The sequence below is a fragment of the Stenella coeruleoalba genome (assembly GCF_951394435.1).
Source record: "Stenella coeruleoalba genome assembly, chromosome: 18".
NCBI lineage: Eukaryota > Metazoa > Chordata > Mammalia > Artiodactyla > Delphinidae > Stenella > Stenella coeruleoalba.
Genome location: NC_137164.1, coordinates 13818758 through 14972190, shown reverse-complemented (window position 1 = coordinate 14972190; position 1153433 = coordinate 13818758). Strand labels below are relative to the sequence as shown.

The 1153433-nt window shown below is 42.6% G+C and overlaps 6 protein-coding genes across 24 annotated transcripts; 4 read left to right on the top strand and 2 right to left on the bottom strand.

The window, feature by feature from the left end:
- Positions 1-252794: 252794 nt before the first annotated feature.
- Positions 252795-413162, top strand: LOC307176820 (uncharacterized protein; the record flags this gene model as incomplete). Of its 2 annotated transcripts, none has more annotated exons than XM_079903307.1 (4): positions 252795-253123; positions 330200-330365; positions 401548-401633; positions 413009-413162. In XM_079903307.1, exons 1-4 carry the CDS (start codon positions 252882-252884, stop codon positions 413160-413162), a joined length of 648 nt encoding a protein of 215 aa, XP_079759433.1. In that variant the 5' UTR covers positions 252795-252881. The 2 variants fall into 2 exon arrangements, with proteins under 2 accessions (XP_079759433.1, XP_079759434.1); XM_079903308.1 differs by lacking the exon at positions 252795-253123 and adding an exon at positions 292891-292960.
- COG6 (component of oligomeric golgi complex 6) lies at positions 404312-685045 on the bottom strand. Of its 17 annotated transcripts, XR_013824906.1 has the most exons (26): positions 684810-685045; positions 682768-682911; positions 678698-678769; positions 677346-677404; positions 671487-671598; positions 671044-671126; positions 670596-670666; positions 667326-667419; positions 662437-662565; positions 662267-662358; positions 660369-660433; positions 659164-659255; positions 657632-657749; positions 644110-644241; positions 643604-643771; positions 640772-640879; positions 639692-639745; positions 636775-636854; positions 605279-605453; positions 570399-570555; positions 547580-547730; positions 516837-516977; positions 412886-414423; positions 410692-410770; positions 406971-407209; positions 404312-406789 (listed from the first exon to the last, which is right to left on the bottom strand). XR_013824906.1 is itself a non-coding variant. In XM_079903305.1 (20 exons), exons 1-20 carry the CDS (start codon positions 684960-684962, stop codon positions 602233-602235), a joined length of 2073 nt encoding a protein of 690 aa, XP_079759431.1. In that variant the 5' UTR covers positions 684963-685045; the 3' UTR covers positions 599900-602232. The 17 variants fall into 17 exon arrangements, 4 of the variants coding, with proteins under 4 accessions (XP_079759431.1, XP_079759430.1, XP_079759428.1 ...); XR_013824904.1 differs by having other exon boundaries at positions 410692-414423; XR_013824905.1 differs by having other exon boundaries at positions 406979-407209; positions 410692-414423.
- A 75-nt stretch (positions 685046-685120) lies between these two features.
- On the top strand, positions 685121-942467 carry LHFPL6 (LHFPL tetraspan subfamily member 6). 2 transcript variants are annotated; one of them, XM_079903310.1, is made up of 5 exons: positions 685121-685246; positions 685584-685697; positions 717066-717640; positions 913258-913356; positions 941342-942467. In XM_079903310.1, exons 3-5 carry the CDS (start codon positions 717256-717258, stop codon positions 941458-941460), a joined length of 603 nt encoding a protein of 200 aa, XP_079759436.1. In that variant the 5' UTR covers positions 685121-685246; positions 685584-685697; positions 717066-717255; the 3' UTR covers positions 941461-942467. The 2 variants fall into 2 exon arrangements, with proteins under 2 accessions (XP_079759436.1, XP_079759435.1); XM_079903309.1 differs by lacking the exons at positions 685121-685246; positions 685584-685697 and adding an exon at positions 714859-715627.
- Positions 942468-1074878: 132411 nt separating this feature from the next.
- NHLRC3 (NHL repeat containing 3) lies at positions 1074879-1084724 on the bottom strand. Its single transcript, XM_079903016.1, has 7 exons — positions 1084453-1084724; positions 1084085-1084243; positions 1083634-1083781; positions 1081049-1081249; positions 1080201-1080292; positions 1077656-1077768; positions 1074879-1077062 (listed from the first exon to the last, which is right to left on the bottom strand). The coding sequence occupies exons 1-7, from the start codon at positions 1084534-1084536 to the stop codon at positions 1076810-1076812; spliced, it is 1050 nt and encodes a 349-aa protein (XP_079759142.1). The 5' UTR covers positions 1084537-1084724; the 3' UTR covers positions 1074879-1076809.
- Positions 1084725-1085058: 334 nt separating this feature from the next.
- PROSER1 (proline and serine rich 1) lies at positions 1085059-1113475 on the top strand. The gene is made up of 13 exons (XM_079902966.1): positions 1085059-1085992; positions 1089013-1089078; positions 1091409-1091477; positions 1093429-1093523; positions 1094511-1094604; positions 1096426-1096536; positions 1098449-1098532; positions 1099914-1099992; positions 1100600-1100695; positions 1105167-1105211; positions 1108721-1110368; positions 1111141-1111291; positions 1111895-1113475. The coding sequence occupies exons 1-13, from the start codon at positions 1085948-1085950 to the stop codon at positions 1112015-1112017; spliced, it is 2706 nt and encodes a 901-aa protein (XP_079759092.1). The 5' UTR covers positions 1085059-1085947; the 3' UTR covers positions 1112018-1113475.
- An 8458-nt stretch (positions 1113476-1121933) lies between these two features.
- Positions 1121934-1137903, top strand: STOML3 (stomatin like 3; the record flags this gene model as incomplete). The annotated part of the gene is given in 10 exon segments (XM_079903329.1): positions 1121934-1121993; positions 1122161-1122218; positions 1128982-1129085; positions 1129167-1129186; positions 1129188-1129237; positions 1131879-1131961; positions 1133629-1133832; positions 1135565-1135699; positions 1137684-1137820; positions 1137822-1137903. Coding segments are annotated over 10 exon segments (933 nt in total).
- Between the last annotated feature and the right edge of the window lie 15530 nt (positions 1137904-1153433).

Here is a 1153433-nt window from a genome sequence, read left to right as displayed (position 1 = left end):
GAGATCCTGCTCTGTTCCAGGCATGAGTGACACAGAAAAGGAAAGCGTCTGTCCCGCTGGTGGGGTCTCATGGGCCAGCGATGGCGGACAACTTTTGAGCAAGGGGCACGGTGGTCAAGGTGGATCTGAGTGCTGTGCGAGCTGGGGCTGAGCATGAGGGTGGGCACAGAAGGTTTCCTGGAAGGAAGAGAACCTCAGTTGGTTCTTGAAGCACCAATTAACCTGGTGCAGGAAGGATAAGATGTTCCAGGCAGAAGGAAAGGGGTAGAAAAAGGCTTGGAGGTAGGAAGGAAAAACCACCGACAGTAGTTCAGTATCACCAGAATTTGTGTGTGTGTGTGTGTGTGTGTGTGTGTGTGTGCGCGCGCGCGCGCATGCATGTGTTTAGTGGTGGGTGAGGAAAGATGAGCCGGACCACGTGGGTCTTGAATGTGACGGTAAAGAACTTAACATTCAACCCTGTAAGCTGGGCAAAGCAGTCACATGGTAGGTATGCATCTAGAAAGCTCGCTAGGGCAGCGGGGAGGTGTGCAGGGTGGGTCTGAGAGCACCAGAGTGGGGCGGAGAGGAGACTAGGCCAGAGTCCAGGTGAGGCGTGAGGAGGGCTGGGCGAGGCAAGGAGCTGGGCTGGAGGGGAGGCTGGAAGGGAAAGCAGAGGGTTCAGGGCAAGGGCCTCAGAGGCAAATAGGAGAGGCTCAGCCCAGAGCTCCAGCAGCAGGACTCGGGGCCCAGGACCCACCACCCTTCCAGAGGCCGGGGTGCTGAGGAACCGGGGGGACGACTTCCTGACTGTCTCCTCAGGTGAGCCGAGGCAGTGGAGAGAACACTTGTTACCTTTGTTGGGAAAGAGGGAAGAATAAATTAAAAAAATAATACTGAGACCTTTGAAAGAAGAGTATAGGAAAAATGTACAAAATTGGCATGGCTTTCTCCTCAGACCCAATCCAGACATCTTCTCAGAGATGTGAGAGATTTGGAAAGGAGGCCAGAGGACAAGTTCAGTGTGATGGGTGCCGGGTGCCCACTCAGATAGCAGTCATTCCCCCAGCAGCGGGGACCGGTGGCAGCTGACAGCTCTCCGACGAGTCCCTCTCTGGGATTTGCGGGGCCAAGGTCATGCCCGCTTCCTGGGGCAGCCTGCACCCAGCGACTGCGCATCATGGGGTACAAAGGGACAGCCCCCTTGACTTAATTTGGGGCACTTCTCCTCCCCATGGGTAAACTGAGGCTTAGGTTCTGGCGGCCTTGAAGTTCAAGGTCTCTCTCTACCCAATCCGACTTCCTCTACCCACCCCGCTCCCCTGCCCCAGGTCTTGACCCACAGAGCACTCCTTAGGGACCTTAAGCATCAAAGACGGGAAGCTAAGGGGATGCTCTGAGAGGACGATGGAGACAAACTGGATTCTTCTTTTCTAGGAAGATCCGAGTCAAGAATCTGTCTTCTCAGCGAGGCAGTGAAGGTGTTCTCTGGGACTCTGAGGTCTGGAAAGTAGTCTGGCCAAGTGCCCTGAGAATGTTTTTTTTTTTTTTTTTTTTTTTTTGGCGGTACGCAGGCCTCTCACTGTTGTGGCCTCTCCCGTTGCGGAGCACAGGCTCCGGACGCGCAGGCTCAGCAGCCATGGCTCACGGGCCCAGCCGCTCCGCGGCATGTGGGATCTTCCCGGACCGGGGCACGAACCCGTGTCCCCTGCATCGGCAGGCGGACTCTCAACCACTGCGCCACCAGGGAAGCCCGAGGATGGGTTTTGACATCGGACAGACCTGAGTTTGAATCCTGCTCTGTTACTTATCAAGTCTGGGATTTTGGGAAAGTCACGCCATCTCAGGGGTTTCATCTGTGGAAGAAGAAGTCGTACTCACCTCTCAGGCACGCACTTACTTTACATGCTCTTGTTGTGAGGACAAGCGACATGGCTGTTCGCGCTGCAATTCCTAGTGCTTGGCGCCTGGAAGGGTCTTCGGTGGATGTCGAGAAATAACGAGTGAGCGACACTGATGGTAGATTCTTTTGGCTCAGGTCTACTGTCCTGGTTCTGTTGGTTCCAGTGTTGCATTTCCTGAGCACGTGCCAGCTAGTAGGAAGGGATGAGAGCCAGCTATGTGCTGGGGAACCTTTCCTCCCTGGGATGAAAATTGTGACCTGTATAATCCACAGAATGGACAGATAGAGTTGAGAGGAAGTTAATCGTTCTGGATATCTGAGTTTTCCAGATCCCAGGTAAGACTGTACCCTAGAGGTCACAAGTTCAAATACCCATGGGGGTGGAGGGGCAGATGAGGCGGGTCATGTAAATGAGGAAAGCGGCCTATGTATATAGGAAAGAAGAGTGGTGGCCATGTCCTTTAATGACTCTGTTTCATCCATGCTCTGGACCACTACTCAGCAGTGAAAAGAAACCACGTATTGATACACTCAACAACTCCGGATAAATCTCCAGGGAATTATGATGAGTGAAAAAACCCAAAATCCTGTACACTGTATGATTTCATTTGTATCACATTCCGGAAATGACAAAATTATAGAAATGGAGAACTGAGGACAGCGTTTACCATGGGGTCAGGGATGGGGTCGGTGATGGAACGCGGGTGGTGCTCATGAGGGATCCTCCTGGTGACTGAACTGTCGGTATCTGGACTCTTGTCAGTGTCAGTCTCCTGGTTGAGATGTGATGCTAGAGTTTTGTAAGATGTTACCATTGGGGGAGACTGGGGACAAGGAATGTGGCATTTCTCTGTATTATTTCTTACAATCGTATGTGAGCCTACAATTATCTTCAAGTAAAAATTCAATTGAAGAAAGGAAGGGTGGGGGCTTCCCTGGTGGCGCAGTGGTTGAGAATCTGCCTGCCGATGCAGGGGACACGGGTTCGTGCCCCGATCTGGGAAGATCCCACGTGCCGCGGAGCAACTAGGCCCGTGAGCCACAACTACTGAGCCTGCGCGTCTGGAGCCTGTGCTCCACAACAAGAGAGGCCGTGCGACAGTGAGAGGCCCGCACACCGCGATGAAGAGTAGCCCCCGCTTGCCGCAACTGGAGAAAGCCCTCGCACAGAAACGAAGACCCAACACAGCCAAAAATAAATAAATTAATAAACAAATTTTTTTTAAAAAGTGATATGAGAAAAGGAAGGGTGGGAGCTGTAGTGAACTAGACAGCCCCTGACGCTTTTAACGGGCAGCGGCCACGGAATTAAAAAAAATGTTGCCATACGTGCAATCCCAAATAACAAACACCTTCCCCAGACTAACCAACCCTCCAACCAAGGAATAAAAGTGTCTAATCCCTGGTCTACCCGCTTAAGCTCTCAAAAATTTTTTTAAAAAATTGTGAGCATTTTAGATGTAGGTCTTTTAAAAAATGTATTCCATAGTCCTTTGCCTTCTTAAACATAGTATAGTGAATACAGCAAAATAATCTCAGTTGTTCCTGGAAGCAGGATGCTGTCATCTGCAAATCATAGATAACCTCGCTGGAAACAGCTTAAACACTGAGAAAGGGGCATTTGTTTGTATAAGAAGCAGTTGGGTTGGAAGGTCAGAGTTTAGGGCTGTTTGACTGTTTCTGTAAGCCGTGCTGCCACGCTCTGTAAGGTTTCTGATTGCTTTTAGGATTTCTCTGCCTCTTTTACTGCCAGGCTCATAGGAATATTTTCTTGATGCTGTCAGCATGCAGGCTTGCAGTAGAATTTTGTTTCCTACTAATTTATTATGTGCTAAGAAATTGGGTAGCAAAAGCTATCGGTGTGACTGTGTGTGAGTGTGCATGAGTGTGTGTTAGGAAACAGGTGTTGAGTGGGACTCCGAGGGACCGAGTACTCACTCTTCTGTGCAGTCATTTTAAGATCCATTTGACTACTCAGAGGCCTCACTGGTTCCAAGTAGCAAAGACTTCTGAGATACTGCATTTTGAAAAGGTAAAAATGAAACTTAAACATGGAAATTTCATGGTGCCTTGCTAATTTCAGACTGGCCAGAATAATACTTCTGCGAGGCACTTTAAGAACCTAGACTCTGCAGCCAGGCTGGTTCACATCCTGGCTCCACCACATATTAGCTGTGTGACTTTGGGCAAGGTGCCTAACCTCTCTGTGCCTCAGTTTCTTCACCGATGAAATGGCGAGGATGATAATATCTATCTCGTAAGGTTGTTAGGAAGATTTAATGGGTTGCTATGTGTAAAACACTTGGACGAGGACCTGGCACATAGTAAGCACCGTACCTATCCATATATATTAAGCAACAGTAGCAGCGTGAATAGGAAATGTTGCCAAGTACTACTTGCCATCCTCATGTAACTCCCAGGACCAGCAGGTGAGGTCACATAAGGCAGTTTTTCCTAAGGTTTCTGGATTATTATCACCTGACCAGGCGGTAGCACCTGAGCCCTTGTGGGGGGTGGGGAGAGGCAGATTGTTTCCTATGATATTCCTGTGCCTGGACCCGCTGTTCCTCTGTTCCAACTATCACTCTGGCTGCCCCTCTTAACCTCCCTCTGCTGTCCCTTGAGGTGCCAATTGCAGATCGCTGGGAGAGACAGTGTGACAGGCCAGCTCGGGTATCAGCTGTTATGGGGCAGCTCTGGAGAGCTGTCACCGTGAACTGGGCAGGCACCTCACACTGTGCACGTTGCACTGATAAATCAGAGCAAATACTGGTTTGGGAGTTAGCTGCTCACCAGCAGGCTGACCTTAGAGAAGCCATTTAAGCTGCCTGACCCTCAGTCTCCTCATCTCTAAAATGGGGATGTGGATAATACCTGTAATGCATAGTTTGCAGTTTTCATTGCAAAATGAAAATATGGAGCTCTTTGTTCCAAAATGATTAAGAATATCACGATGGTGACAGCAGAATATAAAACCAAATGTGGGGTCCTTTGTGGCTGCCCGCGTCACACACCCAGGGAGCTTACCCTGCACAAGGTTGTAATGACCTCAAATAAAATCTTGTAAGAAGGTATCATATACTTTCATTTATGCATTTTTGTTGTTTTAATCTTAACGTGTTCTTTTAAAAGAACTTGGCTTGACGCTTCTGTGAAGGTTGCCTGAGAGAGCTGATCTTCAGGTGATGTGCCCGGGGGGCTCGCTGGCCCTGGGTCAGTAGCTTGCAACCATGGGGGCGGAGCTTGTGGTTTCCAACCTCACCCCTGCACGCAGCCATCAGGGAGGAAGACGGGTGCTTCTCCCGCCTCCTCCTTTGTTCTGGCCTTGGCCTCACTTGGAGGGAAGGATCCCTGAGGGGCTACTGCAGGGAGCTCAGGGGTGGGGCTGGGAAAGGCAGACCGGAGAGGTCTCCCCCGCCCCCTCCCCGCCACCCAGAACTCCCACTGGGGAGCCTTGGTGAAGGACCGGCACCTGGGAGGCTCTGAGGGACCATCAGGGAAGGAATTCATTCTCCCGTGTATCGATAGAAGGGACGGGGGCCTCTTCATTTTTACCATGTTTTAGAATCTGCTACATGTCCTCTCTCTAGAGACAATCCCAAACTCACTTTCAAGCAGTCTTGCTTTGCACTCACCTGGTCCGTCGCTGGGCTAAGCTACTGTCCTGTTCAGCCTTCTGCCTTTGCGCAGTCTGGCTCCCTGGGGACTGCCAGTCACTTTCTTGATCAGAAGTGGCTCCTTGCTTCTAGGTCTTCTCTCTCCTTGCGGCTCCTTCCTGAGCCCCTGATTGGGGGTCTTTATGCCAGGTTGCCCCGAGGCCTCTCCGTTGCCACACCACGCCCCAGTCAGGACCACGGCTTCAGCCATCGCCCCCTCCCCCAGGGCTCCCCCTTTTTGGTAAAGCTTATCCCTAACTTCCTTCTGGGACATCCGTGTGACCCAGTGATGGCTTATCAGCTAATAAATTGGCGAGGAGGAAGGAAAAGAGGAAGAAGGGGGGCGGCAGGAGAAAAGGAACACCGTCTGTCCAGAGGAAATTCAAGATAAGCACATTCCTCACCTCTGAAATAATGGGAGAAAAGTGTCCAATATTTCAGGGCAGTTTCCGTCTTACGAATGGCTTGCATTCCAGATCTCAAGGCAGCCCCTCGGAAATCAGAACTGATTTTCCTAAGAAACACTATGGTGCATGGCGATTCTCAGCACAGCCCCCAGGAGCCCTTTGGCCTGGGGACCTGCAGTACCTCACCAATAAACCAGGTTAGCAAAAACAACTCGGCATCTGTTCCAAGCTCTGTGATGCATTAGTGAAATCTCAGGTATGTTTTGGAGGTGACAGCTGACAGAGGGGGTATAGTCCTCTGGGGTCCAGCACTTTGCATAATTAAAGACACTTCTATGTTCTGTAAGGCTCCTCCCCAGATAGGAATGTCCTCATAAAGGAGGCACTTTTGGAGGGGGGTAAACATGCTATCTGGCAAAATCTGCCCAATGGAGGTGAAGGTTGGACTCCAAACCCAGACTCCCTTGTTCCCGGTCGCTCACAAGAAGAGTTTGTAGAGCGTTTGTGTGTGTGTGTGTGTGCGTGTGTGTGCGCGCGCGCGCGCGCGTGTGTGCGTGTGGGTGTTTCTCAGAAAGCCCATTTTGTATGCATTCTCTGCAGATGCAGACCTCCAGGACTTGACTGTTTTTATAATGATGATGAATAAAAGCAAAGTCTTTGAAGAAAAAAAAAAGTTCATTTTGATTTTTCAAGACAAGTCAGCAGCAGCCCCAGAGACTTTCCAATCCTTTTTCGCCCTGTGCTTCCCGCTCAGCGCTTCACATTCATGTGCTGTTTGCTGTAACTGAAAAATGCCTTGGCCTCTGGAAAGCTAAGTGGATGCAAATGGATTTGGAATTGTCAGCTTGCAGAAGTCTCCAGTGGCCCGGAGCCCCGGCACAATTTTGATGGCCCTGACAGAGCCCCCCTCGTACCTCTTCGGAAAGCTGGCTGCCTGGGCGTGCTTGCTGCCATCTGTAGCTATCTGGGACCTCGCTTCTGTTGGTGAGGCTGCAGGAGATGAAAGCAGGAACCACGTTAATTATTGCAAAGTGCTTTTTACTTTTAAAGTGCCTCGCTAGCGTTAATTAGTTATTCCTACTTACAGCACTGTGGTGAGGTAGGTCAGAATTATTACCCCTTTTTTTACCTTGGAGGAAATGAAGACACAGAAATTTAATGAGTCCCCAGGGGACCTGGGGGAAGTTGGTCTCCTAGACAGAGTTAGGTTTTCAACTGGTGTGTCTGGCTTCCTCTGGGGGTCTTGCAGATCTGCATCCCTGCTGCCACGCTAATATCCCTGGCGTGTCTTAGGCAGGGATGACTTCTGTCTGCCGTTGTCAAAAGGAATTGGATTTGCCAGAGGCTCAGGTGGCTGGAAACAGAGAGGAGAAGTCGCTGCCCTTTTTCCCATCCATACCAGGCAAGGAAGCTTGTTGGTCTCGGTCCTTCGCTCCTCTACAGGAGGCGGGGTTTGGGAGGAGAGTCCCCGCTGGTTAGATCCCCAGTGAGGGTGATGGAGCAGGGGAGGGAGGGAGAGTGTGGGGCTGGGGGCTGTTTCTAAGCCCTCCTGTCCCTGGCACACATTTTCTGGGTGGTTTCTCATCTGTGTGGATCTGGAAGCAGAGGTGCTGATGCAACCGCCTCCACGTTTTGGGGCAGAAAGCGATTAAGTGTTGGGAAGGGATAAGGCAGGGTGGCAGGCGGAGACACGGTCCTTGGAACCAGACAGCAGCTGCTTCACATGCTTTCTGGCCATTCCTCTCACCAGGACAATGGCTCTTAGTGGCTGTGGCTCATCTGTAAGACAGAGGTGATAAACGAGTTCACGGGTTTGAAGCTTCCGGCACAGACTGTTAACGGTTGTCACTGAATCGCTGTTTCATTCTCGTTTTTTCATTCCCCACTTGCAGGCTGAGTTGGAATTTGGTCTTCTCACCTCAGACCCTTCACTTTCCAACTAAAGTCTCCAGATCTCCTTTAGCAGATCTCCTTCTTGCCTGCAAATTTATCAGATCACCTTGGGTCATCAGATAACCTTGAGAAACTCCATCCCAGTGGAGTGATCTCCTTCATTTCTACACAGAATTTGGGGTTGGCATGGTCCAGGCAGGACTGACAGCTTGAAGAACAGCAATCACAGGCTGAGGACAGCAGGTGGGGGTGGAAGACACGGGTCCATGGGGGAGGGGAGGGGCGGCTCTGGAAGCAGCTCAGCCCGCCCACCCCCAGCATCAACCCTTGACGGAGCTCACAGTGTGTGATTCCCGGTGCTTGAGGGTGGCTCCGTCTTCTCTCACCTTCATGCTCGTGTGTCCCCCAGAAGCACCTGTGCTTTTGGGCAGCGTCACCCTCTCTGGGCTGCTGTGCCTTCTTCCCGGGAGAGGCGTCATGTTCTGTCCCACGTGAGCCAGACTTTCCTCCGTGGAGGGAGGTGAGATGTTTTTGTGCCCACCTGGAGCATCTTTCCTCTGACCCATCGGGTCCCAAGAGCCCTCACGTGGCAACCTGACTTCCCCTTGGGGCACGCTGGCCACTCTTGTGCTGGGACCCTCTCCTGTGTTAGCAGAGGAGCCTCCAGTCCTTTTCTGGCAGGCTCTTGTGCTGGGCTGCCTGCTTGTCCACTGCTAGTTGGGTGACCTTGGCTAAGTTCCTTCATGGCTTGGGGTCTTGCTTCCCCATCCGTAAAATGAGAGAAGAATATATTGACCTTATTTAGGAGGATCAGATGAGTTAAGAGAGTCAAAGCCCTTCGAACAGAGCTGTCGGCTCTTCTTACACCTCTGGTGTGCATAGGAGGGAGAGGACACCCCACCTTGATTATAACGGAGCACGAAGACATGCGGCTCATTTCCTTTGAACGCGGGAGCAGTGGGGAAGACCTTACTGTAGTCTCCCTCGTTTCTTGAAAACTGTTTGTGCATCCGTGGACAGGAAATAGGTACCTCTAATAAAGGAGGAGGCCCCTTGTTGCCTACTGCCTAAATTCCACATTCCTTAGCGCGGCCTTCAGGGCCTGATGCGGGATCTGGCCCGACTGGCTCGTCATGACAGCCCCGGCCCCGCATGGGCAGGGGTCATGTCCTGTGTGCCCCTGAGTCTGGCCCCACGGGAGCCTTCCTCCCCGCCCCTCCCCCACGGCCCCCTGGCTCTGGGTTATCCCCATTGCTTCTGTACACCTTGAACTTTCACACTTCCGTTCCTTATCTGTGCTGTTCTCTCCCCATCTCTCCTCCTAACTGAGACCTATTTCCTAGGTCACCTCTCTGTGAACCCTTTCGTGACTCCCCCCCCCCCCCCGGCCCCCGATTAAACACCTAACACGAGAAAGATGTTGAAGCCTCGGCCTGGATTTGTGAACTGCCCACGGGCTCTGTGGCCCTAATGGATCAGTGTGGCGTTACCCACTGGGCGCTGTCTTGGGGCTGCGCCCTTGGCGCTTCTGCTGCCGTTGCCTGGAAGGCTCAGCTGCCCAGTCACTACTAAACTCTTGAGTTAGCTCAGGTGCTGGTGCCTCCAGGAAGCCTTCCTTCCCTGCCCCTCTCTCCGATCACTCAGGATAAGCCGGGGCTCCCTTCCTGTGCCCCCCTCGGTCCTTCCCAGCATTTCCTGTGGGCAGTTGTGGGTTCCTAGCCCACCCCAGAGGATGTGGGCTTTGCTGGCTTCTGTCTCGCATCCCCAGGCCTCACCTGGGCTCTGCCCAAGAGCGCGTGCACCACAGATCCTGCGGAAGGAATGCAGAGTTGCAGAAATGAGGCATGTTCTTCTACCTTGCAGGCTGCAAATTCCAGCTTTTCCAAAGCAGGTCTGGTACATTCCCCTGGTGCGAGGCCATTGGGGAGGGTTTTGGGGGAGACCGAGCTAATAACCTTCTTAGCTCTGGGAAAAATGTGTGGTTTCACGGCAGGTTTTACAGTGGGTCTCGCCCTATTGGTCTTGAGGGCAGTTCAAGTCTGTACGCCGACACCCGGGAGTTGGATGCTAGAACATTCCTTGGAGATTACTTTGCCCACCTCTGCAATTCTACCGCCCTTGGTAGCAGAGAGGTTGAGAGACTTGCTCAAGGACCCTAGAACTAAGGGACAGAGCTTGGGACGGGGACTGGCGGCCCTTGTTTTCTGGACTAGAGCACATTTCTCAGCCCTTGAGGGGGTTCACTGAGGGGAGGGAGGGCTTTTGGCCAGTTCTGAGGTGCAAGGGGCCGTCTGGTGGGGCTGAAAGCGGAGCAGCAGCCCTTCTTCAGAAGCCTCGGGCTGCTCGGGGCACTGGAGCTGCTGCTGGGACAGGAAGTAATACTTTCAGAGTTTTAGCCCCAAAACCTCAGAAACTTTTTGATGATGCATTAAATGTCAAGTATATTGTCGAGAGGAGGAAAAAAAAAAAAACCCCAACGAGGTATCAGCCTTGTTCCTGAGATGACAGGAGATACTCAGTAATCTTACAGGAAGTCATACTGTCAAAATATAGAGAGGGTAGTGTCTGGGGGACCACACCTTATAATAAACCGTACTAGTACCAAAGCGCTTTCGCAGGCGCCTTCCGAGGCGGAGCCAGCGGAGGGGGGTGGGGGGAAGGTGGTGGGACTGCCGTGTGCGGATCTTTGCTGTGAGGGGCAGAGCACAGAACTTAAGGGCAAGACTGCTTTGTCTGGGAGGGACTGCCCAGGCTTCAGGCAACTAGCGTGAAGATGTAGGTAAAATGGAGGTTTAAAGAAAAGCACAACTGAAGGAAAAGGATTTTTCCATCTTCTTTTTTGCCTATCTGATTTGTCTCCTTGGGCGATCAGCTCCAGATAATTATGACCTTTGGGGACTGGAGGGGAGTCTGGGAGATCATCTTGTCCAACAAATGAGGCCTCGAAGCCTGCAGATGGACTTGGCCCAGGTCCTCGGCCAGGTAATGGCCCAGCAAGCCCAGCCCCCAGGCAGCCTGCCACCCCTCACCGCCCCCCCCCCCCCCCCCCCGTCCCCGCCCCTGCTCCTCCTCTTCCTGTGGCCACACCCGTAGGTTCTCCCATCTCCTTTTCAAGTGAGCTGGCTTCCCCAGGGCAAGAGTCCTGTTCTCCAGGGTAAGTATTGGGCCCAGCAGGACACGGGTTTGCTGAGCGAATAAACGAAAGCCCGGCAGGACCTGGGCCGGGTTCCTCCACGCAGTCGTGTGTGCAGACTGTAGGGTTGTTTGAAACACAGAGGGACTTCGGTTGCAAAGGGTGCGGCTGCCTGGGTGCGTTTGGAAGCTAGGCAGTGTTGCTACGCTGCTCATCAACGTCTCTCTCTCAAGCCTAAACGTTTCTCTCCCCTATTTATATCTCCAGCCCTGACCCTCCACTGAGCGCATCTGTCCAATGGCCTGGCTTGACATCCCCACTAAAATATCCAGCAGGCATCTCAAGCTCCGCATGGCCTTTTTCTCTCACCTCTGTTTACCCTGAATCTAAGGAGTCGCTCTTGGTTCTTCTGTTTCCTACCCCTCCGACCCCAAGCAAGTCCTGTTGGCTTCACATATCCCAAATCAGACCACACGTCACCCCTCCACGTCTCCCTCCCTCGGTCAAGCTGTCACCATCTCCCCCTCTGCCCTCGGGCCATTCCAACCTTCCTTCTGTTCCGAGGCTTGTGTGCACCTCAGGGACTTTGCACCTGCCGTTCCCTCTTTCTTTGCACAGCTGACTCCTTCGCACTTGGACTGGTCTTGGCTCAGACCTTACCCCTTACAGAGGTTCCCCCCCACCCTCCTTGTCGCCATTACTTATCACCCCTTTTTGCTTTTGCTTTGCTTTGAGGACACTTACCCCCAGTGAATACTCTCTTTTATTTATATGTTTGCTGGTTTATTGTCCAGCTCCCCACCCTGAAGAGTAGCCTCCAGGAGGGCAGGGGCTTGTGTATCTCCCCACGTAGACCCGCGGCTGCCACATAGTAGGAGCTCAATGAATACTTGTTCCATGAACAAAGCCCTGGCATCTCACGAGCCTTTGCCGCCTTCCTCTCTGCCATTCACCTGGAAGTGCCACACAGCGCTGGAAAAGCCACAGAGCAGTTCAAGGACACGCACAAAACCTTTGAAAAGAAAAGCGTCTCATTTCTTACAGTTGTGGCAGGGCCGGGGGCAGCACTTCCTGCTTTGAACCCCTCAGGGGAGGCACGCACCTCACCTCCCCGAGACCACCATGCCCCCATTCTCATTCGCTAATGAGAAGGCCCTGAGCTCCGCTGGGGCCGGAAGGACAGTTATGGGCAAGACTTGTGCCTCTGCTCTCGCTAACTGTACTGCAGGCTGTTCCATGGGGGAGGGTAATTCACGTTCACCAAGCACTTAGAAACGCTTGCAGCTCACTTCATCCTCCGTGACGTGCTTGGCACGCAGGAGCTGTGGTGGCCCCAGGCATGCGGCTTTCTTGCTCAACCTCAAGCATCCCCAGACATCTCCCTCCGTGGAGCCCTGGGCCGGGGCCACGTGTGACAGGGCTGTGCGTCCTCAAGGGGAAGCAGCAAAGGTGCACATCTCGGCTGCCCCCATGGAGCGGGCGTCCCTTCTGGGGAGAGCTGCTGGTCATGCAGGCTGCGATCAGGGCAGGTTCCCATCTCACACCACCCGGGAGCTCCTGGGTGCCACAGACTGTGTGCTCTCTACTCCTTTAAGTTTAAATCCTTGCAAACAATCCTATGAAGTAAGCGTTTTGAGCACTCTTTTTAGAGGGGGGAAACTGAAGCTCAGAGCAGTGACGTGATCTGTGCTGGGACCCACATCTGGGAAGTGGCAGTCGGGGAGTGGACAGAACCGGGAGTCTAACTCCTCAGCCCACATCTTCAGAGTCCCAACAGCCTGGCAGTACATCCCTGAGCCTCCCTAGACCTGGATCCGGGGTGACCAAACCACTGAGGGGGTTTCTAGGACACGGGATTGTCACTGCCCAAGCCGGGAGAATCCAGCAGCCCAGGACGGTTGTCACCCTACCTGTGTAGGCTGGGACGATGGAGCCAGGACAGTTGGGTGCAGGCCTGGTCTAGGTTTCTGAGAAAAGGAAAATATATCCTCTTCCCCCCTGCCCCCTCTGGCCCTTAGCTCATCAACTTTTTTTTTTTTTTTTTTTTTTGCGGTACGCGGGCCTCTCACTGTAGTGGCCTCTCCCGTTGCAGAGCACAGGCTCCGGACGCGCAGGCTCAGCGGCCATGGCTCACGGACCCAGCCGCTCCACGGCATGTGGGACCCTCCCAGACCGGGGCACGAACCCGTGTCCCCCGCATCAGCAGGCGGACTCTCAACCACTGCGCCACCAGGGAAGCCCCTCCTCAGCTTTTAAGACGTTTTTCTTTTGTCATCTGTTTCTAAATGACGTTGCACGTTAAGTGCCAGTGTCGAAGTTTGGTGGAACCTGATCTCGACGCCAAGCTTGCTGGGGGTTGGGATATTACTTTTTGGTGACAGGATCTCAAGGTTGACCGTGCATTTGCTCTCTCATGTTTTCCAGTCATGCCTTTGTTGTCTCTTCTTCATGTGATAATTTAGCAAGTCTTGGTCAACTTTGCAATGATTCTGACAGGTCATGCGGGTCGTGAGGTCAGAGGTTAACAGCAGCAAACCTTCAGTGGCCCTGAGACAGCCTGGAACTGGAGCACACCGTGCCCTGCTGGGGGCCTTATCTGAGGGTGGGCCTGGTGGAGCTGGCAGGGTCCCCTGAGGAGTTAGGACAGAATCCTGGGCTCCCCGAGTTCCACCCTGGCTCCTTAGGCATTCTCCAGTGACCACCCACGACTGCCGGGCCGTTTCCCCCCAGCGCTCGCACCCCCGTTCTCCTAGGCTGTGTCACCCTAGCATCTTTTGTCTCTTTGTTTCTCCATCTCTTCTGGCCTCTGGCAGCCTTTGCGATCTTAGGTGGTTTCTGCTGAGGCTAATTGCACTGACCTTTCTGCTGGCCAATGGGAATTCACTTCAGTTAATCAGTTAAGGGGATTATTTAGCTAAAACGTAAACACAGATGAAGATATTCTAGTTAATTAATGAGAAAGAGGTTAAAAGTTTAAAGGAATCTTCCTTTTTTTTTTTGGCCGTACACGGGCCTCTCACTGCTGTGGCCTCTCCCGTTGCGGAGCACAGGCTCCGGACGCGCAGGCTCAGCGGCCATGGCTCACGGGCCCACCCGCTCCGCAGCATGTGGGATCTTCCCGGACCGGGGCACGAGCCCGTGTCCCCTGCATCGGCAGGCGGACTCTCAACCACTGCGCCACCAGGGAAGCCCTAAAAGAATCTTCTTGACTTTCAATTTTTTTTTTTAAGTGACTGGAATCGGTGTCCCTTCTTAGGCAGTGACACTGAACAGTCAAGGGTGGTGGGGTGTGAGGCATCTGGGCTGTCACCATGCTCCCCAGGGGCCTGTTGCACCTATCCTGACCTAGTCACCACTGTAGTCACCTGCACAAGGAGCCAGGCAGGGACCCGTATGCAGCTCCCTAGCTTACTAGCCATCTCTTTGCATTTCAGTTTTAAAGCCAGCTCATTGGTTCGTTACTTGGTAGACGTTTCTACAAGCCTGAATTGTTAACAGCTCAAACTGGGCTTCTCCTTGACTGAATTCAACATTTTCCTTCCAAGCCGGCTCTCACTCCTGTGTGTGCTACTTCAGATACGTGACTTGGCTTTCCACCCTCCCCCCAACCCCCAACGTGTCCAGTCCAGAGACCTCAGTGTCACCTGCTCCTTGCCTTCTCCCCGCTTCCTCCTTCCCATCCCCGTGGGCCAGGCCATCATGCCTCGGCGTCCTTCCTGGGTCATTCTAGATGACTGTAATGTCTTTCGTCTCTGCAGGTGGGCCTCCCAGTGTTGTCCGAGTTATCCTAAGACAGGTAGAATTACGCTGCGCTTCCCCGCACCCCCTGCCCCCGAATTGGCCATGTTCTAGGTCTTCCAGGTTTGGCCCAGCTGACTTCCAGCCTCACTCGCTTCTCCCCACCCTGTGCTTTGGCCACGTCACAAGCTCTCCTGACTCCTAGTTTTTGCTTATGCTTTTCCTTCAACCTGGCTTCTTTAGTCATGGAACTCCTACCCAGCCTCAGAAGCCACCTCCTCTGTGAAGCCTTCTTTGCTTTTTCCTAAAATGAATGAATTGCTCTGGGGCCTGCCAGCGTCTTCTCTGCACCTCTTTAGTTGCCCCTGCCATGTATTACTGTTGGTCTCTCCACTGCATTGGATTACAAGCTCCCGGAGGGTAGGGGCTGTGCTGACTCACCTGCGTGTCTGTGTATTAACTGTACATTGGCCTGGCCGCGTCCACCTAGGCTTGCAGCTAAGTAGCTTGAGCAGCTTAGCTGCAACACGCTGGAGTCCTTGATCTCCCCCTTAAAGGGCATTGGGGGTTTCCCTAGAAACTGCCACTTCAAAGCAGTTCAAAAAAAAAAAAAAAGAGCTAAATTAGGCAACGTTGTTTACTTCTTAAGAAGATGCTTTGGTGCGCCTTCCTGCACCTGTGAGAAGCCTCCAGTTTGACCTTGACAGTTCCCTGTCCAGCAACAGAGCTGTGAAAATCAGGGCTGGGAGGGTGTGAAGGGCGCCCAGAGAGGCGGAGGGGACCAGGGCTACTCTCCCTGAGCCCCCAGCCTGGGAGAAAGGGGTGCCAGGTCTCAGCTGGCTTGGCCACGCGGCACCCCTCTCCTCACCTGTCCGCCCAGAGGGGTGTTTGTAATCTTCCCCCTCTGGAGGCTATGCCTTCTTCTCCTTCACAGAAACGCTAGGACTTGTGCTTCTGCCTTGATACTGACCACACTTTTGTTTTGCTCCTAAACTCTCAGAGAGGGGAGCCCTGGGCTGCGTCCTACATGGGAGTCCTGCCCTGATCCTTGCTTCTGGGTGCCCACATTTCCACAAGGGCCCTTTGTGTTAGCTAGGCCCTCCCTCCTGCCAATGACCTTGAATAGCACTGTCCTCCGCACATTTCTGGCGGCGGGAGGAGCCGTGACCGCTGTGAGTCCAGGGCCTGGAAGCCATTTTTGACTCAGGCAGGAAAAATAAACAGATGGGCAAGGTGGCCGCCCTCGAAGTCTCACTGTCATTATTCACCCATCAGCGGTGGTCAGCGGATGGAGCATTTCGGACTCGGGTTTGCAGTTTGTCAAGTGATTTAACAATAGGGCTCTATTGAGCCACTGCCGTGGGCCCACGTCTCATAGGCCTGTTTTACGGAGGGAAAGACTTGAGTGACAACCAAGAAGTTGCACTTGAGCGAGAACCAAACACGCCGCGGGCTGCCATGCCGGTACTTGTTGTGCTGAATCACGGGGCCTTCTCGCGGACCCAGAGCAAAGGAGAACAGCCTCTTGTGCTCAGTGGATTTTTCCTCCTACCTTTTAGGACTTACAACTCCTACTGACCCCCGTCCTCGCCCGGCCACTCCTGTCCGTCCTGCAAATGCGGGCCATTGTGCCAGGCGGGCCCCAGGGGGGCGCCCAGGAGGACAGAACAGCAGCCGAGAGGGGCTTTCTGGGTGATGGCAAAACTGCTGTCCTTTTCTCAGCCGCGATTTAGCAGTCGGGAGGCGTGTGTCCCGAAGCAGGGGCTGCAGCGGGAGAGGGGCCCCGACAACCAGCCTTCATTCAGCGGCCCGGGGCCGCCGGCTCCCTCACGGGTGTCACATGGGGCCCCGATGAAAAGAGCAGGGGGTGCCCGCCAGGGAGGCCCGGCCAGGCCAGGGGCTTTCTTCCCCGGGCACTGTTCCCCGGGCCTCCCAAGTCCCACGAGTCAGCAAACTGGAGGAGCGTTTTCAAAGCGAGGCCTTCGCCCCCCTTGGCACGTTCCTCAAAGCCGGCCTCGCTCTCGCTGCGCCCGGGAGAGCCTGGAAAAGGCTCTTTGTGTTCACGCTGCTCAATGGGGACATCCTCGGAGGGATGTGAGCTGGAGGACGCTGGAGGCGGGGCCGCTTGGGGGGGGGGGTGGACAGCAGGGTGCAGGGCCAGGCAGCCGGGAGGAGGGGCCCGGGATGCAAGGCAGCTGGCAGCGTGGAGACCGGTCCTGGGAATAGTGGTTAAGAATCCACACACACGGCCTAACAGATCCTTTAAGAGGTTGGAGGCAAAGAGCATTTATGCTTTTTCTTTCTGTTTTTTTTCAGTGTCACAGCAGTGTTTGGTATACAAACAACACCTCAGGTCTATGCTGGTAGGTCCTTAGGAACAGACAGAAAGAGAAGTTGCCTTGGAATTTAGGGACTTCAAGACTTGGCTTCTTTAAAAAAGAAAAAAATTCATTTCCAGACCTCAACTAACCATTTTTCACAGAAAGGTGGGTTTTTCATCCGTTCTGAAATAAAGGCCGTCTGAGGCTCGTGTGAACGTGATTAATACCAGAGTCCAGCTTAGAAATCATGGGTGACGGCCCAGAACACGTTGTCAAGCACAAATACCACTTCTGCTTATAGCAACACAGAATTCTGGGCCTGTGAAGCAATCCCAGAGGTCCGTTCCACCCTTTGTCTCTGGCAAACCTTTTTAATTGAAATCTTCTAACAGTGAGCACGATGGCTCTCTAATTCAATTATATTAATCTCTTAAGATGCCTTGACTTAGCCTATTTACTTACAAAAGTTGATCATAAAATATCCTTGAACCAGCTGAAGGTTTGTATGTTTTCTATAAAACATAAAAAATAAATTTCATTTGGAGCTGATGAAAGGTGAATTAACAAATATACCCTAAGTATGGCAAGAATGTTGAAGAAAAAAATAATGATTTTTCTCTTGAACAATTCTTAGTAAGCCAAAAAAGAAAAAAAACCATCAACAAACCAAACGAAATAAAACAATAACAGAAGACCTCTCCAGCACTGTAGTTAGTCCAGTTTGTGCGAAGTTGGGACCCGGTTTTATGACCTAACTTTTCCCCCATTGTTTCCATGCATTTGGACATTATCTTTCAAACGTGCCATTTCCAAGGAAGGTCTGAATTGGTTTGCTTTTGCCACGCATTTACAGAGCGGACTATCGAACTGGTTCACAAGCAAAACAGAGGCCCTGGAAAGACGATATGCCTTCCTTCCTGATGCAGATATTTCAGGATTGGGGAAGCAGGGTTTCCTGTGTTCTCACAAGGGGTTGAGATAAAGAAACCCAGGGCCGTCTCAGAAAGAATTGAGCCTGGAACGAGCGGGAGGCGGTTGTTTTCGCGTGCCTTCTGTGGTGAGAGGCAGGCCCCGCCAGACTGCTTGCGGACAGGACGTGACGTGGGATGGAGTTTGTAGCTGAGAGAATTCTCTCGAAGCCTGTGATGTCTGCTCCCTGGGAAGTTCAGCCTTTCTCTTCCTCCTCTCCCACCAACCCCCATGGTGCCAACCTTAGATGATGAGCACAGCGGTGTCTTACGTGTCTGTCTCATTCACACCAGCAGAGCATCAGCCATCGTGGTGCTTTCTGGGAATGTTTATTTAGTCTACTTTATGTGTTCCCTTTGTTTCTATGTTTGACAAAAGGCAAAACAGAGAAGTAGGTAAAATTTGCCTTTCGTGTATTTCCCCATCCTCCATCCAATTTCCCGTTTTGTGTTTTCCCCGCCTACTTCTTCCTGGCTGTCCTGCAGCCTAGGAGCCCCTACTGCCTAAATGAAAGCAATTTGAACATTTAATTCATCCAAAGATACTGGTGTCTGATAACTGAGGCCTCTTCCAGGTATTGCTTGCATTTAAAAGAAAAAAAAATCAGCAACTACCTAATGTAAGGTAATAAAAATAATAAAGATAATAATATAGCCACATGGTAGGAAAAATCCAGCAGCATAATAACAAAAAGTTTATGTTTATTGGAAGGGCAGGAGTAGGTGGAAAGGAAATGGGAGGAATTATAAGATCATTAATTTTCTCATCTTTCTTAGTTGGGAGGTAATGGATACGACTTGATTTCTGAAGCTAATTGAGAAATAGAAATTTAAGCATCTTATTTAAAATGGAAAAGGTAACCACTGTATGAACTGAAATTCAGACTACACAGTAAAGAAAACATAGGAATATAAATGAAGCGTTAAAAGGGAAAAGGATATTCAAGATGATAGTATTATGACAAACAAATGTATTACAATAATAAATGTAAATGAGGTCAACCTATTTATTAAAAGAAATAAACTAACAGAATGGGTAAAAAAAAAAGAAAAAAAAACCTAAACACAACTATGTACTGTTTTTAAAAATATATATATATGTACCTAAAACAAAGTGACTCAGAATCAGAGATAGAGCTTAAACTCCCAGAAATATCTCTCTAATGGTGGAATTCCAGGCACTGTGGCATTTGGGAGGGGTAGATATTTTTGGACTAAGCTTTCCCAGCCTCTAAAATCAGCCCATGTGGTTGCCAGCTCACGAAACCAGCCCTGTGTGCATCAGTGTTTGTTCTAGATTGCTGAGCTTCCAAAGGGCAGGGGCTGCGCCTGCTTTGTTTAATTCCAGGCATTTCAGAGAAGGACCATGAGAGGACACACTTTTTGATGTCGAAGGGACACAGAAGTGGCGGGGGGTCATGAGTCCGTAGGGTAGCGCGTCTCGGGTCAAGTCTCTCAGGAAGTTATGGTAACTATTTTGGGCTTTGAGCGTGCTATTTGATATCTCCAAGCATTTGTATTTCACAGATCAGGGCTTGATTTATCAGGGCTCCCCTACACATCATGATTTCTGAGAAGCAGAGTTAGACAGACCTGGAGTGAGACTATCAACTCTTTCACCTACCCGCTGTAGGAACTTTGGAAAATTACTTAGACCTTCTGACCCTCATCTGTACAATATATTCGTTCATTCATTCAATAATTATTTGTTGAAAACCTACTCTATGGCAGTCTTTACCCTGGTTGTTGTGAATACAGAAGTCTCTGTTTTCATGGAACTTATAGTCTAATGGACTAGGGTAGAAAATAACAACAGTCAGCAAATAAATGCATAATATGTCAGGTGAAATAAGCAATTAAGGTGATGGAGCAGAGAGAGTGATGGGGATGTGAGTGTGCGTGTATGAGTGTGTACCTGCTGCGGTCAGGGAAAGTCTGCCTGGGGAGGAGCCTTTGACACCTGAAGGAACTCAGAGCTGGGGAAAGACTCTTCCCTGCAGAGGGGACCCGTGAAGACTCTAGTGTAGAAAAGTGGCTGGAGTGGGATGAGCAGGGAGAGCAGAGGGGACAGAGAGCTACCTGGGAGCCACATGGAATACTCTAGGCTGTGGGAAAGATGGCGGATCTATCAGGAGCCTGCTCAGAAACCTCTGCAGGGATTTGAACAGAGGAGTGATACAATCTGATTGATTTAAAAAGGATTAGTCTGGCTTCTGAGTTGAGACTAGACTGAATCATCAGAAGTCAGAAGTGGCAGCAGGGAGCCGAGTAAGGAGAGATGATGGATTCTTAGAGCAGAATTCAGCAGTGGAGATGGTAGGAAGTGGACGATTCTGGGTCTGTTTTAAAGGCAGAGTTAGCAAGATTTCTAGTGCGTTGGACGTGAAAGAAGGAAGTCAAGGATGACTCCAGTTTTTTTTGGTCTGAGCCACTGCACGAATGGAGCTCCTGCATCCCGAGATGCGGAGAGGCAGATGGGGGACCAAGAGTTCTGTTGTAGCCATATGAAAAGCCTGCTCGATATATAAGTGGAGATGTTACGTTGGAAGTCGGGAATAAGAGATGGGGACTCGGGGGGTGTAGTTGGGGAGGAGATGTATAGAATTAGAAAATAAAGCCTTGGGTTCAGAAGACATCACGTATGGGGTGAGGTAGCCAGAGAAGACATCTATGCCCTGGGTCACTCTGGCATTTAGGGGGTCGGATGGATGAAGGGAAACGAGCATAGGAGCAGCCGGTAGGGTGGGATGGCAAACAAGATCGGTGAGATTGGGAAGCCAAGTGAAGAGAGTTTGAAGGGGGCATCTTCAGCTTTGCCAGAGGCTGCTGGTGGTCAAAGGAGATGCAGCCCGGAACTGGCAAGATCATGAGGATTCCATGAGGTAATGTTAGTGCAGCGCCTAGCACACAGAGCAAGTACTCAACAAGGGTGGCTGTCACCAAGTGGCTAGAGATGCCTTCCTTTGGGTGAAGGTGCCTGGGAGGCGTATCTCACTTTGATGGAGGGAGGGGGAGAGAAGGAATGCGTTGGGTGTGGGTGCTTAGAGGAGTTGCCCAGAAGGGAGGAGGAGCGCAGGAAGGTGGGGGAAGGTCTCTGAAGATAAGTTTTTGTGTTAAAGGCTCCCCGAGACCCGCTGCTGGCATTACAGTCCACACTGAGGATGTGTCAGCCAAGCTGCAGTTATTTTCTCATCTTTGCACATCTGCCCGATGTCTGAGTCTGTTTCTGGAAGGTTCGGAGACTGTTGAGATTTGGCAGGGCCTTACGGGCTGTCCTGGGCTTGCACCGTGGGCCACCCTACCCTCACTCCATGTCCTGGTTGGGCTGTGGCATCATCACAGTCAGTAAGGACCCAGCCCTTGGGGACTTTCTTCTGGTTTGATCCAAGTATTCTTTCCTGAGCTAGGATACAGCCTCAGATCCTTCTCAGCACAGGTCTTCAGGACGTCCCTAATGACTGGTCACAGGGGCAAGCAAGATGCAGTGCGGTGTAGTGGTTGCGAACAGAACTGTCTTATCCCCGCTCTGCCGTTCACTGCCCGAGTGGCCTTGGGTGATTTCCCTAACCGTGTCTCGGATTCTGCATGTAAAACACAAGAATGGCAGTAGGACTCACGTCACAGGGTTGCTGTCATAATATATAGAGAGCACTTAGTGCCTGATGCAGAAAGTGTTCAATACATATTAGCTGCTATTTTTATGCAGCGTGAGGTCTCTTGCCAGATAGTCTAGTCAGTCTCCTAGGTACTCTAGCTGGGAGACTTTGAAGGCAGAGCCCCACGTTTATTGTTGAAGCCATCATTGAATTTGATCGCTAATGAGAGGAGGTAGCAGGGGAGATGTTGCTGTGGTGGGAGACTGAGCATCCTTTCTCAGTCCTTTCTCACTCCTCTCTCTTTCTCTCTCGCCCCCTCTCTGCCTCTTCTGACTCTTTGTCGGTCAAGCTCTTCTCTTTTTGCAGAGCAGTGCCGATCTTTAAATCTGAATTTCAGTCCTGGAAAGGCTTTGGCAGTGGATGGGTTCGACTGTTTCACCTGCAGGTGTCTCAGGAGCTGGGGGGCCACTTGGCCTGGGTGTCTCCAGGATGATGGCCAAGGAGCCTGTGGTGGAGACACTGCTTTCCCTCCCTCTCCTTGGGACCATGGAAACCCACTGGGTCCCACCACCCCCAGTTTGGTGATTCAGAAACACTAACCAGTCAACCTAACGGACCCCTGAGGGAGGGTTCAGATCCGCCAAGTTCATCCTGGCCACCAGTGGGCCCCTGATCTTGTAGTCAGCTGACCCTCAAGTCCACCAACACTGAAACGTAAAGAAATCCACGTTGCTGTTTTAGGGAAAGTAAGTGGAGTCATTGGGCTGGCAGCATGGAGTGTTGGCTAAGTGCTCTGGAGCCGGAAGACCTAGGTTCAAATGTTGCCCCCGTCACTCTCCAGCTGGATCTTCTTGGAGAAATTACTTAATTCCTTTTTGACGCGTGCTTCAAAGGTGAAGCAGGACCAATGACAGTGTTTACCGTGCTAAGTGATGCAGGGTTAAAAGGAATAATGCTTGTGCAGTGAGCAATGTTGCAGTGGGTGCAGGGTCTTCCATCTTCGCCCATTTCCTCTTTCCATTTTCAATCCCTGTCCTGCACCTCCTCTTCCCTACCCCGGTTTGACAGGGGCAAGGCTTATGTTCCTTCAGTATTAAAAACAATCACCTGGAAAGCTTGTTTAAAATGCAGATTCTCGGGCCTCGAGCCCTAAGATCCTAATTCAGTTGGTCTCAGGCAGGGCCCAGGAATCTGCATTGTTGATGAAACGTTCTCTGGGATTCTTTTCTGTGCTATGAGGGTCATGCTTCCAGAAACTTTTCTCTAAGGAGTTTTTTTTTTAAAAAAATAAATTTATTTATTTATTTATTGACTGTGTTGGGTCTTCGTTGCTGGGCGTGGGCTTTCTCTAGTTGTGGTGAGTGGGGGCTACTCTTCATTGCAGTGCGCGGGCTTCTCATTGTGGTGTCTTCTCTTGTTGCGGAGCACAGGCTCTAGGCACGCGAGCTCAGTAGTTGTGGCTCGTGGGCTCTAGAGCGCAGGCTCAGTAGTTGTGGTGCACGGGCTTAGTTGCTCCGCGGCATGTGGGATCTTCCCGGACCAGGGATAGAACTCATGTCCCCTGCATTGGCAGGCGGATTCTTAACCACTGCGCCACCAGGGAATTCCCTAAGGAGTTGTTAATAAGAATTTAAGGTACCTTCCCACATTTCCATTTTAATAAGGAGTAAAAAAAATAAAAATATCCATTCAAACCTACTAAGACTTAAAACTGAGTTCCATAAAAATCCTCTTGTGATTATACTCCAGTCCCATAGCAGCTCTCTCTATTTTCTGTCTTCCATGCTTCATTCTGAAGCATTTCTTCAGTTCTGCTCACTCAGTTATACAGTATTTTTGTTTTTAATTTTTATTTTATACTGGAGTATCATTGATTAACAATGTTGTGACAGTTTCAGGTGTACAGCAAAGTGATTCAGTTATACATATACAAGTATCTACTCTTTTTCAAGTTATTTTCCCATTTAGATTATTACAGAATATTGAGCAGAGTTCCCTGTGCTATACATTGGTCCTTGTTGGTTATCTGTTTTAAATATAGCAGTGTGTACATGTCAGTCCCAAACTCCCAATTGGTACTTTGGGTGGTGCTTCAGCCTGGCAACCTCCCGGGAGCCCCAGACCTGTCTACTGGCCCTTCCACCCGGAAGGGTAACAGGCATCTCACGCGCCACAGGTGCAAAACAACTCACGAGTCTTGACCTTGACCCCGTCCCCTGTCTCCCCCCTTTTCAGCTGGTAGTTCATCCTCCACCCAAATGCTCAGCACCCCCTTCCCCTGTCCCAAACGTCTCCTTTGTTCCTCACTTCCTCTTCCCCGTATCCAACCCTTTAGCAAGTTTTAGTGGCTCTTTCCTTGTTTAATTATCATTTTATTAAAAAAATTTCCAGTTCTACTGAGATATGATTGACATATAATTTTGTCTTAGTTTAAGGTGACATATGACAATTCGACATATGTGTATATTGCGAAGTGATCACCGCAATAAGTTTCGTTAATATCCATCGCCTCACATAGTTACAGAATTTTTGTGTGTGTGATGAGAACTTTTAATATCTGCTCTCTTAACAGCTTTTAAATAGACAATACAGTGTTGTTAACTACCTGCATGATACTGCCCAAATAGGACCCCTGGGCACCACTGCCACTGTAGCTACTGTTAAATTAACCAAACAAGGAGGCTGTTAGCCTGAGGAGGCCCTGATGCCTGGCAGCCTAGGTCTAAGTCTGTAAATGCCTCGAGGTTACAAAATCAAAACACTAAGGACCGCCCATCACAAACAGCCAATCAGGCTTTATGCTGTAGCCAATCAGATAATTCCCTTGCTTTGCTTCCACTTTTTCTCTGTAAAAGTCTCTCCCCAGCTCCCCACCACTTCCGGTCTGGCCCTGCCCACTTCAAGTAGATTTGCCCAAATAAACTCTTAAGATTTTTTTTTTTTTTTTTTTGCGGTACGCGGGCCTTTCACTGTTGTGGCCTCTCCCGATGCGGAGCAGAGGCTCCGGACGCGCAGGCTCAGCAGCCATGGCTCACGGGCCCAGCCGCTCCGCGGCATGTGGGATCTTCCCGGACCGGGGCACGAACCCGTGTCCCCTGCATCAGCAGGCGGACTCTCAACCACTGCGCCACCAGGGAAGCCCAACTCTTAAGATTTTTAATTTGCCTCAGTTTGTCTCTTAACACTACCCTAACCCAAGTTATCTTTACCTCCTGCCTGGTTTGTTTGATGGTCTCTTACTTGGTCACCCTTGTTCCCCAGAAGGAGCTTTTATTTTATTTTATTTATTTTATTCTGTGGCCACGTGCTGCGCGGCGTGTGGGATCCTAGTTCGCCAACCAGGGATGGAACCCACGCCCCCTGCAGTGGAAGCGGGAAGTCTTAACCACTGGACCGCCAGGGGAGTCCCAAGAACGGGCTTTTAAATGTGTCAGATCATGTTAGCCCTGTTCACTTAAAACACACACGCACTCTGTCTCTCTGTCTCTCTGCCCCAGACCTCTCGCCTGAGCCTCAGAGCCCCGGCGACCTGGGCCATGCTGGCCTCCCTGTCTGAGCCCCCTTTCGTCCTCTTCCCGTTCCCTGTGCTCGGGCCCCTCTGGTCTTTCAGCTCCTCGAGGACCACGCTCTCCCTGGCTCTGGAGATCTGCCCTTGCTGTACCTCTCTCTGCCGCGCCTGGCCGCCAGGTCGGCTTCTGGTTTTCCAGCACAGAGATGGAAGCATTGGGCAGAGCTCACCCCGAGCCCTTTGAGGGGGCTGCAGACCACCCCTGCCTCCCGTCTCGTCTCCCAGTATCTTGGGTCTCGGGAGAAAAGCCGAAGGGAAGGCTCAGACGCATTCGATCTGCTCCTTCACCCTCCCAATTTCATCTGCCTCTTCAGACCCACGATTTTTTGTCTGGTTCTGAATTGGCTTGGGAGAATCAGTCTGTCTCACAAAGACGTCCAAGTATAATGTTTTTGGTGAAGCGTACGTGTTCTCTTCAGGGAACTGCATTTAGGCTTTGCGCTGTTGGCGCTGGGGATTACCGTGCTGGTGGAGGTCTTTATGAGCTGCACGTGGCCTTGTGATCAACCCTCCCTCCATCCGAGGTGAGCAGGCTACTGATTAATTCCATTTGGAAAACCGATTCAAAATCCTCATTATGAAAGCAAGGCTGGCCTCTGACTCAGAGTAGACTTCTCACAGTCTCTTTTCTGGGTTTCAGAAAGATATGGAAAAGCTCCTGAACCCTGGAAGGGGCCCTTGATGACACCTAGCCTAGTGCCTATAATTTCTTCTATAAGTGTGTAAAAAAAGGGGCTTCCTGCTTTACAGGTATGAGGCCCAGTGAGGTGGGTCGACCTGCCCAAGGTCATCTGCTTTCCTTGGGCTTCGGCCAAGTAGCGTCTTCACCTACTGTTAGAACTCAGCTCTCCGGAAGGATGAGGGTCCAGCCTGTCCAGGAGCCATGGGCCCTGCAGCAGGGCCGGATCCCCCAGGGCAGGGCAGCCAGAAGCACTACCGGGGAGAGAGGGAGAAAGAGGACGGGAGAGGACCAGAGCAGGGAGAGAGGGGAGAGGGATGCTAGCAGGAAGGGCGTGGAGGTAGAGGTGGGAGAGAGCCGGGGAGAGGGGCTCAGGAACGTGAATTTCCCATCTGCAGGCACAGTCTGCCTTTGAATGGCAAACACTTTGGCAGGAGTCTGTCTGCTGAAGATCCAAGATAGTAGCTGCCCGCCTCTTAGCATTTTAGAGCAAGTTCCTTCACTCTCTTATCTTCTTAATTTCACAGCAAACAATGGGCTATTGACTGAGCTTTCAGAGCTGTGGGTGTTCTCAGAGGGAGGCCGGCCAGAACACTGACATCTCCAGCTTTTGCTCCAACTCCCAAATCGGGCTCCATCTATCAGAAATATGAAACCCCGGAGCCTCCCTCCTCCTTACTTCTTTACCTTAAGGCACAGGCAGCTGGGGAAGAGAACCTTGGGCGCAGGGTGTGTGCGCGTGTGTGTGCGCACATGCATGCCTGTGTGCACGTGCGTGCCTGTCGGTGTGAGTGGCTGTGTGTGCGTGAGTTTGTGTGTGTTTGCGGTGAGGGTGTGTGAATGGAGGACAAGGTGCGTCTACCTGGTCAGTGATGTCAGCGCTTCCCACACACACCTTTCCTAGGGCAGGACTGCGCCGAGGTGAAGCGGTGTGGGCTGCAAAATGAGAAAGCTTATCAAGTCTTTTCTTGGAGGGGCAAGATGAAGCTCCAGGGTCCTTTTCTTCCCACGTCAGGAGAGCCAAGAAATGGGCTCCCAAAGCTTTTGCGCCCGTGTGCACATGGACCCTTGGCAAGGACACCGACCTCAGCATTCTGGGATGTCTGCCCTCCAGGTGCGCGCAGGAGTTAGCATAGCGCCCGGCACTTTGATAGGAGCCAGCTGAGAAAGGGTGTCCTGGGACCGCTTCAGAGAAGGATCTTCAACCTTGGCTGGACAGCTCAGCTTTTGCTTCTGACAGGGTTCAGGACACACTCCCCCCGAGTATGGCACCTTGGCACATGGAACGCTACCAGCTGAAGGAACATGAGAAATGGCATGTGCACGAAGACCTTCCCCCGAAGCAGGTCGTCAAACCCTCATGTGACAGGTGCCGTCCCAGTACCTGGAGGAAAGGCACATCCTTATCTTCAAAGAAGACCACGCGGGGACACAGAGGAATTTGAACGAACACGTCTTGCGCGGTTTCCTCCTTGCGCAGTTTATCCGTTTTGCTCTTATCTTTCCAGGACTCGCCACTCTTCAGCAAGCAGGCACAAAAACACCCAGGTTGAAGCATTTCCTTGGGTCTTCATTTCCGTATGAAAGCTCCCGTGTCACATAGAACTTGTACTGAATACACTTGTATGCTTTTCTCTTCTAATCTGTCTTTTGTTACAGGGGTTCCAGTTAAGAACTAAAAGGGTAGAGGACTGCCTCCCCAGCTCCAATTTCCCTCCTGGGTGAGTCCCTCTCCTTGGAGATAAGACTGTTGGCAATAATCTCAACTTGCAGTAGAATATCCTACGTGGGCCCCAAAGATCGAACAGTTTAACTGTTAAGCTCCCTTGCCCCTGTTCCCCTGACATTGGCTATCCTGAGGTGAAATATGGGAGTCCACTGAAGGCTTTTATTCCTGCATGGTTATGGGAGGACAGAAGTGTTTGTTTCGCTGGGTTTTCAATTCGGACACAAAAAGGCAAGCTAGATCGCTGTGTCACTGCCACCATTTCTGGCTCCTGGTGATGGAAATTCCTTGGGAATGTTTTGGAGGCTAGTGTGCGCTCACCGGCCTTCCCATCCAGGCCACAAAGCAGGGTCCGCCTCTGCAGGTTTCTCCTAGAAGCATGGCTTGGCATGGGTAGCACCACATCAGAACACACCAGGACAGGTTTCTGCTTCCTGCCGAGATGGAGATACAGAGACCGGATTTACTCCCTCATCTAGAGCTGCTACGACGTTGGATAAAATATATGGACCAGACACTGGACGACAGGCAGGCAGTGAAAACCTGCAATCCCTGTGAGATGAGAAACAATTGAGGTGAGCCCTGTGATTGCCCAGCTTGCTGTCTCGAGAGAGTTCCGGACCACAGGGCAGGAAAGGGCAACCCAGGCTGGACTCCCGGAGTTGAAGACGTGCAACTGAGTGTCCAGGGAGCACAAGTCCGCAGGGCTGGAGGTCACAGCCCAGAGAAGGAGAGGAGAGAGCTGCAAAGAGAGAGCACTTTAGGGACCTGCAGAGGCTCCCTGCGTGTACTTAGCAGAGTAGGGATCTACACAAGGCCAAGGCAGGAGTCTCCTGAGAGGACTGGAGCGAACAGTGCCGACACCCACACAGGGCAGGTGGTGATGCCTGCTCCCACCAGACAGACTGGAAAGTCTCACGGTACTTGGAGCACTGGGGAGAGTTCTTGGGAAGGTCTTGCCTTGGACTTCACCAAAATTAATAGCTTTTCCTCTTTGAAAGACTGTTGAGAGAAGGAAAAGCCAGGCCGCAGAGTGGGAGAGAGTATTTGTAAAGCATATATTTAATAAAGGACTTGTATCTAGAATATATAAAGAACTCTCAAACCCAACATTTAAAAAAAGAACAACCCCATTAAAAAATGGGCAAACAATTTTAACAGACACTTCACTAAAGAGGTCGCTCACCATCATTAGTCATGCGGGCAATGCAAATAAAACCACACCGGGGTACGACTCTACTCCTGTTAGAGGGGCTACAATTATAATGACTGTTCATTCCAAGGGCTGACAAAGATGTGGACACATTGGAACTCTCCTACCCTGCTGGTGGGAATGCAGAAAGACGCAACCACTTGGGAAAACAGTTTATCAGTTTCTTAAACAGTTAAGGAGACATTTACCATCTGATCCAGCTTTTCCACTCCTGGGAATTTACTCAAGAGAAATGAAAGCATGTGTCCATCTGTATTAGTTTCCTAGGGCGGCCATGACAAAGAACTACAAACTGGGTGGCTTAAAAACATCAGAAACATATTATCATGTATTTCTGGAGGCTAGAATCTGAGATCAAGGTGTTGGAAGGACCAGCCTCCCTCTGAAAGCTGGAGGGGAAGCCTTCCTTGCCTCTTCTTAGCGTCCAGTGATTTTCTGGGACTCAGGCATTCCTAGGGTTGCAGCTGCATAACACCAGTCTCTGCTTTCGTTGTCACATGGTGTCCTCCCCGTGTCTCTGTCTTCTCATGGCCATCTTCATGTAAGGGCACCAGTCACATTGGATCAGGGACTCGCCTACTCCCGGGTGACCTCATCTTTATTTATTTATTTAATTGGAGTATAGTCGCTTTACGATGTTGTGTTAGTTTCCGCTGTACAGCAAAGTGAATCAGTGATACGTATACATATATCCACTCTTTTTTAGATTTCCTTCCCATTTAGGTCACCACAGATCATTGAGTAGAGTTCCCTGTGCTATGCAGTAGGTTCTCATTAGTTATCTATTTTATACATAGACCTCATCTTTAATTACATCTGCAATGACCCTTCTAAATAAGGTTATTCTGAAGTTCTGGAGGTTAAGACTTCAGCATATCCTTTATTGGGGCACATGATTCAACCCATCACATCATCCGAAGATTTGAACAAAACTATTAGTAGCAATTTTATTTATAATAGTCGAAAATGGAAATAATGCAAATGGCCACCAATTTGATGGATTAAATTAGGTTAATGGATAAACAAGTGGTGGTGTATTTATACATTAGACTGCGACTCGGCAAGAAAAGGAGTAAGCTATTAATATAGGCAAAAACATGGACGAATATTAACAAAATTGTACTGAATGAAAAGAGGTCAATCAAAAAAGAGGACATACGATATGATTCCATGTAAATGAAATTCTACAGAATGTAAACTAATCTATAGTGACTGGGAGCAGATAAATGGTTGCCTGGGGACAGCATCAATGGTTTCCTGGATATATACCGTATGAGTTTCCTATTGCTGCTGTAACAAATTACCACAAACCTAGTGGCTTAAGTGTATTCTCTTATAGTTGTGGAGGTCAGGAGTGTGAAATGAGCCTTATGGGACTAAAATCAAGGTGTTGGCGGGACCGTTTCTTGTGGAGGCTCTAAAAGAGAACCTCCTCCAGCATCTGGAGGCTGCCCTCATTCCTTGGCTTGTGGCTGCATCACCTCATCTTCTCCTAACTTAGGTCTTCCTGCCTTCCTCGTGTGGAGGCCCTTGTGACTACATTGGTCCCATGTGGATAATCCAGGATTCTCTCTCCATCCCAAGATCCTTAAGTTAATTGCACCTGCAAACTCCCTTCTACCGTGCCGGGTAACATATTCACAGGTTCTGGGGATTAGGATGTGGGCATATACATTTGTCCAAACTTTCAGTTGTATACTTTAATATGTGCAGTTTATTGTATATCAATTATATATCAATAAAGCTGTTAAAAAAACAAAGCCAAAACTAAGCCTAATAAATTACTTTGATTAAAAAAACCCCCACAGTAGTCTTCTGCGTTCCATCAGCTTGCCAGGGCTCTTTGCTCTCCTCCTATAGTCATTGCTGAGCTGAGCAAGGATTGGTCCCGAAGGTCAGGGCTCCTCCAGGGAAACGTGCTTCCGCTTCTGGCAAATGACTCTTCAAGCCTGGCTTAGTTGGCGTCACCAGGGCACCCCAGAGGGGCACAGCTGGGGGCGTGCTCTGCAGAGCGCCTGCTGTATTTTTATGCTGATGAATCAAGGTAAAGCGAGGGATAATAATCAGAGAAGGGCAGCCAGTGTGTTCTGTGCCTGGCAAACTGGTCCATTCATATTTGCTCCAATTGACTTTTCCAGCCTTACTCCCTGTTTCCCTACATGACACTGGATTCAAAGGGGTTAAAGAAATTGCTCCTGATTGTGTAATTAGGAAGACAAGAACAGGGACTCAGTACCTCGGTCTCCAAACCTTGTGATTATCTCACAGGCACATCCACGGGGAGGGTGTTAGGAGCTGAGGGTGTGATGGAGAGCCTGGGGTCCTCTGCTGTGCTGACAGGGAGAAGTTGTCTTTCTCTAGTGAGGGCTGCTGTCAGCCTGGACCTCAGAGACTTCTCTGCCTGTCACTGCCTATACAGCTAACTTTATTCCTGGACGAGAGAATGATTCTTCTACCAGCGAGCTCAAGTCCACATGGGGCAGAGATTTAAAAATTGCTACCTCAATTTCTTTTTCTTCCTTCCTTCCTTCCTTCCTTCCTTCCTTCCTTCCTTCCTCTTTTTTTGGTATACACTTGACATATAACATTATATTAGATTCAGGTGTACAACATAATGATTTAATATTTGTATACATTGTGAAATGATCACTACAATAAGTTTAGCTGACATCCATCGCCTCACATAGTTACAGAATTCTTTTTTCTTGTGATGAGAACCTTTAAGATCTACTCTCTTAGCAACTGTCAAATGTGCAATGTGGTATTATTAACTATAATCACTATGAATTATTTATTTTATAACTGGAATTTCATACCTGTTGACCCCCTTCACCCATTCACCCCCTTTGAGGCGGGGCAGGGTGGGAAGGACATGCCTTTCCTGGTTGAGGGAAGAGGCGCTTTCAGCTGCCTCTCCTCAGGACCATCCTGGCTGCAGCCGTAACTCTGCTCTCGGCTGCCCTGCAGTTGGGAATAGCTTTCTTGCTCTCTACTGGGCACACGGAAGAGTAGTGTGTGTGTGTGTGTGTGTGTGTGTGTGTGTGTGTGTGTGTGTGTGTGTGTGTGTGTTTAGGCTGGAAAGCTAAAAGTGAGAAGTGGATTGACAAGATCCCCAAAGTCAAAGGCTGCACAGCTCCACAGTGGTTACCCCCATCCTTGACCTGCCCGGGCTGGTAGACACTGGTAGGCACGAGGGGACTGGCTGTGTATGTCCTGTGTCCTCTAGGCTGAAGTCCCAGTGAAGAGGGAGGTCCATGAATATTCTTCTCCCTCCGTACCCCGCATGGGGGCAGAGAGACCCTGTGCTGGGTTATGCTTGAGGCATGTACACTATATATGTATGTGTGTATGGAAGGAAGGAATCTTGGCTTGAAAACACTTTTTTATTGGCAAAGATAGCACTTCTCCTAAAGGAGACGGCAGAATTTGCCTAACTAAGCCTCCAGAGGAAAATATAACAGAGAGTGTGAAAGAAATCCATGTTCAAACATTGGCAAGTGTGAAACATTCAAGAATTCTTGTGTGAACATCATATTGTCAGAGCAAAATTAAATTAAGCTGGTCTCTGGCAAGTGTTGGGAACGAACACAGAATCGGAGCAAGCTGATGGAGACTGCTCTGACATTTCTGCAAGAAGGCAGACAGAGTGCAATCGGGCGAGAACCAGGAAAGCTGAGGGCTGGGTTCTTCAGTTAATTAATGCCTAGAAACTTGACTGCTTTGTGTCCCAGGCGTCCCAAGGAGCTGCCAAAAGAAGAACTGGAATTTTCTTCCCCTCCACGACTCAATCACGGGCAGAGTAGGAATTAAGTTCATTTCAAAAATATTTATCGAGCGTCCCTATAATAGATGTTGGACAAACTATTGTTCTAGGCATTTCAGGAGACGGTCCCACCTCCTTCATACAGTCTACAGTCTACAGATGTGAATGCAACTTACTAGAATCAAAGGCAACATGAAACAAATGCTCCGTGGGAGGTGTAAGCAAAGTGCCAGGGAATGCGGGGTTCAGAGTGATAGGTTCTGATAGAGTCGCCTTTGGGGGGTCGGGATGGAGTTGGGGAACACTTCGCAGAAAAGAAGCAGGCATTTGAGCTGACCCTTGAGGCATGTAGAATTTGTAGAGAAGAAGGCAAAGAGGGATGGTTTTATAGCCAGAATTGACCCCGGAGGTCCCAGGGATACTAGGATTCAAGCAATGAGCCAGAGATCCCATACACCCCCCTCCATTTTTGGATACCCTTCTATGGCTGGGGTCGGGGGGAGAGTGTGGTCTTTGCTGATGTGCCAGAGGTGCCTGAACACCGCTAGGAGGGCTGCAGCCCAGCCACGGTCTCCTGTGCGGCCGGCCCCCATCCTGCCCCACTGACGACTCAGCCACGCTCTGCTCTCCTCCGCGCCTTGGCACTTGTGTTGGCCTTGTGGGTGACGGCAGATCGGCAGATCCGGGGGCCCCGTGGCTCGGTATTCTCTCCTGGGACTCGTCAGCCCATGGTTGTTGTGTTATGTCACGGCAGGGCTGGGAACACGTGGAGAGTCATTCCCTCCATCCCTCTTCCTTCTCTGAAGGCACGGAAGCTCACCATCATGGTGGCCACTTAGTCAAATTTTTTTTTTTTTCTTGCGGTACGCGGGCCTCTCACTGTTGTGGCCTCTGCCGCTGCAGAGCACAGGCTCCGGACGCGCAGGCTCAGCGGCCATGGCTCACGGGCCCAGCCGCTCCGCGGCATGTGGGATCTTCCCGGACCGGGGCACGATCCTGTGTCCCCTGCATCAGCAGGCGGACTCTCAACCACTGCGCCACCAGGGAAGCCCCACTTAGTCAAATTTGAGAAGCAAGGCTGGACTCCCGTTCTCCCTATCCTGTGCCACACTTGGCATTTTGCATCGCAGCTTCTCTCTCTTAGACCTTTGTCAGCATCCTCCTCCAGCTCAGGGCTCTCTTCTCCCCACCACTGCTCGTGTCCGCAGGGGGCACCTCCCCCAGGAGCCTCAGGCTGTGGCTCTTTGGCTCGCAGTTTGCTCTCCAGTGGGGACGGTTCTGGCTGGGCTGTGATGTTGAGGACCAGCGGAGGACAACACCGCTCCCCACAATTGTTCCCCACTGACATCAGCTCTTCTCATTACTGGTGGCACCCCTGAGCACCTGCCCACACCTCCGGGTCCCAGCCAGGCGCTCCAGGAGCCTCTGCACACTGTTCTCATTGCCAGTGTCGGTAATTGCTGTTTGTCCAAAGTTAGGAGCTCAGTAGATGTTGCCTGATGAGACTGAAGTTCTTCGGGGCACTTGCCTGACTCGTTCACAGTGGATTACCTTCCTTGGTATCTTAAATTAGCCAAAGCAGCTTATCTGAGAATGTAAAATTACTTACTGGATGCTAGAATTTTTGTTGGAAATGCTTTGAACCTGTGGATCTCTTTGGGAAGAACTGACATCTTTACAACATTTATGTGGTTATTTGTTTTCTCTTTATGTCCTTCTATAAATCATTCTATTTTTTATAGGGCTATACTTACATATTTTGTGCATTGCTGTTATTGTGAATTAGATAATTTTTTCATTACGTTTTCCAATTCTGTTTGTATGTATATATATCTATTTATGATAATATATAAAAAACATAAAAGCTGTTGAACTTTTATTTTGCTTTTCTGTTTTCGTGTGTATGTGCATGTGCGCTTTGTTTTATTTTTATATAGATAGTTATACATTGGAAAGAAATTTTATTTCTTTCTACTTAACGATGCATCTGCTTTGTCTCACGTCTTCTAGTACTGGCTAGAAAATATAAATATATACACGCACATACATGTATACACACACATATATGGATTTTAAATGTGGAGAAAAGAATTGTCTTTGTGTATCCGTTATTTATTTGTCTGTTGATTTTTATAAGAGTGCCCATAGCATTTCATTTTTAGTTAAAATATTCACTATTGATCTAAGAAATTTTATTATTTGGAATGTTAAGGTAGTATCTTCTTTTTTTTAACATCTTTATTGGGGTATAATTGCTTTACAATGGTGTGTTAGTTTCTGCTTTATAACAAAGTGAATCAGCTATACATATACATATATCCCCATATCTCCTCCCTCTTGCATCTCCCTCCCTCCCACACTCCCTATCCCACCCCTCTAGGTGGTCACAAAGCACTGAGCTGATCTCCCTGTGCTATGCGGCTGCTTCCCACTAGCTATCTATTTTACATTTGGTAGTATTTATAAGTCCATGCCACTCTCTCACTTCGTCCCAGCTTACCCTTCCCCCTCCCTGTGTCCTCAAGCCCATTCTCTACGTCTGCATCTTTATTCCTGTCCTGCCCCTAGGTTCTTCAGACCATTTTTTTTTTAGATTCCATATATATGTGTTAGCATATGGTATTTGTTTTTCTCCTTCTGACTTACTTCACTCTGTATGACAGACTCTAGGTCCATCCACCTCACTACAAATAACTCAATCTTGTTTCTTTTTAAGGCTAATATTCCATTGTATATATGTGCCACATCTTCTTTATCCATTCATCTGTCAATGGACACTTAGGTTGCTTCCATGTCCTGGCTATTGTATATAGAGCTGCAATGAGCATTGTGGTACATGACTCTTTTTGAATTATGGTTTTCTCAGGGTATATGCCCAATAGTGGGATTGCTGGGTCGTATGGTAGTTCTATTTTTAGTTTTTTAAGGAACCTCCATACTGTTCTCCCTAGTGGCTGTACCAATTCACATTCCCACCAACAGTGCAAGAGGGTTCCTTTTTCTCCACTTAAGGTAGTATCTTATTCTTAGTTTGCTAAGTACTTCTTTTTCAGGAATGGTTCTTAAATGTTTGGTATCTATTGAAAAAATTATCTTATTTTTCTCCCATGTCCTTGAAGTGATGTGTTATATAAATTGATTTACGAATATTTAACCACCTGCACATGCACAAATAAGCCATATTGGGTCATTCTGCTGTGGTTGCTGTGTAGCTGCACTAGATTTATTATTTTGTTTAGATTTTTTATATCCATATTATAAGTGGGTTTGATCTGCAGATTTCTATTTTGTGTTTTCTTTGTTAGGCTATAGAATCTGGGTGGTGATAGAGTCATAAAATGAATGGAGAAGTTTATCAGAATTTTCTGTGGGACTGAATATAGCACAAGTAGTATTTATTTGAAAAAAAAAAGTATATAATTTGCCTGTAACACTAACTGATCAATCACAGCTTTTGGGGAAGGCAGTTCTCTGATGACAGTGTCCATTTCTTTCATGCTTATCTGTCTCTTAAAATGTCCCACTTCTTAATTCAATGTATCATCTCAGTAAACCATCCATTTCAGAGTTATTAGCAGAGTTACCATAGTTTTCATGTAATAAAATAACTTCTTCAAAGCTCTCTTGCCAGCCATTCCTAATTTTGCATATCTGTACTAACTTTTTGTTTTCAGTTAGACTTCTGAGAAATCTATGCACTTTATTGTTTTAGATACCATGTGGCCGGTTTTTAAAATTTTACTATGTATATGACACGTTAGTTACATTGCCCTATGACAAAACTTGTGGAATTGAATTAATATCAATTAATTGCCCCTGGAACTTAATGTCAATTAATTCATATCAATTTCTCTAGCAGGAGGCAATTTTCAGTCAGTAGTTAGAATCGGAATAAGGAGAACATAAATAGTTCTCCTTGGCGAGGCAGTAGGAGTTATCAGCAGCAGGTAGAGCTATAGAAGGAATAGTGAGAAGAGAGTGCACATCCAGGTAAAGTACAAAGTAGTGGACACTGATACGGGTTTTAGGCTGAACAGGGTAGTTGAGTTCACGTAGGTGGTGTGTCTTTTACTTCCCCTTTCTTCACTCCTCACTCTAACACTTTTCAAGTCTCCTTAAGTCTGGAATCTGACCTTGGTTCTTCCCCTGTATCCTTCACTCCATCTTTAGGCTTGAACTTTGTCTCCAGACCAGGTTTTCGATAGTCATAGCTAATCTTTGCTTCAGAACAGGAAGGTAGCTTGCCTCAGTTTGCTAAATTTGTTCCATTTTTGCATTCACGTTATTCCACAGAAAAATGGATTTTTCTATAAAAATGAGAATTGGCAACTTACCCCAAGTTTTTGAACTTCACTGGAAAACAATTTTTGAAAAATATTTAAATGATGGTGGGAGACACTTAGCAAGGCAAGACTTTCTCCTTTTCCTCTCATTGATTAGTTTTAGGATACGTAAATGGTAACTAATTTGAATGATGAAGAAATCAGACATGAGAGCAGGACTCAAGTGTTATTCATATCTTTTAAAACTGAACATGCTTGTTGAACAAGTCTGGGGTTTCTGATAAAATGGGTCTTTACATTATATCCTTTGAGAGAGTTAAACCCTCTCAAGTTGCTAAGCTTTCAACCAAGGCATTGGTTACTTAATGAAAACCATAGAACCGCTGGCAAATTTCTAAGGGAATTCCTGATCTTCAGTTTGCTTCTTTTATGAGAAAAAGAAGAAAATCAAATATTAGAAATGTTAATTCTCTATTTCACCTACCATTTTTCTGAGGGGGAGATGCCAGGCATGGTATTCTATAATGTCATCAAGGAAAAACTGTGTATCTAGATCCCTGTTTTCTGTGAAAAGTGACCAGAGAAAACTGAGCGTTATTTCTATCTTTGTGACAAAGATTAGGTAGTTGTCAGTTTTCACAACTTTCTCTCTGGATCTTGAAAATGGTATTGCTGAGACTGGCATTGGAAGAGTTAAACCACACACAGGTTCACTTTCTACATCAGTCTGGTTGAGTGAGTTCTCTGACATGTTACACACTGTTGTGAGGGGGTGACAGAGGGGTAAAGAATATGTCATCCTTTGCCAGAATAATTGGGTGTTTAAAACATCTTCCAGGACGTTCTCCGCTCTGTTTTATATGCCTGGTTAAGAACTCCGCTCCAAGAGAAACAAATTTGAAGATGATCCATGAAGTGAAATTCTACCCCATGCCTCTCCTCCTACTTTAATGAGAAAAATTCTGCATTCAGATGATATCTAAACATTTCATATGTATATGTCTTTGCCCTCACCGCCCACGATGAAGAGAAAGCTCTCTTTTTTTGGCCAGTGGTTCTCAAACTTGAGGCTGCTTCTGAATCAAAGAAGACCTTGTGAAAACACAGACTGTTGAGTTCCACGCTCAGAGTTTCTGATTTAGTAGGTCTGGGGTGGGGCCTGAGGATCTGTATTTCTAACAAGTTCCCAGGAGATGCGGGTGCTCCCTGGCATCCTTTGAGAACCTCTGCAAACGTGTGAGTTAAGTGAAAATGCTTATAAAATTTCTTATAAAATTTCTTCACTATCTAAGGTTTTTCGTAGCACAGTTTCACAGGTATTTGAAAATTTGATCTGAAGTATGTGATTGGAAAAGGAAACCCAGAATAACATAGGCTGATGGAGCAGTTATGGAGAAGGTCCAGATTAAGCAGGATGATCAACTTTACAGAACACACACCTGAATGATTCTCCTGAGTACACGGGTGGAGGTACCTCAGCTGTGAGGTAAGGTGTGTCATAAATGAGACCTAATGTGACCTAGTGGGACGTCTCGCCTTCCAAATACGGGCTTCGTTGGGGCACCTCCGGGGGATCCCATGGTCATGCCTCTAGGCACCTATGCAAGGGATCAACTAGCAATGCTGAACCACCTCTAGCATGGCTGTGGAGCATGCCTGACAGGGACCTGGGAGCTGTCCCTCCAATGACCAAATCACAGAAACACACGTGCTTTCAAAGTGGCCGTTTTCTTTGAGTTGCCTCCCCATGCCACCTCCCACGGGACTGGAAGAAATGGCTTTGCCTCTAGCTATACAGGCTCTTCACGGATAGAAGCTCATGTTCTTTGCCAGGGTTAAGCCTGGCCAGACTGGAGAAGACCATTGTCCCCAGCCTGTGTCCAGGAAGACTTGTCAGCCTCTGCCAGAGAAAGCTGGGGATCAAGCTGGTTCATCAGGGAACCCAAGGCCAAGGGCAGAATTTCTGCTGCCCTCTCTTCAGTTGGAGGGGTCATATCACAGGGAACAGGGCTCACCTTCCTCCTTCACATTGCGTCCTGAACCACAGGGCCGTCAAGCCTCAGGATCTACACGGGGAGGAAATGAAAATTTGTGCAAAATCAGGCAGTTGCCTGATTCTTCCTGTGGCTGAGGAGCCTCAGTGAGGTCAGTCCCCAGCAGCTGTCCCCTGGGACAGCTCAGTGAAGTCCTGGGCCACCAGGAACTGCCGCCTTCCCATCTGAATACTGGAACCAAAGTCAAGCTGGTTTGTCTTTGACAGAGTGGCCTTTGAATTCTTAAAATATGTTCTGACTGGTGTCTAGCCAGTGGGAGATGTGATTACAGTAATTGATGGGCCTACGATAGAGACTACTTTCTGAAAATGCAGTGTCGGGTATTTTGAAAGTGATTCCCTGAGCGCTTATTTATACATGACTCCGGTTTTCTGTATGTGAAAGGCTTGTGGCTAATGTGTCAGATGAGGACAACCAAACCACCAAGGTCTTTTCCCTGGAAGATCACAGTAGAAGAATTTAAGGCTAAGGAAATGCAAGCATTTGAGACAATACCGTCATTGTTGTAAGATAAGCTCCTTTACATTTTCTTAAAAAATTTTTTTTTTTTTAGTTGGGGATAGAGGGAGATAAACGTAAGGCAGACGTTTACCCTAAATTCAGAATCTATGGTCACATCTACCCATATCCTACTTTTCTGGAACATCCAACTTTATTTAGCAGGTTAGAGCTGCAGTTTCAGAATTGAGTATCTTTCTTAGCACTCTGAGAAACAGCGACTTTAAACGTTTATGAAAGAAAAGAACAGCAAGTCCGAACTATACCTAGTACTTCGTTAAAATAACTATCTTTGTTCAAGGCTTTTTGGTATTGTTGTTTCTTCCATTTCATTATTTAGAGATTGTTCTTGTATCCTTGATTTAATGGGTTTATTGTCTAAGTTTCTATTATTTTAATTCCTGTCATAGACTCAGGAAGGAATAGTAAACAAACCCAAGGCAATAGAGATGATGTTTTCAACTGTTCAGTTTTATCTGTAATCTGCCTTCAGTGGTGATAATGTAGTTTATTCCAGCTGTGTGGGTACCAAAATGCTTTTATGCCCAATTTTCTTGCTTGTGAGGAACCACATGGTATAAACCTAGGGAGAAAATTCACCCCCAAATAAAAGTCTCTTTCAACTTGGAATGTTGGTGCTTATTTGTAAGGTTAATTTTTTTTTAAATAAATTTGTTTATTTTATTTATTTATTTTTGGCTGCGTTGGGTCTTTGTTGCTGCGCGTGTGCTTTCTCTAGTTGCGGCGAGCTGGAGCTACTCTTCGTTGCGGTGCGCAGGCTTCTCATTGCGGTGGCTTCTCTTGTTGCAGAGCACGGGCTCTAGGCGCGCGGGCTTCAGTAGTTGTGGCTCGTGGGCTCTAGAGCGGAGGCTCAGTAGTTGTGGCGCACGGGCTTAGTTGCTCCACGGCATGAGAGATCTTCCCAGACCAGGGCTTGAACCTGTGTCCCTTGCATTGGCAGGCGGATTCTCAACCACTGTGCCACCAGGGAAGCCCTGTAAGGTTAATTTTATTTCCATATTTCAACTATTTTCAGAAAAAGACACTGGGAAGAATTTAATTATTCTGTTGTTACTTATTTGTCAATTTCATGAACGTGTGGTGGCAGTGACAATCACAAAGTGCTGTAGTATTCCATAGTCTGGAGAGAATTAGAATGTTGTTATCACCTTCTCTAGTTGTTCTAGAATGAGGTTGGAAGAGATCATTATCCTATTTGAAAATTAGAAACAGATATAGGTGTGAAGAGACCTGGCAATGGCCATTTAGCAAATGAAAGGTCCAACCAAAGATGGGTCTGATTTCTCATGCCTCAGGTACTTACTTGTTATCCTGGGCAAGATCACGAGGACCACCAAGACAGTCAGAAGAGTCACTTGATCTTTCCTGGATATTCCAATTTTGGAGCCCATAAACATATGTCATTCGCTTCACATGCTTACTAAAAAGTGGTTGGTGACATTGTTCTTACCTGATCTGCGTGGGTGCCAGTTGCAAGTGGGCAGGTTGAGCCAGAGACGTGGCGATGATTATGTCAGAACAGGCAATCTCTGCCTTGCAGTTTTGTTAATCAGGATTGTGTAGTTCATACCAGCAGCTTCCAACTGTGCTTCTCCACCCAGTGACGGCGCCTCGTCACTGCAACAGGTAAAGGCGGCACCACAGAAGGACAATTGTGACATCTTTGGAAGTAGGTTATATGACTTTTTCATATAAGAAAATCCTCATAAATACTTTATGATCTCATTTTCATGGATATGGATATATATGTGTGTGTGTGTGTGTGTGTGTGTGTATATATATATATATATATATATATATTTTTTTTAATTTATACCTTAGTGGTGAATAATCATCTAGCTGACTGAACTGAAATGTCAGAGCCTGGTGGGTCCTCTTCCACATCAGTGATGGAATCTCCAGGCTCCCAAATAGGAACCTTCTACCATCTCCAAAAGGCTAGATCGATTGTCTCCTCTCTCCTTTGACTGTGTCCATTTCCCACTGTCGACAACATCCCACCCAACAAGCCAATAGTTTCCACTAAGAAACTATTGTAGTGCAATGTGAGGAATCTGGGCTCACAAACTCCATATATATGGGAAATTTGTGGGTGTGCTGGCAGAGATCATGCTCTTGTGACCCGTGGGCCACGCGGCAGTGTTTCAAAGGCAATGTCGCAGGCAGGTAACGTGCAAGAACTTTACACCTGCATCCCTACTCTAACCTCTGCTTCACCCTTTTGTATTGTCTTCCTGGTTCCTATAGTTTCCTTGGGATCCTTGTTAGATTCATGGGGTCCTAGGCCAGCTTCTTTAAAAGTTATGTTTCTCTTCATAGTTTCATCTTGTTTCTGCCATAGTTGAATCAAAGCTCTCTCTAACTCTTTATGGTCCTTGAGGAACAGTGTTCCTTTCGTTTTCGGGTACAGCAGTTGAATCGAGGCCACACTATCTTGTCAACAACACCAAGCCCCTGGGCTGCACTGCTGTTCTGCAGACTGTGGCCCAGTGTTATCCCAGAACTAGGCTTCCTTATGGGGTGGTTTCTCGGTCTTTTCTTGGGCTCCTCATCACCCCTCCCCGTCTAGGCCTGGGTTATTTGCCTTTTATCTTCTGTCCAACTTCCTCCTAGATAATCTGTGGCCCATTAAAATTAATGGTGCAAAACCTCTTCATTGACATATGCTATATATAAGATGATTCTTGACCATAACTATGAAGGATGCACACTACTTACATACAACTGAAAAAGTTCAGATTCAATTGATATTTATTAAGTATTTACTATAAAAAAGGCATTTTACTGGTGCTTTCACATATATTTCTCCTTATGGCATTGGTGTGAGGTAGGGATCATCATTGCCCAATGTGGAAATAGACTCAGACTCTTTAGAGAACTTGTGTGGGTTCACACAGCTGGTGAGTGATGAGCAGTGGTCAGGATTCACAAGCCAAAGCATTTTCTTAGCACAGGATCAAAGGTTAGGGTGGGGGAGACACAGGCAACACCTCTTCATTCAGCTCCAACCGGAGGCAGCCCTGTAGGGTACCTGTGCCTGGGCAGGTCCTGTGGAAGGAGGGATAGGTGTGAGCAGCAGTGCCATTTAGCAGGCTGTCAACTTCAAGGGGCATCAAACATTAGCCACTTTTCAGAGGCTGATTTAAGTGGAGGAACAGCATGAGGCAGCATCACAGATGTTCATTCTGCTCTCAGATCAGTCTGTCCCTGGTAGCCATGTTTCACTGGGACGTGGGAGGAGAAAGACACAGGTGGGGACCATGGGGAGCTGAAGCTGCTGAGACTTCCCAGAGGCTCAGGGTTGTAAGTTTGGGGGAGGAAGGGGCAGTTAGGGAGTTTATCCTTCAGGGAGAATCTAGGCACCTTTTGGCTCCATTGTCCCCTTTCACGGGACTCTTGCTGTGCACACAGAAAGGTGAAGGAAGGAAGAAGGTAAGAGTGAAGTGGTGATAATGCTGAAATCGATTTCAGATGCTATGGGATGTAACCTAGCTTTCCTAGTTACCATGTATCGCATGGGACTATTTTGGGAAGTTTTCTGCATTTATCAATGGCTAAGACTTCAAGTTCACTTGAATTTCTTCAGAGTCTTGTAGAATTCTAGACATTCATATACTCTTAATAAATGTTCACGGAAGAAACTGAACCAAGGAATGAATACATGAGATGTTCCCTTCCTGATTTCTTAATTCCTTTCACTTTGTGCTCCTACTCAACAAATATATATTCAGCTCCCATTAAGATGCATGGCTGTGATCAAGACAGACAAAAGTCTTCCTTTCCCAAGCTTACATTGTGGAGGTGCAGAGAAAGAGGATAAACCTATAAAATAAAAACTGGCAAAGCGAGTGACAAGTGCTATCAAGGAAATCACTCAGATACTGAGCTGGAGTGATGGGATGGGGATGACGTCCTTTAGCGGGAGTGGTCAGGAAGGATCTGAAGAGGTATGGTGTGAGCTAAGGTCTGCATGGGAAGAAGGAGCCAGCCGTGCGTGGATCTGGGGAAACCTCAGCTGTGAAGGCCCTCACTGAGGTGAAGCTGTGTGCACTGAATGTACTGGTATCACTCATATTCATTTGCCAGGGCTGCTGTAACAAAGTACCCCAAACCGAGGGGCTTAAACAACAGAAATTTATCGTCTCAGTTCTGGAGGCCAGAAATCTGAGATCAGGCTGTCAGCAGGGTTGGTTCCTCCTGAGGGCTGGGAGGGACAATCTGTTCCAGGCTTTTCTCCCAGCTTCTGGTGCTTCCTGGCAGTCTTTGGTGTTCCTTGGCTTGCAGTCCTCTACCTTCATCTTTATATGATGTTCCTCCTGTGTGTCTGTCTCCAAATTTCCCCTTTTTATAAGAACATCAGTCATATTGAATTAGGGCCCACCCTAATGACTTCATATTACCTTGCTCACCTCTGTCAAAATCCTGTCTCTAAATAGGGGCCCGTTCTGGGGTCCTGGGACTTAGGACCCAACATATCCTGTTTTTTGGAGACACAATTCAATCCATGACATCACAACTCACGAATGTGATGAAATGTCTCTGTCGCAGGTGCTCACAGAAGTTTGTCTGGGTTTTCTCCTCTCCTGGATTACGTAGCACGCCGTGTACGGGGTGCACGTGACTCACTGTTCCTTTTGTACCCTTCCAGCCCCTCGTATAGAGTTAGCTCCCGGCTGATAGAGGAGCTTGGGGAAAGCTAACAACAGACTCAGTGCTTAAGGAGATCACCTCCACTGCGGGAAAGTGTTCTTCACGCCAGTTTCCAGTGGGTTTTAGGAAGAGACGCAGTGAAGTCCAAGTATTTGAGAGGGGGCTGGGCAAATGGACTTGCCTTTTTTTTTTTTTTTTCTTTAATAATAAATCTAGGCTTCGTTTCCTCTTTGGACACCCTGATCAAAACAAACGGATTAGGCCAGCACATGGTCACAATAACAGGTGGTTGGGAGGTCCCCTGTGGCTTGTTGCCCGCCGAGCCTGGCCTCCTTCGGGCCTGGGAGGAAAGCAGCCTGCGGTCGGGCCCCTGGACGAGGTGACCGCACACAGGGGAGCCAGCGGTGCGTGTCTGCAGCTGGCCCCGGCCAGCTCTTGACTCATGGGGAAGTGCAGACAATGCAGAGAACAATGTAGGGCCGACAACTGTTAATGAAAGGAAGCGAGATTTGTCAGGGCCTTTTCCCCTGGCTGCTCTCGCCGTTGTGCTTTGTGAAGCGTGCCTCTCGCCTCTGGGTCTGAATGGAACCACGCACGCAACGATGGCGGAACCACGCACGCAATGATGGCGGATTCACCAGCCGTAGTGAAGAGCCTGCGGGTCTTCTAAATAACGTCCCCTCTGTAAAAAGCACACCTGACGGGGTGCAGGTGACCTGCGTTCAGGTCCCAAGGCCACTCTCAGTGTGGCTCCGTGACCCTGGGCAAGTCGGCCAGGCACGGGGAGTCACAGGGTTTCCCCGCTTTCCCCCAGTGGTTAGGAATTCAAATCAACAGCGTAGAGGAAGGTAATGCTCGGAGTATAAGGGGATCTGTACACCATTACCAATGCTACTTTTGCGATTTCCAGATGTGTGTGTTTCATCAAAGTTAGTGAGATAAAAGGAAAACATTGCATCAGAAAACAGATAGAGGCTGAGGAAGGGGAGCAGAGGACTCAGAAGGATGAAGGTAGATTTGTCCTAAGCAGGGTCTCAACCTTTTTTTTTTTTGCGGTACGCCGGCCTCTCACTGTTGTGGCCTCTCCCGTTGCGGAGCACAGGCTCCGGACGCGCAGGCTCAGCGGCCATGGCTCACGGGCCCAGCCGCTCCACGGCATGTGGGATCTTCCCGGACCGGGGCGCGAACCCGCGTCCCCTGCATCGGCAGGCGGACTCTCAACCACTGAGCCACCAGGGAAGCCCCAAGGGTCTCAACTTTTGTTTCCTCCGAGCAGGCCCAGAAACTGCCCCACGCGAGCAGTTGCTGCAGTGTATTCAAATGGCTGAGAGAGGGCTTTGAACCAGCGATTATGTGGCTCACTTGGGAGTGTACGTCACGTTACCCAGGAGCAGTTTTCTTACAAGGCTCTGGGAAGGTAGGTTGGCTTTAGGGTTGACTAAACCCTCTAGGTCTGCTCCCTTTGTCTGGGATTCTCTTGGCTTTGCTCCCTGTCTGTGGCTGGCACCCTCCTGGGGGTCAGAGGTACCATGTCTACAGCAGTTCATAGCATCCCTGTGACCATCAGCTGCACCAGAGGGGGACGCTTCTTTCCCAGGCCCACCCGCAAACCTCTCCACATTCCTTACTATTTCTAACTTAGTTACCTACGATTCTGAGGCAAGGGGACAGCATTACCTGCAGGAACTAGTGGGTGAGGGCACAGGAGCTGAACAAGATCCATGTCCTATGAAGTCAGAGGAAGGGGGACTGAGGCCAGGTGGGAACTGGCTATGATGACCCCGTAGCAGAGCCAGGTCTGGAATTGGGTTCCCAGTTTCCTGCAATACTCTCTTCCTCCCTGGCAGGCCCATAAGTCATTCAGCTAAAGGGGGTAGAGACAGCTGTGCAATGTCTGAGCTAGCAATCTGAGCATGATCTTCACATGTTTTATTCTGGACGGATGGGGGTTGTGAGTGGGGGGATAATGTAAGGAGAATCGATGAGGGGCTTGCAGATGAGGACATAGAAATGCTTTGGGTTGTGTCAGAATTGAGGAGCCACTTCAGTGGGTACAGATTAAGGGCTCAAGTTTCCCTATGACTCCATATTAGCTGAATATCAGGGAAAACTTTGTATTAAGTAGAATGCCCCAGGCAGGGCCCTGCACTTGGTTTAATGCTCTGTTGTCACATTGAAATTCTTAATAATTTTGAACGTTGCATTGGGCCTCCCAAATTAGGTAGCTGGTCCTGGCGTGGTGAAATAAGAAACACAGGTGTTACCAACAGGCCCATTTTATAGATGAGGAGATTGAGGGTTAGATTAAATGGCTTCCCTAAAGTTACCCTGCTAGTAAGCAGCTCACGTCAGCCCCTATACCTTGCACCTGCCAGACCAGTTTTTGGGCTGATTTATCAATGCAGCGTGTACAGTTTTGAGTGCCTGCCTCGTTTATGACAATGGCTCTCCATGACTTCCCCACACCTTCTATGATGAGGCCCTCAGCCCTGTTTACACCATAGAGACTCCCCCTGGTCAGAGTTGGTACCTGAGCTGGGCCCAGCTGGGCCCAAGTGGGGAGACTGGTCATCTTCCCTGGCGTGGTTTAAGCAGAAGAGTCAAGGTCATGCCCGGGCTCACCATGATGGGACAATATGCTGAGACGTGGCTTCTGGACTTCAAGTTCTCAAGGTCTCTGCCACTTGACCTTCTACAGCGTCAAGTCTTTATTTTCGTATGCTGCTGGACTAAAAGCAAGAGACACTTGAGTTTTGTTGAGTTTAGAATCCTACTTGGTCTGAATGAACAGATTTGCCCTTACTTTGAACAGCAAATACATCTAGGATTTTCTTTTTGAAATGGGGCCTTGTCCGAGGCTTCAATTTTGATGTAATAAAGTTGAAGTACTCATGTAAAGTCCACAGTTTCAGCAGGCCCCTTCACCGTGGTCAGAACTGATGTGGGTGTTTTTCAAGTCTATTTTCTGTACTGATCAAGCTTCCACATGTTGACCTTTGAGACAGATATTGCCATTTTGGTAACATGATATACACATTACTGAATAATTACATAAACTCTGGGCAGCCGCATTTCCTAACACGTGGGCCTCATCTCAGGGGGCCAGGACAGTACTTTCAGTGCAACAATTCCAAGAAGTTTTATACAAATAGCGCTCTCTTTGAAGCATCTTTCCTGTTTAATGGGAGCTAGGGGATATCATTAACTTGAACACTTGATTTGGAATAAGACATTAGAGATTTTAGAAATTGAGGGCTTTGGAATATCAAACTACCTCCTAGGATTTAGACCCAAACAAGAAAAAGCTTCAAAATAAAACAACATAAAAATTACTCAATTATTATCAACCAAATTTAGAAACATGTAATGAATATTCATTTTTTTTATCTGGAGGCTGTGCAATCCCACGTGGGGATTTTTCCTTGAATATGAGAGAATAGAAAAACAGTGTCAAGGAATGAAGGGTACTTGTGACCTTTCCCCCAGGCTCCCAGAGTGATGTTTGGGGACACCTATCTAATCGAGAAGAGCTATTCACGTTGAGGACAGCATGAGAATGTAGCACAAAACTATGGGGCAGGGGAGAGAGGAGAGAAAAGAGATCCTTTTTACTGTCAGCTTCAGTCTTTAGAGAACTGCTCTGATTTTTGAATTGTTAACATTATCACTGGCTAGCAAGTTAAAGTTTATAAGCAAAAGACATTTTTTCAGATGGTACCTTCGCATCTCAAAACAGTGTCATAAAACACATGTAGAGTCAGGCCTGGGAAGTTTGGAGCCAGTGTCTAGGTTTCATCACTAGATTTTTTTATCTGCATTTCTCACAGTGGTTCCAGACCTCAACTAAAAAGGGGTTGTTTTCTAGTGCTCTCTTTGAGGATGCTGAAGGCAAACCTTTCAGGAGTTTCTAAAGGCATTTTAGAACGTGAGCACTGTGCTACACCAGAGACTCAGTTTGAAGTCCCTCCTTTCTAAATGACGCCATTCGCACGGCTCAAAGTGTGGTCCATTGTTGTCTACACCTGTGGGCTCCAAAGTCTTCATTAGTCAACGAGGGCCGTACTGCCTTCCATAAAACATCCCCTTGCTCACCAGGCACCTGCGGGAAGCTCACTGGAAGTTATGGTGTCTGATGATCAGAGGTGCATCTTAGGACCAACTTCTCACCTAGACGCACAGTGCAAGGCCCCTTGCTTTGCCTAACCTTTCAGTCAGGAAGAGGCGAGTCTCCTTTTCGGCTTATGTTTTTTTTTTTCTTTCCTTCATGAAATTGATCTTAAATTGTGGACCATGCACTCACTGGGATTGAACTTCATGGGTCTCGGTAGAAGTGGCAACAGCACTGGGCTTTGTTCAAGTGAACTAGTTCTGTGCTGGGTGCTGTGAACTTGGTTCGTCCTCTGAGAATCAGGAAAGTGGCCACCCAGTTCAAGTGTCTCTTAATGACAAGATCTGTAGCGCATTCTAAGATCTATAGAGTGCTCTAAGATCTACAGGGCTTCTAAGATTTTAAAGCCTGGGGTTCTAGAAATGTAAGAAAGCAATTGGTTGAGAATGTATAAATATACACCACGCAATGACTTTTAAATAGTTTACCAAAATGTGTGTGCATACATCAAGCTAAAACATAAAGTAAATACTGGTCTATCTAGAGCGCAAGCCAGGTGCCAAGCCCAGGACTCCTCACCGGGGCACTGGGGATCCTGAAACTCTTTTTTGGACATGATGGGAAATGAGCATGTACACACACACACACACACACACACACACACAAACACTACTCTCAGGCACACACGTTAGTTGAGGTGCTGGAGAACGTGTCCTCCTTTTGGCTTTTCAGGTGTACCTTCACCCCGCTCTGTCCTCCACTGACCCAGGGTCACTTATGCCTAATTACAGTTAATCTCTGTATATTAGAGCTGACGTGTTACTTGCTTCTCACCTCTGCCTGGGGTTATTCAGAATCTTCATCATTGTTTCATCAAATGATGGCTCACCTTCATCATTTTCTGTAGCTCTAGCCATTTCTGTTCCCATTTACAACCACACTAGTTGGTACAAAACTAAACCAGAAGTCAGAAGATCCAGTTTAGTGTATCTGCACTCTGTGAAGTATCCGCGCGATGCCCCTGACGGCCGTAATGAGAGGGAATCTCCAGACCTCCTTGTTTCAGGCTGCAGGGAGAGCCATGCCCTGCCCTGAAGATGACGGGCAAGTGTTTGACAGTTACTCATAAACCCTTTCTGCTATGAGCTTCTCGTCTTTATCCTGCTCTCTTTTCTGTGGTCCTTTTCTCTTTCCCACTGTTAACTGGTCTTCTGGCTGCAGCAGCTGGAGTCATAAACTGCCCCTTTTGTAACCAAACGCCTCTCAACGGGGGCTTTGCTGTTTGAGGATTTCATTCTTACCATGATGTGAGTTACACCAACAGATTCTCACTCCTGGGGTTCATGACAGCACCAGCACCTGGCACACATCCTTCTTTAACTCATTTATAACACATCCTTATTTCACTCGTCTGTCCTTATCAGAGTTGGCGTGATCCTGCATTGCCGCCCATCAGCAAGTGGCCAGGCCTGCTCCTGTTACGCTCAGGAAGTGGCTGTGCTGAGTGATGGGGCACCTGGCAGGTCTCAGTGACCTGTCTTGCCCAGCCACCCAGTTCAGGACACCTTTTCAGCCTGGCCAGTCGCTCCAGGGTGATGACAGTTCAGATACAATTCTTGTTCACAGATTCTTTAAATCAGCTGAAGTCAATTCCAGACTTACTGCCAGAAGTGAGAGTGTATTAGAAATCTCATCAACCCCCAGAAGATCCTGAACACATGGCGGGGAGTCAGGAATCCCTCAGTTGTACTTGCGATGCATCTGCACCTGTCCTTAAGTAGAGTCTTCTTTGAGATCAACTTAGGGTCTTGCTAATACGTTTATTTGAAAATTTGCTTTAGTATCTATTTCACAGAAGTGATGGGAAGTTTATTTTTTGCAAGCAAGTATTAATCATGTTGGATAATTTTTTTTCTTTATCGGAAGGCATCAAATAAAGGCAAGATTTAGAAGACTTTGTGCCCATGTTTGCATATACACGGCAGGGTCACATCTGTCTAAAAGATCACGTTGATGTGATTCTCCATAGCCAGCCTCTACTGCCTTTTTTGTTTGTTTGTTTTGTGGTACGCGGGCCTCTCACTGTTGTGGCCTCTCTCATTGCGGAGCACAGGCTCCGGACGTGCAGGCTCAGCGGCCATGGCTCACGGGCCCAGCCGCTCCGCGGCATGTGGGATCCTCCTGGACCGGGGAACGAACCCGTGTTCCCTGCATCAGCAGGTGGACTCTCAACCACTGCGCCACCAGGGAAGCCCTCTATTCCTTTTATTCAGTTTGAATCTGGAAACTCCTATATCGAACTGACGGAATGGTCAGTCGTTTCAAAAGGCATCTGCATGTGAGCAGTGATGACCATTTTTTTTTTCCTGGTGTAAACCCCTTAGTAAGTAAAGAAGTCAGGATAACATGCTGATTTTGAAAAAGCATTTCGTTTGGGTTAAAGCCATTAGCTGCAATGGAGAAAACATGGCGGAGTGGATTTAACGGTTAGGACTCTTTGTCGGTGAAGGATACTTAATCTAGGTCTGGGGTCAGGAAACTCAAAAGGGGAAGCTCCAATTCCCACACTGAATTGCTTGCCTACCCTTTGGTAAGCCTTGGCAGGGTTCCACCTCTGTCCTGCCCCAGTCTGACCCCTGGAGCCTGTGAGCGCCGGCACCCTCTGAGTACTAGATGGCAGGAATGGCCAGTGGCCAGCGCCATCTGAGACTTCAGTCAACTCAATACCGAAGGTTAATCTCTTTCAAGCGAATCACTGAATTTGTAATTGGCTGCTGGTACTTTCTAGCAGAAACCCCTTTTTCCTATAATACCTATTGGTTCATATTTTTAGGTATGGCTCACAGACCTCTTTAATTTCTGAACTCTCTGTTTCGCACAGTAAATTTTTTTTCTCTTTTCTTATAGATCTTGTCATTCCTCAGGCTCGGACAGATTGCATTCATGGAGTTCTCTAGTGTGAGATGTTAACGTATTCCATTTTTCTTTCTTTTTCTTTTTAAAAAAAATTATTTTAATTTTTATACAATTTTTAAAGATTACTTTGCCTTTACAGTTATTACAAAATATTGGCTATATCCCCCGTGTTGTGCAATACATTCTTGAGCCTAGCTTACACCCAATAGCTTATACCTCCCCCACCCCCTCCCCTGTGTGCCCCTCCCACCCCCACCGGTAATCACTAGTTTGTTCTCTTTATCTGTGAGTCAGCTTCCTTTTTGTTATATTCACTTTGTTGTATTTTTTTAGAGTATGCCATTTTTCTTGTTTTTTTTTGGCTACGCCATGTGACATGCAGGATCTTAGTTCCCCGACCAGGGATTGAACCCGCGCCCCCTGCAGTGGAGGCGCAGAGTCTTAACCACTGGATGGCCAGGGAAGTCCCCTAGAGTATTCCATTTTTCTCCACTGTCACATCCAGGTTTGGAAATGTTTACATGAGAGACAGGAATGCTATTTAGACTTTCATTCCCTCTGAGCAAAGGGAAATGCGATAGAGATAGAATCTCATAAATAGCTCGTGATTTTCCAGATACCTCAGGAGGAGGCCGTTGGGGTTTTTATTAATGGAACCTGTCTTGCTCCAACCCATCCAAGATGATCAAAACGCTCCTTCAGGGAAACAGAAGGTCAGCTTGGGCGATTCCCCACTTCAGTAAAATAAGCACGTTTTCTTCTCTCCCTTTCTCTGTTTACAGCCTTCTCCTTCCCTTGGAGTTTGCGTCTGATCTGTGTCTGACAATTTTGTGGCTTTTAGGCCATTCTAGGAGCTAATGTGAGAGGGGAAATGGCAGCAAACAGTGGTGGTCAACTGCCTCCTTTACGTTTCTCCACAGAAAATTGGAGACTCCAATAAGAAGGAACTATGAGGGCCAGTGACTTTTATCTGAAGTGTCACCCCATGTTACTGTTACCCTGCCATGCCCTGCAGATTGGTGCTTTCCAGAATGTGCTAGAAAGATGCCCCTACACATCTGTGCAGAGCTTGCTAGCCTGAGCCTTAGGGTAGGCGGCCCTGGGTCTGATCTCATGTCCACCTGTTACTCGTCACCAAGTGTCCCAGGGCAAGTGTCTGAGCCTCTTTGAGCTTTAAGGTTGTGTCTTTAAAATGTGAATGGTGGTTCTCCTCTCACAGGCGGCTGTGAGGATTCAATGAAATGATTGCAGGTAGTACTGTGCTCAGCACAGGGCAAACCTAGGAAATGCTAATCAGTGCTCAGCGTTAGCACGATCATAGTATTGTTTCCACGAAGACGGAGCCAAGTTAAAATAAACATTAAAGGAAAAACGTGAAGGAGGATAAGAGAGGCGGAGTGCACGCAGATGTGTGTGTGTGTGCGCGCGTGTGTGCTTGTGTAAGTGGGTTTCAGCTATGTCTCTTTGACGGCGATGATTCATTAAAATGCTGCCATACCACTAGAAGTGTCCAAAACCCTCTCGGGTGTAAACGCAGGGTCAGTTGTTTAGAGGTGAATGAAGGGACAGGAGTGAGCTTACACACGGATCTGGTCAGTTTTGGGGTCTGGAAGCCAACAGCCAACCACGTTTGTTCCAAATTTGTGCTACTGTGGCATGTATGGGGGCCCAGTGCAGGCGAATTTGCGGAATTGGCTGTGTCTGAGGGACTTAGCCCCTGTGAGCTGCTGTAGCTGTGTCCCTCCAGTTACCGGCCAGCTGGTGTGTGGCCTCTTGCCTTATTTCCTGCGCCCTAGGGATGGCTTGGACCCTTAGCAAGGGAGAACTAGGTTTCTAAGGAGGACATCAGGGCTGGAAGGAGCTCTGGATCTAGCTGAGTGGCTTTTTCTTCACTAACGCACAGCAGAGGGAGCTCAGGGTGGGCAAGGGGGAGTGGCAGTAGGAGAGGGAGGACACGGAGGGAGAAAGCAAGCATTCAGATTCCTTATGAGGGCGCTCTAGGCCCCAGGTTACCCACTTCATGAGCTGCAGCCAGCAAGCACAAAGGCTTCTGAGTTAAAACCTGCCTTTTAGCTGAATGTGAGGCTAGTTACTTCCCATGTCTCGTTTTCCTCCTTTGTAAAGCAGGGATAGTAATGGTAATGATAACGATGATAATAATAATATTACCTTGCTCATTGGGCCGCTGAGAGGAGCTAATCCCTCCAGATGGTTTCTCACTGTGCCTGGCACCGAGTATGTCTCTTATAAATGTTAGCCGTTAACATTTTTACAGGAATGGGCCTGAGATTCTTGTACCTTTGTGTATTTCTATTGTTCTGACCACAGGAACATTTCTTCTCTCAATCTCTTTCATTTGCCGCACTCTTTCAGTTCAAGAATCTTCCAGATCCTTATCAAGGGCGTCTGTTAAGCACTGAATTGTGTGTAGCTCTCTGCTTGATGCTGTATAATTGTCTGGGTTCTCTTCTGAAAGAGAAAGTGGTTTTCTTTTTCTTTTTTTTTAACATCTTTATTGGGGTATAATTGCTTTACAATGGTGTGTTAGTTTCTGCTTTATAACAAAGTGAATCAGTTATACATATACATATGTTCCCATATCTCTTCCCTCTTGCCTCTCCCTCCCTCCCAGCCTCCCTATCCCACCCCTCTAGGTGGTCACAAAGCACGAGCTGATCTCCCTGTGCTATGCGGCTGCTTCCCACTAGCTATCTACCTTACGTTTGTTAGTGTATATATGTCCATGCCTCTCTCTCGCCCTGTCACAGCTCACCCTTCCCCTTCCCCATATCCTCAAGTCCGTTCTCCAGTAGGTCTGTGTCTTTATTCCTGTCTTACCCCTAGGTTCTTCATGACATTTTTTTTTTCTGAAATTCCATATATATGTGTTAGCATACGGTATTTGTCTTTCTCTTTCTGACTTACTTCACTCTGTATGACAGACTCTAGGTCTATCCACCTCATTACAAATAGCTCAATTTCCTTTCTTTTTATGGCTGAGTAATATTCCATTGTATATATGTGCCACATGTTCTTTATCCATTCATCTGATGATGGGCACTTAGGTTGTTTCCATCTCCGGGCTATTGTAAATAGAGCTGCAATGAACATTTTGGTACATGACTCTTTTTGAATTTTGGTTTTCTCAGGGAAAGTGGTTTTCTAAGCCTGATTTGGAAGATATTGGGTACACTGTTTTGGGACCAGTAGGTGCTGAACAGGAATATGAGGTTTTTCTGTTGGCTGTAAGTTATTAGTAGTGGGAGTTGGGGAGTTTTCATCAACTGACCAAAGAGAGCTTTGGGGCATGGATAATTCTAGTCCAACTCAATGCTTAATAGAATGACAAATGAATGATTAAAATGTGGAATTAACTGCAATCAGATTTTAAAAATGGTAACTCTATTCCAGGATAGTCATCTCTAGACATGTTTAATAAAATTGCTCAGCTGTGGGTTCTGCAAAAATAGAATATATAGGAAGATCTTAGGCTTATCATTTCGTAGAAATAAGTGCGATTCAAATAGGATTTCTTTTAGAAGATAATTCATGTTCGTGCTCACAAATTTGTTGATTTCAGCAAACAAATGTTAAGAAAACAGACTTCAATAAACTTCCATAAAGTCAAAGAAAATCTATGGAGCCTCTTTGCATAAGGAGCAAAGGAGTTCTGAATAACTGGATTTATTTTTAAGGAGAAAAAAATAGAAGAACACAAGAAAATACTCTTTTTGGTTCCAATGAAACTGAGACAGGAGGAAGAAAACAAGCTCATGTAAGAAAAAGATGAAATAAAAATGTGAATACAGCAAAAAAAGGAAACGGGGTCAGACTCTCAAGCAACGTCACTGCGGTGACAGCCTTGGAAGAATAAGGTCACACTAGCCAAAGCAGCTCACGAGACACCACTTATAGAAGACATAAAAGAGCAAGAAAGGCTAAAAGAAAATGTCACCTCTCTTCTTTATTATGCAGGGATGAAGAGCCAATAACAAGCCGTCAAAAGAACAGAGATGTTGGATGCTCCTTCAGAAAACCTCCATAGTTTAAAAACAAAAAAAAGACAGGAAATAGGAACAGAAGACACATAAATTTGGAGGGTGGAGGACATAGGCGTGGTGGCTGATGTTTTAAATGGGTTGAGGGTATTAAAGTCAGGATGCTTGGTGTACTTGCATTTCAGGGCCTGAAAATGAAGTCGCCAAAGTCATTTCAAGAATGATTTTGTGCAATCAGGGAGGTATCCCCAAATTGTAAAGAGCTGTCACGCCCATACACACCCATACACATTGGCAGACACACACACACACACACACACACACACACACACACACACGAAGATTTAGGCAAGGACCCTTAAAGAAGAGTCTCCAAATAAATCAACAAGCATATTGAAGAAAATACCGCACGGGGTAAAATCTTTCATACTTAAAATGGGCATCTCCATCTGGCCAAGGCAGTTTCTTGCTCTGCAGAGGGACTGGCCTAGTGATCAAGAGGACTTACTGGGTATGATATCTTTGGCTTCAGAGAGACCCTGTGACCATCAAAAATGATCAGTAAACTAAGCAAGCTGACCAGCCCAGCTACCATATGTGTTTGTTCAGAGCTGAACCATTTTCATAAATCCTGGGCTCTCTGTGTCTGATTTTCCCATTTTTTTTCTAGTTTAATTTTATGGAAGAATGTATTTGGAGAGATTTCATGCGTTGGATGATGATTTACCTCTATTACAAAAGGTATCGGAATCTTTGGTGAAATTTGAAATGAATTTCGATTAGACTATATGTATATATATATATATATATATATATATATATATATATATATATATTTGCGGTACGCGGGCCTCTCACTGTTGGGGCCTCTCCCGTTGTGGAGCACAGGCTCCGGACGTGCAGGCTCAGCGGCCATGGCTCACGGGCCTAGCCGCTCCGCGGCATGTGGGATCTTCCCCGACCAGGGCACGAACCCGTGTCCCCTGCATCGGCAGGCGGACTCTCAACCACTGCGCCACCAGGGATGCCCTAGACAATATTTTTAAATTAATTAATTAATTTTTGGCTGCGTTGGGTCTTTTCTGCGCACAGGCTTTTTCTATTTGCGGCGAGAGGGGACCACTCTTCGTTGCGGTGCCTGGGCTTCTCCTTACGGTGGCTTCTCTTGTTGCGGAGCACGGGATGTAGGCGCGCAGGCTTCAGTAGTTGTGGCGCACGGGCTCAGTTGCTCCGCGGCATGTGGGATCTTCCTGAACCAGGGTTCGAACCCGTGTCCCCTGCATTGGCGGGCGGATTCTTAACCACTGCGCCACCAGGGAAGTCCCTCGACTATACTTTTATTGACTCTCAATAGTAACCTAAAAACCAGCCCACAGTTTTCATAGGCTTGAAATAAAGTAGTACACTTTAGAACTCAATTGTGTGTATAAGTATTTATTCTTTAAAAAGACAAAGTAGCACCAAACATTTAAGAATATTTAATAATGTATCCTGGGATTTTTGTTTTTTTGTGCTTTTGCAGATCGTATTATCAAATTCCTTACGGAGAAATTCTGTTAATATTGTTCTCATCCACCCTTATCAGTGAAAATCGTGCCATCTTTCCAATGGGGGGATCGGGGCCAGCAAAATTGATACTGTCTTCATTTTTAGAAAAGGCTGGGGGCCTTTCCTTGACCTACAGTATGACCACAGGGTCTATCATTCATTCAGTTATGCATCAAAGAGTTTCTCAGTTTCTACTAAATGCAAGATAATATGCACCTTTGTTTTCTCGGAAAGAGTGGGTCCTCCTTTACTGTGGAGCCGTATAGTAAACCTAATGCCGCGTATTGTGACTTGCGTATGATGGTGCTTAGTACATGCTGGGGACTTGAAATGAGCGCTTAGCATCTGCCTGACTCTATGTTAAGCTCTGGCTCCCACCCTTCTGATTTTCTGCAGAAGCCCAAGAAGAAAGCTTAAATAGGGGTGGGGACAGAGGAAGGGCTGCTAACAGAGTAGAAGAGACATTCACTTGAACCACATCTAACAAACCAGAAAAATAAAGGCAATGTTTTCCTGCTTCAAGCACCTCACTTTTATCTGCCCAAAGTTTATCTGAGAACATAGACATTTAGTTTCTTGTTCACGTTGCTCAGATCTTCAGTTTCCAAATGCTGCCACATGCACCTGGACGTTCGGCACAGTCGATGAACAGGCCCGAAGGGAATGCAGTTTCATCTTCCTTGGTCCCTGTCCAGCTAAGGGACCTAAGCGCTTAGGTCATTGTCACTGTCTTCATTAGACCTTCTTCTTTCTCTTGCTGCTGAAAATGGTCTGTGGGGAGAAGTCGTCACTGGCCAAAGTGATGTGGGCAGGTGTAAATGGAGTCTCAGATGGTTATGCTCTAAGGATGGTCGGGGCTTACTAGGAGAGTTGTGTACTTTGCTGCCAATATCACTAAAGAACCAGAGTTTACCTGCCTCACAGAGCACTTGGCTTTGTGGGGTCATGGATACACGTCTCTTCTACTAAAACGACAGGGGCTATCTAAGTGGGAAGGTACTTTTCAGGGCCAGGCCTAGTTTTTATAGATGGTGTAATCTTGAGGGGAGCCTGACTCTTTCATATTATTGATTCTGTCTTTAGTAGTTGTTTTTAGAGGTTTTAGTCGTTGTATTTACTAAATATCATGAAACAAATCTACTAATAGGAAGATTGTGAATTCATCGTATCTCTCTTTGAATACTTAAAATGTTTATAGATCCGAGGGCCTGGCTTAAAAGTTTATTCAAATCTTAATTTTGGTTGACGCACATGAACACATGCTGTCTTTTAAAAACAAATAGCTTATACCACAAACTTTTGTTGAGGTGTGTGCCGTTTACTTCTGAAATACCGAATTGTTTAGCTTTTTAAAAAGGTGTGCACCAAACCAGTTTCCTCTTTTTCTTGGGTAGACAGCTAGACTACATTTTTCAAAAGGGGCCATATGACTGACTTCTAGACAAAAGGATGTGGGCAGGGATGATGTGTGCCCCTTCCAGGCCTGCCCCACAGATGATCCCCCATGCTCTTCCCCTTCTACTTTCTTAAGACGAGCATGACCACCGTGGAAGCCGGACCTTGCAAGGGCAGAGCCGCAAGGTGGGAGGAGCCACCAGGTGTATCGCTTCTTGGAGGAGAGCTATGCCCTGGTAGGAATAGTCACTTGGGACTTGGTGAGTGCAAGAAATTTCTAATCTGTTTGAGACATTATATAGTTTTGGGCTTGTTTGTTATAGCAGTGAATGTTACCCTAACTAATATTAAAGCTGAGAATCCTTAAGAAAAATGTCAAGCAGTGCTATACAATGGAAAGTTCATGCACTTTGGAGTGCAGCAGAACTGGGCTGGAGTCGTGGCCCTGGATCTTCATTGCCGGGTGACCTCTGACGTTTACCTAACTTTTCTGAATCTCCGCTGGGACAGTGTCAGTGCAGTCAAGCAGTAAGGCCTGAGCTCCTTGGTTTGTATACATTTCGGGCTTGTGTGAGAATACCCCCCTCAATGGACTCATAATCTGGGGAAGCTGGTATGGGCCAGATAGGAAAGGATTAGGAAACTTCTTCTTCCCTCCCTGCCCCATCATGGCTGACGTTCAATACTTAGCTAAAAGTTCCAGTTTGCTAAGGGGCCCAGGGAAGATGAGAATGAAAGGCATTCCTATGAGATGCCAAGAATAGCTGAATCTGGCCTCACATCCGTGTTCCTCAGAGCTAAACCTGCCAGAAATTATATTTGCAATTACCATTGAATGAAGGCATCACTTGGTCCTGCTCTGGAAAAAGAGGTGAAATATATATTTTTAGCAGAGAAAGGAGGGCTTCACCAGCCTCAGTTGGCACGTGAACAGATTTGCTAGCAGCTGGGAGCTGTGATCTGAATATTACTGACCTAGACCAAAGGAAGTAAAATTCCTAGCCACAGAGACAGCCTTTCCTCCCTAGGGGGTACCTGATTAAGAGCCATTTTTGGCTTCTTCCTTTACTGACGCTCAGGGGTGAGTGGGTCTCCCTGGGCCCGCAGGTGTGAAACACATTCTCTTTTCAAGTCCTTGGGCGTTTTCTCCTTTGGGGAGTTACTCGGGTTGTGATGTATCTGGAGGGCTCAATTAAGTGGCTCAGCTGGGGAGTCCACTTTTTCCGTTGAGAAGAACTCAGGCAGCTCAGCGCACTGACACTTTCAAATTTTTAACTCTACATTGAGTAGAAATATCTACTTTTGGAGACTGGTTAAATTGCTAAATGTCTTGAAAAGCCTCCACTAATGGACAGATTGCAAATTACTTTGTATCTCTTTTTGAATATTTAAATTATTTCCTGCTTGTAGGGCCTGTCCTGATGCTAGACTCAAATGGAGTTAACTTCATGGTGTCAGGACTGGATTTTCGGACAGTACTTTCAGTGTTGACATTGTTTTGCCCATGCAGGCAGGCACAATCAGAACTCTCCTTACTTTGGTTTTCATGTGCCTTTTACTTTGTACAAGCAGATGCTGGAACAGTTCATCCAGGCTACTTGTATAAACTTATAACCATGAGTGAAGGATGAAAATTTAAATCCTTATTTTAATGATGCTCGAGAAAACTTAGAACACTCTTATTTGAAGACAACTATCTGTTTGGGTAGCGTGAATGTGTTTTTGTATTATTTGATACAGTTCATCTGGAATTTTCCAAGAACTCAGGTTATCTAGGTCAATGGCAAATTGCATAGCTTGGCAGAATGCTGCTGGGTAAGATTCTGTCTTATTCCTTTTGTATGTAAATTGATTGTTTACCCAAGAAAGGGGTCGTGGTCAACTCTGCTTTTTCCCTCTAGCCTTCTTGGTTCCTCAGACAGTAGGGGTAAAACTGACTTAGCAGTTCAAGAATCTAGGACTAAGAGAAGTAAATGATATGGGGTTTCTGACCAATGAGACGCCTTTTCAACACCCAAAGGCCCACAGGAGTAGACATCGTTGCCATGGTGCGCTAATGATGTCATTCGTCATATAAAGGAATGCAAGCCTGCTGAGTGTGTACAAGGTCAGCCTTAAATGGAAGAGAATGGATGGAGGTGGCCAGGAATTCTCACGCTCGGCTCACTTCCATCCTAGGTTTCGCTGTCCTCCCAGAAACCAGAAGAATTACAGTGAATCTTTTTCTTACCCAGTTTCTGTGTGAGCGCATGTGCATTCACACATGTGCACGTGTGCATGTGTGTAACAGCGTGATGGCCAGTCTTAGACATTCAGGGAGTGGTGTGAATGACAAATCCAAGTTCAGCGGTTTGGGGCTTGATCGCTTCAGCCAACCTTGCCGTCATTAGCTGTGTTGATGTCAGGTCTGTGTCTCTGTCCCCATCTCTGTCTCTCTGTCTCACACACGTGTGCACACGTACCTGGAGCAGCACAGCAGCGCACTAAGGAGGAAGTGAAGCATCCCAGCCTGATGCCACACACACTCACCTGTGCAGTGAGTGGGTCTGACTGACTCTACTTTTTCGCTGGGGACAGCACGCAACATACAATAGTGGAGCATTTCAGCGGACCCCAAGAATTCTATAATAAACCACGGGCTTTCATCTCTGAGTGCCTATGTGGCTCTGCAGAGCCCTGGCCCGAGCTTCCTACGCAGGTGTTTCTGGTCTGATGCTCAGAGAGCCTGGCGCCCGCAGCAGCTCTAAGACGGGCCTGGATGGGTGTCCTGACCCTTATCTCGCTCCTTCTCCTGTCTGCACAGGCTGGAGAACAGAAAAGGGCCTCTGGCCACCTGGTTTCCTTAAGGCTGAGGGCTTATGGGCAAGGTCCTTTCCAAGCTTGTGTAACCACGCGGAAATCCCTGGGGAGCCTCTAAACACAAACTCCTGCCACGCGGGGAGGGCACCTGCCATACCACAGATTCCTCATCTGCAGCCAGGTTGCCATTTCCCACCACGAACGGTATGTTCTGCAGCCTCACGCCACACCTAATTTGTGTCGCATTTTGAATATGCTTGGAAATGCCCGTATAATGAGAGGAAAACAATATGTGTCTAAGCAGAGCCTTGTCTCCATGTGCAACTTTTCCGCTGGCAGAAGTCACATTGATGCTCATGAAATCTGAATGCTGACGTCCTGTCCTGCAGTGGAAGATGGTCTCCTCTGTGCTGAGACACAGTTCCTTCTCGTTAGCCCCACCATCTTTATCAAGATTAACAGGAATAATGAGAATTAGAGAGGCTGGCTTCTGGCAGAATGCAGAATTAATGGGGAGGGTGGGAGGAAGATGAATGGTTGAGAAGTTAGGATTCACTGGGATAGTGAATGGACCGCATCCTTCTGGGACCCTCGAGAGGTATTTTGTTCTAAATGAGGTATATGGTGAGTCACCGCCACCCTGCAATTTTAACTCTAATGGGGAACGTCTCACAGCTGAAGCCCTAGTTTGTGACAGACTCTATCTTGTGATGGTTTTGCAGCTGGTGTGTGTGTGTGTGTGTGTGTGTGTGTGTGTGCGGTTAACACTTGGATCTAGAGTCAACAGCCAGCTTAGTCAGGATTTATTCACCACGAGAAGGTCTGCTGCAATGGTCCATCATTAAATGCATCTCCATAAGCATTTCATAATTTTAATGTGTTCACGATGGTCTCACCCACCATATGAAATGTTTTAAAGGGAAATGCAGTGAGGGAGGTGGGGGCAGAGTCAGGGAAACGTTCTTTCATCGCAGAAGAGAAATTTTCATGCTGAGGGAAAGTCAGTTAAAAGTGGTAGACGATGTATCTCCTACTGATTTCATTCCCCTTGGAAGTTTCTCTGATTTTTGCTGCTTATTCAAGCATTGGATGTCACTATGTCAAATCCCCCTACTGTTCCCAGGGCTGTTTGTGACTCTGAGAGGGGCTGAGACACCTGTCCCGAGGCAGGCAAACTTCAAGGGCAATATGGGAGTGGGGCAGCCAGGGGGCCTGCACAGTTTCTCGAGAATTGCTGGTTTTCTATTCCCCCAAGAAGTTGCTGTGCCATGGGGATTATGTCTGGTAGCAGGAGTGACTCGGATGTGGTCCAAGCAGCTGGAGGCCGTGTTGCTTGTACTTAGAGGGTGTCTAACCAGCAAGCATTAGGGCAAAGGGAAGGAGTGCACTCGGGTTTGTGTCTTCTTCCGGAGCTGTGCACCAGCCTCAATGTGCTCACACCTCCCTTTCCCATTAGGACGGGGCCATGAGGACCTCAGCACTGTGTGGTGCGGGGGAAAGTGCCCCAGCTTACAAGCTGGAAGACCCCAGGCTGACAACATAGTTGCAGCATCAGTGGTGTGACACGGCTGGCAGAGAACTTAGTGTGCCCTTAGGCGTGTGAACAGAGGATGCATCCAGCACGGAGGGGGCAGTGGATCCGCTGGGAGGGCCATGTCTGGAGAACGGAATCGGGTTCTGCATGCCGCACTTCTGGAGCAATAGAAACAAGGCAAAACACACTCGGAGGATGGTGTGTGGAGCTGGGGGAGGATGCGAAACCACATCACATCAGGAACTCATGGAGGACTGAGGCCCCTGGCCTGAAGAAGTGATTTGGGGGAAGGTGTGATGATCTGAAGAGCTGTCACGAGGAAGAGGAATTAGATTCTTTTGGTGAAGGCCTTTTTGGTGAGGTCTGGGACCCTGGCAGAAGCCGTGGAGAAATACATCTTAGTTTCCCATAAGGAAGATCTTTCTAATAGATGGAAATGTCTAAAGGTACTTTAGATTGTTGTTATTGGGGATAATCAGACCAAATCCTGCAATTTTGACGTGGTTGTCTGGTTGCTGTGGAAATTTTGATGCAGTTGTGGTGAATTGTCACCATGGACATTTTGATACGCCTTTTAAGATGGAATCAACCCTTTTTGGCAACAGCAGAACATAACAAGTGGCTTTATGCCTACTATTAAACTTTCTCCTCTTCTGAACCGAGTGTGAAATAGACGCCTTTGGCCCATTCCACTACCCCGCCCCCATCCCTGCCCCGCCCCCCGGCTCACAGCTCTTCCCTGACCCGGGCCCCATTCCTGATACATCTGTGGGCCTCCCCCACTCCCTGTCACTTGTCCCTTTTGATTTGCCTGAAGATGGGGATATGGTGACATTGAAGATCAATGACGGGTCTCTGGGGTGGAGTGGAGTTGGGGTTAGGTTGAAAATACTGAAAGGACTCACATCTTTATTTGTATTTTAGAGTAGCTGGGTTTTTTCTACTGTTACCCCAAAGCCTCAATTATAATTTTATACTGTACATGTCAAGATGTCCACATGTCAAAATGGCCTCATCAAAATGTTGTTCTTACAACTAGCTGTACGCACACTAGTCAAGTATATTACACAGGGAACTTAAGCATCGTAGGGGTGGTTGAACACGGTTGTTTGAAAGATATTTTGTAATTCTAAAATTGTGTGCTCTAACTCAAGAGTTGCCAGTTGCAGGTCCATGGGCCGTGCTGGTCTAGGGCAAAGTTTTCACCATCTGCATTAAAATGCAGGAGAATAAGAACAATGGGTTTAGTTTTCTCTAAGGCTAAATTTATTCAATTTTAAGGACTTTCTTCTAAGATAAGGGTCTTTTTTCCTTCTGTTGTTGTAGTTAAAGTATTCTTCTTTTGTTTTTAGACACTGGGGATAGGAGGTGGTATTTAAAAATGTCAGTGGACAAGATAATTATGCCTGTCTCATTATTACGTATTTTCTTTTACTGGTATGTAAAATCTCAAAGTCTGGGGGTCCTGATTTAAGTCACCCAGTCTTTGGAACCTCGTTTATTCAATTGTGAAATGGGCGCAGACGCCTCGGTTCCCCATCAGCATAGCTGTAAAGTCTCACACTGGCTACTGTTCTTTCCAGACCCAAGTGCCGTATGCCTTGTATGATATAAATGCCCTGATCATCGAGTGGACAGCAGTGTCAATACTGGTAAAGTGAGTTGTTGCATGAAAGGCTGGTGGAACAGAAGTAATCTCTCTCCTCTTGCCCTAGTTTTTCCTTGACTAGTATTTCCTTCTCAGCTTCCAGTAGCGCAACTGAACGCAGCCAGGGAGTTTGCTGTGTTCTTTCAGACTCATGACAAAATTTCTGCCAGGGCAGCCAGAGGAAGACTAGAGTGCCCGGGGCAGCCAAAGTGGGCTCTTCTGTGGAACATGGTATGGGGGGATGGGGGTGGGGGGAGAGTTCCAAGAAGCGGGGAGAGGGGTGGTCTTGCCTGTCCCAAGGTAGGTGTGAACTTGCGGCATGTTTATCAGGGCAGTGCTTCCAGGCAGGTGTGAGGGACCCGATGGTGCCACTGAGACCACGCCCCGCACCAATTAAATCATGCATCTCTGGTGATGCTAAAGCAGTCCAGGTGGTTCTCATCTACAGACGAGAGAACTACCCTTTCAGCTCTGAGGGAGAAACTTTGAAAAGATTAACCAGGAGGTAGCTCCTTCGTGCCAATGGCTATCAAATAGAGCAAATTCCTCCTTCAGTTTTCAAGGAATCATTGCAGGTGGGAGGGGTTTTTGTTAGTGCTTGCTCTAGGGCACCAGCTGGTTATACTTGATCTCCATCTTTTGTCTTAATATTTCACTAGGGAATTAATAACATATTGAGGTTAAAGGTTCAGCTTCTGAAGAAATTTTCGCCTTGTGTAATGATGTTCAGAGCAGCAGTGTTTCTGGTGGAAGGTAGAAACAACTTAGTGTCCATCAATGGGGCCTCAGACACATCAGCGGTGGCATGAGATGGAATCCTGCAAACAAATCAGATCTGTAGGGCTTCCCTGGTGGCGCAGTGGTTGAGAGTCCGCCTGCCAATACAGAGGACATGGGTTCGTGCCCTGGTCCAGGAAGATCCCACATGCCGCGGAGCGGCTAGGCCCGTGAGCCATGGCCGCTGAGCCTGTGTGTCCGGAGCCTATGCTCCGCAACGGGAGAGGCCACAACAGTGAGAGGCCCGCGTACCGCAAAAAAAAAAAAAAAAAATCAGATCTGTAAGTATCATCATATCACATGCAAAATATAATGTGGCCTGAAAAAAAGCAAGTTACAGAGCAACACGTAGGGAATGAGACAGTTTATTTGGCTATTTAAAACACACAATATGACTTGTTACTTACTGTTGCAGCTATCTTACTGTTTCTGGATACCTATACATATGGCCCAATGAAAGCTGAAGGACTAAAGGGGACACAGCAGAGCCACCATAAAGGTGATCTTTGGGGAAGGAAAGGAATGGAATTGGAGAGAAGTCCAAAGAGGACATTTCTGTAGATGTTTTGGTGCCTTTATAAAAAATAACTGAAGCAAATATGAAAATGATTAAATGAATTCCAGGTTTTGGGTACAGAGGTATTCATACATTCTTTGATCTTTATTGAAGTTATATATTTTTTCTAAATTCAACAATATAACGACTAGAAAAAAATTAGCCTCTGGATTAAGATCCTTTCACCTTCAGGTCTTGGTCTTCCACTTGCTGTGCGTGTGACCTCTAGCTGTTTCACCTTTTGGGGCCTCATCTGTAAAATGAGGACAGCGCAGTGCCTAGGGTATGGTAAGCACACCGTGCAGGTTAGCTATTTTTATCAGCGTCCTCCAGCTGAGATGATAGAGGCTGATTCTTCCTCTTCAGGCTTTGGAATCCAGCTCAGGTGTCATCTCCTTCAGGAACTGTTTCCCAGCCATCCCAGCCAGGTGCTTCTATAATACTTTGCTCTACCCTGCGTGGTACCCTACGTGCCATCGTCTTCTAACGATGATGATTCATATTTATGGAGTATTTACTATGTGCCGGGCTCTCTTCTAAGCATCTTGCCTGCTTGCATATTATCTCAGTTCTCACAACATCTTGTCTCATATCATCATTAATTCCCATTTTACATCCTCTTTTTTTAAAAATTTTTATTGGAGTATAGTTGATTTACACTGTTGTATTAGTTTCAGGTGTACAGCAAAGTAAATCAGTTATACATGTACACATATCCACTCTTTTTAAGATTCTTTTCTCATATAGGCCATTACAGTGTACTGAGTAGAGTTCCCTGTGCTATACAGTAGGTCCTTATTAATTATTTATTATATATATATAGTAGTGTGTATATGTCAATCCCAATTTCCCAATTTATCTCTCTTCCCCACCTTATCCCCTGGTAACCGTAAGTTTGTTTTCTACAGACTCTATTTCTGTTTTGTAAATAAGTTCATCTGTACCCTTTTTTTAGATTCCATTTGTAGGTGATATCATATATTTGTCATATCATATATTTGTCTTTCTCTGCATGACATATCTCTAGGTCCATCCATGTTGCTGCAGATGACATTATTTTGTCCTTTTTTATGGCAGAGTAATATTCCATTATATGTATGTACCACATCTTCTTTATCCGTTCCTCTGTTGATGGATATTTAGGTAGCTTCCACGTCCTGGCTATTGTAAATAGTGCTGCAGTGAACATTGGGGTGCATGTATCTTTTCAAATATGGTTTTCTCTGGGTATCTGCCCAGGAGTGGGATTGCTGGGGCATGTGGTAGTTTTATTTGTAGTTTTTTAAGGAACCTCCATACTGTTCTCCATATACATTCTAGTTTAGAATGACCTGTTAGTGTGTCTCCCCTAAAGGGTGGTGAGTTTCTGGAGCCTAGGCATTATGATCGATGAAACCCTGTACCCTCCATGCTTGGCACAGTGACTGAGAAAAAGAGGTCATTCAAGAAATTGCCGAGTGGATAATGAATGCATAAAGTTAGCCAAGCAAACCCAGCCCCTTGGTCACCGCGTGGCGAGAATGTGAGATGGTTTGAGGATCTTTTATGGGCTTCTTGGCTCTGCTCTGCCGTCCTGAGCGCCATGTCTCTGAGGGACCATAGCAGAGAAGTGGGGGACGTCTCGTCTCAGGGACAAAGTTTACTGACTGTTTTACAGGTAAAAATGTGCGACGTGTGATCTTTGCCTAGCTCACTCTTACTGTCCTTCAGACATCAGCTCATCCTCTCCTTCCCCAGGATGGCGTTTCTGATCCCTAGGGCAGAAGCAAGTTCCATCACATACCTTCACCCAATCCTGTGTGTTTCCTGGCTCGCGTCAACAGTCGCTCTCACATGGCTGTCTCTGGAATGACTGCTTACTGCCCGTCTCCCCGCGAGCCACACCTGCTGGGAGGGAAGGGTTGTGTTCCCCATGTCTCTGCTGTGTCCCCAGGGCCTCTGCAGTATTGGGCCTGGCATGTTGCAGGTGCTCAGTACATCCTTGATGAATGAATGGAGTCAGGAGAGGCTGAGAGTGGGAAGAGTGGGTTATTGAAATTCAACTCAATATTCCAATTCACAGCTGCTGCTGATGAAGATCATGGCTCATGTCTTCCGGCCAATATTCTGGGGGCTTGTGAGCCTCTCTGTACCTTGGAGCTTGGCACGGCTGATAAGTGACTCTTCTAGAAGGAATCTTGCTCATTGGGCAGAATCTTCTGTGGCTGGCATCATTCCAGACCCTCTTCCCTATTAGAGTGGTTCACAACTTACACTCTTGAGTCAGGACCACCTGGGGGCATTAAAAATACAGACGTTACCCGCTCCCTGGCCTTTACATCTATGTATACACCCACGCATACCCTGAATCAGAATTTCTGGGGTAAAGCCCAGGAGGGCATGTGTATGACATGGTACATCATGGGATGATAACCACTGTTGACCTCTTTCAGGCCACTCAGTCGATTTCCAATGTCCTTAGTTTATAGGTAGGGAGTTCCTGACATACCTCACCTTTTAGGTGGAGAAAATGGATCAGGTATTGAAGGGCAAAGAGATGGATTTTTTTTCCTAGTACAAAACCACAGACTTTCTCTGTCTCCCTTTCATTCTCATCCATCTCTGTTCTCTTTCTTGTTGTCTTTGTTGAATCATTCTTACCTGAATCTTAAGAGATGGATGGAAATAGCCTGAAACAGACAAAGGTGAACTCAGGACTCAGTTGTGACCAGAGGCTGCCGGGTGACTTGTGGCCTCCCAGCCCTGGGCACGCAAACAGGAGATTTGTGGCGTGCTGGGAACCCCTGGCGAGGGCTTATCATACAGCGGGGTCTCCCAGAAGCTAATTTACTGGATTATGGCCACATTTCCTTCCGCTCCCCTTTTTAAGCTTAAAAAAAGGACTCCGTCAAAACAACAGGAGGCGTCACAGATGTAAACCTTCAAGGCTTTCTGAGCATGCGAACCATTCCTTGGCTCTCAAGATGATTGAAAATGAGACTTTCCTTCACATCTTCCCATAAACATCAGCTCCTTCTTCCCCCTTGGTGCTCCCAGGGAGGGGAGCCGGCCCGGGGAGGGACTCTGTCCCCGCCCCTCCCTGAGTGGATGGACACACGGTCAAACATCTTCATCCACACTCAGGGTACAAGTTGCTTGTTCACGTAACTCTTAGTTCTACCATTGTAAGAACACTGGGGGTAGTGTTCTTTTATTTACGGGAACACTTATGAGGTCTGAAAGAGTCAGTGATTTGCAGGCCGGGAGCAGATGCAGGCCCCATGTCCGGGTCTGTATGTCAGGGCCCCCGTCACCACTTTCTCTCTCCCCACTGGCCTGGGTGGGAACACACCCGTAGCTCCAACACGGGTGCAGGGCGGCACCCGCCAGGTGTCTGGTTTGGCCTTTCCTTTGGCCTCTGGGCGCTCTTGATGAATATCCCTGTCCTACCCTTGAGACAAGGGCCTGAAGCTGAGCCTGAATTAAACCTGAGTGGAGGCGCTTGGAATGAGAATGTGGTCTGAGATATTTGTTAAGGCCTATGAGGGAGGAATGGAACTTAACCTATTAGCCTTTCTTAGTTTATTCTCCTCATTTCTATTCCACTTGATGTTCTGAAATTGCCGTTTATTAACTGTTCCCTGAACACGCACGTCTTTGCGGAGCGCTTGCTCCGTGCCGCGCGCTGGCGCGGGGCTGGGGGCGCGGCAGCGTGGACTTTCAGGGTGGGAGCAGTGGGGACGCCGAGAGGGCAGGGGGACAGGTGTGGCGCTCTCGAGACAGGAGGAAGGCCCAGAGAAAGCTTCGGGATGTACTGGGGGCCGCTGGCTCCAAAGCCCTGGGGCGGGCGCCGGCTTGGAGGAGGGAAGCGGGGCAGCGAGGAGGGCGGCGTGGCTGGAGCAGACCAGAGCCGAGCACGAAGGCCGGGGCTGGACTTTGGATTTAATTCTGAGTGTGATTGAAAGCCTCCGGGGGTTCTGGAGCTCTGACTGGGGTTCTGGAGCTCTGACTTGGGTTTTTTTGTTTTTTTTTTAATAATTAAAAAAAAATTTTTTTTTTTTTTGTCTGCGTTGGGTCTTCGTTGCCGTGCGTGGGGCTTTTCTCTAGTTGCGGTGAACTGGCGCTACTCTACATTGCGGTGAACGGGCTTCTCATTGCGGTGGCTTCTCTTATTGCGGAGCGCGGGCTTGAGGCGCGCGGGCTTCCGTAGTCGTGGCACGCATGCTCAGTACTTGCGGCTCGTGGGCTCTAGAGCGCGGGCTTGGAGGTTGTGGCGTATGGGCATAGTTGCTCAGCGGCATGTGGCACCTTCCCGGTCCAGGGATTGAACCCGTGTTCCCTGCACTGGCAGGCAGATTCTTAACCACTGCGCCACCAGGTAAGTCCCCTGACTTGGGTTCTTGAAGCATCAGCCTCGGGAGACTGGCAGCTCGGATTCAGGTGGGAGGGCAGGAACTGGGGAGGAGTGGTCGGGTTCACCGTCTGTTCTGAAAGCAGAGCCAGTGGCATTTGCTGATGCGTTGAGTGTGGGGTAGAGAAGGAATGAGTTGTTCGGATGGGTAATGGCGTGTCTAGATGTGCACACCTGAGAAGCTTCTGTGAGCATTGGCACTTGGAGAGATTCAAATCCAGGAGGCTCCTGGCAGGAGATGGGCCATCGGAATAAGGACTTTCTCTGGAGTTGCTGCAGCAGCTTCCTGGCTCGTCTCGACTCTGATTCCGGGGTTGTGTTTCTAAACGAGGGTTGGCTACTTTCCACTTCCCCCAGATCAGCAGTACGTCTCATTGGCCTTTAGACCAAGTCCCAGGCCAGCCCAGTGGCACTCAAGGCCTCATCCTAGCGTCCCACCCCATCTCCAGCTATTGTCTTGCCTGCATTTACCGATGTTCCGGACACATCAAACTCCCCGCCCCCCGGCTCCCCCGCCCATGTTGTCACAATCACACCCACTGCCTTACTTTATGCTCCTCATATGCCTCAACCTTTCAAGAGTCTTTGGAAGCATATTCAAAATTCTGCCTTTTCCAAGTTCACATCCCATATTCTTCATGATGGAATTATTTCTCTAATAAAACTTGATTTGTACATTTAGTCTAGTCGCCATTTAATCTTCCTCTATATTACAGTTGTATATCTTTAAATGTATGTTATATATATTTATATTATATTTTTGTATATATTGTATATTTTGTGTTATAGTCATATAGCCCTATAATATTGCTTTTATTAACATAAGGTTTCTATTACTAGATTATGTACTTCTCACGGGTGAAACTGGGTCTTACTCTGTATTCCAGTCTAACCTAGATGTTTAGAACCTCAGTCAGTGATCTGAATCATATTCATTCCGTAAAGGTAGACAGGGGCTAAGAGAACAGTTCTGAAGCATCAGATGCCCTCTGATTACAGCTCTTAATGGTACATGAGGGTGATAGTAAAGGACTTGTAAAAACCTGGAAATTGGGTAGTTTTCTGTTTCAGATGCAGCTAGCACTCTCCAAATAATCCAGTGGTCCACCACGTTTCCCAGCTTCCTTTGCAGTTGTATTGGCCACGTGACTAGCTCTGCTCAGTGAAGTGTGAACGGGAAGTCAGGGGTCACTTTGGCTGAGGCTCTTAGGAGCCCGTGCTCTCCTCCATCTTTGTCTCCCTCTGCTGCAGTCAGCCTATAGCCATGCATTAGTATGCAGAGCACAGAGTGGATGGAACCTGGATCCAGACTCACCAGATGGAGAAGGGCCCTGCCATCTCACATTAGACCTCGCAATGATAGGAAGTAAATGTGCTAAATCAGTGAGATTTTGATTTGCTTGTTACCTCAGCATAGCCTATCTTATCCTGACTACTGTATCTTTTCATAGTAGAGCTAGTAATTTCTGCATATGATGGCCTTGATTAGCCGTCTGAGAAAGCAAAGTCAGAAATGGTCTGTCTGTAATTTGCAAGGCATCAGACATCGCATTCAGGATGATTCAGAGAATGAGCTCATGGAGGCAGAAATAGAATATGATTGTAAACAAACATACAAACAAACAGCAGAAATCTAATCTGTTGTGATGTACTGTGTTTCAGAAGGGGGGTGTAGAAAGGGAGATGAAGAACCAGAAGTTGGACATGTGCTTGAGAGAGGGTGTCTTGTGGAGGAACTGCATCTGGCCATTTGGAAGGTGTAACTATACTGTGGCGATGGGCGCACCAAGTTGTTTGGGCCAGATGTCATTTCACATTCAGATTCTGTAACTTCCTGCTCCTGACGTGAAGCCATGCTTGTGGTATAACCTGCAGATAATACTGAACTTGCCATTAGTTTGTACAAAAGGAGAGAAGACCCTCATGTGCTATCATACATTCTAGCTGGTTTCATCGACAGGCCATTCTCTAGCCAGTTAATTCTCTAGCAGGCTATTTGTTTGTATCAGCCTCCGTAAGGCAGTAAGTTCATTCATGAGAGATGGAAATCAGACTCCATCTGTTGAGTCTGTGGAAATCAGACCCAATCCGCTGGCAAGCCACCTTGTGAGGTCTTTAGGCAGCCAGGTGGGCAGCCAGCCAGCCAGGTCTCAGACCCTCCCCAGGCTCCACCACTCAGCATTGCCCTGGGGGGTTGTACTTGGTACAGCGCGTGTTCTTGACCTGCACCCTTCAGAGGCTCCCAGGAACAGAGCTGACTGGGAAACAGTCAGCTTTGTCTGTATGATCTCATGAGCCTTTGCATTAACATTGGAGGCCCCAAAACACCCCATTAGAGAAGCTTCTCCTTGAAAGTAAGGTTGATTGTTGCACTGAAAAATGTATAGACCCAGCCATAAACAGAACTGATTTTTGTTTACTTAGATGAATTTTAGGGAGAGGAGTCATGCAAACATACTCTCATTCTGCCATTTCCCCCAGAAATCTCAAAGACAGTTCTGGATCATCAACAATATGTATATCTGCAGCTGTGTGTTTGAAAGCTACCAGCAAATCCATTCTCAAATAAATAGTTGTCTCTCATATGAGCATCATGTTTTGGAGATTTTCAGTTCCCTTTGTTCTCCTTTCCGATTCCAGACTTGACACATTGGTTATGTTCTCATATCCCAAATACCAAGCCCCAAACTAAAAATAGAACACAAATCTTTGTTAATGTTTTTTAATAGTAAAAATATTCATATAAATAAGAATTTCTAAAAGTGTAGAAGTAATAAAAAAAAAATAGAAAGTAGGACCCTTCCTAGTTCCACCCTGTAGAAAAAGGCACTGTGAAAGTTTGGTGAATATCATTCCAGATCTTCTCCCTACACATATACAACTGTATGTTTTATTATTTACAAAAATGGGATAATTTTATGCGTGCTGTCTTACAGTGTGCTTTTTTTCTCTCGGCGACATATCTTGGGCATATTTTTCATGTCAACGCACATTTGTATGTTTTAGTGGCTGCGGAATATTCCATTTTATATGTGTACTATAATTTATTTAGCCAATCCCCATTGCATTGCTCTCAATTTTTCACGTTTATAAACAATCCTGAAATGAATGTCCTTGATTACAGATCTTTGAGTACTACATGGTCTTAATATAGTTAAGTTTCTAGGTGAGAAAGAAAGAATTCTGTATTTTAAATTTTAGGTCAAAAGAATTCTGTATTTTAAATTTTAATAGCTTCCGCCCAAAGATCTGTACAGTTTACACATTCACCACTGCCATGCTGGCATCTTGGTTGGATTTGCATTTTGATAATCTTAGATAAAAGAAATCTCAGGGCTAGAATCTGCTGTGCAAGGTAGAGGTGTAATTTTTGAATTACAAAAATGCAAAAATTACCCCATACAATGCCATTTTGGTCGTAGTTTCATAAGCACAAAATGGTAACCATGACTCCTGAGTGAAAGCAGAAGTGCAGCCCATTCTGACATTCTCTGTCGAGTTCCCACCTCTCAGCTCCCAATCCCGACAAAGACAGCCATACACATGTGAGGAGGTTTGCTGGGCCGGCTGGAGTAGGAAGTGCTTTGCTTTAAATCTGCCTTTTACGGAGGAGTCAGTGGGCTGAAATGGAAAGGTCCTTAACTCCCACACTTGCTGGCTCTGCACCCTTGGTGCGCCACTAATTCTCTCTGAACTGATTTCTTTATCTGCCTAATGGCATTTTGTGAGAACTAACTGAGAAATTAAACGTTAAGTCCCTAACCAATGCCTGACATGTAGCATTTGCTTGTTTTCTCCATCAGCTGAGCATCCTTCCTCTGTGGAGAGTAGAGCTGCTGTTCTAGGACCAAACTTCACTGTGACAAACGACTCCAGTTTTAAACCATCTCCTAGAGAAGGGTAAGTATTACTTGTAGGGATTCTCTATTCCTCTTGACTTGTTTTCAATATATTGGACGTTAAGGTACGTTATTGAACAGGACACTTTTTTTGTTTGTTTTTTCAGAGCAATTTTCTCTAAGAGTCTTAACCATGTCCATTTGGTTTTGCCAAGCGCATTGTGAAATAAGTCATATTACTGTTTGGCCACATTATGTAGATATAGCTCATTATGTTTAAATCTGCCTATTGTTTCAAAGGTAGCTCTGTTGACGCTGGTTCCAATGGGGGTGACTGTCACCAAATGAGACCAGAGTTGGGTCTGTGAGGCTTTTCACTCCGTGCACGTGTGAAATTGTTTCCTGGGTGAGCTGTTCTACCTGAGATTTGAAGAATCTGTCACTCGTGGTAATTTCCTTCTACCTGACGGTTTAGACAGACTCTTGCTATGCTTGTGCCCATTCCAACTACTCCAGGGTGTTCTCAGCCACATGGCTGCCCATCTGGAGTATCCAGAAGGATCTTGGTGGATACGTGGGAAGCAGCTGCAGGTGGAGACTATTCCTGGAGAAATGCAAAGAGCCCAGTAGGCAGGTGGGGAAACAAGCCCTGGACGGGAGGGAGACAGCACAACCTAACTCATTATCTTGCTTTTATTTAACCAGCATCAAAGGTGGGGAGTGTAGTGAATAGTGTCCTTAGTCTTCAGATGAAGAAATGGGAATTCACAGGTTCAATGACTAAGTCGAATGAGATTTGTAAAGCTCGAGCTTGGGCTCAAGACTTGTGGTCCAGGGCCGTCTCCACTGGGGAAGACTGCGATGGTGTAGCACCCCAAAACTGTTCCTGGGCTGCAGATGCAGGAGGCCCAGATTCAGCGTGCACAGCAAAGTGTCAGGGTTCAGCCACATACATGAAGCTCAGCGGGAACACCACCTAGTGGGAAACTAGAGGGAAACTGAGGCAGACACCCTGTTCTATGGAGTGTGTTGCTGAAGCCAGAGATGGAGGGACCAAGGATGTCAAGGTGTTCAGGGCTCACCTCAGATACCAGTTGCTTCACCCAGTCCAAGATCCACCTGGGACAGGTTGGAGGCTGTTAACTTACCCTAGTTCAGCAGGGTTCGTTAGGTACGAAGCATGGCAGAGCTCAGGAGAAATGAAGCCTCGTGACTTCAGGTCAGAGGGGCTGCAAACAGCAGAGACTGCATGTAGGTTTCACAGTTTAGCCCACAGAATTGCCCTGTTCCAGAAGCTTCTTCTACCTTCCTTGCTTCACCTCTGCATTGTCGATTGAGTGCAGCAAGCAATGCCAATGATGCCAGACTGTGATGGGCTCCGTGAAAGTGCTCTGAGCCCACTTAACCAGGTTCTCTCCTTTCCTGTTGGAATGAGTCAGCCCGTCATTGAAACGTGTGCTGTTCGTGTGGCAGACTTCCGTGGCTGATAAAGCTCTGAGTGAAGTTTAGGCAGCCGCGTGACCTCGGTCCCCTTCAGATTTATACCTGTTCATAGTTCTGTTTAGTCTGCAAAGTCACTTGTAGATAATAACAGCCTTTTTTTCTGTTATATTCTCCAAGAATCCAGTTACACTAAGCCTCTTGATACAGGTTCATGAGCTCAGATCATGCTCATGACCAATTGATTGGGAGTTTTTCTACTCCCCTCCCTTCCCCACTCCCAACCCTTCAGCCGCAGATTAATATCTAACATCTTTCTAGAAGGCTGATAACAAAGTATCTTTGTAAAGAGCAAAGGCTTTTTTTTTTTTTTAAAGCTGAGTTCTGGTTAACCAAGTTTATTTTCTGTTGAAGCAGAGAATAACTATAGAAGGCACAGACCTGGCTGCTCAAATTCTTTCTTTTAAAATGAATGTTTTCATTGCTCTAAATTAGAAGATGCTGAGGGTGATGGAGTGAGAAAGTCCAGGCAGGACCTTCTGTTTAGCTACGATGTCCAGTTCTTGCAGTGATATGGAGAAAAGCAAAGAAAGTGATGTGTTGAAAGGCAATAGTGCCATTTTCAGTCTTATTTATCTCCTGCTCCTTGTTTTTATTTTTAAGGAATTAAAGGTAAATAATTTGTACTGAAATACATAAGGATAAATATTGGGTGGGGTGTTTCTAGCCACTTTTCTGTCTGAAACTTTTTGATACTTTTGGGTAGGAAAATCAAATGTGTTTCCTTTGTTATATAAACTCCAAGGGATTGAAAGCTAGGAGAGAAAATATAATCAGTAAAGCTTTGGCTTAATCAAGCTTCCAGACCCAGTGACCAATTTATAGGAAAATAAGACACAGGAGCATGTTAAGATACATCATGGGATGCAATTAGCAAAACTCAGATATAGGAAGTTCTAAAGAACAGATAATCTAATTTCTTCTTTTTCTTCTTCTTCTTCAACATCAACAAGACATGGGAAAAATAAATGGGGGAACCCATAATTTAAAAGAGATTTAAGATATATAACTGGGCTTCCCTGGTGGCACAGTGGTTGAGAGTCCGCCTGCCGATGCAGGGGACACGGGTTCATGCCCCGGTCCGGGAAGATCCCACATGCCGCGGAGCGGCTGGGCCCGTGAGCCATGGCCGCTGAGCCTGCGCGTGCGGGAAAAAAAAAAAAGATATATAACTAATAGTAGTGTATGGACCTTACTTGGATCCCAGTTCAAATCCCTACCTAAAAGATTTATAATCTTGGGGTAGTTGGGGGACAGCCCAGTAGCAATGAGAACTGCTAACATTAGACTGTGGGCTCTAATATCACTTTCCCCTAAAAGAAACCAGGCTTCCTTAAAGAAGTGGCCACTTCCATGCATAATATACAGCGTGAATTTAGAAAGTCTTGTCATATCAGTTAGCAAGGAAAATGGCAAAGACTTCTAACATCATCTTAGAACTCAAGAGCTACCTTGGTCAAAGATGGGAAATATGGGCGTCAGTAAGAACAATTACTGCAGTGGATAGAAATAGTTCAAATATGCTTAAATTCATGAGTTCATAATGCTACTTGAAAAAGCGCAAATGAAGTGGTCATTATTGGAGGATGCCAAGGAACCAACTCATTATTTGAAACCTGATAGACAAGAGGGAAAAATCAAGCATTTATTCTTCCTTTTAAATATGAACTGTGCCATGAGATAGTCAAAAGAAGACGGGAAGTTTCTCACTCTAGAAGTAATCCAACTAATAATTGAAGAAGAAATATTACCATTTCGTAACCATTAATTAATGGATGAATCTAGGCATTGAGCATGAATGGATACTAATATCACAACACTAAAAACAGATATTGTGCACCCCTGCAATGGAAGAACATAGTACCCCTATGACACAGTCTTGACAAAAAGTACTTGAACGTGCTTAAGCCTCTAGATCCAACTACCAATTTATAGGAAATACAGATGACAGGGAAACATGTTAAACTGCACCACGGGGCTACAGTCACCAAAATGCAGATTGTGGGAACTTTCACAGGACAAACAATCCAGTTTCTTCAACAAATGTATTGCAAGGAAAAGAAATAAGGGTTGGAAAAGGAACCTCTATGCGCGAAGGCAATTCAAAGGATGTAAATCAATTATAATATGTGGATCTTCTTTAGATCCTATTTTTAAAAAGTGTCCAGATTCTAACTAACTGTAGTAACGTTAATGACATTCATGAGATCAGGATATTTGAACACTGTCTAAGGAATTATTATTTTGTTACATGTGATACTGGTATTGTGATCATGTTAGACTCTCTATCTTTTATAGGTATATATTGAAATATTTACAGAAATGATATGAGGCCTGGGAGTTACTTCGAAAGCATAAGGTTAAGGGGAGTCATCTCCTGGGGTGGAGATGAGCCAGACAGACCATGGGTTGATGGCTGTTGGAGCTAGGTAATGCTCATAGAGGAGGTATTATTTTGCCTTTTTGGTGTATGTTCAAACTTCGGCATAATAAAAAAAAGATTATTTTAAAGGATAGGTAAATGTGAACACTGACTTGGTGTTTAATTATGTTGAGGAGTTAATGTTATTTTTAAAGTTTGTGGTAATTTGGATTTACACCTTTGAAAAGATAAAATAGTTTCTGGGATTTGCTTCAGATCATTGGTGCTTGTAGGGATAAAAATGAAATAAAAGTGTCCACTATTGTATAAGTTTGAACATTTCCTAAATTATAGGTAACATACAAAAGCTAGGCTAGGCTGTAATTAAAGAAAAAAAGGGCTACAGCATAGAACAGTTAATGTAAAAATGCCTTGTGTCTTTGACTAAAGTGAATGAAAGCCAAATGTTCATTTTTATTTTTCATGCTAAGCTTTTGGGTTAGCAAAAACAAAACCTAAACACAAATGCATTTAAGGCAAAGTGAATAGAAGTATATAAACCTGTTGACAGTAAAGAATTCTTCTTTGTAGCAATCGTATAATAAAACAAGGAATTTTTCAGCCCCATTTCCTCCCCCTGTATCATCTGAAGGTCAGTAATGCTATTGTGTGTAGGATTTCTAGTGTCATTTATATAAACTGCCTACTAAATTAAGTTCCTAAGTTAAACTTGAAATTTATCAGAGTTAGACCTTGAAATTCATACATACGAGAAAAATAGGTAAAGTCGCACATTACAGAAGAGAAAAGATAAGTACCCATTTGTTTGAGCTTTAAAATGTACTGAAACGAGATAAGAAGGATGTTTTTATCAAAATGGTAAGAGCTACAAAAAAAAAAGACGATTATATAAGGTCTTAGATTCTAGATGCTGAAGAGTAGATGGAGAGGGTGGCGGGAAGGAGACATTTGGCAAAGTCAGAGTCAGAATCTGTGGAGTTCCAAAGTCTCTGAAGCACAGGGGGCTGTGGATTGCTTGCTCAACCTCCATTCCACTCTGCTTCTAGTTGGAGATGTTGGGACTCTAAACCTGATGCGTGGCAGATTCCCTTGCAGCAGGGATTCTGAAGGAGAATTAGGTCTTGCTGATTATACATGCCTACGTTTGGATTTGGAAGGCAGACGTGAGGTGGAGGCCGTCTCACTTTCATTTCTGGGGAGGCTGTCCTGCAGCAGCACTGCAGTTTGCTTTCTCCAGGCTCCTGGGTACTGAGAAGCAGTTGCAGAAGCAGAGCAGCTGTGGGGACTTCCAGACTCTGGCCTCCTTGTCCCTGGTTTACAGCTATGGGAGCGGGTCTGGAACGCATAGCTTCAGTGTGAACCTCAGGCTGGTAGCTGGTCTGGTGGCCCCATCTGCATTGTTGTGGGGTCCCTGCTATAGACTCATCCCAGAACTTGTCTGTCAGCCCTTCCAAAGACTTTGTAAGCACCCAACTCCCTGGAATAAATTTCTTTCTGTTTAATGCACCTAGCGTGATATTGTTCACAATATTGCTGATGGAAACAAGCAGCATTTAAAAGCGTTCACGCTTTCACAAATGAATGTTAGGCCTGCCAAAATTCACCTTCTCTTCCCCACACACAGTTACCAAGGCCTCACACGTCCAGCCCCATCATCCCCAAGTCCCAGTTCTCTTGGTTCCTTCGCTGTTTCTTGCCAGTGGTCTCAACATTCAAGGTATCTGCAGTCAGCGAAGGACCTAGGCTTCAGAGTGGCTGGCAGGGTGTCCCACACTCAGCTTCAGTTGCAGATTCAGCTGTCTTTGAACTGTGCCAACTTCTCCTCCCCCCACACCTATTGTCACAATAATTCTAATATGTAGAGTTTTTAAAAAAATTTTATTTATTTTTGGCTGTGTTGAATCTTCGTCGCTGCATGCGGGCTTTCTCTAGTTGTGGCGAGCGAGGGCTACTCTTTGTTGAAGTGCGTGAGCTTCTCATTGCGGTGGCTTCTCTTGTTGCGGAGCATGGGCTATAGGTGCGTGGGCTTCAGTAGTTGCAGCATGTGGGCTCAGTAGTTGTGGCCCGCGGGCCCTAGAGCACGCGGGTTTCCGTAGTTGTGGCTCGTGGGCTCTAGAGTGCAGGCTCAGTAGTTGTGGTGCACGGGCTTAGTTGCTCCGCAGCATGTGGGATCTTCCTGGACCGGGGGTCGAACCCATGTCCCCTGCGTTGGCAGGCGGATTCTTAACCACTGCACCACCAGGGAAGTCCCACATGTAGAGATTTTATCCCTATTCAAAGACAAGGTGCCTGAAGCTTAGAGACATTAAATAACATGTCCAATATCCATGTTTAAGGGCAGATTTAGGATTTGATCTCAGTTTTGTCTATTGAATGAGCTTTTGAAAATACACTAATGTAGGTATATAGTAAGCATCATAGTTTAGTCCTGCAGTCCTGCCGAGGACTGAGTGGAGGCTACACAAGAAACAATTTCTTTTCTTCTGTGCTGGCTTCCTGCCTTTCAGTTAGTTCATAGGAGACAGCCGAGGAAGAAGGCGTGGGAAAGAAGCCGTAAAATATGAGTGAACAAAAGGAGCCAAAGGGTAGTGGAGACGAGCTGGTGGTGGTGGTGCTGTCGGTGGTAGAGATGGGTGGCATTGGCACGCTCGTGATGCTACCTGGGGCAGTGGCAGCCCTGGTGGGCTTCGAGGTCTGGTCCGTCTGCTGCTAGCGCTCAGTAGGGGAGCAGATTGAAAGCTGCCTAGACATTTGTAGTGTTACTTCACCCTAGCTTCCGCTCCCTCCTTTCCTTCTGCTGATAGAACGAACCTCCCTGTGCCGTAAAGGAGGAGTCTTCTTTCTGGCCTAGCAAACCCCACGCAGCTCAGCCAGGCCGCAAGGCTTGGTTGAGGCCTGGACCCCTGTCTTTTCCCTGTGAGTAACTTGACCTCCAGCTACAGACTTGGACCTCCTATATTCTGTTCTGTAACTGTGCTGTCTCTAAAACGCCAGCATGTGACTCCATGGGTGCTGTGCCCTGCCCCTGCAGTGGGCCTGGGAGCTAAAATACATGGCTCAGGATTCCAGTTCTGCAACTTTCTGTCTGTGTGATTCTGGCCCAGTTCCTTAACCTCTTTGAGCCTCTGTTTCCTCATCTCTGAAATAGGGGGAAATAACACTACTTCACAGGGTTAGAATGTGGATAAGGAAGTGAGTTAATTGTCTAGAACATGGCAGGTGCTTTATACATGGTGTCCCTTATATTAATTATACACGCTCTGAATGGAGTCAATGCGTCTCTCCACTGGGGTAAGCGGATGAGAAAACAGGGGGGTATCAAAGTGTATTTCTTCACTGACCAGAATAGATTTTCCATTAAGAAACTTACTTTCAAACGCATGCAGAACAGTCCAGTTCCTCGCAAGTGAAGTGTTGTTTTTTTGACTTGGCAAGGGCATGGTGTGCTCTGAGCCACTTACTGTCTTGTGTCATCAACAAAACACAACAACAGTAAACAATTGGTGTTTGGCCTTCGTGACTCTGATCTCAGGTATCTGCCCACAGCCTGGTCAAGCTCTGGAGGCACACTTCAAATAACCCTTAGATAAATATTATTTCCTCTTAAGAGGAACCCGTCAACCTAATGAATCATATTAAAATAATTCCTGACTGTACATTTGCCTAGTGTTAAATGTTCATAAACTTTATTCTGAACAACTCAGGTGCCATTAGACTTAGAGCTGTTACAGGAATTTTATCGTCTCTCCTTTTTCATAAATGTTTGTGTTTATTTAAAAATAATTTGCACAGAGTTGAGAGCTTAAATTTTATATTTTCTAAAAGGAAGAAGGGAATAATTAATTGTGTATCTCCCCATTTCTATCTATAGACCATCTCACTAAATATCTAGATCTGAAACTCTGAGATTGATAAATATGCAAAAATCTATGCTATCGGAAGTTGAAACGAACATGTTTAAATGAGATGTTTTTTATAAAGTGCTCGCACAGTTCTTGACTCAAAGTTAACAGTTTATAAAATCAGCTCCTTTTGAATATTTACTAGTGCCTTCGTTTGATGATTCTAACTCATACCGTGTCCAGAAATTGTGTTTTCTTCACTTTGAAAGTGATTCATTTTTTTCTTGCAATCCACTGGATATTGAGATCATGTCATGATGTGACTTAAACGTGATGTAACCTGGTGGGGGAAGGAATTATGTGACGTTGAGAAGGTCAGGTTGAATGAAGTGTTCCTAGTACCCTAAGGAAAGGAGATATTACCCTCTATTGGTTTACAAGTCATGTTTCAAATGTTTTCTTTGAGGTTAGGACTCAGATCATCCCTTTGCTATATACACTTAGTAATTTGCTAATTCATTCCTCAGGCTTCTAAGTAGCATTCAGACAACCTTATTTGTCTCCAGTCCCCATCTATAAAGTGGATGGCACGCCTACCCTACAGGTGTGTCATGGCTAGCAAGGCATAAGTATTTACTGGGGGCTTATTTTAGCAAGAACTTAAGAAAGAAGTCATGGCCCTTAGCCTTCATAGAATTGACTGTTGAGCCTTAGAGACCAAAGTGAAAGAAAACATTGTGAAAAAATGTTTTCATTGTTCCCTGAGAATTGAATACAGATACCAGGCCATGCAGCCCCCGCTTCTGTCACTGCATTGAGTGCATATCCGGCTCCCTGGATAGTCTGGCCTTTCCCCCTCACAGCCCAGACCTCCTGAAGCTGCATGTTGGATTTGAGAAAACAACCTTTCCAGATAAAGCAAGATCATGCTTTGTTATCAGTAGACACATGGCCACCCCCCCACCGCCCACCCCCCGCACCCCCCCCCCACCCCCGCCAGAAATTTCAAATAGCACTCAAGGTCCATTAGTAGAAGAATGAGAAGTGAAATTGGATCGCCCATTGAGGGTTGAGCTTTGGGTCTTGAGTCCTATTTAGTGATTAGTTTCTGAAAAGCCTTCTGCTCTTCAAGCTGCAGCACACTTTGGTCTTCTCCTGGTCCCATTAGGGTCATGGTCCGCAGTGAGGAAACTCAGCTTCTGATAAGGAAGAAGCTTGAGGGTTTTTTTTTTTTCTTTTTGCAGGTAGTACAGGGGGGTCAGGAAGCAGGAGCAGAGGATGTCCCCTTGACCTATGAGATAAGAAAACAAACAAACCCATGTGAGGCAGGAGTGACATTTGTTCCGAGGCCTAATTTTAGAAGCAGAATGTGAGGAGATGAGTTGGAACACGCATGGGCAGCTCCAGTGAAAAGTTGAGATGGAATGTTCTTGCTCTTACTCTGAATGTGCTGTGGGACCAGCATGCACTGGGTTTTGCAAACAGATAATTGCTGATAGATTATAATTTTCTACTGGAGGGTCTGAGATAATCTGGCTGGCTCTCTGTGAACAAGGAAATAGACTTGGTAGGAGCTGAAGGATGAAAAGTAACTTTCCTACATTAACCATCTAGGAAGCAAGTAGGAAGGGGAAGTAGAAACCCCCCAGGATGACTCCCTTGATTGAATCTTCATGGTGCTTTGTAATTAGGGGCCCTAAAGGGGTGTCTGAACATTCAAAGGAAACTGGAAGACTGAAGGCTGTCTAGATGAGGGGTGGCAGATGGCATAAATGCCACCCTCTTCTTTTCCAGGCCATGGCAGATACCGCCAATCAGTCACGGCACTTTTTCCTACTAAGATCTTCAGTTCTTTTATGCTGAGATCTACAAAATTATGAAGACCACCTCTTCCTGTGTGAGTTCTCATTTTGTACTTCTGGTTGGAATAAATTAGAACTCACAAGACATCAAGAAACTGATATAAATCAAAAGGTTTCACTCTCCCTTTATTCCAGTTTATTGTGGTGGTCATGAAGTCTCTTAAAGTGAAGTTGATCTTGGTGATTTATTCTGGTTGAGGCACTTGTCTTATTGTTATTTTATTTTTTTTGCATAATGAGATTAATGTTAATTTTCAGAGACCAACTCATACTAACCAAGCTTTAGAAAACTAATGTTGTGGTATAATAAATATACATGGGCTTTGCTCCCAGTTCTTGGTACAGAGCTCCTAAAACTCGGCATTTCTTGAGTGACAGGACTGCCTTTTGTTATTCATAAGAAGATCCTTTTCAGCACATCTGAGTTTATGCTAACGAGGTGACTTAACGTGTCCCCTGGATAGTCTGGGATGGGGCAGATTATCAGCAAGACCAAGCGATTAGAGGGTAGGAACTTTCAGCCCCCATCCACAGCCTCTAGGAAGGGCAGCGGGAGGAAGGCTGGAGATGAACACTCTACAAAAACTCTTGAACAATGATAGGTGATGAGCTTCCAGGTTGGTGAACACATAGAAGTGCTGGGAGGGTGGTGTGTCTGGAGGGAGCATGGCAGCTCCATGACTCTCCCCCCTTGCCCTAAGTATCTCTTCCAGCTGGCTCTTCCTGAGTTGTATTCTTTTATAATAAATCAGTAAACGTAAGTAAATGTTTCCCTGAGTTCTGTTAGCTATTCTAGCAAATTATTGAGCAAGAGGTGGGGGGGTCAGGGGAACCTGATTTATAGCTGGTTGGTCAGAAGTGCAGGTGACAGCATGGACTTGCAATTGGCCTCTGAAGTGGGGGTGGGAGGTAGAGGAAGGGTGGGTGTGGTGAGACTGAGCCCTTAACCTGTGGGATCTGCTGCAATCTCTAGGTAGATAGTGTCAGGATTGAATTTGTAGGGTACCAGTTTGTGTCTGCCCGAGATTGGGGAATTGCTTGGAGAAGGAAAAACCCACACATACTTTTAGCTTGCCCTGGGCCTTGTCTACCTGAGAAGTAAAATTATCATGAGAAAGTTTCTTGAGAATTATGGAACCAGAACTAACAGAATCAGTTGCCTGAATTCCTTTATTCATTTATTTTTTTGATCATTGTACATTGAAGACAAAGAGTCTGCTCTCTCTTAGGGCCTACATGGCAAGGAAGGGGGCAGATGATCAACAAGGAAACAATGAGTGAACAAAGTTATTTCCAATAGTGTTACATGGTATAAAGGGTATAAGACAGGATATTGTGGTCGTGAATCAAACATTTGATTCACGCTTTATCAGCAGACTGGCCTTTCTACAATTGGTAAATTCCTGACACCAGAAGCGGAATGACTCAGGCCTCGGGCAGGGACACGCCTTCTCCCTTGGACGGTGCTCTAACGGGGACTGCAAAACATGCCTCAGTGTGTCCTGCTCATAGACCCCTGCACATCGATCAGCAATCCTTATGCTGGGGAGCGGAGTAGCACAGAGTTGTGGTTAAGAGCAGGAGCCCTGCAGCTGGGACAGACCTGGAGACATACCCTGATTGTGCTACTTTTAGTCATTCAACAAACGTCCATTGAGTATATATTATGTACCAGGTGCTGTACTGGTGCTGAAGACAGGCAGTGAACAAATACATATGAAATATGACATTTATCTTTGGACACCTATGTTCACAGCAGCATTATTCACAATAGCCAAAAAGGTGGAAACAACCCAAGTGTCCACTGATGGATGAACGGATAAACCAAAGGTGGCATAAACACACAATGGAATATTATTCAGCCTTAAAAAGGAAGGTAATTCTGACCCATGCTACAGCGTGGATGAACCTTGAGGACACTATGCTGAGTGAGATAAGCGGTCACAAAAGGACAAATACTGTGTGATTTCACTTATGTGAGGCACCTAGAGTACCTCACATCAGGTCCACATAAATTCATAGAGACAGAAAGTAGAAGGCTGCTTGCTGGAATCGGGGAGAGATGGGAGTTGGTGTTTAATGGGTACAGAATTTCAGTTTTGCAAGACGAAAAGAGTTCTGTGGCTGGGTGGTGGTGATGGTCGCACAACAATACGCTTAAAAATGGTTAAGATGGTACATTTTATATCGTGTATTTTACTACTATAAAAACAACATAAATCTAAAAGGGCTGTTAAACACTGAGAAGAATACAGCAGGTACAGGGGGTAGAGAGTGGCCTGGGTAGTTGCTGTTTTGGGAAGGGTGGTGTAGGCATAGCCTCTCTTAGGACATGACAGAAGAGACCCAAAGGAAATGAGGGTACAGGCCATGAGGACGTTAGAGAGAACATTCCAGACAGAGGGAAGAGCAAGTGGAGGGAGCCTGAGCTGGGAGCAGGCTTGGTGTGTTTGAGGATCAGCCAGGAGGTCCTGGACTGGACTGGAGGGGTTGGGGGTGAGCAGACAGGAAACGAGGTTTGAGAGGGAGACCGAGGCCAGATCAGGTCGCATCCTGCCACCACGGTAAGGACCTCAGGTCGTTCTCCAGGTCAGCTGGGAAGTCACTGGAGGGTTTTGATGGAGGGGCGACATGGTCTCAGTTATATTTTCAAAGGAATCATCCTGACTCCCTGGCAAAGAATAGACTTCAGGGGACCAAGAGTGGAGGCAAGATGACCAGTAAGGAAGCTGATGCAGCTAGAAAGCAAGTCAGGGTGAGGGACGAAGGTGGCGTGGACCAGGGCGGGTATTGGTGGAAGCAGCAAGAGGCGGTCTGATTCGCGTGTTAAATGTTGAAGGTAGCGGACCAGTGTGATGGTAGTTAACAAGATAACTTTTACGCAACAGGGTGATGGCCGGCTTTTCCGGTCCCCTCTGAGGCCCCTTCACTCCCACGCGAGGTCTGTGCCCACCCAGCTGCCTCTGCCCACCTCTGCTTCTCATCACCGAGGCCCAAGGAACACTCGGTCCTTGATCAGCCGTGGAGGCCCCGGGTGCTGCCTCCAAACGTCCCTCTACCTGCCTCCCCACCCCCACTCGGCACCACTGCTCCCGCTCCAGGGGGCAAAGGCCAACTGCCATGAAGGTCCCCAGAAGCCAGCGCATATCTAACCTGATGCATCTCAAGCCCCGCCCCTTAGCCCCGCCCCTTTGCCAGAGGCGGGCCTCTGGGGTGTGGGCTTCGCAGCCTCTGGCCCCGGATTTCTACCTCTTCTTCATCTTCCTTCTCTCGTTCATCCGGCAAGAAGCATCAGGGCTTCCCTTCTTCCTGGAGGGGACCTCCGTCAGGTGGGACTCCCTGAGCTGGTTTGCCGGCCTTGCTGCTTGAAATGTTAAAGGGGAGATAACGGGATTTTGAAAACCCTTTTCTCTCTTGACAAAGCCTTTGCATGGATTTGATAACCCTTTTATAGATGGTAGATGTTGAACTTGAATCTGTCTTTTTCTTGGCTTCCTTACTGGAACATTCTAATGTTCTTCCCTGCAACACTCCTCCCCCACCCCCCGAGCTAGGACGAAGGTCATTTGCAGAGAAATGCCAAAAAGAAAAGCACAGTGATAGATTCCAAGATACTACACCTCTCACATAAGTGGACTTTAATAATGTGAAGCAGTTTCCATAAGTTTCCTAAGGCAAAGTTGCCTGTGCCCACAAGCTGTCTCCAGCGCCGCAGGGAATGGCGGTGACTTGGTCTCCTCTGCCTGGTGCTGCATGGACCAGGCTCATCCCTTGCCCCGATTGTTTGGCTGGGGACATTTTTGGAAACTCTCCAGAGAAAAATGTTAAAACCAACCTGAAATAGGTTGTCACTGGCGTGGAGCAAAGCAGGAGGTGTGGAAACGGGCAGCCGTTTGGAGGTTTGCAGTCGGATGCAGTCGGATGGAGGTTTCTTGAAAGTTCAAGGGAGCCATGGATACAAACACAGGGTGTAAGGTCAGGACCTTGGGCGCAGGGTGGGGATACTGGACAGGAAGAGAAAGACCCCAGACTCCCGTTGGAACCAAGTCAGTCTCCGTTTTCAGCGCTGGACTGGCATGTGGTCCAGCGGTCTGGAAGTAAGTTCAGAGGGTGGTGAGTTGCAGAAGCTGTGGGCTGTGGTCCAGGCACTGCCCCTCATGAGTTGTGTGGTTAATTTCCAAGACTCAGTTTCTTTATCAGTAAAATAGGAACAATAGTGTGATCACCTCTGTCCAACCCATTTCACAGGTTTCCTGGCCACCTGGTATATAAAAGGGCTGCGTAAATTCCTAGGTTGGGACACATGAGGGCTGGGAGGCAGCAGTTGTCCCCAAGGCAGAGATGTCATGATTCGCAGTCTTCCGAGACCCCTGCCTGGGAGCCTGGACCACTCGCCTGGGTCCGAGGGATCAGTGGGCTTCTCATCCCTTACCAGGAGTGGGGATATTTGGAGGCAACTAGAAAGCTCGGTGTGATGCCCCCAGTGGGGTCGTCCGGGGCTGCTGACTGCGTTTACTTAGCAACAGGCGTTTCAAATGCACAACACGAGACTGTAGCCCCTAGGAATGCAGCATTTTTGAGCAGCGATGTACAGCATGCCGGCTGTAAAACATTGCCGTGTTCACACTAGTGCTCAAGACATGTGAAGAGAAGCGAATATATTACTGCTGGAATATTTCTGTATTGAGGAGAACCTTGCCATTACCCTACAGAGCCTTCTGGAAGAAATTAGGATCAGTTTTAAGAGGCCTGCTTGAACGCAGTGGAGCATTCATTCCTTTTATTTTATTCCTTACACATTTACAATTGGAAAATGTCATTATTCTGGAATTATTAAGTAGTTGGGGGAAGGATTACTTACTTTTAAATTTATTTTTGAGAGCTCCTTTCCTTATTTCTTTTCATGTTAAAAAATGTATTCTCTCAGAAGCCGATTTCTTTTTCTTTTTTCTTTTTCTGGCGTGTGTGTGTATGTGTGTGTGTTGAAAAAACCTTGGCCTGAGCTTGAGAGGCTGACCTTTAACTTCAGAGGAGGAAGTGCGGTGTCGGGCAGCTGGGGAGGGCGAGAGGGAGGGCAGAGTGAGTCAGAGGCTTTGCAGTGCCCTCCTCCCTCCTCCCAGACAGGAGCCAAGCGCGTCCATCCAGTGCTACATGGGAAAAAGGAGTCCTGTAGAAGTGACCGCTGTGGTGACGACAGCGTAAGTGGTTCCTCTTTTGAAGTCCTAATGCTCCCAGAGCTGTGGGAACCGCAGTCGGCGTTCACCGTCCTCCCTCCACCACTGGCGAGCCATAAGGAACCGGGCATTTTCCCTCCAAGATGGAGGAGAGGGGCTGTGACTGTGAAGAACCGTTGACCTTAGGAGCCGAGCTGGAGGCTGATGAATGGGCAGCATTTCAGGGTGGGCCCTGGGTTCACAGTGACCTTGAACCATGACTTCAGTGTTTTGGCAGCTGCCTCTCCAGAAGAAGGGGGGCCCACTGCATTTATTATCTGAGAACTGTGGTGTCCTGTATCTGAGTAGACCGGCCACGTCCATGGGGCAGCCCGCGGTGAGCTCTCTGTGCCGATGGAAGGGGCTCTTGTCTGCCTGCCGCCTCTTCTGTGGAACTTTACCTGTGCAACTGAAACCGAGGCGTGAGCCTCCCACTCCCACACTTCTGAAATCTCAAGTCACGTACCCACCATCTTTCTTTTTTTTAAAATCACTTTTTTTTTTTGGCCGCACAGCATGCGGGATCTTAGTTCCCCGACCAGGGATTGAACCTGCAGAGTCTTAACGGTTGGACCACCAGGGAAGTCCCCAGCATCTTTTTTCTTTTGACTCCATAACAGTGATTTTGGGAATGGTCTCAGCGTCCTCAGCAATGGCAAGCCAGCAAATGAGCAGTTACTCTGTATAAGCTTGGTCCTAGGAACAACAGATGGAGAGAGAAGGAGGGAGAGAGAGAGAGAGAGAATCTTCTTTAGGGTCTTACAAAGAATCTGAGGATAAGGACATGGATTCTTCCCTCAGCATGCCACTAAAACTCTTCTCACCCGGGTCATACATGACCTCCTAACCATCAGTTCCAGCAAACATTTCCCATCGCCTTCCCTGCCGTGGGAGAAACAACCTCCTATTTGGACATCCTCTCTTGAACTCCCAAGACAGCACTCAGCCTTGGTTCCCCTGCCCCCTTTCACACTATGTCTTGAGGTCAGTTGTTCTCTACATCTGTCCCATGGATGTAGCTGCTGTTTCTCAGACTTCCACTTTTGGTCTTCTTCTCACTCCTCCATTTTTTTTTTTTCCTCAGCAATTTCATCTTATCCCAGAGCATTTGATTCCACATTTTTAACAGGCTTCCCAGGTGTGCTGATTCCCAAGCAGTTTTGAGAATCTCTGGACTTCTTAATCCCTCTGGTCTTAGCTTCCCCACCTATAACATGGGGATAATACTGGTACTTGCCTCACTGGACTGTTGTCAGGATGAAGTGTGTTCATGTATGTCAAGCACTTAGAGCAGTGCCTTGCTCATAGTCAGATTTACATACGTGTCTGTTGTTGTTAAGTTTAGGCAGAGGCCTGATGGGAAACAGGTCTTCAAAGGAGCATTGAGGCCTTTTGCAGAGACACAGTTGTTCCCCCAAATCTAGTCTCCCCTTCCGGAATCCCCACGTGGCCACGCAGAATCTCTTGCAGCTAGGTGTGCCTGTGTAACTAGGTTCTGGGAAACAAGGGCTAACTGGAAATGTCCTGTGGCAGTTTCTGGGAACTTCCCTACAAGCCAGCTTTGTCCTCTCTTCTTTCTGCCATTCTGCTGCCCAGAACTTGAGGTGGTGGCTGCCATCTTGAAACATGAGCGTGAGGACCATTTATGAAGCTCGTCAGGATGCTGAGCTGAAAGTGCCTGAGCGCTCAGGAGTTCATGTAGCACATCTCCTTACGCCCTGGATTGCTCACCTCTTGAGTTTTACACGAGAGGGGAATAAACTTCTGTCTTTTTTTTTTTTTTAATAAATTTATTTATTTATTTATTTTTGGCTGCATTGCGTCTTTGTTGCTGTGCGCGGGCTTTCTCTAGTTGCGGCCAGCGGGGGCTACTCTTCACTGTGGTGCACGGGCTTATTGCGGTGGCTTCTCTTGTTGCGGCACACTGGCTCTAGGCACGCAGGCTTCAGTTGTTGTGGCACGCGGGCTCAATAGTTGTGGCTCGTGGGCTCTAGAGTGCAGGCTCAGTAGTTGTGGCGCGCGGGCTTAGTTGCTCCGCAGCATGTGGGATCTCTGTGAACCTGTGTCCCCTGCACTGTCAGGTGGACCCTTAACCACTGTGCCACCAGGGAAGTCCCTAAACTTATGTCTTTTTAAAGCCACTATGTTTTTGGGTCTACAAATTGAATTGTAGCCGACCTAATCTTAAGTGATACAGAATGTTGATACAGGCAGTACATATTGAATTAGGCATCGAATGCCAAATTATCTTTTATTTGGTAGGTAGTAGGAGAACCATTGAAGGTTTGGGGTCACACAATGGGGAATTCACTTTAGGAAGGTTAATCTTCCAGTCATCTCCAGCCATGTGAAGGTGGTGAGAGAGCTTAGAGGTGGGGAGAATAATGAGGAGACTGATACGGAGTGGGCAGGACAGGAGGCAATGACGGTCTCAGGCAGGAAACGGTGGTGGAAATGGAAAGGAGAGGCTGGGTGGCAGAATCTGTGTTAAAAGAGACCCAAGAGTACTTTGCAGCTGATAGGATGTCTTGGTGAAGACACGGGAGAGGGAAAAGGTGACTTTGAGGCTTTGGGGAGAAATTTGGAGGATGAGTCAGTGGTTTCCTGGAACTGTCATGTACTGGTCTCTAACCAGACTCTGCAGTCAGTGACTTCATGTTGGTAGCTTGAAAGTGGCCACGGTGGGAATATGGAAACACTGTGGAAATCAAGAGATGCTACACATCAGGGCTCCTCCGTCTCCCCACAGAGAGTCAGTTTATCAGCGCACCACTGAATTCAAATGCCCCCAACGTGAAAGTCAGGAGGAAGGGCTGGTCTGGGAGATACAATGAGCTTCACTTTACCCATGAAAATTTGAGGTGTTGGCCAGCCACAGTGTGGGTGAAAGCTGGTTTGGAGGTAAGCACACAGCAATAGAAGTGCTGACGCTGTAGGTGTCGTAAATCATCACGGGGAGATCGTGGACCAAAAAGAAAAGGGCAGAAAACAAAACCCTCAGGAGTATGTCCTTTTAGGACTCAGAAGGAGGAAAAGAAACCAATGGAAACAGAAGAAACAATCGGAGAGACAGCAGGGAAATATAGGAAAGTTCTGTACTGTGGAAAAGAGGAGGAGAGAGAGAGAGAGAAGGGCCAGGAGCTGTAGAGGAGCTGCAACAAGTGAGGTCTCAGAAAAGGCTGCTGAATTTGGGGATTAAGAAGCCATTGGAGGGCAATGTCTATAAAGGGGTGGTTGCAGAAGCCAGATTCCTTCTTCAAAGCCGGGGCCCAAGAATATATGAAGCTAATTTGTACAGCACCCAGCAAAACTTCTAGTGCATCGCAGGCTATACATAAATGCACTTTGATGCCTTCTGTAAATGCAAAGTACTTTGGAGATTACTTGACTGTGTCTAAAGAAATTGGGTCATTTACTGATCTTTAAGACTACATGGAGCCTGGGGCTACCTAATCACAAAAGGAAGAGTGATCTTGGGAGTGGTGGAGGTTTGATGTGGGGCGAGCGTCTTGGCCCACGTGATTAAGCTGTCATCCAGTGACTAAGGAGATAAGCCTGTCTCTACGCGGGGGCTGTGGAGCTGACCGCATCGTATGTGCCGCAAGCTGCGCTTCGATTTGCAGCTGATGCTGCGACATTTTACTGTCCTTTGCTCCATGTCTCAGTCCTAGCCCTTGTCTGCAGGAATTGCTTTGTCTTTGGTATTCTATCAATATGTTGGCCTCTATATGCTATAACTGTGGTGATGTTTTTCTGTAGTGCAATATCCTCAGAGGTATGCATGAAAGTTCCTGAAAATATTTCTCTATTTCATAGTTACCTGCCTCTTTTGGGAAAGCAGAGGGATGGGAGACTGGAGGGATGAAGGAGAAATCACACTTACAGAATGCCCACTGTTTTAAAAATTCATTTAGCAACTATTTATTAGACACCTCTAGTTTCCAGGCCTTTTGCATCTCATATCATTCTTCCAAGAACCTTTCTGGGAGGTTATCCTACCCATTTTACAGATGAGCACTTCTGTGCTCACTCATTCCCCTGCAGGTATTGGAAGGCAGATTGATTTCTAGAACTTTACGATGAGTAGGGATTTTGTTTGTTGGTTGGTTTTTTAGCATCATATATATTTGATTCAGAGTTGACCTTCAAGACTCTGGATGTGACATCTTCAGCAAGTCCTGGAGTTCTGCCTACCCGTGGGAGTGGGACCTCATCTAGAGTCTAACACTTAATCATGCTCATCTCCTTGTGGATTCGGCTTCCAGTCACAGGCTCCAATTATTTCTTGATGTAGAAATATAGGACTTGGAAGACTGGCTCAGGCTGTCATCCATTTTACATTCATTCATTCAACACAAATGTGATGAACTCTTACTCTGCTGAACACTGGGATTGTAGAATTAAATAGTCCTTTGTCTCTGTTCTCAAGGAGCTTGTACATTGCATAGCAAGCCCGAGATCAGAAAGTAGGTCCTTCTCAGCCAAGTCAAAATCAATGATCAAATACCTAGTACTACTTTGTTGTGTAACCTGTGGTTTCTGTGCAGTTTTGTTCTGTGGTTATCCTTACGATATTTCCTCCATTTATTTCATATGACATCAGCTCCCATGAGGAGTAAGTGCCTTGAGATCTGGCACTCTGTCTCATGTGACTTTGTACCTGCACCAAATGGCACAATGTCTGGCACATAATCTGTGTTCATCGGATGTTCGTTGAATTAATAGATGAGTTACAAGGACTGTCTGTTAATTAATAGTAGTATTCTTATATATCAAATATGAGGCCCAAAGACTGACTTAGTAAATTCAGAACATGCTAGAATTCAGATTTCTGATATCTAAATGTTAGTGTTTTATACACTAATTTATTTATTTTATTTTTGATTGTAGTGCACAGAGTTGAATTCAATATATTTTTTAAGTCATGATTCACCAAAATCATCATTCTGTACAGAGCCCTCTCTTTGTTATGTTTTGTTTTTTTCCCCCTTACTTTTCTCATTTCCTGCTGCCTGCTGCCTGACACCCACTCTAGTTTGTTGTTTGAGTCCTTAGATATGCATGTATTTTTGAAGAATAAATAGTGTTTGGATTATGTATGTGTGGTACTTAATTCCCAAGCAATTAGAGACTTTCTGGTTACCTTTCTGTTATTGATTAAAGAACATACACTGTATCCTTTACTGAGGTTTGCTTTTTGGACTAGGATAGCATCTATTTTGGTAAATATTCCATGCATATTTCAGAAGAGGATGTATTCTGCCGTTGTTGGGTGCAGCGTTTAATATTTCTTGATTAGGTCAAGTTTATTAATCACATGGTTCATATTTTTTATATTTTTATTGATTTTGTCTGCTTGGAGAAATGTACAATCTGCTACAATGATTATGAATTTCTTTCTTTTTTTTTTTTTTTAGTTTTTTTCTTTTGCTTTATATATTTTGAGACTATGATGTTAGGTGCTTAGAAATTTAGAATTGCTGTTTCTTCCTGGTAGACAGAAGCTTTTATGATCGCGAAGTGTCTTTCTCTAAGTGTTTCTTGCCTTAAAGTTTATATTTTCTCACGTTAATGTAGCTACATTAACTTTCTTGGGGTTAGTGTTTGCATAGTACGTCTTTTTTATCATTTTACTCTTAGCACTTCCATTTCTATATATTTAAAGTGAGTCTTTTGTAAGCAGCATATAATTGGGTTTTGTTTTGATTTCTCAGTATTTCAGCTGAAGTGTTTAGTCAGCTTGCAGTTAATGTAATTACGATATACTCGAGATAAGAAATTTCATCTTCCTATTTGCTTTCAGTGTGTTTTACCTTTTCTGTGTTTCTTTTCTGCCCTTGTTTGCCTTCTCTTTCATGTAAGTTCTTTTTTAAAAAAACATTCCTTTCTTTCCTCTGTTAGTTTATAGTTCTTTTCCTATTGTTAGTGCTTACTCTAGAGATAACCACATGCATCCTTGACAATGTCACATCTAACCTAAATTTGTACTGTTACCATTCCCTAGACACAATGAACCTTAGAACATTTTAACTCCCATTAACCCCACTTTCAACTTACTTACTATCGTTTGTCCTGTATTTTAATTTTATATGTATTTTAAACCCCACAAGACCATTATGTGGTATTGTCAGTGTTTATGTTTGTTGTGATTTATGTAAATTATGTTTATTCAGATTTGTCATTAGTGCTACTCTTTATTCTTTCCCGCATTTAAAAAAAAGTATTTATTTATTTTTGGCTGTGTTGGGTCTTCATTGCTGTGCGCTGGCTTTCTCTAGTTGCGGCGAGCGGGGGCTACTCTTCGTGGAGGTGCGCGGGCTTCTCGTCGCGGTGGCTTCTCTTGTTGCGGAGCACAGGCTCTAGGTGTGCGGGCTTCAGTCGTTGTAGCTCGCGGGCTCAGTAGTTGTGGCTTGTGGGCTCTAGAGTGCAGGCTCAGTAGCCGTGGTGCACAGGCTTAGTTGCTCGGAGGCATGTGGGATCTTCCTGGACCAGGGACTGAACCCATGTCCCCTGCATTGGCAGGCAGATTCTTAACCACTGTGCCACCAGGGAAGTCCTTTCCTGCATTTCTGAACTTATGTCTAGGATCATTTTCCTTTGGTCTGAAGAAAATCTTGTAGTATTCCCATTAGATTTGATGTGCTGCTAATATTCTCAGTTTTTGTTTGAAAATATGTTTACTTAAGCTTAATTTTTGAGGGATTCGTTTTTTCTGAGTATAATATTCTAGATTGGCAGTTATGTTCTTTTAATACTTTAAAGATATTATTTCAAAGTCTTCTGGATTCCATTGTTGCTACTGAGAAGTATGGTGTCAACGAATCTGTCCTTTTCCTCTGACTGCTTTTAATATATGTCTTTGGTCTTTAAGTAGTTTTTCAGTGTTTCTCACTATGTGCAAAGATATAATTTTCTTTAGTATTTGTTTTTGCTGTTTGTAGTACTTCCCGAGAGTGTAGCTGATGTCTCTTGTCATTTTGGGGGAATTCTCAGCTATTCCCATCTTTCCTGGGATTCCCCCTACGTTAGGCCATTTTCTTGTATTATACGTTTCCTGCACATCTAAACTTTTTTACATTCTTCTGTATTTTCTTCCTTTTGTCTTTCCTTGCTTCAGTTTGGATATTTTCTTCTAATATCATCTAGTCCACAAATGCTCTTTTGAGATAACTTCAGTAATTGCACTTTTTCACTTCTAGAATTCTCCTTTAATTCTTTGAAAAATATGTGTTCCAAGTTTTCGGCTCAGCTCTTGGCCAAGATTCTCTCTCTCTTTTTCAATTCTGAAAACATATTAAGCATAGTTATTCTAAAGTCAGTGCTTGATAACTCCACTCTTTGGAGTTCCTCTCGGCCAGTTTCTGTTTAGTTTAGCTCATTGGCAGGGTCTTGGTATAGGTGGTGCTGGCCCAAGTCAGGCTGTTTCTGTGTAGATGGGAATTCTGCCGTGTTCTTCATATGCACACAATGTTCTGGTCCAGATCAGACAGGGGTTGGTGAGCTGCTGAGAGGAACCCCAACTCTGTCACATTTAACAGCGTGTAAGAAGAAATGGGAGGAGAAATTCAAGAATTCTAATTGAATGCTGTAGTTGGTGAGCACAGCTGCAAGTTAGCATAGAGTTGACAGAGAAATGGTCTCAAGAAAGTATTTCAGGTCTCTAACAATAACAATAGCAATAATAATAACAACTAATATTTATAAGAACTGGGTTTGTACCAGACAATGTGTCTGGTAAGTGTTTGTCTGGATTATCCCTTCAAGGCACACAAAAACCATGAGCTAGTTGTAGTTATTAATCCCATTAGACAGATGCCACATCCGAGAATTAGAGAGACTGACTTGTCCTGGGTCACACAGAAGTGGCTGAGCTGGTCCGACTGACCCAGGACTCCTGTGCTGAATGACGAGCCATGCTGCGGCTCGGAGCTCGGGCCCTTTTGTTTGAAGAATGGGCTTTTAGTGTTCTCCACGAGAAGACTTGCTCTTGTACCTTTCCTGAGTTGCTTATTTAGTAGCGTGAGCATCTGGTTCTAGAGGATTTAGTGTTTAAAAAGCAGCAAAGGTAATGTAGAGGCAGAGACATTTAACAGGCTTCCTTTCTTCTGCTGCCACTCTTGGCATTTTGCTCCTGGGCTTGTTTCATTTTCCCTTGGCAATGAGCTAGAATACATCAGCAGGGACAGACACCACCAAAGTGCAGCTGCCCCGGTCAGTGGGTAAGATGGCCAGACCTTGGCGGCTGAGGGGGACAAACGAAGCCACAGGTGACCTTCAGAAATTCAGCTGCACGTATAGCTTCTCTGAGCCCCCCAGTGTGAGCGGAGATGCAGGTTTCACTTAGATTTTCTTCTACCCTTTTGGTATTTGGTATTTTCCTCATCTGGGTCTGATGATCCTGGTGTTTTTCATCTGTTTTACTGATTCATGCTCTTTCTTTCTGAAGTGGACAGAGTGCCGTGTTTCCAGCCAGGCACCTTTCCCATTTCTCTTAAGCCAGGTACGTTTATAGAGAGGTGGCATCATGTGCTTCTTGTTCCTGTTAGATTTACCCACGTAGACTCCCCTGGATATCTTGAGGGAGCCAGCAGAGCCATTCCATGCATTTTCTCTTTGAACCAAGAAGTTGCATTTAGTCCAGATGAGATGGAACAGTTGCTGGAGGCTGAGTGAGGCCGAAGGAGTGAATGGGGATTTTGTGAGATTTATTCTGTAAAGCTGGCCCTGAGCCTAAAGCAACCCCTCCTGGCTCCTGGCACTTACTTGGGAACGTTTGAAGGACACTCCTTTCAGGGCCTGAACCCAGGCATAAGGAACAGAGGAAAAGGCAGAGTAAATCCAGCTTTATCGCCTAAGACCTGGAACTCAGAAGAACTCTGACTGCAGTTTGGGATGAAGTCGGAATGGATTCTTTTGCTCGCTTCATCCTGAAAAATATCTGCACAACCTCCTCCGTTAAAGAAGATAGGGGAATAGGTTCATTTGTATCATTTTTTTTTAGATTCCGCATATAAGCGCTATCATATCTTGTCTTTCTCTGACTTACTTCACTTAGTATGATAATGTCCAGGTCCATCCATGTTGCTACATATGGTGGTTACCGGGGGGGGGAAGAGTCAGGGGGAGGGGTAGATTGGAAGTTTGGGATTGACATATACACGCTGCTATATGTAAAATAGATAACCAACAAGGACCAATGTATAGCACACGGAACTCTGCTCAGTACTCTGTGATAACATAAATGGGAAAAGAATTTGAAAAAGAATAGATACATGTATATATATAATTGAATCACTTTGCTGTACACCAGAAACTAGCACAATGTTACTAATCAACTATACTCCAATATAAAATTTAAAGGAAAAATGAAAAAAAAAAAGAAGATGGGGAAAAAAGGGCCTCAGTGATGTGATGTCATCTTGATTCCCTTTGCAACAAAAAATCTCGATCTTTTTTCATGAACCAGGTGCCAACCTATCAAAACTCTGGAAATGACACAGTGACATCTCCCCCTGGTTACAGGTAGGTGTGAAGTTAGGGGAGATGTCTGTTCATAACTTTTTTCCTGATAGATTTTCAAGTCATGCATACCAGTAGGGGTAATAAAGATAGCGCGTGAGGTCTGCCAGGCAGTTTTCTCGAAGTTGTTGGTTTTCAGGTTGTGCAGGCCGAGCTTCCCTGCAGGCCAAGGCCGGTTGATTGTCTTGCCGGCTCACAAAAGAGAAAGTAGGTGTCTCAGTGGGAGTGGAGTACAACCGTCATCTCCATGGGGCTGTGTGTGCAGGGGACGCGAATAGAAGTGGATTTCTGTGGAAACCTTATGATTGAGCTTTTTGCTTTTATTATTTGGTTTCCATGGTAAGTCCTTTCAAAAGACTAAGATAGCAGTGTCTTTACATACCCAGGAGAGGAGTGCAAACGAGGCATCAGCAGAGGCTTGAGGGTTTACAAAGCAAGCTCGTGGGCAGTGCCTCACTGGGTCCTCACAAAAGCCCCGCAATACAGGTAAGGGTTGCTACTCCCATTCTGCGGAGGAGGAAATTGAGGTCCAAGGAGGGTAACACAGCGGGAATGTAGCTGCATCAGGGGTTGTCAGGCAACCGCACGGAAGCTTTCACAGGGTGCTCTGCATCGCCTAGGTTCAGGGCCATCACCTCAGGACCAACAGCAGCTCCGCGCCCTGCAGGCCTCATGGTGCAACCACAATGAGATGAATTCTCCAGCGGGACTGGTGCCTGCAGAGGGCATTTGGGAAGGTGTGGGAGCTTTTTAGTTTCAATCACTTGGGGTGGAGAAAGCCGTTGATATCTAGAGATGGGGGCCAGGAATGTTAAAGATCCTACGCAGGACCATGCTACAAAATGAAGACTTCTGCCCACGTTTTCAATAGCATCCCTGTCAAGAAACACAGATGAGCATCTTTTTTCTTCTATTTAAAAAATACATATGGGGTTTATACATGTGATTATATTTGAGGTGAAAAAGTTTCCCCTGCCGAAAGGAACCTTTGAAGCTGACTGGGCTGGCTGTCTTTTGGGGCACCTCCAGCTCGAAACGCCCACTACTCTTGGCATCCTTGTTTCTGGAATTCCCCAGAGTACCACAGAGAGGAGCGCTGGCCTGCTGTTGCTGGTCTAAAGTTCCCGGGTGGAACCATTTCAGCCTTTCCAGCTGAATATCGTAAAATGGGTGGGTGGCTTGAGCCCCGTGCGTGCACAGGGACTGGCCCTCGCCGATCGGAACCACTCAGGTCGAGACCCTTAGGTCCTCCCCGCCCACGAAAAGGGATCTTGCTGCAAATTCTGAGACTCAGCCGACTGCCAGGTTAAAGGCAAGGCTGCCAGCTCTCCTCACTACCCTGCCGAGGAGACCTGGATCCCAGGGCCCTCCATCTACTTGAGAGAAGCTCTTCCCATGCAGCGTCAGATTTTCCCACTGAAAGTGTCAAGGTTGGGGGTGGCAGGGAAGAGGGTGTCGCAGGAACCCATCTGTCACAGCCATGAGCTGGTGAGAGCTGAGCTGTGACAGTTTATTCACAAACCCTGAGAGCGCTGCTGGCAGCATCTCAACCCTTCCCTGATCGTCCTGGCCACAGGGTTTCCTCACATCTGCTGCCATCTGCCTCCCCACAGGAACTGGGGGCCGCGGGAGAAGCCTGGCATTCTCTTAGTAACTCTTATTTGCACTCAGTGACAGAAAGAGGCTTCAGTGTGGATGAGGGTAGAAAGAGAAAGCTCTTCGGGGCTGCCATGAGAATCAAAACAGACACCACACGCCTTGCAGTAATGCTGGGCCCCTCACAAGAACCCTGAGGGGTGGGTATGGTTATGTCCACTTTACAGATGGGGAAACTGAGGCTTAGGATGAGGACATAAACCATCCGAGACCCCATAGCTTCTAGGCAGTACGACCAGATTCCTACCCACATCAGCCTGCGTTAAACAGCATCTTTGAGGTCACTGCCTACCCGGCCTCTGGGAGCCTGGGGTTGCCATATACTTCTGGGGTCCAGTTTCTTGCATGAGGACTGCTGGGGTTCTGAGGGGCTAGTGGCCCAGACTCTTGGGTCTTTGCTCATTGTCATATCCTCTTGGCCAGTCTGATACCCGGCGTATAGGGAGTACTTAGCAGCTCCTGTTGAATGAATGCATTTGAAGTCTAGGCTTCCTTCGCATATGTGTGCAGTAATCACGTTTTCTTATAAATTCAGCCGCCCAGCTGCCTCGCAGATGAAGTAACTTCTAGATCGGGTGAGGGGTTTTAGGAAAGAGGACGGGGGTCCTGGCGTGTACCATGCCTGGAGTTCAGAGTATGGCTATATACAGGGGACAGCTCCTAGGAGTCACAGAAGCAGTTGTGGTCTGTGTGAAGTGTTCCTTCACAGATACAGGGGCCAGAAAGTCTCCAGCTGGCCTTGCTCCTGTCTGACACAGGGAGGGGACTGTGACGCGGCAAGCGAGGCATTTGCTCCAGTCACAGAGGTTAAGAGGGAACAAGATCTCGGTCATCAAGATGAATGAAGTTTTGATGAACTATTAACAGAATCCAAATCAATGCACGATAATCCATGATGAACAGGTCATCAGCAGGTTAAACAAAGGGAGGGTCAGTAGCCCCAGTGCCTGGACTGCGCTGTACTAGAGCCTGCAGCGAGAGGGACAGTCACTCCCACTGACCCTGTCTTTTTTATTTTTATTTTTTTTGCGGTACGTGGGCCTCTCACTGTTGTGGCCTCTCCCGTTGCAGAGCACAGGCTCCGGACGCGCAGGCTCAGCGGCCATGGCTCACGGGCCCAGCCGCTCTGCGGCATGTGGGATCCTCCCGGACCGGGGCACGAACCCGCGTCCCCTGCATCGGCAGGCGGACTCTCAACCACTGCGCCACCAGGGAAGCCCCCACTGACCCTGTCTTTATTTAACATGTTTATATTTTGTTTGTCGTGAATTTTTTTGCATTAGTTTAGATTTTTAAAAACTACTACATTAAAATGCAATTCTTCCTGTATTTTATTTGTGGTGCCCCTTACCTTTGCACCCGAGGCGAGAGCCTCCCTGCCCTCACCCTGGTCCGGCCCTGCCCTGCCCTTGAGGCCTGCCACCTCCCCTCTTGCTTCTCCAGCCAGACTGTCCATCGTGCTCAGAACACCGCAGGTACCTTCAAGCTCCAGGGCCTTTGCTCAGGCCACTCTCTTTTCCTGGCCCTCCCTTTCCCCACAATTCTGGTTGTCTGTCTCCAGCCTCCTGTAGGTCTTTGCTCCTTTATATGCTGATTATTCTTTGCTCTCTTCCTGTCTACTCTAGTGCCCCAGGAGGTCAGGTGTTTTCATCTGTCATGGCCAGGTGTGTGGTTAGGTGCTCAATAAATATTTGACACACGAAAGAATAAACGAAGATGATGAACAGGTCTCACTGTTGAGGAGCCTAAAAGCCACAATGAGGAGTTTTAGTCTAAGCGACAATAGCCACTGTTGGTTTCTGGAAAAAGAAATAACTACCTAGCTACGGTGCATATGTTGCAAGCCCTGTTGCATACTTTTTATAGGTATATTTAACTCCTTGAATCCTCCCGACCACCCTCGTCCCCATGTTTTACAAATGAAGAAAGTGAGACCTGGAGAAGTTAAGGATCATGTCCAAGTGCAAGGGCCTTGGATTCACACATAGATCAGTCTGAGCTTCTGAGGACTCTGGATGTTTGTAGGATGTGTTGGTTAAGGAAGTTAGAGACTAGAAGTCGGTGGAAAAGCAGAGAAGGGATGTGTGAGATGAGGGAGGAAAAGGGGATGCTGCAGAGCAATCTGACTCCACCCACTGTCACCCCTCCACCCTGTCACCCCGTATCCCTACGCTCAGGACGCACATCCAGGGAGGACCAGATGGGCTTATTGCCAGTCAGTCGGAAGGAGGTTGGGACTAGGTTAGGAGTGGCTGGCGGACGAGTCATTCAGTCAACTAGACTGAACTCTGTAGAAAAAAAATGCGTTCAGGACTTGTTTTCAAATGAGATTCTAATTGGATTAGCAGTGTCATCTTTTGTAGAGTCACAAACGAGCCTGTGCTTCCTTATGGCCCCAGCTTATTCACGAGGTCCTTGCTGGCAGCTCTCAGATCTGCGGGGGCCGTCTGGCCAATCTCTGGGAGCTCTTCAAGGGACAAGGGCACTGCTGAATAGAAAGAGAGACCTGTTACGAACCCAGGGAAGCCTGGGCTGGCATCCTGGTTCTGCAGACTTCACCCTTCTGAGCCCATTTCTTCAGGGATATGGTGATAATAATCCCCTTCTCACAGGGTGCTGTAAGGGTTAAATGAGATAATTTATACAAAGCACCTAGCGTCTTACCTGGCACATAGGAGGTACACCATGGATGTTCATGTCCTTGACTCTTTTTGTCCTTTTTTTTTTTTTTTTTTTTGAGTTCTTTGTAGGCTGGTCAGTGGGAAAGTAGGAACAGGTAGAGGACAAGAGCTGGAAGTGGATGACCATCTAGGAAACACTGACAAATAGGGCTATAGATGACCCTCAATATTGCCACATTACATAAGCACACACTGAAAAGTGATATATGATGATAAAACAGAATTTACAGAACACTATTTCTCTAAGGAATTCAAAGCACGTTTACACACATGATCTTATCAACCCTGGCAGAATCCCTCAGCAGGTGCTGTTGTCTCCATTTTCAAGAGGGGACAGGGACCCTGGAATGACCAAAGACCGGTCTGGTCCCCATACTTTCTCTGCTCTCTGCTCAGCCCTGTCTGGTGAGCCACCCAGCCAGCAAGGGTGGAAAGTCAGTGACACCTTCAGAGTGCCCTGCATCCCCAAATCCCCGTAATCTTAAGCACCTTAATAAAGCAGTTCTTTCTTATGGGGAAAGTAGAGCTTTCCAGGAAAGTTTTCTGGAGATGAATTACTGGAACAGCAACTTCATCTTATTAGAATTAGCGTGCTCCGGTAAAGCCCTCGAGGGGATTTGCTTCATTCCAGGTTCTGAGGGGGCAAGTTGAGACATGACTGGTCAGTGTTAATGGTTTTGTGATTAATCCACGGAATCAAAATTATCCTGAGCCATTGCTTTTCTCTCCTCCTCCTTTTTTTTCTTTCTTTCTTTCTTTTTGGGGGTAAACTGTTGGTCCAGGGCCATTATAAAGGGACAACTCTTGGGAATGAGTTTGTTTAAGAAGAGGAACTGCAGACACAAAGTTAGAGCACAGACTTTCTGCAAACTGCAGCTGAAGAGGTAGACTTTACTGTCTCCATGACGAAGAGACGGCGGCTTGCTGTTCGTTTTAACACTGACCCTAATCTCAGACAACAGCCATCAGGCGGCCTCAGTGTACCTTCTCCTCAAGCCGTTGGTTAGGCACAGGTGACCTTCATTCAGGAGGGTGCTGGGGAGGCAGGACCAATGCTGTGTGCCGAGATGGGTTTGGCTTGACCACATCAGCCTATTGTCCTAAAAACCGGAAGCAACAACCGTAATGAGGCGGATACTGATATGTGATCTCCATTGCACTGGATGGGCCACACTTCCTGCAGCCACTCAGAAGTCCTTCAATTTTAACTGAAACATTCAGCAAGCAGTTAAACAACCACCATGTCATGGAGTTTTACATTCATTCACTCAAAAAGCCTTCCTGCACCAGGCAGGAAGAGATGTAAGATGTAAGAGATGCAAGTGATATAAGGATGAGTGCAGCACAGAGCATGTTCACAGACTTTTCTCTGACTTAATCCTCGCAGCAATCTTAGGAGGATGAGCATACATGGCTCCCACTTTGCAGGCGAGGTGACGAAAGCTCAGGGAGATGACTAACATTTACTCAAAAATCTCATGTACAGGCAATACACAGGAACCAAACTCATGTCTTCTGAAAACAAATCATTATAATAACTAATGCTATTGAACATTTACTGTGTGCAAAGGCACATAGTTGTTTTATATGTACAGGATTGCATCTAATTCTTAAAATAATCCTAGGAAGTAGGTACTATTTTTGTGGTGCCCAATTCACAGAAAAAAATTCTGTTTGCTCAAATAGAGGCACAGAAAGTTAAGTGACTGATCAGGGGAAGGACGAGATGGAGCAGGGATCACACCCAGCCAGCTTGGCTGGGCCCTTGCTCACGTGCCACTGTGCTGCCAGCTACAGAGGGGATCTTGCTGCCCTTGTGCGTGGGGCGTGCGGTAGAGTGTCCTCCCTCTGTGCGTGGGGCGTGCGGTAGAGTGTCCTCCCTCTGTGCGTGGGGCGTGCGGTAGAGTGTCCTCCCTCTGTGCGTGGGGCGTGCGGTAGAGTGTCCTCCCTCTGTGCGTGGGGCGTGCGGTAGAGTGTCCTCCCTCTGTGCGTGGGGCGTGCGGTAGAGTGTCCTCCCTCTGTGCGTGGGGCGTGCGGTAGAGTGTCCTCCCTCTGTGCGTGGGGCGTGCGGTAGAGTGTCCTCCCTCTGTGCGTGGGGCGTGCGGTAGAGTGTCCTCTTGGGAGGAACGTATCAGCTGTTATCCATTAGAAGTCTCCTTTCCAGCATTTAACGAGAACCCACCACGTTCGGGGCACACTTTGTGCCTGTCCGCAGAAGGGGTCCTTTTCGGGCTGTGATCAGTGCCCAGCCTGTGGGAGCGGGCTAACACTGAAGGGGAGGGGTGCAGTGTGGAGTATCGCTCTGCGGGCTGTGGCTTTCTCGAATATTCAGTCCCTGCGGCTCTCCCACGGGGCTGCCCGCTCTGCCTGGAGTCCCTGCCTGCTCCTGATGACCTTGGGCGGAGGCTGATCAGGGGTTTGGAGAAGGCCTTTCTGGAAGAACAACAGTTTGGGGGGTTTCTCTTGTGTCTTCCGAATGATCCTGCCAGGGAGACCCCTGTGCTGCCCGGGAGGATGAGAGAGGGCAGGGGAACATGTAGAAGAGGGATGCCTGTGTCTGTCTCCAGGTGAGGAACTCGGTTTACTTATGACACCATAATTAGACCATTTTTCTGTTTTTTTTTTTTTTTTTTTTTTTTTTGCGGTACGTGGGCCTCTCACTGCTGCGGCCTCTCGTGTTGCGGAGCACAGGCTCCGGACGCGCAGGCTCAGTGGCCATGGCTCACGGGCCCAGCTGCACCGCGGCATGTAGGATCTTCCCAGACCGGGGCATGAACCCGTGTCCCCTGCATCGGCAGGCGGACTCTCAACCACTGCGCCACCGGGGAAGCACAATTTTTCTGGTTTTATTCACTCAAAGATAGATATTATTCGGGGGCTTGGGGGAAAAGGCAGGAAGAGATGCAGAAGACTCATATATCTGAAGCTAGAAGAGCAAGCTTAATGTTTTGAATTTATTAGACCTTAGGCTGTAGGGTTGATGGGTCACCCTGAGTGGTCTGTACATCTGTTAGTTTACCTGGTCCGGAATAATCGAGCACTGAAGACTGGGGGGCTTAATAAACAGCAGAACTTTATTTTCTCCTAGTTCTGGAGGCTCAGAGTCCGAGGTGAAGCTGTTGACAGGGTTGATTTCTCCTGAGGCCTCTCTCCTTGGTGCTCAGACGGTCTTCTCCCAGCATCTTTACGTGGTCTTCCCTCTGTGTGAGTTCGTGTCCAAATTTTCTCTTCTTATAAGGACACAAGTATTATTGGATTAGGCCTTGCCCCAAAGACCTCATTTTACCTATATTTCTACTTTTTAGGCCTGAAAAAAACCCCGAAATGACATCTTATTGTGCTATGGTGTTGGTGTTTTGGGTACAGTTTCCCCTCTGTACTCCAAATTTTCTGTAATGTAGTTATATCTTTAAAAAACTTTTTTCCCCTAATTACTTCTGTCCCCCAAAACAGTCACACTGTGAGGTGCTGGGGGTTAGGACTTCAACATGTGAATTTGGGGGGGATGGAATTCAGCCCAGAGCAATAGCGGAGCAGCAGTGTTCTTGGCCAGGAGGCAGTTTTGTTTTCTCTGAGTCCTAATGAAATGAGGTGGGAGAGAACGACAGGCAGTGGGTGTGGCTGACTGACAGGTGGGGAGGTCTGGCCAAACCCCTTCCCAGCTCTGGCCCACCTGGAGACATGCTGCCCAGCTGAGGCTTCAGAACTGACGGCCGGATCCTAATCGTCCTTGGCCCCTCCACCGTGTGCTGCTCGGTGCTACCTGCTTTCATCCTCCTGCAGGGCCGAGTGGGACAGGAGGGGACGGGGCTAGCCTTGGGGGCTCGTGCTGAGTCAGTGGAGCTGCCCCACTCCTGTCTCTACTCAGTGGCCGGTTCAAGGCTGGGCCATTGCAGCCTTTGTCTGGGGCCCAAGGGGATTGTTGGTTTCGTGGGCAAAGATGGGGCAGCAACAGAGAAAGTTCCCTTTCTTCATTTGATGGGGCAAGAACTGGCAGAACACACTCTCCCTGGGGAGGGAGTGGAGGGATCCGGGGCAGAGGTGTTTAGAGGTGCCAAGTCAGTGGGAGGGGAGCTTGAGCTAGAGGACAGGGGAGAGGGGGAGAGGCAGAGGAGCCATTCCAGCCCTGGCCACCAACCATCAAGATGGGGAAGGCCTTCAAGGGGCCTTTTCTAAACTTTGTTCTGTAAAGTACTAGGAAACTTGTCTCATGGGGCACATCACTGGGGCATATGATACAACTTAGGAAACACCAGGGAAGTTCAACAGGTTTGGTTTCCAAAATGGCGACAGTCTTGCTTTTGAACAATGGGTTTAGGACTCACCCATGAACTTGAAGCTCCAGGCTGGACTTTTCTTATTAGCTCATCCTTTACCGATTTCCAAGTTATTTGAAACATACATATAGATAATGATAGTATTAAATAGATACTTGGATTGTTTATTTCTGATTATAAAAAAATACATATTGTAGAAAATGTGAAATGTATAGATATTCACAGTCACTGAGGAGAAAATGTAAAATCACTCATGAATTCAGGTATAATAACTTTAAGAGTTCTGGCATTTAGCTCTCTAGTGTTATCCTTTTGCAGTTGTATGAATACATATAAATAAATATATAATATATATAAATATAAACTATATATAAACTATTTTTACAAAAGGGATCATTCAATACATACTTTTCAGTTGATATATTTTGAACATTGCTGACAAGTTTCTATATCATGATTTTAATTAATTAATTTATTTATTTATTTATTGTGGTACACGGGCCTCTCACTGTCGTGGCCTCTCCCGTTGTGGAGCACAGGCTCTGGACGCGCAGGCTCAGCGGCCATGGCTCACGGGCCCAGCCGCTCCGCAGTATGTGGGATCTTCCCAGACCGGGGCACAAACCCGCGTCCCCTGCATCGGCAGGCGGACTCTCAACCACTGTGCCACCAGGGAAGCCCTACATCATGACTTTTAAATAGTTTTTTAGTAGTCCATTGGATGGATTTACCACAATTTCTTCAGTTCTCTATTGTGGAGCATTTTTTTTTCTATTATAAACAAGGCTTAACTGAACATCTCTGTAGAAACCTTTCCATGTCCTGTGTTATAACAGGTACAAACGTCAGTCTTGGACTCCTTTGATTTTCTGACTCATATCTGTGAGGGAATGTGAATTTGGGGGCTTAGCTGGCCGATGGGAATCAGGATGGGATCCTGGAGCCCACAGGTTGTTGTGGCTATGTCCCAAATTAATCCAGTTTTAATCAGGATGAATAGAAACAATGTCCAAAGCAAAAAGCATCCAGCCATATCTGGGGAACTGTGCAAAAGTCTGATGTTCTGTGTAATAGGGGAAATGGCAAATGGGAGTTTGTTCAGAGAAGACCTCAGAGTGTGGGGTTCTTTAACACAGCGGTCCCCAACCCTATTGGCACCAGGAACTGGTTTCATAGAAGACAGTTTTTCTATGGGGGGTGGGGGAAGGTTTAGGTGGTAATGTGAGCGATGGGGAGGGATGGCGAGCGGCAGATGAAGCTTCAATAGCTCACCAGCCACTCACCTCCTGCTGTGCGGCCTGGGGGGTGGCAGGGGTGGATGGCGTTGGGGACCCTGCTTTAACAGATCCCTCAAAGCAGTTACAGGTTTATAGAATGAGGGCTGCTCTTTTGGTCATAGAATGTGTGGATTTGAGTTTTTTCGGTCTTAATGGGCCAAAACATGGGAGAAGGAATGCCATGGGGCTTAAGTCCAGTGACTTTCTGTAAAAGAAGCCCAGATGGCAGGCACGGTGGCTCCACCTTCATTAGATGCCTAGATTCTGTCTTGTCCATCATCCTTAGTGTCTGGTTTCCATCTTGAAGATTACATCACGGTCCTGAATGACAGTTGGAGAGCCAACCTTTCATCTTTATTTCAGGCAGGGCTGATATTTACTCAGAAGGCATAGGTATGACCAATTCATTGTTAAAATATCAATGTACTTCTGAATGAGTGGGAAAGTAGCCACTGCCTCTTGGTATCTGTGGATCGTCCAGCAACTAAAGAGTTAACACAGCTGCAGCAGAATCCTGCAGGACTCTGCTCAGCAGTAAGCCTGATGTCCATTGGATTGGTTGAACATGTTCAAAATGACCCCCAATTCCAGGTAGGAAGAAGGGAGGGCCAAGCAAAAGGGTTCACTTCCCAGGTAAGCTGGCCTCCTTTACAGAATGTTTTTCACAAGCCCCACCCATCAACTTCCACTTACAGCTCATTGGCCGCCTCTTCCTGCAATGCAGACTGGGAACTGTAGTTCTATAGCCATCAAGATGTCATCCTTCCAACAATATAAAGTTCTCTTTCTAAGGAAGCAGGAGTGTTAGTTAGGCAACCCTACTGAAAAAACAAACTCTTTGGTGGCCACAGTGAAGGAGGCTCAGTCTTTTTACACCTTAGTGTGAATAATGTTCCAAATCAAGTCAGCAACCTTTTGGAGGGAGATAATTCTTCTCTTCTATTATTGTTGCTTACCCTGTGTGTGTGTGTGTGTGTGTGTGTGTGTGTGTGTGATGTGGGGAGGACAGGGATGAAAGGTAAGAGGAGGGGGCCTTATCTAGCTGGGATGTTGGATCTCCAGAAAAAAAAAAGGAACAGCATTTGTAACTGTTTCTATTTGTCAGGAAAAAACATGATACTTCCCTCTGCCTAGACCAACTGCCTAAGAAAACCCCTCCTACAGTTTTTGAAAACAAAAACAAATAAATAAAACAAAAACAAACCTCCCCCCAAAGCTGGTAGGGGTGTAAATTAGACGGCAGTTTGGCAGTATTTAGCAAAACAAAAAATTCACACACCATTTGACCCAGCAAATCCACTTCCTGGAATCTCATCTAAGAACTATTCATCTGCTTGTGTGTAGATGTCTGCACAAAGATGCTGATTGTGATGCGGCCTTCAAAGGGGGAAGATTGGAAACTGCATGCACATCTATCAATAGGGGACTTGTTAAACCACATTAGGGTATATCTATTCTGAAGGATTAAAGTAAGAAGTAAACTTATTGTATCATCAGAGAAAAATCTCCATAGTATATTTGGAGAGGAATAAGTAAATTGCATAACAATTTGCATGCAAGTCTAGTATGATAATACTTCTGGAAAAAAAATTGTGTAATACATGTCTGTATAAAATGGAACTGCCCACACTGCTGACAGGGGAAGTGGGGTGGGGGGTGACAGGGGTGTCTATGTTTTGTTCTATCTACAGGCAAACCTCAGAAGTACTTCGGGTTTGGTTCCAGACCACCACAATAAAGCTAATCTCACAATAAAGATAAAACGAGTCCCACAAATTTTTTGGTTTCCCAGTGCATATAAAAGATATATTCACACTACAGTGTAGTCTATTAAGTGTGCAATAGCATTATGTCTCAAGAAACAATGTACATACCTTAACTAAAAATATACTTTATTGCTAAAAAATACTAGCCATCATCTGAGCCTTCAGGGAGTTGTAATCCTTTTGCAGTAGTAACACCAAAGATCACTGATCAGAGATCACCATAACAAATATAGTAATAGTGGAAATGTTTGAAATACTGAGAGAATTACTAAAATGTGACACAGAGACATAAAATGAGCAAATGTTGTTGGAAAAATGGTGTAGATAGACTTGCTTGATGCAGTGTGGCTGAAACAGAGTTGTAGAGAGAGTTGGCTGGCTGCTTCCCTAACCCACAGCCTGAGAGAAGGGCACAGTGAGCTGGGAAGAAGGAAACCAGGAGTGAACTCCTGCTGCCATGCCTCTGCTCCTGCCCCTGCAGCCACACTGGCCCTGGGCCTTTTTCTAAAACATCAACCTCATCCTTTGGCTTGTTGTTTCCTCTAACTAAACGTCTTTCCCTCAGCTCCCTTAGGTCTTTACTCCACTGTTCCAGAGAGGCCTTCTGTGCCACCCTCTAAAAATCACACCCAGTCCCTGTGCCCCTTAGCACTTGCCATTGGCCACCATAGGATATGCTTTACTTCTTCCTCTGGGTTCTGGAGCACTGGAGCACGAGCACTGGATGATGCACTGGAGCATGAGCACTGGGTGATGCACTGGAGCATGAGCACTGGAGCACGAGCACTGGATGTTGCACTGGAGCATGAGCACTGGATGATGCACTGGAGCACGAGCACTGGATGATGCACTGGAGCATGAGCACTGGATGATGCACTGGAGCATGAGCACTGGGTGATGCACTGGAGCATGAGCACTGGGCGATGCACTGGAGCATGAGCACTGGGTGATGCACTGGAGCATGAGCACTGGGGCATGAGCACTGGATGATGCACTGGAGCATGAGCACTGGGTGATGCACTGGAGCACGAGCACTGGGTGATGCACTGCAGCATGAGCACTGGGTGATGCACTGGAGCATGAGCACTGGGTGATGCACTGGAGCATGAGCACTGGGCGATGCACTGGAGCATGAGCACTGGGTGATGCACTGGAGCATGAGCACTGGGGCATGAGCACTGGATGATGCACTGGAGCATGAGCACTGGGTGATGCACTGGAGCACGAGCACTGGATGATGCACTGGAGCATGAGCACTGGGTGATGCACTGGAGCATGAGCACTGGAGCATGAGCACTGGGTGATGCACTGGAGCATGAGCACTGGGTGATGCACTGGAGCATGAGCACTGGGTGATGCACTGGGGCATGAGCACTGGATGATGCACTGGAGCATGAGCACTGGGTGATGCACTGGAGCATGAGCACTGGAGCATGAGCACTGGGTGATGCACTGGAGCATGAGCACTGGAGCATGAGCACTGGGTGATGCACTGGAGCATGAGCACTGGATGATGCACTGGAGCATGAGCACTGGAGCATGAGCACTGGGTGATGCGCTGGAGCATGAGCACTGGAGCATGAGCACTGGGTGATGCACTGGAGCACGAGCACTGGATGATGCACTGGAGCATGAGCACTGGGTGATGCACTGGAGCATGAGCACTGGAGCATGAGCACTGGGTGATGCACTGGAGCATGAGCACTGGGTGATGCACTGGAGCATGAGCACTGGATGATGCACTGGGGCATGAGCACTGGATGATGCACTGGAGCATGAGCACTGGGTGATGCACTGGAGCACGAGCACTGGATGATGCACTGGAGCATGAGCACTGGGTGATGCACTGGAGCATGAGCACTGGAGCATGAGCACTGGGTGATGCACTGGAGCATGAGCACTGGGTGATGCACTGGAGCATGAGCACTGGATGATGCACTGGGGCATGAGCACTGGGTGATGCACTGGAGCATGAGCACTGGGTGATGCACTGGAGCATGAGCACTGGAGCATGAGCACTGGGTGATGCACTGGAGCATGAGCACTGGAGCATGAGCACTGGGTGATGCACTGGAGCATGAGCACTGGATGATGCACTGGAGCATGAGCACTGGAGCATGAGCACTGGGTGATGCACTGGAGCATGAGCACTGGAGCATGAGCACTGGAGCAAGAGCACTGGAACATGCACTGGGGCACAAGCACTGGGGCCAAGGCAGCGCATGTTCACTGCTCTGTCCCTGGCACCACACGACTCTGCCACATGGCTGGAGGACTAAGTGAGAGGACAGGTGGGCAGGGCGGCCTGGGAGGGGTGAGGAGGAGGACAGCCTCACGGTGGAGGCGCTAGAGGCAGGGCTGAAGGGAGTGGGAGGAATGCCTCCACACAGATGTGTTGTAAATATGTTTCTATTGAAGGCCTGTGGCCCCTGGCCCTTGCCCCTGATCCTGCCCGCTGACGGGCGAGCAGCCTTGCCGGCCTCTGTGGAGAGTGGCCGGGTGTTCGGGTGGCCCAGGGTTCCCTCTCTGTGGGAAAGGGCCGGGCAGCCGGTGGGAGCCACGGAGCCCCAGAGCCGGGAGCGGGCACCAGGCCAGCTCCCCACGGTCTGGCCCCGGGGCTCAGGGAAGGCTGGGCACACAGCGAGCTCTCTGTCGCTCGGCATGTGGGCTGCGGTTGTCCCCTCTGACTGGAGAGGGTGATTGGCATTTCCTGCTCCCATGCCGCCCTTGGCTCTCTGGGGTCCTGCTCCGCTCTCTGACCCCCGAGACAGGAACATCCTGTCCCATCGGGGCCCCAGAGACCCTATAGCTTCAGGTCACCACATGTTCCCTTGCCTTCTTTCACTGCTCATCGTCTCCCCTTCCTGGCCCCAGGGTGTCCGGCCCCTTAGAAAATCACCCAGAGCTGCCCTTTGTCGCATAACTCAGCGAGGCCCTGCGCCCACTACCTCTGCCAACCCTCAGACTCCCTTGTGAGGCTGCTACTGTTGTTGCCCCCATTTTCCAGATTGATACGAATGATTTGCATCAGTTATTGAGAGTTTTCTGAGTGCCGGGCAATGCCCCAAGCACTTCACCTTTGGGACGGACTCTGCTCTCGTTCCCGAGTGCTTGCTGCCCCTCCCCGTGGGACAGTCAGGTCCCCACCCTGAGGGTGACACACTGGACTAGTTTGGCCAATGGAAGTGACAGGCTTCAGCACCGAAGCTCTGAGAGCCATTGTGGGTTCTGCCTTTCCTCCCTCCACACCAGCCCTGCCAGACCCAGAAAGGGGTGGATCCCGACCGTCTGGTTCCCAGAATAAAGACATGTGGCCAAACCACAAAGAACATGTAACAGGAGCAAGAAATAAACCTTTGTTGTCATAAGCCGCTGAGATTTGGGGTTGTTTGCAGCGTAATCTAGCGAAAGCTGGTGGATACAATGTGCATGACCACATTTAACCCTAAGAATAGCCCTCGGGGGGGTATTCATAGACCCATTTTCATCATTAATACTATAACCCCACTAAATCCCGGAGAAGGAGTCTGTACGGCTCCGTCTCCACGTAGAGTCAACTTTAAAGAAACACGGGATGAGAGCCAAACTAATTAAAAGGGAATTTTATTTTTGTGTCTTTAGGAAAAAACTTAAAAGGGGGTCCACGTGAGACTCTTCATTGAATTCCTTCTCCTCTCCTACCCTCTTTCCTCGCCCTCCCCAGCTGCCTGTCACGTGTTTCCCAGATGCTCTCCCATCCCGAGCTCCCCGTCTTTCTTCTCCTCCGTTCTCCTCCCTCCCTTCCTCCCCACCAAAGCAGAGTAATTTTTTTTTCCCCCACTAAAAAAACATCTTGGAACCCCCTTGTGTGGGGAACTTGCCATCTTCTCTTTTTCAGGACGGACACTCTTTGCACACCCTGGAGATGATTGATCAAGGAGGCTTCCTTCCACACCCATTGGCCCAGTGCCATCACCCAGGAGACTGGGTGACTTGTTTAGCTCCAACTGCAGAGAATGAGCTTCCTTTCTTGCAAAAAGGAGAAAGAAGGGGCAAGACGGACAGAATTCTCTGTGATGGGCAGGGGGAGGGGCAAAAGCTGTGACCATCCGAAGTTAATAATATTTGCCCTGTTACATTCATAATAGTCATAACAGCAGCCCATACTACATCCCAAACACTGTGCTAAGAGTTTTATATACACTCATTCATTCCTTTCTGCAACCCTGTAAGATAATGAAAGCCTCATTTTATGGAAGAGAACTGAAAGCCCAGAGCCGTCGAGAAAGTTGCCCAAGGACGTAAGCTAAAAAGTGATAGAACGGAGGTTCAGAACCAGTTCCGAATCCACAGCCTGCTGTGTGACCCTGTGCCATGCCGTGCTGATGAGGTTGGCTCACTGCTTCCAGACCTGGGGACTTCCGGGCCCTTGGACATGAGCCCAGCCCTGCGCATGCCCAGGAGGTCCTGCACCCCTGTCCCTGCTTCCTTCTCCAGCTTCGTCCCCCGTCATCTTCCTTGTCTTGGCCCTCGTTGCGTCTTTCCGGTTTCACTGCGTCCCCGGGGCACAGCCCAGGCCTGAGATGGAGTGTGTGCTTAGTAAATATTTGTTTAATGAATAGATGATTGATGTTTATTTATCCAATATACATGAAGCGGATGGTTTGCTTGCTCTTACTGTTTGGTGAAGGTTCCAGGCCACATCTGGATTTGATATCTGTCGTCCTGTGGCCTGAAAGCCCTCAATGAGCAACATCTTCCTTCCTGCCTGGGACTCGAGTTTTTCATATTTGCCACATGACATGTTTCACCTTTGCCACTTCCAGAGCAGACCAATTTTTTTTTTCCCATTAAAAAAAAAAAAATCTTGGAGATCCTTTGTCTGGAAGACTCAGTCACTTATTTTTGTTTTCAGGATGGACCCTTTCCACACACTCTGAGATGATTGGTCAAGGAGCTGTCCATTCACAGCCCGGGACCCAAGGTCCGGACCCCCATCATCTCCTAGGAGTAACGGGAAGAGTCCACAGGGCAGAGATTGGTTGACTCGCATCACAGATTTGTCACGTAACATTTTTCCGGACCTCAGGCCTCCACGACAGCAACAGGGATATCGTTCTCATCAAGGGATAAGAGAAAATTCTTTCACAACTTTTGCAGCCGAAGAAAACCAGCCAACTTACCAACAAAGAGTGGCCAGCCTCAGAGGCCTCGCCTGAGGACCTTTCAGGCTTACAGCACAAGGAAGAAAAAAGCAGGCAGGCATAGAGCTTCCCACGGCACCTTGGAATCTTCACATTTGCTGTGTGAGAGGTGCAGGAGGTATTACTCTGCGTGTCTCTCCAGGGCCAGGAGACTCTCCAGGGTCTCACACTCGGCATAGAGAGTGATTGGGGGGCTTGGGGGGGGGAGTGAGCAGGGTCTGGACGACTCCTTTAGGTCACTTTCATTCACACCACTATACACGTACTCATAATTCAGACCTGCCTGCGCCTCCACTGATGTGTACCAAGTACAAACTGACCAGGGGGCGTGCACAGTTCCACGCCTGAAAGTGCAGACTCTCCCTGGGCCCCAGCAACACGCTTGGTTGATATATTGATATTAGGCTTCAAATCAATAATCTCTCAGAAATTCAGAGTCAAGGGTAAATTAACATTTATTGTGTGCCAAGCACTGTGGTAGAGGCCTTAAATTGGTGATTCTCAAATGGCATCAGAATCACCAGGGGGGCTTGTGAAAACACAGAGTGTGAGACCCCATCCCTAGAGTTTCTGATTCAGTCATTCTGGAGTAGAGGCCAAGAATGTGCATTTCCCACAGGTTCCCAGGCGAGACTGCCGCTGTTGATCCAGAGACCACACGCGGAGAACCTCTGCCTAAGTGTGCATTTTATTTATTTATTTATTTATTTATTTATTTATTTATGGCTGTGTTGGGTCTTCTGTGTGAGGGCTTTCTCTAGTTGTGGCAAGCGGGGGCCACTCTTCATCGCGGTACGCGGGCCTCTCACTATCGTGGCCTCTCTTGTTGCGGAGCACAGGCTCCAGATGCGCAGGCTCAGTAGTTGTGGTTCACGGGCCCAGTTGCTCCTCGGCATGTGGGGTCTTCCCAGACCAGGGCTCGAACCCGTGTCCCCTGCATTGGCAGGCAGATTCTCAACCACTGCGCCACCAGGGAAGCCCTAAGTGTGCATTCTTATTCTATCCTCCCAAGACTTGAAGCACGTGAAGGTGAAGAATCTAATTCAAGGTGACATCGCCAATAACCTGCAGAGTGGGGATTCTAGCCCATCCCCAGCTCTTTGCAGAGCCTGTTCTCTTTTCCATGCCCCTTCCATCTTTCCATCACACTCATTTGCCCTGGGAACTTTGCACTAAGACAAACGAACAAACCACAAAAGAAAATCCCAAACACTTAAAGAGAGCATTCCTCGTGTAGCTCGCTGCTGTTTTATTTCCGTGATAGTGACAAGCTTATGAGATTTAGACGTACGGCAAGCAGGTAACAATCCATGACCACAAATCAAATGCATGATGGAGTCTGGGCTTGAGAATCTGATTTCTTCTGGTGGGGAAGTCCCAAGGCCACAGCATATTTTAATCGATGTGCAGAATGATCAGGGATGTAGTTTTGAAACAGTCTTGGGTTGGGGGGTGGGGGCAGCCTTTTGTATTGTTTCAACGCTCCAGTATCCATCTCTCAGAATGGCAGGGAATAGACGCACAGCCCTTGCTCTGGAGTGACCTTGAGAATGGCCTTATAGGAAGCTCTGGCATCCTGGAACCTTGCTTAAAGTCTGCTGAAATTGTAAACAAGCAGAATGACAGCTGCCAGACAGCTAGGAAGCTCCAGCTCCAACCCAATGGGCCAGCAGTGAGAGACGTGGAGAGTGGACTTTTCTTTCGTAACTTCGCAAGGCCGAGAGAATAGCATGCAACGTTTGGCCTTGCAAATGTTTTCTACACAATACAGACATCATACCGAGAAAAGTCTGTGGACACACATCTATCTTTTGGAGTCACCGTGGAACCCGTGGGCACACACTCCATCAGTCACATCATCTTCCGTTTCTGGAGCAAGGGTTGTTACATCAGTCCTGTGCTTGCTGCCTGTGGCACGGCATCCAGCGTGAGGACAGGGGATGAGTACACGCTCTCCTCAGTGCTTTGAGCAGCTTTATTTACAAAAGAAGATAAAATTATTCCTAAAGCACAAGAGGTCTCCTTACCTAGAGACAACGAGAACAACAAATTATCAGAGGGGTTCGGTTCACTTTTTTAAGTGATCAAGAGAGTTTTATGATGTTTCTTGATTTCCCTTGCAAAGATTTTCTTCTCAAAAAATGACAGTAAGAGTAAAAATGATAATAACCCAAAAGACAAGCTAAACTCAATGAAGGAACAAAACTACCATCTTGGTCAGACATTAAAAATGAAAAATAATCATGAAACGTTCTCAAATCTTTGAAAGATCGTAGACTGCATAAAAGCTTGAAGAACTCTTGGGAGAAACTCCTCCAAACAGGTTTAAGAGCTCTGCTGAGTTGAGTGACAGGAGGGCACGCATATATATATATGTTTTTTCGTTGGGAGGAGAAAAACATGCCACTGTTCTGGGTTCCAGCAGAAGCCCTTTTCCTTTGCTGGCACCTTCCCCTTTCCCTGGACCTCCCAAGACCTCCTTTTCCCTGAGGCTTCTCTGGGGTGAGCCCTGACAATTCAGAAATACTGGCTTTTGCTTTTATAAAGCCAATAATGAATTACAGGCAGAAGGACAAAATTACATACGTGTAGATTCAGCAGATCTCCTTCATGAGGCCCCTGGAGGGGACCAAGAGTTCTATCACCATCAGCTTAGATAATCAGGAGTTCACAACACGCCCCACTACAGTCGTTCCAGACAAGCATTGTCAAATTGCTAGTTTCTTTCTTTAAGTACAGAAACGTTTTCTCTCATTCCTATTGGATGGAAAACTTTCTAAGAGACCACACTGCTATCTGCCCTTCTGCTCTGTTCCTTGTGAGCGGAAATTGTTTATAGTTCAAAGATACCTTCCAGGGTTACCCTAAAAAGCCCTGGCCTGTTGGTCAATCTTCGTTGGTTGGTTTGATTTTTGCCTACTTTACTGCTGTGAATTTTTCCTAAAGGGAGGAACACCTTACCTGTCTTCCCCGTTGGCTGTGAGGAGGATGTATGGGTGTGGAGGTGATATGGTCATTTCAGGGCTAGAGTTGATTTGCCAGCTCATTTGATGATTAGTCATCCGTCACAACGAGAGTCAGGCAAGTCATAACTACTCTTGAAGAAATAACTCAAAAGACTCCTTGTTTTTGAGGGCTAGCACTTCTAAAAATAATTTTGTTTAGGAATTTGAGGGGGAGAAAAAGCCCCTTTTTGTTTTCCGTCCTGAAACGTATTTGGTCCGTCAGATGGTCACAGAAGAAGGAGGTGTCAGGAGTGGAGCACGGGACGACTTTCAGAGCTGAGTGTCAGCGCTCGCTTTTCATCCACCTGGAGTCGGGGCCCCTAGAGGTGGTCTCAGAGGCAGCTGGCCTTAGTTTCTGAACTGAGAATGAGGGATAGGTGTTGGTGGACCCGCCCTGGGCCCCGTGAGTTGAGGAGGCGGCCATCACGCCCCTCCGTGTCTTCCTGGTCCACTCCTTTCCCTACACTTCCTCAGAAGCCACGGTTTCCTGACCCTCCCTCCAGTTGTTCGCCAACTCAGGCTTTTCAGCCTTCAGTGGCTCAAACCGGAGTTTTCCCAACAGCTCTCTGAGGTGCTTCTTCCCCAGTGTTATTCTTCCTTCCTTGACAGCGATGGTCATTTAAAGCCATTCTCTGGAAGGAGATGCAAGAGGGAGGGGATATGGAGATCTATGTGTACGTATAGCTGATTCACTTTGTTATACAGCAGAAACTAACACACCATTGCAAAGCAATTATACTCCAATAAAGATGTTAAAAAAAAATAAAGCCATTTTCTAAATTCATACATGTTCCTAGTAGCCTCTTGTGCTGCCTGACAGGTAACTTCCAAGTGGTCTCTAAAGATCACATGAGTTCGGCTTCAGAATGGAGCATTGGAGGTGTGTGTGGTTTATTCATACAGCAGGCTTCCAGGGACGGGGCTGGGGGGGGGGGACGGACATTTTCGCCAAGTATTACAGTCAGTGGAAGATGAGCGATCTGAATTCAAATGACTCGGCTGAGAATCACAGAATTTCAGACCATAAAAAGCCTGCAGAAAACCTTTGTTTTACAGATAAGGGCACAGAGGTCCGGAGAGAGAAACTGATTTGCCTGGTGCCACACGGCCTGTGGGTGGCCAGGGTTAGGGATGTAAGCTGGCTCTTCTGATCCCAAGTTTACTGCTGTCCCTGCTACCTCCCTATCTAACTTCCCTTTGATCCCTGGGGTACTTTTTCCAGTGGAATAATTTCTTAACTGCTGTGGCCTACCAATTTGGGAGGAATGAAAAACATACCAGCATGAACATCAATGGCAGACGCGTTTTAAAAAATATAAAACATAATGAAAGGTCCTGAAATATTCTTGATTTTTCACTTCCCATCCCACTGCTATGCAGAGCTTATTAAAGACTTGAAAATTTTAAAAGAACTACTTAACTTTTCACCATGGAAACCGTTTGGCAGTGCCAAACTGTGATTTTTTTTAAAACTTCAGAGTATTATAAATCAAGGAAAAAGCATTTTACCTGTTCTCAAGTTAGAGGGAATAAAAAGAATGAAAGAAAATGCGTGTTGGGGGTTGGTTATCCTATACTGAGCAGCAGGAAGTTCAGGGTCAGTGTTTCTTCATTGTGAAAGAGCAAGTTTGAACCTTGAGCCCAGATTACTGGATGAACCTTGGCCCCTGATCTTAATAGCTAATTTTCCTGAGTTAACTTTTCCTCCATTTATTCCTCTAGTACTTTTCAACGTACAGATTATGGCAGGGATTTCTCCAGGCATATGGGGACATTCTAACTCCTTAGCATTCAGAGAAAAGCTCAGGTTAAATTTGATCCCTGTGATTGGTCTGGTTCCATTCATTTCCCGTAGCACTCACAATTTTATTAATTCACCTGACTAGTGATGAGTTTATTTCTGATCAGTTTTTCTTTTCCTAACATAAAGCTTACTAAGGATATTAAATTAAAACAGTCATGCTTTGTAGTTAAGGTTGTCAAATAATGCATGGGATATATTTATACTTAAAAATTATTTCTTGGGGCTTCCCTGGTGGCGCAGTGGTTGAGAGTCCGCCTGCTGATGCAGGGGACACGGGTTCGTGCCCCGGTCCGGGAAGATCCCACATGCCGTGGAGCGACTGGGCCCGTGAGCCATGGCCGCTGAGCCTGCGAGTCCGGAGCCTGTTGCTCCGCAACGGGAGAGGCCACAGCGGTGAGAGGCCCGCGTACCACAAAAAAAAAAATTATTTCTTGTTGATCTGAAATTCAGACTTAACTGAGTATCCTGTATTTTAATTTGCTAAATCTGGTAATCCTATTTGAACTAGGTAATAGATACCCTCCTGAAATCTTGCATTTGGATAGTTTTTTTTTTTAAATAAAATCATACATTTAAATATTTTAGGGAGCTAAATGTCTATCTTTTGGATTTTTATGTATCTGGATTTTTATGTATCTGGCTTGCTTTCGGTGTGATATACCCATATGTGTTTTATAAACTCAGTTTTTAAAAATGTTTATTTTGTATATCAACCACCGCTCACCTTCCCTCCCCCGGGCACACGTTACACTCTCAAAATTTGCAGACTCTAAGGCACAGTTTAGAAGTATATCATTTTCCTCTTGTTTAGGTGTCTACATTTCATGGTTTTTGAGATCTGTTTCAGGAAACAGATTAGCCTGTTGTGAATTTTGTGAGATTTTTTTTTTGAGCTCTGAGCCATTAACCCAAAAGAGTTCCACCAAGGACTTTGGTATCCACAGTAACAACATTTATTAAATGTCTGCTGTATGCCAGGCCATATGTGTGCTTTTTGTATGCAGTGTTTCATCCAATTTGAATGACCCTGTGAGCTAGGTGCTATAAGTATCTCCATTTTACAAATGAGGAAACAAAAAAGTCCCAGTCGTTTGCCTCAGGTTTCACAACCAGTAAGCTAACGTGTCAGGACTCAAACCCAGGTCTGATTCAAACATGCTTTGAACTCTTACCTAAAACAGAATGTTTCCCACTGGAAACGTTGTTGTGGGTCTTGTGAAATATGGGACGTGCAGAGACTTGCTGAGAAAAGGGAGGATCTAGGAAGGTTTACTGCAGTCAACTGGCAAAGTCCGGCTCGGTAGCAGCCGACAAAGAGTGGAGATGGTTGTCTCTGCTCTCTTGAGAGATTGGTTTGCAATCCAAAGCCCAGAATTTGAAGCCTTATCAGAAGGAAAATCACAGTTTACAAATGCTTTGAAATTAGGGTGTCTGTCGCATTCATGTGTGTAAGAATCACCAGGAGAACTTGTATAAAGGTTCCTGAGCCCACTCTCAGAGATTCTGATTAAGTTCTAACATGGTGGCTCTGCATAGAACCCGAAACCTCAACTTGCTGCCTAATGTTCTGCAGCAGCCTTCCAGGAACCAGGTGTTCCAAGTGGGTGCCAATGGGTATGCACTTTGAGAAACGCTGCTTGAGCTTGTGAGTTCCTGGAGGGCAGGAATATGTCTCACCTACCTTTGTATCCTCAAACCTAGAACAGAGCCGGATGCAAATCCGATACACGTTAGGAAGGTATTACAGGGAATGCTGAAAGGGAAGGGTGTCCATTGACATTTTGGGCTGCTGAAAAGAACCAATTTTAATTCTAATCACGGTGAAAGAGCTTTATTCCAGCTTTTATAAGTGCAAAGTGTTAACTTTGATCTCCAGGGTCTGTATTTCAAGGGGATTGGTGTGGGGGGGGAATGGTGGTGATGAGCGTATATTTACGTACAGCAAAATCCTTATGATGCTTTATCAGTGAAGCCGGAGCACACGCTTCTTTGTATGTGAATGTGCGTCTGTGTCTTCCTCCCTTCCACAGCTGACACTGGAGATTAGACTCAGTCTTTAAGCTTGTAAAAAGCCTTTGAGGGAAACCCTTAATGAGGAACTGATCCTCTTAAACTCAAGTCTAATTACTTTTACAGCAACATTTCTATTTTGGACGCTTCCCATGAATACAGTCTCTCTGATGCCGTTGATGGCAGGCTAGCCCCTCGACTGCATCAGAAAGAACGCCCAGCACACGGCCTGACAGACAGACCCCCGTGAGAAAGCCAGTGACTCTTTTCTGCTTGAGCAGCTCGCTGGATTTCAAAGGCCACCAGGAGAGAAAATCTTGGCTCCCATGTTTACAAGCCCTCGAAACTGTTTCTATCTTTTCTCTGCTATTCAGCCATTTGCTTCCTCTACTCGTGGCGAGTGACAGGCATCCCGAGGTCATGAGCCTTTTGGCATGGTCTCCTTGGGGCCAAAGAAGACTGGAGGGGTTATTGTGGTCATTGTAGTCACACGGACGCTTGCCTTTTCAGTGTCCAGTATTTGATGGAAGCCATACGGGGCACCCTGGCAGTTGCACTTTTACAAATTGGATTTGGGCTCGTCACTCTCAGGACATCCTTGGCAGATGGTCCCCTCACCATAGTGTGAAAAGACTGGTCTAGGAGAAATTAGGTCTGAATTGGTCTCTACTAAGACCCCCCAACCTGACAACACAGTTTAATTTAATTTTTTCCTGCAGACAGCTCATTTTTGACTAGAGATATAGCAAGAGTACTATACTCTTATAGTATATAAGTATATATATAGTATATATAGGAAGAGTACTTATAGTATATAAGTATATGTATAGCATATATAGGAAGAGTACTAGGTTAGGAATTAGGAGGCTTTCACTAATTCACCAAGCTCCCCTGAGCTTCGTACTGAAAACACCTCCATGACCTACAAAACCTTTTATGAATGTAAGGTGTTAAACTCATGGCGTCCACCCACCAAATAAGTGTGAATGAAAGAATGTAAGGCTGAGGTTATGGGTGGGTAGATGTGGCAGGAATGAATTCCTATATCCTGGGAAGAGTGTGCCCCCTGCACTCTCACCAGGCCCCTGGGGTAGATGAGGAGTGTTGCCCTTGACCACCCTTTGTATTGGGCTCTGGAGAAAATGTGGCCAGAACCCTCTGGCTAATCAGCTGAGCATGGGGGAGGAACACAGGCCTGAGCAAAGAAGGGGCCCCAATAAAACAGACACCAGATCTGCCACGTGTGGGTGTGTGACTGTGGGCAAGTCAGTGAATCTTTCTGAAATCCCATTTCCTCATCTGCAGGGCACCTGGTGTTAGGAAGCACCTTTTATGTTGTAGGTGCCTGTCACATCAGAGCTGTGGTTCTTTGGGTTTGGGCTTTGGCTTTTGGGGTTCTAGCTGCCACAGTCTTTGTCCGGTAAGTGCATCAATTGTTTAGTTACATTAAGTCAAGCTCTTTTTAATGCCCTTCCCTTAGCTCTTCCGCGCTGTGAACATGGTCTATTTGGAAACTAAGATCTTTCTCCCATCATTAGCCTCAGGACGGTTCTCATCAGTGTTGGTGAACAGTTACTAAGGTGGTTGAAGAGAATGGGAGAAAGGCCAATAAGAGCATTAAAACCTTAAAAGTTAAGGAACTAGTAGCTCTGGTGCCAGACTGCCCAAATGTTGGTACCATCAGTTACTTGCTAGGTGACCCTTTAAGATGTACTCATTCATGGGACTTCCCTGGCGGTCCAGTGGTTAAGACTTTGCCTTCCAATGCAGGGTTAGATCCCTGGTTGGGGAGCTAAGATGCCACATGCCTCGCGGCCAAAAAACCAAAACAGAAAACAGAAGCAATATTGTAATGAATTCAATGAAGAGTTTAAAAATGGTCCACATTAAAAAAAAAAAAAAAACCTTTAAAAAATGTACTCATTCATAAAATGGACATCATAATGTTTGCAGAGTATAGGAGATACTCATAGAGTGATTATAAGAATTAAATGAAAACATCTGTACAAAGTGCTTATTAGCATACTGCTTGGAATACGGCTATCCTTTGATAAATGTGAGCCTCTATGAGAAACGTGTAAAAAAAGCTGGAGATAAAAGCTTAAAAGTAGCTCAGACTATCTTCAAGTATGGGGCTGGCCAAAAAGTTCATTTGGGTTTTTCCGTAACATGTTATAAAAACCTGAACGAACTTTTTGGCCAACCCAATATATTATACAGCATGTAGAGTGCGCTAGAAAATGAGACAAAATTGTAGCAAGAAATATTTAGATCATCATTAGGAATAACGTGACTCTAAGGGTGATTAAACATTTGGATAGAATTTTATCCTCCTTCCGATTTCTTAAGACTTCTCTCCTTCTGGTTCTTACCTCTCCTGGAGCTTGCATATTAATAGAATAGCAACCAAAACAAAGGATTTAAAAATATAGTTAGAGACATTTGCTCCAAATACCACTCATAGCAAATAAAACTATAGTCAATAGTACTGTCATCCCAGAATTTAAAAGTGCTCCTACAGCTCAGACTAGCTACTGAAGATTTCACGGGGAATGGCTGGATTTAGGATCAGGATTTAGCATCCTTTAGCATCAGCAGTTGACATCAAAGACAAAGCACACCTGCTCTGTATGTACAGAGATATAAGTCAAGAAGAACAATCCAGCTGGGGAGGGGATATCGAGTAGGCAGGGAAGACGGGAACACTGGTTATTTGTAATAACCAGTGATTTGCAGAGCGTGTACTGGGCTCATTATATTTGCTGTTCGTTTATTCTTCATAATAACGTTATTATCCACAGGAAACTGAACTTCAGAGACTAAGTTAAATCACTTACCCCACTTCCAGAGTTCAGTGGCGGTAGAGGCAGTGTTCACCTTCAGGTCCCTCTGGTGCCGCGGGTTTTTCCTGACGCCATGTGGCCATGTACATACGGTGTATATATATATTGCTACATGAGGTGCAAGATTATACGTGGTACCCAAACGAGGGATGGAGGAACTCTGTGAGCCATCCGAGAGGGGCTTCATGGAGGAGCTGGGAGCTGAGTAGGGTTCTGATACTGGAACGCCCATCAGGCTCTTTGGGGGCAAGAGAAACCTACTTGGGCCTCCTTAATTCATTAATCGGAAAGATACTAGTGGCTCATGAAACTGAAGAAAAAGCTGAGGAGACAGAGGGCTAAGGCAGAGATTCTTAGTGGGAAATGAGGGAGTTAGGGAATAGAAGGTGACCACCCTCCCTGTCAGCCATATTAGCAGTTCCATAGTTTTAGTTCTCAAATGTCCTGATTAAAAAGTCCTGATAACAGAATCATTCCAACATTTCTCTCATGTTGTCTTAGGCCAGCCTTATAACTCTTTTTCCAGTCAAACCTGAGGTCTCCTGAGTTACCTACTGGCTAATTTTAAACATGGACTGCAAGTTTCTCCTGACTGGAGTGTAAGGTGAAGCGGCAGGCGGTGAGGTTGGGGGCAAAGGTGGGGATGGGGGTGGTAAGTGAGAGGAAGAAGAGGCCCTTAGGGGTTCAGGTTTGAGGCAAGAAGAAATGTGGGGCTGCGGACAATTGAGTTCATTGGATTTGGGGTGAAGAGGTCATCCTCAGTCTTGATAAGGAGCATTTCCTGTGGAGGGATGCGAGTGCTGGGGATGTATCCTTCGAGCTCTGGCCTCTCTCCTGCTTCCTGCTGGTTTAGGACAATTGTAGCACATGCATCTGGTCCACCAGGCTCATGGGGCTGTGAGGACACAGCTTCAGCTGGGAGAGTGGGTGACCAGTGTGGTTACTGACAGCACCTGTGATGCATCTGTTCCACTCAGTGCTGAATGAGAATAAGCCAGGTGCAAGTAGGAGGCGCTTCCCCAGTCTCAGGATGATTGGGGTGGTGCGGGGAGTGCGATGGGGGAGTAGATAACATACCTTGCGTTTGGGCAATAGCAAGAGCAGCTGGGTTGGGCTCTCAGGACCCCGTGTGCGGTTGTGCTGCCGTCTTCTAGGCTAGCGCAGCAGGGAGAGGTGCTAGCGAGGCTGTGTTGGGGGCAAGGATGCTTCTAGGTGAGGAGACCTGGTGACCCCCTTTCATGATGGGTGGGCATGCGTGTGAGGGCAGCTGGCAGTGTGCCTCTTGAGGTTACAGTCGTTGATCTGCTGCCATATTGCTGGAACTGCCACCATGGTTTATGTTTGGAGGAAATTCATGTGTTAACATCTCAACCAGTGGTTCTCAGACTTGAGCCTGCAGCAGAATCACCTGGAGGGCTTGTTAAAACACAGATTCCTGGGCCCCATCCCCAGGCTTTCTGATTTAGTGGGTCTAGGGTCGGGCCTGAGAATCTGTATTTCTAACTAGATCCCAGATGATGTGGACGCTGCTGACCCATTGACCACATTTTGAGGATGACTGTTCTAGACCTGGGTTTCTCAGGTGCCTAGGGAGCATTCTGGGGTGTTCTTGGGTCAAGGAGACATTGAACCTGATGAGAAAGCCAGAAGACAAATCCTATTAAAGGTCCCAAAGTAAATTCACTGAGGGATGCCAGGGAAATGGGGGACAGGGTAAGATTTTAGGCTTGCGACTTGCCTGGGGCAGAATATATAACATGTGTTAGTCTTATTAAAGCTGCCTGCCCTCTTGTACAGTGTGACAAGGTGATTTCTTTGCTGTCTGTCATGTAGCGAGATTGCCCCTGGCTTCTGGGAGAGACCTGGCACTAAGAAAAGAAGCTATGGCGGCAAAGCAATCTGTGCCTTTCATACCCGCCCCACCTACTACTTTGAGACAATACAAGTATTTTTAGAAAAGGAGGGGATATTTGTAGAGCATCTGCTAGGTGCTGGGCATTGTGGTAGGTACTTTACACACAGCACCTCCTGCGTTTGGAAAAAATCTGCAAGGTCTGTATGACTTTTCACTTTATAAACGAGGAAACTGAGGCTCAGTAGCCTTAAAACGTACCCAAATCACCAAGTTAGCGATGGGCAGAGCAGGACTTGAAAATATGTATCATTCTTATTCCAACTCTGTGTTCTTTTGATTTATCATTGGAAATGCAGAGATCTTTATAAAAAATGTGCAGTTTTTAAAATGAAATGTTACTTCTTAATTTAAAAACAAGATTATATATTCAGGATGAAAAAGATACAGACATGAAGGAGTGGGGATTATAGATAAAGGGATAAAGAACATAAAACATGTGAAATCAGGAGCCCTGGAGATATTGACATTGATCCAAGAGGTTATTTTAAAGCTTCTTCCCTCCTCTGCCCACTTCGTGGCTCTCCTTGGGTAAGTAAGAGTTCAGAAAAGCTGAAATAAGATGCAGACGGCAGATCTGGTGCATCTTGTATGCAGAGTGTTCAGAGCAGTGCCTGGCCCGCGGGCAACGCTCAGAAAACGTTAGCTGTTCTCCTCTTCTTCCCCTGCACCATTATCACCTGCCTGCAGGTGTGCCCGCCTGCAGGGAGAGTGAGGGTGGGAGTTAGGTGGGCACCAGCAGCAGTGGGTGGAATCCAAGAAGAAGATACACTGCAAAGAACAGATTGCTTTCGTTATGCCAGCCTCCTGAAAATTCTGGGTTCTGATTTAGAAGGCAAATATGATTTTGCTGAAGAAGGGAACTGGAGGAATTAGGGTCGGGGGAGAAGGTAAGGAGAGGATATCTGAGAGAAGAAAGTGAATCAGTCAGTGAGAATCACTGTCAGGAAGGTAATTTGAAATTTGGGTTCATCTTGCTGAGATATAAACTACCTGATTAGAAAACTCACCCTCTATTCATCAGAAATCCTGGTGGTGTGTGCGCGTTGGGTACTTAGGTCGTTGTTGGGAAGGCAGGCTTGGCAGGAAACCTAGATGAAGACGAAGCTGCTAGGTGAGCAAGAAGCTAGGTGATTGCACCTGGCCATAAACTGGGGAGATGAACACACCTGTGGGCTTTTCAAAGAATGAGTTCAGAAGGTAAAGGAGACCGCAGGACCTTTGTGCAAAGAAGGGGAGCCAGGAGGGGCCCCTGGGAGATAAAGGCAGAGAAGAGGTGGCAGGCTGGGTAAATGGAAAGAGTTGGGACAGAAACAGATGTGGCTGCCCATGTGGGGACACCCAGGAGAGGAGCAGAGCGGGCGGCAGGAGGGGGCCCTTTCAGCAGCCCAGGCCAGGCTGTTTCAAATTGATTTCCACATGGCATAAGGGAGAAATGCCGGGTGGCAGGCTGGACTCCTCTCTGTAGGAGGCTAGAGGATGCCGAGGACAGAGAGCTGCCAATTGGGAAGCAGCCGGGGAGGTAAACAACTGGCCAGATGTTTCAGGGACAACCCGTGTGGCCGCCGGAACATATGCCAGTTATCAAGGCCGATGAATAAGCAGGAGCTAGCGGGGCATCACGCTGCTGTTTATGAACTCGTGGGCCCTCTGCGCCACGCGTGCCAACGTGTGGGACATGAGATACGCCAGCGATGCACCCGAAAGTGATTCTCGTTTCCGTAGAGCTAATTAGGAGCCTGTAACAAAACAGGAGCCTGGCAGAGAGGTGAGAGAGGGAGTTTGCAGGAGCCAGTCAGAGCCCGAAGCTCGCTGTTCCGCGCTGCGCTGGATGCATTGTGGCTCGGGGGGGTAGCCATCTGAGAACGGCCTGTTCCTGTCGGCTCTGAAAGCAGAAGGCATTAACAGCCTGGTGATGTGGCCCCGGCTTAACTCTTTTGTAAGACTGGCCTCTGCAGCCTGTTTAAGCATTCTGTGACTGTGGGGCGTGGAGTTCCTGGCACGGTCCACAGAGGTCCTCCTTGCTAACAGCCTCTCCTTGTCTACGACTCCAAGGGAGTTCTCCACGGCAGCTTTTCAGCCTTCAGATCTGCCTGTCTCCGAGGGTAATTGCTGGGAAAGAACCTAGCTGCAGCCAGGAGCCTGGTGCCCACGGCAGGCTGGGGATTAAGTGCCTTCTGTCCAGCAGTGGCAGGTTCGAGGCCCCCTTTGGCCATCCCTATGGCTCTACCTGACCTCCACTGAGTAAACTCTTCTAATGTGAATAAACACGGGAGGGAAGTGAAAAAGAGCTAGCAAGTTAACAAACAGAAATTCAGCTAACGAAACTCAAGACTAGCAGACACTCGGGGGGTGCGAGACGCCCCAGATCACTCGCCCTTACAGCTGTCACCGAGCGTGTTTCTAGAACAGGCGTTAGTAACGGGAGAAGAGGGAATGAGAGAGGGAGAAGGAAAAGCCAGCAGAGTGGAGGGCTGCCGAAGTGGAAAGGGAGAGTCAGGATGCACGAGGCGAGGAGGAGAGGGCTCCTGACCCCAGCAAGCTCAGGGACCGCCCGGTGACAAAGCAGGCCAGCGCCCCAGGGCCGGGCTCGGCGGGGCAGTGAGACCTGGAGGCCGAGCAGAGGCCGGCTGCAGGTTAGGGCACAGGGATGCTGTGTGGATGTGGATTACTAGCGGGGACCCAGAGCATTTGCTGGGGAGTTGGGGGAGAGCTGCCCTTTCCTTGGGGATGAGGAAAGAGGCAGGGGACAGAGGACTTGGCAGAGCTGCTGGGACATTTAAGAGGACTGCAGAGACCTTGCTGAACTAAAACTCTGAGGTCGCCGTCTAAACTTTCTTGCAGAATGATTAGAAAATGTAGCTTGGGAGGCCTTTGCCTTGAGAGAAACTGCCTTGGCAATTTCTCTCTCTCTCCCTCTTTTTCTTTTTCCCCCTCATTTTGTTTTCTCAGCTGAGAAATTGCTTTGCCAGCCAGTCTGGTACAGTCCGGATCCTTCAGCTCCGTATAACGTTCCCTTATGAGTAACTGCGAACATCTAGTGAACACGCTGCATGACTGGGAATCAGAGGTGTCCTGCTGCCCTTCCTCCCTGAGGCACTCAGCAACTACCCCTCTTGTCTGTATTGGGTGCATCTCCTGAATCTTTGAGTAGCATGGAGACTGGGGGCCATTTGCAATGACTTTGGGTCAGTGTTTATCAGTTTTAGCCAAAGGTTCTGGGTCAGCCATCCTGGTGGGTTGGAGGAGAAGCAAAGGATGGGGGTCTTGTAGACTCATTCGATGAATTCATTTTATGCTCCTTTTATCTTCCTCCCAACTACATGCTTGTTCCACAGATATACCCCGAGCATCAGTTCTGTGCTCTCGGAGCTACAGAGGTGAAAGCAGCCTTGGAAGCTTCGTTCTTCTTTCCCTCTGCAGTAGGGTTTCCAGGAAGCATTCAGGGAGCTTAACATGTAGTACTGGACAATAAGGCATTTTCCTGAATAATCATAGCGTAAAATAGAATGTGATGAGTACACTAAGAGGTGTCTAGATTTAAATACTTCAGGAGTTCAAAGGAGGAGAGATTTACTACGCATGTTGGAATCGTACGCAAGTACAGGTTGTACCGGGAGAAGATAAATAACCTATTCACATCATAGTAATATAATAAATAAAATATTATTGACATGGCTGGGAAGACACCTGATACCATTCGGGCGTTGCGAAAAAGTCTGATGTATGAATAACCATGGGTTCATAGAACCACAGAGTCTAGAATGTGAGCACACTGCAAGTGAGCTTGGAAGACATCCAGTTCAACCTCCTCATTCTGCAAATTTACAGATAGAGGTCCAGATAGGTTCAGTCAATTGCCCGAGATGGTTTGTGGCGAGGCAGGGGCCGCTTACTCACTGTTTGCAGTGGAGTGGTGACAGCCACCCTCCTGCCTCTGCTGAGCAGCTGGGGGATTTATATTCCTATCCCAGTTTTCCTACCAGAATACCAGCATACCATTTTTTGTCTCCTTAGAGCATGAAGTGTGGGGTGACCGTTCTTTACAAAGAACTCACATGGCCTGGGAACAGCACAGAACGAGGAAAACAAAGATGGTGGGCTGGAGTATGTATTGATTTTATAATTATATAAAACAAAATGTTGAGCAGTTTGCCTTGGCCCCCTCTCCCAACGTCTGGTCTCTCCTCTGCAGTGTGCCCAGCTCGTACCCCACCTTCTCGGGGATCCGCTCCCCAACCCAGCAGCCGTGTGTCCACCACAGCATGTGACCCAAGAAGGGAAAGTCAGCCAATCGGATCTGTTCTGTCTCTGTCAGTCCCTCTGTCTCTGTTGGCCAGTCTGTCCATTACTCCCTCTCTAGCTGCTGGTCAGGCTCTCCTTCCATCTGTCTTCCTGCCTATCCTTCTCTCTCGCCCTTAAGGACCGCACAGTTTCTCTCCCATCACATTTTTCCTTCTCTCCTAGCTTAATTTCCAGTGTTAACTCTCTCCTAACAGAAGTCAGCCATGGCCCCAACGCTGCATCCTGACTTCCTTTCAGTCTGTCTCCAAGCTTCTGGCTCAGTCTTTCCGAAGACCCCTACTCCCGTTACCCAGCCCCTACCCCGCCACTGCATCCAATCCTTCTCTTCTCCCCCCTGCTGGACAGTGGGTTGTTGCCTTGGTCAAGTGTCTCCTCGGAATCAGTTGTCAGTGGCCATTCTCAGTTGTCCTTGAAATCTGAGTTAGGAGGGCTGAGCATGGGTTGGCGTCTCCGGCATCCACTCAGTCACTGAGTCGGAACCCTGTCTAGTACATTGTTCCCTCTCCCCTGATACCAGCCGTGAGTGGCGGCCCCCTGAGCCCATCGGCTGTGGAGTTCCTGTGGCACTTCTGCAACTGTGCCTTGGGCCATGGAGGGGCCTCTGCCACCCCCTTTCCGGCACTAGAATGGAAGCTACAGCAGGAGAGGAGCCCTAGCGGGGGCATTTTCATCACACTTAGCACACTGTCTTGCCCGGGGACACTACTCAGAATAGGAGAGAGGTTCTGAAGTGGCTTCCACTGGACTCATCTGACACACTTGCAAGGGCTCCTTAGGGAGGAAAAATCTCCTCGGGGGAAGAGGGCGTGGATACATGAAAAAGACATCTTCATGAAATTATATAGTAGCAAAGTGACACCACTAGCATCGCCCTCATTTATAGAGCCTTTGCGCCAGGCGTGTCCTAAAAGCACTTGGTGTACTTTCCCTCATTTATTCCTAACAGCAGCCAGGCGACTATAGGTACTATTATCTCCTTTTTACAGATAAGGAAACTGAGCCTCAGGGAGATTTAGAAACTCACCCAAGGTCACAGAGCTAGGAAGTGAAAGCGCTTTCCAGCCCAAGCCTCTCTAACGCCAAATCTAGTGTAGCTTGTGGCACACATTGGAAGAATGATGGGCTGATCTTCCAAACGTCTTATTTAGTCAACATATAAGAGCTCAGGGTTTCTCTTGCAGCCATTTTGTTTCTAAATACATGTGACCCCCACCCCTCCCCTTGGTCCGCTCGACGGTGTTACCACACAGCTGGTAGTACTCGTGTTTTTTTCCTTCTTCCAGATTTGCCTCCAAAACAGATTTATTAATTGCCCTGCTTCTAGAGCTTATGTCATACTCTTTGATTCCTGGCATCTAAATTGTCATTAAAACGTCTCTTGGAAGTGTTCCCTGTGACATTACAGACCGGGTTCCTGCAGCATAATTCCACTGGCTGATTTTTTTTTCCCTTGTATTGCATTCAGATGATGAATGGTCCCCCGGTGCTCCTCCAATCTGCCTTCCTGCCCTCGGAGACCGATAGCATGGGTCCTCTTTTCCTTTCTAATGGCCCTGCTCGCCTTCTGGCATTGTCGGGGCTCAAAAGTACTTGCACGCGATGCACCTTTGGGCATTCCAGTTTGCCTCCACCTCATTGTTCTTTCTTCTTCTTATTATTACTATTACTATTATTATTTTCGGCCGTGCAGTATGCGGGCTCTTAGTTCCCCAACCAGGGACTGAACCCGTGCCCCCTGCAGTGGAAGCGCAGAGTCTTAACCACTGGACCGCCAGGGGAGGTCCCTCACTGCTCTTTCTTTGTTTCCTTTTTCTCCACTCCGGCGCCTCCAGTCTTCACTCTGGCTTTTTTGTGCTCCCTCCAAGCTCCACCTGTGCAGAACTGTCCCCATCCTTCAGCATATCCTTGGGACTGGCGACACAGCACTCAGTCTCTCTTCCTTTCTTTTGAGGCTTCCTCTGAAGTTTCCATTACTTGACCCCTCTCCTCGCCTCTTGTTATGGCGAGGTCCTTCCTCACGTCTGTTCCTCAGTCCCATGAGAAAGCAGCTGTCCTGCCTGTCATGCTTTCCTTCAACATGCATTTGTGTAGCCTCTTCTATATGCCAAGCCGTGTGGTTACAGAGATGGATAACATAGTCTTAGGAATTTAAAAAATTTAAATAAACGTTTTTTTAGAGCAATTTTAGGCTCACAGCAAAATTGAGCACAAAGTACAGAAATTTCCAATAAGCCCCCCGTCCCCACACGTGCACAGCCTCTCCACTGTCAGCATCCCCCATCAGAGTGGTACCTTTGTTACAGCCGCTGAGCCTGCAGTGGACACATCATGGTCACCCAAAGTCCATGGTTTCCATTCGGGTTCACTCTTGGTGGTGTACGTTCTGCGGGTTTGGACAAACGTATAATGACATGTATCCACCATCGGACTGTCATACAGAATAATTTCACTGCCTTAAAAACCCTCTGTCTCTCAGGAATTTTTAAAGCCTAGTAAAAGAGGCTGGAACATAAATAATCACCATACAATTGAAACCATGTTGAAGTAGAGTTAAGAACAAAAGAACGCAAAAGAGAGATACTCCTTAGTGGGAAGGCATGGAAGTTTGGGGGTTCAGGTAAAATATTTGAATTCTGTATATTTGCAAAGGATAAGGGTGTCGGGACCAGCCTGAGCAGGGCCACACAGGCATGAGTACCCAGGCATGTTTGAGGGAACGCAGAATGTGTGTCAATGGTGATCAAGGGCGAGACTTCTGCAATCTCATGGGTGGGAATTGGAATCTGACCTCTGCGTCATACTTGCTGTGTGATCTCAGCCCATGACTGAATCTCTGTAAGCCTCAGTCTCCTCATACGGAAATCGGGGATGAGGATAACACTTGCTTGCAGAGACGCTCTGAGGGTTAAAGGGATGCACTCCTCTCTGCTTGGCCTCTGGTGAGGATTGTATCTTATTTCCTGTGCCCGGCCGGCCCTGTCCCAGTTCCTGTGGCTGCAAGAAACTGTCTCCACCTCTCCTATGAGGGCCTCCATGCCTTTTGAGAGGCAGGGCTATTTTTCTGATCTTCCCAGCTGGATTGTCACCAGGTTTACAAAGAAAACCCTCTCCCTTCCTCAGCTCTTCATCTTTTTTTTTTTTAAATTTTTAATTGAAGTATAGCTGTATTACAGTGTCGTGTTAATTACTGCCGTACAGCAAAGTGACTCAGTTATACATATATATGCATTCTTTTCCGTGATGGTTTATCCCAGGGTATTGAATATAGTTCCCCTCCTTCTCTCTTCTGAAAGAGAATCCTGAGGGTTAATTGAGGTCCATAGGCCCCTGGTCACAGAGAGCTGTGAATCCTGCGTTAGGAGTCCCTGCTCCGATTTCCAGTTTATTCTTAAATCCCCTGAACCAGCCAGGCCTTCCTCATTCTTAAATACAAAGCTTTGAGTGCTTGAGTAAGAAGGACCTCTCCTTTTGACTTTTTGGCTTTTTGTGGCTGAGATATTTGAGAGCAAATTTGTCCATTTGGCTGGTATTCCCTCTCCCCCCTCCCTGCAAGCGCCTTTCAGCGGGAGTGAAACCCCATGTTAAGTGGGCATCACGGAGCCCAGAAAGGACTAGCTGCATTGGCCCCAGGTCCCAAACAGAGCTTGTAAATGAAGTGCTGGAGCAACTGGGAAGGCCACGGCCTCAGAGAGCCCTTGACACTGAGCCTGGGGCTGACATAGGCCCTTGTTGGGGCCAGTCACCGTGGCCAGCCTTTAAGCTTTCTGGATGTTCAAGGCTTCAGAGAAATGACACATTGAGTTTCCCAATGCCACTGGGGCAACAAAGGCATAGGCCCAGCTGTTTGTGCAGCTTTCCAGAGGGATCTGGGACAGCAGGGGGCCTGGAGGGCTGTGGAATCGTCTCCTCTCTGTTAACTTTGACAGCGGCTGGACCCTCCCAGGAGCCCTGGGACCCTCCCATACTTCACTGCCTGCCGCCACTGCTTTCTAGGTCTTAGGCTGACATTAACTAAAAGCAACCTGGTGCTTTATGTACATTATCTCAAATCATGACCAGCTGGGGAGCTGGCCCCATCCGCATTTTACATACAAAGGCTAAATGATTGACACAGGGCAACTGCACAGCTGGGGTTCACCCCCAGGATGGCACGAGTCCCACCCTGGTGATCCTTCACCCAGGGTCCCACGTTGTGTTGCCTGCCCTGGAATGAGTCAGATCATTATCTGGGGTGACAGGGAGGTTGCTTAGTAACCGAAACCAATCGAAAAGCATGAACTGTGGCTCGACAGATTACTCAGGATAAATTGGTCCCAGTGGTCACGTGTAGCTCTGGACATTCCCAGAACTCAGGGAATTACTTGGGAAGGAGGCGGTAAGAGGGAGTTAGAGCCAAAAGAGAGATAAAGTGCTGGAACTATATGTTGACAAGAGTTTGTCTGCTTAAATATGTAGGTTTTAAGTTACACTTGCCTCGTGATTTCCACTTCTTCTGTGGCTGCGGCCTGAGGTTTCAGCCCCAGCAGTCCAGCTTCCCCAGCTGTTCACATGCCAGGAGGGGCAGTGCTCAGGGTGGGAGGACGCTCCCCAGGGGCCAGGGCACCTGGGATTAGAACGAGTTTACTTTCCATGGTCTAGCAAGTGGGATTTATATTCACCATTATTATTATTACAGGTTAAGTGGTTTTGATTTGTATTTTTTGTTGTTGTTTTGTTTTTGTTTTTACAATGTGACCTTTATTAAACACTTGGACAGTCTTAAATACATTCAAGGCATTTAAAATATTAAATTTTCCATGCTTAGTATGGTTCCTAAAAAACAAATTAACTAAGATTCCGATATTTCTTCAGAACAAAAATGTTGCAGATTTCTCCCACCGTATCTGGCTTTGTCCCACTAAATCTCTACGGCATGGAGGATGAATCTAGAAAGCCCAGTGTTGACTTCCAACGAAACATAAGCCAGATACTCGACCTCTTAACCCACAAAAGAATGTAATTTACTGCATAAATTTCCAGTACTCCTCTTGGGCCCTGGGTAGACCATTATTGGCTCACAGCCCTTTTAGCCACCAGGTAAGGCATCCCCTATACTTCTTAAGCCTTGGAAATCTAGCACCATGATTTGACTTGTATTTTGATGGGCGACTTCAGTTGCGATTCCAGGAGCTCACCAGTGGTGCATCTCCCTAGGTCTTAAAGTACGCACTCCACGCCATCCACACTTGCGTGTGATGAAGCAGTGGATGCTGATGAGATCTGCTGTCTTCAGACCTGAAGTGCAGCAATCACTGAGAGCACAAACCAACCCCAAACCAGCAATGAGAAGAGTCTAAAGTACTTACCAAGCCTGGAGATGGATCTGGTAGAGAAATTTTATTTTGAAAACCACCCAGGTAATAATTCTGCAAACCTACAGGCAGGTTTGCGAAATCTTGAATGAACTGTCTTGGGCAAACAAAGAAATTCTAGTTTTTGATTTGCCAACTTTTGAAAGTTCCCCAGTTTTGAAACAAAAAGGTGTATTAACCAGTTTCCTAGGGTCAAGATGGTAGCAAAGCAGCATCACGTTCTGGTTGGAACCTTGGGGAGAACAAGTGAGGTGTTTGCATAATCCCGATATCGTGTGGACCGGAAGTAGGAGGTCTCAGTGATGATAATAGATAGCACTGGGAACATGGGTGAATCACCTCACTTTTTGGTACTCCACTCTCCCCGTCCGCAAAATGAAGGACTTGTTCTATGTGATTTCTGAGTTCCCTGATGGGTCTGAAATTCTGTGATGGGAATCTCAGCTCTCTGGAATATCCTTTCATGCCGAGTGATTTAAATCATATTATCAAATATTTATTGAACCCTTGCTATGTGTCCAGGAAGTGATATTCTTTGAAAAATTGGTTCTGGGATTTTAAAAGAAAGTCGTGGGGGGCGGGTGGTGAGCGGGAGGGGACAGATGCTAGTGAAGAGAGAAAGACGGAGCTCAGTGACTAAGAATTTCTGAGCCCTAATAGTGCCCCTACTTTCTTGTTTTGAGCCATTTTGTGTGTGGTTAAAGTGCAGGTTACAGTGAGACAATTGACCGAGAGCAGCAAACAAATATAACCTGCTAGATGGGAACTGAGCTACTCAGCCCTTTGGATGACAAATATTGCTAGGCGATAAAAAGCACTAATGCATCAGGGGCTAATCTGGTGCTAAAATGCTGCTTCAGGAAAAATGTATTCCCAGAAAGGAAATGCTGGTGATTTGACTGATGGGAACAGCTGGAGGCCCCCATATTCGTCCAGATGGGAAGCAGGAAAAAATAAAAAAGAAGGCGTATGGAAGAAGCTGGTGAGCTATGTCTCTCGAATGTTCTTGTTGCCCAAGGTGTGGGAAGGTATTGATTATATGACCTCTCGGTGGCCTGCAGGGCTCCCAGTCTGGGTGCTGATGCTGCCGAAGGCCTTAGTCCACCCAGGGGCCCCCAGTGTCATGCTTTCTGTCGAGGAGGTAATGGTCCAGGGTCAGGGCTTTCAAATAGCTCTTAGAGTTTCGCAGAAGTGCTGAAGGTAGAGGGGCTGGGAGGGTGAAAGGAGGAGTGTGGTATCACCGGCAGCATCTCCTTAAATCAGAACAGTTCTGCTCCTACCTGCAGTGTATATTGGAGCCCTACCTGGGACGTTGGGACAAGTAGCCTGTTGGCAGCCTCACAAGCTACTTTGGTGGCGTTAGTCACCCCTCTGGCAAAGCCAGGCTGGGTGCTCAGTCCGCCTCGTTTGGCTGGGGCAAGTGACTAACAGTGTTTGGGTTGAGTCTGTGGGGTAATGTGACCAGATTTCCTGGAACAGAGAACTGGGCAGATGGTACATTTGTTACTGCACACCTTCTCCCGCGTCCCGCCACTGTCCTGACCTCTGGGGGTGGTGTGGTGTGAGGAGTGAGGGTGGGGTCCACGTAGGGCAAATACTTAATCTTCACAACAGCCCTCTGGGCTAGCTCCTATTATTTCAACTTTTAGAGGAGGGAATTGAGAGTCCCCAAGTTCTAGGATCTTGTCTGAGGCCATGGAGCAAAGGAAAAGTGCTGGGGAGACATCAAGGGGTATGGTCATCAGTCGTCTCTTGGATCCGACTCCAAACACACCCCAGAGTAGCCTAGTGCTGGAAGCAACCAGAACCTTCTCTGGGTACCATGAAAACCAGGAGTCCGGAAGGCCGAGCTGGCCAGGGACTCTGAGGAGACAGGGGTGGGAGTTGGCCTCCGGGCTCAGGAAGACTGTGACGTAATCCATAATCCTTCACTCGCTTCAGCTCACAAGCCCTAAGGCTCGTCAGCCCTGAGACTGATCTGGGGATCAGTCTAAGAAGGGAGGTCGAGAAAGGACTCTTCTGATCTCAGGTCGGCCACAACTTCCCGCAAGAGCTGAGAAAAACCCCTCTAACAAATGAACCAGGGTCAGAAATACTGAGCCGTACCATAGGCAATACGAAGTAATAAACAGTTGAATTTTCCCCAAATTTATAAAAGGTGATGCAAAGAACTCATTATTTTTCCTTAATACATGTTGATTCAAGATCCTTCAGAATTTAGGGACCACGATTTTACTTTCCGAGGTGAAGAAAATATATGATGTAGAATAGGCACGTCATAAACATCCCTGGAATGAAGAGATAGAAAAGGAAAAAGACAGCGTTATGTAAAGCATTCCTTCTGTCCCGTGATAAATGCAGGAGACTCTGCCCCTTGGAAGGGAGCTTTACTGTGAACCCAAAACATGTTCTTTACTTCTGTAAAGGTGCTGAAAACTTGAGTGATTTTTTTTTATGTTTAATACTATTTATGTGTTACATGTCGAAGGTCTTATAAAGTTGACAGACTACAAAGAAAGGGGCTGGGGTGATATTAGTGGAAGGAGAGTAAGATCTTCCTTCTTCCTTGTTTTCATGGCAGACCTCTCAGATGGAGTTTCCCTCTGGTCTCTCTCGGGATGCAGACCCCAATAAGAGTGTGGCCTGACACACCCGTGGCCTCACCACAGACACATGTTTAGAATTCCTCGGTCCCCTGGGAGGCGGGCAAAGAAAGCCCCAAGCAAGAAAGGCAGACACTGGGCACTTTTGAACTCATGCTGGGTATTAAAGGAGCATTAAATGGGAAAGGATATGTGAAAACAGCAACCAGCGGTTTTAGCTGACTCAGGAGATAGCTGTCCAGGAGACAGCGGCTGCACAGCCGGATCTGCAGTCCATACATTGAGTACGTACATTTACGATATTTTCTAGACCAACTGTCTAGACCCACTTGTGTGCCTGGTGTCACCATAGGTAGAGTAAAGCCATCTACAAAAGGAGGTGGATCAGAGCCACATCGGTGCCTTCTTCCAGGTAGAGAGATTCATGGCAGTTTGGATTTTTCTGCCCAGGGCTGGCGTGTAGCCTGCATACCTAGCGGTGGGTAGCCTGATTGCCTACGGCCGGTGCCCACGCTGACTGGCCGATGCCCATGTTCTACCTGCTGCTAAATACTTTGACTATCGCCTCTTGTCATATCCTCTGTAATGCTGGCTAGTGGAAGGTCTCTAGACTCCACAGATCCACAGACCTCCATCCTTGTTCCTGTCCTCAGGAACGGCTTTAAAGAAATGGCAGAAAGTACCATTTAGGGGTGAAACAAGCTTGATAAATTGGTCTCGATCTCGCTCTCCACTTGGGTAATGATCGGGTCTTGGCTTAAATGCGACTCCTCTAGAGAGGCACTCCGTGACCCCTAATCTAGACTACGCCCCTCCTATATGTGCCCAGAGCTCGCGGTACTCCCCGTGTTATGACATTCCGTGTACTCCATTGTTCTCCCTTGTTTTTAGGGAACTTCTGTCCTCTGTGAAGTGTGTAAAGGCACGACCTTGTGGATCACTCCCTGGGCCGGAGCCTAGCATCAGATAGGTTCAGTCAATATTCGTTGAACAAATGCAATGAATTGGTGTTGAGTATTTTTTAGGTGGCAGATATAATAGCGTCCTCAACGGAGTCGTTCTGTAGAGGAGATAAAGCCATCACCTGGGCACAAATGCCCCACATACGGGGTGTTACAGGAAAGGCAGTGAAAGGAGAAATTTGCTCACTGTCCTGGGCTGGTGGGCGCGGGGGTGAGGGGTGGTGTCATTGGTAGGATTTGGGGAAGACTTCATCATGAAGGCAAGTCTGAAAGTGGGAACTAAGAATTTGCCAAGTGGGGAAAAGCGTTCCAGAAAGAGGGAGCTGCAGGTAGAAGCTCAGGGGGTATTGGCCAGATGTGGCATATCTGGAAAGGACACTCATTCAAATTGAAAAGAGTTAGAGCATCAGGGAAGAAATAATGAAACAACAGGCCAGAGAGGTAAAGCAGGGTTTTCTAAGGCATGCTACAGAGGCTGGGCCTCTGTACAGTGGGGAATGTTTATAGGATGTTAACAAGGGCAGTTACATGTTTCAAAAACATAATGTTAGTGCTAAGTATGGAGAATGGGTTGAAAATTGGAAGATCCTGGAAGTAGAGCTATTTTCTAGAGGGCAGGTCCTCTCTTCTTGTAGCATTCAAGGTGAAAGGGAGAGGAAATGGTTAAAGATGCCACGATGTTTCCCCAGAGGGGGAGGGTGTCTATATCTTGACGGGCTGACATGCAGTGATTTGCGATTTCAGACTATCCTGTGACCTCTTTGTAACTCAGTAACTGCATCTGTAAAATGTAGGGAGTGGCCTCAAAGATCTGCATGTCTCTGAGCATGAACATTCTATAACTCTACGGAATCATAAGCTAATAAGATGAAATAATGTAGGAACTAGTAGTATGTTACTATTAGTAATAGTGTTGTGGGAACACAAATTATAAAGAAATCCACACAAATACTGGCTTAGTAGCAGTTCTTGTGAAAAGACCCAGGACTCTTATTTGACTGCAAGTCGGCATGACCAGCAACGTGGGAGGGGGGCTGGCCGAGAGGAAGAGGATGGAGAAACAGAGGTCCCAGTCTCTGTGTGCCCGCCAGGGCATCCCTTAACTTGGAGATTGTCCTGGGCCTCCTTTTAGAGGGACATGAACATCCAAGAAAGACGAAGTGGCCAGGGTGGTGAGAAGTCTGGTGTCTGGATTGTAGGAAAACTGAATGAAAGAGCTGGGAATATGTAGCCTGGAAAATAGAAAACTTAAGGAAAATGTATTAGCTGCACTTGAAAGACTTCTGTATAGAAAAGGAATTTGATTTTATTGGACTTCAGTGGCCAGATTTAGGACTAATGATGGGACATTTCTGAAGGCATGGTTTGGCGAAAAATATGTAAAAAAAAATCTATCCACCAAGTAGGTTTTTCAAAAACGAAAGAGACTTTTGTAAGTTTGGTTCATTTGCCGTACGATTTTTATGAGGGAGGGAGGGAGGAGTTCTGTTTTGTTCAGTGTTATATCCATGGTACCTGTATAGAGCCTGGCACACAGCACTTGATCAGCAAATTATTTATGAAGAAGGTGGCATTGAACTTATCATCCCTGATATTGAAATTAATTGAAATTAATATCCCTGATATTGAAATTAATGTCTCCATCCCCAGCTCTTTTGCTTACACAGCCCTCACCATGTTAGATTCTAATTTGTTCTTTCAGTATCTCCTTTTCTGGCTAGACTATGAGCTTGACAAAGCCAGGGACTGTGTTTAATTGTGTCCTCAGTGTTCAGTCCAATTCCTGGCATATAGCACGTGCTCAGTGAGGAGGGAGTCATATAATCTCTTTTGCAAACCAGGACTCTTTACGAGGAAGGGGGGTGCTGAGCAGATGGGAGCTGAGACCACAGCATCCACTGGCACTGTACTGGGCAAACCAGGGTGTATGGTTCCCCTCATCAGCCAGTGCTTGTTGAATGGATACAAAGTGACTGAGCTTCTGGAGCCAGAAGAGGCAGGCTGCATGAATGCCTTCCTTCTACTGAGAGTAAAAACTGCTCCCTAGGAGTTCCACCCGCTGGGCTCAGTTCTGTTTGACTAGACACACAGAATGCATCTAGACTTTCATGTGGCATTTAAATATTTGAATTCGTCTCCTGCTTCCCCCTTGGGCTGAGTTTTCTCCTTTCTAGCCTAAACATTCTCAGTTTCTTTAACCATTTCCTGTTTTGCCTAGAGGATAGCCCTGCTGCACTTGGGGTTCTCTGTTCTGGATGGGCTTCCATTTGACGAGGTCATTTTCGGCATCATAGGCCTTGACCCTCAGTAAGCACACGTCTCCATCCTCCTGTGTCCGTCCACTCACACCTGTCTTGTCATCTGTTTTCCCTTCACAGCTCAGGTCCCTGGACTCCTACCCGTTCTCTGACCATGCAGCCTTGGCAGGGTCTCTAGAATGAGATTTGACCATGGACAGAAGGGGTTTAGAAAGTTCTGAGCCAACGTTCTGCAGGTCGTCCTCATACAAGCCTTGCCTCTGGTCCAGCCCTGAACTGGTGACATGATTCTCATCCATGTGCTCTGTCCTCCCTCCAAGATGCAAGTCCCTGGGACCCTAGTTCTGGTGGCCAGGCTTCTGTCCTGATTCCTTGGACTGAGTGCTTGTTGGTCACCCCCAGAGGGCTCATCATGTTCTTACTCTTCTGTCTCCCTCTTGGCCCAGGGGTGAGGTCTTAGCCCATGAGACCCAGCACGGAAGGTGTCCAGTCCCTGGAGCATTTGTTGTGTCAGATTCTGGCTCCCACTGGCTACCTGCAAGCCTGGAGCTTGCCTCCTTGCCATTGGGTCTGTACTGGGGATTCTGCCTGCTGACTTGGAGGACCTCCCTGTCTGCACCTGTAAATAACCCTGCTCTGCTAGAACATTCCCTGGATGCAGCACTGTTGCCTTTTCCCCCACCTCACTGATCGTCTTCTTTCTTTTTTCACTCTCATTGTTTTCCGATTTGCCCCCTTTTCACTTTTCTTTTTTCTCTAGATTTAATTAATTATCTCAAAGAATGCAGATAGCTCTTAGTTTTTCTGTGGCTGCTTGCTTTTATGGACAAAAAAGGGGAAGAAAAATCTCAAAGATTCTAAACCCTTTGCGGCGAGGAGCTGGGCTGTATCTTCTACTTCCTTTGTCTGCATCTTACTTCCCTCGTATTCCCCTGTGCTGGGAACTCGGGGATCTATCCGTCAGTTGACCCATCGTTTCAAAAAATAACTGAGAGATACTAAATTTTGATGCTCCCATCCCCTTAGTGGAAAATGTTCCATATAAATGTACAGCATTATTATAAAATTGCTAGAAGGCCCTGAAGAGGGAACTGACCTTTTTCGAGTTAAGTCCCATTATACCCTTGAGCTACATGTTCCATAAATTCTGGAATAAAAGTCAAGCCTTGGAAAGGTTAGTCATCTCAACTGGAGAGGGACTTCTTTTCAGGAAAGGATGATGATCTTTCTTATCTGTTCCTAATCTGTTCCAGGTTACAGGTCCAACTGCATTTTTAAGGGAGAAAAAAAAAAGGAATGGAGTAAATAAAACAGCATACCACTTTCAACTCCAAAACATGACTCCTTGCTCTGACTTCTAGCCGTGGGATCCTGGGAAAGCCATTTCACCTCTCCAGGTCCTACGTCCTCATTTCTAAAACAAAGGTTGGGGCCAGGCATCCTCAGAAGCCCCCTGCAACTCTAGCATTTTATGATCTAACACAAACATTAAGAACTAGCAGTTGGGGGCTTCCCTGGAGGCCCAGTGGTTAAGACTTTGCCTTCCAATGCAGGGGGTGCGGGTTCAATCCCCGGTTGGGGAGCTGAGATCCCACATGCCTCAGGACCAAAAAACCGAAACATAGAACAGAAGCAATATTGTAACAAATTCAGTAAAGACTTTACAAATGGTTCACTCAAAAAAACAAATTAAAAAAAAAAAGAGTAGCAGTTGTGTTGGGCTTGGAATGGAGGTAGATGCAATGTTCTCTAGGATTGTACGTGGTTTGCCCTGTATGGGAATGGAAAGCTCCAGCCCAAAGAGGGTCCCACTGGGATTCTGGAGTTCTGGAAGTTCACGGAGGCTCCTTGGCTGGAGAAGCAGCCGATATACTGCAGGGGTTCAGAGCTCAAGGGACCAAGTCGGAGATCCGGGTGCCGCTACTTCCTCAGTCTGTGACGTTGGACACATTACTTAGCCACTCTTAAAATCTCATGTGTTAGATGTGGATCATAAAGCTCCAACTCTGATGGGCCATTGGGGGATGAAAGGAGGCACTAACGTGGTTCTTGGGAGATGGCCTAAGGTCGATAAATTATGTTGTTATCACTGTTCCTCATCTGTGGTAGACGATCACGTAGAGGGTGGCATGGACCATCTCAAAGGTCCCATTCAGCTCCCCACGGCTATCACTTTTACAGCTTTGTGGAAAATGTATTGGCAGATGACCTCCAGGATGTTTAGTTAACTGGAGTTTGGGGAATGAGGCCAAAGTGCACGTGAGAGCTCCAAGCCTATGATAACCACAAATGCTAATTTTAGGTTACTGTGCTGACATAACGGAACCTTTTGTATTCACCGTGTCTCTTGCAGGCATTCTTGTTCTGCAGTCGCACTTATATCTTTCGGGAAGGTGGGGAAAGGCAGGGGAGTATTTTGTGACATCCTCTGCTAGAGGCTAAAGAGACAGAGCTACTGATTTCTCAGAAACGCACTGCCCGAGAAAAATGGTTCCTTTAGTGAATCTGAGGTGATCACAAAGGAAATAAGGTCGGATCTGGGCACGGATGGGAAGGAAGTGCTGGCTCAGGGCTGTGTCTGGCCGGGATCACAACCCGGTCCAAAGTCCACAAGCCTGAGGCTCTTTGCTGGATCGCTTGCAGAAGACTGTCTTGGCCTTGTGCTCATGGCTGTTCTTCTGGGCACCCTGGCTCGGACTCTGACAGTCCTGAAGTGTCCCTGGAGACCTCTGTGGCTTTCACTCCGGTCTGTGATGTGCGTCTGACTGTGACTTGGCCTCACGTGGCAGGGCTGGGGCAGGACAGTGAAGGTAGCTTGAGTGTGTGGATGGCGTGGCTGAGCTTGGGAGGCCTCCTGGCAGAAGAAGCAGATGACTTCGATGACACATTCTGAAACTCAACGCACAGTAACTGTCTGTTAAGGGGCTTTTTGCATTTCCATGAGATCATTGGCCTTCAATCTGTTGTGTCAAAAGTCTGTAGGGTAAAATTAAAACTGGAAATTAAAATAATTGTATGGGACTTCCCTGGTGGCGCAGTGGTTAAGACTCCACCTGCCAATGCAGGGGACACGGGTTCGAGCCCTGGTCCGGGAAGATCCCACATGCCGCGGAGCAACTAAGCCCGTGCGCCACAACTACTGAGCCTCCTCTCTAGAGCCCGCAAGCCACAACTACTGAGCCCACGTGCCACAACTACTGAAGCCCGCGCGCCTAGAGCCCGTGCTCCGCAACAAGAGAAGCCACCACGATGAGAAGCCCACACACCGTAACGAAGAGTAGCCCCTGCTCACCGCAACTAGAGAAAGCCCGTGCACAGCAATGAAGACCCAGTGCAGCCAAAAATAAATAAATAAAATAAATAAATTTATTTTTTTAAAAAGTTAAAATAATTAAAAAAAATCAATGTAAGGCATAGTAAATTGTTGAGAGAAGAAGTCCATTCAAAGGTCGCCTGTATTTAATGGTAAATAACAGGATCTGTAAACCAGATTGAGTGACCTGTTAACTGCACATAAAAGGAAACTGAAGTCAATGCAAATGTAAACTAAGCACTGCACCTGCTGTGTTTAATTTGGGACATTGCGTTTTCAAAGTCCCCTCCACCATGTCCCACCCGTCCCTTGCATTTCTGTCTTGACCGGCAATGCAGAAGAATGACAAAGAGCAATTTCTTTCGCATATGTAGGGCCTTCTGTTGGCTCTGGACTTATCACAGTATCTGTAAGGCAACATCGTCAGGCACAGTGTTGAGACGGCTGATTAGTAAGATCAAGGATATGATTAAAGGTATGTAGATGAGTAATATTAAAAAAATTCAGTTATTCTTTTTGAGACCATTTAATCAAGGTACAATTAAAACAGAGTTGAGATCTGAAATTAAAGGACCCAAAATGAATCACATTTGACCCACAACTCCTACCAGTGACTTTTATGTGTCAGTCTCCAAGAGCAACCGAATGTCACCGCCCTAGAGTGGCCTGCTTAGATCAATCCCACACCCTCCAATTCCTGCCTCATCTGGGCCCCCGGGACGTGTTCAGTGGTTAAGCAGGGCATCTTCCTTCTTATCTCTGCCACCTCCAGTGTACCAGGGCTTGTGCCTGGCTCTGATTTTGTTCTGGTCGTGGTGATCTGCTCATCTCTCCAGTGTGGCTTCAAGGCTCCTGTCTCTGGCACAGCTGCCCATCACAGGCAGCTCTGAGTCTCATCTGCTGCGTGGATTCCCTACCTGGGAGTTGAACCCCAACTTGTACTGGCCTCTGGCACACGTGATCCTCTATAGCTTTGACTGTTCACCTGCCTGGCAAGGTCCCAACATGTTAGCGTCTGAGTACTCCTTGGGTTCAGCGAGTTCTGGTCCTGATTTGCCCAGACATTCCCACCCTGCCATCTCACCTCCTCTCCTTTACGTGTTGCTGTCTGTGTGTGCCCGATGACGCATGCCCAATCCCTCTCGCCCCCGACTCTTCTCATAGGATGCTGCCCTAGAATCGCTGCTGGCCCTCTGAATTACTGGATGTGTCATGGAAAGACACTGGGCTGGAGCCAGAGCTCTAGTCCAGACTTTCTCCTTCCTGATTGTGTCATCTTAAGTCATGTGATCTCTTTGAGTTTCGGTTTCCTCATCTGCAAAACTGAGATGATGATGATGATGATGATGATACTTACTTGGCCTACCTTAAAAGTGATTACTAGGACAATGGTGTTGGGCATAGTTTGGGGTTTTTATTTCCTCTCCATATCTCTTCTCTGGTGAAGTGACTGTTCAAATCTTTCACCCACTTAAAAAAATGGATTGTTTGTTTTCTTTTATTGAGTTTTGAAAATTCTTGATATACTCTAGACACAAGTCTTTTACCAGATATATGCTTTACAAAAATCTCTGCCAGACTGTGCTTGCCTTTTCATTCTCTTAATAGTATCTTTAGAAGAGCAAAAGATTTTAATTTTGAAAAAGTTCAGTATCTTATTTTATAAATATTGTTTTTCCTCTTGTGCCCTATCTAAGAAATCTTTGCCTACCTAAGATTGCAAATATGTTTTGCAACTGTGTTTTTTCTAGAAGCTTCATATTTTTTGTGTGTGTATTTAAGTTTATAATTTATTGTGGAGGTATATATGTGTCTGCCTATCTAGCTAGATACCTCATGTGAGGTCAGGGTTGAAGTTCATCATTAATCATTAAGGAAGTAACCATGATGAGATAATACTACATACCTGTAAGAATAGATAAAATTTAAAAGACTGGCCATACCAATTGTTGAAGAGTTGGAGGAATTGGAAATTCATACCCTCCTGGTGGGAATGTAAAATGGTACGACCACTTTAGTAAACAGTTTGATAGTTTCTTAAAAAGTTTAACATTCACTTACCATATGATACAGCTGTTCCACTGCTAGGTATTTACTCCAAAGAACTGAAAGCACATATCCCTACAAGGACTTGCATGTGAATGTTTACTGCTGCTCTATTTGTATAGCCCCAAACTGGACACGACTATAGGGAAATGAATAAATAAATTATGCTGTATCCATAAAATGAAATACTAGTAAGCAACAACATGGACAAATCTCAAAATAATTACGGTGAATGAAGAGAGACAGACAGGTACTGTATACGTCCATGTAAAATTCTAGAAAATGCATACTAATCAGTAGTAACTGAAAGCAGATCCTCGGTTGCCTGGAGACGGGGGTGAGGTCGCCATGAGTGATTCTGAAGGGGCACGAGGAAGTTTCCTGAGGGCGATGTTTACGTTCATCACCTGATAGTGGTGACGGTTTCACAGAGTATACATATTCCAAAATGTACCAAGTAGTGTACTTGAACATGTTCAGTTTATTGTATATCAATAAACTACTAAGTGGGAAAATGTTGGAATAAATAGCCATCAGTTTAAAGAAAAGCGATTATAAGTCTGCAGTGAAGAAATGCCCAGGGAACTGCATTGATGGCTATAATCTGCTCTGGAAGTATGTGAGTCGTCATTATCTGTACCACAGAGGCTAGGAAATTTTCCTGTAAAAGAACTAGACCAGTTTCTGGGGCGGGGGGGTGGGGGGTGGCCTCATACTCTAGTTTTCCCAACTCCATCCAATGGAAAATGTCAAATTGAGGTTGTAACACCCATTATTGGACAAAGGCCTGATCGCATACTAGGACATTCAGACACTCAAAGGATCTCTTTTTGGGCTTGACCATATCCCAGTCCCCTCATCCCTGTCCCTTTCTCCCAATAAACAATAAAACAGTGGCTTCAAGTGCCCAGGCTTTCCTGTATGTAAAAGAGAAGTTCTCAGTCCTGCCGAACATTGGAATTTACTGAGAAGCCTGTGGGAAATGCTGACGCCTGGCCCTGTACTTGGAAAATTCTGATTCGCTTGATCTCTATTTTTAAACTCTCTAGGTGATTCTAAAGTACAACTCAGGTTGAGAAGCACCGAGGTGGAGCCTGGATCCTCTTTCATCACCTGCCCCACCCCTGTGGCCATGTCACTTCCGGTTCATTCTGTGCGCCTCTAACTTCCTGTTCAAATAGTGGCAGAAAGTAGTCAGGCAGGACTGATTATGATCATCATAATAATGGACATTTAAATAGTGTGACCTTTTCTCAAAGTATTTCCATGTGTCTCATAGATAACCTGAGAAATAGGTAGGAGAAGGTGATATTATTTATAACTTTTATTATATTTTTCCTAATTAATTATAAGTGCAACAAATGATCATTTAAGAATATTTTAAATAACAAGTATGGGAAACGACAAAGAGGAATAAAAAATCATCTGTTATCCAGTCTCTCAGAGAAAACCAGGCTTAACTTTTGGGTTCTTTTCATGCAAATACAGTATATGCATTTAATTTTTTTTTTTAACCACACGAGGCACAAACTGTATCCATGTTTCGTAACCTGCTCTTTTCACTCAATACATTACAATTACCCATTGGGCAGACTGGGCTGTCTGCTCAGATACATTTCCCAGCCTGCCTTGCAGTCAGGTGTGGGTGTAATTGCTTGACACCAGTTCCAGACCTTGCCTATACAAACCTGCTGCATTCACTCTTCCACCGATCTCTTCCTCTGTCTGCAAACTGCATGTAAGTATCAGGACAACTCGATGATGCAGATCAGGTATCAAAGACGGCAGAGTCTTCATCGGTCTTGTCCCTGAGAGACTGAGTGGCGCAGAGCCTCTCCTCCATGATCTTGAACTTTTCATGTTAGAAAAAATTATTATTGAGTCAAACCACTCACATTTTGGGATTTGTCTCTTAGAGTAGCCAGTGTTACCTTAACAAATATATCTGACCTTCAAGCCGAGCACAGATGCCCTCTTTTCTATCTTCCTTTATTGCTCCAGGCAAAAGTCATGCCTCCTTCCTTTTAGTTATTATAGCATAGAGTTCTTAATTTTATTTTGATTTCATAGTGCCTGTTCCAAGCTACCTTAGCTTCCTGCCCACCTGCCTCCTAATATCATAACTGTACTCGCGCTTAGTGTCTTCCAGGCTCTTCCACTGAGACTTAAGGAAAGGAAGTGCCTCTCCTCACGTCTTAGGCCAGTCCCCTCCCTCTGGAATACATCTCCCTCTTGCTGCCTCAGGGATCTTCTTCCCCTGTCTGTCCACCCCCTTGCCTGTGGTTTCAGATTTTCCCTGAACTGGCTCTGCAGCATTTGACAATGTGCATTGCTAGTTACTTCATGGAACTCTTTTCCCTTTGGCTTCTGTGGCTGCCTCAGTTACGATGGGCCAGGTCATGCGGCAGTAATCCAATTATCAGTGATCCCCTAATTCAATGGTTCACTGTGGCAGAGGCTTATTTCTCACTCGTGCTCTCTGACCATTGTAGGTTGGCTGCACATCCACTCTGCATCCTGTCATTCTGGGACCTGGGCTGATGAAGGGAACTCTGTGAACAGTGGTCATTCTTGTGGCAGAGGGAAAAGAGGGATCACGGAGAAGCACATACAGGCTCTTAGAGCTTCCACCTGGAATTGACACAGGTCACTTCTGCTGACATTCCCTTGTCCAAAGCGTGTGGCATGACTCAGCACCTCCTCCTCCCAGAAGCCTTCCTTGACTGCTCTTTCCCTCAACCTTACGGGTGTAGGTGTCCTGTTTGATGCTTCAGAATCACCCAGTGTCTCCTCTACCATAGTTCTTAATACACGTAGTTGGAATCACTTTTAAACTTCTCTACTTCTCCAATTAGACGGTGTTATGGGCTGAACTGTGTCTTGCTCCCCAAATTCATATGTTGAAGTCCCAAACCCCAGTACCTCAGAAGTAACGTATAAGGTCTTCAAAGTGGTGATTAAGTTAAAACAAAGTTGTTAGGGTGGAGTCCTAATCCAGTCTGACTGGCGTCCTTGTAAGAAGAGGAAGAGACACCAGGGTGGGTCTTGGTGTGGGTGCACAGAGCAAAGACCACCTGAGGACAGGGTAAGGAGATGGCCGTCTGCCAGTCGAGCAGCAAGGCCTCTGAAGAAATCAAACCTGCCAACGCCTTGATCTTGGACATCCAGCCTCCGGAACTGTGAAAAAATAAATTTCTGTTATTTAGGTCCCCCCAGTGTGTGGTATTTTATTATGGCAGCCCTAGCAAATGAGCATAGAGTGTAAGCAATTTGAGGACAAGTTCAAGTTTTGTTCCTCTTGGCGTCCTTGTCATATACTCCAAAGCCTGTCACACAGTAGAGGCAAAACAAGCGTTACGGAATCGATTGATAACTTGATTAATAAATGGATAAATAAGTTTGGTATTGAGAAATAAATTGGTTTTGAGCGTTATTTTGACATGGTAAGTTTGAATTCAGCTGACTTGTAGCAAGGAGCCCTGTTATGAATGAATTTGCAATCACAGATGTGCAGGAAAAATTGGTTGGTTGGTGAATTATAGGGTCATATCATAACAGCGTTTTGTATTTATAGAAACTTTCCTCTCAAGAAACAAAAAAAGGCTTCGGCTTCCATTAATACATCCCCCTGGGATCGGCAGAGAGAAGTACTAGGAACTGGGATCTTTCAGGGGAGGAACCCAGGGGTGATGGTCAGGCGACCTGTCCAGGACGGACAGAGCCATGGGCCTGGCCAGCACGGAGGAGAGGACACCGTTTCCGCTGAGTGGCCGAGCGCCGAGCCCCGCAGCCAGTCCCCGGGCTGATCTGTGCAAAGCTCCAAGGAGGTGACTCAGCCACACTTGCTCCGAAATGACAGTCACACCTGGGATTCACCTTCTGGATGTCAGCGGAGAGAAAGAAATGGCAGATTTGAGGGGAAAAGAGAGACGACCCCGTCAGAGTTTTATATGACAGACAGCAAGTCCACTGGGCAAAAAGTGGACTCCGGGTCAAGCAGACACCCAGATGTCTTCTAACCACAAACATGACAATATCTGGAAACATCTGGATGATAAGTGGAAAGGCTTGTGTTTTTCCACCCGTGCGGCCCATTTGGGCAAACCCCGGCCAGGAACGGGCTGAGTCAGAAGGGAGCAGGTGAAGTCTGCCACCTCCCCACACACAGTTGCACTGGGTCGGAGGAAGCTGGATCTGGCTGGGCTTGTGGTTGAACAGGCGTGTGCGTGCACACACGCACGCGCGGTAGGAGACTGCCTGCATGGACCCGGAGCTCCAGCACACCGGGGCTTCCAGGGAGAAGGCTCCCCTGGGGACTGGGAATGCCAGGCGGCAGCCTGCCGGACCCGCGGCGCTCAGGGCATGGAGCCAGCCCCCACCTGTGCATGATTGGTGGCCAGTATCGGTCACTAGCGGCAGCAGCAGCCAGAGGATGCAGTAGGAGAACGTGCTCAGAGAAAGAACGAGAATAGGATCAGGCCAGTGGCAGAAGCCTTGGCGGTCGAGGTGGTTGGTGTAGATGGGACTCCGAAGACAGGGTTAAGTGTCAGTTCTTACGAGCAGATGTTGTCTGCAGCGAACGAAGAGGACTCCCTAGGAAACGGGGCTTGTGGGTCACAGCCGGCACGGCTCGCTGCAAATCCCTGGAGCTGCGGGCTCCCCAGACTGGAACCGGTCCTGAGATCAGGTGAAGTGGTACCATCATTCCCGTTCATCGGTCCGTTCATCCTCCATCCACCTGACCTATATCTATTGAATGCCTCTAACACACAGATCAACAGCTACCCTGTTAGTAGAGATTAAGTAGTAAATGTCTAGGGGAGGATACAGAGAAAAGAAACAGGCCACTGCAATACAAGGGAATCGGTACTCTGATCGGTGAGCCATCCTGGACAGCGGGAACTCCTCCGGGCCTGATGCCTCCGCGCTTCCAGGAGGGTGGTTTCCACATTAAAATCTGAAGGGTGAGTGGAACTCTGCCAGGAGCGGGGCGCTAAGGAGTTTACCGGAAGAGGGGGCAATGGCTGTGCTGCGGCTCAGAAGACGAAGAGCCAATAGTTCAGAGAGGCTGGAATATTTGGCGGGAGAAACGAGGCAGGGAAAGTCAGCATAGCCAGATCCTAGAGAGGCTTTGTTCCTCCGGGGGTGGTGAGGCGGGACCACTGGGGCTGGATATACGGGCTAAAGTGCAGAACGCAGGGCAGGGTGAGAGGTAAAGGTCTGGGCATCTCTGGCATTCTGATGGCAGACTAAGGCCTGAGAGAGTGCAACCCTGCCCAGAGAGTGTCCAGGGTGAGAGGGAGAGTCCGGGACAGAATCCCGAGAAACCTCAACATTTAAGGGATGGGTAGAGTTGTAGGGGCACCTAAGGCCAGCTAGGATGGGCAGCCAGAGAGCTGGGAGGCGAACCCAGAGAGGTGGCAGTGATGTTCCCAAAGGAAGAGCAGGTTAGAAGAACAAGGTCATGGTTAACAGTGCAAAAGGGGCTGACAAATCAAGTGAAATGGTAACCAGAAAAACCGCCTACTTAGCAACAAGGGGAAGGTTAGTGATCTTGGTGAGATCAGAAGCTTCCTGATAATTCAGGTGTGGGCAGTGAGTAGGAGGTGAGAAAATAATGTTGCACACATTTTGTAGAACTCTGGCCATGATGGCAAGAGAGAGTTTGGTCTGAACTTGGAGGGCTTTGGTTGGAAGTACTTTTAAAGATGGAAGAGTCAAGAGCACATTTGAACATTACCGAGTGCCTAGGAGAGCTGGAACACTGCGGCAGGGATGGGGTGGATTCCAGTGTGTAAGGGGTGGAAGGTGTGCCCGGTGTCAGGACAAGCCCAGAAGTGGTTTGGATATGAGACGGTAAGGAACTGGAGCTCTGGGGCCAGACCACAGGGATTTAGTCCTACGTCTTCTGTATCCTGTCCGTGTGACCTTCAGGAAGTCACTTAAGCTCTCTATGTCTCCATTTCTTCATCTACAAAAATACGACCTACCTCCTAAGGCTATTTGAAAACCAAACTCAGTGTTGTCCATAAAGGGCTTAGCACAGTGCCCGCTAAGTCCGCATCACTCCCTGGCTGTCAGCGTGCCTGCCCCGGAAGGATGGCCTCTTGTCAGAAACCTGTCCATCCAGGTGGTGGGAGCCTCCTCCAGTGCCCACCTCTGCCCTGGACGGGGTGAGGGCTCATTCTCTTTGCTCTGCTGGACTCTCTTTTCCCGGCACCAGAAGCCGAGCACACAGTCCTTGCCGATCTCCGTGATCTCCAGGTTGTGCTTACTGGCTGCAAGCAGGGAACAGCGGCTGGGGACACACCTACCAGAAGCAGCATTGCTGGACGGGTGACACCTCAGGGGGAAACCACAGCTTCGTGCCTCTTTGCTGGGAAGCTCAGCTGCCTCTTTTTCTGCAGGCAGAAATGTTGTTAAAGGGAATGTAGATTGAGGTCCTGGAACACCGTAAGGTACTTCTGAAATGGTTTCTTTGTTTTTGAACATCACGGCAAAGTGATGCAACAAGATGGGAGTGCCCGAGGGAGGCCAGGCTTCACCTTTAAACCACATTCTGTGCTTGCTTTCTCTTTTGCTACCTGTCCCCTATTTCCTCCTAGTAGAGACTGTCTGCTCTTTTTTGTCCCCTCCCATTTGGAGCCTGATAGGTTTATTCCCATTGGAATCAGATGGGGACCCAGGGATGGAGCTGGAGGCAGGTTAGATAATCTAGTGCCTGGAGAGGAAAATGAGGCTTGAGGTCACACAGTGAGTAACTGAGGGGCCAGGACAGGACTCCAAGCTCAGGACTCCCGGTTTCTGGTCCAGCGCTCTGTTCACAGCTTCTCCTCATAGATGATGAGGATTTAGTAATCCATGCATCTCCCTTCAGCCTCCCTGACTGTTGCTGATTTTTTCATCCAACGGGCATCACACACTTCCTCTCCAGGACTCCAGAAGACTCACGGCCAGTCCTTTCTAGGCACCGGGGACTTATCAGCAAAACAGAAATAATCCCTGCTCTTGTAGGGCTTACAGTCCAGTGAGAGGAGACAGATAAATAAATAAAATATAGGCGTACCTTGGAGATATTGTGGGTTCGGTTCCAGACCACCGCAGTAAAGCGAATATCACGTTAAAGCGAGTCACACAGTTGTTTTGGTTTCCCAGTGCATATAAAAGTTGTGTTTACGTTATACGATGGTCTGTTAAGTGTGCAATAGCATTATGTCTAAAAAACCAATGTGCACACCTTAATTTACAAAATAATGCTGTGGGAAGAGTGGCGCCAGGAAACTTGCTCAACACAGGGTTTCCGCAAAACTTCAATGTGTAAAAAATGCAGCATCTGTGGAGCGCAATAAAATGAGGGGCGCCTGTAAGCAAACCAGTGATAGTACCTCCTCCACAGTGTCTCTCCAGGGAGTATTTTCTCAATAGAATGCCTTTTGAATGATTAAAACCCAACTTCATAGCATGTCTGTATCTCTCAGTACGGCGGTTTTCAGTCAATGATTACATAGAAAAGCGTGTGTCTTTAGGACCCCCCAAGTGCCATGCAACATTTAAACAAAACAGTTTGCAGGAGTGGTCTTGCATTACCTTCTAAATACAATTCATAGACGGAATTGTTTTAAAGGCTATTGAATGGCGACTGGGGGCGAGTGCCTTGGTAGCTAAGCTGAGGGAGAAGACACAGGACATCGATCAAGCAACTCTTTGTTACAAACGTATTAAATGTTTGGTGATCATGAAGCAATGTTCGAAGCATTCTACATCCTAACGTGATGTTTTATTGCTTAGGCGTGCGTACATAGGTGTTTTCTACCATATTAGTTACATTTTAGGAAATTGGTTGGAGCTTCGGGGTCTAAGGTTCCCGGTTAGCGTGGTTGGGTGGAAGGCTGATTTCAGGAGTCTCTCGCTGATGTATAGCACGTGGTGCTAAGCAGTGTTACACAGGCCCGCTGTGTGCTTCTTATAGCAGTGTCTGTCTGGCACCCCGGTCGCAGCCTCAGCATCCCCAGAGGTGACAGATCCCTTTCACGGGGGAACTAGCACAGGGGCTGGTCCTTGAATCAGAGCCATTTAGCTGGGTACCCTGGCTGTGAACATGACCTCCACTAGGAAGCTTGGCTCAGTGAGGACGACCATGGCTACTCGCGAAATAACTTCGACAGGAAGCGCAGAATGGTCCCCTTGTCAAGTTCCGTGCTGGTCTCTTGCCGGGAGAGGTGGCCCAATTTCATGACCTTTTTTTTCATTTTTTATTTTTTTGAATGGTAGCTCTGGAATGGTAGGAAGTCTCCCACAAAGGATTTCCTTTGGTCATTGTTGTTTTTCCCTTAGGAAAAGAAATGTGGTAGTGGGGAGGGCAAAGCATCCCTCTCCCTTTGTGACTTCTGTGATTCAGAGTTTAAAAGGCCAGTGACAGGATCTGGGTCACAGACTTGTGTGAGGCCTGTTGCTTCACAGGCCTGTCCCTTTAAACACTGGGACTAGGGCCTGAGATTCTGTCCTGTTTTTATATTTGGTCACATGGGTGAAGAGTGTTTTCCTTGAAGCTGGAATCTGTAGTAAGGGAAGTACCGTGTATTGGAATAACCAAATCTTAAATTTTAGCTCTGTAAAGAGTTGAAAGGTCATGTAGTCCCCCTTCCTCAAAGCAGAACCCCCCTCACTCCCAGTGACAGCTGGTGGAGACTGCATGCGCTCTGAGCACATCCGATTTGGGTCATGTGATCACGGAGGCTGACAGGTCCAAAATCTGCAGGGTGGGCCAGTGCTCTGGTCCAGTGTGCTTGTCTGAATGTTTTGTCCCCCCGCAAAATGCATATGTTGAAATCCTCTTGCCCAACGGGATGGTATTAGCAGGCAGGGCCTTTGGGAGGTGACGAGGCCGTGAGGGCAGAGCCCTCATGGGTGAGATGAATGCCCTGTGAAGGAGGCTCTGGGTCCCTCCTTCGCCCCTTCTGCCTGTGAGGATACAGTGAGCAGTCTGCAACCCAGAAGAGGGCCCTCACCTGACCGTGCCGGCGCTCCGATCTTGGACTGCCAGCCTCCGGAGCTGTGAGATATAAACTTCTGTTGTTTATGAGCCACCCAGCCTGCGATATTTTGTCATGGCAGTGTGAATGGACTGGGACACCCAGGAAGAGCTGATGCTGCGGTTCACGTCTGAAGGCCATCTGCTGGCAGAACTACCTCTTGCCCGGGGAGGTCAGTCCTGTGTTCTATTCAGACCTTCACCTGATCGGATGAAGCCCACCCAAATTATGGAGGACCATCTGCTTTACCCAAAGATCACCAATTTAAATTTACATCTCATCCCAAAACACCCTCACAGAAACACCCAGACTAATGTTTGATTAAACATCTGGGCACTGTGGCCCAGCCAAGTCGACACTTAAAATTAACCACCGCAGTGGGGTGCAGCATCTGGAATATTCTAGGTGCTTGTGAATGTCCAGCAATTAAACAGACACACACGCGTGCGCGCGCGCGCGCACACACACACACACACACACACACACACACACACACACACAAATGAATTGACCTCCGCCTGTGTAGGAGGAGAGGAAGAAGCAGCCTTGGATGGAGAGAGTGTCTCTGTGTTCCTCTCTGCCTAGGAAAAGGGGTGCGCAGAGGATATGACACCTGGGCTTGGATGACTGATTAAGAGCGACCTTGGCTTCAGAGCTTTTAAAAGCTGATGTCAGCCAGCTGCAGAACTTCCTGCATCCCTGGATTTGTGTAGGAACTGAAAAAGGCAGTTGACTGATTGTACACACGTACACACATGTGACGCAGTGTAACAGAAAGGTTAGGAGGTGCATGGTCTGTGGGCCCTACTGCGGAGTTAGCATCCCAGCTCTGCCATTGACTTGCTGTGTAACTGCGGGCAAGGTGCTTAACACCTCTGTGCTTGGTTCTCCCATCTGTAAAATAGGGAAATAACAGAACCCATACTGCGTAGGTTGTGAGAATTAAATGAGGTGGGAGCTGTGAAGTGCCCGCAAGATTGCCTGGCACATGAGTCCTGGAAGTATCCACCCGTCTGTCATCTGCCATCATCGTATTCAGTGCATGTCACTTGTTCACACACGCATATCACATATGGTTATTTGTAAGCAAAGGCAACCTACACTACTGGCAAATAAACGGGAACCTTATTCCAAAACTCTACTAATGTACTATTGCAGAGCCCGTGCTGGATTCAGCGTCGTAAGAATATGTATGCTTTTGGTACTTCATTACTGAAACCCTATTGGATAGGATCCAGATCATATCTGCTTTAAATTAAATTTATTTTTTCAGTAAACAGTGTTACAGCAAGATGCTGCATGACAGCGGAGTAAATTCGGCATTTCAGGTTTTCAAGGACCACCTGCGGTGACGTGGCGTCTCTGCAGTGGAACGGGGGTGGGGGGGTGCGGGGCGGGGACCGGCAGTCTCTCTGCTGCCTGCGCGCTCAGCAAACACACGGGCCACCTGAGGCTCAGGTGTGCCTGAGGCTTCAGGAACGAGCGCTCAGATAATGACAGCTGGTGGGCTGCGGTGTGCTCCGGTTCCTTCTCACTGATAAATGGCTTCACAGATGATGCCGGCTTCATGCTCAATTAATCTCAGTTGAATTGATCATCCAGTTATAAAGAAAACCATTAGCAATAAAGCAAAACTTCCCAAAGAGCTTTTATGGGGAGGAGGAAAGGAAGTGAATTGGTTTTTTAAAGAAATTAAGATGATGAACTGTGTTTGAAAGGAACATATCACCAGCCTTCTCTCTACCCAGCTGACTCAGCCCTAAGGGGGTGGGATAATGACGTGATGTTTTCACCTATTCATCTCAGGCATCGTTAAAAGGAAATATTTTTAAATAAGCAAGTGCGTGTAAAGCTTATCACCTGCCAGACTTTGTTGGAAGCTGAGAAACTTTATACATGCTGTATTAACTCATTTAGCTCTCAAACAACACAGTGGGGTAGGGAGGAGTATTTTTCGCCCATTTTATAGATGAGGAAACTCAAAAGAGATTAAGTAGCTTGGGCGGCATCACAAGTGGTTGAGCTGGGATCCAGAGCCTCGCTCTTGGCCATTTGCCACATGTGTTCTATTCCTCTATTCCTATTAGAACTCAGAGTCCGACTGGGCTGGTCCCCTACCGCACCTTTCCTTCTGATGCCCATCGCCTTTTTTCTGAAACCTTACATTCATATTTTTAATACCACATGCACATCTTCAAAAAGATAACTCTTATTACACACGTAGTACATATTCATTTTAGAAACAAAGCAACAATGAAAAAATGCTGAGGAGCAAACAAGAAGAAAATAAAAGTTATTCATACTCCTCCACTTATTATAACCCTTGTTAACATTTTGGTATATATTCCTCTAGATTTTTTTTCTATGCACATCCTTTTGTTTTTAAGCAAAAGCTCCTACGTTGCGTGCTCTTTTGTAATTTGATTTTTTTCACCCAACAACAGAAAAAGTCTTTCCATTTAAATAAATACATTTCTATGACATTCTTTTTAATTCTTAAAAAGTTTTTCATCCTATGGATACGTGACGACTTATTCAACTAATTCTTTTTGGACAATTAAATTGTTTCCAGATTTTGAGATTAGTAATAGGACGACTATGAACATCCTTATAGCTTAACCTACATGCAAAACAATTTAAATTAAATTAATACTATTAATTAGTATTCATATTATTAATAATTATTATAAATTCCTATTCATTCAAAAGGTTTATTTACAAACTACCACCATTTTTCATTTCAAGATACTTACCTGTTAAGGGAGGAATTAGTAGTAAGTTGGAATTAGTAGCAAGTTCTATACTTTTCATTAACATGGATCTTGATTTCATTAAAATTGTATGAATTCCACATTAAAACCGTTGTGAATCGTGTTTTAGTTTTTTAAAGGATGACTGATGACATATGAATAAAACATGTAGAGAGTGGCGTATTCTGTGACAAGCTCTCAGGAGACCTCCCTCTAACTGCTGGTTCCCAAGAGCCTAGGGGGGTAGGTGCCAGCACTGATGGGCCTTGGTCTTTGCATCCATGCGCACTGGCGATGTCTTGCGGCTCCTTTGGTTCAGGTCCTCACTAGCCTCTTCCTGAGACCTTTCCTCAGCCTCCTACGTGTTTTCCCACCTCCTGGAAACTTCCCTTCTCCAAATCCATTTGCACAGTGTTAGCAAATATAGCTAACACGCCAGTCTGACATTGCTCAGATATCCAGAAATCTTCAGAATGGTTTCTCATTGAAGATTAAGAGGAAGAGATTAAAGCACAACAAAAGGTTTAGCCTGAGTGTCAAGGTGTTTCTTTCCCACTGCTCCAGACCGCCCGCTCTGTCCAGGGGCAAGCTAGCAGCCTGCCCCTCCGCTTTGATTATCAGTGGATTCTAAATGCTCCTGGATGCTACCGGGGGGCTCCCTGCTTCCCCATCCCCTTTCCAGAAGGTCTGGTCTGGGTCCGCAGGCAACCCAGTGGCCCCTGAGTGTTGCAGCTATTTTCCCACCTGGCCGTGAGGCGCCCACCCCTCCCGCTGTGTTCACCTCCCCCCTTAGGCACCTGCTTGTCTGGACCTAAGGCTGAGAGTCTCCTCATTAAGAGTATTTTTCATCCATCCTTCTGCCTCTCCCCAGTCAGCGTTGAGGAGTCTGAGCCCAGATGTATATTTTCTGTGGCTCTGTAAGAATTGTGTTCTTCCTCTAAAAGTGTCTTTAATTGGGGAAGCAGAAGCAGCAGGAATTTACAGCCAGATCGAGGGACAGTGTGACACTTGTTTTCTCACAGAAAAGGTGCTTGTGAGGAATTTTCCCTTTATTAATGTGATGTCAGTAGGAACTGAGCTTGAAAACAGATTAATTGAGCTCCCAGGGTATCTCTTAAGGATGTTGGGCTCTTAGGAGAGTGGGTAGCTTATCATAACTTTGCATATTTTAAATGGCTTTCGTCCAAAAAAGGAATCTTCCTTTTTCCTTCCCTCCTAAGGTCACATGTGCCCAGAAGTTACGGACAGCATCGACATGCTCCCGTGGTCTGGTCCCAGGCACTGCACCTACTATGCGGGAGCAATTAAAGGGAAAGATGGAGACACTTTATTTATTATTTGTTTATTTGGCTGCGCCGGGTCTTAGTTGTGGCATGTGGGATCTTTTAGTTGCAGCATGTGGGATCTAGTTCCCTGACCCGGGATTGAACCTGGGCCCCCTGCATTGGGAGCGTGGAGTCTTAACCACTGGACCACCAGGGAAGTCCCTGGAGACACTTACTAAGCATCCAGGGTCTCATACAGTGTGACCGAAATGAGGAACAGCACCTGTGTTGTGGAGAGACAGGCCTAATGACCTCGTTCTTTAACTGGCGTCTCTTTATGTGTCTCTTTTTGCCTAGTGCTTAAGTGTTATTTCTGTAACCTCACTTTTACTCAGGGAAGTGGGTTCATAGAAGTTAAGTGACTGCCTCAAAGTCACATTTCTTAACGTGATCAGGGTCAGACCCCATGACTTTGAATTGAGGTCCTGCCACTCAGATGCAAGTGTCTTTCGGTAAGCGATATTTCTGTGCTGTTTTTTCATTGCCTTTACGTGCGGTGTGGTTGCATTTTATGGAATGGCTTGCGGAAAGCATGAGTTTAAGTCTCCAGTGTGAGCACCCGAACCCTACCTTGTCCAATGCAAGTATCTGCGAGGAGGAATGCCTCATGGTCTTGGGCTTCACCGGGGGCATTGGTGGGGGGGAGGGGTGGGCTTCACAGGCCTGGGGGCACAAAGTACAAATGTTGGGGCTCGGCTTCCTCAACATCCCCCCAGACTGCACTTGTACGGCTGCTGGATGCTCTCTGAGGGATTCTACACCCCAAAGAGCTTGGGCTCAGTCTCAGTTCAGGAGGATTTGGGAGGGTCCAGAGGGGAGTAGATGACCTTTCCCACAATGCTCTACATTTCCCTCAATGCCCTTGACTGCTGTCACTGACTTTGGGAAGAGGCTGCACATGTGGAGTGGAGCTCAGCAATATATTCCCGACTCACCGGGTCCCCTGATGGTTCTTCCTTTTCACTCTTCTTCACTGGCTTTCATAAAACCTCATGTATCAAGGCAAATTCCCAGGGGAGAAAAGGGGCTGGCAGAACCCAACCGAGTCCAGTCTAGTGGACAGGAAGCCTCAAGGTGTTTAGACCAACTTGTCCTTTTAAACAGAGGTCTCTAACTCCGCGCGCCGTATCACACCTTCTTACTGTCTTTTCTTCCCTTTGCATGAGGCAAGGAGCTTAGATTTGATCTTAATGATAGTGGAGCGAAATAATTCCCTTCCCCCTCTCACCAATTGAGTTAGACCCTTTGGAGAAGAAATAAACTTGATGTACCTTGCTAAAAATTTGTCCCATGTTTGATGGATATGAATTTGAACCATAAATCTGCCTCGCTACCAGCTGACATCGGTCTTTTCCCTTTCTACTTTACGAGACTGTAAAAAGCTTCTGAAGTGTCACCTTTTAACCTATGATAATGCAGAGCAATGGGTGCTGCTGCTGAAAGCTTGGGCTGTGGGCTTGGGGACTGCTTCAGAGCTACCAGATCCGCCAAACGGTGAGCCGGTCATCTCTGAGCATCTCTTACCTGCTCTTTATGAAGAGGTGAAGGTGATGATGAAGAGGGAGGTGAGGCCCTGAGTGAGAGCAAACATAGGTGATTGGGGCTGGGAGGATATCTTTAAACTGATACTGCTTTTGAAAATGCAAAAGCCCCCAAATTTAAAAATAGAGTGGCTTTTGAAGTGTTGATTATATTTACTTCTTTTTGATAAATAGATAACTGTGTATCATTATGCATTTATCAAGTACTTGACAAGGGCCAGATGCTGTATAGGGCACTAAAATCAACCCCTGGATTTTCTCTGATACTGGGGAGTAAGGAGGAACACCATCTGTTAATTTTCCACCTCTGTTAAATTGCTAGCAGAGTGGGTTCCTGCCAACTAACAGAATGGACACATTTGACTTCTGCATTTTTTTTTTCCTTCCCTGTCTTCTGGTGGCAATGGGTGTGACCAGTGACCACATACTGGCCAGGTGCCAGAAGGTTCTGGAGTTCGGAAGTCCTGGGGCAGTGACCATGTATCATTAGAGCCTGGCTCTTCAGTCCCTTGAACAGTTAGGAGATTCTGACACTCTTAAAATTCAAATTAATTACACCTTGATTCTTTATTTTAAAAATTAAGAAAGCTTGCAGAAAAGAACATTACAATAAGGTTGAATGAAATAGAAATGATAATTAGAACCAAAGAAAATGAATCTAGGGATATGCTAATTGTAAGTAATTTGCCTTGATTGAGACTTTAATTTGGCTCCAGGCTGCATGGAAGCCCAGACAAAGGGAAACAGGACAAGTTGCATGTTCTTCGCAGCTCCTTGGAGGAGGTAAATCTGATCAAGCCCCAAATCCCAGAAAGGATTTTTGAGGGGCTGTGATGAGAAGATTTTTGTGTTTGAGGCTCATGTGGATTTCTCCCTGAAAGAATGACCTATGACAGTTTACTGACTCTTTGAGGTAGGGCCCAGTTTCCTCCTCATTCTTAAATGGGGTTTATAGTAACTACTCTTCACGCTTGTTGTGAGGATTAAATGACAGGCTTGGTAGAGTGTTTTCATGACTATTAGATGGAAGCAACCTAATTTTTATCAGTGGGAGAATGGTTAAAGTAGGATACATTCTTACCATAGCATACTACATCCTCAGGTAATGAACCCTCCCTGTAAACACACCCTTTGTCAATGACTGCAGTTTCTCAAGGAAGAGGCAGAGAATATTTCCCCACCCCACCAGTATTGAACTTGGCCATGTGAGCTTTGGCCAATGAAATGTGGACAGAAGTGACAAGGAATGGAGCCTAGACCTTCAGAGGCATTGTGTGTTTCCACTCACCCCTCTTGAGCTTCTGCCATCTATGTTAGAAGAATATGATCCTCTAGTGATTTGGTCCAAGGTGGATAATAATAGACATGTAGAGCAGACTGGACCCAACCTGAAGTTCAGAGTCCAGATGAGCCTAGGTGACTGAGACACTCACTGTGAATGGAAAAAAAAAATACAGCTGTGGAAATTCATTAAATTTGGGGGTGATTTGTTATGCGTCATTACTGTGACAATAGCTGACTGATACAGTGACCTTCTATGAGCAAGCCTGGACTGCTATGTGTGATATATTAAGAGAGAATAAATGGTTGAAAGGGAGAATCATATAAATTCTGATTTGTGGAATAATGTAAACATCTGATCTCATTTTGTTAAAAATAAGAATATGCTTATACATCTAAATAATAAAAAGTGTTGAAGGACGGCATTCACATCTTTAAAAGCATGAATTTGAAAGAGCTGCTGGCTTTTTTTTGTTTTCTGTTTTTGCCTTTCTGTGTGGTATGTGTGTACAATTTGTGAATTAAAAAGAGCTTCAAGATCCCACACAGCAGCTTCAAAGCAGGCTGCCACTGCAGCACTGTGGTGGTCACCTTGTCTAGGGGTATCTGGGCAAACTTATGGTCTGTAGGAACGTTGTGTTCAGACCTGCCCTTCATCATTGCCTGAGTGACAGAGACTGTTGAAAACAAGCTTTCATTCTCTCAGCTGCTGTTGGAGTGAAGAAGTATTGCCCGGAGCCGCACAGCTAGGGAGGAGTGTAGTTAGAACTGCAAGCCAAGGTGGTTTGCCAGTTTGCTTCCTTGCTTTTTCCCTCCAGAAATATTTGTATTATAGGCATTACACTAGGTGCTTGGGAAACTGTAGTGGACAAGATATTCCCACAGAGCAACAGCAGCATCAAATCCTAGACTAGCACTTTATCCATTTTTCATATACACACGTACATAATTTAACTTAAGTGCAAAAGCACCATCTTATAATTTGCTTCTTTTTTTTCAGTGCTATCGTGGCGTGTTCAGGCAGCTGTAACAAAATACCACAGACTGGGTGGCTTACAAACAGCAGCCACGCAGCGGCTTATTTCTCACATTTCTGCAGGCTGGAAGTCTGAGCTCAGGGGGCCAGCATGATTGGTTGAGGGCAGTTCTTCCTGGTTCATAGAGGGCAGTCTTCTTGCTGTGTCCTCAAAGGGTGGAAGGGGGCTAGTCAACTCTCTGGGGTCTCTTTTATAAGGGCACTAATTCCGTTCATGAGGGCTCTGCCCTCATGACCTAATCACCTCCCCAAAGCCCCACCTCCTGATACCATCATTATTGGGGGTTAGGATTCAACATATGAATTTTGGGGCAACACAGGCATTCAGACCATAGCAAGCTCAGTCTTTAAAATTGTTTTTTCCCTTTGCTTTTCGGCTCTCCTCCTCCTTTTTCTGTCTCATTTTGCTATCCCCCTCCCCCACCCCACACATACCACAACACACTAGTTTGTATTTTTCCGTACTTTTCTTATGACCCTGTAACCGTGTACAGACATATTTGTGGTGTGACGTAGAGAGACTAGTGTTTGTGTCTCTATAGAACCCTGTGGCCACTTTTTATTTTATAATCAGAGTAGAGGCACATGCAGTTTAATGTACTCAACGAGAAATCAAGGCCAGGTATCCAGATAATGCCATCAGGGTTCTTCTGCTCCAAAGTTCTTTGCCAACCATTCTGCTAATCCTCATGTGGCAGCGAGGCCCTTCGTCCACAGACCGTGTGGCTCTCCTCATATAATACAGATGCAAGATTGTCCCACGTCACAGCGTCACATTCCCCTTGGCCTGTGGAGGTGGGGGAGGATGAGTTGGGGGGACAGGAGAGGTGCAGAAGAGCCATGGACACTCAGCGTGTCATTCACACTGAGTCTTTGTGGTTGGGATGACCAGTTAATGTATCTTCCAAACCGAAGACTTTTGAGGGTGAAAGGAGGCTCTACTAATAATTCCACCAGGAAGACAGACATAAATTGACACTCTCCCAGGCAAACGGAGCCATGTGGCCACAGTCCTTTTGGTGTTACTGGGTAGAGTGGACCTGGCAGTGCTTGTAGCTTCCCTTTACTTTTTTAAAAAATATATCAGGAGTGCCCATCTCTCCCCTCCAACCAGATATAAGCAGTCCAGGCCTCTCAACCTCTGGGAATCCCTGGTATGTTTGTTTCTCTTCAGTGAGTCTATACCTTAATTTTTCCCAGGAAGATATGTTTAAACGCTATGGAATATCAATCAGTCAAACTTTATCAGGCACCTGGCAGGTGCCAGACATTCACTGAACAAATGGTAATCATTGTTCAGATGGTGGTTGGAAGGCTTAACTGAGACAATGCATGTTGAGCACTTAGTACGGAGTCTGGCACATGGTAAGCCTTCATTATTATTATTGCTTTTCTGTTGCTGTTTTCATTATCACTGTAATCATTACACAACCATAAATATGAATAAGACAGGGTTCTTGTTTTCAAAATCCTGGCAATGGTGATGGGGGCACAGAGAAACAAACATTTAAAGCACAGTGGTGATGTAAGTATCTACAAAGCTATAAAACAGAGAGCTCTAGAACATGATGGGTGTGACTCATCGTGCCTGTAGGTGGAAGCACAGGGTGGGTGTAGGAGGTGATCTCTGACGGCCTTCCACTGCTGCAAAAGGCATGGAAGCTTCCTAGGAGGAAACTCCTTTTGTTTGTATAGTTGGTCTCATTTTATGCAGAGAGAAATCTTTCGTGTGAAAGGAAATCCGTTACCTAGATATTTGTATCTTATAACAGTAAAAACCAGTAGTGATGATGATTACTTTAAAATTAATGTACAATAGCAGTTAAGAGCTTGCGTTCTGAGCTGGGAGCCTGGGTTTGAATTCTAGTTCCATCGTTACGGGCCATATGAGCTTAGGCAAGTGACTGAGCCTATCTGGATCACGGTTTCCACACCTGGGAAACAGAGATACTAGTAAGGTTTACCTGAAGGAGTGCACGTGAGGATTAAATGATTTAATCACTGGACAGTACCCAGAATAGAAAATGGCGTATGGTGAGAGCCCCACAAATGCCACCCCTAACCTGACACTTCAGTGTCCCCGGAGTTTGTTAAAGTGCTATTGCATGAGTTAAACTCCTTTAAGAAATAGCTAAGTGAATGTGAATTTAAAAGTTGGTTTTTACATGGAAGAAATGTGAACCCATTGACCAAATATAAGGGCTCAAAACCCATTCTTCTGATTCCATGGAGGTAGTTAGACTGCAGTGCCAAAGATTCCAGAACTTTCCACTGTTTTTATCTAAACTTAGTATTTATATGTAATGTTGGATTGAAAAGTACAGTTGACCCTTGAACAACACAGGTTTGAACTAATGGGTCCACTGCGGGCGTTTTTTTCCAATAGTAAGCACTACAGTTCTGCACAATCCTCGGTTGGTTGAATCCACAGATACGGACCCACAGATACCAGGGGACCGGGGATATATGAAGGAACCACATATAGGAAGGTACAACTATGAGTTATCCTCAAATATTCGACTGTGTGGAGGGTTGGTGCCCTAACCCCTACGTTGTTCAAGGGTCAACTGTATTCTGTGTTCTTCTGAAATAGCAGTTTGTCCCATAAGGAGGTGACTTTTCAGTGTTTGCTAGAATGGGAGTGGAATATGGATCTCCTAAGGAAGGAACTAGCACGCAAAGCCAGAGCTCCCCTCACCGCCCCACCCAACCCCCAGCATAGAGCTGAAGAACTGCCGGCCTGGGCTGGATGCATGAGGATAAGAGGACCCACCAGCATAGTCCAGCAGGCCTCTTGGGTAAGGAGGAAAAAAACAGGCAGCAGATAAAATAGGTTAGCAGAGGTATTTAAATATTCTTTCATTCCATCCAGCAAATGTAAGGCACTGTGCCAGGCACCATGCCGGGTGCCTTTACACATGTGATGCAACCGTCTGTAACCGTTATCTTAAACCAGGATGTCACCCTGGGTGGAGAACTGGACGGGGAATTCCAGCCTGGCCCTGACCTGAGGGCTCCCCAGCCAGGGTTTGGTCATCTCTACAATGCAGCAGTCACCTAGGTCCTTCCCTCGTCGGTGCTCTCTGGTTGTAACTGCTTCCCCTTAAACATCCGAGAAGATTCGCAGGCGAGCGTTCCCTTTGACAGCTCTTGAATCTTTCATAATTAGCATCGGGCAATTAGCACAAATAACTGACCCCAAGTTCCTTGCTTGCCTGATTTAACGAACTGGCTCTTCTATTCGTTTTTTCCCTCCTGGAACTGTAAATGTTGTACCTTTGTAAAGTGAGAATAGTAATAGTACATATTGCATAAAATTATTGGGAGGATTAAGTTTTAATAGATAAAAGCCCTTACAACAGAGCTTGACCCCAAAACACTGTCACTATGTATTTATCATTATTATGACGGTTCAGCATCACCTACGTGCCAAGCACTAGGCTAAGTGCTCTCCATGTGTGGGCTCAGTTTATCACCAGAAAACATTTATTCCCTTACATTTATGTCTCAGTGATAGAATTCGGTGATCATTGATGTTTTTCTTTGCAACTTTTTTTTAATCTTGTGTTCTTGTATTCCTTTAACTGATATCAACGGCCCACCAACCACGTGACTGCAGTCTTTGATTCTTCTCTCTCTTACCCTTTTCTCTCTCGATCCACCTGCTCCCCGTCAGATTGGACAGATTTTAAATCTCTCCTGTATCTTTCCTCAGTTTTCTTTTCTCCCTGCCCTTTCCTGGCCCACTGGACACTGTCATAGCTTCCTAACGGGTTCCTGTGCCATCAGTTTTATATACTCCTCCCCAAAATATCCACCTATAACGTGGTTCTCAATAATGTGCCAATTCCGCCGCCTGGAGTTGAAGACCCTTTACTTTCTGGTCTTAATCTACCCTTTGGAACCATCTGGAACTAGTCCCTTTATGCCCTCTATTCTACTGCCAAACTGAGCCCTCTACTTTTCCACTTAAAATTCATGCTGCCCCACCTCCCTGGGAAGTTCTTGTAAATCATAGGAATACACTTCCCTTGTCAAATATTAAAGCATTATATAGAAGTCCTCTTTGACCAGACCGCTACCCACTCCTAGGCCCTTCTGCCTCTCCCCAGAGATCACCATGGCTCTAGATCAAAGGGCCCCCTTTTGGCTTTATTTCTCTGCATTGACATTCATATATATGCACTTACAGAGAATATAGGGTGACGTTTGTTGTTTTGTGTGTGGGTGTGTCTGTGACATAAATAGTATCCAAATGTGCTTATCATTCTGCGACTCGCTTTTCTCCTCCAACAATATGTGCTGGCAATCTGTCATCAGGATGCATCTTAAATGCCACCAAGAATTCCCCAAAACTTCACAAGATTCCATCGTACTGAAAGCACTCTCTCTACTGATACTCCTTGGAATCTCTTGAGAAAATTTCTACTTTAGATATGTGTGTAGTAGGATTATGAGTGACTTTTCATATTTATACTTTTCTATAATTTCAAAAATCTCAACTATTCCCTCAATATCATATTTAATCAAATAGGCGTTAGGTTAGACACACACACACACACACACACACACACTCACTCACTCACACACACAGACACCATCACACACATTTTCTTTCTTTTTTTGCTTTTAATTTTATGTTCCCCTGACACCTAACTATTCAAGTGACCTTGATACTGGGACTGCAGGTGCCTTGGAGAGGTAGGTGAACCTACAGGTCATCAGGAAAATGTGTCACTGTTACAGATTCTCCAATCATGCCCATCTCTTAGGCAACAACCTCACTGCCAGGATATGAGGAGAGCAAGTCTCAGATGAAATTCCACCAAATTGTGTTGTGCCCAGCCACGCTAGAGAAGCAGGTGCTTCTGTACACCTTTATCAGAAGTTCCTGCTTATATGATTAATATTACATTATGCAATCATATATTACTACACTATACATCAGATAAATATACAGCCTATTAATTATGTTATAAATTATATGACTAATTATATAATATATAAGCACATTTTATATCATTATATTATAGATGTTACTATCAAAAGTTCGTAAAAACTCTACAATTGGAAAAAATGACTATACATTGCGCCCACCCATGTTGCCCAATCTGTTTGGGAAGTGTGTCCACCCACATCAACCCGCCGGCTAGGGGAGGTCCTAGGTGTGGTCCCTGGATGTGGGCTGATTGGAAACACCTGTTGCCGAGGCATAGTAATGCCGAGTTGTAAAACAAACATCAACAGTTTAGCCTGTTTTTCTTTATTTGATATTTTGTCGGTCACAGAGTTTTGAAAAATTATTGCACTAGAATATTTGTTTCGGTGCTCCTTTAAATTTTGTACCCGAGGCCAGTGACGCCCTCCTGTCACTGTAGTCCAAACCCCATTGTCACACGTACGGCATTCATTCCCTAAGCATTTATTACAAACAAACACAGAAGCGGCTCGTGCAAGCCGTCCTGCGAGCTTGCTGAAGTTGCAGCTCACGGTCTACACGGTGGGCGAAAGCTCTGCTCTCCAGAGGCTGGTCTCGCAGATCCCAGAGGCGGGATTCCGGGGCTCTCATAGTGGCATCACACAAGGAGAATCCTCCAAGTTCATGGCTGTTCACACAGGACTATTTAGGGACTGGCCTTGGGTGTCTGCCGCAGGGGCAAGGCTACAGGCCTTACTAGACTTTTATACCCGGTTCCCCCAAGAGCAGAAAGTGCTTTTAAATATTTTAATCAATATCAGTCTCAGACATCCATCATGCTAGTTAAGAAGTCTTTAGTTTAACCAATTAAGAAATCCATTTATAACATTTACTCTGCTAATTAGCAAAGCCTCCAGTGTTGACCAAGACGTAGATCACGGTTGCTCTTGTGGTGGTCCCTCTGGAGGGTGGTCTTTCCCGTGTAGTGAGCATACGGCCTCTGGGGTGTGGCTTGTTTTTTAGGGCAACTCTTGAGTGAAGCTGGGACTCACTGGCACCTTCAAACACCACACCATCTTTGCTTTAAGTATATTAAGTTACAGACTCTGTAACCATCATCCATGGTGAATGGACAGATCTGTGATCTGGTTTTCTTCTCTCAGTGCCTGGGGGTGTGGTCACCTCTGGGTTATTAGGCAAATCCACATTTGTACTTGACAAGCTCAGTTCCAGGGTACAGGCCCCAGGAGGCGTCCCCCGCCCCCCCGACCCTCGTTGCCCTGGCGGCCCCTCTGACTTGCTGCCCAGCCTGCATATTGTCTGCGGTCAGCAACTACAGTAGGGGTGGCTGCCGGAACGTAGTGGTGGTGGTGAAATCAGATCAGGAACCGGAATGAGTGAGTGGAGAGAGGGTAACCACCTGCTTTCAACAACAGCAGCAGAGAGTATGAAGAATCAAGTGGTCACAGGAGGCCCCATTGCAAGGGAGGTGTGGGAAGCTCGGGGTCCCAGAAACTGACCTGGGTGAGGGCTCCAACCTCAGGAACCGTGACATTAATGTAAAGCCCAAGATACCGGACAGGACTCACCTCTACCAGAGTCAAGATAGTCCTTGGAACTTACTGATCAGTATCAACCTCTGAGATTACGGGTTTATTTTCTAGGAATCCAAAACTTTATCCTAAAAGAAAATGGCAGGAATAACATCGGACTAATCAAAGACCCCAGCTTCCTTGTAGGCTAGGCACCAGCCAGTGTGTTAATGATAGCTGTTAACATTAACTGAATACTTGCTGTGTGCTGTGAACAACTGTATTTTTATATGCATTAGTTGATCCCTATGTTCTAGATTAGATGATGTTCTAGATGAGATGACTGAACAGTTAAGCCACTTGCTCAAGTTTAGTGGCAGAGCTGGGATCTGAACTCTTTCCCCCTCGGAACCTGTACCTCTGTGCTGTCAGCCACCACACTACTGTATGTGGCAACAGCACTGAAGAATTTCTCAGCAGAGTGCGTTTGTTTCCTTGTTTTTCATATAAAAGATGCTGCTGCCAGGCTGACATATGAATTTCTCTGCTTTAGCTGAGAAAGAATGGGTGATCCTGCTGAAGTATCTGACTTTAGAAGGACTAGCGATTACTTTAGCAGTGAAAGCAGCTGTGAGCTACATTGGAAACGCGGTCTTTCCCACCAAAACAATCTTGAGAATGAAAAAGCGCAGAATTCTCAACCCACTGCATAGCCATCTGTTAATTAAAAAAGAAAAGCTTAAGTGGATGAAATGTGTTGTTATGAACTATCTCATAATGCATTCACATCTTTGATATTATTTTATATCCAAATAAATACTGGGTTAATTTCTGGCTCACCTTGCTTGTTGGATGAACTTAGATCACTTAGTTTCTTTGATTCTCTGTATTCTTATTACAGTCGGCCCTCTGTATCCATGGGTTCAGCATCTGTGGATTCAACCAACTATGGATGGAAAATAGCCCAAAAAATTCCAGAAAGTTCCAATAAGCAAAACTTGAATTTGCTGTGTGCCGGCAACTATTTGCATAGCATTTACATTGTATTAGGTATTACAAGTAATCTAGAGATGATTTAAGTTTGTGGGAGGATGTGCGTGGGTTATATGCAAATACTACCACACTTTATATAAGGGACTGGGGCATCCATGGATTTTGGTATTCGCAGGGGGTCCTGGAACCAATCCCCCAACGAAACTGAGGGACAACTGTATTAATAAAACAGAGTTTTGATAAGATTATTATCCCATAAAGAATTCTTTTTTGTTATCCATTCTGTACATTTGGCTTCTCTCACTTTATCAAGGAAGAAATTGAGGTCCATTAAATTTCAGTGATTAAAGCCACATTAACTGTTGGGGTTCATCGTGAGTAAATTGCAGAATTCCAAGTTCCCACACACCACTGTTTCTGGACTCAGTTATGTATTCAGAATTTATTTTGAAATTAGGAAAATTGTGAGCACTGTTTAAAAAAAAACCTAGTAAATCATTCACTGTAAAATGTGCACCCAGGGTCTTCCCTGGTGGCGCGGTGGTTGAGAGTCCGCCTGCCGATGCAGGGGACGCGGGTTTGTGCCCCGGTCTGGGAAGATCCCACATACTGCGGAGCGGCTGGGCCCGTGAGCCATGGCCGCTGAGCCTGCGCGTCCGGAGCCTGTGCTCCGCAACGGGAGAGGCCACAACAGTGAGAGGCCCGCGTACCGAAAAAAAAAAAAAAAAAGTGCATCCATAAGAGATCAAGTAATATTGATACTTTAAAAGTTAAGAAGGAAATATGCAAAGATGTTTAATTACCATACCTGACCATCTCATCAACATGTAGATTTCAGTCTTGTCCCTTTGGGTTCCAATCTGAGGACCTTTACAGGTGCTGCAGTGGACCTATCCTTCCCTCGCCTTGCTGTCCTCCCATGACTAAGGAGCTAGAAGATGTGAGTTCCATTTCCAGATCTATCTGTGTGACCATAGACAGACCACAAAGTCTCAGAGCAATACTTTCCTACCTGTCTTACAAAATCGTCAGGCTCAAACAAAACGTATGTAGAAGAACTTACTTAGTTACTTACAAAAGTTTATTCTCTACAAAACTGTGAGATGCTGCAATTAAACCCAGCAGTTCTTAGAAGTTCTAATAGCTATAGAATAAAAATTAATGAAAAAATTATTGAATAGGAAAAATATTAGAGGTAGCATTTCACTTTCCCAAACTTATCGCATCTGCTATGTATTTTATCCACACGATAACAAGATTGGCCGTGTAGGAAGGTGGTCCAGGCATACATTTACTTTTTTTTCTTTTTAACAGCTTTTAAGAGGTAAGAAAACATTTACTGGAACATATGTATCTGGCGACAATTTTCCCCACACATTTTATTATGAAAACCTTCATACAAAAATATTGAAAGATTTCCTAAGAATATCCAGAAACCTACCACCTAGATTCTACCATTAACAGTCTACTGTACTTGCTTTACTGTGAACGTCCCTTCTAGTCAGCCTCCCATCCATTCATTAATCCATCTTATTTTGGGGATACATTCGCGGTAACTTGCAAACGTTGGTAAACTTTCCCGTAACTGGCACACATATCACTAGCGCTGAGCATCTGCTTTTAGAACTTTTTTTCTCTTGATATAATAGGGGTCTAATTTAATGTCATAAAACTCATGGCATAGTATGATTTTTTTTGTTTTTTGCTTGCTTCTTTGTCATGAGACGGTGAAACCCTCTTTTCAAGCTAAATCTCACGTAGAAGCTTACAGGTGAAACAGATGCTTGCAGAGATGCTTTGGATGAAGCAGGAATGGGGACCTGGACTGCCAGTCCCTGAGCCCCCCACTCTCCCTAGGGTGCTCCTTGAAGCCTTTCAGAACGCCCCGGGTGCCGTGGGTTATGAAAAATGGGTGAGTTCCTGAACTCCATGAACCTCCGCTGGATCATCTATCAATACAAATCAGGGCTTTGGAAATAGCTTTTTGCTCAGGTTCTTTTCAAACTTCTCTCCCCTGTTATTCAGTGATGCTTAAGCACTGAAAACTTTGCAGACGTTCCCCTTCCCAAACCTTCAGCAGAAAACTTTCTTGTTTTAATTAGCTCAATGCAAGAAGCCTCATTTAAGACTGTGGATCTGCATGTCTGAAGCAAAAACCACAGCTGGAAGGGCTGCCCGTGGAATGGAAGAAAACTGGAAAAACAAGAACCCGATCTAGGTGGATGGCCAGATACGGTAGCCTGCACATGTGGGGCGAGCGTGTCAACCAGGTGGGCACGGCCACGCTGTCCATCTCCTGGGGCCTCTGCTGAGTTACAGCGGAGAGCACCTCTCGGGAATTCCAGCATCCTACCGTGAGCGAAGGTGGCCTGGCAGACCTGCCTTCTCCCGGTCCCCAGAGACGCAGCACTTCTGTGCTCAGGGAGGTGTGTGGGCGGGAGCCCAGGTGGTGGCAGGTTGGGCAGGATTCACATGAGCCGGAGAGTAAGTGTGTCTAAGGGTGAGAGCAAGGGTCAGAGCCATGAAAAGACCCGACGGATTCTCCAGATGTTGGGGGAAGAGAGTGGGTCTGAAAAATGGAGAGAAGCCAGGACGGGGCTGGTGACTGAGCTGCGAAGCAAGAGCTAGAGAGTGGGGCCAGGTCTGTGCCGTGCGAGGTCTTGGCCGCCCAGAGGTCATTCTTTTTTTTTTTTTTTAATATATTTTATTTATTTATTTTTGGCTGCGTTAGGTCCTTGCTGCACCCAGGCTTTTCTCTAGTTGCGGCTAGTGGGGGCTACTCTTCGTTGTGGTGCACGGGCTTCTCATTGCGGTGGCTTCTCTTGTTGTGGAGCATGGGCTCTAGGTGCATGGGCTTCAGTAGCTGTGGCTCGCGGGCTCAGTAGTTGTGGCATGCGGGCTCAGTAGCTGTGGCTCGCGGGCTCCAGAGCGCAGGTTCAGTAGCTGTGGCACACAGGCTTAGTTGCTCTGTGGCATGTGGGATCTTCCTGGACCAGGGCTTGAACCCGTGTCCTGTGCACTGGCAGGTGGATTCTTAACCACTGCACCACTACGGAAGTCCCCAGAGGTCATTGTTACTCTTTATTAAACTCTGGGCCGTAAGCTCTGTGAGTACAGGAGTCTGTCCAAATGGACATTGTGCCCGGGCCCTAGAAAAGAGAATGGTAAGTAGTAGAGGAGTATTCGGTAAATGTTTATGGAAGGAAGGAAGCAAAAGGAAGGGAGGGAGGGAAGGATGGAGGAAGGAAAGAAAGACGATGGGGTGGTGGGTTTCCCTGAGTTGTGGTAGTGTTGGGGCAGGCAACCACACCATGGCCACCAGCATTGCTAAGTTGTCAGAGAGAACTTAAATCTGGCCTCTCCACCAATGGCCACTGTTTTCAATACGTTTTGACTATGAATCGTAGTAAAAAAGAAAATACGCTTTAATTGGCGACCCAGTACACACAAATACACACACACACACACACACACACACACACACACAGTCTCTTAAAATGTGATGCATTCTAATAATTTCCATCTTATCCCATCCCATTCCATTTCCAAGACACTGGCTTGTAACCCACAGACTGAACAAAGCCTAGATCCAATCCCTTTGATCTCTTCAGGGACGTTATTCTTGCAACGATAACTTTCCTTTCCAGAATTCTTTTTTGTTTTTGTTTTTTTGGTTTTTTGGTTTTTTTTTTTGCGGTACGCGGGCCTCTCACTGTTGTGGCCTCTCCCATTGCGGAGCACAGGCTCCGGACGCGCAGGCTCAGCGGCCATGGCTCACGGGCCCAGCTGCTCCACGGCATGTGGGATCTTCCCAGACCGGGGCACGAACCCGTGTCCCCTGCATCGGCAGGTGGACTCTCAACCACTGTGCCACCAGGGAAGCCCTCCTTTCCAGAATTCTTAATCTCTCTTTCCTAGGTGGGAGTTAATCCTCTCTTCCTGCAAACATATCAGGTTTATTCTGTTTTATAAAAAGCAAAGGCAGTTCTTCACTTGACTTTGCTCCCTTGCTAGTGACAGCTCTTCTCTAAAGGCGTCCCTTTAAATAAATGATCTATACCTCCTGCTGCTTTCCTTGCCAGGCTTGCCATGCTTAACCCCCTCAGTGAGTTATCGTCGTCCGCCACATCCTCTCAAAGGATCGTAAGGACCTTCAGCTCTGCAGAGTCGAAGCTATTTTCTTCTTCCTCCTCCTTATTTTTTTCCTTCTCTTTTTCTTTTCAGTTACCTCTCTCCTTGGCCGTGGATACTTTTGAACCCTATTCTCTCCTCCTTTCTTGATTTATTCATGCATTCATTCATTTATTTGACTAGTCATTCAGAATTGGCTAAGGAACATTTCAATGAGTCAAACATGGGCTTATGTGCTAATGGGAGAACAAAGATGAATAAGGTGCACAACTGCTACTCTTGAACACCTTAAAGTAGAGAGGACTTGGATTTGCACAGCTAACTGCTCGAGCTAGAGATTGGACGGCTATTTGAATGGTGGAATATGGTTAAAAACTCAGGCTTTGGAGCTGGGTGGATCTGGATTCAATTTCGGCCCTCTGATTTGGAGCAAATTACCGATCTTCCCTAGGTGTCAGGTTCCTCTTATGTCAAATGGTGATTGATATTGATGGTGCCTCCCCCTAGAAGTGTTATGAGGGTTACATTATCTCATTGAATTCTTACATGATTCCTCTGAGGTAGGTACTGTCATTTGCCCCATTCTACAGATGAGGAAACTGAGGCTTAGTGAAACCATACTGTTCTTAAGTGGCAGACCTGAGCTACAAACTCAGGCATTCTGCCTTGAGAATCCGTGATCCCACCACAAAGATACCTTACTTCTCTGGGTCTCCCAGAATTCAGGGTCTGGTTTTCAGTGATACAAGACTAGAACCTAGCTTTATCTGTATTTGGAGAGGTTATCAGACTCTCACAAGACTGATGGATAAGCTGGGAAACAACTGTATTAATTTACTGCTCAAGAGATGAAACTGTGCCTCTGCACAGGATACCTTCTCCTGTGCAGATAACAAGGACATCAAAATATAATAATGATAATACCATCAACGGGGCGTATACTGTGTGCTAGGCAATTTACACATAGAGCTTATTCTAACTCACAGCACTCTGGAGTGATGTTATTGGCCCAGTTGTACCGATGGGAAGACTAACGCTTATTATTGAGTGATAAAAACTCAGTACAGGGAACTCCCTGGCGGTCCAGTGGTTAAGACTTCACCTTCCAATGTAGGTGGTGCGGGTTCAATCCCTGGTTGGGGAGCTAAGATCGCACATGCCTCGCGGCCAGAAAACCAAATCAGAAAACAGAAGCAATATTGTAACAAATTCAATAAAGACTTTAAAAATGGTCCACATCAAAAAAGATATTTAAAAAAACTCAATACATTTTAGCAGCTACTGTTATTATTATTACTAATAGGAGTAGCAGCAGTAGATGATGTTAAGGAACTTACCCCATAGTTCCTGCTGGTAAATATTAGAGACTGGAAATAAACTCAGTTCTATCTGATTCCAGAGATAATGTTTTTCATCACTAAACCTTACAAATAAACAGCTTTAGACAAAGGGAACCAAGTGTCCCTAGAGAATATTTCAACCTGTCTGAATTGCTTCTTATCCAGAGAACTATGTCTAGCAAAGAACAAGGCTTGGTCACCTGGGATGTAACAGTCTGATTCTTTGGATGGTTACAGGTAAAGATGGATGGCATGGTCTTGTTTGATTCCTTTTTCAACCGACTACCCAAATCTCCACTCCCTGATGCCGGTCAGGTCACACTCTGATTGAGTGGGTTCTAACTTTATTTACAATGGTTGATTCTAGGTATTTCCTTTGGTGAAATATGTAGACCTGGCCCCCTTGCCTGGGAAACATAATATCCTTTGTCTGGATCTCTGGTACCATCTCCCAGGACAAGAGGCTTTCCAGAGGATTCCGGTTACAGGGTACCTATGGGGTCTTCAAGGAGTTCCTTTGTCAAGAGAATCATTTTCTGAGCCATGTCCCCCTCTTTGGGGCAATGGGATATTTGAGGAGCATTTCCATGTGATGAGAGGCTTTATGGTGGAGAAGTGGAAAGAGCTTCCCAACTGCTTTTGAGCTTTTGTGGTGAGTGGGAGAATGGAAAGGAGAGATATAAGACAACTTTGAAGCTGGAGTTTAGGTAACTGAGAAAATGGTGGCAACATGGCAGAAACTGAAAGTAAGGAAGAGAAAGAAACGGTTTCAAGATTTTTTTTTTTTTTTCCGGGGTTGGGTGGACAGGGTGGACCTGAGGACAAATGGAGATTAATTCAACTTCAGACAGGATGGATTTGTAGTGTGGCTGGAGGCAGTAAACGTCTTTCACCTGTTGTGTTTTCATGCCTTTCCACTTCTGTTTGAGTAGGCAGATTTGATTTGCACAGTTAAAAATATTTGGTGAAGTAAAGTCATATATTATATGTATGTTCATATCCATATGAGTTTATACTAAGGAACAGGCTTTTATACATTCATGCACAAATCTGTAAATATTTAACCAAAAGCCTTTAAAAGATTAAACAAGATTTACAGATATGAGAAGAGAAAATTGAGAAACAGATGAAAATGGACTTAAAAAATTTCAGCTAACCACAGATGTTAAATTTTAAAATACACTGAAAATACGGTGAATGAATAATTTGAAAATTATTTCTGGAATAGCAAAACAAAACATTCCATATTATTTTGTGTAGTAACGTGACTGCATTTTGGTATAGGTACATTTGGTAGATGGGAGTTTAAACGCGTTTCGAATGATTTACTCTACAAGAAGTCAGTAATTCAATAGGACTCGTGGCTGTAACAAACAACTTTGATAGGTTTAAGAGAAGTCATGAGCTAGTTGGACATAAAATCAAGCCCATGAGTGAAAACAAAATGGAAAGCTCTTTAGTCATCTGACACACAGACTCTGTGTGTCATCTGACACACAGAGTCTGTGTGTCAACCACAATAACACACCACTGTCAACACAACCAACAACAACAGACACAAAAACAAACCCAACCAACCATTTGTGGAGCAGCCTTTAAATCACAAGGTTCTCAAAACTCCTGGGTGTGTGGAAATGTGGGGAGTGAGGTGGAGACTGATGCTTTCATTCTGAGTGATGTGTGTGTACAGAGGGTAATCCAGGGATGGATGTGAGGATAGGGAGAGAAAGAAGGGGGCCGAGGGCATAACCACCAGACACACTCTCATCTCAGAGAAGAAAGAGGGAAAAGGACGAACTGGGGCACTTAGAGAGGTGGAAGAAACGAGAAGGTGCTGTCCTGAGTAAGCCAGGAATTCTCCAGGTTCATCAGGAGGGGCGTCTGGTAGTGTTGGAAAGTGGGGAGAATCACAGAGGGTGAGGTCTGAAAACACATGGTTGGGTATGGCTGTTGGGGGGTGCTATTGGGTCAACAGCTACGGAGATCAGTGAGGATGAAGGAAGTCAGGTTGCCAAGGGTCAGATGAGTAGAAGAAGGTGAAGGGGAGGGCTCTGAATGAGAAGGTCATGGTGGGGAAGGAAGGGGGAGAGAGAGAGAGAGAGAGAGAGAGAGAGACTAGAGCTCATTTTGGATCTTGTAATAAAGTTTTTCCTAGAAGATTTGGGAAGGCTAATATTCAGTGAGTCAGAAAGAGGTGTGCCAGAGAGTGGCAAATTCTTGGTATCTGAGAGCCTGAGGCCAGCAATAGGAAGCAAGGGAAAAAGACAACACGTTCCAAAGTGTGTTTTGCAAAACACTTGTCTGCGGGATGTTCACAGATGCTTGGCGAGCAGGGAACTGAGTTTCCCTCTCTCACAAATTGATTTTATTCCTCTCCGCCCCGGACGAAAGTTACCAGCATCCCCTGCCTCCTTTCTGAACCAGCAGGCCTGCGGGGTCAGCCTCTTGCTGCTTTGGGTGTCCACTCCACTCCTGGTTCACTGAGATGCTGCTTTTGTCTCTGTGCCGGGCTGTGCCTTTTTTATTTCCTCGACTTGTACTTGGTCTCTCACCGCTGTGTGTATGTGGTGCAGAGGGACGTGTCGGAGATCGAACCAGCCGTGCTGTGTGGATCGTAAGTCCTGGGCAGAACTGTCTACTGCAGGACATCTCAGAGCTTCATGGGCCGTGAATCTCCAAGAGGTGAATAACTCATGTAGTGTTTCGCGAATTTATATGACCACGGTGCTACTTCCGCCTGCTGCTCTGTGAGACACGCTTTGGGAAGCTTGTAAATGAGATGGTGGGAATGACGGGAAAGTGCTTTAGAAAAGCTGGGTAAAGTATTTGAATGGAGGGTAAGGAGGGCACTCTCCAGGGAGCTCCTCGTGGCTGAGTGTGCGAGGAAGGACGGCACTTCCGGAAGCAGGGAGAAGTTCCGGCTCAGGGATGCCTGGGGGGACGCCCGGGGTGGGGGCCGATGGTGGCGTGCTGAGATTGCCTGGGGAAGGACATCAGCCTAAAGAGGACCCAAGCGTGAAGCTGGGCGAAGCCAGCTCTAACAGCGCCACGCATCTGACACCTGTCCGCCCGCCGAGGGGACGCTGGGTGCTCTTGTTGTAGTAAAGGGGCTCCAGCACTCTTAAGTGCTGGGTGAGGGATTCCCAAGGTATTTTTAGAGGACGGGGCGCTCCTGTGACTACGGCATATGGTGCTGAACCGCGGCACGGCCTAAAGAGAATGCTGCTTCCTGCCCGGCTAGCGGGGAAGGAGGAGGTATTTGTGTGGCTGTTCATCAGCTCACCTGCATAACAGGTATATGTTGGGATTCTGTTGTGTGGTTTGAGCACTCCGTCACTGGGCAGGAGATAGACAAGTACATACGGTTGAAAGGCAGCGTGGTGAGAGCCCCGACCCAGGAAGTTCGGGGAGCAACAGGTTGCATAGCAAGGGCACTCGACTCAGGGGCCAGTCCAGGGTGGGCTTAGGCGGGAGGTGCTGGTCAGGCTGAGGGCCAGAAGATGAGCTCGCCAGGTGAGGGGGAGATTGTGTAAATTCCAGGCACAGAAAATAGGGTTTTTGAAGGTCTTCCGACTAATCTGTTGGAGGAAGTGAGGGATCTGGGTGTGAGGGGTCTGCAGTGTGGGTAGGGGAGAGAGAAATGAAGCGTAGGGCAGGCACTGCCTGGGTCCTGTGAGCCACACGTCCTGGTGCACCTGCATGGCAAAATCGCCAAAGCCTGGGCCTCGCTCCCAGAGACTGGGACTTTTCCGGTTCTCTTCCTAAAACTGATCATGTATTTCCTTTGTACTTCAGTGCTCCTTCATTTTCCCACCCTTCAAGTCTCTCCTTCGGAGAATTCAGCCCACTCTGTTGGGACAGGGAGTTCGGAGGTCATGCTGGGAGTGACCAGGACCTGGAAGTATGACCTGCCCACTGGAGCGGGTCAGGGCTGGGGAGCACAGCTCGCCAGGCAGGCAGACACTGCACTCAGGAATGATGGTGACGGTGATGGCGACAGAAGTCAGTGGAGGCAGATGGCCCATCAGGAGAACAGCTAAGAACCTGGCAGCAGGGAAGCTTAGAGCAGGCAACAGGGAGGCAGCACGGCAGCCCTGGGCAGGAGCCCTGGGCAGCCCCGGGACCATGGTTCGGTAGGGGACCTTCTACCACAGCTGGAGTCTGGGTGCAGGCCTCGCAGGGACGTGACTCTCACTGGGTGGACGGGCGCAGCAGCGAGTGTGACTGGGTGATGAGTCACCTGAACCGGGGACCGGGGCTGTTCCAGACTTCCCTGGGCAGCACAGCCAGGGCGCGTAGCGAGAGCCAAGCCTGGAGACGGCGATGGGGGGCCCACTGTGGGGAGAGGAGGCGTCTGGGTCAGGGAGCCAGGAGGACATTGCTCTCTCTGCCCTCAGCTCTCACCTCTTTCTGGCTGCTGCCCACCTTAACCTCTTACCTGTACTTTCGTCTTTTCCATGGCCGGTTAACTCTTCCTTTGGCTTCAGCATAAATGTTCCTTCCTCACGGAAGTCATTCCTTGCCCCCTAACTGGGCCAGGAGCCCTTGTTACAGGTTCTCGTGCTTTTGAGGGGTTCCTCCCTAGCCCTCAGCACGTCTGGAGGAGGATTTGGGCGATCGCTCACTGCCTGCCCTCTCTACCAGGCAGGGAGCTCAGTGAGGGCAGGGCTCTGTCTATTTCATTCACCATCATATTTCCCTTGCGTGGTACAGAGCTAGCGCCCGGCAGGAGCACAGCAGCATCTGCTGGGAGAATGAATACATGGATACTTCCAGATGCCTGCAGGACTTGTTTTAGATTACGGTACCCACCGTTCCCATAGGTTCAAACCCAGTGGCCTTCTTTCTCATTCTGGGTGTGCATTTTCTATCTAGATCCTTGAGCTCCACTGAAACAAGAAGGATTGAGGATATAAAGCAGACTCTATATGAACACTTCAAAAACAGGTCCGCATTCCCCCTTCTACCTGTGTAAGCTCGTATCACGAACCTTAAATGCGCTTGTGCTTTGGAAATGGTCAGCTGAGAAGAAAGCGGGTATCTGCCCTGCTCCCTGCAAACCACCATTCGGCACATGCACGCCGCCTCTTGCCTGCAATTCTGACGGTCATGTGGTGCCCAGGTGGAGGTGATGCTTGTGATCCAAGCATGCCGTGCGATTCCACTGGCGAAAAGCCATCTCCTTCACGAGGTAGCAAAGTGTGTCAAGATGAATGCGGCATTCAGGCCAGTGCACGGAGCTGTTGATAGCGCTCTGTGAAAGCTCTTTGTTTCTCCCTGGCATGTGGATGCGCAGGCTTTGATGTTAGAATTTTGGCTCATTAATAACTAATTTACATTTCCCAGACAGCAAATTGTGATTTGACACAAATTTATAAAAGAACTCCAAATGGTGAAACTCTCTTATACAATGAGTCCTTTGTGGGTTTTTTTTTTTTTTTCCTCTCTTCCTAACTTAAGGAGTTTGTGATTAAAATTTTAATGCAATCGTTGAAATCTCATGGGCTACTTAAAAATAAAACACCATCTTATTCCCTTCCTCTCAGAGATCATGACGGCAGGCTGCTCCTCTGGGGGTGTTTTAAGTGCTACAATTGCTTTTTCATCTGCTCTGAGCCTCAGCTAGAGTAGGATGTCCTCGGTGAACTGGAAGAAAGGCACAGGGCAGGGACTGGAAGTGGTGGCAGGAGGCAGTGGTGCTGTGCTTCTCTGCTTCCTGAGCTCCCCGGGCAGGTTACAGGGAGGCGGATTTTCATAGGATTGTCTCACTGGTCTCCAAGGAGCTCACAGGGGTGGTTCTCACAGCTCTAGATGCCTCAAAGCTTGAATAGGTCATTTTGGAAACACAGATGGGCTGATCAGAGCTTTCAAGATAAGACATTTATATTTGAAACAAATATAAATTTGTTTTCTCCTGCCTACATCTTGGAGGACCAGATGCCTCATGGGAAACATGGTGGTTTGGGGGTGTTTTACCCCATGCTTCTTTGGGAGAATATGGAGGTCAAGGGAAGTTGCAAAAGAGCTCTTGGGAGGCAAATCTGGGTGCATCGTGGCTCCTCCCTCCCCCACCCCCCATTCATCTTTGCCAAAACCTTTGTCATCCTGTGTGTTGATGACTCATGGCTTAGTGGGGGAAGCCGGCAGGGCTCCTCTCCCGTGTTGGAAGGAGAGAGTGCCATGTGCATCCAGTCTCCCGGAGACACCTTCCCCGGATCACAGAGGGAGACTGTGCCCTGGGGAGGTGAGGAGATGGACCTGAGGGGCGGACTGGAGAGCCGGCCCTGGGTAGGGCAGCCAGGTGGGACCAGGGGAACGAGACGCCGGGGAGCCTGGCCGATTGCGTCTCTCCTGGCGAGAGGCTGGGTCTACTGAGTTACGCTTTGCTTGGAGAAAGAGTTTAGGGAACTGCCGCGGGCCTGTTGTGTGGAATGGAAACATACCCAGCGTGAAAAGATTTTGAAACTGGCACCACTGGAGGTCAGATTTTAAATGGTCGCCCAGCATGAGCCAAATTGACCTCACGCAGAGAAGCAACAGGCCACCCCAGTTCCCTATATTATTTTAATAACAGAAAGAATGAATTAGGAATTCCAGGCAAGACCTCCCCACCTGGACCCAGTCCCAGATTCTAAGTCATCTGTTCATGCCTTTTCACATGAGCCTTTGACAAAGAGGCTCTTTTTCTCTCCAGCCTCTTCCCGACCAATGAAGGAATCTGAGACTCTCCCTCCCGGCTTTGGTTGGAGGAAGCAGGAAACCCGAGAACGCTGTGCTGTGCAGGGTGGCTCCGTGGAAAGCTGCTAAGAAAATGGCAGTGCCGCTTGGGGTGGCCTTTTGTTCAGATAACAGGGTCTCCCTTAGGAGGTGGCACGAGGGCCACCTGCCTTTCCCTGGCTTGGACATCAGGGTGTGTGGAACAGAGAGGGGGCTGAATGTGGTGGTTGTTTCTGTGAGACTCTCTGGGAACATCACCACGTTTGGAGGTCCACCTGCTCCTCTGAAGTGCCAGGAGGATTCCTGTCGACCATTCTGAGCCGCACAGGGGAAGAAGGAAAGCCTGTGTGTGACCTGACGATAATCGGGGTCTTTCTCAGCACCTGGACCATTGCTGACATTTGAAGAAGAATGCTGCTGTCACGCTTGCTAATTTTACCCTCTTGGATCCCCAGCAGTCAATAGTAACACTTGGCTATTTTTCTAAGTCACAGAGACCAGACTGGATTTTCTCAGAAAGAAATCAATTCTGTTTTCTGTTCCCAGCCATAGAGGGACCAAAAAAAAAAAAAAAAAAGACCTCCTCATTGCTGTAAACAGGATAGCTTCTCCTGGCTGTGTGGTACTCAACTTCTCCAAACTGTGGGTGGTCCTTAGAATCAGGTTAGGCTTGAACCCTGGTTCTGTCTTTTGCTGCTGGTGAGCTTGGATTTGTTACTTAATCTTCCAGAACTATTGCTTCCTCATCTGTACAAAGCAGATGATAATAGCGGTTAAGCAGCTTAAAGCAAAGTTCTTAGCTCCTGGCCTGGTGCATAGTAAGTGCTCCAAGCGAGCCGTTGATCTGCTCATGAGCCTTACTGTGGAGTTAGGTCTAAGAAGCCTCTGAAAGTGGCCTGCCATGAAGTGAGGAAACAGGAGCACCCGGGGCTGCTCCCCTGATGGCCACTTCTGGGGAGATATCACCATTCTTATGGCATCCAGATTTCTGAGCAATTAGGGATCCCTACTGGGCTCAGACACCAACAGGAAGAGGCTCTTTCTACCCAAGGGGTTTATAGCAAACCCCGTGGCCCTCAATGTCATGGGGAGAACCCATTCTTCTGAGCATATCTGGGTATGGAGGATAAACTCCTCAAAAGGAAGGACATTGTGTGTTTTTGGTGCACTGTTTTCTCCCAAGCAGTGCTTGGCATATTGTGGTACTCAATGAATATTGATGGAAGGAAGAAATGATAGAAAGGCTGGGTGGCTATTCCCAGGTCAAACTGCAGCTCACCTTCTGCTGAGCACATCAGAGGAAAGCAGAGCTCGTGATCAGCTTGGTTCTTAAGGACTTCACTTTGGACCATTGCACAGATACAAACTAAGATCACTCTGTAATTATTCAAAGAAGCAGATGCCTTAGAGCAGAGACTTCTCAGGATGTAGAGAAATAAGAAATGGGTCGAGGAGAGAACTATATCTCGGCTATGCTGTGTAAGGGTTTTCACCAGTTCCTTCGGGAGAGGAAATTTAGGATCAAGTTCCATTGCCTAAGAATATCTAATAAAGCAGTGTGTGCGCAGGCATGCGTCCATGGAAAGAGCTCCTCATCCACCAGGAGTGCCCTGCTCCAGCAGAACAGTTCAGGTGTGGGAAGTAAACCGTCTTTCAGTGGAATAAATACTCTAACCAATCAGCCGTGTGGCTGACAGGGTCTTGGTGCTCCGGCCGGCTGTCAGACCTGAGCCTCTTAGGTGGGAGAGTCGAGTTCAGGACACTGGTCCACCAGAGACCTCCTGGCCCCACGTAATATCAATCAGCAAGAGCTCTCCCAAAGATCTCTGTCTCAATGCTAAGACCCAGCTCCACTCAATGACCAGCAAGCTCCAGTGCTGGACACCCCATGCCAAACAACTAGCAAGACAGGAACACAACCCCACCCATTAGCAGAGAGGCTACCTAAAATCATAGTAAGTTCACAGACACCCCAAAACACACCACCAGACGTGGTCCTGACCACCAAAAAGACAAGATCCAGCCTCATCCACCAGAAAACAGACACCAGTCCCCTCCACCAGGGAGCCTACACAACCCACTGAACCAACCTTACCCACTGGGGGCAGACACCAAAAACAATGGGAACTATGAACCTGCAGCCTGCGAAAAGGAGAACCCAAACACAGTAAGTTAAGCAAAATGAGAAGACAGAGAAATACTCAGCAGGTGAAGGAGCAAAGTAAAAACCCACCAGACCAAACAAATGAAGAGGAAATAGGCAGTCTACCTGAAAAAGAATTCAGAGTAATGATAGTAAAGATGATCCGAAATCTTGGAAATAGAATGGAAAAAATACAAGAAATGTTTAACAAGGACCTAGAAGAACTAAAGAGCAAACAAACAATGATGAATAACAGTGTAAATGAAATTAAAAATTCTCTAGAAGGAATCAATAGCAGAATAATTGAGGCAGAAGAACATAAGTGACCTGGAAGATAAAATAGTGGAAATAACTACTGCAGAGCAGAATAAAGAAAAAAGAATGAAAAGAATTGAAGACAGTCTCAGAGACCTCTGGGACAACATTAAACACACCAACATTCAAATTATTGGGGTCCCAGAAGAAGAGAAAAAGATAAGGACTGAGAAAATATTTGAAGAGATTATAGGGAAGTGAAAACTTCCCTAACATAGGAAAGGAAATAGTCAATCAAGTCCAGGAAGTGCAGAGAGTCCCATACAGGATAAATCCAAGGATAAACACACCAAGGCACGTATTAATCAAATTATCAAAAATTAAATACAAAGAACAAATATTAAAAGCAACAAGGGAAAAACAAGTAACATACAAGGGAATCCCCCCATAAGGTTAAAAGTTGATCTTTCAGCAGAAACTCTGCAAGCCAGAAGGGAGTGGCAAGACATATTTAAAGTGACAAAAGGGAAATACCTACAACCAAGATTACTCTACCCAGCAAAGGTCTCATTCATATTTGACAGAGAAATTAAAACCTTTACAGACAAGCAAAAGCTAAGAGAATTCAGCACCACCAAACCAGCTTTACAACAAATGCTAAAGCAACTTCTCCAGGCAGGAAACACAGAGAAGGAAAAGACCTACAATAACAAACCCAAAACAATTAAGAAAATGGTAATAGGAACATACATACCAATAATTACCTTAAATATAAATGGATTAAATGCTCCAACCAAAAGACACAGACTGGCTGAATGGATACAAAAACAAGACTCATATATATACTGTCTACAAGAGAGCCACTTCAGACCTAGGGACACGTACAGACTGAAAGTGAGGGGATGGAAAAAGATATTCCACGCAAATGGAAATCAAAAGAAAGCTGGAGTAGCAATTCTCACATCCGACAAAATAGACTTTAAAATAAAGACTATATTACAAGAGACAAAGAAGGACACTACATAATAATCAAGGGATTGATCCAAGAAGAAGATATAACAATTGTAAATATTTATGCATCCAACGTAGGAGCACCTCAATACATAAGACAAGTGCTAACAGCCATAAAAGGGGAAATCGACAGTAACACAATAATAGTAGGAGACTTTAACATCCCACTTTCACCAATGGACAGATCATCCAAAATGAAACTAAATAGGAAACACAAGCTTTAAATGACACATTGAACAAGATGGACTTAATTGATATTTATAGCACATACCATCCCAAAACGACAGAATACACTTTCTTCTCAAGTGCTTATGGAACATTCTCCAGGATAGACCATATCTTGGGTCACAAATCAAGCCTTGGTAAATTTAAGAAAATTGAAATTGTATCAAGTATCTTTTCTGACCACAACTCTATGAGACTAGATATTAATTACAGGAAAAAAAAAACTGTAAAAAATACAAACACATGGAGGCTAAACAACATGCTACTAAATAACCAAGAGATCACTGAAGAAATCAAAGAGGAAATCAAAAAATACCTAGAAACAAATGACAATGAAAACACAATGACACAAAACCTATGGGATGCAGCAAAGGCAGTTCTAAGAGGGAAGTTTATAGCAATGCAATCCTACCTCAAAAAACAAGAAAAATCTCAAATAAATAGCCTTACCTTACACCTAAAGCAATTAGAGAGAGAAGAAGAAGAACAACAACAAAAAAACCCAAAGTTAGCAGAAGGAAAGAAATCATAAAGATCAGATCAGCAATAAATGAAAAAGAAATGAAGGAAACGATAGCAAAGATCAATAAAACTAAAAGCTGGTTCTCTGAGAAGATAAACAAAATTGATAAACCATTAGCGAGACTCATCAAGAAAAAAAGGGAGAAGACTCAAATCAACAGATTTAGAAATGAAAAAGAAGTAACAACTGACACTGCAGAAATACATAGGATCATGAGAGATTACTACAAGCACCTATATGCCAATAAAATGGACAACCTGGAAGAACTGGACAAATTCTTAGAAAAGCACAACCTTCCAAGACTGAGCCAGGAAGAAATAGAAAATATAAACAGAGCAATCACAAGTAATGAAATTGAAACTGTGATTAAAAATCTTCCAACAAACAAAAGCCCAGGACCAGATGGCTTCACAGGTGAATTCTATCAAACATGTAGAGAAGAGCTAACACCCATCCTTCTCAAACTCTTCCAAAATATAGCAAAGGGAGGAACACTCCCAAACTCATTCTACGAGGCCACCATCACCCTGATACCAAAACCAGACAGAGATGTCACAAAGAAAGAAAACTACAGGCCAGTATCACTGATGAACATAGATGCAAAAATCCTCAACAAAATACTAGCAAACAGAATCCAACAGCACATTAAACAGATTATACACCATGATCAAGTGGGGTTTATCCCAGGAATGCAAGGATTCTTCAGTATATGCAAATCAATCAATGTGATACACCATATTAAGAAACTGAAGGAGAAAAACCATATGATCATCTGAATAGATGCAGAAAAAGCTTTTGACAAAGCTCAATACCCATTTATGATAAAAACTCTCCAGAAAGTAGGCATAGAGGGAACTTCCCTCAACATAATAAAGGCCATATATGACAAACCCACAATCAACATCATTCTCAGTGGTGAAAAACTGAACCCATTTCCTCTAAGATCGGGAACAAGACAAGGTTGCCCACTCTCACCACTATTATTCAACATAGTTTTGGAAGTTTTAGCCACAGCATTCAGAGAAGAAAAAGAAATAAAAGGAATCCAAATCAGAAAAGAAGTAAAACTGTCACTGTTTGCAGATGACATGATACTATACATAAACAATCCTAAAGATGCTACCAAAAAACTAGTAGAGCTAATCAAGGAATTTGGTAAAGTAGCAGGATACAAAATTAATGCACAGCAGTCTCTTGCATTCCTATACATGCATACATACATACATAATACATACATACATAATGATGAAAAATCTGAAAGAGAAATTAAGGAAACACTCCCATTTACCATTGCAACAAAAAGAATAAAACACCTAGTAATAAACCTAAGGAGACAAAAGGCAGAAAACTATAAGACACTGATGAAAGAAATTAAAGACGATACAGATAGATGGAGAGGTATACCATGTTCTTGGATTGGAAGAATCAACATTGTGAAAATGACTATACTACCCAAAGCAATCTACAGATTCAGTGCAATCCCTATCAAACTACCAATGGCATTTTTCACAGAACGAGAACAAAAAATTTCAAAATTTGTATGGAAACACAAAAGACCCTGAATAGCCAAATCAATCTTGAGAAAGAAAAACGGAGCTAGAGGAATCAGGCTCCCTGACTTCAGACTATACTACAAAGCTACAGTAGTCAAGATAGTATGGTATTGGCACAAAAACAGAAATATATATCAATGGAACAGGATAGAAAGCCCAGAGATAAACCCACACACATATGGTCACCTTATCTTTGATAAAGGAGGCAAGAATATACAATGGAGAAAAGACAGCCTCTTCAATAAGTGGTGCTGGGAGAACTGGACAGCTACATTTAAAAGAATGAAATTAGAACACTCCCTAACACCATACACAAAAATAAACTCAAATTGATTAAAGACCTAAATGTAAGGCCAGACACTATAAAACTCTTAGAGGAAAACACAGGCAGAACAGTCTTATGACATAAATCACAGCAAGATCCTTTTTGACCCACCTTCTAGAGAAAGGGAAATAAAATCAAAAATAAACATGGGACCTAATGAAACTTAAAAACTTTTGCACAACAAAGGAAACCATAAACAAGATGAAAAGACAACCCGCAGAATAGGAGAAAATATTTGCAAATGAAGCAACTGACAAAGGATTAATCTCCAAAATATACAAGCAGCTCATGCAGTTCAATACCAAAAAAACAAACAACCCATTCCAAAAATGGGCAGAAGACCTAAATAGACATTTCTCCAAAGAAGATATACAGATTGCCAACAAACACATGAAAGGATGCTCAACATCACTAATCATTAGAGAAATGCAAATCAAAACTACAATGAGATATCATCTCACACCAGTCAGAATGGCCATCATCAAAAAATCTAGAAACAATAAATGCTGGAGAGGGTGTGGAGAAAAGGGAACCCTCTTACACTGTTGGTGGGAATGTAAATTGATACAGCCACTGTGGAGAACAGTATGGAGGTTCCTTAAAAAACTAAAAATAGAACTACCATATGACCCAGCAATCCCACTACTGGGCATACACCCTGAGAAAACCATAATTCAAAAAGAGTCATGTACCACAGTGTTCATTGCAGCTCTGTTTACAATAGCCAGGACATGGAAGCAACCTAAGTGTCCATTGACAGATGAATGGATAAAGAAGATGTGGCACATATATATAATGGAATATTACTCAGCCATAAAAAGAAACAAAATTGAGTTATTTGTAGTGAGGTGGATGGACCTAGAGTCTGTCATACAGAGTGATGTAAGTCAGATAGAGAAAGACAAATACCGTATACTAATATATATGGAATCTAAAAAAAAAAAAAAGGTTCTGAAGAACCTTGGGACAGAATAGGAATAAAGATGCAGACATAGAGAATGGACTTGAGCACACAGCGAGGGGGAAGGGTAAGCTGGGACGAAGTGAGAGAGTGACATGGACATATATACACTACCAAATGTAAAACAGATAGCTAGTGGGAAGCAGCCACATAGCACAGGGAGATCAGCTCCGTGCTTTGTGACCACCTAGAGGGGTGGGGTAGGGAGGGTGGGAGGGAGACGCAAGAGCTAGGGGATATGGTGGTATATGTATACGTATACGTATAGCTGATTCACTTTGTTATATAGAAGAAACTAACACAACGTTGTAAAGCAAGTATACTCCAATAAAGATGTTACACAAACAAACAAACAAAAAAAGAATATCTAATGAAATACTAATACCCAATTCTCATTATAGAATATGAGCCAATCACTCCTTACTATGTCTTACTGTTAATTTAATAAAATCTTCAGACTCCTTTCAGGTACTGTTGACTGGAACCAAAATTCTGATACTCAGAGTGATCAAAACTTGGTGTGGGGCTTCCCTGGTGGCGCAGTGGTTGAGAGTCCACCAGCCGATGCAGGGGACACGGGTTCGTGCCCCGGTCGGGGAAGATCCCACATGCCGCGGAGCAGCTGGGCCCGTGAGCCATGGCCGCTGAGCCTGCGCGTCCGGAGCCTGTGCTCCGCAGCGGGAGAGGCCACAACAGTGTGAGGCCCGCATACCGCAAAAAAAAAAAACAAAAAACTAGGTGTGTTACAAAATGTAATCCTGTGTGGGTGTGGTACATGCTCCAGAGGCATTGAGCAGCACTCAGTAATAATAACCCTGTGTTATGTTCTGGTAACCCATATTGACATCCCTGCTTTCGTTTTCTCCTTACATCACTCACAAGAGGTTAGCAGGACAGGTGGGGTGACAGGTAAGGTCCTGATTTCATAGTTGAGGAACTGAAGTTCCCCGTCTCTGTGAAGGCATGGATTCAGGGCTCAGCGGGAACAAGCACACAGATTCCCCAAGTGCAGGGCTCTTTGTCAGCATCCAACCAGACATGGTTTCACGCTGCGAACCTTGCCCCTTGGTCCTGTCACGGGCCACGCGTCTGTCTTCTAGGTGGGAGGGTGGCCTGGTGGGAACGGGTCAGTGCTGTTGTAAGGAAGGATCCGGGGGGATGGTGTTAACGACTGGTACACATCAGACGAGGAGGGAAGGAAGAATTTTAAAATTATTATTATTTGTATTTGGGCTGCTCTTCACGACATGTGGATCTTAGTTCCCTGACCAGGGATCAAACCTGCGTCCCGTGCAGTGGAAGTGCAGAGACTTAACCACTGGACCCCCAGGGAAGTCCTGAAGGAATAATTTTTAAGCCATCCATGCATACTTGACTTTTGCTTCACCAGCCATCTCACCTCCTAGAAGAACTTGGACTACAGGGGCAGGCTTTGGAATGGTGTCTGTGAATAGCAGAACAGCAGCTGGGCCTTGTCCAGTCTGTTTGCACAGCTGGGAACATGATGACGGCAGCGGCGCTGGGTGATGACTCCAGCCATCACATTCTTTGACTTTCATCAAATGACTGGCCCGTCCAGAGAGATGCCTCGCTGTCTCGGCCAGTCCGGTGGGTCCTGGAAGGGCTTGGCCATCTGAGAGTCAGCACAAAGCTGCTGGTAATGGCTCTGGCAGGTGCCGTGAGTCAGCTGAGAGTTCAGGATGCAGGTCTTGTGGCTTCCAGAATGCGCGTGGTTGGTTTAAGCCTGGATTGGATGGAGCTGGGCGGGGAGTTCTTGCATGAGCTCTTTGGGAAGAGCGAGCACGGGCGGATTGGGCTGAGATGGGGTAGGCCAAGGTTTTAGCTCACAGTTCAGACTGCTGTCTCATGGTGACAGGAAGATGTTTTACATCACATGTAAACGCCTTCACTTTGGCACACGATAGGCATTCGGATCTCCTGTTGCCATCAATCTTATACCGCCTTGGGGTGAGGGCTGCACAAAGAGCCAGCCTGATGCTCTGTCCAGTACCTGGGGGGAGCAGAGGCCTGTGGGCTGCTCGTGTCCATGCTGTCATCAAGCCCATCTGTGACTTCAAGCAGGTTCCCTTACAATTGCCCACCTACTTTCCTCCTCCTTTTTCTCCCTGATGTGAAATTCAGAAGATGAATGGTTATTTCACCCTTTCATTTAGTATCTTTGAAACAAATCTACTTAGATATCAAATAAATGTAGCAGTTTATTACCTGAAGTGGATTTGACCCGTTAGACGAGGGTTTTGTTTTTGTTTTTAATAATGAGGGTACTGAATCCTGGAGGCCTTCAATGAGGTCTCTGGGATCCTCTTTGTCACTTTCTGTCTAGAGCCGTGGCTTAGGAATATGAACTCAGGCTATAGTAATGGAGGCTTCTCTGTGGGCTTGGGACGGCTGCTCTCCTGGTGTCTTTTTACTGCACGTATCAAGGTATCACCTTGTTTCTGAAACCAGTTTCTTGGGAAATTTGGAATTTGCTTATAGTGATTTCTGGAAAGACATACTTCTCCATGCAATCATTCTGATTTTGTTGAACATCTTATGTACAGAGAAGAACAGGTTGGAGCAGTAGAAAAATGCCTAGCTGGGAGCCTCCTTGGTTGGAGGATAACATGATGTAGAAGAGAAAACATGGGCTTTGGAGTTGGACCCACCAAGGAACAAATCTTAGCTCTCCAACTGTGTGACTGGGCAAACTTTGGTTTTCTTGTCCATCACATGAGCCTGTTAGCCGCTGCCTCCTAAGGTGGTTGTGGGGATAAAATGAGGTAATTTATGTGCTGATGGTTCCCTGATTGGTATCTCAGTATCTCTAGTCCAGACCTGTCTACTGAATATCAGACCCCTAGTCCCACCCGAATGCTCAGCAGTACTTTGTACCCGGCCAGTCCCAATCTGTGCCCCTCCTTTCTCTCCCTGGCCTTCCAGACCAAACCACCCACTTCCTCCTGCATTTTCATTTCAGTGAATGGACAGTTTCTCCATCGTTCATGCCAGACACCTGGAGTCACCCTCAAGTCTTCTCTCTGCCTCTATCTGGAAAATTCCGTCAGTCACCGAACCTTGATAATTCTGCTTCTCCTGTTTCTTTGTATATCCTCTCCACCCAAGGCCACCCTTAATCATGTTCCTCATTGTTTCTTGTCTGGGTTCCTGCAATACCTACCGCCAGAGTGAATTACCTGGTGTCACACATCTATTTAAAGCCTCCTCATCCTTCCTGAAGTTCAAGGGCAAGTTCAACTTTCCTGACCTGGGAAAACATGCCCTCTGTGAGCTGTGTCCCTCATTCTCTCTAGCTCCACCCCTCGCCACTTCTGTGTTCTCACCCTCAGCTGACGCCAAGCTGAAGTACTTTACGTCCTGCAGGAGCGCCATGCTCTCTCTAACTGTCCTCCAGCGTTATCTGTTCTCTCCGCCCCAAATGCTTCTGCATCCCTATGTGTCTGGCGAACTCCTAACCACCATTCAAGGGTCAGTTCAAGCGTCTCCTCCTCTTGGAAGACTTCCTGAACCAGGCTGAGCTAGATTCCCGCTTTCTGTCCTATGACCGCTTCATCTATTTATGCATTTATGGTCCACGATTTTTTCTGGTCTGCCTTCCCTTGAGGGCAGGGACTCTACATGCCCAGCTTGGCACCATCAGCTCCTGTACAAGACTAAGCATTGGTGGACATTAAGTGCTTCTTATGAATCGAGGGGTATTGAAAGTGACTAGAGCAGAGCCTGGCTTATGTGAGGCACTCAGTAAAAGGATCTTCTTCTCTGATCTGGACACTAAATTGCTGGTTGACTTGGGTGAGCCCTATTACCTCTCTGAACCTTAAGCTTTCCATGAGAAAAAATTCATAGATAATTTTATATATACATAATATCTGTACTGACGTTCCTCAGAGACATTGCGGGTTCAGTTCCAGACCACTGCAGTAAAGTGAGTATAAAAGTTTTGTTTATACTATTGTAGTCTATTAAGTGTGCAATAATAGCATTATGTCTAAAACCGTGTACATACCGTCATTAAAAAACATCTTATTGCTAAAAAACGCTAATCGCCGTCTGAGCCTTCAGTGAGTTGTAATCTTTTTACAAGTAATATCAGAGATCACTGATCACAGATCATCATCTTACAAATATAATCTTAATGAAAACGTTTTAAATATTGTGAGAAGTACCAAAATGTGACCCAGAGACATGAAGTGAGCAGATGATATTGGAAAAATGGTGCCAATAGACTTGCTCGATGCAGGGTCACCACAAACCTTCAATTTGTAAAAAATGCAATATCTATGAAGTGCAATGAAATGAGGTTTGCCTGTAATAGTAAAAAATAAATGGAAAGTAATTATAATACAATTTCGTGAGTTCTGTACAATTACACTAGGGAACATAATGAAGGGGTCAGATGCTTGCACTTGCTTATAAAGCATAAATCCGGTTTTCAGAGCAGTAAGACTGAACTGTGCTTACACTTTTTCTTTAAATTTCATTTTGGAATAAGGGCTAAATAAAGAATATAAGTTAAAGTGGAATACCTTTGAGTGGGCTAGTTGAAAATGCGGACTGATCAAGATATTTTTGTACTGGCGACCAACAAAATACCTAATAGCACAAGTGGCAATGCTCTTGGTGACATAATCTTCTAAATGAGCGTCCAAAATGGTAGATGGCGCTTGGTAAATTTCTAAGCAAAACATCACAATTGTCTTTTGATTTTCAATATACTTACATTCTTGGAAAATTCAGTGTGTACCATCATAGTGCAAAAAAAAAGGTGTTTACATGTAAAATGGAGTTAGGCACTAGGCTCCGTTACTTATAAACAGGTGTTTCACCCAGGTGTTTCACCTACAGGAATGTCCAGTGGAGAGTTAGAAAGTCACACAGGAGGTAGCACAGTCCTCCGTGGTGCAGGGCCATCTCCACACTGTAGGATGTTCAGAATTTCTGGCCCTCACACGTTATAGGGTGGGAGTGCCCACTGCATCAATGAGACAAAAAAATACTACGCACACAAATTTCTAAAATACCTTCTAAGTGTCTTATAGGGAAGTAAATAAGCCACAACACACTGGACAGCAGTGAAACCCTCCCTGTCTGCACACCCCTTCTCAATGGAAAAGCAATGCATTTCATTTGTCTAAAGCTAATTATTATAAAGGAATTTATTTCCTATAACTAAAGCTTTGTAGTGTTGGGGGAAAATTACTAACTTTCAGTTACAAAGGAACCGGAAAGGGTTTTCTTGAGACCCCAGCATATCTTGACTTCTATCCTGGTTTCCCAGCTGTAGCCTCTATTACGTCATTGGACATTTTACAATTTGTTACAATTACTGGCTGGCTTGGCTTGCTTTGTGTACTCCTCTTCTCGTAAAACCGTGAGCCTCTTCTCAGGGACTGGTTTCCTATTATCTGTCAACGATCCCAAACTTACCACGATGCCGGGGCTGTAAAAACGTGCTCCACAAAGAAGTTGAATTACATAGATGAATATGGTTGTAGTTTGGTTGCTCAGAGCAGGGCTCAGCCAGCTTTTTCCATAAAGGGCCAGAGAGTAAATATTTTTGGCTTGCGGGCCTGATGACAATGAGTCAACTCCACTGTTGTAGTGGGAAAGCAGCCATAGGCACTGTGTAGACAAATGAGGGCAACTGTGTACTAATAAAACTTTATTTACAAAAATTGATTTGGCCAGCAGGATGTTTCCGAACCTCTGGCTTATCGTATGGTGCTACTGAAGCCATTATCAAGACCCCCTTTGGATCTCTATTTGTAAGCTTAGCGGCAATACTAACATTTCTCACCCTGGCCAGGAGCCTTAAAAGTGCATTGTCACCATGGGAGAACTGATCAAAGCAGGAGGACAAAACGTGGCCATGCGGATTGTGGATCATAGAATTCAGAACTGCCGCTAACCCTGCCCGCTTGAAAAGCACAGTCTTTCTAGCACAGATGAGTCCTGTTGTCTTCCCATCAGCAGGAAAGAGCACGACCATGTATCTGAGTATCTGCTGTGTGCCAGGTATTTTATATGTTGTCCCTCATTTCATTAAGGACAGTTATCCTCTGAGGTGTGAGTGTTATAGCATTTCTGCTTTTCAGATGAAGAGAGTGAGTCACAGGAAGTTAAATAATTTAACCAGAGTCACAGATGGGACGTGGTGAGTCCTGCATTGGTCTTTCTGACACCAAAGTCTGTATTCTTCCCACTCCACTATCACAGTTATTATCATAATAACTCTAGAGCTGGTGCGTGAAAAACCAAGCAGAATGTAATGTTCCTGGCGAGGCAGACTGATGCAGCAAGTTAGTATTTATGGTCTCAGCTGAGTTTCTGCTCTTGACTGTATTAATTATTACAGTTCTTCTTTTATAGTCATTAGAGCCTGCCAGTGAGTAACTTGCATTGTCAAGTATACCTAAATCTCAGAGATCTTACTTTGGAAAGAGTCACTCCTAGACGTATGAATATTTTTACATAGTAGTAACTGTAATACAATTGGGATCTCTTTTAAGCTAATGGGAAATTTAAATGGGGGCAAAAGTAATAATTTTTCTCATTTTCCCTATGCAGTGTTCATCTCTGTTGTGGTAAAGCAATGTGAACCTCACTGGATTTTTAAAAACTGGTCACTTATTTTCTTACTTGTAGCCATCCTCAGGGTAAAGACAATGATTTTGAGAAGATGTTAAAGCAGACTATATAATTCAAAATCCCCTTATACCCAGATTGTATTACTAAGGCTGGAAGGGAGTAAAAATAAGGGGGAATAAAACATATTCATCTTAAGTTTTTTTTTTTTTTTTTTTTTTGCGGTACACGGGCCTCTCACCGCTGTGGCCTCTCCTGTTGCGGAGCACAGGCTCCGGACGCGCAGGCTCAGCGCCCATGGCTCACGGGCCCAGCCACTCCGTGGCACGCGGGATCTTCCCGGACCGGGACACGAACCCGTGTCCCCTGCATCGGCAGGCGGACTCTCAACCACTGCGCCACCAGGGAAGCCCACCTTAGGATTTTTAAGCTTGAGTTTCCTAAGGTTGAATAACTGTACCTGCCATTTGTTCTGTCTTCTTGCCAAACCATGGTATAAGTCCAGATTCTTCCATTCTATCTTGCTGTTTTGCTTCTTACCTTTTTTCTCTTCCCTCCCTCCTCCACTCCCTCCCTCCCTCCTTCCCCCTCTTTATCTGTCTGTTTATGTATCTCTATGTCTGTTTATCCATCTATGTATTCATCTATGTATGTATCTGTGTATCTGAGTATCACGCCTCCAGGTTTTATTTGTAATCTATGGGCTGGGCTCTCCTGCGGTGCCACCGAGTCTGTCTTGCCTGTGTTGTGTTTTTCTCACTAATCTTTAACCTCTGCCTGCGTCCCTAAATAGTCAGGTAATTGTCCTAAATAGAAGAACAAAAGTATACAGACGACTTATCTTCCGTAGTTATATCCACTGTTTGCTTATTCCAGCATTCCTGTTACAAAGGTTACATGTTGTGAGATTGAAGAGCCCAGGAGGTGTAGAACAGTGGGAAATGAATTCCACTGCACTTGGTACCTTTTGTAGTGATTTTCCAAAATACTGGGTTAAACAACAACAACAAACACACCACAACCACCAGCCAGAGAAGTCTTCAAACCCCAAAGGTCACTGTCTTCTCCTAGGGCTGGATACATACCAACGTATCATACCTTGAACACGTGAAAACCAGGGACTTGCTAGGAGATGCTTCAGTTTGGGACCAAAAGGCTTCAAAGGCTTCCCGCCCTCTAAATGAGGCTTTGAAGTAGAGTTGTGGTGTGGGGATGGGAGCAAGCTCACCCCTCTGTGCGGCTACTCTATTATTTCAGGCTTTTCATTTCCAGCTGCAAAGCAAACAAGACCCCCTGGTGCTCTGACTTACCCCAGGTTATCTTTATGGACAGAAAGGGCTAAATTTCCAACTAAGCCAAAGATAGAGCTTATCAGCCCAGTGTATTTATGTACCCAGGCATCTGCAAACTTCTCCTTATTTTGATTTTGTTATCATCACAGTGACCTTTGACATTGCATTTTGGTGTTGTGAAAATTACAGCCTAATGAAGTGTGATGGTTTGATTATATACTGTGGTGGAAACCACTGACAGCAAACTTCACAGCCAAGCTCAACCTTCTTTCTCCTTTCTGCCCTCACAATAGAGAGGGAGCCATACATTCACTTTCCCAGCTGCATTTGCAGCTAGGGTGGCCGTGTTACCCAGTTCTAGCCAATGAGATGTTAGTCCTACTGGCTTTCAGGAAACCTTTCTGCTTTTCCTGATAAAGGGGCCATTTGGGCTGGTGCCACCTTTTCTCTCTCTTTTCCTATCTTATATGCAGATAAGATGCCTGGAGCTTCTGCAGCCATTTTGTGACCAGTGATAATTATGAAGATGAAAAGTCAACATGCTAAGGATGCTTGAGATGGCTGGAGGAAAAGATAGAATGAGCTTAGGTCCTTGATGGTTTAATTGAGCAGCTGAACCAACATTAGTTGTAACCAGACTTTGGATTCCTTTGCTCTGTGAGAAAAATGAATCCCTATTTGTTTCTGCCACCATTAGTTGGCTGTTCTGTTATTTGAAGCTGAAGGCATTCTTAACGGATACAGATATAATATAATAGCCAAAAAATGGTAACACCAGGAGGGTGATTTCTGACTTCCACTTTCAGCTGTGAGACCACCATTCTTCTGTTTACTTAATCAACAAGCATATCTATGAAACAGTGAATCTGGCTTCACAGATCTGACTTTGAGATCCTAGTGTGGTGGTTAGTGCATTATCCAGTAATTAAGGATGCCACCAAGATACACAGAAATATAGCATTTTCATTGAACACTTTCTCATTTCCTCAGGGTAGTTTGTTTAATAACACATGTTCTTTTTTTCTCAGGGCTCCCAAGAATACCTTTACTATAGGAAAAGCACTAAGTTTAAAAACCCTAGGTTGTAGGAACTTTTAATGGGAAATACTTTATAACACATATATCAGTCATTGAGTATTAATAAAACATACAAACGACAAGAAATTCTGGGTGATTAAAGTCCATAAACCTGCACACTTGACCCTCAACCAATAATACGTTGTTTTTTCTGAATCAGACATGTGACTTCAGAGGTACAGTACTCTTTTGTGTTTAGCTTTCATGGTTTCCGGAGAATCTAGAGGAAATGCCAAGTTTAGACGAAGCAAGAAATACTCTTCTCCTCCATGTTTTCTTGGTCTGGGCAACAGTCACTCTTTGTCTCTCTCCCTCTAAGGAAAGTAAGGCACCAGGTCCATGTTTTATTTTGCCAGAGGGAGGAGAACGTTATTACTTTTGTTTGGTGTTCCCAGAAGAGTAATTAAATGTGATCAACAAGGCAAGCTTAGGAATTAGTTTAGGGCCTAACACAATCTTCTCTTTTTATATACTTATATTCTGAAGAACCACAGACCTAATTTAGAGATAAAGTAATTCCTCTTAATAAGAATGAAATATAGTGAGAATGAAATACTAATCTGGACAACCATGCACTGCTTAGATGTCATCCTAAAATGAGAATGTCTGAGTGGTTTGAATTCAGGAAGGGTTTCAACGATATCATCATCTAGTTTCCAGAATGTGCCTCCCTCCATGATTCCATAGTCTATTAAAACATCAGTTCTAGAACTTTTCACTGCACCAGGGATGCTTCTGCATGCGCCTGCCTCTTCTTCTAGATTGTGAATTTCTAGAGGGCATCGGCAGGGTTTGTTTTATCTCTGTGTTCTGCCACATTTCCTAGTGTAAAACTTTATACTCATACGACAACTCATAAATGTTTGTTGAATTGGATTTTATCTCTGCGGTTGCAGCCTTGCAATATCTTGATCTTTAGGGTGGGTCACCTCTGAGTCACACACTCAGCTGATTCTTAACTAGGCTTCTCAGACTGTCTTAAAGATCAATTTGTTAGTATCACCAAGCTCTGATTACTTGGTGTTATATAATTATGCTGCAATTAAACTAAAAATAAGCAGCATATTTAAATATCTCTAACAGAATTAAGGCGAGTGGGTGATGCGCACAAATTTCCCCGTTCCTCTTTTCTTGGTGGAGAAACTTAAGTGCATCATTGTCGAATCTTTCCAATATTAACTGGCTTCACTCAAGGCAAGCACACTTACTGGAAATTCGGATTGATATGAAAATAAAATTAGGGCATTATTTATTTCCCTTTAAAATTTGTCTGGAAATAACATTTTTTGAATAGTAAATTTAAAGTCTGACTCAATTTTTTAAAAATCAGTTACAATCTCTGAAAAAGAAAAAAAAAAAAAGAAATGTCTAAAAGTGGCCTTTTCTGGGGAGGAGAGATGGCAGCCTAGGAGCTAGAGATAGGAGGAAGACATTTCTCACCGAAACCCCTTCATGATCATGCATGATCTCTTGAAAGATAATAAACACAAACAAATTTCAATTAAAAAAAATTGAAGGACTTGTACAGCCTGATTCTAAGATTTACTAAAAAATTGAACTATTCAAGGTAATGTGGTATTGGTGTAAGGATAGTTATGGATGGAACAGATACGGACTCCAGAAACAGAGACACACACGTAGATGGCCAGTTTGACAAAGATAATAAGCCAACTCATTTCAACAATTCGATGTCCATGAGGAACAAAATGAACTTTAACACTTAAGGTGATACATAAAAATTTAACGCAAAATGAATCATAGATCTAAATGTAACATCTAAAATGACAAAACTTCTAAAAAAAAAAAAGGTGGGATAAGATCATTGTGACCTCGGGTGTGCAAAGATTTTTAGGACACAAAAAGCACAAACCGTAACATAAAAATTTGATGAAATGGACTTTATCAAAATGAAAACTTCTGCTTTTTAAAATAACACCATTAAGATTATGGCAAGAAAATATATGCAAAACATGTATCTGATAAAGAAATTGCACCCAAGAATATGGGCAAAATATATATATATTTTTCGGTACGCGGGCCTCTCACCGCTGCGGCCTCTCCCGTTGTGGAGCACAGGCTCCGGACGCGCAGGCTCAGCGGCCATGGCTCACGGGCCCAGCCGCTCTGGGGCATGTGGGATCTTCCCGGACCGGGGCACGAACCCGCGTCCCCCGCATCGGCAGGCAGACTCCCAACCACTGAGCCACCAGGGTTGCCCTGGGCATAATATTTAAAGACATATTTCATGAAGAAGGTATACAAATAGCCAATAAGTACGTGAAAAGATGCTCTACATCAATATCATCAGAGAAATGCAAATTAAAACCATAATGGAAAATTAAGATGACTGATAATACCAAGTGTTGGTGAGGATATGGACACTGGAACTCTTGTAAATGTAAAATTTACTGATACTTTGGAAAATAGGTTGGCCATTTCTTGTAAAAGTAAACATACCATACACCCAAGCAATCCCATTTCTGGATATTTATAAGAGAAATGAAAACCTGTGTTCACATGAAGACTTGTACTTGAATGCATTCGTTTCCTAGGTTTGCTGTAACAAATTATCATAAACTAGGTTAACTTTAAACAATAGAAATTTATTCTCTCACATTTTTAGAGCCTATAAGTCCAAAATCAAGGTGTTGGCAGGGCCATGATCTCCCTGAAGGCTCTAGAGGTGAATCTGTTCTGTGAGTTTTTCTTAACTTCTGGCGTTGCCAGCAATTCTTGGCTTGTAAACGCGTCACTCTAATCTCTGCCTCTGTTATCACATGGGCTTGTACCTCTGTTTCTCTGGGTCTGTGTCTCTTCTATTCTTATAAGGGTACAACTCATACTGGATTAGGGTCCATCCTAATGACCTCATTTTAACTTGATTATATCTGCAAAGACCCTGTTTCCAAATAAGATCACATTCGCAGGTACCAGGGGTTTGGATTTTGACGTATCATTTTGGGGGACACAGTTCAACCCACAACAAATGTTCATAGCAGCTTTACTGGAAACAACTGTTTATGGAAACAAACCCAGATACCCATCAACTGGCGAATAGATAACAAATTGTGGTATATCCGTATAACAGACGGCTTACTCAGCAATAAAAAGGATTAAATTACTAATATACATAACACAGATGAATTTCCAAAATGTTTTGCTGAGTGAAAGAAGCAGACAGGAAAGAGTACCTCCTGTATGATTTCATATCCATCAAATTCTAGAAATGACCAATCTAATCTATAACAACAACAGATCAGTGTTTGCCTGGGGCTGGGGCGGGGGACGTGGGGTTGTTGGATCGACAATCCACAATTGTTGCATTGTGCCAACAGGCACTAGAGTACTTTTTGTAGAGATGGATAAGTTCCGTATCTCAGCTTTGGGGGTGGTCACAAAGGTGTACACATTTGTCAAAATTCACTAAACACTACCAAACTGAACACATTTTATTTTATGAAAATTACGTCTCAATAAAGTTTATTTAGACGTTCAACTGCACTCAGCAATGAAGTAATCTATGGCATAAAGCAAGGTTCATCTTTGTGAATATGTTCCCGTTCTTGTATTTATTTAGAATAAAGTGTGACTGTAGCATCTGTGGAAGGTGTTAGGATTTACCCATTCACCGCGGGGAGGTGTGGAGGACATGTATGTTTTTGTCTGCCCAGCATCCCTTTACCCTCCTCTTGGAAATAGCATCCACTCCTTTCCCTTCTCTCAGTGATCTGCCCCTGCCTCATTTAGCCATATAGTTTCAGGGGACCACCACTTGTAAGGGACTTCTTGCCTGTTCCCACTTCACTCCCTCCATCTCCTCCCACCCACTATGCCAGTGGGAGCACATGTAGTAGAAGATAATAATGCTGAGCTGGAGCAAAGCCATAGTGAAAGGAGGAAGAGAGAGAGAAGACCCTCGAAGCATGAAGTCTCTGGCTTTGGAAATCCTCCAATTAGCCTCCACTCCATTATTTCTAGTTTCTTGAGCCAATAAAGCAATGCAATTTCCCCTTTGTTTTTTTTTATTTTTTGCGGTACGCAGGCCTCTCACTGTTGTGGCCTCTCCCGTTGCAAAGCACAGGCTCCGGATGCACAGGCTCAGCGGCCATGGCTCACGGGCCCAGCCGCTCCGCGGCATGTGGGATCTTCCCGGACCGGGGCACGAACCCGTGTCCCCTGCATCGGCAGGCGGACTCCCAACCACTGCGCCACCAGGGAAGCCCCAATTTCCCCTTTTTGCTAAGTAAAGTTAAGCTTCTTTCCATTCCAAACAGAGGAATCTTAACATATTAGGATTTTTTACAATTTCTGTTAGCTCTAATCGGGTTGCTTCATACATATACAGGACTGTTTCTGCAAGTATCTTCACTAGTCTTATACAACACTTTCAAATTGTCAACGTCCCTGTTAATGAATATCACCTTGGATACCGTCACCTCCCGATACGGCAGAGGTAGGGTTGCCCAGCATACTGGGACTCTAACTGTTATTTTTTCACCTTTAATTATATTGCATAAGATGGGGTTAGACATTTTGGTGGCTGCTTTACACGTTGCTGTACTTTGAGCTGGAGGGCAGTGTGTTAAAACTAAGCCTGGATTTAAAAATATAAATTGCTATCAACCCAGGTCTTCTTCATCTAACACTTTTTCAAGTGGTCATTTCAACTCCAAAGCAAGAATTTACATGTATTGCGCTTCAGTTTACTTCTGATTTGTTTTTTCTTTCTAATATTATAGAATCCCTCTGAATCCTCATTCCGTCATCATAATACATCTTAATACTCTTCTCAGTTTTGTTTCATCCATTAGTTTAAAGCAGTCAAGTGGGGAAAATGACTTTGATGTGTGCCTCTGTAAGTTCTGGTGCGTTCTGAAGGACTCACCGAGGTCTGTTCCATAATCGGGTTGGGAATTTCCCTGGAAGTCAACAGGAAGCTTACGGATTGGCAGCTTTCTGCGTTGCTGTGAACAACCAGTTCGGCCTTTTATGGTCATCAGGAAACAGTTTTCTATCTTTAGCCTTTTGGCATTTCCTCTGTCCTCTGGGGTATCGTGATGACCACTGATGCAGCTTTCGGATCACTGCTTCAGTCGATTTCGGTAGTGATTTGAGAGGCCAAAGACTTATACTCACTTAAGGCTACTTAGTATTCTCTAAATATCTCCTTATTTTTCTGGGTTTTTGGTCTCTTGTAGTTTTAATCTCATTATGCTTAGTGCAGAAGAGAAACAGATGAAACAAAATGAAAATGTAGTTATTTCACTCCCTACATTACCGACATCACTGAACCACTCTGGCGTCCTTTTTTCCCTCACGGCATTATTGCGGGGGATAAAAGGGACGATGTCGAGCAAGGAGCCGGGTGCAAGGTAAATGGTAGTGAAGAGCTGGGTGTGTAGCCCCAGACCTGCTGCCCGGGGCAGGGTGATCTCTGGGGATGGACACCACTGGTAGAGAAGGTTCTGCCAGGGAGTAAGGGCGTGTAACAGCTGCCCCTTTGGCAAATGGTGTCTCTGCACAGGTTCTTACTGCCGAGGGTGCTCTTGCCTCTGCGTGAGTGGCCAAAGGCAAGGCTCCAGTTCCTGAGAAAAACTGAGACAAAACCCTAGCCTACATGGAAAGGATTCAGACCTGGGCTCCTGGGTACCAAAAGGCAAGGGAACTGAGATTCAGGGAGCCCAGTGGTCAGCAGTGCAGCATTGCATCCTCAGTCAGACAAATGTGGGAGGGAATTGGACTTTTCTTCGAGCCCGTACCAGCATTTGAAAAGCTTCTCACCTTTTGTTTCAGCAGAATTGAGCTCGGTTTATACTGGGGTCTCTTTCCCCTTCTGCAATAGACTGAATAAAATCTGTCTTGCCGTTTTCAAATAACTAACCAGTGAATAATTCCTCTTCAACAAAGAATTCAGTTCATGGTTGGTCTGAGATATTGGGGTGAAGCCAAACTTTGGAAATGGGAGGTGTAAGTGGATTCAGCTATGGAGGTCTGTGGGTGGCAGAAGGAGGAAGAAGGAGGTGGCCTGTGGTGATAATCTTCCTTGAGGACAAGATGAACAGATGTTGACCTGATGATAACATCGTCAGAGTGTCAGATCAATGAGGTGATAACAAAGATAGTTCATAAATTGTGAACCCAACTGGAAGCTTCTCATGGGTGCCACAAGGCTCATTAGCTCTGTTACCCTTTATATCAGTAGTTTCGAGAAATGTTTGAAAGGGATGTGAATAGCATTCATGATGGCATGATTATGATTCCACACAATCTCAACAGTTTGACTAAAGAGCTAAACTAGTCAGGAGGAAATGTGATAGGAAGAAGTCTGGAGACACCAATACTCAAGGCAGGGCAGCCTACGGAGTTTGCACGGCTCAGTGCAGAGTGAAAATGCGGGGCCTGAGCACGGGATGGGGGAGTCAGTCTCCCTCACACAGGCCCACTGCCCCAATCACTGCAGTGCGTGACCCTCGAGGTGTTGCAGCCTCCACTTCACGGTGCTTCCCTACCTGGATCCAGGGGGGCTGAGAGGATGAATGTGCTATGGTACCCATGAGGCCAGGGCAGGATGGCCTTCACTTGGCTATGCCCCAAGACACTGTGGGGTACATGCCCGACCCTAACTGTCCATGTGCCTCTGTCCAGGCCCCCACTGAGGGTGAGGCTGGCAGTGGTTGTGGGATGGAGGTGGACAGGGGGTGGTGGGACAGAGGACCCATCTCAGGGGGCAGGGGAGACAGTGGGAGGCGGGCTGTTTGGGAACTGAAGCTCCAGTCTCTGGCATGTGCTCCGTTGTCCCGTGGACTTAATAACACACGTTCAAGGGCAAAATTATTAAGAATCTCAAGATGGCAGCCACAGAGCATTAGACCTCAAGTGCGGGCCCTTCTGAAGGTGGGCCCTGTGTGAACGCACTCGTCACAGGCCCATGAAGCTGACACTGAATCTAAGCCAGAAAAGAGTGTTGAAAGCGGAAATAACTTTTTTTGGACAAACCAACTTGAGCAGATGGGTGGACCTAAAAGAGAGGGTGAGAAAAGCTAAAGGCGGGTTGGATACTAAGTATTGAGAACTTTGGAGGCAGAATGAGGACTCAGATGTGGGCCTGGGGGGAGGGGAAGTAGGGAAGGTTGAGAGCAGAGGAATGACGAGGTGAACGGGATATTTTTCAACGTTGACTTCCTGTGAGGTGTCTTTTAGAAGCTTGTGCCTTTCAACTATTTTTCGGTTTTTTCATACATAAAAACTGAAGGAACGCTCCTTTCGGATCAAAGAAGGGCAACTGCCTGGAAGGCCTCTTTCGCTCACTTTTTCCTACTGTTACACGCACAAAATCTGCTGGAACTTTTGACATTCCGCTCTTCCTTGCCTCTGGACTTTAATGCCAGCAAATTAGCGTGTAAGATGTCAACAGAAAATGACGTTCACAGGACAGAATGCCCTTGCATTTTTTGGTCAGGAGAAGGGGAAAGCAGCAGACACACTAACTGCTGAATTACAATGAACCTTTCTACGATTCGTGACCTCTGTTCCCCACGGACCGGTAGTAATTTTCATCTGTGTTCTCATTTTAGTAGCCATTTACAAAAGCAGGCATTTCCATGGCAAACACACACACACACCTACAAGCGCATCCTATAATATTTTATTCTAAATATACGTAGATTGAAGCTGCTAGTGAAGCAATAACACAGCTTAAACAGGAGTTGTTGAGAATGTTAATGTTCTAAGCGGGAAACTCTACCAGGGTGGTGTGTAGCCAGAATAAAGGATTTTATCATGCTCAAAGAGTTTGGCAGAAAAAAGCTCTGGGCTTCACCAGAGACAGAAAAATGGATACGAACTCCCAGTGGAGGAGTTTTGTTTTCTCTCCGTCATCCTCACTTGCCTCCCTGGCTTTGAGAAGTCAGCCTGTTTCCTTGTTTGTCGTGTTCTGACTTAGAGTCGGAGAGGTCTTCCCCCAGTTGACCTGGGCATTTTTAACTGGTCTTGATGAATGTGGAGCCTGTTTTACCCTCCAGGTTATGTCCCCACCCCTCCTTGGTTATGTGCTCTGTTTCCATTCTTTCAAGCAGGTCTTAGACATGTGTCACCTGTTCGGACAGCTCCCTGTGTAGATACACTCATTTCTTCAGCGATGGCCACTGGACCCTCATCATGGGTGCTTTTCTGTTGCATAGACAGAACGGGCTTTCTGAGAAAGTGTGGTAGAAAGAGGGTCAACATAGGAGTCAGCTTGACTAGGGTCTCGACCCTGGCGCTGCCCTTTCAGCTCTGTGACTTCTAACGGGCGACATGGCTTCTTTCCCTCCTCTGAAAATGGGGGTGCTCATAGGTGTGCTGTGAGCATGCATCGAGTGCAGGAACACAGTAGGTTCCTGGGGACTTTCCACTCCCTCCATTCCGCTGCCTTCCCTTCTCAGCTGTCTATAGAGTCTCGGGCTGTGAAGCCATGTGGGGGGCGCTTTCTATGGAGCGTTGCAGGTTGAAAGTCCATGCCTACCTATGACCAGACTTGCCTTCCTGCTTGTTGGAAGTTCTGAGGTGGCTTGTTTGCTTCTCTTCAAGATGTCAGCACTTTCAGTTCACCCATGAAGACCTCTCAGTTTGACTCAATTAGGTTTGAAGAATATATTCTCTCATTGCTTATTTATTGTCTCAGAGATAAAATTATCATGGAGGCAAGTCTAGAACTTGCCTGATGATCTATTTTTAGCAGAATGTCCCTTCTGGCAGATGTTCAAACCCTTGGAGTATCTCAACCACTATGACGTATCTCCCTGAGGCCATTTTGTGATGCCCGTCAGGAAAGGCCTGAAACACAGTTCCACAGTCTTTATTTCTATAAATCAAAGTAGGCATCAGGGCAACTGGCCCTGCCGTCTAATTATTTCCCCAAAGATTGGTTTTATATTGACTATTTAAAAACTAGTTATTATTTTTACAAGCTGTGTCTCAATGGCTTATGTTGAATAACAACCCCCTCCCAAAAAAAGTCCCCCATTCAGCTACCTTGACACAACATGGGCAACTCATTTTTTAATGTACGTTTTACCAGGATGTTATATCATTCAAAGTTAAATGGTGCTTATTATTATTTTATAGCCAGAGTGAGTATTTTGTAACATGTGCTTGAAATTTTTATTTAAGTTAAAATGATTCTGTCCGTGTTCTATGCTGTATGGCTTCAATTGTCCATTTATTTGTATAGAAGGACAGATCTACACTGATGAAAGTTAAGATCTTTCTCGGTCCAACTGCATGTGGAAATTAGGTGTGCGTCTTTGGTGGGCTCCCCAACTTTCCTGAGAGGTCATCTGTTAAGACAGTGGCTGTGTCCCTGACTTTCAACATAAAAGAGCTCCATTGCAGGGATTTGTTGTTAAATATAACTTCAAACTCACTTCTGCTCAATACTTAAGAAAAATGCAAATGAGAGCGACCATATTTATGAGGGATTGTTTAGATGATGTGCAAGGTATTCCATTCAATACACTAAAATCTCTCCTTGGTTTAAGCTAAGGATTTAAAGAGCCTTGTTCCTGAAGCATCATACTATCAACACGCTAAATGGAAAGACATTTCAAAAACAGTCATGTGGACTTCACTGCTGTATTTATTGCTACAATGTTGCTGAGACAGTTTTTACTCCATCACCCCTTGTCTTTTTAGAAGACAAAGTGGATAACTTTTCTTAGTTCTTAAGATGAGGTATTATAGTTGGGTTTCTCTGTTATTCTCTTACGGACTCTGTGAGTCATTTAAAAGTCATATTTCCCTCTTTGCTTGCACTGCAGAAAGTTCAAAACCAAATGTGCACCCTGCCTTTTGTGAGTGTGCTGGTCCTGTGGTGTGCACTCTGTGTAACCTCACACCTTTGTCCATCCCCAGGAGGGAGAGGTGCTCTACCTCCCCTCAGCTTCCACACCTTCATCAGTAGGAAGAAAGAGCCCTAGGGGTCCACAGCCTTTAGTAAGATATCTGCCCTTCTTTCCAATACTCAATGGTTGGCCACCATTACCAACCTTGAGATCATCATCAAGACAATTGCCTTTTATTATCTTTATATATATCGTCACCACCAGAAGAAGAGAGCTTGATTCTCATCCCCTCGTGATCCCTCCTCCCTTTTTCTGACCCCATCTCCTATCCCTCCACAACTTCTACAGTCTTCCACTGTGCCCTCTGCAGTTCTGGATCACTTATTAGAATGACCTCCTGTATCTCCACTACTTCTTGAATTCTCTCACCTTCTTGCTCTACCTGAAACTTGACTCAATATTTTCCCTGTGCTTCTTCTAAGTCATGGTTGTTTTCTTTCTCATGGTTGTCCTACCACTGGGCCTGGAGGTGGATTGGTATCTTTCTTGGTCCACAGTGCTGTTCCGGACCATTCCCATCTCTCCCCTCTACCCCTTAACCTGTATCTCATGCCATCAGTATACTCCATCCCCATCTCTCCTAGTCGCAGTCATCCAAAGGCCAGACCACCCAGGTCACTCCCCCTCATTCTTTGAAGATTTTAGCTCCTGGTTCATGGGCCCTTTCTCTACACTAGTCCTTTCATAATCATAGAGGCCTTCAAATAGAAAAAGATACTTCCAGTGCTCTACCATCATATTTTCTCCAACATATGGTCCTCCATCCAACCTAAGCCTCTCACTCCTTTGATCATATCCTAGAAATTGCCAACACCCCCCATATTACTGTTCTATTGCTGGATATCAAATTACCACAAACTGAGCGGCTTAAAAGGACACTTATACATTAGCTCAGAGTTCTGTAGGTCAGAACTGTTGACCAGGCTGTGTTCTCTGGTTGGGGCAGACTTCACTTACTTGTGGTTGTAGAACTAAGTCCTCATTTCCATGCTGGCTGTCAGCCAGGGCTACTCTAAGCTTCTAGAGGCCACTCAAATTCCTTGACCTGTGGCCCCCTAAATCTTTACAAGCAGCAGTGGGGAGAGTCTCCCTTGTATAGAATCCTTCTCATGCTTCCAATCTCTTTTATCAGGCAGAGACCTGTCTCTTTTAAGGACTCTCCTGATTGGGTCAGACCCACCAAGGCTAATCTCCTTTCCTCAAAATTCACTGTCCCACATGACATAACCTGATCACCTGAGTGCCATCCTTATAGTCCTAGGTCCCTCCCACACTCACACCAAGGAGATTACCCAAGGTCATGGGTCATTGGGGGATCCTTTTAGAATTCCTTCTACCATGCCCTTAGTATACTCAAGAGTCTCATTCTTAAACTACAGCCTCCTATCTACAGCTCACTTCTAGTTCCATGTCTTTAGCAATGTCTTGAACTCACCAGAACCTACAGTTTATTGATCTGCCTACATTTTCATGTCCCACATTCCCATCATTTCTTTACTTCCCTCTTTTCTCAGCTTATGGTCAATCACTGTAATCACTCATTGAAATATACCATCAACTCTTTTGTCTCTCTCTCTCTTATTTGCCTGGCAAAAATCCCAACACCAGTTAAATCCCGCTCTCCTTTCCCCATGCCTCTATCCAAGTAGATAAAAATGGCTGGAGAAAAGCATACTCCTATGCTGACTGGTCTTCTTTCGAATCTGTGAGCACTAATTTAAGTAGGTTCTTAAAGGTGGCTGGCGCTTATAGGACACTTCCCTGCTTTTAAATACCCAAACTTTTAGACTTAGAACAAAGCGATTCAAACCTTTTCTGCTTAAAAATCTCCTAAAATAATTTTTGAAAACTGTACCCCTTTGCATATTTTAAATGGATAAATTTTCATCAGAAATTTAAATAGTTGAAAATCTTAATTACAGTGTATTGTAAATATGTACATTTTTAAATTATAAAACTTTTAAATTACTCTGAAAGAACTTTAATATTATAGTGATTTGCTATCCATCAGTATCCCTTTAAAAATGCATAAACGAGTTCTTCTTTATCATTTAGGAGTTTCATCTCATTCTGCTTTTTCCTTGAACTCATTTTTGCATTCCACTTATAGATTTTTATAATTTATTTTATAATGCAAAGTATTGTTCATCCTATAATTGCTTTACTTCCAAAAAAGTACATATGTGGTTAAATTAAAAATGGCTTAAATGTCTTCGTTGTAAGTCTCTTATGTTCAATTTATTCATATTAAAATATCATGATCAGTGCAGAATTTAGCAAAATTATGTAAATATATTACATATTTTGATAAATAATCACAAAGCATGAAAGAATAAAAATTTTGAAATACATCTTACAGTAAGCATAGGACTGGTCTGTAGTTCCCAAAAATTTTGTTTTGAAAAATTTGAAAAAAATTGTAGTTTACAAAGTTGCAAGGATGGCACCATGAACAACCATATCCCTTCACCTAGATTCAGCAGTCGTTAACATTTTGCCATATTTGCTCCCTTTCTCTCTCTCCAAATAGTTTTCTTCTCTTGCTGAACCACTTGAGAGTGTCCAGCTGGGCCATGCACCCGTAGTAACACAAGGGGAGCCAGAGTCCATGGGCAGGATGCAGACTGTAGGGAAAGTGTGGTGGCGAGCATGCAGAAAGCATCTTACTCTTGTTTTCCTGTGAAAGAGGAACCAAGAGTTGGGGGAGGATTTGTTGGCAATTTACGGAAAAGGGGAAAGTACAAGTCATGTCAGTCAGTGGACTTTAGTCTGGGCTCAGCACCCCCTTGGGGTGTACAGAGACCTTCAGGGACTACAAGGTCATATACAGCTTTAACATGATCCATTTCCATGTGCATTCTCTCCTTAGAATGCTGCCGTTATACTTAACTCTCCATCTTGCCATCTTTAAGAGTCCCAGTATGAGACCAACGCCTACTATCTGTAGTTCACTTCTTCTATTTCCATGACTTCAACAGTGATTTGGACTCACATTTTCCACCTGATGCACTTTTTTTTTTTTTTTTTTTTTTTTGCGGTATGCGGGCCTCTCACTGTTGTGGCCTCTCCCGTTGCAGAGCACAGGCTCCGGACGCGCAGGCTCAGCAGCCATGGCTCTCGGGCCCAGCCGCTCCGCGGCATGTGGGATCTTCCTGGACCGGGGCACGAACCCGTGTCCCCTGCATCGGCAGGCGGACTCTCAACCACTGCGCCACCAGGGAAGCCCATGGTGCACGTTTTTTACTAGCCTTCCAGGACACCACATTCTTCTAGTTTTCCTCCTGACTCCTTGCTTACTCTTTCTAGGTCTCCTTTGCTTGTTTATCCTCAGTCCTGACTGTTAAATGTTGGTTCACCTAGGGCTGAGCCCTTGGGCCTCTTCTCTTTGATATTGTTACCTAGATAATCTCATCCAATCTTATGCCTGTAAATCCATCTATGTACTCACAACTCCTGAATTTGGCCCTTCCTGAGCTGCCCCCAGGACCTTTCTGCCTTCTCCTCTGGCTCTCACCTGCTCCCATCCTGTTCCGGCTACACCAGCTCTTTCGCTGCATCTCATTCGTGCCAAACCTGCTCTCTCCTCCCGCTTTTGCAATGCTCTTCCTTCAGCTCTTTCCTCAGACATTACCAAGACTTACCCACCTCCCCACCCCAGTTCCTTCAGGTCTCTGCCCAGATGCCACCTTCTTAGGAAGTCTTCCGACAACCTGACTGAAATCAACAATCCCTGCCCCGTATTCCCTACGCCCACTCCTTGCTTTATTTTTCTCCAGAGCACCCTTATCTGTTGTACTGCTTTGTGTATTTGTTTATTATCTGTCTCCACCCATAAAGCAGAAATTTTCGTCCATTTTGTTCACTGCTAAATCCCTATTCTTTGTTTTTGTTTCACATGCAAACCTCCATCTCAGGTTTGAGACTATCCTCAGAGCTCTGTTTCTTCTTAATGTGGAATGAGACTTCACTTCCTCTCCCAATGAAGCCATTTCTTTTGGGTTGGCCATAGCTTCTGCAACTGTATCTCAACTGGAACTCCAGCCAACAAAGTTTTGGGGGTACAAGTGAAGTTGTATTTATCAACCAGTTTCCTCATTTGTGACTCAGAAATGCACATGAAAATTGGAGACTGTCAGTATTGCTTCTGACTCCCCTGGTTGTTTGTTGTTTTGAGTGAATTACTGGGTACATCCCATCCTGTGTTCTCCTTTTCATTTGAGACTGCCACCCTCCACGGAGGCAAGTCTGCACGCCCTCTGCTCCTGACCCACATCTGCTTCGGATTTCACTTGCTGTCCTGTCAGGAGTGTTCTGCTGACATTTTGAAATCCTTTACCTTAGAAGCTGGGGGAAAAAAATGGTGGTTGAAGCGTGGCACCATTAGAAGATTTTATGGATGGGATAAATCAGGTTTGTATTTTTATAGATTTGACAACCCAGCTTTCCAAGGCACAACTGTAAAACATCACAGATTGGAAAATGCCTTGGTGGAGCCCATAAACTATTCTATCAGCTATCTCACCTATTAATTATTTTCCCCAGCACTTGAAGATTTGAAAGTGACTGACAAAGGTGTTAAGAACTGGCTCAAGACAGTTTGCATTTACACACAGTTTAAATGCACATTCAGAATGATTTCCACCTTTTAAATGTGTCGGTTATTATTCTAGGGTGTGTAACAGCGTGGCAAGAACGACATGGTTAATGCAATAATATGATCTTCCATCACTTTTATGAGACATTTGCATCCTTTTATGCAACACCTAATTGACAGTTGCCCCACCAGTCCTCCCCAATGGAACCGCCTATTATATGGAATTTATGGCCAGTGCTTTTGAAGCCAGTTCAATGACATGAAATGAAAATCTCTTTTAAATGACGTTCAGTGAAATCTTTTCTCTGGCTGGAAAAATTGCATTTTGAAAAATATTTATTTATTGTGTAGTTGAGCTAGCCACAGTGCCAATGTGTGTGGTGTGGATTAGGCAGTCCTTTTCTGTTGGGGATATACCTGCTGTGGTTTGGAAGTACAAGTCCCAGACCCTGCTGTGGCCCTTCTTATGTATATCAGGGCACAGCCAGCAAAGTGGCTGTTCTTGGGGAACACACCCCCCTCTTTACTCCATTGGTCCAGAATTTCCTTGTCATGTGTGTTCTCTCTCTCTCTCATCTCATAGCTCTTACTTATTGTCCTTCTGCTAGAGTTTCAGCTCCAAGAAGACAGTGATTCTGTTCAAGGATGTGTCCTCTAGCACATAGTAGGTGCTCAATAAATCTTTGCTTAATGATTGAACAATCATTCAATTGCCTTGGCCTTGTCATTTTTGTGACTTTGACACAATATTTATCCTCCCCAACCCATTCAATCCTTGTTCTACAAACCATTGAGTTTTATGATGAAACCCCAAACAGATGCTATATTTATTTATTTTTTTAAGGAGGTGGATGAGCCACTGCAGCTAAGAACTGGCACCTCTTCCAGCTGACTGATGGGTGGGTCTCCCAAGGTGGCCAAGGGCTTGGATGGCTGCCGGGCCTTTCAAACTGCCTGATCCAGTCTGCCCGACTTTTGGTGGGACTGGTGAGTGAGTAAGCACAAACACTGGTTTGGATTTGGGGAGGGTAGTTGACTTTGATTTCTGACTTGGTTGAGGACCAGCATGGAGATCATTGCCTGCATCTTCTGTGACAAAGTGAACATGATTAAAACAGGATGGATAGATGTTCACCGGACTATTGCCAGAGCTGAACTGGGAAATTTATCCTCCGTATCGTGCTTCTAGGGAATGTGAATCCACCCTGGACTCTCCAATGTCCTGACAGTCCTTACAGGGTCTCAAAATGCAAGGACCACATTGACATCCACCTGGTCTGCGCGTGTAGCCCCAGTGCCTGGCATCCTTTTATTCATCAGCATTCACTGTGCTCTGCGAGTATGAATTGGTGTTTAGCAAACATTGTTGAATGAGTGAAGTCATTCCCTCTTGTTTCTGGTTGATACTATTTTAGAGACACGTTTGAGGAGCCTGAAGCTTACGTACTTTGTGTGTGTGTGTGTGTGTGTGTGTGTGTGTGTGTGTGTGTGTGGTCTTCTTAATGTAAAAGAATGCAAAATGACAAATTAGGTATGAATATAATCATTTATTTGGAATGAGTAAAGAAATTGTAACAAATTACTGGAAGCTTAGAGGTTCAGGTCCCTTCTTGCCAAGCTCTTTCTAGCCAGTTTGCCAGAAATGCTTTCTTAGGAATGTTTTCCTTTTCTCAACTGGCTTTCCTTCTCCATTTAGAACTCCCTGAAAGTCCCAGCAATCCCCAGCACTGCAGAGCTCATGCATGTGCAGGACCCCAAATCTAACCTTCGTTAGCTTCACAGTAATTCTACCTCTGATTATTTCACTGTGGTCTTGAGAAGAACCTAGAAAGAAGAGAAGTGGGAATGGGAGGAAAGAGAGAGAGAAAGTTCTTGACTAGTAGGCCATTGGCTCTTTGAGAAAATTCTAGAAACAATCTGGGACCTCAACTAGACTGTAGCCCAGAAATATTGTAATGCCAGGACACTGCACAGTCCTCTTTTGGACCCCTGCCATGGTTCCTGACTTGCCCTGTCTCTTGTGACCAGGGTTTGGCAGCCACCAACATCCTGCCCTTGGGTTGCTACTGGGTCAAGCCTCAGGCATAAGCAGAGTTGAATAAATTCCCAGGCTCCATGCTCTACTTGTTGGCAATCAGTGGGGAAAAGGTCAGGTCAATGGTTCTTTCTTTCTTTCTCTTTCTCCTTCATCCTATTTTCTGTCTTCTCAGACAGGGGATCGGTGTATGAGTAGCCAAGTCCTTTGTTCCTCTTCTGAAACCTAAAAACACATTCTGATTTATAGGAGTACGTGATCGTCATTGTTTTCTTTCATCCCCTTAAGTCTCTTCAATTTCTTTTTGGATCTTTAAGACCACGTTTGGGTCACACAGCAGACGTTATAAGTCTTTTCCATAGCATTTCTAAGACAAAAGACCTTTAAATGCAGTCACATGGGTCAAGTGAATTCAGTAAATGCATGTGGCATTGTGTAAAGGGTATGTCAAAGAGTTGGGACAGACAAGGAGCTTTCCAGAGAGGACAGTAAGTCCCCTACATACAAACCTTCAAGTTGCGAACTTTCAGAGATGGGAACTTGAGTACCATCCACATCAGGCGTGAGTGACATTGCAGCTCGCCCTCCGTCTCCTACTGCTGAAGATCCTTCAGCTCTACCATCTCCCACCTCCTCTCCCTCCTCCAGTCAGTAACTCTTCTTGCCTCTTCAGACGATGCCAGCCCCTGTGTGCCAGCTGTTGTACTACTGTACTTTTCAAGGTACTGTACTGTAAGATTAAAAATGTTTTCTTTATTTTTTGGTTTGTTTTGTATGTATTATTTGTGTGAAAAGTATTATAAACCTATTACAGTACAGTACTGTATAGCCGATTGTGTTAGTTGTGTACCTAGGCTAACTTTGTTGGACTTAAGAACAAATTGGACTTACGAAGGCACTCTCGGAACGGAACTCGTTTGTATGTAGGGGACTTACTATATTGCTATTTCAGGGGCAGATGGAGAATGAACGATGTACCACGTAGCTGTAACACAAAGTGGATTATGATGATGTAACATAAGGAACGTAAAAAGGGGGAAGGGGCTGTAAGAATCCAAGACAGGGCAGGAACACATTGGGTTATATATACTCTTCATGGAGCGGGCAGTGAATTTCATGGGACTTTAAAGAAGGGTAGGATTTCAGCAGGCATGGATGGGCTGGGAGAGTAGGAGAAAGGGAAGCATCCCATGAGCACAGCAGGGATTCGGGAGAGTGTGGGGAAAGTTCAGGGAAAAGTGAGCGTATAGCTTTGCTGTAAAGTGAGAGAATATGCTGGGAAATATTTTGTAATAGATGAGAAAGGGTAAATTAGGTACACATTATGGATGTCCTTGAATCTTGGGTATAATCGTTGTTACGAAAGACAGTGTGATGTACTGAGGAAATCACAGAATTTGGAGCCGGAAGATCTGAGTTAAATTATGACGTTTGTAATTTACCAGCCGACTGGCTCAGCAAATCATTAAACAATTGGAGACTCCCCAATTGAATGGTGGATTAATGTCTGAACTAGTGGTCGTTAGATTATGGTGAGGTTCAGAATAAAGGAATGGTGTTCAGTCGTTAATTCTTGCAAGAAACACTTAACTACTGCCTAGGTCCTAGGGTTATTGAGGGAACCAGGCATGCAGGGCTCTGTTTTCAAAGAGCTGACACGTTGGTACCGAGACCCAGATAAGACAGACATACACTAGCCGAAAGAAAATAAGGTAGTTTCAGATAGTGATAATTACTGTGAAGGGAGGAGAACAGACAATTGAGTAAAGAATAATGAGACAGGGTGGAAGAGCTGGATTTTTCGTACTTCAGATGTGGCAGTTAGGGAAAGCTTCCTGGAGGAGTGGGCAACTGAGGAAAATGAGCCAGAAATGTGAAGACCTGGGGTCTAGAGTTCCAGGCAGTGGTAATAGGAAGACCATACACGAGGATCAGAAGGAAGGCCCGTGTGGTTGGAGGACGGGCAGAAAGGAGGAGACAAGTTCCTTTGTATTATCAGGACAGATCAGATAAGGCTTTGTGGTCTAGAGGAAGAGTTTGTTTTTGATTCCAAGGGCAGTGGGAAACACTGCCTGGTGGAAAGCAAGGGTAGGGCATCATTTATTCTGTGAGAAAAGAATTGCAGTGGGACAGGAACAGAAGGGGCAGACTAGCCCTGGGACCACTGTGGTAATTTAGACAAACAATGGTGGTGGTTTAGGCAGGGTAGTTGTTGAGAGACAGAAACACATGGTTGGATTCGGGCTCTTTGGACCATCATCCTGAAATTGCTGTTAGATTAGATGTGACCGTAGATCAAATGCAAAATAGAAATGCTTTGTAATCTGAGAGCCCTGTATACACAGGAAGGAGCAATAGAGCCTGTAGTCCATGGGGAAAGGTGAAGGTTTTGAGCTTGGGAGCGGCACGAAGCAGCACCGCAGCCAGGTAATCAGGCCCTCAGGGCTCGAGGAAAATGCTCAGAGCCCAGGAGGAAGGGCGTCAGGCAGCCCAGCGCTTCTCAGCTTCCGCGGGCACTCAGATCACAGGTTTGGCTCCGCAGATTGAGGGTAAGACTTGAGACTCTGCATTTGGAGGAAGCTTCTGTGATGCTGAAGCTGCTGGTCTGCAGGCCACACTTCCAGCAGCAAAGAATTCAGGAGAATAATTCAGAATAGTTCAGGTGAAATTAATGAGGGCTTGAGGGGGGCTGGGGCTATGGATAAAGAGAAGAGAGCCCTTTCTTTTATAGTCCAGGTAGAGGAACAAAGGGGAGTCATGAAAAAATGAAGTTTCAACTCACAGGGAACCATGAAACGATGGTGTCAATAATATTCATACTGAAAGCAGGAGGATGTTTGGGGGAAGGGAAGAGGATGGGTTTTCTAATCCCCGTTCTTTTTTCTTGTGCTGTAGCATGGGGTCTGACTTGGGTACTGGGGTGGGAAACCCCCCGGGTGGGAAACCACCCCCCACCCCGACCTATCCAGTCTGGTCTGGAAGGAAGATGAGTCAAAGGTTTCATTCTCTACAAGTGTGTCAGCTGAGTACGAGCACGCAGAGTCTGCGTGTATTTATTTATTTTTAATTTTATTTTTTTTTTGGCGGTACGCGGGCCTCTCATTGTTGTGGCCTCTCCCGTTGTGGAGCACAGGCTCTGGACGCACAGGCTCAGCGGCCATGGCTCACGGGCCCAGACGCTCCGCGGCATGTGGGATCTTCCCGGACCAGGGCACGAACCCGTGTCCCCTGCATCGGTAGGCGGACTCTCAACCACTGCGCCACCAGGGAAGCCCAAGACTGCCTGTATTTAAAGAGCCACAAAGGGAAGGAGGACCATGAACCTCGTTCCAAGTAATGCGGTTGGAATTTGAACCCATACATCATCTTGGAAATCTAGAAAGGCTGTGTTTCCTTGGACTGTAGTCTCTGCCTGTTTACTGTGGAGCATCCTTGAGGCTAGCCCCCGCCCCATCTCCTGCACATGACACGCTGCTCACTTCGGATATTGATACTAGAGCTCAAGGACTAGTACTAGTACATCTGTGTGATGTTAATAATATGAACAACAGTCCACGTTATTGGACACTTATTATGTGCCAAGTGCTGTGTGAAGCGTTTTACAGTTATTTCATTAAACCCTCACAATTCCAAGAGGAAAGTCTTATTACTATTACCTCTCCCCGCCCCAGACATCACCCATGCCCATTCTGTAGCCAAAGGATGTGAGGTTTTGCAAGGCTTAGTGGTTTGCTAAGGTCCCACAGTAAGGTGGCAGAACTGGAAATCAGATTAATCAATTAAGTAATTCTTCCAACCAGCAGGCCCAGGGAGTCTGTTCTAGCAGCCTCGCCCTGAAGCATCAGGTAAAACAGCTCCCCTGGCAGCACCTCTACAAAATCATCCTTCCACCCACCTGGGGTTAAAACAGGGTACTTGGCCCAGCAACTGGTTTAACTCATCTCTGGTGCTAGTTCTGTCCCCAGGGATCTGTGTGACCTTAGGCAAAGCACTTGAATTCTCTGGGCTAAAATATTCTCCCCTAGAAAAAAAAGAGGGGGATTTGGTTTCTCAGGCCCTGCTATCCATTAGAACAACAGAGAAGCCTTTAACAAATACTGTTGCTGGGTACCCCCCAGAAATCGCAATTCACTCTGTTTGGCGAACGACTCAGGTATTGGGACTTTTATAAAGCTTCCAGGGGCTTCCGGTGGACAGCCAGGGGTGAGCCCCCAGACTGGCCGATCGCTCCTCGAAGGCGGTGAAGGAAAGCCCACCTCTGTCACTGTCTTCCTAAGGCTTTGTGATGCAAACCTCTACCAGAACTCATTTCATGGTAGCTTATATTCTGAGCACAAAGCCTCAGTGGGGCTGTGCGGTCTGAAACATTAGGGAGGTCTGATCTGGTCATAAAAATCATGGATTTTACAGGTGAAAAATAGGAATGTGGGAAAGACGATCCTTTTTTTTTTTTTTTTAATAAAAGAAAATGCTTCTTCAGAATGGCCCTCTGAGGCACCTGGAGGGGCCTGGGTACTTTGTGTGCTGAGATATAACCTGAGGCTGAGAAATGTGCTCAGGGCCAACAGGACCCGCCTGGATTTGGCTGCGAAAACGTAGTCTCTGGATGCCTGAGGTATTACGCACAGTGACATGAGGGCAAGGCACGAGCTCTACGTAGAAATTATTTCATCCCCACGGTTGGGACGTCGAATCCCCTCCTGTGCCCCTGGGGACCGGAGCTTCCAGGCGGCGTGTGTGTGAGTGGCAGCACCTGGAGCCACAAAACCCACGGAGGTGACATCATGACCAGTGACCCCGGCCCGGGGGTGTTTCAGCAGAACGGTCCCTCCGCATAGGCTGTGCCGATTCCTTCGTTGTAAGGATTGGTGTGTTCTCCCTGAGCTGTGCCGTCAGAGCCAAGCCTCGGCCGACTCCCTTTGATCCGAACCTTCTCTCACTTCTGGTCCTGAACTGCTGAACCCGGAGATGTTTGCCTCCCGGCGCAGGATGACGTCAGCGAGGAGGCAGCTCCTCGGCGGAGGCAGCCAAGTCCTCAGACGCGATCTCGGAAGTAGGACAAGTACATTGTGTTTCTGCGCTTCAACCCAGAGAACTTCTCGGTCCCCGAAGCCCGTGCCAAATGTGTTTGCGTAACCTCAGTCAGGCGCTTCCAGAATGTGGGCTAAGGACTTGCCAGGGTTTCATTTCTTTCGGGGATGAACATCCACGCAGAGCCTCAGTGGTGACAGCCATGCGAGCCAGCCGGAGTCGGGGGCTCAGACCTCCAAAAGGGCGAGGGTCCTGAGAGACGCTCTCCCTGCCCGGGCTACACACGAGACACCCTGCCCTGGCTCGCGCCCTGTGGCCGCGAGAGCACCGAGATGAAGTTGGCCAGTGCTTCCATTTTGTTTGGGCTAAGGGTGTGTTAATGCCGTGGAAAGGAGCTAGAAAAGCTACCAATTTGGCCGCTGCTTCTGAACATTTGCTCTGCATTACTGAATCCTCCTGGTTCAAGACAACTTCCTTGCAATTCTTTCCGCCGAGGCGGTGGGACGAGAACACACACATACTATACACATGCAAACACACACACGGAATTAAAACCTTTCGGAAATGAAAATCGTTTATCGCACGTGTGCCCACATTCACATGCTCCTACTGGGAGAAATAAAGGACTATAAAAATGACCAATTTCAGGGCCAATGTTGGTGTCTTTCAAAGGTCAGTGTGATAATAATAAACTCCTACTTTGTAGTGCTTTAGAGTTTGTAGAACAATTTCACGTCTCAACTGATCGGCCCAATGACTTTGTAAGGTAAGGATTAGTTTCCTCTCCATTTTAAGGAGATGAAAGATCAGAGAAGTTAAGTGACTTGTTCAAGATTACACAGTAGTTAATTTCCAGACTCAGGATAAAAAACACGGGTCACTCGCATCCAACCTCTCTACCAAATGTGGCTCTCTAATCTTGACCTTCGAAAGACCAGAATTTAATTGTCCTGTGACTCATCTATTTATATGGCTAGATGTTAGGCTTAGTGTCTCAGAGTGTGCTTTGAGGGCCAGCCTCTCCTGGGAGCCTTTGAGAACTGCAGACATGCAGACCCACCCCAGACCTTCAGGATTCCCCTCAGGTGATTCCCAGGCACAGTCGAGTATGGGATGCCCTGGAGGAGGGGCCTTGGGTTTCAGTCTCAGCTCTGCCACACTCAGGAGTTGCTGAGTGCCAGAACTGCATAACCTGGGGAACTAAGAAGAAAGACCCATGCCAGGATCCCACCAACGATGAGACAAAGACAGAGATTCACTTTGAAAAACACCCCAGGTGGCTCTAATGTGTCACAGATTGAGAGCCATTGCAATAGATCATTTCTGAGGTTCCTTCCCACCCTGGGTGAGTCTGAGAGCCTCCCCTTCCTCTGCCCGGGAAAAGGAGTTAAAACATCCTTTTACCTTTAAAGAGGCCCCAAAGCGTCACGCAGCACTCAAGCCCTGGGGTGAGGAGGGATGGCCTGCACAGCTGGCCCTTCAGATGAAGCTCTCCAGTGTCCCTTAGGACTGGCCCAAGAGTCAGCAGATTGCAAGGAGTGTGCCAAGGAGAAAGTTCCAGACAAGATCTGGATCCCAGGAACAGCCTGGCTGTTGCTGGTAAGGCATTGAGAGTCCCCAAGTCATTACTGTGTTAAAAAAAAAAAAACAAATACCAAAACAAACCCCACAGTTCCCTGTGTGTACAGAGTCACGCTGGAAAATGTGGGAATGTGTTCAGGCTCCCGTGGAGCCGTCTGCTGGAGCTATCAGGAGGGAACGTTCGTTAGGGAGAGATTGCGCCCGGGTCAGGGGAGGACAGCTGTACAGCCGGGGCCACTGAGCTAGCCCGTGCAGGAGGGAGCTCGTAACTCGAGAGGTCCGCTGTTTCACTGCTTCTTAGATATGCAGAGAGGATGCCAGGCAGCAGGACCCACGACGATTTACTGGGTTTTGCAAAAGCAATCCAGAAACTGGCAGAGGTTTCTGGTAGTGCTCCGTGCTGCCGGCGTGAACACTCGTGTTCTCATCTGCTATCTGCGGCTGGTCAGGTCTCACTCTGGCCACGGGAGGCCACGTGCTTCAGCTGGGTGCCACACACACAAAGTACACAGTTGTCGCCATCCCTGGCTGCCGGACCTGCGCCTGTCACGTCCCTCTTTGCTCTCTGCCTTTCCTCCTCTCTCTTTCTCTCTCAGTTTTATGGCTTAGCAGCTGCATGGCTAATTATTTGATTTTCCTCCCCCTAAACTTCTTGGATTCCTCTCATCACCTCCTTCCTGTCTCTTCCCGGCCCTTATTCCCAGGGCACAATCCAATTCCCATAGCTAAGCCTCCCACTCGCTCTCCCAAGCTCAGGATCCCAGGGAATCTGGAAATACTGGTGTAGACTTCTCTTGGATCTTGGAATAGAGGCGGGAAAGCTTCTAGGCTTTTGGTACCCATCATCTTTGATGCTTACCCACTCCACGTGCGTTGGCCGTCCCGTGACCACCACAGGACAGGTCAGTTTGGTGACCAGCCATCTGTCAACAAAGACGCCAAGGCAGGGAATCATCCTGTTCTCCTTGTAGGTCTAAGAGCAGCAGGATGTGGGCAGTGTGGTCACGTGGGCTGCCTGATTACAAAAGCCAGTGGGTCGGGCTTTCTTGGTGGTGCAGTGGTTAAGAATCCGCCTGCCAGTGCAGGGGACACGGGTTCGAGCCCTGGTCTGGGAAGATCCCACGTACGCCACAACTACTGAGCCTGTGCTCTAGAGCCCGTGAGCCACAACTACTGAGCCCGTGTGCCACAACTACTGAGCCCGTGTGCCACAACTACTGAAGCCTGCACGCCCAGAGCCCGTGCTCCGCAAAAAGAGAAGCCACTGCAATGAGAAGCCCGCGCACCGCAACAAAGGTAACTCCCACTTGCCACAACTAGAGAAAGCCCTCACGCAGCAACAAAGACCCAACGCAGCCAAAAATAGAAATAAATAAGTAAATAAATTTATTAAATAAATAAATTAAATAAAGCCAATTGGTCTCAATCCTGCTACATCTTAGAATCCGCTGGGAAATTTTCAAAACGTACCAATTCCTGGGCCTCACTCCTGGACTTCTGTCTTAACTGGGCTGGGGTGATGCCCAGGTTAGGTATGTTTTTTTTAAACAAGCTGTTGGCTGGGTTGAGAGCCACTGCTGTTCCAGGGTCTGAAATAGGTGTCAAGTCACCAAATCCCCACTTCCAAGACGAACGGTGTGGTTTTCCCCAAATTGAATCCTACAGCCTATGTAAAAGCGAACAGGGATACCTCATGTTTGCTGGTCCATGGGGGAAGGCCCTTGTGAACGCTAGTGTTAGAAAAAAATGTGGTTGTGCTGTTACCTGGCACATATTATTAACTGCTAACCAAGTGTTGCCCAGTAGTCCTCCCAGAGGGTCTGGCTGTAATGAATAGGACGGAGGCATCCGACTTGTTTGTAATTACACATTAGCGCCGCTAAGTGCAGCTCACACCTACTGCTCTCCTTGAGGCCTCTGTGCCAGCGGGCGGACGTTGCATTGCTTATTCAATTATGTTATGTGTGCACAGCCTAATCGCTTTTAGATTTGCCCTCATTTCTTTCGCAGGGGGGCACCTCTGGAATGGCTACCATTTGCGTATCTGTCTTAATTGCCCTTTCCTGACGAAGGAAGTGGGAACTGCCACCAGCCCTGGGATGCAGCTGGGTTGACTGGGGCTGTGGGGAGAGGAGGAACCATAGGACCACGCATCTGCCTGCTTCCAGCTGTGTGGGACCCCACCAAACCGGCCCCCCCCACCTGTCCCTCCCTGTTCCTGGTGGAAGCCACGTGCGCCCTTGATCCGAGAACGTGCCTTTAGACGTCGTCTCCATCTGTGGCAACAGATTGTGAAGGAAAGAGTTTTTAAAAGGAACACGTGTGCAGGGGCTCCAGTCCCTGCTGGCGGGGTTTCCCCACGAAGAAGCTGGGATGTCATGGCTACAAGGGATCCAGAATGTTATTCAGCCTGGGGCCGCGTCTTCAAAGGTCCATGCAGCTTTCTGGGATGATGGAAATGTCCTCTCACTGTGTTGTCCAGTTCAGTGGCCACTAGCCACGTGTGGCTGTTGAACACTCAGAATTGTCTAGAAACTGAACTTTTAAGCTTATTTAATTTAGTTAAATTTAAGTAGCCCCACGTGGCCAGGGGCCTTTGCGTTGGACAGCTCAGGTATACAGAGTCAGGCAAGGGGGAGAAACCTGGGTCCAGATACGACCCCAGGACGTGGGAGGGACTCGTGTCCCGTCTAAGGAAGGCTCACTGACTCCGAGGAATTGTTGCCGTGGGGCAGTGTTACAGGCTCAGCCGTGAGATGTTCCGTGTTTTCAAGAGAAGACAGCAATCCAGGTTTTTGTTTGAAACCTCCTAAGTTTTAAATGTTGGAAACTAGTCAAAAATTTTACAGAGCTTGTAACTTCCCTTTTAGTACAGTTCCTTCATTTTATATCTGAGGAAAGGGAGACTCAGGGAACTGACATGTCCTCCCCAAGGCTGCAAAGCAACTGGGTGACACAGCCTTACCTGGTCTTATTCTAGATTTACCTCTCATCTCTTAATCTGTGTCTGTGCTCTTTCTCTATATTCTCATTCTAGATGGTACCTATTTTATCCTCCAGACATTTTCATTTTCCCAAACTGACCTGTGAGTTTGTCCTCCCCTCTTATCCTTCCAGCCAGCGAGAATTTTCTCCAAGCATCTGAAATGCCCTCGTGGCAAAGGAGAGAGAATTCTTGCTTCTCGGATTTAGGGGGCTGGAAGCAGTCTGTCTAGAGGTCTGAAATTCCTTTGAAGTCTCATATTTTGTCTTAAAAAAATCCATGCAAACTTGGCAGTCTGCTCCTTAATATATTTGTGCTTATTCAGTATTAAGACAAAATCCTCCTTTATATTTTCAAGTAAAACTGAAGTTCCTAAGAGAAGCACCAATTTAATCTTACGGTTTCAGGAATTATCTGGCCCACAGCTCACACCATTTAGTACCTCGTACTCCAGTTTGAAACGTGCTGATGCATGGCAAACAGTTTTGATGGTCAGCTGGAATTTCTCTGCCTTCCCAATGCACCATCACTGAACAGGTAGAGAGGAGACTTCTTGTTTGGGGATGTCAGGATTTCTAGTCTTTTCCAGGAAGATGTGAACAGTTTGGGGCATGAACTTGGATCGTATCTCATTATCCTTGAATTTCAGATCTTTCAAAGGCATAGATACAGAGATAGGGTAAAGCAGGGAATATAATCAGGAACAAAGAGATCAGTCCAATGTCACTGGCTGTTTGAATGGCGTTGTCTTCCAGGAGACGTTTGTCTCTAGCAAGTGAGAAATATGGAAGTAATAAGGAAGGAAACCGTCTTGCGGGGCAGAGAGTGAACCACCTTAATTCAGCCTCCCATTGCATGTTCTTAAGGCAAATGTACAGGTATTTCAGCTCACATGTGTATATATACACCTTGAAGAGAGGATGCAGATAAAAGAAGGGGAGCTCTCATAAAGAAAAGCCACAGACTACTAGTCCTGGGTTAATTTTGTTGCTCTGCGGCTTCTTGATACATCACCTTGTTTTCTGTGTTTTTGCATTATCCCCTCCTCACCTCAAAGGCTTCCAGTCAGTTAGATGTAAAGGAAAGTTTAAGAATATTGACATTGAGTTTGCAGCTAGTCGTGGCTTAATAAAGTTAGGAGAGAAAAGTATCTTGAGCATTTTTTACTTAGATAAAAGACTGGGAAAATGTGGGACCCTTTGTGAATCTACTGTCACTTACTGTCTGCATTTACGTGCAGAGTGCAGTGCCTTATGGATTCTCATGAATGGGATTGGTTTTACGATGAGCTTTGGTTGATCTGGGCAAATCCTGAGGTCTTCTTGGTCTCCCTCCTACATTCTACTTTTTGTTTTGTTTTGATCTTGAAATTTCCAGAAGACATCCAGGATTTCAACTATCACTTTCCCAGTTCCCCAAAACATCCCCCCATATTTTGAATTGCCTACTGGATACATCCTCCCTCTTGAGATACCATAGCATATCAAACTTAAAATTTGCTAAAGAAAATGTATTATCTTTTCTCCCAAACCTGCTCTATATTCTATACTTTCTCTCTCAGACAGAGGTGAAATGGCTCACTTAGTTTCTCAAGTTAGATAATCCTCCATCATCTTTGAGTTTTCTTTTTCTTTTCCTTCCACATTCAAGTAGTTGCCTGTCTTGTCAAATTTCTCCTGCCACCAGTATATCTGGCAGCATTCCCAGTGCTATGACTTTGCTTCAGAGCATCATGTCTTGTCTAGACTATTGCTATGGTCTCTAAAGGATTTTTTTTTCCTGACCTCTGGTCCCTCTCACCTCTGGAGTCACTTTAACACTGCCCTCCTGAAATCATTAAAAAAAAATTGGATATAGCAGTCTCCTGCCTCAGATTCCCTGCAGACCCTTGCTGTTCCAGGATAAGGTTTAAATTCGTTGTAAAGGTTGCATGATTTGTCCCAAACTGATGCCAATTTCGTTTTTCAACCTAAGCTTTTTCCAGTTTTCACCTACATATTCGACAGTCAAGCCACACAGTACCCCATTCCTCAGACCTGGCACACCCTTTCATGACCCTGGGTTGCTGCTGCATCGTCCCCTCTGCCTGGGATGCTCTTTCCTTTCTTCTTATTTCTCATTCACCTTTCAAGATCAGTTTCAAATGCCAGCTCCTTTAAAAATTGTCTGCAACTCCTCCAGTCACGATTAGCTGTTCTGACTCTTGTGCTTCCCAGTGCCTCGTCCGTGGCTCTTTTATAGCTGTGGTGCTTTGTAATTTACTGGTTTATAGCTTCTCTGTATTGTCCACTAGCTAATGAGATCCTGAAGGTCCATATATTGTTAATCTCTGTGTCCCAGGGCCTGGCACAAGTGGATGCCCAGTAAGCCTTTATCCAAGCACTAATCTTACTCATCACAGTGGCCAATGATGAACTCCTTAAGAGGAAGGATCACGTTTTAGACATCTTTTCATTGTTAGTGCCCATCAGTTACTGAGTGCTGTCTAAGAGTTTATGGGCATAATAAATTAGTAATTCCCAGAAAATAAATATGGTGATAAAGATCTTTGTCCATCAGTTTTGTGCCCTTGGAAAGTTACAAATCATTGTTGGGAGGGAACCAACAGTCTGAAGACCAACAGTCCATCATGATGGCCGTGCATTTTGCGTTCATTTTATTTCTACCCAGAAATTATACTAAGAATGGTGATAGCTACTCTTTACCGAGGGCCTGCAATGTGTCAAGTTTTGCATTGAAAATTACCTCATCCGGGCTTCCCTGGTGGTGCAATGGTTGAGAGTCTGCCTGCCGGTGCAGGGGACGCGGGTTCATGCCCCGGTCCGAGAGGATCCCACATGCCACGGAGCGGCTGGGCCCGTGAGCCACGGCTGCTGGGCCTGCGCGTCCGGAGCCTGTGCTTTGCAACGGGAGAGGCCGCGACAGTGAGAGGCCCGCGTACCGCAAAAAAAAAAAAAATTACCTCATCCAATTAGCATTTCTTTAAAAGGAGCTATGATTGAACTAAAAGCTATCATCAGAAAAACTCTGGAATTTACTTAAAATTACCTTGTACACATCTGAAAGACTCAAATTATTGTTTAAGCCTCTCAGACATTACACCACTAATCATTTTCTAATGATCTCATCTTAAGACATAACACCAGCAGGAGAACGGTTGAGCCTCCCCCCATAACAACATAATGAGCAGATTTGGTATTTACATAATAACTCAGAATGATTTCAGGCATTTCAGACAAAATATATGGCCACTTAGATTGCTGTCACTGCAGTTATCTCATCGCTCTTAGAAATTAAATGGAGATGGAAATGGAAAAAGTGAAAATATGGGAGTTCTTGGATGTGTTGTACTTGGTTTAGCTACTTAAATGTTGGGTCTGAAGCAAAATGCCACCATTAGGAGATTTGGTTCACAGAAAATGCAACCATTAAAGCTTTGCGCAAGATATCAAAAGTCGAGCTGAAGTAGAAGCAATTAGATTCCAGAAATCCTTTTGCAAATGGCTACTCTTTGACATTTGTAGAGTGGGGAAACTGATGATCCTAGGGGTAAGATAACTTCCCAAATTCCCTATTTCTGACTCATATACCATCTTTATTTAATATTTTACTTCTAACTTCATTTTTTTAAACTTCACAAATGGGGCACCGTATTTATTATTTTGTACTTTATTTACCCACGTTTGTTATTTTCTTTACTCCTCATTTCTTCCTGAGAATCATTTTATTTCCTTCTGAGATAATTTTCTTCTTTCTGAGATTCATTCTTTAGAAGTTCCTTAACTGAGTGTTTGTGGGTAATAACCTCTCTCAGGTTTTTTTTCTTGCTTGAAGTTACGTTCATTTCATCCTCATACTTGCTGGATCATCAATGGTTTTGTTCGCGATCGCTGCTGTTTGTGAGTCAGCTGTTGGGCTAAAGCTCTTTGTAGGTTAGCTCTCCTTCTCTCTGGGTGCTTCTGCTCTGTCGTCAGTGATTCTGCAGTCTTGCCCTTATGTGTCTGTGTGGGGCTTTCTTTGGAAATGCTGGTGTTCATTGGGCTCCTGGAATCAGGGGATCATTGTTGTTAATCAACTCCGGAAAGGTCTCACCTGTTATCTCTTTTAATATCTCCCCATCCCCCATCTCCTGTGTGCTCCCTGTAGACTGATATTAGAGCTTTGCCCTTGACCTCCTCGCCCTTTGACCTCTCTTTCATATTTTTCATCTCTTTGCCACTTTATGCCTCATTTTTGGTAAATTTTTCAGCTTCATCTTTAACTTCATTCATTTCCTCTTCAGTTCTGACTAGTTATATCAGCTTTTGGTTTCTCAGGTTTCTAACTGACCTTTTTTTAAAATCAAAATCTTTCTTCTTATATCGAGTTGGGGTGTCTCTCTCTCTTTTTCTTTGTAAATAGTTGTTTCTTGGGACTTCACTGCAGGAATTCTTTGAGACCTGGGTTGAAGTCTCTTTTACTCAATGTGTGGCTTACGTTTTTAGAATGAATCCCAGCCCCAAACCATTTTAAGTGTGGGTTTATAGTTAGATATTCTCAGCAGAGAAGTCCCCCCACCCCACTTCTTATTCCTCCGTCAAGAACAAAGGACAAGACAGACATATCTATTTCTTTCTCTTCTAGAGTTTCTTTTTTAGGTTCACTTGCTGAAAGTGTTTCCCTTTTGAGGTCCTGGAATTTTTTTTTTTTTTTTTTTGGCCAGTGTTTCCTCTGACTGCTGATCCGACTCTAGCCGAGGTGTGTTTCCCGTCCTGCAGGCATGGAACCTGTTAACACCCCGGGGCTAGGTCACAGTGGTCGGCAGATGACGCAGGAAAGGTCCGCTCCAGCAGCAGCTTATCTCCCTGGATTCATGCTGTCTTACTGTTTCTAGCCTCTGAGAATTCACCTTACTTTCTTCCAGCTCTACCATACACTGCAAAACGTATTTTAAAATTCATTCAGTGTTTCAGATATTTCCAGAAGCAGACATTTCCAGGGAGAATTAACTCTCCAACGTCTGATCAATACAATAGTTGTCGTTCCTGTTTGGAAGTTTAGAAGTACATTTACCAACAGGATAAGTGGCTTTCTTGATAAATAATCAGTGTCTACACCAGATACTCAGGCCAGTATCTTCATTATTGTCTTAGCTGACAAGACAGCAGTCTTTCTACTACCTCATATTTTTTTGTTTGTCTGTTTTTGCGGTACGCGGGCCTCTCATTGCTGCGGCCTCTCCCGTTGCGGAGCACAGGCTCCGGACGCACAGGCTCAGCGGCCATGGCTCACGGGCCCAGCCGCTCCGCGGCATGTGGGATCTTCCCGGACCGGGGCACGAACCCGCGTCCCCTGCATCGGCAGGCAGACTCTCAACCACTGCGCCACCAGGGAAGCCCTGTGGTCTTATTTTAAGAAACTGTCACGGCCACCCCACCTTCAGCACCCACCACCCTGATTGGTCAGCAGCCATCAACGTCGAGAGCAGACCCTCCACCAGCAAAACGATTCTGACCTGCTGGAGGCTCAGATGACGGTTAGCACTTTTTTAGCAAGAAAGTATTTTTCAATTAAGGTATGTACATCGTTTTTTGACATAATGCTATTGCACATTTAACAGACTATGGTATAGTGTAAACATAGCTTTTATATGCGCTGGGAAACCAAAAAATTCATATGACTTGCTCTGTGACAATATTCACTTTATTAGGGTGGTCTGGAGCTGAACCCACAATATCTCCAAGGCATACCTGTAATTAAAAGTGTTTTCTAAGTCACAGTTTCCACTCCTTTTTCCACATTCTCTCCTTCAGTCCATTACAGCTGGGCTTCTCTCCTTTCTAGTTGCTCGTGTCAAGATCACTTTCACGTTGTCAAGACCAACGATCACCTGTCTGTTCTTCCTTGACCTCTGAGCCGCCTTTGGCACCACTAACCGTTCTCTTTCTCCTTGAAGCACCTTCTTCTTTTGGCTTCTGTGATAGCACGCACTCTGCTTGTTCTCTTCCTACCATAACACTTCTTCCTTTGTAAGTCCTTCTCCTCTGCTGGACCTCGGAAGTTTGGAGTGCTCGGAGGTTACGTGCTGGATCTGCCTTCCCTTCTCCATCTGCAAAGGTCTCCTGGGTAATTACTGGAATTGCACTGGTTTTGACTCCCAACTCTGTAGCTTCAGCCCACAATGTCCACTGGATTCCCAGGACCTGAGATAGTGTTTAACACATAATATGTATAAACAAATATAGAAATAAGACTCAGAAGACCAAACAAAGCACCACAAGAACTCAAAATCTGAAGCCTGGAGTGGTCCTAGTCCGGTGAAATGGTGATTCGAATAGTGTACCTCTTGGAATCACTGCCCCTCAGCTGGTTCATGCTGACATCTTCGAAGAATTATGGCAAAAATCCATGCAATTCCTGGTATTCTGCAGAAGAAAAAAAAATCCAATGTCTCCTCTTCATGGAAAGCTTGAAAACTGGCTGGTCCAACCTACTGTTCCTTTATAACATATGGAAACATTTAGAATGGGAAAGAAAGTCAAAAAGCTCCAAAGTCAGAGCCCCAAAGTCTTGGGGCAATAGACATCAGAGCCCTGGGGGAGCAAATCATTTTAAAAACTGGGCTGCTTTTTTCCGAAGAGGGAGGTGTGTGTCTGTGTGTCTGTCTGTGTCTGTATGTGTCCCTGTTGTGTGCGCTGGAGGAGAGGTGCTGACCTGGAGTGAGTGGAGAGCAGTGACTATAACATCAGTGGAGGAAAGGACAGGGAAGGTTATCTCTTTTACAAACATAAACCCGTGCAGCGTCGTGTCTGGCAGGAAAAGTCCAGATTGGTTCAGATGTAAAATCAGGTCTGGGAAACGCAGATGATAATTAATCGCAGGTCTCCTTCAACCCCTGGCGTTCTCTCATGGACTCCTGCGGGGGACCCCATTAGGCCTGGGCTTATTTGAATTCTGGCTAATGATCTGGAAGAGGGTGCCGCCAGTCTACTAATGATTCTGAATCACAGTCATTTTGAGGGCTTAAATCATCAGCGTGGACTGAAAAGAATGCACATTGTATTAACTTCCTATTGCTGCTGTAACAAATTATCACGAGTTACTGGCTTAAAACAATATGAATTTATTACCTTAGGGTCGTGTGGGCCAGAACCCTGACAAGGGTCTCAGCCAGCTAAAGTCAGGGTGTGCGCAGGGCTGCATTCCTTCTGGAGGCTCTGGGGAGGATCTGTTTCCTCGCTCTTTCCAGCTTTGATTGGTCCCTTCCGCTGCCGTCTCTCTCTGGTTCTCTGCAGCCAGGAAACGTTCTTCCCTCTGAAGAAAGGGAAGATCCTGTTGGGCCACCCAGATAATCCACAGTACTCTCCCCAGCTCAAGGTCCTTGACCTCAATGGCATCTGCAAAGTCCCTTTGCCGTGTAAGGTGACATATTTACAGGGTCTGGGGATTAAGATGTGCACTTCCTTGGAGGGTGGGGTCATTGTTCTGCCCACCACACGCGTAAAGGGGTTAAAAATTGGAGCTGTGTAAGGTCAGTCTCAAAAGTGGAAATGAATGGAAGAGGGAAGATGGCTAATCTGAGCCACCCTGATTCAGCAGGGATTAGAGACACATCCTCCTCTGAGCAGGAACCACTCGCACATGCCCTTCTGGGCTGGGCCCAGAGAACCTATTTTGGAGAAAAGTGAGGCACGGGCCATTGCCTAGGAGTCCAGGGATATTCAAATGAGCGTTTGCTGTTTAGTTCCAAATCAAATGGCAGACCAGTGTGTCTTAAATAGTAAGTTATTTCTTCGGATGGGGTGTCTTAGAGACTGCAAAGGAGATGAATGTGCGAGCTGATGATTAAAAGGAAACCAGGGCAGGTCTGAGAACAATTTGCAAAAATTACGCCCGGGGAAACACCTTCAAGCGTAGCCAGGGAGGCTAATGAGGAACAACAGGCCAAAATCAAGGTTAATCAGTTTCAATCAGATATGAAAAATGAACACTACTGGGACTGGGACTGTGCTAGGCAAAGTAATGGCCCCCCAAAGATGTTCAGATCGTAATTCCCAGAACCTGTGGATATATCGCTTTATATTTTGGCGACATTATAGTATAGTACTGTATAGTAGAGTACGCCATATACGTGGCAGAAGGGACCTTGCTGATGAGATTAAATCAAGGACCTCGAGATGGAGAGATTGTCCTGGATTATTAGAGCGGGCCCAGTGTAATCACAAGGGTTCTTAAAAGTGGAAGAGGCACGCAGAAGAGTAGAGAATCAGAGAAGCTGTAGCAGAGGAAGACGCAGCCTGATGCTGCTGGTTTTGAATAAAGAGGAAGGGGCCATGAGCAAAGGCATGTCAGTGGCCTCTAGAAGCTGCCAAAGTCAAGGACATGGATTCTTCCCTAGGGCCTCCAGAAGGAACACAGCCCTACCCAAACCTTGATTTTAGCCCAGTGAGACCCATTTTGGACTTTGGACCTTTTGAAGCGTAAGCTAGTACTTTCGTGTTGTTTTAAGTCTCTAAGATTGTGGTGATGTGTCACCGTGTGTCTTTGTGGATCTGCATTCTGTAATGGAGTCTAATGCTACAGGGATATCCTCTCAGTCTGGCTGAAAGGCTGAGTGATTGAGTAAATGAACACATAAACTATGGGACAGTCTTCTCAGGACACTTTGAAATAATGTCACTACTTTGCTATTTAAATTAATTTTCCTCTTGCATAAGCTTCCTTTGATCTGGAGCATAGAACACCAAGAGAACACACAGATACACACATGCAAATAAACAACTGTGGGTTCTAACGGGTAGGACAAGGCTTCCCCTTCTCAGGGTTCTGCAGTTAAGCCCGGGTTGGAGGAAACGAAATCTTCTCCAGTTTGGGGCCCAACAGTGGTGTGGCAGGAAAATCTGTAGCATCTCTAATGTTCCAACCCAGGCTGTGAAATGTTCTTAATCATCTGACCTCAGACTCTTAGTTCAGGCTAATTAAGCCTCTGCTGGCTGTACCGAATGTGCCAGTTTGCAGCAGCGGTTGGGTAACAGTTTATACTGTACACCTTGGCCATGGGAGTTTGCTTGAGTCCCTCTGTCTCTCTGTACAGGATTCAGGCCCTTCTAATAAGAATGCAATCTACCTGGTGCTCTGGTGGGGTCTCTGGGCTTGCAGCCATCAAAGGGACTATCTGTAGAGGTGGGCAGCATGCGAGAACCAGCCAGCACTACCATCCAGCAAATCTCCCCTGAGCCTAAGGGTCTCTTTCCTCTTCTCCTGGGAGCTGCTTACCTACACATGTTCTCAGGTGGGTTCGGAGGAGGAGCCTGCTGCCTGCTGTGTCTGAAAAGGGACAGTGGTGGGAAAGGTCAATGGGGGTCAGTGAGGGAAAATGTTCCTACAGATGAGCGCGTATCTCCAGAGTTAGTGTGGTGGGGAGAGGAGCTGGTTAGACTTTAAAGTCTATTTTATTAGATGTTCTTAGCCATGAACTAGGCTTAATGATGGGCTACATGGCTTGTGTGATCTGGTGTTATTTTATTTTAGTTTTTGCGGTACGCGGGCCTCTCACTGCTGTGGCCTCTCCCGTTGCAGAGCACAGGCTCCGGACGCGCAGGCTCAGCGGCCATGGCTCACGGGCCCAGCCGCTCCGTGGCATGTGGGATCTTCCCGGACCAGGGCACGAACCCGTGTCCCCTGCACCCGAGTCCATGAGAGGCGGACTCTCAACCAGTGCGCCACCAGGGAAGCCCTCTGGTGTTATTTTTAAATTACTAGCAAATCCTCTCCAGTGGTGAATAAGTAAGAATTCTTAGATTCCGAGTGTGGGTGTCTGCATATGACCCACTGTTTCATTGTCAGCTGACAGCCCCCAGTTTTGCAATGATATTTGAAGTTTTCTCAATGTCAGACCGTTTCACCTGCACCTAAGGCGATGGAGGTCCCAGGAGAGAAAAAAAGCACTCTCACTTTGGGCAAGTTGCTTGGTTTGTGTAAGCCTCAGTTTGTTCATCTGTGGAGTGGGGTTCATAACACCAAACTCAAGCGTGTGGTCATCGTGGGGGTTGGATGGGACGGTGCACATAAAGCCCTGTGGAGAGTGCCCGCCACGGGGTGAGCCTCTGCAGAAGGTAGCTGTTCTTCCTGGTGACAAGTGCTTGAGTAGCACCAGGTGTCATCTACAAGACCAAGTGCTGAGGTGCAAAGATGATTAAGATAGAGCCCTGCCTGAGAGATTGTTTGTAGTTTATTGGGGGGTGGGTGATTTGTGAATATATAAGATTAAATGAAGAATCATGGGTCCCCTTAAAATTATGACTAGGGTAGAGTGAGTGGCCCATTGTGCCTAGGATGGGGATGATGATAATGAGGAAGGGCTTCTAGATGAGACGGTCTGGAGGTGAGACTTGACCCATGAGTAGGTGTTCATGAGGCAGGTGGGCAGGAAAAAGGTCCCTCCCGCTTGACGGAGTGCCTATCCTAGAGGGTCCTGGCACAGACCCGGAGCATTGCCTGCCTGTCCCCGCTGTGGTCTGCTGAGGGCGGGGGAATATTCCTTTGTGCAGGCATAGTTAGGAAAGGAAAGCGGCCATCCCAAAGGCTTCAACTTCTGCAGTCAGGCGGCCTTCAGGACAGGCACAGGAGACCCTGCATCCCCGCTCAGCTGCTTCCAGGGCTCCTGGCAATGGAGCCTTTTCCTTTGCAAAGCTGCATCCTGCCCTTGCTGGCAGCAATGTGGGGAGGTGCCCTGAGTACATAACCCTGGGAAAGTGCCGACAGAGTAAGAAGATCATGACCACTTGCTAAGTAGTGATGAATTCCTCCCACCGTTCTGACCTGTCCTTTCCTTCCTGCAGTGAGTCCTACCGATGCCTGCCGACTCTGGGTAGCGCGTGGGGCATCAATTGTGTCTTCGTTCTCTCCTCCCGGTGGTGGAAGGACCTGACTCAGTTTTGTACATACTCGGCAGATACTAGGTGGAAGAAATAGTGATTTCTTGTACGAATGGAGGCTCTTCTCCATATATTTGGACAGCAAGTTCCATGTGGTTGGAAGGCAAAGCCCGTACGTGACCTTCCCACCAGAGTCAGCCTGGGGCCAGCGTTAAGTCTTGACATTTTGCGATCTCGAATGCATTTTTCTGGTAGTTAATGCAAAGCTCCAAATTCATCTCTAACCACTTCCCCGTACTCTTAATGAGTTACTAGGCCTTGTCGACTGTGCCTACAAATATTCTCACATTTTTCTCCTTTACGTTCCTACCGCTACTTGCATTCAGACCCTGGTGGTTATTTATCTAAACTCTTACAAAAACCGTTTACCCAGTCACCTGGTCTTTCTGTTTCCAGTGTCAGCTCACCCTCTCTATTCCCCAGCCTACTTTTTAAACGTATGGACTGACCATATGTCACCCATCACCTGTGTGTGTGTGTGTGTGTGTGTGTGTGTGTGTGTGTGTGTCTGTGCACGCGCACATGTGTGTGTGTGTGTTCCTTAGCCTGGAAATAAATCCCTTCACAATATAGTCTGCATCTAACTCTCAAGACATGGTATTCTTCTGCCATTTGCTGTAATCAAATGTAACAACACGTCATTCCATTTAGATTCCATGTCTTTCTGTCTTCATGAATGTGCTTGTGTCGTCCTCTTTTCCTGCAATGCCATATCTGTTACTCAGGTCTCAGTCTGAATGCTACCTTGCCTTATCCAGAAGCAGAGGGTTTGAAATTTAGAGCTGAAAGGGCCCTTGGAATCTTCCACTTCTGCCTCCTCACTGTATATGTGGGGAAACAGAACTCTAGGGAGGTGACTGGGCTTATGTTAGATCAGCATTAAAGCCAGGACTAAAGAGGGTCTCCTGGCTCGTAATTCACTACTCTTTCTATGTGGCCAATGCCTTCCATTCACCTTCAATAACTTCTCTTATGACAGTTTTTACATTCCATTCTGATTTACACTTTTCTGTAGTTGTCTGTATTTGTAGCTCTGAGGGTAGAGACCATGGCTTAGTCATCTTAGTATATTCCACAGCAATTAGCACAGGGCTTACACACGTTAGGTGCTTTCTGTGTGCACTAAACATGAATGGATGGATGGGTGGGTGGATGGGTGGATAGGTGAGTGGATGAATGGATGGGTGAGTGAATGAATGAAAGGATGAATGTGTAGATAGAAGGATAGGTGATTGGATAAGTGGATGAAAGGATGGTGGGTGGACACATGGGTAGGTGGATGGAAGGATGGATGGATAGATGCATGGATGAGGTTATGGATGGACGGATGGATGGATGGATGGATGGATGGATGAATGGGTAGATGAATGGATGAATAGATGGGGGAATGGATAGATGCGTGCATGCATGCATGAATAATTGGATAATTATTGATGTAGCAGTTCTCTAGGAATGTGCTCGGGTATCCTAATAGCCCCACAGCAGACTTTATCTGCACGTGTGTGTATTGTGGAGCACAGCTGCGGTTGTGACTTAACTCATTTTCTGATGTGATGAGGAACAGACTGTGAGAGGGGGTTTGGGTAAGGGCTATACCCTTCCAGGTGTGCATAATAATACGTCTTCCTTTGTTACAGAGCCTGTGTTAAGTACTCTGTGCACATGATCATATCTAATCCTCACAGCAACTTTATGAAACACGTTTCTTATCATCTGCAATTTCCAGGCGCTTAATGAGGTTGAATAACTTGTCCAGGAAATTGCAGAGTTAAGATTTGAGCCCAGGTTTTATGCACTTGGAAGCCCAGGCCCTTAACTACTGCACAGAGCCAGGAAATACTGGGGTGGCAGCTGGGTGTCAGGCCTTGGAAATCAGAGCTGCTATGTTCGAACCCAGTCAGGCCACTCATTTCCTGAGCAGGCAGATCACTTAATTTGGCTTCTCAGTTTACTCTGCGGTTTAATGGAAGTAATAGAATCTTCTTAGCAGGAGTGCTATGAAAATTAATGACTGCATATAAAGTGGTTTAAGATAAAGATTCTCCCATAAAAGAACCTGGAGGGAGGGAGTTTGGAGTGCTATCAGGAAAGGGTGAGGAACTGCAGCTTATTCTATTTCCATGGGCTGGGTTGAGAGTGGGCAACGTAGTTTTTGCCCATTTGTTACGTATTTGTAAAAAATTCAGCTTCAAATTGATTTGCCTGGGTGAAGCATTCTGGGGAAGCAATAGAACCTGGTAAATAACTTCTAGATTCCATTTTTACACATTTATAAAACGTTATTTTTAACACTATATTATTTTTAAAAGAGAACTCCTGTTATGACTTAATAATGATGGTAATTAAATACCACTGGGGGAACCAGGGGCAAAAAGTGCCACGTGGCCTTGATCTCTGAGTCAGCCGGGCTTCCCCCCTGGTAAACTCAGGGTGCCATGTTCTTTTCCTCGTCTGCGTGTGCTTGGCCATGGACACAGGTAGGAGATGGAAAAAGAGAAGCTCTTTATGTGACTCCCCGCCTCTCTAGATGGGAGTGTCTTGGTGTGGTTTCACAGGTAGGATTCCTGATCTCAGATTTTATCACCCTTCCTCATATAACATGCAGCCACAACACATGCCCCGTTGAATGGATGAGTAAACTTCCCCCAGCCAGGTATTGCTGCACATTTACATACACTTTCTCATCCATTCATGTGCTCATCAGATATTCATGGAACATCCGCTCTGTGCCAGACACCGTTCGCACACTGGGGATTCAACAGACATGATCTCTACCCTGTGGAGAGATTCACTGCCAGATAATCAGACAGCGAAATAATTAAGGAGATGACGAGAGCAATGAGGAAAAGTAAAGGCAAGTGGGAAGGCCCATGACAAGGGAGTGTGACTTTGTGGGCTGAGGTCAAGGAAGACTTCCAGAAGAGGTGGTTTTACCTGGGGCTGAAAAATGAGCAGGAATCAGTGGGGTTTACAGTGCCCAGTTCCTGCACTAGGTGTGTGGGATACAGAGATGAATAGGACCCAGGAAGTAAACGGCACAGCCCTGACCTCAGGTGCTTCCACTCTGGTTCAGGAAGTGGACAGACACACCAGCAGTGATGGACAGAGAGGCAAGGGCTGTAGATAGAAGTGCCCGAGGAGGAGGGCGAGGGGGCGGAGCTCCTACCTGGAGAGTTTCCGGGGCAAGTCCGTCCTGTCTGGGGAGTCTGAATTGCTCTGACGCATGAGTGGGATTAGTAGTAGATGATTGGCAAGGGAGGGGGCGAGGGCATTTAATGGAGAGGGAACGCATCGAGGGAAAGCTCAGATTGCTAAAGCATCCCTTGGTGAAGCACAAGTAGCTTTTCAAGGCTGGAGCATAGGGACGTGTTGGGGAGAGGAGATGGGAGAGAGAAAGAGGAAGCGGTCAGGTAAGAAGGGCTTTGGGCGTTTTCATGCTGAGGAATTCGAACTTGATCCTCTTTTCGGTGGGAATCGTTGAGGGGTTTTAACCCGGGGAGTGAGTGATCACGTTGGCACTAGAGGATCCTCCCTCCGGCGGAGTCGTGCTCGGAGGCTGATACAGAAAGCACCAAGAGCATAGCATGGATGGGAGAGAAGGAGAGTTTGGGAATGACCTTCTGAGACTGCGGGACTGGATGTGACTGGGAGGGTACAAGAGGGCAGGCAAGGAAAAGGGTCTTCACCCTGTTCTCCAGGAAGCGATTCTTGGCAAAAGGTTCTTTAAACAACCAATTCCTTGATCAATTTCTCATCTTCTCTCTGCTCTTAGGGTCCACCCACAGAGGGTCACTGATTGTGCAGAACCTGGCAGCAAAGACACCTGATGGATTGGTTAAGGTTTTCCAAACGTCTTTGACCTTGGGACCGTTTCTTTCTTCTTTTTTTTTTTTTTAACGAAACATACACTAACATCCAGAGTGATCTTCCTAAAATTAAACACTGAGCATTTCAATCTTTGCTTAAAATCACTCTGTTTTTTTGGACAAGGTTCAAATTATTTGCTTTGCACCTCGAGACCCTCTGGAACTAGTGTTTGGGAGACCGTGTTGGAAGAAATGACTCCATTTGTAGATCTTCTTTTAGAGAAATGTCTCTTCAACTCTTCTGCCCATTATATTTGGTTGGTTTTCTTTCTATCATTGAGTGGCAGAAGTTCTTTAGATGCTTTGAATATAAATCTTGTGTCAAATATATGTTGAAAGTGTTTCTTTCCGTCTGTGTTTTGGGATCACAGTATTGTGTGAAGCTTCAGGAGGGAAATAGGATGAATTGAGTTTGGGGCAGGTTGCATTTGAAAAGCCTGAGGTATATTCAGTCCATGCCTGTGTTGACACTCATCTCAAGGTGTCCCAGGGTAGGGCATGTGGTTCCCTGCCTCTATAATATTACCTGTCAAATGGGGATAACAGTATTGGCTTGCTCTTTTTCAAGGGTTGTCATGAAGATAAAACAAAATAAAATAATGTGAAAGCAGTTTAAAAGAGTGAAAAGCCATATACAAACGGTAGTGCCACACTGACATTATGTATGTCCCAGACCACTCCCAGAAGGTAAAGACTTAGCATTGCTTTCAGCTTTAACCCGTCTTACCTCTTGTCTTAACTTCTCTCCAACTTGCCTTTTGCACCTGCACATGACAAAGAAAACTCTTCTCCACTTACATCTCCTGGATATTTATAACTGGGTATAATGTGTTTGAACTCCAGACCTGAACAGGATACAACACGCATGTATTTTGATCCTCTGTTTGCTTGTGTATTGGTCATCATCTTCATCCAGTCACTCACCCAACACATATTTATTGCTTTTTAACTATATATTCCAGACACACGCTAGTGACAAAACAAGAGAGACATAGTCCTTTGTCTCATGGCCTGAAGTCTTTAGTGAGAGTCAGACAATTACATCATCATTATCATACGGGTCATGAAAGGGGGTTACAGGAACATCAAAGAACAGAAGGCAGAATCTGGGGGAGAAGCATGTGAGACGTAAAGGAAAGCGAGGAGAAGCCAGAGCTGTTACACCGTGACGTTTCTAAAGGAGCCGCTTAGGGGAAGTAACAGAAGGGCATCCTGCATCCATCAGAGGAAGGCTGGGTTCATGAAACCCACATCTCAGTTGGCCATTCTAATCTTCCCCATTCACATCTTTTTTCAGGGTTAGTTGGTGGAGTCTCAAAAGGTTTCCTATCCCTGCTTCTTCTAGCCCTTTGTTGAAGGTGATCATGACAATAAGTTCAAAAAAGAGCTGGTGGGAAGGAGAGGAGAGCTGGGGTAATTCCCTAACTGAGTGTCAACTCTTGAAGAATTGACCATTGACAGAATTACCCTTCTCAATGACCACTTCCCACCCTTTTCCGGACACGGCGCTCCGGAGTCAGCTGGATCCTTCCAGATAGCCACTTGTCTTATGTCGCCATTTGCCAGGCTAGCACTGGGAGAAGAGGCAGGACTCGGACCTTCTGGCTTTGACAAACCCCCTCTGTAGGGTGCACAGTGCCTGGGACCAGGAGCGTCCCTAGGAAAGGCGGCGCTGAGCCGTGCTCCGGCCGTGCCATTGGCACAGAGCTGCCCGGGCCCTGGCCCCTCTGCTCTTGGTTAGGCTATTTGGGGCATAGAGCAGAGGGCTACCTGTGCTCAGAGTACAAGTTCAGATGAAGGGTTTTCCATAGGTTTTTTTTTTTCCACAGTCAAAAAGCATCTCTCAGATCTGAGGGGCCTGTCATCCAGCTGCTTTACCGGGCATCTAGCCGAGCTGGGTGGGCTCTTTATGCTGACTTTCCCCAGAACCCACCCTCCAGAAAAGCATGTGTTGTCCATGTCCTGCCACGGTTCTGCGGAGTGAGTGGCTCTCATCGATGCAATGCTGTGGGCCAAGATGTTTTAGATAAAAATCAACCAAGAACTTAATGAGCACGTTGGCAATTCGCATGGTCCATGCTCCGAGCATCTCTGCTCACTGTTGCTGTGGTGATTCATCTGTGTGGAACGGGAGGCTTCAGTATAATGATGCGTTTTACGTGAATGTGGCCCTAGTTGACAGGTATGCGTCTCCCTTGCTCTAATGGAAGCATCACCTGCAATGCAGCTATTAACTGGTAAGTTTTTATTTTAACCTCGTGTGCTCTTCAGAAGAAAATTCCACCCTGAGGGAATATGACGTTTAGGTCTGACTAAATTCAAGTGATGTTAACTCATTCATCTTGGGCACACTTCCCAGTACAGAGCCTGTCGCCCAGGAGGGGCCTGATAAACGGGTCCCTCCTCCTTCTGGAATGACTGGCAAGGAATCTAGGCCTCTGGACTGGCTCCTGGAGATTCGTGGGTTTGATAGAACAAACAGCATTTGAGGAAGGAAGTACTGCGTTCTCCTGTGGACATTGTCGACCACGTGATTCTCTCTCCACGCAGGGGCCATCTGTTGCGATCAGGTGGTGTCACCCTTCGTCCTGCAGGTGTGAGACATCACCGCTTTCTGCTTATAGAAGTTGGGAAGGAAACTTTGCCTTTCTGTTTCAGAGGCTGCCTGTGGTCTGCTGACCCCTGCTTGCTGCGTGCAGGCCGTTTCCCCAGTCTTCCGCGGGCTTCAGCATCACCTGGGATTTACGGTAAACTGTAGATTCTAGGGCGCCATCCCTATAGCTCTGATTTGGAATGTCCGGGGCAGGGTCGCACGCATTGAGCGATCCTGGGTTCATAAGACTGAGACTAAGAAAAAGAACGGCCTGAAGCTGGGAACAGAAAGAGTTGGTGACAGGCAGCAACGAAAAGCACGCTTCTTGTCACTGCCCTGCATCAGTTACGCGCACACAGCCCTGGGTGCCAAGCAGGCTAAGCGATGTTCGTGTCTTCAGTGCCTACTAGGTGCCGGTCCCCTGCCATGGGCTGGGAATGCAGAAACGAGGAAGAAATAGCTCTTGCCCCGTGAAATTCACAGGCCAGTGTGTGTGGGCAAACAGACAAATACAAAGCAACTGCGATGTATGGAGACTGATGGTGCAATAATGTAGCACGGATCCAGCCTGAAGAGTCGCAGAATGAAAATACCGGCTGCCGTCTACTGAGCGTTTTCTGTGGGCCTGGCTTTGTCCTACATATATTAAGTCAATTCCTGACAACAACCGTTTAGGGCAGGTGAGGAAAGAGGTCGAGGCTGTTAAAATAGTTTGCACACGGCTGCCCAGTTAATAAGCAGCAGAGCCAGATTGTAAGTTGCCAGAGGCCATGTTCCTAAGAGCTGTATTGCAGTCTTTCTGGAGAAAAGGGGCCTGTTATTTGCCGAACACATACTGTGTGTGGGACTCACTTAACTGAACATTCGTGACATTTCCGAGGGTGGCCAGAGCTCTGCAAGCGCTCACAGGCCAAGCACGCTTGTCAGATGCACCAGAGCCTGAATGGATGCAGGGATGCTGGGATGTTGATTCCCTTAGCCTTCCTGGTGGCTGGGCAGGGACTTGTCACCTCTAGCTGTGGCATCCTAGTCAGTGTACCCCAGTGTGCTCACAGTTTAGGGCACAGACGGCCCTGGTCTCTATTTCCTGCCTCTGTAAGATACTGATGCTGCGTGGATGGCAGCTGTTCCAGCTTAAGGCGATCGGGGATGGCATTTTGCATTTCCATCCTCCGACCACTTTCAAGTGGGAGCTCGGTTCCCCGCCCAGTCCTCTGAATCCAGTCAGTTGGGCTGGTAGGTTGGTGCCGAGAGGAAGCCCCATTTGCTGGAACAGGAGTCAGGGCTCTTGAGTCCCTCACGGTTCATTTGCCGTGCCCCGGACTCACTTTGCACACGTTCTATCCGTTGGGGTTTCGGTTGAAGACACCCTTCTTCACTTCCTCTCCTAAAGACTGTCATGTCTTGTGTCGCATGCGTGCAGCATGGCTGCTCCAGCGTTGGCCACGTGTCACGGGTGGTCCCTGGCCCCTCGGTGTGAAGATGGGCTGCAGGGACAGGTCCTTAATCAACGTGCAGTTTCCATGTGCCTTTTAATAAGTGACTATTGGGGCCAATTCTGTTATTTTAACAAACCATTTTCTTTTTCTTGTACGTGGTTCATCAGAAACAGGAAGTCAAAAGGTATGAATACTCTTCTTGTGAATCAGCAGAGAAACCCTCCTCATTTGTGCCCATGAACATGCCACAGGGGGCCACCAGATGCGCTACTATAAGAAAGGAAGGTAGCAAGCGGGACCCTGGGGTAGTCAGCAGGCAGGAATGCCAGGGTGGGACAGCTGTGCCTGTTGACCTTGGGAGCTAAGCCTGGGAGGCAGCGCCCACTGTGAGCTGAAGTAGCAGGGGCGGCGGGGACAAGGGCCGGGACAGGCGGCTCGCTCCAGGGCTGTTACAAATAAGGTGACAGGCCAGTGCTGACAAGCACATGATGCCTTCCAGTAGCCGTCAAACTGGAATGACGGTCCTGGGCCTTACGAGAGGGCTGGCTGGGTTGGGGGAAGCGGCAGGGGGACGGGCTGGGGAGAACGCGTGTAGGAGAAGGGGCTCCTTTCAGCACCTTGTGCTACATCCAACACACAAACACTATTGTCGCACACTCACTCGGCCTCAGGGACTCTGTCCATCGCTGAGTCACACAGGTCACGGATTCGTGATTAGCTCATATTTTGATATTAACCAGTGGGTCAGGAGTATCAAGGAAGAGGGATCGATATGGTTTCAGGTCACATCCCGTGGTGTCACTGGGGTTGAAAGACAGTCCTTTCTTGGCTGTTCGGGTGGCTGCTTGCCAGAGGGGAGGTATTGGGCAGGCTCTTGTCCAAACAGGCTGGTTGGTGTGCCTTTGGTAGCGGCCACCTGCCTGCATCTTCCCAGGGAAGAGGTGGGATGAGTGAGATCATGAAAAGAGAGTGTTTGAAGACCTGGAAACTAAAGGCCTTCTATACGTAGGAGCTACTCTGCCACTACCCCCAGTCCAAAATAAACAGCCTTTTCTGCCGCTGTGGACGGGCACTGAGAAAGCATGACAGCATTGGTGCCCAGACTTGTCTAATCACTGACATCCCCCGCCAGCTTCCACCTGGAGCCCGTGCTCATGCCAGGCTTTGAGCATCTCTTTCTGCAAAGCCGTGGCTTAGGTATCAATTCCCCTCAGCATCACTGACTCTGATGCTCTGAGCCAGTTATCTGGGATCAGACCGCCTCCGCTGATGTCGTTTGTGTCCATTGGCCTTGCTCACCTTCATTCTTTCATCAAGATTGTATCTAGCTCCTATTATGTAGCATGCACTGTGGGCTGAGTTGGGGATACAGGGACGAAAGCATAGGATCTGTGTCCCGCAGTTGCTTCAAGGCCAGTGAGAGAGAATGGCGTATAATCCAATCAGATACAGGTGACCCAATGGTAATCGTGATTAGAGATGGGATGCCATCCCTTGAGAGACATCCAGGTAAGTAGCTTGTTTCATGTGCTGCCGTATCTAATGGTTACTGAGCCTAAACTCCCTTTCTGTAACTTTGAGTCATTTATCCAGGTTCTTCCCTCTGGAACCACAAAGAGCAGATTACACTCCTCATCCATAATGATGGAACTTTGGATATGTAAGCTTCTCTTCCAAGGCTAGTAGTCTCATGACATGGAGTCTAGACCTGCCCCTGTTTTAATTGCTATCTTCTGGGTATATTCTAATTTCTCAATGTCTTTATTGAAGTGGTAAAGCCAGAACCCAATACAATATTATGGGTTTAGCTGGAGAGAAATGTCAGAAAGACAAATAAATGAGGAATAATTATTTTAAAAAATAATAAAATAAAAAGGAGCCAGGCAATGTGTGTGTGTGTGTTTAATGCACGGGGTAGAGAGAGAGAGAATTTATTTTTAATTTTCCATAATGCAAAGTCAGTTCAAAGACTTTTTAGCACAGCATAATTGATTTTGACTTAGATTGTAACTTACATTTCCATTCTCTGGTCTGTTTATGTTAAAGTTCAATTAGGAAAGCTTGATGGAAACATCTGACCTGGGCAGGTACTATGGCTCTCAGCCCCTCAAGTCAGTCTTGACCTCGTTGGGCAGGGCCTCAGCACCCTGGGTGATCCTCCATTTCCAAGTAACTTCCTAATCTAGTCACACACATGGTTTTCTCTCTGTGTCAAAGCTGTAACCAAACCCTGCTCTCCTGCAGACAGCCAGGGAGAAGGCTCGCCCGGGAAACGCCAGGGACGGGCATTTCACTTACAGTCTCTGTGAATCGTCCACAACCCGAGGAGTTACTCCTTCCCTGTTCCGAGAAGTACAGCCTGTGTGACCGCACATTGCACATGGCCGCAGATTGCCTGTGATGTCTGCCTCTAGAACACAACCCAAGAAACCTGTTTCTAATCTAGGGAAACTGTCAGTGTCGGAATTTACCTGTCATAGATACGTTAGTACTTGGCATCTGTTCCAGCTGTATATCTCACAGGATCCCTTGCAGCTAGGGTTATGGATACAAATCAGGGTTCCCCAGTTAGAGGCACTCATGGAAGATTTGAAATGCAGAACTCTGATAACAGGTCAGATTTCTGCAGCTTTGGCCAATGTTGCTGGCAAGCAAGGTCTTAAAGATGCTGCGCTTTTCTATAGCAAAATTCTCTTGTATAATTGTCAGCTCATGTGAGTAGAGAGGCAATTGTAGCAGCATGCTGACAGTTTCCAGAATCCACAGCTCTGGGGCTGTGCTCTGGAGCTCAGCCATTCCCGGGGCAGCCTGCCGGCTCTCCACCTTCTGTTTGGGGTGGAGGGAGCAGTTCCCCTTGTGGATTGGGTCAGCAGTATAGTGCCAGGGATCATTCCCGAGGCCCCAGCCTACAGCCTCATCCTTCCAGCCCCTTGAACGATTTTGTGAGCACTGAATTCCCTGTATTAAACCCCTTTCTGTTTAAAATAGCTACAGTACTTTCTGTTTCCTGAAACTGAGCCCTGACAGGTACAGTGTTCAAAGGTAGTGTCTGAAAGGTGATTTTCACTCTTTTACCTTACTTCAAAAGTGTCTTGTGGTTGATTTTAGAGAGCACTGCACTGGAACTTGAGTTTTAGTCCGTGTCTGTGGCTTGTCACCTATGCCCATGACCTTGAACGAGTCACTCAGCTCTCAAGTCCTTTTCCTTATCTATCAAATTAGGCAAATCATACCTGCTTTGCATATGTGAGCCTCAGTGGAGAGAATGAACCTGAAAATGGGCTTCAAGCAATGAAACATGACTGGCATGTTTTCTCCTCAATCTAATATCCCCCCCAATAAAACCCAATCTCCGCTTTTCACCAAGTCTCAGTTAGAAAATGTTGTCTCTTCATCATAAAGAGAGAAATAATATCAGATGTCCTGCCTCACATTTTGTCTAGGATTCCCTGTGACTATTTGCAAACCAAATGCTCTGAGACTCTGGAGAGAGAGTTGACATTTATGCAATAATTTCTAAATGAATAAGTGTAAAATTGGTGAAAGCAAAGGACCTTCTAAAGTCAGGCCACTATCGAGATAGACAGTAACATCATCTAGCATGTGAGCTCAGTGTTTTACAAGAAAGTCCTATGGAAAAAGAAGACAGTTTCTGAAGTCAAATCATACCAGGTTGGTGGCGGACCAGGCATCCCCTTTCAGATAGCTGTTAGGCATTGGGCCCTATGCTAGATGTGAAAATAAGTACACTTGGGAAAATATTACTGTCTGTAAATTATGTATCAGTGAGCCTCACTGAATTAGAAGAAAGACACAGAACTAAATATAATGGTTACTCATTTTCCATTCTGAACAAAACTTGTTTGCCACGTAAAACAGACCCACTGCACAGCACGCTATAATTCCCTCCTCTGTACAGATAATTGCTCTTTGCCACACCCACGCCTGTCCTCACTCCACTGTTGCTTCCCGTGGGAATCCTTGCCCGTCTCGCCTATCCGATTCTCAGCTCAGAAGCCCCCTACTCTGAGATGATTTTCTTTTTCTTTTTTTTAAAAAAAAACACTGGAGATTCTTTTTTTTAAATTTTATTTAATTTTGGCTGCGCTGGGTCTTCATCGCTGCGCACCAGCTTTCTCTTCGTTGCAGTGCATGGGCTTCTCATTGCAGTGGCTTCTCTTGTAGTAGAGTATGGGCTCAAGGTGCATGGGCTTCAGTAGCTGCAGCACTCGGGCTCAGTAGTTGCAGTACACGGGCCCTAGAATGTGCGGGCTTCAGTAGCTGTGGTGCACGGGCTCAGTAGTTGTGGCGCACGGGCTTAGTTGCTCTGCAGCATGTGGGATCTTCCTGGACCAGGGATTGAAGCCGTGGCAGGCGGATTCTTAACCACTGCGCCACCAGGGAAGTCCCTGACAAGGTTTTCTTAACTCTCTAAATCTAAATTAATCCCTCTCTGCTGTCCTAATTACTCCTATATGTTAACTCTAGCATACATCATTTTTCTACCTCATATAAATTCCTGTTTTAGTTATTTTGTCAGTTTTTAGTTATTTTGATCTGTAAGTATCATATCTTTGTATACTTTATGGAAACTGGCACAGTGTATCACTGGTAGTAAACCAAGTTTGCTGAATTCAGTTTTGGGTGGATCCTACATACCTTTTACTGAATTGAATAGTTGAAAGGAGATAGACATAGAACAGATATTGGTGAGGCCTCAGTGAGTCTTTCCTATTATTTCCTGTTTTCTCCTTAGCTGCTGCCTGCCTACTCTCCCCACATGAGCAAGTGTCCACCCATCTTGTTAGAAGTGGATAATATATGGTAGCAGGCTGGGGGTATTAGAACAATAGGAGATAATGCCACCTTTTTAGCTTTCATTATAATTCTTTGTAGTGCCAGATACATGAAATTTCAGGGAGAAGAAATGTGTGTAATTTATTCAAATCCTGATTAAACCAAATAAATGAAATGCATCGGTATGTCCTGTAAGCCCTTGCCCTGTGCACATTATAGAATGACTATTTTAAGGGATGTACTTTTCCCCTCAAATTCAGAAAGAGGGTGAGAAGAACAACAGACAGACAGGAAAAAGAAACATCAAAGAAAGTGTAGATGCCGTGCAACCGCTTGCGGGACGAAGTGAAATCTTAGGAGTCGTTAAAAATATATATTAATGCTGTTAACAAAAACGACATGCATACATTTGTATACAGTTGTAAAGTGTCTAGTTTTTTTTTTTCTTACATGTATTATCTCATTAGACCTTCACAATAACCCTATGAGGTAGATAAGACACAAGTTTCATATAGGAAATGGATTTAGTCCAACCGTGTGTCTTTTTGACCCCTTTGAACAGAGCAGATTTCGTTATGGACGATTTAGGGAAATATGCCTGTCTGAAAAATTTATTAGCTGCCAGTTTGCTTTAAGATATCACACTACACCGCTAACGAGCTTAATACCCATTAGAAGTTTACCAGTCAGGGTCAGAATCATCTAGGGTTACCCTGAAGCAGACAGAAAAACAAAATGATTTTCTTTGAATTGGGGGCTTTGCTTTATGGGTTACAATATAGACATGAGCATGGTCTTGAAGCATTTACTTAAGATCAAAGTCTGGTCAAAGCAAAAGATGTTAAAATGATTCTAGACATCTGTCTTTCTCTCTCCCTTGCAGCATATATCCACACCAGTAGACACAGAGCTGGAAGATGGGGTGCAGATCAGAACTGCTCTGGATTGGTTGCAGGTAAGTGAGGATCAAACCCTATCTACTTTCAGCTGTCTGTCCAACTGGTGTGATGCCACCTAGAAATCAGCCAGAACATGTGATCTGAGGAAAAAGATTAGTAAACAACTCTCTTTGGTTTTGAATAATTCATTCTGCCTCATTTATTCTGCTATTGATTCCTTCTAATGTATTTTTTATGTCAGTTATTGTATTCTTCAACTCTGTTTGGTTGTTCTTTATATTTTCTAACTCTTTGCTAAAAACTTCTTGTAACTTCTCAATCTGTGCATCTGTTCTTTTCCCAAGTTCTTGGATCATCTTTACGATCATTACCCTGACTTCTTTCTCTAGTAGAGAACCTATCTCCACTTCATTTAGTTGTTCTTCTGGGTCTTTGGTTTTGCATAGAGACATGAAAAATAGAAAAGTATTTAAAATACAGCTGACTTTTTTCAAGTTAGATATTCATTTGTTTAGCTAAGAAAATATCACTGTGCTATAACCTCAGGACGCACAGATAACACGGTTCTCATACTTGGGGAACCCACAAGCTAAGCAAAAGCACAGGGACATGAAAGGTAGGAATGATTTGCTAAGATGGTCAGTGACTCATAAAATATGTGTAAAAGTTCTAATTAAGATGGGAGAGAGAGGACAGGGCGGATACAAGAGATACTCAGGAGGTGAGACAGACAGGGCACAATGACTGACCGGGTGGAGGGATGTGAGGAAGAGGCAGAACGAGGAGGAGAGAATGACTTCTAAGGATCGGTCACGGAAGAAGGAGGTTTGGCGCTGCCATGATGACGTATATAATGCAGGAAGAGGAAATGGTCAGATCTGGGGTGCAAAGGAGCCTACAGCTGATCCAAGCAGAACTGCTTAGAAAGCAGCTATGATTCAGAACTAAGGTCTAGGAGAGCTGGGTACGGTCCTGAGAGGTACAGGTGAAGCCACAGCTCTCAGAGAAAGAAGCAGAGAAATTGATGAAGGATTCAATGCGGGATGGCCCGAGGGGTAAAAGGAGAAGAGCAGACATCATCACAGCAAGTAGAAGTCAGGCGTTCAAGAAATAGGTCATGTCAATGTCAAACGCTGCAGAACTGTCCCATAAGGATGAAGCAGATTTAGCATTTAAGTCATTAAGATGACTTTAGGGGAGGTAGTTCCAAAAGCACTGTGGATGTAGGCCATCTATTAATAGGTGAGGAAAGTGTGGTAGGCAGAATAATGGTTCCCCAAAGACGCATCTGCCCTAATCCCTGGAACCTGTGAATATCGTGCCCTGGATGGCTGAGAGCTTTAGCGGTTGTGACCTAAGGTAGGGATCTTGAGTTGGGGAGATTATCCAGATGGCTGGATGATTACCCCGATGACGAGGACTCTAATCACGTTGAGTCCTTATAAGTGAGAGAGGAGGCAGGAAGAGTCAGCCAGAGAGGTAGGGTGTGGCCACTCAACCCACGCTTGCTGGCTGTGAAGATGGGGGAAGGGGCCGTGAGCCAGGGACCAGGGAACGTGATGATCTCTGGAAGCTGGAAACCGTTCCCACTGTACAGCTGTGAAGAAAATGGAGCTCCTGGTCTTACAACTGCAAGGAATTCTGCCCACAGCCTGAATGCAGAAGATACGGATTCTCTTCCAGAGCCCCCGGAATGGAGCACAGCCTGCCGACACCTTGCCTTTGGTCTGCGGAGACCCATCCCAGACTTCTGACCTAAAAAAACCACAAGATAACAAATTGGTGGGATTTTAGCTGCTGTTTGCTGGTAATTTGTTACAGCACGAATAGGAAACTAATGTGGAGGGGTTCACATCTAGAGTGATGGCAATAATGGAAAAATCAGCTACTTGTTGAAGATGTTTGAAGGTTAAAAATATAAGATTATGAAGCTTGGAAATAGGTTACTAGGACAAATTTTTAAAATTTTAAACATTTATTCTTAATTAAATTCATAATAAAAAATCTTTAAATTATTATTAGTGAACACTCATGTTGGAATTTCAAATCATATAAAAAAATGAACATTAAATTAAAAGTCACCGTACTCACTATTATAATTACATTCAATATTATAATTGTGTTCATTATTTTTCTAGACTTCAGGTGGCTAGACTTCTTGATGTGCATGTGTGTGTAGAGGGGTACATACCTAAGATCATACTACACACGTTAATAGGACGAATTTCGGAGTCACTTTTTCTTTGGAGTAGGAGGTAGGATGGTTGGAAGCAGAGTCATATGCAGACCTTTGACACTAACTACATCCTTTCAGCTCTGCACTGGATGAGGTTGATTGATACGTACGATCCCTATATTTGCTGCAGGGACGATGATACATCCTGTCCCTGCTTTGGACTTTATTTATTTATTTATACATGACCTTATCCTTTAGAGCAGTTTTAGGTTCACAGCCAAACCGAGGAGAAGGCACAGAGACTTCCCATTGTCCCCCTCCCCCCGACATGCACAGTCCCTCCCCCTACTATCAACATCCTGCTCCAGAGTGGCTCAACGTGACAATCTACCTGGATGCTTCGTTATCACCCAAGGTCCACTGTTTACATTAGGGTTCGCTCTTGGTCTACTACGTCTTTTAACCTCAAAGTAGAGAGATCCCGCCAGCAACCTTTTGGTAACTTGGTTCCCTGCTGTCGTCACTCCACAGCCCGTCGGAGCCCGTCCCGTGGCTTCCCAGCAGTGGGCACTTGCAGCCCAGGATACCTTTGCTCCGTCTCCTTCCACGTCTCCTGCTCAGCAGCCCGGCTGTTACAGTAAGAGCTTAATGTGTGCCCTGGCACTGTTATATCATTTAGACGATTGCATGCTGGGCCGACACAAGTCAGAGGCAGCTAACACGTTAAGGGTTCCTCGTTAGCAGCTTGCTGGCGATTTCGGTCAACGGAACGGTGGTAAACCTCAGCCGTTCCGCTGAGACACGAGCCTGTTTCCGCTCTTTCCTCATCCAGTCCTCTTCCCTCCTGTTCTGTCCTCTAGAAATGCTGTCTCTCTACGTTGTTTGAAGCCAATGAGTAGCCGGGCGGCTTTTTCAGTCTCGCCTAAACCCCTGCGAACATAGAAATATCAACTGGTGAAGACGTTGTTATTGCCTTTCAAATGACAAAGTCCCGGGCAGTAGTCACGGCCAGGGCGTTTTAAAACATCTCTTTTATAATTATATCCATTTCACGTACTTTTAGATTTCTGTGCGTATTGCAGTTGTTTCCGTTATACTCATTTGGTTTTGAAAGCGAGTTTCTAGAAGCAAGGTCCAGACGTATTTAATGCTTATTTCGTATGCCTTAAATACAGCATCCAGTGGCACACCACTGATTTCGCATTAGCACTGGTCAAGGGCCGCAAATCTAAACAAGGCCTTCTTTTGCCTTTTCTGCATCCATCCCTATATTTCTTCCCCAGGTGTCCTATGGAGCTAAGCATTTCTTTATGCTCATGATTCTATCCAATTACTAGACACATCACAGAGTGCTCCAGACTGATAATAACCAGTAATAAACAGTAATGCTTCTCAGAACGACCTTTAGTCCAGTTCTGTCTCACAGGTGCTCTGGGGGCCAAGCAGGTCTCCACTGACATATGCATGGTTTCAGGGGGCACGTGCATGCTCTCCTCCCTGCCCCCAGAAAGGCCCAGACTCAGCCTATAGCCTTAGCCCTGGAAGAATTGCCTTTACTCCAAAGAGGTGCAATTATGAGGAAAAAGTTGTGGGAGGAGATCACATTCTGGGAGCTGCTTACCCATCAAGCTACTCTCGTGTTGGTGTGTAACCTTCCCATTTTAGCTGCCCTGGGTCTCCTGACCCTGTCCTGGGTCTCCTGACCGTAGGCAGTGGCTGGGTCAGTTTTTCTTACCATGCCTGTCTGGGAATACAGGTACTGAATGATACGGGTAAATTTCCAGCTAATCCATTGCCTGCATTTGCTCTGAATCTTTAGGACCGAATCCTACGTATCCTTCCTCCTACAAAGTTGTCTTCTTACCAGCAACACTATTGCACCTCACCTCCTTGGAGTTCTCTGATGGTTTTCTGATGTTCGAGGGCAGGAAAGATGTATTCGTGTATGGATTCGGCAGCTAGCATTTACGAACTACTGGGAAACAGGAATTTTACCAGGCAATGAGGATACTTAGTTGAGTGAGGCACTGTTTCTTTGCTCAAGAAGCTCACCGTCTGTGACTTATTTTTAATATGTGTTGCCCTGTGTTTGGGTCATTTGGCCGATACGCATCAAAGGTCTCATTGGGTGGTCCATGCGAGAGGAGCGGCTGATGCAAGCTAGAACCAAGTTGAATGTCAGGGCCCACACCTACCTCCTTCAGAGCATCAGAGGGCATCTTGGACGCACTTAGAGTCTTCATCTGGGCTGCATGAGAGGAAGCCAGACAGGCCTTTGTCACCCTCTCCCTTGACCTGTGGGTACCTTAGAGTCCTCCGTGAGGGCCTCTGGAGAGGTGAGAGATCTGATGGACACCTGAGTCTCAAGAGTAGCTGTGATTCTGTCGACGTTGCTGTGATGGCCAGGGATAGGCACATCTTGAAACACGATCTAAAATGTTAAGTATGGATATTTTCAGCATTAAAGACACATACCTTTGCTTTGTATTCCATGCGTAGAGTAATCTAATTCAACACCCCCCGTTACTAACTTGGGTACCAAGACTGATCTAAATAAACCCTTCCTTTCTTACACGTGACACTGTGTCAGTGATACAGAAGCCCTGCAGACATATCATATGTATGAAAACAAATGTTTACATTTATTGAAATAACTTTTCTATTTGTAAACTTAGCAGGTTTGTTATGGGATGTCACCCACAAGGGAAGGGGCATTTGTGAGGAATTCTAGGTCGGTTGGTGTGCCTCTGAGCAGTTGTCGATACATTGGTTGTGATGATGGTGAGGAAGAGAGGAGGGATGTTGCAGAGGGGAGCAGTTGGGAGATGTCTAGGATGGATGGTCCGGTGCTCACGTTCGGTGGAGTACACGGTGCCAGGGCTGGGTTGCAGGAGTCTGCGGGTGAGTATTGAGAAAGCTGGGTGCTGGTCTTTGGCACAAATTCCTGACGGAACAGGTAGGAATGGGTGCTTCACGCCATCCAAGGACATCTGATTTGTCGTCTTTGGATTCTGCTTCAGTGTAGACAGAGCAGTGGTGGCTGGTTTTGTTTCATCTTGCACCACTAAAGTACCTCAGAAAATGGGTAGCCGGTTTCCACCAACTTTGCTTTGGAGAAGTTGATCTCCCGGCTGGGCTGTGGCCGGCTGGCAGCCTGTGGCCTCAGGGCAGCCACTCCTGAGGGCACGCTCTCTGCGGACCTTCCATCTCACGTCCTGTAGACACAGAGCGCTTCAGCCAGTAGACCCATGACTGCGTCCTCCTGGGTCTGAGGCTTCTTGGCTCAGAAAGCTTCCTGGGTTTGCTGACATCACCCTCGTGTAAGAGGACTGGGCTGGCCGCTGAGAACGTACATGGAAGTGGATGAAGTCTATGAAGAAAAAGGAAAATACCTCAGCCAGACACGCCTTCGACGGCCATTGTTCCACCCTTGGAATCTGTGGAGAGGAAGAGGTGACCGGGAGACATTTCCTAAGCATAGATGAGAAAGAGGCTGGTGAGACCAGAATTCGTCAGGAGGACACGAAAGGCAGTGCTCTCCCACCAAATAGGGTGATTCTGGGGAAAAGATGTGATGACAGGAGCCTAACAACTAGGAATTTCAAAACAAAACAAAGTGCTGTTATCACTCCCTTCCCAGCTGCGGGTGCCTAGACTCCAGGGCTCTGCTGCTCTCCACACGTGTCGTGCCGGGCACGTGCGCTCTTCAGCAATGTCCCAATATCCTCTCTCAGTGACGGGTTCCAGGGCCGCACATTCCTCCGTCTGGAAAACTTTCCTCACGTCTAACCCAGATCTCTCCTGCTGCAGCTGAAGTTCATTGCCTCGTCCTCAGTTCCGGAGGCGATGGAAAAGAACCTGTCACCATTTCCTCCTTAAGAATTCTTCAGACGCCTGATGGCTTCAAAACACAGCTTATTTTCCCTTGGTTGTTCAGAACTTACCTCTGAATTGGTCAATTCTGGAGTGTCCTGATCAGATCTTTCTGTTCAAGGGGAACGAGCTTTAATTCCCAAGCAAAGTAAAAGGGCAGAAACAGGCACCCCTGTCCTGGTTTGTCAAGGAAAACTCTTTGCCCTGGACTCTGGTTTTCCTGCACAGAATGCAGCATGCTGGTTAAAGAGCGTTTTGTTTCCTTTTTATGGAACCCATTGTGTGTTGCATCAAAGAGAATGAGCGCTTCACGCAGCTGCAGTTGTCAGAGTATCAAACTTCCCAGGCGGGTCCCGGGGGCTGTCAGAAAGAGGAGTAAAACTGCCCCACTGAGAGGTGTGTCCCTTGTGTGTCTGTGTGTGTGTGTGGGCGGAACCCTGGGGCTGGGCCCACCATGCCCTTCTTCCCACCTTGAAGCCCTCACTGCCTCTTTCAGGCTCGAGAAGCTGTCCTCACGGCGACACTCACACGCCAAGGAACCGCATAATTGTTGGCAAAGTCTGGGGGCCAGTAAGCCAGACTGGGCGGAGAGAGCATTCCATTATTATAACACAATGCCATAATAGGATGCGAAATTCTTTTCACATTCCTTCTTACACAATAAGGATCTTAAAACTGGACTTTTCCACTGAAAAGGAGGTAGAATCAGCCCTCGGTTGCGTTCCTGCAGTCGAAGTTAGCTTATTCATCTTGGGGGCTCCCGTGTGGGCCTGGCTCATGTCAGCCCAGAACCTTCTCCTGCAGGCCTGCCCTGTGGGCTCCGAACCTGGCAGCCGACGCCACTCTTGGGAACGTGGCCCTGCTTGGAAGGCTGAGCTCATTTTTCTTGCCCCAGCACCAGAGGGCCTTGGAGTGCAAAGCCAAAGCAAGTCCGAGCCCAGGCCTCCTAGGAAGACTTGGCCTCGCAGTGTCTGGAAAGCCGCTGTGCACACACTGGTCTGTGAGTGAAGCACTCATCTCCTCACCCCACCCACCCGTGAGGCGTTGGTGCGATGCTCCCCCAGGCCTGGCGGGGACAGGGTGTCCTCCTTCCTCTGCTGCTCTCCCTGGGCCTAGCAGGGCCCGGTGCGTCCCTTGTCAGCGCTGTTGACAGGCTGACTCACAGATCCGGCACAGACGCTGGAACCCAGCAACCTGGATGCTATTTCTAGCTTGGCTCAGGTTCCCTGGCTCTGCTTTCCTACCATGCAACTGGGAGGACAAGTCATCTGGCGGCGCTGGGCTAGGCAGCCGATTTGGGGTGGGCACCAGGAGACATGGGACTTCTTCTTTATAGAAGTGTAGAAAATGAGTTTCACAGTCCTGGTGACCCGGTCCATCCCAAGTGCAGTCTCTGACTTTGGCAATGGTAGGCAATGAAATCGATTCAGGAAATCTCTGTGAACCTCTGGAGAGTTCCAATCCGTCTCTGAGAGTAAATTCTCACTCTTAATTCATTGTTGTACTTATTTGTGGAGCATCCACTTATTTAGAATATTTAATGAGAGCCCTTCGTAAAAGTCTCCACAAAACTTGAACGCAAGTGAGCAGCGTTCTCTAAGCCTCGAAACTCCCCATGAGGTCAGTTCCTTTACAAGCTTCCTATAAGGTAGGGGTTGCCTGGGCAGCATTTCAGACTCTCTTAATAACACCTTGTGGGGAAATTATGACACATTTTCTTATTTTCTACTAGGATTATAGTTGTTCTTTGGATGAAAGGAACTCCATATGTAAACGCAATTATTAGTCTCTGAATTTCTTCTCTGCAACTGGAGCACCAGAATCTCCTGGGCTGTCTGAACAGGATTCAGGCCTGAATTTTAACGGTGAATATCAGCTAAGAGAAGCAATAAACTCCATGAAAAATTAACATTGCTAAAGAGGACCCTGGGGGTTACAGCTCTGAGGGTCACCAGTAAGTGGCCATGTTTTAATGAATTGCCCCGTCTGATTAGTGAGAAACAGGCCTGGCATCTTCCACAGCATAAATACCCTGTTTCTGAGTCTGCCAAGCAAATGCTTTCAGAGGCTGAATTTTCTCCCTGCTCTAGGGAGCTGGCAGTGGACAGCAAAGGACATTCCACTGAAATCAGGCCATTGGGAGCCAAAGACAAAGGCAGCTGATTCAAGTGCACCAAATTGGAGTTTCTCTAATCAAATATATGAAATTCACCATCATTCTTGATTGTTTTAATGGGAAGAAAGGGCAGCTGTGCCCTTCCTTTTCTAAGCATTTTATTTAGTGCCCTGGGGAGTGGGGGAGGGGAGGGGAGGGAAAGCAGGATGGGAAGGGAAGAGAAGTTAAGATGGCCAAGAAAGCAACGGGAAGCTAACGTCTTTTGTCTTAAAAGTAAAATGATTTTGCATGCCGTTCAGATCCACAATGAGGGTTCCCAGAGCCATCACTCACCGAGAAAAACCCAAGATAACCAGTTTATAAAGCATGTTTGCTTAGGAGTGGAAGAACAGCCAGCAAGCAGACAGGGGGGTCAGGGAGGTAGGGAGCAGAGGCTTGGAATATTCGGGCGAAGGGAGACACGGGCGACTAGTGTTAGACAGATTTGTGCCACTGGTTTCATGAAAGCCTGCTCAGTCGAGCATTTCTTACCCCCTGCGTACTCATGCTTCGTACAAAAAGATTTAAATTTCAAGACACTCAGGGAGACGGATCTTCTCTCCTCTGTCACCTTCCTGGCTAAGAGCAGGATTCACAGAAGGCCTTTTTCACCATTCGTGTGACAGGATTCAAAATTCTGGTTCAGAAACTGATGGCTCGACCTATTGTTTTCTAAGACAGTTTAACGTAAAGTCCAAGCGTGATGTTTCCTGCCCGGAGTGCTGTGCTACAGACAAGGTCTTGGTTTGGACCCCCAGCTTCAAAGGAGAACTTGGGCGCGTGATGTCACTTCCTCTGTCTGCTGAGTTGATAACAGGATGAACCTGAACGTGATATGAGCCAGACATTCCACTGTGTAATTCTTTATTTCACTCCACTGTAGGGCAGGGTACTTAAGCAGACATTGTTTTCGTACTAAGAGCTATGCACCCACAAATGTGCTTCGTAAAGGAAACAAAGGTCTAGGAATTGCAGGATGGGGCTCACAGGCTCACACAGGCTAACGTGAGTCATCCGGAGAAAGGGCTTTGGAAGCTGGTGCCTGTTACAGCCTGAAGCCAGCCTGTTTCTGAGCTGGAATGTGAAAGGCAGCTGGCTGTGTCAAAGGGGCAGAGAATAAAGCCGCAGTGTAAAATGAAGACACAGTTCAGCAAGGAGAAGATGCTATTAAAATGGATTCTGCTCCTCAGGCAGCCTCTTTTGGAGGGCCCCCTTTTGGAAACAAATGATTCTATTCCTCTTAGAGAAAAAAAAAAAGGGAGGTGGAGGTTCCTTTCAGAAAAATATTATCGGACTCTTTTTAAATGCCCCTATTTGAAGAGAATCAAAGGGAATGTGATAAGGCAGCGTCTATATACTCGGGGGCATTGTATCAAGTGACACAATGCAGGCTAAATGAAGCTCTTCATCCCTCAGAGGATATCTAATAACTCAATCAGTCAGCTCGGGTCTCCTGTCGCGTACGGTGGGCATCCAGCCCCTTTATGGTGGTTCCTTCCTTTACCAGGAGACAGCTGGGTGAGGCAAGATCAGAAAAAGGAAGAAATTGCTAGTGCATTCCTCCCCATACTCCCTCTCTCTCTCACACACAATGCCCTTTTGTCCCTGTGGCCCCCCCCCCGTCCCTCGGGGCCTGGCCTGAGCTGGGTGGAGGCCGTTGCTAGGGAGCCTCTTAGCTCCCAGCATCTTCCTCCTGTGTGGCTGTGTGGGGTGAACCTCGTGGGCCGGCTTGGAGTGGCATCCAGAGGTGCCAGGCTCTGGGGTGGAGTCCAGGCTTCTCAGGGAGCATCTGGGTGGCACTGAAGGGGTTTGTCTCTTCCCCCCAGTGGCTAGGGCCTAGGCGCAAGAAAGGAGCGCACAGGGGTGCTCGTGAAAGCATCGGGGCTGCAGAGAGAGCTCAGGGCCTGGAGTCAACCTCAGCGTAGCTTGGTCTTCTCTGTGAAATGACAGGCTGCAGGAGATGACGTCCACGCTGTCTTTCAGGTACAACGGCGTGTGCCTCTCAGTAATAACTGAGGACATGGGATAGGCCTTCCGAGTGGATGGGCCTCGATTTGAAACCTGACTTCACCACTTTGTGGTTTTGCTCAGGTTGTAAAGCCTCTGTTTCTCTTTTGGGAAAAAAAAAAAAAAGAGAGAGAGAAAAGTTGGGTTAAATCACATCTACCATGCCAAGATGTTGTGAGTTTAATGACCCGAATTACAAGAAAGAGTCTGGTATGATTCCTGGCACATGGTACATCCTTCTAAACATCAGCCCTCCTTGCAACTGTATGATGTTGACTGTCAAAAGAAAAAAGTATGGGATGAAAATCTGCATTAGTCCAAGAGGCTTGAAATTTACAAAGAAATTATGTACCATTTCCATGTTGTAGGTTAGCAGTTCCTAGATATTTCAATTTCAGAGATAAGTGAAGTTGGGGGAAAAAAAAAAAGTAATTAGGATTGGTTGCAAGGTAGAATTGTCAAATTTTAAATTTTGGTCAGATAAGTTGGTTAAAAAAACAATTCTCATTTACTCTCACCATCATTTCAAAAAAATGAAGGCCATGCTAAACAGTCTTTATTGGGAAAGGACACTTGTCCTTGTTCAACTAACATATATATGTCACACATGTATTTTTTTGAAAAGTCAGTTTATTTCTTTTTCTATTAATATTTTATTTATTTATTTTTTTGGCTGTGTCAGGTCTTAGTTGCGGCATGAAGGATCTTTCGTTGTGGCGCAGACGGACTTCTCTCTAGTTGTGATGCACGTGCTCCAGAGTGTGTGGGCTCAGTAGTTGCAGCGCGGGCTTAGTTGCCCCGCAGCATGTGGGATCTTAGTTCTCAGGCCAGGGATCGAACCCGCGTCGCCTGCATTGGAAGGTGGTTTCTTAACTACTGGACCACGAGGGAAGTCTCACACGTATATATATGTGTATTTTTTTTTTCGGTATGCGGGCCTCTCACTGCTGTGGCCTCTCCCGTTGCGGAGCACAGGCTCCGGACGCGCAGGCTCAGTGGCCATGGCTCACGGGCCCAGCCACTCCGTGGCATGTGGGATCTTCCCGGACCGGGGCATGAACCCGTGTCCCCTGCATCGGCAGGCGGACTCTCAACCACTGCGCCACCAGGGAAGCCCCCCACATGTATTTTTATTATACATGAAATGTATATGAATGTCATCCTACCTTTTCCTTGTATTTATAATTTACTACGGATGAGTGACAGCTTGTCCCATTCTGCCACCATTATGGGGCTGGTCTTAGGGAATACATTTAGCTTGTTCGTGTACTGTCACGTGTTTATGTAAACTAATCTGTGCTACTTTCCTTACTTTCCTTTTTTAGTTTTCGTTCTGATCGCCCTACCCCTGTGCACACAAACACAGACATTTCATATATGTTGCTTTAGCCCACCCCAGTCCATCCTGAAGTTTCCAGAAGGGGGCCAGACCCTTACAAAGGGTCATATATGTCAATTCTGTATGTTCCCTTTCTCCCCCTCACTTGAAGCGACCATCCTTAGTGGCACCCTGAGCACACATAGGGGGCCCCTATGGGGGGCCCTCCTTTCATGGGCCTCCACGGCATCGTGGGGCTGTGTGGCTGCACCGCTTGCTCTGAGCAGGGTACAGTGTACAGAGAAAGCAAGGGAGACCCTGGCCTCTCCCCGCTCAGTGGACCCACTTTCATGGGACGTCTTGGGGGCTTCCGCCCCTCTCTGGTCTCAACCACAACTTGTTCTGGCTTGTTCCTCTGTTCTGGCTCAGCTCCCAGGAAAGAAGGGCCTTTGAGTCAGGCTACCGGTACTCTGTCCCCTCTTGATAGAAGGCAGGAGACCTTTGGGCTTAGCAAGGATTTCCCTCAAAGCAGGAGCCTGGGTTGCTTCTCATCAGCTGGGAATCTGCGTAGAGTCCCCGGCTGCCGCTGATGGAGCAGAACCTGGATGGCTCTCCACCTCCTACTGATTCGGGTTCTCCCAGTGTGGCTTCACGTGTTGCGAATTGCAGAAATACCAAACACACCCACAGTTAGCCATGAGCACCAAAACGCTCTCGCACGCGAAGTGGAGGTGACTCTGAAACGTGCTCTCGATTTGCGCTGCTTGTACTTGGCTTGCTTCCATGAGTGCCAACGCCACGGAGCTCGTGCTAGCCTTCTCCCCACGGGCTGGGCTTGCTTTGTTTCTGGTGCTTTCCTTCAGCTCTTCGCCACCAGGAACTGCAGTGGTGCTAGGATCCTATTTTCCCTGTGAGGGGCGTGACCCTTCTTGTAGACATATTTGGTCTTCCTGGGAGGTCTCTCCACGATCAGAAAGGAACACACAGAAGATCCGTTAGGCCCAACATCAAATCTCTTTCTGGGGTAGTAGATGTCCGTGCTGCTGGCTGAGATCTGAGTCGGAAATCTGCGGCCTCGTGGAGCCGGGTGTAGCGGAGTCTGGTGGTCCAGCTGGCCGGCCACACAGACGTCAAGTGCAGTGCCACCTCCCGGCTCCCCGTTTGGGTCCAGCTCCTGCAGTTTGCAAATGACAGTGATGCACAGAGGGCAGCCAGGGTCTTCCCTCTCTCCCGCTCCCTCGTCCCCAGCCCCTCCCCCCCGCTTAGTGGGGCCTGGTTCCTGCAGTGCGGTGGAAGCTGCTAGCAAGGAAGTGAGGTGGGTGCACATCTAAGCTGAGCTTTATCTTTCTGGGCTCGTGAGTCTCTTTTGAAGTGATTTAGACCATAAAGAACAACGGTACTTGTTTTTCATTCCGGAGGCTTCAGTTCTACCAAGAAGCTTCTTAAGTGTCGAGAGGCTCCCTGAGGTTGGCGCTCTCTCCCTTCATGTGGTTCGCCGTTCTCATGTTTTACTTGTTTTTGATGTGGTGACTGTAGCCAATGAAAGCGAGTTCCCTCCTCCCCTCCCCCAGCCCCGGCTCAAAATTATAAACCAAGAGTTCTTGGTTTCTGTCTCAACATTTCCTCTTTTCGACGTCTCTGTGGGGTTAAGAATGTCATTTTCTCAGTCACTCCCAGGGGCTTCAGCTTGTTATGTCCTTTGTTCACTCACAGGGCCAGGGGGATGCATGGGAGGGAGCTGGGGTCCGGGCCATGGGACCACCTCCTGAGAGCAGCCCAGGTGCCAGGCACCTTGTTAGAAACTGAGGATGCAAAGACCAGCCCAGCACAGACCCCCTCGTGGGTGCTCCAGCTTTCCTGGGGCCAGAGAGTGGATACCCACCATGCTCTCATGAAGGTTACCAGCACCGTTTTAATTGCCAAATCCAACGATCCTTTCCAGTTCCCACACTTCTTTCCCTCCCTCCAGTTCAGGCCCTGTGGCTCTCCCCTCCTTTACTCATTATTTTATTCAACAGATACTTACTATGGGGCTGGTTCCTATGCCATGGGAAGTGGTACAGCATGGTCGTTAAAAACGGGTTCTGGGTTGTAACATCTGTATTCACATCCAGTCCTGACTTGTCTTAGATGTGTGGCCCCGCTAAGTTATGCAGCCTTGCACGGACTCAGTTTCCTCACCTATTAAATGGGATTAATAATATTGCCTACCCCACAAGGCTTTGTGATGATGAGATAAGATAATACAAGGAGTGTGCTTGGAACAAGGCCCTGGTACATTGTAGGTGCTCAATAACTATTGGCTACTGTTATAGTAATAATAATAATATTAATTATTATTATTAGACACTGTGCTAAGCCTTAGGAATACAGCTGGGAACCCAGTAGCCATGGTTTCTTCCCTCAAGAAGCTTATAGGCCAACAAAACAAAACAAAATAATTGTAGGAGTGAATAATAATTGGAAATTTAAAATATAGATACAATTATGCCACATTGGATGCAATTAGAAGGCTTAAGTCTAAGGTCAATCTGATAGTAATTAGCTTATTAACTTTGACAAGCCATTCAAGCTCTCTGGACTGCCGCTTCTTCATCAAATAATCAATGATTTGGATTTTGTTACCTTTATAATGCTATAAAATATAGTTCTGAGATATGTGACTATTTGTATAATCAGTTAGGTGGACTTTTTATAAAACAGGTATCGTGTTCATCTCATTCACTCCTATATCAACCAATACCTAGAAATCCATCAACAAAAATAGGCTTCCAATAAATATTAATATAAAAATGGAAAAAAAAAGAAGCTTACAGGCCAGTATGGGAGACAGCCATTCAACAGGGGCTGCCGATGTGTTAAAATAAAAACAGCAAGTACAGAGCTGTGCTTCCCACAACCCAGGCTACTGTACTCTTCTTTTTTTTTTTTTTTTGGTGGTACGCGGGCCTCTCACTGCTGTGGCCTCTCCCGTTGCAGAGCACAGGCTCCGGACGCACAGGCTCAGCAGCCATGGCTCACGGGCCCAGCCGCTCAGCGGCATGTGGGATCCTCCCGGACCGGGGCACGAACCCGCGTCCCCTGCATCGGCAGGTGGACTCTCAACCACTGCGCCACCAGGGAAGCCCTACTGTACTGTTCTGTTTCCCAGATTCTCCAACCTTTCTTTCTCCAGCTCCATCCCTGACTTGTCTTTCTCTTTTCTTTCACAAAGCAATGACTCCGCCAGACTCTGTGGTTGTTTCCTCCGCACGCCCCTCCCCCTCACCCCAGCTCTCCAATCGAGGCGGCAGGGAAGCCTCAGGATGAGTGGAAGGCTTTGCATCAGTTAGGAGTCCTCTGGGCACGGGGCTGGGGTAGTGGGTAACAGCAGGAAACGCTTCGGTGTAGGTGGGGGCTTCCTTCTTGGAGGGAGATGGCTTCAAACGGCCTCCTCTGCTCCACAGTCAAGTCTCCCACAAGTCACCCGCCCTCTCTATGACTCACTTTAACCATCTCCAAAAAGGAGATGATAATACTCTTTACGTGGGGTTAGTTCTCCATATATACTTATATATTATCAACTATATATACACATGCAAACACAGACATATATAACATTCATATACACATTTACAGGCATACATAAACATGCTATGTACACATATATAAATACGAATATATGAACACTCTCGACTCGGTGCCTGGGCCGTAGTCAGCACAGAGTGTAGCTGTCAGTGGTAGCTCTCCGGCTCTAGCTGTTACTAAGAGCTGGAGCCTCCCTGTGGGCTGTGATTCTTCAAGCACAGTGTCTGGAATACAGAAGTTCCTGGGCCGTGCCATTCAGTTAATGAGCTAGGAACATGGGAGACAAAGTTGACAGAGATGGATTCATGCCTTGGGAGGAGTTCACAGTGCAGATCTGTGTACAGGTGACTCCAACTCGAGCCAAACTCTAGAAGACGATCTAACTGAGGATGCACATCCGGATGCTCAGAAAAGAAACAGTTCTGCTCAGGCCATCAGCCGCTTGAGCTTAGAGAAACAGAAAAATGTTGTTGGGGAGGTGAGGCTGGGGAAAGGACGTTCTTGTCGGAAGACGGAGGAAAGCGTATGAGCAAGTGCACAGATTTGGGCAGCCGTGTGGCAGGCGTGGGCTCTGACCACGGTGCCTGGAGTGCAGTGGTCATGCAGGGGCTGTGTCTGGAAGGCTGGCTGGGGTTGCAGTGGAGGGTTTTTAGGCTGCTAAGGGGTTTGCGGCTAACTACACTTTTGAGCTAGAAATGTATTGTCCTCTAATGACTTGAAGACTCCATCAGGAAGATCCCAGCTTGTAAGGAGAAGACAAATTGAAAAGGAAGAGGATTTGTAAAATAAGGGACTAGCGCCAAGTTGAATCAGACAAGCAACATCACCTTCTTTGTTTCTGCTGGCCAAGGACTCTGTCATTAAGTAACAGCACCGTGGCAGCCGCCATCAGATTAAAATTGCCAACAGATTTCCATGTGTAATAGAAACTTGAAACTTTTTTTATTACTTAAGAAAAGAAACATGGTGCCAGAGCGACATGTATTATGAAGCTTTGGTATTTGAGCCTGGCCACGTGAGGAAATAATCCAAACTTTCCCCCATCTGACCCAACGTCTGTCCACATCTCAACCTCCCCATGTCTCCTCATTACCCAGTGAATAATTTCCAAACTCTTCAGCATGGTTTACTCTGCTTTACGCCGCCCCCCCCCCCCACAGCCTCTCCCCTTGTCACTCTTCCCTGTGCCCCACCCTCTGGCCATGTTTAGTGCCTTGTGGGTGCTTGAAGCATGCTTTGCACCCACTCTGCTCTGTGCCTCCCTCTCTACCTTCTTGCCCGGGTTAATCTCTTCTCCTCATACCCAAAGCCCTGCTTTGATGCCACCTGCTCAGACAAGGCTTCCTGACCTCCTGTCTCAGGCAGGGCCCCTCTTCTGTTCTTGCATAGCCACCTGTACTTATCTTTGTCATCTTGACTCTTCTGCCACATTGTAATTGCTCATTTAACAGAACGTCTCCTCCACACGCCTGTGAGATCCTGAGGGCAAGATCTGCTCCTCTCAGCCTGCTATCCTGAGTGCCTGGCATGTCCTACGGACAAGAAGAGTTTCTGAATCGCAGATGAGCAATCCTAGGAATCTGAGAGATTGCATTGTTGGCCTCAACAAGACCTTAGGATCCTTCAGGGGCCTGGAGACAGCGTCTAATCTTGAGTACTTAATATAAAAAAAAAAAAGGAAAGAATCCATGCTGGCGTTGCTGAAAAGGATGAGGCCCTCTGGAGGATCTTAGAAGTGTCGACTTTGACCCAGGCCAGTATGCAAATGTGGTCTTGGACCTCCTGCTTCAGAGTCAACTGGTCTACCAGCTAAACATTCAGATTTCTGAGTGCCTGCCTTATATCCTCTAAATGAAATTCCTGAAGAACAGGGCCATGGGATGGGTATTTTTAACATGTCCCCCTGGTGATTCTGATCCACCCGCAAGCATACGAACCCCTGATGGGGACAAACTCTCCAATCAATGAAATATTGGGGTAGGCTTAGAATGGAAGGGGAGATTGAGAAGGACCAGTGCACGCTGATGCAGTTTTTATGGTTCAAGAATTCTCAGCAAGACTCAGACCCCTTGAGTAAATGGTGTCCTCTGCAGCTGTCATAGGACAGCATCTTGACTTCAGAATTAAACCTCTCTTCTGCTTCCTTCATTCTGTGGTTTTTGAAACATTTGTCAAACAGGGAACAAAACCAAGATTTTCTGGATGTCATGTTATCCTGATTGGAGATTGGAACAAAGGCCATAGACATGAGTGATCAGAACAACTTGACAGGTGAAGGGATGTAATTAGAAACAGCCCTCCCATGGAGGGAGTCCATTTAATCCATGTCCCTCAATGTGCAAACAGAAATAAATAGAACGCTCCGTAGGGCCCCGAGGTAACAGGTCTCCTGGTGTTTTGCCACCTTCTGGCTCCAAAGAGTAAATTGTAAATTCACAGAAATGAGCTCTCAGCCTCCTAACGAGAGGGCCTCCTTCAAACGTGGACTCCTCTCAGTCTGGAGAAGACGGGAAGGGATTTGAGGTGTGGTGGCTCTGATGACACTCAGGTGAGGGAGACCAGTGCCTTCCATTGAGAACAGGAGAAAGAGGGGACTAAGGCCATCCAGCTGGGCTTTTTCCACCTTCTCGCATTGTATGAGTTGGCTGACCTCTTCCCAGCCTGCTGTTTTTTTCTCGGGATGAACTGTGGTTTGCTTATCGTGGAGAGGGAAAGCTCTGGACCACGTGGTGGCTGAGATGAGAGGGAGGTGGATGGTCACCCCTGACTGGGGTGCTTTGCTGATGGGTGGTTCAGGTACATGACATAACCATCTGGGGATAGAAAGCTGTAGTGGTGAAACCCTGTTCAAAATAATGCTGTAACCACAAGACAAAAAACATCAACAGATAATAGAAGCATGGCTCTGAAATTCCCCTCACCTTTGAAACCAAAGGCAGAAAGAAAAACGGGATCTGTGTTGCCAGCTGGCTAAAGAGAAGATCGAGTGGTGCGTCTCTGAGGTCACAGGAGCTGTGATTCATTTCTTCATTTAATTTATTTTTTGTTTTCTGAAATCGATAATGAGATAGAAAAACATTGAGATTAAATTGACCCAGAAGCAAAGAAATTATTGCAAGTGTTTTTCTAGCCATTTCCTCCAACACTAAAGGTAAAGGAGGCAAATTCTTTTTATTTTTTTCATATATATGTGTGTGTGTGTGTGTGTGTGTGTGTGTGTGTGTAGTTTGCTTTAAATATATATATTTATATATAATATATATATTTGTATTTTGCTTTAAATTTCGTCCTTGAACATAAGATAGCTTTAGCGAATACAGGATTGTCATCACATTGTAAGGCTATCTTAATGAAATTATAACCTTCTACAATGACAGATCTGCAAGACGTGGCAAGATGCAGTGATTCACATTTACTGTGCAGGTACTTTAAGCTCATTTGACCTCAAGTAACTGAGAGAAAATTCTGTATGACAGAACTATATCTCAGCTCTCACCTACCTTGTAACACCTTTAAGTTCTTGCTAATACAATCCAGAACAAAAGAAGTAATAGGCAAAAGTCTCTAATAGAAGATAGAAGCCCTGGCTTCAGAAAACTCTGTGTGCCTCCCAGATTATAATAATAGAAAAATCCCAGAAAACAAAAATTGGGGTGATTATTTGTATTTAAATAGATTTTTCAGATTTGCTGCGGGGTTGTTTTAATCAAATATTCATCATGATTTACCGCTCCATTTTTTTCCTACTCCCAATTTTTAGAGATAGCTCTAACACATAAAACAAGCTAAGTATAGCCTATTACCCATTTATTGAATCAGCACATCTTCTACACCTCTGTTCTTTGAATAAATAGGTGTTACGTTTTCAGCTGTGGTTTAAAAAAAAAATGGACATTGACACCGGGCAGGTCTTCATGACCCTGCAAGATTGAAAGCCAAGGACTGTCATTATTTACATTTCTCAGATAAGTACAACTCGTCTGCCTGAGATGCTGTGTCTGTGTGATTCTGGAACATAGTCTGTGACTCAGTACTGTTGAGAATGAAGCACTTCATGTGCCCACAGTCACTCAGACCCACGATTGCCACACAAGATAGCTTCCTACCTTTGTCCCCCTTCTGTTGACGTCAGAAACATGCTTTCGGACTTCTCGTGAGAACGGCATCTGGGTGCCTGATGTATTTCTATTTGGAGATCCTGGGTCACCAGGATACACCAAAGTATCACATTGCATTTCTACTATGACCTGAAGCTTGGTAAGATGGGATTGCTGAGAAGGCAATGTCTTCTGACTAAAAGTATCTTGTCCTTTCTATTCTATCCTCAGAAATATTATTCCCTCTTCCCTCATCTACAATGTTATTCCCACTCACACAGAGGTTAACACTAATTCTGATATTAATGTAGAACTTTTCTCACAATGGGCCAAATACTGTGCTCAGTGCACACAGAGTCCTTGTTGTATAAGTCAGACACCGGTCTAAATTATTTTAAAATGTTAATCTTCATAACAACTATGGAAGATTGTTAATATTATTATCCCCATTTTACATCTGAGCAAACTGACGTAAAGCAAAAGGTTAGTTAGTTTGCTAAGGCTGTGTAGTCAGCAAGAGGCAGAGCTCAGATTGAAACCCAGGTAAGTCTGGTTCCAGAGTCCATACTCTTAACCAGTTTCCTGTGTTGCCTAGGAAAAGCTTGAATTGCTATTATGGTCCTGCAAGGTAGATACATTACTGCCCTTGTTTTGCTGATGGAGAAACTGAAGGACAGATGGCCATGTCATTTTCCTAGCATCATACATTCAAACCCAAGCCATCCAAGTTCAGAGGCTTCCAACTTTTTCTCCTGTGTGGGCCCCCTAGAGGTGACCATACTGGGGACTGAGTGTCTTCTGCAGGTTCTGTTTAAGAAGAATCTCTATGTAAAAGGTTAAGATAGTTAACAGCTACCAAAGCGTAAGGTATGTGCTTGAGAGAAACTGAAGAGGTTTACGATGCTTTCCAGGCTGCAGACACCACATGTACATCTTACTAAGTCTCATGGGCTTTACTGGGGGACTCGACTTCAGGGGCAGTGAGGGAATTCAAATCTCTGGGCTCAGGCGCTCAAATTCCATGTCTTTAGGAGTCGAAGCTTTCGTCTGGAGCTGAAACAACTTCTGCGGTTCAGTCTGCAGTGCACCTGCAGATTTCCCATTAAACTGCCTGCCGAATCAGGAATAATGATTCTCAGGGGGAAGAGAGATTATTTGCATTTGAATTAATTTTGAGTTCAGAGTCACAGATTCCTCATCAAGAAGGATTTGGAGCAATTGCTCATATCCTGGGGATCTGTGACCAGCCCATTATTTTCATCTCGCAGGGTAGTACTAGAATTCTTAATTTTTTTTCAAGTCTTCTTTCAAAAGTTTGGCTCTCTTTATCCCCATGGTCATAATTATAATAATTTTGAAACATCAGTCTGCTCAGATATCAAGGTGTTGAACGGCTAATTTCACTTTAATGAATGTCTCGTATGGGCTGATTTTCCACATCTGTCCTAAGCTGAATGGCTAACTGGTTAATATGAGAACTGTTCCATTTCATTAACTTCTCCCCGTTGATCTCCTTGAGGTGGAACTGATGCATTGCCAGTTGCAAGCCCTGTCAGCTCTTTCTTTTTAGGCAAAGCGTGACCCCAGATTCTATTCTAAGGCACTGATGCCAACTAAGGAGAATAAAAAAATGAAGTCGTTTGATCATCCAGGTAAACTGCAGGATTCCATATACTGGGCGACTTCCAAGAGATTAGCAAGTTGTTGTTATGGACGTCAGAAACACTTGGACCCGAGGCCATCTTGGTGAAGTGTACGTGTAAGGTCACAAAGCCCTGGCGGGAATGGAGAGGGAAAGAGATTTGGCTGATGGACACAGGAAGGGATAGGAGAAGGAGAAAGAAGGCTACAGGGTGGGAGGGACGCAGGAGGCTTTGTGGAGGGTCTTGAATTGGAGTCTAACCTGTTAGGAAGGAGGTCTCTTTTTTTTTTTGCGGTACGTGTGCCTCTCACTGTTGTGGCCTCTCCCGTTGCGGAGCACAGGCTCCGGACGCGCAGGCTCAGCGGCCATGGCTCACGGGCCCAGCCGCTCCGCGGCATGTGGGATCTTCCCGGACCGGGGCACGAACCCGCATCCCCTGCATCGGTAGGCGGACTCTCAACCACTGTGCCACCAGGGAAGCCCGGAAGGAGGTCTTTCGATCGCCATGGTGGGCTAGGACGATGTCTCAGGCAATAGTTTATGGTAAAAGAGAAGATGGCAGTGGGTTACTAAGCCTCCTGGTGCCTCCTTCATAGGGCCCTAAGTTCTGCTGAGGTGGAGAAATGATCTGTTATGATGCTCTGGGCTCTTAAGAGAAAACCCAATGCAAACAATCAGGATTGATTGATTCAATGGCTCTGTGTCATCAAGGATCCAGTTATCTGTGTCTTTCTGCTAGCATTGTTTCATTCTTAAACTTGCTCTCCTCAAGGTTGCATGAGGACTACTAGGAAAAATCAGGGCTGTGTTCTTCCCTGCTCAGCCCCCTGGGGTTAAAGGAGGAAGAGACTCTCTTAATCCATGGAAGAAAAATCCTTCACTTCAGTCTGAATAGACCAATTTAGGTCTTGTCCCGCCCCGGCACCAATAACTATTACCAAGAGAATAGTGTTGTGAACTGCTGGCTGAAGCCTAGCTCTAGAACCCATGACTGTCAAGAGGTAAGGGGTTACCTGGATTATGCTAGACCAATCAGCACCCGCTCTTGGGGTTGGTGACGCGATCAGCTTTCTGTGAGACACATGAGCTATTTGGAGAAATGATGGAGTCTACAGGAATGAAGAAGAAAAGAACAGAGCTGCCAGCACTACCATGAAGAAGCTGAAGCCTACTGACCCCAGAGGTGGGCCAAGGCTAGATCGCCTTTGCCCTAATGATTTGAGACCAGGCACTTTCGCTCTGGTGTTTATGAGCCCTGCAAACAAGGTAAAAATGGAAATGAAACCAGAAAGCAGCGCCGAGAACTCAGCTATTAAAGGAGTGGGCATGTGTGGGGGAGGCTCTGTGTGCTGGGTGTGTCAGGTTGTGCCTCCACCGTGTCCCGTAAGTGCTTAGAAGGATGGAGACTTGACTGGGGCATACTGTGTACATCCCAGGACTCGAGGGACCGTCACTATCCAACCAGAAGAGCGGTTCCCAGTCTCCATCATTCACATAGAGAGCCCTCTTGCTTGGTGAAACTGGCAAAACCAACTTTCTAGCAGTCATAGACTCCTTTGTGCATTTTGTTAGTTTTTATGCACATTATTTCAAGTGTACTTTTATTCCTACTGATTATATAGAAACATTTCACGGTTGTCCTTTCTACGTATTTGTCAGTTTACCCTTTGGGAATAATAGATGGAGTGTCATCTTTTTTTTTTTAGCTAAAGATTACGTGTGCATGAGGAAAGCACCACCTCCTCTCAGATTATCCAATATTTGTATCACTAGTGTAAAATGTTAGGTAGCTATGAAGTTGATGGTAGCTGTCCTAGGAAGAGCTGGACGTGGATAGAGTCACTCGGTGCTTTCAAGAGGGATGAGCTTGAATTAGCCCATGTCCAGTGAAAGACCCAACAGAGGTCCTGTGAGAACAGGACTATGTCGTCCTCTCAGAGCATCCCCTTAGTTTCCCAACTTTAATGCTTAAGGTCCCTAAGGAGTGCTCTGTGGGTCAAGACCTGGGGCGGGGGAGGGAGGTGGGTAGAGGAAGTGGGACTGCGTAGAGAGAGACATTGAACTTCAACACCGTCAGAACCTAAGCCTCAGCTTACACATGGGGAGGAGAAGTGACAGTCAAACATTGCCACTGTCCCCTGTTGAGATCCTCTCCTCTCCCACCTCTAGAGAACCACTGCCCAAGTGTGAAGTAGGAACTCAAAGGTTTGGGAATAGTTATGGGGTTGGTTAAATGGGTGAGCAGCTTCTCCCTAAGATCGTGAGGCGTTGATGAAGGTGATCAAAAAGGCACAGATTGATTTACAGCTAAAGAATACACTTTGGACCCCAGTATAGGAAGACTTGTAAAGGCAGAGCCAACTGGATTAAAACACTGGCTAGGACCGGTTTATACAAAAAGTGACATAGAGGTCCATTGAGAACTGAATTGGATGTAACTAAATATCTGAGAGTGAACAAAAACCACAAATTACATGACACGTGTATCTATCATGACAGTCACGCCGATAACAGGACTTCAAGTTACTATGCACCTGGTACATGTCAGGAGCTGGACAAATACAGATTATACCAACTTATAATCCCATACTGCCCTGCAAGGCAGGCATTTCCCTCATTCTGTACACGAGGAGCATGAGGCTAAGATTTCCATAACTCGCCCAAGGTCTTGCCACTGTTCTTGGCAGAGGTGGGTTAAAACTCAGTCTGTCTAACTCCAGAGTCTGTGCTGTTGTCTCTTCGATGCACTACATGGGATTAGAATGTGGGGTGTATGTTCTGCAAAAACTGTGGAACCATGAGATCCTAATTAGCATGTATGACAGTGTGTGTTCTATCCACACACCATTTATGTGTATGGGCAGAGACCACCTTCACATAGGAGATCACACGGTAGCTCGTAAGACTCTACTGAACACATAAGGCAGCTGATAGTTACTGTCGGGACCTCTGATACCCTCATTTCCTGGGAGTTTGGAGGCTCCCTGAGCTCTTTTGCTCCAAGTGGCAGGGAGGCTGCTGTGTAAGGGGAGTGTCTGCTTGTGGGGCAGGGGTTACGGCGGGGAGGTGTGCTGGGGGGGAGCCGCTGGGCTGAGCCTCTTGGCGCCTAAGATGAAGGTTCTCTAGAGCAACTTATTTATTTTTTTTTAAGAGCAACTTCTTAAACCTTAATGTGAAAAGAAGTCACCTGTTGTTGAAATACGATTCTGATTCGGAACCTGGGGTGGGAGGCCCGGAATTCTGCATTTCTAACAAGCCTCTGAGCGATGCTGCTGGTCTAGATAACCCTTTGAGTAGTGGGGGCAGTGTCTAGCAGCATCAGAGAAGGAAACCTTATGGTTCTTAACATTTCTTTGTAAAGCAAGTCAATTAAGAAAGGAACTGGCCATAAAGAAGCTACAGGACACAAGGGAGGTAAAGAAATCATGCTCAGATGATGAGTGAGGAGGGAGGGAGAAAAGGACGAACAGGACCTTCCGCATCTGATAAAGAGATTACCAGAGGCCGAGGAGGCGCAGAGTGGCTTGAAGCTTTAAAGGACAAGGGTTTCAGAGCAGTTTGTAAAGTTACAACTTCATACAGCAGGTAGTGAACTTACGGAATGCATTACCCTTAAGCTTTAGTAAAGATGAAAATACAGTTATGACAATGCTATAAATAAAAGAGTAAATTACAGACTTGCAAGTAGGTTACTGAGGGAAGGATATTTTGGAACACCTCCCTACCTTTTGAGGTTGACACACGTGTAAGCTCTGTGCTTAGAGTTTCTAAACCAAAACTAAGGTTTTATGATTCACAAAGGGTTCCTTTTATCCCCCTGTCTTTGGGTTTAAGACATACTGGAAGATACAGTATGGATGCTAGAACACGAGCATTTCCAGGACTTTTTGATGGTTTGGGGGAGCAAAGTGCTAGACATTGGAAGTGACTACTGTCCTGGGGAATCCAGGGTCTCTGGACTTCCTTTCAGATACTACATTGGGCCAAGTTCCCCAGTGTAGTCCTTCTGATAGTAATGGGATGTGCGGATTGAAGACTTGATGAGCTTGTGTTCTGTACATCGGGGCTAGACCATCTGGACCCCACCTGCAGTACACCAGCGCCGTATTTACTCCATGGCCTGAGCTCCTCTCTGTTGATTCGCTATGGCGGTTCATAGGGCGTGTCTCTCAATATTCTGGTCGTCTCATCTACCAGATTCTCTCATTTATTCCACAGTGATTTGTAAATGACAACATGCCCAAAGCTGGGTAAATAAAAAGGAACAAAACCCTAGCTCTCTCCTCTCATAAAACTTATAGCCGAGTGGGGACAAAAAGGGCAGCAAAGTTTGTCATTTTTTATGTATCTCTTTCATAACTTATGAAAGAATAGTTTACAATTGCACACACCCGGCGACATTCTCAGACGGGATGGTTCACAAAGGGCTTCTCTAAGGAAATGATTTTCAGGTTGAAATGCTGAGGGTGGGTAGGAGTTAGCTTGACAACGAGGGAGGAGAAGAACGTGCTCGGGGTATGTAAAACTGCTAATGCAGGAGAGAGCTTGCGGGCTAGTGTCGGGGGAAGTCCTGATGGAGGTGAGTGCTGTCTGCTGACACTGGAGAGACCGTTCATAGAGGGCATTCTAGGCTGCGGTAAATTCAGGTTTCCTCTTACGGACGCTGGAAATCTGTCAAAAGGTTTTGCGCAAGGGTGTGTCCTCACTCTAGAGCTCGGGGTATTCCAACCTTCAGCCCCGAGACACAGCCTTGATACTGGGACTGGGGATTGGAGCTGACACCTCCACTGCCCAGTGGGCAAGGGCTGCCTCTGTCACCAGATGGACACTAAAGTCTATGTATCCCTGTCCAACCTGTAAGGCACAGGTCGATGCTGTGACCAAGAAGAGCGGTGGCCCGAACACGGGCAACATGTGAAAGAAAAGAGCTACACGTCACCATCCTTCATCCTTTGGCGTGGAGCAGGGGTGAGGCCCACGCAGAGCCCTCGGGGGGTCGTCGTCAATTATGTCTTGTGCTGCCAAGGTCTTCTTCCAAGAGTAACAACTAGAGCGCTGTCAAGACCTCAAAAAACTATTTTATATTCCAGATTCTGTCGCCTGCGGTAGTATTCCCTCAGGTGTAGGGGATAATTTCCATTATTATCTGCTAAAAGGATCAGCCTCTTAGTGGTAGCTGGTAGATGAAGCTGGAAAAAGTATATTTTTAATGGCTTGCCATGATGGATAGAAAAATCACTTGCTTTGTCTCTTTTTTTTTTTGGAAAAAGAATCATCGTGGGATCAATTCGGTTTGAAGGAAAGGACTTTACACTCTTCTCATTTGCCTTAAGCCTCCTTAGTCTCACTGACCTATAATCCACCTCTTAGCCTATAGAATGGGCTGATTTTTTAGCTCGTTATCCTGCCTTAGGAATCAGGCATCCCTAAGCAATGAAGGGACCCAGTCTCAAACCAGGAAAGGGAAATCTTTCTTGTTTCAGCTCGCAGATTTCCTAGGTAAATTTTCAGGTGATCTACTTGCAGTCTGGGAAGCAGGGAAAGATGGGGCTCGAAAGTCCCCGGAACAGTTTTTAGCCAAATAATTCACTCTTCTTGAGTCAATTTCAAACATTTTTTTTAATTTTCAATTTTTTTTTTTTTGGCTGCGCCACACGTCTCGCAGGATCTCAGCTCCCCAACCAGGGATTGAACCTGGGCCACAGCAGTGACAGCCTGGAATCCTAACCACTAGGCCACCAGGAAGCTCCCTCCTGCATCAATCTTAGCATAAAAAGTTTTCCAAAAAAAATTCTTATACTATTATGGTATCCCCTCCGCCTACCCACCTCCCAAAAAGATGTCTCAAAGATGGGATCCAGCAAAGAAAAGATGAAATTCAGTATTTGCCTCCATAGGAGGCCATGTATCGAATTAGAGAGACCGAATTTTATAAACTTTCCGATTCTAAATTCAGCATAACTGAGGACTTTGTTTTAATTCTACCCAAGAGTTATCCACATTTACTTGTTTTCTGAGTGTCTCAAAGCAAGTCGGGAAGAAGTTGGGGCATGGGCTCATTCTACCTATTTTGATAGGAGGTTTCCCCATCAATCACTACAGATAAGGAGCCTCTCCAGATACTGTCTGCACTTGGAGATGAAGGAGAAAGTAAATCCTTAGAAGATTTGCAGGGAACATGCTTAGGGAACCAGAGTTCTAAGTCTGGGGCTCTAAGATCTCCATCTCCTTGTGAAACCTCAGCTCAAGAATGAAAACATAAAGAAAGACACTCGCGAGCTCAAAAGAGAAGTGTCTGTGGGACACAGAAACAATGTTAGCGAATGATCTTTTGCTCCATTATCAGTGACAACAGTTAATTAAAGGGTTTGGGAACCTCAGTGGTCACCATGGCACTGTTTAATAGTAATTATTGGGCAATTACATATTATTATATGGGAGATATATCATTATGTAATTGTTATTATTAAGTATGATGTTGACTCTTGCGGTTCCAAGCCCTTCTTCGTTTGTGGGGCCTCTTTGGGGATGGTAACTGAGATGATAAGGGACAAAATGAAGAAGAGGGAGAGTAACTGGGTGAGGGCACGTTTGCTTAGCTGAGCTAACACAAAGGACAGGGAGATAGAGCCTCACGAATCAGCGACAGCTGTACCGGGGGATCTGCCTGGCATCTCTGACCTGCCTCTGAGATAATTCTTCTCACAGAATTTCTGGCACAGAGTGTTCTGGCTTCGTTCTTCTCCACTGCCTTCGCAGAGTGTGTAACTGCGGCATCACACGAGAACACAGAACAAGTGTGTGGGATGCCCTGCTTTGGTCTTCGCGCTGTCAGGGTGCCTGGGGACGGCTGGGAGAGTGACATGGGATGTGGGCAAGGGATATGGAAACAGAAAAGAAGTGGATTACCAAGGGCGGCTCTGACCTGGAGGGCACTTTCCTGAGCACCTTGTCCTGTATTATTTGATAGATCCTCCCAGCAAACCTCTGAGAGGCAGTGATGTGTTCTCATGGATATAGAGCCTGGATCTGGAGCCTGCAAGACCAGGGTCATGCCCAACTGTCAACTCTTTTGTGCTGTGTGGCCTTGGGGGGTGACAATGCCCTGGGTCTCTTTCCTCATGTGTCAAGTGGGGATAACAACGTCCTCCCTGCAGGGTGGCTGGGAGGGTGGAGACGGTGTGAGCGCCACACGTAGAGCAGCTCCAGGCCTGGGATGAGTGTGTAGTAACCGACAGCTGTTGGTAGAAATGGTAGTTGGCGTTCTCTGCCTTTGCTCATGGGGGAAGCAGCCCCAGAGAGAATCTCAGATTCAACTCTGACGATGAGGTTCGCCCTGCATCACCATAGCTACTGCATGACAGAACTCAGATTTAAACCCAGGTCTTCTCGCTTTGGTGCTGATCTCGTACTGAGACTCTGGCGACCCTTGCTAGGCCTTGTCTGGCGGCAGAGGCCTTCGGGCAGCTCTGAGGTGGCCGGTTGAGTCTGAACTGTCAGCGCTGCCCTCTGTGTTGGAGCACGTAAGGCAAGCCCAGGCTTGCTTGCCTCCGTCTCAAGTGTAGCCCAGGTCACAGGAAGGGAGTGGCCGAGCAACAATGAGTGGAAACTTTCCACAGGTGGTTAGTTAGTAAGAGGAGAAAGTAGGCTGTGTGAAAAGGCAACACACGACCCCCAGTACATCTCTCCCTGGGAAGTTCCCTCTCTGGAGGAGTAGGTGATTCCTACGGGGAAGAGTATAGTGGTTTTGTTGTTGTTTTGTTATTATTATTATTTTTAAAAGCTCTGGCCAGTTTTTTTTTTTTTTTTTTTTTGCGGTACGCGGGCCTCTCACTGTTGTGGCCTCTCCCGTTGCGGAGCACAGGTTCCGGACGCGCAGGCTCAGCGGCCATGGCTCACGGGCCCAGCTGCTCCGCAGCATGTGGGATCTTCCCGGACTGGGACACGAACCCGTGTCCCCTGCATCGGCAGGTGGACTCTCAACCACTGCGCCACCAGGGAAGCCCTGGCCAGTTTTATTAAAGAAAAATTGTGCACGAAGATGCCACTGGGGGAAGCTTATGTTCACCAACCATCGGTCGAGGTCATTGAAGGGGGCCTGAGCAGTGCCCAGCCTGGCACCCGTCTGCTGCTGGCCGGGTCCCCAGGGGGGCACCATGGCTCCTATCAAGAAAGCTCTGTTGAGGGGTGCTACTGCGTGGTTGGGTAGTGTTCCTCCCTCGGGGGTCATCGTCCTGCACAATTTCCCCATTGGCCAAGATTAGAGCCATCCTTCCAGGCCTTGGGTCCCTGCTGGGCTGCACCTTTCCCCAGACCTCAAAACATCTCATGGGTTTTGGGTGGGTGAAGCTCCTGGGCCTCAGTGGTATCCACTCCCAGGGGCTCCCAGGCTGCTTCCTCCCACCTACAGTGGTTTTCAAAATGGAGACAAAGCCCCAATTCCTTATTCATAAGCACATTTTCAGAGGCTGTTAGGAAAATGACCCAAAGATGCACACACTTAGGGTAAGAGGAGACACACCATTAGGAACAGGACAGGGCCCACATCTGGGGTTTATTTTAACAAACTCTGGAGAGTCAGGTGGAGAGAAAGCCATTTGACATTAGACTGAGTGCAGAAAAATAAAGGACAACCAAGCTCATAAAATCAAGTCTTTAAAACTAAATACTGAGTTTCTCTGGTTCTTTCTCTCCTGAGAACTCAGGTTATTCTCAAACACTCAGCATTCGTTTACTTATTTCTCCTTTTAATAGGAAAAAAGGTAGAAATTATAATCAGTCCGAAGTGTAGGCAAAGTCACATCGTAAAATAAGGATCCTAAGATACGATTTTCATCTCCTCGAACGATTGCTTCTATTCCTGGATTCTGTGATGAACAAGTTTTCTCTTATTTTTTTGGTCTAATACGTATATGTATCTTTTGGGCCTAATATGTATTCACTCGCCTTGGAATCAGAATACCAATTTCTGATTTCCCAATTTTACTGTGAGATACTATAACGTTGGTGTGAACTGGAGGTAAATTTAGCACTAACGTGAATAACTGACCTGGGGTCAGGGGAGTCGAGGGGTAGAGTGTTCATTCTGGGTAGATCAGTGTGGCCAGAGTGATGAGGGCTGGGCGTTCTTAAGTAGTATTTGGCATTCGGAACTTCGGACCAGTCTGGGTGGCCATGGCCGAACTGAGTCAGCTGCTCTGAGTCAGGAGAGTCACCTTTGAAGCTACATCCATCTCTAGAAGGTTCATCGTCCCAGGAGAGTTGCACTTGATTCATCACAGGCTGTAATCCCTGGTGAGCCAGACCAGGAGAAACTCTGTCTAGTTGGCTGATTGCCTGCTATTTCAGTAACCATGAGGAAGATGGCTGCAGTAAATGGCCTTAGACCAAGAGCTGGAAGTTCGGGCTCCGACCTTGACCTACGGTTTGGGAGACAGTGTACCTTCTCATTCAAGCCAGCACAATTTTGAGAGTTTAAGAAAGTCCTTTCATAGTTGCTGTGGAACAACATTTGGGAACAGGACTGTCCTGGGCCAACTAGTATATACAGCTCCCCACATCGGTCTTGGGTAAGTCACTTACCCTTTTTAAGCCTCAGTTTTATCGATTTTAAAACAATAAAAACTACCCTTCCTATCTCACAGGGTGTGAGGCTCAAATGAGATCATAAATGTAGAAAGTGTTTTGAAAACAAGGAATTCCTTTACAAATTTACAGTTTATTTCCAGATGGAAAAGGCCCCAAAGCAGGTGAAACATATAAAAGGGGTCGGAAGGTATAAACTTCCAATTCTAAAGTAAGTGTGTCCTGGGGATGTCACATATGGCGTGGCATCTATAGTTAATGATGCTGTATTATCTATTCGAAAGTTGCTAAGAGGATAGGTCTTAACAGTTCTCATCACAAGAAAAAAAATTGTAACCATGTGAGTGATGGTTGTTAACTAGCCATGTTGTGATAAGCATTTCACAATATAGACAAATATCAAATCATCATGTTCTACACTTAATACTATGTTCTATGTCTATTATGTCTTAATAAAACTGGAAAAAATTTAAAAATTAAAACATACAAGAGAGGGAAATAAGTGTGCAAATGGTATTATTAGTGATCTGATCTCTATCATTTTTTACAAATTAAATGAATAATAATAATAATAAAGCCCAGAGGCTTAGCGACTTCTTAGTAGTGCTAAAGCCTGCAAACAGACCCCACCAGTTCCAATATCTGATTACAAATAAATGGCTTCATTGTTGTTTTCCTAACCCTGTGCACCTATGGAGCCAATTTCATAATTGGATTTATCTTTTGGTGCAAAGAAGAGTGATGTGTCCCAGTGGTAGAAGTGACACAACATCTCCATTTTCTTCTCTTGCTCAGAGAGTGAGGAGAAGACATTTTCTTGCCAGTGTTTTAAGACTCTCCTAACCATGGTCACAAGAATTGTCATCAAAAAGCCAGGGAATGGGGCTTCCCTGGTGGCGCAGTGGCTGGGAGTGTGCCTGCCGATGCAGGGGACACAGGTTCGTGCCCCGGTCCAGGAAGATCCCACATGCCGCGGAGCGACTGGGCCCGTGAGCCATGGCCGCTGAGCCTGCGCGTCCGGAGCCTGTGCTCCGCAACGGGAGAGGCCACAACAGTGAGAGGCCCGCATCCCGCAAAAAAAAAATAAAATAAAGCCAGGGAATGGCATCCAGTTTGAGGTTTTCATTTGGTTTTTAAAGTGTTTACAAAATGACTGGATATCCAAGCTTGTCCATCTCTGCCTACGACTATTTTGGTGGTCTCTAAGTGGCAATAAGTGAAACATTATTGCTTTTGTGCCACATAATTTCCCCATAACACAAAGCCTAAATATATCCCCCTCAGCTCCACTGGAAGAATGTTGCTATGAGTGTGGGCTGTGGCACCTCTGGGTCTGTTACTGCATCGGATGGGGTAGGGGTGCGGGTGTTCTTTAAGCACCCCTGGGCCCCAGAGCCTGATTAACTCACTGTTACAAATACTGATCTTGACTCAGAGATAGAAGCTGGGGATTTAAGGTCAAACTTTAAAAAAAAAATGAGGAAACGTGTTATAATTACATGGTGGAAGCATGGTGTGCTTCGAGCCAAATGTTGATTAACGTTAATTTTAGGATAAACAGAGGGAGAGAAAGACAGGAAAAGCCAGTGGACTCCAGAGTTAAAGATATTCTCGAGTTGAGACTCGGTATCCATGGGCATACACCCGGATAATTACTTCTGAAGAGTGATTACCTGTGCTTATGTAATTAACCCTGAGTTTCCTCTGAATGCTGGAGCTTCTCTCCTGGGACGTACCAATCACTGTGATTCACAGAACACTGAACTCAGTCCAGAAATGCCCGCACGCTAAGGAGCTCCATGCAGCTCGTTCAGAACAAGTGTCTTCTCTTGTCTTTGTGGAATGCAGGAGGGGTATTGTTCGCTGGAGACTAAATCCGCTGGGCAGGTAATAAGACATTGGACAGCACTGTAGAGATTTGGCTTGCAGAGAGTGCTGTGATCTGGTAAGGAGACACAGAGAAACTTGCAGCTTATTTTAATGAAGGCCCCTTGAAGAGCCTATCCATCCTGGAGTCCTTCTCTGTCTCCCTTGGGAAAGCCTAGCAAAGAAAATGGTAAGCAGCCCTTCAGCATCTGGTACCTATTCACACAAGCCATATCCAAAGTAAAGAGAAAATGAGAGACCCAGGGAGGCAGAAGGATCTTGAAGTCTGTAAATGTGGAATGAAATCGAATCCTTTAAACTAAACTGGGTTGAAATTAAATGGAAGTAGGGGGTGGGGATGAGGGGAGATGATCATGCTCGCTTCTCTGTTAGAGATCCTCTGAGACTCGAAGGTACTAGAATCCATCATACCTAAGTGGTGTAATTCATTTTCTAGATCATATATTGTTGGTTGTTCACCAACAGCTGTTCTCCCTTTCATCCTTATTAACAGAACCCTGTTTTTTTTTGTTGTTTTTAATTTATATTTATTTATTTACGTCTTTATTTTGGCTGCGTTGGGCCTTCGTTGCTGTGCAGGCTTTCTCTAGGTGCAGCGAGCGGGGGCTACCCTTCGTTGTGGTGCACGGGCTTCTCATCGCGGTGGCTTCTCTTGTTGCAGAGCACGGGCTCTAGAGTGCAGGCTCAGTAGTTGTGGCACGTGGGCTCAGTAGTTGTGGCTTGCAGGCTCTAGAGCGCAGGCTCAGTAGTTGTGGTGCATGGGCCCAGCCGCTCCGCGGCATGTGGGATCCTCCCAGACCAGGGCTTGAACCCGCATTCCCTGCATTGACAGGCGGATTCTTAACCACTGAGCCACCAGGGAAGTCCCAGAACCCTGGTTTTATTTGGATGAGCCGCTGTCCCTCCCACCACCATATGTCCCAGTAAGACAATCATGGTCATCCCATGATTGGTTTAGGCAAGAGCACGTGGTACCATTTTGCCCAGTGAGATGTGAAGGAATGTTTGCTGGGGGATGGGGGCACCTGGCAAAGATTTGTTTTTTTGTGGTTTTTTTTGCTTATAAAAGGAGACCACCAGGAAGAGGTGGTCGCCTTCAGCTTCTGCTGGATGCTGGTGGTGCCCAAGCCCGCCATCTTGCTTCCGTGAGATCAGCGAGCCTGAATACCAGCCAACCAGTTGAGGAGGGCAGTGCTGAAAGATGGGAGGAACTTTGCTCACAAATGACATTAAGGAGCCCATGAATCAACTAACCTTGGAGCTGCCTTACCTTGGCACTCCTTACCGTGCGAATAATCCCCCAGGTGTTTACAGCAGTTGATTCAGGGTTCTGTTGCCAGCAGGTGAAAACATCCTAACTGATACAGCACTTTCTTAGGAGAATTATATGTTTTATAACAAATCCATTTCTTTACCAGTACAAGGAACCTCAAATCCTTTAGGAGGGGGTCTTCTGAACCCCACTGGACAATGCTCAAGATTGGTAATAACTATAATAAGAAGTTGTACTTGTTTAGGATATATATTTTCTGAAGTACTTTTACATTCAGCTTCACCTGCAAGGCAGGTGAAATGAATATTATTCCTATTTTCACGATGAGAAAATTAACCCAAGGAGGTAGAATGATTTACCTGACACATCTAGTGACATGTTGATGACAGAGCTAGGATTAAAAAAACCTAAGTCTGGCAAAGAGAAATGTTTTGACAGTGAGAAAGTAAATGTAGGAAAGGATTCAAAAGCATGGACCTTGGAAGCTGCCAGAACTGGGTTTAAATTCCCACCCTGCTTCTTGTTAGACAAGTGACTTTAATCTCTCTGATCTTTAGCTCCTCTCATCTGTAGAATGATCATGATAAAACCCATATCACCAGGTCATTTCAAGAAATTAAGGAGAAAATATCTTTAAAGTACTGAATCCAGTGCTTGGTATAGTACAGATTTCCCTCTCCTAAAAACTGTCCATAAACCCTTACTGAAAGAAATTGTTGTCACTCCATCCTTGCCGCTTTTAAAAGATGAAATGGGCAACCATGAGTCCCAACTAAGGCAAAGACTAGATAGAACTAATTATTTCTAAAAATCCTTCAAGATGTAAAGAGTCTATGGTAAGAAAAAAAGAAACACATACAAGAAAGAATTAAAATCGCAAGTGTTTCTGGCCCATTGGTGATAGCGAAGGATATAAAACAGGATGCCACATGATGGAGACAGGGCTGGGAAATTTATGTGGGAATGGAAATAAGACCACGAAAACAGGCCAGGAAGGAGCTGACAATGTACAAGTATGGAAGAAGAAGAGCCAGTGGCCTTAGTGGTACGCCAGCTAAACCTTAAATCAGCTGTGTTTTGCTCTCATTAAGGAGAAGGCAGTCGTAGCCTTGGAATTCACAAACAAGTGCCTGGCAGGAGGGAACTTTGAACCGATCCTCCCACCTTGACCGGCCTCTGTCAGGCCTCTCTTAGACTTCTTTCTGGCCTCACCTCTTAAGTAAGATGAAGTGATGGAGAGGGGTTTGAAGAAAATCTAGAGAAGGCAAATAAAAATGATTAAACGGCTGGAAGGCAGGACTGTATCCTCTGCACCCGGTCAGGGGTCTGCACACATGAGATGTTCAGGTAACCGTTTCTCGATATCGTGGTATAAGTTTTAAATGCCTTCTGGAAATATAGGTGGAACATTTAAAAAAACAGAATCTTTGTGGCACTAAGTATTACAGAACCTGGAATGCAAATCTTCTCTTAGGAACTTTTTAGTGACTATTGTAGAAAACCTGTAAAGTTTATTCCCTTGTATTTAAGCCTTCAGAGAAATGGGGCCAAATAAAAGGAAATCAGTATTAAAAAGCACACAGGTAGGTGACTGGGCCCTGGGTTTATGTCCTCGCTCTGTCATTTACTGACTGTAAATTCGGGCCAGTTCATTCGCCTCTCTGAGTCTCAGTTTCCTTATCTGTAAATTGGGGGTGATGTTAGCACTCATCTTATTGGTCGTAAGGGTTAAATGCAGTAACGCCTCTTGGTACTTAGACAGTGCTTAGGACACGAGAAACGATTCAAAAGCATGGATGTTGGTGGTTAGGAATAAGTCAATCCACATTTGCTGATGTATTGAGTAGGGAGAGTATCAGTTTGCTCACTTGAAGAGGTGTCTTAGAAATTCCTTAGTCTTGGATGAGTTCGTTGCCGCAAGTCCCTGCACTGCATTCATGTTAGTCTCCTGCCCAGCTTAACTTGGACCGCCTCCCACCTGAAGCCCCATCTGGAGGGGGAAGCTGGGTGGCTGCTGTTATAACATGTGCCCATCTCTGTCCTGATCAGAGTGGAAGAGTGTACCCCTGACCCATGAGGTGGCCAGAACCGATTCCCTCCCTCGCCTTACTCTCTCTTTGAGGAATTGTAACTAAGATTCAAGGGGCCAGGACTCAATTGCTGGTGGTCTCCAAGGTTGGAAGGTCATCTAGATTTAGTTGCTGAGCCCTCCGTTTCGGGACTGGCCGTGTGGGCCATGGTGAGTGGTCAGTGGGCACAGAAACTGGTCGCAGAGAGCGGACAGTCAGTGGGAGATGAGAGACGACGTGGCCTCAGAGAAGCAGAGTTCCCTGCCGGACGGCCTCCCAGTTTGCCCACGGCTGGCTGGCTGCACTTGTGAGGATTTTCTGTAATAAACCTCCTGGTGATTTGAGCTGCTTAGTTCCTTGAAACCAAATGACCTTGCCCTGGACACCAGCCCACTGTCTCCTCCGTCTGGTGTGAGAAGCCACTCAGGAAATGTGGATGACCGTGACGGCGATGGTGATGACAAAGAGAGCAGGGGGACTGTGTGGACGATCCGTTTTGGCACCTGAGTTCCGCGGTGCGGCTGTGCTGTCTGCACTGTGTACCACTGCCCTGTCCTAGCCCTTGACTGAGGCCAGACGCACACAGTAAGCCCCTTGTTTCCTTGGGCGACAGGTACCACTTCAGCTCCTGTGTCAGGCCACCCCTTTCTCTCCTGTTCTTTTCTTCTTTGCTTAATGTCTGAGACTCAGACCCTTGGGTACCTGACATCTATTACTCAGCTGAACACTGGCTCCTTGAGTTTAATCATTTTTGAGTCAAGAGTTCTCCGAATTAGCATAATTAAACTACATTTTACATTTAAAAGCGTGGAATTGCATCTTTATGGGAGATTAGGTTCTAAAATCAGTCTGTGAGGCAAAGACTAAGTACACTCAAAATTACTATGGAGGGACTTCCCTGGCGGTCCAGTGATTAAGACTCAGTGTTTCCACTGCAGGGGGCGCGGGTTCGATCCCTGGTGGGGGAACTAAGACCCTGCATGCCTCACGGCGCGGCCAAAGAAACAAAGATTACTATGGAAAGCACCTTATGTCATCCTAAAGTATTGATAGATGGTGGCATATGGGGTTTGCTGTACAGGAATAGCCGTGCACACTAGGTACCGTAATACATTCAGTAATGTAGACTGTATGATAAAGGGTTTTATACAAAATCAGGTTCCTGCTTCCTCCTTCCCTGCCTCTGCCTCTCTCTTTGCTGAGCACGGGCAGCCTGGTGCACACAAGTTAGTGAACTAGATGCCTTTCCCGCCTCAGGGCTTCCAGCGGGGTGGGGAAGAGGGGCGGAGAAGGCAGTGCCATCTCCGGGCTGTGCAGCGAAGGGTTCCCTCAGGGTCCTCCCGCCTCCCACGCTCACGCAGACGCTTCTGCAGCCCTGCAGGCAAATATATTCATCTGAGAGCTAATCAGGAGACTAAAAGGAAAAATGAGGAGCTGGGAAAGATGCTGAAACCGTCAATTATCCACCTGGGATGCCTACTCTTGGCTTGCCTGGTAAAGACAGATTGTGATAAGGAGAGAGAGAGAGGAAGGGCAATTTGGGGCTCTCACCCCTGGGATGGTTCTACCTGCAGCCCTGAGCGCTGAAGGTCGGGTGTTAAACAGGCAGCTAGAGCCTTGGGTTTCTCCACGCTCCGCTGAGTTTTGTATCGAAAACGGGCAATCCCTCTGAAAACCTCAGGTCCTCTTCCAGTATCAGTAATGACATCCCCAGGAGTGAGAATACCCTTGTTCCCACGGAGAGCAGGATGTCTGACGGTCCGCGTGTGCCTGTGAGTTTTGCGTTGGGCATGGCTGACTTATTAAATAAAAATCACCTAGCGTGATTTCCCATATGTCTGACGAAATACTGTAAAAATGAAAAGCAGATCTTTGCCATGCACTCTTGAGCAGATACATGTGCTGTCATATCTCAGAGTTATTTATTTCTCCTTATTTGCAGCGTGCCCAGTGCCACCATCCAGATGCATAAGTAAAAATGGCAAATAATTTCTCAATTATTTGAACATTTAAATTTTATTTGGAGCAGGTGGCGTGTTTTGGATAATAAAATAATAAAAATAATAAAATTTATTTTATAATTTATAAAATGTATTTTATTTTTTATTTATTTTTGGCTGCATTGGGTCTTCATTGCTGACCACGGGGTTTTCTCTGGTTCTGGTGAGCGGGGACTACTCTTTGTTGTGGTGCACAGGCCCCTCCTTGCGGTGGCTTCTCTTGTTGCCGAGCACGGGCTCTAGGCACACAGGCTTCAGTAGTTGTGGCACGTGGGCTCAGTAGTTGTGGCTCATGGGCGCTAGAGCACAGGCTCAGTAGTTGTGGCATGTGGGCTCAGTAGTTGTGGCTCGCGGGCTCTAGAGCGCAGGCTCAGTAGTTGTGGCGCACGGGCTTAGTTGCTCCACAGCATGTGAGATCTTCCCGGACCAGGGGTCGAACCTGTGTCCCCTGCATTGGCAGGTGGACTCCCATCCACTGCACTACCAGGGAAGTCCTAAAATGTAGTTTAATATATTTTATTCATTTATATTAAAGACATTTTAATATAATACAATTGAATCACAAAATTACAAGTAATAAAATAATATAATAAAAAATTCAGGAGAAAATGGGCCAAACATGTACGTATCTCCTAGGAGCTGAAACCTTGATTCAGGGACTTGGAGATGCCATCTGAGTCCTACTCAGGCTCTGTCATGCCCTGTGTCACTGGATTAACCCCGGTTCTTCTCAGTGACTCAATTTCCTGACCCTCCATAGAGAAGAATAATTCTGCCTAGGTGACGTCATCTTAACCCGGGATGATCAGAGGAGTGAGAGGAATAAATGCTTAAGAGCAGTCAGAGTTCAGAAGGATGGCGTCACATGTGTGTGAGTTCACGCACGCATCTTTTGAAGCTTGACAACTGGCGCATTGGTCACTTTTAAGGGAATCGCCGAAAAATAGTTCTGAAGCTGTTGCCCATGTTAACTCTGAGCTTGGGGTCCAGGATGGGGGTGCTGGCGGTCAGGGATGGAGGGGGAGCCTCCTCTATCCTGGGGAAGTGGGTGTGAGCAGGAGACTGGGACCATACAACTTTGCTGGCCCCTCAAGGGGCGTCGGGAGCCGGTCTCTGCACCCAAGTGTGTACGGCTGTAGCTGGCTGTCGGCTGCCCAGGTCTCCTAGCAGCTTTTCAACACGCTGGCTTCCCGTGTGGCCTGGCAGTGTCCCCAGACAGGCCAGACTCTCGGTATCCCCTGAGACCATGCGGCTCTGTGTCACAAAGAAGAGGTCACTCCACGCTGCCGATGTCACAGAGTTAGATCAGCCCAACATCCAGGAGGACAGTCACCCGAGTCAGCCCTGGTGCCACCCTGACTTGTCAAGCACCCTCCTCCATGGAGAGAGAAAAAGGCAATTCACAACATATGTAGAGCCTGGCTTTGGTTCTTGGTTCACTGGCTCTCGTACGACTCACACCAGATTCTGCAGAGAAGTGATGGAGCGTTGAAACCACTGAACTGCTTTTGTCGTCAGCAGGACAATCGGGTCGGCCCGCGCTTTCAACCAACCCGCTCCCCTTCCCCTGCTGTGGGAATCCTGGGGCTTTTGATGAGTAAGGGACCTTAACCATTAGCTGGGCCTCATTCCTCCTGCTCTCATTTCTGAGATAAGACATTACTCAGGCTGATGGCTTGACTAAATCTTGACAACCCCTGCCTCTGTCCAGTGGAGGAATAACCGAGGATTCTGGACTCTCGGCTCGGGGACCTGCAGCTGGGGCCCTCAGTCCTCTGCAGAGCAGAAGCCCTGAGCTTTGCTCCCCAAAGGCCAGGTTCAATCTCTCTCCAGCTGCCTCTTTCTCTCACTCAGCAGGCCAGCCCTGCCTCTGGGGACCTGAGGACCTGTAAATTAGTCTGCTCAAACTGCCACAACAAAGTACCAGAGACGGCGTGATTTAAACAACAGCAATACATGTGCTCACAATTCTGGAGTCTGGAGGTCCAAGATCAACGTGCCAGCAGGTTTGGGTTCTTCTGAGGCCCCTCCCTGTGGCACACAGATGGCTGTCTTCTCCCTGTGTCTTCCCTCTGTGTGTGCCCAAGTCTGGGGTTTCCGTGACTTAATCATCTCCTCTTATAAGGACACCAGTCAGATTGGATTAAGGCCCATGCGAATGGGCTCATTTTAACTTCATCACCACTGGGAAGACCCTATCTCCAAATACTGTCACATAACCCACATCCTGGGGGTGAGGGCTTCAACATGTGAATTTTGAGGGGGACACAGCACGGTCCACCACAGTCTGCTTCCATTCCAGCCGTCTGAAGCCCACTCCCACCTTCCCCTGAGATACTGGGCTTCCATACCCCCAGGAAATCGTTGATGACACTGGAAAGGTGGAGAAGGGGCCTCTCTGGTGGGCGAAGGCAGCGGTGTCCCCGCCAGAGGGCTCCTCTTCCGGTCAGGAAGGGGGTTCATCTCACTGGTTTCCAGCAATGCAGACGGATTCCCCAACCCCCCCACTGCTGTTCCCCTTCCCTTGTGGTGGAACCCACACATGTGAATGTTAAAAGCAGCGAATCCTGCTGCCCTTCAGATGGGCAGCTCCTGGCCGCCGGCGCAGCAGCTCTTTGGTGTGGCTCCTGTCAGGCAGCTGTTCCCCTCACGTGATAGCTGCAGTAACTACCATTTGTCGAGGGCCTGGCATGTGCCAGATCACCTTGGTGCTGAGGACTTAATGTGAATACTTCGTAGAGCCCCACGGTCATCCGGTGAGGTGGCTGTCATTACTCGCATGTTCCAGGTGGGGAAGTGAAGATTCTAGAAGATTCTAGATGGTTCTTGGTTCACTGGCTCTTGGTTCACTAGCTCTTGTCATTATTCTCACGTTCCAGGTGGGGAAGTGAAGGGGACAAAGCTGGGAAACAGAGGAATCCACATGGGAACCCAGGTGGCTTCAAGACTTGACTTCTAACCTTGACACGACACTGCCTCCCAGCTAACCCCATCTGCTCCTCTCTTAAAATCCTGTGTGTTTCTATGGAACTCTCTCTCACCTCCTGGGATGGTTCTCAGGTTCCCACCTCAGAAGTCCCTTTCAGCATCATCTCTAGAAGACAGAGCTCAGACAGCACAGTGTAAAGGAAAGGATTTGGGAGTCAGGGTTGGGTTCCAATACTGGCCATGCCCTTTACTAGCCATGTGACGCTGGGTGAGTTACTTAACTTCAGTAAGCTTCTGTTTGCTTACGTATGAAAGGAGATAACCTTTATCTTCCATGGATGAAATTGGATTCGGGATGCCAAGCCACGTGCCCATGGTCTAGCCCGCAGAAGGCACTCTGAGAAGGTGGTTCTGCATTAAAAGAGACTCAAGAAACAGGAAAATTAAATACATTTGGAAGCCTTGATTGAATCTTGGATTAAAATTTTAAAATAATTTAATTACATTACATTAATAATAATATGCATTTGTATATATGTATATATACACATATACACATATATATGCAAAGTCCACATTCAGATTCCTCTGATCGTCCCAGTAATGTGTGTGTACGTACATATACACAAATATATTTTATGTTTATATATACATATATTTGTGGCATTATATATTATAATATATTAATATATATTAATGTGACATTAATTATATGTGCGTGAGGAATTTGAAAATGGACTTCATATTAGCTAAGAGTATGGTATTAATGCCACATTTCCGGAGAGTGACCATGGTATTGTGACTACGGAGGAGGTTGCCCTTGTTCCTAGGAGACACACGCTGCTATTTAGGGACATATTTAGGGATGAAGTCTCCCGATGTCTGCGACAAACTCTCAGATGGTTCAGCTAACAAACGAATACGCTCCCGTGTTCTTAGGTGTACACGTGCACCCACGCACATTGAGAAAGAAAAAGCAGATGTGACAAAAAGAGTGTGTACGTCGTACTATTATTGCAACTTTTCCGTAGGTTTGAAATTTTTCCAGGTAAAAAAATTGAGGGGGGAGGGGGCTTCATGCAGAGGGTGGGGTGCAAGCCAGTGGAGCGGCACAGTGGAGCATGGAGGCTTATGGTGACTCTTCCCCTCTGTCACAAGCCATGACACGGCCTCTGTCCGGGCGGTAGGAAACTGCCTCTTCTGGCGGAGGGGTCAGCCCTCCTGCTTCCCCACAGGATCCTCCATCTGGCTGGTGGTGCATAGCCCACTTGCCCACGTAGCTGTGTCCCCGCCCACCAAGCATTTTTGAGATTAGGGCTGCCAGATTTAGGAAAAAAAAAATACAGCACACCCAGTTAAATTAGAATTTAAACAATGAATAATTGTTTTAGCGTGTGTTTCTCAAAGAGTGCATGGAACGTTAACTTGAACTAAAAAAAAAAAGTGTTGTGAATCTGAAATTGAAACTTAACTGGACGTTCTGTATTTTATCTAGCAGCGCTACCCACACTCCTGCCCCCAGCCCCCCACCTCACTCTCACCCCCGCAGCCAGAGGTCATGGGCACCTCTGAAGACTGTCTTAAGAAGACAGAAGAAAGGGTTCTCGGTCCCCTTTTGCAAATCGCTGCAGGCAAGGTTTGCAAATCGCTGCAGCGACCTTGGGCCCTCTGCCCCATGACTGAGTCAAGCAAGCGAGAGGGCAGCTGGTTGAATGGGGACAAACCCATGGGCTGTAGGGAGGGAGAGGACAGCTCCCAAGTCCTCCTGGGGCATCTGGGCGGCCCCTCGCCCTGGCCACGCCCACTTAGGTGTGCTGATGCCGGGAGTCCCTTCCTCCGTCCCCCCGGCTCTTGGCTTGCTCCTCCCCTCCCCAGCTGTGCCACGCAGCGTCACACACAGCCCAGCGGCCTCACCACTTCCAGGCTGGGTGCATTTGGGCAATAAATGAGTTAACCTGTCCCCGTCTCCTCATCTGTAAGATACAGATAATAATAGCCCCTCCCTCACGGCCTGGTTATGAGGATGAATGGAACTAATATTTGCAAAGCACTCTGGACACTGCCTGACCAGTGGTAAGCCCTATATTAAGTGTTTGTTAAATAAATAATCCACTCGTGGAGGAAGGCTAGGATCTCTGCCGAGCCCCCGGGGCACAGCCCAGACCTGCAGGGGCTGTGCCCTGGAGGGAATTCGATGACAGAGTGCTCAGTCCTCCAGGCTCCTTTCTCTCGGGGCACTTGCAGTTGTGAAATCAGGAAGGAGATGTGGAGACGGAGGGGCTGGCATCCTGGAGGGGCAACTGTGCCTCCCGATCCCGCCCTTCACTGACCAGGGACTTGGAACTGGGGAAAATGTAGCTCAGTTTTGGAAACAAACCTCATGAACCTACCCATCGCCAGGGGCTGGCCTGAGCCTTGGGTTCCCGCGTGGCTGGGACTCTAGGGGTCAGGGGATGGGGAGCGACAGGCTTTCACACTAACAGTCCTCTGGAGGGAAGGATGCTTAAGGAAAGAGCCACCTTCTTCAGGTACGGTGAGAAGTGCCTCGCTTTCCTCTCCCTGACAGGACCGCAGGGCTCTCCCCTCATGGTTTTACTCTTGTTCTAGCTCTTGTTTCGGGGGAGAAGGCCCACCGGCCTTTCCTGGACCCCTGCTTTTCCTCACCCATGCTCCACTGCATCGGCACCTTCCTCTCACCCTTGAAGGGCCTGTCCCATGCAAACGCTGGGACACCTAGTTGACCTCTGCCCTCAGAGCAGGAAGTGAGGGGCTGAAGTGGCCAACTGGACAAGTCTGGGCACACGTGCCCCTCCGCTGACAGATGTAGATACGTAAAATGTCTTCTTTTTTCTTTCTATTAATTATCAGAGTAATTATGTAATTTCAGCATTCCCGTGCACGCTGGGTGTCCAGAAATGGCACTCCACTGGGACTTGCATTAAAGGATAACATTTGATGCAGATGTTTTGATGCATCAGAAAGGTCTGGTCAAATATAAACATCGTTTTTTAAAAGTGAGTAATGTGTGTCCCCCTCCTTCCCTTCCGGAACCTCCTCCATCCCTTGGAGTGGTGGTAGGTGTCTGCATTTCAAGGGTGGTGAATGGGATTGTGGAGCTTTTGGAAGGGGTGAGGTTATCTGCCTCCCTATTCATTAAAAAAAAAACTAGCTGAAATGTTTTAAACACGACAAAATATTCTCTCATCAAAATAGTTGCATCAAAGCTGCAATGTCAAATATCATGCCTCCTGCTTTGCTGATTGTAGGTTCTTAGTCTCTACATGTTCTTATGGTTGTTAATTTAACCTGAAATTTAAATTTAGTAAGGCTTCCAAAGGGAAGGTAACCAAATGGCAGATTTCTCTGGCATTATGGATATATGCATATACGTGGGTTCCTTCCTTCCTCCCTGTCTCCCTCCCTCCCTGTTTCCCTTCCTCCCTCCTTCCTGCTCTCTTTCCCCCTCCAGTTACAAATGCTGAATGTCTTTAGGGGTTGGCCTCTTAGCCATTTACAGCAATGTATTATGTTCATCCTAATGAACCAGATACAGCCTTATATACATTTTAAATACTGACACATTTGGTTTAGTAACGATAATTTAAAGTTTTGCTTGTCCAGATTCAGCACAAAGAATATCTTCTTTCATAGACACATTCAATGCCTACGTCTCTAGGCGTTGGCCAGTCTACTGCATAGAGAGAAAACGTGCTGAGATAGATTGCCATACGGTACAGGGCACATCAGAACATCAGAGTTCCTCTTTCTGGAATATGTTTTGACTGAAGCTTAATTCACCCTCTAAACGAATCTAAAATAGATTCTTTACCTACAACATTTATTTGGCAACACTCTGAACTTGAACGTAAACCTGAGCAACGGAGACACAGCTAAATCTGGCAGCATATTAATGTCACCGATCACACGTTTTATTTATAGAATTTACCCTCTCCCCAGTTTTCAGTTAGAAACCCATAGGCAGTAATTAAGCCATTATAAAAACACAATAGGATATAACATAATAGAACCATCTTGCTGTCAAGACACACAGAGCAGGGAAATCAGGGGAACACAAAGAAACACAATGCGTCCAATTTAGCCCTGCTGCGGAAATGTCACAAACCAGTGCCCTCCAAAGGATGGGAGGGGGAAAACGTTATTTCCACAGACAGCTGGGGATGACTCCTCATTTTCAGAAAACAGCAAACCAACCAGCAGACTAATCAAGCCACCCAAAAAGCCAGCCAATCAAGCAAAGGGCAATTGTCCACAGCAAAGAGTCGAAGCCGCCGTCTTTGTACTCAAGGAGTTTGCAATCCTTTGAGGAGTAAAGGCTTAAACTAAAAATCATCGTGACAGTGGCTCAAGATATATCACGAGAAAGATGGGGTTAAGCAAATAATATAGAAAGCACATTATATAAATCTAAAAGGAGGCCAGGTCACTATGCCCCAGAAATACTGGGGAAGCCTTTACTTGAGGAGGTAGGGCTTGAACTGGGCCTAAAATGATGCAGAACGTTTGGCTAGCAAGAGCGGAGAAAGGAAATTGTATGAAAAAGGAAATATATTGGAAAGCCAGACATTCAAGAAAATGTTTACTCCAAATTAGGTGCAGTAGTTCACACAAAAATAATCAGACAATGAAGCTGTGGATATATTATCTTCCTTTTAAGATGGAACAATGACAAAAAAGATAATGTGTAGCAAAAAATGTAGATACAATATACATGTGATCCAATCTGCAAAAGAAATTCATATGTAGCAGAGAAAAAAGACTGGAAGGAAATACATCAAAAGTTAATATTACTTTTTTTTAAAAATGGGAGATAAAAATATCGTGATTTTTATTTTTTCTTTGAACTTGTCTATGCTTTCCAAATCCTAATCTAAATAAAATCTCTACAATAAAGTAAAAACAAAGGGAGACAAAACAAATTTCAAAATATATTTTTAATGGCCTCCATATACAAATTTTACATTCTACCATTCAGTCATGCATAAGACTACTGGGCAGAGTGTGTTAAAAGGACTATACGTATGGACTGAATTGTGTTTCCCTCCAAATTCATATGTTGAAGCCCTAACCCCTAATATGACTGTATTTGGAGATGAGACTTTTGAAGAGGTAATTAAGGTTAAATGAGGTTGTGAGGGTGGGATCCTAACCCAACAGGGCTAGTGTCCTTATAAGAAGAGGAAGAGACATCAGGGATGTGTGTGCACAGAGAGAAGCCATGTGAGGACGCAGCGAGAAGGTGGCCATCTGCAAGCCAAGGAGAGAGACCTCAGGAGAAACCAGACCTGCCAACACCTTGGTCTTGGACTTTCAGGCTGCAGAATGATGAGGATGAAGTTCTGTTGTTTCCACCACCCCATCGGTGGCATTTTGTCATGGCAGCCCTAGCGGACTAATATACTCTCTTTATGTAACTTACATTACATAGATGATATAATTTGTCCACCTATATTTTTGCTATAGCATTAACATAAAATAACTCATGACATTTATCCATTGGAATGCAACTTCCATACCACCTATGTCTCCCACTCTTGGTAATTTCTTTTGCTGAGCACACCAGAACACTGGCCCTGGCTCAACACCTGCAGAAGCTACAGACTATATAAGACACAGAGGATAGGACTCTGCCAGGCCAACGAACAGTAAAAAGTAATCCAGGTAGACAATCCAGGTAGAAGACCCATTTCCTTTCCATATGGCTTCCTGCAGGATCAAAGGAACTGTTCCCTCAGCTTCTAGGCATTCTGCTGGCTGCCAGCTCTCCTCCTTCAGTCTTCTTTGGGAGCTCTGGGAACTCTGTCCTCTACGAAGGCAGCCTCTTCACCCAAGGACTGCCACCTTCTTGGGGACAGCCTCCCTCCAATGACTGGTCAACGAAGGCTGATAAAGTCTGACGTCCTTGTCCCAACCGGGGACACCTCTGATAGGCCAGCCCAGCTCCAGAGCCCTCCGTGCAATCAGCTGAGACCTGGACCGAGTCCACAGTCCAGTTTTACCCTCTGGTCAATCCTGTTTCCTTCCCTTCCCCCACTGGTACGAATCCAGAGACCTCGCCTTAATAATTGCCTGTTTGCTAATCTCTGCTGCAGGGCTTTTAGGGAACTGCCCTGCAATAGTTCCCAGTTTATCTGCTCCGTCTCTTCCTGCCCCAAACCCAGATGGCTTATCCATGTAACCTCAAGGCAGTTACCCGCACGTCAGGGATCATAAGTCGTCTCTTGTGTAGCACTCAGGTGGCATTTCGTGACTTCTGGTGAGCAGGGAGGTTTGTTTTACCTCTGATTCGAATTCCTACGGAAACTGCTCTTGAGCCCTGGGGTTAAGTCGTGAAGGTTGTTCCTGCTTTCTCTCTGCCTTTCTCACCAGGTAGCTTTGTCCTCATCCAGCCTGAGGGGTTTGAAATTGGGAGTCTAGGTCTCCTTTGGTCCTAGGCAGTTGCCCTATATTAGAATATTAAACGTCAAAGCTGGAAAGTATGTTAGAAGTTACCTGACTCTAGGACGACCAAGGGGTTTTAATGCATGTTGTGACTTGGATTAATTTGTAGTGGCCGTTGGAGAGCTGCTTGGAGGATTCTGAGGATGGCCGGGGTTCAGCGCGAAAGCGTGGTGGGTGGTTATGTGTGTGGGGCATGGGTGTGGGTTGCCACTTCATTGACATCCTTGATAATCCTCCTCTCTTCTTTTGCTGGAGATGAAACTGGCCCAAGGTGAAAGCTACCCAAGTTTCTGTGGCTGGTTACAGGAGTTTGAACCATAGCCAGTACGTCCCAACAAACACTGCACACTCCTCCGTCCCACAGATGCCGCAGCGTGCCTCTCTAGCTAACCTCCTCTGTTCCAGCCCCTGATCTACTCGAGCACATGAGTCTTGAGCCAGATCCCAGTCCCCCCTCTTTCTTGGCTGTCTTCTGTTGCCATATGTGAGCATGATTCTTCGGGCCAAATTCCTATGAGTAGTTTCTGTTTCCTCTGTGTTGCTCAGAGTTAAGTCCAACAAAGTTCTAGCACTTTGGGATGGGTAGACTTGGTAACAGATTAAATCTCTGCCTCTGATCTGTCTTCCCTCTCATTCATTCATTTATTCATTAAAAAATGTTTTCGGCACTTGACGTTGGGAATATTAAAATTCCTACTGGAAGAGGAACACCTCTGAGCAGTGGCTTAAATGCATAATAAGGCCCATCCTGCCTTGTGGTGGACAGTTTTCTCTTCTTCTTCCCCCTGCTAACTGCATCGTGTCCTTCATTAAGAAACTTATTCATCCTTCTTCTGCATGGTTCTCTTGGAGCTGTCAATCACACCACCAGCCCACGCCCTGGCTACACAGGTGGATATGAGACTAAAACCTGGCTGCGATGGTCCAGTAGTGGACCCCCCAAATATGGGGGGTCCATTACTGGAGGGACCATCTTTTGAGGCGACCCCCAAAGATGTTCTATCCTCAGAACCTGGGAATATATTTTACAAATTTGTTGCCATTTACATGCAAATATGCTGTTTAATATACATTGCCATTATATGGCAAAAGGGTCTTTGCAGATGGAATTAGGCTTGTGGACTTTACGACAGGGAGATTGTCCCGGATTTTCTAGGTGGACCCAATGTAATCGTTTGGGCTCTTAAAAGTGGATGAGGAAAACGGAAGGGTCAGAGAATGTGATAATAGGGGAAAAAAAAAAAGCAGGAGTGATTTGAAGCTTGAGAAAGACTTGACCCACCTTTGCTGGTTTTGGAGATGGAAAAAGGGGCCATGGGCCAAGGAATGTGGTTGGCCTCTAGAAGCTGGGAATGGCCCACAGATGGGGAATGAAATAGGAAACAAGGACTTCAGTCTTATAAACACAAAGAATGAACTCTGCCAGCAAACTGAATGAGCAAGGATTCTTCACCACCCTCCCCCCTTCCCCGAGCCTATAGAAAGGAACTTATCCTTCCAACACCTTGATTTTTGTCTGATGAGACCTCCACTGGACTTCTGACCTCCAGAACCATAAGATAATAAATGTAGTCTGTTTTAAGCCACTCAGTGTGGCAATAGAAAATGAAAACAATAGGCAAGTCTCTAGCCAGAGTGATTGGCCCAGAGATGGGCATGTGGTTCAAGCTCAGTTAATCAGAGTCCTTTCCCCTATTCTAAGAAAGAGAGGCCTTTTCTCTCAGTGGGAGCTGTAAGGATGTATGGCCCCAGACCTGCCAGGGGCCTGGCCCCTGCCAACTGGAGAAGCTGATAAGAGCTGGGCCAACATGTTGGCAAGAGCTGTGATGGGAGCCAGTGCAGGTCCTGACAAGGTTTCTCTCCAGCTGTGCTTGGGGCCAACTCCACCCCCGCCCTTTCCTGTCACATCATCCAATTAACTCCTTCTTTTGTCCGAATTCATTTCAGCTGGCTTTCTGCTACTGGTCACTGAAAGACTCGTGACTAATTCATGCTCCCTCCAAATACCAATCCCTGGTCTTCCATACTTAAAATCACTTTTTACGCTAACGTAGCTTCTCTAGAAGGAAACTGATAAATGTATATGTTCCCTGAGAGACTTGGCACGTTAGCAGAAGTTATTTTATCAGATAACTCAGCTTCCATTGAGCGATGACAGAGCCCAAAGGAAATGGTTCACATGACTAGGGGTTTTTTTTTTGTTTTGTTTGTTTGTTTTTGCGGTACGTGGGCCTCTCACTGTTGTGGCCTCTCCCGCTGCGGAGCACAGGCTCCGGACGCGCAGGCCCAGCAGCCATGGCTCACGGGCCCAGCTGCTCCGCGGCATGTGGGATCCTCCCGGACCGGGGCACGAACCCCTGTACCCCGCATCGGCAGGCAGACGCTCAACCACTGCGCCACCAGGGAAGCCCCACAACTAGGGGGTTTTGATGGAAGATGGGGACCAGGAAAGATCTGGACTGTGGGGGACACAGATCCGGGAGGCATGGGAGGAAGTGATGTTGAGTGAATGAAAGAATGCAGGTGGGAGCAAACCCTGTCAATCTTAGATGTGGCATTAATGGGGAGAAGGGCGATGACCCTTCTCAAATCGGCTTAGTGCCTCTCCACTCTCCCAGTGGTTTTCAGTCATCCTTGACTCTCAGGACAGTCTTGATAATGTGTTCCAATCACAATTAACCCACGCAGCAGGTGGGTTAGAAGTGGACCCGTGCTTGAGGCGGGAGGCAACATGCCCCGTTCCCCAAAGCCAGGGCCGCTGTACCGCCTTGGGATAACTTTGCCTGAGCGGGCGTGAGGACCACCAGGGTGGCTACTGAAGTCCTGGGAGTGGGCAGGGACAAAGTGCCCATAGGCTTCTGGAGTATCACAAGGTAGAGAAAGAAGAACTAGAGCAAAGCAACACAGAACAGTCTCTTCGTGCAGATGGCTTATTGTCGGAGCTTGAAATTCTGCCAAGTGTTCATACTTAGTTGTCAGCAGTTTAGTTTGAGACAATAGTGAAAACAGCCCTTCTGGCCTCTACCTAAACCTCAGCAGAGGAAAAACAGCTTCAGAAGTTGAACTGGAATGGTCTCCTTACCTTAGCTGCCCCGACCCCGAGCTGCACTGCGCCAGCAAGGAATCTAGAACGTGGGGCATGGAAACGCTGTGTTTACGAGGCGAGGCTGGGGCTTACACGTTCTCTGAGTCAGAGCCTCGGGAGCCAGTGGTGATTTAGTGGGGACGTGGGAGGGAAGCGCTTTGCCAACTCGAAAGCCCCCTTCTTCAGCTGAGCATCCTAAGCAAACGTGAACAATCAAATCTTGCAGCTTTGGGAGTTTATTTTCTCTTGGAAAATGTCTGGATCCTTTTTGCCTGTAAGAAGGGAAAGAAAAGACTAAGAGTAAAGATGACAGGTTTACTTGGGCATGAAATCACTGTTGGACAACTCATTTTTTTCTGAGTTAAGTGTCAAAAAATCTGTGATTTTCAGCGTAAGTTTCCGTGAAATTACACATGGGGTGGATAATTGAGAGCAAACTGCCTGGGCTGTTTGGTGGGCGCTGCCCTTTCTGGGAATTTGGGTCTCTCCCAGTGTCAAGTTCCTGGGGCACCTTGTTTATTTCCAGCACCAGGTCTGACCCGCACCTGCTCAAGCCCCCAGCTCCTCATTTCTGGGCAGTCACGAGGCCAGCTTCTAATTTGTTTGTGAGATCGGCAAGCATTTATTTTTATAGCATCACTTGATCATTTTTTATGTGAATCTCAGGAAAACTTGTAAAGAATTTTACCATCTTTACACAGGCGTTTTCCATTCCTGTTTCCATGGGTTCCGACCCCTGGCCCTGGCATCTGCCTATCTTATGGCTGGTTTGGCGTATAGCAGCAAACCACTGTCCTATCAGGAAGCCCAGAACAAGCTCTGAAATGTCAGGTCGGTGTAGACAATGGCTTCTTTCAAGATGTCTTTACGTAACGTGGCTTTCTTAATTAATGTACTGTGGACAGAGTTTTCTTAACTTTTATTTGCCCAGTGGTTTGTTTGGTTTTTTTTGTTTTTGTTTTTCTTCCGTGCAGGTGTTAGGACTTTGCACCGTCATTCGTTGGCACTCGTAACCTTACTTGACAGTCAGGTTGCACCAAACCCACCTTAAAAACCTGAGGGTGAACTATAACTAGTTACATAAGGAAAGGAGAGAATCTGGAAGGAGGCAGCAGCACAGAGAGAGAGAGAGAGACCTCCTTGGAGAAATTGGCTTAAGCTTGGCCTGCCTCGGCCTCTTGGTACCACGATCCCAAACCAGGACGTGGCCCTAGCCATCTCCGCGTGGCCCAGAGATGCAGGGCAGCTTCGCTCTTCCGATGCCACACAATCCCTTGCTGCAGGAAGCAAGAATTGGGTTCCCTCTGGGCCCCTAGGAAGGGCTAGTTTTATGCTCGTGGTGTTCATACGTTCTGAAGTGCACACCAGAGGAAATTTCTTTCCTCCGATATCAGACATTGTGCGAAGAGGCAAAAGCTCCCGGTGAACAACCTTTTCCCTAGCCTCTCCTGACTGAAGTGTAAATGACTTTTGAGAGCAGAATAAGCCAGTCGATGAATTCATTCTTTGAACTTCTCTGACTGGGAAGTGCTTCTGAGACTTTGAAAATCTTCAAAGATGTCAGCCCATGAAATCGATAGTTCATTTTTCAGACTTAAGGCAAGAATTTACTCCGTGAGCATAGTGTTGAGGACCTTGTGTGAGGGAAACAGCATCCCAGACACTAAAAAGGCTGTGGGCTCGGAAGAGCACAGGCCGTGCCCTAGAGGGGCTGTCTAGGGAAGAGTCAAGGACAAGGAGGTACAGTCTATAGGATGCGTACACAGAGCCACAGGGATCAGGGTGAGAACACGCACATTGGGTTGGGAGTCGGGGAGGGAGGATGGGGAAGGGATAAGGGCTCTTTTCATGCAAGTATTTACAAAAACCAAAAGTTAGGAGGCAAGCGAAATGATCTGAAATCTGTCCCATCCTCGTGCATTTCTTGACTGATAATTTTGGTTTTTCGTTTATGTTTTATTTTTGATTTATTTTATTGAAGTATAGTTGATTTACAATGTGCTAATTTCTGCTGTACAGCACAGTGAGTCAGTTATACATATATATACCTTCTTTTCTGTTATGGTTTCTCCCAGGATATTGAATATAGTTCCCTGTGCTCTACAGTAGGACCTTGTTGTTTATCCATTCTCTATATACTAGCTTGCATCTGCTAATTCCAAACTCCCACTCCATCCCTCCCCCACCTCAGCCTCCCCCTTGGCAACCACAAGCCTGTCCTCTGCGTCTGTGACTCTGTTTCTGTTTCATAGGTAAGTTTATTTGTTTGACTGATAATTTTGAAACAAAAACTGAGGACACGTATTTAGTAAGCTCTTACTAAGTGTCAGGTGTTATCCTATACGTTTACATAAATTATCATGAATTATCTCATTTAGTCTTTATCATAGGCTCTATGAGATTTGTACAATTCTCCAACATTTTTCTGGATGAGGAAATGAAACCTCGGAGAGGTCAAGTGACTTGCCCAGGACCCCTCAGCTAGTTAGGGCAAGAATGGGTTATAAATCCATGTCTATCCATTTAACTCCAGTGCCTTCTCCCTAAATCATCATCATCTTTTTTTATTTTAAATTGGTTTTGCATGTTTATTGCTGAAACCTGAAGAAGGATCTCATGGCCCTGGACTGTCCAGCAGAACTCAGGAAGACTTCTGTGCCTCTCGCGTTCAGAGTCATGACTCCTAGTAGCTGGGGTCTGGGCTTTACTGCCCGAACCGAAGGGTCAGGTTCTCAGGCTGGGGCCACGGATGCCCACAGTCTTCTGTGCCATGCCTGACCCCCACCCCCACCCCGCAGGCTCTACAAAGCCTTGGATGGATTTGCTGGCTCTGACAGGCTGTTTCCCTCCACCTGCCTCGTTGGCTCTTAAACTGCAAACAGGAAACAAAACTGCAAAAAAGAGGGAAAAGGCGCTTTCAAGAAAAGGAAAGCATCTTCCTTTAGGCCGTGGGGCTGCGGGAAGCGGAGTGATGACTAAGATGTTGAAGAGAGGCTGCTACCTGGTGATGAGGCGTTATGAAAGCCAGCTCAGAACAGGTTGTACCCTGTGTGCCTGGGAAGAGTGGAAGCCAAAGCCACGCTCGGTCGAGGGTGTAGTGTGAGCTGTCAGCTTCCAGCAGGAGGCCAACCGAGCCTGCAGCACCCCCAGGGCAGGCAGTTGAATAAAACACACTTGATGAGAATATTCAGCTTCCAGATGTCGCTAAGCTGAGCTGAAGCCGCGGTTGCTAAGAGCAAATAAATCACTGCTTGCCACACTGGACCCCACACACCTGATGCTCTGTTTCCTCACCCAAGGGTGAGGAGGGATACAGGATAAACCCACTTCTTGGCAGGTGGTCCCGGGAATATTATTTTACGTTTTGACACTGCTGGAAAATCACTGATGAGGCAGTCCACCAGCACTCGCAGGTAGCAACCTAAGGATGTTCGGCTGTGTAGCGTCTGGACAACACTGCCATGCACTTTCGTATCTCAACACTACATTTTCAAGAATCACAATCAGAGAAAATATCTGCTCCTATACTTGGGAAATTGAGGAAAAAAATGCAGCCACAATCCCACCCTCCCAATTTGCCGATTATTGTCACGTTTGCGTACTAACCCCTAGCCTTTTGACTTAGGCATTTTCTTTACACCTGTGGTTCAAGCCCACAACCATCTGCTGAGCCCTGCCACGTACTAGTTACAGAGGCTGCCAGAGAAGCTCTGGGAAGTCTTGGGAATGTTAATTTAACCACATGGTAAGCCATTTAAATGATTTTTTAGAATAAAAGCAAATGTCGTTATACTAGGTAGTAGAATGAAGAAATAGGCAGGAATCTAAATTTAAGACGAGCCAGGACTTCAAAGATGGGCTACGCAGCTTCTGTATGAAGAATGGATGGAATGGATTCGCTGCAGGAACGGCACAGGCCCTGCAGTTGGTAGATGAAGATCCCGTGAGAGATGAAGAAAACTAAGTGAGGAGAGGACAGAGTGACGAGAGAGGTGCTTTCAACGAGGGCTTGAGAGGGCCTGGTAACTGGTGCTTACAGGGGAAGAGGCAGAGGAAGGGGGTGATAGTTTTGATTACTTTCCTTGGGCCATTTCCAGAAATCAGATATGTACGGCTCTTAAGTCATCTAGCAGCGCTCCGTCTACCGCAATTGCTAAATAATGATGCCAGTAGCCGTAACAGTATTAACTGACATCGATTGAGTTCTCTCTGTACGCCTTACCTCCTCTAAGGTTCACACCCACCTATAAGGTAGGTTCTACTATTAAACTTCTTTTGCGGTTAAAAAAATTGAGGCTCAGAGCATTCAGGCCGCTTGCCCAAGATTAAACAGCTTTTCATGTGCCAACACCCGGGTGGCTAAAACATCAGGAAGGCATCTTCTAAGAGGAGAGAACTTACATAAACGAATGTCAACAGCAACACCGGAGTTTTATGAGACTCCACTGCGTATGAACCCCTTCTGCATAGTCTGTGTTTTTGGATATTAGAAACATACCTCCCTTTAACGCCTCTTATAAAATTTTAACAACTTGGTAAGAAATCCTTTTAAAAGACAGTCCGTAAGTTCCTGACCTCTTAAATAGATTGTTTGCACATCACGGAACCTTTTCTTGAAGCTTCGTTTGGCCATCAGGAGCACCGATATTGGCATGCTGAGAGGCTCTTGGGTGCTGAGGGGAAGGGGGGTCTGTGGCTCCCGGGCAGCCTGCCTGTCCTCCGTTTCTCCGGAGCCGGCCTCCCTGTGCCTCTGCAGGCAGCCTCCAGCCCCGCCCCACGACCTCAGGTCGCTGCCCCCAGGCCCGCCCTCTTCTCCACTGTTATCCTTCTCCCTCCTTTCCCTGTTCGCTTCTCAGCTTTCGCAGGGAGCTTGCCGCCTTTTAGTGATGCAGGGAGCTACCATGTGCTGAGTGCCCAGCACCGTGAGGTCTCCACCTGGTCCCGGCGGATCCCTGCCAAAGCCTCGGGGCATCTGAGTCTGTGTTTCCAGCAGGGATCACAGAGGCTCGGCCATCGGGCCGCGCCCGCTGCTCCTGAGCGTGGAGCTGGGACTCGAACGCGTGTCTGTCTCATTCCATTCCTGTTTCCTTAGGTGCAGGTGGTACCCTCTGTAATAATTGGGCCTAGGAAAGGAGTCTGCCCCTGACCTTCCACACCGCAAAGCAAGACACTGCTTTAGTCTGCATTGCTTCTGCCTTCTGATAAGTTCAAGGGCTGTTTTTCGGGAGGCACAGGGTCCTGCGTGACAGTTGTAAAGAGCCCGGGTTCTAGAGACAGAGAGGGCTGGGGCTGGGCCCTTCATTTCCACCCACGGGCTTCCTGCCTTGGGAATAATACCGGTACATAGCTGGCTGTGCTGGAAGGAGTCGATGCGGCCATAAATCACGGTGATAATGATGTTAGTAATAACAGCACTAGCGGCAGCTGACACCTCCTGAGGGCTTACGCACATCTAGTGCTGCACACTGACCCTCTGCGGGGATTTTCACCTCTCACGGGTGGAGGAAACCAAGGCACAAAATGGTCAGGCAACTTGCCTGAGGTCACGCGTCTAGGAAGTGGTGTTGCTGCGGCATAAACCCCGGTGGTCTTGGTTTAGCGCCTGGGACGTTGCCCCTCCCGCTAATTGCCCGGCAGGGTGACCTGTTGTGTCTCCGCGCTACCCTCCCCTTCTCTCCTCTCTCCCCTCTCCCTCCTCCGCCTCCCTCCTGCGCTCACTCTCTTTCCTCCCGTCCTCACAGGACCCCGGCCCCTAGGAGCCCGGCTTGCGGACTCCAGGTAACCGAGCTATAGCTGCTGGCTGTTCTTGTCCCTCGGCGGGTGGCCACCCCTCCCGGCAGCCACGTCCACCCCGGGCACGCAGCCCACTGTGGAGCGCCACTTGCTACCTTGCCACCGATGATGATGCCCATGTATCATAATTGTACTCCTTCTTTTTCATTGAAAGCCACGTGATGGAGCTAATAGGGTTCATGCTGAGAACAGATGTTCTTATTTCTGCCCAGATGCTGTCCATGGCAAGGCTTCTCGGGCTCTTTTGTACTTTCATGTGGAGTGTTTCTGGTTGAAGGGTTCTTGGGATGGGCTGAAAAATCACGCGGTCCTTCCAGGAAGGAACTGGGCACGGGTCTTGAGGGCGTGTGAAGTAGCCATCCTTGGCGTTTTATAATCCATATGCTTCCTGAGGACATAATCCTCTTCCTATTTGAAAACTGCCTTGGCTCACACTTTATACTTAAGCATTCAGATTTTCGCGTTTCTGGTTGCTTCAGTCTTGAGCTAATGTAGCAGCTAACAGTTCTTCCATTTTCTGCTTTATTGCCTCTTCTCTCTCAACTTAGAATTCATAGAAGGGTTTTTTTTTCTCCCCATTAAGATAATGACATTATCTTAAAAGGCTGTGATAATATCATTCATTCATTTAATATTTATGGAATATGTGCAGGGCACCAGGATATAAAACAGACAGGGTTTCCACTTTCATGGGGCTGATGTTCTGGTCGGGGAAGACAGACAATAAACCAATAAATAAATACACAAGCTAACTTCAGATTGAAGGAATGCTATGAAGGGATGAAACAAGAGGATAGGATAGAGAGAGTCTGGGAAGTGAGGGTTACTTGTATAAGGTGGCCAAGGAAAGTCTTTCTGAGAAGGTGACATTTAAGCTGAGGTGAGGAAAGAATACTCTAGACAGAGGAAATGACAAGTGCAAAGGCCCTGAGGCAGAGGAGAGTTGGGGAGTTAGAGGTACAGGACAAAGGCCAGTGTGGTTGGGTGTCCTGAGCAAGGGGAGGGGAGGAAAGACGGAGTCAGAGAGAAGGGCAGGGAACACATCTCATAAGACCCACAGGGTCCCTCCGTCTCCCCTCCAATAATTTTTTTAAGTCAGTCAGCAAAAGATGATGGAAAATCCTTCCCTAGGATTTGTGGGTAAGTTCTTCTCTCCTCTCTGGACCAGTGGGCAGATGGTTTGTACCAGTTTTCCCTTCACCTGCAGGCCTTGGTAAACGTCTCTTAAGTTGTGCTCTGTCCTGAGGACCACGGCGGGGAAGGAGGGCAATCTAGACTCACCCATATAAGCCTTAGTTGGATTTCCTTGAGCCAGGCCTCCACACTGGGTGAAATCTGACCACAACCAGAGCTGGCATTTCAGAGTCATGCAGAGGCACCCGGACTGTTCCAGTTAACAGTACATTCTGTCGAGACGGAGACCAAATCTTGCAGCTTTGAAACACACATACACACGAAGAGATGTCTGCGTTGCAAGACGCTATTGAAGTCAGGGGGGTTGCGTGACAATGTGCGGTGACTCCAGACAGCTCCTCCCGTTCTTGCAAAGTTAGTCCTCTTCTGTCCTGCACGGAATGGGCACAGCCCAGGCTTCCAGCATGGAGTGGCCCGAGGCCATCTGTGGCCACGTGGTCAGCACTGTGCTGGAGGCCCCTGGGCCCGCTGCGTGGTCCCAGGTCAGAAGTCGAGGCTGGGGTCTTCTCACGGAGCCGCGGGCCTCTTCTAGAGCACACCCAACTTTCCCAGACGCTGCTCACTGACTTGGCCTGCCTACAAAGCCTGGGCTCAGCGCATCTCCAAAGATGAGCGAGAAGGTCAGCTCGGGCATCTCTCTGGTTTTGATCAGGAGGAAACTGCAAACCAGACCTACGTGCAGTCGAGAGACATACCCTGGAGGGACATTTAGATGCGATTCTGTGATGATGATCCCAGCTTTCCAATCAGAGGCATTTACAGTTTCCACCAGCCACTCACTGAAGTCCGTGGGCTTGTTGCCGGGTCCCAGATGTGGGCTGGCAGAGCTGGAGCCCCACGGAGCCCCACGGAGCCCCACAGAGCCCCTGCGTCCTGTCGCCTCTGTCCAGGTCCACAGCACCTAGTGCTCTGTTGCCTCCACTCCCACAGCGAGTGTTGACGGAAGGCCTGGCTGGCTGAGAGATGCCACAGGGCAGACGGATGTGTCCAGCCGTCAGGACCGGAGAGCATTGCTCCGGAGTCGGAGTGACGGTGAACCGTGAAACCCAGAGGCAGGAAAAAGGAGCAGCAGACTTGGGAACCCTGGCAGCTCCCACAGACCAGTTGACGGGCCGTGGGAGCCCCAAATGGAAAAAACTGTCACACCTTGTGGGCCTGGCCTGGACCCACATCAGGTGGTGAGTATTGTCCATTCTGACCACGAAGGTCAGTGACTGAGGCATCAGCACGGCAGGGGGCTGCCTGCTCTGGTTTCTCAGTGTGCCCACCTGGGCGCACAGAGTGTGAACTTGGAGAGACAGGGCCAGGGTAAGACGTTCCCTCTGCCCTCGCTCGTGAGGGCTTATTTCAGGCACAGGCGCCATGATCGTTCGGGACAGAACAAGACATGCAAGGCCCACGTGCCAGACCCAGATGTCGTGGGGTGGGACTGGATTTCAGGCGTCCATGGGAAGCAGAGCTGTGCGGGCCCGCAGCAGACCTGACGTGTGCGTTGGCTTCTGAAGAGCGAGTGAGCGTTTGCCAGATAAAAAGTGGGAGACGGTATTCCAAGGAACAGAAAACGGCAAATGCGAAGGTGTGCGAGTAAGACTGGGTGTGTCCCTGTGAGGTCTAGAGAATTCTTTCTTGTGGGACAGGAACCCATTGTAGCACGTGCTCTTGGGAGATAGCATTTCCCAATCCCCGATGCCGTGCTGGATGTCGTTCTGATGACGAACGTCTGCTCCCCTCTTTTGGTCTCTGTTTTTCAACTCCTCCCTATGCGGGGCTAACCTCTCACCCTAACCTGTGCCCACAGGCGTGGCCCAGCCTCGTCGTGAGCACCAAGCGCTGACCTTTGTGTCTTAGAGAGGAGTGGCCAGAACAAGGGCTTTCCGGTTTAATTCTGGATCCTACTTGGTCTTTTCCCCCACAGACAGACTCACAGATAGGCCCATAGCCCAGGGTCCTGCCTAGTTTTAAATCTTTCCCCAAACATTTGCGTCCTTTTCTGGAACTGTAGCTCAATGGCTGGGGACCTGCCACACACTGTAAGACTTCCCCAGTGCAGGCTGCCTCTAAATCGATCCATTATTGGCTAAGAGAGGTGACTTCTTGTATTATCCTCTGAAAAAATTCTTGCTTCTAATTATTTATGGTTTCCGAAATTGCTTCTCTGTCTCTTGGCGCTGAGGTTTTCTCTCATTTACAACTGTGTATGCTCTACGCTCTAAATTGTTAGTTCTCAGCCCAATCCTTTGTGTTCTCCAGATTATGTCAACGTTGGGGGTAGTTTTCATTTGCTCATTTGTTCGTTCATTCAGTATATATTTCTTGAACATCTACTATGTGCTAGGCACTAGGAATATAGTGGCAAGCAAGGTAAAGTTTCTGCCATCATGAAGCTTAAGTTTTAGTGAAGGAAGATGGAAAATACTCAAAGAAATCACCAGGCGGGACTTCCCTGGTGGCGCAGTGGTTAAGAATCTACCTGCCAATGCAGGGGACAAGGGTTCGAGCCCTGGTCCGGGAGGATCCCACATGCCACAGAGCAACTAAGCCCATGTGCCACAACTACTGAGCCCGCGCACCTAGAGCCCATGCTCCACAACAAGAGAAGCCACTGCCATGAGAAGCCCGCGCACTGCAACGAAGAGTAGCCCCCGCTCACCGCAACTAGAGAAAGCCCGCACGCAGCAACGAAGACCAAACACAGCCAAAAAAATAAATAAGTAAAATTAATTTAAAAAAAAAGAAATCACCAGGCAAGATTTTTCTTTTATTGGAGTATAATTGCTTTACTATAGTGTGTTAGTTTCTGCTGTATAAAAAAGTGAATCAGCTATACATATACATATATCCCCATATCCCCTCCCTCTTGCGTCTCCCTCCCACCCTCCCTATGCCACCCCTCTAGGTGGTCACAAAGCACCGAGCTGATCTCCCTGTGCTATGCGGCTGCTTCCCACTAGCTCTCTATTTTACGTGTGGTGGTGTATATATGTCCATGCCACTCTCTCGCTTTGTCCCAGCTTACCCTTCCCCCTCCCCATGTCGTCAAGTCCATTCTCTATGTCTGCATCTTTATTCCTGTCCTGCCCCTAGGTTCTTCAGAACCTTTTTTTTTTTTTTAGATTCCATATATATGTGTTAGTGTACGGTATTTGTTTTTCTCTTTCTGACTTACTTCACTCTGTGTGACAGAATGTTCACATCAAGTCAAACCTGTGAAAGCATCCTGAGGATAGACACTGCTACCAACCCTTTAGCCTGGCAGTGGCGCACTGTCTTCTGAGAAGGCGTGGGTGTGGGGACAGGTATGCAGGCAGCATGAGACGTCTACCAGGCTGGCTCCTCACGTGTTTTCATTTTAAGCTTCACATAACACACTGGCTTGGGCACCTTTGGGATGTCAGCTCCGCCAGAGAAGTGGTGAACTTGCCAACAGGGAAAGGTGTCAACAGGTCACCAATCAAAGCCGCTTCACGACGAAGCCTGTCAACATTTTCTGCAGGTCTCTGCCGTGGCTTGGATAAACTGCAACCATTTCATTCAATTTTTATTTAAGAAATAAGTTTTCGTATTAAAAAGTTATAATTAACAACACTGGTATAAATTTATTTTGTATCAAAAGCTTAGCAATGGGAGACAGCACTCACTCATCAGTTTGTACTCCTTTTTTTTTTTTCTTTTTTTTTTTTTGTTTTTGCGGTATGGGGCCTCTCACTGCTGTGACCTCTCGCGTTGTGGAGCACAGGCTCCGGACGCGCAGGCTCAGCGGCCATGGCTCACGGGCCCAGCCGCTCCGCGGCATGTGGGATCCTCCCGGACCGGGGCACGAACCCGCGTCCCCTGCATCGGCAGGCGGACTCCCAACCACTGCGCCACCAGGGAAGCCCCTGTGCTCCTATTGATGCATCCACTTGAGTTACAAGAACTTGGGTAAATCTTCTCTCACTATCTCAGTTGAACTGGACCATCTTCTGAGCCCACAAGATGACCTGTTTACTTAAAAAGTTATTATTTGTAAATACTTACCTATACAGATAGAAATGTTCTTACTCTGGTGCAACCAGAAACAGTGGATTTTGAGGCTAATGTAAGACAGAAACTGCCCTCTATCACCTCTAGTTTAAAATATTTCATAGCCTTATTCCTTTCATTCGTTGACTTTCTGCATTTATATATACTGGAGCGCCAATGAAGAACCATTAATGTAGAAAAAAAGTGAAGGAAAAGTAATCCCAGATGAAAGGTGAGAGGTCGGAGGTAAAGAGGTCACAGGAAGAATGCCCGTACAGGACAGCCTCCTCTGGCCTTAGAGATCAGTATCTTAATGTCTGTCTTTGACAGTTGTCACATTTCAACAGTTATTACATATACACCTCTACAAGTATATACATATATACGCATATACATATATAAACACGTACGTGTACATGTGTATTTAATTGTTCATCACAAAAGTATTGCACGAACATTCACTCATTCAGTCAAACGACAGATATTTGAGTCCCTACAAGGTGCCAGACGCTATTTTAGGTAGGACGCATATAGCAGTGAACAAAACAGACATAACTTTCATGTGCACTGGAAACCAAAAAATTTGTGTGACTTGCTTTATTGCGATATTCACTTTATTGCGGTGGTCTGGAACTGAACCCAGAATACCTCCCAGATGTGCCTATACTCAATATATTGTCTAACGGATTGCTGTCTTGTTCAGTTTATATATTTCACATCCTTCAATATCAATATGAACACAGTCCATTAATTTTAATAGTTCTATGGATTTCTGGTAGATGCAGGTACCATATTTGCTTAGCCTGTCTCCTGTTTTTGGACCTTTCAGTTGTTTCTCAGAACTATTAAAAAAGGTTGCACTAAACGTTCCTGCACATCTTTGTGTGCATAGGAGCGTGTGTCTGTGGGATAGATTCTTCATCCAGAACTTTCACAAAAAGTCAAACCTTTGAAATGAATTTCATTGTGAATTATGTGTTTTGATCAGTGCCATTTTGCCGAAGGCAGAAAATCATTTTAATAAAAGGTTAGGGAAAAACTCCTCTAGGGTTCTTTTCCTCCTTCCCTGCTTTTCACCATATGCTCCCCCCTCAAAAAACAATTTTTTTTAATGATTTTCTTGCCAGGAGCTGCTTTTGGCTTAGCCAGGAGCTGAACATCACAGTGGGGACAGAAAGGAGCGTTTTCCTCCAAATTGCATAATTTGACAAAATTTTCCTGCTACGGTAGTCATGTTTTTGCAAGACTCAGTGAACTTTGTAAAGGCTGTCTCTGCATCAGTAATTGGCTGCAGCAGACCCATGAGAGCATGGCTGCCTCTCTCTTCCCTGAAGTTCTGGGCTCCTGGAGATCATTTGTTCTGGGATCCCAAGGTCAGGTTCTTGGGAAATTCTCTTACCCAGTGCTGTAGGTCTTGCTTCTTCTTTATTCCCTCTTGTATTTAAACCCTTCCCCCTTATAACAGGGTACTTTAGGTATGATCATAGAAGGCCAGTGGGGAGTTCACCTCCCAAACTACGCTGGTGTGTGTGTGTGTGTGTGTGTGTGTGTGTGTGTGTGTGTGTGTGTGCAGAGGCCATGGGTGTGGGCTTCCTGGATGACTGACAAAATGCCATCCCATCTTTGTCTAAGGCGGTGATCGTAATCAGTAGTGGTGAATATTCTCCTGCATTTACTTTGTACCAGGCATCATGCTAAGCCCTCACCTTTTTATTTCATCCCCGTAACAATTCCACAAAGTAGGAAACATTCTCCCCATTTTACAGGTGGGAAAATCCAGACTCAGAAAGTAACTGCTCAAAGGACACACGACTAAAAGGTGGAAGAGCTGGGTTTTGAAGCTGGGTCTGTTTTGGACTCTGGAGTCCCACAGTCTTGACCATGGTGCATCCCGCCTCATTTCCCACCTAGGCTATGTCTCTGGGTGTTTCATCTGAAGGAACTTCTCGTCTGTTCCTCTGGTGTGAGTCCAAGCCACAGCCATGGGCCAGCACTGGGTTTCAAGAGTCAGAAACATATGTTGAAGGTGTTTATGATGCTGCTGGTAACAACTAGGACTCATCTTCCAAGACAGACTTACTGTGTGAGGCAGAGGAGACAGATTTAGACTCAGAGACCTGAGTTAGAACACCGGCTCTGTCACTAATGAGCATGATGACATTTCCTGGTTTCTTATCTTGAGAAATAGTGACCATAGTAACCCCTTATAGGTTGTTGTGAGGATGAGACAATATGTATATAGGCCCCACTAAAGGATACTTTTATTATTATTTATTGTTATTATTCCAAGAGAAGCAAAGACAATACAAAGTTCCATGAGAAGCAGCCATGAGTCTGAATTCCTAACTGAAGAGATGCAAGTTACTGGGAACATTGACACCGGTGGACCCTGACAACATTGTGCCAAAGTGAAAAAAGCCAGTCACAGAAGGCCACGTATTAGATGATTCTATTTCTATGAAGTGTCTGGAACAGGCAAATCTGTACAGGCAGAAAGTATTTCACCGGTTGCCTTGGGCTGAGAAGTTTAGGGGGATAAGGAGAGTGGCCGCCAATGGGTATGGAGTTTTGCTTTGGGGTGATAAAAACGTTCTAATGCTGACTGTGCTGATGGTTGTGCAACTCTGTGAACACGCGAGAAACCAACGAACTGTGTGATTTAGGTGAGTGAATTGTAAGGTATTGGAATTATATCTCAGTCAAAAGTTTCTGTTAAAAATAAGTTTCTGGCGAATGTTTAGTTAAAAGAAATGGAGAAATACCACAGTCTATCATGGGTTTATTTATACGACATGTAATATAGTATAAATATTATGTACAGTATAAATAAACTTAATATCTATTTTTATATTATATATAGTATAAATATACTATATAAAATATAGTAATACTATACTATATTTACACTGAATGCATTTCTCCAAAAAATCTCATGCTGCCTCTTTCTTAGCCAAGGCACTTAGCGGAAAGTATCAAAAACTAGGTATAAAGTTGAAAAAAAAAAGAAAAGAAAAGAAAACCTAAAGGCAAAACAAACCCAGGAAGAGAAGCTAGACGGAAAAATGTAGAAAGCTGGGAAGGAGACTGCCTCTAGGTCTGCACTTAACCTGACTCATGCTCGGCAGGACATGTGTTTGGAGCTGTTTGTTACAGGGTGACGGAGCTCCGGTGATTCATCCTCACTCTCTTGCGGGGAATCCGTGTGACAAAATGGCCTCCGTGAAAAAGCACGCACAGAAGCACGTGTGGCAAAGAGGCGAGGCAGGATGAGGACAGTTGGGTGCTGGTGGAGTCCAACCACGGTGTCCGAAGCCAGTTAACTGACCTATCCGGGTCCAGCTCCCCGGCTTTGGTCCACAGCAGGTGTAACACCCGCCCAAATATGAGAAGATGCAGAAGTAACTTGGTCATAAATGTCTTATCTCTGAAAAGAGAAAAGATCTATAAAAGTGCCTGGCTCATGTTAAGACCTTAATGGATGTTTGTGGGAAGTACTGTTGTTGGAACGAACCCAGCCATAAAAGATCTTGTCTCCCTCCCTTCCTGACTCTTAGGTAGTTAGTAAATTCAGCAAGAAAAAGAAGAGTTGAACTGCTCTTTGGACGTAATAATAATCTACTTTTGGTAGTGTTTTCCAGTTTATAGAGGGCTCCTAAATCAACATCTCTTTTGATTTCAAAACAGCACTATGGAGGCATAGAATGGTAGAGAGCGGACTGAGAGATGGCCGGTGGTTTTCAAGGTCACATAGTCAAGGCAGTGAATGGGATCCAAGTTCAGACTTCTTCCCAGGACACGTGAGCTGAAATGAATGGACCTGGCTGGTCAGTTTCATTTTTCAACACTTCAAGGGATTATATGGGTGCTCTAATTTAATCAAAAGAAGATTATAGGGAAAAACATCACATATGGTGATGATGGGGATTGGCCAACCAAGCCACCACTTCCTGAGACCAAAACGAAGGAGTGAACTAAGCCTCAGAACAGGGAACCCAGTGCCTGTGAGGAAAGGAACCTCACATGGTAGTGAGGGGCACAGGTTTGGAACCACATTCTGGCTTCACCAGTCTTGTCACCCAAACACTGGCAGTGATGTTACTATTGTAGGAGGTCAAGGCAAGGATCTCAGGGCTGCTGCATATGCTCAGTGTCTAGCACAGTGCCTGGAACCAAGTAAGTGCTTATTAAAAGCTATTTTCTATTGCTCATTTCCTTTATTTCTTCTTATTTTATCCTGTCGGCATCATCCTCTTCACTGTCATTTGCTCAGGAAAGTGCGGGGACCTCTCACAAGAACGGAGGATTTAGACCACTTTTGAGGAGGTATAGAAATCCCTGTGGGATCCAGGGTCAGCTGACATGGGGAAGGGATGGTGAATTCCTTTTTGCTTCACGTTTGAAAGCAGAGGCTGTTGTGGTTATACTTGTTTTCCACTTTCTCCACGTGCAGTTGATTGGTCCATCCATTCTTCATACATTCATTTCTTTCTTTTCATTGGTTCATCCCCAGCCATGCTCTAGATCTGAATCCCAGGCGGCTCGACCAGTGCAGAACTGACCCTCCACTGAGCTGGAGAGACGGTGCCGGGTCACAGGAACCATGGGTCACAAATGACCAGGGAGACTTTGCCCTGGGAGGCAGGCTGGGCTTGGGGTGGGTCGTCTTGAGAGCGTGTGGTGTCAGAAAGCCAGGTGGTGATACGAGAAATGGGGCTTATGTGAGTCTCAAAGGCAGAGCTGCGATCAGAGTCCGACTTAGCCAGCTGAACCAGAAGGCCTGGCCCCGGGTCTGGCTTCCTCACAGGCTGGACGAGTTTAGAATGCAGAGGTCCCCACAGGCAGAGACGTGGTGAGGTGGATGTCCGGAGGTGAAGGCCTTAGTCACGGAGGCTGGGGCAACAGGCGCCTGTCTGGTTCCCACACTGCAATCTGGACATAGGACTTGCATGGAGAGGCCAAGAGAGGAGTTCAGAATCCGGGAATCTGGGTAAGTGGTCCCACCAGACGCTGGAGGTGACCCTGCTCAGGGCGTTGAGCCCCTAACCTCCAGGCAGACCCAGGCTGGCAGATAAGTAACAATACCTTTCCAGGCAGGGCATGGCCTTCAGGGAAGGGAGCTTGCAGCTGAGGGATCGTATAGGGAATCCCTTTAGCTCTCGAATCCCCAAATGTATTCTTTATTTTTGAACTTTTTATTTTATATTGGAGCATAGCCGATTCACAGTGTTGTGATAGTTTCAGGTGCACAGCGAAGCGACTCAGCCGTACATATACATGGAGCCATTCTCCCCCAAACTCCCCTCCCATCCAGGCTGCCAACATTGAGCAGAGCTCCCTGTGCTACACAGGACGTCCTTGTTGGTTGATCATCCTAAGAAATGAGAGGTAGATGTAAACTAACAAGACGTTCAAGTTGAACAGCTTTTGATTTCTCAGCCATTGCAGGAGTGATTGACCCATCAGTCAACTCTGTCAATCACCAGAGCATCCTTTGACCCCAGAAATCAATCACTGTGGCTGCAGGTGACCCCTCTGTGTGGCCCAAACATCCCTCCTCTTATCTTCTGCTAAATCTTTGGAGCGCACCTGTGTGACAAGGCAGAATACATCCTTTGCTGTTTGTCCAGTTTCAACCAGTACTTGCTGTAGGTGAATGATGATTACAAATCTCTTACCTAAAATGTGGATGGTGTGCTATTGGGGAGAGTGGAAAATACCACCGGAGAGATGAATGAAGACTGTGGAAAATGCAGCTCAGTGGGAAGAGCACCGAGTCAGGGTCTGAGAGACCTGAACTGCATGCAGTCTTTGCTCTCCTATTAGCTGGACCGTCACCTGGATTGGTCTGAGTGTCCCTGACTCTTAAATAGGGGTAACACCTGAGTTCCTTATTTGACTGTCACAGCGACCTGATGAGATAATACAAGCAAAAGGATTTGGGAAACCAAAAGTCCTTAATTATTTCATTCAAAAGAATTTGCTAATAGCAGCCCATTGGTCGCTAACTAAATGTAGCTGGCCAGGGGAGGGTGACAGATAGGAAGGGCAAACAGAGCCGGCGTCACCCAGGGTCTTTGCTGCCCAGAGGATGAGATTGGGCCTCAACCGTTATGAGAGGAGGAAGCAGAGCTGGAAGGAGCCAGGCAGAGGAGCAGGGCCTGGGAGAGAAACTGAGGCAGGAAGGATAAGGCAGCTCCCTCAGGTTCAACAGACAAAGGTTATGTCCAGGCAGGCAGGAGCCTAGAAAACAGAGGCTCAGAGGTTCAGAAAGGGGACTGCTGAGAACCAGCTGGGAAGCCCCGCAGGCACCAGGGCGCAGGCATCTGAATAGAGAGCCGGCATTTTCCCCATTCCCTCTCTTTTCCATACAGGATCCGAAAGGCGACTGAGGAGACACCTAAGAAAGCTCTAAGTAACGAAAAAAACTTAAGCGTGTGTTAGAGCCACCTGGAGGGCATCTTAAAACAGAACTTGTGGATTTCCCTGGTGGCGCAGTGGTTGAGAGTCCATCTGCTGATGCAGGTGACGCGGGTTCGTGCCCCGGTCTGGGAAGATCCCACATGCCGCGGAGCGGCTGCGTCCGTGAGCTATGGCCGCTGAGCCTGTGCGTCCAGAGCCTGTGCTCCGCAACGGGAGAGGCCACAACTGTGAGAGGCCCGCGTACCGAAAAAAAAAACAAACAAAAAAAAACAGAACTTGCTGGGCCCCCCTCTAAAATTTCTGATTCAGTGGGTCTGGGCGGGACCCTCCCCGGGAGAATTTGCATGTCTCTCTGGCTCCCAGGTGCACATCCTCTGCTGGGCTGGGTACTTAGAGAACCAGCACACGGTGGCAGTTGTTATGAATTCTTGACCCATGAAAGAAAAGGTGAGCGAGGAAGCACGTCAGGGGCGCCCTCGCTCCCCCCGCCCCTCCCAGTCACCGCAGCAGGCAGCAGGTGTTTTGACCTGGTTCCCCTGCGGGCTCAGACCCACCCAGGGGCGGAGCCCTGGAGGGCATGGGGGCAGGGCTGCCTCTTTCTTCTCCAAAGCCTGTAGATCTTGGGCGTGGTCAGACCCCCTGCCGACGGCCCGGTGCCCCATCCGCCTTACGGATGCTCAGGACAGGTTAGAACTGCCATTTACGGACGCCAACAGTGTGGGAGTCGTTTTTTCTTTTTTGGAACATCTGCAAGTAGGAGAACGTGTGCTGTATTATGTTAAATCTCTTCCCTGGTGCTTCGTCTGCTTTCTTCCAGGCTTGAGGGTGGTTGTGATTACCGGGTTCCATTTTCTCACTTTCTGAGCTAGTCGTGCACCTTCAGCTGGGGGAGGTTGGGGTGGTCAGTTTACCATCCATCCTGGATCACCCTCTTGGCACAGCCTTAGCAACGTGATTGATAATCCAGGGAGGTCCTTCCTCCCCACCCCCCTTCCTCGCCTTCCCCCCATTGAGACCCACAGAAGCGCTACACTGTTCATTCACTCTTTTCTAAATGCTCTGGTGGTGGGGAGAGGCTAAGTGGAATATAAGAGGAAGTAAATTGTTACTCAAGCATAGAGGATGGAGCGGGGGTGGGCGTGGCCCGGGCGGGGAAGTGTCTCTCAGCGAGTGCCTCCTAACTCTGGCTGCATCATAGAATCACATCATAGCTTTTATAAACATTTATGCTCAGGATGTGAGATTCTGATTTAAGTTCATCTGGGATGGGACCCCTGGCACTGGCAAATTTCAGTCTCTTCAGGGGATTCTAGTGCGTAGTCGAGCCTGAGATCTGCCGTTTCTAAACCAATTTTTCTAACCATACCTGGGTGCTGAGCACAGCTGCATGCTTGTATCACTTCCTTTGAACAACCACGAGCCACGCTGAGGTGGGCTGGAGGCTGCCACCTACGGGGTGGGTTAGAAGTCAATGCCACAATCTAAGTTTAGACAGGTAAGGCTAGGTGTCTTGAGACCAGGTGGGCAAGATCAAAAATGCAAGTTCAGAGAGCAGCAAAAAATCCCCAGGCTGAGGATGACAGAGGCTGGGACCAATGCAGGAACGTGAGCTGTGGGTTTAATGCCAAGAGAGCAAACTACCAAGGTCAGGTTGTCCCAGGCCCATGGAGGCAGCACAGGGTTAAAGCTTGATTCGGCCCAAGCCAGGAACTCCAAATGTCCCATGTTCTGGGATGGAATCGAGTGAGTGGGACTGAAATCACCTGGGATGTTCACAGCCAGCATAGGAAATACGGGAAGCCAGGATGTTCTTGAAAGAAGGGAGATGAAAAATAAAAAGTGCAGAGGAAATGGTTTGCTCTCTATCATGCACCCTGTTGTTGTTTTCATCAAACTGACCAAGTGTCTCTGATGTATAGAATCTTGTTAAAATGGTGCCTCTAATCTAGTAGGCCTGGGGTGGGGAGGGCCTGAGAGGCCCAAGGCTCTGCATTTCTAACAGCCCCCCAAGTGGTGCTGACCTGAGGACCGCTCCTGTGCAGCAAGAACTTGGAGGACGGGAATGATGTCTACTTAAATGCACCAAAGAACACCTGGCAGAGACGTGTTTGGTCACTCTGGGTGTGGAGGCTGATACATGATTTTCCTCAACCCTCGGATCATTTAAGGGAGTCTATGGTTTTTCCAGAAGGTTCCATGTTTTGGAGAGAAGTAACTCTCTGCAGACGTAAGTAGAAGGACAGCATCATGCCATAAACAATGTCTACTTTACATCACCCCCTCCTTCCCCCACGCGTGTCCCTTGCAGAAGACGGAGCGCCTACAGAGTGAGTCAGGCTTGAGCTGACCTAGTGAAGCAAGAACCACCAATAAGTAACCTGTTACCTGGGGATAGCGCAGCGATCCTTTCATAAATGAATGTCAATGGGGTATAATTTTCTGCTGCAGCAGAATTTCTACACCTGACAGTATTCTTAATCTACTTTAATTAAGAGGTTAATCTGTTGTAGAAATTGCTTTTCTCTGAAGCCACCTGAAATCAATTTAAACTCAATTACAAGTGGTTAGCTATTGTTTATGTGGTTAAAGATTAGAGAATACATTTTTGCTTGTCAGGAACCTTCAGAGCAAATTTTGAATGTCACGATCAGAGGAGAGTCTGAATAGTTGAGTGCTCTTTAATGGGCATGGAGAAACCATTAGAAAATGTAATCAGTCCTATTTGATGACTTGACCTTGGGACTCTGCTTGAAAAGGGTCTAATCATGTCTGTCCCATAAGTGCCACCAGGATGGCTCTGCTGAAATTAATTGATCATTACGTGCTTTCTGAGAGCCTAATATACCCTATTTGATGGAATATAAATTGCAGAAATAATCTGTAAATTATATAACAAGCTTCAGAATACATTTGCCCTCTGTCGCTTTAGCACAGATTAAATCTGACAGCTAGTTTCAAAATGATCAAAAATCGCTTAACTCCTCCAATAGTTTGGAATGCTTGAGTTTTACAAAGAAAAAAAAATATATTGCACGGCATGTGCCCAGTCTGTAAATGTGAATTACAATCCGTTTTTCCATCAGTAAAACATAGAGATAAAAAGAGGCCTGAAAAGGTTTTCTGGGGCTTGAATGCATTATTTTATTCAATTGCTTAGTAAGGTACTTAGCTGCTATTAAAAATTTGGATGTGTGTCAGAGACAAGGAAACTGTTTTGAATCCTCTCCACTTCCGCACTAAGTATATGAAAGAATTGCGTGCCTCTAATAGGCCAGCCAGCTTGCTAGTGTGATGCCCCGTCGTCTGGTTGGGCGATCCACGATGACAGCGCCCTCCACTGCTTATCGGTGGGTTAAAGGTTTCTTGACATCCTTTCAGGTGTCCAAATGATGAATCTAATTTACCTCCTCTGTTTTTGTGTGTTCTTCTGGAATCAAGACCTTCTGCCATTATAGCGTACACAATCCATGACGTTTTGGTTAAAGTTGCAGGAAGCCTTCCTCCAGAACACTTCCCCCCTCCAGAGAATTATTAAAGGAATTTTCCTTTGAGCTGACACTTTTCGTGTTTGAACCAAACCTTCCAGGATTTTCTTCCATACGTGGTGAATGGTTAACTATTGAGTAGAAGTCCGTTATTCCTGCTTAATTGGCATCATGAGAGAGATCATATTTTTGGAGCCTGAAAAAAAAAGTGTGATGAAGTGGGCACAGAGTAGTGTTTTGTATAAGAGACTGGGGCAGCTCCCTAGATGGCAGGATGGTAGTAGGTTTTCTGGGAGTTGGACCGTTGAAAGGTAACATCTCTTGGACGTTGAGTCAGGGGTGAAGCTCAGCTATAAGGGCCATATTTATTACGTGAGGGCTCTGGGTCAGGTGCCAGCTCTGTCCTTTAATAATTGTGAGCCTTTGGGCGACTTCTTAGCTTCTTAAAGCCTCAGTTCCCCCAGCTGTAAAATGGAGATAATAATGAAGATTAACGGCAGTAGGGTGTATAAAGTGCCCAGTAGAGTGTCACACACATACACTTACTAAGCTCTTCATCATAATTAAGCAAAGCATAAAATGATTTGGTGTCTCTGTTTTCTGAGCCCTAAATAGGGGTGCATGATTTGAGAAAGGTGGTTTTTCCTAGCTGGTGAAATTTTTGATATGAGGAGTCTTACAGTGTTACCGAAAGGAAGCGGTCTTCGATTTTTCATTTCACAGACACCCTTTAGGACAGCTCCCTGTGGAGTGAGGATGGGGGTGAGGGAGAAGGAAGATATTTAAGACAAACTCTGCTCTGGGAGCAAGGCCCTGAGCTGTAGTCTTGGCTCCGCCGTAAACCAGCTGTGTGAGGTTGAGAGCAAGGGGTCCCTCCTTCTCTGGGCTCAGTTTATTTGTGTAAAACGACAGGGCTGCACAGATGTCTGTTAAGGTGGCTTAGAGCACTGAGATTCCACAGTCCTTCCTTGCTGGCCATCTCTGTAAGACCATTTCCTGCTCCACACCCAGGAAATGGTTGGAGAGTGGGCACACACAGGGCAGCCTGGACGGCGCGGTGACCCCATATCTGCATGTTTCAGCCTCGTGCCGCCTGACCCCTCCGCTCAGGGCACACGTGGTCCTATGTGGGTGGCCACATGTGGGCGGCCATTCACTAAGGAAGGGTCACACAGCCTTTAAAAATCATGTCTGCTTTTGAGAAACATACGACGAGAATCCTACAGTCCTCGATTCCAATCAGCCTCCTCTACTTTATGATTTGGGGGGCCTGCTCTGCTCCAGCCCATCCCACCGCCTTCTCCAAGGGGGACAGGTCACAGGAGAGCATCCTGAGGGCCAGATTCAGCCCACGGATGATATGATTGTACCCCTCCCCCCCAAGAACTTCCACCGCTGGAGGAAGTTGGCAGCACTTAAGAATCGGAGGATTTCATCTAGAGCTCAGAGTTCCAGCTTCTCTTGAAGAATAACAGAGAAGAAACTATCAGCAGAATTGCCTCAGAACGATGGCCTGATTCTTACATCAGAGGGTGAAGAGTCTGTGGCCAAGACAAGAAAAGGGCAGCACCCTGACTCTGTCCCCTTGAACCTTTTTTTTTTTTTGTGGTACATGGGCCTCTCACCGCTGTGGCCTCTCCCGTTGCGGAGCACAGGCTCCAGACACACAGGCTCAGCGGCCATGGTTCACGGGCCCAGCCACTCCGCGCGGCATGTGGGATCTTCCCGGACCGGGGCACGAACCCGTGTGCCCTGCATCGGCAGGCAGACTCCCAACCACTGCGTCACCAAGGAAGCCCCCTTTGAACCTCTTTGAACTGGCACAGACCATGGTGTCGACCAGTCACCCTGAAACCCTTATTGCAAAGGAGGCTGTTGGAGAACCTCACCCCGCCCCCTGGCTTGCTTCACTCCTTCAAGTTGCCTCCACACCTTCCCAAGGGCGTGTCTGTGCCCCTTCCGTGGGTTCCTCTCTCAGAGTTCCAGTTCCTTAAGGGTCAATCCTCATGACCATGCAAATTCCTCAAAGAAGGTCCGTGCTTTGGGATCTAAATAAGTTATAGGGACTCCCCTGGCGGTCCAGTGGTTAAGACTTTGCCTTCCAATTCAGGGGGTGCAGGTTCTATCCCTAGTTGGGGAGCTAAGATCCCACGTGCCTCGTGGCCAAAGAAAAAGAAAACATAAAACAAACAACATTGTAACAGATTCAATAAAGACTTTAAAAATGGTCAAAATAATCTTTAAAAAAATAAATAAGTTATACATCACTTTGTAAGAGTCTCTGAGCACACGTTTTGTTATGAACGGAGAGGAGAGGGTTTGGGGACACAGAGGTTCTAGCCTGGGCTAGAGGATTAAACCAAGAATCTGGGAAGTGTGGGCAAGAGGCTGCGACAGGACGAAGGACCGGCAGCTTTCACACATCTCTCTGGACTCAAAGTTCTGGAGGTCAGCAGGAAGCAGGTGAAATGGGGAGAGACATGGTCCTCTCTCTGTAGAGTGATTCTCCTGCTGGTTTCAGGTGCTGGTCCTCCTAGCCCTCTGCTATCTGCAGGAGAACAGAGAATCCTCATGGGCAACAGGACAGTGGAGAGGAGGTTTGGAGAAACCTCACTGCAACTCATTTTAGGTCAGAAGCACATGCAAATAGCACGCTGCCCCTGGACCTGATTTTCCTCAGATGCTAAGTCGCCTTCCAGCTGTGAATTTCTATGATTCTGTTTTCCTTTGCTGTCCCATAAGAACTGTGCCTTTTGGCCCCATGTGAGGGTTCATCCGAAGTGTAAACCCGCATGCCCATGACACACCATGGTTTGCCAGTCAGGCCACAGGTGTGTCCTGTTGCAAGCAGTCCTGAAGAAATTGTACCCGAGAGCAGGTTTGTATGATATTAGAACCTCAGCATCACAAAATCCAAGCTAGTGATGGACCACACCTCCGGTGGCTCACGTCAGCCCACGGCATTGAGTGTGATGTGCCGGTCAATGACTGACCTCAGATAGAGTCAAAGGCCATGACGTCAATATCTACAGAGTACCCTCAGTCCAATATTCAGCATTACCTTGAATCAAGTCATTCACTTGAGAACTCAGCAACTGAACCGAATGCAGGAACAGATGCCCAACGAGGACACGTGCAGACAAAAGGAAATTCCGACCGAGGAGATAATCTCCATCGATTTACTCACACAACGAAAGGTTTCACTCCTGCACGAAATACTTTAACAGGCAAAGGTTTTCTGCTTTGTACTCTAAACGCTGTACCTCCTTTTCCCTAGAAATAGCAAGCTTACTATGTCACACTAAATTCCTTCTGCCCGTTGAATCGTCTGGCATGGAGTTTTGGACATTTTGTCTAAAAAGGAAAAAAAAATAGGTCATTTGCTTTTTCTCTCCATAACTCTTTTGTTCATTCACTGGGTACTTCAGCCAAATCCTATTGAAGGAAGGAAATGTGGCTTACGCTGCGTGCAGATGTGATGTGAGGCTTGCGTTCTCCAGTAAAGCTGTCAGAATATTTTATAAAAACTAGCTGCATCCTTATGCAACCATCCTATCTGTATGTTCTCCTCTAACCTTTTGTGTGTCTGTTTATATGGTTGTAATAAAAGTTGGCACATACTCTTTCATTTATCCTTTTAACTCCATGCGTTAGTTACATAGGCTTCATTTTAATGAGTGGAGAAGAATCCTTCAGATGAATAGAAATACATGCCGTTGTGGCAGAGTGCAGAACTGACCCTCATTCTTCACCCCTCTCTGTTTCTGCATCCTTTGCCATGTGATTTCGTTGCCCCTCCCAGCAGGGGCTGGAGTTGATTTTCCAGCCCCTGGAAGATGGGCTGGCCTTGTGACTTCACTCTGACCACCCAAATGTAGCAGAAGCAAGTGATGGTGTGCTGATTTCAAGCCAGTGCCTCAAGAGTGCTTGAGGACAAGAGGCCTTGAGTACTTCTGCTCGCCTTCTTGGAACCCTGCTGTAGACTGCTATCATGAGAAAAATCCCGAGCTAGCCTCCTAGGGACTAAGAAACCATGTGGAGTGAGGGCCGGTCATCCCAGCCATTGCAGCTGCCCCTTCCTGGACCAATCAGCTCCTGGTTATATGTCACCTAAAATCATGGACAGGTAATTTAAGTATAATAATAAAAAGGATGATGATTATTGTTTGCTAACATTTATTGAAACCTTGTTATCGGTGGTCAGTGAATCTGCTTCCTTCCTTCTTTTTAGACTTAATTATCCCTTTATTTACTAATTCCCATAACGAACATTTACTGAATGCCCTTAGATAGGTGTTTGGTTAGATTCATTCAGTCACTGATACCTCTGTGAGCTGGGCAGTAATCCATATGTTGGGGATACGACAGTGAACATAAAAGCCCCGTCCCTGGGCTTCCCTGGTGGTGCAGTGGTTGAGAGTCCGCCTGCCAATGCAGGGGACACGGGTTCGTGCCCTGGTCCGGGAAGATCCCACATGCCGCGGAGCGGCTGGGCCCGTGAGCCATGGCCGCTGAGCCTGCGCGTCCGGAGCCTGTGCTCCACAACGGGAGAGGCCACAACAGTGAGAGGCCCGCGTACCGGGGGGGGGGAAAAAAAAAGTATGTCCCTGTTCTTGGGGACTTTCCTGGCGGTTCAGTGGTTACGCCTCCGCTCTTCCACTGCAGAGGGCACAGGTTCAACCCCTGGCTGGGGAACTAAGATACTGCATGCCACACAGCCAAAAAATAAAAAGTCCCTATTCTTAAAAAGTTTACATTCTAGTGGGGTGGGGGACAGGCATAGACAAGTCTATGGCATGTCAGGTGGTAATAAGTGTCATAAGAAAAAAAAGGGAAGAGTGATAGGGACAGAAGCAGAGTAGAAATAGTAAAAAATGTTTTTGTGAAGGTGATCAGATAGAGTATAAATATAAATTTTTGTTTTGAAGTCTTGAAATTGTTAGAGGTTTTTTTTTCTTTAGAATAAATTCAGATAATCTAAATCTCTTTAGGGCAGCATTTCTGAAATTTGGTCCCTAACCTGCTAAAATCCCCTCTGCTATGTGTTTGCACACCTTTAGAGATGGTACCTGGAAAAGGAAAATAGTCTAAAGAAGCAGGAGCATCTGACCCTGGAGGTCACCTTGTCCTTAACTTGTCAGACACCGCTTGCAGCCAGTCTGACGTCAATCAGCAAGGCCTGACATATGATTCATCTGTGTTCGTACCATTGTTGGTTCCTGTTATTGTTTTTCTCCTCACATTGTAGTTAATCATTTGTTTGAGTTTGGTTAAACACTCACGTGCCTTATTAGGCCTTTTCCTACAGTTTCATGTGGGCCAAACCCTTGGTGAAAATGTAGGTATGGGTCAGGTCTCTATCAGGGATCTAAGGCCCCTCTCCCGTTCCCAAGGGGGCCAGCGCGCTGGAGTGACAGGTCAGAAGGAATAAACCCAGTTTGTAAAGCAAAATCACAGATATCCATAGGTTGGAAGACAGAACGTGTCTTTCTTCCTACAAGCAAATTTTAGAGAATCTTGAAGCTTCTCTTTTTCCTCTGAAATTACTCTCAAATTTTAAAAGAATTCGATCCTGAGCCATTGACCTGAATCCACTACAAATAAAAAGAGAAGGGAGGCCAACGAGGATCTAAGGATAAACACAGAAAGGACAGAGACCAGACTCCACCAGGATTTCAAAAACCCAGATCTGCTTACAAAGCACGTTCTAACCCGAAGTTTCTGAGTTGACAAGTTACCCCCTAAGATATGCAGACACAAAGGGAAGAGCTTAATGAAACTCTCCTCCTTCCTAGCCAGGGTAAGGCACAAACAGCAGGAGACCTTTAGCAAGTTTTTCTTCCTTTCCTTTCCTTTCCTTTCCTTTCCTTTCCTTTCCTTTCCTTTCCTTTCCTTTCCTTTCCCTTCCTTTCCCTTCCTTTCCCTTCCCTTCCCTTCCTTTCCCTTCCCTTCCCTTCCTTTCCCTTCCCTTCCCTTCCCTTCCCTTCCCTTCCCTTCCCTTCCCTTCCTTTCCTTTCCTTTCCTTTCTTTCTTTTTTTCCTTCCTTCCTTCCTTCCTTCCTTCCTTTCTCTTTCTTTCTTTCTAATATCCTCCCTCTTAGCTTGACGGCAAACAGGACAGATACTCTGGCCCTGACTTCTCCTTCTGGATTTGGAAGCCTTCTTCCTACCCAGTTGTCAGAAGTCTCTTTGTCCTCAAACACAGAAAGAGGTAGATCTCACTACCATCCACAGTATATTTCTGATCGGGCTCCAAATGAAATTCCAGACCAGCCTGGAGCCTCTCAAAGCCAGGCCGAGCCTAAGGCTGAGCCCTGCTTGCAGAAACGATGAATGACTTGCGGTAATCACCCAAGTTCAAGGAGCCTGCAAACTCCTGAAACCAGGCTTTGGAAATGAAGAAGTTTCTCCTGTTAGTTCATCTTGTCACCATCTGGTTAAATTTTATCATCCTTACTGCTCTATGATTAATTTTTTATGCCATAGATTTCTGCCACTCAGTTGTAATTACTGAGAACAGGAAATTTCAGCGGGACCAGATCTGATTATTCGGAATGGCAAAGTTGGAAAAGAGTTCTTTAAGAGACGTTTCTTGGGATTGTCAAATTTCAAAAGCTGAATGGAGCCACTGAAATCAACTGGTTCAAAGAGTTCACTGATAGATGAGGAAACCTATGAGAGTTAGCCCAGCCGGTTGATAGCAGAGCAAGGACAAAATTCCCAATAGCCACATCCCTGGTCCAGTGATGTTTATACCAGGCTCCGCTGCCTCGAGAGCTAGTTCAAACCAGAAGCAGCCACTCCTCTCCATTTGGGTGGGATCATCAACTCCAGGATGGAATTTGGTCAAATGTCTCATTGCATCATCACATCGCTTTGAAACTCCAAGTTCTTTGGACACAGAGTTCTTATCTACATGATGTGAACCAATAAATTCTCTGGAAAAAAAATCAGTCCAACACTTGGCTGGTGTCTTGGAGGGGAAGAAAGAAAAATTCGGTGATTAAATTTTTCAAACTGAATTAAGCAGCTGTGCTTGCATCCTGTGGACACTCCTATTATGCCTGGACCAAGCTGTCCGAAGTCGGGGTTGGGTCACAGAACTGTATGGAAATTGTACGGTGGTTCTGTCATAGCGGCAAGTGACGTATCAGCCCTTTGTTGCTGTCCAGGGTGATGGGGAAGCTCCAGGTTTTAGTCTGCTGATTACTAAACTGTCAGGCTACGTTCACTTTTGAACAGTAGAATGTTTTTTTCAAGTAAAATAGTTATGTGTCATCTCTACACGTAAAATAGATCAGGGTGACATTTTATGCTTAAAATGATACATTTCCCCTCTCTAAACACAATAAATGAGAAAAATAAAATGGCCTGATTGAACTAACATTTGCACTTGTGAGTTAGAAGAGTCATTTTTAGTCTCAGAGCCGCGTCAACACGTGATTCGCCTCCCTATGTGGAGGTATTGGCACCATAACTGATTCACCCGGTGCATCACGTGCTCAGCCCACGGTCCGGCTCATGGGAAATATGAATACATCAATGACTCTTAGCTTGTGAGCTTCAGAAAGGCAGGAGCTGCATCTTAACTCGCCATGTATCCGCCCTTCCCTGAAATCACCTACTGCCATCCGATGAATGTTGGTTGGATTAGGAGGTAATGAGTTGGTACTTGATGACGTTGAGTAAGAGTGGTCCACGGGAGAGCTCAGAGCAGCGGAGGGCTGTAGCCAAGTCGGCGAGTCCAATGGGATGCTCTAACTGCAGTGTGATGCGTGAGTTAGAGCCGAATGTGTCAGCCTGCTTCATACAGATTCTTCCTCCTTGCGGTGTGTGCAATGAACGGCATTCTCTGGTCCATGTGGTCATCAGGGCAGGGACATTTTTCAGCTCCTTCTCTAGCCTTATAGATTTTTATCTCCTCTGTGGGCCTTTGGGCCTCTTCAGATCAGCGCCTTGATTTGGACCTTCATCATCTTTCACCTGGACTGTGGCAGTGACACTCCAAGGAGAAGTATACCTGTCTCAAGAGTCTACCTTTGCCAGTTCGTGCTGTGCTGTGTTAGAAAGTTTATTTTCTAAAACTCAGATCTTGTCAATGAACTCACCTGCCTCAAAGCCTTCAATGGCTCCCTAGTGTCTGTAGGTTAAATTTCAAACCCCTTTACAGGGCATTCAAGGTCATGCTTTTCCTTCACTGCCACTGCCCCCCACCTCATGTGACCATTAATTTACCTCCATGGAGGAGACAGTTCTCTCTGGGGCCTCTGCTCCTTTCCTTGTGTTATTTTCACCTGAATGCCCTGGCACACTCTTTGCCTTTTGTGTCTGTCTCCCAGTGGAGAGCACTGCCCATCACGACAGGTAACATCTCTCACCATTCTCTTCCCCGTGTTTAGTCCAGGGTCTAGCATGAAATATGTATCCAATAAATATTTGTTGAATGAATAAAAAAATAAAACGCTGATAACTATGATTTGCGTTGAATTAAAAATCAAATATCTTTTCATTACTAGAAGAGTGAGATGGCTCAGTTCAGTTCAGTGCCATACATAGTGGGAAACGCAAAGAGTGATATGCAGAATCTCTTTACTTTAGAGGGTCCGTTGGAAGCAATCAGTGATGGCAAGAAATATGAAAACGATCAAAAGAAAGGGGCCAACTAGAAGAGGTAAACCCTAGCAGTGATCTTCTTACTGAATTCCCTGCCTGTGATTTCTGTCCCCTCCAATCTGTACATGTTTCTCAGATTCATCTTCTCAAGTACCCTTTTGCCTCTATCAGCTCTCATCTTAAAAACCAAATGTCCTGAGATCCTTGTCACCGACAGATAGAAGTCCAAACCACTTATTCAAGCCATTTATTCCTCCCACAGGATCCAGTCTTTGGCTGCTATGACCTGCCCTTGTGGGATTCTGTCTTGCCCTGGGGAGCTTCTCGCCTACCACCAGGCTGTGTTGGTCCATTCTTGGAAGGATGCTAAGAGCTATGGAAACCGTGAGGCAGCAACACTGTCCTGGGAGCAGTCATCATCTGCACAGGTATGTGACACCTCAATTGTCTGATTCTCAGGAGGCAGGTCTCAGTGTCATATACTGAACACTGTTTTCTATTTCTCTTTTTTTTAAGTTCTTTTCTTAAATTTATTCTTGATTTTTTAAGCTGAAATATATTTGTGCAAATCACCCCCTCATAGTGTACAGTCAGAGTACTTCTGCCTGCAGGAGCCTCAGGAGAATAACTGGGGTTTTCTCTCCTGGCCTCTCCCCCTACAGTCAGGATCTACTCAGATACTATTCAGCTCAGCTTCCATGTCTCCCAAAGTCTGCTCCCTCCCTACCCTCCAGCAAAGATTCTAGCGTTCAGAGCTGTGAGAATCACCCAGGAATTGGTTAAAATGCATATTTCTGCGCCTTACCTTGGAGAACTCTGCATTGTAGATCAACATTCTGGCTGATTTTGATACAGGAGGTTCACTGCCTACACTTTGAGAAACATCTTAAATGTGGTCATCAACAATTCTGCATGCATTCATTCATTCATTCATTCATTCTTGTATCTAGTCACAAACACAGGTATTTCTTCTACAGCAGAGCTTTTTAAAAAAATTTTTATTTTATTGATGTATCGTTGATTTACAATGTTGTATTAATTTCTACTGTACAGCAAAGTGATTCAGTTATACATATATATACAGTCTTTTTCATATTCTTTTCCATTATGGTTTATCACAGGATATTGAATATAGTTCCCTGTGCTATACAGTAGGACCTTGTTGTTTATTTATTCTATATATGGTAGTTTGCATCTGTTAATCCCAAACTTCCAATCCATCCTATCTCCACCCTCCTCCCCCTTGGCAACCAGCAGTCTGTTCTCTATGTTACAGTAGAGCTCTTATAACAAGACTTGCATATGATGGGATCAATTAAGAAGAATGAGTTACATCTAATGTTATTAGTTATAAACAATTGTCTTCTAAATCCAACCAGTAATCCTATATCCTTAAGGAAAAAACAATGCTCAAGTCTTCCCCACACAGCTGCTTGGAAAAGCTGTGTGATTTATTTGTCCCTCAGTGAATGATAAGAAAATATGAGAAATCTGCCCTTACACGGTAAGGGGAAAAGAAATACCCCACTTAAGCTAGGTGGATGGATTTGCTCCATGATGTTTAATTTTTTAAGCTATGCTCTTATGCATATATTTAAAATTCCCAAAGGAAAAAAATAATTTTGGAATTGCACATCTGAAAACTTAGCCTAAGGCCCTAATATGATTTTCGATAACTAAATATGCATTAGGAACACAACCCTCAGAGTACAGAGAACAAATTGTATTGGTTCATTGAGCCTACCGAGTTCCAACTACTATGGTAGAGACACAATGATAGCATTATCTACAAACTTACACGACTTACTTTCCTGGCTTCAAGGGTTTTGTCAGGGTTTAGTGGGTGGTGACCTATGATAACCATATTTTCCCATCTAAAATCATACATGGTCTTACAAATTTGAAAGTGAGATTATTCTTAAAATCCCTGGACGCATGTTCCTCTTTCCACATGAATTCACCAATTTGGACAGACTGATCTCTTCACGGTCCCTAACCTTGTCCCACACCTTCCTCCCACCTCTCTTTAGCTCATGCAGTTTCCCATTCTTGGAATACCCTCCTTTCTATTGTTCTAACCACCTAAGCCTAACTTTTATCCAAGATCCAGTTAATGTTCTACTACTTTGTGAAGTCAACCTAAGCCATCTCAGACCACATTGAACTTCAGCATAACTCTATCCCTTATTGTTTACACTCTTACTTGGCATTTCACAGATGCCAAGGCAGCATTGCAAACCTTCTTACATACAGATCCCATCTCCCCAATTACACTACTGCACAGCCCTTTGGAGGGCAGTGATCATGCCATAGGTATCCTTGCATTCACTAGACTGATATAGGATCAGACCTATGGTAGGTGCTCCTTAAATTTAAGGTATGAATGAGAAAGCGGACATCGTCTTTATTCTTCATGTGTGTGTGTGTCCGATTTTCTCTGTGGTTGACCCATTCTGTTGTGCAGGCTCTGAATTCCACTCAACGTTCTATGACATCTAAACTTTCAGTGATGGGTATTGTCAAGTTCAAAGCTATCTCCTGGGGTAACGTGCATTTCAAATCAAGAGCCACAGACTCATATGCTTTCTGGGGCCAGTCAAGGAACCTCACAGGACAGTGCCCACCCAGCTCCGTATTCTTGCTATGAGGGAACACAAGCGAAGCCCAACCTAGCCGTCAGAGCGGAGCGTGTTCATGCCCAAGGTGTACGCCACTAGGGCTCTAGCTCTATCAGCAATCCATGGTCTTTGATCTCACTGCTAGGACAGTTTGTTCCCTGGTTAAGCCCCTCTTGCCACCCTGACCGGAATGCAAATGCCTGTCTGGACCCAGATGCAAAGGCCCATCTCCAGGTCTACCCTAACCTTGGTTGACCTTTTTGCACAGAGTCAGATTGAGTCTCCGTTATCAATAAAGTCTCTCCGGGCAAGGCTTTTTGGTGGCTTCCACCTCTGCCCGGAGTTCCATGGCCAGTGGTGCTCTTCAAGCTCTGACTCTCTGCTGCCCTCCACAGGCCTTGGACCTCACTGCCGTTGCCATTTAGCCTGGTTAACTCTTGGCCTTCCGGATGAGAGAAAGGTCTTAGAGCCTGAGATAGATTAAGTATTTTGCGTCAATTGCTTTTGTGTGTTTGGTCATTCATTTTTGTTCTGGTTATGTGCGGGTAGGTGCTTTCTTCTTGACTTACTTGCAGTTATTGTAGGTGCTTTCTGTTTTTTTCCGCTTCTATACCTACCATCTTTTTTTCCTTCTATTTAAAAGAGCAATGCTATGAAGTAGAAGTCAATTATCTTGGTAAAGACAGTATGATTTAACTGAAAGCATGTGACATTTGGAGTAAGACAGATCTGAGTTTTAATCCGGACTCTACCAGTTACTGGCTCTATGAACTTGGGCAATATTTTTCTGTTTTGTTCCTCTCTGAAAAGGGCATTATGTAATCATATGCAAGCAAAACTGACTCATAGATGGTGCTTAATACTGGGTTTTTCCCCCCTTCTTCACGAGGTGTTTTCACTTTGAGTAAGGTAGCCAGTCGTCAGCTTTCTTGCTATAGAAATTAGCAGTCACTGCGTGGGAGACATTTGTATTTGACTTCTCCCCTCTGCTCACCCCCCTTTGTGTCTTCAGTCTGTGGTCTCTCAGGTTCAGGAGAGAGAATACACATCGGGCAGACGTTTAGTCAGCAAGCCCAGCACTTTCTCCCACTGACTAAAGGACCTTACTTCACCTGCAAGCTCAGGAGCCATCCTTTGACTGTGAGCCACAACCCTCATGAAGTGTTAGTTATATGAAAACTAGGCAGACTGCTGTGTCCTGTTAAACAAATCTGGGTCTGGAAGGGCTCGTTGGAAGGCTAGGTGCTCGTTTCTAAGGATAACAGCCATATGTGATTCTGCTGCCAACACTGGTCCAAGGCAAGACCTGAGCTCCATGACCATCTGTTGAATTTTCACTGTCAGAGATTTTACATATCATATCGTTGAATCATCAGAAGAGCCTTGTGTGTTAGGCTCTCATTCCCATTTTACAGATGAGGCAACTGAGGCTCAGAGAGGTGGAAGTAACTTTCTCAAGGTCATATAACTGGTAAAGGTCAGAGCTGGGATTTGAAGCAAGGTCTGACTGAACACAAGGTGTTGTGTTCCACTACCTCTAAAATTAAGGGGTCTGAGAGCCAGCCAATGGGGAGGGCAACCTGAAGGGATATAGGTCTTCACTTGGCTCCACAGGGAGACACAGGTATCGGCACCTCGTTGCTCCATGGGGGCTCTTAAAGGCTAGGTTGAAAGGCCGGTTTTAACTATAATACTGTACAATAATAATGTCAGATCATAGCCTTTTGTCTGTTGCTGATCCAGTGTTGATTGATAGGTTACATTTTTAAAGATTGCATCAGTAATTCATGCTAATTCATTACTCCTGAATTAGCGTAATGCTTCAGATCATCTTGTTGTAATTCAGCATAATTATCTATAATTAAAAATAAATTCCTGTAAGGTGAGAATATTAATTCCTATCCAAATCTCTTTATTTCAGTTGTGCCTATCAACCATTACCCAACTCTCACTCAACAACTCTGAACACTTACTGTGGAACTGACTTTGCTCTGTCCAGTGAGTTTACACTTCCTACACCATGGCACACTCTTCTCTCTTTGGGTCAGCATTTCTCTGTGTATTTTGCATTAGTAAATGTTCTTAAAGTTCATAGCTTTTGTTTGTTGTGGTTTGATTCACTCAGAGATTCTGATGAAAGCTATGAAGCACATTCAAGGACAAAAACACACAGGTTCATACGCATAGATTGTGCATGGAATTTCAGGATAAGTAAGGATGCCCTAGGACCTTCTTAAGTGGGGTCCCCAGACCATCAGCATTAGCATTGCTGGGAGCTTGTTGGAGAGGTAAATCCTTTGGCCCTAAATAAGAAACTCTGGGTCTGAGGACCAGTAATCTGGGTTTTAACAAGCTTTCCAGGTGACTTTGATGACCAAAAGTTTGAGAGCCCTGACACGAGGAGGAGTTAAGAACCTTGCCCTGGCAGGATGCCATTCACATCCTGCAATAAACATCAGCTCTGTGAGTGCAGAAGGGGTAATGTATCCTTGCAAGCTCTGATCCCGTTACCTTCCCTGGGTGCTAACGACTGCTTCGTGCTCAGCCCAAGGATCCATTTGCTCACGGGCAGCAAGGAGGGGCCTGGTGGCACCATCGCTGAACCTGCTGGGTGCCTGGGAACATTCCAGAAGATTCAGGTGGTGATAGAAATGGGCAGGTCCTCTCCCTGGGTCCCTACCCATCCTTAGATTGCTCTTCAGCCCCACCTGTCCTGATCTAGGAATCATCCTTGCCCTTGAGGCCAGAGTGGTCTCTATAGCAGAGCCCGAGTGTGATTAGTGAGAACACAGTTTGGTGCTTAGAGTTTCAAGAAGTCAACTTTTGGAGTCAATCTCTAATGCAGGAAATTTGACCTCTCATCCAGGTAACTTGGTCATTAGACCTGCGTTTTTAACTTTGTTTCCATGTTTAAGTTTTATTGTGTGAGGAGAAATCACTTAGATTCACAAAAAAGTTCTCACCTGAGGCCTGAATCTTTCTCGAGTAAATGTTTTGATACGTGGTTTATTGCCCCAATCAGCCAGTTATTTGTCCTCTCCCAGCTCTCATCCCTTCTCTGCCTAAACCCACCCACCATCCACGCAAATTTAGTTCAAGGAATTGAAAAACATATAAGAAGGTTTTGTAAAGTGAGCTTCTATTCAGAGATTTACTGGGCCTATGTTTGTGTGTCCTCTTTAAAATGGGAGAACCTTGAGGGAGTCATGTGTTTAAAGTTTTTCATTTTACTATTTCAGTGCATTAGAATTTACCCTGAGCATTGCAAGGAAGGTGCTTATAGGAGTATGGAAATGGGATTATTAATTATGTTGACCAGTTGGCTTCTCTGTGTTCAGTGGCCACATCGCTTAAAAATTCATGTTCTTCATTTCAAGGAAGGACCAGATTGGAGAATGTAAAAAAAAAAAAAAAATTAGGGGCAGAGTTGAGATAACTTCAAAAAGGGAATCAACATCCTCTTTGTATAAGCCCCTCTGTCCTGAATGTTTCCTCACCCTTCTGGAGACAGTCAACCTTCTATTCCTTCTTTAAGACTCAGATTAAATATTATGTCCCTTTGTACTAACACTGTCTTTGCTTATACTTTTATTGTACACTTACAACATTGTTTTGTAAATATCTGTTTTTAGGTCTGTTTTCCTGGCATTCTGGGAGCTCCTTAAATTGAAGCACTGGGTTTTATTCATTGCTTTACCTTCAGCACCTAGCACATCAGAAAGCTCAACAAGCACTCCCTGAGTTCAGAGATGTTAGCGCACAGACGATTGTCCTGTAGTGCAATGGGGGGCATTGAGGGAGAGGCACGAAACCCACTTTTGCCTAACGGGCAGCTTAGTAGATGCAGTCAGAGGCTAGCGACTTCTCTTAGTCCTACTGGCGACCAGGAAACCAAGATCCCTTTTCACAGAGAATCCATTCGCTTCCTACACTGCAGGAGAACTTACTCTCTGAAAAAGAAAAAAATAGAATAAAATAAATAAGAAAAGAGGTTATTTAACTGAATATTTGAATGGGTCTCAAACTGCTAAGTGCTTTATAGGAATCTGAAAATACAAGTCCTCTGACTTTGCATTTCCCTCCAGCTGATATCCCACCTCTCTTCTCTGCTGAACAGCTGCTTCCGTTTCTTCAGCCCCATCGGTCCATTGAAAGGGTTTTTGCCACGATGACCAGTGGTGACCCTGGCGCTCTATCTAGGAGTCTGCGATTCTCTCCTTAGCTGACTTCTCAGTGGTACTTAGTGCTGTGGGTCACTCCCCGCCTTTGGAAGCTCTTCCCTTCTTTTATCAAAGCACCTATTTTTGTAACTATTAAAAAAAAAAAAACTAGTTGTTTCTTAGAAGCTAGCCTGCCTGACTATTTTAAAGTCTTTGTTAGTTGCCATGTTTCCTTCATGTGAATTTCTCCAACGGGTTTGGAGGAGAAAGGGGGCATTTCAGTGCCGGCATAACCAACGCATTCCCATTTGTTCACGACTCCACCCAAACCGTTTCCTTGTAGCTCTTCGAGGTGACATTCTCCTTTCCAGCCCCAGGGCCTTTACACGCTCCACCTGGCGGCCTCCCTTCCCATCTTTGCCTTCAGATCTCAGCACAAACATCCCTCCTCCTGGGAGCCTTTTCTGGCCATCTGGTCACCTCCGTGCTAGGTTCGTTTGCTTTATTACTGTTCTGCCAGGACCAGGTACTCTTCCTTCAAAGCACTTATCCAAGTGTCTAAAGGTAAATCTATTTCCGGTGGTATGATTAATACCTGCCCTCCCCTCGATGGTAAGCTCCATGAGGGCAGGGACCTGGTCTGCTTGCGTAGAGTGAGTGCTCAGGAACTGTCGGCTAATAAGTAATGTTATTATTTCATTGAATCTGTAAAGCAATGCACAGACCTCTGACCTGACCGTTCTTAGGGGGCTCCATCCCCCCTACCTCGGCATTCTTCCCCTAACAATAAAGTAGAAACATCTGTCCTTTTGTTTCAGTCTTCACCAAAGGGAGGAGAGCCTGCATTTATCTGGCAGGTTGGAGAAAAGCAACTCTGTTACATACATCTGCCTCGTCATGGGCCATGCCCTGCTCACAGCCTGCTTGTCCAAAAGTTTGTTAGGGCGAGTGAGTGGTCATGGGTGACTCCAGTTGGCTTGTAATGAGGTGGGTAGATCTGCCTGTTTCCAGGGCGAAGCCCATTGGTCGACTGGTCTGAGCCATTTCTGCAGTCGAGCTTTATCAACCAGTCTGACATTTTGACTTCCATCTCTCTGACCTTTTAATTTTCTCAGTGAGTCAGTACTTGGGATGCTAAAACTTCAGTGTTAATTTAGTCCTCTAACAAAAATGGCAGGCTCCTTGGATTTTTTTTTCCTTTCCCTGTTATAACTGATGCCCTTGTTTCCTGAGCTGACTAGGTCAGAACAGTTTTTCTCTTTTCTACAAATCATGGTATAAATCTTACTTTCATTTTTCCTTGGAAACTCCTTCCCTAGTCAAGTAGTGGAAGTTTCAATAACTCCTAATGCCATCCCAGAGTCACTGATGAGACGAGTCTTTCACATCTCAGCTGCCTGCCTCACCCCGACTTCTGGTAAGAGAGCTGTGGCTGGCAGATCACGCTCTGAACTTACCAACCATCTCCCCCGCCCGTGGAAACCGAATGACCTGCAGGTTAGGGGCGATTGGCCTGAAGGCAGAGACTCAAAGGAATCAAATTTCTACCTGGCTTGCAGCCTGTGAGGTAGACTGGCACAAAAATCAGTGCTCAAAGAAGGTCAGAAAACGATTAACCAGGCCAAACAGAATTCTTCTCAGAGAGAACTGAATCCGAAGTGTAGGCAAGCATCCGCTAGCTGGGAAGGAGGACCCAAGAAGGGAAGTGCACAACGAAGCTGGAATCTGATCATAACTGGGGCTTGGTAAAGGGGGAACACCAGAGAGAGATCGCCGATATCCTGCTGCTGGTTGCTAGATGGATAACCAGGCTGCTAGAACTGCCTTGGATTCCAGGTGTGCCCGTGCTCCGCATCCAGTACTATTGGGAGCCCACGTACACCTTTGTCCTTTACAGCCAACAAAACTCAGCGAAGGCTCTCACAATTCCGGATGGTTCTGTTTGCCTCTCCTGAATTCCCTTTCTGTGTATCCAGCACCCTCGAGGAAGCTTCTACAAGGTATTCCTTAGCACAAAACAAGAGCATGTCTCTATTTCCTACCGAGCAACTCTATCCATGGTCTTGGTTTACTCCCAACTTCACACATGACCTTGTTGGCCACGGGAGCCCATGTACGCGATGTGGTGGAATAGAGCAAATGGCGTGGGGCAGAGGTGGCAGACACACAGCTTGCAGGCTGATCCCAGCCCTTCCAATGTGCCTGGTTTGCTTCACACATATTTGTAAGAAAAAATTTTGAATTCATTTCTCACATTTAAAAAGATGGAGATTCCCCATAAAAATCCAGATTCCTAGATTCCCTGAAAAATTTGAACAACCCTCCACAGCACTGGGCCTCCTTTCCCTGAGTGCAGCCATTGGTCAGAGCTGAGTAATGGCCTCCCCTTCCGTTGAATACACCCTTAGCTCTAGTTCATCCCTGACCTGCCTCCATCACTTATGTGCCTCTCCGGCCCCTGTTGTCACTGGACTTTGGACTCACCGACAGAGAAGGAATGAGGGAGCAGGTAGATGAGGAAAAGAAGCAGTTATCTCTTAAGCCAAGGCAAGAAAGAGAATTAAGGAAGGGATGCAGCCACGACAGGATATAACAAGTGATGCTAAAGGTGGGGACCCAGCAGTGCCATTGAATTTGATTAGGAGGGGGTCACTGATGGTTTCCATGAGTGCAGAAGCCAGATGGCAAGAGGATAAAGAAGCTGATGGTGGGCAAGCTGGATATCAGAAACTCAAAGAACTGAGTCATGAAATGCAGAAGAGAGATATGACAGTTTCAGAAATATTAAATAATGACCATTGCTAATGTCTTCAGAATTTCAGAGACTTACAAAAACTTCAAACAAAGAAGGGTAAGCCTATTATATAAGGGAAAAATAGATATTGTCCCCAAAGGAGGTGATATTTATTTATGGAAAATACGTAAGTTGGGAGGGAGAGTACTGATTACTTCATGGGGATGGTTAGTCTTCGAGAGCTAGAGAGAGGTCGTCTGTCTCCTCTGAGATTTGTAAGCTCCTGTGGCATTTTGTCCATGTTTTCGTTTTCCTATCAAGATGGAGGGACTCTGAAAAAGTTTTGATTCCCAATCGGTAGCAGCACTTCCTTTTAAAAAATGTCCCCGTGATAATTATTTTGGTCGAATATTATCCTGTGGCCTGTTTCATTTTCTCAGGGCTCTTCAGAATATCTCACGTGAAATAAGCACCTTGGATTTACATGAAGAAATTTGCTTTACAGAAAATACTGTGTAATAGCCATTAAACGTTATTTGGTCTGTCTGCATATAATCACTATGAATTATGACTTCTAGTTACAAATCCATGTGCCTCAACCCACAACTGCTGAGACTTTATTCATTCAAGACCTTGAAGTGGACTTGGTTTGCGTTCTGCTTCCTTACCATCCTGAGAGTCTTACTAATGCACCCACTTCTGTCTTCCTCAAGCTCTCAGACTAGAAATATCTGCTTTTGAGTAAATACTTAAGTATTCAGTAGGGCTAGACCTTCTCAGGCAGCTATGACCAGCTCCTGATGGAGGCTAAGAAAATTCTTTCAGATTCACTCACGTGAAATATCACCTCTTCTTTCTCTTGTGGCCTCAGGCTTCTTGCTTCCTGCTTTGTTGAAATCCATAAGTTATCAGGTAATTTTTGCTTCTCTGGCTTGATCTTTACCTGAAGCACCCGAATGCCTGAATTGCCTTCTGGATTCAGCAGGGGGAGAGGGCTGGCTCCTTTCACTGGTGGCCGCCATCTTGTTTCTACTCCCAACTGTCATGTTTTCCAACCCTTTCCTGCTGGTCAGCTCCTTCTCCCAGCATTGACTCCCTTCCCTGTGGCAACTCCCACAATGCACAGCTGGGAGTTTCTCTGTTTACAGTTTGCTGATGGGCAAGGTTTCAATTACACCTCAGCTGGTTCATCCTCTTTAATTTATACTCCCACTGCCTGCTCTCTTCACTTATACTTCTAACTATTAGTCACCTACGTGGAAGGAAGATATTGAAAATATCCTTCTGGGTTGACTCAATTCTGTGGTTCTTTTCAATAACAACTGCTTATCTGAAAGGAAAATTAAAGTCTGAGGGCACTGAGAGATTTATAGTATCCACAGCATCAGTGGTCTTTGGAGCTGGAAAGATCTTGGAGAGAATTTAATCCAAACTATTTATTTTCCAGATGAGGCTTGGGGAAGAGATGTGATTTACTCAGGATCATTTTATTAGCTAATGTCAGATACCTTGTCTTCCTACACAAGACCATTTCCACCCCAGAGTAGTTATTGACACCATGGTTATACCTATATAGTCATACCTACATATAACCTAGTCATGTGTGTGTGTGTGGGGGGGGGGCACTGCATTCTCTAAGACTGGCTGTTACCTGTGTGAAAGGGACGCCAGCTAGACTCACCACACTACGTCGTCATGGCAGAAACCAGAAGCCCGGGGGAGAGAGGTGTGCGTGTAGCAGCAGCTGGCTTGTGGCTCTGAGCACAAGGCCCTGTGTCTTTAGGCAAAGCTCGGCAAGCTTAGAGACTGGCTTTGTTCGCTTGTCTGTGTGGAGGCGGCCACCAGCCTGTGAACGGTACCTGGAGCCGTGGGCGTTCTCAGGGGAAGCTGCCCCATGAGTCAGGCCTGCAGAGGAGTGTGGGGCAGAGTTCTCGACATGCTCAGCGATGATTCAGGGGCCCAGCTGAGACCTCGGTGTGCCAGGCTGACCAAGTAACCCACTCTCCCTGCCTGGAGTTAGCCCTGTCTGGATGGTAGGGAGTCGTCCTGACTCGCACAACCACATCATCACCACCAGCAGTCAGAAAGATGGACAGGAAACCATTCTCCTGGCAGCAGCCATGACACGTGGGCACAAGGAGAGCCGGGGAATTATCGGTTCAAATGGTCTGGGATGACCAGCTCCCCGTGAATGAGCATATTCAGGAAGGCATCAGCGCTAGAAAGACCACGAATTCACCGGGTGTGTCCTCAGGGGTTACTCATCAGTGTGATACACGGGTGAGGGATGTTAAGTCCCTTCATGCGTTTATGGACTGTGGTCAAGGACTTGGAACAGCCCTGTGTGAAAGCAGTGAGAATGACCCAGTGACCTTGGGGCCGCCTCCCAGCCCTGCTCTGAGCTTCAGACACATCTGCAGATGTGTGGAATATCCTTTTATTCAGAGTTCAAGTGCTCTTTCTTCTTGGTCCTCAGGAGGAGAACTATTGGCCCCCTTTTCCCCGCAGATACCAGGGTGGGGCAGAACTCGTAAATGTCCATCCTCTTCTCATCTCACGGCTCTGATGGCCCCCAAAGCCTTGCTGCCTTGCAGGCCAACCAGAGGCTGAGGAATAATAGAAGGAACCGTGTGTCACTCAGATCGTTCTGGCATCACTTTCCGTCGAAGTCGGGAGAGGACCTGGGGAATCTCCCAGCCCTGAATCCCCTTGAAACCAGAAGTCATAGAGCAGAGGGTGGATTTCACATGGAGGTGTCAATGAGCAGATGCAACCAGAACCATCACGTCTTTCCAGGGAGATAAGGGGATGCAGGGCACGTGATCTGTAAGGGTTTTTATTTGCTTGTTCTTACCTTGAATCCTTCAGGCATTCTTGTTGGAGAGCGAGTCCTGGGAGAACAGCTTCCCTGAGTGGCTGGTCCATGTTGAAGGGGCACAGCGAGCACCGTGGGGGAGCTACAGCGGCCAGTAAGGAATGACCCCTTGGCGAAGCTCCACGTCAGTACGCAGGCACAGTGGGAGCAGCGAATGTGTAACCTTGAGTTACAAAGAGCCGCGGCCCATGATGGCTGCGTCCTGTAGACGGGGGCTGCGGTTATTGCAAGAAACGGGGCAGTGCAGGAGAAGTTCTCTTCTCAGAAACCACAGTATGGTTAGTCCACCCGGAGATCAGAGCTGGAGGCAAGATGGCTCTCGGGACCTTGGGACTCGGAGGTGGTGGAATTTGTGCTCTGCCACTGAAGCGACTTGGCCAACTCTGCTTTCTGCTGCTCTCTATATGCGTGCTTTAGCTTTTCCTCCCACCGCCCTCGACCTAATATAACCCCTCTATGCTATGTCTTCCGTTTGATCATGTTTCTACTTCCTCACACTTTGGGCTTGCTCTTACCTTCAGCTGGCTCAAGGCTATTCGTGGTCTTACCCACTGCATCTCAGCCACAGACTCTGTGTATTTCCCCATTCAAAGTCCTGTCAGTGAGGATCTGCTTGGCCCAGCAGATCCCTGTTTGAGCTCAGCTCTTTACCATAGGTCATGAAAGAAGCCTGGATAGGCAGCCCTGACACAGGTATCTACTTCCATCCAATCAGATCAGGACAGAGGTAATAGGGCCACATCCGGGGCTTCCATTTCAGCACAGGCTATGGTAGGACACTGTCCCTTAGAAAAGGCCATGGATGTGATCTAACCATGTTTTTTGACAGGGAGCCAAGACTTAAAAAGCTCCCAGTTAAGGGAAAAAGCAACAGCTCCAATCTCAGGCAAATGCCATGTATTTGGATATTGTTACTAGGCCCTTAAAATACAGAAAGAAATTTGAAGTCACCTTGATAAACTATACACAGGATAAAATATAATGTTGCTGGAACCAATGCCAAATACCAAATTTTGGGGTAAAGCAAATTATACACATATGCAAAAATGGTGGAGAAGGGGAGAGATGGGAGAAGGGAGGCTTGGAGATCCAAGCAGGCATGAAATACAGAGAAGATCTGGGAGTCATGGTGAAACACAAGCACTGTTGAATACGTACAGTAATGTGAAGTTAGAATATATCGTATAGGATTCAATAGAATTTCTTGTAGTGTTCTCAGCATTGGCTAAATCCTTATTACATTTAATTTGTTTCCATATTTTTTAATAAAAGAAGAAGAAAGGAAAAGCAAAAGGTGCTGGAGAAGATTGGGGGATGCAAGGTGAAAAGAAAGAAAGGAAGGGATGTAAAACAATGGTTGCATTCTTTAGTTTGGGAATAAAAAAAAGCAGGCGAAGGATTGACTTTTCAAATTCAGCCTCAAAGTCTAAGGCAGCAGATGTGTGGAATATCCTTTTATTCCAATGCCACAATTAAAATCAGAGGGAAAAATGGGGAGGCGAAAACTATTGGCAGGTTGATTGCCAAGCAACTGATCGAATGGCAAAGGGCCGAGCCAATTCACTTTTCTTAACAACAAAATAATTGGACTGCGTCTGAACTATGTGAAATTATCTCCATTTTACAGACACCAAATGAGTTTGATTATTCAGTAATCTATGCACTGCTCGGCACTGGCACGTTATATCAGCCAAAATAGATGATTTGACTCCAGAAATGTCAATTCAGTGGCACCCCGTTTAACATACTCTTTAAGGGCTTTGTAGGAGAATGAGCTCCAGAACCAGAACTTTAGTTACTGCTTTACCCAGAGAGACAGCGGACGTGAACGCCACTCAGCTTCCTCTTGGAGAGTGCAGTGGCTAGAAGACAGGACATAGCTTGTCCTTTTCCCCCCTCACTGGACTGTAGCAGATTCATCCAGTCATTCAAAGGGAGGCTGCAATGCAGTTCTGACACCAACCACCCAGGGTTAGCACAGACTTTACAGGGAAAGGGCACGGTCCTCCAAAGACTTCTTTCCCTTCTGACACCAGCCACATGATCCAGGCTCCCCAGGCCACCCACACTTCTGAACAACTGGCTACAACTTTGGGGATTCCCATGACCCTTTCAGATGTGATAATTCGGTAGAACAACTCACAGAACTCAGGAAAGTGCTCTACTTACAGTTTTACTACCAAGGATACAAATCTGGACCAGTGAAAAGAAGACACCCATAGGGTGAGGCCTAGGAGGATCCCAAATGCAGGGCTTCTGTGTCCTCTCCATGTAGAATCAGGATGTATCCAGGATGTATTCTGGTACATTGATACGTTGACCAACAAGGAAGCCCATCTGAGCTTGGTGTCCAGAGTTTTTATTGGGGTTTCATTATGTAGGCACAATTGATTGGATCACTGGCCACTTGTCTGAATTCACTCTTCAGTCTCCATCCTTTCCTTGGAGGTCGAGAGGTTGGGCTGATGTCAGGTGGTTCAAAGCTCCAACCTCGAGTTACATGGTTGGTCTTTCTGGCATGGCCAGCCTCCATCCTGACATGACCTAGTGGCCCACCATGGGTCACCTCACCAGCATAAACGCGGGTGTGGTCTCAAGGGCCACTGTCTTCTGGTGAGACTGGAGACTCCCAAACTGCTGTGGCTTCTGCCACTTCCCATGGGGAGGAAAATAAAGTTTAGGTGGTATTTCTGCTTCCTAACCTGCATCCCAGTGGCTTGCCCTTTCACCTCCATCCTTCCCCTTCTCCTACCAGGCTTCCCCCCAGCTCTCACTTCAGGTACCCAGATGGGGAGGTAGCTCTTTCCTCCTGTCCTGATTACTTTTTTTTTTTTGATTCAGATAATCTATGTCCCAGGAAAAATGACAGTGGAATAGTTATCCTATCAGTAGTCCCCCAAAGAAATTGTTGCTCTTTGGTATACTTCTCAAGGTCTGGGTTGGGCTGCTTGGTCTGCACTTACCTTCATTATTATCACAATCATCACCATCACCATCGTCATCATCATAATCATCCTCTACCTCCTACTCCTCCACAACCATCCAAGACCAATGCCCTACAAGGACCTGTAGGAAGCAGCCTTCTGTGTTTTTACCCAGAGAGCAAACCAAGCTCTGGGGAGGGAAGTAGAAAATAGACCAGCAGGCACAGCAGGCAATAAGCCTGAGCTGGGAGATTGGAGGAGGAGAGAGAAGGCAGGAAGGACGTGAAACATCAGTCTTCCTGCAGACAGCTGGTGAGGCCAGGCCGGCTGTCGGCCAGAACACACCAGAACATGGCCACCTGGGGGATAGGTCTGCTGGGGCATTCAAAGCCCATTGCTTGAAAACAGAATGATAGAGGAAGTATGGCAGTAAGAGTAATGGTGCTGGCCCTGCCCTCCTGCCTCCCCAGACACAGGAAGAGCACGGAGCCAGGACAACGCCGAGCTCACAGGGCGGGTGGCCACACAGGACACTTGCACCAGTTACTGTGTTCTCTGGGGTCAAGTTGGTCATCATGGAGACAGAGGGAGACTCCCCGTTCTCCTCTTAGCTTCCAGACCTGCAGTCTAGCGTGGTGCTTTGGGGCCAGGTAGACTTAGGTTTGATTCCTGACTCTGCTGATGGCTAGCTGTGTGATGTTGGGTGTGTGTCCTGGCTTACACTGAGCCTCGTTTACCATGTGTCATGCTATCTTCCTCCTATTGTGTAGTGAAGGTTAGATGAGATGATATCCACAAAAGCTCTATGATACCCAGCACATTTAGCCTGTCGCCCTTCCTTTCTCTCTTGTCCTCATGTCCCTGGTGCCACCGTCCTCTGCACAGTGTCCTGCACCTGCAGACTTGGCAGAAGGTCCTTCTCCCTTTCTTGCTGGGCTGGGATGATTCAGGATCCCCCACCATCCAACAGAGTTGGCTCCTGAGGGGGAACAGCGCTGAAGGAGAGCTTCTCATTTCCCCCTTGACTCAGCCTGCGGACTTTGCTGGAATAAAAGGATGTTGGCGTTTATGTGCTGTGATTTCAGGGACACCAGAAAGACCTTTCCTTTGCTCCCTCACTGCCCCACTCCCACCCAAAAAAAACCCTAGAAAACTCTCTCCTCTACGTTGCCGGCTGAAATTCAACTAATGGGATTTTGTTCTTTTAGTTAAGTTTAAATGCAAATTTTCTTAGAAAGCCTGCAATGTGTCTGTCTGTATGAATGAATGAGTCTCATTCTCTCCTCTGAGGCCCTGTGTGAGGGATGGCCTGAGGCCATCGCTGAGGAGGGAAAGCAGCCCAGACTCTACTTAACCTACTTCACAATTTTGCTTTGAGCCCATTTCAACAGAGGGTGCAAGACCGGTTTCTCATCAAATCCACAAAACTCATTTTCTCAGCCTTGGAGTTTTTTCCTGCCCCACCCTCAGCCCCACCCCACCTCCTCCCCACCTCTGTACTCCACTGTGGCAGGAAGGAAAGATGGGACGTTTGTTGAGGGTCTATTGTGTGTCTGGATGGGGATGACATATGTCATCTCATTTAAACCTCATGCAATCCTGGCAGCAGGGATTAATCACCTGACTAGATGAAGAGAAGAAACAAACAGCAGATGAGTTAGTAAATTATCCAAAGACCCCAAACCCGTGAGTGGACCAGCTGGGATTTGGACCCAGGTTGGTCTTACTCTAAAGAGTATTCATAAAGTGGTAGTAACTGCTTCCACTTTCTTCTTGATCCTATTGCCCACCTTCTAGTTCTAATTTATTAAATTTAACATATGAATTATGAAATATAAGTTTCTAAAAAGAGGATGATACATTTCCATCACAAAATCCTAGACTGTTAAAGACATTTTATTGTGAAAACACTCAAACATCCACAAAAGGTAAAGAGTAGGATTGCAAACCCCCACCATCGTAGCCTGTTCTTACTACAACAGATAAAAGCAGGTTAACAACCAGGTGATGTGAAAAGCATCGGGAGAGGCAGAGCCTTTCAGCTATTCCTTTCCTACAGACACCTGCCCTAGCACAAGCTCTGTTACGTTGTTCATAGGTGACAAGGATCACTAGTCCTTACTGAGCGTTTACTAAACAGCAGACGTGCTTTGTGCTTTACGAATGGTAACCAGCGTAATGCTCCCAACCTCTCAATTACCACCGACTCCTTTTGCAGAGTTGGGTGCCAAGTCCAGAGATGTTCCTTTCTTGCCCAAGGCTATGTGGCTGGTGGCCAGGGGCAGAGCTGGGGCAGGAACCCAGGCCACCAGGCTCCAGAGGCCATGCTTTACACCTTCGGTTCCTCCCTGACTCGATTTATATTGCAAGACAAAATCCGCAAGCACCATATTCCCCACCTTTGGTCTGTTCCCAGTGCCACGCTCATTTACTCCTTTCTCTTACATCAAATGCAAACCTTTTAGAATTACCATTTGGAAATTCCACAACGTTTGCCCCAAGAGCAGGGGGCCAGGACTTTGAGCTTTCAGGCCAAACACTGTTCACTCTTCTCCCAACTACCTCTTTCAGCTAAACTTCCCTAGATGATCTGCAGGAACGGGGCATCTATAGCCAGCCACCCCCCCATCTTACCGCACCCTCGTTTTTAAGCAGAATTGAGATTCTCTTTCTTTGTGAAGTCACCAAATCAATTCCAGTTTATTAACTGAGAACAGGCAGAGTCTGAGGTGCCAGAAGTTAAACTGGGGTTTAGCAAACCTAATGAGAGAAGCGTGGGGAGAGGCACCAGAGCGGGAGAGGCGGCCTAGCCCTTGCACACGAAGGGATTAGGACACAAGAGGACTTGCGCCCTGCTGAGTCTCTTTCTAACAAAACTATGTCTCATAGCCACGTGGTAATAGTCCAGCTGACGTTTGCAGTCGAAAACAAAACCTAGTCCCTGGAAAACTGAGCACTGCCACCTGCTCTGTCCCAGGACTACAGCCAGAGGAGAGAGCATCTGGGGACCCTGTACCAGAAAAGAGGGTGAGAGAGAACCAAGGTGATGGGGGAGTCTTCAGAGAGGCATGGCGGCATGTGTGTGCGTGGGACACCCCTGTGCCCACCTCATACCCATCACCTGGCAGCCCCAAGAGGTGGCCCTTCCTCACTCGCAACTGGTGAGTGGGGACCACGGGCTCAGGAATTTGGTCTCAGGACCAAAGCGCATGCCTTTCCATCTGAGCCCTGCCCCTCTCCAGTCGTGTGACGTCAGACAAGTCACAGAATCTGTCTGGGCCTCAGTTCCCTCATCTACATATTGGGGACAAAAATAGTTCTTATTTCATAGGGTTGTTGCAAGGTTTTAAGGGCTGGTACATGCAAAACGCTTAGAACAGTGCTCAGGACCTAGAAAGCACCATACGCATAGTCGATAGCAGAGAGGAAAGCCTTGGGGCTGGCATCAAGCCGCCAGCACCCACATCCTCGTGTTACTTTTGTGGCTGGGACCTTCGGCTAGAAAGTCAGACCCTCTCGGTCTCAGTTTCCTCTTTTGTAAAAGGTGGATAACAGTAATCATATTGGGAGTTGTCAAGAGGTTGAAAGGAATTAATATTACAAAGCTCTTCAAAGGAACACACCTGGCACCAGTGAGCACTCGGTATAATTATTATTTTGCTCCATAGCACGTTGACATTGTACAAGGCGGTCACCTGTCAAGGAGGCAGTGGGGTGACTTGTGATACCTGTGATTTTGTTCCATGATGAGAGAAGATGAAATTGGAGCCAGAAAATGCTTCTACTTCTCACTTCACACATCGGCCAGAATTCCCAAATGCTGGTTATTTCCAAAAGCTACAGTTCCGCTCACGAGCTCCTGATCCGAGACCTTCCCCCAGGGACCCCTCCCACCCGAGTCCCACACAGCCGAGTTCTCCGCGTCAGAGACCCACCCACGCAAAGCCCTTTGTACCCGGCTCACGGGTTTCTGTCTCCTGACCAAGTCTGTGCGTTATAGCCATAATTGCTTCACAAGTTATATGGCTCATAAAACAGAGCAGCATATTGAAGGGGAAATTAAACGACAAATAAGCTGGTTTTCATCACATCTTGCAAGGGTGCCGGAGTTGTTCCATGTGATTTGATTCCAGCTCAAAAATTGCCGTAGGGCTTGGGTAAAGGCCACTATTTACCTATTCACCTAATCGTGCCTAAGGTACGTGTCGCCTCTCCTATTGTTCTGGGGGTTTTCCGCTGATCTCAGAGCCATGGGCTTTCTGTAAATGTCTTGTCTATTAGCTCCTCCTCTGTAGTGCTACGCAAAGTACACGAGGATCACGAGATGTGGGGATTTGCTTACCCAGGGGCCACAGAGCATAGCACAGGGGAGTTTGGAGAGCTGGACCACACAGAGGGGGAGGGCGCCGGGTGCTCCTGCTTGACCCTCTCTGTGTAGCACTGGATGGTGTAGACGGGCTGGTGAGAACTGCAGAGCTGCAGAGAAAGAGGTCAGTGAGGTGTCATCAGGAAAGGGTCAGGTGGACTTAGTGACAGCCTGGATCTAGGGTAAGAGGTGAAATTCAAAGAAATCCCCTCTTTGAGCCTGGAATAAGAGGAAGATTGTTGTGATGGAAAGGTCAGGAAGAATCAAGGGTTTAGAAAGAAGTCCCCTATTTATTGGACCCTGAGAGAGAAGTGTACAATATGTTTTTGCTTTCAAAGAACCTACATTTTCCCTGGAGAAAAATACACAAATGTACAAAAACCTGAATTGTTATAGAGATCTGTCCGGGCCATGAAGAAGGATGTTTCATGACGGTATAGCATTAATTTTGGTGTATAATGGTTGATGTAGAGAATAACTATTGGAAGATCACTTACGGTCTGGAGGACAGAGAAGGCTGTAGATAGAAAGGGCCAACTGAGCTGCTCTGGAAGCATTGGCAGGAATTGCAGAGGTGCAGAGGACAGGCAAGACGGCGTCTGCAGGAATATGGAGGCTTAGAGGCCAGAGGCAGGGCGAGTGTTGGAAAGTGGAGTCCTAAAGTGTGAGTAGCGTGGGGTAAAGCTAGAAAGGCAGATCCATGTGAAGGGCCTGGAAAGCAGGCTGAAGAGTTCATTGCAATATGGAATCATGAACTTTATGCTAAAGTATGCAAGCGCATTGCGCATCCCACCGGTCGTGTGACTTTTCCCCACTGCCTTGGACTCCGTTTTTCCAGTTACTGCCGGGGGTGTGCGGTTTAGGCTGGTCAGGCACGGTGCACTCGTGGTGCAGGACCATGAATGGTTCAGCACACTAGTGCTTTTAGCTGCGGAGAAGAATCCTTCAAATCACAGCTCTCTGAGATGGATTAATCACCGTTATCCTGCCACACGAATGTATGACTTTATTTTGCAGAGTAAGGAAGAGCGCTGGTGGCCAGGCGTTCACCATTTATACCTTTAATAGGTACTGAGTAACTTGTACCTGTGAGGCACCAGGCTAGGCACTGGGGATGCTGGGATGAATAAGGCAGAGTCTGATGGGGGGAGACACACAGTTAAGAGATCATTATAGCCAGATGTGTAAGTAACGGGATCGCTGACTGCATGAGGGTTTTGTGTGGGGAGGGGCAAACTCAGGCACCTGATCCAGCCCCAGGGATTGGAGAAGGTTACCTAGAGCTGCTGTTGTCTAAGCCAAGTCTTTAAGCAGAAGCAGAAGATGCCAGGCGAGGGAGCGAGCGGACGGGAGGGAGAGAACATTCTAGGCTGGAGGCAGAACATAAGCAAAGCCACAGAATGTGTAATAGAATTAAGAGAGTGGGTTCTGAAGTCCAGTTACCTGGGTTGAAAGGTCATGTCTGCCACTTACTAGCTATACATGTTTGGGCAAGTTACTCACCCTTCTTCTGACTCAATGTCCTTGTGTATAAATGAGAGTAATGATTAGTACCTACCAGATAGGGTTATTGTGTGGACTGTGTGACCTAAGGCATGTGAAGAGGCTGCACAGAGCCCGGGACATGGTAAACACTGGATGCTCGCAATGATGATGAGGAGGATGATATCCACCAGTGGTTCAGTGTTACTGGAAAAGCAGTGGAAGACAAGGCTTGGTGAGCAATGAGGCCAGAGACAGCGGCAATAATAAACAGCCTCCCGACTGATTTTTTATTCTACAGGCCATGGGAATTTTTGAAGGCTTTTAAGTGTGGGGATAAGATGACCTGATATGTGATTTAGGTAGATTCTTCAGGGCGCTGTGTAGTGAGATGATTGGAGGAGGACAAGCCTGGAGGCAGGACGTTCTGTTAGTGGCTTTGCAGCAGTCCAGGTGGAGACAATTGGGGCCTACGTAAGCCAGGGAAATGGAAAGGAAGGGGCGCATTTGAGAACATGGTACATGTGACAGGAGTTGATGAAGGAGAAGAAAGAGCTGAGGACATTCCCGGGGCTTCTAACCTGGGAGACGAGATGAATAGTGGTCCATCTACTGAGACGGAGAACATGTAAATGCAGCTTGTGTCGGAAAGACAAAGGTGAGATGCTTCAGAAGAGCCGAATGTGAGGGATCTGTGGGCAGCCAGGTGGACAGGTCCGGCAGACCATTGTTTGTATAACAGGAAACTTACCAGAAGGTCCCAGCTGAAAACACAGATTTGCATGCTGCCAGCATAGTGGTGATTGTGGAACTATCTGAGTCAATGAGATTGCCCAGGGAAAGAACGTAGGGTGAGAAAAGAAGAGGGTCTAGGACAGAATCCTGGGAAACACCACTATTTAAGGGGCATGAGAGGAAAAGCAGCCTTTAAAGCCAAGAAGGACAGATGGGAGAGGTTGAAGGAAAAACAAGAGGCAGCGATGTGATGGAAACAGAGAGTGGAGAGTGTGAGGGGGAAGAAAGAGATCAACCATCTTAAGTGCCACGTGGAGACCAACCAGGTAGGACCGAGAAAGGGGCCAACTGACTTGGCAGGTAGCTGGGCAGGGAGCGGGGGAAGGAGTGTGAGCTGAGGAAGTAGAGACAGAGGTGTTGACTGTTTCAGATATTTTGGTGAGAACAAAAGAAAGAGGAAGGGGAACAAAAAAGAGAGGCTGCTTCAGTGTGTTTTCTTCTAGTGGGAAACAATGAAGAAAGTTTATGTCTGGCAGGAAGGAACTTATGTAGGGGAAGAAGTTGTAAAGGCAAGAGAAAAAGAAGGTATTGCTGGATCCAAGCCCAAAAGGAGATGGGTGGACAGGATCCCGAGAACTCAAGAGGAAAGAGGTTGGCCTAGGTGAAACGGGAGCAAAACAAAGAAAAACATCATCTTTTCCATCTTTTGTGAGACTCTAGGGAAGGAGGTAAGTGGATGAAAGTTTTTGTAGGTGGGGACAAGCTTAAAGTTTGCCCATAACAGTCTCAGGCTTTTAAAAGATGTAGAAGTGAGGGCTTCCCTGGTGGTGCAGTGGTTGAGAATCTGCCTGCCAATGCAAGGGACACGGGTTCGAGCCCTGGTCTGGGAAGATCCCACATGCCGCGGAGCAACTAGGCCCGTGAGCCATAACTACTGAGCCTGTGCGTCTGGAGCCTGTGCTCCGCAACAAGAGAGGCTGCAACAGTGAGAGGCCCGCGCACTGCAATGAAGAGTGGCCCCTGCTTGCCGCAACTAGAGAAAGCCCTTGCATAGAAATGAAGACCCAACGCAGCCAAAAATAAATAAATAAATTTATAAAAAAAAAAAAAAAAAAAAAGATGTAGAAGTGAAGGCCATGTGAAGGGAGGGGTTCAGGAGACTGTGAAACCTTTCCGGAGAGTGTGAAGAAGTGGAAATTCTACTGAAAGGGTGCAGAACAAGGACAAGAGAAAGGCTGGCCACGGATTTGTGGCAGCCGACATCTGAACGGTGGGGCAGGACTTCTTCTCCCTCATATAACGAGTTGAGAATAGGGCAAGAAGGGCAGGTTGGAGCTTTGCCACGAAGGCCCAGTTAAAGTCCAGAAAGGCAAGGCAACTGGGGATGCTGGAGATAGATGGTAGTTTCAAAGAACGAGCCTGGGGCTTCCCTGGTGGCGCAGTGGTTGAGAGTCCGTCCGCCTGCCGATGCAGGGAACACGGGTTCGTGCCCCAGTCTGGGAAGATCCCACATGCCGTGGAGCGGCTGGGCCCGTGAGCCATGGCCGCTGAGCCTGCGCGTCCAGAGCCTGTGCTCCGCAACGGGAGAGGCCACAACAGTGAGAGGCCCGCGTACCACAGAAAAAAAAAAAAAAAAAAAGAACGAGCCTGACAACAGGCTCAGGAAGCGAGCAATACTCCTTCTGTCTCCTTGTTTATCCCAAGGAAGCTCAAGGGAAAGAAAGAACCTCAGAAGAAATTATGCATGTCTTATAATCATTATTATTTAACAGATGAGATCCCATTTTCATTTCTGCTCCAATTCACAATTATGAAAAACAATGTATTTAACTTCAAATGTCACCTTGTCCTTGTCTTGGGGTTATGCATCAGCTTAAAGTTTTGGGAACTCCAGAACCCTTAGATGAACCCTCCCCTCCCCCATCCATAGCAATCAGGCATTTCCCCAGCAACCTGGGTGGGGGAGGGGCCGCGTGGTCTTCTATCAAAGGGAGGAGGGAACATTGACCCAGACCTGCTGAGGGGAGGCCACCCAGCTCTCCATAGCAATAACAGAAGAAAAGCCAGGAAGTCACTTAACAAACAAGCATTTGGAACTTGTGGTAGAGAATGAACCCAGTTACCATCACCACCCAGCCATCGCCCACCCCAAAAAAATTAAGAGTAGGGCAAGAGAGTTAAAGAGATTATTTTTAAAAAGAAATAGGTTGGGCTGTGGTCTAAGAGAAGTCGATTGGGTGGAAAGTTAAGAATATAGCGAATGAGGGCTTCCCTGGTGATGCAGTGGTTGAGAGTCCGCCTGACAATGCAGGGGATACGGGTTCGAGCCCTGGTCTGGGAAGATCCCACGTGCCGCGGAGCAACTAGGCCCGTGAGCCACAACTACTGAGCCTGCGCGTCTGGAGCCTGTGCTCCGCAACAAGAGAGGTCGCGACAGTGAGAGGCCCGCACACCGCGATGAAGAGTGGCCCGCGCTTGCCACAACTAGAGAAAGCCCTCGCACAGAAACGAAGACCCAACACAGCCAAAAATAAATAAATAAATACATAAATTAAAAAAAAAAATATAGCAAATGAGGTTGTGGTGCTACTTCATTGACTTGGAAGAATCATCTGTTGTTGGTGGTCGTGGCAGCCAAAGGGCAGTAATTATTTTCTCTCCCTGGTTCGGGGCAGCGCCTCAGTATAATCAATAGAGGAAGAACTTACTCCACTCTGGAGGTACCACTGCCATTTTCTCGGGAGGCCAAGATGCTCCGAGAACGTGCCGTCTGATTCCTCTGGCGAATGTTCTGGAAAGACCTCTCATACCTGTCCACTACAATATAAAAAGCTCCTTGAGATGGTCTGTCCATTTATTAGCCACAGAGACATGCATGTAGCTCAGGTATCATCCTAACTTTGAACAGAAGTGAATTAAAGTTCGTATAAATAAATCGTGAAAAATAAAAATGGTGTTTGTACAGTATATTATGGCTCACGAAGAATTCCTCTCGTTACCATATTTGATCTTCTCAAAAACTCTTTGTAGTCGATTGTTATTTTGAGTAAAAAACAACCCCTAAGCTTGAAATGTTACTTAGCTTGAAAATATACTTTTTTATCATATTAATTCGATTGAATTTCTCTACTGCTTTCCTCCGTATTTCCAAGTCATTTTCAATTCACTCCCCTCCTCCGAAAACCTTCAGTCGATTTCTAGCATTAAATAAAATCTCTCATTCGATGCCCGCCGTGCTTAGGTTCAAATCATTCTTCCAACAGTATCTCCTCATCTCATCTCCTTGGAAGCATGTTTCTTTGTTCTCTCTCTTCTCCTTCCGCCAGTCCCATCCTTGCCTTCCTCTTCTCCTGGGTTCTCTGCTTTTAACAAGGCTTCATCCTAAACTTTGACCAGTTCCTAAAGGCTTTGCTTAGTCACGACCTCCTTAATAAAATCATTCTTGCCAACACACTCACATTCAGGTGTGTTCCCTTCCTTTTCAAGGTTCCCAACATATGTGAAATTTTTGTTTCAAAGACTATGTCAGAATGGTGTCGAAGATATTTAGTGAAGTGTCTTATTAGATTATAACTTCTTCAAAGCTGTGGTTTTCTTCTTTTTGGTGCGAAACCTAGATCAAGCATTTTTTCCACTGTGAATTCTTTTCCACGGGCACTTCATAATTCCCTTCTCTCTCTACCACATACTTTTAATATACTTTAAGCAGATGTGCTTATCACATTGTATTGAAATGTTTGGGTTTGATGTTTATCTTCCATATTAAGCCGTAAGCAACTTGAAAGAGCACAGCTTAGTGGTTAAGCGGCCAGACTGCCTGGGGTCTAAATCCCAGCTCTGTTATTAACCAGCAGTGTGACACTGGGCAAGTTACTTAACCTGTCCGTGCTTCAGTTTTCTTATCTCTAAAATGGAGATAACAGTAGTACTTACCTCACAGAGTTGCAGGGATTAAGTGAATTAACACAGTGAAATGCTGATCAGAGAGTAAGCAATGTAATTATTGTACTTTACTGTCCTTTGTATTTTTATTGACAAGAACAATGCTTAAACTAAACAGGCACACGGCAGGTGTCTGTTGAATAAATAAAAGAATAAATGAGGGAAAATGTAGATGATGGTTCTTTCTTACAGATTCTAAAGTCATAGGTAGACTGCCCCACAGCAATTAACATGAGGTTTATAATAGGTGATCAATAAATATATTGGGGCATGTTTTATAAATATTAATCCACTGACTGGCAGATGGAGAAACATAAATATACTAAATTACACAATGCATTAGGCTCATATCAAATAAATGGTCACACAGGATTTTACATTAAGGTTGTGATATACATTCCCCTTTTGTTTTATTTATTTATTTATTTAGGCTGCGTTGGGCCTTCTTTGCTGCGCGTGGGCTTTCTCTAGTTGCGGCGAGCAGGGTCTACTCTTCCTTGCGGTGCACGGGCTTCTCATTGCGGTGGCGTCTCTTGTTGCAGAGCACGGGCTCTAGGTGCTCAGGCTTCAGTAGTTGTAGCATGCGGGCTCAGTAGTTGTGGCTCACAGGCTTAGTTGCTCTGTAGCATGTAGGATCTTCCTGGGCCAGGGCTCGAACCCGTGTCCCCTGTATTGGCAGGCGGATTCTTAACCCCTGCCCCACTAGGGAAGTCCTTCCCTTTTGTTTTAAACCTCCCAGTTGAAAAGATTGTTTAACTTGCAGTAGCTGGTTTTAGCCCACCTGTAGCTCTCTAACAAAGTGGGGGAAATCTACAAGGTAAATATCAGCCCGGATCACAGTGGCAGCCAGGAAGGGGAGCTGAAGATGGACACTGAGATTCTGTGGCCCCCACGGGGCGGGTGTGGACCCCAGACCCGCCTGGGGAAGGTGTAGGGGGCCTTGTAGCTGATCTGGCCCTTCTGCCCTCTGCACCTTGGAGGAAGGCTCCCACCACACTGAGGCTTTCCATAGAAAGAATGAATTAACTGAGAATTTCGAAAAAGCAGATTTTTTTTTTCTTAAAAAAGCCCTTTTTGCAGATTAATCAGGCAGGTACGGGGCTATTTCACAGTCCAGCAAACATGCACGCGCATGTCAGCGACCATACTGCAAAAAACCAGGGGACCTGTTTGTTCAGCTGGAAATGCTTACACTGGCTGCTTCCCCTCCCTCCCGGCTTTGTCACTCAAGTTTCCTAATTCTGTGCTGGAGAGTTTTTTTTTTTTTTTTCCTCCTCTCTGCTTTTTAAAGTAACATCGGTGGAGCAGCTAATGAGGCGGTGGAAACCAAGCTGGTCCGTTCTGGGTTGCTAATGACTCCATTCCCGGGAGCCTAATCAAAGATTTGTACATTTAATTGCTGTCAAGTCAGCTCCAACCACCTGCCATTTCTGCAACACCTGAGCTCGCGGCTCGGTAGCCCCCGATTCTAAATGAATCCATCACCATTTTTAAAGGCCAGAAAGCCAGGCTGCTGGGCAACCCTGAATGAGATTTATCCGGGAGGGCAGAGACCACAGACCTTTCGAAGAGGTGTCACTGACCTAACTGGGTCAGCATTGGAGAGAACAGTGCTTTACTAGAATCAATTTCTCCTGCTTCTAGAGGGGGGAAAAGGGCGGGTGCGGTGAGGATGGGGGTGTGGACAGGGTTTTATCCTTCAGGATGACTTAATTTCCATCCCCAGCACATGGTTGTGACATGGATCAATATTTGCTGGGGATCCTTTTCAATTAAAACAGTAATTGTTTTATTCTGTTTCCCTAATTCAGGCTGTAGTTGTGCTCTGGGCTTTTTTGGAGATTAGGGAGAAAAGAAAGCAGTTAATCTGGACCCGGGTTTCATCTAATGGTAAAACAGTCTACCTCATAGGGATAGAGATTAGAAAAGAAAATTACGTTTAGCCTTTGTTCTAATTGCAATCAGAATTCTTTAAGCTCATGTCCTACACTCTGACTTTATTCTTTTCTCCTCTGACATGGGGGCCTGGCGATTTGCATGTCTAACAAGTTCCCAGGTGACGCTTACCCCACTGAACTGGGGGAACGTTCTTAGAGCCTCTTGGAAGTGCCAATCTCACTGTCTGCACGTTGAGATTGCTGTTCACCAAGTACTTGATCGGCTGTGTCTACCTACTAGTAACTGAATAGGCCATGAGAAGGAGGTGCTGCCCCTGAGAACTTTTATAGGAAAAGAAGCGTCTGTTTCTTTTTTTTCACCTTCCCATCACAGGCCCACATATCATGGGTAAAGGAAGGAGACATAACAGGCCAACCAAGGTTGGGCAGGTACAGCGCTTTGACCTATAGACAAATAGCCCCTGCCGTCTGAGAATTCCTTCACTTGGAATATGGCTAATTGTATTTGGGATTCTCTCTCCCTTAGGGTGACCAACCATCCCAGGCTGTCCAGGGCTGAGGGGTTTCCCAGTGCTAAAACTTAGAATTCTGGGCAAACCAGGACACTGTTCCTCCTATCTCCCTTTGGTTTAGCAGAATCTACATCAAGAAAGGCATATTGTTCATTCAGATTTACAAATAAAATGAAGGTAAATACTGTCAGGCTATGAGCATTTTTTCCATACTCCTGCCAAAAAAAGAGGGAACTAAGGTATTTAGGTTGGTAAGTATTCACGTATGAGCCCCAGCTTGCCTTTGGCAAATACTTGCTCTAGGCAACTTTGGAACTGGACCCATTTCTCATTATTGACTAACAGTGAGGAGGTTTTCTTTTTTCTTTCGTTTTTGTTTTTTTTTAACATCTTTATTGGAGTATAATTGCTTTACAGCGGTGCATTAGTTTCTGCTTTATAACAGAGTGAGTCAGCTATACATATACATATATCCCCACATCTCCTCCCTCTTGCGTCTCCCTCCCACCCTCCCTATCCCACCCCTCTAGATGGTCACAAATTTGCTAAACTTGACCTGATCTAAAAAAATAATAAATTAGGAGAGCCAAATACCTCCATCGTTTCACTGCAACCTATAGCTTCTCCTCACCTTGACTTGAATTTCTAGCTAGGCTTTTATGGCCAGCTGGTTGATGTGATGAGATAGTGTAGTGACTAGCTAGGTCCTAAAGCTTTCTGTTCATTGTTGTTTTCTTGCATGTATTTGTCTTCCTCGACTTTGCACAATTGTTACCACTTTCCAGACAAACGCACACTTGTTTTGATGTCCTCCTTACTGCTTAGTCTATTTATATCAGGGGACCCTGAAAAGTGTGCCAGATAGCCTGACCAGAAAGCTAAATTAATTCTAAGAGCAAACACTATATGACATGCCACTCAGATGGGAAAATATTGTTCACTGTTATTCACTTACTACCCCAAATCTTTCCCCAGAGTGCTTGAAATCACAGACATGAAGTACACTTGCTCTTGATTCCTTTGGAATTTAGATCTCAATGCACCCATGACCTGGGAAGATAAAACACAAAAAAAATAATTGCTATCAATCTGACAAGACCAAGGAGGGCAAATGTGTGTCTATACTCGTGTATATATTTTCAAGGAAAAATTAAATCGGCAGCCCTCTTGATGGAAAATTCAATGCTCTTGGGTTGAGAATCCCACAGGAGCAAACATGCCCTGGATAGGGGACTCCTGGTTCCGTCACCTTCTACTCCCCTTGCAGGGCTGTGCTGAAGCGCTGTTCTCCGGGAATATCCTACCCCAGCCAGTGCCCCACCCACCCCCTACGCTGCTTTGATCACTCCTTCCTCCATGTGGCAGTTATTTTGCATCCCTGTTTTAGCCCTTATTACATAGCCTTGGGGTCATTTGTGTGTGTAATTGTCTCCCAATTTGGCTGCAAACTATTGAGGCCAGGGTACAGGAGATATTCATAGTGGGTGCCTTGCGGCCTCACCCAGATCTTGGCATGCAGGAGGTGCTCAATAAATGTTTGTTGATTGAATGACTGGCGGTTACACTTGAGACAGCTTCAGTTATGCTAAGCACGACTCGTGGCCGATGATTTCTGCAGAATTTATTGTACTTATTTTAGCACTGTAAATAGGATTTGGGCCAAGTCAAGAGATTCTTAATGTTCTGCCCTTGCTACATACAGTCTGAGCACAGACATCCTTGAAGGTTAAATTGGCCACTACCTGAGAGATGGGATTAAAAACATAAGGTTGAAAAGGCAGCTGGTTTGCTTTATTTCACTCACAGTTTGTGCACTTGCTTCATCTCCACTGGTCCCAGAAACCCCAGAGCTTTGGAAGATAAAATGACCAGGAAGTTCATCCCTATAGCCATCTTCTCTCTCCCTACCCATTTTCCATAAAAGTGGGCAAGCTGCCTTCTGCTTTGCAATGAGAGAGACAGACTGATTCTGTCCCAGAGAAGCATTTATTATCACCCTGCAAACCTTGCCAGGAATAGCAATCAAGATGGTACCCTGTGCCCTGGGACAGAGAGGTGTTTGCTCAGCTCAGCCTAACTGTCACGTTCATTGCTTCTGCATTCATCTCGCCCAAGTATTATGGTAAATGGTGGAAGAAATGGAGAATGTCTTCCTCTGGGAACCTTGACTGTATTGCAGGTATATCTCACTTTACCCAATAGATGTGGTCTCAAAGAGCTATGCTGAAAATCACCTTTTTAGAAATCCAGTCATGTTTAAAATGACAGAGAAGAAGCTGACATTTAGTGGAGGTGTTTATGAATACTTCCAAAGTTACATCTCTGCTAAGGGGATATCAATCCATAATTTCTCTTCTGTGAAAACCCACATGGTTCACAAAACGAATTTGCTCCAAGTGAGATGCGTAAGGACTGTTAAGGGTTGGTTGCAGGTAACCTGGAGATGTACGATTATTAACAATGATTAGTAGGTCAGGCATCCTCTAAGGCTCTTGGGCTTTTGGGCTTTAGTTTCTCCTCTATTCTGCTCCTCTCCAGGGTCCTCTCCCCATCCCACCTCTCTCTGCCCCCTCCCCTGGCTCACCTAGATGATCAAAGGAAAAGCAAAAGGAGGAAAGGAGAGCCCTTTCTCCATTCCCTTCCCTGCAGGCATGGGCATGTTGGCAGGGGGTCAGGGGGAAAGTTGAGAGTAAAAAAAAGAGAGCATAGGGAAGCACCAGGGTGGAACTTAGTCCCCTGAACTCTTTCCTGTTCCTGGCTCGACTGAGGAGGGAGCTCAGTGTGACCTGGAGCAGTGAACACACAGCCCTTGCCCCATCCCATTCCTAGGTTCCCACCGCATCACTAACCCCGCAGTCAACATTTTTGGACCTCCGTTTCCCACGTAGGCACCGCACGGAACCCCGGAAGGGCTTCCAGCAGGGGCACCGTCTGTTTGGCGTGACTGTTACAGAACCACACGGGATTGGGTTGTTCAGATAGGCGATGTGCCGGAAAAAGAGGAGAGAGTCTAGTCAGACGATTTAGCTTCTCAGCTGCCACTGCAAGAATTTTCCCTGCTACAAACTTCCTAACATTCTGACCCTTCTGGTTTGAAAGTTTCCAAACCTGTTCCTATGTCTACCAAAACCATTACATGATCTATATTTCTCATGCAGTATAGCAGCGGGATCTGTTAGCAGGAAGATGTGTGGAAGGTGTTACGTATTTCCCATTCTTTCATGTGGGTGAGTCTAGTGGTTTCAGATATAATAACAGAACTCCTGAGACACTGAAATTCTGCTGTAGGTACCCAACCGCCACATGCCTCCACTGGGTCACCTTTGGGCGGTTTGTAAATCAAAAACTCCTGGACACCTGGCTGACAGAGAAAAGGTCAGACAGTTCATCTCAAAACTCCAAATATCCAAGTGTTTTCAATCGTGTAGTCAAAATACCTGAATGCTGTCCTGAACTACAAAATTGTAAATTAGGTGCTTGGTTTCACCGAGCTGTAAGTGACTATTCCGGACAAAATCCTTGATGTCTCTCTTTCAGAAATTCACCCTCATCTTTATCTTTGAGTGAGAGAAAAACTTTTCTCTATCATCTCCACCAGTTTTTATTCTGATGATGGACTAACCTCAAAGATGAAGAGCTTGAGTAGCATTTAAACCACCACCATCACCACTGCCACCACCACCCAACCAACCAAGCAACAAACAAATAAGCATGAAGTCGGAAGCCCTATGGCCCAGCCCTACCATCCACTATCTTGCTGGGATCTGGTTCAGTCATATTCCCCCAACCCAGGCTTATTCATCTACACAACTGGGAGGATAACCCCTGTCTCAGAAACTTCTTAGGAGGATTCAGTGAGAGGCTGCATTGGAAGCACTTGAAAATTACATGTCTATCACCTCATATTCTTGCCCATAGGTTGTTCAGACATCTGCCCTTTGCCCTAGAGGAGGACCACTGAAGGATGTGCACCCACAAGCGCCAAGCTTGGCTCTTACCCTGGCCACCCCTTTGCCATCCCAACCTATACTATCAACAATTCTAGAATCAACAAGTTTGAAATGCTGTTCCCACAGGGCACTCTGTGGTCTCTCAGAACAGCGATCAGTTTGCCCGGCTGGGTGGATGTTGCCCAATCCTGACCCCATTTAGGTATCAATTTTATCCTTACCGATTAAACACATCTACTTGAACGCTGGGGTTAGGAGGAGAATAATGTTACTTAGCTACTATTTCTTCTTCTTTTTACAAAAAAAAAAAAACAAAACTTCATTTAAAACTATCTTTGGTCAAGTTTATTGAGTGTAATTTACATATACTAAAATTCAGTCTTTTTAGTGTATAGGTCTATGAGGTCTGGCAGACACACTTCTTGTGTGACCACCACCATGATCAACACATGGAACAGTTTCATCAGTTCCTGAAATGCCTGTTCACACTTCTGTAGGCAACCTCTTTCCCCCTTTCCAGCCCTGGCAACCATTGATTGGTTTTCTGTTCCTATAGTTTTGCCTTTTCCGGAGTGTCATGTAAATGCAGTCATAAAGTATGTAGTATTGGGGATTCTGGCTTCTTTCACTGAGCACAATGTATTTGAGATTCATGGTATTATATGTGTCAATAGTTTGTTCCTTTTTATTGCTTCGTAGTAAGCAGGCCAGTACCATTTCTGTATCCATTCACCAGTTGAAGGACATTGAATGTTTCCATTTCTTGGTGATTATAAAGCTATAAACACTCGTGAGGTTATTTTGTATGTACATACGTGTTCATTAGACATTTGGTTTTCAGAGATGTATCTAAGTTGAGTTCCAGATGAACACTCAGGGACTGAAAGGCTTGGGGGGTCCTGGGGAGAGGAGGGAGTATATTCCCTTCAACAGGCAGTCAGGCTCAGGCCAGTCTGCTAAACATGGGCTAGTTGGAGCTAGAGGCCGTTATTGTTTTCACTGAGGACATTTGTCCAATAGAAATAAAATTAACTCTATGTTTCAGAGCCCCTGGGGAAGAATATAAATATATGGCGGCAGTTATGAATTCAGCGTGCCTAAGTTTGTCTAGGAAGTAAGGGAATGTGTCCACGGATCTGACAATTCCCAGGATAGACCATCTGTGTGTACTGGATGAATTCTTTCTCAAATCATGGGTAACTGTTCTTTAATAGATAAGGAAGCATATAGAACCCGAGGGTAGACTGTTTATTAACAAATTCCTTAGGGTCATTCAGGTTGAATAGACTTTCTTTCGGCCAACTCAGGGGACTTGTATATTTCCTAATGATAGCCTCAGAAGTCAATAGAGATAATCCTAGCTTCTTCTAGTTGGAGAAAGAAACAGATTTAGCACATGAAGAAGTGGGTAATCTCACACCTGGGCTGATTAGGGAGAATGTTGCCCCAAACAAAATAAATTTTCCTATTTCTATGTGAATTCCATTTTTTCCATCATGACAAAAAGGGATTTGTTCCTGAGGTCAGGAGGGGTCAGTGGAACTTCACTGGGTAGATCAAGGGGGAACAGTGCTTCAGGCAAGGGAGCAAAATCCACGAAGGCATAGTGGTATGAATTATGACGGGGTGTTCAGGGGAGCTCCCCAGAAGTGGTCCCTTAGGGCTGGGACTTGCAGTGGGAAGGGTGTCAGGCAGAGCATTGAGACACACAGCTGGAGCACTGAGCTGGAGCCTCACCATGGTGGGGAGGGGGTGGGCAGCTGCATCCTCTAGTGTCCTAGGGCTTCAGTGTAGGGTTTACAGAGTGAAGTCTTCATTCCAGTGAGTGGTGAGCCATATAGGTGAGATTACAGACAGTGATCAGTTGTTGGTTATTGCAATAATTCAAGAAAGAGGTGATAAAAGTTGGGGCACTGAGAGAAGGCACCAGATCCAAGAGGCAAGACAAACTCATCTGGGTTTGGTAACCAATTGAATGGGAAAAAGAAATGTGTGGGGCCTGGTTTCTAAGTGGCTGATCAGTGGTTCTATTAGTTAGAATGGGAGACATAAAAGAAGGAGCTAGTTTGAAGGAGAAGAAAGACAAGTTTGGTTTCGGATCTGTCGTGGAAATGACTAGGAACCTATTTTGGCTTGACACAAGGACGATCTTCCTGTCATTTAGATCTGTGAGGAAGTGAGTTCCCCATCACTAGAAGTATTCAAGCAGAGGCCTGCACAACCATCTGTCAAGGTTGTAAAAGAGATGATTCCTGTATTGGGTTGGAAGCCAGGGTAAACAGCCTTTCAAACCTCTTCCAGCTTTAAAATTCTATGGTACTATAGGAGTAGAAAAAAAAAGGCTATTTATTTCATACATTGTTGATGTCTCCTGAAAGATTTTAAATCCCACGGTGACATATACCATGAAATAAAAACAAGCAGAAAAAGAGAGTGATAAGTTAAGTGCACACTTTTTATGTGTGTATAGATAGCTGTACATTTACTTTATGTGCATTTTTATAGGGGGCTGTTTATATCCAGAACTTTAGCGGCTGTTTAACAAATCAACATTCAGTATTTGACATACTTGTCAATGTCGGGGACTGTGACACAGCCAGCTCTATGTGCGTATGTGTAAATATATGGTTATGTATGTGTAAATAAAAAGAAAGGGACCATGATTTGTAATTAAATGATTACTATTTTCCATTTGGTTCAATATCTATTCTATTACTGCAAAGCAGTCATTTATAAATCTTTTGCAAGGCACTGATTCTGAAGAGAGTTAAATATCAATCTAAGTATAACATCAGTATGTAAACAGATTGATGAATTGCTAGATTGCTAGGATATAAACCATATGGAACTGCAGTAACGCTCTGGGGAGCTGAGGATAATTTTAGCATTTCATAAAAACCCAGGATGAGACCAGTTGATTAAACTTCCCCACACTATTCTGGTTTCACTCTCAAGGCTACATGGAACAATTAGCATTTTGAACAGTAAAATAGAACTTGCTAGATTGTTTCCCCCCAAATGCAGGATTAATGGACCCTGTGGGTGTTGGTACTGGAGAACACTGTAGGGGTAGACTAGGGAGGGGTTATCACCCTGAGGGCAGACTCTGGTATCCATTCCCTCAAAGGCTGTACATATATGATTAAGGTTCCAGAGCATTTAGCAGGTCTTCAAAGGGCTCCACGACTCAAAAAAGAAAGGTTAAGAATCCATTGCTTTCCACATGGTAGGAACAAGGCTAGAACCCAGGATACTCCTCTCTCCTTTCTGAGCTCCGTTTGTGAAATTACACGAGTTCACATACTGAATCCAGCAATGGCATCATATATTTTACACCTTGCTGTGATCAGGAGAGATTCTCTCTCTTTCCTGGGTTCTGTAAGTAGATTTTTTTTCCTTTCTGGTTGTGGATGTAGCCCAGCTACACACACTGGGGGTGGATGGAATTAAGTTGAGGGGTCCTGGGGATTCTCTGATGACTTAAGGAATTTCAGGCTAAATCCATGCAGTCTGAATAGAGCCAAGAATCAAGCAATTTGGGGCTGAATTTAAGCACAAGAGGCACCCAATGTGGAAAATGACTTGAGCCTTCACTGAATTTGCATTCTGCAAATCTGACCTGAGTTACCAGAGGAAGAGAAAGTTTTCTGTGGAGTGCTCCGAGGTGAGCCACAGAGAGGATGAGGGAAGAAGGCTCTCAGGGAGCCAGGGAGGCTGCGGGGAAGATGAATAACGACTGCCAGGCTCACCCAGCACTCTCACCCGGGGAATTGGGGCAAGTGGTCTCCGAGCACACAGATGATGCAGCTAAGCTGCAGCTCCAGCCCTGCACCTTTGCTTCTGGGGAGCTGCTGGCAGAATGGGGGTGTGAACAGCATCTGGATAATGAGGGGGCCCCTCCTCTTCAGGGGAGCACAGCACCGGGGAAGGCTGGCCCTGCCACTTCCTGGGGGCAGGAGACGGGTCCCTGGGTGCCTGGCTGGGCTCAGGAGAAGCTGGGCTTGGAGAATCCCCTGCACATTTGACTCCAAACTGGCCTCCTTTCTCCCAGGAGAGCCTCTAGGAGGAAGTCTGCAAAGTGACCGGAGCAAAACCCATCATTTTGCTGCCTTTCCTAGTCCATTCTGCAGGAGCCTGCATTCTTTCCACAATGTTTGTTTTTTGTTTTTTTGCGGTACTCGGGCCTCTCACTGTTGTGGACTCTCCCGTTGCGGAGCACAGGCTCCGGACGCGCAGGCTCAGCGGCCATGACTCACGGGCCCAGCCGCTCCACGGCATGTGGGATCTTCCCAGACCGGGGCACGAACCCGTGTCCCCTGCATCGGCAGGCGGACTCTCAACCACTGCGCCACCAGGGAAGCCCTGTTTGTTTTTGATTGTTATTGGAGTACAGTTGATTTACAACGTTGTGATAGTTTCTGCTGTAGAGCCAAGTGAATCAGTTATACACATACATATATCCACTCTTTTTTAGATCCTTTTCCCATATAGGTCATTACAGAGTATTGAGTAGCGTTCCTTGTGCTATACAGTAGGTTCTTATTCGTTATCTATTTTATATATAGTAGTGTGCACAACGTTTTAGAAAAGTAAATGAGAGTGCTCTCATTTAAAGTGTGTTTTAGTTTTCCTTTAGGAACAATAATAAATGCCTCTTGCATTGGATATTAGATATGATCATTTATTCTAACTTCATTAGGTAGTGATTCCAGATACGTCTCTGGAAACTTCCCTTGCCGCTCTTCCAACACGCTTAACTACCTGCAGCTCAGGGAGGGGGCCTCCTCATTAGCATCTCGAACGGGACCCAAAGGAACTATCATTGCTAAGCGTGAGTGTATCAAACAGGGGTAGAAAAATTTGTGCACATCACCTCGAGTGGTACCTGGTAGGGCTTGTTGTGAGAGCTATCTTATGAAGTTTTACTGAAAGTTATGAACATGTAGGACAGAACAGGCTTTGAGTTCAATGGATTGAGTTAAATGGACTGATTCCTGTTCTCTGAAAGGATGGGTAAGGGGGGAGGAGAGGAGAGCAGGTGGGGGAGGGGAGGGGAGGGGGAGGGAGAGGAGAGAGAGAAGAAATTGCAGCAACAGAAGACACTATCCTGAACTTTGAGGCATTTAAACCCACTGCACTTCCCAAAGGAAGTTTCTCAGTTTCACTAGCTGCTCGGACATTGGTAAAGCGCACGTGCTGTAGTTAGAAGCCACCCTGGTTTTGTCAGCTGCCCCGCTAGGTGTGTGAGCTTTGGCAGAAATAGCGTGTATTTGCTCCCCCCGGACTCCCGGTGGCAAGTCCACTTAGATACACTGCTCCTCTCAAGGCCATCTTTCCGCCGATGACCTCTGGGGCACTCATGCTCCACTCTCCTGCTTTGAGGTCTTTCTGGTCAGGTCCCCCTTATCACCGGGAAAACTTGACCTCCAGCACACAGAGTGTGCCACGCACACAAAGTGGGGAGAACGGAACTTTCTGATTTTAAAGTCAATCTGGCTTTGCTTAGCTTTGAAACAGGGCATTTGTATTTTGAAACTGTTTGTGAGAAGTTCTCTGAGCGCTGACCTGCAAACAGAGATACCAAGAAAATATAGGGCCAGAGTGTCCACATGGCAGGGACAAGGACAACTGAGTGGAAGAAGAATAAAACCTGGCACTGACTGTTTAGGCTTCTGAATTTTCCAAAGGCAGTGCTTTCTGGTCTTGGGCCTTTGGTCCAGGGCAAAGAGCACAGGCTTTTGAGATAAAGTGTGTATTTGAGTCTTCATCGGGCTGTTTGCCAACGGTGAGAACTTAGCTATGCAGCTCTGCTCAGGAAGCTAAGCGCCAGTTTTATCAGATAAAATAGGGAACGGCGTCAATTCCACAGGCTTGCTGGGAGGATTAAATGAAGTAATAAATGCTTTCTAAGAGTTTCCCAAGTATTTTATTTCTTTTCCCATTTTATAGATAAAGATACTGAGGTCCAGTAAGGTTAAATAACTTGTCCAAGGTGGGAAGATTTATATTCTAGAACTTACGTTAGAGTAGGTGGTCAAGAAATGCCCATTAAAATCGGATTAACATTCGTGTTACTATGATTCTATCTCCCTCAGAAGTTTGCCATTTGGGCTAAAAGAACCATGGTGCTTTCTAATATTTTCACAAATTGTATTAGGTTCAATTTTCTTCTGTGAGACATTCTTGGAGATAAAAGGGACAATGAACCCCTGTGGCATTTGTTCTGTGATCCTTGTAATATAAAGATTATAACAGAGTTAACCCACAGCAATAGATATAAAGTGAGGGAAGCATGAACAAATACAGTCCTTAGCATAGTGTTTTGCAAATAGTACATGTCCAAGAAGTATATGTTGATTGGGTGTTTAGAAAGATCAGTTCTCTGATATTCTGGTAGAAGGCCAACAAGTCCTGGAAAAGAAAACAGACCTTTCATGTTGCTGTTAAGTGTCCCACCCTGGAGGAAAATAAACAAGCACAGAGTTATGACAACAGGGCAGGGGTCAACGTGACACTCTAAGAACTACAAAATCAAACCGGTGATTTTGGCAAATGGAGCCTTAGACACTTGTCACAGCACCAGATGCTGTTTATTCCAGCCAGAAGATTATTATAATGTATCTCTTGGATTCAGTTTTTCCTCTTACAAGGACATTGTGTCAGATTCCGCTAACATAAACTAATGCTAACTCTGGCTTCCCCATGTACTTAACTTGCTTTTTCACTTTCAAGAGCTCCGTGCTCCGGGATGACCTAGATGGGTGGGATGGCACGGTGGTGGGAGGGAGGTCCAGGAGGGAGGGAAATATGTGTCCGTACAGCTGATTCACTTCCTTGTACCGCAGACGCTAACACGCCATTCGAAAGTACTCCAATTAAAAAAAATACATATCCCACCTACATCTTTACACATTGCCTTTCTGACTTGATACCCAGAACAACCGTGTGGAATAAATACAGCAAGTAAGGTTATTTGCGATCTTACGGGGTGGGCCTGGGGAGCTTGTGTATCATGGGCTCATCTAGCAGAGTGGCTGGGATTTAATGGGTCCTTAATGAACAATAAATAACAGCGATCGCTGAGTGTTTACCTAGGGGCGGACACTACTCTGAGCTCTCCACCTACATCTTTAGGAGGCGTTAGGCGTCATCATATCAGTGTGTGAGACTGCCCCTCATTGGCTGAGTGACCTTGGGGCGGTTACTGAAGCACATCGGCCCCAGTTCCATTGTCTGGAATACGGGAATCATAACTGGGCTAACCTCCTAAGGTTATTGTGAAGATCACCTGAGCTGATGCAGATGAGGCCTTCGGAGCTGGGCTGGCGTATCTGAATGCTCTATAAATACTGACCAGCATTTGTACTTACCCCAAAGTCACCTCTCAAGTCACTGGTGGAACCTGGATTTGAACCCAGGTTGCCTGGCTCAAGAGCCTAGGTCTCTAATCCCTATTTATTTTGAATGAGTAACCAAAGAAGTGAAGAAATAACCTAGAGTCATACGGCAAGATAGTGGCCCGAAGCCACGTCTCCTGTCACTCAGGCCACAGTTCCAGTGCTAGATGGAGGTGGGGCTGCGGAAAGAGCGCAGGTGCGCTTCCCAGGAGGGGGCGGGGAGGTCCAGGAACCTCCTTTGTCCTCAGATCACCCCTCCCTCCAGGCTGCTGAGCCAGGGCGTCTGCGCACACAGGGGGACGGGCGCTGCGGCCCGCGGGCGTCAGTCCTCTGCACTTTGGTGGTAAATGGCTGGGTGCTGTAGCTCACTGAGGAGGAAAAGAACTGAGTGAACTCAACAGTGCTCGTAAGTGGTAGTTGAATAGCACTCTCCAGTTTACAAAGCAATTTCACATCCATTGTCTCACTGGATCATTGGAACAACCCTGTGACGTAGATTATTATCTCCATTTTTGAAGCAACCCAAGCGCAGACACATTATGTGAACCTGTCCGAGTGGCAGGGTTGGCAAACCCCGGAGCCCAGCCTTCCCCCAAGGTCTCCCGACTCCAGAGCTTATGTTCCTTTCTGGACAAAATATTTGACCTGTTACACCAAAAGATCTTTGTCCTTGGCTTAAAAAAAAAAAAAAATTTCATGATCTTTCCAGTGTCGATTTTGATCTTCTTGGGAGAGTTTTGGTCTGAACCTTCCGGAAGACACAGGAATGGGATAAGATGAGCTCCCAGATCACACCTACAGCCATGGACTCTGTGATTCTTTTCCAAGATTTTATGAAAGAAATAAAATTATTTATTTGGAATGCTTGGTTCAAGAACTATCACAGTGTCTGTAGAGAACCATTTATTTGGGACCGTCTAACCACGTGCTGTGATAAAAAATATGGGAGAAGGAAGGGGGCATGAGGAAAATGATTTCGTTCACTTCATATGTTATTGTCGTATTCTGATGATATTTTATTTCAAAACTTTAGTCTACAGCGCTCTTCCACATAAAACAGTGCTCTCTGGATCCCCCTCACTTCATCATCCTTCTTTCCCTCCCTTATCTAGAGATTGTTTTTCATGTCGGACCCAATTGCTTCTTCTTTGATTCTGTGGCAAATCGCCCTTCTCGGCCCTGTGGTATAATTACTTCCATGGAAATGGGCTGAAGTTAGAGACAGGCCATTATGTGAGGCTACAGGCTAAGCTGAGAGACCAGAGCTGAAGAGTTCCTTTTAAAACGGCCATCCTTAATAATAGCAGGACGGAGGTAGAAAATTACTGGCATGATAAATTGCTCTTTCGATAAAGGCTTTGTCCCTGTCTCTTAAAAAGCTGTACCACACTGAGAAAATTTCTCCACATTTTTAATTGTGGGTCATTTTGTGTAAGAAAAACCTCCCAGTGAAAATGGTCTAATGAAATGTGCTGAGTTTGGCTTCAAAGCTCCACATCCTCCTAAAGGAGTGCATGAAAGCGCACACAAACAATATTTGCTTTTACCTAAAAGTGTAAGCGATCATTTGCATCAAAAGCAACGTAGGAGATGGAGAAGTGGAGATTGGCCCCTAAGTAAAGCACCTCCTTTTTACACACTTACAGAAAAGAGTAAGGGTAGAGGAAGTGTGGTGTGCTGCCACCTAGCGGTGAGCCAGGTAGGACAGGTGGCTACCAGGCCCCCTCACTTATCTGGAACACAGCCTCATCTATCCGGAAGACAAGCAAGAATTAGGGAAAAAGCAAAGCTGCCTCCAGTGGCACCAAGGTAACTGCTAAGGGAAGACACGTTCTGAAGCTCACGTGCTTTACTCAAATCATGAAGACTCAGAACCTTGTCTATGCTTATCTTAGGCATGATTCTAAGAAGCTTTCTTTCAAACCCCATAGCACATTAGAATCAAAGGATTAGAACAGGAAGAAGAAAGGAAAGTGAATAGACTAGGTATTTCATACATATTTGTTTTATTCTAATAGCAACCACTGTCAACCAGTGTTACACTGGTGTGATGGACTCATTTTAAAGATGATAAAACAGATTCAGAGAAGGTCAGACAGCCAGTAAATGGTAGACTTGCGCTCCACGTTTAGGATTTCATGACGCCAAAGCTCATGTTCCTTCCTCTTCTGCCCCTGGTCTTTCCAAAGACAGGCACACTGAGAAGTCCAGATAGTCAGGGAGTCAAAGTGGAATCTGTACTTAAAATTTACCATATGCTGGGGCCATCAAGTGCAGAGAGAAAGGGCCTCACCAGTTCCCAAATGCATCTGTTTTAGAGGATAGTCATCATGACTTTGCGTCTTCAAGAAGATGTTCAACTACCTACAGCCATCTCTGTGTAATCAGTAGGGAGTCCCCTGAGCGGGAACTTAGAGCAGGATGTTCTCACGGCGTTAGAGCTTGGGGTCTGAGTGTAGCCCTGCCTTTCACTAGCGGTGGGAACTTGGTCATATCACATCACTTCCTTTTGCCTCAGTTTCCTCATCTGAAAAAGTTAACATGATGATTATACTACCTACTTCATGGAGCTGGTTTGGAGGATTCAGTGAGGCAATTTGCATAAACAGTTAAATCAGGACCTGATGCTTGGTAGGCATGACATATCCAGCATGGACATTTTAGCAATTTGAAAGCTCAAATCCTTTAAGGACTAAATCTGGGTTCTTATTTAAATTGCTTACCTGTTCATTCATTCATTCAATCCATATTTATTAAGTACATGTTATAAGCCAGTAGTGGGTAGCCACTAAGTAAATAAATACAAATAAGCTACAGGTCTTCCCAACTCGGAGCTCAGGCATGTCAGCAAAAACTACAGCAATGAGGGAAGTGGTGGGGAAGTGTTTCTGTGCGAACACAGATACGGGAACAGACATCCTATCTCGACCTGGAGAATTCAGGGTGGCTTCCCAAAGGTGATGGTCAGAGTAGCATGGACATATATACACTACCGAATGTAAAATAGATAGCTAGTGGGAAGCAGCCACATAGCACAGGGAGATCAGCTCGGTGCTTTGTGACCACTTAGAGGGGTGGGATAGGGAGGGGTGGGAGGGAGACGCAAGAGGGAAGAGATATGGGGATATATGTATATGTATAGCTGATTCACTTTGTTATAAAGCAGAAACTAACACACCACTGTAAAGCAATTATACTCCAATAAAGATGTTAAAAAAATAAAAATAGAAAAAAATATTAGGGAATGTTTAGTTTGTAAGTTCAAATTTATAACAGTTACAAAATCAACCAATGAGAACAATAAAGAAGTATTAACTAATACAAAAACTTGGGGTTATATGTGACAAGCTCATCTTACTTTTTTTTTTTTTTTTTTTTTTTTGCGGTACGCGGGCCTCTCACTGTTGTGGCCTCTCCCGTTGCGGAGCACAGGCTCCGGACGCGCAGGCTCAGCAGCCATGGTTCACGGGCCCAGCCGCTCCGCGTCATGTGGGATCTTCCCAGACCGGGTCACGAACCCATGTCCCCTGCATCTGCAGGCGGGCTCTCAACCACTGCGCCACCAGGGAAGCCCATCATCTTACATTTTATATTTTAAAAAACATATTTATTTGTTCTAATTATATAATAATGAGAAAACTGATTCAGGGACCTAGTTGCAAAGTTTTTTTTCAAAAAAACTCAGTTTGCAATCTCGAAATACTCAACTGATCTGGAAGCTTAAAAGAGAAGTTGTAAGACGTTTTTACTTCAGATTTTAATTATTATCTGCCGACAATAGAAACTTCAAATAGGAAGCACCATGATCCTTGCATCCGTGCTAAAATGATCCAAAACACGTGATCAAGATGTGACCTGGTCGGAAAACAAGGTCCTACTGTATAGCGCAAGGAACTGTATTCAATGTCCTGGGATAAACCAGAATGGAAAAGAATATAAAAAAGAACGTATATACGTGTGTAACTGAGTCACTTTGCTGTACAGCAGAAATTAACACAACATTGTAAAACAACTATGCTTCAATTTAAAAATAATAAAAGAAAATAAAACTGCTCTAAAGAAAAAGTTTATTAAAAAAAAAAAAAGATGTGACCTGGTCCGTGTCCACTTGTCACTGGATGGCTGCTAGGCTGGAATGAAGACGTTTCGTGGCAGAGCTAAGGCACTGAGGCTTGCCTGACCCGTGCGTGAGCAGAGCTATGCTCACGTGCTTTGGGGGCCAGAAAGCACCATGTTTTGAGTAGCTGGCTCCAAACAAGTTCTCAATAAATGGTAGCAGATTTTTAACGAATTACTGCTATTATTATTACTATAAGTGGAAAATTCCGATAGTATCTGGATATAAAGTTATATGTGAGCCTTGACAGGCGACACCGTGTTTGATGCGTTTCCCTGTGCGCAGTGCCCGGCCCAGTGCCTCCCGTGGAGTAGGTTTTCCACTGACGTTTGCTGAACGAACTGAAGTTGAAGAGAGAGTGTTAACCTAAACATCTGGATTTGGGTCTTTCCCAAGGTGCATATGGTAGCTGAAGCCCTCCACAGCTGTTAATGAACCCCTGCAGGGAGCGTGTGTGAGAAAGAAAAGAAAAGGCCACCAACAGCACCTGGGGAACATCGTCATGAATGAGGGACGTGCAGGAAAGAAAGCAGATGAAGGGGGCCCGGAAAGTTCCAAGATGGCACTAACTTTCACCGTGGGCTCTGGAGACTTGATTCTGCTGTGCTCGTTTGCGTGGTGAGAATTCCCTGACCGTCATGCACTCGACTTAGCACTACATTTAATCTATGGTTCATTTACTAAAACAGCCTATAAAGAGGAATAAATTAGCAATTTGTTTGTATCATTAGGGACAATCCCTTTTAAGTGTTTGAGGATTCACGTATGAAGTCTCCGTTGGTGTTAGAAAGCCACATGGGGAAGATGCTTAGGCCAGGGTGCCTTTGGTGTATGCTCTTCTAGTACTCCTGCTTATTTAGGTCTTGATCTTAGACTTTAGGCTGGTTGCATACAGTGCAGCAAGGACTTACGCCCTTTGCTGTATCAATACTGTGATGGTGACTCGTCGTATCTCTGGGGACTTCTCACTGGGAAGGCGGTGGTCGGCTGTAGAGGATTCATGGGTTGGAAACCAAGCTGACATCTATTGAAGGCTCTGGGCTGTCTCACTGGGCTGAATCATATGTCCCAATGGAAACTTTCCCCATGCTGGGAGTCATTAATGTTTCATAACCCATCATTTAAAAATGATGGGGTGTTTGGGACTTCCTTTCTCGCTCAGCCCACAGATACTTATCCTCACACACAGACTGAACCTTCTGAATATAAGTGAAGGGGGAAATCCTTCCATCACCTCCTCCTGGATCAGTAATCTGAGAATAGATAGAATCAGAAGCCAGCTACTCCGGGTTCCTTGGAGGACCGTATTTGTTCAGCTACTCCGGGTTCCTTGGAGGACCGTATTTGTTCAGCTACTCCGGGTTCCTTGGAGGACCATACTTGTTAGCCCTCTAAGTCCTCGGGACTGACTTCTGTTTAGTAGTCACAAAACCCCAGCACTTCTTTCCTCCGGGCAGGTCCCGGGTGACCAGTCAAAATGAAGGACTCCTCCCAGCCTGGCAACTCGATTCTTGGGTTCACCAAGGACCAGCCAACAAGGGTAATGGCCACAGTGAAGTGACAGAGGTCGTGCCTTTGAGGATGGAAGTCAACCTTGCCAGTGTTTTCCAAGCAGGGCAATTCCAGGCACCCTCAATGTGCGAGCATCTTTTTGTTTCCATTGTTTACCTTAAGGAATTATGAAACGGAGGTTGAGAGAGATGGGGTCGAGCGTTTGCAAATGTCTCTCAGTTTCACGTCTGAACAGTGATACCAGGACCAAGGGGACGGTGAGGGCAAGGGGAAGGGTGACAGGAAAAGAGGTTTTTAAAGACCTATAACCCCCTGAGCCTTCCTCCTATCTCCCCCTGCTGGCGTCCCTTCGTTCATCCTGCTGATACATTTAGATGGTGATGCCTGTATTTAATTTTATCTGCAGAAAGAAGGGGAAATAGAGCTAGTGAGACATTTAAAGGCAGTCATCTGTGTTTCTTATTTACTTTTAGATAAGCGACATACCCACATAACTTACTCTTGATAAGGACTCCTGGGGCTGCTTGTTTGCCAAAGACATGTGACTTTTAAACCACAGACAGTCTGAGACGTTACCAGAGCAAAACTTTTAATTCCTGCTTGTGGATCTCCCACCGACACACACACACACACACACACACACACACACACACACACACACACAGAGTACTTTTTGTGCTCATAGTTTTATAGAGCCACCCGTCGCCTGTGCTTCCACCCGTCCCTGTTGGAACATTTGCACGTCCGTATGTTGTGACATCAGTCAAACTAGGCTCCCGCCAGCTCTGCTGTGTTCCTCACACACCTGGGGATTCTCCTGGTTCACCCCCAGGCCCACTGAACCTCCGGAGGCTTCCACCTGGAGGAGGAAGGTCACCAGGGTGGGCACAGAAATATGAACACGACCACCAGGCCCGAGGGATGAGGACATCTGTCTGGCCGCTCTGTTCACTCCTGCCCACGACCTCACAGAGGCCTCAGTTGGATCAGACAATTAACATGATCAGGATCAAATGCCGCCCAATTTAATTCAATTACTCTTCACCGCAAGAGAAAACATGGTTATTATAGTGACAGGACCCGGGTGAGGAATACAGGCTCCCGGCCAGCCATGTGCCTACACGCCGCCAGGCTGCGAAGGGAAGCAAGGACACAGAGGAGGGGCATGTGTGGGGCAGGTCCGCTCTGGATCCAGCGTCCGGCCCCAACTGCCCAGAGGCAGCTTTGCTGACACCATGGGCATAGCTGTTACCAAGGAGAAGCCAGGCTTAGCTGTTACATGATAACTGTGAATCATTCACCAAATCCCAGGGAGGAACAGAGGAAGTCAAATAAATGACGGCAGCCAGGAGAGAAAAAGGAACTGTTTCCCAAAACGACTATATTAAGGGAAATTCCTATCTGTGGGTCATAAGTCTCTATGACAAATTTGATCACTAAGAAGATCATGTCGACCTTAAATCTTTGTTTTTTAAACTTTATCTTGCCCTGATTGCCGTTTAGCTCGCTGTATTTAATAATAACTCACACCACCGTGTATGCCACATTAACTGTTTGCCAGCCACTGTTCAGTGCTGTTTGGGATGGGGGGGGGGGATCAGCTCTTTTTAACCCTGCAAGAACACTGTGAGATAGAGCCCTCCTTACACCCATTTTATAGATGGGAAAAATGAGGCTTAGAGAGGTCGAGTCACCTGCCCAAGGTCACCTAGCTGGTAAGGGACAGAGTGGACTCCAGCCACACCTTTGGTCCCAAAGCCCCTGTTCTTGACCATTATTCCGGACTTCCCCTTGATTCGAATCTGCCACGTCTTCTTTGCCTCTCTTGCATGTGCACACGGCACTGAAGAGAGAGAGGTCCCCCCCCAATGCTCCAGAGTACGTCGGCTGCGCAAGACCCTGTGTCCACGTAGAATCATGTCATCATTTCTTACCCAGCAGAGTGGGTTCAAATCCCAGCTCTGCCACTTGCTAGCTGTGTGACTGGGAATTCTCAGTGCATGGGCTTCCTCACGTGTAAATGAGGAATGCATTTCCTCCTAAGGTTGTAACGGAAGCTAACAGAGTCAACACACTTAAGATGGTGCCTGTGAGAGCTGTGCAGACACCGCCAGATGCCATTATCCCTTCCCTTGTGAAAGAAACAAATGGAAAAATTGGAAGCAGAGGATGTTTGCCTTGGTGTGCATGGATTTGCTGTGTACACTATAGTCAGGCTTCAGCTGGGCAGGAGTAGTCATACCGGCCAGTGAGCCCTGCCCTGGTCGGGGTGGGGAGGCCATACTGGTCCCTGGCGACTCCTAAGCACATTCCTTTGGGGGTCAGGTGAGCTATTCTTTTAACTTGATCTCCTGTCTTAAGCTCTACCTCTTTTGACTCAGGAACATAGCAAATGCGAGACACTGGAGGACCCACCCAAGGATAGGGCGCAGTGGTCCCCAGCCCCCCATCTCCAGGGCACACCGTGTACCAGGCGCTGGCTCTGTCTTTTACATTTCCTCTGGGAAGAAGAGGAAAGCCCAGGGCTGAGTGTCCGTCATGGTAAATGCCCTTCACACATTATCTCTGAGTTTGCCAACATGCTTCCTTTATTTTTTTTCTTACATCTTTTTTTTCTTAATTTTTATTGGAGTGCAGTTGATTGACAATGTTGCGATAGTTTCTGCTGTACAGCAAAGTGAATCAGTTATACATCTCTCCACTCTTTCTTCGATTCTTTTCCCATATAGGTCATTACAGAGTATTGAGTAGAGTTCCCTGTGCCAACAGTAGGTCCTTATTACCAACATGCTTCCTTTAGATGAAGCACCGTCTAGCAGCTTTGCAGGGAGTTTTGAAAACCTGAGAAACTCACAGGAATTTCCCCAAGGTCTTACCACACTTGCCCGGGTCATCACGGAGACGGTGACATCTCCCTGAAGCCAGGGCGCAGGCGTCTCCAGCCCGAAGAAGTGGAGTGTGAGTGCTTTGAGTCATATCTGCGTTGTTAATGATGGTTCTTAATCACCACGTGGATTTCTTTCAGGGCCAGGGTCACTTTGGGTAGATACCATAAATCTAAGCTAATATGTACAGCAGCGCATATCAAATAACATAAGCTCTAGAACCAGGCTCTGTAGTGATCCTGGCAGAGGAGGGACGCCAGATCCCCCCTGAGCTGGGTGATAAGAGTCACTCCTCTCCGCCAAAGCCCATCGTGGCTCCGCGTCACTCTGAGGAACGGGTGATGGTCCACTGTGTTCAGTGCCTCTTGTGGTCACTTAGATGATGTCCTAGCCCTGTCCCCTCTGCTCTCAGGTCCCCTGCGGAGGGCACAAAGCACACTAGCAGAAGCCAGATTGTTTTGGTTTGTTTTGCCTGAACATTATGGAGTTCTGATTCTGAGAGTGATGTTTTCAGGAAGGGGAGAACCCTTTACTGTCCTGACTAGAAGCAATGTCTTATCATATGGGATTGTAGCTGCAACAAATGGAGTGACAATGAACAGAAAAGCGGGGACCTGGCTCCTCTTCTTTGCTTTACATGTTTGAGCAAGTCCTTTGGCCTCTCTGCCTCAGTTTCCCCATTGCCTTGGGAACTGAAATCAACGATTCCTACAGCCCACCCTCATCTCCTGAAAATGAGCTGGATTCGTCTTTGGTGCCCTGAGCCCGCCAATGGCCTGAACTATTCATTTAAGTTCTAACTGCTGGCATCATTCGGACACAAGGAAAAGAACCGTTTGCAGTTCCGGATGAGCAGGGCTCACAGCTGTCGCTGGATATGAGAGGAGCAGGGTTGGCAAAACACGTACATGCCCAGCTCTTGGGTTCTCCAAAGGGAACCTGGGGAGGACATGGAGTCCCCAGTCAGGTAACTGTCTCAGTGGAACAAGAAGAGATGTTACCTTGATTTCCACACCAGCTGAGCTCTGGGATAATTATACTTGAAGCAACACAGCGCATAAAACAGATTCACTTAGCATCTGGGATGCCAGTTGCACCCAGGCCTGCCCACACTGGCCTTTCTCACTGCAGGGTGTGGGAGGACAGGGCCTCGCGGGTCCCCGGGGGCCTTCTGTTGCTCAGCTGTGAGAGGAACACCAATTTGCAGGTCTGCTAATGAGTGGCGTGGCGTCTGGCATGGCCCCGGCCTGCGTGTGAGCGTGACTCATCCTGAATCTCTTCAATAACACTGACGGTTCGCTCTCTTTTTTCTCCCTTCGCCTGTTCTCTCTGAGCTGGAGCCGGCTGAAATAGGAGCAAATTAGCCTCATTCTGGAAAAGGCAGGGCCTGATAAAGGACCCCTAAAAGGTTTCCCGTGCTCCGTGCCTGGGTGTTTTGCAGTCAGTGTAATTATCTGACTTGGGTAGACTGGAGGACCGTGCCCTGTCACGGTTCCATGGGCCATTTGACAAATGGAGGTCTGACATCAGCAACGGCAGTGTCGTTATTATTACTCTACATGTGCTCCAGCCCAAACTGCCGACCCTCCCATTTCCTGTGCAAAAGCTGCATTTCATCGAGTCATGTTTCCATCCCACGTGGAAGTGCGCTAGACCTTAAATGCCCTGGACTCCTGAATTGGGGGTGGGAGCCAAAGAGGAGGTGACCTTTTCTCCAGATTCATCTCTCTCCCTGCCACCCACTTTGTTGCTTGATAAGTTCACTGTGCTTCTAACACCAGAGCCGAGCTGCGTGTTCACTCGCGGGGAAGGTGCGTACACGTGTGTGTGTGTGTGTATCTCAGAGACATCGGTGATGCCATCTGTCAGTTAGTGGGTTGGAAGAAGTTCAGGCTGGAAGGCAGGTTTTGCTGATGCTGGACCGAAACTCTTAGAGAGGGGTGGTAATCGTCTAATCGTGCCGTACCCTCATCACAGACTAAACCTCTGAGAATGACTGAAACACAATTTCTTAATAACAGAGCCAAGCATTTAAAGTTGAGAGACAAGACCAAGTGAAAGAAAAGGAGACATGCATCAGGAGCTGGAAAACAAGGAGGGGCTTTTTAACGTTCCTTCTTCCCTAAAATAAACATACTGCCTAACTCAACCTTCTTTCTGCCTTTCCTATTTCAGCCAGTTCTTTCTGTCTTTCTCAGCCTTGTGGGATAACTAGTAACTGACCAGGAGGCCCAAGACGCTGACTAGAGTTATCAAAGCTTCCAAATTAAAACTTGAGACATGTGATTCATCATGGGTCAGAATATTTGCAGGAATCCTAAGTGAGAGTATTTAAAATGAGAGTTTTCTTTGAGCATTCTGACCACCGAACCCCCTTTCAGTCTCTGAATACCTTGTATGCCTAAGGTGTCATGGGTTATGGTTTCATGTAAGAGTTGCAACTGGTTGACAGGAGAGTAGATCTAGCCTTCAGCCCTGTTTTATGTGACACATGCACTATTTCAAAATCCAGAAGATTTCTCATAAATTTCTCCAGATCTCTAGCTTCTCTTTAAAAATCTTAAAATCTGGCAACATTGACTTCACAGACCTGCATGGGAACACTTTCCTGGAACTACTTTGCCACACTCCTCACTGCTCCCTATTGATTCCCACTGAGCCTCCTTTTCCTATTGACGTGATCTACTGGCCTCTCTAGGCATTTGAATTTGTGCTCGCTGGTCCAGTCATACAACCCACTGGTAGTCAAGGCTCCTGACTGGCCCCATCAGAGAAGGGTTAGAGCTCCTTGACTCTTGTCAAATCCGGTCCCACCTCAGAGGGCTGGTTCTCAGCACAGTGTTAGTCGAAAGGTGACATTCAATACCTGAGATGTGGGGAACCCCAATGCCTATGATACATTCCACCTTCACTTCTTTGATCAGCAAAGATCCCCAAAGAGGGACTTATCAGTGGGTGATTTGGGTCATTTTCTGATGATATGAAACGTGAGACAAAAACACGTCACGTGTGTTGTTTGTCTCATGGTTGTTCGTCACATTTGGAGCCAATTTTGTGACCGCAATACCATTTTTAGAAGAATAGATGGTTGGGTCGAGGAGTGGGACTGGGAAATAGGACGATCATTTGGCTTCCGTATAATATATTGATCAATTATGATGGATTGAGTAGATTGGAACAGTGTTTCAAGCTGGTTCAGTAGGGGAGAAACAGGGATGAGTATGTACAAGTTCAGGGTTCAGAATGGGATAAGTCCATTCTAAAGTGTGTGTGTGAATGCATATGTGAATGTGTGTGTGTGTATGAGATTGTCTTAGACAATTCTTAAATCTTCTGTTTGCCTGAGAACAATATTATGAACGGTCTCTATCATTTTACTGTAAAAATGTAACTCACAGCTATAGCTTAGATTTTTAAGAAAATCCTACTGGAAAATCAAAAAAAGGATTAACATGTACCCAGGAAGATACATCAGCGTTTGTGAAAGTCATGATATCATTTAAGAGACTTGTCAGCTACTAGCAGGTCAGTGGGAGCAGAAGTTCATTCATTCATTCATCCATCTGCTCATTTATTACTTTATCAGCAGATATTAACCCACTCTAGACTGGACCACATGAAATTGCCAACATTTGAGTTTTTCATCTATAAAAACAGAAATATGAGGCGCTTCAACACAAAATGTGCCAGGTGCTGTCTTAGGTACAGGGGATACAGAGGAAGAAACAAGAAGAACAGATGTGCGAACAACAGTGCAATGAAGGGTTGTAAGTGCAGTGACAGGAACACGTAGGAAGACTTGGGAGGTCCTAGGGAAGAGGGAAGTCAGTTTGCTTTGGGGGTAGGTTTGGTAAAAGGTTTCAAAATGAAAGAGGTGCTTAAAACGAGTCCTGAAAGAAATCTCAATGATATTGAAACATCTGTGCTTGTGATGGAGGGTGTGTGTGGGTGTGGATGGAGGTAGGCTCAGCATTCAACCCCAAGGGAAGAGTGAATGGACAGAGAGTCACGCTGCAAGATTCGTGCATAGTGAGCAGTTTGGGCTCAGGGCCAAGGTGGGCACTGCAGCTGGTAAGGCTTGGTGGCTGGCTGGCGACACACAGACCACTTCGGGAGCTTCTCAGTTTCGTGTTAGAGGAAGAGCCACTGGAGCGTTTCCTGCAGGGGTGGGACATGATCTAACTGGTCCCTTAGGAAGGGCTTTCTCTTCCCACCATGTGGCAGGTGCCACTCACAGAGCAGGAGACCTCCAGGTACCACTGAGTTGATGGACAAGAACCCAGGGAGGTAGATGAGTGAACATTACCCTTATTTTATGGCAGAGGAAGCTCCGGTAGAGATTCATAGACTATTCAACAGGGAAGAGACTTAAGAGGTCTTCTGTGATGAACGTAGTAACCTCCTCAGTAGACAATGCAATCTTCTTTTTCTAATTGTCATTAGTATCAGCTAATGTAAATTGAGGTTTGCTATTACAGCATTGCGCTGAGGACTTTATATTTATCTCATGTTATCCTCTCACAACCCTATGAAGCAGGTATCATTACAATTTCCATATTGCAGAAGAGGAACCGGAAGAACAGAGAGGTTAAGTACTCTGCCCAAAGTTTCACAGCTGGTAAGTGCTGGAGCTGGGATCCACACTGTTACTGTACTCATTGTGAAATAACAGTGACAAGAATTAGGTCTCTGACTCTTCATGTCACATCCTTCTGGAGATCCACAACCAACTCGGTTTGAGTCCCCAAACCCAGTTTTCAGGTGCCAGTCAAGGCCACTGGCCTGGAAGCACAGAGGACCACACTCCCACTCCCACTTGTGCACCATGTACACGTGCACTCACGTACACACTTGGGAATGGACTTGCCCCATTCCAATTCCTGAACTGTGCATACTAAGGAACACAACAAAAAGGCAATAAAACAGGGTGCTGTGTCTCAAGCAAGCTTCCTCTTCATAAAATGGAACTTGAATGTTGCCATGACCTACATTCCAGGGATATTACATAAAGGAGCCGTTACTATTTGGTACAGTGATTGATTCTCCTTGGGAGAACGGAAATGGGTAATTATTCATTGGCATAGCCTCAGGGAACATCAGGTGAACTTCACAAAGAGGAAATAAAATTGCACATTAGACCCCTTGAGGCCCTTTGTCAGTTACAACCTTATGCTGAGCACAATGGGATTTGCTTTCCAGGTGTTCTCAGGGCCCCTCGTACAGCAAGCTCCTGGATCCCTCCTTTGCAGAAAGAGTCCAGAAGCCACTCTTACAACGTGGCCGCCCTCCCGACCTCAGCAGAGCACTGACATCCAGGCCCTGGAGTGTGATTCAGGTGGTCCTGGGGTGGAAAAGAGGAATTACGGTGGGAAGTGCAGACACTGCAGGAGAGTGATGCCCTCAGGGGACCCTGGCCCACCTCTTCCCCCCCCCCCCAACCGACTTCCTGTGCTCCTGAAGCCAGCCCTTGGCAGCCTCAGTCTCTGTAAAAGGAAAGCCAAGACTCAATCTCCAATGGATCGACAAGTGATTCAAAAGAGATGTTACAGGGAGAAGGTCAAAGAGAAAAGTGAAGAATGGGGAAATGGAGAGGAGCCATGGAAAGGGCCTTCCTGCCAATAACTCAGTGAAAGGACAGCATCGCCCTGAGAGGAGGACCAGGGAGGCCTCAGCCTGTGTGTTAATTAAGCCAGAGCTGACTGTGATAACAGGCAAGTCTGCACACGTTTAGCACAAAGTTCATTTTTGCACGAGATCAGTTTAAGGTGAATCCTTTGCAAACAGCGTTCCACACAGTGGTTCAGCGACCCAGGTCTTTCTAGATATCTTTCCCCCCCTCTTCTGGTGTCTCCATTGTTCACTTCTAGCCAGAGGATGGAGGATGAAAGAGTGCTTGGAAGATCACAGGCAGGTTTCCATGGGCCAGGCCTGAGTGACACACATCTCTCCACCCACACGCCTACGCCCAGAACTGAGCCAGCTCGGACCACACAGATACAAGGGCAGCCGCTTCTTGACAACGACTATGCTGGGCAGAGGGAAGCCTGAATCTTTGGTAGGAAGCTGGTGTCTTTGCTACACCTGCCGGCGTATTACAATACAGCTAATGAGCTTAAAAAGGTCGTTTTGAAGGGTCCCACTCTCCAATCACCTGCCCATTCTGAGTGATCACCAACATGCCATGCAATTTACAGCAGAACTCTAGTTTATTCCATGGGTCAAACAACTGAGAAGGAAAGTTGTGATTTTATCATTATTTGTGAGATTAAATTATATTTATTATAAATACCATTCTTTTTATGTGTTATGATTCTGAAACATTTTCCGTTAGATTCCAGGAAATATTACTGTATTAACTACTTTCAAGATTAGCATTTTTATGGTAAATTGACGTTTGTCAGTATACTTCATGATATCACGGAGACTTTCTTTGGTTTTTGTGTATTCTAGAAATGATACAAAGATAGTTATGCTCGTGTCTGTGTCTGTGTGGTGTGTGTGTTTTTAAGGCACTTGGAGTTAAGAAAAGATTTGCATGTAATGAATCTGCAAATGATTTCCTTCATGTATTAAGATGTCATCTCAGTAACTTTCCCAGTAGTACTTGATAGGAAGGAGATGAATTTCTCAGACACGGACTACAGGGAACTGTCTTCTGTCGGCCTGGCATCCTCATATGTGGTTAATGAGGAACCTCTTTACAAAGAGAGTGGGAGCAGGGCATCAACAGTTCTTTACAGCTCAAAAGGGTGAGGGTCTTTCCTCCATCTCATCCTTTCTTTTTCTTTTTTTAAATTTTTGGCTGCATTGGGTCTTCATTGCTGTGCATGGGCTTTCTCTAGTTGTGGCGAGAGGGGGCTACTCTTTGTTTTTTGGAATTTTATTTTATTTATTTTTTATACAGCAGGTTCTTATTAGTTATCTGTTTTATACATATCAGTGTATACATGTCAATCCCAATCTCCCAATTCATCCCACCACCACCACCACCCCCATCACTTTCCCCACTTGGTGTCCATACGTTTGTTCTTTACATCTGTGCCACTATTTCTGCCCTGCAAACCGGCTCATCTGTACAATTTTTCTAGGTTCCACATATATGCAATATATTATATATATTATATATATATGCAATATAATTAATATACAATATTTGTTTTTCTCTTTCTGACTTACTTCACTCTGTATGACGGTCTCTAGATCCACCCATGTCTCTACAAATGACCCAATTTCGTTCCTTTTTATGGCTGAGTAATATTCCATTGTATATATGTACCACATCTGCTTTATCCATTCGTCTGTCGATGGGCATTTAGGTTGCTTCCATGACCTGGCTGTTGTAAATAGTGCTGCAATGAACTTTGGGGTGCATGTGTCTTTTTGAATTACGGTTTTCTCTGGCTATGTGCCCAGGAGTGGGATTGCTGGGTTGTATGGTAGTTCTATTTTTAGTTCTTTAAGGAACCTCCATGCTGTTCTCCATAGTGGCTGTATCAATTTACATTCCCACCAAGAGTGCAAGAGGGTTCCCTTTTCTCCACACCCTCTCCAGCATTTGTTGTTCGTAGATTTTCTGAGGATGCCCACTCTAACTGGTGTGAGGTGATACCTCATTGTAGCTTTGATTTGCATTTCTCTAATAATTAGTGATGTTGAGCATCCTTTCATGTGCTTCTTGGCCATCAGTGTGTCTTCTTTGGAGAAATGTCTCTTCATCTCATCCTTTCTGAGCATCTCACTTCTAAACACATGAGCAGCTGAATTTCTGAATGTAAAGGGAAGGAAAGTGATAATTTAAAATCCAGTGTAACATACCAATCTTGACACTAGGTTAAAATCTATCTATTTCTACATGTTGATATATATCAGTGTACCTGTATGTATACCTTGGGTATGTTCTGTTATTATTCTTACCAAGTAAGTCTTATCCTGATCTTACATTTTTTCATGTCGGGGATTGTCTTTTCTATTATGTTTATACCCCCAAAGCATGTGCACATGCGCACATGTGCGCGCGCGCGCACACACACACACACACACACACACACACACACACACACGACATTGCTTAATAAAGCAGTCCATGATTTTAAGTTGCTTTTGCTGCATTCTTATTGAAGAAACGAGACATGAAGGAAAAAAACCCACAATTAAAAGTAATCTGTAAGAATGAAGCAATACAGAAAGCAAGTCATACACGAGCTCCTACATGTTAGGCAGCAAGCTGAAGGGAGGTGGGAGGTGGGCAGTGGTGGGGGGAAAGGGTACATCTCAGGTTGAGTTATCTTACGTGAAAGGGCTATTCTGGAAGTCACACATAACACTCCACTGTACATCCTACTTGTCAGACTCTAGTTACAGGTCCATACCTACCGCAAGGGAATCTGGGAAGCATAAACTGTGGTTGGATGTTTGGTAGCTGGGATAAAACTGGTGTTCTTTTAGTAAGAAAGAATGGGAGAATGGACTTTAGGTGGGTAATTCACAATCCCTAGCTGAGCAAAGTTATACTTTGGGGGCCATTATTGCGAATGGAGTCCTAGAACTAAATAAAATCAATTATAGACAACCATGCTAAACTATGTTTTCCTCAGTCGGAGCTGCAAGATGGAAATTACAACTCTGCTATGAGTTTTGGCTATAACTAAGGCTCCATGCTGCTGTGGTGAAGGTGGTCAGTTGGAAAACATCTCATCAGCAAACAGAGGGAAGAAGCGTAGTGTCCAGTGAAGACGGAACCCAAAGGACAATTTTCTGTGTAATAAACATGCCACAACATGGTCAAGGGGTGATGACAGGGCAGCAGAAATGTCTGCAGCAGCAACCAGGACTCACGGGCACCACCAGACGTTCCAGTGCTTGGAAGGGCACTGGGAAGTGACACACAAGCATTAGGACCCACTTGAGGTGGCAAAAAAAATCCCCCTTCTCAACCCCACTCTGCCAGAGGAGGTTTCACTGTATACCCAGGGAAAAGGAAGTGAGGTCAAGTTAAACTCAATCATGGGGCCGTGGGGACTAAGGAGGTGCTTTAAACTGTCCATGGGGGCTTCCCTGGTGGCGCAGTGGTTGAGAGTCCGCCTGCCGATGCAGGGGCGCGGGTTCGTGCCCCGGTCCGGGAAGATCCCACATGCCGCGGAACGGCTGGGCCCGTGAGCCATGGCCGCTGCGCCTGCGCGTCCGGAGCCTGTGCTCCGCAACGGGAGAGGCCACAGCAGTGAGAGGCCCGCGTACCGCAAAACAAAAACAAAAGCAAAAAATACTGTCCATGGAATGTGATCAAAGTACCTAAATGCATTAGACTGATGCCCTAACGCAGCCCAACACAAGAAAGACTTTGTATCTCTCTTCGTTCCCCTCCCTGATTCCTTTTGACCAGCTATGGGGAGTAAGCGAGTTCATTGCCTCAGAAGAATTAGGTCAGACCAGAGCTGGATATCAAGCTGACAGAGGGGAGTTGGGTGCCAACGCTGATTAAATGAGAAGCGAAAAGAAAGTCTCACTCTGAATCCAAATACGGGAATTTAGAAGGGCAAAGGCTAATATTAGAATGCTTAAGAATTAGGATGGAAAGATATATTTATTATCAGAGAATCGGGGAGTTTCCATCCATGTCAATACTTTACTGTAAAGAAGCCACACTTTTATGTTAATAGATGTTTAAAATACTCAAGCTTTAGGATAAAAATGATTCATTTGCTATGTGGAAATTCTTGAAAAACTGTATGTTTTACTGCTCTTCAAATACATATCATGACACGCATTATTACCGCAGGGCCGTTTCTTAAGAGTTTTCTAATCCCACATCCCACCCCGGAACTGAAAGAGCAACTCTCTGCCATAAAGGCGACAGCTTCTGACCATCTCCATCCCACATAGAAATGACAACCTCATTAATGATGCTAAGTGTATATTGTAAATATATTATCACCACTCTCACACCAACTGCCTCTGTTAAAAAATAATTACCAATTAGTTTCAGCAAATGCATTATAAAGAGGTGGCTAATTTTAACTATCTTCCTCCTCCCTGTTTTAGAAAAAAAAAAATTGAGTGATGCAGAGAAAGCAATCTGTTACCTGGAGGAATTTAGAATTTTTTAATGATCTTTGATCAGAATTTTTAAGAAACTCAAGAAAATGGTGGTTCAGGTAACAACAAGAAGTGAGTTGCAGTCTCCAGCTTTTAGCTTTCTCCTTGAAATTTAATGATACAAAATAAATCTACTTTACCGTTGTTTCTAATTTATCTCCAGAATGTCTTACAAGACGTTGTCTGGATACCCATTCTGGTCTCTGAGAGCACGGGTCAATCCTTCTAGATCTCTCCCTCTCTTCCTCCTGGGATACCTGCTCTTCAGCCTCATACAGACATCTAGCCCCTGTACCTCTGCCCTTGCCCTCTTTAGATACCCCGCCCCCTGACTATGCAGCCTGCCTCTGCAGCTCAGACCCCAAGGCAGAAGCCTCTCCCCCAGACCCTAGTCTCTATTGTCCATCTCGTATTTTGCCACTTTCCAGCAAAATGCAAACCCAGAATAGATCAACCATCCATTTTCTCTACTTTTAACCAGGATAGGCAGATGCTATTGGAGAAAATCATACTTTTTTGTATATTGATTGCACTACAGATTGGTGGTGTCTGATGTCAGTTGTTTCCTTAACACTGCCCAGAAATCCTATCTAGTCCCAAAGAGCTTTCACTTCTTTATGGTGGGGTTAAACTTCACCATTCACCACGCCTGCTACAATCTGGCTCTGCCCCTGGAATTGCACGTACACAATTCTTGCCAAGCTCGACAGTACCTTCTTTTTGCTGAGCAGTACTAAACCAGCACAAGTGAGGATTGTGGGCTGGACAACTAGGGCCCTTATCCTGACTTGACTGTTTATTAGCTATGTCATTTTGTCAAGTTTCTTTACTCCCTGAAGTCACCATTTTTTTCACCCATAAAACAGATATAAATAGAGAATTACAAGAATTAAGTGAACAGTATGAATGTAATTTTAAAATTCCAGTCTAACAATCTTTATTTTTTACTTGGAGTAGTTCGTTTACTAAATACTAAATTTAATCACTGGTAGACTGAGTTTAACTTTTCCATCTTAGTATTTGCTTTCTTTTTTTAAAAATTTAATTTTATTTTTTTTATACAGCAGGTTCTTATTAGTCATCCATTTTATACACATCAGTGTATACATGTCAATCCCAATGTCCCAATTCATCACACCACCATCCCCAACCCACGGCAGCTTTCCCCCCTTGGTGTCCATACGTTTGTTCTCTACAGCTGTGTCTCAACTTCTGCCCTGCAAACCGGTTCATCTGTACCATTTTTCTAGGTTCCACCTACATGCGTTAATATATGATATTTGTTTTTCTCTTTCTGACTTACTTCACTCTGTATGACAGTGTCTAGATCTATCCACATCTCTACAAATGACCCAATTTCGTTCCTTTTTATGGCTGAGTAATATTCCATTGAATATATGTATCACAACTTCTTTATCCATTCATCTGTCGATGGGCATTTAGGTTGCTTCCATGACCTGGCTATTGTAAGTAGTGCTGCAATGAACATGGGGTGCATGCGTCTTTTTGAATTATGGTTTTCTCTGGGTATATGCCCAGTAGTGGGATTGCTGGATCATACGGTAATTCTATGTTTAGTTTGTTAAGGAACCTCCATGCTGTTCTCCATACTGGCTGTATCAATTTACATTCCCACCAAGAGTGCAAGAGGGTTCCCTTTTCTCCACACCCTCTCCAGATTTGTTGTTTGTAGATTTTCTGATGATGCCCATTCTAACTGGTGTGAGGTGATACCACATTGTAGTGTTGATTTGCATTTCTCTAATAATTAGTGATGTTGAGCATCCTTTCATGTGCTTCTTGGCCATCTGTATGTCTTCTTTGGAGAAATGTCTATTTAGGTCTGCTGCCCATTTTTGGATTGGGTTGTTTGTTTCTTTAATATTGAGCTGCATAAGCTGTTTATATATTTTGGAGATTAATCCTTTGTCCATTGATTGGTTTGCAAATATTTTCTCCCATTCTGAGGGTTGTCTTTTCGTCTTGTTTATGGTTTCCTTTGCTGTGCAAAAGCTCTGAAGTTTCATTAGGTCCCATTTGTTTATTTTTGTTTTTATTTCCATTACTCTAGGAGGTGGATCAAAAAATATCTTGCTGTGATTTATATCAAAGAGTGTTATTCCTATGTTTTCCTCTAAGAGTTTTATAGTGTCTGGTCTTACATTTAGGTCTTTAATCCATTTTGAGTTTATTTTTGTGTATGGTGTTAGGGAATGTTCTAATTTTATTCTTTTACATGTAGCTGTCCAGTTTTCCCAGCACCACTTATTGAAGAGACTGTCTTTTCTCCTTTGTATATCCTTGCCTCCTTTGTCATAGATTAGTTGACCATAGGTGCATGGGTTTATCTCTGTGCTTTCTATCTTGTTCCATTGATCTATGTTTCTGTTTTTGTGCCAGTACCATATTGTCTTGATTACTGTAGCTTTGTAGTATAGTCTGAAGTCAGGGAGTCTGATTTTGTTTGTTGGAAGATTTTTACTCACAGTTTTTTTCCCTCAAGACTGCTTTGGCTATTCGGGGTCTTTTGTGTCTCTATACAAATTTTAAGATTTTTTGTTCTAGTTCTGTAAGAAATGCCATTGGTAAATAGATAGGGATTGCATTGAATCTGTAGATTGCTTTGGGTAGTATAGTCATTTTCACAATATTGATTCTTCCAATCTAAGAACATGGTATATCTCTCCATCTGTTGGTATCATCGTTAATTTCTTTCATCAGTGTCTTATAGTTTTCTGCATACAGGTCTTTTGTCTCCCTAGGTAGGTTTATTCCTAGGCATTTTATTCTTTTTGTTGCAGTGGTAAATGGGAGTGTTTCCTTAATTTTGCCTTCAAATTTTTCATCATTACTGTATAGGAATGCAAGAGATTTCTGAGCATTACTTTTGTATCCTGCAACTTTACCAAATTCATTGATTAGCTCTAGTAGTTTTCTGGTGGCATATTTAGGATTCTCTATGTATAGTATCATGTCATTTGCAAACAGTGACAGTTTTAGTTCTTCTTTTCCAATTTGTATTCCTTTTATTTCTTTTTCTTCTCTGATTGCCGTGGCTAGGACTTCCAAAACTATGTTGAATAATAGTGGTGAGAGTGGACATCCTTGTCTTGTTCCTGATCTTAGAGGAAATGCTTTCAGTTTTTCACCATTGAGAATGTTTGCTGTGGGTTTGTCATATACGGCCTTTATTATGTTTAGGTAGGTTCCCTCTATGCCCACTTTCTGGAGAGCTTTTATCATAAATGGTGTTGGATTTTGTCAAAAGCTTTTTCTACATCTATTGAGATGATCATATGGTTTTTATTCTTCAATTTGTTAATATGGTGTATCACATTGATTGATTTGCATATATTGAAGAATCCTTGCATCCCTGGGATAAATCCCACTTGATCATGGTGTATGATCCTTTTAATGTGTTGTTGGATTCTGTTTGCTAGTATTTTGTTGAGGATTTTTGAATCTATATTCATTAGTGAGATTGGTCTGTAATTTTCTTTTTCTGTAGTATCTTTGTCTGGGTTTGGTGTCAGGATGATGGTGGCCTCATAGAATGAGTTTGGGAATGTTCCTTCCTCTGCAATTTTTTGGAAGAGTTTGAGAAGGATGGGTGTTAGCTCTTCTCTAAATGTTTGATAGAATTCACCTGTGAAGCCATCTGGTCCTGTACTTTTGTTTCTTGGAAGATTTTTAATCAAGTTGTGATCTATCCTGGAGAATGTTCTGTGCACACTTGAGAAGAAAGTGTAATCTGCTGTTTTTGGATGGAATGTCCTATAAATATCAATTAAATCTATCTGGTCTGTTGTGTCATTTAAAGCTTCTGTTTCCTTATTTATTTTCATTTTGGATGATCTGTCCATTGGTGTAAGTGAGGTGTTAAAGTCCCCCACTATTATTGTGTTACTGTCGATTTCCTCTTTTAGAGCTGTTAGCAATTGCCTTATGTATTGAGGTGCTCCTATGTTGGTGTATATATATTTATAATTGTTATACCTTCTTTTTGGATTGATCATTTTCCCTTGATCATTATGTAGTGTCCTTCCTTGTCTCTTGTAACATTCTTTATTTTAAAGTCTATTTTATCTGATATGAGTATTGCTACTCCAGCTTTCTTTTGATTTCCATTTGCATGGAATATCTTTTTCCATCTCCTCACTTTCAGTCTGTATGTGTCCCTAGGTCTGAAGTGGGTCTCTTGTAGACAGCATATATATGGGTCTTGTTTTTGTATCCATTCAGCGAGACTGTGTCTTTTGGTTGGAGCATTTAATCCATTCACGTTTAAGGTAATTATCGATATGTATGTTCCTATGACCATTTTCTTAATTGTTTTGGGTTTGTTTTTGTAGGTCCTTTTCTTCTCTTGTGTCTCCCGTCTTAGTATTTGTTTTCTGTTTGTCCTGTTTATTTATTTATTTTTTTGACCTGCGCTTGCCCTTTTTTGGATTAATCCAAAGTTTTTATTAGTATATTTTTGCCTATCATCATGATTAATGTTATTTTTCTTTGGGTCAGGACATCATAAACTGTGAAATTAAGGATTGTTTCCAGGAAATTGACAAGGATGAAATTCTTGATCTGGGTAGCATGCTATCATTCTTTTATTTATTGAGCACCTAGTTTTTTTTTTTTTTTTGCGGTACGCGGGCCTCTCACTGTTGTGGCCTCTCCCGTTGCGGAGCACAGGCTCCAGACGCGCAGGCTCAGCGGCCATGGCTCACGGGCCCAGCTGCTCCACGGCATGTGGGATCTTCCCGGACCAGGGCACGAACCCATGTCCCCTGCATCGGCAGGCGGACTCTCAACCACTGCGCCACCAGGGAAGCCCCTTATACCACATTCTGTTCAAGGCTCTGGGAATTGAACAGGGAATAAAAACAGATACATGCTCTGCTTTCGTGCAGTTTATCATCTAAAGGAAAAGGAGTATGAACTCTGAGCTTAGACAGTCCTGGGTTCAGAAACTAGTGTCACTAACTAGTTGTGAAACCTTAGACAATTGCCTACACACAGTGTATTCAAATGTAAACACTGGAATGATATTTTCTTTGGAGGGTTATTTTGAAGACCAGAGATAATGTATAGAAAGCTCCAGCACAGCTGGGGCACGTGGATAGTAATACCTGGTGCTATAATTAATTATTATTATTATATTCACTGAACTCTAACCACCTGAATGCTTTGCCACGCACTAGTATTATTAAATGTATGCCAGAAGGAGACCATTTTCCTCTCACTCTCCCTCTGCCTGCACATTAAAACTGTTATATGTGTCTTAAATATTTGTATTTTTCTGCACTCTAATACTCAATTTTGTGAACATAATTTAATTCATGGTCTATGAGTTTGCAATAATAATGGGATTTGGAATAATAATAACCATATTATTATTGCAGCATGGTGACATTTGCCATTTTCCTTGTGAAGACAGGCTTTTAAAGTTAGTGTCATATTACTTCTGGTGATTATTATTAACTACTAAGTTTAACGTTCCTGTGAAAAGGATATGTTGGGAAAAGCAGGATCCCGACTTTAAAATAGTCCTATCTCCAAAAAGATCTGCCTGGAATCGCATAATTAATTAGCATAAAATCACTTTTCAAATTCTCTGGCTCCTGACTACAGTTTTTCACATTGGAACAACTAGAAGTTCAAACTCTTTATAATTATCATCATGTCAAAGTGTTTAGTGGGACTTCTACATATTTGTCAGTTATGTGATTTCACCTAGACACCATGGACGGAATCCTTCATGCTGTTCAACAATATGTGCTTTGGACTATACCTCCCAGGAAAGTGCAATTTAATGGGAAAAAATTTTGACTGATTATATTGCCAGGGGAGATTATTAGCAGTGGTTCTGGAACTTTACTTTGCATAAGAATCACCTGGGAGGGAGCAGGCACTGAGTGAGGGCATGTTTGGGGGCAAGGATTGGGGATTGTTAATAAGCACAGAATCCTGGGCTCCACTCCCTGAGACTCCAGTTGGCAGATTGGCCATGAATAATCTCTTAATCTAAAGCTGGACCCTCAGGGGGGTTCTTTCACTTCCTGTGCCAGTGCCCAGGAATCAAAGCTGCAGATGTGATTTCTGCTCAATTGTTATCCTTCAAATCTCTTCTCATCGTTTCTCCTGGGGTTATTCCACGGCAGCAAGGCTTGCAACTTAACCTTGACCGCACTTAACCTTTTCATAAATCATTATTTATAAAGAAATTAAATGAGCCAGACTTCTTGGACTAAAAATGAGGTCGTACAAACTGACAATTTTAACTATAATTTAGAGGAAAAATGTGAAGTTAGAAACATCGAATCAACGATTGGCGAAATTAGAGTTCAAATCGATTCAATTACACAGGTATTTGTCGGTGACCTACCGAGGTTCTGCCAACCCACTAGGCCTGGAGGAGAGAAGTGCATAGCTGTCAAGGAGCTCAGCTTCCATTAGATAAGATAAACACAGCCACAAAAATAATAATATAATAATTTACGCATTAAGGCATGGAGAAAGATATCATGTGAACAATGAAGAAACATTTAATTTCATCTGGATGCCCAGGGGAGAAGTGACTTTTAAGTGGACTTTGAAAAATAGGTAGAAATTCACCGAGCAGAGAGGGGAGAAGGGGTATCTCAACAGAGGGAAAAGCAGGAGCTAGGATGTGGTGGAGGCAGTTGGGTATTTCAGCATGGCTGGAGGAGCAAAAATAGAGCAAGTAAGCTGAGCCGGTTATGAAGGGCCTTGCGTGTTTGCTAAGGAGTTGGGGTATTTCTCTGTAGGGAGCAGGGAACATTAGAGGCTCTTAATAGAAGAATGACACGATCAGATCTGTGTTTTAGAAATACAACTCCTGCTGTGACATAAAACTAAAATGGGCCAGGATCTCTCTTGACCCTGGACCCCTGCCTTTTTCCCACCCTTGGCCCTGGGTTTATGCCATGTCCTAAAGCATCCGGCAGAGTACTGTGATCTACTTAATGCCTCCTTATCTCCAGGTCTCAGCTTTAGATATTAGTTCTTCCAGAAGATCTTTCCAGACAATACCCCCCACCCCACCCCCCCACCAATGGGTCAAGTGCACTTAACACGTGCTCCCCAGATGCCCCGTGATTACCCCATCAGGGCCCTTGCCAGACAGTATCAAAATGCCCTGTCGTTCTCAACAGACTGAAGACTTCTTCAGGTCAGGGACCAGATCTTGTTCATTTTTGTATACGTGGTGTCTGCCGCTTCCCTTGTCTGGCTCATAGTGGACACTCTGTGTCTTCTTTGAGTTGATTCATTTAAAAATGAGTCAGACTCTGGTCTCTAATCCTGTTCTGCTATTCACCACCCACCACTGTGCAACTTGGAGGGAAATTGACCTTTTCTGTGCTTGTTGTTTTTTTCTTTTTCAAATGGAGTTAATAATAGTACCTAATTCATGTGGTGGTTGTTAGCAGTCAATGGAATAGCATGAGGAATGGATTTCTTTCCATGTCTGGCACTTACTAAATGCTCAAGAAATGCTTGCAGGACACACATGGGGAGAGGCCGGACTGGCTGGTGGAAAAGAGGCTGGTTTTCAGATCCACTGACACACAGTATCTAAGGATCAGGTCTGGGAATCTGTTTTATTATTTTTAATACCTCTTCCTTTATTTTTTTCTTTCAAAAGTTATTCCTGCTTACTTTCTAATACCTAAATGATACAGACATAATTAAAATATAAAAATAAAAATTCTATACCTCTTAACTCTATAATTCAATTCTACCTGGAGATAAAAAAGTTTTTACAGTGTATATATACTTTCCAGGTATAGATATAGATGATATAGATGTAGGTGTGGATTAATGGATGAATAGATGGACAGACAAGTGAGAAAGCAAATTTAGTAAAATGCTGGTAAATTGTTGGTGGTAGAGTCTAGGTGATGGACATACAAGTGTTCTATAAAGTTCTTTTAACTTTGTTATTCAGCTGAAACTTTTCATGATAAAATATTGAAAAAATAACATGGCATCCATAGGTAGAGACTTCTATAATATATATTAAGTAGGAAAACCAGGTTACAGAATATCATGTATGTTGTGACACTAGTTTGTTAAATAGATTTTTATATTTCTAAATTATAATATAATATTATCGACATAATAATGACATAAATGTAGACATAGATAAGGTTGCAGATATTGATCTATGTTTATGTCTGTATATTACCCATATCTATATCCCTATGAATATCTATATCTGGGGCACAAGATACAGCTTCTACATATGGATTTAGAAAAGCTAAGAATAAAAAAATGAAAAAATACATATTTATATTCATACAAATGTTAACCAAAAGAAAATTGGTGTAGTTATAGCAAAAGAGTAGAGTTTGAGGGAAAAAAGCATTACTAGAAAAAGAAAAACATTTCATGAAGATAAAATAGTCAATTCATCAAGAATATAATAATTCTAGATTTATATGTTTCTAGTAATATAGCCCCAATATATATAAGGAAAAATCAACAGAATTAAAAGGAATAATAGACAAAGCCACAATAAGAAATGGAGATTTTAACAAAAAGTCAATAAAACACAGTAGATCTGTGCGTCATGATTAGCAAACTTGACCCAATCTCTGAAGAAAATATTGATCAAAATAGACAATATGCTACGCTGTAAATCTCTCTTGAAAAACTTCAAACAATTGAAATCATCCAGAGACTTCATGTTCTTTGACTACACTGAAATTATGGTAGAAATAGATGAAAGAAAGAAATGAGATAAATGGGACTAGAAAATGGAAATTAGAAAATATTTGGAACTTAATGATAATGAGAATACTGTATACCAAACCTTGTAGTATGCTGCTGAAGCCACTGTTAGAGAGACATTTATACTTTTAAGTGCATGGATTAGAAAAGAAAGGCTGAAAATTCAATGACCTAAGTATCCAGCCCAGAAAGCTAGATCTGTTAAAGCCAAATAAAGTAGAAGGAAGGAAATAATAAAGATAAGAGCAAAAATCAGTGAATTGGAAGGCAAATATACACTATACATTAGATTCAACAAAGCTAATATCTTAAAAATAAATTTCAAAAAGTCCAAGAAGATGTATAAATCTCTAGCAAGACTGATCAAGCAGAACTAAGAGAGGGCGTAAGTTATTCTTATCAGGAAGTAAATAAGGGAGTTTTGCTATGATCTGACAGACATTAAAAAGATAATGAGGTTATAGAAACATTTTTATGCCAACAAAGTTGAAAATGTATGTGAAATAGATGAACTCTTAGAAAGACACAACTTGCCCAAATTGATAGAAACAGAAATTTTAAAAACTCTGAGGAGTCTACTATCTATTTAAGAAATTGAATCTTAATAAATACAGTCATGATGATGGTGATGATATTTGGAGAGCCTCTTAGACCCTAACTTCCATTTTTAATGTTGTGGGAGTTTTCTTAGCCTAATGGCTGGATCCTCTCATTTATTCCTCCTGACAGGAGAAGGGATTACCTGACAGAGGAGTTGAGGGAAGAAACAAGACATGCTCAACTCGGTTTTTCCTTCTCTTTATTCAGATCTCACTTCCTGCTGAGAGGAAGCCTTGTGATCTGCTCTCTTCTCTGCAGGAAATAACCTGCAGTCCAGCAATTGTCCAGTGATGTCCATAGGTGGGAGGGTAAATTGTCTTCTGGGAAAAAAAGTACTAGCAAGGCTGCAGATCTGAAGACATTTCCTCTGACTGACTGTATTAATAATAAAAGTAATACTTAGAGCTTCATCGACCTATTCCTGTGTGTCTCTCTCTCAATTTTTTTTTCCAACCTGGGAAAAGAAGTAAGCAGTATTACTTATTGATCTTTTAAATTTCTGACAAATAAGTGGCTCAACTCCCTCATCTGTAAAATGAGGTAATAATAGTATTAAATGAGTTAATACCTATCAAGTGATTAGAACCTTGCCTGACAAATAATAAGCACTTAATAAATGTTAGTTGCTACTTTCTTTAGAAAAATTAAATCCTTACTTGGTGCCAGAACTGGGTTAAATGCTTTACATTGCATTATGTTGCATGATATGTAGAAGAAATCTTTGAGGTAGGCTCTATGATTAATTACTCTTATGTTACAAATGAGGAAGCCAAAATTTGGGAAAGTTAAGTGACTTTGTCCAAGGTCATACGCCTCATAAGGTCTGACTTAACAGTACACAACTCGTTCTTGCAAATACAAGCCATTGGTGATAAGTGGGCCAAACAAAAGAGAACAAAGGATTCACATGCATTTGTCACTATTCCTGGAGAGGAAATTTAGGGTAGAGGTCCTACCGATGGTCAACCAGTAGCATCAAGCCCCGAGAAAACGACAGTGTTTGTATGATGTTTAAAAAGGACCCACTTGAATAGGAGTAATATTCAAAACAACATTACATATTCATGGAACTCCAAGCATGTCCAAGAGTCTTCATGAACCATGTAAATATCACACTATTAAAAGTGAAGAGTCGGGTCTTTTCAAATATCACTAACTTTGGACCTCCAGCTCCAGTTCTCTTTGGAGTTTTGCTTCCCTCATGAGAAGGTCTAATGGAACCCTATCCCTGATCAGATTCCGTGAGATCAGTCCACGCTTACACATGGTTCCAAAATCACTTTCCCTTTTCTCTTCCCTCCCACTAAGCTGGGCCAGCCCATGCCTTCTTTCTTGTGATAAGCGATCAAGCTTATCACACAAGCTTTTCCTAATCATTCCTGAAAAGAAAAAGGCAAGATCTTTTTGGAAAGGATGTATGACGCCTGAAGCGGGTCTCGGACCCACGTACAGGCCCTTTAGCAGATGTGGAGCCTGCTGATACGCACGCAGGTGTTTGGAAATGTTTACAGCCTGAATCTGGGCCAGGAATTAGGGAAGAAGATGTGCTTCTTACACTTTTGTGGGAGAGTATATGGGATGGGGAATTTTCAAGACTACACTTATTTCTGGAGACAAAATTTTATAATGCTGAAAAGGGGGCTGTGTATTAAATTTTAAAGTGCTGTTCAAATAAAGTCAAGTTATCCAAATATTTGGAGTTAAGGAATTAACAGACATTCAGAGCATGTGAACAAAATTGGAAACACCTTCAAGTTTTTTTAAATGTATCACATTTGTATGAAGTTTTTTTTTATTGAATAAATTTGACATATGATATTATGTAAGTTTAGGGTGCACATTGTGTTACTTTGATATATTTACATATTGTAATATGATTGCCAAAATAGTGAGAGTTATCACATTACATAATTATAAGACAATATTATTGTCTCTATTCTTTATGCTGTGCATTAGATCTCTAGGGCTTATTTACTACTTGTTACAAATTATTACCCTTAAACGCCATAATCCTTATCCCTCCCACACCATCCCCCGGTAACCACCATTTTACTCTCTGTTTTTTACCTATTTAACTTTTTATTTTATTTTGTTTTGTTTTTATTTTTTTGGCACGCCACGCAGCTTGCGGGATCTTAGTTCCCCAATCACGGATTGAACCCGGACCCTCAGCAGTGAAAGCACGGAGTCCTAACCACTGAACTGCCAGGGAATTCCCCATATTTAACTTTTTAGATTCCACATAGAATCTTTGTCTGACTTAGCAGTTGTCTAATTCTTGTCTTTGTCTGACTTAGAAGTTTTCTTTTAAATGACTGCTTTGCTATGTCTTTGGGCAAGTTCAAATCTATTCTCAGAGACCTCAGTTTCCCTATCTGCAATTAGGACTCCATACAGCACATTGATATGTAAAGGGGATTTTTATATAATGCCTATATTTCACTTTGGCTTTCTTGAATATGGCCGCTCTAAAACCACAAACAGCCGAGCCAGATTTTCCTTATGTCTGAGCTCCCCGCAGAGTAAGTAAAACACTTTACTTTTTTTTTTTTTTTTTTTTGTGGTACGCGGGCCTCTCACTGTTGTGGCCTCTCCTGTTGCGGAGCACAGGCTCCGGACGCGCAGGCTCAGCGACCATGGATAGCTCATGGGCCCAGCCGCTCCACGGCATGTGGGATCTTCCTGGACCGGGGCGCGAACCCGTGTCCCCTGCATCGGCAGGCGGACTCCCAACCACTGTGCCACCAGGGAAGCCCCTAAAACACTTTTCAAAATTACCATTAGCTCGGCTGGACTGCTACTCCCTCGTATTATATGGAACCCAGGTGGTTTTTAAATGTTAACACTTCTTCCAAACTGCCTCCCTGGGTCCCACTCCCTGGGCACTTGGAAGGTAAGATCTCATTATTTTAACATTTTCTATAGTTTCTCTACAGGGCATATTCAGTTGGGCCACCCCAGAGTTTCCATTTTATAAGAATGCCCCTTCCGAACAAGAAAGAATATTTATGAAGCTTCTCTTCTGACAGCTCCGAAATTAAAGTGATAAAAAAATTGTTTAAATTGCTAATCTGAAATTAATGTTCCCTTTCCAATAAGAAAGAATGTTTTCATGAAGCTTATTCTGACACTTCTAATATTAAAACACTTTTAAGCCTGCCCTTCCAAAATTAAGGGAAAATAGTTAAAGTCTCTGTGGGCATCTGGGGATGACATTTCTATGTGAGGTCTTAGAAGAACATACTCTCCTGGTCCTTCCATTGGCTTTGCTGTTTCATTTTCCTTGTTTTCTTCCTTATGTAGAAACGGTACCTGAAGTTCAGGGCTTGTGCCTTTTTCCTGTTTCTCCACAAACTCTCTTTTAGATTTATACATTCATACAGGGATTTTTATAGAGTGAGAGTCTATGAAAATCATAGCAATTTGCAGTCCCGAATTACCCCCCAGAACATTAAGCAAAAGCCTGTGTGCTCCACTGGCGAAAACTGTCAGCCCAGGGGAAAAGAAAAGGAAAACTTACACAGGAGGTATGGAAGAAGAAAAAAGAAGACAAATAAAAGGCGTAAAATTTAAAAGTGGGTGAAAGCACGAGAGGTATATTCCCGTTTCCAGAGAAACCATCAGTCACCTAGAATTCTGCTTACTTGGGAATCACTCGCCAGAGATGCGAGGAAGACTCTTCATCAAAATCCAGAAGAGGAGCATTCATGGCAAAACTGAGAAAAGAGCTCCCCTGGTGGCGCAGTGGTTGAGAGTCCGCCTGCCGAGGCAGGGGACGCGCGTTCGTGCCCCGGTCCGGGAAGATCCCACATGCCGCGGAGCGGCTGGGCCCGTGAGCCATGGTCGCTGAGCCTGCGCATCCGGAGCCTGTGCTCCGCAACGGGAGAGGCCACAGCAGTGAGAGGCCTGCGTACCGCAAAAAAAAAACCTGAGAAAAACATTATTTTGCTTGAGCTTATAAAAGCAATAAATAGAAATTCTATAAAGGCCCCTTTCAACTACATGTATATAAATTATATTCCATATTGCTGATCCACAATTAAATCAAATTTATTTTCAGAATGGCAACCGGGACAGAACTGTTACACTTGCGTACGCCTGCTGGGGACAGCGGTTGGTAGGACCAGTGAGCGGGAGTGATAAACAGTAAGTAATAATTATGTGGGGAGGTAAAGAATGTCTACCTTTTAAGGTCCTATTTGTAACTATTAAATCCCAGAGTTGAGACAGAGAAAACAATTTGTCAAATTACACGTTCAATAACAAAAAATATGGTGTCTGAACAACCTTGCGTAAAGAAAATCTGTGTGTCAAGGGGTTTGGATGGATGATGAAACATCTTAAATTTTACTCTTGAGGATTTACCATGTCCCCAGGACCACAGTCCAAATTAGAGCTTTGAATTGTTCCGAAATGTACACTTGACTCCTTCAGTAAATTATACATGAAGATCCGGTTTAAGCATTTGCTATATTTATAGTGCCTTAAATTGGTATTGAATCCCAGAGTGTTTGGACCTCAAAATAAAGAAAAAATGACTGTTGATTTCAAAAATAGCACTCCTTTTAATTAAAATGTGTACATGCATTACCGAAAATTTAGTAGATGCATATAAGCCGAAAGAAGAAATCACGCGTAATTCTAGCATTTAGAAATCAAGACCATTGTACCATCTCATTATATGTTCTTTCCTCCGCCATTTAAAATGGCCGCGTGGTATAACATTGCATGGATATACCATAGTTGATTTAACCAGCTCCTCATTGTTAGAAATTTAGGGTTGTTTTCCATGTTTCGCCAAAAGTCATCAAGTGGCAATGAAAACCTCTGTAACATAAATCTTTGTACAGATCCTTTTGCTCTTCTGCAAGTAACTTCGGGCAGGAACAGAACTTCCACAAAGAGAAAAATGTAAAGCATGGAGGTAGCAAAGAAGCACCGCTTTCTAAGAGGTCTGCTCTGACTTCCGCAGGCCGTCTGGGCTAGAGTCGTCCTCCTGCTATGCCCGTGGGCTGGGGAAGCAGCCTTCTCATTCAAGGGCTGTCTGCTCTGCACAGCTTTGTGGTTAGACGTCAGTAAGCCTCCCAGCAAGGGTCTGGGAATACCTCCTCTCCCAGTTCTAGGAGGAGGGATTGCTCTGGGGAAAATAACTGTGACTAAGCTGGGATCTGTCGGAGGGACAGGGCTGGGGGGACGGGGACGGGGTGGAAAGAGTTATTTTGGTATCTCTCCTACAAATACATCCTGTTGATTTGAGAAACACCGTCACACTCCTGTCCGGACTCCCCCTGGGGTGCCTGCTGCACTCAGGGGGGTGCAGAGGTTAGTAACAGGCTGTTTCCTTGATTTGGCCCTAAGCAGGGAGAGGGCCGGCTCTGACTCCCCTACTGCAAAATCTCCAGTGAGCCCTTAGCACCCACAAGGCATCATTAGCCTGGTGTATCAGCGACCTCGCCCTTTCCCTCTCCGCTCCAGCCTCACCAGACCAGTCACCAAAGCGACGTCTGTACCCTCAGCTCCCTCAGCGTGAACATCCATCCTCACCTCCAAAGTCTCCGTCTTTCGTTATAACGCAGGATAACCATCATTTCCTCTGTGGAAGCTTCTCCAGGATCCCAGGCAGAGTTCGTGTCTCCTCACTCTTATTCCAAGAGCCATCGTGACGTTGGGCTGGTGGTCTGTGACCTGCCTCACCCAGCAGGCTGTGACTCTTCCTGTTGAGGATTGTGGCTCTGGGAGTCTGTCTTCTTGGTGCCCAGAACAGAGTCTGACATGCAAAAAAGCACAGATTTTCCATTTTTTATTTATTTTCCAACGAACGAATTTAAATGTTTGAAACCATTAACTCAGGAAGTTGCACGTGAATATTTTTAAACAGCATTAATGAGCCGATATCCACCCTTACAATGAACTCATTCATGCAACCCATCCAACATGGCTATTAAAATGGGGGGGTGAATAGATCGCAAAGGAGTGGAAGCCATTTTCAAATATTGAACTATAGTTGAAATTGAAATATAACTAATATGTTCGTTTCAGGTGTATTACATAGTGATTTGACATTGGCATACATTATGAAATGATCACTATGGTAAGTCTAGTAACCATCTGTCCTCATACAAAGTTGTCACAATAATTATTAACCATATGCTGTGTACTTCATCCCTGTGACTTTTCATTATATAACTAGAGGTTATACCTCTTAATCTTCTACACCTATTCCCCCACCTCCACTCCCCTCCCTTCTGGCAACCATTTATTCTCTGTGTCTATGAGTCTGTTCTCATTGTGTTTTGTTTGTTTGTTTTTTAGATTCCTCATACAAGTGAGATCATGCTGTATTTGTCTTCTTCTGTCTGACTTACTTCACTTAGCGTAATACTCTCTAGATCCATCCATGTTGTTGCAAATGGCAAGGTTTCATTCCTTTTTTATGGCTGAGTAATATTCCATTGTACATCTTCTTTATCCATTCATCTGGACACTTAAGTTGATGGACACTTAGCTTGCTTCTATATCTTGCCTATTACGTTTCTGGATCTTGGAAAAGTGGCCAATGTAGGAGATGTAGGCCTAGCATAGTCCCCTTTGGATACCAGAACTCTACGCCCTAGGGGTGCCCCTACGTGGGCTGAGTGGGCCCTTCTGTTGTGGGGCAACCAACTACTCTGAGTGTCCTGGTGGGTGGGTTTGGCCCCCAGCCCAGCTGGCTGCCAGACCCTGCCTCATGAAGTGAGGACTAATCAGCTACTGAGCAAGGCTGGGTGCCTGCATGAGCGGCTGCAGGGCTGGTGGTATCACAAAACAATTTTTGAAAAAATCTGTTGTTTTTCATTTTATCTTGTTTTTACTTTTTATTTTCATTTATTTATTTATTTATTGGCTGTGTTGGGTCTTTATTGCTGCGCGCAGGCGTTCTCTACTTGCGGTGAGCGGGGGCTACTCTTCATTGTGGTGCACGGGCTTCTCATGGCGGTGGCTTCTCTTGTTGTGGAGCACGGGCTCTAGGCGCACGGGCTTCAGTAGTTGTGGCTCGCGGGCTCTAGAGTGCAGGCTCAGTAGTTGTGGCGCACGGGCTTAGTTACTCCACGGTCTGGGGTGGGATCTTCCCAGACCAGGGCTCGAACCCGTGTCCGCTGCATCAGCAGGTGGATTCTTAGCCACTGCGCCACCAGGGAAGACCCTATACCTTGTTTTTAAAGGGAACATAAAAGAAATAAAACCACAGAAAGTTTGTAGCATCGTGCTATACTGTTTTAGAATTATGTTTCTCTCATTTTCCTCAATCCACTCAAGGATTCACAGGGAACAGCAGGGAATCTCAGAATTTATGTTAAATCAAGAACTGGGTCCCAACACATCTTCTTAGAAGGCTTCTCAGTAGAACCTCAGTGCCTTAAAAACAGCCAGGAGGGCAACAGAAAGATGGAAGTTCTTATCAACTGGTTATAAATCAGTTATAGAAACATAAAATAATTGTTTTAAAAGTAAATATAAACTAATATATTGGCCTTTAATTTTTTCCCATTTAGCTTTGGGAAGAGTTACCAAAATTCAAGGTGTGTGAAAGGCCAGAAAAGTTTGTTGTGTTGTGGTCATTTTAAAGAAATAATGTTACAGTTTTAAAACTACCCTCCAAACATTTGAGCTTTATTTTAATGGTTAGAATTTGGTATAGGGAGAGTTTATCTTGGATGCCAACCTAAGAAGTGAGATCAATTTAATACTACAAGCTCTTGGTGGTATGAGGTGAGTTTACCTGCAAAGCGTGTCATGGCACAGAATCAAAGAACAGAGTCACAAGGAGCCCCCAAACAAAGCAAGGTTTTCCTACCCAGTTGGGGGTAGCTGCATCTCCCTGTGAGTGTAAATAATCTGGGGACGAGGAGTGTATGCACCGTGTATGAAGGACAGTGAGGTCCCTGGACAGAGGCAATGAGGGGGACACCACTTCTGAAGAGTTTTCCAAGGGAATGACATCCTGAAGGATTATATAAAAGGAGAAACAACCTGTGCTTTCCCTACAGCATTTTCATGCTTATATTCACATTTTATTTAAATGCAGAAGTTGTTAGCATTTTGAAACTATCTTCCACTTGAGAGTCATTTAAATAATTACCTAGATAATATAATATCCAGGAGCATGCGTAAGAGGCACCCAAGATGCTTTGCTTCTGGGGAGGAGCCTAGGAAATTGGAGGTTAATGTAACAGAGGGGCATATGCTAAAAAAAAAAAAAAAAAGTTCTTGAAAAGAATAGAGGCATCTCATATAAAATATAAAACCAGCTCTAGAGGAAATAAATTCTGAAACTGTTAACAGTCTGTGATTCTGTGTAATGGGGATGGTGGGAGACAAACTTCTTATTTGGGGCTCTACTGTCTGGATCTTTTGCAAATTACTATTATGTGCACACCTTGCTTTTAATAAAGGAAGAAAAACTTAAAATAACTATAATGGATATATCCTTTAAAAGTAAATGTCTTTGGGGCTTCCCTGGTGGCGCAGTGGTTAAGAATCCGCCTGCCAGTGCAGGAGACATGGGTTTGAACCCTGGTCCGGGAAGATCCCACATGCCGTGGAACAACTAAGCCCGTGCGCCACAACTACTGAAGCCCGCACGCCTAGAGCCTGTGCTCCGCAAAATCTAAACATCAATGGGAAATAGAGAAGACCATGTGAGCTTAAAACAGAACCTTCTGTCTTCCCCCCATAAATCACCTTATTTATTCTCAAATAATTTAATATAAAAATAGTTCAGAATAATAATACCAAATAATAGTACTATTAAAGCAACATCTCATAAAAATCACTGGTGTTTGAATTCTATTTCATGAGAATGTAATTTTCCTCTTCATTCTGTAGCCCAGGTGAAATGAGATTGAATCTTAACAAAGCATTTGTCTTTTGTTCTTTGTTTATTAAAAGGGGACCAAGAAGGCCTTTTAAGTGAAATGTAATTCAATAGAATTAGTTTGAAAATAAATAGAACACATGTGGTTAACTTTGCTTTTGAAATTAACCTATCAGGCACAGATCTCTGTAATTAAAGAATCCTAATTCACAATTCTCTGAATCACTGCATTTGGCAGGCAAATGCCAGTAATTTTCATTTCACAACACAGTGCCTCAGACAGTAATAAGCCAGAAGGAAAAACATGCAGGTTTAATCAGGTAACAAAGCATGTCAAATACTTATCCTGAAACGAGCGAGTCTGGCACATGAAGTGTGAGCCTCCGAGAAGTCCCTTAGGGAATGTTATATGCTCTGATCTGTACCTTTTCACAGCTTCTGCTGAAACCTTTAAGAGGGAAGGAAAAGTCTCAACCAGAACAGGCATCGATATTCAAAACAAATCACTCTCAGTGGGGCTTCTGGGAGCCAAAGATACAAACACAGGCACACACACACACACACACACACACACACACACAAGATAGTTGATCTTATCATTGCTTTTAAATTCTCTGCACACCATGCACCTGCTTACTACTTGCACTCGGTGGGGGGACCACTTCCACTGCCCCTCATTCATTCCAGGTCTTCTGAGAAGCAGCCCATTCGCCTCACAGGACATTAGCTTCTGACATCAGAATGGGTCCCATCGTTACGTGGTAATTTAGGTATCATGGTGCCTAAGAGAAGGGCGGTAGCCATCTGCCACTGTCACCTCAGGGTTGAAGAATGGACAGAACCTCCGAACACATCTAAGAAGTATTTCCTTCAGGGTACACGGCCCATGTGGGAGGAGAAAACAAGAGTGGTACAATATAAGTTGAGTGTCTTTCCAGCTAAGAAGCACTTCTTAGCCTTCTTTGTCAGCAAATGATAAGGGGGTCTGTTTCCAGGTGGATCCTTGAATCGTACTGTTATAGCAGGTAGTGATCATTAGAGGACCTGCGTTCTACTGATACGAACGTTCCATGTGATTTAATGCTTCTCTGAGTTTTGGCATCTCCAGTGTTACTTATAGCTGGAGAGGAACGTTTATACTATGATTAGTCACGGACAAGCTATGGAGCAGAAAGGAGCTTAAGCTGGTTTTTAGGAGCCAGGAGGGGAAGTCTGGATGCTAAAATAAAAGGAAGATAAGGAATTCTAGCTCTTCTTTCTGAAGGAGTTTCAAGCAGCTCTGTTGCTGAAAGCCCTACCATACATCTCTGCTTTAATAATTATATTTTCTGAGTGTTCCCCTGGTCTACGATCTCTTTTATTCATTGAGTGCCAACTGTCTCCTTGGTGTAGAACAGAACTCTACTCCTCCACCTCTTGGAGCAGAAAATGCAAGAAGGATTGTGATGGGAGGAAGCAGAAGAGCCACACCATTAAAATGATGTTTAAAAAGATAAAAAGGGGCTTCCCTGGTGGCGCAGTGGTTGAGAGTCCGCCTGCCGATGCAGGGGACACGGGTTCGTGCCCCGGTCCGGGAAGATCCCACATGCCGCGGAGCGGCTGGGCCCGTGAGCCATGGCCGCTGAGCCTGCGCGTCCGGAGCCTGTGCTCCGCAACGGGGGAGGCCACAGCAGTGAGAGACCCGCGTATCGCCAAAAAAAAAAGAAAAAAAAAAGATTAAAAGATCTGTCAATTTCAGGGTCAATTTCAAAATATGTATTTCAAAACAATGATGGGATTAGAAAAAAATATCAAGTTGACTTCTGGCATATAATGAGAGCTTAGTAATGGTTATTGACCAAAAGATCCTCAGCTCCTTAGAAGAAGGCAATGGCTCACTTTATTTTCATTCAATTCTTTAGAAGTAAAGAATACGTGAATATGGTGGTATTTTACTATCATACTGGCAAACTCTATGACTGAAAATAAACAAAGGGAAGAGGAAGCAATGGGGCTTGAATGGGTAGTGGTGTCCTTGAGGTGTGACGGCAAAATTAGGATCCGGAAGGGAAATCCAGGGGTCCGAATCTGTGGCCTGAACCAGACTGCCGAGATGTCTGGTGCGATAAACTATCCCTCAGGAAAGATCAGAGCACAGGTCAGAGCCTATAGCAGGCCGTTCCTTGGGTGGCTAGGCATGGTCACACACAGCAAAGGGAAAGAAACCCTTAAACAGAGCCAGTGGAAGTGCTGGCTACCATGTTTGGGAAGCGAAAGGGCTTGCAGAACATTTGGGGGTTTTTTCATCTCCTCTTGGGCTCTCCTTGCAAAATAAACAAATAAGCCTCCTAGTGTCATGAGACCTAACGATGGAAGCTGTGACCCTGCATTCTGACCAACGATCTAACCAGATCAACACAAAATGCCTGAGGTCAGAATAGTCACACCTATGGCCAAAACATCTAGATCTCCAAGAGGTGACAGGGTCCTCCTGAGAACAGTGCATCCTTCTGAGGACGGTGATAGCCACACTCTGAGTGGATTGTCTTATTCACTGTCTAACTAAACACCAGGTAACTGCTTGGCAGAGATATTATAGAGGAATTTCAACGGCAGGTAACCGGGTAGAACAGAAATGCTTTAAAGTCCTTTCCTAGGCTGAGATTCTATTGTCTGACTGTCTATGTTCTCATTTTACTTTCTCACATCCTACTTCCATTAACTAATGCTGGGGTCCAGGAGGTATAAATGGATGATGTTCAAGTCAGACACGGAGGGAAGAATCTTCCATCCCCTCCCCTCCCCAGTCTATCCCCCTTTTTCCGGTAGAAAAAAGTTCAAGGTAAGGGTCCCGGACAATGTCACTTGCTAGTGCTTTGCTTCTGGTGAGCTGTGCTCCAATGAAGCGTAATGCAGAGCTAAGCAGACCATCTTCCCTGAAGCTCTTCTCTAGATACAGGATATGATCCAACTGCCACGTTTTGTCTTGCTGTACAGGCTACCAGGCTCTTTCCTAGTCCAGAGACCTTGGAGCAGAGGACAAAAATGGGGTCATCTTAATCATGTGATTGTGGGAAGCACAGTGCCTGCTTTGCCCCCTAAGAGTGAAGAGACAATACAGCCCAGGATGCAGACTGTTCCCAGTATGAAGCTCCCTAAATGGTGTACATTTTTTCTCTTAGAAAGATTTTGAGAAAGAAAAACAATCCTCGATATGGTCCATAAAACAGCATTTTAAAACTTGCAAGTGAAGACTAACTTTTTTCCTCTGACCCTGGCCACAGCCAGAACGCTCCACCAAAATAAACCTGGGACTGGTAGTTGCCAAGGAGGAGGAGGCTGGGGGGAGGGGTGAAGTGGGAGGTTGGGGTTAGCAGGTGTAAGCCTTTACGTATATAATGGGTAAACAACAAGGACCTACTGCATAGCACAGAAAACTATATTCAATATCCTATGATAAACCATAATGGAAAAGAATAGATATTAAGAAGTGTATATATATATATATATATATATATATATATATATGTATAACTGAATCACTTTGCTGTATAGCAGTAATTAACACGACATTGTAAATCAACTATACTTCAATTAAAAAATAAAAATAAATAAACCTCAGGTTACCAGGCATGGATGCATGGGCATGGAAAGAAATAACAGAAAGAAATGGGCATCTGGTAAAAAAACAGTAATAAGAGCAAGGTGGAAAAAATTGATGAATTGCACTGAAACGGAATGTTCCATTCAGAGAAAAAAAAAAAGTTGTGGATTTTTTTTTTTAGATCCTCTATTTTGGACTTTCAAAAATGGTGAGGGCAACACATTCTAAAATACTTGGACTCAGCTCAAGCAGACTGCATTATTTCATCTTGACAGAGATCTCCTCCAGAAAAGATTCCCTGAATTACTCTGGACAGGAATTAAATTCCTTTTATTGGATCTCAATTTATATATATTTGAGAGAAAACTCAAGTTGACCAAGAATGTGCTTTTGTTTGGATGGTGTTGCTTCTGTATGATGCATTGCTAGCAATGGGGATTTAACATTTGCCTTTTACCTATCGATGGCTTATTGGAGAAAAACATTGACATCAGATAAAAAGGAATGTTACAAATTAAGTTAGTTTTTTCCTTTTCTGTTTTTGTTTTGGCCCATTAGACTTGAGACTTCATTATATATAGATATAGATATAGATATACATTTTTTTGCATTATGTAACATGGTTCTGTAATGGTAAATTTACTTATTTATGTAATAATTCTTTATTATATATCTCATATGTACCAATTGCTAAGTATTTTAAGCCTAAGGGAGGGATGTCCCTTTATTTCAAGGACTCCATGGTCTGTTGAAGGAGATGTACTTACAAGCAGTGATTGACAATGCAGAGTGATCACCGACTCAGTAAAAGGAAGTTTAACAGTCGGAGACAAGTGTGTCTGTTCTCTGTGGGGAATAGAGACATCAGAGACTGCCATAAAAATGTTACTTTTCTATAAAAAAAAATCACTGTGATGAAAATTATAAAAGAAATGATCCAAAAGTACATATTAAAATTAATTATGAAGTTACACTCTTACATGAATTTTTCTATGGGTACGGCTATAGATAAATTTTAACAATAGATAACATATTTACTCATTGGCTACTACTGGGTTTAATTTATTTTCTTCCTTCTTGAAAAAATAGAAGAAAAAAGGGAAAATATCCATGCTTATACAAAGTCACTTCCGTTCAAAATAACACTCATCAGGTCACAGAATGAGCAGACGTGGTGTGGTCTGCACACATCACTGGCATTTATGTCCCCTTTGACCGTCTTACACACTCAGTTTTCCAGAGAGCTGTCTCTGATTTCAGACACTGGGTTTTTCTTATCTTTAAAGTTTCATGGATCCTCCAAGATGTATGCATTTTTGGCCAAATGTTTTTGCATCAAACAAGGAGCCCTATTCCTGTTGCACCGTTGATAATAGCTCAGCCTCACGTGGCTGCAAAAGTCAGCAAGGACGTTGGCGGCACAGAGCAAGCAAACACCCCACGCACGCCAGCCCGCAGAACCTAAATGCCTGCAAGTCGATGGGATGTCTCATTCTTGTTCCATAACGGAGTCTTGGTGACATTTCTAGAGGAGGCACAGTTCCTGGCACTTTTTCTCACAAGAGTGCCCTCTGCTTGCACCCTTGTGTGACCCACAAGGCAGGAGTCAGCAGAAGAACAGACCGGGAGGCCGGGGAGGTGAACTACCCTCTCTGTGGCTGCGCTGTAGACTGGGTATGCCCAGATATCAGGACATTCTCAGTCAGAGTCTGGCCTCTCGGGATTTAAAAAAAGGGTGCAAACGAACTTATCTACAAAACAGAAGTAGAGTCACAGATGTAGAAAACAAACATGATTACCAGGGTTAAGGCAGGGGGGAGGGATAAATTGGAAGATTGGGACTGACATACACACACCACTATATATAAAATGGAGAACTAGTAAGGACCTACTGCATAGCGCAGGGAACTCTACTCAATACTCTGTGATGACCTATATGGGAAAAGAATCTAAAAAAGAGTGGATATATGTATATTTATAACTGATTCACTTTGCTGTACACCTGAAACTAACACAACATTGTAAATCAACTCTACCCCAATAAAAATAAAAAAAAAAAAACGCAAGGTGAATCCCCTCGGTTTACCCATAAATTCCACTGAAAAGGAGTTGAAACACACTCTTATTTTCCTGCTAACCCCACTTCTTCTGTGGGGAAATATGAGTCGCTGTCTGCCTCTGTAGAAAGACAGAGTTCATAGATATCAGTTTAGAAGCCTTATCTCTCTTGGGAAGTTGCAGGATCAAACATCCTTTTGATAGTAATCTCTTGTTGTGATGAAGTTACTCGGCGGAAAGGGGCCTTTATCGTTGGGGTGGTTTGTAGCTTAATGGTTGAGGTTTGTGACGCCTAAGTGTGTGCATTTTAGAGGAAGACTTTCATGACACATTCACCCCCCTTTAGAAAAGACCGTCACTGTGGAGGGGGCAATGGGGAGGGGCCACAGGAGTTGAAATTACGACCCCTACTCCAAAGAGTTTCTACGATAAGGAGAAGAGCCGCTCATCTTTACACCTGGAAGGAAACCTGGAGGTGATATAGTCTAATGCCCCTTAAAAAAATAAGAAATGGTAATTATGTGACGTGATCGAGGTGTTAGCTCACACTCGGTGATAATCATAGTGCGATATAACACTTTCAACTTACACAATGTTATACGTTAACTATATCTTAATAAAGCTAGGAAGAAAAAGTGAAAAATAAATAAAGACAAGGAAATTGAGACTCAGAGAAGCCAATAATTTGCTCGAGGACACACAGCTGGGGTTAAAAGCAGTATTTCAACTTTTCATCTAATGATCTGTTTAAAACAGTGTACTGGCCCTTTTTCTATGAAGGAGAGAGAGAGAGAGACTCTTTGATGATGTGCTGAACCAGGGACCAGAAAGGAAAGCTCTCCACCTACAGGTCTGGGACTACTTATGAGTATATGCTGTGCTTTGCTTCCCACCGTAACCAACCTCCTGTTGAGCAAATCTTGATGGTTGAATAGGGTTTCACTTTCAACCTCAGGCTGACAGAAATGGTCATGATGCACTCTGGTTCCCTGTGAACAGAAATGACTTGGCTTCTCACACCTCCAGGGCCCACTGGACAGTGGTGGTGGACGGCGTCTGGTCTCAGCCCCAAATTCTTCTGGCTCATTTGATGCCCTTGACAGTGTATTTGGAATGGGCCAACTGTGCTGTGAACGACATGCATGTTTCACCCGTGACGTGGGGCGGCCGCGGCTGGTGAATGGAGCCAGGGTCCACCTGTGTATGGACAGGAGTCAAAACCCAGCACATGCTTTGAGATGGGTCATCTTTCAATGTGCTAAGAAAAATAAAAACTCTGCTAATGGTTCAGTTCTGGGCTCTGCTTTCAAGTTCTGCTCAGTTTCACGTTAATGTTGAATAAATGGACTTAACCCTAACAAACAAGGATGCCAAGGAACAAGCAGGAAGCTGATGTGTGTTGTTTTGTTTAGTGAAGGGATTTTGTGTGTGTGTGTGTGTGGTACACGGGCCTCTCACTTCTGTGGCCTCTCCCGCTGCGGAGCACAGGCTCCAGACGTGCAGGCTCAGCGGCCACGGCTCCCAACCAGCTGAGCCAGGTTCTAGGTTCCCTTTCCAGATTTCTGAGGGTCGGCTTCCTAGAGGGCACCTCCTCTCGTCCACCCTTGGTTCCACTCACTCTGGCCAGGAGCTCAGCAACACGTCAAGTGAGCCAGCTGCTGGGGCCCAGGGCTGCTGGTGGGAGAGGCAGTTCTCAGAGGAGTGTGGTCTGGGCAAGGCAACCACCCTAAAAGCGGCCCCCAACAGTTGTCATTCTTGGAAGGAGCTCAGATGGACCCAGAGACATTGTAGAACTCTCTCAACGTCTTCTTAAATGTAGCGGGGCAAGCAAAACTGTCTCACAGATAGGAAACTGGGGACCAAGGCGTCAGTAAGTTGTCTAAGTCACTTTGAAACCTGAGTTGCTGGCTCCTGACTCAGGCGTGCGCTGTGAGGGCTGGCTGGCTGGGGATGCTCTTTGACAGAGGAATAGTGAAGTTGGTCCAGACAGTCGGCAGTGAAACCAGGCAGAAAGTCAAGTAGACCCGTGGCGTATGCCGTATCGTTTCATCCACAAAATAAATAAAACGTCTCTCCCCCGGAGTGCGGTCTGGCTCACCAGGGAGCGTCTTGGTCCCTTGAGAAAGTGGTTGCCCCAGATCGAATGGTGGTAGCTCGGCTCAGTCTGGTTGCGCCTGGCATTTTGTCATCAATATAAAAGACTTATTAAATATCATGCTGAAATAGTCTTCCATCATTCTGAAAGTATGCACTTTGCGCATCTGAAAAATACAACCAACTTGGCAGTTTCTAAGTTGAAATGTGTGTGTGCTGCCTAGAATAACTGACTCAGTGTTCCTTTTCACATCAAGCTTCGGTCATGTTTCCCCCTTCAGTTTTCCTCTTCTGTGTCACACACGCAGGTACATGCACACACGCAGATGTGCACATGCTTCTTCTCTCTGTGTGTCACAAATGACAAGGAATTAATGAATACAGAGTATTTTGAACTAAACAAGCTCTGGAGATGAACCTCGTTCAGACGAGTCCGTCTCTGCACACTAGGTGATGCCTCGTTCCTCCGCAGAATTTGGGGACAGATTTTCTACATCATAGTTTGTTGCAGAAAGTGTTCGGCGGCACATTCAAGTTAGATTTCAGCCAGAAAAGGTACCATGCGCTTTTCTAAGAAAAGAAATATTCAGTTCTAATAGAATTAGTGCCCTGATCCCTATTTAAGATACCGTTTATGAAAGACCTTTGAATGGACGGTAGGAGATCCTGAGGCCAGAACCTGGGTCCTATTCTTCATTATTTTCTGATTCAAAACACCTGTGGAGTGATGAATCTTTATGAGAGTTATTGTCTCCCAAGTACCTGTGACAAAAATAAAAACACAGAAAAAAACCCAGGACCTTCGGATGCAGAGACATCACCTTCGCCAGAACCTTCTCTAACAGGAGATCTATTCACACCTGCTATTTCTTTTTCTGCCCCAGTTCCTCACCGGACCCAACCCTCCGCCCCGTTCCCCCCTACCCCATGCCAACGGAAAGGCAAATGTGTTTCTTTCTGGCCTGCCTACCTGGCATACAAATAACAGGTGAAATAGCAGTTGCTATAATTAAGATTTCTGAACCCTTCTCCACAGGGCAGTCACAGCACTGGGGCCACGGCAGATACGATGACATTTCACCCCCATTCAGCTCTGGGGCGCAGGTTTCATTCCCAGGCCAGACAGGAGATCTGCCCAACTCTAAGCCTCATGTTTTCAACCATTAAACTGAATTTTTCATTCACAGCAATATTTTTAATACTAGTCGTTTAGAGTAAAGTAATCCTTGCTCTATTCCAAGGATGGTAATGGGAACTTTATAAGGAGAGTTCCCAATCTTCAGCTCCAGCTTTGCACTCCATCCCGGCCCCAGACCCAAAGAACGCCTGACCCACCTGGGCTCAGATAAACTGTCTGGAATAGACTGTGAGAGAGAATCCCAGCCTCAGATGCACAAATAACCATAGGCTTAGGATTTGCACTGCTTTTCCCTCCTGGTGAATTATTTTTTTGTTTACATTTTTCCATCTCCAGGCAGAGACAGGTGTGCCTTCCTAAAGAGAGAAAAGGAATCCCAGAAAATGTGACTTACAAAGAGAATGACTTTGAAATGAATATTAATACTCTTTAGATTCATGGGAGAAAGATAGGAGATCAGTACCATAGGATCACAGAGGGTGAAAATGATTTTCAACCTCATTTTGTCCAATGATGAGAAGCAAAATATCTTAACTCACCAGCTCTGCTCTGTTCCATGAGGCTGGATAGAGTCAAAACACATTAGAAAATGCAGAGCAGCTTGATAACCAGCCTTTAAAGAAAAGCTAGGTTTTGATAAAATTATAGTAAAATGCACATTTGTATGATTTAATACTCAAAATATTAGTAACACCCCTTTTCAAGAGTAAAGCTTAATAATTATCAAATGAACTTATTAAAAGAGACTGTGCAATATAAAAGCACCCTATAGTGGTGTGCTTTATTTAACTTTGGTTCCACAAATACTTACTGAATACCTACTATGCGTCAGGCACAGAGCAAGGAGCTGTGACTTCAGAAATGAAGGCATAGTTCTTTCCTGTTAAGAATCTACAATCTAGGGGATAACCACCAGCTTTAAAATGTAACAGTGGTGGAGACAGCCTTTTAAAAATGTTTAGTTATTTTGCTAGTTTATCAGAAATTCTAAACCAACTCATTTACATGGAAGGTCTCTCTCTCTCTCTCTCTCTCTCTCTCTCTCTCACACACACACACACATGTGCACACACACAATACCTTTCCAATGCATATCAATGTGACTGTCAAAACTGTGTCGGGGGCTTCCCTGGTGGTGCAGTGGTTAAGAATCCGCCTGCCATTGCAGGGGACACGGGTTGGAGCCCTGGTCTGGGGAGATCTCACACTCCGCGGAGCAACTAAGCCCGTGAGCCACAACTACTGAGCCTGCACTCTAGAGCCCGTGAGCCACAACTACTGAAGCCTGCGCGCCTAGAGCCTGTGCTCTGCAACAAGAGAAGCCACTGCAATGAGAAGCCCGCGCACCGCAGTGAAGAGTAGCCCCTGCTGGCTGCAACTAGAGAAGGCCCACGCACAGCAATGAAGACCCAATGCAGCCAAATAAATTAAATAAATAAATTTATAAAAAAACAAAAAACAAAAAGAACTGTGTCAGGTCTGAGATTTTACCCTACTTGCAAGCTAAGGAGTCAGCCGGTCACAGTCTGCCAGACGCTGGCAGAAGACATGAGATGCCTAAATCAGAGACAGAGGACTTTATGACTCACAGCAGTAGCGGTAGTAAGAATATCAGCATTTCCTTGTTCCCCTGAGACTCAATGCTCCCATGAAACACAAAGAGGGACAGGGGACACCTGCACACACAGAGGTTTGCATTACAGGGGAGGAGCCCTGAGCTTAAGGAACCCAGATTTTTTTTTTATAATGGGCAGCAATCATGCCTTCCCTTTGCTCCAAAGGAGGTACTACCTTTATTATACTGAGCAATAAGCACGCCTATCCTTACTCTGGAAGGAGACACTGTCTCCATCCTCCAATGTTATAAACAAGCCTGCCCTGTGCTCTGGGAAGAGAAGTGTCTGTCTTCCAAGCCCGTTGATATAAAAGCATCCTGGAAAAGATAGTCCAGAGCAAAGCCAGTCAGCGTCTCGACTCGCGAGACTTGCAGAAACCCAAGAGATCCATGGAAAATTGTCTCCAAATAGTTTTCCCGGTATTTCATTACCCATATTATAGATGTTTTCATGACTAAAGTTCACATAAACTGTTAGAACTTCATGTAAGGCTCCTGATATCTGCTGAATTATATAGATTCTTGTTCAAATAACCACCAAATCAGTAAGTTGCATTCATGTTGACGCTCATCTTTCCAAACTCATGACTGGTTTACTCATAAAAGGAAATTAGCACACTAGAAATCTGAAACTGAAAAACTACTTATCATTCCCATAAACATTCTCCAAGCTAAGTCAAGGCTCCTCCGTGACTAATATACCAAGAACATGTTTTCTTTAATCCCTCAGTTGTGAATGACTCAGAGAAAGACCATTAGTTCTTAGATGAAATGAGCTAATTTGTTAAATTCTCAAGTTTCAAATTATCTGAAAAGTAAATGTCTGTCTAAAACTAAAATCCATGAATCTGCCTCTCATCCTATAAAAGTCGATGTTGATCTGTTATTGGTGTGATATATGACTTTTAAAAGGTATCTTAAAGGAAAAGAAAATCATCCAAGTTAGAGGCAAGAAAAATTACTTTTGCTTAGGAGCCCAACCTTGGCCGCCATTGTAATGCCCTTCTCTGGAGTCAGTTTTTAAAAACAAAATGGTTGATAGTTTTCCTAGGATGGTTTAATTTTGAATGAGTCTGCTGACTTTGGGGACCCTGCCCATCCTTGACCATTTATGACGTCAACATTAGAGGAGGACTCCATCCTTGTGGTTCAGAGAGATGCTTCCTGCCTGCACTCAATCCCACCCTCCTCAGGATGTATCACTGCTGTTCCTATAACTGAGCTATACCTGCGGTGGCCTCTCCCAAAACACCAAAATCCATTCTTCTGCTCAGTCAACAAATCTACTGGTTGTAACTTACATGGAGCAATTGTTCCCTAGGGCTGGGGAAGCGGGGAAACATTTAGTCCCTCCATAGCAAGAATCACTAATAGTAAACATCTTCAGTAACAGAGGCTGATGCAGGCCCTCTCGTTAAACATACAGGTTTGTTTCACAAAAGCCACATCATCTTATGGCCCCTAAAGGGGCTGACCTGCTTATTTTATCATACTGGGACTGTGCTCGATTATTGTACAGCTACAGTGCTCAGACCACCAAGATCTTGCCTCTCTTTTCAAAGACATGATGAAGAGCAGGGCTTCTTTAAAGTATGGCTACTTTAAAATCTTTTTAATTACATAGGTTCCGAAAAGCACCTTTGGAAAACATTGACTGATAACTTTAAAGCCTAGAAGATGATTAGACTGACGTGGGTGGGGCTTGGCTCCTGTAATCCAGGAAGAGTGTACTGGATGTTTCCTACATGTTGCAACTTTGATATAAACCCTTTCACTTCCTTATATTAATCTCTTCCTTTAAGGTAGAAATTTTTTTTTTTTTTTTTTTTTTTTGCGGTACGCAGGCCTCTCACTGTTGTGGCCTCTCCCGTTGCGGAACACAGGCTCCGGACGTGCAGGCTCAGCGGCCATGGCTCGCAGGCCTAGCCGCTCCGCGGCATGTGGGATCTTCCCAGACCGGGGCACGAACCCGTGTCCCCCGCATCAGCAGGCGGACTCTCAACCACTGCGCCACCAGGGAAGCCCAAGCGATTCTTTTAAGTAGAGTTAGCCCCTGTACTGCTGTACTCCACAGCCTGCAGTAGCTTCTGTTACAGATTGAACTGTGTCCCTCCAAAATTCTTATGTTGAAATCCTCAACTCTTGTAATTCAGAGTATGACCTTATTTGGAGATAGGGTCTTTACCAACTTAAAATGAGGTCATGAGGGTGGACCGTAATCCAACACGACCGGTGTCCTTATTAAAAAGGGAAATTTGGACACAGACTCAAATACAGGGAGAATGTCATGTGAACATGAAGACGGCCATCTACAAGCCAAGGAGAGAGGCTTGCTCCAGATTCTCCCTCAGGAGGAATCGACCCTGCCAACACCTTGATTTTGAACTTCTAGCCTCCAGGATGGTGAGACAGTAAATTTCTGTTGCCTAAATCACCCAGTTTGTGGGTGATTTGTGACTTGGTACAGCAGCCCTAGTAAACAAATAGCTTTCCTTCTCCTCAGAGTAAAAGTAAGGTCTCTTCAGTAACCCACAAGCCCCTGCACTGCTGGACCCAGGACGTTTCTGAGTTCTCCTCCCACTGCTTTCCCAGATGCTCACTCTGCTACTGCCTGACGGCCTCTTTGTTCTTCCTTGAACAAACTATTCCTGCTCCCGCCTTAGTGCACTTTCTCTCCCCTGCAGGGACCGTTTTCCTTCCAGATTGTTCCATGGATTACTCCCTCATTTTCTTGATCTATATCCAGATGCTACCTTTTTAGGTGTTTTATTCCTTTTGGTATTTAGAACTAGCTAACTTACTCAATATTTTCCGTTTATTTTGTTTATCATCTGTTTTGCCCTCACTGAAACGCCAGCCACATGAGGTCAGAAATTCTTGTCTGTTTACTGTTGAGTTTAAAATAGCTTCTGGCAGGTAGTAGGAGATCAAAAATATTAGTTGAACGAATGAGTAAATCATAAGCATAAGCTCTGCACTGCCGTCTAAATGTACCCTGTATACAAGGCTCCGCATGCCTCCTGAAAATTGGGGGTGGGTGGGGAACTCTAGCTTATGATCACAGTAGTGAAGAAAATGCTTCCACTGAGTAAATACCGCCAAAGGAAGCAATGAGTACAGCTACTGTCCTTGAGAGATTGCAAACTAATCAGGTAGACTAAACATACAACGCAAGAAAAAATAGACTAGATCTACGAAACAGCATATCAACAGGGGCAGTTAAATCCAGCATGGGCTGCCTTCTAAAAATGGTGAGTCAAGGAGCTTTATCAGAAAAGCATCTGTTATGTAGAAATAAATCAATTCATGGCCAAAACTAGAAAGTATTTTTAAGGATATGCTCATCTACACGTTATAGAATAAGGACATTTGAGGAATGTTTATGAGAAGGTCTCGAGCACACGTATTGGGAATGTTTAGTCTATAATGTGGGCACACGAAAAATATTTCTCAGCAAGTGCTTTGTCCCTCACATAAACACAGTTCCACCAAGTAGCAGCACAAGCAACTTAAGAAAGAGAGAAAATTGAAACTGCTAGGAACACTCTGAGCAGGCGGAAGGTAATCACCAAACTGGGATCTGGCCACCACCTGATGAAAACCAATTAAATTTCGCAGAGGTGGTAAGTGACAGAAGAAAACAAAGTTAACTGGAAAATAACCAGTGACGTTTGCTATCGCTCTTTCTGCTGTTCTATTTCTCTCTTTTTTATTTTTTCCTCTTCCCATCAAAATTCCCCTCTCATTTCTTAGATGAGTAATTAAACCCTCACCTCAGGTATAAGTCCCAAAGGCATTTATCCATAAAAATTAACCAGGAGCTAACGCCTTCCTGGTTTGGATGTGGTTTCATCACGTGATCTCAAGCTGTCTATAAAGTGTTTTACATTCTTTGGAAGAAAAGCGCTACACAAAGCAGAGGATTATTACGGTAGCAGATACTACGATTAGTTGCCTAAGAAGAATCCCAGTTTCACTTCTGATATTTAGAAGCTTCTGTTTTTCTCTTTCTCTCTTTTCTATTTTTTTTCTCTTCCCACTCATTAAACATTCCAGTAAAACAATAAGCAAGCTCATGGGGGTCGAATAAATTCAAGATTCAAAATAGCAAAACCTAGTTGCGTGAACCTACATGATTGTGGACATTAAGGAACCTGGTAGTAAGTGTTCAACACATCCAGGTAGTAAGGGAATATGCAAATTTCTGGAAGAATAGTCAAAAAAAGGGTGTTTTGCATTACTTTGGAAGGCACTATATTCTTTAAATGTAATATACATTTCATCTAACCACATTTCAGAAGCACAACTACGGGGCGAAGCAGCTTCGTGAGACCAAACCACACGTCATTAGAACGTAGTGAACTTGATCCCACGTATCCCTAAGTTCATCGCTCTTCACTTTGTAATTCAGAGATAAAAAGTACTTCACAGTGGAGAGGACACACAGAAGTAGCTTCATGTTGCATTACACTAGATTGTTCATTCTTGTGGTAAAATATTTGAATACCTCCAATACATGTATATTTATTCAGAAATTACTTAACATACGGAATAGTATATATATTAAAACATATACAAAAATAGAACCAGAATGTCCCAAAAATAGAGCACTTGAAAGATGAAGATAAAATCGGCAATATTTTTAAATGTCTCGCTAACCATGATGGCTTCATGTTATGGTGAGTTAACAGACGGGCTCGGCATAAACTCAGCCAAAGCTTATCTTTAATGATAATGAAAGTGAGTCCCTGTTTCAAATAGTCTTCTTGATAATTTCAAATGTTTTCTGCCCAATGCTTCTCAGGGGTGATGAGACTACTAATGTCTTAAGTTCACAGTGCAGTTGACAAAGAACTTCCCAGGAAGAGAAAGGTCAATGCTGCCATCCTCGCTGGTGCTTACTTTACCGTGTCATCTTTCATTGTGAGCTCTTTGCAGGATTAATTTTAAGCCCATATTTTGTGATGGTTGATTTAATTAAAACTAGATGGGGCTTCCCCGGTGGCACAGTGGTTGAGAGTCCGCCTGCCGATGCAGGGGACGCGGGTTCGTGCCCCGGTTTGGGAAGATCCCAGATGCCGCGGAGCGGCTGGGTCCGTGAGCCATGGCCGCTGAGCCTGCGCGTCCGGAGCCTGTTGCTCCGCAGCGGGAGAGGCCACAACAGTGAGAGGCCCGCGTACCGCAAAAGCAGAACAAAACAAAAAACTAGATGATATCATCCTTAAGTCCTTTCCACAAGGGCTCGCGTAAATGCCATACACTGAAAAGCGCTAAGAGCGCCAGGAGGATGCTGGTGGACCTCCTCTTCCTCCCTCACCTGACTTCCCACCATGGACACAAGGCAATCCACATCATACATGTTAGTAAAGCTCGACATCTTTCTTATTTTTAGATAAATGTGGAAGACCTAATACACTGCTTTCCGGTTGTGCCTGTGGAACCATGCACATTGGACACCGCTGCTCTAGGGAATTTTTCAAACAGGGTGCCTCCTAACTTTGAAAACACTTTGAAGGCATTTTGTGACCCGGGCAGTGCCCCATTTTAATGTTCAGATCTCTCCACGAAAACATCAGACCGGAGTAAAGCTCTCAAGCCAGGACTGGTCTACCTTTTCCCCACTGAGGTGACAAAATGGCCGAATCCAGATTGTACAGTTATCATGTTTCAGTTTTATTCCTGCCACCAGCTGTTAAAAGAGTTCTGCATCAGCAATGTTGTGTCTATAATCCTTACTACTTCTTTTTTAAAAGTTGATCATGTAAGTTATTTCTCTGGTATAGGACTTACAGAATGAGTGCAGCGAGTGAAGTAATCTTTCACCTATTAAATAATTAAAAGTGTATTCAGCTGTACAGCAGAAATGAACACAACATTGTAAATTAACGATACTACAATAACAAAGTGTATTCAGGAGTAAACTATCGATACAGGCAACAAAGCGGAAGATTTTGAAAACATGATGGAAAATATTCCAGAAACATCAGGCTAAACCATCATGAGAGAAATCCGGATGGTAGTTGTCCCTTCACGGGCGGAGAAGTGGGCTTGACTGGGAAGGGGCGTGTGGGAACTTTCTGGAGTGAAAACAATAGTTCCATACCCGACAGACAAGTGAATTAAATGAGTGTTTGCATTTTTCAGAACTAATTTATCTGTACAGTGAATACCTACACATTCAATTGTATGTAAATTATGTCAATAAAAATATAAGTGCACCGTAAAACAGCTTCTAATGGTGGATTTATGCCATCTTACGATGCCTTATTCAGCACCTGAATAGCTAGTCCCATTTAGTCACAATAAAATGAAGAGCCTTCAGCTGGTAAAATCTGTATATTAGGTGTCAGAAGAGAGTGGTAATAATAGTAATAATAATGGTAATAATAATATAGGGGTTTTTTTGGGCATACGCCAACCACTATGCTATTGTTAACCCATGCAGAAGAAAACACTCAGACATAGACAATTTGAGTAATTTTTCCAAAGCTATATAAACATTAAACGGCAGAGGTGGGCTTGGAACTCAGGTTTCTCTGATCTTGGAGCCCATGCCTTCAACTACTAGGGCAAATGAGATCTCTTCTTAGAGAAGAATATGAGAATTTCCAGGATGCCGTGTAAAAACAGTGTGTATTGTGGGTGTCCTTTGTGCTAGGAACTGTGCTAAGTGTTTCATGTCATTAACTCTATAGAGCTACCATTGTCATCTCCTTTTTTACAGATGAGGAACGTGAAGCTCAGAGAGGTTAGGCAACTGGCTCAAGATCACACAGCAAGTAGAATCTCTCAGATTCCATTTCAGAGCCATTGAAATCAAAGTCCAGTTTTTCCTACTTTCAGTGGCTCTTAACTGAGGTTCATCAGAATCAATAATAACTATTCTTATATTACACATTTCTGGGTCTACCTTGAGAGTTTTTATCCTGCTGATTGAAGGGGGACTTGGGAATCAGTCTCTTTTACAAAGCCCACCAGTGATGCTGAAGAAAACCCTACCTGAAAACCACTGTACCAAGTTGTCACTGGTTTTGCAGTAAGACTCCCCACTCCTGTTAAAATTTCCACGCATTTATTTTATTTTAAAAATTAAGTAGAGAAGAGACCTCCTGTCATGATAAACAGAAAAGAATAAACATTAGTAAATCTTGGTTTAAGACTCATTTCTGCCATTAACTGGCTGTAGGGTTTTAGGCAAAGTCAGTGAAATCCCAGGGATGCAGTTTTCTCCTTCGTGATATTAAAGAGTTGAATGTGCTCATCTTTAAGATTCCATCTTGTTCTAATCTTCAATAAATTAAAACTAATCTTATTTGTTAAATTCTGGACCTTCTTGGAAGTATCTGGAAGGACCTTGGGGTCTCTAGCATAGAGTTAGGTGGGAATTTGTTGAAATATTAAAGATCACCATATAAAATAGCTTAAGTATAGTGGTACTGATATTTTCTAGGGAAACCTAGAGATACCACTGGTTTCTAGACAAACTGATTTGTCAGAGAATTCCAGATCTTTGTTACTCCAAGAAAAATTAAATAAAAGCAACAGTTCTGTATTTTACACCTATTATGTCAAATTTACAGCGCTGTTTGGGTAAAAAGATGTAAGAAGTGATCTTCACCTTCAAGCAGAGTTCAAGAGATGCACAAATAAATGCAATCAATTGACGAGGGAGAGGTACTAACAGTAAGTGCAAAGGTGGAGATTGCTGTCTTTGGGCCACCAGTCACCTGATTTGGCACAAAAATAAAGATTAGGACCTTTAACTTGTGTCAGGTAAGAGGGGCCAACCACAGAGCTGGGAGGTCTGAACTTGAGAAGAAAAAGATATCAGTTGATTTGTAAAACCGGAAGAACTGACACAGATGGAAAAGAGCTGGAGTAAAGAAGAAAGGATGCAAACCGTGGTAGATAGATGTGCAGGGAATTGAGAAAAGCACAGGAAATCAGTCAGCAGCTGCTGCCCACTCATGTCCCACCAAAAGTTGGACGTTGTGTAGGATAAAAGTAACTCTGGTGCCCATCGTTCTTCAACTGTCTACCGCTGCCTCTGCTTCTGCTCTGATAGCCTATTCTGATCCCTCTCTGCTCTCTCTTTATCCTTCCTTCACTCTACCGCATGGGCTTATCATACCATCAACGGTCATCCCGCTAGTGACAGCTGGTGCCTTTTCTCCCATGGCTTCTGCCTGCAGCTCCTGTTGGGGTCTCCTGCTCAGAGCTAAGCTGCAGGCAGGTTCTCACGTGGGGGAAGAACTCGGTTAAGGGGAGTCAGGGCCTGCTACCGCTGGGAGAGAAGGCAAGCCTAGAGAACACGGTCCACCTTGGACCCCCTCTTGTCTCCGTTTTTCTTTCCTACACTTCCTCTAATTTTCATCATCCTGGCTCAATAGCCTTGATAAAAAGTTGAAAAGGCCCCTGTTTGGGAGAAGGAACTTGGAGGATCTGTGCTCTTCCTGTGGACTTGGGCTGTGTATTTTATACTCTCCGAGGAAGAGGTTTTGCTTTTTTATTTTGTTCTGTTTTCTGATATGGAGCACTGTATTTAGGAAGAGCTCTGAAGCCAAATCATACCTCAGGCCACAGGCTACCTTGAGGCCCAACCCGCAGACTTCTGCCAACGTCTGAGACACTGCTCTCTTGTCTGTTGGTTCTGTCCACAGCTGTAGTTACACTACTTCAAATGGGACAGCCTAGGAATAAAAACAATGTCAACAACCCCTTGGATGATTTTATTTCAGAAGGAAGCACTGGACAGAGCGATCAATTAGGGTTTCATGGACTCTTCATTTGTGCAGTCAGGAACTACTCGATTCCCCATAGTCATATTAATTGAAACAAAGAGAACAACATGTTTATCCTCAAGAAAACACTTCGTGTAAGTTTTCAAGAACACACAGTTCAAATACAAACCTAAGTTTAAAACAAAGTTTACAGATGATGCACCATAAGGTCTCTAAAGCACTGGCTTTGTACTGACATTCAATCTAAGCACAATACAACTGGTCAGTTTTAAGAGTACAATCTGATGAGTTTCACAAATGCATATAGTGATGGTACCACCAGCGCAATCATGATATATAATATTTCCATCACCTTAAGAAGTGTCCTCATGTCCCTTTGCAGTCAGTCCTCTCCACCCACACACCAGTCCTCAGCAGCCGCTAATCTCCTTTCTGACACCATTGTTTTGCCTTTTCTAAAATCTCGTATCAATGGGGCCATGCAGTATGTGGTCTTTTGCATCTAGCTTCTTTCGCTTAGCATCCATCTTCTGAGGTTCATCCATGTTGTTGTTTAAAATAACGTTAGGGTTGGGCTTCCCTGGTGGCGCAGTGGTTGAGAGTCCGCCTGCCGATGCAGGGGACACGGGTTCGTTTCCTGGTCCTGAAAGATCCCACATGCCGCGGAGCGGCTGGGCCCGTGAGCCATGGCCGCTGAGCCTGCGCGTCCGGAGCCTGTGCTCCGCAACGGGAGAGGCCACAACAGTGAGAGGCCCACGTAAAAACAAACAAACAAAAACTTTAGGGTTGTATACAGCTTTGGCTCTGGATTCAAGGGCAATACGACTTCAACATCATTTGTAAGTTCTGTTTGATGATGCAGATTATTTTTTTCTATCAACATAGTTTGAAATGCCTCCAGATCACTAGACAAAATATTTCTGTTTGTCTCTCCATTCACCCTGTCTTCATTCACTTGCTTTTCCTCCCAACAAGGAATAAGAGACAGAGAGGGTGTGAGCGAAAACCATTGACCCAGGTACCAATGCATCCTTCCTACTGGGTCATGTTCTGCTTCCTTTGAAGGTTGGCGTGGTCACACGACCTTTTTGGCTAATGAAATGCGAGCAGAAGTGAGGTCTGCTTCTTCCAGAGAGAAACTTTAAGAGCTTCTGTCCTCTTTTCCTGCCCGCGTGATTATAGGAGCACGTGTAGAGAGGGATGCTGGCCCCATGAGTGACGAAGATCAGCAGAGCCCTCTGCCAACTGTGTTTGACATAAAGCATGAAAAGGAAATAGCAAACCTTAGCCACTGAGCAATTTTAGCGTCGGCCGTTACTGACGTGCACTAGCATACTAGTCGATCCTAAGTGTAAGAGGAAGCAAAGGACCTGGCTATGTGATTGACATACATAAATACTGATGGCCATCTTTCAATCAGGGGGTTCTTCTTCTTTTTTTCTATTTTATTCAGCAGCTCCAAAATAAACTTCTTTCTTTATGATCCGTTGCCTAAAATTTGCATTGAAAGATTGAATGTATTTATCAAACATTCAAAGCAGCTTGCTCAACTTGATCTCTGACGGCGATGGTCAAAGAGAGTGTGTCTTTCCTAATGGCATTTGACTTTAAGCAGAGCGTAATAAGCATGAAATAATTTCTCCATGGAGGGATACAGTCATTAACACTGTCAGGCTCTGTAGCAGGGAATTCTAGCGTTCACCAATATGTATGCTGTCCTCTTCTTCATGGGCACAGCCAGAATGCTGCTTCCAACCCCCTGGTGTGTGAGTCACATTCCAGCCAAGGCAGTTAAGAGCAGATACGTTTCCCCATATTTTACCTCTTTCCTTGGTTGAGGACAAGGCATTAGAAGAAGGTAGAGCAACGTAAAGGAAGGAGCCTGGGTCGTTACACGACAGCTAGCAGCAAAGTCCACCCACCTACTTCCCATCCCACCAACCTGCATTGGGCACTGTCATGAGCAAGAAATAGACCTTTACTTTCTTAAACCCCTGGTTTAGAGTTTGTTTGTTACATCAGCTAACATCAGGTATTCTGACTAATACAGGACCTAATCCCTTAACAATGCTACGGCACAATAGTTTGAAAGCACCACAAATACCTCTATCCAATTTAATCCCCACAAACCTCTGAGCTCCACTCCATTCATGAAGAAACGGAAGTTACGTGGCTTGTCAAAGCCATGTACGTGATAAATGGTAAGTATCAAAATTCATTTTCTCCCCTAAATCTCGTGCTCCTACCATGCTGTGCAAGAGCAATCAAAGGCAGGCAGTCAGGAGGAGAAGATCAGAAGCAAACAAGAAACTACAAGCGAAAGCCGGGACCCCACAGGAACAGACTGTTCTTGTTGCCCCTAACTTTGGTGATGTGGGTATGCTACAGCGGTCAGCCCTTCATCACTGACTGTGTCATGTGCTTTGGTTTGTACTGAACTAAAGAGAGGGTTGCCCAGATACCAGCTTGGGGACAGCCCATTCACTGGAGCAGCCGCACCTGGATAGCTCTGAAGCCCTAGGAATCAGTGACAACATGGTGTTTTCCCAGAAATCAGGGAGTAAGAGTAGACTGTGTCAGCACACTTGTACCCCACCCTTCTTCTAATCTCTCGAACGTGTGAAACTCAAGAGGAGTTCTCCTTCTCTAAAATTCCCAGCCAGCTCTTGAAAAATGAAACTTCTTTGTTCCAAGACTGTGGATACCAGAGTCTCAAATGCCAAAGGAGGCTTGCCAGACAGGGAGCATGTTTCTTCAGATCAGTCTTTCTGCTGATATAGCCGAAGGGCAACCTTTGCTGGTTGGCTTTAGGGGAAACAGAAAACAGGCTCCTGGTTACTTTCATTCTTATGATTCAGTCATTCTGGGTCACTGTTCCCGGGTTTCTATTCCTTTGTCTCTACGGTCCTGCCTTTAAGGAGCGTCTTTGGGGTACAGGGTATCTGGTGCCCCAGGGGTCCTCTGCGGCGGGTTGCCCCCACCTAGTCAGTCCCTCCTCAGAAGCGGCCAGCTCCGCCTCCCTCCCAGCCTGGTGAAGAGTTTTCCTGATGTTTCACCCATGTCTCAACACAGTTCTTGTGATTCTTGATGCCAAAACAGCAGTTCTCAGGGTTTGGCCTCCTTGATGAAAGGCAGGAGAAGATGGCAGCCACACGGAACCCAAAAAGCCCTGTCTCATTTCTAAAACAGCTCAAATGTTTCCCCTAAAAAGATTACTACAGAAAGTAGACAAGACACAATTAGTCAAGATGGCCCAGATTGGGTTTCTTGAGCGTGTTCTGCTGTGTGTGTGTGTATCTCTCTGTGTGTGTGTGTGTGTGTGTGTGTGTGTGTGTGTGTGTGTGTGTGTGTGTGTGTGTGTGTGTAGGAGAGAGAAAGTACAGAGGAGAGTGATGGGGGCTTGGGAGTAATATACCTGCACATAGAACTTATGATGGATCTGAAAAGGGAAGGGTTAAAGCAGAGGAAATTAGTCTCCCCCAATTTGCTGGGGACCCCAAACTTGTTGATCACTCAGATCTTACCTAAGATTTAGAGATTTCAGAGGTCGAATAGTTACTAGTATCAAAAACTTGCTGTCACAAGAATACAACTTGCTGGTGCGACCCAGTTTCATGTTTTTCTCCAGCCCCAGGCACTTCCAGAAACCTGCTGCCCTTCCTCCCCATGGCATGGCCCCCACTGCACGCCCACTCAGTCCCCTCCAAACAAGAGAAGCAGACAGACAGTAAATTGTGCCTAAATACACCTGGTCCAGGTTCATCCACCTGCCCAGTTTACAAGTCCTTCTTCGCTGATTGATGGGCAATTTAGTAACCATGAAGCAGGAGGATTATTAAATGGAGTGTGGGGAAATATCTGGTGCCAGATATCTGCATTTCAGCCTTCAACTTTTAAGGAGGATTTACCTTTCAGTTCACATTTTATGGGAATGATTAATTGATGGTCAGAACCCAGAGATAAACACACTCTCAGCATGTAACACTTGGAATAGGCTTAGACATCAATTCCAGGACATCTAATCCAACTCTTCAGTAAGTTCATATTTTGAAATAATGTATACATGTTTGATTTAAAAAATTCCTGATTTTTATGACTGACAAGTCTCTCCACACATGATAAAGTCATACTTAGAAGGATTGATACTGGGGATCCATTATCAAAGCAGCATCATTAACCTTATAAAATGATTGGCAATGAACTTATAAAACAAGCCCTCATTCCCACTGTGCATTGCTGAAGAGCTCCTTTCCTTTTGCTTAAAGCTTGGACCAAGTAGCTGTGTACATCGTAACTGGAAGGATTTAGGCTTTACACGATTATGCTAATAATATTTAGAACCAAGTGAACTTATTAATATATTTAATTCCTGTGGACCATTTACAAAAAAATCCCCACAAGGTCAAACACGATTTTTGGATAGCAGAGCGTCTAAAAAACAATGCAGTTAGAAGGAGTTACTTGATTCACACAAACAATCCTGGCTTCACAAACCCCAGAGCACACACACCCCAGGAGTTACTTATTTGCAGGGGAAGATACTCTGTTTGTGTGAGATGCTGATTCAGTACTCAGTCAGCCAAGATTATCTAATTGATTGGATATTTCCATTTTTATTTGAATCATTATTATTGCAGCAACATAATGTTTGGTAAAAATTACATAAGAGATTAGAAAATAGTTTTGATCCATCATATTTAATGGAGACGGTATCATCCTTTCGTGCTTAAGATTATAAAGCTATTTTGCGATGTGCTTTCCCATCTGATGTTTTGGTATCCATTTTCACCAACTTTCCAGATCAATTTTGCTACGAAAGCTACTAAATCTGTACCTATTGTTCATTCTAGGAGGTGTAGATTCGGATTCATGCACAACTTATTTTTTTCTAAATGTTACATAGCAACAGATTTTTAGTATCTTTTTGAAACTCTTCCATTAGAAAAAGAATCATTTCTTGCCACCCCTATCAGCTCTTCACCTTGGGTGCCACGAGGCCACTGCTTCCCAGAGTGTATGTTTGGAAATGTTTGGATGTGTTCTCTTGACTGTCCCTAATAAACTATGTGCCAAATAACTGAGCCCAAATAAGAAGTCTTAACTTTGGATTTTTCACTGCCCAGCCAGTGTTCAGGACATCACAAAATAAAGCAGAGGAAGGAGGATTTCGGGAGCCCGGGAATGTCTGAGTGTTGAGTCTATCTGTGCATTTTCATTCCATGTTATAATTATCCATTTACATAAATCTCCACCAGAAAGAGCATTCTGTATGCTGGGGTCATATCTTTTTCATCTTTTTAACTCCATAGACAAGCACAGAGCCTGATCCAGTTCATGGTTCAGATTTGTATCAGCATCATTTAAAAGAAAAAATTATTTCCTTTTATTTCCTTTTTCACATTTCTAAGCCTTTCTCTCAAGTCAGCCTGAAATATTATCTACAGGGCTGTTGAGAGGGGAATGCAAAGAGAAAGAAAAAGTCATTTGTTCATTTATTTTTTTTAATTACCAGAATATGATTTTGCATCAAGTCTTGGGAGCTAGGCTTTGTCAAGAGTGAAAAGGATTTTCTAAGGAGTTTCTGTGCCTTGGGTGGGTAGCTAATGATGCTGGCCTGCAAGATTGCCACTGGGTTCACTATGGTGGCCAGAGAGAGTCCCAGGGGTCAGTTGCAGCCACACTTCCGGGGGCTTCTCAGCAGCAAAGCTGAAACAGGCTGGGACACAAGGAAGGAAAAAGGAATACCTGTATCTGTACATCTCTATAGATACGGATAACCATATAGATATCAATGTCTAACAAATTATATTTCATTCCCTCATCTTCATTGGTTACTGATTTGAACATGGTAAAACGTTCTATGAGCACTCAAAGTAATGAAAGCTACAAAATAAGAACATCTGTCCGTATGTTTTCATTAATGACATAAGATACAATACGGACAAGAGTATGGATTTAGATGTAGCTATAGATAGAGATATAGTATAGACATTATATTTGGGGCAAGATGGGTGGAGCTGGAAGAACAAGAGATGGTCAATTCGTGGTCTACTTAATATTCTGAAAGTGTTTAATAACCTGCCTTCTCAATGTCTTTCTTTTTTGTAGGTCAGAAATATGTGAGTAGGAGTAGCTTTACTTTTTTTTTTCTAATATGGATGTGCTCATTCATTTATTTTTTTAAAAAACAGTTATGCTGGGACTTCTCTGGTGGCACAGTGGTTAAGAATCCCCCTGCCAATGCAGGGGACACAGGTTCGATCCCTGGTCCGGGAAGATCCCACATGCCAGGGAGCAACTAAGCCCGTGTACCACAACTACTGAGCCTGCACCCCACAACTACTGAAGCCCGCGCACTGCAACTACTGAAGCCCACGTACCACAACTACTGAAGCCCGCGCTCCTAGAGCCCGTGCTCTGCAACAAGAGAAGCCGCTGCAACGAGAAGCCCATGCACCGCAACAAACAGTAGCCCCTGCTCGCCACAACTAGAGAAAGCCCACGCGCAGCAACGAAAACCCAACTCAGCCAAAAACAATAAATAAATAGATGAAAAAACAAGAAAATTAAGCATATGAAAAGAGTCAATAAAAAACGAAACCAGTTAGGCTTATTATGTGCCAAGAGTAATGCTTGGAAGCCACTGAGGGATTTTAAGCAGGAATGACATGTTATTTTTGACTTTGGAACATGAGACATGACTTTGTTTTTCTCCCAGCACTGCTTTCAAATGTGTTTGCCAGGTCCTTTGTCCTCAACCTTTGACGACATCTCTAGAAGATCCTGTAGGCTTCCAGTCAGGTTCAGCTCTAAGAACAGTCTTGCTTTGACAATGGACTCATTTACAGATATTAAAAAGTCCAGCAGAGTCTACACACAGACAGCAATCTCACGATCAATCCACAGCTTCTCTTCCTTCTGCTCAGTCCTGAGCTGGGGCGTGGAGCCTGCCGTTTGTTCTATCGTTTCTGTTTCGGCTCCTCCAGGAGAAGATTTGAAGGAAGGGGGGATTCAAGGAAAAGAGGAAAGTGTCCTTTTGCGGGTTCATTTTCAGATTTGGAAGACTCTGTAAGCTCTCTGTACCATGTACTTCCCTGACATGGGTGATGTTTTCCAGAGATCAGCCCTTGTGATACCTCCCCAGCTCCTGTGTCCAAAAGTGTATCCTCCAATGCCTTTCTCCTGGCAGGTCAGGATACCTTAAAGATGGCAGGAGTCCAGCTTCCCTCTGTGACATGACCTTCCCATGAAAATGTGTGTATCCTTGCTGGGAACTCAGGCTGATCCACTGGCTCTTCTCTTCCCCCAGTTGAGTTGTCTTCAGACTACTCCAGGAGAAAAGCAGACATCTGCCTCTATCTTCACACATGTTGGCAGACTCCAGAGGATGCAAGTCAAGTTTTCCCGAGAACCCTCTGCTCCAAGCTAATGTCGCTCAGTGAACATCAGCTGGGAAGTGAGTTTCCAGTGTCCTTCCTTGAAGGCACCTCCAGTCTTCGTGAACAATTCTTATGTCCCACTTTCCTTGACTCAAGGGACAGTGAAGCCTCTTGTCCCTATGAGAAAGAGAGGAGAAAAGCCAAAACATTGTTTTCCTTCACCCCAGGCCTCGATGACCCCCTCTTCCCTGATAACTTATTGAGCTCCAGTCTTCCATAGACATATTTTGGAGACAGTGTTGGGAGTGAGATCTGCATCTCATTTGGCCTCCGGTCAGTCAGCCCTGGGAGGGAGTGCCTGCTAGTTCCATGGCTCTTCAGAGTGGCCTATGGTTCTTAGTAATGGGATTCCAGACAAAAAGCAGGACAGGAGCAAAACCCCACTTCACAACATGCTTCATCTTGTATAAATAGTACCACGATAACCCTGTGAAGAACTGACGTGAAGGAGATGAGACGTGAGAGAGGGATTTCAGGTAGCAATCCAGGTGAGAAATGAATGGAGTCTGAACTGAAGTAGTGGTCATGGGAACGGAGAGGAGGAGATGGATGTGTGAGATATTCATTGAGGTTGAGTGTTGGGTGAGTGACCATGCTGTTGGCAGATACATGACATAGAGAGAGAGGAGCAGGATTTGAGGACAAGCCTGGACAAAACTGGTGAGTTGTGTTGACCTTGCTGAGTTTGAGGTCTCGGGGGTACTCATGTAGAGAAGCCCCGCGGGCAGTTAGAGGTATAATATGAAGAAGGGTCAAAAGAAGGGTCTAACTTGAGGCTATGCTTGGAGGAATCTACAAAATTCAGTTAGTTATTGACACCACAGAAATATTTGGGGTTATCCAGGGACAGTGCATAGTATGAGAAGGAAAGGGACCCAGTAGAGTCCCAAGAAGCACCTGCATTGAAGGGCTGGGTTGATTTGCCTGGGAGACTGAGGAGGGACCAGAAAGGTGGGAAGAAAAAGTTCTCCGAAGGATACTGAAAAGAGGATGCGTCACTCTTTCCTTAAACCCTTTAGTATAAACGTCGCCAATCACCCTACACTGTACCGCTTACACTTCTTTCCCTTGCCCCGTTCTCTTCATCTGCCCTCTAAGGCCAGCTCCTTCCTTGATGAGCAATTCCGTAGGTCCTCCAAATGACTTAATCACTTTGTGGGGCTGCCTCCCCAGAACACAGGCTCCTTCACGAAGGCTTCTAAGATGAGAGAGAACTAATTGGAGGAATGCTGTTTCCATTTCTCAGGTGAGCTGCCAGCTTCTCCCGCGGATGGGCAGGGTGCCACGATTCTGCTCTGGTTCTCTGTCTCTCTTCCCCTCACAGTGTGCGGCTGCCCCCTCATAATGGGAGCTTGTGCGTTCTCTTCCCCAGCGTCCCAAACATTCAGAGGTTCCCAAAGGCTGGGCTTTTCGTGCCGCTCAGTTTTGACAAGGAAATGGAATTGAGTGGACCTGGCCAGTTCTTTGCATTGCCAGAAAACATCTCAATGTTACTGGCAAACGAGGAAGATGATCATCAGATATTACAGTGACGCTTTGTCATGGGGTTCTTGTTGCTCCTCTTTGGAGAGGATTATTACAAGGCCCTCATAAATCTTCAACTAGAAAGAGACTTCTGTTCCCACTGATGGATTTCTATTTGGTGGGACAGAGAAACAAACGGAGAGGAGAATCCTAAGAATGACGAAGAGAAAAAAAATGTTTCTCAAGACACCCCCCAAAGTAAATCAAAATATTTGGGAGCAAGGAATCCAATATGTAAAGTCTAGTTCACTTATAAAAGCATCAGTTGAGCAAACCTCCTACTTCAATAGTTGGATCCTTCGCCGGCTTAAACCAAAAGGAGTATTTCCCCTTCTGCATGCTCGTTTCCCCAGCTCCCTCCCAGAGCGTATGTCAAAACTCACATCTGCTTTTATTTTCCAGTTCTTTGGAAGTAGCTCGCCAATTTGCAACACCCACTCTCACGCCAGAATAACCATGCTATCGTGTGGGTAGGCTCTTGTTTCCACGCCCTGTGTAGCTTTGCCAAAGTCATGGAGGAGGCCGGTGGGGAAGCCAGAAATAACACACCCAGCTTCAGACTTTCAGGGCTCTCCACCCGCTGCAGACACGCTACTCTTTCTTCTTTCTCTACAAGTGTTCCCTGGCTCTGGTGGGGAGCAATTTTGCTCTTTCAAATGAAACACATAGTCTGTCCCTTAAAAATATCTTGCAAATATGTGTCAATTGCACATAATAAAAATTGTAAATACGTGTCTATGTGAGAATATTTAGGGGCACTGTCTGCAAATTCCTAACAGTTCCCTCAGTGTAGGCGCCTGTGCTACTTTCAGATATATCCGTGTAATTCAGGTATTGGGAAAAATCACAACTTATGATGATAAAGACTTATAATGATAAAGATTATGGAATGATTAAAACTTTTTTCGGGCAGGAAAGTGTTTTCTATATGTAGGTTGAGTGCCTTGAGAGTTCAATCTCCAACACAGGCGATATGATCATAACTATAGTATAAGTGAAATAGAAAACATTTGCGAACTGCTGTGCGTCGCTGTGAAAGTGTCTGTGACTGGACAGTAGTATTGGGACAATAGCAGATATGTACTGAGCACGTGCTGTGTGTACCATGCTCTGGATCTCTTAATTCTTAGAACAGCTATGAGGTAGAACTATTATGACCCCATTTTAAGGATGACAAAACTGAGATTGAGTTACATGTAACAACTTGTACACAGCACCCAACTCATAAGTCAGTAGTGGGGATCAAAGGTTAATCCAAATTAACTAAATTGGTAGACTCTGTCTTTCAAGGGTGTTTTTCCCCTATAAAGAATTTCCCCCCACTAGAGGAAAACGTTCAATCCAAATTTCCCCCCATTCCTCCCTTTACCTGGCAGACTGCCAGGTATAAATCCAGGTGTTAGGAGTCATAAAATCAAGTTTCTTTGTCCATAAAGCCTGAGCTCGCCCAGTCTCAGACCTGAAAATTTAGAATTACTATTGCATATTTTAGCACAGATCTTTCCTATTGATGACATTACCATAACGTTTCAATAATGGTCATGAAAAATGTTTCTAGAACACATTAGTTGACTTTCTAATCTTAATAAATACGATACAACAAAAACACTTCAAAATTGACAAGATTTTGCATTGTCTCAAGTAATCTTTCTGGTCATGGAATTGTTGAAACACATACTAGAAAATATTGAGCTCTGATTGCTTTCTTGCGATTTTTCTCTTTCTCCTGTAAATGTAGCTAAAAACAATCAAAACGAAAGGAATTTGCTATGATGTTACCCCAGATGTTTCAGCGGTACAATAACACATATCAACCATTGGGCTCATTTTCTTTCCTACAGAACCTTCTGGATAGAAATGGTTTTAGTCTGTCCCATCTCTAAGTGGAGCCCAGTTCAGTGGTCGGAGGCCCCACCTCTTTACTGGCACAGCTTCCTCTGCCCATTGTTTTTGGAGCATCCTCGGGTTGCAGACTCCAGGGACCTCGTTCCTCTGTTCCCATCTTGTCTCTGTGCTGCCCAGCTGTTGCCTGTGCTGTTCACCATCATCCTATGGTAACCCCTCCACCAGGCTCAGCAGCATCTCCCTGTGGCCCCATGGTCCCCACGACTCCTCCTTGCCTTCCACACTCAGTGCCAAACTGGGGACAGACCGTCTCTCAGGAATTCCTCACAACGAAAACTAGACTATCACTTTTGACATGATTATACTGAGGATTCGGTGATAATGGAAGAAAAGTGCCCTGTACATACTATGACCGATGTAAATAATATTATGTGGATTATAATGTAGATATTCACCACATGAGCCCTTAGCAAAGGGCTGCTTACTGGACCACCTCCTTGTGTAGCCACCAGCTCACGCCGCACGACAGAGCCAATGTCCCTTCCCACCACCGGAAGCATTTTACACCACTGTGCTGGCCACAGTTAATTCAGAGGAAGGAGCGAGCTGTCTCTTGACCCAGTCTAAGGCCAGCTTCCTCCTTTCCTTCCTAGGATCACCTTCTCCAGGATGATTGACTATATAAATACTCCTTCCCTTTAGGAAATAGCTCACCCTTTCCACAGGTGTGATCTGCACCTAAGACTTCCAGAAAATGCTACAATACCTCCTTATCAGTTGATTTACCAGAGCCTGGGCTATTCCATTTGAAACAACACTGTGTGTGAGAGAAGGATGACCCAGTCCATGATGAACTGCACCAGCCTCTTCCCGACTCCTTCCCAAGCTCTCCGCAAGCACGGAGAGATCGCCCAGTCCATGTCCTCTCTGGCACGGCTCTGCTTCCCCTGCAAACGAGCATCTTCACCTTCTGCAAATGAAGACACTGCCAGACTGCGAGCACCGGCCACAGAGCAGCGTGTGGTTAGAGCAACGAGCTAGTTAGTCTCCACCATTAACCCAAACCCAGAGACTTTTCTGTCTGTGCAGGAGACATCAGTCTGCTGAAAGGTGCACACACACCTGCCGACCAGCATGCATCGGCTCGTCAACAATAAGCAAACTTCTCTTCACCGGAAAAACACAAGGAAGGTTGGGTGTATCTGAGAAGTAACATGGCTCATTGATGCCCTGGGTCATCCAGGGGTGGGTGTCACTTGCTCCCTGGCCTTGGTACACCATGCTGCAAGGATCCCACCTGACAGACTGGACAGACAAGCCAGCCCATAGGGAAGCGGGGAGTGAGGGGCCCCCTGTGGTCCAGCTGACCCCTCCATGCTTCCACCCAATTCTTGCTCAAGCAGCAAAAGGGGTTCAGTGGGGCACCCACTCTGATGCCTAATTTCTGCCAGTGTTCCTATAATAGAAAGTGATGAGTGTCTATAGCCTGTTGTTTGCTTTACTGTAAAGAGAACTAATAATATTACCAACCCCAAACATTTGTTGTAAGAAATAAATGAGACAAAATGCTTTTTATTACAAAATGCTATACAAATGTGAATTATAATTATTAGCTTCTATAATAAGAAACTGTGAGTTTATTCCAGTTCACTCTTTTAAGTACTAAACTGCTATGTCTACCAAAGTATTATGGAATTCTATTCTCTATCATCATTTCTTAGGCTGTTACTTATATTTTCTCCATGTTCTTTCCCCTGAGTTTTGTAGGCGCTCAAGATGGGAAACCTACTGACCTAACATCAGTGCTGTTGGCAGGAGATGCCTTTCTTCCCCCAAGTACACAGGTTTATGATTCCTGCAGATCATCTCTAAAATGTCTTGATTCTATCATGATTTTGTTGTTTTTGAAACATTCCCCAAGACTGTTCCAGATCCAGGACTCACATCTACAGTTGCTTTGAAACTGTATAGTTGATCAAAATAATTGGGGGAACAACTGAGAATAAGTATAATTTCTAAGTCAGCATGGTGTCCAAGTTAGCGTCCTGGCCTCTGATCTGATATTTAAACCGAACCTTTGCCTGTGAGAACTCACCCCACACAATTGTTTCACTGTTATTGCACGCGATGAAAAGATGACCCTGAAAATCCAAACACTCTTCCCAGAGTTGTCTTTTTAGACCACCGCCTTATTTTTCCAACTGAAACATTTGAGATTTGTGCCTTTCTCTTTATGAAGCGTGAGAATTCCAAAAGGTCACTCTCTGAGGTTTTCTTCCATCTATTTTCACATTCTGTGAATCTTTGTAAAATGCTTGGGTCCACTTGGGTTGGGTCCACTGAAGGGCACGTGAGACACGGTCTCTGTTCTTCGAGTTTCATCTAGTTACTGGGATCCAGAAGACCCAGTAGAGGAAATCTTACAGGTGCTTCCATGGTGAGCCTGGCTACAGATGTAACCTAAATTCAGTGTGGCACTGAGTGTGGCTCTAGTGAGGGTAGCTACGCTGGGCTGCACTAGCAAACAAACCTCAAGATGTTAGAACAGAAGGTCACACCTCAGTTGGGTCACAGCCACAGCCTATTGGCTGGCTCTCCACTGTACAATAATTAGGGATCCAGCTTTCCCAATCTTGGGATGCCACCATCTCACCACGTGGCTCCCAGGGTTGCTGTGGCCAGAGAAGGCTGAATAAAGTTGGCACCCCCGGTCCCCAGTGCCTCATCATGCAAGGGACACGAGTCATTTATGGTCACATACCATGGGCCTGGACTAGCCACGTGGTCTCACCTCATCACTAGTTGGATGGAAATTGTAGGGAAGAGCCTGGGGAGTGGAGACAGCACCACTGCTGTCACCATTGCTAGCTAATTCCTTTGCTTCCCATGGTTAGCACATGATCCTACTTCCACTTCACTGAGAAAAACCAAGTTATTATGACAATCACTTCCTCCTTTCTCATCCCTCCTTTTCCTTGATACCTCAACTCCAAGAGGCTGAAGGAGTGGCTCCCCTCATTTCTAAGGTTTCCTCGGTCACTATGCTCCTTTGCTCTTTGACATTTTTGCTACCTCCAAGCCCAAACTTAATTCTATAATTATCTAGTCTCACTGTTGAAAGAAATTAAAGAGGATACAAACAGATGGAGAGATATACCATGTTCTTGGATTGGAAGAATCAACATTGTGAAAATGTCTCTACTATCCAAAGCAATCTACAGATTCAATGCAATCCCTATCAAACTATGAATGGCATTTTTCACAGAAGTAGAACAAAAAATTTCACAATTTGTATGGAAACACAAAAAATCCCAAATAGCCAAAGCAATCTTGAGAAAGAAAAATGGAGCTGGAGGAATCAGGCTCCCTGACTTCAGACTATACTAAAAAGCTAATTAATCAAGACAGTATGGTACTGGCACAAAAACAGAAATATAGATCAATGGAACAGGGTAGAAAGCCCAGAGATAAACCCATGCACATATGGTCACCTTGTTTTTGATAAAGGAGGCAAGAATATACAATGGAGAAAAGACAGCCTCTTCAATAAGTGGTGCTGGGAAAACTGGACAGCTACGTGTAAAAGAATGAAATTAGAACACTCCCTAACACCATACACAAAAATAAACTCAATATGGATTAAAGATCTAAATGTAAGGCCAGACACTATGAAACTTTTAGAGGAAAGCATAGGCAGAACACTTTATGACATAAATCACAGCAAGGTCCTTTTGACCCACCTCTTAGAGGAATGGAAATAAAAACAAAAAGAAACAAATAGGACCTAATGAAACTTAAAAGCTTTTGCACAGCAAAGGAAACCATAAACAAGATGAAAAGACAACCCTCAGAATGGGAGACAATATTTGCAAACGAAGCAACTGACAAAGGATTAATCTCCAAAATATACAAGCAGCTCATGCAGCTCAACATCAAAAAAGCAAACAACCCAATCCAAAAATGGGCAGAAGACCTAAATAGACATTTCTGCAAAGAAGATATACAGATTGCCAACAAACACATGAAAGGATGCTCAACATCATTAATCATTAGAGAAATGCAAATCAAAACTACAATGAGGTATCACCTCACACCGGGCAGAATGGCCATCATCAAAAAGTCTACAAACAATAAATGCTGGAGAGGGTGTGGAGAAAAGGCAACCCTCTTGCACTGTTGGTGGGAATGATACAGCCACTAGGGAGAACAGTATGGAGGTTCCTTAGAAAAGTAAAAACAGAACTACCATACGACCCAGCAATCCCACTACTAAGCATATACCCTGAGAAAACCATAATTCAAAAAGAGCCATGTACCACAATGTTCACTGCAGCACTGTTTACAATAGCCAGGACATGGAAGCAACCTAAGTGTCCAGCGACATAAGAATGGATGAAGAAGATGTGGCACATATATACAATGGAATATTACTCAGCCATAAAAAGAAATGAAATTGAGTTATTTGTAGTGAGGTGGATGGACCTAGAGTCTGTCATACAGAGTGAAGTAAGTCTGAAAGAGAAAAACAAATATCGTATGCTAACACATATATATGGACTCTAATTAAAAAAAAATGGTTCTGAAGAACTTAGGGGCAGGACAGGAATCAAGACACAGACATAGAGAATTGACTTGAGGACACGGGGAGGGGGAAGGGTAAGCTGGGACGAAGTGAGAGAGTAGCATGGACATATATATACTACCAAATGTAAAATAGATGGCTAGTGGGAAGCAGCCGCATAGCACAGGGAGATCAGCTCGGTGCTTTGTGACCACCTAGAGGGGTGGGATAGGGAGGGTGGGAGGGAGATGCAAGAGGGAGGGGATATGGGGATATATGTATATGTATACATATAGCTGATTCCCTTTGTTATACAGCAGAAACTAACACACCATTGTAAAGCAATTATACTCCAATAAAGTTGTTAAAAAAATAATAATAATTATCTAGTCTCACACCAACATCTTCAAATACTCACAGCAGGTCATATCTCAAACTCAGGGGTGAAAGAACTAGAATTATCTTGATTTTTTAATAATGATTTAATTTCTTTCAGAGTCTCCATTCTGTCAGGTTCGTAGAAAACTTAACTTCCTTCAGGTTCTCTTTTATCAAAATTAGGCTGAAGTTGCTTCTGATATTTGGCCCATTATGGTGGATCCATTTTCTTTTAGGAGAAATGGCTTTCTTCTGAGATGCCCCTGCCCTGCGTGTGTGTCTGAAGGAGAAAGGGGTGGGCACAGGCTAGGGGCACAGGCTGGGGGCAGCAGCCAGGTCTTCCTCACCCTTTGTCCTTCTGTGCGTGTAATTCTGGTCCTCATTTGCGATCTGAGTCAGATGCAGCCTCTCCTACAATGTTTCCTCTCAGTCATCCCAACTGAAGTTCTCTACCCCTACTCTGAACCCCTACAGCACACTTTCTGGGTATCTATCACAGCATTTATCCCATTATATTGTGATTGGGGATATTATGTTTATGTCTTAGTTTTCTTCTGAAACTAAGCTCCTCCTTTCCAGCGAGAGCCATATCTCACTCATCTCTATGTTCACCTCCTAAAATAGCTGCCTTGAAGGTAGGTGCTCCAGACCTAGAGAACAAACTTATGGTTACTGGCAGGGAGTGGTGCGGGGGAGGGAGTTTGGGACTGACACGTACACACGGCTATATGTAAAATAGATAACCAAAAAGGACCTACTGTATATCACAGGGAACTCTGCTCAATATTCTGTAATAACCTCAATGGGGAAAGAACTTGAAAAAGAATAAATACATGTATATGTATAACTGAATCACTTTGCTGTACACCTGAAACTAACATAAAATTGTAAATCAACTGTTCTCTAATATAAAATAAGGATTTTTAAAAAGTAGGTACTCCTTCAATGTTTACAAAAGAATATCTAAAATGTCGGTTTATTTAAAAAGCAAATGACTCTACTATCTGAGAGTTGCTTTATATTATTCTAGGGAAAAATAGGAGAGGGGAGAGGAAAGAGCTGAAATGAGCTTAGGGAGTCTCCACTACTGATAAAGCTGGGTAATGGACACATAGGCGTTCTTATACTGTTCTATACATTTTTGTGTGTATGTCTGACATTTTTAAAAAAATCAAATGCTTCATTTCAAAACACCTCAAATAAAATGTTTACTTTTAGAGATAGATTTCCCATTTGAAACAGCTGAGTAGAATAGTTCATTCCAATAGGTTAATTTTAGGATACTGAAAGAATGGAGCCCAAGGATGTATTTTGGTTCCCAGCCCATAGCTCTTTAAAAACTGGAAATTATATACATTTTCATTCACAGAAAGTTTCTCAGGGTTATTGGTAAGTGAACAAGAACTTGGTGATGCTGGGCTCTGTAATGCTGCTTTCCCCATTTGAAATGCTCTATTCCACTATTGCTATTTCTAGATACATGTGATTTGCTGACATCATTTCTGCAAATCTGCATGGAATATTATATTTCTATTTTGTTTTATGACTTGAGTCATAAGTGTAACCTTTGATTGTCTCACCTCCCTTTGCTTTTCAACAGATTCTTTGTATATGAAATCATTGTTTAAAATAAGCCTTTTATTTCAGAATAACTTTAGATCTACCAAAAAGTTGTGAAGACACTGCAGAAAGTTCCTCTATACTCTACACCCAGTTTCCCCTGTTATTAACATCTTACCTGATACCTTATTATTAACTAAAATCCATTTTTTATTCAGATTTCCTTAGTTTTACCCACTGTGCTTCTTTTCAGTTTCAAGATCCCATCCAGGATGCTACATTACATTTAGTCATCACGTATGAAATAATTTTTAAGAGGACATTTTATATTTCTCTAATCCATGATAGCAACTCAATGTTTTCCCAGAATATTCATCTTGCCTGGAAAATGTATGATCTCTTTGCTCCCTTTTAAAATATTTTATTGATTAAAAATTTGACTTTGCTTTGAGGAGTCCATTATGAATAGGAAATGGCCTTTGAAATTTCAGGATAGGCAAAAACAAGGTAAAAAACCAGAAATCCCCTCTCTCCTTAGAAGGCTGTTTGAGTTGGTCGGTGCGTCAAGCTTTGAGCTCAGCGTTTTTCTAAGCCCCGCACGATGGAAACACCCGGGAGTGAGATAAGGTCCCATTCGTTGATTTGCCTGCCCTTCCTCATCAGGGTAAATTAGTTCAGAACCCCCTTAGAAGGTTTTGCTAACAGTAAGGGGAGAAATTATAGCTCCTGGAATCTGGCGGATGGAGGCCTGGTGCCCAATAGCAGGAAATTATGTCATTGGTGCAAAGCAAGTGGCACAAAAAATACCCTAGATGAGGAAGAGGAAGGAAGAGGAGAAGGCCCAGACTGGAGACCTCCCACCTTCGACCTTGGATATCCAACCACATCCATCCCCTCAACTGGCCATGTTGGTGTCTGATTCAAGGCCAGGAAAGAGATCACCATGATCACTGGAGAAGCAGCTACAGTATATTTGCTGATAGAGGAGGGCAATTAAAGGCAGGAAAAAGTTTGCAAGTCATTCTATTAAAATTTTGCCCCTTTAAATTATTGTGCCCAGGACAAAGCTCCATCCCAGGGCCTGGAGTTTCAGGCAGTCTCTGCTCGGTTTTCTCTGACATCACCTAAATGGAGAGCTGAGTGTGCAGGAAGTGACCGTTGCCAGCTTCCCATTGTTCAGCAGGGCCTGCTTGGCTCAGACCCAGGCCGAACATCACTGCCAAGGTCTCTGAGGTCCAGCCAACTGCAAAGTTCAGCCAACCACACTTTCTCCATCCTGATGTCACCACACCGAGTCCATTGTTTCCACCTGTGCTGCTGTCCACCAAACACATCTACTGCTGTGATGATCCTGGGAAAGCACCCAGCTTAGTATCAGAAGACCTGGGTTGCTAAAGCAGTTTGCAGCTAAACAATAACTCTTGCCTGGTAAATTACAAAAACTCTATTTTAGTGCATGAGAGAGATGCTGAAACAACCAGGACTAGGGGCCTCAAGATTCTGAAAAGAGGCCGAAGAGTGGAAAATGAGAGTTCCCATCTGCCTGGGAACAGTTGCTGAATCTGGGTGCAGGAAAAGAAACTGAGCTTTCCCCAGGCAGAGGCCACCACAGAAAAAGAAAAACCAGCAGAGACTGTGGCAGTCACATGGGGATGAAAAGTCAAAATTAGAGTCCTGATAGACTAAGCTCCTGGTGAAAAGAGTGGGTCAGAGAACTAGGCCTCGAGCACATGGATGGCTCTCCCTTCAAGATAGTTACCTGAGTCTGGGAGTTTAAGAAGCTAAGCATGATTCAAGGTTACTGGAGTCATGTTAAAAGAATTTAGTAGCCAACTTGTAGGCAGTTCTGCTGGCCAAAGCTGAGATCATTTGGATGTTACAAAAGAGAGTAACCATAATGGATTGACACATATTAAATACGTCAAAATCTACACATTCATTATTACACTGAAAAATAGAAACCACAGCAACGTCATGGGTCGCATTTGAAGAATGCTTGCGAACCAACTCATTATTCTGAAAACTGGCAAAGTGAAAAATGCAAATATTTATATTGTCTTTCCTGTCCATGTTTTACCTAAGAGTAAGTACACTTGATGTGTGTGAGTTTTTACTTATAAAAGAATGACAGCCAATAAATTAAAAAATGATAGAATTGGAATATTAGTATTTTGCAAACCCTCTTGAAATAGTGACTCTCCCAGCACTTACCAGGGACTGTGTAAACCATTAGGTGAACTTTATGAAGAATGAATCAGGCCAATCATGCTCCAACCCACCAGTCAATCTCAATGTCATTGAAAAGAGAAACAACCAGAGAATACATGCCTCTTGAAGATGCAGTGGAAAGCCCACCACATCACCTGTAAGCTATTCTTAACCACACATCCAACCTGAATCTAAAAACCTCTGGGTCTAGCTTCCACTTTACAAAGAATAGAAGAGATAAAGAAAAAGGTTGGGAACATAGGGATGCAGGTAGCAAATCCAGAATGTAGGAAGCTCTACAGAACAAATCACCCAATTTCTTTAATAAGTATATTGCAATAGGGGAGAGAGAAGAACTGAGAGGGAGAGAACCTATAGATGTGATGGGAGATGTAGCAACCAAATGCATACAGCAAGAACTCTTGGGACAAGAAACACAACGGCATAGTTTCAAAGGTACTGATGATTGAGGACGCGTCATCGGCAAGCAAATCCCGTGGGGGGTCATTGCTACTGGAGGGCGAGTGGGAGACCTCAGAGAGGAAACCACACAAATAGAGAGTGTGAGCGGAGGCCCTAATGCCAAGTCTTCCCTCCTTCCGCTCATGCTCAAGGTTGACCTGGCTTAAGAAATGTACGGGTACCTTTGGGGCATATGTGGAGTGTATGGTTTAATGCATGTTACCCCATCTAGGGATCACCTCTCAACCTAATGGTAACCCTAGGTTAAGTTCTCATTATCACAGACTTTACACACTGTGTCTTTATTCATTTCAAATATCATTATTTACCCATGTAAATAATGGGTAAATACGCCAGAAGCATCTTCACATGCATCACTAATTTAATTTTCACACTACCCTGACTTAGGTATTATCTGTTCTTTACAAATTGAAAAAACACGCTCCAAGATATGAAAGAGATGAGCAAGGTCACATAGAAAATAAGGCACAGAGCCTGAATTCAAACTCCTGGCTACAGATTCTAAGTTCTTTCTCCTTAAAGTCCTTGTAAGTGGGGAGAAATCAGCCTCTGTTGGGCTGGCTTGACTAATCCTTTCCTGATGAATGACGACAAATGTCACACCTTCCCTTCTATCCCCAAATTATCTCCATCCTCAGGGCAGTCCTAGAAGACTTGGCACAAAAAGAAGATCTCTTGGAGGAAAGCTTTTTTCCCCCTTCCCAGATCATTTTATTTTGGAGTTGAAGGCAAAGGAGAACTTTTTTCCTCCCCAATCATTTTGAGACATTCAGATTAAAATGACACCCTTGTCAAAGTATTCTTAATGCTGCTCTCAGAGCTACACAAAGGCAGACAGATGATGGAGGGGGAAAGGGGGTGGAGAGGAGGTGTCCCTGAATTGATTAGCGATTGCTCGAAATGGATCCTGTGCAACTGAATGATCTTCGTTCCTTCCATTGTTTTCCATTCTGATGGAGCAGCATCTGACTGGTAGGTGGAGACTATTTTGTGTCTTTTTTTAATGTTGTTGCCAATCCTCCCCATTGCATCTTGTCATTTTCAGGCACAAGCCTCCTCTGAGGCCGTTACATGAGGCTTTGTAGGAATAAGGCTTTTCAGAGGTGTGGACCCCCAACTTGGGATACAAGCTTGCTAAGGTGAGAACTAAGGTTTCAAAAAAGGAATCTGGGCAAAAACTACTTGTTGTTCATCCTAATAATGATTAAAGAAGACACTGAGAAAGGAGTTTAATAAAGATGCACTAAACTAGATTCCAGACAAGGTGTCCTGTGCCCCAGAATTCCAGCTGCATTTTGGTGAAATTGAAATTACAAGCCCATCTTTGTTGGAGAGTAGGTCTCTGACGTGGACTGAAATGGACAGATACTCCACATAAGCTCACTCCCTTTTTCATACTAGCTACTAAACTGTTATTTATTCTAAGAATTCCCCATCTCACATATTCTTCACAGGGAAGAAATTACAGCAAAATAACCAAGTAGTACTCTGAACTCAGCCAGGATTCGAGCCCCTCGTTTCCATTGTTCAGTTTTTTCCTACCACATTGGTGCTCAAGGTTACAGAATATATTATGAAGAGAATATTTTGTTTCCATCACTTATGACCACATCAGTCAATACACTTATAAATGAGACAAACTTTGAAATAATATGAAAAAAAACAAAAAAGGGACTCAATTATTAATGTATTCACTTATCCATAATCATAATAGCGGCAATACATGCACAATGCCATTCTTGTTAATGAATTTTTAAAAAAAGGGCACAAAGCTCAAGAGACCCATTGCTTTCAGTCTTTTATGTCTTGTTGGTTATTGTTTTCTTTGTCTTCGCCATGAAAATGATGAGTAAAGAGCCTGAATACAGAAGGAATTATGTACTTTCAGGAGAGAAGCCTTTCATGATTAGAATACCATTTTGTCAGGAATTAGATGAAGGGATAGAAACACTGGCAAAGACCTATTTAATAACACGGAGGCAATATTTGCTCATTGACTGCCTGAGCGAGATTCCTTTAATCTCTTGTCATTGGTAAGTTATCTAAATCTTAGTAGGTAATCCCCCACGTTCAGGTAAGTCCTTAACCACTCAAAGGTATGATGAACATGAATGAGTATGCATGGCACTCAGATTTGTAGTTTCAATTTTAGACTCACTGTTTGGGCCAACTGACATTGGCAGCACCCTTCTGTAATATTTGATTTAAGGAGTTTAGCTCTTATTTAAGTAACCATCATAAATTAAGACAATATTTGAAAAAAAGTTCTTGTAATTCATCCCCAAACTTGTTGGTTATGCTAACTCAATTTAGAAACTGAACCAACAACAAGCAAGCTTACCTAGGATCTTTTGGCATAAAGGATACCCATTCTTAGATTCTCGCTTGAGATTTTCCGAGTCTTTTGTTTGACAGAATATTTAACACTGTTATTTGATTGAACGTGTCTACTCAAACACTTTATGAAGACTTGTTACTTTAGAAGAAATGAGTTAGCAGTTGGAATGAACTTGGAAAGGAAGACGGGATACAAAGAGGAGATAAGTAGGAAAGACATCTGCCCTATATCAGGTTGTAAAGAGCACGGCCATTTTAAACATTTCATAAATAGACCTGTCTCCAATCTCAATTAAAAATCAAAAATCATCTCTTACTGCAGGGAAACCTAAATCAGGAAGTTCATACTACAGTAAGACACTGTACATGGGTAGAGTGCTGTCTTCATATCACATTTCTCAGCACAAATCCAGGAATGTCGTAGGTGCCTGATGGCTCTTTGCTGTGTGTATTAATTAATAATTAATTAACATATGAACTAATTGTACGATTTCAAATCAGATTCTCTAATTTAAAAAATGCATCATAGGGCTTCCCTGGTGGGGCAGTGGTTGAGAATCTGCCTGCCAATGCAGAGGACGCGGGTTCGAGCCCTGGTCTGGGAAGGTCCCACATGCCGCGGAGCAACTAGGCCTGTGAGCCACAACTACTGAGCCTGCGCGTCTGGAGCTTGTGCTCCGCAACAAGAGAGTCCGCGACAGTGAGAGGCCCGCGCACCATGATGAGATGAAGAGTGGCCCCTGCTCGCCGCAACTAGAGAAAGCCCTCACACAGCAACGAAGGCCCAACCCAGCCAAAAATAAATAAATAAAATTAAAAAAAAAAAAAGAAAATAAACTTGCAAAAAAAAAAAACATCATAAAAAAGTTAATATAACAAACACCCATGTAACCAACACACTGAATTTAAAATATACCAACATTTTATAATATTTGCCTCAATTCTTTTTTTATGAAATAAAACTCTGCAAAAAAAGTTGATGTTTTTTACATCCCCCTTTTTAATTTCAATCCTCTTCCCCCTTCCACAGAGGCAATACTAGATATCATTTTCTAAGAACAAATATTGGTTGATATTTAGAGAAAGTCAAAGAGCAGAGTAATTTTTGAAAGGAAAGAAAGAAGAGAGGGACAGAGGGAGGAAAGAAGGAAGGGAGGAAGGAAGGAAGGAAGGAAGGAAGGAAGGAAGGAAGGAAGGAAGGAAGGAAGAAAGAGAAAGAAAGAAAGAGAGAAAGGAGAAGGAAGGAAGGAATGAAGGGAGGGAGGAAAGATTATTGAAGATTTGCATTGGAATAGTGCAAATGTCAGGATACTTAATGCAAATGATTAGTTGGCAAACACAACATTCTTTTTATTTCATCTAAGCCCAGCAATCAGGCTGGGTATCATTGTTCTCAGACACATTCTATGAGTTCAGGAGTTCAAATCTATCCTCGGAGATGCAGCTCAGTCTGCTAATTCAATGCTTCTTATATTTCATGTTGATACCCTCTGCTACCCCTGTAAGTTCTATATTCTCAAAGGCTCAGAAAACTAATTCTCTATTAAATCTTGTGCCCATTTAAAGATAGAAATGTACAAGGAAAACTGAGAAGTGGAAAAACCAAGATTAACCAAGCAAAGGGATCCTGACTACCCAGGGGGTTGGTGTATAATTCATCGCTGAATAACAGCAGCTCTTCAACATCTGTCCTTCAATTTCCTTGTTCTTTTTGTCTTTTTTTTTTGAGCCCTAAATGACATATAACTTTAGGAAAGTTTAAGGGTCCACATGTTGTTTTGATACATGTGTATATTGCAGTATGATTACCAACACTAAGTTAGCTAACACCTTCATCGCATCACATAATGATCATTTCATTTTGTGGTGAGAATATTTAAGATTTAGTCTCTCAGCAACTTTAAAGTATAGACTACAGTATTGTTGTCTATAATAACAGTGTTGTGCATTAGATCTCCAGAACTTATTTCTCTTCTAACTGCAAGTTCGTATCCTTTGACCAACATCCCTATTCCCTATTCCTACCCCCCACCCACCAGCCCTTGGCAACCACCATTCTACTCTCTGTTTCTATGAGTTTGGCTTTTTTCGATTCCACATATAAGTGATATACGGTATTTGTTTTTCTCAGTCTGACTTATCTCATTGGCATAATGCCCTCCAGGTCCATCCATGTTGCCACAAATGGTGGGTTTTCCTTATTTCTCATGACCGAATAATATTCCATTGTGTAAGTATTGACAGACACTTAGGTTGTTTCTATACCTTGGTTATTGTGAATAATGCTACAGTAAAAATGGGAGTGCATATATCTTTTCAATACCCTGTTTTCATTTCCTTTGGATATATACCCAGAAGTGGAATTGCTGGATCATATGGTAGTTCTATTTTTAATTTTTTGAGGAACCTCCATGCTGTTTTCTATAGTGGCTGTACCAACAGTGTACAGTCCCCCCAACAGTGCACCAGGGTTCCCTTTTCTCCACACACTTGCCAACATTTATTATCTCTTGTCTTCCTGATGATAGCTATTCTAACATTAGTGTGAGGTGATATCTCATTGTGGTTTTGATTTGCATTTCCCTGAAGATTAGTGATGTCAAGTATCTTTTCATGTGCCTGTTGGCCATTGGAAGTCTTCTCTGAAGAAATGTCTATTTAGTTTCTCTGCCCATTTTTTAATTGGGTAGTTTGGTTTTTCATTGAGTTCTTTATAGGAGTTCTCTATATACTTTGGACATTAATGCTTTATCAGATATATGGCTTGCAAATATTTTCTCCCATTCTGCAGGTTGCTTTTTCGTTTTGTTGATTGTTTCTTTTGCGGTACAGAGCTTTTTAGTTTGATATAGTGCCACTTGTTGATTTTTGCTTTTATTGCTTGTGCTTTTGGTGTCATATCCAAAAAATCATTGCCCAGACCAATGTCAAGGAGACTGGTTCTCTCAAGGAGCCTCGTTCTTTTTGAAGAGTCTGATGGAATACTTCAAAGGAAGTGAAAACAACTTGGTTAATGCAAATGCCATTCACCAGGAGAAAACATCTGTTCCTGCATTGCTTCAAAACCAAATACAAACATTTCCTATGGAAAAGAAGTTTTACTGATCTTTTTCGAGTTCATGAATATGAACTTTGGAGGGGAAGGAACTTTAGGGCTCTGGTGTAATGCCTGCTCTGTTGCAGTTCTTCTATGGAAAAGTGGAACCTGACATAGAATAACTGGAAATCCACTTGTTTCTATTTCTATTGGCAGTTTTAATTTTGTGTTAAGATACTAAAGGAAATTGTTCTCTCAATTATTCATTTATTCTAAAACTTTTTCCTGAACTATGCAAGGCTGGGGAGACAGTGGTGAGCAAATTATATATGGTCCCTACCCTTGTGGAGCTTCTAATCCATAGAGGAAGATAAAATCGATCAGATAAGTAGAGAGGGAATCCAAGTTAGATGGGTGGGGAATCAGAGAAATCCTCCCTGAGGAAATGACGTTGGAGCTGAGGGATGATGGATGTGTAGGATTGGTCAAGTAGTTAGGTTGTGCTGGGGGGAGGGTGGACCACTCTGGGCTAGGGAACAGTGAGGGAGGAAAGGCCTTGATCTCTTGGAAGAAGATCTCTAGAGGGTACTAGGCAAGGGAAAGCATGGCAGGCAATCATGTTGGACAGATAAGCAGTGTCCAGGTAATACTGAATTTTGTAAGCACTGTTAAGGATTTCAGGTTTCATTCTAAGTGCAATGGGGAGTCATTAAAGGCTTTTAGAAGGGGAGTGATAAGATATAACTTATGTTTATAATCACTCTGGCGCTATGTGTGAAACGTATCAGGGAATGTAAAGAGTAGATGTAAGGGTACCTACTTAGGCTATAAGACTTGTCACTAATCAGACAAGATGTGATAGTGACTTGGACAAAAATGTCACTGAAGACAGAGACGAGAAAAATGTGAGGTGTATCTAGAAGGAAAAAAGTGACAAATCTAATACTTGGTGGGATTGGATGCAGGGATGATGGGGAAGAAGAATCAAGATGCCTCTCAAGGTTCTGTTTGAAGAACTGTAGTGACATTTATGAGTTTATGAGAAAAGAGCTGGTTTGTGGGTGAGGGAGGCATAAGATCTCTGAGACACATTTTTGAGATAAAGAACCTGATAGACTCACCAATTCCAGAGAGAACACATCACTGGCACAAAAGCACAGATGCCGTCTTGGCCAACAAGTTCCCCAGCTGGGCTTGCAGACAACTGGCGCTGAGCCTCCCTTAGATCCTTCCATCTTTTTCAGCTAAAACTTCTAATAACCTTTTCCAAGCTCAAGGAAACCGTGAGTCAGGGCAGGTGATTTAAGGAGGCAGGACAGATAATTTTCCTTAAGCTAGTTTTTTTCATCTGCTAAAGAATCATTTCCAGAATGAAATATTATATTAAGGGAACCAGATAGGGAGGCTTAAACATTTTTCTTCTCATTTTAAGATTAGTTTCTACAGTGAAACCCTATTATTTCAGTCATTTTGAATTGTTAATTTTGAGTATGTGAGGTTTTTTTTCCAATGACCACTTTGATATGATCATTTAATATACAAACACCAAAGATCATATATAAAATAATGACACTTCTAGGTTTCCTTGTTAGAACAAAAAAAATAAAGTATTGACTATTGCTGAACATATTTACTTTTCGTCTTCTGCACAGAGAGTAGCTTCTATGATATGTGATCAAATCAAGAGATTTCACATGGTCCCATAGCATATGGCACAAACATGAGAACCTTGAGAGGGGGAATCAAAACGGCTCTGAGTTTTCTCCTGAAGTGGTATCTGAAAATTCAGAAAGCATCAGACCTATAGCTAAGTTTTCTCATGAGCCAGAAGCCTCAAAGCAACACATTGTTTAGTCTTTTAAAACCAAGGCACTTAGAATATTCTTTAAATGAAAATAAATTGCGATCATTACTTGGATTTTGAAACCAATTCAACATAATTTCTATACTGTCCAAAAAACACATGGCTGGGTCCCATAAATCTAATAAAGACTTAGAACTTAATGCCTCTGATAGGGGCTTATCTCTTCAAGCTTTTCTGCATAGCCTACTTAATGATAATCCCAATTAGAGCCCTAATTATGTTTCCGCTCAGAGTATTTTTAGATAGCCTTAACATTTGATCTGTTTAGTCTAGTTTTACAGGTGGCAATAGATTAAAAACAGGTTTTAAAATAAGATAGGACTATTACATTTCTAATAATAGGCGACTGTGGTCCCAGAGCTACTTTTTATTTAGCGACAAGGAACAACACTTTGATGATGGTAATTGTGCCCACACACCCTATCCCCACACTGGGAAAAATAGGCCGTCCTTTGTAGTCAGGGCCTCAGTTCTACCATATAAATTTTAGCCCTTTCAATGCAGGATCTTGGGTTTCTTTCATTCTTTTCCTCTAAAATAACCTATCTTTTCAGTTCTGCCCAAATCCTCTAGTTACATGTTCCCAGGGACACTTGTCCTGATATTACCTCCATGGCCTTGCTATCCTTTAATGAAAATGTCACATGCTTTCAATGTGGTTTCTCAAACTTGCGTATGTGTAAGACTCACCAGAGAGCTCACTGAAAAATGCAAATTCCCGGGCTGTACCCAGAGGGGTTCTGCCTCTGTATGTCTTTCAGGGGTCTGGCAACTTACATTTTCAACAAAAAATTCTGGGTGGGTTTTGGGTAGATTTTGAGAAACATTGCTTTACAAGACATTTTTCACTTCCAAATACACAGTTTCAAATTTTCCATCAGGCTTACAATTGTTTTCCATGAATGACAACATCCTACAATTATAAAACGTTAGACAAGTAAACAGATATAAGGTGTTATGTTTATTATTTTGAATATTTTTCTAGGATAAAATCGGCTTTACTGCAAATCACCTTGATTCTTCCCTCACTTTACAAGGTAGAAGAAAGAAAGGGAACGTCAAGAACTACACAAAAGCAGAGAGAGACTGCAGGCGAGTTTACTCTGGCTGGGTTTGAGGCAGACCTTAGCTCTACCATTCCCACTCAAGAGGCGCGCTCTGTCCCCCTGTGACGCCTGAGGCCCCAACGATTCGGAGGCAAGCAGGCCACTAGCCACTCTGACAAACCAGGCACACAGGACCCTTCATCTCTTCTTCATTTACCTGACAACTTTTAAAGTCCCAAGACTTCACGTGATGCTCAGACTTCAGCTTGACCATGTGGTGCACTTATTCCATCTAAGTGCTCGATTCCATGGCCAAAAGCAAGTTGGAGTTTACATTTTTATTGCAAGGACAAAATCAGGACAGTCTGATGACTGCCCAGGGTATATGCCACCTTTTTGGAGAGGATGACCTCAAGTGACAATGGTTTGCAAAGTCAAAAGCTTTGGTGGCTTGACATATGAATTTAAGCCATGGTGTCAAGGTGGTTTATTTTAGCACTAAATGCACTTGACTTACTACCCGTTTGTGAGTGCGTTCTGTGGGATGTGCCCTTAGTAATGGCACTTCTTACACTCTTACACCATGGAGGAGGAGTGAGTCAGCCATTCACTAATATTTATTCACAAACTTTTATTGAATATCTACTATGTACTGGGCAACAAACAGACAAGAGTAAGAAGAAACAATCTTGGCCCTTGAGAAACAACCCCCCTAGTCAGGAAGACATCCCGCTCGAGTGTGACATGTGCTATGATAAAAGGAAGCATGGGTTACCAACAGGTACAGAGTAGGAGAGACAGAAGGAGAAAGTAATCCAAGAGGGCTTCCCGGAGGAAGGGAATGCTTGAACTGAATTTTGAATGACAAACAGGAATCAGCCAGGAAGATCATGTGCAGGAGAGGTAATGGCTGACATTCCAGGCAAACACTTTGTGCCCCAAAAAATGGAAGCTAAAAAGAATATGGCTTAATTGTAAATGCAAGTAACTTTAAAACTCTAGATAAGAGAGGAGGAACCACAACAAGATGACATCTCTAGATGTCATAAATATATATACAATGGAATATTACTCGGCCATAAAAAAGAAAGAATGCCATTTGCAGCAACATGGACGGACCTAGAGTATCATACTAAGTGAAGTAAGTCAGACAGAGAAAGACAAATATCATATGATGTCGCTTATATGTGGAATCTAAAAAAAAAAAATGATACAAATGAACTTATTTACAAACGAGAAACAGACCCACAGACATAGAAAACAAACTTATGGTTACCAAAGGGGAAAGCAGGGGAGGGACAAATTAGGAGTTTGGGATTAACATATACACACTATTATCTATAAAATATCAATAGATAACCAAAAAGGACCTACTGCACAGCACAGGGAACTGTAGTCAATATTTTGTGACAACCTATAAGGGAAAAGAATCTGAAAAAGAATACAGATAGATATATATGTATATATATATATGTATATGGCTGAATCACTGTGCTGTACACCTGAAACTAACACAACATTGTAAATCAACTATACTTCAATTTTTTAAAAAATGACGTCTCTAGATCATGCAGAATCTAGTATTTCTCTGACAGGCTATGGACGGCCTTGGAAGGACTCTAGGTAAGGAATAAATATGGTAGAATTTGGGTGCATTTATGTAGTCATTTGATTCAATGAATGTTTATTACAAATCAGCTCTGGGCGGGGCACTGTTCCATGCTGAGCACAGAGAATATAATGCTGAAAAGACAGACATGGTCCGTACCCTCAGGAAATTTAAATTCTGATGGAAAAGGTTCACAATAAGCAAACAAAGATAAAAGAAAAAATAGTCACCTTTGCGGTGGGTGCTGAAAAGAAAATAAAGACAGATGTGGGAAAATAATGAGAAAGAATTGTTCCTTTAGTTCAAATGACGGGGAGAAGATTCTCTTAGGACCTGGTATTTAAGTTGAAGTATGACAAGGAGCAAATTAGGAATTGGGTTCATTTACTTCAATTAATATTTATTACACACCAACTTTGGAGTGATTTGGGAGAAGAACTGGGGGAAGTATATCCTAGGCAGAGGTAAGAAGAAAGGAAAATGCTCTGAAGAAAGAGCTTGGCTTTAGAAGTGACAAAAGACCAGACTGTAAGGCATGTAGTGGACAGACGGGGGACTGGCCGAGATGAGACATGAAAGATGGGCAGTGGGAAACCATGGGACGTTTAAGTAAAGAGTGGCATGCCCTGATTCACTTCTGTAAATACATTCCGACAGCTGTGTGGGAAAGAATGGACTGGAGGGGGTGAAGGTGAAGCTGGCAGACTAGCATAAAGGCTATTTCAGGTGGTGCAGGTAAGAGGGGAACATGACTCAGACAAGATAATGACCATGAAGATGGGAGAAGTTTCAGTGTTTGCCCTGGACAGAGCAGGAAGGAGAGAGCCTTGCAGAAAGCACGCTGCTGCTTATGACCCAGCTGGTTATAGAACCCAAACTAGAAACTAGGTCTTCCCCTCTCCTTGGCAGTGGTTTTTCCACTACATGATGCCAATTCTAAAGAGTAAAAAGATTTATAAAGCTTGGGCAAATACTATTCTTTGGGCTCTCAGTCAAATCCCTTTGATTTGAAGGGCTGTCAAAAAGTATAACACACCAGTGACATGGATATTCCAAGTAAAATGAAGGGAGAAAAAGTGAGCAAGAGATTATATATAGTTTTCTATTTTCCTTTTTATCATTCACTTATGTATTCATAAATGGTTTTTATTTGGAACGTATTTACCCAGATGCTTTTGTTGTATAAGAATGTGCAATAAGTTATTAATAAGCTCAAAGATTTTCCTTTTAGCGTCCAAGAGGATGTTAGCTATCTGCCGAATGAAGGACAAAAGATTGGACGGGTGCCCTGAAGCTCTCTGCACCAGTCTTTATAGGATGAGACGCCGAAGGAGCGTAGCAGGGTCCTGTGCTAATTCAAAGCACTCCAGGAGGTTTGAAGGATGGCTTTTCTTCTGGTTTGTTCATCCTGTGGACCAGGACGCCCAGACCTGAGTACTTGGGAAAGGACCCAATCCCCTCTTAAGTGGTCTGGGTGCTCTTACTGCTGCCATATACACCTGTCATCAGGCTCATCTTTTTCTACAACCTTTATTCTTCCAAAGCAGTACTTCTACTCTCTTTCTTCTTTTCACTCTCTCTCTCTCTTTCAATAGTCCTTAACAATACATAAATGGAGGAAAAGACAAGATACAATGTTTCAGGGAGAGAAATGGTAGAAGACATTTGCTGTTACAATCACCACATGTAAGTGCCTTTCATCATGTATTGTTCCTTCAAATTAGTAGCTTCACCTAATTGAGCGATGCTGCTCTCTTGAAAGCTTCTCTATCAATGTCAAAATCAAAGATAGAGGGTGGAGGAAAGACTGTGTTTAGAAAGATATTTTAAATGTGGTATTTTAAATGTGGTATTTTAAATGTGGATTAGCTAAACGAAATGCCATTCTTCTTCCATCTATATTTGTAAGCCTTTGTTCTTAGTGTGTTACAAACTCCACTAGAGTTATCAGCTTAAACAGGAGTGCCAAGGAGAATTCTTCTTGGGAGTTAAGACACAGAGGTGGTGGGTTGGCGCTCCCTGTGTGAAATGGAAGAAGCCAGAGACCTGGATTCAGAGTTCAAAATCTGTCATTCAATAGCTTGGTAATTTGGGGTATTTCAAATTCGAGTCCTCGATCCCGTCCTCTTTGGGTACATCAAGTCACCTCACCTGTCTCAGTGCCACAAGGGAAGGTAAAGAGCATTGGTTGATCCGGCACTGAACTGAGTGCCAATGTCATTTAGGATCTATGAGCTAGGGATTATTATTCCAATTTTACGATGAGGAAACCAAGCCTCCACAAGTCAGTCTACTTTTAAGACCTGGTCTCTTTCCACTACATGTGTCATCTTCCATGATTTCCACAAACATTTCATATAAAATTCACTTTTTAAAAGTCTGTGTTTAAATGGAATATTACTCAGCCATAAAAAGAAATGAAATTGAGTTACTTGTAGTGATGTGGATGGACCTAGAGTCTGTCATACAGAGTGAAGTAAGAAAGAGAAAAATACTGTATACTAACACATATATATGGAATCTAAAAAAAGTGGTTCTGAAGAACTTAGGGGCAGGACAGGAATCAAGACATAGACATAGAGAATGGACTTGAGGACACGGCGGGGTGGGAAGGGTAAGCTGGGACGAAGGGAGAGAGTGGCATGGACATATATACACTACCAAATGTAAAATAGATAGCTCGTGGGAAGCAGCCGCATAGCACAGGGAGATCAGCTCGGTGCTTTGTGACCACCTAGAGGGGTGGGATAGGGAGGGTGGGAGGGAGATGCAAGAGAGAGGGGATAGGGGGATATATGTATATGTATAGCTGATTCACTTTGTTATACAGCAGAAACTAACACACCATTGTAAAGCAATTATACTCCAATAAAGATGTTAAAAAAGAAAAACTGTGTTTACTGTTTACACTGTAACAAACCAAAAAGTACACTCAAGTGTGTTTATTACACAGGCTACAACATTGGAGACATTACTTTCTGCTGTTGAGTTTATTAAATTTATGTGGAAAATGGACTAAAGCTTCCCCTGTCTTCCTTCTCTGCCTAATTCAAGAGAATCCAGAGATTGCAAGGGGAGATGTTAAAAGTCCATCACCTTTTGCAGCTGTTTGCCTGGTGTATTAGTTGTTGCTGCATAACAAGTTGTCTCACAATTTAATGGCTTAAACTAACATTGGTTATCTCACAGTTTCTGTAGGTCAGGAATCTGGGCACAGCTTAACTGGTTCTCTGAGTTTCTCCCAGGCTGCTATCAAGGTGTTGGCTGTAGTCATCTGAAGGCCCCATTGGGGAAGAATTCCATTCTAAGTTCACTCCCCTCGTGGTTGGCAGGATTCAGTTCTTTGCAGGCTATTGAATGGAGGCCTCTCTCAGTTCCTTGCCATGTGGGTGGGTCTCTCCAGTGGGCAAGTCACAACATGGCAGCTGACTTCACGAGAACAAGCAAGGGAGGAGAGCCAAGGAACATGAATGCTAGCAAGACAGAAGCCACAGTCTTTTTATAACCTTATCTCAGAAGTGACATCTTATTGCCTATGCTGTATTCTAGTCTTTAGAAGCAAGTCAGAAGTCCAGCCTATATTCAAAGGAGGAAATTACACAAAGACGTGGACAGTAGGAAGCAAGGATCATTGGGGACCATCTTAGAAGTCAGTTTACCACACGGGGTGGAACGTTCTATTCCAAACATTGTGAAACCGAAACAAAGATGAGAAATGACTTGATGCTGAGGGTAAGAGGGCTATTGTCATCTCTAACTTCAAATTTCAACTTTTTGCATTCAGTAGGCTACCCTCATTTTTTTTCACTGAACTAGTTTCAGTTCATATCAATAAATTCACATTTATAAAATATTTCTTGATATCTATGTACATACTGTGCTTCCCTGGAAGAATTGGTTGGGTAAGAGTAAGGAGGGGGAATGTCCCTGTTTAAAAAAAAAAAGAGTGTAAAATTGTCCAGACTACCTTATGCACCATGGAAAATGAGGAAATTGGACTTTTAAAATCATACTGAAGCTTCCTTCCAGGCCTAAAACTTGTTTTTGTCATCTGTAAAATGATCAAACCAATTCTTCTCTGACTTCCTTACAGATGTGTTGGCAGAATTAAACAAATAATAATGGATGTGAATGTGGTGTTTTTAAATTATAAAATGCTGCTTTGTAATACGCATTTTACATCATGTGGGTTTTTTAAACATTATAAAATGCTATTCAACCTAGAGGTTTTCAATGCTGACCCAGTAAGCAGCTCGATCAAACTGCCAGGTCTTCTGAGTTGTCTTGAGGGAGGAGAGAGGGTGGTTGGGAAGAGCTCCCAGAAGGAAGAGGCGACAGCATCCAATAGGCTGCAGTGATTGGTTGACGCCTCTTGGTGGGCGAGGCTGCTGGCTGAAGTAAGAACCCGTTTCCATGAAACGCTCTGAAAATAACCAGGACCTGAAGAGTGCACCTTCAAAACTTGAGTGACAGAAAGTGACTCAGAACTGGGGAGAAAGATATTTCCCTCAGGTAATTTGGCTAAAAATAATTTGATCATCAGCAATTTAATTCGAAACAAAATGGCAGGGACTTCCGTGGCAGTCCAGTGGTTAAGACCTCGGCTTCCAATGCAGGGAGTGCGGGTTCAATCCCTGGTAGGGGAACTAAGATCCCACATGCCTGGGGGCCAAAAACCCAAAACATAGAACAGAAGCAATATTGTAACAAATTCAATAAAGACTTTAAAAATGATCAACATCAAAAGATCTTAAAACAAAAACATGGCAGTGATGAAAATCAACAACTTGTCTTAGGATGAGTATTTGGATGATTTCTTTTAAAGAAAAGAATGTTTCTCAAATACTGTATTTTATCTGTGTTGATAATTTGGTTTCATCATCAGCCAGTTTTATAACTATTTACACAAACATCAATTATTTTTGCCTTTTGAAAGAATTTATTAGTAGCTGGATACATTTCTTTCCTTTTTTCCCCTGATTTTCTTCCTTCCAATATATTTTCTGCCAGTGAAATCATTGTACTCTGTGGAGTTCATAATCGTGAAAATGTGGTAGCAATTTAAAGATGGTTTCCAACTCCACAATATTACAATTTGTACAGGCAGGAACATTTGGCTGAAATAATTTTGAAATTAAAAATTGTATAAGTGGAAGTAATTGTCAAGGAACAAAATATCAATTGGGGGTATTTCATTTAGATCATGTTATCATTTCAACCAAATTATTGTCTTCAGTTACTTGTTTTCCTCCAAAACAACATTTTGAAATGTTGGCATCTCAAGCGAGTTCCAGGATGCAGGGCTCTGGGCAAAGAATCCGTCTTCACCAAGGACAGCAGCCCCGGGGACAGTGGCAAAACACACACCTTGGGTGACTGCCTGGGCAGCAGACACCAACGTGGAAGGCATGGAGGAGAGCTTGAAAAGATGATTTATAAATATGGGTAAGATGCCACCAGGAAGACCCAGCAATTATTTATTGAGACTTTAGGAGAAATTGGATGTCTTACAATAGGCAGGTAAGTTCAAGATGACTGCGAAATTAAAAATGTCGCTGTTAATAATCTTTCTTGTGAGGTTCAGGGAGGTTCCGATGACACAGCTACAAGAAGTCATTATTATAGTTTTGGTACCACCCTACCACCATGCATTTAAGATAGTGATTGTCAAGGATGGATTTAAAAAATGGTCCGATGAACCTAAAACTGCTCTTAAAAAACAAAGTCTATATAAAAAAAGATGATCCCCTGGGGAGGTATGGGAAAACATTTGAACTTCTATTTTTATATATTATCATATATAAAAGGATAAGTGAAATGAAATGTACTAATATGTGATGTAAGGATTAATACTGGCTTCCTCACTCAGTCCATATGTCTGGTGGTCCCCGATCACCAATGGCAGGTGAGGGATGAAATCAGTTACCTCCCTGAGTCTACTGTGATGTGTTGCAGCTGATGTATGCCATAATTAACTGGATTGTACCATTTAATTCGAACTAACTTAATTATTCCCCCAACTATACAAGTGGTTCAAAAATGTTTCTAAAAATTAAATATAGATAACATTCAATGCAATTCTAACAATGAAAAAGTAAGTTATCAGTAAGTAGAGCTTCTCCTTCTAACACAAACTTTTATTAGATGCAAATGCAAACTTTTCCTTCAGTGTACAGGTGACAGTACAACAATGAATAAAAAACCACCTGCTTTTGGAAAGAAACTGGCTATAGAGAGAACACTCTGGAAGCACTGGAAATGTTTCCATTGTTTTATTATCTTAGTGCCAGGAGCAATGTGTTTCGCCTTAAAAACTCCTAATTGATACATTTAGGAAACTTGCAAACTTTTTTCTACCATGTTTAAAAAAATCTTCCCCCAAAAAGTGTTTCAGTGGTTTTTAAGCCGGTTTGTTAAACGTGTTAAAATGTAACAAGTTCTGATTAGTTAGAGGAACATCTGATTGACATCAGGGAAGACGGAAAATTACTAGCCACATTTCAACTAAAACTTTTACATAATTATTGGAGAAGATGGATAAAAAGCACCATTTAGCAGCAGCAGCTTGGAGCACATCCTCCACCTGGAACCGCTCATAGTTTGGGGTGTCTCTGCCAGCTATGACAGGTCTAAACCCAGGACGTAAATAAACCCAATCTATATCCTGAAGATATGATTGTATCACAGGGTGGTAAACCAAGATTTTAAAAATTATAAAGCACATTTATATGTTTTATTCTCCCTAAAATATGACTTTTAACCTAAGGAAATGCATCATGATAAATAAATATACCAATCCTGGGGAGGACGCTGAAGTGTCCTCCTAGTAGGAGTGCACAATGAACAAGCTGTAGTACCGTATATTTTAGACAATAGTGACCTCCAATACATCTGTAATCAAAGTACCAGAAAAAAGAAGAGAAAATGACCTCTTCAAAACAGCCTACATTTATATTAATAAAAGTAGCTTCTTCTGTCCTCATGCTGGGTCTTCATGGCCATACAGATTCCGGGAGTGAGAGAGACTTAGACTCCGGTAAAGACCTGGGGGACGGACAGAGGCCTCGGGCCACAGCCATCATCACCCTGCAAGGGACGGTGCTGAGGCTACAGAGGAGAAATGTATTCCAAAGTGGGTTTCAATCCAGCAGAGGATCGGGTAGTCAGTACTCAATGGTGGTTTTGAGGTGGAAATAAGAAGAGGACACTTACAAGACTGTTTGTGAGTGCCCTTTCTAGGCTAAATTTGCCAAGAACGTTTATGCACTCACCCTCTGACCTGAATGGAATTAACAAGTTGTTCCGCCAGCTCCCCTCTGCTGTGGTCCAGGCCCCTATCATGGCGTACGTGGATTCCTGCAACAGTTTGCTCCTGGTTTCTCTGATGGCAGCTGCTCCAACCCCTTCCCATCCTGCCCCGAAAGGCTGAGAGCATCTATTCATCCATCCTGGGGCCCATCTCCAGACGGATCTTCCCTAAATGCTATTTCCTTATTCTGTATATAGAACGGACTGTGTCAGACGTGACCGCCAGGGCTTCTGCCGTATGACTCCACCCTTTCTTCTAGCTTTTCTTCTGACTTCTCAGTAACAACCCAGTCATCAAATCAGACCAGACACTTCAACGCTCCAAAGACACATGGTCCTCACTGCTCTTCCTTTCAGGATGTTGTTCCCTTGCAAAACAACGAACAAAACCCACCATTTCTTCTCTTCCTGTCTGAATCTTGCAATATGTCCACTTCAGATTCCATTCCTCTGCGAACCCCTCTCTTGTCTCTTCAGGCCTTCGTGGACCACTGTCTCTTTAGATTTCTATAAGGCATATATGTAAGACGTAATCTAAGATTCTCTTGAACTTTTTGCTGTTACTTCCCTGTATTATTCCTATATATCCCACTACATTTTGAGAATAAGTAATCCATTTTTTAACCTTTATTTTTTAAATCTCCGTAGCACCTATATAGAGTAGTTGATCAACAAATATTATTGGTTCATTGATTTCTCTGGTCCAGTATAATTTCCTTTCTCTCTGTCTCCGTTTATCTTGTTGACTCACTTCCCTTATCTGACACATTCTTAAGATAATTGAAATATCATGCTTCCGGCAAAGGTTAAATGCCAAACTTCAGTTCCATCCAGGCTTTGCTATTTCTGACAGTAACTCCTTCCCAGACAGAGAAGGCTCTGATTCTATGAATGACACCATTGTTTGTTTACAAATAAATAACATTTTCAAATACTCTCTGGGAGTCTTATTATTCTGGAAAAGAATTAACCTAAAACATAAAAGGTAATCACCATATAAGCCCTTAAGGAAACATGAATTTTTACTAAACTGGTCTTAGAAGTAATAGTCTTCCGATTTCAAATTCTAGCATGATCACAAAAGTATGTATATTTGTCTAACCATGCTAATTAACAGTTAAAATCTTCTGATCACCTTTTCATTAAAGTTAGTTTAAAAAATTAAGGTCTTGTGGATTCCCTTGAGGCACTGATTCATGAAGTTATTGCTGAATTGGCCTCTCTACTGTGAAGTGCAAGACATAGGAAACTCAAACAAATGTGTGAAAGAAAAGCGGTTTCAGTTACTAAGGGATTAATCAAAAGAGAATCTACTTAAGTAACTATCTTTGTTAATCATTTTAAACAGAAACAAAAATCAGGTACCTACTGAATTTTCCTCTCATTTGGTGGGCATCAGTGTTTAGTTGTTTGCTAGTTACAACATGTTTACAGCCTAAATGAGGAGAATGGGGCTCATGTACAACCCAGGGAAACAAACTCCGCATTTTAATACTAGCACGATTGCACTTTTTGCCTTTGCTACTTTTCTTGACTTTTATTTTCATTCTGTGCAGAGCAACTAGTTAATTAACATTTTAGATGAGAACGTCAAAAACAGGGAGATGACAGACTGCTACTATTCTTGGTCTTGCTGACACTTTCCTCATGGCAGGATGACAGTCACAGCTGCAAGTCATTGCAAGGAATCTGCTTGAAATTAGTATTAAGGTTGGTCAAAAAAGCTTCCATTTTTCAAAACAGTCTCATCGTCCTGAGTGGTACCTAACCAAAACCAACTCCAAGGCTTGGGTTTGTGTGTGACCCTCTTTTGAGAGTCACAGCCCTCAATGCAATGGGAAGACCATGAACCAAACTGTGCATTTCTCAACATTTATTGAGCCTGTGTTCATGGTGTTGAAAAGAATACAAAAAAGTGTAGAAAACGGTCTGTGAATTGAGATGTCTGGATTCTTCTCTCAACCTGATTAAAAGAAGGGCTTAATTGGAGAGACTATTCGGCAAGCCAGCTGGAGAGCAGAGCACCTTGCTTGCTTTGCTACACCCAGCCTCGTGTGGGCTGCAGGAGATACTGCTGTCCCTCTGTATCCACAAGGGACTGCTTCCAGGAACCCCACAGATATCAAAATCCACAAATGCTCAAGTCCGTGGTATAAAATTGCTTAGTACAGACGGTCCTCCTTATCTGCGGATTCAACCAACTGCGGAATCCGCAGACACAGGAGAGTCAAACGTTCCTGTTTTAGCCGCAGAGGGCTTGGCTGACAGAAGACACGTGATAGGCACTGCTGTTTACCCTCTATTCTATCCAGCTTATTAAGGATTCTTTTTACTAATATTTAGGGTAATTTAGGCAGGACGTGGGTGATAGCACATGAGAGCATAAAACTCCTCTGGAGGATATGCTAAAAATATTAAGGCAGGATAAAATCCAATGATGTTCTCGTTGTATAGTTTGGATAAGAAATTTAGAGGGCGGATGGACACGTCCACACTTAGTACATTGTATAACAACTTCTCACAAGGTGACCCTGACTTTGAAGGAATAGAAGAAAGATAAAAGAATTCTAAATCTGAGAATCCCTGATCTGAGAAAAATAGTTCTGGCCCCCCCGGGAGCCATGTCATCTTAAGGATAGTGTTAGAAAATCCAGATGGACTGGGTTTTGACCACAGGCAGGGGAGCAGATCACAAAAGCTCAGATTTCAGGGTAACAAAATCTGTGATGAGAGACTGGAAAGGAAAGAACTAATTTTAATGGTCCCTCATCCAAAGACAGTTGTGTCAATGTGGCTGAAGAGGGTGAGGATCACAAAATCCCTACAAGAGGAGTCCAGGAGGAATCCTATCAAATTCTCCCTGTCCCTTCATTGTCGCCCAGCTCCGGAGACATTCTATCAGGCGCATTTATCCTTTCTCCTACAGTGACGGGTTCTGTGCGCTAATAACACAGCTTAAGAAGAAATGCAAAATGAATTTCTGTTTTTTTTTTTAAATAAAACTTGAAAATAATCTTATCTCAAACTGCGCGGTCATCAGAATACCAGCATTTTTCAAAGAACTGCAAACTCTCCGAGCATCTCAGGGATTCTGGGGACCCAGGCCTGAGCCGTGTGCGTCTCCTTTTTCAGGCAGAACTCTTTCCTCTTCTCTGGCATCAGTCTTCCCTCTCTTCCTGTGGGTGGGTGGCACCTCTCTCTTTGTTTTGAGAGCCTACTCGGGTTTGAGTTCTGCATTGGGAGGCATTTGGCCGGTGGCCGGATTTGGTTCCCCTCTGGCCCCTCCCCCCAGCCCATCCCCACCTGCACCCCATGACTCCTCTTTTCCCTTCGCCTCTCCCCGGGCTCTGGCGGCAGTGGCTGTGGCTTCAGAGATTTTCCTCCTTTCCTCCTGTCTGCTCTTTTTCACACTGATGCCTCCACATTGATGGTTAATCGGGTTGGGCTATGGTCAGGACAGCTGAAGAGGATTGCTACAGAGTTCTTGTGTCCTTTCCCGCTCCCCTTCAGAGACCAGAAGCTGGGGGAGAAGAGACTTTAAAGCTGGATTAAAAATTGCCCAGGGACTTCCCCGATGGTCCGATGGTTAAGACTCTGCCCTTCTACTGCAGGGGGCACAGGTTCCATCCTTGGTCCAAGAACTAAGATCCCGTGTGGTACGGCAAAAACAAACAAACAAACAACCCCGTGAATCACTATATTGTATACCTGAAACTTATATAATATTGTAAATCAACTGTACTTACATACATATGTAAAATTTTTTTTAAATAAGGTAATTATTGATAGGTTTGTAAAAAACAAAACAGAACAAAACAAAAACAAAAAATGGGGCTTCCCCAGTGGTCCAGTGGTTAGGACTCCGAGCTTTCACTACCAAGGGCGCTGGTTCAATCCCTGGTCGGGGAACTAAGATCCCGCAAGCCACTCGGCACGGACAAAAATAAATAAATAAAAAATAATAAAATAAAATAAAATAAAAAGTGATATATATTGTAAAAAAATAAAATAATTTTCCACAGTCTGCGGGGGAGGGATGCGCCTCTGTGCCTGGGTCCTGCCTCTCCTGCAGAGAGTGGCTGGTGGGTGTTCTAGCTACCTAAGGTGATGCTCTGGTACCTAAAATAATGGCTTTGCCCAATCTTCTCCTTTTGTTCCCAAGACAACTCATGACTGTAGGTTGCCTTATGATTTTCAAATGCATAGATCACTAAAGTTTCTACTCTGGAAGACCAATTTTCCTGGGCGAGCAAAGGCCAGGGAAGCTGCCCAGGATTCTGGCCTCTGTGGTGAGTTCGGAAAGCAGCACTGACTGATGATAGCCTCCACCAGACCCTTCCCTGGTCTCTGAGGCCGTGCAACTTCGTGTTCTGAGTTCTGCCTAGTGTGGCCGCGGGTGTCATCTTCTCTCTCAGTTTCCCGGGGTCATCTTCTAACCTGCCATCCAGAGGGATCCCCCGTGGCGTTTCCATCCCAAGCCCCACCCTCTTGGCCACCCACCAGTGAAGATCAGTGTCTGCCCTCACGCTATCATCCGCAGGAAATCAAAACACCATGTGTGCGAACATCAAATCCTGTCGTTTATTTACGCTGCGGACTTCAGGAAGGAGAAAAAGAAAATCACAGCTCTCTTTTCATTTAAAAAAAAAAAAAATTGGCACAATGTTCAAGCACTGGTGGCCTGAAAACAGCCTGTTATTAACAGCCGGGAAATGCCTGACCCAGAGGTCCTCACTGCTATTATAAACTGTGAAAATTGTAAAAATGGAAATAAAAAATAAAGTAATTACCTCTTCATGGGTTAAAAAGTTAAGCTGAATGGCCCGTTGCCATGGAGATGACTTCCTGTTTACCGGGCTTGTTTTCTCTCACAGTTAAAGACCAGTCACCAGCCAATGGGAAAGCAGCATTTAAATTCCCATATTCCATTAACTATTTTTCATAGTAACTCAATGCAGTCTATTTTTAAATTTTATTTATTTTATTTCTGGCTGTGTTGGGTCTTCGTTGCTGCGTGCAGGCTTTCTTTAGTTGCGGCGAGCAGGGCCTACTCTTTGTTGCCGTGCCCGGGCTTCTCACTGCGGTGGCTTCTCTTAGGCGCGCGGGCTTCAGTAGTTGTGGCACAGAGGCTCAGTAGTTGTGGCTCACGGGCTATAGAGAGCAGGCTCAGTAGTTGTGTACGGGCTTAGTTCCTCCGTGGCATGTGGGATCTTCCTGGCCAAGGGCTCGAACCCATGTCCCCTACACTGGCAGGCGGATTCTTAACCACCATGCCACCAGGGAAACCCTTATGCAGTCTCTAACTTACCAGTCAGTAAAATTTGGTAAATTGTATTTTCAGATGTATTAGTGGTTTTTAAATTTTTATTCTTTGTATGAAATTACCACCATGGCCAAAAGCACTACTTTTTATCTTCTGAGGGGGCAGGGAAAGTCTATATTTAAAATATCCTAGTTCCCCCTTTTAAAAACCTGACACTACCTTAATACTGCAGCACAAGAATTCTCATGATAAGAGAGCTTTTCGTCTCCTCATTTCTTTTAAAGAGGGCTGTATTGTTATCAATAATAATATTCTTGATAATATGCACACTACCCAAGAAGCAAAGCTGCCGTTCCTGTTAACTATCTATCAGTTCCTTGGGCTTTTTACTTCAAAGATCCCAGGATTCTGAAATAAACTACTTGGAGCATGAGAACAAATAAAATTGTTCGAAAACCAAGGAATTCTCTGCTGAAATGTAAAAATAAAACCTAATACAAAGATATCAAATGACTCTTAGGAGATAGAACCGCAGATTAGAGTAACAGAGTCTTTAGAAGAAAAAAGATGTCTTGACTTGTTGAAAGTTCCTGGCCCCGTGGAAATATAAAGTGTGGAGATAAAAAGGAAAGGAAAGGAATTGTATACTTTCCCTTGAACATTGGGCTGATAGGAAGGCAGCTAGAACGCTTTGCCCAGAAGCTTCAAAGTGCTTGTGTTATATAGCTAGCCCCAAACCACAGCTCAGGGAACACCGCCCTCCATGTCTCGTCTCAATGGCCCCATCTATGCCTCTGACAAAGCCCAAAGTTTTTGCATCACTCCCCTCCGTACCCAGCACTCCAGCTGGTCCCAGCCCTCTCCTGACCTCTCCTTCCTGCCCCTCCTCTGCCACCCACCTGTTCTTCGCAGCTGCACCTCTGCAACACCTGTGGCTTCTAGACCAGTCCCGCCCTGCAGACGCAGAATATTGGCCACAGAATGAAACAGAGATAGCTCACAGCAGGACCTGCATTGTGCTTGAACTTTGTCGCACATAATTACAGCAATTTTTTCAAATTAATTCTTATTGGAGTAGAGTTGCTTTACAATGTTGTGTTAGTTTCTGCTGCACAGCAAAATGAATCAGCTATACATATGCATATATCCTCTCTTTTTTGGATTTCCTTCCCATTTAGGTCACCACAGTGAATTAAGTAGAGTTCCCTGTGCCATACAGTATGTTCTCCTTAGTTGTCTCTTTTATACTTACTGTCAGTAGTGTATACAGCAATTTTTTGGGGCATTTTTAGAAGAGTCTTCATTAGCAATAGATAGGGGTTCAACACTAAACATTGAAACAGTGGAGTGGGGTTTTGAAGGACTACTGCCTTGTGTGTGACCAAGGCACTCACATATTATGGGGACCCTATAGTTATCTGTGTACTTGTTTAGTTCTTCCTTCTTCTAACTGCACCCTGAAGACAGCAATCCTGTTTTCTTGACCCTTGTATCTCTCACAGTTTCTACCACAGGGTCTTAGGCAGAGTAGAATTATTAACTGATGAAAGGAATACTTAGGCTCTAAACAAGATCAGGAAGCATGTTTTACATGCTAACCTTTGCTGCATCTTATCCTCTTTGTACTAAACCTCCTTAGTACTTTGTGTTTGTTAAAACGCTTGCAGTACGTGTTTTGTGGGTTGTACTGGATTTGAAAGGTGAGTGAAGAAGGAAGTGTGCTATCACTTCAGTAGGTCTGAAAAATTATCTAAAAAATCCTAAACAAAAGGCAAAATGAGCTTTGCTTTTGTTTTGAAAGGAATGAAATAGAATTCAGGCAAAAAGGAATGCAATGCTCGTGAATCGGGTAACGTTTGCATCAGTGGTGGGGTTGACATTTGTCAGATCCACTGGAACTTGTATGTTCCAATGAGGGGTGTCCCCTTTAGAGTTGCAGCATGTGGGGACTGTGCCTGTTTGAGGTATGGGTATTTTTTTCTTTTTTTTTTGGCCGCGCTGCAATGTGGGGTCTTAGTTCCCCGACCAGGGTTCGAACTCAGGCCCTCAGGCCCTCGGCAGTGAGAGCACAGAGTCCTAACCACTGGACCGCCAGGGAATTCCTGAGGTGTGGGTATTTTTAAGTTAACCCCTGACACTACGGCTAAAAGATGCATACAGTTTTGTCGTATGATTTCTAGAACAAAACCCAATCCATTGTTCAATGCTAATCCTGCCTTTCTTAATGTGAAATAAATATTTACAATTTAATCAATATTGCCAGTTATGGAATAAAAGGAGTCCCCAGCTTCGGTTGGCAGGTGGAGGAATCTTGGTTTCTTCACTTTGGGAAGGTTGGAGGGGAAAGGTAGAGGGATGAAGTGACCTGTGGTACGGCCTTGGGGGTGCCTTTGAAGTCAAAAGTGGACACTGCCCTGGAGGTCAGGGGCAGAGATGGTGAACAGGAAGGATCAGATGGCACAAGAAGGCCCGGGACTTATTCTGGGAACAGAACCTCAGGTATTGATACCATTAGCTCCTGCCACTTTGAGAGTCTCAGGAAGGCCCACACTAATGCCCCAGGATTTGTAATTAAGAGTCACCATTTTAGCTGTTGCTTCACACAATTGCTTCCATTTCTATCTGATTTGATTCTTTGCGTTAGCCTTGGCCAAACCTTTTGGGAAGCCTCTGTTTTAACAGCTTATATTATTCATCTGTCTACAAGTTACGTAAAGAGTATTGAAAAGTAATGAACTTCTGCCTTCTGAGAGAGGAAGGGGCTGGAAGATTTCCATTGTGTTCTCCGAAAAAAGAGGTGACGCACAACATACTTATCTGCCTGACACATGCCGAGCAGCGACAGGTCATGTTCACAGAGAGGTCAGAGGCGTCTGCCTCTGAAGAGACAGATCATACAAGCAACAGCGTTTCATGAAAGCTCATTTTCCCAGTCTCTAGGTGCTAAATGGTCAAATACCGCAAAAAACAACAAAAAAAGATAAATGCATGTGTAAGGTGTTTTTTTTTTCCCCTCTGTATCCAGGTTTGACATTAGTCATCTGTTCTGATTCACACAGAAGCTCTGGGGCAACTGTGGGATGCAGTTAATAAGCTGGGTGTTGAGTTTAATCTGACACACAGGATTTTTTAATGGTGCGATTTGGGGCAGGTTCATCAGGCATGTGGTTTTATGTATAAGGAAAGTGAGCCGTGGAGCTGGGAAAGCAGAAACTGTGGTAGTGGCATGAACGCCCAGGCAATGGAGCTGTTTTTCAGGAGTGCCTAGAGGATGAAGGTGGCACCTGATAGAGGCTGGACCGTTCCAAAATCTTAGGGAGCGCCTCTGACCCCAGGCCACGCACCTGTGGGAGGGTCTCTGTGAATTGGCTCAAGCTTCCCCCCCCCCCACCGACCTCCACCAAGCTACTCTCTCCTTAGCAAATGGCTCAGCACAGCGCCATCTAACAGAAATATAACGCGAGCCACAAACATAGGCAATTTTAAATTTCTTTTATAAATGTCAAATCACTATATTGTACACCTAAAACTAATATAATATTGTAGGTCGGCTACACTTCAATTAAAAAAACACGCGCAAAAACAATTATATGGGAAAATGACTATTTACACAAGGTCCTAAGTCCATTCACGCTGTTTAGAAAATAATAATAAAATAAGTAAATTACTTTTAAATAACAAAAGTAAATCAAGTGATATTAATTTTAATAATATATTTTGTTTAGCCCAATATATTCAAATATTATAATTTCAACATATAATCAATATACAAAACTGAGACATTCTACGTTTCTTTCTTTCGTCCTAAGCCTTTGAGATCCGGTGTGTATTTTGCACTCTGAGGACCTCTCCATTTGAAGGAGCCACATTTCAAGCACTCAGTAACCACACAAGGCTCTTGGCTCCGTATCGGACCCCACAGACGTCAGTATAACTCTTGCACATGTCATTCTCATGCGTGACTAATACGTTGTCTTTGAGAGCTCAACCAGCTTGTTCATCCCCAGCCCTGCTCCTCCAAGGTCTCCTGTGACCGCCTGCCTTCCAATCAGCTCCCAGGGCTCTGCACCACAGGACAGCTTAGCATCAGCTTTCAGCATCAGCCTCCGCCTCTAGAGGGCAGCTGGGAAAGGTGTCCCCGTGAGCCCTCTAGTGGCTGCTGTCGGGATGCACGGGACCATGCAAAAACACCACTTCTGGAACTTAGTGAAAGAATCCCACTAAAGTACCATCCTAGGAGCACAGCAAGGATCACATCTCCAAGCAACTCTTTGCAGCCATTGCTGGAGCAGGACCCAGCCCCATGGACCTGCTCCTAGAGCCAGGCGGCTGTCTCCATGGAGGTCCCTTGAGAGGGACTGCGGTATAGGGCTCATCACCCCTTGGTACCACTGGCAGAGTTCAGCTCTGTAGGAGCTGCTAAGCTTCACACTCCTCTTTATTTCCCCTACCCCGCCCCCCCCCATGCCCTTCAGGGCATAACCTGCCCCAAACCCCTTTTACCCTTTTCTTCTGCCTAAGGGAACCCCACCTCTGGGCTGTTATCCACCACTCCTCTCAGCACTCTTGGGCCTCAGGAAAGCTGCCCCATCCACGACCAGGAGCAGACCTGGTTGGTCTCGGACAGCTGCATCCCTCTTGCCATTGGTTGACGGAGATGCCAAGACTTAGTCAATCAATACATAGCGTTCCCTGTGCCAAAGGAATGTGCGTCGGTTAGGTACTAGAAGGAGTGTGATGAGGGCTCCTAGGTAAGAAATTTCCTCTCTTTGAAGACTGAGCCATTGGAAGAGGCGGCTGTTTTCTCCTCCTCTGGACATTGCGGTGTGTGGACGTGTAGTCCGAAATCACGGTATCTATTTCTGCTGCCCCAAGGGAAGCTGCACACAGAGAAGGGAGGAGCCTGGGGACCGTGAGGAGATGGACTTGGAGCCACTGGGTTAAACTGACTCTGACTCTCTCTTTCTAAATCTCTGGTTACACATTCAATACACACCCTATCATTTAAGCAGGCTGTTCAGGACACCTGTGACTTACAGTGGGAATCTCCCTGCCTGAAACAGGCACCCATGCAGATGGGATTGTAGAAACTTCCCTTCATAATCTACAGCTGCTGAGAGCAGGTGAGCAAATGAAACTTCTTGGAATTATTTGTGAACACACACACGCACAAGCTAATGTCCTGTGCCCCTAAAGTTAGGATGGATGCGTTGGATTTATGCCAAACCGGGCAACCTAAGGTAAGTTAAATGGAGTATCTGTTTGCCTCTCCTAGAATTGGGGCACAGATTCAATCTGATATTTAATTAGAACCATTCCAAACACTTAGAGCTCCCGGCCCCTCTACAGATTGAGATGTCCATTAGAGATGATCGAATCACTGTGTTGTACACCCGAAACTAACACAACATTGTAAGTCAACTAAACTTCAATAGAAATCATCATAAAATAAATAAAGTTATGTTTTATTTCACACTAATGAAAAAAGAAAGAAATTGAAAGAAATGGCAATGTTGAAATAATCTTTGGGAGGTTTTCTGTCAGAAGGGCTTTCTCTGGTCCCTTGGTGTAGGTGACATGCGTAATTCTGCTCTGCAGATGACAGCCTTGGTTGGGACCAGCCGGAAGCTGATGGGATGGAACCACAAGTTCCTCCCTGCAGGAGGCCAGGCCGCCTCACCCTACCCCAGGTCACAGGCTCTAGCCCTTCTGTCCCTGGAAGCTGCTTCAAAGCCTCGTGTCTGTGATAGGGGGAGGTTGGGGCCAGTGGAGCAAGGCAAATTCTTTTCTGAGACTGGAAAAGCAGCTCTCGGTCCTGACCTTGTGTCAATGATGGTCACCCCTCATCCCTCCCCCTCATTCATCTGTCCTAACAAAAGCTGGGTCCACTGCAACTCCATTAATTTCTTGAGGATTCCTTTCTGGCCTATCCTGTGAGGATGCTTTACTTATTTTTTCATGATTTGCAAGCCCTCAATTCTAACCTCACCTTCTTACTCAGATCAGAGGTTTGTCCTCCATTCTGGAAGAATATCTAAATTATCCAATGCAGGTCTGCTCACCTCTCCATCCCTGATCCTTTTACGTCACTCAACTCAGAGGAAGGCTCTAGTCTTTGCCAGTGTTGTCTCTTCCTGAAACCTTCAACTTCCCCAAATCTCTGGGCCCTGGCTTCTTCCTTCTCCAGCGACTTGTCTAAGAAAGACAGTCTATCACAAATGCTGACGCTCTAGAGCATACTCCACGCACTTGAATCCTGGCTCTGCCACTTACCAGCTGGAAGACCTTGGAAAAGTTAACCTAGTTAGTTTCCTTACCTAATCCATACTGATAATATTTCTGACACCATGAGAGTCAAAGTAGTTTTGATTACATTAAACATGAAATGCATTAAAGGTGAAAACATAGTCTGCCACCCAATAAGCACTCAATAAATGTGGTTGTTCTGAGGACCATTTCACAAGGAACTTAAAATGTTGCTTCTCCTACCATGATATCTCAGTAACGGTTAGCTGTTATTTTGCTGTTATTACCACTGTCATAGTTTTCCTGCCCCTCCTTATCATCTTATAAACAAAGGGCTGGTGGAGGACTAGGAAAAGGAACAGAATGGATTTGTGATCACCCAGATCTGGATTCAAATAGCATCTCCATTACTTACAAGTGTGTGACCTTTGTTAAGTCATTTATAGACTCTGATCCTCAGTTTTCTCATCCAGACAATGGGGTTAAGAACGTCTAAGTGGAAGAGTTTTGGTGAAGATCAGGAATACTTGAGATAAAACACATGGCACTTAGTAGATGTTTATCATTATCACCACCCTTATGACCTTCCAGGTGAGCACTTCTGATCAAATGATTCAGTAAGGGAGGGTGTGATCGACTGATCGACTAACAGTTTTGATTATCAACTGATTTTATTTATCTGTGGCAATGCTGACTCCATCAAAATGTCAGCGCGTGAGCATCCGTTTTGAAGAATTTCTATTGTTATCAAGGTACACCCTTTTATTTTTAGTTTGTATCCCCAATTGCAGCACGGGAACACCCTTGCGTTAATGAAAAGAGAAAAAAAACTCACACAAGTAGATGTAAATATTTCTAACAATCAGAATGCACAATGCCCAATATAAATGGTTACAACGGGCTGAAGGCAGGGTCCATCAACAACAATTTGACTTGATTTACCGATTAGTCACATTTTTCCCATTCAGAGCTCTTGTCTGTTTTTTTTTAGGAATTAGGGACAAGTCACCACCACCACCAAACACACAGTCACACATGCACACACACTGTGCTGTGTGCAATGAACTACCTCTCTGTTTGGTGGGCAAGTCTTCAACACCCACTGTCCTCACGGGCTGCACAATCACTGGCCCTTCTTACATATCACCTTAACAAAAAGATGGGGTGATCCATTGCACTCCCCTTCTTTGAACAAAAACTCGAGAGGCACTGCAGGGAAATGGGGTGAGCTTACAGGCCCAGTGGATCTAGAAGAGTTTCAAACAATTTTATACTGTGTTTCAAAGTACTTTTTATTTTCAGAGAGTGTTGAGTCTTTGAAAAATATATATATATAATTACTATATATAATATATATATTACATATATTGTTATATATAATATTTATATATATTATATATACATTATTCATTATTGCCGTTACAAGTTTTCCCCAAGGAGCTGCCCAGTACTCACCAAATAATCCGAAGTAAGCAAATGCAAAGACCCAAAGATGGAACCAACAGGAGAGGAAAGATATCAGAGTCGCATTGGACAGAGCAAATGATACCCTACATTTGGGAGGCTTGATGAGTTTGTCTTCAAAGATTTTTCTCGAAGATGTCCCCTTATTTTAAGAGTACTTTATCACATAAGACAGGAATAGATGAGACATGTTCTGCTTTCCTGGAACAAGCTGTAAACTGATGGTAAGGAATAAGCTGACCCCATGGTATTTGGGGCTATAGACAAACGTTCCAGTTGGTATTTTCCAATGTTTGGGTTTTTATAAACCAAAACACATTTTGCCCTAAGCTCTTTCCCCTGGATTTTACCAAGTCTTGTGTATTTGAAGGGAAATTGAATCCATATGTGTCTAATCTATTTACACTTAAGTCATTAAAATGTTGTTTTGTAAGATTATTTAGGTAACCAGGAAAACTTTTGAGCATCGGTGGAACCCTGCTTCTCACACCACAGAAGTCCTCATTCTACAAAGAGGTCACATTTGCCCATGGGCCCTAGAACCTGAACTTATTATTATACATTCATAAACCAGATCCCTGAAACAATTCTAACTTAATGGGTTGATACCACATGATTTCCCAATTCCAAGAAAGGAAATACGCTCGTATGTGTGCTACCAAAACAACCAGTGACTCCAGAGGCCCTTAGATAGCAACAAATGTGTCTTGCCCAATATTGGGATGAGATAACAGTAGATGAATTAGGAAGAAAAATGTACATAAAAGACACAAAATAGAAGGATAATTGAAAGCTTGAAATAGATGCAGAATAGTGCTTGGGATTATCGGAAATACTGAAGGACAGGAGGATAAAGAAATCCTACCCAGTAAGCCACATAGGGAGTCATGAACCTGAAGGGCATGAACCCACACGGTCCTGCAATGAGAGTTCTAAAAATCCCAATTGTCGGGGGAGAGAACCCTAGGCAGATTATGCCGTCACACTTTGCAAAGATGGTATTTTATGCAGGACTGGTGCAGGAATACATAACCGTCATTAATGCTGAGGTACCCGGCAAAGACTTGCTGCAGCTTCCCCTCAGAATCTCCATCAGACACACGTAATAGGCCATCACCTTGACCGTGTGAAGGCAAAAGAAGGGGTCAGGAGCAAGGTCATATTTTGAATATTTCAGGGAAACTATTCCTTCAAGGAAGACCGAGTCCAGTTCTAACTCAACATAACACGTTATAAAAATTAAAATAAAAAAAATTAAAATCAACTGTAATGGTTTCAGACTTCCTACCTAGAGAATTTTATGAAAGCTCTTGGTAAAATACACTAAGTTCAAGGAAAACAGTCGTAAGGGGAGTTTTGTCTTCTAATGGATGCGGCAACTAGTAGGATGTCCCAGGGTCTCTCTGAACACATGCTGTAGAGCTAGAGAAGACATATACACAGAGAGCTTGGCTCACAGCCAGACTAAGAAATAGTGGCTGGATCTCTAGTACGATCTCTAGTTTTTTTGTTTTTTAACTAATTAAGTTATTCATTTATTTTTGGCTGCATTGAGTCTTTGTTGCTACGCATGGGCTTTCTCTAGTTGTGGCGAGCGGGGGCTACTCTTCTTTGCCGTGCACAGGCTTCTCATTGTAGTAACTTCTCTTTGTTGTGGAGCACGGGCTCTAGGCGCGTGGGCTTCAGCAGTTGTGGCACGTGGGCTCAGTAGTTGTGGCGCATGGGCTTAGTTGCTCCACAGCACGTGGGATCTTCCTGGACCAGGGTTCGAACCCTTGTCTCCGCATTAGCAGGCCAATTCTTAACAACTGCACCACCAGGGAAGTCCCATGATCTCTAGTTTTCATGCAGTGGCTCTCTTCTGATTTATCAGCAAGGCTTTCAGTGCTAAACACGTGTTTAGAGAGAGCAGTAGGTAAGAGGTCAACACACACACGCTATCAGGTTGTGTTTCCTCACCACAACAGAAACCACATTTTAGCTTGAGGCATCCTGGGACAAAGATGCCAATGTGTGCAAGAGTTAAACCTTAGCTCTCGTCAACACGGGCGAGAGGTAGAGCGGCAGAGTCTACATGATGGGTGATAACCACGTGCCAGGCCTGGAGCAGCCACCTTATGTACAACTAGCTCTCAGAATAATCCTGAGCAGGAGAGGAAACTAACACATGTTAAATGTCTTCTCCACTGATGGCATGACATAAATTAATGAAATCATTTAATCCACCCAAAGAGCCTGGACTGGGGGATTCCCTGGTGGCGCAGCGGTTGAGAGTCCGCCTGCCGATGCAGGGGACACGGGTTCGTGCCCCGGTCCGGGAAGATCCCACATGCCGCGGAGCAGCTGGGCCCGTGAGCCATGGCCGCTGAGCCTGCGCGTCCGGAGCCTGTGCTCCCCAACGGGAGAGGCCACAACAGTGAGAGGCCCGCGTACCGCAAAAAAAAAAAAAAAAAAAAAAGAGCCTGGACTGAAGTTTTGAAGCTTGCCTTTTTCACTTTCCCAAGTGAAATAAACATGTCAAATATTCTAAAGCTTTTTAATGGTTACATGGCATTGAACTGAATAAATGTACTATATCGTATTTAATAGTCCCTCGTGGTTGAACATTTATGAAATTTCTAATGTTTTGCTCTCTTGGATAATGCAAAAATAAACTCCCTTTTAAATAAGTTCTGGTTCACCTCTATAATAATTTTGTCAAACTTATGACTAGAAACAAATTTCTGGGTCAAAAAGTTGGCACACTAAAGAATTTTGACTCATATATCAAATTCTTTCCTAATATATGGGATTGATTTATCGTCCCTGCCCAGAGTCTATAAATTCTCTTATAAACCTGATATATTCTTTGGGTCTGGGATTATAACCACTTCCTCATTACTATACATTACTACTCATTATTACCTCATTACTACTCTTTATTAAATGAATTTTGTTAATTTGTGTTTTTTCTCCTTTTAAAAATTATAAATGCCAGAGATTTGTCTAATTTAGTGGTTCTGTTTGTTTTTTAACTCACAAAGTTTCAACTCTTGGATGTATTGATTATAATATTTATTTCCTGCTTTCACTTATTTTTTACTTTTATCTCTAAAATTCCCTTTTTCATCGAGTTAATTTTTTTTAATTTCCTAATAGGAGAGTGAAGTGCATGTTTTTTAAAAATTCTCATTTAATAATGGAAATATTAGGTTATAATTATACCCTATTTTTTCATCACATCTTATAGGTTTCGATATGTAACATTTTCATGTATATGAAATTGTAATTTAATTGTAGTTTAATTATAATTGTAGTTTGATTATTTCTTTAAGTCAATAATGTGTTAGAACAATAATTTTAATGTCCAAACAGCCGGGGGGGGGGGTGTTTTGCTTTGTTTTTAACTTTCATTACTAATTTCTGGTATCACTTTTCTGATAGTCTGAGAATTGGGTTTATACACCCTATTTCAACTCTTAGGAATTTATTAACTTTCAGAGCAGAAGTTTTCAATCCGTTATTTTTTAACCAATGCAACACTAAAAAAATTAAACCTTAATAGAAACTACCATTTGTAAAAAGATAAAAAGCAGAACATTTTTAGTTGAATGGAGAATTGAGAGGCCTAGAAACCTACTTACAATTAGGGACCCTTGGTTTTGACCAAGGCAACCCAAAGGATCTCTTGAAAACCTACAGTTTTGCATAGCACAATGTGTCTTAGTATATAATCAAGAGACGTATTTCATGGATCCTTGAAAAGAAGGCAAACTGTCTTTTCATACAGATTTATATATTGTTAATTCAAGGTTATCAACAATAATTCAAAAATGTATGTCCTTATTTAAATGTCAGAATGCTTATATTAAATGTCAGGATGCTTTTCTGTGTCCTCTATGCTTATTTTATTTTCTATCATTATTTTTTAATCTCTTTTCATTTTCTTAGAAACTTTGACAGAACTTCTCAAGTTTATCTTCTAGGTTATTCATCAGATTTTCTGTTACCAATTCTGATTTTTTACCATTTCTAATGAAGATTTTAATTCCATCATTGCATTTTAGTTTGATCTATGCTAGGCAGTGTTGTAACTAATTTAATAGTCCCAATAAGTCAATGAAATAGGTACTATTTTAGTCCCCATGTTTTTGGATGAGGAAACCAAGACTCAGCAGTGGCTTGCTTAGGTCGCACAGCTAATAAGACGTAGAGCTAGGTTTAGAAGGATTTGATACATTACGAGCTATACTTTCTTAGACATAGTTTACAAGAACTTTATAAGTCATTTTCTTATTGCTCTATTATTTGCATTTCTTTAGGAGTTTATTCTCTAGTTGTTTTTATTGTTCCTATTTCTTAGCTATTTTATCTCATTTCTCTCTCTCTCTCTCTCTTTCTTTCACACACACACACACACACATCTAGCAGCAGAATCAGGTTTTGGACTGGAGCTTGGGTTCCTTCCATCATGAGATTGGGGGTGCATCACAGACCCAGCCCCGGAGCCTGTAGCAGCAGCTGGCCCAGGTCCTGGTTACCCAGTTGTCTTTGCTCCCTCCGTGTAGCCCGTGTAAGTACATTGGTGCAAGCCAAAGCTCTCGGCAGCAACTGTAAGTGTTTCCACTTCCTTTCGGAGGCGGGGCGCCCGCCGCAAGCGCCGGTTTCAGCAGTGGGCTGGCTTTGGGCTGCTGACACATATGGGGCATGCTGTGTTTCCAATATTCTAAAGGAATCAGCCCCCCCAGTCACCTTGATCGATTCTAGTGTGAGAGCTTAAGCAGTCCGTGACGGCTTTCTAATTTCTGCTCTACCTCTGATGCACAGAGACGCGCATCTTGCGGTGTGGCAACAGCTGTGTCTTTTCAATTTTTAAAAAATGTTGTTTCTTTCTTTCTTACTGGTATGGTAACAATGTGTGTAAAACTTGAAATCATGATACCAAGTTTACCAAACATCCAGGAAATCATTTTGTGATATTTCAGGAGACTTTCTCAAGTCTCCACTTTATTGCTCTACAGTATTTTTCTCACATACTCCTTGCACTATTGTAGGTTTTCCTATTTGCTTATCTTAGAGGTTGGTGTTCTCCAGAAGACAAGAACTGGGACTTGCCCTTGATCTCATGTGTTGTTCATTTACAATGGAAATGATTTACAATTGGAGTGCAAGTTGAGGTGCACAATTTCTTGCCTAATTCCCAGTGACTGGCCCACATCATCCCACTAGTACAATTGTTGTAGACTGAGGCAGTCTCTTACACCCAATGTGGTTCCTTACCCTGATAAATGAATCTCAGCATGCCCTTCTGGTATCTGCTCCCACCTCTAACTATTTGTTGGGATTTTCCCAGGATGCAACATGCCACTGCCATGCTTTCTCCTGCCTTTTTCTCTTCTCATCTCCCTCCAGACACACTTCCTGCTACATATTTTCCAAGGGGTTAAAATCTCCAAGTAAATGAGGAAGGGAAATTACTGATGGGGTCAGGTGTATACGGAGACATCAGTCCTGTGAATCTAAAAGAAGTATCCGTGCAACTGCATTGTGGCCCGGCCCCCTGTTTGGGGCTTTATGATGACCTTGGATCTCTGAACCGGGCCCCTCAGATCTCCTACCTCATCTAAAGCAGTTGATTGAGTTCCATTTCAGCTGGAAACGCACACCTAGGGCACCAATTTTGATGTCTAGTTTCACCCCATAGACCTCATTATTGGTGGACTTTCTTCCAAGATTCTGGCAATAGGTTGGCTGTGAGTTTGGGTTTTGTACAAATGCTCATTTTTTTTGCTGTCTTCATGGTTATTTGAATAGGAAGTTAAGAGAGGTCCTGTCAGGATCTGTTAGCCAACTGACTTTCAACCAGAAATCTGCTGCCGATTTTATTTTTAAATACAATTTTGTCTACAACTATTACCAATTAGGAAGATCTTATTTCACCATGTTGGCAAGAAAATTTCGGTTATTTCCCTCACAGTAGACATTTTAAAAATCCTGATCAGACTACGGAGAGGCCACCTGTTGAAACTCCCTATTTGCTTGGCACTCTCAAACTCTTCTCAGCCCATTTTTGGAAGTCAGTCTGGTCCAACTTAAACTAGAAGACTCAGAAACATCATTGAATTCAGAAGTCTCAGTTCAAATCCCTTGTTCAGAACAGCTATTAGCACACATGGCTCCTTTGCTTGAATTTAGAGAAAGTAATCTCTTCCTGAAGAAACTTTACTTCTATCTATTAAACAATTGCTATGTTATACTTATTTTTATAGAACAAGACATTTTACTGTCATTTTCCAGATATTTGTCGAAATAAATATAGAAATGTACAACATACGATGGGAATAGTTCCCCTTAGAGTTGTGCACTGTACAACCTATGCAACTGCACATGACAACCCTGCTCTTGTGCTCTTGCTCCTGAGAAAACTACTTTTAGAGATCACAAGAGGACTTGTGGTTAAATATGGTAGGTTGAACTCACTCTCCTGAAACCTCAATAAAAGGAAAGTAAAAGAAAAAAAAAATCAAGGCATTCATCTACAAGGTCAAAGAGCAAGAGAGAAAGAAATAGCAATAAAATTGTGAAAGCTAGCAAGCAAAGGGATGAATGATAAGTGAAATAGCAGGAATTAAAATGAATACTAAACTGGCCAGTGGTAACAGCTGAACATGACTTGCACTGTAGAACCCTCCCCAAAGATTAGAAATTGGCAGCACTAGGTAGCTGTGGACTTGGGAATGACAGCAGAGATGAAGACAGGGTGATTATTTGAAAATCTGTATAAGAAACACTCAGACTGTCGGATTCCCTGAACAGTTCTCATTCAGCTCAGCATCTCCCCACCTTGGTGGAAGCCTGGAGGTTTGCTCTCAGGACAGGAAGAATAAGGGGGTCTCTGGAATGAGGGAAAACAGGCACAGTGGAAGATGGGGCTACCTATTGAAAATAGGTGGTCAAGTCAAAGTCCACTTGGCTATTGAATATTGGGACCATAAATCCTCTATAACCACTCAGTTTCTAGGACACTGGCAGCCAGGCTCATACCCTACAGAGGACAAAACCTTCTTCACTTGAAATCTGACCATCCTGATCAGATCCCTGATCTGACAGCAGGGGTTCCCAGATCATCCTCTTGTGTTCCTAAAGGTGAGACCACATACAGGGCTGCCTTTCAGCTTTTGAGGGCCTCTTTCTTAAATTTTAGCAGATCAGCAGAGGATCGCCACGTATTTGAGAAAGTCTCAATCACCAATGACAAAGACCAACAGTCACAAACAGGAAAAAAACAAGTTGGGGAAACAGAACCTATACAGGGCGTTAAAAAAAACTATCGATATTCTTGCGGAAATCAGAGCAGATATTAGCTCCATAAAGCACAATACAATAATATTATTCTTTAAGAGGAACATTCTGAAAAAAAGAGCTATAAGTTAAAAATATACTAGAAGGAATGAAAAAGTTGATAGAGTTATTGGATTGCAAAGCTGAGAAATCTTTGAAAAAGTAGAAAAGAGAAGAAAATTGGAGGATCAGTCTAGGATGACCAACATTAAGAAATTAGGAGTTCTAGAACAGACAATGGAGAAACTGGAGGAGAGTTTGGGGATGTTTAGTAATAAGGACATAGAAAGCCAAGGAAACCAGAACCAAGGCAATTATTAATTCCAAGGAGAACTCTTGGATCTACTCTCTTAACTTTCAGATATACTGAACAGCACTGTTAGGTATAGTTATCATGTTGTATGTTACATCCCCAGTAGTCATTTATCCTATAACTGGAAGTTTGTACCTTTTGACCACCTTCATCCAATCCTAAGAGATCCTAAGACTTTTCATCAAAAGGAAAACACATTTTTAAAAAACCTCTATGAGATGATGGATGCTAACTCTTCTTATGGTAATTATTTCACAATATATATGTCAAGTCATGCTGTACTTCTTAGGCTTACAGTGTTGGATGTCAATTATATCTCAATAACATTGGGAAAAAATTCCAAGGAGAATATAAAGTTACACAAGAAAACTTACATTTCTCATATGACTCAGCTATAAGCAGCATTTACATTGTAATAATTATGTAATTGCTGATTAGGTAAGACATGCATAGAAGATGCATGCGAAGCAAGGTAAAAGAGAGTGAGTCCTCACCTGTAACGGGAGGTCCAAAAATGCCTGAAGCTGAAAAACCAAGAAGTATGTTATTTGGAAATATGGAGATGAATGCTTGAAAATGATAACCTCTCAGAAATGGGGAAAGGAGGGAAGTGCAGAGGATGCAGTTGCTGGGGTTGTTTTAAAAACAAATCTTGAAAAACTATTTGATTATTCAAATTATGTAAAAGAATAATTCTGAATGTTTAACAAAAACGTTTAAAACCTATGTAAATGGAATCATGGATAAGTATTAGGGAGAAATACATTAGAAGGTTTTAAGGAATGAAAGAGGACTGGATAAGGACAAAATAGAAAAAGGGACAACCTATATCTCTAGCCAAACCCCCAAATTATGCTGGGGCTGGGGGAGCAATGGAAATGAGGGAGAGTGAACACTGAAGTGTAGGAGGAGGCTGCCGAGTACAACTGGGATATCTGGTCCTCTTAAGAGGGAAGCCTCCAGTAATTCACGATGTGCACTATTTGTAATGAGTTGGGGAAGGAGAAAGGGTACACGCCATTGGAAAGAGCCTGCATTCAAAGACTCAAGAAAGGAGATGGCACACCCAGCTGTGCCTGCCTGAGTCCATCCAGGCTTCCTGCTTCCTTTTCCATCACTGCCCCAACCCCTCCGGTCCCACTGGTTCTCCTGACTCCCCTCCCATTCACAGCCGGCTGTTCCACTGCTACCCCTCATCTCACAGTAAAGCCTATAACCATTCTTGACAGAGTGTGGGCCAATCCCTTTTCTCTTAATTTCAAGACAGTCAAGGTTAGTTTTTCAAGAGTCCATACTGAGAAGACACATTAGAAAGGCCAAAACGAACTTGCAGAAGCAGAGAGATGTTTTCTTTTCAAAGCCCACATGCCTTCCTCTACTATCCGGCCACAGACTGACATGGCTTGGTTGACACGCATTAGGAAGCACCAGCCTCCCTTCCCTTTTCTAGTTTTGAGCTCCATCTCACCATCTTTGCCCAGATCACACATTTACTGAGATGAGAAGAATGAGTATTATGGGATTATATAGTAGGAAGGGAGTTGCTGGAAACAGAATGAAAATGAGAAGGAAAATATAGGAATGAATTATTATTTAAAGAGTGTGGAACTGTTCAAGGAAAAGTACAAAAATAAATGATCACTTTCAAAGGTCTGAATTATTTCATCTTGAACTATAAGGGTACTTTTCCCATCTGCTTCTTCCTTGAATTCCAGACTACTGGCTCTTGTGAAAAAGCAGACATTTAATAGGTCACCTCTTATTGACAAAAGACGTGGTCGTGTTCAGACGTGTACCTTTTCTAGCACCTTCTCAGGCAGAAAGCTCACCTCATCCAATGTTCTCTTTCCAATCCCTTCTGATGCATCGAAAATTATTTTCCCCCAGTAGAACCTGCTGATTCCCATCCCAGCAGACATGACTGAGACTCCTGCCCCAGGGAAAAGAATTAGTAATTCTCAGTCAGTCATGGGAAAGAACACTCTCTGTTATGTAGATTCTTCATAAGGACTTAAGGTCCACCCCCTCAACTGCCTGACGTGGCAGACTTTCAAAGATATGTTCATGACAAGATGGAATTGTGCTGAACACAGTAAGACACAATATAAGTTTATGATTGTATGTCTCATTGAATGTGAACGTCCCATGGGATACCAGAGCCAATTTCACCTTTTCAGCCACCTTTCTGTGTATTGTTTACACCTCTTCTTTCCATCAGCCTGGGAAATTTTTACATTGGTTATATTTATCTACAAATGGTTAGATTCAAGCAGACATGAAGACTGGGCTGGCACTCCCATTCTGGTCCCCTTGTCGAATCATATTCAGTATATCAGACTTGGCTAAAGAGACTCCAAAAGGCACAATTAAGCAGGTATGCAATACTACAGTGGGGTCCTAGACTTTAAAAAATAATTTATTAAAAGCGGTGGACCTCTGTCTCAGAAAAAAGCAGAGAGGAAGTTAGGTTTCCGGACCCTGGAAGCCATTCACAGCCCCTTGACTATTGAATGTGAATTCTCTATTTCCAAAATAAGGAATAGGCAACTTTGAGTTCATGAGAAGGTAATTTTCAAACTCCTGTCTGACTTGAAACAATTTCTCACCTCCACCTACCGTCTGCAATTCAGTGCCTTCTGGTTAAGGAGATAATGTGGCATTTGCCATGAGGTCTGATGCATTTACTGAGGAAAACCCTCATGCTTCAAACGGTTGCTTCCAAAGATTGTAAAGCCAGGACAATAGGCAGAAAAAGTTGTTTAGAAAAAAAAAAGGAGGATATCCTTTAAATAGACGAGTATGGCTGTCACCTGATTTACAATTTAGAGCTGTTTGTGACAACAAACAGGATGTCAGGTTCTGTCCCTCTCACAGGGTGTATAAATCAAGGGGAGTGCCACCCAACAGCCACCAAGAAAGACCGGCTTCCATCACTGGTCATCGAGCAGGACAAGATGGTCGTTATCCTTGAAGCTTAAAACAGGCAGGATAATTCTCAGCAAGGCTGAGAGGATTCAAATTCTTTATCCAACGACCAACATCAGGCTGCAACTGATGGATCTCAGACAACTTGCAAACCTTCATTCACCCTTTCACTCAGTCCCTTCTCACTTCTTTATACATCTATTGGCTCATCTCTGGGTGAAGTATAATTGGACCGAGGCACTTCCTACACTTCAAGAGTTCAAATTATTTGAATTATTAATATTAATAATATTATAGTTAATAATTATAATATTATAATTAATGATTATATTATTAATATAATGATATTATTATATAATATAATATATATTATTATATATTATATTATATGTCATATATTATATTATATATTATTAATATAATAATTATATTATTAATAATTATAATATTATAATTAATAATATTATAAATTATTAATAATCTTAAGATTATCATCCCTTGATTTGTGATTCTCCTCTTTCTCATATTAGCTGGGATTCCTGTAGCTCCAGTCTCTGGTATGTTACGCTCTGTAGTCCAATTTTATGAGTAATTTTAGTCTAGGAGACAAGATGACAGTCACAAATGGCTGATGTTTGTGAAGAAAGCCCAGATGCTACAGTATCACTGCTCTCGCCCCCGATTTGCAAAAGCGTATTAAAAAATCAAAAAGCCTTTTCTCCACCAAGGACATCATCTGATAATAAGTTTTTTAAAATGATCAAATGAGTAATTAGCATTCAATGTTTTTGGCTTCACACCACAAGGGAATGGTCCCGGAAAAGGGCAAGCATTGTGAGCTTTGTATTTGCTGATAAACCCAGTCTTATGTCTCTTAGAAGAAAATTGTTTTCTAAAAAATCATGTTAGATCAATTAAACCTTAGTTGCTATCTAGCCAGAGGCAATCCATTTGAAATTTAAAAGTCTCTATCTTCTAATCACTAGCAGCCAGTCATTTGTTTTGTGACCTTAGGCAAATCACTTAACCTCTCAGTGGTTCACATTTCCTCATCTGCAAAATGTGCACATTAGTGTCAGCACTCATGAAAATCATCATGAAACACTCGCAAAACACCGAGGTAAAATAATGGCCTTCTTTCAGAAGATGTGGCTCCCGATCTGAAGTTTGGCACATAGTGGGCAACTCAATTACATGTTTATTGTCTATAATAATAAATGCACGGATGATCCAAACGTGCTTGGCCATAGTTTTCATACAGGCAGGCCTCCAACTCCTTCAGCCAACATTTCTATTCCTACAATATTATGAAATCATCCCAGCTGGTTGACCTTTGGACTGATCTCCCCTCCCCACGCCTCCCCTTCACTTTCCCTTCCTCTCTCTCTCATTCTCATGTCTTTCTTCACGACACTTCTGCCTTTTCTTCCCCCCTGCTTCCCCCAGCGCCCTGCGGCTTGCGGGATCTTCGTTCCCTGACCAGGGATTGAACCCGGGGCCCCAACACTGAGAGCACTGAGTCCTAACCACTGGACCACCAAAGAATCCCTGACTTCTGGCTTTTCAATCTGTTGTTTTCCAAACCAACACCATCCACCACTCCTCACTCATCCCACTGCTAATCCAAAGTAGTTCAAGGCATGTCTACAGGGACAAGACAATCAAAACGGACAGTCACTTATCCAAAGATCCCAGGGAAAGAATATCGGCGTCAAGCAGTGGTGCTCCGGCTGACTACCTGTCTTTTAATAATAACCCAATTACCAATGACTGACTCAGTGAAGAAGAAAGCACATTTCTCAAGCATGCAACATTCATGACTGCCAGGGATGCTTCTGCAATAGGTGATCACATGGATAAAATAAAAGAGAAAAGCTCTTCTGGCTCCAGGGGACCTATAGTCTGCTGCTTCATAAAGCTAAACAACTATCCCAGGAGTCTGGCATTTACAGTGCAAGTTAGCCTGTGGCGGAGTCCGCACACATCTTCCAAGTCTCTGGAAGGTTTCTTCAAACCTAAAGTTTCCAAATCAAAACAATAGGATTACTGTTATCTTAAAACAATCGAAACATTTCCTCTCTTTTTGTGGCTAACTGGTTAATTCTTACTTGAAAGTTCAAATATCCACTGAGCCTCCTAGATACAGTTAAAGAATCCACGTCCCATTTCAGCTTAAATTTCAAACGTGCACACACCCGGAAGAAAGGCTAAAAATAGTAGAACTGCATAGGCCAAACAGAGGAGGCTTTGTTGCTAAAATAATGGGACTAAGTTTTAACAGACAGGAAAGCCTGTCGACTACAAAGCCCTGACAATTTCACTCTTTGGCTCCAACACAAAGTCGGGGCTGAAACGTCCCCCAGTGAGTGGTAGGCTGGTGGCTGCAAGAGCTCCAATGAGGCAACGAGATGATGGAATCTGGACAGTAGGGAGGGAAGGAAACAATGATCTGTATGACGAAACTGAGGGCTTGAGAAGTGACCAAAACCAAATGCTTTTCTAGTGAGGGAGAGAGCTTCCAGACCAGGAGAGTAAGGTTTTGATGCTTGGTATTCACGTAATAGGGACATGGTTTGGTAGGTCATTTAACTGTCATCACCATTAATCAGATTGGATTATTTCTTTTAGCTCAAAAAGGGCACAGAACATTTCAGCACTGAGATATTCTTTAAATGCCTCTTTCTTACTAGTTCAGTCTTAAATTCTTGTGCATCTTTTTATAGACTAATTTTCAGGAATGTACTCCCTTTTCTATTGATCTGAAGTAAAACTGCCCCAGAGACCACAAAAGAGGGCAAGAGAGGGTAGAGGAAGCACACCCAGGTCTGAACCTCCTGGGGTCTAAGGGGACGTGCTTCATTAAACTTACACAATGTTCTATGTCAATTACATCTCAATACAGCTGGAAAAAGTTGCTTAGTTTTACAATATTAACAGGACGATTAACATGGAATTTTGAAAATGTTTAAGTCTATTCACAGAAAATAAACAAATAAAGGGGCAAACTTCATTCCCACCCTCACTCCATTTGCAAAAACAACGTCACATGTCCTTATCCAGCTGCCAGGGAGCTGAGAAATGTAGTCCCTAATGGACAGTCACTGCCCAGTGACAACTCTACCCCATGGAAGTGGGAGCACCGGTTTTTTTTAAGAACATCTATCACATTCCCCTCCATCCCGCCTCTCCCTATCACATCACCCAGACCCCTTCTTATCTTGTATCACAATAGGAATAACCTAAGGGTAAACTGAGTCCCAAGCACTCCTGGGTCTCAACGCTGAAACAACTTCAGCAAGATTCTGTCTCTCTCTTCCTTTTTTTGCCTTTGCGTTCCTCTTTGTTGGCTTCCTTTTCAGGCAGGCTGTCACCACATGCCGGGTATGATGGCCATGAGAAGCTTAGATTGCATTGCCTTTAGAACGAGCAATCTCAGAAGAAAAAGAAAATAATAAAATCACCTCTTTCTCATGAAATCCACAGCAATTCCTGAAAATCAGTCTGACTGATCTGACTTGAAATTCATGCCCACCGTTGAAAAAAATCGTGATATCCAGGAATAAGGGATACTCTCATCAGCCCCTCCCAAGGCGGAAGAGGTGGGGTCATGGGCTTTATTGCTCACCAGGAATTTGGGAAGGAGCCATTTCTGAAAGGAAAAGCAGTTGGACATTCAAGGAAGTACCACTGGTTATGACGTTGAGCTCAAGAATGGAATGTAAACAGACATGGAACTTGTGAATTTGCTTATTATTATGCCTTCCTGTCATTGTTAGTTTTCTTTTAGTCTTTAATAATATATATCTTCTCATATATTTCGAATTTTTTGCATATAAGAAGAAAACTGGGGTTCTCCTTTTCTCTCATTTAAACTATGGAATTTTATAGGTTAAGAACCAGGTCACTCCTTTAAGAACAGCTTTAAATAACTAACGTGGCGTTCCATAAGAATTACATTTTGACAAATGTCTTGATAAGAGAATCCCTTAAAATATTTGTAAAAATCAAGTTAAATTGTATTTATTTTCATTTTGGGGAGTGGTGTTATTTGGGGGCTTATAATGTATCTGGCCAGATGTGAGCATTTTGTCTGCTAGGGAGACTGAAAGTTTCTTAAGATACTAGGAAGGTCAGATCTAGGGAGGGTTCACGGGTGCCAGACCTCTGATATTTTTCCCAATCTGTACTATTAGAATAGTGCCTAGATTGCAGCATGGGCTAAGTCATTCATTTATTTATTCAAGAAAAGTTATTTTTATTAACATTGTTAATATTGACTATTAGCACCTATGATGTGCCACAGGCACTGGGCTACACACTGGGGATACAGCCATGAATTTTAATTACATTTACAAAGACCTTCCTTTGAGACAAGGTCATAATGACAGGTTCCAGGGATGAAGACATGGACATATCTTTTTGAGGGCCACAATCCAGCCTGTTACAGAGAGCTAGACTTCCTGAAACGAGTCGACGTTAAAGTTGAGGCCTAAAGCATGACTCAGTGTCTGGGAAGTTGGGGTTGAGGAGTGTTCCAGACTGGGAACAGCATGTCCAAATCGTAGAGGCAAGAGCATGGTGCGATCAAGGAACTGAAAGAAGTTCCTGTTTGGCCCCAGCTCAGAGCACTGGGAGAATAAAATAGGGGAGACAGGGCTAGAGCCAAATTGCATGTAAGCCACATGAAGGAGTTCTACGTTTATCTCTAGGCAGTGGGAAGCCATAAAATGCTGTAAGAGGAGGAGAGATATAGCCAAATATGTACTTTTGGAAGCTCTCTGGCTAGTGTTTGGAAAATAGTTTAGGAGAGAGTAGAGTGGAAGCAGAAGACTAGTGAGAAAATTACTACCATAGTCCAAGAGAAAGAATGATAGTGTTGGCTTAAGGATAGAAAGAAATAGCTAGACCCAAAGTGGTTAAGGTAGAACTGGCTGAACAGTTGGAGTCAGCCATGGACTGGATGCAGAGGGGGAAGGGAATGAGCTTCCAGAAATGACATCTAGGTTCCTGAGTATTGTGGGTTGAATTGTGACCCCACCAAATTCATATGTTGAAGTCCTAACCCCTAGTTCCTCAGAATGTGACTTTATTTGGAGATAGGGTCTTTACAGAGATTCTCTAGTTAAAACAAGTTCATTAGCATGGGCTCTAATCCAATATGACTGGTGTCCTTATAAAAAGGGGAAATTTGGAGACAGACACGCACATGAGAAGAACACCATGTGAAGATAAGGCAGAGATCAAGGTGATGTTCTGTACACCAAGGAAGGCCGAAAATTGACAGCAAAGCACCAGAAGCTAGGGGAGAGGCATGGGGCAGATCCTCCCTCACAGCCCTCATAAGACACCAATACTACTGACACCTCGATCTCCAACTTTTAATCTCTAGAACTGTGAGACAATAAATTTCTACTGTTGAAATCACACAGTTTGTAATATTTGTTAAGGCAGTCCAGAAAACTAGTACCCTGAGACACTAGTGATATCAGCTACTGAGCTAGAGAGCACTGGAGAAGGAGCCAGTGGTGACGAATGATGCTCTTAACTTACCAACCGAAGTAAGTTTCCAGCCAACCTCCAAAAATTGTCTTTTTTCGTCCAAAATTGAGATACTATGTAACTTAAAGCAAAATCAGCTTCCAAATGATCAAGGAGCTGATCACTTGAACTAAATAAAGCTAAATAAATTTGTATTTCACAAATACAAATTAGAGGCAGGGACTTCCCTGGTGGTGCAGTGGTTAAGAATACACCTGCCCAAGAATGTACAATGGAGAAAAAACAGCCTCTTCAATAAGTGGTGCTGGGAAAACTGGACAGCTACACGTAAAAGAATGAACTTAGAACACTTCCTAACACCATACACAAAAATAAACTCAAAATGGATTAAAAACCTAAATGTAAGGCCAGACACTATAAAACTCGTAGAGGAAAACATAGGCAGAACACTTTATGACATAAATCACAGCAAGATCCTTTTTGACCCACCTCCTAGAGAAATGGAAATAAAAACAAAAATAAACAAATGGGACCTAATGAAACTTCAAAGCTTTTGCACAGCAAAGGAAACCATAAACAAGACCAAAAGACAACCCTCAAAATGGGAGAAAATATTTGCAAATGAAGCAACTGACAAAGGATTAATCTTCAAAATATACAAGCAGCTCATGCAGCTCAGTATCAAAAAAACAAACAACCCAATCCAAAGATGGGCAGAAGACCTAAATAGACATTTCTCCAAAGAAGATATACAGATTAACAACAAACATATGAAAGGATGCCCAACATCACTAATCATTAGAGAAATGCAAATTAAAACTACGAGGTTTCACCTCATACCAGTCAGAATGGCCATCATCAAAAAATCTACAAACAGGGCTTCCCTGGTGGCGCAGTGGTTGAGAGTCCGCCTGCCGATGCAGGGGACACGGGTTCGTGCCCTGGTCCGGGAAGATCCCACATGCCGCGGAGCGGCTGGGCCCGTGAGCCACGGCTGCTGAGCCTGCGTGTCCGGAGCCTGTGCTCCGCAATGGGAGAGGCCACAACGGTGAGAGGCCTGCGTACCGCAAAAAAAAAAAAAAAATTAGCCAAGAAGAAATTATGCAAGAATAATTTCTCAGACTGAAGGATTCAGGACCCTCGTTTAGAGAGGGCTCTTCAAACGTATAGCCAAAAAAACTTTGTTTCAAAAAGAGACCTACATAAGGACTCACTAATTAGAAATTTCAGCCCACTAATGATGAAGAAAATAATCTAAAAGCTTCTAGAGACTTAAAAGAAAGAAGGGGACTTCCAGGGCAGTCCAGTGGTTAGGGCTCCATGCTTCCACTGCAGTGGGGGAGGGTTTGATCCCCGGTTGGGGAACTAAGCTCCCACATGCCATGTGGCGTGGCCAAAAACAAAAGAAAAAAAGAAGAGAAAGAAACAGAAAACAGGCCAAATACAGGGATAAAAGCCAAAGGAGAAATGCCTCTAAAATCAGCAGAAAAAAAATTTTTAATTTAACTTCTAATGACCACTCAAACAATAAATCAAGTGTAAAGTTAGAATAGGGCATCTCAAATGACTGAACTTTCTTTTCTTTAATTTACAATGAGATTAGCCTAGAAAACAATAGCGTAGTCATATCGTGTTTCCCTCAGGCCCTGCTTTCCTCCCCAGCTCCGGCCCAACCACATTCTTCCTAATTCCCCTTCAGCAGCCAAGGCCAAATGGCTGCAAGAAACCAGGTTGCCCCAGAGGACCTCCACTGCAGGCCAAGAGCCAGCAGGATAGTAAAAGCTGGCAAGAAGAAAGGAAGGGAGATCTTGAAAAGATACTTTTAATTAGGTGATTCAGAACAGCTACAGACCATTTATTGACTCAATTCCAGAGTTGTGGTTTCTGGTTATGACCTTCAGATAAGCAAGGTTTTACTGTATTTGGTTAAGAAATTTTAAATAATGTAGTCTCAGACTTCGTGGGATGATGAGGATGGTGATGGCGATGGTGATGATACCGAGGATGCTGATGAGATGGTGATGATGATGTTGGTGATGGTGAGGATGGCCATGACCATGATGATGGTGATGATTTATAGATTTTAAAAAGAAAGAAAGTAAGATAAAAGCAATTCACATTATGATGGTGAGTTCAGGTCTTCTAGAGCAGTTGAGGAAAATACCAAGCATCGCGTGATTAGACTATGATTTATGCTTATTTTGTTTTCTACGGAACACATGGTTTTCAGTAAAATCTTGAAAAAGAGGCCACAACTCTCTTTGGACAAATATCCCTTCACAACAAATGCATACATTAGGAATCTCATGTAATGATCCAAGAGATTGAGTCTAATTCTCTTCAAACCAAAGTTACCCCTGCTAGACTATATAAGCCATGCGCACACACACACACACACACACACACACACACACACACACACACAAAGTGGTGGAGGGCTTCCCTGGTGGCGCAGTGGTTGCGGTACGCGGGCCTCTCACTATTGTGGCCTCTCCCGCCGTGGAGCACAGGCTCCGGACGCGCAGGCTCAGTGGCCACGGCTCACGGGCCCAGCCGCTCCATGGCATGCGAGATCCTCCCGGACTGGGGCACGAACCCGCATACCCTGCATCGGCAGGCGGACTCAACCACTGCGCCACCAGGGAAGCCCAGACCATATAGTATTTTAGAAGGCTACAAGTTGCTATAGGAAATAAAAAGAAAGGCAGAGCTGGGTCAGGGGATTAGGAATGCTTAGGTGGTAGGGGTAGGTTCTAATTTTAAATATGGTGGGTGGTTTCCTTTTTCAAATAGGTACTTCAGTGAAGAGCCCAGCGAGTATATAATCAGATCCTAAGTTTAAAAACCATAAAGTGCATCTGTGATAACTGCCAGACACTGAAAATTCATGTAACACACGGGCTTAAAGGTAGCAAAGGCGTCTATTATCCTCTGTGGATATTTATAGATGTTCAAATAACATCACATTATCTCCTTTATAGTTTCATGAATGCAGGGGACATGCTGAGTTTCACCAACAAAAGCAAAGGAAAATATGTCTTTTCGAACAAGGACACACCTTCACCTCCTCTTCGTCTGTAGACTTCCACAGGTACAAATCAGGCTTAACGTATTGGGATGGTTTCCTCATCAACACATGAAAATGTTTAAATATTTGAATTAAATATACTTTCCAAAGATGGTGATTATTCTAAGTGTTGAGGGTGTTGTGATCTGCTTCATAGCGAAAGAGTAAAAGACTAAGGAGGGCTTCCCTCGTGGCGCAGTGGTTAAGAATCCACCTGCCAATGCAGTAGGACACGGGTTCGAGCCCTGGTCTGGGAAGATTGCACATGCCACGGAGCAAATAAACCCGTGCACCACAACTACTGAGCCTGCGCTCTAGAGCCCACGAGCCACAACTACTGAAGCCCGTGAGCCACAACTACTGAAGCCTGCACGCCTAGAGCCCATGCTCTGCAACAACAGAAGCCACCACAATGAGACGGCCACGCACCACAACGAAGAATAGCTCCTGATCGTGGCAACTGGAGAAAGCCCGTGCGCAGCAACAAAGACTCAACACAGTCAAAAATAAATTAAAAAAAAAAAGACCAGGGAAAGCTTTGCCTCTGTACGCTCTCCTTTTCTTTTTAAATGGGGAGAGTATTCATTTTAATTATGCTCCAAGATGTTACGGAGCTAGATTAACAAATTTCAGTCAGTATAAAATAGATTTATTGTCAATATTTAGTCCGTACAACCCAGGTAAATGAATCATTATTTTATACAAGGCTCAGATGTTTAAAATCTATCTTAACTTTACACATGTACTATAAAATGACAAATACTTAAAATGACAATGCAAGGGAAAATATTATAAAAAATACAATTGTTGTAGACCCTTGTATGAAAGTTCTTTAAAGCTCTGCCTTAAGGAATAATACCATGCTACATACAAACCAAAACTATTTTCCTTGAGGTTACAATGCTCAGTGATATACCGCATGCACTCTAAAACACCATGCCTGACAAGAATCAAAAGAGACAAGGCCCTCAATAATGTGGAGAGAAAAAGAAAGACAGAGGAGTAATCAATTGTTATATGCTGATTTCTGCTGGAATGGCCTCTTTAAACAATTTATAGCACTGTGGAAGAACTGAAAAAGAAGGGGACCAGTCTCAGCTTTATAGAAAAGATTTCCAAATCAGCACAAACTCAGACAATGTTAAGAGGTACTGTTCCCAGTGCTCTCTACTCTTTAACCCTTTCCATGGACTCCTTATTCTAAGTCCATGTTTTTTCTCTAATTTCTTCCTAAGGGCTTACCAAACACACCTTCTGTTTTCTATTACCCAACATACAAACCAAAAGGCATTAAGCAAAACAATAATATCTGTCAGTCAAGTCAGTTCTAAAGACACCAATTTTGGTTTAGATATTAATCATGAGATGTATGCATAATCATTCCTTTTCTAATAGAAGGTAAGCCCTGAATCACCAGGTTCTGCTCTCTGTCATTCGTGGGGTTGAAAAAGCATTGCTTGGTAACTGAAGCTCATTGAAAATTACAAGGGAGAAACCGTCATGAAAATCACATAAAAGAGTAAGAATTCAAGTCAAGATTATTTTGCCCTGGATCAATAAAACTCTACCTTGAGACTCGCTTTGTGTTGCCTTGAGTCCCTAAACCATTCCTTCATTAATCACTTCCTAACAAAACCTGTGTGCCAGGACTGGAAAAGAAAAGCAAGAAGTGATCAAAATTTAACAATCTGACCAATGCAATTACTGAATAAAACCAAACAACTATTAAAATAAAGCCTTGTGAAGCAAGATTCCTTAGCCTGAATACATGAGGTAGATGTTTTCAGGCACAAGTTGCCTGGGTAACAAACAGTGTCCTGCTTTAAGTGTCTTGTGTTTGAGGTAGCTGTGAGAAATCTATGGTAACATTTCTTATCAGGAGAGGGGTTTGCTGTCCCACATCCAATCCCCATTCCTGTGGGGTGGAAATCCCCTTTGTGTGTTGGGTCAGCTAGATCTTTCCTCTGCCTGCTCCAAGGGCACAGGCAATGTGACCCAGGATCAGCCCATTGGCTGTGCCAACTGGAGACTAAATCCTGCATGTGATACTAAGATGGTGACCAGGTAGAGTTAGTTCATCTTACATGGGACACAGTCATGGTGGTGCAGGCAACAGTGCCCATGGTCATGGCTGCAGTGGCTGTCAGCAAAGCTCAACTTTTCCTTTACTAGGACTGGTAATTCCAGCCACATGAACTCCTGGAGGTGTCCTATGCCAGTCCTTAAGTTTGCCTCCCCAGACTTGCTAACAATTCTAAAACTCACAGATAGCCTATTATTATTTTTATAATATTATTATATATTGTTATAATGATATTGTTAACAGTAAATATGAAAGTTTTTATTGAAAATAAACATTTAGATTTTAGCTCTAATATATTTGCTCAAAAATAAACCAAACTTGTGTCAGATTCCTAGGCATTCAAACAATGTTGGGTCACGACTTCTGAGGCTTTGTCATATTTGCACATAGCATTTATCTCTTGCTTCCTGTAAGGTCTCAGAAAGCCTCAACGGGCCCTACTATATATATATATATGCATATATATATATATATATATATGTGTGTATATATATATATACACACATATATATATATACACGCATATATATATATTTGGTGGTATATGATATATGATGATATATCTATCACCAAGTATATGCCTTTGGAGAGCCACATCAATGCATAGACTTCTTTGTACCTGCCTGAATCTTCCCTGCAAATATGTAGTAGCCTTTGAAATGTGCAGAAATATGTCCATTTAGAAACTTTCATCAGTCATTTTTTTATTTCAAAATGACAAATGATGAACATTTTTAGTATTATAACAAGAAAAATTCTTGGAGTCATCCTTGATTCCTCTCTATTTCTTTTCTTAAAAATTAATTTATTTTACTTTGTTTATTTTTGGCTGCATTGGGTCTTCACTGGTGTGCGCGGGCTTTCTCTAGTTGCGGCAGGCGAGTGGGGGCTACTCTTCGTTGTGGTGCATGGGCTTCTCATTGTGGTGGCTTCTCTTGGTGCGGAGCGCGGGCTCAAGGTGCACGGGCTTCAGTAGTTGTGGCTCACGGGCTCTAGAGCACAGGTTCTAGAGTTGTGGCGCACGGGCTTAGTTGCTCTGCAGCATGTGGGATCTTCCCGACCAGGGCTCTAACCCGTGTCCCCTGCACTGGCAGGCAGATTCTTAACCACTGCGCCACCACGGAAGGGAAGCCCCCTCTCTATTTCTCACTCCCAGAAGCCTATCTGCCAGAAAATCTTGTGGGCTCTTCCTTCAAAAGCTATTCAAGATCCAATAAAAAATATCTTCTTAACAGGTCGCCTCTATTCACCCTGATCTCTTCACAGCCTATTCTTCTCATAAGAGCCAGAGTAATACAGAGAAACCTGCCACCCCTCTAGTCAAAAGCCTTGAATGAACACTTCTGAGTATAGACCCAAAAGAATTGAAAGTAAGGATCCAAAGAGATCCTTGCACATCAATGTTCATAACAGTGTCATTCACAATAACCAAAAGGTTGAAGCAATCTGAGTGTCCATCTGTGGATGACATAAGCCACTCACAAAAGGACAGATGTAGTGATTCCACTTATATGAGTGAGGTATGTGGAACAGGTAAATTCATAGACAAGGAAAGTAGAATTGTGGTTGCCAGAAGCTGGGAGTAGGAGGGAAAAGGGAATTATTGTTGAACAAGTGTAGCGTTTCAGTGGGACAAGATGAAAAAGTTCTAGAGATGGATGACGGTGACAGTTGCCCAGCCATGTGAAGGTACTTAATGTCACTGCACTGTATACTTAAAAAAGGTGAAAACGATAAATTTTATGTTATGTCTATAACATGAATGGTCAACCGTCTCAGACTCAAAGCATAAATTCTAATATTGACCGAAAGGCTCTGTGTGATCTCATTCCATGTCACCACGCACGCCCCCCAGCCCCGACATCTAAGTGCCTTGACTGTCACCCTCGCTCACTCCACGCCAGCCACGGTGACCTCCTGTTATCCTCAAACAGCCAGGGCATGGCGCCTCCACAGGTGGTGCTCCTTGCTCTACCTGGGGTGCCGGTCCCCCAGGATCCCCCAGGATCCCCCAGGGCTCACCACCTGCCTCCAGAATCACATCTTTGCTCAGAAGCATCTTCTCAGCAAGGCTTTCCTGACCACTCTGTTTATAACGAAAACACATTCCTCCAAGCGTTCTCCTCCCCTCCTTCCCTGTTTTGCTTGTCTCTATATAACATTACATTTGAGATGCTGTGTCTTTTTCATATTTGTTTGTTTCCCCCGCTCTAAAGGAAGTTTCATGAAGGTATGATTTTTCTCCTGTTTGTTCACTCCTGCTTCCCCAGGGCTTAGAATAGTATCTGACATCTGGTAGTCATCCGATAAATATATGATGATAAAGAGCTGAAATGTGCAAACTCATAAAACAAGCTAAAAATGCATTCAAAAGATCATTTAAAAATCCAAAGTCTTTATGTTCATCAATTAAACATTTCTCAGAAGATCCCTATGAGATGAATCATTGATTAGGAATCTAATCATTTCATCTTTGATCTTTAATTTTTTCTGAATCATAGTTGGCTCATATTTTTGATATCTACTATTTCAAGGAAGTTTTAATTTCCAAAATGCCTTGCAATCATTTATATTCAGGTTTAATTTTACAAACACTGACTGAGGGCCTTCTATGTGCCCGGCAGCATTTATCCAATTTGATTTGGCATCGTTACTGTTACAGCTCTGTAATCAGCCAGTAAACGTTTTTGAAATACGTACTCTTTCAACTTTGAATAGAAGCAAATTTTATCAGCTGGGAAGGTAAAGTGGAGGCTCGGATTATTTTTCTCCCATAACCATGATTCCTTCTCTTTATGCCACCTCCACTTCAGCTACTCAGAACTAGTGGCATTACCCCATCTGGGGCGGTCATAGAATCACAAAATCACAGAAACACATGCATCAGGACCATCCACCTCACCCATCTTCCTGGTCAGAAGTGACTTTACACCATTATGCTAAGAAGGGAATGTACCTTCTTTCGGGGTAATTCTTCTAGGAATGTACACTTCTACCATAATTTTATAAACTATGAATCCTCTGTTATATCATAATTCTCATTTTATAGATGAAGAAATTAAGGTAGACTACTTAAGTTTCCTAAGCTATCAAATCGAGTTTATTATAGAGTCTGGATTAAAATTCCCTCAAAGCTCAAATTATCAACTTCCAAGTAGCTTCCTGAAGCTTCCTGATTTTTTATTAGTACACGGTTTCTTTTATAAGATAAATAACATTGTCCACAAGCCAATGCCTTTTGGAGTAAAAGTATATACCTCTTGACGCCATAAATGACTCCATTTTGAACCCCCTTTCAAAACTGATTTTTAATTTATAAATGTAATAATACAGTTTTTAGAGATGCAGTTTAAATCCCATAATAACTTACTCAATGGGATGTGTTAATTAATTCTAGAGGAATTTTGCTACTGTGAATTTAGGTATCAGATCCCTCAGCAGCAAGAAGAAGACAGAAAACAAGACTGGTGTATGATTGCTCTGAAATAAATTAACGAAAAGACAAATGGCAAAGTCAAAGATGTTATGCTGTTAATAACAGTCATCATTTTTACTGAGCATCTAAAATGTATCAGCCCTTGTACTAAGCTCTTTCCATTCATTTATTCTCAGCCATTTTCTCTTTCAAGGTCCTGCAACTTTGATTCACTGGAAATTCAAACTTTTGGTTAGTTTGGGTAACTAATAAGGGAATTAAACATTTTTGGTTGATGTATTGTTTTTAATTTGTGATGAGAATAATAAATTGGGCAGGAGTAAGAGAAGATAAGTTCCGGTTAATATCTACTTCCTGAAGATTGATCAAAAGGTCTTATTTTGCCACGTGGTTCCCAGATATCTCGAAACACATTTTTATCGGTTTTGGTAAATCAAGATCCTATCCCCAAGGCTACTGCTCACCATTGAACCAGATTCTAATTTAGGAGGAACAAAATAGCCTTTATGGGAGCAGTCAAATATTGGAGATGCAGCCAGCATCTCTCTTCCTCAGTTATATAATTGATATGAAAAGGAATAATACAAAGGAAGAGAATAACCTAGGCTGAACAGTAATCTTTCCAAGTCTTTTTCTACACAATAGAAATGCTCATTAAGCTTATATAACGTGAGGTTTTTATGGAGCAATACAGTTCACTTTTGTTATGGTCCTTTCTAATTGAACGGCAGCACCACTTAAACTTATTTTACAATCAATCCCTTACGTGGTCTTGCAAACAGACCTCACAAAACTCACTAGCCCACAGAGACACTCTTGTCCCATCAAAAACAGTTTTGTTGGCTTTGTAACCAACATGGCTGCATTCACGATTCAAAATCTTAATAGTCTGGTATCACAACCAGAAAGAGTAATCACACCAGTTGTTAATTAAATCAAAGAGTGATAAGGAGAAAGTGGTCACATTAATCATGTATTGAGAGATTAAAAATAGCTCCCCAAAATAGGCTGCTGAAATTCACATCACAACATATGATGCTGAGCGTTTTAAAGCTCTCACTACCCACCTCCCCACAAACAAAGGCTGAAACTCAGCTGAATGGGAGGAAAACTATCTTATCTGGCACAGAATGATAATGAGAAACCTGAGCTGCTAGGCTGCCAGCCCCAAGGTCACTATAAGTCAGTTATTTCATGAGGTCTTGCCAATAGCGTGTGTTTACAGTTAAGTACACATCCAGCTATGTCAAGGTTACAATATTTAGTTGAAGAAAATGTTTCCAACACCAAAGAACTAAATATTTTTAACCGCAGGATCCAAAGGACGTGCCTCTTGCTCCCTACTGTGTACAAGTCAAGACCTGGAATATTTAGGGCAGAGGAACCTGACAGAGGACAAAATTCCTTTTTAATGGATAGCGCTGTTCTCTAGGCCAAGTGTAAAGTTATAGGATTTCAGAAAAGGAAGGGACTTCGGCAGTGCTCTAATTTAACCCCCTCATGTTCCAAAAGAGGAAACTGATGTCTGAGGATGATAAGTCACTTTCACAAGGTCATAGTTGGACTCGAATCCATGTTTCCTGACTTCCCACTGTTTCTGTGCTGGGAAGATGCCTTCACTGTGGAAGCACGGAGGGTCCCCTTCCTGGTGGGGTCCAGCACAAGGCTAGTCCAATGCCATGCCTTGTACAAATCATACACAAACCATGTAGACCATCTTTGTCAATACGGGTTGTCATCCTTGCCTGGATACTGCAAATTCTAACACACTTAAGAAATAATAAGACTAGGGGCTTCTCTGGTGGTCCGGTGTTTAAAAACCCATGCCAGGGTTCGAACCCTGGTCCGGGAAGATCCCACATGCCATGGAGCAACTAAGCCTGTGTGCCACAACTACTGAGCTTGCTCTCTAGAGCCCACAAGCCACAACTACTGAGCCCATGTGCCACAACTACTGAAGCCCATGTGCCCAGAGCCCGTGCTCTGCAACAAGAGAAGCCACCGCAACGAGAAGCCCATGCACCACAAGGAAGAGTAGCCCCCACTCGCCGCAACTAGAGAAAGTCCGCATGCAGCAACTAAGACCCAATGCAGCCAAAAATTGATTAATTAATTTTTTTAAAAAAAGAAATGATAAGCCTAGAAGAGTTGAATAAAGCTTACAACATTTGGTAAGCCTTTGTTTTTGCATCAATCCCACAAGTAACTCAAGTACTTCCTGTCTCCACATTAAAGTGCTTCTCTTCTTAGGGCCATCATTACTAAAGATTTGATCAAACAACAAATATATATTGAGCCCTTCCTATTTAAGCACTAACCTTTTTCTTTGAATGTATTACGTTTTTATCATTATACTTAAGTTTCTAGAAGAGTTGACAAGTGTCTTTCTTATGCCAATATTTGCATGCTTGTACAATGTATGAAATCTTCCCTAAGGTTCTGCATACAGTTAGCCTTCAGTTTTACAACAAAAGTCACCAAAAAAACGTGGAGCTAGTTATTTAGCGTGAAAATACCCAAAATATTCATTGCAAATTCCATTCGAAATTTCATTCACCAACGTTAGCATTTTCTATCGCTTTTCAATACCCAAACCATTGTACCTAATTTTTGTTCTCCAATCTAGGCTCAGTAGTGAGCTTACTTGGTAGGCTGCTACTAATGAAAAAGTAAACCAATATTTTTATAAATGAATTTTTAAAATTTGTAGCTCCTGACTGATGAAATCTACTCTGGTTCCCCAATTCATGATTTCAAGAAAAGTATTTTTTGAAAGAGTTTCTTTTTCTCCTTTCTTCCTTCTTCCCCTCCTTTATGGAAAAAAAAAACAAACAGAAAAGTCTCATCAGCTACTGTTGAGCAGCACTCAACTAGTTGTTGTGGAACCAAAGAGTAATAATTCATGGGCTCTATCCTCAAGGAGCTGATGATCCAGTAAGGGAGAAACATGTGTTAATGGATAAGCCCTTTCTTTAAAAGTATCCTTTTCCCCTTTTTTTTTGCTACTGTGGAGACGGGGAACAAATTACTTACTAAAAGGAAATTTGAGTCGAACAATCCCTATAGAAACACATTAAAACTTACACTTTAGAGCTGATGTCTTAATCATCTATGATCTTCCAAGGGTAACAATCTTGCTTTTTTTTTTAACTGAAATACAGCTGACATACAATATTATATTAGTTTTAGGTGTGCTATAACAATCTTTCTTTAGCCGTGTGGCTAGTTTCTTTTTTCCTGGAGTCTGGGTCCCAGTCCCCGTGCATTCTGGAGGTGGGCCATAGCCTTGATAGATATGAATTTCAGGAAACTAGCTCAGGGACTGGCTTCCTGCAATAATTCAGAGCTGATAATACCAAGGGCTTCATCGTGGATTTAAAATTCAAGCTTAGAACTTCTAAAGCCACACACACACACACACAAAAAAAAGTGAAAAAAACTCAAGAAAGTGGCATAAGAAATACCCTGAGAGGAGACCCTGCTTCTCAGTGAACTACCTGTTAGTCTGCAAAAGCTATGCTCCAATCCAGTGCCTGACATGACAGGCATCTTGGAGAAAATCAAGTCTAAGTAGACTGATTACCTTACACAGTGTATTAGTTTCCTAATGCTGCCATAAACAATTACCACAAAGGTAGTGGTGTAAAACACCACCAATCTACTCCCTCATGTTCAGGAGACCAGAAGTCTGAAATAAGCTTCACTGGGCTAAAATCCGGGTGTCCACAGGGCTGGGTCTGTCTCAAGGGTCTGGGGTAGAATCCACGTCCTTGTCTTTTCCAGCTCCTGGAGTCTGCCTTGCTTCCCTGGTCCATGCACTATCCATTCCTTTTATTGCTCAACTTTTTGCTTCCATGGTCATATATCTTCTAATTCCTCTTTTGACCTTCCCGCCTCCCTCTTATAAGGACCGCTGGGATTACATTGAGCCCCTGAGTATCCCCGTATCAAAAAGCTTATGTTAAAACTACAATGAGATATCATCTCACACCAGTCAGAATGGCCATCATCAAAAAATCTAGAAACAATAAATGCTGGAGAGGGTGTGGAGAAAAGGGAACCCTCTTGCACTGCTGGTGGGAATGTGAATTGGTACAGCCACTATGGAGAACACTATGGAGGTTCCTTAAAAAACTACAAATAGAACTACCATATGACCCAGCAATCCCACTACTGGGCATATACCCTGAGAAAACCATAATTCAAAAAGAGTCATGTACCACAATGTTCATTGCAGCTCTATTTACAATAGCCCGGAGGTGGAAACAACCTAAGTGTCTATGATCGGATGAATGGATGAAGAAGATGTGGCACATATATACAATGGAATATTACTCAGCCATAAAAAGAAACAAAATTGAGCTATTTGTAATGAGGTGGATGGACCTAGAGTCTGTCATACAGAGTGAAGTAAGTCAGAAAGAGAAAGGCAAATACCGTATGCTAACACATATATGTGGAATTTAAGGAAAAAAAATGTCATGAAGAACCTAGGGGTAAGACAGGAATAAAGACACAGACCTACTGGAGAACAGACTTGAGGATATGGGGAGGGGGAAGGGTAAGCTGTGACAAAGCGAGAGAGTGGCATGGACATATATACACTACCAAACGTAAAACAGATAGCTAGTGGGAAGCAGCCGCATAGCACAGGGAGATCAGCTCGGTGCTTTGTGACCACCTAGAGGGGTGGGATAGGGAGGGTGGGAGGGAGACACAAGAGGGAAGAGATATGGGAATATATGTATAACTGATTCACTTTGTTATAAAGCAGAAACTAACACACCATTGTAAAGCAATTATACTCCAATAAAGATGTAAAAAAAAAAAAAACCTTATGTTAATTACAACTGCAAAGTCCCTTTTGCCATATAAGGTAACAGTCACAGGCTCCTGGGATTAGGACAGAGATATTTTGGGGGAACAATTATTCAGCCTATTGTACTCAGCCAGAAGTCAACTCGACTGAGGGAAACTTCTGATTCATTCACAGATGTGGCTGGAAACAAGGCTGAAATGTGGACATTCAGATGAGCTATTGCTCATTCTACTAGACTATTTTTTCCTTTTCAACATGGGAGTTTTTACTACTGTGTAGACAGAGACCTAGACTCTGCTTATCTGTTTTGCCGTTTCCTACTAAGTCATGTTCCCAATTCTAATGTAGTTTGTTGTGCACTCTGACCTCAGCATTGCTTTTAGCACTTGGACTTGACCAATGTCTTCCCACATACCATGTTGGTAATTGATTTCCAGTGGTACTGGCATTCAACTTGAGAGATCTCCTTATTTCCTCCCCTTCCCCCTTTTTAAATGTTCTAGAGCTTTCACAGAATGTTACGGATTAGTAAAACAACTGCATATTTTATTGTTGTAAAGAATTTCTTAGAAAATTTTAATGAACCTGTTTACTAAAATGACATCTAATTTGATCTCCATCAGATAATTCCTGTGAAATGAGTTTTCAGTTTAAAGTCTATACAAATTTCAATCAATACAGTAGTTCTCATTCCACCGTTTTTTATGAAAAGAGAAAGTCAAAATCATACTCTAAGATACCATGTGTTCATACTATTACATGCATATTACCACTTAGAGACAGCATTGAATGAACAATGTAGCATTTCTGTGCCACTCACATGTATTAGTCTTCTCTCCCCGACTAGATTACTAGTCCTTAACAGAAACAAAATCTTTTACTTCTTTTTTATCCTCAGGGATAACTAGTATTGAATTGGCCACGTAATTAGCAATCAAATTATTTCTGGTTGAATTGACTAGTCTTTTTCTTAAAAGTCACATATGGCTATATGATTTCATTCCTTTCTGCCAATTTGGATACACTTCAATTTAAACAAATTGTATAGATGGAAATTTGGATTTTCTCTTAAATAAGAAAAATTAGACAGTGATGATTTAATTTCAAATGGGGTATAAGATTCCTATTCATGAGAAATGTCCACCACAAAATTACACGCATAAATGCATACTCATAATTGTACAGGAATATATTGATTGCAAAGTAAAATGTGGTTGTACCCTGACTGATGGCTATTCCACTCCATTTCAGCCCTCTAATGATTTTTGAAACTATCTATGTGTTGCTTCATAATCCGGCACCTTACCACCCCACCTTGGATTCTGGTGTCACATCACTATCATTTTGATAATTACCTTTTTCAAAACTCTCATTTCATTTCTATTTTTACTTTTTATTACTGTATGGCACATACATAAAAGTACATGGGTCGCAGAGTCCAGCTCAATTAATTTTCATAGAAAATTTCCCACCCCCGGAATCTCACACAGGTGTAGACATAGAACATCACCAGTATCCCAGAAGCCCCCCACCCCTCCTCTCCAAGGTCATCCCTCTCTCAACTTCTCACGCCATTGATTAGCTTTGCTTGCTTTTGAATTCGTCTGGTTTGAAAATTTGCTTGTTTACAAGTGGCCATGTTTTAAAAGATTCAGATTTCTACCCTCCCTGCCCCTCCTCTCCACACAAAAAGACTCCTGGGGATATATTTTCTTTCTTCTTTTTAAAAGGTGAATTTAATGATGCAGTTCATGATCTCAATAATGTCATGGGCATCATTAAATCCATCTTTCTTCTGATTTACTAATGGGCCTCCTATGTCTCTTTTCTCTCCGATCCTTTTATAAATGCCTTGAAAGTTCCTATAACCCTTCTGCCCACGCATTCCTTCCAGGGACTGCTGCTGTCGTTTCCTGTCCCTTGCAGTTCTCAGGCATGTTCCAGTGTGAATCCACCTTCTTTCATATTCTCAGAGAGAGATCATTTTCTGTCTTTCAAGATGAAATCCTCTATCTTCCTTTGTGAGTCCACAGTACAGCTGTAGTTTTCCTTTCTTTAAAACAAAAATCCCATATGTATTAACTATAGAGTGTTGCTTAAATTTCTAAAGATTCCTGAGGCACTTCCAAGCATTTAATAATTCTCATTTCACTTGGCTGATTAGTTTTCTTCTTACAATTTTAAGTCTAGGAATGAGGGCTTATACTGCTTTGGGCCATGTGTTCATCAATTTTCACTATGCCAAATTCAAGTGGACACCGGTGTCTTCTTTTCTGTAATTCCTCTTCTCATTCACTCTCCCACCCCTTTGTTCAGAGGCAGATTGAGACTTTGGCTGGGGCTCTATTCTCTGCAGCTAACAACAACGTTTCTTTCTCTGACTAAAGAGCCATTTGGATAATGGATATACCATGTGCTTGTTTCCCAGAAGATGCCTAGAATAACTTCCCCAAGGAAATATTTTGAGCGCTTTAAAGAATTTGAAGAATTGAATACTCGAAGTACAGCTCACATTTCTGATACACTCGAACTCTTGGGACACAGGACGTTATAGAGGATAAAGCTCTTGACTAGAAGACAGGAAACATATGTTCTTATCTTGGGCAGGCAGCTAACCAGCTAGAGGATCTTAGGCAGGTCATCTCTTGGCATTTTCTTCATCTGCAGGATTGGGCTACAGGGATTATCGGTGGGTGTGGGGAGGAGAAGTACCTAGTTGCCCTGGGGACACCTAAAAATCTATAAGGGTGTATATTTTCATGATCCCAAATATGACACGTGAAATTACTCAAAATCTTCTTGGGTTTTAGAGATTCATGGAGGCTTCATTGAAAAAGCATTGTGTGAGAACATGGGCTTAAAAATGTGGAAAACACTTAGCAAGAGTGTCTTTAGAATATCTGAGAATCTGACATTTATGAAGATCTTTGGGTTTCTTTCATTTCTTGAACCTTTGGGCACATCAATCATTCTCTTTTCCTGTGCCCTGCCCTCCACGGAGTTCTCTATAAATTATACAATCCCACCCAGGACTTCTGGGTCTTCTACCCCTTTAGCTTTCCTAATGAAAATAAATATTTCCTTCTACTCAGTAAGAAATATAATCAAAAAGCGAAGGACCAAGTCCTCTGAGCAGGAAATTCCCCCAGCTGACCCTGTGCCAGTGGTCCCTGATGCTTGCCTCGGCCAACACTGGGATGCTGGAAAGAAAATGGAGTTGAAACTCAGATCTGAGTCTTTTCGTTACTGCCTTTTCCACTAACTGTGTGATGGTGGGCACGTCATTTCACCGCAATGGGCTCAATTCCTGAGCGAGAAGTTGCCATTTTGTTTCCCATATTCATAGTGCCAGCCTAGAATCGGCTCCAGGATGAGTGTAAATAATTAACTTGCATGAATGGTGAGTTCTTGGAGTGCTGTGGGCCCAAAGAAGGTTGCGCTTTCCTACATACACACAGGTGGGAAAAAGACACCTGAGAAATGGACAATCGTTTCCTGATCACTGTCGGCAGGTGACAGTGGACCCTTTTCCACCAAAGGGCAGGGTGAGCAGCGAGGTCCTTCTTCGGGCTTGGAAGCATGTCAGTCAAGGGAATGGCAGGGCTGAGCCTGATCTGCTGCCTCCCACAGGAAGTGGGGGCTGTGAGCAGAGGGCTACAGGCTTTCCTGTGCAGCGTGAACTGGCCCGATGTGAGCAGAACATTCTTAGCTGATGAAGAGCTGGAAGTGTGGCCCTGTGCTGAGATGCTGGAAACAGCACCGCGTCTCTACTCCATTCTTCCCTCGGTTTTCTTTCTCTGCTGTTCTTTCTTTGTCTTTGGCAGTCACGCTGTGCTCCTGGTTCTTTTCTAGCTTCACATGGTCTTGATTAGAAAGGACAAATGTAAGTGAGAACAGAGATGCTCCTCATTTTTCTCATTTGTTTCCGATTAATGGGCTTGACTGCTAATCTTCCTGTATGCTTCTATCAGGTATATACATATTTATATATAACCTAAAACCTAAAGGTGTCCCTTTTTATCTTACCGCTTTGTAAAAACTGTCCTGGAAAAAGAAGTACGAATACGAAGCAGTCAAACTACACTTGGCCGAAAACGATTCAGTTTCTAGGAGAAATAAACTAGAATTTATTTTCTAGGAGAAATAAATCAGACATTTTGGTTTTCAGTTCTGGCTCAGCATCTAGTTAGCTGTGTGGCCTTAGAAAAGTTACTTGAAGTTTCTGGTGTTAATTTTCTCATCTCTAAATGTGACAAAGTTGGATTTGGTACTCTCCCAGGTACCTCCCCAGGAGATCTTATGATCATCTTTGTTGGGTATGTTAGTACCACTTTCATGAGGGAAGCCAAAATGAGACTCCTTACCTGCACAGGAAAGTAAAGACCAAAAAAAAAGGTCCTTGTATTTATGTCTCTAATGAAATAAAAATGAGCAAAAGATAAAGTTTATTCCGATTATGCAGCATCATCTTTTTTTTTTTTTTTTTTTGGCCATGCTGCAAAGCATCGGGATGACCAGGGATCGAACCCGTGCCCCACTGCAGTAGGATTGTGAAGTCTTAACCACTGGACCACCAGGGAAACCCAGCATCATCTTATTAATGGCTTAGGTGCAGCAGGAACACAGATTACAGAGCTGTGTATGATACCGGCACCTAGAAAGCACACAATAAAGGTTTGCTGGACGACGTATGCTCTTCTAGCTGCAGACAGGGTGGCATAACCTAGTGACAAAGGCACAGAGTGTATAAAACCAAACCGAGCCTCAGTCCCAGCCCCACTGCGTACAGTCTCATGGTTTGGAACCAGCCACTTCATCTTTCTGAGCCTCAATTTCCTCGACTGCAAAAAAGGATGATTATCTGTACTTCAAATATAAGGGGACAAACAAAGGACATTATGCGTAGGAAAATGCTTCACAATGTGTAGAGTACTTGCAAATACTCTTGGACAGCCGTAGCTAAATTACACAGGCCTTAGACTGTGAATGAAGGAAACTGGCCTTAGTAAAGACCAAAAAAAAAAAAAAAAGGTCCTTGGCCAACTCAGGTTTTAGAAATAAAGAATAAAGGGGCAGAGGAATTGATCAAGGAATGAAAACCCTAGTTCACAATGAAAACATCCTTTGAAGTTTGTGCTCCTCATTTTAATATTTTGAGATCACTTTTTACTCATTGTTCTCTATTGCTTACCCACCCCCAATGACTGCCAAGATGATTATTCATCCCTCATGCGTCTGTGTCACCAGTACAGTAAGGGGCGTCTCTGCTATTTTTAGACACGACAACTATACAAGCCAAAGGCCACATTCCGCTTCTGTTCTGCTGAATGCGGGCTACACCCTGGCGTGGTGACCATTCTGAAACAGCGTTTTACTTTGAGCTCTACAAAGGCTTTCTTTGACAGGGGAGTGTCGCAGTGGGTTGAGAAAAGGAGCACAGAGAATAAAGGGAAGATATTTCCAGATTTGAACTTGAACAAAAGTTAATGCTGACAGCAGAGTTGACTGATGGTCAGAGCTGAGAAGTGCAGACAGGCAGAGGGCAAGGATCACATCTCCTAAGACCCAGAAGGATGGGATTGATTTTGACAGACCCCAGAGGGTAGAGTTGATCTTTGGGGATTTGCCAGTCTTTGATTTCAGGGTTTAGTAAACATTTTGGTAGGAAGGGATGGTACCACAGGCTCTCATTAGCCTACGTGGGTTTTGTCCTCCTAATCGTTGCTCATGACCGGGGCTACTTGGTCCCCAGGTATCCCATACCTGCTAACTTGCCTCCGAGCCTCCCCTCCAGAGGTTTTCTTTAAAATCCCAACTGGAAAGGCAAGACTGAAAGGAAGCCACCAATTCCTTTGCCTGTGACCTACTTGTACGCTCTGCCTTCAGAGATGAGAGCCCGATGAGCCGCCCACACCCACTGGCATGGGATTCGCCAGCCTGTCATTTTGGCTGAGAGGTAGACAGTTTCTGGCAAACTTAACAAGCAGATTTTCTCAGTGATAGGAAAATTCTTGCTTAGTGCCACTCTATTTCCCGTGGTTAAAGCCTTCAACCCAGAGAAGATAACAGAAGTCACCTGACCTGGTGAGACGTGGAAATGAAAGAGGTTTTTTTTTTTTCTTATTTTTTTAACTTCTGTTTTCTTAAAGGAGGAAGGCTTTTCCTTTAATAGACCAGGTTCACATAAGACAACTTGGGTTGGAATGATGAAACTGGCATGACATACCATATTACAGCATCACATAACCTTTTAGAGCAGCCAGAATTCACCTCACGCAGAGCATTTAAGGGCTTTCCTGTCTTGGTTAACATTAAGTGCTTCCTCTGTCATTGTCACTCTACACGCATGCCCAGTGATAGACAAGGGAGACTGTGAAAACCGTCAAAGAGCAGAGGGCAATCAATGGAACCTAAACAAAATGTGGGGTTACTTCTGTGGATAACTCCAGTGAAAAGGAGTTCACATACCAGCAGCTCCTCCCCAGAAATCTCCGGTCTCTAAGTCTTAGAAAAACCCAGGCTTTTAGGTTAGGTGAACGCCCCTTCACCTCATCCACAAAAGCTGGATCCTCAAAAGCTCTTTTACTTCCTAGTCTGCAGATGTCACCATTCCCACCATTCATAGCGCAGAAGCACTTGACCTGACAGGTACACCGCCTCCCCAGCTGTGGGCCTAAAGCAAGGTATTAGCTGGAAAGAGATTTTTCTGGTTGAAAATGTACAAATTCAGGAGTCAGCAGAAGCAGACTTTTGGGCTTCACTACAAATAAAAGGATATAAGCTTGAACAATCTCTTTTCTTGTAATAGTCCAAGTAAACAAATGTCAGAGGCATTTTTGCAATTTAGTTGGTCTGCATTTCATCAGTTTGTCAGGAAGCTAAACAATACATCTATTAAAACTCATTAAAAAATTGGAAACTCTAATTCTGACTTCTATTTATAACTCAAGTACAGTGAGCTGGCACCAATCTTTCAGAGAGAAATTTTTTTTTTCCAAGAGAGACAGAGTATGACTCTGAGTCAAAACCAGATCGATTCCAGCTTTCTCAATTTATTAGCTGCCTTTTTGTTTCTGTTCTTCCTGCCGCCACGTGGGGTCTGCTCTATTATTGGGCTGCTGGTCCCGGGTGAACCGGTCTTTCCCTGGGGAGACTGTGGAAAGGGAAGAGACATCATCCGGCAGTCCACAGTCAGTTTGGGAGTGAGATGGGCCAGACCTCCATTCCAGCAATGAAAGCTAACACGCAACCAAAACTGTAGCCCTTTATTACCGGTCGGGATGGTGACAGGGGTGAAGACATCAGAGGCCATTTTATTAAGCCCATCAGTTAGGTAGTGACTTTGTCAGATCTGCTCTTGGTACCTTCATTTTGATTCTCCTTCATATAGAAGCAGATTTCAGCAAACTGTAAGCTGGGGAGATCCCACCTGGGGCAAGGACATTGTATCTTCATTGGCCTCCCAGGCTTCACTCCTTCCCTGAAGCCCCTCAACAAAATGGTGTGATCAAACAAACAAACAACAGAAGCAAAAGCCACAATACACCGCAGAAATGTCCTAGGCTTTGTAAGCTGAAAATCTAGAACGTAGGTACTTACTCTGCTCCTCACTATATATGTGATTTTGACACATGACTTCAGTTTTGAAGCCCCAGCCTCAGTTTCTTCATATGTAAGAGGGATGTGCTAATATAATATTACATATCTTAGGGTGTTGCCTTGTGGATTCGAAACATCCTATATCAAATGCCTCATTATACTGCTTGGCACGTGGCACGTCCCAAATAAAGAGAAGTTGTAACTAATATTTTGTATATTGATATTCTGATAGTTTGCCAAATGCTTTTTCTGCATCAGTTGAGACGATCATGCAGGGGGCTTTCCTTCATCCTGTTAATGTGGTGTGTTATATTGGTTAATTTTTGTATATTGAATTATCTTTGCGTCACTTGGCCATGGTATATGACCTTTTTAATAGGCTGTTGAATTCAGCTTGCTAGTAGTTTGTTGAGGATTTTTGCATCAATGTTCATAAAGAATATTGATCTGTAGTTTTCTTTTCTTATAGCATTTTTGCTGCGTTTGCTATCAGGGTAATTCTGGCTTCATAGCATGAGTTAGGAAATGTTCTCACTTCTTCAATTTTTTGGAACAGTTGAGGATCAATGTTAATTTTTCTTTAAAGGTTTGGTAGAATTCTCCAGTGAAGCCATTTGGCCCGTGACTTTTCTTTTTGAGAGGTTTTGATTACTGATTAATCTTCATATTAGTTATAAATCTACTCGTACTTTCTATTTATTCATGATTCAGATTTGGTAGATATGTATTTCTAGGAATTTGTCCATTTCATTTAGGTTATCCAATTTGTTGGCATACAAATGTTCATAATATTCTCTTATAGTTTTTATTTCTGAAAAATCAGTCATAATGTCCCACTTGATTTCTGATTTTAGTTACATGAGTCTTCTCTTTTTTCTTAGTCAATCCATCTACAGGTTTGTCAGCCTTGTTGATCTTTTCAAAGAATCAAATTTTGGTTTCGTTGATTTTTCTCATTGTTTTTCTATTCTCTATTTTGTTTATCTCTCCTCTAATTTTTATTATTTCCTTCCTTTTGCTAGCTTTGGTTTGCTTTTCTTTTTCCTTAAAGAGTAAGTTAGGTTATTGATTTGAGATTTCTCCTTTTTTTTTTTTTTTTTTTTGTGGTACGCAGGCCTTTCACTGTTGTGGCCTCTCCCGTTGCGGAGCACAGGCTCCAGACGCGCAGGCTCAGCGGCCATGGCTCACGGGCCCAGCCGCTCCGCGGCATGTGGGATCTTCCCGGACCGGGGCACGAACCTGTGTCCCCTGCAATGGCAGGTGGACTCTCAACCACTGCGTCACCAGGGAAGCCCTCTTTTTTTTAATGTAAGCATTTACAGCTATAAATTTCCCTCTTAGCACTGCTTCTCTGCATTAGTTAATTTTGGTATGTTATGTTTTTCATTATCTTTTTGTCTCAAGATATTTTCTAATCTCCCTTGTGATGTCTTCTTTGATTCATTGGTTTTTTTAAGAATATGTTGTTTAATTTGCACATATTTGTGGATTTTCCAGTTTTCCTTCTGTTATTGATTTCTAGCTTCATTCCAGGATGTTTAGAAAAGAAACTTTATATGATTTCAATCTTTTAAAATTTAATAAAATTTGTTTTGCGGTCTAACAGATCCTGGAGAATGCTCATGCTCAATTGAGAAAAATGTGTTTTCTGCTGTTGTTGGGTGAGTGTTCTGTATATGTCTGATAGATTCTGTTGGTCTACAGTGTTGTTCAAGTCCACTGTTTCCTTATTGATCTTTTGTCTGGTTGTTCTATTCTTTATTGACAGTGGGGGCATTGAAGTCTCCTACTATTATCTTACAGTGTGTATTTCTCCCTTCAATTCTTTCAGTGTTTGCTTGATATATTTTAGAGCTCTGATGTTTATAATTGTTATATCTTCTTGATGAATTGATATTTTATCAATATATAATATCCTTCTTTGTCTCTTGTAATAATTTTTTACTTAAAGTCTATTTTCTCTAATATTAGTATAGCCACCCCAATTCTCTTTAGCTACTATTTGCATTAAATATCTTTTTCTTCCTTTCCCTTCCAACCTAATTCTGTCTTTAGAGATAAAGTAAAATTTGACATTTGATTATTATAATGTGTTAAGTCTGGGAATCAGATTTCCCCCCTTCCCCAGAATTTACTTTTTGTTGTTTGTTTGATTGTTGAAGGCTATGATAGTCCATTTGTTTTGAGACTTTTCCAAACCATTTTTTCAAAGTCTATTTCTTGCCATGTGTTCTCACTGAAATCTCTTTTACTTTAGTTTGTGCTCAACTAATGTTTTGATAGAAACTTCTTTGAATGCCAGGAGATGAAACGGACAAAGAAAAAAATACAGAGAGAAAAAAGAGAGAGAGCAATTACAACTCCCAGTCTTGGTAGACTGACTCTGTGCTGGGGTATTCCTTCTACTTAGTTAGGTTTTCTCTGAGACTAGGAATCAGCCTTAGGTGAAATTTTTAGGTCTTCTTAGTTTTTCTTCTGAGCATATGTCCTACTTGGTTATGCATGTGGCTTTCTAGATTCCCCTGTAAAAATGGCTGATTTTGAATCTCCTCATTTCCCAAAAAGTCTCATCTCACTGTCTCCTCTGGTCCTCAGATGGTCTACTGTATGTCTCCAGTGAGCATCTATTGCCCCAGGTTTCTGTGGGTGTGTAATCTCCTTGTAGCTTTTGTGAGCAAAGCCTACAGCTTTTCCTGCATGTGTTCTGCGTTATGAGAGCAAGAGACAGCGAGTCAGATCCTCTGGTGTCCCCAGCCACTTTAGAACAGATATACACAATAATTTGTAAATAAGGTCTGCTCCCTCCCTGTGATTTAAAGAGTGAAACTGGGAGTTGAGTTGCCACACTCAAGACCAAGACTGTTTCCATTCAGGCAAGGGTGGGTTTGGGTTTGTTTGTTTGTTTGTTGATGATTTTATGAAGGAACATGGAGCTTGGGGTTTCCTAGCCCACATTTTGCTGATTTCTTATCGTTATTATTTCATGTGAATTCATCACATACCAAAAATTGCACTGAGCTTGTTATTTTCTCTTTGCCTTCCAGACCCACACTCCACCCTCCTCTGTTCTAGTCTGTGCCCTGCAGGCTGATCTGTACAGGCCACATCAATGGGTTCTCAGCCCCAGTGGGGTGAGAAGGAGGCTGTGCATTTAACTCTTTGCCTGCCGTATACACAGGTTGGCCACATCTTTCCATCAAATGTCACGGCTCTTCTCCAGTGACCCTTTCCTTAGAGCTGCCCACCCTGAGATCTGGAACTGGCACATTTTCCTTTAGACCTGGTGGTAACAAAGAGCTTACCAATCACCATCACCTTCTGCTACTTCAGCCCCAGGGTCCTTCAACATCCTTTGTACACGTCCCTAAATCTTTCCAGACCTTTGTAAATCACCCTTTTGTTAACACTCCTCACTGAGTTTGAGAGTGCCATCTGTTTCCTGCTGGAACTCTAACACATTGTACTGTTGGCTGCTAATTTCTCTTTCTGAGAAATGCTTCTCATTTTGGTGAAATGTACTCAGATACCAGCATATTCAGGATCCTACTTTGGGTGAAAAGATAGGAATTCACTTTCCTGAATGAGTTTGTAATATTTATCAGGATGATACTCAGCTTGGAGTTCAGAGAATGTCTCTCGTGTAACATGAAACTTGGTCGTGTAATCTGAGAGGTGAACAGATGTCCGGCTCAATTCCCACAAGACAAGTGAATGAAGATTGCCCTCCTTTCATGGGTGGGCAGAGTGGGGCAGCAATCCTCCATCCATTGCAGTAACCTGTCCCACAGTAACCTGCCTTCCCATAAACTGAGAAGATGGGTGCCCAGGGAGATAGCTAGTGTCTCCTGTGTCTAGAAAAGAGCTGCCTATGAAGTGAGATCAAATATGTTAATTGCTCCTTCTCTAATTCATCTCCCTCACTGTTGACCTGTTGACAGTCTTCTTAAGCAGAGACCTGATGAGACCCATTTCCTTTGCCAGACACTTCCAGTGGCTGCCTTTGACCACAAAACAAAGAATGACAAACACTTACCATGTGGGCGGTCACCCTCACTCTCACCTCCCGTGGCATGATTGCAGCTTTCAGTCACAGACTGGTTTCCGTCACAGCTCTCCAGGCAGCCAGTACTGACACTGCTTTTCCTTCAAGGTAAGCATATGTTCCAACCTTGTCCTATAAGATAAAATATGTTCCAAATTCAAAAGCATAGCATAACACAATCTGGCCCCAATCTTCCATTCTAGCATCTCGGCACGTTTCCTCTTGCTCTTTTGTGCCATGCATTTAGCCTTTTGCACCATTCCTAGCACATATTGGGTGTTTGAAATATTTGTTAGGCTAACGTTGATACAGTCTTAGGAAATAAAGTTCTCTAAACACACACACACCTAACATTTAAATCTGAGCCAAATATGTTTAGAATATTGCAGTAGCACCAGAAATATTTATAAATTAGCTTGGAGCATTTGCCCATACATTTCTTTGTATATAGTTAAAGAGTAGAAAAGGTCTATTAGATGAATAGTTGGGAAAGATATTCCTTATAGAGGAAAAGCTCTATGTTCAAGCCCAGTGTGCTTTGAATTGCCTCTTTCACGCAATGGCCCTGATGACATTGGTCTTCTCACAGCAGAGTGGCCAACGCATTCACATGTGAGGTCAAATTTTTGCATAGTTGTAGGTCAGCTCTCCAGACTGTAGCTGATTGTTTTTGAGACAAGCCCCAAAGCAGATGACAAATTCCTGCTGTTCTCCCAAGTTGTCTCCATTTACCTCTCCTTGGAAAAGCCAGTTACATCATTTATCTGCTGACTCTTTTTAGGTATAAGCCTCTTAACACCATTGTACTGAATTTGCATTAGAATTTCAATGTCAGTTTCTTAAACAGAAGAGTGAAACAAAAACAGTACCTTTAAAAATCAGAGATTAAAGTTTTTTTAATGTATTTAGAAAAAAGAAATCGATTCTGAAGATAAACATAGACAACTACTAATCAATGCAATGGAGGGCATGGCAAGTGGATACTCAGGTGAATTTCATTCCACCAATATCCATTGAGAGACTGCTCTGTGTCAGAACTGAGCCGAAAGCTGGGGAAGGTTGGAGGTCAAAGGAGGCTACTACCTTCCTGAGCACGCAGGCTTGTGGGGATAGAAGGTGGGCACAAATTTTGTAACGCAATTATTTTGTTTTATTTTGTCTTATTTATTTATTTTGGCCATGCCATGCGGCATGCAGGATCTTAGTTCCCAGACCAGGGATTGAACCCGTGCCCCCTGCAGTGGAAGCGTGGAGTCTTAACCGCTGGACCACTAGGGAAGTCCCTCAGTTATTCATTTTAAACTTCACTCTTTAGATGCTATTTTCAAGCTACCTTTTACTGAGCACTTACTGTGTGATGGGAAATCATTATTTTACCTGGATTACATCGTTGAAATCTCATGGCAATTCTATAAAGTGGGTGTTACTCTTTCCACTTCAGAGATGAGGAAATCGAAACTCAGAAAGTATGGGTAACATACAGTTCATTTAGCTAATAAATCCATGCTCTCAGTGAGCCAGAAATTAATAACTGGAGTTATATTTTTAGATAGACAAACTTTGAAAACATTAAAACGTAATAACATAGCCAAGGGTACAAATACTCTTAAAACTGAATTGTCTGTTACTGGATAACAATTCAAGATATTCCAAATGTGTCGCAGTTGGTAGTTGACAACCCAAGAGCTACTTTTTGTTCAGAGGAATCTCTTTACCAAAATCTTTTTAAAACAAATAAACCCACTGGAAAATATTTTCAAAATCATTTTTTAAGTAGCAAAAATAAATTTAGATGCAGCAAAAAATGATTGTTGATTTTGATCTCAGCACAGGATTTATCTTCATAAATAACCCAGGATGGTATGTGGATGTGTGGCCAAAAGTGATAAGATTATAGACTATCAACCAGAAACACAGTCACAATAGTGGAGTCTGGGAGTGCAGATTTTTTAGATTTGGCATATTTGAAATAGCTTTATTATTATTATTGTTTCAACATATCTTGAAAGTGGGAACAGTGGGCTAGGACAGAACAATACTGTTGCTATGGGGGACTTTGGTTTCTCAGTAACTTCCAACATAGGAACAGACTATGCATTCCAATTACTTCTATTAAGAAATGGCAACTGCTAGAATTTAGGAAATATGCCTCTTTTTCAATGAAACTTTTCTAGAAGCCATAGAATAGGTGTTGTTGAGATCCTGAGAACAGCCTTCACATGCTGAAGGACTGCGGTTAGCTACAGAGTGATCCAGGGCTGAAGTCTTATATGTAATCTTGTTTGCACAGAGGCTGGAAATAAGATCAAGACAAGAAAAACTGCTGAACAAAAACCTAAACTTCCTTTCAAGAGCTCCCTGCATAAATGCAAAAAAGCAGAGTGGACCCAAATTGGAAGATGGCTCAAGAATCCCATAATCAAGATATACTCTATCAGGGCAAGAGTAATTAGGTCAGAAGCAGTGGGCCAGAGGCACTCAAGCATCTTTGGGAAGAAACAGAAAACCAAGAAACTTGAGTTGCACTAATAAAGTCAGTCAACAGGAATGGGAATCTTTAGTCCAGGGTCCCAGACCTACCAGAAAGAGCAAACCCCTGTGAGTACACACGCGCTTGTGCTGTGGGCCTGGGGGGGTGGGGGGGGGGGACCCGGAAGGTGGGGACAGGGATCCCACCAGTTTACCAGGTGGTATAATTTAGTGGGTAAGCAAACCTGCCCCAGAGGTAGGCAACAGCAGGTTCAAGTAGTGAAAACGCTTTTGAACCTGGGGGAGAAAGCAATTGTCAGTTTTAATCTTGCAACAGGATTTATTCAGCTTGTGTATATATACATGTGGCCCAAAGTGCAGAGAATAGGATTTCAACTGGAAATACAAATTCAGCGATTCAGATTCTACCATATACCAGCTATGTGCCCCTGAGCACTTTGCCGCATTTTGTCAGCCTCAGTTTCCTTATCTGTAAAATGGAGATATGAGAGCACCTAATTCATAGGCTTCTTGTAAGCAGTGAGATAAGAGTTTAACACAGCCTGGCCCTTAGTAAGTATTTCATCTCATTCAATATTACTATTATCATCAAAGACCTATGTTGCATATCTAGACAGTAAATCTTGCCCTTAATTTGCCACAATTTGCCAAGTTTAAAAAATTACTATCTGTTTTCCCCTCTGTTCCCTCCCTAGCTATGTTCTGACCTTGAAGAATTTACCTGGGATGTAAATAAAGTCTCATTTCCTGCAACTGAAATAATTGTGTCCCGTAGTAGGTTCCTCCTCACATATTTTCAGAAGATCCTGTTCTGAAATCCCACCAGACCTTCTCCAAGGATGACCTAAACCCAAATGGTCAGTTGGTACTACAGGCTCCAATCAGAGAAAACAAAAAAGGACAACCTTCTAGGGTAGCTTCTAGAGGGCAGCGAATCTCCTTCTGTGATTCTCTTTCACAGCCCCTAGAAGCCAGCTCTCATCGGGGGTGAAGACGGCCAGCATCCGTGGAAAGGTGGGGTGAATGGTAAGAACATTCTTCAGCCGTGCAGGCAGAGACTGGCTCCAGTACTGTGTGCTCTTTCCCTCACGTTCCAGAGACAGGACAGGTAGGCAAGCAGGAAATAGAGGATACCATCACACCTAGACCCCAGAAATGTTTTCAGTCCATTTGGACCCACTTGAAGGATGTCCCAATCTAGACTCATGCTTTTCAAACAGGGTTTACAGAGGATCCTGAGGACCACAGGGACTGATGCTGTGGGACGTGGCAGGATCTTTACCACGACCTCCTCCCGTGGCCGGGGTCTGCATCCTCAGCAGCGTTCTCCTGCCTCCTCAGCCCTGCTCTTACTCTATCTGACCTTTCTGCACTTTTCTTCCTGCCATGCCCTTGCTGTCATCTTATCTCCACTGCACCAGAGGAGGATGCTTACGTATGCTGGACCGCGTCCCACCCTTCAATCAGGATGTTAACCAGGTGTTTCAAAATCACCCTGGAGGAATGTGGGCTGTGGTCCAGGGTGATTCCTCCTCCGCTTCATCCTTCCCTCCCTCCCTCTCTTCCTTTCCTCCTTCCTGCCAACATATTATTGACTATCTGCTAGATGCCTGGCACTGACTTTGTTAATTATCTGAGTTTACACTAAGCTCTTAAATTTGAAGATGACAGTAAATAGTGTTGAAAGCACCTTGAACAGGAAGAAAATTTATGAGTGTGTTGAATAAATGCACTGGAGGTAATTAGAAAAATTGTGAAGTGATTTGGACTCAAATAAGTTTAGACTCAAGGGAGCATGGGGCAAACAGCCAACCACTGGGAGAGTAGGTGGGGTGAGACTAACGGGGCAAAAAGAGATCAACAAGGCAAGTTAAAGGTATTTGTTGAGCACCCCCCATTCATTCTGACCTGCGCCAAGGGCTATGGGAGCTGAGAGAAAAGTGGAAAAGATGCCGTGTGGGTCTTGGGGCAGATGTCACTTTGGATCTGCTGACCAATACACTCTGTGTGGATTTCCCCGGATTCCCAGCCACTGCTGAGGTTTAGCGGTTCCCCAGGAAGGAGTAAGTTTCCTACGTAGTGAATCACCCAGTGTGAAAGAGAATTTTCCTGACCTCAGCTTCCGAGCGGCTCATTGAGACTTTACTACTCGAAAGGGCAGTGGAGCATACCACGACCATAGCCCACACTTTATTTATGTTGGGGGGTATTTTTCAAAGGGACATTTGGACCAAAAGTGGCCCATGACTCCTGGAAACCCTGAGTAGTGGCTTGACATCTTAGGAATCTGTCTGCCGTGCTTTGTGGAAGGGTCTTGAAGGGTCTGGTTCTGTCTGGAGAACAAAAGTGATGGTCATTAATGTGAAAATGTAGCCCTACTTATTCTCCTTCCTCTACTAAATGGCCCATAATCCAAGTAAAAGCACTTAAAGCCCTTGGATATCTAGATATATTGCTTAAAATCAATTTGCTTTTATTGGTCTAATTCTATTAACTTTGGATGTTGGAGCCACAGTGCAGAGTTGCAGTGCTTTGACAAGTACTTTCACGTCCTCAATATTTTACTTTTTCTATTCCCACTTCTTTCCAGTGGAGCCTAATATCTTCCAGTCCCAGGCTTGCAGGTCCATGCTCATCTCGGTGATGGACCCCAAAATATTTACTTATAACATTTATAAAAACACCCTGCGTGCCAAAAGCCGCTAGCTGCAGGAAAGTGATAAAATATAAAAATATTTTATCAGCCAGTGGGAATCCCCTTACATGTTAAATCAAAGGCTCCATCAGAGGGCCCACAGTGACCTTGGGAGGCCAGCAGATTCAAACCATATTGGAGGACGACAGCAGGAGGGAACGCCTGCGGGGAACCCACTCAGCTCAGGGCCCCTTCACGTCCCCCAGGAAAGAGCCCGAAGCAGATTTCGGCTGTATTGTCTAGGGGCTCAGGGGCAGATGTGTCGAGGCCCTGTGTGGCTTTTCCATGGGGTTTTTGTAGCTTGTCATGTCTCTCCAGGGTCATCCCACCTGTGACACCTACTCTGTTCCTCTCCATTTCTACCTGCAAGACTTAGTCTGTTTCTCTAAAAGCGTCACCATAGAAGTTTTCTTTTTTTTTCTTTTCTTTTTCTGTTTGATTTTTTTCCCGGCTTTATTGAGATGTAATTGGCATATAACATTATGTAAGTTTAAGGTGTACAGTGTGATGGTTTGATCTTCGTAGATGTTGCTAAATGTTTACCACAATAAGGTTAGTTAACACATCCTTCACCTAGTGTTTGTGGAGGATTTCTAGGGCAGAAGTGCTACAGGAGTGGTAGAGAAAGTGATGTAGTGGGAAAAACACCACAGGGTAAATAGTCCTGGATTCCAGCCTTCACTCTGCTGCTGCATATCTTGACTAAGTCATTGCACATCTCTGGAAGTTGGATATATTTGTGGTTTTCAGCCTTAGTGGTTCCAGGAAGTACCCCTAGCTTAGCGAGGGGGTGACATGGAACAGCTGGGTTTCTAGCCCCTCCCCATTCCCATGTCAATCAGCTCTGCCTTATCAATATTACATTTTGGATTACATGTAATATTTAATTCACAAAAAACGTATCTTACTGTTAAAAAGAAAAGTTTAAAACCCACTGGACCAAAATGACATTCCTATTCCATATTAACATAATTTGGGGCTCAGTAGTATTCCAGACTCTAATTTCCCTCTCCTTGGCATTCCCCACTAAAAGCTGATCAAAACTGATCTGGAGCTGTCAGAGCATAAGCACCAGGACGAGGTTCACCTGAGAGGTGAGGTTGGGTGGCATGATTCAGGGAGCCACGCTGCTTCTGCAGAGGATGGTGTAATTCCACAAGCTTCAAGCCGAGCCATTTGGCAGAACGTCTTTCTCTCCTTTGGAGTTTCTTTCTACAAGAATGGTACCAAAGCAGCATGCTGAGTCCCGATGGTGTGCCCAAGTTGTTTTTGTTTTTCTGTTTTTTGTTTTTAAACTGAAACAGGCCCCTTCCCGGGACTCAGGAAATCCTGGAGGATTATACTGGGACACACGTGAGTGGAAGGCACTGTGATAACAGAGCCACTTAGCACCTCGCTGTGAAGCTTTGCTATGAGGCAAGCTTGTCCTGAGGTGCTCTCTCCCAGTTGGCTGCTCAGGACTTTATGCAAACAGATTCCTGAGAAATCTACCAAAGGAGCTGATCCAAATCCCAGTAGTGAATGCCACTGGCCCAGCTACATTTATCATATTCTCCTCTTTGTTCCAAAGTCCTCATTTTAAGCCACACAGAATGGTTTAAAATCATTCCATTAACAAATCATTTTGTCATTCACTTTCCATCATGCTAGATGTCCCGCCTAACTTTTGTCCTGTATTCAATGTCTGTCAACAAGGTAACACTGACTCAAAATTCTATTACCAATTCTAATTAAAGGTGACAAAAGCAGGTTTTGCTGGGCAATGCATAAGGAACTTTGCAATCCAACTGCTCAGTATTACCTATAATCTAACATCAAAACACAGTTTTTATTAACACATTATTGTTTGTTCTTCCATATCTTCTCTATGTGTACATAACATTATTCTACAGCAGTAAGCTCATACAATGCACAGTTTTAAAATCTGCTGTTTTGACTTTAAAAAACAGAGCCTGATCATTTGCCCATGTTAATTAATATTCTTCTACAATAATTTTTAATGGCTATGTAAGGTGTGTAATTTAACTCATTTCTCAATTCTCCTAAAGTTGGAAAACTCTTCAGATTGTAACTGCTAAGATGTTACAATTTTTTTGATCATAAAAATCCTGAGATGAATATACTTATACCTTCATCCTCATTCTTTTGTTTTGTTTTGTTTGCAGTACGCGGGCCTCTCACTGCTGTGGCCTCTCCCGTTGTGGAGCACAGGCTCCAGACGTGCAGGTTCAGCGGCCATGGCTCACGGGCCTAGCCGCTCTGCGGCATGTGGGATCTTCCTGGACCGGGGCACAAACCCGCGTCCCCTGCATCGGCAGGCAGACTCTCAACCACTGCGCCACCAGGGAAGCCCCATCCTCATTCCTGTAGTTGGAATTCCAGTGGCAGAGGGAGTGTTTTTAATAAATATTAAATATTTGTAATAAATATTGCCGAATTTTCCTATGGAAGGATAAATCTATACTTCTGCTACCATTTTTTTTCTTGTTTCCCTGCACCCTAGCCAACATTGGGTATTACCAGTTTTAATCTTTACCAATTGATGGAGGGGGGATTGTATCTTATTCTTGCCTTAATTTGAAATTCTGTCTGTTGTGGTAAAAGTGAACATTGTATCAAATATGTATTGACCATCTGTATTTCTTCTTTGGGCAGTGTCTACTCATGTCTTTTCCCATTTTCCTGTTGTTGCACTTATTTATTAATCATTGATTTCTAAGGACTCATTATATTTTAAGGATCTTAATCTTCTATCTGATATGTATGCAACAAATATTTTTTCCAGTGCTCTAAGCCTAAAAATGTTACTTAGGTTATTCATGCTAAAAATGATAAAAACTGTTGATTGTTTTTTAAATTGTATTTCCTTTTGGTATGCTTAAAAATGTGCTTCTGCACTCCCAAGATTATATATTGATTTTTTACTTCAAATATTTGTGTCGTTTCCATTTCACATTGAAATTATTAATTAATCTGGGATTTATATAGAAATAAGGTGTGAGATAGACTTCTGTCCTCTAAACCAAATAATCAGTCTTCTGGCAAATCTTTTCAGTCCTCTTTCACAGTCCCGGCTGCATCTAGCTCCCTCTAGTTGCACAAACAGACAATTTAGTACAGACATTGGTCTGCTCTCTAAAACCAGGCTCCACTTTAAGCTAGTCAAACTGTTCAGAAGACCAGGGCAATTAGAAATGTTAAGTCCCATTATGGTCTTGTAATTAAGAAATAAATAAATTTCCATTTATTTCATCAATTGTAATATACAAGTTCAGAGTGTCTAAAGTAAATTATGATTTACTAAATCCAAAATGTCAGCGTTGGTTGTTAGGAAGCAGGGTTCCTTACTTAGGGTTCTCTTCTCAGATATATATATTATTTCTTCCTAAGCCCTGCAGAAGCTCCAATGTCCAGGCACCTCACAGCTACCTGTGAGCCCTCTTTCAAATTGAACCATGTGGCTACAACGACTTCATTCCTCTCCAACCATCTCGGTTCCATCCTTCAAACTGCTGTGAAAGTACTGTTTTTCTCCATAAAGCTTCAACGAATTGCTCAGATGAGAACTCAAGGATTTTCTTGAGTTCTTGTCTTTCTTCATGTACTTCTGCAATGTTTACTGTGTCACCTCCACCACATTTCAATCACTTCCAAAGTGCAATGGAACCTAAAGTTTATTTTTTTTTTTAATACACTTATTTTCTTAGGAGACTTTTAGGTTAACAGAAAAATAAAGAAGATAGTCCAGAAAAGTCCCATACAAGATTTGCTTTTTAAGTGAGAATTTCTATAACTCTTCTATGTCAGCATGTCTTATACTTAAGTAGACAACAGTATGATTTTCACTTGTGTAGACATTTCAGGGTGATTTACTTTTTTTATAAATTTATTTATTTATTTTTGGCTGTGTTGGTTCCTCATTGCTGCACACGGGCTTTCTTTAGCTGGGGCTACTCTTCGTTGTGGTGCGTGGGCTTCCCATTGCAGTGGCTTCTGTTGTTGTGGAGCATGGGCTCTAGGTGAGCGGGCTTCAGTAGCTGTGGCTCGTGGGCTTTAGAGTGCAGGCTCAGTGGTTATGGTGCAAGGGCTTAGTTGCTCCATGGCATGTGGGATCTTCCCAGACCAGGGCTCGAACCCATGTCTCCTGCATTGGCAGGGAGATTCTTAACCACTGTGCCACCAGGGAAGCCCCAGGGTGATTTACTTTTAAAATATTAACTCCTAGAAAACTATGAAATTCCCGTTTTTTGGTGCCACATTTTTATTGATGTAAAATGCTCTTGATGGTTTTTGATGATGATGATGATAGTAATGATGATAACGTGGATGATGACAGTAACAACTACTATATTTCTGCTCTTGAAGATACTCTTAAAGTAATGATGCAGACATTTTATTTACAGCTTATTTAAATAAGTCCTTCTTTCCATAGTTCTATTCCTCCTTTAATATAAAGACATTTGCTTGGCGCTACTTTGTCAGTTTCTTTTTCTATTCATCTATTTTTAGATTCTGTGTTTTTAAAAGATCCTGGTGCTGACACTGCAAGTTTATTGTCAATTTCCATAGTGGCATAATATTTTTCTACGTAATTCTCTCTTCTTACCACACACTGGCATTTTGTTCAAAGAACAAACAATTTACGAACACCCTTTGCGCAGACACATTTATTGATATGTCTGCTGTGATGCCTAAGTCTGTCCCCAAGTTTGAAAGCAATTCAGAAACAATCACCATGTTTTGGTAGCCTAAATTGTTTATTCCAAGAGGCAGAGTTTGAAAATTCTGAGATGTATGTTAAATTTAATTCTGCACCAGAATGCCTAATTTCCCTTATTTTGTTAGGTGTTTTCCCAGAATTTTAATTTTCTCCTCTAGGTTACATTTTAAACAAAAGTGATAGGAGCTGTTTTACCACTTCCCTAGTCTCATAGCTTGCTAGGTTAGTTATAAAATGAGTGTTTTCAATAGTGGCCAAAAAATAGCAGAGCATGACATATCAATAGATGTAACTCTCTTTTCCTTTAATGAAGTTTTGTTTGTTATTGTTATTGTAAAAGTGTGATTAAAACAAACAGTATAAAGCTCTACTAGCACCATGAATGCACATGTAGCTGAGGCATTTGAGAAGAATACCTCCTTCCAGGATAAGACGTGACCTAAAGGATTAAAGGTCATCAAAGAACCCATGAAAGTAAGGGAGTGAATAACCTGGGTTAGGCAGCATTTGATTCTTCATTGAGACCCAAAACTCCTCCATCAACCTCATTCTGCAAAGCTGTGAGAATTGGAGGAACATTTCTGACAGAAAGTAGTAATTCAGTGCATTCCAAAATTGATTCACTCACTTGGAAATATGAATCTGAAATTAATCTATTGCTGGGCATTGAATGAACTGCTATAATGTGTCCAGGTTCCAGAGACCATTAGCACCTGTCTTCAAAGACACAAGGCTAGACACTGACTCAGTGTTATAAATACAGAAATCCAGCATCACTGGCTCGATGTAAGTCCCATGAAATTAGAGTCATCTGAACTCAAGTATCAAGTACATGTCTGCTTGTTCAGTGCCATCTCCTCATTCATTCAATCAACCAGTATTCATTGAGCACCTACTGCCAGGAACTGTTCTAGGCGTGGGAGTATAGCAGTAAGCAAACAGTGAAAGTTGATTAGATCATGAACCTCATTCAAACAGAAAGTATTTACTGCAGGAAAATCAAACAAGATGGAATAAAAAAAAAAAAAAAACAGGGACAAGAACTTTGAGAGTCACAGAGAGCATCAAGACAGGTAGAGGACACATCCTTGTTGGGCACCCATAAAGAAAATTCTTTGAGCTAGGTAGGGCGTATACCCTTACTCTTGGAGTCAGGGACTTTCTATTTGTCTGAATATATATATTTTGAGAGGCTGCATAATGCCCCCCCCAAAGATATCCACATTCTAATCCCTACAACCTTTAAATGTAACCTAATATGGAAAAAAAAAAAAAAAAACTTCGTAGATGTAACTTAAATTAAGGATTTTGAGATGGGGAGATTAACCTGGATTATCTGGGTGTACCCTATGCAACCACAAGTCTCCTTGTAGGAGAGAAGCAGAGGAATATTAGAGTACAGAAGAGGAGAAGGCAATGTGACCAGAGAGGTAGGGATTAGAGTGATGTGGCCACAAGACAAGGAATGCTGGCCAACAGAAGCTGGAAGAGGCAAGGAACAGAGTCTCTCCTAGAGCTTCTGGAAGGAGTGTAGCCCTGATGACAGCTTGATTCCAACCTAGTGAAACCATTTGGATTTCTGACCTCTAGAACTGTGAGAGGATAGATATTTTAAGCCACCAAGTTTGTGGTAATTAGTTACGGCAGACACAAGAAGCTAATACATGCTTGTTACCACAAACAGATGTGTGTGTGTGTGTGTGTGTGTGTGTGTGTGTGTGTGTAATACATCCATTTATCTACTAGATATCTCTTTGTAAATATATAATGTCCAGAACAGAGTCTTGATTACCATTCCTAAACCAGTCTGTCTCCTAATCTTTCTCATCTTTGCAAATGGCACAACCATCTACTACTTACTCAGGTCAAAAACTTGGAATCGGGCTTCCCTGGTGGTGCAGTGGTTGAGAATCTGCCTGCTAATGCAGGGGACACGGGTTCGAGCCCCGGTCTGGGAAGATCCCACGTACCGCGGAGCAACTAGGCCCGTGAGCCACAACTACTGAGTCTGCGCATCTGGAGCCTGTGCTCCGCGACAAGAGAGGCCGCGATAGTGAGAGGCCCGTGCACCGCGATGAAGAGTGGCCCCTGCTTGCCGCAACTAGAGAAAGCCCTCACACAGAAACGAAGACCCAACACAGAAAAAATAAATAAATTAATTAATAAACTCCTACCCCCAACATCTTCTTTATAAATAAATAAATAATATAAATCAGTTTGAATTGCTCCCTGAATAAACCGTCCAGTGGTTTCCATGGCCCTACTTTGTTACATCATATGTTTTCCCAAGGTCACAAACCCCACGTGATCTGCCATCTGTACCTCTTTGGCCCCGCCCTGTGTTCTAGCTCCACTGGCTTTCTTTCTACTCCTTCAACAAGTTCAGCTCATGCCGACTTCAGAGCTGTTGCAGTGAGCTCTTCTCTGCCTGGATTAGCCCTCCCTGGTTTTGCATAACTGGGGAGGTCCTTCTCATTCTTTGTATCTAAGCTCCAAAGTCATCTTAAAGAACGTTAACCTGACCACCCACGATCCTTCCCCACCCCGTTATCCTTTATCATGTCACTTTGTCCAAGCCCTTCAGAAATTATCTTGATAGTTTATTGACCTGTTTACTGGCTGTATCCTTCCCCCCACACCCTCCCCACTAGAGTGAAAGCTCCTTGAAAGTAGGGGCACTGTCTGTCACCTTCCACACTCTTCCCCCATCATCTAAAACAATGGCTTCCTTCTAGTTAATGCCTAATGAATATTTGTTGAATAAATGAATATATAAATGACTCAGGAACACAAAACTGTCTTAAAAGAAAAACTGTTATTCAGATCAAGTCTGAGAGAGACAAAGAATTGATTCACTACCTTGGCAGTGTCACCAGTCTAAAGCTGTTCTTGCTTAGAAGTTGCTCTGCATATCTTCTGCATTCTATGGAGAGCTTACGTAGGGAAAGGGACTAAATATGAGTGTCTAGAAGCTGTCTAGAAGTCTAGGACACTCCAGTGTTAGAGGTCAGAGATATACAGCAGAGGACTGAGAAGGAGCAACTAGAGATAAACAGAAAACTGGGAGTGTGGTAACTTGGAAGTCACATGAAGAAACAGTTTCAAGGAGGAAGGAGTGATCCACAATGTCACTTATGGTTTGACTAGACTTAAGTTTTGATTATTGGATTTAGCAATATGGAGGTCACTCGTGAACTCGACAAAAGCAATTTAGGTGGAGAGGTGAGAACGAAAGCATACCTGGGATAGACTTGAGAGAGAATGGGAGGAGAAACTCAGGAGACATGAAGGAGAGTCAACCCTATTAAGGAGTTTTACTGTAAAGGGTGATAGAAAAGTAGCACGGTAGATGGGACAAATAACTGCTTCTGGAAATTATTCTCCTCTCTTTCTGATTATTCAAGAAAGAGAGGAGAAAACTGCTGGGCAATATCCTTGGGTAGAACACAGGAAATGGCATTCCAATTTCATGTACAAGTGCAGGGTTGCCCTTGGCAAGGAGCCAGGTTAGTATATTCATAATAGCAAAAGAGAAAATAGACTATAAGGTCTCAGATGCAGAGTCAGTGAGATATGCTTTGGACGCTTGTGCAAGTTCTTTTGCGATTGCTTTGATCTCAGTTAAATAGCAAGCAAGTCGTCAACTGAGAGCATGGATGGGGGTGAAGTGATGAGAAGTTTGAGGAAAGTAACAAAATATGGAATGTGGGAGACAGACTAAGGAATAATAGGATTGTAAACTCTTTTGCTTGGATGTTGCTATATATAGAATTCCAACTTAAAGTGTAAAATGAGCTCACTGGGGCTTGTAATGTGCAATGGTAATTACATTGAGTTATAAGGTTACAGAAAAACACATTACCATAGTATCGCAGTAGTTGGGAAACCCTCTATAAAAAAGAGAGAAACCACTGCTACCTTCATTCAAAGTAGCCTCCCAGGCACATTTGTCCTACACAACTGAAAGTATTTACACTAACAAAATAGGTCGTGTTAGCATACTCTGTTCCAAACTCATTTCCTGGGATGCTCTGGACTTTTAACATTGTCAGGTACCGGTCACCTGAACCTCCCTGACTGAGAACAAGCAGCTCTGACCATAGCTCTCTAGGACTTGGTTACCTGGAAATACATGTCAAAGGGATTAAAAACACAGCCTCAGATGCTACCTACTCTGGAATCCTGATTCCACTTCTTTCAACTATGCTGCTAGTTGAGCTGGTTGCTTAACTTCACTGTGCCTGTTTTCTTATCTGTAAATAAGGACACAAATAAGGTCATCGTATTGTTGAACGAAGTAAGGAAGAAAAGCATTCAGAACAGTGCCAACACGTAGTAAGTGCTCATAAATATCAAATGCTTTTATGATTATTGGCCATTGTTCAAGAACCGAGGGAAGCAGCGCAAACCTGACCTCATGCCACTTGCTGACAAACAAAGTCCTTTGTTTCTGACCGAGAGTCTCGTGTCTTCTGCCAACATCCATGAAACTGTGGCAGGCTAACTTATTAGTTTGCAAGAAGGGTAAAAATCTCAGGCCCTTCACAGTCTGTGATAACCCTTAGAGCCCCTGTTCCATGTATGTGGAGTTCTACCCTCCTTATTCCTTGTGGAATCATTATGCTCTGATGCTGGCAACTTGCTTCAACCACCTCTTCTCAGCAGCCATGCCACATCCACACCACTGGACAGGACTTTCTCCCATGACCCAAATCTAGCCATAAACTTCCAACACCTGCTCAGTATTTTCAGGCAGGTCGAGCTCCAGACCAGTCCTATCCAAGCTTCTCCACAGTAGCATTTTATTAACCAAATACATTATAACCTAATCATTCACAATATTAATAATGAGGATTAACTGGCACCAAATAACAGCATTTGGTTGACAAGCGTCCACATTTGAAACTTTAGTGCCATTGGTGGTTTTGTTAAGGGGGGACAGGAAACCAAGCTCCCTCTCTGACCACAGCATTCTGATTTGTCAACCATCCATGAAATGTGACAGAACTCAAAGATGGATGTAAAGCCGGGGCCGGCCTCTGGGGCCACCCAGATAGCATGGAAAATGCAGTCCAGCGATGGTAATCGAATCGAGGGGAAGGGAACGTTGCCATCACCATTTTGCCAGACATATTCCAGACGCTGCACAGTTGCCCAGACTACTGGGATGGATGTCATACAAGCAGCCCTGTCATGATTGTGTGAGTACTTGTGTGCAAATTGTTTGACAATTAACATTGGGGCCGTGATAGCTTTTATACTCATGCAGGTAATGTGTCTAACAGAAATGGCCACTCTCTCAGAGTTGGCTTCCCATCTAATAGTCACAGTTATCAAAGAGACAATGATTACATTAATTACAATTGTAAAAACAGTGCCTCACCCTGATACCTCACTTTGTAAGTTACAAAGAACTTTTCACATTAGCCCATGTTATTCTCACAACTCTTTGAGACAAGTACTCTCCACTCCATTTTATAACTTAAAAAAGGGTGGTTCATACACAAGATTTATCCATTTTATATCAAAAATAAAAATTGTAAGCAAATATCCAATCTAGTTAACAATATATATGCTGAAGTATTTAGGGGAAAGGATACTACTCTCTGCAAATTTACTTTGAAATCCATCAAAAAAAATGGAATAAACTAATGGATGGATGGAGGGTTGCATACATGAATAGACAATGTGATGAAGAAAGTATAGTAAAGGTTAATGGTAAAGTCTAGGTGATAGGATCATGGGTATTCACTGTAAAAGTCTTTCAGTTGAAATTTTTTATAATAAAATGTTTGGGGGGAAAATGGAGGCTTAGAGAGATGAAACCTGCCTTTAGGTTACAGTCTGAGGATGGGCTGAGACCCAAATCTAGTTCATCTGATCCCAGTTCCCATGAGCAATGGGAATATTTAAGAAAATCATTATTGTTCAGTGTTTAAAGGAAGGTTGCAGTACAGGTAAGTACTGAATTCTGGGTCAATAAGAGCTATGCAAAACCAGGACAAGCTCTACCATAAAAGGGGTGATATTTAAGTTCGGAGACAGCATTTTTAAACCCACGTTGATGCAGCTCAGGGAGTATTGTCTCCTTCGTAGAAGTCCCTTTGGGGTATTTGACATTTATTGTAATGATGCTGTCTCACTCAGCACTGTTGCCCCTCTGAAGGGAGTACTTTCAGGGCTTAAAACACTTCTTCACATATTCTCAATGATGACAAAACTTTGTCCTTTGAAAAGATCCAAATGTCACCTGAAGCCCAGTTCGGCAAATGAGATTCAACATTGCCAATATTATCTCTTTGTAAAGCCACCCAGTAAATGCAAAGCATAAAAGGAGAGTTTTTGCTTGGCTGGCTTTGTCTTTGTTTGATTAAATGAGCTAGACCCCTAAACTAACAAAACTGTATTTCTGGTATGACACAAAAATTATCTCTGAAACCTACACTGTGCTGGTGTGTGGGGAAATGGCAGCATCTCGCCCATGACAGCACTTCTCAACCTTCAGAGTAACAACATATTTAACAGCTTTCTCCTCCAGTAGCCTGGAAACTTCACAGGAACCCTGGAAGCTGTCTCACTTCCCCAACACAGGGCCTGTGGTTTTATATATTTACAAAAAGAACTAATAAAAGAATGAGTTAGTGAATGAATAAGTAAATGAATGAACTGATTATGTTAACTAATGTGAAAAACTGTGACCTTTTGACTGTTTCTGGCCCAGTATTTCTATTGGAATTTAATTTCTTCAGTATCACATCCCATGTATGTTATGCTATGCAATGACTAAAAAATAGCAAAACTACATATAAAGATAAAAGGTTTTGAGTCCCTCCCATCAGGAAACTTGCACAAGCCTCTTAGATAGCCTCATCCACCAGAGGGCAGACAGCAGAAGCAAGAAGAACTACAATCCTGCAGCCTGTGGAACAAAAACCACATTCACAGATAGATAGACAAGATGAAAAAGCAGAGGGCTATGTACCAGATTAAGGAACAAGATAAAACCCCAGAAAAACAACTAAATGAAGTGGAGATAGGCAACCTTCCAGAAAAAGAATTCAGAATAATGATAGTGAAGATGATCCAGGACCTCGGAAAAAGAACGGAGGCAAAGATCGAGAAGACGCAAGAAATGTTTAACAAAGACCTAGAAGAATTAAAGAACAAACAAACAGAGATGAACAATACAATAACTGAAATGAAAATTACACTAGAAGGAATCAATAGCATATTAACTGAGGCAGAAGAACAGATAAGTGACCTGGAAGACAGAATGGTGGAATTCACTGCTGCGGAACAGAATAAAGAAAAAAGAATGAAAAGAAATGAAGACAGGCTAAGAGGCCTCTGGGACAATATTAAATGCAACAACATTCGCATTATAGGGGTCCCAGAAGGAGAAGAGAGACAGAAAGGACCAGAGAAAATATTTGAAGAGATTAGAGTCGAAAACTTCCCTAACATGGAAAAGGAAAAGCCACCCAAGTCCAGGAAGCGCAGAGAGTCCCATACAGGATAAACCCAAGGAGAAACATGCCGAGACACATAGTCATCAAATTGGCAAAAATTAAAGACAAAGAAAAATTATTGAAAGCAGCAAGGGAAAAACGACAAATAATATACAAGGGAACTCCCATAAGGTTAACAGCGGATTTCTCAGCAGAAACTCTACAAGCCAGAAGGGAGTGGCATGATATACTTAAAGTGATGAAAGGGAAGAACCTACAACCAAGATTACTCTACCAGGCAAGGATCTCATTCAGATTCAATGAGGAAATCAAAAGCGTTACAGAGAAGCAAAAGCTAAGAGAATTCAGCGCCACCAAACCAGCTCTACAACAAATGCTAAAGGAGCTTCTCTAAGTGGGAAACACAAGAGAAGGAAAAGACCTACAAAAACAAACCCAAAACAATTAAGAAAATGGTAATAGGAACATACATATCAATAATTACCTTAAACGTGAATGGATTAAATGCTCCAAGCAAAAGACACAGGCTTGCTGAATGGATACAAAAACAAGGCCCATATATATGCTGTCCACAAGAGACCCACTTCAGACTTAGGGACACATACAAACTGAAAGTGAGGGGATGGAAAAAGATATTCCATGCAAATGGAAATCAAAAGAAAGCTGGAGTAGCAATACTCATATCAGATAAAATAGACTTTAAAATAAAGAATGTTACAAGAGACAAGGAAGGAGCTGGAGGAATCATACTCCCTGACTTCAGACTATACTACAAAGCTACAGTAATCAAGACAACATGGTACTGGCACAAAAACAGAAACATAGATCAATGGAACAAGATAGAAATCCCAGAGGTAAACCCACGCACCTATGGTCAACTAATCTATGACAAAGGAGGCAAAGATATACAATGGAGAAAAGACAGTCTCTTCAATAAATGGTGCTTGGAAAACTGGACAGCTATATGTAAAAGAATGAAATTAGAGCACTCCCTAACAGCATACGCAAAAATAAACTCAAAATGGATTAGAGACCTAAATGTAAGACCAGACACTATAAAACTCTTAGAGGAAAACACAGGAAGAACACTCTTTGACATAAATCACAGCAAAATATTTTTTGATCCACCTCCTAGAGTAATGGAAATAAAAGCAAAAATAAACAAATGGGACCTAATGAAACTTCAAAGCTTTTGCACAGCAAAGGAAACCATAAACAAGACGAAAAGACAACCCTCAGAATGGGAGAAAATATTTACTAATGAATCAACAGACAAAGGATTAATCTTCAAAATATATAAACAGCTCATGCAGCTCAATATTAAAAAAACAAACAACCCAATCCAAAAATGGGCAGAAGACCTAAATAGGCATTTCTCCAAAGAAGACATACAGATGGCCAAGAAGCACATGAAAAGCTGGTCAACATCACTAATTATTAGAGAAATGCAAATCAAAACTACAATGGGGTATCACCTCACACCAGTTAGAATGTGTATCATCAGAAAATCTACAAACAACAAATGCTGGAGAGGGTGTGGAGAAAAGGGAACCCTCTTGCACTGTTGGTGGGAATGTAAATTGATACAGCCACTATGGAGAACAGTATGGAGGCTCCTTAAAAAACTAAAAATAGAATTACCATATGACACAGCAATCCCACTACTGGGCATATACCCAGCAAAAGCCATAATTCAAAAAGAGTCATGTACCACAATTCTCACTGCAGCACTATTTACAATAGCCAGGTCATGGAAGCAACCTAAATGCTCATCGACAGATGAATGGATAAAGAAGTTGTGGTACATATTACTCAGCCACAAAAAGGAACAAAATTGGGTCATTTGTTGAGACGTGGATGGATCTAGAGACTGTCATACAGAGTGAAGTAAGTCAGAAAGAGAAAAACAAATATTGTATATTAACGCATATATGTGGAACCTAGAAAAATGGTACAGATGAACCGGTTTGCAGGGCAGAAATTGAGACACGATGTAGAGGACAAAGGGTGGAGGTGGTGGTGTGATGAACTGGGCAATTGGGATTGACATGTATACACTGATGTGTATAAAATTGATGACTAATAAGAACCTGCTGTATGAATAAATAAATAAAATTAAATTTGAAAAAAAGATAAAAGATTTTCTATGGATCTCTTTTTCCACCTTTTAATTACCATGAGTAATTTTTGGTTACCGTCCTTGAACTTTCTAAGTAGGCAATTACATCTTTCATAAAAAGAATTCTTGCCTTTCTATATTTGCCTTTTTTTTCCTTTTTATTCACTTGTAGTTACTAAAAGTGCATCTCACACAGGAAGACGAGCATCGCTGGTGGGCTGGGCCCTTAGGTCTTGCTGCTTTCAACTCTCTCACTAAAGACAATGGTAACTCTTGTGTTAAGTACACAGTGTTTATTGTGCCCACAAATAAACGTTTTATTAATATAAATTTAGATTTATTAGTAAATGGATCTGAATATTAATGAGTTTCTTCTATCATTTAAGCTAGTGATGCACTGGACCATGTTCTTGGCTACTGTGATGACGTGAAACAACAAGGATAATAATACGTACCATCCGGATTGTGTGAGCATTGCAGAAAACACAGACCATCTGGCAGTACAGGTAACACGGTTAAAGATCCCCATCCCCTCCTCTGGATTCTGTTTGGCTCTAGACTACTGACCACAGCTCCTTCTGTTCCCAGCCCCTGCCTCCGCTTGGGTGTTGCATGTGGATTTCCATTTCCTGGTTCGGCACAGCTCTGAGTCCTTGAGTTCCTCACCTTCCTTCATCCCTGGCTCAGAGTGAGCTTTTCTCTGCACTCTGGCTGTTGCTCTGGCCGTTCTGAGATGCAGCTCCTCCCCTGCTTGCACACCCACCCTTCTCTCCAGTGGGTCTCCAGAGCTCTCCCCACCAAGACCTCCCTGTGCTGCTGTCACCTGACACCAGGGGCCGTAACAGCTTCTTGTGAGAACTGCCAACTGCATACTCTTAGGTTTGACAGTGAAAAACAGAAAGTAAAAGTTACATCAACAAATCAGACCAAAGTGCTTTTTAAAAACATGAATAACTCCTCGACAACAATTATAGACAATCCCCATTTTCCAAGAACAGACCCAGACCTGAGTTAAAGGTGCCTGAAAGCTTAATTCTACTTGCAAATCACTGGTAGTATTTTAGCAAATTTCTGTAGAGTCCTGTGTTTCATTAAAGCATATACTGAAGACGCTTTACTAGTGTATGTAGTTTATCAATACAGTGCAGATAGGTGTTCACCCACTATTTTTAGGCAAGAGCTTGGTAATCCACTGTTTCCTTTATCACCATAGCTGCTGAGACGCTCAGATAAAAGTTGGTACAATAGTGGAAAACAAGCCAATCTTCATTTGCTGACGTTTCTAATATAATCATTTTACATCTTTTACTGTTTAGGTCTTGGTATTTTATTTCTGTGCTATTACATTAAAGAAGTCACTTGGAGGTCTTGATTATATTTATACTATAAATACAGTTTTGTAAAGAAGAAAAAGAAAGTAATTTCCTCTTTTTCTTTCTTTATAGAAAGCACAGCAAGGCCTTTGGGGTCTGAGTTCTGAAGTTCTGCCTTTGGGAGACTTGGCAGTGTTTCAAGGACTAGAGCTCTAAATAATTCCTTCCCCCAGTCTCTGTTTGGAAATGTTTAGCACTTTGGGAGAAGCAAACAAGGAGATGGGCATTAAACAGGAGAGTGACTGGGGATTTGAGCTTTAATGAGAGGATGAAAACAAAGACAGGAGATGGCCATGGTTCCAAGACCTTGGGCCTGGGAGACAAGATGGGGGACCATGAGGGGTGGACACATGTAAACACCTGAAGACACCAATGACCCCTCCCCTATATCACCCCAGAGATGGGAGGAACTCGGATAAGGGGGAACCATGTGCATACCAAGTGTCTTGGTGCTAAAAACAATAGGAAACGTTTCCGTGCTTGAGACTGAAACAAAAGAAGAAGCCACTGTAGGGGGGTCTCTGCGATCCTCCTTCAACATCGGGACCGGGCAGACAGCTGCGCAGGTCAGATCACTTCTGAAGCTAATGTAACAGTCAGCAACTCCGTCAACTAAGAACAAGTATCCTCCCTGTATTGCTGGGGCAATGTACTAGTTTACTCTAATAAAGGTGGGGAAGATACCAAAATTAATATTTGATTTGTGTGTCTTACAAAATCTTACTCAAAGACAGATTTTGTTTGATATTTGGTGGGGGGATGGGGTGGACCTAAGATGCTTTTTATTCAAGTGGCTAAGTGGTTCACACTTACATAACTGGATTTTATCTTTTATTATATCCATGCTATATGGCATAAACTACCACACAGTCCTTTTAGGAAATATACAAATTATAAATAATTAAAGGAGAAGTGAGTTCAAATGCTTTGCCTTTATTTCAGCTTATGAGGCTTAGCTTATAGATATAATCTGCAGTTCAACTTATTGATCTGAGGGACAAAATTCCACTCAGCCTCAAGGTTTACTTTGTCAGCTGAGGGCTAATAAAATTTTGTCTTTCCATTCCTATTTCCGTCTTTTTACTCTTAATTACTTTCCGGCTATCCTTGCATGTTTTTAGAGCTCACTGTTAATACCTTTAATACTCTAGCTTAATATCCCAGCTTCAGAGTTTGTATCTGAGTTATGACATATGTCATTTCTTCCACACTGTAGTAGCTCTCCCCCAAGAAGAAAAATACAGAAGAAAGCTTTATCCTTTTTAGATTTGTTCCTTGTTCTTTCAGTTAACTGATTTGTATGAAGGTTTTGTGTTGAGCAATGTCCAAACCAGGAAAATTTCTAGAATTCGTGTTAGCTCAAGGCTCAGGTAAGCAAGATTAAGTGTATCAAGTGTACCAATTCGAACCATTGGGATCATTATGGGGTTTGTAAAAGTCAGTCTTATCAGACCTCCTGTTATGGTTTGAATGGAAAAGCAAACTTAGCAAAGATTTCCCAGTGAGGTCCCCAAGGATGCCACAACCTTGGTGAATTAAGTGAATTCATTGCTACTCAGGGTCTGGTCCTGAGCCCTGCAAGCTTAGAAACCCAGTCAATCAGAACATCAATAGTAGATCCTGCTCTCCAGAAAGACTCACATTAATTGGATCCCCAGTTACTGATGTATAATAACCAGAATGGCAACTGATTAACTTACAATGAAACATAAAGCAAAGGACCAGACCAGATCTTCTTGCTTGTTCATTTGCTCCCCTGTAGACAAATCTACAAGGAAAGCCAGATTATTATCAGGAAGAGGCTTCATAGATGAGTCAAACCAGGGGAGCAGGTGAAAGATATTAATGATGCTGCCAGCAAGCCATCCACCTCTGCTGGAGCCTGTCCCTGCCACTGTCACTCCTCTCTAGTCCCCAGGCTTATGTTGGAAACCTTAGCCAGTGTGCAAGTGACATTCTTTTCTCTGAACTCAGAGCTGAAATCAGCATCTTTCTTTTTTTTTTTTTAATTCTGATTTTTATATGTTGTTTACTTTAAGCAATGCATTCTTAGATTCAGAAGGAAAATAACTTTTAGCAGACATATAATTGAAGTCATTGTGAATATCTAACAAGCTAAAACATGTTTTCTAAGAAGCACTGAGCCACAACATATGCTAAGGCCTCCCAGTACCATGGGATGGTATTCCAGTATTGTGGGATCCAAGTACCACGGTCGGGCCAGAAGCTCTGTGACCCACTAGAGCCTAGAGGAGACACAGAATTAACACTGCAGCTTCATAACTGGCTGTCACTCGTGTCTGTGGCGTGCCACATTCTTCTGACCCTCGCTTCCAGGGATCTATAACTGTTGATATGCTTGTTGTCACCTTGGACTAAATTTCTTCTAACCCTTGCTTCCCGTGTGTGCAACAAGTCTTTGTTGTCCAGCTTCCCAATAAGCCTGTTTTGTCCACCTGCCATTTTAGAATTTTACAAAACACTTCGATGGCAATAGTTTTTACTGAACATGTTTTACTGTCATCAAAGTAATAAAACTTACACTCAACTATATAATTGCAATTATACTTATAGTACTCAACTATATATACTTATACTCAACTATATAATTGCAATTTTCAACTGCTAAAAGAATAGTTCTTACTTATTTTAAAGCCTTAGCAATTTCAACTACAATTTTTCACAGGTTTAACATAATAAATGATAAACATAATAACAGGCTATTTATGAAATCTGACCTTTCCTGAAAGTGAGGGCTTTTAAATTTCTAATAAATAAGTAAATTAATTAATCTAATAAATCTGAAACATTAATGTTGAGACCTATTGGAGACAATTGCTGGTGGAAGGTGTAAGAGGCTGAGAGCTATTGCACAAGGCATACAATCGTAGAACAATATATCTTTTGTTTCATTACTTTGTCAATAATTTTACTATAGAGACCAAGATAAAAGCAGAATCTATATAAGCCCATCTGAAAAACACTAAATGCTGCCCATGTGCATCTGTGAGACATACTTTAAAATGATTATTATCAAATAACCAAATATATCCACTAGTTTATATTTTTGAATAAACTGCAGTTTTCAAAAGTATGTGAGAGGGCTTCCCTGGTGGCGTGGTGGTTGAGAATCCGCCTGCCGATGCAGGGGACGCGGGTTCGTGCCCCCGTCTGGGAAGATCCCACATGCCGCGGAGCGGCTGGGCCCGTGAGCCATGGCCGCTGAGCCTGCGCGTCCGGAGCCTGTGCTCCGCAACGGGAGAGGCCACAACAGTGAGAGGCCCGCGTACCGCGAAGAAAAAAAAAAGTATATGAGGCCCTAATGATTTTATCATAAAATGACTTAAAATCCTGAAACTCTAAAGCGAAAGTAAGCATACCCCAATTCACCAGTGTCCGTATCTGGAGCAGGTCATTTGTCTGATTTCGTGTTTGTGTGATTATAAGTGAAGAAAGAGTTGAGATTCAGGTGGAATTTGGAAAGAAAATCGCTCATGCCATTAGAAAGCAGCAGCTCTGTCAGGCTTCCTTCTGGGGCGCACATGCTTTCCTTGGATGTGTGAGTATCTTAAATAAAGTCACTTTCAGATTTAACCTGAGAGGCATACGTCTCTGAAGCGGACATGTTAAATGGACTTGTTGCTTAGACAATTTAAACTTTGGAGTAGCCACCTTACTTCTCTAGGTCCAGCTTCATGGGGTAAGAGGATGGGGGGAAAGAGAACAGCTTTCTCATTAGTCCCGTGTTCATCGCCTGCACCTCTGCACTGGATCTTTTCCCTTCAGCCCTGAGGGTCCACTCTCCATCGTTTTTCACTGGCTGTGGTACCCACACTCTCTGGCTTCCAGTTGGGTCTGGTCCGTGGAAAGCAAGCTAGGGAGATCAGAGGAGGAGAGTGGAGTTCCTGCTGGTCCCCAGCTCCCTCCCTGTAGGGTCACCAAGGGCCTGCTGCCTTCTCCAGTCCTACAGGACGGCCCCCGCTTAGACCCTCTGGGTCTCCAGGGTCTGTAACGGCTGCCTCCGCGCGCCCCCTTCAGGCCCCGCGGGTAAAAGCTCGGGAAGTTGCTAACCGGGCGGGGTCCCCTTGGTTAACTCTGCTCTTCAGATTGCCCCACTGGAGGGTCTCATCCACTTCTTCTTGGAACCCTGACTGATGAAAATTTTATCTACGTTGGGTCACACAAATCATCTTCATGGGGTCTCTTCTAAATTAATGAAACTAGGATTGCGTTACTAGACTAGCCTGAGACTGCAGATGCTACCATCAAGAGTTAACAGCCCTTTTCTTTATAGTGCAGGCATTTAGAAAGAAATGCCAATTGCCTAAAGACATCAATTCTTCATCCAAACTGTAATTAGACTTTGAATAATAGTCTTCTTTGACATATAAAATCATGTCTTTGTAACAGAAGTCTTCGACTGAGTGCTTTAGACTTCAGTAGAAGGAAAGAAGGGTTCTAAATTAAGACTTGAAATCTTTAAAATAGACAGGGGGAAGAGCCCAAATGTATTTCTGTTATCAGTTTTTTGCATTACTACTCCTAATAATGTTATTATTAATAATAATAATAGATAACAATGACTGAATGCTTAGTTTATATCAGTGACTGTTTCGGGTGCTTAACATATATCAGCTCATTAAACACCCTCAGCAATCTGTGAGGTAAGAATTGGTATTATTATCCTCACTTTACAAAAAAGGAAATAAAATACAGAGAATTAAATAACTTGCCCAACGTAGTGCTATATGTTGCTGCCTTCATTGCGTTTTAGAACATGCTAAATAATGATTCTCGCCCAGAAGAATCACATGTACTAATATTTTTAAAAATTAAAAACCATTTTTATTACCACTTCCATATTGCTGACTTCCAAATGTCCATAGACCTGGGTGAAATAATCATTGAGCTTTAGCAATTTTTTTTAACATGGAAGTTTTCTGAAAATCAGAAATTTGTTACACTAACTTCAGCAAAAGATGTTTACATTTCTGAACATTTCTTTCAAGAAAAAAATGTGTCCACATGTATTTGTGTGTCGGAGCTGCCGCTGGCACCATGGGAAAAAACAGACAAACATCATTTCAAAGTTAAACTAATGGAAATAACTTAATTGATGTGAAAAGATCATCTTGCTTAAAACTAACTTGGGCAATCAATGTACAAATTTGCTTAACAGCGGCAGTCTGTAAACCTTCTCATCATGCAGTGTTTTATATTATAAAAGTACCAAAATAGAATATATTGAGGGTATAGAAAAGCTGAACTGTGAATACATGTCTTTTTAATATGTTTCTGTTCTAACCTAGTGATTCAAGTTACAGTCTGTGGTCCAAGGAGCATTGATACTGAAGGGCTTAACTGTACATGAAAAATATCTTATTCCTTCAAAAAAAAAATTGGAGATCAGAAACAATACAGCAAATCTACTCAATTTGATTGATGGGCTCTCTTGGTGTTTGTTGTATTGTTTTCTGAGATTTGAAATATTTCATGTTTTAAAATTTTAAAACAAAGTTCCTAAATTTGAGTAATGGGAAGATCACTTCAAAAGGACAAAAATTCACAAAACTGCAAAATATGTCTGCAGACCTGGTTAGAGAAAAAAATGAAATAGAGTGCTTTCTGAAAGAAGAAAATTAAAAACACAATTTTTTTCCTTTCTTTGTGTTTCAATGATTTAGCCCTGTGTTTGGAGTTCAGGATACCAGAAATGTGTCTACATCCAATATCTGTACTTTGGGGGTTTGACTGCTACCTTATTTTTACTGATTCTGTTCTTGGGTAATTCTTAGGCCTTCAGTTCCTTTTATGGGCTCACAATTAATTTGAGTTTGTTCAATATCCCTAAAAAAATTAAGTAAATAAGAAAGGGATATTTAGGAACAATGAGCCTAACTTTTCGCTGTTGTCAACAGTTTGGTTGTGATATTTTGGAATTTTTCATATGCAGCTTAAAAGGAGAAGGAAGAGAAAAAGATACAAAAAAGGAGATGCAGGAAGGACAGCAGGGTCAGGAGGTGGAGAAGAAGAAAGAAAAGAATGAAAAAGAAAATTAAAGAAGCAGGTGGAAAAGGAGAAGGAAGGAAAAAGGAAGAGGAGAGGAGAGGTGAGAAGGCCAGCGGGTGGAAAGGGGGAAAGAATAAAAAATTTTAGCTATTTTTGGAGGCCAGATTATTTTACCACAGAAAAGAGTGAGAAAAACTCCCCAACTTCTTTGTACGTGTGCCAGTGTATAAATGGCTATTCTATACATAATTGCCTATAGTCTTATAAACAATTTTTTAAAATACACTCACTCCCACATTTTCACTTCTTGGACTCTGCTTCCTAGAAGAATGTGATACCTGAAATCAGAGTCCATTACATACTTTCTTACCTTAGGTAAGTGTGTAAGGAGCTATTTCCTCAATTCCTGCAGGATTAGGAAATTAGCCCAAACTACTGACTGCTAAGAATACCAAGATGATAAAGTTAACATTTCAGAGCTGATAAAGTTAAGGCTACGAGCCCCTTCCAAAACCCTGGCAGAGGACTTGGTAATGTGTTTACATGTCTCATGTTTATGTAAAACTTCTAAAAGAGATTCTTGTATCCCTTTTCTCTACAAGGAACCCCGAAATTTGTCTGAGTTCCAGGTCCCACAAAACTTGGATCCGTCATGCAATAACGGATTCAAGGAGATGGTCAAATCTGCTTTAGGAACTCTAAAGAAGAAAATTGTGCAAAATAGTTCTGGAAGCTCTTTACATGAAGTCCTGCCTGAATACAAGGGGTGGTTAGAAAGTTAGGGGGATTCCCAAAGTCTCTTCCAGACCCTTGAGACTAGGACTATTTTTTGAAGGTTTTGCAATCCAAAAGCTTATTTGTTATAAAGCAGTTGTTTAAAATATAGGCTTATATTATTATTTACCTCTAATACTCTTATTTCCCACATGTTGAAGATGGATAGATAGAGATGGACAGACAGACATAGATCTCCAAGACAGTTTCAAGTGCCCCCTCCTTTTCTTTAATAAATTGTGCAGTGTTTCAGTCTTTAACATTTCACTATAAAACACCAACCAACACCAAGCCTATAATCCGTAAGGCTATATCAGGTACCACTGCATTATGTAAATGATAACATAATACCAGGACTACTATAATCCCAGATACCAATGCACAATGAGTGGATTATGATAAATAATGTAAAAGGTTAAATAACTTTCATTTACTTGAATGCTAAACATGGTGTTATAAGCCAGTGAACTTAATATAACCACAATGACCCTCAAACAATACTCTCATTAGTTACACCTTAGGCTTAAAATAATTCACACAAATCTGGTTGGTCTGGTTTTCAAGATGAGGAAAGTAAAGCCTAAAGCAAGCTGAGTTCTAGACCAGGGCTGACCAGTAAACGGCATTAATCCAACTATTCCTCTTTCCTGTCCTGGGGCAGACATCAGTAATCAATCATCAGCTCTTTCCCTACATTCCAGGTAGCCATTACCAATTGATCTGTGTGGACACACGAACTAAAACCTAGTGAATAAACCAGGTCTAGACTAAGGATACATAGTGGTCAGGAGATAACAAGGAAGTAGGATTACCATCCCCTCACCACTCCCACCCACCCAAATCTGTCACTAGTGCTTCTTATGTTGATATCCCTTTTCATATGACTTCATTCTCATACTCTTCTGCAAGAAAAATAAGCCATTTATCCAGTTTATGACTAAAACCCCTCTCTTTCCTGATGACACTTTGTGGGTGATGATGACTGAGAATCCTGTCTTCACGCTTGGCTCTCCCCATGACCTCACATGGTTGGTGCAAACGTCTCCACTCGCTCCCCTGGGGCCCGTGCTCCAGGTGTGGACTCCTGCTTTCTCTGGCTCAACACACAGCTGGACAGCATCTGTCTAAACACAGAATCCCTCAGCCCACATCCCTGCATTGCTCATGTTCTGCCTCTTCTACCGTCTGCGGCTTGGGGTTTGGCAAACACCAGGGAAAGTGCTCTGGGCTCTACCTGTGATCTGAAGAGTATTAAACCATGGAAAAGGCAATGTTTCATAACAAGTGGACCTTTCATCTTCTTGGAGGAGTCTTGCCTTTCATCACTTACTGCTCCTGGAGCAACAGGCATAGACATAGAGAAAGAGATAGATGATTTTGAAGGGGGAACTAATGAAATAGTAGCGATGGATGTGTAAGTCTGTCTTTTAGCTTAGAAAGTGCTTATGGAAAGTACTTGGCACTAAAACATGGTGGGCGGGGAGCAGAGTTCCATCTTTCTCTAGTCCCCTCGAAGGTTGCGCCAGCACAGGGCCAAGGGGTCACCACCAGTGGGCTATCTGGGGACACACTTTATAACATTGTAAGCTTTTCTTCACACCTGGCAGCAAGAATTTTGAGAAATACCTACTTGTTCCCATTTTAGTGGATTTAGGCTTAGAAACAGAACAGTGGTCTCTAATCAACTCAACTGACTCACTCACTCAAAAGTAGGCAGTGGAAGTCCAGAGCCCCTGCCCTTCCCTTCCACCCCACCTCCATGCTAAGAGTAAACAAACCCTGGATGTGTGTACGAAGCGTTAGGAATTTGGGTGAGGGATACTGACTGGGGGCAGAAGAACGGAGTGTCTTCCAGACAAACGCCCTTCTCAGAGATCTTGCTGACTCCCTCAGCATTTTCTCATCAATTTATTTATTTAACGTACATTTATTGCATCCTCTCCTAAGGGCAGGTACAGGGCTAAGCACTGATTATGGCAAGATAAATTACAGCCTGAAAATTAGATGCAGACGATCTTATTTCTTAGGCACCTAGTATATACAGCAGGTCAGTACATATGTATCCCTTATTCAACCCTGTGATGTAGGTATTACTATTCTCATCTTTTTACCAAATGATAAAACAGAGACTCAGGGAGGTTACACAGTTTGACCTGCGTCTCAAGATTAAAATGTGGCCCAAACGGATTTGAACCCAACCCTGTTCTACCATACTGCCTCAACCTTCATAACTAAGTGAAAGAGACAAACAAATATGTACAATTACCTTCAAAGGGATTAATGCTATCATGCAGGTGTGTACAGTGAAGCTATAAGAGAGCATGGTGGAGAGTAACATTCTCTTAGGGGACTTCTGACCCTCACCTGGTCCTTATGAGGAGTGAAATGTGGGTGATCCCCAACATAGGAACCACAAGCTTTGTTTTCTTATTTTATAACAGCATACAGTTCTCAAAGCAGCCGCACCTGACCGGGTTAATGATCTGTGATACGGTTTCAGTCTTAGACAACTTCAATCCAAATATCACCTTGATTAGATGGCTCCTGTAAGAAACTTAAAAGGAATGCCATCCCAGGAAACTCATCTGCACAGAAAAGCAACAGTCACTCAAACAGAAATCCAGTCTGAGTAAGCATCACGGTATCACTTTTACAAAGGCCATGGGAGAAGCCAAAGTATCTCCTTTTGAAACTCAAAGAATATAGGTGATCAACATTTGATTAGTTTGCCAGGACAGACATATAAATAATATTTTAGAGTAAAGAACTGAATTATAGTATTGAATTTGGCAGTCTGCATTTTTGAAAATGCATCAACGTAGTAAGAAAAGGGACTCATACAAGTAAATGGGTAAAAAAATCATTTTACTATTGTAACTGGTATCATTATAAAGCTCTTAACTCAGGAAGGTCTCCTGATCAGTTTGTTTTCTTTCCAGTATGTGGAGGAAAATGATAGCCAAGTACGTGTATCTCTGGGGACTGAGGTGGGACCTGGAGGCTGAGCACAGAACTGAAAATAAAGCAGTGTATTTCCGTGAACGGACAAGCACAATAAACCCATACCATTGCAAAATGAAAGTACCTGATTCCAAAAGCTTTGCTTTTCCATGCCATCACCAAGAGGCGACAATTCCTCGCTCATTCTCCATTCCACGTTCTCAGTTAGTACTTTTTGACTGGCAGTATTTATTTTCATTTTAGTACTTGAAAAAGTAAAGGAGCATATGTCTGTCCTGTGGGAGAACAGAATAGGGCATCAAAATGCAGTAGCTATAATTGGTTAGGCATTTGCCTGCGCTAGACAAGGGCGGAGACTGAGCTGATGTCCCAGCCTGTGGCTCACTCGCCCGGCCGAGCCTCAGCTCACTGGCTTCACCCACATTCTCAGTCCGTTGATTCAGGGGCAGCTGTTTAGACACAGTTTTTCCCCACAGCAGGCACCAGCCTGGGGCTCTTTCTAAATGGCTGGAGTGGCCAGCAGCAAAGCCACTGTCAGACCCCTCCTCTACTATGGAAAGAGCTCATGGTCACAGGCTGAAATTGGGGGTTGAACTGAGGCAGTGTTTCTTTTTCCCAAGTGGAAAAACGGAATAACCTGTGTTTGTTGTTTGGCTAGTTTAGGCACAGCAGAATGCTCACTAAGTTGATTTCACAACGTTCTGGACATGTTTACACAATAGAAGCATTTATATGAAGACTGTCTTTTTCCTTAACAAAAGGTTTCCCCCTCCCTCTAAATATTGATGTCTGACGGCTGGGGCTCTCTCATATTTCCTCAGCTGAGTGTCCCATCCCTACCCCGCCAGCGGGTTACACATGGGTCTTCCAAACATTCCTGCTCAAAAATTTCCAGCCTCAAGACTCGTCTTTGAGGGACCTCACTCAGAACATTCTCTAGCTAAGCCAGCCACAAGTCCACCTGACATCTTTTGGCTCTCAGACCGCCACTGGAAACCACAGCGAAGCACACTGACCCACAGGTGACGGGGACCAATCTGTACTCAGCTTCCCTTAGCAGCGTGTTTCTCTTTCCCCCCATCCCCAATCTCCAACAGGCAAGCACAGACTCCTCTGCTTCTACTGTGCAAAGGAGCCCGACGTGACAACATTTGATTGACCCCTTGCAACGTGGCCATCCGCTGTAGACACAGCTCGGCCTCAGCATTTGCCACCAGTGCAATTCTGCCATTTACTTCCTGGCCTACGATCATGAGTAAGGGTCATGCCTGAAATATGCCTCGGACCTCTGCAAAAGAACCCGGAATTCCCATTACCCTGGAACCTAAGGACATAATTAATCAAGAATTGAATATCAGATAAAATTGCAACTGTAGAGAGACGTGATCATTGATGTTCTTTTTTGTAATCATGGCCTTACTATCACAGAAAGAGATTATTTCCTCCAGGAGCTATGTGAGTTGTGTCCTAGGATGGTACATTGTACACTTCTTAGTGTTTAGCTGATGGTGTGTTCTAGTATCTTTGATTAAAAAACAGTAGAAGAGATGTCGCAGGATGTTACCTGCGTTACTGCCAAACAAGGCATGTATGGAATTGCTAAGCCTTCAAAGAAAGTAGGAAAGGAAGATGTTTTGATCTTTACTAGGTGCCTGGCATTAGTCTGCAAGAGCGAGTAGGGGCTTAAATTAGTTGGGAACGATCCGTTCCTGGCTCCTCTCCATCTGTCTCACCCTATATCCAATCCAGTGTGGTCCCTTCCCTGCATTTTCACCGCCACCATCTCATCCATCATCCTTCCTCTGGACTACCTCCACACCACCTACTGGTCTCCCCGCTTTAACTCCTGTCCCCCTCCCATCTGTTGTCCACGTGCAGCTTTTTAGGGCGTGCATCCGATCACGCCACATGCTCTGCCAGGTGCCCTCCGCTCTCACTCTCAAAGGACACCTGACTTCTGAGTTTTCAGGTCTTAGCTTAAAGGTCAGCACCTTCTCTAAGTGCCTGCTCCCTGTTATTCTATCTCACTGCTCATTTTTTATTGCTTATTTGTTGGCTTTCCAGTTACTTGTCCGCCTCCCTCTATACGCTGTGACCTCCCCCGGGCAGAGAGCAGGCTTGTTTGTTCACCAGTGGGTACCCCAAACCTAGCATGTTGATTGGTATAGACTAGGTACCCAATAAATGTGTGTTGGATGAATGACAAAGAAGAACTTGAATTGGGTGTTGATGGTAGGAAGATCTGGCATTCAGAGGTTAAGATGTTGAGATTCATGTTGGTAAAAGGGCAAAGGTGAAGATGAAATAATAAAAGAGAAAAAGAGAAGTTGGAATGTGGCACGTGTGTGAGGGCATTGGGGGCAGCCCAATACCCAGAAGATCTGGGCAAGGAGCAGTGCTAGGCAGTCTGAGTAAAGTAGGCCAGGTGTGTTGGGCCTTGTTGCCTGGGGTCCACCCTGTGGTCTGGTGCTGTGTATCTTACATGGTTGCCATCAACTTGGACCTCAGATAAGAAGCCAGAGTGACAAATCCCAGAGAGAATGCCATGATCAATTTTCAAAAGCACATATCCCGGGCTTCCCTGGTGGCGCAGTGGTTGAGAGTCCACCTGCCGATGCAAGGGACACGGGTTCGTGCCCCGGTCTGGGAGGATCCCACATGCCGTGGAGCGGCTGGGCCCGTGAGCCATGGCCGCTGAGTCTGTGCGTCCGGAGCCTGTGCTCCACAGAGGGAGAGGCCGTGGCGGTGGGAGGCCCGTGTACCGCAAAAAAAAAAAAAAAGCACATATCCCCAAGCGTGTACTATTATACATTTTGAGACATTTCATATCCAAATGATGATACTCTATACATTCAAAAGAAATGTGCCTTACACGCCTCACAGGGTTGTTCCATAATGGATTTACAAAGAAGATCTGAAAGAAATTTCAAAAGCCCTTCAGAATGCAAGTACCTACACTCAGGAAATGACATGAAAAGAGTGGCTCCTGGCTACAGCGGTGATATATAACCCAGCCATTTACTAGAAGTATGGGCTTGGAGGTGAGAAGTAGCTAGGGACTTGAGATGTCATTGAGAATCAAGTTAATTCTCTACCTCTGTTGCTGACATGGAATTAAAACACCAGAGCAACAGAATACCTGGTCTCTTAAAAGTCTCTGGGGAGGAATAAATTACGGTGTTTACAGTAAATCTGATCTTTGTCACAGGATCTCCAGCCTTATTTCAACACAGTAATCCTATAGTAAAAAGGCCAGGGGGATGGGAGACAATCCTTGTATTCACAAGTGTTTCAGATCGCAGCCAAGTCTGTACTGATTTGATTAAAGTTATCTCACACCCAAGGGACTAGGTACAGATGTTGGTCAGCAAAGTGAGACTGGGGTGATGGTATTGGGTTTCTGAGGCCAAAGGAAAGTACTTGACCCAGGAAAAGAAAAGCTAATGATAAAACCGTAGAGGAACAATCTCAGCCTTTATCCCTTTGATTTGAAAGGGCAGATATGGGAGAGTAATGTTGGCTTAGTTCCCAAAATGTTTATTAAGCTCCAGAGGAGAATGGTATTGGAATTTTAAGTACAGCGTTGGATGAGTTGCTCACCTGTAGGAAATTGTGGACATCTCCAACAATACCTAAATTATTTACTCCTTTCAGCTCACTGACTAATGGGTCACCATTCCACTCTAGCACGTTCCGACATGCGTGTGCCAATGAGCAGAACACAACAGAGAACACGCCCCAAAGGTCAGGGGAGTCTGAGCCAGAGAGTTATGTGAAAAAATACTAGAAAACTAGAAGGCATTAAGGATTAGGCTTTAAGGTTCAAGATGTGGGATTCTTGCAGTGTTTCAGGGCCAGACAGGTGATCTGATATAAATAATCATGTTAAGAATGTATAGGGAAGGGCTTGGAATAGCATGGGGCAGAATGAGATGATCCTGGCCAAATAAGTCCGCTTCCTGAAGTTTGGATTCAATATCAAGGACTAGAATCGAGAGCATCATCTTTGACCCCAGAGACAATCATTCTCAAAAGTGTCCAGTTTCCAAGCCGAGCGTCTGCTGGGAGGATACTGCTTCTTCCCCAACCGTTGAGGGTCAGGAAGCAGAATGGAGACACGGCCCCAGTTGTGTATCAACTGTGAGAGGGTCTGCTCATGGGCTGCAGATTAACACCTCCATTCACGCATCTCCTGTTCCATCTGTGATGCACAATAGACTTAACTATCTTTCCAGAGGCATACATGTCCGCCGGCTCCCACCCAAACACCGTTGCAAGTTCCCTCAAAAGTCCAGTAAACTAGCAACAGCTCCCTTCCCAAGAACTCTGGCTACAGCATATTAAAGGAATATTTTATTACTAAAAAGAACACTAGGGACTTCCCTGGTGGCGCAGTGGTTAAGAATCCGCCTGCCAATGCAGGGGACACGGGTTCGAGCCCTGGTCCAGGAAGATCCCACATGCCGCGGAGCAACTAAGTCCAAGTGCCACAACTACTGAGCCCATGCACTGCAACTACTGAAGCCCGCGTGCCTAGAGCCCACGCTCCGCAGCAAGAGAAGCCCCCGCTCGATGCAACTGGAGAAAACCCAACACAGCCAAAAATAAAGAAATAAATTTTATAAAAAAGAACATTAACAAATATTACATACCCTGAGGCTGGCACATTACAGTAGATTAAGGTCCCAGAACCCATTAAGTCCCCGCAGCAAGTATCATCTAATATCACTTAATCTCTTAGCAAATATTGCTGGCAGAAGTATTCGTTTCTCCCTGTACATGGCCAGTGATGATAGCTCTACTTGCAGAGCTACAGCTCTAGGAATATGGTATCAAAGCAGGGAGTCCCTTCACTGAATGATGAGCATCTGTGGGCAGAGGAGAGTATGTACAGTGGCTGCCTTTGCATAGGGAGGGATTTGGGCAGGAACAGGGTCACTATCTTAAGACCTATTCCCTCCACCCTTGGAAACACGGGGCAAATGCTGCCCAAGGTGGGTTACAGGGTAGGTAATCTCATCACACAGGCTTTTCTGATGAAGTTCCAAATATTGGCTGTCTTGATCTTGGCTCTTAGACCTCTCCAGTGCTGAGAGGAATGGTGATGTGAGCAGTAATCAGGAAAGTACCAGTTGGCTTAGGGCTGGTTATCAGTCAATACCAAGCTTGCTGTGTAGGAACCGCGTATACTGTTTCCTTCCATGACATCTAATTTTAACTGCCTGCAGGTCTTAATTTACCCCCATCAGGTCTTTTATTAACTTTGTGGATGGGACACAGGCCCTGGTTTTTAGGGAAAGCTTCCAAATTAACAATTTCTCAATTAATTGAATCGGGCTAGTGTCAACTCATAGACTGTAGGGTTCTCACCTTTATTCGTACAACACCTATTTATGTCAAACAAGCACAACAGACACACATTATCTTTTAAGAGATATTTCTATTGGCTCCCACCCAAGCGCACTCAGAAATTTTTTTTCCACTCACAAACCTTTAAGTTACCTTTGCCCTTTGAATTACCATTTAATCTATTCTCTTCTCCAGTCTCTGTATCTGGCCATGTTGGTTTTCCCACCAATTTGGAAACTTAACATGAAGGCTCTCTTCATATCCTGACTCCCTTCAAACAATCATGCACAGTAACACAAAATAAAATTTTAAAATAAATTTTACATCCAAAGCAGCACCCAGAGTATCTCCAATCAACGTGTCTCCTTTTTATGTCACAGCTGTCACCTCTCTCTTGCTAGGGGTCTCCTCCAAACAACAGCCTCCTCCCCTGTTGGGGAGAATCTCAAAACTACTATCTTTCTAGTAGGTTAATTCTGATTCAATCATCTACCTGATCACGGTTAAACTCAATATCCCAAGTTTCTCCCATTCTTACCCAATTTTTCTCTCATCTTACTCAGAACTACACCTGACGAGTATATGTGAAGGGACTGTCTATTCCTCTGCTATCATCTTGGTAAGACGGACCTATGTGTTTCTTGAAATTTTATGTAAACAAAGAGTACTACATGCAAAACCATTTGAAGAAAAGCAGTACATCATATGGTACAGTGGTTTCTTTTTTTTAGACACAGGGGAAATGATTATTACGTAAAAGAGCAGAAAACAAAATGGTATGCATATATTAGCCAATTACATAAAAAACACATACATGGAGTCAAGGGCTAATAAGTTATATGAAAAATGAGAATAAATTTTATGGTTATGACATCATAGGCATTTTCTTTTCAAAATATTTTTACAGTTGTATGTAATTTTTTTTCAAAAATAAGAGTCATGTGAAAACCAAGAAGAAAAATTTAAAATCACTCTCAAAATATTCCTTTTTTTTTAATGAGGGATCATTTTTTTTTAACATCTTTATTGGAGTAAAATTGCTTTACAATGTTGTGTTAGTTTCTGCCTTATACCAAAGTGAATCAGCTATGTGCATACATATATCCTCATATCCCCTCCCTCTTGCATCTCCCTCCCACCCACCCTCACTATTCCACCCCTCCAGGTGGTCACAAAGCACCGAGCTGATCGCTGTGATATGCGGCTGCTTCCCACTAGCTATCTATTTTACGTTTGGTAGTGTATATATGTCAGTGCCACTCTCTCACTTCGTCTCAGCTTACCCTTCCCCCTCCCTGCGTCAAGTGCATTCTCTACATCTGCGTCTTTATTCCTATCCTGCCCTTAGGTTCATCAGAACCTTTTTTTTTTTTTAGATTCCATATATATGTGTTAGCATACGGTATTTGTTTTTCTCTTTCTGACTTACTTCACTCTATATGACAGACTCTAGGTCTATCCACCTCACTACAAATAACTCAATTTCGTTTCATTTTATGGCTGAGTAATATTCCATTGTATATATGTGCCACATCTTCTTTATCCATTCATCTGTCGATGGACACTTAGGTTGCTTCCATGTCCTGGCTATGATACAGTGGTTTCTAAACCTAGTTGATAATAAATCACTTGTGAAGTTTTTAAAACTGGAGGTTCTTGGCTTTTATCCCACAAAATTCTAGTCAAGTAGGTCCAAGATGGGGTCACGGAATCTGTATCCTTACAACACCCCCCTGCCCGGCCTGCAAATAATTCTGACTACCAGCTGGGCTTGGGATCCAACCTAAGGTATTATGACCTTTCTAGAATAATCACTATGACTTTCTGGGGTTTGCTGTTTTGCTTTTTTAAACTTTCTATTTTGAGATAATATTTTGCAGTTGTAAGAAACACAAAGAGATTCTACATACCCTTTACCTAGTTTTCTAGTTTCCTTCAATAATAACCTAGTTTCCTTTACCTAGTTTCCTTCAATAATAACATCTTGCAAAACCATAGGACAATATCAGAAGCAGGATATTAGCTTTGATACAATCCACCTATCTTGTTCAAATTTTCCCAGTTTTATTTATACTCACTTGTGTTTGTGTGTATTTAGTTCCATGCAATTTTACCCATGTGTAGCCTGTACCACCACCAGACTCAAGGTACAAAGCAGTCAACACACACCCCTTGTGTGGCCCTTTTAGAGCCACACCTACCCTCTCCCCCTCCCCCTGGCAACCACTAATCTGTTCTTCAGTTCTATGATTTTTTTTCATTTAAATAATGTTACAGAAATCAAATCAAGCAGTATATGTAATAGGCTGAAAAATGGTCTCCCAAAGATGTTCACATCCTAATTCCTTGAACCTGTGAATTCATTAGCCTACATAGTGAAAGATACTTTATAGATGTCATCATGTTAAGCATCTTCAGAGAGGGAGGCTTTCCTGGATTATCTGAATGAATCCAAAAAGTTCTGATTAGAGGGAGGCAAGAGATCAGAGATACAGTAGTAGGAGATGTGATGGAGACAGAGGTTGGGGAGATACAAGGGCCACAAGCCAAGGGGTGTAGATATCCTCTAGAAGCTGAAAAAGTCAAGGAAGTGGATTTTCCCTTAGAGTTTCCACAAGGCACGAACCCTGTCAACACCCTGACTTTTTAAAGCTTTAGAGATCGATTTCAGAGTCCTAACTTCCAGAGCTGTAAGATTAAAAATTTGTGTTTAAGCCACTAAGTTCGTGGTAATTTGTTGCAGGAGCAACATAAAAGTAATACAGTATGTGACCTTTCGGGATACTGGCTTTTTCTACCTCACGGTAATTCCACTGAGATTTATCCAAGCTGTTGTGTGAATCAATGTGGTCTGTCCCTTTTTATCGCTGAGTAGTGGTCCATGATGTTGATGTACCGTTTGTTTATCCATTCATCTACTGAAGAACACTTGGGTTGTTTCCACTTTGGGGCTATTACAAATAAAGCTGCTATAAACAGGTATGGGTTTTAGTATGAAAATAAATTCCATTTCTCTGGGATAAATGACAAAGACTGCAATTGTTGGGTCAAATGGTAATTAAGTATTTCATTTCATAAGAAACTGCTGAACTATTTTTCATTTTAAATGGTACTGTATGTTCCATTTTAAATTCCCATCAGTGATGTATAAATGATTCAGCTTCATCTCCATCATTTGGTGCTGTCACTGTTTGGTTTTTTTTAATTTCAGCCATTCTGATAGGTATGTAGTGGTATCTCATTTAGCTTCTAGTTTTCATTTCCCTAATAGTGATTGATGATGAGCATCTTTACACACATGTACTTGCCTGTAAATCTCCTCTGGTGAAGCGTCTGTTCTCGTCTTTTGAATGTTTTCTAACTGAATTATTTGTTTTTTCACCATTGAGTTTTAAGAGTACTTTATATAGTTTAGATATTAGTCCTTTGTCAATATGTGGTTTGCAAATATTCTTTCTTAGTCTGTACCGTGTATTTTCATCTTAACAGAGTCTCTTGCAGAGTCAAACTTTTAAATTTTGATGAAGTCCATTTTATCAGTTTATCCTTTTGGCAACAAGTCTAAGAGCTCTTTGCCTAGTTTTAGATTCTGAAGATTTTTCTCCTAAGTTTTTTTCTAAAAGTTTTTAAATTTTACACTTTATTTTTCAGTTAGCGATCCATTTGGAATAATTTTTGTATAATGTTCAATTTTTTTAACCTATAGATGTTCAATCATTCCAGCAGCATTTGTTGATAAGGCTATCCTACATTGAACTGCTTTTCCACTTTCCTCAAAAAAAATCAAAGGAGCACATCTGTGTGGGTCTATATCTGGTTCTCTACTCTGTTCCGTGATGTACTGAATATATGTCTATCCGTCTGTTAATACCACATTGTCTTGATTCCTAGAGCTCCACAGTGAGCCTTAACAGTAGGTAGAGTGATTCCTCTCCATCCTTCTTTGTCAAGATGATTTTAGCTATTCTAGGATTTGCACCATAAATTTAGAAAAAGGTTGTTTATGTCTACAAAAAACTTTGCTGGTATTTTGATAGGAATTACATTAAACCTATAGATCGATTTAGGAAGAATTGATATCTTTACTATATTAAATTTTCCCATCAGTGAACACGGTATATCTTTCCATTTATTTAGGTGTTTTTTGATTTCTTTTATCAGCATTTTATAACTTTCAGTATACAGATCTTGTCCATGTTTTGTTTAATTTATACATATTTTATTTTGGGGGGGATTTTCTACACAGACAATCATGTCATATGTAAGAAGGAATGTGCAATGATTTTTTGAGCCAATCAGAAAATCCTAATAGAAAACATAAAGGATTCTGGACTAAAGAGTGCTGCCACATCATGGTTTTGAAAGACAAGTGATTGTTCTATGGAAGTAGAAGGGCAGGAGTTTTTTAAAAAGAGTACTTGTCTCTATTCAAATACACAGAAAAAACTGTCAGTCCCACCATACCAGATTTCCTCCGTGTTGAGCTGGTAACTATGTCACAAGATAAAAAGCACGTTGCCTTTGATTCCTGTAATTGAAACTGGCCCTATCAAGTATGACTTACGCTGTCCTCTGCTTTGGAGATGAGAAAATATGGGCCAACTGTGAAACTGACCTTTCACTCTGCCTGGGCTTGTGACTTCTCCACTTTTAGAAGCATCTTCTTAGCATCACAAGGGTCCCAGAGTATCAGAAGCTATGCTCATCTAAGTAGGAGACAGACCTGGTCTCTTGGGCTCTGGGGGGTGACAGCAGAGAGCCTAAGACTGAGTGTGTCCCCAGGGTCATGTCAAAAACAGAAACAAAACTTCTGACATTTAGTTTGCCAATCTAACCACCAGCCTGCGTTTCCTCGTTTTCATTTCCACTCTGTCCTTCACATAATTACATCAATGCTTCACTGTGTTTATGATACATGGTGAGGATTAAAGAGCTGAAGGTAAAATGTTCTGCCCGGGAAGGCAATTACTTTGAGCAACTGTTTCAGTGGGATTGAAAGGTGATCTTAAGCACATTAAATCCAGGTTCATATATTAATAAGGCTACAGGGCTATCTCCCAAAACCCAAGGGCAGGGATGCCACAAGTCCCCAGGAAGTGATTGGAACTAGGGTTTGGAAATCTGTCAGGACTCCCTCTGAATCTCATCTCTTCTCCCAAAGCCTTACTTCAGATCTCTCTCTCTCTCTCTCCCTCCACGCCCCCGTCCCCTGTCCCAACCCCCCACCTCCCTCCCCCTGTCTCTCTCTCTCTCTCTCTCTCAGTCTCTGTGTTCTTCTGCTCTGGAATCCATGTGACGAAAACCATGGTCCCAGAAATCTACCCATCACAGGCCTATCCACTGGAGAAGACTGCATCTCCCTCTGCCTGTGACTCCCAGGGAAAGGACTCTGATTGGTTGTTTGGTTGTGGGGGGGGTCTACACTAAGACCAAAAGTTGAGGCCAGGAGAGCGGGAAATTATTATATGAAAAGACCCTGAAGAATTATTAAAGGGTAAGTTGGGGAAAAAATTCAATAAGGTCTGCACAGAAAAAAAACTAGTTAGATACTAATACTTCTTTCCATCATAAACTTGGAAATGGAAATCCCCTAACTCTCTATTAAGTCAGTTTGTTTATGAGGCATCTAGGTTGAGTTTTACCATGCTGTCAAATCTTTCGCACCTTGACTCACAACCCAACAGACTGGTCACAGTTTTATTTCTACGCTAACATTGCAATACTTGAAAAATAAGAATATTAAGATTTTAAGCAACTTGGCTCAGAAAGTAAAGACAGATTTAGTGATGTGATAAAACCCTGGCACGAAAGAGGAGTGAAAGACATTAAAAATGATCATAAACCAAGGGTTTTAAATCTTCTTTTCCAGACTGTGTGACCTCATATAAATCCTTTAACCTTTCTGCTTATTTATTTCTTAATTTATGAAATAGAAAAAATAACAGCTATCTGGTTTATCTTCTAGTATTTTTTGTAAATATCAAATGAGTTAGCATATATTAAAAAATGCTTTATAAACCACAGAGCACTATAAAACCATGATACCGTAATCATGCTTGTCTTGGGATTCATGTTACTGAAAATAAAAATAGTAATCCTATAAAACATCTTGTCTTTATTTACTTTAACACAAGGAGAAGTAAATTATATAAATGCTCATAATTATTTTTATAAGACCCGTTTCAGGCTATTTGGGGCAGAAAATATTGTCATCACTTTGTTGGAGGCAAAAATGAGGACCAAATAAAATTACTTGTCAAATAAATAGTCATGGAACAAGACGTTTTGGCTAGAATGTGATATTTAAAAAAACAGCATCAAAACCTTGGTCCAGGTCATCATCCTGTTTACATTACAGGAGAAAGGTGTTCCTTTGTAACAAAAATTCCCAGGAAATGACCTCTGAGCCAATGCTTCTGGAAGATGGAAACACGGAGTTGAACAGTAGCTCCCTGAATTTCTAGCCGACCTTGCTCTGTTTTCTCCTAACCAATGGAAAGCACCCTATCCTTGGTAGTTTAGGCCCTTCTTATGCTTATTCCAGGGTCCCTCCAGCTCTCCAGGCCTCTGGGAACTATGCAAAAGACTGCTCCTCCCAGGATGTAATTTCCTGCTCAGTAGTCAAAAATGCTCCCTTGGGTACATTCAAGTTTCTCCCAATTGGTGCAGAGATTCCCGAGATGCAAGAAACAACAAGGTACTTCCCTCAGGCCTAAATTTTAGGGAGTGAGGCATTTGATTTCTGCAGGAAAAGTACCCACTAGAAAAGAGAATGTTTTTGCCCATATTCTCTTTTAAAAGACAAGCAGAATCATATGACACTTTTATAAATACCCCTGCAAAGAGACCAAAAAAATCTGCTATTCTAACACACCTCAAACGTGAGTCTAGCTTCAACAACCTGCCTTGGATAATATGGCTGAAACTGACAAAGGATTTTCCTTCCTGTGCACTGACTCCACCATGCTTGTCCTCAATCATAATGAGTGGCCCTTGTTTGTTTTTCTTCTCTTTAATAACTGAAATAGCTCTGAGAAGGTCTGAAACTGGAAAAACCAAGAGTCATTTCATGGCAATGGTATCATTAAAAGCATCTGTTTTTCTTTATTAGGGTGCATCCTACGATGAAAATGCCCAAAGAATCAGCCTGTGTTCATCTATTGTCAACACAGGTATCCCAGATTTATTCTGCTGGGTCAGGTTAATTGGAACACTACTGAAAAATACAGGTTTCCAATGAGAAGGGATTGAAAGTCTAGATAAATCACTCCAAATAATGTATGGCTTTTTCCTATGAAGACCATGAACAATTTGTGTGCCGTTTGATTTCCAAGGACGGAGGGTTTTCTGTATTAAACTGAAATCTAAAGTAAGGTACATTGATTTACAGGAAATTGTTCCTTTATACACAAATTCATCATTTACAAATACTATTTCAGGGGCCAGATTGAAGGCAGGCTTACGTTTTTCAAGCCAACTGTGTCATCAACTGTGTCCGTGTCTGTTTATAAACAGTTCTTCCCAAATCGAGGATCCAAGCTTCACAAAAATATTTGTTTTAAATCGTTTCAAATAAGCAGCATAAATTTGAGTCTTAGGGCTCACTTCCAGAGAAAGCTGTGTTCACACGTATTTCATAGAAAAAGAGAAGGGTGGACGGGGGTGGTTAGGACATAAAAGGAGGAGCCAGTTAGGAGGTTAGTGCCATTTTCCCGGGAAATGGTGTTGGCTCAAACTAAAAACGAATGATGTGTGTCCCCATCTGCTTTGATGTGAGAACTTTGAAAATCCCCCAGAATTTTCCATTTGCCACTCTGAGCTCACAGACAGACCTTTTATTGCCTAGTATATTTATTTGCAGATCTTAAAATGTCCATATGTCATGGAAGACATGAGTCCTTGATGACAGGTACTAAGACGTGTCCAAAACCTACTTTTCCAGGGCCCAGTGCCTGCGGTCTTGATTTAAGGGAAATAAACAGTGAGCACAGCCAGCGGCTTGGACAGGGCTCCCTCCTTTCAGTTTCATCTGAGATAAGATTGCAAACGACTCAGGACATTCTCCATTTCTAATTCTCCTAATCCAAAGCCTTTCTTCTTTTGGTTAGGAAATGTTTCTTCTTTTTGGAAAAACGCTGGAAGAAGGAAATTGTGTTGAGAACACCAAGAGGTGGGAGGATCTGCCCATCTTCCCGGGAGGTGTCCACCTGCTGTGCCTATTGAGGAAGGTGGTATTATCAGTGTAGAGAAGACACAGTGGCAGGAAGTGGTGGGCGGGGAACCTATTTTACATCTGCTGTGTCTTTCCTCTTGAGTTTCAAAGAAAAATATTCAATATCCAAAGCATGTGTAGTTCTAACAAGCCTGATGCCTCCCTGGAAGCCACAAACTATTCAAGTATGATGCAGAAACACCACAGTTTTGAAATTCCGTGGAAGACGGCTGTGGTAGGGAAGGCATTTCCTGATACTTGACCAGGACACTGGTGACTTAGATTTCATTTGCCTTTGCCTTGGCTAGCTAATCACATGCTGAAATGAAAAGAAAGAGGGCATCAATCATCAGCCTTGATTCTGAAAGCTTATTTTTCTTTCATATTGCCTTGAAAATAAGGTTTGATCTGGGTTGGTTTCCAAAGCAATACTTTATTATGCTTTGCTCCCCTGTGCCCTACCTCAGCATTTTGGAATTCAGGTTCTATCATAGGCAGAGGAAGGCAGCACCGGTCCCTTTACTTTGTTTAGAATACAAAGAACCCTCCCTCTAACCCCGTTCCCCATAGTCCACAGGTGACTCTACCAGAGAGAAGGAAAGAACAAGGGAGGCCTGTGCCCCTCACCCATCCTGCCCGCTCTCCCCAAATACAACCATCCAGCCTCGATGCCAAGGGCTTCAGCAGCAAAGAGGAAACATCTGCTTTGCTCTCTTTCTACTGCAGACGAATTGGATGGCTCTGATTCATGACTCATTGTGTTTTACCTGGTCCTCCCCAGAATCTGGTCCTACGTATTCTAGGAGCAAGTGTAAGGCTGCTCGTTAAGATTGTGTTTGCAAGAAGCAACCAGGTAACCATTCTGGCTTCACTGCCTGTGTAATTCCAACGATCCGTTTGGTTGTGGAGAGATGAGAGAAGGCTTTTTTTGTTTGTTTTAGTTTAGTTTTTGTTTTTTTACTCTAAATTAACTAGGGTTTTTTTGTTTTGGTGCAGGGGAGGGTGTGGGGTTTTTTTTAACTGATTGTTTTAAACTGTATTTCATATATTCCACTCCCTTTACCCTTTTTGCTTCTCTTCCTTCTTTCTGATTATGTCATGCTCCTTCTGTTTATAGACCAACGTTAATTTCTCTTTTGCATCTCTTCAATTTCCACTGCCACCCACAGTCACAGATGTGTCCTGGTCTTATAAATGTTGCAGTTTATAAACCTACTGCCCTCTCCGGAGGTTCTCAGTGCACACTTGACACTGATCACATTGATGTATCACACCCCTGAGGGACATCATGCCCCATGGGCTTTTCTTTCACAGTTTTCAGTTTTCTTTCTTATGTATTTTTTTCATTCTTTCTTTTGCGGGGGACACTATAGGTTTGGGTTTTGCATTCTTTCATTTCAAGCCTCATGTGCTTTAATTCTCCAGCTAACTGGTGTTAACTGTGGCCCAGAATGTCCTCAGATTGTTCCATTTGTCCCTTGCAAACCTTTTTTATACATTACGCTATGAAGACACCCTAGGAGGTAAATTCGCTTCTATTTCCTTCATTTCACACATGGGGAGGCTGAAAGCGGAGAGAGACTGAGTCTAGAGCACCAAACTAGAGGTAAGCAGTGATTCCAACTCCCAGCCCTTGCTTCTGGCTATTCTCACCCAAGGGAGTCTGCTGTCTTCGTCCAAGTTCTCCATCGAGTCCCAGTGACTAGCCTTCCCTTTGTAGACCAGATGCTTCCACCTTTCACATCAGAAGATGCTTTATTCCAAAGCCCTGGGCACCCGTGCCTCTCCTTCAATGTACACTGTAATGCTGGGACCACATTTGGGTCCAGATAAAATTATTCTTTCATTGGTCTTGGGTGGTTACTGTTTCATGATCCCTGACCTCCTTCTTCCCACCCCAGATCTCCAGGAGCCAAGAAAGAACATGAACACTTCTGCCCGCTGTTCCTTTATTTAACCTTCCTGCCAATCAAACGCTTACCATCCATTTCAGGTCATGACAGAAAATCTTAACTGTGGCGATTAGCCACAGCTCATCAACAGCTACAAGGACCCACTGGAATTTTTCTCAGAAATCAGTGCACTCATCTGTGATGTGCTGATTGAGATAATGAGCTGCAAGATGAAAATTAAGGAATAATAGAATGGATATCTTTTTTTTTTCCCCCTCTCATTAAGTAGCCAAAGGAAAGCAAAGGGAAAAGGAGACGGGGGAGGAAGTTAGGAACTAAAGTTTATTTTCTAACGCATTCCTCATTTATTTTTTCCCACCTGAATCTGGTTAAGTCCACCTCTGTACGAGGCTTTTGCAAATTTCTACCAGTTGTGGCTTTCAGGCTGAAGAAGAGTATCTTTGGAAGAACGTAACTTGAATTTGTCTTTGGCTGCTTGAGTCTTAAAAGCTATGGTGCCAACAGCTTTTCTCCAAATCTCTTTCCTTTCACTCCTCCTTTTCCAAAGGATCAGCTTCAATATTGGCTTCTGTTTGGCTCCAGTACCTTGTATTAGATGTCTGAGCTTTAGTCGTTGGCACGCAGACACAGCCCACAGTGCCCATTTGCCATTGTCCCCCTGGACTTCCAGAGGCATCTGAGCCCTGTCCCCCCAGGGCTCTCCACCAGGGGACCCAGTGTATTGAAGCAAATTCCCACATTGCCACATCCCGGCCCAGCCCCCATCCTCCACTCCCAAAGCAGGATGGAGTGAGGGTGAGAGACAAAGCCTGTCCCGGAGATTTTGGTCTCTGAAGGAAGAGCCCATCTCTTAGGAGGAGCAACAGAAGTGGAAATTTTCCTCTTTTTTGCTTTTTCAGTCACACAATGCACCTCAGTTACAAGACCGTAGGGTTGCAATGGAGGCTTCGGGAGATGGTGTGTGGGCATACTGTGGGCGAGGGCGTGTGCATGCGTGTGTGTGGGTAAGGTGGATGCTAGTGAAGAAGAAAGAATTTCTGGTAAATATCTCCAAAACAGTTCTTTTTCAATTTCAGATTGCTCACATTCAAGACACTTTAAATACAGAGATGACAACACTTCCCCTAATCTTCACTGACCCTGTGGCTTATTTACTGAATGTCTTTCATCTTCATGGTAACTTATGTATAGTCTACATTAAACTTCTATGGTGTTTATTGCACAGATAATTACACCACTCACCCCCGCAAATATAAAATGCATATTCATATACGTACATACATCAACAGCTTGAAATGATATAGATAAGTATAGATATGTAATCATCAACAGCTTGAAACTAATTAAAAGTGAGGCATAAACTGATTAAATTTCACATCAAAAATACTGCTTCCCAAATTCATTAAAAAAATATGTATATATAGTAAAATACATATATATGTATGTGTGTGTGTGTGTGTGTGAAGAGAGAGACAGAGAAAACATTAATATTTGCATGCATGTTTCTCCTTTTCTATCTAGTTTTCTGTCATTTTCTTCTTTCTTTGCCACTGACCTTCTCTGACCCAGGGAAAGACTCCACTGAAGAGACAAGGCAGTTGAGCTGTGAGGAGAAAGCCCCAGCTCGGTCCCAGTGGCCGCGCCTACCGCTCTACCCCCAACAAAGCACATGACCCCAGCACATCTCCTTAAGGCCCTGTGCCTCACTTCTATTAACAAAAGAGCCTTATACAACTGGGTGGTGGGGAGATAATGGCAGATCACCCATGGCGTTGCAAACCCTCTCTATTGAGATCCACAGCTTCATCATCCCTAAGGTCTTTAACATTTTAATGTCTCTGAATTTACAGTTCATTTTACAATGGATGATGCATCATACTGAACAGCAGCATCTTTTCTTTCTTAATTTACATAAAACACTAGTGTTTCCTACAATGGAGGATGGCTAAATTTAATAAAATACAGTTTGGGTTAAAAGTATTTTGCAGGTTTATGCTACTATCCAAAATTCACGTGTTTTCTTGTAAATACAAGATGAACCATGGAATTAATCTCCCTGGCCCATTCTGAACAAGTAGAAGCATTCCCTGAGTGACAAAGTACCCAGCTGAACTAGAGGGAGGGACTCGATAAGCAGAAGGAAAAGTGTCTCTCAAACAATGTCATGCTTAAAAAAGGCCCTCACTTGGTTTCATGGTCTGCTGTCACTGTCCTGAAATTCTTAATGTTTTGAATAAGAGGCCCTGCGTGTTCATTTGACACTGGCCTAGAAAAATTATGTAGGCTGTCCTGATGGGAAATGTATTTGGTTAAAAAAATTAAAACCTATTCCATTCTTCTCACATTCACCTTCTGGCTGCCGGCATGAGAGACTTTCAATTTCTTAAAAAGAGTTCTGAACTTTGTAAGTACTTGAATCAGAGCATCTTCAAGCACATGGGGTTCTGTTTTCAGTCGGTATCATCTCCAGCTCACTTGGAGAGCAGCGACATACTGACCTCAGGATTTTGAAGGTTAAGAAAGGAGCAAATACTTCAAATCAAAACCTTTATCTTTTAAAATAAAAATCCTGAGGACTTCCCTGGCGGTCCAGTGGTTAAAACTCTGTGCTTCCAATGCAGGGGGCATGGGTTCAATCCCTGGTTGGGGAACTAAGATCCCACATGCCGCGGGGCATGGCCAAAAAATAATAAAATAAAATAAACAAATAAAAATCCTTAAGAAAAGCACTTAAATTGTTACAATTTGAGGGAGAAATCTCCCTTAAACTTCAGAATATCTTTTCATACACCCATGTTATATATGGCATCTCATAAAGTTTCTTTTTAAAAAAGAACAGTATTAAAAATAGAGGTAGTATAAGAATCTATTCTGGTTATTTTTTTTATCTCCAGACAATATCTACACATGTTGTTTTATTGGGGACCAATATGGTCCAAGCACATGGACAAATTTCTCTGCTAAAACCAAAGTGCATAAAGGAATTAAAGCTTTGAAATTTGTCATCTAGGGTCAAATTTGATCCAGCAACAAGTTGTGAATATGATTCTATGAAATACACGTCATAAATTCAGAATTTCTGGCTGATCTGAGTGAGAATGTTGATGAGATGAAATGAACAGACTCGCCTAGAATAACGTGTTGGGTCTGTAAAACTGTCATAAGCCTATAGAGATTTTGCCCAAGTAGAAGACTAAATCTTGTCACTTTTCAAGCATGTTTCAAAATCTAGTATTTCTAATGGCTTCACAGGGTGACTGGCCTGCCTAAAAACTTTAGGAAGCAAGAAGACACGTAAAGCCTCTGGTAAAAGTCTCTGTTGCTATTTGAGCAACAAAAATTCAAACTAATGAACAAAACAAAGATAACAGTGTTAAAAATAAAAGGCAAAATTTAAAAAGATCGTGCAAAGGACACCAAGAATACCCAAACCCAGACATTTCTTTTACTCATGGCCCAAGGGAAATACACACACTGCGGACAAGCACCAAAGGACACCCTTTATTACGATTAACGCTGGGGCCCAAACCACAATGTAAAATTGAAATGAATCAGGCTGGGTTTGGAAGATTTCCAAAAACAGACTCAACGATGTCTACCTTTATCTCAACAATCTAGCACAATCCGCATAACATTAAGAGCTTAAATTCAGTGTTTTCAATATATTATATAAACCACGCAAAAGGTAGAGGGCAAGGTGCGGGATAAAGAGGAATTTAAAATCAGGTTCTTCGGTTCTGGTTCTTCAGGAATTTCACATTGGGTCTTTGGATGGTTCGTCTCTTATCCTCACTGGGAGTCACCTCGTGATACCTGAGACTCTTCCTTCCGCCAGAGCCATATTTCTTATGGGTGTTCCCTTTCTATAACTACATCAACCTCTAAGATTGTAGAGGTCTGCTTCAGGGGTCCAAAGTCTAGGGTACATATCTGAGTCCTTCAGTGTATTCTTCTCCAGGACAAATATAAAGAGGACATAGTCACCATCTTCCAAAATGTCTAATATTATATATCACCAAGCTCCTTATTTTTCTGAGTTAGAATTTAATCTAGCATCATCATTCCTCATCTTGCTTTCTCTGTTTCCTCTTAGATCTAGCAATCTCCCCAAAATGCATCATCGTATCTTGAACCTTACGGAGGGAACCGCCACCTCCATTCCTTTTACTGTTTATGAAGGTTCTGGAAGAACTGGGGTATGGAGAAGAAGGACAAGAGAAAAATAGAGGGAACGAGAGTCCTGGAAACAGGTTCTTTAAAAAAAAAGAGTCGCCTTTATAAAGTGGTCACTACTGTTATATAAAAAATTCATCATTAAAAAAAGTGTAGGGGACTTCCCTGGTAGCGCAGCGGTTAAGAATCCACCTCCCAATGCAGGGAACACGGGTTCAAGCCCTGGTCCAGGAAGATCCCACACACCGCGGAGCAACTGAGCCCGGGCACCACAACTACTTAGCCCGCCTGCAACAACTACTGAAGCCCGCGCGCCTAGAGCCTGTGCTCTGCAACAAGAGAAGCCACCGCAATGAGAAGCCCGTGCGCTGCAACGAAGAGTAGCCCCTGCTCGCCGCACCTAGAGAAGAGCCCGTGCGCGGCAACGAAGACCCAACATGAACGAAAATTAATTAATTATTAAAAGTGTAATACATATTAGGGGCCATATAACTGTAAAACTTTTAATACTTTCCTTTTTAAGGCAAGAGGAAAATAATGTTTGAGAGCCAAAAATTTGGAAAAATTGGTCTTAATGAATAAGTGCCCCAAACAATATTGTATTTCAGCGGCTCCGCCAGGAGCAATACTGCTCTGCGCCCTTACCCCAGTGGGCGTTTGGTAACGTCTGGAGACATTTCTGATTGTCACAGCTAAGGGGGCGCTACTGACATCTAGTGGGTGCTAGCCGGGGACGCCGCTAAATTTTGTTTAATGCACAGGGCAGCCCCCATGACTAAGAATGATGTGGCCCCAAACGTCAGTACTACCAATGTTGAGAAACCCTGCTCTGTGTTCCTGACAGACGAACAACAAGAGGAGGAGCTGACTCATTAGGAATTGGCTTCACAGTCCTTAAAACGGGTGGTTTCAACTCCAGAGGAGTCGGCTGCTCGGGGCTGGACTTACGGCCCCAGACGTCCAGAGTCCAGTCTGCCTGCGCCCCTCTCCTTCACTCTTTGTCTCCCTAACTACACGAGTTTCTAGAGCCTCCATCTTCCCCATCAATAGGACACACTCTGCCCCCTGTCTATGACTTAAACAGCCAGAAGCTTGACGTTGATACACAGAAATCAGGAGTCCTGAAGCTCGAGGTAGCAAAAGTCTGCAGATGCTTAAAAACATAGCTTGGCTCAAACAGCGTCAAGAGGTAGACACTCTAATCAGAAACACCTGGGAGCAGATTCTAAAACCGTTCCAAGTAGAACCTGAAACCGGACAAGGTCCTTCGTTGGTTTCATTTCACATGAAAATCAGAGTTTGAGGCGGTTGAGTTTATACCACTGATTTGTAAAAACTTTCAACAAGAATGCTGTCTTCCTCACTTTAACTTTTTAACAATCACCCCCGCAGTGTTTTGGTTCTTTTGTACACATTTACTACCATCACACTTCTGCTTCTGTTTTTTTCTCCGATGTAATGTGGGGGAAAGACTTCTGTGGACATTCCTACTGGTAATATTTGCACTTTTGAACATTATCTGAATGACACCATGTTCCTCACACAATAGAAATCACAGAGACTTGCAGGTAGAAATCAGGATAGTTTCATACAGATAGAAATTATTACGCTGAGCAGGAAACCATAGTAATGGCACTCTAAAGCAGAAAAGAAATCAGCTGTAGAAGGACAATAAGAAGCAAACATTTATCTAAAACAAACAAACAAAAAATTAATTTAGAGTTCTATTATTCTACTGGAGCCATTTGTATTTTTCTTTTGTTTTTTTAAATAACAACAATGGTATTGAGTACATAGTATTTTTTTTTTTTTTTTTTTTTTTGGCTGTGCTAGGTCTTTGTTGCTGTGCTCAGGCTTTCTCTAGTTGTGGCGAGCGGGATCTAGAGCGCAGGCTCAGTAGCTGTGGTGCACAGGCTTAGTTGCTCCAATGCATGTGGGATCTTCCCAGACCAGGGCTCGAACCCGTGTCCTCTGCATTGGCAGGTGGATTCTTAACCACTGCGCCACCAGGGAAGTCCCTGTATTTTTCTTGTATACAAATGTATGTTTGTTTATACATGCGTGGATATATATGCATGCAGACCATATATATATATATATATATATATATATACACACACACATATATATTCCTCTTGAAACTTCTCAGTTATTGATATTCATATTCTTATCAGCAATAACTGTAAAATATGTAGTTGTGGGCATTATAAAAATGAGTCCCTGCTTTAATATTTCCATACTAAAGTAGTGTTCCCTAAAGATTATGTTTTCTTTTCTGTCAGCCCAGAACCCGAAGAAGGTAGTACAGTTGACCCTTGAACAACACAGGTTCTTTTACATGCGGATTCTTTTCTGTGGTAGGTACTACAGTAGTTGGTTGAATCTGAGGATATGGAACTGTGGATATGGAGGGTTCACTATAAGTTATACGCGGATTTTCGACTGCACGGGTGCTGGCGTCCCAACCCCTGGATTCTTCAAAGGTCAACTGTATAAGTAATCAATTCTCAAGTTTCTGCTGTCTCCCTTAATCAATATCAATAATAAGTGAAGTAACTCTGTCCAAAAGAAAAAAAGAAAATACAAGAGATGAAAAGAAATAGCTGTGAGAAGGGAGTGATGTCCAGTAGGACCTGATATTAAAGAAAAGGGCACAGGGCTTCCCTGGTGGTGCAGTGGTTGAGAGTCCACCTGCCTATGCAGGGGACACGGGTTCGTGCCCCAGTCCGGGAAGATCCCACATGCCGCAGAGCGGCTGGGCCCGTGAGCCATGGCCGCTGAGCCTGCGCATCCGGAGCCTGTGCTCCGCAACGGGAGAGACCACAACAGTGAGCGGCCTGCGTACCGCAAAAAAAAAAAAAAAAAAAAAGCCACAAAGTCATAGGGAAAAGTTTTCTAGCATAGATTTCAAAATATCTGTATTTTACTTCAGCTTCCCCGCCCCTTTTTTTCTTTTTTCTTGGACAAGCCACTTCTTTGAGTCTTAATTTCCTCCCTTGTAAAATAGGATAAGTGAATATATGCGAAAGTGCTTTGAAAGAGCAACGCACACCCACCAGGTTACATTCAACAACCTGAGATTATTGGAAGAATACGAACGCATGCCTACTGAGTCTCCTAGCCAGTCTTAAAACGCTCTTTGCCGGCCAAACTTCATTTCACAAAATCAGCATTTCCATTTTAATGGGAAGGGCGTGTCCAATTCCAATTTTGAGGACTCTCCTCCAACTACCTTCCAAGCCCCAGAGGCATCAGCCGCTGGGGGTGGAGCACTGGGGGGGGGGGGTGACAGATACCTGAAGTGTGGTGGCAGAAACGGCTCTCTCCTGGCACAGACCAAGACCAGCAGGACCTGTGGGCCCTCCCCAGACGCTGTCATCTGCAACTTATCTTCTCAAGAAACACAAAGCGCATACGTTCTTCCTCAGTGGTGACCTCTGGGTGGCAGGGGCGCTGTGTAAGAAGCAGAGGCAACAGAGGGATCAGGGGCTTCCGATGGGGAGCCTTGGAACTTCGTTAGACTCTGTCACTTGGTCTGGGGGGCGTGGTTTCATATAAAGAATGTGGGCATTGAAGTGGCCTAGGGAAAACTCCCTAACCTCGCTGAGACATGAGGTGCCCTGCCTCGGACAGGCAGCTCTTCAGAAGGACTGAAGGTGACAGCGGACGTACAGCCCCCGGATTGTGCTGATCACCTGGGGACACCCCAGCCAACGCTAGGCTTGGGCTTCTTCATCCGCATCTTCCCCTTATGCACTAAGCTCGTTTTAAAAGGACGTGTCTCAGGAAACAGCGAATATCAGGGCGGCTCATGTACTGGGCCCGCTCTTCACGAAGGCTTGCGGAGGCAGGAGGAGGAGGTGGGTGTGAACTTCCTGGGATAAAGTGAGTGGTGATGGGTGAAGACAAGTGAATCTTCCCTGGTGGCTACAAGGAACGCAGGGAGAATGGGCGGAGCCTGAGGAAGCACCCCGCTCGTAGCACTATATCCTGCTGGGGGAAACCTGGGATGCCTAGAGCCCACACCCATGTCTCTATGTACATGCTGCCCAGGACTTTCTTCCACTTCCTTCTTCCTCCTTTGCTCCACCATGTAGCCTTTCTGTGCTTGTCAAAGGACAGGTTGGGAAAAAATGAAAGTGCGGTGAAACTCCAACTAACCCACTAGTCCAATGACTCCCTGCTCAGTTAAAAAGATTTACTGAGTCAGGAAGGTCAAATAGTGGCCTTTTTTTTTTTAAGTTATGTATAGATATCCTTCATCAATGTTTTCTCTAACCCTCTTTACATCAAAAAAACAAAGGCTGGTTTTATTCCTTTCCACACAAAGCATCTGTAACAAAGCAAAAGGAGGATTTCAAATGACAGTTTCACCGTGGGGCGTGGCGGGTCTTTCCAGAACATTTAGCTTTTATGGACAAAACCCACTGAAGGTAAAACACATAAGGGCTTAGATACATAACGTTGCCAGCATGAAGAAAAAGGCGCAGGCTCATATTATCTGTGCTCATTTGCGGTATTACGTAATTTATTGTACTTTTCATAAATATGCCAGCCTTGTGAACTGTCTTCATTTCACTATAGAAACTATATTGAGTCATCTGCTATCTTGGTGCAGGATTTTCTTTTCTCTTTTCATATTTATAAATTTGTCCTCCTGGAAAATATCAAGGTCAATTTCTGCCATTTGTTGCAAAATGTAGAAGATTTAACTGAAGGTGATGTTGATTATGCATGCATTCAAAGGTAGATCTGGGTCTTAAATATTTATTTAAAAACTGAAAACACTTAGATGGGAACACATACAAAGGGACAAAGTAAACAAAACAAAAAAATGGAAAATGAAATCTGAAATATGTTTTCTTAACCCTCAGTGCCATGCTGTCTCAGGCGGAAGGATCTAATCTCTGCAAACACAGGTTTTTGGTTAATAATAACAGTCTAGGGCTTCTCTGGTGGCGCACTGGTTGAGAGTCCACCTGCCGATGCAGGGGACACGGGTTCGTGTCCCGGTCAGGGAAGATCCCACATGCCGCGGAGCGGCTGGGCCCATGAGCCATGGCCGCTGAGTCTGCACATCCGGAGCCTGTGCTCCGCAACGGAAGAGGCCACAACAGTGAGAGGCCCGCGTACCGCAAATAATAATAATAATAATAACAGTCTAAGATGAAAATTATGAAGGTAGCATAATAGCTAACAAGTTAAGTTTTCAAACAAATAGAGGTTTTTATTTAGTTGCTGTTTTGTTCTTCTGGGGATCTACTTTTTAAAAAAATTCTAAAGACCAGAAATAGCAAATCCAACTCCAAGGCTATTCTGAAATGAAACAAAAAGTCAGGGAAAGTTAAGACTATGGACAATTTACAAAGCCGCTTTTTATACAGTTGGGTTATAGCTCTGGAGTCCCAACGATTTCCTGGGCACAGCAGGGAGCAAAGGATTGAACCCAGGAGGTAAACATGGGAAGAAAACATCAGTGAACAGTATTCACCAATTGTCTTGTTCATTTTACAAAAACATGTAGCGGGACACAGTCTTCAAGTCAGAAATCAGATTCACTAAAACCTACAAGATAGAGATGATGGACAGAGGTTGAGGCATAAGGACAAAGGGGTGATGGAACAACTAAGAAAGAACTGCCTTGAAGGCTAGAAGTAAATGGAGAAGTTCTGAGGAAAACCGAACCACAATTTAGCTAAGGGCAAAAATAAAGACATTCTGGAACACACGAGGATCCAGAAGATTAAATACCCATGCATCCTTTCATAGAGAATATCATCCACCTAAACAAGGGAGTAAATCAAGAAATAGATTAAGGAAGCAGTGGCCCCAACAATAGAGCTGGGCAGGGAAATCCCTGGATGACCACTGAGTCTCTGGAGATCATTAATGCATCCACATTAGAGAAAAGAAAGGAGGCCCCCAGGAGCAAGTTTTCCAGGAAAAAAAGCAAATTTGATGGGTCATCTGATCTAATAAAGCTCTTTCTTTTTAAGATTTGACTCTTTTCTGGCATTATTAATTTTTGTGGTAAAATATACATAACAAATTGTACCATTTTAGCCATTTTTAAGTGTACACTTCTGTTGCAATAAGTACATTCACATTATTGTGCAACCATCAATCACCGTCCATCTCCAAAACTTCATCTTCTCCAACTGAAACTTTCTACCCATTAATCACTAACTCACCATTGACTCTCCCCTCAGACCAGAGTAACCACCATTCTACTTTCTGTCCTTAAGAGTTTGACTACTCTAGGTACCACACAAAAGTGGAATCATATACAAATTTGTCCTTTTGTGTCTGGCTTATTTCACGTAGCAAAATGTCTTCAAGATTCATCCATGTTGTAGCATGCGTCAAAATTTCCTTCCTTTTTAAGGCTGAATAGTATTCCATTGCATGCATATACCGCATTTTGTTCATCCATTCATCCACTGAAAGACACGTGTTGTTTCCACTTTTTGGTTATTGTGAATAGTGCTGCTATGAACATCTGTTCGAGTCCCTGATTTCATTTCTTTTGCATATATATCAGAAATGGAATTACTGGACCATATGGTAATTCTATGTTTAATTTTTTGAGGAATCACCATACTGTTTTCCATGACAGATTCACTCTTAACATTCCCACCAGCAATGCACAAGGGTTCCAACTACTCCAAAAGCTTGTCAACACTTGTTATTTTCTGTTTTCTCAATAATAGCCAACCTAATGGGTATTAAGTGGTATCTCATTGTGGTTCAGATTTGCATTTGCCTAATGATTAGTGATGTTGACCATCTTTTCATGTGCTTATTGGCCATTTGCATATATCTTCTTTGGAGTGATGTCTATTTAAGTCCTGTGCCCATTTCTTAATTGGGTTGTTTTTTGTTGTTATTGTTGAGTTGTGAGAATTCTTTGTATATTCTCTGTAAAAATCCTTTATCAGATATTTGATTTGCAAATATTTTCTCCCATTCTGTGGGTTACCTTTCATTCTGTTGGTGTACAAAAGTTTTAATTTTGAAGTCCACTTAATTATTTTTTCTTTTATTCTCTGTTTCTTTAGTGTGATATCCAAGAACTCATTGCCAAATCAAAAGACACAAAGATTTTCCTCCATGTTTTCTTCTAAGAGTTTTATATCTTATGTTTAGGTTTTAATCTATTTTGAGTTCATTTTCATATAAGGTAAGGGTCTAATTTCTTTCTTCTGTATGGGGGTATACAGTTTTCCTAACACCATATGTTGAAAAGACTGTCTTTTCTGTTTTTCTATTCCTTATTTTATTTATCTCTGATTTAATCTTTATGATTTCCTTCCTTCTACTAGTTTTGGAATTAGTTTGGTTTTTTCTAGTTCCTTAAGGTATAGTGTTAGGTTACTGATTTGAGGCTTTTCTTCTTTTCATGTATTTATAACTATAGATTTCCCTCTTAGAACTGCTTTTGCTGCATCCATTAAGTTGGTATGCTGTTTTTCTCATTTTCATTTGTCTCAAGATATTTTCTTTGTAATTTCTTCCTTAATCCATTGGTTGCTTAAGAGTATTTTGTTTTATTTCCACGTTTGTCAATTTTCTAGTTTTCCTTCTGCTGTTAATTTCTAGTTTCATTCTACTGTGATCAGAAAAGACACTTTGTATGATTTCAATCTTGTAAAATTTATTAAGACTTATTTTTTGGCCTAAAATATTGTCTATCATGGTTAATGATCTATGTGCAATTGAGAAAAATGTCTATTCTGTTGTCACTGGATACAGTATTCTGTAACATTTTTATTAGGTCCAGTTGGTCTATAGTGTTGTTCAAGTCCTGTATTTCCTTTATAGATCTTCTGTCTGGTTGTTGTACGCATTATTGCAAGTGTGATATTGAAGATTCCTACTATTATTGTAGAGTTGTCTGTTTCTCTCTTCAATTCTATCAATTTTGCTTCATATAGTTTGAAACTCCAATGTTTGGTATATAAATGTTCATTAATATATTCTGGTGAATTGACCTGTTTGTCATTATATAATGTCCTTCTTTGTGTCATAAGTTTTTTATTTAGTGTGTTTTATCTAATATTTGTATAGCCACCCTGCTCTCTTTTCATTACTATCTGCATGGAATATCTTTCTCCATGCTTTCACTTTAAACTTATGCATGCCCTTACATCTACAGTGTAGACAGCATAGAGTTGAATCTCATTTTTTTATTCCAATCTATGTCTTTTGATTGGGAAATTTAATTTCTTTACATTTAAAGTGATTATTGATAATGAAGGACTTACTTTTGCCATTTTGGTTTTTGTTGTTGTATTTTCTTTTTTTTAATTTATTTTATTTTATTTTTAATACAGCAGGTTCTTGTTATCTAATTTACACATATTAGTGTATATATGTCAATCCCAATCTCCCAATTCATCCCACCATTTTGTTATTTGTTTTCTGCACATATTATAGCATTTTCCCCACATTTCCTCCATTTCTGCATTTCTCTGTGTTTAATTTTTTGTAGTGACACACTTTAATTCCCTTCTCATTTCCTTCTGTGTGTATTCTACAGATATTTTCTTTGTGGTTACCATCAGGATTACATATAACATCCTAAATTTATAATAATCAACTTTAAGTTGATACCAACTTAACTTCAATCACATACAAAAACTATTCATTTATAGCTCCACTCTCACTTTATGTTATTGATGTCACAATTACATCTTTATAATAATATTATATACTCATTAACATAGATTTATAATTATTTATTATGCATTTGTCTTTTAAATTCTGTAAAAAAATTAAAAGTGGAGTTATAAGCCAAAATTACAATAATACTGTATTTTTGATATTTATTCATGTATTTACTTTTACTGGAAAACTTTATATTTTTGTATGGCTTCAAGTTTCTGTCTAGTGGCCTTTTATTTCAGCTTAAAGGACTGCCTTTAGCATCTCCTGTTGGGCAGGTCTAGTGGTAATGAACTCTCTTACTTTTTGTTTGTCTGGGAATCTCTTAATTTTCCCTCATTTTTTAAAAGACAGTTTGCCATATATGGAATTCTTGGTTGACAGGCTTTGTTTTTCACCACTTTAACTATATCATCTCACTGCCTCTGGCCTTCAAGGTTTCTGCTGAGAAATCTGCTAGAAATCTTACTGAGGCTCCCTTGTGCATGATGTCACTTTTCTCTTGCTACTTCCAAGACTCTATGTCCTTGGTTTTTGACAGTTTAACTATAATGTGTCTGCATGTGGATCTCTTTGGATTTATCCTACTTAGATTTCAATGAGCTTCTTGAATTAGTATAACCATGTCTTTCCTCTAATTTTGGAAGTTATCATCCATTAATTCTTCAAATAATCTCTCTGTTCTCTTCTCTCTCTTCTTCTTCTGGAGTTCTCATAATGCATATATTGCTTTTTTATGGTATCCCATAAGTCCCTTAGGGTCTATTCAATTTTTTTATTCTTTTTTCTTTTTGCTTCTCAGACTCAGTAATTTCAAATGACCTATCTTCATATTTGCTGACTCATTTTTCTGCCTGTTTGGTTTGTCTTTGACTCTCTCTAGTACATTTTCCAATTCAGTTATTGTATCTTTCAGCTCCAGAATTTGTTTGTTTTTTAAATAATTCCTATCTTCTTGTAGATGCTCTCACTTCATTCAAATATTGTTTTCCTCATTTCCCTTAGTTCTTTGAGCATACTTGAGATAGTTTTTTTTTTTTTCTTTTGCGTTATGCGGGCCTCTCACTGTCGCGGCCTCTCCCGTTGCGGAGCACAGGCTCCGGACGTGCCGGCCCAGTGGCCATGGCCCACGGGCCCAGCCGCTCCGCGGCATGTGGGATCCTCCCGGACCGGGGCACGAACCCGCGTCCCCTGCATCGGCAGGCGGACTCTCAACCACTGCGCCACCAGGGAAGCCCGAGATAGTTGTTTTAAAGTAAGTCTGAAGCATATGCTTTTTCAGGGACTGTTTCCAGATATCTATTTTGTCTTTTTGAATGAGTCAGATTTCCTTGTTTCTTTGCATGCCTGTGATCTTTTGTTGAAATTGGGCATTTGAAAAAACAGTTACCTTCTCCAGTCTTTGCAGACTGGCATGGAAGATCTTCACCAATTTGCAGGCCCCTGAGCCTTGAGATCAGTCTAGAATGAGAGCTTAAGGTCTGCCACGTAAGGACACAGTGAAAAGGAGGCCATGGACAAGCCAGGAGGGGAATCCTCACCAGAAGGTGACCATGCTGGTACTCCGACCTTGGACCTCCAGCTTCCAGAAACCATGAGAAAATAAATTTCTGTTGTTTAAGCCACCAAGTCTATGGTATTTTGTTATGGTAGCTTGAGCCAACTAAGATAGTGTTTACTGAGCACTTTCTATGTGCCCAGTACTGGGTTAAACCATGAGAGTGAAAGAAAAATAAAACATAGTCCTTGATCTTAGAAACCGTGGAGTCCAGCTTGGGAAACAGACATATAAACCAATCATTTCAACATAAAATGATCAATACTTCTGTAGACACAAAACATAGAGCACCATGGGAGCACTGAGGAGGAAAGCTTTAAATCTTCTTATCATTGAATGGATCTATTTCATGTTTGGAGAGGTTCTTTTTTTTTTTAAAGAATTGTGTCTTATTCTTTTTTTTTTAATTTATTTATTTAATTTATTTATTTTTGGCTGCGTTGGGTTTTCGTTGCTGCACATGAGCTTTCTCTAGTTGTAGTGAGCGGGCGCTACTCTTCGTTGTGGTGCGTGGGCTTCTTGTTGCAGTGGCTTCTCTTGTTGCAGAGCACGGGCTCTAGGCGCATGGGCTACAGTAGTTGTGGCACTTGGGCTCTAGAGCGCAGACTCAGTAGTTGTGGTGCACGGGCTTAGTTGATCTGCAGCATGTGGGATCTTCCTGGACCAGGGCTCAAACCTGCATCTCCTGCATTGGCAGGCGGATTCTTAACCACTGCGCCACCAGGGAAGCCCTGGAGATGTTCTTAAGCCCTTTACATTTATAAAATCCCAAGGTCCTATGTAATAGTGAGTTTCCATGTTGTGCGTTTGGGGCTGTCTTCCTGTCCTTTAATGGGAGGCGCATCAGTGCATGAGTCAGCTGCTCTGCATTTTCCTGTCACTTTGGCATTTGATTTAACTCTGGGACACAGTCAAACCTCTCCAACTTTTTGTTTCTCAGTTTCTCCATCTATAAATCGAGATGCTGATACTTGTCATGAACTTCTATATAAGAGTAAATTCAATAAAGGCATAATGCTAGAAGTGAAAGGGAAAAACAAATGTGTGTTCTACGACAGATGAGAAAAATGATGTGGGACTGTTACTAACAAGTATAATCAATAAGGCTAATTCTCTAAGTCAGCGCTTCTTGGATTATAATGGTCACAAAAATTATATGGGGATCTTGTCAAAATGAAGGTTTTGATTCAGAAAGTCTGGGTGACCCCAAGATTCTGCATTTCAAACAGGCTCCTGGAAATGTTATTGCTCCTGCTACATGGATTACACTTTGAGGAGCAAGAACTTTAATGATTTTAGGCCCTGCTGTGAGTGCAGATGTAAGTTTCACAATTTCTAAACATGTATTTACTAACCAAAGCCACCAAAGCATCACTTAAGGTAGCAGTTCTCAAACTTTTGGTCTCAGAACCTCTTTTATCATCTTAAAAATTATTGTGAAACCAAAAAATCATACCCATTTGTATTCACAATATTTGAAATTAAATCTGAGAACATTTTAAAACACAAGAACACATCAGCATATATTCTATTATCTGTCAGAATGATAATGTCATTCTACAATCTCAAAGTCTCAGGAAAACTCCACTATCCATTCATGAGAGGATGGGAATAAAAAATCAAATGTCTTTTTACTTGACAAGAACTGTTCATTTAAGACACTGATTTTTTTTTTTTTTTTGGCGTACACAGCTGTACTACAAACCCTACTAAATAAATCAGATAATAATTTAGTCTCTAATTCATTTAAAGATGTACTTATTGGGGACCTAATATACGTAAATCAGCATGTTAGGTGCCAAGGTTGTGTTTCTCAACCTTGGGAACTTTTAAAAAATACCAGTCGGAGCCGCATTCAAACAGATTAAATTAGTATCTTCGGAAATTAATACTGTTTAAAAAGTTCAACAGGTCATTCTAACGTGCAGCCAGGATTGAAAACCATTGGGTTCGGAAGGCAGGGTATAAATAACAGAAGCCCAAAGTAGAGGAAGTGTGCACACAGGGTAGGCATTGCTTAGTGGGGTCATACGGGCCAGGTTAGACTGTTGGTACTCACGCTAACTAGCTTACAATGTGCTTATCCTCCCTCATCATCAATTTCCTTAAATCGGAGATCTAATTTCCATAAATTGGGTTGGTAATGGTTCCATCTTAATAGAGTTGTTCTGAGGATCAAATGAGGTAAGGCATGGAAAGCACAGCTCCTGGCACACGGTAAATGCTCATTAAATGTAAGCATTAGTAACTGCCCTGCAGAATCTTACCAGATAAGATGTGAATTAAGCCAGTCTTGCAGGGTGGCAACATTTCATAAGAGCACTGGAGGAAGATAGAATCAATCTGAATGCAATCAGAACTCTCATTCTCGCCTCAAAGAAATGGGCTTAACACAGCTCAGGGGTGTGATTCAGTAGGGTGTTTTTGTTTTTGTTTCTTTAATCCTTGATGGAGGAAAGGACCCAAACTAGTACATGTGGCTGGATGGAAAGGGTTTTTGGCTACTGTTGATGGGTTCTGAAAGAGTTTATTAATCTCTAACACTAGAGCTTTCATGTCCTGAGAAAAGGGCTCCCCTGAAACCATGACAGGCCAGTCTGGCTATACTGCATAAACAGCCCAGTTTACTGTTAGTATATAAACAGTGCTTTGGCATTAACAGAGAAAATCTGAATCAAGGTGTCCTATTCATAGATAAAATATCTGGATAAGAAGTGAAGCCAACACAGAGTTAATTTTTCTGTAAAGTAAAGAAGAAACAAGAGGAAGAAATAGAAGAGCTGGTGTCGGCATCAGGTAATACTTTGCATATACGGCAATTACTTGGTTAATGTAGTCAGTGCAGAAAAATTGAAGAACGCCTCCAAACTGGCTATCCACACAGACTGAAGTATTCAAACAATGAACAAATCTCTACTTTGTGTTCAGTAGATGGGTAATGTTCAAAATATGTAACAAAATAGTATGGTACAGAAACTAAAAATCAGAACAGATACTTGCCCAACCTGATTCAATGTCATCTGTAAATATGTGGTTCATCTGTACCTATGTGTACTCACTGACTATCAGCTCTGCGGTAATTACCCTCTCTTGTCTCTTTTTCCTTACCACTCCTCCATGAAAATTGACTCTTCAAGATGTTTCACCTAAAATTTTGATGATCCCAGCTGCCTCTCCACACCCATCAGTTTAACCACTTCACATCAACAAAAATTTCTCCATTTTTTTGTTGCAGAGATATCTGAGAGAGGAAGAAAGGATTTTTTAAATTATTAATGTTAATGCTCTGGGCCCTTTCAAAATAGGCCACTTAGAATAACACTGGAATTATAGAAAAAGTGCAGAGGAAAACAACAAGGAGCAGAAATAGAAATGCACACTCCATTGATGGCAAACAAGGAGGTATAGTAATCCTGAAATACAGTATGTAAGATAAGCTGACGTAAGATACGCTGACAAATACAGTACGTAAGATAAGCTGACAAAAGCAATAAAGATCAAGTACCGAGCTGGAAGGTTCACAGCTGCAGTTGTCAGAGAATCAACAGAGTACAATTCTAGGAGGTTTGTCCCTTAGAGGTACAAAACCAGCCATCTCTTGTTTGAAACAAGAAGCACAGATACTCTTGGTAGCTTCAGGAAGCATGGAAGGTAAGATTAAATGAGGAATCGCAGAGACAAGCCACCTTCCAGGAAACAGTCTATGAGACAAGGAGGCAGAGTACTGAGTTTCTGAGTAGTTAGAGAGACACAAGGTTTCAACCTTTATTCACTCACATACACACACAACCCTGAGTATTAGGAAGACTTTCCGCTAGCCTGAAACACAGAAGTCACGCATCTTCCACATAAAACGATTACAAATAGCTGGCCCAGAAAGAATTCATCTCCTTCAAAGATATCACAGAGGGGGGCAGATGGATTAAACATAAACTTAAAAAATACAGAAAGCACTTACACCAGAAAAAAAAAGTTGCATTTAACAAATGAAAATGTAAACCAAAGATATCACTGAAACAATTTTAACTCATGAAGAAGAAAACACATCTCTAAATCAAAGGCATAAAGCAGAAATGTAAGAGCTCAGAGAAGTCATGGTTGGACAACAGAAGGAGGTGACACATGAGCTGATATAACTCATAAAAAAGGGAAATCAGGAAAAAGGGAAATTAAAAACTAAAATTCTCCCATAAACAAAGCCTAAATTGAAGCAAACAAATGAGAAATACAGCAAGGATTATAGAGAGGGGAATTGAGAAAAGCAAGTTTATATCCATATAGATATAAAATTGAGGAGGGTCAAAAAGGTATAACTGATGTCCTTAAAGAAGGGAAAACCTAATGGAAGTGGAGAATATTTATTGAATGTTAAATTTTTTTAACGTTCAGGAATTACGTAAAGATTTGATTCTACAATTAAGGTGATATAGAATGCCCCAGGAAAAACTGACATAGCAGAATTGATTTTGAGACAGTAAAGTTACTGATTTTAAAGATAAAATATCAAATCACCTATAGTGGAGGAAAAACACTCACACTGTTCTCAAACTATTTTATTGTTATGTTCACAGCTAAAGGTCAGCAAGGCCTACAAAGTCTTCAATGAATGAAAGTGACCTAAGAATTCTATTCTTAAATAAGGTGACCAACCTGCCCTAGTTTATTCAGGGCAGTCCCAGCTTTTGCACTGTTAAGTCTTACGTCCCGGGTACTCTTTCGGTCCCAGGCAAACTCTGGTCTCAAGTGTCCATGCAACACTCACTACAATGTCATGTATTAGGCCACAGTGAGAAAATCCATTAATTCTAACATGTAGAAATAACACAAATAACATTCTCTGATTACATGAAATAAATCTAGAAATTAATATAAAAACTAAAAAGTAGGAAAAAACCTCTACCACCTGCCAATCTAAAAAAGAGAAATTTAAAATGTGAATTGCAGAATATTTCAGAACATAAGGATATAAAAACACCATATAGGGAACTTCTTACTAACAGGTAAAGTAATGCTTGGTAAAAAAGATTTGGGACCTTAAATACAAATAACAAAAAAGGAGACGATTAAAAATAATCATTTAACATTCCTCAAACACAGATCCAAAAAGTTTTAATAAAATATTAGCAAATAGAGCTCAGTAACATATACAAGAATGATACATCAAAACTAAGTAGAGTTTACCTCAGGATTGTAAAATTGGTTTAAGATTTAAAAATCAATCAATATATGATCATTTTTAAAATGCAAAGAAAAGCACTGAACAAAACTCAACACCCATTCAGGATTAAACAAACAAAACAAAAGCAAACAAAATACCTCTCAGCAAACTAAGACCTCAGAAGATAACTTCCTGAATCCCTCATTTTGACAAAGGACATATGCCAAAAGCCAATAGTTAACATCACACCTAATGGGAAATTTCAAAACTTTTTCTCCCCATAATATTGAGAACAAGGCAAGGATGCCTACTCTCACCATTCTGATTCAACTTTGTATTAGAGGTCCGAAACTTTACAATACAACAAATAAACAAGCAGAGGCATAGTGTCAGAAAGGAAGAAGAAAACCTGACTGCATTTTCAGGTAGCACTGTCTGTATAGAAAATGCTTTAAAATCTATAAAACTGTTACTAAAAAGTAACAAGATTAAAAATTATTTTACCAGAAAATAAGATGAAATAAAATTCCATTTATCTTAACACCAAAAACACAACCCCATAAAATACTTAGAAATAAATTTAACAAAAGGCATGCAAGGTCTCAATAATATAAACCACAAAAAATCGCTAACAAAGTAAAAATGCACAAAAGACTTGAGCATACACTTTACCAAAAAAGATACATAACTAATCATTAAGCACATGAAAAAGTCACTAACATCATTAGTCACCAGGGGGTGCAAATTAAAACAATGAGATAACATTACTCTTCACCAGAACGACCAAAATTAGAAATTAAAAATACCACAGCAAACATTGGTAAGGATGTAGAACTGGAATTCTCATATACTGTTGATGGGAATATGGTAAAACCACTTTGGAAAAAGTTCTGGCGGTGTCTTGTAAAACCTCAACTCCTAAGTTTTGACCTAAGAAAAATGAAAAATATATTCACAGACATTGTTCACTGTAGCTTTATTCATAAGAGTCACACTCAGGGAAAAGCTCGGTGTCTGTTAATAATAGGATACCAGGGAATACTACTAAGCAATAACAAGAAACAACTACTGATACGGGCACCAGCATGGATAAATCTCAAAAACAGGTTGAGTAAAAGAAACTTACGCAACAGAGTACATTCTGTATGAGTACATTTTATGAGTTTCCGAAACAGGCAAAACTGATCTATCTTGAGAAAAGATCAAAATAATGATAGTCTCTGGAAGGGATGTGAGGCAGTGATTGAGTTGGAGGGGCAGGAGGAAAATTCGGGGGTTATGTTCGTATTCTATATCTTGATAGGGTCTTAGGGTCTTAGCTACACATATGTATATATCTGTCAAAACCCAGCAAATGTATATTTAAGATTTGTGTTTTTCATTGTATGTAACTCTTACACCAAAAGGAAAAATTGTAGCAAATGTTTAACCATTTTATGATATGTATGTGAAACGGAGGAAGTGAACTGATTTCTGTAATTTACTTTGAAATGAGTCAACAAAGTAAGATGGATTGCTGGATGGATAGACAGATATGTCATAAAATGAGCATAGAAAAATGTTCTTGGTAGACTCTATGAGGTGAGGAAATCTGTGCATTCCCTCTAAAATTATTTCAACTGTGTTCTATGTTTAAAGTTTACCACAGTAAAATCTTGGAAAAAAATCTATCTCAAGAAGCTAGAAAGTAAATGACAAAAGTAGAGCAATAGGAAAGATTTGATAAGCATGAAAATTGTAATTAGTCAATTCAAAAAATAATAGTTAATAAATTCAAGGATTACATATTTTTAAAAAATAAAGTGAATAAACAATTACCTAATTTAATAAAGAAAATAAGTATTAAGTAGAACTAATAAAAAATGATCACAGATACAAAGACTTCAACGGAATCATAGGAAAGTACTTCAACTCTCCGCAAATAAATTTGGGAACCAAAATGTAATGCGTGATTGTTTATTAAAATAAAACTTTCCAAAACTGACACCAGAAGAGATTTTAAAAAGCCTAATTAATTAAAAAAATATGTTTCCATTATTTTAGTCAACATTTTTACGTGCTCTGTAATGAGAAGTTATTTTCAGATATGTAACACACCATTTTTCTTTTTTTAAGTTTTTTGGCCACTCTACACAGCACACAGGATCTTAGTTCCTGGAGCAGGGATCGAACCCGTGCCCCCTACAGTGGAAGCGTGGAGTCTTAACCACTGGACTGCCAGGGAAGTCCCACACCATATTTTCATAAGTAGAAGTCTGTAAAAATTTCTTGCAAAGCTAAATTACAAAAATTCCACAAAGATGACATACAAAAAAAGGAAACCTACAGACCATGCTCACTTATGAATACTGATGCAAAACCCTAAATAAAAGGTCAGCAAACAGAATCCTCCAGTAATGCCCAGATCATTAAATATTAGGAGATCTATTACTATATTAATATAGATCATCATATTAATTGGTTAAAAGAGAAAACTCATACTATCATCTCCATAGATGCTTAAAGACCTTTAATATAATATCCATTTTAGATAAAAAATGTTAAATACTAAAAATAGCTACTTAACATGAATTACACACACATAGACATATCTATATCTAATGTCTAGACATTTAGATATAGATATAGTATGTATCTAGATGCAGAGATAGAGAAAAAGGGAGAGGAAGGATGTGTGTATGAATGTATTTACGTACGTATGTATGTATGTATACCAGCCTCTTGCTAAAGCATTATCTTTAAACTCTGCAACAAGAAAACATGTCCTTTGTCTGCAATATCGTTTATTTTGTTCCATAGCTACCAGTCACTGCAATTAGACCATAGGAAAAAAAAGAGGTATAAAATTTAAGGAGGCAGAATCATTCTTGCAGGTGATGTGATTGTATTTTGGGAAACAACTGTTTTCTCTGGAAAACCTAAGGGAATCAGCTAAAAAGATATACCATAAAAAGTAAGAGAATTCTTCTGGGGGAGAGACTTTGATGACTAAGGTTCTGGGTGAGGGGGAGACTACATTTTCACTCTATATCCTTGCATACCTTGGGAATTTTTTGCAGTATACATGTTATTACCTACTAATAAATAATAAAATTTAAAACAACAACTACAAGTGAGGATATTTTAATCATCCCCTGCATAATACTATCTCTGCCAACTGAAGTAAGTAACTTTTGTGACAACACAAAAGGGAATTGTGATGTTTAAGAGGAAAAGGAAGGAGTGATAGGGAAAAAAGGTTGTTCAATAAATGGATCTCTAGGGCTTAATTTTCTTCAGTTCATTCTATCTTTTAATAATCTATGAAAATTAAAATCATTTAGAGAACATACATTTAAGACAAGAATATCAATAATAATAATAACTAATGTTTAATTAGTGCTAACAGTTTGTCAGACACTATGTTCAGTGCTTTTCGTATGTTTATTTGTTTAATGCTCGCAGCAATCCTACATGCTATATCCTACGTGCTGTATGTGCATATTATTGTCTGTCTCAGTAAATCTGAGTTTCCATTTGGTTCATTCCCATCCAATGGAGTACAGTGTAGACAAAGGCTGATGACAAAACCATCTGGCCACGTTTCTACAAGCCAGGCCACCGAGCAGAGTTTTCCAAGACCTCATCACCTCCCACACCTGGAACGGTTCCAGAGGCATAAGGTCCTGCACAGGTCACAAGATGACGATGATGGTCCCTGGGGTGGCCTGACCTTGAGCCAAGTGTCAACATTCAAAGACAATGTTGCTGACAGTGCAATTTCCTTCATGGAATGCTCCACATTCCTGAGCACTCACAGTGATGGCTGATGGAACGACTCACCCAGGACCATGTACTGAGTGCCATGTGAGGGTGGACCTCACATGTGAGGACCATGTGAGGGTGGTGAAGATGGAGAGGGCAACTGGGCGCTCTGCTTACAGTAGTTATTGCGTCGCGGTGACAGCTGTCACGCAGGGGAAGCTGTAAGCATGGCACTTTGAGAAAATCCCACTCCATAATATCTTTTCTCCACACCTCTGTCCTGAGTGCCTGAAATTCCAGAAGGAAGCATTGTTGTCTGCCAACTCCACTATTTAAGTAAAAATAAAATTATATACATGTGTGGCTAATGCTAAATAAAATAGTGAATTATTTTAAAAGTGCAAAAGCATAGAAGTCTGTGTCAGATGTTTGTTCTAGATCTTACTATGCCTTTCATAACTCTGTGCCACCAGGCAAGTTCACTTAATCTGAGTTTGTCTCCTCATCTGTAAAATCAGACTACTAGTTCTCATTTCATAGGGTTGTTGTGAGAATTAAATATAGACTCACACACCCCATCTGATACAGAATCGAGTTAAATGCTAAAGCATCCAGTTAAATGTTCCACTAACATCAGTTTCCTCCTCCGCTTTCCTACCTAATTAGCCCCATCTTCTTGGCAGGCAGTGCAAAAGCCCTTTGCTGAAACCAAACTTGACCCCCTTGCCAGGAGCTGGTCCTTTGTGCAGGGACCACCACGCCCTTTTGTTCACTCCACTCCCCTGACCCTTGACCCAGTCTACTCACTTCAGTTCATAGAGTGGTGAGCCAATCTCACAGTGAAAAGAGACATTTCCTACCTTTGAAAAAAAAAATGGGCAGAGAACCAGCAGACTTGTGGTGCCTTCCATTTCCCATCTGTAAATTTCTCAAAATACTTTCCAGTAAGCAATCTCCAGGGGCTCATAATGTGATTAATAATATTGTGTCTCAGTTGCTTCTAGTATTTCAGATGAAACAGTGTCTTAAGAAGGTACAGTTGCTGAATTGTGAGCGGGAGGCTATGTGATCTGTCTTCTTTCTATTCACATCTATGCTAGACTCTCAGAGGGGTGAGTGGGAATCGACTGGTCATTCAGCACGTTAAAAGTTTGCTTGAATCTACCAATGAATTAAGAGTGCTGCTGTGGGTAAAACCCGATGTCACCTCCGGAATCTGCAGACCTCAACTCAGCGGGGCTAAAGAGAACGGGCATCACAGAGCGGCTCTTCCTGGGGGCGCTTTAACACATGATTCTCAGTTTCACGTTTGTCTGAAATTCTATTGCCGGAAAGTTGAGTCTCGCAAGTGCAAGCATGAATACGGTTTTCTCTCTGCAAAGCCTGTTTCAGTATCACTGACGGCAGAGGGGTGGTCGTTTTCCGGAGATGTGATTCCTAAACCTTCCAGTCCGAACACCCGCGCCTCCCGCCTCCCCTCCCCCCCCTCCCCCCGCGTCGTCAGAGCCACATGCCCATTTCCGGGCTTCCACTATTCTTTACTCCGTGTCAGATGAACGGGAACAGGCAGAGCCAGCGTTCCAGCCACCCTCTTTATCTGCCTTCACACTTCTTCCTCTGCCTATTCATGCCGCTGCGGAGGTCTGGACCAGCTTCCTGTAATCTTGGAGGGGAAAACTTCTCCCTTTAGCACAGTCTGTGAGCCTAGTTGTTTTGGGTAGCAGGTTTCCTCCTCTCTTCTCCCGTGAGTTCATATAGCTTCCTCTGCTCAGCCTGCTAGCCCTCCTCCAAGGGTGAGGACTCTCCTCTAAGCCCTAGGGTTTCAGCGAAGAGCGCAGGATTTCCTGAGCCGGGGATGTATACACAGAGGCGGCACTGCTGGGCTCTACCGTGACCGCACCTCGCAGGGCTCATCCCACTCTCTGTACAACACGTCGTATTTATATCCCAGGGCACTGAGGCCGGTCCTGGCTTTGATATACCATTTCCTTCATTCCCCAAAGCTGAGCAAAGCAGAAAATCCTTCATCCTCCAAGTACGCTAGCCCCCTACTCTCTTCCCGCTTTGCTTTGCTACTTCTGCTTCAATCCCTAAGCTGGAGGAATTCGTTAAAATGATAGTCGAGTTAATAGCTAGAAAATCAAAATGTTGCATGAGATATAACCTTCCAGCTGAAATCTCTTCTGAGTACCCTAAATATTTAAAACATCAAATAATTTGAAAATAAAAGGGTTGGTAGATATACTTGAATTAGGGTAAGTTCTCTGATCCTTTTTGATTCAGATGGTGAAGTTTAGGTAGACATACCAATTTAAAATATGGATGGCATATATGAAAAAAAAACTCCTGAATAGTAACTAGAAAATGATCATAGAGAGAAGTCCACTTTAAATCTGGAAAGATAACATTTACCAGTGGAGACCCATAATAAAATACTGCATTTCTCACATGGTCCTATAGCAGGAAGTCCAGTCTCATTACTTCCAGCCATCCTACATCCTGTCCCCTCATCTCCCTACCATATACCCTGATACAGCCCAGAGTTCCCAGGTGTTACTATTAGCAGTTCCTGGCTTTCCAGCCTCACGACTAGAGCAGGGACTCAGATGCATCCCTCAAGGTCACCTTCAGTGCCATTGCAAGATAACCACGCTGCCACTGGACAGTCCAAAGAGGTCTTCTGTTGGCCATGCAGTGGCCATGAGGCTGAAACATATTGCAGTTGGTCCTGACCAAAGCTGTGGGCCTGAAACGGGGCCTCTGCTCCAATTCCTGCCCAATCCACGGCAGGTCATGAAGCTCGACTCCAAAGCACCACCTCCTCCGGCAACAGCCAGCTCAGAAATGACTCTCTTTCTACCCTCTTGGGGAATTTATCTGGAAGGACTCACTGTTCTCTCCTGGCCCTGGGCCTTGGTTAAGACATCGTCTTTATCCACATAGGTTTCCTTAACTTTGAATCTAAGAAAAAAGGAGTTGGAAATCTTACAGGCATATGGACAACTGCTATATGAATCACTCACTTTCTCACAGTAAACTTAAAACTCTGGTAATTTACAGTTTCAACTAATTCCAACTCAGTGGAGAGCCTGCTGTGTTCTAGATTGTGAACTCCTTGAAGGCAGTCTTGACTTCTGGATCCAATGCTTATAGCCCCTAGAGCAGAATGTATGTTCAGCCAATACTGGATGCTTAGACCTGGTGCCCAGGGGCTACCTGCTCCTTCTGGGTGGCTGTGGTCTCCTCCAACTCTCTGCTGGAGTCTCCCAACTAATCTAAGCCTCTACTTCGCCTGGATTTGACCACTCACTTCTCACAGCTATTATCAGCTGCACCATTGCCCTTGAGGTATGCTTGCCTGAAAGGTCCTGCATCTGAGCCCTTCTTTGCTGGTGAGGTCAGATGGGCTGTACTCTGACCTAGGCAGACTGGTGCTTACAGGTATCTCCTAAGAGCTCCAGGAATATAAGCTCCCAGCTCACCACGAAGGTAATGGCAACTTTTCCAGGCACAGCCTTCTCATTACCCTTCCTTGACGCTAGATATCCTGCCTGGAATGGACCAGATTGCGCCAGCTCTAAGTCAAGCCACATGGCAACCACCTTGCTTCTCTGTCGACCACACTTCCAGTCCCCAGGCTCCATGCTGTTTGGGAACACCTCCAGCCCAGCTTCTGCTTTTTCTAGGCTAGTATGAAAAATAATCTCACCTGGCTTGGGGTTACTTTTATTTCCAAAGATCTTCAACAATATAAGCATGAAAAATTCCTCTCTCTAAACTCAGAAGTTGCACGTGTATGTGAAAACTGTATTACTCTGTGTATGGCTACTCCTAACTTGAGGGGGATCCAGGTCAACAGATAAACCATGTCCAGATGTCCTGGGATTAAACTGAGATAGATTCTGGGTAATTCGCTGGTGTGGAATCAGAATCCAAACTGGAGACTGTATTGCATAATACGGAATATCTGGTTACTTTGGATTGGTCTGTAGTCTAAGAAGCCCTCTAGGAAGTATCGTCCTTTTCAATCTCACAAGCACATGAGTAACCCTGCTAACTGTAGCATCATTTTGAAACAGAAAAGACAGAGTTCCTGACTTTAAGAATTTAACATGAAACACAGAAGAGAGTAAAACAATTTTAAAATAAGATATTGTGTTCACTTATAACATTAGGAATGAAAAAAAGAAAACTAAAGAAAAAACCCCAAATGAATATTAAATAAATAAATATTAGTCATGCAGTAATTGAAAAAGCCAGGCTTTTATGCTGCCGATCATCAGTAAATTTCTAAATAATCCCATCCCACTAGCCCCATGGCCACCGTGCTCTTGTTAGTGAGAATATTTATTTCTGTTTGAGAAGTAAAAGTTTCCTAACAAAGAGCACAGGATAGAATAATATAGCTTTGTCTCCACCTGCAGGAATGAAGAGACTGAATTCTTTTGTTGTTGTCCTTATCTGAAAATATGTAAGGCCTTTGGGATCACCATTAAAAATATGAGGTAGAATCAGTAGTCAGGCTTTACTTCACGTTCTTCTATAATAAAGTAATAATTGGATCAAAACAGGGTCAGTTAAAAGACGTACATAATTAACGTGAACGACTGTGCTTATTTCTATAACTTCTTTTTTTTTAACAAATTTTATTTATTTATTTGGCCATGCCACTCAGCTTTCAGGATCTCAGTTCCCCGACCAGGGATTGAACTCGGGCCGTGACAGTGAAAGTACCAAATTCTAACCACTAGACCACCAGGGAACTCCCTCTATAACTTCTTAATGAACTTAAACACAGAGAAAAATTCACCATGACCAGTGTACACCTTGATGAACTATTTCAAAGTGAACATACTGGTCACCATCAATCAGAACAAGAAACAGGTCATCACCAGCACCCCAGAAGCTCCCTTACAAACTGCACTTTTTTTTTTAATAATTCTTTTTTTTTTTTTGGAAGTATAGTTAATTTACAACGCTGTGCCGATCTCTGCTGTACAGCAAAGTGACTCAGTTATACATGTAGAGACATTCTCTTTTTATATTATTTTCCATTATGGTTTATCACAGGATATTGAATATAGTTCCTTGTGCTATAGATAATGTAATAATTCTTGAATTCACCTTATTTTTTTAAATCTTTTTCTTTAACTCATATTTATTTATTTATTTTTAACATCTTTATTGGAGTATAATTGCTTTACAATGGTGCGTTAGCTTCTGCTGTATAACAAACTGAATCAGCTATACGTATACATACATCCCCATATCCCCTCCCTCTTGCTTCTCCCTCCCACCCTTCCTATCCCACCCCTCTAGGTGGTCACAAAGCACCGAGCTGATCTCCCTGACTGCACTTATTTTTAAAGCCAGATTTGAAAACCTTAGCCTTTAAGCTAGTCATCCTAAGAAAGAGAGGAAGCCACAAGCCACAGACAGACTCCTGCTTCCCAAGCAGCCTGGTCCAGGAGCTGCCCCTGAGAGGCCCACCGCCAGCCCTGCTGTGACGGTGAGAAGGCAGCAGCTCCTGTCTTTCACCGGGGCTCCAAACCCGATCAGCTCATGGTCATGTCCAAGGATAGGTCTGCCCTCATCTTCATTAAGCTAAGGCCCTATGAAAATGAAGCAGATCGAGGTTTGTCCTCAGAAAACCCCTTCCATGTATACTCCTTGCAGAATATTGGTGTGTAGTACTTGGGGAAGACTCCTCTCTGATTTGGACAAGAGTGGAGGTGCCCACTGGTCACTACAATCAGCATGGGCAGCATTCTACACCCATGCCAAGTAAGAAATTAAACTCTTTTATTTATGACCCAAACTACCACTTCTAACTAAGATAAATCTCCACGTGATTTAAATTACCCTAAGATGTCCATGGTCCAGTGCCTCGAAACTATTATTTCCTATAGCTTTTTTGGGTTTGGAGTTGTTTCAGACAGGAGGGTACATCCAGCCCCTATCACTCCATCTTGGCTGGAAGCAGAAATCTGAAACGTTACTCTCTGACAGTCCTCCAGCCTTTTGAGAAGAAAAGGTTTTTAGAAATACAAGGCATGTGATTATTCTTATGCTTTGCTATATAATAGGTACTGAGTTTTTTTCCCTTTACCACATATGTGTGGTTGCTCGTTTCGTGACCACAAAGTCTGTAGATATTGTCAGGATTCGATTTAAAAGCAATGAACCATCCCACCGATTCAGCGGGGGAAGAACAAATTCACATCTTCGTGTTAAGGACCTAAGGGAAAGGGACACCAGAGCCAGGCAGAGTGGAAGGGAAATTATAAAACTGAACAAACCATAACAGGATCGATTTTCTTTTTAGGTTTTCATGGGTTTGTCAGTCTGTTTCTAATATTTGTTAAAATCATTGTAACATATGTATTTGGACATCTGTCACTCAAAGAGTTAAGCCAGACTCCACCACGGGGCTCTGGAGGCTGGTGACCCCGCCAGGTGCTTTTAGTAAAAGGGAGGTAACAATGTGTCTAGTACATACATATTGTGGGCACACTTCGACTATTCAAACCCAGACAGAGGAAACGGGGGAATGGAGGTGGGGAAGGGGGAGGGCTCAGAAAAGGAATAAAAAGAGAAAATGGCCCAAAACTCTCTGCTGTGGCTCTTCATGTGATGAAAGCCTGCATTGTGTGAAGCTGTGAGTCAAAAGAAGAAGGTTATTCAGCTATTGCAGACTGCATCTAAAATATGAAATAGTTCTCTTCCAGCCTCTTTGCTTCTCATGCTACAAAAAAGTCCTTCTCATTAGCTACCACTTTTCTTCTACGGCACAAAGTCATTTCACATTTTCAGGGAAAAGAATTTAATTTTTTAAAACCTCTCTTCTCTAACCTGTCAACCAAATTTGCACGTTCCAGTGAACTGGGGTGAATGCTTGGTCCTAATTTGATGTTTGCCGAAAGCGTCCTCCGACCCTAATAAGCAACCATGGATTCGGTGGGGAGCGGTCCTCACGGCCCCTCTTCTCTAAAGCAGCTCCCCTCAGCGTCCCCAGCCCCCAGGTCCTTCACCACCATCTATTTCCCTTGGATGAGAGCCTCCCAGTGAATAGGAGACATTTTTAAGGGGGGGTGGGGTGTCGTGAAAGAGATTTAGAGGCCAAATGGGGCCTTCGGAGGAAAAAGAATTTGGCATCGCTGGTATAACTCAATGGCATTCACTGTTGCAGAAAGTAACGAACTTTTTACTTAGTTAGCAGCAGTTCACCTCGCGTGCTCGTCTAATTGGAGAACATTTTCCGAGAAGAAAAGAGGGGTCGTGGTTCACAGCCACGCATCTGTGCGTGGTGCTGAGGGGCCCCCCGCCTTTTCTTGGGTAGACTTTTGTGCAGGGAAAAGACTCTTCTCTTTGTGTCTCTGCCTGGTTCCTTGTGTGGCATCCTTTCATGGGAATAAACACCAGGGGAAATTATGTCGTGTATAATCCATTTTCAAGAAGGTAAATTTTGCCTGAAAATTCTGTGCTAGCACTTGATCATAATATTCTATGTCCAAATAGCTTCAGAACTCCCTAAGTAATATATGAGTGTATGTAAATTTCCAAATATTCATCCTGAAGCTGAGTTTTCTATTAAATTAGCTGAAAGCGTAATACCTTGAGAAACTACATTAATATGAATACCCGACCAGAAATAGCAATGTTCATTTGTTGTATTAAAATATATAAATTACTTCACCCTGATACCACGTTGAATAGAAGGGACATTTCTTTCAGGGGAGGGTCAGCCCCAGGGCATGCATGCCTGAGGGTGACTTTTCTGCTTCCTGGGGGTCTCACCTTCCATGGAAACAAGTCATTATGTTGCTTTATATATTAAAAGCTCTGAACTTTTAACTTTAATTTGGTTAGTTAGCAGACTTGGGATGTTTGTACACCCTATCAAATTTCTTCTTCTCTCTTTTTGAAGGCAAGCTTGCTGTTGTGAGGGCTGCTCCCGTGAGGAGTAGGTAGTGACTTGGGTTTCTAGTTTGAACAGTGTGTTTGTAAGTAAAAAATTTAAAACTCTCTCCTTATTTAGCTTCCTGACACATGGTCTTGGAATATCACTGTGAATTTGACTGTGGCAGACAGCAAATTAATCTTTCTAAGATCCTACATGGGTTAAAATGCTAATCATTCTTTGGCCTTCAGAAAGTTTCTTCCAATTTAGGCAACACTGTGACTTACTCATACTAGATACCTAATAAATACTTATTAATTTGATTTAATCTAGGATAATATCTCTAAGGACTATTTGGAAGCCGGATTATTGAACAAACCCGCAATGTTTTTTCCTGATAGCTCAGTTCTCGGAACCGAGGTGGGTAATTTTGAAGTGATTTCTGGCCCTGGATCCATTTCCTGTGATGTCAGAGACACAGCTTTCTGAGGTGACTTCAGGACAGAGCTCTGGAGAGGCCCTTCCTCAGGGAAGCCACCCTAAACCCTATTTAAGGGTTCTTGGGTGGCTCCTGATGGCTCAGCTGAGATTTATACCTCTGGTTTCAGCAGGACCCCTGGATGCCATTTGGTTTTCCTCATCACCATGCCATTGAACCTGAGAGGTCACCCAGTCTGGCTGACACCTTTCCAGACCACTTCCTCTGGTGAGAAAATAATAAGTCGTCTTCATAACAAAGAAGTAAACATACTGCCTGTCCTGAATCCCCAGCATAGGCAAGAACAGTGTTGAGGCTCATCAAAGCCCAACAGCAGGGTGTGGAGATAACTCTGTTGCTAGTAAGAAGGATCAGTTTAAGGGGAACCCATGACTGGCGCCAGCATACATTCCTCTTGCTTCCAGATTAGCTCCATCCCAGGCTAGAGGGTCTGGAGTAGAGTTAGTCATCAGTGTAACAGTTGCTAATACTTACTGAGCACTTATCATATATCCTGCACTGTTTCAAGGTCTTTCCACTAATTGGTTTTATTCATACAACTCTATAAGGCAGATACTAATATCATTTCTATTTTACTGATGAAGAAACTGGAGCACAGAGATTTTAGATAAATTGCCCAAGGTTACACAGTGTGATGGTGCAAAATTGTGTGCACAATTCTTGGAAAGTCCTCTTTTCAAAAAGCGGAGCATAATTCTCCCCCTCGCTTGGTTTGAACCAGACTTAGAGACTCAAATCGAGTGAGTAGAATGTGGTGTAAGTGATGGAATATACTTCCTAGGTTAGGATGAAAGACACTGCCCCTTCTTCCCAGCTCTCTCTTGGATTGCTCACCCTGGGGAAAGCCCATCATCACATCTTCAGAACTCTCCCCACGTGGGAAGACCAACAACCAGCACCGTGTAAGGGAGCCACCCTGGAAGTAGGTCCTTCTGCCTCAGTCAAGCCTTCAGATGACAGCAACCACACGACAGACCTTGAGCCAAAACTGCCCAGCTTAGCCACTTGTAAATCTCTGACCTCTAGAAACTGTGAGCTGTTTATTGTTCGGAACTGCTAGGTCGGGGTAATTTGTTATGCATCAATGGATAACTAATACACATAGCTTCTGAGGGTCAGAGCCAAGATACCAGCCCAGGGGGTCTGAATGCAGAGGCCACAGTTTACCACTGTCCCATTCCATCTCTGCTCATACAAAGGAGATTATCTGATGAGCTCAGATTCCAGAAAACGTGTTCAATAATTGGGAGGACAATTTAACCCAAGCTCCTGAACATCCTGTGTTTCTAGACCCTTAGAAACCCAAGGATGGCAATGCACACATCAGCTACATACAGTCACTCCTTTCCTTGGATGTTCTGAATGAATCCTGATAGAGACCTTTTGCCTTATCCCGCTTTTTCTAAACTTCAGACAGACATTACTTCTCTACTACTTCAGACAAGCCTGTTACAGTATAATTTATCAGATTGAAGCTTCCTTTAGTGCCATTTCTATCCTGAGGCTATACCATCATCACCTTAACCAAGTTGGATACTGACCTCAAGTATTAGGCTTCTTTTATCATCTATTACTTTTAGGCTGTGGGGAAAATAGAAACAACTCATCTCTTAGATCCTATCTAAGTGATCTTAGATAGGATCACTTCTGCAAGTGGTTGTTTCCCATTATGTGTTGATTAGAACTGCTTAACTTTCAGAAGGTTGACCTTCTGCTGCCACCTTGCTGATACAATAAATGTTCATGCCCGTAGCACTGGGCTTTGCACAGAGTGGATGCTTCGGAAGCGGTAGTTCGTATCTCTCTCCCATCACACCTCACATGTGCCATCAAGGGAAAGTTAGTCTTCCTCAGCACTTGTTAGATAATTGTCAGCAAATCACCATCATCTGACATAACCCCACTGGCTGCAGCAAATACGTGTTCTCCATTACCAGCTTTTCAGTATCAAGGTATCTGGAGCAGAGATTCAGAAGGGACTTGATTACTTAGAGTCAAAGGCGACAGGTGGCCTTAAATATATTCCAGCCAAGAACAGCTAACCTGACCCTGGAATCTCAACACTCACTGCATCTCACCAGGACAGAATCCACAGTCACCATCTCCTGCCCCCACTCCTGGATGTTTTCGGCAGTCACGTCACTTCCCTGCTTAAAATCCAAAGCAAAGTCCAAGGTTTTCACACCAGGTAATACAGAGTTTTCTACAAGCGGGCCCTGGACTAGCTTACCTCCCAACAATCCTCGTGATTTTCAACTTAAAAACATTGAACTCTATGTAATTTCTCTCCAACTTCACACGCCCTTTCTAACTCTTTAAGGATTCGGTGTAGAGTTCGTCTCCTCTGGGATATCATCCTCCCACCCCACCTGACCTCTGCCTTTGTCCCCTTCTCTTCACTGCTGGACTGGACATCCTCCATGTCCCAACAATACTCTGAAGACAGCCCCACGTACTGGGTACGCTATGCTGACGTTACCTGTTTGAATGCTTGTCCCCTCCGGTACATTATAAGCTTTGCCAAAAATGTAGGATCGTATTTAACTTTGCATTCCTGGTATCTGGCGAATAGTAGGTACTTAAATGAGATAATGTATACAAAGTATTTAACACGACACCTGACATGGTAAGTGATCACTTCACGTTGTGGTTGCTGTTGTGAATTTGCTGAATGATGGTTACTGTTCACCTATCCACAAGCAAAAAATAAAAATCTTTGCTCCCTTCCGGGCAAAAAGTGAAGAGAGAAAGGCTAAATGAAAAGAAAAGAAAGAAACGAAAAACACCCTGTTTCATAGGAAACAATGAAGACTCTAAAGACACTAAAGATGAGCAACTGAACGGGCTAAATCAGATGAGACTAATGAGAAAATCGAACAAAGCAAGGGGAATTTGTCGAACTTTCCTAGCAGGCCAGATAGTCTCCACTTGGAAAGCAGCTCTGAGGGAAGTGGTAAATTCCCTACCACCTGAGTCACTAAAAACTAGACCAGACAAACCACTTAGAAGTATACAGCAGTAGACTTCAGGGTACCGGCAAGAGTCAGTGGGCTTTTCATCTTTAATTTCTCTGATTCACTCATAAAATATTTATAATAAGGCTGCAAAACATTTGTTACATCTTTTCCCATTGTTCGCCTTCATTTTTCCAAGGGGAAAATGAACAGTGTTCATGTTTACTCAGCTAAGACTACCAGGCAAGGGGGCTGTGCAACTCCACAGTGGCTAGCATTTAACAATAACACTGGAAAAGATAGAGACAACCATTCTACTGGAAACTTTTTTGACATAACCTGATTATTTTGATTAGGTCTATACTGGGGGAAAAAAAGTCTTGGGGCAGACTGCTACTTGGTATTTGTTGACTTATTCTTTGAATAAAATTGGTCAGAATACATTTTCTTAAAATAACAACCATACATGACACACAAGTTGTACTTTATTTCTCTTGTTCCCTCCTCCTCCTTCCTCTGCTTGTTTGTTTCATCTAATGGTTCCTAGAAACAAAGCCAGACACTAGAATAAAAGAGCTGATATTACTATTCTCTTGCAGTTGTTTTCTTTAGCTTTTTAAAAACAGTCATATTTTCCCAACTCTTTGTTGATCAGAATTTTGCCTAAAAAGTGTCTTTCAGAGTATCTCTGAAAACCCTGTTTCAGAATATTTCCAGCTCTCACTTCAGCTGGCATCTGGAGGCTTTGTTTTGATGTATTAAGATGTGATACTACATGAAAAAAATAACTAAATTCTTAGGGGTTTTTTGACCCACTAGAGCACTACCTTAGATGTTAGAGGTGAAGGGAATGGATCTCCACTACAATCCTCTCATTTTAGTGCTGAGGAAACCAAGCCCCTGGATGCGCAGTAGGGTCACAAAGCTAGAGTGAGTCAAAGCCAGGACCAGAACCCAGATGTCTTCACTCTTTGTCTAGACCTTTGTCTGTTATACCAAGGATTAAATGGGTAGAGATCACTGAGTTGTGTGTTTTTTCCTTTTTCTCCAATCCGAATTTCAGCAATATAATTGTAATGAAGCTAAGAACAGCTAACATCCCGTGAATTCTTACTATGTGCACTGCATTATTCTACACTTTTTATGTGCTTTAGCTTGAGTCGCAAAACCATTATCCCCCCTCTTACCAATGAGGAAAATGAGGCACAAGAAGGCAATGTTACTTTGCCAGGGTAACCTGCCTGGGTAACAGATAACAGAGAGAGGATGGGACTCTAAGGCCTGGGCTCCAGAGGCTGTGTACCCATCACTACACCTGATGGCTTCTCAGTAAAAGCAGACCTTCCCTGGGGGCTGGGAAAGCAATGGAAATGCTGTTCCCCTGTCGAAGTGTTGATATTTCATTGATGCTTCAGTGTCACTGTTGTGGCTCTGCATTTTCATAACCCCTATTTTACACAATCATTACCAATGAATTTGCAGTCTCACTTCTTCGGAATTTCCCGAATATAACCATGGTGATTTCTCAATAATGTGAAAACACAAACTGCAAATTTTGCATCTTTGTAAACTTTCTAGGTGTAAAATATTAAAAAGTTTGCCCCAAACCGCTGATAAAAATAATTATAAACAAGAAGACTGACAAAAGAACCAGTATAAAAATCTATAGGAAAGAAATTTAACATCCAAATCCACAGATCAAAGAGAAGAGCTTTTGAGAAGAATGTAAGTTGTACCAGACACTAAACATAGTTCTCAGAGTGTTTCAAAACCGTATTTAAGGGCTTCCCTGGTGGTGCAGCGGTTAAGAATCCACCTGCCAATGCAGGGGACATGGGTTCAAGCCCTGGTCCAGGAAGATCCCACATGCCGCGGAGCAACTAAGCCTGTGCTCCACAACGACTGAGCCTGCGCTCTAGAGCCCGCAAGCCACAACTACTGAAGCCTGCGTGCCTAGAGCCCGTGCTCCACAACAAGAGAAACCACTGCAATGAGAAGCCCCCGCACCGCAATGAAGAGTAGCCCCTGCTGGCCGCAACTAGAGAAAGCCCGCGCGCATCAATGGAGACGCAACGCAGTCAAAAATAAATAAAATTTTTAAAAGAGCTTTAAAAAAAACCCATATTTAATGTGTACGTTACATTCTGTTCTGAGCACCAGAAATTATTGGTAATAACTTATAAAAAATAACTTTCTATTAGAAGAAAGGAGTCTTCAAAATGTACACTGCATTTATAAAGTTTTAAAATTATATGAAGTTTGGGGAAAAATAGAGAATATGGAAGACTCTGAAAGTCGAGACTAAGGTCTCCTTTGGCAGATATGAACTGGGGGCTTACTGGTGAGCATTCTATAAACAGCACGCTCTGGTTTGCCCTATTAATACAGTTAGGGAAGCAGTTGGCTGGGCCCTTTCCTGCAATTAGACAGTCCCGCTCTGGGAACCGAGGGACCACTTTGGGGTTTGTCCACTCAGCACACACCACACACACGTGGGTGTTCACCTAACCACTTTACACAAACTCCTTACCACCTTCGTGTTCCGTTTCGTGATTCATTTTTAGGTACATTTCAGCCAATAGTTAGATATCATGGAGCAAACAACAATGTCGGTAGATTCATAACTTCCATTTCCACCTGAACTGAGAGAGTACAGCATGATAGGTTTTGCACAAGCTATCACAGCATTTCTTATTCTAAGGAATGCATTTACTTTTAAATAATAAGCAGCTGATTATTAGGTGGATGGTGCTCAAGTCATAGGAAAGAATTAACCTAGTTCTACAAAACTACCAGCATTAAAAGTATCCTGATTGAAATTAGGCTGGGGCAGAATTTCTATAGTCCAGTGACTACTATTCCCCAGATAACGGACCAAAGATAGTGGCCCGGCTCCTTAATGACTGGGCACTGCCCATCTAAAATCAGACAATCTTCAGTTCAGAGTTTGTATTTTGTTTTCTTTTCCTCCTGTTCTAATCAAAGCAGACGTAGAAACAGATAATCAGCTTCTAATTATGGAAAATCATTGTGTCCCAGCCTCTCTGGTGGTTAGTGGAAAAATATATAAATGGCATAAAATCTTTTTTTCTTTGTCAGAAGAAAAAGGAAGAGCCGCTGCTCAAGACTCTCACTGTTAGGGGAATCCAGACCACACGAAGCTCTCTCCCCTCCAACAGCCAGGGAAGTCCATTTGCAAAGTGCTCGTGGCTGCCTCAACCCCAGCCCAAGCCTCTTCCCAAGACACAAGTGTACATAAATATCCCAAATGAGCTGCGCTCTCGGAAGGCCACCCTCCTTCCTCTGGTTGCCTTGGAGACAGATTTGCTATTTCTCCCTTCCTGTAGCTAGGATGGAAGAAGAGTGGAGAGGGGACAGAATTGGCTTTGATCCATGCTCTGCCACCGGGGAGCGAGCCTCAACCTCTCAGACCCTCCTGATTCTCACTGGACAACAGCAATACCGATGTCTGCCTTGTGGGGCTTAGGTGACGGTGAGACGTGAAATATACAAAGGGCCCGGCCCCAAACGGGTGATTTAAAATGGCAAGTGTATAGAAGGAATTCGGTCCCTGGGAAATTGGCAAGAGTATAGGTCTTTACTAGCTGGTCGCTAGTCTGAGACTAGGACCTCTGGCTAGAGTATTTGGTTGCTTTGGAAAATCCTTCAGGTCCTCAGCAGGGGCAAGAGAGCCCAGGGTAATTGGAAGAGGGATGTTTTTCTGTTTTCTAAAGAGACTGTAAGTGGAGTCAACTACTTGTTTACTGGAACCATCCATAAGAGGTCAAGAACTGAGTTCTCAGGCCAGGAAGGGGAGTCTGAGAAGGGTCTCAGAGCCAGGAAGTAGATGGTAAATTATGTGACACCACAGTGCCAGGGATTAACTTCAGCAAAGTCCATTTCAGGTGTTCACTGAGAACTTCTCTGAGATTCAAAAGTCCTGGATGGTAAATTATGTGACACCACAGTGCCAGGGATTAACTTTAGCAAAGTCCATTTCAGGTGTTCACTGAGAACTTCTCTGAGATTCAAAAGTCCTGGATGGTAAATTATGTGACACCACAGTGCCAGGGATTAACTTTAGCAAAGTCCATTTCAGGTGTTTATGAGGCACAAGAAGGCAATGTTACTTTGCCAGGGTAACCTGCCTTAGGTAACAGATGACAGAGAGAGGATGGGACTCTAAGGCCTGGGCTCCAGAGGCTGTGTACCCACCACTACACCTGATGGCTTCTCTGAGATTCGAAGACCAAGTCAGTTCAACTAATATTCAGGGGCTGGTGTCCCTGCAAAGAACACAAAGTAAGACCCAGCTCTTGCCCTCAAGCAATGAAGAGCTGAGGAAATAAAGACTATAAGCTCCCTGAGGGCAGGAAACATGTCTGTAAGAAAAGAAAGGGCCAGTAAAGTCACATTTACTCAAATCAGGGCTTAAATCAGGACTCGCCTGCAGAGACAAAACCTGGGCCGATGCACTTCCTCAACTCCCTGCTCCAGGGTCCAGTCACCGCTCTCTGTGATGACCGTGTGACAGGACTGACAGCAGGGCAGGGTCTGACTGGGGAGACCGGGGGGAAGGCTGAGGCTCACCGCACACTCTACCTCCATCTGGACGCCTCCGGGACAATCACACCCGGCTGATCTCGCGCGACATCAAGACGGTGCACAAAGAAGGGCTCGGAAATCTTGCAGTGTGACCTGAGCGGGGCGAGTGCCTTTCAGCATCTGTGGGAAATAAGCCAGAAAGACTGTTGGATCTGTGACCTGCCGAGTGAGACTCCGGAGGGCAGGCTGGGCCCTGAGTCATTGGGAATCGGGGTGGTTCTCATCCCTCAGTCTTGAGTGGAATGACCCAAGCGGCGGCACTGTGTCCTCCTGCTGGCCTGTGCAGGTGGTGGAGCGGGACAGAGCCACAGCTGGGCCCTCACCATCTGAGCCCTCACCATCTGAGCGGCAGCCAGACAGACGTGAAGCCCGGTCACCAAGGAGCAGCTGACGCCTGAGCCCAGAGAGGTTTTTTTTAGTGAAAGTGAACACTAAAAAGACGATTAAGATTATCAAGTGAGGTCTTGTAGAAACGAGAGGAGAAGATGATGAGGCGGTGATGAAAATGCCTGGTGAAAAAGCTCCTCGTGAAAAAGCATCCCAGCAATAAAGATGCAGGAACTACTCGCTTCAGCTGTCACCAAACCTTTCAGTCATTAAAACTTGGAGAAATTAAAGCCCGTGATCTGAAGCCTTTTTCATTATGAATGAGCCTTTCACAATTTAATTCTTGAACTGTTCTTAAAGCACATTTGACAGTGGACTTTGTTCGGTATCCTGGCTATTGGCTACAGCCACCTCCGCAGACACAAATGGATTTCTTTTTGTTTTTCTATAATCGAGTGGATTATATTAATAACATAGAAAGGAAAAATGAATGAACACGTACTAGGAGCATGACACAGTAAGACATAGTGAGGAGGTGGGGAAAGCACTGGATCCAGGGACAGAAGACTTGGGCCTCAGTCAAGCTTCTGCAATTTACATGACACAAGTCACTTAATTGCCTCTAATGCTCAGTTTCTTTATCTGTAAAACATGGGAATAGAAATAACATTTAACTATGAGGACCTCAGTGGGGAGACAATGATAGGCCTTACAGAAATGTGCTTTGTGAAAGCCCGGTCCTAGTTACTGCTTGTAGCATCATCATTGGCTGTCTCTGAGGGCAGCTCCAATGAGAGGGAGTCTTGGTGTAGCTCCCGCTGTCTATGGGGCTCTGAGGGCACCGGTGTTCCACCGACAGCCCAGAGAGAAAACCCAACTGATATGTACGAGATACCAGCAGTAGTGGTGGGTGTTAATTAGGTAAATCACCAAATTACCACCTCTGATACAAACCAGAAAATGTTTATACCTTCTGATATCTTACTGATCTCTCATTTTCTTTGCAGGACAGATTTAAATTGTGAATGGTACTAAGTAGCTAATATCCTGAACAACAGCACAGGGGACTTTGGTTTGCTCCACTTGGCACTGGGCTGCTGGGGGATGCTGCATTTTCATTAAGGCAAGGAGTCTGCCTTAATGAACTGTACTCAAGTATTTCCCCACACTTTACAGATGAAAAAACTGAGGCTTAGAGAGAACAACTAATTTTTGCAAGGTCCCAGAGCCAACATCTGGAATTCATATTCCAAATAATGCTCTTAACCCTCGTGTCACATTGGACATAGAACACTTAGGAATCTGAAAAAGCCAAAAGATACTGCCTGGCTGGAAGGGCTACGAGTCGGTTGAACCACTTTAGAAAACAATTTGGCACTCTTTTATAATCCTGAACATTTTCATGCTCTACAACCCAGAAATTCCAGTCCAAGATAGAGGAATTCTCGCGCATGTGCACTGGTATATGTACACAGGAATGTATGGAAGCATTGTTCATAATGAAAACCAAAAAAACAAAACAAAAAATATCAAGAAAAGCCAGAAGTTCCTTTGATGGGAGGATGGACAAATAACTTGGGATATTATACAGCAGTGAGTATAAATGAACTGCAACTCAACACAGCGGCAAAGATGAATCTTTAACATTACACTACGTGGAGAAGAGTAAGTTACTGAAGGCTACCTATAGAAGGACACCGTTTCAATTAAACTCAAAGCAAGCAAAACTAACAGATAACGAATGCAGATACATACATATGGGCTAAAAGTTTGAAGAAAACCAAGTGAAAAGTAGGGACAAAATTCAAGCAAATGGCTCCCTCTAAGCATAGGCAAGGGTGGACTAAATGGCCACAGGTAGATGCAAAAGTATCGGAAATATTCTAGTTATTAAGCTGGGTGGTTAAGTCCATGGGTGACCGCTTTGTTATGCATTGTGCTACCACATAAATTAGATATATTACTCTGCATGAAGCAGATATAATTAAAACCTTCCTTTTTAAAGTTACTACTGGGACTTTCCTGCAAAGGTAGGATGGGCATACGGCAGCCCCCGTCTCCCACCCTCACTCCTAGGTACCTAAAGCCTAGGTGACTATAGGAAAAAAACCCAGACCAAGGTGCATGGCTCCGATTACCCAAGTCTGTTTTTCTGGTCCCTCCAAGCTTGAAGGCTACCTGGGGCTCTGGGGCCTGGATAAACAACCCAGCCAGCAGAGCAGAGCAGATGGGAAAGATCTAGGCCACCCACACAGCAATCAAGAGCTTCACTGGGTGGGCCAGAAACTGCAGTTGTCCCTGCCCCGTGGTAGCACTGAGCCACCTGTGGAGAGCGGGGGCGGGGGGCAGCGGGAGTGTCCGCGTTCCAGCATTCAGAGGCCCAGCCACCCGGCTGCACCCGGGGCCAGCAAGCGAGTGCCAGCGGGACCTCAACACCAGGCTCTCCAGCTGAGGCAATTGAAGTGAGTGGATAATTGCACATAATAGAGTTAAAATATAATTGCCTCATTAAAATGGGTTACTAAATCTCACTGTGCCTGGGTGTGAAAGAGAGAGACGGAGATGCGTGTGTTAAACTGCAAGAAAAACAAAATTGCATAAACGAATGTGAGTGGGAGCGATCTGAGAATGCCTGACTGTGCCACGAGGTCGGAGGAGACCCCGGTGACCATGGGGTCCTCCGAAGGACTGGTGAAGCCCACAGCTGGTAGCTGCTTCAGGCAGTGATGACTCAGAGCGGGACCAACTAATGGTAAGCAGGTCTCACCTCCTGCTGGGGCGTCTCCACTTTGGAAGATAAAGCTCTAGTCTTGCAGAGGAGAGATCCCTGTCCCTCCACCGTCTCCAGAGTTCCTCCTGGTGTGGCTACCCAAGCAAGCTGGACAACTGGCACCTCTCCTGCTATCCCGGCAGAATTCAGAGCTGGAATGGGAGCCGTCTGCCTGTGTGAGAGGGAAATCTAAGCATCAGAGAATGACTCCAGGGGAAACACCCCCAGGTAGCAGCACAGTCCTTGCCAACCCGTAAGGAAACCCCTACAAGTGACATCTTCCCCTCCTGCCCTGGAAGTGTGCACACGACTCTGGTGAGATCCGTAAACGATCCCTCCATGAACACACAGAGAAATAACACTCTTCTTCCGTCACAGGTGGGCACTGACCGCAGTGCTTCCTGCTGTTGCCCCCTCCAAATCACCAATGCCCCACAGAAGAGCTCCTCTAGGGAGAAGACCCCAACTCCTCGGCACTTTAGAACATTTTAAAGAAAAACACAGATATTTGTGAAAATAACTCCAAGTTCTTATTACGCCAAGAGCCGTAAGTGGTCATGCCTCACTTTGTTCTTAAGTTTCTAACATGCATTCAATCTGACAACGAGCACAACTTAGTCCAAAGGAGCAAGTTTAAGTTTTTTCTCAGAACGCTCACACATTAAAATGTCGAGACTAATGACTTTTTTTTTTTTTTTTTGTGGCACGCGGGCCTCTCACTGCTGTGGCCTCTCCCGTTGAGAAGCACAGGCTCCGGACGCGCAGGCTCAGCGGCCATGGCTCACGGGCCCAGCCGCTCCGCGGCATGTGGGATCCTCCCGGATCGGGGCACAAACCCGTGTCCCCTGCATCGGCAGGCAGATTCTCAACCACTGCGCCACCAGGGAAGCCCGACTTATTTTCTTTTGAGTATTAGAAAGCAGATAAACATTAACAATCTGGTGTCAGTGTCACTAACAAGACCCAAAACCCGCTTCAGAATCCTGCAGTCAAGGGGTGTTTAGTGTAGGCGCAGCTTAGGTGAGGGACTAGAGATGCAAACAGAGGGGAAGGGGGGTTGCACACCCCAGCCCTAACCGTGCAGAGAACACTGGGTGTGCCCCATCGCCCTAACCAGCCTGCGTGACTCATCTCTGCTGGTAAGCCCTTGACTTCAAATGCAGATCTGCACTTATACGGACAGATTTGTCTTTATGCATGATTGAACACTCTCTTGATTCCTCAGATAAGTTGAGAAGTGCAAAAGAGGAAGAGGAGAAGCTTTTTAATTACAAGCCAGTCAGTCTGGCAGATAGAACTCTCAACCTGTCCAAGTCCTGGACTTCCGAACCTCGCCAAGATCCCCATCTGCTTCTTCTATGGGGCCTGGGGTGGCGGGTGCTGATTCAAGTTCCCACAGAAAGAATCAGACAGTCTTGGACCAAATGCTTAGCTCTAACAAACAAAGAGCCTCAGTTCTGGATAAAAGTCAAATTGTTAAGAAATTGCACCGCTCTTTTTTTTGGGGGGGGTGATGGTTGTGGGACAGGGCAGGATGGGGAAGTGACAGAACCAGACTTCAGCTCATCTTGATACAATTTTGGAGTTACAAATGCTACTCTCGTTCCCTGTCTCCCCAGGTTTTGTTGGGTGCAGGCCAGGGCTTGCCTGGATGTCCATAATTTCCCGTGTGGCTCTCCCTCTCCCGCCCCCGTGCTCAGTTTCCTTGAGTGCCAGGATACTCCAGAGACTCAGAATGGAGCCCTTGAAATGTTATGAAACAGGAATTGGCAATCCTTTCCTTTCAAGCTGCCAAGCTGTAGAAGGGGCTTGCGGGGTATGGAGGCACTGGGAAGGTGAATGCAATGTGTCAGCTGGTGTCATGACTCAACTTGTAAGGTGCCTCCAACTGTGCGCCCACCACTCAAGTGGCAGCCACATGGAGGGCAGATGGGCAAGAAGAGGGGGGACAGAGGCAGCGATGGGGAGAGCGTGTAGAAGCCAGCAGCAGCCGGGTGACAGCTGCTGAGTCTCAGCCAGGCTGGCACGGCGATCAGGAAGCCTGGAGTGCCCCCCTCTGGTAAGTGAGCCAGGGGTTGGTTGCTAAATCCAGTAACAGAACCCTCCCTACAGGCACTTGGCATTTGAGCCTTAATGGTTTTGGCACTTGGCCTAATTGCTCAGAATATGTGCTCAGTTAGATAGAGAATGATTCCTTCATCACACTCAGTAAGCATCTGCACACAGCACAGAAGCTGTGATATTTCTATTCCAATAAGTCCTTTGCCGACCACCAAAAGTCCATGGAAAACTCTCAGAAGCTATTGGATATAAACCAAACTGAATTTTACATTACGTGTATGCTTCAGGTTATGGAAGATTTTATAAATAGCAGAATGTCCACCAAACAAGAAAACTGCCTCCTTATTTTGTTCAAGAAAAACCATCTACAATGAATGTTGCAGCGTTCAGTGATAAAAAGGATTCACATTTTATTATCTCAAAAAACTGGGAGCTGGAAACCAGTGTGATATATTTGCTTATACTTGTTAACGTTTTTATTTACCATAACTCGCTTTGAGATGAGGTCGTTTTGGTCAATTAAATCAGATTAGTATATAAGACATCAAGATCTCTTAGAGATTAAAGTCATAGGCTAGTATTCAAACACCAGTAAAAGCCAACAGAATCCACGTCACCCAACCCAGGGTCTGAGAGAGAAGGACAGGAGTGAACAGTACGAACGTGAGGATTTAGCTGAATTTATCATGGGATCATAGTGACTGGAGCTACCACTAGTTCATACATCAGCTTAATTGGTGAGTCTGTAGTTTACGTTTATAACTGTGGAGTAGGACACAGCCAGTGGATGCCCAAGGGGCATGGCAGAAGGAAATCGACATCATCATCAATATTGCTTTTTAAGAAATAAATTTTATTGCCTCATTCCCTTGCTAAAAACTTTAATAGCAAAAATGCAAATAATGTACTTCTAAGTAACTAATGGTTCAAAGAAAAAATTATAATGAATAAAATTTAAATATTGAGAAATAGCTTCAAAGCATATAAAACATAAACTGACAAAACTAAAAAGAAATATAAGCCAATCCACGATCACAGTTAAAAATTTTGTTTTTAAATCTCTCTCAGTAGCTGAGACAACATGCAGATCAAACATCATGACTACAGATGATCTGCACAAGATTAACAATGTTTATCCTCTTAACACATGTGGAACGCTGCACCCAGTAACTACAGAACACATCATTTTCAAGTGTAAGGGGGATATCGTTCACTTAAATAGGTCATATGCTGGACCCTAAAGCAAGTATGAACAAATATAGAAGGACTGATATACAGTATATATTTCCTGGCTACGGTAGAATTAAGCTCAAAATCAATAATAAAAAGATAACTAGGAAGTCTTCATATATTTGTAAATACATTTCTAAATAATTCATGAGTCAAAAAAGAAATCACAATGGAAACGAGAGAATACTTTGAAGTGAAAGATAATAAAAATATGACATAAAAGTTATGGATATAGCTAAGTCTGTGTTAGAAGGAAATACAGATGAACATATTTAAGTGAATATATTACAAAAGAAGAAAATTTGAAAACTGATGATACAACTTCCACTTCAAGAAGGTAGAAAAAGGGAATTCCCCAGTGGCCCAGTGGTTAGGACTCCACGCTTCCACTGTAGGGGGCACGGGTTGGATCCCAGTCAGGGAACTAAGATCCTGCAAACTGAGCAGCATGGCCAAAAAAACAGAAGGTAGAAGAAGAAGAGCAAATAAAATACCAGTAAAGTAGTAGGAAGGATATAATACAGATAAGGAAAAAAATCAACAAAATAGAAAACAAACATAATCAATCACATCAAAAACAGATTCTCTGACAAGACTAGCAAAGTCCATAACTCTTAGCAAGACTAAGAAGGAAACAAAAAAAGAAATAAAGAAAACACAAATTACTATTACCAGGTCCACAGACATTAAAAAAGATAAGAGGATGACAATACATTTAGATGAAATGGACATATACCTTGAAAAACAGAATTCATCAAAACTAACACAAGAAGAAATAGACCATATGCATAGTCCCGTATCTATTTTTAAAACTAATCCTGTAATTTAAACCCTTTCCACAAAGACAACACCAGGTAAGCTGGTTTCACCTGGAATTCTTCTAAACATTTAAGGAAGAAGTAATAACAATTTTACACAAACTATTCCAGACAAGAGAAAAAGGGAAAACACGTCCCACTTAGCTTTATGAGGTTTGGTTACCAAAACCTGACAAGGACATTGAAAAAAAAGGAAAATTACAGAGCAATCTCTCATGAACATGATGCAAAAATTCTAAATAGAATATTAATAAAACAAATCAAGAGATATATAGAAAGAGATTGTACATTATGCCCACTGGATTTATTCCAGGAAGGCAAGGTTATTTTGACATTTGAAATTCTCCACATTAAGCAAATAATGGGGAGGGGTAACATATGGTTATCTAAATAGAGAAAAAAAATTTTTGATAATATTCAATACTCATTCATAATTTAAAGTAATTAGAACAGAAGTGAACTTTATTAATTTGATAAAGCTTATCTACAAAATATCTACTAGTGAAAGCTTTCCCTCCTTCCCCACATTTTAGAAGGGTGACTACCCTCTAAAGGGTAGTCAAGGGTGACAAGGGTGACTACCCTCACCGCTTCTATTCGACACTGTAACATCATACTGGTTAAACATTATACAGTACCATAGAGCTAGAAAAATTAAAAGAAGAATCAAAACTCCCATTAATCACCGACTATGTGATGGAATGCATGGATAAAGTTTACAAAAGAATCTACAGATAAAATTTAGAATTAATTGGTAAATTTAGCAAGGTCACTAGTCAACATACAAAAATAAACAAAACTAAATCCAGTGGTTTATACAAAAAGAGAAAATAATATGATCAATTTAGGATTATCCCAGGAATGCAAGAGTTCTTTATCATCAGAAAAAATATAAATGTCATTTACCAGATTAAAAAGTAAAAGAAAAAAGCCACATGCACATCTCAATAGATTCTGAAAGTCACTTAATAAAATTCAACACTTATTCATAATTAATAACTAAGAGCATGTAAGAATATAAAGAACTTCCTCTCTGATTAATCAACTAAAAACCTAATTCTTAGTGGTGAGATACTGCAAGCATTACCTTTAAAATCAGAATTAAGTGTCTATTATCATTGCTATTAGTTACATCGTGCTAGAGGTTGTAGTCAGCACATTAAGGCAAGGGAAAGAAATAAAGGGCTTATAGATTGCAAAGAAAGAAACAAAAGTGTCATCTAGTCTCAAATAATATAAATGTCTATACAGAAAACCCAAAGTAAAATCATCAGAAATAAAAAGTTAGTTAATGCTTGGATCTAATGTAATCAACACACAAAAATCAATTCCATTTCTATATACAGCAACCAATAATTTAAAAATGTAACTTAAAAAGATACCACTTACACTATAAACAAGAATTGTAAGTTTCTTAGGAAAAAAATATAACAAAATTTTCTTAGATTTATATGGAGAAAATTATAAAAGTTTTTCTAAGGGACACTAACCCTACCCTGAATAAATAGGGAAAATTCAACAGGTTCACAAATTGAATTATTTAAGATCATAGACATATTCATTCTATCCAAATTTATATATAGATTCAAAGTAATCACAACCATATTCCCAACTGCTGTTTGAGAAATATAAAGTTGATTCTAAAATCTAAGTGAAATAGCTGAAAGCCAAGAACGCCCAAAGCACTCTAGATGAAGAAAATAAAATGGAACACCCTACCTGATATCAAGATTTATTATAAAGCTCTGACAATTCAAGTAGCAGTTATTGGTGCAGGAATAAATACACCCATGAGAAGAATGCAACAAAGATCCAGAAATGTATCCACATATGTGGAAATTAGATATATGACAGAGATGGCACTAGCCTCACCCCACCATGACGACATACAGAAAGTAGGAAGCAATACTAATTCTGCACCATCCCTCAGGACCTGCGGTTACCAAGAGCAACACCACTGCTAATGATTTACCACTTGCAAAAAGAGCGTCTTTCGGGAAATCGTAAGAGTGAATTTGCACATTTTTGGTTTCTGCAAATTCCATCATGGTTTAATATTGTATGATTCATTACCTTAACCTGTTACTACTCAGTGGATAAGTGATTTTCTTCTTTGTAAGATGCAGAATAAACGCAGGGTACCTTGATGTTTTTCTTTTTGTTGTTGACTTTTGTTTTTAACGACAGCCTTTTGGCTTTCGAATGCTTGCTTTGCTTACATCTTTGTTTATGAAAAGGAACTAATACAGCTGTTAAGCAAGAAAGATTCCTGATCTGCTATTAACTACATATTACAGGTCTGTGGAATATTAATCAAATCTTTGGTTTCCTTTTTAAGACGTGGCTTCTAAGGCAAGTGCATTTTTCTACCCCAGTTCAATCCCCATCACCATTTCATGTTCCATCAGAGGCCTGGCTAGCAACAGTAGCAGCTCTTGTCTGAATCCTGCAGACTAGGCTCATACATATGACACCCGTAGAAAGGCTGGGCTCTACACAGGAGACCCAACTTTTGATGATGGCTTGCATAAGGAAAATCACTCTTGCTCCTTGTCATTCTGCAGTTAGTGGGCAAAAAAGTAATGCTTGTTCCAGGGGAATTTCAGATCTTGACATTAATGGAAATAAAGAGCATACTCAAGTACATTAATTTCCTGGTGGCCAAGCTATAAACTTTGAAAACTCTAGACTGGCTTGGACTTTCCCTGTTTAAAATACACAATGACAAAACACTTTGTCAAAAAATGATATATCCCCTCAGAGCAAGCAAATATTTCATATGGATATTTTTGGCCCTATCAAAATTTTCCCCCAATTCATCTCATTTTTATAAACTTAGTACAATTTATTTTTACTTATTACATTATCAGTGCTAGGAAAGTTTTTATTTTTTAATATTCACTGGCATTAATGTTAGTTGAATTTGATAGGCTGGCATGCCGTTATTAATATGATTAATATGATTCATTTCGTAGCCAATTTATGGTAGTTTTATATTTGGATCCATAAAAATACATAATTATATTATCCATTTCCAAAAGCACATTCTCTCTGAGGAGGAGTAAGTATGTATTTTCCAAATAGTTGTGCTTAAATACAACTATAGCCCAGAAGTAACCATATGTAGGCCTATCTATTTATAATTGTTAACAGCATATTTAACTAATAGGAAAAATAAACTGACCTACTGCAAGTATTCAACATTATGTGACTCTACATTTTACTTATATTTTTATTTAAAAATCCATTATTGTATAAAAGACGAAAACTTGTTGCTTAATACAAAGGCACAAAGATTTACACCTATGTTTCCTTCTCAGAGTTTTAGTTTTTAGCTTTTACATTTAGATCTTTGATATTGAGTTGATTTTTGGATATGGTATGAGATATAGGTCCAGCTTCAATCTTTTCCATGTGGTTTTCCAGTTGTTCCAGTGCCATTGGTTAAAAAGACTATTCTTTCCCCATTGAATGGTCTTGGCAGCCTTGTAAAAAAATCAGTTGATGATGGATGCATGGATTTATTTCTGAACTCTAAATTGTTCCACTGAACTGTATGTCTATCCTTATGCTACTATCACACTGTTTCGATTACTGTGGCATTGTAACAAGTTTTGAAACTGGGAAGATTCAAGATTGTTTTGGCTATTCAAGGTCCCCCGTATGGCCATATGAATTTTAGAATCAGCCTGTCTATTTCTGGAACACAAAAAGGCAGATGGAATTTTGATAGAGGTTGCATTGAATCTACAGATCAATTTGGGGAATACTGCCATCTTAACAATCTTTAGTCTTCCAATCCATGAACATGAAATGTCTTTCCATTTATTTAGGGCACCTTTAATTTCTTTCAATAGGGTATTGTAGTTTTCAGTGGAAAAGTATTTCACTTCCTTGGTTAAATCTACTAAGTATTTTATTCTTTGTGGTGCTACCATAAATGGAATTGTTTTTTTAATTTTCAGATTGTTCACTGCTAATGTTTAGAAATACAACAGACTTTTGCATACTCATCTTGTATACTGCAATGTTGCTACATTGTTTATTCTTATAGTTTTGGGTTTTTTTGTTCTTTAGTATTATATATATATAAATATATACAGACCATAATCATCAGCAAATAAACATAGGGTTTCTTCTTCCTTTTCAATTTGTGTGTCTTTAATTAATTTTTTCTTACCTAATTGCTCTGCTAGAATTTCTGGTATAATGTGGAATAGAAGTGGCAAGAGTGTACATCCTTATCTTGTTCATAATCTTGGCAGGGGGCAGTCTTCAGCTTTTCATCACTAAGTACAATGTTAGCAGTGTGTTTTTCATAAATGTCCTTTCAGTTGAAGAAATTCTCCTCTATTCCTGGTTTGTTGAGTATTTCTTTATTTTAGCATGAAAGGGCGTTAGATTTTCCTGCATCTGTTGAGGTGATCATGCATTTTTTTCTTCATTTATTCTATTAATATGGTATAGTACATTGACTAACTTTCATGTTAAACTGACCTTGCATCTGGAATAAATCCACTTAATCATAGTATATAACCCTTTAATATGTTGCTAGATTCTGTTCGCTAGTATTTTGTTAAGGATTTTGTGTCAATATTCACAAAGAATATTGGTCTGTAGTTTTCTTGTGGTGCCTTTTCTGGCTTCGTCATACCAATAACAAATACTGGGCTCATAGAATATGTTAGGATATGCTCCCTGCTCTTCTATTTTTTGGAAGAATTTGATAAGAATTAGTGTTAATCCTTCAAACATTTGGTAGAATTCACCAGTGAAGTCATCTAGTCCTGGGCTTTTTTTAAAATTAGAAGTGTTTTTATTATTGGCTCAGTCTCTTTGCTATAGGTCTATTCAGATTTTCTATTTCTTCCTGAGCCAGTTTACTTTGTTTTTTTTAATATTTGTCCATTTCATCTATATTATCTGTTGACATGTATTTATTTGTAGTATTGTTATCATTTTTATTTTTGTGAGGTAGTAATGTCCCTTCTTTTCATATCTGATTTTAGTAATTTTGTCTTTTTTTTCTTTGTCCAGCTAAAGGGTAGTCAATTTTTTAAAAAGATTTTTCAAAAAACCAACTTTTCTGTTCTGTATTTTCCTATTTTATATTTTTAAATATATAAACACCTCTCTACATGCAATACTGAATGGTCAGCACATCCAGTAACTGAAATAACATTATTCTTAACACAATGAGCAGGGAGCACTCCTAGAAACTTCTTCTTACATGTCTTTAAACACCTGTCTGCATGCATTACACAATCGTCAGCCCATACATTCTCAGAAATAACACTCTTTTCAACATGCTGTGTAAGAAACAATTTTTGAAACATCTTTTTTACATGTGTACTCAAACACATCTGTACATGCATTACAGAATGCTTAGCACATCAATCTGCTGAAATAACAGTTACTTCTCTATTCTATATTTTTTCTGTCTGCTATAATCTTTACTATTTCCTTCTTCTTGCTTTCAGTTGTTTGCTTTTCTTTTCCTAGTTTTTTAAGGTATAAAGGTAGGTTTTAAATTTATTTTTCTTTAATGTAGTCTATAAATTTCCCTCTGAGCACTTTTTGCTGTATCCCATAAGAATTGATATGCTGTTTAATACGAAACTTTTATCTCGAAGTTTTCTCTAATTTCCTTATTTCTTCTTTGACCCATTGGTTATTTAAGAGTATGCTATTTAATTTCCACATATTCATTTTCAAAAGTTCCTTTTGTTACTGATTTCTAATTTCATGTCATTGTGGCTGGAGAACACACTTTAATCTTTTTAAATTTCCTGAGACTTGTATTGTGGTCTAACATGTGGTCTTAGATAATTCAGCATGTGCCCATGAGAGGGCTGTATACTCTGTTGCTGGATGGGGTGTTCTGTAGATGTCTATTAAATCTAGTTGGTTTATAGGGTTGCCCATGTATTGTATTTCCTTGCTATTCTTTATTTCTTTGCTAATTTTAGTTACTGTCTAGTACCCTTTCATTTCAGCCTCAAGAACCCTTAAACATTCATGTATGGTATGATTGTTTTTTATATTAGACTGTCTTACTTTCTCCTATATTTTCAGTTTTGCTGGATATAGAATTCTAACAGTTGTTCTTCCACCATTTTGAATATGTCATCCAGTGCTTTCTGGCCTCTGTGGTTTCTGATGAGAAATCAGGTGTTATTGGGGATCACTTGCAAATGATGAGTTCTCTTGCTTTCAAGAATCCTTCTTGGTCTTTGCCTTTTGATAGTTTGATTGTGATGCGTCTTGGTGTATTTCTTTGAATTTATCCTACAATAGAGCTTGGTGAATTTCTTGAGTGTGTATGTTAAGGTTTTCATCAAATTTGTAAAGTTTCCTGCCAATATTTCTTCAAATATTCTTTTGGTCCTTTTCTCCCTATTTTTTCTTTCTGAGACTCCCATTGTGTGAATATTGTTGATAATATCCCAAAGGTCTCTGAGGTTCTGTTCATTCTCTTTCATTCTTTTCTTTCTGTTCCTCAGACTGGATAATCTCAATTGACCTATCTTCAAGTTTGCTGATACTTTTTTCTGCCTGCTCAAATCTGATGAACTCCTATAGTGAATTTTTCATTTCAGTTAATATACTTTTCAACTGCAGAAGTTTCTTTTCTATAATTTTTATAAAATTATGACTAAATTATTTTTATGATTATAAATTTATAACTATAAAAACATCCTTTTTGAAATTTCTACCTCTTTATTGATATTCTGTATTCGGTAAGATATTGTTTTCATACTTACTTTCAGCCCTTGAACATATTTAGAAGAGATGTTTTAAAGTCTTTTGCCTAGTAAGTCCAACATCTGGGCTTACTCAGGGACAACTTCTATTGACTGTTTTTTTTTTCCTTCTGTGTATTGGCCATACTTTGAGCACCTTGCTTGTTTCTTCTTGAAGCATGAGCATTTTTAATATGTGCCCATTCTGTTGGAATGTGCCCATTCTGTTGGGAAATCAGATTTTCTCACCCCATCCCTCAGAGTCTGCTGTTGGTGCCTTTCGTGGTTGTTATTGCATGTTTCAGTGACCTTCCTGAACTAATTTTGTAAAATCTATATTCTTTGTTGTGCGTGACCAGTTAAAGTGGTCCATTAGCTTAGTTGTCAGCTAATAACTGGACAGAGATTTCAATGTCTGGAACCAAAAAAATCTCCCAGTCTTTGCTGAGATGTTGTGTGTGAGAGTTGGGGCATTCCTTCAACATTCAGCCAGGTAGCTTCTAACTTTGCTTCAGCCTTCACTTTCTGCTTCCACAAAGCCTCAAGGTTACCCAGAGGTGAGTGCTTAGGGTCTTTCTGGTCCTTCTTGAGCATGCACAGTGCTAGACATGTGCACTAGATTTCTAGATCGCCAAGAATATGTCAGAGTGTTTCAAAACCCTTATTATTTCATTTCTAACTTTTCTTCCCAAGCTTTTACCTTAGTCTACCATTTGTCCTAACTTCAGGCAGCAGAGAAGTATCCTCCCCTCAACTGGCCCCTCCCCTCAACTGGCCCCTCCCCCTGGGTAGTGGCTTTAGCCCTGGGCAAGTTCCAAGTTAGGCAAGAGAAAAATAAGCTTTTCAAATGGGTCTCCCAGGGAGGCATGAGACACTTCAAGTAAGGACAATCTTTGCAAACCTGGTCCATTCTGCTTTCTCCAGCACTACGAAGCGTGGGATGCTATTTTCAAGGCTATTGCTGAGTTTGGGAGCAAAGCATAGGACTAGCCTAAGTTAAAATACCACAAAGCATGCCGAGACGCAGCTTGTTTTGCTTAGTTTTTTAATAAGCACAATCTAACTGCTATTAGCTTTTAGTTGGTTTCTAGCGTTCTGAAAAAGTTGATCTTGACAGTTTTTGAAGGCCAGTTTTATTGTTTCTTTTAGGGAGAGGCAGAATTTTGGAATTCCTTAATCCAATGTTTTTGTTGATGTCCCCAACCTATAAGACAATTTTGCATCTTAATCAAATAGCTAATTAATGTAACCCAGTCATTATGATCATCAAAGAATTAAAAATGTATGGTTGTGTTTTAAAACTTTCTTTTCTATGCTCTCAGCCTCTTCAACCCCAAGTACATACATGTGGTTTTCATAAAAAATGATGTTAGTTCATTTTTTCCTCTTACCTACATGCACAAACGCCCTATCAAACTGCATTGTGTCTACTTATAATACATGTGGTATCTGTGCAAGACAGGGAATTCAATGACAGAAGCACATTTTAGTGGTCTTTTAAAACCTTGTTGCTTATCACAGAGCCTGCCCCAGCTGGCACTTAATAAACGTGTTTAATAACAAGCACAATGAAAAATATTAGCTAACATACTGAGTTCTAACTTTATCCCAGGCCGTGTTAAACAATTTTTTTAAACTCTTTTTAAAATTGTGGAATATATAGACAAGAGTTCACGTCACATATATGTAAATTTTAGAAAATAACAAAATAATATACATATACCAACACTCCATTGTAAGAACAGAACATTAGTAACTTCTAAAGATCCTGTGAGATAATCTTGAATTCCACATCATTTCCTGTATTTCCTTATAGCTTTACCACGTGTATCCATGAATGTATAAATTTGTTTTATCTTTTTTTTTAATTCTATAAATGGACTCATACTATATTATTCTGTAATTTTTTTTTTGGTTCAGCATTATGTATTTGGAAATTACTTCATTTTTCACTACTGTAGAGTATTCCACTATATGGATAGACCTAAGGACGTGAGCTAATAGCAGTCAGAAAAGGCCAGGCTATAGTGAGATAATAAAAAACTCCTAAGGCAAGGAAAAAAATTTGAGGATCAAACCCTAGAGTATGCGAACTTTTAAAGGTCACAAAGAGGCAAAAGAACCAGGGAAGGAGGTTGAGAGGGGTTTGGCTAATGAACTGGAAGGAAAACTAGCAGAAAGTTGTGCTGTGAAAGCCTAGGAAGTATAGTATTTCAGACATAAGTGTGTGGAATGCTATTGAAAGTTTAATAAAATAAGGAATGAGAAGAATCCATTGGATTTGACAACATATAATACTATGGAGATCTCATCAGGGTTAGTTGTGTCGTAGTGGTGATGCTGAAGCCATATGGGGCTAATTTAAGACATAACGGCAGCAGAAATATAAGACAGCATGCATAGACGATCACTAAAAAAGCAGCAGAGAAATGGAGGTGTGAGGATCTGGGAGGCGGAAAGTTTTAAAAAATACTATCAACACTAGAGCACTGTGTATGCTGTCGAGAATAATCCTACAGAGAAGTCACACGTTGCTGAAGCAAAAGAGAGGGATAACTCAGAAACGTCTCGGAGAAGGTGAGAGAATGGAATCCAGAGTCCAGAGGAAGGGAACAGCCTGTCACAGGAGGAGGGACACTGTCTCCAGCACAAAAGGAGGAAAGATGAAGATGAGTGCAATATATGAGGGTAGAAAAATGCAGGAGATTAGCCTACCGGCTGTTTTCTCAATGAATTATGAAGGTCATTAACTAAGTGAGGGTGGAAAAGTCATCTTGAAAAGTGGGGAGGTGAGTTTACCAGAGACAGAGTAGAACTACAAAGCAATATTGAGTGCCATTTGAAGACTGTGATCATGAATTTAAAAAGTCAATCAGTCTATTTGTGTGATTTTTCTCAGATAACATTCACCTGTTCCAAGTACAAGCACAAAGAAAGAAATGGAAACGTTCAACCAGAGAGGGTTTTGGTCAGGCAAATACCTTTTCTCTCTGAAGGAAAGGCTGACACGCATTACCTAAGGTTATACCTAGGCCATCTCAAAACAGTTCAAGATGCAAACTATGAAGTAAATAGCAAATGCAGTGTTAAGCTAATGAATTAACACTTACAATCCTTTATTTTAATTAAGTTTTCAAGATCACACTGATAACCACATTCTGCTCATCAATCTTCCATTGGCTATCTCAATTTGGCCCTATATTGTACTTTCTTTCCTATTAGCATATTTTCTAAAAACACACTGATGCAATGTATAAAAATACTGCAATGATTGCTACTCTAAAAACAGTTTAATATTTTATTTGAAAAAATTAAGTAAAAACCTAAATATACTTTTTTCCTAGAAATCAAAGGAATTCACTAATGGTAAGTAAGCAATCTTTTCTCACAGTAGATATAAATTATATAAAATTTAAGCTCTTGATTTATATCATACTTTATTTTCTATCTTTTATATATCACATATACTCATTGAAGGAAAAAGACTAAAAATACAGATTAAATACCAAAAGAGATGATATATAATCAATCACTCTTGCTCCAAAAAAACCATATTTCAGATAGATGAACACACCATGTTCTGTAAATACTAATTTGTTATATATTCTATATTTGCTATATAAATAGTAATTTTATCTTACTACTTTTCTAAATATTTTAACCTAGTCAATTTTTTCCTTATGCCTCATTTTCTCATATATAATTTAGAGACTTAGCTCTTTTTATGGATTTACCAGAAATTAAGATTTTTTTTTTTTTTGCGGTACGCAGGACTCTCACTGTTGTGGCCTCCCCCGTTGTGGAGCACAGGCTCCGGACGCGCAGGCTCAGCGGCCATGGTTCATAGGCCCAGCCGCTCTGCGGCATGTGGGATCTTCCCGGACCGGGGCACGAACCCGTGTCCCCTGCATCGGCAGGCGGACTCTCAAACACTGTGCCACCAGGGAAGCCCAGAAATTAAGATATTTTGCTAATAAAATCTGTCCTCAAAGTCTTACCAACAAAGTCAAAGTCAAGTCACATCAAACACATTTAGATTTTTTTTTTTTAAAAAACAAAAACAAAAACAGTGATTTTGAATCTTACTCTTGGTACGGTTCTAAAGTCAGAGCCCAAACAAGGGGCCACCATAAGGCTAGACATAACGTCAATTAGCAATCGCTACTCTGGCCTTTTTCCTGCAGGGTTAGAGTACACCTTATTTCTTTGGTTTGAACACCAAAGTGTGTTGAAGTTAGAGTCCGCACTGTACCACAAGTATTCTTTTTTAGACACTAGATTTACACGCAGCACAGGATGCCTACATCCCATATGAAGTGCCGAACTTCACCTTGAATTCAGTCTAGGGCAGACACAGAGCAGAAGCCACCTTTAAATTACTTCTCTCTTTTCCTATTTTTGCTGAATGCACATTTCTGCTCCTCAGTTTAAGTATACCTACTCACAATATCTAGCAAAAAAGCAAATGAATCTTTAAGTAAAGAGATATTTATTAGGTCCTATCTTCCAACTAATTCCTAAGTTTAGATAATTTTTTAATGTACAGTTAATTTAGAACTAATCTTGTAAAAAAAAAAATCCCTCAAACCTCTCATACTACTCTTTCCCCACACATTTATATTCCAGAATTGAGGGGAACTGCAGAGCTGGAGAGACGTGGAGTGCAGACACAGAGCAATGCCAACTCAGGTCAACACGTGTTACTTACTTTCACTTTACTGTGACCAAAGCAAAGCAATTATTGGGAGCTGCATTCTTATGATACAAAGAAAACTGTAACCAACAAATTTCAAAGTAAAGATTAACAGACTAAAAACCAAGAAAACCTTCAGTGTTTTAGGAATGCAATGTTTTGCTAACACATTCTAAGACAATCAGGAGAGAAGTGTCTGCACTTGCTGCGGCGATCGGTGTAGAATGCTCTCTGGATCTTTGTATTCATTGACTGGATTCATCACAGCTGCATACACTTCACCATAGGCTCTGCAGACTAATTCTGTAGACTGTTTTATGATCTGCTCTCTATTGATAAACAAACAGAATGTGAACACATAATCTGAGAATGAAACACCAAGCACTGTAAGAAGGCTCCACGCATGAACCGACGAATTTTGTTTTCGTAACTATCACACATATATTATTACAACCACTGTACAGCTACATGAGTTAGTTACTTTGGTTTGGGGATAAAAGGTTTCTTTATATTTATTATTTCTTTATTAAATCTTCTCCATCAGTACGCAGGTTGCAGGAGGGTAGGAGCTGTGTTTTGTTCACTGCCTTATCTTTAGGGCTAGAACAGTGCCTGATATACCGTGGATTACTAAAGAAGAAACAGAAACCGTGACCCACCATCAATGTGCTGATTTTGAAAACATGACTGATAACACATTAACCTTAAAGAGACTTATAATTATTCAAATTTCTCAATACTTCAAATCTCAGAATAACTTACAATATACTGTCCTTTCACCTATAGCTCCTACACTAATAACCATATCTCCTAGATTTCTTATCTCTCACAAAAACGTGACACTTGCCTACAACAAATCACAGCATTTTCAAATACGCATTTCTACATAAGTACATAAAAGAATAGAAATAGTTTTAAATAAACTGAAGCAAATGTTTTTAGAAAAAAATAACACTGGGCTCATTAAATCTGCATTAACCCCTTATGTTTTCATGACATTTACTTCGTCATCCCCAGCTACTTCTATTTCTATATACTTACTGATGAAAACATCTTTTTCTGATTTTTATAACTAAATTAAAAATGTGTCTTTAAAGCTTTACTCCCAAACCTACTTCTCTTATGTCTCCTGCTTCTGTCAATGGCATAACTATGTCTCATCACCTCAGTTCAGGCCCTAACAAACTTTTCTTGCCTGGAGTATCTAAGAAAAACTCCTACCCGGTCTTCCCCCATCCAGTCTGTTCCCCATTTAATGTATCATGAGCACTGCTTGTAGATTAATCTTTCTAAAGTAAACCTTTTATCGTGTCTCTCCCCCACCCAGGGCCTTTCTTCAAGGAGGTTCCATGGCTTCTTCTGCTTTCAGAGAAGTCAAAATTCCTTACCCTATCACTCAGAACCCTTTACAACACCTTCTGCATCACTACTCTAATGCTGCAATCCAGCGCAGCTCCTGACTGTTCTATCTGCCCTGCTCTTCCTGACCTCAATTCCCTTGCTTACTCACGTACCTCCATTTGCATAGAATGTCTGTCTCACCCACTTTAAACTCCCTTAATTCTCAGTAAAAATGTACTCTCTCATCCAAGAAGCCTCTCTGATCTTCTGAGCTAGAAATAATCCGTTTTTAGAACATCCATGACCAAACTAAAACATTTGTAAAATTATCTGCAGAAATAAGTGGATCTGTGGTCTAAAAAAGAACAAAACTAGTTAGATGGAAAGAGAAGGGGAGTCCACTTGGATCTCGAGTCATCAGCACACTGTTCCCATGGGGTCTCAGACTCTTGATTTAAGCAACTTTGATTTGCTGGAGCAACCTAACATTTTCCCAAAATTGCTAAAGCTCCCAAAATGAGACTGGGTAGAAGGAAGATACACTGAGTCAATTTTCTGAGCAGAGTGGAGGAATGCTATTGGCTGTACTACCTTTTTGTTGGAAGGGAGGACGGTAGAAACTGGTTTGGAAAACTACTTATCCAGATGAGGCTTTGAGATTTTTTTTTAATCTGTTGATTAGTGATTGTTCCTGTAATTAACTGAGCCTAACAATAAATGCATCAAAATGACATAAAAATTATTTTCCATAAATGACACAGCTGAAAATACTCTAGCATCTGGAAAACTTGTTAACTATACATTTGATACCCATTTTGCAAGAAGGTAAATAATGGATTTATTTTATCTTTTTTATACCAGCTTTATTGAGATATAATTGACATACAGCACTGTATAAGGTGTACAGCATCATGATTTGATTTACATCCATCATTAATGATTATCACAATAACTTTAGTGAACATCCATCATCTCATATAGGTTGAAAATTAAAGAAATAAAAATTTTTTTCTTGTGATGACAACTTTTAGGATTTACTCTTAACAACTTCCATATATACTCAGCAGTGTTGATTATATTTATCATGTTGTGCATTACATCCCTGGTACTTTAAATAATGGATTTTTAGCTACAGCACTTTTAGTTCTTTACGAAAAGCAGTAAGATGTTTTATTTGAATTGTTGTATTTTATTTTTTATTGAAGTGTAGCGGATTTAAAAGGCTGTCGCAATCTCTGCTATACAGCACAGTGACATTTACACATAGATTCTTTTTTTAATATTCTTCTCCATTATGGTTTATCCCAGGAGACTGGATATAATTCTCTGTGCTATAAACTTGGACTTTGTGGTTTACCCATTCTAAATGTAATCGTTTGCATCTACCAGCCCCAAATTCCCAGCCCATCCCTCTACCTCCCCCTCAAAAAGCAGGAAGATTTCTGGAGGTGTATAAGGCATTCATTACTCACACCTCATACTCTAAGATCTATACTCAGTCTGAACACAGTGTATACTTATACTACATAAGGAATACAAAAACAGGGCTACTCCTCCTCACATGAAGTTTAAAATCAGAATAAGGTACAATAATGAATATTAAACACATTTTTTAAAATCCAGAGGCGAGAGCAGAGGCAAGAAGAACTACAATCCTGCAGCCTGTGGAACAAAAACCACATTCACAGAAAGACAGACAAGATGAAAAGGCAGAGGGCTATGTACCAGATGAAGGAACAAGATAAAACCCCAGAAAAAAAACTAAATGAAGTGGAGACAGGCAACCTTCCAGAAAAAGAATTCAGAATAATGATAGTGAAGATGATCCAGGACCTCGGAAAAAGAATGGAGACAAAGATCGAGAAGATGTAAGAAATGTTTAACAAAGACCTAGAAGAATTAAAGAACAAACAAACAGAGATGAACAATAATTGAAATGAAAACTACACTAGAAGGAATCAACAGCATATTAACTGAGGCAGAAGAACGGATAAGTGACCTGGAAGACAGAATGGTGGAATTCACTGCTGTGGAAAAGAATAAAGAAAAAAGAATGAAAAGAAATGAAGACAGCCTAAGAGACCTCTGGGACAACATTAAATGCAACAACATATGCATTATAGGGGTCCCAGAAGGAGAAGAGAGAGAGGAAGGACCAGAGAAAGTATTTGAAGAGATTATAATAGAAAACTTCCCTAACACTGGAAAGGAAATAGCCACCCAAGTCCAGGAAGCGCAGAGAGTCCCATAGAGGATAAACCCAAGGAAAAGCATGCCAAGAAACACAGTAATCACACTGGCAAAAATTAAAGATAAAGAAAAATTATTGAAAGCAGCAAGGGAAAAATGACAAATAACATACAAGGGAACTCCCATAAGGTTAACAGCTGATTTCTCAGCAGAAACTCTATAAGCCAGAAGGAAGTGGCATGATATACTTAAAGTGATGAAAGGGAAGAACCTACAAGCAAGATTACTCTGCCCAGCAAGGATCTCACTCAGATTCTATGGAGAAATCAAAAGCTTTACAGAGAAGCAAAAGCTAAGAGAATTCAGCACCACCAAACGAGCTCTACAACAAATGCTAGAGGAACTTCTCTAAGTGGGAAACACAAGAAAAGAAAGGACCTACAAAAACAAACCCAAAGCAATTAAGAAAATGGTCATAGGAACATACATATCGATAATTACCTTAAACATGAATGGATTAAATGCTACAACCAAAAGACACAGGCTTGCTGACTGGATACAAAAGCAAGACCCATATATATGCTGTCTACAAGAGACCCACTTCAGACCTACGGACACATACAGACTCAAAGTGAGGGGATAGAAAAAGATATTCCATGCAAATGGAAATCAAAAGAAAGCTGAAGTAGCAATACTCGTATCAGATAAAGTAGACTTTAAAATAAAGACTGTTACAAGAGACAAGGAAGGACACTACATAATGATCAACGGATCAATCCAAGAAGAAGATATAACAATTATAAATATATATGCACCCAACACAGGAGCACCTCAATATATAAGGCAACTGCTAACAGCTATAATAGAGGAAATCGACAGTAACACAATAATAGTGGGGGACATTAACACCTCACTTACACAAATGGACAGATCATCCAAAATGAAAATAAATAAGGAAACATAAGCTTTAAATGACACAACAGACCAGATAGATTTAATTGATATTTATACGACATTCCATCCAAAAACAGCAGATTACACTTTCTTCTCAAGTGTGCACAGAACATTCTCCAGGATAGATCACATTTTGGGTCACAAATCAAGCCTCAATAAATTTAAGAAAACTGAAATCATACCAAGCATCTTTTCTGACCACAACGCTATGAGATTAGAAAAGAATTACAGGGAAAAAAAACATAAAAAGCACAAACACATGGAGGCTAAACAATACATTACCAAATAACCAAGAGATCACTGAAGAAATCAAAGAAGAAATCAAAAACTACCTAGAGACAAATGACAATGAAAACACAACGATCCAAAACCTATGGGATGCAGCAAAAGCAGTTCTAAGAGGGAAGTTTATAGCTATACAAGCCTACCTCAAGAAACAAGAAAAAGCTCAAATAAACAATCTAACCTTACACTAAAGGAACAGGAGAAAGAAGAACAAACAAAACCCAAAGCTAGCAGAAGGAAAGAAATCATAAAGATCAGAGCAGAAATAAATGAAATAGAAACAAAGAAAGCAATAGCAAAGATCAATAAAACTAAAAGCTGGTTCTTTGAGAAGGTAAACAAAATTGACAAACCATTAGCCAGACTCATCAAGAAAAAGGGGGAGAGGACTCAAATCAATAAAATTAGAAATGAAAAGGAAAAGGTTACAACAGACACCACAGAAATACAAAGCATCCTAAGAGACTACTACAAGCAACTGTATGCCAATAAAATGGACAACCTGGAAGAAATGGCCAAATTCATAGAAACGTATAACCTTCCAAGACTGAACCAGGAAGAAATACAAAATATGAACAGACAAATCACACGTAATGAAAGTGAAACTGTGATTTAAAAATCTTCCAACAAACAAAAGTCCAGGACCAGATGGCTTCACAGGTGAATTCTATCAAACATTTAGAGAAGAGCTAACACCCATCCTTCTCAAACTCTTCCAAAAATTGCAGAGGAAGGAACACTCACAAACTCATTCTACGGGGCCACCATCACCCTGCTACCAAAACCAGACAAAGATACTAGAAAACAAGAATATTACAGACTAATATCAATGATGAATATAGATGCAAAAATCCTCAACAAAATACTAGCAAACAGAATCCAACAACACATTAAAAGGATCATACACCATGATCAAGTGGGATTTATCCCAGGGATGCAAGGATTCTTCAATATATGCAAACCAATCAATGGGATAACCCTATTAACAAATTGAAGAATAAAAGCCATATGATCATCTCAATAGATGCAGAAAAAGCTTTTGACAAAATTCAACACCTGTTTATGATAAAACTCTCAAGAAAGTGGGCATAGAGGGAACCTACCTCAACATAATACAGGCCATATATGACAAACTCACAGCAAACATCATTCTCAATGGTGAAAAACTGAAAGCATTTCCTCTAAGATCAGGAACAAGACATGGATTTCCACTCTCACCACTATTATTCAACACAGTTTTGGAAGTCCTAGCCACGGCAACCAGAGAAGAAAAAGAAATACAAATTGAAAAATAACTAAAACTGTCACTGCAGATGACATGATACTATACATAGAGAATCCTAAAGATGCCACCAGAAAAATACTAGAGCTAATCAATGAATTTGGTAATGTTGCAGGATACAAAATTAATGCACAGAAATCTCTTGCATTCCTATACACTAATGATGAAAAATCTGAAAGAGAAATTAAGGAAACACTCCCATTTACCATTGCAACAGAAAGAATAAAATACCTAGGAATAAACCTACCTAGGGAGACAAAAGACCTGTATGCAGAAAACTATAAGATACTGATGAAAGAAATTAAAGATGACAGCAACAGATGGAGAGATATAACATGTTCTTGGATTGGAAGAATCAATATTGTGAAAATGACTACACTACCCAAAGCAATCTACAGATTCAATGCAATCCCTATCAAATCACCAAAGGCATTTTTTACAGAACCAGAACGAAAAATCTTAAAATTTGTATGGAGACACAAAAGACCCCAAATAGCCAAAGCAGTCTTGAGGGAAAAAAACAGAGCTGGAGGAATCAGACTCCCTGACTTCAGACTATACTACAAAACTACAGTAATCAAGACAATATGGTACTGGCACACAAAAAAAACATAGATCAATGGAACAAGATAGAAAGCCCAGAGATAAACCCACGCACCTATGGTCAACTAATCTATGACAAAGGAGGCAAGGATATACAATGGAGAAAAGACAGTCTCTTCAATAAGTGGTGCTGGGAAAACTGGACAGCTACATGTAAAAGAATGAAATTTGAACACTCCCTAACGCCACAGACACAAATAAACTCAAAATGGATTAGAGACCTAAATGTAAGACCAGACACTATAAAACTCTTAGAGGAAAACACAGGAAGAACACTCTTTGACATAAATCACAGCAAGATCTTTTTTGATACACCTCCTAGAGTAATGGAAATAAAAACAGAAATAAACAAATGGGACCTAATGAAATGTCAAAGCTTTTGCACAGCAAAGGAAACCATTAACAAGATGAAAAGACAACCCTCAAAATGGGAGAAAATATTTGCAAACGAGTCAACGGACAAAGGATTAATCTCCAAAATATATAAACAGCTCATGCAGCTCAATATTAAAAAAACAATCAACCCAATCCAAAAATGGGCAGAAGACCTAAATAGACATTTCTCCAAAGAAGACATACAGATGGCCAAGAAGCACATGAAAGGCTGCTCAACATCACTAATTCTTAGAGAAATGCAAATCAAAACTGCAATGAGGTATCACCTCACACCAGTTAGAATGGGCATCATCAGAAAATCTACAAACAACAAATGCTGGAGAGGGTGTGGAGAAAAGGGAACCCTCCTGCACTGTTGGGAACGTAAATTGATACAGACACTATGGAGAACAGTATGGAGGTTCCTTAAAGAACTAAAAATAGAATTACCATATGACACAGCAATCCCACTACTGGGCATATACCCAGATAACACCATAATTCAAAAAGAGTCATGTACCACAATTCTCACTGCAGCACTATTTACAATAGCCAGGTCATGGAAGCAACCTAAATGCCCATCGACAGACGAATAGATAAAGAAGATGTGGTACATATATACAATGGATTATTACTCAGCCATAAAAAGGAACATAACTGGGTCATTTGTTGAGACATGAATGGATCTAGAGACTGTCATACAGAGTGAAGTAAGTCAGAAAGAGAAAAACAAATATCGTATATTAACGCATATATGTGGAACCTAGAAAAATGGTACAGATGAACCGGTTTGCAGGGCTGAAATAATAGAGACACAGATGTAGAGAACAAACGTATGGACACCAAGGGGGGAAAGCAGCGGGGTGGGGGTGGGGGGTGATGAACTGGGCGATTGGGATTGACATGTATACACTGATGTGTATTAAATGGATGATTAATAAGAAAAAAAAAGTGCTCATAACTTAGTAAGAAAAAAAACCAGAGGATAGAAATGCAATGGAAATAGACATTCTCCAAGTGAATCTGAGTCAAATCCAAACTGTAAAGAGCAAGAACTGTGCCTGATAGTGAGTCCATATTTCTGGACAAATGTTAAGAGTTCATTTATCACTACCAAAGCCAGGTACATGCCCATACTCTCATGTTCATTGATGTTTTCCTAATGAATTATATATGGTAGAGATAAAATGGTATAGTGAAGGACATTACTGTCAGGAGATCTCGACTCTAGTTGAAGTTCTGCTACTTACTGCTGCCTCGAACAAGTAATTTAACCGTTCCAGGACTTAATTTCACTATTGTAAAACAAAATACTGACCTCGATAATCTTTACAAGACACTTCCAGCTTTAAAATTATATCATTTCATTGAGAGTTAAGAGCATTTAATGAACTGTGGTTAAAACATCTCTATGTGTTTATTTACACCCATACATACACATATACATACAGACACACACATTACTTTGGAGAATTGGGTTCCCTAAATAATGAACTGTAGTAAGCATATCAGTTACTTGTATAAAAATGGGTGGTGTTTCTAAAGTGCTAAAGCAATTTTCTTGCCATTTTACTATCTCCTCCTCCTTATTTATAATGCTAATTACTATGTAAGTTCATCCTTTATGTGAAAAAGTATACACATGTATCTGTATATCTGCCTGCCTGCCTGGTGTCGTGGCCCAAATTATTCACTAATACCATGTATGAAATACAGAGTTCAAATAATGATAAATTATAGTGACAAATAAAATCAATATTCAAAATAGAAAAATTCAGGAATTCTATAAATACAAAATGACCAGCAAATCATCTCAGTCTAGTCATGTGCTTCTGAAAACGTGGAATGTCCTTATCTACTGATCACTTCGTCTACAGGTAAAGAAAAGCAGTACTTTTTTTTTCCTTTAAGTCATGTATGCTATTTTCCAGCATGGGTACCCACCTCAGATTTTACTTTCTATATTTTGATCAATCACAGCCAATCACATAGCTGATGGACAGTACATTCAGAACTGTTTCTCTATGTCAAAATTCTAAAGGTAAGTTCTGCTTTTCACACGACCAACAGACATGCAAAAGGCCAGCTAAAATGGAAAAGCAAAATCTGAATGTAAGCCAAGATTCATCTATAAAGTTAGACCATTAACTTTCTTGGTTTCTTTACTACCATAAAATTCTCACGGTAATTTCAAAAAATTTAAAAACATGACTCATACAAATAAAGAATGTCAAAAATTTAATAACTCAATGAGGAAATTACTAAGATGGTAAAGCTGGTTAAAACATTCTGAGGAACTGGTCATTTACAGGTATTTAAAAAGGAAGGTTAGAATAAATTAAGTTACAAATAAAATGAGTTAACATCCCATGGAGCAAGAAAAAACACAGGACATGGAAAACCATGGAACCTTTAATCAACAGAAAACAGAGAATCAAACAAGGGTGCATTCCTCTTAAATAATTAAATAATTTTTGATGGGCCTGTTAACAATGTTTCAGTATGACACTGAAAAGACATGATGGGGCTTCCCTGGTGGTGCAGTGGTTAAGAATCCACCTGCCAATGCAGGGGACACAGGTTCGAGCCCTGGTCCGGGAAGATCCCACATGCCGCGGAGCAACTAAGCCCATGCACCACAACTCCTGAGCCTGTGCTCTAGAGCCCACGAGCCACAACTACTGAGTCCGCATGCCACAACTACTGAAGTCCATGCACCTAGGGCCCGTGCCCGGCAACAAGAGAAGCCACCGCAACGAGAAGCCCGCACACCGCAACGAAGAGCAGCCCCCTCTCGCCGCAACTAGAGAAAGCCCACGCACAACAACGAAGACCCAACAGAGCCAAAAATAAATAACTTAATTAATTTAAAAAAAAAAAAAAAGACGTGCTGTTCTCCCAGACCCTATGTGCCTTATTTTCATGTTTTGGAAAGTCTTTCTTACTTTTGCAAAGTACAGTTTTTCTTTTCCCATATAGTTTGCTATACCAGTATATATCAAAGATATAGCTAACGTGCTATGAGAAAAAAGAAGAAGAAATAAATGAGGAGAAGATGAGTTTGTTACGTAATTTCACATAAAGGCAACATATTTTAGTTACCTATGCACGGGAATTCCATACCTTAAGAAATTTAACTTGCCCAGTTATAAATGTCATAATGCCATAAAAATATGGTATTATAAATTTTAAAAATACTAACAGAGATAATTGTATAACTAAACGGAGATACCGTTCTCACTTTAAAATACGTTCACTGAAATTATGTATATTTTAAATAATTATTTAAAGTACTGAGCCGTGATAAGAAATGAACTGCTTACTTCCAGAATCAGTGAGCTTGTCATTAATCAGTACTTTAGGATTTTGGTTGCCATAACAACGTAATACAACTTTCATCATTACCATAAACCCAGCACTTCTAAAAATAACTTATTTCAACATTCAGGTTCTGTGATCACTAAAATTGAGCTTTATTACAGTGCCACAGTTAAGAGTGCAATCAAACACGCCACAGGAGAAAAGAAGGTGTTAACAGTTTAAACCTGGAAAACTAAGAAAAAAATACACTTACAATAGACTGGTTTAAAAATGTACATTTTTGTTTTCTCTTTATCACAATATACACACCAAAGATGCCATAGTGGGTCAGCTTTCTGTCATTCGGAGTAAAATTAAAGCATATTTTAGATGAGACCAAGGCACATATCTCACATAAGCCTTATCTATTACACATGCCTAACATTTCTGAGCTTCCTCTAAAAATAATAAAACAATGTAATCTCAACATAGAAGGAGTTAATAAAAATACAGTACAAGCTAGTGTTAAAGAGAATAGGCTCTGGAATACTGGATTCGAATCTTGGCTCTGCTTCTTGCTAATTGTTTCACCTTGTTTCAATTATTTAACCTTTCTAAAAATGTCCTCTTCTGTAAAATGGAGGGTTAAGTGAAGGTGACCCTTTCAAGGATCACTCTAGTTGAGATGCTAAGATTAGATCGTAGAGGTTGGTGTGGCAATGATAGAGAGAGCAAGGGCGAAAACAGAATAGATCCAAGGCTAACATGATAACCCAGGCACAGATGATACCACCTTGGACCAGAGTGGCAACTGTGGAGATGGTCAAAAGTGACCAGAGTCTCCTCTCATATATTTCTTTCTAGATAAATATTTAATAAAATGGTTCCACGGCAATTTTGACTGCAGTTATGCTGAATTTACAGATTACTACACTACACACCCAGTTAGAGATGAATACCATGTGTCCATGTTGGAACACTGGAAATCTACAACAAACATCACACTTGATGATGAAACATCAGAAACATTAAAGTTCAAAATGAAATATGCACACTCACCATTATATCTACTGTTTACTTTGGAGCACCTAGCCAATACAATGAGTTTAGTCATAAAACTGAAAAAAATTAATGAAACTCATTAACTTTAGATGTCTGTACCAAAAACAAAAAACCAAGGCAAACAACTGATAAACTAATAGAACTAAGAGTTTAGTTAACTGGCCAGATTCAAAATTAACAAAAAATTTAGTACTTTCCCTGTACATCAGCAGTATCTAATCAGAACATGTAATGGAAAATAAAAGACCTTATAAAAGCCACAGAATTGTTTCCTAGGAATAAACCCAGTAACATACATGGAAAATTATATGAAGAAACTGTAAATCTTTACTGAAAATTCTAAAAGAAGATCTGGATAAACAGGCACACCATGTTCATAGATGGGAATACTCACTAGTGGCTTTCTTATTTTCTTTTTGTTCATTTTTACATTAGCTTGGTGAATGTTTTATATGCACTTTAAAAGAATGTTATTTTCCATAGTTGTGTGTGGTCTTCTCTTTCTATTGGGCTGAGCTGATTAGCAACATTGTTCAGTTCTTTTACACTGAGCTAGTTTTCTAATTTTCCTATCAATTATTGACAGAGGAGGGTTGAAATGTCAAAATAAATGTCAATTTATCTATTCTTCCTCAATTCTATAAACTTATACTTCATGTTTTATGAAGTTCTGCTACTAGTTGCCCATATTTACTATTATATCTTCTTCATGAATTGATCCTATAATTATGAAATATCCCTCTTTATCTTTGGTATTATCTATCAGTCTAATTTTTCTGATATTAATATCAGAATATAGCTACTTCAACTTTATTATAATTTTTATTTGCATGGTATATATTATACCATATTTTTAAACTGTGTCCTTATATTTAAAGTGGATTTGTTATAGACAGCAGACAGTTTGGTCACGTGCATTTTCACCCAATCTAAGACCACTGCTTTTTAACTGGAGTGTGTAGTTCTTTTACATTTAATATAGTTACTTATAAGGATGAATTTAAGTCTATCATCTTGTTACTTGTTTTATATTTGTCCCATCTATTCTTTTCTTTTCTGCCTTCTTTTGATATAACAGTTTTTTTAACATTCTATTTTATCTGTTGGCGTGTTAGATAATTTATTTTAGTGCTTGCTGTAAGGTTTACAATCTACCTTTAAACAATATTATACACTTCATGAGTAAACTTACAACATCACAACAGTATACTTCTACTTCCCTCCCACTCCATCTTTTGTGCTTTTGTAGTCATAAACTTTATTTCTCTGTGTTAAGAACTCCACAATTCAGTTATTATTTTTATTTCAAATGGTCTACTATCTTTTATATTTAGCATTTCCTGCACTTGTCATTCCTCTGTGTAAATAGGAGTTTTCTTCTGGTATCACTTTCCTTCAGCCTGAAGAACTTCCTTTATCATTTCTTGCAGTATACTGATGATAAATCCTCTCTACTTTTTTTTTTTTCTTTTGTGGTACGCGGGCCTCTCACTGTTGTGATCTCTCCCGTTGCGGAGCACAGGGTCCAGATGCACAGGCTCAGCGGCCATGGCTCACGGGCCCAGCTGCTCCGCGGCACGTGGGATCTTCCCGGACCGGGGCACGAACCCGTGTCCCCTGCATCGGCAGGCAGACTCTCAACCACTGCGCCCAGGGAAGCCCAATCCTCTCTACTTTTGTTTATCTTATCTCAAAATGTATTTATTTCACTTTCAGTTTGAAAAATACTTCTGATGAATACACAAAGTTGAAAGTGTTTTAACATCCACCTTTTTAAAGATGCTATTCTATTGTTTTCTGGTTTGAACTGTTTCTAACAAGAAGTCAGTAGTATACTTATCATTGTTCCCACATATAATACATCTTTTTTCCTCTGGCTACTTTTTAAGTTTTTCTCTCTTTATCACTGGTTTTCAATAATTTAATTACAGTGTACCTTGGTACAGCTTTCCTTGTTGTGATTTATTTAGCTTCTTCAGTCTGTGGGTTCATGTTTTCCATCAGATTTGAAAAAAATTCTTTTATGCCTTCAAATTTTTTATGCCTCAATCTTACTATGACACTTCACTTACACCTGTATTAGAATGTTTATTATTATCTCACAATTCACCTAGACTCTCTTCATCTTTTTTCCAGCTTTTAATTTTTTCCTATCTGTGCTTCCATTTGGACAATTTCTATTGTCCTTTTTTCAAGTTGACTTATCTTTCGTTCTAGAATGTCCAACTGACAGTTAAGCCTATCCAGTGAGATTTTCATTTTAGATACTGTACTTTTCAGGCCTAGAATTCCCATTTTGTAAAATTCCTAACTTTTCCTCTCAATATAATTTTCCTTTAAGTTGTTGAACACACTTTTTAAAGACCTTACCTGCTAATTCTGTAAACTCTGTCAGTAAGTCTGTTTCTGTTGACAGATTTTGCTTCTAGTTTTGGTTCATATTTTCCTACTACTTAAAACCTAAGTGGTTTTTTTTTATTGCATGCTCAGCATTATAAATGCTACACTGTTGATTGTCTGTATTCTGTCATACTTACGAGTGCTAAGTTTTGTTCTGGAAGGCAGTTAATTTAGTAAAGATCCACGTGATCTTCTAGAGGTTTGTTTTTAAGCTTTATTACTGTGAGTCAAAAGTAGCCTTTAGGGCTTCCCTGGTGGCGCAGTGGTTGAGAGTCCGCGTGCCGATGCAGGGGACACGGGTTCGTGCTCCGGTCTGGGAAGATCCCACATGCCGTGGAGCGGCTGGGCCCGTGAGCCATGGCCACTAAGCCTCCGCGTCCGGAGCCTGTGCTCCGCAACGGGAGAGGCCACAACAGTGAGAGGCCCGTGTACCGCAAAAAAAAAAAAAAAAGTAGCCTTTACTGTAGAACAGACTAGCCTTACTTTTAAGGCTTGGACTTTCCGAGGTCTCTAAAGCACTGTTTGAGACTGTTTCCAATTAGTCGTTATTTCTCTGGTAGGCTAACCCCACCCCCACTCCCAAACCTGCGTTATTTTTGTTTACACAGGTATTCCTGAGAGTTAAAGACAGGTGGCTTAAAAGGAGGCAGTTAAAGAGAAGAAAACTATTCTCTCACTGTTGTGGCCTCTCCCGTTGCGGAGCACAGGCTCCGGACGCGCAGGCTCAGCGGCCATGGCTCACGGGCCTAGCCGCTCCGCAGCATGTGGGATCTTCCCAGACTGGGGCACGAACCCATGTCCCCTGCATCGGCAGGCGGACTCTCAACCACTGTGCCACCAGGGAAGCCCCTACCTCTTTTAAAAAACCAAAGTAATTCTTTTTAAAGATACCTGCTTTGTTTCTAGCATATATAATAGAGGAAGATTCCTGAAAGAATCCTCAAAATCATATCCACTTTTCCACAAGCTCACTTCAGGAAGTATCTATGGTCTCTTTATTTCTTAAATTACTCATATAAACAATTCTGACTCAGTAAGAAAAGACACTGAGAATATTTTATAAATATGCATAGCTGTGGTTTCTGTAGTCAAACCTCTATTTTTATACCATTAAAAGGTAAATGTTGGAGTCTGGCGTTGAAAAAAGAACAACGCCCTTCTAATTCATTACAAGGAAGGAAGAATTCTTTAAGGGTATTTTAATTTTCTATTCTTTTCTTTATTATCTATACAACCTCACTTTCTGGCTACCTAAGTGTATTCAATAGTTTATGCCAAGGATGAAGTGCTCAGTCAAAATCTCCTTTGAAAGGCAGTCAAACTACAAGACGAGAAAAAGGGAGACAATGACAGGTGTCCCAAAGGTACTGCAACCGCAGAGACAAGCAAAGTTCAGGAGAACAGAATATTAACAAAACAAAATGAGACGGAATGAAAAAAAGAAAGTTTTACATTTCAAAGCTCTATTTCAAAGAAACAATTGACATTTTAAATACAATATGAATAGAAAGAAATTGAGAACATAAAGACGTGAAAACATTTTTGCTTAAAAATGAATTATCATTTTGAAAAGGTTCAAAATTTAACTAAATGAAAGTTATCTCCTATTATTTCAAATGCTTTATAAATAAGATCAAATATAATACTATGCCTATACAGTAGGAGAAATAAGAACAGAACGTATTTTTGAGGGTAGGACCTGCCATCAATCAAAAAAGGGGGAAAAAGCAGTTAGAAAATCTGCTTTAATGTTGAATCTTAAATGTGTTAAATGACTTACATTTTCATAGCAACCTGATTTTTAAAATAAGTAGCCAAACTGATACCATAATTTTTCTTCTTAAAGAAACCTGAAAATACATTCATAGGTTACATTTAATTTTAGAATACTTTGCAAAAAACATTTTAGAAATTTTCTGAATGAAAAAAGGGGTAAATAGGTACTGACCAATTCTTAGTTGCACTATTATTTACATAAACCATATGTATATCTCAATTTTTTAATGTCATTATAATTAGTATGAATTTATAACAGGATGCTAGGTCCATACTATACAATCAAAATACCTTGAAAGTAATTTTTTTTCTTATAAATGTGCTTGGCATTTAAAAATATGTGACTCTTTACCAGCTAATTGGGACCAAAAAATACTTACTTCACTGTGGCACTTAGAAGAAAGTTCAGCTGTGGCATTAACAGGTTGTCTGGGGCTGACAGATAGCGATCAAACTGAACCTAAAACAAAACAGAGACATCCAAAACACAAAGTGCATATATCTGCTAACAGACATCCCAAATAAGCATCTCTTTTAAGGATTAAATCTTAGTAAAAATCCCATATTCCAAATAACGAGTTCTTCATGATCAAAATGAGCTATTCCTTACACATTTTAACTAAAAACTCACTGAAAGTGTCAACTCTTTAATGCAGTCAGTATCAGCAATACCTACTTTCAAAATTCTGATCCAAGCCATTTATCCTGATCTCCCTCACCAAACTTCTTGGGTAATAATATTAGCAAGAAGTAAAGTCTTCAGATCTCAAGTCTACCTTACTTTCTTAAATGCAATGTATCTCTTAATTATTCACTCCTCTATTCATTAAATTAATATTTATGGAGTGCCTGTTATTGGTAAGGTGCCATATAACATAATGTAAATAGAACGGTGAGCAAAAGAGGGCAGTCCCTAGCTTCACAGAGCTTATGGCCTAGTGAGAGAGGTAGTGAACAAATAATAATGTAAATAAAGGAAAAACCAAGATACTACAAAAGCATCAATCAGGAGGACACAGACCTAACCTGTACGTTTGGCAAAAGCATTTCTGAGGAAAGGTCGTTTTACGTGAAATCTTAATGATGAATAGATGTTAGGTTAAGTGTGTAGTGGGGCTGGTGTGGAGGAAGACTTAGGTGAGAAAGAGGATGCCTACCAGAGATCACTCCATGCAGGACTTGCATGGTTTCTAGGAGATTTTAATTCTTACTGTAAAAGCATTAGGAAACCACCAAAGAAGGGAAATCATCTGATTTAAATTTTAAGAAGCTAAATCTGGCTACAGCAAGAAGAATGGAAGGGGAGGTTGTAATAGCAGATGAAAGGACACCACATAGGTAGTTCTTGCGGCATCTTAGACGCCAAGGGCAATAGGAGTGAAGAGAAGATTAGATATCTGAGAGAATTAAAGAGCAAAATCATCAAGATTTGGTTAGTGACAGACAGGATAAAGGGGCTGACGCCCAGGTTTTGGATCTGTGTAATTCACAGCATTATCACAATTCACAACTGTACTCTTTATATATTTATTTAGTTGTGTGATAACTGCATCTCTTACTAGATCATTCCAGTTCTCAGCATGATACCTAGATAATAGCAGATACTTGGTTAATAAATGCTGAAATAATTAGTGGACAGATGCTCTTATACTTTCTGAGTTAAGAACACTTGGAAAAGGACCTGGGGTTGGGGCTGGTGGGGAAGAGTTAGAAGAGCTCAGTTTGGGATATGGTGAACTGACGTGCCTTTGAAGCATCCAAGTTGGGGCACCAAACAGTTATAGATAAAACAATGGATCACACATAAAACTCAATCAAGAGTTTGTTTCTTTAGAGACACCTAAGATATTCAACTCAATTGTTTTTAAAGTTAAGAGTATACGAACCTGTAATAGGGCTTAAATATATTTTGTGAGTTTATATTATGAACTGGATATGCGTCACTGGAGAAGGAGAAATAGGCGGGACGCACACATTTACTGAGTACTAAGGTTACTGATCTCTGCGTAGACCTATATCCTCATTTTGCTGGGGCGGGGGTGCGGGGGAGGGCAGTAAATACCTTAAAGTGGAATTACTGGGTGGTATGGTGAGTGTACATTTAACTTTCTAAGAAACTTATCTTTTTTAATGAATGTAAAATGTATTCATTTATTTTTGCACTTTTCAGAATCAAATCTTTGCATTTCTACAGTTTTTACTGTTATGTTGGATATACACAAGTTATGACTTACTTTTTATATACTGTCTTTTATCATGACATAATGTTCCTTATTTATGATATTTAGTGTTTTTAAAATCTACCTTGTCTAATGTTAACTCTGTCAGCTCTGTATTCTTTGCATTTGTTGGGTATCTTGTGGGTCTACCCTTTATTTTCAGTTAAATTTAGCTCTGTCAGATGATGGATAGGAAAGCCCTGGCATCAGAGAAGTCACCCAAGAGAACTATTTATCGAAGTCAAACCATTGTGGCAGTGAGTATTGAAACACATAGGACAGGCAGTACATATAGTAGGTAAGAGCGTAAGTACTGGGTTGAATGGGGTTGTTAGGAGGATTAAAGAGTTAGTACATTAAAAATGTGTGTCATGCTCAATATATGTTAATGGACGTTGTCATTACTTACTGTTTATTATTACTACCACTAGAATTCGTATCATAAAGCTTCCAAAGGGGATCATTCCTATGAGGACTAAATGAGTGTCATCCAACTGATGGCTGTGTGTGCATGTGTGTATACACACACACATATATAGGCAAAGTATGTACTTAAGATGTGGAAACATGCTATAAGAAGTGGTGCTCATGCAGAAAGGGATGTGCAAGCAAGCTCATCACTTGAAAAGAAGGTAATAAAGTGGAGGTTCGGTGAGCGTCACAGTCAAGAGTATATTTTAAGATTGGAATCCAATTTCAGTTATCAACTCAGGAAGAAGTCAAGAACTATAAGCCCAGGATCACTGACAGATGGACGTCTATGATGATATATAGCTAACTCCTTCGTGTCTCTCATTCCTTTCTCCATTAGGTTAGGAGTAAAACTCTGAAACTGAAGAAAACCTAAACAGGAATAATGACACTATTAGGGTATGGTGCAATATTACTACAAATGTTATGCCTTGGTCAGATCTCCTTAGTTAAAGGAATACATGTGCAACATTATGACTGGACCCAACGTGAATACTGCATATGAAGAGATAAAATTATCACCCGAGACAATAATTATCACACAGGAAAAAATAAGAATAATGTTCCATAAGGAAACGTATGTTGAAATGCTTTATTATGTACTTACCATTGCAGCCTTCAGTGCCACAGAATCTAGGTTGGGAAAATTAGCTAAAGGGCCCTTAAAAAAAAAAGGGACAAAACCAAGATGAAAACAGGTGCTATATGTTACACTTCACTTCTCAAATACAATCCATTAGTAGATTGCCCGAATTTGAAAATTTAGCTTATTTCCAAAGAACTCAAGTGTCCTATCTCCAACCTCAATTAAAAGAGGGACTGTGATTTGTTCATTTTGTATAACTAGCGTGAAGGCACTCAATAATATTTGTTGGAGAAGCACATAAGTTTATTAACAATGGAAATAAAAGGATACTTCAGATTTAATCATAAGCAAGAAAAAAAGGGCAATAAAGCACTGAGGAATGGCAGTAAGACATGGGGGCTTTAAGAGTTGCCTTGATAATTTTAGATAATATAAAAAGGCAGCAGAATTTGCTCCTACTGGTAGAAATTTGCTTATTACCTTATCAAAAGAAAAAATTCAAACCTTGTCCCTGGGCTATAAAATATTCATGTTAATGTTATTTAAAAGTATTTTGCTTTTTAAAGAAAGAGGCTTACATGGTTTTCTAGGGTTCCCACCACTCCATTTTCTAATTCTACTGGAGTTCTATAACTTAAGATCAGATGTTAGCCCCAGAAGTATTTACCTTTCCGAAGTAATAGACCATGATTTGCTAAATTAAAAGGGGGGATGACTGCTATTTATATAGTAATCTATGCACTTAATAAATCAATGGTGATAAAGGACTAAAAAATTTACCAATATGAGTATTCTTTATATATTTTTCAATACTAATTTTTGTATATTTTCATTACTTGTAACCCAAACTATCTATAGTAAAAAAGATAGTATTTTGGGACACCCTACTATATCTCAGATAGTCCTCCAAGAACTACACAGGTATTATCTCAATCTTAGAACAATTCTATGTTACAGATATTATTACCCTCAATCTACAGATGATGAGGAATCAGAGAGAGAAGTCACCTTCCCAGTGAAAAATTACTACTAAGTGTCTAGCTCTAGAAGCCGTACTCTAAATTGGTGTATCTCTCTAGTTAGGAAGATCCATGTGCTTACCTGTTCGGGTTTATGTTGCTGTATGGTGTTATAGATGTAACTCACGCCTGCTCTAGTTAAAACATAAGAAGCTTGCTCATTTATAAGTGTGTCCAAATGTGCTTCAATCTAAAATAAAACACAGTTAAAAGAAAATATTTTAAAAGAAGAATAAGACTGATTGAGAGTAGAAGTAGACTAGCCTGGAGTCTTAGCTCTTCATCATGGACGTGTTCCTTGCAGCGGCTATGAGGCCAAAATATGAAGGATAGGGACTGCTCCTGTACAAAGACTTTTCCTTCCCCAAAGAGGAAGTCCTCCTACGAAAGGGAGGGAAAGTCTTACTTGAGGATTCCAGGACTAGCCACTAGTCGAAAAATTTGGGTTGCTTCTTGGCTCTTTTAAAAGCTGGTATTAAGCAAGACACAAACAAAAACTACTCATGAACAACAGTGTAAAATAAAATACTTAGAAAGAATTGTGGGAAGATGAGGACCTGATGTCCCTCACATCCACACTGCCTCCTGCTCCCAACTTGCTGGACTAACTCAACCAATCAAATACATCATCTGGAGAAGTCTGAAGGAAATCCCACGGGGGCTGAGGCAGTAAGTCCTCCAGAGGAAGGCGGATTTGCGACAACTAGGGGACTGTTGAGGAACCAGCAGAAGGCTGGGCAAAGATGTCAAGTTCAGGAGCTGCCAGCTAGCAGGTGGGACTTGTACGTGGTCACCTGTTTGGTGCTATTCTTGGGGAAGCCACCTAATGCTCATGGGGGCAGAAGCCGCAGAAGGAAACTACCTGATGGGATGAAGTATTCCCAGGTGGGGAGAAGTGGCTGCTCCTTCCTTTAACCAGTACAGGCCTGTAAGTCTACAGATCTTCCTGTTACCCCTCACTGGACACTCCCCTCAGTTTTACCAGCTTGTTTACCAGTGGCACAGTATGCTATTAAGAGATGCTATCTGCTACCATCTGAATGTTTGCCACCGTGCAAGTCACTCCAGCAGCTGAGCCCCTCCCCGTAAAAAACTTACAACTGATTTAAAAGAGGTGAGTAGGTTCTATGAGAAAACCCACCTGAATAATGAGAACAAGTATCTTTTCCTGAGGCAACACTACTGAAAGACGCAGGGTACCTTAGTTTTTTTTTAAGTGAATGCCCAAGAAAGTACAATTAGAACCTTAGAACCCTTACTTACTAGTCTTACTGGAAAATCCAAGAAAAACAAGATTGCAAATGGAAATATTTAATGAAAGAGTTACTGCCAAGAACCAAATTAGTATCTGAAAGAAAAGTGGAAGAATAGTAATACAGAGTAAATATCAAAGAAATATATTAAAGGGAAGAGATTTAAACAGAAATTAGAAGGCAAATTTAGGAGATAAAGCCAACTAAGGACAGGAGCTTCAGAATATAAAAAGTAACAGATGGAGAAGTGAACAGATAACAGAAAACTTTACTGAGCAAAAAACAAAAGGGTGGAATCTTCAGACTGAAAAGGCTTTGCAAAATCCAAGATGGAAATAATAGAAAAAGAGACATACCAAAAAATATCCTGAGGAAATATGTGAACTCAAAGGAAAATCCTCGCAAGCTTCCACATGAATAAAATAGGTTATCACAAACAACAGAGAATCAGACTAGCCTAGATTTCTCACTTGAAACACTGGAAGAAGAAAGAATGGAAGAAAATTAATGGACTAGTGATAGAAAAGATCTGAAAATAAGAATCTTTTACTCGACAAGGAAAACTATCACTGTGGGGCCCGCGCCTTCCAGCATCCACACCCTTGCCCAGTCCTCTCCACACTGACTCTGGCTGGTCCACGTGACCAGTGCCAGCCACCAGCCCATCAGCAAGAATGATGCAGGCTCAAGAAGCACTTACATGGTGGGGCTTGTCCTCTTGGAATGCAAAAAACAACTTTGGAATATTTGAGAAACAAAGATAACTGGTGATAAAACAGATTGCTGGACCAACTGATATAGGTGCACATCTTGAGAAGAGATTTAGACAAATGGCAGAGTTTCGGGTTGAATTAGTGATAAACACATTAAAAACCAATGACTATTTTTTAAAAAGATTTTACTAATTATACTTAAACAATTATGCAAAAAAGAAAAATTAATCATACTTCATTATATTTCTTTTAAAAGAAAGAATTAGAAAGTAGAAAACATCACAAACTTGGAGGTCTCAAACTCAGTCCTTAGAAAAACCCCAAATGACAAATTTTTACTGTAGCCACTGCCAAACTGTTTATATACTTGTGATAACAAAGAAGACTCAGGGTTGTTATTGTTTTTCTTTTTAAACATTCTATCTACCAAAAATCACTCTTTCAAAATCAAAAGCCAAGTATCTGGTAAATTTTATAAATGGCCTTGTTGTGACTCTTAAGTGATACCATTTGGCTTATAGGACCAGAGCGATTGGCATGACAAACTGTAATGTTGTGCCTAACACTGATTTACACATAGATAAAAATATATCTGTCCTCTGCAGCACCTTCTGCACTAGCTACACAGCTTGAAAAATATAGCATGTTATTCACAGTATGGAAACTGAAATCTGCATACAGAATAACAGTTCAAATCAGTCAGAAAAGCTCCATTCTACCACCACATACTATGGCTTGAATAAAATATCTTACCTGTTACATATTCTGGCTTCTCCAAAACGAAACTGAAATACTGAATATGCATGGGGGCAGGGAGGGGTTCTATCAGACTATAACAAGGGATTCATATAAATCAGGTCACTGAAATTATCTTAAAGCCAGTAACTGAGATCATGTATAGCAAAAAGATTTCATCACAGTGAGCAGTCATTTTATGGCAAAATTAACCTGGAACTGTAGCATTTCCAGACGTCTGTCGGTGAACTCAAACAGAGCTAATGTTGTCTTCATCATATACAGTGAATTGACCATGAAGGTGGCCATGTCAGCTGTGCCTAAATTGCTGGCTGATACAGTACACATCTGGAGGAGAGGATCCAAGACACATGATAAAACCTATAAATGAAAAATAAAATCAAATGTATTCCTTATTTCCCAACCAGTGATACGGGTCTGTGTTAACGGCACTTCAGAATGAATGTCAAACTAATGGGGAGCGGGCCAACTTACAGAAGCGCGTAAGAAAAAGATTAAATGGTACCGCAACTGTAATAGTTTTTAAAACAAGCATCACTGAATATATACTTTTTAAATTAAAGGGAACTGGTTTAATATCTGAAGGAAAAAGCAATGAGAAGGATTGTCAAGATACATGGGCTATAAAGTGCCAGAATTTCAAAAGAACATACAATAGAAGAGCAGTAAGAATCATTAAACGTGAATTTACAACCTACCTGCACAAAGTCGGCCTGACGGGCATCTAACGGTACAACTGAAGAATCATGAGATGCCAAAACTTCACGCAACAACATGAGTGTCTGATTTAATGCAGAACTTGGTCCAAGATCAGGTGGTGGGAGTTCAACCTAAAATGAAGGATGACTTATCCACTGCTTGCATTTTTCTACTAAATTTTAGTGTCTACATAAATGCCAGTTCACGGTAAAATAGTTCATACGAAAGATGTAAAGCTTTGCTGATACATTACAAAATCTACAATCTAGCAACAGCTTATTTTTTATCCTACTAATCAAAATCAGCACAGAAAGTGACACAAGTTTTTTGTTAGATTATCTCAGAATTAATACATCACAATTAAAAGTACAGAATTTGAACTTTAATTCAAAAATTACACGGAAATTTAGCAGTCTTTGAATTGTAGAATTATATTTTCATATAGATTTGAAATGGCCTGTTTTGTTTTTTAGCCCAAGTCTTAAGAAAGTAATCCAGAGACCAGCACTTCACCTACTATAATATTATTGAGAATCATCACTCACCTGCATGCCCCAATGTCAGATACTGTGGCTCAATATGTATAGGTTCAGGGTCTAGAAATCTACCTTTCAACAAGCACCCCAGGTGCTTTTCAGGACCCTGGTCCATGAGCCACACACTTCACAGAAACAGTACAACACTGCCACTAAAATCCTGAATTCTGGAGTTAAAGAGATTAATTTTACATTTTGTAACTAGCACTTACTAGTTGTGTGACCTTGGAAAAGTTATTTAAATTCTCGGAGGCTCAGAGGGATTCTGTAAAGATTAAATGGGATTGCTGCATCTCAACTACTGAGTAGAGTATCTGATACTTATTTACTGGCTACGTTCATCATCCCTACTTGACACCATCATGATACCCCAGAAGAGGTGCCTGAGAATTTTTTAAAACATTTTTCAAAGTACTTATAATACTAATATAGTCACATTTTGTAAATGAAACAAAATCTGGTACTCAGAGATCCACGTAACACTACATTCTCATGTCAGGTAGATAGAAAGGCATAAGAATTTTATAATATCAGTATTTATATTAAGAATGTTTCATGTATAAAAGTTAATACATAAGTGACGTCAGCAGGAATGGCAAAGTATGGACCTCTGAAAATCCTCCCTCCTTCATAAAAGCAACAAAAACAAAAATTATGAGACATGCCAACAAACAAAAAAGTATGATCATTTACAGAAAAAACAATCAATAGCAACTCCCTGAGGAAGCCCAGATGTTGGAAATACTAGTCAAAGACTTTAAATCAGCTCTTTTAAATATGTTCAAAAACTAAAGGAAACTGTTCATGAATTAAAGGAAAGTATGAGAAAAAAATCTTACAAAATAGAGAATATCAATAAAGAGATAGAAATGGTTAAAAAAAATAACCAAACAGAAATGTTGGAGTTGAAAAAGCACAAAAACTGAAATGAAAAATTCACTACAGGGAATCAACAGGAGATCTGAACAGACAGAATAAATAATCAGTGAACTTGAAGACAGGTCAATTAAGATTAACTGCTGTGAGGAATAGAAGGAAAAAAGAATGAAAGAAAATTAACAGAGCCTCAGACACCTATGCAACATCATCAACATCATCAGTACAATGCGGATCTCAGAAGGAGGAAAAAAGGGGGCATGCAAAAAGAATATTTAAAGAAATAGTGGGAGAAGACTTAGCAAATTCGATTTAAAAAATTAATCTAAACCTCCAAGAAGTTCATGAACTCCAAGCAGAATAAACTTCAATAGATCTACACTGGGACACATAATCAAACTGTCAAAAGACAAAGAGAGAATCTTGAAATCAACAAGAAAGAAGTAACTCATTCTGAACAAAGGATTCTCAATAAGCTTAACACTTGATTTCTCATCAGAAAACATGGAGATTAGAAGGCACTGGATGATATATTCAAGGGCTGAAAGAAATATATTTTCAACCAAGAATTCTATATTCAACAAAACTACTCTGTAAGACTGAAGAAGAAATTAAGACATTCCCAACACTACTCTGCAAGAATAAAGAAGAAATTAAGACATTCCCAATAAACAAAACAAAGAATTCTTTACCAGCAAACCTGCTCTACAAGAAATATTAAAGGGAATCCTTCAAGCTAAAATGAAGGGACACTAGACAGTAACTCAAATTTGCAAGAATAAAGAACAGCAGTCAAGTTTCTGGTATCAGTAAATATAAAAGGCAGTTTAATGTACTTTCTGCTTTTAACTCCTTTTTCCTGGATTTAAAAGACAACTGAATGAAGCAATCATTTTAAATCTATGTTGATAAGCACACAAGGCAGAAAGATGTAATTTGTAACAACAGTATCATAAAGGAAGGGGAAAACGGGGCTATACAGGAGCAAAGCTTTAGTACACTATTGAAAGTAAGTTGGTATTGATCCAAACTAGCTAGATTATTAAAAAATTAAGATGGTAATTATTATTCCCAGGGCACCACTAAGAAAATAACTAACTACACACATACACATACATATATATTTATATAAACAATAAGGGAACTAAAGCAGTGTACTAGAAAATATTTACTTAACACAAAAGAAGGCAGTAATGGAGGGACAGAGAAATAAAAACACTTAGAACATACAAAAATATGGTGCAAAACGGCAGACATAAATGCTACTTTATCAGCAATTAAATTAAATGTAAACATGCTAACCAAAAAAGCAGAGGCTGGCAGATGGATAAAAGAAAAAAGAAATACATTGACCCAACTATATGCTGTATTCAAGAAACACACTTTAAAGACAAAAATAGACTGAAAGTAAAAGGACAGAAAAAGATATATCTTGCAAACAATAACCAAAAGAGTGCTAGAGTAGCTATACTTATTTCAAAGACGACTTTAAGACAAACACTGCTGCTAGAAAGGAGGGCATTTTATAATGTTTATTATAAAGAAGATACAACAACTCTAAACATACATGCATCTAACAACAGAGCCAAAAAATACATGAAGCCAAAACTGACAAAACAGAAGGGAAAAGTATCTCTTGTGGCGAAGGAATAGTTATGTCGAGTTTGATACCTCCTTCAGTTTTGGTTCCTTTTTTCTATTACCTTCAAATAAGACTGAACTTAGAAAAACTCCAAAATATGAAGTCATCTTTATAAAAGTATTTTCTACCCATTCATCCAATTTAAAAAAGATATCTAGAATGTTGTTAAACTGATGGATGATGATTAACACAAGAATGTATTCAGCAGTCAATAAACACACAAAAAACTCTTCAACATCATTAGCCTTCAGAAAAGTACAAATCACAAATGAAATACCACCACACAACTTCCACAAAGGCTAAAATTAAAGACCAACAATATCAAGTACTGGAGAGGATGTGGAGCAACTCAAATTCCCACACATTTCTGGTGGAGTAAACTGGTACAACCACTTTGCAAAAATGCTTGGAGAGCTATGAAAGCTATCAACCCAGATATTCCATTACCGTGTATACACACAAGAGAAATGAAAACTTATGTCCACCAAAAGACATGTACAAGGATATTCATAAGCGCTTTATTTACAATATCTAAGAAACAGAAACAATACAAACATCTACCAATAAACTGTAGTAAATTTGTATACTAGAATTATTACACCATGGTTAAAAAAATGAACTCCTGCTAAACACAACATGGACGAATCTTAGAGATATAATACTAAATGCAAGAAGTCAGACCCAAAAGAGTTCACCTGTGTGAATTTACTTATGTGAATTTCAACAGCACACAAAAACAGGAAACAGGAGTCAGATGGTGATTGACTTTGGAGGCTTTTGACTGGGAAGGAGCAAGAAGAAGCTTTCTGAGGTGCTGGAAATGTTTTATATGTCGATCTGGGTGATGATTAATGAACATATATACAAATACAAAAATTCAATGAACTTAAGATTTGTATACTGTAAGTTTTATCTCCATTTACCCTGAAAGTTCATTTAATCTTTTTTTGTTTATATTATGTAAATATTGATAATCAATAAGGTTTTATAAAAATATCCAAAATTCAAGTGATTAATATTAATAATTATAAGGCACAGAAGAACTTTATGAAAGATATATTCACAACTTTTATGTACATTTCCCAACTGTTAAAGTTGAAGTATAAAGAAAAATTTCACATTTCAAAGCATTTGGTCTACTGAAAACTTCATATTCTATATATTAGAACCTTTTTTTTTTAATGTATAGAGCTATAACACTGAACAAAGTTCTCATTCTTCTTGTGACTGTTTACTACGATACGTGCTCCATTAGAGGAAAATGAAAAGGGTGCACCATAAAAGTTCCAAAAGCTGTTTTTACAACCTCATTCCACTGCCAACTTTAGTTTTATTCTTTGAAATATCTTCCATTTAAGGTCCTCCAATTTTCTGTACTGCAACTTCTTAGAAGACCACTTGCCCATGTGCTTTCAAAAAATAAAATCAACACCAAACAAAAACCCTCATATTTTTTAGTACATACTTTAATTTTTTTAATTAATTAATTTTTTTAAAAAAATTTTTGGCTGTGCTGGGTCTTCACTGCTGCACCCTGGCTTTCCCTAGTTGTGGCGAGCGGGGGCTACTCTTCATTGAGGTACGCAGGCTTCTCAATGCAGTGGCTTCTCTTGTTGCGGAGCATGGGCTCTAGGCATGCAGGCTTCAGTAGTTGTGGCACACGGGCTTAGTTGCTCCGTGGCATGTGGGATCTTCCCAGACGAGGGCTCGAACCCATGTCCCCTGCACCGGAAGGTGTATTCCCAACCACTGCGCCACCAGGGAAGCCCCAAAACCATCATATTTTTAAATTAACTGCTTCATTTTATATATAGACTCCTTTCACTCTAAATACATATATGTTCTAGTAATTAACAGTAAATGGAACTAAAGTGCTTTTTTTAAAACCACTTTATTGAGGTATGATTGACATATAAAAAGCTGTAAATATTTAACGTATACAACTTGATGAATTTAGAGGTAAGTATATACCTGAAACCAAGTCCCCCTAAAACCAAGTTCCCTTACAGAGTTTATGAACAACCTCTTTATCCAAAGCTTTACTCTCTTTCTTGTCCCGCCCCTGTTCCCCTCAGGATTGAGAAGTATCAAAGAAAAGGGGAGACTGAAACCAAGCAGGACCCTGTGAGGCCTTCCCAGGTACAAAATCCCCTCCATGTCCCCCATTTCTTGTTTGTGGAACAAAAGGCTTTAGTCTCCTAGGCCTTCTGTGAGTTCCAAAGAGCTGACCCAAGCAGTTAATGATCAGGACAACAGAGTCACAAGACTTCTAGCTCCTCCTGAAGGGATATAAATAACAATCTGATGCATATTTTGAGTTGTCCTGGAGAAACCAAGACCCCCATCCAGGTGGAGGATGGTGACTACCTGCTGACCACAAGGACTAGACTCCAGACTGATTGAAACCAGACGGTTAAGATTCCCAAAACATCACCCTGTTACCTTACCACCAACCAACCAGAAGGTCTACAAGCTGATCACGCATCCTAGGACCCCCTCCCCTAACACTGTCTTTAAAAACCCTTGCCTGAAAGCCATCAAGGAATTCCAATCTTTTGAGCATGAGGTGCCCATTCTCCTTGCTTGGTACCCTGCAAATAAACCCTTACTTTGCTGCAAACACCCACTGTCAGAGTTCGGCTTTCTGGAACTGCGGGCACATGAGCACCTACTTGGTAACATAACCATTAAACCATCACCACATTCCATAAACCATATCCATTACCTCCAAAAGTTTCCTCTTACCTTATTTATGGAATTAAATTTTTTAAGTCAATAATATTATTCAAGATAAATTTAACAGTGCAAACTAACATTTGTTTGATATAACTTCAAATAATTACAACTTTTTATTTCACATACTTTTATTTAAAATTTAAAAAGCATTTTAGTTGAAAACACTGTTCTTATTTGTTTTTCCTAGCAGAATAATCTGCAAGGAATAATGTAAAACTCAAAATACTCATATAAAAAAAAGCACTTTTCAGGGGCTTCCCTGGTGGCGCAGTGGTTGAGAGTCCGCCTGCCGATGCAGGAGACACGGGTTCGTGCCCCGTTCCGGGAGGATCCCACATGCCACGGAGCGGCTGGGCCCGTGAGCCATGGCCGCTGAGCCTGCGCGTCCGGAGCCTGTGCTCCGCAACAGGAGAGGCCACAACAGCGAGAGGCGCACGTACCACCAAAAAAAAAAAAAAAAAAAAGCACTTTTCAAACTTTAACATGCATATGAGTGACCAGGGAAATCTGGTTAAAATGCACATTCTGATTCAGTAGGTCTGGGGTGGGGCCTGAGATTTTTAATCTCAGATAAACTAATAAACTCCTAGGTGATCTCCAAGCTGCTGGCCCAAGTACTACAATTTGAACAGTAAAAAGAGATTCTAAACAGTAATGATATCCTAGAATTTAAATCAAAATTTAAAGGACCACTTAGGTTTTATTTTCACAGAGCTGGTCAATCCTGCCTACTATTAATTTGATATGGGTTTCATTTATGACACACCATCCCTTTTAAATTAGAATTGTACTATTACTATAGTGAAAAGAATTTTAGAAAATGTCTCTCTAGCTAAAATGGATATGACATTGTATCTTTTGTAGTACAGACACATATTCCCTTTAGACTTTGCCAGATTCACAGTTATGAATGTTTCAGAAGAGCCTGATAAGGAAGGGAGTACACATACTTGAATACTTAAGTGCTTCAAATGCTTTGTTAGGGAAAAGGTACATCTTTCAATAAAATAATGTCCTTGCATTTTCTTTTTTCATACTAAAGAATTAGCTCCCAAATATGTCTTTTTAAAAGTACAGAAGGAATCATGAAAAGAGTGCATATCTGGCTTTATTCATTTTAAAAGCTGTTCTTAACAATTTTGCTATCCACTTAAAATTCTATCAGCAAAAATTTCCACTTGGGTGCTTTGCTAATGAAGACCATTCTGCAGTAAGTGTTGTTTTCCTCATAAGGCTAGAATCTTCTTAGAAGAGATGAATGGTTTACAAGAGGCAGAATAAGATGAAGATATAATTAATATAAAATATGGAACATTAAAAATTTGGTGAAGGAAAGATAATTCCTGAAAGAAACCTGAAATGGTTGTATATACAAGCAACACATAAACTGTAAACAGTATCATATTCCAATCTCAATTTAATGTTAAAATAGCCCTAAATATGACCAATTCATATCTAAGAAAAACATTTCAGGGCACAGTTATTGATGATAATGACAACAGTAAATAACAATAATAGCCAAAACCCGTCACTGCTATAAACTCACATAGGCTGCAGTATTAATTGGTACTTAATATATTCAAATTACAATTCTTTCTTTTCCTGTTTTTATCCTATTCTATTCTGGGTTTTAACAGGAAGATACCATGCTTAAAACTTGCCTTTTATTAGCCATTTTATGTTCCTGCAACTTTCATTTTAACTTTATAAGAGAAATAAAGTATTTAAGAACTTCACGAGGTTTTCTGAGTGAAAATAAAATAAAATAAATGGATAACCAATTGGGAAAACGGAATATGATCCTTCCTTCCCAGCATGGACAAAAATAAACTTCAGGTAGATTAAAAATTTGATATAAAAGTGAAACTACAGGAAGACCTAAGAACAAACATTTAAATGAATTTATTAAATAATCGAACACTTTCCTACTGATAGATGCTAACTTTAGCATATAATAAATTCTACATGTATTTTCTTGTTGTGGGGAAGTTTTTGAAGTATGTTTTATGGCATGTTCCCAAAGAAGAAACAATAAGGAAAAAAAATGTTACAGATTTTACCATGTAAACATTAAAAGTGACGTATCAGAAATTACTACAAGCAAAATTAAATGGTACACGATGACATGGAGAAAAGATTTATAATATATATGACAGATAATACTCAATGTATAAAAAATATCAGAAAATAACAAGATACAGCCTAGTAGGAAAATGGCAAAGGACATGAGAAAACAATTCACAAACAGCCAATAAACATACTTTAAAATGTTCATTCTCACTAGAAAAACTGAAATCTAAATTTAAAAAAAAAAGATAGCACTTTTGCTCATATTGGCAAAGGTATTTTAAAATGGCTATTATCCAACTTTGCAAAATTTGGCACTTCTGGTAGGAGACAGTATGGTAGATTTGAGAAAATAAGTGAAAGGAAGTTAAATATGTGGGGCTGCCTGAGGACATGCAGGATTGCTGGACATCATGGAGGGCTTCGCTGATGTTGGAGACCAAAGTTTTTGGTTTCCCAGTGCACATAAAATGTTTAAACTATACTTTAATCTTTTAAGAGTGCAATGGCATTATGTCTAAAAAACAATGTATATAACTTAAAACTACAAAGCAAAAAAAACGATTACGATAATGTTAAAGATCACTGATCACACAGAACACCGTAACAAATAATAATGAAAAGTTGGAAATATTGTGAGAATTAACTAAAATGTGACACAAAGACATGAAATGAGCAAATGCTCTTGGAAAATGGCACCAATGGACTTGCTAAACACAGAGTTGCCACAAAACTTCAATTTGTTAAAAAAATGCAATTGGGCTTCCCTGGTGGCGCAGTGGTTGAGAGTCCACCTGCCGATGCAGGGGACACGGGTTCGTGCCCTGGTCCGGGAGGATCCCACCTGCCATGGAGCAGCTGGGCCTGTGAGCCATGGCCACTGAGCCTGTGCGTCCGGAGCCTGTGCTCCACAACGGGAGAGGCCACAACAGTGAGAGGCCCGTGTACCGCAAAAACAAAACAAAACAAAACAAAACGCAATTATCTGCAAAGTGCAATAAAGAGAAGCACGATAAAATGAGGTAATGCCTGCACTATGTTGAACAGAAGTGGCAAAAGTGGGCATCCTTCACTTGTTCCTGATCTTAAACGAAAAGCTTTAAGTCTTACGCTATTGAATACAATGTTAGCTGTGGGTTTTTCATGTATGGTATTTATTATGTTGCAGTAGTTTCCCTCTATTCCTAGTTTGTTGAGCATTTTTATGATAAAAGTGTTGCATTTTGTCAAATGCTTTTTCTGCATCGAGATGATCATGTGATTTTTTTCCCCCTTTGTTCTGTTACTGTGGTAATTATACTGACTGACTTTCATAGGCTGAACTATCCTTGCATTCCAGGGATAAATCCCAGTTGATCATGCTGTAGAGTCTTTTTTAAAGGCTTCCTCATTTGGTTTGCTAGTTGTTATACTTTTCAACTCCAGAATTTCTTTTTGATTTCCCTTGAGATTTTTCTAACTCTAATAGATATTTCCATTTTGTTCATGTGCTGTTCTCTCGACTCATCTTTAACATGACTGTTTTAAAGTCTCTGTCTAGTAGATATGCCATCAGGTCTTTTTCAGGAATGGTTTCTGTTGATTTTTTTCTCCTTTGAATGGGCCATATTTTCCTGTTCCTTTGTGTGCCTTGTGATTTTTTTGTTGAAAACAACATTTGAATGTAATAATTTAACCCTGGAAATCAGATTCTCCCCCTCCTCCAGGGATGCCATTTTCTGTTACTACTTTGGGTTTTTAAAAAAACATTGTTGTAGCCTCTCTCTGAGCCAAGGATCAGGTTAAGGTATAAACTGAAGTTCTTCTCAGGTCTTTCTGAGCCTGCTCCTTTCCCTGAACATGTGGTCACTTTCCAATTTTCCTCATATATACAGTTGCTTTTGAATGTCCTAGACTTTAATGTCTGACTCCCAAAATGGGAAAAAGAAAAAAATTAAGGGGGTGGAAAAATGCACTAGTCTTTGAAATCCCCAGGAAGTCACTTTAGCCACAGGAGGAGGTGTCTGACACAATGGGGAGGTGCAAAAACAATGGCCACCCTCCTCTTCACAACTCTGGGATGAGAGCACAGATCCCAGAAGTTTAGAGGACAGTGTCCTCCTTTTTGTTCACCCTGGCTCTACAAGCTGTGTGCAAGGTGCTCAAGGAACAGGTGTACAGCTGCCTGACACAGCACTGGGGGTGGAAGATGGGTAGTCGCAACTATGCTAGGAGTTGAAGCTGACCAAAATTGACTGCAATTTATTACTATTCAAGCCTTCCCCTAGAAATTGCAATTCTTCAATAGACTCCAGAGTTCCAAAACAGTTACATTAGACAAATACTGCTAGTCCAACTGTCATCTAGGTGGGGTGACAGATTCCTGGTGCTTCCTACTTTGCCATCTTCCCTGAAAATTACTCATCTTTGTATATTGATCTTGTCACCAATTACCTTTCTAAATCCATTTACTAGTTCTACAACTTTTCAATTAATTCTCTTGGGTTTTGAAGTACAGTCAGAGCATCCACAAATAATCTAATATTTCCTCCTTTAAAATATTTATATCTGTCATTTCTTTATCTGGATTTTCTATTATTTAAATGTGTTATTGGCAAATATTCTTTTCTTGTTCTTTCTTGACTTAAATAGAATATATTACTAGTGCTTCTATGTTAATCATGAGGTTGGCTGTTAGTTTTATTAATCTTTATATGGTTAAGTATTTTTACTTTTTTATTTACTAATATTTTCCCCTCAACAATTTAATTAAATATCATGAGAATATAATTTAACACTGAAACATTTAATATATTTCCTAACACTGGAATATTCTTATATTCCTGGGAATAACCAATACTTGGTTTTAATATAATACTGGCTTTATTTTTATAATTATTTACCTTTTTAAAAAACTTAAAAAGTGACTGATTTGAGGTTTTCACTTTTGTACTGTCTTTAAAAGGTTTTTATGTCAGTGTTACACCACCTAAAAGGAACTGGGAAGCTTTCCATATTTTTCTGTGTTCTGGAGAATTCTGTTCTTTGTAGGTGTAAATAAAGCTATCTATATAAACTGAATTAAGTCTAGCAGCATGTTCATTAATAATTTTTCTTTCCTCCCTAGGTGTATTCAAGTTTCCTACCTCATTTTGAATCATTTTTTGTCAATTTTATTTTCTTAAAAGCATCCTTTTTATATATTTTAGAATAAAATTTATATATTTTAATATGGTATTCTCTAGTAAGTTTAATCCTCATCTCTGGTTATTATCTCTAATTCTGATATTATAATTTTAAATTTTATTTTTTCCTTGGTTAAAGAATTGCTAGAAGGTTGTCAATTTTGTCGACCTTTTCAACAAATAATCAATTTTGTTTTCCTGTTTCCTAATTTATCATAGAAATGTACTTCCATCTTTCCTTTTACCATTTTGCTTTATTATTCTCTTTCAAATTTCATAATAAGAATGCCTACTACATTTTACTTCCAGTTTTTAGCCCAGATGTTTTCCAATTGGTAAAGCTTTGGGTAACGCATTCATGTGTGTTTCCCATATTGCAATTTGGCTCTGGTCCCCACCACATGAATAAAACTGCCCTCAGTAAGTCATGGATCATCTATATATTGACAAAGATAACAAACCTGTCACCCTTGTTTTACCAGAACTCTTCATATAGTATCTGTCATCAACTATGCCCTCCTTCTTGAAACTATTCTCTTGGCTTTTCTGATAAAACCCTCTTCTCATTTCTCTCCTGACTCTCCAATCATCCTTCCTCAGCATTCTACCCTGGTAGCGCTTATTTTCTTCTCTTAGATGTCACTGTTTCTCAAGACTGTGTGTCCTGGAAGCTCTACTCTTATTAAACATGATTCCTAGTGACCTCAGACAAACACATGGACGCACCTATCTTTTACATGCGAAGCTCCATAAACCCAAATGTGCAGCTCCCCGTTAGCCCAGACTGATTGCAGGACATCCCACAGGTACCTTGTCTAACTTAGACAATATCATCACCTTTATCCCCCCAGTTCTACACTTTCTCTCTATTCCAGATACTTGTGATTAGTATCAATATTCCCAGATTGGTAACTTAGGAATTAGTTTAGAACTCTTCCCTCTCATTTAACCACATTCAAGCAGTCACCAACTTCCGAAGGTTTACCTTTAGCCCCCAAGAATCTGTCCCCTTATGGCTCTTCCTTAGAGTATGTATTTTCATTAAAACTACTTCGACAATCCCTTAACTATCCTGTCTGCAACCTGGCTCTCTCCTACCTACATGCCACACCAGTTTCCAACTGATTTTTAATAAATGAAAATTTGTGTATTGATGACTCTTAGCTTGCATATTCTATTTGTTTCCTCTACCCACTCCTTTTTTACCTATCTAATCCCCCATGTCCTTCAAGTTCAATTCTTATTAACTCCCTCTCTGGAAAGCTCCCTCTCTGTATATGAATATTATTATACATACTCTTCTTATTGTGCTAGCATAGCACCTTGGGCACGTCTTTCATAAAACATGTATTCTATAGTAATCACCGATTTATTAGTCTATTTTCTGTGAAAGGAAAAGTAACCTGAGACCAACAGACCTTGACTGTTTGCTTTGTACTCATTAGGAAGCACATGTTTGTTCACATTCAAAGTCTATATCATGTATGAATGATTTTAGAAAAATTCTGTCTAAATAAGAACTCATGTAAACATATCTACAATGAGAACTGATTGACTGTTAGTAAACTTCCTGTGATACAGGAAAATATATAAGGGAAATACTCCAGCTCCACAAATTCATGCTGCCGGGGGTCAGAAAGCAGACTCTTATTAAGGCTTCTCTGAGCTTAGGAATGTAAAAATAGACCAGGTACTTTGGACTGGATTGCTACTGATTGTTCCACACTATACTACAAACCTGTGTCTAATATAACCAGGCTGTTAGATAGACCAGTATAATTAAAAAAAAAAAAAAAAAAAGCCAGAATGGTGATTGTGATGCATCCTTGAAAAACGTGAGTCTTTAATAATGAAATAAAAACAAAGAAGGATTTGATCATCATAAACCCATTCCTTAAGGTCTTTCCAATTTACTGCTGCACAACACAATGCTCAATTTAAAATATTAGCTCTCACAGAACTCTTTCAGGTTTTTGTTGTTTGTTTTTGTGGGACTTTTTGTTATCTTGTTTGTTTTTGTGGGAGTTTTTTGTTACCTTGTTTGTTTCCATAATTAATTACAGTATATAACTCAAAGGAACATAAATTTCATAAGGACAAAGCTGGACCAAGAACGTAAAACTTAAGTAAGCTGTTTAGAAAAAACATTTAGTAAAAGTTCAAGTTTTCCAATCTGTATGTCATTTTAGCCCTGACCTATTAAATACAGTAAGTTTGCTTTAATTACAAATTTTTGGTTATTGAAAAATGGTAGTGAAACTAGGGCTTGAGATTCTACCACTAATTATATGACTCAAAATTACACTGTTCCAGGAACAGATTATAAGCCTACATCCTGTAAGCCACCTCAAAATGAATTTTGTTGTTCACAGGAAGAACTCAAAAGAACGCTGAATGGAATGGGAAAAAATTGTCACCAATATGGAAACAGTAAAACAATATTTTTTAATGTGAAAAACTCACATTCACAGAGTTCAAGAATTGCATTTTTCAAACGTACCTTGTCCATTAATTTGCTGGCATGAAGACTCAAGCTACTGAAGAATATTTTTTTGCTCAGCAAATGCATTTCTTCAATGGTAGTCAACAATGTAGTTGCACTATTTCCAACAATGCCACTAAAAGCAAAGAATATTTCAGGTTGCAAAACAGGCCAAAACAACCCAGCTCTTTAACTGAGTAGAATTCTTTAAAAAGACCTAGATTTAAATAAAAGTTTTTATATAGACTATAACCTGTGAATTAAAAACAATTACTCTAGTTTCATATAAAAATGAGGGTTTTTTTCCTTTTAAGTTAGGTGATGAACAAATGAAAACAAACTACATGTGTTAAATATTTCACAATCTCTTAGAAAAGCAGTGGGTTAGAACAAACACTTGTAATATGCAAACCCATGTCTCTATTTTTCCTCTATTATAGTAAATGCATGTTTTGATTATCCAAGAAGATCTGATTTTAAGGAAGCCATTCCATCAATAGCTCTATTGAGAAAATAATTTTTATTAATACTGAGTTTTTTAAATTAAAACTGTTACACTGTATCAATAACACACCTGTAAATTATAAAGCTTCTCAATTTTTATACAGCTACCTAAATAGCATATATTTAGACTAATTACGAAAAATCCGATAACATTTTGAAATAATTATTCTACATTCCATAATTCTCAATTTTATATTACAAGGATATTTCTTAGACTTACCCAATGGGGTTTCTCATTTTTGGCAGAATGTAAGACAAGCATGTATATAAAACAACTCCCTATGTTATTCTCCTATTCATGTATTGAAAGTGACTCTTCTGTTCCTGATACTGGCATGCTTGATAAAAAGTAATTTAAATTCATTTTTTAATAGGCTAATATGAAAACTATCAAAAACATAGCTTGGAAGAACACTTTTAACACAACTACACATATAACATGGTCTTATAGTGACATCTACAATAAGGCTCAAGTCTATGTATACCACCAAAAGATATTTGCAAGGTGAAAATGAATGCAAATTTTGGAGTTGAAGATCATATTTTATCTGATTAAGAACCACTTGTCTTATCTATAAAGTCACTTTTATTTAGAGAAGATAAGACAGCTATTACTTAGAGGAGGTAAAGCTATCGTTCTGTTCTATCACTAATGGAAAACGAAATGTTAAAGAAGAATTTATGTAAACACCCAGAATAGGACATGTTACTAATTATGCCCTACTCTGAGTATAACATATAGTTGCTTTAGGTGCCATGGATCTCTTTTACTAATATAGGAGGACTCAAAAAATACTTATATTATAGACTTACACTGCTATGTGTGTGTGTGTGTACTTATGCTTGGAGAAGAAAGGGAAAAGGAAACGATGGACCTCAAAAGTACAGAATGTATAATAGGCATATAATGATTCATATGGTGTGGCGGTTCTACTAGTTACACTTAGTCATGCATAGAATACACACAAAAAAAATATTACACTGTGTTCTAACGGAAATGAAGTGTCACATGGGATTTAAGAAGCACATTTAACCATTCCACTTACCTGATTGTATGGTGATAAAATTTGAGGAGGTTAGAAATTTTATATAATAAAACTGCCCCAGGTTCAGCAACTATTACTTGTTCAATTCGAACCTATTAAAAAACACATGAGAAAAAACTAAACATTTCCTAAAAGTGTAACTTTTCTTCATTAATCACATGTGGTATGAATAGCATTAAAAAGATTAAATTTTATTATTGCAGAAATCACAAAATTCCTTCTAAATAAAGAATTTCTGAATATTAAATCACAGAGGATGGTAAAACAACACAGAAACTTTAGCACAGATATGCTCTATAAAAAAATGATCCATTATCTACAGAATGTGGTTCAAGACAATTGCTATCAGAAATAACACAATGAGGTCATCTCGAGGTTTTTCACCAGCGTATAATGGAATTTAGTTTAGCACTAAATTGCAAAGCAGCTGTTACATTCCTAAAAACAGATTATCAGTGAAAAGGTACTGCTCTATGAATGAATATTAAGGAAAAAAATGAAAAAAAAAATTTTCTCTTTAAACGACTATACCAAGTTTCTTTCTATTAGAGAATCGGAAAGCAGATAAATCTTGAATTAGCACCAACCTCTTTGGCCAATTATAATACTGCCAGGGCAATACCTCAGATCTAGTTCAAGGTTAACTTGATATGCTCAAGTTTAACTACTAGGAATCTTTTCTAATTAAAATCCATCCCTCACTAATCTTTCCCTTACTTTATATTCCCTAATTAACAAACACAATCTAAACCACACTGAATGTGCTTACTTACATATTATATTACATCTATGCTTATTAAGCTGCTGATAACATATGTGCCTTCTTGTTTCCTAACTGGATTCTAAACACAGACATTGTGTTTTCTGGTTCACTTACATCTCTGCAGCATTTGGTAGAACAGTACATACACAAGAGATGTTCAATAAACAAATGCTTTTGAAAACATTTAGATTTTGGAGTATGTCATAATATCAACGAATGTGATCTGCTAAAATGGTATTTTATAAATACATGTATATGAGTATGCAAAAACCTCTTGCATAGAAAATTGGCAATGATTATTTTAAAATGCGTTTTATTACCCTACATTGTGTTAATCTGACAAAATTACGGCCTGAATTCAAGCTGCTGTTTCTTTAAAATCAGAATAAGTCATTAATTTAACCAGCTACCATATAACGTATATAAAAACAAAATATTTTACCTTTAGGGGCCTGCACACACCCTCAGTAATATGTCCAACAACTTCCTGAATATTTTCTTCAACACCTACAATTAATTATAACATAACTAAAATTTTTTTCCATATTACACTTTGCTTCACGTAAGTTCAGAAAATTAACAAACACTAATACATATGATTAAAGGCATTAATAAACATTTAAAATAACAATTAATGATATTTTATTAAGTTTAATATCTTTAGGACATTACTAATTATATCAATATGAGTCTAAAGCCCTATCAATTGATTTGACTGTTGATTAATGAACATTATTTCTTTGTGAAAAAGAGTAAATGTATGAAAAACAGACTGTGAAATTTATTAACTGAAGGAGGTGATGTGAAGATGTATTAGCACTCGTTCCACAAACTCCTTACTCTAGGCAGTAGTGCTAAGCACACAAACTACGGGTATAAAGATGGAAAACACGCCTTGCAATCTAATGGAAAAACCGACATTTACTGATTATTGACTATTTATCAAGGTCTGTACAGGGTACTTGACATGTACTGCTTGTAACCACCTTCATTTTTACAGATGGAGAGACTCAGGTTTAGAAGAATTCATGCCATTCCCACAGAATAACTTATTTCTAACTCCAATTATTTTCTTCCCACTTCTTAATGTTACCTCTCATGTAAATTTTCCTACATCTTTTAACAAATACATTCTTTTAAACTGGGTAATTAGCATAACAGAAAACAACTTTAAAAAGTGCAGACTTTGTGCCAACCTATCATATATGCTGAATCTAATCTCAATATCGAAGAGTTAAAAACGAAGAGGTTAAGTCCTGCACCCATTCGTATACTAGCCTCTCCTGCAGATGACGTGCTGAACCAGGATGACGTGGGGCTGAGCTATTCAAAATAGGTAAGTGATACCAGTCACAACATCTCTCTTCACTTCCTAGCAAAGCCAGAGCATCTTAATTATCTACTAACCCCTTCTACAACAGGCATCTTAAGGTAGTCACAACTAAGAAGATTTGAAATTCTGTAAACAGACGTTTGCAACTCAAAAATAATCATTTTTCTTCTTTGAAATCAAGACCAAAATTTTAGGTACATTTCGTACCTAGCTAATTATTTATTATTTATTTATTTGGCTGCATCAGGTCTTAGTTGTGGCACGCTGGGTCTTCGTTGAGGCGTGCAGGATCTTTTGTTGCGACACACAGGCTCTTCATTGCAGCGTGCAGGCTTCTCTCTAGTTGTGGCGCACAGGCTCCAGGGCGCATAGGCTCTGTAGTTTGCGGCACGCAGGCTCTCTAGTTGTGGTGCACGGGCTTAGTTGCCCCGCAGCATGTGGGATCTTAGTTCCCCGATCAGGGATCAAACCTGCGTCCCCTGCACTAGAAGGCAGATTCTTTACCACCGGACCACCAGGGAAGTCCCAGTACGTAGGTAATTATTCAAAAAACTTTAAAATAGTCACATGAGAATGACAAAAGGGGCTGGATAGTAGAAATGAAAGAAGTAGTAGCTTAACGACCTTAGGCCAGTCACTGACTGAGCCTGTGTACTCAAGATAAAATGAAGAGAACATCACCTTTTGCCTTTAAAGGATGGTGGCTGAGATAATGTAGGCCAGGCACTCCAGAGATGCCTTAAAAGTGAAGCAGAGGGGTCTAGGCTTACAAGAAAAGGTCCCAAGGGTCCAGTATAAAAATGTGATCAGTTGTGTGACAAAATAAAAGTGACGGAAAAGAAAGTCTATCAGCAGAAAAAGGGGGAAACTAGAGACAGGAAGATTAATTAGGATGCTTATTAAATCACCTAGTGTGAAGAGTTTATCTCCATGAAGAAAACAGAAACAGAGAAGTCCTGCGTGATTTACTAGATCTAGGCATGAGTGGTAACAATCAGAGGACCCACCTTGTGTAGTTACATGCTTTAAGAGAGCTTCAAGGTGTTCTTTTTCAGAAGCAGTAGCCTGATGGAGCCAAGCCAACATATCTCCTACATATCTAATGAAAAAACTAAATGTTAGTAAAGATTTCCTTCAGAAAAACATCAAATACTCCAATACTGTCTGACTACTATACCTCAAAGGGTCATGGGAGTGCATTTCAATGGGTCTAGGTGTACCTCCTGGGCCCCCTCTTGTAAGAGCATCGATAAATCCACGAACAACTGTACTTCTTCTAGCTGTTCCAAACTCATCTAAGGTATACCTAGAAGAAACAAGTTATTAACAAACAGTTGCTTTTCTTCCTAATGGTTACATCAAAGTATTCATGCACTTTCTAAGATATCTAAAGCTTTTTTACACAATTCTCTCAAGCAATACTGTTTTAAACAACAAAAAATATTTATGAAATAACTTTATCATAATGATAATTCAACCTAAAGGTGCATCTTTTTATGCCTAAGAAAGAATGCTGGGATTTGGAATCAGTACCAGAGGCAGTGGCAATAAGGGATAGAGCAGGGGATTTGGTAAAAGTAAAAATCAAGACAAGGTGGAAATCCGGGACTCTTCAGGTTTCAGTGCCCCCCTTGCCCAAAACATGATGTTCCACTGCACACATAAGGCCTAATACCCAGTTCTCAGAGGCTAGTTACAGTTAGAACTCTGCCATCCAAAATATAAGACTTTTCCTTCTACATTAAAAAATTCTCATTTATATTTATTCAATATTATCAAAATTTACCATCAAAATTTGTCCAAAATATACTATTCATATTTAAAAGCTTATTTTGACTCCAATGTTAAACATATGTTCCTTAAATTTACTGACCAACTATGCATACAGAGCAAATACTTTTACATATATTTACAAGTTATCAATTATGGTTGGGGAAAAAAAAATGGACTTTTGAAGGTGAGGAATTTGTAGGAAAGAAAAGCTTTGAATGAAAGAATCAGACAATTTGGGATCAAATTATAGGATGGCTTAGAGTTACCAACAGTACCTGTTTCTTCGACTAGAATCAGCTTTTGTTTCCCATTATCAACACCCGATGCCCAACTGAAAGTTCTATTTTAAAAGTACATAGGAAAACAAAGTATTTTTTTCATAGTCCGATGTCAGCGAATTCTAGACCAATTAACTTTTAAATCCCTAAACAGTACTCTACTAAATGTTGAGAATTATTTCATTACCTTACATATAAATAAAAGTTATCAAAATTCCCCAAAGGTTTCCAGAAGAATTTCTTAGGCTATACTGCTTTCTTTAATATGCTACTGATTTAATGAAAAACCCACATTTTTTTTTAACATAGGAAAGCTGGAAGACGGAATATTTTTAAATCAAAGTGTAGTGAAGTAATCAATAGCTGTGAATTTTTAGGACTCTGAACCTTTTTAGAGGACTGTTCACTAGTAATCAGATCATGGTTGTTTGTGGTTTTTTGGTTTTGGTTAAAAAGAAATGGTTTTGAAATTCCCTGCAGTGACATACCAGATATATACGTCAAGAGGAAAACGCAGTATCAAGCTGAGTGTTGCTAAAGTACACAATTGCCTTGCATTCACTTTCTATTTTTTAAAATAAATTAGAACCAAAATGCTTATTTCTATTTTTTGCCTCATATTCTCAAATCATAAACGTTCAGGGTAAAGAATGCATTCCTTTAAATCAGCGGTCCCCAACCTTTTTGGCACCAGGGACCCGTTTCGTGGAAGACAATTCTTCCACAGAAGGGTGGGGGGGGATGGCTCAGGCTGTAACGCAAGCGATGGGGGCGACGGGGAGCCGCAGATGAAGCTTCCCTGGCTCAGCGCTCACCTCCTGCTGTGCGGCCCGGTTCCTAACAGGCCGAGGACCCCTACTGGTCTGCGGCCCGGGGGTTGGGGACCCCTGCTTTAAATGATCGTCAAGTCCATGAAATGACTTGTGATCAGACGACTCCTTATGACAGCACAAAATTCACAAACTTTTAACTTTTTAAATATGTAAAACTAATCTTCACCCTCTGGACCCAAATGGCTATGTAATAAACAGAAACAATGTAACTTCTGTTTCTAGGACTATTCACTGTGACCACAAGTTATATTAGAAACCAGTGAGTCCACTGGCATTTTAAATGGGGGAGGGGCGATTTAAAAAGCCTAACAAACACTAGAATCTGTTTACTATAACATATAAACAATATTAATGCTTATTTTCCTGCAATAGATATAATTTGAAGAACAGCATGAGCTAAAAGGAACCTTCAATGATACCTGAAGACACGAAACATCTTTTCCCAGAGACAGAAGAAAATTTCTTTGACCAAAACGGATTCTCTTCCAACAAAGGTCAAAAACTGAAAATGTAGCTTTACAAAGGTGACTGTTAAAATTATGTAAATATTCTAAAATGCCTCTAGTTAAAATAAAAATTTAAATCTCCGTTTTTTTGTATCTAGCCATAGTAGAGAAAGAAAAATTCTGGTCAAACAGCAAATTAAAAGATGAAAAAATTTGTCCAAAAAAGAATTAAAAGATAAAATAGTGTAGAAACCTAAGAAATGCAATAAATAAAAAAATGAAGAAAGATCAGCATTGTACACATTACTATGTTCTTTAATAATCTATATGCTGAAGGTTTACGAATGGAAAGAAGACAACATCAATTTGTTCATTTCTACTTGTAATAAATTTTTTTTGAAGAAACTTCTGTACTTGATTTACTAAAAGTCAATAATGCATTAGCATTCGGTTATATAATACCTAAGAAAAACTGAGTATGGCAACTTTCCCCAAAGACTTCAATAACTGACATTTTCTTGTACGTGATACTTACACACGTGAGACACAATAATGAACAGTGAAGCCTTCACACATCACTTAAATCAAGTTCATATAGTGCCATCTGGTGGTTAACATGATACACTATTAAGTTTTCCCTAAATTTAAAGAAACCACCACTTTTGGAAACAGGTGATTACTTAAGATGAAAGGACCATTTTCTCTTTCTTAGCATTCATGTTATGGTACTTAACTGTCACTAAAATCCTCCCTCTTCCCCATTCAACCCGCAAATGCTTCTTACAACCTTCCATACTGCACTACTGCCCCCATCCCGTGTGTCCTTTGGAGATAAATCTTTGCCTATTTTAGTTCTATTCTTTGTCTTTCAAGCATTTTGCCTTACTGTCGCGCAGGCCTTAAATACACTTCTCTTTAGCTGAAAACTTTCCAGTTTATCTCCTTTCAAAATAGAAATAATAGCTAATATTTTGTGATGAGCAAAGCATTATGGTAAACACCTTATGGGAACATTCTAATTTAATCTTCCCAACAACCTGGCAAGACAGGCACTATTTTTATCCTCATTTTACAGCTCAAGGAAACTGAAGCTTATAAAGGTGCATGGGTTCATCAAAAACTCTAACTCAGAGCCCACCTTTCAAACCATTATGCAATATTGGTCCTTTCCAAGTGTTGATCGAGAATCAAAATTTAGAAAAAATATGTTTATATAGTAGAAGTCAGCTGACCTTCTCAGATGCCCAAAACAGACAAAGGCATTTTTTAAAAAAGATTAACCTTGTGAACAATTATGAATCTGTGGTCAATGTTACACATTATTAAACAAACACCAAATGTTTTAAGTACCAAAGGACTCTCAGATTCAAACACCAATAGCTTACAGTGAAAAAGCTGGGAAAGAAATTTCGAAGTCGATAAGATCTGCTGCGCTGGTGGTCAAGAGTGAAAACATCAGCTTATCACAGGCACCGGCACAACACGCAGGGCTATTATGATCCAGCTCTTGCTACTAACCCAACCGCGAGGGCAAGCTGTCACAGTTTCCTAAAGGTACATATTCCTCCTCAGTCCACACCTCTGCACCTGCTGTTCCCTCAACCTGGGATCTTCTCTCCTCCCTTTTCGTCCTGGGAAATGCTTATCACCTTAAGAAGTCATTTCATACCTACTTCCTGAGGGGAATTTCCTCTAATATTCACCCCTTCCTCACCACAGACTACTTGAGACTTGAGCACTTGAGACTTGAGCACTTGAGACTTGACTTTTAGAAAAGCAATTAATGTATTCATTAAAGTGGATTTGTCTATTTGTTCAATAAAACAAAGCAATTTGAAGGCAATGTTTTATTGATGTTAAGTCTGCTGCACTTAGAACTGTGCTTAACACATAGTGAGTACTCAGTAAGTAGCACTGGGATGTTATTATTTTATGTAGCTGTCCAGCATTTGTGTTCTGGAACCTTATTACAGGACAAGCAATGTTCCAGTCAGAAAACAGAGTAAGAAGGAAATCCTCTAAAAATACGTAAGCATATGAAAGGCATGGCTCAGGGCAGGACTGATGCCTATGCAGGAGTCCCCTGGCTTTCTGTTTCCTGAATTTTAACTCCCCACTTGGTCTTCCTATTTCCATACTATTTCAGGCATTAAAAGTAAAAAGGTATTTACTTCTATTTTATATGAAAAGTAAAAGAAAAAATACAGAATAATAAAAAATTTATAAGTTAATAGTGCATAAAGTTCTTATCCAAAGCATTATCACATAGCGCTTGGCTGACATAACTTACAGGATCAAATACCTGAACTCTTTCTTTCTTAAGTCCTACTGATGGAATTCTAATTTTAAATTTTCTTTTTTCATCTCTGGGCAATTATTATTTGTCAGTCTATTCGACCTTCTCTCCAGGGCAGGGTTGATACAGGAGTTTTAGTTACATACAATTCCTAGGTCGTTAACGAGATGACAGATTGGGGAAAAGCCCTTAGCCTGTACACAAATAAGAGGTAGTCTAGATACACGGACGCCTTGGTTTTCATCTCCATGTTGCATTCTACAGCAAGTAATAATATGCAAATAAGCTGATGCCCCAATGGTACCGAGATGAGATAAAAACATCACTGTAAATTATTATATTGCTCACACTATTGTATGTGAATTTGATAATACTGAAAGTCAATGTAAATTATCGAGGAAAAAGTAAGTTTTTTTTTTAATTAGGAAAAAGTCACTCACTTATATAAGACAGGTCTATCCTGCAGGGCTTCCATTGCCTGAGTCAGTACTGGAGATATGTCACATGATTCTTGTGTCAATGCTCTGCATTCACCTGAAAAATCATTATAACACTTATTGTGTTATTTAATCATTATAACATTATAACACTTGTTAAAGTACAATTAATAAGTACCTTATTATGTCTGTTGTACAGCCAGAGTCTAAATACTGTATTAAAAAAATGCTTGGGGGGCTTCCCTGGTGGCGCAGTGGTTGAGAGTCCGCCTGCTGATTCAGGGGACACGGGTTCGTGCCCTGGTCCGGGAAGATCCCACATGCCACAGAGCGGCTGGGCCCGTGAGCCATGGCCGCTGAGCCTGTGCATCCGGAGCCTGTACTCCGCAACGGGAGAGGCCACCACAATGAGAGGCCCGCGTACCGCAAAAAAAAAAAAAAAAAAAAAAAGCTTGGAAAAGCCTAGAGAACATGCCAATCAAAAACCAGTTCATGCTGTCAAACTAAAAATGTAAGGTTAAATACCTACATAACTTCAAATGACCACATCTGCTATCTGGTATACCATATATATATATATACACATATACATATGTATTTTTTTTTTGGGGGGGGGTGTGTTGGGCTTTTGTTGCTGCGCGCGGGCTTTCTCTAGTTGCAGCGAGCGGGGACTACTCTTTGTTGCGGTGCGCGGGCTTCTCATTGCGGTGGCTTCTCTTGTTGCGGAGCACGGGCTCTAGGCGCGCGGGCCTCAGCAGTTGCAGCACGCGGGCTCAGTGGTTGTGGCGCACGGGCTCAGTAATTGTGCCTTCCGGGCTCTTGAGCACTGGCTCAGTAGTTGTGGCTCACGGGCTTAGTTGCTCCACGGCATGTGGGATCTTCCCGGACCAGGGCTCAGACCCGTGTCCCCTGCATTGGCAGGCAGATTCTTAACCACTGCGCCACCAGGGAAGTCCCCACATATTTTATTATAATAAAAAACTACAGTTCTGAAGAAACCAGTCAATGAACAAACGTGCACTAAATAACTGCTATACACATGGCAATGTCAAGGAGGGAAGGGAGTACTAAACATATATTACCAGTTCCTTACCTTGGGAGCAATCTTCAAGGAGTTTGCTAAAATGTTTATATGGGTAACTAATATATAGTATTAAGATTATAATTTCAAAATTGTTTAGATTTTAAACTGTTTAAAAAATCTGTACACCAATATGTCCTTTATTTTACTATCCTATCTATAAAATACTTATTAAATGTCTGCTCTGCTCAAAACACTCAGAGCATGTTCAGAAGTTCCCAACCTTTGGGAGTATGAGGACCTCACGCTAGCAGTATATTTTTCTGGCACACACTGACTGAGAAAAACATACACGAGTATGGGACTGGAGCTATCTTACGGTGACTCCAGTGTCCTTAGGAGTCAGAATGTCAGTTTGGAACTTCCATGTTAGACGTCATGGGAGCACAAAGAAATATGAGGCAATGTCCTTGCCTTTATGAAAACAGAAATCTAACTGGAGAGCTAAGACATACATATATGAAAAGTTAAGTTATGTTAGAGTAGTAAATTATTGAATACCAAATAAATATATTCAGTAGTTAGTGTTCAGAGATGGGAAAAGCCACTATGATTTCATGTAGTTGTGGAGAGTTCCAGGAAGATGTAGAACCTAAGCCTGACTTTGAAGACCGAGGTAGGATTTGGATATAAAGAAGGGAAAGCCAGACCATACTCCAAATAGGAGTAAACAGTGCAAACAAGAGAAGTAGAAAAAGAAACAAGTTTTGGGGCTTCCCTGGTAGCGCAGTGGATAAGAATCTGCCCGCCAATGCAGGGGACGCAGGTTCGATCCCTGGTCCGGGAAAAGCCCACATGCCATGGGGCAACTGAGCCCGTGCACCACAATACTAAGCCTACGCTCTAGAGCCCGCGAGCCACAACTACTGAAGCCCGCGCACCTAGAGCCCATGCTCCGCAACAAGAGAAACCACCGCAATGAGAAGCCTGTGCACTGCAATGAAGAGTAGCTCCTGCTCGCCACAACTAGGGAAAGCCCGCGTGCAGCAACGAAGACTCAACACAGCCATACATACGTACATAAATAAACATTAAAAAAAAAAAGAAAGAAATTTTGGAGATAAAGAGTAAATCATCTGAAACACATAAGGTTTTTCACAGTCAAGTACAAGTATACTGGTTAACTGGATTTAATCCCAACTCCTTCCAACAGTCAGCTGGTAACATCTATTAAAATATCCTGTGCACATGTTCCATTCTTGAAGTCTTAACTACTTTGTTTTTAACAGGCAATTCTATGAACAGACTACTGAAACATTTTAAAGCAAATCTAAAGCAAATAAACCATTTGTGATAGGCAAAATAATGGTCCTCCAAAGATCCCTAATCCCTGAAACCTGTGAATATGCCATCTTACGTGGCAAAAGGGACTTTGCAGATGGAATTAAGGTGACAGACCTTAAAATAGGGACATTTTCCCAGATAACCCAAGTGGGTCCAAGATAATCATATAGGTCTTAAAAGTAAAAAAGGCTAGCAGAAGAGTTAGAGATATGAGATGGAAGAAGAGGCAGAAGAGATTCAAAGTGAGAAAGTGACTCCATCTACCCATTACTGGCTTCGAAGATGGAGGAAGGGGCCACAAGCCAAAGAATGCAGACAGCCTCTAGAAGCTGGGAAAGACCCTCAGTGACAGCCAGCAAGGCAACTCAGAGCTCAGTCCTCAGACTCAAAGAACTAGTTATGCCAACAAACTGAATGAGCAAGGAAACAGACTACTCCTTAGAGCCTCCAGAAATGAATGCAGCCCTGCCCACATTTTAATTTTAGCATGGTGATTTCTGACTACAGAACTATAAAATAATAAATTTGTGTTATTTTAAGCCATTAAGATTGTGTTAAATTTGTTACAGCAGTAATAGAAAAACTCACCATTTATTATAGTTGTAGTAACTACTATATGTAACTAACATGTCATGTAAATAACAAGAGATGTCTAATCAACTTTAAGATAATCTGGGGCAGAAATACTGACTTTATTTTTTTATTCCCATCCTTAATCATAGACAGTGCTTAAATGATAGATGTTTATGAGACACATACAAAGACAATATGTTCAAATATAAAGTTTTTCTTTTTAAAAATAGTTTTTGATTACTAAGATCAAAATGATATCAAATAAAGACTAAGTGAAATAACAAAATCAAACACTAATATTCATGAATCTAGACTGCATAAAAGAAATCACCTACTTTGAGCCCACCGGTAAAGTCTTTCATAAGATGTTTCTTGAAGCAAGGCCATCTGTTCCATAATTTCTAAACTAAAAACATTAAAGGTTTATTATAATTTATTAAAAAGTTTTAGCCAATAGCTATTGAATACATCTAAGAACCTAATCACTTTATTTAATTACAGAGTGATTTGGTTATAGCCTATTAACTTTTTATCATCTTGCGGAATTTTTCAGTAAATGTTTATAATTAAATGTCGCCAAGTTTAACACCATCACTTAGATACCCAACTGCTGTTTTACTCTAAACGTATCAGGGTATAACTTTCTCCTTATCCAAAGATACATAAAGATTAAACTTCTATTTCACAAAATGTCATAATGTCATATACTTGAAGAACCTAGAAAATCGTTAAATTTTGGAAATATAAAAGGTAACACAATCATGAACTGAAAAGACTACTCACCCTGCTGTTTGTTGGTTTGTACGCAAGAGAACTTTGACATCATTATGAATCTGTTTTACTCTTCCCAATGCCTTGAAAAAATCCTTTAAAATTAAAGCATATTTTTTAACTATAGATCTAGAATACAGAATTTACAAAAGAAGAAATTAACAAGATTGAAAATGGTTGCCAAAGGACTTAGAGATGGGAAGGAGTGGGATAGGTGATGTAGGTTTTCTTTGTAAGCCATGTTGTACTCTTTGACTTCTAAAAACAACCAAAAGTATATGTATTGCTTTGAAAAATAAGGTAATTTAAAATATGCACCTTAATTGCTAAATTTAAAAACATTTTTAAATCAAAAAAAATTTTAGGTGGTAAAATAAAGCCTTAAAAAAAGAGTGATTTCTCTATAACATCTGTAACTGCTATGCTTTAAGTGATTTTAACAGAAAGCAAAATACCTCAGTGATAGGTCCTTCTCTTGTACCTCGGAGAAGACTCATTTCGTCAGAAGTCAGCTGGAACTTGGATAAGAAGGCATCTGCAACTTGCGCTCTTATTTCTAATGTTTGACTGTAATATTTTAAAAAAGGCAACAAAAAATCAAGCACACTATGCATCTGCATAGCTTTAAAACAAGTTACATCTGACATAACTTTTAAAACAAAGGTGTGGAAGAGTCTCAGTATCTTCAAAAGCCTTATTTCTGCCTCAAATATTAGAAGCCCATCAGGCACGCAGGTGATAAAACTGGCTGATATTGTTCAGTAGAAGCCACAGTAAAATGATTAATCATTAAGCAGAAGAAGAAGTACGTTCATGAATGGTCCGGGTATTACAATCCTTAGCCACTTAGGTGTACTTGCACAGTTTGCCTCTTGAAAACAAAGTTATCTTACAGAAGAGAAATATGCCAGTTAATTTCTTCTCAGTCACTAAAAAAACCCTAAGCCTTTGAAGCTTGCACATGAAGTACACAACCACCAAAAATCAGGTCCATTATTTTTTTATTTTAGGTTAGAAATAGTAGTCAAGAATTCATTTAGTAATCCCTCATTAAATCAAAAAAATCACTCTTCCACTCTCCCTTCCCCACTTTTTCTGCATACGATAATAAAAAAAAAAGTCTTTTCAATTATACTATCCGAATGCAACCTATCTAGACTAGCTGACAATTAGCAAAAGGCACACTCTAGTCTGCAGGGACCTGGAGGACTGAGCAGGGTCCCATCTAAGGGTAAGTCAGGAATACAAACTACAAGAGCAGAAATTCAACATCCCTGACTTCTAGATCTTAGATGTGAAGATATATAAATAAAATTATAAGTGTTTCACTAGTAGTATTCACAGGGCAGTGATATTCTACAATCTACCAATATTCAAATGAAACTGAACAAAGATAAACATTAACCCTATCTGAACAGACAGTACAATGCATGCCATCTTTGTTTGCACTCGAGTTGTGAGGTTTTAAATTCAGTCAAATGCCCTGCTGAATGACATAGAAGGTTAGAAAGGAAAGGTCCTCCAGGTGGCAGTAATGTTCTGTTTTTCTCAAATAATGTAAATCACCTAATTAAATTTATACAGATTTAAATAGCCTATGTCCTTAATCATCATATTAATACTGATACTGATATCTAAAAGTTACCTAAACAGGTTTTGTTTTATATTTTTAGATAAAGGTCAAATTGTTATCATACAGGATTTAAAGCAATTTTAACACTTCATAAAATTCCTTGAGACTATACAAATTAACCATTTCAATGAAAACGTTTTGAGAGTTTCTTTTGGATCTTTATAGTCAATTTATCACGCACAACGGAAAATTCATCGCTTTATTGGTTCATTTTGCTTTAACTAAATCTAGTACAGTTGACCCTTGAACAACATGGGGGTCAGGGACGCCGACCCCAGCCCCCAACCCCTTGCCCTGTGCAATGGAAAATCTGCACCAGCCAGATTCAACTTTACAGCCAGCCCTCTGCACCAGAGGATTCAACCCACCATGGACTGTGTAGGACTGCAGTACGTATTAACTGAAAAAAAAACCCACATATAAGTGGACCTGTGCAGTTCAAACCCGTATTGCTCAAGGATCAACTGTAAATTCAAGATATTATTTAAATCACATTACTCTTTAGTTTTACCATATATAGTCTTCCCAGGTAAAATTTCACAACCATTCTTGACGAAGTTGAGGAGTATTTGTACAATCAAGTAGCATGAACAGGGATCTCCAAGGTGTAAAGGCCCTGAGCTAGGGTCTGAGGTGACAAATGGTACACATGAGGCAGACCCTGCCCTACTGTACAATACAAATGAAATATGGTAACTTTTGGAGGGCTTTTAGTATCTAAATTAAAAGTATATGAAATTAATGCTAAAATAAAACATAAATGGTTACTGTAAATTAAAACTTCTAAGAGTATCTGATGTGTATTCATGTAATCGCTGTATATGATGTAAGTTATATAAAACATAAGTGAATATGGCAAATGCATACTGTGGAATAATATGCAGCAAATAAAAAATGAGGTCGAGCTATATGTATTCACACAAAATTATCTATAAGGCACTTATAGGTACAAAAAACAAGTCACAGAAAAATACGTACAGCAACCCCCATGTACTTTTAGAAAGAAACTTTACACGTACACAGGAATTTTCAGGGCATGTATTCACATACTGCCTGAGTATATAAAATAAACAGATTATTTCATTTTTATAATGATTCTTTTAAACCATCCCAGAACATGATTTATGAATCTTGTGGTATTTTTTTTCCTGAAAATATACCCCTGTCATATTTTAACTCTAACTTCTAAACTCATCTCCACCAAATAATTTCAAAATAATTGAAAAAAGCTAGCAAAAAAAAAGGGGTGGGTGGGGAGGCATAAGATATAGATCAAAACAAAAAAAAGCAAAGAAATATACACGGCAAAATAAAATGAAAACAAGGTTGATCTACCAATATTCGATTAAATGTAAATTAAAATAGTGTGATACCATTTTTCATCTATAAAATTGCTGTATTTAATGACAACATCTAGTGTCTACAGGGTTTAATAAAATAGACATTCTCATATATTGCTGATGAAGCTGGAAATTGGCATAGCCTTTCCGGAGAGAAATTTAGGCAATATATATGAAGATACTTTTTAAAATTTTTACCATTTGATTCTTTAATTACAATTAAATTCTGGGAATTTATCCTAAGAAAATAATCTGAAATGCACAAAATGATTTAAAAACACTTACCAAACCATTATGTTTAATAATGGAAACAATATCTGATAATTTAAAAATGCTTGTTCATTCACAAGAAAAAATACAATGCCACATTAAAAAACATGTTTTTTAAAAATAAGAGATATAGGAAAATGAACATGAAATTTTACATGAATGAAGTAAAATGTAACTATGCACACATACTAACTCTGGGAGAAGATACACTGAACTGTTAACAGTGGCTATGTCTGGGTGGTGAAACTATACCTGATTGTAATTTTCTTCTTTAAGTCTTACATACATAAAGGAGAAGAAAGAAGAAAGATGTGATGCTCCCCTGCCTTCCCCTAACTTTTTACCAGGCAATGAAAGAATATGTATCACATATGCTCTATATTTTCACATGTATATTTGTGCAAAATAAATCCTTTTTATATTTTTATATGTTACCAACTTCAAAACCTAAATTAAAATAGTTTATAACAAATAATTAAAATTACAAAACCATTAAAAAATAAAATAGAGAGAAAGAGGGACTTCCCTGGTGGCGCAGTGGTTAAGAATCCACCTGCCAATGCAGGGGACATGGGTTCAAGCCCTGGTCCGGGAAGATCCCACATGCCGCGGAGCAACTAAGCCCATGTGCCACAACTACTGAGCCTGTGCTCTAGAGCCCGCAAGCCACATTACTGAAGCCCCCATGCCCTGGGCCCACACGCTGCAACTACTGAAGCCCACATGCTCTAGGGCCCGTGTGCCGCAACTACTGAGCTCGCGTGCTGCAACTACTGAAGCCTGTGTGCCTACAGCCTGTGCTCCACAAGAGAAGCCACCGCAATGAGAAGCCCGTGCACTGCAACTAAGAGGAGCTCCTGCTTGCCCCAACTAGAGAAAGCCTGCGCCCAGGAACGAAGACCCAACGCAGCCAAAAATAAATAAAATTAAAAAATAAAAAAAAGAAAGAGAAAGAATGAGAACTTAAATAACATAGTTGAGGAAAGCTATCGCAATTAAGTGAAGAACAGCCTAAACTTCCAGCCACCAAAGCCAATGTAGAAACAAGATGTGCTACACAACTTTGTCTAATAAGGGGAGAGAAATATGGAGGGTAACGCTTCTTGAGGTATGTCAGACAGTGTGTTCAGCAGACTATACCCTGTGACATAGTTTATTATTCCTTTTTTCAGATGTGATAACTGAGACTGAGGGAGGTTAAGAAATAACTCGCTAAAGATTAAAAATCTAATGACCTCTTACCCAAGATTTGTATTAGAATTCAGGTTTTCAAGGTCTACATTCTTTCCACTAACATACTACACCTCAAAAATAAACAAACATAAGCCAGAGGCTATGTTTTTCTGAGTCCAGACAGAAATTTGGCTGGTAGGCCTTTCCATGAGACAAAAAAATACATAATAAATAGTGATTTCGGTGGTATTCAAAAATATGGAGGTATGTTCATCTGGACATAGCCTTTCCTAATCATCAATGAAAGCCATCTTCTGACTGTCAATTAAACATTAAGGGCAAATGTTAAACTGCAGTTCTGTGGAGACAATTCTACACCAAACTTTACCTATAGAGCAACAGCTGTCAAAATGACCTCCTTCTAACTCAGTTGGAAAAAATATTCATATCATTTATAAATTTGTCTGAATAAGAATATCATGTTATCCAAATAAGCCCATAGAATTTCTATTTCTAAAGCCAAATGCTTGTCTAAGTTTCTCGTTAAAAAGGAAAAGGTAATTTTTTAAAATGGAAAAACAACTCTGCCAGCACCCAGGAATCTGTTATGATTTCTGCTATGTAATTTTCTTAAAATACATTCACACAAATGTTCATTTGGCACATCAAATCCATAGCTCTTGGGATACTAGAATGTCATAAATGTTTGCTTCCCAGAAACATGCCAGGCCAAAACACTTTTTTCATAGGCTTACTAAAATAATAAACATAAACAACCTTGCTTAAATAGTTTTGACAACATATGAACAGAAGGACAATATTCTAATATTGCCTCCTGCAGACACTAACCAGTCCCATACATGTTACGAGCTCCAATAAAATGCTTATTTTTCATTTTTTATTTTATGTTCCTTTCCTGACACTGGAATAGCTATATTTCATATTCATTCACTCAAAATTATTTATTGAATCTACAATGTGTTACGCATTGGAGACACAAAAAGAGACTAAGAAACTGTCATCGTTCTCAAGGAGCTCACAGTTCAGTAGGAAAGAGAGTCAATCAAACCAATCATTAGTTACGAGACTGTACTACACACTACAGTAAAGATGGCAAGAGAAAGATTTAACTCAGACCAGAAACTCAGACCACAAACTTTGTATACAGGATTGGTGATCTGTTACTCTTAGTTTTATTTTTTAGTCACAATTTTCAGTTGAATCCATATATGTTTTTATAGTCAGCCAACAATAACGTAACAGAAAAATTTATGTGTGGGTCTCTAACTGCAAATTTCTTTTCTAGGAAACTTTTCTTTCAAAAGATTAGTTTTGATACTAAAAACATTCTCATTCGATGGTCAAGGTGCATGCTTCGTTCTGAGTACAGAAATCCAGCACCTGCCTTTCCTTAGAGTTGGCTGCTCTGTAGAGCCAACCACCTCTTCACATCAGCTGAGGCTGCAACTTTTCTCATTGTGGTCCATGCACCAATGGGAGAGACCTGTGTGGTGATGGAACGGTTCTGTAACTTGACTGTAGCAAGATGCATAATCAGAAGTAAAAAATAAAAGACAATTGTGAGAAAAAGATAATAAAATTACTAAAAATTTGAAAAATCCACATTTTAAAAAGCAGTCATTTTTTAATTCTATGGCAAACAAACAATGCATCATCACTTCCAAAGAGGGATAATCTCTCAATCATCCCAATTATCAATGTTCCTAAACTATTGTTTTATGTTTATTTTACTCTTGGATAACAGCTTAGAACCTCATACTTTGTATCATTTTTGAGTCACGTTTTTGATTATTGTTTTAACTTTGAAGTTATCTATAATTTTCTTTCCTAGTTATCTCCAAATTAATGAAGAGTTGATTATGTAAAGAAAAACTTACCTTTCAGCTTGAAGCTTAGTGGTTTTTATTATTAAATCTTGAGTCTGTTCCTTTGCTGCCTAAAATTATAAACATACCTATTATCAGTACATTTCAACTTTTTTCAACTTCAGAAAACTAATACTGCCACTTACTGGAGTTCAGACTATAGGAAACGAGATCACACTCCAGAACTCAAAAGTTTAAAAAAGGCCCAAGTACCTGAAATAGATGTTTAAAGGCTCATACACTACGTTTAATAAGACGAACTCACTCAGAATTCTCAATACACACAGAATGCTAAGGCTTACAAGAAAGAAAAAGGTATCACAACGATGTTTATTAAGGAATTTAATAGTTCCTGATGCTTCTTAGTGGAACAGAAGCACTGCCAGAGCCAGGTAAGGATGAAGAAGAGGACTTCGGCTATAGACATGCTGAGTTGAGGTACCAGGAAACCTCCGAATGAAGCTGTAAGTTAAGTCACTGATACGCTGCTGTGGAACTCAACAGAAATACCCAAGATGGAGATAAAAATTTGAGAGTTGGGATATACAAAAAAGAAAACCCTCATATAGGATTTTGGAGAACATTAAAGATAGCCCCATCTAAAGGACAGAGGGCTGTTCCTGGCCAAGTCATACTAAACAATCCTCTCTCTCCCAAACCAGAGCTGAAAGGATCAGGAGTGAAAACTTGATGAAAAGGTATTTCAAGGATTAGGAAAATATTTATAAAGTGAACTGAAACAAATCACAAGTGTAACCAGTGAGATTCTCTCTCAAAGACCAGAACTGGGGAACACTACAAAACTAAGGCAGTTACTAACGAGAAGAGAAACAAGTCAGTGGTTGTGAGGCAGGTAGAAACACAGGGCATTAAATGAGTCAGAAGTATGTAGGTCAATGTTAACTCTACAGCCAAACTAGAGGTTTGGAACTGCTTTAATAAACAGACCTAAACTTACATACATTTTCCTGAGATATTTTTAGGCTGAACATAAATCATAATTAAGCTGGGTCTTTACTGGGCATAGCATTAGTTTGAAATCATTCCTAAGGCTTTCCACTAAGGAATTTATTTCTGCTGCATTTGTTGAACATTATGGGATTGAAAAGTTTATCAAAATTCCACAGTTATCTCTATACTGGCAAGATCAAAATATAAAGGCTTCTGGAGTTAACTGTGCAATATTAGTAAACCATCACCAAAGAGGCACAAAGACATTTATAGTTAAAAAAATAAGCATAATATTTATATTCAAACATCCTACAGGGCATGATGTATCAGATATCCACACATGTTGTAGACCTATCTAGCAATTTCTGAAAGCTTATCAGGAACTAGGCTAAAATCCAGACATTATACAGTACCTGTAGGCGACATGTCATATCTTGACAACAGCTGTTCATTGCCTGAACATCTTCATGTATGCTTTCAAGTTCCTGAAAAGGAAAAAAGTAACATCAAGCAGTATATATAGTTAAAGAAATTTCTCCTCTTAGCCAAATCCTTATTTTTGTCCCTTTCTTGCCAAAGCATGACAAAAGATCCCATATTTAAGACTGAAAACGATTAAAAAGAATAATATCTAGTATAAGAAAAGATGTAAAAAAAGAAAACCTAGTATATTCTTTTTAGAGGGTCTGACAATAGGAAAACGGCAAATGCTTTAAGAATATGAATACCCGTTTATTCAGAAATTCTCACACTAAGAATTTATCCTAAGAAATTAATCAGATAAGTGTGCAATATATGTAAGAGATGATCAACACAGAGTTGCCTAAAACAAACGGAAAATGTGAAATGTTTCCAACCATACAATGGAAACCCGTGCATACATTAACAACGATAATATCTGTGTGTGTGTGTGTGTGTGTGTGTGTGTGTGTGTGTGTGTATGTAAATTAGCATGGAAAGACGTCTATATAAAGCTAAAAAAAGGCTTATAAAGCAATACATATATATGTGTGCAGAAGAACACAGGGAAGACTCTATGAAGGGCTATACAATAAAATACTGACAGGTTATTTCTGTGTAGTAGAATCATAAGTAATATCGCTAGCTCCTTCTATTTCTGAATTTATTATCTTTTCTATAATGAATTATTTATAACTTTTAATTAATAAAAAACAAGAAAATTTGAAAACCCAATAAACTAACAATAGTGCCTCCTCCTATATGGTTGAAAGTAATCACATATTAGATCATGCCAAAAATCTGGTAAGTCTCCCAGTAACATTCTTTCCCTATATACTCCCACCTCCAGCCCCCTCCACATATGCAAGAATTTAGCTGGTCACTAAGGTCTATCATTTATAGCCCTTATTATGTACATCTTATCCATTTCTTTTTTTTACAACCCAAACAACTACTACTTGAGTTCAGTTCAATTGCTTTCTCCTGTATGGACTGATAAAAAACGGTCTTCCAACAGGCCTCCCAGGCTCCAAACTCTTTACTAAATCATTCTCTACAATCTTTACTGAACCAATCTCTTAATATGAAAAAATGATATTACAGAATTCTATTTAACTTCATACTGCACTATTATCTTCTTTTTCCCAATTCAATTCAGTGTAACACAACAGAAAGATATGCAAGGAAAGAAAGTTTCAGTGGTAGACAGGGCCTTATTATGGTCTCTTTCAACACAAGGCCCAAACCTTCAAATAAAAACATGACAGTTTTATGAAGGGATGGGCCAATCATAGGGCAAGAGATAAGAAAGCAACCAAGCAGGACTACGAACAAAATGTAAGGATGAACCAGAGTTAGGAAATCACTTACAAGAATATGAGCATACATCCTAGTTCCAGAATTAAATTTTTTCCTTTCTCTATATAAAGTACTTTGAATTATAAAAATCATAGCACCAGACATTTTCAAATGTTACTCTCTGTATCTTACCATTAATAGGATGTAAATCAAATTATTTAAGTGCTAAACTGCTTTAAACAATAAAAGAATGATTTCAAAATAGCAATTAATGTCAGCAATAGCAAATAGGTACTAATAGGCAAATTAATCTATTTCCTTAAATCTCACTGTATAAGACTAGCACTATGACATTATCAGCCAACAAGGTCAAGAATAACTACTCCTAATATTTACTTTAGCTACTATAGTACACTGAATGAATCTGATTTGTAAAATAATAGAAATTACATCTCTTAATATATGACTTAAATGCAGAGATTTGCTAAATTGTAATTCAAGAACCTTTACATTGCTTGTATGTAAAGTCTTCATTTGAACTCAAACTGCCTTTTATTCCCGATTAAATAAAATTACAGGTTGTTAAATACAATTGCAGTATGATAACCTTTAAAGAAACCTTTTATTATGGAAAAATTTCAAAATTATCTAAAAGTTGAGATAATGTGAATGCCTATGTACACAACACACGGCTTTAACAATTAGCAACTCATGACCACTCTTGTGTAATCTATCTCTGTACCCACTTTCTAACTCTCTTCCCATCCACTTTCTCCCTCCCCAAGCTGAATTATTTTGAATTCTAGATAGCATATCATTTCATCCATAAACATATCGGTATGCACTTCTAAGAGAACTAAAAAAAAAAATGCCATTTACCCATCTAAACATTCAACAATAATCCCTTAATATGAAATTTCTATTCAGTGTTCAAATTTTCCCAGTTGTTTCAGATTTTTTAATAATTTGTTCAAGTCAGGAACCAAATGAGATTCACAAACATCAACTGGTTGATATTTCCTTTATTTCTTTAAATAAATTGTCTTTCTCTTACAATTTATTTGTTGAAGAAACCAGTTCATTTGCCTGCACAGCTCCCAGCACACCAGACTTGCTGACTGCTTCTTCATACTGTTAACATACTCCTCTGTCCCCAATATTTCCTATAAACTTGCAATTAGATCTAGAAGCTTGATTATATTCTGGTCCAATTTTCTTGCAAGAATTCTTCACAGGTGATGTTGTATACCTTTGTTAGGAGTCACATATATGACTGTTTCTTTTTGTGAGATAAGCAGTTACTGATGATCAGTGGTTTCAACTTGGGCAAATTTGTCCCCCAAGGAGGCACCTGGCAATGTTTGGAAACATTTTTGGCTGGAACAACTTGAGGAAAGGTGGTGCTCCTGGTATATAGTGGACAGAGGCCAGGGATGCTGCCAAACATCCTACAAAGCAGAAGACAACCCTCAACAACTATCTGGCCCCAAATGTCAATAGTGCCAAGACTCAGAAACCCTGAGCTAGATCCTTTAAACAGTGGTTACAAACTCTTCTATCATTTCTTCATTTAGTAAGTGGAATATTACTATAAAGGGAAGCCTTGCCTCAACAATTGTATATAGTTGGTACCAAAGACAGGATAAATGCTTGACTCTTTCCTTTTATTTAGTTGTTTTCAAAACGATAAGTTGGTTCCCTCATATCCACCTAAGATAAGCAGTGAGGGTTCTGTTGGTTTTTAGTATCATTATGAACTCATGGATTTAAATACGCTTGCTGTGTTTCAGTCCACTGCAGTCATTCCTACTGATGCTCAAATCATCCTATATTTGGCCAGTGGAAACCTCTTAAGTTATAGCTCCAGAGTCCTTTTGACACTTCCCAGTAGTCTTATACAGCCTCCTCACTTGGTACCTCCTTCCAGAGGGAAATGGTGTGTAGAGAGTACAGTTTAGATGTGCTCATCACTACTATCGCTCCCTATTTTTATGAACACTACCAAACTTCCCTTTTAATCTTCCAGATTATTAGCCTTCAGCCAATGAAATCCTACTACACTGTTAAAAATAATCTGTCTCACTAGAACCATGTATGACACTTTCATACAACTCACACAGAACTATTAACTATGTAATATCACTCAGTAATATTAACATAATTAACGAATTAATATGTATTATATAATACATAAATAAAATATAACATAATAAATAAAATTCATTTTCACCCTATGGTGAGTAGACTGCTCACTCAAGTGTAATGAAACATTATTTATTAACTGAAGTCATTGATCTTAATTAATCTGAAAATTTCATAATTTAGGATGCAGTAAAGTAACTCAATCCTAATTCATCTCCAGCGGAGAAGTGGTTATCTAAGGGAGGTTTATTCAGTGAGGGACTATTTCTACTGGAAAACCACTCAGAGAAGTGCTATTTTTTGTTTGTTTGTTTGTCTGTTTGTTTCAAAAGCGAAGATTCCTAAAAGAACATCCTGGAACATATGTTACAACTTTCCAAAAAGCAGCACTAGTGGAGGTTAGAGATTTAGAAATCACGCTAATCCAGAGAAAGACCTAGAAGCTGCTGGAGTAAGTAGCTAAATTTCTATTTGAGCACGGTACATGAGTTGCAAACATATCAACTCTATCCATAGAGAAGCTCAGCACAGAGCCAGGCATATAGTAAGCTCTCAATAAATGGTAAGTGAAAAGTTTACATACTTCCTTCACTTCCTTGAAAATGCTTACAAACTCTTCATTGATGGCTAAACTTCTGCGTTCAATATCTCCACGTAAATTTCTTCGAGTGCGCAAACTATTTTCAACAAAAAAGGTTGAGAGTGCCTTGAGAGCTTCCAACATCTCCTACATAATTGATAATAAAAGAACATTATTGGGACCGATTTTCAAATGTTTTTCTAATCTCAAGCAAAAATTTAATGAAATCATTTCCAAATAATTTGTTTCCATTACACAATCCAAAATATATTGGATGACCTTCACATTACTGAACAGTAAACCTATTTCTGAGACACAATAAGGACATACTTACTTGTGTATTGTGACATATATACGTTATTCAATGCAGAATTGTTTGGAACTGCAAAGATTAGAAAAAACCGTAATGTCCATCTAAAAAGGATTGGTTTAAAGACATTATGATATAGCCATTGAAAAAAAGTGGAAATTCTTGGGACTTCCCTGGCAGCGCAGTGGTTAAGAATCTGCCTGCCAATGCAGGGGACATGGGTTTGAACCCTGGTCCGGGAAGATCCCACATGCCGCGGAGCAATTGAGTCTGTGCGCCACAACTACTAATAAGTCTGTACTCTAGAGCCCGCGAGCCACAACTACTGAGCCCGTGCGCCACAACTACTGAAGCCCGCACGCCTAGAGCACGTGCTCCGCAATAAGAGAAGCCACCGCAATGAGAAGCCCGCGCACAAGAGTAGCCCCCCGTCGCCGAAACTAGAGAAAGCCAGCACGCAGCAACGAAGACCCAATGCAGCCAAAAATAAATAAATTTTTAAAAAATGAATTAACATTTAACAAGAAATAACTGCTGCGGCACTGTGCTAAGCATTTCACCTGGATTCTCTCATTGAACCTGCACAACAACCCTGAGGAGGTTACTGGCAGTATTCCCAATTTAGAAACTTAACATAAGCTCACAGAAGTTAAGGGACTTATTGAAACCATAATGCACCAATTTGGTGGTTATATCTAATAAGTGGTGGTCCCAGAGCCAATCTTTCTTACTTATTATAGTATAACGCTATTTTTTACACACCAATTCTTATTGACAGCTTACTGTCAGTTACCTAAAAATTTATCTATAAAAATAAAATTTATAGATAAAAATTCTGTATCTATAGATTAAAAATTCTATTTTTATCTATAAAAATGTATCTGTAAAACTCTCACTTAAACATAGTCTAAAATATGTATAAAAAATAAAAATTTATCTATGAAACTTATCTAAAAATTTTAGATAGAAACTTATCTATAAAACTCTCACTTATACACATTCTTTTTTCTTTATGCCACCATGGCATGACCAATATACCTAGCGACTCAGTGATACAGAAGAGATAATCTGCTACCACGGAAGATGGAAAGTCCAATCTAAGTTTCAGGAGGTACTTGGGAGAGGATAAACTATCCTGTAAAGAAATACAAGATAGTTTACAAGATAAACTATCTTGTAAAGAAATACAGCATGAGCCCATACATCATAGACAGTGCTTAGCTCACAACAAAAACTAGTAGCCATGAGCAGGTGGTAGCCCTTTCACGCTGCAAATTATTTTAATTGTTTTCACCTGTCAATGGAAAGGCTCAAGGATGCTTAGCCCTGATCTCCTGTTCCCCCTAAGCTCACCATTCGCGCTGTCTTATTTTGTAGTTTGCTCTTTTGCATTTTTCTTCTCCTGCCTGGGGCTCTCCTCTCCCCTCCCTGCTCAGACCCCCGACACCTGCGGGGGCAGGGGACTTCACCGTTTGCCTTCCCTATCCAGAGTCTTCGAAGAACAGTTTTAATTAAATATGGGGCAACACCCAGGAAACCTCTTTGCTCTTCCAGGGGCTCCTCGGCCTCCCCTTTCTCACCTGCCCCACCCGGCAGCGCAGCGGGTCCCGCGGGCCTGGGGTCCCCTCCGCGGCGGGGACAGGGACGAGCCCGAGGGCGCCGGACAGACACCGCCCCCAGCCCGGGTCCGACCCGCGGACGACGCAGCACCCTCGACCCCGCCAGTCCCGCTCACCTTGTCGTTGTCCAGCCGTGTGTCCAGGATCTTACGCAGTTTCCGCGATAGCGGGTTGTTAGTCTGCGCCGAGGGCCCGCCGGCCCCATCGTTGAGGCCGTTGGCAGCCCCGGTGGTGGGCACTGCTACTACTTCCCCTCTGCCCTCGGCCATAGCGCCGCACGTCCCGCCCCCCAACTCGGCCCCAACTACCTTAGCCCAGAGCACTGACGCGCCGGCAGCCCCGTAGCGCGCCGGCAGCCCCGTAGCGCGCAGGCGCGCATCTGCCGCGCATGCGCCCTCGGAAGGCTCTGCTTCGCCCACTCCTGTGCCGCCAGGCTGCTAGGAGTGGTAACAGCTGCTGGGAGGGTAGAGAAGTTGGGGGAGGCGGAGCAAGACCCGCCGGGTGAGAGGAGAGTAACGCGAGATTTTGCAAAGTGGACTGAAATTCAAATCAGGTTTGGAGTTTGGGAATTATGGTTTATGGGATTAAAGGCACTTCGGGGTCCTGAATCTGTGAAAGTCTGAGCTAGACTTAAGTAAAATACACTGAGGCCTGTGCCTGGGCAACTGTGTTCAGTAGAAGCTAACTCTAAGTTAAATTCGCTGTAGAATACTTTGTAACTGTTTCCTGCTATGAAGGAGATTTAAATGCAGATGTGGAAAGAATTCCAAAATATAGTATGTGAAAAAGCAAGGCGAGTTACAGTGTGTATAGTGTGATCACTTGTGTGGTGTGTGTGTGGTGTGTGTGTGAAATAGAGGTACGTGTAAATTTAGGCTTTTTTTTTTTAGGATGACATTCCTTTGGAAGAGAGGCTTCCAATTTTCATTTTGTACCTTTCCAAACGGACTGAATTTTCTAATCTTCCCCGTGGGTTACTTAGTATGTCAACAGCGGTTATTAAGGTAAGGTAATTATGGCCTACTTTTCTGTGTTTATTTGTACTTCTCTGAATTTGCAATTGTAAAAAAAAAGGAAACAAAATAATTTGAAAATTAGGATGATATAGTAGGATGAAGACAGGGAAATTATTGTAAAATTTAAATATATTTAAAGCAATTTGTATATTTTTTAATGTTCATCTATCATTCTTTTATAAGGCTAACTATAAATACTAAGTTAAGGGCTTGAAATCAATACTTTTCAATAGTTCAAATCAGTATTTTCCAACAGTTAAAATAAATATTCAGGTAAGCCTCGTTAGAGACCTAGGTTTTCTATATATATGTGTATATGTAATATTTATATATAACAATTTTTATTGAAGATAAAGGTTTTCTTTTATTGAAAATGTAAAAGATATTTATGTATATTGAACTTCCTTAATATAGTAGACACTGAAAGTATTAGAGACAGGCTCCGACCTAAATATTTTAATTTAATGGGAGAGCAAATACATGCATGTAAAAGAGTAAAGCATTTTTATATAACAAAGAATTTTTTTATAAATTTATTTATTTGTTTGTTTTTGGCTGCGTTGGGTCTTCGTTTCTTCACGTGGCTTTCTCTAGTTGTGGCAAGTGGGGCTACTCTTCGTTGCGGTGCGTGGGCTTCTCATTGTGGTGGCTTCTCTTTGCTGCGGAGCATGGGCTCTAGGTGCGTGGGCTTCAGTAGTTGTAGCACGTGGGCTCAGTAGTTGTGGCTCGAAGGCTCTAGAGCGCAGGCTCAGTAGTTGTGGCGCACAGGCTTAGTTGCTCCGCGGCATGTGGGAAAGCATTTTTATATAACCACAGAAGAACCATGCTGAAGTGTAAAACGTGGACATACTTACCTTCCAAGTATCAGTTGAAAGGAGGGCCACTTCAATTTCCCCCTCTTCCCCTTTGGTTAGTTATTAAAGCTTTCCTGCTCTTTGGCTTCTGAAATAAGTGGAAGTCACATCATTTTGGTCACTGTGACTTCATCAAAGTATAATATGGCATTTATTAAAGCCACGTCTGGTGAATCACAGAACAAAATAGAATGCTCAGTCCTCTACATTCTTCCCTGTATTAAAAACAATAGTTTCTATTATTTAGTGTCCAAATTTATTGAGAATCAGGCTCAATGCTGGATCCTTTTAATACACTATTGTTATCTGCATAACTACCCTGCAACGTAGGGATCATTACCATTTTATCATGTCATTAGTATTCTGTTTATGATGAGTAATCCAAGGCTACAGAAGTCTTTCCGAGGACATAAGGCTACCTCACATCTCATCGTTAGTTACCAGCTAAGTTGACAGTAATTTTCAAATTCTACTACTGCTTCCTCAGTTTTCATTTTGAGTTGTGTACACCTCTCACTTGGAATGTAGGCAAAAACTTTTGCAGCCAAACTTTCAAATGTATTCTGTGTCGGTGTTGCCTTGACACTGTGCTTACTACCTTTGCACTGACACCAGCACTATTTCTCGAAAACAGATTTGGTCCTGTCACTTTTTCGCTTTAAAAACCATAATGGCAGTTACTGAAGAAAATAACGTTTTAGTATGGTGTACCCGTACCTTCATAATCAGATCTCAGAGTATCGCTGTAGTTTTATTTCTAGGTACTTGTTTGTGATTACAACACTCAAGCCACCTGTATTTTTGGGGCCACAAACACATCCCAAACTTTTAAGTCCCCATACATTGGCTCATATAACTCACTCTTCCAGGAATGTGTGCTCCTGTGAAACTGGTGAAATCCTATTTGTCCTTCTGGCTCCACTCAAATATCACTTCTTCTCTGTACCTTCACATAGCTCCCCATCTGGCCTTGGGCAGAATTAATTGATATGTCATGCAAATTCCATAGCACTTAATATAATACAACACCTCTAATAACTTGTGTCATACAATTATTTTTAAATTTACTTAAGTTTTGTGTTCCTCCACTAGACTCTAAGTACCTGGATGATGGGGACTTTGCCCTCCTGGTTTCCAGCACAATATCATACACAATATATGTGCTGATTAAAGGCTTACTGAATGAAAAGTATTGAAATGAAGTTTTTGTGTTTTTTTAATTTTATTAATTTTGGCTGTGTTGGGTCTTCATTGCTGCGCATGGGCTTTTCTCTAGTTGCGGCGACTGTGGGCTACTCTTCGTTGTGGTGTGTGGGCTTCTCATTGTGGTGGCTTCTCTTGTTGCAGAGCACGGGCTCTAGAGCACAGGCTCAGTAGTTATGGCTCACGGGCTCTAGAGGACAGGCTCAGTAGTTGTGGCACACGGGTTTAGCTGCTCCGCAGCAAGTGGGATCTTCCCAGACCAGGGATTGAACCTGTGTCCCCTGCATTGACAGGCAGACTCCTAACCACCGCACCACCAGGGAAGTCCCGAAATAAAGTTTTACAGCTTTATAAGTTAGAGTTTTTTTCTTTTGAAGTGTAGTTGATTTACAATGTTGTGTTAGTTTCTGCTGTACAGCAAAGTGATTCAGTTATATATATGTATATATATAAATTATTTTTCAGATTCTTTTCTATTATAGGTTATTTCAAGGTATTGAATATAGTTCCCTGTGCTATACAGTAGGACCTTGTCGTTTATCTATTTTGCATATAGTAGTATCTGTTATCCCAAGCTCCTCATTTATTCCTCCCCTTCTTCCCCTTTGATAACCGTAAGTTTGTTTTCTATGTCTGTGAGTCTATTTCTGGTTTATAAATAAATCCATTTGTATCTTTTTTTAGATTCCACATATAAGTGACATTATATGATATTTGTCTTTCTCTGTCTGACTTACTTCACTTAGTATGATAATCTCTAAGTCCATCCATGTTGCTGCAAATGACATTATTTCATTCCTTTTTATGGCTGAGTTATATTCCATTGTATAAATCTTCTTTATCCATTCATCTGTTGATGGACACTTAGGTTGCTTCCATGTCTTGGCTATTGTAAATAGTGCTGCTGTGAACATTGAGGTGCGTGCATCTTTTCAAATTAGAGTTTTCGTCTTTTCCAGATATAAGACCAGGAGTGAGATTGCTGTATCATACAAAAATGAACTCAAAATGACTGAAAGACTTAAATATAAGACATGAAACTATAAAACTTCTAGAAGAGAACATAGGCAAAAAATGCTCTGACATAATCATAACGTTTTCTTAGATCAGTCTCTCAAGACAAAAGAAATAAAAGCAAAAATAAACAAATGGGGCTTACTCGAACTTATAAGCTCTTGCACAGCAAAGGAAACCATGAACAAAACGAAAAGGCAACCTACGGAATGGGAGAAAATATTTGCAAATGATGCAACCTACAAGGGCTTAATATCCAAAATATACAAACAGCTCATACAGCTAAATATCAAAACAAACAAACAAACAATCAAAATATGGGCAGAAGACCTAAACAGACATTTCTCCAAAGACATACAGGTGGCCAACAGGCACATGAAAAGATGCTCAACGTCCCTAATTATTAGAGAAATGCAAATCAAAACTACAATGAGGTTTCACCTCACACTGGTCAGGATGGCCATCATCAAAAAGCCTGCAAACAGTAAATGCTGGAGAGGGTGTGGAGAAAAGGGAACCTTCCTGCACTGTTGGTGCGATGTAAACTGGTGCAGCCACTATGGAGAAGAGTATGGAGTTTCCTTAAAAAACTAAAAATGGAATTAGAGTTCTTCATTGCAATGAATAGGAACTGACTGGGGCGACTTCAATAGAAATTTATTTGACAAGAGGATTTGGGGTAAGTCTCAAAATTAATAGCAAGGATGAAGGACCACACTTGGAAGAGAACATGGGGAAACAAAAGCAAGCTGGGGACACATTGCCATCATCAAAATCCCTCCAGAGAACAGCTCATCGTGGACCCCAATGTCATTACTGCTGAAGCCTGGACCGACAGGTCACTTCACCCACTGACCCTGACCTTTAGGATGCCTCCACCGCACAACTGCCGGCGCTGTCTCTGGAGACTGTTGTTTAAAATTATACCACCTCCTGAGGAGTTGTCCCCATCTATGCTTTTTGTGTCAGTTTCTCTTGATTCCCTGCAGTGCCAATTTCTTTGTGTCCTCAGGTTTTGTTTCTACATTTGTGTGTCTGCTTAGTTGAACCTAAAGCACATGTCCATGCTCTGTTTTCTACAAAGGCTGAGAAATCGAGTATGAAATTTTTACCTTTCATCGTTAGTTATGTCAATTTCTCCATGAAAGTCCTAGTAACATGTACTGTCTCTCCTGTGTATTTCTCTCAGGGACTTTGAAGCATCGGTCCCACATTTCCTATCTCTTTTTAATCACGACTCCCTGCGCCTTTTCTTTGCATCTTCTGTTACCTGCTTTACTGCCTAGTCCTTGATTTTTAGGCATTGAGGCTTCTCACATGGAAATAGTTCCTGATTTCTCTCTTTTCTCTGAAACCTCATGAATTTTGAAAGCTGCTTCAAATTTTTCATTTTCTTTTTTTGATTCAGGCGTATTTTCTGCCGCAGTTCTCATCCTTCAGTTTGTCCTTAAAATTCTCCAATTTTAAAGTTTCATAACTGAAACCTTAGCAGTCATGAATGTAATGATTTCATACCTCTTTAGCAATAAAATGATTTCAAACCTGCACATGAAATCTGCAGAATGAATAACTGCGGCTGGTCTGACTGGAGCCTGGGTAAGGGCCGGCTTTCTTTGCTAAGTACACCTTTTTTTCTCATCTGTGCAGCCTCCCCTTGGCTGCCTGTACCAGTTGGAGTTTGGGGTTGCAAAGTAACAGACAGTGTAATTTACTGGAAGGATGTGAAGGCAGCTCAAAGAACTGAAGGCTGAAGGTCCAGCTGGGAACCAGCAGCAACTCAGGAGCTCAGTAAGTAGAACCACTTGGTTTTTAGGGCACTGCTGCTAATTCTTTTTTCTGCTTTTGCTCAACATTCGAAGTCCTAAAGCGAGTAAACTTTGACCACACGCCCATCCATTGGTCAGGACACCATGTTTTATGGTTCCAACCTGTTCCCAAACCAAACTTGAGTGCGCTCAGGCAAAGCGCAGCAAAGCCAATCTACCAACACCAGGTTGTAGTGAAGAAAAGTGCAGCATTTCTTGCAAAGTGCCAAGCGTGGGACAAAGCAAGGGAAACGTGAAGCTCATGCTCAAAAGACCAGAACTCCCCAGTGGCTTTCAGGGCAGGGTTTTTAAAGACTGTGAGGGAGAGAGTCCCAGGATGCCTGATGGGCTTGTGCAGAATTCTCTGATTGGTTGATGGTAAGGTAACAGGGTGATGTTTCAGGAATCTCCGTCGTCAACCTTCTGGTTCCAACCAGTTTGGGCTCTACGTGCTGGTGGTCAGCATGCAGTTAACTTCTTCCATCTGGTTGGGGTTTTAGTATCTATCAAACGACTCAAGGATATGACTAAGGATTTTATCTATAGCCATTGAGGAAGAATTAAAGGTTCTTGATTTTGTTTTATGAGAGAACTACTATGATATTGTCTTGTTTGACTGTTTTCCTTTCTTTCTGCATTTTTTTCACTTCTCTGATTAAATTTGCTCTTTGGAACTCTGGAAAGGCCTAGGAGGCTAAAGGTTTTTACAAACAAGAGGCAGGGGACATGAGGATGTCTGTGCCTGGGAAGGCCCTACAGGGTCCTGCTTGGTTTCAAACCCAACAGCACACAGTACTGGAGAGGTAATTCTGGTCAACATAATAACTATAAATTTGTGGTCTGTGAGACAGATTAGGAAATAATCTATATTTAAAAGGTGCAAAATCCAACTAGATAAAGAGTTTAGTTACAGCCCCAGCACTGGGGGTAGATGGGACTGTCATGCAGATTTTAATTAGCTTCCAGCAAACAGAGATTAGTTGCAACTCAGTGGGGTGGGAGATAGTGTGAGTATGAGATGTTGTGCACCCAAATTAGACGATTATATTTATGACAGGGGTTATAGTAAGAGTTGTGTCAGAAGTTAGTGTAAAAATAAAATGGCTAAGAAGTAGCCAGATGGAACCATTTCTAGATAAACAGGATTGGCATATTAACAGGCAGCTCAGGTAGATTATTCTGGAAATTGCCACTAGGTTCCAGGTCTCTGTCCAGAATCTCTAACCACAGCCTGAAATTTTTTGAGTAAAGAGATGATAAAATGACTTAGCAACTCCAAGAATATGTAAAAATAAGCATGGAGAAAATAATGATAAAATCCTTGGAATCAATATTTTTGTACCAGTTTGGAATGTTAAGGGCAAATCTAGGTGACCACAATTGCAGAAAATAAATGAAAAAGAAAATGGGAAATTTGAGCAGTGTATATAATCATCTGAAAAATATAGCTTGTCTTGTTTTTAAATCTGACATATTAAACTTGTAATTTCAACTTGAAAATTTTTTGTGTGTGATTTTAATTTTAAAAGGTATAATAGTATTTGATAAGTTTTAACAGCGTTTATAAGTTTAAATAAATCTGAATCATCAAATCTTTATTATTAGGTTTTCAAGTATCATTTAAGTACTTAAGAATATTTTGTGTGTTAGGTTTGTAATTCCACCTGCTTATCTGTTTGAAGTACTTTAGAAAACCAGATATATGAAATATTTAAGTTGAAAAGTTTTAGATAATTAAGTCAATCACAAAAAAATTCTTAAATATTTAGGAGAACATAACTTGCATGACTTTAATATGAAATATTTAAAATAATACATGAATTAAATTTATGAGTTGTACTTAAATGCTTGGGGAAATTTAATATCTTAAATTTAGAAACAAGTTGAGTATTAATTAACAATCACTAGGTTTGTAAGTAGATTTACTTAATATTTAAGTTGTATCTTCAACTTACAATCAAAATTGTAAGGTATGAACTATTAGTGAAAATGAATGCAGATGTAAGAATTCGTTTCTACACACAAAAGCTATCTTTATACATTTTTAAAAAACCCCAAAAACCTTAATTATCAAGTGATACTTCTCCAGAAAGCTACTGATATGTTGAAACCACTGGTAAAATGATTGGTACCCTGGTTCCAGAGTCAGAAAGCCTGGTTTGAATCTCAACTCTGCCACTATATGCCCCCGGGCAAGTCATATTTTGCCTCCAATTCTCAATCTCCTCCTGTACAAAATGCTATAACACTACCTGGGTTATTGAGTAATGAGGACTAGATGAAGTAAGATGGGTGTAAGAGGTATTATATAATCGAGAAAGTAACACGTAGTTGCCGCATTTATCTGAGCTATTTCACACACTCTCAGTGGAACTATGCAGTAATCCATTCCTGCCCAAGTTTCATACAACAGTCCCACATTATCAGATAAATAACGCATATATATTTTTTCACACACTTCCTATCTCCTTTCAGCCTCAAGTTTCATCTGGCACTCACGTGTACGCATACATGTAAATACATAGTTTAATACTAAGGTGTAAACATCCGTGCACTTTCCAGAGTTTCCTCTGGCCATTCCCTCTTTCCTTATACATATGCATGTATTCTCCAATAACAAGCCTCATTGTGTCTACTTGTTCATTCCTGTGGTCCGAATCTACAGGGTTGCCAGCTGGCCTCTCTTATTTAACACATACTACACGTAATCACCAGATAGTAATGTCTCCAGTTTAAATAGCCACAGGTACTATTTTCATTGTCCAATTTCTGTGCTGCAGCTTTAACATAGAAACCATCCATTTCCCCTTCTTTTGATTTGGTCTCCACCTGTCACTGTTCTGCATAGGTCTGACAGCTTTGGACTTTTAATTGATTGTTACTGATTTTGTTTTCAGAATAGATGAGTCCATGGCCTCTTATCGGAATTAAGCAGTCCACCAGTCACAGGGAACCTGATGTCTGTTGAACTCTTTTTCTGCTTGAGTTTCCCACCTACGCTGCGCTGTGCTTTGGCCATCACATCCATCCCTTTGCCTGGAACGCATTTCCTTTCTTCCTCCCTTGACTATCACTTACTCATTCTTTTAGAGTCTCAGGAGCCTCCTCTTCCAAAAATGTACCGAGTCAGGCCAGCTGTCCCTTCCATGTGCTCTTGAATCACCCTCAAGGTGGTTCTCTCACTGCACTTTCACACTCTGTGTCATTATCGACACATTTTTATGATATTATTCGCGCTAATCTGTGAGCTCCCTGAGTCTAGAAACCATCTCATTCATCTTTGAATACTTGGCACTTCATGCAGTTTCTGTAATGTTGTTGGAATTTGATAAGTATTTGTTGAATAAATGAAAAATTAATATGAATAAATGAATAGACTGATGTATTTGAATAAACGATGACCCAAATTGTAGAAAATATATTCTGTTCTAAACCAAGCTGAAAACACAGCATTTCTGTTAATATTAATGTCCTCACCCTTCACTCATTTACCCAGAGGAGAAACTCAGGGTTATCTCTGCTTCATCTCCACTACGCCCCTCACTTTCCCTGGTAATGAATCGTGTATTGAAATCCTTCACAGAACTCTCATATCTATGCCTCTAGCTCCCCCTTCCTAGTCCCATCGGTACCTCCCTATTCAAGACCAGAATTTTCTCAACAATTTATTAACCACTTCCCTTCTTTCTGTTTCACAGTTCATTATAAAATAGTCTTTTATAGTCCGTGAAATAGCCTCATAGTACATTGGTACCAGATTTTTTTCTTAAATACAGTTCTTGATATGTCTTGATGTATTGATATATCACTTCCTGGATCAAAACCTTCAATGCATCCCTATTCCAAATGTAAAGCAGCGATCCCCAAACTTTTCAAAAGTATCACCCCTCCTTCAGCTAAAACATGTTGAGAGTGTGCAGTGTACAGATACATACATATTTATAACTATATATTTAAGTTATGACTGTAATAACATGCTAGAGACATAAACGGGCATACGTTGCATTATTTAACAGGCACAAAAACATAAAAGGTTGAGCTAAAGAGAAAATATATTTTGAATAATTTTTATTTTATTAAGGTTCAAAGAACTTTTTAAATCTAAATTTTTATTATTCATATACATGTTACTTACATATGCATACAATTTATAGATATGTCTGCTTAATTATTTTACTTTAAAAGATTTTATATGTATTTATTCATATTTATGGTATGTATATATATATATATATATGCTTCATTATTTTTTAAAACTTTGGTTAATACTTTGTGATACAGCAACTGAAGTGGCTGCTCTCATTCCAAGTTCAGTTTATTTTAATACCTCGTTCAAGGGCTGTCATGGAAAAAAACTCAGGATTTCGCAAAGGCACAATACTATTATACCGTTGATAAGAAGGGTCATCATAAATAACATGGGGTCTATACCTATATTTCAAATATCACTTTTTCTAATACTATTTCTTATCACCTCTCATTAGATTATCCTTGGTTTTGTCTTGTAACGTAGGTGATGAACATCTTATACTTGGAGGATAAGGAATATCAGCTCTGCCACATTTTAATTTATTTGTGTTTGTATTATTAGTACTATCTTCAATCTGTGGGTTCTCTGAAGGCATCTTTTTAGGCTGTTTGCCATTTTGGAGGATGTTTAGTTAAACTTAAATGACATAATATATAATCCACCAAACTGGACCCTCACGTCTGCAAACTCATTGCAAGGTAGCCTGTTGCAGTGAGCAACACACTGAAAACTAGCAAAAAACTATGACTCCCTCCCAATCCTGGCCTTATGGAGCACCCACCCTTCCCTCAGGATGCCTCCCCGACTGTACATGACATGAGATCTATGACCTTGAAATATGGAGGGTGAGGGAACTAGAGTCAACCCATAGAGTGCATTTCAGTAATGCATCATTTCTAACATTAAAAATTAAAACTAAATAAAAGTTTTGACATCATCTTGCACCCCATTGCGCTCTCCACTCTCTGACATCCATCCTGGGGTTATGTCCCATGTTGGAGCACACCAGTGTAGAGAATCAAGTCCGTAGTGCTGTCTCTGGCTTCCAGCTGCTCTGTAATTTGACCCCAACCCATCTGAGAAATATATCCTTATATTTTACTCTCATTGCTTCCCTATACCTATCTTATGCTGCACTGCGAGCATTTAATCCCCTTCTTCTAAGCATGCCCAGTGCCTTTCATCCCCACCCTGCACATGCCCACTCTTCTGCCTTATATGCTCTCCCCACTTTACTTCTGTATCCCCACCTACCATTTTTCTCCTTCATGAAACCTTCCATTTGGGTATCATCCCTTTTACCTCATCTGAACACAGGTTCATAGAAGTTAAAGGTTCTCTTTGGCGCTTGAATTAGAAAGAATTACGTGCATGTATTATCTGTTCTTTGGTCAGGTTAAACACCTTTAAGAAGAGGTGCTGGGTCTCATTAATTTTTCTATTCCTAAATTATGTTGCAAATGTCTTGGCACATAATAGGCATTCATTCGGAGGCAGTGTGATACTGTAAAACGATATGGGCTTTGGAATCAAAGAGACCTGACTCATGGGAGAAGGATTAGCATTTTGGTGAAAATTTTAGAAAGGAAGAACCCTCTATCATTTCAAAATAACCGACAAGGGAATGGTCACACATTTACTCTCAGTAGACGCCAGCCGACAATCCCTTGAGAGGTGCAGAAGAGACTTCTCCACTTGGTGTGACATCAAATTGAAGTTCCTTTCAATGGCATGCGTCTATGATTTGGAGCAGAAAGAAAACACCAAATCTCTAAAGGCCACTCCCAAGGAAGATGTTGTTATATTTTAAAGTCATCTGCCATATCTCAATTGTATTAACCATTTCTGGTCTTATTTATTGACTAACACATGTATAAGATACCATTTTAAGAACAGGAAGTGATTTCAGGTTTTGATAGGTTTGCTTATCCTTTTACAAGTTAACTAGCTCAGTAATTGATTATGTCCCAGCTTATTCTGGAGGACTGGCTGTCCTGCTGCTAACAAGAATTATTCAATCTGTTAATTCAGTCTGATATCATCCAGCCATGTTCCATAGGCACAGATAATGAAGGCAATTTATGTAATGGAAGTTACATAATTTATTGCAGGGCTAGTTTTTCTATCTTCCACACCCAGTTTTGACCATTCAGCAATCAGAAGAAATAGTTGCAAGTATTGTTGATGACCAGAAGAACTGTTACTCTCCTCCCAGCACAAAAGTATAAAGTACACACACACATGCACACCCATGCATTCACACGCATACTTCCATGGTGCTTGAAATAGCATTAGAGTTTCTTCTGGGAGATAACGTGGCAGTGCCCTTTTTCATTGAAACTGATGCTCCTGGAAGGTACCCCGTACCTATTTGTGGTGTTCTTATTTTCCAGTTTGGGAAACAGAAAGATGTGTTACTGGATTAAGGATGGTGCGAGTGAAAAATGACATGGGACCTTGAAGTAGCTTAAAAATAGGGAAACATCCATGTGTGGAGCAAGCGGAGGAAAGGTCCCAGTAATCCAGTCATTCCTCATGACTGCCCCGATGCAGCGCCACCCTCGGCTCCTAATAGGCCCCAGGCCTGGAAGTGCACAGCCTGTCAGCAATCAGAACTGACTTTTTCTTTTTTCTGGCCACACTGTGTGGCATGTGGGATCTTAGTTCCCCAACCAGGATCCAGCCCGAGCCCCCTGCACTGGAAGTGCGGAGTCTTAACCACTAGACCGCCAGGGAAGTCCAGAACTGACCTTTTAGAATGTTTTAAATTCTGCCACCTTTGGATATCTGAGGATGCCCACTGGGTGTTTATATGGAGGGAAGTTTTAGTGTCTGTATGTGAATCAAATCGAAGAGTGCAAATTCTCCACTTTACTTAACCAGTCCCTTTATACTGTGCTTACCTACCATGTTCACGCAATCCTCTCCCCTATTTAACTTTCCCCAGTACAGTGGAAAGGAAAATTAACTCACCTGGAATTCAGAAAATTATAGTGAAGCTTTTAAAAAGTGTTGACTATTTTTTAATAAATTTATTTGTATTATTTATTTTCTTTTGGCTATTTTGGGTCTTTGTTGCTGCGTGCGGGCTTTGTCTAGTTGCGGTAGCGAGCGGGGGCTACTCTTCATTGCAGTGCATGGGCTTCTCATTGCAGTGGCTTCTCTTGTTTCGGAGCACGGGCTCTAGGCGCGCGGGCTTCAGTAGTTGTGGCGCACAGGCTCAGTAGTTGTGCACACAGGCTTAGTTGCTCCTCGGCATGTGGCATCTGCCCGGACTAGGGATCAAACCTGCGTCCCCTGCATTGGCTGGCGGATTCTTAACCACTGCGCCACCAGGGAAGTCCGTAAAAAGTGTTGACTTTTTATTCTCGTCACAGACCCACTGAGTCTCTTAAGATTGAGGAAGAGGAAGATTTATATTAAAAAGGAAAGAAAGGGGCTTCCCTGGTGGCGCAGTGGTTGAGAGTCTGCCTGCCGATGCAGGGGACACAGGTTCGTGCCCCAGTCTGGGAAGATCCCACATGCCGCGGAGCGGCTGGGCCCGTGAGCCATGGCCGATGAGCCTGCGTGTCCAGAGCCTGTGCTCCACGATGGGAAAGGCCACAGCGGTGAGAGACCCGTGTTTCGCAAAAAAAATAATAAAATAAAAAATAAAATAAAAAGGAAAGAAAGAAACGAGGAAGGAAGGGTGGGAGTGAAGAAAGGAAAGGAAAGGTTTTAAAAGGAAGAAAGGAAGAAAGAAAATGCTCCCTGCATATTTTCTTTTACTACTAAACAATTTTGGGAGTCTCTAATCCAGTGGTTTTTCAAAGTGATTCCTCAATGCAGAACTTCATCATCACCTGGAAACTTGTTAGAAATATAGATTCTCAGGCCCTGCCATAGGCCCACTGAATTGGAAATTCTGAAGGTGAGGTCCAGCAAACTGTTTTAACAAGTCCTCCAGAAGCTTCTGATACGTGTTGACTTTTGTGTTCTGCTGCTCTGTGTTTTTCAGTAAAAGCACATCCGTAGGTGATAGGCCCCAAAGAGAAGCTTCATTTCTACAATAATTTTGTTATTCTTTCTCTCTGGTTCTCACAAACCCCAGGAGGTTGTAATAAAATAAATGTATAAAAAATGGAATTTGTATTATGGTTACTGCATACATGCTTCATTAATCTCCTAGCTTACGGTACAATACATGTGTTATTTACCCATATACCTCACAGCAAAACTTAGTATAATGCCTCATACCGTCAATAAATATTTATTAATGAACAAATAAACTTTTCTCTTATAAAAAGCAAGTTTTCTGTTTGGAATTTACAAATGCATCCAGTTAGGATGGGGGATCTTTAATTACTATTTGGTGGGCACATGTTCATCTGATGTTGCAAACATGATATATGTGTTTATAGCTAAGTGGAAGGTAATTACCACGATCAAGAAGAACAATTCAAAAAAGCATCCTACTAATTTTGGATCAACAGCATCCTCTTTTCATACTAAGGAAAATCAGTCTTAGTTCAGTCCCAGGTCCTTAAAATATACTCAATAAATCAGATTGATGATGACAATATTGATACCAGGGTTATCACGCCTTTAGATACAAATCTCATTTGGGAAATTTTCTGTCATTCCTGGCAACCTAAAACAAATTGATGCTGGTCAGAAATTGGAAAATAATCAAACACAGACAGCTATGAGCAATTTCTCTCACGATTACAGACTTATGGCTCAGTTCATCAATATTTGAATTACATGTGTGTAGCGCAATGGTTGTTAAACCATTTCTCTACAAACTACAAATTAATATTAATGAGAAATTCAATGGCACTCAGCAGCAGCATTCTGTCACTGTACTAGAGTAATCATTGATTTTTATTTTAAATATTCATGCAATGCAATTTTTGTCAGCTTAAAGCAGTAATCTCACAGCAACAGCAAGACCTAAGTCAGGTGAGACTCTATTACAGGAGGTTTGAAAGCAAAGCTGCCCACAGGGACTGGTTAGTAAAACTGGAATTGCTCTCCAGCAATTGGCATATGATTATGAACAACTGTCTCCTAATTAATAGCTGACCCCTGGGGTTATTTGGTTTGCAGTTTGGGGCCTATCTGTTTCAAGAGCTGCCTAGTGTCAGAGATGGAGTGGTTCATTCTGAACAAGAAATTTAATCGTGAGGCCGAGGAACAGAGCCACCAAAACCAGCTGGCACTTCGTACCAGAGGAGAGAAGAGTAGAGAGAAAAGCTTGGGGAGGTGTGACAACAGGTGAACAGCAAGCTTTGCGATGAACCAACATATTGGTGTGAGAGGCCTGATAAAATGTGGATGCGTGTTATTGAGCCAGCCCTATTCTTTACGTCTGAAGGAGCAAAAACAGTGTGCTCTAATAATCTCAGAGTAAACAGATTTTTCTTTAGGGGAGGTTCTTTAATCAAAACATGATTCCAAAGCCTAATTAGCAGAAATCACACCCAATCTCTCTTTGGGACCACAGACCAGAAAGCATACCAGATGAATGATGATATAAAAGGAGAAATCTGGGGCTCCCCTGGTGGCGCAGTGGTTAAGAATCGCCTGCCAATGCAGGGGACACGGGATCGAGCGTGGTCGGGGAAGATCCCACATGCCGTGCAGCAACTAAACCCGTGCGCCACAACTACTGAGCCTGCAAGCCACAACTACTGAAGCCCGCGCAGCTAGAGCCCGTGCTCCGCAACAAGAGAAGCCACCGCAGTGAGAAGCCCATGCACCGCAACGAAGAATAGCCCCCGCTCACCGCAACCAGAGAAAGCCCGCGCACAGCAACAAAGACCCAACACAGCCAAAAATAAATAAATTAAATAAATAAATTTATTTAAAAAGTTTTTTTAATAAAAAAAGGAGAAATGCTCTCTTGCACAATTCCAGGCTATCCCTTGAAGTCCTATTTCTAAAGCTTATTTTCTACTTTTTAAGGTAAAGGATAGGCACTGTTATTAATTTTGTTACTAACACTAAAAAGCTTATAAATCACCTGCCTCTGATAGGAAATTTACATCAAAATAAAAATTACTGGTGAAGTATATGTCTACATACTTTGCCATGCTTGACACAAATTTACAATGATGGATTTTTAAATTGAAAATTTATTTTAAAGTCACTGATGTTCCTCATTCCCATGTAACTTTATAAAGCAACGTAAAATTTTTGTAAGCTTTTGTTTAAAGAAAACAATGAAAATGCCATAACGTGCCACTGCATTTGTTTTAATTCCACATGTTAATTAACCTTGTTTTCTGAAGCAATAGATGTCAATTTACAGGGTGACTTACTTAAAAAATAGAAAGCAAATTTAATTATTTGTTGAAATTATGGTATCCTGCAAGAGATAAGGGATAATTTAAATTAAGTATAACAAAAGAACATCTAGTTAACTTATAGGCAATGACATTAATGATTTAATAATGAGATTTTTTTCCCAACAGAGATAGGAGATTAAAATGCAGATATTGGACAGAAAAATTAGTGCATGTTACTGAGCCTAATATTTCCATTTGCTTCCAGTTGGTGTAAACAATACACCCTGGTAAAGCCTTATGTTTAATTCAGAGAAGGTACTATTTGCCCAAGTAATCGAATTGTGATGAAAAGTAAAACTAGTCACACTTTTTTTACCTTTAAAATGCTGTGTTTATAATAACTGTGTATGTTTGTGTATTTTGAAGGGCCATACACCATATGGAGCTTTGATTATTACATATGTGAACGTACTACATTAAATGTATTTTGGGAGCAAGATAGAGTAGAAATATTAAACAAAATTAATAAGTTTGAGATTATTAATATGAACACATTTTATACATTTGTATATAAATTTTCATTTTGTATACATGAATGATTAAATACACAAATTATTCATTTATAAATGGTAATATAAGTAGGGGGAAAAATACCAGATTTTTCAAGAAGTGAGAGAGATCATGTGTGAGGGGGGGATGCATAGAAAAAAAAAGGCATCACTAAAAACAGACAACAGTATATGTACTTATTTGTGTAAAATTACAGAAGTGTGGGTAGAAAAATAGACTAAAAGTTCTAACTATAGCTATTGACTCACAGAAAGTCCATGACAAATTGTCAAATAAAAATATTAGAGTTTAAAGTCTATAAAGTGTATTACATAATGGATAAAAACAAAAAAAGAGAAAGCAGAGATATTTGTGTATCCATGAGTGTATTTGCTTGTTTAATTAGGAGACAATATAACAGGAGGCATGCTGGTCTATTAAAAATGGATACCCCAGGAGACTAGGAAGCTGGGAAAGTTATTAGCATTTCTTTTACACATCTTTATATTATTTCACTTATATAAGCATGCACTAGCATTCTTTTCACATTTAAATCTTTAGTTGAAGTAAAAACATAGGAAACTGCACATATCATGCGTGTTCTGCTCAATGAATTATCACAAAGCGAACCCAAGCATGACACCACCGCACAGATAAAGAAAAAACAACTGCTAGCATCTCAGAAACCTCCCTCAAGCCCCTTCTAGACACTACTTCCAGGACCCCATCTCTTTTGACCTCTGTGTCCCATAGTTTTGTCCATTTGTCAACTTTATACAAATGAAACAGAACGCTGTCTATTTTCTGTGTCTGAATGCAATCATTTAACCTTAGATTTGAAGATTCATCCATGTTCTTTTATGGAACACTAGTGCATTGCTTTTCCTTCAGTTCTGAATACACCATAATTTACTTATGTACTATTGATGGACACTTCAGTTGTTCAGAACCTTGCAATAGTAGGAATAATAGGAATACTGCCACAAAATTTCCTGTGGCACACACTATTCCTTGGGTACGTATCAGGGTTCTGTCTGCAATGAGCAACGTTGAGGGATGAGGCAATGTTCTGGGCAAAGATTAGGCTTACTGTTCGCTATAAAACAGCAGGTTCCCCAAGGTCAGTGTTTCTCCCTGTATTGCAGCCCACTGCATGTGCAGGTGCCACGTGGGTCCTCTGTGTTGCCCCCATGGGACTTTGAGGGAACGGGGACAGATGCAAATGATGGTGTTCACACTGCTTCCTGTGCCGTGAGTAATAAAATACTTTGTCTCTGACCCAGGCCTCTTACGTCTTCTGCCAGCATCCCTGAAATGGTAACAGGCTAATTGATCAGCTTGTAATAAGGTAAAATCAAATCCCACCTGACCCCCATCACATCAAATACTTTAGTGTCTATTTCTCACAAACATAACCACAATAAAGACATCAAAATCAAGAAAATAACTTTGAAAATTTACTGGCTGTGTAGATTTCCTAGCTCTGTGTCTTCACCATCAGCACCACCGAGTCCTCTAAGGACACCCGTCAGTACAGGGAGTAGAGGTGAGAGTTCTCAGGTGAGAATTTGGGAGACTGGCCCAGGGTGCTGGCGGCGAACAACTGTGACCTGGCTGGGCGCACCGCAGCTACAGCAGCCCCTACATCCTATGTCGAGGCCTTGGCCACGATGTGCCAGGGCAGCCCTTCTGGCTCCAGGTCCTCGAGCCTCCGGGACCCCCGGGGACCCCTGGGACCCATTGGTGGCGTGGAGGGCGCCCTCTACAGGCTGGTGCGCAGCTGAGCCCTCCCCACCAGGGCGCCCGGGCTGCATGGACGGCCAGTACCTGCTGTCCTGGCCACTGCGTCCACTGTGAAGTCCCTGCTCGTCGCTTGTTCCACCCGCCCACTTCCCAACCCTCTACCTGTCCGGCCCAGGCACCGGGCCTGGAGCCACCGGATGCGGGGAGGAGGCACAGACACAGGAGGGAGGAGGGAGGGAAGGAAGGAAGCCCCGCAGGAGGCCCGCCAGCTCGGGAACAGTGGACCCAGGTGACCGCAGACCCTCCCACGGACGCTTTGGGCAGACCGTCATGAACTGTCCCGGATGCCACTGGCACCCCAATTGTTTACTCTCTTCCCAACCCTCTCCTCGCCCTTCGGGCACAAGCTGAATTGCAATAAATTATTTGATGGTCTTAAAAAGAAGTCCTCAGATCCCATGAATTTCACCAAAGACATAGTTCGGAATCACGTGATTGTCTTTATGTGTCACATCTCTTATTCTCCTTCAGCCTGGGACAGCTTCTCAACCCTTCTTCACCATTTATGCCTTTGACACTTTTGAAGATATTGGCCATTTTATAGAATGCCCCTCGATTTCACTTTCTCTGATTTTCCTCATAACGAGATTCAGGATGCGTTATCGGTAGGAACATCACTGTAGTTGATGCTGTGTTGTAATTGCATCTTATCAGGTGGTACAGAATTTTAGTTTGTCCAATTACTGGTGATATTCACTTTTATCGTTTGATTAAGGCGGTGCCTGCCAGAATTCTTCGCTGTAATATGATGCCTTTCTCCTTTCCATTAATAAGTGTTTCATGGAAAGTAATTTGAAACTATGTAAATATCCCATTTCTCATCAAACAAGTTTATTTATTTTTATTTTTATTTATTTATTTATTTTTGGCTGCATTGGGTCTTCGTTGCTGCGTGCAGGCTTTCTCTATTTGCAGCGAGCGGGGGCTACTCTTCGTTGAGGTGTACGGGCTTCTCTTGCAGTGGCTTCTGTTGTTGCGGAGCACGGGCTCTAGGCGCGTGGGCTTCAGTAGTTGTAGCACGCGGGCTCAGTAGTGGTGGCGCGTGGGCTTAGTTGCTCCGCGGCACGTAGTATCTTCCCAGACCAGGGCTCGAACCCATGTCCCCCACACTGGCAGGCGGATTCTTAACCACTGCACCATCAGGGAATTCCCTCAAACAAGTTTAAAACTTGCTTGTTTGTTTAGGACTCATAGTTTCTTATCTTATTCAATGAGTCATAATATTGCTATTGTTATTTATTTTTATTGTCTTAGACTTGACCTGAGGAAGGCTATCCAAACCGGCTTCTGTGGTATCTTAATACAATTCCATCACTGAGTATTTGCTTTCTTTCTGTCATAATAATATATTGCAGGCTTATCTCGTACTTTTCCCTGCCTACACAGATGTCTACGTATCCATCTATGTATACGGAAAACCATGACCTCACTTCAATCCTTCTATTTCCAATCAACAACACAGGATTCATTTTCATTTTCTTCCTTTCTGTGATTGTAACTCCCTCCTCAAGCCGTAAGAAACTTAGTTTTCGTTAGCCCTAATATATTTACTTATTTGTTTAATCCCCTGTATGTAACCTAATAGAAATTAGGCAAAGGATTTGGACAGAAAATTCACAAAAGAGAATACTTAATTGTCAAGAAGCATAGGAAAAACTGCTCAACATCATAGACATAGAGTCCTACTTAAAATACATCCAATGAAAGAGGTATTGTTATTCCAATAGAATTTCAGCTGAGAGAACTTGGAAGAATGGGAAATGGCCACAAAGAATGGGAGATGGAAGGGGCTGGACTTGCCTGAGAAGGCTTGTGCATAGCTGGGGCAGCCTTACCTCAGGGTAGTGAACGTTTTATGAAAAGAGAGAAGCCCCAAACTAGACATGGAGAATTGGGAAGGTTAGAAAGTATAGTCTGTGTCATTGTTTTGCCCATAGTTGACCTTGTGAGTCGACATGACAATGTCATATCTTTGCCTGGGAATTTGTCCTCAGTTCTCCCACCTCCTGTTACCTTGCTACTTCTCTGCTGGACCTTTAAGTGCTTGACAGCATCTCTGATTGCTTCTATATGGTAGACTTAAGGAATAATCAAGGCAACATTTGAGTCTGTCAAAGGATCTTCCATAATTCTCAGAGCATCTCTAGTTATTCAAGCATTAACTTTCCTATTTGCCACAATTCAGATCACTCTCTCTTTTTTAAAAAAGTTATTTATTTATATATTTATTTATGGCTGCGTTGGATCTTCGTTGTGTGTGCGGGCTTTCTCTAGTTGCGGCGAGCGGGAGCTACCCTTTGTTGTGGTGCGCAGGCTTCTCATTGCAGTGGCTTCTCTTGTTGCAGAGCACAGGCTCTAGGCGTGCAGGCTTCAGTAGTTGTGGTACGCGAGCTCAGTAGTTGTTGCACACGGGCTTAGTTTCTCCGGGGCAGGTGGGATCTTCCCGGACCAAGGATCGAACTGTGTCCCCTGCATTGGCAAGGGGATTCTTAACCACTGTGCCAGCAGGGAAGTCCCCAGATCACTCTCTTGTTCCCCTACAAATCCTGAGGTCAAATGTCAGTTACCATGCATCATCAAGTACCGTTTTTCTTATAGTAGAAAAATATCCATTTTTGTTGGTTTTTTAAAAGTGGGAAAATAGAGACACAGAGGCCAATTGACTTTTCTTATGCTTGGATCTACTTTACCCATTTATACTCCTTCCCTGGTTCCCGTAGACATTTGACTTTGAGACTTTTAACTTAAGAAATTTAACATGCCCATCCACAGTGAGCCATTTGGCTAGAAAAAAAAATGAGGATTAAATTAATAAAATTTGAGGATTAAATTTGGATAGAAAAAGTGGCTTAAGAAAAGGAGAAATGGGAGAGTCATTTTATATGTAGCACAAATATGAATGTATATTTCTAATGTTTATCCCAAACAAAGAAACAAGCAAAAGAAGCAGTGAAACGTGCTACGGAAGTACAGGCTTTGGAGACGTGTGCACCGGGAATGCAGTGGGGAGCCCGTAGGACAGACTCACAAAGTAATTCCTGAGCCAATCCCTAAAGGATGAGAGGGATTTTTCTTGGCGGAGGGAACTTTATTACTTCATGATGAAGTCTGGGAGTAAATATTGGAACTTTGACGTATTCTTTCCCATTTCAGTTTTTTTTCTTATAGCATTCATTGCTATTTTCCACACTCAAATCCTCACACAGAGGGGTCAGGATAACGTGAGTACATTAAGTCTAACAATCTCATATCAATCACGCCCAACAGAACCACTAGGATTAGAATTTATTATTATTATTTTTTAAATTTTTATTTATTTATTTTTGGCTGCGTTGGGTCTTCGTTGCTGCGTGCAAGTTTTCTCTAGTTGTGGCTTGCGGGCTCTAGAGTGCAGGCTCAGTAGTTGTGGCTCACGGGCTTTGTTGCTCCACGGCATGTGGGATCTTCCCGGACCAGGGCTCGAACCCATGTCCCCTGAGTTGGCAGGCAGATTCTTAACCACTGCACCACCAGGGAAGCCCAGAACCACTAGGACTAGAATTTAAAAGTGAAGAATTTATGAGGTATAGAAAGAGTCCTGGCTTGAGTCCTGGCTCTTCTTCTTCCTCCTTGAGTGACTTGCAGAAGGACAGAAACTCTTAATTTCTGCTGCCTCATCTCTACACTGTCCATGGAGATAATCCCATCTTGCCTGCCTTGCAGGCTGCCATGGAAGTTTAGATGAAGGTACACGAAAACGTGTTTTCATGTGTGACGTGTTCAAATGTGAAGCGTCGTCCTCAAGAACGTCCAGCGTAGAAAAGGACATACAACAAATAATACTTAAAAAAAATAAATTTGTTATTTTGGACTACTTGGAACTGCACAGAATTTTGCAAAGATAGAAGACAGTATTCCCATATACCCTTCATCCAGTTTCAGTTTCCCCTCAGATGTTTTCATCTTACATACTGTGGTACATTTGTCAAAACTAAGAAACCAACATTGGCATCTTACTATGGACTAAACTCCAGACTTTATTTGGGTTTCCCCAGTGTTTCTACTGACACCCATTTTCTGTTGCAGGATCCCCATCCAGGAGACCACATTGCATTTAGTTACCACATCTCCTCAGTCTCCTCTGATCTGTGACAGTGTCTCAGCCTCCCCTGGTTTTTTCGTAACCTTGACAGTTCTGAGGAGTACTGATCTGGTATTTTGTAGAATGTCCCCCAATATGGTTTGGTCGGGTGTGATTAGAGTGGGGTGATAGGTTTTTGGAGAGAATACCATGGAAGTGAAGTGTGCTTTGGTCACATCATATCGGGGGAAACTGGAATCCACACGTGGCCAGTAATGTTCATCTAGGTCACCTGGTTAAGGTGTTATCTGTCAGCCTTCTCCACTGGAAAGTTACTGGTTTTTTTTCCTTTCCATACTTCATTCTTCGTGAGACATTGAGCCCACCCACCCTCCACGGAGTTGGGGAGGGGATCAGTTCCGCCTCCTGAGTGGAGATGGCGGGGGTGTCTACATATATTATTTAGAACCCTTCTGTAAGGAAACTTCATATTTTTTTAAACCATCAAATAACAAAAACAATACTGATTGATGCAAGCTTCCTTTTTTATTCCCTGCTTACTTAACCTCTGGTAAGAATGCTAAGTTTAGCCTTTCAGCCAACGGCAGAGAATGGGTGTAGGAATGAAGAGTCATTAAAGACCTGGAAGTCCACAAACCAGAAAATACTTTTATGCTAAGAGTTAACTATGTTTGATTTAGGCCAGGTCTACCTCATCATCTCCCTGCATATAGTTGACAACTAAAACATGTCATTTGCCATCTGGTTCTACAAGAATGAAGGCACTGGCCACTGCAGTCACTGACCTTCAGCACACCCTGAAAGGAGTTCAGGGCGGAGATCAGGAATGAGGCACTCCGTGCTCTGGGAAAACTGGTAGAGCAGGCCTTCAGGTAGTCAGATACTTTCAGGAGAGATTTTGTGGGAACCTGGATTCTTGCATCTTCCCATACTTAGAAAAGCACTGAAACCATTAACTAAGATGTCTATTCCTTGTGACTAGCAGCAAACTTCTGCAGAAATGTGCTTGGTTGCATGTACCCCCTTTGCCCAAATCACATATACACTAACCCCCCCACCCTTACCTCTTCAGAGCAGTCCCTCAGAGCTCTCTGAGAGGCTGTCTACTGGGCTATATAGTCCTCAGTAGTCCCCAAATAAACCTGAAATGCACAGCTCTTCCATCGTGCGTTTTTATTTCAGTCGACATAGTGAATGTCCCTTTGACACTCCAAGTGGACATGTCCTCCTCATGACACATTAATGCCCTCGTAGTAGCAATTGCATCACGGGATCCGTATTTTTCCCATCCTTCACCAGACATGGCAAGTATCCTATGTTGCCTTCAAGGTAGAAGATACAGCATTGTTCTCTATCCCTCCCTCCCAGGAGACAAAGCAAAACAGAACCGAAAGCCAGAAACAGAACACCTGTCTTCTCACTCTTTGTTGGCCTCCCTCTCTGTGTGGCTCTCTTTCTGCCCCTCTCCTCCCCCCTCCTCCTCCCTCCCTCTGTCTCTGTCACTCTCTCCCTCTCTCCCCTTCCCAGCCTCTCTTCCTCTCTCTCCCCCTCTCCTCTCTCCAACTCTGTTTATTACCCCCATGACCGCTTCTAATGTCTACCTGTTGACATGGTTGATGTACACTGCTCTTAATTCTATTTTTATTCTTATATCTTCTGTTTCTTGTCACCTTGCCCATGCTCTTTTGCTTTTAACACACGGAGACACTGATCTTTCAGAGACATCACTAGCAAGAAAGCTTTCTCTTTTCATCCACCCCTTCACTCTAGTTGGCGACTCAACCAAGCACAGCATTTAAGAGACAGTCTTTGGCCTTTTGACTCAATGCTAACTGCTGAAAATTAGTTCCCTTCTTTTCTTCTTGATCCCTATTAGTAAAGACCTGGTGTTGCTGGCATATTGGTCACAAAATAGTAATATTTAAGTAATATTTAAGCATGCACACATTCAATTTGTGATAGTTCTTAGTGGGGTCTCTCACGGGGGCCAATAAATAGCACTTTTCTTCCCCAGCTGCAATCTGAACAAACTGAGGGGAAAAAGAGGCAGATGGAAACTAAAATATTATGATTATTACTGATAAAGGCTAAAGTGGAGGATGTGGCTTAGTGAGGGGCAAAGGGTCTGCTAATGGAGCCCAGAACTCAGCAGATTCACCCACCCTCCCTTCTCAGCAATGTGGATGAGGGCAGGTCTCCCATGTGGGAGATTCACCTACAAGAGAGAAGCAGCCCTGACCAGCACACTGGCAGGTGGTTTCTCCCTGGAGACACCAGTTGCCCCAAGGGTTTGAATGAGTGGAGAGAGCCCGGGTACATTTCAGCTAGATTTCTCCTGAGGAAATCCAGGGAACTGGGGAAGAGGCATTCCCCCTCTGCCGTTTCACAATGTCTGTAATACGAAATTATTTACTTTAGAAAAATCAGTGTTTGTTAACCCCTCTTAGTATTATAATACCAAATTCAGCATTTAAGTTTGGCTTTCTTCTGTTAGACTGTTGTATTAGTATATTCAATCCTTGCAATGCATCTTATTTTGGTGAAGGAGGGTGGGATTTAAGATTTTTAAAATACTGTAGTACAAATCTTTGTGAGTTCTCTCAGAAGTTATGACACTGGTGGAAAATATTATTATCCACATACACACAAAATTTTTATCTGTTTCTATGGAGACTGTTATATTCCTCTTTCTACATATTCTGGGAAAAGTTTTAAAAATTAGAAAACATAGTTGTAACACTGAAAAAGCCTGAGATGACTTTTGATACCAGAAGAAAAAAGAAGCATAATTTAAAAGTAGCAAAAGCATAACACTGATTCAGTATTAAACATAATTATGCACTGCTTTAAAATGTATACTGGGTCATGTAGCAAAAATATATTATGGACATTTCTCATTTTGATGGTTTAATGTCAAGTGTTCGCTGTGTTAAATGTGATTTAACACTTCACATGTTTTTTCTTCTTATGAATGAGTTATTGATTTAAAATGTGTATGCTACTTTAATTCATAAAAAGAATGCAGACAGCACCTCTGGGAGCAGGCCACAGACTGTATGCATCTTATTTCCATGAGAGCTTCTGGGGAATATAGTCATACAAATCACTATGTTTAGAAATAGTACATAACGAGACATATGCAATTTCTACAGGGAAGAGGGGTCTCGAGTCTATCAAACACATCCTATCCTATGCTATTTCTGTCCTAGAAAATGAAATAGGCAACCTTACTTAAACAGGATGTTAGGATGGCTGTGGTAAATGTATGTATACAAATGGAAGAATAATCATCCTAAAAGCAATCCATGATCTCATCCAGAGACTACTTGAAATGGAGACCAGGAAATCTGAAAGGTCCCTTGTCCCATGAGATTTTTTTTTTTCCCTACAAATAAGATGGACACCATAGCAATACCTCGTTAAATCTGTTTTAAGAAGGCATTCATGAAGGGAAGGGGTAGTTTAGGAAGGAAGGAAATGGCAAAAAAAAATGAAGAACTTACCATGGTCTCTACTTATTTTAACCGTTTGCTGTTTCTGGGCTGAAAAATCTGATTATAGTTTTTTAGCTAGTGGAACATTTCTTGGGGTATCTCCCAGCCTCTGTTGAGGAACAAATGATCCATTCTGATAATAAACTGATAAACTCCCCAGCCAGGAACAGTTAAGGAAAATCTCTCTTCCTTGGCTCTATATGGAGTCTCTCCTTTCGTTATCCACTAGTTCTTTTGCATCTTACATCTTCCTGCATCTCTCTCTTGCTGGTCTGTCTTTGAGGTGTACCTCCCTGTATCAGGCCATTTATAATGCTTAGAATTTCAGTCTCCTTGAATTTCTCAAAGTTAAGACTTTAAGGGGAGACATTTTATCAGCTATCTTCATAGCTATTCCTGTTTCTATTGCCAAGTTGTAAGGAGGGTCCATCTTCTCTAATACATGCTATAGATGAGGAATGCCTACTGCAGCCACCGATTGCTGGAGAATGAATTCTCCCTTGACATCGTTCTGCCCTCTCTCTTCTCTGCTCTGCTTAGCGTCCGTGCTCTAATCCACTTAACTGTGTTGCCAGCTCTTGGACTGCAAGAGAACAGTTAGTTTGAATAGTCTAGCAGGTATTTATTTAATGCTAATCGCAGATTTAAACAGCTAAGGGTTGGTTATTGGTCTCACCTAAGGGAAGTCTGAGAATAATGTAGCGGCCTAAGGAAGATACCATGGATCAGACTCACCATTTTACTCCATCATTCTTAGAATGTGGGCTTTGTCCTAATGCTTTTCACCTCGTGGTTGAAAGGTGCCTGCTGTGCTACAAAGTGTACCACATCCATTTTCTAAGGTTGAAGAAAGAGGGTGTGGATGTGATGAGACCAGCATCCCTCCACTTTCCTCTCATTGGCCAGCACTGTCACATGCCCCTCAAATTTCAAGACCAGCCGGGAAATGGAGATTTTAGCTTTCACTGCTTCGATTGGAGAGAAAGGTATGGAAGAAGAGGGTTGGGAAAGGACACTGTATCAGCCAAACTATAGTGATTGCCACATATGTGAACTGAAGAAGCCCCTTTTCAACCAATCCCCAATGGTCAGCAGTTATTGATCCATGGTGTTTCCTATATTTCACTATCATACTCCTTCCCTAATTTCACATAGCACACTTTCTCTGTTTAAAAGATAAATACCCACTCTGTAGGCTACACTAGAACAGGGAAACAATCACAATAATATTCATTTGTTTATGAATTCCCTCAGTTAATGTTCAAATTATTGAGTATCTATCTTCTATTGCCAAGCACTGGGATACAATGTCGACTAATGTGTATTTTTTTAATCATTGAGCAAATGTCTTATCTGTACAGTGCTTTATCAATTAGAAATGCTTTCAGATACTAAAAAGCAGAAATTTTAAATAACAATGACTTAAATCTACTTACAGTCTATAATTTACTTCTAAAAAATTCAAAAGGTGAATAGCTCCACAATCTTAGGGTGCTAGGATTTATTTCTGTGATTTTCCTTGTAGTTACAAAAAGGCTGCCACAACTCTAAGCATTTTATTTTTCAATAATGTGTCCAAAAGGCGGCCAAGATGGTGAGAGAACTGTTCTCTCATGCTTCCTTCTTTAATCAGAGAATACAGTCTTCCCTAGAGGACTCCTCAGCTGATTCATTGTCTAGAATAGGGTCATGTGGCCACCAAAAGTATCTAGTGAATAAGAAAGAGGGATTGGGAATTAATATTTGGTAGCTAACCAAGAGTATTGTCCTAGATGCCTTATAGCTTTCCACATGTTTTTACATTCATGATCTCATCTTATGACTTAATGGGACTACCATCCAAACATGCTAGAAACTCAAACCTGGAATAAGAGGTATAAGCAGCATTTGCTATGTGAGAACTTCTGGCTGGGAAGTAATTTAAAGATCCTTTTGAAGGTGCAAATTTAATGCAAGCGTTTTAAAAAATAGTATAATGCATTTTGCCTATGAAGTATGCAAACAAGAACTCAAGGAGTAACACAGATGGCTCGGTAGTTTGGGAAGATAATTACACGGTGGAATGAAATGAGAGATCAGGATACATGGATTCGAGGCTCAGCTCTGGGTAAGACACTGGAAGGATTCTGAGCCTCTGCTTCCTCATCTGTAAAATTATATACTTGAACAAAATTAGATGACCCTAAACTTCTTCTCAAATATAACAGTATCTATATAATCATGATGCTAGAAGTCATGAGGTAGAATCATCTATTTCCAACCTCTTTTTACACATGAGAGAACTTAGGCCCAGAAAGGGCACCGCTTGTCCAAATTCACTCCTCTAAGTCAGAAATGTGAGTCCTAGTATGTAATACGCTATGCTTTCATGAGTAATTGATACTGCTTCCCGACAGATTAAAAAAGAAAACAACCAGCCTCCTCCTCTGTCTTCATCTTCATCTTAGGCAGAATCTCTTCAATAGCATTTACTGTTTAATAGAATGCAGATAATGAGATATTTTTTGAAGTCCACCTTTTAGCTGTAAGGTCTCAGCCAAATGACTTAACCTCTCTGTAAAGTAATAATTGTACCTCCTTCATATTTTTCCGCTTTTCTTTTGAGGACTAGATAAAATAGTCTATTAAGAAGACTTAGTGTTGGGACTGAGACACAGCCAGGACTTAAATCTCAGCCAGCCATCTCGGTGCTTCAAACTCCAAATTGAGAAAGTGTCCTAGACCAATATCCACAGTGGGTGTGTGGAGGGTGAGTCCCAATCTCACTCTCATTATTCTGTCTTTATGGAGTCATACCTTCTACCTATACATGATACAGATCTGAAGGCTCTGTGTAATAACTAGGTCATGATACATAACAGAAAGTCAGGCCAATCATTATTAACACAGTCACTGAACTCATTAACCAGTGACTTGTACAAGACAAATAAAAATAAATCAGAGCATTTGATCAGGGATTCTGATCACGGAAGGGATGCAGGGGAACAGGGAACCATCGGACATTTTATTGAAACAGGTTTTCTCAACCTCAGAACTACTGATATTTGGGGCTGGATAATTCCGGGGGTCTGTCCTGTGCCTTGTAGGGTGTTTAGCAGCACCCCTGACCTCTGCCCACCAGATGCTAGTTCATGATAATCAAAAATATCTCCAGACCTTGCCTAATATCCCCTGGGAGGGGTCACACTCTCCCTTGAGAACCACTGTGAGAAAACTTGATACTACTGTGCATTTTTTTCTTTTTCTGGGAGGCTTATCCGTTTCACCATATTCTTAAAAAGGTCTATGACCTCATAAAGGGTTGGAACTAATTACACAAAGCCTTTCAAAATAATAATGAAAGAACGCACATCTCCAGCTATAATAAAAAAAAAGTACTCTACCATGGCTAATTTAAAGGGTACAATTTGAAAATTTACTATGAAATATATACCTACCCAGTTATTAACTTTCAACTGCTTTGAAAAAGCACAAACTGTACTGAGGAAGTAGCTACTTCACAAACTGCTATTCCCAGATGGCAGGATTCTTAAAATACCGTCTTCAGCAGAGACCCACAGTCTACTGAATGTAGCTCTAAATTTCCAGAGAGGTTAGCGCTAATGACAAGAAAAAATAAACAAAAACCTTAAGTCCAGAGGGGAAATCAGAATCCGTGTTTCTCAGTAAAGAAATTCAATGGCGGTATTGATTGCAAAATTGATTGGACGGAGGGATGGAAGAGAAAGGGGGGAGGGGAAGAGAGAGGAGAGGGGGAGAGCGAGAGAGGCAGAGACAGAGAGAGAAAGAGGAGGAGAGAGGGGGACAGACAGGGAGAAATGCTTTGAGAGAGGTTCCTGAAGAGGATGTTTCTTGGGGGAGGCTCGCTGTCATCTCCCCCTGCTTTCTCCCTGGCTTGGCTGGAAAGGCGGCTGCCTGACGGAATCCCTGAGCCTCGGGTTCTCTGCTCTCGCCTCTCATTCCCACGCCCACACTGGCCCTGTTCACCCCCTTACAAAGTGACCACGTGCCAAGAGCTCCTGAAAGCTCAAAAGGGTCACCGCGCCCAGTCTCTGAGGCGTTCCTTTCCATCTCCGTCTCCTAAAGGCGGTCGGAGACCGGAGCTTAAACACCAAATACCAGACCCCCGAAAAGCGAACAGGGAGCGTGTTTCATCTTCCAAGCCCCTGGCGAGCATCCGAGAGGACAAGCAACTTTCGCCCCTACTTCTCGGTCTCTGCCTCCGCCACTCTCGCGTTGGAAGGAGTCGCGGGGCCACGAAGGCGGGAGAGGGCTCGGGGCTGGAGGAGCCCAGACAGCCGCCCAGGGGGTGGGAGGAGACCCCGGCGCTCGGCGGCCGCGCCCCCCGCCCCGCCCCGCGTGCCGGGAGGGTCCCCGCCTTGGCGCGCCGCGCCCTCGCCGCGTCCGCTCCGAGTCCCGGCGGGCGCGAGGGGAGGGGACAGGAGAGAGAGGAGGGCCGGGCGGCGGAGGGGAGGAGGCGCTGCGTGCCTCGCCTGCCAAAGGCAGATCCGCCCCTCCGCCTGAGAGCTACACCGCCCCGCGCGCGGCCACAGCGCTCCGCCCGAGCCGCCGCCAGAGAGCCGCGGGAAGCGGGGCTGCACGGGCGGCGGCGCCGCGCGTGCTCCCGGAGCCCTCCGCCTGCTGCCGGCCCCTGCTCTCCCTCCCGCGTCGGGCCCGGGGGCTCCGCGGCTGTTAGGGACCGCGGCGAAGAGGGAAGGACGGTCTTGCGTGCCGTGGATGCTCCGCCCGGGAGAGACAGCAAGTTGTGAGTGCGTCCCGGCGCCGGGAGAGAAGGTGGCCGCCGCCCGCCAGCCATGTGAGTCCCGCGCGCGGCTGCCCCGGGGCGCGGGCCCCGCTCCTTTTTTCTCCGGACGCCGGAGTTGGGCTGCTCCCGGGCTTCGGACTTCCTGAGCTGGGCTGCCGGCCGGCTCTCCCTGCCCGCCGCGTCCGCTGCTGGCGTCTGCCTCCGGGGGGTGCTGCCTGCCCATCCTCATCTGCTCCCTCCGCGCGGAGCCGGCTGGAAAACGCCCCTCTCCCGCTTTGGGGGTTGAGGGATCCTTGTGTGTCTTCGGGGTGGAGTGGGGGAGGCCTTTGCCGGGGGCTGGCTAACCCCGGGGCGCCTTGCCCCCGCGCGAGGTGAGGGCGGTCTCCACCCCACGTCCCCGTGCCATCCGTCTTCCCCAGCCTCCGGGCCCAGCAGACCAACTTCAGCCGCTAATGCTGATGCTGACCGCAGTTGACAAGATTTAAAAAAACAAACAAGTAGCCGGAACTCCCCTGGAGTGACACACTGGGGTGGAAATGGGGTGGTGGGTGGGAAGGAAAGGGCAGGCGCGAGGGTTGGGAAAGGAGGGGGTGGGTGACGTTAAGCTGGAGTTAAAAGAGTCCTGGGGACGGAACTGGGGTGCGTGGCTCTGGGCTTCTGCGTTCTCTGTGAAAAGTGTGGGAAGTGGTTCTGGAACTCTCTCAGAGGGAGGGAGGTATGGAAGTGAATGCACGTGGAATCACTAGAATGACTGGGGATCGATGTAGAGTCCTGGCAGGTGTGGATTCTTTTTCAGATTAGACAGTGACACTCGTTCAGCAGTAGAGATGGTTCCAATAATTTAATTGGAGGCCGTGAATCAAAATTGCAGGTATGAAAATAAGCCGTACGCAGGCTTTCTTTCGTTGACACTAGAAGCTAGTTGAGATTGAAGGCATTCACAAACGCTACTGAATGAGGACTGGGGATGCCTAATAGTCCCATCCTTTCTGTATGCCTGGGCAGTGTGTAATTGTGATCCTAATTATTTTGTTCGGGCTCGTGCAGAGTGTTAATGCACCTAAAGGGACACAGAGAAGTTGCGACAAGTTATGAGCATGAACTTGCAAGCCAGCTGAACAAACCCCGGTATGGTTCATTTTATTATAACATTCGGAATTATGTTTACTGCCGGTAAATATGCTACATTACTTTTAATGTGAGTATATGAAATGAATTCACTGGCTTGGCAAGTAGAAATCATGCATTTCTTTAAGTGCATGAGTTAATTTGGGGACATTTATAGGAGATAAAGACATGAAAAAGGTTTGAGCCAGTCTGACAACATTTGAATTACGGAGAAGTTTATAGAGAGAAGGGATTCTTCTCACTTTTGAAGTATGGAGGCATCTTTGACTGTTTATTAATTGAAAGTTGTAGACCAACTGAATCGGTGTTAATCACATTTCTAAAAACATTTAACTTTTAATATTTCTTATGGTTTTACCAGGGACCATCTTCCTTACTGCACAGGATGGGAAGTTGATGCCCAGTAAGACTGAAGATCCGTTCTGTTAATAGACACTCTCCCATCACAGAACTGTGGATTACCTGTGGGTCCCCGGTGGTTTCACACCTTCACTCCCTCCTGCAGACCCAGAACAGTTACTTTGGGTCCTCTTTGCCCCGTCTGGTGAAAGATGGCATCCAGTCTGACTTGCACCGGGGTCATCTGGGCTTTGCTCTCGTTTCTTTGTGCTGCCACGTCCTGCGTGGGGTTCTTCATGCCTTACTGGCTCTGGGGATCTCAGCTGGGCAAGCCTGTGTCCTTCGGTACTTTCCGGAGGTGCTCGTATCCCGTGCACGATGAGAGTCGGCAGATGATGGTGATGGTGGAGGAATGTGGGCGCTACGCCTCCTTCCAGGGCATCCCCAGCACAGAATGGAGGATTTCTACCATCGTGACAGGCCTGGGCTGTGGCCTCCTCCTGCTTGTGGCGCTCACCGCCCTCATGGGCTGCTGTGTGTCGGAGCTCATCTCCCGGACAGTGGGAAGAGTGGCTGGAGGAATTCAGTTTCTGGGGGGTAAGTGACTTCGCTAAATTTACATTGTTTACTGGAACCCCAAAGCAATATTGAAAGTTGTGTTCCAGTTATCTACTGAGATTATGGTAATTGACCCTTGGAACGCTCAGGGGACATAGGCTCTGGGGACAGATTGCCAAAGTCAAAGATGCTTTACAACTTCAAGAGCTCTTAATTCTGTACATCCTTAAACATGGACATCATTGGCCTGCTCAGTACCACATCTGTGAGGCAGTAGTGTCTAGGTTGTTTATAATGTAGTCCAGGAGGCGGTCTGGATTTTATAGCTGCTGGCTCTTTATGATCAACAACAAGCAATTACAGTATCTGTGTCTTTCTGGAATCCTCAGGTCTTAGGAGATGAAACCTTCATAGAAAAGTAGAAAAGGTTTTTGATTCAACATTGTCATCATAAGCCTTTTATCCTTTTTGGTGGATGTAAAATTGAGCCCTGCCCCATCTTAAACTATATTTCTAAATAAATGATGACTGTTTTAAATGAGAGATCAGTTTCACATGAACAACTGTGAATTTAACCATACCACAAAGATAGGCTTCAGTACCTTGTTAGGGCTGAACTTCTCCCGGTGCTTTTGCTGTGAAGGAGAGAAAAAAAAAAAAGTATTTAGCAAGTGATGTGTGTTTGTTTCAAAGGGACTGGCCAGTCTCACTAACACTAGAAAAGATTTGATTTTTACTTGGGTTGCCTCCAACAAGTATTGCTTCAATATCTCTGGTCATATGGTTTTAATTATACTTCATGTATTTTCTGCTGTGCCTTTCACCTCCATTTTTCAACCTGACGGGCTGAACTCGTGTGATTTATAGTCTGCCTTGGTGAAATAGGACAACCTCTGTAGATAGTACAGAGTTCAAGAAAACAGGAAGCCAGGGAAACGTATAAAATGTATTCGTAACTTCATTACAAAGTAAAAGTCTGTTGCTCTTTCATTGGGTGTTTTCTCATGGTCTTCGCTGAAAAATGCAGGAGAAGAAAAAACATTAAAAATGGAGAGTTCTGGAGTAGAGTCTATATTGGAGAAACCCCAACAGATGATTTCAGATGATTTAATATAAAACCTTCAAGTAACATTTTGGGTCAGAAAATTCTTGTGCTAAAAATTCAAGTGGCTGAAAGTTTTGCGTTTCTGAGTCAGAGATACGTTGTTTGCAGTTCTTGATTTCCTTACCAGATGTAACTTTGTTCTCATCTGTTTTTTCCTGCTGGTCTTGCATCCCACTCTGCCCTAGGAGGCAAGCTGGGGGACTTACTATCCTTCCTCTACTGCTTCACTGTTCAGCATTGAGCACAAGTCTTGCGTGTGATGTGTGGATTCCTACAGAAAGACAGTACAGTAAAGCTATTAGGCAGTATAATGAGGTTTTTGTAGAGAGTGGAAATACAAACCCAGAGTTAAAAACTTGTTGATAACACAGATTTGAAGAATAGGACTAATGCCAGGAATATTTTTAAGGTTTTTCTCCTTTAAGAATAAACTTGATTTGCTGTTTGCGTTTCACTTGGCTCAGGAAAAACACTGGGGCGGTTTCTTTTTCTCCTCTTCTGGTAAATATTCCTTTTCCTTTTCTTCTTCGTTTTAGGGCAGGGACTACTGTTATTTCTGGCAGAACAGGAAAGTGCTTACAAAGAGAAATCAGTTTTTATTGATTACCTTTAAACGTATAATGAAGGAAGGCAACAGGAAGTAAATCTGAGACTGGTGAGATTTATAGATTTGAGGGAATTATAAAGAGCTAAATGTTCTACTTTACATAAAACTCAAGGGGAAAGGCCATTGGGGAAGTTATGTATACTTTTTAAAGGACTGTTTTTTCCTTAGTATATGCTTTTCATGAACTCTGGTTTGGTAAGAGTTACTGACATTGAGCTGAAGATATAGGTTATTATTAGCATTTCTCAAATCCTGGCAGAAAATAATTCTGAATGTAAAACCTAAGAGGGCTTTTCTGATTCGAACCTTTTGAGGGCCCGAGTAAGTAAATACATCCCATTGCCCAAGACAGTAGTCATTTTAGAATTAAAAAATAACTTGAATTACGGAAAAGGTTTTGAAAAATCTGCCATTAAACATTACCATTTAGTGATAGACCAGTTGACCAAAAAAATGCTTCAGAAAGAATTACTCCTGTGGTTCATTTCATAATTGTTTGAGTTTTTATTCATAAGAAAAAGTGGTAAATAATTTTATTTTATGAAAGTTTTCATAAAATGGGTGGGTTTCATAAAGACTGCAAAATACCAAACCACTGGGTTCTATGAATTCCGTCAATGGCCATGCTTCCGAAATACAGTCAAAGTGCAGGGCACTCTGCTATAAGGCGGATTCTTCTACTAAAAATGATTCACCCAGAAAGGTTATGTTTAGCTAAAGTTAGGATTGCTCCAGAACAACAGGAAACAGGATAATGGCAAAGTACAGAGGCATCCTACTTAAACATGCCTGCTGTGTCTGGAGTTTGCACATATGGTGTAACATCAGGCAGTAAAACCCCTGCAGTACTTTGGAACTAGTTAAAGGATAAAGTGTCAACCTTCATTTTGAATTGTCTTGCTGTGGTTGGTTAGAGGTCAAAATGTCACCTGTAAACGGGTGGAACAACACAGAATGGGACTGTTGTCCATGGACATTTACTGCCTATAAAAGAAATACTTCAAGGAATCAGTGACTTCTGCCTTTCTTGTGGTAACTTGAGCATAAACTTTAATTGCCACCATCTCCATCTTATATTTGAAGTCATGTCTTGGTCATAATTTTTAAAAACGAGCCTGGGTTGAATTTTACCCTCAATTGAATTTTTAAAAGGCATGTAGAAAGCCTTTGAGGTATATCACATGTAATAAAAATGTTATCATGCAGAGATTATGATAATGGTGTTATGAGAAAATAGAGGTTGTAATGTTGTTTTTGTTTGTGGAACACAAAATCACGTGCTTTCAAATACTGTTGTAGTCATTAAGTACTTTAACAGAATTTTTGAAACTTCATACCAAACTTTTGACGTACGTGTTAGTAAAATATCTTATTTACATGCTCTGTAAGCGAAGCATGTAAGAACGCCGTAAAGACATATTAAGGCTATCTTAAGTTCTGCCCACTGGTGCTTGCAATTGTCAGGGTCTGAATTTGTAGATCTCATCTTCGGAAACTGCTGGCGCTCTAACGACGGGGTATGGAAAAGAGTCCCAAATTGGTATTATTCCACATTTAGTTTGGATGTGAGTCACATATATGTATAAAATGAGTGTAGACTACTAATCAGTGGCAAACAACTACCTTCCCAGTGTAGATACTGCTCTGTCCTGAGAAGCCAGGGGAGACCCATCTCCTCAACCAATTGATGGTTACATGCTGCTCAAGACGGTGATGATGACAGAGTGTTTCTTAGAGCATCCCCGTCTCTGTGCTGAAAGCATCATTGCCTCTCCAGAGTCCCCTCACTGTAGGGCTCCACCTGGGCTGTCTTTCATCCCTTTGGGTGAGGGCTTGGGACTTCTCCCCTTGCTGCACTTTGAACCTGACCTGACGTATGGTGTGTCCCATCGTGCTTTCCTTCATATCCAGGCTCCGTCAAGTGACAGCTGAGGAATAAGATAAGTAAATGTTGGCGTATTAATGGGCATGGTGGCTTTTTAGTGACAGTGTCTTAACTGAAAGAAGTTGCTCTAATTTTAAGAAATCGAGCCATTTCTTGGGCCAGTTGGGGGGGCACGCAGAGCTCTCTTTGTTCCTCTTTAAATTGCGCCTCACAGATCACAAGCTCCTCCTGTTTCCTTCAGCTCCCTCTAACCTTACAATATAAAGTCCAGGCAAGCGGCCTTGAGTTCTGAGCTGGTGGTTTTCAAACTTTAGCATGCATCGGAGTCACCCTCAGGACTTTTTAAAACAGATTTTTGGAGCCCACTCAGGGCGGCTCTCTGATTAGTAGGTTTTGGGGGGTTGGCCAGGGGAGTTGATAATGTGTATTTCTAACAAGTTCCCAGATGATGCTGGTTCTGAGACCACCGCCTTGAGAACCCTGCTCTAAGTTCATCATTTTGTATTTTTTAAGATGTGACTTCTGGTAGATGGCTTACATTCAGAATTTAGTTAATGTTTAGTTTTTATCATGATCTTATTTACACCTCTCTGACTGGACTGTAAAAAGACCCCATCTCTGTGGTTTGGTATTGACTGAACACATCGATCTATCCTGGTTTTTTTTTTGTTTTTTTTTTTTTGCGGTACGCGGGCCTCTCACTGTTGTGGCCTCTCCCGCTGCGGAGCACAGGCTCCGGACGCGCAGGCTCAGCGGCCATGGCTCACGGGCCCAGCCGCTCAGCGGCATGTGGGATCTTCCCGGACCAGGGCACGAACCCATGTCCCCTGCATCGGCAGGCGGACTCTCAACCACTGCGCCACCAGGGAAGCCCATATCCTGGTTTTTGACACAGAAAATTATCCTGGAATTCTCTCTCTTAATACATATTATATACACATCATAATGATCATTTATATATTATATATGTATTCTTTTATTTATCATTGCCCTATAACAGAAACAAGATTTGACAGATGGAGAACTCAAAATAAGACCTTAATACATCCTCTATAGTTCTCAGGCAGTGGATTTGTGGTAAGGAATTGGCTAACTGAAAGACGTAAAGATCTTACTGCAGTAGGACCTTGTTGTCCATCCATTCTGTACATACTAGTTTGCATCTGCTAATCCCAAACTTCCAATCCTTCCCTCTCCCACCCTCTTCCCTGCCCTCTGCCTTGGCAACCACGAGTCTTTTCTCCATGTCTGTGAGTCGATTTCCGTTTCATAGGTAGTTTCATTTGTGCCATAGTTTAGGAGAATCGTTTGATTTTTAACTTGCTTTCCTTTGTTGCCACCATCTAACACAGCTGTAGCCTGATCCTTCTGAGGCCAGGGTCTGTCTGGACTGGTTAACTTCACTAAGACATAGATTGCAGATTGGTTCGTTGCCTTGTAAAAAACGTATTTTCAGTTACAAGGAAAACCACCTGAGGCATGTGAATTCACAACCAATTCTAAAAGAAAAACTTTAAGCGCACACTTGAGAGCTTTACCTCATCCTGTATAGGTAGCATCACGAAATGCATCCAGTTTGCTCTCCAGACAAACTCATCACTCTTACACTGTCGGTACTTGAGCTCTGCAGCTACCTCCAGCTTGGCAAGGGTGTCCTGTTGTGTGTGTTGCTTACAATCAGAAAGAAAAACAGCATTAAGTTCAAAACTTTTATCCCTGGAGGTCATTGAAATTCATCTTTTTGGTTTCATGAGGCATCACCCTCAAGTGTGTTCTGGGGAGCGCTGGCTCCGGAGGGAGTACCAGTAGGTATTGAAAAAGCAGAATCATTTTGGGAACAAGTAGATTGGAGAAACACTTGGTTATGGAAAGTTAATAAATTTCATTACAGCAGAACTTCACAGAGCCTGGAGTATGTCAATGCTTATACCAGTCTCCTGGGGGCGTGGGGAAGGTATAGTATTAAGTGTAGTATTAAGTGTAGTGTTAAGTGTTTCCCTAACTAATTTGGAACTGGCTCCCTGAAGGGACCAGTGATCCTTGGAACATACTCAGTTCTCATTTCTTTCACCCCAGTGAGGCAGGTAATTTGTTCTCTCTCTCTCTCTCTCTCTTTTTTTTTAAACAACTGTGAACACTGAATTTTAGAGAGCGACACCCAGAGTTATCCCATTTAGTTACGTGTTGAGCTGTGAATGCTGTCATCATAATATTAAAGTGTTAATTGAAATTCCACCTTGTATTATATGTAGAATTCAGAATTTCTGACCATTATGAATAGTAAGTCTCTTAACGAATATTGAATATTTTGAATATTCAATATTTTGAATAACAAATATTGAATAATGAATATTTTTATTGTTTCTTTGGTCCCCAGTTTATGTTTGTAGTACCATAGAACCACTTGAAGTAATATGATATAGCAACTTTTTGCCAATTCTCAAAACAGGTTAATGGTAACAAGGTAACATGCAGTTGAGAGGCCATTAGGGGAGAATGCCAAAACCTCCAACCAAAGCAAATATGCTGTCTTTAAAAAATTATGTGACAGAAGAATTTATCTCTCATTAATACACGCTGTCCAAATTTTCTAGTGTAATTTCCCTAGTGCAAGTTCCCCATTGTTAGAAGCCCTTGTAGTAATCTTTTGTTAAGACCGAAGATAATGTTAATTTTAGAGGACACACTTCTTTTTTTTTTTTAAATTGAAGTATAGATGATTTACAATGTTGTGTTAATTTCTGCTATATAGCAGAGTGATTGACACACACACACACACACACGTTCTTTTTTTATATTCTTTTCCATTATGGTTTATCACAGGATATTGAATCCAGTTCCCTGTGCTATACAGTAGGACCTTGTTGTTTATCTCTTCTGTGTATAATGGTTTGCATCTGCTCACCCCAAACTCCCACTCCATCCCTCCCCCACCCCCTACCCTTGGGAACCACAGGTCTGTTCTCTATGTCTGTGAGTCTGTTTCTGTTTCGTAGGTACGTTCATTTGGTGAGGACACACTTCTTAAATAACAAAACCAAGGACCTTGTGTCTCTCTTTAGAAACGAAGGATAATGTTCTACTTTGTCAACCTTGATCAATAAAATATTATGATAGAAACACAGAGAGTTCTAGCTAGATGCCTCTAAAGGAGTCTGGTGATTTCCCAGGGACTGTTGAAGGGTCATTTTTAGAAGATCACGAGGTTGGATTCATACCCCAATACCCCAGTGTTGGTGCGTTGATATTGCTGTCTAATTATTGGGGGATCGAGTTATCCTTTCTTTTCTTTATATGATAGACATCATACCAGTTAGTGATTTTCTTTTAGAATTCATAAAGCTCAAGTGTTAATGTAAGGTCCAGAACTGACCTGCTTATAACTTCAGTGAATAATTTACCTTCCATGTGCCTCATTTGCAGTAATCAGGCAACATCAGATACCATGATGTACTAAAACACATATAAAAATATTGTTGAATAAAAAGAAAGTACCATTTTATGGTTCTTTTTTTCTTGTATGTCCTATCTCTTCAAACAGAACAAGAACTAAGATTTACATTTTGCTTCTATCCCTACGGTGACTAGGATAGTAAATGACATCTTGTATATTAGATTAATACTTGATATATTAGTCTTAATTATTTATTAGCAACATTTTTATTTGAAAAGTGTGACCTTGTTATTCTGTACCTCACAGGACTATTTCAAAGAAGAAATAAAATGTCACAAATGTGAAGACACTTAAAGCGATGACCCCTTAACTGATGTCCCTGTGTAATGTCAGTCTTTTGATAAAAGTGTTCCATAGTCATATACGTTGAAAAGATGTTGCATAATTCTGCATCTCTGTCTTCAAGCACATTTTGAAACCTCTGAATGAACGGTATTATCTGCCATAAAGAAACAAGCTGCTGTGGTCTGAATGTTTGTGATACCCCCGAAATTCATTTGTTGAAATCCTAATGTCAGACGGGATGGTATTAGGAGGTGAGGGCTTTGGGAGATGATTAGGTCCTGAAGGTGGAGCCCTCATGAATGAGATTAATGCCTTTATAAAAGAAGTTTGAGAGAGCATCCTTGCCCCTTCTGCCGTGTGAGGATACAAGGAGAAGAGAACCCTCACCCTACCACCCTGACACCGTCATCTTAGGCTTCCGGCTTCCAGAACTGGGAGAAATAAATTTCTGTTGTTTCTAAGCCATCTTGTCTGTGGTATTTTGTCATTGCAGCTCGCATGGACGAAGAGACCAGCTTCATTTGTTTAGCACTGCGTTTCACAAACTTATTTGGGAACGGCAGCATCCTGCTTAACCTGTTACAGGCAACAGCATCTTTTTCAATTAATGGGCAGCACAACAACCTTGAGGAGATGCTGAGTTAAAATATGTTATAAATGCAGGGAATTAGTGTTTGTGGACATTTAGCAGCATTTATTGAGTGCCTACTATATGTCAGATACCATGCTGGGTGATGGGATACAAGTTGAGATGAGGTCCCTGCTATAGCGGAGCTCACAGCCTTCTGGAGGAAACCAACATGCGAAGTATGATCACAACCCAAAGGACACGTGATGCAGACATCCACTCCGTTGCATACAGTGATCGGCTGGTGAGGCTTGTCCAGCTGCCAAGTGAGATGCTCACCAACCTCACACGGCGCACCAGTCATTCTCCGGCATCGCAGGAGACTGCATTTCCCAGAAGCCTCGACACCTGGCATCTGGGTAGATGCAGCCAGTGGGAGGCACTTTTGGAGGATGGGAGGCTGTCCGGGAGAAGCCAGGGTATTTCTCCCTCTCTAGCTCTCCCTTGGGCAGAATCTCCGGCAGCAGTTGTCCCTCCTTCTGGAAAGCCCAGCCCTTCCCGGTCCCAGCTTCCATCAGGAGCCACTGTCGTGATCCTCCCCTAGTCACATGGTCCGGTTCTTCTAGTCGTCAGTAATGCCATCTTCCCCCCAACATCGCTCCAGTCTCATGGATGGTAGCAGTTTTCTGCTGATGCCAGTTTCTGGGTCACCTCTTTAACTCCTGTCTGGCGTTTTAGCTCTTCTGTCATCTGTGTAACCAATTTCCTGTATTATATTAAATCCTCTGGGTTTGAAATACTTAGGATGGTTCCTGCTTTCCTGGACCCTGGCTAAAATACAACATATAATTCAAATTCCTGCCTTAGCCAAGTGGCAGATTACGTCATACTGTGAACTTCTGGGGGGGGGGTTTGGTGAATAGGCATAAATCTCAGATGTTTAAAAATGCCCAGGGTCCATTGAAGTGTGCATAAAATGCTGTAGGAGCACAGGAAAGGGAGGGACCTTGTGTCTGGAGGGGTTTGGAAAGGCTTCATAGCAGAGGTTCTATTGAGCTGAGTCAGAAGGATGAGCAGAGGCTCCCTGGGATTTCGAGCAGGGGAAATGTCAAATTCTCAAAGCCAAGGAGTTGTAAAAAGGTCTGATGGGAATTCAGGGAATGGCAGCGTACTCTAAGGTAGGGGGCAGAGGTGATGTGACAGAGGATCAGGTCTGAAGGTCCCTGTTCATATTCTGTGGTAAGAATTCTACACTTAATTAAAGTTAAATGAAGTTTTTGAGTGGTTATGGGTGAAATTGACTTAGGAACTATATAATCCAGTAGCAAGTGAGGAGTAAAGACTGATTTGGGGAAACGACAAAACCAGGGAAGGCAGCAAGAGGCTTGTTACAGCAGGCTTGGCCAGAATGGTGAGAACCTCATCGAAGCTGTGGGAATACAGAGGAAACGATTTTGAAGACATTTCTGAGATAGAGGCAAACGGGTTTTGCTGCTCCTATTTTTAGATGAATAAATGAGGAAATGAATGATGTCTCAGTAATTTTATATTTCCGTGTATATAAAACACTAGGCATTTTTTCCCTAGTTCCTCAGAAAATTAGAAAACAGACAAGAAAACATAAATTATAGCAGCTCTGTTTTGATTTACAGAGTGAAACATTTAAAAAAGTAATAAACATTGTTACCACAGTATGTAGATGTAACTTACTGTATAAAATTACAATGTAGACATCTTTAATTTTATAACTGTTTAACATTCACCGGTGTGCAAATGAGGGTTACTGACTGCTCAGCGCACCTGGGGGCTTCTAAGAGGAGCATTCTTGATGACACCTAAAGTGACTCTCAGTGTCGTGTCATTGAACTTCACTGGCTTCTCACAAACAGATATTTTCCTTTTCTCTCCCTAAAAGTGCAGGAAATAATAAGTGTGCAAATACATAAACTTAAGGAGATGTAAGATTGATTTTATACATCTTATTTTCATAGAAAATTTGACATTTTCAATTATACCTTTATTTTATCTATAAAGAATAAGTGTTATTGTCAACATGTTTGTAATTGAACATTGCTGTCTATTACTTGTAGTACAGGAATCTTTTAGTTAGGAGACCTAATTGATTCCTGTCATAGCTTATGTTAGTCATGTTACAGCTGCGTAATAAGGCAGAGCAAGAAAGGAAACTGGTTATCCCTTGGTTATTACCTATGAGTTAATATTATCAGTGATTATTATTTATGTGCCATGAGTCATTTGCATTAAAGGCCATGAAACATGAAATGTCCTTGTGTCATTCCATTGTAAGTTACAGTTTCCATATGTTTGTCGATCAAATCTTTGAAAAAAAGAAATGTGCCTTTAAGCTCTAAAATAGTAAGATTCTGTGATGAAATCCTGTCCTCATTTGATATACTCCTCCTTGGTGAGAGTTGCTGTGCATGAGGCATGACTTTCTTAGTGTTTGTTTATCTCTACTTCTGAGCCCCAGGGGTTTCCTAAAACTCATGCCCCAGTGTTACCTTATGACAAGATTACCCAGTTGGTCCTCTCTGCAGTGTATGAACGTACCTTCTGTATGGGTAGCAGATTGTAGCTGATGATGTTGGGAGGAACTGGGCAGGCCAGGATTCCCTACGGGACCATGGCATTCCACTGTGCATGTGGCTGGAAAGGGGGACATAGGTTCATGGTCAAAGTCGGTATAGCCTTTTCTCACTCCTGGCCACAGTTGGCTCCCCGTAACAGTCCAAGCTCCCCGTACTATTTCTCCCCCTCCACATATGTGCACCGTTGTCTTGGATGTGGATGTAGGATTTCCCATGGTCTCTTCTTGGACCTACAATGGAGTCACTGTATTCTACAGTTGAGTGTGCGGTAGGACATCGTTTTTGCTGCTGTTCATGTGTGTTGTATGTTTGTTTTGTTTTTAGGGGTTGCATTACCTGATTTAAATAGGAAATTATAATCCTTAGGTATTCAGACAATTCTTTGATAATCTCTATAGTCACCTTGCCTCATAAACCACGCCTCCTGCGGGCGACCTGCTGCTCATAACCACAACCTCCTTCTAGGAGGTGCACAGACAGGGCTTGCCAAATCACGTTGATTGTATTTCCACCCTATGTTTTGTATCTTTTGAGTTGGCCAGAAAGTTTGGAAAGATGTTACAGAAAAACCCAAATGAACTTTTTGGCCAACCCAGTACATTTGTCTCTTCCATTTCCCAGAGTCTAAGGAGGGGACAGCAAAGCCCAAGCACTCCAGGTGCAGTTTGGTGAGACTTTATCTTATTGAGGGACTTTGAGGGTAGGGAAAATAAGGAAATCAAGGCAGAGCCAATCCTTGCTTTATCAAGGTAAAGCAAGATGGGAGGAGAAGAAAAGTGATCCTGCCGCTGCTTAGACAAGGAGGTCATGTGACTCCCCAACAAATGCGGAAGCATTTTCAGAAGGAATTTGATCAGTAGTGAGACATTCCGGAGCTCCTGTTGTCCCTATACCTGGCCCTTTTGACTTTTTCGATCAGTCGGCAGTGCTGAGGACCCAGGAGAAAGGACTCAGGGTCTGCAGCCGAGTTTGGCTAAGGCTGGCAGCAGCTGCCCTGCTTGGCAGCCTACTCAATACATACATCTCACAGGGCCTGGAGGATATCCACCAAAGAACATCTCCTGAATCCACAGTTTGTGGTTCTGGGTCGGGGGGACTTCAAGGTGGAAGGTTAGGTGGGCAGTTGGCAACATGGGCACAGAGCTCATGAGAGAGACCAGGGTTAAATGTATAGATTTGTAGTGTCTTTGAGAACCTTCTATGAGAAAGTATTACTTCAGTCACTCTTCAAAAGACACGGGGGCTTCCCTGATGGCGCAGTGGTTAAGAATCCGCCTGCCAATGCAGGGGACACGGGTTTGAGCCCTGGTCCGGGAAGATCCTACATGCCGTGGAGCAGCTAAACCCGTGTGCCACAACTACGGAGCCTGTGCTCTAGAGCCCGTGAGCCACAACTATTGAGCCTGCACTCTAGAGCCTGCGAGCCACAACCACTGAAGCCCGCGCGCCTAGGGCCCACGCTCCGCAACAAGAGAAGCCACCGCAATGAGAAGCCCGCACACTTCAACAAAGAATAGCCCCAGCTCGCTGCAACTAGAGAAAGCCCACGCACAGCAATGAAGACCCAACACAGCCATAAATAAATAAATAAAATAAAATAAAATAAATAAATAAGACATGGGGGTGCTCCCCTGGTGGCGCAGTGGTTGAGAATCTGCCTGCCAATGCAGGGGACACGGGTTTGATCCCTGGTCCGGGAAGATACACATGCTGTGGAGCAACTAAGCCCATGCGCCACAACTACTTGGCCTGTGTGCTGCAACTACTGAAGCCGGTGCGCCTAGGGCCTGTGCTCTGTGCACCGCAATGAAGACCCAACACAGCCAAAAAAAAAAAAAAAAAAAAAAAAAAGACATGGCTTTTATATCCTGACACTTTCTTTTACCATTTGACTGTCCTGGTTGGAAGGGAAGCTCCTGTGTCTGACTCAATCATTTTTTTTTTTTTTTGAAGATTTTTTTTTTTTGATGTGGACCACCTTTTTTTTAAAGTCTTTATTGAGTTTGTTACAATAGTGCTTCTGTTTTATGTTTTGGTTTTTTGACCCCAAGGCATGTGGGAGCTTAGCTCCCCGACCAAGGATCGAACCTGCACCCCTTGCATTGGAAGGCGAAGTCCTAACCACTGGGCCACCAGGGAAGCCCCTCAATCATCAGTTCTAAGCTTGCCCTCGGACAGTGACAGCTGCTCAACAGCTCCTCTGCTGGTGGACCGGGGTTACGGAGAAGTTTGTGCTTTGTAGGAATAGATTTTATTTTCCGGGAATAGATAGAAGAACACTCAAGGTAGGAACAAAAATCACACTGCATGATGTTCACTAACATAAAGGCACCTTGAGGAAGGAAGAGGCTAGAAATGTAGTGGAAAAAGCAGAGGTGTGAAGGATGAATATTTTAACTTAAAAAAAAATTTGGGGTCTCATGCATAAAGATGGCATTCTATTTTGATTGCCTGGTGGAAGAAAGTTGGTTAGTTCATTTATCTCATCCACCCACTGGTGGCTATCCTGATTATAGGCTCCTGGTCGGGCACCATTTAAAATTCACTTTGGCTGCCTGTGACCTTGGTGCCCAGCAGCTTTCACGAAATTACACAGCAGTGAGCTCTTCTTCTCTGTGTGGCGCTATTTTACGTACATTTGACTTCAGTGTAATTTCAGCCAGTCGTGCTCTGTGTGGTGTGGTTTTACCATAATCATCTTGCAGTCCACTTAGAGCAGATCTGGAAATCTGAATCTGATGAGACTTTAAGATGGTGGAAACTATTGGAGGAGGGAAATGTTTTCATTTCTCCACACTTCCGCTGTTTAGCTTGTGAGGCTTGTAAGTTGTGGCTGATTGTTTTTGTAGCATTACTTATAGCCTAGGATTAGAATAACAGAAGTTTTCCCCACATGGGATGCTTCAGAATTTGGCACGCAATCAGATTGCAGAAGAAACTGTTTCTGTAAGACTGTAAGTAAAATGACATGTTCGTACTTTTTTGTTCTTGTGTTTACATTTTTCTCTGGCTTTGTGTTGTTGTGTAAAGCCAAGTGAACACAGGATCTGGACAGACAGGGTTGAATTCCGCCACTCATCAGCTTTGTGGCCCTGGGAAAGCAACTCACTCAGCCTCCGTTCCTTCGCCTATTACTAATAGTAATACTAATTCATTGGGTTTTTGTGAAGTCTACATATGTGTAAGTCATGTAATATCAGGCCTGAAAAGGTAGCTTCCCAGCAAATGGTGGCCATTACCAATCGTTTATTTGACTTAAAAGTTTACACTTTAACTTAAAAAGTTAATAAGCTTCGTTCATTACACAAATATTTATTGAATCCCTGCTCTCTGTTAGGCAGCGTTCTAGATATGAGGGTAACATAATGAATGGAAGCAAACCAAGAAAGTGCTATAAAGAGCTAAAATAACTTTGATTATACTTTCGTCTACTTTTACTTTGCTATTGCACTCTGCTGCATTTCCCAAACTAAGTTTTGAACTAGTGATAGTCTTATCTGCAGGTGACTTACTACTCAGGACCTAGTAAATACACCTTGTCACTAGCTGTATCTGACCCCTGTGGATCATAATTTGAGATGCAATCTGAATAGATATTCTCAACATCTGGACAAGTGTTTTTTGTTTGCTTGTTTGTTTTAGCTCGTGTGCCCACGTTGTGGGTTTTCTCCATCTCGGTGGTATTTTTCTGTACTATCTTTAGGTTTTGTGACGTTTCTTCCTTCAACCCTCTCTCTCTCCTCGGACGCACCCCGACGTATTCACAGCCTGATTACTACCTGTCCATGTTTTTATCCTTTTCAAATAACCACAGAGACCAACTGAAAGGAAAATTAGTTCTTTAGAGTTCCAGGTCAACTAATGTTAGCTACTTTTAATGCATCATTTTATAATATACAGAACACTTTTGTGCAGATTTCCCTATTGAATCTTAAAATCCTGCTGCAGCTTCGTGCTGCGAGAAACAAAAGAAGTAAGTATAATACAAGGTTGTGACCTCAAGGAGTTTATAAATTCATGGCTTTGGTCACTGGACTTTCCCTCAGAAAAATGTCATTGATATTCTACCAACAGCCAGCTTCAGTATTGTGTTCTACAGCTAGATCGTTATTTTATCTTCACAAAATGAACCTTGCCAGTGATACTTGCAGTAATATGTTGCAGTGATGTTCCCTAAGATTAAAGCTCAATTCAGGGGGTTTGGAGCTTTCATTTCTGATCCTGGGGGGAACTGAGCAAAATAAAACGAAAATATCTTTGATGCTTGTATATAATTCTTTGAAAACTGTACCAAGTACATTATAAGAGAAAGATAAAATATATTTTGAAATTGAGGCTAGAGCAGAACAGAGTAAAACAGTCATTTATTTTGATATCAGGCTGGCCTGTAGAAGGATGAGAAATGTTATTGTCTTGAATGTATTATGAGAAAGTTAATGTAATATGTAGCTGTATGTAATTGAACCGTGTTACTACGATAGTCATGACCTCTGAGTGACCATTTAAAAAGCTATTCATTATGAAAAAGCCATTAATTAAAAAGGCATTAAATTGTGTTCCAACTTAGTGTCATGGTGCCCTGCCACATTTATCTCAAACGGCTCAGAGGACTCGTGCTAGGCGGCTGATGTCCATCTTTTGCCTGGGCTCCCTTCCTGCATACCTGCCTCCCTCCTGGCCGTCCTTGTGGTGCCTCTATAGTCATCTTCTTCCCTGGGGTCATGGCCCTTCCTACTCTAGATTCCTCTGTTGCTCCCTGTAGGATAAAGGCCATTTACACTGTGCCCCACGTGCCCCATTTGTCCCGTTACCATCCACGGGCATCCTTCCTGTGGGTTCCGCTTTGCCCAAACTGAATTTCACAATCTTTCTTCTGCACTCTCCACTCAGTCCCACCTTTGTGCCTTTGCTGGTCCTGTTCCGCTTCCCCAGGACACAGACCCCAAGCTCACTTGCCTTTTAGGGCTTGCTTTGAATGTTAACTTCTCCATAAAGTCTTCTCTGATTGCACAGCTTGAAGGAATCCTGCCTTTCTTGAGCTTCCTTGAAACTTGATCAACTTTTTTTTTTTCTGGTGGAGGCCCTGGAGGGAGGGACACTGTCTTCTGTGTGTGACTGCCCACCCCTCAGCTGTAATCTCTCAGCATACCCTGTACTTATCACAGTATTTACATTCATCTGACGGATGATTTGCTAAAAATCATTCTGGAAAATGTTAACTCCAGGTATTCACGTGAGCAAGCTTCTAATTCGGGGCCCAGGACATGCTTGGCCTGTGTCCTTTATGTTACACTGTTAATTACTACCCTGCTGCCTTTGGCTAGGTCACTTCCTCTGTCCGGTACTATCACACATTATAGCAAAAGACAGATGTGGTGGAATTTTCTGTTTTGGTTGCCAACGGCCCCGTGCTTAGAATGGAGACCTGTTTAAGTGCAAATATTTCGGATCGAGTTCATTTCAAAAGATGATCTTCTTCTACCTGTTCCCGTTTCAGTTACATTGGAACCAGCAGACAGTACTGACATAGCCAACCATCGAAAATGTTACTGAAGTAGTTCACAGCTATTTATTCCATGTTGATTTCGTCATTTTTGTCAGGGGTCTTGAATAGGGTTCTTTGGTCCTGTCACTCCACGGTGATTGAGTCACCCATTTCCTTTATATAAAAACTAACTCGGTTGTTTCTTTCCCGGAAAGGAAAAGGAGAAGTTGTCAGTGATGTGGGTTGAGACGTGCTCTCGGGGTATATTTTAAAGGTGGTAAATGTGCGCAGCAGCCTTCTCTTCTGTTCAGTCTCTGTTGATGGAGAGCGTGTCTTATCTGGCGAGCTGCCAGGCTGTTCTTGCTTCCATGTTACCGAACCGTGTTTCTGGATCAAAATATTAGCAGATCTAGCCACCAGTGCTGGGGTTATTGGAGAGATACCCATAAACCATGAGTGAATGTGGATGTTCGTTCATTAGGGCCACCATGCCGTACTGCCTCTGGTAGATCACAGTGGGACACGTAGAGACACTAATGGGACAATAGCTCACGGGGGTGGGTGGGACTTGGTCCTTTTGAGACAAATGGAACACTTGAGTGTGTGCGCGTTGTTTCATTCCTTTAACTGGTCCTTGGAAGCACTTGTGCTCTTTTCCAAAATGCTAACTTTTCCAAATTTGTAAAATGACTTCCTGAAACTGTGAATTCAGTTGGTCCTCGAGTGTCCACTGCCTCAGTTTTGCTCAGAGGGGTGCTGCCTTGTCACTCAGTGTGTGGCCTAGAGGAGAGAAGGGACAGATGCTTTTTAAGAGGAGCAGCAGAGGTGGGTGTATTTCTTCAGTTTGGGAACACATCCTTTTTAACTGCCACGTGGAATTTTCGTTGAAGTTTTAAAGGTCAGTTTAGCACTTAAATATTTTTCTTACTTAAATGTTATCGTTTTCACTGGGTTTTTTTTCCCCTTTAGCCTGTTAACTCCATGAGGATAATGAATATACCTGTCTTATTAGAGTTTCTCCCATTAGCACACAGTAGGTCTCAGCAAATAGCCATTGAATGAATAAATGATTGAATGATTTCTATTCTGTTTTTAAGGAGGGAAGGACAATAGATTAATAATGTTCACACCTCTCATGCAGGACTGGTGACATAATGCCAGTGCAAAAGGAAGATGCAGGGCCCCTTGCTGAAAAATTAAGAATCGCAAGATGGTGACAGCAGAGCATTGAGACCACTGGTGGCCCTGTACGGTTGCACAGGTTGTACACTGTGAAGCGGCCTTGCTGTAATGCAGGAAAGAGCCAGAAGTTCGAATTCCAGTCCTTCCTGTTTTTGCTTATGAATTAAACATATTCTATTCTTTCATTTCTAGTTAATAGTATGAAAGCTTTGCTTCTTTGATTCCTAATGAAACAGTGAGGACGAGTACCTAATACTAGTATCTGTCACACTGCAAATTTGTGACAGATGCTTAATTTACTGTCTTTGTAAATGACTGTCTTTGTAAATTTGTGAACTGATGCTTAATTTACTGTCTTTGAAGTCAGCCTGCGCCAGTTTTCTTAGCATAAAATTGAAAGCAGTAAACTCCACCAACCTGACTTTAGCTGTGTTGCACCAGTAAATCATTTTGACCCAAATTTAGTTGGTATGAGCCTTGGTTAAATGATCATAAATTAGAGCAGTGACAAATGAGCTTATTTCCTCTTTGGTTTTGGAGACATAGGAACAAGTTCAAAATGGAATTGCCAAAGGTCACCAGTCCCAGGAAGAGGTAAGAGAAACCTTTCTGTTTAAGAAATCCCCAGGAGTAGGTTTAGTTTACAAGCAAAACTGAATTGTAATAAAGCAGAAGGAAGAGAGATGTCCTCCAGGGCTGCTCGCACAGTACATAAACCTGAGTGGAAAGTCAATGTCGGCCCCTATGCGCAGATTGAAAAGTAGCTTGGTGATTTCTAATCAGACTTGTCAGCACAGATGATCCTCAGCCTCTGAAAGAAAATCTGCAGGTCGGGAGGAGCTGACAGCCTCCCCCCACCCCCCCGGGCTGTCCAGTGGCTGGAAGTGAGCCACAGGGAGAAACCGTGCACATCGGACCCACGAGGAAGCCCCTCACTCCCTCCAGAACCGTCCTGGTGTCTTCCCCGCCCCGGGACTTTGAACTTTCTGAAGGTTAAACTGCTACCAGCATCGTTTGCCGCTTCTTATCTTATCCTCTAGTTGATGCCTTCATGGCATATCACTTACTACCAAAAGGTAGACCTTTTGGAATGAAAATGATGCCAAAAATAAATCTGGCCGCTTGTACTTCTTGATCCTTGGACATAAAGATTTTGTAGTGAAGGAGGAAGATGTGACTAAAATGATAGGACAATCTGTGGATTTCCATTATAGTAGTTTTAAATTTATATAGGTAATGAAACACGAGTAGCCTGGGAAAAGTGTATTTAAGAAACAGTCATCACTTAACTATGTGTTAAAGTGTGAAGCGCAAGCAAATGACTCAGCAGCTTCTGAAATGATGGGCTGTGGGCATTCGCTGGATCCCAAACCAGGGCTTATCTTATCTTCCTGTGCTCTGCTACCCTCAGGAAGAGGAAGGAGATCGTAGCTCTCTGGTCACCCATGTATGTGGTCATGATTGTGTTTCCATTTGATGAGGCAGAGTGGGGAGGAGAGAATGGAATGGAAATGTGTCAGACCCTCCTCCTTTCCTGGTAAAGGAAGGAACCACATCCTGCTTGTACCCTTTCTCCATGCTTCCAGCCTCTTGTGAAGAGTCTCAACTCACAGGAACCTCGGCATGTCATCATCCAGCTAAATCCTGATGCCAGAGCTTGCTCTGGAGTGGAGCTGGGAGGACAAGATCAGACACACAAAAATGGATGAATAATCTAAATAATAGGAATTGTGATCTATTATATACTCACTGTCAGCCGGACGCTTTTGTTTGTAATCTTTACCACATTTTTGTAAGGGAGGGTTGGCCCCATTTCACAGATGAGAAAGCTGAGGTTTAGAGAGGTCAAAAGCTTGGAGCAAGCTCATGTCCCTCTTCCCTCTGTAACGTGGTCCTTCTGTTGCTGTGACACAGATGGAGTGTAGTAAAGCTGTATGTCTTCTGTCAAGATGCCAAACCTCAGTTTTCTCTGGAATGATCGGAGAAGGTGCCATGGACCCATGTGTAGGTTTTGAACTAAGCCTGGAAACATCTATGGTTTGAATAATTAGAAATAGAGGAAAAATATTTCAACCTTCCTTTTTAATATTTTATATGTATTTTTTTTTTTGGTTAGACTTTGACATTTTTATTGAAGTATAGTTGATTTATTAATGTTGTATTAGTTTCTGGTATACAGCAAAGTGATTCAGATATATATATATATAAAATATATGTATATATGTATATGTATATATATATATATATATATATACACATTCTTTTTCAGATTCTTTTCCATTATAGGTTATTACAAGATACTGAATATAATTCCCTGTGCTATGCAGTAGGACCTTGTTGTTTATCTGTTTTACACAGTAGTGTGTATCTGTTAATCCCAACCTCCTAATTTATCCCTCCCCCATCCCCTTTCCCCTTTGTTAACCATAAGTTTGTTTTCTATGTCTGTGAGTCTGCTTCTGTTTTGCAAATAAGTTCATTTGTATTGTATTCTAGATTCCACATATAAGTGGTATCAAATGATATTTGTGTTTGTCTGTCTGACTTCACTTAGTAGGTAAGTGAAGTAAAGTTCATCTATTCTCTAGGTCCATCCATGTTGCTGCAAATGGCATTACTTCATTCTTTTTTATGGCTGAGTAGTATTCCATTGTATATAGGTACATCTTCTTTATCCATTCATCTGTTGACGGACATTTAGGTTGTTTGCATGTCTTTATTGTAAATAGTGCTGCAGTGAACATTGGGGTGCATGTATCTTTTCGAATTAGAGGTTTTGTCTTTTCTGTATAGATGCCCAGCAGTGGAATTGCTGGATCATATGGTAGCTCTAGTTTTAGTTTTTTGAGGAACCTCCGTACTGTTTTCCATAGTGGCTGCACCAATTTACATTCCCACCAACAGTGCAGGAGGGTTCCCTTTTCTCCACACCCTCTCCAGCATTTATTGTTTGTAGATTTTTGGATGATGGCCGTTCTGACTGGTGTGAGGTGATACCTCATTGTAGTTTTGATTTACATTTCTCTAACCTTTAGTGATGTTGAGAGTCTTTCCATGTGCCTGTTGGCCATCTGGAAGCTTTTGCTTTTTAAAGAGAGGTTTTTGAGTAATAGGCAGTGAACATAATGTGCAATAGTTTATTGAGCATAGGACTCGAACCTCTAAATTAGGATTTCTTAATTCATCATTCGTAGGAAATCTACATCTGGCCCTGCATTCCTGTGTATCGTAGCCATTTCTGGAAAGAGGCATCATTCTTTCATCTGATTCCCAATGGACACTGTGACACACACAAAGTTTAAAAAGCCAACAATCCACTACTACAACTCTGAGCCTTAGATGAGTAACTTGGTAGATTGCTCTGTGTCTTAAACGTTTTATTCAATATTTGATTGTATTTCCTTTTAGGGGACTGTCAGGTATATAGGAATACTGCTATACTGGGGTTTTCGATTTTCAGGCAGTAATGAAAACCAATATGGAAAATGGTTTCAAGCACCCGTGAAAAGGCTTCACTCCTCAGATTGCAGAAGGGTGACTGAAGAGAATGGGTGAGGGCTCACCAGGAAACCCTCTCGGTATGTTGAATCCTCTGTCATTCCCTGATCTCCAGAATGGAGGTGGCTGAATCAAATCAACTCAGGTTCTGGTCTGCTGCTGGGCGGCAAAGCAAGAGTCCTTCCCTGAAGGCTGTGTCGGCCCTGCTTTAACTGGACAGGGCAAGTAGTGGCAGTGGCTGCAGGGGAGCCGCAGTCTGGAGCTTCTGAGATGGGTAGGAAGGAGCTCTGACTTCAGTCATGCCGGGGGAAAGTGAAATGCAGAATATGAAAAACATTTCCTAGTGTTTTCCAAATTTACTTTCTAGGATAAAAGATTCTGTTTACAGAATTGACAGAAAGCCGAGAAATGCAGCTTTTGAAAACGATCTGATTTGCGTTAGATATTTTATTCATATAGTCAGATATGTATGATGCCTTGCCCTATTTACACATTTTTCTAGGCTGAATTGGAATCGATAGGTAGAAGTGACATATTCAGAACTGAGCAGGTCATCGTCCTGAGTGACGCGAGCAGCTGTTTTCTAAAGCACCGCGCCAGCTCACCCGATGTTCACGTACCGCAAAAGGGTGTTTTTCTTGCCTAAGTTTATGTTGTGTATCCTATTCTGGGCTTTTGGACAGGCTATTTCAGCTTCATATTATTTTCTTTCAACATTTCATAAGAGGCAGTATTTCCCATTCTCTGCTACAAAAACTATGAAAATACATGCCACCCATTTAAAGAAAGAAATGGATGCCTGGACGTTTTCTCTCCCCAGCTCCGGTTTCATGTATGAAATTTCTTGGCTTTTATGGTGTTTAACAGTAAACAGACAAAAACCCCTCTCAACTAAGTAACTAAGGCTATTTTTTATAGTTCTTGCCGTAGTGGAAAGGGGGAGAGAAGAGTTTTATTAATGAAGCCCTCTCATTACTGCAGCAACTTCTTAAAATAAGACGATGAAGTTTGCTGCATCCGTTGCCTCTTCCTTCCATGAATGATTTCTCTGTGGCGTGTGATACCACCTGATAGCATTTGCCCACAGTAGAACTCCTTTCAAGATGGAAGTCAATCCTCTCAAACCCTGCTGCTGCTTTATCAACTAAGGTTATGTAATATTCTGAATCCTTTGTTGTCATGTCAACAATCTTCACAGCATCTTCACCAGGAGTAGATTCCATCTCAAGGAACCACTTTCCTTGCTCATCCATAAGAAGCGACTCCTCTCATCTGTTATCAGGTTTTATCATGAGATCGCAGCAATTCAGTCACATCTTAGGGCTACACTTCTAAATCTACTTCTCTTGCTTTTCCACCACATCTGCAGTTACATCCTCCACTGAAGTCTTGAATCCCTCAAAGTCATCCGTGAGGGTTGGAATCAGCTTCCTCCAAACTCCTGTTCATATTGATATTTTGACCTATTCCCCTGAATCATGGATGTTCCTAATGGCATCTAGAATGGTGAATCCTTTCCAGAAGGTTTTCCATTTACTTTGCCTAGATCCATCAGAGGAACCACTCTCTGTGGCAGCTACAGACCTATGAAATATATTTCTTAAATAATGGGACTTGAAAGTCGAAACTACTACTTGATCCATGGGCTACAGAATGGAGGTTTTGTTAGCAGGCATGAAAGTAACATGAATCTCCACGTTCATCTCCATCAGAGCCCTTGGGTGCCCAGGTACATTGTCAGTGAACAGTCATATTTTGAAAGGGATCTTTTTCTCTGAGTAGCAGATCTCAACAATGGGCTGAGAATATTCAGTAAACCATGTTATAAACAGATGTGCTGTCATCCAGGCTTTGTTGTTCCGTTTAGAGAGCACAAGCAGAGTAGATTTAGCATAATTCTTAAGGGCGGTAGGATTTTCAGAGGGTGAAAGCACTGACTTCCACCTAAAGTCACCAGCTGCCTTAGCCCCTAAGAGGAGACTTAGCCTGTCTTTTGAAGCTTGGAAGCCCGACAGTGACTTCTCCTCTCTACCTATGGAAGTCTTAGATGGCATCTTCGTCCAATAGAAGGCTGTTTTGTCTATACTGAAAACCTGTTGTTTAGTGTAGCCACCTTCATTCATGAGCTTAGCTAGATCTGGATAACTTACTGCAGCTTCTACATCAGCACTTACACCTTGTACTTTTGTGTCATGGGGGCGGCTTCTTTCCTTAAACCTCATGAACCAACCTCTGCTAGCTTCAAACTTTTCTTCTGCAGGTTCCTTACCTCTCTCAGCCTTCACAGAACTGAAGAGAGTTAGTCTTGCTTTGTCTTTGATTAGGCTTTGGCTTAAGGGGGTGTTGGGCTTTGGTCTTCTACTCAGACCACTAAAACTTCTTCCCTATCAGCCGTAGGCTGTTTCACTTTATCGTCGTGTGTTCACTGGAGTAGCACTTCTAATTTTCTTCACGCTTTTCCTTTGCATTCACGATGGGGCAATGGCCTGCTGGTGGAGGAGTCAGAACACACACAACATTTATCAGTTAAGTTCGCTGTCTTTTATGGGTGTGGTTCATGGTACCCCAGAACAGTTACAATAGCAACATCAAAGATCACTGATCACAGCTCGGTGCTTTGTGTCCACCTAGAGGGGTGGGATAGGGACGGTGGGAGGGAGACGCAAGAGGGAGGGGATATGGGGATATATGTATACGTATAGCTGATTCACTTTGTTATACAGCAGAAACTAGCACACCACTGTAAAGGAATTATACTCCAATAAAGATGTTAAAAAATAAATAAGTAAAAGATCACTGATCACAGATCACCAAAACGAATATAATAATGATGGAAAAGTTTAAGATAGTGCAAGAATTGCCAAAAAGTGACACAGAGACATGTAGTGAGCAAATGCTGTTGGAAAAATGGAGCCCGTAGACTTGCTTGACTCAGGGTTGCCACCAACCTTCAATTTCTAAGAAAAATGAGATTAAAACAGGTATGCCTGTATTGAGAGTCATGGAGATACCATTTCTGCTTTCTAAGGATGTATTATCTCAGAATGATGCTTAAAGTATAGCAAGTAAGGAAATAAGTTGCCTTCATATAAGCAAAAAGGAGGTACTAGACTATCAGTGGTCAGATGCTCCTTTGTTCCTCTCCGACTAAATACAGTTTCCACCTTCTTAAAGAGGTGGTGAGCGGTTCCCTTTGAAGACTTCCTCCTCCTTTTTTCTAGTCTTCCCAACAGGAGAAAATCATGCCTTGACACTTGAACTTGAGAGACACCTTCTTGCTCTAAAAAGTATTTACAGTTTCTCATGTTCCCAGAAGCCCTGTCTGCATTTGTTTGAGTGTGTGTTTCAGATATATTTTTGGGTGTAATAGTTTAAAAATTGAGTTAAAATATAAACAAAATGGGCTTGTGGCTTTTCTGTTGATTGGGCTGTTTTTTATTTGGCAGTCAGCTTTCTCATCACATCTGTTATTCTCCACATGACTCTGTGAGCTGGGTTGGTGCTGGAATCCCCACAGACAGTGGGCTGGAGCCCCTTTGGGCTGGGAGCCCCAGTGTAGGTGGCGAGACAGTGAGTCAACAGGCCTGGAATTTGCCCACTTCACAGTGATAATTCTCATGCAAAGAGTAATCAGATTTTCAAAAGAAGGGCTTCTCAGCCTCCTACTTTCATATGGAACCTACCAAAAATTTACAGATTTTTACTAGATTATGCAGACGGTTCTTTTATAACAAGCAGTTTTCATTCGGAAATAACCCAATTAATCCAGACTGAATAAACCTCACCGTTCCCATCAAAATCCCTTTCCAGCTGCCCATCACTTTCCTGCCCTGTTTCCTTGGCCATTTCCTCCTCATTGTTTTCTGTTGTCTCTGCCAGCATTCCAGCTTATTTTAACAACTACATAACTATAAAAACCACGACACCGAAATTACAGTTGGAGCTTCATTTTGCACTATTTAAGAACTGTATTGTCACATGTAATTTGCAGTAAACTTGAGCTCAAAATGAAATTAAAAAAAGAACAAACCCGACTTTCTTTTTGACTATAGTGTTTAGAAATGATACTCTCTGACTTAAACTGGATTGGAATTGTGTCCTTAAAAGAAGACTTTTATCTCCCTGTGATGGGATGTATTAGAACTCGATTTGACGGCTCTGCCCTCTGTTTTTTCTCCCTGGGTTCATCTTCCCTCTGGATATGGGATGCGCTTGATGGCAAGCTTATTTCAGGACTGTTTAGTTTTTATTCTAAGCCAATGGTATCTTTTTTTTTTTTTTTTTTTTTTTTGGTGGTACGCGGGCCTCTCACTGTTGTGGCCTCTCCCGTTGCGGAGCACAGGCTCCGGACGCGCGGGCTCAGCAGCCATGGCTCACGGGCCCAGCCGCTCCGCGGTATGTGGGATCTTCCCGGACCGGGGCACGAACCCGTGTCTCCTGCATCGGCAGGCGGACTCTCAACCATTGCGCCACCAGGGAAGCCCTAAGCCAATGGTATCTTTAAACAGTATCGATGATTCTGGTCTTAGGGGTGTCCTCGGGACTTTGGAATGTGGAGGAATGTTTATGCCTTGGGATTGCTATTCACCCAGTGTGAGAAAACAGTCTTTAATTTGTTGCCCTTTGTATTTATTTTGCTTATTATTGAGGGATGCTAGCTATACAATATCAAGATATACTACGATATGTAGACAGGTTTATAGAACCTTGCCCCCATCAGCATTTTTCTCATTTTGTTGCATGAGAGTTAACATACTGTTCCAATTTCCAGATGAGAATTGTTGGCTGGCAGAATATAGTAGTGGTATTCTTAACCCTTTATGCACAAAGCCTTTATATTTAAAGAAGCAAACATTCTTTCATCAGCATTTCTGTTTCCTAAGGTCCAAACCCAATTCACTTTCCCGTGGTTAGATGTTTCGACTTGTATATTTCCCAAAGGCAACCGAAATAATGTGCAGTTTTATGGGAGTCTCTTTTGGGGCCATAGTAATTCTTTTCGATACAGTGTTCACCTCTAGGTGGCGTGGTTACAGGTGACGTAGTACGAGCAGAATGGGGGATCATTATTTACTGTTCTTGAGTTTGTACCGCATGGGTCACTTCCTGCAGTTTAGAAATAGGAAGATGCACAGATACAAGTTGCTCTGGCCCAGTCTGGAGGACGTAGTCTGGATGGATTAGGGATAGATAGATAGATAGATAGATAGGTAGGTCGGTAGGTATTTAATGTTCACATTTTCCTTAACTGCCTCCATTTGGAGGGAGTCCAAAGAGGTCACCTCATTTAATCCTGGCGGTAGACTTTACCATTTTTATCCACTACTCATGTAGTTAACTACACAGCTACATTAAGCACTGTGTATTTATGGTGGTGTGCTAGGTACTATATTCAGAGTATATAAATAGAGTTTAGCCTTAGCCTTGGCAGTTTACCTGCTGATTTGGCTAAACCCGTGCTGTATTTCTTTAAAAAAAAAAAAAAACAAACAAACTCTCCAGAGGAAAACAGCTCAGAATTTCCTGGATTTAATGACTTTCAAGGGCATGGAGCCTTCCAAGGCAGTGATAATAGTAGCCCACGTTTACTGGGAGCTCACCGTGGTCCTGCACGGGATTATGAGACTTACATACATATGACACAATTTTGGTTGCCTCTGGGGACTACACAACGAGTGTCTGTCCTCTTACTTGACATTCCTAGGGGAGAGTGGCTTTTAGCCTCGTTTTACAGGAGAGGAAGCACAGGCTCTGACAAGTAAAGGAACATGCCATTCTTTTTTTTTTTTTTTGCGGTACGGGGGCCTCTCACTGTTGTGGCCTCTCCCGTTGCGGAGCACAGGCTCCGGACGTGCAGGCTCAGCGGCTCCGCGGCATGTGGGATCCTTCCCGGACCGGGGCACGAACCCGCGTCCCCTGCATCGGCAGGTGGACTCTCAACCACTGCGCCACCAGGGAAGCCCAACGTGCCATTCTTGAGTCTTAATTTCGTTTCCAATCCCGTGAGTTAGCTGTTAGAGTTTATGATCTGAAATCATGACTGTCATCTGTTACCCTGGTAAGAATAATAACATACAGAGACATGGCAATGGATTGATTAAGATCTAATGAGGAGCAAAAGCCTCCAATCACCTTGAGAAATGCTGCTCCCAGGAAAGTAGAAATGATGTTCCAAGTCCCATGCCTCCCCTTGGCCTGTCTGTTTGAGTCTCATTAGTGAAGAAGGCATGAAAAGATGCAGCCATGCCGCTTTCCAGGACTCCTCTGGATGCTGACGTGTATGCTTTTACTGTCGATGAATACTTCTGGTCCCTTGTCTCCTTCTCGAACACCCATATTGAACTGTATAAGTCACTTCGCAACCCACTGGACTCATTTATTCTGGTCCCTTAGGAGCGTGTTTGCTGTTTGCCTCTGCACGAAGATATCGCCCTATATTTTGTTTCTGTCCTCAGCAGATTTAGTGACTTCAGGGAGAATGGACTAGCAGAGAAGAGGTTTTCTTATTTGCTCCATCCTTCTACTTTGTTTTGCTTTTTATATGGCCTTTGTAATTTAAACTTATTGGAAATTACACTTCCTTTTTATTGTCATTTTTATTTTTAATTTATTTAGCCCTGCATTTAAAAAAGCAATTTTTGTTATCGTTGCTTTGTTGGATAATTCAGAGATGCCGTGTGTGAGTGTGTGCATGTGCGTGTGTGTGTGTGTGTTTCTAGTATTGCCCTGTGACCCTTACGACTCATTTAATGAGGAATTAAAAAAAAATTATTATTACTCCTCCTGCATTCATTACCAGCTAGCAGTCATCAGCTTTCTGCATAAAGTATTTTTTCTTTGAATACCCTCTGTTTCTTCCCTTGGTGAGAAATTTATTCTCCCCTTGGTGCTTGGGGACAAATTATGTTCATAACAGCCATTAATGATAATAGGAAGAGTGTGTAAATCTTTGATGCATTGAAAACCATATGGCGCCCTGGTGGGTCTTTTTCTCTCTCCTACCTTTTACCAGAGTTTGTTTGACAGCACGTGCTATAGGTGGTTTTAAGTGCCTGTCCTCGTGTTTCCCTCTTTATCGTATGCACACTGTGTACACACAACGTGCACACACTCACAGGTGTGGTCTTAGAAAATGCAGAGATAAATGAAATAAACTAAGTTCTAACCTGTGATTTTCATTTTCATAGAGAGCCTGACTCTGTGTCTGAATCCTGGGTCTCTCCTCCATGTTTCTGTCACACCCTGGACTCCCAGCGTGGGTCCTCTCACACTGGGTGAAGGCTGCCCTTTATTTGGTGGTGTCCCCATGAGGGCAGGAGTAGATTTGGCAAGACTCTGTGTCTTTGATTCTGGGTACAATGCATGGCACATGGTGGGTGCTCAGCGAGATTTTACTCCATAAAGGAGTGAATGAGTGAGAGTTCAGCCGAGATGGAAGAGTAGAATGACCCTGAGCTCACCTCCTCTCACGGGCACACCAAAATCACAACTATTTCTAGAACAACCATTGATGAAAATGACCGGAACCTACCAGGAAAGATCTTCTACAGCTGAAGATACAAGGAAGGAGTTAATGGGTGCGTGAACCTGAAAGCAAGGTGTCTGCTAACCCGACCTTGGCAAAATTCTAATGCTAAAATAAGTATCTTGTGAATTACTGGATAAATATTTGTTCTTATTTACAATGCGTGGGATATAGAATAGGGAAATGAAAAGAATACAGAATTAGAAGTTAGAAGATTTGGACCTCATCCTGCTAATCAACTGGCTGTGTGTTTTAGGAAATTTTCTTAAAGTCTCTAACATCAGTTTTCTCGCCTGGAACATAGTGTAATTCCTATCTTAGAAAGTTGTTATAAGAATCAAATGAGATCACGCATGCACTTTGATTCAACAAACATTTACAGAGTATTCACTCAGTACTGGGCCCTATGCTAAGTTGGAGAATAATAGAACTACACCATTGTTACCCTGAAATTCACAGACTCTGAGAGAAGTTCTTCTCAAAAGGCTAACGTGTACCGAAGTCAAGGAGGTCTTGTTAGTAATGTCTGTCCTGGTGCTGTGGGTTTGGGGAGCACCTGAGAACCCCCAGAGATGTCAGTGCTGCTGGTCCACGGACCACATCTTGATTAATTAAGGCTTTAGAGAGAGGTTGGCAAACAGGTCCTAGTGCAGGGTGGTAAGGGCTGCAATCCTGGCATCCCAGAGTATGCTGAGAGCGTGAAGAGGGAGCAGTGAGTTAGTGCTGGGAGACGGGAAGAGGCAGGCAAAGCTTCTGTGCAGCGGGCCCTCTGCGCCCTGAAGTGCTGAGTCAGTTTACCAGGCAGAAAAGTGGGAAAGGCCTTTGGTAAGAGGCGGCAACAGGGACGTGGGCACAGGCTGGCTCCAGCATAGAGGGTTAGGAAAGCAGAGGAAGGGGGAAGGATGGCAAGAGAGGGGGCTAGGATGCCCACCTTGGGCCACTTGGTGAAGGGCTGATCCCGTTTGCCAAACTAAGACCTCAGGCTCAATGCTGGAGCCAATATGCAGTCAAAAGTTGAGCAGAACCGTTGCGTGATTCATGTAAAACTGCTCTGGAATAGCCCACTGCTGTACCATTTTCGGTAATTTGCGTAACTTAGAGTAGAGTGCCCTGGAATATTCCCGGGAAGTAAATGGAAAGATGAAGACTGTAGGTGTGAAGTGGGTATTTAGGCTCTACATGCCTTGGAGACAAACAGCAGGAATTGAATTTTCCCCCCACTAGAAGGATTTTACTTTCTAGCTAATATGTTGGCAACATTTATTTGCTTTCTGAATCTTAGTTTGTTTATCTATAGAATGGAAGTAATAAAGACTGTCTCACAGAATAATTGGGAAGGTGACTCATTTATTTCATTCATCGAAACACCATTTCTTGGTCAAAGTATGCAGTTTGGTGCTTATAGGAGGTGTTTACTAACTTCTCATTATTAATAAGTCAATTTTGAGCTCATATAAACTCCTGCCTAAGAAATAACCCAGCGGATTTGGACAGCAGCCCTATTGATGGATTGTCGAGTGCCTTTTCTCCCGTGTGGTATTCCGATGACTTGTTTTTTTGTTTGTTTGTTTGTTTTTGCGGTATGCGGGCCTCTCACTGTTGTGGCCTCTCCCGTTGCGGAGCACAGGCTCCGGACGCACAGGCTCAGCGACCATGGCTTACGGGCCCAGCCACTCCGCGGCACGAGGGATCCTCCCGGACCGGGGCACGAACCCGCGTCCCCTGCATCGGCAGGCGGACTCTCAATCACTGCGCCACCAGGGAAGCCCTCCGATGACTTCTTAAACCATCTTAGAAGCTCAGTTGGTCACGGAAGTGGCAAGGATCACTGGTGGTCTGATTTGACAGTACTCTGAGACAATTTAGAGGATGTTCAGTAAAGAGTGGGAAGGATTTCCTTAAATGTTTAAAAATAAGAAAGTCAAAGAAATGTTTCTGTCTAAGGAAGAAAAGATAGGGGTTTGCTCTAGTAACCGCCCAAGGATTTAGTTCAATAAGACATACTCAGTCCATTTGAGAAGGTTTTCCTACCTGAAGCAGATCTGGGTTAGACGGCTTGGCCTGTGTTCTGCAGCGTGCAGTAACCGTCAGCAGCGCAGTACCCGTCACATTCCACCTCCTTTACTGGACTTCGGGCTTCTTAAGGCAGAGACAGTGGTCTTCCTCATCTTTGATTTCCCACCGCCTGGAGCAGGGACACAAAGGTGGCTTTCAGTAGATGCTTTCATCTTCACAATTCTTCTACGAGACGTACTGTGCTCACTAGAAAGGAATGACACTGGCGGAGGTGGGGTGAAGGCCCCTTGGGGCTCAAGGAGCTCTGGGGATCTGCAGTGTCCTCTTCAATCAGTCCCATTCTGGCGCTGTGCCCTATTTTGCATATTGCTTTTGAGATACAAGTGCCTCTCTTGAACCCTGTCTTCATCCACATCTGGTTTCCTGTTCATTTAGGCCAATCACGTTAGAATAAAGACCTCGTCTCCTCCATAACTCCCCTTCCCAGAAACCCTACGCTGTCTCTGAATCCCCGCCTGGGGGATGGAGCCAGAGGGCCTCTACTGCATGTGTCAGATGTCACTTTCCTGGGAGGACATCTCCCCGTGTCCCTGGAGGAGAGGCACTGAATGCTGCCGCGGGCTTCCACCTCATCTCTCCCTTGCTGCTCGCTGTTGCTGAGACCTCCAGCACCTGCCTGTAATTGTCTCCTTGGATGCTGTGTTCGGTCTGATGGGCTGGCCCTTATCTCAGCACCCACACCAGCATTACTCCAGTGGGGAGCTCTGCTTCCAGGCTCTGGCCCCTCCTAGTCTGTTTTGTCCAATTAAACTTGAGTGGACCGGGATTTCTCTGATGGTCCAGTGGTTAAGACTCCGACTTCCAATGCAGGGGGTGCGGCCCGGTCCCTGGTCAGGGAGCGAAGATCCCACCCACATGCCTCGTGGCCAAAAACCAAAACATAAAACAGAAGCAATGTTGTAACAGATTCAATAAAGACTTTAAAAATGGGTCCACATCAAAAAAATCTTAAAAACAAAACAAAACAAAACTTGAGTGGATCACGACCCCAAAGCCTGATTACATTAAACAAATAGGAATTTTATAGAATGAAGTGTTTCGTAGAATGTTCCTCATTTCCAATAAGGATTTTTAAAAAAGGTCAACTTTGGTTTAATACATGTGAAAAGGGTGGCATTTAAAGATTAGAAAACATCATTTAAGAGAAGAACAGGTACTTCCCTTCCTAAAATAGGGTATCCTGCCTAGTACTGGGGAGAAAGTTAGATCAAGCGTTTTTACTCTCAATGGTATTTCTACTAAGCAAAGTTACAGTCAGATATTCCCTGACCTTATTTCATATGCCAGCATACAACTTTAGTAAAACTTGTGTCAGACCTGTTTTTATGAATAAATTTATTGTGGCTCTTTTTATGGCATTCTCATCCTACCATCTAATAAACAGGATTTTGAGGCAAGTGCTATTGGTGAGAATAAAATATTTCAGCATCATGAAAGAATGCTGAATGATGGGGAAAAAAGAGCATTACACAGCTGAGAGGTAACTTCCAATCATGCATTTTATTTTATTTTTTAAATAAGTAAATTTATTTATTTTTATTTATTTATTTTTTGGCTGTGTTGGGTCTTTGTTGCTGCACGCGGGCTTAGTCTAGTTGCGGTGAGCAAGGGCTACTCTTCGTTGCGTTGCGTAGGCTTCTCTTTGTCGTGGCTTCTCTTGTTGCGGAGCACAGGCTCTAGGCACACAGGCTTCAGTAGTTGTGGCTCGTGGGCTCTAGAGCGCAGGCTCAGTGGTTGTGGCGCATGCACCACTAGGGAAGTCCCAGACGATGGAGCATCTTGAATCCTATGCTAAACTGTTCAGAACATCCTGTAGGCACCTGGGGGCCATTAAACTATCTAAGATGGGGAATGATATGCCCTGACATATATTTTAGTAAAATAATGATTTTGATTTAGTAAGAAAATTTCTTTACTTTAGTGGCTAAAGAATATATTAAAGGACTTCCCTGGTGGTGCAGTGGTTAAAAATCCACCTGCCAATGCTGGGGACATGGGTTCGATTCCTGATCCAGGAAGATCCCACATGCTGTGGAGCAACTAAGCCCATGTGCCACAAGTACTGAGCCTGCACTCTAGAGCCTGCGAGCCACAACTGCTGAGCCCTCATGCTGCCAACTACTGAAGCCTGTACTCTCTAGGGCCCGAGTGGTGCAACTACTGAGCCCACATGCTGCAACTACTGAAGCCCGCGCGCCTAGAGCCCATGCTCCGCAACAAGAGAAGCCACTGCAATGAGAAGCCCGCGCACCGCAATGAAGAGTAACCCCCTCTCACCGCAACTAGAGAAAGCCTGCGTGCAGCAATGAAGACCCAATGCAGCCAAAAATAAAATAAAATAATTTTTTAAAAAAGGATCCTATGATTAGAATTGGCCAACCCAGCCAATCTCTCTCAAAAAGAAAAAAAAAAAAAAGAATGTATTAAAGAAACAAAACAGTGAGGAGGAAAGGAGAGATTTTGGAAGACAAGTGATTCCAGCTTTAGCAGATAGATTTGAGACTCACTTCTGTATTGAAGCTGCAAGACTAAGGGACTGATTATGGGAAGTATGAGAGAGGCAGAGGTCAAAGTGGACTTAATAATCAGGAGTCATAGGACTAGTAATGGTGATATTGGTAACTTTGAAAACACAAGGGCAGGAAGAGAATGGTACAGAATGAAATTCAAGGAGCAACTTGCAAAGATAGGTGATTGTATCAGTTAGCTTGTACCATGTAACAAGCAACCCCCAAGTTTCATGGCAAAACAATTATATATTAATTATTCTCATGAGTTTATATATTGGAAGGGCAATTCATCAGGCCTGGGATGGCCTAGGATAGTGTCACCTGCTCTCACTCATATGTCTTCAGTCTGCGGATACATTGGCTAGTGGCTGGTGTGGGGTGGTCTCAGCTGAGATGGCTCTCTCTCTGTTTCTCATCATCCAACAGGTTAGCTCAGGCTTGTTTCCATGACAGCAGGGCAGGATTCCATGGCATGCCTGGCCTTTTGAGATCTAATCTCAGTACCAACATAATATCAGTTCCATTGCATCCTTGTGGCCAAAGCAAGTCACAAGGCCAGTCAAACTTCAGTGGGTCAGGCTGTAAATTTTCACTGCAAGGAGTCTAGGTGTAAGGAGAGGTGAAGAATGGGGCTATTTTAATCAATTTACCACATGATTCATCGTTATTAAGTGATTATGAAAACAATTTAAAAATTGTATTTCACTAGTTACATTCATTTGCTTCCTCATGAAGACTAAAATAAATGATTTTCCAGTGTGAGCATAAAAGTGTTGGTATCTCTGTAAATTTCTCACTTTGTTGCAGTTACAGGAATATGATTCTGGTTTCCCTTGGTTCTTGCTGCTTTACATTTTTGCCTTTAACTCCATTCAAAAGCATTAATAAAATTTTCCTTTGTTACTTAAAATTACCCACAGAAAAATAATAGTTAAGCATACAACCAGGCTTACAAGTGTCAACCCCACTCTGCGTCAGCACCTCCCCAAAAGCTCCCATAAATAAAAGATTTGAGTAAATAAGTGATTATGTCCTCATTGTCTCAGGGAGCCCTTCATTTCACAGCCTTCAGAAACTGCCTGGGCTGCTTTGTAAGATGTCACCAGTTGGTAAGGTGTGCTTTGTCTCTATAATTCTTCTGTATCCTTCTTATTAATGATGTTTTGCTAGCTCCTTGCAGAGCCTTTGAATAACTTTCCCAGAAAGGACCACCCACAGGGAAAATATTAAGCCTGTCCAGTGGACTTGAATGCATCCCTTATGAAGTGGAATCTTTATGTAAAGTAGACACTTGGGGAGCAATTATTATTAATTGCAAGCCCTTTCATCACAGTTTTTGATCCTTGCGTGCACCAATACTCACCACTGTTGTTCATGTTGGTGACAGTGGTATGGCCCAGTGGTATGGTTTCGATGCCATTAAGAACAATGGGGCTTTTTGCAAAATACCCAGCTTACCTATTACTGTCACAGTCACAGACTTTCAATGTGGCTGTGTGTGTTCCTCTCAGTTAATGGATTCTGCTTATGTTAATGTTGGCCCCTGCCTCTGGGTCAGCTTCAAGGGTACATGTTTAAGCTGGCCTGTTGACTTTGGGTTTAGATTACCCATGTGTACAACTTATTTTGATCAAAAAACCTTGTGAATGAGATAATCACATATTGTTTCAGATTCATGAAGGGATATGTGGCACAAAGGGTACTGATTTTAAAAATTTTATGTTCTCATGAATTTTTCTCTGATGTTTTAATAATTACCTTGTCCAATAAAAAGCCCAGGTCAACTGTATTTACCGTATTCACATATAATTAAGGAAGTTAGCTAAGATGTTCTGAGTCATTAAGTGGAAACTTTTAGGTACAACGGACTATCATTATGTCAGTAACTGAAAATTTAGAAATATAGAAGTATCCATGTCTTCAGCACATTCTTTAATGTGTCAAAACTTGACTTTGGGGAGTGGAGTGAGGGATATGTAGGGATGAAAAAGAAGATGCTAGAATTAAAAACTAAGTCTCTCCTTAGGGAAAAAAAATCAAGGAAGACCTAAATAAATGGAGAAGTAAAATAGTCCTTCATTGGAAGAGTCGATACTGTTAAGACGTCAGTTCTCCCGCAACTGATTTATAGATTCAGTGCATTCCTAATCAGAATACCAGCAGGACTTTTTGTAGTTATTGACAAGTTGATTCAAAATTTTAAGTGAGAAGGTAATGGAACTAGAATAGCCAAAAGCTGGGACGAAGTGAGACAGTGGCATGGACATATATACAGTACCAAATGTAAAATGGATGGTTAGTGGGAAGCTGCTGCATAGCGCAGGAGATCAGCTCGATGCTTGGGGAAGACCTAGCGGGGTGGGATAGGGAGGGTGGGAGGGAGGCTCAAGAGGGAGGGGATATGGGGATATATGTATACATAGAGATGATTCACTTTGTTGTACGGCAGAAATTAATACAACATTGTAAAGCAATTATACTCCAATAAAGATATTAAAAAAAAACAATTTTGAAAAGGAAGAACAAAATTGGAAGATTTCAAGCTTAACTGGAAAGCTGCGTTAATTAAGGCCATACAGTATTAGTGAAAAGGTAGACACATGGATCAGTGGAACAGACTAGAGAGCCCAGAACTAGACTGATACATATGTGAGAAAGAAAATGACAACATTTAAGGTAAAAGGTCAGAAATAGGTGAATCTGGGTACTTGGTATATAGATGTTCTTCTTGTTTCAAATTTTCAGGGGTTTTTTTTTCAGTTTTTTTAAGATTTAAAAATATTCTAATTCCTTAGTAGAAAACATCTAACATACTTTATAAGAAAATATCTGGGCTTCCCTGGTGGTGCAGTGGTTGAGAATCCGCCTGCCAATGCAGGGGACACGGGTTCGAGCCCTGGTCTGGGAAGATCCCACATGCCGCAGAGCAACAAGGCCCGTGCGCCACAACTACTGAGCCTGCGCTCTAGAGCCCGCGAGCCACAACTACTTAGCCCGCGTGCCACAACTACTGAAGCCTGCACGCCTAGAGCCCGTGCTCCGCAACAAGAGAAGCCACCACAGTGAGAAGCCTGCGCAGCACAACGCAAAGTAGCCCCTGCTCACTGCAATTAGAGAAAACCCGTGTGCAGAAACGAAGACCCAACACAGCCAAAAATAAATAAATTAAATAAATAGATTAAAAAAAAAAAAGGGGGCTTCCCTGGTGGCGCAGTGGTTGAGAGTCCGCCTGCCGATGCAGGGGACGTGGGTTCGTGCCGCGGTCCAGGAAGATCCCACATGCCCCGGAGCGGCTGGGCCCATGAGCCATGGCCGCTGAGCCTGCGCGTCCGGAGCCTGTGCTCCGCAACGGGAGAGGCCACAACAGTGAGAGGCCCGAGTACCACAAAAAAAAAAAAAAAAAAGAAGAAGAAAATCCAAAAATGAAATAATTCAATTTTGGAACATCTCTCTTAAACAGGCAATTAAATTTCCCTTTGTCTATGCTTCTCAAGAATCTAAAGTCCATTTTTAATATAAAAAGCACATGTAAGCTGAATTTATCTTATTCATAAAACTGTAATAAATAGAATCAGGTTTTGCAGTTGTGACTGGAATTGCGTATTACTGTATTACCCCTTGTATTTATTTTTAAAAAGTGTCTAAAAAGTGGAATAAAACCACTTCGGTTTAAAAATGTAATGACAAACCGTTATTCATAGATGTTTTGTTTGTGACAGACCACTGATAATATGGTATCTGGGGGAAGGTGAATTATACTCTCTCCAATATAGAAACTGTAGCAGGGAAGAGCCAATTTTGACTCCATGTTGGATCTGTTTCTTTGACTTTAGCCTTTGCTTTTCGTTGCTTTTGTTATAATCATACATAATCGCCTGTCTCGGAACCCTGCCCGCCTGCGAATGGCTGCAAGAAAGAAGAAATTAACATATCCCCTCCTGGAGGCTGGCCATTCCAGGAGATGTTTTGCAAGACTGATGGCCCTTTTTACTTTACTTCCCCCCTGACTCTCCCTCTCTGTTCTGCCTGTTTACTTTGCTTCCCTCTCTGATTCTATAAAAGAAACTGGCATCCAGACCCCCGACAAGATGGTTTTGGGGGGACCCTAGTGCATGATCTTCTCGGTCTGCCGGCTTTCTGAATAACGTCGTATCCATGCCTCAACACCTCATCTCCCGAATTATTTGCCTGTCATGCAGTGAGCAGAGCGAGCTTGGACTTGGTAACAAAACTAAAATCCATAAAGCTAATGACTATTTTTCTGATAGGAGATATAGTTGTTTTTTAATTTTTAATGTCAAATGGATTGAGGTATTATTTATTTGCAGTTAAATTCATCTTGGTAGGTCAACTGTTGCATGAGTTTTGACAAACACATTCAATTGTGTAACCGCTACCACAATCAAGATACACAAGAGTCCCATCACCCACCAGAAAGTTCCCTCAAGCCCTTTGTAGTCAAATCCTCCACCCACCCCAGCCCCTGGCAACCAATGATCTGTTTTCGGTGCCTGTGGATTTTTGCCTTTTGTAGAATGTCGTATAAATGGAATCATACAATATATAACCTTTAAAAAAAAAGCTTCATTGAGAAAATGTACACGCCATGCAATTTATCCATTTAAAGTGTACAATTCAGTGGTTTTTAGAATATTCACAGAGTTGTGCTACCATCATCATAATCAATTTTAGAGCATTTTCATGACTCCAGAAAGAAACCCCATACCCATTAGCAGTCACTCCCTGTTACCCCTCAACCTTCCCAGTCTTGGGGAACCATTAATCTGCTTTCTGTATCTGATGTAGCCTTTTGAGTCTAGCTTCTTTCGCTTGGCATAATGCATTTGAGATTCATCCATGTTGCTGCTTATAATACCTTGTTTTCTTTTCTTGCTGAGGAATATGCCATTGTAGGCATGTACCACATTGTAGTATTATAGATCCTAGTTACAGGATGTTTGTTTTCCTTTCTTTTCTGTTTTTTGTGATTGTGGATATAGCTACCATAAGCATTTGCCTAAACATTTTGTGTGAACATTGAGTTTCCATTTCTCTTGACTAAATGACTAGGAATCAGTTTGCTGGGCTGTATGGTATATGTGTGCCTAACTTTACAAGCCAAACTGTTTCCCTAAGGGACAGCACCATTGTACATGCCCACCGGCAGTATGTGAGAGTTCTAGTTACTCTGCATCCTTGTCAATACTTTGTATGATCTGTCTTTTTAATTTTAGCTATTTTTATGCGTGTGTAGTGATACCTCATTGTGGTTTGCGTGGTGTATCTAAGAAATCTTTGCCTAACCCCAGGTCACAAAGATCTCTTCTATGTTTTCTTCTGGAAGTTTAATTGTTTTAGCTTTTGTGCTTTGGTCTATTGTGGAAGTCAAAGGGTTTTTTTTGTTTGTTTGTTTGTTTTTCCTATGGACATACAGTTATTCCAACATCATTTTTGTAAAGATTCTCCATTAAATTGCCTTTGCACTTTGGTTGAAAAATCAACTGACCATATATGCAATTTCAATTTGCATTTTCCTACTGATCAGGAAGCATTATTTCATATGCCTGCTCGCTGCCGTCTTTGTATCCTTTCTGAGGAAGCATCTCTTCAGAATCTTTGTTCATTTTGTAATGGGATTGTTTTAGTAGGATTAAGGTTTGAGAGTTTCTTATATACCCTGGATAAAAGCTTTTTTTTATCAGATATGTATTTCGCAAATATTTTCTCAGTCTGTGACCTGTCTTTTCATTTTCTTCTCAACAATGTTTTTCAAAGAGCAGAAGTTACTGATTTTGATGAAGTTTAATTTATCAATGTCCCCCTTTATGAATAGTGTTTTGGTGCTTTCAAGCTGGCTCTTGCATACTCATGGCATACTGTCATCTTTTTTTCAAGCATTTTTTTGTTTTCTGGCATAACAAGATGTCCCAAGTCTCACCTTGTACTTTCCCTGCCCAACCTGGAATCACCCATCTCTGATTCCTTTTGCTGAGAACATAGTATTAGGGGGCAGAATTTTGATAATTTAAAAAAATCTCTTTCTTCCCCTAACATAACATAGATTTATGAGTAATTTTGCATAATAATTTTGGGCATTAATTTTATTCTGAAGTTAGGGGTGTGATTTTCCAACCAAGAAATAATAAGGAAGAAAGTTTGGCAGTGACTGAGTTGGCTTAAGACAGGTGCTTAGCTGTCCCAAGCCTAACCTACCATGGGGAGATGTGCTGTCATCCAAACAATGGGAAGACGATAGAAAAGATTACTGGTTCTTTCTGTAGTTTACAGTTACGCAGATGGTCCTTTAATATGACATTCTACTGTTACTTGTAGAATCTGTCGTTTTTCAAAGATTTTCTCCTGACATTATCAGAATAACAACAATCAAACAAACCATACAGGGACACGGTCTTTGATACCTAAACTTGCCCATTGGTTTGTTATTGGGGAGGATTACCTGCTTCGGATTCCTAATATATTCTATTATTAAATCCTTTGTAGTGAGTACTTTCCCAGGTGATATTTCCATAATATTCTATTTAAGTTAATTTAATTACCTAGACATACTCTTTGGAAGCAGTCTTTCGTAATACTTTGCGACCATCACCTAGCCCTTCTTATCTTGCCTTGATAATTGTTTTATCTGTGAAGTAAGACCTTTAATTTTGTTGCTTTTCTGGGGATGAGGTAGAGTGAGTGGGGGTGAGGGTGGGTGTATGTAGACCTGTTTTTTTACCAAAAGGAAAATGGCTTAAGTTTGCATCTAAGGTAGAACATTGCATACTGTTCCCTATCTTGGGGCATTTTGGCTTCACTTAACCTATTGTTTCTGACAAATGAAATTAGTAATTTACATCAGAAAGACACTTCATTCTTAACAATGTCAGAAGAAAAAGGAAAGAATAAATATTGGGAAAAAAAAGAGCTTGGAAACATTAGGTATGTTCTTTGATTCATAAAAAATTATGATTTCAAAACTGGCGGAACCTTTTGCTCATGGATTTATTTCAGGTTTGGCAGCATTCACTGGAGAAGTCCCATTTCTCAGTGGCTGGTACAGGTCAGGAAAGAAGTAAATCCCCGATTGGCTAAACCGAGGTTTGACAATTTCAGATTCTTTGAAAGGAATGTCATTTTATTATTTCCCATTACAATAGTTTCTTCAACTTGGTTAGGTAAGCATTTTCCAATGGGAGCCTGTTTTATAGAAGGACACATCTATTTTATAATTACGATGTTAATTGCTAACCCAAAAAACTCCCACAATGGGATGAAAACTTATTATATTAAGTAGATGACATATGTCCCTGAGGACCTTATTTCTCATCAGAAAATCCTTTCTGTTGGGTTAGGGCAGAGATAAATCTCCCCTCCTCTTGACAAATTTGCATAAATTTCAGGGCATAAATTATTGTAGAAATACAGTAGTATTTCTAATAATGTATGTATTATGTCTTGGGTGGGTGCAATACTTAAAAACAGTTATTTTAAAAATAAATAACATGTTTGAACAAACAACTTTCTAATAAGGTTTAACAGGAGTAACTTTTTTCTTATGTCATTTCTGGTCAATTTAAATTAAGAATCCCCAAATAATACATAGAATTAATTTGAAGAATCTAATGTGGTATTTTTTCACAAGTCTCCTACCTTACTGCCAGTTCGAACCGTAAAGTATATTACCATGAAAAATGTGGTTCTATATATAGCTTTGTATTTTATTTCAACTCCTTTTATGACCTTGCAACTTGGCAGGGGTTTCACTCCTCCACCCCTAGCCCCGCTTTTCATTTCCGAAGAATTTATATGCTGTCTTAACTCTGTGGATTTTTTCCCCCAAAATCTAAATCATGATTTAGATTTCTTTTTATTAATAGAGAATCTATATAGCATGAATTTTCTCTCAGTTTTTACTCATTATCTCTATGAAACTCTTTTAGGTACTAAGTCTATTCAAATTTCATGACATGCCATATTCCGTAAAAGTTAATGACATACAGTTTTTTTTTCTTTGATCTTTATTGGAGTATGATTGCTTCATAATACCATGTTAGTTTCTGTTGCACAACAAAGCCATAGTAATCAGCCATAGTAATACATATATCCCCATATCCCCTTCTTCTTGAGCCTCCCTCCCGTCCTCCCTATCCCACCCCTCTAGGTCATCGCAAGTCACCGAGCTGATCTCCCTGTGCTATGCTGCTGCTTCCCACCCACCAAGTATTTTACATTCGGCAGTGTATATATGTCGATGCTACTCACTTCGCCCCAGGTTCACCTTCCCACCCCATGTCATCAAGTTCATTCTCTATGTCTACCTCTTTATTCCTGTCCTGCAACTAGGTTCATCAATACCATTTTTTGTTTTTTTATTTTTTTTACATCTTTATTGGAGTATAATTGCTTTACAATGGTGTGTTAGTTTCTGGTTTATAACAAAGTGAATCAGTTATACATATACATATATTCCCATATTTCTTCCCTCTTGCGTCTCCCTCCCACCCTCCCTATCCCACCCCTCCAGGCGGTCACAAAGCACCGAGCTGATCTCCCTGTGCTATGCGGCTGCTTCCCACTAGCTATCTATTTTACGTTTGGTAGTGTATATATGTCCATGCCACTCTCTCGCTTTGTCACAGCTTACCCTTCCCCCTCCCCATATCCTCAAGTCCATTCTCTAGTAGGTCTGTGTCTTTATTCCTGTCTTACCCCTAGGTTCTTCATGACATTTTTTTGTTGTTGTTACATTCCATATATATGTGTTAGCATACGGTATTTGTTTTTCTCTTTCTGACTTGCTTCATTCTGTATGACAGACTCTAGGTCCATCCACGTAATTACAAATAACTCAATTTCGTCTTGAGTAATATTTTTTTTTTATGGCTGAGTGATATTCCATTGTATATATGTGCCACATATTCTTTATCCATTCATCTGTCCGTGGACATTTAGACTGCTTCCATGTCCTGGCTATTGTAAATAGTGCTACAATGAACATTGGGGTGCATGTCTCTTTTTGAATTATGGTTTTCTCAGGGTATATGCCCAGTAGTGGGATTGCTGGATCGTATGGTAGTTCTATTTTTAGTTTTTTAAGGAACCTCCATACTGTTCTCCATAGTGGCTGTATCAGTTTACATTCACACCAACAGTGCAAGAGGGTTCCCTTTTCTCCACACCCTCTCCAGCATTTATTCTTTGTAGATTTTTTGATGATGGCCATTCTGACTGGTAAGAGGTGTCACCTCATTGTAGTTTTGATTTGCATTTATCTAATGATTAGTGATGTTGAGCATCCTTTCAGTGCTGGCAATCTCTACATCTTCTTTGGAGAAATGTCTATTTAGGTCTTCTGCCCATTTTTGGATTGGGTTGTTTGTTTGTTTGATATTGAGCTGCATGAGCTGCTTGTATATTTTGGAGATTAATCCTTTGTCCGTTGCTTCATTTGCAAATAATTTCTCCCATTTTGAGGGTTGTCTTATTGTCTTGTTTATGGTTTCCTTTGCTGTGCAAAAGCTTTGAAGTTTCATTAGGTCCCATTTGTTTATTTTTGGTTTTATTTCCATTTCTCTAGGAGGTGGGTCAAAAAGATCTTACTGTGATTTATGTCATAGAGTGTTCTGCCTATGTTTTCCTCTAAGAGTTTTAGGTCTTTAATCCATTTTGAGTTTATTTTTGTATATGGTGTTAGGGAGTGTTCTAATTTCATTCTTTTACATGTAGCTGTCCAGTTTTCCCAGCACCACTTATTGAAGAGGCTGTCTTTTCTCCATTGTATACTCTTGCCTCCTTTATCAAAGATAAGGTGACCATATGTGTGTGGGTTTATCTCTGGGCTTTCTATCCTGTTCCATTGACCTATATTTCTGTTATTGTGCCAGTACCATGCTGTCTTGATTACTGTAGCTTTGTAGTATAGTCTGAAGTCAGGGAGCCTGTTTCCTCCAGCTCCGTTTTTCCTTCGCAAGATTGCTTTGACTATTCAGGGTCTTTTGTCTTTCCATACAAATTATGAAATTTTTTGTTCTAGTTCTGTGAAATATACCATTGGTAGTTTCATAGGAATTGCACCGAATCTGTAGATTGCTTTGGGTAGTATAGGCATTTTCACAATGTTTATTCTTCCAATCCAAGAACTTGGTATATCTCTCTATCGGTTTGTATCATCTTTAATTTCTTACATCATTGTCTGATAGTTTTCTGCATACAGCTTTTTTGTCTCCTTAAGTAGGTTTATTCCTAGGTATTTTATTCTTTTTTTGCAGTGGTAAATGGGAGTGTTTCCTTAATTTCTCTTTCAGATTTATCATAATTAGTGTATAGGAATGCAGGAGATTTCTGTGCATTAATTTTGTATCCTGCAACGTTACCAAATTCATTGATTAGCTCTAGTAGTTTTCTGGTAGCATCTTTAGGATTCTCTATGTATAGTATCATGTCATCTGCAAACAGTGACAGTTTTACTTTTTCCTTTCCAATTTGTATTTCTTTTATTTCTTTTTCTTCTCTGATTGCTGTGGCTAAAACTTCCAAAACTATGTTGAATAATAGTGGTGAGACTGGGCAACTGTGTCATGTTTCTGATCTTAAGAGGATATGGTTTCAGTTTTTCACCATTGAGAACAATGTTGGCTGTGGGTTTGTAGTATATGGCCTTTTTTATTTTGAGGTAGGTTCCCTCTATGTCTACTTTCTGGAGAGTTTTTATCATAAACGGGTGTTGAATTTTGTCAAAAGTTTTTTCTACATCTGTTGAGGTTATGGTTTTTATTCTTCAATTTGTTAATATGGTGTATCACATTGATTTGCGTATATTGAAGAATCCTTGCATTCCTGGGATAAACCCCACTTGATCATGGTGTATGATCCTTTTAATGTGTTGTTGTATTCTGTTTGCTAGTATTTTGTTGAGCATTTTTGCATCTATGTTCATCAATGATACTGGCCTATAGTTTTCTTTTTTTGTGACATCTTTGTCTGGTTTTGGTAGCAGGGTGATGATGGCCCCGTAGAATGAGTTTGTGAGTGTTCCGTCCTCTGCTATATTTTGGAAGAGTTTGAGAAGGATAGGTGTTAGCTCTTCTCTAAATGTTTGGTAGAATTCGCCTGTGAAGCCATCTGGTCCTGGTCTTTTGTTTGTTGGAAGATTTTTAATCACAGTCTCAATTTCAATGCTTGTGATTGGTCTGTTTATATTTTCTATTTCTTCTTGGTTCAGTCTCAGAAGGTTGTACTTTTCTAAGAATTTGTCCATTTCTTCCAGGTTGTCCATTTTATTGGCCTGTAGTTGCTTGTAGTAATCGCTCATGATCCTTTGTATTTCTGCAGTGTCAATTGTTAATTCTTCTTTTTCATTTCTAATTCTGTTGATTTGAGTCTTCTCCCTTTTTTTCTTGATGAGTTTGGCAAATGGTTTATCAGTTTTGTTTATCTTCTAAAAGAACCAGGTTTTAGTTTTATTGATCTTTGCTATCATTTCCTTCATTTCTTTTTCATTTATTTCTGATCTGATATTTATGATTTTTTTCCTTCTGCTAACTTTGGGGTTTTTTTGTTCTTCTTTTTCTAATTGCTTTAGGTGTAAGGTTAGGTTGTTTATTTGAGATGTTTCTTGTTTCTTGAGGTAGGATTGTATTGCTATAAACTTCCCTCTTAGAACTGCTTTTGCTGCATCCCATAGGTTTTGGGTCATCATGTTTTCATTGTCATTTGTTTCTAGGTGTTTTTTGATTTCCTCTTTGATTTCTTCAGTGATCTCTTGGTTATTTAGTAGCAGATTGTTTAGCCTCCGTGTGTTTGTATTTTTTACAGTTTTTTCCTGTAATTGATACCTAGTCTCATAGTGTTGTGGTTGGAAAAGACACTTGATACAATTTCAATTTTCTTAAATTTACCAAGGCTTGATTTGTCACCCAAGATATGGTCTATCCTGGAGAATGTTCCAGGAGCCCTTGAGAAGAAAGTCTATTCTGTTGTTTTTCAGTGGAATGTCAGTTAAGTCCATCTTGTTTAATGTGTCATTTAAAGTTTGTGTTTCCTTATTTTTTTTTCATTTTGGACGATCTGTCCATTGGTGAAAGTGGGGTGTCAAAGTCCCCTACTATGAGTGTGTTACTGTCGATTTCTCCTTTCATGGCTGTTAGCATTTGCCTTATGTATTGAGGTGCTCCTATGTTGGCTGCATAAATATTTACAATTGTTATATCTTCTTCTTGGATTGATTCCTTGATCATTATTTAGTGTCCTTCTTTGTCTCTTGTAATAGTCTTTGTTTTAAAGTCTGTTTTGTCTGATATGAGAATTGCTACTCCAGCTTTCTTTTGATTTCCATTTGTATGGAATATCTTCTTCCATCCCCTCACTTTCAGTCCGTATGTGTCCCTAGGTCTGAAGTGGATCTCTTGTAGACAGCATATATATGGGTCTTGTTTTTGTATCCGTTCAGCAAGTCTGTGTCTTTTGGTTGGAACATTTAGTCCATTTACATTTAAAGTAATTATTGGTATGTATGTTCCTATTACCATTTTCTTAATTGTTTTGCGTTTGATATTGCAGGTCTTTTCCTTCTCTTGTGTTTCCTGCCTAGAGAAGTTCCTTAGCATTTGTTGTAAAGCTGGTTTGGTGGTGCTGCACTCTCTTAACTTTTGCTTGTCTGTAAAGGTTTTAATTTTTTTGTGAAATCTGAATGAGATCATTGCTTGGTAGAGTAATCTTGGTTGTAGGTTTTTCCCTTTCATCACTTTAAATATGTCCTGCCAGTCTCTTCTGGCTTGCAGAGTTTTTGCTGAAAGATCAGCTGTTAAACTTATGGGGATTCCCTTGTATACTATTTGTTGCTTTTCCCTTACTGCTTTTAGTATTTTTTCTTTGCATTTAATTTTTGATAGTTTGATTAATATATGTCTCGGCATTATTCTCTTTGGGTTTATCCAGTATGGGACTCTCTGCACTTCCTGGACTTGATTGACTATTTCCTTTCCCATGTTAGGGAAGTGTTTGACTATAATCTCTTTAAATTTTTCTCAGATCCTTTCTTTTTCTCTTCTTTTCTGGGACCCCTATAATTGGAATGTTGGTGCATTTAATGTTGTCCCAGAGGTCTCTGAGACTGTCCTCATTTCTTTTCAAGCTTTTCTCTTTATTCTGCACCCTGGCAGTTATTTCCACCATTTTATCTTCCAGCTCACTTATCTGTTCTTCTCCCTCAGTTAGTTTGCTATTGAGTCCTTCTAGAGTATTTTTAATTTCAGTTATTGTGTTGTTCATCACTGTTCGTTTGCTCTTTAGTTCTTCTAGATCCTTGTTAAATGTCTCTTGTATTTTCTCCATTTTGTTTCTGAGATTTTGGATCATCTTTACTGTCATTACTCTGAATTCTTTTTCAGGTGTTTTGCCTATTTTGTCTTCATTTATTTGGTCTTGTAGGTTTTGACCTTGCTCCTTCGTCTGTAACATATTTTTTGTGGTTTCATGGGTTTTTCTTTTTTTTGATGGATGGGGCTCTATTCCTGTCTTACTGGTTGTTTGGCATGAGGTGTCCAGGACTGGAGTTTGCAGACAGTTGGATAGAGCCAGATTTTGATGCTGAGATTAGGACCTCCAGGAGGCCTCACTCCGATTACTATTCCCTGGGGTCTGAGGTTCTCTGTTAGTCTAGCGGTTTAGACTTGGAGCTCTCACCACAGGAGCTTGGGCTTACCTCCGGCCTGGGAACCAAGATCCCACAAGCCAGTCAGTGGCGGTTCCTTCTGTCCCCTTAGGTGACCGTGGTCCCCCACCAGTGCTGGATAGGTGCCCTAGTTGTGTGGAGATGTGAATTCCGTGTCCTCCTAGTCTGCCATCTTGACTCCACCCCCAAGCATCTATTTTTAAATGAAGGAGTAGATCAGAGATGAGCAAACAATGACCCGTAGACCCCTTGTTTTTGTAAATAAAGTTTTATTGAAAACAACCATGCACATTCATTTATGCATTGTCTGTGGCTGCTTTTGTGCTATGACAGTAAAACTGAGTAAATGCAACAGAGTCCCTATGGTCTGTGAAGCCTGAAATAGTTACTGTCTTGCCCTTTACAGAAAAAGTTTGCCAAGCCCTGGGGTATATGTGTCACCCTATGTAAATGAATAAATTACATTTAATTTAGCGATTTTTAGTGTAAATTACAGATATCCTCACTTTCTACCTCTAATTTCTTCAGTGGGTATCTCAAAAAATAATATTTTCTGTGTAGCCAAATTAAAATTATTATATACAACAAAACTGATAATAATTCCTTAATGTAATTTGATATCAACTCATATACAAACTTCGAATTGTTTCCAAAATGTAATTTACAACTGGTTTGTCCCTGCCAGGAGCCAGTCAGGGCTGTGCCTTACATCTGATATCTCTGTGGTCTCCTTTTCTCAAGATATGTCCTTTTTTTCATGACAGTGACTTCCTGGAAAGGCCGTGCCCCTTGTCCTGTAGAATGGCCCACCTTCTGCCATGTGTCTGATTGCTTTCGATGGGTATAAACTAGTATGTTCCTCTCTACCCTGGATTTACTCTAAACTGGAAGTTAGGTCTCCACTGAGTTCAGGTTACATATCGTAGTCCAGAATCACGAGACGTGACCCTCAAATCTGCATCACATCTGAAGACTGGTGCCACCACTGGTGACACGAACACTGACCATCGGCTTAGTCAACGGATTCTTTTAAAAATTGGAAAAATGGCATGGCGTCAAAGAAGTGAAGACATAGTACAAGAAATAGAGAGTTAGAAATGGAACTTGCAATCCGACATTGATTTCTTGCTTTCTTTACTGTTCCAGGCTGCCCCTGATCGTGGTAACCTGATCTGGACTCTTATTGCTTTTTTTTTTTTGCGATACGCGGGTCTCTCACTATTGTAGCCTCTCCCATTGCGGAGCACAGGCTCCGGATGTGCAGGCTCAGCGGCCATGGCTCACGGGCCCAGCTGCTCCGTGGCATGTGGGATCTTTCCGGACCAGGACATGAACCCGTGTCCCTTGCATTGGCAAGTGGACTCTCAACCACTGTGCCACCAGGGAAGCCTCTCTTATTGCTTTTTTAAGTGGTCTTGTCCCTGGATTGTGTTCTGACTCAATGAAGTTCTGTAGTAATGGTTTAGAAGAACGGGCCTAGACCTGTTTTCCTGATAATTGTGCCTTGTTCGGGTTCTGAGTTGTTGAGGGTTTTGCTTTTGTTGTATTCCTTTCTTCATTTTTAAGTAACATGGGAGAAAACCAACGACTTGATTAAAAATTGTAATGATTGATAATGAGATGTGGAGGTTGTGATTCCAACTTAGATAGAGAAACCCAAGCTATAAGGTAATAATTGCATTTAAGTAATTACAATCATTGAAACATTTGAATGAAATTTTAAAACATTGAAATTTCTTCGCATGACAGTTACAGGGGCTCCTTCTCTTGCACGAAATAAACTGTGTGTGTGGAAGAATTAATCTCCCTGAGGCAGACACAGGCTGGAACCTCCGAACTTAGAAGGTGGACTTTCATTGTGTTAGTCCAAGTTTTCTATTTTGACTTGTAAGTCTGATTTCCTTGGTTCATAAACCTGCGTTTTACAGTCCAGAGGTAACATTTTATGTGTCTCAGCTAAAGCCACGTAGGATTATCTTGTGTGTGTGTTTAGGACTGTGAACATAGAGCTGCCAGTGACCTCACCTGTCCCGTTATTTTCAGACAGCAGTGCATTTATGTACCTTGCAGGAGGAGGGATAGAGTGAGAGGCAGGAAGACACTGCCAACAGAGAACAGTGAACTTGAGCTTTAAAAAATCCCGCAAGGCTCAAAGGGCTCCCATCAGTAGGCAGCCAGTTTATCAAAATGACAGGTGCAGAAGTACAAGCCTGTCAGAGGGAACGTGTTGCACAGCCTTGTAATGACCTCAGGGAAATGTCAGAGCTGCTCCTGGATGGTGGATGTGTCAGGATAGGGACCAAGAGGGGATGGTCAAGGCTGTGGAGGTGAAAAATAAAGAATTACCCTTCATGGCTTTAGGAAAAGTGACTGCCTACAAAGACACTACCCATCACCTGCCCTTGAAGTCTTAAGTAGACAAAAGATAAATCTGAACTGGATTAATTACTGACTGATTCACTATTATAGTAGTTTAAGTAGAATGTTAAGTGCATTCAATTGGTCAGACATGCAAGAGTTTGGAGTTGGGGGAAACATCGGTGAGTGATGGGAGGAATCGGGGAAAGGTGGAGAGAGCTACTGGACTGGGCTGGAGGGCTGACCCCTGTGAAATGAGAGAGGAAGGAAGAACGGTTGGGTGGGAGAACTTCAGACTTCAGTGCAGAACTCGACCAGACCAGTGGCAAGTCTCTGAGGATGGATCGATTGCCCATGGGAAGAGTCCATAGTTGGGCAGGAATGGCTAGACCTAGTGTTATGCTCACACTGCTCAGTCATTGGCTGGGACAACCTTGGGGGAGGCGTGGCTTTGGCATCGTTGTTGAGGGACTGAAGATGCGGTGACTGGTGTCCACTCTGGCGACCCTGCTCCCCTCTGAGTGGTGCAAGTTTATGGCTGCCACAGACAAGATTGTCCATAAAAGCAACCTCTGTCACTCCTGCCCCTCTTCCTTCTTGGTTTCCATGCCCTTGTAGCAATCAGTAGGTTGTATAATTCAAAGATAATGACACTTCGCAATGCATTTTTTTTTTTTTTTTTTTTTTGTGCTGTACGCGGGCCTCTAACAGTTGTGGCCTCTCCCGTTGCGGAGCACAGGCTCCAGACGCGCAGGCTCAGCGGCCATGGCTTACGAGCCCAGCCGCTCTGCGGCATCTTCCCGGACCGGGGCATGAACCCATGTCGCCTGCATCGGCAGGCAGACTCTCAACCACTGCGCCACCAGGGAAGCCCCTGCAATGCATTTTTAAAAACATTTTAGAAATTGCTGCTATGTTTTTTTTGTTTTGGTTTGGTTTTTTTCTGCTATGTTTTGATAATGCAAGTTTACTACTTGCTGCTTGTGAAATTCGGGCTGTGACCTGAAAAACAGATAGATCTTTTATTAACTCGACGGTGAAAAAAACACTTAATGCATTAGGAGAGGAGAGGAGATTACCGTGTCTCGTTTGTCCTTTCCTATAGATTGTCAAGTAGAGGGCTGGAGTAGGTGATCAATTAACATTAATGAATGCTTTGTGAATGGTTGGGTAAGTTTATTCTGATCTCGACTTACTTCAGTCATTTGTTTAGAATGCTGATTCTCTCTGCCTCACCCCTTACCCCTTCTTTCTCCTGTCCCGAGCACAATTGTTCACTACCTGTAATAGTAGCAACAGGTGATTATGACTGTCAAAGGAAGAGGTGAAAATCACAGCAGAAGAAAGGTGTTTTTGTTTCTAACAAAGCTTCAATGTAATGTTTTATTTGCTTCAGTTTAGCTATAAAATTTAGCAGCACACATATCTATGTAGGTCAACTTCAACCAGAAAAAAATTGATTGCTAGAAAAACAGCGTGTGTTCACTATCCCTGAATTCACAGAGCAACCTCGTCAAGTGCCTGAAATTCCCTTTAGTGGTATATAGTGACCTTGTCTCCCTATTAATAGAGCTAAAAAATATCTACTCTTCTGTTCTTCCGAACTTTTGTTTAAATTTCTGCCACAAAGAGATAACATTTTCATTTTTACAATGCCAGCCAGATCTTTAAAAGGAAGACATGTGAGCCTTGGGGTCACCCAGGCACTCTGCTGTATTGAGCTCCCACCAAACAGAAGGGCCAGAGAAACGAGGTCTGTAGAATGTAGGGAATGATCACCTGGCTGATGGTAGTGTTATGAGTTGACTTGTGTCCTCCAGAAACATATGTTGAAGTCCTAACCCCAGGTACCTATGAATATGACCTTGTTTGGAAAAATAATGTCTTTACAGATGTAATCAAGTTAAGATAAGGTTATACTGGACTCAGGTAGGCCCTAAACCAGCATAACTGATGTCATTGTAAGGAGAGGGAAATGTGGACAGAGAGAGAAACCCAGAAAATGCCATGTGGCCATGGAGGCAGAGATTAGTTATGCTGCCACAAATCAAAGAATGCCTGGGGCCACTGAAGCTGGAAGAGGCAAAGGAAAATCCTCCCCTCGAGGCTCCACAGAGAGCAGGGCCCTGCCAACACCTTGGTTTCGGACTTCTAGCCTCCACAACAGTGGGGGACAAATTTTTGTGATTTTGCGACACCCAGTTTGCAGTACTGTATGACAGCCCTAGGAAAATAATAGAGGTAGTATTTTAAATGGTAAGAGAGTGAAGGGTTACACTCTCTGTCTTCAAAGGAAAAAATATATATAATTTTATATTTTTTAATGTATTTAAATTAGTGATGCATGTATATGGTCCACAGTTATAAAGGTATAAAGTACATATAGTAAAAGCGTCTCTTGCTACATTTTCCCACACCTACCGAGGTCTCCTCCAGAGGACGTCCACTGTCAACACTTTCTTGGGCATCATTCAACAAGTGTGTGTTGCATGTACAAGCATGTCAGAATATCTACTTTCCTTTCCCATCGCCTCTCAACAAATGACAACATGCTATTTATGCATTTTGACCCCTCAGTTTTTAATTTACAATATCTCTTTGAGATCTTTGCATATTGACACTTGTAGAGCTACTTTGTAATAAGGACTATTTAAAATTGACATATAGAATTCTATTTATGAAACCCAATAATTGTTTCTGTTGCTATTATCGTGTGAGTGTACCACACAACCGTATATGGAATGCTTACTACTACTACCTTTTGAAAACTACCATCTACTAGGCACTGTGCAAAGTGGTTTACAGATTTCAGTTTAACCTGTTCTTGGCTGGGAGCTGGAGGACTAACAAGAAAGCTTAAATATCCTCAACCTAAAGAACATTAAAGGGCTTCCCTGGTGGTGCAGTGGTTGAGAGTCCGCCAGCCGATGCAGGGGACGCGGGTTCGTGCCGCGGTCCGGGAAGATCCCACATGCCGCGGAGCGGCTGGGCCCGTGAGCCATGGCCGCTGAGCCTGCGCGTCCAGAGCCTGTGGTCCGCAACGGGAGAGGCCACAACAGTGAGAGGCCCGCGAACCCAAAAAAAAAAAAAAAGAACATTAAAAAAATACATATTTACTACTGGAACAGGATCAAGTTCCATTTGTACTGTCGGCTGCTGAAAAGAATAAAAAAATGGAAATTTTTATAGCTAGTTCTGATTACTGCCAACTGCCTCCAGGTTAGTTTTATGTTAAAATCCTTATCTCTTGTGTTTTACTCGTCATTACTGAAAAAACATTATTTCTTTGTTTTTCTAGAAAAATCTAATTTTTCTGTTATAGAATTTATTAGAAGCAAAGCAGAGCCTGGATTTGATGGTTTTGAGTGTTCTCAACTGGGATCAAAACAAGGGTACATATATATTTTATACTGTGGATGAGAGTCAATTACATGGACTCTCCAACGTGCCACCTAAAATTACTGTGACTGTCACTACCACCCGGGGTTCAAATATGGATTCTTCACTGGCAACTTGACAGCTGGGAATTGGAAGGATGTGGAATGTTGTCTGTGGCCACAAAGAAGTGGGGAGGTATCTGTGGCATTATTGTCCAGTTTCAGACTTGGAAATAGAGAAGTCGTCCAATCTGCTGTAGAAACAGGGTAAATAGACCAGTACTTTTGAAAGCACAGTGGTGCCCCTTATCCATGGGGATGTGTTCCAAGACCCCCAATGGATGCCTTGAGGCCGTGGATAGTATTGAACCTTAGGTATACTACGTTTTGTCCCGTATGTATGATGAAGTTTAGTTTATGAATTAGGCACAGTGAGAGAATGTTCGAACTGCCAGCAGCGCTACTGTTGTGCTTTGGGGCCATTATTTAGTAATATAGGAATACTTGAACACAAGCACTGTTAATACCGGGACAGTCGATCTGATAACCAAGATGGCTACTAAATGACTAATGTGTGGGATGAGCTGGACAAAGGGATGATTCATGCTCTGTGTGAGACAGAGCTGGAAGGCATGAGATTTCATCACACTACTCAGAATGGCACGCAATGTAAAACATATGAATTGTTTATTTCTGGAATGTTACAACATTTAATAGTTTATGACTGGTTGACCGGGGGTAACTGAAACAGCTGGAGGTGAAACTTCTGATAAGGGGGGGACTACCGTACACCAAAAAACTCCCCATTCTTGCCACGGACTTGGACAGTAGAGAGGACCCCCTTGTTTTAGTCGGTTATATCTTTCCTAGAGCTCTGTGGTAGCAGAAGCTGATGGTTTTCCATCAGCACCCCAGCTTGGGGGTTTATATCAGCCTCCTTTGCAGCTAGTACGGCAGGTAACCAAATTCTGGTCAGTGGGATGTGGATGGAAGTAATGTGGGGTACTCCAGGCCAGGACCCTGGAAGGAGTGGGTGTACACACCTTCCTTTTCTGTTTACTGCTGTTCAGATATCCACTTGCTGGTGGTGGAGCTGCTGCCTTCTACTCAAGAGGGAAGCCCCCCTGCCACCATGGGTTATTCCTCAAGGGAGGAAGAAACCACTGTAATGGTAAAGTTCCTGTAATGAGGGGGTGCTCTTTGTTTCAGCAGCTTAGATTGTGCCCTAACTGATATATCCATGTGCTCAAATATTATTAGTAAGGAACTAGACCACCCACATCTTTTAACTACCTTCTGGAATCAAATATAAACATACAGATTACTAGTCTCAGAGCAGCCTAAATCCCCAAGATGACAATTCTCTTGTTTCCTTGATTTAATTTTATGTTTTAGGAATATTTATGGCATGAGATGAGACTAGTTAGTATCAAGTTGGTTACAGAAATATTTTCCAAGCTACTTTTCAGGAAACTTGTATTAATGGGTTATAGATTCAGTACCCAGGTCCAACATGAACTGGGTGTTCCCCCACACCAACAAGCAATTCTCTGACACCAGCTTGGTGTCCTATAATTCAACTGGATTCTGACACTATCTACCCAGAGATTCCATCAGATTACACAGGTTAAGGGCTCAATCTCACAAGACTGCCCTCCACATCAGATGTAAATCGCAAGTCTAGGTTGTTATCCATGCTTCTGACCTGCTAGCTATAAATCAGAGGTTCCTATGACCCCACAGCCTCCATCCTTAGTCAATTTGCTAGAACGGCTCACAGAACTCAGAAAACCTGTTTACTCACTAGGTTATTGGTTTTCTACAAAGGATGTTAAAGGATATGAATCAGCCAGACGAAGAGATACATAGAGCCAAGTCCTGGACAAAAGAGGTTCTGTCCCAGTGGAGTCTGGTGCTGGCGTCATGGTGGCGCATGTGGAAGCATTCTATTTTTCCAAACTGGAAGCTCTTCGAACCCCCTCCTTTTGGGTTTTTCTGGAGGCTTCATTACATAGGCATGATTGGTTAAATCAGTGATCATTAGTGGTTGATTCAACCTCCAGCCCCTCTCCCCTCCCTGAAAGTCAGGGGTTGGGACTGAGAGTTCCATCCCTCTATTCAAAGTTGGGTTTCCCTGGCAACCAGCCACATCCTTAGGTGCTTTCCAAAAGTCACCTCATTAACGTAAACCCAGTTGTGGTGCACAGGGTCTTGTTATGAATAGTATGACACCCATTTCATCTTTATGGCTCTGAAGTGATTTCAGGAACTGAGGAACAGACACCAAATATTATAACAAAATATGCCCCCATTGCTGTTATCGCTCAGGACATTCCAATGGTTTTAGGAGCTATGAGCCCGGAACTGTGGATGAAGATCAAAATATCTATTTATTATAAATCACAATATCACATGAGTGTTCTTCTAAAAAAGGTGTAGGGAGTGATTTGAAGACAGTAAGTGTGAAAAGTTGTGGGTCATATAACCAGTTTCTTCAGAGCTATTATGAGAAACTACCGCCACCAACCTGCCAGTGGGAGATATGGTGCAATGTTTCCAGTAGTATTTGACCATGCATCTCTTTCTTTGGAACATCTATTAACATCTTGTGAAACATAGCTTGGGATTACAGTGTTTCAGGGTTACAATTGTTTGTATCTTGCTGGTCTGTAAACCAAGTCTCTCTGTTAAAGATGACTATGTATCTCATCCACCTTGTTGATTAAAACTTTAACTCATAGAGGGGAACCATATTTACCTTATTTTCAAAAGGAGTTCTTCACATTTGGTCCCATGGGCTACATACATGGTGCAATTAAAAAGTATTGGGCTGGCCAAAAAGATCGTTCAGGAGCAGGTTACGGAAAAACCCGAACGAACTTTTTGGCCAGCCCAATAGTAGCATTTGTCTTCATAAATGAAAACTATATAAATTTGAATGTAGGAAATACGTATATTCTAGTAAGAACCCACTTTATCTGCTTTATCTTATTTGGACTGTGTGTAAGATGACTGGCAAAAAATGGCGATGCTGCAACAAAAATAAGTTGAAAAACCGTTGTCGGTGTTAGTAAAGCTGTGGTGATTGTTAGATTGGAAAACATCGATTTAGGTTGTATGGTGGAGGGTGTGAATTCACACTTTATTTGGTAGGCATTTGGGGGCCACTGAAGGTTTCTGAACAGGACAGGAGTAGAATTAGTGTTCTTTAAAAAGAGCAATCTGGGCTTCCCTGGTGGCGCAGTGGTTGAGAGTCCGCCTGCCGATGCAGGGGACACGGGTTCGTACCCCGGTCCAGGAAGATCCCACATGCCGCGGAGCGGCTGGGCCCATGAGCCATGGCCGCTGGGCCTGCGCGTCCGGAGCCTGTGCTCCGCAACGGGAGAGGCCACTGCAGTGAGAAGCCCGTGTACCGCAAAAAAAAAAAAAAAAAAAAAAAAAAAAGAGCAGTCTGACATCAGAACAAACAAACATGGTTTGGGGAGGGCAAATACTGGAGGGAGGCCAGATTACCAGGCAGGAGGTGGGATTATTCTCTACTGCAACCATCCAGGGTAGAGGGACGAACAGAAGACGGTTCAGGGATAATTTTCAGAATTTCTATGTTTCACACTCCTACTATAGGCATTATATTTTGTATACAGCTGATGTGTGGGCTTTTAGAAACATAAATCAATAATAAAAGATCAGAAAGTGAAAGCACACGACTGCACTTGAAAATATAAAAGCCGTATCAGTTTTCATGGTTGCCTTTTGACAGCTGTTGATAAAGAACCAACAAATGTATTTTCAGTCTTTGCCTATGTCACGTGACCCTTTGTCCACAACTCTCCTTCCCTGAGCATGTTTGTGGCAGAAGGGTTGAATTATGAAATTATGTTCTGTAAGTGTTATTTGTTGAGCCCAAGTTATTTACTCTTTAGTTGAATTTCCTGTGCTCTTAATGTGATGGTTGAACTTTTGTTAGGAGATTTGCAAAGCCTCTAGGCTACCGATATCCATTGCTTGGCAGTTTGTGGAGCGGTGTGGTACTTGCAAGAAATCTACAAGAGGTCCAGCTAGCTTTTGTTGCTTAAAGCTCAGGATTCCTAAATTCCTAATTGAAATTTGGTACTTCTGTGTGGTACAGTTTTATTTCTAAATGTACGTGCCTGCTTCAACCCCACAACATGGTTGTTTTTTGTTTTTTAAGTAAAAGATTATTTATTTATTTATTTCACAGCATGGTTTTGACTTGAGTTGTTTAGAATCTTACCAGAACCTCAAAGTACATTTTGTTCATTTCAAATAACTTTTCCCATTTTGTTTAGGTGGCTTTAATTTTTTCTTTATTTTTAAGTTTGTTGTGTCCAAAGGGAAACAAAATGTAAGCACAGCTGTCGACAGAGACAGTGAGGTTTAGTAATTCTCATTTACATAAAAGCCATTTCTACCAATACGGCTTCTTTTTCTATTACAAACTAGAGGCAGTTTATCCAGAAAAATAAGAATGTTTCCTAATATGTCACGAGGGGATGGTCCATGTCTAGATTGTTTTTAATATGCACTTTTAAGTTCCTCACACATGTCATTGGAAAAAGCCTCAGTTTGTTCATTAACTCTAATACATGATCCTGGCGTGAGGTAACTTGCAAATAGTTACTCTGTGGAAAGCTGAGGCAGTTACGTGTATATTGCTTATGATACTGTAGAATACGAGATGAATGCCACCTTTCTTACTATTTTTAATTAACTGAATATCTTCCAGTCTTTAGCAAGTAGGAGGCAGTGTTTTCAGATGGAGTTTCTGTCTGATTCTACAACCGGCACTGTGGTTTTGACAGGGAATGTCCTTTGAGGAACCTTCTTTGTCTCTGACGTTATGTGGTTGGAAGTTTGGGCTCTCACTGAGATTTTTAGGCTTTTCCATCTTCTGCTTCCCTAGATTCAGTCACAGGTCTGCAATATCAATTATCTACTTCCATTTGCCCAGTAAAGGGGCACTCTTCATATAAAATGTAAAGCGGATGGTGCCCTTTGGATTTGTGGGATGTGATAACTCCAATCTTGAGTACCAACATTGTGCACATCCCAGTGGAAAAATGTCCCATCATCCCCAGTGGGATTCAGTTCAAGTTCTTAAACACAGGTAAGGTAAGTACGATGCTCCACAGTCTGCCCCTGGCTGGTACCCCAGGCACCTCCCTTCTGACTCTTCTCCCCACCCTCTTCCAGCTCCCAGAAGGGAGCTGGGCATTTTTGAGGTCTCCGTGTCTTACGTACTTTCTTCTTTAGTGATACCTTCCCCATTTGATGTTCATCTAAGGAAATCCTACTCATTCATTCAATAATTCAACAGCTGTTTATTGAGCACCTACTATGCATCATGCATTACGTTAAGCACATAGGAAGTGCTCAGGTGTAGTCTTGATTTGGATAAATGGATCCTTGGAGAAGCCTCAGCATATACTTCTCTCTTTTATAAAGCTTTCTCTTTCTGGGCAGTTTGTGTAAAACTTCTTTAAAATTATCGCTTTGTTTTCATTTACATTGTGTGGTGTTTACTTATTTTATCTGTGCATTTTCTCCATCTGGACCATAAGTACTTGGAATACAAGATCGTAGTTTTTCTTTGTTTCCCAACAAATAGCTCAGTAAATTGCAAAAAGGCAAAACTTAGAGTAGCATATACTGAATTTCAACTCCACTTCTTGCTAGCTGGGCAAATTAATTTTCCTAAATCCTGGATTCCCCATTTGTGTATTAGAGATAAGAACGTCAAATTAGATCAAGTCAACAAGGTTTATTTGTTTTTACTGTGTCCTTAGACTTTAAATGAGAACATGTTCCGTACATTTCCAGTACAGAGCCCGACACCTTAGTATGAATGAATATACTAAGGAGTCTACCCATTACTAATCCTCTCCATCCTCCATGCCTGTGACTTTGAGCATAGTAGGGACTCATGAATGTCTACTGAATAAAGAGACAGAGAACACAAGATTTTTTTCTTATTTTTTATACATCTTTATTGGAGTATAATTGCTTTACAATGGTGTGTTAGTTTCTGCTTTATAACAAAGTGTATCAGTTATACGTATACATATGTCCCTGTATCTCTTCCCTCTTGCGTCTCCCTCCCTCCCACCCTCCGTATCCCACCCTTCTAGGTGGTCACAGAGCACTGAGCTGATCTCGCTGTGCTATGCGGCTGCTTCCCACTAGCTATCTATTTTATATTTGGTAGTGTATATATGTCCATGCCACTCTCTCGCTTTGTCACAGCTTACCCTTCCCCCTCCCCATATCCTCAAGTCCATTCGCTAGTAGGTCTGTGTCTTTATTCCTGCCTTACCTCTAGGTTCTTCATGACATTTTTTTTTCTTAAATTCCATATATATGTGTTAGCATACGGTATTTGTCTTTCTCTTTCTGACTTACTTCACTCTGTATGACAGACTCTAGGTCCATCCACCTCATTACAAATAGCTCAGTTTCGTTCCTTTTTATGGCTGAGTAATATTCCATTGTATATATGTGCTGCATCTTCTTATCCATTCATCCGAACGTTTCTATCATTAAATATGTTTACATAGAAATGATGGGATTAGCGTGAATATCATCTATTACTCTTTGGCAGTGGCATCCCTGCTAATTGGTTCCTGGGAAACAGTGACCTTGCCCTCCAGCTGTCTTCAACAGAAGCTAGCTGGCACTGCCTTGGCCATCTTTCTTTCTGTTAACAAAAGACAGTCATTATTTGGAAAACTAGTCATATACATTTTTTTCCTTCCAAAGGGTCTAAGCAACACAATAAATACATTTATTATTCATTCTGTGTTAATTCTTCTTGCCAAAGGGTGGGGGGAATGAATTTAAAGGGAATTCCTGGAAGACTATCTGGGGACCTAAAGATATAACTCAGGCTTTTATTTTAAGCTTGTCAACGGGGGTGACAAGTGCAAGAATTGTTGCCCAGTTGTACGGGAAGCAGCGCTTAAATTCTGTTTCTCACTACGTTTTGTCTTGCCTGCCACTTCCCCTAAAATGGAAATAATTTTTAATGTCCTAGAGAGAGATGGGAACATTCCACTTTTATTTGTTATGGTGACACTAGGGTGAAGCAACAGTCACAGGGACGCTTGACCATTTCAGTGGCTGGCTTCTGGGAGAGAGGGGGATGCCCTGCAGCCTGACACTCAGGCGCTTCAAGGTACTGTTGGGCCTGTCATTACTGTGCCTGTCTGGGGTCTCCCCGCTGAGGTTAAAGGCCGTAGGAGGTGACCGTGGGAGCTGATTAGAAGTCCTTGACTTTCCCTTTCTAAGTCAGCTTGCACAGTATTCAGGGGCCTAGCTCTTTTCAGTCAGAGGGGAGAGGAAGGATTTGGAAGTTGAGGGGTGAGCAGCAGGTATCCCCCCTGAGCAGCAGATTCAGCACGGTTTGCGGGGACGGGACAGGGCGGGACTGTGTTCGTGAGTGTGCAGCTGGCCTGGACTCTGAGTCCAGGGATTAAGAATGTGCCAAAGAGTGCTTCTGTCTGAGTTCTGGCTTGATTCATAGTGTTGACCCCTCCTAGGTCCTTTTACGGTGACTTCATTTTTCGTAGGGTCATCTCAGGTGGAAGGAGATGAGATTCTGTATGATTTAGAAGTAAACCGCGATCTGTACATCTGTACAGAACAGGAGACAGGCCAGATACAAAACTTCTAGCTTGAAGTTTTGTGACTGCAGGTTTTATATCTAGCAGAAGTAACTGGAAGTTCTTAAATATGTAAGTTTGATAACTTGGTCAAACCCTTGGCGTGTGCAGGGAAGTTTCTGGGATATAAATAAAGAGAAGTATGAGAGTATCTCCCTGGCCTGCTGATCTTATCATCTCTTGGGGAAGTCTGAAAGCAAACACTGAAGCTAAGGAACAGGGACACAGGAAAATAACCAGTGCATAATTAGAAGTGGCCCCCATTTGATACCAATCTTGGGAAGCTCCTGGGTTCAGTGCAGAACTTGAAACCTGACACAGTCTGTTCTGACCGCGGAGCGTTCAATGGTTTTTGCTCCTGGGAGCATTGTGTTGCCCTGTGGAATTGCTCTTGACTAGCTAGGTCCAAACCTTCCAGCGCGAATCCATCATAGGAAAGAAGGAAGAAGCAACCCCGGACATGTCATCAGCCTCTCAAGAGGCAGAATTTCGGTTTCATTAGATTGTAGAATATATACTCTTGGGGCAACAGATGGAGACACGTAGTCCATTGTTCAAAATGGACGGGAGACAGAAATCTCTGTGAGCAGTACGTTAGCTCTAAATGAAGCTATTTATTGTCTCTTCCCTGAGAACCATCCGTGCAGCCTACAAAGCTCCCCTTGCTTATTGCATGATATTATCCATGGCTTTGGTTGAAAGTAGACCACTTCAGGCCACCAGGGAAGCTCTGGGTTTGTGTCTTTTACCTGGCCATCCTTACCTTTTTATCATCATTATTCTTCAATGTCCAAGTGTGTAAAGAAGAAGATGCGAGGTTATGTCGGCACTTATCAGTCACCCTTCCTTGCCAGTGGCTCAGTGATATTTAAATTAACCCTTGAGTGGTTCATCTGGAATTAGTGAATAACATTAAACTTATTACGGCTGACATGAAGGCTTAAGATACTATTAAAAGCAGAGAAATTCGTTAGCAAATTGGATAATATCCTTCCAGAGATACAATACTATGAAAAAAATGTTTCTATGGAAATGAGTTATCTTATTATCTCCTTTCATATAAATTTTAAATCAGAAGGAGAACTGTGTCACCCAACTATGAAACCCAAGTGTTGTAAAGACAATATCCCTTTTTAGGCAGTGACCTCGAAAGTCAACCCAAGATGAGGCTTTGTAATGAAAATGACTTTTAAAAGGATCTGAGAGTGGGAATATGATTCACATCCCCAAAAATGAAACATAAAAACAAGCCCTTGAAGGGTTACATCAAGATTGGACAGAAAGCAACTGACATCTCCTTGGCCACCGTCTGCCCATGCACTGTGGCTCTTCTCTGGCTCCTTGTACAGAACTCAAACGCCCTGAGCGTGTACCATAGGTAGTCCACAAATGCATTTTTCTTTTTCTGCCAGTCGTGTTCTCTTTCATTTCTATCTGCTGGGCTTATTTTCTAGCCATTATTTCATCAGTGGCATTGCCAAGTTGCCACTACTGACAGGTAAAAGAATTATTCAAGAAGTTTTGTTTCCTTTGTTGATTTAATATTCTCATCGTTCCATATACCCCGGACTTGGGCAGAACCCCCAGTTATAGGTGATTTTAATGCCCCTTCCTTTCTACTTACTTATAACATTTACAATGAAAATATTGGTTGGCCAAAAAGTTCGTTCGGGTTTTACCCTAAGATGTATGAAATCCCGAATGAACTTTTTGGCCAGACCAATACTACTTCATTATTTCTGTGCCCAGTTGTGTTAGGTCACCTCTCCTGATGGCCTGTGAGCTCCCTGAGAGCGAGAGACCCATCTGTCTCATCTCCCACTAAATCCATTGCTGCATCGTAGGTGCAGAGAAAGGCAGTCACATATAGCTGTTAATTATTCCATTCTTTCAAGGTGGTTTTAGCTAAAGAAGGCCAGGGTTTTCTCAAAGCCCAGGTCCCCTTCTCCTTTTGCGTCATCTACCCATCAAAACAGACAACTGCAAAATATTCCAAAGGGTTGAATCAAGATCTTGTTCTTTTTTCTTTTAGTGAGCCTTTGAGTCAGGCAATGGTACCAGCTCCAAATATGTTCAGTTCCTGCAAATTATGTGATAGAAAATTGTAATAAATTTCAAAAGGTGTATTAATAAATGTGGTTTTTAGGGACCCACTTAGAATCTCCCCCACACTGCTTATTTGGATGAAAGTCCAGTCTATATAAAACGAGTATACATTGGATTTTCCTCAGTGTATGTACTAAGGAGATATTTGTTGAGTATTTAATTCTCAACGGTACAGCAGCGTTCCTGTATCCCTTCTTTCTTCCCTTTATCTAAGCATCTGTTTCATATTTCATACCAGCAGTACATTCTTTAAAGTATGATCTGTTTGTGTATCACCCACCCTGTCATCAGCCCTTGCTTTGTATTATCCTTTATTTGTACGTGTGCCGTCTTCTCCTGTCCTTCCCTCGTATGACTATTCAAACGATCCTTTCTTTTCCATGTTAAGGTAATGTTAACTCTCTTTTGAAGTTCACCCCATGTATTTATGGAGACTTTATTCTTCAAGCTCTGCTCCATTAAACTCCTCTCTGTTCCTTTTCTCTCACTGATTCTAATACCAGCCTTAATTCTGGAACTTATACTTACTTTTTCATCTTTTGTAAAATAAATGGGTCTTGTATGGCTATACCTGCTTGGAGAGCAGAGTTGCTGTGGTAGAAAATGATAAAAAAGTAAATTCCATACCTAGGATTTCTCTTTCAGGCTTTTTACTTTTTTTTTTTTTTTTTTTACGTCACTCTGGAATGTTCTCCAGAATCCAGTGCCACTGATAAGTTCTCTGACCAATGAAGAGTCCAGTTGTTCCATTCCTCTTGTGATCTGGGTCTTCATATCTATTAATGCAGCTTAAGCGTGTGCTAACCTTAGTAATCATGCCACATGGCTGGCTAGTATTGAGTTTCTAGAAACCTAAATCCTTTATAATAATAATGACAATAATAATAAATTGCATACTTTCTGTATAACGGGCACTTTACATATATCAGGTCTAAAGTATAAAATTATATAGAGGGTTAAATAAAGACTCAAAGTGAGGATGTACATTGTTCAAGTGAGCATGGATTAAGGCAGGTTTGGTTATTTTTCTTCTCTTCAAAGACGTCTGAGCTTGCACCTCCCTCATCCTACATTCTAACGCTGTTGCTTTCAGGTCTTCATACTTATTCTGATGATATTCTAATTATGTAGTGTCAACCCATTTTCTGAGCTGATTTTGTCACGTTATCTATTTTCTATTCCTCTCGTATTTTGGCATCATCCAATGACCTGAGAAATATTCATTCTGTGTCTGCCTGAAAGTTATTGACAGGACCAGGAACATAGGAGAGTTGCCCACTGGAAACTTCCTATCAGGGTGACTGTCCATTTATCAACACATTTTGGAGAGAGTTGAGTAACAATCTATGACTCCATTTAACCATACTGCCATTCAGCCCATATTTTTACATTATCCATTAGAATTTAATGCGACTGAAATCAACAAGAGTGAGGCACTACAACAGATCCTCGGCAGATGACACACTGAACAAAACACAGTCTCTTTGTGATTTGGGGGAAGAGGGAATAGGCAAGTACACAGGTAATTACAGGCAAAACACGATGAATTTCCTCTCAGATGTAGAAAGATCAGGGAAATTTGAAATGGAAGAGAGTAGGTCTTGTAGACCTACTTGTAGACCTTGTAGAGAGAAGGCTCCATCTCAAGAGTAGTATGCCAGCTGAATCTTAAAGGGGACACAGAGGTCCATACGGGATAAGAGAACATTGCCTGTACATATGCAGGTGGACTGGCACTGGCCATGTGCGTGAAACGGTTAAGTCGTCTGCTTTGACTTGTGGAATGGAATGGGGTGTGGAATGCATAGGGGGTGCAGGGTACAGTCGTGTTGGAGGGTTGGATCATAGACTTCTGCCATGCTGAGATCTTGGACTTGGCCATGCTGTGAACAGTGTACTGGTTAGGAGCACAGACTCTGGAGTCAGACTGCCTTGGCTTGAATCCTGCCGTGCCCTTTACTAGCCATATAACCTTAGGTAATTTACTAAAACCTGTGCCTCGGTTTCCCTATCTGCAAAACAAAGTTAAAACATCAGCTACCTTGTAAGTTTTTTGTGAGGATTAACTGAGTTACCATTTGTTAAGCTCTTACACAAGGCCTGCCAAATGGTAAATACTAAGTGCTTGTTAAAGAGGAGAGATTTTTTGTTTGGAGGAAGAAATTGACATGACAAAAGTTGGATGGCAGAGTGCTTACACTGGTGGCAGTGAGAAAGATGGGCTAGTTAGAGGCCGCCTGCATGCGTGTGTGTGTACTGGGGGTCGGGGTGAGTGAAAGCAATGAGAGCCAATGAGATAGGTAAGAAGTAAAGAGGAAGGGTCTGAAAGAGAGTATCAGGAGGACCACTTCATGTGGTATTCCATTAATTTTCCCTTTGCTAATTGTCCCGTCCTTGTTGGTTGGTCAGATTTAAATCTCAGTGCACAAGCTTCCTTTTTGTTCTCTTCCAACTTCTGAGAAAAGAAGTTATCAGCAAAGCTAGTCAACACTCAAGAATCTTTCAGCTGCTCTGCAGTGGGCACCATTAGACGTGTTGTCGATACTTGGATAGATGATGAGTCTTCATCACGACCACATTTTACTTCTGTAATATGAGGAAAACATCCAGTTCGCTGCTCACTGTGTCGATGTGGTTAATAAGCAACAAACACACATAAAAACCCCCAGCACACAGCATATCTTATCAGCGGTCCAGCTGCTACGTAAACTCCTGCATCTCTGCCTCTGACCAAATGGTATGAACCTGATAATCAAGCCAGAAGTTCTTCATGTGGAGTAGAGAAAATGTGATTCTCATTTGTTTTTTTTTTTGTTTTTTTTTGTGTTTTTTTTTTTTGCGGTACGTGGGCCTCTCACTGTTGTGGCCTCTCCCGTTGTGGAGCACAGGCTCCGGACGCGCAGGCTCAACGCCCATGGCTCACGGGCCCAGCCGCTCTGCGGCATGTGGGATCTTCCCGGACCGGGGCACGAACCCACGTCCCCTGCATCGGCAGGCGGACTCTCAACCACTGCGCCACCAGGGAAGCCCCGTGATTCTCACTTTTTAACCTTCTTTTCATCACATGAAATGTATGTAATATCCAGCAAGTGATATGTTAACAGTAGAACCTGGCTATATGTAATAATTGGTATTTTTGGACACTCTGAAGGTCTGCTTTCTAAGATTCAATTCGAGATAAAAGGATCACAAAAATAAGAAGGATCACATAAGTATTGTAGCAAGCAGCCCTGGATAAGGGAGGTAGTTTAAAAATGGGGAGTCGTTACTTCCAACTTGGAGGAAATATTCACTGAAGCCTGAGCAAGGGTCTTTGTTTCTGCCTCTCATTTGTCGAAACGATCTTTCTAAAAGGCTGCAGGTACCTTATGCTACCTGAGACCTACGAAGGTAAGAACGTTGTTAAAAGAAAGGAACAGAATCGGCGTCTGTGTAGACACAGGTTTAGGATTAGGTATCCATAGAATTTGATTACAGACCTGTTTTCAGATCCTGTCTGGATCCCAGCAAGCTTTTGCTTATGGGTCCAGTTGCCTTTTCCCATGGCTAGGACTCCACGTGACCCAGTAGTCATCCTTTCCCAGTCATTCTCCACCCTGGCTGCACAGTGAAATCACCTTTCACGCTAAAAACTATCAGTGCCCAGACCCCACGCCCTCTTTATAATTTTTTATTTTATTTTTTGCCCTTGGGGAATTGCCTATAGAACCTCTTAGTGCTAATTAGGTGTTCCATAGGGGACACCATTCCTGCATGCCCCCTTTTCAGTATTCTCTCTCCCAGGACACACTCTTGTGTTCTTGATACGACACCTGGTCCCAATAACCACCAGACACCATATTCTCAGGTAGCCTCGCGCTAGGTCGATTTGACCTGATGCCCTGGAGGCTGCGTCTTGTCCTGCTTCCCCCAGAGTTTGTTTTAGTTGAGAAGCTGTGTCTAATTCTTGATTCCTGCCCTTTCAAATATACTTACTCTGCCCTAACTGTAGGTCACTGCATCTTACAGAGCCCTTTACATGATGAAAGGCATTGGTTCAGATGAACCCATTTTGAAGACCAGGCTGCTGGGCGTTATGCTCCTAGACAGGGAGGGTGGATCAGAACCTTCGGGAGATTCTGATACATCCCACTTGCCACTGAGATCACCGATTTACAAGGCTAGAGGTCCTTTGTAGCATGGACCGTTCCTCTGCATCTCTCCATCTGGTGAGTCCAGTGGTTAGTGCATGAGCTGAGTCCCCACAGGTCTGGGCGTGAATATTAGTGATGTGCTTTGGGTAGCTTTAACCTCACTTCAGTTTTTTTCTTTGTTAACACCCAGGGTGCTTCATATATTGCTTTATGCTCCAGAAGTTGAGGTATTAGGGTTTGTAGATGCTCATTCTTTTATTGACATAGAAGGAGGAAGTATGGGATTCACCTGAAGGTCACAGGAAGAATAAGAATGAGTTCAAGCTTCCCTTCTCAGCCTTGATGACAGATTTCTCGTATGTCATGCTGCTTCACTGTTTTAGCTGGTGTAAAGGCTTAGAAAAAATTACCCATGAGTGTTGAATAAGTAAGGATTTTGTTTGTCGTTAAAGCCATGAAATGAGGAAATCCCCCTGGTCGAATTGATCTGACATCAGTTGTAGATGGAGCAGAAGGTACAGAAGGAGAAGAACTAGCGTTTGATAACTCTTGTAATATTCAGAGTGTCTTGGCACTTTGATGCCAACCTAATCAGTAATTTGAGGAAAAAGTCCTTGCTGACCTCACTGAAAATTTCTTACGTTCAGAAGCCAAACCTAAGGCAGATAAATCGGCAACGTTTTAGAAGTGGATTTATTGTAGACCTTCTATCATTAGCAAACTCTTCCAGTATATTTATATTTGCACTGGACTTGCAAAATGTGTACGTTTGTTTAGTTATGTCACGTTACTACATACATGCTTGTGATTGTGCTTTTGAGGCAGCTCAGAAGAAAGACATTTTAATGACAGTATTTGCATTTTGGTAGAACGTTGCTGCTCTTCCAAGATTTGATTGGTTAAATGCAAGTGGTTTTGATGAGCAGATTGCTTTTTGTTATTGCTGTGAGTTTGAAGGGGAATTAGAACCTGGTTATGTTATGGTATGCAAAGAAGTCACTAACTAGCTTTGAGTGCCCATTTGTTTGTCCCGTGACGCTTTCTGAGTGAAAGCCTCATTTTATAGGGATATGCATTGATTTGGCAAGTATTTTGCCAGACAGGTTGAACTGTGGCCCTGAGGTGAGAAACCCAGTTGAATCAACTTGTAGAAGCCATGAGTTTGGGAGCCTGGGGCATTTTGGATTCACTGAGAGCTGATGCAAGGGAGGACTGTCCAACTTCTTTTGCTTTATTTTTTTTAATTAAATTGCCCTTAGTAGCGTTGTGTTTTGTGACAACTGCTTCTACTTTTCGGTAAGAATGAAGTGCTTCCGGCATACCTTGCTTTACAGATAGTGATGGATAATCCTACCTTACATTTTTGAGCTCTTATAAGCTTAGCTGTTTTGACCTTAATTCTTAGCCCTAAAGAAAATAGAAATGTTTTCAGGAAAAGAATATATAGCGAATGCACCTTTGCCTGCCCCTCTCACTTTCTTAGTTATGTATATTGGCTCGCAAGTTAACATTGCTGGTGTTCATATCTATGTCTTTAAGATTTACCCTGGACCGGTTGTATCACGGTCAATATAATGAATAAACCTGTGTGCAACATGTGAAAACTTATATGATCACAGAGTGGATCACAGTTTGAACTCCACATCCAGGTTTCTTTAATCAGCTTCTTATGTAGACAAATTGACAATATGCTTGGTAATGTGTAGACATAGTTTTAGGGTTATGTAAAATTTGACTCGTTTGAATAGTATGAAGCAAGATTATTAGAAATAAGCCCCAGTTTAAAAATATTTACATAGTTTACATAGTTTCTCACATACTTGGGCTCCGATTTTCCCAGCAGCTACTTTGTTTATTGCTTGGTTTAGTCATTTATTTTCACATTGAAACCAAATAGCCTTTGGTTCTGCTGGTTTGTCAGTTCTCTGCGTGTCCCATCATGGACTGGATACTACTCAATATTGCCCAGCTCCAGGGAAAATCAACAAACACACTTGTTCGGGCCTCATCTCTGAAGATTCTGAGTCATTAAACCACAGGTGGGGTGCCCAATCATCTGTATTTTTGAAAAGCTCCCCAGGTGATTCTAATGTACCCCAAAGCTGAGAGAGGCTATCTTAGAAGGACTGAAATAAATACCAGACAGGCATGCCCCTTAGAGACTTTTCCAACCCTGAGATTCCTTGTAGGTTGGTCCAACATGAGGTGTCAGAAAGTCTTAAAGAAATTTAGAAGTTATGAAAATGAGAAGTTAACCAACAGAAAAATATACATTAAAAGAGAATTCTTCATCATTCGGAAGGATTTTCTACAGGGTTGTTTCAAATAGAAAGCTTCTCTAGTACATTAAAAATATAAGTTGCTACAAAATACGAAAAGACTGCCACAGTTTTTGAAACACAGCTACTGGGAACAGTAGCCAGATTGTCTCAGATCTCTTGTCTTTTACCAGAAAGAAGTTGTTCAGGACCTGGAATGTTGGTTCTTCAACACTTCAGGATCTGGGAAAATGAACTCTGCATTTTGCGTTCTTATTATTAATAGGGAGGTTCCCGTAGAGTTAAGTTCAACATGTCATACATTTTTCAACAAAAATGTAACAACCACGAAAATAATTTGTGTCATTGGTCTCCCCTCCCAGTTAATAGTGCTTTTTATGTAAGAAATTCCTTCAATTTGTGTCTCTTCCTTCCATCTCTCTTACCACTCACATGTCGATGTGGCTATAGAAGACAATGTGGATTTTTTTGAATGAAGTCAAATCATGGAGGACTTTGAACTTGAGCACTCTAAAGCGTTTAAAACTTTATTCTGAAAGTAGCAGGGAGGAGGGGCAATGAAGCAGGGAGGTGATGGATTAGATTTTCACTTTCGAAAGATCCACCCGTGCTGGATGAATAGGAGGAAGGGAAGGGCACCATGGAGATGGGAAGCCCAGCTAATAGCATATTGCAGCAGTCTGGGCGGGAGATGATGATCTAGATGATGATACACCATGAAGCTGGGGTGGGTGGAGTGCGGTAAGCAGGGAATGCGGATGTGGTGACCACGGAATTCATCCTTCCAATCTGGACCGTCGTGCGTGTGAAAGGAAGCACTGTTAATCATTACTTCAGGGCAACAGGCACCGACTGGAACTGTCCTGGACAAACGGGGACATACATCAGTATTAGCTATAGAGAGAACAGAGACAACTTCTAAGGCTTTGGAGCAAGCTGCGGAAAACTGGATAGAAACCTGGATCTGGAAAATGGGCTGGAGATGTATTTGGCCTATGATGTGTAGGTCATAGTGATGAAGGTTGATGCCTGGATTACTTGACGTTATTTCAGATTTTGGATAAAGAAAAAGGAGCCAAAGACCCCGTCTCTCTTTGTAAAATCAGAGCAAAAAAGCATTTTTGTCATCTGATCCTCCTGAAAATCTTGAATGCTTGAGCAGAAGCAAATAGGGTTGTTGTTTTTTTCCCTCCCACACCATGAACATTCTACTGGCTTAACTAGTGGTATCTTCATTTATCCTCTTTGAACTTCATTATCGTTTTGCCTTTCCAATCAGCAAAGTGCCTGTTAAATAGTCTTGGGTACTCAGGAGCTAATTATATAACTTAGAAGTGTAGAGGTTCTCATTACCGCCCCCCCTCCAGTCTGCAGTATTTTTCTTTGTAATCCTTAGAGCACTTGGCAAGCCTTTCCCTTTAACACCGTGGTAGGGTTTCTTTAAAGCAATTTCTAGGAAAAGGTATCATTTGGGGATCATGTAGGGAGATCAGAATGGTTTTATTTTTTTAAACCTTCTTCTGTCCTTAAAATGACATAGCACACTCTATTTCCAGTATGAAAGGTTTAAATCGCCATTATGTCATGTGCTTTCCATTAAGAGAATGCTGCACAGGCTGATTTAAGAGACAATGTAATAAGTTGGACAGTTGAGGCGATACAGCTCCCTCCCCTGTTGGCACTGTTGATGTTTGCTTGTGTTTTGACTGTTGTCTCCGGGATTGTAACTTACTCCGGAAAGTTCATCCGAGTGAATTAAATTCAGTGTCAAATTTTCATCAAGGTTTTGATTTTGTTCAGTTTTACCGTTCAGCTCATTGAGGCTTACAGAGCCCAAGGGCCTTGGCCAAGGTTATCTAGCATGTCAGTGTCTTAGCGCAGAGTTTTCTTTTAGTTCATTCACCTCCAATGCATCCTTGTTTGTCTCCTTACGAACTGGCTGTGTTTAAGGGCCTTCAACACCAGTGGGACCTTATGGGAGGTCTGCGTGTTCATGAGTTATCTTTTATATGCAAGTGAGAAACGTACAGTGATCAATGATGATGATCTCTTGCATGGCGGAGGCAGCTCTCTAGGGATTTGTTACCCCACGCCAGCAAAATCAGGCTCAGGTTTACCACGAGGATGCTTGTGTGGGGCGGAATGATAGTCACGTGCTGTCTGGTATTTGAGGCTGGCATGGCGGGAGGCAGGATGGCCTGCAAATAGATGACATCATTTCAGGGGCACGGAGCCTTTGCCACGAGAGAAATGTTTTGCTTTCATTTCCTAGAGGCTGCTGCAAGTGTGGCATAGCTGCTAAATTTTTGTGGCTGCCCCTGAAGGGCTTTGTCTGTCCCCAAACCAAATGTGAAGCTTGCAGGAATCCAGCTAGGAGACCATTCCAGAAGGATTAGACAATAAGAACCCGTAATTAGCCTCCACAGTCTTGAGCCTTCTAGGATATGCTAGACTGCAAAACACTTCAAAAAAAATGCCTCGGTTGAAATTTAGTTTAAACCTATTAAGTGAGTAGCATGAATAAAGAGAAAGGGCATACTGTAATTACATGTAACTTTGGAGGTTTGAATTCATCTAAAGCTATATTCAAGCTACAGTTTTTGTCTCTCTCCTGTGGAATACCCAGAGTTATTTTTTTTTTTAATGAAAGCAGATGTTTTTGATTATTGGTGTTCCCGCTCAGTTAATAATGCTTTTTATTTAAGCAGTTTCTTCAGTTTGGGTCTCTCCCCACCTTCCCCCATCAGCACTCACGCGTCAGGGTGGCTGGGAAGGCGGCGTTGATGCGAATATAGAGGTAATCAGCGAGCCGCTTAATCACCTGCCTCGGCACAGCTAGCTCTGGGGCTGCTTTGCCGTCAGGCGGAGATACATTAGAAAGGGAGAAAGATGATTTAAAGCAATGCCTGAAAATGATTATCAAACAAAAGCCAGCATTTAGGAAGCTGTCCAACCAGAGAGGAATTCCCAGGAAGGATGAGGCGACAGCCTTTATCTTGCAACAAGGGCAAATGGTGAAAATAAAAGTGTCAGACCTGGCGCGCTTTATGTCAGTTCGAGTGACTATGGAGGCCAATGTGGCACAGCGTGTGTTTGGATCGTGGGCTGTAAAACACGTGACCTTGTCTCCTGATGCTGATTTATAGCTTTTGTGCACTTCACGCTTTATTTTGCTTCTGGAAAAAAAAAGTCATCGACCCTTGATGGGAAAGTGGGCAAAGCCTGAAGTGGGTGCAGAAGTTGTGAGGCGCCTCCCGTCTTGAAGACAGCCGGGCTCATCCCTGGCTTGGATTGCTTCGAAGTGGAGCTAACAGGCAGGGACAGCGTTTTGTCAGAAAAACCCACCAGGGGTAAAACAGAATAAGAGTCTTTGCAGGCCAAGTGGGCAGCGCCGTTAGAAGTGCAACCATTCTGTTTAAAGGGGATTCGGGTCTCATCGGGATCAAATGAATGCAGTGTAACAGCAGCGGCTCAGAAGCCTCTCAAAGGAATGCCCAGGACTGATTTGCTACTTATTGACTGATTTGGTCTCTTCCTACAAATGCCCAGAAAACTCACATGTTCCTCATACACAGTCTCTGAGCTTGTGTCTAACACGTGGCATTATTACATGGGGGATGGGAGTCCCTATCCTTTACCACTTCACTATTTTTCTTTTGATTTTTGGCTGGCTGGAATTAAAATTTTTACATCAATCGGTTATGTCCTGGGTTGGCTTCTTCAGCTTTCGGGCTATTAAATGCTTTCCTTTCCACGTTAAGCGCAGAAATGCATTTTACATTGGAGTCCGTGCTTTGCTGCGGGTTTGGAGGCTCTGCTGAGTTGACAAGGGGTGTGCCTTTCCCTCCTCCCATCCCTTGGCACTCACTTAACCTCGGCTGAATAATAATGAGCCACCTGGGGGGTCTTGTGGCTCACATTTCTTTGGTAAATTTTATTTTCACACGTAGCACGCCATTCCTGCTGTGACCGCTCTGGTCCCCATTTGTAACTGGATCGCCACGTTAACCTGCTTTTCAGAGTAGGTACGAACCTGGCACCAAGGGACCAGTGTTGATGCCAAACCACATTTCCTCTGTGGGCTGTAAACAGCAAGTAGACTGATCAGACTTGAAGAGAACGGACTAGTCGTTGCCCTGCTGAGCCGCAGGTGCAGAGAGAGGATGAGGTTCTCGTTCTCTGCTTTTGGAAGAGACCCTTGCACTCAGAGCTCTGTCACTTGTGGCTCCAGCCCTCCTTTCATCTATTTTTAATTCATTCCTAACCAGGGAAATCAGAGGGAATTGCAGAGTGCTGGAGCTTGATGGGACTTCAGAAGACCTCTTTGCAATTTATTCAGTTCACAGAGGAAGGAAGTGAACCCGGTTACTTTAATTCAGCCAGTTGAAATGCTCAGTGCCTGAGATTGGACCAGAATGTGGGTCTCCTGACCTTCAGTCCTAAAACAGTCCTCATTCATCACTCAGCTTCCCATCGAGATGGGTGTAATGGCCGGGAGTGGGGATTATTAAGATGAATTGTTGGATTTCAAGAATCAAGTTGGAAAGAGTAGGCTTAGGATGGGCTCATCAGTTTTCTTGACTGGTCCTCAGAGTTGGAAGGAGGGCAGAATTCCTTGACTACTTCATAAGGATCTAGCTATTAGTCTCTGTACAACCTTTTCCGTTTTGCTTGGAGAAATCTGACCTCCCGTGTTCATGATTAGTCAGGAGACACCTACCTACTCCCGGACAAGCTTTTGATTTTTCACTGGCCTCAGCTTTCTCATGTGTACAATCAGAATAACAGTCCTTGTCATCACAGGTAAGAGATGATAGGAGTTATCCCCGCTGTCCTAAGTTTCTTGCATGGGAGGCTGATCATTCTGGGGTTGATCTAAACCAGTGGTTTTTAAAGTGTGGTCCGCACACCAGCTCCAGCATCGCGTAGAAACTTGTTAGAAATGCAAATCCTCGGGCCCCATCTCTGAACTACTCTGTACCGCAAATTCTGGGGTAGAGTCTGGCAATCTGTGTTTTAACGAGGCTTCCAAGGGATTCTAATTCACACCAAAGTTGGAGACCCAGTGATCTAAACAATGCCTTCTCACCTTCTTTTGGCATAACCTAGAGTCATGGAACTGAGTAAGTTAGAAGGAAGCATTTATATGAGAATAGAGTAATATTCATAGATAATTAATTATCAGTTAAACTTCAGGAAGGAGAAACAAATGTTCTGTAGCTCTATACTGTGCCTTTATTATTAGCTATACGGAGGGGAGGGAGCGCGAGAGTCTGTTTCCAGCTCTAAGCTCTGCAGGGCTGGGACCACACCTAGCATATTCCCTGTTATTTCCCTGGCATCTGTCACAGTCTCTCGAGCACACTTGGAATTTAATATTTCTTGAAGAATGAATGAATGAACGTTAAGAATGCTTTGGATGGACCTAGAGATTATCATACTAAGTGAAGTAAGTCAGACAGAGAAAGACAAATATCATATGATATCGCTTATATGTGGAATCTTAAAAAAATGATACAAATGAACCTATTTACAAAACAAAAACAGACTCACGGACATAGAAAACAAACTTATGGTTACCAAAGGAGAAAGGTGGAAGGGGGGAGGGATAAATTAGCAGTTTGGGATTAACAGATACACCCTACTATATATGAAATAGATAAACAACAAGGAACTACGGTATAGCACAGGGAACTATATTCAATATCTTATAATAACCTACAATGGAAATGAATCTGAAAAAGAAGAGATCTGTATAACTAAATCACTTTGCTGTACACCAGCAACTAATACAACATTATAAATCAACCATACTTCAACTAAAGGAAAAAAAAGAATGCTTTGGCCCTATAGCATGTGGAAGAAGCATAAAACTGGAGAAGGGACAAGTTCAAAGTCCAGGTTTGATCCTCTAGCTGGGTAGCTTTGTTGAGTTGATTACTCTTTAAGCCTGAGTGTCCTAATCTACTTCCACCCCACCACCAATTTTTTACTTGGCTCTTACCTCACAGAAATGGAATATATTCTACTAAAAGCTGTTGAGGCCAGGCACTAAATTGCATAAATTATTTATCCCACAAAATACCAGTACAGTAGGGATCACATAATACATACTCGATAAACACTTCCTGAATATAGGTGGAGAAAGGGTCATATTCATGTTGTAATCATAAAGGCCTGACTTAGAAGATGTGACCTTGGACGATGAAGTGTACCCTCTCTGTAGCTCCGTTTCCTACCTGTAAAGTGGAAACAATACTTACTTTTTAGAATTATTGTGAAGAATAGATACACTAATATGCAAGCTTCTACTACACTGCTGGGCACATCATAGGCGCTCAATAAAATACAGTTTACTTTTATTATTTTCACATTTCCCCATGAACTAGCTTTCTAAGCATCTTACTGAACATACGTACTTGTTTCTTCACTGTCAGAACTTTCTAACTGTGTATGTTAAGCCCTTAAGACTTTTAAAGACTGTTTTGACAGATTCCAATAAACAAGGCTACGGGAAGATGTAGAATAGAAATACAACCCAGAAGCAAGACTGAGTGTAGAAGATGCTACAAATTTGGCAGTTTGTATAAGAGGTGAGGGCTGAGAAAACTGTATCTTGATGATTAGAGTGAAAGAATTGCTTTAGGTCAGAATTCCATGAATGCCATGAGAAGAGTCATTTCCTTTTGCTTCCAACTGGAAGTTATTTGATTTGATCTAAAATGACTGAACCTAACCTTAGACACACTTCCATAACCAATATTTCCAGTTAGTACATTTTTAAGCTTATTCACTATTATTCGAAAAATGCCCTTTGAGCTTCCAAAGGAAGAGATATGGGGCCAGGGAAGGGCAGATCCAACAAATGGTGAGGATATTTCTTCTCTAACAGCACCCAGCACATCTTGGCCATAAATCATGGTAAGTGTGGTCTCTCTAGTGGCCAATGGCAGAGAAAGGAAAGGCAGAACAATGTATCCCATAACTGGGTGGGCCCTTCCCACCCCTGCCTGCTATCCAAACCCTCCAAGGGCAAGAGATGGTCCTTAGAATAAAACTGGCAGGAAGAGAGTGTGGATTCTTAGGCTGTGTTCTTCCAAATTCCAGGCATCCCCGGCCTGACCCAGTCAACCTCCTCTAACTCTTTTTAGATTTGAAGAGCAGTCTGAAGATAGGAATATTTTCCGAAACAACTTCACAGAGTAAAATTTAAAAATTGGAAAGGATTGGCTCAGTCATTTTGTAACTGATGACAGAGAGAAGTTTGACTTTATTTCTCATACATCTTACATACTATGAAAGGAAAGAATGAAAGGTGTTAGTTGGTTTTCAATCAAGGAGACAGATGCCACGCAGACAGAGTTCCAGAATTAGGGTGGGAAAAAACTTGATAGGATCTTTATACTTACTGTCTTCAAATAAAAAATATTTTAACCACTTCAGGACCAGAAAACAATAGGTATTCATCAATGGTCTCAGGGAGAGTCTTGTGAACCGCTTGTCTGTAGACGGAAACTTTTCAGAGAGCCTGCTGGGATTGGCTGGGTCGGGTGAGAAATCTCACAGGTAGGTGCTCCAGAAAGTTATGGAAAACATGGAGGGAACAATAGGAAGTTACAAGGGAGGGTGCGGGAAGGGACCTTGTGTCACTGTTATTATCAAGAAGCATTTCTCAAGGGCAGTGCTGCACCTGTTTTTGTTCCATAAGGCATACACCTAACAGCAGGCAGAACCTTACTGTGGAGCACCAGAAAACAGATTGCAAATACCTTTTCAGTGTAACTTTGATCCAGAGAAAACTAGACTTTAAATTGGTGATTGATTCCAAAATGTTACTAAAATTCATAGAAAAAAAACCCTTTTCATTGTCCTCCTAACCTTTGCCCTTTCTTTAAATACCGTGGATATTTCACAAAAAGAAGACAGTGTGTGGGACTTCCCTGGTGGTCCAGTGGTTAAGACTTCACCTTCCAATGCAGGGACTGTGGGTTCGATCCCTGGTCGGGGAGCTGAGGTCCCACATGCCTTGCAGCCAAAAAAACAAAACATAAAACAGAAGCAATATTGTAACAAATTCAATAAAGACTTTAAAAATGATCCACATCAAAAAAAAATCTTAAAAAAGACATTGTGGCTTGATGTTCATTTTTCATAAAGCAAAATTTCTGTACTTATTCATAAAGTCAAGCTAATTGGTCTAGAAAGTTCAAGTTCAATTTCCCCCCGCCTGTTTCTGTGTTGAAACCTTTGTTTTGCTCCTCCTATGCATTTGTCAGGGATGGTGACATTTTCTTTTCTTTTAATTTTTGTTGAACCAATTTTAATCAATCAATAGAGGTTGGGGCAAAGAGTGCCATGATTGATTACTGATGACTATGGAAAATTACTAAATGCCTGTAGGAGGAAGTATGTTAAATATATTCTGCAGTTTATTCTCATTTGTAAATTTTTAGTCAAGAACAACTTTATTGTAATATTGTATTATTTTAAGAAACAAATTTGGTAAAATGTTAAGATTTGGTAAATCAGGATGTGGATACAGAAATGTTCAATATACTAATCTATGGCTTTCTCTGATTTTAAAACACTTCATGAGAAAATATTAAAAAAATAATAATCAAGGATGCCAGTTCCAGTAATTTAATTTCAGGTTTAAACTACAAATTTAAAATTGCAGTTTTTCTCTTTGACTGTTTTGTTTGGTTTTACTTAACTTTTCCGTTCAGGAAGCAAAGTTATCCATTTCTTTAAAGAATACTTACTTGCAACTAATTCCTATGTCTCCTAACTTGATACTTTCTTCCCCATTCTCCCTCCTCCCCCCACCTTGTTTTTTTTTTCTGGAAAGATGCATGCTGATTTCTTGATTAACATAGGGTTTGGTGAAGAATTTAAGTTATAGATCTAATGATTTCAGACCTATGTAAAAAATACAGTTTCTCAGGTACCCACCATTCCCGGCTCTCAACGCTAAAAGTAAAATTCTGGCTCAGCAGGAGAAAGAATTGTTTTGGATTTTCAATTTCTAGTAACCTACCCCTGGAAAGGGACAAAGCAGACCTCTTGACAGTTACTACAGACATTTCCACCCCTGTTTGCCTCAGGGCAAAAGTAGCACTTCTGGAAAACAGTGTATTATAGTTGGGGGGAGTAAGATAAAGGAAACATGAGGAATGTTACTTATAAACCAACACTGCTCGGAATTTATGACTTGATAGACTTAACTCTACCTTTAATGGGTGATGCTATTTTTACCTAGCTTTTCAGTCTCTCCTGAAGGGCCTTGATTGGCTAGGATTCTAGAACACTGCTCATTTACTATGTTCACTTTACCCACTGCAGAATAATCAGTAACCAAATTGAGTGGACTTCAGCCTTCCATCAGGATTCTCTGAGTCTAGTGAGTTCCTCTCAAAGAGCCTTTCCTATTTCTTGTAACTTGTTTGTTGTTACTTTAATATTGTCTACTTTATGATATTTACTATCTGTGTTTTTAGATCTCTTGTTTATTCATCATCTCAGCATTCCTAAAGAAAAACCAATGACAATAATCAGAATAGAAGAATGCTTTAAAATAGTTAAAAATTTAAAAAAATAGTCAAATATGGAGTAGTGAAATAAAAAGAAAATATACATATGCAGAAGAACTTCAGCCCATAACTTAAACCATATTCAAAAAACTATGCAGAAATCTATAAGACACTGATGAAAGAAATTAAAGATGATACAAATAGATGGAGAGATATACCATGTTCTTGGATTGGAAGAATCAACATTGTGAAAATGACTATACTACCCAAAGCAATCTACAGATTCAGTGCAATCCCTATCAAACTACCACTGGCATTTTTCACAGAACTAGAACAAAAAATTTCACAATTTGTATGGAAACACAAAAGACCCTGAATAGCCAAAGCAATCTTGAGAAAGAAAAATGGAGCTGGAGGAAACAGGCTCCCTGACTTCAGACTATACTACAAAGCTACAGTGATCAAGACAGTATGGTACTGGCACAAAAACAGAAATACAGATCAATGGAACAGGACAGAAAGCCCAGAGATAAACCCACACACATATGGTCACCTTATTTTTGATAAAGGAGGCAAGAATATACAATGGAGAAAAGACAGCCTCTTCAATAAGTGGTGCTGGGAAAACTGGACAGCTACATGTAAAAGAATGAAATTAGAACACTCCCTAACACCATACACAGAAATAAACTTAAAATGGATTAAAGACCTAAATGTAAGGCCAGGCACTATAAAACTCTTAGAGGAAAACATAGACAGAACACTCTATGACATAAATCACAGCAAGATCCTTTTTGACCCACCTCCGAGAGAAATGGAAATAAAAACAAAAACAAACAAATGGGACCTAATAAAGCTTGAAAGCTTTTGCACAGCAAAGGAAACTATAAACAAGATGAAAAGACAACCCTCAGAATGGGAGAAAATATTTGCAAATGAAGCAACTGACAAAGGATTAATCTCCAAAATTCACAAGCAGCTCATAAAGCTCAATATCAAACAAACAAACAACCCAATCCAAAAATGGGCAGAAGACCTAAATAGACATTTCTGCAAAGAAGATATACAGATTGCCAACAAACACATGAAAGAATGCTCAGCATCATTAATCGTTAGAGAAATGCAAATCAAAACTACAATGAGGTATCACCCCACACCAGTCAGAATGGCCATCATCAAAAAATCTACAAACAATAAATGCTGGAGAGGGTGTGGAGAAAAGGGAACCCTCTTGCACTGCTGGTGGGAATGTAAATTGATACAGCCACTATGGAGAACAGTATGGAGGTTCCTTAAAAAACTAGAAATAGAATTACCATACAATCCAGCAATCCCACTACTGGGCATATACCCAGAGAAAAACGTAATTCAAAAAGAGTCGTGTACCACAATGTTCGTTGCAGCACTATTTACAATAGCCAGGACATGGAAGCAACCTAAGTGTCCATCAACAGAAGAATGGATGAAGAAGATGTGGCACATATATACAATGGAATATTACTCAACCATAAAAAGAAAAGAAACTGAGTTACTTGTAGTGAGGTGGATGGACCTAGAGTCTGTCATACAGAGTGAAGTAAGTCTGAAAGAGAAAAACAAATATTGTATGCTAACATGTGTATATGGACTCTAATAAAAAAAAATGGTTCTGAAGAACCTAGGGGCAGGACAGGAATAAAGATGCAGACATAGAGAATGGACTTGAGGGCTTCCCTGGTGGCGCAGTGGTTGAGAGTCTGCCTGCCAATGCAGGGGACACGGGTTCGTGCCCTGGTCTGGGAAGGTCCCACGTGCTGCGGAGCGGCTGGGCCCATGAGCCATGGCTGCTGAGCCTGCACCTCCGGAGCCTGTGCTCCGCAACGGGAGAGGCCACAACAGTGAGAGGCCCGCGAACCCAAAAAAAAAAAAAAGGAGAATGGACTTGAGAACATGGGGAGGGGGAAGGGTAAGCTGGGACAAAGAGAGTGGCATGGACATATATACACTACCAAATATAAAACTGATAGCTAGTGGGAAGCAGCCTCATAGCACAGGGAGATCAGCTTGGTGCTTTGTGACCACCTAGAAGGGTGGGATACGGAGGGTGGGAAGGAGACACAAGAGGGAAGAGATATGGGGATATATGTGTATGTATAGCTTATTCACTTTGTTATAAAGCAGAAGCTAACACACCATGGTAAAGCAATTATACTCCAATAAAGATGTTAAGGAAGAAACAAAATTAACCCCAAGCATGTTATATTCCTAAATGTACAATGTCAAACTATAAAACGTCTAGTAGAAACATAGGAAGAAATATTTGTGACCTTATGTTAGGCTAAGATTTCTTAAATACAACATCAAAAGCATGATTTATAAACAAAAAAATCACTAAATCTGACTTTGTCAAAATTAAGAACATGTGTTCTTTGAAAAATACTGGGAGAAAAGATTTGCAAATTACATATCTGATAAAGAACTTGTACCCAAAATTTCTAAAAAAAATCACTCGAAACTTGATAAGAAAACAAACAAAATGCCATTTAAAATGGGTAAAATGTGTGAACAAAGAAGCTATATGTTGGCAAAGAACCACACGAAGAGGTGCTCAGTGTCATTTATCACCAGAGAAGTGATGTTTGTTTCCTACATTAAAAGCTAATTCCATAAATGAAAACCACAATGAGATATCATTTAGCACCTGTTTGAACGATTACGGTTAAAAAGACTAATGTACTAAGTGTTAGCGAGGATGTGGCTGAACGAAAACGTTCACACGCTGCTGATAGCCACGTGAAATGGTACAACCACTTCAGAAAACAACTTGGCAGCGGCTTAAAAAGTGAAACACACACGTACCATGCCACCCAGCCCTTCCACTCCTAGGAATTTACCGAAGAGAAATGAACGCCTGCATTCCTACAAAGACTTGTGTATGACTGTTCGTAGCATCTGTAATTATAATCACCCCAACCTGGAAACAATCCAGATGTTCACCAACAGATGAATGGATGAGCAAATCGTGGGGCATTCATTCACGGGAATATTATTCAGCAATAAAAAGGAATGACTTTATGATATCAGTACATGTGATGGCATGGGTGAAGCTAAAAATAATTATGCTGAGTGAAAGAAGCCAGACAAGAAAAGAGTACATACTCTATGATTCCATTTATATAAAATTCTCAAAACCTCAAACTAATGTATAGTGAAAGAAAGCACGTTAGTGGATGTCTGGGATGGCAGAGTAGGAAATGGAGGGGGAAGGAATTACAGAAGATCAGGAGGAAACTTGATGGGATAATGGATACTTCGTTATCTTAGTTATGGTCATGTTTTTACTTTTATATACACATCAAAATTTATCCAACTGTACACTTCAAGTAAGTTAGCTTATTATGTCAATTGTACCTCCATAAAGCTGTTAAAAAGAAAGGGAAAGAAACGAGAAGAGAAGGGAATGACAAAGGGAAAGAAAGGACAAAGAAAGAAAAGGGAAAGGAGGGAGGGAGGGAGGAAAAGGCCTGGACCAAAGTCAGAGACCTGGGTTGGGGTCTCGCACCTGTCATTTACTTGCTGTGTATCTGTGGGTCAATTGCATTCTGTGAGTCTCAGTTTTCTTTTCTGTAAGACGAGGTTTATAACATCCACCTCATATGTACATAAAGTATGTAAAAATATTTTGCCATATGCAGATGTCCTTATAAACATTAGGCATTATTATGACTCTTAGTGATAATATTTATCAAGCAGATGCAAACTGCAGCAACTAGAGCATCTTCCTCCCACTTTGGGGGAAATGTCTGGAGTCCCGTGGGGTGGAGGGGATGTTTCAGTGGGTGTGTTATCGAAAATGGGGTCCAGGTGCTGGCTGCTCTAAAGCCAATAAAGAGGCAAGGTTGGTGGAAAGGAAAGTTTGCTTTATTTTGGAGGCTGGCAACTGTGGGGCGGGGGGTGGACTCGTGTCCAAAGGCCGACTCCCCATCACTGACAGCTGGTGGGCCAGAGCTTTTATAGGTGGAGGGAGGGGCCTCCAGGCAGAAGGAGCACCGCCAGCTCTGACAGTCATCTTGAAATTCGTCCTGCAGTGATCTGATCAGCGTCATCTTGATTGTTTCAAGTACAGTTAGGCTTCAGTTCCAGGGTCGGTTTGTTCGCATTTCCTGGAGGCCAGTTCTCAGAATTGTGGCAGCTTATGTCATGGCTACAGTCTGGTCACCCTTGTAGTTAACTTCTTCCACCTGGCGGGGGTTACAGTATCTACAAGCCAGCTCACAGGATAGGGCTCAGAATATGATCTGTAGCCCTTGAGAAGGAACTAAAGGTTCTTGACTTTGCTTACTGACTAAACTATTATTATTTGGTCTTGTCGGACTGCTTTCCTTTGCTTCTACATTTCCTCACTTCTCTGATTAAACTTATTCTTGACTAAAGTTTTTCTACAGACAAAAGGCAGGCAGAGGACATGGGACGGGAGAGGAGGAGGACCATAGGGTCCTGCTCTGTTTCAGGTGTGGGGAGGAAAGAAGTAGCATCATCTTTTGCTGTGAGATGGAAAATAAAGCCTGAAACTTTTAGACCTCTCATCGCACAGAAAATGTACTGCAGCTCCTGTTTGTGGTCTACAGGTCCCAACGTGCTGCTCTGGTGCAGTGTGGGCCACCAGGCTCTGCTTGTAAGGACGTACAGTTTCTGTGGGCTGTCCCCTGTAAGGAGGAATTGAAGCAGAAATGGGCAATAAATTCTTCATGCATTGCACACATTATGCATCATGTTATTTTTAAACAAAAGGCATACCATGCATTTTCCCTGTAAGTCAGAATACGTTTATGCTCACCAAACAGGGCCCAACTACTGCTTGGATAACATAAAAAGCTTTGATCAACATAAAAATGTTGATAAAGAGACTGTGTGTTTAGAAACATGCGTAATGTTCTTCCAAAACGTTGTAGTTTCTTTTTTCATTAAACGTCTACTCGTTGGATAACCCAGAGTGTGGAAGTAAAGATGCAAAGCGCGAAGCCATTTAAAAGCGAAATCAGACTTTAATAAGGGAATGTCGTGTTTCATTTAAAAGCTTCTCTTCACCTCCTTTTCTTCTGCTGTCAAGTGAAAGAAAAGCTAGCTTTATAATTACATGGCTGCCTCAGCTTCAGATTATATGTGAGATCTCACATTATTTTTCTACACCTTGCTCTCTCTCTCAATCCTTAGCCACCTTCTTCCTTCTCTGCCTACTCTTCCCCCACCCCAGCTTTCTCCCCTCCACTTCCTTCTTCTTAAGGAGCTGACAGAATAGGATCATGGAGCTCTGTTGATTAAGCTGCTGAATGGCGGTGGCCCTGATTAATTTAGGGGTGACAAGCGAAAAATAAAATAAAATAAATGAGGAACGTGAAATGTTTCTCTCTGTGGATCATCGTCCCAGCCTGGCTGGGTAGAAAATTAGGTGATTTTGATTTCCGCTGCTCAGCAGAGTGTGAGATCAGATGGAACTTAACTTTGACAGATGTTTACTCTCTTCTCTTCGTCCCGCCATTCCTGTGCCCCTGAGGTCCTTTCTCACAGTTGATCCCTGTGTTTGCCACCGAACATTCGGACCCTCACCCCTTGTTAAAGGCTTGGCAAATATATTAGCAGTAGTAACGAAAGTCTGTTTTCATATATATTTTATTTTCGTTTCTGTTTTATGCCTTTGCGGGGTTTTTTTTTGTCCAAAATCACAAGGTTTAATTGCCGTGTTGGTCAAGGAATAGGAATATTGGAAACCAGTGCTGAATATTGGAAACCTTCACAATGTTCCCTAGAAAGTTGTATTGTGATGAAGGTGATTTGGAAGATGGTGGTGCAGAAGGAGGCTATGGGTTTTGGGGTTTTTTAATAATTTATTTTATTGAAGTATAGTTGATTTACAGTGTTGTGTCATATGTAGTCTTTTTGTTTTTTTTTAATTTATTTTTGGCCGCATTGGGTCTTTGTTGCTGCGCACGGGCTTTCTCTAGTTGCGGCGAGCGGGGGCTACTCTTCGTTGCCGTGCACAGGGTTCTCGTCGTGGTGGCTTCTCTTGTTGTGGAGCACAGGCTCTAGGCGTGCGGACTTCAGTAGTTGTATCACATGGGCTCAGTAGTTGTGGCGCACGGGCTTAGTTGCTCTGCAGCACGTGGGATCTTCCCAGACCAGGGCTTGAACCCGTGTCCCCTGTATTGGCAGGCGTATTCTTAATCACTGCCCCACCCAGGGAAGTCCCTTAATTATGTCAGTGCTTTTCAAACTGTTGGGTGACCAAGTAATGAGTTGCAGCCAACAGTTTAGTGAAATAAATTAGAAGAGAATTGGATGGACCATATTGGAGTATACATTGACATAGTAAGGTTAAGTGTTGTTGTGTGAAATCTTGTTTCATTTATATTGATTAATTTAACATATATTTATTAAGCATCTACTACATATCAGGCACTGTTCTGGGTGCTTGGGATACATCAGTAGACAAATATCCCTGATATTGTGGAGCTCACTCTGTAGCAGGAGAAGATAACAAATAAACAATAAGCATAATGTGTAACTTACATAGTATCTTATTGTATGGTGTGTTAGAAGGTAAATATATGCTTTAGTGTATGTATGTAGGGTAGGTATATACAATAGTAAATGGCAAAAAGAAAACAGTGGTGCTTGGTACAGGGGATTAGGAGTTACAGGAGTTGAGAATGGTTGAATTTTAAATGGAATGATCAGGGCAGACCGTATGTAGCTGGTGTTTGAGTGGAGACTTACAGGAGGTAAGGGACTTGGTCAAGTGGATCTCTGGAGGAAGGATGTTCCAGGCAGAGGGAACAGCAGGTACAAAGGCACAGGGTAGGAATTGGAGTGTTTCTGGGATGGCAAGGGGCTGTGTGTTTGCAAAGGAATCAGTGAAAGAGCGAGGGTGTCCCAGAGGTAAGAGTGGGCCAGATCATGGAATCCTTGCAGGCCATGGTAAGGATTCTGTCTGTGATGCTGAGCGCAATTGGGAACCAATCAGGGTCCTGGGCAGGGGACTGACATATATGTGGATAGTGATAGAAATGAGTTTATTATTCTGGGTCTCTGAGAAAAAGACTAGAGGAGACTGACAGGTCATGAAATCTGTAAGACTCCCACGAAATAGAGTTTCTGTTTTAAATATATTGGGGGTAATTAGATGCTCTCTCTCTTTTTTTTTTTTTTTTTTTTTTTTTGCGGTACGCGGGCCCCTCACTCCCGTGGCCTCTCCTGCCGCGGAGCACAGGCTCCGGAGGCGCAGGCTCAGTGGCCATGGCTCACGGGCCCAGCCGCTCCACGGCATGTGGGATCTTCCCGGACCGGGGCACGAACCCACGTCCCCCTCACCGGCAGGCAGACCCCCAACCACTGCGCCACCAGGGAAGCCCTAGATGCTCTCTTATATTTTGCAATTGGTTTACCCAACCTGAGGGAAAATAAGAATCACTCGGAGCTTTTTAAAGATCCTGTTTCCCAGCCTCACTCCAGATCTCCTGGCTTAAAAGGTGTATTTTTAATAAGCAGCTCAGGGGATCCTTTTATGATCATGAGTGTTTGCAAATCACTGACTTTTTTAAAGATCTGAGTTTAGTTCCTGCGACTTCCTAGCAATGAGGCACTGGTCAAGTCATGGAACCTGGAACACCAGTGCCTACCTTGCAGGGTGGGTTTGAGGTGTTCACAGATCACCTGCAACACGCAGGAAACACTCAGGAAACAGGAACTGTAGGTGTCCTGCTGGTGTTCTCAAGGGCAGCACTTCAGGATAGGAATAGCTGGTAAATTCACAAAGGAGTGATTTATAAGAAAACAAATTCTGCCTGTGAACAATTAGTCATACTGCAGGCCTACAGGACTGTTTCCTAACTGTCCTCAGAGAGTCACGTGGGCTGGTGAATTCCGTAAGCCCAGGTCCCCTTTGATCTGGCTAATTATAGTGAAGCATGAAAAAAATGTTAATTGCTTGACTCCTAGCTCCCAGTTTCCTTAGCATCCTGCTTCTCTGCTGTGGCTCTCTCTGGGCCAGCGCCTTGTCAAGCTTTTGAACATGTAGGTGCCTCTTCAGAAACTCCATGACCACGTGAAGAGCAGGGTTCTGGCCTGCACTCTTCATGGGGTAAATGAAAGAGAGCAGGAAACAGTGGATCTTGGTTTCCTCTTGTTTTTGTGAAATGTCACAAATAACCGTCCTCCATGATGGTTGTACAGTTGAGAATTCCATAGATAGAGCCTATGGGAAGCCTCAGTATATTGTGTAGGAAAATAATTGTCAGGGCGAAAGGAATTGGGGCTCTTTTAGTCCCAGTGTCTTACTTGTTCTAACGCACAGACATTCTAAACATTGAGTTTTAATTGAATTCGGCTGAAGGAAAAAATACATTGTGTCATAGGAGGAAACATTTCTGGGCTGATCAAAGAAAGATAATTTCAAACATTGTAATAAACGAAAATAATAGAATGAGATATGAGAAAGGATAATATGAGAGTCTGACATTATAATGAAAGGTATATTCACGTAAGAGTTATGGTGGCTGAGTTAAAAGAATCCTGGACGGGAATCAGAAGACCACTGACTTCCTATTGCTGACAGCAATAACACCACCACCGGGAATAACAGTCAGCATTTACTGTGCACTTACTATGTGCCGAGTATTGTGAGAAACACTCCACTTCTAACCCTCTCTGTGAGGTAAGCACCCTTGTTGTTGCCTCATGCTACACGTTAGGAAATGGAAACTTAGGGAGAGTGAGGAATTTGCCCAGTCAAGGTCACCCAGCAACATGGTAGGTCCGGATGGTGCCCTATTCTGTGTGACTACAGGTCATACTCAGAGCCTTGAGCTCTACTGCCTCAGATCATAGAGGCAGAGATGGAGTTCTAGACCTAGAATTCAAAGACCATGCTCGTCTCAACAAATAGGGTGGAGGTCCGTGCTTCTCAAACTGTGGTGCTTAAACCAGAGCATCACTTGGGAACTTGTTAGAAGTGCACATTCCTCGTGCCCTTACCCCAGACCCACTGAAAAGCAAACTCTGGGACCCTAGCAGTCTGAGCTTGCCTAAGCTTTCCAGGTGAAACTAATGATCACTGAAGTTTCAGGACCACTGGTCTTAGGGATACAATCCAACTTTCTAGTCCAAGTTGAATTTAAAAGTGCATATTTAATATTACAGTAAATATTGAGCTTGGTTTTAGTCATCATATTTAATTTGTTCTGAAATTTCAGATGATATTAAAAGAGGAATAGAATTTTTAGTTATCAAAAGGGGCAACATAAAGTTTAAAAGATTTGAGGATATTAAATTAAATAAGAGAATAATAAATTTATAATTCAGTTGAGGTAACCACTTCTCCATGACTCTATCATCACATGCATACTGATGGAGTACAGGAAATGAATAAGTGCTGACAAGAGGTGGAATGAGGAATTCAGATGAGTTTGCATTGAAAGAGGCAAAAGACTTTTATTTGGAAAGGGAGATGATAAAGGAAAGCACTGAGCCAGCACCTGGAGGGTCAAGGCAGAGAGAAGGTGGCACAACCGGAAGTAAAGGTACCAACTTGCAAAGAGAGGAGTTTGGAAAGGAAGGATGGACCAGTTTGGATTTCCCAGGAAACTCTGCAAGAATCCTCAGCAAAACAGCACATTGGAAGAGTTCTCCAGTGACTGAATCAAAAAAGGAGAATTTATTGGCTGTGTCACTGAAGTTCAAAGATAGCCTGGCTCCGGGCCTGCCGGATCCTTTTCTTGCCATCTCTGAGTCAGCTCCTTTCTCAGGGAGATGCCCATCTCTTGGTGGTAAGCCGGTAGCCAGGAGCTCCATGCTGCCTCAGATCCTCAGAAACCCAGGCAATGTCCTCGAATTGGGTTCGGATAGGCCAGACCACATCCAGGTCCTTCCTGGAAGAGGGGGAGGTAGAGCTCTTGACGCCCGGACCTCGTGGACTGAGTGGTAGCGGGTGGTTCCACTGAACAGGTATATTGGAAAGGTGTGCCTAGGTCCTGGGCTTCAGGGTCATCCTCTGTAGGGATATTTGAAGGAGAAGGAAGAGGGGATTGAAGAAGAAAGATCAGCAGGGAGGCTGCTGCCGTGACCCACGTACAGACTGATGAGGGCCAGGTTGGGAGTTGTTTCTTCAAAACCAGAGGACCAACTTTGACCATGACTTTAAAGAAGTAATCACCATGGCTTTTAACAGCACAATGAAAGAAAAATACCTCATTGTCGTGCCTGGAGTATAGGAAAGAGATCAGTTGATGTTTTTACTAGTCACAGTGAAGTTCAGACGTTTGGAGAAGCAGCAAACCTCACAATCTCACTGTGGGAGGTTTTCGTAGCTGCTGGTGGGGACCCAAGAGCCACTGTCCATGCCGGCCAGAGATGTGACTGTGGACATTTGCGCCCCACCTCCTTTATCCTTGACGTCTTAGCACAGAGAGCTGGCGGTGCTCACATGCCTTTTTGTTTCCTTTGTCAAACTAGATACTTGGGGGCTTGCGTGCCCCCTCCCAGTGTAGCTGTAAACCGTAAGCGTTGAGCGCCAGGCTGTGTTTTGGACTTCTTCACCACAACTGCATACTCAGAACTCAGAGCTTCAGTCTCTGCTGACTTTCTGTCCTTGATTTAAACCTTTGAAATCAAGAAATCGCAGGAGGAAAAGTGGCTAATATGAGTTTCTAGAACTAAAAAGTATCCTGATATCTCCTGTACTATATGTAGATGGAACATGTGCAAAACTTGGGAAGCACTTTAACAAAGGGAACGTGATTAACTCCTGTTGGCCAGGCTTAGCCCAAACCCCCGCCCGAGTGGGCACTTGATCGATGCTCTTACCTTAATGGGGCAATTGACTAGAAAACAAAGTTTTCAGTTAATTCTTTATATATATATATTCTTTTAAACCATTTTTTAAATTGAAGTATAGTTAATTTACAATGTTGTGTTAGCTTCAGGTGTACAGCAAGGCGATTCAGAGATATAGATATATAGATATATATATATATATATATTCTTTTTTGGATTCTTTTCCATTGTAGGTTATTATAAAACATTGACTATAGTTCCCTGTGCTATACAGTAGGTCCTTGTTGGTTATCTATTTTATATATAGTAGTGTGTATCTGTTAATCCCAAACTGCTCATTTATCCCTCCCTCCCCTTCCCCTTGCATAATCATAAGTTTGTTTTCTGCGTTTGTGAGTCTATTTCTGTTTTGCAAGTAAGTTCATTTATCACGTTTTTTTTAGATTCCACATATAAGTGATATCTTTGATACTTGTCTTTCTCGGTCTGACTTCACTTAGTATGATAATCTCTAGGTCCATCCATGTTGCTGCAAATAGCGTTCGTTATTTCATTCTTTTTTATGTCTGAGTAGTATTCTGTTGTGTATATATACCACATCTTTATCCATTCATCTCAGATCTTAGAGGCAAAGATGGAGTTCGACGGACACTGAGTTAATTCTTGATTGGACACTGGATAACTCCTCTCTTGGGAAAATCACTTGCCCTCTAGGTTTTCAGTAGGAACCAGATCACTTACCTTTTGTGGAATGGTTTGGGCAGAATCCCCCAAACCTGAGTAAAACACTTGGAAAATAGTGATGCTAAAATGTTCAATACATCGTGGTGTAATCAAGTTTTAGAGAGAAATGGAAACGTCCAGTGGTTTTTAGTCTTAAACTGATAGGGACTCTCGGCGGGGGTGATTTATCATGGTTCACTGCAGAGGCTTGAATTGTAGCTAAGAAGAGTGACGCTTTCTAAGTGTGTCCTAGCACTAAAATCAGACCGCGTCTTCATTAGAGTATTAATTGTGGCAGAAGTGGGAATTAAACTTGGCAACATGACAGGGAAGCTGACATCAGAGTTATTAATTCGAAAAGACTGCCACTCAAAGCAAATCAGTTAAGGCCGTACCGTCATCGCTGGCATGCTTAACACTGTAAAGAGAGTGGAGAAAAGAAACCCTAAGTTAAATAGCTGTGTGCATCTCCCCCCATCTTTGGGATTGCTGTCATAATACCAGAAGAGTAAATACGAAATCAAAGCAGGAAGGCTTATCACTGATTGACTGCTATACAAATAGTAAAAATTCATTATTTCTGAACTAATTTTCCCACAACTGTAAAAAGTAAGAAGACAACTTCTTGCTGCACAAGAGGAGTAAATTATGCTGGTAACGTTGAACCAAGTGCTTTCAAAAATGCACACTTTGGGGGCTTCCCTGGTGGCGCAGTGGTTGAGAGTCCGCCTGCCGATGCAGGGGACACGGGTTCGTGCCCCGGTCCGGGAAGATCCCACATGCCGCGGAGCGGCGGGGCCCGTGAGCCATGGCCGCTGAGCCTGCGCGTCCGGAGCCTGTGCTCCGCAGCGGGAGAGGCCGCGACAGTGAGAGCCCCGCGTACCGCAAAATAAAAACAAACAAACAAACAAACAAAAATGCACACTTTGCTCTTCTAAGGGGTTTGTTCCTCATGCCTCTGTAGCATGAGAGCATCTTGAGGGATGACATGAAATTCCTACCGGCCGTTTGGTAGAGTCCCTGTAAACAGAGTTCACTTTTAACTCTGAACCCCGTGGTTTCATGATCACCTGATTACCTACCTCGTTTCTGCTTATTAGCATTGCCATAAAACCTGACGTCGTGCCCTGCTCTGCCTCTTGTGGACACTGCAGTTAAGTGGGTGTTTGGCTGAAAGCCCGTTAGTAGCTTTGGAAAGTAGTTTATTTGCACAAGATGAGGAGTGGAATGATCTATCACTAAATCCAGATTCCCTACTGCAGTTTAATTGCCCAATTTTCTCTTTCTGGCTCCACAGTTTCCAGCCAGGAGTTAGATTTGGAATGAGTTTCTGCATTTTGGATTGAGGTGGGTTAGGATTTCAGATAGTAGAGAGGTTTCACGCGGCCACCAGCAGCCTGCCCAGCAGGGATGCTGCCGGTGCTGTGGTCCTGGCTTCTGTGGACCGCGCTGTACCCAGGGTTTCCTAGAAAGTAATGACCGTGCCTCACGCCCAGTCAGCCATTGGAAATGCTGATGGCACGAGCGACCTCTGGATCTCTGAAGTGGCCAGCAGGGCACATGTTTTCTAAAATGGGATGTCATTAGCCTTTTCTCTAATAACAGATTGCTTGCCTTCCTGTGGTGACTATATTCAGCCTAGCCCCTCATGGTGCTTCACACTCTTTTCTGTAGCTCTCTGCTGCTGAGTTCCCAGGCTGTTGTGTGCAGGAGGGATGTCTTTCTTTGGCATTCAGACGCTTGGTCCTTCTCTGCATTGGGGAGGTATAAATGCCACCGCATGCGTGCGTTTTTGAAGTGCTGGGTTTTGAAAGAGTCTACTTTAGGGTCTGTTATATCCCATTTCGGAACACTGGACTCATCAAGGTATCAAGGGATTGAGTTGGCTGAGCTCTCCGTCTTTTTCGTCCTCCCCCTCTCATCTCCTCTTTCCATAGAGTTACTCTTCTTTTTAAAAAAATAAATAAATTTATTTATTTGTTTTTATTTTTGGCTGCGTTGGGTCTTCGTTGCTGTGCGCGGGCTTTCTCTAGTTGCGGCGAGCGGGTCTACTGTTCGTTGCGGGGCGTGGGCTTCTCATTGTGCTGGCTTCTCTTGCTGTGGAGCACGGGCTCTAGGTGCACAGGCTTCAGTAGTTGTGGCTCACAGGCTCTAGAGCACAGGCTCAGTAGTTGTGGCGCACGGACTTAGTTGCTCCACGGCATGTGGGATCTTCCCGGACCAGGGCTCGAACCCATGTCCCCTGCATGGGCAAGTGGATTCTTAACCACTGCGCCACAGGGAAGCCCTATAGAGTTACTCTTAATTGAATCCCTACCTCATGCCAGACTATTTGTATCCATTATCTCATATTACCTGTACACTTGCTCTGAGAGGTTGTTTCCGTTGGCTCTAGATGAAGAAACTGAAGCTCCGAAAAGTAAAATGACTCCCAAAGTTACCTGGTTGGTAAGCAGTTGAGCCAGAATTTCAACTCCAGGTCACCTGGGTTCCTGAAGCCTGAACTCTTTCCACAGCACTTCTGGTCCCGACCTTGGCTGGGCAATAGCGTAACCTGGAGAGTTAGTTACACAACCAATCCTTGAGTTGCATCCCAAGCTCTTGAGTTACATCCCAGCCCGAGCTCCGTGTGTGGCCCTTAGTAGGCGCATAATCAACATTAACTGGATGCCAGCAGTTTTGGCAATTAGTAAGCAATCTGTAGTGTTTGACTCATGGACTGGCTTATAAACAAATCCCAATACGGCTGTTGAAAGGAGATGTGTCCTTTCTCCATATTGTACCACAACTCTTGTCTCTTCACTCTTAGCCTCTAAAATGGGCATAATTTCTTTTTATGCCTGTCACTGCAATGTTATGATCGCTCAATGAACGCTTTGAGAACTGTAATTACAATCCAAATGAAAGGTATGCTTATCATAAAACAAATGATAAGAAAAATTCCATACATGAGTGATCAGATGCACTGAATCCTATTAAATGAAATCACAGGTCAGAGTGCAAGTGGTTGTAAACTGGGAATATAAACTTAGCATAGGTCCTGGGAGCCCCACCACCTGAAATCTGAATAGATCCACTGACTTGAGATGTATTTTCCTGTTAATAAAATGTGTCACAAGGCCCTGAGGCAATGTACAATGGATGGACTTGGAAACTGGACCTTCCCCTGTTCGATCCACAGTGTCCGTTTCTGAATGCCTATTTTTCTTTTAAGCCTGAAAGGTGACTGAGCTGTTTTCCATCGCTCCCTTCCACCTACGGATACGAGTGTGGAGAGCACGGACAATTTGGGATAGGAGAACAGGGTGTTCTAACTAAATGCCTCAGGATGACATGTGGAATGTAGTGGCACGAAGGTACAGACAGTTCATAGTTACATAGTCACTTTCTTATTTCCAGATCATGTGATCAGTGATACAAACAATTGGTTAATAAAAATGGAAAATTCTGAGCTAACTCATTAGGAAAAGGATATGTATAATCTCAGTCCGAGAAACATGCCTTTTGGCATGGGACGCTTCTATTCTCCTGTGAGGACTACAGTCCAGTAACTTTGGCAAATTTTATTCCAATTCAATCTTAAATGACTATGTAACCCATTTCAAACTGAGTACCCCAGGGAATCCATAGATTAGTGAGCTCTAGCTATGGAAAGGGGTTTTGTTGAATTATTTTTCTTTCAGTTTAATGCTGTTAGGATAATTGTTCACATTAGCTAGAAATGCTCTACAATGTATCTTTTTTTTTTTACATCTTTATTGGAGTATAATTGCTTTACAATGGTGTGTTAGTTTCTGCTTTATAACAAAGTGAATCAGTTATACATATACATATGTTCCCATATCTCTTCCCTCTTGCGTCTCCCTCCCTCCCACCCTCCCTATCCCACCCCTCCAGGCGGTCACAAAGCACCGAGCTGATCTCCCTGTGCTATGCGGCTGCTTCCCACTAGCTATCTACCTTACGTTTGGTAGTGTGTATATGTCCATGCCTCTCTCTCGCTTTGTCACAGCTTACCCTTCCCCCTCCCCATATTACAATATAAATAAGTATACAGACTTCATGCTGATTATGTAAATATTGTTTGGAGCAGAGGTTAAAAGCATGGTGAAGCCATGGAGGCCGTGGAGTCAGGCTCTGGAGCCAGACTGACTGGGGTGAAATCCCACCTTTGAGGCTTCTTAAAGTAAGGGATCTCAGGCAGTTTACTTATTCTCTTTGCCCTTCAATTTTCCCGTATATAGAATGGGGGATATTAACAAGTTCTTAATTAATATTTCCTCATCTGCCAAAGGGGAAATGAATGTTGAAAAATAATGTGAACTGCTTAGCATAGGGCCTTGCTACAGACAGCACTAAAAGACAGCTCCTACTGGTAATAGTCCTGCAAGTGGTAACAACTTCTGGGGCCAGCGCACTTCAGCTGTACTTACCGCCTTTTCACATGGGTGGTTGGTTCAGCACTGTGGTCTACTAACAAAGGGCAGCCGCCTGGTGTATCTGCCCTGTCTATGGGGCACCGTTGGCCGAACCCCCTACAGGAGACCTGAGACTCTCTGACACAGTAACGTAATGATTTTTCTTCCTAATGGGAAGTGGATGAAGTTAACATTCAGTAACTGTTGTCTGAGGTTTTAAGTAAGCTCACCACATCCTTGTGCCCCTCTCTGAAGAGGACTGAGAACGTGCACCGTGTTCAAACTCCCTGTTAAGTCTCTGCTTGCTTAGAAGTTATGCTCGCTTGCTTTTCTATACAGGAATACGCACGGCTTCCTAAAAACGTCACCATGGGCCATGATGTCTTCCTTGAGGACGTTAGTGAGAGCATCAGAGCACCCTGTGGTCTTAACTACTACGCTCTGTGGACTCCTGAAGAGAAAATTGTGTCTATTATAGAACTTTTACTATGCGGAAACATTGGGGGTGGAAGCAAATAGAATTGCTTTCTCGCCTCTCGGCCAAGGACAATCATTGCTGATACGGGCACCTCATTTTACTGTGCTTTGCTTTATTACCCTTCACAGACACTGATTGTTTTTGTTTGTTTGTTTGTTTTTTTACAAACTGAAGGTTTGTAGCAGCCCTGTGTCAAGCAAGTCTGTTCTTGCCATTTTTCCAACATTTGTCACTTCATGTCTCCCCATCACATTTTGGTAATTCTCACGATATTTCAAACATTTCCATCTTTATTATATTTGTTACGGTGATCTGTGATCAGTGATCTTCACTGTTACAACCACAACTCGCTGCAGGCTCAGATGATGGGTAGCATTTTTTAGCAATAAAGTGTTTTTTAATTAAGATACGTACATTGTTTTTTAGACCTACTGCTACTGCACACTTAATAGACTACAGTATAGTGTAAACATAACTTTTATGTGCACTAGGAAATAAAAAAATTCATAGGACCCTCTTTATTGTGATATTTGCTTTATTGTGGTGGTCTGGAACTGAACCCACAGTATCTCCAAGGTTTGCCTATATTTTGCTATATGTTTCCCAGGCTTTTATCCCCCTCTTTATGTATAGGTTTTGGTTTAAAAACTGGTAATTATATTATCTATGTAATTTGATACTATATGGGGTTTTTTGTTTACTTTTGTAAGCATTTTCTGTCCTCAAATTTTTCATAAACAACTTTCATAAGTTTTATAATATTCATTGTAACATAATTTACTATCTTTTGTTAGTTGATATTGAAGTCTTTTAGCAGTCTTACACTATTATAAATAATTCTTTGATGCCCATTGAAGTTCTTTTCCTTAAGATATTTTCCTAGAAGTGGAGTTACCAGTCAAGTTTATAGATATTTTAAGTCACAGTATAAATTTCCAAATGGCATTCTAGAAGATTGGAAACAATGTATGTGACCAGCAGTAAAGGTATGGTTATATAAATCATGGCATGTTAACATGATGGAATATTATGCAGCTATGAAAATTAGAAGAATGTTGACATAGCTCATGGTGTAAAGATTTACTTCTTTTGGAGAAGAGGTTTATATATATGTATATATACATATTTATATATATATTTTGTACAGAAAAAAAACATAAAAGAAATACAATAATAAGACCGAGTCTCCCTAAAATCAAGTTCCCATGCCAAGTTTATGATTAACTTCTCTATCCAAAACTTTATTCCCTTTCTTGTTCTGTTCCCCCTCAAGACTGAACAATATCAAATAAAAGGGGGGATTGTAACTGAGCAGGACCCACTGGTGCTTCCTTGGGATAGACTGCCCCATGTCCTCCACCTGCCTCTTGTTTGTAGAAAAACTAGCCTTCTAGGCCTTCCAGGAGTTCCAAAGAACAAATTTAATCGGAGAAGTGAGAAAATACAGAAACCATGGAAAACAGTCAAGCAAGACAAAATAATAATCGTTTAGTTGTTAAACCAGGTCAAGAACCTTTAGTTCCTCCTCAACGGCTACAGATAATCTCCTAGGCCATATGCTTGAGTTGTCATGCAGATATTGAAAGCACCAACAGCTGGAAAAAATTAACTCTATGCTGACCACTAATGTTTAGAACCCCAGGCTGGTTGGAACCAGAAGGTTGATGATGTTGAATCCCAGTTACCTCACAGCCAGTCAATCAGAAGAATGTCTACAAGCTGATCATGTACCCCACAACCCTCTCCCTCACCCTGTCTTTAAAAACCCTTCCCTGAAAGCCTTTGGGGAGTTCGGGTCTTTTGAGCGTTAGCTGCCCGGACTCTTCCTTGGTGCCCTGCAATAAATGCTGCACTTTCCTTCACCACAATCCTGTGTCAGTATGTTAGCTTTGCTGAGAGTGGGTGAGCAGAACCAAGTTTGGTTTGATAACAATAATACCTCAGCAGTGAGTACCTCTGGTTATAGAATTGTAGATAATTTTATTTTCTCCTTTATTATTTAAATATATTCCAGAGTTTCTATAAGAAATATATATTGCTTTAAGAAGCAGAAGATGGCTTTCTAAAAGTGTTAAACTAAATGCATGATGGTGTTAAGTTTCTACCATTCATATGAATCCTTTTGGCTTTTTTAAAGCTCTTGAGAAAAGGTAACACTACCAATTTCACTAAGAAAATGAAACTTCAGTTCTCTGGACTGTTCTGTCCATATACTCTAGAATCTTGAATTTTGGAGCAATCAGGGAATGAAGCTATAGAGATAGCCCATAGTTGCTACCTTCACCCATTAAGACATTTGCCTAAACTCAGCTCTTTGAATGGTGAGCTCTAAACTGCATACACACAATGTGTTCACTCATTAACTCACTCATGTAGTCATTCAGAGTTGTTTACTGAGTACTTACAGTACTCAGGTCTGTACCAAGGACTAGGAGACAGAAAGATGAACAGAAAACTATTCTTGCTTTCTAAAAGGTCACAGCTTAATGTATTTTAACAGGCACTTGGCTCAGATCAAAATTTGGGGGAAGTTAAAAAAAACTGGGGGGGAAGTTACAAAAAGTGTGTAAAATGTCTACCTTCTGTTCCTTAAACATTTTTTGTATTATTTCTCTCTAGTTTTTTGACTTCTTACCTGTGCAGTGTTTATTACTTGAAAACTGTGCTGTCCAGTACAGTAGTCACGAGACATACAGAGCTATTTAAAATTAAATAAAATTTAAAATTCAGTTCCTCTGTCACACTGGCCGCCTTTCAGATCCCTATTGGGCATGGGGGGGTGGCTGTGAATACCACATTGGACAGGGCAGATATAGACTGTTTCTGTCATCACGGAAAGTTGTGCTGGACCACTGTACTCTAGGAAGAAGCGTTGTCACTCTTCTTTCCCACCACCTCCACTCTACGTCCTCACCAAGTTCTTCTTAGACGATTATTGTGCAGCCCCCCATACACACACCAAGTGAACACCAGGGATTTCCTTCGAAATTGAGCCTGCCCATCCTCATCAGACAGATGATTCTTAAAGAACCATGATGACCTGTGGCTCCCCAGTTTCAAAATGTTACTTGAATTATCTCTTGACTTCCCAATAAAATCCAGACTCTTTAGGCAAGTCCCATATATAACCCATCCTCTACTTCCCTTTCAGGCCTTATATCTATGACTTCAGCTAGCGGCAACCACTCCCCATCTCCCAAGCTCCCTCTGCTCTTTTTTGCCTCCGAGTTACCCTTCATGTTAACCCAGCTGTCAGAAATGTCACTTCCCCTCTTCACCCAGACTAAGAATGACTTCAGATGCCACCTCTGCCCTAAGTCTTTCTTTGATCTCCAATCAGAAGTCCCCCCTTCCCCCTCCTTGCTTATGGCTCAAAATCTGTAACACCTCCATGGCATTACTGCATAGCAAACTGTATTGTATTTTTTGCTCATCACTTTTGCTTTTTTTTAAAAATTTATTTATTTTATTTGTTTATTTTTGGCTGCGTTGGGTCTTCGTTGCCGTGCACTGGCTTTCTCTAGTTGTGGTGAGCGTGGGCTACTGTTCGTTGCAGCATGCGGGCTTCTCACTGCAGTGGCTTATCTTGCTGCAGAGCACGGGCTCTAGAGCTCAGGCTTCAGTAGTTGTGACTCGCGGGCTCTAGAGCTCAGGCTTGGTAGCTGTGGTGCACGGGCTTAGCTGCTCTGCGGCATGTGGCATCTTCCCGGACCAGGCCTTGAACCCGTGTCCCCTGAATTGGCAGGCAGATTCTTAACCACTGCACCACCAGGGAAGCCCCCCTCTTCTTCTTTTTTTTTTTTAACATCTTTATTGGAGTATAATTGTTTTACAATGTTGTGTTAATTTCTGCTTTATAACAAAGTGAATCAGCTATACATATACATATATCCCCATATCCCCTCCCTCTTGCATCTCACTCCCACCCTCCCTATCCCACCCCTCTAGGTGGTCACAAAGTACCGAGCTGATCTCCCCATGCTATCCCCCTCTTCTTGACTGTAAAGTTTGAGTAGTTTCAATGTGCAATGGTTAAGACTCATGATTTTTGTTGACTACATTTAGAGGCACGCAGCAGTCACTATCTTTATTTTAATGACACTATTTGAGGGTATTAAATACCAGAATGGCCCTATTCTAGTGAAGTTGGAGTTGATTGTCCATTTCAGAGAGCTAATAATTTGCTCACACACCTGTTGTAATTGGAAGTATGGGGACTGAACACGGAACTTTGTGGTAAGACCTCCAGGAAAATCAGGGTTCATTAAATACAGAAGAGGATCACATGAACAATAGAAAAATTTCGAGAACCAAACAAGTAGGAAGGAGTAAAGAAAAGCTGGATCTTTAGCAGCTGTCCTCTCCAGCTTTACTTTCCAAATTAAATGAATAATTAAAGCTTCTTTGAGGCTTTGTGGTGGTATTGTTTTAATTGTTAGTGTTAGCGGTTCACGTATCGTAGTTGCAATTTTGTGACAGATGCTGAGCCTTCCAGCTACTTATTTGGCCACAGATGTAGCTGTAATTCCAGCATTAGTGCCTTCTTATTTACCGGAGTCGTATCCTTTTCCTAAACACTTCAGCACATCAGTATTCATTGCATCCAGCATCATTTTTTTCCAGAGTGGAGTTGGAGTTAACACAGAGACTGATACACCTGAGAAATACCCTGCCACTGGCAAAAACTAGAATTGTTTCTCTTTGGGACATTTTATAAACTGATTCATCCATCTACCCTTTAGAGACTATGATTTTCTCCACCTTGCTTTGTTCTCTATCACGCTTGTATGGACTTATTTCCCTCTTGGTTTGTACTCTTATTGCAGCTCTGTTCTCTCTATTCAGGACATAAAAAAGGCCTAAACAATTCCTGTGTCTTTTGGGATCAGTGAATAGGAAGGGGAGAGGTAGAAGGAGAGGTCAGGTTCCCCACAGGATCCTCTTTATGCCATTGCTTTATTTTTTTGTTAGCTATTATTCCTTTATTTGCTGTTTTCAACTTCTGGTACAGGAATAGAAGTTTGGATTTTATTTAAATTGATGCTTGCTTTTAACTTCATGTCTGTTACCTTTTTGTTTTTTTGGTGGATTCTAAATAGAAGTTTACACTTCAGCTCTCCAAAGTTTGAATAGAAAACCAGGATCAGTCATTTAAAGAAACCACAGCAGTTTTCTCTATTCCTTTAATGTATCTTTACAAAAAAAGCATAATCATGAGAAGTCATGGAATCATACTATAGTGCATACTCTCTCTCTCTCTCTCTCTCTCTCTCACACACACACACACACACACACACACACACACACACACACACACGTGCCCATATTTAAAAATAGTAGGTAGCTGAGAGATCATCAAGTTTAACCTTTTTTGTTTTATAATGGAGTATAGTTGATAACGATGTTGTGTTAGTTTCAGGTGACATATACACACCACTATGTTTAAAATAGATAACCAACAAGGAACCTACTGTATAGCACAAGTTCAACCCTTCTGAAGACACATCAGCAGCTTCGGGAACTGAAGTACCTTGTCCAAGGTCGTGTTCCTGCCCAGGGTTAGCCTGGGACTAGAACCCAGGTCCCTGTCTTCCAGGTCAGCGCTCCATCAGGGAGTTCCTTTAACACTAGAGATAGAAGAAACTATCAGCCTTGCAGAGCAATTCCTCCGGGCTGCACAGCAGTGCCCTAGACCTCCTCACGGTTAGCGTTTAGGTTCTAACGCCATCGTTCAGTGAGTCTGGCACGCAGGTTGTGATGTAATCACCAAACACAACCGCTTGACGAGATACCACTAAACCCTCTACAGCAAAAAAAACCCCAAAAACCCCAGGACTGAACCATTTCCTGGCAGATCTGTCTTTATAGGAAAGGAGAGATGGGAGTCTTTAAATGATATTGGGCATGAGAGATGGGGGAAAGGAAAGTAACCCAACAGATAAAGGAAGGCACAGGAGCTACATAAACTGAACACGTTTCCAGTAAGGAAGTTTTTGTCCACATCTTCCACATTCATGACGAAGCACACAGAATCTAAAGTGATATCTACAGAGTCACATGTGTTGAGTCCAAGTAGTGAGTATTGGTGATAACGTATTTTTGAAAACTTGCGCTATGATAAATATCTACACACGGTTTTTTTTTTAATTTATTTATTTAATTTATTTTGAGCTGCACTGGGTCTTCGTTGCAGTGCACGGTCTTCTCATTGCAGTGGCTTCTCTTGTTGCAGAGCACGGGCTTTAGGCGCTCAGGCTACAGTAGTGGTGGCAACGTGGGCTCAGTAGTTGTGGCGCACGGGCTTCGTTGCTCCGTGGCATGTGGGATCTTCTCTTCTCCAGGCCTCGAACCCAGGTCCCGTGCATTGGCAGGCGGGTTCTTAACCACTGCGCCACCAGGGAAGCCCTACACAGTGTTTTTAAATTAATAAGCACCATGGCTATGGAACCGAGGAGCGCGGTACTGGGTCAATATCGCTCTTTAGCAAGTGGGAACCCGGGGCTTGGCACCTACACTGACTATCTAATGGGGATCATGTGTCAGCATAAAGTTCACTGCAACTAACGATGAATTACATCCTCTAACAAGATAATTACGACTTCATTTGATAGTTAAGATTTTCTCCATGTGGCTAGACTGATAGAAGCAGGGTTTATCCAACCTTAAAAGTCTGCCTTAGAAGTTGCATCTTTGATGGCAAAGGACAGGTTATGGTGGAGCGTGAGAGAGGAGGTCATTGTAATCGTGTTAAGGGCAGACTGGGAAAAGTAATAAAGTGCTGGGACAAAACGGAGAATCACCTCACAGCTATCCATTACCTCTTCTCAGAGCTGGAATTAAAACTGTCAAAGTTTCATCCTTTTCTGGTTACTTTTATAATTCTCAGGGAACTGGATACAATGTTTTAAAATTGCTTCTCTTCCTGTTCTTCCCCGGGATAAATAGCAAAAGCAATTAAAGAATGTATCTCTTTTAATGTTACTTAAAGCCTTGCCCAGGAAGTTACCTGCAAGCCCTTTACCCTGCAAAGCCTCTGACTTAATCCTATGGACTATGTATATTACATTAATGTGGGAATTTGCTAACTGTTGTCAGATACTTCTGCAGCATCAAAGCCCAATATGATTAATTCGTAAAACCCTTCAGTGAGGTACCTAGGTCCTGAGCCTTCTTATTGCTGTCATTATCTTTCTTATCTCACAGTTGGACACACTAAAATGCGAGAAGGCTAAGAGCTTTACCCAAGGTCTCTGAGGAAGCCAGTGGTGCAGCTGGAGCAGGACAGGAGAGCTCCAGCCTGAAGCACGGTCCTTCGTCTACTAAAAATGGAGAGATTGCTCTTTTTGCCCACTAAAACCCAAGTTTAAAACCCAAGTGCCCAAAGGCACTACCAAGTTTTTGAGAACTGAGGAATCTCTATTCCATCTCCATTTGTTTCTTGAATAACATAAGAAAGGCACATGGTATGGCTCGAATGGACAGATGGTCCGTTTATCATTTTTAACAATTTTTGGAAGAAAGCCTTTTTGGAGTGGCCCTTTTTGTCTGTATGATCGTTTCCAAAAGCTTCCAAGATGATATGCTTAGTTTTTCAGAAAGACCTCAAATTTCATCATCTTCCTTTGGATGAAAAGAGTAAATATGCATGCAGTGAGTTGAGTGGTGACCCATGGAAGCTGTAGCTGCCTCAGAAGATGACAGCATTTGTACTGCAGTCTTCGTCGTGTGCTGATTAAGTACCACTGAGTGAATTAACAAGAATATTCAAGCAACTTTTAGTGATTTTTCATAAGCAGAGACACATTTTCAATCTTTTCTTTATGGCTACCCACTTGTTATAAATTAGCGAAGCAGACCCATCCAGGAGCTACAGTTTTCTCTTTTGAAATGAGACGCCCTGATATGCCAGCATTTCTTTCTGTTCTATAAAAGGGGCTCAGAATGACGCCTGCTTTTCAAGAGATTACACTTCCACTAGTAGTGACAGGTTGCAATGCCTCTCTTCCTGACAAATCTATCTTTGTTTGTTTGTTTTTGTTTTTGTTTTTTTTGCGGTACGCAGGCCTCTCACCGTTGTGGCCTCTCCCGTTGTGGAGCACAGGCTCCGGACGCGCAGGCTCAGCGGCCATGGCTCACGGGCCCAGCCGCTCCGTGGCATGTGGGATCTTCCCGGACCGGAGCACGAACCCGTGTCCCCTGCATCGGCAGGCGGACTCTCAACCACTGCACCACCAGGGAAGCCCCAAATCTGTCTTTAGAGTGGAGCAAGTCTCCCTGACCGGTGTCATTGTGTTGGCAGTGATACTCAGTGACTGCTTGGGATGATACAGTTTGTACCCCTGCACCTGCTTCTAGTGGGTGCTGGGATGGATTGGTATGTATATTGCCTGTCTGTAACTGATAGCACAGGGCTGTGTACATTTTTTAAAATATTATGTTAGCTGACACAGTCTATACCATTGGTAGCAGAATCACTGCTATCCCCACACATAGCAACTGCGTTGCTGCAGCTGGCCTTTCTGTAGAAACAAAAATGACACCACCACAAATAAAAATCCCCTACCAAGATGGAGCCACAATCAATAGCACTTATTGAGCACTGCCCAGGAGACAATGAGTGGTGCAAAGATATGGAACGTCCAGGTCTGGGTCCCACTAAGGATCCAATCCCACCCTCCACCAGATGCTTTCAGTCTTGTTAGGAAGGAGAATAAGACCTGTAACCAGTCCCCCCTGGCACTGAAAAAGCTGTGTGGAGAGGGCTTGAGGGTCAACCAGTCTTGAGTCCAACCCTCGTGCACCACTGACCCAAGGGACTTTGATGACCTTGAGCAGGTTACTTACCCCTGAACCTTTGCTTTCTTATCAGTAAAATTGAATGATAATACTTACCTTGGAGGAATGTTGTCAGGATTAAAGACATTGTTTGAAAGGTGCACAGCCTTTCACAGCCTAGAGCTTTGTAAAAGATTGGTATTATTACTAACAACAGTAATGGCACAAGCCAGTGTGCTCAGTGCCAAACTGGTGATATAGGTGTAAATGTTATAGGGGGTCAAAGCAAACTAAGTTTCTTTCACTACAGTTTCTAGATTTTGAAAAGTTGGAGCTATTCATCATTTTCCTTTAGTTCTATCCTGATTTGTTTTGTCCTTTGAAAATGTACTGAATTGCATCGCTGCCTTCCTGTTGGCTAGCTCTTGATGATTCACAGTGGCAGAAACCAAGGAACACATAAGTAATTGAAATTCCGAGGTAGAACATGGAGAAATCTTATTTTAGTCTACTTTCTAGTCTGGTCTTGAATTTACCAGAATTCTTCCAGGAACCTATTAAGTAGCAAAGTGAACTGGTTTTTATCTTTCTTTCCCATTGTCCCATGGTGCTGCTAATGAAATGAATAAAAGATGGCTATCAGGTGACAGAAGAACAGATTTTCCTTGAATCATTTATAAATTAGATAATGAATTTTAAGATACTTGAAAAATAGCTGAGCCCATTTCTCTGAATCTGATATACAAATAAAATTTTCAGAGTTTTAAAATGCCATTGTTCAGTTAGAAAGTGGTGGTGTTGATAATACAAAGGATGTTGTATACCAAAAACACGCCTATTTGTGCTTTGTACGCAATATGAATTTTTCTGTTGATTTATTTTCCTTCATAGTTTGCTTAATCTGATATTAGATGTCGTTGGTATTCCCTGAGCAGTAACTGACTTATGAGGGGAGAATGACCCTGAAGGATAGGACGTATCAATAGAAACCTTTCTGGAATTGAAAATTGGCCGTGGAGGGCTTCCCTGGTGGCGCAGTGGTTGGGAGTCCGCCTGCCGATGCAGGGGACATGGGTTCGTGCCCTGGTCCGGGAAGATCCCACATGCCGCGGAGCGGCTGGGCCCGTGAGCCATGGCCGCTGAGCCTGCGTGTCCGGAGCCTGTGCTCGGCAACGGGAGAGGCCACAACAGTGAGAGGCCCGCGTACCGCAAAAAAAAAAAAAGAAAAGAAAATTGGCCGTGGAAAATCCACAGGCTTACGGGTGGATAATTGTGAATTGACTCTAGATGAAAACTGCCAGGTTTGGTCATTTGTTTTCATCACTGTAAATATCAGTAAGTTCTCTCTTGCGATGCAAGGAAGGGAAGAAAAAAAGTCCCCTCAGTCATTCTGAAGGTTAAGGTGATGGTAGGCAGTCACATACACAGATCTCTAGGGAACTCGCCAACATACACAGGCCTGCACCTCCTCCTTTTGATATTCACCCTTCTGCATATAATGAAAGATATTCCCGAAGGTAGTTTATTATAAATGTGGATGAGATGAAGGCTGGTATGTAAAACTCTCATAACTGGCTACAGCCTCCTTCTGTGATGCTTGGATCTTTTAGAAGAAATCCATGTTCATTGAAAACGATCCAAAAAGGAAAATAAATCATCTCAGTATAGGAAGGGAGGGAGGAGAAGCATAAGAGGAGAGGGAAGGCAAGAGAGGAAGGCGCAGTGTGAATTTTCCATCAGTGGCTGATTTTCCCCAAGAGAATCCACCCTGTTTATAATTCACGATCCTGAGTTTGTTGAAGACATGATTTTTCTGACCAGCCAGGGTTTCCTTTCATTAAATTTTCTTACAACTGCAGCAAACTAAAGAGAAATTTAGAAAACTACCTTTGGAAAGTAGAACTAAAAAAAAGTACCTGTGTAAGTGTACTCCATCAAGTGAATCTGTTTAAACTGAGAGAAACAACGTATTATTCAACTAAGAAGATAACTAGTAATTCTTGTGGCTGTGATCAGTGATACCCTTCTTCCTTATGGAATGCCAGATTTTAAACTACCTTAAACATCTCGCAAATGTTAAAGGCAAACTGGGCTCAGTGTGTCTCAAGACGTTTTCTTCCATGGCGGGAATAGGGTGACAGATACTCACAAGTGATGACTGACTGTCTTTAGCTACTTCCTGTTTCCTCAGTCAATAAGCTTTTTCTATTGGGGCTCCATCTTTTTCCTCTCCGCACTGATTTTTGGTGCTTTTGTAAAACCCTAAATGGGGTCTATATGGATTCTGAAACCAACGAAGAAAACTGCATCGGTATTTCATCTAAAAAAAAAAATTAAAAGGAAATAGAATCTGTACCAATAAGCTGTGTATTTCATGACAACATAACATGTTTTCGCCTGAGGCAGAATTGAATGGAAAGCAGCAGGATGTAGTTTTGTTAAAAATTTGTGACCAGGAAGACAGGAGTTTGGGAGAATCTAGACCTATTGTTTTTGTGTATGTGACATTTTAATGTTAGACTTGAGTTAGGGGCAAAGAAAAGTTCCATTTTCTGGTTGAGTTCCAAAGACACAATGGTACAGCTGCTGGAGCCCTTGCCCCAAACACAACCCCTAGAAAGAAATAGACGAGATGGGAAGTGTTTTGACAGCTGGAGAGCTAAAACATGGCAGAGGTTACGCCACAAAATTTTGCTGTCTTTTTAATGTATGTTCAAATAAATCTCTCGTGTAACATTACAATTTTTAAAGTTTTCAGATGTTTCCAGTGTGGTTTTAAGTTTCATTCAGTATTTGTTTTATTGTGATGATCATTTCACAATGTATAAAAATATCAAGTCACTATGTTATGTACCTGAAATGAATATAATATTATATGTCAGTTATAACTCATTTTAAAATAAATCAAATCAAACTAAAAAACTTTTTTTGGTGTATCAGTGTGTGTTTCTGTTATGAGTATACTATATGTTCATTACAGAAACTTTGGAAAATTCAAAAATGTGTTCTAACACTAAAGTAAAATTCACCAATAATCCAACCCATCAGAGTAATAACTACGGTTAAAATTGGAAAGATAAACTTGGAAGTTCCCCCTACCCACCCTCTATAATGTTTACCAGGCTACCTGCATCTGTTCCGTATTCTCTGACTCCCCATTTGTTACAATGGCTGCAGGATGACCTTCCACTCGAGTCTGTATCTCACCCATTCTCTTTCACTTCTAAGGCTTTTGTGCCTCCCTTCTTAAATGGAACTCTGCATTCCCTTCCAAGTGCTGCTACTTCCCCAGCCTTCACACAACTGAATTTTCTCTATTTGCTGTCTTTATTTTCCCCTCCTATTCTCTTTCCTCCTACTGCCCCATCACTGCCGGAGCTGCCATTGTCTGGGCCATGTATGACCTCCGTGTTGCAAATCCAGTGGCCAATTCTTTGTCCCAATTGACTACATCTCTGTGCAGCTTTTGACAGGTTGACGATTTCTCCTTTTTGAAACAGTCTTTTGGCTCATCTTCCAAGATATCATGGCCTCCTAATCTTCCAACTCACCAGCTATTTTTCGCATCTCCCTCTCTGCTTGACCTGTTAGTTTGAACAGGATTGGTTCTTCTGGAATATGCGATTCCATCCTGCGCCATGCTTTTTTTTTTTTTTTTTTTCTGATGGCTGAGCTGCACAGCTTGCGGGATCTTAGTTACCTGACCAACCAGGTATTGAACCCGAGCCCACGGTAGTGAAAGCGCACAGTCCTAACCACTGCCCACCAGGGAAGTCCCTGGAGCCATGCTTTCAATTTTATCTACATGCCAATAATTCCTAAGGTTTTACCAATCCTCTCCACTGAGCTTCAGATAGCCAGTTGCCTACTAGGCACTCCACATGGTATGTCCAACAAAACATGGCCAGAACCAACTTTTCTTTTTTTTTTTTTTTTTGCGGTACGCGGGCCTCTCACTGTCGTGGCCTCTCCCGTTGCGGAGCACAGGCTCCGGATGCGCAGGCTCAGCGGCCATGGCTCACGGGCCCAGCCGCTCTGCGGCATGTGGGATGCTCCCGGACCGGGGCGCAAACCCGTGTCTCCTGCATCGGCAGGCGGACTCTCAACCACTGTGCCACCAGGGAAGCCCCAGAACCAACTTTTGATTCTCTAGACCCACATTCTGTTCCTGTAAAATGTGCGCCCCCCCTAGTGGTCATCGCAGTATGGCACCGCCATCTAGCCATAGCTCGAAACTTTGGAGTCATGTTTGATGTCTCTTCTCCTTCTCAGAAGTACTCAGATGATGTCACACCTCTGTTTAAAATCTTAAAATAAATTCTCATTAAGTAAAATAAAATACAAGCTCATTCCTCTGGCCTTGCATGATCTGTTACCTGTTCCTCTGAATGCATCTTGTACCCATCTCCCCGTTTTTTGCTTTGTTTTCTAGCCCCGACAAGCTCATTTAATTTAGGGGTCTTTATCCTCATTGTTACTTATTCCTCCCTGTCCTTACATCCTCACATGTTGGCTGCTTTCTCCTGCTCTTCTGGTTTCATCCCAGATATCTCTCCTCAAAGCAGCAATCCCTAAGTGCATGGTCTAATGTAGGACCATCCCTCCCACTTACCTTCCATCACATTCATCATGGTACTTACCAGTATCTGAAAAGATCTTGCTTCTTTAAGTATTTGGTCATTGTGTTTTATTCGTTTAGAATGTAGACTCCAGGAAAGCAGCCATCTTGTATGTTTTATTTACCACTTTATACTCAAGGAATAGAACAGTGCTTGGTATGAAGTAGGTGCTAAATTAATAGGGGCTGAATGATTATTGAACAAATATTTTAAAGCAGTTTCCTTTAGTCCTTTTTTACTATAAACTAAAATACTGTATTTTAATTGTCCCTTTTATAATTGTTTGAGTTTTTCAGTTACTATCATAAAATTAGCATTTTCCTCTCTTTTTGGATATTTTTTACAATTTTTTTTTAATTCCAAGACTAATACAAGTTGGTTAGACAAACTTAAAGTATAAGTAAACTATAATAAGAGAGAAAACCAGTGCACAGTACTCAATAATTTGCATATAATTATCTGCATATGGACATGTAAATATATAATACATTAGATTGAAATAGTCACGCTAGGAAATATATTTTTAATAGCCACATAATGCTTTGTCCCTATAGCTATGTCATAATTCATTCATTATTTATGAATATCCAGTTAATTCCACTTTTTCAATACTAAAATGACATTGCAACATGTACCTTTTTCTGACCTTTAAAAATAATTTCAAGTTCTATGATTTCAAGGTTTGTTCTTTTAGCAATATTGGTAAGAGATAAGCTTGTAGTCTCTGTGTGTTTGCATAGTTGCCTCATTCTGCTTTGATTTACCATCTCCAGGGGCTAATCTTTCTACAGGGAGTTTTGTCTAGTGAAAAAGGTTGGGCTCTTAAACCGAGGAGCCCGTGTGAGAGGAAAGGACTCTGTCCACACAAGAGACGTTCCTGTTGTGGCATTTTCTCTAAGACCTATTCACGAGCTGCTAATTAGACAAATCCTTTTTGGTGGTAACAGTGAATGGTGGTTCACCTTGGTATCCCTCCCTCTTAAGAGTGCCAGGAGGGACCCTTTATCTTGGATAACAGTGGACAAATGACAGGGCCAGTTGAAAAGAGTTACAGTAAGTGGATGCTCTGTATGGAACATACATATTAATATTAATATAAATAGCCGGATATAGATGCTTCTGTATCAAGATGCTAGTATAAAATTCCAGTGGAATTATCATGTGTTTTGGGTGGTGAGCACTTTCACTTAAATATGCATAAAAATCCTCATCCAGGAGGTTAGCGTTACATAGCTCTCATAGTTCAAGTCCAGCTTCAGATTTTCTTCTTTTTGAGCTTCACTAATACTCTTGACTTTTCTCAAGACCTTCTTACAAACTGGCACCTTTGGAAGAATCGGTGCCAAAATATTAATGGGAGTTTTCAATGCTTGTGGAATTATGGGTGGAGTTTCTCTTTATTTTTTATCTATATTTTCCAGTTTGTCAAATTAAGTTGTTTGCAGAGTTTCCAGTAACATGGGAAAAGGCTAATTTTATACTGTAAGTTTAAAAAATCGGACTGTGAAATAGGTCATAAATGTGCTTGGATCCATGTTAATGGGTTTTTGTCTCTGCCTCGCCCTGGCACTTGCGTCTCAAGTGTGTTCACATCAGTCACAGGGGATTGTCAATGTTGACCTGCCCTTAATATACGTTTACTGACCCAGCTACACAGAGTGCTGATGACTGTCGATGACGTCTCTGTTATTTATTCCTACCTTGTCCTTCCTTTTAGTTTCTGTCTTTGTTTTTCTATTTCACATTGTGATCACACAGTAGCTTTGCAGTGACCCTGAGACGGCTCTGGAAACTGCAGTCCCTGCCTGACCTTGTGGCTGATCGAACTCCTCTGGGGAAGGGATCAGAGACTTCCTCTATGAATTGAGATAAAGTACTTTTGGGTCAACTTCTGCAAAGATTTTCCCAGCACTCAAGAGATGTTTTCTAGGGCTTCCCTGGTGGCGCAGTGGCTGAGAGTCCGCCTGCCGATGCAGGGGACGCGGATTCGTGCCCTGGTCCGGGAAGGTCCCACATGCTGCGGAGCGGCTGGGCCCATGAGCCGTGGCCGCTGAGCCTGCGCGTCCAGAGCCGGGGCTCCGCAACGGGAGAGGCCGCAACAGTGAGAGGCCCGCGTACCGCAAAAAAAAAAAAAAAAAAAGAGATGTTTTCTGAATTGTTATGTCCCACCTCTCACTCCAAAAAGGCATTTGTGTTGTCTTGCTGTTCCTCTGTTCGTGACCATTCTAGGTGGGCTCATCTTAAAACCCAGGTAATGGAGCTAGATTTTTAAAAGACAAAATATCCATCCAAAGTACATGTAATGTACTGTTGGTATACAAGTTGTATAGGTAACACTTGTGTGTTCATAGGTCTAGTTCCCGTCCTAGTCCGTGACTTCTTTCAATCGTTATTTGTTCATTATTACATTTCAAGCATTTGGTATGGTGCCTGGCACCCCACAGAGGCTCAGAAAATGTTTACAGTTTAGTTCTGCTTTTCTAAAGAAAAATTCCAATCAATATCCAATGACTTCCACAACACCTTCTGTGAGTATTCTAAATTTCATTCAGATATCACTTCTCAGAACTTCCATTAATCACAGGGTGAAAACTCCTTGTAGGACAGGACACTCACTTTTTAAAGGCCTCCTTCCCTGTTCCTCCTTAGAGTGGTGCTGTGCATATAGTAAGTGCTCAATAAACACCGATCATGCTTTAGTTCGATTTCATAAATGGGAAGACGGTCCTCATTTTGAAACATTTTCTTAGTTTAATTCCTCTCAAAATTGGACATTGGTCTCCAGTTCAATGCTGTTAAATTGGCATTGGTTGGCTTGTGAACTCCATACTTCCATCCACATTCTTTTTGGATAAGTTTATCCACTACCAACTTTCAGGGAAATCAATAGACAGATAATTCGTGCTCAGTGAGACCCTCTTTACTTATTAGCTACCTGTTGATTCCATGACGCCATGCTGAGGGGCTTCTCATAAACCATGAGAAAAGCTGGAACTAGAACTGAGAAATCCTTGGGTCTTTTTTTTCCTCTCAAAAGTCACACTTTCTTCCCACTTAACTAGGGAGCAGGTGTATCAGCAAACAAGAGGCAACATGTTTCATCTGGGGATGGACTCCCATGTCCTGTGATAGTGTCCTTGGTTTATAAACAGAAGACTCTTTTCCTTCTTGACAGCATCCTAGGATGTAGCGGGGGGATTCAGTAGCAGAGGCGTGTTCCCCTTCACAAATCCTCCTGAGAAAAAGAGCACGCTTGCAGGTCAAGTCCTACTGCTAAACATGGTATTCTGTAGTTTGCATGGTAGAGATGCTAACAGAATTCCAAAAATACTTGAGAATAAGTCCCTTCCCGTGAAACCTACTTAGAGAGCGAGGCAGAGGCACATGAAGTGCTATCATAAACCAAGCGATGTGGTTCTGGCTGTATATACAGGAGAGAGCCCGACTGAGACGGAACAGAAAAGCTTCAGAGTCATGGAGGAGGAATCTGGGCATGATGAGTGTGACAGCTCAGAAGCAGGGGCCGGGCCAGCGGGGACCTCGTGGTGGTGACGTCAGAGGAGGTTGGGGAGAGTTGGGTGGGCTGAACGTGAGAAAACAAGGTTCTGAAAGCATAAAATGTGTGCTCGGGGGCAAAGGGAAATGAGAACCAAGGTTTTTGTTTTTGTTTTTTTCAGTAGTTGTGGCTCGCGGGCTCTAGAGCGCAGGCTCAGTAGTTGTGACATACGGGCCCACTTGCTCTGCAGCATGTGGTATCTTCCTGGGCCAGGGTCGAACCCGTGTCCCCTGCATTGGCAGGCGGATTCTTAACCACTGCACCACCAGGGAAGTCCAAGAATGAAGTTTTAAAGTGTCACAACTTCTGTTTTCCTACCCTTGTTCGATCTGTTACTATTTGCAAATACTGTCAGCAGCTTATCAGACATTCACTGTATGTAACCACAAACACCCGCCTTTGCATCGAAGCAGCGGGCCTCACGTTTAATGAGGCCCAAAGACTGCGTGTTTCGTGAGATATGACGGACACTAATTCTAAGCTTGGGAGCCTTTGTTTGCCATCATCTTGGAGGGAGGAGGCTCCTTACAGGTTCTGTAATATTGAGTACATACATTATTAAATATTATTGTTGGTGTCGCATTGCAAATATGGTTTATAGATTCTTCACACCTGAAATATATTGAAAATTTTTTTAACCAGACATATTTCTAGTGATGCTACAGTTGATATAAATTATACTGGAAACTTGAAAAAACACAAGAATGCACTTTGCCCTCAATTCGGTTTTCATTACCTTCAGCAGAATCTCTTTAGGCCACTTAGCCAAATTCTTACTAGATCTTTAGTGAGAATTTAAAAGTTATGCTAAAGACCACGTATCTCTTTGGCACATGGTATCTTATTTTAGTTGCAAACCTTTATTCAAATAGTGTCTGAATAATTGAATTTAAAATAGAGCTTATTTGGGCTTTCCTGGTGGATCAGTGGTTAGGAATCCACCTGCCAATGCAGGGGACACGGGTTCGAGCCCTGGTCCAGGAAGATCCCACATGCCGTGGAGCCACCTAAGCCCGTGTGCCACAACTACTGAGCCCGCGCTCTAGAGCCTGTGCTCCACAACAACAGAAGCCACCACAATGAGAAGCCCGCGCAGCGCAAGGAAGAGTAGCCCCCGCTCATTGCAACTAAAGAAAGCACACATGCAGCAACGAAGACCCAACACAGCCAAGAATAAATAGATAAATTTATTTTTAAAAAATAGAGCTTATTTTTTATTTTGTAGTTCAGATTTTTATTTTTAATTAATATATGTTTAAATAAAAGTAGATGTTCTTATACAGACTGAAAAAACAGGATAGATGCTCCATTAGGTTAAATACATTATTGAGCATATGTTTTTACTGTAATTCATTAATAGGAATAGTAAATAATCATTTTATGGGAAAAGGTAATTAATTTTTTTAGTTTGGATGAAATAATTTTAAAAATCACTGGTAATATATAGTCAGGACACAGATATAAGCACACACTGTCACCTACATGATTTTTCATTTCCTCCGCTGTGGGATGCTTTTTTTATGAGATAGCTGCTTTATTCAAGGATGCCGTGAACTCAGCCCTTTATTCCAGGGATCGCTGTCACTTGTCATTGTCGGGGCTCTCCCTGGGTGGTGTGGGATGAGTCCTCTGACGTTTTTACTGGACCAGGGACTGGTGTTGCTTCATTTATACTCTGATCATGATAGCCCATTGCTGCTACTTCATGTGGGTGTCCCCCTGTGATGTTAACTGACATCTCCCAGCCGCCAGTGGTCTCCCCTGGGAGGCAGGGCTGACTCAGAATATGTCATGGTGCCAGCTGGAAGGTGGGTGCTGTCTTGGAAGCCCCCTTGCATGCTGCTGTAGACGGTGTCTGCTGTATCCATGGGCCACTTGGCATCATCTGTTAGGAGATATGCTGCCATCATGGCACCCCCGAAATTTTGGTAGGCGTATGAAACCATTGTATTCTGACATTAATGTCTGCATGAAAAACAAGAGCAGAGAAGGTATTTCTCATTTTTTCATGGCTTTAAAAAACGGATCAACTAATCAACTTGAAAGGATTGATTCTCAGCTTTGTTACTATCATTAAATTATTGAGCACATCTGTTCTTATTTCTCATTTTTTTCACACTGAAATGGATTCTCCAGCACACTCACGATCAGGGTCATGTCATTCCACATGGCAAGCAAGGCCTTCATGACTTCCCGGTCCCTCCGTGGCCATGCACACTGCCCTACTTTCTAGCTTCACAGATGGTTCCTCCTGCCTGGTCGGCCGCCCCCCACCCAGATTAACTCCCCCATCTGTCTACTTTGTGGTTCTCCAAGGGTGGTCCTGGGACCACATGAATCAAGATCAGATGGGAAGCTTATCACAAACACAGATTTCTGGGTCAGATCTGAGACGTATTGTGTAACATTCTCTGGGAGAGCAGAGCTGGAGTCTGTTTTTAACAATTTCAACCTAAAATGTAAGAACCGTTGACCTATGAAACAAATTCCTTCTTGGAAGGCTGAGTTCCACCATCGTCCATCTAGGAGGCCCTCCCTTACTTGCTGGGGTCTCTGCTGCCCGAGGCTTCTCCTTTCCACCTGCTCCTCTAGCCTTGTGTGCTGTGAGATTCTTCACTGTCTGCAGTGCTTGCCTGGCCCTGCCACTGGGCTGTCCCTGTGGGCTGCGACATCATCTGACAGCTCCCTTTGTCCAGTACTTAGCACCAGCAGAGTTTAAAAAGCGCTTATTTATTTGGTCACTGCCAGCTCAGGATTAGCGTGGCGTGGCATTAAATTGATCCTACGAGCATCCTTTAAATTTAACTCAGACTGACTTGTTAATTTGACTCCAGAAGAGTAAGAAAGAGGACGAAGAAACACTATTTTCTTCTTCTTTTTGAAAAGAGATCCTGTTTAAACAAATGAGGGGCAAATAATAACATGACATTTTAAATTATGAGATAAAGACCAAGTATAAATAAAAAGTTGTTACTCACTTGTCTTGCCAAGTTCCTTTTTACGTGAAAAATTGGAACATTGACTTAGACCAAGAAAAATGGAAAAATAAAGGCAAGTGAAATTCTCGCCATGAAAGTGAAAAATAATTTGTGTTGTTATTTTAAACAAGCCCATAAAATAGAAAAGCTGTATTACTGCAAGTAGACAGTTTATTCCTTTTCTTTCTAAAGTGATATTACTTAAAAGTTTTTATTACATTTTCTCAGACCACAAGATACAGAATGTTTAATACAGGTCATAAAAAAGGCATACCCTGGGGACTTCCCTGGTGGCACAGTGGTTAAGAATCCTCCTGCCAGTGCAGGGGACACAGGTTCGATATCTGGTCCAGGAAGATCCCACATGCTGCGGAGGAACTAAGCCCATGCGCCACAACTACTGAAGCCCGTGCTCCACAACAAGAGAAGCCACTGCAGTAAGAAGCCTGCGCACCGCAACGAAGAGTAGCCCCTGCTCGCCACAACTAGAGAAAAGCCCACGTGCAGCAATGAAGACCCAACACAGCCAAAAAAAAAAAAAAGAAAAGAAAAGGCATACCCATAAAATATCTGTAGGCTTGTGGCAGAATACCTCTGATGTTGCAATTGCAATGTTATTCAGGAAGATAAACTATCCACCCTTACCCTCCCATCAATGACTGTGTGTTCAATAGTTACCCTCTCTCCAAACTCTGTCCTAACATATTGAGGACATTTTGTGTAATTGGAAATCTACTAGATGGTCATCAGGTTCCGGAAAGTTTTTTTTTTCTCCCCATTTCTCTTTTTGTTTCTCTGGAAGAGCCGAGGAAGAAAGAAATTGGACTTAATGGACTCCTTAGTCATACAAAAAGAATCCAAAGAGATTCTGGAGTAGCATTGATGGTTTTATTAAGCTTTAAAGTTGCGCTTTGCCAGAGCGCTAAGTTAGATATCTAATTATAAACTTGTGAGAATTTGTATCAGCAAACAACTGGCCAAGGAGTCACCTGTTGATATTTACATCCTCATGTAAATACCATTTCCGTTCAGAACCGCCCTGTTGATTCAATGTGAGCGCCTGTGCTTGGAGTTTGCAACCATTCAGTGGTTTTTTTTGTAGCCCAGTAGCACTTGTGAACGGCTTCCAGTTTAGAAATAATGTCAATGGCATTTTCTCTGTAACTGGACATAGTATTTGGCTCTCATAAATTCTGAGTAATACAATTGTTTAGAGTTTTACTTTCTACTCCTGTCCAGTGAAAGATTATATCGTACTGAAAATCGGTGTGTGACAGGTTCATGGAAAGTGACCCAAGAAGGACTTCTGTGGATGACATTGTGGGGAGACTGCTGTCAGTGCCCCTGAAAGAAAGGAGACTTTAGGAAGCTCAGCTCTGTAAAATCTTGTAGATTAACCTTATAGAAAAAGTGAAACTGGACACATTTATATTGGAAGAAATTAAGTGTGAATAGCATCACGGGGGAACAAAAATGCCACATCCTTCAGCTGAACTAGTATTGGCTTTCATTCTCCCACTCTGGAGTTTCTAAGGAACTCAGTGATTGCCTGCAAGTTTAATAATACATGTCTCAGTGTGGCATTTTGTGTTCAATTTGTGTGTGTTCCTGAGTCTGTGTGTATTTGATCTTGTGTCTTCCTGTCCTTATTCTGGAAGAGTTGGGCATTGCCCTGAAGACCTTTAGTTCTTAAAGCACACCTGTTTGAAGGAGACAGCTGAGGTGGCATCAGAACCTTGCTGGTGTAGATGCAGAGAGGACCTGGGCCAATTTTAGAGCTCACATTTGAGAGGAGAGCTCCATGAAAACGTCTGTTCCTCACTCACATGCCATCCTCTGCCTTCGGCTGTCCCCTTCATTCTGTAATTACCACTCACATAATGAGAACTTATCGCTAGAGTGCCAATACCTTCAAGAGATTTTAGCTACAGTTGCAGAAAAAACTGTTACCGGTGCAGAGGACTACGGTTAATAAAAGAAGAGAAGAAACCTTGCAAGTTCATTAAGAGAAAAAAAGAAGTTCCCGCTCTCACTGCTGAGCCTTGACATATTTCCCAGGAAATAAATAAAACAAGTGGGAGCATGTGGTGTTTATCAGACTTTAAAGCAAGAGTCCCGTAACAACGAAGATGCCGGGAGAGTGAGAAAGGGGGAAGATTTGTTTCTGCAGGAGGCGGGGGACTCTCACAGTCTTCCTTAAAGTCTTCTGCGGGGAGGAGGAACCCTTAAGAAAGCAAACGGAGGTGGAAGCTATAAGGATGCTACTAACTGAAGAGGGGAAGGTGCTTTAAATTGGGTTCAACCAATCAGCGATTTTAGTTTTTATAATCTGATTCTTTTCTCCAGTGACTGCATAGGATATATTTGAAAAAGGATGCACTCAGCCACAGGAAGAAGGCATGTTTGTAAACTATTAAAATTCCAGGACCGGTGAGATGAGGCGAAAGAAAAGTGGATTGAGAACCAGAAGACCCGGGAGTCAGGTTTCAGACCAGCTCTGTCACCAGTTTGCTGTGTGGTTTGGGAGTGCCACCTCACCTGTCTGGAGTATTTATTCCCTTCCTATGAGACCAGGTGGAAAAGAATAAGTGCCTTCCATGTATCCCATCCGCACCACAAGGATAAGGATCATTTGATGATGCATTGCTGAAAAAATTTTTAGAATAACTCCCTTTTTATTGAAAAACTTGTGTATTTTTCTAGGATAACCATGAATGGGAATGATAATCATGTTTATATTAGTTTGAAGTTTTGCACTACAAGACATTTTCTAATGCCTTAGAAATGAATTATAGTGCCTTGGTTGATTTCTAAGGTTGACCATCCTGGTCTCCAATGATACATGTAATACACATGGTACAATACATGTATAATTGACAATACATAACATAAAGCCAGCTAAAATCCAACTTAGCAGATCAGTATGTGTTCTTGATATATCTATATGCAGGGTTCAGAGCTGAGGCTGGGAGGCAAAGAGGCGCAGAGTACCTGTGGCACCGGGGCTATCTCGTGACCATTTCTGTAGAACCTCCCGGATGCGCTGTGTGTGGATAATGGGACTACTACGGCATCGTTGCTGTCTGCCGTGGTCAAGTGACATCCCTCTCCTTTCTGCCCAGCTTACCATGGTACCCTCTAGGAAATGCGCGTATTAATGTCTTTCAGAAGAAAATGTTGAGGATTTGAAACAAAGCAGTGGCAGTGAGGGTGGAGAGAAAGGAATGGATTTCAATGATGTCTTCAAGGTGGAAAAGTGGAAATAATAGAAATTCCTGCCTTCTTTGCCTGAAATGGGCTTCTCTCTTCCGTCTGGCCAATGCTTCCTCATTCCTCCGTCTTTCAAAATTCAGCACAGGGATCATTTCCTCCAGAAGACTTTCTCCCTCACTCTGATTGGATATTCCCCCAGCATCCAGCCTCTACTTCTACCAGACCTGCACTGTAGTTGCTGGTGTCTCCTCGGCTGGTCTCTAAGTCCTTTCAGGAGGACTCTTTTTTCACTCATAGATCGTGGTGCCTAGAATACAGCTTTGCTCATTGTAGATACACGATGAATATTTATTGAGCAAATGTCTGAAGGTCTGAAGTGGAGAGCGAGGGAAAAGAGAGCATTTACAATGATGATCAGATTCCTGTTTTGGATCCTAATTGAAATGTTTACTCTTATTATGTAATAATATTTTACACATTGAAAAGCATTACCTAAAACCTGAGTAATTATTACACTTGGTTTGAAATCAGTATTTTTTCACTCAGATGCTTTTTAAGATTAGCTTTTAGGTTTAGAAAGTTGTTGAACCAAGTATCAAACATTTTCGTATTATTTATCATGTCTGTCTGTCTTTTTAACTATTTATTATAAAATCTGTCCTCCATATCATGGAACATGAATTTGCGGGTGTGCCCATGCCTCCCCTTAGTAAGCTAGAGATGTGTGCATACCTGAAATGCAATCTGTTAAATCCCAAAAGAAAAGAAATTTTCATTTTGATTTATTGGAACTTCTTAAAGTCTGTGTTTGTAATTAAAAGAAGTTTCCTTTTTAGTTTTTAGCAGCCAGTGTTTAATTATCATAGAAAAAAAACTGACACACAATGGTGATTAAAAAGTTGACAGTGTGAAAAAATAGAATATAAACAGAATAAATTGCAAAATATTAAATTAAATTGAATCTTGTTATTCTCTAAATTTGACAGGAGATTTCTTAACAAATTAAACATATTAGATGGTTTTCCTTTGCACTTATTTGAATGTGCCTGGCACAAAACATTATATTTCATATTAGAGATACCGAAAAAGAGTTCACCTTGCTCATTTAGTTTAGTCAGAATTTACCGAAGGAATTTTTCATTTTAACTAGCCTATTTTGACTTGGATTATATGTATTTTAAAAGTGAGTTGAGAGATGAAATGGTTAGCTTGATTATTTAACCCCAAATGCCATTTCACTTTAAGTCTGGGGGATAAATATTGCCTCTTGCGGGACTTCCCTGGGGGCGCAGTAGTTAAGAATCTGCCTGCCAATGCAGGGGTCACGGGTTCGAGCCCTGGTCCAGGAAGATTCCACATGCCAAGAACAACAAAGCCCGTGCGTCACAGCTACTGAGCCTGCGCGCTAGAGCCCGCGAGCCACAACTACTGAGCCCATGAGCCACAACTACTGAAGCCCATGTGCCTAGAGCCCGTGCTCTGCAACGAGAGGCCACCGCAATGAGAAACCCCAGCACTGCAATGAAGAGTAGCCCCTGCTCGCCACAACTAGAGAAAGCCCGCGCTCAGCAACGAAGACCCAGCACAGCCAAAAATAAATAAATAAAATAAATAAATTTATAAGAAACAAAAAAACAAAAAATATTGCCTCTTGAAGTACTTCCTGAATATTCCCTGTGACTCTTCCTCGAGGCGTAATTAATTGCTGGCCATCCGTGCTCTCATAGCGCTTTGCGTGTGTTTCTCTTGTAGTAACGATGCCATCGCAGTGTGATTGTGAGTGTCTGTGTCTGAGACCACAGCTGGTTGTAAGAGCCTTGTAGAAAGAGACGTTATATGGCATTTTCATCGTTGGTTTCCCTAGTGCCTAGCACACAGCAGATACTCAGCAAATACTTTGCGAGATGTCTTTAATTATTACTTTGATTCTGTTTCACTTTGGTGAGGAGGTAGATGGAGCTCAGTTGGTCAATCAGAAACCACACGTGTCTAGTACAGGTTCACTCCATTAGCCTGCATGGTCTTCTTGCAAAGACAGGGCTTCTTATACTCTTTTGACGACTTTCCCCTGATTTATTTTCCATCCTGAGCACTTACCCATTGGCTTGCTCCCAAGGCTAACAAGGAAGCAGGGCCATCATAGGGGGCATTCAGGGGTCATTCCCAACTGTAGACAAGCATCCTGGGAACCTGATATGTCCCACATTTTGTATGAGTGAAACACAGTGAAGAAAGACATCAGTTGTATTGAAGGAGGAAAGAACCAGAGGACCATGAGCCATGTTATAGAGAGGGGGAGAGAGTGGTGGTCGGTGGTTTGCATATGATAGAGAAGTGGTCTGGCCAGGACCGCTAGGAGCTGAGAGACCGTGAGAATCTGAATCCCAGGAGTATTTTGGACACTCAGTTACTTCCTGGCTGCTGGTAGCACAGAAGGCGGGAGTGAGAGAGCAGTGGGGAGAGGGGGAAAGGGAGCTGTCCAGAGGCCAGGAGACAAAAGACAGAGCCTGACTTGAAGTGCTTTGAGGACGGCTCTCCTGGCAAGAGAGTTGAGAAATGTCTCCTGCAGCGACTAGTACCCTAGCGTTAAATCTTTATAAATTTGATTTTCCTCCTAGAATAGCTAGTGCTGCTCTAGGCTTTACACAGGGTTGCTAGCCCAAGGCAGACATTAGTTAAAACATTTCCAGAGCAGGAAACAGTGCTTCAGCGTTCACTTGAAGAGAATGTTGAATTTTGACCCTGTTCTGGGTTTTTCTTCTTGTATCTTCCAACTGTACAAATGGTGAAAAGAGGACGCTAATCATAACATGAATTCCCTTATGAAATCAGGATTGAGTTTTTGATGGAAGAAAAAAGAATCTAACACATGGCTTCCTCTGAGAATTTTTATCAAGTGTAAAGAAGTCCTAAGTAGTGGGTAATGAGAATGTAAAAGGGGGTAATGTTGGATACTTTTTTTTTTTTTTTTTTTTTTTGCGGTACGCGGGCCTGTCACTGCTGTGGCCTCTCCCGTTGCGGAGCACAGGCTCCGGACGCACAGGCTCAGCGGCCATGGCTCACGGGCCCAGCCACTCCGTGGCATGTGGGATCTTCCCGGACCGGGGCACGAACCCGTGTCCCCTGCATCGGCAGGCGGACTCTCAACCACTGCGCCACCAGGGAAGCCCAGTGTTGGATACTTTTGATTAGGAAGCTGTATTGGGATAATTTCCTGGGGACTATGAATAATCCTGATAAACTTCAGAGTGCAAACCATGGCATTATATTTAGGACATAGCCAAGGATGAAGAGCTACATCATGGAAGTATCATGCTGGTGACAGAACGTCAAGATACTGCATGTATCTTGGCTCAGTTCAAGAAACCAACCAGCATTTTTTTTTCAGGAACCACTCGATACAAGATGACCTGTCTGATGACAAGAGCTAAGCCCCAGTCCCTACCACCCTCACCAGCTCACTGTTTCGAATCAAATGATTAAGGCCAGGCAGAAATGCATGCTTACTGTACAGCAGCTATAAAGGGAACTGTTTAATGTTCTTTGTCTATTATAAAAAACAATAAAATAAAAGGATAAGTAAGAGGAATGAATCAAGGAGTAAAGAATTTTCAGAAAAGCTGTAGGAGAAAAGTGACAAAGGAATATCAGTAATACAGAGGCTTACACAGATCTGCGAATACTAAGTTTGCAATATTGAAGTAACTATGAAGATTTGGATTTATGTAGATTGGTAGAAAAGACAGCAGTTGGGTGCTGTTTCAGGAACTTCAGGGATGGTAGCCCTTGAGAAAGACCTTAATGACATCGAATGGAAGGAATATGGAACCAAGAAGAATGAGTATTGCATTAACGTGATAAGCAAGAGGGCTCCTTAACCTTGTACTAAACTTTAGTTTATTCCTAAACCTTAGGAAGAAAAACACAAATAAGACAGGGTACCCAAACTCAGGAAACTCAGGATCTAGAAGAAAGGAGACGCAAGAGGGAAGAGATATGGGAACATATGTATATGTATAACTGATTCACTTTGTTATAAAGCAGAAACTAACACACCATTGTAAAGCAATTATACCCCAATAAAGATGTTAAAAAAAAAAAAAAGGTAGGAGTCATAGACGAATTAAAGCAGTTAAGGGTTTACAGTAGGGGCACAAAGGAGAGGGTGAAGAATAGACCCAGATTCCTTCTGTAAATAAGAATCAAAGCTGTGCTAGCCCTTCGTCTACTTTTATCCATATTCACCTTTTGTTCTTCTAGTAGGACAGATGTCTATGTTGTCTTCATCGTTTTGTCCCTAAGGAACAAAGATCAGTTTCTAAAAAGTAATGGAGGACTTACAGAATGAAGCAAATAAATGAATACAGATAGAACCAAATTGCTGTGTTTCGCCCTTGTATATTTAATAGATGGTTCCTAGAAAGTTACTTAGAAAAACCTACGTGAGAACAACAAAGGTAATCTATTCTGCAGTATCATCATACGGTAAATGCTTAAGAGGTTTGGTCGGAAAACGTGTTTGCTGATGAACCGTGGAGTCTTTTGTAACCTCATTTATTATTTATTTTATACAGAGATGTGAGTGAAGAGCAAGGGCTTTAATTACTTTGGTAAATGCTATAAAATGAGAATAACTTCCAAATCACCTACAGTCACACAATTTGTCACTGACTGAGTGTTATTTCAGCCCAGACCATGTGATTCCAAAGCCTGGGCTCCCAACCGCTTAATTAGATGACTCCCCTAAATAAGCACCTTACGGGGGGAGGAAGATCCTGAGAATTCTATGTCTTATTTCTCTGTGAAATAGGCACTATGTATTCATCCTACTTGCAAGGTACTTCAGGTCTTCTGTGTAAGACGAATAAGGCACAAAAACAGAGAAATGTCATCGCTGCTTTTCTCACAACAGTTCTGGGCATGTGCCCAGTGTATAATTAATATTTGCCAACTTGAATTTATGCCGGTATCAGGTAGAGGTGAGTCTGACTCAGGAGATCTTCTTTTGCCCTCTTGCTTTGTCTTTGGGACTGAGTGTTCCCTTTTTCTCAATCTGGGAGTGTGAATTATGTGGCAACTTGGAGAACTTTAGGAAAATCAGTCCGTCAATCAATCAGTCAGTCAAACTCAGATACAAATACTTCAGCTGAACATATCAAGGCTTCTTAAATAATGTCTCCAGACCTCTCTTCCTGGTGAAAGGGATAGAGCTGAGGAACAGAGAGTAGTGTAGTGGTCTTGCTCCACAAAAGAGAGCCCCTTTGATCGAAAGGCTGGCATTTAAGAGGGAAAACCTTACCAGGGAGCACGGGGGGCAGTGCTCCAGGGAAGGGATGCACTTCCTTCACGGCAGCGTCGCACCATCACAGTCACGGGACCTTAGAGGAAGCCACCACCGAGCTCGGAGCCCAGTTGTCTGAGCGATGGGAGGCCATCTTCCCAACACACATCTCAGTAGGTCGTTACGGGCCTCTGCTGGACCATTTTTCAGTGAAAGGAACTCTCTCCAGGCAGGTGATTCTTTTCTTCTTCTTGTTCATATTAATTCAAACCAGGATCTTTACAAGGTGCTGCCTCAGCTCTTTGAGGCCACTCTGAAATTCTACCTTTTGAAACCGTGTAGGATAGATTTGACCTTTTTTCCCCTATAGATGAACATTTCAGATCTCTTCAGACAAGGATTATGAAGTGAGGACTTCCCTGGTGGTCCAGTGCTTAAGACTCCATGCTTCCACCGCAGGGGGTGTGGGTTCGATCCCTGGTAGGGGAACTGAGATCCTGCATGCCACGTGGTACGGCCAAATAACAATAATAATAATAATAATGGATTATGAAGTGATTTCCCAGTTTGTCTTTTCTGGAGGTCCTTATACACGATGTACGCAGCTTCTAACCGTCCCTACTGGAATTGGATGCCAGAGTGAAGGGCAGCAGCGTAGGGGATGTGATCTAAGGACAGTGGACTCGCATTTTCTTTAACCTAAAATTGCAGTAATCGGGTAATGGCTATTTGAAGCCCTTGAATATGTTGGGAAAGTAGTTTCTAAATTAGGAGAGTGAGTTTTTTAGAGGTCACAGAGACAGGAAGACCCTAGAATTTTTGAGTTCTCACTCATGTAGTGCCTGGGAACCCCCTCACTGAACATGCTGTTAATGAGAGATTGGGGATGCCGCTAGCTGTCTTGGGTCATCTTAAAAATTAGTATTGGTAAAGCCATTTAAATGCTTCAGAGGGGAAGTGATTGTAAGGTATTATCTTACAGCTATAGTCAATAACCTGGTGGGCGTTTTCTCTTTGTGGTTTCTGATTTCTATGAAATCCCATGAGAATAAGGAATCTCTCAGTTGATCAGATCTTCAACAACCCTTCCTTTATTGCCATAGCAACCAAATCTGTCCTAACTACTCAAATTAGTTAATCAATCGTGGTCCCTGATTTATGTTGTTTGACAGCAACCATGCCGGAAGATTGCTGACTCTTTGTTCTTCTTTAGGTAGTAAATACCCCTATTAGAAGACAGTCTTCTCAGATATAATATACACTGAATTATCTGAAGGACTCCTTCAGTATGTGAGTCTGAGATCTCATCCCAGGATAATTAGCTTGAATAATAGCTATGGCCATGTTCCCTGACCCCCAACCATTGTATGTTATTGATTAAGGAGAGAAACAAGTTCATTATTTCCAGTTCTCTGGAAATAGGTCATATACTTTATTTTTTGCAGTGACCAAATATTTAAAACCCAAATCAAGACATTAGATCTGACAAAAGACTGTTTTTTTCCTGATGTTTGAATTTATTTACATTCCGTCTTTCAAATATTACAGAGATAAAATTATATTTAGCTATGCCTTTAATACTACATTTCACTGAATAAAATTAAAGAACTTCAGATTTGGGCTTCTTTACACTTTTTGTAGCAGTTTGGGGTTAAAACATTTTTTTACATCCATTCTTTCACGTGGAGTCAACTAGGACAGTTCATCCAAAATTCAATATGAATAGTCTTTAGCAACTATTAGGGTTATGAGTTTATCTTCAATTTCATTTGACTTCCATCTTTATTTTCACTGTATTGGTCTGGGTCAGGTGTGAAATGATGTTTGTCCTTTGCTCTTTTATATAGAGTGTGTTTGCTAGCATCAGTCCCTCAATTCACTGATTTGTATAAAAATTACTACTGGAAAGATTTAATTGGCCCCAAAATATCACTTCTAGTTTGATGTAATCCGCCTATTCTTTTTTTTTTTTTTGGTACGCGGGCCTCTCCCTGTCGCGGCCTCTCCCGTTGGCGGAGCACAGGCTCCGGACCCGCAGGCTCAGCAGTCATGGCTCACGGGCCCAGCCGCTCCGCGGCACGTGGGATCTTCCCGGACCGGGGCACGACCCCGTGTCCCCTGCATCGGCAGGCGGACTCTCAACCACTGCGCCACCAGGGAAGCCCAGTCCGCCTATTCTTACTAGTGTTCCCATGCTGTGCTGGAGATTGTTTTTAGTGCCTCACTCCTTTGAGACCTAATGCATGAACTACTTCATCGCTGAGCTTATAAGAAAGGAGTGTAAATCACTGACCTACTTGAAAGCTCGCCTTTCTTGAACAGCTCCCTAGTTCATAATTCCCTTTGCGCCTGGCATATTTTACCTGTGTAGAGTTTGGGACCACATGAGCTATGACTCCAAATCGCAATTCTGGAGGTACTTTTGTCAAGAGCAACAACGGGGGGCTACCTCGTCACAGTGAGGGCCCCCATGTCCAGTCAGCATCCACGTATTAGGGGTGCTCAATCTGCATATCTAGAAAACCTATAGCCAGATGCGCTTATTGTATCTGGGATCCGTGAATCGAGATTTGTTCATTTGCACGTGGCCATGGGTGTGCGACAACAGAACCGTTCAGGAAACCAGTGACTGCAAGGGAATCCCCCACTTCAAAGACTAAGAACTAGGAGGTTCCACACCTCCCTGCCCAGCTCCCTCCTGATTTGCCTGATTGAAAGCCTCTAGCTGAAATCATCAGACCTTTCTCATCCAACAGTTGAGTCTCTGCACCTACACGGCAACTCTTGGACCATCACAGGCGCCCACCTAGAGATTAAAATACTATGACTGTTGGGCTTCTCTGGTGGCGCAGGGGTTGAGAGTCCGCCTGCCGATGCAGGGGACACGGGTTCGTGCCCCGGTCCGCGAAGATCCCACATGCCGCAGAGCGGCTGGGCCCATGAGCCATGGCCGCTGAGCCTGCGCATCCAGAGCCTGTGCTCCGCAACGGGAGAGGCCACAACAGTGAGAGGCCCGCGTACCGCAAAAATAAATAAATAAATAAAAAATAAAATAAAATACTATGACTGTCACCCCTACCCCAAATTAATATTTGTATGTAAGGTATGTGTTAATAGGAAAGTTTGGGTCAATTCGATTATTTCATATTGCATGCTTTTTATGTTGAATAGTTTTATAATCAATATAGGTAACCCACCAAGGCAATTGTTGCTCAGTTTCCACTGATTACATCAGCGCCAGTGGAGTAAACATAGTAGGATACAATCTAGATCTTGGATCTGCCTCCCCAGTTTTGACAGCATATAAATTACCAATGAACAAAATCGTTCTGTGGTTGGGGAAAAGTTGTAGGGATGATGGTAGAGGGATTGAAATCACTGAGTTTGCAATCAGTTGGCCAGCCCCATACCAGGAGCCTAAATGGAGGGAGGGCAGTGAGGCTTGGCTAATTGACTCTGTACTCTTGTCATAGCCCAGAATCTTTTCAATCCATCACTCTTGATAGCGTCTCTCAATCTGAGTTGACAGCAGTGATGCCACCCATTTCCTTTCACTGCCTTAGATGGCCTTGTGGGTGGGGTAGAGGAAGAGTGCATTTGTGGAAGATGTAAAGTCCCCCTGGGAGTTCCTTTCCCTTCCTGAACATGCTCAATGCTCATGGACCCTTCTTGGAGAACCGGAGGGCATTAGCCACTAATAGCTGACATTATTGCAGCCTGGTTTAGTGTCACTTAGTTTTTCCTTTTGGATAAATAACCATGAAAACATCCCCAGCCCTAATCTGGAGAATGATTCCAAACCTTTCAGAGATGACTCTCACCTTGTCCTCACAAAACTTCAATTCCTGAGGCTTTCTGAGGGTCACAAGAAGCAGAGGAAAGCACACCACCGGAACTTGGAATCCCACAAACTCGGCTTTGATTCTTGCCTCCGCCATTTACTATGTGTGAGACTTACCTGCATTTATTTACTTACCTGTACATTGGTGACAGTTGCATCCACGCCCCACTTCATAGAAGGAGACAGAAATGAAAAGTGTGTGGTATCTAGTTTTTACTTAATACAGGTTTGTTCCCTTTCTCTAAAAGTCCGGAATGATGTGCAACTGTATATGGATAGAATTGGTAGAATTTGGAAATGAGGGGAATGACTTTAAATATGACGGACAGTTATGTGAGTGGGAGCGAAAGATGGATCTTTTCAATTCACTAAACTTTCCCAAAGACACGATGTTTGAGATAGAGTAGAACACGTGTTAGGGAAAAAAAAAAAGACAAACATAAAGGCAACCAATGCAAAGGGATTTTTGGTGGAGTCCAAAAGAAGCTCTCCCCAGGGAGCACTGTTTTGCTGTGACATTTTGGTAGTAAATCAGCAGCTCCCAACCCTCGGGACGCGGACTGCTATCGGTCCGCAGCCTGTTAGGAACCGGGCCGAACAGCAGGAGGTGGGCGTCAGACGAGCGAGCGAGGTTTCATCTGTATTACAGCCGCACCCCATCGCTCGCATTACCACCTGAACCATACCCGACCACCTACCCCATCCGTGGAAAAATTGTCTTCCAGGAAACCGGTCCCTGGTGCCAAAAAGGTTGGGGACCGCTGTAGTAAATGAATCCTTGGAGGAGTGTTTCTGAGCTTTGAGTCATCTCTTCTTCCTCTTATTAGCGCAGCATCACCCCCAGGCTTTCAGAAGAGGGAGATAATGAGGGGAAAGGGATCAGCCACTGAGCATCTTCTCCATCCACAGAGAGTGTAGGATGCAGTGAGAGAAGACCGGCTTCAAGTTCCCTGGGCCCCTGAGGCAGGAGACCCAAAGCGACCACCGATCACCACTGCTGATCACCGACCTGAGATGGGGGACTGACTGCGTAATCCCCAGATGACAAACTCAACTCAAGGGTGTTTTGGGGTTTTTATTCCTACAAATCCTGGACCTCTCTTCTGTCTGTTCTTGTGAGAGGTTTCTAACTAACGCTTAAAAAAAACTTGGGGTTTGAAAAAACAGTACTAGTTGATGACGTGATAAATGCCTGTAGTAAGCTTTTCTTAAGGGAAGAAGAAATTCCAGCTGAATGCACCATTGTCCGCTGGTTTGAGGTTTTTTCAATACACATCTTTCAGCAGCAAGTTTCCAGGTAGACTTTTATCATGGCTTTTGCAACGATTCCTTCACTTCTGCTCTCCTCTGGTCCCTTTCCTAGGTATAACTAGCTTAGCAGTTGTTTTTTCCTTCTGGGCATGGACTAGCCTTAGCATCTCTGAGTACAAACGTCAGCTGTAAGGAAGAACTAGCATGAGGGGCAGTGACTTGTGATGGTGTTTGGGTTCTCCAGATGGGCTGTTGGCCGCCGTGGGGTTCTGCTCCCCCCGCCCCTTGCCTTTGCACAAGTCGCCGTAAACACATACGGATGAGGACATTTGGTTTTAAAGCATTGGCAGGACCACAAAGAGAGTCTTTTCTCCCCATTAATATTTCCAAAGAGCAAACTAAATGTCTACTCCGAGGGAGCTAACTCCTACGAAGAGCACTGTTAATAGTTTAAATCACTTAAGAGCACGACTTTCTAAATAACCAACGCTGTTTGTATTTGTTTTGCCAGCAAATACTGTTAAGTGCCCACACATGTTGTCCTGGGTTCTGTACCGAGGAACTTAAAAGAACCAGCTATTGCTCTTTGAGAAATCATCATTTAGCATTGCTGACAGATGCTGTGACTCTTGGGCTAGCTGCTGTTTGTGTTGTTTTCTCTTCTGCCAGTTGAAACCAGCACGCATGATGTTTTGCAAGCCTGCACTTTTAACATTTGCACCAGGGTTCCTGTTCAAATGTCTCCTTTTGAGCCATCGCTGGAAAGCGCTAGGAGACGCTAGAGAAACTCTGAGACAAGCAGGGATGTGATCTTTCTCCCAAAGGAAAGGACGGGAGTTGCTTATCGATTTGGTCAGAAACCTTTTCATCATCTTACTTTAAATAATCAGCCAATGAATTCTTGAGCCTTGACTTGTGTGGAGGTAGCTGTGAGCTTTGCTCTTCCCTGAGCCTGCCGCGTCTTCCAGAGTTGTGTCTCCCACGTGATGTTTGGGTGGCAATGCCTGCTAGCTTGCAGAAATCAATTAGACATAGCATGAAAAGAGAAATTTCAGTAGGTGCTCAAGAGATTCATTGAATAGCGTAAAATAAGTTAAGAAGAGGAGGGATTAAGGTATATAAAGGTATATTTTCTTAAAAAAATAGAACCTCCTACACCGCTTTCTTTCCAATAATTGTGGGAATCTAAAAGAGTTGAAAGGTACGCTGATATGCCAGCGCCAGTTAGTGTATTTTCAAACCTCCTTTGAATGATCCCTTGCACATTCAATTCTTTGCTAAAATGAGGCACATTTTTCTAAAAGTATTCGTGTTTTGGGTTGTTGGAGCTTTTGTTGTTGCCACAAATGGTTATCCTTAAATTCACAGAATCATTGTTTGTGGCCCTCAGGCTGTCTTGTTAGGCTGAGTTTTTACATTTCAAACTGAATAGTGAAGACATGACATTTAGGAAATAGGGAGAGAAATAATTGCGTATAACTAGAAAAATGCTGTATTCAAAAAGGCTTACAATTCCCATAGGAAAGAAAGTCTTGCTTTTATACTATTAAAAAGTACTGTTGGAGGATAGAACAGCCAAAAACATGCTTCTTCTTAATGTTAAAACACTGAAAGTGACTGATGAATTAGCTATCTCCAGGCCAGTCCAAATCCTGAGTACAACTGAGCCCCTTGTGGCTTTGTGTCCCCAGTAGCTGGCACAGCACTCAGCATAACATATGCTCTCAATATTTGTTGGAAGACAGCAAAAGAAAGGAAGGAGAGAGGGAAAAAGAAAAAGCCACAAAGAAAGGATTGAGGGAAGGAAGGAATAAAGGAAGGGGTAAGGAAGAAAGAGGAGTCAAATAAATGGAACTGCAAGAGAGATTGCTTTGTTAAAATACACCCACACCCACACATACACACACAGAAAAATTAAGGGACGTGTCCAGCTCACACAATTTCTGACAATCGTGGAACCAGGCAGAGTACAGGTCTGTCTTTATAATATACCTTCCTCTTGTCCTTCTGCTTCACAGTGGGCAGTCACCTCATAAGCATACTGAAATCTTTGAGAAGAATTATAAAAAAATAATAATAATAACCTGTAAATTAAAATGTCCTTGGAAGAGAAATCTTGCCTTGAGTCATTTAAGTTTAAGGGAGCCAGACAAGATTTTGAAAGGCTCCAGGAAGGTTACATTTCATAGAAGAGGGACAAAAATGATGTTGAGAACATCTGGAAAGCAATTCTTCAAGTTATTCCTCTGGTATTTCCTTCACATATTTTAATTTTCCAACAAAATAATACACTGGCAGGCTTCTGTCTCGCATTCCCATCCCAAGCTGCTCTGCTTAACCCTCCTTTACTTCATTTCTCTCCTTCCTTATGGGTAGTTTCCATATTTTCCTTCTCTCTTGACTCATTCTATCAATAACTGGTTTCCGACTCTGCTTGCTTTCATTTACCTTGATGTTCTCATGGCTCTTAGTTTTCTTTGTCCTTTTCCTTTGACGTTATCCAACTCTCCCTCTGCTTTTCCCTTCACTTCTTTCGCCTGGTACTTTTTCCTGGTTTATTTCCCAGCTGGTCTTTCTCCTGCATGACACTGCATTCTCCTCTCCACCCTCTTCCCGCTCTCACTCTTTCCTCCCCAGTTCTCCAGGGTTTACTCATGCAGACTGGCATTGGAAACCTGTTATAGGACTGAGCTATTTCTCCATTATGTAATTTAATGTACCCAGAAACAGCTGTTATTACTGTTTTCTTTCTCCCCTGATGAACATCTTTTTCTACAAAATAAAATGCTACTGGATAATATTCATAGGGCTGGAAGGTAGTTTGCTTGGGTTGGACTTATTTTAAGATCTGGATTCTCGATCACACTCTTCTCAAAGTCTTAACTTCACTGTGTTCTTCTGTGGTGTTCCCTGGGACTGTGTCATTTTTTTACCAAAAGGCAATGGACAAAGAAAAACATTTATATCATTTTCAATTTTATTTATTAATGTATTTCATACAATAACATTCACCCATTTTGAGGGTATGGCTTGATGAATTTTGGTAGTGCACCAGAATTGTTTACCAGACAGTTTTACCATCACCACTATCAAAATACAGAACAAAGTCCGTCGTCTGAAAAAAGTTCCTTTATAGTCGACTTTCGCCCTCTACTACTGACTTCTTTTTGTCGCTGTGGTTTTTTGCCTTTGTACATCCTGAAGTTTTCATTTATCTTGGATAAATTCCTAGGAATGGATTTGCTGGCTCGTATGGCAAGTATATCTTTAGTTTTATAAGATATTGCCGCACTGTTTTCCACAGTATCGGTACCATTTTTTATTCTCACCAGCAGTGTCTGCAGATTCCACCAGCTCTACATCCTTTCCAGCACTTGATATTGTCCATCTTTTTTTTTTCTTTTTTTTTAACATCTTTATTGGAGTATAATTGCTTTACGATGGTGTGTTAGTTTCTGCTTTATAACAAAGTGAATCAGCTATACATATACATATATCCCCATATCTCCTCCCTCTTGCGTCTCCCTCCCACCCTCCCTATCCCACCCCTCTAGGTGGTCACAAAGCACCAAGCTGATCTCCCTATGCTATGCGGCTGCGTCCCACTAGCTATCTCTTTTACTGTCCATCTTTTTAATTACTGCCAGTCTAGTAGGTGGATAGTCATATCTCTTGTGGTTTTAATTTACATTTCCCTGATGACTGGTGATGTGAAAAATATTTTCATGTACTTATTGCCCACTTATATACCTTCTTTTGTGATGTCTGCTAAATATTTTGCTCACTTTTAATTGGATTGTTCGTCTTCTTGAATTGTAAGAGTTCTTTTTTTAGAATTGTTTATTATTTATTTATTTTTGGCTGCATTGGGTCTTCGTTGCTGTGCGCGGGCTTTCTCTAGTTGCGGTGAGCGGGGGCTACTCTTCGTTGCGGTGCGCAGGCTTCTCATCGTGGTGGCTTCTCTTGTTGCGGAGCACAGGCTGTAGGCGTGCCGCTTCAGTAGTTGTGTCACGTGGGCTCAGTAGTTGTGACTTGCAGGCTCTAGAGCGCAGTCTCAGTAGTTGTGGTGCACGGGCTTCGTTGCTGTGCAACATGTGGGATCTTCCTGGACCAGGGCTTGAACCCGTGTCCCCTGCATTGGCAGGCGGCTTCTTAACCACTGCGCCACCAGGGAAGCCCAAGAGTTCTTTATATATTCTGGATAGAAGCTCTTTCTTGGACATTGTTTGCAAAAATGTTCTCCCAGTCTGTTGCTAGTAATTTTTTCTTAACTGTATCTTTCAAATAATAAAGTTTTAGCCTTGCTGAAGTCCATTTTAGCAATTTTTTCTTCAAATATTTGTGCTTAAGAAATCTTTGTTTTAGAAATCTTTACCAAACCCAATGATACAAATACTTTCTTGTACATTTTCTTCTAAGATTTTAGTTCTCATGTTTAGGTTCACGTGCCATTTTGACTTAATTTTTGAATGTAATATGAGGTTAAGAATCAAGGTTATTGTGTTTTTTTCCATACAGATATCCAGTTAATACAGCTCCATTTGTTGAAAAGTCTCTTTTCACCCCCTTGAATTACCTTGGTGAATTGCATTAATCGCCTTGCATTCCTGGGATAAACCCCACTTGGTCATGACATATTGTCCTAATTATATATTTTTAGATTCAGTGTTGTAATATTTTGGTAAGAATGTTTTTCCTCTTTGAGTCTCTTGGTCTTTACTTTTCTTTTCTTGTGATGTCTTTGGCTTTTTGGGTATCAGGGTATTAATAGTCTCATAAAATGATTTGGGATGTGTTCGCCCTTCCTCTATTTCTGAAGGAGTCGGTTAGGGTTGGCATTATTATGTTTGTTTTCAAAATGCGGAGATGAACCCAGAGAGAATGATACACTAGATAATTCACATCCCTCCCACAACTCTTTACATCTCTGGACTTGTTCTAGAGTCTTAGGTCAAATAGTGTCATTTGTCATGTAGGGGAATACGCTGATCCCTTGATCTTCCCAATTTATTAAAAAACGAAAACTTGTATTTTTGCTCTCCAAGATCAACTTCTTGTAGACTGGGGAGTAAAGTCAAATCCTTGAGTTAGTCATTTCTAAACAGCCCTCTGAAGTTTGGAAGGTTACGTGTATCTCCAAGGGCTCAATTTTCTGCCACTCTGAAAGTTACCCACCGGAAGACTTGGCTCAGGTCGGATAATATAAACTTTAAAAGAAGCTGACACTTATCTAGATGTGAGTCCAGATATGTTAGCAATGACTTTTTGCCCTCAGGAAGCTTGTATCCTCCTCTCCTTCCCAAATAGACTGTTCTTACTTCCTCATTAACCATGCTCAGTAATGCAATCCCGCTTTTACCCCAGTCGGCCTCTGGCAATCAAAGCTCTGAGAATCAACAGTTGATTACCTTGAATACATTTGTGTCTTCTGTAGAGTGTCTAGGCGATGATGACTTTTACCCTGTCATTGTTTTTTAGAGGCGGGAATGTGGGCACGCACACATGCCGTGGCTCCTCATAAATGTAATCAAACGTCTGTGATTTATTTTGTTTTTCGTATGTGTTTTGTTCATTTAAGCAGCAACATTGATCCTGTGGTTAGGGGAAAAGACCACTTCTTTTTTCTTCTCTCTCACATGGTCGTCTTATTTGCCACTGATGACTAGAGCAGATGAAGTAAGCGCTTCGTAACATTTGATAAATACATTACATCTACCGTGAGAAGTAACGAGAGACTTGAAAGCCTCGTTCCCTAGTGAAATAAAATCGGGTTATTGTCTTCATAAACCATTTCTCTTCCTTAGGCTTCTAAGCAGGAGTCGTTGCTGCTGTGACTAGCCTGTCTACTCTGTCTGGAAGTTTAAAATAATGGTTATTATTTTTAACAAAATGGAAAGTGGGCTTTGTCATCCAAATGATTTAATTAATTCCACAGTGAAAATATTGATGGTATGTGACAACAAAGGCACACTTTTTCTTCTTTGATGAGAGCAGAGGGTGTCTTTATATTCAGTTATTTCAGAGTGTGCTGTGGAAATTTCAACTTCTCCATTTCCTGTGTTCTTCAATGAGTCACCCAGGTTGGGTTAGGGCTTGCTGCCCACCAGGTTGTAGCAGCTACAGGTGGAGAATTGCGTGTCCTCTGACTGCTCAGTGAATTTTATTAAATGATTTAGATATTAAAAAACTGAAGACTGCTTGACTTTTACCAACAGGATCTCCAAAGTGACAATGCTAAGAAGAAAAAAGTGAAGGACGCTCTCCAGTGATACAATGACAACATTTATTTTTCCAAATGAGTTAAAATGCCAGCAGTTATATGCATTGTGACCTTTTGGACATTGTCTCTCCACTCTTTAAACAGTATCACTAGGAAGCCAAAGTGATGAATATGTATAATAATGAATTCATTCTATCTACAAAAAGCAGCTCTTTAAAGCGTCCGTGTTAATCAGTGCTAAAGTAGAATTACAGAAAGAACTTCAGTCTTATCCTTAAAGTGAACCCAACTCTTACCCAAGCACCCCTGGATTACAACCCTTAACATGTTAATAGAGAGACGAAATAAGAATGTCACCAATCCAGAAGACCAAAAGGTGTTGGATTATGTTTTAAAGTAAAACTATAGGTTTCAGGAACCTTGGTTTCATTTTTCTGGGCTCTTACCCTGTCCCGCAGAGGGTATCATAATTTACAACGGAGACTGATTAGAAGGTTAGAGTAATTTACAACAGAGATCTAATGTTCTTCACATTCTCCATTTTACATCAGTTCTTAATTATCCACAGAGATGGAGGGAAACTGGGGTGGACCACTCAAAGCAGTGGATAATTCTAAAATTATTTGTCTGGGGGATGTAGTGAAAGAGCTCAATTGGAGAACATCTAGACATGCACATACAGACACTCAGAACCTCTGGTCTTCACTTTGGCTTTTTCCCAATTCTCTCTGGTGGTTGACTTTCAAGTGTATTGAAGAGAAGGTTAGATTCTTATTTTCTTTAAGAATTCTTTCTTTAAGTATATCACACACATGACTTGCTTGTTGAGGTCTTTCTCCATTTATGGTGAAGACTTCACATTAGTCCATCTGTCTTGTCCATCTATTGAATTAAAGAATGAGTGAATGGGCAGCCTCCCCCGGGATGGCAAGGGACTCACTTCAGATCAGGTAGCAAATGATGAAGCAGGAGTAGACACACTCCGTCACCAACTGTGTGCCTTGATTTTCATGTCAATTCTTTGTATGTCAACATGTACTTGCCTTGCCAATGCCACGCCTTTTAATGAAAATGAAATAAACATAAGATTTTTAAAATTTCAGCACTCTAAAAAATATGATACATAAAAGTTTCTATGTGCTTTTCAAGATAAGAGGTTCTGTGTTGAAAGGCACGACGTAAGTTTAAATGCACTTCATGATTTACTTCCAGGCTTACAATAAAAATACTTCAGAAACCCAAAATGGACGTAGCTTAATCTTTCTTAATTAGCCTGATGCTGCTTTTTTTTTTTTTTTTTACTGCACTTATATGATAGGTTGCTTAGATATTTTATTTGAAGAAACCAGCCTTGTCTTAAGCCATAACCACAGTGTTAGCATTTAAATGTAGTTCTTCAAGTAAAGCCAGTGAAAGTGTATTATATTAGGTGGAAGAATGACCCGACTCCCAGGGTAAAGTCTAAAAAAGAACGGCCTTGTATGTTCCTTTGCCCGGTGTGTGTAGGTGAGTAAAAGGCTTCTCTTTTTTCCTACGTGCCCATAAAAAAACTTTCGAAAGGTCAGGATTCCAGGGAGCCTTCTTTGTTGCTGGTCTCTCTGTTTTCCCAAGGCTGCCTTTGGCGCGTGCATTTACTGCCTTTCTGCAGAGTAGCAATAAGGTTACACTCTCTGGGCAGAGGAAACTGGGACAGATGGACAAAGCCGGAGGGTGGATTGGAACAACAGAGAAGAGGGCCAGCTAGGCAAGGGTAGGCATCGTAAGTGAAAAGAACTAGGATACCCTCTATTATAATTGAATGGCCTTTGCATTTAGTAAATCAGTGGGTATCTCTGTTTTTAACTTATCCTGCACCGGCCATTATTCCTGCTGCTCTTCCTTTAGCTAGAATTACAGTCTTCAGCATCTTAACTCCAGTATTTGAGGCAGTGGAAGATGGCCACGTCTGGGTAGCATCCTAGTGGACTGTATCAAAGATCTGGACAGAGTCCTCGTGTTGCCCCGCACCCCAGCAGACGTGGGAGACAGCTCCAGTGTTTGTAAAGAGATGAAGGAGCATCGCGCTCACCGCCCAGCTTCAGATTCTAAGACATTATTGTAATGTTGGCAATTGTGGTTTTATGTTTACAAAAGGTATGACTGCCTTGCTCTTCTCTAAAGGGAAGCCCGTCTTTCTGAACTTGACGATGCACATCAAAACCTGGGTTAACTGGCTTAGTATGTGAGAGTTCTTTTTGAAGGGCAAACATTTAAACTATCCGTTCGATTAGTACTCGATAATCTGGGTGATTGAAGATTATTTTTCAATGCAACTCGCTGTGTTGATTTTTTTTTTTTTTCTGTGAAGCTCTGTTTGGATTAAACCTCAGATTTTCCGCGGATTGCCTCACTTGCCCCTGCAGCCTGGTGGGGAGTGGCACTGGCTGGTGTAATGCTATTGACCTCTTTTACACTCTCTGTTTTACACTCTTTTTTTAACTTGATGTAGCTGTACATACCACATTCTCTATAGAAAGCTTTTGTTCCTTTACTATGCAGGGGTCCTCTTGGGTCTGTATGAAGTCCATGTTTATTCAGTTCATGGCCCTGATCCAAAAATATTTCTTAAGCTCATCTATTCTCAAGAGACAGCAGTGCGCGCATGTGCACACACACACACACACACACACACACACATTTCCTGTAGCTGTGCTTCTGTTTTCTGTTGTTTTATTGCTGTGCTTAAATAAGATTTTTCTCCCAAAATTTAACAGAACTGTTTGAATATACTTAAATCTTTAGAAATGTTAGTGAAGGGTGTAACCTGATAAAGCTGAAAACAAACAGGAAAATTAGCTTAACTCTTTTTTTTAATAAATTCATTTATTTTTTTAATTTATCTTTTGCTGCGTTGGGTCTTCGTTGCTGCGCACGGGCTTTCTCTAGTTGTGGCGAGCGGGGGCTACTCTTTGTTGCAGTGCGCCGGCTTCTCTTTGCGGTGGCTTCTCTTGTTGCGGAGCACGGGCTCTAGGACGCGGACTTCAGTAGTTGTGGCTCGCAGGCTCAGTAGTTGTGGCTCGCGGGCTCTAGAGAGCAGGCTCAGTAGTTGTGGCGCACGGGCTTAGTTGCTCCGCGGCGTGTGGGATCTTCCCGGACCAGGGCTCGAACCCATGTCCCCTGCATTGGCAGGTGGATTCTTAACCACTGCGCCACCAGGGAAGCCCTACCTTAACTCTAATTTATGAGACTTACTGGAAAGAGAACGTTAGCCGTAGAGACATATGCTAATAGAACATGTAAGCAATCAAGCCACCATCATAATAACATGCTTTGCTGTAAACAACTTGTGTACTTTCAAAATGTACTACTTTAATCTTCTGAATAACATACATTTCAGTACAAAGCAATCTCATTTAATCGTCTACAAATAGTACCAGTGTTTGGTATAGTGGCTTCTTCTCTCTCCTTGGCTAGGTTATGTAATTAGGTTGAATGCAGGTTGTTTCTCAGAAAAGATTATCCATTATGATAAACCTTGATCTTCATAAATCAAAAGTCATAGACCCAGCTGAGAAAGGTATTTACTCCTAATAGAATCATGGTGCCATTTGATGTTTTTCTTTTTCCATTGTTAATCACCCAATATCTTAGTTGCTGCAGAATAACATAATTTTTTTTTAACCAGAGCTATAAACAAGCATAATAATTTCTTCCATTGGCTCTACAAACTATTTGTGACTACCCCTCGCCCCTTGCTAAATAATAAACAAAATGGAACTCATGACTGGGAGAAAAACCTTTCAATTTCCACTTCAGCTTTGGTGTAGATTTCCTGTATGATCAGAAGTCAACAACCAGCTGTCTTCTGGGTGATAGAAATAAAATACTATCAAATATTAAACTCTTCATGGTGAAACTGTGGTAATTCAGAGTTCTAATATATGATCTTTCAAATATCAACATTTTTTCATTACAGTGATTTCCATTAGACTATTAACCATACTTTTCATTACAGGGGCCCCACTCTCCAGTTACTGTATGCTTATAATCTAATTTAATTTTACAATTGACTTAAGTAAAACATAACATGAAGAAGATAAACACATCACAAAGTGGTCCATAATGCTTTGAAGTGTATACTTATTAGCTATGGCCACATGGAATTGCCAATATTTGACTACTTTTCACCTACAAAAATGGCATTCATTTAGATCAGATCTATCAAAACCCCACTATTTAGTGGTTCAAATCAAGAAGCCATCCACTTACTGCTTCCGGGGCAAGTATTAGTACCGTGAAAAGAGCATAGACTTTGGAATAAGTCAGTCCTGTGTTTCTGTCCAGACTCTGGCCCTTTCATTCTAAACTTGGGGCAAGTGATCGACCTTTCCTGAGCCCAGCTTCCTCACTAAGAAAAGGGACATGGCAAGACCTACCTTTCTCTGCCATTTTCAGAATTAGAAATAATGTATGAAAAAAGCTTAGCAGAGTGTTTGGGACTTAATCCATAACCATTAAAGAAGATTTGTTTTCTTTTTTATTATTACTTCTATATTCTGGACACTATGCTAAATTTAAGAAGTATGTAACTAATGGAAAATTGAATTCAGGCAATATCAGCTTGAAGTTCTTTGCACCTAAGCCTCTCTCTCAATGGATAGATGGATACCCACCCACCCATACATGCACACACACACACACATGCACACACACACACGTAGATAGTGTTTTAAGCCTTTTAAATGGATACCTTTCTAAAATGAATTAGTACTTTCATGACTTGTTCAGTGGACTAGACAAAGAAAATATGAACTTTTCTAAACGAATCACACATAAGAACGACCATAATTCTTCTGCTCTGTGCAAATAATCTATAAAGTAAATGGTATAAGAGTCTCTCCTTCAAGACACAGTTAAGAGTTTTTTTGCTTGAATTTTGTGGTTTGATTAATTGCTTTTTAGTTATGTTCCAAATGTGTGAGATTGCCAGATAAATATTTGTGGATAAGTGAGGTATCACAGTAAGGAAACAGGGATGGTAAATCTGATGGTAAAGTTATTCCATTTTAATTTGAAATTCCTCTTGGTTTTTTTCACCTCAGAGTCATCGAACCCTTAACCATTTGTCTTGGGTGGACTTGGTAATTAAATCACAGCTATAGTTACCATCCCTTGGTTGGCATAATCCCATTTAGATTTCAGTGTGGCTTCTAACGGTGTCTAGAGTAAGCTTAGCTGCTTGGATACTTGAATCATTATCTATATATCCGTCTTATATTCTGTTCTGAAAATCAGCTCCACCATGTAAATTAAAGGTAGGGCGGTGTGTTGCATACATTTAGGCTCACTTTTAATTCTAAACCTTGAAGTGAATGTTGAATATTTCACAGTCATGATATTTTTTCAATGGCAAAACCATACTGCTTACAACTTTGAAAAAATGCTTTTCCTATCAACATTACTTTTCCGTGATTCCTAATACCATTTCCATTTGCAGTCTTGACTATGATAGATCAGGAAATATTGATTATAGCTCTAGCCCTTTATATAAAAGTGAAAAAATTTGTATTAACTTGTCTGATTTAGAATTAGGTGTTAGTTTCTTGGGTTTGCCATTAAAGTCCATTTCAAACACATAGGGGTTAATGCATATTTAAATGTAACTATCATGAAATATACTAAGGAATTATCCGTGGTCATTCAGTCCAGTAGGTCAGTTGCCAGTTGAGCTGGACTTCTGTTTCTGTGAGAGGGAGAGACATCAAATGCCACTGAAAAGCTTCTCCCTCTGACTGTGAGGTGAGTGGTACCTCCCTTGCCTCTGTGAAACTGCAAACTAGAAATATAATTCCATTTTTGCATCCACATGGCTGAGGCAGTCTGAGGAGGTATGACAGCTTTGGGACCAGTGTCTCCCAGATCAGATGATTCTTAGTGCATCTGCTCACACGGTTTTGCCAGCTCCAATTGGCCGAGTTCCTCTCGAGCTCCTCTCATGGCAAATCTAATCCTATTAGGTTTTTTTTTCCTTTAAAAAACGGAGCATTACTCTTCTTTTTTGCCCCGAAATAAACGCATTAAGCAATTTATGATAGCCTTCCAGTAAATGATTTCTGTTCCAGGCAGTTTAAATATTTCCGAACGATCTTGTCAGATGAACACCAGGAGATTAGAATCCATCACCTTTCTGGATTTAGAGTTCTCTCGTGAATGATCGTTTGAAACATTCCATTAAAAAGAATTGCAGCCGTGTGATTTCTCTTAATAGGGTTTTTCCATAACTGAATCTAGAGCAGCCGCCAGACATCATGAGAGCAATTGTTTTTCTTTTACATAAAACTGTACCTTGTTTACAGAAAACAAAAGTAGAGATGTTGGAACAAATGATGCATTTCTAGTGCACGTAATGCCTGGTCTTACTCTTCATGCTTACAGAACGCATCCCACGTGCCGCGCGCTTTAGCTAGCAGGTCCCTGCCTCTGCCACGTGCCCTTCTCTATTTTGCGTGTTTCCTCCTTTTTCTACCCAGTGAATAAATATGCACAATGCAGTACGGGTGCAGCTCCTACACAGAAGCACTGGGACTCAGAATATTATGTTATATGATGTTGAAGATCTAAAGCCAGCCCCTGAAAGCCTACTTAGCTCAAAGTATACCCAGAATAACAGTTTTATCAAACTTAAGTCATCTCGGAGAGCACTGTTTCTATGAAAAGACAGACTTTTATATTAAATGCAACCAACAAGTCTGCTCTCGCTGAAATCCTGTAGCTTTGAGATCTGTGCCTGCTTACCATTCCCGAGATGTGGGAAAGACACCCACAAGGCTGGTGTGATTACGGTGCCCCGGGGCGTGGCTACAGTGGAGGAGACTAGGATTTGGGAATAAGGTGGTACAAGGAATTACAGTGAAGATAAAAGGAAAGATGTCGGGCTTCCCTGGTGGCGCAGTGGTTGGGAGTCCGCCTGCCGATGCAGGGGATACGGGTTCGTGCCCCGGTCCGGGAGGATCCCACGTGCCGCGGAGCGGCTGGGCCCGTGAGCCATGGCCACTGAGCCTGCGCGTCCGGAGCCTGTGCTCCGCAACGGGAGAGGCCACAACAGTGAGAGGCCCGCGTACAGCAAAAAAAAAAAAAAAAAAAGGGAAGATGTCGGGGGAGGGAGGAGGAATAGAAGAGCAGCCTAGATGGGTTCCCTTCCCCTCCTTTCTTCCTTCCCCTTATCTTTTCTGTTTCTCACTTTCCAGTCCTTTCAAAATTATCAAGAGTTTACTGTGACAAAGTGAGAGAGTGGCATGGACATGTATACACTACCAAAGGTAAAATAGCTAGCTAGTGGGAAGCAGCCACATAGCACAGGGAGATCAGCTCGGTGCTTTGTGACCACCTAGAGGGGTGGGATAAGGAGGGTGGGAGGGAGATGCAAGAGGGAAGAGATGTGGGGATATATGTATATGTATAACTTTGTTATAAAGCAGAAACCAACACACCGTTGTAAAGCAATTATACTCCAATAAAGATGTTAAAAAAATTAACACAACATTGTAAATTAACTATACTTCAATAAAATAATTTTTTTTTAGAAAAAAAAATAAAAAGGAGTTTACGGAAGGTGCAGAAGGGCAGTGGCCCCCGTACTGTTACCAGGTGGAGGATACAACTCCTTCTTCTTGTTTCCTTCTCTTTCCTTCTCCTGCTTTGCGAGAACCTAGCCCTTAAGTGACTGGTTCAAGTGAGAAGTGATCGGAGGGACTGAGCCTTGTGTGAACGGGCTCAGTGTGCTGTTGAAGAGGCCCGAAGCCCAGTAGCAACAGGTTGGGGCAGGGGTGTCCTTTACAGGGTGCCTGGGTTTACAGATCTTAGCAGTCATGTGTGTGGTGCTATTGCTTCTTGTTTAGGACACACTGTCTTCCATGGGATCCTTCCAACTCAAGAATTTAAGGTCTAATTTTGCCTCTGGGGAGGAATAATGAGTCTGATGAAAAACTGATTCTTTTCAACTGATTCCTAAGTTAGATGTATCGTCTTCCAACGCAAAAAAAAAAAAAAAGATGTAGCAAAGCATAGGCATTATTATTGCAAGAGAACTTCAAAATAAGATTATAATTTTCCCTTATAGCTTCATGTGTTTGGGGATACTCAGAAGGCCTGCAGTGTGCTCAGTGAGGGCACACAAAATCAGTGCACGTTAACTCTGTATGCCTAGAAGGGTCAGCTCAGATCTGTGGTTTGAGAGGATTTGGACCCTAATTTGTTCACTTAATAGTCTGTGGCTAATTGAATGGGTTAGAAGTCAGCCCTCAAGAGCGTAAGGTCAAAGGATTAGTTTCCCTGTGGACGGGTTTTCTCTTCTCTGTTTCATGGTCATTGATGACACTCCCGATTCCTATTCAGGTGACTTGCAAAGTTATGCTATTGACTACGGAGGATTGTGTATGAATGAGTCAAGGCCAAGTCATTACCAAAGCAAACTTATTGCATGGAGTTGGGAGGTCAAAATGGTGTATGAGTTATGATAGCGAAGTTTGCTGTTGAATACGACCTAGATGAAAATCCTGGCTTTGCGACTTTACTAAAGGACTTGGGGCAAGATGTTTCTTTTCTCTTAGTTTCTTTATCTACAAAATGAGGATGAGATCAGCTTCACAGGGAAGTTATGAGGATTATCAAGGTGCTACCTGTTATACACGGGATGGGATACGATCTTTGTTTACACGGGCCCTGCTCCCCTGGGGTACACTTTCTCCCAGCGTACTCAATGTCCCAGTGTCTCTTCCCACGCCTCCATGCTCTGCTGCTGAAGATGGCATCTGTTCAGCCTCCATGCCCCACCTTAGTGCACGTCACTTGCTGTCTGGAGCCATAGACCAGGAGAGCTGGCCTGGGAGGGCAGTTTGTCCAGTGATTTCATTTATTTAACAGCCCCTTTAAACTAAATGGTTCTGAGCGATGGGAGTTATACAGCACAGAGACGATGCGAGTCTCACAGAAATGTACACAAAGATAAATAGGCCTATTCTTTTGGAGGAAATCACATTGACGGGCTTAGCGTTGTATCTGAGTCCCCATATTTCTTCCCCTTTTCAGGGCCTTCCAGTTAGTTCTGGTCCGAAAGTCATTTTCGAGTTTGTGGTCCTGAGTAACTATCTGCTCGTTTCCTCATTTGCAAATTTGTTCATCTCCTAGGAGAGGGTTGGAAATAATAGGGACCATAAAGAAGACCCGACTTACAAACTATAAGTAAGATCAATAAAACAACGATGGAATGATGCCGTTTAATTCTCCTTCCAAGATTATGAGCTCTTTTTTTTGTGGAGAGAAAAATGCAAATGTGATGCTAATTATGAAGACCCATCTGTTATACTTAAAGTACTAGAGAGGAAAGCCTACATCTAAAGCTGTTCTGCAGTACTTTGCCATCTTTGCAGACCCATTTTGGAGAAGCTGCTTCCATCCCAAATGAGCTTTGACGTCCTCTAAGGTAGCGGGTCTTCTTGAAGGACCCTGAGCTGCCTTTTGAAGAGGCCAGGTTGTTCTAACTGCACCACTTTTTGTTTGTTTTATTCTGCAGCAAGTAAGTGGGTTGAACCAAATATGTACTTACGTGGACAATTGAATAACTCTTTGGAAAGGGTTGCCAAGTAAATTATAAAGAGCAAGTACTGGGTAACTACCGACCCTTGAGTACTTAAATTATTTGTCTCTTTTAATATCCCACCTGGGAGGGATTCCAAAGAATACTTTAACAAAAGTTTGTTGAAATCTGCTCTGCACTAGGACTGGGCACTTTCCTGTTCATTTTGGTAGCTGGTGGATAATCTGATCTCTCTTGTCTTACGTTTTTTAATTTGTGAAATTAGGAAAGTTATTTTCAACAGGTTTTTACAAAGCCCTGAGTTAAAGAACGTCTCTAAGTATTGTTAAATCTCCAAGTCCATTCCCATAATTCATTTTCCTTGTGCGACGTGACGTCATTAGGACTAGAGGTGGAGACTTGTTAGTTACCGAAGTAGAGGTACTAGTAGAAGACACTAGAAGTGCTCAGCTATTTAAACGGAGAAAGGAGAGAAAGAGGCAGTTCAGGAACTGAACCCTGAGGGTCACGACTGAGGACGGAAGTCCCTGGAATGAGACCCTGAGTTGCCCTCACAATAAAAGCCAAGGAAAGACTTTTCAGAAGGAGACTGTTGTCAGTCGTGTCAGTGATGCAGAGACGTCCAGGAGGGGGTGACAAGGCAAAAATTCACAACACGAGAAAAGAAATTACAAATAGAATTCCAGAGCTCGAAGAGACCTCTGAGATGTTTAAACCTAACCTTCCCAATGTTACACTCCCACTGAGCAGCTGAGCTCCGGAAAGATAAAGGCACTTGGGCAAAGACACACAACTCATCAGCAGTGGATCCTAGATCAGTTCCATCTGCTGGGGCCCAACCCAGGGCTTTTGCGACTTTATGCCTTCTGTTGCCTTTGTAGCCAGTCAACGCCCACGCTCACCCTTTTAGCATTTCCAAAGTTTTGATTAAAGTGGTATTTTAAACGTGAATGTGAATCTTTCCAGAAAGTTTCTCTCCACACAAAACCTTGTGTTTTTGTTTTTTCCTTAAAATTAGCCTAAGAGCTTCTTGGTTTTGTTTTTGGTTTTTGTGTGTGTGTGTGTGTGTGAAGAATTGTTATTAATTCTTCTTCAAATGTATGGTAGAATTTTTTTGTTTGGTTTGGTTTTTTATTATTATTATTTTTATTTATTTTTTTATACAGCAGGTTCTTATTAGTTATCTATTTTATACATATCAGTGTATACATGTCAATCCCAGTCTCCCAATTTATTCCACCACCACCACACCCCAATTTACCCCCTTGGTGTCCATACGTTTGTTCCCAAGAGCTTCTTACACTGTAGAACTTACTCATCATTTCTTTTTTTTTTTTTTTGCGGTACGCGGGCCTCTCACTGCTGTGGCCTCTCCCGTTGCAGAACACAGGCTCCGGACGCGCAGGCTCAGCGGCCATGGCTCACGGGCCCAGCCGCTCTGCGGCATGTAGGGATCTTCCCAGACCGGGGCACGAACCCGTGTCCCCTGCATCGGCAGGCGCACTCCCAACCACTGCGCCACCAGGGAAACCGCAAGTTGCTTTTTCTAAAATAGCTCCTGGCCATCTAGGCTACAGATTATGTGGTCTCTGTCCCTTTTAAGCTATGCTGCAACTTCAGCCTTTCAGGCTCTGTGTATTAACTGATTCAAAGTACAGTTTATTTAATGAGGTTGGACTAGAAAAGAAAGTAACCACTGTTCCCCATTACAATGATGTCTAAGGAAAGCAGGACTAAATGGAGAATTAAAATAATATAATAAAAGCACAGCAGCTAGCATTTTATGAGCACTTACCATCTACCAGAATTTGTAAGACTTTTTTTTTTTTTTTCCCGGTACGTGGGCCTCTCACTGTTGTGGCCTCTCCCGTTGCGGAGCACAGGCTCCGGATGCGCAGGCTCAGCGGCCATGGCTCAGCCATGCCGCTCCACAGCACGTGGGATCCTCCCAGACCGAGGCACGAGCCCACATCCCCTCCATTGGCAGGCGGACTCTCAACCACAGCGTCACCAGGGAAGCCCCCCTCCATATGTTTTATAACGTCTCTAAATCTGTTTCTTCATCCAAAAACTGAGGAACTTTACAGAGTCATTGTAAATATAAAAAGTCTTACAGGGCTTCCCTGGTGGCGCAGTGGTTGAGAGTCCACCTGCCGATGCAGGGGACACGGGTTCGATCCCTGGTCCGGGAAGATCTTAGTTGCCGCGGAGCAACTAAGACCGTGCGCCACAACTACTGAGTCTGTGCTCTAGAGCCCGTGAGCCATAGCTACTGAGCCCACAGGCCGCAACTACTGAAGCCTGCACACCTAGAGCCCCTGCTCCGTAACAAGAGAAGCCACCTCAATGAGAAGCCTGCGCACCGCAACAAAGAGCAGCCCCCCTCACCGCAACTAGAGAAAGCCCGCACGCAGCAACGAAGACCCAAAACAGCCAAAAATAAATAAGTAGAATAAATTTTTTTAAAAAAACACAAAACTTGTACACAAACCTTCTTAAAAACTAACTAAATAAAAAAATAATAAACACCCCAAGCACAAGACAAAGATGATTAGATTGCCTAAAAATAAAATGCAGTTATATGGTGCCTGCAAGAAATATTTACTTGAAGATCATACATGAACTTTTTGGCCAGCCCAATATAAAAACCCAAATAGGTTAAAAATAAAAAGATGGAAAAAGATACACTATGCTAGCACTAATCAAAGGAAGGCTGGAGTGACTATATTAATAGCCAACAAAGTAGATTTCAGAGCAGAGAATGTTATCAGGGAGCAAGAAGATCATTTCCTAATGATAGAAGCATCAATTCATCAGGATGACCCAACAGTCCTAAATATTCATGCATTTAATAATAGAACTTCAAAATACGTGAGGCAAAAATACATGGTAGAACTGCATGGAGAAACAGACAAATCCACAACTGTAGTCAGAAATTTTAATACCCCCTCTCAATAATTGATAGAACAGTTAGAAAGAAAACCAGTAAGGATATGGAAGACTTGATCAACACTGTCAACTAACTTGATCTGATTGACATTTTCAGAACACTCTACCCAATGACAGCAGAATACACAATTTTTTCAAGTGCAAAAGGAACACTTACCAAGATCATATTCCAAACTATCAAATGAGTCTCAATAAATTTTTAGAAGTTCATATGATATATGTTGCTTGACCAGAATGGAATTAACTTAGAAATAAATATGGATAATAAAAAGATACCTGAAAATTAGCAGTTATTTAGAAAATAAATAAGACATTTCGAAATAACCCTTGATTCAAGAAGAAATAAAGAGGGAAGTATTTTGAACTGAATGAAAATAAAGACAAACACATTAAAATTTGTAGGATGCTTCTAGACCAGTATTTAGAGGGAAACTTACTTTAATAGATTATTACTCTATTAGAAATGACTCAAATCAGTGACCTCCACTTCCACTTTAAAAAAGAGTAAATGAAATCCAAAGTAAAGAAAAGAAATAATAAATATCAGAGTGGAAATCAGTGAAATTCAAAACAGACAAAACAATAGAGAAAACTGCAGAAGTCCAAAGCTGTTTCTTTGAGGAGATCAATAAAATTAACAGAGCTCTAGCCAGACTGATCAGGGACAAAAAGGAGAGAAGACACTAATTACAAATATCAGGAATGAGAAAGGTGATATCACTAAAGATTCTATAGATATTAACAGAATAAGGGAACATTATGAATTACTGCAAGCCAGTGAATTTGACAACTTCGATGAAATGGAAAAATCCTTCAAAAAACACAACCAAAGGAAAAACAGTAAAGATGATAGCCCTGTATCTATTTTTTAAATGAATTTGTAGACAGATACCTTCTCTGTAAACTCTGAATTCTACCAACCATTTAGGAATAATATTAATTCTACAAATCTCTTTCAGAAAATTGAATAGAAGACAGGACTTCCCAGGAAGTATTCTTACTACTAGGCCACTCTTATCTATAAAACTGAGAAAGATGTTACAAATAAAGAATGAAGTTCACTGGCCCTCATGAACATAAATGCCAAAGTTCTTTAAAAATTTCAGCCAATCCTATCCAACAATATGTAAAATGTTTAATCTATCACGACCATGGATTTATTCTAGTAATGCAGGCCTGATATAACATTCAAAAATCAACCAATATATTACCGGGGCAGGGGAAGGGTGGGGGGGAGGGATAGTTAGGGAGTTTGGAATTGACATGTACACACTGCTATATTTAAAATAAGACTGTTACAAGAGATAAAGAAGGACACTACATAATGATCAAGGGATCAATCCAAGAAGAATATATAACAATTATAAATGTTTATGCACCCAGTATAGGAGCACCACAATGCATAAGGCAAATGCTAACAACCATGAAAGGAGAAATTGACAGTAACACAATAATAGTGGGGGACTTTAACACCCCACTTACACCAATGGACAGATCATCCAAACAGAAAATCAATAAGGAAACACAAGCTTTAAATGGCACAATACACCAGATAGATTTAATTGATATTTATAGAACATTCCACCCGAAAGGGGCAGAATACACTTTCTTCTCAAGTACACACAGAACATTCTCCAGGATAGATCACATCTTGAGTCATAAATTAAGTCTCGGAAAATTTAAGAAAATTGAAATCATATCAAGCATCTTTTCTGACCACAACGCTATGACATTGGAAATCAATGACAGGAAAAAGACTGTAAAAACCACAAATACATGGAGGCTAAGCAGTGTGCTACTAAATAACCAAGAGATCACTGAAGAAATCAAAGAAGAAATCAAAAAATACATAGAAACAAATGACAACGAAAACACCATGACCCAAAACCTATGGGACGCAGCAAAAGAAGTTCTAAGAGGGAAGTTTATAGCAATTCAAACTCACCTCAAGAAACAAGAAAAATCTCAAATAGCAGTCTAACCCTACACCTAAAGCAACTAGAGGAAGAACAAGGAAAACCCAAAGTCAATAGAAGGAAAGAAATCATAAAGAGCAGAGCAGAAATAAATGAAATAGAAATGAAGAAAACAATAGCAAAGGTCAATAAAGCTAAAAACTGATTCTTTGAGAAGATAAACAAAATTGATAAACCCTTAGCCAGACTCATCAAGAAAAAAATGGAGAGGATGCAAATCAATAAAATTAGAGATGAAAAAGAAGCCTCTTCAATAAGTGGTGCTGGGAAAACTGGACAGCTACATGTAAAAGAATGAAGTTAGAACACTACCTAACACCATACACAAAAATAAACTCCAAATGGATTAAAGACCTAAATGTAAGACACTATAAAACTCTTAGAGGAAAACATAGGAAAAACACTCTTAGACATAAACCACAGCAAGATTTTTTTTGACTCACCTCCTAGAGTAATGGAAATAAAAACAAAAATAAACAAATGAGACCTAATGAAACTTCAAAGCTTTTGCACAGCAAAGGAAACCGTAAACAAGACGAAAAGACAACCCTCAGAATGGGACAAAATATTTGCAAATGAAGCAACAGACAAAGGATTAATCTCCAAAATATACAAACAGTTCATGGAACTCAGTATCAAAAAAACAAGCAACCCAATTAAAACTGGGCAGACGGCATAAGTAGACATTTCACCAAAGAAGACATACAGATGGCCAAGAGGCACATGTAAAGATGCTCAACGTCACTACTTATTAGAGAAATGCAAATCAAAACTACAATGAGGTATCACCTCACACCAGTCAGAATGGCCATTATCAAAACATCTAGAAACAGTAAATGCTGGAGAGGGTGTGGAGAAAAGGGAACCCTCTTGCACCGTTGGTGGGAATGTAAATTGATACAGCCACTATGGAGAACAGTATGGAGGTTTCTTAAAAAATAGAACTACCATATGACCCAGTAATCCGACTACTGTGCATGTACCCTGAGGAAACCATAATTCAAAAAGAGACATGTACCACAATGTTCATTGCAGCACTATTTACAATAGCCAGGACATGGAAGCAACCTAAGTGTCCATTGGCAGATGAATGGATAAAGAAGATGTGGCACGTATATACAATGGAATATTACTCAGCCATAAAAAGAAATGAAATTGAGTTATTTGCAGTGAGCTGGATGGACCTAGAGTCTGTCACACAAAGTGAAGTAAGTCAGAAAGAGGAAAACAAATACTGTATGATAATGCATATATATGGAATCTTAAAAAAAAATGGTACTGAGGAACCTAGTGGTAGGGCAGGAATAAAGACATAGGCGTAGAGAATGGACTTTAGGACTCTGGGGAGGGGGTGGTGGGGAGGGGGAAGCTGGGGCAAAGGGAGAGTAGCATCAACATACATACAGTACCAAATGTGAAATAGCTAGCTAGTGGGAAGCAGCCACATAGCACAGGGAGATCAGCTCGGTGCTTTGCAATGACCTAGAGGGGTGGGATAGTGAGGCTGGGAGGGAGGCTTCAGAGGGAGGGAATATAGGGATATATGTATGAATATGGCTGATTCACTTTGTTGTACAACAGAAACTAACACAGTATTGTGAAGCAATTATACTCCAATAAAGATGTATAAAAATAAATAAATAAAATGGATAAACAACAGGGACCTACTGTATAGTGCAGGGAACTCTCCTCGATATTCTGTAACAACCTAATTGGGAGGAGAATTTGAAAAAGAATAGATACATGTACATGTATAACTGAGTCACTTTGTTGTACACCTGAAGCTAGCACAGCATTGTTAATCAACTGTACTCCAATATAAAATAAAAAGTTAAAAAATCAACCCAATATAAATCACTATATTTTTAAAACTTAAAAAAATTAAAGTATATGATTATTTCAATAGATGCAGTAAAGCATTTGACAAAATCCAACATCCATACCTGATAAAAACTCTCAGCAAACTAGAAATAGAATGGAACTTCTACAGCCTCATGGCATCTATGGAAAATCTATAGCTGACATCATTCTTTATGATGAAAGACTGAATGCTTTCCCTGAAGATCAGGAACAAGGCAAGGATGTCCTCTCTCCCCCTTGCATCCAACACTGAACTAGAAGTCCTAACCAGTGCAATAAAGTAAGAAAAAGAAATATAAAGCATCCAGATTAGAGAGGATGAAAGAAAAAGTCTTCATTGTCAGATATAAATGTATGTCCATGTAGAAAATCTGAACAAATCCCCTAAAAAGCTTCTTGAACTAATAAATAAACCTAGCAAAGTTGCAGGATGTAAGATCGCTATACAAAAATTAATTGTATCTTTTTATATTGAATATTAGCAACAAGCACATACATGGGCAACCAATTTTTGACAAAGGCGCAAAGGCAATTCAGTAGAGAAAGAACAGTTGAAAATCAAATCAAATGCAAGTCAAAACCACAATGAGATACCACCATGCAACTCTTAGAATGGTTAAGATTAGAAAGAAGGACCATACAAAATGTGGGTGAGAATGTGAATGAACTGAAATTTTCATACACTGCTGGTGGGAAAGAAAAATGGTAAAGCCACTCTGCAAAAGAGTTTGGCACTTACTTCAAAAGTTAAACATACACCTATCATATGACCAGCCATTCCCCTCTTAGGTATTTTCCCATAAGTAAAGGAAATGTAAGTCCATACGTAGATTTGTATACAAATGCCTATAGCAGCTTTGTTTGTAACAGTATAAAAAAATGAAAGCAACACAAATGTTGTAAAACATTTGATAAGCAAATTGTGGTATATCCATACAAGGGAAGATTACCAGACAAAATGAACGAACTGCTGATATATGTTAAAGCATGGATGAATCTCAAAATAATTATGCTGAGTGAAAGAAGCCAAAGAGTGCCTATTGCCTGTTTCCATTTATATAAAACTCCAGAGAATGCAAACTTACCTGTAATGACTAGAAGCCAATCGGTGGTTGTCTGTGGAAGAAGAGATGCTGGCAGGGAAAAGAGAGAGAGGTTAAAGAGGGGCACAAGGAAACTTTGGGGAGTTCATTATCTTGATTGTGGCCATGGGTATATATACATGCCTAATTTTATCAGATTGCACATTTTAAGTATGTGGAATTTCTTGTATGTCATTTATACTTAATAAATCTATCTAAAACAATTTAAGGGTACAAAATAAAATTGTAACTTTAGTAGTCAAAAAATGCTAAGATACTTTGCCCTATTGTTGTTAAAAGGTCTGGGAAATATTCTAAAAACGTACAGTGCCCTCTCTCTAAGTTTCATATTAATTTATTGCAGATGGACATGAGATATAGCCACAACGATTTCAGACCTCTGAAATTAAACATTGCATACAGGACATTTTCATCATTTTGAAAAATTGCAATAACATTCTTTTAACTTTGTAAAAATCCCCATAATTTTAAATTGGATTTCATCTCACTGCCTATCTATGCCTGGCACATAAACAAGGTAATTTTTCTGGAGCTCCACTTTGCAGTTTCCCTTACTCATGTGCCCTCGTACTTCACAGTCACACAATATGGATGTTTCCTACACAGTCCGCGTTATTATTATCGGCGCGATGAGGCGATGAAGCTGAGCTCGTGGGGCAATTGTTGACAGCTTTTGCTGGACGTCTCTCCATAACTGTTGATACTTGGTGCTTCTCATTTTGACAACTTTCATTTATTTACACTTTCTCAAACTTGATTCCTCCAAATTGTGGGATTGAGACTCTAAGATGGAAATGCAGTTTTTCTCATTTTCGTTGAATTTCCAAATCTAAGGTCAAATCATTTTTAAAAGCCCTTTGATTTTATTATCTAATTTCACATAATTTTCAGTTATATTTTCATTTTAATTCATGAGACCCTTTAGGAACAGCTGTGGTTTCATATAACTATTTTGCATATGCTCTTTAAAATGTGTGTGTGTGTGTGTGTGTGTGTGTGTGTGTGTGTTTACTGGTTTACAGGAATTCAACATGAGATTTCACTTACTTCCCTCCCATTGCCTTTGCTATAGCTCATCCCAGTGCCATCCTTGGATTACTACCATAATTTCCCAACTGGTTTTACCTGGTCCAGTTTCTCCCACTTCTAATCCAGTTCTAGCCAGAGTGAGCATTCTGAAATATAATCATGTCACAACACTGCATAGATTCCTTCTACAACTCCTCATTGCTTTGGAAAAAGAGTGCAGACAATCAGCGTGACTTACAGAAGGTCCGGTGTGCTCTGCCCCGGCCTTATCTCATCTCTCTCTAGTCTCTTTCTCATACTTGACTCATTCTCCGTTGAAATTCTTTGAGGTCTTTTTCACAGATACTCTTTCCTGTGCCTGGAATCACTCTTTCCCACCTCCTAATTTTTACTTATCTTTCATGTCTCAGCTTATACATTACTTTTCCCTAGAAGCCTTCCTTTACCCAGCCTGAGTTCGATGCTGCTTCTTTGTGTATCTGGAAGCACGCTGCATTTCTCCTATCAGAACCTTTATTAGAGCTTTTGAATTCTCTGTTAACTGTTTTTCCCACTATACCATAAGCTATATGAAGCTAGGAACTATAGTCTGTCTCGCTCACCATTTTATCCTCCTGGCCTGCCTAGCATAGTATCTGGTATATGATAGGAGCTGAGTGACAAATGAGTTATCTTGATATACAAAATAAACTAAATGGATTTGTAATCATTTTAGAGCAAAAAGTGAGGACTTTTTTTTTTTCTATTTTGAAGATACCTGAGCCAAAAAAAGAGGGCTACACATAAGTAAAAGCCAACTTAATTAGCTTGATGTGTTTATTTTTTGAGATAAGTATTATTCTACTTAAGCCTTTTAAAATTAAGCCAACCTAATTTCACTTATAATGAGTTACCTAGATGAGTCAAATTCACAGAGACAGAAAGCAGAATACTGGTTACCAGGGGTGAGGCGGCTGGGGGAATGGGGAGTTATCTCTTAATGGGGACAGAGTTTCAGTTTGGGATGAAGAGAAAGTCCTAGAGATGAATAGTGGTGATGATTGTATAATAATGTAGAAGTCCTTAATGCTCTACCGTCCGTATAACTTTGACTATTTCATTGCACTGTGTGTTTGAAAAGTCTATCAAACACAAATATTGTGTTTCAAACAATCTTCAAATATTCCTGAGGCAAGACTTATCTAAAGTCACGTGGCATATTGAAGCACTGATATTCCAACCAGGTACATGCGTGTGTAATGTCTGAGATGCTCTAGGTACTGTAAGAGACCTGTGGAGAATTATACACGCAGAGCGTCCTTTTACTGATTCTTGATTCCAGTAAAGGCCACACAAAAGAGGCTCCTGACCTAAAATAAATTGCTGAGGGAAGGACCTGGGATGAGAGCTTTGGGATTAAATGCTCATTTTTGTAGGGAACTTGTGGCCGTCACCCACTGTATTTTCTTGAAATGAGATACAGCAGCATCATTTTTTTTTAAATTAATAATACATAATGTTAAAACAGACCTTGTAGTCTGCTGCTTTCTGTGTAGATCATGAGAGCAGGATAACTTCTTGCATAACTTGTCTTGGTACTTGCCCAGAAGTTACTGACCCGTGATCATCTCTGACACAATCTGCTAACAGGGACACGAAACAAGGTTATCTCCTGAAGATTTAAGCAAAAATAAATAAATAAATAACAAAACACCCAAACCAATTGTCTGTGCTTCCTTCTTTCTTTCTGTTACTGTGCTAGCCAAGATTTAAGACAGCCAGTCCGCCTGAGGGTCCTTTATGGCATATTCCTCAGGTTGGTGTTGTGGGTGTGTATTTTGCCAGGTAAGGGAACAGAATTCAAATATGTTCTCTAAGTGGCCTTGTTCGTATAGCCAAGCTTCAAGTTGCAGCCTCTGAAGCCAGCTTTGAATGCTTCTTCATCCTCCCCGCTCCAAGGCCCTTTTACTGGACTGCTTTGCGTAAGTGGAAACAGATGACAGCTGTGAGTAACAAGATGGCCCCATTAATTTCTCCACTGTTCCTCAGTGACAGTGAACTTGGAACCTTGAACTTGTCAGTCCATTAACAAGGGATGTTGCCAAGTAAATGTTCATTTGGAAATGATGACAATTATTGGTATGAAACATCTGATTTCATACCTTGTAAAACAAAAATTGGAACAGTGGACTGTCATTCACCCAGTGAAATCATCCAAAGGACATTGAGAATGGTTTTTAAATTCTTTCAGTATGTAGGATCAGTCATAAAGCTGGAATCTATTTCATCACAGTATGTGTGTGATTAGTATGTTATGAACTTAAGGCTTAGAGGTTTATGAGTTCAACATTTAGTAAAATCGATAAAGAGTAATTTTAAATTATTAGTTATATTTTGCAAAATATTTGAAAAACATCTTTGTAATTGAATTTCAAACCAATAAGCAAATATGATATCCAAGCATCACTTTGGTGCATTTTGAAGTTTTACTTTCAGTCTTTTGGCTTTTCTCCATGATGAACAGCCTGTCTGTCGGGGACATAATAGGAAAGTAGATGGGCATCCCCTTTTGTAATTTTGGTTTTCTTTGTGATCTGATAGACAAATATTAGATATTGCTACCTCCAGGAATAAGAATGTCCTCCTGGCAAAACAGAAATGATAAAGCACAACTCCTTTTCAATTCTGTTTCCAAACTATTTCTTAGTTTTGAGAATTTAAAGACAAGGTATTGCTGTTTATAAGGACAGCACTGTAGGAAAGGAGGTAAGTTCTTTCCAGGACAGGTAAAGTCAGACCTACAGGACAGAAACAGACTGTAGAATTCATAGTCATTTTTATCTTGCCTACAGTTGTTATTTGCAGCCACACACCTGGAAGACCCTCTTTTTCCACCTCTCACCAGATTTATTTCCCTTTTTTTAATTGATGTATAATTGATTTCCAATGCTGTGTTAGCTTCAGGTGTACAGCAAAGTGGTTCAGTTATAACACGCACACGCACACACACACACTCACTCTTTTTCAGATTCTTTTCCCTTGTAGATTATTACAAGTTATTGAGTATAGTTCCTTTAGCTATACAGTAGGTCCTGTAGGTATCTCTTACAATGAAAGTGAAAATACAGTTTTTTCAAGACTTTCAAATAGGCTTTTGAAAGTTTTCTAACGTTTGACAAGACCCCTTTTCCTGCCTTGGTGAAAACCCTAAGGCGTTTTCTTCCCTCCCCAAATATCAGAGAGCTCACCTCTCTTGATTTTCACAAGCCAGTTCTTTGAGGGGTCTTGGGTTATATATACTTAAGTATGAAAGGAATCCTGTAACTTCAGCATGTTCAGAAAATTGGTGAGGTGGGTCCCAGTTTCTGGATGTGAACATTCTCTGTGCTTCCTTTAGAACAGTTCTGTGAAATGGCAAAGTCTTGTTTTCCCCCTCATAATACTAACAACATTAATTGCTACCTATAGAAGTAAGACACAAAGGGTGAATGGTGCATTCATCAAACCCACCTAATGGGGTTCAAGTTGAGGTACAGATTACACTGTGATAGGCTCAGGCATACCCTGTATGTTGAGGATTGCATAGTAACCCAGACCATAATCTTCAGACACTCCAGAGTCTTTGGGAAATAATCCCTGTTTCTGAGGGTACGGTTTGCATTAGTTAGGAAGGGAGATGCCAGAGACTGTGGGTACAGACGCCAGAGACTGTGGGTACAGACTCCAGAGAGCCTAATTTGAAGGAGGCTTGCCTGATAGTATAAAGGCCAGGGGCAGCTGAGCAGGTGCAAACGCAGCTGGTGATCCAGACCTTCTAGAGACACACAGGCTATTAAGCTGTGTGTTTTCTCTATAAAACCTCTTTGTGCCTTTGGTCACTTTATTGAAAATCATTACTCCTCCGTTTTGACTTCTGTGAAAGAAATATTAACAGTTACTAACAGTTATAAAAAGTACTTGGCTTTTAAAAATATCTTTAGAAAATGTTTTAGTTGATTCTCATCTGTATTGGCAAGCTTCAAATTGGGGAAAGACCATCAAGACACAGAGAAAAATCATTTCTGAATTCCTTGTCGGCAGGGGAATGTATTGTTTTTTAGAATTTGGGTCTGGTATGTGCAGCGCTCGTAATGATTAAAAATTTCAATAAAAATTAGGATTTAGAAGGAATTATGAACTTAACTTTGCCCAGATGATTAAGAATATAACAGCTTTAGTAGAAGTTAAAACATTTTAATTAATTTGAGAATACTAACTCAACTCTTATTTCACATACAGTGAATGTGGAATTTATTGGTTGTAAAGTGTTTTACTTAGAATTTTTTAATGAATTTTATTAAATAAGAACTATAATATTTTTTTCACTTTTTATTTTAGAGAAGAGGGTGGGAATACCAAATTGATTTTGAAACCATTTCATCCAAAGCTGCCTGAAAATGCGCCTCTCTTTCTTTGTTCAACAGTATAAAAGACTTTGACCTCAGACCACTGTGGTCCCACCAATGACATCAGTCTAAACTCACTGAAGAGAGGAGGTGAAATTATGCTTGTACTTTACAAGAAGCAAGACGTCCCAGAGTAGAGAAACAACCCCTTATTCTGTATCATTGATTCCACATTTAAAAGTGTTTGTTCTCTTTTGTAAGGAAGATTGAGGTCCGTACATAGGGGAGTGCAGAGTCTCCTGCGTTTTGTGGGACTATTTTAATAAACTAAGTGGGTGGATTTGCAACCTAACCTAAAATGTACACCTGTTGGCAAACTGCACTTAATCCATCCCCTAACTATTACTTAAAAAAAAAAAAAAAAAAAAGCGGGCAGGGCGTAGAGTAGCACTGCTGAAACATTTCAGAAACAGCGAATCTGGAATCCTTGTTTTGGTCATTGGGCAGCATCTTTAACTATTGGAATCCATTTTCCACCTTTACTCTCCCAGGCAACTTAGGATGAATGTGACTGTTTATTTGCTGTAAAGTCCTCAGGGCTGGTTGGCCACAGTGGATATTTTATGTTAATGCCAGAGATTACTGAGGGTATGAAATAGGAAAGGCAAAGCTCTTTCATTTCCCAAAGCTAAGGCGCTATTGTGAGATTTCTGTGACTAAATCAGATATTTTATTTGGATAACTGAAGAAAATGCACAGCTGCTGTTTGGAATTCTAAGGCATTCTGCCTTAATGAGAGTCTTGAGACGTCGATCATTTACCTTAACATTTTAAGGTTTATTCACTCATTCAACAGGTAGATGCTGAGCATCTATAACGTGCCATGCATTGTCCTATATATCCAGTCCTGTATAAACATACAGTAGGCATCAGTGACTGCACACATTCAAAGTGGCATTAGCTTCTACCGTTTTTAATATTCGGCCATGTCCATTATAAGGAGATTGCTGGATAAAATGTAAAATGTACAGAAATTTATGAAAAATAAGGGGGTAATACGAAAATAAGACATGGCCAGTTCTACTGCATCCTTAAAAAAATAAAAAAGCTTTAATCTTTTCCTTAAAAATTTTATTTTAGGAATCAGAGCATATTTCTAGCCAATCAATCATTTAGTTTTGAATCTATTACACTCCATGTGCGTAAATAAGAACACCTGAATTAATTTGTTCTTTAAGTTCACTGACTGTTTAAATATCCCTGCAGCATTTTTTTCCCAAATGTCATAAAAAAACATTAGCAGCTGATTCAGCTTTTGCCCCGACATTATCCAAAAGAAAAAAAAATTATAGACAAAGCTGGCCATATGTCGAAAAGGACTTGTTAAAAAAAAAGAAGAAGGAAAGAAAAGGACTTGTTTATTTCATTCATTCGTTCGCTCATTCGTGTATTTATTTTGCCATGACGGGGTGGAAGTGGGCTAGTGGGGTGGGAAGAGTAGTTGTGGGTTTGCTTTGGTTTGGTTTTAATCTGAGCTTATTTTGGAAGCTGTTGTATAATGTCACTGGCCTTCTTTTGAAGTGGATCTGCCTGTGGATTGGGTGCCTCCAGGACACAAGAATAAATCCTCTTTCCTCCCTGCATAATGCTCTAAATCTTCCAACAATACTGACTCAATGACTCCAAATCCCATGCCCTTTTCTTCCTTTCTTTTGCTTTCTAAACATGTTTGTGTTATGAATCATACTCAGACACAGGGTCCGTCTGACGGCTGGGCTGGGCTCCTTGTCGCCTCCACACTGAATTGGAATGCAGCCCTCAGAGTCGCCCCTGCCCTGGCCCAGGAACCAACCCGCGCCCCCCCCCCCGGGGGAGGGGCTGGACGAGAGTTCATTGATGTGCTGAATATCACAAAGACTTAATTCTGAGCTGAAAGGTTAAAAAGAAAGGAAGGGGGAGGGGAAAAGAGAGAGGAATAAAGATGCGGTCTGGAGAGAACGGTTTATTCAGCTAACGAACTTTTGCAGAATGGCTAACAAGGAAGAATTCTGCTGAAAGAAACTTCGTCATTGAGATGACTCCTTCCCGCCTTCTCTTAGCCCTTTCGAGGGGGAGGAAAGTTAGAGATGCTGTGGATTAAATGAGAGAGAGGGGCACAGAAATATGTATCTTAAAAAAGCAAAACAAAAACTCCCACTTTGGCTTCTAGTTCATGCTTTTAGGAATGGAGGCCTCTCGTGGACTCCCCCATGCAACCCTTGCCTCATTTAATATTACGCAGCGGCTAGGACCTAATTGAGCCTTCTCGATCCGCGTACAAGTCAAAGTCAAGGGATTGCCACAGATTCTGCACCACGGCTGCCCAGAGACACTGCCTTTGGGAGAAAGGCTGATTAGTCCGTCTTTAGGGTAAAGCCCAGTCTCATTCTCATGAGGGTATGAAGAAGCCAGGGTGATTTCACTGGAGAGAAAAGACACTGATAAGAAGGATAATAGAAGCAACTATGCCTGTTCTGTAGAAACCTTTGTTTCTTCCTGGAGTTGAGAGGAGTCTCCATACATCCTTGAGCTTTTCTAAATTTGTAATAACCTAAGTATTTAGGCAAGGACAGAAGAAATCTGCAAACGACACTTTAAAACAAAAGTGTTTTCACCTTTATGAAAAAAACCTTGTTTGATTATACAGAATGTATTCATCATTTCAATGCCCGCACGTGACAAATGTTTATATGCCTATTATAGGCGACAAGATAAAAATAGGTGCTGGGACTAACAACTGAGGTTTTAACAACCTGAGGAAGAAAGTTTGATTTGCATGCCATTTACAAATGATTTCTAACGTTCCTGACACCGGAGTTATAAAAGTTGAAAAGACCACACGGCGGCTTTACGACTTCCCCGTATTTGACTTACGTTCACACGAACCGTAAAAGGGAGAACGCTGGTACATCCTCTTCCTTCTTGTAACTAAAGAATGCATCACACGGTAAATAGATGAATCTGATCTTTACTGTTCTTCAGTTTCAAACTTTTGACTTTATTGCCCAAGTATTAAGAGGTTGTAGGGAAAAGAAGCTCAGGGTGGGAGAACAGACAAAACCTTTTATTCTCCATCTTTTTGTCCTTCTAATTGTTCAGTCATAGGTATCTTTATGTAGCACCCCAGTTGGACAGTATTGATGACCTCTGCTTTCAGCTGAGACGTAGAATAAGTGAACTGGCCAACTAATGTCACTAACACAATAGCCTTTAATGCCTTCTCCCCCTTCTTTTCATTTTAACATTTTAAGGTTTATTCATTCATTCAACAGATAGATGCTGAGCATCTATAATGCGCCATGCATTGTCCTACACCCTTGGGATACATCAGTGAACAAAACAGATAAAGATAACAGCCCCTTGGGGTTTATACTCTAGGGCAGGTTCTTTGTGGGGGTCATAGAACCTGATTCTAATTGTTCAGATTTTTCCCTGAGATTTTTTCAATATTCATAATCCTAGCAGAGACTTTAGCTCATATTAATTTTTTTTTTTTTTTTTTTACCATTCCCACTGTGGTTTATGTTTACTCAGTGCTCTGCTTTCGGATATTACCCGGCGAACCTTCATAATCTCATCCATTGGACATTTCTTCAACCTCCGACATCCATTTCTTTCCCACTAAACACTTCCCATGGGCAGAGAAATAGAGAAGTGATATCTGAAAAGTCTTTCTAGTCCTTATTCTGTAAATACCTAAGTATCAAATATCCACTCAAGCTAGGTAAGTATTGTTTTCTTTTCTCTCCTCTTTCCTTAGTGTATTTACTAAAGGTCAAGGAGATAAATTGACTGCCAATGGGAAACGCTTGAGAAGAGTCAAATTCAGCCCTTAGACTACAGAGCTTGCCTGCTTATTTTATTTATTCTCCCATTCACTTCTAAGTTCATTTATTCTTCACCCAGTAGACTTTCGGTCATTGCAAACTATGTACCAGACCCTGACCAGTTGCTGTGGAGAGCAAGGATAAACCAGACAGCCATTGCCTCTGGAGTTCAGTTCAGTGGGGAACCAGGATGCTTCTTCCAAGCACAACTCAGGACTTAAGTGTTTCTTCAGCTGGTTTTTGTATTTTTTCAGTATTTTTATGGCTAGTTGTCCCTGCCATCAGAGGATTCCACCAGGAACATATTGATTACAGATCTGAGTTGTCTGACACGTGTATGCACACTGAGTGCACACACGTACACGCCTACACACATACGGCAGGATTTATTTTTCCTCCACTTTGCTGAACTACTTCTCCTTCTACTATCTGGCGCGGCAATACAGTCACATACAAGCCTTTCAGAAATCCGACAGGATTCATGCCCAACTGAATTATTTCATTCTACACTCTATGTCAGTCCCTAGAAATTAACAATAGACCATTTCATGTTGGTCTTTGATCCCACCAGCTCAGTCATGGTATTTTTGCAGATGTTTTCCGTCTCGGGTTGCTATTACAAAACAGTACAGGCCAAGTTAAACCCAGCCAAGTTGGCCTGTCCCAGGGGCTGAGGTATGTGCTTTGCACCAGATGACCTGGTCATGTGCTTGCTACCTAAGGGTTGGGAAGAGGCAGGAGCCCAGACTTTAAAATCTTAGTGATCCCTTGAATTATAAGTGTTTTAAGAAAAATGTCATGCCCAGTGTAAAGCCAAAGACATCGATTTGGCCTGGTTCTTGGAACTTATTTATGTTTGAAATAAGTTAACCTCCTGATTTCTTTCAGTTTAATTTACCCCAAACTGTCTAACACTCCCAAGGGTCTGAATGCCAATAGGCATGGAAAATACCCTGAACTGCCAAGGGATTTTATTAAGGCTTTCTGGTGTGACTTGGGCTATTACTCACACGTAACATTATTTATTGAGCTTAATTTCTAGGTAGGAAATATCTTTTTAGATGCCTGCATACCCTGTGATCTAGTCATTCCAGTCCTAGGTGTATTTCAAACAGCAAGATGTAGTTATGTGCATGAAAAGACATATATACGGTGAAGCGTCTTTTGTAGCAAACAAAAACTGGAAACTATCAAAATGCCTGTCAACCGTAAAGTGGATAAATTGTGGTATATTCACAACTGAATGCCATGCAACAATTACAACAAACCAGTTACAGTGATGATCAACCATATGGATGACATGAACATCTCACAAACATAACGTTGAGTGAAAGAAGCCATAACAAGTGTCCAAATGTACGATTCCATTTATATCAATACAAAGCCAGGCAAAACCAATCTATTCTGCTAGAAGTTAGGATATTGGTGACCCTTGGGATAGGGTGGTGATTGAAAAGGAGCAAAAGGAAGGCTTCTGAGGTGCCAGTCATATTTTGTTTTTTAATCTGAGTAAAGGTTACAGGGTAACATTCACTTTATGAAAATTCTTTGAGCCTTGCCCTTGTATGTGCACTTTTCAATAGGCATGTGAGATTCAATACACTTGTGCAAATGCAAACACATGTTCACTTATTAAAGAAAATAACTGCAGAAAAACTCATTTCAGACATACTTAAAAAGAGACACAAAATTAGCTCAGGATATAAAGTTTAAATAAAAACTTATTTTGTGACTACTCAACTCTCGTTTTCTTACTTTAAATGGTGGAATATTTTCCTGAGCGCACATTAGTGTGGATACAGTTTGTAGTTATTACTTGGCTAGAAAGTCTTTGAAGAGTTGGCATAAAGCGGTGCTCAATAAAAGTATGTGGAATTGCATTAAAATGAGTAACAAATGCTGTTTTTCCTCCATAAAATATTCCAAAGTTCTTTGATTAGATATTATCTCTCCCATCTTTGAAACTCCACAGTGTTTTGTATTCCCCTTAGTGATACATGGACTACCTTGTATTATATTGAATATTTAACCTTATAAACTCAAATCTCATTCATCTTTGAATCTCCTGTGATATTCTGGAGACAGGTAGTGTGGTGATGAGGTTAAGGGCATGTGCACTGGTGCCCAACTGCATGGGCTCCAGTCCCCTCTCTGTCCTTTATAAGTGGTATAACTTTGGGTAAACATTCTCTCTGTACTCGTTTCCTTATATATAAAATGGGGAGGGGGGATAATTGTGGCATCTATTTCCTAGGGTTGTTATAAAGATTAAATGAATTAGATGCATAAACTTCTGAGAACAGTTCCAGACACACAGTTCGATCATTGTTAGCTGCTGTTTTTAGTTATTGTGGTATGAGTATGAGGCCTATTATGATTCCTGAATGAGAAAAAGAAAGAAAACAAAATTCAAAAGACCTAGGAGTAGTGATCAGTCAAAAAGTCAAGTTTCTGTCTGCTAATTCCCAAACACAACTTTTTTTTCTCAGATATTCTGCAAATAGAGTGTGTTGGTCACTTGTAGTTAAATGTATGCCAACTGTTCTCATTCGGTCTGGTCGTGCACAATTATTAGGTTCTTTTGGTAAATATTGACAGTCTCCTGATTCAGTTACATAGGCTAAACTGTATTAACAGACCCAGGAATGTATAATGGCCAAAATGCAATAAAAGTTTATTCCTAGCTCCCATTACAGTCCAAGTAGCTATCACTAGTCAGCTTCCCTATGATGACTCAAGGACCCAGGCTCCTTCTATGTGTGTACCATTCCCTGAACCTCAACTACCCCTATATCCACCTGACACAAAGGGGAAAAGAGCACGGAGGTGCTGCATTAACTTTTTAAAAGCCATGATATGAAATGGCCCACATCACTTCCTCTCACATTCCTTTGACTAGACTTCGGTTTATGCCCACATTCAACTGAAGACAGGCTGGCGAACGTAGTCGAAGTGTGTGTGTGCCCCAGAAAAAGAAACAGAGTTTTGGAAACAGCTAGCAGTGTTTGCTAGGATTTAGAGGTAGGTGAGAGTTACAGCTTCCCTCTGTGACCATCCCACTACAAATATGGAAGCATAATTAGAAGAAAATTTTTCACACATGTATTTATCTGTCATCAGGTCCCAACATGATAGTGTCTTTTCTGAAGCTTATCAGATTCCCAGCTCTCTGTCCTTTTAGGTGTTTCCATCACAGCTTATGTGAAGGAGTGAGTCCCCTTGAGATAAACACATCACTATTCTAGGGCCAGGACTTCAGTTAACTTGAGAGATGGAATCAGGCAACTGAAGTGGTATGAATCCTTCCTAGATACAGCACTGTTTTGGAATCAAGTCTCAGGAGCCAATTCAGAGTTTATCCTCCATAGCTAATCAGATTTTTCTAGATTCTTCTAGCATGTACACCTAAGAATGAAGAATGTCTTTCTATTCTAGCCAATCCACCTACCTTAAAGCACCAATAATTTCACTAACAAACCTCCCACCTCTTACATTCATTTTGCCAATTATAAAACTTTCTAAGATTAATATAGAGGAAAAACTAATGACCGTAAATCTGTAGAAACCACCCTGGAATGTGGCCTTTTGAAGAAACACGAGCTACCTACAGTTGAAGTGTATATTCCTAGTTAGAGCAACTAATTGCCCCTAGGGTGCAGAGTACACAGCTTATTCACACTTACATGTCATACCGCCCATGAGGAAATATGTTTATTATAGGCAACATAACATTACAAAAAATAAATTTAGCCTTTTATTCAAATATCCTTTTGACAGAGACATTCACCTGGGAAGGTTTCCCTATGATACACCACTTATTTATAATTCTTTGGTTTGATGTGAAATACGTGAAATAGGGCATGGGATTAGAAGCCAAGCAGCTGTGCTGTGCTGTGGGGAAGTTATTGTCGATTCCTGCCATTATTTTTTTTCCCTTCAAAGATTAATCGGGAACAATGACTTCCTGATTCAATAACCTTCAGAAAAGAAGGAAGTAATGAAATGTTCACATTCTTCGGAGACTTTGCTCTTGGAAAACATCCCAAAGCCACTGTGCACTGATTGATCATCCCAGTGGGAGTGTCCTCTGGGTAGTTTTGTACAAAATACTTGGGTTTAGGTTATTCTACAAGGAGCTGCCCTTCCCCAAGATGTGAGAAGCATCTATTTGTGAATGTTATTCGTACATCTTTTCCAGATACAGGAAAATTATTATCTTTCATGCTGTTTTTTTTGTTAGTTTTGTATCATTGCTGCTGATGAGAGGTGGGAAAGTTCTGTTTCCCTTAAATGATATTTAAAGTAATGTTTTCTAGATCCTAAACAGAGAGTTCATTTCTAAGTTGTAATATTTGTTTTTAAGTGCAGTGGCGGGGTTCCAGGGGAATATAGGAGACCACCCTACTTGTGCTGGGGGCTGTTATCGTCATACTCTGTGGTTTTCACCATGGCAATGGGAATAGAATTTTCAGCTCTCCAAGCTCTTCTGCATTCTTAAGTAAGCTTGCATAATACTGCTGGGGACAAAGCAGTTGCCTGCTTGAAAGCCAAGTGAATGAATAAATTTGGCCTCAGGATTTTTGAACTGTTGTGAAAGACTTTTTGTTTCTTGACTTTTTTTTTTTTTTTTAAATCACAGCTAGAAATTTTTTTCTTCAGATGATGTCCTTGTTAACCAAAATGTGTAATTCAGATACGTAGACAAGTTTAGCACATAAACTTATAGATAGAATACTTGGGTATCTGAACAGTGATTTCCAATCTATAAAATCTTTTAAGAATTTTTATCTTAAATAGAAGCTCCTCTTGTAAACATTTTTTTGGCACTTGGTACTGAGTAAGCTCCAGGACAGGATTATTTTATCTGGAACAAAAATGACAAAACTATCTACAATCTGGCTTAGGGATCCTGCTGTACTGTTGAATAGCATTGAGCAATGTTGAATTATTCTTTTTCTAGAAGATGACTAATGCCAAAAGGAGCCTATTGTTACAGAACGAATTATTTTGATTTTTCTGGTTTTTTTTTTTTTTTTTTTGTCACATTATCTCTTCCCTACCAAGTACCAGTTTTTGTTTTTTTTGTGTTTTTTTTTGCGGTACGCGGGCCTCTCACCGTTGTGGCCTCTCCCATTGCGGAGCACAGGCTCCGGACGCGCAGGCTCAGCGGCCATGGCTCACGGGCCCAGCCGCTCCACGGCATGTGGGATCCTCCCAGACCGGGACACGAACCCATGTCCCCTTCATCGGCGGGCGGACTCTCAACCACTGCGCCACCAGGGAAACCCAGAAGTCCTTGTTTTCTTAAAGTCGACCAATTTAGCCAATTCAAAAACAAAATCGTAACACAAAGTTCTCATCCTTTCCATTACTATTAAAAATATTCTCTGAATATTTTGTTTCTGGTCATGTCATTGGAAGCTCCAAACTAGACTGGCTTGCTTCTTTTGAAGTTGACAGGCAGAGTGTCTTTTGACAAGGCAACTGCTCTACTTCTATCTGAACTTGATTTTTTATTTTTCAGTGACTCAAGCCACAGAAGTTCAATCTGGCATGAGTTTAAGAAACAAGTGTTTATTGTGTGTTTGGTGCAAGATATAGGAAAGCACCGTAACAAAAATAGAATGGACCCAAACTGTGGGAGGGTACATTATGTATTAGAGCATTTTCGTTTCCTTTAATGAGAACTGAAAAGTCTCTGGGTATTTCTAGTTGGCTGTAGGCAAGCACGAATTCTGGAAGATCTGTAAAGGGGATCAAATAAATTATAATTAATTGAAGTGATTATACCAGGAACTTTGTAACATTGTTTTTAATTTGAGTATGAAAAGATATCTTCATTACTACGGCATAATTCCCTGGCCTTCTCGTTTGATAGTCTGGGGTGAGATTTCTGCCTATGTTAGGGTACTTTATTTTAGTCTACTGGTTAGACCATGAAGATATTGTTATAAATAAAAAGCAATTCCAATTTCTGTAACTGACTTGTAAATAAGTTTACCTAAAACTCAGCTATTTCTCAGCATAATTGCATAGTTTATTCAGTAGTTTTTGACATTCTTAGGATTGCGTGTATGTCATGTTTGCTTATTTAGTTTCCAGTTGTATTTCAAGAGAGATTTGAGATAACTGAATGCAAACGTCCTGACTTATACTATGGCAGGTACAAAGATGAATAAGTGGTCTCTGCCATCCACTTCCACACTTGGTTATTATGCAGAAAGAAAGCGCAGTGCTGGACACTGTGTCCCAGACAGGCTTCTGCCGCCTTCCATGGGTTCTCAGAAAAGAAATGCCCCTGTTTCTTTCCGAATCCAGTACTGTTTACCTGACTCTAATAATTGGTTTGTTATACAGTCGTTGATGATTAATTAAACTGCAACTTTTGTAAAGTGGTTCTTAAAATTTTTTAGAAATTGGTGGGTCAAAAATCGGTTATTAATAGTCATGTGCAAAGGTATATGTTCTGTGTATTTCTGTTTATGGATGGGTCAGGTATATGTTTTGTGTATTTCTGTATACGGATGGGTCAGTGAATATTAAGGTGAAACACCTTTTCAAGCAAATATTTATTATGTAGAAAAGCGTCACTTTCGTACCTCATTATATTGTATTTGCAGCTCAGCACCATTTTTTCAATCAAGCAGATATTTTCTAAAGCTTTTCCGGGTCATTTTCCTTAGCAAATGCTAAGTTTTGATGACAGACTTGATTCTTCCAGTTTTCAGTTTCTGAGTTGTTTCACGTATGCTCCAATTGGCACTTACCTGGGAAGGATCAAAAGTTAGTGAAGATGTTTTATAGCTGAAGATCTGGAAAAAGGAAAACTTGCGTGCTGTATAGTAATGCCTTAGCCTGCATCAAGGTAAACTTCGTGCTGAGCTGTGTCCAGAATATGGAGTACTCAGGGGCTTGGTCTGGAAGAACCAGATTCTGCCCTAGAAATTCTGAGGCAGAAGATCTACAACCATATTGGAGAGACTAGGAAAATCAGTACAGAATTTTTTTAAAGGGAGGAGATCTGTGGGATCCAATGAAGAAACGAAATACCTATGAAACCCAAATAAATACATTTGAAACAGCGAAGGATATTAGCTCTAAGCTTAATGTAGGCTGCAAAATTCTTTTAGAAGAGGAAACTTAAATGAAGATATGACTTTAATCTAGAGACCTGGGCTATAATACCATCTATGGAGATCATGGTCTTGAGACCCATGTTGCCTATTGACTGTCAAAACAGAATTTCCTCGGCATGTTGACGATGGTAGTGAGAAAAACTACCCTGGATCTCTTACAGTCCCAGAGTATCTAGGCTAAAACCTGTGGTTGATATTCAGTCACTCCTAGTGGAGAAATATAATCTCAAACATCTACATGTCAGCGTGACCACAAACTTGTTTGAGGTGATTTGGTTGTTTTCATAAGAAGACTTAAAATTAAACATGTGATGTTTTTAAAAATCACCCCATAGGGCTCCCCTGGTGACGCAGTGGTTGAGAGTCCGCCTGCTGATGCAGGGGATGCGGGTTCGTTCCCTGGTCCGGGAAGATCCCACATGCCGCGGAGCGGCTGGGCCCGTGAGCCATGGCCGCTGAGCCTGCGCGTCCGGAGCCTGTGCTCCGCAACGGGAGAGGCCACAACAGGGAGAGGCCCGCATACCGCAAAAAAAAAAAAAAAAAAAAAAAACACCCCATAATAGTAAATGTTTTTGTATTAAGAAAAATCTGAATGTATATGGAATCTTAAGTGTTTGAGTATCTGCCCTGAGCCCTGTGATTAAATTAAAAATGGGTCATTGACTCTTCAGACTTGCGGCTTTAAGTCAAAATATTAATAAGTTTATAAACAGTATTGAACCATTTGAGATAACTTAAGATCCACTAAGTTTAAGATTTAATTTGTCATATTTATAAGAACTGCTTATGTGTGTGGTAGAGTTTGTACTCTAATAATTGAGGCACTGAAGGAAATCAGAGGTAGTAAATTTGTGAATGTAGTTTAAAATGGTTAAGGGGTCTGATTAAGTTAATAAACAGGACCAATTGTGGATCAAAGATCACTTGAAAGCCATTGTTAATATTTGCTAAATTTCAAAAGAGAATAAAAGAGTTTACAAAGTGGATTTAGAAACTTCGGGAATATTTATTTTTAAGAAAATAACTTCTAGATAATCTTAACTGTGCACGAAAACCAGCCTTGGAGATATTAAAAGTCACACTCTGGTAATATCCTGACACAATTCTTCCTCAAATGGTGTACTGTTTATTGAAAAGAAAAGGCACCCAACTGGACAACGTTGTACATAACAGTCTCAAGCCCTGATGGGTAAGAGTATCTGTTGCCTTTTAAGACACAGGACTGAGCTGGACCACGGAGGGAAATTGTGCTGAACGCTCTATTGTCATTTCCTATTCATCCTGAACCCTGGGGAGCTCACTTACAATACAGAATAATAAATTAATGTCAGTCACACCCACGAAGCCTCTTTAATGTTACCCGTTGCAAAAATAGTTTGGACAAATTCCATCCTTTGCTTTAATAGGATGAGTCTTGCCTTAACTCAAATTTAGCTTAGAGAAAAAGGGCTGTCCCTGCCCCCAAGCAGCTCGGACTAATCTTGCATATCCTTTAATACTTTTACCACATGATTTCCTTCACCCTGGAGCTCTCTAAAATGTATTCATCCTCGCTCTCTGCTATGGCCCACGAACATTACCTTAATTTGCGGCACCTGCTTATGTTATGAGGCAGAAGGGCCTCTTTTAGTCGGTTTGTTTATGTGTTGGTTCTTGAAATTGGCAAGAACATTTATGGCCCCCTCCCCCCAATCTGAGTTTCTGCTTAGAAGTGATCTGTCCATGCTAGATGTAGGAATTGTGGTTTGTAGAGACAGCCTAGAAAATGTTTACATCGTCAAGAATTTGGGTGGAAGATAGAATGTGAGGAGAATATTTTAGAGCAGAATAAATGTTTTAGAGTGCACAAATAAATCTGTTTCTTCTAGCACAGCCCTATGATTCATCAGGCTAATCATTTAAATATTATCCCAGGGCTTGCTCAAAATTAAATAAAGATGGCAATCGGTTTTCAAGACGGTGATTTTTTTTCAGATTTTGCGAGTGCATCTAGTTTTCCAATTCGGATAAACAAAAGGCTACTGAATTAGGTGAGTGCTACATGAAGATTGGGAGAACTTGCCAGGTGGTGGAATTCAAAAATCTGAGAGACAGAATGCACGGTAGGGATCAATAGAGACGGTCTGCACTATATGGTTTATAATTTGACTGTCGATGCCCAAGTTCATTCCCATGAGTGTAGGAGGACAAACGCCCATATGTATGGGCTACTCATCGCCTTGCACTCACTGTTGCTTTAAGCCCTTGCTTTTTATATAGTCAGCCTTATCCAGTTCTCTTACGATTTCATGTGCACTAATCCTGCCTACAAATAGATTGCAGGTTCCCTCCCATCATTCCAAAGTACCTGTTAGAAAACCGATCATTCAGTTAGCACTCAAATATTTGGTTAGTTGACTCGTTTTTATTGGGGGAGAAAGTATCAGTGAGAAGATAAATACTGAATTCACTTATTTTGCACAAGTATGTTCTGAACACCTTCTGTGTAGCAGGCCCTGTAGAGATACTGAGATAAGAAAAACAGCCCCGTTGTCGGCCCTCATAGAGCATACAGTCTAGGAGGCAGGGGGTGTCAAAACAGAAATGGCACAGCTAATTATAAAGTGAGAAAAGGTACAGAGAGCTCTGAGACAGAGGAAACGAAATGACAGAGGGCCGTAAGTTAGGTGGAGCGATTAGCAAAGTCTTCACTGAAGAAGGTAACGTCGGAAGGCCATGGTTCCCAAATGCCTGCCTGGTGGAATCAGCCGGGGAATCTTTCACAAATATTGATGCCTGGCTCCCAGCTCCACATGTTCTGATTTAATCTGTATGGCGTGCGACCTGGGCTGTGGGATGATTTCGAAGCTGATTCTGATGTGCAGCCAAGTCTGAGAGCTAGTGATTTATGCTGAGACCCGAAGGGTGAATCAGAATGGGCCACGTAAAGAGCTCAGAGGGGACTTCGTAAGCCCTCAAGGCAGGAAGGATTATACACTCAGGGGCTGAAAGAAGGCTCATGTGTTGCATCAGGGTGAAGAATGGGGCTGCTGTCTGCTGACCAAGCCGGTTGGGCCACGCACAACACTGAGGTTCAGTTTGTTAGATAAATAATAAGAACTAAGAAATTGCAAGTAGGTGAGAGAAAGCCACTCCCTTATGACCTGGCTACTAGGTTACAAACATGTAAATTTCAGACAAAATTCTGTCTCACACTTATTTAATAAGCAGCCTTCAGGAAAACAGACACAAGACAGATCAGACACTGTCCTTTAAGCTCCACAAAGTCTCAGCTTTCTGTATTTCTAGGTGTGCTGACCTTCTCTTTTATGAAAGGTTTACTTGGGACAAAAACAACCAGCATTTACACGGCAGGATTCCAGCCCTCTACTTGGCGTCGTAAGTCAGAAATCCTTCTAAAACAATGGCTGGGCACAGATCCAACCAGGGATGCAACCACAGGCACCATGCATCTAAGAGGTGCAAGGTTCAGGCCTAAAAGGATACTGGCCAGGCTGCGTACTTATAACCTCATGCAGCAGAGGGGGTACAGCTGGCTTATTTTTTGCTCATGCACATACTTTGAAAAATCCAAAGGGTCACCTAATGAGATCCTATTATTGCACCCATCATGCTAATTAACAAAACGTTACTCTCACCAGTAAAAACCTCTGGTTGATGTTTATTTGCAGTTGGCAGGGCTGGTCTCTGCTCTTGATTGACTTGCGGATAACAGCAGGGCTTGTCTTAGCTGCCTCTAGACTGTGCCTCTAGCTGATGACTCCCGGACGGGAATGTTTAAACCAACTGGTGGTGTACGCACCGTATCACGCTGATAATTATGCAGTAACTGAAAGTAAATTACAAACTTCGTGACAGGGCAGTAATGGTCATCTCTAAGCCTGGAAGGATGGGAGAGGAAGCAGGGAAAGAATTCTTTTTGGCTGAGAAAGCTGACGCTCATTAACTTCCCTTCTTGCCTGTTTATAGAACACAAGAGTTTATAGAGTGCAAGGGTGTAAACTTGGAAATAAAGGAAGAAAAGGAGAGCTGCTTGGATGTTCCCTTGTCTAAACTGGCAAAGCCTTCATTATCCAACTCTGTGAATGACTTGAATTGCCACTTGAGAGAAGTATGGCTTCTCCCAGGTCTCATACTCTGCTGATCCCTATTTTTCGTTATTTCTCAATATCTGGGGATTTAAGTATTATTCGGGAAACCCTGGGATGTAATTATCAAACTATCTTGCTGTCTCCCTGGGTCGTTGTGTGCCCTACTGGGAGAATTCTTCCCAGGAGCCTTTGGCTCTGTTTCAATAGTGAGGTGCCGTCTTTGATCAAGAGAAAATCAAAGTGTGGATCTGAGCACCTCAGGAGTCACAGCCCCAGCTGCCCGGACTGCGAGAGCTCCTTTCCCACAGTCAGTTCAAGAGACAAGGCAGGGATCTGGAAATCTGCGTTTGATGTCTTTTTGATACGGCTAGATTGCAGTAGCTTCAGCTGCTGGCCAGGCCTTTTCGTTGCTCTCAACAGTGGGGATATTTATGATGTCTTCTCCAATTCCAGCACCTCTTCTGCTCTTGTTGCCAAGGATTCTTCTGCCTTGCTTTTAGAATGACTTTTAGAATTGCTTTTCATGAGTCAGCATTTTCTACGCTCTTTTGTATCACAAATAGAGCCTGTGATCATGGTCTATATCTAGGTCATCGACAGAAATATAATGTGGCCACACGGGTCGTTTAACATTTTCTAAGAGCTATATTTTAAAAAGCAAAAGGAAGCATGAAATTAGCTTTAATAATATATTTTAAGTGACCCAATATAGCAAAATATTATTTCAACATGTAATCAATATAAAAATGATTCATGAGGTATTTTCCTTTTCTTTTTTTCATACTAAGTCTTTGTAATTAGTGTGTCTTTTACACTTTCAACATATTTCAGTTTGGACCAGCCACATCTCAAGTGCTAGTGGCTAGTGGCTACCATATTGGACAGCAGAAGTCTATAGATCAATAATATCACTAAGAAACCTATTATCTGAATAATCCACTTCCCATTTAGCTTTTCATTTGGGTTGATTTTTTTTTTAAAGTGTTTGCCCAGATCCTTCCTTGTTTTCCAAGTGGTTCTCCTGATTGATGTCCCTAATTTTTTTTTTTTTTTTTTTTTGCGGGCCTCTCACTGTTGTGGCCTCTCCCGTTGCAGAACACAGGCTTGGGACGCGCAGGCTCATGGCTCACAGGCCAAGCCGCTCCGCGGCATGTTGGATCTTCCTGGACTGGGGCACGAACCCGTGTCCCCTGCATTGGCAGGTGGACTCTCAACCACTGCGCCACCAGGGAAGCCTGATGCCCCTAATTTTCATGACAGGGTTAAAGGTATTGCTGGAGGAGAGCTAATTAGCCTTATGAAATTCAAACATGTCTTTTAGTCCCACACCTTAACCGAACCATGTTGGTTAATTGTTCATAGCAATATAAAAATGATAAGAAACAGAGTGATGGCTCATGGGGGCAGAGTATTGGCAAATCATGAAAGGTATGAGAATGATGGAGCAATAGAGCTCATGATTCTTTTGTGAAACCTAAATTTTAAGAAACCAGAAAGAAAAGGCTGAGTGTGTATATCTCCAAAAAGTTCAGAAATGTTCCTACTGCTAATCTTTCTGCTTTAGCACCAGTGTAGTGTAACCCCTGGTAAGAACAGGCACAGATGGAGAACACACCCCTCTCCAAACCTTTTTGAACCTGACAGCATGAGAGGGTGAGGTCATTTCCCCCTGTTGACTCCAAGTGTCCCTAATCTGTATCCGAAGCTGATGAATTTCTCCTCTTCAGTGAAAACAGTGATGTTCTCAGTTTTAAAGGAGAGAAACAGAAAGAGGAACAAACTGTACTTCGTTTTCTTCGTTTCTAGTTTCCACTTTCATTGTTATTTATATCAGAGGGTTCATGCAAGTGACTTTGGCACTTGTGTGCACTTCTTTCAAAGTCCAAATAAATGTTGTAAAATTACTCACATTTGAAAGGACTTTGGGGGCTCTATAATTGTCGGCCTTAGGATACTGAGAATACTCAATTTGTCTGCTATGAATATTTTCAGTTACACTCAACATAGTTGTGAGACCAGAACTTAACGTCACCTAGCTCTACAAAGGAATAATCCAAACTAGTTTTCTGTATATTAATTATAAGATGGCTTGATTTATGTTTAAGGGATCTTTTTCTATAATAGTTCACCCTCATCTATTTCATTAGTGGTTAAGCTTGAAACTAGGTGAAACTGAGACATAATAATGAGAAGAAATCAAGAAAGATGAGAGTAAACACAGTGATTGATGCTGTCTGGCATTTTGGTGCTGGGAAGATACAGAATGGCCTTACTAACGTCAGCCATTCTTACAATAGTGTAAAAGGTCTAAAAGGTGTTCCCTCTAATGCAGCACTGTCCAACAGAATTGTCTGCAAATGATGAAAATGTCTTACATCTATGCTGTCTATGCAGTAGACAGTAGCCCTGTGCTGCAATTGGAGATGTGAAATGTGGCTAGTGTTACTGAGAAACTGAATATTTACTTTACATTTTGATGACATTCATGTCAACTTTTTTTTTGTACAAGTGAATGCTAACAGAAAATATCAACTGAAGCAGACGCTATCATGCTGAAGTACACGTTATCGCCATCCCTCTTTTTAAATATGACTATTATTAATTTCCCCTTCACTTAGATCTGCTTTCCTGGATCATGTTGTATGTATGTGTTTCTTTGCTTTGACCCTGACAGTCAGAGCCCTCTGATCTCCAGAGCCCCTCCAGCTCCTTTTGGGTGTTGATAACGATGGAATTCATCTTGCCCCAGACACAACAGTCAGCATTAGGCATGTGCCGTAACATATTGACCTCTCAATGAATTTCTTTCTTTTCTGCAGCTTGACCTTATAGGACACTATCCTTCCAGGCACCATGCTTCTCCCAACTTCCACACAGAAGGATTAATAATTCCTGCCCTGCTTTCCCCATTCTGCTGTCATAAACTTGCAATTAAGACATACCTACATAAATATTTTTGATACGAGTTTAGAAAGAACTGTGGGGCTTCCCTGGTGGCGCAGTGGTTGAGAGTCCGCCTGCCGATGCAGGGGACACGGGTTCGTGCTCCGGTCCGGGAAGATCCCACACGCCGCGGAGCGGCTGGGCCCGTGAGCCACGGCCGCTGAGCTTGCGCGTCCAGAGCCTGTGCTCCACGACGGGAGAGGCCCGCCTACCGCAAAAAAAAAAAAAAAGAAAAAGAAAAGAAAGAACTTGTGCTACCCCCCTTCTAGTTGTTTCCTTCCTAGCATCACTTTCCTCTTCTAATAAATGCTAATTAATATGCTTTTCTTGCTGTCTTAGAACCTTCTGTTTTAACATCCTTCTGCTCAAAGAGGCTAGACTTAGTTTCCCTCTGAATCCTTCAGATTATTTTGAGCAGAGACCGCTTTAGACTGTGACTTACGTACCCTTTCTCAACAAGACGGCTGCAAGTACGATAAAAATGTGGTTAGTAACAGATTTTAATCGAAGCAGCAGAATAAACCAGATTGAGTGTTAAGCTCTTTTGGCTTGCAAACACTTGTGTTGAAACTTTGAAAGCCCGGGGTTGGAATTTTTATAGCGTCTGAAAAACCATTGGGTTTTAAAAACTTGAATTCTTGCACTAATTATTGGCTCGAGGAAAGACTTCCAGTTGTGAGGTGGGTTGGCCGCACACATGTCAAATGATTGTAAAGAGTGCTCTGCTGTATTAGAGGCTGGTGGTACTTGGCTAAATCCTGTCGGTCCACAATATCCAAGAAGGCAAACTAGTACCAGCAAAGATTCCAAGTTGGTTAAATGCAGCCCTTCCGTGAGTCACCTCAAATACGGATGAGTACAGATTGAAGTGGCTTTACGGCTCACTGTTGTTCTACCCTGGGCAGAAGAGCCTTAGCCCTTAGCACATCGAGAAATACGGATATTAATGTTTCTCATGAAGGTGAATTAAAGACAGAGCCTCACAGAGGACCGAGTGTTTCATGGCACTGTTGTTTTCTTTTGAATAATTTCTTTTTCCAAAGAGCTCAGAGAAACTTACGAAGCTTTCTGGAATCTTTGCCTAACATCCAGGAGGGTGCTCAGGAGTTGCAATTGCTTAGTCAGAAGATCGATAGGAAAACAGGCAAAGGAAGAGCAGCCCTGTTTGGAATGGCGTTGAGGCTAAAAGTCCTTTCTTCTTCAGCTTCCTTGAGTATTTCTCCTCCGCATTTCCCAGCCATGGCAATGGCGGGAGGAGTTCAAATGGAACACAATCTGAAAACGGACCAAAAGAGTTACGAAAGATGTGTATAAGGATGTGGTGTCTGCTGAGATCCTGTCTCCACCCCTAAAACACTTTTTATGGCATCCTAATGCCACCTGGCAAGGCTGTTGCTTCTCTTTCTCTCCCTACACAGGCATGCACACATTCGTGAACACTTAGTCTCCCAGACCTCAAGATACTTTGGGAGTTAAAGCTTTAAATAAATGGTAATTTCAAAATAGATTGGACCTTTCAGAGCACCCCCCCCCAGAAAAAGGGGGGGCAGGAAATGGGGCTAATTTTCTTCTAAGCAGGAGCTCCCAGAAATAGGGTTATATGGAAATAGGAGCATCAGCTTCAAAATAAAAGCCTGCATTTGGGAGAAGGGAAGCTCAGCAATCCTGAAAACTAGAATAAAGAGGAGAAAAAGTGGCCAAACCTTGAGATGCCAGAGGAAAGGGGAATATATGACCTTACTTTACCTTCGTCATGGATGGCTTACAAGGATTAATTAAGTAAAAGTCTGTAAATTTCTTTCAGCCTTTTGGTGAAAGAAGCTATTTAAATATAAATTATGATCACACAGCTTGCATCTCACATGTCAGGCACGCATGGTTAACCGTGTCAGATCTGTAAGTTATGCTTCCTCCAGGTTATAAAGATGAGGATCCCCGATCGGCCTTCGTTCTCTGACCCAGTGGTAAGTAAGGCAGAGATTTATGGTGTTACCTGTGGCATCTGAGTGCAGGCAGCCTCTTTGAACCTCAGCGCTGTGCCTGGAGAAATCAGAGCCTCTGTGTATGTCTCTTCTTGGATGAATTTTCTTAAGAGACATAAGGGATGGGGGCGAGGTGAGGGGGGCAGGAGTTGGTTAGTAAACTGAGAAAATAACTTTCCACTTTTTTCTTTTAATGCACTTTCCTTTATCAACTTATCGCCTAAGAGGGTAAAAAAAAATTAAACAGTGAGAGAAGAGAATATTTTTGACCAGGTATAGTGGCTTCCTGGGGCTGCTGTAAGAAAGGACCACAGGGCTTCCCTGGTGGCGCAGTGGTTAAGAATCCTCCTGCCGATGCAGGGGACAGAGGTTCGAGCCCTGGTCTGGGAAGATCCCACGTGCCACGGAGCATCTAAGCCCGTGTGCCACAACTGCTGAGCTCTGTGCTCTAGAGCCCGCGAGCCACAACTACTGAAGCCCTTGCGCCTAGAGCCCGTGCTCCACAACAAGAGAAGCCACCGCAGTGAGAAGCCTGCGTAACGAAGAGCAGCCCCCATTCGCCGCAACTAGAGAAAGCCCGTGTGCAGCAACGAAGACCCAGTGCAGCCATAAATAAGTAAATTTATTAAAAAAACAAAAAACAGAGTTCGGTGAAAAGCTTGATACAGATAAGGGGTTGCTCTTGTTTCCCCCTAAAATTGAACGTCCATATAATATCATGGCATTCAGTTCACCCTCTAGAGTCGAAGTCTCTCCTTTCACAAAAATTGGGAAAGTAGAAGCTCATCCTTGGAAGGATTGAAACAGACAGATTCACTGCCAGCCCCACCAACAAAACCAATTATTCCTCACCGGAAACTCTGACGGAGGCTTAGACCACATCCCACCCTGAACGACGGAGCCCTCTGGAATAGTTACCCAGGCTCCTGGGAAGGATGCAGACTCGCTCATCAGTCTTCGGGAGGCTGGGATCCCCTGGCAAGGAGAAAGATTGTGTATTCTAGACGGCTAGATGCTGCTGGAGGAGCAGGCTCTGGGCAAGAATACACAAAACAGCCCGAGGGGAAAGTCCTAACGTTAACTCCATAAAAGGAGGCTTTAAATGGTCTCAGCTGATCCATATTTTTAGAAAATTGTTTTGACTCAGCCTGCCTTGACTCTAATACTATTGCCAGAACGAGCAATGAGAAGGAGATAAACATGGTGTTATGGTCTTTCTTTTTGTGCCTTCCATGAAGCCCTGAGTGGTACAAATCATGCTTGACAACCTTTGATTAGCAGCTACTTGGTTCCACTTGGGAAGGGAGGCATTTATCTGAGGCTCTGTTCTCCCTTCCTAAATAAGCTGGAAATTTCGATGTTGGAAATAGTTCCCTTGGAGGAAGCCTCGTCTAAATCATCTCTTTCACCTCACCAGAGACTGTTCTGTTTGCAGCCTGTGGGGAGCGGTGGCTGGCATGGTGGGGCGTGATGGGGTCCATGGGACCAACTGGAGAAGTCTCCCTCTCACTCATGGGGTAGCACTAGGTGACCTCTGAACCTTTGTGAATGTGATGTGCCCTGTGCCCATCAGCACTGGTACTTCTTTGTGTGACAATGTGATGTTGCAGAACAAGCTTTGAACAGAGGGCCAGAAGATGTCATTTCATTTCTGATTCCTTTACCAGCTATGACTCTGAGCGTTTCATTTCTGACTCCTTTACCAGCTATGACTCTGAGCATTTCATTTCTGATTCCTTTACTGTCACTTCATCTTTTTGAGCTGCAGCCTGGATTCATAGATTCTTCTAAAACTGAGCTCTGCATATGTACACTGAAAGAGAAAAGGTCTTTGGGATTGACATGTACGCACTGCTATATTTAAAATAGATAATCAACAAGGACCTACTGTATAGCACAGGGAACTCTACTCAGTACTCTGTAACAACCTCAGTGGGAAAAGAATTTGAAAAAGAATAGATACGTGTATATGGATAGATGAATCACTTTGCTGTACACCTGAAACTAACACAACATTGTTAATCGACTACACTCCAGTATAAAATAAAAATTTTTTAAAAAGAGAGAAAAGGGTGCTTTGCTATGCATATGTGAAGCCACAGGATGAACCCCAAATATCTTATGGGAGCATCCACTTTACTCCAACTCCATTTTGGAGGAAGCATTTTTGCACACAGAAATAAGGCTATCTGTGGAATAGAACGGAAAATCCCACAGTAAATTCTCAAGTCGAAAAAAAAGGCCTATTTCAGAGGAGGACTGATTCAAGTAGGTCACTTGACTCTGTAAGGTATGAAATTCACTTCTCTTGGTCCTAAGGAATATTCTGATGGCATATTTTCAGAAGCACTAGATTAGGTCATCTGGAGGGTCCCTTTCAGTGCTTACATTTGAGAACCCAGTTCACAAACATTAAGGTCCTTTTGCTGACAGAATAAAGATCAACTTCCTTGGCCCAGAGTTACCAACCTCCTCAAGGGTCACTGACCACATGCCAACCACTTGGCCATTACTCTCCTCTACTCCCTTGGTTCCTAACTTAGTCTCGTTTCATTTTCCTCAAGCCTGCCTTGTACCTGTCCATCTCCAGGCCCCCTTTCTTCACCTGGCATGACGCCATCTACTTATCAAAACCCCATTCATCTTTCAAAGACCACCTTCTCTTGTTTCCCATCCCAAATTAACTGATTTCTATGTTAACTGTTGGTTTTGCTGCTGGCATCACACAAGGACAAGCTTGAAAGATTTCTGTGTTACTTCTCTTTCTTGCAGATGCTAGAATGAATGGACCTTCTTCAGGTTTTTAATTTTTCCACAGTATAAGCACCATGCTTTGCACAGACCCAAAAGCCCACCAGCTCAATTAATGAAGCAGACATCAATTCGTATTGTTTTCTCTACCAAATATATACAATATATAGAAATATATTTCTAAATATATCTTATTAGACCTTGGGGATACATCTGGTGTTCAGTTTTAAAGTCTCTGTGTAAAACTCATTTTCAGGTAGCTAGCTAGATCAGCAGGGTAAGAATGAGAATTCCTGACTCTATCTTCTGCTAGTTTTGCTATGTGAGAAGCAGCATTTATCCATTTGGGACTTATTTCTTTTTTTTTTTTGCGGTACGCGGGCCTCTCACTGTTTTGGCCTCTCCCGTTGCGGAGCACAGGCTCAGCGGCCATGGCTCACGGGCCCAGCCACTCCGCGGCATGTGGGATCTTCCCGGACCGGGGCACGAACCCGTGTCCCCTGCATCGGCAGGCGGACTCTCAACCACTGCGCCACCAGGGAAGCCCTTTTCATTTATTTTAATAAGTTTCTTAGGATAACCTATTTGAAAAAGATCCCAGTGATTTCTTTGTGACTGTTTACGATAGTATTTTAAGCACTTAGAGTATTTTTTTCTCATTGTGAAAGACCTTTGTGATCACATTTCAATGTATGTTTTAAAATATTTTTAAATATCGAAAAAACACATGACAAAATATGGTACTTTAAAAATCGAATTAAAATTTTAAAAACCAGCATTGGACTGACTGGAAACAAATTCTCGAGTCCTTTCGAAATTTGTTTGGGACCGGTCAGTAAATCACAGATGGAAAAGTAAAAAGTTTCAGTTATCCTTGACATTTCAAGAGGGAAGGAAAACAGAAAAGGAAAAATCATTATAGCTGTCTTGAAGACGTTGCTTCCAAATTGTCTGTCAGCTATTCCAGATGGCTTTACTGTTTTTTAGTGGAATTGATGGTATTTTAAAAAGACCTGAAGAAAATAGATGCGGTTTTTCTTTCCTGATGTCTCAGACGGTGGATGAAGGAAAAAAATATCTTTCAAGAACTGTCTGTTTTACATGCATCAGCCGCCTGTACCATCTCGTGGTTGGCATCCATCAGTGATCTTACGGTATCTTCATAATCTCTCATTTTTTAGTGGTGAAAAACGTGCCTTATGAGTCTATAAGTAGTGAGAATAGTATATATGCTAAGCCAGAAAGTTAGTAGAAACCTGTTACAAGTGTCTTATATATTCTAGTCAAAAGATATAATGTGCATATAGAATTTGTATATATTCAAATAATAATATAATCTAGATATATACAATCATATATAGAGTTTGTGTATATGTGGGCATATGCACACGCATGTATGTATGCATGTATGTATATGTGTGTGTGCATATGTATATAAAATAGTCCTTATTTATAAACAGCTCAATGATATGGATTTTATTCCTATTTTACTAATGAGGAAACATGCTCGAGAGAAAGGCAAGGGAGTTATTCAGGATCCCGAAGCCGAGAGAGAACTGGTCAGACTTCCAAGGCTGTGCTCTGAGTCATCCCGCGATACTGTAGCTGTCCTTGTGAAACCTGTGCCGTATCGGATTCTCACTGTGGCCTCAGCATCAGTTGTAAAAACGTAGATTTATGTCTAGCCTCTGCGACGGTAGTTTGTCAAGATAAAAATCCAGGCAGCCTCATGCTTTAATTTCTTTGTTCGGAAGCCAAGTATAAGGAATATCTCTGCCATCAGAATATCTAGAACTCAAAGAAAAAGCGGCCTGTCGGGGCATTATTGGCTTGTTTTCAGTACGACACGGGATTTTCATTCGATAGCCTCTGCATTACATTTTCAAAAGTATTTTAATCACTCTTCCCATCTGCCGAAGCCTTGAGGCCTCAAGTGGCTCACCGTGGCGGGCTGCAGACTGCACAGAGGCCTCCGCGATGTCAACTTGTAGAAAGCCTTTCACTCACCGTTCATTTCATCACCTGTAGAGTTTACTACTTTTTAAAAATGTGCCCGACATTCTACTGTAGTGTTGTCATGGGGTCCCTGATGAAATACTTAAGGACCTTAGAAATAAATAGGAAGATAAATCACGTCTTACCCTGATACTTTTTTGTTAAGTCCAGTAGAAGTGAATGAATAAGGTTTGGAACACAGAATCCGTCCATCCTTGGGCACTTGATGTATTGGTTAAAGACACTAGTGGGACGAGAGGTTTTACGCTTCCTCCTAAATCTTGTTGTGTTAGAACTGAAACAGGTTTTTAAAATGGAATTTATCGTAGGAAAGCTGAAGTGAAAGCCCCAGGCGTCTCATCACTCTTTTAGAAGACTCCTCTACCTGAGTTCTCCACTGCCTTGGGTAACTTTATGATATTAGGATATCAGAAACAGGGAGGGAGATATTGCCCTCTCTGTGTGCTTTTCCCGAGTGATCTGCAGGGCGCCCTCCCCTTTCACATATGAACATCAGCCGTCAACCAAGGCAGAGCCTGGCTCCGCACTGAAGGGCCTCTGGCTCCCAAGCCATCTGCCCTTTCTCTGCGACAGGCTTCTTCCAAGTCAGGACCGTGCTTGAGTTAAAACCTAGCCATGTCCTTTCTCCAGACTCTTTGGCTATAAATAAAATCAACACGTTAATGTTTTTTGCAGCCCTATGAAAAGATTCATTCTCTGGTCCCTTTCTCCCCAACCCACAATCCTTCCCCTTATTTCTTCCAAAGGAATTTTGTTACTGATACTCTAATAGTTCCCGACTCAGCCAGCCCCCTTCCCTGAGTCCCCAGATGCATAGCTTCGTTGTGTCTTAATGCAGTAAACAGCATAGTTCCTCACAGGATCCACGCAGAGCTGGGGCAGCTTGGTTTCACTGTTGTCTCCATTCAAACAGGACACAACCCCCAAATCTACTCTGATTCTTGCAGGAGATGGTGTATTGCAGGGGCCTCTTTTCCAGGCAACTCTGCCTGTATACTGCTGGGCCCTCAGTCCCTTCACCGATGTCACTGGTGTCAGCTCAGCCAGGGCCTCTGGGAGAATTACACAGTCAGATGGACAGCAGTGTGATTTCCCACACCCAGGGCAAATCACTCTACAGGCCTGAGGGTAAGGAAACTGGGAGTGAGTGATTCAGGAGGAATCAAAGCAAAGCTCGGTAGGCACGTCAGGGGAAGGCTCGGAGGTGGCTGGGGATGGCATTCCAGCTTATTATGCGATGTGTCATGATGTGTTCTCTGTGAGGCTTCGGACACGTGGCGTCACCTGCCCTGCAATCCCAGCGGAAGTTCTGCACACCTGTCCAGTAAGCAAAGCATCCTGGTGCTGGGGTACTGTGTTCTCATAAGCCGCTCTCGTACAAATTAAACTTTAAAAAGTGTTTATGGCTTTTCCCTTCTCTTTCTTCCTTATTTCATAAGAGCAAAACTGCTTCTATATGCTCTGCACTCTGCTGGGACATTTTATCTAATCCCCTCCACAGCTCTGTAAAGAAAAACCGGTACATACATTTTAGAGGTGAAATTCTCGAGGCTCAAATTTAAGAGACCTCCTCCATCAGTATCTATTAAGTAGCACACTCAGTATTTGAATACAGGACTCTCGGACTCCAAAGGCCTTGTTCCTGGCAGTGCAGCTCTTGAATATCTAGCTGAGTGAGGGTAAGTAACCACAGTTAAACAGCATGCACGGACCAGACCAGAGTCTGCTTTGGAATTGACGTTGCATGTCCAAGGCAGGGGGTGGAATGTGTTCAGGCTCGCAGTATAAATTTACTTACACCTGGGTGTTTTTGTGTGTCTGGTTTTTGTTTTCAGGATTTGGTCAGACTTTTCTAACAGGATATTGTTGGAGCCTAGCCTTGTTCCTAGAAAGCTTTTATGTTGCAGCGTGATGATTCTGTGCCTCCTTTTTTTCTTATTTAAGGAGTATTGGGAGTGATTCATTTTGTACAAAACAGCAGTCATCCTTGAGAGAAAATGTGTCCACTGGAAACTGAGCTGCGTGGCTGGGCTGGGCTGGAACTCTTTATGTTGTTGGCGTTCTGGGTTTGGTGAAATGTCTCTTGAAGGTCTTACTGGTATTTCTGGGCCAGACAGCAGAAGCACGCTGATCCCATTTTAGGTCATAGGGTGGTTATTTGAGAAATGTGGAAAGCTTAGAGGTATTCCTTGCTTTAGATTTGTATATAAGTTACTTCTAGGTTGATGGGTCCCCACTTAGTGCCATCAGGCCTTAGCTTAGGGATACAATGTTGTGACAGTTGTGGGTTTGGGGTCTAACTTTTGTTTTTTGTTTTGTTTTTTTGTAGAAATTAATAAGCAAGTATTTATTTATTTGGGGGGGATATTTGCAATTTTATTTTTTACATCTTTATTGGAGTATAATTGCTTTACAATGGTGTGTTAGTTTCTGCTTTATAACAAAGTGAATCAGTTATACATATACATATGTTCCCATATCTCTTCCCTCTTGCATCTCCCTCCCTCCCTGGGGTCTAACTTTTGCGTGTACCTCATAGGTCTGTGCAGACCATTGGGCCAAGGGGAAATAAAGAGGGTGGAGCATGAATAATGAAAAGAAACTTCACATGTCCTGATGCTGAAAAACTGTGACAAGCATCTCCCTAATCCCCCTCCCCGCAAAACACATGCCTTGATGGATCGATAGAGGAAAGGAAAAATGGAAAGACAGGTGATAAAGCTAATTTTGAAAACCTGTTAATCATAAAACCTAGATGGTGGGTATCCGGGTGCTCACGATAACAATGCTTCCAACTTCGCCGTAAGTTTGAAATTTTTCATAATATAATGTTGGAGGGAACAAAGAAGGAATGTCATAATCCTTCGCTGTAGAGCTGTGGTCTTAGTTCTTAGAAAATATATTTATTTTGTGGTCTTAGAAAATATATTTATTCAGAAGATGTAAGCAAGCAGTAAGGCAGAGCCCTCTGCTTTTCTTAGGGAGTTTTTGTTTTGGGGTTTGTTTTAAACCGGTAATTATCTGGAGCTGGTAACGAAGAATTGGAAATCAGCAGGTAAAACAGAATGAGATGTTTGCAACTCCCGTGATGCAATATTATTATTAATACTGATACACAACTATTGATACCATTTACTGAGCTCTTGTCTTATGCCAAGCCCTGAACTGGGCACCTTTATTAAGCCTTTTATTTATTTCTAATAACAATGCTAAAGATATGGGCACCATTAGGTCTCTTTTGTAGATGAAAATCTGGGTTCAGGGAAGTCAAAAGCATGCTGTTCGAAGTCACACAGCTGGTAAGGTGGTGTCAGGATTCAAACCTGACGTGATCACCCTCAAAGCCTGCACTATTCCCACTGGACCCTCGCTGCTCAAAGTGTGGCGTAGACAGCAGCCTGGGTCTCACCGGGAGCTGGTTCAAAATGCAGGAGACCCAGCCCTGCCCTCACACTGCAGAACCAGAATCTGCACTTTAACAAGCCCCCCAGCTGTTCTGTGTACAGGTCAAGTCTGAGAAGCACGGTCCGAAACCACACTCCTCTGGAAATGTGGGACTGTGTCTTTCTTTTCCTCTGGTGTAACACGGGACACCTTAGGGTCCGTGAAACTTAGAGTTTCTTTTGTTTCAGAGCTGGAGCTGCAGCACTCAGCCTTGCCAGCTCCCTTCCCAGCAGCCTCAGAGTGGAGGCAGTGAACCAAAGCATAGAAGCAGGAGTCCGGGGCCCTGAGTTTACAGCGCCTCTGATGATCCCCCTGGGGACCCTCAGATCTCCGCTCTCATCTGTGACTCCATCCTAATCACGTGGGGACATCAGTTCTGGCTCGGTCTGCCTCACAGAAAGGTCACAGTGCCTTTAAAAGTAAAAAGAAAAAACCAGAAACCACAATAGATGAAAGTATTATTCTCCTTAGAGTCGTGTGCGGATCCTTCGCCCCAGCGTGAGGGCCATCAGGCTGTGGCTGTTTCATTCGTGCTTACTGAGGTTTGCACAGCTGATAGGACTGCCAGGGCAAGTGTTCCTGACTCGGTTCCACGAACATCCTTGCTGGTACCCTCTCTGCGTTCTGTCTAAGAAGAGGACCTTCTCTGAGAGAAGTATAAGCACACATTGGCTTGAACCAAATCTACCACCCTCCCCTACATCAGCTCAAAGTCCAAAGCTTAGCAGTAGAGACCATTCATTGAACTCGTACTGTGAGCATTGTGCCCATCTCTTTACATACACTACCTCATTTGATCCTTGCAATAACCCTGAGAAGGAGGTCCCTCCCACCCCCATTTTACAGGTAAGAAAAGTGGAGACCTAAAGAGGTGAAACAGTGGAAATGAGGTGCTCTTAATTACTAGGGTTAGAGAGATGTTGCTTTGGAGCAGATGTAATTTACCAGAAAACTGTCGCATAGGAATTACAAAATCTCCCCCACATTGCACTGTTTGAAGCAACTTTAATTTTTCTACCAATGGTTGCTTAGGACTCTAGAAAGAGCAAAGAGGACACGTCACTCCTGGCTGAAATCAGCTTGTGATTTTTCACCCTGAGCTAAGGAGCAGGTATTCTGGCGCCTGACGTCTTTTGCGTCTCCTGCTGCATGAACTGGAAAAGGGGAAGGCGTGAGAATCGAGGAGCCATTTTGGAAAATATTTTAAGAGAACCTGAAGAATATTCTCTTCTGCAGGATGTTTTTAGCAAAGAAATAGTTTTATTGTGATTTGTAAAAGTATTTTTGATAGTTCAGAAGTGGTCATGTTTCTTTATTATGTTTTAGCGTTATGATAAGATATGCTTTCCTTGGCTAAACTTCTCACGAGGGAGAATCCATTTCTCATCTTGATGCCTCAACGTGCTCTTTGTGGACAGAGCTCGTTGTGTGCTGAAACTCACATCCGGGTTCTCCCTCACCAGCATCCAGGGAAGGGGGAATCTGTAGGGTTCGCAGGAGCCTGTCCCTTGTCTTCGGTAGCAGGCAGCAGCAGAAATGCTCCCTGTCGCTAAAGCAGAGTCAGTGGTAGAGAATTGGTGACTTGAAATCTCTCCTGATCTTTTACTCCATCCCTACTTCTCCATTTATACGCAGGGTTCAATACACATGTGAACACGGGAGGTGAGGTCAGAGCCGGGACCACAAACACTTTGGGGTCTGGGCGTCATTAGAAGGTGGTGGTGAGGAGAATTAGCTCAGACTGGCCTAAAAGTAAGAGCCTGGATCTACCGTTTCGTAGCTACATGAGTAAGAACCTGCTTCTCGAAGCTTTAATTTCCTCCTCTGCTAAATAAAGGCAATTATCTATTATCTATTAGATAGCTATTGTATAATTATTTTGAAGCTTTTGTAAATACTGAATAAATAGTATCACTACTGGGCTTCCCTGGTGGCACAGTGGTTGAGAGTCCGCCTGCCGATGCAGGGGACACGGGTTCGTGCCCCGGTCCGGGAGGATCCCACGTGCCGCGGAGCGGCTGGACCCGTGAGCCATGGCCGCTGCGCCTGCGTGTCCGGAGCCTGTGCTCCGCAACGGGAGAGGCCACAACAGTGAGAGGCCCGCGTACCGCAAAAAAAAAAAAAGAAAAAAATAGTATCACTACAATTTAATATTGTCTGTTATCTATTAGATAACTATTATATAATTATTTTAAAGCTTTTGTAAATTCTGAATAAATAGTATCACTGCAATTTAATATCATCTTTTAACTATTAGATAACTATTATATAATTACTTTGAAGCTTTTGTAAATACTGAATCACTGCTGTTTAGTATTTAACCAATATCGTGAACCAGTGAGTTGGATGCAAATAAGCATACAGTAGAGTTTCTGGCCTTTCAGGAAACATGATACTTAAATAACTACAGTGCAAGGTGGTAAACCCCAAATAAATGGTGCAGAGCTCATCCCAGTAGGAGCTCACAGGAGGGAGTGGAACCTGTAGCTCACTGCTGGGGTGGCCAGGGCAAGCCGCCTGCTGAGGCTTCTAGACTTTAACAGCTAGTATGTTCGTGGGGTCTGAGTGTGGGTAAGTAAGGAATGAAAGTGTCTCGGTGAGAGAGGAGCGATTCAACCTTCAGAGATGAGGTCGTTTGAGACATATTCAGAGAACCAGTGGTCCCCAGTCAGATATGCCTTCGGGAACTGGCCAGGGTGCCTGAGCCATTTAATGGGACCGCCACGACCTGGCTTCAGCCAGCTGGATGTAGGCCCAGGATGGGCATATCTTTCAGTTATTCAAGAGTCAAGAAATGTGGACTTGCCGGTGAAAAATCTGACGTAGGAAAACACCATGTTGTTCAAATCCAACACGTGTGGCCTGAACTCAGGTTGTGGGCAGAGAGTGTGTGAGCTTGGAGTGGACTTATGTCCAAGCATCGGGATCACGATAGGTGGAAAAGAGCCGTGGGCTGGGCCCCGGGGGCCCTGGGGTTGATTTGGGCTCTGTGTCCTTGGACAAGCCTCCTGCATCCTCAGTGCCTCCGTTTTCAGAAAGCACTGTGAAAGGAGGTACGGCTTACAAGAGCCTAACCAAGCCTCCTTCTTCTAGAATACTTCAGTAGTTTCCTTCTCGTTGTGCATTCAAAGTCCGAAGAGTTATAATACTGGCCCTTGCCCTCGTGCCCTCCCCACTACTGGCTTTATTTTGCTGTTCCATTTTGTAAAAGGACGGTTATCGAGGGCTGAAAATGGATGAATATCATGTACATAAATTAACATGTGGTGACTTGGAGATACGCCAGCCTCTTCCAAAGAAAAGTCCAGATAACGGGCTACGAGACCGAGCAGCTTTCATGAGAAAAGTAAAGAAAACAATTTCCCTCGGCGCTTGCCGCAGAAAGGAAGATAAAGGAACTGGAGGATGGATAAAAGTATCCAAAAAACATAAAAGATGAATTGATGGGAAAGGCTTGTGTGACCACTCCAGGGGCAATAGGTGCGGAAAGTCAGGCTATTTAAAAAAATAATAAACCGTGGAAACGATTGGAGCGTTAGTCATGGAAAAAAAGTGAGGTCACATAAAATCTTTCAAGAGTGGCCTGGAAAAAAAATTAGACTTTATGAGTTTAACACGAGGACTCTATTCTTACCACCTGTGGGGAGCGACTGGCATTGGCTAACTGGAGGTTTGCTTTGCCTTCTTGGCAGGAGCTGAATTGTTATGTTAATATTCCGTTGGCTGAGTGCGAAGTACCGACTGAATAGAAAATGGCTTGCAGAAGGGAAAATTCCCAGCCTCGGGTTCTTACTTTGACCACGGAGCTCTTTACAAACTTCAGACTTCACACTCAAATTCTAAAAAATAATTAGTATCATGGCAGGTATCTCCAGCGTGGTGCGAAAATGAATAGCGTTTCCACTGGGACCCTCTCTCTCCCCAAGGCAGTTTACGGGCAGGCAGAGTGTGTCCTAAGATTTAGGCCCAGGAGCCCATATGGGGCTAAAGGCAGACCCCTTGGATAATACAGCATCACAGCGCAGCTCCCAGCATCCACCTTTCTGCATTTATCCGGACTCTTTCTTCTCCATTAACACTGGCTTCTCCTTCGAGGTCATTCCACTGACCTGGCTCTTCAGACATTTTAGTTAGCTTGAACAGGGTGAGGCCAAAACCCTAGAGGACTCAGGTTAAAGTGGATAAATCCCCAAGACCTCCTACACAGTGACCTTTCCAATAGTCTATGATGTCCTATAACTGATTCCAGCGAGGTGCCCCGTGAAAACTAAAGACTGAACTAATTTACACTAATTTGTGATTGACGCATGACCCTTTAAAAGTTGCAAAGTCTTTAGGATTGCAAGAATAGACTTCTTCTTAATTGCAAATGAGCCTGTAGCTGCCAATGAGTTCACATCTCCTCCAACCACCCACCTCTGTTACCACCTTCCTCAGGTTGTTTCCTCCGATTCACAGCATCTTGCCTCACTTCCATTCCTATATGCACAGATTTTCACAGAGTGTGACTTTTTTTCATGATGTCTGTAATGGCAGTGAAATGGGAATTTGGTTAAAATACCACATAATTAAGCCCCATGGGGTAACCACAGGGTTTATAAATGTAACAGAGAAAATCCACGTAGATAATATAAAAGTTTGTGAGCCAGAGATTTTAGTTGAACCGTTTACTCCCCAGGAGCAAATTAGTCAGCTAGAGCCATAAAAACTCATTAAGTCCCGAAGATTTCATTTGGGCAACCACTTCACATTCCTGAATATTTTCTGAGCCTCATTTCAGCACACAGTATCATATCTAAGTGGTATCTAATTCAGGGATTTTCAAACTATGTTTCCATCAAACATTGATTTCCACAACATGGTCTAAGACTTAACACTGCTAAAACTGAACAATGCCAGATTTCTTCCATTAAAATGATGTTCTCATTTTTATGGTGGTTTTTTTTGGGGGGAGTATAATTGCTTTATAATGTTGTGTTAGTTTCTGCTGTACAAAGATATGAATCAGCTATGTGTACACATATATCCCCTCCCTCTTGGACCTCCCTCTCCGCCCCCCCACCTCCACCCCCATCCCACCCACCTAGCTCACCACAGAGCACCCGGCTGAGCTCCCTGGGCTATACAGTAGGTTACCGCTAGCTATCTGTTTTACACATGGTAGTGCATATATGCCAATCCTAATTTTCTCTAACTTTACAATATTAGTAACTCAGTATAGACGATACAATTCTAGTTGATGCCAATATTAAGGCAGTTAGTTAACATTTGATGTATCCTCTTTTGAAATCCACACTCTAGAAGTTAATTAGCATAAGTTCCCTAACCAGAGATCACACCACAGAGGCAGTTAACACAAAGCCTTTTAATATCACTATACTTACCCCAAGGTTTAGTAATTGGCATAAATTGTATTTGAGACCATTTTTAATTGAGAAAATGGATGTTTAAGTAATGGACAGATAGAAAGATTCGTATCAGCCCCTCTGCCCTTGCACAAGTAGGGCACGTACCAGCCAGGGATTGGCCAATAAAAGAAACCACTCTAGGTATTTCAGGCAGCAGGGAATGTAACCCAGGGATTTAAAGTTTCACAGACCTACTAGGAGGTCTGGGGAAGTGGAGGTCAGAGAAGCTGCTTTGAAGAATTCAGGAGCTCAGGAAGTGCAGGGATCAAAAGTGAGGGCAGGACTTCCCTGGTGGGGCAGTGGTTAGGAATCCACCCGCCAGTGCAGGGGACATGGGTTCGAGCTCTGGTCCAGGAAGATCCCACATGCCCGGAGCCCGTGCACCACAACTACTGACCCTGCACTCTAGAGCCTGTGAGCCACAACTACTGAGCCCGCGTGCCAGAACTACTGAAGCCCGCGTTCCTAGATCCTGTGCTGTGCAACAAGAGAAGCCACCGCAATGAGAAGCGCACGCACCATAGCAAAAAGTAGCCCCCGTGCGCCACAACTAGAGAAAGCCCGTGCGCAGCAACGAAGACCCAACACAACCAAAAATAAATATTTTTTTTAAAAAAAATCAAAAATTATCCAAAAAAAAATGGTGAGGACAGCTGATGATCTGCCCTTAGAGAGTTGAGGCTGAGAGGGATGCCAGGAAGTCACACCCCAAATATGTCTACTGTCTGCAGAAGAGCATGTCACCTGGCTGCAGCTGCCAATGGGGAATATGGTTTATTCCTCCCTTTTACCTGTTCATTGACAGACTATGAGCCAGAACTTCTGCTAGCAGGAGAGTTTTTGAAATGTAGTTTCCTGGCTTCTAGCCACCCATCACCCCCACCCACAAAGGGAGAATCTAAAAGAGTAAGGATGATTTTGATTGTTAACAGGCAGTGTCAGGCATAGGTGTAAGAATCTGGCCAGCCCAGTGTCGAGGGGGGGAAGAAATTTTCCGTTACCCTTCTAGGTTCTTCTGGCTGGCCTAAGAATTAAATTGACTTGACATGAGATAGATTAAGAGGAGGAAAATCAAACAAACGTTTAATAACATGTGTACATGGGGAGAGACTCAGGAAAAGCTGAGTGATTGATTCCCTGAAATGGCAAAACCGTCACTGACTTGAAATAGCATCTTCAGCTAAGACAAAGAGAATGTTGGGGGTTAGTCCTTTGGGGCTTCAGAGGGGAAGAAGGCAATTTGCGTGGAGATGGAGAAGCAAGTGTTTGGTAAATAAATGTTTACTGGGCTGGGCAGAGACAGTGGGACATAGAGTGAACTCTGATCTTTAATCCCTGTGTAGTTTCCTCCACCACACTTCCCGTGTTCTTTGCAAATATCTCTGGTGATAGCTCTATTCCTGGAACGGGCCCTCTGTCTACATTCTTTTAGGCAGTTAAGGGGAAGGTCAGACTTTCTTCCTGAATCTTTTGGGCCTTGATTGCTTTTAGTTAGAAATAATCCACATTCCAAAGGGACATTTTAGAGTGGCAGGTTTTTTCCCATCCTCTTGAAGTGGTGTCTTAGGTCTAGAGCAGCTCTCTCCAATAGCACTTTCTGTGATTATGAAAATGGTCTGTGTTTGCACTGTCTAATATGGTAGCCGCTAGCGCCATGTGGTTACTAGGCATTTGAAATGTGGCTAGTGCAATTGAAGAACTGAATTTTATTTTTATTTAATTTTAATTAACTTAATTTTCTTTTTTTTTTTTTTTTTTTTTTTTTTTGCTGCACCGCATGGCTTACAGGATCTTAGTTCCCCAACCAGGGATCGAACCCAGGCCCTGGCAGTGAAAGCACCAGTCTTAACCACTTGGAGCAGCAGGGAAATCCCTAACTTAAATAGCTACGTGTAGCTCGTGGCTACTGCGTGGGGCAGGGCAGGTCTAGAACTCGACTCCTGCACCCTCTCCCATTCCATCAACTGGAAGATACTGTGTCATCTGACCTGAAGTGTCCCTGATCCTGCTGTCTGAATAATTGTTGTAGTTATTGTGTTTTGAAGGTATTTGTTAGAGTGACTGTCTGATGGAGTTGGGGGAGGGTTTCACTGAGTTTAGAGTATTGGTCGTATGATCGCTTTTTGTGCCAGCCTGCTAGGAAACAGTTGTTTCGTAGTTGGCTGAATTCGGCCCGAGGCTGGCTTTCACCTTAATGTATAATAGTAGCGAGGTAGTGGGGAAGCCAGATATTTACCTACAGAACCGAATCACTGCAACACTCACTTAGCCTGAGGAGTTTGCAACATGCACTTTTCTCCCAGAAATGTTCCCCACATCTTCAGAATCTGCAGTATCTTTACTGTCAGCAAACATTAGCAGATGACAAAACAACGGCTACATAAATATGAATACTAAAATCCAGATAAGCTAGTTGCCCTCCGCTGAATACTTTTTTAATGTGAACATATGCTCATGGTATTTTTCTTTTTTTAATTCTTACACCTGACACAGATTTCCTATGTATAAAATTATTTCTAATTTATATGGTTGACTCCATATTTCGTACTGTTACAAAGACAGCCCAATATTCTATTACACAGAAGAACCCTGACTCCCAAGCGTTGTACCACTTAGAGAATCACAGGCCTGTTTGCTCCATAACAGGCACTTAAAAGTTCCTCTCTGTTTAGTCTCGCAAAATGCTGGGATCCTTATACTGGACGAAAGCGGCTTCTTGGGCGGGGAGGGGAATGCATTGGGAGATTGGGATTGAAATATATACACTAATATGTATAAAAGAGATAACTACTAAGAACCTGCTGTATTAAATAAATAAATAAAATTTAAAAAGAAATTCATATAAACACAACAACCGGCATTGGATAACTGTAAATAAAAGCAATTCTTTTCAGAAGTTAAGAATAAATTCTGATAAAAACAAAAACAAAACAGAAAACAAAACCAAAAAAAAGCAGCTTCTTTCATGAACACATGACACATATTTTTCTGCCATACCGTAAGAACATTAGCAATTGAGACTTTATCATTTGTTTGCCTGTCAGATAAAGGGAATACGGATGCTTTAAATTCTACTGGTTTTCATTTTACTTCCCTTGAACATTTTATACCTCACGGCCTTTCTGCGTGTGTCATCATTTAAAAATTGCTCACCAGATCTCAAAAAGTGGTGTTACTTATTAATTTAAGAACTGAGTAGCATGGAAATGATGCCACATTATTTAGTCAACATTCATGGAATTCAGTTTACACACACTCTGGCATCCTCATTAATTCTCTCTTTACCTGATGGTGGATAACGCTAGTTTGGAATTGTCTTCAGAATGCTATAGCTTTTATCCTAAGGCAAAAAGCCTAAGGAAACTGGTCACTGGGATATTTGCTTAGTCAGCAAACCTCGTATCATTGCTTTTCGAATTATTCTTTGGCCTCAACACAATTCATATTTACACAGTTGCATACAGGGATCCTGGAATTTGTGATTGCAGCTGCAGTGATTCTTTGCAGGCAATTCCCTCGGATCACAGCCCTTCTGCATTAGATGCTCGTTTTACTGGGGTCTAAGGGATGGATCAGAGGGAGGGGCAACAGGGTGGAAAACGTGTCCGTTTCTGGGGGCTGTCTCTCCACACAGCTGGCATAGAGGTTGGGGGAGTGGGTAGAAAGCATCTCCTCCTTAGATGCCTGCGAGGAAACAGACAGTTTGTACAGGTTACAACTACTCAAGTCATGCACCAGGGGCAGGGGAGAAGCCAAAGGGGGACAGGAAGAGACTCAATCCAGAAATACTGAAGGTCTCCCTTAGATGCCTTTGGGGACACTGTTGTTCGGCCTATACGTTACCACATTAACAGGTTTTCTAATTTAGGGGCCTCCGTTATTTAGCGCCTTTTAACCCACAATCCTGCAAACAGTCAGACTGTGTATGCATTGGTCCCACTGGCTCAGCACACTTGTGGATTTACGGGTGATGTTAATACTCGCTGACTGATGTGACAAGATGATACTTTCAGATTAGCCCTCAGATTGGATTGGTCAGTGCTTCAGTCTCATTCAGCTTCTCATAAAACCATATTATTGATAGGTTTTGATGTAAAACTAAAGACTCACCAATCGAAAGCTGTCCGCTCAGGGTGAGCTGCCATGATACCTTAACTTAAAATAAAACCGTCACTTGCTTTAGTTCACTCATCAAACCTTTTGGTCTTCGCTGCAAGAAGAACTGAAGTCACAGTTAGCGTCTGTGTTCTTGAGTGTTTCCAAGATGCGTGGACACTTAGTGATTCTCAACTTCTCAAGGGAGCATGGTAACCATAGCATGGTCCACGAGTTCAGTCAGTGTGCTCAAGTGGTTCATGAAAATCTTTATGCTGTCTCTGCCCCTGGTAAAATTTGATGATGTGGGCTTCCCTGGTGGCACAGTGGTTGAGAGTCCGCCTGCCGATGCAGGGGACGCGGGTTCGTGCCCCGGTCCGGGAAGATCCCACATGCCGCGGAGCGGCTGGGCCCGTGAGCCATGGCCGCTGAGCCTGCGCGTCCGGAGCCTGTGCTCCGCAATGGGAGAGGCCACAACAGTGAGAGGCCCGCGTACCACAAAAAAAAAAAAAAAAAATTTGATGATGCTGAAACATTCTATTTTGATTCTTAAATTGGAAAAAGCAATCTAATGAATGATGATGCATAACCAGTGAGGCTCTTTTGCTGGCTCTCGAATTACTTGTTTACATGGATTGAGGGTGGAATGGGTTGGCTTTTTACAAGAGTGATTAAAAGGGCTTCTGGATTGTACTCCCTAAACAGGATTTGCAAGGCTTTTAATGCTTTAAAAGGGGAAGTTGGAACCAAACTGAGCTGTCTGTCAAGGTTGTTCTTCCCACCTCCCACCCCCTTTTAAGCAGACTTGGAATTGTTCTTGGAATTAAACTGAACTTAGGTCACTAAAGGGAGCTTGGCTGGTGCTTTCCCAAAAGCAGACCCCATGTTCCATTGTCACATTGCCTGTATTGGTTTCTTCTCCCTTGTACCTTTATCTAGGGCTGCAGAGGGGCATTGCTAAAGTCCCGTTGTCTTTTCTCTTTGCAGGCCTGTTGATCGGTGCTGGCTGTGCCCTGTACCCCCTGGGCTGGGACAGTGAGGAGGTCCGGCAGACTTGTGGCTACATTTCTGGCCAGTTTGACCTGGGTAAGTTCTCTTCATGCATAGTACTGCTTTTAGAAGAGAAGCTTCTCTGATCTTTCATAGAAGGAGAAGGTGGAAAAGGGATGGGGAAGAAAAACGCATCCCAGGATTGGAGCCAGCAGTCACGTGTAACAATACACATACATTCATTTATTCAACTGTTCAGTAAAGAGCTATGTAGAATCTACTGTTGGCCTGTACTGTGGGAAGTACTGTAGATACAAAGAAAAGAAATGGTCCTTGCTATGAGGAGTTAATATTCATTCATTCATTCAAAATCATATATTTGAGTCATTTCATGCACTAAAAGTAACTCGCTCTGTGGAATTCACTGGCTATTGGAGAAGATAAAGCAAGTACTATGATCAAGAAGATGACAGTCAGTGCTAAGGAATCTAAAGCACTTTCACTCCAGGGTAATACACAGCTTTGTGAGAGAGATGGGAGTGGAGCTGGGTCTTAAAGTGACCCCGTGGATCATGTGGCAGGCAAGGATTACAGTTCAGCAAAGCACAGGGGAGGGATGAAGAAAGCTCGTCAGGGGACCATAGAGACCCAGGAAACAGGGTCTGTGATCAAGTAGGCCACAGTTCACACCTTGATGAAGGGCTCATGATTTTTCCTGTGTCCTAATCAGAAAATCTGAGCTATCTCTCACTTGTGCGGAGAATGTATTCTACTTACGTGGCAGCCTATAAAAATGTTTTGCATAATACGACATGGTTTGCACCATTGTAATTTGTAATGGTCAGCTAATATTTCCGTTGGTTGAGAAACCTACATTTACTTAACCACTTGCTTATTTCTTTCTAGTTGGGTATTTTGTCTACTCGGTTGGTGTTACGTAAACATATTGTAAGGAGTAGTTTAATGAATGTAAGTCTTCTCTTGACTGAATCATTTTCTTAGGATGTTTTGCTAGAATTGGTGTTAACTAGACCGAAGATTATGAGCCCATAAAACACTTATCGCCAAATGATAGCCAACATATTTTTCCCTAATATATGGATAGACAGATTAAGTTTTTGACAATCAGCGCGTAGTGAGTTACTAACTTAAACATCTGTCTGCTTTTCACATTAAATATTTCTCTCTAAGTAGAAAAATTTCGAGGGAACTGGTCTAACGGCAGTATTACTATATCCCAATTCATTTAAAAAATTTTTGTTAGAACTTATCACACACACAAAAAAAGGTACTTCTCTGGCAGTCCAGCGATTAAGACTCCGTGCTCCCACCGCAGGGGGCGCGGGCTCATCCCTGGTCGGGGAACTAATATCCCGCATGCCGCGTGATGCAGCAAAAAATAAATAAATAAAAGAACTTATAAGAAAAAAATTCTGTTGGATACTGAGAAAAATGGGCAGATGTGATATCATATAAAAAGTCTGTGAATTTGAAAATGAAGCAATTTTTGGTTGACTCAATGGATGACAAACACCTGCTTCCCTCAAAATACTATTGGCTCTTTGGGTAGAGGAGATGGTGCCTGAAATAGCACCCAATTTGCATGGATAAAAAAATAAGAGATTTCCCTCTGCCCATTCTTCCCTCATTGAAGGCGAAGCTGTCCTAAGGCTAGATTGGTTTGTGATTGTTGTAAATGCAGAGAAGGGGAAAATGCTGGCGCAAAGTTAACCGCTAGCCTATCCTTTTTTTTTAATTGGAAAGCAAACTGTGTCCAGGGGAGATATTGCAATACAGTGTTTGGCATTTTTCTTCCTCTGGTATTTGAGGGATTCTCTGCTGTTTCACACAGGCCTCAACTTGGTTAGAATCCTGTTCTTGCTGGTGTCTTGCTGTTGTGTTTTGCTATATTAATTAGCAGGTTATAATGAAACTCAGATCCTGTTTTCGCTACTGCACCCCAGGATTTTACAGCTTCTCAGCATTGAGGATTAAAAATTTGAATGTCAAAATTAACGTTAAAAACAAAACACTTGCCTCTTTCTTTGCTAGTGATGATAATTTTCTTATGTTATAAACTCACTAAAGCCGTTTTAGCAACCTTAAAATTACAGCGTTGTTTTAATTTTGGCCTTTTTAGTTTTAAATTTCTCTTAGATTGGATGATGAGAAAAAAAATCAAAACTGGCATTATCTACAGATAAGATGAGTTCTGGGTCCCCTGAAGAAGTATTTTGGCTTTATCGAGTTCCGTTTCTCCAGGTTACTATTAATTTTTCAGACTCTGTGATCTTTTCTTCCTAAAGAAGACCTAAAGGGAAACCGTGGGATAGCGATGTCACCACACGTCTCCCACCGAACTTCCTGTGTTTTCTGTCTTTACTGTTCCCTGGAACACTGATGAGAGCTGAACTTCAGGGAGTGAGTGAACTCAGAGATTACGGAGCAAACTTGAAGAGCCTAGGGCTGGGTTGGGCGCCGCCCTGTGCGTGGGAGGGCGAGGTTCTCTGGAAGGATGACTCTGTAGCCCGGTGTTAGTGGCGTACGCGCTGTAGCCGTGGCCGTACCGTCTTACCGTCTCTGCCACTTCTGAGAACCTGAGCTTGTTTGTGCGCCTCTCCCTAGACAGCGTGTGGATGAATCTTTCCTCCCGAGGGTTGGGCAGTGTTAATGTGATTAAGGTTCACGGCCTCCTTATAGTGGAATGTGGGTCAACTTCTTGGCGTGCCATTACTGAGCTGTGATTGCTGTCTTTAGAGCAGGGGTCCCCAGCCTGTTAGGAACCGGACCGCACAGCAGGAGGTGGGCGGCAGGCCAGTGAGTGAAGCTTCATCTGCCGCTCTCCATCGCTCCCCGTTGCTCACATTACCGTCTGAACCATTCCCCGCCCCCCATCCGAGGAAAATTTTTCAGGAAACCAGCCCCTCGTGTCAAAAAGGTTGGGGACCGCTGCTTTAGAGCGTATCCCAAAAGAAATCATCGTTGCTTTTGTTCCCACTTTGGCAGATTATTTAAGGAGTGCATTCATTCAATTATTCAGCAAAGGAATATTTATAGGGTGCTTTCGATGTGCCAGGCCTTGTGCAAGGTGCTGGGGACATGGCATCAGGAACGAATTTAAAAAGACACTATTGCGGAGCATCTGGGCCCGTGAGCCACAACTACTGAGCCTGCGCGTCTGGAGCCTGTGCTCCGCAACAAGAGAGGCCGCCATAGCGAGAGGCCCGCACACCGCGATGAAGAGTGGCCCCCGCTCGCCACAACTAGAGAAAGCCCTCGCACAGAAACGAAGACCCAACACAGCCAAAAATAAATAAATAAATTAAAAGACACTATTTATTCCCCTCATGGAACTTAAAAACTAACAGGAAAGGCACATATGCTTAAATATATAAATATATGTGTGTGTGTGTGTGTGTGTGTGTGTACACACACACACACACATATATATATGGAAAGTGTGTTATAAAGGGTCAGGCACTGTAATGGGCACTGTGGTTGTCTTGCCAATATTATTCCACTCTAGTTGGTCAGTCTAAGCCAAAGTTTGGCAAATGTTTCTATAAAGAGCCAGAGTCAGATCATGAATATTTTCCGCTGGGCAAGCCATATGGCCAAGTACATGGTAAGACAGTTCCTATATGAATGGGTGTGGCTGTGTCCCAATAAAACTTTATTTACACAAATGGGTAGTGGAGCTGTAGTTTGAGACCCCTGACCTCAAGCAAAGCGTCCCCCTGTTGTGCCAGAAATGTCTTCATTCCATTTGTGCTCATTTATCGATTCCTTCAGCCGGTCAGGATATAGGACAGTCCAAGACTTTGCAGCGAGCAGCCCCATCCAGTTATCCTAGGATCCCTTGTAAATACTACCATTTTCTTGTTGTGTCATGTTGCGACATAAGGTGTGAAAAGCACCATTAATTAAGCTTGGGCATCCCACCTCTTAGCACTAGCATGGAAAGCTTAAGCTCATTTGGGCAAGTGAGACTGGAGATGTTTCCAGAGGCTTCTGAGAAAGATAGAATCACATGCCTAAGGAAGAGGCATCAGAAGCCGTGGTCTCCCTCCCTCTGGCAGCCACCCCTGACAAGGTGGAATAGCAGGAAGGAGCAGGCCGCAGGGCAGGGGCGGGCAGAGAAACCAGCCTGTGGGCCGGCATCCCTAGAATTTCCAGCCTTGCTGACACACAGTAATTCATTTCCTTACAGGGTAAAGATTGAGGCAGGCCTTCTCTTACTTGCAGCCCAAAGCAGCCCGGTTGGTGTTTCATTTAGTTGCTATTTCACCATTCAGGGGGCCCTGACCTCACCTGGGTGCTTCTTAAGGAGGTGTTATTTTTAGCTGAGCCCTCAAGGCTGTAGAGGATTTCGGTAGGTAAAGAGTGAACGTGGGCGTGTTTTAGGGTGACAGGGAGGTAGGTTGCAGGCAGGTCAGGGAGAAGAGCCGGGAAGGAGCCTGATTACGCACCAGAGGGGGTAGGAATCCTTGGGGGGCTAGGAAGGGCCTCCCAGGGAAAGAGCATTTAAACTGAGTCCAAAAATATGAGTACTGTTTAGGCAAGGAAGGGACTAGGTAAAAAGCTTACATTTGTGGTTGTAACATAATGTGGTGGGAGCCTAATAGAGTCTACTCTTTTAAATGCCTGCTTTCCTTAGAAAGGCACTTGGGGGAGAGTTTGTTTTACATTCATCAAAAACAGTTTTATCAGGCTATTGATTATTTCTCAAGCATTTTCATATCTTGTCAAGTCCCGAGCCTTGAAGCAATTTTGCAAAAATAACCACTTTCACAAATCAAAGACTGTTACTCTGCTTACCTTTAGATCACACTTATTTATGAGGAAGCCAGGGGCAGGTTTGAATTCACACATTTTCAAAACAGGGAAACAAGAATTTAAGGCACGCTGCGTAATGAATGTCTAAATTCCCCCACTGAAATGGTATAGCTTGCCTTGACAGTCGTTCTCAACCTTGAGCATTGGAATCAGAGGTAGGCTGGTTGAGAGGATAGATTTTTAGTTTCTATGCCTTGGATATTATGCCTCTGTCATTTGTGTTTCAAACAAGGATCCCCGGTGATTCAGGTATAAGTGGTCAGCGACCATACTTTTTTAAAAAAGCCTTAATTTATATAGAAAAATTAATTTTTTGTATCTTGCTGGAATTTAGTTTAACAAACATTCATTCATTTTGTTTTATATAAATTAGGAGGCTTTAACTTTAGGTTACGAAAATCTGATGACAACTGGCTTAAACAAAGAAGACATTTAAGATCCCTTATTACAGGCCAGAGCCTGTAGGTGAACTTTAGACTTGACTGAGCCAGGGGCTCAAAGATGTTGTCCATCTCAAAGTCCTTCATCCTGAGGCTAGTTCTCCCCTTGGCCGGAAGAGGACTGCATTTGGCACTTGTGTCTCTAAGCATCCTTGTTCATGTCAAATAGGTGAGGGCGAGCTTCTCCCCCCGTAATGGAATAAAAGTCTCTCTCCTCGGTCTAGTTGGACCAATTTGTCACGTGCCCATCTTGAATGAATAGCTGCTGTCAGGCAATACCATGTACGGACTGGCTTCTTGCGGCCCAGCATGGATGTGTTCAGAGTTTTACAGAACCAGATTTACTGAGAAGTAGTGACATTTGTAAGTGGAAGATGAGGCTGAGAGGAGAAAAGGCATCTCAGTCTCTATCTTTTGTCAGACTTTGGTGCTCTGTGCTCCTTCTGTCATGAAGTCCATGGTTGTGGACAAAGGGACAGTAATGGTTTGTGCTGTGCAAGTGGTAACCATAATGGTTCTCTTTATTAATTTTTAAGAGAACAAAACAGTATAAGTGATAAGAATAATACATAGTGTAGCACAGCATCTTCACGGAATAAAAGCCCAGTAGATGTTTGCTGTTATTATTCACATTGTTTGTACAGGACCATTTTTAATGAGTATTTGCTGATAATCTCTATTCTTCCTTTATATTCCATGCCAGCAAGTTGGGATTTGTACATTAAGCATAAGGGCTTTATCATCAGGTTGTCCAGTTGATTTAATTCATGCCTCAGAGATATTTTCATCCACCAAAGACTTTTCTAACTATATCCTTATGATCAAAAGTAGAATTTCAATTAATTTGTCTTGCTAATTTGCCAAGTAAATTTGAGTAATTATTGATTTCACTTTGCTATTTAATTTGATTGAGAAGCCATCATGTTTCCTGTCCTTGAAATTATGCTCTTGGCTTCTCAAGAACAGTACCATAAACTCGGAAAACTCAGAACCTCAGTGTCAGAGAAGATGAGAGTCTGCTTCTTCCAGATTTTCATGCCAGTGAAGAAATCTCTTCTCCTCTGATCTGAGCAATGACCATTGCACATCTCTTTGGACACGTCTCCTTGAGCTCTTTGACTCCTGACTCGTGTTTTCTCTCTTCAAATCAAACTGCACTTGAAAAAAAAAAAAATGATTGGCAAGCTATGGCGGGGTCAGTGGGCCAAAATGGGAGCGAAAGCAGAAAATTTCTTTTTTGAGCTTTCTCAAGCTTGGCGTTAGTGGGTGTTTCTGAAGCTGACTGACCCAGTTTTCCTGATGTCCACAGAGAAGCTTCTATTTTTGCAGCCAGTAACAGGAGAAGCTGCTCTCAGCTGCTGTGATATTGAATAAAACGAGCATCCCTTTGGTCAGAAGTGAGAAGACTCCTGTGACTTACGTGGACATTTTAGGCTGCTTCATGCAGACCAAGCGAAGGCTTTGCCCAGGGGCTGCAGCCGTCTGAGCTGTGCGGGAGCCGGGCTGGCCTGCGAGGTGCTCCCAGAGAGCAGAAGGCAGCATCTGTTGCTCGGTTTGGGAAGAGACCCCTAACGCTTGATGCGTTTCTGGTCATTGCTTAAAGGTAATTGATGATACTATGATGAGACTGCGATTTGGGAGACTGGTTAGAGGTAAGGTGTTGAATATGCATTGAGATTTAGCCAGAGGTAAAGTCTTTAAAGTAGTGATGATTTCCCGCCTCCTCCATGGCTATCATCTGGAACGGTTCCAAACTTTTGACACTTAAGTGCTCATCACTGGAAATCACTTAGAAGGTCCAGCATGAACCTATATTCCTTCGCTCAGCTCTAGTGCAGGAGGGTGACAGAGGGAAGCCGGGCAGCTGCTGTGAGTTAAACCAAGACCTAAACTGGTAGGCCTGGGGGGACCCATGAGAACATTCTGGAAGGTGATGCTGGAAAGGATGCTGGGAAACTGCCCCAGGCAGAGGAAGTCCAACTTGGCTGGTGATGAAGTGACGGAGCCAAGTGTCTGGGCATCTCCAAGGAAAAAACAATCAGCTTTGCTGGTCACTCAGCTTTCCTTGGGGCCTCATTTTCGGGAGATGAAGGATTTTCTGTGTTCATTTCAGAAAGTAGGGAGAAAAATCCATTCATTTCAGGGGCGTAAATTCAGCCCGCCCATTCCTGGGACCATGACAATAACATTAGAGCATGAACATTTCCACTTTAAGTTATAGCTGAGTAAACGCCTCTGATCCTGCTTTAGGAAAAAGCACCCCATTCTGTATAATCATAGATCCAATTCTATCTGCTTCCCTAAACACATCTTTGCAGGTCCCTATGGGACAGGATTTTTGCAACTTTGGTGCCTATCGCAGTGTTTGGCTCATAGCAGTATTTAATAGACATATTTATTTATTCAACAAATATTTATTAAGCACATTCTAGGTTCCAAAAATTGTGCCAGATACTTAGAATAAAATTATGAATTAGATAGATATGATTCCTACCTGCGCGTCACATATCTGCTGTCTGCTCAATGGTTAAAAGGAGGGAGAGAGGGAGGCTGAGAGAGAAAAGGAAGGAAGAGAGAAGATAAAAAGGAAGAAACCCTATGGCTCATTTTTGACCACTAAAAAGCTGCCATCATGTTTCTGTATCTACTTGGCCACTGGTGTCCCGGTGAGAATCATGACATTACTCTCTAAGGGACTAATGGCCTAACCATCTCCTAGAAGGTAATCAAGTTCAGGGTCATAGTTTAAAAAACCAAAAGCCCTGGTAGATGAAAGAAGAAATTGCTTTAAATCTTTCCTTCCTAACGTCTTTTTTGGTCTGGTTATTTTAGAGCAGAATCTTGCCCATTGTTGTATCCGTGCCTTTTAAAAACCTAAAGTGGCTTGCAGTGATTTGCAGCGGTGGAATTCAGCGCTAGTGGAAGAAAGGAAATGTGCTTAGAAAACCTGCAGGAGATGAGAAATATGATTCTTCCCAGTAGTTTGGTGGCCATATCTTAATATTGAGATATTAGGAAATATTAAGATATGGCCACCAAACTATTGGGAAGAATATGTTAGTCTGTCTTTTAAAGGTGCTTCTTCATTTTTTTTCAATGTTATCCTTTTCTAAAAACAAAAAATGATATACCTGAGTGGTGTGCCATTTTAGACTCAGTTTACGGAAGGAAGTTTAGGAGATTGACCTGGTTCATTCTCGTTATTCTTTTGTATTATGTGCTCTTTACTATTTCCTAGTATGTTTCGTTTGAATATTCGTCTGGGGGTAGAAATGCACTAACACTAAATCTAACGGGTTTTGATGTTTTAGATCCTCTCTCAGGAAGGAACTTTGTTTAATCGATTATGTTAACAATGACTATGAGAAGCAGCAATTAAGACAAATTGGCTACATGAACATCATCTTGAATCAATACGTAGATTTATTAAGTGGTTCTGATAGTTAAGGATTTAGGGATAAATCTATTAATTAAAAAGAGGAATCTACTGCCCACCCCCAACATCCCAAGCTGACAGTTCCTTCTGATAATGTAATACAACCCCTTTGGGAAATCTCCTACCACCAGCTCCCTGCCCTCAAGGAGATTACAGTTGAGAGATTTCACACAGATTTGTCTTAGACCATCCTCCTATCTAATTATCTATTCGTTCCGAATAGTAACACTGAGGAAAGACGTTTCACTGATGTTCCTGGGAGATGTGTCTGTACGAACGTTAGAGGAGAGTTCTTTCAAATCTTTGTATCGTGGCTCTTAATCTTGGGAGAAATATTTCTGCCCCAGAATTGAGAATTCACATTACTGTGTTAACTCCTCTGTTAGTGACCTTCCTGTGGGTTTTTGCCTTTGTTCTGTAATAGAAATAGAAGATAGAACTCTTAACAGGTCTCCTGTGAGGAAAGGGTCATTGGGAAGCATTATTGATTAATAACCCATCAAAAGTGGTTTTAGAATAAAACCAAAAATGTAACAAAGTAATCAAAGGGCTGATCTGACATTTCACCTGATTTTTAACCTGGTAGAATGTTGACAAAAACTAATTAATATAGAGAATTTGTAGAGTAAAATGCATTTATCAGATCTTTTCAGAAAATTCTGTACAAATGAGTTATTCCAGATAAATGAATTTTCCTCTTAAAGGAAAAAACATGGACTGGATTTGAATCTCCGTTTCACTCCCCAAGAGCTGTTTGATTCTGGGCAAGTTATTTGAGCTCTCAGAACTTCAGTTCTTCAGTCTCTAAAAGAAGATAACAGTACCTGCTTCACCTGCCTGTTAAAAGGATTGAAGGGGGTAGTGGAAGATGCTTTTGCACATGAAGACGTACAAATAAATATCAGTTCCTCCTTGCTGCCTTAAACACCAACACACTTCCTGCTTTAATCATGTTGGGAAAGTTTGAGGATGTATCGTATACTTTTCCATCGCTTTAGCCAGAATATATAAAAGATAAACAAGACTTAAAAAAAAATCATTAGCGGCTATGCTGTCATAGGAAGTCATCCCCAAGAGCCATGGACATTTGTTGAGTGATTTGCCCTTTTACTAAATAACCAAGACTGAAAAAACTTTGAGTTCTTTCTGCGTTTTTTGTAGTTGTTTTGCAACAGTTTTATGTCACCCTGTCAGCGATTATTCATTGCAGTTATTAATTACCCCTTTCTCTCCTGTTCCTTCACTTCTAATCTGTGTCCTTTCTCAAGTCATCATACATCATCCTAGAAGCATGCTTTAAAAAAACACAGTTCAGCTCTGTTTCTGTGCACTGTGCATCTTTGAGGCACTGATTTTTGTATGTTCTGGACAGGGTTTTTTTTCAACCTCTTGATTTGGGATCATGCTTTGGATAGCTGCTACGGGATATCTTAGTACGTAAGCTGCTTGGGTTAGCAACTGGGTGTTTTGATGACATTGGTAATTGAGTTCAATGTTACAGTAACCCTTGTTCTAGGGATGAGTTTTAACTTGAGGTCTCCAGACCGTTCAAGAAACCCAAAGTCCATCCATCAACAGGCTTCAGGGAATTTGTGACCCACTGAAAACTGTGCAAAGTTTATATACTTGCACATATGTGCTTTTTTCTGGAAAGAGTATTCATAGTTTTTATTTATTATTCAAGTGGATTCCTGGCACGTGAAGACTCAGAGCCTGTGGTAAACAGCATTTGGAAGTCTGACACTGGAAAGCTTTGAAACCTGAATTCTAGACCTAGTCTCCCAACAATCCTCAAATCTCCCCAGGAAGCTGGAAAGCCATTGGGTTCCTTTGACTCGATTTCATTATGTACCAAAGTGTTTGTCAGAGGGAGGTTATAGGGAGAAACATCTCTACTTGCAATAGGCATTATTGCAAATAAATACTCCCATACACCAATTCTAATTTGAAATCGTACCTGTGAAAATGAGCGTTCAACCTTCCTAAGGAATGGAAGATGCTTCCACTTAGAATCCTAACCAGGTTCTTTAGTGGGCAGTCCTCCACCATGCCTGGGGAGCACGTTGTTCTGAACTGTCTCTTCAAAGATGTTTGTATAGTGAGCAGCCTTGGAAGACAGTGCCTCCTGCTGGAGCGGAGGACAGGTGTTATTTATTGTTTCCTATAATAACGTCTCCCTCTGGGGCACAGTGTGGGTGGATTCGCTTGCAGCCTGTTATAAAAAAAGTGGGGATCCGTAAGCTTAGGTTCCTTAACCGTGACACAAACTTACTGAGTTTACTGCATCAGCCCCTGTGGGATGGAGTCTTCACCAGATGTGAAGCTCGTGCTGGTTGCTGTGCTGAGGGTAATAATCCAGTCCCCCATCTCCGATCCAGAAGCCTCCTAGCTTTTGCCAGCATCCGTGAAAGTGGGGCAGCCTAACTGGTTAGCTTACAAGTAGAATAAGATCTCAGATTCTTCGAAGTTCTTAAGACCACTGTTCCGATGCCTGTCATTCATTTAAAACTACCTTCGAATAGACAGACTGAGATGTGTGTGTGAGTTACAGGAAGTCACAGCTCAGGTTCAGATCCAGAGTGGAAACTCAAGGCTACTATTACCCATATCTCGACCAACACCAGAAGCCTCACTATTAGTATAGCCATGGTCAGAAATGGATTTTAATAGTGCAGTTGGTGTTTTATTATTAAAACTGGTGTTTTAATGGTGGAATTGGATTTTAATGGTGGAATTGGTGTTTTACTTATTAGCATGATACATGTTAAAAATGGACTGTCATCGGTGAAACTAAAGATATTCAAGATTGGGCTTCCCTGGTGGCGCAGTGGTTGAGAGTCTGCCTGCCGATGCAGGGGACACGGGTTCGTGCCCCGGTCCGGGAAGATCCCACATGCCGCGGAGCGGCTGGGCCCGTGAGCCATGGCCGCTGAGCCTTGCGCGTCCGGAGCCTGTGCTCCACAACGGGAGAGGCCACAGCAGTGAGAGGCCCGCGTACCGCAAAAAAAAAAAAAAAAAAAAAAGATATTCAAGATTATGGATTGGCTTAAAGAGCTAGAGATACTCCCTGTACTTACAGGAAAGGATTTAAACAGCCATCCAGGCATATAGCCATTATTGTAAGTCTGAAAGATATTTAAAATATTTAACAACCAGTGTGTCATGGGCCCTGACTATAATCCAAACCAAAACAAACGCTGGAGCTCCCGAGGGGCCCTGCTCGGCCAGGCACTAGCTCTTTGACTCCTGGGACATAGGATTCCCCAGGGTTCCCTAGGCCAGAGGAGCGAGGGGCCAGTGGGGCGTGTGGAGAGCTTGGCGCAGTGGCTGTGTGTGCGCCAGTGCGGTGATACAGATTTTCGTATTTTGAACAATGAGAACAGCTTTACTACAGCACTCCAGCTGTGCCCGTTCTGTCCTCAGGAATGGCAGTCAGAGCTTGATCATCCCTAAGGACTCCGTTTCTAGTCTTTGGTTCAGAGGATTTGGGGTTATTTGTTGCCAGAAGGCACAGAATTCTTCCCGGAACCTTGCTTCATTTGCCTCCAGTGTGTCTTTCATGCAAGATGGTAGCCCAATCACTTAAAACGAGAGGCAGCTAGGATGTAACTAGCTCTCAGAACAGGTTGCTGAGCTGATGTGTGCCTGCTGTTTGATAAGTGTTTGTTTAACAAGTGTCGGTATGTGGAGCAGGATGTGGTCTGAGACTCGCTTTCATTATAACTTGGAAATGAGGTTGTTGGAGAGTAGCTCCGCCTCACCATCCCTCTTGCTTCTTCAGTGGGTGTTGTCATTTACCAGAGTCTCAAGGTTGTGCTTGACCAAACTGGATTAAGTCCGTTCCCAAGAGCTACCTTACAAGCAAGGAGCGATCATCAAGGGAACCTTCTGGACCGAGGGCAGCTACCCAAGATCAAAGCAGCCCTTGCGGCCACACATTTCCATTTCACTGGATACAGAGACTATATTCAGAGGCTGCTCGGTGGCCAATGAAAGCGTGACAGGTGCAAACGGGAGGGTAGATAAAATGCCATCCGGCTGGAAACCGGCACCTCTTCACGTGGGATTGTTGGAAGATTGGCGGCGGGCACAGGCCACACTGGGAAGCAGCAATTAGAGACAGCCTGGGTCCTTTCACACTCATCCATGAGTCAAAGGAGCTGAATTTCAGGTAGTTTCAGCCTTTATAAATGGCAGCTATAGAAAGAAACCAAAGGATAATCTTTATCGCCAGGCACTGAATAAGGCACCGCTGGTTATCTCAGCCACCTCCACATGGAGTTGGGATTCTGTGTCAGTTCACAGCATGAGCACAAAGGCCAGTGGTACACATTCTGTGTATGGAGCCAATGTGTGTGCCTTATCATCTGAACAACGGCATTGTCTCTAGTGAAACTTTTAGGGTGGATCCGGTGCTAAGGGGCAAGAACTAATAAACCAGCGCGCCGGCAGAGACTCAGCTGGCCAGACTGGACAAAACGTAAACCGTCTTTATGGGTAAATCGTGCAAATGTATAGTAACAAAACTGTCCACCGGGCTGTGGAACAGAGGTCCATTTGATTGGTGTGATCATAAGAATTCAGATGCTGCTGCACTCACCCTACTTTTCTGAACTTCAACTGAAATGTAATCACTTTTCTGAAGGCACTGGGGTATTTTTATTTCTCTTGCTGTTCCTCTGTTTTGTGGGAGTGCTGTGTAGGCAAGGCACCTCTGCCACCATTTTCGTGGTTATGTGATTCTGACAGGGGTTTCAGGATAAGACGATGCAGCGCCTGATTTAGTGTAGAGTTTAGAAGGAAGAACCCTGGATGGATCTGACATGAAAGAAAGCAATAAGCAAGTTTGGTGTGGTACGCAAGGGAGACCCCTGGGTGCCCAGGTGTGAGTGGAAGTGAAAAAGCATCGGTTCCCAGGCAGCCACGCCCAGAAAAGTCACCTGGTGTTCTAGTTCTCAGAGCGTCCAGTTTCTCTGATGGACCCATCTCGGCTCTGTTCTCTATCCCACGTAACACTGCTCCTTTTCTGTGAAATTGTGATAAAATATATACAGCATAACATTTACCATTTTAATCATTTTAAAGTATACAATTCAATGGCATTAAGTACATTCACAGTGTTGTGCAACCATCCGCACTGTTTCCAGAGCTTTTTCATCATCCCAAATAGCATCTGTACCCATTAAATAATAACTCTCCATGATCTCCTACCTCCAGCCCCTGGTAACCACTCTGCTGCTTTCTGTCTCTATGAATTTGCCCCTTCTAGGTGCCTCATGTAAGTAGAATCATACAATATCTGTCCTTTGTGTCTGGCTTCTTGCACGTAGCATAATGTCTTCAAGGTTCATCCGTCTTGTAGCATTCTCCCCTTTTTAAGGCTAAATAACAGTCCACTGTGGACGGACCACGTTTTGTTCATCCATTCATCTAACCCTGCTCATTTGTATCTAGAGCTGTTTTCACACTAGTGATTTACTTAAATGGACATGAAGTCCATACGTCTAAATGTACTGGTTTGCTGTTAAAAGAGGTTGTTGCTTTGCTTTTTTTCCCCTCACAACTTTGTAATGATTGCTTTAGCTATGTGAAATTAACTTTAAATGTGCAAGCAGGTAATTGCGTAGTGCAGAAACTTATTACCCAAATAGGACTAGATTTTTGGTTAAGAATAACCCAGCATCAGCACCCCGCTTTAGATTGGGACCTGGGAAATGTTCCATTAGAAACAAAGAGAAAGACTCTCCTACTGAAGAGAACACATTCAAAAGATCTGGGAAGGTCACTTTAGTCTCCCGGGCCGCAGGGTCCTCATCAGTGAAATACAGATGACCTAGATCGAGAATCCACAAACTATGAGACAAATCTGTTCTGCCTGTTTTTTAAATAAAGTTTTATTGGAACACATTTATGCTCGTGTGTTTACTCTGTGTCTGTGACTGCTTTTGACCTAAAATATTTACTCTCTGGCCCTTTTGAGAAAAAGGTTGCCAACCCTTGATCTAGATGGTCCTTTTCCAGTATCCCTTTGACTCTAAAATCTGTGATGATGTGCTAGGTGGCAGAAGGAGCGAAGAAAGAATAAAGTCAAAAGGACACAGAAATGGAGGTTGTTGCACTGGCTCTTGACGAGGCTTGAATGTAAAAATGCCTCTGTCCTGTTCGGGTTTAATCCCTTTACTGCAGTCCTCATTCCTCCCGCCTTCCTGTCTTGCCTCAAGCACCCACGGCTGGAGCTGCCTGGGGACAACTTTGATCGCACATAAAAATCCCCATGGGGCTTCGCTGGTGGCGCAGTGGTTGAGAGTCCGCCTGCCGATGCAGGGGACGTGGGTTCGTGCCCTGGTCCGGGAGGATCCCACATGCCGCGGAGCGGCGGGGCCCGTGAGCCATGGCCGCTGAGCCCGCGCGTCCGGAGCCCGTGCTCCGCAGTGGGAGAAGCCACAGCAGTGAGAGGCCCGTGTACCGCAAAAAAAAAAAAAAAAAAAAAATCCCTATGGTCTTTGTCTTTTGGAGCACATGCTTAGCTTGTGTGAACCTTCTATATATAAATTGGAAAACCCTTTTCCTTCGGTAGGAAGGAAAGAGTGTATAACCCCTACATCTTCCCAGGCCCAAGGAATTTTGTGGAGGAAAATCGGTCCTCTGTGCCCACGTGCTGCTCTGTTCTCCCCCAGGGAACATCCTGGAGAAGACAGAGCCCCGTGCTCAGTTTCCTGGGTGTCCTGCACACATATTCCTCCCAGTTGCCGTTTCACAGCGTTTCCTGATCCATGCTAAAATGTCCTCCTTATTTAGGTGGGTTAAATCCACAGGCTGTTTGTTTCATTGGCTGTCATGTTTTAATTACACAACAAAAATTGTCATTATGCAGATTTCTCATGTTGCATGCCATATTTTACCACCGTATTGAGTTCTTGCTCTCTATACTTACAAGTATAAAATTCTCCCACTGGTTTTATTTTAATTAATTTATTTATTTTTGGCCATGCAACATAGCTTGCAGGATCTTAGTTCCCCGACCAGGGATTGAACCCCGGGCCCACAGCAGTGAAGTGCGGAGTCCTAACCACTGGACCGCCAGGGAACTTCCCTCCCACTGGTATTATATGCAGATCCTCAACCTATGAAGGGATTACATCCCAATAAACCCATCGTAAGTTGAAAATACCCTGAGTTGAAAATGGATTTACTGCACCTAACCTTCCTACCATCAGAGCTTAGCCTAGCCTACTTTAACGTGCTCAGAACCCTTACATTAGCCTACAGTTGGGGAACATCATCTAACATAAAACACTTTTTTATAATAAAGTGTTGAATATCTCTCGCAATGTATTGAATACTGTACTGATAGTGAAAAACAGAGTGGTTGTAAGTATATCGGTTGTTCACCCTCGCGATCGCCTGGCCTGTTGGCAGCTGTGCTCACTGCCCAGCATCAAGAAAGGGGATCAGACTGCACATCACTAGCCCCCGGCAAAGACCAAATTCAAAATTCAAAGTACGGTTTCTACTGAATGTGTATTGTGTTCATACTGTCACAAAGTCAAAATATTGTAAGTCAAACCATCATAAGTCAGGGACCATCTGTATATGTATATATAGGTATATGTGTGCGTGCACATATATATTTGTGTCTACATATATGAAGTTTTATATGTATTTCATTTTGGTTTTGAAATGATTTCAGATTTATAGAAAAGTTGCAAAACTAGTACAAAAACTTCTCATATGCTCTGCACCCAGATTCCCTTCATGTTAAGTATCGTCATCATATTTGCTTTGTCCTTCTCCCCCTCTGTCTTGCTCCGTTATCTCTCCCTCAGACAGGATGCCCCATGCCTAGATACTTAAGTGAATAATTCCTTAAAATAACTTTCCTTTATGTAGTAGTAAAATGATCAAAATTAGGAAATTAACGTTGATACAGTACTTTAATCTACAGATTGATAAATGTGATTATAAAATTACACATGAGAGAGATGGAATTTATTTTTCTCATAACGGGTATTGTTTGTTCTGAACTTTATTTCTACTTCATGGTTTTCCATTTTCAGAAAAGAACAAACATAAAGTAGTATTTTAAATCTCCAGGTGCTCAAAAAGTTTTTTTAAAAAGCTTGCTGTCCAGATCTACACTCTGATATTAGAACTTAAGATTCCAGAAAGTATTCATAATAAAAATAAAAGTGATAATAATAAATCATAATGTCTTTTCTCCCCTGATGTGTAGTTTGGGGTCAGAACGACTGAACCTTATATCAAGTCCAGCTGCTGTTCTTTTCGTGAATTAGAGCAGCTGTGTAAGTGTGGGACCTCAGATAGGCACTTTCTAGTAAATCCCTAAGTTGATGATGGCTAGCACTGTTTCCGTGGGAGACGGTAAATAGTACCTGGGAGAACTCTTTTTTTCTTTATTTCTCAGGTCCTCACCCTAAAGGTGGAGCCAAAAACATGTCTATAGGGACAAGAGAGACACAACAAAGCAAATTAAAATTATGGCTCTCTAACAAAATCTTTGTGGGAATCCAGAAGAGAAATTTATGCCATTGAATAGAATAGAATGAATGTGTAATTTAGAAGGTTTTTTCCCCCTGAAACCTGAGACCCATGTAACATGAACTCATATTTGAGTACAGTCCTTGCACAGCAGTCATTTCCCGTCACGTCCTCGTCTGGCCAGCCCTATCAAAATTGACTGTAACATATCTCCTTAGACGCAGTGCTGTTATGAGTGCTTTGCAGAAACATATCTTATCTTTTCCAGAGAGTAAATCCCTGCTCCCTTGGACGTGCAGGTTACGGAGAGTACTTACAAATGCCATAGCTTGAGTGTGCCAGCTCTTACCAATGGACACATATGCGTTATATGCTAACTCTTTACATGCCTGGATACCTCCGGGGAGAAAGTAGGGCAGACAAAGAAGGTGGAGAGTCTTTTTAAGAGTCTATTTGTAGAAGTGGGTCCAGTGCTCCAAGCTAGACCCTTATACACTGAGATGTACTATGTGTTTGGGGGAAAAAGGTACCGTTCAACTCCCAGGAGAGTTCAAATCCAACTATCCAGTCCCCTAAACCTGGGGACGAAGGGGCAGGAGAGGTAGAAGATATAGCCAGCCTCACTCATGAGAGTCAAGAGCGGAAGTTCTTGAGGAGAAATGCTGGGTCTGTCCACTGTGCTGCACTCTGGAAACAGGAGGCTGAAGGTGGCCTCCGCTGCCTGGGGCACTCTGTGCAGACTCAGTGCTCAGTCTTCGGAGGGTTCTACCATTGCACATCCCTCCATACTATCTACTCTTGGGAAGCGCCCATGGGGTGCTGAGATCCCATTACTGAGATCTGCTTGTGGACAGTACCTCCTAGAGTACATCTCAGGGAGTTCAGTGTAAATGGTGCCCTGAAGTTGTGTCCAGGTCGACCCTGGTCAGCAATGTGAGTTTATGCTTCTCGTCCTAAACAGACAGAAACAAGCGAAGAGCATTAAAATGAGCCACATCTCACAAACTGTCTTTCCTCGGCCTTTTTACTTCTACATTTTTTGCCCAGCGATCAAATTTGAGTTCCACTCTTCTCTTTTCAGACACAGGTGTCATTTTAACTCCTCGTTCCATTAAAAGTTTGAATTAAAGCTTTTGTGTGTTTTAGGTCAAATGTTTAAATCCTGTTGTTGTTTTTCACTAGCAACACCTCTGTTCAGTAACTTCCCAAAAGAACAAAAGGAATTGGTCCCACTACAGATTCTTTTGTTCTTGCTTTTAATGCACAGGGCAGACAAGATGGTCTGAATATGAAGAGGTAGGAAGGAATTTACTCAAGAGGAGAGACTTCCACCCATGGTATTTAAGAATACAAAAGTGGGGCTTCCCTGGTGGTGCAGTGGTTGAGAGTCTGCCTGCCGATGCGGGGGACACGGGTTCGTGCCCCGGTCCGGGAAGATCCCACATGCCGCGGAGCGGCTGGGCCCGTGAGCCATGGCCGCTGAGCCTGCGCGTCCGGAGCCTGTGCTCCGCAACGGGAGAGGCCACAACAGTGAGAGGCCCGCGTACTGCAAAAGAAAAAAAAAAGAATACAAAAGTTTTTTTCTCTACAGATCCCTCCACCTTCCTGTCTTCCTGATTTGTACAGCAAAAGGGATGAAATCTGACATGCCTGCTTCTTCTCTACACAAACTTTGCATTGATATCTTTACATGCTGAAAAACTTTAAATATCGCAGATGAAAGATATTCTGCCTGATAAGTGAAGGCAGTCAACTTATATCTGGACTCAGGCACCCGTGGCCACAAGGCTGGGAACTCAGCAGTGACCCAGTGAGGAAGGAAGTGAGCTGGGAACGGGCAGGGCTCAGGTTCAAATGCAGAGCATGGGGAAGGTCGAAGACACAGGGAGGTTTGCGTTGGACAGCATCAGTCGGGGGCAGGACTACCTGTGGGACCCTGTTTTGTGCTTAAATGAGCACTGGGACAGCAGGAGGCCCTGTGGCAAAGTCTCTGGGTGTGAGGATGGTGCGATGGCCAGGGGTTTACAGGCAGAGGGGAGCTGGAGGGTGCCCAGGGCCTGGAGCCCTTTCTCAGCTCTGCTCCGACGGGGGCAGGTCAGAAACATCCAGTTTGACAGCGTGCCCATAGCCAGTTATCACCCAGGAAAAATCAGTTATCTGAATTTGATCAAGCAAGCTTATTGGATCCCACTGCCTCACATCCTCTAGGGGGATGGGATTGCCAAGAGAGTGCCAGTTTGGTTTCATTGGCCCTGAAATTGGGAGAGCCAAGTCTGCAAGATGCAGGCCTTTAATAACTAGAATTGTGCAAGGTACACACGGGTGCATGGAGTCTTCTAAGGAGACTGGTAAATTCAAAGATGCAAAATATATCTTTTTTTTAATTTTTTAATTTAATTTTATTTACTTTTTATACAGCAGGTTTTATTAGTTATCTGTTTTATACATATTAGTGTATATATGTCCATCCCAATCTCCCAATTCATCCCACCACCACCACCCCCAATCAGTTTCCCCCCTTGGTGTCCATACGTTTGTTCTCTACATCTGTGTCTCTATTTGTGCCCTGCAGACCGGTTCATCTGTACCATTTTTCTAGGTTCCACATATATGCATTAATATACGATATTTGTTTTTCTCTTTCTAACTTACTTCACTCAAAATATATCTTATTTCTTTGTGGCATGTAAGTTCTAGCAGAGACAAATGGGGACAATGTGATACAGATCTTCCTAAAACATATCTGAGCACACAAAAAAGTTTTGGAACTGACTCAAGTTCAAGCTTCATCATTTATTTGAGATACTGGGCCAGTGACTTATCTTGCATGTTAACTCAGTGTCTTCATCTTCAAAATGGGAATGATATTGAGAAAGTATAAACAGATTTGCTTCTCTAATTTCTTGAAAGTATCATAGGCAAAAATGGTTAAATGAGATGCCACTTCTAAACTGTTTGGCACCTGGCCCACAGGCTGTCCATGACAGCTATTATATAATTATTAATTTCAGATCTCTGTTCTCAGCACAGGTATAGTGTCTGATAGCCATTCACACCACAAATATGTATCAATCGTCTGCTGTGGTCCAGGCATCATTGTACTGAGCTTTGGGATACAGGAATGAGACAGGCAGTCACATGGTAGGCTGTGAAAGAGTAATCCAATAGAACTGATCACTGGAATTTCATTGTTATTTGTAGTAAAGCTGGGTTCTTTGTACCTTTTCTTCTGTCTCTGTTACTAACAGGAGATGCGCTTAAAAACTAATTTGAGGCACCCTAAAGAATCAGCCACACCTCTCCCAGCCATGTTCTCCCCGGGGCTGCCCTGGAATGCAGCCACAGAACCTTTTCCCATTGATTAACCTCTATTTTATCTGTCAAGGGTGGCATTCCCCGTCGTTGAAAGCAGCAGTTTGCCAACCCAGTGCGCTTGGAGTCCTGTTTGATGGAGCATTACAGAGAGCAAAAGAGAAAGTTTAACAGATTTGCTTCTCTAATTTCCTGAAAGGATCCCAGACAAAACTTGTCCTCTAGCAAAAAGCTTTCGATTTGCATTAAAATAACAAGAATGTTTTGCCACGACAGGGGAAGTGAGAGGCCAGGGAAGAATGGTCCTGTATTCCCTGGTTTCCTTTGGTTCCGTTACTACTCGTGGACTACAGTAAGGTTTAAAACATATTAACTTAAACATCTGCTCTTTCCTAATAGCCTAATGTACTCAGAAAGACTTTTTCTCCTATTACTGTAAAACACACTGCTAATTTCTTCTTATTGAGCGTGTGGGTTTTAACAGTGGAAGGAACCGTGCTCAGGAAGAAGAATCTTTCTTCTCCTTTGAAGAAGTTCGAGGTACATTTACATTTATAGTTTCATGAGAAAAACTCCCTTTTATATCTAGTTAATTTCATTAACTGAATTTCTAACAGACGTGTGTAAAATATACAAGGTATGGCTTCAAAATAATGCAACTGATGTGAGTGATACTCAAGAATCAGTCTTACTAGAACATAAGCTTTGTAAAACCAAAGATGCTATCTGTCTTGTCCCCTCATTGATCTCCTGTAATATTGCAACACAAAGAGTAGGTGATCAAGACTTACCAATGGTTGTTGACTATCTCACATGTCTCTACACCCGCGTAGATGAACATTTGAAGAGGAAGTCTCCAGGCTTCCAGCTCTCAAACTCTGGAGGTGGTCACACCCAACCCCATCTCTTGCTTACACGCACAGTGGCATCCATCTCTTATTTGAATGATACTTTAACGAGACCCAAATCTGCTTACGTTTCTCCATTACATTTCCCATCCCCCTGGTGCAAAGACACTCTTCCCTGGCCTCCCACATTCAGGCTTGGCTAGCCCCTGCTCATCTGCCAGGTCTCAGCTTAAATTTCACTTCTAATTTAAGGCTCTCCTTCACGGACCTCACTGTATAAAAGTCCTTGTGATTTGCTGTCTTAGCATCCTGCATGTTTTTTCTTCAAAGCACATATCACAATTATCATTATATGAATATCTAAGTAATTACTGTTTAATACACCCTTGACTAGACGATGGCTTCTTGATAACAGGGGCTGTATTTCTCTTTTTCCAAAGTAGATCCCTCGCATCCAGTGATTCCTAGTTGGAGTGGGCGGTTAAAAAATATTTGTTGTGGGAGATTGGGACTGACATAGACACACTACTACATATAAAATAGATAACTAATAACAATCTGCTGTATAGCACAGGGAACTCAGTACTCTGTAATGGCCTACATGGGAAAAGAATCCTAAAAAAAAAAAGAGAGAGTGGATATTAACTGATTCACTTTGCTGTACGCCTGAAACTAACACAACATTGTAAATCAACTATATTCCAGTAAAAAAATTTTTTTAATTTGTTGAATTTATGAAAGAATTGAGGGAGGGAGAGAGGGTGGGAAGAAGGGACTCAAGAATCAGGGGATGGATGACTTAGTGTTTCTTTAGATTGGCCTAAATTTTATTGACACATCTTGATCTTACTACACTGACCTTGACCATTTTTTGTTTCTCTGAAGATATGTGTGTGTGTGGTATATGCTTTTGTATATTCTTTTGAAGTTAGATTGATGAGGTGGCCATATTTCTATACAATCCAAAATACCAGAATAAATCTTTATTGATTTAATAATGATTTATTTTATCAATTACTTAGCAAACCAACGTCTTCATATCTGAAACAGAGGAATAATTTTCTTTTAAATCACACTGATCATTAGCTGCTCATTTTGGATCTTAGCCAGTTGCTAAATTTAAACCACAAAATGTATAAATCACACACATAAACTAGCACGTGTGTGTAATTAGCAGCAAGATTGTGTAACATCCTCAAACATTTTCTATGACAGTACACTTTTTGAGTACCTTCATTTGGTGTCCTACCTTTCCATTTTCGTATGATGGACGGTTGATCTGCTGAGTTGACTACATGTTTTATGACACAAACAAGAAAGGCTCCAGAAACGTAACAGTTATTAGAAATGGCACATACACACTTATCAAGGCAAGGAGTTGGATTGGCCCCAGGAAGATGATAGCATAGCAAGGATGTGCTGAAGGCTCTATCCTGGCTCTGGGTGTTTCAGGGGATGGCAGGGCTTGGGTGGGTAGGTGGATGGGTTAAGCCTCTAACAACTGAAGAAACTTCACAAACCCTTATCACGTTAAAGAAAAACAAGAAAGACTGTGTTCATTTGCTCTTCTCTGAAATTGGGTTCCCCAGAGCTGAGACCCTGAGATGAGGATTCCTGTCCAAGGGATCAAGGAAATGAGCTGAGGAGAAACCAGGAGGAAGTGGGAAAGCAAGATAGTGAAAGCGTAGACACGAAGCGAGGGTGCAATTCCAGGTGAGGTCCCAGCCTCAGTCTGGACTCTTACGAGCTCTGGAACATTCATGCCACAGCAGAGTTTGTCCCACCTGGAGGCAAGAAGGAGGGCTTTCAGACTCCTGCACCAGCCCGTCAGTGGCTACCAGTCCCACCAGGGGTACTTCAACTTTCTGAGAGTTGGAACAAAGTGGCCCCCCAGCTCATGGGTCCTCTGAAGAGGGTTGCAAGTATAAGCTGTTAGGAGCAAAGTACAGTCAGTAGCTGATGGATGAGAGCCCAGAACCAGCAAAGGAATTGGGTGGAGCATCTGCACCAGCTGCTACAGCAACCCTGCCAGTTCAGAGCCCCTAAGGTTTAAGCTTACGCTATTTTATTGACTTTTCTAGAGGAGTGAAAAAGTTATGCTGTCTTTCCTGGGTTCTCTGATAGTCAATGCTTTAGTAGCTTTTTTTTTTTAATCTTTATTTAACACACGTGACTACTGTTACATACACTATTATTATAATTATTATTTTTAAAGAAGATGTTGGGGGTAGGAGTTTATTAATTAATTTATTTATTTTTGCTATGTTGGGTCTTCATTTCTGTGCGTGGGCTTTCTCTAGTTGCGGCGAGCGGGGGCCACTCTTCATCGCGGTGCGCGGGCCTCTCACTATCGCGGCCTCTCTTGTTGCAGAGCACGTGCCGGCTCAGTAGTTGTGGCTCACGGGCCTAGTTGCTCCGCGGCATGTGGGATCTTCCCAGACCAGGGCTCGAACCCGTGTCCCCTGCATTGGCAGTCAGATTCTCAACCACTGCGCCACCAGGGAAGCCCACATACACTATTACTAAATAGCCTCACCAACTACTTTTTCTTGAGTGAGTGTCCGATAATTAGTAAAGAATTCTGTACTCCACTTTTCATGTTAGGTCATGGAAGATCAACACCTTATTATTAATGAACAACTGACTGTGTTCTGTGTTATGAGCCTTATACTGAATGGACTGACCACAGATTTTGCTGACTTTTTGGTTCTAAACCACCTGCCATCTCTCAGTTACCTATTAATTCTCCCTCCTAGATTTGTTTAGTCCAGCTAAAGAATAATTCAAAATGGAGATTATTCCCAAGACTCACAGCCACAGTAGCCTATGGTTATCAGAAAATCTGGTCCATGAAGGAGACTCTGTTACCCTTGAAAAGACTGATTCTATCTGTCAGTATTAATGGAGGTCGTTGTGCCAGTGAGACCCAGCCTGCGGTGGAGATGTGCTCTTTCAGGATCTATTGTCCTTTTAAATTGAACACACTCTGTACAAAGCTATAAATGCACAGTTGGTTTGGGCACTTCTCTCCAGAAGTTCTGTGTCAAATGAGACTGGAGTTACTCTTAAAATCCCATACTTTATTTTTGAAAGACTAACTGTCTGCCTACTTTGTTTCCTTTCTTTCTCTCTTTCTTTTACCTTGTCTTTCATTCAGCATTTATTTACTGAGTGCCTACTGTGAGCCAGGCACTGTTGTAGGGGTACAGTAGGGAACAAACTATACAAAGGTCTCCCCAAATTGAAACTTTCATTCTAGTGGGATAGACTGAAGTTAAACACACGCACACACAATATTTACAAACCATGGCAAGTGCTACAAAGGCAATAAAGTGAGGTGAAGGAATAGAGTGACTTTGATGAGACAAGTTGTGGGGGGGACAGGTAGATCCCATCTGAGAAAGCTCCAGCTCTCTAATGATCTGGAAGTAGAATTTTTGGGGTGGAAGGAATAATGAGTGAGGAGTACTGGAGCCAATACAAGCCTGATGTGGTCCAGAGAAGACAGCCAGTATGGCCAGAAAGAAGACAAGAGGGAAGGTGGTCATGAGGTCTGAGAAGTAGGCAGATGCCAGCTCATTCAGGGGCTCACAGGCCTTTGGAAGGAGATTGCATGTTTGAGAAACCATTAAAGGATTTTAAGTAAGGGAGCGACTTAACATGATTGATTTTTGAAAAGATAGCTGCCCTCTTTGCTGTTGATGATACTATAAATAAAAGCAGGGAGACAGGAAAGCAATGGCAGCAGGTAAGACTGCCGGGGGTTGCTATAGGCACTTGAGGAGTGGAGGCACACAGAATAAATTGTGGAGAGAGACGCAAAGGACTCGTCACTTACTATACAGGTGAGTCCTTGGGCAGGTTACTGAACTTTCCTTGGCCTTAGTGTCCCCATGCGAATGGTGGGGATGATACTCAGGTACCTACCACATCGTGTTCTTATGAGGATTAAATGTATTAATATTTGCTCCACGAAAGCTCTTCTACAATTCAGAGCAAATAGTAATCAATCTGTGTTTTCTGTTTCTTAATTTTTATTATTTATTATTGGATACGGAGAGGGAGAAACCAAAGTTGCAGGCTAAACGTATCCTATTGTCTGGCACATAGGTAGTGCCCTAGAGTACTTTTAAGATGTGGAGGCTCTTGGTCTAATTTTGTGGCGATTGACTTATGGTGACTACAAGCCAATGACTCAAGCTTTGCCTCACCTCACCTTCTTATCTGTAAATGGGGCACATGCTAACTACCGCCTCAGTAGACTTCAGTGAAGATAGGAAGTCAAATTACATGCTACACCTAACAGTCTTTGTAGTTTTCAATAGAGAAGTTATTAATGAACAAGGTAAAAAATGACTGACATGTAAAAAAAGGATATGGTTTTCAAACTATGGTTTGTATGTTCAATGACTGTGAAATCCAAGCATCTGGTTGTATGTGTTTTAGCTAATGTAATGGATAAAGAAAAACAAAAGAAAAGGGAGAAAATGGTGGTTGTTGGAGCATTGTCTGATTTCTGGTTTTCTTAAGACTGACTAAAAAGGGGATTCAATTAGGGCAGAAAAGACAATGTTGCATGAGAGATATAGAGGACTTCCTTACTGTACATGCAAAAAGAATAACTTGAATGTTGTTTTAAAAAAAGGATTAATGAATGCGGAAACCTATCCCACTAATTCAAGTAGGATGTTTTGGGTCAGTGAGTTCTTATTCTTAGAACCTGGTACCCAGATTTGAGTCCTGACTCGAAAGGCACCTCCATTGCGTCAAAGTTTTGGCAGTTATGGATAAAGCTGCTATAAATATCCAGGTGCAGACGTTTGTGTGGACACAGGTTTTCAGCTCCTTTAGGTAAACACCAAGGAATGCAGCTGCTGGATTGTATGGTAAGAGTATGTTTAGTTTTCTAAGAAACCACCATACTGTCTTCTAAAATGGTTGTAACATTGCACATTCTTACCACCAATGTATGAGAGTTCCTGTTGCTCCACATCCTCGCCAACATTTGGTGGTGTCCGTGTTCCAGATTTTGGCCATTCTAATAGGTATGTAGTGGCATATCACTGTCATTTTAATTTGCATTTCCCTGATGACATGATGTGGAGTGTCTTTTCATATGCTTATCTGCCATCTGTATATCTTCTTTGGTAAGGTGTCTGTGGTCTGAGGTGTTTGGCCCATTTTTTAATCAGGTCTGTTTTCTTATTGTTGAGTTTTAAGTGTTTGTATATTTTGGATAACAGTCCTTTATCAGATGTGTCTTTTGCACATTTTTCTCTCAGTCTGCAGTTTTTTTTTCATTCTCTTGACATTGTCACAGAGCAGAAGTTTTTTTTAATTTTAATAAAGTTCAGCTTATCAGTTAGTTCTTTCATGGATTGTGTTATATCTAGAGTCATTACCATACCCAAGGGCATCTAGATTTTCTCTTATGTTGTCTTCTAGGATTTTCATAGTTTTACATTTCAGCCTGTCCTCCATTTTAAGTTGATTTTCGTGAAGGGTGTAAGGTCTGTGTCCAATTTCCTTTGTTTGCATGTGGATGTCCAGTTGTTCCAGCACCATTTATTGAAAATACTGTCTTTGCTTCATTGTACTGCCTTTGTTCCTTTGTTAAAGATCAGTTAACTATATTTATGTGGATCTGCTTCTGGGCTCTCTATTCTGTTGCATTAGTCTATTTGTCTATTTTTTCACCAATATCACACCATCTTGACTACTGGAGATTTATAGTAAGTCCTGAATTCAGGTAGTGTCAGTCCTCTAACTTTGTTCTTCTCCTTCAATATTGTGTTGGTTATTCTGGGTCTTTTGTTTCTCCATATAAACTTTAGAATAAGTTTGCTGATACCCACAAAACAACTTTCTGGAATCTTGATTAGAATTACATTGAATCTGTAGCTCAAATTGGGAGGAACTGACGTCTTGACAATATTGAGCCTTCCTATCCATGAACATGGAATATCTCTTCATTTATTTAGTTCTTTGATCTCATTCATCAGTTTTATAGTTTTCCTCATAAAGACCTTGTACTATTTTGTCAGATTTTTACTTATTTCATTTTGCGGGATGCTAATATAAATAGTATTGTGTTTTTAATTAAAAATTCCACTTGTTCATTACTGGTATATAGGAAGCAGTTGACTTTTATATATTACCCTTGTATCCTGCAACATTTCTGTTGTCACTTAGTAGTTCCAGGAGTTTTTTGGTAGATTCTTTCACTTTAGCATTATTCTTCAAAGGGATCTCCTCCTTAGAGTGGCCCTTTTGCAGAAACTGTATCTATATTTAGGACTTACCTGTATTTTGAATTTTTTTCTAAGGTACCTCATTATGCATATGAGTTTGGGTGATTTAAATCGGAACTAATACCTTCATCTCTCCTATCCTGATTGCTGTTATTCCTCCTTTTCTTCAGCCACGGGAGTGAGCATCGCAGTTGGGGAGAAAAGGTTTCTGTCACTAGCTAGCAGGAGACATGGGCCTTGAGGTCCTTCTGAAATGCCCACAACTATTCCGGCTTTCTTCCATCATGGGATAAGTTTCATCCCTTGTTATCATTCCATCTGAGTGAGTGTCACATTTCTAATGAGTATTTCCGTTTCACCGTGGTACACCAGGAACACACACCCTGGGAGAAATGACAGAACCTCCTGTAAAATCATCCTGATCTGTGCCTGCTTTCTCTCCTTCTCTTGTGTCCCTAGGTAAGTGTGAAATCGGTTGGGCCTACTACTGCACGGGAGCAGGTGCTGCCACCGCTATGCTGCTATGCACGTGGCTGGCTTGCTTCTCAGGCAAGAAACAGAAACAGTACCCATACTGAGATGGAGCCACCAAGAGCAAACAGAGGAGAAGACGGGCTGAAGGGGCTGGGGGGGACTGAAGCATCCAGCTATTCTCAACAGGTGGAATAGTGGTTCTAAACCATGCAACACTAACGAAATGAAACCCAGTGGAATTAAAAACATTATACCATGGGGAAGGGTTGTGCAAGGTTTGTGAAAGAAATGTAGAGCATGGAATGATAGAGAAAAATGGACCAAAGGCTAAAAATATTGCAGGGTGTTGGGTGTTTCTATCCCACAGAGTATTGTTGATGTAGAACACACACATACACAAAACAAATCTATATATGCAGCAAACAAGGATTTTTTTTTTTTTAAGGATGATGACTCAGAGAATCGAAAGGGCTAGGAGAAACAGTTTTAGGTTGGGAAGCAGGGTAACGCACAGACGTTCCCAGTAAGTCACGGCATTTCTGAAAGCACACGAGCACATACAGATGTACGCATCCACACACATGCCCACACACAGACATTTAAATTGTTGCACAGTCTGTATGAGAGGGTTAGCAGTGCGTTACTCCTCTGTTTTCTTTTTAATACACATTTAAAATACCATATTATCACTTTATAAAGTATACATTAAACCTAATAAATGGACCAATAAGCCACTCTTATCAGTATTTTGTATACTCTGCATAAACTCTTTATGCCCTCAACGTGTTTTCAGTGTTTATGCAGATCTTTAGCATTAAGCCTTTGTATTTCAATATTATTCAAAAAATATGCAATATTTCTCTGAGTAGTTTCTGCTATGGTATTCTTACGAAGTAAAGGGGCAACTTTCTGTCCGCTGTAGGAGAGAATTCAGTTGAAGATGTGAGAGTAATGAGAGACATTTTCCAGTCACTAGATCTTGTTTTCTTTCATCCATTATTGTACTGTGCTGTACCACATTTATTCCAATATTCATTTTGTAAAAAATGAAAACGTGCTATTTTGTTTGTATTTGAAAAGCTCTGTGAATAAATTCTCTCTTTGATCAGTAGCTCCATGTGTCATAGAGTGTTAATTCAGTTATGGGGTTCGCTTCTTTAATTCCTAAATGTAGCCTTTCAGCTCCAACTGTCCTGTAAATTTTCCATTTCATTTTTAGGCCTCCTATTCATTCACCCACTAGTCATCCAACCAGGAGTTATTCTCGGCACACAAGGTGTTACAGGTAAGACATAATTCCTGCTTTCAACTTAAATTCTTTGCAACCAGAATTCTAACTGCCTGTTCATTGCACTTCAATCATGATCAAATCCTTATGAGAGAAGAATTTCAAGTCTCTTTTGGATGAAGTTTGAGAATATGGACAACATTGAGAAGTGGTTGAAGGCAACGAAAACCAGGTCATGGTTCAGTCTCCATGGATGACGACAGAGCGGTCACAAGCTGACAGTGACGTGCTGCTTCTCCACTTTCTACAAGGCGCTGCATTGCTTCGGTGCTTCTGTGCCAGGGACAGTTTCATACCTCTGTTCTTTCAGGGATCTTGGCCATTGAGAAAGATTCTTTCACACTCCTGTTACCAGCATAAAGCCTTGACTAGCGAGAAAGATCTGGACCCTTTCACAACCCCCTAACAGAACCAACTCTTTCAAAAGCAAAGATTGGATAACGGATACATTCTTTTATTAGGCGCTGCTGAGTAAGCAGCAAATCCTTCAAACTTCCATCTCAATGAGTTTCTAAATTATATACTTTTCATATTTGGAAATTGAACATTCTGGCTATTTACACATGTAACTATATTTTCTATTCATTCTGTGCACATTTATCATTTAACTTGAATATCCGAATATCACACTTGCTTCTGGCACTTTTAATCATCCAGGGTGAGGATTGATGTAGCCCCGGAAGAACAATACAAGACTCTGGCCAATAGCATTCTGGGCTTTCTGAGGCTTTGTTGCTATGGAAAAAGTCACTCTGCTCTCAGATGCTTAATTCATCATGCACTGAATGCCGTTTGATTGTGTCTCATTGTTCACTGAGCAGGGGCTTCTCCATTCTGTGGCTTCCTGCCAGGAGGAGAAGATTGCACTTTGCTCCCTCCATTAGCCCATCATTTTCATGTATTCCTGGTGCTTTTCAAATTTCTTTAACTGTACCTTCCTGTCAGAATAGTGTTATGACTTCTTAGCTCATTATCAAGTTGGAGTTCTCAATGGAATTCATCAAGGTCTAATTTCTTGGACAGATTGAATGATAACATTGTCATTTTGATGTAATCCTCAGGGTTTTGGACATTAGTGAACCTCACTAGGATAGAAAGCTGATCACTCTGACATGATCAAGTCAACTGGCAAACCCTCGTGTCTCTATTCTGACTAGTCATAGTTTTCTTTGGTTCAAGATGTCCCAGCATTTGATGAGGAACATCTGCTGTATTAAGAGTTATAAAGAATTACATATACAGCTTTTCAAGTGAAAATCAGGATTCATGAAATAATATTAATAATAACAATAATATAAAATCTATGAAAAGTATATATTCACAGGCTGCTTACTGATGTACACGTAAGGGACCAAAAAACCTCCATTCACAACCTCAGAAAGCTTTCATTGCTTGTGCATGCTTTTGAGGTAAATGGGGAGTTTTCCTTGTTTTTAGGAAGAGAAGATGATGTGTAGAGTAGTTAATTGAAGAAACTGAATTGACTCTTCCAATTTTCAACATATTTGGGTAACAAATAGTTCTTGAGCTTCCACTACTTGCTAGACATTCTACTACTATATATAAAGCACTCCATAAAGTACAACCCCTGCTCTCAAGTTGCTCCTAAGCTTATGGGGGAAAACAAAGAAGAACATCAGTGATTACATGTCCCGTTATGTCAGCTGACTCTCAAAGATAAGGAGGAAGCTTCTCCCAGGTAAACTGGAATCCTTTACCTTCATTTATTTATTAAAGATAAAGTTAAAGGGCATAAGGAAAAGAAAGATGATAAATGATGATTTTCTGCGCTTCAGAGACATCATTGAGAAAACAAAAAGGTAAGCCAAAGACTCGAAAAGTTACATATCTGGCAAAGAACTTATATTCTGAGGAACTCTTTCAAAGAAATAATAAAAAGACAACTCAATTTTTTGAATGGTTCAAATAAATGGAATATTTTACAAAAGAAGATACACAAATGCCAATAATCACATTGAAAAGGTGCTCAACATCAGTAGTCAGGAAGAATGTGAGACTCGGAGCCACAGTGAAACACCACTTAACATACGCTAGGATGACTAAAATAAAAAAAAATTACAACACCAAGTGTTGCCAAGTATGGAGATGTGTGGTTGGAAACATTTAGGCAGTTTTTCTTAACTTAACCATAGGAATTCCTCTCCTAGGTATTCATGCAAAAAAAGAAAAAAATCTATGTCCACAAAAAATGGCATTAAAATGTTTGGAGTTCGTAATAATCCGACACTGAGAACGACTCAAATGCCCACCAATACATAAAGGAATTGTGATATATTTAAACAGTGGAATACTACTCGTCAGTGAAAAAGAATGAATTTCTAGTATACATGGCAACATCGACGAATCTCACAGACATTATGCTGAACTAAAGAAGCCAGACACAGAGGCAAAACCAATATATGGTGACAGATATCAGGACAGTGATTTATTTGAGGTGATTAACTGTTGAGGACATAGGGACCTTCCTGAGATGACGGGAATGTTTTGTATATTGATGAGGGTGGTGGTTACATGGATGTATACGCTTGCCAGAATCGATCGATACATGCACTTCACTGTATGCTTATTGTATGTTAATTGTACTTTAATAAAAAGAGACAGGGGGTGGGGGGAGGTTCTTAAAGAGTACTGGTGCTGTGGGTTATCTCACAGGGCTGCACTGAGTGTGCATTGGGGGATGGTAGGCGATGAGGCACGAAAAGGGCAAGAAGTGCTTTTTGTGCCATGCTAAGAGGATCAAAATTGATCCTGGAGGCAGTGGAAGGATTTGGCCTAGGGAGAGATGCAGCATGACTACCTGTGTGTTTTAGAAAGGTGCCTGGAGCAAGTATGGTGAGTCACTGAGTGGCAGAGGTGGGGACAGGAATTGTCACCATGTATTCATCCCAGCAACAAAGAGTTGTTGAACACCTACAGTGGTCTAAGTGCCTGGGAAAAGGAGACAGACAAATAGGGTAATGTCATCCAGGCGAGAAGTGTTAGGGCCCCAACCTAGGTAGGCAAAGTTAGTGGAGGTGGAGAGGATGGGGCAGATTAGAAAGGACAGGGGGATAGAGTCAGTACATCCTGATCCTGAAATCAGGATCCCTGTTGAAGGAGCAGTCAGAGGTAGGAGAAAATTCAAAAGAAGATATGGTTACAGACACCCGTGAAAGAGAAGAGAATTTCAAGAGGGAGGGAGGAGTTCTCAATAGTGTTTATGGCAAATACTTTGGGAGAGCCAAGGCACATTTATTTGACTTAATAATGAGAAGTTTAGGGGCTTCCCTGGTGGCGCAGTGGTTGAGAGTCCGCCTGCTGATGCAGGGGACGCAGGTTCGTGCCCCGGTCCGGGAGGATCCCACATGCCGCGGAGCAGCTGGGCCTGTGAGCCATGGCCGCTGAGCCTGCGCGTCCGGAGCCTGTGCTCCGCAACCGGAGAGGCCGCAGCAGTGAGAGGCCCGCGTACCGCAATAATAATGATAAGAAGAAGAAGAAGAAGAATGAGAAGTTTAATAATGACCACAGAAAAGAGCAGCTGTAGTAGAGTGGTGGGGTGGAACTTAAATTGTTAGGTGTAGAAGACTGAGTAAGAGATAAAGAAGAAGAAAATTATGCTCTTTCAAGAAACTTAGCTGTGGGTGTGGGTAGAAAATGGGGAATTTCTGTTCAATGGGTATAAAGTCACAGCTATACAAGATGAGTCAGCTCTGGAGACCTGCTCTACAACACGGTGCCTGCAGTTAACAATAAGGTACTGTGCACTTAAAATTTGTTCAGGGACTTCCCTGGTGGCACAGTGGCTAAGAATCCACCTGCCAGTGCAGGGGACACAGGTTTGAGCCCCGGTCCAGGAAGATCCCACATGCCGCAGAGCAGCTAATCCCATGTGCCACAACTACTGAGCCCACGAGCCACAACTACTGAGGCTGCATGCCACAGCTACTGAAGCCCTCGCGCCTAGAGCCCGTGCTCCACAACAAGAGAAGCCACCACCATGAGAAGCCTGTGCACCGCAACAAAGAGTAGCCTCCGCTCGCCACAACTAAAGAAAGCCCACGCACAGAAACAAAGACCGAGTGCAGCCAAAAATAAATGAATAAGTAAATTTATTTAAAAAGGTAATAACATTTTGTTCATATTGTAGATCTCATGTTGAGTGTTCTTAGCACACGTACACAAAGAAAGAGACATAAGGAAGCATTTGAAGGTGATGGATATGTTTATTACCTTGATTGTGGTGACAGTATCATGGATGTATACATATGTCCAAACTCATCAAATTATGTACATTAAACATGGTCAGGTTTTTGTGTATCATTCATGCCTTATTACAAAGTTACAAAAGCAAGAAGAAGGCTAGCTGTGAAGGGAAGGTGGAAGACAAAATTCATTCAGCATTTTTGTTAATACCAAAGTGCTCTTTACAAAAACTGTTTTTGCAGGTGGGAGGAGGGATAAATTCGGAAGTTGGGATTAACATATACACAGTACTGTATATTGGGTTGGCCAAAAAGTTTGTTCAGGTTTTTCCATAATGTCTTACGGAAAAAACCCAAATGAACTTTTTGGCCAACCCAATATAAAATAGATAATCGACAAAGACCTACGGTATAGCACAGGGAACTATACTCAATTTTTTGTAATAACATGTACGGGAAAAGGATCTGAAAAAGAATATATATATATGTATAACTGAATCGCTATGCTGTATACCTGAAACCAACACAATATTGTAAATCAACTGTACTTCAACCAAAAAATTAATTAATTCAAAGGAAAAAAAACTGTTTTTGCAGCCCTTAGGGTTAGAGTGAATTTGTCAGAACATCAAATATGCAGGTACCCCTCTTTGATTCAGGCTTTCTCTCATAACGTGGAGAGGGTCTTCCCAGAGAGCCTTCATGGAAATGAGACCACTGGATTGTTCTACCAGCTTCCAGCAAGCCCACAGGATCAAGAAGAAACTGCCTGTCACCTCAAGAGCAATTTCTGAGGGAACAGAGTTGGACTAATTCCCCAGAGCAGAGCAAAAGGGTGCCACGATCTGGGTCACTGCACTAACACCTACCAATGGGGGTCAATGAGAAAATAATTGATTTTTCCCTGGAGGAGTTCACCTGTTGTGGAAAAAGGACAATATTCTCTATTCTAGTTTTGTGCACTCAAGTGATCATTAAAGTAAAGGTTCAGATCTGAAAATAAATGGCAGTGATGAAAAATGAGACGCTTTCTAACGTGAACGAGAGCAGGGAGAGAATGTCATGCTATGAAACCATCTATGGCAATGCTGAGGCTAAATTACTTCCACCAGCAGTTGGATCTGGAAACTCTCCTTCTATTTATTTTCTTAACAATTTTCACAATTGCCATTTCTCTGGGATATGGGGAGGAACTTGCTTGTCATATTTTGAAAATTATGCTGTGTTTCCTAATAATACATAGCGTACTCTGAGATGTTTAGTTTGGCTCGCCCACGACGTTTTCTTAGGGCTGTTGATATCCTGGTATTTTTCTTTTAACTATTTATTCATTTAAACAGTGTTTACTGATCACTTAATATGCGTCATACACTGTGAGAGCTCTACCGTTGACATATTTTATCTTTAACTGTGACCCTTAAAACGAGTACTCTTTGTTATAGTTCCGTTAGCATATATTAGCCTCTAATATCAATCATAATAATTTTTTTTTAACGAATGCTTAACTTGTAGCACACAGAGAAATAAGCTTCAGTGGGAGACACTTTTTATACGGGCTGTCTGTTTTTCTGCACTTACCTGGAATGAATTATTATTTGCTTGAGGCGAATTTTTAGTTGTTAGTTTCCAAGCCACTTTACTGACAAACACCAGGTCTTTAAGGAAGGCTTGGGATTAAGGGAAAAGCGAACAGAAAAAGCTGGATGAATTAGGGCTAGTTATCAGCAATGGATTTACATTACATTGTTTGACTAAAGCTTCGTGCATACCGCAGTGATTAAGACCTTCCAGCTCTGAGCGCCCAAGTTTGAATCTTGATTCCATCATGTCTTCTTTGCGTGAACTTGGGCAAGTTTCTTACCCTTAGTTTCCCATTTGCAGAATCTGAATAATAATCTTACCTTCTTAATAGAGTTTTATGAGGATAACCCAACATAATCCATGGAAGGACTCTTGATCACCGTTTTCCATGGAAGCTCAAAGGGATTGTTCTTGCTACTTCAGTTTGTCTTCTTTGTGATCCACATTGCTTTGTCCTGTGAGGTCAGATATGCTCTAGAATGCCTCCTTCCAAATCTCAGATCTCTAGTCCTAAGTCTTTGTGAGTTTTCTCTAATCCTAAATCTTTACGAGTTTATATCCCTACAATGTTTTACTTTCCTCCAATTGCCCTGAAACATGTGGGCTTTGATTTTGCTGCTGCAGTTGCCTGAGGTTCTAAGCTGAGCCTTCTGAACCTTTACCTGTGTTCTCTTCGGCGCCTGCCTCCGCCAGGTCCTGCCCTTGGTCGTGATGAGCAGTGAGCTTTCAACTCCTTTGGCAAGAAGAATTATTTCAATTTGTAGTACGTGCAAAACGGTGTATGGACAAGCTTTTCATTGAGGCATTTTCAGAAATAGCAAAAGTCTGGAGACAACTTAGATGACCATCAGTAGGGAATTCCCTAAATAGATGATGGTACATCCATAGGTAGAAAGCTATACGGCCATTTAAAAGGCAGCATTTCTGTACTGATACAGAGATATCTTCAGTGTCTACTAAGAGACAAGAGCAAGATGCAGAAGAATTTATACAATATGTTAAACTTCTGTGAACAGGGCTTCCCTGGTGGTGCAGTGGTTGAGAGTCCGCCTGCCGATGCAGGGGACGCGGGTTCGTGCCCCGGTCCGGGAAGATCCCACATGCCGCGGAGTGGCTGGGCCCGTGAGCCATGGCCGCTGAGCCTGTGCGTCTGGAGCCTGTGCTCCGTAACGGGAGAGGCCGCAGCAGTGAGAGGCCCGCGTACCGCAAAAAAGAAAAAAAAAAAATGTCTGCGAACATTTTTAAAGAATATACGTGTATTTGCTTTAAACCAGTGAAATATCTCTAGAAAGATAAGTAAGAAACAGAACATGATAGTTGCCTCTGGATAAGATACAGGGATGGGAGGGAGACTTACTTTAAGTGCCCTTCGTATTGTTAAACTTATGACTATATTACCTATTCAAAAATAATTTTAAAATAATACAAAGAGATTATTTAAAAATGTATAACCCAGCCATGAGAGGACGGATATGCCTATCCATCAAAATATATGGAAAATAAGCTCTTCAATTCCATAGCCTATTAGAGTTCAAAGCCAGCCCCCACATTTCTGCAAATCCCTGGGGGGGATATTTTTAGAGGCTACCTCTTATATACCCATATGCCGCCTTTGTCCTTTGTTTCTTTGCCCCTGGCATAAAACTCAGGTTTTTCTTTGGTTTCTATAAAAGAAAATTGCTCACAGTAAGCATTTATGAGTTTTTTTAGGTTTTACCGAAGATTCGGCAGGTGAGGCTGGAGGAGGGATTTACAATGCCACATTGCAAACAGCTATCAGTGGAGCAGCAGACTACCTGCCTTTAGCTGCCTCTCACTGTGAAGTTCCAATAAACACACCAACCTGGTCTCTTCAGTGGGCTGCCTCCTCTGGCCTCTTCTTTTCTTTAAAGAGCAAACTAAATTCTTTTTCCCTGCTGCATAGTGGTTCTGTGTTCCTATTTCACTGTGAACTACTGAAGCATACTCCAGGGCTCTCTTCTTCACTTGGCTCAAAAAAGTATTTTTTCCAATTAAGGCAATTCTCACTTGAAAGGGAATTTTTCTATCAGTTCCAAAACTATGTAAAAATGCCATATATTTGCTAGAGTAACAAAATCATTATTGACTTACGTGCTCCGGTTCGCAGACTTTCAGTGGTGGAGCTCTTCAGGGCCTTCTCCCCTTCTCCACCATTACCTTCCTGGGCAATCTCATATCCCCATGGCTTCAATTACGTCCATTTCCCAAAGGCTCCCAAGGGGATATAGTCAGCCCCAAACATCTTATACCCAGCTGCACATGCAACATCTCCATTTAGCAAACCCACAGATATGTCAAAGCCACCGTCCAAAACTGAATTTGTAATCTTCCTCCTAGACCAGCTCTGTCCCCAGGGTTCTTTGTGCATCACATGCCCACGAGCCAAGTTGCTCATGTCAGAAACCTTAGTCATCCTAGATACCTTCCTCTCCCTTTTCCACATCAATTCTACCCCCTAGGTAGTTCCACTCTTCCCCATTTCCACTGATACTGTCTTAATCCAGTTATTGTGAACGGATCTGAGCCAATTTAGCCAATCCCACATTCAGGTTCTTGTTGTAAACGTCGCTAGCTTAGGAGGTTTGGAGATTATGAGAGCTGTAAATATCTCCTCCTCAAATTTACCACCAGATGGGATGTTACGATTAAAGCAAGACTCCGATGAGATTCTGCCCCGTATACAAACATTTGTTTGCAAGTAAGCACAAAAACCGTCATACAATCTGTTCCACTGATTTGTACATAAGGCACTTTGAAAAGTACCCAGCATGAAACGTTCACGTGAGCAGATGTGACAATATTCTAGCAGCAGGATTCAACTCACCTTCTTTTGGAGCAGAGCCCTCTGCTAAGTAGTGGGACAGACAACCAAGTGTCTGGTTACCAAGACTTAGGTTACCGCTCCTAAGGGTGAGAGAGCGTGCTGGGCTCCTGAGACTCTCAGAACACTGTTCATGCCAAGGTAGAAGTGATTGTATAGTTGACCAAAGTCAATTCAAAAATTTTGCATGTCACGCCTTTCACCAGTGAAATATTCTTTCTGGCATTCCTCTGCCAATGACCCGACTCTCTGGTGAAGGTTGAATAGTAATATTTGAAGATATTGGTTGCTGCTGCCTCTGGTGAATGGATGTCTAATGAGGGTAGATTGCATGTTAAGTAGTCACCTCTAGGGTAGAGATTTAAAAGAACTACATATATTCGCATGTTGTTACACATTATACTATTATATAACATACATACATATGTACATACATGTAGGTATATTTATATATCACATTTTAAAAATACATTGCAGCCAATATTTATTAGACATTAGGAGATTAATACATTGCAGACAAATATACCCCTTCTTATCTGCACACTCTGAAGGCATCTTCCCATGTCCTCACTTGCTCTCTTCTAAACCCATTTTCCTGCCTGGTGAAATAGTCGATGTGTAAAACCCCAGATCCAATCATTCCCCTGCCTCTTGTTTTACCTAGTCTGTATGCCTCTAACCACCCTGTCTCTTGTAATTCTTCTCCTTTCATCTATTGTGCTGGACCGCATTGTCTTCCTGTTGGTTTCTGTAACGAGGCAAGACATCAAATGCCTTGTAGCATTTGCCCTCCTGTCCTGCCTGCCTAGAACATCATTCTGGACCTCTCTCAGCCTAGCTAAACCCTATGCATAATTGAGGCCACCCATAAAGAAAACCACTGCTGATTCCTCCTGCCTCAGATGAGGTGAGCTTCTCTGTAGACCCTCCTATTACCAAAGTGGCAATGAATTAATCGCCTAATGTGTATCATTTGACTTGTCGTTACAGGGACCATGTTTTTGTCCTTCTTACTTAGCACTGCCTTTATCTCATTGTTAGTGTTCAATAAATATTGGCTGCACGACTGAATGAATTTAACAGCTATATTGTTTCTAAGGAACTTCAGCCACAGGCTTTCTGTTGGCACATGGGTTTGTTTGTAGTTGTGTCTAAGAATATCAGTTGGTGTAGACTTTTCAGTGATTCCTTGGAAAATGATGTGACACATTAATTACCCAAGCTAGATATATGGGTAAGATATAAATCTAATGTCCTTTGAAATCTAAACCCTAAATCCTCCTTATCTGATGGCTCCTAAGGGTCTTTAAGAAGAAAAAATTTAAGATAAGAGTAAGAGCAAATAATTGCACACTACATCTGGAAGGAGTTTCTCCAGAACTTTTCCTCGGGGTCTTCTACAGAAAGCAGAGCAGGGGTCAAAGGTGGGGTGCAAAAGTCCTTAAAATGGGAGTCAAAGGAAGTTTCCCAGCAAACTAGTTTGGAGACTGTGCTGTGAATTAACTCCATATGGAGAAATTCTACCAAGTACAAAATCCATGGGTCTGCTCTGGTCAAGTAAACACAGATTAGAAATCTATTTGTTTATATTGCAAGGATTGGGTTTCTTTTATGGCACTCTGTGGTGTCTTGGAGGCAATGCAAGAGATAATTTATGCATTAAAAGCTCACCAATAACTTCCTAGGCATTAAAATGATCACTCAACTTTTCCCCTACTATACTGCTCATTAAAAGGGCAGATGCTTGGGTCTACTGTCAGAGATGATTATTCAGGAGGTATGTCTAGGGGCTATTCATTTGCATTTGAAAAATAAGTTATGACACTAAAAGAGAAAGCCATAAGGAAGGATACAGCAAGCACCCATATTAACCCTATTCATACATATACATCTGGTTCACACTTTTATCTGTTGTGGAGAGTCCCATCCTGGTACCATCCTCACCACTGTCAAGGTTATTGACTTTGGAGAGTATCAGGCATGTCCTACTGAGGAAATGAGGCAACTTGAGTTTGAAATGGAAGTGAATATTATTACAAATGAAAGAATAGAAAACAGGTATTTTCTTATTCTTCCTCAAGGAGTGGTCTGCATTGTCTTTTCAGCAATATTTACTAACATAGGTGTGGCTTCCTCGTTTCTTTTTAGTAGAAAAGAAAATCTACATTTCCACAACATATAATGATGGGTACTAATTTAAATGGCATGCACGCTCCTCTAATACATTTAATACATGAATGGAACTACAATATTCTGACTTAAAACAGGAACACACCTTGTTTCCAAAGAAAGATACACGTGTAAATCTATTTTCAAATAAAAAGAACCCGAAGTGGCTCAGTTGATGATTCTCGAAAAGAGCTGCCACACAATTTAGTAAAGGGTTATGAATTAGAAACGTAGAGGATTGACTCTTTGGTAGGAATCTAGGCTGAGAAGAACGGGAGTGAGTAGTTAATAGTACCAGATAAATAGGTGTCCAGTAGGGGTGGCTAGTAGTTCCTTTACGTGTTGGAAACTCTCAGTCTCTCCATAATTGGTTTCTGAGAGATAAGAGTTATACCAGAAGGATTTGAGAATAAAATTCTGATTTCATTAGGACAGTTTTAGTCTCAAGGTAAAAATGATGATACAGAATACTGTGTGTCTTCCACAGTGCCTTTGATCTTCCTTCCTGAGCATATGCCAGCTGTTACCAATTGTATTTTTTCCTCCGTGGGTCTAGATACACACCAGACCAGGGCAGACTGGGCAGTTTTCTCCAGACCATTCATCTTTGAACGGTTAAGTTCTAAGTTGGCTGGAATCCTACCAGCCAACTCTCGGGGTCCTGGAAAAGAGGGCTCTGACATTTCCTGTTCATGGTTTCGCTTCTTTGGTTCATTTCTGGATTAAATCATTCTGTTTTTTGGTCTTAATCCCTAGCTACGCTTGGAATTTAAAGCCATGGACTAGTAACAGAATATGTCACTGTAAAACAGCCTTGAGTTGGAGACCCGTTTTTGCCACTTACTAGCTGGACAAGAATGGTAATCTCTAAACCTCTGTTTCCTCATCTGTTAACTGGAGGTGATAATAATACTTACCTAATGAGAAACCCTCAACATAATGCCTAGCAAAAAGCAAGTCCTCAGTAAATGTGATTTTTATTTTCACTCAGTATTTTCACATTTTGAAGTCTGGTGCTCGGTTATATATTAAGGAATCGATAAGAACATCTTTTACATAATGTTAAGAGCCTGCATCTGACTCTGAATTGGAAATTTTCTGTCCCCAATGGCTCTAGTGTTCTCTGACAATTAGCTTCCTTGGATAATATATATAAAACCTCTAAACCTGGGCTGTCACAGGCCCTGCAGATCTATTTGGTCAGACCGTCACCTCATGAAGAAGGACTCCCCACAGCTCTTTCACGGACTGATATTTTTAATAAAAGTTCACAACACTCATCTGATTGGATGTGGTGTTCACTTTAAATTACATCTGCCCGTGCAACAGTTCAGACCTATGTGTGTCCAAGCAGGTGCTGGAGGAAGAGCTCTGCCAATAGGAGCGTTGAAAAGATGTACCACAAGGCACTGTGCAGGAAATAGAAAAACCTGAGTGTTAGTTACACCACCTGAAACTTTCACAAACACCAATAAGAAACATTCAGCCCAAACCGCAGGACCCCAGAGCTGGTAGCCAAGATGAGTACTTCCTTCTCTCCTGAGCTCAGAATCTTGGGAATTTCTCTCCATGTCCCGTCCTCCTCTGCGACTGGAGATTGTCAGCAGGCTTTCCCACGGATCAGGGGCTGCTTCTGGACACGATTAGGCTCTCAAGGAACGATTCCCATGAGCTTTGCTGAGTGTCAGGTCGCTGATGCAGACATTTTCACTCACTAGATTTTTTTTTTTTCTGCCTCTGGCAAGTGGTTTTGAGCTATTCAATTAGTAAAGAAAGATGTTAGGCAGTTTGGCAAGAAATGAGATGGAAGAAAGAATTGTTTTGACCTAGTTAAATAATTGAATACAATGTTGCATTTTAATGATCTCTGGTTATAGCTAGGTGCATATATATTTTTTTAAATTGGGGCTGTCAAGTTTTCTAGGAAATCAGAGAATGTAAATTATGAATTCCTATTAAATAAAGTATTAAGAACTGTACTGTTTTTGAAACACGCTGCATACAGTTTTCTCCCTCCCTCCCTAGCTTACATTTTTAAGTGATGAGAGGTATGTCTATAAATGAGAGAATACACTACAAACAGAAGGTCCAACCCTCAAGAAGCAGTCGAATGGGGAGACAGACATGTTAATACGTGGAGCTACAATTATAGAAGTTTGTAAAGGATCCAGTTAGGAATACAGTAGGAAGCAGTTATTTTATCTTGCCATTGATGGAAAGCTATATAGAGGAGCTGTCACTTGAGTTTTGTTCTTGTTAAAGAAAAATCAGCTACCGAATTGAGCACTTGTCAGACCTTATTATTGTCATGTGTACACATATATACACACACGCGTGCGCGCACACACGGGAGTCATTAAAGAAATAGACTCCTCAAGAATCTTAGGATAGACTTTTTAGGCAGAATAAGTTGTTTAGCAAAATCTCGGATTGAATGCTTAGCAACAATGCTTAACAGATTGGCCTCAGTTTTTGTGGTTTTTTTCCATTGAAGTATAGTTGATTTACAATGTTGTGCTAATTTCTGCTGTACAGCAAAGTGATTCAGTGATGCATATATAGACATTCATTTTGGCCTTGGTTTTGCATTTAGAGCCTTAGGACCCACCTTTGGTTCAGTGTAGTACATATCATGTTTAATTTCTATAAGTTTGTTGTTGTTTTCTGAGAATTTTTAGGTAAGCAAAGATTAGGTGTAGAGTGGGATTATAGTAGCTTGCAACGTTGTTAGCAACATATATAGTGGATAGTACTTGCAAATTCTTTCTCAGTCATAGAAAAATCAGTAGATACTCAGCAGTTGGATGTGGTGAGAGAGGGCTTCCAGGAAACGAGAGCAGATAGGCAAGACCGTGGGGGGCAAAGGTTAGCTGGGTACAGTGAGGAAATGGAGGTGACCCTTCCTGTCAGGAGGGTGGGGTCAGAGTAGAATGAAGCTAGTGAGTGGGACAAGGACCCCATCTGCCACTTAATTGCTGATGACAGCCACGTTTGTATATCCAGTCCTGAATTTTCCCCTCAATGAGCCCTAGCATCCAACTTCATCCAATGAGCCCAAACATCCAACTTCCGCCTACCTGTTTCTATGAAGATATCTGACAGCATGCAAGCTACACGTGTCCAAAACAGAACCTGATTTTCTCTCTTCTACTCATTTTCTCCTCCAGTTTTATTCATCTCTGTCAATGGCGACCATACCCACCGTTACTGAAGCTGAAAATTAAAAAGTCATCCTTCATCCTTGACTTTCACATCCGAGCCCACATCCAAAACAAATCCGAAATCTGCCTATTTTTCTCCACGACCACCTTGATCATTACTCTAATCCATGCCTCTCAGCTCTCTCGTATTTTTGTAAGAATTATCTTTTTATGCAAATACACATCTGATCATGCTACTTCCCTAGCTTGGACCTTTGGCCTTTTATCCCCTCTGAATAAAACCAAATCCCTTGGGGTTCGGCAGGTGGGGTTTGCTTCTTGCTTGCACTTCTAACTCATTTTTTCTACGTTCTCCAGCCACTCTCACTTTTTTTGCTTTATCTTCAGGGCCTTCGTATTTGCTGTTCCCTCTGCTAGATTTTGGGCTTTTACATATTTGAATGACCAACACCTTCCTAGCTTTTGGATTTCCGTTCAAGTAGAGTGATCTCGTTTACGTGGCCACCCCTTACCCACCCCTCACTGCCCAAGTACTATCCTATCACTTTGTTTATTTCCTCCAGACTAAAAAAACACTCTAGAATTATCTTGCTGATTATTTGTTTGTGTGTCTGCCTTCCTTGACTGTAATTTTCTTGAAAGTAGTTGCTACGCCAACCTCCAGATCACTGCTTGTCATTTAATAGACGTTCGATAAAATTTGTTGAATTTCATGAATAAAACCCGGATCTCGTCCATTATGCCCAAGAACTTAGATTGTTAGCCTATAGGCCAGTTTTTATGGTCTAGCATATGGTCCAGACAATGTTCCCTGTGTACTAGAGGAAACTGTGCGTTCTGCTGTGGTTGGATGAAGTGTTCTATAGATGTCTGGTAGGTCTAGTTGGGTTAGAATTGTACAGATTTTCTATATCCTTACTGATATTCTGCCTAGTTCCACTAAGTGGGATATTGAAGTCCTCAACTATTATTGTTGAATAGTCTAAAAATAGTCTATCTTTCCCTTTAATTCTTTTTTTTCATTTAGATTCTTTTTTCACATTCTTCATTCCATCCGGGGATTCCCCTGACTTCCTAAATGATGCTTTTAAAATTTTTCATACATGCATTAACAGAACATATGGTTCTCCTACTAATAAAATACATAAGAATCAGTGCAAATTTAACATACAGTATACTGGGAATGAAGTCCTCCTACCTTGTGTTATGAAAAGAACATGTGTTTTTATTTACCTTGAAGGCTATTTGAAAGTATTATAAGAGATAATGTCTATGGAGCTTGTAATTCCCTTCCTAGAACACGTTATTTATTCAAAACACATCATTATTTCTAGCTGCATTACCTGATAAAAAATGGTAGCCTCGGGCTTCCCTGGTGGCACAGTGGTTAACAATCAGCCTGTCAATGCAGGGGACACGGGTTCGAGCCCTGGTCCAAGAAGATCCCACATGCCGTGGAGCAACTAAGCCCGTGTGCCACAACTACTGAGCCTGAGCTCTAGAGCCTGCGAGCCACAACTACTGAGCCCACGTGCCACATCTACTGAAGCCCGAGCACCTAGAGCCCGTGCTCCGCAACAAGAGAAGCCACTGCAGTGAGAAGCCTGCGCACCGCAGCGAAGAGTAGCCCCTGCTTGCCGCAACTAGAGAAAGCCCGCACTGCAATGAAGACCCAATGCAACCAAAAATAAATAAATTTAAAAAAATGGTAGCCTCTGAGTACAAATTTTTTCTGTAACACAGGAAGTGGTTTGCACACTTTTTCTTCACAATAAGGGGGAAGGTTTCATTATCTTCAGTTAGAAAAATCTTCTTCTTATAAAAGGAAACTTAACATTCCTTGGCTTCGGCAGGACAAGAATCCTGGAGGCAAAGTGTGGTGGGATCAGATTTGAGCCAGTCTGAGCTCTGACACCTCACTAAAAGGGAAAGCCCTTCCTGGACTAATAGGAAATTAGCAGTTCATATTTTGAGAAGAATATTGAAGGAAAAACCAATCTCCTATAGTGGTAGCACGGCTAAAGAGCACATTAAAAAAACAAAGTCTACTATTTGTGCTATAAAGTTCTATGGGTATTGGTTAATGCCTAGTGTCATATATCCACCAACATAATATACAGAATTATTGCACTGCCCTAAAAAAATTCCTTGTGTTTCACCCTTTCAATCCTCCCTCCCCACCCCATCCCCTAACAGCCACTGTATTTTTACTGTCTTTATAGTTTTACCTTTCCCAGAATGTCATATAAATGGAATCATATACTATGTAGCCTTTCCAGACTGGCTTCTTTCACTGTGCAATACATATTTGAGATTTATTCCTGTAGGGCTTGTTGCTCATTCCTTTTTATTACTGAATGTTATCCCTTTATATGGCTGTAGCAGTTTGTTTATTCATTCACCCATTAAAGGACATATTCATTGTTTCCAGTTTTTGGCAATCGTAAATCAATAAATAATTGCTTCCTGATTTTGTGTGAACATAAGATGACAAATCAGTGGATTACCTAGGAGCATGATTGCTGAATCATAGGGTAAGACTATGCTTACCTTTGTAAGGAAACTGCCAGGTTTTCTTCCACAGTGACTGGACCACGCAAGCAAACAATGGCTGCACCATTGATTGTATTCCTTCAGTCAATAAATGAGCATTCCTGTTGCTCTGTATCCTTGCCAGCAATTGGTATTGTCAGATTTTTGTATTTTAGCCATTCTGGTAGGTATGTAGTGGTATCTCATTGTTGTTCCTTTATTGATTTTTAACTATACATTTTTCAGTTTTTTTTTAGTGATTGCTCTAGAGCGTACAATATGCACCATATTTTATCGCAATCACCTTCAGATTTATACTAAATAAACTACAGTAAGATATAGAGTAGAAGCTAAGGGAAGCAGGAGACCCCATCTTTTTGCCTGCGTCCACAAGGAGTAGTTCTGCCGTCACACAGAGTGTGGGCAGGGTGATGGGAGCAGGTCTTAACTCAAATGCTGAAAACTTTCTCTTTTTATCAAGATTAACATAATTTGAGTAAATACCTCTCCAACTGCTGTACATCCTTAGGGCAATTTCCAGAGATTTTAAATGGTTGTTTTCTCTGTTTCTATTTTTATAACTTTCACCAAGTTAAATGGTGTTCTGTTAGAGAGAGAATTCACCTGGATCCCCATCTAGATATTCACACCATTCCAAGAGTCCCGTTTCCTATCAGGCCTATTTTAAAATTTTGAGGCTCAGTTAATAGGCATCCAGGAAAGTGACTGTCAGTTTTACATAAATGTAAAATAAATGTCATTGCTCTTGTTAATGAAAGTAATTTTTAAAATGATAAATCCATATTAGTTAAATGGATAATATTTCCCAAGTTACTGTATCCAGCTTGGTGGTAGATAACACTAGCCAGCAGTGAGGTTCAGCATTCTTTCCTTCTTTATTTTTTACTCAATTAGAACCGCTAAGTCAAAAAGAAAGCAAATGATCTGTGACTTTGTTAACTATTTTTCACGGCAAGGCAAGAATTCAGAATTCCAGGAGTGATCTCTCGCTGAAGATGACCTCTGGCACTCTGTCAGGTGTAAACGCGACAGATTTATGAGTGTTTCAGCCTGGGATAAAGCAGCTTATGGTTTCTTAATCTACGCCTTGGAAAGTAATTTTTTTCCCTTTCCATTGCATCATTTGAAGGTGGTTTTAAAATACCAACTAATATGAAGTTCACGAATTCCTCTGTTGAGTGAAGTAGGTCACATACTTTCTGGAGGGAACTAAACTCTCAGCAATCATTCTATCCTATCTTGGCTTTCTTATAAATTTCTGATATCCTATCTTTAGCAGTGACGTCTTGAAATGTCACCTCCGAAGTGAGAGGTTTAGACTCTTCAGGATTCTTGATATATTGTTGAGCTATGACACTTGAATAAGCTTCATGAAATCATACAAATGGTTTTTAGTGGCCTTATAAGTTGTGATGATCTGGCTTTATCATACCTTTAACTTCAAAGGCTGACACGAGCATCTTCTCCTTTGAGAGTAGGGGGATTTCAGAGTGGAAAAAATAGGCTTACACTGCTAATTTATTCGCACAGTAGACTGACAATACATTTATTCCCTAGGCTTAATTTGATTGATCACAATTGTCCTTCTCACCACAACCATGGAATTCAGAGGAGGAGTCATTTGTTGACTGACAGCTGCCGTCTCTATGTGAAGTGCTCAGTGGATACTGGCAGAGACCTTTCCTTGCTGAGACTTTAGCTCGCGCTTTGTCGGTGTTCATGTCAACACGTTTTTTTCCAGTCTACACCATGGCTCATAAAAGAATCCTTAACTGAAAACTATTTTTCCTTTTCCAAATCGTGGTTTCCGCGTCGAATATGTCCAAGCGTCTGCATGCCCGTCTACTCCATACACATAGTGCCCATATGCTAAGGGCCAGTTCATGCAACACAATACTGCAATTCAATTCTGACACTAATGACCCAGAGCTCGTGCACACTGCATAGGTCAAGGGCAGAGTTCCCAACCAGACTGTCCACTTCAGATGCCAGTTCAGGAGTACCTAGGACATCTAGACTTCTGGCCAATTGGCTGTAAGTTCAGGAGTTCCCAAGACCCCCTCAGATTTCATAATTTGCTACAATGACTCACAGAACTCTGGAAAGCTCTGTACTTGTGATTACAGTTTTATTATAAAGGTTACAAATAAGGAACAGCACATAGGGCAAGGACTGGGACAGTCCTGAATACAGAGTTCCCCTGTCCTCTCCCTGTGAAATCAGGATGCACCACCCTCTTGACATATAAATGTTTTCATACCAGAAGTTCGGCCAAGCTTCGACGTTCAGAGTTCTTATCGCGATGTCACCACACAGGCATGACTGATTGAATCATTAGCCACGTGACTGAACTCAGTCGTCAGCATCCCTCTCGGCCTAGGAGGGACATCTAATATCACGTGGCTCACACTACCAGCCCACTAGTTACACAGCAGGTCTTTCATGCGTGGCTGGCCCGCATCCTGAAACTATCTAGGGACCCATCATGGGACCCATCATGAAAAATAAAAACACTCTTAGCACTGAGGAAATTTCAAGGGTTCAGAAGCTCCATCCTAGGAACCTGGTACAAAGACCAGACAGATCTCATTATTCAACTTACATCTTCAGCCAGTTGTGAAGCCAGCCCGTGAGTTAGTCATGGCCCTTCCTCCTGGTGTTGCCGTTTATAATCTGCAGTATCCATGGCTCCATTTGATGAAAGCTCTGCCAGTCTCTTATCGAGCTGTCTCTCTGAGTTGGAGATTACTATCGTTTGTACCTGTGTCTGCATGAAGAGTGTGACGCCGAGATAGCCCGCTACAGTTTTAGACTTTCTTTGTCTTTAATCACTGCTAGTGCTTATTGAGTGCTTGCTATTTCTCAGGCACTGTGCTCAGCTATGTACATGCATTTCACCCTCACAACAAATATTTAAGAGTATCTGCTATTATTATCACCACTTTACGCATGAAGAAGAGGGTGGCAAAGAGACATTTTGTCCAAAGTAATTTGCCCAAAGTTACAAAATGAGGAAGTGGCACAGCCAAGATTTATACCCAGGCCACCTCGTTTTCAAAGCCTGTGTCTTTACCCATTAGACTGCACCACTTGTAGCAGCAAGAACAACAGCTTTGCCCTGGAAAGTTCTGGAGAAACTCGGTTTATCATAAAAGCAATTTTTCTTTATTTGCAAAATGATGCAAAAGCATCTGTGGCTTATGTCATAGTACGACAAGGGTTCTCAAAAGAAAACATACTTAGGACTCAGGTTAAACAAAAAGACAATCCAAAACAATTCAGTTTTCGAATATTTGTCATTCCCTGGATGCTTGTGAAAAAATCTTTATAGATTCCCTATCCCAACACACGCAGAGTCAAATTCTATATTGACACTGGGGAACCTTTTCACTAATCTTTATTATGAAGTTATTCGGAGTTGGAGTATTAATGTTTTTACTTTCATCCCTAGTTTTACACCTTGACTATCCACTTTTGACTCAATGCAAGTTTAAGAAAATGAAGGAAAAGTTTAAATGAGGTAAAAATTCATTAACCAATATATATTTCCTTCACTGTACAAGGGGGGTGGTAATCCAAGTGAAGTGCTGTGAAGTTTACAAAATACTAACATATATTAAGTGCCTCTAGTGAGCCTAACACTGTTCCAAGAGACAGATCTAGAATTTTATCATCAGTGGGGCGGGCACCACCAGGCTCGCTGGAAGGCTCGTTTAATGTTCCTTCATTCCTGCTGCATTCTTTTCTTATTCTGAAAAAAAAATACTTGTTTTCTCTTGCAGACATGGATTGTTACTTTCATTTTTGGCAACCAGAAAGAGGGGAAGCATCAGACTGTGTAGTCAGAGAAGGAAGAGTTTTTTGTTTGTTTTTTGAGGTACGCGGGCCTCTCACTGTTGTGGCCTCTCCCGTTGCGGAGCACAGGCTCCGGACGCACAGCCTCAGCGGCCATGGCTCACGGGCCCAGCCACTCCGCGGCATGTGGGATCCTTGCGGACCGGGGCACGAACCCGGGTCCCCTGCATCGGCAGGCGGACTCTCAACCACTGCGCCACCAGGGAAGCCCTGGAAGAGTTTTTGATAGACACCTTCATAGACAGCTGGCAGGGACACAGCATCAAGAACAAAACTGCAAAGTACTGAGAGACTGTGATGTACTTTGTGTTTTATTTTATTATCACAACCCTGATACTACCTATTTTTCTTCTGTTATTTCTTTGTCCTAAAATTTATGTTTTTGGGAAATGAGGAAGTGCTCTTTATTCACTTATATGCAGATATTTCATAAACCTCTTCTGTAATTATGAAAGAAGAGGTAGCAGACATTTAAATTAATGTGGTCACTGTTCTTTATTACTTTTCATTTCTCCCCAAACTCAACAAGCTGACTTTAAATGGACCTTCACGATAAAATTTTTTTAATTGAATAATTCACAGCCAGGACTTGTAGGCCTAGTGGCCCTGATTCGAACTGACCTGGTTTCTGTAAGTTCTCTTTCAGAAATTCAGCCCTACAGATCCTCCCAGGTTTCTAGACAACAAGCAAAAACACTGTAGCTGTTGAAACTATGTGAAGGAGCCCACGACAAGGGCCTTTCATAGATTTTCCAGCTATGTTTCAGTTTAAAAAAAAAAAAAAGGCAACTCCTCCTCTGAACTACAGACATCGAGAGCCAGCTATTCACTTTTGTCTAAAATGTAAATCTTCTCTCGAATTGAATTGGTTTGGGCGCAGCTGGTTGAGAGGTGTGCTGCGTGATTACCTGCACGATTTGCTTTAAGACAACTCGCGATGGAGCTGAGCTCTCTTCAGAGGAGAAGCTGGAATTTTCCTCCAGCACCCACAAGGCCTCCAGCTCTTGGCACCACTTTGTCCTTGGCCTCTGACTCACTTCTCCTCTTTCTAAAGCCATTCCATTTTCTAGGAGTGTTTCTGCTTCTTTCCCGCCCCCTTCCTAGGTGTCCACGGCTCTCTCTCTCCACCTCAGGAGCCAAACTCCCACCTGCATGGCTTCAGCCTTCTCGGCCCCCGCCTCAGGTTGGAGATCTCATCTAGAGTTTGAGCCCCTGTCCATCACTTATGACCTGTGTCAACCTGAACAAGTTACTTAACCCCCTCAGCCTCGACTTCTTCATCTGTAAAATGGGAATGATATTATTTCTCATATAGGCTGGTTAATGAAGTGAGAGAACGCGTGTCAACTTCTTAGCACAGAGTCCGGCACACATTAAGGGCTGGTAGCTTTTGTAATGAGGATCATTTACTGTACCCAGCAAAGCAAGAGGCCTTTTTTTAGTGTATCGTGATGTCTGCTGGCCAGTGTCACGTGATGCCTAAAAGGACGGATTCAGTGGGTTCAGCTCCATCATCTGCAGGGCTTGGGGGCAAGAATACAACTTATGCCCACTCCCACTTTGTTCCCACTCTCAGCTCTGTCCCTCACTTCGAGGTACCTCACACAGGCATGTGTGTGATACCCCAGCCTGCATGCCTAAGCTGTGTCCAAACCTACGTCCCTCCTGTCCTGCAAATAAGCACTCCTTGGCCACCTTGCAGGCCTTAGGATGGAGGGGGGATGCTCTCCCTGCAGGCTGGCAGTGGCTGGAGCCCTTGGGTGGGGGATTCATGATGCTGGGTACCTGGAGTGTGGTGGAGGAGAGGAGGGTGGCCTGGGCTTGGTGCGTCACATTGTCCCCCATAGAGAGATGTGGCTGCAGGTTGGCCGGAGAAGGGCACTCCAGCAGAGGGACTCAGGGCCGCTCCCCTGGCTGTCTGGAGGGAAGCACGTCGTGGTGGAGAACCACGCTTTAGAGAGGGCTGTTTCTCTGCCTTCCACCTCTCTAGCCAGCTGGGGGCCCTTGTGTCCTGTACAGTTACAGGGTGACATGCCAGCAGTGTGGGCGGGAGCCCAGGAGCCCGCCCTTCCCACTAAAGCCCTGACAACTCCCAAAGGGCTCCCTTTTCATAAACACCAGATCCCCTTTGGACCGGCCCCAAGGAATGCGAATTTCCTTCAATGCTCAGTTCTTGGGGGTTTTTTTGGCCATGCTGCTTGGCAGGTAGGGGTGTGGGATCTTAGTTCCCCTGGTCGAACCTGCATCCCCTACAGTGGAAGCGTGGAGTGTTAACCACTGGACTGCCAGGGAAGTCCCAGTTCTTGCTATTTTGACGTCTGTGCTCCCCTTCCCAGAGCTCCCTGCTGAGCTGCAACACAAAGTTTCTACCCCTCCCCTTTCCTAAGTTTCTTTTGCTTGGCATTTGCTGGGTAGACACAGAAGAGGCACTGGGAAAAGCTCATCTTAAATACCAGGGAACTTAGAATCAGAATCTCAGGATACAGAAGGAGTGAAAGAGATCTGCTTGCTGGCTGTAAGTAACATCTGACTCTAGAAACCCCGGTGAGTGAGCCATGGAGGTCAGCACACCCCACTGCCTGCAGAATCGAGGTTACGGTCCCTCTGCACCTTTAGAATATATGGGTACGTCTACATTAGCAGCTTTCCTTTTATTACTGAGCGTCTCGGCATCCACACGTTGTGCGTATGACTGCAAGGGATTTGAGGATTTATTTTTTAGAAATAATTTGGCCAGAAAAAGTTATAAATTATAATTCAATAACAAATGCGCCCTAAAGATAGAGCACATGTGGTGGATAGTAAAACCTCCCCAGAAAAGGAAGTCGATGACTTTAATTATGAATTGTCAGAGTGACATTTGGGACCTAAGCAGAAGTACCATCCCTGGAGTGCAAACCATTGAGCTCTAGAAGTGGAGGCCTGGCTTCCTTCCCTTCTGAGCAGGAATGCTTTGCTCTGGTCACCTCAAGGGTCCACTTCTCTGCCTGGGGCCCAGCTCTCACTAAGCAGCTGATTAGTTCAGAAGTGGGTTGGTCTGGTGAAACACCCTTGTGTATGAAGCTCTACACAAGGGAAGGAGCTTCTTTAAGGTTTTTTTGTTTTGTTTTGTTTTGTTTTGTTCTGAAGAAAGCACCGTATCTGACTGATATTCCAACTAATGGGCTACGGAACATGGGTTAATAGGGGTTCCATCTAAACAGGGATCTACAATTGAAAAGCTTGGGAAATGTTGAATTAAAAACAAATCTATCTGCTTCTGGACATATACCTAAAAGGACTGAAAGCAAAGTCTTAAAGAGATATTTGTGCACCCATGTTCATAGCAGCTTTTTTCGTAGTAGCTAAAACATGGAAGCAACACAAGTGTCCATTGACTGATGAATGGATAAAATAAAATGTGGGCTATATGTACAATGGAATATTATTCAGCCACAAAAAGGAAGTTCTTACACGTGTTCTATAGATGAACCTCAAGGACATTGTGCTAAGTGAAATAATCCAGTCCAGTTATATGAGGTACCTAGGGTGGTCACGATCATAAAGACAGAAAGTAGAATGGTGGTTGCCAGGGGCTGATGGAGGGGGAAATGGGGAGTTATTGTCTAATAGGTATAGAGTTTCAGTTTTCCAAGATGAAAAGAGTTATGGGGATTGAGGGTGGTGAAGGCTGCACAGCAATGTGAATGTATTTAATACCATTGAACTGTACATGGTTAAAATGGTAAAGTTTATGCTGTGTGTATTTTAACACAATTTTACTTTAACACGAAAAAGAAAGGAAAACAAATCTAAGAATATTTGTTTTGACTGCAGGATATCTCAGAACCTTTATTACGTCCAAGTGCAATATTATTTAAAATGAGAGGGTATGAAAGACATTTTCCCAAAATAGATTATACTTTAGAAACTGTTAATACAGACCACTTTTTATTCCTTGATCTTTTCCTGTCCCTTTTCCAGATACATCTTTTGAATGTCTAAGTTAGGAATGTTATTTCCTTTAAAACATGATAACTCAAAATGTTCCTTGGGGGTGGGCGAGATTGACTCATGACTATCGGGGCCTAATGTGACCCACTACTTGGCCATCTCAGGAGGAAAACAGTGAAACATTGTGCAGTGTTTCTCAGGGAAAATCAGATGTAGGGGAGCAATTTCTGTGTGGGATATTCACTGGCACCTGTGAATTTAGGTACCACGTAGCTGCACCGTTCAGGCAGGCGCCAGCCAGAGTTCAATCTCCAGTCCTCACAATAAGCTTGTTCCTAGCTATACGTCCTCAGGTCCCATATCCCCTCTCCTAAGAGACCCACCCCTACATGGAATGACTCTTATTAAGGAGGAACAAATTTGGGGAAAATGGCAGTAAGTTAAGCATTTAGGAAAACACTCATTCTCCCAGAATGATTTTATTATTTACCTCTGTCTTTTCCTTTTTTTATTTAGTTCCATAGATCCACCTATAGCCCAAGAAGCATCGATTACTCTCCTTGTGACACTTGAAGCTGCTGACCTTTGTCTAATTCAACAGACTTCCTGCCTTAAGAGAGGTAAGAGGGTCTGATTCAGGAGAGGGCAGGGGCCGAGAAATAAGCCTTCTACTTAAACTAAGATGCTGGGAGTGTCTGTGTGTGTGCTCTTAATTTCAAAACACAGAGTCTACTTCTGGACAAATATCTAGCTATAAGGAATCTATCTTACCATGAATTCTATAAACATGGTGATAATACTCTCCAAATCTCAAACTGGGACATATCATCTGGCTAAAGGATTTTTTTTTTGATTTGTGGAGTCACTTAATCTTTATGAGCTATACATTAATCCCATTTAGTTAGTCAGTAATGGAAATCTTTTACTGGAGAAACTAGAATTTTACAAAAATCATAACTGTACCAGGAAAGCTGGTATATTTATTATTCTTAAACACCTGATCCTTTGTAATTCTCTTGTGAATCCAGACCTATTACACTCTGCCGGTTATTTTTTAAAAAGCTTTTATCACTCAATTTACATCAGTGAGTGAAGCTGCAAGATAGGTTTTTTTCTCCTTCAAAACTGTAGCTTTCCCCCTCTGAGACATTGCACACAACCCTCTACAGCATGAATATGTCTCAGAGTCATGGGACTCCTTGCTGACCCAAGCCTTCCAAAATTCATGTGTGATGCAGGAGTGGAGAAAGAATTCAAATCTGAAAGCCAAATCTCTGAGTTTCCTGTGTTATTTGATAAAATATTAAATTAGCATTGTCCCTGTCAAGTTCTGGTTTATTTTTAGGCAATCATGTGAGCATAAATGCCTACCACCTGTCCAGGAGAAGTGGGAGAGTGTACACTATGTAATCCTCCCAATCAAGTCCCCATATCTGAGTCAGAGTTGGCTTGCAGTGGGAAAACAACAGGGCAGTTGAACCTGATTAAATATGAGAACATTGGCAATGCAGATTTGCAGGTCACCCCACTTTACACCTTCCCTGTCACCTTATGCAGGGTAAGACCTGGACCATAAATCCATAAAAAAATTCACCATCTCAAGAAATTTTAGTTTTTCCTTGCTTTTAAAATGACTGTTAACTCACTTCCTTGAGCCTTTTAATTTTCACTTCATTAAGGAAAAATACCTAATTTAACAACTTGGGAACTTTGAGTTTCTACTAGACCTCTTCCTCAATCCGTAACAAAATTGTTTATCAGACAATTTCAACAGGACCAAAGTTTATCCAAAAAGTTCTCTTACAAAGAGAGAGCAAGGCTTTGATTTCTTATTGAGTAGAGTGCTGGTAAATGTTTAACAACATAGTAGTTGCCAATTTCCATGGTGTAAATACTGCCCCCATTGGCTGGCTTAGTTAGCAGTGTGTCACCAGGGAGTGCAGAGTTGGGTAGAGATGAGAAAGCCAGTAGGAGCTGATTTCAGCACATCCCTGAGTTTATCCCCCTAGTCTACTTGTTCCCAAATTTTGGGGTGAATCACTATCACTTTTATTAAAAGTACAGAGGTTGATGCAGATTTCTGGTGCCGAGGCCAGAGCATCTGTGTATTTAACAAGTTTCCCAGGTGATCCCGATACTGCAGTCTGAGCTCTCGTTCTTATGTTCATTCCTATATAAGGCTAATCTTGTATATGTAGTATTGTCATTCCTGATCAAGAACTCTACATTTTCATGAAATACATTTTCACAGCACACAATTCACTAAGATATTATTAAAAGAGACTAAATTCACTAAGCTGTAATGAAAATAGATTCTAATGTTCAGAATGAATAATGATCATCCTATTCACTTTGATATAATAGACTATATTCAGCTCATTACTTTTCATTATCTGGATTGTAAAATATGCTGTGGAAAGCCAAATTCCATATATTTTAGAAATTAGATGAAATCTTTATGGAGCACATAAATATGCTTATCCTTGAGTCGTGAGAAATATTTGCATCAGACATTTTCTTTGTAAAAGTGATTTACGTGACAGCTACCTTTGCTCGCCATCAGTTTTCTTCCAACAGGATTATGCCAAGTGCGTAGTGAATATAATGTTTTGTTTATGACAAAAAATTCAGATAAATATACCAACTTCCTCTGAAAATGTTTGCGTGATTTTCAAAAAGGTTTTGTGGGGTAATTTTATTCCTTTTCAGGAATGAATGAGTGCATTTCATTGGAGATGATTTCACTGCTTTAGAGCTAATGTTTTTCCAAAGACTGCATTCACTCCACAGATATCTACCAAGCCATATTCTTTAAAGGAGTTTACAATCAAATTGGGGTTAAGAATTCCTTCTATTAACAATTACAGAAACATACAGGAGGTATTTGAAAACCGAGGCTGGTACCGATCGCTGCGTGTACGTTCCAGGTTGTTTGTTGGGAGAGACAGACATGCAAATAATCACCTTTGAGGGTGACAAATGCTGGGAGACAGTGACTAAGGTTTCCCTGATGAGTCAGGACAGCTTCACAAAGAGGGTGACATGTGATCTGCAGGATAATTCGGAGTGAGGAAAGTGGAAGCAGAGAGGGCGTTTCAGGCTTCGGAGGAATGAGACCCAGGCACCTGGCTCAAGAAAAGAGACTTTCAAATTGTTCATTTGAGTAATAAGTACTCTCCTACTCTGGACACAGAACTGTGCTTGACACTTGGGGGAAGGAGAGTAAAGAAGTGGTATGGCCCCTACCCTCAAGGTGTTCATGTGCCACTTGGATGCCTAAGACTTGAACATATTAGAGAAGGAAGGGGAAACGACACAAGCAAATGCCATGGGGTGCATCACAGATATTAAGTGATGGGGGGTTACTGTAAAAGGGTAAGAGAGATGTGGGCTGACAGTGTTCAGGGAAGTCTTTCTGGGTTAAAGGTATTCGGACAAGAGAAGCAGCATTTAAACAAACAACACAAAGCAAACAAGCAAACTGGTGAGAGAACAGGTTGCGTGGGTGACAGGAAGAAAATTAGTGTGACCAGAATAGGGAATCCTGGTGAGAAGGGTGGAGGGTAGGAGGAGGGTGTGGCGGAAAGCATGTAATTCAGAGTCCTGACTTAGCTTGAGACTGGTCAAGGATTTGGGGGAAAATGGAAAAAAAAAAGGCTTTATTTTTTCAGTCTCAGCGTCTTTAACGATAGAATGTGAGGTAAAACCTACCTCACAGGCTTGGGAGGATCAAATGAGGCAACTTATGTGAAAGCATTTTGTAAACCGCTATGTACTATAAATATGGGGGTGATTATCAATGGATGGGATTCTTGAACGCTGGTTCCTTTCTAAGAAGCCACAGCCGTGCCTGGGTATTTCAGCTTTCACGAATGGCATTTTTCAGCGTGAAGATACACATTGTGTGCCACATTTAGATCTTCCCTCCGGGAGCCAACCTCAGAACCAAAACATTTCTAGTTGAAGAGCCTATATATTTTTTTAAAAAAGCAAAAGGTGGTTTCCAGTTTATTTTATTATATCTTAAATGATAAACTCAACAATGTTTATGGTTTAAATGTTTAAATAATAATATTAAATTACGAATGGTTAACATTTTAGTGATTTTAGTGTGCATGAGTTTTCTTAATCTTTCTTTCTTAAGATTACTAAAGAAAAAAAAATGGAAGAACTTGTTTTATTTAAACTGAAAAGTGTTCATTGCTGATCTGATTAACGGATGTTCTTTTGGGAAGCATTCTTTGGAAATGAAAACAGTGCTTCTGACCTTAAAATGTCCATGGATGACCTGATTTTTCTCAAGTGAAACACTAGGGGTTAAAATAACTGAGCGTGATTCTAGGCCTAATGTACCCCAAGGATTTTACTGGCCATTCTCCCGTCCAGCTACTCAGCCATGCCCACTAAAGTGACATAAATACAATAAACACTATTTTAAAAATTCATTCTTTTATGTATCAGAGAGTGATATTTTAAGAAGAAAAGTACATTTTACAAATACAGTTTCCTATAAATTTGCGCAAAAGGAGAATTTCCAGAATAGGTTTCAGTTATTTTTCTCATTTGGAGAATGATACTCTTTTTCACACATAAAACTTCAGATCGTCCCTCCCATCACTCTTCTTAAAGTTTTCACAGTTTGTGAGAAAACACCAAAAGTAAAACTGTTACTTGGTTCCACAGAGTTTCTGCCTCAGCTAAGCTCTGGGGCATGTGTGTCTACTGTGGGTCTAACATCTGTTCAGCCCATGGACTGATCTTCACTTTTCTGATTTAGTTTCACTGCATTTCTTGGAAGAACCACCCACTTGGATCTGCTCAATGATATATTACTGAATTCCTCACCATCACGGGTTTTTTCCTCTCCCAATACATCTGGAATAAAAATGGATTTGAAAATTAAGTACAAATTACATTTCCACATTCAAGGAAGGAAAAAAGATAGTAGACGGCTACCACTTTTCATTTCAAATTGCTCAAAATACTTCTCAAATATGGCTAAAATCCTTCATATTTTCAGGTACACTGTACTTATTTCCTTGGGAAGAGGAAAACACCTTTTTTTTTGCTCATTTTATAAGTGTAAAGAAAACATGGTAGCTCAGCTATCTGGTAAATTCTAGAAAATAAAAATAGGGGTATTGAGAATGCCAACCTCTTTGGTTGTTAGAATGGACAGGTTGTGTTTCAATGCTGCCAAAACATTTGTAGAAAATTGGCAAACTAATGTAAACCAGCGTCATGCAACCCTAAATCCCCCAGTTCTTTGGTTGAATCCGATTCTTGTTGCTTTGGTGGTAGATTTTAGTGAAATTATTTTATGTATATAAAATAGGGCATGGTAGATTAATGATGGCCATAAATTCTCCATGAGTCCTCCCAGTAAAGTCTGGCCTTAGAGGAGTGACACTCTGTGACTCCCCAGGCTGGGTCATAAGAAGTCTTGCTGTTTCGGCTTTTGTCTCTGGAACATACTCTCTGTAGCCCTGAGCTGCCCTCTAAGAAGTCCACCCACACTGGGACTGCCAGGGTAGATAGGCCACATGTAAGTTTTCCAGTAGGCAGTCCGACCTGAGCCCAGCCTTTTTAGCTACCCTACCAAGTCACGTGGGAGTGAAGCTATCTGAAACCTCCAGACCAGCCCATCCAGTCAATCCCATATGGAACAATGGAATCACTCAGCTAAGCTCTGCCTGACTCTCTTAACCACAAAACTGTGATGTAATAAAATGCTTGTTGTCTTAAGCCCAATAGATTATTTTTTTTAATAAATTTATTTATTTATTCGCTACGTTGGGTCTTCATTGCTGCACACGGGCTTTCTCTAGTTGCGGTGAGCAGGGGCTACTCTTCGTTGCTGTGCATGGTCTTCTCATTGCAGTGGCTTCTCTTGTGGAACACTGGCTGTAGGCGCACCAGCTTCAGTAGTTGTGGCACACGGGCTCAGTAGTTGTGGCACACGGGCTTAATTGCTCCGCGGCATGTGGGATCTTCCTGGATCAGGGATCGAACACATGTCCACTGCATTGGCAGGAGATTCTCAACCACCGCGCCACCAGGGAAGTCCCCAATAAATTCTTGAACACACAGAAAGGTGCATTCTTTGAGATAGTTGGATTCTTTTTTTAAAAATTTATTTATTTTTAAAATTTTATATTTATTTATTGGCTGCGTTGGGTCTTCGTTGCTGCACACAGGCTTTCTCTAGTTGTGGTGAGCAGGGGCTACTCTTCGTTACTGTTATTGGTCTTCTCATTGCGGTGGCTTCTCTTGTTGCAGAGCACGGGCTTTAGGCACACAGGCTTCAGTAGTTGTGGCTCTTGGGCTGTAGAGCGCAGGCTCAGTAGTTGTGGTGTATGGGCTTAGTTGCTCCGTGGCATGTGGGATCTTCCCGGACCCAGGATCGAACCCGTGTCTCCTGCATTGGCAGGTGGATTCTTAAACACTGCGCCACCAGGGAAGTCCGAGATAGTTGGATTCTTATCCATTGGCTTCTTTACCTTGCCCCATGGTTATTATAAATGGCATCTCTTTATAATTCTCACAATAATCTTGCAGATGTGTGTTATTACCCTTGTATTACAGATGAGAAAATATGAACCAAGAGAACAAGTAACTTGATTAATATGCAAAAGCATGATAGACCAAGGATTGAAACCCAAGCCTCTCTAGCTTCAGAGTCCTAGCTATTATCAGAGTGAGAATCTTAATTATCGCCGATGCAGTCCCATAGCCAAGAATCAAAATTTCTTCTGGCTATTTCAGGCTCTAACTCCATGAGTCTCAATCAGGGGTCAGCACACTTTTTCTGAAAAGGACCAGACAGTAAATATCTCAGGCTTTGGTCATATGGTCTCTAAAGCAACTACTCCACTTGGCTGTTACAGTGTGAAAGCCACCATGGGCAACATGTAAGCAACTGATAGTGGCTATGTTCCAGAAGAACTTTATTTACAAAATCAGGCTGTGGGCTAGATATGGCTCCCAAGCCACACATTGCCGATCCCTTATCTACACATCTGAGATGATTGTGTTTGAATCTTCTTTGAGTTTTTGGAAAAGAACCTCAACTTTTAAATGAAGTGTTGACGGCACTTTCTTACAATCCAGTTTTAAACCAAAGTTGAAGTTTTTACTCAGTGTCAACTGTAAACAGAATATATGTAAGTCAGTGGAAAGTGTAAGTCAATGTAGAAGGTACCCCCAAAAATGTACATTTGGAAGCATTGTTTTTAGAGCTTTTTTTTTTTCTCTACCAAATTAAAAATCCTGGAAAAGGGTGGATTATACATAAAGATAAACTAGAATGTGTGGAATGTTCTCCATATTTGCATTACATATCAGAATATCTTTAGTCAATTGTTGCTTTCTTTAATCCTTTGGAGCTACGGAGATGTTCCTGATAGTGATTACAAAGTATTTCCTGAAGCATTTTGCGCACTATTTATAGAATCCATTCCCCCATACTGCAGCCTCACAAGACCTCCTGGCCCCTGGGGCTGAGTTGCTGGCTGTTTGACAGCTGCACATCCATGTTATGTGCTAAGTCAGCACAGAATATTCCCAGCTAAGGGAAATGGAAACTACGTGGGTGATCATGGGTAGCGAGAGCCATTGGTCGTAGCTGAGAACTTCACTTGAAATTGGAAGAGTTGGTTCTTTACCAGTGAGTACTAAGGTCTTGAAAATCAGAGAGGGTCAAGATTTTAATTTCTGAAAGACTTCTCTACAATAACCTTTTAGTGTTAGTTGAGCCACCGCAAGTTATTTTAAACCGTGCTTCTCATTAATTTTTTTGTCTTTCTTGTTATCTTGGACCCATTAGTCTATTAAGTTTTAAGTGGCTTGAGTGCAGGAAATAAGGATTTTTTTCTTCGTTATATTATCGTTCCTATTGCTTGACATATAATTGTGTTCAGTTCATTGTTGAAAAATGAATCATAAATCATTCCCATACTTCTTGGTCCAGAAATTGCAATGTCTGGCTTGACCCTCTTTCTTCAAGTTTTTTTATATCAAATATAAATACACATATAGGCATATGAAGACTTCTTATATGCAGTCTTTAGTTATCCAAGAATGCTATGAACAGAATAGACAATCTTATCATCAGTGGCTCCTGTTGCTCTAATAACATTTCTTTTGTAAACAATTTGATTTTGTAAATTCTCTGCCCATAGAATTTCCAATCACCTTGAATTTATTTATTCATTTAGAAGAGGTGATGTATACACAAGGTGCACAGTTTTAAAAGGTATGAAGTAATATGCAGTAGTGAGAAGTTGTTTTCCTCCCATTTTGTCCCACAGTCCTTGGTTTCTCATTGCTTTATCCAGAGTTTTGAGCGTCCTTCTACAGACCTATACCGTATATTTTATCCCCCCTTTAATTTACATACACAGAAGCATACTGTATGTACTTTTCTACATCTTGCTTTTTTCACTTGTTACTGTATTTTAGAAATGACCCCATTTTAGTCCATATAGAGATGGCTTTTAAAAACATCTGCTAGTATTTTATTGTGTGGGTGGACTGTAGTTGACTTAACAAATATTTATTAATGTACATTATGTTGTTTTTAAACATTTTGCTCTTGCAAGCAGTTGCTGTAATAAATACTCTTCTGCATATGTCTTTGTGAACATGTGAGACACTATATATAGGATAACTTCCAAGCAATAGAACTGCTGAGTCAAAGCAATATGCGTTTTGCACTTTATTGGATATTTTCAAGTTGACCTCCATAAAGCTGTAACAATATACACTCAGAGCAGCAATGCATTCGTTCTGTTTCACATTTCCTCCACATGCAATGTCTCATCAAACTTTGATTTTGGTTACTTTGATATGCGAAAAATGTTCTCTTCTTAGAAGGATTTAAGTTGAAGCTTTCTTAGTTTGCTGAAGACTGGTCAAGATGTTTGCTGAAGACTGGTCAAGGTTTTTGCACAATTTTCTATGTAATTATTGACTTTTTCTTCCTGGCTTATAGTTCTGAGGACATTAAGGAAATAAGACTTTTGTTAGACATATGTATTGAAAGTTTTTTCTCAACTTTTGTCTTTTCTTTTTTAATATAGTCAGAGTTGTCAACCTTTGGGGACTTAGGAAGTATTATATAACATTGTTAATAATATATAAAAATTCACCCATGTTTTCTTATAGTACTTTTATAATTTTTCTTTTGCTTTTTTTAAAAAATTTTAATGCTAGATTCACCTGGAAATTTTGGAGTAAAAAAATGGACTTCTTTTTTCCAGAATGCTATGAAGAAGTTTAATTGGATATTGTGAGCTCCCCCCTCTTCACCGAACACCCATCAAAAAACAATCACAAAACACAAGTATGAGGGGACCCTTGATATCGATGAAATACAAATAGTTGATAATACAAATAGTTGATAGATGAAATACAATAGTTGAAAATAGATGAAATACAAATAGTTGATAACTTGTTAAAATGTTATGTGTCCGCTTGGCTGGGCCACAGTCCCCAAATACTTGGCCAAAAGGAATTTTGCTAACTGATTTGCAGATCTGAACTGCAACGTTGGTTCTTCCCTGGGTCTCAAGCCTGTTGGCACACCCTGCAGATTTGGGACTTGCTGGCTTCCATAATCATATGTGTGAATTCGAAAATTCGCATATAACTTATAGTCAGCCCTCTGTATACGGAGTTCCAGCATATCCACGGTACCCTCGGATTCAACCAACCAATGATGGGGTAGTACTGTAGTATTTACTATTGAAACAAATTCACATGTAGGTGGACCTGTGCAATTCAATCCGTGTTGTTCAAGGGATATATATATCATAGTTCTTAACATATAAAGGGCCTCAATAATGTTATTCCACCTCCAAACTTCCTACTTTCTTTTTAAGACACAGCTCAAATGTGAACTTTTATATTGTATCAGTCTATCCATTGAGCCTGCTAGAAGTAGATATAAGCTTAGATTACAGATAGGCTCAGAATTACTGGAGAACTTTTGCAAAGATATACAGGACTGTGAATAGAAGCCAACATCACCCAAGGTTTCATTTCTTCCCTAAATGGAATGTATATAGGAGCTTCACAGTAAACTGGAAAAACAGCTTTGCCTTTTTTAGATGACAACCAGAACTTTAAGAAAGTACTTTATCTTGGTTCATCTAAAAGAAAGGCTTTCATGTCGTTGGCTTGCTGCCACTCTATACAGGTGTGGGACAACTATATTGTGGAGGTTTCAGGGGAGGGTGGTAGGCAGAATAATGGTCCCCCAAAGATGTCCATGCCCTAATCCCTGGAAATTTCATATACATTACCCCACAGGGCAAAAGGGACTTTGCAAATGAGATGAAGTTTACAGATCTTAAAATATATTATCCTAGATTATCAGGTGGGCCCAATGTAATCACGTGGGCTTTTAAAAGTGGATGAGGGAGGCAGAAGTGGCAAAGATGCACCAGAGGAAGAGGAAGGAGAAAAGATGCGGAAGCAGGGGAAGGACTTGACCTGTGTTTGCTGGCGGCTTTGACCATGGAGCAAAGGGACCATGAAGTTGGGAAATTAGGCGGCCCTACTTGCCGGGGTTGCTCCAGCCCACAACCAGTTAAGAAACAGGGACCTGGCATGTGGCCCTGCTGACATCTTAATTTCAGTGCAGTGAGATCCATGCAGGAAGCCCTGAGTCCCGCTGCTCTGGGACTTCTGCCTACCGAACTGTGAGATAATAAATGGCTGTTGTCTTAAGCTGTGGTAAGTTATTATGGCAGCAAGAGAAGATGAGTACAGAGTACAGGGGCTCAGAGGTGGTTCACCTGGTGCCCGACTGGCATACGGATGCTTCAGCTCGCGGCACAGGCACCTGGTACAATTAGCTGTTGATGGGCTATCAGGGTTTGTTTCAACTGCAAGGTAGGGATCAGAAATCAAAGCAGCATATGCCCGAACACCCAAAAAAAGGGTGGGTTGGGGCCACTTCGATGAAAAGGCAGCAGTACAAATGCAGCCTTACGGTACTTCACTAACAAAGACTCCTTGACCCGGTGCAGTTGGGAGGTCTCTCTCATCCTTTTACGCTCTGTTCTGCAGCCATTCAGTCATTGAGCAACCAAACCACATATTGAGAGCTGCCAAGCGTTGTCACATGGACACTTGTACATATCGTGTTGTATCTGTAAGTATTTATTTTCACGCCCATTTCCAGCTCCAGCTCGCAGCACATTGCTGGCACAGAGTGGGCCTTTATAACTGGCAATAGACAAACGGATTTCAATAATTAATTCATCCTACTTAATAACTGGGAGTGAATGTAATTATTTCGATCCAAAGTAAAATAATCTCATGTCTTTCTTCCCTGAAGTATTGTACAGTGATAGACTTTTCACTGTGACCTCTCATCCTAGAATACAACAGCTAATCACAGGCTTCTTGGTGAAAGAAATACATTCAGATTATTAGACTCATATAATCATTGTTTTGAACATCCTTTGATTTTCATTTCTCTTATCTTTTTATTATTATAACCTCAGTTCTTTAATCCTGTTTGGGAAGTTCAATATAAAATAGACAGAGAAGCCTGTCACTTTCCCGGTTTACTAATATCACAGGCCTAAGGATGAAATTTAAAACTCTTAGGTTCATATTCCAGCTGTTCTGTTCTGGCAACAGATTTCTTTTTAATTGTACATTCCTGGAGGAAACTGTCAGCTACAGTTGCCTGTCTCGCATGGCGTACACGTGTTGCTGTTTTAAATCTAACAACTTCGTCTCTTCTAGACAATGCCCTGTTATCCTGACCTGGTTCAATCAGGCTTGTGAGTGAAAAGCAAATCATCGGAAAAGCAGTGCTAGTTCTTTAGTTCTTGCATTGTCAGCTCTAAATATTTGATAATTTCTGCAGTAAAACACTTCAATCTTCCTTTGACTTTCTCATTCTTACCACATTCAGTAGCCGCAGACATCTTGACCAAGTTGTCATACGCCTCTTTGAAGTTAGAAGTGTGGAAATAAAGACCAACCAAATGAGAAAAGCAAAGCTTATTTATTCAGAGCTTGCTACAAAGGAGTCAGCCGTCATTACTTGCATTTGGCAGGTACTCAAAAGCAGGCAGAGGAGTGGAAAAGCTTTACTGTGGACTGAAAGGAAGGTTCAGGTATGTCCTGAGTGGGCGCTGTTGTCATGGGGAAGCCGTAGGCGGGTTAACAGAAGCAGGACATTCTATGTGATTGCATATTGGCTTTCTCTAGTTGGTCTGAAGTTGGAAGTGGGAACAAAAGTTAGAAAAACTCAATTACTAATTAGGTCTTGGCCCTTTGGGGTTGAATGTTACAGAAGTTATTGTTCAGCTTCCTGGATTGTTACTGGTGATGGCAGTCGGGCCTCCTGTAAGTCTTACGCCTAGCAGGCTGGCTTCCTGGGCTGTTGATTGTAGATAAGGGGGCTGGTTTCTGGGGCAGGTTCTGGGTCAGAGTTCTTTTTTTACATATGACCCAGCCATAGTCCATTTGCATATTCGGTTTCTCAAATGTAACTCTGTGCTTTTGCGAATATGGTCCTGGTGCTACATTCTACACTAAGCGTAAGTCCAAAGCTTACCTCCAAAGAATATTCCTTTGTTAAAGTTTTGGACACATGGCTTAAGAAAAGATGTGACGCTTGAGATATATATTAAAACCAAATTGTACATAAGCCTAAATTTGGGTGGATAATCACCCCTGATCCAAAGAGTTCCTTTATTAGGGGAGAGATTTAAAGTTTATAATTTTTGGGTAATTTTCTCTCTGAGACATTTAGATGGGCATCTGAAGAAGCACAAGACAATCTCTCTTCAGGACTCTGAACATCAGTGGGCATTGAGGTCCTCTGAACATTTACACTTGCAATTTTTAGCCCTTATAAATCGTTTTCATGAATGTAGAGGGAGACGAAATACAGTAATGGAAACAGGTTTATCATAAAACAAAGGTTGTTTCTATTCTTACAAAAGGCATTGTAATTTGATCTTCATTCCACTGTGTGCTAACTGTTTCCTCCTCATCAGATACTAGGTCAAGCCTGGACCACTAGTTCCATAACTATTAAGTACCTATTATCTTAATCCAGGCAAGAACTCGGGGAAAGATGAAAAAAAAAAGATCATGTAGAAAAGCATTTGAGGTCCTCTGATGAAGGATAAGCTACAAACCATTATTTCCCACCTAAGTCTTTCCAGCCCCTTTGCTTCGATGTAAACTCAGATTATTTTTTCCATTTGACAAAAAGGTGCAATGAAGGATTAGTCAGGCAATGACAGGAGGATGGAGTCTCCAAATGGACTTCAAGGAGTATTCTAATAGATTCAATTGACTGTACTCACAGAGCTTTGAAAACTGCCGCATCCCTGCCCGATTCACCAGTGGAACCTCTATTTTACAATATCACATAGCTTGCCCTGAAAAACACCTTCCTGTGTTCTCAAAGTCTGCAAAGTTTCCCTCACTTATTCTTTTTCAAAAAGCCAGTTCTTCTGCCTGTAAGTTTAGTGGATCACTCTGCATCGTTTTCATCCGTTATAGAAGAGCTTTCAGAGGCAATTTGGGAGAACAAGATCGCTTTGGAATTGGATTTTCGGGGAATATTTTCATATCACGGCTACCAATTTTTTCCCTATGGAGTGATACAGAGCACTTTGAAAATCATTCATAAGTGCAAACCCCATTCAAAGTTTTTTTCTATTTCAAATCATTTAAGGTGGAAGGACCTATTATATACATGAACTAAGGAACGTGTGATTAAACATCATCGTTTCTCAATCCTTTTGAGTTTCTGGGCGGCATGCCTCCATGATTTGTGAAGTTAGGCCAGAACAATTCTGCCTCAATAAAGCAATACTTTTATCCAACACTTACTGTCTCTGTGACCACCCTTCCCTCCCCCCACGCAAGGAAATCTTAATCATAATAAGAATGAGTTTGGGAGGGGAACTACTCCTTAGCAAATGAATGTGATTTATTCCAGAGAGCCCTAGCACACCTTGTACTGTAAGTAACCACACAGGGCATCTGGATGAATGTGGAGTTAGTCATCTTTCTGCAAGCCATGCAGAGCAAAGGCTCTCGTTCTGTCTGGAAGAAAACAGAATAGAAAGTTCTCAACCAGATGCTGTGTTGGTGACAATTTGTGAAGTGCAAAGTTTTCCCACAACACAATTTCTCACCATTGGTTCACCATTTAAAACTGGGGCATTTGGGACTAACCTGGTGGTGCAGTGGTTAAGAATCCGCCTGCCAATGCAGGGGACACGGGTTCGAGCCCTGGTCCGGGAAGATCCCACATGCCACGGAGCAACCAAACTGTGTGCCACAACTACTGAAGCCCATGTGCCTGGAGCCCGTGCTCCACCACAAGAGAAGCCACGGCAATGAGAAGCACACACACCGCAGCAAAGAGTAGCCTCCACTCGTGGCAACTAGAGAAAGCCCATGTGCAGCAGTGAAGACCCAACGCAGCCAAAAAAATAAATTAATTAATTAATTGAAAACAAAACGAAACCAAAAACTGGGGCATTTGAAAGACTTCTGGAGTAATTAAAGGTACGTTTCTCACCAACGTGACTGGTAATTATTCAGAGTCAAACATCTGATAAAAAGAATCAGTGAGTTTGGAAAGGCAATTCTAATTATATTCTGCAGCCAAACTGTCTGTTTCTATACTGGTACTTAGTGATTTTTTGTTTGTTTTTTTGTTTTGTTTTAGTTCTTATTTCATCCTAGATTGTATTTCATTTAGTTACAGGATTGTCCTTCTCATTTGATATTTTTATTGAGGCAAAAGAACTTTTTAGGTGTTATATTATGGGATATATCTCTGTATCTGGACTTCATGCTGAACTTCTCCAAAGCTATCTCTCTCTTTTTTTTTTGCGGTACACGGGCCTCTCACTGTTGTGGCCTCTCCCTTTGCGGAGCACAGGCTCCGGACGCGCAGGCTCAGCGGCCATGGCTCACGGGCCCAGCCGCTCCGTGGCATGTGGGATCTTCCTGGACCGGGGCACAAACCTGTGTCCCCTGCATCGGCAGGCAGACTCTCAACCACTGCACCACCAGGGAAGCCCACCCAAGCTATCTCTTGATGGGGGAAATTTATTATTTACAACTGTCCCCAAAAATGAACCAAAACTTAGCAAACATGTTTCACAAATTGAAGAATTGAAGAAAGACCATCTAAATGTCCACAGCATATAGCTGAGAACACTTGCCCACGGTATGACACAGGAACACAGGAAATGCCTGCCCCCTGGTTATCTTTGGATCAGTTTAGACCTACTTCCTTCCGATTATGCAGGAAACTGTCTATACTTATATTCTGCTTGCAGATTCAAGATAAGATATAAATTTTATAAGATATAAAATATCAATTTAAGATATAAATTTGGCAAGAAGAACAATGCAGAGTTTTCTTGGGAAAAGATTGTGTTAAAAGCATTCACACCACTGAAACAGTCTAATTACTGTGATTCACCAACAGGTGACCCAAATAATGGCCCTCGCATTTCAGGCTTCTGATACACTGAAGAGCCCAAATTCAACTGAACTGAGCCATTACACCATTTTACTTAATATCTTTTATTGATTTATTAATTCATTCATTCAGTAAATATTTATTAATGGCAGAGTATGACATGCTAGACCCTTTACATACATTATATCTAATCCTGAAGAAAGTGTGTTATTATGCCCATTTTACAAATAAGGAAAGACCCTCAGAGAGATTAACTTTCCCAAAGCCACATAATTAAGCAAGCGATAGACCCATTGTTTGGAATGAAGATTGGCTTTCAAACTCTGAGATTTTTCCCATGACATCACTCTACTTCGTTATCAATATACTTCGTGCTCATAGAAAACATTTTCCCAAATCATGTTCCCTGAAACATGAATGCTATGAAATGTTAGCAGCCATTATTTAAAAAAAAGGGGTTCCATGGTCAAACACGTTTGTGATCATTGCTAGATACTCTTGTGCTCAGTTGTCTACTCTCCCCTTCCTTGTAAGAGAATCTTGCATCCCTGCCAATCACCGTGTGAGGCACAGTGCCTTCTGTCGGAGAGATAGATATCCCTTGCCCTACAGCCTTTGGGCTCAGCGTGTGGCATGTTTTGGCCAATGGAATATGAACTTCCAAGCAGAAGTTCTAAGATGCCTTGGAAGTTTCCACCAGCCTTCTTGCTGTCATATCTCCTACAAGAATAGCATGTTCTACGTCAGGGCTGTTCTTTCAGCCTGAGTCCTGGAATGAGTAGGCATGTGGATCAGAGCCATGATGACCTGCAACTAGTGACATGTATCATAAAAAATAGATCTTTGTTGTATTGCAAACTGCTGAAATTCAAGGGTTGTTTGTTACCGCAGCAACATCAACTAATGTAAAAATACTGTACGGGATATCCCCTTCGCAGATATTCAAAAAGAATTTGAGCATATTTTAGGTTCTTAGAAGTCCTACAGTAAAGAAAACATTGAGAAAACCTAGTGGATTAAACACACATATACTTACACCTGCTCTGTCATTAACTGCTGATAAAATGTCAGTTAGAGGGATTTTTAAAAAAGAAGCCACAAGGACAAAGAAAACAGGAAATAGGAAAGAAGTAAAGAGCAAACAAGAGATGGCATCAAACTACTGGAAGCTGTAAAGTAGAATGTGTATTAGTTGGGAACGCACACACAGTTTAGCACAACAACACGAAGTTTCAAAGTTCAGGGAACAAAAAGTTCCTAAAAGCTTCTAGAGATGTGAAAAATAATAAAAATCGGGTCTCATGTAAAGGGTATTGGGTATGAGGAAAACTAAGATGAGATATGCCTATTTTTGTTTAAGCCTGTAGAAGCACCTGATTTTTAAACATTGTGTTTTTGTTACTTGATAACAAGTGGAACTTCAATTTAAAAATAAAAAATTCCAACTAAGTGCGCTCACTTGTTTGACCACAGATCCACTTTCATGTTCTTGAAGAACAAATGGTCTATGGATCTGGCTTTGAGAATAATCGCTCTGAGAGGTGGAAAAAACAAAAAAAAAGGAAAATTTTGCAGAGGAGTAAACATAACTATGTTCTCGAGTCTTTTGCGTACGCGCCAATAGTGCCAAATGGAAAAGGAAGTCATAATGAGTTCAAGTGCGCTGTCTGTGAAGCGCTTACACAGCCCCTACCCTTTGCACTGCTTGCAGTCAGGTCAGCAACTTTCTGTGGATTTCACAGGCAGGGGGCAGGGAAGCGGGGGAGTGAGCAGGTCTTTGTGAAATTTGATCTCATCCTAGCATATCAACAACTGGTCTTTGATGATGACATTCCAGATCCTCAAACCATCATCATTTATCAAGGAGATTGCCAAGATACATTCCTTCACTTTGGAATTTCTCTTGCCTTTGGAGTTCTCCATTGATTTGTGAAGACTCTTGTTTCTAAAATTTCTGAGGAAATACCCCATTTGAGTGGGTGTTATGAAATTACTGGGGGTGAGATAAACTTGATATTCCGAATATATCTAACCAATGCCATTCTCTCTTTGATCTATAACACTTTTATGACAATAGCCTAGTAGACTTTCAGAAAGTTCCATTGCACTGCTGCCTCATTTTGAACTTATTCTCAACTTTGATCTAAAGAGTTTTAAAAACCCTTTTCACACATACTCCTGTTAAGCCTGGTCTCATCAATTTTATATTTGGATTCAAGTTCCTGACCTTACATTTATCCACCCTGAATATAAAGTGTGGCCTAAGGGATCCTTTTTGGACCATATTCTATCATTCAACACATATTTCACCTCTCACAGCTTCATGTCACCACCAATTTTATAAGCATCCTATTGCTTAAAATCATGAGCCAGATGAGGCCAAGGAAATCAATCGGTACGTTTAGCAGCCACTTCTGGTTTTTTTTTGACCACACCATGGGGCATGTGGGATCTTAGTGCCCCAACCAGGGATCGAACCTGCGTCCCCTACATTGGAAGCGTGGAGTCTTAACCACTGGAACACCAGGGAAGTCCCTAGCAACCACTGATAAATCAGTTTTGAATATACTCAGTTATAAACTTACCCAGCCCCAATTTCCCCAGCATGTCCACTGGATGTCATGTCAAATGGCTTGCTGAATTCCAGAATCATCACATGTTTCACTTTCTGTTGTGCCGGTCTAGTAATCCTTTCAGAGAAAGAAAATGTAATAATTTTATACAACATTTTAAATTAACACATGCTGGCTTGGCGATCACCATTTCTTCTTCTGAAGATTGCCTCACAGATCATTATTTCTAAGACATTAATTTTACAATTTTCCTCAAGATTGCTATTAAGAGCAAAATAATCTACTTTCTTCTTTGGGAAAATTAAAACCATATGTGGTCATGTGCTTTGAGCATTTCTTCTCTTCCCCATAGCTCTCCAAAAAACACTGATGATGTTTCATGCATCTTTTAAAAAGTGATCTCAGTACTCCAAGGACCAAGGCGATGCCATCAATCCTATCCCTTTCGCTACAGTCAGGGACAAATTTTGTCCTGCCTTTTCTAGCTGGATGACTCCTGTTGAACGAATAACACTTTCAGGCACACATAAATCATGACTTAGTTTTCCCTCTGAAAAGCTCTCCTGAATAACAAAGGGCAGTCTTAATTTAGAATGATCTCTTTTCTTTTCTGAGGGCCATACCATCAATTCGTGATGTCTTCTAAACACTTAGAGATCTCTTACGAATAAACATAAATCACTGTATTTTCTGGGAGGGAGGAATGTTAATATCCACTTTCCATGTAAATACAATCCTAAGGGCATCGATGGCACGCCTGGAAAGAAAGTGTTGTTTAATTTGTTGTTGGCAGTACGAAGTGGCCTCCTGGCAGGCCTTGGGTTCCTAGTTCAGATGGAATAATTGAGCCTAGTCCTTGCTTTGAAGGGATCGCCTGGCGTCAGGCTGGCTGCATTCTGCATTTTCATTTGAAAGTGAGACTTGCTTAACCCTTTCCACCTTGTCAGTCACTGAGTTCCGTGTTGTCTTACCTCAAATTAGAAGAGTAGGCAGAGAATCACAAGACCTCCATTGGTTCGGCGTTCAGTTTTGACAGGATCCCAGTAGCAGGCTGATAGCTGTTCAAAAGGGGTGGACTTAGCTGTTCTATCAGAGAGGCAACAAGTCCAGAAGACTAAAGGTCATCTCCAAGTGGAGGCTACATTCCTTGGCCAGAGACTCAAATCATCAAAATCACTAGCTGCAAAGATCTGTAGCTCAAGGGAATCATTAGTTGTGAGGTCCCCAGTGCACCAGAATGTGTCCACGTGCGGTTTTCTGCTATCAGGAGAATCTGCTGTGGCACTTGTGAGCATTCATAATATAAGCATGAAAAGCATCATTACCAAGTATACGTTCAGCTCTAAGAACAGTATATGGAATCAGTTCCTTTGTCCTGGAAGGAGATGTTATCTTTAATTTGCTACAGGATAAACAAACCAATCTTTTACTGTCAGGGAGACACTATCTCTAGCTTCCAATATAAATAACCTTGTTATATAAATAAACTTTGTTATATAAATAACCTTGAAAAGATAGCTCAGAACAAAGGCAGACAGTACCTGTGCTCATAAAACATACAGAGGTATGAGAGGCCGGTGAAGAAGCACCTCTCAGTTGCATTCTCTTAGTAAATCAATTTTATATGAATCTGTGTTTCTAGCTGTGTTTCTTTGGAACTCAAGACAGTGAAAATAAAAGCTGTAGAGCTGGAGGTCAAGTTAAAAACCACAATAATAATGACTATGACTGTTACTGTTTTAGTCCATTCTGGCCATTATGACAAAACACGGTAGACTGGGTAGCTTATAAACAACAGAAATTTATCTCTCACTGTTCTGGAGGCTGGAAGTCTGAAGTGAGGGTGCTTGTGTGGTCAGGTTTATGTTTGGTGAAGGCCTGCTCCCCAGGTCATAAATGGTCATCTTCTCACTGGGTCTTCACATAGGGGAAGGGACTAGGGAGATCTGGGGCGTCTCTTTTATAAAGGCACTAATCCCATTCATGAAGCCTCCATCCTCATGACATACACACCTTCCAAAGACCCTAACACTCTCACGTTGGACATTAGAATTTCAACATAAGAATTTGGGCAGGGGGACGCAAACATTCAGCCCATAGCAATTACTGAATGATACCATATAATTTTATAGATTATTATTTATAGTTGAATAACCGTGAGGAGGCATTTTTGATGGCCACATGTGTTTGGCTCTTTTTACTGATGCTGTAGTTGATAAATTCTAACTATTGAGAGAAAATGGGTGTTTGCCAAGGGAGTGATGTCAATAGAAACATTTCAAAATGGGAACATACAGATTAAATGTTTAATTCATCTATTGCAAACTATATCATTAACACAAATTACCTTCAAGGTCTCAGATTTTTGTCTCTAGTTCAATTCATTGGGTCTATTTTCTTAAGGCTCACAGAATCTATCTCTTGCTTTGGGTGGTATTACCCTCCTGTCAAAAGAGTCTACATAACTTGGAAGATGGAGAATTTTGATTTCCATGATGTATAAAAGGAAATGAAGATTTGTTAAGGAAATGAAGGACACATGAGTCTTCATAGACGTAGATGAAGGCCACAGGAATATGTATGTGTCTGCATGTTTAACACAGGTGTATATTATACATGCACATTTAAACGTAAGTTCCATGGTCCATCGGGAATTTTATGCATAGTTTCCAGTTTTATGCAAGCAATTACTGTCCATCTTTAAACATGTGCCATGAGTCACAATGTCCATTAATCAGCACTATGGCTATCACTGCCCCTTCAGCACCCAGTAAATGGAACATGCAACTTGATCAGTATAGAAGAATGTACTTGGTCAATATATTTTTAAAAGCAAAGTACGTATTACAAATCAGTAACTATGCAAATGAGTTTAAAAAAACAACCATTTTCAAGACTTCAATATAAAAAGAGAAGGGAGAATAGAATCACTTGATGACATCCTATAACTCAGTAGACTTCCATCTTTTCACATCCGTCTTATAGATAGAAGATGTTACCTATATTATACAAAAAAGGGAAGTGAGTTTCAGAAATGTTAATTACCTGTTGAAGGTCCCAATACCCAGGAAGTGGCAGAGCAAGGATGTAAACCCAGGTCTGGTCCTCTCTCACTGTTCTTGTCAATCAGCCACACTGCCTTAAGGTAGGACGGATTGCTCCACCTAAACAGCTTGAACCTGACCTCTGTCTCTATGCAGGAGATTTGCAGCTCTAAGCCTGGTCACTTAAACAACTGCCCTGGCCTCACCCTAGATCAGCTGAATCAGAGTTCTGGGGAAGAGGGACGGATTGCTACCGCGGAAATTTCTACAGATCCTAACGTGCATTTATGTCTGAGAACCTTCAGTCTGGCTCAACTCACTCCCTTCTCAGAACCTCTTGGATGTTCTGCGATCACTTCAAACTCAAAATATATGGACCAGTTATCAGATACCCCACCTCTCAAACCTTTCTCCTCTTCTCAGAATGGTGGTGCTATCATTCTTTCAGGCTCCCCCAAGACTCGACATTTTAGGGCCTTCTTTCTTCCCTCCAGGACTTTCAAGGAGGATTCTTTTTTTCTTTTTTTTTTTTTGCGGTACGTGGGCCTCTCACTGTTGTGGCCTCTCCCGTTGCGGAGCACAGGCTCCGGACGCGCAGGCCCAGCGGCCATGGCTCACGGGCCCAGCCGCTCCGCGGCATGTGGGATCTTCCCGGACCGGGGCACGAACCCGTGTCCCCTGCATCGGCAGGCGGACTCCCAACCACTGCGCCACCAGGGAAGCCCTCAAGGACAGTTCTTTAATTACTTGCATAGTTATTACTGAAGGGAAGTTAATTCTCTTCTTAGAAGCTTCAGTTCATTCTCCCAGTGATCTCTGCTTCTGCTGCCCTCTGCTGTAGCTTCTTTGCATGAAGGAGAACCAATCTCTTTTTCTCTTCCAAGATGAGAACAGAAAAGGAGACATGGCATTGGTTCTATATCTCTTATGTTTCCATGACTGACACTAATTTACTTTGGACAGTATTGTCTTCTCTTCTTTTTAATGGCTTTCTAGCAAACAGTCTTTGACATTGCCTTGACATTAACACAATCCCAAATTAAGTAGACTGAAAGAACACTTTGTAGGCCTGAATATAGAGCAACCCCGAATATAAGGTACTTTTCTCAAGGACACTTTTTTGACCCACTTGAATAGATACAGTTTTACAGATGTAGATGAAATTGTTAAATTTCAGTATGTTAATTTAGTTATACACATGCTAATTACATATTAAATAGTGCTTCATATGTATAATAAACTCAGAGACAATTGTATAATATATATCATCGTTTTGTTTAATTTAGAAATACTGCTTTTTCATTCTCATATTTCCTGAAAAAAATTTATTCAAATGCATTATATATACTTTGTATGTCAATCTCTGTCATTACTAGAGCCATTTTACAGTTATCCAGCAATTTTTCTAGAGTATATCATCTTTACGTCCATGTAATTTTTGGTGATACAGAATCCACATATACTGCTATCCCTGAAAATTATATTCCAAGATGTATGTACCTCTTTATATCATATTTATGCATCTATTCAGCAAATATTTGTTGAGCGTGAACTGTGGGCTGGGAACAGATCTAAGCCCTTGCATGTACTGGAGATACAGTAGTAAGTAACCTTATGGCATATAAGTTCTGATACAGTTTATATTCTGGTGGAGGAAGACATACAACTAATACCCGTCAGGTATATTCTATGAAGTGCTATGAAGACAAATAAAGGCGAAGAGAATAGAGACTGATGATGGAGTGTAGGATGCCCCCTGAGGATGTCAGGGAAGGCCTCTTTGAGGATTGTAGTAACCGTTTCTTTTATTTTCTGTATTCTGAAGATTTGACATCTGGAGGTCTTCCTGACCCTGTAGGGACCACCTCTCTCGGTTAGCCAATTCCTAGAGATAGTAAACAGCTCTCCCATATGTGTGTTTCAAATGTAAACCAACCAGTCCAGAGCCCACACCCCAATCGCCTCCTTTACTGGGCTCTCACACCCTGGACCACTATCCACCTGCCCTAATCATTCCAGGACCAGGAACCAGACAACTGACGACAGCCCCTACGTTGCAGAGTTCACTGAAATTATTCACACTAGCCGGTCCTAACTCTGCTTTTCCTGTCTTTTCCGTGGAAATCACAGTATAGGCTCTTGCCCACAGCACCTTCCCCGTATCATGGCTGACCCTGGTGTTTCCCCGGGGGGCCCAGCATGTATGACATGCCCCCTCTTCGTGACAACTGCAAGCAGCAAACTACCCTTTCCACGGCAGTGTTTCCTGATCTGTTGGCCTTACCATACCTCACATTGTCTATGGATGTACTATATTTTAAAACAGAGGGTGTGACATCTGAGCAGAGACCTGGATGAAGTAGGAGTGAGACATGAGTCCGTCTAGAGAAAGAACATTCTACACAGAGAGAACTCATGTGTTCTTGGCCTTCTTTGAGGAGCAGCAAATTCACTGTGTGGCCAGAGCTGGTTGAGCAAAGAGGAGAAAGCTAGGAGATAAATCAGAAAGAAGGTCGTAGTTTATGCAATTAAATTAAATGAGAGCTGTGCTACAGTCTGAATGTCTGTGTCTTCCCCGATTCACATAGTGAAGCCCTAATCTCAGTGTGAGGGTGTTTGGAGGTGGAACCTCTGGGAGGGAAGTAAGTCATGAGTGGACCTCTCACGAGGGGATTAGTGCTCTTATAAAAATAGAAAAGAGAGGTGACCTGTATTATGTGAGAATACAGTGAGAAGGCATCTGTAAACAAGAAAGAGGGCCCTCACCACGAACCAAATCTGCTGGCACCTTATCCTGGGCTTCCCAACCTCTAGAACCGTAAGAAATAAATTTCTGCTATAAGCCACCCAGTCTCTGGTATTTCTGTTACAGCAGCACAAACCAAGATAGGTGGGCACGTGGGGTTCACTTGAGACCGCCAGTAATTGGGACTGTCAATGGGGAGAAGCAAAGAGAAAGTCCAGATACTGAATTACTCCCCTAGAGAACTGTCAAAGGCAGAGACTGGAACAGGCAGAGAGCTCAGATGTCCCATGAGGTAGCTGTCAAGACAAAAGGGACCAATAAATGAGTCCCGTGGATGACAGGAGAGAATTTCTCTTTCCTTATCGTGCTTTCTGACTATAATGGATTATTGTGTTAAATTATAAAAAATTTATAAAGAATTTTATAAAGAAAAATAATTTATAAAGAAAAAAGTGTTTATAAAGAAAAAAATTTATAAAGAAAAAAAAAAAACCTCTATGTTTCTTCAAACCAGAGCACTTGCAGATGACCCCCTGGATCATCCTCACGTCCCAGCTCTTATTCTGCATGTCGACTAAATGAAGCTTCGTTTCCTCTTCGTTTTCTTCAAGTGGGGAAAAATTTAGGTCAGAGGCACTATGAATGGAGTAGGTCGAACAGTGTCGTCTTTGGCCAGGATGGATGCATATATATTGAAATGCAATATTTATTATGCACGTGGTGGGTGAAATTAGTATGCATGTGGAGGTTACAAATTAATTAGAAAGTCTTTCTTGCATATCTTATCACTGCTGTAGGCCTGAGGGAGCCTCAGAAGTATGAAATGGTGTTCACCTCAAAGAGGAGCCGTCAAGATAAGCACAGATAAAACAAGTGATACATAATAAGGAGCAAAATTTTGAGGTATTGATTCCAACGTTTCTATAAATTCAGAGGAGAGGAGATAAGAAGTGTCAGCAGAATGAATGAAAAGTGTGATTTCCACTTTGATTTTGACCTCAAAGGGAGCATGACATTTACAAAGCAGGATGGTAGAGGAAACTACAAGAAGGGAAAAAACCTTGAAAGCAGAAGAGGACATGGCGAATGTCTGGACAGGAAAGAGTTCAACCCAATTAGAAAAGGAAAAATGTGAAAAAAAAATGTATATGATTGTTTGGGAACTCAAAAACAAGATAGGCAAGAATTTAGTGATAGCGAGAGAAAATGGAATCTCATTGGGGTCATTTTTTTAACAAAAAAGTGACATGTTGTGAGTAACATTTGAGAAGTGTTTATTTATCTGTAGGAATTAAACTGAAGGGGTCAGGGCTATGGTCAAGGAGAACAGAGATCTCTCCAATGTCTGCCTCCATGGACACATGGTATTCTCTTCCTGTCTGTGTCTGTATCCCAGTTTCCCTTTTCTTATAAGGTCACCCGTCACTGGGGGTTAGAGACCACCTTGATCTACTATGACCTCATTTTAACTTGATTACATCTGTAAAGATCCTATTTCCAAATAGGTCACATTCACAGGTACCAAGAGTTAGAAGTTGAATATATCTATTTGGGGGACACAAACCCACAACATGAGTATTTGGTACTACCATAGCAGGTGCTATGGACTGAATTGTGCCCCCCTCCCAAATTCACAAGTCAAGTCCTAACCCCCAAGGTAATGATATTTGGAAATGGGGCCTTTGGACAGTAATTAGGTTTAGATGAGGTCAGGGGAGTGGGGCCATCATGATGGGATTAGTGCCCTTAGAAGGAGAAATACCAGAGAGCTTGCTCTCTCTCTCTTTGCCATGGGAGGACACAACAAGAAGGCAGCCATCTGCAAGCCAGAAAGGGAGCCCTTATCAGGGAACTGAATTGTCCAGCACCTTGATCGTGGACTTCCCAGCCTCCAGAACTGTAAGAAATAAATTCTTGTTTAAGCCACCCAGTCTGTGGTATTTTGTTATGGCATCCTGAGCTCACTAATACAGCAGATGATGCATTCAGTCAGTAATTATCAGTGCTCCCTTAAGTGCTAGGGATTGGATGGCATGGACCAGGGTGTTGCAGTTGATTCACTAATGCATTTAAGCATCTATGTACATGTATGAATATTTATCCCCTACCTTATTCCCAGAAGGACTTCGGTATCTATTTTGATCGCAAAAGGAGGGGTGGAAAAGCAAGTAGGAATGTGATCATTTAATTTGTGATGATAATAATAATAGTCATGTGAAAATAAGAATTATAAAACAATACCTGCAACTCCAAGGCAACAAATTTGAAAATATGTAGAAGAAATAGGAGATTTCCTGATGAAATATAAAATACCCAAATTAAATTAATACATAAAAAACATGATTAGACCAATTACCATAGAAGAGATTGAAAAGGTGATTAAAGAACTTTCATTAAAAAGGTTCCAGAACCAGATGGCCTCACAGCTGAATTTTATCTAATCATTAAAAAAACAGATGATTCTATCATTTGTTAAACTATTTTCAACCCCAGAAAAAGATGGAACACTCTATGGTTCCTTAAATCTAGCTCAAGTTTAATATCAAAATTTTATAGCAATAGTACATAAAAGAAAGCTGTAAACAATCATCTGTACTAAATGTAGGTGTAAAAATTATAACTAAAATATTGGCAAATAAAATCCAACAGTGTAGCAAAGGACTAATACACTATGACTAACTAGAATATATTCCAAGAATGCAAGGATTCTTTTTATTATCAGGAAATCTGTCAGTGCAATTCAGTTCATTAAAGTGAAAGGAAAAGGCATATAATTAGATTAATAGACACCAAAAAATTATTTAATAGAACAGAGCAGATATTTTTAATTAAAAAACTCTAGGTTATATGGGGATGGATAAACACTATATTTAGGAAAGACACACTACAAATATTACTCCAAATGGCCAAACGCTAGAATCAGAAGCTAGGCAAGAAAGCCTGCTATTATTACTGCTATAAAGCAACAATATTTCAGAGAGGGGTATAGACAGACTTCTGAGTTGGCCTCCAAAATTCCCTGCCTCCTGGAATTCATGCCCTCTTACAGTCTCCTACTCATGAGTGCTGACTGACCCTACAGACTTGCTTTGAATGAGTAGAATGTGGCAAAGATGATGGGCATGTTCCTGTCAAAAATGTATAACCTAGATTTACTCATAAGGAGACATCAGACAAACACAAATTGAGAGATATTCTGCACAATAGTTGGTTTGTACTCTTCAGAAACATCAAAAGCAAAAAGACAAAGAATAACTGAGGGATTCTTTAAGATTAAGAAATGTTAAACAAACATTTATGATCTTAAATTTGATTCTGAACCAAGGGAATAAAAGCTATAAAGGGGCAGTTGATAAAAGTTGAATATGGATTTGAACTACATAATAAAGTTTTATCAACATTAGATTGCTTAACTTAAATGACACTGTACTTATGGGTAAAAGGACTTGATATTTCCACTTATTCTAAATTGGATCAGATAAGAATACATACATACACAAAGAATTATAGAACAAATGGGGCAAAGTGAATACAACTGGTGAATCTGTGATGTGTGTGTGCGTCTGTGGTGTCACATACATATCACTAATATATACATTAGCAATAGTATATGTCTCATATTTAATATACACGCACTCGAGAGTTCTTTGTACTATTCTTATAACTTTTCTGTAAATATGAAATTAAAAGTTACAAAATATTAGCTACATAAATGTTGAATGAGTTTATTTTTGAGGGAATTTGTGGGGAAAGTATGCATATGGTGAGGTTTTTGATGGTGCCAGAACCGTGGCTTTGGGCTTTGTGGCGTCTTTTAGTGTGTGTGCCTTTTTTAACATGTGGGCAGGAAGTTCAGATGTTGGGGATGTGTAGTCATCTATATTGGGCTGGCATTTAAGTTCTTCACCCACAGGAGATTTAAGTTTAGGCTGCACAGTATTTTGGCGTTTGACTTTTTTTTTTTTTTTTTTTTTTTTGCGGTACGTGGGCCTCTCACTGTTGTGGCCTCTCTCGTTGTGGAGCACAGGCTCCGGACACGCAGGCTCAGCGGCCATGGCTCACGGGCCCAGCCGCTCCGCGGCATGTGGGATCCTCCCGGACCGGGGCACGAACCCGTGTCCCCTGCATCGGCAGGCGGACTCCCAACCACTGCGCCACCAGGGAAGCCCTGGCGTTTGACTTTTAATTGCAGCTTGTGGTGACTTTGTCCCCAGGCAAGTATTGGGTTGGCCAAAAACTTCGTTTGGGGTTTTCCATAAGACAGACTTTTTGGCCAACCCAATATTATAGAAGTTTCTATCGAGGTGCTCACTAGCTCTTAAAAAGGGGCTCTGAGCCCTCGCAAAGGCATGTAGGCATAAGTTTGCATGGACATTGTGGAGGCTGTATTGATAAGGCCAAGTTCAACCTCTTGTTGGGAGAATTTCCCCAAGGTACTTCCTTTACAAGTTGTAGATTCTGCAAAACTGGCATCTACTGGCATCCTGTCAAAGCTGAAACTAAGGATATATTTGTTTTCCTTTATCTCCCAGGTACCGTTGAGTATCTACTACGGCCTTCTACCAAACTAAGTTCTAGGTCGTGGAAACATAATTGTTTCCTGCTCTAGAGACTGTGGTTTGGCATGTTTTCTAAATTTGGTGGGTGTGAGATCCTATAAAATTGCATTTCCTGTTAATTCCCTGGACTCTATAAAAACATGAAGGAGATGAGACTCTTGATGTTATCATTCCCGAGGCCCTGAAGAAACTACACACAGTTCGAGAAAGCCCAGGCTGCAGCTGCTGACAAAGCCCTAACTCTACCGAGACGTGGAGACTTTTATACGCTGGACTGAGCAAAAGAACACATTAGGGAGGACAGTCCTTGGTTTAATTTAACAAGAACTTTAAACTTTGGACTTTAAACTTCTAAGTCCACAGGGCAAGATAGTTTAAAGTCTTAGGACTTCAAACTGCAATGAAATGTAACATTACATTCTCCTTAGAAATTTGAAATTGAAAGAGGGGTTCATATTAAAATCTGGAGTACCTAAATTGTTCTGTGTTGAATTGTGTCTCTCCCAAAATTCACATGTTGAATCCTGACTCCCAGTACCTCAGAATGTGACTGCATTTGAATATGGGGTCTTTAAAGAGGTAATGTAAAAAAAAAAAATTACCTGTGAGGTCATTATAGTGAGCCCTAATCCAATCTGACTGGTGTCCTTATAAAAGAAGAGATGAAGACATAGGCAGGTACAGAGGGAAAGCCAGGTGAAGGCAAGGAGAAGATAGCCATCTGCAAGTCAAGGAGAGAGACCTCAGAAGAAACAAACTGCAGAAACCAACCCTGCTAGCAACTGGAAAAAAAAGAAAAGAAAAGAAAAAAAAAAGCACGACCTAAAGGCTGAGAATGATGTGTTATTTGACAGGCTTTCTGAGGACTTCAAGCACAGTTTCTCAGATAGTTCTGAGGGACGGCTCCAAAGAGGTAACGGAAGAGCCAGGATATATAGGGGATTTTGCAACGAAGACCAGGTAGTTGGAACATCAAAAGAGTACCATTCATTAAGAGAACCAGACATCTCAAGTTAATGAATTTAGCACTTTCTATGTAGGGGAAGATGCAAGAGTCTGGACTCACTGAAATCATCTCTTTGTTATGCACCTCAACTATCTGGGGCCAAGATCTTGTTCGTTCCCAGCCTGAGTCCCCTAAGGGTGCACCGTTGGGGGTGGCTGCAGTGACTTGATGGCTGCAACATCTTTTGTTTACTGACATGGCAGGCAAGATTTTTCATTCACACTGCTAACATTTTGATCTCAGACTTCTAGCCTCCACATTTGTGAGAAAATGAATTTCTATTGCTTACATCTGTGATACTTTGGAATAGCAGCCCTAGCAAACAAATGCATCAATGTTGTTGGATTTTATTAGTGAATTATACCTATAAATTTTATTATTGGAGGAGCAGTGGTTATTCTGGGAAATGTCCAAAAGATGAGAACAGAAATGTCTCGAAAGATTGCCGGTCCCCTCTCCACTAGAGATTGAGAGAAAAGCCCAAAGAATTAAGAGATCAAAATGGGAAATGTTATGAGGAATATTTTTTCACTACTCTTGATGTTTCCTTCTTGTGAAGGGAACACGATTAAGTGTAACTCCTGGCCTCTCTCTGCCTTTTACTCATTTCGCCCCAAGGTGGCAGCGGTGTAGCGATTTGTTCTACTAGTAAAGTTTGAAGAATTAAGTTGGGCATACATAAAAGGGCTACCCCGGTGACCTACTCTTTTGACTTGGGTGGGTAAGTGTTTCTAATTCCAGGATTTGGCTAGCAGACATATTAGGTTCTCCAACTAAACTATGTTCTCCCAACTTCATTCCAGTTATAGAGATGCTACTTTGATTTCCCACCTGCCTTACCTTTTATCACTCAATTTTTTCAGAACAGGTTATGGAGTAAAAATGCCCCCTCAAAGACACCAACACACGATTCCATGTGTTGAAATTTTCCATTCTAAAGAGTTTTTTGAAAGTGGGGATTACTATTATTCTTGGAAACAGGTTGGATTAACCATGTTGCCTGTGTCATCCCACTCTAGGAAGGAGTGTCCGCAGGTTAAAGCCAGAATTAGAGACTGAATTTCCCCTTTCTGTTGTAGGCTATGTTGTAACTAGGTAGAACCCAACTTTTATAACATATACTTAACATTAAATGTTCAGTTCAATGCCAGGTCCAATTTGATGTTAACTAAAAAAAAAAAAAATGTGGATACAAAATTATTTATTGCTTTACAGTTCATAAAATACTTTCATATATTATCTGATTTTCCCCATATTATGGGTGACTCAGTGAGTTTATAAGAATTACAAAAATGTACAAAGCTAATTAGCTGCAATCACACAAGCTTAGCTCTTCTGCTTCTAAGATCAAGGGTTTTTCTGCTATATAACGCAGGTGCTTTGCAGAAATTCTTTAACCCTGCTGTTTGATGAGGATTCGGAAAAACAGTGAGCTCTAAATAGACAACAATATGTTAAACTGCATTTGTGGTAAACTATGTGAAATAAAAATTTTTTTAAATATAGGAACTGTAATATACCTAAAGCAGTGGGGAATCTTTTTTATCTTTTTTCTTTTTACTTTTGACCCTCTTCACCCATTTTCCCACCCCCTGCCCTATCCAACCCTGGCAGTCACCAATCTGTTCTCTGTATCTATGAGCTTGGTTTTATATATATATATATTTCACACATAAGAGAGAACACGGGGCTTCCCTGGTGGCGAAGTGGTTGAGAGTCCGCCTGCCGATGCCGGGGAAGCGGGTTCATGCCCCGGTCCGGGAGGATCCCACATGCCGCGGAGCGGCTGGGCCCGTGAGCCATGGCCGCTGAGCCCGCGCATCCGGAGCCTGTGCCCCGCAACGGGAGAGGCCACAGCAGTGGGAGGCCCGCGTACCGCAAAAAAAAAAAAAAAAAAAAAAATTTCACCTTCTTGTCATTGTCAAGAAGCTTCCACTGAACGTTGGTTTATTTCACCCTCCTCCTCCGCATCCCTCAGTGTGTGTCCCTGGGCTCATGAAGGACTAGATGATTTTTTTTCTTTTTTTAAACCATTTTTTAATTGGATTACAGTTAATTTACAATGTTGTGTTAGTTTCAGGTGTACGAGAAAGAGATATGGTTCCATATATATATATTCTCTGTTTATATATATATATATATATATATATATATATATATATACACACACACACATATATATTCTTTTTCAGGTTCTTTTCCATTATAAGTTATTACAAGATATTGAGTAGAGTTCCCTGTGCTATACAGTAGGTCCTTGTTGTTTATCTATTTTGTTTTGGGAGGGGGGTTGTTTTTTAATAAATATTAAAAAAATTTTTTTTATAATAGGTCCTTGTTGGTTATCTATTTTAACAGACCTAGACAATTCCCTTTCGATCAGGTGCTCCCATCACAGCATGGACGGTAAGTCACACATTCTGGGCACATCTCCAAATATATGGTTGTGCTTTCAGACTGTTAGAGTCATTGAACAACCTGTTTAAAAGAGCAAATGTGGGTTATGTTGCATCTATACATTTAGGTTTTTTCCTGCTGGCTAGCTGAAATAAGTCTCTTTTGATAAAGAGGAAGTACCACCCTATTTATCAGGTCAGTATATGTTGTGGAAAACCAGCCCAGAATCCTCTATTTTATTAAACATCCATGGCAGGGCAGAAATGACAAAGTGCATTTTCAGACTAAGTTCAGTTGACATAACTGTACAGTATTTATCCTTGTCCTACTGAATGAATCTAACTTCAACAGGGAAAAAGCAGAGAAAGGATTCTGGGTATTCATTCTTAGCATTCTCATTAAAGAAAAATTCTCTCCAACATGTATCTCTCTGTGCAGCAAAACTGAACTTGGAAATGTGTAGGGCAACCATGGCTTTTGGTTAAGACCTTGACCCAATCATGTAAAGTGGAATGAATCGTGCCTCGCTCCCCAGAAAGCTATTTGGAATCCTCAGATGAAAATAGAAGTGCAAAGTGTACTTTTAAACAAATAAGGATTTTTATTGCTAAGATCAGCATGGGCAAGTTGAGGGTTTTGTGTCTCAGAATTGCCGATTCTGCAGACGTGGATGATGGTTGAAGTACGGGAGGCATGTGAACCACGCTGCTTCCCCTCCCTGCCCGTGGGCTCAGCTCAGTCCCCTGCAGCTGGTGATCTTTTGTGCAATGCAGGTGCCCAGTTAATACCACAGGGTACCTATCGTCTTTCCTAACTCCACAGCAACGGGCTTCCTTTGCATTTTATATTCATCTTTGGCCAGTCAACACTGGATTGACCCTTGGTTTTATAATAAAACCAATCTCGATTCAATATCCTTTTATCTAATTCCTCTAAATTTTTTTCTAAACGGGGTGTAGTTTCAGTGGAAAACAGAGAAGGCACAAAGGCATTACAGACTTGGCACCACTGGTATAGGAAGCAGTAAGCTATGTCATGAAACAGTCTCCCCAGAGAGACCATTAATTATTATGCCTTTGCCTCTTTTAATTTTCACCTACCCCTCCTGAGGAGAGATTTCCATCTCCAATAAATCTGCCAAAGTCACAAATTTAACCTTTAAGAATTTTGAAAGTTTTGTTACCCACATATCCAAGAAGAAGAAAAAAAAGGCCTAATGAGATTTCACTGCCTCTGAAAATGATCACATTTTCACAGTTTATTTATAAAGTGTTATTTATACATGTTCATCTCACACATAATCGTAAAGGGCGCTTCACTGAAATGAGTTTCAATTCATATTAACAACACTAGGGGAAACAGACACTTTTACAAAGTTCTTCCCAGAAACCTTAATAAATAATAATATTTTGTAGAAATCTGGTGATGTGTCTTAACCAAAAAGTTCAAAATGTATCTCAAATAGAATATGGTTTCAGAATCTCAGGTAACCACCTCACCTATACTAGTACTTTTTTCAAACTTACAGAGTTTTAGAATTTTCTCTCTGATGCTGGCTGAGAATGATTTTAAGTCCTGGAATAAAGGTGAATTTTTCTTAATTGGAAATTCCAAACAAATAAAAAGAAGTGCTAGCTTGAAGTGAAGAGTTATCAAAATTACTAATTTGGATACAAAAATTAGCTTCCACATTTTGGAAGCTTCAAAATTTCCAAGAGGTGACCTCTATTGGCATATATGTTGTTTGCAAAGTGCCCAGTTTTCAGAAATAATTTCCCCTTGACATTTACATAGCTCTTTTTATTTGCAAAAGGGAAAGTGATAGTAATCTGTAAAGTCAGCATCCAGCTGTAGGTATTTTTAAAGGTCAAAAGGATTCAGGAATTTTTCTAGCTGATGCTCTGTAATGATTTAAAGAAATTTATCAAAGGGTGCTTTAATTTTAGTTTAAAGTAAACTTATGCTGCTTCTCAATAGTTGTAAATCATTCAAAGGTTATAATTCTTCCATGTAACTCACATGTAAAAGACAAGTGACAGAGACTGCAGTTGAGATTAATACATCCCAGTCCTCTTGAATAGTAAGCCCTGACTTTCAAAGGCCTTACCGATAAAGAGTCGGTTCTGAAATGCCTTTCTAGTCGTCACAGCAAGTTGACTGGGGGCAAGCCCTGGGTTACTAAGGAATCCAGGCCCTTAGGCTGGGTTCAAGCAGGAACTTTCTGATGGCGCTATATTGTAATAGCCTCTTTATGTGACAGTCACCTTCACGAGAAGATATATTTTGTGAAGGGCAAAGATTACCTTATTAGCTTTAAGCACGAGCATTTTGGTAACACCTGGCACAGAGGAGACAGTAAGTAAATTTGTTAAATAAATGAATGACTATCCAAAACCTCTTAGGAGGCCAGTGTCCTCATTTATAAAATAAAGATGTATAATTAGGTGGTCTGTTTTCTCCTTGATTTGCCAGTTCCATGCCACTCCCCTGAGTTGTGTTGTTGTACATGTTTGAAGATTTACAAGGTTGCATTTTGCTCCTCGAGAGAAGAGGAGAAAAGGCCTCGAATAGGAGCCCCATTTTGGAGGGTTTGCGTTACCATCTGGAAGGAAGCTCTGCCACGCAGCCTGCTAACTCCCTGAGAGAAAACCCTCAGGGGATTACTGGCTGTGTAGCAGCATTTGCCGCAGGTCTCTCGTGGACAGGCTCTATGATCCATGGCCCAGGTCCCCGCTTCAGGGAATTCAAGGGAGGACTTGTTCCCCCACCTGTTGAGTGTGCTTCCAGCTCATGTCTTCCCCTGTAGGCTCTCCAGGGATTGCCTCACCTGGCTGCAGACGGCTCCGTGGCCCAAGGTCAAACCTTTTTTCCTGGTGGTCCACATCCAATGACTAATCAACATGGTTAAAGGTTTGGCCATTTCAGCCAAACTCAGAATGACTCTGATGGGCTCTTTTACCAGCAGCGTGCCCCACGGGGTCATCTGAGGCCCATTTGGACTGCAGGGCAGCTCAGCATCTCTCTCTGTACAACCTGCCTCCTTCCCTTCCCTTGCTCAGGTGTGGATACCAAGAACCCTACTCACCACACCCTCTGCTTCCCAGGGAGCCCACCCTGCTACAGTGGCCCTCTGCCTTAGTTTGCATTTTTTTTTTTTTTTTTTTGCTATGTGGAAGTACAGAGTTTTTAAATGCAATTAATATGTAAAATAAGTAATTAATATGTAAGAGCCAAGCAACCTAACATCCAATGTAATTTCCTCTGAGGTACAGTTTATCCATCAGTGTCTTTGGAATTCTCATTCGTTTCAAATTTGCGGGTGTACACGTGTGCAGTGCCATCCCTATAAAGGCGTGATCTTGGAACTACTCAACTAGTATGTGTATGTTTGGGTAAAACTACGTACAATTTAATTTGTGTAGTTAAATTTTGTGAAATGTGTACTTTTTACATTTTTAAATCAAAAGCTCCTGTATCCTGAGCATGGAACCCAGGGTGACAACTCCCCTGTTGCCCTAGCCTAGAGACAGCCATATATGCCCTGCATAAACCAGTCTCGGGAGCATTTCCATGGACAGTTTCATCCCATCCCAGATCCAAGTTTCTGTCTGATTAAAAAAATAAAAAATTCGTAGTTTTATCATTCTCCAAACACTAAAGCAGTAAAGGGACACAAGTATTACAAACTTTATGTGCCTTTTTCCCCAGAAGACTAAATCAAACAATGAAATCACAGCTTTCATCTCTTAAAAGCGTGTGTGCACACACTGAAATCAGAGGCACAGTCAAATCTCCCATTTAATAAATCTTAAAAACGAACTGTGCCTTTGCTTAGTCCATACGCATTCATTATTAACTCATTATTAAACTGCATTTTCCATTATGTCACAAGGCTACATAAGCAATCCCTTTCCATCTGGCCCCATTAAAAATTTGATAAAAACATTTATTAAGACACACTGGCAGGGGTGAATTTTTCTTTATAGTAATTTGCTCTGCTGCCAGTTCTGTTTCAAATCATTGCTCCTCTAGGGCAGAGTGTATTATAAATGTCTGCATTTGCTCACAGGGTATTAAACAGGGTCTTGCATGCAGCACATGACTCAATACAACTTAATTGAATTCAACGAAATTGGTTCACTGGCAAGACTTTTAGCTAATGTACCCTTTTTGTTTGTTTCTTTTGCCTTTTTAAAATTGAGGTATAATTGACATATAATATTATATTAGTTTCAGATGTACAACATAATGATTTGATATTTGTATACTTTGTGAAATAATCACCACAATAAGTCTAACTAACATTAGTCGTCATACATAGTTACAAAACAATTTTTTTTCCTGTGATGAGAACTTTTAAGATCTACTCTCTTCACAAATTTCAAATAGGCAATACAGTAAGTCCCCTACATATGAACCATCAAGTTGTGAACTTTCAAAGAGGCAAACGTGCGTTCTAATGTCCAATCACGTGAGTTAGTTCATGTGTGTGGCATACATTGTCACATGCGTGTATCCTCTACAAGTGGTTGTGCTTTTGTGCACTTTACTGTATAGTGCTGTATAGAGTACAGTATCTTTATTTCAAGCCCAGGCTGTCCAGAAGCAAGCAGCAGTGATGTAGCTGGTACTTGCCTGTTCACGCGATGCCAGTCCCTTTATGTCAGCTGTTGTACTGTACTACTGTACTTTTCAAGGTACTGTACTGTAAGATTTAAAACGTTTGCTTTATTTTTTGTGTTTGTTTGTTTTTTATGTATTATTTGTGTGAAAAGTATTATAAACCGATTACAGTACACTACTATATAGCCGATTGTGTTAGTTGGGTACCTAGGCTAACTTTGTTGGACTTATGAACATGCTCTCGGGATGGAACTTGTTCGTACGTAGGGGACTTAACTGTACAGTGTTATTAACTATAGTAAGCATGCTGTACATTACATCCCCATGACTTATAAATGTACCTGTTTTGATAAGTAATTTTATTATGAACTTCCTTCTCAATGACTTTATAATTGACTATGCACTGGGAAGTCTGTGTTGATGGGAGTACAAAAATATTCCCATGTCTTCTAATCCTGAATTCACTATCATTCCAAGCTCATGCCAGTCCCAAGCAAAGAAATGTTGAGTTAGTTTCTGGTTCCAGCTTTTCTATTCACACCACCGAGAAACAACCAAAGAAGTAAAAAAGGGAAGAACCAGAGCCAGCATTTTATCTCTTAGAGAATCCTTGGATTATGTATGTCTCTACTCTCACTCTTGGCCTCAACACTACCGAACTTGGCATGCGTGTTCACATGTGCCTAAACAAACATACACACGCCAGGTCTATGTATTTTGAGAGGCTGTGGTAATGTAGGGAGTAATGCATTCCTATGAGAGCACTTTGTACCATTTGTGGTTATTTGACTTTCTGTGTCTGTATGTGTGATCATTTCATTGATGGCTACCTTCCCCTTCCAGACTTTCCTTTCCTTGAGGGAACACATCATGTCTGTTTTGCACACTGACTTTCCCATGCATTTAGCGCAATGCCCTGCACATAGCAGACATTTACTAAATATTGTGGTCCAGCTACAGACTTTAGACTATTCTACGTTGGCACAGTTCGGCTAAGTTTTTTCCATTTCTCTTTTCCCTTTGAAAAATGCTTGGATTCCTTATAGCCTTTGCAAGTGTTCACCATTCAAGAACGGAGCTGCTACAGTTGTGATTCAGTGCTAGTAACTGAAACTTGTTGATGACATTGCCTTGGTACTTAAAACAACAAGAGTGAGTCACAGGAGGTACTGAGGACATCCACAGGGTATATAATAGCTATGAAAAGTGGAAGTCATCTTATACTCATGCTTTCATACTTGCCCCAGCACACACACACACACACACACACACACACACACACTATACAGACACCATGGAAGCTGTGAAAACTATTCCTCTTTAAAATGTGCAAGATTTAGAAAAAGTAGAAAGGAGGAAATAAACGTCAACAGCAATCTCACAACCAGGAAGATAGTTACTACTATCATTTTATATCACTTTAGTTTTAGTTTTGTGTGTGTGTGTGTGTGTGTGTGTGTGTGTGTTTTACATAATGGGGATCATGGTATATATACACTTGTCTCTTGCTTGTTTTTTTTTTACCCATTTGCTCGTATTACTTAAAATTCTTCAAAAGCCTCTCTTTTTCAGGATTATACGTCCTCCAAAAATCACATAACATATGAAGAGTCCTTATAACTACTGTATATATCAAGTATAATTCTTTATTATTATAATGAGATGAATATTTATGTACATGTATTTAAAACTACATAAATATTTATAACAAAATTACTAAGTCTGAAGTCTAAATATATTTTCAGTTCCTTGATATCTATTTTAAAATGCCTTTTAGAAAAGTTTCGCCAATTTGCTATTCTGTCATTGTTATGAGAGCATCCACCTCACTATAACCTTGTCAATATTCGTATAACAGACCTGTGACAATTTGATGCCAAAAATAGTAACTTATTTTAATTTACATTTTTTATTTTAAAAAGGTTGGGTATTTTTCATATGTTTATTCGTCATTTGTACTTCTTTTTTTGGGACTTATGTCCATACACTTTTTTCATTAACCTTTCAGAGCTACCGTTTGGTTTTATAAGACTCCAACTAATGTATGATCATAACGTACATTTCTTTGTGTATAAATGGATATATTTAGATACATAGAAAAAAGACCTGGGAAAATAAGAAGCTGCTGAGATTACAGTGGTGGCGAAAGTATTTTTTAACCTCATGGGAAATATTTTAATTAGCTATGTATTTAATTAATTAAAAATTGATTTTTTTGAAAGGATATTCTAGCTCCTTGTACGACCTCAGCTGCTGATTTTGCTTCCATAAGATGTGAGCAGCTCTTTGTTCTTTGATGGCAACCCTTCCTGTGTATCATTGAAATGCTATAGCTCAGGGAGGTCTGCACAGACGATACTTGTGGGTCGTTCGCGAGATTTGTAGTGCCTGCCTATACAGCAGGATTGACCAAGATTCTGTGGCTGATTTGCTCAGTTGCGCCCGTCGTGGAGGTGGGAGGTACACGAAGCAGATGAACAGCATGCATTTCAACCAGTGGTCGCCTCTGCGTTAGAGACTTAGATTTCATCATTGTGCTGTGGTATTTTACAGGAGCCCGGGAGGCAGGGAGAGCAGGGTGAAACACAGCAAATAAATTAGCACACAGGCACATTTTAAAATAAGAAACCCATTGGATGCTACCCAAAACAAAATAGGAAATATATGCGTGGGTCCATAGCTATTTAATGATATTCATATTTGTCACTTGATTGAAGCAAACGGTTGTCTACTTTGTCTGAGTCGTCTTTTGTGATATTCTCTCCTAGTAAGTCAGTCTCTCCCTGAAACCCAAGATGACATTATTTTGTTATATGATGACAGTTGCTAAATTGTTTCTGTCACTTAATGTGCCGTTAGGTGAACTACTTCACAAGGGTGTTCTTTCTAAGATGAAGGGGGCGTATTTTACACGAGGATAGTCTTTTAAATCACTTCAAGGCTAATGCCTCTACTCAACCATGTAGGTGATAAGGAGACATCTGGAGACACAGGTCCTGAGCGCTGGTGATTTGGATTTGCTCTTGAACTTCATTATGCATCTTGAGAGGCTGCCAGGGGACAGTGACTTTGAAGAATCAGGTAAGATGCTAGCAGTGGTCTTGAAGTTCTAAGCGGTAGGAAGAGTAGGGTAAGATACAGCAAATTTAGCTGTATCTAAAGATACAGGGCAAATTGTCCTTGGCTTTAACTGGAGCAAATGTCCTGTGGTCAGTTTGAAATGATTATTACTAAGATCACCACAGGCTCCAGTGCTTTGCTATATTACTCCTTTGGTCTCGGGACTTCCCTGGCTGTCCAGCGGTTAAGACTTCGCTTTCCAACGCAAGGGGTGCGGGTTCGATCCCTGGTCGGGGAGCTATGATTCCACATGCCTCACAGCCAAAAAACCAAAACATAAAACAGAAGCAATATTGTAACAAATTCAATAAAGACTTTAAAAATGGTCCACATCAAAAAAAAAATCATTTGGTTTCATTCCCACTTGTTAGACTGCTGACTCGCCAAACTTCAGCTCAGACTGATTTTTTTCATCATCATCATCATCATCAAAATAATACCTGCAATTTTACTGAGCACTTAGTAAGAGCTCAAAAATAGTAGGTACTATGATTGTTATTCTGATGTTTCAGGCTCTGTTGTTAGGATACCTTTACTAAGGTACTTTACAGATGATAGAACTGAGCTCATAGATGTGAAGTGACCTGCTGAATTCCATATGGCTGCAAGTGGTGAGGCTGAGATCTGAACTCAGTTCCACCAGAGTGCAGAGGCCACATGCTCAGTCGAGATGCTACACTCTCCATCCTTGCCCTGTTACCCACTCCTCATGACTCTATCCATGTATAGCACCACTTTCATGCTCTTCTATGGTAGGCAGAATAGAGGATGCCCAAAGATGTCCGCATCCAAATCCCCAGAATCTGTGAATATAACAGGTTACATGGCAAAGGGGAATTAAGGTTGCAGATGGAAATCAGATTGCTAATCAACTGACCTTAAGATACAGAGATTATCCTGGAGTATCAGGGTTGGTCCAGTGTGATCACAAGTGAGAGGGAGGCAGATGTGATGAAGGTGCAGCTTAGAGTGATGCAATGTGAGAAAACTCAACTGGCCATTGCTGGCTTTGAAGTAGGAGGATGAGACCACAAGCCAAGTAGTACAGGCAGCCTCAAGAAACTGGAAAAGGCAAGGAAGTGGATTCTCCATGTGAAGGTTACTTTTATGGTCAATGTAACTGGTCCATGGGGTGCGTAGATTAAACATTATTTCACCTGTGAAGGTGTGTCCAGATGAGATTGAACTGATGGACTCAGTAAAGCATTTGAATTGAATTGATGGACTCAGTAAAGTAGATCACCCTCCTTGAAACTGTGGGTGGGCATCAATCCACCCTCATTGGTGGGTGAGGGTCTGAATGGAACAAAAACCACAGAAAGGGAGATTCTTTTTTCTCTATTTGATTGCTTGAGCTGGGACATCAGTCTTTTCCTGCCCTTGGACTGAAGTTTTGCTTCCCTGGTTCTCAGGCCTTTGGACTCAGACTGAATTACAGCACCAGATTTCCTGGGTCACCTTGTGGACAGCAGATTGTGAGACTTCTCAGCTGCTGTGATTGTGAGCCATAATAATCTTCATAATAAATCTCATCTATATCTACGTCTATATTTATATCAATATACTATTGGTTCTGTTTCCCTGGAGAATCCTTACTAATACCCTCCCCTAGAGCATCCAAAAAAAAAAAAAGAAAAGAAAAAAAAAAGGAACAAGAAAACAAGAAAAAAAAAAAAGGAACACAGTCTTTTTGATTCCTTAAATTTAGCCTAATGAAACCCATTTTGAATTTCTGACCCCCAGTACTGAATGATAATAAATTTACATTGCTTAAGTGACTAAGCGCTTGGGAATTTGTACAGCAGCCATCGAAAATGATTACACCTGCCAATGACAGAATGAGGAGCAACTAAGTTAGTAGTGACCTTGAACCAAACCAGGGAAGACTGGACATAGAAGCCAAGCAAGACACATGAGAAACAGACAAAGCCTGCAGCTAAACACAGGTGTAAAACCAGAGAGGAGCTATTCCCACCCATGGACCAAGCTCTGTGGGGCTGGCAGTGTTTAAACACATTTAAGCATAAAAAAGACTAAACAGGGGCACAGTGAGGGGTGAGACAGTCTGGCACATGCAGTGTAGAATAAAGAGATAAAATATCTCTTTGTCTCAATTATAAAAATGTTGGATGATATCTTTTCTTGACTTAATATTAACTTTTAGATATTTTTACAATTAACTAACTCAGAATTAATGAACAGCTTTGATAATTAGATATAGCCATAGTGATTAATTGATTGTTTTGCCATTATGACTAATTCATTCATCATCACAATTTTTCCAAACTCAGTTTTATTTTTTTCCAGTTATATTCAAAGTGTTTCCTAATTTAGAAGGAGAGACAAGGATATATATTCAAATATATAGTGATGGAGTCACTCCTTATCCATGTGGATTTTTAAGACTAGGTCATCAGAAGCCTATTACAGAGACTTAAGTGAGAATTCTCGTTTTGCTCCTTAATATGTAAAGGAGCCAAGGTGAGTTACTTCTCAATGAAACTCAATTATTTTTAGCCATAAAATAAAAATAACAATGCCTGGTCTAGAGTGTTGTGAGGATTTAATGAGACAATATGTATATACAGAGCACAGTGAATTGGGTTATATTAAGTGGAGATAAGGAAGGCAACTTTGCAGTGTTGTTCAGGGATTGGGGAGGTTGTTTGTGAAATGCCTGATGTAATACCTGGCGCATAATTGGGTCTTAGCAGGTGCTTCTCTATCACCAGTAAGGCCATCTCCACTGTTGGTACTATCCAACTCTGGGGGTCATTCAGGGCCAAACAGAGGCAAGATGGAGACACGTAGGGCCACTCTTTTGGGAGTAGAGTTTTTGAGAGAGGAGCTGAGGACTCAAGTTTGTTCTACTCCTTCGACATCGCTTTTGTCTCTTTATGCTGGGGTGTAAAATTGGGTTGGGTTTACTCTTTGATTGGAAGATGATCTTGCCCTTGAAGGACTGAGGTTTTAGGAGAAAGAGGGTAAACTTAAAGCTAATTACTTAGGCTTGATTTTCAGAGAAAATAAAGGGAGACCTGCAGGTTCACCAGGATTGGGAATAGAAGTAGGACATTCTCATAATTACTTCTGTTTCTAAGCATTGTGCCTGAGATGGGAAGTTTCCAACAGATCATGGGGATTCCTGGGCTACTGGCCTTATGGTTCAGTGGTGGTTTTCACAGGGAAGCAATTAACTAAGTGCTAGCTCAATGTGCTTCCTGCAACTTTTAAAACATGGCATAGACATAAATTAGATTGGAAACAACGACTTAAGGGGATGGAAATTTTTAGATTAAAATATAAAACGATTCACACCTTTCTCCTTATTCCTTCACTGTGAAAAGCTCTACTTCATCTGCCAGGGTCTTTCTCTGGCTTTGAGTAAAACAAATGCAAACCCTCCGCCCCCCGCCCCAAATCATTCTTGGTTTTCTGGGGATGGTGTCTCTCATTGAGCCTTAAGGCATCTCCACCAGCCCTTTTTCTGTTGCAGAACTTAGCCAAGAGTCCTTGGGTAGCATGGGTTTTCTCAGTCTGAAGATCGATGCGTCATGATTACTTACCTGTTCTAACCTCGTATCTGTCTGCAGGGAGAGAGCAGACTCCTGCATGTGATTTGCCTTTAGAGAGAAATGACCGGCATAGTTAGTTTTTCTTGCATCCTGAAGAAGTTATATTCCATCACCAGTAGGCTTTTGGCTGTTGTTTGCTAATCCATGACTTGCATCTATATAAAATTGATCTTTTCACTAATAGTGCTAAAAGAAATCCCATCCTAATCGCAAACCTCCTTTTAATGTTTTTAAAGGAACGTTATATGACATATTTCATTTATTCTTTCTCAATTATCTTTAAATGTTAATGTTTCCCAGGGTTTCATCCTTGGTCCACAGCAGCTGACAGTAACTGAGCATTTTCTTAGTCATGCATTAGCTTATTTAAGAGAGGACAACAGCCGTATCACTCTCCTTGGGTAATTTCATGTGTTCTTCTAATCTGAACTCTTACATGTAACAGATCATTGACTATTCTTGTAGCCTCTATTTCAGACTCATATACCTATCTGCCTATCGGATTTCTCTACTGGAATGTTGCACAGGCATTTGACATTTCTGTATCACTCAGGTTAGACTAAGTTATGCTCAGCGGCTTAAAAGGAGATGTGATTCTCGCTCATGCTATATGTGCACCATGGATTGGTGTGGCTTTGTTCCACATGGATCTCACTTAGAGATCCAGGTGGACAGAGCAGGCACCACACGGAGGATTGCCAGTTGTCAAGAGACGGAGCTCTGAGGATCCCACACTGGCAGTTAAGCGACATGATTTTTTTTCACAATTTATTAACCAGAGCTAGTCACATGTCCCCATTCAACCAGAAGTCAGTATAATCCCTCCATGTGCCTGGAAAATGGAAAACTGAACATATTTAGAGAAAAGCATTAATGACTGCCACAATATTCAAAACTAAATTCAGCTTAATTCTCCCCAGATGTATTTTTCTTCTCTTTTTAACATCTCAGAAGATGGTACTGCCATCTACCTAGTCACCCAACAACAGAAGCCTGGACTTGAGGAAAAGAGCTAACATCCATATTACAGGGCCATTATGCCATAGTCGCCTGTCTCTATGCTATTAATATATTTGCAAATCCAATTAAAAATGAACGATAACATGATGAATCCTAGCGCATTCTGGAAATGTGATTACTTCTAAGTCTAAATACGATTGTTTTAACACTTACGAAGAAACCCTTAATAAACAAAATACTCAATTATATGTACATAAAAACATGCCAGAACACAGCATATGTTCTACATCACTTAGGTCATCTTTTTTATTTATTTATTTAATTTATTTCTTTTTGCTGCATTGGGTCTTCATTTCTTCGTGCAGGCTTTCTCTAGTTGCGGTGAGCGGGGGCTACTCTTCGTTGCGGTGCGCGGGCTTCTCATTGTGGTGGCTTCTCTTGTTGCGGAGCACACGGGCTCTAGGCGTGCAGGCTTCAGTTATTGTGGCCCAAGGGCTCAGTAGTTGTGGCTCATGGGCCCTAGAGCGCAGGCTCAGCAGTTGTGGTGCACGGGCTCAGTAGTTGTGGTGCACAGGCTAAGTTGCTCCTCGGCATGTGGAATCTTCCCGGACCAGGGCTTGAACCCGTGTCCCCAGCATTTGCAGGTGGACTCAACCACTGCACCACCAGGGAAGCCCTAGGTCATCTTTTCTAATTTAAGAACCCATGGTGGAAAAAATACTATTGCCAAGGTTAAATGAGACATTCCTTCCTTGGCTTGTATAGACATCAACTAAGGTCCATGAGTCTGAAGACCCTCCTATTCCAGATGCTACTTTAGCAAAGTCTTTGCCTATGGGTGGAGAATCTTCTTTGTGTACGAACTGCTAAAATTTCTTCATTCACTCATTTATTTCCCCAAAATGATCACTTGACAGGCACTGAGCTGAGCATTGGAATCTCAGAAGGGAATTCCTTCTGTGTGCTCAAGGAGCTCACAGCTGCTGGGCAAGACACATGGCAGGATAACAAATGTCATACTGACACCCTCTTAGGATACACATAAATCTATAGGGACACAGAGGGAAGAGAGATTATCTCCTCCTGGAGGAACCTGGGAAAGCTTTACAAGGAGATAACATTTAAATTGGGTCTTGAAGTTTCAGTAAGAGTTTGATGGACAGGAATCGCAGAAAAGTCATTCCAGGTAGAAGAAGAAAACAAACAGAGGCTCTGCATCCAGGAAAGGCGAGCTCTGGTGGAAAAACACTTTGAGGAGTCAGAACAATGATGATGAATGATGAGACAAAATTGGAATACTAGGGCTTCCCTGGTAGCGCAGTGGTTGAGAGGCCGCCTGCCGATGCAGGGGACACGGGTTCGTGCCCCGGTCCAGGAGGATCCTGCGTGCCACGGAGCGGCTGGGCCCGTGAGCCATGGCCGCTGAACCTGCGTGTCCGGAGCCTGTGCTCCGCAACGGGAGAGGCCACAGCAGTGAGAAGCCCACGTACCACACAAAAAAAATTGGAATACTAGGAGGAGCTGGATTTTAAAGAACTCTGTATGTTATGCCAAGAAGTGTACACTTTCATCCTGCAGACATTTTGGGGAAATCAAAATGTCATACGGGATGACAATTGAACTCAAAAGATGATGAGGTATGGGAAACCCATGATGGAAACCCTCATATGACTATTTGCTTGATAGATCTTCATGCGAACTGAGAAGACTCCTGAGAAAAGATCTTAAATAGTATCAAGAGTTGGATATTAGACATCTACAGGAATGCCTAAAACACTAGAGGGAACCAAAAAATTAACCATCAGAAAGGACAGATTCATCTGAGAGACAATTCGCCCCAAGGGAAGAAAGAACTTTGTTCTTTGAGTCCAAACAAACCATAGACTGAGACAATAAGAGAGGAGAAGTGGTTCCAGGTCCATTATAAAAATGTATACCTACTCTGGCTGCTCTAAAGGGGTATGCATGCCCCTCTGGAGGTAGGAGATGGAGGAGAAAGAATTTATGAAAAGCCAAAAGAATGCTAAGCCATCAGAAAACAAGCAATCTACTCTAGGATACTATGAGAGAGCCCAACATGCATCATGGGAATTCATTTTGCAGTCCATCTCATAGGGAAGAAATGCACAAGTTATCCTGAGCAAGGGAGGGTAGCAGACCAGGCAATATGCCTGGTGGCCCAAGTTGGATGATGGAACAGCACCCAGATGATGGCCTGGGCACAGAGGGGGTCCGAGGCAGCAGAGGTAGGGCTGGGATTGTGAAGTCTGGTGTTAAGCAGGCAGTAACACACAAAGTAAACCACATGACACACGCCTATAGTGTAACACCCCAGGGACCACCGAAAAATCAGAACAGGAAGGGGCTTTTTAAGCTCACAGAATTCGCGTGTATATTTTTGATCCAACTTCCAACGGTTCAATAGATTGCTATGGTGGCAGGGAGATTGCATCTTTCTATAAGAAAGGAAGTGACATGCTCAGATTTATATTTTAGAAGTGTCACTCCAATGGGTGGAATAAAAGATGCCTCAAAGAGTGGAGAAATAATGGAAAGTCACATAGAAGATTGAAGCAAAAGTCCATATGAAAGATAATAAAGGATGTACTAATTAAATGATTAACTAATAGTTGAAAGGGAAAGTGAATGGATAGAGAGAGAGGTTTTTTTTTTTTTTTTTTTTTTTGCGGTACGCGGGCCTCTCACTGTTGTGGCCTCGCTCACTGCGGAGCACAGGGTCCGGATGCGCAGGCTCAGCGGCCATGGCTCACGGGCCCAGCCGCTCCGCGGCATGTGGGATCCTCCCAGACCTGGGCACAAACCCACGTCCCCCGCATCAGCAGGTGGACTGTCAACCACTGCGCCACCAGGGAAGCCCGAGAGAGGTTTTTGAGGTAGGATTCATTGAAATTGGTGACACAGAGGAAGTGAAAAGAGAGAAGTTGAAGAAACTCCCAGCCTGGCTGGAGATGCTGTTATCTGTCGACACGGAGTTCAGGAGAGGCAGCAGATTCCCAGGGAGGTCTTGTCTCCCCAGAGATGGTGAGCTGTGAGCAGGCAGGGACAGGCCAGCATCAGGCCACATTTAAGGAGACACCACCTGGAGCTACTGACTTGGGCACCAAGCCCTCTTCTATCTCAGTGGCTTAAGGATGCAGAGCGTACTTAAGCATTGTGGTGTATCTTTCACCGTGAAACCTTGAGAGACGCTCTTAACAGCTTTGTGTCTTAGTTCTTCCACCTTTGATAGCATAATGATGTTCTTGGGTAAAGATTTATGAGCTGAGACTTGCAAAGTCCTGTGAAAACATTGGCTGAAGGCTCAATATAAATTACTTTATTAAGTATTAATGAAGACTTCCAGTTTGCTGGTTAGCCTGAAGAGGAAGAAAGAGATAAAAAAAAAAAAAAAGTTCTTTGAAAGGCTATCTCCCTCATGTAATTTTTTAGAATGATTGCTGGGCAAGGAGATTGTGAGAGAAAAGGAGAAAAGAAGTAAGAGGAAATGAGCTTTGGTGGAAATGCTACAGGGGTGGGTGTCTCTTCAGGTGTGGGCTGCGGTTAGTGTAACACAAAGACATCATCTGGGCTTGTTCTAGGGAAGTAGGGTTTAATTCCTCACCATCAAAGTGATTCATGGTTTCTGTGGGCTCTTGTCTATTTACTTCAAAGGGTTAAAGCAGGACCTTAGGATGGTTAGTTGATCAGGCCCAGGTTCTCAGCACCTTGTAGAGACTCACTCTGCCAGGGCTGGCGTGCTAGGTAGTCATCGGAGCCCACGGCTAACTGTTTCTGGAGACAGAAGCAGGCAACCTCAGGCCACTGGAAGTGGCAGGCAATGGGGCTTCTTGTGCTGAGCACTTCTGAAAAGGAGGTAAGAAGTGGATCAATGAACTGTTAAAGAATGGCGCACACAAGCGTGGACAATTGGGGACCTGTAAACCAAGGACTGGACCATTTACACCTCAAGCTGTTTAAACCTGCATGCTGTCGAGGCTTCATCTCTCTGCATCAGTAACTCTAACAATGACTAGGTCTGGTTCCCATGCATTTCAGCCTTTTCCCTTCATCTAGTGATAGCTCCTTGAGTTTGACAAGTAGGAACATCTCCTCAATACCACCACCAAGTGTTTTGAAGGATACACAATATCAAATGTATACTGACCTGGATTTAGCATCCCTGTAAGAAAGTTAACTCTGTGAGGTCATGCCAGGCCCCAGTGAGTCCCCGGAGAGATCAGTTCAAACACACTGTTCGCTCTGCCACGTGGATAACAGGCTCAGCTCTCAGGGTTATGGGACAGTGTGAATGGCAATCAAAGGACAGAGCAGGCTGTCAAGACTGCTCTAAATACAGGTCAGTCTATATGGGGCACGAGGACAGCAAGGTTTTTGCCGTTTCTACTCTATATTTCTTTCCAAACAGCAGTGCTGATGTGTAAAACAGGTGAGACAATGTAGATCAGTGCCTTTGCCATTTATTGCTATACTAATGGCAAGAGTCAGTAGAAAATCTAATGTCAGGAGCACCCAGAAGCCCTGTCCACAAGGTCTAACTGACCTGCACAGTTTCTCCTAGAACATACTAACCTAATTCCTCTTATTTCTACAGACAGCCCTTAGTATCTTTCTCTCTATCCAGTGAGCTTCCAAAATGGGCTACCGAATTTCAGGGGTACCGGAAGAAATTTTTAACACTTGTATTTATTTTTTAGCTGATTATTTTTTAAATTTTCTTTTACAGAACTTTTATAAAGCGCTGAAATATATAGCATAGCAGTACACACATATTGCTTATAAATAAGTATACATTAATTGGGATGTGTGAGCTCAATTTTTTAACTGATAGAGATGTGTGATCAAAAGCTGAAAAGCCATGGCTTTAATCAATCAACTCAATGTATAGTTATAGTTTCTAAATTTTCCGAGCAGCATAATTTATTTTTAGTTTAAAAAAATGGTAATACAATCATGTTTCTTCTATCTACTGACTGAAAAAATATAACGAACAAAAAAAGTTATTATGAATTCAGCAACGCTTTAAACTGGCAATGTTTTTTATCACAGTAGCCCATACATATTTGGAAAATAATAGTACATATCTGTGTGTGAAATATATATTTTGTATGTATTATATTTTTAGATCCTTTGCAATTATCTTACGAATTCCCCAGGGGCTGTGTAGCAACAGTTGGGAAGTTCTACCCTCCTGGTTTTTTTGTGTGCCTTATAAGGTCTTAGGTTCCCAGCCTTAACTATACCTGGCAACTTATTTATCTAAAAACAGGTAGAGTAACTGTCTAAAAGGAAGTGGTGAGAACTGATAAGACTGAATCCCTGTAGAGAACAAATACACTTTCAGAAAGTTCTCTTTAGTAGACCATTCATTAACCAAGGAATATCTCTCTGGCTTATAAGTGTTACTCCCCCCTTTAGAAGATGAACTGTGCACTAAAACTAGCTCAAGTACGGGACAATCATGTCTGTTGAGTTTTCTGGAATAGGGAAGTACCTTTTAAATCTCGTACACTGAAAATACAGACATTAACTTTGTGCTGCCTTTCTTTTACAAATAATAGCATGGATCTCTCTAAGTTAACCTTTAAATTGAAGATGTGACATTTATAAAAATCACCTTAAATTAAGTGATGCTAAGAAAACCATGTCATCACCAGAGCTCCCCCTGCTCAATGATTAACTAGAATGAAGTTGACAACCGAAGGTGTTCATTTCATTTCCTTAGTTAAGGTGAGGAGAGGGAACGAATCATCAGCTCTTTCTGGTTGTGAAGATTTAAAAGTGACCACGTGTGTGGTTCACCAGTAGTCTGAAGATATATTTATTGAATGGATATATTTTTTTCCCTACATAATCTTAATAACGTATTTTAAAACATCGGAATTGAAATAGACAAGATCATCCTTAATAGCTTTATTACAAAGTTATTACTCACTGTTATTCTCAAAGAGAAACTAAAAACGCAATTACTTCAAGGTATTTGGGTTGAAATATCTCTTTCAAGATATTCTGTACATGATGGTCTGGTTTTCTAAAGGGTTGATATACATGGAGGGGAATTGGAGTTCACATCCTTGGTTTGGGAAAGAAAACACTTTAAAACTGGATCACGATCAAGGCTGAGGTGGTCACAGTATATCAGTAGTCTTTCCCCCAGATTCCCTGGTGGCGCAGTGGTTGAGAGTCCACCTGCCGATACAGGGGACACGGGTTCATGCCCCGGTCCGGGAAGATCCCACGTGCCGCGGAGCGGCTGGGCCCATGAGCCATGGCCGCTGAGCCTGCGCATCCGGAGCCTGTGCTCCGCAACGGGAGAGGCCACAACAGTGAGAGGCCCGCTTACAGCAAAAATAATAATAATAATGGGAGTACAAAAGTTGTTTTAATATTTTAAAAAACTCCCTGAGCACCATACATTTATCCTCAGTAAGACTGCCCAGGATAACTGAAATGTCATATTCTTTCCATTTTCATTAGAATTAGATTAATCAAACATGATTACTCATGCTGATCAGTTACATTTTTTGGCTGAGAGCAAATGTTATACGAAATCAATTAAAACATAGAAATTTATTTATTAATTTATAAATATAGCTCATTTGCTAGACAGTATCTTTCAAATATGTAAGGACTAGTGGGAAAATATTATACAAGGATCCCTGACGGTAAAGAATTTAGGAACCTTATAATCAACAGTTGCAAGGAGAGAGATGGACGTCTAGCCAAATAACATGACAGTTTTCTTGCCGGAGAGCAGCATAAGTTAGGAAATAAATGATGAAAATTAGCACTTACAGTTGGCCTATTAAAAAGCCTTAATTACTAACAGTTCCCGGGGATGTCCTAAGGGTATGACACATGTTCCACAGAAATATAAAGTAAGAACTTCCAGGCAGCCTAGGAAATAATTATTTTCCCTAATTCCCAGCAAATGCTGTCACTCTCTGCTTTACAGAAAACTTAGGTATCATTAAATAGGAACTTCCTTAGCTTCCCTGCACCATATCTGCAAACTGGCATGCATCTAGCTGGCAGAGATGAGGGGCCCCTCCATTGTTTAAGGCTGATTCACTGTCTGAACTCTGGGCCCCATTCCTATGACCATATCTTAGCATTATCCTTCTTTTTCCTGTATCTTCAGTCTTCATTTTCTAGCTCTCAGGCATTCTGAGCTCACTGACTTTTTCTCATCAGCACTTAAACATAGTCAAATTGCTCAGATCTTCAAAAGATAAACATAAAAAAATGCTTTGATCTCACAATATCTTCCAGATACTCTTCTTTCTCTATTTTCTCCAACTGAAAAAGTTCTCTACACTTTTCATCTTCACTGTGGCACAGTTCTCTACCCCTCAACACACCTGCCGGCTGGACTCAACACCTGCCTTTCCGCAGGAACAATTCCTGCCAAAGACACCAGAGAATTCAATGTACTTTTCTCAGAACTCATCTTACTTGGCCTCTAGGAAGCCTCCAAAAATAGTGAGTCCTTTCTTCATTCACTCATTTAACAAGTGTACCTTGATCACTTACTAATGTGCTGGGGATACAATACTGCAGAAGACAAAGTCTCCCCCCTCCCCTGCCCCAGCTTTATTGAGATATAATTGACATATAACTCTGTGTAAGTTTAAGGTGCACAACTTGATGATTTGATGCACATATATGTTGCAAAATAATTACCATAATAATGTTAGTTAAGACCTCCGTCACCTCTCGTAATTACCATTTCTTTGTGTGTGGTCAGAACATTTAACTCTCTCGGTAACTTTCAAGTGTATAATACAGTATTATTAACTAAAATCACCCTGCTGAATACTAGGTCCCCAAAGCTAATTAATCTCAGAACTAAAAGTTTGTGCCCTTTGACCCACATCTCCCCGTTTTACCCACCCCCTACCCCAAATACCATTATACTCTCTGTGTCGATGAGTTCAGCTCTTTTATATTCCACATATAAGTGTGATTATACAGTATTTATCTTTCTTTGTCTGACATTTTACTTAGCATAATAATGCTCTCAAAATCCATCCATGCTGTCTCAGATGGCAGGATCTCCTTCTTTTTATAGCCAAATAATATTCTTTTATATATATATATTATATATATTATTATTATATATATGCCTTGGCTATTGTGAATTATGCTGCAATGAACATGGAAGTGCAGCTATCTCTTCAAGATAGTTATTTTATTTCCTTTGCGTATATAACCATAAGTGGGATTGCTGGATCACATGGTAGCTCTACTTTCAGTTTTTGAGAAAACTCTGTACTGTTTTCCGTAGTGATTTACTCACACCAACAGTGCACTAAGGTTTTCTTTTCTCCACATTCTCAAGAACACTTGATATCTCTTGTCTTCTTAATTTTAGCCGTTCTAAGAAGGGTGAGGTGATATCTCATTATGGTTTTTGTTTGCATGTTCCTCATGATCAGTGATGTTAAGCATCTTTTCATGTGCTTGTTGACTATATATCTTCTCTGGAAAAATGTCTGTTCTGTTATTTGCTTTTTGTTTGTTTGTGCTGGCTCTTGAGTTGTATGAGCTCTTTATGTACTTTGGACATTATTAACCCCTCATCAGAAATATGGTTTGCAAATATTATCTCCCGTTCTGTAGGTTGCCTTTTCATTTTGTTGACTGTTTCTTTTGCTGTGCAGGGCTGTTTAGTTTAATGTAGTCTCCCCTGTTGAATTTTATGTTTATGGCTGTGCTTTTGGTGTAATATCCAAAAAATGATTGCCAAGATATTGCATTTTTTATTTCATTCGTTGTATTTTTTCCATTCCAGAATTTCTCTTTGGTTCTTTTGTGTGACTTTTATCTCTTCGCTAAACGTCTTGTTTTGTTAGTGTATTGTTTTCCTGATTTCATTGTATTTTCTCTGTGTTTTTTTTGTACCTCAATGGGCTGCCTTAAAACAACTGTTCTGGATTCTTTATTGGGAAAATCAGATAACTTCAATTCTTTGCCCTCGATACTGGAAAACGATTGTGTTTCTTTGGTGGTGTCACGTTTCCTGGATTCTTCATGTTCCTTGAAGTCTTGCATTGCTGTCTTCACATTTGAAGAAGCAATCTCCTCCTCCCGCCTAAACTAACTGGCTTCAGGAAGAAACAGTTTCGGTCAGCCCTGTTAGGGATTCTGAGACCTTCTCAGGTCTTTTCTATGGGTACCCCTGTTCCGCACTTCTCATTTCCACTTGGAGAGAGTTGTCGAGATTGTAGGCCTTCTCTTGACGCTGCAGAGCCACGCCTGCAGGTGGCAGCCTCTTGCTTGCCTTCCCTAGGGCAGTACGGACTGCTCAAGCTACTGTGCTTTCTCCCAATCCCACAGAATTGGGCCAGTTCCCTGCACATTCTCACCAGGGCTCCGCTGTCCCTGCCCTCAGGGGGTGTGCAGGGAGGTGGGGGTGTGAGTAAGGTGTGCAGAGTGCTGGGTGCGCCCGAGTACCGGTTGGGCAGACACACAGGTGAGGCATCCTCAGCGGCTCATGGGTGGGCTTCCTGGTGGAGCCTGCAAGGCAGTTAGTACGACAGGATCTGTATCACTTTGATGTCCTCCAAGAACCCCGGAGACTATTCTCCCAGCTACTCCCCACCCCCAATTATGCAGCACACCTCGGTATTCTGGATGGGGCAGGAAATAAGTGGGTTTCTTTGGCAATGTCCTGCACGGCTGGAGAAATTAGGCTCTTACACACTCTCACTTTCCCCCATGGGAGAAATCACAGGCTGTGAAGGTTTCTCTTTGCACTGAGCTCTGCCACCTGGGGGAAGAGTGATGTGGGTAAAGTGAAACTGTTCCCTTTCCCCTCTTCACTCTGTCCAATCTTGGATTTTTTTTTTTTTTTTCTCTAACAGTGAGCTGGAACTTCTCCACTGGACTCCTTGACTTCTACAAAGGCGTTCTCACTCATAGATGATTATCATAATGGGGGGGGGGAGCAGGGAGAGCAGTAGAAAACTCCTATTGCCCCATTTTGATGATATCGCTTATATTGAAAACAAAGCTTTAAAGCATTTTTTTTCTGTTGGCTTCAGTTACTCGATTTGCTCCTATGCTTCTGACTGCCCTTTTTTTAATATCATTTACCAACAACGTTTTTACTGTCCATCTTGCAAAATCCATTTCTTGGAACTGTTTCTTGGTCTGTCCTAAGCCCATTTACTGTCCACTGTGTTGATCTCATTCACTTCCCTGACTTCAATTACCATCTGTACACAGTTATTCCCAGTATGGATTTGGGGGCCCACATCTCTCTTCTGAGCTGCTTGTCTATATATCAAGATTTTCTCTAAGATGTCCTCTTAGGGCTTCCCTGGTGGCACAGTGGTTGAGAATCTGCCTGCTAATGCAGGGGACACGGGTTCGAGCCCTGGTCTGGGAAGATCCCACATGCCGCGGAGTAACTGGGCCCGTGAGCCACAACTACTGAGCCTGCGCGTTTGGAGCCTGGGCTCTGCAACAAGAGAGGCCGCGATAGTGAGAGGCCCGTGCACTGCGATGAAGAGTGGCCCCCGCTTGCTACAACTAGAGAAAAACACAGACTTTGGAACCAGGCAACCCTATTAGCTTTTTTGACCTTGATTCAGTTTCCTCGTCCATAAAATGAGGATCATTAAGATGCCTATTTTGCATGATTATTGGGAGAACCTGGGGTAATATATAATCAAATCACATAGTAGTAACCACACAAAGTGCATAGAAGGCAATAAATAATGGCTCTTGTTATGGTCCAGATTAGGGCATTACCGTGACTTCCATTCCTCGTTGGAACCACCTTTGTCCTTCAGGTTGTATCCTCATGCTTTCCAGTGTTTGGAAACATTTTCCAGTGTTTGGAGGAAAATCATTTAATAAATGTCTGGGGTCAAGAAGCAAAAAAAAAAAAAAAAAAAAAAAACTTAGTGGCAACAATGACAATATTTATTTTGTTCACAAATCTGCAATTGGGCAGGGCCCAGAGAACGTAGCACATCTTTCTTCCTCTCAGCATCAGAGGGAGTGGCTGAAATGCTAGAGGCTGGACTCGTCCAAGGGCTTGCTGAGTCTTAGGTCTTGCAGTCGATGCCAGCTCAGTGGAACACCTACACGTGGCCCTTCCTTCCATGCAGCTTCCTGACTCTCTCACAGCGTGGTAGCTGGATTCCCAGGGCAAAAGTGCCAAGAGGGGAAACAGTAGGAAGAAGCTGTATTGCTTTTACGGCTTGGCTTCAGAGGTCATGCAGGGTCAATTTGACCATATTTTATTTGTTAGAAGTGACTCACAAAGACCGGCTGGTGTGTCAAAATTTGCTGATGTGTTTAAAACCACCAGAGTGATTAATCACTAATATAAGGTGAATTGTAAAAGTCAGAGGGCCTCATTTATTGCATATAAATAGACTCTCATTTCCTCTACAGCTAGAATAACCTGAGGCACAGTCTCAGAACTCCAGAGGTTATTAAATTCCCATCCGCAGCAAGCCTGCTGTGCCAAGGGCAAGGTCTTGATTAGGAAGGAAGAGGAGGCTAAAATGTGGGATGGGGACGTGTGGGTCAATACACTCAAGAACCTGAAATCTCAGGCCATCGTGGACTCTCTGGGCCCACAGAAGTGGCCCATTCCCTGCTTTTAAAGGGTAGCACTCCTCCTAACCCTTTGAAAGTGCAGAGGCATCAGCCTTGCAGCACCCACCCAGCTAGCTAAGTGTTCATCCTCATAAGAGAGAAAACAGACGATCCCTGGAGAAGCTCTAAGACCTAGTGAACAGAGACTACAGGAGCAGAGAGAGCAGCATGGGACTAGACCCAAGGAAGGCAGAATATCAAATCATGGAAGAGAGAGTTTATCAGTGTGGGCCTACTCTCCTGAGACACAGAATGTGACACTCTGGCGAAGACCTCATGAGACAATGCTGTTATGCTAGGAGGATGGCCCTTGAAAGCCTAGGATGAGTGATGGCTTCCGCTAAATGAAGGAGCAGTTCCAGAGTGGTTTTTGCAAACGGTGGAAGAAATCAAAAGGCTCACGAAAGTGGGTTTGCTAGAGAGAATATACCACGTGAGAGTGGAAACCTGCAACTGACTATGGACAGTTGGAGGGCCTGGAGGAAACCTGCCTCACTGAGAAGCTCAGTGGTGTCTTTCCTCTATAGGCCTGGCTGATGGTAGGAGATGCTATTACAGAACTGTGTCTGTGATAGCAATGAGAACGATAAGATACTGATAATGGAGGCAGGTTGGTGGTGCTTAACATCCAAGAACAAGTGAATAAATTTATCATAATAAGTGCTCGGGTCAAGTGGCAACTAGGGATTCATGAGCCACAGAGAGCTACAGAGTTGGTTAATAGGAAATGGAATCTCGAAGGACAAGGTGGATGGACAACCAACAAATTTACTGCTCAAGCTATAAAACCAAAAAAAAAAAATCAAGGAGAAAGAACAAGAGGCTGAGGCAGCTGCCTCAATAAAAAGTTATGAGCCCTCGCCCAGTTGGTGGACATGAGCCAGAGCCAGAGGGTCGAAATCGGAGGGTTGTGACCCCTGTGTCGTTCCCTACGATTACATCACTGCCTCTCTTTCAGTGTGCATGTATTGCTGCATATATGGGTCCCCAGCTGACAAAGGAGGAAAAAGGGCCAGGCTTGGTTTAAGAATGGGTAGTTTTGAGGGACTTCCTTGGTGGTTCAGTGGGTAAGGCTCCACACTCCCAATACAGGGGGCCTGGGTTCAATCCCTGGTCGGAGAACTAGCGCCCACATGCATGCCACAACTAAGAAGTCCGCATGCTGCCACTAAGATCTGGTGCAGCCAAAACAGAGGAAGGAAGGAAGGAAGGAAAGGAGGGAGGGAGGGAGGGAGGGAGGGAGGGAGGAAGGAAGGAAGAAAGAAAGAAAGAAAGAAAGAAAGAGAATGGGTAGTCCTGGTATGTAGGTGCAAGCCAGAAATAAACCTTTGGTCTCATATAACTCCACTCTCAAGCGGTGCTGGAAGACACAGGTGAAAGAAAATCTTTTCAGTTACTAGAGGTATATGGGAAGTATCCCTGATCACCTACTTTATAAATAAAGATAAATGATCTGCCATAAATACATACAGTGGTGAATGGCTTGGCCTGTAAGTCAGTAGTCTAGAAGAGGAAAGGTAGAAAGAGGTCTGGGAAGAGGTACGTGGATGCACCTAGAAGTGGGCACAAAATATGAAGACCTGTGCATCGCAGGTCAGCATCCACCCGAGAGCATTCCCTGTGGAAGGGGCACCAAACAACCAGCTAGACAAAAGCCTCGGCTGGTTGCTGTCATCCAGTCTCTGTCATCAGCCGTCCCAGTCCTGGCACGATGCAGCCATGATGTCAGAGAAGAAGGCTCTACTTGGTTCCAGCAGCATGAGCTCCCACACGTAAGGTTCATCTATTTCTGCCACTCTGAACATCCAAGCTGCCAGCAACATAAATCAACACAGTCCCTGATATCCTATCCCTAGAAGAAACTATCCCTAGATAGAACCATCCCTAGAAGGAACAAATCAGCCATTTGGCCAACTGGCTACACTGAACCTCTTTCATCCTAGAGGGAAGCAGTGATTCGTTTTGACTGGAATAGTAACATACTCAAGGTAAGAGTTTGCCTTTCCTCTTCTCGGAGCCCCAGTCGGCACCAGTCCCTGAAAGCTTGCAGAATATTTGATCCACTCCTGTGGTATCATGCATGGCAACACCTCAGTCCAAGAGACCCACTTTCTGCCAAAAGAGGTGCAGCTGTGGGCACAGGGTATCCAGTGATGATATCAGAAACCACACCACCCAGAATCTCCCGAGTGGACAGGAATGATGGAATTCAATTATACTCCAAAAAAGATGTTAAATAATAATTTTTAAAAAGATGAAACTAACACACCATTGTAAAGCAATTACACTCCAAAAAAGGTGTTAAATTAAAAAAAGAAAAAAAAAAGAATGATGGAATTACCTTTCAAAGATAAAGATAAAGCACCAGTTTGAAGATGACACCCTGCAAGAATAGATGCTAGCCTTCTGGAAGGTGAATATGCACTCAGTTAAAGGACCATCCTATTGTGCTCCGTCCTCAATAAGTAGAAAATTGGGTCCAAGATCCAAGGAAGTTGAAGTGGGAGTGGGCTTGCCTACCAACAAGCCCACTTTGGGACTTTGTGTTTACAATGTCCAGTGGATGAGGGAAGAATAGCTTTGCTCTCGGGAAGGTGTCTTGGAACGCTCCTGTCCACTTCTTTTGTTTGTTTGTTTTTGCGGTACGCGGGCCTCTCACTGTTGTGGCCTCTCCCGTTGCGGAGCACAGGCTCCGGACGCGCAGGCTCAGCGGCCATGGCTCACGGGCCCAGCCGCTCCGCGGCATGTGGGATCTTCCTGGACCGGGGCACGAACCTGCGTCCCCTGCATCGGCAGGCGGACTCTCAACCACTGCGCCACCAGGGAAGTCCCAGTTATTTATTTTTTATTGAGAGGTAGTGCATAAGGTGAATTTATAATAAGAGTACAGTTTTATGACTTTTACACATGCATGTATTTCTATGATCACCATGCAGATCAAGATATAGAACATTTCCAGCCCCCGATGACTTTGCACTCTAGATCCACCTCCCACTTCCACAGAGAACCACAATTCTGAATTTTATTATCATTGGTTAGTTTTGACCCTTCCTGAACCTCGGGTGAATGGATGGCATGTAGGAGGTAGTTTTTTTTGTGTCTGGCTTTTTCCAATGAACATCATTTCTGTGAGACACGTTCATGCTGTTGTGCATTTCAGTACTTTGTTCTCTTCATCCCTATGTAGTTTTCCAGTGTATGAATATGCTCCCATTAATTTTTCAGTTGGTGGGCACTCTTGTTATTTCTAATTTGAGTTTATTATGTATAAAACTGCTCTGAATATTTGCATGCATGCATTTTTGTGGACACACACATTTCTTTATCTCTGTGTGAATTGCTGGATCATAAGATGGGCCTATGTTAGTTTTAGCAGAAATTGTCAAAGAGTTTCCACCGTGCTTGTGTTACTTGACATTCTAGCCGGCAGCATACGAGAGTTCCGGTTGCTTCACATCCCTGCTCATGCTTGGACTTGGTAGACGTTTAAATTTTTGCCATTCTGATTTTTGTGCAGAGATAATTCATTTCGGTTTTAGTTTGCCTTCCCCTGATGGCTAAAGAAGGTGTGCATCTTTTCTTACACTTAATGACATTTGCATAATCTCTTTTTTAAAAAATTTTATTTATTGTCAAGGACTGACCTTCAATAGATCGCAGCTGTGCATAGTCTATTTAGAGAGCTGTCTTTGCCCACTTTTGTCATGCACTATTGTTCCCTGCTTGTTCCACATTCTGGTTGGAAGAAAAGGATTTAAATAATAATGAAAAGAATCAAGAAGAGGCAGGCTTTATCTCAACTAAAGAAGGAATTTTATAATGATTAGAGCCACCAGCAACGAATGGGTTATCTTGGGAAGCTATGGAGGTGGCCGAGGTATCGGAGAGATGGAAAGAGAAATATGACCCTTGCAGCATTGTAATCCTGTGACTTGAAAAGTTCCAATAAATAGTAGGGTCCCCAAATTTTATAATTTGACTTAAAGTTACTCTATGAGTATTTGTGTGTAAGTTTCCCAAGAGAAGTCTGTATTTCCACTTTCTCTACTGCTTAGAAATGCCTTAAATGCTTCTCCATTCATTAACCTCTCACTCTACCCCTCTTCATCTACAACTTTTGGAAGAAAAAACTTATTATATTTGGATACTCCAACCCCGCTCATCCTGTGATGAAGAAGCGGAATCACAAACAATGTAAGCCTTCCAATTTATTACCGAGACAGCCACGCCTAGAATCCATATTTCCTGCCTCCCAGCCTAGGTCCTCCCAAATAACCATAGGTTGGCATGGTCATGAACGTGTGTTTATGTGTGCCTGAAAGTTGTATGTGTGAATGCGTATGTGAGTTCGGTTCAAGGGTGTGAAAATGGACTTGTACCACTTTATTCATGAATACATGTGCCCAGGAAGAGGCGAGGCAATGGGCCAGTCTAAACTGGCACACCGTGGGGAATGCTTGTAGTAAGAACTGGGTAAATAAGTGAATAATATGTTTGCATAACAACCACTTACATGTCATCAAATCTATAAAAGAGACAGGGAAAGCTCCTGAAATCTGTTTAATTCCTAGTATTCCCAGAACAAATCTCGATGATTCTTGATGGTATTAAGAAAATAAGTATTTCTTTTATACTTTCCCAAATCCAAGAAGTTTCTGGCTTACAATATTCCCAGAGTTGACTCTGAGATCATATGCTATGCTGATCCATTTATTCTTAAATATTTCTATGTATTTCCATGTCTTCCAGATCCCACTGACCACGGGAGTCAAGGATCTTGGGTCACAATCAGAGACACATTTAGCTGGAACCCCTAGCTTATTTTATTGGAGGTTTCACAGCATGGGTCCACCGATGGCTGCTTTGCTAACCTGTGCCGCCACCACGTCCTTGTCACAGGTACAATGGTCTCCTCATTCCCTCCGAGAATCGGTGGCCCATTTCTTAATATTGTGCAAGAAAGCTAGGTGTCCTCAGATTGCAGGGTCTTTAAGTGCAGGTCTCACCTCTCGGCTTCCATGAAAGGCGGTTTTTTCCTTTCAGGTTTAGAAACCTGGATCCAGTCTGTGTCCAGAAAGTTCCCCAAGATAACAGAGCTTCATCCTACATTCCCAGGTCTCTTTACCACCCCAGATCTTGTGTCCCAACGTTAGGGGGATCCCCTGACTTCTCCCCATCTTGGAGTGATTGGCACCTTTCCAGTACACCCTCCACAAGTGCGTGGAACACAGCCTCTTTTTCTTCTTTTTGTCCCGATGCCTTTCACAGTTTATGTCAGGGTCTTTCATGCAGATACGCTTCTAGATGTCCATAGGGTGGGGATGGGGAAACAGACTTCCATCTCACTACCTCAGGGAAGAAGTTAGAAAGCTAAATACAACAGGCTTAAAATCACCCCGCGATTCTCACACTACTAGCTACGGGTCAAATACTAAGGAGATATCGATGAGATATCCGATCCAAGCGCTGGCTTGAGCAGTGTTTTCCTAACAATATATTAAAATATCTTTTTAAGATGTGGAGTTCTAGAAGAATCTGAGAGGAAGAGCCTACTTATTCTAGGATGAGCCTTATATTCCCCTGCACCCCCATTACACACACAGGTTTTGCCTTTCTTAAGCTTCCTGTCACCTTCTATTGTTTATTTCTGTTGAAAAGAACAGCCAGCTCCTTTTCCCCAAACGTTGGCAGGACAGAGGGAAATCGTATCTGCAGCCACTGGCAGGTCAGGCCAGCGTTGGCATGCCCTCATCCCCCTAATCTAATTCACGTTTGCTTCCCAGTGTTCTCTTAAACTTTTGAGAGCTGACATATCTTGCAAAATCTGTGCTCCAGATCCAATTTGAAATTTAACAAGCCAGACTTGGCTTTTGACAGAAAAAGAAAAAAAAAAAAAAGAACAAGAGACCCTTAACTATTTACATTCGTTTGCCATATCTCTCCTCCTCAGAGGAAAATTTAGAATGAAGGCAGATTCTTAAACCTCTTCCTAAGAGCAGATATGTCCAAATGTCTTTCTGGCGTACACTTAAAAAAATCAAGTAAAAGGTTTGATGATTTTTTAAAAAGTGATCTATTTAGGTTCAAGAAATAGTCTTGCTTTTAAACTGATCGTCGTCCTGGGCTGTTTTGACATCTACCAACCTGTGCAACCAGAGAAATGAATGTTGTGTTTCCAAAGTACATATCACTTGGGATAAAAACACCCAATGTTAATGCATCAATCTCTCCCTGCGTCGCTCCGCCCTATCCCCACCCACGCACCTCATCATTCACAAGGGAAAACCCTATAATTAGACCGATGTGGCTTGTGCATGACATAATAATAACTAACATCGAAACTTGGCCGTGCGCCAGGTACTTTACATAGACTATTTCACTTAATTGATGGGTAGGATCGTGGCTATTTCCATGTGATGGAGACAGTTGATCCAGAGTGGTTAGCTCACTCGTCCGAGGTTAGCCAGCTGTGAAGGGGTGAAGCTGATATTCAAACCCAAACAACCTACTTCTAAAAGCAGCACAAACACCCTCTTAGCTCTCCTGTTTCTTACCAATCAGTGTCAGTTAACAGAGTGTTTTGTAATGCAACTCAGGGCAAAAACGGGGTAAGCGTATTTTATTTACTTATTTATTTTTGGCTTAAAAAATTTTTTTTATTGAAGTATAGTTGATTTAAAATGGGTTAGTTTCTGCTGTACAGCAAAGTGAATCAGATATATATATATATATAGATATATAGATATATATATATCCACTCTGTTTTAGATTCTTTTAGATTCAGATTTTAGAATCTGATTTTAGAATTTTAGAATCTTTTAGATTCTGACCCATATAGGTCATTACAGAGTATTGAATAGAGTTCCCTGGGCTATACGGTAGGTCCTTATTAGTGGAAGCATATTTCAGTATAAGAAGTCCCAACTATTTAGTACTGGTTGTCAAAAAAAAGGAGGGGTCAAAATGACATGATAGGCAGAATATGAAGTTTTCTGCACGCTAGATGTTTTGGGCAGGAAATCAATGTGCACCGTGGTGAGATGTTTGACTGGATACCATAGGAGAGAAGTAGCTGCAGCCCAGGGTGAAAACCTTCTCCTCGTAGCCCCATAAGCCTCCTACCCTCTGTAGGACTAAAACTCATTTTACTATTTTCCCCAGGCGTAGGAAGTCATGTCAGCCAGAAACCACTCACACCTGTTTGTGGCACAGCTGTAACTGGATGGAGGAGAAACATAACTGGAATTCAACACACTAGGTAGTAAGATTTATTAAATATGAAGAGACTGTTGAATCAGGGAGACCCAGGTTAAAGAGGTTTGGGATACAGAGGTGGACAAAACAGGAACACAGGAGGGAGAACAGGTTAAAGGAGGAGTGCTTTGCAAGATAAAGAAAGCAGAGAGTAAGGAATGAGAGAGGTAGGAGATCTAGAAGTATCCACGTGGGACTCTTGGCAAAAAGCCTAGACAGTAAACATTGTAGTTGTGCTACAAGAAAGCTAGACCAAGGGCACAAAACCCACATCCTCTCTCCTTGGACCTGCCACTCGTTTCCCCCTCTCTCAACGCTTTCAATAAACAGCTACCAACCCTCAGGAGGGGCACTGGTACTCACTTAGGGAGAGGCATGTAAGGAAGCTGTCTCCGACACAACTCCCGGAGGGCGTCTACAAATACGCCCCGTGGGACAGAACAAGTAAGCACTAGCGCATGCCTCAAAAATATGGTCATTCTTTTGAATACCACCACCACCCATTGCCATTGCCTAATTAGCACTTCAAATCTTTTACTTGTGAAATTTAGGACACATTCCAAAGAGTGAATAAGCTTATGTGTATATATTAAAGGTAACAGTAAAGTGAACACCCATATAATCTACAGACAACTCTTGAAAAATAAAAGACAACCGGCACTTTGGATGCTGTATTTGTGGTCCCCGTGAATTCCTTCCCTCTCCTTCCCCATTCAAGCAACATTCTGAATTTTACTTAATCAGTGTGTTGTTCTTTTTTGTAGTTTAGTCACTTGGATTATCCTTAACAATATATTGCTGACTTTTTGAACTTTACATAAATAGAGTATATTGTAGGTTTTCATCTAGAATTACTTCTTTTATTCATTACCATGTTTTGAGGGCCACGCATGATGATATGAGTAACCGCACGTCATTGATTTTTTTCACTAATGTATAGTATTCCACTCCTACTATTAATAAACATTTGGTTATTTCCAATTTACATCACAAACATGTTGCTATATACGTACTAGATCTTATCCCCATAAGCAAGAGTTTCTTTGTATTATAGCCCTAGGTTCTGTCTAGCCCAGAACCCACATATTTGTTGAACTTTACTAACCAAAACCAAACTGAATATCCAATCAACTATCCATTGAACAGACACTATGATAAGTACTGAAAGGGGCTAAGTATAGGATGCAAGACAGCACCTGGAAGGGCATGGAGTCTTCCCAGAAGTGTAAATAAAGACAGGGAAGACGGTAAAATAGGTTGAGAGGATGGAGAGAGTTTTCTTATGTAGAGGGAAAAGTGCTGAAAGGAGAGAAAATGGTGCCTTGGGTAGGTCAGTATAGCTGGAGTGTAGAGTGGCTATAAAGGGAAAGATGCAGGTGACAAGATACTGAAAGAGATAAGAAGAAAAAGAACTTAAAGGGCATTGTGATTAGTGTCATGTAACTCCTGGGTTAGGGTTAGTGTTTACGCATCGTTCGGGTCAGAACTACAGGTGACCGTACCACTGAGTCAGAACCCATAGTCTCTGATCGTGCCTCTCTACTTGCTTGTTCTACTGAAGTCCCAGTATATCTTGAGGCCCAGCCCATTATCATTCTGCAGCAATAAGGTGCCTTAAAATTTAGTTTCTAGGAGTTTAGAGCAAGTAATTATATTGGTACTGTGTGAAATTAGAGTGACATCAGAATCACACTTTCGCTGACTAGGTAACTTGGATTCAATAGCTAGGTCTATGGTGGTGCTGGAGAATCTGTATTTTTTAAGTGCCCTAGGTGAGCTCTCTGATGCATATCCCAGCTTACACATCATTGTTTTTGGTGTGAGTTCTATGGACCAGCAATTACAGAAGTAAAGTTGATTTAGGGCAAGAAGTCGGGGACCCAGGTTTCAGGCGAGCTAACCATTTGAAGGGAGCAATGTTTTTTTAATAAAATAAAAGCAATGAGCTTGGGCTCATCAAAGTCCTTTCCGCCTTGGAAATTCTCAGGTGCAAGGTAGAACGCAGAGTTTTTCAAAAGCATCGAGATTCATGGTGAGGCAGGGAAAAACACAACTTTGGGGCCAGACAGGTATAAGTGTGAACTCTGCCTTAGTTATTTATTATCTGCGGGACCAAGGCCAGATTATAAACTTCTCTGAAACACAGTGTCTCATTTGAAAAATAAGGATAATATTGACTCTCTCTTAAATTTGTTATAAGATTGAAAGCAATAATAACATTGGGATAAAAGTGGTACTTACTCCTTGGGGTTGATGTGACATGGAAAGCAGTTAGAATTGTCCATACACAAGGGTTTGTTGTTATTATCATTTTATTTTATGATTATCTTAAAGACTGCACAGTGTCAGGCACATATTAGATGCCCATAAATGTTAGTTCCTTTCTCTTTGCCAGCCCTCTGTATATTTAATCTACTGAAGGACTTTACATAGAAAGGTCCTACACTCAGTGAAGGTACTGAGTTGGTTTTAACTGGCTGAGCGATTTTGAATTCTTCCATTATCGCTTCCAGTTTATGTAAATGACTTATTTCTTCTCTCTGTTGCAAGTCCTCTTGACTGTGATAGGGAGCGCAATGAACTTCACGCCCCGTTCAGTACATAAAGCTCATTCCCTGAGCCTTGTTCATCTGCTGCCTCACAAGCTGGGTGCTCGCTGCTGTTCCTGTGGGTAGGATAATCAGCTTGCCTGTGGGAAGTGGCAGTCGTGGAAGACCGATGAGTATAATGTGGGATCTGAATTAATATCAGCTACTGCCCAATTAAGAGTAAAACCACAGAAACATTTTTCTAAGCACAAACAGGTTAGAGTCTTGACAATGGTGTTGGTAATTAACCCGTGGAGAGTTACAGATGGCCAATGACGTTGATTTGAGCTGACTCAATTACCTCTAGGAACGTGCTACCCTGGACCTTAGAGCATATGAATGGATTTTCACCATCATTTCCTAGAGGACTGATTGCATGCTACTCCAGCAAACATGAGGATATAACCGAGAAACGTAAACTAGAAAATCTTGACACTGGAAACCCATCTGGCCCAACACTCATTTTAAAGATAAGGAGACTTGAGGTCCACAGAAGTTGGATGTTCTCATGCCAGTGAATCATGGGTATAAACATTTTATTTACACAAAGGTAGGTAATGGAAACTATAGAATAGTTTTTGCTGGAACATTTAAAATCAGAACATTTGGGAATTGGAAATTCTACATCCATACACAAATATATACAAACGTTTGTTGTGTGTGACAGAGAATATCTGGGATACTGGAATTTATGTGGGCGCAACGAGCAGACTATTTGAAAACACAATGCCCCAGAAAATCTAGAGTGCACTGTCATGATTGTCAAAGACTACCCATCTTACACGTACTGAGAAGTAGGATAACTAAGTAGTCAGGCAAGTGAACTTGGGATCCATACGACTTGGGTTCAATTAGCAGGTCTGCCTCTTACCAGTTGTGTGTCCTTGAGCATGTTACTTTTGTAGCTCCACACCTCAGTGTCCATATTTGTGTAATGGGATAATAAAAGTTGACATCTACCTCATCTAAGTAACATTAAATGAATTAATATAAAGTATTTAGAAGTGTGTCTATACACAATAAGCACTACAGAATACGAGCGTTCTACTTATATTTCAGTGATATTAACTGGAAGCTCCCAGTTTTCAGTTTCAAAGCACTCAACATCGGGCTTCCCTGGTGGCGCAGTGGTTGAGAGTCCGCCTGCCGAGGCAGGGGACACGGGTTTGTGCCCCGGTCCGGGAGGATCCCACATGCCGCGGAGCGGCTGGGCCCGTGAGCCATGGCCGCTGGGCCTGCGCGTCTGGAGCCTGTGCTCCGCAACGGAAGAGGCCACAGCGGTGGGAGGCCCGCGTACTGCAAAACAAAACAAAACAAAACAAACAAAAAGCACTCAACATCTCATGAGCTGGTGGAATGGAATTCCAGGGAATGGGGCTACAGAGGCAGAGCCCAGTGATACGCTTTCCATGGATTGTTCCTATTTTGGGAAAAAATTGTGCTTCCCTGGTGATCGTTTACAGTCCTGATTTTATCCTTTTCTTTGAAAAATTCATTTCTAATATAGTTCTACTCAAATCTGTTTTTCATAGTAATCAAACTTATCATTAATGTTCCTTGCTAGGGTCATGGGGAAATTTTCCATTATAACACGTGGTAATTGAAACCAACATTCTCATCTTTTGTTCTGAAGAATCCCTGTTGTAAATGTGCCCACTGTGTCTCTTCTTCTGTTGCACACACAACTCCCGACCCCAGCCAGCCAGTCTCAATGCACCACTTTGCTCTTCCCATATCCCATGTATGTTTTAAACATACCTTCTTTTTCTATAAGCAAAACTATCATTGTAATAGCTTTGGGGTTACCTATTTGATAATGACTCAAGGCATGGTCAGATTAAGACCTTTCCCAATCTCTAGCAAGACCGTGGGACCTCTCTAACCCACACCACTCCTCAAAATATTTAATTCAAAAGAAAAAGAATATTACACCAGAAAGCTCCCATAACAAAGTGCAACTAAATTCTGATTTTTTTTCCCATGATGACAAGTTTAGTGGTATTTTAACATCGTGTAGAAGTTTTTTAAGTATAAACTTTCCCATTTTTGATATTCATGTCTTCTGGGAAATTCTTAGCCAAATTTCCCTTTATTGAACCTCAAACTTCTTAACATTTACCAGGCTGGCATTAAATTTTCCCTTCCTGTGGGAAATAAAAGAAATCAGCAAATGGAGACTGCTTACTGTACTAAAATAAATCACACAATGAATTTCTATGAAAGATAAATTTCTCATTATTGCAACAAATAGATTAGATCATACTTGCAGAGTTCCTATGAGAAATCACTGCACAAAATTGTGCTGGCTTGCTGTGTAATATTACTTAAAAAAAAAAAAATCCTGAGAGGAATCTGTTCATTGTTCTAGCTTTAAAGGAGGTAATGAGGTGTTTGTTGGACTTTACCATGTCCAGTCATTTATACTCCAAGAGAGGTTAGAAAATGGGCCCAAATATGGACTTCATCTGGAAACAAATGTTTTGTTATGTCAGACCATTTACATATGCATCCTAAACATCTGGGGATACATTGCTCCTTGGATACATGAAACTAAAGGAAAACTCCTCCCACTGGAGGGCTGAAACCAGTGTGGTAACATGTTGGTTACATGCTGGCATAAGGTTGTATAATAGTGTCTGAAGTGATTAGGATTGACATATACACACCACCACGTGTAAAGCAGATGGCTAGTGGGAACCTGCTGTATAGAGCAGGGAGCTCAGCTCCGTGCTCTGTGGTGACCTAGATGGGTGGGATGGTGGGGTGGGAGGGAGGTCCAAGAGGGAGGGGATATATATATACAAATAGCTGATTCACTTCATTGTACAGCAGAAACTGACACAACATTGTAAGGCAACTATACCCCAATTAAAAAAAAAAAACTAAATGGATGTGAACAATAGCTCTATGACTGGTGGCTGGGTCTCTGGGGGTCCAGAATCTCCTGCTTTATTTATTTATTTATTTATTTTTGCGGTACGCGGGCCTCTCACTGTTGTGGCCTCTCCCGTTGCGGAGCACAGGCTCCGGACGCGCAGGCTCAGCGGCCATGGGTCACGAGCCCAGCCGCTCCGCGGCATGTGGGATCTTCCCAGACCGGGGCATGAACCCGTGCCCCCTGCATCGGCAAGCGGACTCTCAACCACTGCGCCACCAGGGAAGCCCCTATTTTTGTAATTTTATTTTTCAGATAGTAGGCCTAGTCAACAGGCCTGGTCTAGTTTGGGCAAGTTCCTAAATGGATGACTCACTGGTGCCTTCACAGGGACTTAGGGTGCTTTTTGCTAGAGCGGAGCCTGAGAGATGATTAAAGCAGGAGGAAGACCGTAAGACCGGACAAAGGTGAAGGAGGAAGCGGAAGAGGATGAGAGGGAAGGGGAGAGCGGGGAAAGGAGAAAGAGGAACAGAATCAGGAGGAGAAAAACTACAGAGAAGGCAGAAAATCTACTGAGTATAAATTAGGAGCTAGATACTGTTGTGACACAAACTCTTCCTGAAGTCTCTAAGAGGAATACATTGTTAGTCCCAATTTTATAGAAGAGGCACCAAGGGCTGAAAGTTCATTAATTTTCCCTGGGTCACTCAGGGGTTCTTTTCACAGTGATAATCTTTTTTGTTGTTGTTGGTGGTGGGGGGGTTGTTATTGTTTTGGAGGGTTTTTTTTGTAATTTTTTGAAATATAGTTAATTTACAATGTTGTGTTAGTTCAAGCGTACAGCAAAGTGATTCATTTATACACACACACACACACACACACACACACACATATATATATATACATATTTGTATTCTTTTTCAGATTATTTTCCATTATAGGTTATTACAAGATATTGACTAGTTCCCTGTGCTATATAGTAGGTCCTTGCTGTTTACCTGTTTTATATACAGTAGTGTGTTTATGTTAATCGCAATCTCCTAATTTATCCTTCCCCGCCCCCACCATCCCCTTGGTAGCCATAGTTTGTTTTCTATGTCTGTGAGTCTATTTCTGTTCTGTAAATAAGTTCATTTTTATCATTTTTTTTTAGATTCCACATATAAGTGATATCATATGATATTTGTCTTTCTCTGACTTACTTCACTTAACATGATGATATCTAGGTCCATCCATGTTGCTGACAGTGATATTCTGTTTCTCTCTGTCCCCGTGAAGGATTCCCTTACTTCAGGCAGATTTCTTGATTCTCCCTTCTCTATGCCCAAGAGCAACTTGTGCAGTGATCGCACTGCTGTAAGTGGTAAATTACATTCCTTCCTCACAAGACCTTGGGCGGGAAGGGTTTCATTCATTCTCCAGGGCTGAGAAGAGAGGAAATAAGGGGCAATATCTAGGGCGGGAATGAAAGGTATACAAAGTCAAGTAGTAATGTGATAACTTACTTGAAAAAGTTAACAGTACTCTAATGAAGACTTAACTCATTTTTTTTTTTTTTTTTGCGGTACGCGGGCCTCTCACTGCTGTGGCCTCTCCCATTGCGGAGCACAGGCTCCGGACGCGCAGGCTCAGTGGCCATGGCTCACGGGCCCAACCGCTCCGCGGCATGTGGGATCCTCTTGGACCGGGGCACGAACCCGTGTCCCCTGCATTGGCAGGCGGACTCTCAACCACTGCGCCACCAGCGAAGCCCCTTAACTCATTCTTTATTACAAAAGGCTTACCCATAGTAAATCCAAGAAATAGTTTTGACCATTTTAACTTTAAAATAAACTTTGTTAGAAAGCACTTTCCCCAAACTTTTAAAAATAGTATTTCTCCTTATTTCTTTTTAAAGTTACTTTTGCTGTTTCACATAAACGTAAATCAATCTACGCGTCTATTGGACTAAATTGTTACAAATGTTCTGTGCACCCAATTCAATTAAAACCACTGAACTTATTTTGCATGTGGCCTAAGGCAAGGAAACGTTGTTCTTATCTCTTTCTCTTCTAGAGAAGTACACTGGTCATCAGCAGTCACCATCTGTTTAAATAACATATTTTTATAAGAGATTTTAGAAAATGCTTATATTCATTTGCTAGGGCTTCCATAACAAAATACCTTGGATTGGGTGGCTTAAACAACAGCAATTAATTTTTTCATAGTTCTGGAGCCTGGACATCCAAGATCAAGTTCTAGACTCCAACCTCCAGGTGAGAGCAGGGTTGGTTTCTTCTGAGGCCTCTCTCCTTGGATTATAGGTGGCTGTCTTCTCCTACCTGTGTCCTCATATAGTCTTCCATCTGTATCTTAATTAGGTCTGTGTCCTAATTTCCTCTTCATATAAGGACACCAATCATATTGGAGTAGGGCCCACCCTCCTGACCTCATTTTTAATTAACCACCTCTTTGAAAACCCTGTCTCCAAATACCTTCTGAGGTAAAAGGGGTGTGAATGAAAAATGTTGCCAGCCATATCAGCAAACTAAGGACGATGCCATCAAGCCATCAGTCACTACCGCTACCCCTACAGGATGGAGACAAACGGGCTGCTCACTGCCAAGCCCTCAACCACTGCAGCGCCCCCAGAGTGGTGCACCCTCAGGGGACTCAGGATGGGCAAGCACAGGATGCTGGCCCCAGGTAGCTAAGGTGCAGATCAAAGCAATTACTTCAGTGAGCCCAGACTCTTGCCTCTACCCATACATAGAAAAAGCACTAAATTCATTGACTTGAGATGCCTGGTTTTCTTTAATTAACAGTCATCTTTTGATGTTCCGACTGCCTGGTCTTTATTGTAAAAACTCCTATATATCCCGGTTCCTCCCTGACCTCTTTGGAGCCGTCCCTCGGAGCTGTCTGAGAGGCTGCGTCCTGGGCTTGAAATCCTTGGCAAGTTGGCCCAATAAAACATAATTCTTAACTTTTAGGTTGTGCTTTTTTTTTTTCAGTCGACGGAGGTTAGAGCTTCAACATACAAATCTGGGGCGGGGGGGGATTCAGCCCGTAGCGGTGCTTAATGCCATCTCCATTGCTGATATTCCTTCTGGTGGATGGCCCCTAAAAGAAGTTACTAACTGGGGTGAATGTCTCCACCCAACAGGGCACGCCCAACCTCACCCCCAGTGCACCCTGTATTGGGTGCTTAGGTTGGCTGAAGCCTGGCCATCCCAAATCTAGCTCTGTATTCTTACACGGAACTCAGGGATTCTGTGCAGTAAGGGATTAGGTTCTTTGGTGAGTACTTCTCCAAACTTACTCCAATGGCTTGAGCACCAGAGTTTGCATCTATGAATGTAATTAGCAAAATGGTACCTAATAAGCAACTTTATCTCAAAACTGTGAGACAAATATAGATATCTGCTGAGTAATGAGCTCTGTCCAGGAACTACCGGGCAGTGGTAATTGCTAACACACGCAGAGTCCTGCATAACACATGCACACAGAGGAGCGTAGTTCCCTGATGCAGCTGGTTCACGGTGTCGGTAGAGGAGCGTCTCTAATTAGCGACCAGAAGCAGCCTGCTGTATTCTGAATGCCTCGGAAGAGGCCTGCTGTGTAAAACTGTCCCCTGAAATGATGGCATTGTCCTCTGTCTATTTGTGGTGTCATGAACAAGTTAGAATAAAATTCTTTTGACAGGTGTTTTTGTTTCATGGCTGAGAGCTGACAGCTCTGTGAACCGCCTTATGTTTTTATGAGCAACATAACTCACAGGAAGATGCACTGTGGTGCTTCTTCTCCAACGAGGCCCAGACTGCAGAGGTCAGACAGAGATGGACACACAAGCACTCCTGTTTGCCTAAAGCCCTTGTGTCACTAAGATGCTCAAAGCGAAGGGAGAGAAGACAAACTTACTCCTCCCAGCTTCCAACTGCTTTTAGCTGAGGAGGAATGAGATGAGAAAACGCACACACTGGGAGCCACACAAGCTCTGACAACCTCTTGTCCCAGCTTTGGAAAGAGCGAAATCACTAATGAAATGATCAAAAGTGCTTTGATATGTCTCATTCTGGCTTCCACGGTTGAATTCTTTTACATTTGCCGAGAGGGTTAGAAGCTGTATCTCTATTAGACTCTAAGGAACTTGAATCTGAGAACTTTCTCAAATGTATTCCAAGTTTAAAAAACAAACAAGGTTTGGAAAAAAAAAACATTGACTGGGAAAATAAAATGAATTACCCTGAACACTGATTTTCTCCCCAAATTCATTAGCACATTACTCAAATTTGTCATGGGATGATGGCAGAATTAGACTAATTTTCAAAAATGCATACGTGGAAGCCTATTTCTCCCTCCTCCTTATACTGATTAAAGAGGGCGTCACTTACAGACAAACTAACTTCAATCGCTTCTGGGAGAATAGTTTTATCTTTTATGTTCAAAAGAAAGAAATGACTTGTATAGTTAAATCAATAATAGATAAGATGCACTTAGAACACGAGGCAAGCCAACAAACGGATTGGTTTATCAACAATTCTAAGTGGGGCTTCAGAATTACGAATTAAATTCAATTGGGCTTCCAGACATTCAGTACAGCAGTTGACAACTGTAAAAGTCTCTAAACCGCTGGATACTGGAGTGGGGAGTGGCCAGTCCTTCACTCACAGTAGTTCATGACTGATGCTCAAGGAGGCAGTACGTGCAGTTGGCATACCTGGTGTGAACAGCACTCAGAGAATGAAGGACAGTAAGCAATGCCAGCTTTTTCTCTGCCCTTGTGACCTTAGGACAGGTAACAACTATTCTGCCTCTCTTCCCCCTTCACAGTATTTTTTCTTATTTTTTATGATTCCCTCTATATCCAGAACAATGAAGTAACTTGAGGGATAGATAACATCTCTCATATTTATATCTGGTGTAACCTTTCTCCTGACTTACAGACCTTTTTTTCTAGAGCCTATAGGGCAAGTCTATAAAAGAAACACACGGGGCTTCCCTGGTGGCGCAGTGGTTGAGAGTCCGCCTGCCAATGCAGGGCACGTGGGTTCGTGCCCCGGTCCGGGAAGATCCCACATGCCGCGGAGCGGCTGGGCCCGTGAGCCATGGCCGCTGAGCCTGCGCGTCCGGAGCCTGTGCTCCATAACGGAAGAGGCCACGACAGTGAGAGGCCCGCGTACCGCAAAAAAAAAAAAAAAAAAAAGAGATAACTAATACAAAAGAGTGATGTGATAAGATTAGCAAAACAAAAAATGTAATGGCATTATGAATTATGGAGAAATAATTGGCAAGGAAACAGAATGACACAGTTAAATAAGTTACGTGGCTATAGCAGTAATTGAGTAGAGATGTGATAAAGACCTGTATTAAGGTTTTGGCTTTAGGATTTAAGAGGAGGAAAAAAAGTTGAGAAATTTAGGGAGGAAAAAGCAACAAAACTTAGTGACTTATTAGCAGTGGGACACGAAGGAAAAGAAAGCATTAAAGATTTGATTCAGGTTCTTTGCTTAACAGCCAAGGATATGGTAGCATCATTCATGCAAATGGGGAATAAAGGAGGGGAAGTAGATTAGTTGAGCGAACAGAGCTTTCATTTTAAACATACTGCGTTCGAAGTGCCCATGGAAAATCGAAATGAAGATGTCTTGTTAGTTATTTGGACACAAGAATCTGGACCTCAGGAAAGGGAAAGAGACTGAAATTAAACTTGGAATCAAAGGAGAGTTAAGAGTGTAACAGAAGATGGGCAAAGACAGAACATTGGGTCATGTCAACATTTATTTATGGGGCAGGGATGTAAAAGATAAAAACAACAGCACCCAGAAAAACCTGGAGAGAAAGCACAGAAGCCAAAAGAGGAGAGACTTTTTTCAAAAACCATTTTAAAAAATTGAACTATAGTTAATTTACAATGTTGTCTTAGCTTCAGGTGTATAGCAAAGTGATAAAGAATACATATATATATTCTTTTTTAGATTCTTTTCCCTTATAGGTTATTACAAGACATTGAATATAGTTCACTGTGCTATACAGTTGGTATTGTGCTGTTTATTTTATACATATGTTAATCCCAAACTCCCAATGTGTCCCCTACTGCTGCCCTCCCCATCCCCTCTGGGGACCATAAGTTTGTTTTCTGTCTGTGAGTCTATTTTTATTTTGAAAATAAGTTCATTTATATAATTTTTTTTAGATTCCACATACAAGTGATATCGTATGATATTTGTCTTTCTCTGACTTACTTCAATTAATATGATAATATCTAAGTCCATCCATTTTGCTGTAAATGGCACTATTTCATTCTTTTTTATGGCTGAGTAGTATTCCACTATATAAATATACCACATCTTCTTTATCCATTCATCTGTTGAGGGACACTTAGGTTGCTTCCATGTCTTGGCTATTGTAAATAGCAATGCTATGAACATTGTGGGGGGGTGGTGTACCTTTTCGAATTACAGTTTTCTCTGGATATATGCCCAGGAGTGGGTTCGCTGGTCATATGGTAACTCTTTTTAGTTTTTTAAGGACCCTCCATGCTGTTTTCTATAGCAGCTGTACCAATTTACATTCCTACCAACAGCGTTCCCTATTCTCCACACCGTCTCCAGCATTTATTTGTAGACTTTTTAATGATGGCTATTCTGACTGGTATGAGGTGATACCTCATTGTAGTTTTCATTTGCATTTCTCTAATAATTAGTGATATTGAGCACTTTTTCATATGCCTCTTGGCCATCTATATGTCAAAAGAGGAGAGACCTTAAAGAAAATTTGCAGTGGACCAATTAAGAGAAAGACTACTGGGTGTCTACTAGATTTAGCAATGAAGAAATTCCTGGTAAGCTTGGCAAAAGCAGATTGACTTGGAGTGATGGTGACAGAAGCCACACTGAAGTAGATTAAAGAACACCCACAAGGGAAAATGTGGAGGCAGTAAATGCAGACTGTGTCATCTAGAAGCTCACTGCGAATGGGGGAAGGGACAACCTCCCAGCTGTTCCTCATGCCTTGGCTCTGACTGTGTATTTCAGCTTCCATGGATACAGGGGTGATCTTGTCAGCAACCAAACCTGCACAGGCTCCTGCTTCACATGGTAGACCCACCTCATGTGATGCCCCCCAAGCCTTCACAGTATTCCATTTAAATAAGGGTAAAGGAAAGAATGCACGTATAATTCAAAATAACCAGAGACATCAGTGGATGAAAAATACCAGTGCATTTTTGGAAGAAAGAAAGGCAAAGAAGGAGTGGCAATGACTTAGAGACAGGGGAGCTCAAGGGCTGGAAGAATCTGCCAGAGTTACCCCCATAGGACCTTGGAAATTCTCAGAACTTGCAGACATGAGGGGAGACAGAAGAGGCAGTGAAGCCCTTGGCTGAAAAATAAAGAATTAATTCAAAGGCTGCTTATGCATTGGCTGGGCATCCAGATGTGTTGAAGTTTATTTTCTATATAAAAAGATCATTGAAGTTCCAAAAGAGAATACCTTCTAAACCAGAAGATTAAGAAAGCTCTTGAAAAAAATGGATAAGCCCTCAAATATTTTTGCAAACTGACCACCAGATGGCTGAATGGAGGAGGTCAACTACAAAGTGAAAGACATGTAGGGTCCTCATATAATTCGAAGGAGAATTTTTATACCACTGTCTAAACGAATGCTTGTTTTATCACTGTTCATTTTGTGAATTAGTGTATAGAAGCAATTTTTACTAAATTTTGGCTAACTCTCAGAAATATATACATATTTTCCATTTTTGTGGATCGTTTTTCAAGATAAAGTCCTAATTCAAACTTTTTTCCACAATTTACCCTGAAATGTTGGTCGACTTTTAAGTTCTCTTCATATGCTCTCTTCCTGATACCCAGGATTATGGAGAAAAATGACCTCCTGACTGTCTATTAACCTAAATCTTCCCACAGTATGGTCATTTCTGTACATGTTTATGGTTCCTGACAGACAAACTATTCTGTTTGCTGGAACTGTGTCTTTCTCAGTCTTGCATTTCTAGAGTCTAGTACAATGCTTAGCACTTTAAATGTATATTTTAAAAAATAAAGAGAGGTGAGAAGGAGGGAGGAATGCATCTTATTTAGCTGTAAGAATAAATACCATGATCGCCCTGCTACTGAACAATGATCTTCCCCATTGGGTGGCCTGCAGTGGTGGCCACAGGGCTATAACTGTGGCCAGAACTGAGTTTTTATTGTGAAGGGGCCTCAGACTTCCTGCTGTAAAGACCGCATCCCTAGCAGACCTTGTGCTCAGAAGCACGACCCCTCCCAGTTAAAATCTGTGCCTTGCTATCTCTTTCTCCCCCAGGGTCCTCACCTGGAACAGTCCCTGGATAAATCTGTCCCCCGCGCCTTTTCCTTTTATCAGAATGACTCTCGTGTGTGTGTGTGTGTGTGTGTGTGTGTGTGTGTGTGTGTGTGTGTGTGGCAGTGAGACAGAGATGGAGGAAATGATGGAGCTTGTACGGGAAGGGTAAGAACCGGAGACCAGGACTGCATGGAAAGTCTTGTTTGTAATCTCCACAATCAGAATTCTTTTACCTTTTAAGTGAGGGCTATAACTTATAATTTGTTTCTAGCGTGTTATCAGTACAGAGTTCAGACCTCACATTTTGACAATTACAATCAGAGGGTAAGCTTGTTTTCTAGCAATTATGAGGCAATTATCACATTATTCTACTGATAGCCCATTCTGGATCTAAGCTCAGACAACATCACGTTGAAACAGAACTTCACTTGTAACCGTTTGGAAAACACTTATTGATTCTCTACGATCTTGACTCCAAGACCTATTTAAAATATCTTCAAATTCCTGATCACACACACTTGCATTTGCTTAAGGCTAATTTTAGCATGTTCTTTGTAGAGGCTGCTAAACTTATTTCCCAGACGCATCAAATCATTTTAGGATCTTATTTTTCCATATATTAAAAAAGTCCACATGTTTATGTTTGCATGATCCCCAAGTGGTCTTTGAGAAGAGAGTAGGCAGGTCAGTTCTCAAAATTTCTCATTGCCAGAGCTCCAGGGGAAGGCTGCGTCGCATGAGATCTCTGTCAGGGCAATCCCAGCGTACAGGACTTATGCTGAAAGATTGCTAACTCAGCAGGTGCGGGGAGAGGCATAGACCCTGGCAGGAGCTAATAAAAAACCTGGAGGAGAACAAAGGGAGAATTCTCCACACTCCTCCGAAAACTGCACGCACAGGAAGTGAAGCTTTGTCTGGGAGGCACGTGGGCTTCATCACAGCCCACTAGGCAGAACAAGATCAATGCTATTGTCCGAAATGGGTTCAATGTGCACTATTGTGGCCGCTGAAATGACTTGAGTGACGGAGAAAGATAAACTCCACCTGGTTCTTACATCCTGAAACGCCCATGTCATCGAGTGGGCCACCTTCCGCCTTTCCCATTCCCGTGGCTAAGTCCGAGTCAACCTAAAATCTCCCAGGGTTATGCTCTCCTCTTTTATGGCTCCTCCACCTTCTACACTTCTTGTTTTTTCCAATATTCTGCAGTTGTATCTACACATAAACGTGTGAGGGGCTGGGAGTGCAAGAAAAAAACAGGCCGATTTCCAAAAGACTTACTGATTTAATTCCGTTCCCTCCTAACCCGCTTCCTGCCCCTAGCAGGTTTGTGTTTATAAATCAGGCCAGCTTGGGTGTTGGTGCTTCCCCATCTCCACAGGCACATAGGTTTTGCACGGTACATAGGTTTCCTAGGTTAAAAAGAAAATAAGTCAGATAAATAAAGGCACACTAAGGAGAGAGTAATAAATCAGATTTTTTTCTCTTCCTATAATACATGATAAAAGAAAAACCTGGTGATCGCAGCAGAACGATTCATCCTTATATAAGACAGTCCTCCCCTCTACAGGAAATTTAGTCACCCTGCCTGCCTCATTTCTACCTTTCCAATCCCCTTCCTCCAGCACCATGATACCCATAAAGTGCCCTCACACATCTAAAAATACTCTCAGCTAAGATCCACGACCTGAGAAGATCATACTTATAATAGAAAGAACAATGGCAGCGATGGAGTGCATGCCTGCTAGATACTAAGCACTATATTATTGCCCCATACTTAACCCAGGATGCACCAATCTCTAGTGGAGGAATTTCAGGCACTTGGCTGGGTGAGTATTTGGAAGCAGATGAAACTTCCTCGTGCCACTCAAATCACAGGAAGATAAACTGTTCATGCTTAGGTCAACCTTGGCTGAGACCCACTGTGGAAATCTCCATGAACTTAAACACAAAGCAGTTCTGCTCCATTCCGCCAGTTTCTTCAGCAGGGATGCCTGATCCATGGACTATATGGTATTTCTTAGGGTCTGCTTGAGGACATAGCTCTACAGAACAGACTATAACTATTTTATCTGCCATTGCCAACATTTACTTATTACAACACTGGTCTCGTGTGGTTATGCATTTATGTAGATGAAATGTTTAAGCAACTATATTATAAATGGGGGAAAGTGAAGGGATATAAAGGGAGATAAGGTCCTACACTTCACTCGAACAGTTAAATGACAATACCAGTCATCATTTAACCACTGATAAGATAGACAAACACACGCACACACGTACACACACACAACATACTCAAAGGACACTCAAAGGCACTATAGATAAATCAAAATAAAATTCTAAAATGAAATAAAAAGCCTCTTGGATATTTCATGCTCTCGTGGAGAAAAGATGGAGGGAGCGGGGATTTTTATTGATTGAATTTAACCCTCAAAATGATGGTATTTGCTTATAATTAACTACATTAAGTTTTCTCTATATACAGAATGTGGGCTTGAAATAAATATATATATTTATTTGATACTTTTGAGTTAGTATCCTGAAAACCCATACCAGTTACATGTTTAATAGTGAAACGGCAGGATAATTGAGGTTTATTTTCTCCTGTGAATTTACACATTCCTATAAGCGGCACCAGGTAGATAGTATTTAGAATCATCTTATAGAAGCAAAAATTATGTCTTCGAGAAGTTCAGTGATTCAGAAAATCGTAGGTCTAAGATTAAAACCCAACTAATCTTATTTAAAGTACAGCAATCATGAATTAGCATTAGGTGCATGAAAGAATGGATGGTGTTAATTTCACTTTCCACTTAAATTTCAATAGCTTTTATTTCGATTATCTTTCTGTCACCGAGTCAGTGTAACTCAATTGTTTCACTTTTCCTCACCATTACCAGAAATATTCCTTCTTTCTCTTCTATTGCTTAGAGCTCAGTTGCTTTATTTTGTCTCTAAGATCCTAAACATTTGTCCTAAAATGTTTTTAGACATTTGTTCAGATGTATTGAAAGAAAGAAAATACTTTATTACATGATATTGAATGATCTTTTTATCTAGAGCAGAAGTCATCAACTAGATAATTTTCAAAATGACACAAACACACAAGCCAGGATGTTGTGAATCAAGAGGCTCATCAGAGCCACGTGGACCCCACATGTCCATCACTGTCCAGCACTGAGACTGATACAGTTCTTCTTCCTACGTAGTGTATTGAAGATAATACACAAGCATAGAGTATTAATGGAAGCAACCTAAGTGTCCATCGACAGATGGATGGATAAAGAAGATGTGGCACATATATACAATGGAATATTACTCAGCCATAAAAAGAAACGAAATTGAGTTATTTGTAGTGAGGTGGATGGACCGAGAGTCTGTCATACAGAGTGAAGTAAGTCAGAAGGAGGAAAACAAATACCGTATTTGACCCACAGGAAAAGCATTTACATATGAAAGAAGCTTCTAAATATTGACCCGTAAGAGCCAAAGCACACCAGCCCTTATGAATTTTTATTTTTCTTAATCCTTAGAATTTCCTACCTGTTTCTTTCATTTCAAAAGCAACATCTATGAAAAGTAGAGGTATTTTTTCCCTTCTTCTCTCAAGCCGATTGCCAGCTAGGAGGAGATGGGGTGCATGTTTCCTAAACTTTAAAACTCTGAGGATGATTATTTCAGAGACTGTTTTAGGTCCAACAGACAGTTTTATCTACCTTGGAGAAACTATATAAATTTATGTAAAACGCAACAACTGAAAGACTAGTCTTGTCATAAAATATGAGAAATGAACACAGAGAGACAAAGGAAAACCATCTCTGGAAGCTCACAAGTCAGACTTTTTTAATTGAATAAGATTCAGAAGTGGTTGCTTTCAGAAAATATTAAACCTGACCCCTGATTTCATCAGGCCCGTGTTCGAAGGGATCTTTCCCCCTAGAAAAGCTACATACCAAGTAAACATGACAGAAATTGTCATTCCCCTTGTCACTCAGGAAAGCCATCTGCTCCTGAGTTAAAGCCATCTTCTGTTAAATTCACCAGCATGCTAATTAAAGAATGACGGGAGGGATGGTGAAGCTGCCAGATGCTATGAAGATATATCACTGTCTTTTTACATGGTTAGGCAAACGTTTAATTAAACCTGCAGCTGCTGTGTCTGCTCTACCCACCAACACAGCTAAATCTCATTTACCTGAGAAAATCATTTCATATTAGTGTCTTTCAAGAGGTGAAACAACTTAAAACAGACTTCGCTGAAATATTTAATGCCTTTGTACATGATTTAATTAAATGCATCAGTAATTACATCAGGCAACTTGAACCTGACTTTCCTTGGGCTTCCTGTTGTGTCTCGTGAGAGCTAATCAGATGTCTCCTCAATGGTACCCTTCTTTGGAGGAATATAATTACAGAGGGTCTAAGGAGAGCTATGGATGCCCAGCCTGTCTCTATTACATTTGATTTGGGTGTATGAGTTTTCATGCATTAAAAAGACCTCTTTTGGAAGGAAATCAGAGAAATCCAAGAGGAGATGGCAACGAAATGCAGTGCCAGGGTTTTCTTGCTCTGGAACTCTTGCTAATGACTAACCGAGTCATCAGTCAGCACTGTGGGCCTGTCCTGACCACTCTCTTCAAGGAAATTTACAGCCATTTTCTTTCACCAACAAAATAAAATTTTGTTTGAATTTTGGACTTAATGCACATTCTTCTTTTTAATTGAGCACAATATTTTGAACATCGGTGGATTTTAGCTGGAAATCATGCTACGTATCACAAAATTCAAAATAAATCTTAACTCTTAACGGATGCTAACTTCGGGTCAAGATAAAGACCACTGTCTGCATTGAGGATCCTGAAGACTGGATATAGTCTCTTTTGTTGATGGGTTTTTAGATTAATGCCGTAAGGCTCGCGTGCAGTGCAAAGTGGGAAGGAGAGGGTTTGCAGAGGTCGGCTGAGAGTCGAGCTTCAGCAGCAGTCAGCTTTGCCTCCTTGCTTGTTGGTCCTACAGTGCTGGAACAGCAAAGCTGGTGAGATGATTTGCCTGAAAGAAGAAGTGGCAGGATATGAGAGCCAAAGAGAACCATCGTCTGCCTGCATTTGTACTGCAAATTTAAGCCCACGAGTTTTGGATCCTATTGGCTCTCTCTTGCCAGTGTGCTTGGCCTCCTAGCAAGTACTTGCCAAAGCACAACCAAACCATCAATTTCTTTCAGACTTTCCAACAGAGAGGCTGTTTCCCTCCCAGAAGAGCTGGGGAGAAATGCCCCAGTTACTATTTTCATGGGTCACATTCATGATGTACTACTGCTGGAGTGGCACATTGAACTTGGTGGTTTTCTTTCTTGCTGAGGAGCCTGAAGGGAACTTGCTTAGAGAAAACTTGTGACATTGTCAGTTTGATGCAGTAAATCTTTTATCACTCTGGTAATGAGACAGCTGTTGCCTCACCAACTAACCCCAGACTAATACTTCCCATCCCTCAAATAAAAAAATAGCTTCTAAAGGCAAGAGCTGAGAAGATCCAGGAAAGCAGTAGAGGAAGCACATAGGGGAGGCGTGAAGCAGTGAGAGCTTAAAGGTAGAACACTGTTTTGTGAGCCTGCACCCTGGCGTGAGTTTTGCTCTGTTCCATTGTAATAGTGTCAGATGGCATAACTCTGAAATCAGTGGAATTAACCTTTTCTATTTTGAGTTCGTTGTTGTTTGCTTTTTTGTGTTTTTGGTTTATTGGCCGCAGGAGTTCCCTGATCAGGGATCAAACCTGCACTCCCACCCTGCAACAGAAGCATAGTCTTAACCACTGGACCACCAGGGAAGTCCCTGCTTTTGTTTTTAGGAAGAACACTCACCATCCTATAGCCACGCCACAGCTATGTTTTGACAGCATGGGCCACGACCATTAACATACTGTTCTCTTCCTTATCCTTTATTTAGGAATAAACTAGTGCCGAGACTAAGAAGGCAAGACACACAGAATTGGTGTGCACTTCCCTTTAAGCAACTCAATGGGGAAGTGTTAGACAATCATTCCCTCCCTGGTCTAAGTCAGTCTTCAGTCTTCTCCTTTCTGAATATTAAATTGAGTCTCCAAATTAAAGGAATCAGACAATCAATTAGGGGGTTACCACTTGACTTGGGCCTTTCTGGTTTCACATTTACAGTTTACTGCAACCTCTCCATTGGCAACAGTCCAAGAAAACTGGCGCTGTGAATGCAGCTGCCCAGTGGCTCTGCCATGGACGTATGCTGGACTTCACGATATTAACCCAAAGCTCTAAATACACCTGTTGCTCTTCCATGGGGATCAACTGATGCAGGTGAGTTCTCTCTGGAGAGAAATTGAAAAGTGGAGGAAGGAAATATTCCTTCTAAAAACACACAAAGTAAACAGATTCTTGAAAATCTAATTCAATATAAAAATTAAGTAACTGTGGTGACATAAGTGAAGAGCTATTCATTATCCTGTGAGTCAAGCAAAGAGGAAAAAAATTAGTGACCAGTGGTAATAGTCAATTACAGGAGAGTAACTGAAAGTATATCGTAACAATATTCTGTTCTTAGTTTATAAACATGGCATGTATAAACACCTGCTTAGGAGGAAATGGGCTTTGGATTGATTTCTTAGCGGTGGGGTTATTCAGTTTCACTTTTCCTTAGGTTGTGGCTAAGAACGTAATTTGTGACTTTCTACTATGACAGGCTTATTGATCTTGGCCTTATTCGTGCCATATGCTAACCAGTTGAAACGTACAGTCAAGACAAGGCAGTAATTTGTAGAGAAAGTGTTACGTGTATTTTCAGGGAGGTTCTCGGTCACTGTCGTCAACAATAGACAGAAGCAGCTAATTTAGATGGAATGTGTATTCATCTGCTCAGGCTGCCGTAACAAAATACCATACACTGGTTGACTCCGACAATAGAAATTTATTTTCTCATGTTTCTAGAGGCTGGGAAGTCCAAGATCAGGGTCCCAGGATGATCAAGTTCTGATGAGATCACTCTTCCTGGTATTCAGACAGCTGATTCTAGCTGTATTCTCGCATAGAAAAGAGAGAGGGAGAATCTGGTGTCTCTTTGTATAAGGACAGTAATCCCATCATGACCGCCCCCCACCCCATGACCTCATCTAAACCTGATTAACTCCCAAAGGCCTCATCTCCTAATAGCATCAAAGCCCTTAGCAATTATTCTTGAACACTACTAGGAGCATACAGAGAATGCGAAGATGATTAAGACACACGTTTCCTGACCTTGAATAGCTCATAACCTGATGAGGAAGTTAGACATGAAAATCAAAACTTGCAATGGGATGTGATAATTATTATGATAAACGTCTGCAAGAGACAATATGGCAGGGCTCTATTACAGTGTGGTAGGTTAGTTCATCATTAGCGTCTCTGAATTTATCAAGAACAAACTACATGCCAGGCAATGTCCTCAGCAGTCAGAATATAAAGATAAATAAAAACGTAGAGGGCTTCCCTGGTGGCGCAGTGGTTGAGAGTCCGCCTGCCGATGCAGGGGACACGTGTTTGTGCCCCGGTCCGGGAAGATCTCACATGCCGTGGAGCGGCTGCGCCCGTGAGCCATGGCCGCTGAGCCTGCGTGTCCGGAGCCTGTGCTCCACAACGGGAGAGGCCACAACAGTGAGAGGCCCTCGTACCACAAATAAATAAATAAATAAATAACAACGTAGAGTGTTAGCTCAGCCTGAAAGTCCAGGGAAAATTTCTTAGAGAGACAGTGGTATATGTGCATCTTAGATGATGAGAAAGAATTTCCAGATTGTTGAGTGAGGGCTGGGCATCCCTAGCATGAGAAGAGAGTGTGCGTTCACGGTGGTGTGGTTACTGGGGCACAGCTCACGGGACAGTGTGAGTGGAGCACGAGATACAGGTATGAGAGCAGCTTGTGCTGAATCAAGGTGGTAAGGGTGGGTGAGAGGTGATAACAAGTGGCCAGTTTCTGGATATATTCTGAAGATAGAGTTTTCCAGTTGGATGTGTATGAGATGAGTCAAGGACAACCAACCCAAGGATTTTTGTTCTGAGCAACTAGTAGAATAGACTTATTATCTCCACAAGCTTTTTTGAGTGGACTTGGGACTAAAAAAGAATAAAGATTGAGGAGCCCTTTAGGGAGTAGAAGTGACAGAACCTGTGGACTAATTAGATGTGGGAGTGAGGAAGAAGGAAGAGAGTAGAGTCTAGGATGATGGTCAGACTGTGAATTGGACAGTGGGGTCTTTCACCAGGACAGGGAGTACAGGGGGCAAGGAGCCTTGGCTGGGGAGATACCAAGCTCCATTTGGCACATGTGACATTTAAAGGGCCTGTGAGACATCCAGGTGAAGATGCCATTAAGGTCTCCAGAGCTAAGGAGGAAAACTGAGTCTTACTCATCAGTGGTGGAAACTGAATCCATGGGGTGAATGAGAGAGCGTGTAGAGATGGGAGAGAATGCAAAGAGAAGCGATATAAGGACAGAACTGTGTAGAACAATATTTAAGGAGAAGAAGAACCTAAAGAACATCAATCCTGACTTAGTTCAAACTTTCATGTTGAAGAAAAATGCATATTATCTGTACAAAAGAGTCATTAGAGATTTAGAGATCAAATCGTATTTTTATAATAATAATAAGACAAAGAACTAGGTTTAAAGATCAAAAGCAAGGTCAATTAAGTTGATTATTCTAAGCTTCATATTTGAGAAATCTAGGCTATCTTAATTTGAGAAAATATTTTAAGACTTTTAATCAAAATATATTACAGAAAAGTGTACATATTATAAAAATAAAATTTGGTAATTTTTTATAAACTGAACATACTCACTTAACCAGAACCTAGAAAAAGAAATTGTACATTTACCGACACCTCAGAAACCCCTCCTTGTGGTCCCATCCACGAACTAACCCTCGAGGTAACAATTACTCTGACTTCTAACAGCTCAGATTACTTTAGCCAGTTTATGTATTTTATATATCATAATCATACATTATCTACTCTCTTGTATCTGTCTTCTATGCTCAACTTTATGTCTAAGAGATTCATCCATATGTGTGTAGATATGTATATATCATTCATTTATCTCTGTATGGTATTCCATTAAGTGAATATTCCATGATATAGTATCAATTTTTAAAGTCAATGGGCATTTGGGTAGCTTCCAGTTTGGGGCTACATAATGCTACTGTTAATATTCTAGACGGTGCCTTTTGGTGACTAAATATAGGAGTGGACTTATTGGATCATAAGATATGCCTGTATTTAGTTTTACTTTTCCCAAATGGTAATACCAGTTTACACTCAAGCAGCAATGTATGAGTTCCAGTTGGATTGAAAGTTTTCAAGCAGAGGAGAAAATGTTGCAAAGGAATTCCTTCATTGAGAAGAAACTCACTCAAACACACTGAAATCCCCAGACTAGTTAATGTAATACTTTTTTCTCATTTTAATTTTCCGTGGGCTAAATGACTAGGGATAAAAATAGAAATTATTCTACTACTACGTATATAATTTTTATTAATTCATTAGTAAACTACAACCCCCTTGTCTTATAACTAAACACTGACTTTCTCAAAGTCCATTTCAAATGCCACTGCTTCCATAAGGTTTATCTTCTCAATTAGCAATGATGTCATTCATTTAAACTCTTTTTCACTTTATGCTGTTTATACTCCAGCTCATATTTTGATTACATTGTGTATCTTATCACCTCTGATTTATTACAGGCTTGAAGGCAGGGATTGTACTTTTTAAAAATATATATTATTGTCTGTTCCACATAGGCTTTTGCTCATAAAGGGAGATTTTCATATATTTGTTCAGTGAATAAATAATTTTCACATTTATTATGATGAATCCCACTCCTTTATTTCTAGCATCACCATGTGTCAGTGTCTCTTTGCCTTAGAGAACAAATGACTAGAGACTCGATTTCAGAAAATTTTAGTTTGAAGCTCATCTCCAACTAGCCCCAGGGAGCAGGGTGTGGGAAAGAATGTAGAGGGAAGGCAGAAAGTCAAGCAAATTTTACTGTTCACAGGAATGCAGTGCAATATGCTCTCTTGGAGCTCTGGGGATTTAAGTATCAGAGGGATTGCTGGCAGCTTGGGTTTGCATACGCAGCACTGTTTTGGAATGCTCATATGGTGTGTGATTGTGCTGTGCCTGGAACTGACAGTGCCATCTGTTCCTTGCTTTATTGAGCAATGAGACTTAGCTTCACTCTCCAAATGAGCACACTTGCATGTACACACACACACACACACACACACACACACACACACACACACACAGCCAACCTCCACCCCAGCCTAAACAGAAAACACTGGATGGACTTTCCATTTCAGGTTTTCATCTCAGCAGGGAATTCAGATGAGTTAGGTATCTGAATACAGCCAGACTGAGGTCCTCCTCTTTCATGGAGAACCGTGAGGTCCAAGTGGCTAGGAAACCAGTAATCACCACGTGAAAATCCACTCAGCATGGAAGATGAGTTATAATGACAGATGGTACCAGTCAAAAAAAAAAAAAGCTACATAGAAAGAAGCAGGCTGGAAGGGTATCAGTGGTATCAGTATGGAAGTCAGACATGAACGACATAGTAAAATAGCAATGAGAGATGATCGAAACAATTTTTAAGAATTGTTAAGAAGCACTATTTTGTTAAGTATACTGTATATTTATCTGCTATTTAGAAACAATAGTCATTTGCTCATATCATCATCTTCACCAAACAGAAGAACAACGGAGCTCAGTGTTCCATAGATGCAGCTGTGTTGTAGATCACGTGCCCAGAACAGAAACAGAGAAGTTGAGCGACATGATTAGTGAGCTATAGGTGCAGAGAACATATGTCCAGTATTTTCTGTGATTGTCTACATTTTAGGTGATCTTCTTTTCTCAAAAAAAGACTGAAAGATTGACTAAATGTATAAGATAATTTAATGTTTACACAATTGTAAGTCTTTTCACATAAAAAATTTCACAAATCAAGAAAAGTCCTTTTTTCAGAAGAGGAATCTTGATTTTGGACTCAGAAAATACAGCCATCGTAATGATGGACTTGAGAATATCGGTGTCAATGCATGTGTGTGGGTGGAGCAATGATCAATTTCAGCAGCATGTTGACATCATCTGAAAAAAAAGTCTTTCATTACAAAACACAGAGAAATGTTGGATAAAATACGAGTATTCTTTCAAGTGTATTAACTGAGCTTGTTAGGCAGTAAGAAGCAATTCCTCTGGGGCCAAAATGAAAAGGAAACTGCAAACCTGCAAGGAAAGCTTGTAAGCTGACCTGGTGAAAGACTCCTGTTTGAAGGAAGGAGGAAGTTTCAGTAGCCTATGGGCTTCTATTTTATGCCCACAGAGGACTAGACCTTGGGTAACCTGGCGCAAAAATTTCAAGTCCTAAGAGGGTATTTGCATAGTCTCAAAGTGTCTCCCCTGCAATATGTAGTAATTTACAAAGGGAAAATAATAAATTTACAGAGGAGCTTCCTGGCAGACATTACCTTAGCCAAGTGATCATGGTTAACATGGTGATACCTCTATACTGATGTCAGGTACCCCCTGATAGGGTGCATTGAGGAAGGCACATCGCTTCTGTCGTGTCCTTCCCAACGATGCAGGACTTCAGCATAATCATGAGAAAACACGGACCAAACCCAAAGTGAGGGATATTCCACAAAATAACCGAGCATCGAAAGTACCAAGGTCATGAAAGACAAGGGAAGAAAGAGGCACCGTCACAGATCCGAGGAGATGGAGGAGATGCAACCACTAAATGTAATGTGAGGGGCTTCCCTGGTGGCGCAGTGGTTGAGAATCTGCCTGCCAATGCAGGGGATAAGGGTTCAAGCCCTGGTCCGGGAAGATCCCACATGCCGCGGAGCAACTAAGTCCGTGTGCCACAACTACTGAAGCCTGCGCGCCTAGAGCCTGTGCTCCGCAACAAGAGAAGCCACTGCAGTAAGAAGCCTGCGCACCACAATGAAGAGTAGCCCCCACTCACTGTAACTAGAGAAAGCCCGCGCGCAGCAACGAAGACCCAATGCAGCCAAAAATAAATAAATAAATATATATTTTTAAAAATGTAATGTGAGATCCTGCATCGGATCCTAGAACAGAAAAAAGACATTCAGACAAGCAGGCACCATCAGGTTCCAGGTGGCTTGAAATCTCCTGGAAGCAGCTCCTATCTCTTTCAACAAAGCTCTGCCCTGGGCACGGTGACTGTAATGGAACCATAAAAGTAACGAGGCATTACACGAGCCTCAGGCTAAAAAGCCTGGAAAAGTGAACGTGGGGGGAATATTCAAGTTAATCAAATCCAACTAATGATACATTCAATCAGTGGAAATCTATTACTCCAGGTTGTATGTTCTTTAATACTCCTGAGGGTTTTTTCTCTTACATTCCAGAAAGAATATAAGAAAATATAAAGCAAAATTTGATAAAAATCCAAAGAAAATGAGAGAATCCATATTTCTCCCACTAATTAATAGCTCAAGGAGATGAAAAATTTTTGAAGAAAATTCAAATAATACAATTAGCAAGCTTTATCTAATGACAACAGTTAGAGAATTCTCATTCTTTAGAAGCATAAATGGAGCTTAACGAAATTGACCATATACGAAGTTAAAAATCATGTCTAAATATACCAGATAGTCTGTATCAAACATATTACTTTCACTACCCATTGTACAATTAAATTAGAAATCAGAAACACAAAGATAAATAAAGTTCCTCATAACTGTAAGCTTAAAAACAGACTTCAAAGAAGAATCATTATGGAAATAAGGTATTTGGAAATGAATTATAGATACTACCTATGAAAATTTGGATGGAAGTTCATGGCATTATGCAATAAAAGAAGAATTTTAAAAGAATGAGCTAAGCATGCACTTAAGAAGTTAGAAAAAGAACAGAATAAACCCAAAGAGAATAGAAAAGAATAAGGGCCAAAATAGGAAAACCAAGGTATTATAGAAAGAATGAATTGGTTCTTTAGAGAGAAAAATATAGCTCTAGCCATATTGGTTTTTTTAAGAAGGAAATTGCAAATAAGCAAGATGAGGAATGAAAAGAGAACATGAATATAGTGTAACAGATGTTACAGAAAGAATAATGGAACACATGTTGGAGGTTGCAAGGATATTAGGAAACCCCTATTGAGCCTCTCTGGGCTTTGGCTTTTCTTCACTGGCTGCTTCTTTTTTGTTTTACTTTATTTGATATTTTGCTCTTCAAAGCTGAATATTCCATTTTTTCGGTATACGCTTACCTTCTAGTCTATAGAGGCTCGTGCTTGTGGGATCTGTACACCTCTTTAGCCAACAGGGCTGCAGAAAAAGAAAGACAAGTATTCAACCACAGAAGCTCAGAGGAAAGAAAACTCACCCAAGCACAGTGCTCATGAATAACTAGACCGGCGGTATTCCTTCCCCCTTTTCCACTCCTAAGCCTCTTCATACTCTTATGGTCAGTTACAAGTTACTTTTTTCCAAGTCTATCTCTGTACTCATTTCTAGGGTACAAATAACAGACAACTTAATTTCGGCAGTTTGGGAGAAACTGGGGAAAATAGATTTTTCTTTCATTCTGGAGTTCTGATGAGAGCACAGGAGCTGTAGCTATAAAACTATAAAACGACATAGTGAGAATTCCCTGGTGGCACAGGGGTTAAGAATCTGCCTGCCAACGCAGGGGACACGGGTTCAAGCCCTGGTCTGGGAAGATCCCACGTGCCGTGGAGCAACTAAGCCCGTGTGCCGCAACTACTGAAGCCCGCGCACCTAGAGCCCGTGCTCTGCAACAAGAGAAGCCACCACAATGAGAAGCCCGCACACGGCAACAAAGACCCAACGCAACCAAAAATTTAAAAAAAAAGCCAACCGAAATAGTTTCCGCAGAAATTCCTATCCAAATGAAGGGGCCTACCACATTTTACAGGGGGTTTTACAGAGATAAGGGACGCAGTTAGTAGACATCACAGTTGCAATCTCAGTCTAGGTCTGTTGGGTTCAAATACTGTCTCTTTTTCTGTTACTTCCTTTGAGATTAAAATATTGATTTCCTGTGATGCATCGTTTCTATTTTTATGCTCTATTTCTGTTTTCCATGCTTTGTATGACTGCCATTACAACTTCCAGAATGATACCCACCGAGGTGTCTCTGAATAATTTTACACTAAGGAAGGGGGTTTATTTTTCTTATGAAACCCTAAATGCACAGTGCCTTCATCAGGCTCTGCAGACACAGAGAGGAAACTGCACAGTGAGAGCATATTTTCTCCATAGTAATCTGTCTCTTCAACTTCAAAAATGAGAGAAAGATGGAGAATTGGACCCGATATTAACCCTTTCAGCCTGAAATAGTACAGAGACAGACTTTACCCCCTTCGGAAGTACCTCAATTAATACTCTCTAGGATAACAGGAAAAAGTGTGTTTGGGAACGATGACTGCCAATTTCTGTAATGCAGCAAAAAGTATAAAGGTGCACTTTAAGTTCACTGAATTAACAGTAACTTCAATTCTACCCTGTTTTTGAGGTCAAGTCAATGCAGTTTAGTGTGGTTTGAATGAGAAATTTATACTAAGCATCACCATATTTTTATTTATGATATTTTCATCAAACCACTGCATAAAATGCCACAAAATCCCTGTGCCCATAAATGTATTTGTCTTCACAGTCTTAAGGTAGTGCAAGTGGGATGAAGTCATTGTAGAGAATACCGTGGGAAGGTACAGGTGGGGAGACAGGAAGAAAACAATATTTCCCTTTCCTCTATGGTACGTTCTCTTACTTTCCCAAATCAGTGGAAGGAGCTTAGAGCATAAGGAAAACTAGGGCAAGCCCCACTCCCCATTCTGTAGACTCCCATCTCTTCCTGTATCAACTATCCTTTCATTGAAAATTTTAAACTGTATCTTCCTCTCAGCAAATATTTACAGTTCTCTCCAGTCCTAAACAGGCACAGACAGGCATTCAATACAGTATCCTTTCTAGCTAGCTACCACTTTATTTCTCTTCTCTTCTTAAGCAAGCTTCTTAAAAAATTAAGCACTCTTTCCTTATCTATCCTTCCTCTCCTCCAGTGGATTTCTCAACCCACAGCAAATTGGCTCCAGTTTTTCCTAATTGATTAACTGAAATCGTTGTTACCGAAGTTGCCAAGAACCTTCTCTTGGCTCAACCAAATGGTCATTTCATTTGACCTGTCTTAAACACGTTTAAGTGCTGAGTACATCCTCTTCTTGAAATTATTCTTCTGGCTGCTGTAACTTCGGTCATGTTATTCCTTCCTGGATTTCCTCCAATCTGTCTGTCTGATCTTTTTCAGTGTCCTTTGCTAAGTCTTCTCTTACTTTCCTCTTGAAACTTGTTGCTCTTAGACTTTTGTTCTCAGTCTTCTGTTACTCTTTCCACTCTTGAGTGATTTCACCTACTGGATTTGCTTCCACTTCTACCTAAGTAAAGATATCCCCCCAATCCCTTTTCTCAGCCCAGACCTCTCTCTGGAACTCCAGCCTGGGATATCCAACTGCCTGTAGGGCGTCTGGTGTTAAATATACCACAAGCATCTCAAGTTGGAACAATGTCCCAAATTAAGTTCATTGCCTTCTTCTCCAAACCTGTTAAGGATCTTCCATTTCCTTTTCCATAAAATTCAAGCTGGAAGTCTGGAGCCATTCTTAACCCCTTACTGTCTCTCTCGTTCCTCATCCAGGTCCACGGAATCCAAGTGCCACAGATTCTAAAGTTATAAGATTCTTATTTCTACTTTCCCTTATACCTGACTGCCTTAGTTCAGATCTCTTTATATCTGGCCTAAACTACTTCAATGATTTGGAGAATCCCTGCCATTGGTCATTTGTGCCCTTTATCTTCCTTCCCAAATATCCTCCCTACAGTGACAACGTGACCTTCCCCAAATAGTAAATATTACCTTGATATTATACCTCTGTTTCACTCTTGTCAATGTTTCCCCACTTTGGTAGCCCCCAAACATGTGTTTGCTATTGGGATTGCCATTGGGCTGTGTTCAGTAAGTTGATTTGAGGGATGGCCTGGAAGAGAAAGAGAAATATGTATTTTTTAAAAGCTACTACTAGAGGATTCTAAGGCACAGCCCAGTTTGAAATTCTTAGAGGAAGGAGCCAAACCAAAATCTGTGGGTGAAAGGAGATTAATCACTCTGTAGGAGCCACTCATACTAATGGGAACGTGACCCCAGTGGTACCCTGTATCTCCCAGGGCCGTGAAGAACGTTTGATTAAGAGGATCCAGTCAAGCACTCAGCAGATACAGAGTTCCCTATAACCTGGCCCCTGACGATTCCTTTGCAATCCTCCACCCTCTCCAAAAATCCTGCGTTCCAGCCATACTAAGTAAGCTATTTATACCTCCCTAAGTTTGTTATGCTATGTTGTACCTATATATTTTTGCAGATTCTTTTTCCTGGTTCTGGAATGTCGTTCTCTCCTTTTTCTACCTGGAAAACTCCTCCTCATTCTTTAGACTACTTTCAAGCTTCTTCTTTGCTAAATATCCCTAGACTCAGGAAATCAGAGTCAAACATTTCCGATTTATGCCCATAACCTGCCTTGGATATGTTCCTACAAAGGCATTTAACTGCATTTAACTCTTTCCTCGCATGTCTCTATTACCCATTAGCCTGTGATATCCTTAAAGAGAGAGAGAGAATATCTTCAACACTTTTGAGTCCCTGGTATATGGGAAACAACACATTTGTTGAATGAACCAATTCCTCCAAAGAAGATCTTCCCAAAAGATTAAATGTTAGAAAATGGAGCTAAATGGCAAGGATTGGTCTTTGATCTAAATTTGTTCCAATAAGGCAAAACTTGATTAGATCAGCCACCAGTTTTTCTAGTTCCTAATCTTTCCTCTTCAATCTGATGCTCTATTTCAAGCGTCCTTTGCCAAAGGGTATAGATATTTGTCTGGGTGAGACTCTTGTGAGCCTAATGTTTACAGTGTTCATTTTTCCAAGGATAACACAAACAAACACAAAAACAACTACATAAGCGATATCCATCAAGGGTCAACTCTTGTCTACAGAAGAACTTACTATCAGCCAGGCATAGTTCCTGGTTTTGGCATACAAAGGTGAAAGAAATACAATGGAATTGTGCCCCATCTCTTTTTTGGCCTCTCCCGTTGCGGAGCACAGGCTCCAGACGCGCAGGCTCAGCGGCCATGGCTCACGGGCCCAGCCGCTCCGCGGCACGTGGGATCTTCCCGGACCGGGGCACGAACCCATGTCCCCTGCATCGGCAGGCGGACTCTCAACCGCTGCGCCATCAGGGAAGCCCAACAATGTAATAATAATAGAAATAGGACTTCCCTGGTGGCGCAGCGGTTAAGAATCCGCCTGCCGATGCAGGGGACATGGGTTCGTGCCCCGGTCCGGGAAGATCCCACATGCCACAGAGCAACTAAGTCCATGTGCCACAACTACTGAGCGTGTGCTCTAGAGCCCACGAGGCACAACTACTGAGCCCGCATGCCAGAACTGCTGAAGCCCGTGCGCCTAGAGCCCGTGCTCCGCAACAAGAGAAGCCACTGCAATGAGAAGACCGCGCGCCGCAACGAAGGGTAGCCCCCGCTCACCACAGCTAGAGAAAGCCCGTGTGCAGCAACGAAGACCCAACGCAGCCAAACATAAATAAATAAATTTTTAAAAAATAGAAATAAAGTGCACAATAAACATAATGTGCTTGAATCATCCTCCAACCGTCCCCCAGCATCCGTGGAAAAAAAATTGTCTTCCACGAAACTGGTCCCTCGTGCCAAAAACGTTGGGAACCGCTGCCCTACAGAAAGGAGAGGGGCTTTTTCTAAGTCTGTGCCTGACAGAAGTGCTTTCTATTTTCAGCCTTATCTGCCTGCCATTACTGTACTAATTTGGTAAATTCATGTTGTGTAATATGTCAACTGATCATAGAAAGTAATTTTTCTTAGTCCAAATCGTTCTTCCTCATCACCTTTCCTCTTTCATACATGCTCAACTCTTCTTCACTCTAACCAAGGTTTACCACTTCTACCCCTTCCCACCCACTAACTTTTCTGTTCAAACTGTTCAGCCATATCTGCATTGCTTTTCCTAACACTATACATTTCTCACCAGCCATATGTGCTCTCTAGTCCCTAATCCTTAGTCAGGCTTATTCACTGCTTTCTCCGGGCTACAAATCATGGCTAAGGAAGGTAAAGGAAATGAGAACACTTGACACATTCAATATTCTTGCTTCCTGATTTCAGTTGGCAAGGAATTCATTCATTTTGTGTTTCCTAGCATCTGCTATACAACAGCTGTCCAAACTGTCTTGACTTTTTTTTTACGCTCAACCACTTTCTCTCACTCACCAGGTGTATGTGCAGGTCGAGATTATCAAGAAAGTGTTCTCCACATGAAAGTCTTTTTTTGTTGTTGTTTTCATTCTCCATTTTCCAATCTTCTGTTCTGTCTGTTCTCCAATCTTCTGTTTCATTTTAAAATAAAATCTATTGAGGTTAATTTGCATACAACGAAACACACCCCACTATATGTGTACAGTTCGATGAGCTTTGACAGATGTATATACCCAGGAAACTACCACCCAAAAGAAGATATAGAGTTTTTCCATAATGTGAAAAAATGTTGCCCTATTAGTATTCACAGTTAGTCACCCCCACCCCTTATGGCTCGAAACAGTGATGTGCTTCCTGTCACTATAGATTTCTTTTGCCTTTTCTGGGATTTCATGTAAATGAAGCCATACAGTCTGTATTCTTTTATTTCTGGCTTCTTGAGCTCAGCATCATATGTTTGAGATTCACCCACATCCATGGATGTGTCAGTAATATTTCTAAGTAAGCTTTTGTTTGATCACACCCACACCCCTTCATTTACACATTGTGTATGGTTGCTTTCACGCTCCGGCGGCAGAGCTGAGTAGTAGGGACAGATCGCATGGCCCAAAAAGCCTAAGATATTTACTATCTGGCCCTTCACAGAAAAAGGCTGCCGACTTCTGACCTAAGAGGTCAAATTTTATGGTATAAAGTTTTCGTATTTCTTTATTCTTTTGATGTCTGTAGTAGCTGTAGTCATAAAACTACTTTCTTTCCCGATATTGGTAATTTTGCTTTTTTCTTGATTGGTACAGCTAAGAGGTTTATAAATTTCATTGATCTTTTCTAATACCTAGCTTTTTTTTTCATTAATTTGTCTGTTTTCTACTTGACTCCCATTTGTTTCTTATTTTCTTCATAATCTTTGGGTTAATTTGCTCCTCTGTGCCTTTTTAAGGTGAAATCATAGACCATTGATTTTAGATTTTCTTCTTTCCTACATATTTACAGCTATAAATATCTTTCTAAGCACTGCTTTAAATGCATTTCCCATATTTTGACTTGTATTTTCATTTACTTCACAATATTTTCCTAATCCTGCTGTGATCTTTTTCTGTGACACATGTTATTTACAAATATAATATTTAATTTCTAAATATTTGGGGATTTTTCAGATATTATAGGGTTTTTGATTTCTAATTTAATTCTAATGTGGTCAGAAAAAAGATATTCTGTACAAGTCCAAACACTCAAAATTTACTGACTGATCTACGGCATAACATGTGGTTTAACTTAGTGACTGTTCCTTGTGCACTTAGAAAGAATGTGTATCCAACAGCTGTACATAGTGTTCTATCGGGTTGGCCAAAAAGTTCATTTGGGTTTTTCCATAACATCTTATCCATGTGGTCAAAGTTGAGAGCATTATTCAGATAACCTACTTTATTCAGATAACCAACTTTACTGATTTTGTGTGTGTGTGTGCTATTAATTGCTGAGAGATAAGTGTTAAAATTTCCAACTCTGATTGTGGATTTATTTTTTTTTATTGTCAATTTTTCCTTTGATGTATTTCTAAACTGCTATTAATCTTATATTCATTTTGATTTTTAGCTCTTTCTGATATATTGATCCTTTCATCATTATAAGCTTTCTCTCTTTATCCCTTGTCATATTTCTTGCTCTGAAGTATACTTTGATTGACAGTAACATAGCTACTTCAGCTTTCTTATAATTACTGTTTGTAATGGAATATCTTTTTTCATCCTTTCACGTTAAACTATCCTGTCTTTATATACAAAGTTCATCTCTTGTATACCTTTTTTATCCAGTCTGATGCTTACTGAATTTTAACTGGGCTATTTAAATCGTTTACATATAATGTAATATTTAATATGACTGGGTTTAAGCGTATGGTTATGCCATTTTCTATTTGTCCTTTTCTTTGTTCTTTTTCCCTCTTTTCCAGGCTTCTTTTGGAACTATCTGTACAGCATTTTACCTTCTTCTATTGGTTTATTACCTATCCGTTTTGTTTCATTCTTGGTTACACTAGAATTTACAATATTCCTTTTTAAGTTATCAGAGTCTACTTTCAAATGATATTATATCACTTCTCATGTTCTTACAACAGTATATTTTCATTTATCCTGTATCATCCTTGGTGATATTTCTGTCATACTTACTTCTGCATGTTATATAAGCACATCAATATATCATTACTAGTTTTGCTTTAAACAGTCATGTATCTTTTATTTTTATTTGTTTTTATTTTTAACATCTGTATTGGAGTATAATTGCTTTACAATGGTGTGTTAGTTTCTGCTGTATAACAAAGTGAATCAGCTATACGTATACATATATCCCCATATCTCCTCCCTCTTGCATCTCCGTCCCATCCTCCCTAACCCACCCCTCTAGGTGGTCACAAAGCACCGAGCTGATCTCCCTGTGCTACGCGGCTGCTTCCCACTAGCTGTCTATTTTACATTTTGTAGTGTACATATGTCCATCTCACTCTCTCACTTCGTTCCAGCTTACCCTTCCCCCTCCCCATGTCCTGAAGTCCATTCTCTACTAGGTCTGCATCTTTATTGTTTTTCTTTTTCTGACTTACTTCACTCTGTATGACAGTCTCTAGATCCATCCACGTCTCAAAGAATGACCCAATTTCGTTCCTTTTCATGGCTGAGTAATATTCCATTGTATATATGTGCCACATCTTCTTTATCCATTCATCTGTTGATGGATACTTAGGGTGCTTCCACGTCCTGGCTTTTGTAAATACTGCTGCAATGAACACTGTGGTACATGACTCTTTTTGAATTATGGTTTTCTCAGGGTATATGCCCAGAAGTAGCATTGCTAGATCATATGTTAGTTCTATTTTTAGTTTTTTAAGGAACCTCCATACTGTTCTCCATAGTGGCTACATCAATTTACATTCCCACCAACAGTGCAAGAGGGTTCCCTTTCCTCCACACCCTCTCCAGCGTTTATTGTTTGTAGATTTTTGATGATGGCCATTCTGACTGGTGTGAGGTGATACCTCATTGTAGTTTTGATTCTCACTTCTCTAATGATTAGTGATGTTGAGCATTCTTTCATGTGTTTGTTGGCAATCTGTATATCTTCTTTGGAGAAATGTCTATTTAGGTCTTCTGCCCATCTTTGGATTGGGTTGTTTGTATTTTTGATATTGAGCTGCATGAGCTGCTTGTATGTTTTGGAGATTAATCCTTTGTCGGTTGCTTCATTTGCAAATATTTTCTCCCATTCTGCGGGTTGTCTTTTTGTCTTGTTTATGGTTTCCTTTGCTGTGCAAAAGCTTTCAAGTTTCATTAGGTCCCATTTGTTTATTTTTATTTCCATTTCTCTAGGAGGTGGGTCAAAAAGGATCTTGCTGTGATTTATGTCATAGAGTGTTCTGGCTATGTTTTCCTCTAAGAGTTTTATAGTGTCTGGCCTTACATTTAGGTCTTTAATCCATTTTGAGTTTATTTCTGTCTGTGGCGTTAGGGAGTGTTCTAATTTCATTTTTTTACATGTAGCTGTCCAGTTTTTCCAGCACCACTTATTGAAGGGGCTGTCTTTTCTCCATTGTATATTCTTGCCTCATTTATCAAAAATAAGGTGACCATATGTGCATGGGTTTATCTCTGGGCTTTCTATCCTGTTCCATTGATCTATATTTCTGAACAGTCCTTTATCTTTTAATAGGAATTTTTTTAAAATGTCTTTTATGTTTAGCCACAGATTTGCCATTTCAGGCCCTTTTTATTCGTTTGTGTAGATCCAGGTTTCCAACTGGTATCCTTTTCTTTCAGACTATAGATCTTCATTTAACGTTTCTTATAGTACAGATTTGATGGCAATGAGCATTTTCACCTCTTACTAGCTTGAAATGTCTTTATTTTTTCTCACTTTTCAAAGAAACATTCGTTGGATATAGAATTCTAAAGTGACCTTTTTTTTAAGCAATTTAAAGACATTCCATTGTCTGATGATTTGCAGTCATTCTTATATTTATTCCCACTATATAATAACTATCCCATTTCCTCCAGTTTTCAAAAACACTTTCCTCTTTTCCTCCTGAGCCCTTTCTTACTAGCAACACCTTTAAAATTCAAATTTTTACTAACAATCTGTTTATAATGATACATATATTCTCTAAGATGATATAGGCTTTCGCCCTGTGCTCACTTACTTCTGAGCCCTCACCATTTGTGCCTTTAATGTCATACTTCTACCAACAGTCTAAGACAATCTAAGGGTTTTAAAAAATTATTATTATCATGCTCTTCAAAAATTTTCCAGTCTCTGCCTATCATCCAGTTCCAAAGATCCTTACACATTTTTAGGTACATGTTACAGCAGTACTCCACTTCCAGGTAGCGAATCTGTATTAGTTTCCTGCAGCAACTGTAACAACTCATCACAAACTCAGAGGCTTATACAACAGAAATTTACTCTTTCACAATACTCAGGGCCAAAAGTTCCAAAATCGGTAGCACTGGGCCACAGCTGAGGCCCAGACAGGGCCACGTCCCCTCTGGATGTGCTAGAAAAGAATCCATTTGCCTCTCCCAGCTTCTGGTGGCTGCTGGCATTCCTTGGCTCGTGGCTGTCTCACTCCAATCTCTGCCTTTATGGTCACACTGACATACTTTCTTCTGTGCATCAAATTTCCTCCTGCCTCCCTCTCACAAGGACACATGAAATTGCATTAGGGTCCACCCAGATAATCCAGGATAATCTCCTCTCGAAATCCTTACTGTAGTCACATCTGCAACATCTTTTTTCATATAAGGTAACATTCACGGGTTTTGGAAACCAGGACCCAGATATATTTGGACGGAGCCATTCTTCAAACTACCACAACCACCTACTTATTTTCTTCAAATGAAATGGTTGCTGTCATCCTGGCCTCACTGAATGTCAGCTGGACACACAAAATTCAGCCTTTGTGAAAAAATTGTCTTTATGGAGAGAAACAATAGGAAAGCAAGTTGGAGATATCTGTGTAAAATGTGATGTAGGTTACAGAATATTTTTTAAGCTTCTTTGACAATTCAAACAAACAAAAGTACACAACACCACCTAGAGTAATTTTGCCAAAAATAAAAGAAAATCTTAATCTGATGAAGCCTCAGCACTAACTACCAATTTACAGGAACTATAGGAGACAATGTAACATGTTAAACAAGTCCAGATAAAATCTACAAAATCCAGACTCCAGAAAACTATGGAACAGAGGCTCACTTCTTTCAACAAATACATATAAGGTAAAACAAAGTGAGATTCAGAGCTGGAACTGGACAGAGCAAGAAAAAGAGGAGAAAGAGGAAGAACCTACAAAGTAAAGAAAATTTAAGAAACAAATCAATATAGAGAATTTATTTCAACCCTGGCAAACAATTTTAAAAATCTATAAGATGAGGCAAAATTAGAACACTGACAATATATACTAATATTAAGGAACTAAATTTTGAAGTCAGTAGCGTTGTTTCAAAAAAAATTACTGTTACACTTTAGAAAACATGCTCAAATATTTAAAGATGAAATAATATGATGTTGGAGACAATGCAAAGTAGCCAATGGGCAGGGGTAAGTATGCAGGGGTATCAATAGAATGACACTGTTTATTAGTTGACAATTGTTGAAATATTTCATAGCATAGAAGAAAACTGGAAGTAGTATTATTTGGAATAAGTTTTATGATCTAGGCTTTAAAATACAAATAAAGATGAAAACCAATGTAATCATCAGCAAAGATGTAATAATTAAAGATTAACAGTATGAAGCTTGGATTGCATTTCATTGCCTTCCACCTTGATTTCTAGGATGTTTGAAACAATTACTGTAAGTACCTCTGTGGGCTGCATAATCTATGAGAAATAAGTTTGCATTGAAACCTGAGTTGTTTCATGTGAAAAATGATTTCTTCTCCCAGGAGAGAAAATGATAGAACAGGTATGTCCCCAGAGGTGAGCTGATAAAATAAATACACATAGAAATAAATACTTAAAGGCTTCTTGTGGAGGCTTCCCTGGTGGCAAGTGGTTAAGAATCCGCCTGCCAATGCAGGGGACACGGGTTCAAGCCCTGGTCCGGGAAGATCCCACATGCCACGGAGCAACTAAGCCTGCGCACCACAACTACTGAGCCTGCATGCCACAACTACTGAGCCCACATGCCACAACTACTGAGCCTGAGTGCCTAGAGCCCGTGCTCTGCAACAAGAGAAGCTGCCGCAATGAGAAGTCCGTGCACCCCAACGAAGAGTAGCCCCCGCTCGCCGCAACTAGAGAAAGCCTGCACGCAGCAACAAAGACCCAGCGCAGCCAAAAATAAATAAATAAATTTAAAAATGAAAAAAAAAAAGCTTCTTGGGAACTATTTTCCTTAGTTTTTCACAGACTGGCTTCATGTTCATTTGGAAAATATTTAACAGAAGGTTCAACAATGAAATATTTCAATGTGAATGTTAAGTTTTCATTTTTGAGGTTGGTTTGAAACATTACCAACATTGCCAAAACGTCATGCTGGATAATCCATGAATTTAAGGGGTTGGCAGAAAATGCAAATTATACAAATGAACAAGGAAACTGAGCGAAAACAAATTAATTGTCATTATTATGAGAATCCAGAATCACCTGATGTGTGCTGATCAATACAGTAGCCAATAGCCATTTGTGACAACTGAAATTTAACTTAATTAAAAATAAAGTTGAAAATTCAGTTCCTCAGACACACAAGCTACATCCCAAGTGCTCAACGGCCATAAGTGCCAAAGGCTACCACGTTGGACAGCAGAAATACAGAACACTTTCACCATCATTTCTATTGGACATGCCAGACTGCATCCAATCAGTAGTGTGTACACCAAGTACCAGTGCTTATTATTTATTGAGTTATTGGCTTAAAGACCCTGTCCCCTTCTCACACCTTCCTTGATTTTTCATCATATAAAAAAGTATGAAGTTTTATGTTACATTAAATTTTTGTTGAAGTATGTTGCTTTTTCCACCTATAAAAATCCATGCATGGACTTCCCTGGTGGTGCAGTGGTTAAGAATCTGCCTGCCAATGCAGGGGACATGGGTTCGAGCCCTGGTCCAGGAAGGTCCCACATGCCACGGAGCAACTAAACCCGTGCGCCACAACTACTGAGCCCACACACCTAGAGCCCGTGCTCCACAACAAGAGAAGCCACAGCAGTGAGAAGCCCGCGCGCTGCAACGAAGAGTAGCCCCCGCTCACCACAACTAGAGAAAGTCCACGTGAGGCAACGAAGACCCAACGCAGCCAAAGATAAATAAATAAATAAATGTATTAGAAAAAAATCCATGCAATAAAAAACGGGAAAAAAGGTTTTGTTTCCTAAAAACAAATCTATTTCCTTTTATCAGATGAAAATTACATATCCGTATTTCCTTCTCTGCTATGGCTACAAGAAAACTCAGAATTAACTTAATCCTTAATTGCTGTACCTGTTATTAAGCCAGGTTTTGAATAAATGTACTTTTCTCCCCTCATACAATTTTTTGACATTATTTTAATGTATTTAAAATATTTTATTGTGAAGAAACTCAAAATTCCTTTTGGAGATGGGCAGAACATAATGAAGTGTATATAAATGGAACTCTTCTGCCCTCTTTGTTTCAAGAATAAAATTCCCAAGCAAGAGATTATGACCAAGTAAGGTTTTTTCCTAATAATAAACATTAAAAAAACTATAACTTTCATTAATCAACATATTGTACACATCAGTGCCAAAAGCCATTTTATAAAACTAAGTAATTATTTTTAATAAAATTCCAAGATGGAAATTCCCTGGTGGTCCAGTGGTTGAGACTTAGCACTTTCACCAGTAGCCCGGGATCAGTCCCTGATTGGGGAGCTAAGATCCTGCAAGCCACGGCCAAAAAAAAAAGAAGAAAAAAGAAAATCCCAGAGATTGAAAAAACTACTTAAATATTAAAATTACCAAAACTAATAGCAGACATCATATTAATTAGTGAAGTACTAACATTCCCATTAAAATCAGAAATAAGGACATTCCATATCATGACTATCATTCAACATTGTTTTGAACAGTGTATCTAATGCAATAAAATTTTTGAAATCAAACAAGCAATAAAAATATTGAAGATGTATACTTATCTCTATTTTCAGAGTGGTATACCTAGCATATGTGAATATCTATAATAGCTAATTAAAATTAGTAAGCGTTTATAAAGGTGAGTAGATATATGTAAAAAGATTTGATACTTTTTCTCTATACCAGTAAAAACTAATTAGAAATGGGGGAAAAAATCCTACTATAGTAGCTACAATTAACAAATACATAGGATAAATTTGACATAGGAATCAAAATGTGTCAAAAAGAAATGTACAGGATGTATATATTTTTTAAAAAACGCCAACACAATCTTATTAAAGGATATAAGACATAAAAGCAGAGTGAATTATTTTCTTGGATACAGACTCTTAAAACCATAAAAAATATCCATCCTTCCCAAATTAATACAGGTTAATTCAACATTGAATTTCTTAGGAATAATTTAATCTGCAAGAAAATATCCAACTAACTGTGGCTTAAGTAACTCAAACATTTAATTATCTCACATAAAAAGAAGTGTGCAGAAAGGAACTACAAGGCCAGTTCAGTGATTCCCCAATCATAAAAACCCAGGCTCCTTCTAGCTTTCTGTCTTCCTTAAGAATGTTGGTTTATTGCTTTATAGCTCCAAGAAGGCTGCTGCAACTCCAGGCATCACATTCAAGTTCAATTCAAGGGAGAAGATGGTGGTGCCAAATATACCTTTTTTTAAAATCAAAAAACCAAATGATTTTCCACAAGTGCCAGGACTGCATTGGCCAGACCGTATCACATCATATGGCTACCTCTACATGCTGTTTAGCTGAGAAAGCAAGCACCAGTCTCTAAGGTGGTGGAAGATAAGGGAGGAGGTTGGGAATGGGTGTTTATTTAGCCAATCAAGTGTTAATATGTACCACATATTCTAATCAGAATCTCTTTTTTCCATTCAAACTGTTCTGTCTCCCCATGTAGAATGTAAATTCCAGAAAATTTACCTTGCTCATCACTGTATTCCTGGTACCTGGCATGTAGGTACCTGTTGGATGGATAAATAGCTTTAATGCAAAGTGAAAAATCTGTCTTTAAAAAATGGCCATTTCTAAACGACAGATAACTTAGGTTTTTACAACTATACCTTCAGTTTTCGGTACTGCGACTAAATACAGAATCATACGATAGGGAAGGTCATCTGGCCTCACCATCTTCCCAGTGTAAGAATCTCTGCCCAAAGGTGGCATGGCTGCCCATCTGTGGCTTAAATACTGCAAGTGACTCTCTTAAGGTTTGGTGAGTGCTTCCCGTGTGTCAGAGAATGGGTGTAATGCTCTACATGATCTTATTTGTATTCACAAGAATCCTATGAGGAAAATACTATTATTTCCATTTCACGAACGAGAAAAATGAAGCAGAGAATCTCAAAACAATACAGAAAGTTAAGTGGCAGGGCCTGGATCAGAACCCAGGTCGACCTAACTCCAGGTTTCAAGTTCTGAACCACTGAGCTTTACCACTCCCAGCATTAACACAATCCATTCCACTGGAAGGTTTTTTCACTGGGCTGGGCCAATTGGCCACTCTGTTATTTCTGCTCATTGCCTTAATTCTAGAGGAAAGCTCACTCTACTCCTACATGATCACCCTGTCAGGGTCTCAGAATTATTTCCAAACACCGTGTTATTTCGGTTCCCTGCTTTGGGATTAGAGTCTGTTTGTGGGATTCTCCCTTAAAATGCTGCATCCCAAAGGGAACTTCAAGATCTCTGCTCTGCTTACCAGGATCACAGACTATCCTATCTATAAACTTGCCATTATATTTACATCAGTGTTACCTGAGATTGTAACAAGTTTTTCTTAACATGGCTGTAATGTTTTTGGTCAACAAACTTTCTAAATCTTTTTCAGACAAGTTGTTGCCAAATCAGGTTTTTTCCATGACTCTTTCAATGTACATAATTTACATTTAGCCATGCTAAGTTGCAGTTAATTCTTTTGATACAGTTGTTCTGAACTATTTGGGCATAATGCCCTTTACATACACACTTAAACACACACACACACACACACCACAAAGAAAAAAACTGGATAAATTTTTTAAATTAGTGTTGATTAAAAACAAATGTATACATAATTAGTTCCTAAATCCCTTTAGTTAAGTAAAAATTAGTATTTAAAACACAGTAAACATCAAAACATTAAAATATTCCTGGACATATACTATGAAGAAAAATGTTATAAAAATTTGGTGATTGTGACCATTTGTAATACATAAAAGTCCTATGGGAAAAAATTTGCATAACACATTATAGTAATCAATTCTGGTAAAGAATAAATCTGAGATACGCACCATGCAACTAACATTTTCTTTCTTGAGAATGAAATGGCTGAAAACTGAGAAGCAAGTTTAGGATATGAACCTGTTGTGACACAGACAATTTGATCTACCTTTTAAAAGATTTTATTCAAAAGACTCAACCTACCTAAAACATGCTCATTTCAAAGCATGCTTGTTTCATGAATGACACGGTGTCTTTTCCTTACAAATTGCATTGAAGCAGAATTAAATCATGACAATATCATTTCATTGTTTACAATGGAAGAAACAAACGTTTCAAAGAGTGCTGTTTTTCATTGTTCAAATTCCACTCAGTTCTTACATACAAAGAGTATCTACATGTCATTAAATGTTCAGAAGATTAACTTACTTAATAAACTCAGGGATTCTATGGGTAAGTGCGTGGTAGAGAAATGACTTGGTCTCTTTGTAAATAATCCATTTTGCTCATCTGTAAAAGAGTCAGCAGCCACAGAGCAAAATTGTTAAAACAACAAAAAGCTAGTAGGGAGAAAAGGAGTAATTCCCTGCTAACACAAATACATTTTCTATTGCACTAAATACACCTTTCAGGTTACAGTTTTAAATGGTTAAAAAGGGTTATTCACTTCTGGCTGTCAGTTTGAACTACTGAAAAGATTTTACCTTTTCTTTTTCTTAAACATGGCAATGTCCAATGAAAACAGTAGGAAGTTCCAACAACCCTTGGAAAATATGTCACCTATAAACCAATTTCCTCGAGATGTAAGCAAACTGAAGAAAAAGAAGAAAAATTAAGTGTGGTTACCACTAGAGCCTCAGATCTAAGCAAAGTATAAAGAAAGTCAACAGATGTCCACATTTGATTCCAAGAAACACTTACCATAATCTGGACTCTGCTGCCCTCTTTTGTATCATGAATGTAACACAAGTACCAAAGGGCACTTCCAGCAAGAGCCTGAAAAGTAAGGGGGGGTTGTGTGGCTTGTTTTCCCACCTAGATAGTGAACTGCTAGGGCAGAAGACATTTGCCTAATTGTCTTCACACATTTGTTGTTTCGTACATTTTTGTTGTATAAATACATGTGATTTATTCTGACTTTTTAAAAAAGACTTCATTGATTGTGATTTACTTTGGTGCGTCTGAGGAGCAAAAATCTGAGTTTCCAGTTTTATTTATTTACTTATTTTTACATCTTGATGGAGTAGAATTGCTTTACAGTGGTGTGTTAGTTTCTGCTTTATAACAAAGTGAATCAGCTATACGTATACATATATCCCCATATCCCCTCCCTCTTGCGTCTCCCTCCCACCCTCCCTATCCCACCCCTCTAGGTGGTCACAAAGCACCGAGCTGATCTCCCTGTGCTATGCGGCTGCTTCCCACTAGCTATCTGTTTTACATTTGGTAGTGTATATATGTCCATGCCACTCTCTCACTTCGTCCCAGCTTACCCTTCCCCCTCCCCGTGTCCTCAAGTCCAACCTCTATGTCTGCGTCTTTATTTCTGTCCTTGGACGGTCCTCGAGTCTGTCATACAGAGTGAAGTAAGTCAAAGAGTTCCGTTCCAGTGTTGGCTATCCAATCTATCCTGCTTTAAAATCCAATGTTTTAAAACCAACGAAGGCAAAACAAAAGTTAGGCCTTGATTGCTTTTAGCTTAACAGCCACATTGCTTGAAGTTGTCTTTTAATCTGTTATATGACGTGAGCACAAAGCATAGAGGTCTCCTTCGCTTATCGTCACACTGCATACATGGTTTCTTTGATGGACAAATGTTCCATTTTAAAGACCCAATGTTGTAGTGGAGGTTAAGAAAGATACCTATAGCCTTTGGTTTTCTAACTTAGAACACCCTACCCCTTTACCCCCAGAATAAATCTAGAAAGTAGAGGTGTAAAGAGATTCCATTTCTAATGCAAAAATATAGTTAGCTAGTTATTACTATCATTTGTACCCACCCACCATTTTAAACGCCACATTAAGGCGGCTTCCCTGGTGGCACAGTGGTTGGGAATCCACCTGCCAAAACAGGGGACATGGGTTCGAGCCCTGGTCCGGGAAGATCCCACATGCAGCGGAGCAACTAAGCCCGCGCGCCACAGCTGCTGAGGCCTGTGCGCCCAGAGCCCCTGCTCCGTAGCAAGAGAGGCCACCGCAGACAGGGGTCCGAGTAGCCCCCACTCGCCGCAAGTAGAGAAAGCCCGTGCACAGCAACGAAGACCCAACGGAGCCCCCCCAAAAAAAGCCACATTAAGTCTTCTAAGCAACCTCTAGCAATATTTACACACTTCAGCCCTCACTTCAACTGTGAATGAAGAGGATATACTCTCAACCTGTGCTTTCATGATTGCTGAAATCCTTCAATGGAGTAAGAAATTACAGACTGCTTTTATAACAATAAAATCAAGCTTTAATTGGAAAATCAGACAATATTGCATTCTTTCCAAAACTTTTATTTTTTAATAGAAAATACAACACACTTCTCATTCAATTAATTTAACCAATTAATCCAAAGGAGAAAAGTGAGATACCATGATTACAAGTATGCTAATAAAATAAACACTTTTAGCAGGACACATGGAAACAATACTTTCAGCAAGTTTTATAAAAATCTGGTATAAAACAAAGTTAAATACAACATTTTTGAAATGACAAAATCTAACCTATATTCTTTCAAAGAGACATTTGCACTTCTTGTCCTGGCTTGGAAACAAGACAAATAAAACCTCAAATTATTTCCTTTCATCCAAGTCGATTTGGCTAAACTGCATAAAATTTGTGAGGATACGCTTTGAAAAAAAGCAATAAATGCAAAATTAAGGCAAAACTGATAGCTGGTATCAGGTAAATAGCACATTTAGTAGGACCCTTGCTAGTAAGATGACTTTAATGTACTTGGAGCTACAGATTTCAAAGGGCACATTTGTACCTATTGCACATCTGATCCTCACAGCCTTCCTGAAGGAGGAAAGGCAATGATGTTCCCATTTCACTGAAGAGAAAACTAAGGCAGCTCACTTAGATCACACAGCTTGACCAGTGGCACAAACACACATCAATGGCCTTGGAACACAGGAGAGGGTTTCCTGTTGGTAGATTTACCTTCCTAACTGCATCAAGATATGACAAAAGTGTAAGTTCCTCGAGGTCTGGAAAGCAGACCCAGTCGTAACAGGTAATGAGGACAGTCAGCTCAAGATTTCTCACTTGCCATACAATTTACACTGAAACACGGAGATAAAGATGGAGGCTGATGCGAGAAAAGGCGAAGAATGATCTGAAAGACTGTAATATGGCAAGGTTCCTTCCAAACCTAGAAAGAACTAGAACAAACTGAACAAATGGTCTTAACTGGGAGGCCAATATTCAAAGGGGTAAAAAAGAGACATAGAAATAGAAGGGTAGGAAATTCTTCATTTTAATAGCTCCAAGTGTTTGGCACACATTCTCCCATAAATAATTCTAAAACTTCCCTGAGGTAGACAAATGTTAGAAAGGGACAGAGTTCATGTAAAAAAGAGGGATGGAAGGAAGGAAGGAAGGAAGGAAGGTGGCGGCACTGAGAGGAACTATTTTTAACGCTCCCTTTAAAAACCATTCCAGTTATTTGTAAAAACCCCTTTCGGTAAAGTGCTTGACGCTAGCCATTTTATTCCTACACTTAAAGGATGCAACTACGTATCCTACGACTAAAGGACCAAAGCCAAGCTGGGCCTGTAAAATAAAGCCTCCCGAAGTTCACAGCAAGCGTGCACTTTTCTTAACATCTGTACCTGGACGTCGTTCTCTCCTCCTGCTTTTCAAACGGAGCTTGAGGAACTCACACGGACTCCCCTGCAAAGTCTCCACGATTCAGACAAAACACCCCTCCTTCAGAGAGTCCTACTTCCCTGGTGCGCTGCTGCTGCCGTGTTTCGTGGACTATAAGCTACTCAAAGGCACAGACAACCCTGCCTGCTCCTTCCCGAATCTTCAGGACCTGGCACTCTGTGGGTTCTCGTTAATCAAGACCCCATCTGACCCCATCTCTCAAGCAGTTCATTTTTTACTAAGTGAAGGTTTGTGTTGTTTATGTGAAATTCAATAAATTATCCTGCAAACCCATTTTTATTCCTGTGTTCCCCCCACCCCCAGCGAGAATGAGTCTATAGGGCAAATTACTGGGTTACCACCTTAGTCCCGCTTTCCCACCCCATTTTTCATTAGAGCTACGTTTCTTTCATAAAGTATCCTTACGCACTCATGTGTGAAATGAAGTCACAAGAATGCCCCAAAGCTGAGAATCTGAACTTCCACTTGAAACGACCTTCAGGGAAAGAAACAGTTACGAACCGAATGAAGAGAAATAGCTCTTCACAGGGACGTATTTTTGTACTTGTTTTGCTCCAATTTCTGCTACATAGATGGCTCCAGTCTTCCCACTGACGTCTAAGAGATGAGGTGAGACCTGATCCGCCAGCTGGATCGTGCTGATCACCGAACAGTCGCCAATGCTTCCTACCGGGGGCGCCGCCACGAGTAAGAGCCGGCTCAGATTCAGCTGAGCTACGATCAAGTGCTTCCCGTCGGGAGTAAATCTAAGGAGGGAGACATGTCACATAATCAACCGGGGCAAAGTTAACACAAATGTTTATTTTTTCGACATGTGTATCCCCTACAGTGCTACACAACAGTAAGGACCTGCTTGCTGAAGGGTTCTTTCAAGGGGGCTTGAAAATTGATCTGATTCTGCTTCACAGGGAACAAGAGATTTGTGATGACAGACTTAACCAAAGATTAGTTTATGTTTTTAAAATTAACAATATTGGAATATTACACAGAGATGAAACTAATGGAGAATCGGTGTCAGGCTGGGTCTGAAACTATAGACTCAAGATTTTTATTTTCATTCTCTGTTTAAAAATAAACTGCATCTCGAGGGCAGAGGATGTAGGAAGGTCCAGGCTTTATTATCTCTGATACTTGGATCCCGCAGTGTGCTGGGAGTTTAACCACATTCACGCTGCCTGGGATTTGAAATATGATTACATGTTCTCTGAAAACTTCTTTCCTTCTCCTTTTTCCCTGATTAAAATTAACAGTAGATGTTCTAAACTTTCAGCTAGCTCTTCAGAGAAACTTAACATAAACCAAATCAAACAAGCATTTTAAAACAAAAAGAAATGATTACCTGACTGCAGAAGGTCCCTCTTCGGAGAAACAATTATTCCAAGCTCCTAGCCACTCCCCCGTGTCTTTATCAAACACCTGAATTCTTTTATTGCCTCGGTCCGCCACCCACACCTGGGAACCCAAAGAAAGAAAAAAGAAGAGGGCAAGAGAATGAATGTTTATTTTCATTAGTTTCATAAACTCCCATTGAGGACTTAGAGGACCTCACAGAAGAGAATATTAAAAACCCCATTTTCAGACAAGAAACTCAAATGCAGAGAAGTTAAATACTTTGTTCTAAGCAGAGCTTACAATAAGCAAGACAGCCATGTATGGCCATCCGTCTTAACCCGAAGCCTAGAGTGCTCTACTGTACTAAACATCTGGCTAACTGGAAAGCTGGAGTACTCCACTCCAATGCAGAGGACGGGCAGACACCGAGAAGGGGCAGCATTCATTCATTCCCTCCTCTAACCGCTGACACTGAGTCCTGTTGACTTGTTGGTTCCTGGGCCAGCTAACAAGACAAAGACATAGAAAAGCAGCCCTGCTCTTTAGGACCCCAGGCCAGTGGGAAGCCAGCTGCTCGCGCGTATCACGTCATTAAACCTCTACCTGCTATTCACCAGGGTGTGTCCAAAGTTCCAAACCGAAGTGCCAAACTAAAGAGGAAGCTTGGGAGATTTTAGTGACATATAAAGCATGCTAACGGGCTAACAGTAGGTTTAATTTAAGTTTGCTATAGGCTGCCATGAGTTCTTCAGGAAACTGTTGTTATAAACAGGAAGGCAGATTGGACCTAAATGACATTTCGTGTACTGTATCTGATGTATGCAACCTGCAGCATATGTACAGGATGGGCCAAACGTGCTGACCTCCACCTCCCCCTTTTGAGGATCCCTGGAGTTCCTGGATTTGTGGATTCAGGACTGCTTCTTCAGAGTAACCCTGACTAAGTCTTTGTCAATGTGTGTGAGTTTTGGTAGCCACTGAACTCATCTCTAGTCAGAAACAAATAAAGACTCAGTGTATCACTTTAGAAAGGCTACTGATCCCTAAGTAAGGTTATCTCTTAGATCTTTTCCTGATCTATGATTCTTTACTAAAGAGGAGGTTCCTTAAGGATTTTGGGATTACTGTCTTAGATAAGTGGCCAAGGAGGAAATACAGTTTAGACCCTTGGATTGAATGACACTATAGGTTGTTAGCATTATCTTTCCTACTCAACAGATTTTTATTATGAGAAACCTGGTTTAAGAAACAACAAGTCTAACTCTGGAACTAATAAACTTTTCACATAGGGTTGAGGCGACGATTAAATGAGTTAATCATGTTAAATGCCACAACAGTATTGCTGCTGTCGTTATAAAAACACAAGGGTCCAGAAATGAACACGCCCGGTTTTCATCACTTGGTGATGCTAGAGGATCCCCATCAAATGACCTCCAAGGACATTCCTCACCATGGTGAACTGACCTGGGTCTAGGTCTTGCCGACTCAGAAACTTGACCTTGTTCTTATCCCATGAGGGGAGTGGCTAATGTGCAAAACCAGAACTCCAATTTTCCAGTTCCCAATTTACAGATGACGTTCCTATGTTCAGTTATCTTCCTATCTACAATGCAAAATACTTGCACATTTTATGATCAAAACATTCTCTCTCTGTTAACATAGGAAGCCAAGTCATAATCAGAAGGTTGCTTGCTGAGCACAGAATCAGAAGTGGAAATGAATGAAATTTCTAATGGCGTGAAGCCAAGGTAGTCTGATGCATCCACTGCGCACCAAGGCATTCAGTCATTTAACGAAGATGTAAGATGACTCCTACGTGCTAGGCACTAACACAGAAAGCAGAAGGGATGCAGTTCCAGCCCTCACACTGCCTACACGCTTATCAGGGGAGACAATTTAACCATCACCTTACAGTGTGATGGTTACTATAATGGGGGAGTAAGGGCTACTACAGGAAAGCAGGTGGAGAAACTAATATAAAACATTTTGGGTGGGTTTGGTTACAGGAAGGTGACTCCCCAAAAGAGACAACATGTATGCTTAAAGGTGTGTAAAAGCAAGAGGTGGTAGCGGACAGATGGAGGTGGGAACAAAAGAAAGTGAAATTTGTTGGTTAAAGCTTTCTGTTCCTCAGACAGAGTAGAACTAGGTCACTTGGAGAACTAGAGTGTGCCTGGTCACTCCTTTTTTCAAGCTTCCAAGATTAACCTCTTCCATCTCCCTTTTGATCAACACGTTCTCAACACAACTCTTTTTTTTTCAGGCAACTTCACTTATGTTCTGTTCCATTATTTGTTTCTTCTATCCTTTAAGTGACAGAGGTGATCTATTTTGCTCATTTCTAAATATTTGGGGAACTTCATTATAGGACCCAAACATTTATAAGAGAGTATGTGTATATACCCAGAGGAACTGCCCAGACATACCCAGATACACACATCCACTAACATACACACGTATCCAAATGTCTAGACACTCCCGTGTGCCCACGTATCCATGCTCTGCACCACCCCCATATATTCAGACAGTCCCCAGCGACGCTGTATATTTACCCGACCATCAGAATCAACTGTAACACTGTGAGGAATGCTGAACTTAGCAGGCCCTGTCCCATTTTCTCCATGTAGCCAAAGGATCATGAAATCTATAAATGGTACACATATATGGTCAGAACAACATACAGAATACCTTATGCATTTACATGTTATACTTTATGTCATAAGTTACGAAGTATTCAGTTATACCCCCAGCTGACGTTTTCCTGGCTTTCTGTTTATACATCCATTTGACTAATTTGTATGCTTAAAAAAATTCTTTCCCTGTTTCAAGCAATTAATCTGCTTCTTTAATGACTGTTTCCACCTGAATTTTTCATAACTCAAAACCGCTGTTTAGGGTTCATGTCAACCTTGTCCTGAAACTGGTTCCCCTTATAACCAACCTGTTATTTGGTATTACCATTCCTCTGAGCTTAAAAATTACGTTTCCACAGGCCATCTTATTTAGTTCCCCTGTACTGAGTTGAAGGTGTCCCTCGCCCCAGCCCCACCAGAAAAAGATATGTCCAAGTCTCAATCTCCAGAGCCGTGAGTGTGACCTTAACTGTATCTGCAAAGGCCCCAGTTCCAATAAGTTACGGGTATTGAGATGAGGTGATTCTGCATTTAGAGCAGACCCTGAAGCCAATGGCTAGTGCCCTTATAAGAGAAAGGAGAGGAGATTTGAGACAAAGAGACACACAAAGAAGGAAATGTGAAGACAGAGGCAAAGACTGAAGTTATACTGAGTACCAGACAAATTAAGTCCAACTTATTAAGTAACATTCTTACATTCGATTGGCCAAAAAGTTCCTTCAGTTTTAAAGTATTGCAATAATACCACACAAAACTAAGCCACGTACCTTGGGACAATTTGATCAACCTGTTATTCAATCCTCCATCTCCATCCACAATGTAAATATCCCCTGTGTCTTCTACATATAATTCTGCAGGGTTATCAAACTGCAGGGGATTTAAACCAGTGCCTTTTTTGCCTGGGGTACCCAAAACTTGAACAAGATCACCAAAGGAATTGTATTTTTTAATAGTATGACCGTAGAGTCCTATAAAGATAGACATGCACATTTCAGATATATAACCATAGTACAAACATTCACATTTTTCAGGTAAGCTGAGAGCAAAAATGTAACAGAATTAAATAGCAATAAAAAGTTAAAAGGCTCAGATAATTAAATGTTATATTTGACAAGCAATAGAGCTTCATTAGTTATAGCCAAATCCGTTCATGAATTAAAACCTCAGGTACTCCAAAGTAAGATTCTAAATCCAAATAAAACTGAAAAAAAAAAAAAACTGACTCCTTAAACAGAAGGCTCATGATGTAAAAGTACTGGTACACCATTTTCTTCTTTTAATCTTATGATCTTGAATAAGCATTACTTGTATAAGAAGATTAAGAAGGATCTGGAAAACGAACAACTTATATTTGAAAACTGTTATTCCAGTCATTCACGGGCAGATCTCCAATTTCAGTGGGTGACTGAAAAAGTTCTTTATAATACAAACTTCTGTTTATAAAACTCATTTACATCTATTCTTGTGTTAATTTTTTTAAGTCTTTTCTTTTATTGCGGTAACATTGGTTTATAACAATACTGACTTTTTTAAGCTACATTTTCTCCTAGTGGAAACAAACACAAAATTCAACCCATTAGCTTTTCTTTCCTAAGAAAGGAATAGATCTTTCCAAATCACCAGTATATTATCTTCTCACACTGAAACTTCTCTGAGTTAAAATTATCTTACAAGCAAAAGTATAAAGTGGAATATTTACAAATAGGGAAAAACTATAAAGCAGTTAACAGAAACCAACTTGAAGGCATAGCAAGACCAACTAACTGGTAGGCATTCAAATGACAAATTGGAAACAATGGGGTCTCTGGAAATAAAGTGAATCAGCTTGCATTACAATCCTATCTTGACAATTGTATTTATTATTATACTTGTTTTGGAGACTTGAGCTGAAGTCTGTAGCAATAATAAGAGAACAAAACATTAAAGAAAGCAAACTACAAAGTCTCTAAGGCATTGGAAAAGAAATAGAATACCAGTAAATTTTTTTTTTTAATGGCTATGATATGCAGCCATGTTTTTACTGAAGAGAATTTATTCTTCGAAATACAGGAAGGAATAGAAAAACTGTCTTCAGATCTGTGTGTGAAAAAACAACCTATTATGGAAAGAATGGAGAGATCATGTGTGTTCTTTTTATTTCTGGGAACCAGTGAAGTATTTTATAAAAAAGGATCACATGAATGGAACGAATTAAAAAGTAATGGCCTCTTTTAACAGTGAATCCAGAAAAGAAAAAAAATAAATAAAAAGTGAAAATAATCAAATTTCATAGAGTCTAACAATGAACTCAGAGATAACTTGGATTTTGGGGGGTTAACCAAAATCTTACCATCCAAAATACAGCTTTAAATAAATGGGTCACGGGGCTGAGGCTCAGAAATCTTTTGAGTTCTGAGAACAGATGTGGTAAGGGCACTTCTTACAAAAACTGAGACCTCTTTAATTTCAAAACGGTATCTGAATTAACCAGAAGTGGGGAAAGAGAAGGACCTTCAAGCCATGAACATAACTGGGACAAGACTAGAAATATTTTAAGATCTCTTTCCTTCCGGAGATCCTAAGACAATACCAGGTTATCTCTTATACCATCTTGTCTTAAGCTACAAGCACAAGCAAACAGTTATCTCTGAAAACTTATCTCACGGTTTTAAGTTCAACTGTGCTTACTTTGTTTTGCAGCACATTCTACTAAAAATATTCAACAGAAGGAAGGTTTCAGACATGCTGATGTCAGTGGGATTTCAGAAACATTACCAGCAGTTTGTGCAGATCTTCTACTCTGGGCAAGAAAGCAGTTCTGGTTTCTCAGCATAATTTCACTCTCTCTCTTTTGTTTCACCTGGAATAATTTTTTTTCACTTTTTAAAGCATGTGGTTCAATAGCAAGAACTGAAGTCAAAGATTTTTCATTATATTGTCACATGAGATCTGTTTAAAACTATTAGGCACTTAGCCTATTATAATTTCTGTTATCAGCATAATTTCTTTTGAAAGAGAAGTGGTAAAGGAAAACTAAAGGCAAGGACTCCATTCATTAGCTTTCAGAGATCGCCATTTTATTTTGCTTCACAGAAGAAGTTTAGAATTATCTACTCTAGGAAGAGCAACTGATATTTTAAAAGGCAAAAGCCCTGTGACAACTTAAAGGAAAGATCATAATAATTATAGCCTCTTTGTTAAATGTCTTGATTCTACGGAAGCACAATATAAAGATTTAGAAACAAGCGATTTCACAAATCATTAAAGGAATTAGAATTAGATTTAGCCACTCTGATTTTAAAATGGACAAGCAAGAACATGGGCAAAGATGTGATTTCTAGCAAGATAATTTAATAGGTATTACTAAACATACCACTTCCTACATCCGTGATCCAGACGGATTGTTCATGTGGTGTACTGGCTGCAAATATACCATGAGGTGTGTCAACTGTATAATTCCAGGCTCGTAGGAAATATCCATCCTCTGTGAACACTAATACCTTTGGGATGTTATCCCCTCTCTGAAGGTATACAAAAATAACGGCTTAGATAGGATCACTTTTAAGGAAGCAATCTTTATTTTGACAGAGAGAAACAAAAATTACAGGTTAACCGAGGAATTTAGGAACGTTTAAAAAACCATCTACAAAACCTTACAATATTAATCTCTATCGCGTTCAAAACCAAAGTATTAACTTTAACTCAAAAAACGAACTCTACAATTGGCGTAATATAAACGTATACAGTTACTGAGTTCGGTGAGACAGGAAAACTGTTTTCTTTGTATCCATAACCTAAAAAAAAAAAATCCCAATTTTACTTACTTGGGCTACGTAAACCAATCCGTTGAGGGAGTCAACTGCAACACAAAATGTTGCTCCAGTAAAGTATTCTGAATACTTAGGCCAATCCACATCCAGCCGGTAAAGGGCTTCCTCAGGTCTCCAGGAAATTTTAAAAGCAAAGTGAAGAGGTAACGGGAGCTGGGAAAGAAGAGAAAATAAGGAAAATGGCGATGTACCATATTACACACGTTTTAACGCTAAGAAACAGGCAACGCGTCGGCGGTTCGGCCCCCGGTGCAGGTTCTGAGATGAACTAGTAAGAGAACCAGCGCCACCTCCATCCCAAGACCGTCTCCCCACAGTGCTATCCACACACCCGACAGCCATTTCCTCACTATCCAACTCACCCGAGAGGCACAAAATCGAGAATGGAAAACCAGAAACGCAAGAAAGAAGCCAGCGCCGGCTACGCAGACCCAGAATCTCGTCATGACTAGACAGGAATCCTGGCGAGGAAGAAAATAGGCAGGCGGCTGGGGGCCGCCCGGACAACCTCAGGTCCACGCGGTTCGTCGCTGCACTGAGCTCCTAGCTCCAATGAGCCTAGGAGAGAACCAGAAGGCAGCAAAGACCAGGGCGAAAGAAAATCAGAACCGGGGTTCCGGATTTTCAGGGCGTTCCCACCGCCCGCCTCCCCGCTCCCCTCCCCTCCCCTCCCCTCCCCTCCCCTCCCCTCCCTCCCCTCCCCTCCCCTCCCTCCCCTCCCCTCCCCTCCCTCCCCTCCCCTCCCCTCCCCTCCCCTCCCCTTGTCACGTGCCCCGGGTTTACCCCGTGACCACCCTTCGGACGGTCCACGCTGTGGACCTCTCCGGTCCACCAAAATCGGGGCGCCCTTAGATATGCCTTAACTACTCGACGTTCATTCTTTTAAATTCAGACTTAACAACCAATAATTAGCACAGTCACACCTTAGAATTAAGGTTTGATTAATAACTTTCAGGCTCTGGGAAAGACTTCAACTTCATCCAATTCCGAGACATCCAGGCATCCGCTATGGACACCTACATTCCCACACCAGGACCCCTCCACAGGCTCTCCGCGAAGAGTGGCTTCAGCAGACGGCGCATAGTTGACTTTACTCTGGCGCGACGGGCTCCGTTGAAGGACCCCACGAGCCGGGGGAAGCTCTGGGGGTAACCAGGAAGGGCTCTTGGCGCCGTTGGCGCTGCGGTCTTCGGGAGTCCCCCTACCTGAGACCGTACCCCCTTCGCCCGGCTCTCGGTGCTCGCCGGCCGCGGGCCCGCTCCCGGAAGCGGTGGCAGCTGGTAACAAAGAGCTGCCAGGCCGCTGCTGCCCGGGCTACGGGACCCAGGAGTCCGGCGGAGCTGCTGGGAGTGAGCGCGAGGCGGGCCATGAGGCCCGGTTCGCGGCGGTGAGGGGCGGCCGGCGGCGGCCGAGGTGCAAGTGCGGGCCGAGAAGCCGGTGCTTCCCTCCTCGCCGCCCGCGGGATTCGGGGCGCGGGTGCCTCTGCTCTCCGGGCCGCTCCACTCGGGAAGGCGGCTTCCGGACCTTCCCCCGGCAGCGCATGCCTTTGAGCTGCGGGGACCGACGCTCTGCCTCCGGCCACCGAACCTCGGGTTCCTCTTCCCCGAGGGGGTCCTGAAGCTTTGTGTAAAGAAGCTGGGGAAGCCTGACGGGTTTTGTTTTTAATAAAAAGTTTTTATAAGTCTGCACTTTTAGAAATTTTTGCAGAGTTTGAAGTACTCTACCTCTTCGCATCCTTTATTCTGCTCCTTGAGTCTTTTTTCTTCTCAGCTGTAAACGTTTTTACTATCGGAGCGGACCAGGGATGAACGTTTTGTAATTGAAACTGTAACTCCTCTCGTCGAGATAGTAGTCAAGATGGACAAAAAGTCGTTTGAAACGGTGCTGGATGAAATTAGAAAGGTAATTGCACTTAATTCCTTAAATCTGTGAGCTACGAATTCTCGTGATTGATTCTCTTTGAGGGACTGCGTGCAGATTGTGTAAAATACGGGCTTAAGGATTGCAAAACTGGTTGGAATTTTAACGTGTAGAGTAGGAGTTTAAATCTTGATATATTTCACGATACAAATAGAAATTATGTTAACGCTAAACTTCTTGAGAATCAGTGCGGTGTTGCGGATATTATATTCAGAGCCCCTGGTTCCGAAACCCGCTACAAATCTTTAATAGCTCTGTAGTTTCGGATAAGTGATTTTAATATTTCTGAACCGATTTCCTCTTTAGTAACGTAAGAGTGAGTGAAAACTAGAGATAATAGCGTAGGGAGTTTCTTTAACGGTAGTTATTATCACAGGTTTTTAAAATCTGAGTGTAAGCGGACTATATTTGTTGCCTGTGCCGGACAAAATTAGTGTCCTAATAAGTGTGGCATTAAGTTTAAAGTCATTCTTAGGAATGGGCTTCACTCACTCACATTTCAAAACTTTTTTCTCCTGCTTTCAAGTTTTTGCTTCATTTTGAGGCTATTGTGCATAGCCTACCTCCCAGAATGAACCGGACAGCAAAAAATTTGGCATGTACCCTTGAGCCTAACACTATTTCAAGCGCAAAATGTACGAGTTTACAAAGTTAAACCTGGAAGAACTGACAAACCATTCTTATGCTAATACAGGGTCCTTTGCTTAGAATTTCCGGGCAATTATCTCGCCATTTTCATATCTTTAAGACCCTTGTTGACGCGAAAAGACTTGTTACCTTGTGCTCTGGTGATTATTATTTATTTCAGCTTACGAAGTTATTAATAAAATTGCTTGTGGACATGCTGTTTTTCTTCATTCTCTGTAAAGCAAAATGTTTGTTTTCTTTCATCCTTTTTAAAGCTTTTTTCTTCGTCAAATTTGAGTGTTAGGTTAAATTTACATTTGTAAGGATATTAAGGATTTTTTGAATTTCTGCTTTTGCAAACCCAATTTGTCCAATGAAAATTTGCAATAAAACATTAGCTTGATAATTATATGCTTAGAATTTGCCACAGTTTGTTCATGACCTGATGTTAAACTACGGTTTATGAGAAAATAATTTGTTCGGGTAGACCAGTTGATTTCTACCTTTGGAAGCTGTAGAGTGTTGGTTTGCATATTCTCTCCCTTCTAAACTCTGGGAAGATGACATAGTAATTACTAATGAGGGGAATAGGAAATTTTCCAGAGATTAAAGTCAAATACATAGCAACTTAAGTCCTTATTTCTGGTCTGAAATCAAAATACATCTTTTGCTGTCTATGCCAAATAACTAGATACATCAACATAGTATTAGGCTATTAAAATGGGATGAATATATAAGCATATCTAAGTGTGTGAATTACTGTTGGCTTTTTAAAAATTGCTCTCAGACTTTGTAAATGTAAGTCGGTTTAAACCAGGTAGTATCTTTCTGAATGTCACCATTACGTCTGTAGGTAATACTGGCTGTCACAACTGTCATTTAAAACAAAGCCATGTAAGAAGACACTAGAAAAAGAAATAGGAGGGGAGAAGAAAGGAGGGGAAAAAGCAATATTTAATTTGCTTTTTAAGAAGGGGGTAATAACAATAATAGTCATTTATTACTGAGCACTTAACTGAGTGTGTCTATTCTAAGCACTTTCTCCATGCGTTATTTGATTAGATCCTCCTAACAACCCTCATTTTACAGAGGTCAGATCTAGTATCTGTGAGGTTAACCAGCCAGCTCAAAGTTACCCACCTGGTGAGGGAGGAGAGCACTGTTCAAAGTTGGGTAGTCTGACTCCTGAGTGCCATGGTGTTGTGCCTGGGGATACAGCTGGGCCTCTCAGGTGCTGATCAAAAAATTAAGACATGACTTGGCATCAACACAGTCCAGGATTTGGGCCAGAAACTTGCTTTTGATTGTGTCCAATAATGGCAATAATACTCGAACTCCCAAGAGTACATTATCCAGAATACCATTCCCTCCCCTTTTTCAGTGAAATTTCAGCTACTGAGCTCCCTGGATGTGTTTCTCTGTTGACTGGTCGTAGTATTTTCTCTTAGCAGAATGATGCATGTGAAAAGTACAAATACGATTATTTTGTAGTGAATGCAAAGGGATTAGTTGATTTTTCTTTTTCTGGAGTGTAACTGACCTACAACACTGTCCGTGTTTATCTGTATACTAGAAAATGACCACTACAATATGTCTAGTTACCATCTGTCACCATACAAAGGGGATTAGTGGATTTTTAATGAGTAGTTGTTACCAAATTTTGATAGTCTGGTGTTTCCATCTGTAAGCTTAGCATATAGTTGCAAGGAGATAATACATGATTTCGTTGGGCGCTAGATAGTGCTGGGTCAAGGCCATCGACTCCTCTCTGAACTTCCCTATTATGTGTCACATCTACTCTCAACTGTTTTAATCCTCACAGTAACTGAGGTGGGTAGTGATTGGTGAGGAGGCTCTCAGGGCAATTAAAATGCCTTTCAGAGGCCGCACTGCCAGTTAGCGTCAGGTGCACAGATTGGCTCCTGGGTTCACATCCCTGTAGAAATACTGAGAGCCTGGACTAGACCATGTCTTATCCATGTTTCTCTATCACTTAGCACATATAGGTGTGCAATAAATAATTATCTGATGAATGAGTGATGGGTAGTACGTTTAACCTTAAAAATGACGGCTTGTTGGATTTTGGATGCTTTAAAACTGCAGTTACTTTTCCAGGAATACTTAATTTCTGTTAATGTCGAATCATATCTCTCACAATTCTGTTCCCTTCCTTTGTAGGAGTGAGTAGGGAGGCCCAGGGGCTTTTCCGGCTGTCTCAGTGTATCCCTTACAGCATGGAACTTGGGAAGGTAGAATGTCACATCACCATGGTGACTTTATCGGCCTCCTTGTGCCAGCGCTGTTTGAGTTGCTTAGGCAGTTTTGATATATGCATATGATTACATATATTCATTCTGTTTTTCTATGTTTTTTAGGCTGTTTTGACAGAGTACAAATTAAAAGCAATTGAATATGTGCACGGATATTTCTCCAGTGAACAGGTATTCCTTTATTTGTTTAAGCAACAGCATTTTTTTTGTTCTTTTTTTTTTCACACTGATGTTCTGATTAGTGTCTTTATTTACCTGCTGGTCAAGTTCAGAATTGCTTTTACTTTGTTGCTGTGTTTATTCAGGAACTTTAGAAGCTTTCAGTTTTAGCAGAAAACTTTACATGATTTATAGTTGGGATAGTTTATAAGCATACCCACTTTCACCACGATATCATATGCTAACATGATTTTAAAATGCAGTGTCTGAAGAAAGCAGTTCAAAGTGTTTATATTCTGGGCACAGTATCATATGTTGTAAACTTCTAATGGTAAACATACCCAAAATTGTACAGTATTTATGAGTCAGTAATTGCAAAATTCTCTACATTTTATAAAACTTGAACAAATGGTGATATATGTTCTTACATGAAGCCACTATGTAAAAATTTTAGCAAATAAGAAAAAAAAATAGTGTCTAATAAGTAGTTTCTGTAATTGCCAGAAGACTGATACTTTCAGTGTGGTAGTTTAGTGGGGACTTTCACCCAACTTTAGGGGGAGTTTGCTGATATTGACAAACAGGTTTGCACATATATACACACACACATATGCAGAGAAAGCTGGATTTCCAAGAGATACTTGGAAAATACTTGATAGAGAAATAGACCAGAAATGGAAATGTACATCTGAAGAACAGAAAAGGTTGGGAACGTGAGTAGGGTAGACAGTGGATGAATCTATAGATTGAGTTAGTAAATGCTCCAACTTTTCATCTGTTTCTCAAGACTTTCAAAACTTGAATAACTTTAAGCCTGTAGTTCTGCCTACTGAAGTCCTCAAAGCTGCTTTGTGACTGGCACGTGTTGCTGCCTATTCAATGAGGGTTTTGCAGCTATCCCATTACTTTTCAAAATTGCCTTATGCTTTTTTAAAAATTTAAATGTTTCAGAGAAAGATTTATAATTTCACATAGCTGATAGCTTTTCTTTCCTTCTCTTGTGTTTCTGTGTATATATGTGAAATTTTGTAGATAACTTCCTACTGTGGAAATTTAATGACTTTGCTAAAAATTTAATGACTTTGCTAAAGTTATTAAAAATTTTATCAAGCTACTTTCTAAGTGTGACCTTCTAAGCTTATTATAATGATTATTATATTATAATATAATAATCATACATGATAAGTTATAAAGTTTTATGGTTGGTAAAGTCCCAGGTAGCATTTACTCTATATAGTAAAAACATTATTCTCATAAAAGTAAGGGCATACACTCTTAGAAAATTGTGTAGAAAGTACCCACAATACTTGTTTGCTATTTATGTATCTCTCACTAAGGAGTGAAAAGTGTTTTTTACTCTTCTTCACATACCACACCAGTTCCTAACATTAACCTCGCTTTGTGGAATAATTGAAGCGTTAACACGTTTTTAGGAGCTCACAGTAAAATAATTCATTAACCCAGATTTTATTACCCTCTCGTCTTGAGTCTTTTTTTCCCCTTTTGGGGTGTCCTTAGAGGCAGTGAACCCAGGTGGTGGTGACCACGCAGAGACTTCAGTGTTGTGATCGTGGTGTTTGCTCACGTCTTCCTGGCTGTTGCACAGTATCTCCCTCATTCACTTGAACTTCGCTGGTGGTAGTGGGAGAGAGCCTGGCTGGCTGTGCTCTCAAAATGACTTACCATTTAGAAGCTGCCGGCATGATTCAGGGTGATTCTTACATTTCTAGGGAATAGATCTCTGGTCTAAGTAAGAGGAGTATGCCCTCCAGATGTGAGTTAAAGAGTAGAAGTTAGTGAACCTACACTAAACCACACCACTGAACACCCTTTTGTGATTGATTAAAACTGTTATTCTCCACTAAATGTTTTGAAACTTTCCATTCGTACTATATCTTTATATTCCTACGCGATGTTTTTATCTCCATCTAGTACTTTTCCAGCTTTCCTTTTTTTCAGGTACTTTCTTCTTCCTGTACCTTATACTTTCCTTTATTCTAGACCAATGCTGTCCAAGACTTTCTGTGATGGTGGAAATGCTCTCTCTCTGCAGTGACCATCATGGTAGCTACCAGCTTCATATGGCTGTTGAGTGCTTAAAATATGGCTTGTGCCAGTAAGGAACTGAGTTTTTGATTTGGTTTGATTTCAGTTGATGTAAATTTCAGTAGCTGCACTTGGCTACTCCATCAGCCCAGTCTGAACTCTGGTGTCATGCTTATGCCTCATCCCTGGGGCCTAGGCGGCACACTTTGAATAGTAATTCAAAGTACTGAAATACATCTTGGAGAAATGTTTGCAAACACATTGTCATTAGAGCTAAATTAGTTCTTTGCTTTCAGGTGGTTGATTTACTGAGATATTTCTCCTGGGCTGAGCCTCAGTTGAAGGCAATGAAAGCATTACAGCATGTAAGTATTTTTCCTTAGAATGTAAAATTTAACTATTTTGAATTCTCCCCTAGTTTTCTCTAATTCATCTCAAGTTGTAATTTGTTTCCATTAGATACGCTAAATTTCATTATACTTTGATTATTCAAAATAACTATGTTAAAAAATTAAAACTTGTAAATTTAAATCGTATGTACTGTACTATTAAATTGTACAGGGTCCTAATTGGCAGATTGGAGTAGAAAATATTTATAAGCAAGCAAAACAGGGCTTGAATTCTTAAGTATTTTTATTTACTTTTATTTTTGTATATCTTCACCCTCTTGTATTTAGTCTTAGAAGAATAGTCAGACTGGTTTATACTTACATTTTTTAGACCAACACTGTCCAAATTAACTTTCAGCAATGATGGAAATGTTTTATATCAGCTGTATCCACTATGGTAACCACTGGCTACCTGTGGCTTTTGTGCACTTAAAACATGTCATCTGTCTGAGGAAGGGTATTTTTAAGGTATTATTTAATTTCAATTTAAACAGGCACACGTGTCTAGTGGCGACTTACTATATGGATAGCACAGCTCTAGAGCCTAGATTAACAGAGGCATCAAAGTCAAACAGGACCTGGCTGTATAGGAAGATTTTCCTGGGAGTATCAGGCATTGATCGCTCTAAGGAAATCCACAATCCTTAGCTTCCTAAACTAATTTGCCTAAGAAAGTGCTGGGTCTGTTAGTGCTTCTTCTCTTTTACAATAGCTTTTTTTCTGCTTTACCAAAAAAAAAAGGTTGTCTCACCCATCAGCTAGGGGTGAAAATCTTTCTCTAAGGACCAAAGAGACAATGCACTATCCTGAGAGGGAGAGCAAAACAGAGCTTCCGTAAGAAATACTGATGGGGACCTTGCCTTATTTTATCAGGACAGCAAACTCATGACAAAGCTCTTAGGCTGGCTTGCCTATCCACCTACCTTAGAATTAAAAATCAGAGGTGAGAAGGCTGCACAGGCACACCATAGTGCACTTATAGACAGAGTAAGTCTGATTTGACTGTTTTCCTGCTGAAGACTGACTGACAGATTCTGTTATGGACATTTTCATAAAGTAAATGAACTAGATCAGTAGTTCCAAGGTTTTCAGAAATATGTAATAAACTTACATATAAGGAAATCTATCTTTTGCAGGTACGTAAAACTTCCGGTAAAATTTTTAGATGTCAATTTAAAAACACGCAATGGGGTATATGGCTTTACCAGTTCTTTTGGTGGTACAGGAGTTAAAGTGTTTGAAAACCACTTTTGTTGATCAGTTAATTCTAACTGGTCTCCTTATCCTGATTTTGCTTTTGAATTTCCTGCACTGTTAACATACATTTATAAATTGACCTGCTTTTCAAAGATATAGGTATCCTAGGCAAATAAATTATGTAACAGTCCACACAATCTTGGATTGTCACAGTGCACGTTAACAAGGCTCTTAAGAAAGTTCAGTAAAGAAACCTGTTTAACCCATCTTTCCTCTAATGATGTGATTGGAGTACCTTTCTTTAATAACACTATTCAGTGCCATGGACTTCACTAGGTAGTTCTGCTTGTGGTGTACCTAGCACTCTAACTGAGGAATATAATTTTTTTCTAACTTCTCAAGCAGCATGTCTCTCATATTTGTAAATATCCCTTTTTATATAGCCTTTCTGAGGAAAGTAGAACATCTAAATTTTTTTTTCCATAGATGAACATATTGAGAAATGTGGATAAGAAGGAGCACATAGGAGAACTTAGCTCTTCAATTAAAGTAGTTATGTTGAAAAGCCTAATTTTAATTCACACAGTTGTTAGGACTTACTTTTGATTAAGCAGTTTTCATCTCAAATATTTATATTAAGAACATTTAATTACACTCCCCCCAAAAGGCAGTTTCTTGCATGAAAATTTCTCATGTTGAAAAAATTTCTCATTATTTTTTGTATTAATAGAAAATGGTGGCTGTTCACCCAGCAGAAGTGGTCAATATACTCAACTGTTTCACCTTCAGTAAAGACAAACTAGTTGCTCTTGAACTGCTAGCTTCGTAAGTATTTCTTTCTTTTTACTTCATTGGAGAAAAATTTGGAAGACTTTTTAAACGCTTTTTAACTCATTAGTGTATGTTAATGTATCAGAATTATGTTAGTAAATGGAACTCTAATAAAACTATGCAAGCATAGAGCTGAATTCTTATACCTAAGTATCTAGTGTGCTTATTACACATGGTTATAACTTACAAAATAGTGGGGCTTATCGAGTTTAATTATTTCAGTTTGTCTGCATTTCGGTGACTTGCTTTGCATTCCCACTCTGAATAACGTGAAAGGCTTGGTGACAAAGCCAGAGGACTTATAGTTGGATGGGTTCTTCCACATTCTGACAACGTGTATTTTTTTGACTTAATATATACTTACTCTTTCTGGATCTTATTTTCCTCATTTGTGAGAATAAGGATCTCATCTACTTAGTAGGGATGTGAACTTTACACACTGTAAGATGTGTGAAAGCACCCAGCACGACATTTGAGAAAGGATTGTGATGAATGTAAGAGAAAAGGAACCTACTCTCCTATAATGTAAGAGTCTAGAAGTTGCTGTTTATTTACAGCATATGCATTTTTAAGTCCCTTATATATTTGTAAATGACCACAAAAAGCACAAAATTAAAATGAAGCATAAGGTTAAACTTCATTTTTAGATCAACCATGATTTTTAGGCATTTAGCACGTGGGTTTGTTCTGTTGCCAGTAGCTCTCCTGACACTCATTGAGAGGGTATATTTGCAAGAATCTCAAAACAGTGATTTTTATTTGAAATATTACTTTGTTACTTTCAGGTAGCCAGATAAATGTCAGTTCAGTTATTATATTTACCATCTTCATATAAACATGTTATTTACATTCACCAATTAAAACTAAATAATCATACTTTCCTCATTATGTCATGGGGAAAAGCTTACTCAGATATATCTATGTATTAAATTTGTGTGTCCAGCTTCTTAAATGAAAAGCTAAATTGTATTTGCTTGGTAGAAACATTGTTGATGCACAGAATTCTCGTCCCATTGAAGATCTGTTCAGGATAAATATGTCTGAGAAGAAACGGTGCAAGAGAGTGCTTGAACAGGTAATTTCCTCAAGATTGCTCTATAAATGGTATGTTGGTTTTTCTGAATGCTGATGAAGAAAACAGTACAGTCTTATTCCTATGTTAACTTTGTTGAATAACCTGAGTGCTGTTATGTGATGGGTTAAGAATGACACCCCAGCAGTCTTTGGGGCCGGCGGGGGGACACTGGTGAATGAAGAGACGGCTTGAGAGTGAGAAGCCAGCCCTCAGCGTGAGCCTCATGGGGTGTTTATTCTCGGTCCCTTGGTAGCTCTGCCATGGCTCCAAGCTTTTGTCTTTCATTTTATGTATTTAGGAACTTGACTGTTTAAATTTGCTTTGTCATCGGGTTTATTTTCATCAAATTCATAAAAGATGAGTAACAAAGCAAGACTGCAGTTTTTTAATTTAAAATCTGTAAGAGTGGGGGAAGTAGTACTTGTCCAAGCCTAGAAAACTTGATTCGTCATTTAAGGTAGTTATTTCTTAGGATTGTGATGGTTGGAAACTGAATTAGTGATTAGAAACCTGCTTGAGGAAGGCATGGACTGCTCCCCTAGGAGCTGCAGCTCAATCGTATTTAATCCTCACGCCCTCCACGAAGCGCAGGAGAGTGGAGAACTTGCCTTAGTCATAAGTTATTGTAGCAAAAGCAAGATCTGAGCCCACGTTTCTTTACTTTAATAACTTCATCGAGTTTTTTGACTAAATTCTTTAAGGCATTAAGCATTTACTACTGTAGTTTTCTTCCTTATGAAGCATTCTGATCATGTGACTTTCCCATCTCAGAAATAATCTGGGCCTGAGTCTTCTGTGGAATAGGTCCTTTAATCAATGTAAATTAGTACAACTTTTCTGAAAGGCAAACTTGCAGAGCCTTTAAAATGTTCGTACCTTTTGACCCAAAAATTCTATTTCTAGGAATTTATACTAAGGAAATAAATAGAAACATACACATTCATATATAAGGGCACTCACCCTGGTATTTATAATAGCCAAAAATTGAGATGATTTTTAGGGTTGGCATGTTTAGTACAGGGCTGGATTATATAGCTAATAATATCATATGTACCTATAAAATACAGCATATATATATTTAACTTGATATTCTTATACAGTATAGATCCATTAGAATATATGTCACCTATTACAGTGCTTTTCATTCCTTTAATAAATATTTATTGAGCACTAATTCAGTATGTGTTAGGCACCATTTCAGAAGCTGGGGACACAATAATAAATAAGCTAGACCAAGATCTCGTCCTTCAGTATATCTCATAATTATGTAACATTATGTTGAACACTGGTACCCAGAGAACTCTTACTTTTTCATCAGTATAGCTCTTTGGACACCCAGTGTCCCATGTTGTTGTTTGTGTCTTATCCACTAAGTTATGTAAACTTCTTCAGAGTGGAGCATGTCTCTTTCATGGCTGTGCTCTCTTTGCCTTACCTGTAATGTGAGCTTGGTGTTTATTGAGTTGGACAGTGTTATTTCTTGGTCGTTGGAGAAATGAGACATATCAAATAGTAAATGGACTTCTTTGCACACAATTTACAAAATCCATTGTGACGGTATCTTTGTATAGGAGTCTTATCTGTGACATTAAAAACATTAATACCATTTAAATAATTCCATTAAATGAAGTGATTTTACTTATTAATTTTGGTCATGTTCACCAGTGGAAGTGCTGATTGATGTATGAACAGATTGAATGTGATGCTGTTCCTTAATTCATGTTATTTAGCAGGGCTTCCCAACATCCAGAATACTTCATTTGTGAGTTTATTTGATTTTTTTTTTTTTTTTTAACCACCCTCTTCTTTGTTATTTTACAGGCTTTCAAGGCAGGCTGCAAAGCTCCTCATGCTATGATATCTTCTTGTGGAACAATCCCAGGAAATCCATATCCCAAAGGAAAACCTAGTCGCATAAATGGAATTTTCCCAGTAAGTATACTTTTGTGGCTGTATACAAAACCTCTTCATATGAAGTTGAGCATAGTTAATGATATTTAAAGAAAATGCCAGTTGATGATGTGTCTACAAAGGAAAGGGATTTTGCTATGTCAGCAGCGTAATTCATAGATTCACTACTGAATGAAAGTTCATACATAAGCTGTATTAAACTATTTGCGTAAAATGTAGAGAAGAACAAGCCAAATGGAAAAGAGGATGATTTGGTTTTATTTTTCCCAGTATTTTAGAAGCACTGATTTACATGTAGTAAAGGAGTATTTCTCAAATTCTCGGTATTCTGCAGACAGTTTCACAGTTAAGTGTGTTTGGGAAACTCTGAATGCAGCGTCTCCTTCCTGGAGAATCATGTTGCATAATAAAGGCTCTGAGAAGTCCCGTAAGAAATACACTTGTTTTTGTATCACCCAGTGTTCCTCAGAATTCTTCGTGAAATAATTTTTTCATAGAATGGTATATTTTTATTGCAGTGTGACAAATAACCTTAGAACTTAGTGGACTGAAACAGTAAACATTTAGTATCTCATACAGTTTCTATGTATCAGGAATCTAGGAAAGGCTTAGCTTGGTTCTGGCTCAGGGTTTCTCATGAGGCTGTAGTCATCTGATGGCTTGATTGAAACACAAGCCTAGCTTCCGAGGTGGCTCACTCACATGCCTGGCAAATTAGTGTTGTTGTTGGCAGGGGGTCTTTGTTCCTTGCCATAAGGACTTTTCCTTAGTGCTGCTTGAGTACCTCCTGACATGGCAGCCGACTTCCACCAGAGCAGATAGTCCCGGAGAAGGCCAGCGGAAGCTGTGTTTTCTCTTATCACTCAGACTTGGGAGTCAACGGCCATCATTTCTGGAATATCCTATTTTTTATACAGGTCAGTTCTGTATAAAAGGACTGGAGGGCTGCACAAGGGCAGTAGGAGCTGAGGGTCGCTGGGGGCCACCTTGGAAGCTGGCTTCCATACTAGTATGTACCATTTAAAATACATGCTATCGGGGGGACACGTTGTAATAGGGTGTCAACTTATTTTGATCTGTTAATTACAGCAGACTTGAATGAGGTCAGTATAAGCTATCACACTTACTGCTTATAGAAAACACCATTTTTTATTACTTATTTTCAACTGTAATACAAGAACTCTTTTTGATTCTTTGAGCGTTACACACTGTAACACTGGAGGTCTGTCTCTGGCTGTTCCTGTTGCACAGAGAAAAAATTAGAATGTACTTTTTTTTCTTTTTAATGAAATTATTTATTTTTATTTATTTTTATTTTTGGCTGTGTTGGGTCTTCATTGCTGCACGCGGGCTTTCTCTAGTTGTGGCGAGCGGGGGCTACCCTTCATTGCGGTGCACAGGCGTCTCATTGTGGTGGCTTCTCTTTGCTGCGGAGCACAGGCTCTAGGTGCGCGGGCTTCAGTAGTTGTGGCATGCGAGCTCAGTAGTTGTGGCTCGTGGGCTCTAGAGCGCAGGCTCAGTAGTTGTGGCTCATGGGCTTAGTTGCTCCGCAGTACGTGGGATCTTCCCGGACCAGGGCTCCAACCCGTGTCCCCTGCATTGGCAGGCAGATTCTTAACCACTGCACCACCAGGGAAGCCCAAAAAAATTAGAACATACTTTATCCTCTTCTGTCATCTCCATGTGTACTGTGTGTTTCCTTCTACCTCTGTACATGTTATGAGGGTTCTGTGGCAGAGGAGGGTCGAGGACTTTGTCAGCATCAGGCAGCCGGGGCAGGATTGGGTTTGCAATCCAAGTCCTTAATCTCCTGCCAAGTTACATCCTTTTCTGTGTAATACAGTGGATGTCTTGTTTTGTTCTGTTTTTGCTTTTGGGTTTGTTTGGGTTTTTTTAAGTCTCAATTATCTTTCCTTTTTCTTTTTTTTAATAGGGAACCCCTTTGAAGAAAGATGGTGAAGAGTGTACCAACGAAGGCAAAGGAATAGCTGCACGGATTCTCGGACCGTCCAAACCAGTATGTTTAGAAAATAAATGATGGAACAAGTCTTAACTCTTACATTTAGTTTTCTGTCTGTTCAAGGCATAAGTTTCATTTTTGTGTTGTGAAGCTTAAAGTATACTAGAAACTCTAGGAAAGGGAATGGCCTAGGGAAATATAGTAAACTTGTTTAACAGTGTTAAGGGCCCTATTGAGGTTTAATAGCTTATTTTAAAGGTAGACCAGATGAACTGTTTTTACTTTTTGCTGCAGCCACATTCAGCTGTTTGCTTGGAGATGTGGAGTGCGGAGAGTTCACTTTAACGAAGGTTGTGGTTTAGTGGCTGAATTAGCATTAGTGTTAGTGAAGTAAGAATGGAGCTAGGAGGCGGAGAGTATTTTCAAGGGAGTGGTTAGAATGATTGATTGGAATATGAACTGAACAGGAGAAGAGAAGCCCGTGGGTTGAAGGATTGTTGGAGTTGACGTACTGGAGGCCTCCACACAGCCACTCTGCAGTCCCGCCTGCCCACCTGCCAAGAACTCCAGTGGCAGTTGTTTATAACAAGGTAGTCACAGATCATAGCCCTCACGCAGGACTAGTACCTCATCCAGGGCTGCCGTTATGAGCACTAGAGAGAGTCTGGGTCCCTAACCACCAGTGGATCCCCTCTGCTGCAGGAGCGTGAGTGCCAGCCGCCTCGAGTGGGTGTGCGTGCTCTAGCATCCTCTCTCTCTGTCTCTGTCTTTCTCTCTCTCTCTCTCTGTAGTTAAAAGTACAGCATGTGGCCTATCTTTGGATACCTCCGGTTCTCTGGAGATCAACCCTTTGAATGTTCCTTGTTACTTACATAAGTTCTATCAACTCTAAAATGAAAGATTTGTGGATTTCAAAAGGCAAAAAGACTAAGTTACTGAATTCATAATTCCAGTCTACGTTCTACTAGAGTTGTCAGAACGCCAGATGCTAAAGGAAATAGTGCTTTTTTCTTCCAAAAGGAGAAAAGAGGGTAAGAATGATAAGATGAATTCTCAGGAGGATGTTGGAAGTTCTTGAGTAAGCTGTTCCATAGGAGGAGATAGGAATTCTTGGATTAATATAGACTGGGTCAGAGAAGAATCTGCTGTTTAGGGTAAGGTTTGGCCCTTCGCTGGAGATGATTTACAACTGAAATTAAAAAATAAATACCTCCACAAGCAGTCTTTGGCAGGATCTATCTTTGGAATTTAATAGGAACCACATTTATTAAAGCCATTTTCCTCATTTGTACCATGTATTAGTGCAGTGGCATTTGATATGCTGGGGCATTTTTGGCCTCTTAGGCCTAAATGTTTTGAAAGACAAGTTGTAGTTTGTTTTGCCAGGAGACGGCTTACTTGATTTTCTCCTAACTGCTGTATTTTCCCCCTCATTTAGCCTCCTTCAACATACAATCCACATAAACCCGTTCCTTATCCGATACCTCCATGCCGGCCACATGCAACTATTGCACCAAGTAAGGCGCTCTTTCAGACTTTACTTTTTTTTCTTTTTGCTCTTTATTAAGTTGAAAGTAAATGTTGATATATGTACTTTGGAAATCTGGAGCACTTATGAAATATGCTGTCATGAGCTTTATTTTGCCGTGTGTCTTGGTCTGCAACAATGGAGAAGACAGAGTTTATTTAGGATATTTTCCTTTTGATAAATTAATTGTATATTACTTCTCATCATTAATTATTTTTATGGGTTTTTGCTTATGGGTAAATCATCTTGAATCCCTTTTTGATAGTTGGTATTCAGAGGCATCATTAATGCATTTAACTTAAAAAGGCCGAGTGTGTCTGCTTGACAGAAAAGGCAGATAATTGAAATCTGGCCGGTTCTGCCCACCATGCCCTGCAGTGAGTTATGTCTGGAGTGAGCCTGCAGTGGGAAATAGAAGTCTCTGGTTGTCTCATTTGATCTCACTTTTCACTCAACCATAGACCCAAACCTCTGTGTAAAATGCAACTGTACTATATAACAGTTTTAGAAATAAATTAGATAGCTGCGTCAATACAGTTTGAACTCAGAATGATGCTAAATTTTATATATTTTTTTCTATTATCTTTTTATTTTAGGTGCTTATAACAATGCAGGTCTGGTACCATTAGCCAATGTCATAGCTCCAGGTGTGCCCCCGCCACCTCCATATACTCCTAATCCAGTAGCAGCAGGTAAAATCATGTCGTTACGGGGTATTAAAAGTCAATAACTTGTACATGGTACACTTGGAGGGGGCAGCTGTGGGATGCGGTGGTGTCCTAACAGGGAGCACAGCCCCGGAGCATGATGATGGATCTGAGTGCAACGTACAGGTTCCACTAAAGCAGCCTCGGCCCACATGTGTGAACACGAGCAGGTTGTAGAAACAAGAACCATTCTTCATGAGCAGGAAACTGACAGGCTGTGGAAAAGCATCACCGACTTAATGCGTGTCGCCATTTGGGCACATTCTGTCTGCCGTGGGAAGGAAAGGCTTGTAAGAAGGTGCTCAGGAGGGCTGAACCTCCCCAGCATATTCCAGTTCAGCCTTTTTCTTTGGGCCCATTGGGAATACGAGATACGAAGTGTAAATATTTTTCTCTATCTTGTCAAATTGTTTTCCAAAAAGACTGCACCTGTTTATACCTACCAGTGAAGGCATGTGAGCGTAGGGTTTCTTCACCCCCTTGCAAAATGGGATATTATCAGTTTGGGGCTTTTTTTTTTCTTTTTTACTCTTGCCAATCTGATAAGGCTGATTTAGCTGCTTTCTCCTTTTGTCTGTCTTTTACAAAAGTTTAATTTTTATTTCGATCAGTTATTGTTTATTTGACTCTCCTGAATTTTATGTCTTGTTTAGGAAACCCTTTCCCATTTCAACATTGTGACATCTACATTCTCTACTTACTATTGTAGTGATTCTTTTTAAATGTAGAGCTTTTCATTCACTTGCCATTTATTTCTGTATATGTGTAGGGTAGGGATAGAACTTAAAGTAAGTTCTGTGTTAATTTAATTCTGCCCTTCCCAGAGACTCAAAGTTACTTTCTAGTGTTTAATAAATTCTTTTTTTCTAGCCAGAGTGGCTCCGTTGTTTGCAGCTGAGTACTCTGACTAAAGTTGCAAAACATTTTTTCCAAAATTTGTCATTTTATTTCTTGCCCTTGTTTATGGTACCTCTTGCCCTTAGAGTTTTACATTTTTGCATAGACAGATAGAGGCTGTGAAAGAAAAGCTGGAACCAAGTTACCTTAGTTTAGAAATTCTTAACCCTAGGTAGTCCAGATAATTTAGGCCTTGTAAGATTCCTACTCCCTCTAGAATTTATTTTCACATAGGGGTGAAATAGAGGTTCATCTTAATTTTTTTTGCAGATGGTAGTCAGTCCATTCATGCCAGCAGTCTTTATTAACTAATCTGTTTTCCCTGGTGATTTGAAATAATACATTTATCTTAAGTTTTCATTTACACACATGGCTCTGTTCTGGGATGTTTTTTTTTTTTTTGCAGTACGTGGGCCTCTCACTGCTGTGGCCTCTCCCATTGCGGAGCACAGGCTCCGGATGCGCAGGCTCCGGATGCGCAGGCTCAGCGGCCATGGCTTCCGGGCCCAGCCGCTCCGCGGCATGTGGGATCCTCTCGGACCGGGACACGAACCCGTGTCCCCTGCATCGGCAGGCAGACTCTCAACCGCTGCGCCACCAGGGAAGCCCTATTTGGGTTCTGTATTCTGTTCCAATCTAGTGACTTTATGTTGTGATGATACCATATTGATTAGATTAGCAGATTTATAGTATATTCTAACATCTGATAAGGCTAGCTTTCTCTCACTATATTTTCATACTTTTCTTATCCATTTTTGGAAATTGGTTCTTCCATCTGAACTTTAAGGTCATTTTATGCAGTTAAAAAGAGTTGAGGGCTTCCCTGGTGGCGCAGTGGTTAGGAGTCCGCCTGCCGATGCAGGGGACGCAGGTTCGTGTCCCGGTCTGGGAAGATCCCACATGACGCGGAGCGGCTGGGCCCGTGAGCCATGGCCACTGAGCCTGCGCATCCGGAGCCTGTGCTCCACAACGGGAGAGGCCACAGCAGTGAAAGGACCACGTACCGCAAAAAAAAAAAAAAAAGAGTTGAATTTATAGTTACATAGTAATCTGGGGATACTTGACATTTTTACGATATTAAGTTTTACCATTCAATCATATGTATGGCTTTAAATCCTGTCAAATGGTAGTGTTTTCCCCCCAGGCCTTGTAAGAAGTTTTTTTTGTTTTTGCTTTTTAATTGAGTTATAGTTGATTTACAATGTTGTGTTAATTTCTGCTTCTTTCAAGAAGATTTTGTTTTCTTCATACAGGTTCTTTGCCTTAGGTTTGTGTCTCAGGATTTTAGAGGGTTTGTTTTTGTTTGTTTGTTTTTGTTACAGTTATAAATGGATATTTCATTTCTAGGTACTTACTACTGATTCCCTATTATACTTTTTTTTTCTAGAAAGTCTCTTGAATTTTCTGGATATAAAATGTCAGCTGACTTACACTTTACTATAACTTCTTTCCCTCTGGCCTTATTGGGTATTGACCCTTATTGGGTCCTCACTCCTTTTCGTTTTCATTTTTCAAAAGTGTTTTGCCTGTATATTTTCAAATTTCTTTTTTTTAGGGTTTTGTTCATTTGGCTTTGTTTGTTTAGTTGTTTTGTAAATTATATATAGCTGGAATCTGAGTTTTTAAACCAGTGGGGAAGAGACTTAATAGGAATTTCTGATAATCATAAAAATTACGTATTTGTTCTTAGTCCTTCCATTTTATTTTTGTACTCATTATTATTCTTTTATCCTAGTTTTTAATTTTCTTTATTTTTGTTTACTTGGATTAAATTGCTTTTTAATTTTTTAACAACTTTTGTTTCCTTGCCCCTACCCAAGCTTAGAATTTCTGTCTTTAATATCACTAGTGACTGCCTTCATATTCTTAATGGTTGTCAGTGTACAGAAATTAAAAACAGCTGTCCTACGTTCCACGATTGGCTTCCTTACTCCCTCTCTTTTTTCATCAATTTGTGTATTTTGATGGACTACTATACATTTTTCTTTCTGTGCCTCTGAACTCATGGCTTAACTGTTTCTTCTATGATGCCCTGTCCTCATATACTCATTCTAATTTTCATCTAGTAGAAAATTTCTCTAAGTAGCTTTTTCAAAAAGGGTGCATGTGTAGGGTTGTAGATGAGAAACCCAATTCCCGTTTTCTTTTCTTTATTAGAACTGTAGTCTCTTTCTATAAGCTTACAAAGAAAATATTCCTTATCTTCAGAGTTCATAAATGTCTTTAATCTTGGTGTTCAGATATTTTGCCAGGATATCTAGGTGTGGATCTTATCGTTGATCTTTCCTGGAACTTTTTAAGCCCTGTGGAGATGAAAACTCAAGTCTTTAAAGCTTAGGAAAATTTTGTTCTTATATTTCTTTAATTAATGCTTTTTCATCTGTTTTTTTCTCCTAATACTCTTCTTTTGTACTGTATTTATTTTAAGTCTCTCAGCTATTCATTTATGATACTTTTTTTTTTGTATTTTTGCCATTTTAAATGGAATTTTTGTTTATTTTCAACTAAGTAATTTAGCTTTCAGCAATGTTATTTCTAATCTTCATCATTCTTTGCATTTATTAATTTGGAGTTAGATTTTTATATCTAAAGTCTTCATCTTCTCTGCTTGCAGTTTTTTCTTGCAGTATTTTGTATATATATGTTCTTAATCTGCATTACAGGATTTTAAAGTTCTTTTTCTTTCTTTCATGGACTCTCCGTTGATAGACACCATCTGTTCAGTCGTTTATTTATACTAAGTCCCTTAAACAAGCTGTGATCATTTTTGCTCACCATGTCAGGGCTTGGGGGTTCCCTTTGCACCTTATGGCTGTCACACTGTTGGTTTCTCGGGCAGTTATTGTCAAGCCATGCGAGGTCATTTTTTTCCATTGGCATCTTTGACCTGTTTGGTTAGACAGGTCCTTTCCCATGGGGGTGGGGAGGAGTGTGCTTTAGGTTTTCGGTCTCACAGGATTCAAGCCAGCCTCAACTAGGGTAGTTCTCCCTGACACCTCCTAGCGTAGGGTCTTTTCCAGAACTGAGTACAGCAGGTAGGCAGAGCCACTTTCCTTCAGTTTGCTTTGTGATCCACATGGCTCGTGATTCGGGCTCCTCCGACGGCAGTAGATTCTGCCCTCAGCATCCACCTTCCACTTGCAGGCCTCCTCCCTGTTGTAGGCACTGGTGCCCAGCAGTGACTGTCGGCCTAGCCAGTGACAGTGGCTCATCACTGCCCTCTTGCTGCACTTTCTCCTAGATGGCACACTCAGGCCATCATCTTTCCCCAAAGTTTTCGTAAATGTATCTGTAAAGTAACAGTGTTTGCTTAAAGCCTGCTAAGTTAAGGAGGAATGGTGGGAATCAGTTGCTCATCATCCTAGCACTCTTCATATAGTTACTATGATTTTTGTTTATTTTCTTTCTTTTTCTATAGGCATATGTTGTTTTCCTAACACAGTATACATACATATCCTGGATTTTTCTTTTTTTGACCCCAGTCTCTGATTATTATGATGGTGAATAATTTGTTTAAAGCTTGAAATCAACTTTTATTTATTTATTTATTTTCACATAGAGAATGAAGACCTTTCCAATCAGTCAAAACCTACACAGAATCCAGGTAAGTACCAAATTTGATCCAGAGATAACTGATGTCTGTCCTGGCTGCCTGCTCTGTTATTCACTGAGATCAGTTTGAGTTGAGTGTATTTGTAATCTTTATGCTTTAGGGAAAGTTCCTGGTTAAAAAATTTAACTAATTGATACTTGCTGAAAGTGGCTTAATGGCAGTACATTTTATACACACAACATGAAATGCACATCCTCACTGGGTTTAAAAATAACCATATGCCTTTGCATCCTGTTTGTAAAACTTCCAAGCAATCAAAGTGCTAGGTGGCATTATATCTGCATTCACTTTATATTATGTGATATTTGAAGCCTCATTTTTTTAAATATATGAACAATTTCTTTTTGATAAAAACCCTTTTTGACAAATGTTATGTCAGATATACCTTTTAGACTTGATTATTTCAATAAGTATTTGGGGTAGTGTAATTTAATATAAGAAAAGAAGAAAGAATTTAAGAAAAGAAGACAGGGCACCAGAGCAGAAAGTGGAGTTGGAAGAGGAAGGTGAGACGTGGCCCCTGGTGCCTGCAGGTGGCAGCAGCACTGTATCAGTTTATTCTCCCCCTAGTAGAAGATACGCGTGGTCAGGAAAGAGGTGCTTTCTGCTGTGAGACAAAACCTGCACCAGTTCTTGTGTAGCAAAGTAGCACATGAATCTGATCGTTATGGTGCATGGTTAGGAGTCTCGGTGGGAGAATTCCATTCCCTAAGAATGTGCCGAAACAGTGCTTTTTAGCTGGTAGATTCTAAGGAGGTAGCATAGCAGGGTGGCAAGGACACCGAGATGTCAGGACATATAGTTTTTGATCCTGGCTCTGGCACCACCCAGCTTTGTAACCTTGAGCAGCTTATGTAGTTTCTATGAAAAAGAGATTAAGGAAACTTCAGCCTTTACGATCAGCTTCATTAAAAGATTTGTTTCTGGGCTTCCCTGGTGGCGCAGTGGTTGAGAGTCCGCCTGCCGATGCAGGGGACGCGGGTTCTTGCCCCGGTCCGGGAAGATCCCACATGCCACGGAGCAGCTGGGCCCGTGAGCCATGGCCGCTGAGCCTGCGCGTCCGGAGCCTGTGCTCCGCAACGGGAGAGGCCACAACAGTGAGAGACCCGGGTACCGGGAAAAAAAAAAGATTTGTTTCTGAGGAGAAGCAGCAGATTAAGTGTCATAAGTTATTCCTTTGTCATTCCTTTGTTAGGAATAGCACACTTTGTTTTCCTTTGCTGTTACGTTAGCATGATTAAGATTTCTTTTTTCCTTTTTGAACCATATTAAGAAACAAAAATAAATACAAACTAGTATAATGCTTAAGTGCGAGGGTCTCATAGACCTGGGTTCAAATCTTGGTTCTACCACTTCATAGCTGCATGACCTTTTTATCATCATCATCATCATCATCATCATTACTGTGATAAGGTCTCACTTAATGAGATCTACCCTCTTAACAAATTGTTATGTACATAATACGGTATTGTTAACTGTAGGCACAATGTTGTATAGCTGATCTCTAGAACTTATTCATCTTGCATAACTGAAACTTTATATCCTTTGAACACCACTTAATAGCTGCGTGATCTTTTAACAGGTTGCTTAATCACATCAGGGCTGAGATTGCCCATCTGTAAAATAGGGGTGTTAGTGCCTATCTCGGGGGGCGGGGGTTATGTGAGGACAAATGAAATGACAGGTGTAAAGTACTTAGCACAGGACCTAACACGTAGTGTTTTATGGTTAACAACCAAATTAGATGACAGGAAAGTGATATTTCTCCTGGTATGGTTTTCAGGAATTCATTTTTGTTGTGTTCCATTGTAATTGCAGGCACTGTGATTAATAGTACATCGCTTTTGTGTTATTATATGAAAAGATCTCCAACAGAGGCCACTATAAAGAACACTGTGGGACAGCTTGGTTTTACCTTGCCATCTGTCATTAACTACATGGTCCTCAGCATGAAGTTAAATAAGACAGTGAATTCTCAAATGTTTCCCAACCGAATGTTTCCCAACCAATGTTAACCTAAATAATTTTTTGATACATTATTTACACACACAAAACTGGGCATATATTCCTTGTGCTTCTAATTCTTGTAAAACAAATTGAATACAAACAAAGATACAAGTCCATTTTCATATATACTCTAAATTTAAATTGATAGCTATCTTCCTTGATACTAAATTAACTGCTTATGACATGACTGTGGTATGAACTACAGATCTTTTGAGTTTGACGTTTATATATTTATATATTACTATTTGTCAATTCTCCTATCATATTTATTTTCTAAAACAGCTGTAAAATTTGTTGAGCCCAAGGCGGCACCCTTTGGCCATCACTTAGTACAAATGAATTATGTAGAGGTGGGTTTCCTCTGTTCTTTTCCTATGGTCCCTTCTCCACCCACGATTAACACAGTGCACTACTTCATTGACCATGTGAGCTTCCTTATGTCCAGAGTCTTTATTTTGCATAGATTTAAAAATTTAAGTCTTAGTCCATGAAAATGTCTTTCGGTTGATTATCCCTGCAAAAGGAATATTCTCTGTTTACAGCTGAACAGACTCCGATGTGAGTATAGCAGTATAGCATTCCATTTGGCACCAGCAAGATCATCAGAGGCCAACGCTTTCATTAAACTGATTCAGGGAGGAAACCCAGATCATCCCCAAAATGCTTGTATGATTTGTAGAGTTTGTCAGAATGAAAGTATTGTAGCAAACTCTAGAAGTCTTGAGAATAAGTCTTTGGGTGGGTTTGAGGACTTGCAGTTGAGGTAATCATGATATATCTAGTGCAGCAAACACTTATTAAACACACAGATGCCATGCACTGGGCTAGGTGTGAAGACTCTAAAGATGAATTAGTCAAGGCCTTTGTTGCTAAAGGAGCTCCTAGGACCAGCCAAGTAAAGTTAGAGGTTAAGATATGTAGAGGAGTCAATATGAGAGAATGCCTGGGGGAAAAACTGGATAGATTGATCATCTGGAATATTAAATTCAACTCACAGAGTGGCAACCAGGCATACTGGAGAGATGGCCTGAATCCTAGATGGCCTTGTATGCCTCTAAAAATGATGAAATGATGTCCTGAAAGCTCTTAAGAGGGGAAATGACTTGTATTATTACTCTAGACAAGTGGTTTGAGAGAATTAAAAGTACACTAATGCTAATCACAATTAAAGTAAATTCTTTGAATTTTTTAAAGAAAAAATGGGAAACTATGAAAGGAAAGTTTATTTGCTCACTTGTCAAGGCTTCCTCACTGTGAATTGGAAGGCTATTCTGAGCAGAGTCTAGAACTCAGCTGGATCTAACTGAGGCTCCCTGGTGAAAATCAGGGTGATGGAATCTAGCAATGTAGACATTGCAATAGCCTAGTATACCTGTCATTGATTTTCTCTGACATTTGTTAAATATTACAAAAATTTTCATTCATTTCTTTTGAGTTAAAAGTTGACATTTCAGCGTGATGGTAAAATCTTGCCTCTCTTTCTCCCGCCACAGCGTTTTCTGCCCCAGCAAGTCAGCTCTTTTCTCCTCGTGGCTCTAACCCTTCGACGCCTGCGGCAACTCCTGTTCCTGCTGCTTCCCCGGTCAAGGCAGTAAATCATCCAGCGGCATCGGCCACTGCCGCCCTCCCTGGGATGAACCTGCTGAACACCGTCCTTCCTGTGCTCCCGGGTCAGGTCTCAGCTGTTCATGCACCTCAGCCAACGACGCCCAATCCAACAGTTATCAGAACCCTTTCCTTGCTGGCTGCACCGGTGACTTCTGTTCACAGCACCACATCTGCTCCCGTTCCTTCTGTTTTTTCTGGCCACGTTCCACTGCCAGGTCCTTCTGCCACCCCTACCCCAGCACCTCAGGCCGCATCTACACCTCGGGCCACCCCTGCTTCCAGTGAAACATTTGCTTCTACTTCTGCCCCTTTCACTAGCCTCCCCTTTGCCGCCACCTCTACTGCCGCTTCTACCAACAACCTCGATTCCTCCTCACTGGCATCGGTTTTTGCTGGTCTCCCCTTGACCTTAACACCGACCTCCCAAGGTGTGTCCAACCCGACTCCTTCTGTAATCGCCTGCGGTTCTGCTCCCACTGTTGCCTGTCCACTGGGTGTAAATAATCCCCTTCTGTCTGCTTTAAAAGGCTTTCTGACATCAAATGACACCAACCTCATCAACTCTTCCACGTTACCCTGCGCCGTTACTAGTGGGCTGGCTTCCCTCGCCTCCCTCACTAACCAGAGCTCCGACTCTGCGGCGGCCGCCCTTAACAAGGGCTACGGCCCGCAGCGGGCCTCCACGCCGGGACTGGCCCTGTTCCCGGGCCTGCCCTCGCCGGCGGCCAACGCGGCTTCCACGCCCCCGGCTCTGCCTGCGCCCGCCGCCGCTGCCTCCTCGGGGCCTGCCGGCTGCGGCTCCTCAGCCACCCTGCTGCACGGCCCGCTCGCGAGTCACGCAGACGCGCCCGGTTCGTCGACGCCCGCCGCCACCAGCCTGCCCGTGGTGATCAAGACCGAGCCCGCGAGCCCCACTCCTTCTGCCTTCAGGGGCCCGGCGCCCCCGCCGCCCCCCACCCCCGCTCCGGGCGCGCTGGGCCTGCCAGGGGCGTTGGGGCGGGCGTACGCGGCGGCTTCGGTGCCCGTCAGTTTACCGTCCTGCCTCGCCCCTGCGCTGCCGGGCCTCCCGGGCCTGAGCGCGACCCCGAGCGGCTCGAGCCCCCTGCCCTCCCTCCCGCTGCCTGCGCATGGCTCCTCCGCGCCCATCGCCCCTGTCTTCAGCGCCTTGCCCCCTTTCACTTCGCTGAGCAGCGGCTTCGCCCAGGCTGCCCACCCGCCCCTCGGCGCCCCCGCCTCGTCCGCCCCCACCTGCGCCCCCGGCCCCTCGGCGCCCGCCTCGGCGGCGGCCTTCCCACTCAGCCTGCCCGCCGCCGTGCCCTCGCTCTTCTCCGTGGCGCAGGGACCTCTGCCGGCCTCGGCTCCCTCCTACCCCGGCTTCTCCGTCTCCGGTGCGCCCCCCGCGCTGCCCTCGTTCCCGGGGCTGCAGCCGCCCGCCACCGGCGCCGCTACCGCCCCGTCGCCCGCTCCCGTCCTCCCCGGGTTCGCCTCCGCCTTTAGTTCCAGTTTCAACTCCGCTCTGGTTGCGCAAGCCGGGTAGGTGGATGGTCTGGAGGGGAAAGCATCCTTCACCTAACTCGTTCATGCTCTTGTTTTGAAGTCATTCAGATGAAAATCGGCATCCAGTTGTTTGGTGGCGCAAAATTCTGTTTTTCTGGGTCGGCACTTAGGTGCTCGAAAAATGTTTTATGTTAAGATAAATATATAAAATAACAATGCCTGCTCAGATAATTTTAGGATTTGTATTTGGTAATTTATCTTGATTTTAAAACAGCAAACATAAACTCACTGAATTCAAAATAATACACTTTATAACGGAAAGTTTTATATCAGTGAGTGGCTGAATTTTATGGTTCCAACAGGGAACAGATTTTTTTTTTTAACATTTTAAGATAGTATTTGACAACTATAGAAGCACTAGCTTTTATGTCTTATCTGCATTTTTTCTTAAATTTATTTATTTATTTATTTGACTGTATTGGGTCTTTGTTGCTACACGCGGGCTTTCTTTAATTCTGGCAAGCAGGGACTGCTCTTCCTTGCGGTGCGCGGGCTTCTCATTGCGGTGGCTTCTCTCGTTGAGGAGCACGGGCTCTAGGCGCACAGGCTTCAGTAGTTGTGGCTCGCGGGCTCTAGAGTGCAGGCCCAGCAGCTGTTGCTCACGGGCTTAGTTGCTCTGAGGCGTGTGGGATCATCCTGGACCAGGGCTTGAACCCGTGTCCCCTGTATTGGCAGGTGGATTCTTAACCACTGTGCCACCAGGGAAGTCCCCTTATTTGCGTTTTGACCTGTTCTTCTATCGTTTTAGCTTATCATCTGGACTTCAAGCTGCAGGCAGTTCTGTTTTTCCAGGCCTCTTGTCCCTCCCTGGTATCCCTGGGTTTTCCCAGAATCCTTCACAATCATCCTTGCAGGAATTACAGCATAATGCAGCCGCACAGTCAGCATTGTTACAGCAGGTAAGTAGGCAATGCCTGGTGGAAATAGAACGGTAACGTGTAACGTAGCTTCTGTAGTGATAACCTTGCAATACAGATAAATAGTGATATTTCGGCACTGGCCAAAAAAATGGCTCTTAGCAGAACATCTGGAGATTTGATGATTAATTCTCCCAGAATCTGCAAATTATTCTTGTTTTCCTTCAGAAGGGTAACAAAGGTGGTAGAGTATCTTCATCTGTAAGAATTGTTTTTCCTGCTTACAGACTTTTAAATCTCAGTTTGGAGATTTTACAGATGGAATCTTTAGATGGGGCAGTGAAATTTTAGCTGGTCTTCTACAGTTTAAGCTAAAATAATGGACCATTAAGGCGAATTTTCTCTAGAAAACCTGCTGATTTTTTTTTAAAGGATATTAAACATTTTAAAGACATTTCTATGCACCTCTACATCTGAAGTTTGAACGTTTCTTACAAATTTCAGGAAACTGAACAGACTTCCCTTGCCCCAACATTTTTTCTTTCTTTCCTGGTTTAAATATCTGTAGTGTGGGACAGGCCAAAGCAAGTACAGGCCTGGTTGAATTTGGACCTCTGCTAACCTGTGTGTTCATCTCTCCATCAGGTCCACTCAGCTTCAGCTCTGGAAAGCTACCCAGCTCAGCCGGATGGGTTTCCTAGTTATCCTTCAACACCAGGAACACCGTTTTCTTTGCAACCAGGCCTGTCCCAGAGTGGGTGGCAGTGAATACATTTAAATGCATATTCTCCTCCAGGGCAACATCAGAATCGCCTGAGGACTGCAGTGAAAAATTGGACACACAAATGTGCAGTTGGCCAAAAGTCAGGAAATGAGGATGAGGATAATCCTGGGGAAATTGGGATAAGAGCTTAAAAAACGTCGTTACATTTTTTAAAAATGGTTTTAAGTATGGACATTCCCCTATGTAAATATGCTGACAATAAATTGTATGGAGAATAGTATTTTTAAAAATGTTTGGGGGGCTTCCCTGGTGGCGCAGTGGTTGAGAGTCCGCCTGCCGATGCAGGGGACACGGGTTCGTGCCCCGGTCCGGGAAGATCCCACATGCTGCAGAGCGGCTGGGCCTGCGAGCCATGGCTGCTGAGCCTGCGCGTCCGGAGCCTGTGCTCCGCAACGGGAGAGGCCACAACAGTGAGAGGTCCGCGTACCGCAAAAACAAACAAAAAAGTATTTGGGGACTTTTCACCTCCCACCCTATGAAATTTTGAATCATGTATATGATCTATGTAAGAAGAATACTAAAGAGGTTGAACTCTTTATAGCCGAATACAGCCTTAAATCTGCTTGTACAGCATCCACTGACAGAAGTAATAGTCGTGCCTCAGACTTAACGGGTTGCATGTGGCCTTGGGGGAGTTACTACCCTTGGTATGCAAGAGTGCTTCCTATTAGCATCACTGGAACTCAGTATCCGTACTCCATGTGTATCCACAAAAGGGAACTTGAGACCCACCGTTATTTTTAACTTCTGACATTAATGATCATATGTGTACTGCTGAATTTAACTCAGTGTATTTCAGGTAAGTGAAAATGGTGCTTAATATAGTCTTTAGAATGACTTTCAGGTGTTTTCAACTAAAAACATATATATCCAGAACTACTTTCTTACAGAAATACAAGTAAGGCTTGTGATAATTTGCCTTCAAAACTTATTTCTTAATCTCAGCAGTATCCAAATGAGTGAGGAACATTTGACTGACCCTTGGGCCACCTCTATTACTCATTGTACTCTGGAAGCTCTTGGTGAATGTTTACAATCATGGGATGTAGTATTTCTATTTGTACTTAGAATCACATGCTTACCTAGAATAATTATGTGACAACAGATAGAAAGACTTGCTCTGGTAGTAAATATGCAGTGTGTACTCTATTTAAGGTTCTGTGCTAGTATAACACGATTGAATGTCATTAAGTGTAACAGCTGCCGCATTTGGGGGACAGGGCGTAGGGAGAATGATTTCCAATCCTGTGATTAAAAGTATAAACCATAGAATCTACTGTAGTACATTTCATCATCTAGAAGTTTTACTTTTATAAAGATGGTGTCTAGAAGATGTTGCTAATGTATTTTCCTTCAACCTGGGGAAAAAACTTTTTAAGTATATTAATATTCCTGTATGGTTAGTTTTTAACAATTTTTTAAAATAAACCTTATGGATACGACATACTTTACGTGTTTTATTCAATGCTTGGGTAAGTGTTTTAAGTTTTTGTGCTGGAGCTAATATATAGAACATTTTTGTCTGAATTTAGTTGAAAGTCAGTATCTACTACTGATGCTCGTTCCTTTAAATAATATCTCACGTGAAACTTATAACCAACACTTGACACAGACTATTTATGCCTTTAATTATCTTTGAACACAGAATATAACCTCATAGTTAATTTTATGCCACTTCTTAGAAGTTGTCATTTGTTCTTTTTTAGTCTACATTCATAAAACATTTTAAAGACTATATTGTATATTATACATACATTGCTTATATATGTTGACCGTTCATTTAGAAAAAAGTTACTGAATGAGTAATCTTTCTATGGTGCTGCTACTACAAGGTTTATTTCTACTGTTCTATAAGCCCCTTCTCATCATAGCAAAGGAATGACATCCTGCTCGTCTTGTAGATGTATTCCTGGCATCTTCCACATATTCAGCACTGAAAAATGAAGAGAGCATTTTTGGAGCACTTGCAGTCATTACTGGGGCCTGGTTTTATGTGTCTCACACCCTATGAGGTAAGGACCAGCAACCTAACCAACCAGATAAAGAAGCCAAGATGTAAGTCACAGTGAGTAAAGGGTAAATTTGAACCAAGCATTTACCACCAATACCAGGCCACTTGTACTACCAAGTGCTGTGAACATACATAGGAGGGAGATGACCTTACTGCCTGAGGGAATCTAGAAAGATTTCTCAGTGACATTCAAGTCTTAAAGGGTGAATAAGAATGAACGTACTTTATAAAGGCACAAAGTGTGACAGACTATTGAAGTAAGATAATCATACTACTGGATAGAGTTGAATGAGGTTTGTAGTTTGAATGAATCTAAAAAGCAAGGGAGGGACCTCATGGTCAATGACCTTGAAAGCCATGCTGAGGGGCAGGGCGTTTGCTCTATGGTCAACAGCTTGGAAATTTATTAGAAAGCACTTTGCAAACATCAGGCTGCAGCATGCAGGTTGGATTAGAGATAGTAAACTGTATTGTTACTGCAGAGATTCCAATATGCAGACAGGGAGGACTGCCATTATGAAAAGGCAATAGAAGTGGACCTCTCTGGCCTCTTTCCATAAAGGCCTGTAGTCTTCATAGAATTTGGAAACACAGTCAATTCATGTAATTGATTAACCTTAATTTTAAGCTTCACCACTTGATTTGCTAGATGGGTCTAGTCTGTGCATTTATAAAATACAGTTACTGTCACCGAATTTTAGAAAAGACTTTACACCACATCAGATTTAATGAGCCTTTGTTGTTTTTAAAGGTGACACAATAGTAGTAAACAATGTCTAATGTGGTTCAGCTAAAAGATGAAGTATTGGCCAATATCAGCAGGTAAGTTGGGGAGAATGATCAAAATTAACATCTCCCCAAGGTCCTAGTACTCAGGAGGGGCATTATGATAAGTTTTCAATTTCAATTTAAAATTTAATTTATGCCCAATAAAGTTTATGGTAAGAGTTAAAAGTCATCAGTGTTGGGCTTCCCTGCTGGCGCAGTGGTTGAGAGTCCGCCTACCGACGCAGGGGATACGGGTTCGTGCCCCGGTCCGGGAGGATCACACATGCCGCGGAGCCTGCGCGTCCGGAGCCTGTGCTCCGCAACGGGAGAGGCCACAACAGTGAGAGGCCCGCATACCGCAAAAAAAAAAAAAAAAAAAAGTATTGGATGAATGAGAATGAATAAGACAGAATGGATGATGTATATTGATGAAAAGTTAATGAAATCAGAGAACTTCATCATTTAAAGAACAAGGAACATTTTCCTAAGGGACCATCAAAAGTCCTGGAACAGATGTGTGCATCTTAAGAGATGGTGGTGGGTGCATCTGGCGGAAGAGTGTTCCTGAAACCAGAAGCTTCAGAAAGGAGAGAGGCCTGTGGCTAGAGTGGATGGTTTCAAGATCCCTTTGTGCTCGAAGATGAACGTTCAGGGAAAATAAAATGTACATCTTTGGGGATGGCATCCTGCCTGTCAAGAGTAGGAACAGAATTAAGGCTTTTAAAAACATAGCTGTCCTACTCTGGGAATATTGCCAATATTTTGAAATAACTGTAAATGGAAAGTAACCTTTAAAAATTAAAAAAAATTAAATTAGAAAAAATAGCTGTTCTCATTTCAGGACTTTGCCTAGTTGAGGAACTGAAAGAATGAAGGTTTAGAAACACAGAAAAATCTTCATCAGAAGTGCATTCTGGCAATTCTCAATCTGATTTATCCCTACCTCCCACTCCCCCTTGACAAAGGGGAGAAAATTCCATTAACTGGCCCATGTATGGTTTAATATCATTAGCAAAGGAAGAGGAAACATTGCAAATGGGTTTATGTTTCATTCATTTCCTGAGGCTCCTGGCTAGGGACTCAGCATGTCCTAGATGTTCCTTAGTTGTTGAAATCATTCTTGCTTTCTAGGCTGAGATATTTGGAACATTTTGCAGGAAGAAGAAAAACAGTTGTTTAGTCATCTTCCAAGGGGATGTGTTTGTTGTAAGTGCTCTGGAAACTTTCCAGCCACCACCAGGGAACAATTATTGTTACTGTTGTTTTGAACCTTGCACCTCAGTGACTGGTGGTGCTGGTGTAAGTGGTATCTAGCCAATATTAAGGGGAAATGGATTTAGAAATTAACTAAACCGGCACTTCCAAAACACGTTGTTTTCATGACTTTGGAGGGTCATCTGTTTCGGAGGGAAAGCAGCTTCCTGTTCCAGGGAAAGACTGTCTATGATCTATTCTCAAGAAATGATGGAAACAGGAAGTTTTCATGTTGCTCTTTCCATTAGAGGTTAGTCCCAAAGGGAAGGTGACATGGTGATCAAGCAGAGGCCAGGAGGAAGCAGTGGAGTCTATGGATTGACAGCACAGAACCAGGAACGGACCTCGAGTTTTCAAGTTTGCAGCAAACTGGAGAAGCGTTAGACAAGGGAGAGAAGGGACGTGATGAATGTTTGAACACATCCAATCACTAAGCAATCTTCTACTCAGCTGCAACAAGGGGAAAAGACGATATTGTGAAAATTAACCCAGCATTCCCATTTTTAGAAAGAAGACAGCTGAGTCCTGAGAAATACAGCTCAGCTCCCATTCCTGGGATAATAGTTGTGATGTATTAATGCCAGTCATTATTCTGAGTATTTTTTTTTTGGCGGTGCCGGGTGGCATGTGGGATCTTAGCTCCCCAACCAGGGATTGAATCCGTGCCCACTGCAGTAGAACTGTGGAGTCTTAACCACTGGACCGCCAGGGAAGTCCCTATTCTGAGTATTTTACATGCACTGTTTCACATATTTGTCACACAGACAACCCTGGTAAAGACCACCAGCATGCCCATTTTACAGATGAAAAGAAAAAAATGAAACATGAAGGGGTTAAGTTACCCAGTGTCACACAGCTAGTTCATGGTAGAGCCAGGATTTCTTTAAATCCAGGCAGCGTGAGCCCAGAGTCTACTTCTTAACCACTATGCCTGTAGTATCATTTCCACATCAAGCCATAACCAAGGACGTATGAGGAGAAAGCAGAGGAAAGTATTCGAAAGCTGAAAGTCTCTGACTCTGTGCATGCATGTGTGTCTGTTTTGATCTGTTTCTGGTCCCCAGCCTCCTTTCCCCAAGTTCTGATATTCCATACTAATGCTTATAATTACCAACTGTGCATGACAGCCCTGCCTGGTTATTACCGTAATTTGAGTTTGTGGAGAAGGCAGTTATGAATCAAGTAGTTGGCAAAAGTAACCCACAATCTGGGAGGTTTTTTCAGATGAAGTTGCTAAGAAGAAAATAACTACATGGTTGGGAGAAAAGAAGAGACTAGAAAAGGTAAGCTGGGAAATATCAGAGGTTGTTTTGTGTTGTTTTGTTTCCACAAACAAAATATTATTTGGAATATTGATATGAGAAAGATGAACATTAGAAAATTAGGAGATTGGTGCTTTCGGTATTGGAATGAGTGCAATATTGCCCTTGTTTCTGAGTAATATGATGAAGTAAAGACTCCTGGGACAGGAGCCCAGGGATCTGGATTCGAGAAAGAACTTTGCCATTTGTGAGCTGTTATCTTTGATAAATTACTTATTCATGCATTCAGCAAGTGACTGTTGGATGACAGTTATGTGCCTGCATTGTTCTAAATGCTGCAGGTGCTGTGTTAAATAACAGACCCAGCCAGCCACTCCCCTCATGGAAGTTATAATGTAGCGTAGGAGTCAGCAAACATTTTCTGTAAAGGGAAAGATAGTAAATATGTTAGGTTTTGCAGGCTATACAGTCTCTATAGCAACTACTCAATAGGTAGGTTTAGTGCAAAAGTGACCAAAGACAATATAGAAACAAACAGACGTGGCCGTGTTCCAATAACGTTTTATTTACAAAAATTGGTGGTAGAGCAAATTTGCCCAGCAGGCTATAGTTACCCAACCCCTGGTCTAGAGGAAGAAACAAACATGAACCAAAGAATTATGCATATGGTAACGTGCAAAGGCCCTGTGGCACAGAAGACACATATAGGTTAGTGGGATTGACAGAAGGCCAATGGGGCTCTTGCTAAGTGCGTGAGGGGAGTATCATGTGAGTGAGGCTGGAAAGGGAAGGAGAGACAGACTAGCAGGTCCTTTAGGATACTTAGGATTCTCATCTTTACATGTTAATAATTGGCAGTCATTGGATTATTTTAAGCAGGATGGAGATATGATCAGATTTGAGTTTCAAAAGATCACTCACGCACACACAAAAAAATCACTCACTGCAGTGTGTAAAATGCATTGGATGAAATTTTCTCATCTGAAACATGAGGATGGAGATACGTGCCATGTGTATCGGACAGTTCATAATGATAAACAAGTTGCACACATTGCATAGAAGTGTTTTATAAAATATAAATTATATAGAAAACTACATAGTAATGTTTTACAAGAAGCAACACAGTCAGAAGTTCATATACGTAGTTTTGAGTTCTCTCTATGAACAATGGCAGCCTGAACTCATGAAAGAGGTCATTTTGTTTATGTTAACAGGCTTCCTTCACCAGGGTACCTACTCCTCAGGGTGCTCACGGAAGAGGAGGAACTTCTCTCACTCTCATTCCGTCTCTCTGCTCTGCCTTCTCTGAAGCACACCTGGGTGCTGCCTGGAGCCCAGGTCTGGCTCCAAACCTATGAATATTTGCCAAGTATAAAAGCTTCTCAAGAATGAGACGGATCCTGGGGCATCCTCCCCAGAGAAACAGGATAAAGAGAATTTAGTGGGTAAGTTCCTTTTTTCCTGCCTTAAGTTTGTTTTATGTATATTAAGCAAAGTGAGAGTTGTATCGTCATAGAGAGCGAGCGAGCACGAGGTAGGTTAATACATTATTGAGATTGGCTTCAATTTCATTTAGAGCCCAGGATTTTGGATTCATTGCTTATCATGGTTTTATTTGCTTCTTGAAGAGCAGTCTATGACATGCCCTTTTTCTTAAGTGTTAGATAGAATTTGTGTTTATCTTTGTATTCATATTTTTTGCATTAACTAGCAAAGACATATTGAACAAGCTAAAATTTACCCAGTTTCAAATATCATCTGATGATGCTTTGATTAAATAGAAAAGTTGGTTTGAGGTACACCATGTTTGATACACGGAGAGAAGTTGAAGAAGATAAAACTTAGCCTGTAATTACCAACTGCCTCCGTGAATGTTAATGGCTCTTCTGTATTGTAAAGCATTTTTCTCATGTTTTATATATATATATATATATATTTTTTTTTTTTGCGGTACGCGGGCCTCTCACTGCTGTGGCCTCTCCCGTTGCGGAGCACAGGCTCTGGACGCGCAGGCTCAGTGGCCATGGCTCATGGGCCCAGCCGCTCTGCGGCATGTGGAATCTTCCCGGACCGGGGCACGAACCCGTGTCCCCTGCATCGCCAGGCGGACTCTCAACCACTGCGCCACCAGGGAAGCCCTCACGTTATATTTTTAAATGCTGCAATAATTCTGAGGTAGATTTTTTTATAACCTTATTTTATGGTGGAGAAAATTGAGTCTTGGAGAGTTTAAAAACTTGTTGAAGGTCCAGAAAGTGATGATGATGGTGGTGGTGGTGGTGGGGTGTGTGTGTCCTAACCCGTGCTCTATACTTTATGTTGCTAAAGAAGTCATAGTGCAGGTTAGAAATAGAGAACGCATTTGTCATTATTAGCTTGTAAAAGAAAGTATACATTTAGAGGTATATACCTGGATTGAAAAAGAAACTTTTCTCATGAAGTTGACCTAGCAACGTGGGTATACTGGAGGCAGTGAACATCATTTGGAAGGTGCAAGTGGGGGGGTCTCTTCGAGGGTACCCTTGATTATCTTTTTAAACAAGAAGTTTCATGAGACATTTTAGTTTCCGTTTAACAGGTTGAGACATCAACTGGATAAATGGCACGATTGAAGCTGTATCACCAGCGAAATATTTTAAAGTGCTCATGGGTTTACTTGGTGCTGGTTTTTGACTATAATGACAAACCCGCCCTATCACAGATCAAACCGAAATGGGGCTTATTATGTTACAACTTCTATTTCATATGTTTTAGGCAGTTTGTGAGATGCAATATCAGTCCTTCTCTGAGATTTGTGGGATAAGTTTGCCCTTGCCCTCCTCCTTCTTGGACACATTAACAAGACAACATCATTTGGTTCTTCAAGCTGTACAGAAATTTCCACTCATAATGTTGCGAGAATTAAATGAATAAATGAGTCTTAGTTATCACCCCCAGGTTTGTCCTAGCTTTCGAAAGCCATTAGGGTGCATCTCTTCCTGACTCCAAGTTCGGTGATGTCACAAGGGTAGATCAGAATGTACAGAACGCTATAAGTTAGGGCTTTTCCCCCAGCGTCCTCACTGTTATTAGTACACCACTACTCACTAGCCTCGGCCATAAAGTCCTACCCCTTTCTTTTTTTCTTTCTTTTTTTTCTTTAAGAGTTAAAGTGAAGTTAATTGGAATCTTGATCATCTCAGTCTTAGAAATCTTCTCAATGTCAATGTGCAAAGGAATTTTCCTGGAGAGTTTTTTAAAGCTCAGAGCAGTCCTCACCTCCAGAAGTTCTCCTCCTTAGGTCTGGGATGGACTTGAGAGTTTGCCTCCAAGTAAATTCCTAAGTTCATGAGGTTGCCAGACTGAGACCACACTTTGAGTCGCACGGTATTTCTTTTCAGCAATTCTGCATTTTTCCTAAAAAAAGTTCTTGACGCAAGCTGTGTGCATTTTCAGAGAAAAAGGCAGGAGGACAGATAATTTACAGGTGATGAAAAGATAGTGTTTACCCGTTGGGTTTCACTTTAGATTTTATGTTCGGTGCTTAAAATCCTTGATTCGCTGGAGAAAGAGCCGGGAAGTTGCTGAGACTATTTTACTGACTGTATCTCCACAGGATCGGAAGTGAACAGAAAAGAGGGAAGAATTTGTAATACTATCGATCTCCCCAGGTCCAGGGAGGGTGCCTGTTCTTATTGCACACACCTTTCATTTTTCCCCTGAGAAGCACCTGGTCTTTTCTGCTCTGAAAACACAGAGTACTTTTTTTTTTCACTTGACATGATTAGTTTTCATTTTAAAATTGCTTTTTAAAATTATAAAGGTAGCAAAAAATAAGAAAACTCTGAGAAGTATAAACCAGTCATACTTCCATCACTCAGAGTTAATCCCTGTTAATATTTTGGTTAATTTTTATCAAATATTTTTTCTAAGCATATTGTTTTTGCTAAGAGAGATCATACCGTCTGTATAATTTTGCATCCTACTACTTCTTTCTTCTAACAATATACCATAGCAATTTTCTCATGTTTTTGTACCTTAAAAAATTTTATAATATGATATTGTGTAGCTGTATCATGATTTGCTTAATTATCCCTCCATTGTACTTTCAGGGTGTTTTTGATTTACCACTCTTATAAATAACACTATCGTGAGAATGGGCATAAATCTTCAGGACAAAGTATTTGCACTTGTTGCTATTGGTAGTTATTTCAGACAGGAAGCGGGGCTGGCGAGAGAGGAGAATGATGCAAGGAAAACATTTTCTCTCTATTTTCTTCTTATACCGGTGTGGGGGGCTGAGGGTGTAAGATAGTACGTATGAAGGAGAAAATGCGAAGATGTACGTGTGGTTCTCAGGTTAACTGACTCTCTTGAAAGCAAACAGAATCTCCTCTGATGGATCGTTATTTCCAAACAAGAAGCTTCAAACAGATCAATAAGTCTATCTTGTTGCTGGGCATCATTCTTGATAGTTCAAAGCATCGAGGGTGCCGCCCGCTTCATTCATTCAATGAATGAATCCAGAATCTACTGTGTATCAGGAGACAGAGATGTAAAAATAAAACACCTACTCCCAAAGCACTAAAAATCTACAGGAAAGTTAACTAAAAATTACAGTGTACTATGAAAAGTGATGATAGAGGGTGTTTTAGAAACTCAGTAGAGGAGCTCCCAAAGGTGAAGGTAAGATTGGAAAATCTTCCTAGAAAAGAAGGTGCAAGAAAGGAGAATGTGGGATGTGAATGGGGGTCTGGGGGACACAAAGGCCCATGCGAGGCAAAAAGTATGTGAGGACTTTGGTGCTTTCTCTACCGCAGGGGATGTTTATGTGCTGTTGGCATGTGCCCTAGTCACCTAGACCCAGAAGTGAGAGAGCACAGCACTGCCACTTGAAAAGCTCAACTACGGGTAAGCTAAGAACCCCTGTGTCAAGCCTGGTCTTTGAACGGCAGGTTTGGGAGTTGCTGCTGCATTTGACTGGTGGGATGGAGCCCCACTGGATTTACCATGAGGAAGTTGCCGGGCAAGCTGCCTCTGGCGGAGGGGGAGGTCACGAAGCGGGGCGCACGAGGGGGCTTTAATTGTGTTGGCAATGCTTAAATTCTTTAGCTGAAAGGGGGTATATAAGGTATGAAAAACATTAAGTTTACACCTTTTGAACATTCCATTTCAAAATATATTTTAACTCTTTCTTAAAAAGACCAAATGGTAAAAAAGAAACTTGGTATAACCGTGTCTGAAGTTCATGTAACTACTAAGCTCAGATCATCCTTCTGTAGTTGAGATGTAAATCTGACAGTTTAGAAGACTCTTGGGATTATGGAATTTTGTAGTCCTAGGAGTACAAGGATGATAAAATCATCATCTAGCTCTGATTTGGTAGTTCTGCACCAAAAATCTTGTGTCTCTCTCTCTCCCTCTCTCCCTCTATCTTTTTTAAGGTTCTAAAAGTTATCTGAAAGAACTTACACAGTCAGTGACCAGATCGCTTTAGGAGGTAGAAACCTGCAGGGGTTAGGGTTTTATTGCGTGTTCTCCTTGCAAATGCAGTTCTTGCGCATAGAGAGGAGTCATCATCTGGATGGAACAGAACATCCACAAGTGATATTCAGAATTCCATCTGGAAAAATAAATCAATAAAGGAAAATTTAAAAAATATTCAGTTGTCAAAGCAAAATTGAACCAGACAAAATTAAACAGGCAAGAAAGCAAAACCTTAGACAAGCTTACTGCCATAGGAGAGAAGCCAAACCTCAATCTGAACCAACGCCACTGAAACAAAGGGGTGTGGAGTTTTGGGGGTTTTTGTTATTGTTGTTGTTGTTTCTGGCCACGTCACAAAGCTTTCGGGATCTTAGTTCCTCGACCAGGGATTGAACCCGGGCCCCAGCGGAGAAATCGCTGAGTCCTAACCGCTGGACCGCCAGGGATTCCCCAGGATGTGGGATTTTTAAAGACTGGAGTGCGCTAGTGAGAAAGCATGAAGGGCTTTGCGCGGTGCTTATAGGCTGTCTGGGTTTGGTTTGCTAATAAAATTCTCACATCTTTATGACAGGGTGTGTTTTTACAACTGGGAGCATGGTACCCACTGAAGTTAGGCTCCTACTGGCCCACAGAGACTGGGAGCTAGGGATGCTATCTACCTGATGATTACATTTCAAGAGAATGGCTCCCAGGTCCTTGAGAAAGATAGTCCCAGATTGTAAAACTGGCAAGAGGCTTTTAAAAAGACTTACATCTCAAAGGGGCAGAGAAAGGATTTACAAAGTTAAGCGTTCTAAAGGAAATGCTCAAGGGAAACGGAAATCTCTTTAATGGCGAGGCAAGCCAAAGGAAATGTTAAGACTTCTAGGAAAATCCTAGTCAGTGGCCTGGCCGACTAGAAGGCCTCCTGATATGGCTAATAATTCCTTTACATGTAATTTATTTAACTCTCACAACTAGTTATTGTTGGGTTAACAGAAGGAAAGTAAGACCTCAGCAGGTTGAGTGACTCATGAGATGTCATCTAGCTTTCAAATGGCGGCGTCTCAATTTGAACGCAGGGTCCCCCGACCAAGGACCTGCACTTTCCATCCCTGTGAGGCATTGTCGCCTGTCTGTCCCTAGGCTGGCTGTGCTAAAGCTCTTCCCGCCTCTCTGTCCTCTTCTTTCTGAGAATTCAGAACAAGCAGTGAGTTTCCCATCTTCAATGCTAGCCTGCCCGTAGGAATCCTCTGGTCTCTGTGTGAATCATTTATTGAGGTATGAGATACATACAATAAAGTGCGCAAGTCTTAAGTGCTTGGCCTGACAGACTGAATACACAACAGACAAAGGCTGGACCATATCTAAAAATAGAATTCTGACCACCAACCTGCAGCAACCAGCCCAGAAAACCAACCTTTTATCTAAAATAATCAGCCCAGGAAGCCAGCCTGCTTGATGTCAGATTCTCAGGAAACCACATTGTTATCGGAAGCTACATAATTACTTCTGTAACATTCAGCCCCAAATGGCCAGGACTTGATTAATAACTGACAGCTCCCCTGCTTTTTGTCCCCAATTCCAATTTAGGTCCAGCAAAAGAAAACCAAGCAGGTACCCCTACACCAATCACGTAGGATGCTCTGCTTCTATTTTGTCCACCTACAGCTTCCCTAGGCCAACAGCCTCCAATCAGGGCACACCCCCTTTTTCCACCATAAAGCTTTCCCACTCCTCTGCCTGCCTTTGAGTCTCTGCCAAAACACAAGTGATAGAGGCTGACTCTTTTGTGAGAGCCTGAATAAATACCCTTTGCTTTTCTAGCTGGCTGGTCTTTGTTTATTTCCACAGGCTCAATATGTGGAAGTCTATGCAATCACCACCCAGATCAAGACATGGAACATTTCCATCCCCCTAAAAAGCTTCCTTATCTCTTCCCAGATAATACCCAACTGACAAAACTCCACTCACTACCTAGAGACAGTACTACTCTGACTTTAAACATAATAGATTAATTTTGCCTCTTCCTGGACGAAATGATACAATACGAGGTCGTACAGTATGTACTCTTTCTTATACGTGGAATCACAAAGTGTGTCTATTGTGTCTGGCTTATTTTGCCCAATATTTTGTCTATGAGATTCATCCATATTTTGAATACTGTAGAGCAGTAACCTTGTCTTTTTTCTTCCTGAGTAATCTTTTATGTGAACATACCACGACTTTATTTATTCATTCTACTGTTGGTGGGTTTGGGTGGTTCTTCATTTCTTGGATATTACGAATAAAATTGCAATAAACATTCCTGAGTATGTTTTTCACTGTAATCAGCACTCACTTCTCTGAGATATTACTTAGAAGTTGAATACTGAGTCATAAAGTGTGTGTTTGGCTTTAACAGATACTTCCAAATAGTTTTTCAAGATAATTGTATTAATTCGCGAACATGAGAATTCCCATTGCTCCACACCCTTGCTAAAATGTGGCGTCGTCAGTCTTTAGCATTTGCCATTCTGGAAGCTGTGTATTTTTATCTCATTGTGGTTTTCATTTTCATTTCCCTGATGTGTAATGTACATCCTTCGGTTTTGGTATTTTAAACGCTGTCCTGTTACCTAAATGGCTATTTCTGCTTCAAGAGGAAATGGCTATTTACAGTAACACAGATCTGTGGGCATGGATTGCATATAGAATTGATCTAATATTTAAATACTGTTGATCAAGCCAAAGTTGGGAAATGAGCCACCAAGTCACCTAGTCTGTTTTATTTCCTGAAATTCATTTCCACTTCTAAAGCTATCTAAGTGCAGTTAGTGATCTAGAATATTCTTCCTTATTTCCTAGCCTCACATGAGTTACAAATCTTGCCTTGAGTGTTTATCCCTAGTCCTAGAGGGTATTTAAGTCCCCTCTGGTGCTGCGGGCTGCATCTAAGCTCCAGGAACAAAGCCCCAGAGGCGTGCCTCGGCAAATGAAGCTTAGTTTTGCCTCGCTGCCTAAGATTGTGGAACTTGTGGGTACCACTTTACCTAAGGAGATTGACATGATGGTGACAACACTAACCAGGAGGTTTTCTGGCTGCAAAGTGCAGGGTTGGCCTCAGTTATCTTTAAAGTCCTTCCAACTGAAGTCCCGGAGTCCTCCCCAGTGTCAGCAGCGCTGGGCCTCAGGTTCTGTGCATTATGGCTCACCTTTCATTTTGCAGATTGAGGGAAAGATGTTCCAACTCTTATTTATTTATTTATTTATTTGTTTGTTTGTTTGTTGGGTCTTCGTTTCTGTGCGAGGGCTTTCTCTAGTTGCAGCGAGCGGGGGCCACTCTTCATCGCGGTGCGCGGGCCTCTCACCGTCGCGGCCTCTCTTGTTGCGGAGCACAAGCTCCAGACACGCAGGCTCAGTAGTTGTGGCTCACGGGCCTAGTTGCTCCGCGGCATGTGGGATCCTCCCAGACCAGGGCTCGAGCCCGTGTCCTCTGTGTTAGCAGGCAGACTCTCAGCCACTGCACCACCAGGGAAGCCCTGTTCCAACTCCTGTTGGAAAGTTCCCCATCTTATTCTCTTTTGTATCTGCAGCTCTAGCACAGTGTGCCTGGCATATAACTGGTAAAATATTTGTTAAATTGATGAATGAGAAACCGGAGGGCAATTTTCCGGGGGTGACAAAGTCCAGTTCTCTACCAGGAAGTAATATGATGATGGCTTTATGGTATGGTGACAATTACCCATAGAAAACACCCATCCATGGATTTGGATAAAGCAAGAGATGATCAGATGAGCTCAGGGCTTCATGGCTAACAGAGAGGGTGTGTGGCCCATTTTCTTTCCATCGTCCCCTCAAGGGAATGGCTCAGGGAAGGCTCTGGAAGAATCCTTGTGTAGGTTGAGGTAAAGGGAGATTTCTGAAGAGCCTTTGTCATACAGTCCCAGTACTTCCTTTGAACTGGAATTAGAATCCTCAAATCCAGTTCTCAGCACAGCATCCACAGTTTTAACTGCGGGAGAGGTGGGGAGGGGCAAGGCTGGCTGAAAGATCTGCTCTGCAGGAAGCTGCAAAAGCAGCGCTTTGTGCTCGCCCAGCTACTGCTCACAAGGCAGAGCTGCCCAGCCCTGCGGGGGAAGCCGACAGTCCCACTTTCACTGGCAGCTAATGACACCCCCAGGCTCCACCAATCCTCCCAGCAGCAGAGACCTGGGTAATTCTAACGCTCAGGTGTAAATCTTGGAAGATTAATCGTGTCTTCATCCCTGGTCTCTCTCTGCACATTTAGTACTTAACAGAGCCTCAGGTAATGATGCTATAGGGCTGGGTGGGACTGCAGAGGAGCTCCCGGAGGCCAGGGCAGTTTTCTCTGTGACAAGCACTTGCTTTTGCAGCTTGGTGTTAAGGCTGTAGCTAGTCTGGACATGGCTAGGGCTTGCTCAGGGCATAAAGCATAGCTGATGTCCTTGGAGTCCCAGCTGCCTGTGTGTGCAGCACTGCTAATGTCACAGCCCCCAACACCCCAAAGTTCCTGAACACCAAATACGGCAGTGTCAGCAGGGAGGGAACACACCAGAGGGCGCAAGGGCTGTGCTGCCTTCTCAATGCTTTCCTCAAGATGCAAATCGTCTGGGAGAGGCGTGTACAAGCACAGTTATTGCAGCCTTGTTTGTAAAGGCAAAATTGCAAGTAACCATAATATCCGTCAATAGGAGAATGGCTAAATAACTGAGTCACAAATTTAGAATAGGAGGCAACAATGAAGAAGAATGAGGTGGGTCCAGATGTAATGACATGGAAACATCTCCCAAACATATTCAGTTTAAAAAAGTAGAAACTTGGGCTTCCCTGGTGGCGCAGTGGTTGAGAGTCCGCCTGCCGATGCAGGGGACACGGGTTCGTGCCCCGGTCCGGGAAGATCCCACATGCCGCGGAGCGGCTGGGCCCTTGAGCCATGGCCGCTGAGCCTGCGCGTCCGGAGCCTGTGCTCTGCAATGGGGAGAGGCCACAACAGTGAGAGGCCCGCGTACCGCAAAAAAAAAAAAAAAAAAAAGGACTCATCACAGCATTATCTGTAAGAGCAAAACCCTAGAACCTTTGTAAATATTCGTAAATTTATGTTCGCCAATGAACCCGTTGTAGTAAAATGGATACGTGAGGCTGAATTTGAGGTGGTACCAATGAGGCTCAGTGACTTCTGTAGTTGGATAGGGAAGAGGCAGTGATGACCCTGTGTCTCTAACCTGGACAATAATGCGGATGGTTAAGTACGGATGGTTAAGACATTAACTGAGATCGAGGCCTAATAACATAAGGTGTTTGTGGATTATCTGAGTAGAGTTATCTAGCAAATATGATTAGTTCTAGTGCTTGTGTGGAGAATGTGAAATCAATTGGAGGAAGTGGAGGGTTGAGGGTGGGGCTCGTTGTCAAGGAGAAGAGAACCAAGAAGCAGCAAGGATTTAAAACAAGGTGAAATAGTGAATATAAAGACTTCTGAAGTATTTATCAATCTGTAAGATGGGAATAAGTGTAGTAATATACATCTACTAAGGTAGGCATTAATGTCTGGGCTAGGTGCCTATATAAATAATCTCATTTAATCCTCATCACATCCTTCAAGGTAGGTAATGTCTATCCCCATCCTACAGATGAAGAAATGGAGGCTCAGAAAGGTCGAGTGGCTTTCCTGAGGCCACCACACTGGTAAGTTAAAGCCTCTCATAGAACCTCAAACGTAAGCACTCTGGAAGATGTTTTTCCTTGTGCTCTGTTGACTTGTTTGGGGATAAGAGTACCTACCTATCTGCCCCAGAGGTTGCCTAGACTTCCCCTGGAGAATTCTGGGGGCCCAGAAATCTGTCTTTTAAAATGACACCCGATGATCCTGAGGCGGGTAGTTTTATGCATTTTGAGAATAATAGACCATGGCAGCCCTAAGTAAATGTAACGGTGATTACTGTTATTGATTGCTATGAGACTTTTCTTGGAAGGGACAGGTCACTTTTCATCTAAAAACCTGAAGGAACATTTTCCGTGTGTGTGTGTGTGTGTGCGTGCATGCGTGTGTGTGGTGTTTCCTGCAATCGTGCGTGTGTGTGGATTCAGGTCATTTCCTCAGCCCCATTCTGGCTTGGCCAGCCCTCTGGACGGTTTCCTCACCCACGCAGCTGAATCGCTTTCCTAAGAACCATGTCAGCTACAGAACTGCCTCCTCATCTCCTAGGCATCAAGAGTAAAGGGCTTGGTGTATGTGGCTGGATCCTGTTTTTGTTTTCTTTCCTGTTGATGGTCATTACCTTCCCTATCTCCATATGGATGTGCTTGAAGGTAATACCCTGGGAAATAAACTGGGCTCTCTCCATGAGCTGATGAATCATTAAGACTAAATACTCTCCCTTAATCTCTTAGATTATTAAGGAGTACGAACGCTGTTGTATTCCGACCGGGACGCATCCAAGCTGACAAAGCCAAAGGGCCAGGTATGTCACTGCAGCTGCTCGTGATAAGGATCACGGGCACCTGTTACTGCTACTAGTGCCACCAAAAATGTTCTCTGGAAACATTTATTGAAAAAAAAATTAACCGGAAGCTGGAGCCCTTGCCTTTCTGTACAATTGAAGGATCTTGTCCTCTTACTTGAGTTAACAGAAGCGATCACTAGACCATTAGCTGGAGAGCTTTGGAATCTGGATCAGTGTTCTAACACTCCCTCTGAGAATTTCAGTGAATGTGAACAAAGAGTGGCTCCGGTTACATTGGCTGGGTGTCCCTTATTACCAGGGCCACTAAGAGAATGAAAGAAGAATGAAGGGAGGGAGTAAATGGCCAAGGGAGACAATTAAGCTACTCAGGGAGAGTATTCTGGGAGCTGGTGTTTGATTCTCACTCTGAAAGAGCCAATGGAAAAGTCAAAGGTAATGTCCTCTCTTGACAAGTGGATTAAGAGCAACATAGAGCTGGAAGCCATTTGACAATTCCGTTCGTCAAATGTGGTCTTTATTTCCATCCTTTCTCTACAGCCTCAGAATAAAAAATGTCCCAAACTGTTCATATCATAAAAGGATGGGATTTTCTTTTGTGGGAGCCAGGAGTATCGATACTAAAAGTCCTCAGGAGTAAGACACTGATTTAATACTCATAACTTCTCTTGTGTATATTGTGTTGAACCCTATGAAATTGCTAATGTTTGGTTTCGATCCACCAAAATGGCAATTTCATATGATAGATTCTAATATTCTTGACAGGGGAGGCTCTCCAAACAGCATCTTGGAAGGCACATGGAAGAGAATGGTTATTTGCTATACTTCTCTAATAACATTTGCTTTCTTCCCCCTAATGTGATGTATTTAAGTAAAATCATTCTCCCTTCAACTGCACTGTAGGATCTCTGGGGGGGCAGGAACTTCCTTATTCACTCTGTGCGCTTTGGACTTGGCCATGTACTATGGTAGGCATTCAGGTATCTGTTACATTTTTAAACATATGAGAAACTTCCAAAGGGGAAGCTTCTTACGGAGACTTGGCCATTTCAAGTAGTATTGATACAATCCTACTTGTCTAATAAGGAACCTAAAAGAAAGAGGGCAAAAATTGCTTATTATGGATATTTTTATGAGTTTGTCCAAATAGAGGTGTTAGAATTATCCAAGTGAGAAATACCAGAGCAAAGTTAACCCCTTCCTGGTCATGTTTCACGTGGTGAAGCCAAGATTATAAATTAGAATAAAATTGGATTTGAGAGAGGTCAAATAGCTATAACTTGCAGGACTCTAGAGAAAAGTCTCTTTTAAATGAATTTTCCCGGAAGTGTTCACCACTAAATCTCCCAGGATAACTAATCTCGTCATACATGTCTCTGGGGCTAAGAGAAGTTACCTCAAAATGTCATAAGAGCCGGAGGAAAACAGGCCAAATTGCTAATGGAAAACATCTCCACTTTTGTAAATAGTAAATTATGCTTTAATAATAAAAGTGTTCATAACAGGAGCTGCTACTTTTCAGCACTGAATACATGCCTGGCACTATGTTTAGTATTTTATTTCATTATCATGCTGACACCTGCTTAATCTTCACTGCCATCTTATAGATATTAGGTGACTGAAGCTCAGAAAAATTAGATAAATGTTCCCAGGTCACAGCTGGTAAGTGGTAGGGCTGGAACTTAACTCTCTCTAGTTCTAAGGGCCATGATCTTAACTGGTTACTTAGCACCGGAAAAAAAAAGTAAATTAGGAAGTAATCCTTACCCCAGAAAGGTTTAGACACCCAAAGAAAGAAAGCACCTTAGCAGTGTTTTCTGTTGATGCTACCTGTCCTTTTCATGATACTCAGTGTAGAAAGTTGTTTCTTCTTTGAAAACAAAAACAATAGCACAGAATCTTTCTGGTAAATGAAAATGGATTGGTGTCCCCATCTTGCTGACATTCCTTGTGGTTCTAATCTTTATAGCGCTTGCTGTAGAGAACCTTCCCCAGGGCAGTGTTAAGGAGTCATAGAATCCTCAAATGAGTTTCCTTAGCCCTATCCCTACCTCAATCCAAATCTTCACAAGAGATAAGTAAAAGTATTTACAACCGAGGAATGTCATTGTATATAAACTAGAACACAGCTACAGAGAAACTACAAATCTTGTAATACATTGGTTTTGGGGACACTGAAATCCTGGGAAGATTTCAATTTTAACATTCCTTCAGTACTAATGAAGATAAATGAGAATGTTGACAGTCACTGATATTCAAGGTCTAAAGTCTATTAATTGAATCTTTTATACAGATACCTTTAACATAAAGAAACCAGTTTCCAAAATATCCTTTTAAATAAATGTCACACTTAACACTTGGATAGAAGTAAGTTGAATGTTTTACAAAAGAAAATCTAAAAATTAATTGTCAAGGATCTTCAGCTTTTTACCAAAAGATTTTAATTTCTAGGGAATCACTTTTCTTTAGTCATTGACTCATAGCAGGAAATAATTTCCCCAAAGGTATAGGTGTACGTATGGAAGATCATCTGAGAAGCATTTATAGTCCCATGCAAATAATGTACTGTATAGCTAGCAGACAATTTGTTGCAGTTATTTTCAGTTGGGTGAAATTCTAAACCATATTTTCTTTTGCATAGGTTTGATCCTGGTCCTGCCTTGCATAGACGTGTTTGTCAAAGTTGATCTCCGGACCATTACGTGCAACATCCCTCCACGGGAGGTAATGCTGATTAAAGCTATGTTTCTAGAAATAAAACCAATACCTTCCCTGTTACAGGGACCATTGAGACTGTATCATATGTTTTCAAACTATAAAGGGGAGGATGAACTGAATTCTTAGAGATCTGCTTGGGGAGGTGGCTCCTGAGACGACGGGGCTTTGTCTCGCCAAATGAGAATGAAGCCGAGAGCAAGGGCTGAATTGCTAGAAGACCTGCAATGGCTGGGTGGGAGAAAGTCTGAGAGAAGAGAGAGAAGGGATACAGATGGCAGAGAAAGTGGGTGGAGAATGACAAGCCGACCCCTGGAGGAGTCTGATAAGTCATTGTACTGGGGGCTGAAACTATTGGTGGCTGCTCAGGACGTTATCCTTTCCATCACCGTCTCCGGAAATGTTTTAGTAATAGCAATATAACTCACCTCTGCATTACATTTTTTTAACTTTTTATTTTATATTGGAGCATAGTTGATTAACAATGTTGTGTTACTTTCAGGTGTATAGCAAAGTGATTCAGTTATACGTATACATATATCTATTCTTTTTTGAATTCTTTTCCCATTTAGGTTGTTACAGAATACTGAGCAGAGTTCCCTGTGCTATACAGTAGGTCCTTGTTGGTTATCCATTTTAAATATAACCGTGTGTACTGTACTAAATTTTTTGAGTGTTTGGATGCAACAAAGTGGGGTGTGCATGGGAAAGGAGCAGACACTGTACAGGACTCACCTGTAACTGGATTTCAAATAGTTCTTTTCAATTCTTAAAGTACAGCAACTAAATGACCAGACCCAGTAAGTGGGTGATAAGGAAGAGAAACAGAATTGCTAATAATCATGCCAGTTTGATTACACACAATGATAAACACAATGATCCAGGAAGAGAAAAGAAAATGTGTGGGAGGGCAAAGGGGATGAGAAGTGAGAAAATCAACACTTACGAGGAAATGTTAATCTTCCTCTCTCTGGTCCAGAAAACTCAATCGAGACTCAACAATGATGTCTTCATGCCATTGGTGGGAACTGCAGAGTCCTTACTTTGGAATTCAGCCCTAATCATAAGAGAGCTTAGGATGTTTAGGGGCTCTCATGGGCCTTTTCTGGCTCCATAGTAAACAGTTCTAGATGGGAGAAGGGAGTTCTAGGTCCTGCGTTCGTGGTACCCACAGAAAGCTCATTTGCTCCAAAGTACCTTGTCATGTTAATTCAGAACAATTAATGCAGAGCCTCTATAAATGGATTTTTCTTTATTTGAATACAGAACATGGTCTCTGGTGCCATCTGTTTTCTAAAAAGCACTGCTATTCATCAAGCCTGATGAAACTGAGAACCAAAAAGATTCAGGTATCAGGGAGACAGGTGTTCTACCACCACTTAGATGGTAGAATTCCAGCAGGTTCTACTACCACATTTTAAAGTGGAAATACCTATTTCACTCTGACTTCTCTAAGATGAAGTTACAGGGATAGGTACAGATCACATCTGTGTAGGAATTTTGCTATCAACAAGGATGATAGTACATTCAAGCCAGGACAGATTTTTGGTGATGCTGGCATGAGTTGTCACTAAAGCTCTCCTCCTGCGGAGAGGGCTCTGGGACTGGCTGACCCTCTGTGGATCAATCATTGTGAAAGTCATAAGCATGTGGTTTTCTGTGTTCCTGCTCTACAGATCCTCACCAGAGACTCTGTGACCACTCAAGTGGATGGAGTGGTCTATTACAGAATCTACAGTGCCGTCTCGGCAGTGGCTAATGTCAGCGATGTCCAGCAGGCCACATTTCTGCTGGCTCAGACCACTCTGAGAAATGTCTTAGGGACACAGACCTTGTCCCAGATCTTAGCTGGCCGAGAAGAGATGGCCCATAGCATCCAGGTAAAGACGTCAAGGACCAATAGCCTACATCTTTAATTCACTCATTTTAATTGACAGTGATGATCAAGTATCAGCAGTTCAAAGCACCCCTCCCCATGTGTGCGCGCGCGCGCACACACAGACACACAGACACACACAGACACAGACACACACACACACACAGACACACACACACACACACACACACACACACACACAACTGCTCTAAACAGATGGGCTTCAGTTTGGGATTTCACTTTTTTTTTTTATATAATCATGAGGTCCAGATTTAAAAATCTGAGTGGGAGCGGGGAGCTGTTGGAGTGTGTGTGGAATTCAAAATTATGAATTACCATTGTACACTTTAGCCTTTTTTGCAGAGCTTAGAGATCAGAGTTATTTTTAGTTTAGATTACTCCAGAGGAAGGGCTGCCCTTTCTCAGGCAGTTCAGTGGAATGTGAGCGTTAGAAGGAGGTTTGGTTGAGACAGCACAGGACTGCTATCCCTGGGAAATCCGACTTCATGTACTAATATCAATAATGATATGAATAGCAGTCATAATTATAATATTGATAAGGATGTAACAGGTATCCATCTCACCTCCCGTACACCCTAGATTATAGACGATCACATTTCTGTGTTTTCTTGAATCAATTAACATTTTGATTCTGAGCCTGCCTTCTGTACGTTAAGAGGGAAATTCAACTTTGGCCCTTCTTGGCATCTCCTCCAGCCCCTAAGGTAGTGCAAAGTCCCTGAGGTTTTATAAGGTAATATCAGTTCTGCATGATAACTCTCCACGTCATTTTAAGAGCCACACGAGTTCAACGACTCAGCTGTTTCCCCATCACAGTCAGGTCACTGGCTGCTTGTGAGGTCTCCCCATCTCCCAGCTCTCTGCAGGGATCACGGAAAAGCTAGGGCTCACTTGCTATTTGGTATCACATAGATCTCTGCCCTTTCCCCTTTGAGGGAACTACCCATCTGGTCTCATTATTTCTCAAGGCATTCTTTCTCATCCCTTCCCCTCCAGGATAACCAGCAAGATATCTTCAGTGGTCTTAAGCTTTAACAAAAGATGAGGATGTCTTTGATTTTAGGCTTCTTCTGCTCTAAAAAATATATGCCTTAAATATATATATATATATATAGCCTTGCTACCTGTTTAAAACTGAGCCACAGGTCAGGGGTTAAACAGAGCAAGACAAATAATATCTCACAAAGTACCCAGTGATAATATGTACTGAGTTATTGCTGGGCACCAATACATAGTTTAACATGTGTTATCTCCAAAACTCATGACAATCCTGAAAGAAAACCTTTTATAGTATGAAAACTGAGAATCCGAAAGGTTAAGTCATGGGCCCAATGATTCACAGCTGCAAATGGCAGAAGCAGGACAAAGTCCGTTGCTGCCAGTTTGGTGTCAGTGACAAGAAAATGTGGGCTATTTGCTCACATCTAGATGGATAGTATACACTTCATTAGGAATGGTTTGGGGCGGACCTGCTGAGAGACCACCTATTAAAAGACCTATCAAGTTTTGTTTCTGAATCCTTCCCAGGATTCACTTCAATGCCAGGAAGTGGGCGGTAAGAACTCCTATCCCCTTTCCAAACTGTCTCACTCCAAATGCTGTAAATACAGAAGGAGGGAAAGAAGAGGACTTTTCTTGCGTATATAACATATAGCAGGAACTTCGATTACATACCTGTCTTCTGATCAACGACCTTTCTTTTGACTTGGAAACAGACTTTACTTGATGACGCCACCAAGCTGCGGGGGATCCACGTGGCCCAAGTGGAAATCAAAGACGGCCGGATTCCCGGGCAGTTGCAGAGGTCCATGGCTGCTGAGGCCGAGGCCACCCGGGAGGCCAGGGCCAGGGTAAGGGCGACTCCATCTGCACTGGAGGGCGAGCTTCCCAGCCTTGGAGCCAACAAGGATGGAGCTTGAAAGGAAGCTCAGGTCCCCTCAACGGTTTCAATAAGAAGAGGGTTTCTTTCTCACAGTTTTTACTGAGAATTTCCCCTTGAGTTGAAAGCTCATAGGCAGCTTAATGCACCTTGAGGAAACTTGGTGTTAGGTCTTGGGTCAAGGGTGCTCGGCAGCATACTCAGTGACTGAGCCAGGGGGGTCCCCACTCTGGCCACACAGCAGAGCCTCCTAGAGAGAAATGAGCAAAGCAAACACCGGTTCCCAGGCCTCACCTCACACTCAGTGAAGTAGAGTCTCTGGTGGGCCCAGGAACCTGCACGTTTATAAAGCTGATGATTCTGAGGTGGCAACTTGGTGCCTGTCTTTGGAGCATCTTCCTTCTGGTGTGTTAAGTGAACTGAACTAAGAGGAGGGGGTGACTACAATGCAGGTTAGAAGTACAAAATGTGAGTGCAGCTTGGTCTGGCGTGTCCGTGAGTCTGTTGGATCCATAGCCCTCATATCTGTGTGGACGGGTTTCCTGAAGTATCAGAAGCCAATTAGATTAGAAGCCTCCAGTACTTTGGAATCATACTTGGGACTCGAGGGAGGTTTCCCTCTACTTTATCTCTGGTTTCTCTGCTAAGCTCCAGCAGCTTCTAAGCAGTTGACTTGGGAGTCGCTTTTTTTTTCTTTTACATTAATTAATTAATTATTATTATTTAAAGAAGATGTTGGGGGTAGGAGTTTATTAATTAATTTATTTTTGCTGTGTTGGGTCTTCGTTTCTGTGCGAGGACTTTCTCCAGCTGTGGCAAGAGGGGGCCACTCTTCATCGCGGTGCGCAGGCCTCTCACTATCGCGGCCTCTCTTGTTGCGAAGCACAGGCTCCAGACGCGCCGGCTCAGCGGCCACGGCTCACGGGCCCAGTCGCTCCGCGGCATGTGGGATCCTCCCAGACCGGGACTCGAACTCGTGGTCCCTGCATTAGCAGGCAGATTCTCAACCACTGCGCCACCAGGGAAGCCCCTACATTAATTAATTTATTTATTTATGCCTGTGTTAGGTCTTCGTTTCTGTGCGAGGGCTTTCTCTAGTTGCAGCGAGCGGGGGCCGCTCTTCATCGTGGTGCGCGGGCCTCTCACTGTCGCGGCCTCTCTTGTTGCGGAGCACAGGCTCCAGACGCGCAGGCTCAGTAGTTGTCGCTCACGGGCCCAGCTGCTCCGCGGCATGCGGGATCCTCCCAGACCAGGGCTCGAACCCGTGTCCCCTGCATTAGCAGGCAGATTCTCAGCCACTGCGCCACCAGGGAAGCCCGGGAGTCGCTTTTGCACGTGGGCAGTGAGTGCGCACAGAGGGGCAGCTGAGCTCCAGTCATTCCTGGGCAGTCTGAGGACCAGAGGAGGAACAGGGCACTTAGGAGAGTCCCAGTGAGGGTTTGCAGCCCGGCACTTGCTGCTGCTTGCATCAAGAGCGGGGAGAGCTTGAAACAATCCTTACATTGTAAGGATGAGACAAAATTGGCAACCGAATGAAATCTAAAATAAAAATCTATGATAAGTAAAAAGGACAGAAAAGAAGCCAGTTGGAGGCCTTGAATTTCAGACTTCTCTGAAAACGAAAGCAGCCAGTGGTGAGGTTCCATGGTGACTCAAGAGCATCACCAGGGTAGATGGACCTGTATTTGTTCGGGTTAAAGGCAGCGCTTTTATTTTGTTCGAGAATGAAATCTAAGGACTCATAATTTGTAAGCTATCTCCCTGCTTCCTGCAACCTTCTCCAATTTCTCTCATCACATTAGGATGTGAAACTCTAATCCTTGCCAAAGAAGTAAGCAGATGAAACATGGGTGGCCAAGTAGGGGCTGGGAGAGAAGTATCAGTGCAGACCCAGGAAAAGAAAGCACTAGTGACAGCTGTAAGCTGTCTAAAGGCTTTTATTTCTGTCGATTTAGGTCCTTGCAGCAGGAGAAATGAATGCTTCTAAAGCCCTGAAGTCAGCCTCCATGGTGCTGGCTGAGTCCCCCATCGCCCTCCAGCTGCGTTACCTGCAGACCTTAACCACTGTCACCACAGACAAGAATTCCACCATTGTTTCCTCTGCCCATGAATGTACTAGAGGGCATTGGTGGCGTCAGCTACAATAACCACAAGAAGGTCCCTAACAGAACCTGAGACCCTCCTGCTGCGGCCAGCCATTGCTTAGGGAGGCATATCTGTTCCTATGGAGACCAGCAGTTAGAAGTGTTGGGAATTTCAACGCTATTTAGGCCCAGTAACTCTACAGCTGGAACAGCATTAGCAGGGAGATGCTATAGAGGCTATAAAAAAAGAAAAAGAAAAAGAAAAAAGAAGGACCATATACTACTTTTATTTTTAAGAACATAAAAGTACTTTGCATTATTCTTATGAGAATCAGTGAGTAGGTGTCCCTGACTTAGAGCAGGAACTTTCTTGTAGTAGCTGGGGGAAATTACTTTTTAAAAAAGTTATTTATTTATTTAATTTATTTATTTTTGGCCGCATTGGGTCTTCGTTGCTGCGCGCGGGCTTTTTCTAGTTGTGGCGAACCGGGCTACTCTTCATTGTGGTGTGCAGGCTTCTCATTGTGGTGGCTTCTCTTGTTGCGGAGCACGGGCTCTAGGTGCATGGGCTTCAGTAGTTGTGGCACGGGGGCTCAGTAGTTGCATCTCGCGGGCTCTAGAGCACAGGCTCAGTAGTTGTGGTGCACGGGCTTCGTTGCTCCATGGCATGTGGGATCTTCCCAGACCAGGGCTTGAACCCGTGTCCCCTGCATTGGCAGGCGAATTCTTAACCACTGCGCCACCAAGAAAGCCCCAGAATTACTTTTTAATGGGTTTAAGAAGCACTCTGGATAATCTGCAAAGTAACACGTATTTCCACTAGCTATTTGCTGTATAATTCCAAAGTGATTATTGTGCTAAATTTCCAATATTTAGTTATTTGCTTCCTAATTCCAAAGTTGGCTAAATTTATTATTGGCTAAATTTCCAATCGTTACAGCAAAACCCCACAATGCTTAAAATTGTGATTGATTTTGATGTTAAACACACTATCATGTGTAAAATAGATAGCTAGTGGGAACCTGCGGTATAGCATGGGGGGCTCAGCTCGGTGCTCTGTGATGACCTAGATGGGTGGGATGGGTAGGAGGGAGGTCCAGGAGGGAGGGGATATATGTATACACATAGCTGATGCACTTCGTTGTACAGCAGAAACTAACACAACATTGTAAAGCAATTATACTCCAGTAAAAAAAAAAAAAGAGAAAAATAGAAGTAATATATAATTCAGAAATCACCTAGAAATACTAATTTTATAGAAGCTTTCTAATTATTTGGAAGACTAATCATTTAGTAAAAGTAAAGATTATTCCACCTGAAGAAAAAACAAAAGACTAACGGCTGCAAATTTATCACCACCTCCTCTAGGCAGATTGTATTCAGCTCTCTGGTTGTGTGTCATCCTGCTGGGACTGGTGGCCAATCTCAGCCTCCCAGCACCTTTGTCACAGGGTGAGACAAGGCATAAGGAGGCTGCAAGGTCCAGTCAGTTTATTTGCTTACAAGTGAGAACGCTTGTAAAAGGTTTGGTTGGTAGAAATCCCTGGGGAACATTAGCCTGTGGACTTCATGTTTTCACTCTATCATTAGTCCCAAGAGCCCCAAGTCATCAAGAATAGTTTGCAAACTCTATTCTTCCTCTCTAAAAACCAAAAAAACAAAAAACCTCTTAAAAATAAAGAAGCCATAGAATGTGCACATATTTGCAAAATTGCTCTCGTGGAGATTATTTTGTTGCCATGGTGCAGTTTTCTTTCGGGATCCATTTTGAGCAATGGGCTAGAATTTTTAAAAGTTACCCGTTATTGACTGTCTGCCATGTGTGACACTGTGCTCAGTCCCATATGGGTGCTAAGAAATATCCTTGTGTTACAGATGAGAGAATGATGTCAAGAGGCTGAATAACTTGTCCAGGGTCCCTCGGCTAGTGAACGTTGGGTTAGGATTGAAAACCAGGTCTGACTCCAAAGTTCTTGCTCTTAAACATCATTGAGTTTTACTGGGGGAACGGGGTGGAGGAGTGACAGAACCCTTGCACCGCTTTTTTGCCTTCAATACCAACCTTCAAGGTTTTAGAAGTCTGGGTGCCCACTATAGTTTTTGCTGTGTTTAGGCCTGTGAGAGCATGCACACACGTGTGCACACGAACCCCAACACACACTCCCTTCCACACACCCCCACACTCCTGGCATCACCCCTACCCTCACATCCCACCCCCTCCATCTACCCCCGTCTCCACTCACATCCCCTCCACGTGCTTCCCTCAACAGACAGGTACTATCTTCATATAAATGCAAAATGGGGATCCCACTCCAACTTTGGTTTTGTAACCTATTCTTCCCATGAAATCATATCATACTTGATAGGATTTTTGTTCAATTCACGGCTTATGAATTTTTCAGTAGATTCTACTGACGCTAGTACTCATTTTTTTTTTTTTTTTTTTTTGCGGTACGCGGGCCTCTCGCTGTTGTGGCCTCTCCCGTTGCGGAGCACAGGCTCCGGACGCACAGGCTCAGCAGCCATGGCTCACGGGCCCAGCAGCTCCGCGGCATGTGGGATCCTCCCGGACCGGGGCACGAACCCGTGTCCCCTGCATCGGCAGGCGGACTCTCAACCACTGCGCCACCAGGGAAGCCCTCTAGTACTCATTTTTAAACTCACTGACGTTCAGATTTTTTTCTTACAGGGCAAATATTTGCACTTTAACAGACAAAAATGTGGCATAGTTCCTCCACGCCATCCAGTATCTGGGTCCAGGAAGTCACACCAGGTAGACACTTCACCAGTGACCCTACGGCTCATGGACAGTGGTGCAGAGACTCAGCACAGGCCAGGGCAGCTGTGGCACTGAGGAACACCTGAGCAGGGGGCCCTGCTTATACAAGGACATTTTGCTGCCCAAATCTTTTCCTAGCCAGTTTCAGCAGTCTTCAGTTATCCCTTCTTTGGGTCTCTGTGATGGCACTGAAAATGCAAATCTTTCCTGCCAGCATACAGCAAACTCTAAACTAGCGGCTCTCCCTGAAGGTCATCATTCTCTCACTCACTGGAAGTTCTTTATCAAAACAAACAGCCTGCTCACGTACCATGGGGTGGGAATGGGGGTGTGAGAGCTCTAGCAGAATCTCCGGCCACGGCAGGTGTGGTTTGAAAACTCTCCAGAAGATTCAAATTGCTCTCCGCCTTCCAGCATTCAGCTTCCTTAATTCTTTAGCATTACCGTAGGTCATCTACTATATTAGTTACTAAAGGCTGATTAAAGAGGGCTCCTTAGAAAGTAAGCATATCTGGGGGCAAAGGACTGTAGAAGAATCAGGAAAGGTCAGAGCCCTCCTGGAATGTGAGTGTCAAGGATGATATTCAAAATACAGTCACACTTGCCCCCAGAATAAGGCTCAAGTGTTTTTCTTCTGGTGAGGGAAGCTGGAAGGGAGGGTGGAGTTAGGAGGGAGAAATAATTGACAACGTCTTTGGAGAGAAGGAAGTGTCTAATCTTCTTGAGATGCAGTCCCAGCACCACCCCATTTAAGCCAGTGCAGAGGACCCCCTTCCGGTGGTTTTCCTGTTTTAACGACAGGCAAGGCGTGACACTGACCATACTGCTGAGGCAGAGTCTGAAGTCCCCCTTTGTTGCCCCAGGCATTGCCCCTTAGTTGCTGGGCCAATACAATTTCTAGTGGCTGTGGACATCGCAGGTACTGTTCACTAGTGTATTTGGCTGTGTGCAACCTTGGAACAGGGACCCCTGGAGAGGTGATCTCTTTCCAGAGTCTTAAATGGGAAATGGTAGGGGGTGGCAAGCTCCCACTTGCTCTTTCTGTGATCCTCACTTACCTAATCACTCCCTCCTTCCCCTCCACCGTCTCTCTGTCTCTCTCTCTCTTAACCCCCTTTTCCCACTGTCCTCTGTTACTAGAACAGGGTAAGTTCCCACCCCTTTCTCTTCCTGTCTGGATGTCTCTTACACAAAACTCTGTGATCTAGCCAGCGAAGCCTGGCCTTTAATGTCCTAAAGGGTGAAATAAAGCTACCATTACAGATGTTTATTAGATTTAGCCAATGAAATGCACAGGTGTGTGGCCTGAGTTTGGAACAGAATTAAATGGGAGAGAGGCAGGGGCACGTGACACGCGTTTTGCTGGTGAGGATCTAGCAGCACAGCGTGGCTCTGCAGCCGGTAATTTTGGTGGTCACGTCTTCATCTCTGGAGATTTTCAGACACTATGTCATGTAAACCAGTATGTAACTAATCAGCAAGGACTATGTGTTATAGAATATCGTCGAATACTCAGTTCATGTTAAAATGTCTCCAATCTTCTTAAAAATATCTTTTTACCTGTAGGTTGCTTGAGTTAAGAATCCTAAGTTCTCACAGAGAGGGCTTTTGTTTCATTGGCCTATTTCACTTAATCTACACGTGCACAGCCCCTGTTTCTTTCTGTGTTTCATTGGCCTCTTAATTTCACTTAATCTACATGTTCACATCCCCTGTTTCTTTCTGTGCGCTTTGTTTGTTGGAGAAACTGGGTTGTTTGTCCTTTAGAATTTCCCCTTTCTGAATTTTGTTCATGTTGTTTAGCATCGTTTCCAGTAAACTGGTTAATTAGATCTGGAAGCATGATTCCATTCAGGACCAGTTTTTGGCAAGAGCATGTGTAGCCCAGCGTGTCCTCCTGGATCCCATCAGGGCACACTCAGCGTCTGGCTGTCTCACTTGGTGATGCTGACTGAGTCACCAGCTGTTCAGTTCCCCATCGATATTTCTTGTTTTTTTTTTCTTTAATTTAATTTTATTTTTGGCTGCGTTGGGTCTCCGTTGCTGCGCGCCGGCTTTTCTCTAGTTGCGGCGGGCGGGGGCCACTCTTCGTTGTAGTGCGTGGGCTTCTCATTGAGGTGGCTTCTCTTATTGCGGAGCGTGGGCTCTAGGCACGCGGGTTTAAGTAATTGTGGTACACGGGCTCAGTAGTTGTGGCTCGTGGCTGGCGGCCTCTAGAGCGCAGGCTCAGTAGATGTGGTGCACAGGCTTAGTTGCTCCGCAGCATGTGGCATCTTCCGGACCAGGAATCCAACCCATGTCCCCTGCATTGGCAGGCGGATTCTTAACCACTGTGCCACCAGGGAAGCCCCCAATCAATATTTCTCATAACATTTTTAGCATCTATTTTGCCCAGTTACAGTATTCTCATTGAGTTGCAAATGGTATTTTTTCTAATTCAATCTTTCTCAGATCTTCTCCTGAAAGTCTCTTATAAAGGAGAAACTTCTTTCATTAACTATATGGTTATTCAACAAAAACTTGAGAATCTACCATATGCCTGGTCACTATTAAGTACAAAAACCAATTTTTTATATTGACCTTACTCCTTAGTTTTAACCTGTGCCCTCAAAGTTCTTCATAGTCTAGCCACAAACTTCCTATCTGTCTCATCCCTTGTCTCTAATTAAACATCTAATTGATACGTTGCTCAAAACTCATCAGACAGCTTATAAATTCAGCCTGCCTCTGGGTTCTCTTAGTCCAAACCCAACCCATCCATTAGTCTCAATTCTCCCTTGAAGTCTTCCTCGGTACACCTGCAGACCCCTTCCCTGTCTTCCGTGGCACACACATGTCCTGGTTATTTACTGACATCTCACACCGATGTATTTAACTGATGCTCATCATATGCTAAGTCTGGCTTCCTCAACTGGACCCTAAGCTCCTTGAGGCCTCTTAGTGGACTCAGTCTTACTCATTTAGCAATAACATATCCCTCCCTGATATGTAAAATTTAGATCACATGAATCTTCTAATTCGGTATAGAATCCATATGGTAGGTTGCCAACATGTGGGATCCAAATGGTGCTGATAAATAACACGAAATATCAGAAGGGAAGGCAGACAATGGAAGGAACCCCTCACAGCCTTTTCTTCTTAATGAGTAATAGGAAGAAATGTAATTGAGTGGAGATTTGAAGATAATGTAGTGTTTCATCAGGAGAATTTTTGTGAAAATTTATTTCTTTGAATCCAGACTAATCCAGAGTCCACATAGATCCCAGTGTACATCCCTGGATCTTATGCAGTCAATAAAATTATGGTAAATTTCTATAGGCCGGAATGTCTTGGTGTTCTCTAGGATTCTGTCAAAATGGAAGCCATTTTCTGATCAAATATCATATAATGCCATTTATCCCCTCTTTGAAATATGTGTGATATACCTAAGAAATAGAATAAAAATTTTCTTTCTGAAGTCAGCTTACAGAATAGTTGAACTAACCCTGTGGCTTTTTCTTTGTCTTTTTATTGAGTTGCTTAAGGAAACAGTAATATCTCTAGACAGATTGTCTCTTCAATAAAAGTCAGGACTGCTTGACTGATGTTGGGAAACCTGGAATCTGGGAAAACATGAGCTAAGACTCCAGAGGCTCCATTAACTGGTGTTACAGAGAATCATAAACTCGCCCTCCTTCCTGCAGGGGTGGAACCCTAGCCTACCTCAGCCTTTGTCTCTGAACCTACGGGCTTGTTAATCCGCCGCAGAAAGGCCGGGCGCTCAAAACAGTCCAGGAGAGAGAACACAACTATTAAATATTTCCAAAAGTTGTTTCATCTTTTTTTTTTTTAATCAGACAAGATAGAAATTCCTCTGTCAACATAATTTTTGCTTGCTTGTAATTTTGTAGTATCTGTTAGAAAAGAGAGAAATCCCTCCTCCGTGCTCCAAATCACAAAAGAAAAATGTGAATTGGAGGACATCCCTGTCAATTATCTTAGGTATGAAAGAGGGAGGCAAGACACCTTTAGGGAGAGCAGCACAGGCCACAGTCCATTTGAGGAGCTTGACTCCGTGTTAATATTTGTCTGTCCCTCCATGTAGTGGCAGGGGCAGGATGGGGCTTATCTCCAATTTGTTTTTTTTTTTTTTTTGACCTTTAAGTTAAAGAAGAAAGTCAATTCACTAGCAGATTGTGGGGAAAACAGCAATTCCAGGAAATATGATCAGTAATTAATGTTACTTTGGGTAGAAATTCAAGCTGAATTGAAAATCCCCTATGACTGTTTCTTGGCTATTTGGACATTGTATTCATTGCCTTATAAAAACAACTGATTTATTAATTAGTAAGTTTGGCAAAAGGGCCTCCCCTGTTCACTGGCCAAAAATTCACTCATTTCAGATTTCCTCTGAAACATTAAAAAAGGCCCATCCAGCCACCTGCTACCCCCGCCCTCCGCCGCCCCCCCAACCCCACGTCTTGTTTCTCTGCTCACAACTCCTAGGAACTTCCAGTGGCTGGACTGAGGGCCTGGGGGACTGGACACAACTGGGACAGAAGACTCCTCATTGCTTCTCACAAACTTTGCTTTTCCTTCTTTTACCTTTTGCTGAGGGATTTGAGTGCTGTTTGCGAGGAGGAAAGAAATAGTCTAAAATTTTTATGTTTGGTTTTGAAGGTCTTTGTGCTTATTGCTGTGATTTGGAGTATAATTAAATATCTTGGGAGTTGAGATGAAAAGATCCTAGTTCTTCTTCTAGAATCTACTTAACTCTGCCCTTACCACAGACTCAAAGAGGACTAATCAATTCCTAGCCATTTATGCCTTTCATATGCAAACCAAACAATTCAGAGCTCCTAACCCCACCGCCTCCTTTATCTGGCCCTCACACCCTGGGCCATACCATCTGCCCTCATCACCCTAGCGCCAGGTACCAGATAATTAGGGACAGCTCAGTGTCCCAGGGCCCAGCAAAATGATTCAAACTAGCAAATCCTAAACCGCTTACCTGCCTCACCCATTCCTTCCCATGAAAACCATGATAAAGGCTCTTGCCTGCACTTTGCCTTTGTTCCTTTTGCCTCCTGATTTTTTTTAAATTAATTTATTTATTTTTGGCTGTGTTGGGTCTCTGTTGCTGCGCGAGCGGGGGCCATCTCTCGCTGCGGTGTGCGGTCTTCTCACTGCACTGGCAGGCAGATTCCCAACCACTGCGCCACCAGGGAAGTCCCTTGCCTCCTGATGTACACTGTTGCTCCCCTAGTGCCCTGGTGGTGCATGCAGTGTGCCAGCTCCTCTTGGGATCTGTGAGTATAACTAAGCTATCTTTTCAATGGCAGTTGTCTCTTGACCTGTTGACCGTGTCGTACCTGAATTATAATAAAACTTAGGTTTAAAAACACCAAGTCATGAGCCTGGGGTCCTCATCTCCATAGAAGGAGGGCTCATCTCCAAGGAGATGAATTAGAGAATTCATCCACACAGAGCAGACCCGTTTTAATGTACAGGAAATGCCCTGGAAGGAATATGCTGTGTAGGTCGTTCCAACAGAAAATCATCCATCTGTAAATTATAAACAAAGCTTCTTTGATTCAGGCCACTGCCTTGAGGCCTTCTCTTCTGCCACTTGGGTATCAGCAGTGCCTCTTGATTTAGCAGTCTCTCCAGAATTCAAGCCAAATGGTGGCAGTGCTGTGGAAAGGGAGGGGGGTCCTCATCAGAAGTGGCAGAACGACGTCAGGCCTCAGCTCTCGTGTTCTAATGCAGCCTCTGTGTTTCTGACTCTTTGTCTTCTGAACGGTTTCAACTCTGAGGAAGGTCTGGGGAAATGTTCTGACCTTTTTTGCCTATACCCTTCTCCAAATATTCTTCCCCTGGTGAGTACCCTGCATGCATCTCTGACCTGCCCCAATTTCCTTTGGATATAATGTTATTCTGTCCAGTAACCTTCTCTACTACCTTTTGTCACTTTGCAATTAGTCACATTTAAATTTCTAGGATGAGATCTTAACATCCTGAAATGCTTTGGGAGCTGTTGGGAATAGGATTTTCAAAGCTTCCTACCAAACTTCCTCTGGGGCAGTTTCCTGGCTTGGGGGGCGGTTAGGGAGGAATCAGTAGAGGGTAGTCTCAGCAGAGCCTGACTGCTCCTGGTGACTTTTTTTCTAGTCAGGTCCACTTTGACTAAATCTGGTTTGGGGGCTTTTCCTTTAAATTGGGTGCCTGTGTGCTGGTTGTGACTTTCTGGCAGGGAGATCCTACCTTCCACCGTCAATGCTGTGGTGGGGCTGGATCATGAATCTTCCTTTCCTTGGTTCCCTTCCCCAACATCCTGGAGGTCAGGCTTTGTCCCACGCAGCTTGGAAATTTCCCTACCACACACACCTTCTTTTTCTCCTATGGTGAGGACTGATTGAGCCACACATTTCTGTTGCTGATCGCAACATTTTTGCTAAAACATGACCATTTCTCCCCTGAGCCTTGGAAGTGCCGGAAGAGCTTTGACAGGATTTCTTCCCCCCGCCCCCTCCCCCGACTCCGCCTTCTTTTGTGTATTTTGCCCCTTTGGGGGGATTTGTCTTCAACAGTTATAAGGGGCTGTCTTTGCATTTCCTTCTGGTGTTAAATTAAAATACGAATTAATTTAAAAGTAATAAATGATTAATTTAAAATTAATCAAATGATATTAAAAATAAATCAAGTAATGATTGAGTTAGGTTAACTTTGCATAAAAGTGACTAGTCTCCTTGGCAGTAAAGACACCCGGCAATAGATCAGATCAGTTGATTCATCCTCACCAGTGTAGCCGGGCAGAGTTTCAGAGCTTAGCAAGGTCTTATCACCCTGCTCCCCGGGACAAAATGTTAGTCACCTAAATATATTGTTGCCTCTAACTCTACATTGCCCCTGTCTACAATGGGTAGGCAGACACTAGGACCCAGAGGAGCGCAACATTAGGAGGTAGTGGGAGCACAGATCCCAGGGTGAAAGCCTGGAACCGAGTCTCTAGAACCAGAATGGGAATAACTGCCACTCATTGCAGACCACGGGGATTCTGTGATTTTAGTGTGAATGAAAGTTATAAAATGTACCACTATAACTTGGCCATTTTAACACTTTTATATTTATATGGGCTTTATTTATATTCAACATGTGATGTATTTTGAAGGAAAACAGGTGCAAGTGGTAGCAAGAATTATTTTAGACATGGATTTAAGACTGAATGGCTCCAAATTCTTTGCATAATTGAATTCCCAGGGATAAGCTTCAATATCGTACAAATACGCAGCACCCTAGTAAACAGATGAAAAAAACCACTAGACTCTGAATGTTTTCGAAGAATTCCCGTGGGAAAATCACAAAGGCTATTAAGTTCTGTGAATAATTCTATTACACAGTTATGTCACTCAGTGGCTAGATAAATATAAATTTGCTGAGTGTTTTTGAGGGCGCTTGGTACAGAAGCAGGCACTTAAAATGATTATAAAACATACAATTCCTTGTCCAGGATAAAGATTTTTTGTATAGACAAATGGGCTTAAAATACCTTGCCAAAAGCTTGAATTCCTGAGGCCACTGAGAAAGATTCTGCTTTGTACTTTTAGGGATCTGCTTAATGTGAGCCCCTACACAAATTTTCTTAGTCTTCCAGTAATTGCCTTTCTGTATTTTAAGTGATTTTTATTATAATGGACTTGATTTTTAATGTTAGTTTTTAAAGTTTACATTTCTCTTTTCTTTCTTCTTTTTTAAGGTACAATCCTGACATTTCCTATGTTACAGGGCCAAACATCAGAAAAAATAAATATCTGTAGTAGAAATTCACTTAGAGTGTTTAAGGAATCATGTAATCAGCGGAGGCCACGTCTGGGTAGTAGTAGAAGTCTTGTGCATCTGATGATTATAATTTTAAATATCAATACTTCAACGCTGTTAAGATTTTAATAATTTTTTTGCCATTTATTTCATCGCAAAGTATTCAGTCATCCAAAACAACTTCATCTGCGTGATCTTTGACCTTTTATTCTTACTCAATTAAAGTCTTACAGGGATTTTTCTTTTTTACATCTTAAATGTCAATGTTGAACCTCCACTGAGAGAAAAGCAAGGCACAGATTGTCATCACATTATTCAACATGATGCTTTTGATCTTTTGCAGGAAGTTCTTTTTTTCCCTTCATCCAAAAGCCTGAACATTTTCTAAAGAAGGGCTACTGCGAAAACCCTGTGCTCACTTGCCAGCTTTCAGATGAATGAGAATGCTAATGATTTAGTGAAAATGGTAATGGTTTCAAAACTAAAAGGGAAACATTACTGGAAGAACGACAAATCTCAGAGAGAGAAGAAAACAAAGCCCATGAAAGAAAGAAGAAAAGAAAGCAAGAAAGGCAGGAAAAAGGAAAGAAAACAAAGTAAAAGTAGGTGTTGTTGCTACAGCAGTTGTTTTTGATGTTGTTGTATTTGTTCTTTAGCAAAACACAATACTGAAGAAAATGCACACAAATGTCAGGGGAAAGAAAATAAATGCACTTGAACGATCGGGAAGAAAGCAAAACTGTTTAAAAGTTTGTAAAGTCAACATTCTCACTTTTCTCCCAATAAAATTAAAAGAGTCTCACATTAGTCTATTTTGTTTTATCAACTTTATTTCTAAAGACAGAATCGGCTTTCTTTCCCTATTTAAAATGTTTCTGTGTAATCTTTCTAGTAAAAACTGTAGGAAAATACCATGTACTTCTGTTTTAAAATCTCTTATCAAAATAAAAATAACTACCAAAATCTCAAAGTATTATGTTCTTAACATCCAAGGATATGGAAACAGAAATAAACAGTGAGGAATATTTCGAACCTATGGAAGACATTTTCTAAGAATTCCTGTGTCATTACCATGTAATACTGGGATCAATTCTAGGAGAAAAATCTTAAGGAAACATATTAACCTTTGAATTAATGTCACAGAAACTCCCACTATAGTCTGTTTTTACAAATGACAATTGCGTTGACCTTGAAAATCTTCAAAATGGGCATTTTCGGGTAGAACTATGTTTTTTGGGTCGTTATTTTCTAGAAATGAGTTGTTTGGCTGTTTTTTTATGCACGTGTGTGTGTGTGTGTGAGAGAGAGAGAGAGAGAGAGAGAGAGAGAGAGAGAGATAACAGTAGTATTTATAGTTTCTGGACAAATGATACATTTCTAAGCCTTGACAAGTTGGAGTGTGGAATCTTTGAGTCCCATTCATTTGCCATATGGTGAGTGAAGACACCTGTTTTCATCCTTTTATTATCGCTATCATGGCTAGAAAAAAAATGAAAGTTTCAAAGAACCATAATGTGCTTGTTTTCAAATTAATACAATGATGTCAATTTCTAATTTGTAAACCATTTGCATCTTAAAAAAATTTTTGTTTTCCTATTAAAGGACTAAGTTGGTTTTTAAGTTGACACTAAATAGATATTTTCAAAGCAGCAGCTGAAATCAGATTTGCAACTTTTAAAATCTAAATGCCATCCATTTCACTCTGTTACTCTAATTTAATTTCTCAGTTGGGGGCTGCTTTGGCCTTTAGCACTGATTTGTGTGAGGAAAGGCTCTCTGTGGGTTTTACACAGTTCTGTTCTCATTTTAAAAATTGACTTTGGAGTTGGTACCTTGGAAAATAATTAGAGGTAAGATGACTTGATAAAGAGGCTCTTTTGTTGCTTCCAGAGCTGAATCCCTTCACAAGAATTGGTCCTCTTGTCACAAATGCTGTGCAGAAGTACGGCAGCAGAATTCCAGCTGACCTGTCCTCATGTTGTTCACACATTGTGATGCTTGTGAAAGAGTGGACTTCAGGAGGTGCTGGTGAGTTACAGAACTAGAAGAAGAGTTTAGGTGTTATATCCCATTCTTAGAATAAAGGGGGTCTGTCTTCCGTCAAGAGGAAAAGAATATGCAGGGCCACCTACATCTCTGCAATGTACTTTCTCTGAGTGGGTTTGCAAAGGATGATTCCATCAAATGACTGATTTGAAATCTTTTGTATTAGAGTTGTGTTCAGAATGATCCATAACGTGGGGTTCTTTAGATGGAGAAGAGTAGACTCTACTGCTGGTCCTCTAGAGAGATTTTTAAATTATAGTTCACAGGTGTGCCTGGTGTGTTGTTTGTCCAGGAGAGAAACCAATACAAATCTTGATCCCTTTAGTCCAAAGAAAGAGCCACATTGGAGGCAACCTGCCCGAGGGCAGGGAGAGTAGCTTGGTTTCCAAGTAATCTCTCAAAGTGGCTAATCCTAGGGGAGCGTTTGGTAAACATTAACTGAGGGAATTAACTTAAATAAATAAAACCATTGTTAAAACACACTTAGATGTTTTCATGTGTCATGGTTCATATACCAGGTGAGCCACTAAAGTTTAATATTGTTTTGTGTTTACTATATAATGTCAACAAGACCTTGTTTTCATTGGAGTCAGAAGCTATGAGTATCTAAGGAGCTATGACTGCTTATATCCTGTCCTCTATGGAAGTTATTTTATGTATTTATTCTGATTGTACCAGAATAATTCTCTAAAAACAAAATATTGAAACTAAGGATCTGTTTTACTGCACAACAAAGCATTGTGTTTGAGTCTTTTTTCCACTAAAAAGTTTTTGATTAAATGTCTATTAAGTCACATATTCAGTACATAAATATTAAGAAAATGATGCAGAAATCCAAGCTTACACTTAAGAAACTCTGCTTATTTCCCACAGACTCTCTTTTTTCACTGGGAGGAAAGGAAGGAAGAAGAGAAGAGGGAGAGAAAGAGAGAAGGAGATGGGCAGAGAGGGAGAGATTTTTCTTTGTTAGGAAAGGATGTGTTCTGTACTGTATAAGCACTCCAATTCATCCAAAGTCGTCTCATTAGAACAACTCACTGTAGAGAGAAATTTGGTAAAAAACCAGCCTGGCTCAAAGGCTCAAAATAGACTTCTTGTAATGATGCTTCATTGATAACATATTTAGTCACAGAGACCCCTAAGGCTGTATGACAGTCAGGCTCAGAAGCATCTTAACTACTAACGTAACATAAAGTCAACTGAGAGTACTTAGGTTCTAACAGTCTACACACACTGAATCCAATGGTTAAGTAGTAAAAAGTCCACACACTATTTGAAGTTGCTTAAGTCATGCTCATTCCTATACAAGTTACGAGGTAGCCAAAGAAGTAGCTAAGCATCTTACCAGAGGGCAAAGCAAAAGAAAAGGGGATCATTAAGAAAGTATTAATGTTTATTTGATAAGTGATCTCCTGGATTATACAGTACTATCTCTTTATATAAGTCCTTTGGGAGACCTTTGAATTGTAGGTGGCATTTGTATATTCCCCAATGGAAGGAGAATACGGTCTACTCTATCCTTTAAAAGACTTTGAATGTCAAGTGCAGAGCTGCCCCAAAGAGAGGCTAGTATTGGATACATTTGGCCTCTCTCCCAGCACCAGTGTCGCTTCCCTTTTTCAATCAAGAGATGGTTCGTACTCACAGACACCGAGCTGGAAATGACTGTATGACCTGAGGAGAGGTTAGTCTTCTAAACATCTCTATTCCACCAGGACGTCCAGCTTGGCCAGGTTATAACTAGAAATGAAAGAGGACCCCAGGCAGCACTTGAGGGTTAGTCTTTAGGTCGGTTCTTTTTCTCCTGACCTTACTGTCGTTTGAAATACATTTACTAGCTTTTGGAAGATGGGTCACTAAACTACTGACATTTTCCCTTTCCGACCGAAAATTCTGCTATTTGATGCAAGCACATTTCTTAGAAAGACGATGAGAAGCTTGCCGAGCAAGCTCACTCAAGTCCTTGGTTTTGAACACTGCAAGCAGTATGACAAGTTATATTTTTAGGTACTGAGATGGGCCACACGCATCAGTTCACTGAACTGAAGATGCCAGAGAGTGAAGTTTTCTTCTTTGATCAAAGAATATGATCGGGACTTCCCTGGTGGTCCAGTGGATAGGACTTTGCGCTTCCACTGCAGGGGGCACAGGTTCGATTCATGGTGGGAGAACTAAGATCCTGCATGCTGCGTGGCATGGCCAAAAAAAAACAAAAAAGAATATGATCAGGGACGCTGGCCACCTCTAAGATCATCTCTGGAATGACGGTTGAAGGGATTTCCATCGTTTGGACCAGGTGTCTATTAGAAAGCTAATAAAATGTCTTCTGGAAAATTTGAGTTTTGGACCTTGCTGTGTGATGCTGTTGTGAGGGTTAAACTCATGTGTCGTTGTTAAAATGTTCTTTTATTCTATAAAGTATAGGTAAGAGGCACTTTGGTTAAACATATTATATTAATAAATACCACTTTCTCCCTTCACCATCAGAATGATATTTGTCCTGATCATTTATGGGTTCAATACTGCAAACATCTAGGCTCAGTTCTTAAAGAACATTGTCTTGTAAATGTGAATCTAACTCTATGGCATTTCTTCATCATCAAAATGTCACCAACCCTCTCCGATGAGCACCAATACCGTATTATCATGCAAGAATTCTACTTCTGACCAGGTACCCGAACAGAGCAGTCACTCTTCAGCAATCTTCTCCAGACTTAACATATTCTTTGGTTTAATTTAAAATTAAATAAGCAAATGAAACAAGAAGGGTCCGACGAAGATGAGAAGCAATCCAAATTGAAGTGAGTAGGTTACTGTCCCTCTGTCTTTCCTTCCACTCTCTCTCCAGTAGGAAAAAAATGTGATTTGTGGGCTGAGCTACCCTCGGTCGTAATTCCATGCTGTCTTCGCCTATTAGAAAACTTGTCACAATAAACAGTGTATTCATCATTCTTCGAGACTACCAATTAAAACCTTTTTAGTAATAAACTGTTATACAA

Excerpts from the sequence above, each read along its gene's own strand:
- COG6 (XM_079903305.1), bottom strand. The coding sequence starts at position 684,962 with ATGGCCGAGGGCAGAGGGGAAGTAGTAGCAGTGCCCACCACCGGGGCT. Across the intron at positions 670,667-671,043 it reads ACAAACCAACAAACAGCAGG|TTTAGAAATTATGGAACAGA; the intron begins GTGAGTAGTCTT and ends TAATGTTTTTAG. Across the intron at positions 644,242-657,631 it reads CCAGCAAATTAATGGACAAG|GTTGAACTCCCACCACCTGA; the intron begins GTACGTTTGAAA and ends CCTTCATTTTAG.
- LHFPL6 (XM_079903310.1), top strand. The coding sequence starts at position 717,256 with ATGGCATCCAGTCTGACTTGCACCGGGGTCATCTGGGCTTTGCTCTCG. Across the intron at positions 717,641-913,257 it reads AGGAATTCAGTTTCTGGGGG|GCCTGTTGATCGGTGCTGGC; the intron begins GTAAGTGACTTC and ends TTCTCTTTGCAG. Across the intron at positions 913,357-941,341 it reads TTCTGGCCAGTTTGACCTGG|GTAAGTGTGAAATCGGTTGG; the intron begins GTAAGTTCTCTT and ends TTGTGTCCCTAG.
- NHLRC3 (XM_079903016.1), bottom strand. The coding sequence starts at position 1,084,536 with ATGACGAGATTCTGGGTCTGCGTAGCCGGCGCTGGCTTCTTTCTTGCG. Across the intron at positions 1,081,250-1,083,633 it reads GATCACGGATGTAGGAAGTG|GACTCTACGGTCATACTATT; the intron begins GTATGTTTAGTA and ends CTATCTTTATAG. Across the intron at positions 1,077,063-1,077,655 it reads GAGGGACCTTCTGCAGTCAG|ATTTACTCCCGACGGGAAGC; the intron begins GTAATCATTTCT and ends CTCCCTCCTTAG.
- PROSER1 (XM_079902966.1), top strand. The coding sequence starts at position 1,085,948 with ATGGACAAAAAGTCGTTTGAAACGGTGCTGGATGAAATTAGAAAG. Across the intron at positions 1,085,993-1,089,012 it reads TGCTGGATGAAATTAGAAAG|GCTGTTTTGACAGAGTACAA; the intron begins GTAATTGCACTT and ends TATGTTTTTTAG. Across the intron at positions 1,089,079-1,091,408 it reads GATATTTCTCCAGTGAACAG|GTGGTTGATTTACTGAGATA; the intron begins GTATTCCTTTAT and ends CTTTGCTTTCAG.